Source organism: Phyllostomus hastatus, unplaced genomic scaffold (genome assembly GCF_019186645.2).
Source record: "Phyllostomus hastatus isolate PE091 unplaced genomic scaffold, TTU_PhHast_1.1 phas_scaffold_555, whole genome shotgun sequence".
In the NCBI taxonomy this organism is placed as follows: Eukaryota; Metazoa; Chordata; class Mammalia; order Chiroptera; family Phyllostomidae; genus Phyllostomus; species Phyllostomus hastatus.
The window spans coordinates 4,740,917-5,842,807 of NW_025334036.1; the positions used below are offsets into that span (position 1 = coordinate 4,740,917).

A 1,101,891-nucleotide genomic window follows, 5' to 3' on the forward strand; every position below is an offset into this window, starting at 1 on the left:
AGACCTGTGTGGTGGTGCCTTCTGTGTGGTGGAAGAAGTCATGTCAGGTGACTTCTTCCCCTTCATGTGGTCTGCTCGTTTAAAAATAAATGCAGTTGCTGATGCAACAGGTATTCACCACGGAGGTGTGATTGACAAAATAAACAGTGATTGGCTTGTGCATGGTAATGACAATGAGTTTCGGCAGCACCCATATGCTAGTGAATTCTGCCTCAGGCTTAGAAAATTGCATGTGTGTTATTTTTGAATAAAATAACATGCCTTTAATTTGTGCAGTTCAGAAAACTTTCAGAAAAGCAATCGTCTTTGTCTTTGCCTTGTAGGACGACCTCTAGGTGACATTAGGTAAACTGTAAGCCACGTGTGAGGTGTCCCTGATCCCTGATAGTCGAAGGGCCATATTTCACCCTATGGACTCTTTACACGTGGACATCTGATTTGTAGAAAACAAATATCTGAATACAGGCACTACATGTAAAGGTTCTCATCTTGACGGTCCGTGAGCCTTTGCAGTCTGAGGCCGTGTTCCTCAGTCTCTGCTCCTGACGTTTGCATGAAAACACCATCTCGCAGTGTCCCCAAGGGTGGCAGGTGCAGCCCCACCTCCGACTCTGGGCTCCGGCCATTCCCCACCAGAGGAGGCCTTCTCACGCTGCTCCGTCTCTGTCCACATAGTTGTCTTCCTTCAGGGCCCCGTCTGGTCCACACCAGTGACCTTGAATGCCCCCACCCTTGATCATCTCACCATCCTCTGTTCTTCTGAAGGCACGTCTGACACTTTTGTGTCACAAAGCTGTTCTCTCTTCGTGCGCAAGTCCTTGTTATAGATTAAGCAGGGTGTGTCTGGAGGTGTGATGACGCCTCCCAGTCCCGGGACGGGACAAGGTGAAGAGGCGCAGCTGGGGATGGGTGTGCCTTTGGGTGGGGGCAGTGTTACACGAGCAGCCTTGTCCCCAGAGGCTGTAGGACTGGCCTTTGAGTCAGGGGCTCTGCAGTGCTGTTCGCCCCCGTGGATAACGGAGAAAAGGGGCATTGTTAGAGAATCAAGCGCCTGTTAGGGGCTTCGGAGATTTCATTAACCACTTTGTCTTGTTTTTTCCATCTGTAAAGTAAAGCAAACACAGTAAAAAAATCCCCCCCCATCTCATAGGGTTATTGTAGAAATTAAATCAATGAACCTGATACAAAGCACTTACCACTGCGATTGATATATAATCAGCACCCCTAAAATGGTTGTTACTGTTATTATAGTTGGGAAATGAGAGGTTACAGTAAAGTGCTCCTGGAACTTCAGAATAAATTACTCTCTGCGAGAAAAACTAGGAAAAAATCAACACATAACAAATGAGATTAACCGTGTGTGGAATGAAGCGCTCCTAAAATAGGCTGCAAGTGTGGGCGGCTCTGGAGATCCGAGCGATGCCCCCGTCCAATCAGGCGCGCCGAGGCCTAACATTGGGAAGGCCCGGCTGGGATGTGATTGATGAGCAGGAAACCTGGACTCGGGTCAATTACATTAGCATTGCTTCCGAGGGAATGTCTCAAGGCAATGGATAGACTCTAGAAAAAGGGAGGGTCAAAGATCAAGGTTTGGCTGTTTTTTATCCAGTGCCGTGGGAGAGGAGAGAGATGAAGACTGGCAGGGACCGGGGAGGAAAGACCGAGAGATGGAGGAAAACAGAGAAGGAGAGAGAGAGAGAGAGAGAGAGAGAGAGGCGGACAGAAACAGTGGAACAGAGAGAGAGTGGGAAACAGAGTAAGAGAAGCTGAATGCAGGACTGGGAACATTCAGGGCACCAGAGGGATGGAACTGAGACAGCCCAGTCTTCTTCTTCTCCCCCTCCCCCCGCCCCCGACAATCCAATATTATCTGTCCTCCTTCCAGGAAAATGTCGGATTGCAATTTTAACTTTCACGACTAAGAGATATTTATAATGGCTGTACTGACCAGTCATGGGCCTCAGCAGCCAGACTAATTCAAGACCTCTGCTGCTGGAGGGGTGAGGTATCTCAGGGAGGCCTGCCCCGGGTCAACTGGACTCTGGAGTGGGGTGGGCTGCGCCCCCAGGAGTTCATGACCACAGCTGATTACAGCCTTCCTGCCTGATGAGCTGTGAATCTGTCTGGCTCAGTGAGCTCCCTCCCTAGCCCGTCCTGTGAGCACATTGGGCTGCTGCTCAGGGCAGTGGGGTGGTGACCCAGCCTTCCAGGAATCTCATTCCCGATGGTCGGTGAAGCCTGCACACTAGCCCTCACATCCTTGATGCCAGAGGGGGTCAAGGTGCAGAAGGCAAGGGCTCGTTCTGCTGAGGGGACTCTCCTGGGGAGGTGGACATCCTGGAGGAGCTGGCATTGGCATTGACACCTGAAGAGGGATGGGTGTCTCACAAGGTCTGGGTGGCCGTACAGATGAGAGTAAGACTGAACAGTAGGGGTGTGTTTCAGTGGAATGTCGGCACATGGCAGGAGGCCGACCAGTGTCTTAGCTCAGTCTCTTCCCCTCCCCTCCCCCTCCCCCTCCCTCCCTCCCCCTCCCTCCCCTCCCCTCCCCCTCCCTCCCCTCCCCCTCCCTCCCCTCCCCCTCCCCCCTCCCCCCTCCTCCCTCCCTTCCCTTCCCCTCCCTTCCCCTCCGTTTTTCCTTCCATCTACCATTCACTCATCCACCCATTCATTTGCCCATTTATCTATCTACTCATCCATCCTTTATCCATCCATCCATCATTCATCCACCACCCATCCATCTACCCATCTTTCCATCATCCATCCATCATTCACCATTAATCCATGTATCTACCCTCAATTATCCATCCATCCTTCCCTCATCTACCTATGTACCCATGCACACATTTCCCTGTAGAACCCCCATCGTAAGGGACAGGCCATCCAGGGGACTAGGTCACATTGTGAGGGCTCCGGCATTATTCCTTTTCCTGAAGCATTTTTGGGTAGGTAAAATCTGACCCCTGCGAACATCAAAGGCATCGACAGCCTTTGGGATGGCATGAATGCTGTTTGATAGGATAATTACAGGGTAGCTCTGTTGCACTTTCTATGCACAAACATAATGAAAGTGTATATAATTAAACCCATCATTCACTTCAGGTAAGTGCATTTCACCTGACTTCTGTAATTCATCTTCCTCTGGCCCCTGGGAAATGATCTACCTTTTCTGCACTCTTGGATGAGGACCAGGTCCTCTTTTTCTTCTTTCTTGTGGATTCCTTTTGTGTATTTTTAATGTGCATATGCTGTTGTGCAGTTTGCAGACGATTTCTTTCTCATTCTAATTTACTTCATTTCACAACAGATGCCTAGGTGCCTTTTCCCCACTACTGGACAGATGCTGAAGGAGAGGTCGGAGAGAGATTGGGTCACAGAGTGGCAGACCTGCCGCCCAGGCCCCTCCGAGCCCTGCCTCAAGGGTCGGGACACGGACTGCCGGGCTGTGGTCCCCCACCCCCCTCCCCACCCCTCACCTGCTGGGTTGTCCTGCTTTCCTGCCAGGGCTAAGCTGCCCCCAGCCCTTCCTCTAGACAGCAAAGGGGTTATCTGATCAGTACCTCAGTATTAGGAAATTATTATCAAGCCCCAGAAATGATTTTCTGTTATAGAGGTGGCATTGTTTGTTTATTTTTACCAAGGAATCTGTTTTTCACTCAAGGGAGAGCTCAGGCCCATGGAAATATTGGGAGAGGGGGGAGGTGGGGAGAGACTGAGATTCCTGTCAAATGTGGGATGAGGCTGCCACAACCTGCAGTAATAGAAAGATAAAATCAAACACAACTTACTCTGAGTGCGGAGAAGCGTTGGTGAGGCTGATACAACCTTAAACGCTGGTGTTTTGAAGAGTCCCCCCATGTTCAGCACAGGCCGGGAAAACATGGCTGTGAGCCCCACACTCGGAAGCGGAGTGGGCGACCGAGGTCAGAGGGGTGCCCAGTGGAGAGCAGGGCCTGTGTGGCCCGCAGCGCAGTTAAAGATGAAAGGGGCTGTGGCCGGGAGAGGGGGCGGAAGGCAGCCAGGCATCTGGAAGCCTCTGTCTTCCTGATTTCTGCTTCCACCGTGGGCAGCATGTGATCCGTGCCGAGGACAAGCAGTGGATTGAGATCAAGTGGGTGAGACCCCTTCCAGACAGGCGAACACTCCAGACAGGTCCCGCCGCTGAGAGGCCCAGGGGGACCTGGACCCGGAAGCGGCGGTGCGCTCAGCCCGCAGGCGGACAGGCTCCTGCAGCCGTTGAACAGAGCTCCGAGTCTGGGCCGGCGCCCCAGGGAGGGTTTGGGTTAATGTGCGCCAACTGTATTTTATGCTGGGTTTGTTTTGCTTTGCTTTGCCTTCAGATGAGTTCCATTGCTCAGTATAGAACCCCTGGCTGTATGGGATGTCCTCTCTGGGCTTTGTGAACTTCATTAATTAGTATCTTTAAAATGGCTGGGTAATATTCTTTTCTCCCTTTTCCGAGCCATTTCCCCAAGCCCTAATTGTAATAAAGATGGTGTTCGTGAACATTTGAATTTTAAAGCCCTTGGTCATGAGACAGACAGAGGATGCATTTTAAGAGAGAGTCGATCAAGGATGACTCAGATGATGAACAAGACTTCACTGCTTTTATGAACCTACTTTTAAAGATCCAATATTATCTTAAGACATTTTTTTCCCCCTGCAGACAGAGCAGAAAATCTATACAGGCTTGATTGGGGCAGGCACACTGGGGAAGCAAAGAGTAATTCTGGCTCACTTAGTGTAGGTGGCAATTTCATTTAAAACAGAGCAATAATAAACCCCTCTTTTCCCCATGGTAAATACTATATTTCAGGTGGTAAAGGTGAACCATTTAAGAGCTTTTTGAAAGAGGAACCACATGGCTAAAACTCTCCAAGATCCCAGATTGTTCACAGAATTTATGCAGAGGGGAGTGCATTTGCCAGTATACACCTTTCCAGGCAGAATGGTTGGAAATCAGCTCCCCCGGTTACCCACCTGCCTGCAGCAAGGTTGTGCGTTTCCCCAGCAACTAGGATAACATCATAACCACTTACTGTGCTGCTGAGCGGCAGCCCCTGGGGCGGCTTCAGGAGATAGTGATGCTATCAGCTGTTGCCAGGGCAACACAAAACCTTGACCTTCTGAGACCTGCCAGGCAAGGAGTGGAGAAATACAGCTTTCGAGTCCTCCTTGGAGGTCTGTTTGTGAAGAAGGGGATATAATTCTGCATTGAGCTCCCACTTACTGAATCCACCTATATCTGTAAATAGATACATAGCGCCTAAATAATAGTGCCTGTGTGCTTGCAAGTGGCCTCTCTCCCCACAGGTAGAGCGGGAGTCCATCCTTTCACACGTTGCCTGTCTATCTCTTCAGTGGCATTTCGGGCTGACGGGTGGGGTTGGGGTAGTTTCCCCGGGGCCTTCCAGCCCCCCCAACCCCTCACGTCTCAGTCCCTCCTTGACCCAGACCCTGGGGAGTGGAGGGAAGACGTAACTTGGTAATTATTCCTAGAACGTGTTACAGGTAGGGGAGTGGAGGTCCCAGAGCTGGGAGGTGAGGCGCCCAGGGCCAGGCAGGTCTTGGGGCAGAGGAGCTGGGCCGTGCTTCTCTCACGCCTGTGCCTCTGCCTCCGCCTGTGCTGGCCACAGTGCACTGCACGGGTTTTGTGCGCATCCTGGAGTCCTCGCCTGTCTTCCCCCTGCCCGATGCTTCCTTTGTGTGTAAGCCACCGTCTCCTCTGGAATCTTTCTGTGCTGCTTTGGGTCAGATCAGCATTGTCTTCTGTCTTGAATGTTTTTGAAAGGGAAGACAGGAGGCACTGAACTCTGCCCGGTGGCTTGGGATGATCCCGGCTGCCCCCACTCTTAAAAGACACTCTTTCAAGTGTTGTCACCAAAGGGGTTCAGAACATGCCACCCCCGAATATTCTGCTTGGGCATACTCATCATTTTGGGCTGAAGGCACCTGAGGAACCGCAGATGTGGGAAGAGCTTTCTGGTCTCCTCAAGTTGTCCTGAAAGGCAGGACATAAAAATGTCCTGCGAGCAAGGTTACCTCCCTGAACCAGGAAGGGGCCATGTTTATCACCAGAAATGGGCAGCCAGTGCCGCATGTGTCTGTGCAAACACATCCGCTAAAATAACTCCTCTCCCTTCCCTGTCCACAGTTCACTGCCCTTGCCCAAGCTGCTTGGTCTTGTCACAGCCCCACCGTTTATTCTCCAGCGTTTCAAATGCTTTGGGGCCCAGTGTGGTTTATGGGTCCATAAACCACATTAGGCCCATTTTTCTTCATTTTCGTATGAAGATTTTCATGCACATAAAAATACTAAATACAGCGTGTTTGCTTTTCTCCTGTGAATCTGTCTCATGTTAAGTTTAATTCTCAGGCCTAGTCACAGAACCTTAAAGGGTAGAAGGAAGTGTCCCCCACCCCCGCCTCACCCCACCCATGGTCGTGGACATTTCTCCAGCCTACTGTGGGAAAGGTAGTTCCTGCGACCTTTGGTGTCCTACTTGTTGGGGAAAGAATGGGGTGACCCAGCCCCTTAAACCATGCCAGTCCCATGCGGAGGGGTCGACTGCTCAGTTTCTGTGTTGCGGGAACAATGTAGGTGTTATACGTCCACTTTTCTGAGAGGGCACGGTTGGCCTCCCTCTCCTCGGCGGTAAACTAGGGGCGATCCTTTTACCCATCTGTAAATGCTTGAAGATACTTACCAAAATCCTTGGGCCTTTATTGATCACTCTGTGATTTCCCCCAGGTTTAGAGTATTTTGATGGCGTTCAAGTACGATTTCACGTTCATTCAGATTATTGTTAGGATTGCGGTGACTCCCTTAATTACGAGTCGTGAGGAGAAAAGGGTTCGGAAAGGCTTGCCCTTCCTAAAATGTGACTGTGGGTCTTATTTATTTATAGCAGCTCTGTGTCAGTGCTGGTACAGTAGGCGGGGGGCGGGGCGCTGCCTAGGAGAGGGGAGTAAGATACTCTCTTAGATGCAAATGCTGAAGCACCCAGTGAGCGTGTCATGGGCAAGATCGCATCACTGCTGGCCATCAAGACGGGATGAACCCTGCTTGGGGTATACTTGGCCCACGGTGAAAGACCTTTTCATGATTCCACTCCTCACAAAAAAAGTCAGCCTTTTTTCTTTCCTTGTGGTAGCTGCAATTTGGGACACACTTGCCTGCTCCCCGCAGGCGTTCCCCAGGTGGGAATAGTGGATTCCACCGAGGAGGTGAGGCAGCAGCTCAGCCCCTGGCTGCTGGGAGGCGCTGAATGCCGGTTTGCTGAGCGATCAGCATGTTCTCTGAATGAAGGTGCCGTCCGTCCACAGTTTGTTTACTCAGCTTCCCTGAGCTTCATGTCTTCAAAGGTGGAGAGCAGAGCTTTGAAGCGGAGGTTTGAAATGGGTTCTTTACAGAAACGTGCTTGTTACTTACAGAGGCAGAGACTATTAAAATGCAAAGAATGTGGGGAGAAAAGAACCCAGTTACGTTGGATCACTGACGATCATCCTTGAATAGATGTAATTTGCTTAAATTGCCGAGCGGAACTTAAGCATTCCGGGTTTCACATTCAGCTACTGTCGGGTTTTCTAAGATGGATTCGAGAAAGCCTGTAGATAAAAATCCAAATTTGCAAAACAGATCAATTAGTGGACCCGTGTTCCAGCCACAGAGAAAATTCACAGCATGGCTGTTAAATAATATAATGCTTCCTGGTGGGTTTGAAATAGAATTTGATTTTCCCCATTGTATAGGAGAAGAAATGGAGATTAGAACTGTGTCCCAAATGTGAAAAATTGATTCCCACACAACCTCTTAGGGATGTGTGTGTTATGTAAGAGGCAGGAAGCTTGCAGTGCCTACAGTGATGTCAGGGACCCTCATTCTCCGTGGGAAGACTGCCATAGGATTTGGGATGCAGCTATGAAATCCTTGAGTCCCCCAGCATTATCGTACCTCCACGAACAGACCTTGCACTGAAAACCAAAGACTTTGTCCCGCGGCTCTCCATGCACCCACCAAACTGAGAAAAGCCAGATCAGCATCTGCTGGAAAGTATTTAGGCACAAGCAGATATGTAGCCAAGCCAAAAAGGATCAAGAAGGAGGAAATCTACGAATAACTGTACTCGGTATGTAGATTGTTGCTTCCTTGCCACCCTAACTTACTTAAACGTCTTGTCATTGCCCAAAGTACCCTTGTTTGTGGTGGGACTCCATTCTCTTGGCCACAGTGACTTGACTGAAGGTGGACCCCACTCTAAATCAAGCCAGTCATTTAACGCCTATATCAAAATTGAATTAGTAAGTGCAGTTGTCATATCTATTATCTAACGTATTAATCTTTTGTCCTCAGGGGCTGCCTTCTAGTGAATGGCCAAACCCCCAGGTAAACCACCGGGCACCTTTGACCGCTCCCTCCAGTCTCATCCTCAGGTCTAACGGCCCTTCTCACACTTTCAGAAGCGACCACTTTTTTCCTTACCACCACCCAGCTTAGGCCACAAGTGACTCTTCCTTGTACTGTAGTCTCCTCTGAGGTTTCTTTGCTCTGGTTGTAAGCCCACCCAGAGTGCAGATTACTCCAAACTCGTTCTACCAAAAAGTAGGATGTTTTATCGCCCTGCTTAAAACCTCTTGGTGACTTCTGTTAGTTCTTAGGCTGCTTTCTAAACCTCTTTACATGTGGCATAAAATCTTGTTTCTTTGGCCCCCATTCACCTCTACAAGTCTTAACTCATTGACACCCGTGGATGATGTGACCTCCTTCTGATCTTCCTTTGCGCCAGGCTTCTTTGAGCGTCGTCCCCAGTGACGCGCTGTCCGTCCGGGGCAGCCTCGCTGTGGGTGCAGACTGACAGTGTATGGGCTGCGGGGGTGTCGGACCCAAAAGGAGATGTTGATCATCTTGAGAGAACCCCCTTGCATTCTGCAGTCTCACATTCTGTGATAACAGTGCTCACCTTCTGGGTTGGCGACAGCGATGCTAGTGAGTGGTGGTTTTTGTCGCCCTTGAATTTGCTGCTGAGGAGAGAGCAACTCCCCAGCCCGTCTCATGTTCCTGCCCTGCTGGGCTCTTATTTGGGTCCCATTTCCACCCACCGTTTTGCCTCTGTAGAACCACCCATGATTCTTGCCTGCGGTTCCTGGATTTGACACTTGGATTGTTTTACCCCTTTATTTAGACCTCAGCTTTGCACGGTGGACTCGGATAGATTGTGCTTGGCCACTGGAGCTGTATTCAGTAGGAACCCTTTACCCCTAGTCCAGGCCCATGAAACCCAACCCAGAGCCAAACCCTGGCAGATAGTCCTGGGCTGGCTTGGCCTCCCCTGAAGTGGAAAACTGAGACGTTTGTCATTGGCCCTCCACCTGGTTCTTCCAGGATATACTCTATAAGCCGCAGGCTCAGAGTTGAACTTAACTTTTTTAACAGCAAATTATAATAAGGATGTGCAGATTATAAGAAGGCTGTGTGTGTGTGTGTGTGTGTGTGTGTGTGTGTAAACATCTAAATGAGAAGAGCAGCACACATAAACCTAATTGTAGCTCTAGCAATAAAGGAAATCTTGCCAGACAAATCTCAACTTCATTATTGGCTTTAATTAGTGAACAAGAGGACCCATATAAAATGCAGTGAATGTCCCCGGTCTTGCCTTTACTGGTGCGCAGCACAGAGCACTTCACAAAACAGTAGCCCATCGGGGAGTCGGAATAAGTGTGGAGGGGAGCCTTTGCAGGAGCCCCATCAGTGGGTGGCTTGGGAAGGGGGAGGGTAGTGGCAACGACAGCCTTTCGGGAAGACGGCGACACAGACCCCGTCTTATTCAGCATCTTTCTTAATGATGTGGATGAAGCAGCACAGAGTAGACTAATTAAACTTGACAGGGTGGCTGATTTTGTTAGCAGAGTGAACCCAGGTTTAGAAACGTGGCAAAGAAATAGGAAGAAAAAAAATACAGTTTGGAAAAATGCAAATAGTGCGTTCTGGGAGAAATAAGCCATTAGAACAATATTCAGGGATCTCAAAATAAGAAGTAGGGCGCATTGAGGAAATGAGGGACAGGAAGGCCACACTTGCTTTCTTTCCCCGAGGAGGGCACCACACATCCGTCCTCACACATCCCCTGAGGCTCAACCCTGCTCCAGTGGGTAAGGCTGCAGCACAGGAACTGTGTTACTGAGATGGCGATACCTCGTTGGAGCCGACGGTTTCTGTATATCTCACTTAAATGGTCCTTTGTCTGAGCTACGTCTTGCTCCCATGGTGGTGCTTACCCAGTCGTTTGTCAGCTTTCTGTTCTGTTGCCCCCTCTTACCTTAAGGACAGAAGACACATGTGTAGGGTCAACACCTTTCTTTGCCTGCCCCCTGCATCCCCGTTCAGCCAAGGGCTGTCCGTTAGGTTTGGGGCTGCCTTTGGCTAGATTTGCATCTCATGAAGTCCACCAGGAGATATTTCTAAAATCTATGCTTTTATTTTACCTAATGGTGGTGTTTCCTGGCTTTTCAAAATGACCCATGAGAGATGTCCATGACCCTGGCTTTGTTCCTCTTTTCGGCACACACCTTTGCAAACATGAAATGGCTTTCTGAATTCATTCTCTCTGCAACCCCGGGAACCTGTTCCTGTCCCAGGCGCCATTGGCCCTTGCCTAGCCTGTCGGCTGTCTCATGTCTGTAACAGTGTTCAGCATGGCTTGGTTATAACATTAGTTTTGTGGTTGGCCAGCCACATGAAGGAGTCTCTAACTCACTGACCAATCACCTACTCAGCGCGAGTGTGAGAGGGTAGCCCATAGGCTAGAGGGGCCTCCCCTGCCCACCGTTCCAGGCTGGGAAGGCGCTGATCATGGCAGCTCTCCGTGTGAGGAGGCTGCTCTAGTCGGGCCTGTGAGCCATTGGTATGGGCTTCCGGGTGGGCTGTGGTTCTTCCCTTCCTGCAACTCGGATGTGCCTTCATTTCCCCCTGTCGCACCGAGGAGCTTTGGGAGCAGGTATGGGGGACCTCACGCCAGGGACCGTGCCTTTGGATACTACCAGATGCCAGTTTCTCTTGTTACAATTTCAGCCCTGCCCACCCTTCCCCCGATAGGTGAGCACCTAAGAGATACTCAGCAGCGTGTCAGGTGTGGCTTCAGATGCCCTTTGCATCCCAGGTCCCCCTGAATCCCGCATGTGTGGGGGCAGAACGAAGAGCCTCAGGTCTCTTCATGTGGAAACCCCTAAGATCAGTACTTGGGTTGTTGACCTGGCACAAATGTGTTTAAAAGCTGCTTGCCTTTCAGCAGCCTTCTTAATTTATTTAATGTCTCCATTTCTTCATCTGCCTAATGGGCACAGTAAGGGACCCCTGCCGTAGGAGGTTCTTACGGGGACTGCCGGGACAGTTTCCCGGAGCCCTTGGGCACGCAGAGGCCCCCCGACAGTTGCTGTCAGAATGCCGTCAGTGGTGGTTGACCTTCTCTGAGATCCTCTGTGAAAGGCAAATAGAACAGTCTTCTTGTCTATTTGATATCAGTCTGATGGTGTTTTAGTGGTAATTTAATGATCACAGAGGCTAAAGCCCTCTGCAAATACAGAGTCCTGTGGCAGATGCCCTAGGGGATTGGTAACTTTTGCTGGGTCAGGGTGATTTATATATCCATCTGGAGCTCACTTTCTCAGTTTGACATAAAAGAAAAACGGGTCCTGGATTAAATAAGTAAGTGACCCACCTGTGTTTTGCCACCCCTTAAACCTTTAAGATTTGTCTTGAAGTGACCACCAGAGTTTTTCCTCTCTGTCCTATGGGACTGGGGTTGGCAGTGTCTCCTGCAGGGCCACTTAGTGCATATGACAGGCTTTGCAGGCCATAAGGCGTCTGTTGCGAGTACCCAGCTCTGCCATCTCGATGCCAAAGCTGCTACAGACGATGTGCAGACTACGTGTGTGTCCCAGTCAGGCTTTATTTACAGAGCCAGGCGGTGCTGTGGTCCGAGGACACCAGTTCTAGGGTAGTGCGGATGTGACGGTATTCAGCAAGTATAAAAGTGCTTTTGAGACAATCTAGAAACTATAGATTCCACCCTCTACCCCACCCTGACCTCAGGGGTGAAAGAGCTCTAAGAAGGGAACTTGTTGACACATCGTGTAAGTTATTTCAGTGGTGCATAATAGACAAATGGGCAAACTGAAGAACTCAGACTGAAGAACGTCTGGTCAGAATTTGGGGTGTTGCTATCTATAATACTGTATCAGCTAGATGGTCGTGTCAGCCCGGCTTCCCAGAGTTCTGCAGACAAACCCCCGGGTCTTCGCTTGGGGCGGACAGTCGTCAGCTTGCTCCCTCTGGCTGGTTCCCCTTTCCCCAGAAGAGCACACTTCAAGGCGTTTGAAAACGTCCAGAACAAAGCAAAGGGAATGATTAAATCTCTGGAAAACAGGACTTGGTGAAGAGTGCTCTCAGTAATTGAGATCATTCAGCATGGAAAAGAGAAAATGAAGTCTTAAAACATGATGGGCTCTTACACGGGCCTGATGTCTTCTGAGATCCTTTCTCTGAGTCCTGCCTCACCCCCTTTTTGCTTTTTCTTTGTACCCCTCTTCTAGAAAGAGACCTGCGGAATTTAATGGGAGAGGGCGAGTCAAATGACCATAAAAAAATCGTTTGATTTCTTTGCAAAAATCAGTAGGTAGTAGTAATTACGGGGGAAGGAGCAGTATTTTATTCTACAGGTGAGGAAACTGAGTCACATGGAAGGTGTTTAGTCAGACAGAAAAAGCTGACCTCCAAGTCCCCGGTCTCTGGGGCGTCTCTCAGTAACTCCCCGCGCCTTCCTAGTCAACAGGGGTTTGCATCTTAGAGAGTGTGCTCTGTACTCGGCACCTTTCCTGAGTCTCATGTGGCTGCCTTAAGGTAGGAGGGCTCATGTGCAGGGTTTTAGTTGTTGTTATACCACTAGCTGGTTTTATGAACGGCATCATGTAACCTCTCTGACTTTCTAATTTCATTAACAAACACAATGCTTACTTGTCATAAGGAACAAGTGACGGGGCTGGCAAATGACGGTGCATCCTGGCATGACGCTGGAAAGCGCCTCCTCCCAAAGCAGGGTTAGGATCGCTGTTTCACAGAGAATTCTGAGACTCGGAGAAATGTTATGGCTCGTCCAGGGTCAGCAGGTAGTAAGTGTCGGGATGTGAACCCACCTCCAGCTGCCCCCCTTCTTTTTCCAGTGTTCGCTCCTTCCTGCAAGCAGGTCCAGGACAGGTCAGCGCACAGGCTTGAACTGGAGCTCTGTGTACCGTCTGTGCGAAACAGCCCTAATCACCCTCCGTGTTGCCCAGTTCTTAGGGATCTTTGCCACGCACTAGTTCCATTTACCTAAGTGCTTGTTTAAACAAACAATTAGTAGAAGAAAAAAAGGAGGAAAGGAAGAATGCAAATACAAAAAGCCATGTTGAAGACGTGAAAATCTTACACGTGGGACCCAGTTATGATGGGTAACCCATTGATGAACCTGCGGAGGACTCGGTTGGAAGTGCCAGAACCCAAAGCCAGGAAGTCTTTTGGCTGAAACAACCCAGAAATTTGTGGTGGGGACCCCTGAGCAGAGCCCTCAGCAACTCTTTTTTAGTTCCCCCTTTTCCTGAGAACATGCCAAAGATGCAGAGTGTGCATTAGAAGGGTTATTCCGGGCCTTGGACTGGACCCATGGCGTGTTGGAGACAGTATGGAGAGGATTTGGAGTTAGGCCAGATGAGTGATGATGACTTTGCCATCGGTTACGTGACTGAGCGTATCAGCCTCTGGCTCTGTGTGGTGGGCGGGAGCTCCTCACCAGGCCGTTGGGAGGATCAGGCGAGAGGCTTTCTGTAAATTGCCAGACACATAGTGAACATGACAGTAACCGACATTGGTGAGTACTGACTGTGCGGGACCTTGTTTCTAGTGCTTTCTGTGATCAGCAGGTTTCATACTCACCGCAGATTAATACTTCCCCCATTCCACCATGCATGCAGGACACAGGAATAAAGAAGACAGGTAAGACAGGTAAATCGCCAGCACCACAGCTCAGGAGTGTTGGTGCCAAGATTTGAACCCAGGGGCTCTGACTCCAGATCCCTGTTTTTTTTTTTTTCCTGTGGTTTTATTTTGTCTTTTTACTTTTTTTTCCCCATTGAGACCTAATTGATAGTCAATAAGCAATTTCTTTAAAGCACGCAACTTGCTGTATTTCGACAGATGCACATAGCTGCGAAAGCAGCACAATTAGGCTAAGGAGTGCATACCCGTCGGCAGCCCCGGAAGGGCCCCCACACCCTTCGCTGTCTTTCCCACCTGCCCTTCTCCCTCTGTGACCTCCCTGGCTGCATCTCCAGGCAGCCACAGGCTGCTTTCTGACCTTACATATTTGCTTGCAGTTGCTAGACTTTTATATAAATGAAATAATACAGTATGGACTGCTTTTCGTCTGGTTTCTTTCACTCAGCATAGTTACATTGAGATTCATCCATGTTGTTGTGGGTATGGATGGTTCTTTTTTTCTTCCTGAGTGGTATCTTTCTGTGGACATGGCCACAATTTCTTTATCCAGTCACCTGCTGATGGGCACTTGGGCGTTTCCAGTTTTTGGCTAGTGTACATAAAGCCGCTATGAATATTAGCATACAGATATATGGACATCTGTGTTCTCTGCCTTTAATCACAAAACCCCCACAAGACCCACCTCTGTTATTGAGATAAGCTCAATAAATCTTAGGGGAATTGAAAAATGAGGACCTAGCATGAAATTTCTTTCTGGAAATAGCATATCGACCAAGAAAGAACTCCATAGCTGCACGGTCTTGCTCCTCTCCTCGAGTAGTGGCAGAAGAAAAAGAGCCCTTTCCTGGCCCGCGTTCACATGTGGGAACCTTCCTGGGGAGAGGAAAGGGCCCAAAGGGGCCAGCAGGGCTGAGTTACTGAAATTCGCTTTCCTGGAAAGCGGAACCCAATCTACCTGTCAGCATTTCCACCTGAGGTGTTTTCAGTGTTGTTACCGGTGATGGATGACCGGGCCCAGCTACAGCACTGCCAGAAGTTAATGCGAACGCCCCGGGGACTCGGGCAGGAAGCTCGGTCCAGGGATGTTCCCGGAGCCAGCGAAGCAATTAATCAGATTTACATCCGTGGCATCTCAGAGAGCTGAAATTTCACCTGCCACTTCCAAGCATTCACTTGGGGTGGAGCCACATTACTTTAAGTGAAACCCATCAGTTAAGCTGTACATAGGACACACCATGCCTAGCAGAGATGGGAAGCTAGCGAAAGAAGCCAAAGGTCACAGGTCGTGCCAGGACAGGAGAACGCATTAGGCAGGACCACAGATGCCTGGACCAAAGAAAGGGGTCGCTGGGGTTCGAGGACACAGAGGCTTGATTAAGTTTGTAAGACCAAAGTGATAAACATAGAAAGTCCAGATGACAGGAGGAGATAAGAGGTCGTCTCCCAAAGCAGGAAATGAAGGGGGCGTTTGTTGTTTTTTGTTTTTTTAGTTGTCCTCTCCTGTCGGATTTGTAGGCACTAATGCGACACAGCTAGGACGGAAGGGATGTCTAGGGGGCGGGACAGAAAGTGAACCTTGGCTGCGGCCACGACTCGCAGAGGGGGAAGAGTGTAGCCTGCAGAGACTGTGCCTGTGAGGCCAGCCGCGCCGACTCTGGGACCCTGGGCCGCTGCCCAGGACTGGCCTGCTGACCGGTCCCGCTGCTGGCGGGCCCAGCCGTTCCAGCGGACCTTGGGACGTGGTCGCCAGTATTTCCACTCAGGTTTTGAAAACGTGTAGGCAGTTGCCTCTCATGTCACCGTTGCCTTGAAATCTGCTTCGTTAAGACAGTGCTGTTACCTGTGGTTGTGACCACAGATGCCAAGTCAGTTCAGGGAAGAAAATGTGAATGGTTCTCAACAATAGATGAACCAGTCTTAAGATTCTTGTTTTTTCTTAGTATGATGGCCATCGGTGGCTGACACACGAGGGTGAAAAAAGCCAAGATTTCAGCACTCACCTACAGATGCCGATAGCAGGCAGGAGTCGGGGTCGCCCTGTGTTGCACCTGCGCTGGGGCTGGTCTACCTCCAGGCAGGTCTGCGGGACCCTGACTCCATTCTCCCTTGACACTCACAGAGCTCTGTGGAGACCCTGTCTGTGGGCCACACTGAGGTGATGGGCACTGATACCTGGTCCTGTCCAGGGGTGGTGAGTTCCATGTGGCACATTACGTGAGTTGCAGTCCTGCTGGGAAGCAGGATCTGGTTCCAGGAGACAGACTTTAATGAAGAGATTCCTCAGAGAGGAGTCGTTGGGGTTAAGAGTGCACAGAGGTCCTGGCTGGGCGGCTCAGCTCGTTGGAGCGTCATCCCGACATACCAGGGTTGCATGTTTGATCCTTGGTCAGGGCACATACAAGAAGCAACTGATGAATGCATGAGTAAGTGGAGTAACAAATCTCTCTGTCTCTCTTTCCTCTTCTCTCCCCCTCTCCCTCTCTAAAATCAGTAGAAAAAGGAGTGCACATGGGGTGGTGAGGCACCCGCACATAGCACCGTGGGGACGTTATCACTCCTGTGGCTGAAGAGGAGCAAGGGAGGGGCTCCTGCTCTGGGAGCCCCGGGGGCAGCAGGAGGTGTGGGCGAGGCATGGCCAGGCGGGAAGTAGAGTCATGGGAGGACACTGGGGTCTGGAAGGGCAGGGCAGAGGACCCCCAGCTGTCTTGCCCCAGGGCTCTCTCTCCCCTTCCGCCATCCTTGCTGAGGCTTCCCCTTGGGCAGACTCAGCCTGAAGCCAGCAGCAAGGGGTTGGTAGGAGTCAGCTTCCAGGAGGCACAGCGCAGGGCAGAGAAAGAATAGCCTTGGGCAGTCCGGCAAGGTAGACCAGGTGAACAGTAACCAGCACAGGCTACCCTCTTTGCCACATGCATCCATTCTTTTCATTCCATAAAGAATCACTTCTCCCCAAACCAGAGACAAAATCTTGTTAGCACCCCATTGTCCAAGGATGCTACTAGCTCAGTCACATTATCACCCTGGAACTTATAATGGTGGCAGCTTCTGGGGTGCTTTGAGGAGGGAGGAAAAGGTTGAAAAATTGAACATAAAATATGCACCATTGCTACAGATACCATGATATAACTAATCACAAGACCTGATACAGCTTTCCATAATAAATTATTAATCCAATAGTAAGAATACAAGAATACACTGTGTTTTGTGTACTCACAACTATAAACCTACTTTTGCCCACCCTGTACATCCAGTAAATTAATATTCCAGATCCACAAACTAGACAATGGAGTGTTGGCTCAACGTTTCAGATAAGAAATTGAGATTTAGAAAAATTCATGTGCCCTAAAAGAGTAAGTGAGCAAAAGGCAAAGAGAAGATCAAAATCCAGACAACTGGATGGAGAAAACATCTGTCCTCTCAAACCCCTAATCTGTGGTATCTCCTTGGAGCTTCACTGGAACCCTGCAGAGCGATTCTGGTGTTTACTTGATGGGCCATGGAACAGGTTCAGAGCGTCCGGCAACTTTCCTACATCACGGCGAGTGACTGGGAGGGGCTGGGCAAGGAGTTCAGCCCGGCTTTAGTCCAAAACCCAGGCTCTGTGTGTCCTACAGAATGCTAGTTTGAGTCACAGACCCAGTTAAGGGGGGCGGGGCAGAGTGGCCGGGGCCATGTACACGGCGTGATGGGGCCGGGATGGGCCGGAGACCTGTGCGTCGGAGAACAGAGGAGCCGGCGGGGTGGGAGGGGAGGCAGAGGAAGGTTTCGCACCCAGTTGTAGATGGTATTTCATTTGCGAGGAACGTAGTCTTTCTTGAATTCTAAACTCAGTCACGGATTTTTCTGAAAATAAAATGAAAACGAAAAGCACAATAACAAATCCTTTTTTAATCTGGGCCTTTGCCCCCATGCGCTCCACACCTATGAAAAGAGAAATAGAGCAGTTCAGCTCCTGTTGGTGCGTCGCCATGGAGACGGCTGTCACATGCTCTCCAGTTATGACTCAACCACTGCAGGAGTCTCCAAACTTAATTATTTATTAATAGGCCCTTCCCAGGGCGGTCTCCAGAGGTGGGGCAGCCTGTTTCCCAGGCTGGGACACCGGAGAGCAACAGAGGCGGAAAGCACTGAGCCGTTACAGAGAATTAATTAGAACCTCGGTAACCCCTGGCAGGCGTCCTCAGGACAACCTGCGGGGGGATCTGAGCACAGTCCCGTGCCCGGGGAGGAGAAGGGCAAAGAGCGGCAGGGCTCCCACAGCCCTCCCTCTGCGGGCCCTGAACTCGTCTTCCTCCCTGTCCTTTCCAGGGACCGGCTGTTCCCGGGGAATTAATGAGCTGGAGAGTCCAGCAAAAAATCCTGGAATCCACACTGAATATAAATGTAAATACAAGTGTAGTATAAATATCTACATACTATGTATAAATAAAATATATACACGTGTTTGTTATAGTATGTGGATATATATCATATACTTCTATGTATGGTGTGTGTGTATATATTGTATATGCAGGGCCTGGCACAAATAATACCCCTTTTTATTACAAAATCATCAGCATGCAATTCTGGAACATAACAATATCACACTCAAGCAAACCACAGGACATTTTAGGTGAAATGTTTAAATTAAAACTATGAATTATTACAGCCATATTATTACCCTACTAACCACACTCAAGCAGGCATCACTTCTGCCAGACTGTGTGTGTGTGTGTGCGTGCATGCATGCTTGCTTGGAAGTGTGTGCAAAGACACTGTTTCAGTCTTTGCACACCCCTCCATAATCCAATTGACTTAACTAAACCAACTAATTAACAGCAATGATTATAGTGGTGGTGATTAGTCTTAAGGGTACTTTTTCACATGATTGCATATAAATTATTATTTTTCTATATGTTTAAACCTAGTGAATGGGAATCGAATGGGAAAAGCCCAGAGGTCGTAGATTAACTTGTTAATTAACTTACTGGTGGGTCCATTCATTTATCCACTTCAACTACAGATCTGTGCAGGCATTCACTCACACTTACGAAGAATCACATACAGGCTTGACTGTGACCTGGTGCTTGACCCGGAAGACATGGCACATGCATATCGGTTACTTGATTGGTCGCCACACGTTGTTACTTACCTGAAAAGACACCTTGGTGAAAGGCGTGGTCAGTGGCCTGATACACTGTCACAGTGAAGTCACAGGATGCGGAGTGAGGCCTGTATCTGAGACTGAATCCTTGCCTTACAGCTCTGAGCTCTCTAAACCCTTGCTTGGCAGGTAACTCATTCTCGTGTGAGGTGGTGTGAGCTGGATACACACACCTTCAGTTCCACTGTTTGTTCGTTTTCTTGTTTCTGTGGCAGATTTATATGCCACAAGTTAAACCATCAGGGATCTGACGGGAAGTTCAGTCCGCCCTTTAACAAGCTGAAGTTCAAACTCGCACTCTCTTCAAGTCAGGCTGAAAGTGTACCTGGCCGTCCAGTGTCTGAGGCAGGTGACTCTAGGTCAGGGAAAGCTACATACAGAACGTGCATGGCATTTGAGAGCCGGAAAGGTTTATAAGTAGAACAAATAAAAGTCACCGTCTCCTAGATGTTTATTTCATGTCAGATACTTCACCTATATTGTCTTTAATCCTTAAAACACTGCAAGGTGAGTAGAATTAGAGTTTTTTTGCCCATGAGGAGTCTGGACTTAGAGATAACTCATATCCCAGAGCTGGAGAGGAGAGGTTAAAAGAGCCCAGCTGTATCTAACTCCAAAGTCAGCTTTTGTTTGATCGGGTTCTGTGATTCGGCCTGGCTTCAGTTTCCACAGGTAGGGAGCTTAAGACTCAGAAATCGGAGAAAACCGATTTATTCCTGATTAAAAGGTCTTAACGAACCAGAAAGAATTTGATCAAGAACATTAAATACGATTAATGGCCAACATCGTAATGAACACTGAGCCTTAAAAATAATTCTCACTGAAGTCAGGAATGGTGAAGAATTCACGAAACCACCGCTATTATTTGACATTGTTCTGAAATTGTGGTGCTGGAAATGAGGGAGGAATTAGGGAGTTAAAAGAAACAGTAGAGATGAGAAAAAGTACATAACTGACCTCTAGATAAAACTGGATGAAGCTACCACAAATTTTTAATAAAACCACTATTAGAATTTAGAACATTGGTGGGCTTCTTCCTCTACATGTTCAAAAGCCGCAGCTCTGGAAATGTGAAGAACCAGAAGGGTGGAAACAGTCCTGAAAAAGAACAAAGAGCACTCAGACTTTTTAACCTCCGCCCTCGTCAGTTTCATTCACGGAGGCAAGGGGGTACTGGCCCGGGGGTAGGTGTAGATGAAAAGAATAAAGTTGAGAGTCTGGAAATAAGCTCTTCTGGTCCTTGTCAAGTGGCTTCGCGAGCCTGCTGGGGCGACCCAGTCCTGCCAACTACAGGAACAGCCACAACTCGCAACAGAAGCCTCGTAGAAGAAAGCATAGGGGTCAGCCTTCTTGTCCTCAGGTTGGGCAGGTCCTTCTTAGACATAACAGGTAAGCCCAAGGGACGAGAGAAGAAGCAGGTAGATGGGACTTCATAGAATTAAAAGTGGGTGTGCTGCAAATAGAACCCTCACGATAGTGGGAAGATGAGCCACAAACACTGGCAGACCATGTGCCTAGTAGGAGACTAGTGCCCAGAATATAATAGAGAACCCTTATAACTCAATAATAAAAAGAAAATATAGAAAAAATGTAGAAAATATAGAAAAGAACATAAAAATATAGAAAAAAGTTTGAGCATATTCACAGATGGCAAGTCACATGATCAAAGTCATTAGCCATTACTAATAACTAATAAAGCAAAAGTAGGAATAAAAAGATATTAAAGTGCCCTGGCTGGTGTGGCTCAGTGGATTAAGTGTGGGCTGCAGACCAAAGGGTCATTGGTTTGAGTCCCAGTCAGGGCACATGCCTGGGTTGCAGGCCAGGCCCCCAGTAGGGGCGCTCGAGAGGCAACCACATACTAGTTTCTTGCCCTCTCTCTTTCCCTTCCCATCTCTCTAAAAACAAAATCTTTTAAAAAAGTTATCAACAGTTAACAGCAAGTATTATTTTTAATCACAGATCACTAAAACCATTTCAATCAAGAACTAAATAAGTATAGCTATTGTTAGAGAATATTTTTCTTGAAAGTTCTAGAAATAAAATAAATTGAAATAAAGATATAAATATAAGGAGAAAAGTGATGAACCTAAATTATTTTACACCTAGGAAACACAAAAGCCCATAGTGAAAAATGAAAAACAAAGGTCTCCTTCAAGTGATAAAAGAATTCAGTAAAGAGATTCGATATGATAAAATTACAAAAAGAAAAGCTCTGCTTTGATGTAGCAATAAGCATTTAGAAATTGAAGTGGAACCAAAACTATATTCACAATGCTGAGAAAAAAGAACAGTAAAAATCTAACTAATAAACAATATGAAAATAGTAGAAACTGTTATAAACAAAATTTCTACAAACTTGTGTTAAGATACATAAATCAGAAAGACATGCAATGGTTGATAAATAAAATGGCAGTTCTCCTGAAATCAGTGTGTAGTTTAAGTATAATTGTGGTTATAATCCTAACATGCCTTTCTTTTGAAACTGGATAAAATTATCCTAAGAGCTTCTATGAGTGAATAAATGTCAGAATTGCCCAGAAAAGCATGCAGAAAAATAGAAAGGGAGAACTTACATGAAATATCATTTAAAATAGCCACTCAAGTGGGTTTATCATAGCCCCGGAGTATAAATAGACATATAGATTAGTAAAACCAATCGGAGAACCCAGAACTCAATCTGAAGATGAATAGAAGTTGAATACACAATGACAGTCATATTTTGACCAGTAGAGAAACACGGGTTCTTCACAAGTGGGTATTGGCATAGCTGGCTGTCCCTCTGGATGAAAGGGAAATGAGTCCCCGTCTCCCCCAAAACACAATTCCAGGAGGGCTAAAGATTCAGTGCGAAAAGAATCAGACAATAAAGTGTTAGAAAATGAATATTTATGGTACTTCATGTAGTATTTATGGATAGGATAACACTAAATCACTTGTTTATGGGCCATACAAAACTTAAAAACTTCTGTATGGGGAAAGCTTTCCTAGGTGAAGTGAACAGAAAACGGGTGGATTTGGGGAGACTGTTTTAATGCAAACAGTATGAGTAAACGTCCCTTTGACGTGAAGGGCCCTTTCCAACACCCCCCTGGAAACGCTGGTGGAGCCTGCGGAGCAGCGATGCACGGAGAGGCCATCCCAGACGCCGCCAGGTGTTCAGGTGCTCCCCTCTCCAGCCATCGGTTGTGCAGATTAACGAGACGGCCCTTAACGCCCGACAAACCCTGAGCACGGCAGAAACACCTGCTGCTGGCCGGGATACAGAGGAAGGTGGACTTTAATGTACTGCTAGTGGAAGTGTGCTTTATTATAGCCTTTTGGGAAAGCAGTCTGGCAATATCTATTTAATTAAAAGTAGCCTTTGACCCCGACATCCCCCTGTGGGACACCATCCCAGAAAAACAAACGCATCCATAGGTGAGGGCACGAAGCGTGCATAGGAGTTTTGTCGTATCCCTGTCTGTTGTGCCAAGAGAAGGGGAAACAGTGAGTTTCTATTAGAAGCAGGCTGCTTGCATATTGTGAATGTTGCAGAAGTAACACAACTTATTACTGTATCTCTTGACTTGAAGAAATTTATATGACGTGATTGTATGGGAAAAGCAGGATAGTAAATAGGTTGGTGTACAGTGATTACATTTTAAATTATAATAAACACGCATGCATATATATGTATATATCCGTGTACATAACTCTGTGTGTGTGTGTGTGTGTCTCTCTTTCTCCCCCGCTTCTGGTCTTCATTTTATGGCCAAGTAGTAGTCCATTGTATAAATGAACCATAGCTGTTTTATCCACTTATCTACTGATGGGCACTTGGGCTGCTTCCAAATATTGATGATTATATTTTTATAAATAACACTGCAGTGAACATAGGGGTGCTTATGTTCTTTGCAAGATCCAGAGAGTACTCATGGGCGTACAGTAAAAAATCAGTGCCCCTTTAATCCCTGTCACTAGGTAAACCGGGTCCCTCCCAGGGGCACCCATTGCTACCAGTTTCTAGTGTGACCTGCAGGTACAAGCATGCACATATTTTTACACATTTTATAGAAGTTGTACCATATGACTCAACCTGCCCAGCATCTTGAATTCTGACTTAGCATCATCATATCTTAGTCGTAATTCTATACCAGTGCTAATACAGCTCTGTACCCTCTATCACAATGACCTAATAGCCTGTTGTATGGATCTGCCTGTCCCGTTGTTGAGGATGTAACCAGCTTGAGTGAAAACTTCGGGTTTTATTCTAAGTGTCAGAATAGAAGCCACTGAAGACTTTCAAATAGGGGAGAAATGCATTAGGAATTTACGTTTTAAAAATATTATTTGAAGATTAGCAACAGTATAAATATCCACAACCGTAATCAGGATACAGCTTTTTGTCCATCGTGGCAATTAATGGGGTGTCGGAACAGGGTCCCCCAAACATCTATTTCTCTGTGTACATGTTCTCTTCCAAGGCACGACTTTTCCATTTCTTAGCCAAAGGCTGGAATTGGGTACAAAGAAAAGCATGAACTCAATGAAAGATTCTTTAGATGTCTGAGCTATGACTTGTAATTAAACGTTGCTAGCAGATGAGGTACATGCACGTGACTGTAGGTGCTTGGACATGTTTTATTGTCGTTTTTCTGTGTCACCTGATCCACGCCGCATTCTGCCTACTCTCTGTGAGGCATGAAAGCGGTCCCTGGGAATCAAAGAATGAGACCTGGCCCCTCTGCCGGCACAGCTCACAATAAAGGAAAGATAAATGGTAAAAAATAAAATTATATTACAGGGCAATAATTCCACCATAATGTTATAAACAGTGTTTTAAAAGCACAGAAAGGAATAATTTATTGTGCCCTAAATTATATTTAAGTATAATAATAGCTACCATTTACTGAGCCTTCTATCCTCTGCCAGGCTCTGTGGCAGATACTTCCCTTGTATCCAGTGCTTAATTGGTCTTAACATCTGTGAAAGGTGGGCACTTTGATGATTATTTCTTAATGTATGAATGAATTAAGCAATACAGAGGATAAATAAGTTATCCAAATTCTTGCTGCTGGCAATCCACAGAAATAGACTCTGAGCTCAAGGTTGTCTGATCAAAAAGACCCATGAGATATGTTGCTATGTATGTCATTTTCATGTTTTAGCGTGTGACCTTTAAGCCTGATTTTGAACTTGTAACCAGATGTGAGATTCGAAGTGACCATGATCACTGATGTTTCTGAAAGCTTTAAAAACTGCCTGAGTATCTGCAATTCATTTTGTTTTTGTTTTCACTGCCGTTTTTTTCTAATACTTTTTTAAATCACAGCACCAGGTCAGAAGCTTTTATCTCCTGAGGCCATGGCAGACATGACTAATCCATCACGGCACTAGCTTCGGAGGAGCTGAATGATTTCTGTGCCCTTCCACCTGGTATCCCAGGTAGGCATGATTAATTGATCAAAGTGAACAGGAAAATTGAACATATTTGCCGTCTCCTGTTCCAAAGGCACACTGCTCGGTGAATACAAATTTAGGAGGGAAATACACTTGAAAGGAAGGTGAGGTAGAGGAGGCCCGCAGAAAACACCCAGATGAACATTATGTACATACTAGGTGCTTTTGAGCACCGTAGACTCTCGATAAATATAGGTGGAGTACATTTGAAATTCAGGCGATGGGTACCTTGCCTTTCTTTTCTCTGCATTATTTAACCTCTTGGATTCCTGTGATAGATCGGGAGGGCATGTAACTAGACCCCAGTTCTCTGTTGGGAGTATGGGAAGTTCTGCAGGACTCGCTCCGGGATGGGCCGGGAGGGGAAACGAACGGGCGGAGTCTCAGGCTGCAGGGCGCCCGCCTCGGGGCACTGACAGACGGCTGGAGCAGGGCTGGGGCTGCTGACGCCGGTCAGCTGGAGGGCTCTTGCAAGCCCCGACATCTGTCACCCCCTGACGCCTGCCTTCCCCCGGAAAGTGACAGATGATGCATCGAGCCACAGTGGTAATGTACACCTCCGTGTCTCCAGAATCCCTGGTCTACTGTTCTTACGACAAGCACTTCTTTTGTGTGCAATTTATTACCCTCTAGAAAGCTTTGTCTAGACACGGCCTGCATTCCCAGGGAGCTCTCCTTATCGTGAACGCGTGCTTTGCAGGTCTTGGGGGTGAGGTGCAGGACAGGCCAGGCGTCTTTCCAGGGCCGTGAGTTAGGGTCCGTGCAGAACTGGAGCTGGAGTCCACTGTGAACGTCAGCCCCGGCTGCACGGTATGGGAAGCAAGGCTCTGAACCCCCAGCTCCTACCCTGGGGGCTGGTGCTGCTCCGCTGGTGGTACCAGAGGGCAGCGTTTCTCTACCCTTTCTCCAGTTTATCTTAACGGACCGTATTCCATTAGGACCTGAAACACACTCTTCCTAAATGTGTGAGGTGAGGTTTCCTCATGTTCCCTTGCTCTCGTGATCCTCCTTACCTAGCTCTCCCCACCCCCCCCCGCCCATGACGCCCCCGACCTCCCCCCCCCTTACTACGCATCGTTTGGCCTTTGGGTTACTGCCTGGCTCCCCACTCTGGAACGTAACACACCGCAAGTTTGTCCTTTTGGCTTCAGTAACCTTGGAAAATTGCACCCCCTTGGTACATATTTGTTCAAGTTTAAATCAACAACAGATGATTCTTATAAAATAAGCCTTTAAAGTAGAAAGCTTTGTGTGACGTAGCAGTTGGAATGCGAATCTGCAGTAGGAGGAGTCCTTGGTCTCTGGGACCCGCCAGTGTGGTCTGTGTGTGTGTGTGGTGCTGGGGGCGGGGCAGTGAGTCTTCTGGGGCCCCGTTTCCCATCTAAAAGCGGGAATGATGATGTTTGGTCCACCTGTGTCCTGGGGTTTCCTGAGGGTGATATGGTACGAAACCACCTGGACACTTTTCCATCGTACAAACACCAGTTACAGGGCACACTAAAATATGATCATAAACCCAGGGATAAGAAGCATGCTTGGCCCTGGTGGCACCGTCAGTGTGCGGAACTCGTAGGAGGGACACGGGGGATCTGGCCACAGACGTGGACTTCACACCTGTCCTCTGTCAGCCGTGGCTTCCTGGCCTCACTCCCCATCAGGCAGAGGCAGCAGCAGGCACAGTGAAGGGGTTGTCTAGCTCACCGAGCCTTGGAAATACGGTTTAAATATTTCCTCTGTTATTTTCCTATGTGTCAAAGGAGTAGTTCTTGAGATAAGAATGTCCAACCCACTGAAAAGGAAAGGTTGATAGAGTTATTATATAAATGTACATGTCCATGTATCAGTAATTTTCAGAGCCATTTCACAGATACAAATTTTAATTACTCTTATGATGGTGCCATGAGGTGTAGCAAGAAAAATGGGGCGGTGTGAGAGAGAGCTAGAGTAGGAGGTGGAATATTTGGGCTAAGAATTGCTAAGCATCCCCCTGGCTGGCACGGCTCAGGTGGTTGGAGTGTTGTCCCATAATGGAAAGTGTGGGGGTTCAGTTCCGGTCAGGGCACACACCCAGGTGGCGGGTTCCATCCTGCTGGTGTGCGCATGCGGGGAGGCCACCAGTCGATGCTTCTCTCTCACGTCAATGTCTCTCTCTGTCCCTTCCTCTCTCTCTAAAAAAGCAATGAAAAAATGTCCTCAGGTGAGGATAAAAAAATTTCAAAAACTTACTAGGAATCCCTACATATCACCGTGTCACATGAGAACATCCCGGGAGGATGGCTGAAACTGTGGCTGTTTGCAGAGTCTTGTTGGATGAGGATTTATTGCCAGACCAGGGGATGAGTGACTCAGCAAAAAGATAAGGAAAGGAAACGGAAAAATTTTAAATATTAAAGGCAATTTTGTGGAAGAAGAAACAAACTATGTACTAATCCAAAGAGAAGAAGGATAATGGTGAGAATTTCAGGAGAGCAGCTTTCCATCAGTGTGGGGCTGACCTGTTGTCATAGGCAGAGTTGTCTGAGGTCAGGTCCTGGTCAGCTTCCTCGGGCTGTTTCTCGTTACTGAATTCACAGTGTTGTAAACATTCCGCGTTCCTTTCCAGCTGTCTCCCATGCCACAGCCACTGATACAAGGTTCCTCTTCCATCCCATTGCCTCTGTGTGGACGTGGACTGAAATATTCTATGTAGAGCAGAATCAAATTTAAATATTAGCCTTCTGTTAACATTGGGCCTATACTTTAAGGGTGCAAATAAATGATTTTTAGTTGAAGGTTGATTTTCCCCATGTTGGAATAGTCTACAACCTTTTCCCAAAAGGCTTGCTTTCAAGGGACATAATTTTGGACTTCTCTTTAGCAGCCTAACTCGCTCAGGAAAAAACCAAGTCTGGACATGTGACCTAACTTTGCCCACGTGACCTTGAGCGCAGAGTATCTCCCCTTGCGGAGTTCCCATACCCTCATTTTCGAAAATTCATCATTCGCACTGGATGATCTCTCGAGTTTCTCTCAGCCCTAATTTCTCATGATTCCATTAATCAAATTTCCTCAGAGTGCAGAGGCAAACTCTTAATTATCCAATGAAACTTTGATAGATTCTGTGTAAATAGTTGTACTTCTTTCTGTATGTTTTATTCACCTAGGCTCCCCCTTAAAGAAATAATTGGCTGCCTCATTTAGAACTGCATCTTAGGCCCTGGCTGGTATGGCTCAGTGGACTGAGCGCAGGCCTGTGAACCAGTGGGTTGCTGGTTTGATTCCCAGTCAGGGCACATGCCTGGGTTGCAGGCCAAGTCCTAAGTTGGGGTGTGCGAGATGCAACCACATATCAATGTTTCTCTCCCTCTCTTTCTCCCTCCCTTCCTCTCTCTCTCTAAAAATAAATAAATAAAATCTTAAAGAATTGCATCTTAGCTTAGCGCTAACATGTAGTTCTGAGTGTCCAAAAAAATGAAACACTTCACAAATGCAAACTTTATTCACAGGGTTGGGCTTGAAAACTGATGGGAGAAATGTCTTCAGAGTCTTAAATCTTTGGGTGAGAAGTATGACTTTTCATGTTTATTTGAAAATACTGATGCTATTCTCTCCTAAGAAATTGATAGCTTGACATCTTTCCTAGATATTCAAGTATATAGCAAACAAGGATTGTGGGGGAGATGAGTTCATTTTTATATATATTTAGGAACAGATTTCCTGGGATATAATTCACATACAGCACATACCGTACAGTCTGCAGATTTGAACATACAAGTCAGTGGTTTTCACTGCAGTCACGGAGTGCTGCACCTACCACCACAATGAGTTTTAGAACATTTCCAGCACCCCAGAAAGGAACCCCGTACACACGAGGAGTCACTCCCCGTGGCTCCCCTCAGTTGCCCCAGTCCTAGTCAACCACTCATTTACATGGTCCTTGCAGATTTGCCTCTTCCGAACAGTTCGTATAAATGGAATCAAACGGTAAGTGGTCTTCGGTGACTGACTGCTTTCATTTAATATGTTGTTATAGATGAATCCTAGAGGATTCATCTGTGTTGTAGCACTTGTCTTAATTATCCAGTGAACTTTGGTAGATTCAAAGGTGCTTTCTTCCTTTTCATAGTCGAATAATACTCCATTGTATGGATTTACCATCTTTTGTGTGTCCATTCATCCATTGATGAATATATGCACGTGGACATATATTTTAACTCCTCTTGTGTGTGCAAGTTTCCAAACTGTCTACACCATTTCTTAATTCACACCAGCACCAGCCATGGCCTAGCGTTCTGGCATCTCCATGGCTGGGCCAACCTTTGCTGTTCGTCTTTTTGATCCCAGTCATTCTAGTGGCTGTGAGGTGGTGTCTCGTTGTGACTTTGATTTCATTTCCTTGATGAGTAATGTTGCTGAGAATCTTTTCATGTGCTTTTTGGTCATTCGTGTATCGTCTTTGAGAAATGTCTGCCGAGATACTTTGTACCTTTTTGAATTGGATTGTTTTCCTTTTTTATAGTTGAGTTGTAAGAGTTCTTTACATATTCTTCTACTGTTTCCTTATCGGACATACGGTTTCATTCAAAAATGTTTTCTCCCATTCTGTGGGTTCCTTTTCCCTTTCTTGATGGCTGCTTGTTGGAAGCAAAGAAGTTTGAACAAATCAAGTCAGTTTTTTCTTGCTGTTTGGCTTGTGCTTTTGGTGTCCTGTCTGAGAACCTATTGCTAAATCACACGTCAGAAGGGTTATCTCGATGTTTTCTTCTAAGAGTTTCACAGCGTTAGCTTTTGCCCTTTAGGTTTGAGGTCTATTTTGAGGTAATTTTTGGATACAATGTAAAGTGGGGGGAGGGACGTTTTTCTTTTCCATGGGCACGTCCAGTTGTCTCAGCACCGTCTGTTGAACAGACTGTTTTTTCCCATTGAATATTTGTGGCACCGTTGTGAAAATCAGTGACCGTGGGTAATGCGAGCTGATTTCCGAACTCTTAACCCATTCTGCTGATCTCTACGTCTGTACGCGTGCCAGAACTACGCTGTCCTAGTTACTTTGACTATTCCTTTACCATATGTTTTGGAATCAGAAAATAAGAGTCCTCCAAACTGGTTCTTTCTCAAGATTGTCTTTGCCTAACCGGGGTCCCTTGAGTTTCCATATGAATTTTAGGGTCAGCTTGTAAATTTTTCCTAAGAAGTAACTGGGTGTCTCCTGGGGCTTGGGTTAAATCTGCAGATCACGGTGTGGCTATTGCTACCGTTGAAAAGGAAGTCACAGGCCCAGAATGGAGTCCCTGGTGCTAAACCCCTGGGCTACCAAACCTAGATTCCACACCTGATTTCGTTGCCATTTCAACCTCTGTCAGAAACGTAATCTTACTCGACATTCAGGAATTCTCTGGTCAGAGACCAGTGAGGAAATCCACCACACAGGCCCTCTCTCCTGGTCTAGAGATAGTAATTTCTCTTTTTTGGCTAATAACTCTCCTCCTGTATCCTTATGTACATTAAGAAAAAGCTCCTGCTTTGCACAGCCCCTGGGTGCACCCTCTACTTGCTGGACAGAAGCCGCCCCACTCATGAATTGCTTAATAAAGCCAATGAGACCTGCTGATGGACTCAGTTGAAGTTTGCTCTTTAACACTATTTTAACAATCTGAAAACTTCTCATTAAACATGGACGACTTTCCATTCATGTAGGTTTTTTTCACTTCTTTTAACAATGGTTTGTATTGTCCAGAGTATAACTTTTACTCTCCTTTTGTTACATTTATTGGAAAGTCTTCAAATCTTTTTGATGCTATTGTAAATGGAATTTCCTTAATTTTCACTTTAGAGTTGTTTATCGGTAGTGGTACTTGTGGTGAGATATAAAATACCTATTTTTTTTCTTTGCCCCTGCTTCTCAGCAGGAGCTCCAAACCCATTGGAGTTTTGTCAGGGGTAGGAGTGTCTTTTGTTATTTGTAGCAAGTCCCTTTGACTGCATCTGAGTTGATGCTAATGAGGTGACTTAGAGTGGGGCCACCGCCTGAGCTCAGGATAAGGCCGGTCAACAAAAAGGCCGAGTGATCAAATCCTACAGAAACTCTCCCAGGAGGAAAGTGATGAGCTTCCGGGCTGGTGAGCGGGTCAGGGTGTTCAGAGGCTGCGCCCTGTGGGGGCGTGGGGGAGCTCTGCACAGAGCCCTCTACTCCCCTCACACTGCGCCCCGTGTGTCTCTTCCACCTGGTCATCGCCTCCTTTGTAAGAAATGGGGCGCTTTAGATACTGCATCAGAGTGACTGTGAATACTCGCTCCCCATCTCCGTTGGGGCTTAGTATTACTATTTATTTTTTCTAGTGACTAACTGGAGTGTTTTAGTAAAGTCTGTTTCCCCTGCAGGGAGTGAAGTTATCCATGTTGGTACAGAATTATGTCCAAGATGGATTTTTAGTGAAACTGTGAAGTAGAGTGTAGAGAGCCCACTCCCAGTTATGTGGGTGGAAACAGGCGGTGCGGCTGTGCATGCGTGTGTGTGTGGTCAGTTCCTAAAATCAGACTCCCGAAACTGATGAGGAAGATGGAGGACTGGCGAGCACTTACTATGAGGAAAACCTCACTGTTTTCTACTGTTTTTTACACATATTTTGTTTTGCCGTGTGTGCAATTCTTCAAAAATTCATGAGGGTAGAACAAGTGAGGTGCTTTTTTTAATTAGAAAAGGAAGCTTATATCTATCCTCATGAATTTGATGAATGCTTCTTTTAAATAGAAATCAAATGAATTTGGAAATTTTGCTTTGATTAGAGACTAATGTATTGATTATATATATGTGTGTATATATATGTAATATATCAAAGTGGATGATTCCAAATGTAATGGATGTTTTTCAGAAACAAACTAACCTTAGAACTACTGTTCTGTCTGGTCATTGAGACAATCAGGAGAGTTCACGTTGGGAACTGAAACGTTCGTCCGGGGGAAATGCACCTGTTGGCGCCTGGTCTCTTTCCCTGCTGGCGTGGGCCTCCGCGGTGGCCGGCAGCCCTGCCCCGGTGCTCCCTGCCCTGCCGCTGGGGTCTCCCCGGGAGTGGCTGCTTCTCACTGTTGGATGCGAGTTCCAGGATCTTTCGCACGATGCACTTGTTTCTGGATAATGGGAGGCAGCCTCTTCTCAGGCGTTACTGTGGGAGCTCCTGTCCCCACGAGGAGTTCATCAATCAGGTTCACCGCAGCCAGATTAACCTGTCATTAAAAAATAGCGTTGTACTCCATTTTCTCCGGTTTCTTAAATGGATGCAGAACTTCCCCCCAAAGCCCCTTGCCAGGCAGAGGCGGGAAAAGCCCTTGGCAAAAGAAAGCTGATCATTTGCAAAGGGAGACTCCTGAGTGGAAAAATACAATGGTACGAGAACAGCGAGTCCCCAGTCATCTCCCTCTGAAGTGACAATGTGTTGCTCTTCTTGAATATTAATGTGTCATAGTCATGAACCTGGAAAACTGGACCCCGTGAGAAAAGGGTTTGTTCCACCTGGGAACCACCCGGCTCCCTCCGCACCCGCACAGAGCGCCGCCCGTGTGGATGGGGCCCCCGCACAGACAGCAGCCGGCGGCGTGTGTGCAGCCCTCTGGTTGTGAACTTTACAGTTACGTTTCCTGTACTGGGGATAATTGTGCAAGCTTTCCCGTGGTTTATTCTGTCCTGTTCTAAATTCCTAAGAGCCAATGGCTCTGTGTTTTACCTCTTCTTTAATTCCTCGCTGCCCACCAGGATTTGCGACACGGGAAGTGTGGTCGTACTTTTGAAGGCTTGTTCTGTTTGAGCAATGAAAAGGCAGCTGGACCTCCAGCTGTGTGTCGTGTGTGTGAAGTCGTGTCCGAGGCTCTACTTACCTCAGTCATGCAGCGATTCCCTGCAATGTATGTGGAGATCCTCTGTGGGACTGGTCAGTGTTCCCAGGAAAAAGTAAAGTGAAGGTCTGTGTGATGTTAAGCTGGGTGGAGTCAAATGTGATTATTTCTTTTAAGACATAGTTTTGTGGGGCTTTTTGCAGGGGGAGGGTAAATTAGATTTATTGGCATGAAATGGGTTAATAAAATGGTTTAGGTTTCAGGTACACAATTCTGATACATCATCTGTATATGGCATTGCGTGCTCACCACCCAAAGTCAGATCATCTTCTCACCATGTATTTGACCTCCTCTGTCCCTGACTGTGCCCCTTAACCCCCTTCCCTCTGGTAACCACCATACTCTTCTCTGTGTCTGTGAGTGTTTGTTCATTTGTTCGCCTTGTGTTTACATTTGGTGCTTTCAGTTGTATATCCCACACAGGAGGCAAATCTTATGGCTCTTTGCTTCCTCTGACTGGCTTACTTCTCTTAGCACGATGGTGCCAGGATCCGTCCGTGTTGCTGCGAATGGCAGTGCCTCCTTTCTGACGGCCGTGTAGTGTCGTTCCATCGCGCATGCGCACCCCACCTTCTCTACCAGTCCTGCACCAGAGGGCGCGTCAGTTGTCTCCCCGTCTTGGCCGTTGTGCGTAACGCTGCAGTGAACACAGGTGCGCATATCTTAGCAAATACATGTTTTCAAATTTTCGGTAGATACCCAGAAGAGGGGTTGCCGTGTCATACGGTAGCTCTATCCTTAATTTTTTTAGGAATCGCCCTACTGTTTTTTGCCCGATCTATTGCAGTTTACATTCCTGCCAGCAGTGAACTAGGGTTCCTTTTCTCCACGACCTCTCCAGCGCTTGCTATTACTTGTCCTTCTGGTCACAGCCATGCTAGCAGGTGGGAGGTGGTATCTTGTGGTAGTTTTGCTTTGCGTCTCCCTGATGCTGCTGGGCATCTCAGGGCTCAGCCAGCCAGCCAGCCAGCCCTCTGCACCTGGTGTCTTCCTGGTTGCGTTCTTGCTGCAAGTGGAGCAGCCGAATGGGGTAGGGGGTGGGTAAGGGCCCAGACGCTGGAGTCTGAAGACTGAGTTTCAGGTTTCCTTCACTTCTCTGCGCCTCATCAGTGACAGAGGTTAAAGTTGGCCTTCCCTGGGTCGTTGTGAGGATTCAGTGACTTGACGTGAGTTAGGGGTCACTCGGGTCCCTGGCCCGTAGCAGCTGCGGCACGTGCCGTGTCTCTCTCTCTGTGTCAAAGATAGGATGTGCGTGCGACAGCCGGCCTCTCCCCATGTGGCCTCACTGGTTTCACGGTTGTTCAAGGGTGGGGGGTGTCTGGTGTCCTGACCACCGACGTGGAGGATGGTGTGCAAAGAGAGTGCTCCCAGCTCTACTCAAGATGGGGCTGGGGAATCTTGTCACACAAACCCCCACCCCCTGGCTGGACGGGGGTCAGGGGGCCCCCAGCCCCTGAAGCTGAGGCTCGGCAGACCCTGAGCTGTGACGCCGACATCCAGCACTTTGGGGTCTGCTCATTTATGCACAGTGCACTCGGGCGAAACAGAGCAGGATCTGGAGACACCGCCGTGCGGGGCCTTCTGGCGTCCACAGTGGGAATGGCCCAGAGCGGACACAGGTGAGGCAGTGGGCCTTTCATAATGAACACGGCGATAATCTGCCCAACTGTAGGTAGTTTTGTTTCCTTCTGTTTTACTATAATAAACAGTGTTGTTGGTGCAGAAGAGTGAAGACGACACAGAGGGTTGTCAATATTTTTAGCCTTTCCCCTGGGGGAGAAATCCAAAAGGAGAGAAGTAGGGGAAACTTACCCATACGACATGGACAGGATCATGAAATTAGTTTAGGCAAACACAGGTGGTACTCTTACATTTTTAATAGTTCCTTTAAATGTTTCTTTATAGATATGACTGATAGGCATTTGTTTTTTACCCAACACACACAGAATTAACTTAGCATATGTAATATTTCTAGTGCAGTCCTCTCTACTTTTCACGTACTCTCCACGCATCAGCCAGCACAGCCCCTGTTTCACGCGCCCCTCGGCGCGTGTGAAAGGCAGAGCAGGCCGCCTCTCGCGTTCTGGTGCACCATTGTCATGTCACCACCATGAGCATGGGGAGAGTTTTCTGTGTCTTTGCTCCCTCTTTAAAAAAAAGACCATTCTGTATTCTTTCCTTTTCCTTCACTTTCTCAAATAAAGCATGCCCAGAAAAAGAACAACCCAAGTCAAAGGACTGGAGGTAGTTTATTTTTCTAAGTGCTGCGGACGGTTGAATGGTGCGGGTGCTCAGGGACAGCCATTCCCCCGGAGAGGGCGTGCGTTTGGTTTTACCGGATTTTCTTCACCACCGAGGGTTCTTCCAGGAGCGTCCTTGCTTGTCTTTTGTTGAGTATTGTGAAAATCTCTTTCTCTTCTTTTCTGTACTTTGCCCTAGCAGCGTTACCTTTGCTGTGTGTGTGTGTGTGTGTGTGTGTGTGAGAGAGAGAGAGAGAGAGAGAGAGAGTTGTAAAGTGATAGCTTGTCCCCCAGACTGGTGTTCTCCTGGCTGCCAGCGAGGCTCCCGTCTTTTCGTAAGTGCGTGGGTCTTCGAGTTTGTTCTTCAGTGAGACTGTTTAACTGTTCACAGCTCATGTCCACAATGGGGGCTCTTTGCTTTTTCCTCCAAATCTGATATTTGCCCATTTGCTAGAGTGATTGGTATTCAGAATTTATTCAGTTTCTATATAGACAGGTATATCAGTTTTTTTTTTCTTTTATAGCTTTGGGTTTCCAGTCTGAGTTAGAGGCATTTTCCTTCCCCGGGATTGTATATATTGTCTTCAAGATAGTCTCTCAGAGTTTTATTGCTTTGTTTCTTAGATTTCAGTCCTTCACCCATCTGGAAAACATTTAAATATATTATATAGACTTAGGGTCTAGTTTTATTTTCTACCAGTTCCCTGGCACCCTGTATTAGAAAGCTGGTCTTTTTCTACTGAACCGAAGTGCCACCTGAATTTTTATACGGACCAGGGATGTGTCCCTGGACTTTCCCTCCCGTTCTCTCAGTGCCCTGCCGCTCGCCGGCGGCCACAGTGACCCAGTGTCCGTGTTTGTAAGTCAGTCTGCACCCTGGCGTGACCGAGTCCTCTCTCCCCACTCCTTTCTTCCCATTGGAAAGATTTAGCTATTCTGTAAAAGTGACTGTTTCATGTAAATTTTAAGTATATTTTATATAATCACAAAAAGGATTCTCTTGGGTCCTAACTGAATTGCTATTATATTTGTTAACTTAGAGAGATTTTCTGTTTTGTGGTCTTCAGTCTTGCATCCGGAGGGATGGCATAGCTTTCCATTTGTTTAGATATTGTTTTATAGCTTCCAAGAGATTATGGAGCTTTATCATCTATGTCTAATATCATTTCTGTTGCCTTTACTTCTAAGTCCTTTGTAATTTATTTTTGCTTCAATAACTAAACTAGTTTTTACCCATTTCTATGTGTAGGTGCCTATTGCTTACAGATCCTATTAATATTCTATTTTTTTCAGTCTTTTGGGATTTTTGAGCAAGAAATATGATCAGGATAAAAAAGTATCATTTCTTTTTCCTAATGTTTCTGTGTTTGAGTCAAGTTAATGTTAAATCATAATGGTTATAGAGGGTTTCCCATTCTGGTTTTTATTTTAATTTAAATATTAAATGTTACCCATTTAGAATAATATTTTCTGCTATGCATGGTAGTTTATTAATTTTCATCCTGTATGTTTTTACTTAAAATTTTATTAAAAAGACTGCCAAATTTTATCAGATATCACTTCAGCATTGATTTATTTGCTAATGTTTTGTTCTTTATTTTCTTAACGTAAAATATTATGCAGATAGATTTTTTGGTATTAACCATTCTGGTTTTCTGGAGTAAACCTTTCTTGATCATAATGTAGTATTTTTTAAATAACTTTGTAGGATCCCTTTTCTAATATTTCATTTGAATCAGGATTATACGGTATTTTTTTTTTATGGTATCTGTAGTATGTTTTGTTATTAAAGTATACACATAAGTGATTTGAATAAATGTCCATCTTTTTGATTACCTATCATATAAAGATTAGATAAACTCAGCTGGAAATTCACCTATCCTTGGTACCTTTCTTTTGTTATCCCTTTTATGATAATTAGCCTGTTCAAATTTTCCACTTTGTAATGGGTCAGTTTCGGTAATTGATATGTTTCTAGAAAGTAATCTATTCCATTCACGTTTTCAAATTTATTGCCAGAGAGTTACATGCTTGACAAAATTTTAATGGAAAATGTAGAAAAGTGTAATTTTCTCCATAATGTTCCTTAATGTAAATAGGTAAAATTGGATATGTCCAGGGTCATGTATTGGATGATAGGAATGAAAAAAAAAATTGATTGAATTTGGGGATTTGCTCTTAGGTAATTACTTCCCTTGTGGGCCTCTGCTATTTTAATAAGGTATTGGCAGTAGTGTTAAGAGGAGGAAGCATTGTACCACGGTGGTGAGGCATATGCCCTGATTTTGGGTTGCCGTGGATGAGATGGGGGTCTGTGGGCAATCACGCCCCGAGGTGGACCAGGTACCAGAAGGCCCCCACCCTCTGTTTTCTCATCTGCGAAGTGGGGACAACAACTGTGTCCTTCCCTCTGGTTGAGGGGAGGGTGCAGTGATGTCGTGCAGAAGTGCTCGCTCAGCACAGCCTCTGATGCAGCATTAGCCCTGACTTGTGTGTTACGTGTTCTCATTAGAGACCAGCAGGCGACTTACATCGTGGCTGAGTCCACTTCTGGCTCCCTTCAGCTCCCTAGTCTTAAGGAATTCAGTGGCCAAAATGAGTAGTCTCTTCGTTATTAAAGCTGTGTCCCCTGGTGAGTCAGGAGTTCCTGGAATTCAAGCGGATGTGCAGATGGCAGGAAGACCTCACGCGAGGGGGTCAGAGTGACAGAAGAAGGCGAAGGAGAATCGACAGGCCAGGTGAGGAGGGGTTGGGGGATGTAGAAAGAGGCAACAGAGTGTCTTTGCCCAGGATGCAAGTGGCGTCCCACCCTCGGGGGTTACATCTCGTTTCCGCCTCTCAGAGCTGTGACTTTAGACCTGGTGTTTTCATCGTCAGCCCTTGCGTCATCAGGTCGTTGTGAGAATTAAACTAGAGGATGCATGAACGGTGCTTGACACATAGTAGGCACTCAGTAAACGTCTCCTGTTGAGAGGCGCTCCAGGCAACACAAACCCGAGGACTCCCGGAGAAAACATGGAGCGGCCTCAGGAACTAGACCTGCAGTCAGGAGAGAGGATGGACTAGGGATCCCCAAGTTTCCTGATTCTTCAGGAAGAAAGAGAATGGGGAAAACAGTACACAGCATACCATCCTTTTCTCTACCCCTTCCTTAGACTTATTACCAGGTTTGGAAGAAGTCCATGTTGGTCAGGGACCTGGTGTCCAAAACAGCAGTGGATGTTCTGGATGCCAGCGGTTCCGGCAGTGCGGGTTGTGAGAAGTGGCCCTTGGTGTGCAGATGTACCTTCAGAAATGACCCTCTGGGGGGCAGTAGAGAGTCTTGCCTGGGGGATGGTAACAGGTTAGATTGGGGGGTGGGGGAAATGTCAGACGATTGGCCTATGTCAGGAAGATTTTAGTTGGAGAGTTTTAATGATTTTTTAAGATTTTATTTATCTTTCTTTAGAGAGGGGAAGGAAGGCAGAAAGGGAGAGAAACCCTTTCTCCCATGTAGGGAAAACAAGAGTTACCAATACATTATTTTAAACACTGTCATGGCTCCCTAACATGTGGTTTTAATTGCTTTCTGGATTTCCTAGGACAGTGCCAATTTCAACCATGTATGCTAATGCTTCTGTAAATCTGCGCCATACCCTGTAAATTGCATGTCTGGGGCCCCTACTACATCTACCAGAAGAAGGCAGGCGTGTTCAGGATAAATAGACTGTTTTCCCCACTTGATTGGTCTGTATTTCCTCATCAGTGAAGGAACAGGTATAACAGGAGCTGGGAGGACCTATCAGAGAAGCTCATGGAATCTGCAAGAGGAGGAAAGTGTGGTAAATACATTGTCTATATAATGACCAGTGTGTGTGCGTGTGTGTAGAAAGCCAGAGGACAAAGAGAGGCGAAGATAAGGATGTGTGAGACTCACAAAATGTCCTCAAGGAACGTTAAGAAGTACCCTTAAGTCTTTGTGGTTCTGTCAAAATCTTAATGTTGGAGTCTTGAGGAAAAAAAAGATAATACCGATTTTTCCCAAGGAAAACCTCAGTAGTGCGCCCAGGACTGACACGTGGAAGGCAGGAGCTACCTTCCCAGGTGTAGCATCAGAGGTCACTCCCCCGCCCCCTCCCCCCCCCCCCCCGATCCCGCACTGGCTGAAGATAAAGCTCCGTAGGTCCCGCAGACAGCAGGGCTCCAGACGAGCCAGCGCGTGGGCATCACCAGCCCCATCATGATGGAAGCCACGTGTATGATCAGTTCAGAGTCTGGCCGTCAGTGTGGCGAGAATGTGTGTCCTCGTCCAATGAGGCTGGTGATAAATCAGCCCCTGTGTCCCAGGAGGTAGAAGAGGACATTCCATCATTTGGAGCTAGAGTTTAAGTTCATTAAAAGGGGGGTACCTATAACTTGAATATGGTCACTGATGCCTGTTTATGTTCATGCTTTGGGCTGTAAATTCACCTTAGAGACTCTTCAAGCTGTGTGTGTATATATATATATATATATATATATATATATATATACACACACACATGTATATATATATATATATATACATACGTATATATATATATATATATACATACGTATATATATATATATTTGAGCTGGTCCTGTTCACAGAGGCTGATGTGTGGACAGTTTTGTCTGTGTTTGTCCTGGCATTCGAGACACATCTCCGTGTTGGATCGCGCAGCACACAAGGGTATTCTCGACCTTTCTGTGCATAATATGTGTGCCCTGGTCTTGACAGAATGTGATTAAGATAGAGAAATTAAAGGGCAAAAGTGAAATCCCGTTATTTTCAAAGCCACTGTAATAGAGCAGGTCAATAATGTGAGGCCTGTTTTTACGCCGATCTTTATTGTTTTTGACAGGTGCCCCGCTGCATGAAGTGCTGTGGGTTTCAGTGTTATGTAGGCACCGTCCGACAGGTCGGCTGGTTTCACTGGGATTATTTCGCACCGGTGGAAGCTAAAGGTTCATTCTGGAAGGCAGGATTTCTAGCCGTGTGAGCCCAGTGATTCAGCGGTGAGATTGTGATGATGAATTGCTTGCCCGAGGGGCAGACACAAAATGCTATGAGATAAACCAAGGCCATTATCCAGGCATCCTTTAGTGTGTTTGCCTGGTTTTCAGCTGTGGATGCTGTGTGTGTGTGTGTGTGTGTAAGATAAAATGCAGAGAAATCTCTTGCTATAAATGCTGGGGGTGGGGAGAGATTGTGTTCAGTCCAGAATTGTAAGGCAGAAACAAATTTCATGACAGACAATCTGGTCAGAACTTCATGTAAACGGTTATGAGAGTATGCTTTGAATATATACAGTATAATACAGTGTAACATCATTATTGATCATAGATGTCTTGATCTTTCAGTGAATATCATAAAAGGAGAACTCTAGAGTTGTCTACTGGTAGATCATTTCCTGTCTGAGACTTATTAAAGTCAGTGTGTTCTTCCTAATCTCTCCGTCATTCTATGTCATCTTGTTCTTTGATGATGGCAGAAAAGCAATAGTCATGCTAACTCTTAACAGTCTGACTTCGGAGTAGCCAAAGTCTTGAGTAATTCTATAGCAATCAAGGTAAGCTAATCCTCTTTATGGCCACAGACAAGTTTCTAAACATCAGTGTCTCTGAGACAGGCCTTCTGGGGGTTTAGGGACCCGAGGGTTTGCGACCCACTGTGGGTTCTTGGGAAAGAAGTGGGCAAGATTTCAAACGCAAGTCAGCACAGAGTTTGTGGTAAAAGTGAGTTATTAGTGAAGCAGTGAGACAGAGCCCCGCTGTGGAGGAATGTGTGTCCTTCACCGAGGCCCATGTCATCGAGGGGCGGGGTCTTCAGTAAGGGGGAGGGACGCCCAGGTCCTGCCTGGGCAGAGGTGGAGGTTTCTCAGCGGGGCTCCGTCAGTTGTTGGGCGTCCTCCTGTGGGCTTTCCGTTTCGACCGTGGTGCCGGGCGGGGGGTGGGGGGTGTTGTGTAGCTGCTAATGCATTGCAGTCAGTGTATACAGTGGCGAGGGGTCACCTTCAGACGAAACTAGTCTCCGTGTTGGATTGACTGGTCTCTGCCGGTTGTAAGCCATGGATCCAATGGTGGGTGCGGGGGGTGGTCCTACTATCTTCTTGACAGTTCCTGTAGCTTTTATCAGCTGCAGTTGTTGTGCCACATACCCCGTCTCATCCTAACGCAGGGAATGCTAAGGTCTTGCCAGAAGCAAAGCTTATTTTCATCAGCGACCTTCCGCCACCTTGCAGCGATGCCATTTGGTGACCTCCAGGATTGTTGTAGCAGCAAAGTGAGGGCTAAAGGCCGGAGGTAAAGGCCCATCCGGGAGGGGCTTGCCATCCCCGTGCCCCTCCTGTCCCATTGGCCGGTCATAGTGCCCCTCTGGGAAACAGTGGCAATAGGACACCTGTTGGGTGTTTAATGGGCCCTGAGAGTCTCCAGCATACTGGTTCCTTACAGTCCTCTCTTTTCTGGGCAGATACTCTGGGATTTGTTTGTTTGTTTGTTTGTAGGTCCTTATTGCCTTCGATTTATTTCCCAGCCTCTCACATTTTGTCTGTCTCAGCTTCCTCAGCTGCCCAGGACCGCGGAGGAGACTCTTCCTCAGTCGAAGGGAAGGGTTCGTGAGATCTGCCACCCCTAGCTCCCCCCCAGCCCCGCGGAGGTGCGAGGCCTCCGTCACGTGAGCCGGCTGCCGACTGTGTTCATTTCAAACTTTCGCTTCATTTGGGGCCATGTAGGCTTTTCCCAGCTAGGAGCTTTTTGTTTTGTTCTGTTTTTTAAACTCATGAAGTTACCCGAAATGCTTGTCTGTGCAATCCACACTTCTGTCTCATCCTTTTTCTTAAAAAACAAGCAACAACTTTTTTTTTTTAAGTACAGCTGGCATGCAGTAGTATGTTAGTTTCAGGTGTAGAGCACAGCGGTTCAACATTTATGTACCTTGCGATGTGACCGCCATACCAAGTTTCCTAATCACCGGTCCCCGTGCCGAGCTACGACAGCACCCCTGTCCCTGTGCCCCACGCTGCACGCCACAGCTCTGCGGCTGGTTTGCTTTAGGACTGGGAGTGTGTTCCCCAGATCCCTGCACTGTTTTACCCGTCCCCCTCCCCTCTGGCAGCCAACAGTCTGTTCTGTTTCTGTGAGCCTGTTTTTGTTTTGTTTATTCATTTATTCTGTTTTTCTGTTTTAAATTTTACACATAAGTGAAGTCATGTGGTGTTTGTCCTTTTCCGTCTGACTTCACTCAGCATCGTGCCCTCTAGTTCCGTCCGTGTTGTCACAAATAACGAGATTTCATTCTTCTTTATGGCCAAGTCATACTTCACTGGGAATGTAGTTCACACCATATATTCTTGATCCGTTTGTCTGTTGGGGGACACGTAGGTTACTTCCACATCTTGGCTGTTGCAGCAGCAGTGCTGCAATAAAGGGGGGGTGAACATGTTTTCAAATCGTTTTCATTTTCCCTGGATCCAGAGCTGGGATTGCTGGGTCCCATGGTAGTTCAGTGTTTACGTTTTTGAGGACCCTCCATACCGGTCTCTGCGGTAGCTGCACCGATTTACAATCCCACCAGCAGTGCCCGAGGGTCGCCTTTCTCCACGTCCCAAAACAACCCTCGTTGTTGGGTGTCTCTTTGATAACAGCCGTTCTGACACGTGCCGCTCGGTGTCTCCTGGTGGTTTTGATGTGCATTTCCCTGGCGACGAGGGATGCTGAGAATCTTTCCGTACACCTGTTGGCCATCTGTATGTCTTCTTTGGAGAAATGTCTGTACATGCCTCCTAAAGTTGGGGGGAAATGGTAGCAAATAAACAAATGGGACTACATCAAACTAAAAGGCTTCCGCACAGTGAAGGAAACCATCAACGAAGCGAAGAGACAGCCTGCCGAATGGGAGAAGGTAGTTGTAAGTGGTATTTCCGGTAAGGGGTTAATATCCAGAATATATCAAGAACTCATGTAAGTCAGCACCAAAAACAGGAAACAGCGGCCCGTGGGCCCTATTCTCGGTGTGAGGGACAGGCGCCCCACCGAGGCCTCCTGCGCTGCGGTCCGGGGAAGGGGCTGCTCTGAGGGAGCCAGTGCTTCCCCGGTCCGTCGTCCAGAGCAGGAGTAGCTTAACCTCCCCTCGGTCACTTCGTCTTATTATTTTCCCTTTTCAGTAACGTGTGTGCCCTCGGGGATCAGTTCACATTAGGAGGCCAAAGTAAAGTTAAACGCACCCATTAAAATGCATATGAAATGAAACAGCAGAAGATTAAAAGAGTCTGTGTCTTAAACTAACAAATACACGGCCATTTCGCAAGGAAAGGCGGACGGCTAATTGAACCCAGAAGCTGAGCAAGTGCCGGGAGGTGGCCTTTCCCCATCCCTCTGTCACCGTCGAGAGCCCCTTTGTACCAGTCCCTGCCTGCTCTTCTCCTTCAGCTGCTCACGTAGCGACTGAAACCCGTGTGCAGAACTCTGTTGAAATGACTCGGGGCCCCTAGGGATAGACGAGGGCATCCCCCGCTGTCTACCTGACAGGTGGCTGAGTATGGCCATGCGCGCTTCTCTCTCCCGAGAGAAGCCTGTCCTCACCAGCAAACCGCCTTGCTGCCCTTGGGTCCCACAGACCCAGGGCTCTGTTGACCCGGAAACTTGGGCGCTTTTCCTTTCCTGAACCCTTCGGTTCTGCCACAGGCACGCTGCTGTGCGTGGAGGCTGGCGCTCCGTGAGTGGGGTCTCCTGGAGCATGGAGGGTCCCAGGGCTGGGGAAAGGCCCCTTCCAGGTTGCGGGAGGAAGGCTCAGTCTGGGTGCCATATCCCATAGCAGCGCTCCCGGCGGGAGGAGTTGACGCTCCTTGGAAATAGGGGCATCAATTAACCCCAGTCACAGGGTGTTTGTGGGTATAGAAATAGACAGGCAGTGGCCTGGGACACGGTAATTGATAACTCTCAGCATCTTCAAATTTCTATATAGCCAATGAGAGATTCTTTCAGCAGCTTGCTTGTTTAGGGGTTTTGTGGGTCGAACTCCTTCTGCTCTGGCCAAACCTGGCACTGTGGACCTTAGGTTTCATTTGAAAACACAGATAAGAAACAGAAACTCACTCTGGCCAAATGCTTTGCTTAAGGCATAAAGTTTTTGAATCACCCAGAGCCAAGGCATAAGTCCCGGTTTATTGAGAAGGATGCAGATCTAGAGGTATGTTCCTTTTCTTTCTTCCTTCCTTTTTTTTTTTTCTTTTTTAGTTGGAAGGAGACTTAGATGTCACAGGTCCCCACAGGCACCCTCAGGGGCCTTTGGGAGACGTTGGATATAGGGGAATATTACTCCTTTTGAGCTACAGGGGATCTTTGTCGCCTCGTTTCCATTAGCATGGCGAGGGGAAGGCTGTTTCCACCACAGAGGCTGAAAGCGGCCTGTTAGGGCACATCCTAGCAGCTCTCAGGACGATCTGCTTCGTTCCCACCTCAGGAGACTCCTCTGGGAAAAACCATGATGAAACCGGGAGAATACTATGAGCTGTGTAAAAGCAAGAGGATTTAAGTGAAAAGTTGCTATTGTTAACAGTGGTGCCTTTTATATTAGAAACCGTAATCCTCGCCTGTTGGGAATAAGGATCAGGGATCAACTGTAAAATCTTGTTTTATTCAATTTTAATTCACCGAATGCACTGTCTCCTCTGCATTTAGCATGGCTCCGGTGACTGGGGGAGGAGCGGGCGTGCCGGCTAGGGCCCCACCCTCAGCCCCTCAAGTGTGTCAGGCTCAAAACTTACAAATGTGACTTCCTGACAGAACTAACGCCACGCAGGTAATCTATTAACTGTCAGAATTCTGGCTCCGAGTAACGTGCTGCAGAAATCAGGCAGAAAGAGGTGCCAACCCCATCAAAATAACTGGGGAGTTTATTCTGGGGGAACAACGAGGAGGTTTTACCTGTGTCATAGGAGGTCCACCAGACACCAGGGGGTGAGAGCCAGCCAGCAGGTGGGCGGTGACAGGCCAGGTCAGGACTAGCCCGGGTGAGCCCCTTGGTCCCTGCACGCGGGGGATGGGCGCGAGCGGTGCGTCTGCGGAGTGGTCTTCCACCGGCATGTGAGCAAATGCAGAGGCTCTCCAAACCTTGGTTAAAACCCCCCCAAATATAATATGCTGCTAGATATTTAAAAATATTAAAGTCAAATAAAAAATTAAAAACAAACCCGCAAATATGGTCTGTATGAAACTTGAATATATTAGAGCACATTTATGCTTTAACTGTGCTGCTGGTACAGGTCATTTTGTGCAGATGCTGCATTCGGCTTTTTCTGCTTCTGGATGTATGTTTGGTCTTCGGTAGCGCAGCCATGGGTTCATCCTTGTTTTCGTCACAGTTTGCGTGTTTCTGCGTCCAATCATGGGAACAGTACAGGCGAGTTCAGTTACTCGTCCCGTAGTGACAGCATTAGGTTGTGAGCAGGTCTCACGCCTCTTGGAGCGTCGGGTGATAATTGCAAGGGATTCAGCTGTGAGACAAAAATGTCCAAGCACACTTAGTACTCAGAAAAAACAGTCAGAAATTCAGAAAACAAAACTGTTACTGTTTGCAACAATTTTTCAGGATTATCTACATACCAAGCAACTAAAACCCAAGGCAGAGATAAATTGATGTAACAGCCCTCCTGCCCCAACACTCCTCTGGTAACTTGTTTTTCCCCTTGAACTGGACCTCGTTCTTGCTTGTTCATTTTTAAGCAGCAGTGGCTATTATGTGTCATTTAAAATATGTCTATGCTGAACAAACAAGCATTTTCAAATATACAGAGAGAATTTGCATTCAATCCTTTTTTTTTTTTTTGGATGGAAAAGGATTGTGATTAAAGCACATTTGAAAACTATTGATTTAGAGGCAGAAAAGGCTTAGGGCTTGACTGTGAATCTTGGGATCCCCAGGCCTTAAGGAGATTTAACAGAGAAGCAGAGGCCCAGGGACATGGAGAGCACATTTAGCAAAGAACAGAGTTTACTGCTCTGAAATTTGAGCCTGCTTGCTTCTTCACGGCTACCCACTGGATGAAGCATTTAAGGAGGCTAGAGTATTCTGACACTGAGTAGTTCATTTCTTAGTAACTGTTAGATGACTGGTGCTTTAGTGTAAAACAAAAACCTTTCTCAGAGGTGGCGTGTGTGGTGTGTGGGGGCTAGCCCCAGTGTGCAGGACGTCTGAATGCGGGCCCCGCAGGTGAGAGAGCCTTAGACATGCACCCGTGGGAGAGGAGGCAGAGGTGACTCAGAAGAGGCTTCTGGGTCACGCTGGTGCTCGGGAGACAAGAGGATGGAGAACGTGGAGCTCAGGGCAGTGAGAGTCAAGGTTGCTTGTTACCCGTTGCCCAGAGGAAGGGGATCCGCGCGAGGTCGAGCACGTTAAAATGGACAGAGTTTACTTCAACCCAGACTGGCTCCTCTGTGACGAGGTGGTTCGCTGAGAGAACACAGTCTGGCCGACAGGGGTGAGGGCGGGTGAGGAGGGAGGACACCCCGCCCCAGCTCTCTGGGGCTCAGAGCTGGAGGCGGGGCCGGGCTTTCGGGGGGCAGTGGGCCGCCATGATCCCCTCCCGTGGGTGGGCACTCACCCGGCCAGCCTTGCTACTGCTGTGGTTATGCAGACGAAACAGCCCGAGCATCCAGCAGGGCTTCCAGCGCCAAGGGGACGGGATCAGCGGGCGATGACAGCACAGTGTGGTGGGGACTCACGGGAAGTGAAGCACAGGACGGCGGAGGAGCCAAAGGGACGTCCAGCAGTGTGGGCTGCTCAGGTCCTGTTCTCCATAGAGGCGGGGACCGGAGGGGCACTCTCAGTTGCAAGGTCCAGCCATGCGAAGGCAGCGGTGAGGAGGGGCGCTGTGTGTGGAGGGACGCTGAGCTGGGAAGGGGACCCTGGGGCAGAGGGCAGGCGCCGTCCTGAATGAACCGCGGTCCCAGGAACCCCGGGAACCACGCGTACTCTGCCGCGGGAACAGAGAGAGAGCGGAAGCACGCGTGCGCCAGGCTTGGCTCAGCACCGCCACAGAGCTCCTTGGCGGCTCGCATGGTGTGGATAGAGGCTCCCTCTGATCAGGAGGGAAAAAGTGCGGTGTTGTGAGTACAAGGATAAACACAGAGAGGCCGACGCGTCTCAGAGTCCCGAGAAGAACAGGCTGGAGAAAGAAACTTTGGGGGGAGCCTCTGGTGGCTGAGCTGTAAAAGGAGAACAGGGCGCATTGTCACCCCTGCGGGGGCGTCACTGGAACATTCTGAACCAGGAAGGACTGAGGAATGGAGTTTCAGAAAGAGCTTAACCAGCCTGCAAGCGAAAGGAAGTTAATTGGGGACACTGCCTCTGTAATTTTCTGAGCCCGAACAGAGAGTTGAGGCCTGAGATTTTGTGGAAGTGTGGTTCTGTGAATTCTCTCTCCCTCTGGAAAGGTAAAGGGAAGGTTCGAGGCCCTGTGCACCCGGCGGGGGCGACCTCAGCAGTCCCAGGGGGCGTCGTCGTTCTCAAAGTCCCCTTAGGGCTCCTGTCCACAGCAGGGAGCGGGTGCAGACCTTCCTCTCGGCGGCCCCTCTTCCTGCCACAGTGGGTGCGTGCATCCTCCGCCACCGTGTTGCCTAGTCAGTTACCTACTTACCAGAAATGCGGTGCAGGTGACCCTCTCTGGCTTTAGGACACCCGGATTTCATTTTCTGGTAAGCACGGGTTTTAAAGGACGCATTTGCAGAAGGTCTGTGCGGAGGTTCCACTGTCGTTCCGTTTCTCAGAAGGCGCGGTCGCCAGCTGCCGTCCTTTGCCCAAGCAGGGCCCTGTCTTTGCCTTACGAGGTTGCGAAGTGGTCTGTTCTCACACACTCTCCTTTTTCTTCCCCCTCCCTCCATCTCTCTTTCTGTCATCGTCCCTTGTGGACCTCAGCGGTGCTGAGGAAGATGAGGGGGAGGGGCAATCAGCCCTCCCCTCAGTGGCTTTCCTAGAACAGCCGGTGCCTTAGGGCCTGCAGATCACCTTTTATTGGAGAGTGGTCATGGGGTGTTCCTTCAAGGCTAGAAAAACACAGCATGCTTTTGTTTGCAAACAGGGACCTTTAGTATAAGCCTTTTGTATTTGCTTTGGGGAAGTAAAAAAAAAAACATGCCACAGGTAAACTGTATCAGTTGTGTTCAGCTCAGTACAACCCAAAATATTTCTGTAAGCCAAGGGTTGCATAATGGGCATAACTTTGATCTTCGCCTCTCCTGGCGGGCGGGCCGAGAGTTGTGTATCCAGGACGAGAGGCAGAGAAACGGGCCCTCGGCGCAGAGGGGAGGATCTGCCAGCAGGAGGCCAGCCATCCGTTCTGCACGCTCTGCGTGGACTGGACAAGGCAGAGGATCAAAGGCAGCGAGGAACTCTTTCCTCCGGCCCTGAACGGCATCCAGGAGGCCAGGAAGCCTGAGTGGGATCGCCTTCATTTCGGTGCTTTTCATGACAGAGTCCATGGCTGGGAAACGCTACCAAGCAGCGGTGTGGGGACTCTTTCTGCTGACTTCCCAGACTTCATCATGGGTGTTCCTAGTCGCGGGTCTCCTGCTCAAAGGAAACGGTGGCTTTTCCTTTGGAGACAAGAGGAGGAGTTGCATCTTGCTGTGCGTTACGTGTCCTTGCATGGAATAGCTTCTCCATTATCTTGTGTTACCGTGAAATCCTCCTTCCGCCAGGAACACTTCCCAGCCGACTCCGGCACAGGGGAGCGCCTGGCCGGGGAGGTCAGCCCTACGTCTGCTCCGTGTCCCCCGCTCCAGACCCCCGCTATCTGACAGACCCCTGCCATCTGACAGTTTGCACACACGGCCAGAGGGCATTTTTGGTGGCATGCAAAATGTCCCATGATTTCTATCAGTTTTATTGTGTCATCACTGTATCCCTACTTAGGAGTTTTTAAAAAATACACATTTTATTGATTATGCTGTTACAGTTGTCCCATTTCCCCCCTTCACTCCCCTCCACCCTGCACACCCTCTCCCACCTACATTCCCCCCTTTAGTTCATGTCCATGTGTCATAGTTCTTTAGCTGCTACATTTCCCATACCATTCTTGCCCTCCCCCTGTCTATTGTGTACCTACCATCTATGCTACTTATTCTCTGTACCTTGCCCCCCCCCACTCCCCTGTTGCTAACCCTCCATGTGATCTCCCTTTCTGTGGTTCTGTTCCTGTTGTTAACTTACCTCTTCAATTAGGTCAAAAGCTACCATGAGGATACTTTGTAAGCTTCCTTCTTTCATTCTGTTAGAAATTTGTAAAGAAAATAATGGGTAGGAAGAGCTAAACCAATATAGGGAAATAAAACAGTGTGGAGACGGTCTTTGGGGACAGAAGTCTGTCCTTTAGCAATAAGTGTGATATTTGCTCTAGGTGTTTCTTGTGGCTGACCTTTACCAACGTGGGGAGTTCCCTTCCACTCCTGGTTTGCCGAGTGTGTTTATCACGAAGGGCGTCACACTTTGTGGAAGGCTTTTTCTGCATCTGTAGAGATGATTGTATGGTTTTTCTTCTTTAGTCTGTTAAAATGGTGAATTACACTGGTTGATTGATGTTGTAACATTGAACCAAACTTGCATCCCTAGGATAAACTCCTTGGTCATGGTTTTTGTTTGTGTTTTTGTTTTAAATCTTGCCGGACTCAAATTCCCAACATGCTGCAGAGGGTCTTTGTCCCCCGGCGTGTGCAGGGCATGTGCCCTGCGGGTCTCTGTTCTTGCCGCGGTAGCCGTTTGCGTCTCAGGGAAATTCTGGCTTCACGACACATCCTGGGGAACGTTTCTTCCTCTCTTGTTCCCTGGAAAAGCTTGTGTAGAAACGGCCTTGTTTCTTCTTTAAATGCTCTGTAGAGTTTCCCAGTGAAGCCATTTGGGTCTGATGTTCTCTCTGTGGGAAAGGTTTTTAACCACAGTGTCAATTATATTAATGTTTTTATGCAACCATTCAGGTTATTCATGTCTTCATTTCGGTAGGTTGTATCTTCCACAACATTTGTGTATTTCACCTAATCTCTCAGATTATTGCCATAAGTTTAAAAAATATATTTATTACCTCATCAGTGTCTGTAGGATCTGCAGGGAAATCCCTGGCAAGCTTTTTGTGTCATGGGCCACACAGTCGCTGTTTCTGACCACTCAGGTCCCTGGTCTCTGCGTGGACTGGTCTGCACTCTCGTTACAGTGGAATGCGGAGAGAGAAAGGGAAGCCACTCCTGCTTCCTCTGCTTTAGTGCTCTCATGGCTCGCGTCTTTCCACCGTTACTTTGTAAATATGCTTCATACCTAAACTGTGTTTCTTAAAAGCAGCCTGTAATTGGGCTTTACTTTGTATTCCAATATGACATACTTTTTAGTTGAGATGTTTAGTCTAGTTACATTAAATGATTACAGTCTCCCTTCAGATGGTATTACCGAAGCTCACGGAAGGTGGGGAACATTGAAACAACACCCTTGAAGTTCTTCTCTCTCTGCTTTTCTTCGTGTTGCCATCAGACAATATTGTAAACTCCAAAATAACAGTTACTGTTTTCTCCTTCAGTCGGTTATCTTTTAGAGCAATTATCATGAAGAAAATTGTCTTTATATTTACTGCACTTTTACACATTTCCAGACTTCATTGTATTTTGTGCACAATGTAATTGAGGTTTGGTATCATACTTCTTCTGAGTGAAAAATCTTCTTTGATATTTCCTGTAATATAAGTCTACTGACCATAAAGACATCCAAGGTTTTCACTAAAGAATTTATTTATTTATTTTTAGAGACAGGGGACGGGAAGGAGAAAGGGAGAGAAACATCAGTGTGTGGTTGCCTCTCACACACCCCCTACTGGGGACCTGGCCCACATGCCAGGCGTGTGCCCTGACTGGGAATCAAACCGGCGACCTTTTGGTTCACAGGCCCACACTCAATCCACTGGGCTAGACCAGCCAGGGTAAGACATCCAAGTTTTTGATTGCTTGTGTTTGTTTTCTGAAAATGTATCTATTTCATGTTAAGTTTTAAAATATTTCTTTGCTGGGTATAAACATGTAGGTTGAGCCCTGGCTAGTGTGGCTAGAGTGGATTGAGCACTGGCCTGCAAACCAGAAGGTCACTGGTTCTGTTCTTGGTGAGAGCACATGCCTGGGTTGCAGGCCAGGCCCCCAGTGGGGGGCACAGGAGAGGCAACCACACACTGATGTTTCTCTCCTTCCCTTCCCCTCTGTCTAAAAATAAATAAATAAAATCTTTTGAAAAATGTAGGTTGACTGTTTTCTCTTCAGAATTTTAAAGATGTCACTACATTCTTCTCCTGGGTTTCATTTTCTGCTGAGAAATGTGTTGTGATTCTTACGTTTTTTCCTTTCTATATAATGTGTCCCTTTTCCCCTGGCGTCCTTCAAGATTTTCTCTTTATCATTGGTTTTGATCAGTTTGAAAAATACGTTTTCATGTGTAGTCAGTCTGTTTTCTAAAATGGAAAAAATCCCTCTTGAAGGTTCCCTATACTTCTTGCATCTGTAGTTTGATACTTTTGGTGATTTTTTGGGAAAGGTTTTGGTATTTATTCGTTCATACGTTTCCTCACTTCAAGTTTTTCTCTCTGCTGTGTGTGGGAGTGTCATCACACACATCACAGGTGAACTGGTGCTTTCATACAGCCTTAGGGGCTCTTGTGTGTATTTTTCCTGTGTTTCCTGCTTGGGAAATCTCTGTTGCCTTATCCTCACGTTTATTGCGTGTTTCCTTGGCTCATTTGAGACAGCTGATAAGGCCATTCAGGTAATTCTTCATCTTTGACATAATACTTTCTAAATGTGTCCTGTGACATTTCCATTTGACTCACTGTTACAGCTTCCATTCCCCCGCGTGAGTCTCCCATCTGTCCCCACATGTTGTTTCTGTTTTCCCAGACTCTGTAATGGAACACACTGATCACGGAGATTTTACACGCAGTTCCAGCACCTGTGTCAGCTCCAAGTCTGACTGTGCTGCTGGCCTCGTTTCTTCAGAAACGAGAGTGGTGGTCTTCCCCTCGATGGTCTGCGTGACACGGGCACGGGTGTGCCGCGTGGCAGGCAGCTCATGGGGAGTGGAGGGACCGAGTACTACAGGGACGATCCAGTCAGCCTCCCGGGGAGCCAAGACAGGCTTGTTTTTGTTGTTGTTATGGTTACTGCCTGCGCACCACGGTCCTCACATTCCTCTGATTTGTTGTCTTGAAGTGGAGCCTGGGGTGGTCCTCAATGCCCGTGCCCACTGTGGCCTTCCGCCGCCGCTGTCTGTCTGTGCCGCAGGGTGGGTAGCCCTCTCCTTTCCCCGCTCTGAGCTGGGCGCTGTGTTCGCTTACACCTTAGCTTACCAGGGTTGCACTGCTGAGCGAAAAGGTCTGTTTTGATGTGACTGTCTCTGACTTAGGTAGGCTCTGTGTTCCTGAGTGTAAAGGTAGAGATCCTCCACATTTCTCCTGTCTTCTCCTTGGCAGGTAGCAAAGCCACCTTCTGTCCGTGGTAGGTCTTGCCTGGGGGAGAGTTTCCCGCCCGCCCCCAGTGCAGGAGACCTCCATAAGCACCAGTCGGGGCTCAGCACAGCCCAGCCCGGGACCCCTCCGCAGGGGGAGATGCTGTTTTCTTCCCTTCCCTTCCCTTCCCAGTGGCAGTGGCTCCTCTTCCGTGCTCTGGGGAGGACAGCGGGCTGCAGTCCCCTCTTGCGCACAGCTCTTTGCCCCCCGTGGCAGAAGGGTCTGAGTGGGGGCCAAGGCTCCCTGGCTCGGCTGCAGCGGCTACCTGTCCTCTCCAGCTCCGTGCCATTTTGCTGGGTTCCCTCCGGTTTCCTGCCCTGACTTCAGTCTTTCTTTCCTGCAGAGGCCCACAGGAAAGAGGCTGGGGATGCATGCCAGCTCTGTCTGTCTGTCCGCAGCTCTGGGGAGTGTGGGACCCACGTGCTGGCCCAGTTAGCGGTCCGTTAGCGGTTCCCTGGCACTTTAACTCGTATTTTCTTCCTGCCTGTACTGCACCCGAGTCTGCCCCTGCTTGTGAGGAGTGGAGTGCTCCCACAGTTTCTAGTGCTCTGGGTCTCCTGTGGCCTCCACAGTCGGAGGTGCAGACGAAGATGTAGTTTAGCTGGCTTGTCCTTGTTTTTTTTTAGGTGGAAGTGATGTTCTTTGCAGCTCTCTATATCTTAGATTCTTTCCCGTTGCAATTCATTCTTTATAATATAATCTCCAGCCTTAAAGAAGAATTACGTACGCAATAACAGGAAAAAAAAGATCCTTTCTGATCCAAGATTTATATGTATCTCTCAGTTTGCCTTACAGAATTTAGTCCGTAGAGGAGCAGACCTGAAGGCAGGGAGACCACTTTGTCACACGCCAGCAGTGTGACGTGACGCGGACGGGCGGAGGGGCCGTGGCGATGAGAAGTGCTCGCTCCGGGTTATGCGGGAAGGGGGCGCTGACAGCGTGTGTCCGGGGGAACACGGGATGAGAGAGAAGCAAAAGAGCGAGGTGTCGACCCCGCCGCTGGGTCTCCAAGGGGATCACTACCGTTACCCTGGGAGGGCGTGGACACAGATTTGTTTTACCTGAAAAATTCCTTTTCTGCGCGCGCGCACACACACACACACACACACACACACAGAGGCTGCGCAGATTGGCTGAGACAACATAAAGTCAGGAAAACAAAAAGTCAGAGGAGAGAGGCCGGCGGTGCACAGGGGAGTCGCCGTCAGCACCTCGCTAAGTCGTTGCCTTCCCGTAGCTGAGAAGGTCCTCTGTTGCGAGGGTAGAGAATGTGACATGAACTCGAGTGATTTATGGGGAATGTTTGTCTGAGCTTTTTTATTATTATTGTTATGAAACAGTAGTGATTTAGGACTTTCTGTTTTATAAATTGTTTTCATTTACTTTTGTGCATGCCTTAGCATTTGCATAAAAGACTCTTTCCTGTTGCATCTCATTTTTTATAATATACGATGTCTGGTCTTTAAAAAAAAAAGAACCACGTACATACTAACAGCAAGGAAGAAAAGGAATAAAAAATGAGGGGAAGAATAGAAGTGACTTTAACAAGTGCACTATACTAGTACTTAACACAGTTGTAGCTTACACTTGAGGTTCTCACAGACCGCAGACCCTCCCCAGCATTACTCTTCCTGTTCCCAGCGATGCCATAAGCATTGGGGGAAGCAGGGGGAGAGGCAGAGTTAGGGCTTCGTGACAAGATCACCATGTGGGGCTGGAGATGGTGGTAAGTCGTTGGGTTGGCCGAAAAGTTCGTTATGTTTTTCCTGTACGATGGCTGTAGTAGTACTTGGCTGTCTTTGCCTTCATTCAAAACCATTTTGTTAGATAGTATTGGAAAGCTGTCATGTAAATGTGCATGTTTTTAAAAACTTATCAAAACTGGTGAATTTTTGTGCAGCCCTTTTAATATTGAAGATGGAAGAAGATACTCAACATTTTGGCATATTATGCTTTATTATTTCAAGAAAGGTAAAAATGCAACTTAAATGCAAAAAAGAAAGATCTGTGCAGTGTGTGGAGAAGGTGCTGTGACTGATCAAACGTGTCAAAAGTGGTATATGAAGCTTCTTGGCACTGTTGACATTGTGGCCAAATAATTCTGTGCCGTGGGGCTGTCTCATGCACTGGAAGATGTTTAGCAGCACTGTGGCCTCGACCCACTAGAACCCAATAGCAGGAGGCAGCCAACATGCTCAAAATACCCAAATCAGTGAAGTTACTGGTAAAAATGAGTCTTTTATTTTACGGAAAAAACTGAACGGACTTTCTGGCCAGCCCAGCACTGTAGGGCAGCGACCCCTCCTGGCCTCACTCCTGCAGGCCCCAGCACCCTGACCTCCTGCCTCCTGACCAAGTGTTCGCGGCTTCATGGCTGCGGGACAGAGGGAGGGGGAGGTAGCACCGGGGTGCAGGACGGAGGGCCCAGGTTGTTACGTGGGTGGGGAGCAGAGGGCTTCATCTGAGAGGGCTGGGCGCGCAGCCCGACCCAGCGGCCAGTGTGCTCCGTGGCGGCCAGCACCGTGGCGGCCAGCACTGTCCTCTGCAGGCCGACAACGGGAGTCACTCTCACTGCGGACATGGACCCAGCGCGTCTCGAGGAGGAGCCTAGCGGTTCAGCTGCGCCAAGTCTAGCTGAACCCTCATTGAGTTACTGAGTTAGTATTTACCACGGACAGTGCACTGGAGACGCAGTCTTTCCCTCTTTTAATGAAGAAGGTGAATGTTGTATTCTTAAACTGCCTTGTGTTCCTGCAAGGCTGCTGCTTCTCTGTATAACAGGAGCACCAGCAAACGCCCTGGATCGCTGGATTCAGATACAGTGCCTGCGTCTGACTCTGTCACGGCTCACACACACTTGTCTCCACTGCCAGTTATTTCTGGTGGAAAGATCATGACGTATTTTGACCCAAATCCAGATGCAGATGTAAGCAAGTTGCAGTGTTATATAAGGCTTAACATAACGTTACCCTTGAATTGCATCATTTTTATAAACAGGCTTTTCCACAGGTAATTTCCCGAGTTCTGCATGTGGTAACCGGAGCCCAGAGATCACAGGGCATTGCAGAAGAGGCGCACCTTGTGTTTATCTGAAGTCATCAGGAAGCCAAGGAGCATCTTTTCCCAGTTGCGTTGCTGTCATTTATTTTGCATTGGTGCTCCTAAGTCTGTCCACCACAAATTAAGGCCAATGATGCCAGGTTAAGTCATTCTGTACTACTTCAGTCGGGGGTTCCGTTGACCCTCCGCCGTGGGCTTTGTGTGTTTCTCACATGTTTCCCCACTCATCAGCTCCTCTGGCTCTGAGGGCTGCCGTATGCCCGCCAGCCGTCTCCGTAACAGGGTTTGTTGACGAGCCCTGGATTTTCTGCAAGAGCTTCCTGAGTTCCCGTTACTTCTCCCGACTGGGGAGAATCGAGTTCGCAGCCAGCCTTCCCACTTTCCACAGCACCAGACTCACCTCTTTTGCCCGATTCTGTCCCTGTTTCAGGCAGACTGCTGCAAACAGCATCCCCCAAAGCTTCCCGTGCAAAATGGCTGGTCCAGCTGTCGCGACCCTGGTGTCAGGACGCAGTGCATCTGCCCGGGAGCCCACGCCCGTGCCCGGCATCCAGACGGTGCCCGTCCTCAGGCTCCCTCTCGGGCTGGGCGCACTGGGTGCCGACACAGAATCTTCAAGGACGTGAGCCGTCACCTCCAAATAAAGTGAGTAAGAAGTGGCGTAACGGCGTCTGAAAGTCAGACTGAATCTGGCGGTAAGCCTCTTCCCTCTGGCTCAGTAAGGAGTTCCAAAGGGCTTCTCCTCCTCACCCCAGGACCTGCCTTCGTTCGCTCCTTACTCGCAGAAGAACTTCCTAGAATGGGTTTGTGGTCTGCAGCTCGCCCTGGGCCCTGCTGAGGTACTTGGGACCCAGGCCAGCAGGGAGGCTCTGCACCCGGCGGGGGGTACCCAGCTAGCAACCCCAGGCAGGCAGACGCCTGGGCCCCTCTGTTCTGGCTGCATCCCTGGGGAGGAGGCCGGTCTCCTGCTGTTCACTCACCCTCAGGCCTCCGGGTCAGGCCCCAGCAAGTGCTCTTCCCTCCCTGCGGTCCGTGCCTGGTCCTCACCCTCCTCTGAATCGCTCTCCCTCAGCGGGGTGCTAGTGCACGCTGAGCCTGCCCTCTGAGTGTGTCTTTGGTAGAGGTGGCTAGGTGGTGCTCCACCTGGTCTGAAATGTTGGTCCTGGGGCCTCTCAGGAGGTGCCTGGGCCCTTCTGCAGGGCCCCCTGGTTTGAGCTGCCGAGTGACCTGCGGATGGCTGTGGTTTGTGCTGGGCCTGGAGGCTCCTGGGAGCAGCCGAGCTGAGACCCGAGGCTGGCCGCCACCAGTGGTGGAGCTGGGGCTGCTTAGCTAGAGGTGCAGGGGGCAGATGCTGCTTGTTTAGGGTTTCTGAACATTTAGGAGATGTTAGTAAAGCCTGCCAGTGAGCCAAGACAGGCTGTTTGTATGGAGGGGCGGCTGCGTTGGGCCCACAGGCCGGGTTCGGCGGGTCTCGGGGCATCACCAGGGTGGGTGGGCACTGTTTGCCATGTCGATGGAGGTTCAGATGTGGCGCCCACCCGTGCCTGCAGGGGAGGTCTCGGCAGAGGAACTGTGGCCTCCCCCAGCACTTCCGCCTGCCCCAAAGCCAGGCAGTTCAGTTCCTCCCCTTGTGTCCTGGGTGCCTTCCCGGTTGTGGCCCCAGTGCTGGAGCACAGAGCGAGTCTGAGTACGTCAGTGCACTGTCGGCCCTTTAAGAGGAACCCCCGGGACTCCAGAAGCCCCTGCCTCCCTGGGCCACCATCCCCACTGGTGTTCCCAGGCAGGACTTGTGGGGACTCCTCAGCCCCAGAACCCTGGGCAGGGCGGCCTGGTCTGGGGTGGGACCCCTCGCTCCTGGGAGGTGAGAACATGCACGGCAGAGATGTCCTGCCGGTTGTCAGCCTCCGCACGTGGGTGTGGACCCATCCATCCCCAGTCTCCGCCCCCTGCTGGTCTTGGCGGGACTACTTACTTCCTGCCTTACTGGATCGGTGCTCAATGGCCGCCGCTCTGTAGTTCGGGTGTAATGTTGATGTGGGATGAGGCGTCGGGACCACGTTTACCTGCACCTGTGTCTGGCGTGGAAGCTGACCTGTCTTTGGTTTCGGTGACACAAGGTGAGACAGACATTTTCCCCCCGCAGTCTTGTATTACAAACAGCGCTGGGGGGCGGGGGGAGTTTGGTCTGAGCCATTCTAGTGCACACAGAGGTGAGGGGCGTTCTGACAAGCAGGAGCTTCCATAAACCCTCCGAAGCACGAGGAGGGCTGCGAGGCGCCGCCTTCAGTGGGCGAGAAAACGGAGCAGGCAGTGCGTTCGGGGCTGGGGCCGAGATGAGGCTGATCACCCTTGACAGCAAACCCCAAGTCGTTTCTGGTCTGGAGGATTTCTCTTATCAAGGGAGAAAATGCCCCTTCTGACGGAGAGGACAAAGTAAGGAAGGAACATAGAGTGTAAATTTGAAGAGTTGCCCTTGAACCCTGGAATTGCGGTAATGACAGGAGACTTTCCACGTACGGTTCTGTCTGCACAGAAAAATCGATCCCTTTTCTAAACCACAGGAAGGGGTCAAGTGTCCTCCTTGTTGTCCAGAGTCTCATTTTTTTAATAACAATAAGAGGTTCTAGTGACTGAAAGTTGCCTATTGCCAGTCATTTTCGTGACCTGGTGAAGCAGGAGTCTCTGTGCTCACTTTAAGAATGCTCAGCTGGTATGCAGGACCCCTTGACTTCCCGCGTGCCCCTCTGGTGTCTCACCTGGTGCGCTGGTGGAGCAGGTTTGCTGTTGGATGGCAGCATGAGCATGCTGGAGTCAGAGCAGCGGGAACCCGCGGACTCCTCGTCCTGAGCACACAGTCGTGGCATTGCAAGACTGTGATACAATGCAAGAAGGGACCTACTTTTTATTTCCCTCGTGACGAGTGGCATTGCATGACCGTAGTGTTTCATACTGAGAATCTCGGCTTCCGAAACAAGATTAGTTTTAGGCAGCCCCGTTCTGGAGCTGTGTGGGAATGAGCACTGGTAATGATCTGTGCATGAAAGATGACTCGGAACACAGTGTATTAATAGAATTCACAGTAAGATAGGGCTGCCTCGTGCACGCGGCCGGAGCAAGGCACTGTGCGGAGAGGAGGCAGCGTTGTTTTTATAATAACCTAATGCCGCTCGTATTTCAGCGCTCACAACACTTAGTCGCACCCTGTTTTCCAGATTGTGTGGGTGGCGACGGGCTTAGGTGATGCGTGTCGCATCGTGTGTGTACACAGACGACGTTCTGTAGCTGCCGGCCCCGGAGCAGTCAGCAGTCGGGCGGGAGAGCTGAGCGCGCCGTCTCCGCGCGCCTGCGCAGGGTCTGGCCCGCGCCCCGTTCCCTCGGCATGTCCCGGGGATCCCGAGACGGAGCATGCCGTCGTGAGCCCCTCGCCCTTACATATACCGTCTGTTGAGTTGCAGGTTTTTTCTTAGGTTAGATCACAGATGATACTTAGATATAGGCACGTGGACATTTGTGGCTGCTTATGGCAAAGGAAACCATGCTTTAATTTGAACTGGATTTTCCATGGATACAGTAAGAACTTGGAATTATATTCCTGGCTAGTGGGCAAAATGCCCAGATGTACTTAATTTTTTTTTAACCAGGAAAACGAGGGCCAGCATTTATTTTATGTACTCACCTGAGAATTATGTTTAATTTCGATGGAGTTGGACGATATGCTTTAGGTTACACTGAGAGAGGCCTTGTTGTGAAGGCGGCGTCGCTCACGCGTGCGCACTCCGGTCCGTGGGCCGTGGCTGCCGGGTCGCGTCGCTGCTGGGCTAGCCCTTCCCGTCGCATTAACAAAGGCTGAACTTCTTCTGGGCAGGCCCCGCATACTGTGTTTTTCCCTATACACTCATACCTACGGTCAAGTTTAATTTATGAATTAGGCGCAGCAAGAGGTTAATAACAACAGCTGATAACCAAACAGAACAACATGCTGTAACAGGAGCTACGTGAAGGCGGCCTCATGACGTGAAGTCAGGACCCCGTGATGCTGCACCAGGAGCCCGGTGCCCCGGAGGGCCACGGAGGGACTCACAGGTGGGCCGCAGCTTGCAGCGCGGAGATGCTGGACAGAGAGGGGTGATTCGTAGCCCGGGCAGGAGGAATTGGGACAGTGTGTGAATTCCTCACGCTATCTGGAATGGCACGTAGTTAAAAACTTGCACGTTGTTTATTTCTGAAATTTCCCATGTAATATATTTGGACTATGGTCAAGGATAGCCAAGACCATGGAAAGTGCCGCTGCAGATGCGGGGAGTAGCAACCACTGTATGTCCTTCTAAGTGTCCTCTCCGCATCCTTGGGACACTCTTCCTCAGCTCTCCCCTTTTCCCCGAGTCTTTGCAACTGCGGTCTCCTCTGCCTCTTCACTTTGGTGCCAGTTCTCAGTTGCTTCAAGTCCATCGGCCTTCCGTCCTTCACTGCAGGGTTAGTGAAAATGTCACATGCACCAACACGTGGCCTGGAGAGGTGGACAGACGCCAAAGAAGCCACCCCCGGGTTGTCCTCCATAGTCGCACCATCAGCATGCCTGTCGGCCGCAGCACGCCCCTTGACCTGCGGTCCTGAGCAAACATTTCTGCTGGCGGGCACACTGACTGCTTCTCTTTTATCAGACACACAGTGAGTGAATATATTGTGTGGCTGGAATTGCGAAGATTTGCTGTTATCATTATGGGTTTTTGAACAAGCTCTTCAGCAGTTTTGCAGGAAAATGACGTCTCTTTTGTGGGCTGCACTCTTACCTCAGCCACACCGGATATTCTCATGGACATTTCAGGATCTGTCTTTCCCTCTGCCTTCCTAAACTAGTTTGCCAGACTTGGGAGGATGTTGGTGTTTGCCAGTGGGAGGGATAAGTGCACACTGATTCGTGTCTGTGTTCTTTCAGGGAGGCTGTTCATGGTAGCAGGTCATTAATACTGGGTTTCGGAGACTGGAAAACGCCCATGAGCTGTATGACCTCAGGTGCTGGGTTCAAACTGCTTGGAGGTCGGTTTCCTCATCTGTTAAATGGGGAGAAAAAGGAGGCTGTAGCTCTCCATGTTCCTGATTTGGTTACATAAACTCGGTGTTTGCGTTTTGAAAGTGCTCCATGAGTGGCACTTTTTGTTATGGTCAGGCTCTCATTGAGACATTGCTACATATTTCCTGCGCCCGAGTGTTTGGAGACTATGTTCAGCATTGAATTACTTTCTCTCTCTCACCTGGTATAGTCCCAAGTACCTAGTAATTGCACAGAACATGCTATTTTAGTATACTGGAAAATATCTCAGAGATCAAAACCACGAACATGGGATCTGATTTAGGATGTCAGTTTAGCTACAGTAACAGAGAGAGATTCCAGTTACCAGTTACATAAACAAGCAAGAATTTGTTTCTCTGCCACATAAAGGTCCAGGGAGATTCCTGGGCTGCTGAAGTGTTTCCACAGCCGTCAAGAACTCTGGCTGCCTCGATCTTGTTGCTCTAACACATTTGTCCTGTAGCTGCGCCTCATGGTCCTTGAGGGCTGCTATAGCTCCTGCCATCGCATCTGCATTTCAGCCTGCAGGATGGGGGAAAGAAGAGGAGAACAGCATTATATTTCCCTTTAAGGTACAGACTCAAAATTAGATAGTTTACTTCTTGCAATCCTCCCCCATTGCCAGGTTTAGCCTCATGTGCAAAGAAATTGGTAAATGTGCTTTTTAGCTAGGCAGCTTCCATTCTATCAGAAAGTCCGATCCGCCGTATTTCATATATAGATGGCTGGCAAAATGGCATGACATCTTCCTGAGGGGCCCGAGATGCCATGTGGAGCTGCTGTATTCAGGGAATAGCTCTGGTGCCTGAGATTTAAAAAACAAAAAACAAACAAAAAAAACAAAAAAAAAACACAAAAAAAACACTGGTGCCCCAGCTGTTGCTCTGAAGGAAGAGATCCTAATTCATCTCTTTCAGTTAACGGCATGATTTGTCTTCCAGTCGCCCAGACTGGCCTCCTTGGACTCTTCTCTCTCCCTGGACAGAAAAATCCAATAAGTTGCTTTGTCTCCTCTAATGCCTCGTACACACATTTCCTCTTTTCAGCTCTCACCACCACCCTAATTGAGGCCTAATTATGTATCACCCAGACAATCGCAATTACATCCAAATTGGTCTCCCTTCCCTCAGTTTCTGTGCTTTCCAATCCATTCCACGGCGTAAACTGCCAAGTTAATCTCCCCTGAACACAGCTGTGATCATCTCTGCCCTGCTCCGAACCCGGCTATGGCTCCCCGCTGCCCACTTCACGGAAGCTGAGCGCCTCCACCGCAGCTCCCCCGGCCTGGCGCGGGCCTCCCTTTCCAGCCGCGCTTCCCCTCCCACGGAAACCTCTCGGCCTGTGCCCGGCTCCACGCTTTCCTGGGTCCGCTCCTCCCCCGCTCTCCCTGGGCTGGTGCCACGGCCCTCTGAGAGCTCTGCCCAGATGGCACCTCCTGCAGGGAAGAGCTAGCCCACTCCCACGAGCTTGCTGCTGAATTTACTCTGATGCTGTCTTGTGAAACGCCTTCCGTGCATTTTAAAGGAGACGCGCGTGTGTGAAAATCAGGTTTTCCTAAGGTGGGCGTGCTCCCGGAACCAGCACACAGATGAAGGGAGCGCTAGCAGCCCGCCAGGAGCCTCCTGCTGCCTCCTGTTGCCCTTAACTGTGGCCTCCGTCCGGTGTGTGACAACCTCCTCACACCCACCCCAATGGCGACCACCTTCCTGACTTCTCACGCCACCGATTCGTTCGTTTTTGAGCTTAGGCAAGCAGAGTGCAGTCATTAACCTTTTCTGCCTGTTGTCTTAGGATTCCACAATTTGTTCTGGACATTCACTGATCTTGTTTCATGGACCTGTAGGTCATTCGCTGGCTTTACTATACCATAGTCCACTGGGTGAACACCCTGCAGTCTATCCCATTGTATCGCCAAAGGGTATTTGGGTGCAGTTTTCAGTTCGGAATCATCACAGATCGCGCTGCTGTGAACATAGCTGTGCAGAGGAAGTACTAGCTCACGGGGTCTTCCACCTGATACTGCCACAGAGGTTTCCAAGGTGTATTTACCAGTCAGCACTGCTGCCAGCTGAGAACTAAGGTTTCAGCTGCTCCAGTCCCTGTCAGCACTTAGGAATTTCTGCTGGATTTTAGCTGTGGGTACCTGGGTGATTGGGTGTTTTGCCAAAAATCTCTGCATGAGACGTGATACATGAGTAGGCACATTGTTGTGATGAAGATGCCAATCACCAGTTGCCCTTCACTGTGGCCTTCTAAGTCATCTGAATACGTTCAAGCTTAACACAAAATTCGATACAGATTCATTGCTCTACTTGCTTAGTCATTTTGAATGAGATGGCCACACAGTACACATGCTCACTCAGCAGCGCCTGCCGCCCCCACTGACTAGTGCAGTGAAGTCATTGTTCACACACGTGCATTCCAGTCCACTCTCCTTGGCAGCCAGGTTACATTGATGTCCCTCCCACAAACCATTCTTGTTACATTAACAGTGGCTGGGCTTTTCCCAGACAGCCCTGGTACATATGTACACACACATGCAATATTTTAAACTATTCTCTGCAGTGTCTGGCATAGTACTTGCCCCGTAGTAGGTCCTCCACAAACTTGCAAAGCGAATGAATGATTTAATGACTGCCTGTGATGCACAGATATTATTCAAACAAGATCCTCTTTCATTGTCCCTGTGCTCACCTGTACCCCACTCACGGTGGTCCTGCAGCACAGCTGTGTTAAGTGAGTGATGGAGCAGCTTCCCCAGCCAGGAGCACGGCATTGTGGGGAAGTTCTCCAGAGTGAGGATCCCGTGACAGGGACCCGGTGGGGACCCAGCAGGCTGGCTCCCTCCTGTTGCTGGTTTGAAGGCTTCCAAAACACCTTGCTTGCACTTGAAAAAAAAAAGTGCTGTGTTTTTTCAGCCCATGGATAACTCCAAAAGTAGGATTTTAAAAATGCAAAGTGCCCATATGCTCAGCTCATTCGGAGAAATAGTCTCATGAGTAATTAAAAACAGTTACAAAAGCAATGGAGTTGTAACAATTGAAGTGTCATCGCATATGTGTGCACTGAGTCAGAAAACCGTGTAATACCCGGTCACCGTGCATTTCTGCGCTTGTTCTGCGACACCGAGGGAGCTTCCTCAGTCAGTCCTTACGTTGGAGAGGCCGCCGCCCCTCAGAGCGCCCGCCAGCGTCCCTCGCGCCCGCATCTGTGTTGAAGCTGTGTGCTTTGCTCTCGTGGAAAGGCTGCAGGCTACATGCCTTTCACTGAGACTCGTACTCGGCCACCCAGTAATGATGAAGGAATCAGTGTATTCGCACGGTAGCGTGTCTCTTTTCTCAAGCAGGCGTGTGAGGGATTAGAGATTTCTCTTTTTTCTTTTTTTGATTTTGCACCCATGCGTTTGAAATGGAAATGAGTACCGCATAGGCTGGTTTTTTGAATCAGGTGGATTTAATTCTTGTATTGTGTTCTGCAAGTGGTGTTCCAGCCCGGTGAGGACTCAGGAGGTCGGGGCCCCAGGGGAGGGAGAGACGTCTGGTTACGGTGCTGTCAGGAAGAGGCGGGCGTGGCCGCGCAGAGGAAGGAGCAGGTGTTACCGTGGAAAAGCACAGGTCTGTGCTCTGGAGGGGGATGGACGGGCAGTTTCTGTGAGGGCCAAGCATGGCACTCCGTGCTGCTGCTCCTCAGCGGGGCTGTTGTCCGCTGCACAGAAGCACAACCCATCCCTCAATGCGTGGGGCTCTGCTCCAGGGAAACTCGGTTTACAAAAACAGGCAGCAAGCCAGGCTTGGCCTGCGGGCTGTAGTTTGCCGACTCCTTCTCTAGACGACTTGGATTTCGGTTCTGCGCTCGCTCGGCTGTGGCCTTTGCTTCTCCATGACCTCATTGGTAATGTCAGCTCTGCTCCCTGGGCGCAGGCGGTAAGGGTGGCCTGAGCCTCTGGGCAGGACCTTTCCGAGCTCATAAACTGCACAGCGCTGCGTACACAATAAGTATTGAGATCATACAATTTTAGAATCAGAAGGAGCCTCATTATTCATATTTCCTTCCATCTTTGTTTTTGACATAATCATGCCAAGATTCAGAGAGAGCTTAAGAGAGATGCTGAAGGTCACACGGTTGGTTGACAGCAGATTCCGTACAAAAGTGCCGTTGTCATGAGTAGGAGCGATAATGAAGAGACAGTGGCTCACGGAGCTACCTTCCTAAATCAGGCATCTTCGCGTGCCTTCCTCTGCCCGCCCCCCTGCCTTGACCAGTGTCAGCTACAACCTCTCCTGCTTCAGAGCGGCCCGTGACCCAGGAGCCTGGGGGAAGGGTGTTTCCCTGGGCGTGTCTGAGCCTGACGGTGCTGTCACCTGCAGTGTGCCCGCTTCAGTCCCAGACCGGGCAGCAGGAGGGGGAATGCCCCAGCAGGGGGCTGGCCCACTGCTCCTGGAGTGTCTTGGCTGCCTGTACGTTACAGAGCAGTGTGAGTGCAAGGGGAGCAGGAGCAGAGTGTCCACATGACATGAGAGGTGTCCGGGATCACTCCTCACTCTGAATTCACCCAGCCGTTTAAAGGAAGTTGTTGACCCCCGCAGTGCTTCCAGAGCGCACATGGTCCCACCATTAGGGGACAAGCTTCCTTCTCAGGTAGCGGCTAGTGCCACGACCGTGTGCCGCGCCCACTCTGCTGAGCCTCTCTTCCGACCACAGGGTGAGAGGTGCCCACCCTGCTCTGTGCCGGCGTGCCCACTGCGAGGCGTGGGGGCAACAGAATCCTGTCCTTGCTGGCACAGTGCTGTACAGATGGAAACACTGGGGTTCGGGCACCATGTTCGGGTGGGAAAAGGGGTGGGAGTCAAGAAACCAGCACCACGTCTTGGCTCCGCCATCGAATGGTGGGTCTGGTGCCCGTCTCTGGAGCTCAGTGTCCCCGGCTGTGCAGCCCAGTGAGCAGGCCAGTGACGCAGGAAGGCCTGCCCCAGCAGTGTTCTCCTTCTTCCGTGGGCCACGGGGCTGAGTCCTGGTAGTGCCACTGCTCTTTACGTATTCACGAAGGAATGTCGTTTTGTGGAGCATGCACTCAGTCTGTGCAAGATTATCTAGAAAGTGTAAGTTACTGACGCTTCGGAAATGCCTGCAATTCACTTGAGTTGACAGACAGGCTGACGGGCACCCAGTCAAGCCCAAGAGCACGTCTCATGGGGTGAACTGGAAGTCATGGCAGCCTGGAGAGGGCGGGGACCGCTCCTCAGAAAAGGCCACGCTCTGTCCAGTGCAGAGTCTCGTCTCAGCATTGAGGAGCGAGTGAGAAGACACTGCCCCGTTAAGGGCTGATAGACCGTGCGCGGGCGGGGGGCCAGGCTGGGCGCAGAGGGGTGCTGCCGGGTGGCCCGGAGAGAGACTCAGGGAGGAGAGTGCGAGGCCCTGTTTGGAGGAGGAGCTAGGCTGTGAGGAAGGATGTCCTTGAATCCTGAAAATATCCTCTTCCTCAACTGAGCAACTGGAACATTTTTGTCAAGATGGAGTGACAGTTTGACTATTTCTTGCTACTTTAAATAAATGACAATAACCTTGTATGGGATGATTCGGCGGCAGCATATTGAATAGATTGAAAAGAGGAACTTCTGTAAATCAGGGCGTTTGGGCAGCTGCGGCCGTCGTGCAGGTACGAGGTGATAAGGTGCTGGCTCGGTGAGAACGGAGGAGCCTCAGAAACACGACTGAAGAGGTGATAGGCCATGGCTGCCTTCCTAGGTCGTGAGTTAGGTCACAGAAGAGAAGTTCCCCAGGGTTTTGGTGGCAGTAACGCAGTAGCCTGCCTGCGGTTTCCTTATGTAGGGGTGGGCTGGCGGCTCGTCCGATCCCAGGTGTTACTGGGGTGTGACATGGCCCTTACTCCGCCCACGGGGTCATCGCCTGCCGACACCCAGACGACAGGGAAGGGTTCTGGCAGGATTGACTTCTCTATAAAGATCTAAGGACGATACTGATTTCTGATTCTAAACATGAACTGAACCGCATCTGTTTCTCGGGTTATTAATTTTGAAACCCTCCTTTCTCCATCTTGACCAGCACCTCGCTAATGTCTTACGACTCTCCTTTATGATGAGGTGTCTTGGTTCCTGTCATTTTTCTCCAATTCAGTGACTTTTAGTAAACGCACAGACTCAAGTAACCATCGTATCACAGTTAATCGTAGGACCTTTCCATCGCCTCTGTGAAAACTTCGTAACAGCCCGCGGTCACTCGCCCCAACCCTCGCAGCCCTAGGCCAGCCCCAACCCAGGAATCCGGTCTCTGCGGCTTTGCCTGCTCTGAGTGTCCCACTCACACACGGATTCGCACACTGCGTGGTCCTCGGTGACTGGCTTCTTGCACTCAGCATGGTGTTTCCAGGTTCATCCACGTGGCAGCGCGTAACGGCACTTCATTTCTGGTTCTGGCCAAATAGTATTGGTTACACGTGTTGCTCTACAGCGTTCATTCGGTCGTCAACTGATTGTCATTCGGATTGTTTCCCCTCTTTGACTAGTGTGAATGAAGCTGCTAGTAGACGGTGTGTGCAGATCTTATGTGCACATTTGTTTGTATTTTTGTCGGGTGTGCACGTAGAAATGTGGGGTCTCCCGGTCACTCTGTGTGTAGGCTCTGAGGGACAGCTGGACCGCTCTCCAGACACGATGCACTGCTTCACGATGCACTGCTGTACGTTCCCATCTGCACGCGGAGGGCTCCAGCCGCTCTGTCTTCTCCCGGCGTGTGCGGTGACCCGTCTTGTTGGTTATTTGTTGGTTGGAGCTGTCTCCATGGGTGTGAAGGGGTCCCTCTGTGGTTTTCTGTGCGTTTCTCTGATGGCTGATGGCGGTGAGCATGTTGTCACATGCTTGTTGTCTGTGTGTATCCTCTTTGGGGAATGTCTGCTCAGATCTGTATACGTTTGTAATGGTAGTGTTTGTTTTATTACTGTGGGGTTGTAAAAGTTTGTTACATGTCCTGGATACGGATATATGCTTTGTAAACATTTTTATGCATGGTCTTTCCGCTTGCTTGATGGTATCCTTTCAAGCACAAAACATTTTAATTCTAGAGAAGTCCAATTTTTCTATTATCTTATTTCATCGCTTGCCTTTCTGGTGTTATATCTAACAAGACTTTGACTTATACTGGGTCCTAAAATGGACTCATATTTATTTTTCTCCTAAGAGATCAAAAACACTCCCCTTTTCCACTGAATCAGCTTGGTGCCCTTGCCAAAAACCAACTGACTGTTATGGTGACACGGTCTGTGTTTAATGTGCAAGATACGGTGTTTTAGGGATCTAGGGAAGCCCAGGTGACAACAAGGGTCAAGCCCAGGCTACCCAGGCTGCCAGCGTCCCAGAGCCACACAGCCCACAGCTGGCCTCTCGCTAGCCAGCCCAGTTGCATCTTCCGGGCCTCTAATGAACAGAACAATTAAAGTCATGAGAGGTAGTAACACTGACGGCAATAACAAGGGTAGTAATATCTGTGAGCATGAAGCACGTGATAGGTACCCTGGACCACCGTAGGCATTGTCTCACGTCACCCTCATGGCCGCCTCACCCAGACGGGGCCTGTCGAAGACAGAAGTGAACAAACTGTGTTGCAGAGGAAGTGAGGGACCTGCCCAAGGTCAGGCCGCCAAGAAGTGGCAAAGGGAGCTTCAAAGCTGGACGGCGCAGCTGTGGGAGCTGGCCCATCTGTCACTGTTCCAGCGTCCCTCCAGTAATAAAAAATTCACCCCTTTCCCCCACATAGTTGGTTTGGGTTGGTTCTTCGTCGTGTGGACACACAATGTCTCACCACGCTGGGGTTCAGGGAAGCTGCCTCGTGTGGCCAAGGAGAGGCCGTTTGCTGATGGCAGGGTTGGGAGTTTACTGCAGGCTGCACAGAGGATCCCGGGCGCCCGTCCTCACAGTGGCGGTGCAGGCAACAAGCGGAAGTTCCCACCACAGCACTGTGTGTGTCGAGGCCGGGTCTGGATGCATTCTGCAAAGACTGTGGCTGTTTGGAGCGGGACAGGCATGAGTTCCGTGCGTGACATGGGATAGGACCTTGACCCCTGCGAACTCTCCTCTGTGGGTTGGAAATCGTGAAACGTTCAGGATTGCTGTGAGAATTTGCAGATACTGCAGTGGCCTGGCAGCGTGCCCACCTCATAGAAGAAGTTCTGCAAGCGCTGATTTCACTTCTACCGGACAGCATGGCCGGTGACTCCCACGACAGCTGGCGCCTGGGAAGCTGTTGTGTGCCTTTCGGTGAGGTCGGGGGAGGCGCCCTGCTGTCTGGAGGCCGCACCCTCCTCTCCGTCGTCTGCGGTATCTCCTGGCCTGAAGAGTTGGGCTCCCACAGCCCTTTTGCATTAACTTTTACACTGATTTTTATGGCCGAGTCATTACACAGTATATCTGAGTTCTCCACCTCCCCAGCCCCTCTCCGACCCCTCCCTGGTGTCGTATAGAATGAAGTTCACGGCAGCGTTGGAGTAGGTCGGCCAGAATTCAGACGTGGGGGTTATCAAGTCATCATCTGGAGGAGATTCCAAAAAAGTGTATTTTTTACATCTATCTGTAAAAACTGTGTTGCATTTAGGCCAGGCCACATGTCCCAGATGGAGTCCTCAGAGCTTGTGGTTGCACAGGTCCGTCCTCTGTCTCCCCTTCTCCCCCTGGAAAAGGAGACTGAACAGACCAGAGTAGGAAACCAGGGTCTTGGTCCTGAAGAAAGATGGACTGTCTGCCTTCCTCCCTCCCTCTCTCTCTCTCTCTCTTTTTCTCTCCCTCCTTCCTTTCCTTTCTTTCATTTTCATTTCTTTTCCCTTCCTTCCTTCCCTCCCCCCTCCCCTTCTCCCCTCCCCCCTTCCCCTCCCCCCTCTCTCCTCCCCCTTCTTCCCTCCCCCTTCCCCCCGCCCCCTTCCCTTCTCCCCGCCCCCTTCCCTTCTCCCCGCCCCCTTCCCTTCCTTCCAAGGGATGCTTTTCTCTGAAATGGGTGCCCATCCTCACCGGCGGCCTCCAGGACCCACATCTGTGTCCTGTCATAGTCCAAGCTTTGGCCTGTCCGTTTTGTGTATTAAACCCTCTGTGGCCTTTCAGTGTTGGCCTTCAGTAGGAGCTCAACTTAATATTAGGAAGGGATATCCGACTGACTTCTCCTGGAAATGTGCAAAATTACCCACTCGTGTGTCTCTCAGTCTCGTGTACCCATCTCCTATCCACGTGGCCACGCGTGCTGAGCAGGCGTAATGCGGAGGCCCTGGACTCGCTGGCGCGGGGGAGATCGTCATTCCGAGGGTGGCCGGAAACCGGAGGGCCGGCTCAGTCGGTGCCCATCCGCCAGAGACGCCTGTACACCCAGGGAAACCCGGGAGCGGCCTGCGGACCCAGGCGGTTAGCAGAATTCCTAGGAACTGCCTTCCTCGTAACCCTCCTGCCCGTCAGCAAACGTGGTCAGCTGCCTCCTACAAGAGGGCGTCTTTTCTGCCGCAGGCTGACACAGTTGTGACCTCGAGCACGGGCCTTTCCTCTCCTCTCCTCGGTCCCTCTGTGCACCCCAGAAGCCCTGGTGTTCGCTGTTCCGTCTGCTGGTTCCTCCCTCCCAGCAGACGCCTCGGGCTTTGTCTTTATCTCCACGCAGAACTAAGTGCTCCAGTGCGTTCAGGCCTCCAAGTACTTCAGCCCAGACCAGGCAGGCGGGTGCCCGTCCGGCTCCCAGCTGGCTGCAGGGAGGCGGCATGTGGAAGCCAGGCCAGCGACGGGCCGGTTCGGGGCCTGGGGGTGGGGGACTGGGGGGGACCGGGAGCATGGAATGACCCAGTGGGTGGTGTTCGATCGTATCACGTGCTTCAGTGTTTCATGGTGGTGCCGTAAAATGGCTCATGTGGGGGGAAATGTCAATTTAAAGTAGTTGTCCTAGTGGTTTTTTAAAAAACATAATTCTATTGCTCCTTCTCCTTCCAACCCTTACACCCCCACACTGATTCTTCTCCTTCCTGCCTCCCCTCCCTCCCTCCCTCCCTCCGGCTTCAGTTCAAGCCCACTGGTGCTGCCATTAGTAATTGTGCGGCTTTTTTGACAAGCTTGTAAAACCCTCAGATTCTTTTCTTTGGTTTTGTAAAACTGGGATAATAATACTCATCTCATAAGGCTGTTGAGAGTTTTAAATGAAGCTCAGAATGTCAAAGACGTCGTCTTGCATTGTTCCCAGTCTTCACAGGTACTCTGTTTAAGTGAACTCTTCTCTTCTCTTCCAAAAAGAGGCATGGCGGATGAGAGATGGGGTCATCTGTGGTGTGATGTTTCGGCCCTTGTGGGAACGGAAACGGGGACGTCTACCTGGTGACTGTCTGTTTGCGCAGACGCCCTGCTGTTCCCCCTGAAGACTTCCCGGGACAGCGGGGGAGATGCTGAGTGTGGGGGTAACAGCACAGAACTCGTGTCAGGACAGTGAGGTCCCCCAGAGTTACGGGCCAGGCTCACGTGTGGAAGCCCTAGCCCTGAGACCTCAGAAGGTGACCGATTTGGGGGACAGGGCCTTGAGAGAAGCAGTTAAGTGACGGTTATGTGTTAGGGTGGGCTCCATCCCACCATGACCGGGGTCCTTCCGGGAAGAGGGGATTAGGGCAGAGCAGCACAGCACAGAGGGAAAGCCCCGTGGTGACCCGGGGATGAGCCCCGCATCTGACCAGCCCTGGGGAGAGGCCCCTAGGGGAACCCGAATGGGGAGAAAGCACATTTCTGTTGAGAAGCCACCCGGGTGTGGGGCTGTGTGGAAGCTGCCCTCGCAAACGAATACAACCAGGGACCCGGGGTCCGTGTCCCTGTGACTGTAGGGTGGAGGTTGGCCACCGGGAAGGAGAGCCGGAAACACTGAGATTACGAGGGCGCTGGACTCTGGAAACACAAGGGAGCGGCCCGGGCCAAACGAGCCGTTCGGGGACCAGGAGAGGGCGCAGCTGGCGGTCCTGGCCACGGGACGCAGGCTCCGCACCTGGAGACAGGGCGCGCCCTGACTCGGGGAGCCTCTGCTTGACGCCCTTTCAGCGGCTGCTGAGCATTCTCTCTGCCTCCCCCAGTGCTCCCGTTTCAGAGTGGGTTCAGGCAGAGCGTCCCTAAAAACCCCACGTAACTGGTATCAGTTGCTCAGGTGGGCTGCTGTAGCTGCCGTCAGATTTTCCAGGACAGGAGCAGACGTCACTCCTAGTATTACTGCTGTCCACCGTGTCAGAGAGCCCGTCTGACGACTGGACCTAAGAATGGGACGATCCGGGTTTCATGACTGCAGGAGTTCATGAGCCGGAGAAGTTGGAACCGCCGCTCTGTACCGAAGGGTTACATTTCTCGGGACTGTGGGATGGATGTGTGGGCTTTGGGGATAAACTACCTGGTTCAACTCTCAGTTTTGCCCTGTTTCGCTACATGCACTTGGCCACACTCTGCTCTCATTATGCATCTTCCCTGCCATCTGTAAAAGGGGGTCAAGGTCAGGGTGCACTTCCTGAGGTTGCTGTGAAGTGTAAGTGGGTTAGTAGACGTAAAGCTGCAGAATAAGCTTGGCATATAGTAACGTGCAAACATGTAAGAGAGATCATCCTTGACATTGTCGCTAACACATGTGCTGACACAGTGGGCAACGGCGTAGTGTGGTGCCCAGGAGTCAGGCCAGCGGAGACCCGACTCCCAGCTCCCAAGGGGCCCTGAGCGAAAGCCTCGGCTTCCTTGAGCGTTACCTCTCTGCCTCACTCCTGGGCCAGGTGCGTGGTGAGTAACAGCTGCTCGTCACTCCTGAACGCACGGGACTGCCCAGGCGCTGCGCTGGGAACTTCGCAGGGCGTCCAGCCTGCAGCCCACGGGCTGCCTGCAGCCCAGGATGGCTGTGAATGTGGCCCAACGCAAAACCATACATTCACTCAAAACATTATGAGATGTTTTTGTGAGTATGTGCCACAATGTATTTAATGTGTGGTCAAAGACAACGCTTCTTTCTGTGTGGTGCAGCGACGGCAAAAGGTTGGACCCCCTGGTACTGCATGTGTTCACACTCTTTCAGGTGATGCGATGGGCTCGGTGAGCCTCGTCTCTCCCACCAAGAGCACAAGGGCCGGGGACAGGGGGAGACCGGCCTGGGGCTGCTCTCCCGGGCACTGGCAGGCCCAGGAAGACCAGTTCCCAGCCCCGAGCCTCGTGCTTTATTGCCCAGAAGCATCCAGCATGGGGCGGGTCTCTCAGGAGGCAGTTAGTAACTGGATTGTATTTCAGTTTTAATGAGGGCAAACCACCCACTTCCTCGAGCTGGCACCCTGCACAAGAGAGTCGCTTCATGTGAGGAGGAAGACTTGGTGGGAGTTCAGACTGCCACGGCCTGTCACTGTGAATGTGGGTGGGCTCTGACCACCGGTGCCACTTGTCACAGGACTACAGGGAGTGACTGAGGGGGGAGTCTGGAAAGGACCGGACCGGGAGGAGTTGTTCTGAATGGATTCTGACGTCAAGAGACTTAGATCCAGGGTCGTGTAGGGAGGAGGGAGGAAGGGGTAGAGAAGGGTCCGGAAGGGCGGGGAGCGCCAGGGAAGCCCTCACCAGCTCTGCGCCTGTCACCAGTGTGGACGAATGGATCCTTTTGTTGTTCCAGCCAAGTGGGATAAAATGAAAAAGGAGTGACGTCAGCAAGATTTGCCAAAATAGTTCTGGCTGGTGTGGCTCAGTGGGTTGAACACGGACCTGTAAACCAAAGGGTCAGGGCACAGGCCTGGGTTGTGGGCCGGGTACCCAGTAGGGGGCGTGCAAGAGGCAACCACTCATTGATGTTTCTCTCCTTTTTTCCCTCCCTCCACATCTCTAATATAAATAAATGGATTAAAAAAATGATTTGCCAAAACAGCAGTTTTTGGGGACTTGGGCAAGGGGAAATTTTAGGGAGCAGTAGGGACCGAAGCCGGAGGAGGGTGGACGGAAATGGAGACGGCACGCATGAACAGCACTGGGGGTACCTGGCTGGTCCGGAGGGGGGAGAGGAAGCGACAGCTGGGTGGGGGCGGTGATGGGGCTCGGTGAGGCACGGTGACACCACACGCGACATGGGAGCACGAGCGTGTCTGTGTGCTGAGGGCTGACCCAGGACAGCGGCCGGCAGGGGACTAGGGGAGGAGAGGGCTGAGAAGTGGGCGGACGTGGCCATCCCAGTGGCTGTCCAGGGTCTGGGCAGCACAGAGCTGTGGGTGCGTTTGTGGGGAAATCAGTTTACACAGGGAGGTGTGTCTTTGACCTGGGCTTGAGGTGCCCTTGTTCCAGGCATTTCTGTCGTATTTGCAGACCTTGCCGTTGTTCCCCAAATTTTGATTTTTTGGAAAGGGGGAGGATGCCGAAAGATTGTGTATGCCCTTTGTGATAAACTGTTTATTATAAACTCATCATTTTCTTAGGGGGAAAATACATTGCATTTGGCATTTTCTCAGACAGTGTCAACAAAGTAGGGCAGGGAGAAGGTGATCTCCAGAAGCGTATGCATCACCGTGAAATGCTCATGTCCCATTTCCAGCTGAACAAACAAACCTCTGCTGCTTGGATGCAAGTACCCCTAATAAATGTGAGTGCCAGGCGAGAAAATGGAGAACCACTTCTGATGGCACAAAGCATCTTTCACGTGGAAAAAAAAATAAGTCATTATTTAAAAACTGCTCCGTTAATGTGCCTTGAACAAAGGACACTTAGCTCGAAAAGACCAAACAGCTTTTTGTTTCTGAGCACTTCATTTTCAATGGGATTATAAACAGGCGCCGTGGGAACCTCTTCAGACCGACAGAACCCAGGGTGGCGTGTGGAGCTGCTGGGGCTCCCTGACCGCCTCCCTGATCGCCTGCCAGAGCTGGTTCTGCTGTGATTCCTTCCTGTGGTTGCGAGGGGTGACGCGCGGTTGGAGGTTTCAGTCGGGGAAAGTGGGCCGGTCGTGCGGGTGCTGTGTCTTCGGTACTTTACCAATGAAAGGAGAGCCAGCGTCATTCCCGGACCCAGACAGGAGAGGCTTGAAGGGGAAAAAACCTGGGGCAACCGCAAAGAACCCCTTTCTATTTGTTTTCTTTATGACATTTATTGGGGTGACACTGGTTAATGAGACTAGGTAGGTTTGAAGGTACGTTTCTGAGATGCACGATCTTCACACCGCATGGCGCGCTCTCCACCCGAGGTCGAGTCGTCTCTCGTCACCAGATATTGGACCCCCTTTGACCCTTTCTTATCCCCCTTGCCCCTCCTGTGGTGACCGCCATGCTGTGGTCTGTGTCTGTGAGTTTCTGTTTGTTCATTTGTTGCTTTCAGTTTTATGTCCCCCGTATGACGAAACCATATGGTTTAACTTTTTCTGCCTGACTTATTTCGCTTAGCATGGTGGTCTCGCAATCCATCCATGCCGCTGCATACGGTGTCACAGCACGTCACCTTTTCCCATGGGCTGGGGCCCCGCATCTTCCTTATCCAGTGCCCCGTGGGCGGGCACTTGGGTTATTTCCAGGCCTTGGCCACCGTGAATGACGCTGCAGTGAATATAGGGGTTTTCAGGTGAAATGACACCTTCATCCCAAATTGCCCTTGCATAGCCATGGGGGCGGGCGTGCAGACACCCAGAAGGGGGTTTGCCAGGTAGCTCTACTCTTGATTTTTTTGAGGAATGTCCACACTATCCCGCATAGAGGCTGCACCAGGCTGCATGCCCAGCAGCAGCGAGGGAGGGTTCCCTTGTTTCTGCAAGCTCTCCAAACCCTTGTCGGCGTCCTTGTGCGAGAAGGTGGCCTGCAAGGTGACTCCAGCGTCACGCTGGCGGCGAGCATGAGTGTGCCTCTCTTTCTGGGCTGTTCTGTCTCCTGAGTTTAATCAGAGTAGGCCTAGATGATGCAAGGTTCTTGCTGGAGCTATTTTCAGAGAATGTACGTAATCATACACAGAAACACGTGCTTTTCCTCATGGTCGCATAAATGTCATTGAGAGAAATCTCTTCCTGGAAAGACCCGTAACCTGGTTTTGGGACCTATGGTTTGGAGAAGATGGAGAAGAATTTTCACATGATTAACGGGGAGCCAGGCCAGCCTGGGGCTAGGCCCTCGATCGTCACTTGCAGGTGCGCAGGTGGCCGGGGGAACCTGCGGCATTGTGGGGCTCAGCCCCTGGGCCAGGGAAATGTACACCTTTCCCCCTTGGGCTGGAGAGCTAGTTCTTAGGGTGAAATGACACCTTCATCCCAAATTGCCCGTGCATAGCCATGGGCGGGGGGGGGCATGCAAAGACCCGAGTGTGAATCAGCTTCCCTCCGCGTGCATGTGCGTAGCTCACTTTCCCGTTCCTTCCATATGACTCCATCGGGCTCATGGCCCTTGCTTAGTAAACTCAGCGACAACTGTACAGAACACGGTGGCCCTCTGCTCGTGTGTGTGTAGGTGTAGGTAATGTGTTCACAGGATGTGGGGACACCGCCGGGGCTGCGAGGTCGAGGATTATGGTGGTCTTGTTGTAATAGTACAGGGGAGGAACATGGGCCCCGGGACCCTCTGCCCAGTTTCGTGGTGACGGGAGCCCTGTTCCTTAGTGCACTGGCGTGGTCAGCGTAGGTGGTTGGTCTGAGGGCTTGGCACGTGGGGGCGTGTCTGGGGAGAGCAGTGAATAGACTGGCAAGATCCTCCAGAAGGTCGTGCTGGCCTGCACGGCACCCCCATGATGGCTGGTGGTTAGCATGAGTACGCCCGTCTACTCTGCTTGGTCGCGTCAGGGAGACCGGAGCCCAGAGGCGAGGGCAGCCCGTCCGGCGGGAGGGCTGTCCCGGCACTGCTGTTTCCTCTCGTGGAAGGGGACAGTTTTCCACGGGACTCAGGGAAGCGCCTGACCTGGGCGCCTTTCACCCGTACGTGCGACGGGAAGCCCCAAGGTCAGGCCAGGGCCACTGGCCAGGTCTTCCGGGAGAGTCTTTTCCACTCGTAGAGAGTCTTAGGGACACGTGTCTGGAGGTGGGTGCGTGTGCCACGCGTGTGCCGTGCGTGTGCCCGTTCTCTCTGCTGGTGCCTCCTGCAGCCGTGAGGTGTGCACTGGTGTGTCCGCGTCTGCGTCCCCCCGGGCAGGGCTGCCCGTTTGTGTGGTCAGCATGTCCTGGTTGCAGGCTGAGCGTCTCAGGCGTGAAACGCGCCGTCTTTCCCTTTAAGGAGTTTCCTGCCTCAGTGACCTTTATATTTGACAAAAAGCCTTTTTAATGCTCCACGCCGTTGTTTCCCTGGGCGGGCTCTCCTCCGACGGGCAGTGCTGGATGGGCTCTCTCTGCTGATGGGTGCTCTTAAGACATGCTGCCTTTTGTGTTGAACCAGAACCGTGCTCTCTTATTCGCATTTATTCTCTTTTTTTAAGGCTTGCATTAGGGGCCAGGGTGTGCATTTACACAGTGTAATCACATCGAGACCCACCACGCACGGCCACAGGATGTCATCATCAGATGCAGATTCGGTTCCTTCCTCCCGTCCCGCCGGACCCCAGGCGGCAGCAGTCCCGGGTTGGAAGGGAGCGAGAGGCAGCCCTCCGGAATGAGGGCGGGATCACACGCTGTGTGACTCCGCTTCCAGATCACCTGAGTGTGCTACGGGGCGGGTGTTCCGCCTGTGGCCCGTTACCATGGGTAACCAGCACTGTCCGGGGGGCTGAGCGTGGCTGAGGGTGCTCTCATCTTTTTAAAAACCAGTTCAGGTCGAACAGTTAGGGTTTGTGGTCCGGCTTGATCGTTCGCTCCTTGTGTAACTGGGCGCAAGCCACTCTATGTCCCCGAGGCGCTGCAGCTCGTCAACCAGCAGGAAGTTCAAGGAATGCATTCCGTGTAAAAGAATGTCGTGAATATTAAAGATCTGAGTGTAGGTTTTTTTTAACGTCCTCGTTTGAGCCCTGCGTGAGAGAGGCAGAGATGGAGTCACAGTCTCCCCAATGGGCTTCCGGCACGGACAGTGGTGACGAGGTTTGTGAAGGGTAGGCCCTGGGCGGGGCAGTTGGTGCTTAGTGTTCATTTTTGTCCGACGACCAGTGAGTTGTGGGCGTGCTTAGCTCTGGGTCAGACGGGGGACGCTGTGACCTGAGGGGAGGGTGGGTAGGCCACCGTCACACAGCGTGTGTAACAGAGCGGGGAGGGAACACGGGCCTGTCCGAGTACGACATCTAAGGTTTCTTTACTTTGTTTTTGTGCCCCTTCCCGTTTCACGGGAGGACCACCCAGCCCCGACCCGCAAGCAGCGCCCCTCCATGAGGACCCGGACCCCACGAGTGGTGCTCCGGGGACCCTGCTCCTTACCGCCTCAGCTCGGGAGGGCGGACAGCGCCCCCGTGGCTGTATTAAGGATGATGCCGCCGCGATAATGATGGCAACGCCATCACAGAAATTGCCGCTTTTAACAACGAATGGTGACTAATGAGGCTTTGAGTAGGAAATCAAGCAAAAAGGCACGCAGGCGCAATTTTCCGAAGAGCTGACAGTCTGACCTTTGTAGGAGTGAGGACGAAATTAACGTGACTAATCATTTCCTGCTGTTTTGGGGTAAGGGGCTTTGTCTCCTGTGCTGCTCCCTCCTCCGTGGCTACCGGGGAGCTGCAGCGGCGTGGTCCTCGCTGGCCGGGGCGGCCCCCCAGGCCCCCCGAGGAGGCTCAGGGTCCCCTCTGTGTCTGGCCTTTCCTTTTCTCTCCTCCTTTTCTTAAGATTCCGTGGGCATTTTGCTGTCAGCCTTGTAAGAAACACGGCCTGAGGTGGAACGTGGCGATGGTGATGAGGAACCCCGATGGGAACCGAGGCTGTGTGTGCTCGCTGCAGCCTCAGCAGCGTGGCTGCAGCTGAACGCGAGGTGACCCGGTAAAACCCGAATGCTGAGGTGTGGGGGCCCGGGAGCGAGACTCCCTGGAGGGTGTGGAGAGTCCAGAGGGGCTCACTCCTGGGCGGGCGCGGAGTGTGCCTGGTCCGGCCGGCTGGCCCCCGCGCGCCATCGCGCCCTTGCCCACGGCTAGGGCAGTGCCTGGCTGAGGAGGGCAGGCTCGAGGTGAGAAGATGTTTTAAAAACACAGGCTCCGCAGAGGGGGTGGAATCTGACCGACGGAGGTTTCACAGGGTGTCCGAGAGCCGGGAGCAGCCCCGTCAGTTTGTGAAGGACTCGGTGGCACGTGTTCAGCAGCAGGTCGGCCACGGTCCAGGAGAGACACCCAGGTGCGCTCACCCCTCTGCAGCGTGCCTCTCAGACGGCCGTGACACAGCGGGGAAACGGAGGCAGCTGGACACAGTCCCAGCCAGACAGCTGGTCGGAGGGTCTGAAAATCAGCGCTGCCCCTTTTTGCGCTGAATATTCCAGCTACTGTGATGGGCCCTGAAGCAGGACAGAGAGGCTGAAATAAAGTCAAGAAGGAAAGTAAGGGCTTTCGAGGAGTCGTACGTTGTGAAGTTTACTCTGCAGGCTAATAGCCTTTCCTGTTCACTCTGATGAGATTCTGTTTTGCTGAGTTCCTCTGACTCTGGAGTGGTACTTGGGGAGGCCCCATGGCTCTGCCAGGCTTCCCTGGCTCCTTGATAGGTTCTTCCAGCTCTTACCCACGGTGTGTCCTGACCTTGGACTCTCTTGTTTCCATCGTGTGTCACCACTTGTGACTTTTTTGTCATCCCCTGGTCTGTCGAGCTCTTGACTCTTAGCTCTCTCTCAAGGGTTCATGCCCCTCCTGGGCCTCACAAGGAGGGCGGCCCCCTGCAAACCGCTGCGGCTCTGGGGCCACGCTGAAGTGGGGAAGGGGCGCGGGGACAGGGCGCGGCGTTCCACGCGCTTCCCCTGCAGTCCCAGCCCTCCAGTGGCTCGCTTCTCTGGCCAGTGACCTTCAGATGGGTTTCTTCTTCCAGGGCGTCTTCCTCCCTGCGGTGGGGACGGAAGTCCGAGGGGAACGTTGTCCTCCGTGGCTCTGGGGCAGGGGTCCCCGTGCCGGGGCCCACAGGGTCCTTCCTGCCCTTCACCCTGTGAAGGTTTTGGAGGTTCTTGGACGTGAGTCCCACAGATGTGTGGGAGCCACCCCAGGCTTCTCCGTCTCCGTTTAGGCCACGCTCACCCTCCAAGAAATCTTCCAGATGGTTAGCTGAGTGTGTCCACCGGTTTCTGCCTCCAGTGGTTCTGCTCTACATGAGCAGGTCTTGGCTGGGGCGCTTTGAATGCACCTCTCTGGCAGGGTGGCGGTTCTGCACGCAAACTCATGTCTTCCATGAGTCTGAGAAAACCATCAGTTGGCAGTCGCCTGGATTGGTCTTGTGAGAGCGAAGATTTCACAGTTCTTCATGTCGCACCTACCGCTGGAAGCCTCTGTGTGTTCTGTAGAAGAGCCGAGGGCCTGGCACCCTGCTGCCCTCTGCAGGAGGGGCTGAGAAGGACGGTTTTCACTCTGAAGAACCACCGAAGGAGGGACAGGAGCCATTCCTCCTGGGCTGGGCCAGCCTCCCATGTGTGTAGGCTCCAGAATCATGTCGAGAGCTTTTCAAACTTGGTTTTCCCTGGAGATACCTCTTTAACCTGATGTCTGAGAATGAAAGACAGTAGGAGGCCCCATGGACGGGCTCTGTTCCAGGATGCCACTGTCAGCCCTGGCCGGGGAGCTCTGTTGGTTACAGCGTCTTCCCGATACGCCAGGGCTGGGGCTTCCATCCCTGGTCAGGGCACATACAAGCAACCAGTGAGTGCAAGAGTAAGTGGAGCCACACATCAATGTCTCTCTCCCCCCTTCCTCCGTCCTTCCCTCCCTTTCTCTAAAAAAAATAAAAAAATTTAAGAAACTATTTTAAAGGCTGCCACCATTAGGTTTGCATTTGGTAAGTGTCCAGAGGATGTGCGACCCCGTCACAGAGGTCAGCACCCCTCCCACCTTCGTCTCTGTCTTCGTTGTGTCGAGAGAAGGATTTTTAACTCTGCTTCCACTGCCCGTGGGAGTCCCTGGCCAGCCGCAGCCACAGCTGGTACCCTCAGTGAGAAGTCCCTGTCACTCATTCCCCCGTGACCCCGCCTCCAGCCAGGCAGAGAGGGTGGTTCCCACAACTTCCTCCTCCCTACCCCCTCCAGTTGGGGAAAAAAAAAGTGATAGAACACTGTCCAGAATTTCAAAAATCCTGAAAGGATTCTAAATGTTCGCTCTTACAGTGCCCACATTTATACACAAAGAGGTGTGAAGGTTTTCTGATTTCAATTAAGATTATTATCTCGTCTGAGTGATGGTTCCTCCTTTCTTCCCCCCAGAAATCCCTGTGGCTGATCAGGTTTAAAGGAGCATTAGTAAGGGATAACTGCACCCACTGGAATTCAGTCTCCTTCGCCTCTGGGTCTCTTTGTCTTGCGCTCTCAAGGCCTGTTCCCTGTCCTGCTGAAGGGCGGCAGCTTGAAGTCAAGGACGAGAGTCATGGTTGCGTGTCATGTGAAAGATAAGCTCCGTGTCTTTTGTAGCAAAAAGTAGCGAAGATTCTAGAAGCCAGGTGGACGTCAGAGAGACCACTGGGGGCTGTGGAAAGTCCTTTACGATGTGAAGCAGAAGACCAAGGTCACGTTCCCGTCATGCCTGTTAGTACCTGTGTCTACCTGGTCCAATCACCAAGCCTCTGAGCCTCCGCCTCCTTACCTGTCAAATGGGGGAACAGGAGCTCCTGGGAGGGTGTAATAACCCACTCAATTGGCAGGTCTGTGTGAAGCTTCATGCGCACAAATGTTCATGTTGGATTCCCTTAGCAGCCGAACACGGTAGCTCCCTCACGGTTCTGCCGAAAACCATGGATGCTTGGGGTGCGGTGACACTTCCATGCACCTGTGACCCTCAGTGGACTGTGGGCCAGGTCATCACCAGGAAATACTGTCCTCAGTACATACGGATAGCAGTGAAACACTTTTACTTGAGGGGACTCGTGACGCATCCAAAATCGTATGCTCAGCTTCCTGACGAAGGGTAGTCCCAAAGCAAAATGCTGCTTACAGACTCCTGGTTCTCGTGCAGGGGAAGGTGTGGGAACTCGCCATTTCATGGACACAGGTCAGTCACGATGTGCATCGATCGGGGCCCAGGCAGTACTCTTAATAAGTGTAAAGATCAAAGCCCGCTGAGGAATAAGGTAGTACCCGCCCCGTGATTTTCAGGGCGATGTCCTTGGGTGGTCGGCCTTGTGCCACCCACGGCGGCAGGCGCGGCTGTGCGCCTGCAGCACCGGAAACCAGCCCCGCTCCGACCGCACCGTTCAGGCACAGATATGGAGCACATATTTAGAATGCGTGTGTGTGTGTCACACGGGACATGTGCACACTCAGCACGCAGACCAGTGTTTCAGAGTCGGTCAGCCTGGCTGTGAACGGTACGGTGCCCGGAGAGGGCTTGCTCCCCGGCTTCCCCCACCAGGGCGCCGCCCCTGACCGGCGGCGCAGCCTGTGCGTCGCAGGTCCGCACGCCCGGCCCCTGGCCCGGGCACTTCATTGCAGGTGGCTGATTTCGGAGCATGGGGAAGTGTCCTTGGGCTCGTCTGTCCTTCGCCCATCGGCCAGTCCAAGGAGGTCAGTGTCTGCCTCTCTGGCCTGTAGCTCATACACTGTTGTCTTTGTGCTCCCCTGTCCTGTGGTGACACAATCACCACAAGATGTCTGTCCGTCACTGGATATTACGACACCCGACCCCCACCCGTGCACCCACGGGTGACCGCAGTGGAAGACTGAGCCCCAGAACGGACCGGCCGTGGACTTGCCGCAAGTCACACGTAGCAGTGCCGACTTCGTACGCACACGTCCGGGCCTTCGACAGCCTCACGTGTGTTCTGCACAGTGGGCGGTTTTGACCCGCAGCTTCTAACAGTGATTTCAGGAGGGTGAACCGCACAGCTCACCCTCTCCATCCCGCGGATCGCAGGACCGAGTCAGGCGTGGAGTGTGGTCGACTGTCCGGCGGGAGGCCTGTCGGGGAGACCCGCCCCCAGCCCGAGGAATCGGAAGCGGGCCTCTCTCCACCCTTCTCACTCGTGTGCTGCAGCCACGTGGGAGGACCTGGAAGGGCTCTGTTTATGGCTTCCGGCGAGTGCCTGTCGGCTCTTGAGGTGTAGTGTTTAAACAGTATGATGTTAAGACCTTAAGGTGAATTAGTTTGGAACCCCAGAATGGTTCCTCACGACTCTTTCTAGTTCAGCTCCATCCCACACTGCAGAGAGGGCATTGCTGTCTGAGGTGGATGTGTTGCGTGTGGCCTGAGCTCCTTTGCATGAGCGTAGCATCATGGTTCTGAGATTTATCCATGTCGTTACATGTATCAGTAGTTTATTCATTTTCGTGGCCGAGGAACACTCCATCGTGTAAATATGCTGCAATGTGCTTATTCGTGTGCCTTTTTTTTTTCTGCATGCGTCAGAGGTGCCGTTGTAGTGACCTCCAGGTGCACCACGTCCACCCCTCTCCCTCCAGGGCTCGTTCCGGTGGAGGCTGTAGCAGAGGGAGGCCGTGGAGTGTCTTGCGCAAGTCTCGTGTGGATACGTGTTTTTACTTCTCCTGGGTACAGGCTGGGGTTAGAATTGTTGGGGAGTAGGCTGTGTGTAAGTGTAATTTCATAGCAATGATTACCAGAGAGGATACAGAAGCCACAGTCATTGCATTCACTTTGGCTGCTTTATGTCCTGCACTGCATTTGAAGTTTTCCGTGTTTTTATGTGTAGGCATCCTGGAAGATCCTAAATGGCTGTTCATTGTGGTTTTAATGAGCATTTCCCCAATGACTAAATGAGTACCTTACTGCAAACGTATTGTCCGTTCCTATGTTCTCCTTGGTAAGGTCTCTAAGCCCCCGACCCACTGGAAAACTAGAGGGTCTCTCTGGCGTTGGTTTGTGGTGGTCTTTCTGTGTTCTGGATTGTATGCCCTTGTCCGGTACTACCTGTCACAGACAGTGTCTTGTCTGCAGCCTAGCAGCCTATGTTCCCAGTGACCTGTTTTGATGAGCATACGCTTTTAATTTGGAGACGTCCTACCCATCGTATTTTTCTTTTGTAACTGACAAATCTTGTGTTCCATGTAAGAAATGTTTGCGTGATACAAATCTGTGAAGATTTTCCTAAGATTTCCTTGAGAAGCTTCGTGGTCCTGATGTTTCCAGTGAGGTCTCTGGTCCATCTCAGATAAATTTTCACGTCCGAACTGAATCCGAGGTCATGGGTTGTGTTGTTCCTTTGGACACGGTCTGTCCCAGCACCATCTGTGGGGAAGGACGCCCTCAGCGTCCTCACTGTGTGTGCCTGGGGGCCGGAACACGTCCTCCCGCGCCTCGGGGAGTGGCGTGCCCGGGGCTCCACGGGGGTCAGGGGCTCGAGGGGGATGTCTTGTGCAGGTCGGAGGTCGGAGGTGGCAGACCCTCACCCCTGCCTGTGCACGTGCAGTCTCCGCTGCGGTGGCATTCTCTGCTGCAGCGCGACCCGAGATGGAGCCTCACTGTCTCGGAAACCTCCCGTGGTTTCCCCACAGCGCGCGGCACTCGGTGCTGCTCTGGGGTGTCGCCCCGCACCTTTCAGGACGCCGGTCTGACTGCGCGCGGATTTCCTCTCCGTCTGACTGTCACGCAGGGAGACAGTGATGTGCTCGTCGTTTCATCTTGGTGGCCTTGGTGCTCAGCACGGTGACAGGAAGAATGCAGCCGCTACTCGATTTGTGACTGTAATGGACTCTGTCCTGTAGAGTCTGCAGAAGCTGTAGAGTATCGTAGGCTTTGCCAAGAGAGAATTACGATTTCAGTTCTCATTTCTGCCATGTGTTAGGGCATGTGATTTAATTACTAAGTGTCAGGTTATTATTCTGTAACATTACAGATACTTAATCCTACATTGAGGATTTTTTTCAGTAATGAGACATAATGTCCAGTATGTAGTAGCATGTAAAGAAATGGAAGCTAACATATTATCTTCTAGTCTTGAAAAGGCCAATGGAAGGATTGTGTCTGAGTTCTGCTAGTAACCTGCTCTGATACCCAGGGGCTCTGACGTAACAGCTAGGTAAGAAGTGTTATCTGCCGTCCCTCCACAGCCACACTGTGGATGTAGCAGCTGAGATGCTGTTTCAGAAGGGAGCCCGGCTCATACTTCTGTCCTGTAGCTCCGTTGTCACACCAAATGTAGTGACACCTGCGGGCCTCCCGTCTTGGAACGATGACACTACATCCGATGGCCCTTAGCCACGGGAAAGTGTGTTCCCCACTTCTGTGCAGACGCCCCGGGAACGTCATGCGTAGGAAGGGGAACTGCGTCATGGGAACCCCAAAATAGGGTCACGGCCCGAGGTTACAGGAGTTCCAGGGAATGCATCCCGGCCTGGAGGTGAGCACCCCAGGAATTCCACGCCCAGGTACGTCCTGCGGGACTGCGCCTCCAGTCCGACGCCCGCCCCAGGCTGCACGGTGGCTCCCGTCCCCCCCACCCAGAGGCACTTCGGAAGGTGGCAGTGCCGCTGGGTGTTCCCTCTGCGATGCTGAGAAGCGCACTGGGAACGTGTGTCCCGGCCTCACTCACCGCGTGTGTGAGTCAGTCCCCTGCTCGTGGGCGTTCCCGCTGCGGAGGACAGCCTTTCCGGACGGACCGGGGGCTGCCAGACCTGAAGTGGACGGTGGAGATCTGAAGAACGCGTAATCACCGGGGCGTCGGGCTGGGTGAACTGTAGCCGAAACGAGTGCTTTCAATTGCTGCGGTCTGTAATGAGCGTTGCACTTGATTTAATAATCTATTTATTAAATACATTTTAAAAATGGGCAAATTGAGCGCTTGCCTCAGAGCAAGCAATTAGGGCTGTTTTCATTCCAGGTGTACCTCCCCACGGTGAGGCGGTGTGTGTGTGTGTGCGGTGTCGCTCGCGTTGAACAAATCTTCCACTTGCTGTTTCCCCTCAGTGAAACTGTACGTATTAAATCGTACTGTCGATTGCACCCAGCTCCTGGTGAAATGATGGGGTGCTGACAAGCATGAAGGAAGATGTACTGATTTCGCAAAAATGAATCTTGACTCTGTAGTGAGTGCATAAAATCTGCGTAATATTTAGTAAATCTGGGCTGAGGTTGGTGAATCTCTGTGACCACTGTTCGCTCCTTGCGAGGAGTGTGTGCGTTCTGACGGCCCTGTCGTCCTGAAGCAAAGGTGAAAATGACATCTTATTTTTTTTCCTCGGCTCTCCTTACCTGGACACGTGCGGGTTTGGGATTTTCTTCGTGTTGTCTTACATGACTGCTGCTTACTACTCGCATATTTCTATGTGAAACGTCGCTTTCTTATTCCTGAGTCCTTTCTTCCGCTGGGCAAACTCCACCCCGAAGCCCGCCGCGTGGCAGGAATCTCAGCGCCTTCCTCCCCGGGGCTCCTCGGAGAGACCCGCGAGTGCCCGGTCCGAGTTTCTGCCCTTTGTCTCCAAACCCTTGACGGGAAGGAGCCGTTCCTCCCACCCGGTGTAGGAATTCCTTATTCCGGGGCATGCAGACAAAGCGCAGAGCCTGTCTTAGTGGTGAGTCCTTCCTCGTGTTGCTGATGACATCGGACATTGGTAGCCCAGAAGCTGTTGTAAGAATCTCATCCTGTCCATGGAGGCCTGGCCAGGTGCTCACCTGTCGGAACTGCGGGGGCTGGCTCACCTCCACTGGGTTCGGGGAGGGGATGCCATCCTGAGGTGGACGTTTATTTTCTGTGTTTCGCTTTGCCTGAACAGTGAAACCAGGCCAGCCAGTTCTACTCAAGGAAGGAATAGTTATTATTAAGTTCTACTAAATGTTAAAATTTGTTCTCACGTGGAAGAGTCTCTCTCCGAAGCATTATGGTCTATCAGGAAAATTCACTCAAGTCAACAGGGAGCTCCTGAGCGCCCGAGAGCACCGCATCCTACCAGGGGGATGGCGCAGAGAGGAGGAGGAGGAGGAGGAGGAGGAAGGGAGCCCGTCCCAGGGAAATGCTGCAGTCGACATGATGCGGGCCAGGGAGGTGGAAGGACTCGTGCTAGGGAACGAGGTGGGTTTATTTTCAGGAAAACGTACAAAGTATGGTATTGAGAATGCAGGAGAAATAGTCTGAGGTCAGATTTTATTTATTTTCCGGCTTTGTGGACAACTGTGGCATACACGTAAAGTGCAGGAAGTGCTGATCTGGTCCAGATGTACACTGTGAAAAGGGTCCCCCCGCCCATGGAGTTAGTACGGCAGTCCTCACCTCTCATAGTTGCCTTTCCCATCCCTGGAGTGCCGCGAGGGAGAGGAGACCCCCGTCGTGTGCACAGAGCGGGACTGGGGACCGCAGGGCAGGAGGCCAAGGGAGAGCAGAACGAGGAGGTGGCTCTGGTGTGATCGGGGCCTGGGGGGCCTGGGGCATGTGACGGCGCTGAGGAAGGAGGTAGCCTGAGACGGAAGAACAGATCGCCTTGTTGTCAGACTGAGTTGGAAATGCCAGAAGAGATGATTGACACAGGGAAGACCCAGAAGCAGCTGGGACTGAGGAGCGTAGCCTTGTGGGGAGGGCAGAGGCGGTGGTGCCAAGTCCTTCCGCTGTTGTGCGTGTGCAGAGCTGAGAACCGTGGCGGGAACTGGTAGCCGTGAGCTCCGCCCTCCTCAGGGGAGGGGCCGAACTAGACCGAGCACAGGGCAGGGCAGGGCAGGGCAGGGCAGAAGTGGGCTCACCCGTGTGCGTACGTGCAGCACAGCTCATTCTTGTGTGATCATTTACCAGTTATGGTGGTGTTTTCCATACGAACGGCTGTAAACCCACTTTTGCCCCTCCCTGTGGAGTAGACTGTCACTGTCTGTGAACTTGGCCCAGCCAAGATCAGCCAAGCCACTCCCTGACCTGCTGCTGACCACAGACGTGGGCGCGAGCCTGGGGAGCCAGCGTGGCTCTGGGGAGCTGCCCAGCCTGCCTGGGGTCTGGGGAGAAATGAGGCATTATTAAGTCACGAAGGTCGCAGGAGTGTCGTTAGGTAGGAGTAGCGAACGTACGCAGAGTTCTCAGTTTTTGGGGGGTTGTTTGTTTTGCTTGTGTGTCTGCCGCCCTCCTGCGCAGCCTTGTCCTGCGGTCTGGCCGAGCAGGGCAGCCCGGCTCCTTTTCCCCGCCGGTGCTTGCTTCTCCCCTTCCCTGGAAGATGCTGAGCGGAGGGTCGGGCTCCGGTGAACCCGTGCCACCTGCTCCTGCGTGGTGACGCTCAGCGGGAAACACCGACAGAAGTCAACGCTGCCGTGCAGAGTATTTGGGGTTCCTGTGTTGTCCTGACCGTTACGGTGTTCGTGTGCACGGGACAGTGAAAGGGCGCCGCCGATCTCGGTCCCTGTCTGCACGTAGTCAGACGTTCGTGCAGCTTTTAGTAGCTTCCACAGGGTTCGCAGTGCGTGTTCGAGAAGTGCTGTGTGTATGTGTGTGTGTGTTTTCACATCTGCGAGTTCGGTGTCAGCGTGCATTCCCAGGAATGCTCTTCCTGAGCCAAAGTCTGTGAACGACTTCAAGGGTCTGAGAGGTAATGCCAATTTACGTGCGCACCGATGCAGGCTCTTTCGTGAAGCATCACATAATTGTAGAAAACATGCTCATTAAGCTGTAGCTTGTGCGCTGTATTTGTTATTGTAGCAGAAGTGATAAGTAAACATTAAGGTTTATTTTAGTAAAGGTAGTGTCAGTCTGAAATGCAGAATGATGCCTTAAAGCCGAAGATGGCTCCGTCCTCCACAGGAAAGCTGGAGTCGCTGAGGCTCGAAGAGAAACGGGGCAGCTGCTCTTGAACTTGGAGACCCAGAACCACCCGACCGCCTCATCCCGGCCAGTGCATCCTCTCCGGGGGTGTCCAGCCTTCTGGTGGCCCTGGGCCGCACTGGAAGGAGTAGTTGTCTGGGGCCACACATTAAACACTTTGCAACATGTAATCATGACGGAAATCTCACAATGTTTTAAGTAAATGTACGGTTGTGTGGTGGGCCGCATTCACAGCCATCCTGGGCTGCATGAGGTCTGCGGGGCGCAGGTGGGACGCCCCTGCTCCTCCCAGTCACCCGGGTCTTTTTTAATGTGCAGGGAGAGGGTTGGGGCCGTCAGCCGCACGGGGTCGTGGGTCTGAAGGAGCTGTCCTCCATCTCAGTAGGTCGAACAAAGGAAAGCTTAAGCTCCCTGTGTCCTCCCGTATCTTCAGCCCAAAACGGGTGAGTTAAGGTTACTGTTAACCAGGTTTTACAGCAGTGGCTTACACCCTGAACAGAACTGGAGCAGAAAGCACGTTTATGAGGCATGAGCCTGGGGCTGTCCTGGGTGTGATTGGCTGCAGTTACAAACACGTGTGTCTCCACTGCTAGATGTACCTGTCGGCATCTATGCAGGTAGCTTCTAAAGGAGAAAATGGCAGTGACACGGTCCCAGTCCTGGACTGCTCTCGGTGCTCGAGACCATAGAAAGGACAGTGTTGTCCCTCGTACAGGCCACTCACCCGAGCCCAGTTACAGAGAAGGCGAGAGACTCGCCTCACTCAAACGAAGAGTGCGATGCAATCGTGGCGGCTGCACTGGAGGCACCTGGTCCCGCGGGAGGGGGCTGCGCTGGAGAGTGTCCCGCCCGCTCTGCGCTCTGCGGGGCGAAGCTGACGGGCACCCGCCAACCCCTGCAGACCTCAGGCCAATCGCCAGGCAGGAGCTCCATCACGAACTCCATCCGGGACGCCTCCTACCGCTTCTTCGCGTGAGATGCGGGGAAATGAAGGGGAAGCATGGAATGACTGCAGTGAATACATTTTCAAAAGGAATGTGGTGGTAGATGTCAGAGACAGGAGACTAAACCTCCTCTCAGCTGGTGTTTAAAACCCAGCGGTGCGGCCCTGAGGAACCCTTGCACACACGCGCTCCCGAGCCCCTGGCAAGTGCGCGTCCGCCCCGCCGGTGGTTTGCACGCACGGGGAGGCGGGGACAGGGATGGCGACGCCGGGTCGCGCCTCGCGGAGTCTCTTCTCGCTTTGACAGCGGGAGCTTCGCCCCCAGAGGCCTGTGAAGTCTGTAAATGTAAATATTTGGTTTCCCAGATACGTAAAAGTTCCAGCTATGAAGTCAGTTTTGCCTGTGTGTGTGGTTTGTCTGCACGGTGCGCTCCGGGAACCCATTTGCAAGTCTTCTGCGTTTTGTGTTCTCCGTTGTGAGTGCAACGGTAAACTGTAGCCCTGGCGGGCGTGGCTCAGTGGATTGAGTGCCGACTGTAAACCAAAGGGTCACTGGTTTGATTCCCAGTCAGGGCCCATGCCCGGGTTGTGGGTCAGGTCCTCAGTAGGGGGCGCATGACAAGCAACCACACAGTGATGCTTCTCTCCTCTTTCTTCCTCCCTTCCCGTCTGTCTGTTAAAATAAATAAAAAGTAAAAAAGGTAAACTTTGAGACTGTGGACAGGAATCGTGGAGATGTTGGATTTTGGGCTTAGAGTTTAGCTTCTCTCTGTGCAGCTGAGGGCTCACCTGGAACCTGTGGATTGTGAAAGAATCAGCCCAATTGGGGGCGCTCAGCCTTGTGAGGAGCGGAGGGGTCTGAGAACAGGGCTGTCGTGGAATGGCGGGTATGGGTGTGCATGTGGACAATGCAGAAATAGCACGCCCATCTGAAACCTGGGTTGTGAGAACTGCTCTGAAGGAAAGGTTTCTGGCACTGGGGGTTCGCATGGAAGGCGGGGAAAGCCTTTGTGGAGACGGGGAGACGTACACAGAGTTCAAGCACGAACCGTGCCAGCCAGGGTGGGGGGCGGGGTTTGACCCGGGATGGCAAGCCAGGGCAGCGTGAGTGCAGCCCGTGGAGGGAGGGCAGAGGGCCGGGCTGGGCGGCTGTGGACACGGTACTTGCGGACTGTGGGGGGAAGTGGAGCGGGGTCCGGAATTCTGCCAGGACAGGGCACTGGGCACAGCCGAAGGAAGCGGGAAAATGAGGTTGAAGCAGAAGAAAGGGCCGAGCTCAGAGATGGGCACCGTGGAGAGCACCCCATGTAAACCGCAGAGGCCCCAGGAGACAGCATCTGGAAAGGTCCGTGCGTGCCGGGACGTGCCCTGATGGAACTGCGCCCTCCGACGGCTGTGACGGCAGGTGTCCTCACGGGCCGGGCCGTGGGAAGACAGCAGACGCGTGTACTCTGCTCATGCATCTCTCCTCTGGGTGGGTCGGAGTGTCTCACCCGCACAGTGAGATTACAGGTTCCCAGCGCTCTCGGGGAACGTCAGCGACCACTTCCAGAGGGGGAGAACAGGGGAGGGGAAAGGAAGAGCCGTTCGGACAGAGTATGCGAAATCCAGCCTGTCATCGTCCCCACGGCTGCTAGTGCACTTTCCACGTGTGCTCGGCCGTCCGTCCGGCAGCTGCTGCAGCGGCAGGGGTGCGGCAGGGGTCCGGCAGGGAGCCGGGGCTGCAGACGAGCTGGTGGAGCCTCAGCCGGTGGAGCCTCAGCCGCTGGCAGGCCCGGCTTCTCTCAGACGCCTCCTGTGTGTGTCCATTCCGTCCTTGTCGCTCCACTGGGCCCGGTTAGTAACGCAGGAGCCCTGACTGGGACCGCCGGAACGCCTCTGTCTGAGTCCCGAGCGCCGTGTCCGCTGTGTGCGGAGAGCCCAGCGCCGCCCCGGCGCCCGGTCCTCACGCCAGAGGAGCTCCCGGGAACTCTGGGCTCCAAGTGGCTGGCAGATGGGTCCTTTGTGGTGCTACGTACTCTGTCCCTGCAGGCCCACGGAAATGTCAGCCGGCAGACAGACACATAGCTGTGCACTGGGAGCCTGGAGAGCAGCTGTCTACGGGCAGGCAGGCTGTGACATGTACGAAGCTGTGGATGCTGCAGAATTCTCCCACTGAAACCGCAGTGAGAAATAAAGCTGAGGGGGTGTCTCAGCGCAGACCAGGGAAGAGCAGGGGTCCCGAAGGACCCCCTGGGGTCAGAGTGAGCGGGGGCAGGGGCAGCATTGTTAATTGCAGGGAGAGGCCTCTGGCCAGTCTTCGTCAGCAGAGGCGGACGGTGCCCTCGTGCTGCTTTAAGGGCAGCGCCAGGTGACTCGTGGCCACCGCAGGGGACACAGAACACGGGCTCCCAGGGGTGAGAGGTGTGAGGCCGGGCCCCTCACCACAGTCCCAGCTTTTGTGACAGGTGGCACTGCCCGAGGGAGGCCGAGGACACTCGGAACAGGATTAGTCACCATCCGTCCGTAGCCGGTGCACGAAGGACGCACGGTGCCTACGTGGTAATTTCGATGCAGTGGCGCCTGGAAGAGAAGCTGCCATCTGCACAGCTGTCTTGTGGGCCATCTGCAAGGTAGGGAAGGAGGGTGCTCCTGTGCTGCTGGGTCTCTGTCAGACACGGCGGAGCCCCTTCCATGATGGCACAAACAGAATCTCAGGTCCCCAGAGTGGACCGGAAAGGCCGCCGACAGAACACCCGAACGCTGGGTTCCGTAGGAGGTGGCACTGTTTCAGCGCAACCTAAGTAAGGACGCACTGCCTTTGTGTGAGGGGCGTATTAGGAAAGTGCTGTGTACTTTCACTTACCGGGTTTTTACACAGGTGAAGTCATCAGGGAGGAGGAAGTATGGTATCTTTTAAAAGAACTAAGTGTACATGAAGGTATACATGAGAAATACGCACTAGATCGAACCAAACCAATGTCCGTGGTGGAAGGTGGCTGTTGGAAGGCGGGGGCGGGGGCCCCTGTGTCCTCCGGCGCTCCGCCCCACGCAGCCCCCTGGGGCAGGGAGCGGGTGGTCTGCCCGCCTGTGTAGGGGAGGGTTCCCCTTGTTGGTGTGTGTTTGTAAACCCTGGTGTGGCTCTTCCTCCGGGTGATCTTACTCCCGAAAAGACGCTTCCCTGTGGACGGAACACTGTGCTTGGACCCGCGGGGAAGGCTCCGGAGGCCTGCGCTCACCGTCGTCGGCAGCACCAGCCCCGCTGGCCGCCGAGGGACCGACCCCTCTCCCTGTGTTCCCTCCGTCCACGCGGCTGCACGGCCCCCTGGTTACCTGATTGGGAAGCAGATTTCAGGGTTGTCCCCCTATTTAAAAACCTTTTATGGAAACAGTGGTTTTCTTGTTTCCCCATTGGATATGGAGTGCCTGCAGTGTTGGTAGGTGCAGCAACACCTACAAGGCCCACCTGAGCATTTCAGGAAGCCACGACGAGCACACTGAAGCAGTCTTCTGCACAGTAGCGCAGTACGTAACAAACATGGAACGGGTGAAATGAATAGCATTTTATGATGTCTTCTTAATCAGGCGGAAGGTGTATTGTTAGCTAACGGCTTCATGACGGAAGACGTACTTGGGACAAAGTGTATTCTTAGCAACAGCAGATGTGCACATGTCAAAGTCATCCTGGTACTTGGGAGCAGTGTTGGCCACCGTGTGGTGGGAGGTGACTGCATGGTGGTCGCCCTCGCTGTCTCGCGTGGCCGGGGCGCAGCCGCTGCTGCGGGGCTGGGGGGCCCGTCAGCCTTGCCTGGTGCGAGTGACTCAGTTGGGTCTGCCCTGTTGGTATTATCCTCAGTCTGCAGCTCTTGGGGGCAAAAAACCTTTGTAAACAAGTTGTCTATGTTTGATAGCGTGATTAAAACCAGATAATGTAATACCCTACTCCAAGGGTATTACGTTACCCTTGGCGCCAAGAAGCCCCTGGGCCCGCAGAAGCCCCAGTGTGTCAGCGTGTGCCAGAGCACACCAACGAGAGGGCAGGGCTGCCCACCCGTCCTGGAGCCCCAAGATCTCCGTGCGGGGGACCCCCGCGTGCCGGTGGGGCGCAGGACTGTGTCATGCGTGACCCATGCGTGAGCCCTGCTCACAGTCCGCTCAGGAACGTGATTTTCTTCCGCACGTATTTCGTTCCTTTTTTTAGCTTAACATCGTCCATGGAAAGTCGAGGGGTGTCTTTCCGCGTCCGAGTGGGTGGGGTGGCAGCCCGTGGAGATCGCTGGCCTCGAGGATGAAGGAATTCAAATCCCTGGAGCTGGGCTGACTGGACATCCCTCGGGAGCACAGAAACCCCAACGGGGGCCGGGTCCCCTTGCCCCCACACCCACAGACCTGCACCCAGAACACGCTTTTTTGGTGCAGTTGTGGTGGTGCGATGATGCCCTGTGTACTGTTGTGGAAGGGTGTTCAAGCCATTGCATTGATGGTCGGGATCTGTGACTCGGCAGCAGTAATACTCTTCGTGCGAGCACTAGTCACACATTTGTCTGCACGCCATCCCGGGGCAGGGCAGAGCAGCGGTGCTCCGTGGGGGCATCACGACTGCCGGGACCTCGTACCTACGCTCCACCCACTACTTGGTGACCTGTAACTTCTCTGGTTGTAGAGGTAGGGAGGGTTATGGGTTCTTTCCGGCCATAGTACCAATTACTTGTTTTCCTCTTTGTTTTGCATGAAAACCTGTGATGTGTTGTGGAAAAAAAGGGGGAGAGGATATGAGATCATGGAAGATCCTCCCACAGTCTCGGTGTACTTCAGCGAAATCTGCTGTCAATGTGCCCGATGATGGGCAGTGAGCGAGCGCGGGCAGGTCTGAGGCACAGGCGGGCGAACTTTTACAGTCTTCCTTCAGGAGGGGACCGAGGTAGGGGCGGGAGCAGTCGTAGCTCCGTGGAGCATGCACGATGTTGGCGTTTAGTGCCGTGGTTGGACAAGGAAACACCGCACTCCAATCCGGAGAAGGGCCTGCTTTTGAATGGAAGGGCAGGGAGCCGACCCAGCGCTGCGGGGAGCCGGGCGGGTCGTTTCCTGACGACCCACCTCACGGACTCTGCTGACGCGGGGATTCCTGCGCTGGGGAGGCCTCACGGGCCAGGGCTCCTGTTGGAAGTGGCCTGGCTTCAGTGCCGTCTGCCTGTGCAGGCTGGACAGTGTGCACTTTCCCTGTGTCACCCCCAGCCGGGCGGAAAGGCAAGGCAGACAGAGCACTCTCAGGTCGGGCGGGATATGATGTCACTTGGTGCTGCTGTGGTGCACCCGGATGGAACGTGTTTACTGTAGTGCACGAGTGCTGGTGCGGAATGGGTGCGGAACAAGGCAGGGAGGAGAGCCTGAGGCCGCCTGAGTCACAGGCGGACAGCGTGCAGTCTGTGGTACCGGGCAGCGGAAGCGGGTCAGGCGGTCCCAGCACAGGCAGGAGGTCTGTTGCGAACGTAGAGAACTGGCGGAGGACCCTCTCTGTCAGCCCACTGGAAACACTTCAAAATCCCCTCCCCTGAGTGCTGGTCGGGGCGCAGCAGCCTTGTCTTCCTCCTGAGGAGAGCCCTGAGGGCGTCATTTCCCTGGCCCCCAAACCTGGCTGTTGCGTGAGCTCAGCATGTGTAGGCACACACTGGGGACCGTCGATTATGGTAGCAAGCACAGAAGCCCCTGCAGGGATTCACGGCGAAGGCAGGCACGTCCTGGAAACAGGCCTCGGTGTCCCCTGCTCTCGCTCTCCCCCCCCCCGCCCCCCCGCTGACCTCCATTCCTGACCTTGCGTGTGCATCCTGGCCGCTGCTGTCGCTCCTCTGCCTTCTGAGGGAGAAGGCGCGGTTCTGGGCCGGACACACTTCCCTACACAGAGGAGGGCCTCGGTCGGCACCTGCTGTCACGGAGGCGTGTGCGCGACCCGCACGCAGTCGGTCCCGCCTCTGCTCCATCGATCCGTGGTGAAGGTTTGTCCTTCGTGTCCGCACAGGGAGCCGTGTCCTCGTGAGACTTCTCCTGCGTGTGCGTACGTCAGGGGAACTTGCCCTGGGCTTGTTTTCTGCCCTCTTTGTTATATGTAAGATGTGTGTGCCCCTGCACGGGCAGGGGCAGTTCCTGAGGGTCCAAGCGGTGCGTCCTCAGTGGGTGGGGTTGGGGGCGGGTGGCACAGAGCCTTGCCTGCAGCAGTGTGTCGGTGAGTGTGACTTGAGGGGGGACGCTGTCCCCTGGAGTTGCTATGCGGGGGGGCGGTAAGGCTCTGAGGCTGCGGCTGTGCAGGAACTGCATGTGTCTGCCTTTCCTGGGGTCGCAGCGCTGCACCTGCTTTGTGGAGACTAGTCTCACCTGTGGGAACACTGGGCCTCACAGGGAAAGTGGCCCCGGAGTGTCTTTTCCAGCCAAAGTGAGGCAGGGGGGCTTCCGGGGGTCCTCCGATGGAGGGTTTCGGAGGCCCCGAGTTGTCCTTCCCGAGCTGCCGTCGTGGGGGCTGAAGGCACACCTGCCCGGCCTCAGTGTGTCCTTCCCACGGCACGTTTCCGGGGTGCAGCTGGCAGGACGGCAGGCAGCCGTGGGCCGAGTTTGGGAGACGTCGGCTGTCGTGGACCCGAACGGAACAGCAGTCGGTAGCTGGGCACCGAGTCTGGGCTAGTTTGGAAGCACTTCGTAAAGCAGATGCTGAATCCATCTGTCAAAGGAGCGGGAGAAGTCTGACCCTGGGGAAGGGCGGCCCCAGGAGAGTGTGGCGAGGTCAGGAGCCCTGAGGTGGGTGGTCGACCCGGGGGCGGGTCTGTGGCGTGAGGAGGAGTCGGAGCAGGGAAGGCAGAGAACAGGTAGGGTTTGGAGCTTACGCCACCTGGCAGGTCAGTGGGAAGGTCTTTGCTGTCCTTGTTGGGGAATAGAGGAGCCCTGGTGGCCAGAGTGCCCCGGTGGAACCCCGCTCCTCTTCCACGTGGAAGAGGTCGCGCTCTTGCTGTGGGGGAGTGCAGGTGAGCGAAGCGCGGGGCGGGCGCTGTGTTGGTGTGGCCCCGAGGGTGGTGGGTTGGGCAGCCAGCAGGTGCGGGACGTGGGCGATATTTCAGAGGCTGTGCTGGGAGATCGGGGGTGTGGCGTGAGCGACCCCACAGCCGTGAGCCTGAAGGGGGAAGGATGGAGCCACCCTCCTGTGAGGGGAGGCTGGTTCTAGGACAGCCAGGGGGCAGGGGGAGCAGTGTGCTCTGTGTGTGTGTGTGTGTGTGTGTGTGTGTGTGTCCCCCCCACGGGGAGCCAGCGAGCAGGCGGCGGGAGCGAGGGAGCAGGGAAGGTCTGTGCTACCATGTGGAGATGGGGTAGCAGCTGTCCCCTGGGCAAGGCCCAAGTGTGTGAAGGAGCTCAGGTCCCGAAGGCTGGGAGGAGAGGGGGAGCATGCAGGGTCTGGGTGGGGGCTGCCAGTCGGGTCCTCCGTGGGAAACGGAGCGGGGTTTGGAGTCAGGCGGGCCTGGCCAGCTGCCATTCTGTGCCCGTGACCTGACTATTGGAACCTTCTTTCCGTCATCCGTAAAATGCCGCCGGTGACGGGAGTCGGGAGGCAGAGCAGCGTGGGTGCTCGTTGGAACCAAACTGCAGGGGGAAAAATGGTGCTTCATGTGTTTGCCCTCTGTTCCCGAGTGGAGCACCAGACACCCCAGTGTGTCCTAACGAGTGCAGTGAATCACGTGGTGAGCGAGCAGCGCTACTGAATGTCAGCTCCCTGCCCGCGCCCGCACCCAGGCCAGCCTTGGGCGGGCGCAGGTCACAGCGGCCCGGGGGGTTGGGCACCGTGGATTTCCCAAAGGCTGTGTTCCAGCACAGCAGGACCTGCTAGTGTCCTATCTGTCTGGGGGGAAATGTGTTCTGGGAGAATAAAAGTTGTGGCAAAGGAGCCTCAGTGTATGTGCTCTCTCTGTCTCTCTCTGTCCCTCTCTGCCCCACCGCAGACCACCTGAGGACAAAACAAGTGTTCCGTGTGATGAAATCAGGACGCACATTTGGCAATGTGATGGGAGATGCCTTTGCAGAGTAAACAGTGGAATGATGTAACAATAAAGTTCTCGGGGAGGTCGAGAGGTCACAGATAACAGAAGGAAAGACATGCGACAGTGTCTGCACCTGGCACGCCTCCACCATCCGGCCCGGAGTGCTTCCGGGGCAACACGGAGGGAGGCGTTCCTTCCTGCAGGACTCGCCGTGAACTGAGGACAGCGGGTCAGAAGACGAGTGATTTCTGTGAGTCAGCTGCGCTGTGGCCTGCTTGTCCCTGTGTCACTGCGTGACGTCCAGGTACCCTTCCCCTCAATGTGACTGGTCCTGATGTTTGCCTGAGTCAGCCCCTAGGGGCTAGGTTACCTGCCGGTCACCCACATGCAACAGCCGATGGCGTACTGATCACTGGGCGCATTGCCTGGCGCATAGTAGGTACTGTGTGTGTGGGGGCGGCGGGAGGTGGAGTGTGGGAGAGACAGACACAGTCTCACGCCATACAGGCAACAGCACAGAAAGTACGTTCTCCAAACTCGAGCTGCCTTTGGGGTGCTGGCCCTGAGCTGGTTAAGAAGCACCGTGTGGGGAACTGCCCTGCCTGGTGTCAGAAGCTGTAAGAACCACGGCACCCCCCCCACCCCCCATGAGTAAGGCCGGGTGAGCGACCTTCAGACCATAAGCCATTGAGGAGACAAAGCTTACCTCCCTGGCAGGAGCAGCACTTCTGCTCCTTTTACTTCATCCATAAGTGGCCTGCAGAGCTTGGTCAGGTAGCCAATGACGAGTCAGAGTCTCCAAAGGGGGGGCATGATGTAAGCCAGGCACAATCACGTGGGAGGCCCCCAGGGAAGGACCCTGGGGGGCTTCAGCCAAAGGGGGTGATGGACCCTGGCCCCTCGGCGTTGCCAAAGCCTGAGTCCTCATTCTGTCTTCGAGAAGTCTCCTAATCTCTTGGCTGCCTTCCTTCCTCTGCCTGACTGAAGCCTGACACAAGGACAGAGGGTGGTGCAGCCCTGTGCTGGAAAGGGCGGGCTCCCCAGGCAAGAAGGCCTAAGAAAGAATGTATAAAATCCTGTGAAACCTGCTTAGTTTAGAATGCTCTCAATGACAGGATGAGGGTACAAGCCAGAAGGAAGGTTGTCCCTCAAAGTTTTATAGTTCTGTAGCTGTCGGACCCTGACTCAAAGTAGGCCCTCAGAGGTCTTTGTATGTTATCTGTGGTTGGATCCTTACTGGCAGATCATGAGGAATGGGATTTACCTGGATGCTTGTGCAAAGGAACCCAATGGAAGCCTACTGAGGAAAAGGGTCTTGGTCCTTCTCCTGTGAGAGATCGGCCACCTTTCCTCCGCAAGCAGAGTGTGTCTTGGTAGATGTAGTCTTGTCTGTGGCGGCCAGGGGGGCCCTGCAGGCAGAGCCCCCCCCACCCCCCATGGTAACCCCTAAAGTGAAGCCTCCACAGCGCACTGCATGTGTCCAGTGTCATTCATACGTACCTGAAAGATGCAAGAGCATATGAAATGCACGCATGAGGTACTGTAGAGCTGTGCACCTGAAGTCTATCAACCAATGTCACGCCAGTGAAGGGAACAGTCACAAAAAAGATGGAAGTACAGGGAGGTGAGGGTTGGGAGAGCACCGCAGGTAAGCACCCCCGCCCGGCCCGGGGCACGCCGGTGAGATGCAGCTGCGAGGACTGGAGCTTCCCCGGAAGGCAAGGGACGTCCGCGCACACTCGTGTCCTCCCTCATTGCCTGCCTCCCCACGTGTGTTATCACATCTCTGTCTCTCAGACCTCAGACCCCACCGAGTGTTTGCTGATCTTGCCCTCTTGTCAGTGTAATTTGTCATCTCGTTCCCAGGTCTCTCGTCCCTCAACCTTACATCCTCGGTGTCCCTCTCTCCCCTGTGTGTGCTGGCTCAGAGGTGAGACTGCGCTCGTGTGTCACTGATCTCCTGGATCAGCAGTCTTCTGCCACAGAGATCCTGTGATTTCTCCCCCTGACCACTGTCCTTCATGTGTGTGGGGAAGTGTCCTTACGACGAGTGTGATCTCTCTGTGTGATCACTGTGGCTCCTTGGTCGCTGCGCGAGCTCTCATCTCCTGGGTGGGCTCCCTTCCCTTTCAGGTCCCTCCGATGTCCACTGGTGGACAGGCGGCGTCACGCCTGTCGTCTGCCAGATTGTCTGAGTGGTGTCAGAGGTGTGAAATGACGTGTCTTCTTGGGTCACCACTCTTCTGAAGATCCCTCTTCTCTCTGTTTGTTCAGTGTCCCTGCACGCAGTGTGTGAGCACCTCTGTTCTTGTGTGGTTCCCTCCTGTCATCACCTGGGATCTGCCGCCATCACCCCCTGATGTCTGGGAGGCGTCTGTCTCCCAGCTGTGAGGACGGGGGTGCCTCACGGCAGTGTGGTGGTTCAGATCCCTCTGGTGTGCAGTTGTGATGACTGTCCCTCAGGGGCATGTACTCATGTCTGTGATCACAACAGTTGTCTGCACGTCTTTCCTCCCCATAAATCGGATCGTCTCTGTCGCCTGTGGGCTGTCACGTTGCTGGTGGCTGTGTGGTCTGGTTCAGTAGCAGTGTGAGCCATCAGAGACGTTGGAGCGACAGTAGCGATCGCTCTCCAGCATCGTGTGTTTGATCACCACGGTTGTCATTCAGATGCCGCTGATCTGTGTGTCAGAATCGGGTGCCTCATCTGTGGTCTCTGTCCGACCAGATTTCTGTGTGTCATGGGTGATGTCCAGTGTTCTCCACTCGGGATCCCTGTCCCTCAGGCCTGTGTTCTGGGAGCTTTTTCTCCTGTCTGTGGTCACCAGTCCTCTGCTCAGATCCCCAGAGATCTCTGTGTAGTGTCTGGGAGGTGGCCGCCATTTTCCTTCCCGGGCGTCCCGTGTCGACCTCTGGCCACTGGGTCGTGTGTGTCATCCCCCCGTGGGCCCTGAGAGGCCTCTGGTGGCCAGGGGCGCTCCCTGTGCATCAGTGTTCCCTGCAGGTCTGCTCTCTCAGGGTCCGGGGACTTCTCTGCCGGGTCCCTTTCCTGTGTGCACGGTGTCCAGTCGGTGTCGGTCGTGTCTGTCTTCACCAGTGTTCTTCAAATGCCTGTGGTCTGCACTTCTGAGCACGTGTGCAGGCGTGGTTCCTGTCAGCGTGTTGTGGTCACGGAGATCACAGCCCTTGTCCTCCGTGCGTGGGTAGCTCTGTGTGTCCTCTCCGGGCTGAGCCCCGCTCCGTTCCTGTCGCTCCTCTGCCTGTGGGCACGGTGGGATGTCGGTCATCCTCCCTCAGGTCCCCATCCATCAGTTCTGCTGCCCAGTAGGTTCCTTCTGCTCGTCCTCATGTCCACGTCAGGACCCTGTGCCTGAGGCCTTGCGTCATCTCATGGATCAGTGCTCTTGTAAGGTAAGATCTTGGAGGTCACCTCCCTCTCCCTTCACGTGGTCATGGTGTCTACCTGTGGGCTCTGTCTCGGCTGTGTCGTCCTGCCTATACTCCTGCAGGTTCCTCTGGTGGCCGTCTGTCATCTCCGGTCCTCGTGGGAGCTTCCCCGGGTGGTCCTTCTGGTCCTCCTCATCTCCGTCCCGGCGGCCTGGTCTGTGGGAGCTGTCTGTCGGCTCCTCCGTCCCTGGTCTTCTCCTGAGACCCCCAGGGATCTGTGTCTGAGACGTGTTAGGTGAGTTCCCTGTCCCCCCCATGCCTCCTCTGTGTACGTGTGACCAGTGTGTCATGACTGGTGGCTGGGAGAGGCGTCTCACGGCCGTCTGTGATCCCCAGTCCCTACTGGAGCTTCCCCGTGTGCCCCTGCAGGTCGTCGGGACGTCCGCCTGCCACTCCTGTTCGTGGGGCCTGGTTCCTGGGAGCCTCGTGTCGTCTCCTGGGTCGCCCTTGAGCCGCGGAGGTCCTCGGAGATCTGAGTGGGAGAGCCTCAGAGGCCCGCTGGGTGTGCCTGGGAGCACTGCTGGGTCGGCGCTCTTCTCCTGCGACCCCCAGGGGTGGGTCTGTAAGGTGGGGTCGGTGCGGTCCTTGTCCCTCACACCCCTGCTCTCTGTGCCTGTGGTGAGTGTCTGGTCTCTGTCAGGCTCCCTATTGTGCTGTGGATGGATGCCTGTGGGGGTCGTCTGTGACCCCCATCCGTCCCTCATGGCCCCCAGGGCGCTCCTTCCGGTCTTTCTGGTCTGCACTTCTGAACCCGGTCTGGGGAAGTGTCGCCATGTCCTGCATCCCTGCTTGTCTGCTGATGCCTGCAGGGTTGTGTCTCTCAGAGGTCTTGGGTCACTGCCCTCTCCCTGCGCCTGGCTGGTGTGTGTGCCGGTGATGGTTTGGGTTCCCTGTGGTCTGTGGGTGCCGGTGATGGCCGTCGGTGAGGTCCGTCCGTGAGCGGTGCTCCCCCGGGTGCCGTTTCCCATCCTTCTGAGGTGCACTTCCGCAGCCTGGCCCTCGGGCCTGCTTTCGGGGAGCTGTCTCTCGTGTGCTCCCTGAGCGCGGTTCTGCGGGGGTCCCCGGGGATCGGTGTGCCATGTGTCTTGGGCTGACTTCCTTTGTCCTTGCTGTCCTTTGTGTGACTGTGGGTCCTGTGTCGGCTTTGTTGTCATTGTGCCTGTGGTGTGTGTGGTGGGTGTTCACGGTGTGGTGTCGGTAGCGGTGCCGAGTCCCAGTCGTGGTGGGTTCCACGTGAGGGGGCGGGCTGCTGTGTGTGGTCGGTCTGCGGTCTCGTACGTGCGCAGGTCGTGTCTGCTCGGATCCGTGTCACTCGTGAGGGGCCTTGGAGTTCTCGGTCCGTGTTTGTGGCATGTGAGCTTTGTGGGATGTGTGTGCCTCTGGGCGTTGTAGTAGTAGGTGGCGCCGAGCTGTGTGGTTCCCGTGTATGCTGTGGAGGTGTAGTCTGTGTTGTGGAGTGTGTTGTGTGGTGGAGTTGGTGTATGTTTTGGGGGAGTGGTGGTGGATGTCGTACTTGAGCAGTGTTTGTGTGTTGGGTTGGGTTGGTTTCTGTGGGTTTGGGGTGCGTGTCTGGTGGTGTGCGAGGTGGGCAGTGGGGACTTCCTTCCGTGAGGGAGGTGCGGTGAGGTGTGGCGGTGGTGTGTGTGTGTGGGTGGCTGGGTCTTGGGGGAACGTGTCGTGTCGTGGGGGGAGGACGGGGAGTGTCTGGGGTCCTGTTTGTGTTGTGGGGATTGGTGGGGGTTGTATGTGCAGATCAATAAAGAGTGCCATGATGATGTGTCCGAGTCCTGTGATGTCGTGTTGGTGGTCTCAGCGGTGTGTGTAGTGGGGCCTTCCCTGCGGTGAGGTGGGCCAGTCGGGGGTTGGGCGGGAGGACGTGATACGTAGGTAGGTGGCTGGAGCCGGAGTTCCGGGCGGGCCTGCTGCCAAGGCGTGCCGGGGCTGCTGGGGGTTCAGGTGAGCAGAGAAGTGCCGTGAAGGAAGGGCGGGCAGCGCGGGCAGCGCGGTGGTGGGCGGGGTGGTGGGCCACGTGGGAGCAGCTGAGTGCCGCGGTGGGGGGGAGGGAAGGAGAGGGAGTGTGCGCGTGTGCTGCCGGCGGCCCGCGCGGCGGGGACAGGCGGGCGACGCGGGCGGGCTCCGACAGACAATGACCAGCATGCCACTCTGCATCGCCATACCAACTACCACACAGCACACTGCAGCGCCCCCTAGGACAGGCCGGGGGGCACGGCCCTCTCACCAGACAGACACTTTGACACCCACCCTACGATGCCACCAACCACACGCCAGCAGGTGTCCCTTCTACTAGACCTTGCACACACACAGTCAACATGTATACCACCACCACCACCACCACATACAATGCACACCCATCACCCACCTCCGACCACGTCCTCTGCCTCATACAGCACAGCCACACACACACAGGGATGCAGCGTCCATGCTAGCCGGGGACAACAGCTCAGCACGGCAGTGCGACACACACACGCACACAGTAGCACCACACCTACCCTGAGCACACGTATCAGAAACAGCGGCAACGAGGACGTGCCCCCGCATCCTGTGCCCCCTGCCCAGCCCACAGCCTCTGCGCTCTTCTTCGGGAACTGGACTGTCTATGCCACGGAGACCCAGAAACTGCAATGACCAAAACAAGGCCCGAGGCCCTGGCACGGACACCACGTCCCTGCCCCCCTGCCCCCCCGGCACCCATCATGCCACGTCCCCCACTGGGAGCCCAGATGAAAGCAGGGACGACACCACCCAGTAGGCCCTTGCCTGCGGCACCATGGCCCCCAGGGCCCCCACGGGCCACTGCTCCCTACCGCCACACCAGCCTGATGCCCGGACACATGGCACACGCCTCAGGGACACCCGCTGGTCCCCCACCCTGAACACACAGGTGCACACACTGTGACTGCTCCTCTGTGACTCCTGGCCACAGGCCGCAGGGCAGGGTCGTCCCCCCCACCAGGCCCTGCCCCGCCACCGGCTCCCACTACGGACGCACCGTCACACACACACACACACACACACACACACACTCCGTTCCGCTCTGACACCCGAGGCGGCGGCCACTGCTGCAGGTGCCCGCAGAGGCAACCAACCCACAGTCCGCAGTGCGGCACATGCTTCCCTAACACGACCCACCCTCCACGCACCGGCATGAGGAGAGACAAGGCCGGCCGGCTAGAGCCGGGCCGGAGTGCCCGCATCCACCAGCGAGACCAGGGCCCCGCCTTCCCCAGCACCTGCCCATGCAGCCGAGGCACCTGGCCTGGGTGGGTGGGCAGGAAACAGCCAGGGGATCCAGGTGGGTAGGTTGCCGACCACCGGCCCTGTGGTGCAAACCCTCTCAGACCCTTACCGCCCCACGGCCTGACCCTCAGCGCCACGACCGGGGGATTCTGACCCCGATTGACCCCCTGGGCCCCATGCCGGTGATGTCATTTTCCAAACTCACACATGGTGCCCTGTGCCATCACTGAAGAGCCAGGCCTCCACCCCACCTACGTATACACACACATGCACACATATTTCTCTACCTATGTATACCCATCTGTCAGCATGAGGATGAGCTCCCTCCTGTCCATCTCTCCAGGGACAACTTACCTACGATTCAGCAAGGAGGAATGCTAAGCACACATATCCACCAGCCAGGGCACACCCCGCCATCGAGAAGGCACTTTTCCCAGGGCCAGGCTCCTCCTGGGTGCTCCGGGTGCGCCGACCCCCGACACTTCCCCCACGGCGGGAAACTCCATGCCCACTTCATGCCAGCGGGCCACCGTGCCACCGTGCGCCCAAGCACACGGACCAGTACAAATACGCACACCTACCTCATGCCATGGTGCCACGTCTCCAGAGGCGTCCTACTGCAGGAGAATCTCAGCCCGGACTGACCCCTACCAAGGGCTGAGAGCTCACACCGGGAAACTCCACGCCTCGGCGCCCCTGCTGCCCGACACGGGACCCCGCACGGACACCTACACCCGTCGCTGAGAACGGACGGGAGGAAGAGGAGCGACGGCGCAGGTCCCTCATAAGCTCCCAGCACCGAGAGGCACTGCTCGGGAATGGGCTCCGAGGGGCGCAGCCAGGCACCACGCTACTCCCCTGCTTCCTTTCCTTCCGGTCACTCACTCCGAAACACTCTACTATCAAACCCTGAACCCAGAGGGACCCTGGACATTCCGCCCCCCCCCCCCCACTCACAGTCATCAGTACCACCCACCCACCCACAATTCCCAGTTCCCCACCTAGCCACCTCCCGGGCACATGAGAGGAAGGCTCTTCCCAGGCCTGCCCGGGTCCGAGGGCGTCCGGGGGTTGATCCTGGCCAGTGCGCTGGCAGTGGGAGGGGAGCGTGCCGCCCAGCCCGGACCTCTGACCCTGCAGGGCGTTCTCCGTCCTCCGCCACCGCCACCCTCCGTGTTCCAGACGCAGGCTGTGCCGTCCACCTTGGCGTGGCATCAGGCAGACACACCGTTGAACCCCTGCCACCGTGGGAAATGAATACCGCCTCAAGCCACACGTGGCAGGGGCGTATAAGCACGGGATGATCCCGCCTGAGTGTTCTCACTCCGCTCTGCGGACCGCTCGTCTCACTTCCGAGGCAGATTGGCTCGTGCCCGGAGACTCTCTTTCTGGCCCCCACAGCCCTCTCTGCCTCCCACTGGCCCTATAGGAACCACCCATGGACTCCCCTACAAACACCCACCATTTCAACTACCACCCAGAAGCACATTAAATCCACAAGGACGTACCACGCCACACCGCTCAGAAGGGCCGTCACGCACACAGCCACAGACGAGAAGGGTGCAAGATGTGGGGAACGGGGGACCCTGGGGCCCTGTTGGCGGGATGGCAGGCTGCTACCCGCAAGACGAGAAACAGCACAGAGGTTTCTCACACCTCCACCCATGGAGCTACTCGGCACCCGGCCATCCCACGGCTAGGATCCCATCCTCAGAACCCTGAAACACCCATCCACCCGAACCTAGGCTCCCCACGGGTCACAGCAGCACCCTTGACGACAGCCAAGGACCGGAAGCAACCCAGGTGCCCCTCCGTCGATGAAGGGATCCGACCGCGATGCTCCACGTCCCCCGTGGAATTCCACGCCGCAGACACCCACCAAGGACCTCCTACCCTTGGCGACAGCGTGCGTGCACCTGGAAAGCGTGCTGCTAAGCGACATACGCCAGGCAGTGAAACACAAACAAACACCCCTAGGACCTCACCTTTCCAAGGACCCTCATCGGCAACACCAACGACCCAGCTCGGTATAGCCCCACACACTGACATCGAGAACAGGCTGATGGTGACCAGAGTGGAGAGGGGAGGGCATTCCAAAAGACTCGGGGGAGGGTTTGCAGGAACAAGTATGGGGGACCCATGCACGGAAACACGGCGGGGCGGAAATGGGAGGGAGGTGGGGACGGCTGGGGAGGGTGGGCTGGGAGTCACAGGCAGAAAACTGTACTTGGACAACAATTACAATACAAAAATGTGCACTTGCTAAAACAGTACACCAACAAAACATCATTTCCATATGGAACCTCTGCCCGCCCCCCGCAATGCCACGGAGAAGAACATCTCCCCCAGGAACCCCGTCCTCTTTCTTGACAACTTCCTGGGTTCAGAGCGACCACCTCCTGCTCATTTCGGCCACCCACGGAGGACCTGCCGGCCCCTCCTCTGGCCGCTCCTCCTGAGCCCTGCCGGCTGCACCTCCTCTCCACCCTGAAACCCATCGGTGCCCTGTGTGCGTCTCACACGCTCGCGGGCCCTGGGAGTCCCCAGGGTGGCGTTCCAGTCCCAGGACGGGCCGTGGGGACGGGAGCACTCGCCTTCCTCCCCTCCGAGGAGTTCCCACGGCAGCAGGGTGGAGGACCGCCCATCCAACACCACCAGTCTCACCCAGGACGGGACGTCGTCCTACGTGCCGTGGCACTGGGACTCCGCAGAGGGGGCGTGGACCCTCGTGTCACCGAGGCTGGACAGGGGACCGTCAGCCTTCGTCACCGTCAGGACCGGTTACAGTCAGATGGGAACAGAGGTCTCACCCCGGAGTGACACAGGTGGATTCTGCCCGAGCCACCTCCGAGGCGGACTTGCGCCATCACAGCCGGACGCCCTGCCCTGCCCTGCCGGCTGCCTGTGGGCTGTGAGCGACGGGACGACGGAGATCCCTGTCCTCCTGTCCCTCCGGCACCACCTCCCCAAATGGCTGCGCTCTGCCCACCGCCAGAGCCCGCTCTCCCTGGCAGACACCTCCTTCCCAGGTTTCCTTTCACCCCACTGCGATGCCGGCACCCCCACGCTGGCTGGTCCGACAAGACCAAGGACTCGAGGAGAAGGGCCGGCTGCCCCCAGGCACAACCCTCGCTCTCCGCGGCTGGCTCTCCCCTCTGGTCCCACTCTAGAACGCCGCCTCGGGCAAACCCCTCAGGAACACCCTGCATGCACGGCACCCTGGGACGGTTCCCTGCTCCCCGGCTCCTCGTGCTCAGGGTACTGGTGGGGAGGACGCTGGTCTCCGCTAGGCCCTCTGATGTTTTCCTCGCTTCATTTCTGAGACGACTCCTGGTACTTCCTCCTGACACGTCCATGTGATCCCAGGCACAGCATGACACAGCATGGTCATGACACGGGGTGGGTGGGAGGCGGTTGCCATGGAAACCTTTTCGTGTTTGAGCATGGCAGACGAGGCCGCCTCTTCTGGAAAGAACGGGACATCGTAAGGATACTGGATCCTACCTAGGACACAGATGACAAAGGACCGGGACCTAAGTTTGCACACTGTCCACCAGGAAAGCCTTTGCCTCTCTCTCCGATGCCACCCCCCTCCCTCCCCCCGCTTTCTCAAAACCACCGTCACTCTCTGACCTCGAGGCCACGCAAGCCCAGCGCCGGGAAACACACCCGGCAGCGAGAGGAGGACGTGATGCCTTTCACACCCTGCTCCCCTGGGAGTGAGATGTCCTCCAGGTCCGCAGCTCAAGGACAAGGGGCTCCTGGGACGCGTTCCCAAGACCGCTGTCGGCTGGTCCTGCTCCTCCCTCCCCCCGCCTCTGCTGCACTGGCCACTCTTAGCGTGCGTCTACCTTCCCGGCCACCTCAGGACTGACCACGGACACAAATAATGGCTGCTTGGTTGAAAAAGGACAGAGCCCACTGGCCCTGCCAAGTTCCCCTACAGCACCGCGAGGCCTTCCTCCTCCCGTGGGCGGCTGCGCGGGACCGCCAGGGAACACGGCGGCCTCTTTCCATGCGGGAGGTCTTGAGGTTGCAGGAGATTGGAAAAGCGTCCACAGCCATCACACCCTGGCAGCGGGGAGCCAGCCCGGCCTCCCTTCCTTTCTCGGTGCTCCCACGAGGGTGCCGTTTGCTCTGGCACACGGCTCCCCGTCGGCCGGGCCCCAGGGGACCTCTCGAAGGGCTGGGATCCCAGTCAAGGGCGCTTGCGACACTCCAGAGCTTCTCACCGACAGGCCAGCTGCCTTCTGCCTGTGCCCATGCGTGCCTTTCTCATCACCCTACATTCCCGGGTCCTTCTCTCCCTCTGCGGCGGGCCCCGGGCTCAGCGCCGGCACCTGGGGCCTCCCCGGCAAACACCAGCTTCCCTCGGACGTGACAAAGGCTTTCCCACAGACCACGGAGTGAGGAACACAAACTCTTCAGGGGCTACAACACCACAGTGACACAGGGTTTCAGAGATTTACACAGACATTTCCAACACCCAGGCCACTGCCACATGAAAGGTGGGCTCCTACCATGGACGCCGAGATCTCAAACAAGGATGCATTGTCTCACGATCTCCCTCTGGCGAAAGGGAGGCGCCCGGACTCCGTCTTTGCTGTCGCCGACTCGGAGGGAGCCTGCCACTGCGAGGACCTGCTCACCCGCCCCGGGCTCCTCGGGTTCCCCTCAGAGAAATGGGAATCATGACACGTACTCTTCCAACGTGACATGAAATACTGACACAGACAGACATCACTGAACTCATTTCTACGATTATGACTATGGCACTGACCAACTCATTTGCACCATTATAACTGTATCCTCATCGTGACCACATAACTAGTGTGGGCGGCATTTCACAGGCTACTCGCACGGTGTCACTGCACAAGAAGACAAGACTCTCGAGTCTCCCGGCTCCCATGTGCAAGAATCCCAACGGAGGTTTCCCCAAACATTTCAATCATTCACCTTTTCACACTATGTTTCTTACCAATGACGGTTTGTGTGTCTGAAAACCATCAGAATTTGCAGACTTTATGGACAGCTACAGACAAGAGATACATTCGTAGCCTCAAAGGCTACCGTGCTTACACAAAGTACTTACAGTCACATGAACGCTTCATCACAAAGATTCCAGGACCCGGGAAGACACTTCCCTCCGGAGGGCACAGGCCTGCACGCTGACCACTGTAAGACACGGATGCAGAAAACGGGGGCAAACACACATCAGTGGAAAGACAGATACTCTGTGTTTATAGATGAGGAGATTGAATATTGTTCCATGTTCGCACTACCCAAAGGACCTACCGACTCTGCCGCCCCTCTCCAAATTCCAACGGCACGTTTCACCGAACTGGAACCAATGACGCTACCATTTGCATGAAACCACCACAAACCCCAACGACCAAATCGGTTTCTGAGAAGGAACCAGCTGCAGCCCCACCACACATCCTCCCTTCCACCTACACCCCAGCATCAACATCTGACCCGCGGGTCCGTGCTATGGTGCCACCGGCCCAGAAATACACCCACGCCTAGACGGTCCGCTAACCTACGGCAGAGGAGGCGGGACTCTGCGGAGTCCCTCTCCAACACATGCTGTTGGAAAACCAGCGTTTTCCCGGCATCCGGACAGACCCACGGAAAAGAATACAAATTGGCCACTATCACACACCATACACAGAGATCCACTCAGCCATGGACTAAAGATGTGACCATCAGACCCCAAACCGCAAAACTGCTAGAAGACACAGGAGACGAGCTTCTACCCATCGATCTCATCCTGACTGTTCGCATTTGACTTCAAAAGCAAACGCAACAAAAAAAAAAAGAAACAAGTCCAACGACATCCAACTACACAGCTTCTGGACAACGAAGGAAACCATCCACACAATAAAAAGATACCCCACGGAAGGGAAGAAACTCCTTGCCAATGACATATCTGATAAGGGGTTACTATCCAAAATAAACAAAGAACTCCTACAACTCGAGAGACACATCCATCCAATGAAACAGCAGCAAAAGATCTGACCACACGTTTTTCCACAGAGGACAGGCAGCTGACCACAGGCCCCTGCAAGGGTGCCCGGCATCCTTCATCATCAGGGAGACGCACGTGAAAGCCACAGCGCGCCACCACCTCACACCTGCTGGAGCGACCGCCATCAAAAAGACACAGAGCAACCGTCGGGGAGGACGAGGAGCAGACAGAACCCTTGTGCATGGTGGAGCACAGCAATAAAACCTGATTCCACCACTACAAAACCTAGTATGGACTTTCCTCCAATCACGACAAAAGAAAACCACCACGGGACACAGTGATTCCACTTGCGTGTGCTCATCCGACCACAGTGAAGTCGCGCTCTCCAGTCACGCTCGCTGCAGCACCACGTATGACGGCCAAGGGGTGCAAACAACCCCTGCGTCCGTAGATGGATACACAGACGAAGAAAATGTGGTTATGGGCACATTTTCTCACATTTTCCATGCATATGGGAATCCTGCCCTGGCGACACCACGATGGACCCCGAGGGCCGAGTGCACTACCGCCGAGGAAAACAAGCACTGCGCCATCTCACGTGCATGTACAATTTCCAGAAACAACTCCACCGACACAGACGACCTGGTGACCGCTGGCAGTGGGGTGGGGGGTACAGATGGGAAACATGGGGGAAAAGTTAAAAAAAAGGATGACTGCATTCTACATATTCAATGAGAAAAAAACGAACCCAAAATATACTCCAAAAGTTTCTTCCAAAGCTCATAACACCGTTGTGACAGTGGACCTCGGTACCCTAGGAACCAAGAGAGTAATGAATAAACGGCATTCTCAGATTTCACTTCTGAGGACCCTGGCGGCTGGCTGACTGACGCCGCCAGAGAACGATTTTCTCTGCCCGTCTCCGCACACGGACCACGGCGCACTGTCTCGGTAGGAACTGGACTCCTCCGTGTGATAGATGGGGTCGTTCCAGCCCTCACGTATGAAATTTCGGATCAGGCTGTTTTGGACGGAAGGGTCTGGCACAGCCTGCGACATAAATGAACTCTTCCTATGAGCCAAGTTCCTTGGAGCTCTCTCAGTACGTTCAAACCTCAAATATCAAGTTTTAACAGTCAACATGACCTTGCCAGAGGCGCTGGGATTCTCGCAGCAGACTTCCGTGACGGAAACGGTATACGGCCACGGGAACGGCGCCGAGGGCGGTCAGCAGGCCAGAGGCTGGACTCCAGGATTCCCACGCGTGGGTCTCAGGGAACCGGAGGAACGACAGCCCAGGGCCTGAGGTCTCACCCAGGGCTGTCCGCAGGGGGCTGCAGCTCCGGGAGGTGCCAGCGAGCACGTGGGTTGAAGGCGGGGCATTATACGGGAGACACATTCCCGCCTGCCAGGCCGCCACCGACTCCTCGCTCCGTGGGGCTCAGGGCGAGGAATTGGCGTCGCCGCATTCAGGGGAGAGAACAGAGCGCTCAAAAACGGGATACCTCACCCCGACCTCACTGGCAGCTCAACGGCCGCAGAACCAGGGCTCTGACCCACGCTGGCAGGACGCCCACAGCCTCCTCTTACCCAGCCCCCGGCCCCCCCGCCTCTCTCTCCTGGCCAAGCTCTCGGCTTCTCCTGTCCGCTGCGGTGGGGGGTGGTCTCCACTGACGGCTTCGGAGCCAGAGGAGCAGCCAGCCGCCAGCAGGTTCACAAAGTACATGCGAATCAGGTTTCGGGGATTCCAGTAGAATGAGGGCAGATTTATGGGGTTTAGAAACATTACATTCTTCCTTTCCTGGGGTTCAGGGGCCTTCTCGCTGCCAACCCCTCCCACCCCCCAAACAAAAGTGGTTTCTCGTCCTCTGCGGCTACATCTGGAAGCCCAGGCTTCCCAGATACAGAAAGCACAGACGACCCCAGTTCTCACCACGTCGCCCAGGCTCCGACTCACTCCCCACGGGCACGGTTCCCAGGCTCCGGGGCAACACCTGGAACTGGACCCTCAGGCACAGGTGAGGGGATCAGATCACGGGGCCGGAGGGTGGGGCATGCATCGAATCATGGCTCCTTCATTCAACCAATGTTCATTTCGACAGGTTAGTAAAGCACTTGCTAGGAGCAGCTGAACTCTCCATTCCACTGCGAGCCGCCAGTTCTGAAAAGCCGAAAGTGGCCTAATGGCGTGAGACCAACGAGCCGTGAGCTAGGGCGGAGGGACGCGGGGAGGCGGTGGCACTGAGAGGGCGCGCCCGTCCAGGCAGAGGGGCAGGCTGAGGAGAGTCAAGGACACAGAGGAGACGGCAGGGGCAGACGGCCGGACTAGGGGCTTGAGGGACAGAGGTCAGAAGGAAGATGGACCCTGACCGGGGAGTTGGTCAGGTTCAGAGGCTGCCTTGTTCACCTCGTTCTCGTGTAGGACCCAGACAACCCTCAGCATCTCTGCAACCTGGATCCCTGAGAGAAGAAAGATCTGGAAAGGCTGAGTCAGGAAGAGGAGAGAAAGGGGCAGCGACCCAGACAGTTTGGGGGGACGTGCAGAGGGCACCCCCACAGCATCCAAACCCACACTCTGACCTCATCTGTGCTGGCGCCACAGAGAGCTGATGCACTTACGCGGCACAGGGCAAGCCCTGCTGGAAAAGCACACCAGACCCCCACATGATGCCCGTCTAGACCAGCTTCCTCTGGAAAAGTAAACACAAACCATTTTCTGAAATAGCCACATGTAGAGATTGAAAAGCGAACCCAACTTCAGAGACTGACTTCTGACATGTACCAAGCCAGAGGCAATGCCTTTTCACCCCTTTATCTCACTCGAGGTTGAAAAGTCAGGAGCATTTTGTGTGTGTGTGCAGGTCACAGTTTTAAAACGTCACCAGCCCTAGGAATTGCCCAGAAGAAAGCTAGAACCGCCGGCTTCTTCATAGAAGCCCACGACGGCAAGCGAATGTCCCTTTGGAGGACGCGGACGTGAGCTGCTTCTGCGGCTGCCACACACCCGGGAAGACCTGAGCCACAATCTCAGGGCCTGCAAGCACCTACCGCGGTGGGCACCCACTGAGCACCTTCTGGAACTTCCTCACCTCCTTGGCTGTTCCTTCCCTCTCTGTCCAGGCAGCGTGTCCTTTTTGTCAAACCTTCTTTTCCCAGTACCGTTGACATACAGTATGACAGCAGTCTCAGGTGCACGGCAGTGATTAGACAGTTACATGCCTGAAGAAGTGATCACCCGATAAACCTACTGACACCCCCACTCTCTGCTGACGACATGGTGCTGTACAGAGAGAACACGAAAAAAGTCTACCAGAAACGCTATCACTACCAATCAATGAATTCAGTATGGCAGCAGGACACAGGATGAACATTCAGAAATCAGCTGCCTTTTTATACGCCAATGTCATCAGAAAGAGACATGACAAAAACAATCTCGTTTGCATTTGAATAAGTCGAATATACCTACTCATACATTTAACCAAGGAGGTAAACCACACCTGACCTCAGAAAACTACAATAGAAGACGCTGAGGACAACACATGCAAACGCTACAAACAAGTGCAAACAGCATCTGCCGTGCTCTCGGATGGGAGGCGTGACCAGGGGCACAATGCCCGTGCTCCCCAAAGCCGGCTGCCGGGCCGACGCCATCCCTGCGGAGGGCCGCCTGTGGGAGATGAGCCAGCGTCGCCCTCCCCGCAGGAGAGCGCCAGCCATGACGAACACGGGCACCTCTGCAAGGAGAGAATGTCCGGGAGACTCAGGGGCCCCGGTGGGGGGAAAATGAAAAGAAGTTTCTGTCATTACTTCCATTCTTTACTCTCTCCCCTTCTCTCCTAACAACCTAGTTTGTAAGAACTGACCTTGTACCGTCTCAGGAAATATTGAACAATAAATAACAAGTGTGTCATTGCTGGGAAAACAGAGTCAGTCCGTGTCCTCCAGGAACTCGGTTTCAGTTTGGGAAAAAAAGGGGAAAGTAAACCTGGAATGTGTCACTTTGATGATAAGACAAAGGTAACTAGGCGCAGCACTGTGCCTGGTGGGTCCCTGACACGCAGTGTCTGCTGGGTGAGTCGGGGAGCACACACTTGTGCATCTCACGTGTTTCTTCTTGAGGCCGTCTCGAGGTCAGGAAATTTTACTTGTTTCTGGAGGGCACGCAAAGCCCCCCGGACCTGCCCCTCCGTGGCCGTCTCCGTCCGCTGGACAGCGGCCCCTCCGTGGGCTGCCATCTTTACCTCCCCCGCCACACTGCGGGCCCCCAGGAGGGCACGTGCCTTGGCAGTCCCCGTGTGCCGGAGCCTGGCACGCAGCGCACACGTAGTAACAGTTTCCTGCACTCACGCTGCCACGAGCCCCATTTCCCGGGACGACTTCCTTCCGACGACCCTGGGGCCGTGTGCGGTAGAAGCGGGGCGGGGGCAGGCGGCGCTCTCCGACCCAATCACGGGGCTGTCGATCCGGCCCAGGTGGGACATAAAACGACTGAGGTCGTTTTAATAAAACCTCAGTTTCGCCCTCTGGCTGTTGTGTGGGCAGGTCCACAGGGTGATATTACCCGTTGTCAGTTCATAAATCAGCCTCAGGGAGTCCGTCCGTGCGCACTGAGGGTCACAAGAAGTGGGTGTATGTCACTCACCACCTCTGTGACACAGCTCTCCTCAAAAGCATCTGTGAAGAATGCCCCACTGTCCACCGATGTGGCCCCAGGGGACGAGGAACTTCAGAGACTTTAAAGGGGAGACAAGGCCAAAGCCAAGAACGTTTGGTTTCTTGCAGGCCTGCGCTCACTCCACTGAGCTCCACCAGCCGGGGCCACGGCCGAGAACGTTTACCGACACGGCAGACACCCCGTGCACCCGCGGGTCCGGCGCTGCCTGGAACTGCGCGGGAGGCTCTGCTGTTTGCCCCACGGGCCTTCCCAAGTGCCGGGGGCCCTTGGACCCATTTGTGCAAACCAGCCTTCTCAAAGCCACGCTCACTGCCTTCACATCGCGTGTTTGAAACCAGCCATCCTGGGGGGGGGGCGGTAGTCCCACCGTGGGAACCAACAGCAAAGTAGGGGTTCCCCCCAGAGCCTGCGGTCACCTGCTCCCCGGTACAGCACTGGTCAGACTCTACATCCTGCCCCTGGTGGTTCCACGGTGCTGACCACGTGAGACGGGCTGCCCACATTGAACGAGCTCCCTGTCCCAGGGCAGTGACCCCCTCGCGCTGTGTCCAGGGTTCCGGCTGGGCTGGGCCCTCTGCAGGCAGGGACAGGAAACTGGGGCGTGGCCGGGGGGAGAGGCCAGGCTATTCCTACTTCCACTCCGTTTCTGCCCCAGGTCTCCTGCAGGGGCTGTGCTTCGGCCTCGGCTTCAGCCCCTGACAAGGAGGCCTGCCGTCACACCGGCTCCTGGGCGGTGCTCCCCGCCTCTGAGCCGCAGCCTGCACTAGCGCTCCCCCCTCTGCCCCCCCGGTCTAGGACCGGTGGCTCCCTGCCACACCTACTGTCTGGGCTGCCTGTCTCCTCCTGCTCGGCTCCTCAGTCCTCTCATCACCTGTGTCAATCCTGCATTACCTTCCTTCCACTTAACCACTCAGACGGCATTTGGATCCCAGCAAGATCCTGACGGCTTGAGTGACTGGCCCATTTTTTACATACACACTGGCTACGCTTGGACTTGAACCCTGGGTATGTGTGACTGCAGACACTGGGCTGCGTCCAGTACCCTGACAGTTCCCTCAGATCTCGTCCCGGCTTTCAGGCCCTCCGCTGAAGCTGCCCTTCACGGCCCACGTAGAATGAATCCTCAGGAGTCCGGGACGTGGCAGGTGAGGCCACCGCGGGGACATCCTGGAGAAGGTCCCTCGCCGGAGTCCGAATGGCAGGCCTCCAACCAACCATCCACCTTTCTGCCTGCAGTCGGACAACAGATCAGTTGGGCTACCCAGGGCCCTTGTGCCATGGGAGTACACGGTCTTGCTGGCTCCACAAACAGTGCTGTTTTATTTTTTGGGCCCCAAGCGGAGACTAAAAATACTGTGACATTCCCATCAACATAATCATCTGCCTGACCCATCGTCGGCCCACACTCAGCTGTACTGGCTGCTGAATTAGAAATAGGTCCCGCAGTTAGGCAGGGGATGGGAAATAATGACGGAACACACACCTGGTCATCATCACCCTGTTTCTCAGATCCCTCGTAACTCATCGGTCTCAGCTTGCTTTGGACAAAGATCTTCCCTAGCTCCCCTGTCTAGGCTGTTTCCGAGCTCAGACTCTGTCCCTGCGCCCGGTGACCCCAAACCCCTGGCATCTGTTGGGCTGTGCCTTGTCTCGTGCTTGGGGGATGGGTGAAAAGGTCCCCTGCTCCGAGGCCAGAGCTTGACATTCCTGCTGCGGGACACCAGCGTTTCCTGCTATGACCACATGGCGTTCACCTGCCTCTCCCATGTCCACGGGGTTTGGGGGTTGGGATGACGGGGATGTTGCTTAGTCAGCGAGAGGACACCAGTCGGACCTTTTTTTTTTCTTTTAGGGAGAGAGACATGTTGAGATAAGTTGAACAACAAGATTTGTTGGTCTACTTATTTACGCATTCATGGGTTGGTTCCTGTGTGTGCCCTGACCAGAGACCGACCCCGAAACCATAGCGCATGGAACGATGCTCTCTCTCCAACTGAGCCACCTGGCCAGGCCAGCTGCATCTCATTGTTTTGACCGGAGAAACATTTAAGGATCGCACGCCTGCCCTGACTCCATCACAGGCCCCAGGGCCTGCCCTCCAGCGACCCCCAAACACTGGGGGATGTGTCCTGCCTCACTGGCAAAGGGACGGGGAAAACCCAGTCTGCCTGGATGGCCGGATTGCCCAGGTCCCAGACGAAGAGGGGCGGCCTTTCCCTCTTGTTTTCCACCTGGAAGTACTAAGACGGGGACAGTTGCAGGGATGCCACCGCAGCTCATTCCTTCTCCAGGAAAACCAGACTCACTCGGCTCACTCGGGGCAGGGGCCCGCCCGGGGGAGGGGCCCGCCTGGGGGGGGGGGGGGGGGCACGGTCGCTTCACTGTTCACAGGTCCTGTGAGGGCCCGGTGTGCCGACTTGCAGCACACTGTGTGCCCTGGTGCCGTTTCCCACCGAGCTGAAATTATCTACAATTCTACTGGAAAAAAAGGGCATAATTACGCCAGGTTTTACGCTACTCAGTTACAATCGAACACTCGTTGTGTTGATTAGAAGTGACTCCCCCCACCCCGTCCCCAGCATTAGTCCTAGTTTGCTGCTGATTTTCACTGCTCTAGATTTTTTTTTTTTGGACGTGGCTGTTTCCTTTCTTAACACGCTGCTTCCTGCTAGCCACCACTATGGGAGAAGTGAGGACAGAGACTGAAAAAGAAGAGCACACACACATTCGTGCACGCAGTACCTCCTACTTTCCACACTCCCTCCCTCCATCCCTTCTAAAGCGCCTTTTTGAGGCACATCGATTATGATGATCTGACCCACGCGTCATGTCATCGATCTAGGTGGGCACGGGCACGTCGGGGGACCTTCGCGGCATCCCGCACTGGACACCAAGCAAGGGTGTGGACTGGTCTGCAGGCTCTGAGGTTCCATGTTCATTCCGGGACATCAACGAGTGGCATCTGCTGCCATCGGTGTGCTGTGCCTGCCAGCCCCGCACTTCACACGCAAGGCCCCACGAGAAGTGCCCCCATTATACCGGTTCTTCAGCCTCGTGACGGACACTGTGCGTGCACGGCAGTCTGCAGCTGGGCCTCAGAGGCCTGCAAATGTTACGCTAAGGGCATTCAGTGGCATTTGGGAAGCCCTCGGAGACTGCCACCGTGGACGAGTTCAACGATCACAGATGTCCCCAAGGGAGACGGTGGTAGTGGTGCTGAAAAGAAGGAGTTGGATGATACATTGGGGGAGATTAAAAATGAAAGCCACATTAGAAGGCTGCAGTCCAGGTGAGACACTGAAAAATGAGCTGTGCTGTGGCATTGCAATCAAGAGCGACTGTCACCCTTTCTCATCCCACGGTACACGAAAACTAATTACTGAAACTCTGTGGCATGCCAAAAATCTTTTTTTTTTTTTGCCAATCTGACAAAAAAAAATTTGGTAGTTTTGATTCATTCACATCACATGGCTATGATAGTCTTGCCTGTTGCCATTTTTTTTTAAAAATTTGACCATTCACATAGCCCTGACTAAACAGCCAGCTACTGCGTGTTGTAAGAATTCCTGCAGCGCAGCGGGCGACCGTCGCGGGTACAGACTGTCATGGCGTCTCTGACTGTACAGCAGCCCCGACACCCAGGACGAGACGCAGAGGCCAGTCTCTCTGCCCTGCAGCTAACCCGATTATGATCAGGAATGAAAATAGTAATAGCGGTAGTTACCGCGTGCTTCCTGTGTCTCAGGCACTGTGCGGCACGGCTCTCTCCCTCAGCTCCACGCTGCCCTCCCGCACTCTCCCGGGCAGGCCTCCTGTCGCCCGCCTTTGTGGGTGAGGACTTGAGCGCCCTGGAACCTGAGGGACCTGCCCGCCTCTCCCAGCCGCTGAGCAGCAGAGATGGACATGGAACTCGGGCCCGCGTGGGTGGGTCCACAGCCCACCCCTTCCCACGATGCACTGTCTTGCTTCTCGGCCCCGAGAGACACTCATCCTCTGGGGCCCAAGGAAGTGATAAGAAGTGAGCTTCCGTCAACAGCGTGGTAATGTCCTATGTGAAAGAGGGAGACAGAAGAAGATTCCAGCAAAAGGCTTTGTTTTGAAATGAGAAAAAGGCAGGAAAGTCACTTGTTAAGAAAATTTAAAATAAAATTTTACAACGCTGTAAAGGGACTAGGAAAGAAAAGGAGCCATTTGGCTCAGGCCAAGGGGGATACTTCAGGCGAGGTGCACCTGTGCGCGCCACAGACAGTACGTGGAGGGGAGGGGCGGGGGCCTGTTCGCCCTCCCAGTTCCTGGGCCCGCGTGGGCCGCTCCTGAGCAGGTCGTCAGGGATGGGGTTGCAGGGGTCCGGCCGGGGTCAGGCCTTCGAAGCCTCTCTGACCCTAGCGTGAGGTGGGGTCGGACACGCAAGACCTGTCAACGCCCTGGGGACGGAGGGGAGTGGACATGGATGCTCAGGGTAGATCTGGCGTCTGAGGGTGAAAGTGAGGCCCCCCAACTGACTGTAATGCTGAGTAGCAAGAACAGGTGTGGAGCGGTACTCCGAGAAACAGCCAGTCAGCTGGGAGGTGGAGGCGTCTGAGAAACACGTTTCTATGCAACCAAACCCTGTCACCACAGGGGGCAGTTCAGGCTGGGGGCTCCTGTGGGCGGGCGTGGCAGTGAGGGCCGCGGAGGCCCCTGGAAGAGGGAAGGAAGGGTCCGCGGAGGGGACGCCTGGTGTTCGATGCCTCCGGCGAAGCCTCGCCTTCCCCAGCGTGGGGCTTCCCTTCAGGAACGAGGAATTACTTACCAGGGGTTTGCTGATAACAGGAGCCTGCTTACACGGACGAGATCTGTCCTTCTTGTGATACAAACGCTCATTGCCGTGCATTAAGTCAGAAGCTAAAACATCCTCATTAACACAGCTAATCGGGTAAATAATGTGTCTCAGGGAAATGTGTTGTTAGTTAATAGTTAGGGCTTTTTACTAGAAGGTTGGGATCTCGGTTGCATCAATGAGACTCCTCTCCCCACCCCAGTGTATGTTTTCCCCCCGTGCGCTTGTGACACTGCTCACAGGAGAGAATCCTAAAATACATCTCGTACGTGAACGGCACTCTGCTTGCTACGAAGGCTTGCTCTACGCTATCTCCACAGTTGGAGTTCCTCCCCGGTTCAACAGCAGAAAGAAGCAATGCTTCTTGGCTCTTGCTGTGGCTGGGTGTTGGAGAGACAGGAAACTTGTTTCAGTTCATGAGTGCGAGAACTAAAATTTATGCCACGCAAGCCCGAGCACAAGCCTGGCCCTTTCTGTTATTCCCTGTGAGGTCCTGAAGTTAAGAAGACACAGAACAAGGTTCCAAGGACACGTCTGTGTCCCTCAGCTCAGGGCCCCTCCCTCTTTATCGAGGTGATTTTGAGAAGCCATGCCTTTTTTCCTTTTTTTTTTTTTTTTTACAGTAACCTCACTGGATGATTTGACGATAAATTCCTAACTGGGCAGGACGTGGTAGGAGCCACGCCCCAGATCTGTAACTTCTTTTATTTTAAATACTTAATTTTATCATGTTCCCTGGCTTCTGCCATTACCGTGGTCCCCAGCTTCCCTCCTCTCCCCCATCCTTTCCTATTCCCCGATGACTCCTTTTCCAGGCGCCCACAGAACCAGGAGGGCCAGCGGCGAAGGGGTAGGTGGTGGCAGCCCCCATTTCGGATGCTCGTGGTTAGTCTGTCTCACAGGGACCTGAGAGCATGTGCCGCGCCGGGACCCTCCGACCGGCAGCCCCGCCGACAGGCAGAGCCGCCCGACCCCGTACAGACACGCCAGGTCTGCCCGGGCTCCGCTGGGTGTGAGTGGGGGGAGGCGGAGCAGCGACCCCTGATGCAAGCACCTGCCCAGGGGCCTGGCCCAGCCGTCCCTGCGCCACACACACAGCCGCCGCTCCCGCGCCTGCGTGCGGCACTGACTCCGAGGCCTGCTCCGCAGGGACCTTCCCAAGCCGTGCCGCCTCCTTTCCCTGAGCCTCGTCCGAGAACACCCCAGAGGAAGAAGAAGAGGAGAGCTGAGAGACCCTCGGGGGTCAGAGGACATTAGAAACAGCCACGTGTTTTGGACGGCTCCAAATGAACGTGACAACCCGCCTCTGAGGAGAGAAACACCAGCAGAGGCTGCAGGGTCCAGCTCAGACCCTCCCTCCAGCCGGAAGGCGCTCCGGTTCCACCAGCAGACTGACAGAGCCCTGCTGCCCCGATCGATATTTCATTATCAATTTGTTACTGTTTGCAGGAATTTCCCCTTCAGACCGCTAACGGCCGTCAGTCAATCTTGCTGATCAGCGCAGCCTCCGTCTGGGGTCGCCATCCCCAGACTGGGTGACATGCGAGCCCAGTCCCGCTCCTTCCCGAGTTCTCGCCGGGGTGCGAGCGAGCCCCTTCGGAGGCTGACAGTGCCCCAGGGCCTTCCACACGCAGCCCGACATCTGTGCCCACCCTGCAGCCCTCTTGGAAGCAGAGAGTCACACAGCTCGCGGGGCGTCAGGCTGCCAAGAAACGTAAAAGTAGGAAGAGTGGGTTTTCATGTTGAATTTCTTCACTCCGTCCATTTGTTGACTGGTTTAGGAAACAGGCAGGGATTGGGCTGTGCGGTGGGGGAACAGGGACCTCGACCGGGCAGCAACTGCCTGAGACAAATCACAATTGAGTGACGACCTGCGTAAACTGCAGGAGCCAACCACGCGAAAAGAAGACCTAGGGAAATGTTCCAAACGGAGGAAATGCAGAGGCAAACGTCCAAACTCAGGAAAGAGCCTGGTTGATTTCACGGACAGGCAGAAGGTCCGTGACTGGAGATGTTTATTTCATGAAGAGTCCTGTTTTTACCGTAATAAAAAAAAATCCTTCTTCTTGAAACAAGCTACGATTCCAGACATTTGTTAGGTCCTTGAAGGATGAGAGGGAGACAGCAAAGGAACCTGCGTGCCCACGTGTCACCATGGAAACTGGCATCCAAGGGGTGGGCCACGGGAAGGCGAGGTGGGCGCATCTTGAAAACTCTGCACTCATCCGGGGAGAGGATGGCTGCACCCTCCGACTCACTCCGAAAACCCTGATGAAACGCCCCGCACCCGCCAGAGCCCGTTAACTCTGGAAGCTCGAGTGACGAACAAGAACGGTCAGGACCGCATGGGGCTCATTTCACTCAGGTCTGCCTCAACCCTAGACGGCACCAGGGATAATGCTTGACGGGGGGAACAGTCCTTTATATTTTTGTGGGTACTGCTAGAGCCGTCAGGGCACAGCAAAGGGCCAAACACGAGATCAAGATGACTCAGAAGTTGTGACACCCTGCCACGTGAGGTGGGAGAGACTCCCTGCGAGACCAGGTCTACGTATCAGGGTGACAACACCGAGCCATTGGAGACAGCCCCGCGGCTCCGCTCCGATGACGGCCGGCTTTCCACCCCAGAAAAACGAGGCCGAGATGCACGCAGCACCAAACCACAGGGAAGGTGCACAGATGCAGGGCACCTTTCGGTTGTCACAACTCAGGGGCCCGTCTTGGGACCAGAGTCCTGAGGCTTCAGGACACTCCAAATGCGTTCAGCCGGTGTCAGGTGTTTGTGACACTTTCCCAGACAAGGGGACTCACGGGGATGTTGCTGGTCTCTTGACAGGAATAAAATGCAAGGAAGGACAAGAAGGACAAGGAAAGAAGTGTATGTGTTTTTCAAAGGACCCTTTCCACGAGTGGCTGATCGAAGGTCCTCCGTGACACCGTACACGGGAACCGGCCTCCACGCTGCCGTGTTGCTGCACCACACGCAGGTCCTGTTTCTCCGGTCGCTCGGCGGGCCTGCATTCATCGCGGGGACAGGCTGGAGTAAGGAAGTCCCCGTCCGTCCTCCTCCCCTCCTCCCACAGAGCGCGGCACGACGCGCCGAGCATTCGCTGTGCGTCCCGTGTCTGTACTCCCATCCTGGACTCATCCCGTGGTTCCCTTCACCTTCACTCTTTTATTTAAATCCCACCTTTCCCCTGCACCTGCACCTCCCCGTAAGCCATCTGGGAGCATCTGGAGGTGAGACACAGTGCAGACAGAGGAGAGAAGGGGAGAGCCAAAATGAGCGCAGGAGCAACGAGAAAAACCCTGGCACTTTGACATAACTAATGGTCTGTGTCTATTCAAATTATGTTTCCGGCAGACTTGTAGTGGCAAAAATGTGATTATAACAGATCCAGAATCGGAAAAGAGATGTTCAGGAAAGACGGGACATAAATAAGTGTCGTTTCTACGTGCCTGAACAGCGACGTGAACCCAGAGCCCGGACCTTTCCACAGTCAACTGCGGGGACAGGTCCGGCTCGGCCGCGGCAGCTCTCAGGACCGTCGCTGGCTGTGGCGTCGGAGCAGGCGAGCACCCCGTCCTCTGGCCATTCTGCCACAGCTCTGCCGCTGCGACAGAGCAGGAAACGGCAGCGCCCAAGCAAGCGCGTGGAAGATACTAGATCAAAAAGATCTGTGTAAAGACAGTACATACACCAGCTCCCAGGCATGTCAAATATTTATAATTCTCTACATATTTAATCTTTAAGAGTTCTTGAGAAGCTGCGTTCAGAATGTGATGGTAACACGCTCAGCTCAGCGCCGATGCTATCAAAGCCCACGGAGACGCAGAAGGCGAGGGATGAAGGGAGTATATGCAAAAGACGAAACAGTCCAAGCGCCCCCGGCAGTCCGCACGGCTGAGTCCGCAGAAGGACAGACCTGAAAGGGGCCTCGGAGACCCCCCGTGTTGGTCTCACAAAGAGAACGCTGAGACACAGGGTGCGTTCCCAGCATGTTCGTGGGACAGAGAACCGTGTATCCTTGTCGATGGAACTTTGGTGATTTCCAATGCGATGGACAAACAGTGGTTTGCCAAAAACCACACAATATGAACTCGAATGGCACAGACCCATCGTGACATGAGCCGGATGGACTAGCGGATACCTTTGTACTTTGGGGTGGGGGGGGCGGGACTATTGCCTACACAACACTGTCTGCTACCAATCAGGAATGTGCATCCTTATTGTGGGTTCCTCCGGCATCGCTCCATACTGGAGGGAACGGGGAGAAAGACAGGAGAAGCAGTGGATGAGGACACCGCCCTGGCTTCAGAGAGCTTCCATGTCCACTGGGAAGAGGAGAGGAAATCACGCAACACACGATTCACAACGGTCACCATCAGGCTACATGGGCTGACACCTTGGAACTCATTCCATGACCCAGTTCCCTCGTCCAGGGCTGACTCACTGAAGACATGTATCAAATCTCCTCTCTACAGCCCTGCAGGCGGTCATCCAGCACCTGCTTACCTTCTTGATCGACACTGATTTCCCCGTGCAGCCCACCCCTCTCACAACTCTGAGTGGTCACGCCCCTCGTATACTGACCCAGGGCGCCCCTCCATGTTCAGTGTACGGGGTCGCACGGGAGAGCCTTGTCTCTCCGTCGGTGTGGCAGTCCACGGGTATTGTAAGATCCTCATCGTGGCTTTCTTCCATCCCCACCCCGAATTCCTTCCGCCGCCCCCGACGTGACTCGGACCCAGGCCCCTCCGAGACGTGAGAGCTCCCCAGAACCGACCCAACACTCCAGGCGCGCTCTCGCTGACTCAGAATGCAGCGGGATGACTGCCTCTCGTTCCGAAAGCTTGCTTCTATTTCTGTCCCTGCTGCCTAAAACTGCACTAGGGTTTTGGCAAGTACATCCCACAGTTGACTCATACGGAGCTTAACGTCAATGAAAACCCCTGTGTCTTTCCCACATGTGTTATTGATAAATTCCCCCCACTTATTCATGTGTGAAATTGCCGGTTTTTATTTTTAAACTTAAAGTTGTGTCTGTTAAATTTCATGTTACGTTCAGTCCGTGGTGGCAGCTTTTGGAACTTTTTTTTTTTTTTTGGATTCCTTTTTGGCTCCATGTCACTCAGAGGTTAATTGGGCCACATGTGTCCTCATCCGAGTTAGGAACAAACATGTTGATTAGGTGTAGGCCACAGTCATGATTAAAGAATGATGAGGGTTTTTTTTTTCCCAAGGTAAAACCAATCCACTAGTTAGGAGTCTTTGGGTCTGGTTACAGCAGAGACAGGCTTGGAGACGAGGCAGCCTGAGACGGCACAGCAGTGATCAGAGAGGAGAAGTTCTTGGATCTGTAACAAGCGTTGGAGCCCGGCCGAGCTCCATCAGGGACGCGCTACATCTGATCCCCCGAGCGGGTGCTCCGGTGGTGATGTGTAGCAGGGTCAGTTTTCGCTGCTGGGGAAGGGGAGCTGGCAAGAATTACAGGGACTCAGGTCAGCCAATGAGAGCGGCTGCAGAGCTCCAGTCGTGGCCGGAGCCCAGAGCAAACAAGCAGAAAGATTAAAAAGGAAGAGGCAGGGGGAGCACACGCGGTGGGGAGGGCTGCAGGGCGCACGCGGTGCTCGGGGAGACTGCACCGCGGCGCCTGAGCCGGGAAGGCCGCCCGGTGTTCGTGGTCGCCGGACAACGTGGCTGAGTACCTACGACTGGTCCTCAAGGATGCGGGCGCCCGTGAGCTGACAGTCGGGGCCCGCAAGCCCCCCACACGGACAGCTCCGGCAGCCACTCGGCGGATGAGCTCAGCCAGGAACACACCCTCTGAGCTCCGTCAATATTTCAGCCCATATTTTCTATTAATTTTAATACAAACACCTACTGAATGCTATCTGCATGTGGGCTGCTACAAGGAAGTACCGTGGACTGAGTGGCTCCTAAACAACAGCAATGTATTTCTCGGAGTTCCGGAGGCCAGCGATCTGAGCTCGGCAAGGTCGGGCTCGTGAGCCCTCCTCCGGGCTGCGGGCTGCGGGCTTCTCGCGGCGTGGTCACGTGGCAGGAAGAGGGCGCTACTGCCACTCACGAGGGCTCCTCCCTCCCGACCCAATCGCCTCCCAAAGAAAGGCTCCGCCCCCCAATGCCTTCCTGTTGGGGATTAGGTTTCAACACACGCATTTTGGGTGACCAGAGCTGCAGACACTGAGGCTTGGTCCCGCTGCTGCTGCCTTCCTGAGCATTAGGCCCTGGTGCAGGTTGATATTTAAAAGGCGCTGGGGAGCCATCTGTGAGATGAGACGGAGTTCCCCTGGTTCCCGCCGTGCCCCCCCAGAAACGCCGAGAGAGCTCAGTGAGGGGAAGAAGAAAGGCGAGAAAGGAGGAAGGCACACGCCGTGGGTGTATCAGAATCACTGGAACGGAACTGCGCCCCGCGCAGGCGCCCTCCGACCACACCGGTTTCCTCCGCTGTCCGCCGGGCACGAGCAAGGCCACGCCCCCTCCACTCCGGCTCCTCCCCTTCTCCCCCACCACCCACTCGCCGGTGGCTCTACACGAGATGCAGAAACTCGACAGCAACGGCCCGTGTGGCATCGGAAGCCCTCGGCACGCCTCCTGGCGCGGTGCGGGTGTTCACGCTACTGCGCGGCACCATCACGGACACTGCTGAAGGTTTCCCGTTCCTTTCAAGTCCTGTTTCCGCCTGGGTGAGGAACGGTCCCCAAGGAAGCCGCCACCTGTCTGCCCCGGAGCCCTTCAGCCAGCCTGAACTCACGATCTGCCGGCCGTGCCGCCGAAAAACTCATCTGAAAGTCCGGGGCACCGGGCGCAGCACCGACGTTGGGAAGACTGGCATTTGCATGGAACCATGTCCGAAAGAACGCAGTGGGCTCGGGTCTGGGGTGGGGGAGGCGGCCCTCAGCAGGCTGAGACCTCGTCAGAGCCAGAAGGAGGTGGCTGTCTCCTTCCTGGCGTGTCCGGGGAGGCAGCACCATGGCCAGAGGGGCACCAGCTTGGGGGCGGAGGGCGGCGCCCAGAGCTGTGCCTTCCTCCAGCTGGTGCCCTGGGCCACCCCTACGAACAGCAGCACTGAGGAGCAAACCCACGAGCAGGTTCCCGTGAGGCACTGGGGCAGCGGCGGCCCTACTGTCCGCACCTCCGGTTCGCTCAGGCCAGCACTCCGGGAGGCGGCCGGAGCGGGCAGCCCGCGCTGCTGTGCCCACCCACGTGACTTAGCACTAAGGTGGAAATGAACGTGGGCAGGGATGAAAGGCAATGCGGGGGAGGCGACCAAAGCCACGATGGGTGACAGCCCAGTCCCTCACAGACATGCCACGGAGAGAGGAGGACAGAGAGGAGAAGAAGAAGGTAATATCTCGAGTGTCTTTTCAGAAACTTGCTTACAGGGGAGCGGCTTCCGTCATCAGGGCACCCACCCACGTGTCCTCATGAAACTACCCACGGCAAGACCCCAAAGGGGCCCCTTTCAATAAGGAGGTCGCACTTGCTGATGACTACTTCTTGGGCACCTGTGTTTATTTCCTTAATGGAGCCTCTTTCAGGAGAGTTAGGGCTAAGTCCGTGCCAAACTGAGACAGGTCAGCATCGAGGCCCGCCCAGCAGATGGGGCAGGGTATTCGACAGGAGAAGCATCCCTTACGTCATCCCTCAGCAAGTGTCTGCTGAGGGCCTGCTGCGTCCTAGGCACCTCCCTGGACTTGGGGGCCCAGCTGGTGACTCAGAAAGCCCCACCTGGGTGGTTTCCATTCCCACAGAGTTTACATTTGGGGGGGGGGAGCAGAAAATAAATCACGAGTAAGCATATAATTTTAGATACGACAAAATGTGATCTTGACTAAGCACTGGAGGTATTTGAGATCGTGTGGTGCGTGAACGGCTCTGTGAGTAGGTGGTATTTATATATATATACATATATTTATATCTACACATTTTGCAATATATATTTTGCTAAGAGGCAGGCAGGCAGAGATCTGAGAGGAAGTAGTATCCCTGGTACAAGGCAAAGCAACGTAAAGTCCCAAAGATGGAAATGAACTTGGCATTGGGACAGTCAGCAGCGAGACGAGAAGGGCCAGGCGCAGAGTGAGCAGCAGGCGTGGGGGGCAGCAGGCGTGGGGGCCGGCAGGGGAGTCCGCCGCGGGCCGCGGCGAGGTCCCAGACGTCATTCCAAGGAAGTGGGGAACGGCAGGACGGTTGATCACCAGACAGTTGGCTGGGTCAACCTACAGAAATTCACGCACGCACTCGTTACTTCAACCAGTGTTCCTCAAACACTCACAGTATACAAGACAGTTGACACTTGGCTGATTCCTGGGGACACGGCGACTGGCACTGAGGACCTAACAGTCATGAATCCACCGGGACGCTTCTGTGTCTTGGAGTCTAGTGTAAGGGAGACTGTCGAAGGCGGTCCAGAAGTATGGGACATCGTCATCTGTTGGGCGTTATTTTTCATCTTGCAAAGACCACTGCCCACAGGCTGAAGGCCGGACCTTGACTTCTGCTTTGCAGGTAGTTCTCAGGGTGTCGGAGGGCAAATGGTCGGACGGGCCTGCTGGAGATGCACGCTGCTACCTCCTCCACGCCTCCTCACTTCCCGCACACAAGCGCCTGTCTCCCCAGACTGACCAGAAATCTCTGGGAAAAGGACCAGAACTTCCTGAGACATTCACCCCTCATTACGGTTCTCGCAGTGAAACCTCTGCTGACATACTGTAGATGTCGACCAGAGTGCCTCCTCCTACCTGACCATCTACCAACCACTGCCTGGAACCTCCGCTTCTGTATGTTTACGGAGGTTCAAAACCCATCCACCCCATGATTCCACAAAACAAATCTGGAAGGTTTATATCGGACCCTGCTTACTGTGTTGTCTGTGACCTCTTCCGTAGGTCGCACTGTTCCAGAAAAGGCCCTCCACCCTCCAAGAAGATCTCACTCACCACAGAAATGGTCAAGACCGTAGAAGACTCTAGGAAGGACGCAAGGGAGGGTTCCGGAGCGAGTCAGGACAGGGAGAGAAAACAGGTCCCCGTGGCAAAGTCAGCGAAACACCTGCATATTACAGTTTCCTCCTCCCAAAGTCCATTCCGTCCTCTCCTGGCCCTCTGTGCCCTAGTCGGCTGTCCACTGAGCCACGCCATCCTCTTCCTCTCTAGTCTCTACGCTTCCACGCCCCGCTGGGGTAATAAATACGCCCACTGTCTGCACTGCAAAGTGGCTTCGTCTGCCCCTCTGAGGCTGGCCCACCTGACACGCAGCCCCCTGCGGGCTGCTCCCAGACCCTGTGTGAATCCGGACGGCGCTCCAGCCACAGAGAATCTGTCCTCTTGGGAGGCGGTCAGACGCCGAAGTACTCGCCGGACCCCAGCAGAGGGGGCTCTGCAGAACCACCTGGACCACCCTCCCCGTCTCCGTCTCCCGTGTTTCTGCCAGCACGTGTGCTTCCTGGCGGTTGCCGGCGGGCACTTCTGTGCGTGTGCGCGCAGTCTGGTTCCGCAGCCTGGGGACGGCAGCGTCCGTGGCGCACGCACAAATCCCACTGAACTTTACGATCGGCGTAGGAGGAGCCTCCTTTAAGAACTCCCTGTCACTGCAGAGTGTGACCCTCTCCCCTCCAAGGCGGGTACCTCTGTCACCCCTGTGTTGGCCTCACATCACTCATATGTTACCCGTCTGCCGCAGGCTCCTCACTGGCTCTAGCCTCCGATCAACTGAGGACCAGGTCCCTTTCGCCTCTGCATCTCGTCCCCACATGTCGTGTGGGCTTCATAAAATACGTTAACCAGCTGCTGAATGAACGAATGAAAGCACAAGATCAACGATCAAAGAGATGGACGAATGGATGATAGCGAGCACTCCCTCCACTGTCTCTGTGATAACAATGCCTGCCTTCGAAAGAGCTGCAAGTGAAAACATGACACACATAACGTTCTCCTGCTTTTCTTTTCAATGCTTTTAAGTGCCACAGCTTTGACAGCAATCGGATCGGTTGGTTGCAAACACTGTGATGTGTTTTGGCCCTTGAATCCTATACATTATGGCATACGAGAAGAAGTCATAATTTCAAGATGATCATTTGAATTGGAAACAGATGGCATTTCAGTGGCGGAGCATGCGTATCTGGGAATCTTGCAGGTCACGTTCCCCACCCCGAGGCCCGGGAAAATATCCCATTCGCCACATTCCTTTCTGCGGCTCCCTCTCCCCACCGCCCTGGCCGCGTGTTTCGTAATGAGGGCATTCGGAAACATCATAGTGTTGGCCTATCCTTGTGATATTTAAAATGTGAGAAGTGACAATGTCTTCATCGTACTTCCAACATATGGCTACACAGGAGGAGGAAAAAAAAAGCAACTGACAACGTTTGCACTGTGTGATTTCGAGGGGAGGTCACCGAGGAGGGAGGGGGCACCGTGTCGGGATTTCAGATAACAGAAAAACGGACTTTTCTGGCATAATCAATGAAACACGGTGCCCAACGATCGTCCGATGGACGTTTTTCAGAGAGAGGCCATCAGTGGGCAAAGAATACATTTTAGTTTATAGAAGCAACGGTCCTGGGCCACCAGACAGTCTGTCTGTTTGCTACTCTGGAGAGCAAGGCAGAGAAAGGTCACCCATCTGGTGCCCCGGGCCGGCCACGGGGAGACTTGGCTGGGCTCGAATGCCTTGGAAGCAGGGGAAATATCAACGGGGAAGATGGTAAATAATAAATGGGCCCATTTTTCCTATCTGGATGGTGGAAAATGTTAACGGAGTTAGGGAAAGTTTGGCTCCCTCGTGCCAAACAGCTACGCTTCGTTTATTTTGAGATTGACCACTTGACCTGCCCGGGCACTGGTGGGTATTTCTCTGTGCCAGAAGGTAGGCCAGAGCTGGCCGTGCTGCAGGGTCCGCGAGCCGCAGTTCCCGTCAGAGGCACGGCACTCACAGGTCCAGCTGGCCGCGGAGTTCCCCCTCGTCTTCAGAAAAGCTCAGCATACGTGAGAGCCGTTTTTCCGCACTGCCACCTCCCCCCTCCTCCTCCCTCGAAAAAACGGAACAGTACCTACTCATACGAGTACCCTCAGGGGGCACGGGGGTCTCCGGTGAGTGTACAAAGCCCACGGGGTTGCACGGCACAGCCCCAGTGGCGTACATGTCACTCCAATAACTGCACAGAACACCCCACTTTTGTAACAGATGTGAACGGCAACGGAAGGCGGAAATTCACGATAATTCCAGAAGTGAAACAGAAACATGACAGTTAAAAGCATGAACTTCATCCTCACAGCTAGATCCCGAGAATGCCTGTTCACTCTCCTCCGCCCGAGCTCCCCACGGGGGTGCTGAGGTGCATGGGGGGCAGCACCTCCAGCACCAGCAGCTGCTGTATCGGCGTCAGAAAAGCACGTCACTGCTCCCTCGTCATCCCCCTCACTTCCTCTTAAGTGCCTGTACTCCAGAAAGCACACAGTGTTCCCAGGCTTCAAGGAACTGCCACTTTCTTGGAATTGGAGCTGTGGAGCAGGGATTCTGGACCCCACGTGGAGTCACGGAAGTACCTCTTGGACTCCCTACTTGCTAACAAGTGGTTTGAGGAACCCGCGCTGGCTGCTGGCTCAGAGAAGTGAGTTCCTCTGGTGGCAGTGGATGTACTCAATGCGGCATGTCACTGCCGATCGTGATCACTGGCTGCAAATGTGGAGGCTGGAAAAAAAAACACGTAGAGCTGCCTACTCGCTAACTCAACTAAGGTCCCTCCGTTGAAAATTAATTTGGAGGAGTTAGCGAGAAAGGCAAGGAGCTTTGACTTTGAAAGATCCCAGTGCTCGTGAGGTGCTTTGAATATAATATATGCTCAATCAATGTTTGTTGAGCGAATGATTAGATTTTAATTTCCTAAGATAATATAACGTAAACTTGTAAGATGTTTATTAATATCACAAGCAGCATGCAATCCCTTACAGAATACACTGCTGGCTTTTCAATGCTGCCTGGAAGAGAGATTAATTGCTCTGGGATAAAATAATCTGCATAGTAAGGAGAAGAGGCTTCAGACCCAGGACAAGACAGCGGCATACATTTATACATAAAAAATTCTGAAATAAAAACACTGACTTCTGGAACACGCACACCAGCTTCCCGCCAGGTTCAGGCCCAGCTCACGTCCTAGCTGTCCATCAGGAGCGATGTCGTTTACACCACGGAAAGTGCCGAAGCTGGCCCTGGCCTCTCTCCCAGCTCCGAGCGAGCTCGGTTTCCATGGGGCCATCGGATTTTGTTATGCGGGAAAATTCGCTGGCAGGGTGTGGGGGCCTGCTATGGCAACTCGTATTAGGGAGAGATGCTTAAAACTCAGAATTTCTTCCAGCTTGGTACTTGTCTGTGTGTTCCAGATTGTAGAACTGTACGTGAAAACCAGAGATCTAAAATAACCGCACGCTCTCTGTAGACGGCTGCAGATGTCTCTCCAGCGTTTCCGTGCGAGTGGGCCTCTCTGAGCGCCGACACCGGCTGGAGGCACCGGAGGGGCGGTCTGTCCAGGGCGGGGTTTGTACAACCTCAGTGTGAGAACATCTGAAGGACAGTGAATAGACTGTTGGTGTCCCTGAGTGTTTTCATCCACGTAGGCTGTCACCTGTAATTTGTACCTACGCTTCTTGCTTGATTCAGGGTGGGACTCTGTGCAGAGCAGAACTGTGGACACAACAGCATTTAGCGTCTGATGGCTGAGCACGTGAGTGCGTGGTGGCGGGCTGTGGCAAGGGTGGAGTGAATCTGATGGGTCGGGGGCCATCCAGGCCAGCAAGGCCTCCTGTCCGACCGCACTTGCCTGCAAGGGGACCAGCTGGGAGGCTGGGCCAGCTGCCTGTGAGGTTGAATCCATGTTCCAAAGCACGAGAGCTACACAAGGTATCACGTGCATATCACCACGACCTTGTCCCTGTTCATAAGCACCTGGTTTCTTTTAGAAACGTGTTAGGCTGTGTGTTTCCAGGGCACACAGCGTGGGTACGTGCACTGCAGAATGCATGGGGACGTCCTCCACGTCTCTGTGCAGACAGATAACCGCTGCCTTCGCAACAGCGGCTCGTTCTTTCTTCAAACAGACTCCTGGGTGTGAGCAGGTTTGGGGGAAGACTTGGAGTTGGACAGACGCTGTACGTCCTGTACAAGAAACAACATAACCCCAGCATGGACAACAGAATCTCCGCATCTCCCAAAGACCTGCCCGCCCAACACTGAGCTGCATGACCAGCTGAGCCGGACTCGGGATCTGGCAACAGTCGCAATCGTGTGGCCTCCCCTGGTGGTGACCGTGTCTGGGAAGGTGACAAAATGATGTCACTGCTTCAGGGATCCGCAGGAAGCAGAGCGTTTAGATGGTTTCGTGCACGTTTAGATTACAAGCCACACCTTAGCTAGTTTTCTGCTGTGTGATTTGGGAAGGCTGTCCACACTCTCGGAGGTCCCCTGTGTGCGGGGAGTGGCCAGGACAGACTGACAGAAGCTCAGAGGGCTCTGTGCCTCCCTGTAAGGGACAGAATGCACTTCTAGGTCAGCCAGTGCATGGAAGCTCTTCCCTGCAAGTGGGGCAACCAGTGCCTGGTCCCTGTGAGAATAAGCGAGGTTAGTGCGGGGCCTGGCACAGGTGCCTACTCCATATCAGGAACTAAATAAACACTAAAGTGTCCACCATGCCATTTTTTCCCTTTAATCTTCCCTTTCTGTCTCTACTCTCCGCTTCCCCATTTCCTCCTTATTTCTTCTGCCTCCTGTGCTAGGAATTCGGCTCAGAGCAGGTATTTGGGATGGCAGAGACCCACCCGAACCACAGCAGGCGCGGTGGAATTCGAAGAACTGTTGCTGCAGGCGTGGGCTGAGTAGACACTGAGATGCTTAAATTCACAAATGTAACTCACACGTCACTGCATTCTTGCACCAGCCTCAACCACCGGCCACCCCCCCCCCGCCCCCGCCTGTGGCCACCGCTCTTGAAGGAACACAGTCGTGAGCCACTTAACATCAGGGATACGTCCTGAAAATGCAATGTTAGGCAATTTCCTTGTGCAAATGGCACCCGGGGCACATACAGAAACCTGCATGGGGTGCAGCCTCCTGCGCCTGGTGCGCCTCCTGCACGGGGTGCAGCCTCCTGCCCCCGGGGCTACCAGCCAGCACGGCGCATGACTGGGCAAGGCAACGTGAGATCGGATCAGGCCCCACCGAAGACGATGGAACCGAGAGACACGGTGCACTCGAGGCGGAGGAGTCTGCGGCCAGAATGTAGCGTGGCAGACTGTCGTATGGCACACTTTTCAAAAAATAAAGCAGAAAGAGTACACCCTAAAATAAAGGTATAGTGCAGTAAATGCATACGTCAGTCAGGGTCATTTACTGTAACGGTCCAGTGTGATGCACTGTGCGGGACGGGCACGCAGTAGGTTCGCTCACACCAGCGCCACCACAGACACGGGAGTGAGGGGTCCCGCTGTTACGTGAGGGCGGCCACGTCACCCGACAGCGGGAACTCGCAGTTCCACGGCACTCTCACGGGACCGATGTCATCCATGCGGCCTGTCGCCGACGGGACCGTTACGCCTCCTCGCATGCCTGCACGGAGGCTCATGAACTGGCCCAGACGGTGAGATTTTAGTAGCGTTTGTAGCCTCAGGATAACTATTCATGGGATGTCTTTTTGGGCAAGAAAAACTTTCACGAAGATTTGCACAAGGAGTTGTATCGAGTATTACAACAGTATCCATCGTCGCCGCTCTTTTCCTAATTGGACCCTTTCCTATTGTCCCAATGACCCAATCACTGCATCATGCATTCAGGGGGCCAGGAAAGGGACTTTCCCTTTCCTTTCCCGTGACTCCTCTTCGTCAGCAGTCCATTTTCTGCATCACCACCACCTTGAGCGGAGTCTCCAACTGCTGCAGAATTCTTGCTGCTAGTGCAGCATGTTCACGTGTTGTAGCATTTTGAATTACACCGGTTTTTCCGGAAGAGGCATAAAACCCTACAGACAAAGGGTGTGGGAGGACAGGAACGCACCCCCCTACCCACATGGCTACAGAGACAGGAACTCCAGGAGACAGGTAGGAGTTTCTAGAGAACCCTCGTTGGAATAAACATTGAAAAATGTCCTCCTGGTATTTCACTCTGAGTCCATCGGACCTTCCGTATCAACGAAGTATTCCCCCAAACACCAAGACGCAGGAGGCCCGCCACCCCAGCTCTCCAGACGTGCCTGCTGAGGCTTCCAGATGCTGAACAGCTTCCCCACCCAAGTTCATCCAGGACTCAGCAGACCTGGACAGACATCTGTCTTGTCACACACACACACACACCAAGTCGCCTGGGTGAAACTGTCATTTTTTTTACAAGACAGTGTCCTGCATCGCTGATTCTATGAAATCAATCTTGAAATCGATCAATTTGGTTAGAAAACAAGCTGAGAAATTGAACCTTTCACTTTTCCACTGGTCTGATGACTGCCTCCATACACACACCTCTCTGCAAACACACCCCTGTGTGGCCTCAGGTGTCACTAGCACGGAACATGAAGGAGAGGCAAAGGAGAAAATTAAACAGTACACAGAAGGCAACCCCGAGGAGTGAGTAAGACAGGGAAGTAGAGAGAAGAGCCTGTCTGCGAAGGAAGGACACGGCACAGGGGCGGTGCTCCCGGAGGCGTGCTACGGGAAGGCCCCTCGAGCAGCTGCAGGTCAAGGCCAACAGCAGTGGCGCTCCGATCACGAGACAAGGACTGCTGTGAGCTCACCACGAGTACTTAACCCTCCCCACCCCGAGGACGTGGGCACCCCTGTCGTGACTGCGTTCGCAAAGGTGAGACAGCTCAGGCCCGGACGTGTTAGGCAGCTGTCCCAAGGCCATGACGCAGTACGAGGGGAAAGGAGGCTCTGACCCCAGGCAGCACAGCGTGCGTGGGTCCCAGCACCCACTTCTACAGTGTCTGAGAAAGGACCCAGGGGTGCCTGGCATACAGGGGACAGCATGTGGGGCTGTGAGTGGGAACTACGTTTTGTGCAAAGCAAGGGGTCGATAGTCAACACAGAGATCCTGTGTACTGAGGGCATCCAAGTGGTTGGAGTGGAAATGCAGACAGCAATGGGGATTGAGCTCCTATAACACTAAGGTGGAGGTTGGGGGGTCAGCAGAGGAGAGAGAAAAAAATGAGTAATTCCGGGAGCAAAAGCACTGAGCTTCACTGCAATGCCAGCCAGTCCCCCATGGGCCAGAGTCTGTCCGCCCCACACGTGGCCTCGGGAGGGCCCACCGTCCCCACGGGCAAGCCTACCCACAAGGACGGTGGTGAGACTCCGGGGGCTGATGGCCCCTGTGAAGACCTGAGCACTGTATCCAGCAGCAGGCAGACTCTCGAGAAGCTGGAGCCCCTTGCTCAGTGCGCCCAGTGCCTACTGTGTGCTCGGTGCCTCCTGTGGGATAGGGAGTGCCGGCAGTAGCAGGGCGGGACGCCGCAGGCCTTGGAGACGGCCAGCTCAGAATCAGAAACCTCAGTCGGCCTCGGACTCGCCACCGACTCTTCCGCAAGTTCCCCTCCGTCCTCTGTCGCAGCGACCTCCCCTCCGGAACGCCCCCGAGAGGTGTCCGTGTCAGCGTGTGGGGAGAGCCTGCGGCATCGCAGGGCAGCTCAGGCGCTGCTGGCTGCAGAGACGCGGTGTCCCTGCTGGGGAGGTGTGGGGGCATGCCCCCACGGTGGACGGGGCTCACACTTTGACCGGGACGAGGAGCACGCACACGAGCAGGCACCGCTGCGCCCGGCAGGGGCCCCAGGGAAGGCAGGTGTCGGCGTCAGAGGCCGGATGCGTCCCCCCCCACCCGCAGGCGGGAGACCTGGCCTCCCCCACTTTCAGGAAGCTGCACCTGGGGATGTGGAGAAGGCTGACAAGTGATAGACAGAAACCCAGCTCTCGAAGGGAGCACCGTGTGGAGAAACAGAAACAGAAACCTGTCGGAAGCCTGGGAACTGACTGCTCCTGAAGTTCGGAGCTCAGGCCGCATCCCTGGGAACCAGCAGTCAGACCGAGGACTCCCTCACGGAGCCGTTCCTCACAGGATCTGGCATTCATTTATCACACTGTAATTATCCTATTAATCCAAATTAATCCTTATCTCAGGCTCACCACCCAGTGTGTGAACATAACAATTACTCGGGGGCTGAAAGGAGAGAGTGTTTCAGAAACAAGCCCCATTATGAGAGCAGACATCATGTTTTTTGGCAGCAAGAAAGAATTTCAATTTCGGTATGTGTGTAATAACGAAGATGCATGGGAGTTATCTAAGAAATATGATAAATTGTAGGTTTTCAAAGGCCGTCAAAGTTCTTACAGAGTCTCAAGAAGCAAGCCACCGATTACTCGGTGGATCAGAACCTTCTGGCATCACGTTCCAGAAGCTTCTACTTAGTTAACTGAAGGCTCCTACAGGGGGCCTTCCCGTAATACAGGTCCAAAGGGCAGCAGCAGTGACATCGTCCTTGCGCCCGACCTCCCAAGTGCTGGTGACAATGCCTGGGACGCTGGGCCCAACCGTGGGGACCCAGTGCGGCAGGTCCGCAGGGACCACCCGGGGCGGGCAGGGGTCTGACAAGGCTGTGCGGGTGATGCCGGGGGCCGATGGCGGAAACCACTGCCGAGGGCAACACGCTCACCTGGCTGGATCCTGAGATCACATGGGCTGCTCACTAAAAATGCACATTACCAGGCGCCTAGCTCCCTGGTTCCCAGACTCGCTGTGTCTGAAACGCCGAGTTCTGGACCTGCACACTCTGCTTGCACTGTCCGTGGATCGGGCCTTGCTGCTGGCTTAGTGTGAGAGTACGCATCACGGCTCTGACGTCGAAAAATCTATCTTCTGACATGATCGATCAGTTCGTAAGTGGAGAGAGGTCTGCGTTTTCATTCAGCTCCTTGACCTAGACCGGCGACGGGACACTTCCTTACCCACCCGAGATCTCTGACGGCCCCTCTGCGACCTGGCCACAGGTTACCGCAAAGATTAAAAAGCAGGCAGCATAAAATCACTAGGAAAACACCAGAGAGTAAGAGCTGAAAATTCATTTCTTCACACTATGACTTTATTTTACCTAATATCAATATAGACTCCCAAATGAGAAGTCTGAAAATGAACATTTTGATCAAGAAACAATGCAAACTAAAAGTAAGATCCTATTTCACTTTTGCTGTAAAATAAAAATGAGAAATGACAGTACACTCACCCACTGCTATGGGCAACGTGAACCGGCCACGTCTTTTCAGATTTGATATGCTTTTGCATTATAACGATTCTCAGATTTTCTGAGTTGACCATTTCCTATGGAAATTGCCCCAAAGATGGAAAACACTGTCTTCATAAAGATGTTCATTTCAGCATTACTCAAAATAGTGGAGAATTTTAAAATGACCTGAATGTCCAACAAGATATTTAAAGACAAGGTACATCCACTTCTGTTTAACATTATGAAGCCACTAAAAGTAATACTTAAGATTACGGAGCAGTAAGAAAAGTGTCTGCCTGTGAAACGAGAAAAGCAGAGCATAAAACTGTATTCGATGGTTACACATGTAAAATATTTATGAACAGAAGACATGGAAATGAATAATTAACTTGTTATGGGACTGAGAAGTTGTGATTTTTCCTTTTATTTATACTGCTATTATTGATACAGTGTGTTCATGTCTAGTTTAAAATACTGCCCATTCCTTCTATTATTTAGAAGGAAAAGACAGCTCCTAGACATTGCTCCATCCACAGAGCATCCTGATATAAAGTCCCTCCGCTCTCCCTCACCATTAAAGAAGCTAATTTGTTTTCTAAGGCCACGCTGGTTAGCCACCCACGCCGGCAAGAGCAAGTTGGGACTCGGTGGCAGGAAGCCAGCCAGCACGGAGAGAGGGACCAGGGGCAGGCCAGGCTGGATGCCGGACAGTGAGTTGCACCCCAGGCGGCCACACACAGGCTGGAGCGGGAGTGGGAGTCCGTCTACAAGGCCTCGGCGCCTGGAGGTGCTTCGGGTGTGAACACTGTTCCCGGCTCGTTCGAGCGGCAGGGAGAGAGTCACTGGCTCAAGAATGCAAAGAGGGACCAGCACACGTCCATTTTCATTTACGTTCTTAGAAGAGTCTGAGTCGTGAGCGGACCAGGCGCCAGCGGGGTGAGCCCAGAGGGAGGATGCCGTCGCACCCTTCCGTAGTCGCAGGGTGCCCCCGTTTGCTAGGTGGGGCTGTCGTAACACGCACCCCAGACTGGGTGGCTGAGGCAACAGACGCTTTTCTCCTGGCCGGGCCTCCTTATCCCGTCGGCGGATTTGCGTAGTGAGCGGTGGTCCGCATCTTTGTGCCCTCCGAACTCACAGGTTGACACGGCGACGACCTCCAGAAGTGATGGTGTTGGGAGGCCGGGCCCGTGGGAGGGGACTAGGTCGTGAGGATGGGGCCCTCACTAATGGGATTAGTGGCTCACAAAAGACCCCCCAAAAGGATTCTAGCCCTCCCGCTGTAGGCAGAGAGGTTTGAGAAGTCTGCGGCCTGGGGGAAGGACCTTGCCCAGCCACACTGGCACCCTGATCCTGCACTTCCAGCCTCCATGAGAAGGAATGTTTTGCTGCCTGTGTGGTTTGGTCATAGCAGCCTGGCAGACTAAGATAACAGCCACCACACCCTGTGTCGGCAACGGTCTTCCCTCGGATGTTCACATGGCACACTCCCCAGAGAGAGGAAGGGGTTTTATATCACGGTTCTCTCCCTGAGGCCTGCCCTGATCAGTCTGTTCTAACTCGCGAGCCTTTACACCCCGGCCCTACATCTGTGATCTCCTGTACTTTTTCTCTTCTTTCGACAGCAATCATTGCATTCTAATATATTCTAAAATTTATTTACTTACTAGGTTTTGGCTTATTGTCTGTCACCCTCCACTAAAATAAGCACAAGACAGGATGTTTTTTATGTATGCCGAATCTCAAGAACAAAGCAGACACTCAAGAAAGTCTATTGGATGGATGGATGGATGGATGGATGGATGGATGGAAGGAAGGAAGGTCGGTCCACCAGGCCAAAGTCTGGGGCAGTGAAGCACCATTTGCCATTTGCTCCAGCCCGCTTTAGTTCCCCAAGACGTGAGCATCAGAGTGAGAGAGAAAAAGGAGGAGAAAGAGAGAAACATCGATTTGTTATTCGACTTATTCGTGCATTCACTGGTTGATATAATGTTATGTGTTCCCTGGCCAGGGATCGAACCTATAACCTTGGTGTGTTGGGATGACACTCTGACCAACGGAGCCACCCAGCCAGGGCTTGCTCTGCTTTTCTGTCTGTCTTCTACATCGTGTGAGCTCAAGAACCACAAGCATCATTTCTCTCCCTCCTCACTACCTGATACCATGTGCGGCCTGAGTCGGATAACCACGACTCCCTGAAAGAATAAATGACAAAAGGAATGAAATACACGGCGTGACCTGCGGGTGAAGGTTTGAATTACATGAACTACAATGCAGGTATATGCAGAGGGGAAACACATGCCCCATTTCCTACCCTGACAAGACCAGGTCAAGGCCGTGCGCAGGCTCCTAGAGCCGGGGCAGAAGAGGGCCAAGGGCCACTGTGGGCTTCCGTTCTGTCACTGCCGGGGGGGGACTAAGTGCTAGGACTGTCTACGCAAGAGGACGTGCCTCGGACCTCCTGCGCTCTGGGTGGGGGTTGCCAGGAAGACGTAAAGGCAGAGATGTCCCGCTCCCCCAAGCTCCGGGTGGGGGGGGGCCCTCCCTGTGCAGTGCGGATCACAAGAGGAGGCCCACGCTGATGACCACCTTTCGATGAAGGTGGACTTATCTCTGCAAGAGTGCATTCCAGGTCTGTTCCCATTAACCTCCTGCTGGGCGAGAATGGCCGGGTGTGCTGGTAATGGTTTCTGGTTGCTTGTGGGCTGACGTGACATGCGTGGGATAATTAGCTAATTCAATTAGTTCTGTTCTCATGGTTTTTTACTTAAAATGGTCTCGTTGGGACAACTTCTGTACAATGATTTCGGGTCTAATTTCTCATGGTCACCACGGACAAAAGAAAAGCTGGTACCATTTTTCTCCCTGTTCTCCAGGGCCTCTCTCCCACGCACGACTCCTGGACCACCCCCCAACCTGCCCGTGGGCCACCTGTGACAGATGTGAGCCACCCAAGTCCTGGGGGTGCCTCCCCCTTCTGGTCCTCCTTTGAACCACAGCACAAGTGCAGCTGCCGCATTTCCTCCTGAATGTTCACAGATCCGTGGAGGTTCCCTCCCCACCCAGGACTCCAGCTGCAGAGAGAAGCCTGAGACATTCACCTCGAGCTTTCTGCTCCCAGAAGCACCATGACTCCCCGCCCCAGCACGCTCACACCCCAGATGTGCGGTGTGAGGGTGTGCACGCCAGTCTCTGGAGCTGCCCATCTGTTCGGCGTCTTGGCCACCTGGTGGCTGTGCAGAACAGGCAGACGGCAGCTGTCTGGCCCGGCCCAGCTGTTAGATTTTGGGGCCGTACAGGTCCCTGCATATCCGACCTGCTCTGGAGAGGTCCCTGTCGGGTTTGCACGGAGCTTTGTGTTGAGCGGTTTGAAATTAGTTGAATTTGCACCTTCTTCCTAGAGGCGGCTTCTCGTTTTTGCGCAAATCGATACCATGCAGCCTTATAAGAGGGCGAGCTTCTAGATAATGTTGCAAATTTGATTACATGACCTCACCTAGCAGCATCTCAGCTACTTCAGCAAAATAAGATATTCTCTAGGGTTCAATTACCTGAAATGGGATAAAAATGGATGCTGTGTAGGGTGTATTAAGATTCAATGTCGTACTAACTTGGTTACCACACTATAGACCTTTGAAGGCGGCCGTAGATCCTTTGACATTCCTTCTGGTGACGGGTGGGCTCCGATTTCATCTCCTTTAATGTGGGCGGCCTTGCTGACCTACTGGACCACAAGAAGGGACCTTCTGAGACTTCTGACAAGCCCTGCAGCCCGGGCCTCCTGGTCTGCCCACGGCCCTGGCTGGAGGACGCCAGACCCCTCCGGACTCCGGCCGCCTCCCACCACCTTGCTGTGAGAAACCCACGGTCACTGGGTAAAAGGGCGCAAGGAGAGAAGGGGAGATGCCAGCTGGCCTCCCGCTCCTCAGAGGTCCGGCTCTGTGGGGGTCGGGCAACGCTGGCCCTGGGTACACCCCAGAAAGCGCGAGCGAGGACCACCCCGCCGAGCCCGCCACCTCCCAAAGCCAGGAGACGGCACCACGAAGTGTGGCTGAAGCCACCAACTTTCCGGTCATGTGTTCCGTGGCAATAAGCAGCGAGACCACCTGAGCAGGCGGCTCAGCTCCCTCGCCTATGAAACAGACACACCGGTGTCTGGCTCACGTCACCGTCGAGAGCACTGACTATAGACGGGGAGATTCCTTAGCGCCACCGTGCAAGAGGAGCATCTTAATGACATCCCTCGGCCTTGCCTTCCGGTGCTAACACTCTACAGATCTGTGATGACTCTGTCGTGGGTTTGTATCCCAGACACAAACATTCACCTGCCTGCCACATCCTCAGAAAAGGTAAATGCTTAAAACCATCCATGTATTTTACCAATCAGAGCTAAACGTTAGCCATCTAGAAACGGACACGCAAAATGAATAATCTAGACGGCTGGATTTTGCAGAGAGCTCAGGGCACATTTTTGTAATTTTCAGAAGTCATTAAGTATAACTCCTGAAGAGAAACAGCATAATTACTTGTGAGAATTATCGGGAAACATAATATTGTTCCTTCTCCTCGCCTATAGATCCCTCTCATTTTTCATTCCGCTTAAAATTAAGTGGAAATGATTTGATATATTAGAAAATTCCATAAATATCGTTCAGACATCCATCCTGTGTTTAGAGCTCACAGCTTCTGCTAAATTTTCCTTTGCTGACTTTTTCTCAAACAAAAGCTCTTTTGCCAAGGCCTTCATTAAGCCTTAATTGTTCAAATGTTTGTTTTTCCTCTTCTTCACTGGGGGTTTTAAAATCACCTGGCCATTTTACGTGCAGCGCTGGTCCAGCTTCAGCCGTGCGCAGGCTGACCAGCCTGTCTCCACTCTGCCTTCCCGAAATCTGTGGGTAACTGGGCTTCCCGGGGACCCCGACGGCCCCCCGGCCACGTGCCCTTCTCAGAAACCCGATGCAGTAGACTCAGGACACCGGTACAAACCGAGCATCACAACGTAGGTGCCTCTCACAATCGGAGCTTAGAGCCAAGGATCTTCCCCTTCTGTTCTGTCCTGTGATTACGCAGAAAGAACCAGTACAGTGACTACTGGTTTTGAACTTCGGAAACTCTAAGTACGATGATGTAAAAACTGCCCTTGTCATGGCGACACCACCCCAAGGTCACAGGCAAAAGCAGGTCAGAGCTTTTAAAAAAGGTGTTGTTTGGTTTTTTTTCCCCAGAACGTGATTACCCAGAGGAAAGTGATACCTGGCTACAACACGTGAAACAGGGAGGTGCAGAGACAGGCCACGTGAGACCCATGCGTTGTTACCAAACGCCCGGCTCTGGGAATAAGAGGCCCAACTGAGGACACGGCACAAGGGAAGCGGCTTTCCGGCACACAGAGACGGCTGGGGACACGTCTCGGCAAATTCTTCAGGGGAGGGAGGCAGGAAAGCCATTGGTTCTGAAGGGGGTGCAGTCAGGATTTCTAATCCTCTCATTTGATGCGCCCTGATGGGCCCAAACCCAAACCACTAAATCTGAGCGACTGTGTCCTAAGCAGACGGCAGCCGTTCTTGCCCGGGTCTCCGCCTGGTTTCTCTGTGCACCGGTGCCCCCAGCTGCACATGGTTATACCCAACATGACAGCCACTTGGGGCTCCACGCCCCACTCCCCAGCTCCCTGCACCCCGACTGACCAGGACCTTGGGATCGGGGCCAGTGAGGCTCTTTCCTGACGACCTTTTCTCCAGTTGCGCCCCTGGACAGAGGCAGCCTGGCTCCTCCGTCTCTTCCTGTCTGAGCAGTGCGCCCCACACCTGTGCCTGCCCCTCAGGAACGCCGCCGCAGGGGGCCGACGGCGGACCGCTCACACGCCAGGAACAGCCAGGGCCCTTCTTTGCTTTCCCAGTGAGGCTCCCGGAGCACTCCACGCCTGGTCCGCATGGGGCTCGGCCTGGGGTGAGAGGGGTCCCAGGACTTCCGACCCACCCTCTCCCTGGGGCAGCCCCCCAGGGGACACTTAGGCCCACTTCCCCGTGCTGCAGTCTCGGCCCAGGAGCGACTGGGGAGGGCCGGACAGTCCGCCGAGGAGCACCCACAGACCAGGACCAAACCGAGTGGGGGTGCGGCCGCCTGCCTCCACGGGACTTCATCCTGGGACAGGGAGACCAGGGCCCAGGTAGGTATGTGCTGTATGAGGATACAGCAGACTGCACAGTGCCTTGCTCCCAGCGGATACCGTGAGGCCAGTGTGACCCCTGAAAAACCACAGATAAATGTCCCTTCGGAGTATGGACCCCAAAGCGCTCAGCAAAGTAACAGCAAGATGAATCCAGGGACATATTTGAAGACTAATATACCGTGAGTAAGTGGTTATTTATCCCTGGATGATGAGGTTAGTGTACCACGGGGAAAGCAGTCAGGTAAAACCCTGTGTGTTAACAGTGAAGGACCAGAACAGCACGATCACCTCAACAGAAGGCGACACTGCCTGAGCAAAGTCCGGTCTCCTTTCACGCTGGAGGAGGCCGCGAGCTCGGAACGGAAGGGAGGCGCCGTCCGTGGAAAACCCGCAGCTAACGCTACACTTCGTGCCGGGAAACGACAGGAAACCCGCCCACCACTCTGGTTCTCCGCCGTCCTGGAGTCTCTTGCCGGGGCGACTGGACCAGAAAAAGAAATAAAGCCATCACTATTTACAGATGACAAGACCTCGCATGTACAAAAATCCACAGAAACACAACTAGAAGTAAAACCTTCAGCAAGACTACAGGATACGCTACTGATAATACGAAATTTTTATGCCTTAGCCATACTCTAAAAATGAAAAATTGTATTTATCGTGGTATCAGAATGTTAAATTACTTAAAAAGAAATTCAACTAAAGAAGTCTAAGAACTGAACACTGAAAACTATAAAATACTATTAAACAATTAGAAACCTAAATGAATGGAAAGATACCGCTTGATGTAGATCAGAAGACTTAATATTGTCAAAATGGCAATCGTACCCAAATTCATCTACAGATTCAATGACATCTGTATCAGAATGCCAGCTGACTTCCCCTACCCCCCAGGAACTGGCAAGCTGATCGTAAAATTCATACAGAAATGAAAGACACTGAAAATAGCCAAACCAATCTTGAAACAGAAGAACAACATTGGAAGACTCCAATTCTCTTTTAAAACTTTTTTTTAAAGATTTTATTTATTTATTTTTAGAGAGGGAAGGGAGGGAGAGAGAGAGAGAGAGAGAGAGAAACATCAATGTGCAGTTGCTGGGGGCCGTGGCCCGCAACCCAGGCATGTACCCTGGCTGGGAATCAAACCTGCGACACTTTGGTTCGCAGCTCATGCTCAATCCACTGAGCTACGCCAGCCAGGGCTCTCTTTTAAGACTTACAGCAGAACTACACGGATCACACTGTACGGTAATCACACTGGACCAAGGATAGAGCGGCACAAGCCAATACACGGAACAACCTGCAGACGCGTGCTCCTCTCGTCTCACCCTGTGTCGTGGGGCTGGGCACACAATTCCAGTTAAAGGTCTGCTCATCGGCGGCATCTCCCTGGAGCCCGACACTTGAATCAGCAGCAGCAGCAGCAGCAGCAGCACTGTCACCCCCAGGTCACCGGCATGACCCGACCGGCAATGTAATTGGGCCTCATTTTCCGGCAGGCGAGCCTTTGTCCCCTCTTTTCTCATCCAAGTGGCTCGTGCAAACTTCTGCTTTGACACAGTTCCTCTGGCTGCAATATGTGTCTATGCACGTGTGTGTGTGTGTGTGTGTGTGTACATACGTGCGTGTGTGGGCACGTGGACACAGCCACCTTTCCTTTCTCACGTCAAACGTTTCACGGCACTTCCTCACGTCAGTGGAGCCTGAAGCCCACCACCGGAAAACCCCACGTTGTGCAGAAACACGTGACACAATGCAAACCCCTTTATTCCCAGAGCGTGGGGAGGTCATTCTGATTCTAACTCGCTGTGTTGCCCCCTGAGTCCGGGCGGATGGATGACACGCAGGGATTATGGCACACGTGTGTGCAATAAACCACCGGCCAAGTGTTCTCATCCCTCATCCCCCTGCCGGGCGAGTGGGGTCTGAACTGAGGCTCAGGAGCACCCCAGGGTGGGGGGCGAGCTCCGTGTGCAAGGCACTGCTTCCATTCCTCTGCGGCAGCGGTTCAGTCCCGCTCATTTCCTCTTCCTTCACGACGACGAGAGCTCTGAACTCAGGTTGTTGCACAGGAGTCTGAAGTCATCGGGAAGCCACAAGGGGGAGGCCCACAGGGGGCGGCTCCGGCAGGGAGGCAGGGAGGCAGGTAGGCAGGGCGTCTGTGACTCCCGGATCTCCGCTCCGGGCTGACAGCCTGGGGAAGGAGCCTTCGCCAGGCTGGTCCCTGCGCTTCACACGGCGCCACTGACTTCTGTCTCCTTCTCGTAAGAGGAGGGAGAAGGATTTCTGGTCTGAGACGCAGAAGGGGCTCGGAGCAGCCTCTCCACGCAGGGCGGATCGCCGCCCACGATCACGGTGATCCGTCACGGGATCCCCCAACCGCACAGAGCCGCGGAGCTGATCTCCAGCTCCTGGCCCGAGCGGGATGTGGTCTCCCGGGTCCGGCTCTCTCCTCTCTCCCCCTCATTCTAAAGGAAAGGGAGCAGTATTGCTTAATTAAATCGAGGGTCAGCGTTAGGAGCGGAATGTCCGTGCCGCCCTGAAACTCATATGTTGAAGCCCCGACCCCGTGTCTGGCGGCGTGTGCAGCTGGAGCCTCTGGCAGCTGGAGCTAGATGAGGTCACGGAGGTGGGGTCCCACGGTGAGGCTGCTGTCCTTACGGGGAGAGAAGACACGGAAGGGGGGGGGAGAGACAGAGTGCGCATGCGCCCTACAGACAGCGCACTGAGGCTGTGTGAGGACCCGGGGAGGCGGAGACCAGCTCTCCAAGCACAGACAAGGCCCGGGAGGCCCCCGGCCTTGCTGACTCCTTGCTCTTGGATTTCCGTGCTCCAGAACGCAAGCAGCGCATTTCTGTTCTTAAAGCCACCCGGGTTGTGGATGTCATCACGGTGCCCAGGCTGACCGCGATCACCACTTAAAGGTCACCACCCAGGGAAAAAGACATAGGAAAGGTGTCACCTTTGTGACCTGGCTGCTTGACGAATCAGTTCAAAAGTCCTTTTACCAGTGTCCCAGGTTCGATTCCCAGCCAGGGTACATGCCTGGGTTGCAGGCCATGACCCCCAGCAACTGCACATTGACGTTTCTCTCTCTCTCTATCTCCCTCCCTTCCCTCTCCAAAAATAATAAAATCTTTAAATAAAAAAAAGAAAAAGAATGTTTCTTAAAAAAAAAAGTCCTTTTACCGATCGCCTCGGGAGGGCGGCGAGGGCCCGAGGGCCCGGTTTTCTCCAGCTGGCACTTCTCTCAGTGGAACGCTGCCTTGCTTTCAGGCTGCCCTTGATTCACAGCCCCCGGGGCCTTCTAAACCACATCAGACTCCAGCAGGGGCCGGTGCAGCCTGGCATTGACTTTTGCCGTTTTTAACCTACGGTCGTGGCAACTTCCGTTTTTAGTGATACCGGTCTCCACGTCCCTCAGGTCACCCAGGAAACAGAAGCGTGGGGCACGAGGGTCAACGGGCTGAATACTTTCCTAGTCCCTTACAGTTGACTCCTGAGCCCATTCTTAAGCTCGGCTCTCCAAGAGTGGGAGGCCAACTGGAACCTCAATGCCCTTGGCTTGTGCTTTGGAGAGTGTCCTGTCCTTCCCTTTTCCTTTCCTTTCTTTTCTTTTCTTTCTTTTTTTTAAACCAGAGATGATTACAGAATTCTCATCTTTCCTGGCCCTGGGACTTCGAGGAAATCTCAAGGGCCCCAAAGTCGCCCGGCAATAAGACCTCAAGATCCCGGTCGAGATTTAAAGTGATTATGTAACTCAGCCCTCTCTCAATTTTCGCAGTGCTGAAGGTTTCATGTCTACGAAAGGAGAAGATTCAACGGTCTTGTGCACAACCGTGTGTAGATGCTCTCGCTGAAGTAAGTGGGACTCACTCTACGTGCACCCCAGCCTCCTGTGACTTGGGGAAGGGTTTTCAAAGGCACCGTTCTCAACAGAAGGGGTTCCCAAACCATATAGACCCGCAGCGTCACCATCACCTGGGAAATGGCTGGAAATGCGGAACCTTAGTTCTCACCCAAGACCTACCAGGTCAGACCCTCTGAGGGGGCGGGGGCCCTCTGGGAGATTCTGACGCATGCTCCACCGTGAGAACTGCTGCTCCAAGCTGGCCAGATTTTTGTTTTTTTTTGTTTAAATTAACTCTTATAAAAATGAGTAGCCAGGTAGTGTGATCTCATCCCTCTTGCCAGAGTGATCGGCTCAGGTTGGTTCAGTTGGTTTAAAAAGCCTGTAACTTTGGATCCATTTTTGGTGAGAAAGATTTCGTTTCTCTCCCTTGGATGTAAGTGAGGAAAGCGGAGGCTGGGCTGCTGCTGGGGGGTGCCATGCCATGTCCCCCCCCGTCCCCAACATAGTGGTGGGGACAAAAGAACTGCAGGGAAACAGACCTAGAGTCTCGGCACAACATGCCTGGCGTCGGAACTGTGGCTACACGCTCTCATACACAATCCAATGACTCCTCTGTCCCCCAGCCCATTGGAGTTGGGTGTTCGTTCCCTCACGGGCGCCCGGACGCATCCTAACGGTGATGATACGAAGTCCCATCAGGAGGCTGCTGCCAGCCCCGGAGGTGGGCAGCGGGGGCTTCAGCGGGGGCCAGGGAGAGGGCATGAGGAGTCTCTGCACGGAATTAAGACGCTGCAGGGCTGGGTCCTGAGTGGGAAAGGGGGCAGAGGCTACCACAGGAAAGTCAGGGGCAGAAACGAACGCCAGAGCCCGTGGTCTGGGAGACTTCACAGCCGCCGCCCTCTCGCAGACCCCGTCCTTTCTCTAGCCCCCGCACACACTGTCCGTCTCGAGTACGATCCTCCCTCCTGACCCGTTTTCTCCCTCTCGTCTTAACCCCACCTTTTACGCAGTTCTGGCCCACGGTGTTTTGCTGCCCTTCTTTGATCATCCATCTACCACTAAAAATAGCCGAGCACACACATACAAATAAAACTGTAACAATCTAAAGGAAACAGAGCATTGACAGAGAACATTTCTGATAATTCTTTACCACAAAAACAATCATGTTTGACACCATCCGTGACTGCAGGGCTGAGGATGCCGAAATGAGAAAGACGGGTCCTTAGGATTTTTCTGTGCAAGACCAGATGCCACTGACCTTTTCCTCTGGAGAGTCCGATAGACGTTCTATGCCGTGTGGGCCAAAGCCGCTCTGTTGCAACTGCTCAACTCTGCCACAGACACCGTGCGCACAAATGGGTGTGGCCGTGTGCCTGTAAAACTTCGTTTACAAAAACAGGCATCCGGCGAGATTTGGCCTGTGGGCCGTAGTTTGCTGACCGCCGGTCCGGACAGACGTCTATGAAGGGAGCGGAGGCACTGAGAGCACTGCCGGAGTGACCTGGGGGCGTCTCCGCTGCCTGAGGGCGCCGTGGGTCGGCTCCTTCAGCACTTCACGCTGACTCTCCGTGGACCCCGCCTACTGCTTCCCGGACCCGCCGCCCTCTCGCAGGGCCACTCGGACACCTCACTTGTTCAGGGTACTGAGGAACTAGCCTGCCTGACTCTTCAGGAAGTGTGAATGAATAAGAACGGGCAAGAAAGTACCCTTTTTGTGATTTCCTCCTTCATACAGTAGGAAATAGTGGAAGCAAATTATCTTGACTCCCTGCCAGGTGTCCCCCTTCCCGCTGTCCCGCAAGCCCAGGACCACTGACCACTGTCCTTGAGTCACCCGAACCCTAGAATGAACTTATAGGTGCGTCCCAAAAGCACGGAACTGGTCACAACACTGAACCTTCATGTCAGACAAGATACGCCTTTTCATCCCTTCCATTCCTCTTTCATGCCTCTCAGCAGAGCTTCGTCGTTTTCTTCCAGCAGACACAACACGTTTCTCCGGTTTATGGCCTGAGAGTTTATCATTTTTCTTGCTCTTGTAATGAAATCTTGCCTGCATTTGATTACTAACTTTACTGTTTGTGTCTAGGAGGCAACTGATTATTGTATATTAAATTTTTAATCATACAATTTAAAAAATTCTCTCCCTACTACAAGTTTTTCAGTTAATCCTATTTCCAAATATAGGATCCTATTATGTGACATATTAATAATTTGACATTTTAAAAACTCTCAATACTTTAACTGAACTTCTTTTCTTACTGCATTCATTGGTACTTTCAAAATGAAGTAAAAGTCGCTTTTTTCCTTATTTTACTGGTAACACTTCTTGTATTTCACTTTTCCATCACGATGTTTACCTTCAATTTTATATATATTTATTGGACTAAAAATTTATACATATGTTTCTATTTGTTGAATATTTACTGGCAAAAGTAAAAAAAATCCAGAAATAGATCCCTGTATATATGTGAATGTAATATACCAATATTTATCTATCCAATCAGGGGGTATGGTGGAATATTTAGTGAAGATATTATCCATCAGAAGAGAGTATATTTGGATCTCTTATTTTATGACATCTCCAAAGGAATTCCCAATGAAATAAACACTCCAATGTAAAAAAAGTAGAATATCTGTGGGGAAACATGCCATTAACAAAGTCAATACATAATAAAAATATAGGGTCTGGCAGAACTAAGGCCTGCTTGAGTGTGGTGGGCAGGGTAATAATTTGAGTGTAATAATTAATAGTTTTACCTTGAACATGTCACCTAAAATGTCGGAGGTGTGCTTGAGTGCGATGTTGTTATGTTACAGAATTCCGTGCTTATGATTTCGTCATAAAGTAGGGGCGTTACTTGTGCCACACCCTGTAGATTTTTACTCAGTGTTTTTCAGTGTAGATACCCAAAATAGCAGATAAAGGGTTCATGTGTATAATGCCCCAAAAATATATACACTCACTAGAATGATAGATAGAATCCAATAGAAAAAAAAACGGGCAAAAATCTATAAAGAAGAAATAGGAGGCAGGAGGTGAGGGTCCTATTTGAGTCTCAGTGGACCCTGAAGATCAAGGTCGTGACGGGAACTGACGTGCTCCCATGACAGCCAGTTTGTCACGAAGGCCAGGTGGTGGGGAATCGCCCTGCGAGACTGTGAATGCGGGGAACACTGCGATCTCAGACGGGAGCTGCCGGAAAACGAGGGGGAAGGGCAGGGGCTGGGCCACTGCGTCAGACCGGAGTGTGTCCCAGAAGGAAGAGAAAGCCCGAGTTACCGCGCGGGAGGGGGGAGAAGGCACCTCTGCTGCTCAGCACGACGGCACCTCCCTGTCCCTGTCTGCACTCCCGCTGCAGGTTTTAGTTACTTTGTTGTTTTGTGCACAGAGAGTCATGGGCATTTGCTTTCTTACGCGTTTGTGTCTATTCTTTTTATGAAGCCCCTCTGCCGTTTATTTTTGTCTGGAACTTTGGTTAACATCGCGGCCTCCGATTTATGTTTCGTTTGTGTCTTCCTGGTGTGACTTTCTCCCATCTCTCCACGCTCCGCCTCTCTGCGTCGCTTTTCAGGCGCATCTCATCTACACGGCATGTGGCTGCGTTTTATTTTTTTGATATAATCAGAGTCTTCTTCTTTTCATGGGTTAGTTTGTTCCACTGACACCTGTGGTCGTAACGGATATTTTTGTCCTAAACTCGGTCATTTATGTCCCTCCGTTTTTCCTAATGCTCTTTCTGGCATCTGCCGTGGGCTCTAGGGCCTCTGTTTTCTTTCACGTTGTATGCCTGAGTCTGGTTTTATTTTCACAGTTTTTAATGGTACGGACTATTCATTATACCGTTGCCATTATAACTTTAAATACCATAATATATATATAAATGTCCTTATTAAGCTATCAATTTTAAGTAGTATCAAATGAAAGATGAGAACGGTAATACTCTTACACTTGCTCCCAGCCTCTCTTCATACAGAGTGCTGAATTTGTAAAGTTACGTTACGTTTTTAAATTGCCAGGATTAAAAAGACATCCTTAGCACTCCGCTGACAAGTGTACCAAGTGTTCATCCATGCTCATGCGGTTCTACACGTAAACAGACCTAAGGCTTGCCACTGGCCTCACCTCGCGGCTTCTTCCGCCCCGAGCTTTCCTTTCCTTTACCCACGTGCTTGTCGTACCGGCACCGACCTTACAAAACCGCCCCAGACCCGCTATCACCTCCCTCCCCTCCTCCCCCGCCCCCCGTGTCTCCCACTGCCTCCCGCTCCCCACCACAGCTGTGAGTATTAGACGCCAGTCTGCCCGCCCGTCTGTCCCTGCCTGCTTCTCTCGCTGCATCTCCCCGTCAATTCCTGCCTCCGCTTCCACTTCGTTGGCGGGGCTCCTGTGACGTGCGCGTTGATCACGCTATTTCACGGCCCCGGACCTGTGTTCACGTCGCCCACTCCTCAACTCTCCTTGCCTTATTTTCTGCTCATTCTAACTTATTCATTAATACTCAGGTCAAGAAGTTTTATTGCAAGCTTTAACTGAGATACAACTCACGTAGAGAGAACTGCGAATCTTGACTGCACAGTGTGATGAATTTCCCACAGAGACACCCCAAAGCACACACCACACACTCCTCTATCCAGAGGAGGAGACGGAAATTTCTCTGCATGTTAGAACCCCTCTTGCTACACACTCACAGGCTCCGTCCCCCTCCGCAAAGGTGGCCACTCTCCCAACTTGTCCCCAAAAGGCATTTTTGCCAGTTGATAATGTTCGTATGCATGGAACGATATCAAACGTGTAGTTTTGTGTCTGATCCCACAGACCCCACAGTCCCGGGTCACCTGCTGGACGCCGGGCACCTCCTCAAGCCCACCTGTCCTTGCAGCCCTAGCTCCCAAGCCCGGCAGGTGCAGGGCCCTGCTGGCCTGTGTCATCTCAGCAGAAAGAAGAAAAACCAAAGGAACAGAAAACAAGAGAAAGGGTGGGTATGAAATTAACATTTGAAAGATGACAGAAGAAAAAAGAAAGACCTCATCTATAGCATTCTTCTTTTTGAGGTTTTGAGATTTTCAATTCATTTCAGGTAATCACATATTCTGTGAGGTCTGTAAGAATCTCCACCTCACGTTCTACTATTTAACATCGAGTTCATTTAGGTCCGAGTCTGACAACTTCAGTATCTGCGCCAACTAGGGATGCTGACATTGTCTCTTTCTTCTCCTTGTTCTTTTTCTTGGCATCTCCCATAATTCATAAAATAACAGCAGACACTGTTCTGCACAAGTGCCCATGCTTTGTACACAGAGTCTCTGAGTGACATGTTTTCCCTGCAGGTACTGTCTTCTTTGGGGTACGGGTTGCATTAGCCGCAGACCAGAGATTTGGGGTTTGCGCCAGCGGAGACGGAGTTTTAGACTACGTAAGGCACAAGCCGATTCCAGCTGGGGGCCCTGTTTGAAATCGCGGGGTGTTTACCACAGCCCCTCCCCCCGAAGTGCTCCGACCCAGCATGTTCTTCTCCCTCAGGCCCCAGAGCGGCTCAGCATTCTGCTCAGACCCTCAGCACCTGGGTTCCTCCACCTCTCAGCCGCGGAAGCCACACATCGGAGGCGGCGTCGGGGGAGAAGGTGTTCTTACCGCTCTCCTCGCCCTTCCCTCTGGATCTCGGGTGCACTCAGGAAATGAATCCACGCCCTCGATTCTTCTCCTTACCCCTGTGAGTCTGCGAGTGCCCGGCTACGCTCTTCTGCCTCAAAGCCTGTGCTTGCAGCTCGGCGCTCCACACGGCTCATGCAAGGGACCCGTACGTTGCTGGGGTGCAAAGGCAGGGTCTCATATCAGACTCGCGACTCACCCCCACCCCCCAGCTCCTTGGGGTCTGGGGCATCTCACGTCCCGGATGTGATGCCAGGTGTGCGAGGCTTCCACACGGTTTTTTAAAAATACTCATTTCCCGGCTTTTCTGGGGGTTCTCGCGGGGAGGGGAGGCCCGCTACTTCCTAGCCCACCGCAGCCGCAGCCGAATTCAGGACAGAGCTTCTCGACAGGACGACTCCTCACTGACTCCACACCACGCCCCCCCGCCCCAGATTCACTCTGAAAGGTGAGCGTGAGCATTCGTTGCCACGGTGTCCAACGGAACACACGTGTACACTGTTCCCGTACCTGAGACCCCGACGACCTCAGAGGTGCACTCGGGGCTGCGCGGGCAGAGAGACGAAGCCCGGTGGGTGACCCCTGATGGGCAGACTCCCAAGTCTGAGACCCGCAGGCAGAGCTCCGGGAAAACCCACTCATCTGGGGAGGGCAGAGTTGATTCGTGGGTGGTCTGCGGTGAACGCTGAGCACGCACTTGAACCCTCCGGACACTTCAGTGGGACGAAAGGGACAGTTTTGTGTGCCTGACGCCTGCTCTGGAGTGTTCCTGAGGGCATGGAGTGCATCTTCTTTTATTTTTCTTTACAGCCAAGTCTTCCAGTAATTGCTAGTCACATTAGGCGCCCTCATGACTCCCTCCATGCCTAGTTTGGTTAATGCGTTAATTAGTTTTCCATCAGCTCAGTACGTGTTGGGCGTGAGGCTCTCCGCCAGAGAAACAGCACGACCTCGGGAAGATGCCCCCCGCCCCCGCTGCCACGCGAGACCGCCCGTGTGCCTCCCTCAGCTTCATGAACACGCCTTCGCTGGCAGGGGGGTCAGGCCGGAACATCGCGCAGCGTGTGAGTGTGTCAAATCGCCTTAAACAGAGGCCGTGTAATATGTCAATGATATCTCAATAAAGCTAGGAAAAAAGTAGTAAAAATAGAGATACAAGAAAGAGAACAGATCAAACTAAAAGCCAATTCTTTCAAAGAATCAATCAATTTGATGACATCTTCAGCCAGACTGATGAAGGTAAAAAACAGTGACGACAGATTTAAAATATCAAGAATGACAAGCAATGTCTTTATGGATTCTGCAGACGTTATAAACAGGTGATAAGGGAAGAATACAACTTTGTGCATGCCTACTGCTATGGTCTGAATGGTTATGACCCCCCCCCCCAATTCATGTGTTGAAATCCTAACCCCCCAAATTGGCTGTATTATCAGTAACAGCAGCCTTTTAAAAAAAGATTTTATTTCATTTATTTGTAGAGAGGGAAGGGAGGGGAAAGAGAGAGAGAGAGAAACATCAATGTGCGGTTGCTGGGGGTCATGGCCTGCAACCCAGGCATGTACCCCGACTGGGAATCGAACCTGCGACACTTTGGTTCACAGCCCGAGCTCAATCCACTGAGCCATGCCAGCCAGGAGTAAGAGCAGCCTTGAGCAGGTGCTTAAGCCTCGAGGCTGAAACCCCCACAGGACTCCACCCCCGTCCCCCCCGCACGGCGTGAGAACACAGCAGTCAGTCTGCGACCCAGCAGGCCTCGCCCACTCCCCGCGGCCACCTTGACCTCAGACCACCAGCCTCCGTCACTGCGAGGAAGACACTTCGGTTGTTTCCAAGCAACCCAGACTGTGGTATTTCGGTACGGCAGCCACACAGGCTGAGACACCCATAAATTTGACAACTGAGATGAAATGAACCGATTCCTTAAAATATATAAACTGCCTAGAGCTCCGACATGAAATACGATAACCCGAACAGCCCCATAAAATTAGGAGATGGCAGCAGGGGGCTACCTGGCGACGGAGGGAGACAGGACCCGGGGTGGCGAACACACAGTGTGTGTGTAATACAACACAGATGGCGTGTTACAGAGTTGTACATGGAAAACCAATATGGTTTTATTAACCAACGTCACCCCAATAAATCCAGTACAAATATAAGCAAACAATAAATGTTTTAACAAGCGTTCCAGTTCCAGGCAAACTCTACCAAACACTGAAGTCAGAAATAACCCCAGTATATGCAAACTCTTGTACAGAACTGGAGAGATCCCAACACTTCCCAACACGGGTGTTACTATGGTAGTATCACCATAGTACCAAAACCAAAGTCATTCCAAGAAAAAAACTACAGAGCGGCACTTCTTACGAACAGATGCCCGAGTCCTTGACAAAATACAGTAAATGAAATCCAAAAGCATATAATGAAGTAAGGTTCACCCTGGGAATGCAAGACTAATGCAACATTCGAAAACAATCAGCTGTTGTTAATGGATCGCCTGTGCCCGTGAAACTGTTTGTTCTCTCGTTTGTGAGATCAAGGAAGGTTTGAATAGACTGAGAAACATTCCAGAGCCCTGAGAGGCAAAGACAAATATTTTCCTTCTTCAATTCCTACCCAATTAATATATTATGACTATTTTGCAAGCTCACTAAAAATGTCAACTGATATTTTTAGAGAGCATCCAAAAACAATCTTAGAAGAATCTGAATTAATTGAATTAATTTACATAAGAGAAAGAGAGTAACCATAACAAAAGTTTGTCTTACTCCATGTTTCAAAAATGTTTTTTTTAAAATTTTAAAATCAGTGCTTATTGTTTTTAAAGAGAGGGGAAGGGAGGGGGAGAAAGAAGGAGAGAAACACTGACGTGAGAGAGAAACACAGATCTGCGGACTCTCACGCATGCCCTGACCAAGGACCTAACCTGCAGCCCAGACACGTGCCCTGACTCGGAACTGCACCCACGACCTTCCACTCTATGCGATGATGCCCCACCCAACTGAGCCACACTGGCCAGAGCAAAAAATGTCTCTAAGGAATTAGTATGCAGTTTGGTCCTGATACAGGAATCGCCTCCCGTAGCAGAGGCGGTCCAGCCATTCTTCCGAGCTGCTCAACAGCGCCTCAGCTTCCTCTGCACTTGACTCATGGCGCTTCATGGGGAGCCTTCTTGTCTGCGCGCCTTGTGCCGGACGTCGTGGTTGACAGCTGCACGCGCTCCCTGCCTTGCAGCCCTGCGGTGACTCGGCGTCCTCACGCCACTTTCAACCCAGAGTCCCCTTGGTTCCCGGGGACACCACTGCTCGGGGGCGTGCCGTCTGAGATGCGTACGTGCATCATGGTCTGCTTCCGAGTTCTGTTCCTTCCAGGTTCTTCTCCTCGTTGGCTGGCGCATTGCCTCCAGAGAGTTTCTTCCAGAAAAAGAGCCCATGAACTAGTGTTTCCGGAGGTCTTGCACACTTGAGCGGGCTCTACATTGGCACCCACATTGTACTTACTTTTGACAGAGGTAGAATTCTAAGTTCAAAATTGCCCTCCCTCAGTCCTTTGAAACTATTGCTTGGTCTGCTGGCACAGGGGATTGCGGGAAAGACAGGCATGGTCTTTCTTTTGTCTGTTTTCCTTTGTGAGAAGCACTATTTTGCTTTTTATTTGTTTTATTATTCTCTGACATGGACGCCCTCTTTTCGCCATTTTGGTACAGATGTGGCCAAATTTTTCCACTCATCTGACCTGGCAGTTGGCTTCTTGCAATGTGAACACTGCTTTCTTAGCTCTGATATTTATTCTTTTAGATTATTGATTATATTTCCCATTCATGATCCTGTATTTTCTTTCTCAGAAACTATTGTTTTATGAATGCGAATTCTCTCTCTTAGCTTATTTCTCAAATATCTTTTCCCTCTTCCCAAACATTGATCTTTAAAAAATATTTATTAAAAAATGCACTCATTTTCTAAATTAACTTTTAGCTTAAGTGACATATTTTTATTGTTCTCTATTACTTTTATTATAATATTTAATCTGTTTTTATTATTTCTGCTTTAATCCCTCTGATGAAAATGTTTCTGTAAAGATCTGTTCTGTCCTGGCTGGCGTGGCTCAGTGGATTGAGCTCGGGCTGTGAACCAAAGTGTCGCAGGTTCAATTCCCAGTCAGGGTACATGCCTGGGTTGCAGGCCACGACCCCCAGCAACTGCACATTGATGTTTCTCTCTATCTCCCTCCCTTCCCTCTCTAAAAATAAATAAATAAAAATCTTTAAAAAATCAAAATGCATTTATTAAAAAAATACTGAAACAATAAAACAATATACACTTAAAAAAAAAAGATCTGTTCTGTTGCCCAAGTTATTGCTCTTACCTCCAGGTGCAGGTGGCTTGTCTGTTCTAGTGAGTGTGGGTTGGGGAGAGAGCAAGCGTGCATGAGTCTGTGTGTGTGTGTGAGAGAGAGAGAGAGAGAGAGAGAGAGAGAGAGAGAGAGAGAGAGAGAGAAATCGGTCTTCTCCCTTCCCTGTCTGGTGATCCGAATGACTGCTATTAGGAAAACTACTTACTTTTATATATTTACTTTCCATGTAACCTCATTAGTAAATCCTCACAACCTATAATAGTTTTCCTCCTTCTTTCAGGTCAAAAACTCATTATCTGGGAATATTTTTTAAACTTTCCCTTTGCTAATTAATATTCTTCTTGTTTTTTATACTATATTCATTGAAACTTCCAGGAAATCTTTAAATATGGTATGATTTATTTATCTTTTCAATTTTTTTAGTTTTCTAACATACTAATTTGATTTATCTTTGTAATTTATCATATTCTCTCAAGTTATTTAGTGGTGGGCTTGGAGGGAGATTATTATTTCAAGACCTAGTTTTCATTTTCCTAGTTCAATAATTAATGAGTGTACTTCTAAAAACAGATTTTTCTGCCTTCTTTAACTTTTCATATAGTTATTATTATAGTTGGCATTAATATCAAAGATTGTAACTGGATATATTACTTTGTCTTTGATCCTAGAATTATTTGGAGAACTGTTTTCATCTTTTTTTTTTCAATTTCAAAGTTAGTACATATTTCCTAAACATTTTATAATGATCATATTTTTATTATTGGAGGACTTGAGTCTCATTTTTTTCTTACTGTTTCACCTTCTGTTTTACTGTGTTAAATAGTCAGTTATGTCCGAGTCCTAAAAATTCTAATATAAAATAATCTAGAAAATTAGATATTCAACTTACTATATTAGTCTCTAAATTATGAAACTCAGGACAAAATTTAGGGTTTTCTGCCTGCTAAATTTCAGGGATGAAGTCTAAATGAGAGCACATAAGGTACTATTTGTTTTTCTGGTAATCAACAACAAAAATAAACGAACTTGTTCTCCTCATTGCAAAAATAAACTATACTTCATACAAGTTTTCAAAAACCAAACCTTTTGGGCCAGAGTCGCTGCGGTATCACAGGGATAAATGACCTCTGACCAGGGTCCCCCCGCTAGCCCTTCGAAATAACTGAATAATCGGAGGGGCAATGAGGCTCAGCAGGGGCTGGTGGACGGGAATTTCCCCACACACCACGGAAACGTCAGGGCAAGGCCCCACCGTCCCCAGCGACTCCCTCCACCGCCTGGCCTTCGGACCTCTCGGTGAGTGCGCGCTCACGCTCCCACGACACGCTCAGGCCCGGGGCCCGGACGCCCGTGCGCGTGCCCGCAGACACGCGGCTGCAGCCGGCAGTGCGCTTTGTGGAGAGCCGCCGCCGCGGCTGATGCTCTGATGCGAGCAGCACGGTGCGGAGTGGCCTGTGTTTCCCGCAGTCCCACCCGTGCGGGAGAATGGGTTTGTGCGATGAGTCTGAACCCGAGACTGGAGCCACTGACCAGGACTTGAGCCTTGCCCAGATCCCACCCCTGGAGAGCCCGACCCAGCTCCTTCCCTTTGGATTCCAGGAATCCTGTCTTGTCTTACACCCGCGTCCGAGTGTCCACAACAGCCTCTCTTCCCACCGTCTGGCATCCAGTCTGTTTCCTTGGTCCGCTCCGTGCCTTCCGGCACCTGGTCCCCGAGGGAACAGCCCTGCTGTGGGTCAGCAGCACACCTCCGCACACCCAGTGCATGCCGGTTGTTGCTTCTGTTTCTGTCTCGTCATCACTACCGTTGTCACGAGCAGCCACGTCTTTGCTCTGCAAAAGCAGGGGCTATGTTTGCCTGCTCAGAATCACAGGAAAACTCCATTTGAACAGCATCAAGAGACCACTGTCCACTGTCGGACAGGTGCAAAGCAGGCGTGTGGCGTCCGTAAGTTCACGGGCAGCTGGTCAATGTCAGATGCAGGGCTGGGACCTGACTTCCCTGAAGCTGGTCCTGCGAGCTGCCTGCCTTCTCTGCCAGGCATTTTGTAAAGCCCAGGACACTTTAAATACATTCCGCTGGATCAAAGAATATAAAACCCAATAAAGAGAGCTAAATTAAAATAAATGCTGAAACAGAACAGAGAGCCCGGAATTACACCCATGCCTACATGGTCAATTAATCTATGACAAAGGAGGCAAAAATACACAATGGGGTAACAAGCCTCTTCAATAAACAGAGTTGGGAAAATTAGACAGGTAATATGCAAATGCTGAGACTATACCACTTTCTCATACCATATACAAGAACAATCTCAACATGGATTAAAGACTTACATATTAGACTCGAAGCCATAAAACTCCTAGAAGAAAACATAGACAATAAACTTTGTTACTGTTCACAGCAACCTCCCTCCCTCTCCCCCTTTCCTTCCTTCCTTCCCTCCCTCTCTGTCTCTCTAGATATGTCTCCTTGGGCAAGGAAAACAGAAGAAAAAACAAACAAATTGGACCACATCTAACTAAAAAGTTTTTGCACAGTGAAGGAAACCATCAACAAGATGAAAAGACATTCTACCGAATGACAGAAGATATTCGCCAAAAATACATCTGAAAAGGGTTCATATCCAAAATAGATAAGGAAATAAGAATACAACTTAACACTAAAAAAACCCCAAAGAATACAATTTTAAGAATGAGTAGAGAACCTGAACAGACATTTCTCCTAAGGACACTTACAGATGGCCAAAGACACACGAAAAGATGTTCACTATTACTGATGGTTGCGGAGATGCAAACGAAAGCCACCGTGAGAGATCACCTCACACCCGTCAGAAGGGCTGTCGTCAGCAAATCAGTACACAACAGGCGTTGGCGAGGACGCAGAGAAAAGGGAGCTCCAGCGTGCTGCTGATGGGAAGGGGAACTGGGGTAGCCGCTAAGGAGAACAGTGGGGCCTCCTCAAAACACGGAAGGTGGAAGGATCACACGGCCCAGCAGCCCCTCTTCTGGGTGCTGCTCGGCAGAAATCTCAAACAGCGACTCAAAAAGACGCCTGCACCCCCGTGTTCACTGCAGCGTTATTTGCAGTGGCCAAGACGAGCGGATAAAGAAATGGCACGTATATACAAGGGGATGGATGTTACTTGGCCGTTAAAAAGGAATGAAACCTTGCCATCTGCAGCAACATGGATAAGCCTAGTAGGCATTGGGCTAAATGAAGTAAGTCAGAGGGGAAAATACCACGTGCTTTCACTTGCACGCAGAACCTGAAAGTCAACATAAACCAAAGAGAAACAAACTCAGGGACACAGAGAACAAACTGATGGTCGCCAGATGGGAGGGGGGTGTTGGGGAGGTGGCTGAAAGAGGTACAGGGACTGAAGTACAACTTGCCAGTTGTGAAAACAGTCATGGGGATGTAAAGTACAGCATAGGGAATACAGTCGGTAATGTTGTAATAACTGTGTGGTGCCCGATTCATTAGGGTGCTCACTTCACTAGTTGTCTAAATGTCTAATCACATGTGTACACATGAAACTGATATCCTATGACAACTGTAAGTGAAAAATTAAAAAAGAAATACAATAAAATAAATGCTGGAAAACTAGACCCTGACTGTTCCAGCTTCCCACCTCTTCTCCTGCAGAGGCCCTGAAGCAAGCTTGCAAACACTTCGTTGGAAAAGTCCTGCTCTGGGGAAAAAAATCAGACCACAGGGGCACTTGTGAGCGCTGGACAGGGGAGTGGGGAAGAGATCGCAATGCTGAGCAGGATACTCAAGGCAAACGCCGTGGAGGAGGTGACACCGGAACAATGACTAAAGCAGGCGAGGGCGCGATCCCTGTGGACACCCGGTGGGAACGTCCCCAGTACAGGGGTCAGCCACTGCAAACTCCTGAGGTGCATTCGGAAATGGGAGAGAAGATGGTTTCACCTTCTAGCCATCCGGATGCAATGACAGAACCCTGGGGACAGATACACTGCAGCTGTGTCACCTTTAGTATCACGTTCATTGCTACACCGACCACTCCCAACCCTGTCCCTGGACAAGGGCTTGTCCGACCTTCATTCTGTCACTGTGTGCGTGTCTGTGCAAATCATATATCCAGGGGCAGGAAGCCTGCCAACTGGCTTGCTCTCGATAACGTCGCTTACTGCTCTTGTGGTCAGATAGCAGTTCAACGCTCGGGCGCCTCTCAAACCGAGGACACGGAGCACCCTAGACGAAAACATTACATGCGTACGTCATGATCACATCCAGGCACGGGGCCGGCCCCCAGAGAAGCTGCTTCCATGGGAGGGTGAGCTCTTTTGGAGTCGGAGAAGCTAAGTCATTTCTCTGACCGGAGATTCAGGGAGGCCCTTCCCACCAACGGAGTGTAAGCGAGCGAACCGCTGTTCCCGTCTGTCCCAGCCCGGACTCCCAGGGCCCCTGGGTTAGCACCCTGGCCCGGCCTCCTCTGAAGCACAGTTTCATTCTCTCACGGCTGCAATAAGGTGCATGTCTCTGTCTTGAGCCAGACTGTGAGTTTGTTGAGGACGCATGCTGGCACCTGACTCATTTCTGCACCCACGGTGGGCTGAGCCCGGTATCTGATCCCCACAAAATGCGTGACTAACAAACGTGTGAGTCCCACGGGCTCAATCCTGCGAGGCAGGTGCCTGCTGTGGAAGCGAGCAGTTTGGACATCCCCTGCGGAAAATTTCTACGCTGAGGATCAAACACGGAAATCTGCTGATGTCGCTAGTCATTGGGATTCTACGGAAACAGCAAATGTCCTTGGGTCTCGGCCAACACAAACCAGATTTGCATGGGACCGTTTTTGGTGAGATGCCATAGGTCTTGGAGACGAGAATCCTCCTCCTCACTCAGGAGATGAGATCCATATTTCAGGGGAAATGATGCGCCTCGCCGGAGATGCACTGATTTATGATCCATTCCACATGCTGCCCGGGCGGCAGGCACGGCGGTAGACACCCGACTACACCAGAGGGAAAGTGAGAGGGGACCCAGGCCTCTGCTGTTACGGAGCCCGCGTTCCACCAGTAGTCGCCAGAAATAACTCACCGCGGTCGTTTTAAACGGCAGAACAAGGGAAATCGGTAAACGCAAGGGGTCAGGGAGCAGGTTTCAGCATGAACAGAGCAGCGGGCCTAACGGAGAAAGGGAGACTTTTGAAGAGCGTGTTCAAGGACTGCAGCCCGCACGGAGGAGCCCTAGCTCAGCGGGGTCTTCTGCGATCCGGGCCGCCCGCCGCAAGGCGCCCGAGGAGCGGCCTCCGCGGCACAGGAACCCCGGCAGACGCCCGGGCACCATTTGTCAAGTTCTCCGAGCATCCGTAGCCTGCAGAAATGACATCCATAAAATATTCTAATAGCGCAGCCATCTCCAAGATGAATCCGGCCCATGCATTTTCAAGATAGCAAAAAAAAAAAAACACGTTTCCATCACCGTGGCGCTTTGCAAATATTTTTAAAGATCAAGGAAATTGGCCAATTTGGAAAGGCTTAAAATGGAACCTTTTTACATTGCCTCGTATATTACGCATCCCTCAGCGGCACATCCTGGGGAGACTGCGTGAGGGGCCGGCCGGCCGGCCGGCCGGGCCCCCGCCGTCCTGCCCCCTCCCGGGAGGACAGGGCGAACACTGCCCTTGCCGAGAGGCCGGGGGATGACGCATTCCGGACGCGCTCGCCGGAGGGAGGCCGCGGCGCCTGCCCGAGAGAGGCAGGCGCTCCTTTCCTGCGCGAGTTCCCATCAGACTGGGCCACTTGGAGAAAATTGACTTGGGCAGAGCTATCATTATTATTACCATTATTTTATTCTTTCCAAAAAACGGCTGCTTCGAAGTTTTGTTTCTTTCTGGATTGAAGACACAAAATAATGAGCCTGTTTTGATTTCCTGCGAGGCCGCGCTCGTTTATATTCACTTACCTGCCTGGACTCCCCGGGCCTCGTAATCTGCACCGCGCTTCCAGGCCCGGGCGCGCAGTCCCGGCAGGGGAGTGAGTCCCGAAGCCTGGGTGCTGCAAGAGGCCCGGGGTGTGCTTCTGTTAGCTCGGGGGTGTGGGGGGGGGGTCCTAGTGCCTTCAGCGCCGCAACCACGCAGATGTGCTGGGAGGACACTGGACGCAGAGCAATCTGGGCCCTCGCTTGTGCGATGTCTCCGCTGGGGGGGGGCGGGGCGGGGCGGGGGGGGGGCGGGGGGGGGGGCTGCCTCACTGCTCAGGAGCGGTCAGCACAGGCCAAGCACCACAGCGCTCTCTGCTGGATGGACTCTAGCAGGCCCCTGACGTGTCAGATTTATTTTTTTAATTGATTTGAGAAAGAGGGAGAAAGACAGAGGGAGGGAGTTGGTGGGGTGGGGGGCAGAGAAAGAAGCATCCATTTGTTCTTGCACTTATTTATGCATTCATCGGTTACGCCCTACCCAGAGATCAAACCCACAACCTTGCCGTATGGAGACGATGCTCTAAACCACTGAGCTACACAGCCAGGGCCTTCTTTTCCTGTTGTGATGGGTTAGTGACGCTACCTTGTCAGACAGTCTCTTGTCCCAGACCAAGTCAGACCGGTGATTCCGTTACAATGTCGTATTTCTACTCGTTCTCTGAGCCCACGCACTCTGAGTACCCAGGCCCCCCCGCACAGCCACCTCTGGGAGTCCCCACGGCGCTCCCATAGTCGTTTCTTGCGCACTGGCTGCCGCGAGCTACGCTTTTCTCTCTGCCGTGTCCTGTGATGACTTACATCTGCTGTGGAAGTCACCAGAGGGGCTGAAGGAGACAAGGACGGCTTCTGTTCAGGTTCTCTGCTGCTGCCTAACAAGCTAACTACAACTTGGGGGCTTAACACGACCGGCATTTCATCTGCCCGTGACTCTGGTTTGCCCGTGACTCCAGCTGGTCTTTCGCCTGCTCCCTGCTGTGACCGGACTCAGTGGGAGGCCCGCTGGGAGCGGCGCTCAGTGGGAGGCTGGCGTGGCATCTCTACCCCCCGTGGTCTCAGAGCCTCTCCCATCCCATGGGAACCCTCCACTTTGTCTCTATTGTGCTCTCGACAGCACCGTGGCTGGGCTTCTTGCGTAGACCCTCGGGCTCCCAAGGGCCCATAAGCAGTGGCTTCCAGCAAGTCTGAGTGAGTGGATGCTTTGGCTTTGTGTCCTAGGTACCTCTCTCGACTGACCCTACTCTGGCCCTGTCGAAAAACGGACCAGGGCACGACCATCCTCAAGCAGCTAGGATTCACTGGGGCCCGCTGAGGGAGAACTCGAGAGTTGAAGATTTTAGCTTTAGTTATAGTTAATAAGCTTACGTGACTAGTGCATGTGGAACGCTGCCATTGCAGGCACTGGAATGCATGACTCTGTGACTCTGGGAGGGCGACAAGCACTTGGACTTCTGTGCCCCAGGGGGTCTGCGAGGCGTGGAGCTGGTGCTGAGCCCTGTGTCCCAGGGAGGAAATGCCCGGGACGAAGATTGTCGATCAACAGATCAAGACGTGCTAGGAAAATTGCTGCTGAACCGAAACTCTTACCTGACGAACCTTTTCTCCAAACTCCCTTACCTACCCTTTCTTCTTGTAAAACTGTTGGCTTGAGATGAGATGGAAGAAGCTTTTTAGGGCACACAACCCGCCGTCTTCCCAGATCGCCAGCATCTGGACAAAGGTCCCCTAAAGGTTCAGTCCTTGTCTCTACTTGTTGGTTCTGATGGTAACAGGCAGCACGAAGGCCGACGTTTCCGGTTTCCCCACCAAAGTAAGAGCCCTGCAGTCCTGCATCTGGATCGTAACGACTCCTCCTCTTTCCCATGCCGATGGACCCGCCCCCCACCCACAGGAGCCCGAGCAGCGTGACCCGCTGTTCTGACGGGTGACAGTGTAGCCCAAATGTCTCTCCACTGCCTACCAGGGACGGCTTCCTCTCCAACCCGCACTTTAGACTTTCCATCACCTTTCTAGCCTCTGGCAACAAATGTCACGTTAGCCATCAGGCACCTCCTCTCCACCAGGGCCCAAGGTCAATGTCACGTACATTGGACATCAGTATGGCGGCACCCTAGTTCAAGGTGCCAGGCTAAACGTTACATACTTGTCACTGCACAATATAGGGACTTAACACAACACTGTCTTATTTTCTCACCATTCTGTGGGGTGGAATTTCCACAGGTGCCACTGCTCCTCCCGCCGTTGGCTTGGGCCATTCCGCTCGCGTGTGGGCTGGCTCGCAGACACGGGAGCGCCTCACACACATACTCAGCCCTCGTGTCCCTTCCCACGACCCACCCTTTCTGTGTGGAGAGGCTGGGCTTCCTCCCAGCATGGTGGTTCCAGAACAGCCACTCCTCTTACACAGCAGCTGTTTTCAAGAGGACACGTTCCTGAAGTGAGGATGAAAGCTGCATACTCTTTAGACGCAGTCTTGGAAATTACCCAAAATTACTTTGGCTGTCAGTCAAGTCACTCACAGGCCCAGCCCAGAAGCACACGCAGAGGATGACCCCAGAGCAGCCACATGGTATGGGTTACACGCAGATGATCACGGTTTCCCTCCAATACCTTTCTTTTTTTGCTCTCTGTGGTGGGAGAAGCCGGCCTAAGCTGCTCTCTGATCAGTCCGCTGGGGCTGCCGTGGCAGTAAATATGCTCCAACATGTTCTAGCCACCACCCTGATTAGGAAACAAATCCTCTTCCCTCTGGTGCTCCTCTGTCACACGGGCTACGAGATCTCCCACAATGCCACTGAAAGGTCCCGTAGGGACAGCACTGCATCGGTTCTCTAATTTTCTTAATTGCAGCTCAGTTGTTTGCCCTCCTGTCCCTGGTTCTTGTAAGTCCACAGGAGCTGGGCTTGGTTGACTTCAGCAAAGGAACATGAAATTTTCACAATTTCAAAATTCCTGTATGTCTAATGCATCCTTACATCTTTTCATCAACTGCATTAAAATCCACTCAGCTGGAGTATGTAAATGATATGCATTTAATATAATTATTGATATAACAAGATTTAAAATCTATTACACCCTTATTTGTTTTCTTATTGCCCCATTTACAGTTCATCCCTTTTTGCCCTCTTTTACTCAATTCTTTTGGATTAACTGAGTGTATTTTTATATCCCGACTTTGGTTTTGACTTACCGGATATACCTACTTTTTAGTGCTTGCTTCATGGTTTAAAGTAATATTTAAGCCACAGCACGGCACCTTCCAATGCTATATCACTTCCTATATAATGAAAGAAACTTACAGTAGTATATTTCGATTTTCCCCACCTTTCCTTTGTACTTCTGTTACTTTTTTCTATGTATGTTATGAGCTTCACAGTGCACAGTTATTATTTTCCCTTTAAACTTTAAGACACTGTTTAAAGGCATTTCTGAAACAACACGGCAGCCTTCTATATCACTCCCGTTCTGTTCTGCATCTCCGTGTTTCCGTGTGGCGTGATGTCTCTTCTGTGGGAAGGGCATCTCCGAGCGTTCCTTTCCGCCCCGCGATGTGCGCCCTCAGCTCCTGTTCGTCAGACGAAGTTGTCACTCCGTCTGCGTGTTTGAAGGCCACTTCCACCGTCTACAGAACTCTGTCTTTACAGAAGAACTCTTTCAACAGTTTCAGGTTGCTGGTCTTTTTTATCTCCTGCCTTACTTTGTGACAAGATGTGTACATTCATCTCTATTTTCATCTCCCGGTCCCCCCCCCCAGCCCCACCGGATGCTTTTCCTCTTTTATCTTCATCGCTGAGTTTCAGAATTTCAGTTACGGCACCCTTGGGTGTAGCATTCTCCGACTTTTCCTTCCGTGCGGTTTGACAAGTTTCTCGAGTTAATGGAGATGAGTATGTATAGACAGACAGTTTTCAGGAATTTGGAAACATTTCTTTTCCATCTCCCCCAACGTGTTTCTCTCTGTTCTCCTCTCCTGAGACCCCAGTTAAAGAAAGGTCACAGCGCCTGGCAGTGTCTGCAGGTCACGGCTGCTGCCTTCGGCTTTTCTGTCCTGGCCTCTGGGTTCTGGCCCGTTTCCCTTGCTCTGTTTTCAGGCCGAGTTCCCTCTCCTCCTCCGTGTTCGATCCCTTGTTGATCTCGTGGTAACCAGTGAAAACTCGGGGGCGGGGGGACAGGGGGTGGGGGTGGGTGCCAGGATCTGATTGGAACCACTCCGGCCTCCGCGCTGAGAATCGACTCCAGGGCAACAGCGTATCACTGCGGCCCGTCCTCGTCTCCGCCCAGCCAGAGGAGCCGGTTTCCTGGTCCCGTGGACACGCGAGGATGTGACAGCCTCACGTGTTGTAGCCACGCCCCCCGAGGCCCGACCCACGAGGTCCCGGGTCTGGGTGTCAGGACAGCGAGCGTCAGCACTGTTTCCATGGTTTCGCGGCCGGCCGGCCTCCCAGCGCAGCGTGGGCCGGATTCCCCGCCCGCAGCCTCCGCTCGCTCTCGGCTGGATCCACCGCGGGCGTCGGCGTGCAGAGGTGCTCCTCGCCGTGGCTGGTGAAGACCCCTCGGGTTGCGAGGAAACTTAATAAAGATGAGGGATTTCTTTAAGTGTGCCGTCCTAGTTCCACAAACCCAAGTGCAAAGATGAAGCTAAGCCTCAGGAGGGGCTGGATTCAGGAGCTGAAGAGCCATTGAGAACACTGGTAATCTTCAAGGAAGTGAAGGGGACTGGACCGCTTTGGGCCGGATTATCCGGTTTTAATTAGCTGTGTCCATGTCCAACTGGATGGTAACCTTGTGGCGAGGTAGCCACAGGGGGCCCCCTGGCCGAAGGGGGTGGAGTATTTTCAGGAAAGGGAAGAGAGTCTATCATATGCTGCACAATGTACAACAACTTACTTCCAGTTTAACGCATTAACTTTTTATGACTTGCACTTGGTAAAAGCCCAGATCAGCTCTGCAAACCAGCTAGATCTATGCTGCCTGAGGCGGTGGCCCCTGGCAACTCACGGCGGCAGGACACTGGGGAGGGGCCGAGTCCCAGGTGGGGTGCTCGCTCCCTACGCCGCACGCACTGGGTTGTCAAGGCCCAGCAGAGACACAGACTCAACATACCGCGTCAGTGTTTTCAACCGGCCCCACGCCTGGGTGCAAAAAAAAGAACACATAGGACTGAAGTTAATTTTTATCTATTTGTGTTTTTTTTTCTTTCACGGGGCTGCCAGAAAACTTTAATCACACACTTAGCTCACGTCGCACGCCTTTCTACTGGCCCACACTGAAGGAGATTCGTCGCACCTTTTGACACTGGGCGTGCGGTGGAAAGAATTACGTGCACGTGTAGTGAGCCGGACGCACGGCTCCGCAAACGCTGTCTGCGCCGAGTTCTCCTTGGAAGCCCTTGACCGCATCAGGGGCTTTACTTACGCGTTCTGTGCGCCTTGCTTTTCTCTTCGGGTGCAGGCCGTCTGGCTGCCACTGCCCCTCCCCCCACATGCCTGGGAGCCGCATCCCTCCAGGCCGCTGGGAGCCGACGGTTGACTGGGACAGCTTTCAAGTTAGCCCAGCTCCCATTCTGCTAAATTTGGACAAACGGCAGGCGCAAACTATCCTCCAGAGCTGCCCGCAAAATCGGGCTGAGACGTGACTCTGCCTGAAACCACACCCCCGAGGCACCTCCCCTTCCCTGTCCTGCTTCCCCTGCCCCACCTGCCCCTCCTGGGAGCCCCGCCCCACCGACTCCCGGGCCGGTGGGCCCCGCCGCAGACTCTGCCCCCCGGGAGCTCACCCAAAGTCCCGCAGTGACTTCCCCTGAGCGGCACGAGATTCCAGTGCGAGGCCGTGGCTCCCGATGAGCCCCATTCGCTCCTAGGCGGCCGAGATTATGTGGCTGAAGCACGTGGCATCCGCAGACACCTACAACTGCAGGGTCTTAATCCATATCTGCTCTCGAGCGGGAGACAGTCGGTGTGTGCATGCAGCCCTGAAGGGCCCGAATGCGGAGAAGCCTGAGAAAAAGTAACTTTTTTCTTCCCCGCAGAGGATCAAACGGGTCAGAACACATGCCCTTGGACTCACAGAAGAGTGCGTTTGGGTGGTTCCTTAGATGCCATGTGTAGACACGTGCAGGACATGCGTGGGACACGTGGGGGCGGGCCGGGGACACCCTCGACGGATGAGGTGCGTGCCCGGGACTCGCCAGGACTGCCGGTCAGACTGACTAAATACAGAGAACACTTCCCACCCGCAAGCCCGGCCGGGACAAGGCCAGAGCAGCCCAACGACAGCCACCAAAGCAGCAAACGCAGCCACCACAGTGGAACGCGCCACGCCGAGGGAGGAGCAATGGAAACGGGAGGTACTGGGGAAGAACAGGACGTTGGTGAAGGATCTGGCAGTCAACGCTAGGCTGATGACAGAAACCCACCTCTTTGCCCATGTTTACAAATAACAACTTGAAGTAAGGGTGGAGTTTTTCACTTGCACTTAAGCCTGTCCTGCCGTCTTGGCACAAGAGGTGGACGGCGCGTCCCTAGTGAGTGTGCATGTTCTGTGAGAAACTCCTCTCTCTCTCCCCCCCATTGCTACCACACCTCCTTTCTCCGATTTCTCACCGACTAATCCCCCCTCTTCGCAATTACGGTCACATCAGGGCGTTAAAGATGTTGGTTAAAAAATTTACTAAGAGGCAAATGAGGCGACAGAGATATAAATGCGAACAAATTATATTATAATGGAGCTTACCAAATATTTCCATTTTTCCAGGACAGAGAAGTTCTCATAAAAAAAAAAAATCCCGTTAAGTTACTAGAGTGAACATTTTAGGTCGGATCAAGGCGCACAAATGGCATTGAAATTGCCCCGTTTCCACAGTTATCACCAAAACAGAGGGCGGCGCACGGAGTGGGGGGAGGGAACACGCCTTTCTAATGCCTTTGCTTTGGAGAGGAAGCAACAAGACCTGAGAGGTAAGAACTGTGCTGAGGTTCCCTCTGGTGGGACCACCGTCCCCCTCTCCCCGACCTGGCAGGCCCCCACGCCAGGCCTGGAGCAGAGGTCCCTTTGAGAAGCCCTTCCTGTGGCTCCCGTCTCCCCTGACGGTCAGAACCAGCCTCCGACACCTGCCTGGACCCGCGGGTCCACGGGCCCGTCTCGCTGCAGGGGATCAGTGATTCGGACGGTCCCAGTGTGATGCCCGAGAACCTGGGTTCCAGACAGGGAATCCCAGGGCACTGCCAGGCCATCCGATGCGGAGAGCACCGCATCGAGCCAGTGCCTGGCTGAAAGGCTGTGGCTGCCGGTCGGTGGAAGTGGGGTTGGGCTGGCTGCAGCAGGGCCCTCAGGTGTTGGCTCACAGAGGGTGAAGGCCCAGAGGGCTGAGCTTTGATCGCCTCCCGGGCGCTTGCTTACGCCGTCCGGCACACCTCCTCCCCGGTTCCAGTCCGCTGCCAACAGCTTCAGCACCATCTTCCCGCTGGTCTCCCTCACGGGTGTTACGTGGGCTCCTAAGACCGGCAACGCCTCCTCACCCCCAGGACGCCACTCCCAGCGTCTCGGTGCCCCGCCGTGGCTCAGCCCCACCCCCCACCCGAACCCCACAGCTGCAGCGAGGCAGAGGGGTGGGATCACTGTCACCCTAACCGGGAGGAGCACCGGCTGTGGGGGTCGGCTGGAAGAGATCTGGAAGTGGGTGTGTCTGTGTACGACGCCTGGTCTCTCCTGCACCGGGCCACTGTTACCAATGTCCAGAACCGTGCTGTGTGTGTGTGTGTGTGTGTGTGTGTGTGTGTGTGTTCCCGCATCCACGTGACCCAGCACGGGAGACACTCGGTGCTGTGGACGGATGTTGTATGAATCTCTGGGCTTGGTGGGGACTGGAGTGGTGGGCCCAGGAGCTGTCACTCCCACAGCACGGCTCCGGCCTGCACCCCATCACCGAGGGGAAGGGGATCCCTCTAAGCAGGCCGCTGACGTGGGACGCAAGGGGGGAAGGAAAGCCGGCTGGCGTGGTATTTGGGGCAAGCACCCTTGTTCGGCTATAAATAGCTTCTCTGCCAAAAGCCTTCAGGAGTGAGACCCACAGCAACAGGCGGGGCGCCTTTCCGTACCCCGCCCGGGTCAGCCTTTGTGACGGACTTTCGAACCACGCTCCGGCTAATCCAAGCACTTCAGAGGGGATCATGTGATGCGCCCGGCTCTCGTGCTGCAGAGGAACGTCTTATGGCCTTAGGATACAGATTCACCCGAGTTGTTAAAGTCCAATTACATCGCGTTTTCATCCGAGGAAGGCCAAGTGCTCGAGGGACGGCACTGCAGTCGCTCCCGCTCGCCTCCCGGAAGTAATTTGCACAGACGCCGCCCAGACACTACACATCACGCCCCCCCCCCTCCAAAGGGGTGGGAGAGAGTGCCGGCTTGCTGAGTGTCACACAACAGGACGCGCCAGGGAACACGGGGATGAGAATGACCATCCTCTCTTTTCCACGAGCTAAGACCCATCGCCTTCCTTGGGAGAAGAGGAGACCTGCACACTGTGCTTGCAGACGACCAGAAACGACCACGCCGGGTGTGAATCAAACACGGTTTCTCGACATAACCTCGGAGCTAAATGGGACTCATATCTCAAGCCACAGCCTCAAACCAAGCAGCCTGTTAAAAATACTAATGGGTCCTGGCTGGTGTGGCTCAGTGGACTGAGCACCAGCCTGTGAACCGAAGGGTCACCCCTTTGATTTCAGGGCACACGCCTGCATTGCGGGCCAGGTCCCCAGTAGGGGGCACATGAGAAGCAACCACACACTGATAGGAGTGTGGTTACCTGTATCTCTCTCCCTCCTCCCTTCCCCCCTCTCTAAAAATAAATAAAATGTTTAAAACAGTAATAGTGAGAAGTGATAATAGTATTTACTTATTATATATTGGGTGGATTAGGGGCATTTTTCTAAGATGAATAGCAGTCCCTGTAAGATAGATGGTACTTTTCTCTTTAGGGACCTGACAGATGCTATTATTACGTGGAAGGTCATGTGGGGGCGGTGGGGGGCGCTGCCAGAACTGAAATCAAGCGTGTCACTTCCCAAGCCCCAGACCTCTCCGCCGACCCACGCCGCTCTGCAATACTTGAGCTGGGACTTGGGCGGAACTCTGTTCTGTTGGGTCTGAATAAGTCACCTGATAGATCACGGAGCGGAATTTTCCAAATGAAGACAGCACAAAAGAAAATTCAGCTTAAAAATAAAAGAGAAATCAGCTTCTCCTTTGCCGTAACTTAGCTGGAGTATTTTCCATGCGGCTGAAAGGTCCTAGCCACCTCTACACCGCAGCGATTTCTGCTATTGTTGCAAACAAAGCGAATCCCGGGGAGCAGAGAGCCGTGAGCTCCATGCCCGAGACCCAGGATGTGTCCACACTGACGGGAAATCCACTGAGGAAGAACAGAGACAGAGGGCAGCGGGCGTGGTCCCACGCAACCCCTCCGTCGGGCCAAATCTTAATGCACAAGGCACTTTTTGTGATTATTTAATAAAACGGGGATGAAGGAGGCGAGTAACTGTTGAGGAGTATCATTTCATTTCCCAGAGCGCCCTGAGAGACCCAGGGTGGAGGGAAGCCACTGCAATCGCTCGGGGAGTCACGGTCAGAAGCACCGCACTGGTTCCGGCTCCAGGAAAGTGCCCCACAGGACCGTGAGGCAGGTGCACCTGGCCCTGGCCAGGACGTACACATCGCAGCCACAGCACACAGGGCGAGGGTCGAAGACTAAAACTTCCACGTCAGAGGCAAAATGTCCAGCCACTTCTCTCCCAGCTCGGAATATTCTAGCATCCAGTGCAGGGCTGGGGGGAGGCTTGAGCCACGCCCCAAGGGTACTCGGCTCCCTCTGGGCGAGAATGTATTGCAGCCGTACTGAACCAATGGGTTTTGACGTGTTTCTACTGTCAGGTTTCACTTTTTCTTTAGCTCCCAGCTCCCCATCTGGGTTGCTCTCTGGCTCCAAATGTCAACAATATTTTTTTTTTTTCATTGACCACACCGAGCGTGTGCAGGGTGGGATCCGGAAGTGGCTCCTCCCCGTCTGGGCACTCACACTGGAAGGGGGGCTTGTGAGGATGCAGCCCCCGTGCAGGCCCTAACCCTAACCCCTCCCCCCACGTCTCGACCCCCCGCCTGCCCTGTGCATCCTCGGACTCCTCGCGGCCACGGCCACCAGTGTCCTGCCAGGGGAGATGCGGCCTTCCCCATGCTGTGTCTCCACCCTCTGACCCACGGGGTACGGCGACCGAGGTTAAAAGAGTGCCTAGTATGAGACCGCGGTCACCTGCAGAGTTATTGTGGCCCCTCCCGCTCCGGGAAGAAGGCACCTCAGAAAAATAGTTGAGGTGGAAACGAGAAAAATCAAGAAATTATCTTTATGTTACCATATTCGTATTGGATTTTTTTTTTTACTTGAGCTGCCTACCGATGCATTCTGGCTATATTTATATATACATACATCTCACAAACCTATACATTTATGTACACATACCCACAGGCACAGTAAGAAAATAACACGGAAAGGTCACCTTGATTTAAAACAGCAATCCTGAGTCTGTTCTTCTCAGCATTTCCGTCTGCAAATAGAACCATGTCTTAAACATTAGAGACATTGGCCTCTGTTGGGTCTTTTATAGACCTCAGCCAAAGACAATTAAACCGGCTCTTGTTTTCCTAAAGAAGGTCTCGCGGAGAGACAGCCCCGTGCAAAGTGAACGGGATATGTACCAGCTTGTTCTCATCGGGACGGCTTGGACGGCTCTTTTATCGGCTTCTCTGCAAAGTAATTAAAGTCCAATTAATTGGAAAAATAGACACAATGGGCATTCTGAATATTATATTTCCAGTGGAAACTAATTTCATTGCCTTCAACGAGTGGCTAAGCCGATGGCGCCCGTTTAGATTCTGAGCTCCCAAGCGAGTATTTCAGAAAATGCACTCCCGCGTGGTGGTGGCTACAAGCCAACCCCACTGCAGGGCAGAGGCCCCGCCCCCTTCCCCCCTTTGGGGGTGATCACAGGGCACTCAGCTGGGGCGGCCTGCTGGTGCCCCTTTTGCATCGAGTGGCTCTCCACCAAAATTATGCTGTAAGTGCAGTGACTGCAAATGGACAGAAGCTGACCACGGACAGGAACCCTGGGGCATCATTCCTCCGGGATAAAAAGTTTACCACGTGACGTATCCGTCGTTCTCTACTTAGACTTCCACATTCTCCACATACGTGAATTCAGCGGCTGGCCCCCAAGGCCCTCCTTTTCAGCTGTCTACGTTCTACCTGCGCATAGTTCTGGCTGCAGGTGCAATTCTGTGTTCTCGATGGATTAACACAGGACGGGTCTCTTTTTCATTGTGGTGGTTCCACCAGAGACGGGGTGGCCGTGGCCCTGTGCTCCGGGAGGGACTCAGGCTCCCACCGGGCGGTGGTCCTCAGAAACGCGGTGAGGAGTCTCCCTGGCACAACCCAGCTGGCAGGTGGGAGGGAGGGAGGGAGGGAGCACGCGGGGAAAGCACATTTTTGCGTAAGTTGCCATCACTCGAAACGAACCAGTTACTCCCTCTCACTGCCTACTGGCAAGAACTTTCCTTCACCAAAGAGACCTGTCCCTGGAGGGCGATCATCCAAACAGTTTTCTTACGACTTGCATTCTTCCATGACGGCAACCCAGGTGCGGTTCCAGCACCAGCAGACAACACTCAGAGACCACTGCGAGGCAGGCACGAGGCGAAGGAGCTACCATCCACATCAGGCGACTGGACACAGGCACAGACACTGCGGTCTGAGTTTGGGGGGACGACACGCCGGAGGCCCGGCACGGACCCGGCGCGCCCACGAGGAGCGGTCTGTGGGGCCGGCTTTCCCATCTGCTCCCGTGACGGGCGGACTCACACCACTAGCTGAGCTGATGCTGTCACCAGAGAGCATCTTGTGATTTTTTTGGTACCCAGTTGTTTTCTCAGCTCCTTTCTGATTGTTAGTTATCTTGGAGTGAAAACCCTTTCCACTCTGCGTCCCCACTCACGCCTCTCGTGAGTGGCAAGGACGAAATTAGAATTAACAATATAAAACTAGTGTCATCAATTTTTAAAGCTCTTACAAGAGCCCAGAAACCCAGAAATCTCCCATTAAAACTAATTTTCTGAGGAGATGATTTCGGAATGTATTTCTCTGCCTTACTGGGTTCATCCGGCTGCTGCTGTCGAGCACACATCACGTCCAGAGTCGGAGGTTCTGCTGCTTTCATTACAAATGCACAGTATTTCAGCTGCGTTCCTGCCGCAGTTGCTTCCCTGGAAAAATATGCTACGTGTTCCAAATGACTACCAAAATATTTCCTGCACTACTTTTTTTTTTTTTAAAATGGACATCATCTCTGTGGCTCTATTCTGAATTCTTTTTGTACCTTTGTCAACTGCTTGTTACCCAATACTAAAGACTTGAAATGAACTTTGTACCTTCCCTAGAGTGTCATTACACAGATCATGACTTAAATCCTTCCTGACATTACTTCCTCTTGTGCTCTGGGGCCACTGACACCCATTCTACCTGCAGCTCAAACCCCGTCTCACTGCTGACACATGAAGCCAAGACTCACATCCGGGCCTTTCCTCTCCCCCCATTCCTATTCTTCAGAGGATTCGTCTGGGTTTTAGGAGCCTGGCCCTGTGTGACCTTGGGCAGGCTGGGCTACTCTCTCCCAGCTACCTTTCCATCCCTTTGCAATGCGGAGTCACAACTGTATCCCTCCCCGCTGCAGCCACACCTTGCAGAACGGTTAAGACCAGACGGGTTTCTAGATATCGGGGCCCTCTCTTCCTAGGTCCAGTGCAGGCCTGGCACCCCACAGACGTGATCTTCCTGTGTTAGTCAGCTACCGCCACACAGCAAATCATAACAAACTTAGTGGCTTCAAATAATACGCATTTACTACCTGCTGTCTGTGGGTCCGCATCTGGGCATGCCTTAATGGGGTCCTTTGTTTCGGGGTCTCTCTAAGAGGCTGCAGTGAAGGAAGTGGCCAGGCCTGGCACCCCCTCTGAAGGCAAACGGGAGGAGGACCCGTCTCCAAACTGGTGTGGTTGCTGGCGGGATTCAGTTAGTTCTCTGCGGGCTCTCAGACGCGTGGCCTCAGGCCCTACACGGCAGTTGGAGGCTGCCCTCACTTCCCTGACTTCTCGCGCTGACGACTCGCTTCTGAAAGGCGGCAGGGCGACAGTCCAGCGGGAGAATCTGCCAGCAAAATGGAACTTACAGTCTCTTGTCACCGACCCATCAGGTGACATCCCATTACCTTTGTTATATTCTGTTACTTAAAAGCAAGGCCTTAGGCCAGCCCATCCCAGGGAGGAGTGACTGCACAGACCAGGGCAGGGGTACCACAAGGTAGAGGTCATTAGAGGTCACCTGGGAAGCTGCCTGACACTCTTTCCAACCACATTTTCCCTCCTTACTGCAGCAGCTCCACACTGAGCTTGTACTATGGCCTGGCCAATACACTGGGTATTTAGTACACAAATATGCGATGTGTTTCCCTGTCGCTAAAGAACTCACAGTCCAGGGGCTTCTATCCCTATTTCTATTAAGCCTCTTTTTAAAAGGGAGCACAGATATTAAGACTGCGGTCTTTATAAACAGGCTTAATGGCTTTCTCTGTGCAACTTAATAATTGAGTATTGGGAACCCTTGAGAAAAGAAAAATCTAGCAAGTCAATCAATCATAAAAATCATAGGCTCGAAGCCTGGAGGAAACAGGCAATCAACCAATCAGTCAATATCTATTGTACGCTTTCTGTTTGCAAAAAAGGCCTTTGCTGGTTGCCAAAGTCCACAGTCTGAAGGGGAATAAAAGCTGCGACAATGGAAAAGGGGCTTGATAAATTGAAACGGAGAATTAATTTATCCTTCAATTATTTTTGCATATAAACAAATGTGGAAGAGGGCTCCTTAGGGGTGGTAGAAATTGGAGGGGAGGCTCCTTCAGGGAGAGGGATGGAAAAAACCCATGAACGGAAAGAATGCAAGGAGGAGAGTTCACTGCCGAGAGACCGTGGGGACCTGGCGACTCTAATTAGGGAAGGTGGCCACGCGTCCGGCTTTCTCTGAGACACAATGTACGGAAATAAGGGACAGGCACACACGGCCAGGCTAGGGGTGCTGTGGGAGCAGAGAAAATGACTAGCCCCCACACAAATCATTCACGTCCAGAAGGAGGCTAGTGGACGAGGGACTAGGTTCATTCAAGATGCATAATTGAACAAATACAAATTAAAAACAGCAAGAAAGAAAAAAAACCAGTTATGGGATTCTGGTTTTCTTTCCATTTATTTTTTCAACTGCAGCTCTATAGAGATAATAAAGAAAGATTTTAGAAAACCACGTTTAATAACAAACAGTTTCTGTACTTCCCTTTCTGAAGTCAGGTTGAAAGCTGAATGTCCATTGACGTATTAAGAGGGAATCAAAAGAAATACTCAGGGTTCACAAGTCCTTTGAGGACTTTTTCCGTCTGGGAAACAAACAAGAAGAAGCACGTTGCTGGGGATGAGATCACGCGAATGGGGGGGGACACGGGGGTCACACCGTTTTTGGTCAAAAACCACTGAACACTGAGTGGGGTGTGGGCAGGTGCACTCATACAGCCCCATCATGAAAGGGGCCAATTCACTGAAAGAGCCTTCAAGAAACACTCAGTGAGGCCGAAAGCAGCCTCTCACAACAACGCCAGCTGGTGCACTGATACAGTTGGGATCCTAGGACACTCACCCAGCAGGGGAAGCCTGTATACTACAAGGGGCCCACCCCCCAGAAGGTAATTCCAATTTTTAGGGGGTCCCTTCTCACACACACTATACACAAAACCCCGGCAAAACCAGCATGTTGTCAGGGGTCAGGACATCAGATGTTGCTGGGCGGGGGGGTTAGTGACAGAAGACCCAGAAGGTGGGTCTTGGAGCTATCTGGTAACACCTTGAGTCCATACTAAATAGGCAAAACCTTGGAGACATATCACCAAAGACGTTTCAGAGATGGCAAATAAGCCTGCGGAGAGACACAGCACCGCTCATCAGGGAGAAGGCAGACCAGAACCCTCCTGCTGTGTCGGGGCATCCACACGGGTGAGCCAGTGTAAAGGGCCGACGGCGCTGCATGCTGGTGAGACAAGGAGCAGCCGCAGCGATGCAGGTGCGATGAGAATAAGTGGCACAGGTGGCAGGGAGAAAACAGATGGGGGGAGGGTAAGAACAGTACAGGAAATGGAGCAGCTAAAGAACTTACAAGTATGACACATGGACATGAACGAAAGGGGGGAATGTGGGTGGGAGGGGGTGTGCAGAGTGGAGGGGAGTGAAGGGGGGAAATGGGACAACTGTAATAGCTTAATCAATAAACTACATTAAAATATTATAAAAGAAAGAGTCAAGTGGATTTGGAAAAAAAACATTGGTAGACAAGGTAACAAAACGATGTATGTAAATTACCACCACGCCCCAGAAGGGAGCCCCCACAACATCAGCCCCCAAAGAGCACACATTAAAGTTACAGGACCTAAGGACTTAAAGATAGACTAAGCCTGCATCCTGGGTATGGATTAAATGAAGCATTGAATGACACACCCATGCATTTCTGGCACAAAGGTAACATAGTACAAACATACTGGAAATATAAAACACAGACTTACATGTAACAACTATGCACAATTTGTAGATACGACCCAACACTTTCTCCTTTAGGTGCATATCCAAGATACATCCAGGCATCTGCCCATACAGAATACATGCCCACACACGCCCATGAGTGTTTACTGTAGCTGTACTAATAATTGCTAAAAAGAAACAACTCAACTGTCCATCAACAAAAGAGGGGGTATGCAAATTGTGGTGTACATCAAAATACTACTCAAAACTAAAAAGGACCCAGCAACTTACAGAGGCAACCACGTGGACAAATCTGAGAAACACCAAGGACATACTTGTAATGTAAGATTACATTTGTATGAAATCTGAGGACACTCAAGACTCATCTACAGTGACAGTTTATATAGGTTATTTAGGGCATGGGGTTAGGAGAAGGGCTCCTGATTACCAAGAGCACATGAGAACACTTTGGGGTAATGAATATGCTCTATATCTTGATTATGGGCACATCAACTTGTCAAAGAATATCCAACTGCACACTCAAAATGCATGCATTTTACTGCATGTAATTACATCTTAATAAAGTTGAGTCTGAAAAATTCACAAGCGTGGTCGCTGTCGGAAGGAGGAAAGGGCATGACAGGGCTTCCAAGGCATCACTGACGTTTTTATTGCCAGGTGATACGGTGTGAGTTCAGTACGAGGGTTTGTGCTGTCATATTTTAAGCCCTTTATGGATACACAATTACTCTTTGTATGTATGAAATAATAAATAAACAAACAGATGAGCCATGCTCCTGGAGATGATAGTGGCCATCCATACAACTGACAGATATGAATATGCTGACTATATTAAAAATTTCTGCAAGTCAATAAGCAAAGATAAACAATGCAATAAAATTGGGCAAGATGTATGAGTAGGCAATACATATCAGAGGAAATGTGAAAGTCAATATACACATGAAAAAAAGCTCCACGCAATAATAACCATGGAAATGCAAATTAGAACCACAATAAGACATCAATGATCACAACCGGAACACCAGTAATGAAATGGTGTGGTGCTAATAAATTCTGACGAGGAGTACGAGTGTACACTGGCAGAACCAGACTGGAAAGCAAGTTTCGGGCCACGCTGGAAAAGGGGCATATTCTGATCCTTACCCGTGGGCGCTCAAGAATACGAACGAATGTTCTTACCAGCAATGTTCATAAGAGCAAAACGTGAAGGGAGGAGACAAGCTAAATGCCCGTCAACACGATTCATGTAACAGAATACTGTAAAACAAAGGTAAGTGCAGGCGGATTTCAAACAGTGTTGGGCAAAAGTTAGAATCATCTTGGACTCAATAGGAAGCAGGTATTTTTTTATGGGGAGTCAAGGAAAAAAAATCAATTAAGAACAATCATTTCAGCCCTGGCTGGCGTAGCTCAGTGGATTGAGCGCGGGCTGTGAACCAAAGCATCACAGGTTCGATTCCCAGTCAGGGCACGTGCCTGGGTTGCAGGCCACGCTCCCAGCAACTGCACATTGATGTTTCTCTCTCTCTCTCTTTCTCCCTCCTTTCCCTCTCTAAAAATAAATAAATAAAATCTTTTAAAAAAGAATAAAAAAGAACAGTCATTTCAAATTCACAAAAATGCATTTAGACCAAAAGCTTCAAGTGTCCTACAATGATGTGCCTAATAACACAGAATCAAAATCCGTGGCAAAAATTGATACCATAACTATGTCAAGAACACTTACAAGTTATAGAGAGAAAACTGATGCGAAAAACACATGGACAAAGACAATAAAAATATTTATAACATAGATACAAAGAGCTGAGAAACATATACAAGCATTTCTTATAAGTAATTGCTGAATTGCAAATTAAATAAAAATCAAATGTTACAAAAGAATCAATATATTTTTGCACAGGGTTCAGTAAGAATGACACCCTCCAACGTGGCTAATTGATAAAATCGTTCTGGAAAGCACACTGTTAAAAATACACTAATATGGTTTTAAATATTCCTGTGTCCTGGTCAAGTAATTAATACTGCAGAATATATCCTAGAGAGACAGTAAGGGATGAGAACTAAGTCTTGTCTGCTTCTGAGTCTACATGCACGTTACATGCTTTTAGAAATCATGGATGTATTTTCAGAAAATGTCAGGAGAAAAATGTAGAAGACAGGTAGATGAAAATTAAAACATTTCAAAAAGGGCTGCTCCTTAGTAGGTTCAAAAAGAAATGGAGAACATAAATTTAGGAAGAAGTTTTTGAAGTATCGTTTATAATATTAACAAGTACATAAAGTTTAAGTGTTCATTAGAGAAGTTAATTATGTTCATATAGCCACTGTGTTTTTAAAAAGTATTGTATATCATATAATTTTGTGTTTTAAAATCAATTGATCATCTGAGGGATGAGTAAGGACACCAAGTATTTAATGGAGAAAGCTTACTGCTAGACCCTGCATTTAGGATGCCATCTATCAATGGGGCAAACACGAAGGGGTGAAATCTGTCTGTCTGTCCACGGAAAAAAAAAACGGGGGCGTGTGCTTCTTAAACAAGTCACTGCAATACCTCTGTTTCACTTCACAATGGAGGAGAGACGTTTATAACCTCCCAGGAGGCATCGAGGTTGCTCTTTAAACATTATTGTCAGAGGGTTGGACTTCAGAGGGAGGGAGCCCTCGCTGGATTTTCTGGGTCATTTCCCCTTCACATTTTTTTTTTGTAGCTCTTTTGCGATTTAACTGCCTTTGACATTCATAGACACAGCGACCAATCCAGCTTTCTGAACTGCTCCCCCAGGTGGCAAAGTCTGCCCTTCAAATAGCCCATTAAATGGAGTTTCAAATCACAGGAGCAGAAAGCAAGCCAGCAGCGTGCCGCTCTAACTCCTGGCCACCCCCTACGAAACAGGTGGTTAAATTCTGGTACCAGCCACCTTCTCAGAGGATATTGGCTAAAACACCACATCTGGTTTGAGAGGAGGATTGTATTATTGAGTGGGGCTGCTCCGGGGAGGTGGAAAATTCAAGACGCAGGATAAAGACAGTTGTTGTACAGGCTTCTTTCTTTTAAGAAATCTCGGGCAACCTCAATCCCAACCATTTTTCAAGCCATGTTTGAAAATATGGGCGTTAGAGGAGGAAAAAAAGGGAAAGTGAGAAATTACCGTATTCTGAACCGTCAAGGTGATTTAACAGATTTCAGTAGAAGTCTCTGAGAAGCCATGCCTGGTGGCCTGGGGGGTGCGAGGGGGGGAGATGGGTGTGTGTGGGGGAAGGGAGGTGGTCCTTCGCCCTGAGCTGCTAGGACGGTTTCAAGTTCTCCCACACAGTGCCACTAGGTTGTTTTCCATTACTGGCTCCCTTACCTGTGTGTTTACAAATCATCTTGACTGCACAGTTCCTCTAAAATTGCCTCGTATATTACACGTATTAAGATGACTTGGTAATTTGAGGCCATTTGGGAAAATATATGGGCTTTGTATTGTGAATACTCACATTACTGTATCTGAATACTCACATTACCTGTGTTTCTGTCTGCATTGTGAACCCTGCCCTTCATTTTCCGTGTTGCCGAAAGGAAGTTTTCTGAAAGAGACGCCTAGGGTTCATGGTTTTGTATTTTAATGGCTCAGATGGAGATAGGTCTTTGCATTCTGGTAGATCAAGGCCAAGTGACCACAATTTAACGACAGGTTCGATGGAAGTAACACACAGCCTTAGAAGCGGAATTTCACCACCCGGGATTTCACGCCAGTGGACGGGACCAAGGTTCCCCGGGGCCCGGGGGCTCCACCTGTGCTCCCTCCTGGCCGCGAGGCACCAACCTGACAGGAGGACCCGGGGGAGGAACCCGCTCCCCACAGGTCAGGTAGGCTGTTTGACCCTGAGTAAGAAAGGACATGAAGCGGCTGAAACTGCGACCCTAGTTCAAACGCCCTTTTCAGTCATCATATGTAAAACAGACTGCTCACCGTTGAGAAGCTTCCACTGTCGGGGGCACAGCCACAAACAGCAGTCGGTTAAGTCACGAAAGTCAGCCCAGGTCTCGGGAGCTACAATCTCCAGGGACCGATGCTGCTCACCACCACTCTGCTCTCCAAGTGGTAATTTAACGCCTCAGGAGGGTAACAGAAACAGCTCTGAGACGCCGCGGGCTCACGAGTGGGATGGCTAAGCAGGCATGCCTCGTGGCTGTTGCACGTGGCTTCACAACAGGCTCGTGGCGTCGTTAACGCATCCCGCTGTGACTACCTCTCAAGCACCACAAGGGAGTCAGAGGAGGGCTGGGAGTTCACCGAAGGCCGCACTATCGGAAAGTTGCAAAATGTGATTTGCCTGATTCCAATCCTTGGCTCTCGGCCCTTTGGCTACACTGCTGCCGCCTACGTGATCATGAAAGCAGAGACTGGTGCTCCAGAAAGTTGGTCCTGGGGGGACACTGGATATACCAATGTCCAGGAAAGAAAGAAAGAAGGGGAAGGAGGTGGTAGTGGTGACGGTAGTGGTGGCGGTGGAGGAGGAGGAGGAGGACAACACCAGCAACAACCACCACCATGGAAATTGTATGTAGGGTTGTGCAAAATCAAGTAAAAAAAAATGAAAATGGCAATATATTGCCATAGAATACAAGGGAGAAATCTTCTAGCTTCGGTAAAACAGGTGACTCACATTAGCCTGGTCAGGACACCCTCCCCTACAGGGAAGGGGAAGCAAACTAAATGTACCCATGTTGGGTGCCCGTGGACCCAGAGAGATGCAAACGAGTGTTGTGATCACTGAGTGGCAGGCGGCCCCGCGCCCAGGCCTCGTGCCTGCAGTGAGCCAGCCCTCACGGTCAGACCCGTGGGTCAGAGCTCAGTGGACGAGCCTCCTTATTTCACAACAGAGATGATGTATTTAAGAATATGAATAAAACAGAAATGGTTTTGCTGAAATAAGCACCTGCATTTCCAACAGACCACCCGCCATCCAAGCCGGGATGAAACCTAAGTCCTGCTCTGGAACCGCACCGAACGGGGGTCACCACCTGGAGGGGACGGCCCTCCGTCCTGTGCGGGGCAGCTCGGCCTGTTTCGGGGTGCCAGCTGCTGTAGCTGCGGGGCGTCCTTCTCCTTCTCTCCTGGGGTGAACAGCCTGTGACAGAGCTGGCAAGGAGGGCTCCTGGAGTGGCCGTCACGTACCAACCCTGGCCCGACGACACGCGTGGAGACGACTCACAGGAACGACCCGGGGGATGGAAAACTATGGCGCTCAGACGGTGCCGCTGCCGGAGTGCCGAGGGGAGGGGCCGGCATGCCCCCAGAGTACCTGCCGTCTGAACTACGAGGGAAGCCTAACAAGCTAACATAAGTCATTTAAGTGAGACCGGTAAGAGGAAAGATCATGTATTTTGTTTTCTTGGTAACAAACCTGAGGCTGGGATACCAGCATTTCCTATGTTGTCTTCCGCCTTTCTCACCGAGTCTGTGTTGCTGCTCTTGCCCGTTGGTTCAAAAAGCACAGCCCCTCCCAGACACCCCCGCACCTGGGCGAGCAGAAGTACTGGGCATGAGGGAGCACTGAGCACTGGAGTCAAGCGGCAATTCGTATGAACAAGCGTGGCTCCCCCTGTCACGGGGTGACCTTCTCCAAGGTGGCCTCGGCTGCAGGGAACCTTGGAAACAACTCGCCTCAGGCTGACGGTTCCTAGGATCCCAGCGGTGGATCCCATCAGAAGAACCAGATCCACACCAGGCTGGCCCCGAATGGCAAGGCAGTCGGGACGGATCTGCTGAGACCTGATGTCCTACAGGAAGGGAGCGGACACGGGGCTGCACTACTCCAAGAGCAGAGGAACGGGAGAATGCCGTGGAGCGCCGGGAGCCAAGGAATGGAGCGGAGAGGCAGGAAGTACGGCCGCCCTCCCAGAGCAGGAAATCGCACTGCGGTTTCACGGGCTGGCTTCACAGACAACAGGAGCTTCCCATTTCTTCCTCCTCCTCCCTTTTCCCTTTCTCGTCTTTCTCGCTCTCCTCCTTCTCCTCGTTACCTTCCTTCTTCCACTTCCTTTCCTCCTCCTTGTCTAGTCGAGCAACCAGGCCTGGGTTCTGGGCAGTGACTGACATTCCTCAGACCAAAGGCTTAATCTGTTCCTGACCTGCAGCCTGAGTGTTGAGCTCCTGGCGACTCCAGCAAATGCAGCTACAACATCTCAAAGAGAAATCGAGAAACCCTGGGCTCCTCCAGGGTCGACTCCAGCCTAGCGCCAGGAGGCCGAGCAATGCGTCCCCTGTCTTGTTTTGTTTGGGCTCACCCTCCTGGTCTCCCAGGATTCAGGGCTTCCCCGACACCGAAGTCTGTCCAGACCTTAACGTCGATGTGACAAAACAGTGCGCTCTCTGTCCCCACAGGTCGTAAGAGATTTCTTCTGTTCACCATGAGAGCCACCTCATGTTTCAGTACACACTCTCCTGTCCTTCCCTCTGTCCCACGATGCCACCTACTCCAACATACTTAAACACGGCGCTTTGTATCCGCCTGCTTCTTCGTCTCCATGGAGAGCTCTCTGGTTTATGCCCTCACCACCTCCCCCTGGGTTACTGCCATGGTCTCTCCTCTACTATAGACACCATTTTCCACATTTTAAAAAATAATACCGAGGCTTCCAAACTGCTGGGAGTGACACACACACGGTGCACACAGTGAGTTTCCTTACGCGAATATCCCATTAGCCCAATGGTTTGCAAAGCTCCGTTTCTCCTCTTAAATGATGCCAACGCGTTAGCCTTGAACCATTTTCACAATTCTTTCTGCAAGACCTCATATCCCCCGTGTCGCACGCCTGCATTCTGGGCCCAGCCCTGTATCACTAGGTGGGGCTGGGAAGAGTCAGACAATTGTCCACCAGGAAGCTCGTATCTTCAGAGAATCACTGCTCAGAGAATCAGCGAACAGGCGGTTCAGCGAGGGAGGCAGTGGGTCAGGAAGGACTCCCAGAGACCTGGGAGACATAAAATCTTCCTCCGCCGCCTAACCTACATGCTGTACTAAGTCCCCACTAACTCCAAGAGCGATACGAGGATGTGTGTGTAAACAACAATGCAAGGGTTTCTGCAGACCCTGATCCTGCTCTGGCCGCCAGGACAACTTTCATGTACGTTCCTCACCTACGGAACTCCTTCCTGTAACTTTGTCGCATGCGTGTTTTCCACTTGGCGAACTCTTCACAACCCAGCTAACACTTCCGGTTACGTGTTCCTCCGTGGGGCAGCGTACGTGCTACTGATCTGAGGCTGGTGCTCGATCTGAAGACAGCCCTCGTAGAATGTGCACTAGTGAACTGAGCAAATGAACACGTGTGAAGATAGGTACCTCCAGGGAATGAGGATGTTTCTGAACTTCGCGGCTGGCCCTGTTGAAGCGTGTGACTTACATGAGGATTCCACCTGGGACACGTCAGTGTAACTACGGCGCCCGTGTGCTACTCAGCGCCTCTCCCGTCTCACCGGCAGGCTGCCCTGCGTCCGAACCAGGCGCGAGTGTGGCTGAGCTCTGGCTTCCCCAGGTGTTCTGCTCCCCTCCACACGTAACACACGCCGACCCAGGTATTCTGATCCAGATCCGGTGCTGACACGCACTCGTTCAGACTGGCGACCCACTCCGGGCTCGCCTATTTCAATGTGATTATTCACTCTCTCATAAAATTGTTCAATGCTCATATTTTAAAAGATAAATATTAACCTTAGTTATGCCGTCATAGTTTTCTTTCAGTTTGCGTGCAGAAATGCACAAAATCCGTATACCTTAGCAGGCGTGAGTCTCCTGAAATAGTCTTCCTCAGACCTTCTGGGCACCCGAATCGCCAGGGGGTCTGGCAGAAGAGGCGGGATTCTGGCCCCATAGCTCTGGGGCAGGACCGGGGCTCCGTGTTTCCAATCGACACCCCGGTGACGACAACGTGGCTGTTCCAAGAGCCACACTTGGAAAGCAAGGTCCTAAACAGGACTGCCTCCAGGTATGTTCTGTAAATGTCTGAGGCTTTTCATGGGAAGAGATTATCCTGAGATGGGAGTCTTACCTTTAACTGTATGTCCTCCCAAACTTGAAATCTATTTCCTCTGCATCACTGTTTTCCCAAAGCAAGCTGTGTGAAACGGAAGTTCTGAGCACTGTTAGTAGGAATTCTTCATGGAAAGTACTTTTGTGGTCAAATAAACACGGGGAATGCTAAGCAAATAAAAGTAAAAATACAGTCAATTGAAGAACTGGGGGCATTTTCGATGGATCAGCACACCTTACGAACACCACTAGGAATGAGACGGAGTGGGCAACATTTCCCAAGTTCAAGTGGACCTTAAAAAGGGGGACCCTCGTGGAGGATCATGTGGAATACTGTTTCAGGGAACACACACATCTGGAAGTCTGTGTGACGCGCGGCCCCCAGAAATCCTCTCCTCCTCCGGCCCAGAGCTGGGAGCCTTCCATTTTCAGTTTGCTGAGGCTTATGTGTAGTTTGCCTCTACATGTGTTTATAAACTTGAGTGTTACTTGCCCTTCTTTTCAGAAACTGCTAAACTTATTGGTTGGCTGTGGCTAGGATAATTGAATTTGAGAATCGAATTTGCAATTTGTAATAGAAAACGGTAACGTCGTACGACTGCAAATAAGGGCCCGCCAACACATCACGGGCGTCTCATGGACGCACACACACACGATGGCGTCTCCTCTGGCCCAGGCTGCCCGAACACCCCTCCCTCCACACGGCGGGCGTCAGGTCCTTTCCGCAGCCGTGGTTGTTCTGTGACCTCTGCCGCCAACTCCCGGAGCCCCCTCGGTCGCCATGGTGACAGGCCTCCTGCCTTCTAACCCACCGATTCTCTCTGAATCGCACAGCGGAGCTGCGGTGTGGAGGCTCCACTTCACTTCTCAGGGAGAGGAAGGGAGCTCAGACTCTGGGTGGGTTTGTCAGTCCCTTCGCATGACCTTGGCCTTCTCTCTGTGTCATCCCAAGGTGGGCCTAACCGGTGCTCTGGGCAAACCAAGGTTCTAGTTCCTAAGACAGTGGTGAACTGGGTTCATTTCACTAAGAAAATCCACACTTCTCAGTAACACGGGATTCCCTGCAGTTTACAGGAGTGGGTAACACCTGGAGAGAGAACATCCAAGCAAGCGGCATCAACTTGAGTGCTGGGCCTGCGTCTGTGTAACGGCCAGGAAGGTACTGAATCAGACCAGGAGGGTACTGAATCAGCCCAGGAAGGTACTGAATCAGACCAGGAGGGTACTGAATCAGATCAGGAGGGTACTGAATCAGACCAGGAAGGTACTGAATCAGATCAGGAGGGTACTGAATCAGACCAGGAGGGTACTGAATCAGACCAGGAAGGTACTGAATCAGATCAGGAGGGTACTGAATCAGATCAGGAGGGTACTGAATCAGACCAGGAAGGTACTGAATCAGATCAGGAGGGTACTGAATCAGATCAGGAGGGTACTGAATCAGATCAGGAGGGTACTGAATCAGACTAGGAGGGTACTGAATCAGATCAGGAGGGTACTGAATCAGACTAGGAGGGTACTGAATCAGATCAGGAGGGTACTGAATCAGACCAGGAGGGTACTGAATCAGCCCAGGAGGGTACTGAATCAGACCAGGAGGGGAGGTAAAATAATACCCTGCATTTTAAAATTTTTTTTAAAGATTTTATTTATTTATTTTTGGAGAGGGAAGGGAGGGAGAGAGAGAGAGAGCGAGAGAGAGAGAGAGAGACAGAGAAACATCAATGTGCGGTTGCTGGGGGTCATGGCCTGCAACCCAGGCATGTGCCCTGACTGGGAATTGAACTTGCGACACTTTGGTTCGCAGCCCGCGCTCAATGTACTGAGCTACACCAGCCAGGGTTTTTAAATTTTGTTTTACTTGTTTTCAGTTTGACACAGAAAGATGAAGGAAGGGGGAGGCCTCCTACTGAATTAAATTTGCTTTGATATGCTGTCCACTATGTGTTTCTCTGAAACTTTGAAAGAGTTCTTGCACATCTTTAGAGATGACGCAATCAGTGCAGAATTAGTCCCATGTCCCCTGGACAAGACAGATGAAAGGGGCGTGGGAGAGCCGGCGTGGCCGCGCAAACATCTAATCGGTGAGTGACCGCTGGTGACGCTAAATCTGTCCTGGAGACAGAGAAGCGGGGAGAGACCCAGAGAAGAATAACGTAGATCACTGTTTTGCCTTCGAAGACAAGGCCGGTGAAAGGACATTAAAGTGGATGAGAACAGCCGTGACTGTGTTGAGATGAGCGGGGGAAAGAAAGGAAGGGTGAGGAGGAAGAGGAGAGACTGTGAGCTCATCCATGAACAAGGAAGGAAGACCAGCGCTGACTCTTCAGGCATCCGTACTACCCAACTTAAATGCTACTTCACCCCTGCTAGACTGTCGCAGAGTGAAACAAAAGAAGGCTTTGCATACGGTTTGTAAGGATGATCTCATAAGCAAGCCTTTGCCAAGCAAGAGAGAGACAGTCCGTATGTCTGGTCCATTCAGTACACGTTGGGAATGTGGGGACTTTGTCGGCAAACTTGGTGACCACCCTGTCCCCAGGCGTGGCCCTGTCTGTACGACGAGGTTGTCAGGGTTCAGGACCAGAAGTTCTGCAGATGTGAGCGGCTGTCCCTGAACTCTGTGATCACTCAAAGCAATTATTAAAATACAAAATCGAGTGGCTGCCCACCCCCAAGAAAATGCATAGTAAGCAGGAACCCGGAAGCTTATTCATTAAAATAAGCAAGGGGAACCATCTATCAGGTATTTACCCCATCAATCTTTCCCGTCACCCTTTCCAAATTTAGCATTTAATTTCCAAAGAAACAGCGGTGGGGATCTCTGTGTTTCCAGCTGATTAACTCTGCGCTCCCTGGCTGGACGCGAGCCTGGCGGGGAAGGAGTCCCCGAAAGAAGGTAAAGCCCAGAGGAGGAGCCGCCACACTGGTTTCCGAGTCATAAGCAGAGGGCGTGCCAAATGCTGAATAAACGCTCAACTCTCTGTCCCCCTCCCCATTAAACCCATCAATAAATGAGCAGAAGGCTTATCGTCTCATGTCTTCATTCATGGAAAGGAGAAACTAAGTTAATGCTTTAAACTATGCAACTAGCTTTGGAATACATTCCAAGATGGAAAAAAAAAAAAAGAAAACCCTAAATGTTACATACATCCTTTAAAAGTCAGTAAAGTCTTCGAATCATGGGGGTCGAGTTTGAATTTTTATTGCTGTCAGTGTTTTATTTTTCTGGTGATCAGGAAAGACCCAGTCTGCTACGCACATCACTCGAGCACATGAAGTTTCAAGACTGATCTTCCAGAGACCACCGCCTCTTCCAAACAAACAGTGGGCCCTGAGCACTGTCCATGATAAAATTTAGGGTCACAACCAGTAACCCAGGGTGAGGCTATGAGAAGCTACTTTAGAAAATAAGTTTGAGCCTGGAGTTGGGAGAGGTGAGCTATGATTCTAAGAGATGTCCCTGCTGAATATCTGTTGGACTGGAGGCGAATGAGTTAGTTTTTCGGAAGTTCTGACTCGGAGGCTGTAAGACGAGAATGATAATGCCCGTCTGCTGCTGAGCAGATCAAACCTGATAATGTGCAGCGAAGCACTTTCAAGCGAAAGTGATATACGTTTGGGGGAGAATTACTCTTCTTTGACCCCGAGATGCCCTTCAGCTGGATCCACCTGTGAGCACCTCGGTGAGGTCCAACAGTAACTGTTTAAACTACAGCCTCCCTAGACTGCCGGCCGGTAAGGATGAATCAAGCTACAAAATACAAGCACGCACACACACACACCACACACACACAGCTCTACCGTTCAGCATTCAGGTTAAACGATTTTAATATGCCATAGCTATTTTTCACTGTCTTTTCCCCCACACTAGGAATGGAAAGATATTTTTAATTTCACATCTCGACACATGGTGAATTCCCTCCATTGCATTAAATCTTTATAATATTATTTTATCAGCTGCTCGCTATGCATCATTTCGCGTGAGACGTATAATGCCTATCTGTCTGCTTATTGCTCTTGTTTGTTTATTTACTCTTCCATTGTGAAGAGTGATGTGACATGTTTCACGATATCCGTGCAGACGTTTCGTGATAGCGGGCGTCCCTGTGTGCCCGGGACAGAACCAGTTTTCCACGGCTGTCCCGCTGCAATTATTTATGACGTATTCTGTCACTCGCAGAACTGCCACCCCAGTTTGGTCAATAACTGATGAGGCCGCTCGATCTTAGTGATCCATACTCAGCGGCCCTATACTCCCCGAAGTGAACTTGCTCAGTGAAAGATGATGATTCATTGTGCCTGCTTTCTAAGTCGTCTGAAACACACATCCATCTCTTCTAAAAGGAAAGGCACCGCCGATACTCTGATCACATACACAGTAGGGATTGTGTGTTCTTGGAAGATTTCAAATACTGTATCTCTGGCTCTTCCTCTTTCACGAATTCCACAAGCCCTCAACATAGCTAAAGCCCCGAGCAGAGAGAAGTCCAATGTAACGATATCTTGGGACAGATATAACTCTCCTCCATCGAGAATGACTTCTGCCTTGGCTGGGTGGCCCTGTCGATTGCAGCGCCCACATTACTGTCTTAGCCAACTTCCTTGTGAAACCCTAAGAGACCCTCCAGTCCCTCTCAGGAGCCATGCCAGACATGAGGAGGGGACAGAAGGATGGGACAGAGGGGTCTGGAGAGCCGGTGAGAGCACCCGCTGAGTTCACTGTCATGCCCATAATAAAAAAGAAATCTTTTTTCAGCCCGCAGGATTATAAAATAGGGCCAGACCAATGTGACCCTGGCTGCAGTGACAATGTGTTCCATGCCTTTTACATTTTAACTGACACTCCATGTTTGTCCAATTAATTACACCACAGTTTGGGAGATCGGGGAGGGTGTATCCAGAGAATGCTGGAGTGCATTTTATTCCACTAGCCAGTTTTCTCAAAACCTGTGTTCTGCACAGACTGACTGATGTATGCAGAGCTTACTTTGGTTGTCCTTGAAGACAGAAGCCTTATTCTTTCCCTTACCTTGTACCTGGTGCCCAGCAGGCACCAGCGACAACTACTAACAATGGTATTAAAGCTAACATTCATTGTGTGCGACCCAGGACTCAGGCACAGCTTCAGGGGCGGCATTACCTGGCCCCAGCGGCTGCAGGTGTACCCACTACACTACACTGAGCCCCCCGACTCGAGGGTATCACAGAGCAGGTATTTGACAAGTATTTCTTTTAGCTATGCTTGACTTAGAGCACACTCCAGGAGCTTTCGGGGGAGTCTGTTTCTTCCGCCACTTTCTTTGGACCTGTGTGCAGTTTGAAACAGGGGAGCAAAGTCATGGAAGGAGATGAGCTGCTCCGTTCTCCCTCTCCCTGGTCCGGCTGAGGATTCAGACTCGGGTCTGTTGCCCCAAACGGGGGACCCCTGACGACGGGCTTGTTCTTAGGCAATGGGGAGGTGTGAGACCTCCTCCTCATTTCACAGCTTTCCAGAGAGTCAGAGAGAGATCATGAGGAATAAACGATTTGATGCCCCTATTTCATGATGGAAACACCTGGTTCACAGCCTGCCCCAGATGCAGGTGCCTTCAGAGGGTTCATCAGAACAGGAGTCTCCTTCTGGAGGTGAGCGCTGTTCTCCCTCGCACTGCCTTACAGCAGCTCTGAGCCGCATTTCACGATCCGGGCCTTTGAATGCGGACTTGAAAGGAGAATGGATGGAAACCTGTCTATGAAACACAGAGAGCAGGAAAACAATAGTCCGCTCTGATGATGTTCTTGATGGTCTTCCTTTGTTCCTGTGACTGAGATTCATCCCAGAATCCACAGGTGAAGGACACTGGAAATGATCTTGCCCAGACTGCTCGAGGTTTAGACGGGAAACCTGAGAGATCGGGAAGTGGAAAGTCAGTCTGTAGAGCTTGCTTCTGCCGGCTTCCTTCCAGTGCAGCGGTCCTCAGGTCCAGAGTGCCTAGGCGTCTACACTGCATACGATATGGGGAATTACAAGGAGACAGCATGATGGCCAGGGGCCTGTGAAGAACAGACTGTCCTTTTAAAGGAACCAGATGCACAGAGCGTGGACAGAGCGCAAGGAAACGGAGACAGGCGGCTGGGGGGGGACATCACGACCGAGGAAAAGACACCCTGAAGGTCATGTTTGGAGACCAGCTTGAAGGCCAGGGAAGCAGCAGTCTGTGTCAAGTCTCGAATACCAGAATTCAAGGCAACCCTGTAGTGTTGATTATACTGTCATTATTCATTCAGTTGCGTTCGCAAACTACGCCTCAATATTTAGAAGACGGATTCCAACGCGGCGTTAAGAAAATCACCATGGAGACCACGGCTCACTAGCAATTCTGTTTCCACCGGGAGGGCTCTCAGAGTCAAGCCTACCGCGCTCTTCTGAGCACTTAAATATACAAACGAACTGAAAAGAAACCTTCTCCTGAGAAAGATCAGCCGGGGTTCATGCAACTAGACTTCACGGAATGACATTTCCTTGCAAGATGAGTACCAGCCTCCAGCCAGACTCGCACAGTGGCCATCGGACCGTGCACAGTGGGCCGGAAGGGGGAGCACGCCGCCGCTGACGTCACTGCAGAGCGACGCTGGAGGAAAACGCGACGGGCAGGCCCCGCCCACGAAGAGCGGGGCTGCCCTGGCCCCAGAAGGGCGCACCTGCCACGCACGGTCCGAGCGACTGGGCTCCTCTAAAGACTGGAGACTGGGTTTATCCTCGCCCACTCCTTATTTCTGACAGTTTTCTGGCCTCCACTCCCATGCAAATCTGGTCGCGCGAGAGAAGGGAAACTTCCGAACACCCGTTCCACTTGAGCTCCATGCCATCAAATCAGCGCCCTGTCCCCACGCTTGGGTATTATGAACTAAGTGGCTTGAGTGATGGCTCAATATCCCTTCCCCACGTTTAAATGTGCGGACAGAGGCTAAAGTCAATGGTCAGGTCTATGCTCGTTGTAATACCGTGCTTAGAAAATTACTTGGTTGTTTAAACGCGCGTTCGGGACTTGACATGGCCCATTAGCGGTAGCTGATGTACATGGCTCCCGGGGCGAGTGTGCCGGAGGCGGCTCTGCGCCAGCTGGGGGGACCGGGCTGCGCCCTGGTTCCTCCTAGCTCAGTGACCTGGGAGCTCAGCTTCCGGCCTCACTTCCTCCATCAGTAAAGTACACGAGCTTGGTAATACACACTTTAAACTCCTTCCCACTTTATAGTTCTATAATTCCACAATTGCATTTATTTTGTCCTTTAGAATGCCAAGCACAACCATAAATAGGCATTTAATAAACATCGTTACATAGCATTACACGATTTTTTTTTAACTGCTTCTATGTCTTCCCCCAAACCATTCCAGATTTTTTAAGTACTCAGCTAAAGATTTTTGCAAATTGTACGTTTCATTTTGTTTATATATTTAGGCAACTGGGACGCCTTCCGGGTTATGGTTATAAATGATGGTATTGGCTTGTTTAAGAAGCAAATAACTCCAGGAAAATGTATCCCGATGGAATTCCGAGTGTTCCACCCAAAGTCCTCCCCCACCCCGACCACACACGCATACTTGCAAGTGTCAAAACATGTAAAATGAAAAAGTCATGTTAGTGAGTGGAGTGAGTGCAATAAAAGGACGACCTCAAACAACCACTATTCATTGTGTTGCTACATTGTTAACACTTTTTAACGTGGAGGCCTTCTCTGCTTTGTGGTAATTACATTCTTGTCACTGGCCACCGCCAGCCCTCCCTTCCCCTCCCCTTCTCACATTCTTATATAAAACTGTTACATACGGTGCCACATGCACCATTCCATGTGTTCATGTCGCCCCATGTGGAAGGCGGGACAGGGTTTTTATCTTCACTCTAGGGAGTTTTTAGAGATTTCACTACTTGCCTAAAGCCAGCAATTAAACTAGAGAAGCAACCTGAGTTTCCTAACCCCCACTCCAGGGGCGTCTGCACTCTACTCTGTGGGATGAGAAGAGTGAGCCACGGACTATATTATTTTTTGTCACTGGTGTGTGCCTGTTTTAGATCAGAATTTAGAGCAAGCCAAACACAAGGTTCATGGTGTGGTCCCTCCGTCGGGCCAGCAAGGCAGAGAAAAGACAGCAAAAGGGGAGAGCATGAATTGTCGAGACTAAGGTGGACACGCTGCAAACACCTTCGCCTTCCGCCTACCAAAGCACCAGCCGGCTGAGGGGCGTTTACAAAATCAGGGAAAGGCACGTAGATGGTATCAAGGAGAGGCGCCTTCCGGTTTACACTCAGCGTCTCCGTGAGTACAGCACACCCAGGACGTCAGCCGAACACCAGGGGTGCATGCTCACGGCCCTGAAGATGGCTGGGGTGGGGGTGGGGGTGGGGGTGGGGCTGGGCCAGTTTTATGCTAAGTTGAAACGTGCTCTCTGGAGAGCCCAGATCGCTCTGAAGGTCACCGGGCTGATGGGTACCACCCAGCAGCTCTGAGATTTTAGAAACTGCTGGGTGTTATCGGAAAGCAGCCTCCGGCCACTGCTCTCGTACGATATGGGCTTTTCAGACTGGGAGTGGAGTCGCTGGGCAGTCGCTGGGCTGCTGGGCTGCTGGGCGCTGGTGCTACTCGGATGCTCCCCCCTGAGAAGAGGCCGAGGAGGTGGAAATTCACGGACAGAGTGAGACCTCCAGGTTGGTATTTGAGGAGTGTGACCAAGTGCAAGGATTATGACACTTAATTATTCCATTTTGCATGTTGCCCAGAGGTCCAGGGAAAGGTAGTGTGAAACTCCTTCCTTAATCGGAATGTTGGGTTTTTTGTTTATTTGTTTTTTGGTCCAGAAGCTCTTGAAAGAGTATCTCCACAAAGGATTTTCCCCAACTCAAAATAACGCTGCATCGTGTTCCCCTGCTCACACATTTACATCGGATATTTTCTTACTAAAGAACACAGTTCCAGACCTGCTCTGAGCACCACGGACAGTGGTAAATGGCTCGAAGCAGGGAAGGCTGGAAGCAGAAGGTAGGATGAAAAGGAGGGTGTGGCAGTCAGGGGGAAAAAGCAGTAAGTGAGAAACGCAGGCTCAACTGGCGGGCAGACACTTCTGAAATAAACGCTAGCAGGTAAAACAGGAGTGAAAACTTTATCGAGTTCATTCATTCCGAACACACGTTTTATTGCCGGAAACACCGATGAGAAGAGGCTGGAACAGACGAGACCAGGGGCACATTTTAACCTGTCAGAGGGAGACTGCGGCTCAGACCCATGCACACACACACACACACACACACGCACACGCACATGGAACGTGGGAAAGGAACAGGGAGACCATGTGACAGAGCACGGCCCTCCTGCCCGTCTTAGTGAGCATCTGCCAAGGCTCCGGGAGACACTGCTGCGCCCTGCAGATGGCAACAGAGCCGGCAGCCCCGGTTCAGGTAACTGGGCCCTCCGTGCTAGCCGGAGACCTCGGGCCAGCGGACTGGTGCCGCTGAGCCTCAAGGCCATGCACTACAACTGGGCCAGAAAAACCTTCCCATGAACCAGGCGTCTCCTGGCCCAGCACCTCCCGCACCCCGCACCCCGCACCCCGCGGCGTGAGCTGGGGCCTCTCATCATTGCTTCTCCCCTCCCTCAGATACATCTTTCCTCGGCGTTGTAGCCTCTCCCAGCACAGGGGCTCTCCATCTCCGCACCCCCAGTCTGCCTGCCGTCCTGCAAGGCTGCAGTGTGGGTGCTGGGCTTCTCAAAACTTCTGTTCCCTGGGGCGATGACGTCAGTGTCACAGTACAAGTTCAAAAGGCCCACACAGGGATCAGATTAGCCTAGTTTGTCCTTTTTGTTTGTTTTTTTAGGTGTGTTTCTATTTTAGGACATGTAACTTACATTAAAAAAAAAGTGTGTCACGTTTAAGTGCCCACCATATGCGTGTATTTCCAGGTCTTTATCGGAGACTATAATTTGCTATGCTTGAAGCAGCTGCTCGCTTTAGGTCTAAGGAAGCCAACGGACTGGTGGGGTCAGGTGCTAACACAACGCTGCAGCCGCCAAGACCCCTCCTCACCCCCGTGGCTCCGAGCGCAGCAGCTGCCCCAGACGTCTGTGAGGGCAGGCAGGCACCGTGACCGGCACGTCCCCCGGGACGTGGGCGTGTACGTTTTCAGGGGCCGCCACTGATCATGATTATCAATCCCAGATTACACGACTGGCCTTTTGTTTACTAATTACAGCCTTTTGCCTAGCTCTTAGTCTGAAATAACGTATCTTCTTATTTGTAAATTAAGTCCACTGAGGCATAAGAAACAGAGACTCTCAATTTCTCTCAAGCAGTTTCTCATAATAGCGCACAACTGGGCTTCCTAGAGCGTGGGGCCTCACTCGGGTCACGGCAGCCGTTCTCGAAGTCCCGCTGCTGCTCTGAGGGCGCAGAGAGGGTCCGCTTTCTGCCTGGGAGGGCGGGCAGTGCCTCGCCCCTGCCTCTGCTGTGAGCACGGCTTCTGCACAAGCATGCTGCACGTGTCTCGGTCCAGCTCCTCCCCCGAGACCCACTGGAGCAGTCGGGACAGTCACCGCCCAGCAGAGGGCCCTCTTCTGGGGTAGATTTCATACCAAGTCACTGCTCCCGTCTGAGGAGTGCCTACCCACTATCAGGCCCCTTTGCGGTCAGGAGCCCAGTCGACTGGGTGCAGGGCCATGACACTACCAGACACAAAGACAGCGACCTACGCATGCTGAGTGCCCTAGGAGGAGGCTGTGCCCACGTGGCCAGTGTCCTAAGCTAGTCGAAAAAGGTCATCGCGACTGGCAAACCAGGTGCTTGACCCGAAAGGCTCAAAGTCCAGACCACTTCCTAGGGTCAAATCTAATGGCCTTCATTTTGTTCAGGGAAAAAAAGAAAGACGTGCTGGGGATGAAGTGACAGGAAACCGACTCATGAAGATGGAAGTGGGCAAGGCACCATGATGACTGCATCCACCTCAACTGCTATGGGAGGGAGGGGAGGAGAGGGACTCACACCCCTCCTCAAGAGAAAGAAGTAAAGGGAGCGAGGTCACAGCAGAGAAGCACAGGAGGCCTGGGAGGGGGGAGGGGAAGCAGAGGAAGAGGGAAGGAGAAGGAGACGGGAGGATGGAGAAAGCAGCAGACACTAGAGCTCCTCGTCCCTCCTAGGTTAGAGTTCTTCCGTTCTCCCTGGCCCAGGGACAGGCAGCTGTCCTCTCAAGAAAGAAGGCCCTGGCTGGCGTAGCTCAGTGGATTGAACTTGGGCTGCGAACCCAAGTGTTGCAGGTTCGATTCCCAGTCACGGCACATGCCTGGGTTGCAGGCCACGGCCCCCAGCAACCGCACATTGATGTTTCTCTCTCTCTCTCTCCCTCCCTTCCCTCTCTAAAATAAATAAATAAATAAAGTCTTTTTAAAAAAAAAGAAAGAAGAAGGGCTCCCGTCCATGAGAGCAAGCCTGTCAGCACCTGCCTGGTGGACAGCAACTGCGCTGCAGGAGCCCAGGGCGTGCGTGAGACGGGCTGCGGGCGCCTCTGTGTACCAGAGAGGAGCTCTCTGCAGGCGCAGAGACACAGGAGAAAGCACTGACACCGGAACAGAAGAAACTACGTAAGATGGGTCGGAGGACAGACAAGCTTCCTGACTTCTGGTGCTATGACTCATTTTCCTGAAGGGACCCCGAAAGTTCCTAAGCTCTATGATCACCTGCCATGTCTGTTAGCAGAGTGGTTCCCAAACTGTGTTTCCTGGACTGGCAGTATCAGCCTCACCGAGGATCTTCTCACAAATGCAAACCGCTCTAGGCTTTGTGTGTGGGTTTGGACCCCATCCGGGCACATACCATCATCCCAGGTCCGGGGAGGAGCTGGAGGCAACCAACGGATGCTTCTCTCTCACATCCATGTTTCTCACTTTCCCTTCCTCTCTCTCTAAAGAACAATGAAAAAAATGTCCTCAGGTGAAAAAAAAAAGTGAGCTGTTGGACCTCACCATAGTCCTGGTGAATTGAAATCTCTGGGAGTGGGGCCCAGAACTCTTGTGTGTGAGTGTATGTCTCTGTGTATGCATGTGAGACAGAGAGACAGAGAGAGAGAGAGAGAGAGAGAGAGAGAGCCACACACCAGGGTAATGCTGTGATTCTCACTGTGCACATGGTGAACGCCTTAGGCCCGGAGGTGAGGTCATGCCGTCCGGGGAACCTACAGACGATCAGGTCTGCTTCCTCCCCCAGGCCCCCTGCCTTCCTGCCAGGCTCGTCCCACGTCTAAGGGCCAGCAGGCTTCAGCAGAGATGCTGTGCTCCCCTCCGCTGAATGGGGAACCAACAAAACACCTGAAGAAAGCAACACGCCTGCTGGGCACTCACCTCGTTCGTTACGCTCTGCAGGATCACGACTAAGAGATGAACGGACACCTTGCTTTCCAACAAAGGACCCTTTCGAAGCTAATTCCACAACTAACAGGGCTCTGCTTCAAATCCATACGCCGGCCATAAACCTAACGAGTAAGTTCTGGGCACGGCTGCAATAAACTTGAGCCGTCAAGCGTCCTGCTAAGTTGACGCACCTTTCTGCCCTATACGGGATGAAACGTTCTTCACGTCTTTGCTGGTGAAGACCGTTCACTGCGCCACCGGGAACCCGTGTGCAGCGCCCATCACGGTGCGCCTGTCTGCGTGTGTGTGTGTGCAGGTGTGCGAGACTCCACAGGCGTTAAGTCTTAATTCGGCCTTAGACTTAATTTGGGGAATCTATGCCCCTGCTACAGTCATAAAGATTGCATCCAAGATCAGTGCGGTAATTGAAATACACTTACAGAGACGCTCTTTTGCATTTGTAAATGCTGTATTTCATTCGGGGGTGTCATCTGGAAGATGGGTTCAGGGGGGCGTAATGATACCATGGCCTCGTCAGGGAAAGTAGAGGACTTCCGACCAACTCACACGGTCCTACATTTTGATTCTGCCCCTTGTTAACTGCACGGTGTAGGGTAGGTTTCGGATCGTCTCTAAGCCTCACGGACCTAGTCTGTGCAGTGAGAGCAGTAACAGAGAACCCGAGGTTTTATAGGAAGCCTTTTATGAGATGATAATATTGACAGACAGACTGAGATCCGAGGGCGCCGCATAGTGAGGGACGTTATACACAGGCACGGCCTCGCTCTCGGGGGGCAGAGAGCGCACTTGCACAGAAATGGCAGGTGCGTGCGGAGCATCCAGCCACAACCAAGGAGATACATAGCAATTAGTGGGTCGTGAAAGGACGTGGTTAACTGTATAATAAAAGCTCTAAGGGGTCACAGATGGAGGACCAGGGAGAGCAGGAGGCATGGGAGCAGACGCACCCAGAGCTGGAGCGATCCGAACTGGGCCTCGAAGGAAGGGAGGCAGAGGAGGAGGTGTGCTGGACAGACCTGGGAGATGGTCAGCAGGCCCCTCCACCTGCCAGGCTGGCCTGGGGGAGCCTGTGTACCCGAAGACAAGCCTGGAAAGGCAGGCTGGGGCGGACGGAAGCGCAGAGGCCTCTGAATGCCAAGCTAATGAATGCATCACGGGGACAAGTGAACAAGGCTGTCCTTCCCACTCACTTTCATCTGTCCTACGCCCGCACAATGCACCAGATCTAGTTACCCCCCCTGCCCTTACTCATCGTGGTTGCAGGGTTACCGGGTGCGGGAGGGAGACATGGGGTGAGGGAGGAGACGGGGCCACGCCACCTCATCACTGGCGCTCAGCTCCGGAGGCTGCACCTTCGTCGCCGTCATCGCTGAGGCCTGAAGCCCGTGGCTCGGTCCTGCGGCGGCAGCACCCTGGTGGGGGACGCCTTTTCACTCTCGGTCTTTGTACTGCTCGTGTGCGCTTCGGCCGAGTCTCCCTGACATCAGGTCTCCTCTCTGGCCGCCGCGCGGATCAACGGCTCCCACAGCTCCCTCGACCGGCTGCTCTGAGTCTCCGTCTTCGCCTTTGAAATGCTTCTCCTTGATAACGGGGCTCTAGAAGTGTTTACTCTGCCTCCTTTTCACTCTAGGCTGTCTCATCACGAACCTTTTTATTAAGCGTTCCACGAGGAGAGAAAAGAGTTTTAGACTCCCTTCTGGATCCTAGTTGATACCGCATGTCCCTTGGGGACACAACTGGGTGCTGACATTTATAATGGCCATTATTAAATGTCATCAGTCTTCTGTCTTCTGCTCAGCTCTTGCTGTTTTATAAAGCTCTGGGTTTTGTTTTCCATATTCTTTAGTCTCTATGCTACATTCTCTCACTGTAGCATATTTTATTGGTGAATTTCCAATGCAAAGTCTGTTTATTAAATCGAGGCACTCCAAACACAAAATACTAGAAAATCAACTTCATGTCATGTTTATTATCCTTTTTTTCTTGCTAATTTCTGGTTCTGAACTACCTGCACTTTTATGCGTTTATTTCCATCTCCTGTCCAGGCCAGAATAATGTAATCCAGCTCATGGAACACTGAAAACTTAAAAAATTATTCGTTTCCCCTCTGTGACTGAGAACTTTCGAATAAGCTCATATGCACTCATCAGTGGTTTATCAAGCCCCTTTTCTGCATTGGCCTGAGGCCCTGCACGGCCTTGAACGCAGGCGGGAGGAGCCCCAGGGGTGTGGCGGTGGTGAGGCTGCGTACGCATGATTCCATCTGTACTTCACACCCCTGCGCAAACACTGTTGGAGCCCCATCTTCCGAAGGACACGAGGGGAGGAGGCGCTCTGGGACGACACGCACTCTCTGAGTAAACACTGTGACTGTGGGATGGAGAGCCCGGCAGGGGCGGGCACGCACGCCTGGACGAAGGCCCGGGCCACGGGCAGTCTGTGCTGCTTCCCTCCTGCCTGCACCCATTCTGTCCCCTACGCGACTCCGGCCTTGAGCTGGGGTAGAAGGACAAAACTATGTCTAAGAGAATGCACTTTTTAATTAAAGATTTTATTTATTCATTTTTAGAGAAGGGAGGGAGGGAGAAAGAGAGAGAGAAACATGAATGTGAGGTTGCTGGGGGCTGTGGCTTGCAACCCAGGCATGTGCCCTGGCTGGGAATCAAACCTGCAATGCTTTGGTTCGCAGCCCGCGCTCAATCCACTGAGCTACGCCAGCCAGGGCTCAGAGTGCACTTTTGATAGGTCCATGGAACTGTGGCTTAAGAAACCTGGCACAGACCTAGATCCCCATTTCTTGGGTTCTAATCTCTGCTCAACCACATACCAGCTGTGTGCACTTCCTCAACACTCTGTGCCTCAGTTTCCTCAGATGTGCATTACTGCTCCTCATGGAGCAGTAATGACACCTACGTCATAAGGTGGTTGTGCAGATTCAGTGACTTGGTGTGTGTAAACTGCTTGCACATGGAGGGTGTTACACAATATTTGCTAATATCACTATTTCTGGTAAGCAGAAGTACACAAATGAACCCAATAAATCTTTCCCTTGTATAATCCACTTTCTTTTTGATCGTGGGCAGAGTCTGTGAATACGATGAAATGCCCTAAGACAGAAAGGAAGATAAGGATGAGGCTAATCTAATCACGGGAGCCTTTGAAAACAGTTTCCTCCAACCGATAGCAAAGGAAAACTCAGAGATTCAAAGCGTGGGGCGTTCGGCACTCTGTCTCTGGCTAGGAGGGGCCAGAGGCCAAGGCGTGCAGCCAGCTTCTAGGGGCTAAGGACGGGCCTCAGCTAACAGACAGCAAAGAAATGGGGGCCTCAGTCCTGCAACCTCAGGGAACTAAATTCGTCCAACGGCTTGACCCAGCTTGGAGGCAAATTCTTTCCCCGAGCTTCCCGATCAGATCCCCAGCCGGCCAGCCGCCCTTGGGTTTCAGCTCCGAGGCGTCCTGAACAGACTACCCAATGCACTTGCCCTGTCTGCAGAGCTGCGTGGTGCTGCACAGATGTGGCATCATGCCACAACACGGAGTATCACTAAGACTGTGTCTTTTCACCTGAAAAATGGGGATAATGACAGTTACTAACTTCCCTGGGGTCTTGTGATTATAATAAACACTCAGCTCCCGAAACTGGTACAGGGTAGGTGTTCATGGTAACCCGATTAGTCAGATTATTAACATGATTATTATCATAATTTTCATGCCCAAGTGAAAGGGCTTAAATGTGCCAGCTTGCCCATTTCATCTTTCTGCTGAATTCTCTTTGACAGCCTCCGCCCGTAGACTTTTCATCCCCAGTGGACAATCTCATCTTCCAGGTACTTAAAATATCACTGGAACTCAGCTCCGTGGGGTCACTGAGGACTCCAGGGCATGAAGATGGGGGGAAATTAGACCCCCCAGGGCAGGCAGCAAACAACTTGAACATCACTTTCCTACGCATCAGGGTTTCTAGCAACCCCCTTTTTCCCCTTTTTGGATGAGGGCCTCCGGCCACGGTGAAAAGGCCTCTCCGTCTCTCCTCTCCTCCTTTCTGCCAGTGCACGCCCCAAACTGCCCCTGTTTAATGCGCAGAGAGCAGTTCTCGGGGCTTCACCCCAGCGACGCCCACGTCTGCGGACCCCCAACTCCACTGAACCGCTTCCGTGAAACCCTCAGCAACAGCGTTAACCGCGGCGACCGGACGGGGTGTGCAGAGGTGATATCCACGCGCCAACCTGCCCTGTGGCTGCTCAGCGGTTGCTCGGCCCCTTGCCCGCGGCAGGAACGCACCCCGCCCAGTGGCTGGGGCAGGACAGCTCCCTTTCCCCGCTGAACCCTCCTGCAGGGGCCCGCCCCCAATCAACCGACCGAAGAGTCATTCTGATCCAAATCCTGAGTGCGTGAAATCCTGAGTGTGTGGAAAGCAGAGGCAGGGCCCCGGATGCTGAGAGACAAGGTCGAGGAGGGCGGCTGGCCCGGGGCCCACGCGGAGGTCCGGTGACAGGAGAGAGGCTGTTCAAGAGCTCTCTCTTGGGACAACCAACAGAGTCGGTGACAAGGGGGTGGGTCCCCGTGCAGCAGAGGAAAGGAGGCTGAGGAAGGGTCCCCCCCACCACCCCGCTGCAGCTGACCCCCCTCTTCAAGGGCAGTTCCAGAGCCACTGCCCAGCCCCCCGCCGGCCGTGACTGCAGGTAAAAGCAACTCAGAGTCTTCCTCCCACCATCCCCGAGTTTGCTGACTCAATGCACCACCCACCCACCCCTCACGTCAGGGTCTTCCTGTTGAGGTTGCCACTTGGTTTTATTATTTATTTTCAGCCCTGACTTTGGAAGCTTTTATTCTCCGGGGCACTGGCATGGCATCCACGGAATCAGCCCGGGCTCTGAAAAGATTACTGTGCAGGCCTGGCCTCGCTTCCCTCGGGGGACAGAGCGCTAGTGTGAGCCACCTCACCCGCCTGGCCGGCCCGGGGCGGGGCAGGGCGGGTGGCCTTCCCCAGGGGCTGGGCAGCACGGAGTCGACAGATATTAGAAACGGACGTGGACTTAAGTTTTATCAGGCAGTGGAGAAACCCAGACCTAGAGCAGTGAAGGATCACCCCCAAAGTCACACACGGATGTCACAGAGCCAGGCGGACTCTTCAAGTCTTGGCCGATGCCCTTTCCTACGTACTGGAGGGGGACTCATGGGACAAAAACCGTGTCTTCCTACATTTCAAGATGGGTGCCTCCTCCTAGTATATGTTTTTTTCTAGATTCTGAATGCACTTACGTACAAGAAAAAAAAAGCCCAAAGTGCAGAACCCGAGTGGGCACTCCTCTCACTGTACGAGCACACACTTCATTTCCTCTAAGAAACACAGAAACGTTTTCCGCAGAGAGGCCGGCTCCCGGGCCTGGCTGCGCCAGCGACGGCACAGGCACACGCCTCCGTGCCCAGGACAACGGCCCCTTCGACTCGGAATGCGCTGAAGCAGAATCGCAAGTGGGCACGCATGCACAGGCCTGGAGTCCATCCACAGTTGCTTTACCCTCGGTTGTACTGAAGCCAGCGCGTTTCCGTCCCTGTGAGTGGCACCTAGGTTTGCGTAATTGTGGACACTCGGGGCGAATACTAATGGAGACGGGGGACGACGGCCCCGGGCTGGAAACCGAGGCCCTTTCCTGACCTCTACAGGCCATTTGGGGGAAGGAGGGAGCCGCCTCCGGGAGGTGACAGAGCGGCGGGCCCCGCGGACCAGGGGGCGGAGGGAGACTTCCCCCGGATGCTTCCCGGCGGCTCTGAGCGTGCCGCACACAGGTGAGCCCTACTCCCCTGCAGCTCTGCTCTCTCTGGTTCATAGGTTACTGGGGCAACGGGTGGGAGGTCATTCTCCGGAGGCCTCTGGAATGAAAATTCAGATCTCCACCATGCAGCACACACTGAACAAAGGCCCACCACGTCCCGGGCAGAGAGCTGGCCCCCAGGATATGATGGTGAACCAAAGCATCTCTGCTCCCCAAGAATGGACCGTCGGGGGGTGGGGGACGGGACAGAAAAGTCCACAGGCAAGACCATGCAACAAAACATATGATAGGGTTCCTACGAGATGCTATGCAGACTCAGCATCAAATCATGGAGGCGGACCTGGAGGAGTATCCACCTTCCCACCCACGATGAATGGAATTACAAACTCAAGTGGGAGCCAGCCAGCAAAAGAGTGGCTGCGACAGGAAGGGCCCGAGCGACAGGAAGGGCTGAGCGTCAGGTTCCATTTGCACTTTATCTTGAGGACCCCCCCGGGAGGCCACCGAGCAGCAGAAACAGAAACAGATTTTTATTCCACACATTACCTGCCAGTACGGGGAAGAAAGGGCTGGAAAAAAAAGGCAAAAACAAACGGCGAGGAGGGCAGCAGGGGGACCGCTGCTGAGATCCAGGGGAGGAGTGAACCAAGACGACGCGGCGGACGGGTCTGAAGCAAAGCTCAGAACGAGGCGTGAGGAGATGGGTGGGCTCGCCTGAGAGGTGGCTGGTTAACTGCCTGCCTCGATCAGACGCTGGACGGTGCGTCGGGCTCACAGAGAGGCCAGGCCCCGTGCACTTCCGTTCGGATGATCAGGCGTAGGAGTGTGGAGGCAGAGACTCCGGGTGGGAGGATTTAATGAGGATCCGACCTTGAACCTGTGGGGTTTGCAGGTGGGCTGTAAGGCACACGCGCTCTTGCGCAGGGATGTTCGGTTGCTTCTGTTTGGCTCAAGGACTGGAAACCACATTACGTCCCCCTAGAGGCCGGGAACTGCTCTGTGTCCTCTAAACGCCCTTGCGAACCAGTGAAGAGACACTTTCCCGTGGAGCGCAGGCTCGGGTGCCAGACAGTCTGTGTTAAACTCCTGGTCCTGGCATCTCCTCGCTGCATAACGTCAGGTGAGCCCTGCCTCCCACACGCCTCGGCATCCTCACCTACGGCGGGGGCACAGGAGGGCTTACCCTAGGGTGGCTGGGTTGTGAGGCCCCAGCGTGGCAACATGTGCAAGGGGCTGGGACTCGAGTACATGGTACTGCTTACCTTTGGCACAGTTTTCCTCCTCACCTGAGCAGGTGTAAAACACACGTGCAGATGGCCGGCTCCTGTCACGGGCTGGTGAAAGGGTCTGCCCTGAAGGCCTCCATTGTCTCTGCGTGGCAGTATGGCATGCTGTCACCACCCAGCTACCCCTGCCTGGTGCGCCTGGTGATACACCTTCCCTCCCCCGCTTTCTTTTTCCTGCTTAAAGACCTGGACCTACTGTGTGTGCGCGTATGTGTGTGTGCGTGTTGGGGAACTCAAGCTCAGTGTCCACTCCACTGTGCTGGAGTGTGTGTAGCCGATGATTGTAAGTTAGATACAATTGTATTTTTTTGTTTTTAGTATTATGCACTGCAATGTTGTAATACAATCCTTTTTGTCTAAAAAAATTGTTTTACCCACCCCTTTTTTCTACACAACGCATTTCTATCAAGAACCAGTGGGGCACCCGTGAGGCCCCACCGGCACGCAGACCGAAGAGAACGGCTGCTGGGAGGACGGCGGCAGACCCCAGGCCCCATGAACCATGCTCCCCGAGAATGCACTCAGGGCACACTCAGACGACCGTCTGCACGCCTCTCCAAGTCTGGGGGCTTCAGGGGGCTGGAGCGGGCTGTCCCGCAGGGCAAAGGGGGTCCACCGCCCTGATACACACGGGGGGTCCCGACCCACCGCACAGGCGTCCTGAGTCCCCTGTGAGGATGACAGAGGCCAGCCACCTCGGGAGGCCCCTTCTCCTGGCACAGGCTCCCCTGGGAACCTGCGATCAGCACTGCAGCTCCGTGAGCCGGGCGGGAGGAGGGAAGCCGCGCCTGAAAGCTTCCCTGAGTGGGAGAGAGGGCTGCGGCCCGGCTGCGTCGGCAACCTGCCACACCAGCTGGAAGCTCCAGCATTGGGCTATTTCCAACAGCTCCTTGTGGCTCGGACCCTTGCACTGGAAGCCCTGAAGAAGCTGAGATGGACGGACGGACGGACGGAGCCCTGGGATCTCATGGACAGGACTGCAGGAGGCTGGCAGCATGCACATGGGCACAGGCCTGTTCTCGCCGAGAGGAGCCCACGGCCCAGAGCTCTGAGGGGGCTGCTGCAGCCACGGGAGACCCTCCCACATTCTGTCCCTCCATTCTCACCGCTGTGCCTGGATGTCTGCACGGTGCAGGCAAGGGCCACGCCACCCCGCTCCTCCTGGTCAGGCTCGCCTCACCCGGGGATGCTCTTCCGTGGCAACCACCGGCTCGGGAGGCTGGGCTGTCCTTACGCTGGGCGTCCCCGACGGAGACCCACTGCCCTTCTGCCACACACTGAGGGATGTGCGGTGGAACGTGGAGGGAGTTCATGGAGATACACGGGTTTTCATTAAGACACTGGATGTCCAGGTTGGAGGCTGGGAAGAGGATGCCCTTCTGAGCACCTCCCAGGTGCCACAGGGCGGGGACAGAGAGAGAGAGAGAACAGCAGGTCGGGGAGTCCACCGCAGAGCTCGCTGTGGACTGGCCGTGGGGGAGGGGCGGTACACAGCACGCCAAGCAAGCTGTGAGCGGCGGGCACGCTGCAAAGGGGAGGTACACGCAGTGCAGTGGGGGGCACACGAGGGAGACGAGAGACCTGGGCTGGGCGACCAGAAAAGGCCGTACAGGAGGAGGGTGATACTTGAGCTGGGTCCCGCCACCCCCAAACGACGGAGTGGGAGAGGCCTGTCAGGCACAGGGGAAAAGGCGTGATGGCGTGAAAAATCAGGAGGACACTGGGGCTCAGGAACGGCATGTGTGTGCGCGTGTGCCACGCGTGTTCACGGGCATGACGAGATGAAGTGAGGCCACGACCCACGGGAGACTGAAGAGGCGGGGGGAGGGCAGAACTCGCGTCTGCCGAGGGGGCCGGGGCCGACTGTGAGGGGATCCACAGAGAGACAGAGACTGGCTCCCGCCGGGAATGGGGGGCCCGGTGTCTGGCCCCTGGGGCGTGTCAGGACCCGTCAGCCGGTCCCACCCTTATGGGGTCGAGGAAGCGTGGATCTCCGTGGATCACAAGAAGACGTGTGCTTCTTCACACGCGTCGGGGCGTTTCAGGGGTCACAAGGCCACCTCCCCACCTTGCCCCGAGTCAAAGGAGGCACCCAAGGCTGCCCCAGGGCGCCGCGGGCCCCTCTGTCCCCTGGTCCTGTCACACACAGCGCCAGACACGGGCTGGGACAGGACGGCCCTGCACGTGGCCCGGCCCCGGCGTCCCGCCCCTGGACGCTCGTCCCCTCGGCACACTGCGAACCACACCTGCCTCCCACGACGGCCGACGGCTTCCTGAAAGTCCCGCGCCATTTCATTTGGCTCTGAGATCGGTAGAACCCGTTTTTCAGAGCACTTCACCACAGTGTGGGCTGGCCACCAGGAGACGTGTCTGGCGGGGCCGGAAGAGCCGCTCCCAGGACTCCCTGGAGCTGACTTGCGTGGGGGCCCCCCCACACCCAGACCTGAGACTGACGAGGTGTGACACGGAATGGCCTTCCACCCGGAGGGAAAGGACGGGGGTCTCTCCCCTCTCCCTCCCTGCTGTTCCTTCCAAGAAAGGCCCTCTCAGCTGACCTGGGCTCAGCTGCCAGGTCCCCCGGCTCACTCAGGACACCTTTCCTTTATCCACTTCTCTCCCTGATGCGCCTGTGGCTTTGGGGAGTCCTCTCCACCTGGACACCTGGTTGGCCCCCGATATTCAACATGACCTTGGACCACGCTCATCTCTCATCTCAGCACAAGCCCGCTGCCCTTCAGACAGGGCAGCGGCACACCCACGTTAGTCCTCAGGCCGATGCACAGCCAGCGCGGCGAGGGCGCCCACCGGCCGTAAACAACTGGGCACTGGTGCTGACGTAAGTCTGCTGACCTCGGGCCTGGTCTCCCCAGCACCGTCAGAGTCAAGTCCGGCCTTGTCATCGAGGCACGTCAAACGCTGCCGGATCACATCGATGTCCGTCTTCTCCCTTTCAACGCCTGTCACTCTCCTCCTTTCCCCACTCGCAAATGCATCCTTTAAACCAATCACACGAAATGTTTATTCCCAGCTCTAACCTCATCACAGGGCACTGGCACAGATTTGCACAGATTCTCTCCAGTTCCTCTTTACACATGCTTCCAGAATCACCTGACTCATCACGTTCTCTCGGGAAGCTTCCCCCCATTAGGTCGGCTGACCCTGTGTCGTCCTCCGGCCGGCTCCGCGGTGGCCGGAGCTGCTGTACTGGAGTAAAACCTTTCGTTGTGCCTCTCCCACTGAACTGTGCGCAACCTGAGGACACAAGGTGGGTCTTTTCTCTCTGCGTCTTCAGAGCTTAGTAACATGCATGACACACGGTAAGGGCATAATATTTATTTGTCACATAGATGGACCAATAAATAGTCCACATTCCAGGCTTTTGCTGACCGTGCCACCTAGATATGTACCTGTGCCGGTCACTTCCCCTCAGAAATATACGAGAGAACTAGAAGGTAACACCACAAACTAATTGGAGCTGAGGCTCGAACCGGTGATCATGAATTAGCATTATGTCTGTCCCTCTCAGAATTCACACTTTTAACAATATTATCTCCTTGATTTTATGAGTCCGTGAAAAAAACAGAAGCATTATGCTATCTTCTGTGTAAGAGTGGAAATAATGTATATGGGATAAGTTAAGGGATGCCGTCAGCTTGGATTTGAACTGTGTTATTTCCCTTAAGCCTCTTACGTATGCTACAGAAATCTGAACGCTTTAATAACACAGAGGCCGGATGTGTGACTTCTAAACTACAGCAAAGAAATCCAGAAGAGAGCTGGAAAAAGAAGGCACTACCCACGGTGACAGCAGTAACAACGCACATCACGGCACCCACGCCTCGCTCCTGGGTGCTGGGTCTAAATCGTGACCACCTTTTGCTCTGCGAAGTCTGTGTGGAAAAGAATATGATTACAAAGTAGCCAGCTCCTATGCCTACGGAAACCAGAACAAAATCCGGACACGGGGTTGCCGAGAACAGTCTCACGTGGGCTGGCTTCCTGCACCGACCGACACTGCCGTGGGACGGGGGATGTCTGACGGGGGAGAAACCGCGTGGCTGCTAGTCCAGTGGCTGCAGACCTGGGGCGCGCCGTGAACCTCGGGGCTACGAGGCGGCTCTTCTTCCCTGTCCTGGGCCCTCCTCTTCTTCCTCACCCTCGTCTTCGTGGGAGGCCCACTCCCGGATCTGCCGGTCCAGCTCAGAGGCACTCCCCTCCTGGTCTGAGCTGCTGTCTGGACCGTAATCGATCTCCTCCGCGCATGGGGGCTCGTCGTCCAGTTCCGACGTGATGCTGCCGCTCCTGCATCTGCCGCGGGTCCCCGTGATACACGGACAAGCAAGAGAGGAGGAGGAGAAGGAAGGGAAGGAAACAGGAAGGAGACATACAGAGGGGAGGGAACACAGAAAAGGGACACGGAGAGAGGAAGAGGAAATGAGAAGTTACCCAGAGGAAGGAACAGTGAAAGGGAGCTAGAGAGGAGAGGGGGCTGTCTTCTCTGAGCGCGGAACTCGAGAGTCCCGGCTCCTGTAGCCACGCGGCACGCACGGCGCCCTGTTCTCGAGCGCTACCTTGAACAGAGGAAGGAAATCACACACAGAATCGATCGGGGCTTCCTTCTTTCTCTGCCAGCCGAGTCTGCACGTCTGAGTCCAATCGGGAGGTCTGCGGTCACGAGATGTGGGCACATCTTCAGGGTCCTGGAGGCTCAAAGCGAGCGATCGGAGGCGGCCCCCATGCAGGGTCTGACGTGACCACGTCAGCCACTCCTGGGGAACGGTGGGACTGGGGCTTGGGCAGGTGGGACTCAAAAACCCCTCGTGTCTCCCACACTCACAGCACGAGGAGTCACGTTGCATAGCTTTCCTTCATCATGATGAACAGTTTACTGGAATTAGGAAATTAATCCAGGCTGACATTGAACAGCACAGCAAGCAGGGAAAGAGCATTCTCTGCTACGTTTGTCTGTGCTCCCCCCACGACCTCTCCCGCTCCTTTCAGCTTGCGCACAAAAGGAAGAAGAGCGGGATTGCTCAGCAAGAGACCTACGGGGCCCCCTGGGATCGGGCAACAGACCTTGCCCATGTCTTGTGAACAAGGCAACTTTCCTTGCAAGGGACAGTGTATCTGCCTCATTTGCACAAGGCCCCTTCTTTCCCGAACACATGCTAATCACTTCTTACTTAGGACCTAACCGATTAGGACGCACAGCATGCTGGGTTCCTACTCTGTGAGTTATAGGTGGCAAGCACTCCATAAATCAGGCCGAGTTGTTCACCCACCTGCCTCGCCATAAACAATGAAAACGGGTAATCGGCGGCGCAGATAGGCGCTAGCTCGGGAAGTGAGTCAGGGCCAGTTTCTTAATTGTCTGGTGACGGATGGGGGCTGCCTGTACGGTCTTCAGGCCCCAGACCCCAAAGGGAAGGTCTGGTGGTCCCCGCCTGAGCGGACAGGAAGGGGGAGTGGTGTGCATCTGGTTTCCACAGCACCGGCGTGCTAAACCATCGTCCTGGCCAGGCTGCCTTGTGGGGGGTCGGGAGACTGAGCCAAGGACGGTGACAGCTGCCTCTGCTGCTGCACGAGCTCAGACCGGCAGGAGCACGGCGCGCCTGTGGCCTCACCGTCGCCACGCTGGGCACGGAGCTGACCGTGCTGAGCACTGCCAAGGACCCGAGAACAAGCCCTGACTACGGGACCTCGGAGACACCCCTGTGTCTCCTGGAGAGGCCATCGTAGTCCCTCAGGAGTCGGGAACGCTCGGTAAGAAAACACAGGGTGCCGTCAGACAGCGTGTCCCCGAAACAAAGGCCCCCGGCACACGGTACGTCCACTCTGCTGTGGGCACTGAGGATGGTCAAGATGCCGTGTTGAGGGAGAACACGCATCGCGAGGTGCTGCTTCACACCTGGGCTACTGCAGTAACCAACGACCGCGGAACGTCCAAACTGGCACCGCCAACAATTGCTCTAGACCGTAATTTTTATCATATCGCTCCTAGATTCGGAAGTGGCAGTGACTCTCGTGGCCTGGGAATGCAATGGGAGCAGCGGAGGGCGGGGGGTCCCTGGGGGGTCCGGCTGGCAGGAGCACCTGAGCCAGCAAGAGCCCAGTCCTTCCCAGCCCTGCCTTTCCCCTGCGGTGGAGTTGGTGGCACTCGCTCGTGGACTTGAACCTGCCCCACGACAGACACGTTGTCAGGCTGTTCCTGGGATCATTCCAACACAACAGGCTACGTTTTTTCTAAGCCTTCATTCACGTAACTGATTTTCTCTATCTAAAATGATCTTCCAACTCTTCAGCACGCGCCGAAACGAGGCCTATTTTCTTTGAAAGCTCGTCTTAATTTCAACCAAAGGACTGTCTGGATACCTTCATGTCTTACTGGAATTTTCTTCCTCTAAATAGTAATCTTCACATAGTCCCTTAATTTGTTTTGATCCTAAGAAATGTTTATACGCATTGTGAATAATGCCCATGCTTCTGTCTGATTTGTATTCCCAGGATCTTACAGAACACCTAGGACGTGCTGAGAACAGAACAGACCTACAATGAATGGTTGCCAAATTGAATATTTAACAGGTATGTACACAGGACAATCTATATTTTGGTGCATCTTGTGAGAAATTAATTTTTTGATATCATTTTCAAAGGTTTTATATATGAATTAAACCATAATTGTCATGTTAGTGCATTTTGGAGATTTAATCAAATATGTTTTCCTTTATCACTAAGGTAATAAATAGAGGTAATGTACAATATAATGTATAAAATATGATATGTAATAAATATATAGAATATAACTGTATAATGTTATAAAATTACATGCTATATATGTTATGTGGACACATGTGTGTATATGCTCCTATGTGTATGTGTGCATATATGTACTGCTACTATGATATATACATGTATATATGTATACTCATATCTTTATACAGAGCCATGCGCCATATAACAGAATTTTGGTCAGTGACGGCACATATGTCTGATGTCTCAAAACATTATAATGAAGCTGAACACTGGCTATCAGCGGGTGACATCACAGCCACTGTAACCTCCCAGCACAACACCTGTGTGTGGTGAAGCTGCTATAAATAAGCCTTAACGTGGTCATCGGGACAAAGGAAGTAACCAGGGGCACAGCGGTATATACAGGGTGGGCCACAGTAGGTTCACAGTTGCTCGCGTGGAACACACAGTAATTAATGGATAACAGCACAAGAATAAACTGTGTTTGGCAAACTCACAAGTGCAAACCCACTCCTGCCCCACTCCGTCTGACGATAAAGACGTCACTGCACCAGCCAGTCAGAGCAGGCCCCTGTGTGCGTGCCCCAGACACAGCTGCGAGGTGTCCAAGGCAAACACTGATAGAACCGAAAGAAGAATGAAAGAACACTATGGTTACAGCTCAGGACTTCAGCGCTCCTTTCTCAACAGACGATTGAACAGCCCGACAGAAATCAGCAGCAATGCCATCAACCCACAAGCTATAACTGACGTTTATCAACGTATCCTACCCAGTGACAGCAGGGTACATAGCTTCCCAAGGTACATGGAAACTCTACCAAGACAGACCAGATCCTGAGCCATAAATGAAGCTCAACAAACTGATCAGTGAAATTGTGCGGAGTGTGTTCGCTGACCACGAAGGAATCAAGCTAAAAATCAAAAACAGTAAGACAAAAAGAGAATTCCCTCGCACTTGGAAAGTAAATAAAAAACACTTCTCAATAATTCATGAGGTCAAAGAGGGTAGCTTCCAGGAAAGTTAAAACACACACACCCCATGTACTGAATGGAAATCAAAATATAGCATCAGAATCTGCGGGACACAGAGCCATGTGGTAAGACGGACATTTACAGCAGTAAGTGATTAGCTTAGAAAAGTCTAACAATGTACAGCCTCAGCTATTCCCTCAAGGAAATAGATAAAATAAGAGAAAATCATACCAAAACAAGTAAAGGAAAGAAACCAATAAAGATAAGAGCAAAACCCAACGTAATTAAAACAGAAAAACAATAGAGAAATTCTGTGACACGAAGAGCTGAAAAGGTCTATAAAGCTGGCCGACCTCTAACAAGACATGGAAGAAACCAGGAGGGCACTGCCTACCAACGTTGGCAGTGAAACAGGCTCCGCCGCCACAGACCCTGCTGCGATCAGCACGAGGAGGGGGCACTACCAAAGACTCTGAACACACAAGTTCCACAACTTAGAGGGTACGGACCAACTCCTCAAAAAGCAAAAACTACCACAAGCCACTCAGTGTGAAAGAGAGCATTTCAGTTACCCTGTAAGTCCTAAGGAAACTGAATCCATAATTTAAAACTCTCGGAAAAGATGTCTAGGCCCAGGTATTTTCACGGGAGAATTCTACAACAGGATTAAAGGAGAATTAACACCAACTCTACACATTCTCCTCCAGGAAATAAAAGAGGGAATGCTTTCCATTCATTTTACGAGTCAAGTGTTACCTTAATCCTAAAACCAAGTGAAGACAGTAAAAATAAACTGCAGATCAATACCCCTCATGAATATAAATGTAACAATCCTTCCCAAACTACCAGCAAACTGAATTCACCATTATGCAACAACAACGATGCACCCTGACCCAGTGGAGTTAATTCCAGGGACACAAGGCTTGTCCCCTATTCACAAATCAGTCAAAGCAATCCACCAGATTAACATAATCAAATAAATTATGCAGAGAATAAATCTGGAAAAATTTGACACATATTAATAATAAAAGCTCTCAGAAAAGATAATAATAGAGGGGGCTGTCTCTGCTTGATAAAGAACACTTGAAAAAACCTACAGCTAATATTATATTTAACGGCAAAAACTGAGTGTGTTTCCCTCACGACTGGGAACAAGTCAAAAATGTCTGCTCTCAGTCCTGGCTGGCGTAGCTCAGTGGATTGAGCACGGGCTGCGAACCAAAGCATGGCAGGTTCGATTCCCAGTCAGGGCACATGCCTGGGTTGCAGGCCACGGCTCCCAGCAACCGCACATTGATGTTTCTCTCTCTCTCTCTCCCTCTCCCTTCCCTCCCTAAAAATGAATACATAAATAAAATCTTTTAAAAAATGTCTGCTCTCACCACTGCTATTACTTGGCAGAGTGCTGGGAGCTCCAGCCAGCACAGCAAGACAAGAAGGGCATGCAAAAGGCAGATAGACAGGAAAGCAAAACACAAAACTAACTCTGCCTGAGAATGTACAAGAGCAATAATAAAAAGCTAAATAAAAAACAACTCCTAGAACTATCAGTGAGGTCAATGAGGTCACGGTTACAAGATTAACATCAAACAATCCATTGTACTTCACAATGACCATGTTAAAATCACTAAACCTTTATAATCATTAAAGAAGAATGAAATACTTAGGTGTTAATAGAACAGAACATACACCATATTTGTATCCTAAAAAGTATAAAAAGCTGATGATAAAAATCAAAGGAAATTTAAATAAAGGGGAAAGCATCCCTGGCCTCAAGAACTCAACCTTGTAATCTATCAATGCCCCCAAACTGTTACACAAATTTAACACAACTCCTGTCAAAATTCAACAAAAGATTTCTGTGGATCCAGACAAGATCACCCTAAAACTTATACGGAAAGGTGGAGGAACGAAAAACAGTTTAATCATCTGGAAAACAAGAACAGAGTGGGAGAGGTGTCACTACTCAGCTGCAGGACTGATTATATGACTATGAAAAACAAGATTGTGTGGTCCCGACCCAGGGACAGACGTGTCAGTCAGAGAACAAAACAGAGAGCCCGCAAGTATAACACACGAGAACAACCAACTGACTTTGGACCAAAGTACAGCAGCAGCAACTCTACCACCAGGAATGGTGGGGGAAGCCGAGGGGAGGAAAGGTGGACTCCTGGGCGCATGCAGTGGGTCCGTGCAGCCCGGGGGGACTGCAGGAAGAGCCAGCACGACTGGTTTTCCACGACACAAACAGCGAATTCGGACAAACTGTCCTCAGGGAGGGAGGGTTGGCAGAGAGAACAGATCAAGATTTGCAGCTGTTTATGAGTTAGCAGGGCAGAGTGGTGGACATAAGTACTCTATCACCAAGCAAAGAGGACTCAGGACAAGCACCCCCCCCAGTATTCTGCCCATCCTCCCTCATTCATTCATTCATTCGATTATTTAGTGATCAACTATTTAGTTGGCACCTACTAGGACATGAAAGATAAAAGAGTACAGTTTTATAGCTCAATAAATAAAGGTGATTAAAAGTTATAGACACCATAATCCCATTTAAGCAATAAGAATTAGGATAGAAACTACTAAAAAAAAAAGGAGGAGGAAAAGGAGATGGACACAGAAAAAAAAAAAAAAAGAACTGTTGGCAGCCAGCGTCCCCGACGAGGGGTCAGGGAGGCTCTGGACCCCGCCACCGCTCAGTGCACTGCCTCACTGTCTGCGAACACAACCGCCCAAGTCCGGCAGAGAGCAATCAGGTTGCCCCGGACAGTCCTGCCAATCCTTCCTCCCCCATCCTGAAGGCAAAGCCAGCATCCCCGCTCTTCAACATCTTCCGAGAACAGTCAAGCTTCTTTGCTTCCTTTCCTTGGTTCGAGTGACGTCTTCCAACACTCTCTGTGACATGGTACTTACTTTTGCCCGATGTAACTGCCTGTGGAAATAAGCAGTTCTGCGTGTGCCAACCTCCACCGGCCGTAAGACTGCCGGCTGCCCTGCCCCCACGCCTGGGGCAGTGAGGAGTATCTGACAGGTGCCAGGCTGGTCCCATCTCATCAGCCGTTTGCCCGTGCCAGGTGATCCCCACCCTCGTACAGAACCGGCCGTCATGCTGGCCCAGCGGACCAGAAGGGCAAACACAGTCCTGGTGTCCAGGGGGAACCTTCTTCCCAGGGCAGGACATGGCAGAGAGGGGTCTCAAGTTTCTGAAATGAAACTGCCAGCATCATTCGGGGCTGCTCCCTGCAGATGAGGGGCAGCGCCCCCGGGACGACATGCGTGTGGGAAGGCCGAGTAACAGCCATTTCGACAGTACCAGGGCAGCGGCTCTTCTCCCCCGGGTCTCTCTCTCTCTCGTTGCTCAAAAACGATGACTTCGATAACAAGAAACCACCATGTGCCACCTACATATGAACATCATGCAGAAATCAGACTCTGCTTCCAACGACAGGGTGGTCTTGAACACCCAAGTGTGGGAAATGTACGGAGAAAACACTGAAGATGGACTTCACTCCCTCCTTTCCATCTGCCTGTTTGATATCCTGTAGACACACCGAGTGTCTAAACTCGCTTCGGGTGGCGTTGGGGAGCCGCGAGGGCAGGGGAAAACTGAACATCAGAAACAAAACATACACTTGGAGTTGAATGACTGAGGTTTCGAATCCTGGCTGCAAAGTCTGAGTGAGAAACAGGAATTTACCTTCTCTGAATTTCATTTGTGAGAGGGGCATGTAACTAGCTTGAAACGACATAAAGCAAAGCAAATTTCATAGCACCAAACACGACACGTTAACTCAAGTAAAGTCTGTACTCCCCTTTCCTCCTCCCAGCGGCTGGAGACAGGCCTGAAAAGGCCTTCATCCTGGCCAGTTCACCGTCCTCACCCTCACACACAAACCCATCAGTGTGTGGGGCTTTCGGTTTCCGGGCAAAGTCATTAGGAAGCCTCTACCCCTTGCAATTCCTCCTCCAAGCCGGCCAGAACAGCAATTTGCAACTTTATGATGTGATAAATAGAATTTCTTTGTTTTGATTTTCCATTTGCATAGTTATTGAGATATGACGCCCTTAATTAGTTCTGCTTTCTTTGTTTTGCGTGTTTCCTCGGTTGGGGAGAGACGGCTTTCTGTAGCGCGAAACGATTCTGCATGCTACCGGCGAACAAAAGCAGCCTGTGGCACACCCCTGAGGCTGAGGCTGAGGCTGGCTGACACGCGGCTCTACAGTGTCTCTCTTTCACGTGCTTTCCTTGCGGGCTGAGGGGAAGGCTCAGGACTTGGGCGAATGTCAGGCCTCAGAGGTCGCCCCACTGAGAGGCAAGAGGACACTAAAAATGCCAGACACTCACACACATCCAAGGAGCTCTTCCCCGCCAGCCTGTCGCCCATCTCCCTCCTGAGCCGGCTGGGCCCCTCCTCAGGACTCTTCCCGAAGAAATGCAGCCTCAGTGCATCCTGGCCTTTGTGCGGGGGAAGGAGCAACTGTGAAGGCCCCGGGCGGCTGTCCCCCAGGGGAGTGGTTGGACCAGCTGTTCCCACAGTGCTGTGCCTCCCGGACCCCCTATTCACTCTCTGCAGGAGCAGAGCCCTGGGATCGCTGCGCCCAGCAGCCCACTAAACAGTGCACGGATTCAGGGGGCTGTCAAACCATCAGACCATGCCCACGGTGACCGCTTCACCACGATCGCCCAGAACAGTTAGCTGGTTCCCTAGTGCTTCCTAAATGCCAAGATCTTCATGCCATCACTGATTGAACACTTTTAAGAGGAATAACATAATTCATGACTCCCCCCACCTTTTTTTGTGAAGTCCAGTAATGGAGCGTCTCCTGTATAGAGAAAAAAGCACCAGGCACTCTTGGTAAAGGGAAAGAAGTAACATTGCCAATCATCTGCTGTGTGCCAGGAGCTTGGAATTTGCTCTTCTGTCATTTAAAATATGGACAAACGGACAAATCTATGCGGTGATATTATCATTCCTATTGTACAGTTGGGCAAGGAGACACATTGGGTATTTAGGTAACTTTCTCAGTGTCTGAAAGGTACCTGTGGCATAGATACACGATAATCAGATAGCACCAAGGGATCTTATTCCCCTTAATTCCATGAATACATACCAATGTATAAAAATCTACCTTGCTTAATGAGGCCCTGAGATGGATGTTAATTCAGCCAAAATCAAAGTCATGGACTCAGACCCGAGATGTAGAAGAAGTTCAATGTCACTCTCACCCCCCCCCCCAAAAAAAACAGACGTGAACAAGTGGCTGTATCACGGTGTGGGGACGTGCGACTGGAAATACAGAACAAAAGACAGTGGGAACGGGAGCCAGGGGGGCAGTGAGAATGTGGGAGAGCACAGTGAGGGAGGGAGGCAGGGAGAAAGGGCGGGAGAGACGAGGGGCACGGGTTCCGAGGACGAGAGCAGGTTTGACTCAGGTGCTGCTCCCACCTCCACCCGCCTCCTCGCCGGACTCGGGATGCCTGTGTGTAGGAGGAACCCCAAACCTCGTAGGAGACCGCAGCAGACTCCAGCGAGGGGGAGGTGCTTAAGCAGGTCTGGAGTAACAGGTGTGAACTGAGCAAAAGCCCCCGGGGAGCACGATGCTCGCAGTCAGCGAGCTGGCCTTAAGCCACAGGACCGTTACAGAAGGTGCTTGTCTTTCCAGCTGAGACGTACGGCTCTGAGGACGGGGAAACTTGAAAGCAGGGGTCCAACCTTTTGGCGGCTCTGGGCTGCACTGGAAGAAGAGTTGCTGTCTTGGGCCACACATTAAATACATGGTGACACGTAATCACACAAAAAAATCTCATAGCATTTTAAGTAAACTTATAATGTTGCGTGGGGCCGCACTCACAGCCATCCTGGCATGCATGCGGCCTGCGGCTGCAGGTAGGACGCCCCTGCAAAGAAACCCAGGTAGCTAGATGGACAGACAGAAAGGCATACAGACGTGTATGTATCTTCCCCTATACGTATCTTATCATTCCTACTTGTTTTCATACATTACTTCTGTAAAGCAGAATCTTCACACAAACAGTTTAGCTGAAAATTACTTCGCACCGTTATCTTAAACACGCGTAAGTGAAGCCCTTCACGGTGACCACTCTGTCACCTGTCAGCAAATCTCAGTCGCCTTCCCCGTCCCGTAACTCAGTAGAATTTTAGTTCCTATCCTCTGTCTTAGAGACTTAACACTACATACCTGGGGCAGGGTGCGAGGAGCAAGGAGCTCCCACAATCTGATCTCGACTGCTTCCCCCAAGCCTTCTCACTCTGTCCTCCTGCACAATAATCCCTCTGTTCAAGTTAACCTGGCCTCTCACCTCAACTCAAACACGCGTGGGGCTCTGGTACTTCTCCGAGTTGGCCAACACAGACGCTACCTGCAGCGTCGCCCTTCTGGCCACTGGTAACTTAAACCCCCAGGTGTCTTAAGATCGAGCCCAGACGTTATTTCCTTTGGAAAGGCATCCACAATTATGCAGACTAGAAATAATGACTCGTTGGGTTTGAGTGTCCTTCCTCACTGTGCTTTCCCCCTGCAGCTGGGATGAACTCGAAACTCTCAGAGCTCTTAGCTCCTGACAAGTACACGCAGAAAAGGCTCCATCCAAATACCCATGAGGGAATAACAGAAAACTCCCTTTCTTAACCCAAGAAAAACACCCTCTGCACCCAGATTACAGGTAACCCTGTGTGTCTCCTGATTGCTGCCAGCCTCACGTGGAAACGGAAGAGGTGAGGTGTTTAAGAGAGTTCATACTTTAAATTTGAAAACTGCACATGTTAAAGTGCTAGAATGGGCTGTTTCTTTACAAGGTCATTGGCTAAAACTTTAACGTACATGGTGTTTTTATGTGAGATCCAGTTCACTTGCATAGTAGGCATTTGTGTTCTCTGTGCTAGGAGTGGAAGAAGTCTCAGACACTAGAACATGACGTTTACAGTGACAATGAAACAGGCAGGAAAGGACAGAGGACTGAGATTTGCAGGATGGGGTAGGAGCTGAGGAGCCCGAGAGAAAACACAAATCAGCACTGCTATTTAAAGACTATTTTTTTTTTTTTTAAATCTTGGGCGCTGTCTCCCAAATTCTATGTTTCTATCAGGCTCTCAGGTCTCAGATAAAAGGATTCTGTGTTGCGACTGTGACAGAGTAAAAGAATTCTTTACACGGGCCTTTTTGTTGTAAGAACAGAATCAAGTCTCCTCGCCTTCAGAAACACCCGGGGATTTCGAGCAGTTTACAGAGCGGTGACTTCTCATCTCGGCGGCGGCAGGAAGAAAACTGGCCGTCTCTTGGTTTCACGACATGGAATCATACCCGCTGCCACCCACCGCTGGGTCTGGGAGAAAAACCACCACTCTGTAGATGTCCCATTCTGTTTTGGTGGAAAGTTCCATGTTTACGGATCTCTTTAGGGGAACACTGGGATCGCACACCTTTTTCCCTGATAATAAAGTTGCACGAATCCTCATCAGGAGAAATCTCTGGGCAAAGAGACAAAGCATGAGGCAGATGTGTTTCGCAGATGTGTTTCGCAGATATGATACGACAAGAGGATACGGCTGTGATCCTCTTGGCCAAGGAGAACATCAATGCCTGGTGTCTGAGGAGCTGCACAGACCCCCAGGTGAGGCAAGCCGAGGACTGAGAAATGAGGTCCCTGCGTGAGGCGTGCGAGACAAGGCGGGCTGCACCTTCAGAAGGAGGTCCTGCCAGCTCCAAAGATGCCCATTCTAACTCACCCCACATTCCATTGTAGGGGAACATAGTTAACAGGGTATTAATGGATAGAATCCATAGCACTACAAAGATGACTAATGACCTTCGAGAAAGTATTCTGATTGGAGTAGTTGCCTGGGCACAGCTTGAATGAATGAAGACAAGTTATAGTTCTAGGGGACAGCTGTGTTTTCTGTTAGATATAAAGACACTAACTTGATAGGAGACAGGCACTGAGATCAGGACTGGCCGCAGCAGGACAGAACAGACTGTGGACACCCTGCCAGGACCAGGCCAGAGAGAGTCCGTCCCGAGGAGTCGAAAGGCAAATAATCACCCCGGGGGTGGGGGGGCTGTGATAACTTTTTGTAAGCACCATAATAAAATACATTATGCAATATATTGTATGACAATAAAATTTAATGTGATGCACAATACATCACATCATTTGGCCAAAGGCAAGAGCAAACATGTACCGTTTATCAGACCTTGATGCTGCATTATAAGAACTCTAACAAAGGGAAGATTATCCGTAAGTAAACTTATAAATTATATAAATTAAATTATGTGCGTAATTATTACAATGTCTTTTAAAAGCTTCCTTAACGTACATGAAAACCGCACTGCTAAGTGGATGTGCCAGCATCACCTGGTAGCACGCACTACTCAGTTGTTCTGTGCGCTAATTAACGAGCAACCTACCGTGATCACAATACGATGTTACCTACTGAATCTGAAACCTCGCTGAGAGGCACGTGCACCCTGACTTTAAGTGAATTACCTCACTTACCTCCATGGCATTGCTCCTACTTGGCGGTTAACTTTTTAAAACCTAACTATGCCACTTCTGCTTGGATTGTCCATTCACTGGAACTGCACAAATACCACACTCACTGAAGTGCTTGGAATTACGAACTCATTGAACCCACTGATTCCTTTAGACGTATATATCAGTTGTCTAAGGATCACCTTTTGCTCACTTACCTGTTCGTTAATGTAGAAAGAAAAAGGGGAAAACGGATTTCCGTCCACCCCGTGGGGGCTGCAGGCATTTGCTGGGGAAGGGGGCGAAGACGACCCGGGAGAGAATGGGGTGGGGGAGAGCCAGTCAGGGGCCATCGCAGCCCGCTCACCGATGCCCCAGGCCAGCAGCAGGCAGCGCACCCGGGGGCTCCGCAGACAGAGTGAGGGACTCCGCGGGAGGCAGAGAGGTGAGGAAACCACACCCCAGGACCAAAAGGAGCCGTGCAGAGTGAGGGAGGCGGCAGCCTGGACCGTCTGTGTGTGAGCCCTCCAGAGTGCGGGGTGGGGCGGGGGGCAGAATCCGAGTGGGGTTGGGGACCTGACAGGACGCCGGGGGAGGGCAGACGCTGAGGGGCCAAGGACAGGACATCAGACTTCATGTTATAATAGGTCATCATTTTGTCCGTAAGGAAGATGCAGGGTACACTCTAGCCCATTATCATTAGACATAATTATTTAAATTTAACTCGTTGGAGATTAGCTGTTTAATTTAAAAAACGTAACTGGAGCAATGTATTAAGTAGTATTTGACATCATTAATGAGGGTATAATTATGCATGCTATTTAAAAAGTTACTGCAATACCAATATTTTCTCAGAAAATGAAGCAAAAGTTATTAACTACAAAGCAACTCGACTAAACTCATTCTGGAATTTACATCCCTGGTGATAATCACTCAAATTGAAAAAAAAAATCTATTTAAGATTTTTTTCATGTACATGTAAAAAAAATGTAGTAACATTTTCACAGGGAATTTTTTTTGAAAGGAGGGGCTACATGTAATTTAAAAAAAAATGGCCACTCCCTCCTCTCAGACTGGGGATGGGGAAGAAACGGTCCCAAGAGCTGCCATTTGTCTGTGGAACAGCCCGAGGGACAGAGAACCGTCTGCCCCTGAACGCTGATCTTGCACTGATACAATGAGTTCCGTGCTATTATTAAGACGCCTGATTTTTCTGTAAAGAAACGTGGAAAACCTCGGTGACTTGTGCAAGGCCGTCCGGCCAGGACTGCACGGCCCCAGGGCGGGCACTGAGGGACAACCCTGCACCGGGAGACACTGAGGCCCGGCTTCAGGAAGCACACGGTTCAGCTGGGAAGGCAGGGAGGCACGCGTGTGGTCCTCCGACTCAGACACCGCGTCTCGATGGTGTGTGTCTGCCCTTTGCTGCCGCTACCTATGGGAAGGCATCTGCCCGGGAATGAGGGTCGGGAATCCCACTCAAGCTTGTTTGATTCTGGAAAACACATCGGATACAAAGAACACAAGCTCCCCTCAAAAAAAAGACTCGCCATGGGGTCCCAGCCCAGACTTGTGAACTAGATGGTGGCACTGGGTGAGCTGTATTAAACGGCCACTTTTTCCAGGTCGGGAGACGTCCTCGGGGCGGGGGGGGGCGCAGTTTCCTATGTTTGAACTTGACACGACCTTAGATCTATGGAAAGGTCACCTGGGAAAGGTGTGCAGACTGCAGTGGGGGAACAGAACAGGAAGACCAGTCAGAATGCTCTGGCAGCGATGCACGCGAGAAAGAACACCTTTTTATAAAAGCGGTGACTGAGGAAGAGGCTCCATCATCTGCAAACTGAACTGACAGACAACCCGGGACAGGAGAGGAGGGACAGGGTGATAATCGTCGAGGAGACACTGAGGTTTTCAGGGAAAGAAGCTGAGGGCATCGTATGACGTCAGGTTTCCACCAATCAAGAATTACAGAGTTTAAGCCCTGGCTGGCATAGCTCAGTGGACTGAGCTCGGGCTGTGAACCAAAGTGTCGCAGGTTCGATTCCCAGTCAGGGCACATGCCTGGGTTGCAGGCCACGGCCCCCAGCAACCGCACATTGATGTTTCTCTCTCTCTCTCTCTCCCTCCCTCCCTTCCCTCTCTAAAAAATAAATAAAATCTTAAAAAAAAAGAATTACAGAGTTTATCCTACATTTCATGCTTGATCCCATGCCAGTTTCAGAAGCACATTTGTGTTTTAAACATGTGCAAAGAGACGACAAACCCCGACTCCCCAAACCACAAAGCTGAATGCAGTAGCACTCCTGGCGAAAGGGGAGGTAACAGGAGTCGGCTGGCTACACACACGCACACACCGTTGCCACATTCACCGGGGGAGGGGCGGGTGCACAACGCCTGCACTCGGCAGGTGTGTACTCGGCGCCTACCAGGAGGCGGGCTGGGAGCCGGGTGCTGGGTCTCCGCCTCCTCTACCCGGCCCGGTGTCCAGTGGACGGTCACACCAGGAGCGAGCGTGCTGTCTGCGGCGAGGCGGGGCAGAGGCTGAAGGGGGTAAGGGGCCTTATCTGACCTAGTGTGCCCTGGTGCCCCCAACAGACACACGTGCACACAGATGCAGGCACCGAAGTACACTGTACACACCCAAACTCATCCACATACATACAAATGCACGTGGCACACATGAGCACGTAATCCAAATCTACACCCCCATGCAGACGTGTGCACACGTGTGTATACACACACATGCCACACCTGTGCACACAGAAACACCTGGCCACCACCACAGGTAGGGAGCCCCAAATAGGAACCTTCTCACTACCGTCCAGACTCAAAGAACTTTTTCCTTCTGTCACCACCCCTGGCCTTCCTGACATAACAACTATCCCCAGATTTCTCCATCTCCTAATGTCAGGCTTTGAATGTCCCACAGCTTTTCACCCTGTTTCTCTCCTCCTTTGGTCTCCATAATCACACGGGCAGTTCTGAATGAGAGAATGGCACTTCCCGTGAAGGGCAGCTTTGAGTGACGGGTCTCCACCCGAGAGGGCGTGAGCCCTGCATACGGGCAGAAGTCCTGTTCTTATTACTGATGTGACCTAGAGCCTGCTTTCCATTTCCACTCGGTCAAGAGAAGACTTTCTTGGTACCCAAAGCTGAGACTCAGCAAACTCTGAAATGCCATCATCTGTTTTCACCAGGGAGGAAAAACTGTGAAAGCCAGACTTTTGAGTTTCTCCTCTGAAGTTCCTCCCTGTGGTGGACAGACTGAATGAAACCCCACAGGTATCCTGTAACGTCACCCAAGGTGAGGTCACCCCTGACCAGCCATGCTGTCCTTCCTCTGCCTCCTCAGGAGAGCCCACTGCAGCAGGAAGCCAAAGGAAGGGGGTGATTTACTGTGGGGAGTGCATATTAATTAGTTTCCGGGAGTTCCTCGGGTAATTACAACCTGTACCATGGGTAATTGATTTGGCCAGATTAAAAATGGATGCTCTGGTGCATCAGTGACATTAGCAGGAGGCCAAGGAGAAGGGGAGGAGGAAAGGTCTTCCCTAGGAGACGGGGAGCAACTGGCCTCCGGCCACGCTGCAGATGACACCTTCTCTGCAGCCAAACTGACATGAGAGCAGGCGTCGAACACCGTGCACTCAGCAGGCGAGTGTCACCCCCTCCCCACCCAAGACCATCAGGGGTGGGCGGCCAGATGTCTCCCGAGCTGCGTTTTCACAATCGGAGGAGTGGTCCCAAGGAGCGGGTGCAGTCCGACGTCTAGCTCGGCCCCGGCCAGATGCTGGTGTGGCCGAGATGTCACGGAGCGAAGCGGAGGGAGTGGCCTGGGGCCCCTGCCCTTGAGCAGAGAGCAGCGTGGGAGCTGACCGCTGACCCGCACACGCCCTATCCCAGATGGACCTGGGGAGGTTTTCCTACGCCCAGTGAGGGAGACAAGTGGGCAGAGCGTCCCTGAATGCCCGCGCCCAGTCCGCAGGCCTCTACTCATTCAGATCTTTCAACAACCTTGAGACACGAGGGAACGGAGGCTCAGGGAGCCCGAAGACACATTCTCGCACACAGGAGCAGACGCTGGCTGGTCAGCTACAGACTTAGTCTCTCCGTCCCTGACCCAGGACTGGTGGCAACTGTTGCCAAGGGGGCCTGTCTCCCATACGGAGGGAAGGTCCAGGAGGAGTTGGCTTTCTTACACCTGGAGCACCTGGCCTGAACATGGCGGCAGCAGCCCCCACCAGCACGACTTCTGGCTCCTGGGGACCCTGGGTCCCAACACCCACTCTGATTCCCTGTGAGGCCTGGAGTCCTGCCCGGAATCTCGGACCAACTCACTGGGGTGTGACCTTTCCACCTGCCCACGCGGCACCTTTCACGTGCTTGCACCCCCGCCTCTCTTGTGCTTCTCACCTGCTGGGTTGGGACTTGAACCCAAGACGCCAGCCCCCCACACGCTGGGGCTAAGTGTTCTGCCCCTCAGCCTCCTCCTCTGAGTCTGACTGCTGGCCCAGGTCACACAGACACTGGCTCCACTCTCAAGGGGACCCCCAGTATTCATGACAAATAAAACCCTGTGATCTCTCTGACAAAGCTGCTAGGGTGCTTCCAGAGTCCAGGGACCACTTCTTTCTCCACCAGTTGCCTGTCGGTCCGTAGGAGCTGTCTAACGGTGGAGGGCAGTGCAGAGAAGGAAGTCGGCTTCCTTCTCTGCCGAGGTTAACGAGCATTTTGGCCTTGAATCTCCAGTCCGGATTTCCCGCATCTCCACCCCGTGCCCAGCAGCAACCACCCCCCACTGGAATCCCTTTCTAATCTCTACCTTTAATCCAGCCTTTGAATGCAGGAACCAGGAGTTACGGAAAGCCAGGGGCTCGATAGCCTTTGCGATCGTTAACTTCTTTCTCGTGGAAAACAAATCTATGTGTCAGTGCTGTGCTAACACTGCATCTTGAACTCCACAGCAGCCACTTTAGGCCAATAAGCATTAACCAAACACGCTGACTCAAACACAAGCAAGGCAGACCCTGAAATCAAAGCTACGAGCGAGGCTCAACGCTCATCCCAAGCACAAGCTCATTCCTCTCTGGAAACTCCTGGTTTAAAAAAAGTTTTAAATACCAATCAAGTGGTGACCAAGAGCACGCTGTGTGTCTAAGGGAATCTGTCAGCCACGCTCCGGGTACAGCGATGGGATTTGGCTCTGGGCTGGCCCCGCACAGCAGGAGCCTTTGTGAGACCTTATCGTTCTCACGGTGGCCAAGGCAGGTCCAGATGAAGCGGATGCGGGCAAGATTGATTTCATGCTTTCACTGCTAGTAAAGGATTCTTAGCATTGAGGCTGAAGGAAATTATGGGACTTTTTTTCCTGGGAGTCATTAAGAGAAAGTCCAAGAAAGAAAAAATATATGTTTTTTTTTCTGTTTTGTATGTTTTTTCTCTTCTAAGTTCACAGTTCCGGTTATGACCTCCTAGATATCTAATGTGCAAAACAGTAACAGTTGGCCCCAGCACGGGTCGGCCACGGCCTTCTTGGGAAGGGACAAATGGAGCTCTGGTCTTGCAGGTCGTGCTTGAAGAGCCTCTGAAGTCATTTTAAACTGCAAGACAATGCCCCTTCATGGGTCCTAAAATCTCACTTTTAAAGGTCACAGGGTGAGCAGACTAGACAGCAGCGTATAGTGTGAACAATAAAAGTAGGCCTGATCTCCTCACATTTCTGTCTTTGGTTGGATGTGTGTGTGTGTGTGTGTGTGTGACTGGGTCACTTCATAAATGCACTTTACAGTGTGAGTTGCATTTCTGAAAAAACTAGAAAAAATCTGCTCTGAAGGTTAAGGCTAGGTCAGCGACGGCCCCATTCGTTCTCCTCCTTGGGGTTTATCCCATATATGTGGGTTTTCCTGACCCGGGGGGAATCCGTCCCTGAAGCAGCTGCTGGAGCGCCCAGCTCCTCCTCCAGCAGGGGCCCCGCGTCCACCCGACTAAGCCCCGGGGCTTTCCTCAGCCCGGGAGCAAACCAGGTCGAACGCCCGGTGAAGGGAGGAGGCACTACCGTAAATGTAGTGCTTTCTGTGTGCTGTTATTGGCCCCAAAGCACTAGTATATGTAGGAATGTCTCAACGGTCCTAGGACAGGGATTTTATTTGTTTTTGCACATAAGGGAATTGAAGTTGAGAGACATACCACCATCACTTTCCAAAAGATCTTCATGTCTAAAAAAACTTTAATTCGATTTTCCTCTAGGAAAGTAACTCCTGACCTATGACCATGCCCTGTGGAAACACTGGCGAACTGTGGCACTCCACGAAGCCACGTCGCGTTACTTTACAGGAAGTGTTGGACGCAGACATACCTGGCTTCTCAATTCACAAGTCATTTCCACACTCTCACCTGACTTGACCGTCGCCACACACCCGCCAGGTGAGCAGGAAATGTACCGCTCCCATTGCAGAGATGGGAAACCGGTAACAAACAGCGCACTGACCCACGTGTCTAACAGGAGACAGAGCCAAACCTAGAGCCCAGGTCTTCCTTCCAAGTCCACTCTTACTTCTCCTGTGACTACAACTTCATGGGGTCAGAAGACCCTTGTGTCTGCGCTTTCGCCGGAGGCAAAAATAAACTAGACACTCTCACAACTGTGGAGTGGAGCTTTTTCAAACATCTTTAAAAGCCCTGAACAAAAGCAGATTCTTAAAATTTGTATTCTCCCGATGAATATCTTCTGGCACTCGATGGTAACTACCCAGATTACTGACTCCTTTGTAGACATTAGGAGAATTTTGTTCATAAATCAGCTCATCTGGCTCAGCAGGAAATAAGAAAGATCAGCACGCCTCGGCTCCCACGCCGCACCCGCCAAGCTCTCAGAATGAAAAGCAAAAGATAAGGGTTTTCTCTGTCATTTTAAACAGGGCAAATTAATTGCTCCTGCAGAGATGAAAAATTTATGTTTGAATTAAAAAACCCAGTGCAAAATGCTTTTTTTCTTCTGGTCGCACCTGTGGAGACCTAGGGTTTGGCAGCAAACTGGAGCTTATAAAGTACAGTCACAGAGACAAACACCAGACCCCTCCCTAATTAGGAAGTGGACCATCTGGCAGACACTGTGGCTGAAGTCTGACAGCAGGTGGAAAGGACAGGAGATGAGATGTATGATGTTTGATTGTTGGAGAATGAGTATCTTCACATCAGTTGCGTCCAGATAGTTAGGTCTGCCTTGTCGACTGCAGATTGAGTACAGAAAATTAAATAGACAAGGCTTGCTGACCACGTGGTTACAAATTTGCAACCGGCACAGGAAGCACTTCTACGTATTTTAATACTTTCTCTGTAATAACAGTGAACAGGCTTCCAATGCCATGAGTGGCAGATTCCTATACATTAACTCATGGAAGCAGAAAACCTGGCCTGGGGATTAGTGTGGCCCTGAGATTCAGGACGTGGGGCTCCTATTTCCAGTTTCCTAACTGAGCTGTTTTAGTCGAATCAGCCCATCAGTGTATGTCCATTTGCTTCATCTGAAAAAATGGGAGGTGGGCATAGTGCCCTCTTTGATTTTTTTTAAAGATTTTATTTATTTATTTTTTTAGTGAGGGAAGGGTGGAGAGACCAATGTGCAGTTGCTAGGGGTCATAGCCTGCAATCCAGGCATGTGCCCTGACTGGGAATCGAACCTGTGATGCCTGGTTCACAGCCCGCGCTCAATCCACTGAGCTATGCCAGCCAGGGCACCCCTCTTTGATTTTAAAACAGTCTACTGAGGAGTGACATGAAAGGGGCTTGGCGGGAATTCCTTGCTGCTGGTGGTGGTTTAAACGAGCGGCCGCTGTGTCATGGCAATCTCACCCTTGCAGCTGCCCTGGCAGCCCATCGGATGTGGCTGGGACTGCAGGGCAGCCTGGCACCCGCTCTTTGGGTTCCAGACCTACATCTGCCTGATACGAATGTGAGAAACCCACTTCAGCCTCACGTACACCACTTTCCCGCCTGAACGAGGAGCCTGGGATGTGAGTATCTCAGGGTTGGTGGTAGTATCAGACGTGAAAAACACGAACCAAGGTACTCAGTCACTACAGCGGTATTTCAAAACTAAATGTATTAGGTGGCCGTTGTTCAAATAAACAGCCTGACAGACCAATCATTTTGTCTACTGAAAGAAAAAGTCTCTCTCCATGGGAAGAGGTGTTCACACTCTCTCACAGCACAAGCAGAGGGCTCTAGAGCTTTCATGGGGGAATGGAATCTGTAAGCTAGGACCACAGGCACGGAAGAAGCTCAGAGCTGGATGTTATTTTGAGGAACAAGAAAGCCAAGACCATCTAACAGTCCAGATGGACCCAAGAACCCCAGCACTGGAAAAGGGTGCTGGTGCAGTTGGGGACCTCGAGTTCAGGACACAGGTGAGGAGGGACAAGAACGGGGTCCTGAAGGACTCGGACCACAGACACGGCAGCCTCTTCCCAAGGAGCCTGTGGGAAGGATAGGAGCCAGTTTGTTCCGTCTACACGGATTTAATAATACCGCTGGTCTGGCAAGCCAAGGGGTTTACACAGGCTTACTGCATGAATGCACAGTGTTCCAGTGCTGCAAAAATAGTCATCGTGCTGAGGTTACGCCTGACCCCTCTGAGGCACTGGCTCTCTGTCTGAGAAGAGGCTGTCTCTAGGAACCATGGAAACCAGAGTCACATTATTCTGTGTCCCCAATCCCTACTCACAGGTCATTAAAAAAAAAAAGGCAAGATGACAATGACTTTCATTGCCTTGATTTCGTGAGCTGGCTCCCTGGTAAACACAGTCAAGGAACTTAGTTCAATTTAATGGGATGGCTTCAACATCAAAACATCACACGCGTTGCTAGGTGTGCACCCAGCCAATCAGCTGCTGGGCTCTGGACTTAGGCAGTCTGTCGAGGCCGTGAAGGGAATCCATATTTTAGATTTCACTTGGGATTTTTTAAAAAAAAACACACCAACTTTGTTTGCAAACTTCCGATTTCACTTCCTACAGCCAACTGGCCGAATCGAAAGATCCGATCCAGTATCATCTTTGATGAAGCAGTAATCTCAGTACATCTGATGTATTCCCTATAGCACAGGCAGCACCAGCCTGCTAGCTTATACCACGAGGAATCGGGCTATGATTATGCTGCATCTTTACTCCTCGTGGTTTCTCCCACGCGCTTCTTCTTCATCAGATGCTTTCTCTTTTTTTGCCTCCTCTCCTATTTTTACATTCCATATATAAGCATTTGAACTGAATCTGAAATAAGTCCCAAGGCTCCTGAGAAAATTCCTGCTCATGCGAACATGTGTACAACATCCACCTCGTGTTCCCACACACGCATGTTTAAATGCCACTGGGAAGCCAGGTTGTCATCGGGTTTTTGTTCTCTCTTGGGCAGATACGCTTGACTTTTTCCGAGCACAGTGAGAGGCAGGCTCTGGCTTCTCTTTTAAAGGGCGGTTCTGAGGCAGAAAGGGGTGATGGAAAAGCTGCAGTCCCGCTCTGCCCTCCCTCCCTGTTTGACCTTCAGCACGTGCCTTCAATTCTATAAGCCTCAGATGTCTCCCGTGTAAACTGAGGATGAAAAATAAGGCAGAGTGACAGAATTGCACTTAGACAATAAAAAAACGCTGGATAGAAGTGACTATAAATCGATTTCCTTTCCCTGCCTTTCTGGTTAGATGATCTTAAGACAATTTAAGGTCATGTTGTTCAATTACAAACATGAATCTCTCGAAAATCAAAGCTATTTGTGTGTTGGGCCAGGGAGCTCTCCAGCCCATGGTCCGAACAGGAGGGCGTAGACGCGGGGGAAGGAAGGGGGATGCCACTTTGCTGCCGTTGTTTCCGAGCAGGAACTGTGGGCAGTGGAGGGTCTGTTTTCCAGGGGGTGGGGCACAGGCCCAGGTAAGCAGCCAGAGGTGGTCAAGTCCAAAGAGGATGCTAGTCTCTCTCCCTCATGAGCAACCTGGGGATGTTAAGCCACCTGTGGGTGGCTTTTGGGTAGCTGTGCCCTGACCCCCACGGGGTCCATCAGTTCCCTCTCCAGTGTTTTCTCCTGGCACCCCTGACTTCTCCAATGGGGAGCTTGGGAAACAGACTCCGAGGAAACTGAAGCGCTGTGGGTTTCATTGGGTTTTGTGTGCTCAACGTGAATTCAGAAGCATGTATCACCCTGCCACCAAGGCGGCTGACAGCTGGGATACAAATGCTCTAAAAACCCTTCTTTAAATTATGCATTTGCTTGGTCCCTGTGACTGTCCGATTTAAAAGCCCTGCCTTCGGAGCACCCTGCACTCCGGGCCATGGTGGGCGTGACGCTTTCTGTCCTTCTATTCTGGTAAAAGCACAGTCCGTTTAATTAGCGTGCTTTTTTTTTCCTATTTTTCTTCTTCTTTTGAGTTTGCTTTTTTCCCAACATCTGCTTCTTGTCACCATTCCATTAATTGATGTCACCCCGCCCATGTCTACTAATGGTTCACAGGCCCTATTTTTTTTTTTTAGCAATTTTACTGGATATCCGCCCAGATACAAACCAGGCAGTGTGAAGTCAAAGAAGAAAAAAAAAAGCTCTTCTCTTTTTTGATGATCACCCAGGGTGAGCTGGAATCGATTTAATGCGGTTCCAGATCATCGTAGTCCCTCCCAGCCTCCTCTCCATGATGCCTTGACGTGCCCGCATTCCCTACCACTCGCTTTGAAAGCACTGACACTTCTGTGTGAGCTGAGTGTGCACCAGGTGTCACACCCTCTCGGGGACCTGGGCTCTTCTCCTAAGTCAGAAAGAGCTCCCTGGGCTCAGGGCTAGTAAGGAAAGCCACAAAGGGCTTGCTCACTGCTTTAGAAACAAGAGTTCTCATCCGAAAAGACCCAAGAGGCTGCCGTCCTGTGGGGCTGGTTAGATAACAGTCTTGCCGCCACGTACCACTACCCTCGGGCGACTTCTCAGTGCCTGAGGCTTCTCCTCGGACCTGCTGAACAAACCCACAAGTATTTCATTTCTGTACCTGCTCCTTTGCTTCTGTGTATTTGTGTGTGTGTACATATGTGTTTACCTTTTCAACCTCTCCTGATGTTGTGTCCTAACTTCTCTCTTTGATCACGCACTGGATTAGCCACAGCGACAATTCACCACATGGACAAATTCAAGGCATACACCATCTGACACCTCTCAGAGAGTACCCCACCAGCACAACCCGGACCTAGGCGTCTTTGGAACACCAATATACGTGCTCGCCTTTCTGGGATGGCTGTGACTCCCTCTGTTCCCTACCAGAAAAGACTCACGGACACTGTGTAGTTGGCATTCAATGCAAAGCTTGGATACGCACACTGAAGGGGATAAATCAGTTCCTCAAATCTTCAAATTCCATCTTATCCATTTCCCCTGCTTTAAATTACGTCTGCTAATTTATTTTCCTCTGTTTTCTCATTAACATATAACCTGCTCCTCTGGAATGCCTCTCCGCTTCTGTGCGATGGCATGAAGAATGGAACTGAGCCTGCAGGTCCTGGTAACAAAGCCCTGCCCCGCCGCCCACACCCTGCCCTCGGACCGCTCTCCGCGGTTTCAGAGACCGCCCCCCTCCACAGGGCTCCCCCCACCACGTGGCCCCATCTCAAGTCAGCCACTGTGTCTCCTCATCACAGTGTCAAAGCCCGTTACTGAAAATAAAATGAACAGTGCCAGATCCAATGTGGCACTTGAATTTATTTTTTAACTATTTTCTTCTCTTGCCACACACTGAAGTCTCCATTCCTAGAGTGCTGGTGAGTCAAACATGTGTCATGAAATTCATAAAGTTATTCTCACCTACCTCGTAGGAGAGTTGACTTGTAAAATAAGGAGTTAGCATGTGGCCAGCTCTGAGCAAGAGGGACATTGAGAGCTGAGTCAAAGTCCAATTAAGTCTGTCAGTGTAATGGCCATTGGTGACTAGGAAGGAGAATGTACCCACCCCAGAGTACTGATAAATCCCAAAGCCTCACAGCCTGACACGCAAGTTGTATGACACGACCCTTCTGTCCCGTCACTCCGACCATTCCCAACTGCACCTCATAGGACACTGATAAGTAAATGTCGCCAAAAGCATTTTTCCCTCCCAGCTCTTTGCAGACATTGTTTCATCAAATGGAGAGCTCTGCTTGCCTCCCTCCCTAGCCTTTATCCATCCATCCTTGCAAATGCTCTCCTGACATTCTCTTGCCAGACTTCCGCAGCTCGTGTTTGATGTGAACGCAGCTGAGCAATCAGTTGTATCGCAGAGCCTCTGCCTTGTATAATGCTGTCTATCTTTTCCCTACAATAAAGCTTTTGCTCCAATGAACTCCTTGAGATCAGAGACAGCATTCTATTTATTGTCAATTCACTGGTGTTTAGCATAACGCCTTCCGTGGCGAGCAGTATGTGGTCAGCAACCATCTGCTGAAGGACTTGTGGAAGAAGCGGAGGACGCGCTGGCCACACCTGCCCTGCCTGCTTCTGTCTGCAGAGATGAGAGCCCCGTGTACACGCCCCCTCTGAGGGTGCCTTTGGTGCCATATAACACGAAGTAAGTACTGCTGGGGCCATTGGGGGATGACGTTTGGGACTGAGGTCCAAGAAACAGTTCAGAAAAGAGAGGCAGGGATCCTGATCCCTCAAACAAAAAAATCTACTGCCCTTCATTCGACAAAGGTGACCTTTCTAATTCTTTCAATGGAATGTTTATTTTGAGCCATGTTCCAGTAGTGAGAAGGTAAATGGTCTTGCTCTTCTATTTAGAGCTACAGTGAAAGGAAACTGTGGTTTGAGAATTTAGGAGGGAGGTGCGGAGGATGGCCGAGTAGGTCAGCAGGTTTGCTACTGTGCAACCCCGGGGGGAGGGACAGATGGCTGGGGAAGGTCATCCGGATGTTGAAGCAACAAGAACACTAAAAGCAATAATGATAGCAGCCAAGAGTTACCAAACACCTGGTCACATGCCAGCCCTATACTAAGCACTTCACAGATATCGACTTGTTTAGTCTTCTCATGACCTTGTGAAGGGTTTGAGCACAGGGAGGTCAAGGAACTCACCCCAAGGCTACCCGGAAAGAAAGAGGCAGAGCTGGCGGGGGAACCTCAGCTGCCTAACCGCAGACTCATTACTTTAGGCAGGCGTCTGGGGGACAGCGAGGTGCAGGGGGACAAGACTCCGGCACCCTGATGAGTGTGACACGCTGAGATGTGAGGTTTTCATGGATGGAGCTAAGGTGTGGCTTTGGGAAGGACATGCGATGATTAGCTAGGCACTAGGGTTTTTTCTCTTAGTTGTAATGGGATAAGGGAAACTGAACTCGGTTTATCTGAGCCTGGTTGTCCACCTCCACTGTCCCACACGGTCTGTGCGTCTCTCGGGACCATCACGGGACTCAGGACACAGACACGGACTCCACTTGCCGGCACAGTGAGTCCCTAATGTCGTCAGTAGGCTCCGTGACTTTAAGCCAGACCACACAGAACAAAACCGAGACTGCCGCAGGCTGACGGATGGAAACCACAGCTGAGGGACGCGAGGGCCTGCTGCAGTCCCGCCTGCGGCCCGGTGACGCGAAGTGCCTCTGTCTGTGAAATGCTCCGTGCGCTCAGTGGCACCTCTGCAAGGTTGTCGCCGCTTCGTTTGCAGTGTGGCCTGACAAAACGTGGGAAGCTGTGTGTGACTTTGGATAATGCAAGGAACCCCTTTGACTCCCTGATTCCTCCTCTGTAAGAAGAGGGGTGCGGTGCTGGCTCTCCCGTGGGGCCGCTGATGAGTACCAAATAGGGTATCAGATCTGCGAGCCTTTTCTAAACCTCAGGGAGGTGCTGCAAAGTGTCGTGCTGGGGTTTATCGTGGTTGTGTTCATTCCCTGATCGCTCAACTGCTCTTCCTTCACGTGGCTCTGCAGCGCACCAGCTCTGCAGGGGGTGGGGGGGCGGGGGTCCTGCAGTGAATGCGTAAACAAGACCCCTGCTCCGGGGAGAAGACTGCCAAGGGACGGTGCGGAGGAGAGAGGCAATGAGCGAGCAAGCGAATGCCGTCACTTCCCATTCCAAGGGCTACGAAAATTCAGCACGTGGAGAGATTTTTGGTAGCTTCTGCTACCTCACGTTCCGGCCACTGGCGCCGACCAATGGCAGCACAGCTGGTCCGATGATGCACTGTTTTCTAGGCCCTCACACCGCAGGGGCAGGAAATCCAGGGCGGCCTGCTGCACCCTGGAGGGACACAGAACACATGCCCGGTCAACGCCCCGCTGAGTGGGTGTCGGTGCCTGGTCACTCCCCTGGTGTCCTCTCGCCTGAAAACAGTCACACAGAGCTATGGCCTTTGGAGCTACGGCTTCTGTGAGTTCAGTACTTTGATTCTGGGGGAGGTAGCTCCGTATGAGAGCAAGCTCCTCTCTTCTCATCTGTAAAACGGGGGCAGTGAAAGCACCTTGACTCACAGGATGATTGACAGCGTTGCAGGAATTAAAGCAAAAAGGACTGGGAATGGCTTCTGAGCATACAGTCAGCCTTCTACACATGTTGGCTGCCGTAAGTTTTCCTCCCTCCCTCTTCCTCCTCTCCACACCCCTCCCCCACTTTTTACCAGATGGAAAGACTAAAGGCCAGGGGTTATTGTGCCAGGGGCCAAAGCAAAATAGTGGGAAAACTGGACATCAATGCACCATTTGGTATTTTCTCCTACAACAATTCACAGCCATAAACTCAGATGTCCCTGAGGGCCTGGGCCGCTTTTCAAGTGCATCAGGCTAGAGAGCAAGACCTTCTTCCCTGCATACAAGCGGGAGTGAAGGCACCCCCGGCAGCTGACTGTTTCACAGGCACTTCGGCTTCCGTCTTCGCGCGGAGCTGTGCCACCTAAGTCCCGGTGAGAAATTCCCTGCACACCAAGACGCCCGCCCTGGGGTCCAACAGGTATTTTTGTGAGTAATCCTAACAACCACCTTCTGCTGAAACCCTACCATACACCAGGCTTTAGTAAGCAGTGTGTGCATGACATCTGATTCTCGTAACACATCCATGACATGGTTAGGACTGTCCGCACTTCAAGGTTAAGGAAAGAGTTTTGTGACTAGGTGAACACCACACAGTGAATTTCTGGCCCCCCTGGTCCCGAAGGGAAGCACTACACAGACATAACTGCATCCCTAAAATTACTCTTGCGCCACGCAGAACTCCCTAAAACTAAACATGTGACGTGCCTGCCACTCATAGGAGGTGTCACGGCTGATCACTGACACAAACGTTTCCCAACAGCTACACGGGCCAAGCCCTTCACCCTCATTGGCAGGGATCACTCATGCGGAGTCCCTGGTGCGCCTTCCCGGCTCCGGCATTTACTTACTGGTGGCGTCCTCTGTCGCCGCCACACAGCACCCACACAGCACCCACACAGCACCCACACAGCCACGCACTCCAATGCTATGCGGGGACTCAGATTCTTCCAAGTCACTGTCGCTGACTGGCAGGTGCAGTCACTCCCTCCTGTCCGGTGCCAGCACGTGCTTCCCCGAGACACCCCGGCCTGGCCCCTGCAAACCCGCTGCCGATTCGTCTGTCTGTCCATTCACGGTTCCTCCCCGCAGCAGTGGGCAGCTCCCTTGGTTTCTGACCAGTGCAGGGCCCTTTGCCTCGCACAGCACGTTCTCCACCCGCACCTTTCCCTTCCTTCTCCTGAGGACCCTTCCATGCACGTCTGCGTGAACGGGCGTCCTCAGCACACCCGATGGTCACTACTGCCTGATGCCTCTGGCAGAAAACCGTGACAAGAGCACTTCCTTCAGCTTAGGGAGACGCGAGTTCAGACCAAGGATCCCACTTTATAAATTGCTGAAGTCTCCTCATGTGCAGGCCCTGACTGGTAGCACTAATCTCACGTACTCTTTTTGAAAGTAAGTTATATGATCTGCCTGTAAATGCTGGTTCTCTGTGCAACAGCCTTTCTCAAGGACCAGCTTACACAAATGACGTTTGCTAATAAGCACTCACTCTGTGCAGGGAACTTAGTTTATGAGTTTGAACCCACTTCATCCCCAAATTCCAAGGGTATAAAGTGGAAAAACTGCATGCCACAGATGCTAATACTGTACACAAGAACACCAGTGAGGTGAGATTCCAACACTCATCTTTCTAAACCCGAAGTGCCACCTAGACTGAGCTGCTGTGTCCACACACCGAGGGCAGGACCCAGTTCTGCAGGTTTGCCGTCATGTCTAGGAGCTGCCGCTGTCTCTGGAGTTACTTTGTATTTGTTCTTGTGATACTTAACGATGTGTCACTGGTGTGACCCTGGGGGTAACCTGACACTTACGTTGTCAGTGCAATAAATGCTTTAGAGGTGGCCATTTCACACACATAGATCTCCTCAGGGATACTGGTGGCATACTGAGGACACTGATGAAACTATAGTACATAAGAACTAACATTTTTGGGGCGCTTGCAACATATCAGCACACAACACTAAATACTTATATATACAAACATTACCTTTGATGCCCTGCAACAGCCCTATGAGGTGGATAACACTGTCAATCCAGTTGTGTAAATAGGGGAAAGTAAGTAACAGGGAGGTTTAAGTAACTTGTTCCCACTCGCACTGAGAGGAACTGTTCAAGTCAGGGTTTAAGCGCGAGCAATCTGTCTCCAGCGTCTCCTTAGAGTCGAGCTAGTTACTAAACCACTTAAGCTTCATGTCTGCTCTCAATGTAATGGGAATGGTGCTATCACCTAATTCAGGGGGGAATGAGAATTAAATGAGATAGTTTGTTCATGAGACTGTCCTCAGCACCGAGAAAGGCAAACTCAGCACCACTCGATCATTATCAAGAGCGGCCGCTGGATTTCAAGCTCCCCAAAGGCAGAGAGCCCAGAGCACCTGGACGGTGCGTTGTTGCTGCCTGTGGTTGGCGCATCTAAACGCCTGCGAATGACACTGAACAGCCTGGGGACCAGCCAATGAGGTGCAGAACTCCCCAGGAGGAATCTAGGAGCAGCGGCTTTCAGGGGGGCCTGGGGGCTTGGGGAATGGTGGGGCTGCAAGTCCCCTTCCATCCGCACAATGAAATCAATGAACCCCACTGCCCAGAAGCCCTGTCTCTTCTTGGAGTTTTACTGGCTGCCCCCAGGTCAGCAGCAAGACAGGTAAACCTTCCTACCTCCCACTGCCTCCTGAGTGAGCTGGCTGGAGGGATGGGTGCAGCTCAGAGGCCACGGGGCAGGTAACCAACTCATTCCCCTTCACTACTGACTCCTACCCACCAGAGACACGGGCAGAGCACGGGTTTTCTTGGAGGCAGGTGGTGGGACCATTAACACGCTCAGAAGCACAGGAGACTGTATGTCTACACACACGTACATAAAGACACACACGCTCAGAGCACGGGAAAGATGGGTGACGGCAGAGACTGCCGAAGAGCAGCTCCCTGGCTTGGGTGTTGGGTGCCCCCCACCCCTGACTGCTGCAGGACCAGGCACCAGAGCACCCTTTGCAGTCATGGAGAGTCAACCTGCCTGGCAGGGTGAAACTCATGAATCAGACCCTAATGAACAGGCTCTGTGCTTCATGACTGCGTTTAACGCTTTCTCACTTCGCTGCTGATAGGAAACAGGGAGAAATAAAAAAAAATACATATACCGGGAGGGAACGAGGGACACCATATTCCTCACGATTCTACTTGCAGAGAGGGGTGAAGGGAGAGAGGCCGTGTCGCCAGGGTTGTGACGTTCACGACAGCAACGTCTGCCGTGCACCGAGGACTCTGGGAGTGCTGGGGCCTGAGATCAGAGCCGTAAGTGCACATCGCCCTTGTAAACTCAGGGCGCTGGCGGGGCCTTCGTCGTCCTCTGCGTAGGGGTGCAAAACTGGGGTTCAGAGAGGCTCAGTCGTTTGCCCAGCTTTCACAGTTGGTGAGTAACCGGGCCAGGCCTGCAGCCCCCCAACCAGTCATCGAGACGCAGCAGAAAGACCAGACCTGGGCCAAACTCCGAAGTGGGTGATACACGATCAGGTTCCACCGGTCCCCACTCCAGTGGTCCCTGACCACTCCAGGTTTCAGCCTCTGAGGATCCTGGGGCGGGTGGGGGGGGGTGGTGCAGGGACCGAGAGAGGGTTCATTCCACAGAGTAATTTATCCCTGGAGGCTGAACCTCCGTAATGTCCTTACTGATCTCCGGCTCCTGGGCTACGGAGCCTGCAGTGAGGGATGCGTTCCATTTCCATCCTAGCTAATCGGGCCCTCTCATCAGGAGCCACTGAGGAAGAGGCAGGATGAAGCACTCCGTGGCTTCTGAGCAGGGGTCCCCGGGGTGGGGGGATCCTTGGCGAGGCCCTCCTGCCCCACATGGGTGTCGCCGCCCCTCCCCTGGGCAGCTGGTGTGGAGGGAAACACAGGCTGAGCGAGCACAGGAAGATGATGGGGGTCTGTGTTTGATAAGGTTATGATTCAATCAAGGTTTCTGCTCTAATTATACTGCATTTAAATAGCTCCAGCCTGGTAAGTAATTGACGTGCAATTAAACATGTATTTATATCACCACGGCCTTTCTCCCTGCAGCTGCCTGCTCTGTTCCTCCCTGTGGCTCAGGACACTTGCATCAGACGAATGCTCAGATGCGGGTACCTGGTCCCAGTGGTTCAGCAGGAGCTTGGAGACAGAGGGAACAGGAGCTGAGATGCTTACCCCCCTATTCTGGAAAGGTCAACTGAGCAGACCCACAAGGGTCACTTAGACCCTTGGCACTCAAGGGTGCTCTCGGAACACGCCTTCTGACCTCCTGGGCTCCAGTGCTGAGCTCCTTCGGCATCTGTCACCGGTCTCGCTTAGGCCTCCACGCCTGGCCCTGCGTCACACACGGTAACCACCCCCACACTTCAGAGAATGACCTCAGAACGCCACGGTGACGTCGTCCATGACTTGATACAACTCACTCTCCATAAATATAAACAGAGCTGGCGCAGGGTGGAGAGAGTGACTTTGTTGCTGAATTTATGATCTAGACCTTGACCTTTTATGGGGCAAGTGGGTGAAGATGAGGTAGTGACAAGAACGCTGTGTCACTGTGTCCTGCGCCCCCCCCGCCTTTCTCCCTATATTCTGTGTGTCCCCCACCTTTGGGGGGGAGGACACTTTTTTTTTAATCTTCTCTTTGTGCCAGGGGGACCATTAAACACGGACACAGTTTAGGAAGGGGAGAGGCAGATCACAACTGAGGAAGACACTGTGGGGCTCACCAAAAGCAGCAGATGAGTCTTGGAGATGCTAGGGGGAAGGTCTGAGAATGTCTAGTTGTTTTAGCAATACTGAAGATAAGGCCTGAGTACCGCAGGACAGGGAAGGAGGGGCAGGTAAGGAACTCCACGACGATGCACACCCTTTTTAAATTCCAGGGAACGTCTATCGATGCTCGTAGCCAGAACACATCACGAGGCTAAAGAAGGCACACCCTCGGGATGTGCGCAGTCTCGGCCACATGCCAGAAAAGCAGCACAGGCAAACAATTACAACCACAATGGACACAAAGGCGGCTAAGGGCCCTAATGCCGAGCTCAGCGCCGCCTACAGGGACCTCGACGAAGATCATAACCCTTTGGCCTCGCTCCCCAGCAGAGGGCTCATTACGGGGCCAGAGGTAAACCACGGTCCACCTCAAAGGCGTCCTCTGCCCTCCTGCTAAAGGGACACCAGGCATCTCCCTGACAGCTAGTCGTTACGGGAGCGCGTGGGGCCCCCCCGGGCTCCCTCCAGGGACAGCTGACCCCCAGGCAGAGCTGTCAGCCACGCTGGCGCTCAGGAGGCGCGCACGCTGTCAGCGGCTGGGAAGGCTGGCGTGGGGTTCGCTCCCCAGGGAGCGCAGCGAGTCCGCGGCCTCCGTGGCGTGAGGGTGTTGCTGGCCGAGGAGAAAACACGCGTTCCTGCGTGTGTCTGAGCGAGGTTCGGGTCTGAGGCACCAGGACGGCGCAACACGGCTTTCAGCATCTCAAAAAAGAAAAAGAAAAACTGGAGCACTTCCCCTTTTCTCCGTTCTCCTTAGTTAGCAAGCCCTTCTTCATGCAATCGTCTATTCGATTTTCTTATCTCTAAATTTTAAAAAGCTGACACCCAGAGAGGTGAACAGATTCTTCAAGGTCAGAGGACTGTGCAGATGACCGGGCTGGGAGTGAGACCCAGGCTGCCGGGTTTCTGGTCCACTGTCCTTTAAAAAAGAGTCGCGTACACGGCACCAGGGATCGTTCTGGGATAACTGGAATGTTTTAGAACTGGATGTGGGGGCGGCTGCACAACGCTGTACGTCTTCTACAAATCACTGTGCACCTGAAACACACGAACCTTCTGATACGCAGATCACATTTCGGTCGGCTCTGAAACAACAAGGGCAGCCGAGTGCAGCCGGCCGGCGTGGGCTCCGGTGTCCTCCTGCCACGGTCCGGATTCCGACGCCAGCTCGCACGCCCTGGGCAACCATGCCATGCGCAGGTTCCTTAATTTCTCTAAATGTCAACTCACGTCTCTAAAACTGGAATGATATTCTCTGCTTCTCACGACTGCTGTGAGAATCTGGCATTACAGCAATGAGAGGTCATTGCATTTCTGTTAGTTCCGATGCCCGGGGATTGAAGTATAAAAAATTTAAGGGAATGAGCTTTCCACTGATGGTTTAACCGCTGATGCTTACTCGTGTGCAGGCTGAACCCTCTATGAACACCAGGCACATGACACCGTTTTGGTCAAGGCGCCGAGTCAGTGCTTTTAATTGGTATTTTACTGGCAAGTAACAGTGGTCCGGCATAGCAGGGGCACAGACATCCTCTCCCCTTAAACTGCTGGTCCTCACACCTCGCTCCCTGAGGTCGTCTGGGGAGTGGTAAGGGTGTGGATGACGGGTCACACCTCAGGGAGTCTGACTGGCGTGGAACGACGTGTGGCCGGACTTCAGGATTTCTGAGATCTCCCCATGTGATTCCAATGGCAGCAAAGTTAGAGAGCCACGACTTGCGGGCTTGCAACTCCAACTACAGTGTGGCCACCCCACCCCCGCCGTGCCCCGGGGGCCTGACAAAGATCCAGCCTGAGCCTCACACCCAGAGGAGGTTCTGGTTAAGCGGGTCCAGGGTGAGGTGTGAGCATCTGCCCGTGTTACCAGCCCCTCGCGTGATTTAATGACACACAGCTGGGGCTGAGGACCAGCCCCTGCTCCCAACCTTCTCAATACACGAGACGCCTCGTAGGCAGTGGGCAGGCTTTCCGGCATCCCCCTGCGTCCCTCCAGTGTGAAAGGGGCCTTGGGGGGCAGCAACTGCTCTTCCAGGCACTGGTGTGTGTGGTGCGTGGATGGTGGGGGTGGACCAGGAGCCAGTGTCCAGGGAGTGCGAGAATCCGCGTGACGCTTGGGGAGACTCTCAGGAAGAGACAGACCATGCACTCACCCACCCCACAAACACATGCGGTCGCTCCACTGTAGGAGGCGCTGTGACAATGGTGAGACTTTTCAGAACCTGACAGCAGAAATGGAAACTACTGCTGCTGCAGGCAAATCAGCCACCAAAATGGGCCTGAGCCACCACCATCCATATGAACCCAAACCTCCGTCGGACACCCCGGCCGCTCCACCAGCATGGCTCCCGCACCCCCATGTGTGTGTGCCTGTCACACACCCCACGGCTCACTGTCCCCCAGCCTTCCCGACCCGGGCTCAGGGTGACACCTGGCCTTTCCTCCCGAGACTGGCCTGCCCAGGCCCTCCCTCATCCAGGCAGTCTCCACTCTGAAGACTCCGAGGAGGGAAGAACTGGGGGTGGGGGGAGCCCACGAGTCAGGTGGAACTAAGACTCAGATCTGGTAAAAAACGAAAACAAAAACATGTTCTTATAAAGGAGTTTGGGGGAAAAAAAAACCTTAGGAAGACAAAGTTTCACTCAGTGGACAGGTTCGATATGTTGTATCTTCTCACTGCAGCCGGGGGGGGGGGGGGGGCGGCAGGGCCTTGTCCCTGACTGGGTGACGGACCTGTCTGTCTCCACCAGTCACCCCCGACGGAGTCCGGTGCGGCCCCTTCCCCCACAGGTGGGTCAGCGCTGGGGGACTCAGCTGTGAGGTAAGGCTGGCATGTGCCCCGAAGCCTGGCGGTTCGGGTCCTCAGGAACAAGACGTCCCACGGGTCTGGCTCCCAGTGTTCCCTCCAGGCTTCCCACTGGCACTCCTTCCTTCCACGTCTTGCCCTCTCCCCCAGAACAGCGGAGGAGGGCGATGCTCCCGGAGAAGCTCTTAGAACCAGGGCGGCGACCCGTGACTTCGCACACCCTGCACCACCGGATGGCCCGCAGCAAGTGCCTGAGAGACCCAGCCCCTGCAACGGACCCGAAGCCCCTCCAAACACGTTGTGGAGGAGATGTCGGAGAACTTACTGGTTTTTCACAGCCCAGTCCCTTGTCAATAAAACAAACATGGCAATAATTAATGAAATAAAGTGCTTCTCGTGGTATCGAAAGAATACAATACCTATTATTCATGTTTCTGCTGACCAAAAAAAAGTATACGTTTTAAAAGATTTTGAAACGTTTCCATTACATGAAGAGGAATTAATGAGTGTTTGCCATGCGGTACGTGTTATTTTAACCGCTTTACTTACATTATCTCATGTAAGCCTTACCATGATATCAGGTGGGTATTCTTATCATCCCCACCTTACAGCGGAGGGAAGCGACCGCAGAGGAATTAAGCGACCACACCAATAGTTACCCTCTGTGTTGATAAAACGTGCGGCGCATTCCAGAGGAAATGAGGAGGAGAGGTGTCTTGATGGGCGACGCATGGTCTGAAGCAGGCGCAAACGAAACAGAGGGAGGCAACGTGGCAGGCGGCACAGCTGCGGTTTTACGGCGACAGGTACTTGGCCCTTCGGCAAAGCTCAATTCTGTTCCCCAAAACAACATGCGATAGCTATCGTAGAGGTGGATGGAAAACGGGGAATGGGAATGACAGAGGGAAGAGGTGGAAGTGAAATAAGGCGATGAAAATGCCCTTTGCACAGTGGTAATGCCTCCGACATGACGCCTGGGCCAGGCACAGACGTTATCTGATGGAACAGTGGATGAGGCAATAAAGAAGTAATGCCCACAGCCTAAGGCGGCCACTGTGGTGACGTCCTGCTACTTGCCAAGCCCCGAAGGTGACTGTGTTTTGAGTCCAGGTACCGGTGCACTTCAGCCTGCGCTTAGACAGGCGTCTCTCACGTGGGGTGCAGTGTAACAGAGTCTCCCCATCCTTTTCGCTGAGCTCAGCTGGGCCGACGGAGACGGAGCACCTCGGCAGCACACAGGTGGGTAAGCTCATGCCGTGAAAACTGCAGAGCAGCCCCATGAAGTCTCCAGGGCCTCAATGACTGGCTGGAGACGCACTGGCAAGAGTAACCAGTCCTTCTTTATTTTAAAAACTGTAAGAAGATTGAAAAGAGAAGCTCCTTCTACACCCTCTCATTAAAGTAACAACGTATCGTGGACAGAGGCCCTGCTCGCTTCTCTCCTTGGAGGAGGGAGATCCCCCCAATATTTGGAAATCTGAGAAACTCGCATCCAAATAACTCGTATGTAAACAAAGAAATCCCTCCACAAAATTAGGAAGTATTTTGAACTGCTGCAAAAGGAAAACAATATATCCAAATTTTAAAAAAATATTTATTTGGGAGCAGTTTTATAAGACGTCATTGTTTTGATTTTTTAAATTTTTAAAATTTTTTTTAGATTTTACTTATTTATTTTTAGAGAGGGAAGGGAGGGAGATAGAGAGAGAGAAACATCAATGTGCAGTTGCTGGGGGCCATGGCCTGCAACCCAGGCATGTGCCCTGACTGGGAATCGAACCTGTGACACTAATATATCCAAATTTACAGCATGCAGTTAAAGCAATGATTAGAGGGAATGTATAGCTTTAAATGACTACCTTAGGAAATCAGAGGAGTCTCAAAATCAGTACCTTAAACTCCCACCAAAACAAACTAGAAAAATACAAATAGACTAGTGGAAATTAACAGAAAACAGAAAAACAGAGGAAATCAATTATGCCAAAAATTGTACTTTGTAAAGATTCACAAAATTGGCAAATAATTATGCTGTTGAGACCAATTACTAAAATCATGAATAAAAAAGCTTTTAAAAATAGAAAGGTGTTATGTAAAGAAAAAGAAGAGATACCAACAATTTAGATAAAACAAACAGATTTCTAGGGAAGACACAATTTACTAAAACTGACTCAAGAAGAAATATAAAATTTGGATAGACCTACAGAAAGTCAAAATAAAAAAAATAAATTAGTAATTTAAAAAATTACTCCTAAGCGAAGTCTAGGTCCAGATGGTTCTCCTGGCATTCTATCAAAACAGACTAAATAATACTGATCTTTCACAGAATCTTTCAGATAATAGAGAAGGATGACATGTTTCCCAACACATTGTAGGAACCAGTGTTACTGATACCAAAGCCAGGCAAAGACACTATAAGGAAAATAAAAATCAAACTGCAGATTAGTATTTTTCATAAACTTTAACACAAAATTCTTAACACATATCAGCAAGGTAAATCCAGACAAAGTATGAAAAAGAAGCTTACTCCATGACCAAGCAAGGACCCTGCGCTGTGCCCATCTCGTGAGCAAAACTAGCTCAGTGAGGAAGGTGGAAACACATCTGCATTGGAAAGAAGGAAGGAAGATCGCCTTTGCCCGCAGATGACAGGATCCCGTGCACGGAGAACTCTAAGGAATCTGCACGCAGACACCCGGAGCTACTCTGCTGGAATAAATGGCTTCGGTGAGCTCAGCGAGGTCACAGGATACCACAGGCAAAAATCATGTCCATGTACTACCAATGAATGATGTTCCCCTTCGCCAATTCATTGTCGGAGAGAGAGGGGAGGGAGAGGGAGAAAAGCCCGGCCGGCCGCAGGTGGCCTGCCTTTAACCTCGAACGGTCCTGCGGTCGCAGCCGCACCTCTCTGTCCACGGCAGGGCCACCCAGCTCTCCCGGCCGGCCGAGTGAGGCTCCCTGGCCCACAGGCTCCTCCGTGGGAGAGCCCCGTCAGAAGCACCCTGGGCTGTGTGGACACAGCCCTGTGCTCTCCTTTCTTGGCTGTTACGGACATTGTTACTATGGACTCGTCCACGGCTTTGAGTCAGAGGCTCGCACGCAGTCAACAGGTGCTTTTTGCTTGGAAAACTGCCCCCAGTGTCACTCCCCCTAGGTCCCTTCCGGTCGTGAGCCCTCACTGCTCCCAGGTGTGACCTCAGACCTGTTTCCTTACCCCTAAACCCTATTTTGGGGACTTGCAATCATTGGGCAGGTGGGACTCACTGTCTGGTGAGGTCATCCAGAAGCAAAGGAGAGGCGTGTGCACGCCCTCGTTCATCGGAGGTCCCCAAGGGCAGTTTGCACGCGGCACGAAGCCCGCCCCTCCGACCCAAACGCAGGCGGCACTAATCACCAGGCCTCAGTAGACAGGAATTCTGTGTGCTTCAGGCTGGGAGGAAAGAACGGATTCATTGTCTTGTCGACTGCTTGGAGAATTGGAAGAATTAAGGAAAGAATACATTGTTTCACTTGGATCCGGTGCTAATTGGAATGAGCCAAATAACCAGCTCACCAGCGTGAAGCAGAACTGTGCCTTTCCGCGGCAGTCAGGAACCGTTCGTTCCCTGTCTAATGAGTCCCTGTGGCCCCTCCATCAACGGTGAGACTGCCTGCTCCTCCGGAGTACCCTGTGGGATGCTCCTGGACCATTTCCTCCAGCCAGTTTCTGATTTGGCGAGACAAAGCCTCCTCATCACACGGAGATAGAAATGGAAGACCAGCCCTGCGGCGAAGCTGGGCTCTGCCCCGCCACTGAGCTCTCAGGCAGAGGTGTCGGCAGTATCACAGAGCAAGTTTCAAAGGTTCAATTCATCAGAGAGAGAAACACATGTTTCTGAGGTGCTCAGGGTCCAGAACACAGTTCTTAGGCGATTCCTGCGCCTCCACTTCAGTGAAAGCCTTCCACTTCCTAAGAGCAAAAACACTCCAGGGGGCTGAAGTTGCCCTTTCTTCATTACTGACAGCAGAGGTCTTAGGCCTTTCCTGAAGAGTGCTTACCATATTTTCCGGACCGTAAGACGCTCTTAGGTTTTAGAGGAAAATAGGAAAAAAAATTTTGAAGCAAAAAAATGTGGTAAAATACTTAATAACATAAATAACGTAATATTTCACCAATGTAAAGGTGAACTCAACAGCAGCATTAACAACCATTACTCCTCCCAAATGGGGTGGGGGGGGCAGCTGGGTCTTATAGTCTGAAAAATACGGTAATGCTTTCATGATGTCCAGGAGAGCTAAGAAAACAAAGGTGTTTGCTTGTGGAACAGTTCCGGTGATATCTTTTCCTTCTGATATATCCAGAGCTTCAGAATCTTTCATGTACCCACTCAAATATCCACTCATCCTTCCTGTCTCTGAGTGTCTAAGATGAGCCAGGCTCTATTCATTGATCTGTTTTGCTTTACAGATGAAAAAAATGGAGCCTCACAATAATTTAAGAACTTGTTCAAGTCTGGTAACTAATATGTTGGTGGAGCTAGTATTTAAGTCTCATTTGTCTCTCCCTGGAGCCAAAATCCTGATACGTACACTGAAAATGTCAAGTTTCGGAGACAGACTGATGAAAACAAATGTGAAAATAATGAATGAAAAAACTTTTTAAAACAAAGCATACGTAGGCTATTGAAGTCACCGACGTCACGGCAAAACATCCTCTAAATTCTCACCTTCGTTCAGCGTGCACACACATGTTCTTCCACATAGAATTTTCCACCTACTGCACTGTTTTTTTTTCTGCCCTAAATCCTGTTCATAGCTCACACTTAAATTATTTTCCTCTTTCAGTGAAAAATGTAATACTCAGTATAACGGAGCAAAATTTTCTACTTACTCTACACTTCCTGCCCAACAAGAGGAGAAAACTGTGACTTGCTTTGGAAAGACAGTTAAACACACAGCCACGTCCAGGAAAGAAGTCCGAGCTACGGTCTGCCGTCTACAAACACCGTGACTGTGGCAGAGGGAACCTCAGAGGAGAAAGGCAGGATGGTCAGTGTACGCAACTGCTGGCGTGGCTGGGCTGAATGCTTCTGCCCTAGATTCTCGGAAAGGAGCAGGAGGAACCTTCTCTTCCTTTCACCCGTCCACCGTGTATCACAGCGGTCCTCACCCAGCCAGAGGCGACCTTGGCCCCAGGAGATGGTTAGCAGTGTCTGGGAGCACTTCGCTGCCACAGCTGAGGGAGCGGGTGTGAGCAGAAGCCAGGGACGCCGCTAAACTCCCTGCCAGGCACGGGCCAGCCCCTCGCAACAAGACACTCCCCAGGCCAACGCGGCAGCAGTGCTGAGGCCGAGGGGCCCTGCTGGATGTGGACGGCACGAACACTCTGCAGTGACACGCTCTGGAACTCTGTGAGTCACACTGGTCATTGTAACATCTCAACATGCAGGGGATCAAGTAAGAGATATGCATTAAGGGGATCAGCACCCCTATAGCAAGAAGCAGAAAGAGTGGGATTTCAGGCAGCAGTTGATTGTCCGACAAGGGCTAAGGCAAGAAGATTTCAATAAAACGCAGGCAGAATATCAGCTGTGTAAAGGCCAACGCTGGGCATATTCATCCAGGATTTTCTAGAGGATAAGGTGCTTTGATGTACGATGTTGTTTTTTGTTTGTTTGTTTGTTTCCCCTTTGATGTGAGCTCCTAAACGGCAGCTGGACGCAGCTGGGTGTCCACTGCCTGCTCTGTTGTCGGCTGCCCACCGCGTCTACCCCTCTGCCTGCAGTCTGTGCTCACCAACCTTATCACTGTTTGAATCCTCATGTAGCCCACCCCACAGGAACACAATGGGCTGACTAAAGAGAGACGTTTCTTCTCACGTCCTAGGCTGTTACAGCTCTCACGCTGATTTGATGAACGGACATCTTGATTCCTTTATCGGGTAAGACCTTGGGGAACCGGTGCAAGCGAGTCCTGTGGGAGGCACCCCAACACCTGAGGATCAACTGCAGGCTGGAGTGAACCCTCAAGGACAATGCGGCCGAGCACAGTGGGCCAAACATTACCCCTGGGCAATACCTCTTCCTTAGCCCCAAAACTGCAGCACCGGAAAGATCAAGGGGCTGAAAAGAACTGGTGTACTCTTCAGCTCTTTTACACTTTTTTTAAAAAATTGATCTAAAGAGAAGCTACGGGAAAGAATGAGGGTTTACTTTGCAAACATTCTCTATATAGCCTTTTATGTAAGAAATGCAGCATATACTCCGCTATGTTATAGGTTAGTGATTTGTCTTTTTATATGAAGAGTACCTTGTTCAGAGTAGGAAAAGATGTAAAATGTTTCAAAGGGGAAATATGAAAGTAAGGTTTTGTGTTTTTTGGTTTTTTTTTAGGACAGAACAGGGAAATGAGGGCTACACAGGTCGATCGGCCAAAAAACTCCCACGTGGTACAGCGAGCTCTTGTGGGAACGCCTTGAGGTAAAGCCAATTCAATTAGATCCTACAGCCTGACCATCAGGACCCCCAAACCCGGTGAAATAATGAGCTGATTAAGACCGGTAACTGCAACCCGATGGAGGAAGCCGTCCGTCAGGAAGATGGCAGCGTTCCCTGCACTGCGGACTGCACAGAGAGGAGCCGCTGACAAGGGTGGGACTGGGCCTCCCGTGGCTGGCAGAGCTACAGCCCCTTCACGAGGGGATACAAAACTAGCCTGGGATGGGAGCCTGGGCCCCGTCCAATCAACTTCTGATTTCTGGCCTCGCAACCCAGATGTGGGCTTCTCTCCCGCGCCCTCATCCAAGACCATGTTGAGCCTGCACTTCTAGCTGGATCACTATCGAACCTCCTGGATTGCACCCAAAGCAAACATGAGTCCCTGGCTCTCGGTTCCTCCCTGATACTGTGCAGGTCTTTTTCTCATGCCGTTTCCATCTTTGAACACAAAGTCCTTTGCATCAAGGGTCCATTTTTCTTTTCTGTAAAGAAAGAAACAGTAAAAATGTCTGGCTTTGAGGGGGTCACACTCACTCTGTTGTGCATTCTCAACGCTGTTGTTGTGTCCCCAAAGCAGATGCAGAAAACCAACAAACGAGTGTGGCTGAGATCCAACACCACTTCCCTTACAAATACACGGGGTGGTGTGTCAGATTTGACCACTCTGTCATTTGCTGCCCCTTGTCCTGTATACACAATAGTAATTAAGGTAACATGTACAGCAAATTAATAAACAGCCAGCATGCTGTAACTTCCTTAATTTATTAATGGACATGGGAGTTCTTTTCTGCACTAAATGACATGTTCCTCTGATACCTAAGTAGACTTTTGGGCGGGCCTGTAATCAAAGCACTGATCAATGCGGGAATCCTGGGAGTAAACAGGCCATGAAATGAATCAAACATGCATTGTTTCACTATTTCTTCCACTGATTCACTCCCTCACTCCACAGTGTCTGCCTAGGCAAGGGGGTATGCGTGGCTCCCTGCTCTAAGCACTTTTCTGGCTTCTGGGGATGTGACCACAAACAAGATCAAAGTGGTTCCTGCTCTTCTGGAGATCATGTTCTAACATGAGCAGGCAGACAGTAAGCAGGTAAATACATAAGAATGTAATTTCAGACTGAAAATTACTATGAACAGCATGAAACCATAAGGTTATATAGACCAGATGTCGGAGGGATGCCTAAGACTCTCGTTGGGAAGTTGGGGAAAGTCCCTCTGAGGTGACCCTTTAAGCTGAGACCTGCTGATGACCTGCCTCCCACAAAAGGACCCAGGGAAAGAAATAAGAAATGCTGGCACGGCTGGAGCGAGCAGAAGGACGAGGTGATGGGGTAGGCTGGGCCGGGCCATGCCTTGGGGCCAGGTTTAAGAGTCTGAATGTCATTTCTGTCTGAAGGAGGAGAGGCCATACTCTAACTAGATTCTCCAAAGGGCAGCTCTTACTGGGGTGTGGTAACGCGCTACTATAGGGGTGCAGGAGAGGGCTGACGGGGAGATAAGCTGGCATGATGGTGTACTGGTGCACAGAGTTTCTTTTTCACCCATTTCCACTGGGTTCATTTTTTAAAAGTTGAAATCTTGGTAAAAATTGGTATTTTAAGGCCCATTCCATTTGAAGAAGTCACTTCAACCAAAAAGACCAAGGTCTGGGTCTGCCGAGAACTGGTCCTTTTGTTATCTTAACTTTTACACCATTCATGTTCTACACTAATGCCCTTGACCTCGTCCGTTTCTATTGTGAGGGTCAACCATGTGGCCTATGGAACAAATGGGCTCCTGGATTTCAGAAAATGGCCCCCAGTATCTTTACCAGTGAATATACTTTTAATCCAGTCCCAATTTCCAGATTAAAAGACAAGCAAAAACATTTTACGTTTAGCAGTGTAAAACTGAACTCCCGTCTCATGTGTTTAAGGTCAGGAGTGATTTCTACTGCACCGCAAAAAAATAAAATATATACACAGGTTAGCCAAGAAATAAGCTAGAAGAAGCATGTTTTTGCTCAACAGCAGACTTAAAAATTAGGAATGCTTCTCCCTTCACCGTGCAGGCAGAATCTGGACTACATGCCTGTGTAAGAGAATGTGGACTCCTCTTGACATAATGCAGACGGCACCTGGGTGATACATGCATCCATGCATGAAGACGGATCCAGCTCTGGCATCTGCTCTGCACAAACATCGTTGCAGGCGCACATCCCGCACCTCTGCCACCTGCCCAGGTCTCCCACCACAGTCACTTACACCCCGATCCTTACAGACTTGGAGTTAATGTGCTACTTATTCACAACACTTACCCTCGCTGTGCATTTCACCCACCGACATCTTAATTTTTTCCTTCCTCTCCTTCCTCCCTATCTTCTCTGTCCTTACTTAAAAAAAAAAAGCAAAAAAACGTACACACAAAAAAAACCCCCTGCCTACCAAAGGTACCTTTCTTTTCTCTTACAGAATGCTTCTACCTTGTTTCCATTCTGCAGAACACCACACTGACCTACCTCCCAGGAGAAGGTGCTGGCCTTTGTTTAATCCCGCTGAGTGACTCTCATCTCTAGGGCCACTTACAGCGGTGCCGTCTGGGAGCAGCAGCCCCTGTCCACCCACACCAGCACGCTGTGCCAACCCGTCTGTGCACGAAGCCCAAGCCCTCCCCTTCTGTTGGCCGGGAGGAGGGGGCTGCCCACGAGGGCATGGGTGTGCTTTGAGAGAGTGAGGTGTTACTGTGACAGAGCATGTGACGTGGGACGCCGAGCCAGACGCTTAGGTAATTTACGTGTGCGCTCTGGACCAGCCAGTCCTCAATCCCAGGTGTGCCATTTGCATCAGGCAAACGACCCCAACCAATGACACGATCCAATAGACCTGATCACGAGGGACAGCTCCAGTCACACCTCGCTGAGTGCCCTGTTATTAGATGCTTAGTCCCCACCTGGTCTCACGGAAAAAAACACTACTAGTTTCTCTGGCACTCAAGGGAGGGTCTTGCCTTAGAACTCCAGGCGGGAAGTGTGACCCTTACCAGGGGCTGCCGGGAGACAGCCCGGCCCCGCCCCTTCCCCAGACATGTCTGACATTACCAGACTGCTGGGGTTGTATGACGTTCTCCATCCCCCCCAAAGTTCACGGACGCTTCACTCCCCCAAATCTCGACTGAGATTATCTTCTACCTGCCGCACGCCCCACTCTCGGGGATGCCGGGAATGTCTGCCGTCTCCTACTTTCATTTCCCATCGACACCACGTCGTAACGCGAGGACGACTGGACACAGCGACGCTACATTCATTTGCACCCACTTCCTTCTCCTCCGGCCACTAGTCTCGGGGCGGAGCCAGGTTCCCAGCTGCCCCGAGTCTGCGCTCTGCTGCTTCATTCCACAGGGGTGGGCAAAAGCAGGTTTACGGTGCTGAGCAGGGGAAACACAGGGGCTATCCTTGTGTTATTATGGACTAATTACTGTGTCCTTCTCCATACAAACAACTGTACGTCTACTTTTGCCCGACCCACACCTCTCACTTTTAGTATCTCTAGATTGTCCCCCCCTCAACTGAATCACCTTCAAATAGGTTGGGTTTTTTCCCCCTAATTCTGAAATGATTTTTAAATGGCGCTGACTACTTTTCCTTGTCTCCTTCCCTGCACAGTCGAACGTCTAGATAAATGTCCTGTAATTGTGCTTCCAGTTCCTTTTAACTGATGGTCCTGACACTTCTTTGGCTTCCATGTCACCTGGGAACGGAATGGCCTTCGTGAAGTCACAATGGCACTCAAGAATCCTGGCACTGAACGCAATTGGCTGGGTGTTTCCCTGGCCTCAGTATCTCCACAGCTCTCCCGTGCGTCCCAGCTGGCTGCCCTTCTTGACTTTCCTGTCTCCTGACTTCCATGATGGGACAGAGGCCTCACTTGGCCCTTCTGCCTCGGGCAATAACACTTCTCCACCCTAGTGGCCCACCACACTGAGTTCTGCCTCTCAGTCCTGTGGGTGGACATTCCCCAGTTCTCACCACGTGTCTCCTCTCCAAAATGCCTGGAAGAAACCATGTTTTTGATGGCTCTGACTAACGCCTGGTCGTCACTGTCCTGCCCCGTCTTCTCGCAGTGTGCCCATCCCACATTTCGGGCTGAGAATAAAAACCGCTCACCAGCGCTTGAAATGCAGGCGCACTGCTTCCACCTCCGACTCAACAGAGCTAAAACACAAACGACACACTTGCTTTTCGCTTCCTCACCGTACGCTTCACCAAGTCCTGCTCATCACTCTGCATGGTCTCAAGCCCCGGGAAGGACGCGGGACCACCTCGGACTCTTTGCTCCTCTCTCCAAATCTCTCACAAAGCTCTGCGGCCCATTATCGCCGCCTCTGTCCTCCATCTGGCCCCACCGCGCCCGAAGCCTAGCACTTACTCCTGGGTGTTCGTGCTGCCCCTCTGCTCCAATGAGGGGCCACCTCTGCTTCAGCAGCTCCCGGCACCCTGCAGTTTTCATCGAGGCGGTGATCCTGAGTGATTTTCTAAACAAGCTCACCTTCTCGGGAGTGACTGGCCTCTTTCATCTCTCTCACAGATTTTCCCCCCAGAAATCCTTACCATCAGAAGGAACATCGCAGAACGTCTTGCGAAGGAAGACGCCGACACCACGATGGGAGTGGACCCTGTTAATTCCTGTTCACTGGACTAGCCCAGCTCGCCTCATTTGCTTGAATATTCCCAGTTCGGAAATTAAAAGAGTAAAAGTTGCAAAATAGCTCCTAAATCACCCAATCAATAAACATTTCTTGAGTCTCTGCTGAGTGCAAGGTACTTAGATCATTACTTTGGGGAGATTAAAGTAAAAGGCAGTTTCTGAGTCAATTACCTCACAAATAAACGTCAGTTATTTACCGGTACACCGGCTGTAATATTACAGCACCCCATAATTCTTCCCCAGGAGATTCGCTGGTGGCCAACTGCCACATAACACGCACCTTGCTTCCCCGATACACGGGGGCACAGGAAGGGGAAAGGGAGAAGGCAACCACCATTTGTTTGCAGACTGCTGCCACTGCGGGGTGGGCACTCTGCTGGGGACGTGAATGCATTTAATGAGGTAATCTTTGCAAGAACACGGTTGGCATTTTTAATATCCATTTTACAGCGGCAATAAAAGTTTGAAAGCATGAAAACCCCTCAGGAATGAACTTTTAAAATACATCGACAAAAACTGGTTGTTTTCCAGGTAGGTCTTGGGACATCAGGATGATAACACAGAAACACCCTTTGCCCTGGTGGGATACAGATACTCACAGGATAACAGAATCAGATGTGAATCAGATCGTCTGGATGCCAGAATCCTGACTCCTCCTCTAAGTAACACTTTCCCCTCTTCCATTTCTTATTTACCTCCTGGAATAGGAGGAATCGTTTCCTCCAAGCTCCGGAGAACGCAGGTCTATGACTTGGTCACTTCTCCTGGTGGGCTGCGGACACCTGTGTGTGTCCGCAGCACACGGGTAGATGATGTTCCGTCTGGCCTTCCCACGTGGGTTCAGGGCTCTCTGAGTGACGCCCCCCCTTCCCAGCAGTCTACTCTTGTCTTCCCAGACCGTAAGCCGGGGCGGCCAGACACGCCGTCGGGTGAGACAGAAATCTGGACTCAGGTCCCCCGTCCTAGGTCTGGTTGGCGTTCATTCATAGTCGGGGCCCGGGGCCAACCCCAGCGGGACCAGGAGGAGGCTGTTTCTCCCCCGTATTACAGTGGGTGCATGGGTCCGAGGGTCGGGATGGTGTACTCAGACCTCAGCTTGGCCAATCTGTTTTCTCCGGACCTGGAGCTCCGTTCTGAATCTCCTGGGGTTTGACTAGCCCCAGAGCCTCTGCCTCTTTATTACAAGCTCCCTTTTCACTCCCCACCCCCCTGGAGTGTTGTTTCTTGTCCAATAACTGGCTGAGAGCTTATTTCAGTCAGAACAGATTTCCTCAGAACAAAGATGCGGACCCCCACAAGCAACGGAAGCTGGGTGCGGACTACAGAGGCTTCGAGTGTCAGCGTGGAGGGCAGAGGGGGTGCTGGGATGACGGCCCTCAGTGTGTGTCTGCTTTGGAAGGCAGCAAACAGTTGGACTGAGGTTCCAAAACACAGTTACGGCTCTTCGTACAAGAAGGAGGGGGGAGACGGAACCACTTCCATCAGGACATTGACTCTGGTTCAGAAATGGTGTTAGGGCTATTTCGTTGAGTTTGTATATATTTAAAAGTATTCACATTCATTTTAATTTACATAAATTTAGTAATATGTAAAGTATCATCGGAGGCGTGAGAATGGACAGCCACGCTGTGTGTTGACAACAGCACCATTGAGCTTCACAGCCTGACATCGAAGGTCCTGTGTAGCCCTGCTGGCCTCACTGGGGGAGGCCTCTCACTTCCTCCGACTTTCCTGAGCCTCAGTCCTCTCCAGCTGCAGTTCCCGCAAGCTCAGGGCTGTTTGTAACTCCTTAAACATGCTTCCTCCTCTTCCGAGAATATCTTCTAACTGGCTCCTTGTTCTCTGTTTCTTTTTTCCTGCTTGGAAAAGCCTTCTTCTTTTTTTTTTAATAAGTATTTTTTAATTGATTTGAGAGCGAGAAACGGAAGGGCAGGGAGAGGGTGAGAGTGAGAGGGAGAGAGACAGATATCAATTCACCACTCCACTCATCTGTGTGTTCGCTGGTTGATTTTTATGTATGCTGCCTGGGGATCAAACCTGCAACCTTGGTGCACTGGGACGATGCTCCAGCCAACTGAGCTACCTGGCCAGGGCAGGAAATTTCTTTCATTCTTCAAATCCTCCAGCCCAAAGGCTGCCTCCACTATAAAGCCGTTTCTTTCCTACCCCCACCAACGAAGTCCTCCTTCCTGCTTCTCACACTTCCGGACTTTAACATCTGCCTGTCACTGCAGATTCCACATTCTTGTGAGGTTCACTTCTCTGCATGCCCCGCATGCCCCTGGACACCTCATGGGCAGTGACCATGCTCCTTCCCCTGGGTATCGAGCGCAGGGTCTCCCCCTGTGCCACGAGGGTGGGTCTGAGCAGGCGGGCTGTGCATTTCCCGCAGCACTGCATGCGAGGAGTAGCTGTGAGGCAGAGGTGAGTCGGCCGCATTTACCTGTGCAGGACAATAATGACACCACAGGAATCTACAGGCCTGAGACAGTGGGACCCAGCTGTGTGAATGGACCACAGTTCACAATCACTCCTGGCCGTGCAGCTAAATCCATGTCACTGGACTCAATCACTCAGAGAACTTGAACTTCAGGACACCCTGATGCTGGAGGCCCTTGGTAGGGCTTGGACAGCAGAACTTTTTAAAAGATCTCATGCTAAAGCAAAGTTGAGAATTCTATTAGTTATTTTCAAGAAGCAGCTTAACCAATCCTTCTTCTCTTCATAGATTTTTCTAAGGTAAGGTCAGCCCTACTACCTGCCTAAATCGTTCTAAGGACCAAATAGAGTGGTTAGAATTAGGAAGGGAGTAAAATAGTGTGTGTGCATGTGTGTGTTACATATGACAATGTTGGCTTGCTACGGGAAAGTAGGACCTGAGCTCAATGTTTTCTAATTGAATGAGGTACACAGAGAAAATACATACAAATGTGAACAAACTAGTAGGTTAAGCTATAAGTCAGGAGGATCTGAGTTTTTATCTTGGCTCTGTCATTAATCACCCACTTGCTTTTAGACATTGTAGTGAAAGCCTTTTATTCTGAGAGTACACTGAAGTTTACGAAGTTTTTGTGTATGCTGACTGATCTTCGAAGTAAGCCAGACAGCGAACATGGGTAGAGCCCATGGATGTGAGTTGTCATGCATGGGGGAGAGAGCACTGACTGACTCTAAGTCAGAAACGTGACGTATGTGTTGTCTGTAACTCCCTCCAAACTTAATGATGTGACTTACTGAGTTCATTTCAGAGGACCCACTCAAAGTAGTGAGTCCACATATCATATCAACTTACAATTCTCTGTTTGGCTTTCATTCTTCTCATATGCATTCCCAACACGGTGGAATTTGGGGTGACCCCACTAAAATCACAGGGGCCGACCCCACTAAAATCACAGGGGCCTCAGACTATCCGATGATGACGGACAGAGTGACAAGATCTAAGCATGCAACTGCATTTCAGTAAGACTGAGGGGAATTTGGAGAGTCTTCTGATGTCGGGCCTAACGAGGCACAGAGTGCTTGTCAGAGCACAGGGAAGACACGCCCACTAAAGGGAGTTGCCTCCACCTCTGCAGAAAAGCAGACGTCTCAGAGCCATGAGGGAGGAGCCTGTCTGCAGCAGGCATGCAGTCACATCCATGGCCTCAGCGGCCGCTACCCCGATTATTCCAGAGCTCAAAGCCTCCACAGCAGCCTCCGGACCGCCCTCCCCTCTGTCGCGTCCCTCTGGGTTCCACGCTCTCACTCTACCGGAGGGATGCGCAACAGCTCCGTCCTGCCACCTCGCGTCCAGTGGTGCCCCACTACCTACAGGACAAAGGGCGAGCTCCTCAGCGCATCACAGGTGACACAGCTTCACTGACCTGGTCTCGATGTTCCTCCTTTCCCCGCCGCCCACCTGACCCCTACTCTAGACGTACTCAATTACGTCAGCTCCAGCCGTGCCCCCACAGTGGTTCCTATATTTGCACACTATATTTGCACACTTCCTCTCTGCTTAGAGTACCCTTCCTCGGCCCGCCCATCAGCTTGGCAGACAAGAGCCAGTCCTTGGAGAGCTGATCACTGTGTCGCCTGCTCGGCAGCTTGAGGCGAAGTTAAGCACTTGTCTCTGTTTGCCCCCCAAATCCTCGCTCCCATGAAGTATCCCTTCCCGAGGGGAGGTCCAGGCACCACCCAGCTGGGTCCTGGCCAGCCCCAGGCACGGTGTCTAGCACAAATTAGTGCATTTCTTGACCAAACGAGCATTTTAGAGACAAGAGGTGCAGTTGAAGAGTCAGGACACTTCTCTGGCAGAGAGAGAGCAGCAGTGAGAGAAAAACCCCTCCTCTGAGCTGGCCGCTCACAAGCTTCAGGACAAAAGAGAATGTGGACTCTGAAGACTTCCGAGAAATGGGGCTAATTAATCACAGCAGCGCTGGAGACCGAGGCGACTCCAGGTCACTGAGCCCTGCCAAGACTGTGCTGTTCTGAACAGTGTATTTCCTACTGTATTAGCCTGCCATGCTTTCAATATTCCCAGCAATGAGGCCTTTCAGCGGTGGGGCCGATAGGGTTTAAGGTAAGCCTGCAAGAGCACAGCCGTATGCCAAGGGGACAGGGAGAGAGACGGGCCGTGTCGTGCCCTTGAGTCCAGAGGGGGAAACGGTTGCTCCATATGAGCCGTGTGTGGGGCAGGCAGGCAGGAAAACCTGAGGCCGTCCTGTAACCAAACGACAGGTGAGAAAGCCCCTCCTGGCTCAGGAGGGGCGCCTGTGACTCCAGCACTTGAGACGGTGGCCTCCCAGGGCCTGGGGGCTGCACCCTGGCTCACTGCAGCGGAACTGAAAACCCACTCGGTCATAAGGAAGAGACATCGGGTAGATTTTTTTTCTTTTTTTTTTTTTTAACAAAATCTTTCCACTTTCTAATTCGCTGGGGACATACGCAGCAAGACTGCCACATCTCTCGCTTCAAGGTGGAGTGAACCCAAGGCTGAATTAATGTGGTATTTCAATAGGCTATACAATTAGCCCATTGTTGAGAGGCAGTTATTTATGTGGTTCGAAGCCAACTGATGCAACACAGCCTTGACCAGTCAAACAACAGGCGAAACCTCCTATCAGGGGAACACAAAAGTCCGATTCACGGTTCTTTGTCCTACTGGGAATTCTCCGGTCTTCCCTGAGTGGCCTGAGTTTTAATAATCACGCTGAAAATTTGGGGTCTAACAAATTTCCGTAGATCGCTGGGTCTGTTGAATGCTGTCCGTTTAGTCAACTAGACCTAAACGTTTACCGGAAACCCCCAAGTGCCCATGTTCTTTCCGTCATTCCCTCCCGTCACTGGCTGGCTCTCTCAGCCACAGCTCTTGCGGGTTAAGGCGATGTCTCTGGAATGCTCCAGAAGTAGCAGTAACATGAGAGGCCGCTCACAGCTTAGGCCACAGGATTAGTGTGACAAATTAGCTAGGTGTCGAGTGAGAATGTTAAGGAATGGGACAGATATCAGACACCTCTAGACTGGGAGGAGGAATCCTGGTCACGGCGTGGCTCAGAGTATGGGCCTGGGGAGGGGGTGGCTTTGAACGGTGCTGACCGTTGACAGGTGGAGGACAGGGGCTGATCTGGGTAGAAGGAAGCACCAAAGCCAAACTCTTGCAACCTCCTAACTTGTCCAGGGAAAACATCAGCAGCAAAAACTTCCAAGTAACCAGTTCTAAACGAAGAAAAACGAGAACACGAATTATTTCACCGCACACCCACATGATAATGAACCGTTGTGCTTTTGTGAAACGGATCTTAAATGGAATCATGAATCTATCCCTTTGTCGCTAGTGACCTCAGGCAAGTTAATTATTTTTCCTAATCCTTATGTGTATGGGAACGGAATGAGATGATGGTAGGTAACCAGCCTCTCTTTCTCTGTGTTTCAGACACAATTTTTTGGAATAGAGAAGAGTGATTCATTAAGGAAGCCAAAAGATTATGCCTTTGTTCTCTGCATCATTATCTCAACCAGTGTCTGGCCCAATAAATATTGGGTGATCAATAAACATTCACTTAGTATGGTATTGAATGAATTACCCAAAGAACAGAGAAAAATCCATCCATGATTACTGATAGAGGACAGAGGCAACTACAGTTGAAGTCAAGAAGAATTGAGAGAGGCAGAGACACTGTCATTCTCACGATCAGTGAATGGTCTAAGTAAACAGTGGAAAGGAGGAGGGGGAGGGGAGGAAGGAGGGAGTTTTGTGCCTGCCCAGCCCGCTGAGGACTGATGGGGGAGAGTCCTCGTGGACAGCTCTGACCGCGCCTCCAGGTTCAGAGGAAGCCAGCTGACCTAGAATAAGACTACGTTCTCGCCATCGGACTCATGAAACACCCAACGCTACCCTAATGGACTCTCCCTGGTTCCAAGGCTCCGGAATGTGTCTCTGAGTTTCCAGAGGTCTCCCACCCTTCCTTTGGATATCTAATCCCCAACAGTCATGCCCCTCTACCTGCCCCACTCCCCGCCTCCCAATCAGTGGAGCCACACAATGAGTATGCTGGGCCTTGAGCTGCGATGAGTTCTCAGCAGGAAGAATTCTCAGGGAAGGAGGCACTGAAGTCGTTGTACACCCTAGTGGTGTTTCCCAGCGTCTGAGATGCTGCCCAGCCCCAACTCCAGCACTACAGACTGTTTTGATTTTCCCTGCTGCCGTGAGCCTGTCAAGGACTAATTAGGACGAGCGCAGCGAGAGAGGACATCGGGGAGTTACAAATGGGTTATAAGGTAAAAGGTGCAGCGTGCTACGGTTGGTTGTGGGAAACCTTCCAATGCCTTTCCCGGGCATTTAGAGCAAAGTCAGCATTTCATTTGGAAGAACGTACTTCTTCTCATCAAAAGGCTGCATCTGTGTGTGTCTGGGAGGGAGGCTAGGCATTTCAGAGAACGGCGAGCGAGTCAACAAGCCTGCCCCACCAGCCCCAGAGGTCCTTCATTTCTTTGTAACCACTGAAAATCATCCCACGCGATTCCTACTCATCCCCTAGGTGCTGCGTCTCCAGCCAGCTTCCTAATGAGTGTGTGTCCACATCACAGAGTCCTACACGTTTTAAGCAGCTGCCTCATTGGCAGGCTCAGCAGAGAGGGTCAGAGGCTGGGTGACTCCCTGCATGAGGAACTCCCTCCTCGCACCGAACTGGGGTATCGTGCAGGGGTGACTGGGAAAGGAAGGCTTGCAGGATTCTAGGAGAATTCACAGAGGAGGTTCTTGCCCTGCTCTTGCTCAGTGAAGTCACTCTCCTGGGAGATAATAGAAAATTTCAGCCTCCAGGGTCTATTTGTCTGGTGCTCTCTTACAGACATAAAATTTATTTTGAGCAAAAGAAAGAAGAAATCCTTCTTTTTTCCTGGTAAAAATAATGGATGTTATCATTTGTCACTGGCCCTTGGGTGAGACAGCTCTGCCCGGCTCACCAATTATCCCCTGGGGCCAGAGAAGACCATGTGAGCCCTTGGCAATCATTTCATCTAATGTGCCGCAGAAGCCTGGCTCCAGGAGTCCTCCAGCTGTTCCCGAGGGACCCTGCTCATTCCCCGGTGGCTCTGCCTCAGCAGCATTTCCCTTGCTGGCTGATCCACACTTTTCCTGCCTTAGCTCTGAGCTCCGAGCCTTTGGCTCGCGGTCCATGGTTTCGGGCTGCTGATGCCGCCTGGAAAACAGTTCTTCCGAAGCGGCTCTGCTCCTCAGATCCCCCAGGCCTTTCTTCCCACGTGGACACAAGAACTCAGGACCTCGCCTTCCACCGCCCCCTTCACGTCTTCCTTCCCGTCCCCTGCTCCGCCTTCGAACACGGGTATTGCCATGCCGTGTTCTCTGACGTCATGACGTGGTTCTGCTTTGTGGTTTATGGAGGAGCTGCAACAGACGTGTGGCCGTGCTCAGTCGGTTACCCACCGAGGGCACCGCAGGGAAAGGCTGTTTCCTGGGTGTCCACCAAGTGCCAGGCTCTGTGCTGGACACTGGGACACGAGGGTGGACTGGCAGCTGCAGCCTCTGCCATCATGAATTTCTGTTCATTGAACTCTGAAAGAGGTTGAAACACTCATGAGAAAAGCATCTGGTTCGTTTCAGAATGAACACAGTCCGGCCAAGACTAAAACACTGTAACTCAAGGTGGAGAGCTAGTGAGTTAAAGACCTGGTTTTAAAAAAAACAAGACAAAACAGATGCCGCCCTCTGGTTTGGTTCTATCTAGGGAACCAGTCAAGGAGACACATAAACTTAGTATTCCTCCAGAGCCACGAAAGGGAACTCGGCGAATTTAAATCCCTCATTATCATCAAAAAATGTTTTCAGGATTTATTTCCCCCATCGAGGGAGCTACTTAACCTCTAAAGGAAATAAAGTTTAATTTCTTCCAAAGCTTAATAGCATCCACGGGCTGTAGGCCGGGCTTAATCATTCCTCATCTTCAGCATTGACTGACCGGATTGCAATGGTCACACCCTCGAGCCACTAGGGCGCCTGGGGTCCTCCGTGCGGTTACAGCCGCAGCAATGACCCCTCTGCTCACTGGTTGTTGCTGTTTTGCCCAGAGCGCTTCAGTGGCTCTAATGACAACGCCGTCACACCTTCATGTGACACGTGCGGGTAGAGACTTTAAGTCTCCGCTGGGAGGGAGAGAGCTCCAAGATCAAGGCCGAGAAAGTGTGTGCGGAGAGGCAGACACAGACACAGACACATGCCAGGGGTTCTTGGGGGCATGGTGCCGTGTGCCGGCAGAGGTGCTAGAGGCGGGGACACCTCACAGAGGGAAGAGGTGTGATGCAATGTTCGCCAGGACTGGTGTCTGAGGCGGACGGAACAAGCTAGAAACGGCCCGTCAGGAGCTGACAGGGTAACGTTCGGACGAGCAGGGTGTGAGCGAACCTGCGAGGGCTATAAGGGGTTTTGGTAGCTGTGCGTGGAACGAAGTGGCAGTTACTGACAGTTCCGAGCTAAGGAAACACGCATTTATTTCTTTCCTCTGCGTCTCCCCAACATTTTTCCAGGGAAGAGTTTTGCTCACACGTGGCATTCGGAAAAGGCACTTCACAGAAATAAGCGAGCCGTGCGGACTGCTACAACAGCAAGGAGGAACCTCTGGAGCGGGAGGCGGTGAACATGAGGTTCCCGTCCAGGCTGGGCCCCCGAGAGGCATCACACTTGAAAGTTCCCCTTCCTTTCTTTGTCTGAAGACAGCCAAGTGCCAAGGAGAGACACTGATCTCACACTGAATGGCCCTCTGTTGAAGACTTCTGCTTTCCAAAGTTCCCCAACATTCATCTTTAGCTGGTGTCTCACTTATCTCCCGTCTTAAAATATCACCTTCTATAACCTAACTCAAAAACTGCTGCTTCTGAGGAAATGTGATTGTCTCCAAGCAGATAAATCTGGTTCTCTCTTTCTGCCCAGTCTTTCTCTCGTCATTCCCTTATATTCGACTTCTCCCTTCTCAGTGGCCCTTTTCACGATCGGCCAGGTAATGGCAGAGCAGATATTTGCAAACGGAGTAGACAGCGTGCCCAAAGGGTTTGGAAACAAACTTGCCAGGTGGTGGTTGCTAACATATGGCTCCTGCTTAAATCCCGCCCAGCTTGCCAACTTCAATTTTTAAAAGTGTCTCACTTAAAAAATAAAATCCCTGAAAACATTTAAGAGGCCAGTTTTCTGAGCCAAACTTTTCAACGAGGTACGTGGAATAGGAACAGGGGTAACGGGAAACGCACGGGGGAAAGGGTTAAATACTGGATTTGGTCCTGGAAAAAAAACGTTCCCCAGTCCCAGATTTCGGGTTTCTCCCTGTCACAGAAGCTCTTCAAGGAAATGCCGACCTAGTCGAGTCCTCATCTTCAGGGTGTACCATCTGCCAGGGCACGGGAGGAGTAAGAAGATGAAATAAAACAAATGTTTTCAAAACCTCGATTCAAATGGTATGTCGATAAACTCAAAAGCCTCTTTACGTGATTTCAAACATTAGGCAGATCTTCGACACACACTTTTTTTTGTGGGGGGGGGTGGGGTGGCCACCTAAGGCCCACAAAAACGCCCTGAAATACAGGGTGGGGCAAAAGGAGGTTTACGGTTGTTCTTACGGAAAACAGTACGGTAACTGACATAACAATAACACAAGAATAAACTCTATTTCACGTCCTCACAACTGCAAACCCACTTCTGCTCCACCCTGTGCGTGTGAATCACAAGTGTGAACTGATTGCTGGGATTCACGGCGAACATAATGATAACTTATCAAATGGCTTCACTCCAACCACCTCATGACGGGGCAGGTGTCTGCTAAAGAGAAAGGGTCTGTCACGTGGAGATCAGCAAACAGGCATGACACTGGCTGCTATATGACGAGGCATACAAACAATGAAACATTGTCTGATGTTCTCCAAAGGATTCTGCTGTTTGGAGAAACCCACAGTACCTGGATGTATGAAGCTGTCTTTTCTACCTGGGTAATTACATGGATAGTCTTCTGTTCTTCACTGGAACCTTAATTTTCTGATCCAAACACTGCCAGTTCCGTGGCAATTAATCTTGGAGCTTTTTGATGACTCCCAGTAATTATTTAGCAGTAATTTGCAGAATGATTTCATTTCAAGGTAATGATTAGCTTTACATGCAATCCCCTAGCACTCTTCAGCTAAGAATTTCAAAATGGCTTACGGTTTCAAGAGGATGATGTTGGGGCTTTATTTGCTTATTCATTTATTTACTGTCTAAAGTCAACGAAAAATTGAAATGGAGGTCAAAGTCCTTCTTCTATTTCCCCACCTGCCTGGGGCCTGCAGTGCAAGCTCCGGTGCCAGAAGTCTAGAACGTGGCCAATCCAATCACAACATCAGAAGCCTTAAAAACCAAACCAAACTGAAGAGCTACTCTAGAACAGCCGAGGGTATGAAAAGAATCAGTGTTTGTGGAAAGAGGGCATAGGGGAACCACCCTGACACGAAGAGGAAAAAACGTCACCATCTGTGCCACTGCTCAGTCTGGATCAGTCTCTCCGCCCACAGCCCACCCTCCAGACCGGCCACTCCTACGTGGTTGTGCACTTGGGAGGTCATCAGAGGGAGAATTTTCAAAGAGGGAGGAATCTGAATCAGAACTTCTACCCGTAGCCCTGGCTGGTGTAGCTCAGTGGCCTGAGTGCTGGCCTGAGAACCAAAAGGTCACCAGTGCAATTCCCAGCCAGGGCGCATGCCTGGGTTGTGGGCCAGGCCCCCAAGTAGGAGGCATGCAAGAGGAAACCAGTGTTTCTCTCCCTCTCTTTCTTAAATTAAAAAAAAAACAACCCATACACAACTTCTGCCCATAACAAGAGGATCCTGAGAATTGTAAGTGCATTGAGATGTCAACAAAAAAAATCAGAGATTCCACCTAGCTGGAACTCAGGACCCGGACTCTGGCTACCAGCTGCTGTCCAGACACTGAGAGCTGGTAACACACCCTGGTGCAGAACTTTCCCCCAAAAGGAAAGCTTGCCGTGGGTAAATGCATTCATTTTACTTTTCCCTGAAATCCCAAACAAAGACTGCCAAGCCAAGGAGCTTCTTCCCCAGCTCCTCATAACTCCTCAAACCTGCCCCATTCAGAAGGTTTACTTAAAACAACAATGAAAACACGAAAGAGCAACAAAAAAAAACACTACCATTACCCACTGAGTGTCTGATCTCCTAACTGCTGTTTTTCCCCAACTCTCCAAGAAACAGGAGACTCTGGGCTTCACGAGGCAGAGCTCTAGGTGCACACCTTGGCCATCTAGACATACCACCGGGCACGTATGTGAGCAAACAGGACACGTTACTTAAACTGTCTCTCTTTCCGTTTCCCAAGGCTAAATGGGAATAAGCAGTATTTATCTCATGTGGTTGTTACAGGACTAAAGAACAGCATGTAAAGTGTCCGACTTATCACGACTACACAGTAGGAGCCCACTCAACAGGAAATAACTCATCTTGTAACAAAGGAAAGCAGGGTCCTCCTGATTCAAATTTCCAAGAATGTCCAGGGATTGAGAGTTCTCCTGGGATTCAGTCAAAGACTGCTTGTACATCCCATGTAATTTTTCTACACAATCTTTAAAATATAATCCAGGTTTAATAGATATGCAAAGATCGACTCAGTGAACTTGACTCTGACACTCTCGTGGCCTGCACTCCAGGTGACTTAATACTGGACAGCGAAAGTCTGAATTTCCCAGACTCCCTTGCAGTTAGGGCCACACGGTCACTCGGGACTTTGTCAGGCAGGTGACACAGTGGGGCAGTGGCTGTCTGGACCTTCTGGCAATCGACTGGTTGAGGCCGTTGCTTCTTCTGTGGAAACAGCAGAAGTTAATTCCATGGCTGGTACTCACGTGGTGACCAAGAGACTCCAGTGACAGCCCCAGGGTTTTGACCGGAGCAGTCTGACAGAGAGGTCCGGAGTTTCTCCTGCCTGCACTGCTCATGGCTGCATAGCACCCAAGCTTAGTTAGGTGAGCCTCCAAGAAATTCTGGATAACTGTCTGCCCCTAATGAATCTCTCTCTGCTTAAACTGGAACCCTGACTGGTACAAGAGCAAAATGTCATTTGACAACAAGATTACAGAGAGAAAAAAAAGCTTTGCCTCACATCCAACTTCTGATCTCATCCTGAGCCCTGCACCCCCATTACCCGCTGGTCCAGGTTTTTGTCCCAGCCCATCTGGCTGACAGGTCTTTTCCATGGCTCTGCTTAAATATGATGCGGAACTCTCCCTTGAAGGTCCTTGCCTCTAAGAATGCATCGTGCGCATGCATGTGTGTGTGTCTGCAGACACCCTGCCATAAAAATACTTCAGGGGGGACTCTGTGTCCTGACCCATCTCAGTTCTGATTAGCTGGAAGGATCCCTCAGCAACCCGAGACGGTGGAGCCAAAGGGAGAGATCAATAGGGAGGGAGCGATCAGTAAACACCAATTGCCTGATGCATTTCTTATTCATCAGCATGTGGCAAGTTGAGATGCCTGCAGGATAACATGTCTCTGGCATGAAGAAAGACAACAGAAAAAAAAGAAAAGAGGAGGCAGCTCTGCTACTTTTTTGAAAATGACTCTGATTTTCCATTCCAGTCTCGGAGCTTCAGGGCACTCAGCCTCCAGTAGGCCAGCATTACTGGAATGTAAAAAGCAACCTGACATCTTAGCACACCCCAGGGAGAGCGAAAGCTGGTGTGTGCACCTCCGAAATGCCAGTTCAACTGAGGCCTTCTGGATGCCGAGATACAGTCTTTGGAGAGTCGTAGAGGACACACCATTTCACGAGACATGCCTGGTCCTCAGCTACGTGCTGCAAATATCCCATTCTGATTTAATCTTCAAACAGCCTTCAAGGTAAGAATTACTACATACGCTTCATGAGGATAGATGAGGAAATTCAGAGTAGTTAAGCAATTTCCCTAAGTGTGCACAGGAAGAAAGCTGTTTCCATTTAAATGACGGGCTTTCTGATGACCCTGCACAATTCACCTTTATTGCCCCTGGGAATTATATTTTGTAGTGAGAAGGCACGAGAAGGCTCTTCCCTCCTCACCCATAACACTGGCCTTGAAAATGTATTTCTGCAAAGGACCGAGTAGCCAATCTTTTAGGCTTTGTGGACAACGCAGTTTCTGGTGCAACCACTCAGCTCAGCCCAGAAACTGCAGCTCAGGTAGCACAGAAGCCTCCACAGACGGCCTGTAAATGAGCGGGGGTGGCTGTGTGCCCATGACACTGCGTCTAACAAACAATAGGCAGGGCGTTGGATTTGACCCTCGAGCCACAGTGTGCGGACTGCTGCTGTAAAACGAAGCAAAGCCGTTCCGTGTTGCATGAGCTGCTAAGTGGCATGCACCAGAGGATCTGATCGCTCTGAGCCAGAGCTAAATCTTCGGCCGTTCTCAATGCCAGTCACGTCCCGGATGGGAGGTGTGTGTGGTGGGAGGCCTGTCGGATGGCAGCGCACTAGAGGCAGGCCGCGCAGCTTTCGTCTCTGCACCCTGCACTTGTCCGATGCCGGAGGACGGGCCGAGACCGGCCAGCGCAGGTGCTCGGGGAGCTCACGCATGTGGCCCTGGAACGCGGAGGCCATCCTTTATGGCAGAAATGAAAGGACAGAGTACGTTATGTTCAAAGCCGGATGACATTTAACTTTCTGACAGGCCAAACGTCCAGGCAGCCGCTTATCTCTCTGCTCTCCCCAGGGTGAGGGAGAACAAACGGGGCCTCTCGGATCAGGGAGAACTGAGAGAACAGTGGTTTCGGCAGTTGCTTCTTCTGTGTGACCTTGGGCCAGCCCTTCCTTCAGGGAACAGGCGTCTGAGCCGGGCGATGAGAACGCCAGTGGGCGCCTCACAGGGCTGGTGGGAAGACTGAGTTGTCATCTAACGTACGAGACGACTGCTGTGCAGTCCTGGGCGCGGGGTGGACACGTGGTGTTTTCTTGACCCAGTGAGGAGGAGGGGCGGCATCTTCAGGAGAGGAATGCATTGCTTCCTTCAGCCACTGAGCTTCCTTCTGGGGCCACAAGACCAAGAAGGCAGGCCGCTCAGCAGTCAGCTGCTTGCGCGGGGCAGAGGGGGCGGGGGCAAGGGGAGGAAGGCTGTGCCTTTCGCAAGGGAGAGCCGAACCCCCGAGCACCACACTGGAGCTGAACCTCCAGCAGGCACCTGCGCCACCGTCGTGTTCCTCGGCCCGCATAACGGGAGTCCCAGGAACGTTCACGAAGCCTTTATCTCGAGGACGAGCATCTCTGAGTGCCCCACAAAACCCCAGGCCCTCTCCCAAGGCCCCAGAGGCTTTATAAAAGACTAGCTGTCCAGTGTCACCACGGGGCTCCACCAGTCGACCTTCCCCCACGCAGTGATTTGTCTCCCCGGCTTCTCCTTTGCACCAGCCAGGGAGCCAGGCGAGAAGAGGCCATCGACGGGAATGGACGGGCGGACAACTAAAGCGGAGGATTCCAACTGCAACTGAAGTGCCAGGGCTGGGCCCAGCAGCCGCCCGCGCTGCGGAGGCTCCATGTCAGACTCTGAGGGCCCTCTCCTTCGTCTGACCTTGGGCAGATGGCCCTGAGCACCCGGCCCTGAGGCTAATCAGTGGGCTGGCCCTCGGGCGTGGAGTCTGCCCTTTTCCTCCTGTGGCCGTTTTCTTGCTCTCTGGCAGCTGCTGGCCCACAGGCCGCCCTGTGATTAGGAACCTTCTGTGATGTAGTGACACAGCTGTTCCCATGCACTCAGGACTCTGCAAAACGAGCAAAACTACAAAACTAGCTGTTCAGTCGCCTGGGCCCAGCCCTGTGTTCAGGGTTGAAAGACTGGAGCTACCTGCATTCGGCTGCTAAGGGGGTAAGCTAAACACTTCCCCTACCGGGGAAACCCCCAGGTACGTATCTAAGGGCTGTCCCATTTCAGAAACCCACTGCCTGGGGCGGGGGTGGGGCGGGGAGTGCACCAAGGTGGCAGTAGTAACTGGAAACCCATATTTTTGCCTTTTTTTTTCCCATTGAGGTAAAATTCACATAACATTAAAAATGACCATCTTAATCACTTTAAAGCGTACGATTAAGTGGCTTTTAGTGATTCAAAAGGTTGTGCAACTGTCATCACTATCTAATCCCAGAACTTCAGCCCCAAAAGAAACGCCCTCCCATTAAGCAGTCCCTCCTCATTCCCCCTTCCCCACGATAACCTGCAATCACCACGAAGCAGAGATCCTGAAACACAGTTGCACAATACAGCTCTCTCCCCCTCCCCCACCCTCCCCTCCCCCTCTCCCCAACCCTCCGCTGTTGAAAGTAATATGCCACGCGAGCTCCCTTCCTGAGGCTGACAGCCACCAAATGGGGATGGCATAACATCTATCGCATCTTCCTTCTGGGAAAAGCCGGTGCTCCCCCACCCCGTGACACTTATGTGAGCTTTGTGATTAGGGAATGATTGCCAAGTGCCAACTGCAGCTCTGTGACCTCCTTGCAAAGGTTTGGTGTTCCCCTGGGTGAGAATTAAGTAAGGAGCAGGGATCAGAATGCACTGAAAACAACAACAGAAACCTGCGCGTCTTTAAATAATGCCTAACCTCAAGAAATCAGGTGAAAGAGGGAGTCAAGACAGCGAAAATCAGGAACGAGAGTGTGTTTTGTGATTGAGACGCACGGTGTCTCTGAGTCTCCCGGTGACTGTTTTCATCAGCAGAGACCAGCCCAGTGATTGGCGTCACTCGAGCAGAACTATGAGGCTCGGGGATGGGTCCGAGAAGACTCTCCGGAGGTACTGCCAGGGAAGGAGGGACTAGCACAGGCCCCTCCCATCAAGCAGCGTGTCCCTGGTCCAGTGACTATTTCCAGTCTCTCAAAAACCACAGGGGAGTCTCCAGGTCTCACGAAGACTATGGACATTCCCATGTGCATCACGCTCCCCCGGGGGCCACGCTGAGAGCCACCAGACTGGGCACCGTGGGAGTTCAGGCGGTGGGAGCCGGCCGCCGCCTCCGCTCTGCAGAGACCCGGGTCGCTGGCCAGGGTGTGACGCAGACACCCCCTGCTTGCTGCCCTCAGCTTCCTGGGGGGACGGAGGCAGGCCCATCTGCATCCAGCTGTTTACCCCCCCCAAGCAAGATCATCTATAGACATGCAGAAACTATCTAGCCAAGAACGCTTAAACCACCCGGCGACAACTCTCGGAGCTCAGGCAGGATGCAGGCTTCTCTGTTCCCTTACCTAACCTTTCACTTTTGAGGAGGCGACCCCCCAAAAAGGATACCCCACAGTCTAAGAGGTGTTTCCTATGCAATGAAGCAGCAAAGATTAGGGTCCAGAATATGCAAAGGATTCCTTGAGATCAATATTGGAAAAGGGGGAAAAAAAATCAAAACAGAAATAAGGTATCAGATATTGATAGGACATTCTTGGAAGAGAAGACCTGAATGGCCCAACCTCAGGAGTGACCAAGATAATGCAAACTGAAACCACAGCAGGTGACGCCTGTCAAATATCCAGTTGGTAGAAATGAAAAAGCCAGTCAATACCAGTACTGACATAGAGGTGGGAGCACAAACTGGCACAACCCCTGGAGCCCAAACTACCGGTATCTAGAAGATACACGGTGCCCGAGCACATTATAGGCCAACCTAACCTTCTCCACTGTTGGGAGAACAGCTGTCTAGGGGCCCGGGGAGGCGCACGCAAGAGCACTCGGTGCAGCCGAGTGTTTAATAATGAACGGGTTCCCTGTGGTACGCTTATACCTCAAGAAAATCAAAGGGCTAGACCTCCGTTTATTAATAAGCATACATCTCAAAAACATACGCCGAATGGAAATGAAAGGAGAGGGATGATGCGCAAAGCATGACAACAATTACATGAGATAAAATATGAAAGAACCCTGTAACTGCAGTTTATGGACACACAGAGGTAATAAAAGCGTGAGCCGGGCCTTGGGACGGTAAAAGCTAATTCAACACGGCAGTCACCTCGGGTCATAAGGAGGGAGATGTATTAAGAGACAGGAATACAGAGGACATCCATTCTTTTGTGATATTTTCTACTGTTTAAGATGGATAATAAGTTCATGTATGCCTGTTATATTTATATATATATATTTTATATGCCCTAAATATTACGTTAAAAAACTACTGTCCTTGGAACAAACTCATAGGCACAGAGAACAAACTGGCGGTTGCCAGCGACCAGGGGCGGGGTCTGGGGGCAAGAGGGGGACGGGGAGGAGAAGTCCAAACTCCCAGCTATAAAACAAGCCGGAGAATACGATGCACAGTGCGGGGAACACAGTCAGTAATTCTGTAATGACCGTGCACAGTGACAGACGGGTACCAGTCTCCCTGTGGTAACCGCTTCCCAAGGTAAGCAAACGTTGAGTCGCTGTGATCTAAGCCTGACAGGAGTGTAATACTGTCTGCCAACTATCGTTTTGAAATAAAAAATATAAGTGAAAAAGCACTGGGCCTGCTGCCCTGCGTGCCTGCTGTCCCCTGTACAGTGTTATCAGGCCCGGAAGTGCGGCTCAGACCAGCGCCTGGCCCCACCCTTCCCCCCACCAGTGTGGACGCATGGGCCCCCTCCGTGGAGCGCGCCCAGCAGAGGACTCGTCGGTGGGATGGCCGGCACCGGCCCTCTCTGGTCGTGTTCTCTTCCTGCAGCTCAGAGGCCCCGACAGCCACGGGTCTGCAGAACCAAGGCAAGCCAGCCTTCTCAGGCACCGCAGTTAGTCTGAACCAAAGCGCGGTACAGTCGCCTTTAATGGAGAGCCCGTGGACACACCCAGGTCGCTCTGGACACAAAGCAGCACCCCGAACTCAGAGGCAACCTAAGTAAAACGTCTAAAGGATGGAGCCTAGGCTTCTGCATTGCTAACAGACTTCCCGGGCATTTTGTTCCCGGAAAGATCTGAAAACCACTGGGGCAGTGGGTCCACTCTGCCGAGTGGAAATAAACGTGAGCTGTGTGATTCCTGGAATCTGCATAGTCCCGTCTCCTGTTTGCAGTCAGCTTGCTCACAAGGCAAATTAACTCTCTGGCCGTCTTTTTCCTGAGTCCCATCCGTAGGTTGCCTCGGTGAGGAACAGTGCTTTCTCCGCTCCGGCATTATTAATATCATAATTAATATTTCACAGGGCATTAGGAGCTTATAATGTGCCAGCTCTGTCCTAACCACTTCGTGTAAGCGATCCCATCTAAAGTTAACGACACCCCTGTATGGCAAGTGTCATGCACCAGTTACACATGGGGCACTGAGGCTGGGGACCGTGCAGAAGTGCACAGCACGCAAATATCCGGTCGGAGATTCAAAACCATGCCACTAAGACCTCAAAATCTATGTTCTTATCTCTGCCCCAACCCTGTCCTCAGTGTAATTTCCTCAGCGAACGGGTCAGAGCCCCCACTGAACTTCACGGTGGGTCCCCCTCATGTAGTTTTTAGCTTGAAAAAAAAAAGCTTTGTTATTGCGGTATAATTAACAAATAAATCGTATATATTAAAGGTATAAACATGTTTTGACATATGGATACATTGTGATCACCACAATTGAGCTAATGAGCGTATCTATCGCCTATAATAGTCACAGTTTGTTTCCTGCATGTGGTGAAAACACTCAAAATCTGCTCTCTTAAGTCGATTTCGAGCAGGCCACGCGGGATAGCTCACCACAGCCACCACGCTGTGCGTGACGTCTCCAGGACTCGCTCCGCCTGTGTCAGGGACGCCTGCGCCCCGCTCTGGCCAGCAGCACCCCTCCCCCTCTGGTGGAGACTTAGACGGAGGTTCTGGAGGAGCTGGTGGCCGTGGCCGGGAGTCCCAGGCCTGGGAGACAGAAGCAGGCTGCCATGGACGCGGACAGCAGCCCTGCACTCCATCTTCCTGCTGGCAAAGCTGCGCGGGAAAGGAAGACCACTTCTACGACAAACAGGAAAGAAGGAGGTAAAAATGAATAGGACAGCTGGTTTCGAATGATGAAGTCTCTTTCTAGAGGGCGTCAAACCGTAGACAAATTCCAGAGCAGCGGACCGACAGGAACAGAAGATGAGAAAGAGAGAGACGGAGAGAAGCCCAGAACTCGGCCTCAGGACTTGCCGGAGGAGGGCGCACCTGCACCCAAATGGGCCGATGAGAGGGAGGGAGGTGGCAGTGGGGACAGGAGGGGGTCCCAGCGGGGATGACAATGAAAACAACCATTGCGTTCAGTGGGAGAACTCCCTTAAACAGCTGGAAAGCCCGGCAGTCTGGAAAGAACAAAGCCATGTCACGCATGTGGGTTCCCCGGAGCGCCAACCGCCCTCCTCGGCCTTTTAACGGATTATGCATGCCATCGGGGACACAGAGCGCTGCCTGAAAGACACCCACAAGCACCAAGTGACCAAAGAGTGCGGTCACAGCCAAGTGGAAACTCCCTTCCCTTCCATCAAAAGCTGACATGGGACGTAGTGAACTTCAGGGCAAATTTAGCAGAGATTCCACTGTCTTTAAATCTAAAAACATTTCGCTGCTGACTTTCGAGAGAATGAAGCGTCTGCTTCGCCATTTGCAAAGCAAAGTTCCAGGGGGTCTCGACGTGTGTACAAATGTTTTCTAAAGTGAAAGGTGGGTTTTTTCTTGCCGAGGGTCCCCTCTCAGTCAGGCCTGATTGGCCCGGCCTGCCCAGCCCACACTGGAATGTCCCCTTGTGGCCGCGGTGGATGCCTGGGTGGGAGCGGGGGCCAGGAGGAGCTGCACTCACAGGCCAGCCTCTGGAAAGAAGTCTCGTCTTTCTCGTCGCATCTCATCTCATCACACCGTTCAAACCCCCGTGCCTAGTAAGGAAATAGTTGTTGGTGGAGTTTGCTTTCAATTCCTCAAACAACACCAACATCGACTGGGTCACATTTCAAACAAATGCTTAAAAATGGGAAATGGTACCATCTTCCTGTCTCCCCTACAGTGCTGACCTCTGAACTCTCCTGTCTGCCTCTGCAGAAAAAAAATCTATCTTGGAATGAGGGATCACATCTATCAGTTAGCTCTGAGTCTAATGAGTCAGACATTATGCCCCAAAGGTAAGTACTGACAAATAATCCTCCAATAACGAAATAATAAAGATTCTGAAGTGAGTTGAAGCCCTTTGATGTATTCCCAGATTTACGTCAGGAATGAATGAGGGGTTGTGAGCTGGTAAGTTCAAAGTCAGACGTTCTGCAGATGGAAGTGGCCGTGAGGTCCAAGATCTGTTCCGGGACTCCACCCACCCGCGTGACCCCTGCACCCTGGCTGGGAGCATCACGGGCAGCCAGGAGCAACGCGGCAGTGGAAAGGAAAAGGCACAGTTCGGTCAATAAACCAAAGCACCCCAATCAAACACTTTCTTCTGGGGGCAGAAACCCCTTTGCGCGTGTCCTTTCCATCAGACAGCCAGGGCACCTCTGGGCGGGACTTGGATGCCATGTGGAGGGTGGGTGGGAGAAGCCTGTGTCGGCCTGGGCCGCCTGCACTGTCTCTGGAGGCCGTTCTGTGCACAGTCACCGCTGGTGCTTTAGCGACTTAACCCTGTTCTCACGGTGAAATTGACTCACACGCCAAAGCCCTCCAGCCAGTGCGGGTTTCGTGTCCAGTCCCAGACGGATACGCAGAGTGTGACGGAGAGGGATACACAACGAGAGTGATTTCTGAATTGTGACAGTACCTCTAAAAATCAAAGTAATACTTGCAATGGTAATGATCACTTTTGCGTGCCTATTTGGGCCTTTGCACTCAGAATAGGTGGCCTCATTACCGCTGCTCAACTCCCACATCAACTCCCGTGACGGAGGTATCGCACTGAAATATTAGGGGGTATCGATGTAAGAATAAAAGCATACTGTCCACCTTCCAAAACAGGACAGAGTACACCTGAGTATGTAAAATCGATATGCACTATGGAAGGCAGAAAATAGGGAGGTACCAGTAAATACGACACCTTTGTACATAAACTCAAAATAGACGAGAGAAAGTAACTTAGCACGCGTCAGTCCTGTGAACGGAGAGCAATGGCCACTTGAAGAAGAGTGAGCTTTGTGTTATTTAAAGCAGGCATGAAACATAATACAGCGTGAACGAAGAAGTAATTTTTAAAAGATACTGCATATCATAAAATACCACATGCCTATAAGGTAAATTAATGAGAGCTGTACAAGATTTCTGAAATGAGGAATTTTTGTTTGAATTACTGAGAAAACTTTAAAAGGAGACAATTAATTGGAAGGATGTTGTCTGTTCATAGAATGGAAGATTTCATCCTGTGAGGTTGCAAGTTCTCCCCCAGAATGTACTTTTTGTGTAACTTTACAAGTAAATTCTAAATTTTTATATGAAAATGCAAATGTCTGAGAACAGGCGAGGTTCTCTTAAAGAAAAGCAACAAAATCAAAGGACATACCCAAGAAGATCTCAAGGCCTGTTATAAAGCTGTAATAAGACAGTGTGTGAGACTGACCAAAATAGAGATGAGGGGAGGAGGAGAAGAGAGTCCAGAAATGGTTTTGAACCTATATGGTCGTCTTGTTTATGAGGAAGTTGACGCCTCAGTGTCGGAAGGGCAAGGACAGTCCTGTCAATAAATGGTACTGCGCCAGTCAAACATCCAAATGGGAGGACAATGCACCTTGACCCCTGCACCACACTATGTATGGAAAGTAACCAGACGTGGGTCACAGAGCTGGACGTGAAAGGCGAGATAATAAAGTTTTATGATGAATACATGAGAGAATAGCTTCGTGACCTTGGAGCAGGTAAAGACTTCTTTAAAAGGACACCGATAGCACTAGCCATAGAGGGAAAATGATAAGCCATATTCCATTAGATTGACACAAGTTTCTACAACCATTAAGGAAAAAAAAACAGAGAGACAAATAACACATAGAAAAATAGACAACGCTTATTGATCGGTGACTCATAGCAGAAAAAATTCAAACAGCTAATAAAATATGGAAGGAAAATTCTCAACCTAATTATTAAAAAATGGATGTTAAAGGAATAAGGTGATAACACTGAACTGCAAGACGGTCAAAAAGTAACTACATGGAGATCAGCAGGTTCTGATAAGGATACACTCGCTCACACCGAGAAACTTCTGTACCAGGTAAGAGCAGCGAGCAAGCTACCGCCTCTAAATACAGGAGATGGATCTGTGAACCCTGATCACCCATGCAGGGGCATATGTACAGCTATTAGAATAAATGAACGGAATCCAATTTTATCCACGGAGAGAAATCTCAAGAGCAACATTTTGAGTGAAGAAGAGACAGGAAATGATGGAGTATGATACAGGGCAAGCTTTTCAAAGAAACTACGTGTTGTTTCTGGATACACATGTATCTAGTGAATGCAGAAGCGTATGGAATGGTACTCCCTGATTCAGACGGATTTCACCAGACCTACCATGCTGGAGACAGACCCCTGAAACAACGGGCGACACAACGTTAACTTTCCAAAATACTAGCGATGGCTACGTGTTAGGTACGTTACATTATTTTCTGCGTGTTTTTACGCATTTGAAATGTTCGTAATTGAAGTTGTAATATAGAGCTGGCTGGTACGAGTTAAAAATGTAAGAAGAACCTGCCAGCAAAGCTCTGGCCCATGGAAAGGCCCAAACGCAGAATTCTGGATGCACTTCTGCATCTTCACCGGTACTAGCCCTCCTCACGGCAGCCGCCCCGGACTCGGCCACCTCGGGCACGTGCCGGGGCCAGGACGGGATGTGGACAGCACTTTCCAAGCAGCAGGGGGGCCTGGGCTCTGCATGCCCCCTCCCCCACAGCAGGGGTTAATTCTGAGGTACACCGAACGATTTGCAACGTTTGAGTGGATCCTTTTCTTCTCCGTGGGACAGACAGAGCTCCAGCGTGTTGCTTCGTCCAGAGAAGGCTGTGGCCGCCAGACCTCTGCTGCTGCTTGCGTCCTACTTCGTGCACTTGGTCACGGCGTCCTGCAACCTCTACGCCTCTACCATCTCCGGACTTCGTTGCTCCTGACTCCGCGCAGCCTCGGGGGAAGCCGCGGCCATCCCTCGTCTGGTTCATCGCCCCAGGACTCTGCGGTGCCCCCCCCAGTGCGGAGCCTCCCTCTCTTCGTGCTCCGCACTGACACCCCACAGACCCTCCAAACCACGGGTGTAACGTCCGTCTCATAAACTCCGCAAGGGCAGGGGTCACTCCCGCTTTGCACACCACTCTACACCCCCGTGCTCAGCACAGGTTCTGGCACACATACAACAGAGGCTTAAAAAGCTCGTCCCCAGCTTAGTAAGTTCACTCATCTTAGCCCTCTGAACCCCAAGCTGTGAGCCATTCAGCAAGTGTGCTCCTGTCTCCTGGCCCTGATACATCCGCCCTTCATGCAGCACCATCCTCTCCTCCGTCCTCCACATGAGCCTTTGTCTTCTTTCCTCGTTCCCCGCCCCCCGCCCCGGCAGCCTTCGGTGACACCTCAGAGGTAGGTGGGGCACCTACCCCTTCTCCGGCTTCTCTGACTTAGAGCTGCCTGTGCCTAAGGCTCCCTGTGGTGGCGATCGTCGTCACACTGCACCGAAATGCCTTTGTTGGTCTCAAGCAGACGTTAAGGTGCTGGGCACGGAGACTCTGTTTTGTTCAATCAAGTGCCCCCATCTATAAAAAAAAATGCTGCAGAAGATTTGCTCAGTGAACAAACGGAATGAATGCAACAAAAGGCAAACCACGAGAGTGTGTGCAAAGCTCTGCTGGTACCTATGTCCCAACTGTTCTGCAAGGACCCTTCGATGCTGTTTTAATGTCCGCGCCGAAGCCATCCCTCCCTGGTGCCCACGGGCCGGAGGAGGAGGCCAGACGGGGTTCACGTTTGCGTGAGGAGACCGCTTCTGTTTTGGCGACCTGAAACCACGCCCCTGGGTGAGCGGGAACAGAGAGGCACGGACGAGAGCACTGGGCTCAGGGCCAGCACCTTCTCTCGCCGTTGCGCGCGCCACTGAGGTTGCCTGCACTCGAAGTTCTTTCTCAGGACCGAAGCGTCAGGCGCTCTTGGTTACCGTTGCCAGGCAAAGCCCTCTGGGATGGAACCCCCTGCTCTAACACACAAATGTTTCTGCGTGTGCATGTGGGCCACCGGGTCCCGCCAACACGCCCACCCGTGTGTTTCCGCCAGGGCCCATCCATTCTTTTCCTGAGGCTTGTTAAGCAGCTTTCCACCGGTCAGAGGCGTCCCTGTGGAGCTGGGGTATTTCGTTTTGAAACCCCCATGGAGGTAAGCCATGGAGGGGATTCTTCTCAATACTTACCTACCGGCTCGGCCTTCTCCCTGGTCAGCGGGTGCAGAGCCCCTAGTGGCGGTGAGGCCACGCCACAGGGACAAGTCGCCTGACCTCCAGTTTTCTGTGTATTTATTCCATTAGGGCGCAGGAAGGCTAGCTGTACTGCGATCTATTTTTTTTTTTTTTTATGAATTGGCTTCATGTAGGTTACGTTTCCAGAGAGATAAACTTACGCCCTACATATCCTTCAAGACGCAGTTCGGCTGCCCCCTCTTCCGGGAGGCCCCCACGCACCCCCTCGGGAGCAGCTCCTCTGCATTCCCCTCGCTGTGCCCCCCACCCCGCCCCCGTTGGACGGGACTCCTGCCTCTGTGAGCCTCTCCCCCCCCCCCCCCCAAGTCCGGATCATCCGTTCCTCACGGCCAAGCGTCACATCTTGCTCAACTCTACAACCCAGACCCTAAGGCAGGGAATATGCTTAACCATTTGGGTTCAACAGAACTGAACCACAGACAAAGAACCAAGCGTACGTGTGCTCTGGACCCTGAAAAACCTAGGCAAAATCTAGCCCCCCGTTTCAATCCGGCGAGCATGCAGCCAGCTGATGCTGGTTCGTCTCTGCACGGGGAGGGCTTGTGGCCGCACAGCATGGTTTATTACGGCCCGCCTCCATCCCTCCCTCCCTCCTCAGGCACTCCTCCACCCACCCCCCCCACCCCCCCCCCCCCCCCCGCTGACTTCTGCTCCGGTCACTCCATCGAAGCAGCTCCTCTGGTCACCGACGGCACGCAAACTTCAGCAACCGAGGGTTGCTGGATTTGATCAGTCTTTCTCGGTCCTCGGCTCATGACACCCGTCAGCAGCAGCGATCACCAAGGAAGACTACCACATCCTCCGGCACGCGGCTCCGCTCGCAGTCGACATGGGGGCCGCTCTGATTGGCCGCCTTCTCCCCTGCGTGGCTGGGGACACGGACCACGGATGGTCGAGTCTGGGTCTGACGCTCCGTCCGAGCAGCGGGAGGTGGTGCTCAGCCGCGACCTCCTCTCGAGGACCGAGAAGCAAGGGCAGGCGGTTTCCCAGAGAGAGGCTGGACGGACGGAAAGCCTCAGGCCACCGCCGGGCCTCTCCGGCCTCCTTTCCCACAGCGTGAGACCCTTCTGTCTTCCAAAGGCGCCGCCCCGGAGGCACGCAGGCTGCCCGCCTCAGCCTCGCCCCTCGCCCCTGTGCACACAGAGCTGCCCCCCACCCCCCGCCCCTTCCCCAGGCCGGCGCACGCGGGAGCACTCATGTCCTTAACGCCTCTGTTCGGCTCCTGGGCGCTTTCCCTTCCGGCGGCCTGGGGGACCAATACACTCTGACTGGGGAAGGAAATGCAGCTTCCAGCGGCTGACAGAGGCAGAGGGACCTTTGCTTCACGTGCCTTCTCCGTTCATTCGGGAGGAAAAGAAACACTGCAAGCCACCCCAACTGTGAAGGTTTTGTTCCCATCCACCGGCAAGTGTCCGACGGGCAAGGCACCACGCGGGCGCCAGCAGCTGCTCCTCACAGACGAGTTCCTTCCCGTGGCGGGTGAAGTACCTGCGGTGAGGAGGACGCTGCGCTGGTGCCGGTGCCGCACGCCAGGCGTGGGAGAGGGAGAGGGAGCTGCTGCTCCCCGCCAAGCCGGGGGACACAGAGAAGGAAGCGAATCTCTGCAGAGACTCCTTCCCTTGAAAAAGTCACCCACAGTCCCTCAAACCAGCTTCTGCAGAAGAAACATGCGTAGCTGGTCAGCACATTGGAAAGAGCGTGCATTTACCAGCTGACGTTACTTAGCCACCTCCAGCCTTTTTCTCCTTGTGTTTAAGATACGGACAATGCCGCCTGTACTGCAACGTCATTCAAAGGATTGGGGCTCATGGACCTAAAGTTCCTAGTACTCTCAATATTGATGATGGTGGTGGTTCTAGAGTCTCCCGGGTATCACAGGTGCTCTTTAAAAACGACGGGATAGGTGGGAGCTAGACCTTGGGTGGTGAGCGTGATGGAGTACGCACAGACGTCAGTGTGTGATGCTGCACTCCTGAAACTTGCACAATGTTACAAACCAGTGTTCTTTCAATAAAAAAAAAACCCACAAATTAAAAACACATAAATAAAAAAGCCATCAGATGAGGGAACGGCTGGAGAGATGAAACGTTTAAAACAGGGTGTTATGTCAAGACACGGTGAAGGATACCAGATCGCAACCCACTTGCCGGATAACTCGAGACCTGCGGGTCAGAGATAAAGACAGTTTATCACTCACAGCTGAAGCAGCTAGTGGAGCCATACGTCACACCAGCTCCCGGGACCAGTCCCCAGAGGCAGCGAGGGCTGCGTGGCTCCTGCACACACGGTGGGTCCCTTCCAGGGGGGGGACCATGGAGTCCAGCTGCCCGTCCTCCCCTCCAGAGGTGGGGGGAGTGGGGGGGAGGGGAGGGGAGGAGATGGGGCAGGAGGCAGGGGTAACGAGTCTCCTCTGCGTTTATTACTAGGGGACTGAACAACAAAAATATGTTAAAGTGCTCATAGTCAAGAGGAGCACAGCGAAGCAAAGAGGAGAAGAAAAGAGATCTTTCCCTAGCTTAGCGTTACTTATTTCAGAACAACTTATGCTTTATAGCGACACAAGACACAGGCCAATGAGTCCATGTCCGTGCCTTCACATGTTGTGACCGCACGGCTCCTGCACTTGAGGTGACCAAAGGTTAGTTTGGGGTGCCTCCTTCCCCAGATTTTCAGGATGCGTCTCTGTACAGGACTCTCCATATCTGTATCTATGTATCTATATATCTGAACTTCACCTACATTGTTGACTGTGTTTTTAAAGGACTGACACCTGTCAGTGACAAACAGTTTGGGGGATGCAAGCATTAGAAATAACCGGATACTACGTTGCTAATTCTTAAACAAGCCTGCTGCATAATATGACATGTCTCCTACTTAAATTTTAATAGTCCTTTTACTAACTTACTCTAAATCCTCATATCAGAGCTATAGCTCCTTTTCCTATTCTCCCTAGCCCAATTTTTTTTTACAATTTTTAAAAAGTTAGATTGTCAGAGCAGAGTCTTTAGTGTGTGTGTTAAATTTATTGTTGCCAAGATTTTTCTTTAAAGAAAAGGAGATTACTTCTTAAAAAAAGATTCTCATCATCTCCGATCATTTGATTTCACAGTCTTGGCCTAACCGAACAAAAGAGAGCTTCTGATCTCCACGCTTCCTAATCCTCACCACAGTGGCAGAAATAGGGATTTGCTTAGGCCCAACGGACTGAGAAATCTTTGAGGGTTAGGAACATGCCTTTTTGATTTCACATCTCGAGTACATTAGCAGTGTCCAGCATGGTTAACATTCCATAAATTTTTGACGAGTGAATGGGTGGATGGATGGATAAATAAGGGAATCTCTGCACTGAAATATAAATCACTGTGACTGGCCCTCCTCTATTAGACACGTTTTTATATGACCATCTATCTTTTCATATAAATTTTGTATCTCTTACAATTGATGAGTCTAAGATGAAGTGAAAGTGTTGAAGGAAATAATTTCGCTATGTGTGTTTAATGATGACCCTCAATTATTAACATGTCTGAGACACAGAGTGAGACTTGTAAAATCCTCAGGTTAGACATTAATTTTATTTAAAAAAACAGTATCTGGTCTAAAGGAAACAAATGATACACAACATGTATACAATCACACAAGCAAAAATAGCCAACATCCTTGCAATGGAGTCCTGACATGGTCTTACTCTAAGAGGAGGCGCAGCAGGGGAGCGAGAGACCTACAAGGTGTCACTGGGGTGTCCTTCCTTTCCCTCCTCCCCCTTCCCTCCTGGGCCCCCCCCACCCCCCCTGCACTGGCTGTCTTTCTCAGCTTTGCTTTCTCACTAGACTGACTGCGCGGGCCCTGATGAAAGTATCTGGGTTGAGTGTATCTCTGAGTGCCCCAGTACCTGTCCCAGTAACAGGATACTTATTAGAAACAAAATGATTATTTGGGGGGGCGGGGGAACAGCATAGGGGGACAGGACAAGGGAACTGGATACAAAGAATCCCAACTGTCAGGAACATACAAGTCACATGCTTTCCTGCCCCTGGGTCTCCGGCGTCTCCAACTGTGGAAACCGCCCGCGCAGTCCTAGCAGGACCGGCATCGTGATGCGGGGCTGAACCAGTCATAAGATAAACCCTGCGGCCTGGCCGAGTTTCTCACGCCTCCGGTTTCTCCTCAGCGCACAGGCCCACCCCTCACCTCCCCACCTCCCCACCTGCAATGGAAACACCTGTCCTGGGGAATCAAAGGCTTCCTCGAGCAACTGATTACAGAAGCACAGTGTGCTTTATCACCGTCTGGAAATAGGTTCATTAGGGTGGAGACTAATCAGATGCTTTCTGTATAATCTACATTCACCCAGCTCAGAGGGGGCCCGAATTAACGTAAAAAGCCGCATTCATGTTCACCTGCAAACCTTAAAATTCGTCATGTTCGTCAATGGTTTAGACATGTCACCTCCTACTGACCTCAGTGACTGAGGCAAAGCAACCTTAAGGAATTCAGGTTACAAAGTACAGTCTTTGTAGAGTATATCATCAAATCTACAGTATTATCATCATTCTTGTAACTTATAAATGATGCATTGTTATTTTTAAAATTTTATTTTAAAATAGTCAATGTCCATTTTTATTTTTAAAATAATATTAAAAAAGAGCACGGAAGATTTATAACAGGTACGCACATTCCCCCTTTATAGATTTCACCCAGGTTAGCATTTTACGTGTTTGTCTCGGATCCTTTTTAAACACGCACGTGCACACACACACATGCACACGACATCAGACGTACTCAGTCAAGTATGCCCACTAATGCCCCCACCCCGTGTCTTCCATCCTGCCTCCCCGGTGACCTTATCTGGCAACAGTATGTTCCTCTCCCGTCAGAGATGTAGAACGTTTACTCCATATAGTTGTGTCCATGGCAGCCCGTGGGTGACCACCTTGCACTTCCCTGTATACTAGACAGGTGCTCTAAACAGCTGAGCCTCAGTGCCTAGAGGTTTGCACCTCCCTGTACGGCAGCCTATGCTATGTGCTTCTTTCTGCCTTCATCCGCCCCCCGCTCGCGATCCTCGGCGTGTCTCTGGAAACAAAGTATATTGTGAGGCTCCGCAGTTACCAGCAGCAGCAGCAGCAGCAGCAGCCAGACTCGCTGCTTTCTCTCTCCTCGGAGCGACCGCGCACACGCCAGCTTCTTCTCTCCCCGCCGCCGCTCCCCGTCGGGTGAGCTCCATCACAGGCACTCCCGTTCACCACCCCGAGCTTTCCGCCCACTCATTTCTCACCCGTCAAAGATACCTGTCCTCACTTCGTCTCACGTTTGACCCACCTCCTGAGAAGCGACAACACCCTTGGCCAAGAGAGGCGAGCGTCCGTTAGGCGTGCACCTGCACGGACAAAAACGGAGCCACACAGGCTCAGAAGGGAAACGGCAGTCAAAAAAGCAGGGGCCACAGTCTCTAAAGCCCTACGGACACCCTAGAAATTGACCTTTAAATTCCAGCCACGTCATCTGTCTCCCAACCCCCTTCAAATGTATGATTTTTTTTTCATTAAAGTAGCCTAATCATATACTTGTTATTTTTCTAACTTGTTGAGCCCAAAGGACCACACTAGCAACGCTTTCTGCTGCTATTTATCGAGAATCAGAAACCCGCAGCCACTGTGTGAGTTAAATAGCTCTTTAGTGATGTACCCTAAGAATCTGCAAATAATCCAGAATATTTTTCCCGTGGGGGAAAAAAAAACATTTAGGAGACTGCCTGAGAGAACCACACCCTGAGTGTCCACAGACATAAAACGCCAACCTCACAGTCCATAAGTATCTGGAGAGTCACTGTAACAGCTGTTGCTGCTGCTGTTGTTATCGATGACAGGCAGGCAAGGGAGGGGGGGACACGGGACGAAAAGGCACCCGCGCTCACGAAAACTCAAACATCACACGACCGGTTGGTTACTGCTGCACCTTCTGCCACTCGCCCTCACTTTCCATTTGCACACCGTCACGTGACCCTGGACTGTATGTGGTCAGATACTGGGCCCTATTTTTAGCACTGCGGTAGTTTTTATTGTGCTCCGTTTCTGTCTCACTCATCCTAACCAAATAACCTCCACCTTCTCCCTTCTCTCTGCACTTCACTTGGATGAAGGGCAGGCATTCTCTTTGAAACATGGTCAGCTATGCCTTGACTAGTGCTGCTTAGTTATTTAACTGGGCGGTGTCCACAAAACAAAAGGTTGCCGGTTCGATTCCCAGTCAGGGCGCATGCCTGGGTTGCACATGCGAAAGGCAACGGATCAATGTTTCTCTCACACATTGATTTTTCTCCCCCTCTCTTTCACTCCTTTCTCCTCTCTCTAATAAATAAATAAAATCTCCTGGCTGGCGTGGCTCAGTGGATTGAGCGTGGACTGAGAACCAAAGTGTCCCAGGTTCGATTCCCAGTCAGCGCACATGCCTGGGTTGCAGGCCACGGCCCCCAGCAACTGCACATTGATGTTTCTCTCTCTCTCTCTTTCTCTCTCCCTTCCTTTTCTAAAAAATAAATAAATAAACTCTAAACAAAATTATAAAGAAATTAAAAATAAAATCTGAAAACAAAAAATAAAACATGCTCAACTCTGCTATAACTAATCAACAAGAGGTTATATGGAAGTTAATATGTTGAGTCAGAATCACAGAATTCCACAGCTACAGTAAAACTAACTTCACAGCTAAAGAAAGAAAATTTAACTTTTCCAAAGTCACACGGCTCAGTAATGTTAGTGCCGGGGCTAGAGCCCAGGGCCCTCCAACCCCCACTTCTGTCCCCTCTCCACGAACTCGGCTCTGTTGCCGAGTTAGATGTCCGGGTCCCGACAGCCAGGGCTGCCTCCCTCCAAGCTTTACAACGACCAGCAGTGTAACTCCCGAGCCGGAAAGACACCTCCAGGATTCCCTTTTCACCCTCCCCTAGGCTGTCCAAGGTCTCCTCCCCGGAGAAGATGGGGGTGTTAACATCCCTCCTTCCTCCCCACGCCTGAGTTCGAATCATCAGGGCGCCCGTCACCATGCGCAGACAGGCGCTGCAGGGCGGAGCTCAGCAGGAGCTGATCGGGTCAGCCTCTCCCGCGACGAGCTGAGCGGACTCAGGTTCACGCCGCAGCAGATGACGCCACCGCTGCGGTGCCCATGCTTTCCCGGCCCTGAAGCAGCCCGTCACCATGACCCGCAGGAACTTCTTTGCCCGAAGGGCTGGTTACATAGTACAATGTTCAGGGCCCAAGGAACTCGGGTCTTTCCTGTTTAAGCTACATGGACTTAGGAAAACCACTACTGCTAACACCAAGGTTTTTTTCCCATTAAATTAGGAAAGTAGCCCTTACTTTATAGTGCTGTTGTGCACATTAACTCCGTTAGCGTGCGTGCGTGCGTGTGTGTGTGTGTGTGTGTGTGTGTGTCCTTATTCCGGCACTCGAGACAGAGTGCACCCTCAGTGGACGTGTTCTCGCTATCGCTGGCCACCCGGCCTCTGACAGGGCAGATGAGGACCCCTGAGCCCCGGGATCACAACTGCTCAGTGACTCGAAGGTAAACACCGGGGCATGTGGCTGTGAAAGAAACTCAAACCTGAAACCCCTTTGCGTGCACGCACCGCGCGATCAGCGAGCACGCTGCGGAAGTGGAAGACAAGGCTAGCGTCCCTCTTCCTCCTGAAAATCACCCAACAGAGCTGTCTACACATCACAATTAAATCAACTGTTTTTTTCTTTTTTTTTTTTTTTTTCAAAGGGTGATCACCAGTTTGTTGGCTCAGTCACTGAGCCGGTTCAGTTTTCCTGGACTTCCCGCCTGACTCACTGTGGACCCTACAGAATGTCCTGGGGTGGCTTTCCCTCTTGGGATGGGGGCCAGCCAACCCGGGGAGACCCAATTAACTTCCCCAAGCCAGCAGCCTCCCACTAACCACCGGACTGCGTCCGTCCGCGGCCGTGACAACGAAGAGGAGGCAGCACTGCGCGCTCACTGCCCAAGGAAGCACACCTAGCTGGGGCCGGGCTATTTATTTCACGGAGGGAAGGAGACAGCAAGAGGCAAAGGCTGCTTGCTAGCATCTGGCCTGCCTGGTTATTGATCACTCTGTTCTTCCGTGGGCCCATTTACATTCACGGGAGCGGGAGGCGAGCGGCAGCGGCATCTCTCCGTTCCGCGTTTCTGCAGCATCCCTCCATCCTTCACCCCCTTCTGCGGTTTTTCTCCGCGTTTAGAAAGTCATTGAGGAATGCTAATGGGCTGAGGGAAACCCGGCGATTGGGGCATGACGAATGGGCCGGCAGCAGAAGGAGGGTGTGCAGCCCGCTAATGGTTTCCTACACGTGATGATTGAACGTCGCCCCTCCGCTCCTCAGCACCTCGTGCTCCCCACCGCTGATTTATGGGAGACACCGAACGCACGGCTCCTGCAGTTTTATTAGCCAGGAACGATTTAGCCTCGAGAGGTAGTCGGCCCTGCTCCTCGTTTTCCTCCGGCCCAAGAACAAAGAAATGATAAAACATAAGGAACAGCCAGGGCCTCATTCTCTTAAGACTACGAAGACGGAACGGCATAACACAAAGACCGCTCAAGAGGCAGGCAATCATCGTCGGGGTGACGCGGACGACGGCGAAGTCATTACTTGGTGGGAGTGATCTTCCCTTCCCAGACACGGAAGGTTCGCACAGTTCCTATAAATGGAAACCTGCTGCTACTATTTCGGTCCGTCTAAAAATAGCCGCACACCTCATTTGTCCATATGTCATAGCGCGTGCCTTTCCTCCTTAGGCAAGGTTGTAAGGTTGCCCTAAGTACTCGGACATAAGGCAGGGAGGGTGTCCGAGGTTTTAAAAAGTGGTGACCAGAAGTTGTTCCTACTGGAGGTGCCGGGGAATTAGAATCATGTGAAGGTCATCGAAAAGAACGTGGGGTCACCAAGCTTTTCCCCGCCCCAAAAGAAGCGACTTGGCTGTCTTCTGTCAGAGGTAGTAGCGCCCTTCAAGAGTCTATGTCCCTATCTTCGATGAAGGTCTACAGTATCATCTAGAACAGAGAGCACCCGGACAGCCGCCGGAGGGGGAGGGGTTTGGGGAGGACGGTGAGAAGGGGGAAGGGATGATGGGGAAGAGTGGACTGGTCGCCACAGAACAGTCACGGGGACGCGAGGCACAGCGCAGGGCACGGAGTCACTGATGTGCAGTAACTCCGTGCAGTGACAGCTGGGCACCGGGTTCACTGGGGTGATCTCTCTGTAAGTCACATGCATGTCTAATCATTGTGTTATACACCTGAAACCAATATAATATAGTACGTCGACTGTAATGAAAAAACCAAAACGTTATTAAAGAAAAAAAATATGTAAAACATCATCCGGAATCATGACTTGCTAATAGGACTGTTGCAAAAGGAGACTGGGTTCGTGATTTTCAGAGGAATGACAAAGCAAGTCAATTAATATTTATTACCTCCTTAATAATTTAATCACGTATATTAACCCTTTAATTATGTAAGAGCTAACAGTTATTGGACACTTATTTGATGCAAAGATGATATTGGTTTATCCTTATCACGCTTAGGTGGAAGTTTCCATTATTATTTCTATCTCCACGTGAGGGCACAGACACAGAGGAAAACTAAATAATTCACACAAGGTCACACTCCACTGAGCGGCGTCTGAGCTGAAGAAGTCTGACGCTGGAGCCCGGGTGCGGGGCCATCAGAGTGCACTAACTCCGTCTGCTCCTTCCTGTAACACTTGCCTTCCACTGGCCAACCGACTTCAGGGAGCCTGCATTCATCCCCTAGTAGCTGGGAGTTCAGAATTAAACGTGCATCCCGTGACATTCTGGATTCAGTACGGAGCTCTGAATGGGTGGGAATACAAAATACAGTTCCATACGAAGGTATAATTTAAAACTCCTTTAATTGAGAAAAACCTGAACCAAACTTGGTCATACTGTCCAGAGCCATGTATTCAGTTTAAACTCTCGCAGACATGGACCTTTGACACAGAGATCAGGACAAGTCAAAGGGCCGGGGAGCCGCCTGCGGTGAAACCCACAGCACTCACTCAAACTTCCAGCAGATGCCTGTGGGGCACCTGCCTCTGTGCTCCGAGGTGACAAGGGCGCCCCACATCAGGTTCAGTCTCTGTCACGAGGCTCGCAGTCCACTGAGTGACACAGACATAACAATCACACTGAATGCAAGTAACTATGACCACTGTTACAAAGGAATCCTACAAGACCCTATGGAAGCATATAGCAGTCCTATTATTCTAGTATAGGGGCTTGAAATGCATCCTGGATGAAGTAGCTGCCATATTATTGACATGAGAATGAGCTGGTGTTACCTAGAGGGGCTGTAAGAGGTTTCCTGGCAAAGAGAGACTGTGCAAAGATCTTACATCGGAAGGGAACTTGGAGAGTTTGAAAATCAAAAGGAAGGTCAGTAGGGATGGAATACAAGAAACAAAAGGCCTTTTGATACCCAACGAGGCAGGGGGAGGGGCAGGGGTGTGGACCTCTGACCGGGATGGGTTTTGGAGGCCAAATCAGAGTTCTTGGTTTTAACCATAAGAGCATGGGGAAGCCATGGGGATACTGATGTGTGTTAAGAGGTCCCACACTTTAAGTAAAGAGGGAGGGTGCTAGTCTCTGTGGGGGTCTCCACCTGCAGGGCCCCCCCCCCCACCACGGATGAGAATAAGTCTACCAAGACATGATCTGCTTGGGGAGGAAAGGTGGCCGATCTCTCAAAGGGGAAGGGCCAAGAGCCTTTTCCTCAATGGGCTTTTATTGGGTTCATTTTGTACAGGAATGCAGGTAAAGCTCATTAATCATTGTTAGGCAGTAAGGATCAAACCATAGATAACATACAAAGAACTACTAGGGCTTACTCTGAGTCACGGTCTGTTAGCTAAAGGGCTACAACACTTTGGGAAACAAACTCATTTCCTGCTCAGACCCTTATCATTTAATTGAGAGCATTCTCGGCAAAGCAGGCTTCACAGGATTTTATATATTCTTTCTTAGGCCTGATTGCCTGGGGAGCCCGCCCTTTCCAGCACAGGGCTGCACCCACCTCAGGCATTGTTTCAGGCTTAAATCTGGCAGTTGAAGTAAGGCAGCCAAGAGATTAGGAGACTTCTCACAGACAGAATGAGGATTCAGGCTTTGTCAAAGTCAAGGGGTTAGGGTCCATCATCCCCTTTTGCTATAGCCTCCCAAGTCCCTCCGTGAGGGCTCCCCGTGATCATGCCTGTCTTAGGTTGTTCCCCCCTTGGGGAATCTTACCCATTGGCTAACTGATCAAGCATTGGGGTCCAGTTATAGATGAAGTAAAAAGAGCAGAAGTGGTGCTCCTGCCAGGGAGATAAGCTTTGTCTCCTCAGTGGCTTCTGGTCTGAAGGTCGCTCACTCAGCCTTAGCCATGGGGGGGTTACAGCTTCTGAAACCAGGCAGGGCGGCTCCCAACAAGTCTCTGCATCAGATGGGACCAGAAAGCCTCCAAGAAGTGCAAGAGAATGCCCAGAATCACTTGTCTTACATTCCAAGATCTGAGTCGGGAAGAGAATCTGGGTTTCTGAAATTCAGAACTATGTCTCTTTCTTTCCTGAAAGAGCAAAGGGGTATCTGTGGCAGAAACACTCCTGTTTTGAAACTAGAAAGGACAGATCAGCTTTGAGACATAATGGGACAAAGAGAAACAGAGAGGGTGGGGTGGTGGGGTGGGGGGGAGAAAAGACAAGGAAGCCTGAGGGACCAGAAGGACACAGCCAAGCCAACTTTCAGGATGGACAAAAGGACAAAAAAAAAAAAACATGTAGAGAGATGAGTCCATTTAAAGCAAACGTGTCCATTGTCTTCTCTGTTTACCACAGGTATTCCAGAGCTACGGGAACACTGGACAAGTCACTTAACTCCACTTGGCGTGCTCCTGTGGATCAGAGTCGATAAACCCTGCCCAAGAGGGGAACTCAAGGAGCAGCAGAGAGAAGTGCCTGCCACTTCAGCAGTCGTCTGGTGGAGATTAGGACACCCCTCTCACTCATAGCGGGACACTCCAGCGGATAGCTCAGAAGGTGGTCCGTTTTCTCAGGTGCGAGGACTAGGATACCAACCCTCCCTGCTCACCTGACCTGTAGCCACGCAGGGAAATTCCGGTGAGAGAAGGGGGAGGGACTGACTCAGGGACTCCAGTCGCTCTGACTCAGCAAGGACAGCAGCGAAGGCTTAGGGGAGAAATATGCCAGGGGACACGAGGCTTTCTCTCGGCTGTTTCAGAAGCCAGGCAGTTTTCTTGCTTAAAACCCTTCAGTGGCTTCCAATTAACCCCTTGGTAAAGTCTACAGTCCTTACCATTTTTTTTAAGAATAAATTTGCCTAGACATCCGGAAATGATATGAATTTATAAATGCAGGGCAAATTTTATCCTGTTGATATGTATCAATACATTCCATGCCTAACGAACCATTTCTGAAAACCCAAGATATGATACTCTCTGAGAGGCTGCTGTTGCGTCATTAGTCACAGCAGAATACATGGAGGATGGAGGGGGAAAAAAAGACATAACTGGATCCCTATTTGGTCAACCTGCCTTGGACCAAACTACAGCCAAAGGGAGCTGTCTAGGCTGTTCATTTTCTTGCTTAAACACTCCAGGGGCTTCCAATTACCCCCCTGATAAAGCCTCAACTCCTTACGTTTTTTATAAGATGGCTTCTGCCTATTGCCCAGTTCCACGACTCTCACCTTCCTCTGGCTACCCTGCAAGGTCCCACCACACTGAATGGCTCTCCTTCCATGTACCTGTCCTATTCTCCAGTCATCGTGAACACTTGAAATTGACCCTACTGCTTTCGTGTATTTCTGGATGTTCTTCGAGGGGCGGGGGGCTGCTCCCCACTGAGAACACCCAGGGCATCCGTGCCCTTGGCTCAATGGTGTGGCAAAATCCCAGCCTCTGGCCAGTTCCTTTCATCGCCACTTTGATGGTGACCATTTTTTGGAGCCAGGTCTCTGGAAACAAGTCCGGAGCGTCAGGACTGGCCTCTCCCTGCCGACGGGTCCTTCTCCTCCTGCATGTTGCCCCTTCCGTCCGCAGTAAGGACAAAGTTCCGTGCTACAGAAAAGTCAGTTGAAGAAAACCTGGCATGCGTAGCAGCAAGTCAGGCAAGAGGTACAAAGACGTGAGAGCGAAATGAAAGCTAAAAGCAGCCCTGGCTGGTGTGGCTCAGTGGATTGAGTGCCGGCCTGCGAACCGAAGGGTCACTGGTTCGATTCCCAGTCTAGGGCACATGCCTGGGTTACAGGCCAGGTCCCCAGTAGGGGGCACATGAGAGGCAACCACACATTAATGTTTCGTTCCCTCTCTTTCTCCCTCTCTTCCTCTCTCTAAAAGTAAATAAATAAGTAAAATCTTTTTTTTAAAAAATGCTAAAAATCTAAGCATTCAGTGTCTGCCTTCTCCAGGCAGGGAGTGGAGGAACATGAAAAGAAATGGCGGTGCTCTTTTGTAACCACCAACTCGAACTCCATAGTTCCCTCCCCTCTCACCCGGCCTCCCAACACCCCTCCCGTCTGGCAGCCCTCAGTCTGTTTTCTGTATCTGTGGGTCTGTCATGCTGTCCACTTGTTTTGCTCTTTAGTGCCCACAAACAAGTGAAATCATACGGTGTTTATCTTTCTCTGAATGAGCGTACTACCCTCTGTGTCCATCCATGCTGTTGCAGACGGTAACATTTCATTCTGTTTTACGGCCAAGTAGTTAGAAATCCATTGTGTAAATGTACCACAGCTTCTCCACCCACTCATCTACTACTGGTGGGCACCTGGGTTGCCGTATCTGGGCTATTGTCAGCGATGCTGTGGTGAACATCAGGAGGCAGATATCTCTCTGAATTGGTGTTCTGGGTGTCTTCAGATGAGCACCCAGAGGTGCTACCACGGGGATGTAAAGTACAGCATGGGGCCTAGAGTCAGTGATATTATAATGGTTACCTATGACCCCAGGCGGGAACCTGAAACATCGGGGTTGGGGGGAGGATCATATGCAAAGACTACGATTGTCTGGTCACTATGCTGTACTTGTGACATTAATATTACAAAATAATACTGTACTGTAAACTGGGACTGAAGAATAAAATTAAAGCAAACAAAACAAAAATGAAAGAGATGCACAGGAGAAGCGGCTGACGTGCACAGAAAGGTAAGACGCAGGGGCGAGGACGCAGGGGGGTGCACAGAGGGCAGGGCAGGCGATACAGGAAGACCACCTGGAAGACGGGAACCCTGAGGTCAATCTAAAACAAATGGTAGTTTACCTCCGAAAAACAAAAGGTCTTTAAGAAATGGCATCGGTGCCCATTGCCCCTCAGAGGAGAGCCAGCAAGGTTTGTTCTGGGACTTAGACCTTTTCTGTGCCACTTCTGTGTATGTTTGGCTCACTGTAACCCCAGAAAGGAAGGGCCTGCCCTCTCACGGACTCTCCGTGCTCCCAGCTTCTCTGCCCCGCGGCTGTAACGACCTCCTGGCCTTGGCGGGAGACATGGGGCTGGATCTCCTGCACGCCCCATCCTGCGGTGCGCTGGATGCCATTACCCCCGTTCTGAGCAGGGACAGGACGGACTGACTCCTTGCGTCTCCCAGTGAGGCGGCCGAGAGCCGTCGGTCACCCACTCCCCACTTGTCTTTGCCTTTTATCTTTCTCCCTCTTTTCCTTTTCCACCTTTGTCTTCCCCATGGAGCAGACTCCAGTATAAAAGTCCACCGAGATATACTTTCTCCAGCTGGTGCCTCTTTCTTCCCAGGTCATTGTTCTGCAATGACAGGCTTCCCACAGATCTCCAGCTCTGTGACACACCACACCCCTGGTTCCCTCTGGCTGTGAGGTTCCCCGTGTGCTGCAGGGAGGACACTGAGAAGTGAGGAGGAGGAGCAGAGGGTATGAGAGAGGTACGGAGAGAAAGGGGATGGCCACAGTCACGAGGTGAAGGGGAGGGCAGACCGCTTTCTCCTGAGCCTGGCACAGGTCAGTCCTGCAGAAAGAGCACTGGACAGGGACAGAAGGGAGGGGACAAAGAAGACACTTCCTGCAGGACATTCATGCTACTGGCAGCAGTAGAAGGACACAGCTGCCGCTGACCCCCGGAGTGGGAGGTGGCACCGGGGGCGGGCTGGCTCATGCCTCCGGGATGTGAGAACATTTGTGCAATCGGGGGGGCGGGGGGGTGTGCACGCCAAAACCCCACGGGACGTCAGCCAAGGCCCCACGGGGCCAGGAGTCCTCTGGACCCAAGGACAAACAGAGTAACGTCGGAATGCGTGCCTTCTCCCTGCCAACAACCGCACCGCAGGGCACAACTGTCTCAATCCACAAAGGACTGCAGAGCAAAAAACCCGAAAAACACCCAGGTGCCAGCACACACTCGCAGGCCACACCATTAACCAATCAGCTCCACCCACACATCCCTTTGGGCACCAGGATTTCAAAATCACGTGAGCTGAGGGACCGGCCTTCAAGAATCTTGTAGTCAGTTGGGCGAGGAAGACGGGCAGGCATTAAAAAAAAAACAAAACAAAAAAAACACATGTCAGTATGAATTAAGGCCACGTTTCTCAAACTGGGAGTAAGCACAAATCCCTGTTAAAGATAAATGTTTCCTTCAAGCTGCTGACTTAATTTCAAAAATAATAGTGTTTACGTCTGCGCAAACACGAAGCGCGGTATTTAGAGGCCTCACACTACGGAAGTAATAACGTTTGGACTTACTGCCGTAATTCAGCGTGATGGGCAGTGCCACAGCGCTGAGACGAAGCCAGGGACACTGTGCTCCTGGTGCAGGTTTCCCTGGTGGGTGGGGGAGGGAGCCACCGTGGTCGCAGCACGAGAGATGAGGGACGGTCTCGGCCAGACTCCACTGGGAGGGACAGCGGGCCCTGCTCCCCAGTGGTTCCTGCCTGGCAGCCGAGGGCCAGCGGGCCCCCGAGCAGACTGCAGGATGCAGGGGCGGGCTGTGCTCCGGGGGTCCCGGGCCCTGACGCCCGGCGTTCCCCATGCACAGGCGTTCTCAAGGGGTGAGAGCAGCACCTGCCCCCTCTCCCTGCGGTGAAGGCTCACCAGGTATGAGCTACGACGAGGAAAGCTGCCTGGCTGCCCGCCTCCGATGACTCTTCTGTGTCCCCAGGCAAGTTTGTGGCAGACGAAACTCCTTGGAACCGACCTAGACATTTATATGGTGCCCCATTATTGGCCAAGCTCCTTGGCGAACACGGCTCAGATGGAGACGGGGTCGGAAGATCCCTGTTCTGGGGCTACCGGGGGGCACAGTGGGACCATATAATACACTCACACAGCATCTCTATAACACAGATCCATAGTCACCCTCTAGCTGCATTTAGTCTCCGCTCCCAGCAGATTTACACAGAAGGGCAGACAAGCGCAAGGAGCAATGTGATTTTAAAGGGAAGGTCTTGCCAGGGAGGAGCGGAGAGAACAGTCTCTCACACACAGTGGCTTGGATCTGGGAGGAGTGCAGGGAGGAAGAAGGGGAGAGAACTGTTCGACAGTCATTCTGTCCTTTGGAGACTTTTTATGTGTGAATATTACAAAATTGTGCATGTAAATGTTGTAATATTCTGGCCCATTAATTTTGCCAATTCTCGGTCCCTTATCTAATCATATGCCCTTGGTGTTTGGTTCAGAAAACACACTCTTTCGCTGAGAAAAAGTAGCACAAACACACCCGCCGCTCCTCATAAAACACACAAGGAGGATGGGTTTCACGTCTCCTTTCCCCCCACAGCTTCCCATGCCTGTATGCCTTGGAAGGTGGGCGGAGGCTGCCACCTGTAACGCCAGCCTTTTAAAAAGAATGTGCATCCGTTGGGGGTCTGCGGGGCACAGGGGGCCTCCCTGGCTGGACTGAGCCCTGGACACGGGATGGGCCTGGGAGGGTCCCAAGAGCAGGGACTCCCGCGAGGGGGTGACCGGGGAAGGAACACTCTGCCTTCCTCTCCGGCCACCGCAGCGTCACTTGAACCAAACACGTTCCCCGAGGGAATGCTGGGGAGTCCCTCTCACACCAGATGGACGACGAACCACCTCGGCTGAGACACCTGGCCGGACGGAGACACACCTCAGACACAGGTTTGTTCTGCATCAGCAGCCAGCACACCACAGCCCGCAGGCTACAAACGGCCGTGCAGGGGGAGTGGGGAGATGGGTACGCAGGAAGCCAGGGAAACCGGGACAGGCGAGGCTGCGGGGACAGGGCGCCAAGCTGACGGCGTGAACGCAGTGTAGATGCAAGGCGGCCCTTCACCTTCCAGTCCCCGTCAAGGCCACACCGCGCACACGGACATCAGCGCAGCTTCCAGAACGCCCGCCTACGGTACATTCCCTCCTCCCCACGAGGGGGGCCGCTGGGGCGGCGCTGGGATCCACAGACAGCAGCCGGTGGAAGTTAATGCATTCCGTACATACGGCATATCGAACCGAGGTAATCAAGTGCTGCCTAAGAAACATCATTACAGAACGACTTAGATACGTACAGAAGGGCGTTTCGCAAATAGGGTATCAGTCTTTCAGTGTCAAATGAACGTTTCTAAAAATCTAGGACCTGTGATTATAAATGTGGGTGAGTTTTTGTTTTTTTTTTAAAAGGTCCTTTCATTGTCTGTGTAATCCTGTCTGTATCTCCATTTGCTTAAAATTTATTTAAAAAGCTATTGTTTGTAGTAGATGCGAAGGCAGCATCCCAAGATATATGCATACCAGTGAACAACAACAACAAAAAGGATGTGTGACGATAAAATGACATTTAAATAAAACATGAGCTGTGATATTTCGCCGTTTCGCCCGTCAGATTAGCAAGCGTGCGGCACTGCCAGGGCAGCTGCTGGGGACGGATCCGCTCCAGTGCTGATGGGTGCGACCGCCAGGCCTCCTGGCGCCTACAATTCTCCTAAGCCTTCCCCCAAATCCTGCCGCTTTGCACTTATTTGGCAGCCCCACTGGAAGGAGGTTTTTAATTGACTGGATGATGAAAGGGAGAGAGAGAGAAACGACGGTTTCTTGTCCACTTACGGACGCACTCGTTGGTTACGTCTTGCACGTGTCCTGGCCTGGGACTGAGCCTGCAACCTCGGCGTCTCGGGAAGACTCTCTACCCAACGGAGCTGCCCGGCCAGGAGAACGCCAATGAGTGTTCCCGCCAGCACCGTTTCTGAACGTGAGAACGACAACAAACACGCCTGGGAAACGACCCGAAGGTGGACCCGCGGGGCGACAGTCGAAGAAATGTCACCGTAGCCGCAAGACGGGATACTACAGCGCCGACGAAAAGAACAGGGTCGGTCTGTGCTGACACAGAGAAATGACTAGGTTGCATTGTTCAACGACAAAGAAAATGCAAAATAGTGTGTATGGTATTATCAGCAACTCTCCAGAAAATGGAGCCATGTCATTACTGTTTTTTTTAAAAAACACTTTTTATAAAGTATCTAATCAATAGTATTTAAGCAGGAAAAAACAAAGAAGAACCGTATCTTGCAGGGTCCTGCATGAGTCACATTAAGGACATGGACTGATCTTTTCAGGAGGGGTGGACACGGCCAGGTGTATTTCAGAACACTCTCACTGTCCAGAGTGGAGAGTGAAACTTTAGGGAGGAGACAGAGGAGGCAGAGGGGAGGCCTTAATGGGACGAAGTCCTAGTGAGAGCAGTGGCCGGAGGAGGGCCCGGCAGGGACCGAACTGCTCACTGTGCTGCCCTTGGCATGTCGGCACAGCAACAAAGAATAGGGAGCCCCACACTCGTATCAAAAAAGAGGCGTCCAAGCCCTGGCTGGTGTGGCTCAGTGGGCGGGGCACCATCCCGCAGAGCACACACCGGGGCTGTGAGTTTGATCCCTAGTGAGGGTGCGTACGAGAGGCAACCAACTGATGTTTCTCTCCTTCTCTCTTAAGAACAAAGGCGGGGGTGTGGTGGGGGAAGGAGGAAAAGCACCTGAGTACTTTCTGGGAGAGACGGAGGAAGACATGCTCTGCTGAGGAGCATGGACCGTGGTAGGCTCCTGCCCCAGACCTACTGCTGGCCCCTAGCGCGATGAGAGCGGGTAGCCTGGAGTCCTCCAGGTCTTACAGGAAGGATGACAGAAATGGGTGCTGCTGTCTTCAACAAGACGATTTAATCGCCCCAAATAAAAGACGACTGGCCATCAATTCAAGGAAGAGGCTTATAACGACCACAGACCTGAGCTGCGGCTCTGGCTCAGCGGTGGACACGCCCCTTCCCCTTCTCGCCTCAGCTTCCTTCTAGATCACGTGGGAGGGCGGGAGAGTCTAGCGTGACTGCCCAACTCTGACCTGCACGGGGGCGATTGCGGAACACTCGGCTCTCCGTGCCGTCTCACCTGGACTGAGATTTTAGCCCAGATGACTGGTTCCCACGCAAGGTGCAGACAAAAACGGAGCCGCCTGTGAGGGCAGGTTCCAACCCTCCACGGCCCCTCTGTAGACCATTTCAGACTACCCATCCCAGGGCACAGATGTGTGTGTGTAAGAATGGGCTGTGGGCCAGACAGCCTTAAGTAAAATACACTTCCCTTAGTGTTGTCGTTTCCACACATGGGTGGCCCAGAGCAGGCTGCTTAACCTCATAGAACCTCTACATCACCATCAGTAAAATGGGTCTAATAATATTGCTCTTTAAGGGCAGATATATTTAGAAGGATGAGGTATCATGCCTGACACACAGATCTCAGTAAACGGCAGTTACTATCAAATTTCTATATGATTATTATTTTTTCTCCATTTTTATTGATACTATTGCAAATGTCCCCCTGTTCCCCCTTTGCCCCCTTCCTCCCAGCCCCCGCTCCCTCTTCCCTCTGGCCATCCCCACACCACTGTCTGTGTCCACGGGTTACATACATCTGTGCTTTGACTAATTTCATCCAGCTCCCTCCTACCCTCTCCCCTCTGACATCTGTCAGTCTGCTCCCTGTCTCCACGCCCCTGTTTCTGTTTGTTCGTCAGTTCACTTTGTTCATTAGATTCCACGTATGAGTGAGATCACATGGTACTTGTCTTTCTCTGACTGGCTTATTTCACTCAGCACAGTAATCTCCAGGTCCACCCACGCTATCCCAAAACATAAGATTCCCTTCCTTGTTATGGCCACGTGTGTTCCACCGTGTAAAGGTACCACACTTCTTTGCCCACTCGCCGACTGGAGCCAGACATCACTCCCTGAGTTACACATACCCCCCCCCGTCCTTGTTCTCCGTGGTGTACTATGAAGCTGTGTAAGTAACTAACAGGCCAGGTGAGCAGCATCAGGTCCAGGGCCGAGGTGCCCTGTGAACGTGTCTGCCCCAGATGGTGGCCTGTGACACTTGGTCTCCCCACTTCCAGCACCATTCCCAATACCACCGGCCTCCGTAGAGACCAATGGCCACAGACAAAGGTGTGCAACAGAGCAGGACTGCTCCGCAGAGCCACAGACGCCTTCGGAACCGCACCCACCTGGCGCCTGCAATGACTGTACAGCCAAAAATTAAAGTGACCCAATGGCGACCAGCAGAACCCTTCTCAAAACTCCCGTGTGCGCATCATCTTCAGAAAACAGCAGCCAGGGAAGCGCCCTGCAATGGGGTGCTGCTCTCCCGAATCTGTTCCGGGGCTCAGAGAAAGGTGGGAGCGGGGGAGGAGGGGGTCTGTGTTAACCCCGCCCCCTTCTGGGCGGGGCGAACATCTCCCATCTCCTCTTAGTCTACAGCTGATATATAGGGAAAGGTCCCTCTGCCCTTTGCTTTTGGAACTGGTGCTCCTGGGACACCACCGTTCCAGCCCCCGCTCCCTGAAAGGTCCCTTGATGTATTCCCTTCACATTAGAGAACCGTACCTGCTCATTATCTGGGAAGGTCACTGGTGGGAGAGGTTTCCCCCAGCTTCAAGAGCAGGTCTGCTGGCCTCTTCTCATCTCTCTCGGCAGGCAGGGCAGGAGCCCGTGAGAGCGGGGGAGGCCGGAACAAACAATGAGGGTGAGCGTGTCCCGGGGCAGAAAGCCTAACGCGAGTGCCTGGCAGAACAGATGAACATGCAAAGCAGGCTCCTCCTCAGCGAGTGTCCTGGGGTCCTACTCCCACTTTCATCTCCGGAGCTAATTATTCGTGTCAAGAGGAAGGCCTGCCTTCACCAGGGTGGGTGGGGACGGTTAGTCGCTGGGAGTTCGTGTGTTCTAGCCCGGGCTGGAGTTTCCCATCCCCTGTGTTTCCTTCCCAGCGGGGTCCCAGGTTCAGTTGACATTGTCAAGAGTGGATACGGATACACATATACATATACATATTCATATACATATACATACATATGTGTACACATATACACACATGCACAAGATGCGGCATGATTATAAAAATTATTTTTACAAGGAGATTCTAAGTATTTAACGTCTAAATCACTTTTCCTTATGTCTCCATGACACTTATTATACCTTTTGGGGGGTCAAGAATAAAGAGTGTGTGTGTCTTTAATTAGACGCACTAGAAGGGCCGTGTCATACAGATAAAAGCAGAACTGCTTGCTTGGACCAACAGAGCTGACACTTCTGACCCAGAAGCTTCCGATGTGGCTGCAGGCTCATTCAGGATCTCTCAGAACAGCTGCATCAGAATCGCCTCGGGCGCTGTTTGCAACGCGGCTGCCTGGGCCCGCCCTAGCCCCCCTGAGCCCAGCACCTCAGAGGTGGAACCCGGGAATCTACACTGGAAACACTCTCGGGTTTCAGGTCCACTGGGCTGTTCAGGTAAGAATTTGCAGGTAGGTGTGTAACTGCGTGGGGCCACCCCTTCATTCCACAGCCTGGCAGTAGGGGGCGCCCTCCTGCCAGCAGCCCCGCCTCCTAAGAGAAAAAAATAGCCCAAGGGGTTTGGAGACCAAGTGAATGTGCAAGCAACCAATGTTCTCGGGGTTCCCCTGGGAGTTACAGCTTGATGCTAACCTTGAATCTCTCGTTCCACTAGAGAGTCCATCTTCCTTTCACTGTGGCAAAAGCTGGGTCAAGGATAAATGCAACGTTAACGATCATGCACTTAAATGGACACATTGTATGATATGTAAATTACAGCTCCACAAAGCTGTTAAAATAAATGGAAACATGATTTTTAAAAAATGGAACGTAACCTGAGTGTGAATGTCTTCGGGGGGCTGATGTGTCCCAGCCCTTACTACTTCTGTAACAGAATCCTTTGGGGCTCCTCAAAATGCATCCACTCATCCAACTAATAATAATAATAATAATAATAATAATAATAATAATAATAATAATGGCTGCGTCCTGCTCTAGGCACAATTTGGGACTGGGTGACACATAATAAAATTTAAAAATCTTTGCCTTGTATATGTTATTACCTCCGCAGCGTCCATGGGACGTGTCTGCGTAACAAGCATCGAAGTGGGTTGATTTTCAGTTTGGTTTCCTCGCTATTTGCTACCTGCAGGCTTCTGACTCTTTCCGAGGCAGGATTTAATCTGGGGACCAGCAGGCCAAAGCAGAGGGAGCAGCGGGGGTCGTCCGATCTGCATAGGGAGACTTGTATTTACCGCGGCTCTGTCTGCCAGAGGAACTGAGGGGGCGCTGCCGGGAAGGGCTGCTTTTCTGTGACACTCACTGCTCGTGGCACCGAAGGCAGGGTCCAGCTCCATCGCTGGGACAACCTGGGCAGATCCCTGGGGAAGACACAGCACGACGAGTCCGCAGGGACGAGACTGGACAGGCTGGGGCCATCGGCAGGACACGCAGCAGACCAGGGGTGGGGGCTTCCTTTCCCTTCCCTGAACCCCACAGCTGTGTCGCACGAAATGCCACCCCCCTGGAAACAACCTAAGAAGACACCACTGGCGAGTAACGATGAGGCCACATGGCCCAAGTGGCAACTTCGGTTTTGGTCACGTGCGAGGAGGGACGGGTCCGGTCAGCCCCGCCATTCGGAGGAGTCTGGAAAAGCCGGGCACTCGTTCCAAGCAGAGGGGCTCATGAACAGTGGCCAATGGAAACTCTTGGGGACAGGCACGTGGCACACCAGTGCTCTGTGGCCTGAGTCATTTCGCTGCATCTGGACCCAATTCCCAGTCGAGAGAGAGCCCCTGTCCTCAGCGAGCACCGACCGCCCAGGGCTGCTGCCGCTTCTGAGGCTGCCGCCAGCCTCTCAGCCCTCCAGTCCACTCACAGAGCCTGAACCCTTAACCCTTCCTTTCATCCTGTTTAGCTTGACATGAGTTTTAAAACTACCCAGAGTTTCAAAAAAAGAATTCTAACTCATGAAGAAAATCAGTATGAACCTACATTTAAAGAAGATCAGGGGGAAATCAACATTTACAAAACGTCACGCACACACGCTGACCACCACAGCAGACTACAATGCTACAGTACAGTGTTAACCCTCAAAACAACTCCTAGATGCAAACACTGCCCCTCCGTTTTACAGGTTAAATAACTAAAGCCAAGAAGAGCTTAAATGAAATGCCTTCCAGCCAACATGAAAGCCAAATGTGAAACGTGAACCTGACCTCTTTTCCATCAAGCTGTGGCATTTCGACATTCAACGGAGAACCAAATTCTTTCCTTGAATGTCAATTAGCACAGTGTATAAAGTTTCTTTACAGTTCTGCTCAATTGCCTGCAGATCTAACTAAAATTTAAGAGGCTCCGTCGGCACGCGGAACGATGATGTCTCACCACACGTCCAGACTGAACGTGGTCCCTGTCATCACGGTTCACGATTCATTACCCGTGTTCTCCTTACATTTCATATTTACAGCGCTGTTCTCTTTTTAGTCATTCATCATTTCCTTGAATCCCACAGCCATGCCTAACGTGGCCGAATTCTTCCTCTTCAGCTATGCCTCAGACCACTGTCCACCCTGGGCAGGGGACGCGCTTCGCAATCCCAACGTTTCTGCCCTCGCTCCCCGAAACCTGGCGTGACCCCTTGCACTAGCGGGTTTCAAGTCATCCCTTGGTAGGGAGCCTTTTCCTGATAATACAGACAGCCTGCCTCCGGCCCCTGGAGCCAAAAGTTGTCTGTTCTCTGGGACCCCATCCCTGGGCAGAGCTGACCAGACCCCCTTGCACCCCTGGCTGGGGAGGAAGTCAACAGTAGGCAGGTGGGCGGCAAATGATGCGAGAAGGGTCCTGCCCACAGAGACCGGAGCTGCGTCAGAGCAGGCCTGAGGCCGCCACGTGGGTGGGGCCCGGGCAAAATAAAGAATTAGCAGTGTGTCCCCTCTCAGAGACAAGGAGAGGGGCAGGCATCCTTGAGGATCTATAGATAGGGTCCCAAGTATCCACGGACACTGGAATGTGTCACCTCTGGATCCTGAGGAATCTCATTTCTCAGTTTCTATTCAGGTAATAGTTGGTTGACTTTCCGTCTCTATCTAAAATTTGCAAAATTACCTTGCCCTTGTAATAAAACTTTATTTTTAACTTGGGATACCGTGAGTCAATTCCTTTTCCTTGCCAGTAAAAGAAACCTGATGAAACACCTTCTTTTTAACTGACCCACTGAGCCCTGATCCGATGGCCCACCCACCTCCCTGTGAAGCCATTTCTGAACCGAGGCCGCCGTCCTGGCTGCTAAGCTCCCCCCACACACGTGCGACCCAGGGCCGCCATCCCCACTCCAGTCCGCACCGAATGACCGTTTCCTCCTCTAGCCTTGTGTCCCCCATTAGCAACCTCCTTAGAACCCGAGACAACTGTGGATCGACCTGAATCTCCTTGAATATTAGCAGAATCCCCGATCTAGTTCCTTCCATCGGAGGCTCAGGATGAAAGGCCACGACGGTGTGGATGACACCCAGCATTGCTTCTTCACAGAATGACCGGCCGGCCGTGCTGGGTGGGCGGGCGGCCCCCGGGGGCAGCGCAGGGCAGCCCGTGGTCACGCAGCTCACGAGATTAATCCTGGGCTCTCCCCTCTGGCAGGTCTGGGGCAACCCAAATACGGCAAACCCACCCAGGGAGTTTCACTCTTTACTCTTTATAATGACAGAGGCAGAGCTGCCCCTCTCTTCACAGGGAGATGACTGCCTAGGCCACAGCGAAACACACCAACAAGGCTTCTGTTTCCTAAATGACTGAGGCTCTGGCCAGGGCAATTTCAGTCTTTTAATGATAAAAAAAAAGTAATGCCTTTTTAAAGCTAGGCTATTTTTGCAGCAATAGAACTCCTGGAACCGTAAACAGGAGTGAGTGCGTGAGGCTTTAAAGGTGAAAGGGGTTATTTAAGAGTGTTATCGGAACCAGCCAGCTGCACACACACAGAGTACCAGAAACTATAAACCTTTCCCTTCATAGCTGGGCTCAATTATTCAATCGGCCACCCTGCTGTTGGTGGGGGGAGGGGGGTGGTGTGCGGGGGAGGTTTTCATAAACTTAGTGCCACACCACCTTTGACACGTCCAGCCCTCTCTGCCCCCCTGCTGCACAGATCAAGGAGTAAAACTTAACTCCTGCCACTGGCTGAGGGCCAGGACAGGTCTGTCTTGCTTACGGGAAAGGGGAGAGCGAGTGAGCGGCACAGCTACGGACTGATTCCAGGTTTTTTGGAGACTGCGAACCATGCTTTTAACCTGGTTCTCTGATATTCCTCACCTCTCCTGCCCAAGTTCCACTAATTTTTCCTGTGGGAAGTTCTTTTATAAAAAATAAGGAAGAGGGACTTCGGGGTCCAATTATCTCCCCAAAACTTCTACTTTCTGGAGCTTTACAATCAACTCTAACGTATCAGAGGTAGTGAGAAAGTCTGCAATAGAAATGTCTGCCTTTCTTATGTAACTCAGGTCCCCCAAATCACCAGACTCTCGGAACCCCATTTCATATCACACGAGACAAGATTCTACTGCAGGGACACCTCTCGGGGGGATGCCAAACACAGCCTCAGTGGGCAGAGCTAGAAAAGCCCCGTGCAGCTAACAATAAAATGCCATTTTCCTAGTGGAGAAATATAAAGGGGGCAGAGCAGAAGCAGGGGGACCCTAACCATCGGAAGTCCACTTCACGGTCAGCTGTGCTCTTTCCCCCGGGGTTGACTCTGAGACATCCTCCACTGCAGCTCTGTGTACAAAGGGCCCGGAGCTCGGTCCTCGCGGTGCGGCGTGGCTACAGTGAGAAGCAGCTGGCTTCCGTGTCCGGCTCACGTACTCACAGAGATACCACAGGGGCTGGGTTCGAAAGCTCGGTCTTCTCACCTGTAACACAGTGACCTGAAAGAAGCTGTGCTCTGTGGAGGTGTTCTGATTAACCAGGAACAGTGTGTTTTCCCAGCCCCTGGCAGGACTCTCCGCTTCCTAGTCCCACACCACTCACCCCACAGCCTCAGCCCCCTTGTGTATGTCCGTCTTCTCCAGGAGACCACCAGCTCTTTGAGGACAAGGGATGTGCCACAAATCCAGTGTCTTCTACACACAGTGCCAAGCCCAGTACAGGGCATTGAAATGCTCAATAAATATGATGAAAAAGGAGACCTAAGGGGAAAGCGTGATAAACTATGATTCTTGCCTGCAGAGCATAAGCCTTCTCACTGAGAAGCAAACACATGTATCAGAAATGACCTCTGATCAATCAAAATAATTAATGGTATCAAATGGATAGTCCAGTCCAGTTAAAAGGGGTCAAAGGATACTCATAAACATGCCTCATAGCTGCATGTAAATATTATGGGCCTGCTCACACTCACCACTTGCACACTTATTATGCACTTATTCCGCACGGAGATAGCGCCCAATTTTACATGAACATGAAGAAGAAATAACAGATGAATTGGTGTAGCTTATGGTCATTAGAAGAGCCAAATGCTCTAAAAATAAGGAGGACATAAGCTGTGACCTTCCAGGGACATGACCTTGAATCCCAGTGATGTCACTTAATGTCTTGGTGGCACTGGGACTAGTCAGGCTCTCTAAGTTTGCCTCTCGGTAAAAAAAAAACAAAACTGCTAATGGAGTTAAAAAGATGTTCACAGAATTAAACAGGAGAAAATGAAAACATAAAAATGCACTAAGCAGCGTGTCCAGCATAGTACAAGTATTCAGCCTATTTCTTCTATTAATAATGAATAGTCAGCTTCACCATAGGCGTCTGCCTCCTCACTGCCGAGCCCTGCACCAAGCACATGCCAGCAGCTGCATACAGAGCCGCTGCACCATTAAGTGAACAAACGATGGGAACCAAGAGCAAGCTGAAACATGAAATACCTCCGATCACCTATCACCCTCCTTTATTGAAATGCTGGCAGCCACCCCTGCGCCATAGGGCACTGCTGCTGTTGTTCAAGGAGCTGGGCTGCAGGCCAGGCATTCCGTGTTTAAACATGCACCGCGTTTATGCCAAGCATTTTCACCCATTTTTAAAGACTGACTCTCGTTTGGTGAAATAAGACACCCCCCCAAAAAACAGAGGGGCAAGTATGCAAACACGAAATATGTATGAGGTGTTTTGTAAAAGGAAGTGCATACTTTTTGTGTGTCTATTACATACATACCTACAAAGTATTAGTAGCGGTGAAAGGTATGAGTATGAGAAGGGTATTATATATTATATAAAACACATTTTCTTAATGATTTTTAATATATGTTACATTTTCCTTTTAACTCTGCACACTCGCCATTAATTTTTTTTTAAAGTTGTGTGTGTGTGAAACAGCTTTAATATAATTATAAGCCAAGGAACAGTGCCCTTATTTCAGACTGAATGTGAAGACAGGGCAATTTACCCCGCTGTGCCTCAGTAGTTGCATCTGTAAAATGGGGTAATAATATGGCCTTCCTGGTAAAACAGTTACGCAAAGTTTCCTCTCAATTGTCACGAGATACCCAGGGAAAGCAGAGGGGCTGCAAAGGAACACCCCTGAGGAATGTCTCTTGAGTAAAGGTGGGAAAGGAGAGTAGGCTGGAAACAGGATGGCAACGAGGGCTGCAAGGTTTTCCCCTCAGTCGGGCCCAACGGCTGAGCCAGTGCCCTGGACCACATTTCTGAGGCTTACTGCGCCCCCTAAGAGTCTCCCATCCCCAGCTTCCAATCCTGCTGCCTCACCCACAAGCAACCTTGACTTCAAAGGCATCCAGATAAGCTCAGGCTACTTAAGATTGCCTCAGGCCAATGACTCCCCCTCCACCCAGCCCCCAACTCCAAAGTCAGTCTCACTGTGGGGGGGGGAAATCTTGTGTGAAAATGATAGCTTCCTCCTCTGTGTCCTTGCTTCTTGCTGCCTTTCACCTGCCGGAATTACAGGGGGAAAGAAAACCAACAAGGCTTCCTTTCCGTTGGCCCTGCAGGATCGGATCGGATTGGACCCCCCCAAAGAACAAAGCTGGAGACTTGGCTGCTTAGCAAAGCACCACCTGAGCCATCAGCTGCATTCTCACTGCAGCGCATTTACCCCTGGTGGTAGTTTAAGAGGCAGAATGCTCGAGGTGTGATTTGGGGATCCCTGGTGGCAACTGCTGCTTTCAAGGAGGCAGGGAAGCCCTCCAGCCTCTGGACCTGGGAGTAAGAGAACCAGACAGAGCCCCCCTCCCCCACCAGGAAGCACTCCCAGGGAGCCTCTCAGACACGTGCACCTCCATCCCGGGTCTGGGTCCCCGGGGTGGGGAAGAAGCCCCCGAGCCCTGTGTCATTCCAGAAGGGCCACCGACACGACTCTACCATTTGGGGCACAGAGTCACATCCTTCCTCTTTTTTACCCTCATTTTGCTTATATACAAGTACAAATCCAAAGATTTTTTTTTGCTTTTGAAGAGAACTGGTAATCACACGGTCTTAAACCTGTGCTGCCTTTACCACTTACAAAAAGCCCACTGTCGTGTCTTTTTATTCATTCCTTATCCAGCTGTCAAAACTGTGTCATGGCCAGATGAGAAGCAAAGAATGTTCCGTTCGGAAATATGGGGAAACTCGACAAGGGCTATCAACTGTCAACGAACTGGCACGTGCGCTACTCTGCAGCTAAGATCTAGGATTTCGGTGGATGGCTTTAAAATCGCCGCTGTCTTCTTCATCTGCTTAGGATACTTGAGCGGCCAGCCAAGGTGGACAGCTCCATTCTCAAAGATCTGCCGGCGCTTAGTTATGGGCCCACGACACTCTAATGGAAAGAACTTAAATAAAACGTTAGGACAGAAATAACAAAAACCTGCAGTGTTTTACTGCATTCATTTATAGGATCAACAGATGTTCATTGTGCTCCTACATCCTGCCAGGTCTATACTAAACTTTGAAGAACAAAACCCACAAGACCCCTGTCCGAGTGGCGTTTACATCCGTGATGGCGTGAGCTCGCTTCTTAATGCAAACTAAATCTGCAGGTGCAGGTTAGAGGCCTCTGGAAAATAGGTGCCATGTGCCGATTTTTACTTTAACTTTGACATAATGAACCCAAAGGCTACAGCATGCCAAGAGAAGCATGGAATTGTATCCAATCTAGAATCCCAGGCGCAAAATTATTTATCATTTCTCCTGGTGACACTCACTAATCAGGATAATATCTTAATGCAACATTTTTAAAAAATGAAAATTAATGCAAAAAATCACTACGCGTTATGATTTTTCATCTTAAAAATTAAAATGAATGCAAAACATCAATCTCATATGCAGCCCGCACATGCCTGTACTACCCCGCCCTATAACTACTGTGGAAATTTTAAACAAAGGCAAGGTCTTCCCTCGGCCTCAGGCTTTCCCATGGCCCCTCAGGGCTCTGCAAAGGGACGGCAGCTGAAAGGGGGCGGGAAGGCAAGCCCTACTAGCACCTGTGGGTCGCCTGCCTGGCCGAGGCCCCTGACGGCACCTGCTGACCCTGACCCCGGTGGTTGCAGATGAGCAGCCACCAAGAACCAGGTTGACGTGAGCAAATGTGATTGTTTGAGAAGTTCGGCTCCTCTCCCAGGAGAAGGGGAGCTAATTTTGTCAACTCCAGTCTGCATGATAGAATGAAAAGACTTGACCAGCAGGAAGCCACACTCCTCAGCACCAGGCATTTCCTGTGTAACTATGGTGTTAGTGACTTGGTTTGTCGGGGGACTCATTTATCACATCAGTAACGTGGGCACATCTCTGTCGGCTGGGCAATTCTGTCAGACCCTGACCAACGTGCCCAGCTGAAACAAGACGGGTATCTAAAGCTTTATAATGCCTGCAGAACCAAAAACACAGTCAGCTGTGTCCAGGCTCAGTGAATATTTGCGGCCAAGCCCCCCTTATTTCATTGGTATGCAGGAAAACTGAGGAACTTGCCTACTGCCAAAGGTCCGCCTGTGGGGACAGAGTGAGTCTCTGCGGAAGCTGAGCACGCACCCAGCTTTCTCCTCCCGCGTGCTCCTGTCCTGGTGTGTTCCAGCGGCCTCGCTGGACGACCTCGGGCCAGTGTGCGAACCTCCCCGGACCTCAGCCACCTCGCTGATGAAGTAAGAGAACGGACTTCATGCTCCGCCCGGCCTTCCTTCAGTGGGCCTCCACGTCCATCGAGTGACTGCTCCGTAGTGTCCCCTCACACTGGGAAGTCAGAACCAAGCTTCCGCCCCAGTGAGGAAAAGCAATCCCATTATTAGTCAACAAAGGGCATCGTATTTTCCCACTTTCAGCTGCCCTGGGCCCTGAGGAGCTTCCTTCACCTTTTCGTTTTCCGAGACACTGACTCAAAAAACAATGAGTGAGTGTGCCATGGGAAATGAGAGCAGGGTCCTGGGGAAGAACTGTTCCCACGTTTTCCTCTCACCCGGGAACGGCCTTTCTCCCCAGCTGAGAGTTTACTTTCAGGGTCGTAAGACATAGCAACTGCACTGAAATGAAACTTTTTTAAAGAAGACGTCTCCTTCTGAAGGCGCCTCTTTCAGGGCCGCAGCGTCTGTGACAGCTCATGTGTTGCAGGGCTGTCGCGCACGGCACCTCGCTGGCGCCTGCGGATTTCCACTTCCCGCCAGTCTCAAGGCCCCGAGAGTCTTCCGGAGTCGTGACTGCCGTGTCACCTCCGTGGTGTGGAAGGTCCCCAGGTACGGCAGGACGTCTCACACCTACCCAGGTTTTTCCCTCAGGAAACATCTGAATAGTGCAGTCACGCTCCCTCTGGGGCCACTGTTTCATCAATTCCGCATCTTTGGACTCAGCGTTATCGTCACTGGTGTCCCCATCATTCCCGGCCCTGCCTGGGCCCTTCCCTCCCTTCTGTTTGATGCAGCACAACCTAGAAGGCAGGTCTATGGTTCCACGTCCTTTCTCTCCAAGTACATTTTTAAGTGCATCCCACGTGCATCAGGCCAATGAGAAAAGCCACGTTTCCACCATTTATTGTATGCCTACAGTATGCCTACTGTATGCCTAATGTATGACACAGACCAATGGGAACCAAACAGGGAGAAGGAGGAGGAGGAGAAGGGGAGGGGGAGAGGGAGGAGGGGGAGAGTTTTTTCTTGAATGCTTACTATTGCACCAAGCATGACACACGTTATCTTGCATAACCCCCATTTAAAGCTCACACACTGACTGTAACTACTTTCTTGTTACAGATGAAGAAACCCGCACAGAACTATGTTAACATGCCCAAGGTCACATGACTCGTGGAGCCAGAGCTGAGGTCTAGACCGAGTTGTGCCTGGCTCCAAGGCCCACCCTCCTGCAACCACGCCGCACTGGGAACCCAGCTCTCCCACGCAGGCAGCGTGACTCCTGGCTCTCTTGCTGCTACACCACGATGTCTTCTCCAGACGGTGCACTGAGCACAGAATCATGATCAGAGACCCAGAGGTCTATCTAGTTCCAGCTCTTGCAAGTGTCACCTGTGGCTTGACTCTCCCACTTATTGATGAGGACACTGTTTTGTACTAAAGCAGTTGGTAAACATGCCCTGTAACTCAGGGCTTTGTTTACGGGACCTAATAAGTCAATGAGTTTTTAAAAGTCTTGAACTCTACCAAGCACAGTGTACTCCTAAGGCCAGCTCTCTATTTCATTACAGTGTCGCTGAATGATTTCTCCGCTCCCTGGGTTCACGGGTGGCAGCTGAATGAAATGCCACCCAGTGGTCCTTGAGTCCATGCTCTGTGCCAGATGCTGAGCCAGGTGCTGGAGCCCAATGGTGAGTAAGACGTGGTTCGATCCTTGAAGTCCAACCACAGCTATACTTAGAAGGGCTTTAGTGAAATCTGCAAGGTTTATGGGTGTGTGTGTGTGTGTGCATCTGCCTTTGACCTTAGAGCTGATTCATCCAACACGTCACGTTGGTGTCTGAGCTGGTGGCATGGGAAGGGGAACACTCGCTTAACAAAGAACAGGTCTGAAAGAGTGAGTGCAGCAGTGTCCAACGAAAAGGACCCAGAAGGAAAGGCTGCCCTATGTGTTCACACAGGCACACATGCAGATACACATATGAACATCATACATGCCGAAGGCCACAGCTACCCGGAGATCCACCCCTTTGCTGAGGCAGTGTGGGTGAAGGGACAGCCACAATGCTTAGGACTCGTATGACGCGATGCTCCCGTGGGCAGCTGGACCCAGGCTGCTTCCTCCTCTACCCTGACCTCCCAGCTAGCGCTTCCTTACCCTCAGACTGTTCCTTCCTCCGAGAAACCGTCCCCCTGGCCTGTCTCGGGGCTCTCCCCACCTCCGCAAGTGTCACTTCCTCTTTCCTGTGCTGCTGCAACACCCAAAACATGCCTCTGCTGCTTTAAGGAGAAATTATGCAGTTTCTCCTTTATCCTGCCAGTGTGCTGCAGTCTAGAAGACATGTAGTAATAGTTCCTGTGCACTCACTCATTGATTCGGCCCACATTTAACTGTTCCTCCTATTGACTAACCTTCAAGGACGCGGCTTCCTCGCAGCACTGGGCTAATGGCTGCCGCTCCCCTCACAGCCCCTCCGTCACTGAGCCTACCAGTGGGGGAAACGCCCTCGCGGCTCCCCAGTCCCAGCCCCAGGCCACGGCTCCTCCGGCCACCCGAAGCGGCACCCCACCCTCAGAACACGGGCGCCAGGCTTCCACTGCAGACGCCCCGCCACGGCCGCGCCACCTGCTCACCCCGGGGCCACCTCTCCTGCTCCCAGGACGTTTTGGCACTGAGTCAGCCCCAAACCCGCCACGGTTCCTGAGGACGGCGAGGACCACACGGGTGACTCCCCCCCACATCACGGTCCCTTCCTGCCTCGGTTTCCTGACCTCCGATGCCATTGGTCCTTAATCCCACCTGTTCACCCCCAAGGCGTTTTTTTAAGTTTTATCCTCTCAACTTTCCATATTCTCATTCTCAAGGTTTTTAAAGCCAGCAGTAGACGGTGGAGCCTGGACTCCAACAAGTCTGAACTCTGCCAGACCCTCCGCGCCACTGGCCGCCGCGGCCTCGGGGACCCCCCGCCTCTTTCACACCCTCGCTCCCCTGCTCACCCAGCCCCCGCTCCCGGGCCCCTCATCATCATCACCGCGCCTGACATTCACTCACTCGCAACAGCCCTGCCGCCTTTTCCTCCCTCACACCTGTCTGGGAAACCCCCGGTTACAGGTGACTAGTGCCCCCTGCTGGCGCGACCAGAGCAGTGACGCAGAGCTGGGAGCCCTGTCACATGTTACCTGCAGGACCACAGGCTGCGAACCAGCTCCTGGGGAGAAGAGTCAGCGCATCTCACAGGACCTGCTGCCGGTTACACGCCAGGGGGTGGGCCCAGTCGGCCCTTCGCAGGAGGAGGAGAGAGTACATAGTTCAGAACTGGAATACAATCTACAGTGGCAGCAGTAAAAATTAAGCAGGTTGTTTCAAGAAATATTTTGATGATAGAAATCACAGGAAAACATAAAGGAAGGGAAGAAATTAAAAAAAAAAAGATTTTCCTGTTTTGAGCTATTATTTATCTAGCCTAAAAAATAACTAAGGAGAAACAGGCATACAGTTGGGAGGTAAACAAAGAGGTCTTCACCGCTGTTGGTTAAGCTAAGTCTGAGTCACCTAAGGGACGCTGTCACAGAGGTGACTGGCCATGCAAGTGTACCAGGCTCTGGGGAGAAGGCCAGGCTTGAGGTATTCATTTGACTGCAATCTCTGTATACTTGTTATTTGAACCTAATAGGATGCCTTAAGGATAGAATACAGATAAGCAAAAGCTGAGGGCCCAGGCTCAAGCCCTAAGGCGGCCCAGTATTTAGAGGTTAGATAAGAAAGCCAGCGAAAAAGTCGGCCAAGGAGCTTGAGGATCAGGGATCAGAGAGGCTGGAAGGTGGTGTCTGCCAGACCCTGGACAAACAATCCGCCCCCCCCCCCCAACCCCGATCCCCAGGCTTCATGAGGTAGGTTTGACTTAGTATTTCCATCGCAAGGGGGAATATAACAAGCACTAGAAAGACTGGTGACCACCCTGGCTGGTGTAGCTCAGTGGATTGAGTGCGGGCTGCAAACCAGGCATCGCAGGTTTGATTCCCAGTCAGGGCACATGCCTAGGTTGCAGGCCATAACCCCCAGCAACCGCACATTGATGTTTTTCTCTTTCTCTCTCTCTCCCCACCTTCCCTCTAAAAAAATAAGTAAATAAAATCTCTAAAAAAAAAAAAAGAAAAAAAAAGACTGGTAACTGCGTCAAAGCTCACACAAGTAGTGCCTTTTAGTGCACCACGTTGGGGATAAAACGGAAGGTGGCCAACTCTGAAATCCCTGTGCCTTCTGTCCTACTGTATTCTCTTCACTGAGGATAAAGAGGGAGCAGGGGAGGGAGAGCTCGGGAGGAGAGGCGGGGAGACGGGATGGCTGGAGAAATGAACCCTAGTGGCCAGAGAAAAAAGGTTCAAGATGGACTGTTTTAACTGGGGAATTTACCAAACTCCACAGGCAAACAGAGGAACGTGAAGAAGATTCCACTCCATTCCACGAAGAATGTCGACCACCCTTACAAGGACGCTCTGCATTTTTTTCAAAGATCGGTGGATTTTCCCATCCCATCTTTGGCACGATGGCCAACTCAGGGCTGATGTTAATTATCTTAACATACGTAAAGCGTCTGGAGGGCAGTAGAGAACTACACAGGTCTAAAAATACATCGTTTCTTCTGTGACTGCTGCTGACTTCCCCACCCCATTGTTCCTTGACTGGACTGGCGGGTGGGGAAAGGCTGTATCCTGTGAATGGGGGCAATTTCTCCCTCCAGTTTGGCTTGCTGATCATCACTCCTCTGTTCTCCAATGCTTATGGGTATTTTTCTCATTATTTTTGTTCCATCACATACTAAATATTGATGTTAGCATTCCCAGAAAGTCATTTCCATTAACTTCCTTTTTTTTTGTTCTTTGGAGACAACAGGGAACTATTGTCTATTTTTATTATTGTTTATTGTTTATTTCATTAGGCAGTTGGCCCAGACGACAAGCCTTTTAAGAGTATCAGACACAGGGACTGTGGTTTATTCAGAAATGCTTAGATTTAAGAGAGTCAGGGCTAACAGTTACTTTGGTGAGGTCATCCTTATTTTCTTGCCCCACCCTTCCTTCCCTCAAAGACTTACTTCATTTGTTTTCCTGTCCGAAAGGCAGATTCACAAAGTAGAATTTACCCAGAAAAAAACCACTGCCTGCTCTCCAGCTGTCCCACGGTTCTGCCCCTTCCCCCCCGCCCCCGTCCATGCCACCACAGATGATTCAAGCGCTGTTGTCCCCTCAAAGCCCAAGAGAGCCAACCCTCTCTCATCTTCTTCCTCATTTCCACCTGGTCTGGGGGCTGTTTTTCTTCCGAATGCTAATCACCAAGCTGCCCCATCTGGCTGCCTCTGTGTGACCACAGGGTGGTTTCTAGCTAAACCTTTACCCGCCTGACTTCAGGGATGGGTCCCTGGTCCGGGCTGAGGCCACTTCTGCACCTCTGGGGGGGGGGGGTCTGGGGGAAGTCTACAAAACAGGCAGAGGGCCTCCAATTGAGGAGGCACATTAGGATCTCGACTGAGGGACTGCACCTGCATGTTACGTTCACAGTTACCGCAAAGTCACGGTGTCTGGTCTCGCTGGCGCTCTTCCTCGCGGGACCACAGGGTGCGCCTCGCTCACCCTGCAGACCCACTTTGTGGTGCGTTCTCCCGAGGTTAGTGACCGGAGCTGGAGAATTTCTCAGGTGTCACACGCCCGTATTAACCCACAGCTTGGGCCCTGATACATGAAGTTTATCTGCAAAACTGGAGGTTATAAAATAGACAACCGTATCTCTCCTTCCGCAGTGCTGTCCTCTGTGCTCCCCACACTTCCTCCCAAACTCTCTACACCCTGCTGTTCCCGTCCTCGGTGATCTCTTCATCCTGAACCATCGCGTCCGCTTGGGCCTCCTGCCTTAACCCTAATAATTAATGTTTGAACGTTTGCCATGTGCAAGGCAAGTGCCTCAAGCACTTCACATAAATTACTTCACAAAATATTCTTTGAGTTCGGTTATATTATTATTGCTATCTTACAGGTAAGAACAAAACAAAAAACAAAACAAAACAAAACCACCACGGAGCACCGAGAGAGAAAACACCCCATCCTAAATCACACCCCAAGCAAACGGGTTCTGACACAGGCCTACCGGCCTCAGAGTCAAAGCGTGTAACCTACTTGGTTCGACTACATTCCCATTCTACCCATGAGATCTTGGTGGTTTATCTCAAATGTAACAATTTGCAGACAAACATAAGTTTGGTTTATGCATGTATTCCAAACATTAGCCCCAGTGGCCCCAGGACGGTTGAGATTTAAATGTTAAACTCTGGATCAAACTTCTTGATGGCTTCAGGTCTGGGTGTTTTTTCTGCTCTTACGTCTGGAAGCTATCGTGTTTTCTGGGGGTATCCAGGGACCTTCACTTCTGCCAACCTTCCCATCTGCTTCCCCTTTCCGAGTCTTGCTTTTTAACAGCTTTATTGAGGTATAACTGACATACTTAACTGCACATACTGTGCTCAATCTGATGCGTTTGGCACACGTATACACCCCCACCCCCACCATCACGGTGCAAACGCAACCCCGTCACCTCCCAAAGTCTCCTTGGGCCCTTTTGTTTTTGTTTTATTCGTGGTACAACCACATAACTTGACATCTGCCCTCAACACATTTAAATGCACCATACAGCACTGTTAACCACAGTCCCTATGGTGTACAGATTTCGAGAAATTATTCATCTTGCACAACTGAAACACTTTCAAGTCTTGATGAGCTGTTTGTTTATTTTTAATCTCTGTCGGGGATCATCCAAGTGATCAAAGACATAAACAGTAGTATTTCTTAATGATATATTTGGCACAAGTATAAATGAACGCGGGCAGAATGGCCCACGAAATGGGGGTGACGCGAAGTCTACCCAGTTCTAGGAGAGAGGTGTCCTGGGCCGGGCGGTCCTCGCAGCAAGTTCAGTGCAAACCTCTGGAGAAAGACCTGGACTGAGGAGGGTGCTGAGCTTCCAGGCCTGGAGGGGGATCCCTTGCTCATGAGTGGGAGGAAGCCCCACTCTGTGCCCCACTGGTATCATCAGGGGTTGCAGAGTAGCTCTCGTGGGCAACGTGCTGATGGACAACGCCCTGGAGGAAATACTTCACAGGACTGTATTCCAGAAAACTAAAGGAAAAGTAAAAATTACTCTTCACTGTTAGGGAGCAGATGCTTCCGAGCATAAGATTATTACCACCAACAGGCTGGCAAACTAGGATGCAAGAGAGGTAGTAAGTGATCTCTCTCTGATTCAAAGGACCACCAGCCAATCACATAAAACCCACCAAACAGACGTTCTCCTGTGCTGTACTTCCCCCTTCCTTCTCTTCTCTCACGTTCTCGTCACTCACACCTAGGAATTCAACCTTGCAAATAAAGCAGCCTGTCCACCAAGCCATCCCCTCTCCCAGAAGACTTCAGAGAAGGGGGCCAAGACAATGGCCACTCCTTCTCATCAGAGCCCCATCAACCAGTAACTATTTGGGTTGCTGCTACAGGCTGGAAGAAGGGTTAAGTGGAAACAAATCTCTCTCTCTCTCTCTCTCACACACACACACACACACACACACACACACACGTTTTACCACGTGCTAGAAAATGGAAACTCTCGTTCTTCAGAATTAAATCCCCAGGTTTAAGCCCTCCTTCTCTGGGGAGACCCCCCGATTGCTGCCGGGAACGGGGTGCAGGCTGAAACACTGAACAGCAGGCCGGCAGGCAGAGCAGCTCTCCTCGGGGACTCCTCTGTGGTGCCCGCGACGAGGGTGGCCGCCCTAACGGGGATTCCAGACGACAGCAATAGAGAGTGCACAGGTCTCTGGCACTGATTCCCCGGGCGGGATTTAGATTATTTCCCCCCGTTCTGGGGTGTGAGAACTGGCAGGACAGCTTCATTCCGAGCATTTGGCTTTTTCAGGCTTAAATCGGGTGTGTTGCTGGGTCAGGTCAACTTCCCGTATCTCCTTTCCTAAAAGCGAATGAAGTTCACGGTTCCAGACCAGCAGCAGTGCTGGGGGGAGGCACACACAGGGCAGAGGTGGAGGCTGGGCCACAGGGACCGTCACCAAAGTACTTCACTTTTTCCAAGTGGCCCTAAACTTCAGTGATCCCAAAGTTTCCAGTGATGAGCATGGGGCTTAAAACATCTGGAGTGCCTGCTGAGGGCACGCTGGCCAGGAACTCTCAGACGAGGTGGCTCCCACACCCAAAGGTTCCTGCTCAGCGCCTGAGGGAGGGCCCTTTTGGTCTGGGTAGTCTCGGGGAGGCAGGAGCCCCAAGAACGTTGGGTGATGAGAGATGCTGTCTCTTTTCGTCATCTCTACTGACTTCCAGTGGATGCTGGACCACACGGCAATGGCCCCTGTCCACAGCAGAGGGCTTTGCAAGCTGAACCACGCCTGCTCCAGATGGCTGACACCAGCATCTGGGGGCTGCGGGCTACCTGTGAATCCCAGTCTCTTACAGACCCCACCACTCTCTGTGGCCTCTCACTCGTCAGGCGTCTGGTCTCCACGCAAACTGACGGCTGTGACAACACAGCCAGGCCTGCACTGCTTCGGTCCCTCTCGCCTGCCACACACGAGGTACTCAGTCTGAACCTGGGCCGTGCTTCCCATTCTGTTTCCTGCTAACAGGGCTTCCGCCCACTGACATCCAGCGACACAGTGCAGGGTCTGAATCGAATGAATACTGCCTGATCCTCAAAATCCTTTACCCCTGTCTTGGCTGAAATGCACCCGCACCCTGCAATGCCACGGTGTCTGGGCTGTATCTCTCGGGCACCTTACCATTGCTTCATAATTAATTCTGTGTTTGCATGCACCTCCTCCTCCAACACTCTCCGTGCCTCTGAGAAGCTCATTGTAACATTTATCACTTCTGTGCCTCCTAGCCAGTGTGCAGTATAAATCTGTTGACTAGAAAGAGTAACAATCTGGCTACTGACTTAGGCTATTGTTCTCCGCTGTCGCAGACGCCTCCAGCCTCTGTGCGTGCTCAAGGAGAGATACCCTTGGGCACGCACCGCGGGATTCTGCTCTCCAGCGGGGGGCGGACTGCACCGGGGCAAACGCTAATTCTTTGCAAACCCTCCACTAATCTGTGTCTGCTTTACAGCTCTTTCATGATTAATTTAATCCTGGTGGACTTCTTTCAGTGGCTCCAAAGTAAAAAAAGAAAAACAAAACATTCAGCTTCTGCCCCGTCCGCCTCAGTGCTCGTCTCTCGGTGGGCCGTGGACCCTGAAGGAGCAAGGTGTTTGGCACCCACCCCTCAGTCAGCGCACTGACTCGAGGTGCCCTGGAGAGTCCTGTCTCCTACCAGACACTCTCCCTCTGCGGTCAGCATCACCCTGTTCCCCCTCTTGTTCGTTTGCTTATTCAAGACTCTTGAATCTCCAGAAGTTCGTAGCACTACGCTGGGCACTGGGAATACCAGTGCAATGCCTGCAATTCTAACAACCCATGCAATCCAGACCGAGAGTGGGGTTGTGTGTGAAGAAATGCGCTTCAGTTCCCGCAAGTAAAAAGCAACTTAACCTATGGGTTTACATATTTTAGAAATTGCGAAGGCCCCATTCATAAGTCACTGCGGTGCTTCACACACACACACACCCCTCTCATGCCACGGGGTCCCTTCCCCTCGGCCCCCACCATTCCTCAGTAGGAACTCCCTACAAGCGTGCTGCCTGATCTTCCTATCTTTGTCCTTCCCCCACCTCCTTCATAATTAATGATGCAGCTATACTTAGCCTCCCTCCCTCCCTCCTTCCCTCCTTCCCTCCCTCCCGAAGAGGAAGAGCAGGGAAAGTCAAAGGGCAAAAACAAGGTTCTGCAGAGAAGGGAGGGGCCTGCGGCAGGGCCCAGTGCCGCACACACGTAAGCAAGATGAAGACCCGACCTCAAGGAGCTGATCTGCCCGTGGCGAGGCAGACACTCAGGCACAGCTGCGCCTTTCGTATGAAAGGCTGTAATGCGTGTCAGTGCCACATTGCGGGGCAGTGTCTGTTAGCACCTGGTCACGCGACTGGGACTGAACTCGTCCGATGGGTGCAGGGCTACGGCAGAAGATGAGGCTGGAGAGGGCAGGAGGCCCGTCCCAGCGGGTCCTTGGGGCTTTGGTTCCTGGGCTCAGCTCTATGAAGCTGCAGCCCTTCCTGCGACCTTGACTCCCAGCCTTCAAACTCTTGGCGATCGTTTCTAGCTCCTGGAAATAGGCTTCCCAACCCTTTTGTTACCTAATGAGTCCGGAATGGGACCAGATGCCTCAGAGTGTTCTAATCAATCCGTACAAAAGGCCCGGCACCCCAGGACTAATAGAACAGCTCTCTGCAGACAGGCTGACGGCACATTAGCTCTCTCCACCACCCCTGCGCACGGCACCCAAAATGGAAATGTTCATTCTCTGGGCACTTGCGGATCTTTTTTCTCTGCCGTATTAACTAATTAAGCACCATTTAAATTGTACTTAGCCTGGGCACTATTTCTACCCAAGTGCATCACTTTCGCCACATTAAATTTCATATTCCACTTGGAAGACTATTTGCCTAATCTCTCAGAGTTTATCCTGTGAAATGATTCTATCTCGGTTTTTTTAATATTCCCTCTACTTTAATGCTAGTGTTAAGTATAAAATATGTGCACAGCACATCAATAATCCCTCCTATTAAAAACAAGTAAAACAAGAAAGAAATACAATTAAGAGAAAGTGACAATTCATGGCCACCAAACTGAAACCTAGGCTGGGACACTTTATTTTGTTTTGTTTTGTTTTTTTTTTTTTTTTAAAAAAAAAAGCATTTCTACCCTAAGCCCACAAAAGAAGAGAAAACGGAGGCACCGAGAATGTAGATGTCTTTCTCACTGTCACTTACAGTGCCCAGGGTACAAATGTCAGTAGCTCGGTGGTACAAAGGTCCAAGGCTGTGAAGGGCTCAGGAGGGGTGCATCTGTGGCTCAGACAAGGTGGAGCTCTCTATCCTTAAAGAAGTGACGACCCCGAGTGGCAGTTTCCTCATTTGTAAGATGGAGGAAGACCCACCCTGCAAAGGCTGCTAGGAGACCACGGAAAATCACCGGAAATGTCTAGTCCATAAGAGGCCTCTTTGAGATGGGCTATGATGCTGATGGTGATACCATCACATTATGGATTCCCACCTTCTAAACTAGGAGTGGACGACCTTTTCCTCTGAAGTTCCCGAGAGTAAATATTTAGACTTTGTGGGTCAAAAGGCTGCATGTTCTGCTACTAGAGCAGAAAACCAGACACAGGCAATAATAGGTGAGTGAAATGAGGACAGCCTGGTTTTTTCCAGGATGTTCAATGCAGGTGGCAGGCTGAACTCGGCTGACAGACCAAGGTTTGCTAACTCCTATTCTATACCATCAGTTACTGCTTCATATAAAAAATTTTATGTGGGCCCTGCCCCCACAAACCTGAGCCAGGCCCCAGCCCCAGTGCCTGCCCCAGCGTCACTTTGGATTGCAGCAGCAGCTGACTGCACATTCATGACCCACCAGGAACCGTGATCCCCACCTCTGCTATGGACATGCGCAATGCAAGCCCCGAGGACCTGATGAACTTGCAGCACTGAGACCTCCTGTGCCTGCCGGAGAACTACCAGACGAAATACTACATTTACCACGGCCTCTTCCAGCCCCAGCTCTCTTACATTGCTGAGGATGAGGATGGGAAGACTGTGGGGTATGTCCTGACCCAAACAGAGATGATGTGTGTGCCCCATGGACATATCACCTCACTGGCTGGGTAGTGTTCCCACCAACGCCTCAGCCTGGCTCAGAAGCTGATGGAGCAGGCCTCCTGAGCCAAGATCAGGAACTTCAATGCTGACCAAATACGTTTCCCTGCATGTCAGGAAGAGTCACCGGGTCGCCCTGCACCTCCGTTCCAACACCCTCAACGTTCAGACCAGCGACGTGGAGCCCAAATACTGTGCAGACGGGGAAGAGGCGCATGCGATGAGGTGGGATCTCACCCAGATGGCCAGCGAGCGGAGGTGGCACCTGGAGTTGAAGGAGAGGAGCAGGCGCAGTGCTGGGCGCCATCGAACAAGGTGGCGAGCCAGGGAAACTCGCCTGCAAGCTCAGGAGAGCCCTGTCACGAGAAGGGCCTGGCTGCAGAGCACGGCCGTGGTGACAGCAAGGACCTCAGCGAGGTCAGTGAGACCACAGAGAGCACCAACGCCCAGGACAGCCCTGGGGCCTCTGACTCCGCCTCCTAGAGCCTGCGAGTGTTCACCTCCCCACTCCCGGCTGCCCATCCCATCCTCACCCGAGGTTTCACAGTCAACTTCACCCAGTAGCAAAAAAAAAAAAAAAAAGAAAGAAAAAGAAATTATGTGGGTGCCTACATGGAACCAGCAACTCTAAAGGCTTGAAGGAAGACAGAAACAAATCCTACTCCCAGAGGACCTACCTACATTCCTGGGAGAGGAAGGAGTGAATATGCACACACACACAAGGGAAATAAATGAGAAAAGTCTCCCAACGGTGCAAAGGCCACGCGGAGAATTATTAACAAGAGTGACGGGGTGGACGCACGAGGCTTCGTGCCCTGTCTCACCATGGAGCACTCTTGTGGAGTGCTACGAAAGTCATTTCCTCAAAGGCTTTCATTGATCTTGTGGGAGCTTTTATCTTGGGATTTTTGGCAAAGATTTTCAAGTTTCTTGTTTCCAAAGAACTAAGCTGGGCTTTGCTGTGGCGCTCTCTCAAACAGGTGTTTACAGAGAGGGAAACGCTTGAAATATATATAAGGTACCAAGAGCTCAAAGACACAGCAGAGCGTGGACCTTAATATTACTCAGAGTCTCCACTGGAAGCTGAAAGCAGTCCCTTCCCCAGACTTCCTGGAGTCCTGCGTGATTAGGGGAAGTCATGTTATCATAAAGCATTTAGAATTAGGTGGGAAATAGGACATGGAAACTGCTGTAGGTCAGGCCCTGGGCTGCCTCTTTAAAAACCATGTAATTTGCTCTTCTTGACAGCCCTGGAAGAAAATTATGATGATCTTTATTTTATAGATGAGAAAATGGAAGTTCAGAAAGGTTGTGTGTGACTTATCGTAAAGCCAGTAATTGGGAGTGCCAATATTTGACCTTAAGTCTGCCTGCCTCTGAAGCCCTCCACTTCTGGCACTTTCTGCTTTCCCAGCTAGTCCAAAAAGTTGCTGCTTCTTTCTAGACCCTCACCCCAGCACCCACTGTCTACTGCCACTTGCCTATTTACTCACCAACCAATCTGGAACTAATCCGTATGCTTAACGCTGATAAGGAATACTGCCAGGCAGTTGTATTGAATTTACTTGTTTCCTCTTCTATCTTGTCCAATAGCAATTTAATTTTAAAAAGTAATCAAATGTGTTTGACATGATTTATTTTCACAAATCTATGCTGTCTCGCACCAATTAAATTTTGCTCTTCCGAATGCAATGCTGGGCAGAGACTTTAAAGTATCAGCTCAAATTATCTTCTCATCAGGAATAATAGAACTACCTCGGTCCACGGTCATTCACTCTTTATTTTAAAAAATAATAGGGTGTTATTTTCTGTTTTTATAATCACTCATCATCTCTTCTGACTCACTTCTGAAAATAGGTGTAATAGGTGTTGCTAACTGAAACGATGCATTCACTAATTGAGTGCATCACGCCAAGATACAATCCATCATCACCAGGTGTGCTGTCTCACGGTGTCCTTTCCAAAGCACTGTCATGCACCTGTAGGCTGTCTCCCATTGTCTCTTTAAGTGGAGCCAATACGTTGCTTCCTGTAGGGAAAATGAGTTTGATGGAAAGTGACTGTACACAACATTTCTATTCACTAGTATCTTTGCTATGGTATCTATTCCCCGCCCCCCACTCTTTTTTTTTCTTTGCCCCAAAGCCAGGTTAGGGATCAGGTTTAGAACAGTCTGGCACACTGTCCATCTCTGAAGCAGAGAGAAGTTGGAGCAGCAACAGACACAGAAAGAGTACGGGTGACGACGACAAGGTTGTCCACACGGCCATACCCAGTGACCATGAATAGCCGTTAAGAGATTCTCCAGCATTTGCTATGAGCCAGGCTCATGAACAGGGAAACTAAGGCTGAGAAAAGTTAAGTAACTTCCTGTGGGAGCACAGTGAGGAAGGAGATGGAGGTAAGATTCAAACTCAGTTCTGCCCGAAGTCTACGTGGCTTTCATCACACCATGCTGGCCTCCCAGGTGCTCCATTCAAGACCCTCTATCAGAAATATCAGTGAGCAAAGATGAGGCTGTGTTGGATACGCTGTTGTTTTTTGAGCACAGAAAAATAATACCATTGCACATTCAATAAACTGATCTACCATTTAAGTCTATGGAGCATTGGATTCAGCTACAAAAAAAACCTGAAAGAGGAAGAATATGTTCTTATCCAATGACACTTCAAGTTTTACAGAGTCTCGGTCATAGCAAGTAATCAGTAAGTACGTCTTGGTCAGTAGATTTGTTGGTTGGTTTGTTAGATATTTGAACCATACATTTAAGAAATTTTCTTTTTAAAAAATTTTTTGAAAGAGAAAGTCCTCATAAAGGTAGGACAACTCTGGGAGAATATACAACCAAACAGTAAAAAGGTAATACACTGCAAAACACACACACACATACATGCAGGACAAGTAACGAAGATTAAGAAAACTCAAGTAAATTAAGTAGGTATTTCTAATGTTTCACAACAAATCAGCGTTAAGTGCCTGGATCTCAATCAGGGCTAGTTGAAATGCATATTCCACAGAATATGCTTATTCGTGGAATCCTCAAAGACAGATTATGATAACGTATACCCAAAAATATTTGGGACAAACTGTGAGGTGCGTTTGTCTCACAAAGAGAACAGGATGGTGCTGGGGTGTCAGGTGGGGAGGCAGGCAGCAAAAGTCTTAGGGACCCATGGGACCATGTGCTCGAGTTTTAAGGCCTTTTATTGCAGAACAAATTATGAGCTCTAAGTCACTGCGATTAATAGCATGTTTTCCAGAACACACTGGAGGCTTTCCTGGAGAAGATGTTGTCTAGGAGGTGATCATGGGGTGCAGAAGCATTGGGGACGATTAGCACAACTGAGCACTATACATAACCAAACTCAAAAGGCATACATTCTTACTCTTCCCATCCCCAAATCGGCAGCCCGGGTCTAAGACTTTGAGTGCTGTCACTCTGATCATTGCTTAAATAGAGCCTTTCCCAGCCATTTCTCTCCTCATGAGCTCACTTCATAAGCATGCACAATTTTGTAAAAATATCTCAACTTTCAAAACATTCTGCAAATGTTTAGCATGACAATAAAAAGTGAATCCGGGTAAAAACAGTACTTTCTATCTGACGGGTGGTGTGTGACCTATTACAGTGTGAAACGAGTTTGTCAGAGTGGTCCGGAACACTCCCGCGCCCCACACACACCGTTTGCACGGTGCGGCGATGACCGTGCCTGACGGCTAGGCGAGGCGGCGGCACCGACCAGCGCAGCCACAGGAGTCACAGCACTTGTGCACGTGGTCAGATCACACCGTGCCCCTTCACTATGGGCCGTTTTTATTTAAAAATGCGATCAGGCGGACTGATAGGAGGGCAGCCAGAGGAGATGCGAGAAAGCGAAGCGTGAAAGAAAGTGAAAGGGAGGAGAGTCTTTAAAAGTCCAGGAGGCGCCGAACAGCCCCACGTGATGGAGAGAGGAAAGCACCGCAGGGACTTACAAGGAAACAGTGGGTTCGGTGGCAGTGCGTCACCTGCTACAAAACAGAAGCAGACTCATAACACAGAGAACAAACTGATGGTGCTACCCCATGGGAGGGGGGAGGGGGGCGGGTGAAAAGGGGGGAGAGATTAAGACGTGCAAACTGCCAGTTGTAAAAACAGTCATGGGGATGTAAAGTGCAGCACAAGGGATGCAGTCAATAACTTTGCAATAACTGTGTGTGGTGCCAGGTGGGTACTAAAGTTATCAGGACGATCGCTGTGTACGGTATATAAATGTCTAATCACTAGGCTGTACACACGAAACTAATATAACATTGTATGGCAACTGTAATTGAAAAAAGCAAGTTTTAAAAATTGGAAAAAGAATAAAGCGGTTCCCACAGAGGGGTGGCAGAGTGAGTTAAGGAGTTTATGGTAAAGAGGAGGAAGTGGAGTTCACTACAATTTTGCAAAGGAGAAGAAAGGAAAGTAAACGATGATAAAAAGTGTAAACACTTTGTTCATCTATCCATTGAGTATTTACTGAGCACCTATGCCTAGAACTAGGCAAGGGACTGGGTACAAAACACTGAACAAAACAAAAAGATCAGCCTGTCTTCTTAGAGATCCACTCCAATGGATTCGATGACAGTGAATATTTTTATTACTCTACGAGGGGTAATCATGTATGGAAGACATATGGTGTTTCTCCTTTTATTATAGTAGTTCTGTATCTGTCCTAGCGTATTTACTGTAACTTAAGTTTCCAAAATTTTAAAAAAAAAACCTCACAACTCACTTTATTCATTTCTATTTTTCTCTCTTCAATACACGTTGATATTTGAACTTGTTTTACATGAACTATGGGTTGGAGGAGGAAAACAGCATTTGCTGGTCATTTGTTGTGGTGGATTAAAGAGAAGAAAAGGAACAAGAAGGAAAGCAGAAGAGGAGAGGAGAGACTTGGGTTTTATCATTCCATCTGGTTCTCCCAACCTGCTCTCTTCCGCATCTGTTCCTTGGACCGTTCGTGAGACAAGGTAAATTCCAACCCTCGAGTCTTGGCCTCTTGTTTCACGATCTCAACCCGGTTTACCCAGGATTTTGAGGACACGCATCGTAGCGCACACCCAGAACAATTCTACTTGCTCATATTTAACAACAAAATGGTTTTCCCCTCTGTTGAGAAGGACCCTCAGAATATTTCCAGAGTCACTGGCAACTCCTGGTTCATTGTGAGTGCACAGAACCAGAATCACTACTTCCCTGCTACCCTCCAGCTCTTTATCTCAGCACAACCTCCCCACACCCACGCATGCACACATGCATGCACACACGCATGTGCTTTCTAAAAACACCGAATGTGAAACACATAACCTCTCCTTTCCCTTTCTCAGCGATAATTACTCCACTTCCTCACTTTATAAAAAAGTAAGCAGGCTAAAATCCTCTCAACAGAATGTCATCATTTCCTTTCCAAAGCAGGCACAAAATTAAAAAGGCACTGTGGGTAATGTGATGCAAATGATGCCAGGCTGACACCTCCTTAACAAAATTAAACTGCTAATACGCACCTGGCGCTCATCTGGGGAATGAGCATGGGACTCAGGCACAGAGCGTCTCATCCCACATCTTATCCTCAGGGGTGGGGTGGGGGGGGAGGGCATGGAGTGTGGGAAAGATGTTCCAAGTCACAGCATCCTCCGTCCCAGGAAAGTCACCCCAGTGAAGTCATTAAGAAGGAACACTCTTCCTCACATCAGAATGCCAGCTAACAGACACAGGAGGTATAATGGAACTAAGAAGTACCCATTTGGCTTCCACCATAACAGTAATTTTTTCAGGCAAAAATCATCCACGGGTACTACAACTGACGGGGGAGTGTCTGATGAAAACCAAACACATATACTCTCAGGGTGACTTCCACGGGATGCCTATTAACGAAAATGGGGGAAGCGGTAAAACGTCACGGAGGAGGAGAGCACACCAGAACCTCTCCCGGGCCTCCAGACAGGGAGTGCAGACACGCACACACCACCACGTCGGCAGAACGCTTCCCAGAAGTAGTACACGTCCCAAGTTCAATCACGAGGAAGCATCAGGCAGACCCAGACCGAGAGACATTCTCCAAAATAACTGGCTTGACATCTTTAAAACAGTCTGAAGGTCACGAAAAATACAGGGGGATCAAGGACACTCGCGAGATTTGACAACTAAATGAGCCTTTTTATTCTAAATTGGATCCTTCACTCAATTTCTTTTTTTCGTTTTGCCATAAAGGGCATTACTAAAACCATTAAACATTTTAGGATCAGATCTGTAGATTATTTTTACAGTATCAGTTACCATTGATTTTCATAATTGCACTGTGGTTTTATACAAAAATAGCCTTGTTTTTAGGAAATGGACACTGAGGTATTTCGGGGTGAGGCCACATTACTACTGCAACTTCTTCTCCAATAACCCAGGAAAAAATAACAGCATGTGCGTGTGCATGTGCCTACAGAGAGGCAGGGAGAGGGAGGGAAAGCAAGTGTGGCAAAATAGTTACATTTGAGGAATCGCAAGGAAAGGATGTGGATTTTTTTGCAACTTTTTTTGAAAGTCTGAAGTTATTTACAAGTAAAAGGCTGTAAGTAAAGAAGGAACTATATATGAGAGGTCTGCCACAAGCATGGAGACACCAGGACCATTGATCTGATCACCGAGAGGGCTGCTGAGTGACCACTGGGTGGGGACGGCTATCCACAGGGTGGAGATACTGGACAGAGGAAGGATGCCATGCCTGGCCCAGCAGGACGGAGCAGGACAGCGTGAGATATTATTTTGCTACTCAGGACAGTGCATAACTTAAACCTTGTCGATTGCTCTGTCTGGAATTTCCCATTTAATATTTTTGGACGGTGGCTGACCGTGGGTAATTGAAACCGTGGAAAAGGAAACCGCAGATAAGGTGGAACTGCTCTGAAGAGCACTTTAAATATGAACCCACTCATCTCTTCAGCATAAGGGCCACGGGAATGCAAATGGGCGAGTTTACTAGTTTCACTAAGCAAGAGTCCCAAAGCACAAGGGTAGGGATGCTGGCGGTCCAGATTCGCCACAGAGAAGCTACAAAGTGCTTCCTCTAAGTGAAAAAGTGGAAGTGAGCAATGTCACAAGGAAAGAAAATCACTGCATGCTAAGGCTGCTCCGTTCTATGGTAAGAACAATATCTTCTGTCCACAAAAATTGTGAAGGAAAAATTAATTTGTGCTAGTTTGCTGAGAGACCACATTCACATAATTTTTATTACAGTATGTTGTTGTAACTATTTTATATATTATTAGTTACCGCTGTTAATTTCTTACTGTGCCAACTTATAAATTAAGCCTTATCATAGTCATGTATGTGCAGGAGAAAACCATCGTATATGCAGAATTTTCTACTACCCATGGCGTCAGGCATTCACTGGGGTGTCTTGGAATGTATCTCCCCCTGCCCCCCATGGATCAGGGGGAACTACTGGGTTAAGGATTAGCAATAATGTTCCTTGATATTTTCTACAATAGCCTAAGACAAAAATGGGGGGGGGGGAAGCAGCACATTGGGTTTAATATAGTAAAATCTATGGTTATTGCCCTTCCAGAGGGATCTCATGTCTATGATCTAATTCGCTTTCTTAGTTTTTACTTCAATAGATTGTAAAATGTCTGAAACCACCTTCATTTGCTCCTTGTTCCTGGCATTCCCCCCTCCCCACCCCCATCTCTTGCATCAAACATCTGGGAGCACTTCACAAGGCCTTCCTGTAACCTGCCAAACTCCAATCACATGTATCCTTTTCAGGAGTCCAATTTTCTCCAGCAAGTAATTGGCCAATGCAGAGAAACAAAGTATCATTTTATTTTACATAATGGCACTATGTAAAATGATTCACTAATTCAGTGCTGAAAAATAATAATCACAAGTTGGAAGATTTTAAAAACACATGCGAGAAGAGGGCGCCCAGGGAAATCTAGGCTCTTGGAGCTTACACAAGCTCACTCTTGCCCCCTGCAGTTTGCTGAGCGACAAAAGACTATTTTGTAATTAGCCCTGTGTTTTGCTTGCAAACTTCAGCTGGATTGTTCATTTGCCTTATAAGGAAGCTGTTAGGACCTCCAGGAATACACTACACAACAGTATTATTTAGAAGTGATTTTGCTTCCATATCACGTAATATACCTCTGTTCTTCCTCTGTCTCCACTTCTTGTTAATAGAGGAAATTGTCTTAAAAAATGCAGGCTACAACTTATTATGGATTACTATGCCATGTACTTCTTGCAATTTAAAATATATGTCTGCAGAAAAGAAAGATACAGTACTGTCAAATGATTTTCCCTGGGTAATAATACAATTCTGAAAAACAGAAAGCTTATCTTATTGCTGGCAGTTTCATCTTACTAATGAGGCTGCTGAGAAAACTTCCCTTCGAGTCTTACAATTCAGCACCCACGCTGCTGGACAGCACCCTCTCAGCACCCTAGTGTTGAGCCTCTACATAAAACCACTCAGTTGAATGTAAATTGAGGAATTAAGAATGATTTTTCTGTGGTGATTCAGACCTCCATACAAACTACTCTTTTCTGGCTTGCAAAAAAATTCTTTGTTCCCTACTGGCTCAAAATAGAATTTCAAATGAATCCTTGCCAAGCAGCCACTCTTCAAACCAACCTCTGCAGTGGAATCAATAAGGAATTTAGGGCCCTGGCCAGGTATCTCAATTGGTTAGAGCATCATCCCAATGCACCAAGGTTGTAGGTTCAATCCCTGTTCAGGGCACATACAAGAATCAACCAATGAATGCACGAATAAGTGGAACAACAAATCAATGTCTCTGTCTCTAAAAATCAATAGGTAAAAAATTTTTTAAAAATAAGAAACTTAGAGAAGAATTCAGGGTTACATCTATTTGAAAGGGTCCATGGACTAAGTCCTACCCTAAATAAATTAAATGAAAATGAATGACTTTCTTTATTAATATTATGATAACATTTTCATTTGTATCTCAGAACTGTTATGGATTCTAAACATGCTTCATCCAAGAAGCAATTCACATTCTCAAGTCTGCCCTGCAAAATCTTTTCCAAATGCTACATGGACCTAAAGTCAGGAAGAGCTCATCCTACCTTTGGGGATCTCTGACCATCACATAGGTCTTCTTGAGCAAACTAGGTGGCATCGGATATTAATAGATATTATTTCCATGCTTCAAGTCAAATGAGAACTAGCTTTGGTTTTTTGGTTTTTTTTTTTTCCATTAGGGAACTATTTGAAAACAGCTGAGAGAATAATAAACACTGCCCATTCCTTCTACCATCCACTATATGCTATACTCTGCATTCTTCTTCTTACCATTCTGTATGCAATCTACTGGACCCATGGCCATTTTTATAACTTAGGAATGAACTATGATACTCTAGGTGTTACGTTGACGAAAGCAAAGAAGGAAATCCTTTCCTATCTAACGCTGGGCTTTATATTTCTGCCAAAGCCACCGAGCTGTCCTTAGAATGCTGGAAGATTCCGCGCCCTGAGCTTGATCAAGCTCAGTCTCTACTGCAACCTCCATGTGAACAACCGTGCACTCTTCCAAGGGGGTGGGTGTGTTCTTGGTTGGGGGCTCTTGGCGCTGAGTTTATTCTTACCTAGTGTCATGTTTTAGTGTCATCCATGATTTCCATTTGTAAATATATTTTAGAGTATCAACTATCATTATGTATTGCAGCTTCACGTAATACGGAAAAAAATAATCATTAATTACAGCCAAGTGTTTTGTTATTTTTTTCATCATTTCTAGTCTCCATTGTTTTGGTTTAATCCCTTCACCTTTTTCACCCAGATTCCCCTACCCACTGTTTTTTTTTTAAATGTATAAACCCTGTGGAACAGGACAGGACTTAAGTTAAAGCCATGAATATAAATCCCCACTCAGGCTGAAAAAGAGCCCTTAGCATAATTTGAACGCATTCCTTAAGCTGATGACAACTGCATTGCATGATACTATTACTCAGCTCAGAGGTCTCCACGTTTTCCCCCAAACACGAGATGAAATGCTTGGCGAAGATCTGTTTGTTCATTTATTCCTTGCATCAGGCATTGTTCTCGGTGCCTGGAATACAGCCTTAAACAAGACAGATCACGTTCCTTCTCTCGCGGATTGTGCATGCTAGCTGGGAGAGCCAGGTGGTATTCAAAGGAGAAGTGTCGTGGCAGCAGTGAGTAGGAACGCTACTTTAGGCAAGGTGGTCGTGTAACAAGTCGAGCTGAACTGGTGAAATTTAAGCTGCGGTTATGACATTTAAGCTGGGACTTGAATGTCAAGGAGGGGTCAGCTCTGCAGCAATCTGTAAGAAACGCACACCAGGCAGAAGGAATAACTAGAGAAAAATGCAAGTTAAGACTGATGTGTTTTATATTCTGTTAGAGAAACAGAGTATCTGGTTGAAGAACAAGTGAACAAAGTCTTCTATGTTTCTTTGATCTGCTGGCTAGGAACCATACACACACACACACAAATAAAATCACATCAGACCATGATGCATAAATCTCAGAATCATTATACTCAGTGAAGAAAATTCAAAGGGAGAAAAAGATAGGCTGACTAATATTCAGGGACGGAAAGCACACTCGTGGCTGTCCAGGTGAGAGATGCATTACAAAGGGATCCGAGGGTATTTGCGGAGGAGGAGGATGGGCACAATTCTAATTTTGATTGTGGTGATGGTTTTCTGTGTGTATGTACATATGACAAAACTCCATATTTTAAATATGTGCGGGTTATTGTACATACATTATACCTTAATAAAACCATAATAAAATCAAATCAGGCACTTTTTTCACGGGGAATATTTGGTAGTTTCTAGTCACACCCAGTTCCTTTCCTAGGCACTCAACAAATTTTCCTCAGTAATCCACCCTGGGCCTTCCTGACGCCTGCATCACATTCATTTGCCTGTGCTGGAGAGACTGTACCTCTTTCTCAGTTTGGGCTGGTAAAACAGTATTTGCCAAAATTCAGCCCGCCAACGTCTCCATGGCGTTCATCAGTGGGGATGGTGCCCCCCACCTCTCAGAGGGGCACACCCAGCTCGCTGCACAGACACTGAGTCCTTAAACTGCAGCTCAGACTGAAATGCAAACTGTCTCCACGCCCTTGGTGCTGCACTGACAGAAGAATGTCAATCCAACTTCTCCAGGCCCCGTTCCAAAAGGCAAAAATCAACCCTTTCTCGGGCAAACCTTCGATAGCCGATGTCCGGTAGACCTACAAGGTAACTGCATACTCTTTCTTCAGAATGAGGAGGAGACAGCCCTCGGACTTCCTCTAGGTCACCGTCAAGTGGCTAACTGTACGAACAAGAACGACGACAGAGCTGGGTGAGCTCACTGAGCTTCCTGGCCGCGATCCAGGCTTAGAGGGTGAGGGCTTTGCCGCGTGGTTCCTGACCACGGAGGATGTCACGACCTTTGTAGCGGCCTTACAGAAGCCAGTTCCCTGGCTCAGACCATTTATTTACGCAGATCGCCGTTCACGGCCCTGCTTTTCCGCTTTGTACTGGAAACTGCTTTACGGATGTGTATTATTTTTAGACTGCCTCACAACGCAGTTTTGAATGCAGCGACCTGGGTGTGAATCACAGACCAGCCATTACAGTCATTACTCAGGATGACTCGGCCACTGCTTCATCCGTAATGTAACAATTAATGATAACAACGACTTCCTCGGGCTTGCTTTGTTTAAGATGAGTGTCAAATCCTTATCACACCTCCGGGCACATGGCGTTCTACTACTGTCATTACTGCACCTTCTCACTGCTTGTTTTGTCGCACAGGGCGCTAGTCGGCACCCCCGGTTCAAAGCCACAGCACTAATGATAAGTACCAAGTCATCACGGACACATCAGCCCTAATACAGTCGTCATTCCCCTCGTACTGAAACAATGCTGGCTGATGCTGAGTCATCCCCACTGTCCAACAGACTCATCTCTCACCGGTAACAGGATCACTAAGTCTGCGAGGAGCTACCCCACGACCGAAGACTTTTTTCCTTACTAGGGACACACTTGAGATCTGAGCTGGACAAAGGTGTCTGAAGGAGTTCGAGGGGCCGGGAAGTAAATCTGAACCCCGCTCCCCGGAGGCACCCACCTCGAGAGGAGAAACAGCACACACGGCAGTTCCTGCCAAGAGTGTTTAAGGCTCCTCCTCCAGGGTCGTCTTGTACCAGAGTCTAGTTCTGACACTGGGCGGCTGGTCTGACGTCCTTCCCCCACAATTTGTAACATCCACGTCTGACACATGCCCCTTTCCTCCTGTCCTCTCTCTTTCTGTTACTCGGGGTACTGTTGAGCTTCTGAACTACCATTATCTACCCAGCAGGCGTCGAGGAAAACTTTAATTTTCATTCAGTCTAATGGGAGCTTGGTGCCACTTGGTATAAGTCAACCGCCATGCCTTTTGTGTTCTGGATTCAGGGTTGCGACCTCACTGCCCACGTTGGAATGTGAGGATGCAGCCTTGAAAATAAACAAGGACCACAATTTTAAAGCGAAGAAATCGGAGCGTAAACAAGAGACGCCACCTCCCCAGAGTCTCAGCACCAGCCGTCAACAGGGACCCTGGGGACCAGAGTGGAGCTGCCGTGAGTCTGAGCCCCGTGCCCGGCAGTACGGGTAGTAAAGGCTCTGCTGGGTGGTAAAGCCAGGGCCGCCTGGAAATGGGAGAGACGGTTTCATCGTGAGCGCAGTGAGCATGTCCAGGCTGCTCCACTTCGGTCCTGTTGGAGAGAGGGGGGCCTGACACCGGGACGGACAAAGAAGTCGGGCCCAACCGGAAACGTTCAGAGCAGCTGGAAAGCAGCCCTCTCCCCTCCACGCCAGCATCATCTGTGCTCAGGATCTTACAAACCGAGAAGGTGAACTTTCCATAATTCTGTCTATCCTTATAAGAACATCCCAGTTTGAATCTCATGCCCTTGATTTCTCCTCCTGCGAAGCAAGGCCCCTTCCCCTTCGCTTTGCTTCCTTTATCTCTGTTGTGTCCACAGTGTGGGTACAGCATCTGGTGAACTGCCACATCTGGGGAGCTAACTCTCACAGGCGAAGTGGCTTCAAACCCTAATACCAGAGGCCCACAAGGGGTCATGGGGCTGCTTACTAAAGACAACGTCAATATGAAACATAAAAAGAAAAAGAACTACTCTAAAAATTGAGAAGTTACTAATTAACTTAGGTCATCCATGCCAGGCAGCCTTCTTAAGTAAAGCACCCCGTTGGGGAAAACTTGGAAGGTTTTTCCCTGCCTTCCATTTCTAGGATGAACTACGACGAAGCTGCGAGAGGCTGCAGTGGGTGGAGAGAGCAGGAAGAGCAGTTTCCTCACCGAAGTCCTTTCCAGGGACTGGCAGCCGGTTCCATTTTCAGGTGGTTACAGGGTCGCAGGCAAGAGGTCAGCCGTTCCTTTGGTCCAGCCCGAGGCAAGGGGCGAGAGACCCCCGGTGCTGGGTGGTGATGGGCAAATCACGTCCCTGCACCCAGCAGGTCACTCGGACTCCCTGGGCTCCCCCGGACTCACTTACGCAGTAGGAATCCTCGTCGGTTCATCTGCAGGGTTGTTAGTCGCTGGTAACATTTTGCAAACAGCAAGTGCAATTTGAGGAAAACGCACCTGAACGCCTCCTGTCTGCCATGTCTTTCCTCCTTCTGTTTTGAATGCTCATCTGCACTGGGTTGGGATGCCTTCAGCCTATGGCCACACCCATTCCACCTGTGGCGCTACACACTGACCTTCCCTGAACGGCATTCGATCAACGAAGGGGTGTTCCTGGGCCAGAATGCGCCCAAGTCACCCAGATTCTAAAACTCACCAGCACCCTCAGGCATTACGTTCACCCGACGCATACTTTAAAGAACTGTACAGAGAGACTAACAAAATTAGTTTTAAATTATACTCACTTAATGATCCTCATCCCTGTCCACGTGACTGCAAACTGCTGACATTGCAATCAGCATGTGTGTGCCATGAATTATTCTGCTCTTTTTATTTACCAATGGAAAGGCTGATGGTGACAACAAAGAAGAACTTGAGCCTTGGAGTCAGACAGGACGGGACTGCAAAGCCAGCAGGCTCTTACTAGGATCATGACATTCGGCAGACACACTGACCCCCGTAAAACTTCATGTCCTTGTTAGTAAGAGGCCATGCTGAAAACAGCAGCTATTCCACAGAGTTGTTTATACGATCAAGTGAGACAATACTTGTAAAACTCTTAGCACAGCCTCTGGTTCACGGTGAGGTTCTAATGAATGTTTCTATTATTATTGTTTTACATGTATATTACAATACTTTTTATTTTTATGTTTTCATGGTATTCTAGAAAATTAATCAAAATGTCCTTTTTTTCTTTTTATTACTGCTAGGAGTTGGAGTTGTTTAAGTTTATTTGGGGATATATGCATCACTGCTATAAATATCTACATATCAAATATTGTTTTCTGCTAAGTTTATTTTCTTGAGGGATATTCAAGCGGGAAGCACAGGATGAAATAGGCAGTTTTTATGAACCTTCTTGTAAATTGCCAAATTCCTCTCCAGAGGAAACTAAACCAATTTACTGATGGCTGTATGATATTATTAAACTTCTTTCCTCACAGACACACTAATTTTGGGTTTTCATTACTTTTATTTACTTATTGTAGAAAATCAGCATAAAAGGCAAACCCAAAACAGTCACATTTGCCGTTGTGTAACTAATTCAACTGGGTGTGCATGGGGAATCTCCGAGCCATCTTCACGATTGTTCTGTGGGCCTTGAACTGCTGCAAAATCATAGTCTATTAAGACAGAGGGGAAAAACAGTGTTCATAAAGAATTTAGAAAGAACTCCTATAACAGAGGTTGAAGGGATTGCATATCAGTTTATTCATGGGTGAAAAAAATCTAATTCCACCAAACCACTGACAACGGTTCTTAATCGCTGGTGGGATTCTCGGAGATTAAACACACGGATGGGGTGATCTTTCGGTTCATGTCGTATTTTCTCACTCAGAAAGACAAAGCTGTGTTTTTTAAAAACAAAAAGCATTATCTTTTTAATGATTAAAAATGTGATTGTTTTCTCATGTCTATGAAACATTTGTGTGTGTGTGTGTTGTCTTATCAAACTAAAGACAGGACTAACTTACCTTGCTGTTAAGGATAGCTCTGGTTAATTTGGGACACTCATTTGGGAGAATAAGCAAGATACTGAGCTATTGCAAAGGGACAACTGGAAACTCTGAGATTTCTCTTGTTCTTTCTTTATTTTTTAAAAGTGGATTTTAGAGAGAGAGGAAGAGGGTAGAGGGAGGGAGGGTGGGTGAGGGAGAGAGGCGGGGAGGAAGAGGAACATTGATTAGTTGCTCCATTTATCTATTGATGCACTCCTTGGATGCTGCCTGTGTGTGCCCTGACCAGGGACCGAACCCACAAGCTTGACGTATCCAGACGATGCTCTGACCCAAGGAGCTGCCTGGACAGGGACTCTTGTTCTTACTGGAGGGACAAATGGAGACAGGGAGCTCAGCTGAGAAGACCAGAAGCAACGAAGGGATACAAATCAAGATGAACGGCAGCTGACTTGGCAAAACTGCTAAATGACTTTGCAAAAGACCCGTCACCATGGATGAACGGTGCCGCCTGAAGCAGCAGCTTAGAATTCCTGCAGTGCACACGCTATTAGCTCCAGGGGTAAGACTGCGAGGAAGGAGAGAAAAGAGGAAAGGAAAGAAGATCAAAAGACGCCTTAATGGATCTGAAGACGTTTCTTGAATGAGCAACTGGGAAGGAGGGACTGTGGAAGGAAAACGGAAACACAGCGAAAGCTTCAGCCGCTGGCGAGCACCCACCACCTCTGCTCTTCCTCTGCTGGTGACAGACAGCGAGCTGCTCTGTGGATGTTGACCACGTTCTAATTATTTTTACGGCAAATGAGGCGTGAAACCGACTGTCAAAAGCAGGGTGCCCAGAGAGCACAGCCGCACTCTCTCTTCCCAGCACGCCCCTCCCAGGGGCTGACACTGTCTGTGGGGCCGAAAGACGCAATGCCGCAGCGTGGCCTCACGTCCCTTTAAGGCCGACTTTTAGGTAAGAGCCGCCACGCCCGTCAGCACCCTCTTTCTTCTGGGCAAAAAGGAAATCTTTCTGAATTATGTACCTGGTACACAAGATGGTGGCAGCACACCCAAGGAGGAGGCAGGAGGGGAGGGGTGGGCGAAAGCCTCGCTCCTCTTTCAATTAAGCCCGTGGAGAGTTACGTTGACAAACGTTAGTGATACCCTTTGTATTATCCTAAGAACTCTGTTGCTAACAAAATCCCAGCGCTGGCTCTGCTGATCACTGCGTCTCATGATTTAGTCCTGTTCAAAACCGAATCAGAGGGCGCTCAGACAGCCACTGCTGCTTCAAACCAACAGACCGCATGTTGTTAATGAATGAATATACAGGGTAGAGCCAAGGCAGGTTCCCAGCTGTTCGTATGGGAAACAACACAATAATTAATAAATAATGACACGAGGATAAACTCTGCTTCACACACTCGCAACGGCAACCTACTTTTGCCCTACCCTGTACACTTAGTGGCCAAGATATCTTCTGGGTCCAGACACCTTCGGGGTGACTTTCCTCTCAGCCATGCAGTTTTCAGGTGCTGTGGGCAGGAGCTGCAATCTGTCTTGGCCAACTGCCGCAAACAATACAAAAGTACATGATGATACAGACGTTTGGGTGAAACAGCTCCATCCTGCTGCTCCCTCCAAACTCCATGCCTCTCCAATTTAACTCGGATCTGTCCACACACACACATTAATCACACCCTATGTGTAGTAGGCAGCACCCTGCCCCTAAGAAGCTGCACCAGCCCACAAGGACCTGGAAGACCCCAGGCTCCCACCTCCTTGGGCTGGTTCCAACAGAAAGGTAGCAGTCAGTCGTGTGGGATGGCATGAAAGGCAGGGAATGCTACGTTCTTATGATGACTCACACAGCAGCCAATGTATTTGGAGGCTGACACCGAATTCTTTAGACCCGCATTAGAAAAGGCACTTCTTTGATAGATTTCTTCTTGTTCCAGTTTACAAGCAACTAATCCTCCCTGCATTGGATCAAACGGACGGGCACAATCAATTCAGGGAAAGCAAGCAATGCCAGGTCTGCTCAATCTCCCCTCAATGAACAGCGGTGGGGAGGAGGGGCGGAGGAAAGGAGAGGAAGACGATTCAGGCATGCCCGCACCCAAGACAGCTTAGCGAAGGCAAAGATGAAAAGACAAGCTCAAATGTATATCCTGGCCGGTGGAAGCTCTGGCTGTCGGAGGGAAAGGCCGAAACACTGCAAGGATACTAAACACGCCCAAGCCTTGGGGTGCCGCAGGGGCTGACGGGAGCAGGGGAATTGAGGGGGAGCGGTTAGGATGTCAAAACAAAAGAAATTGGAGGCAGCAACTCCAGGCAGGAAGTTAGGTCTGCATGTACTTAAGTTCCACAGTCTGTGATCTGCAGCACAGGATGAGGAGCAAGTTAATTACCGCACTTAGGTAATTAAGTCTCAGAGAAACCAGTGCCTTCCAAAGCAGTATTAATTTATGCTGCTAGATCGTTCTAGGCTTGACTGGTGATTTGGCGCAAAGTTTCACTGGGAGGTGGCCGAACAGTGGCGGGAGAGAAAGGAATGAAAATGACCTGGAAATGAGATGGCCCTAGAATGCACAGCTTTCTCTCTGCCTTCTTCACACGGCACGTGCACGCAGAGATTTTACCCTCATTTACCAGGAGGCACCTCCTCCCCCACCCCAACTCAGTGACAGCATCCGTTCCCTCGCTCAAAGTGTGACCAATGTCTTAGCCTTGATTTCTCTTTTTCTGGTCCTGTCTTTTCTTGCATGACCTTTATGTCGCCCCTTCCTGCCCCTAACTCTGTTGTGGTCCAGTCTAAAGCATGCGTGCACAGTAAACAAACACGTCGAAAGGGCTTATCTGGACGACGGCTCCCCCTCAGACACCCGTCTCTCCCTGCCATGGCTCAGCCAGCCTCTCCAGGCCAGTGGGTTCATCATCTTCATGTGGTTTCTCTCATGTTCACATTGCATCCCCCGCCATTTTTTTTTGCTAAGTAGCAACTCCCAAATGGTATCTGTTATATATGTATATACCTATATATAAACATATCTGGCAAACTGGCAAATATAACCTGTGTGGCACCAAGCTGTATCTTCTTTCCATAAGCAAAATGTATTAATAGGACATATTTACAAATACAAATAGCTTTACACTCGCATTTATGTGCACACGTACGCGGCATCCTCCTCGTGTCCAGCAGGAAGTGAGGGCTTCCGGGGTCTTGCTCCCACAAAGGACCGCTGTCCCTGCCTTCACCTGGTGGCTCCCCCAGATTTTCCCACTGCCAAAGAACTCTAGGTCCACCTGACTTTCCTTTCTGAGATACCCCCCCACCCCATGGAACCACGAAAGGCCACGTTCCCCACGCCCCGTGCGCACCCTACCTCTGGAGGTGGCAGTCCAGAGGGTCCTCCTCCGTGTTCAGCAGGGCGGCCGCACGGGTCAGCAGCTGACGGCTGCAGCTGACGGACTTGAGCTCCAGGATGAGGAGGCCCAGGCAGAACATGGCTCCCATCTCCTCCAGCTCGCGGGTGCCAAACTGGAGACCCTGCCAGGGAGACCAAGCATCGGCAGTGACTGTGCTGGGCGCAGACAAGGTGCAAAAGGGAGGAAGGTCTCCCAGACACACGCCCATCCCAGAGACTGAGGGTTAACGGTGTTTACGGGCCACGGTTCCAGGTGTTTGCTCGGATCTTTTGTGGACTGGTGGGTCTCAGGCCGCATTACCTTGACACCTGGGCTTTCAGAGAAGTGCCCCAAAGGCACAGGGGTGCGTGAGGACGCAAAAGTCACACCCCAACTTCAGTTAGAGCAGCCATGCTCCATCTGCATTTCCAGTGGGTTTCACTGCTGAAACCCAAGTTTGGAAACGATCTCACCACGCAGTACCCCCTCTTCTCCCATTCCCGTATCAACCAGTGGAGAAAATAAGGGAGGATCTGGCACAGGATCCGAAGTACTGAAACTAGGGGAAAAAAAAAGTCAGAGCCACCGGGTGAATGCACTACGATAATGTGTGGACACAAAGACTCTATGCTATGAAGTCGTGGACAACAACAATGAACACAACCGTGTTACTGTGCATCACTACGTGCCAGGAACTGTCCTGAGCCCTTGACAGGCACTGACTCAGCGACTCCTCACCAGAGCCCTCTGGGGTGGGTGCTGGTATTTTATGCCTTCCACAGAGAAGGACGCTTGGACCCGCAGAGTTCACACTCTATCCACAGACAGCCTCGGGGTGAGTCACAGAGGCCAGCCAGGGCATGCTGACTGGACCGACTACTCAACAGAAAGTGCGGCACATGGACCAGGAGGGACTCGATTACACGGTAAGGCAGACAGCGCGTAAGTCTTCTGAAAGGAGACAGAAACCGGGTTTGAACCCTCATTTCACTGTGTTCCAGACGTGTGATCTTGGACTTCGTGAACTCTGTGAGCTTTGATTTTTCTCATCTGTAAAACAGGATGCTACTTCTTGCCTCTACATACTGAGGCATGTAGGTATAAAGAACATTTCAAAGTCCTCACAATATTAACGTTAGCTCAATTTCTCTTCTTCTTCTTCCTAATAAACGTGTTAAAGACGGCAGAATTCAACGCGGTCCTGAGGTCTTTGTGTTTATAAAGGACACAAACACAAAGTGTTGCAAAGTATAAAGTTTTGCTTAAATGAGAAGAAATCAATAGTTGAATAATATTCTTTAAATGGATTTTCACATCCAAAATAATACAATATAAAGAAGAGAAATAGGACGGTAACAGTTTTTCAAGACTGGTCATCAAGATCCCAAGGAAAAAAACAAAGACCCAAACTGGAAAACCACCAGCCTCACGAAAGAATGTCTAGGCAAAAGGGTAAGGGAAAGGGGGAAGTCCCCAAGGTCATTTCGGCAGCCCGAAAATTTGATTTGCTGCGTGTTTACGCACCTGTTTTCCTAAAGAAAGACGACGCTACTTCGGAGTTACGGAAGTCTGTTCCTCTGTAAACAGCAGCAGTGGGAGGGGGAAAACAGATGTTTAACAAGTTGTTTTTCTTAAGTAAATAGGGAAAAATCACTTTTTAAAGAGAGAGAAAAATCTCAGCATCTCTTTACAAGCGCCGGAGCGCTACGGTCTGATTCTTTTCCTCCACCCTGCACTCCTGCCTGCTTCTGCACGTTCTGGAGTGGCCGGCTTGGCTGGGAGAATTGAGGTGAAGCTCACACCCTCCCCTCCTCAGGCACTCTGGGTGGTGGCGAGGGAGAGAAGACCAGGGAACTACGAATGAAGTTCCGCGTACACCACTAAATGCCAGAGACAATGAAGCCACAAGCAGAGACCTGAAGGGAAAATGCTGTGCCTCAAAGATGCTGTGTACGTGCCAGGGTCCCGGGAGGATAAACCCAAAGGAGAGGATGCACGGAATGCACGCACCACACAGAAAAAGTTTCACAGTTTCTTCTTAAAATGTCAGTGTAACCCTGGTATTTACAATAGCCAAGACATAGAAACATCCTAAAACATCCAAGTATCCATTAGTGGATGGATGAATAACGAAAATGTGGTATGTATAAAATATTATTTCGTGATAAAAAAGGAAACCCTGCCATTTGCAACAACACGGACGGACCTTGAGCACATCGTGCTAAGTGAGGTAAGACACAGAGCCAAATACTGAATGATCTCATTTATATGTAGAATGAAAAAAAGATACAGATTCATAGATACAGAGAATAGATGGATGGTTACTAGATGGGTTGAAAGGTACAAACCTTCAGTTACCCAATAAATACATCCCAGGGAACATGATGTACAGCATGGTGACTATAGTTTGCAATACTGGACTATAATATATGTGAAATCGGCTACCAGAGTAATTTTGAAAGTCCTCATCACAAGAAAAAAAAATGTGTAATTGTGTGGTGATGGATGCTAGCTAGATGGATGTAACTGTTGTGATAATTTCACAATCAATACCTATATTGAATCATTATGTTGTATACCTGAAGCTAATACAATGTTGTGTGTCAATTACAACTCAATAAAATGCTGCAGGAAAAATATTAGCATAACCTTAATACAAAAAACTAATCATTATGGCACCTAAGGCAGCAAGCCAACCTCATTCATATATACACACACACACACACACACATATATACATACATACACACACACACACACATATACATAGATACACACATATCCCAATTTTTTAAAGTTCTTTATGTTAAGAAATAGAAATATATCAAAAACAATTAGCATGATCTACAGAGTATTTTTCTAGGAATGGCATGGGAAGGATATCATTAGGAGATCGACTCACATAAGTGTTTAATACACAGGGAGATCAAGAGGCAGAGGAGGGAAAGCCCAGGAACTTCTGGATGATGCGTCCGTGTCTGATGTGAGTCGCAGTGCGCAGGCCCAACAGGGCTCTCTCTGCACCTGCAAGCTGCGTCGCAGGCTGGGTGTGAACACGGGCCCAGGGCCCAGACTGCTGAGGTCTGCCCCCAGAGCTGCCACCTACTGCTGCCTTGTCTTGGGGGAAGTTATTTGACCTACCGGTGCCTTAATTTTCCCATCTGTGTAACGGGGATAATAATAATAATACCACCTATCTCATGAGAGCATTCAGTGAGTAACATACACATACACACACACACACACATATTAGATTAGTACTTAGCTGATCGCAAATTATCCACGTTTTTATGGTCACATCATCCAAGTTCTGTATTTATGATCACTAATAACAGCAAATAAATGCTTACATAAAGCCAATAGGCAAAATCATACTTGATATACACAGTCTTTCTTAAAACTATGGCCTGCTCTCACTGCTATCATTTATCATTATTTGACAAGTTTCAAACAATTCAATAAGATAAGAAAAAATGAGTTATAAATATTAGGGAAAAAAATCACATTATCATTATTTGAAGACTGATTATGTACTAAGACCAAAGGAATGAAGTGAAACAGAAAATCTATTAGATATAAGGCAAGAACTGAGTGAGTAGACAGGTTACAAATTAAATATCCAAAAATCAATTCTCTTTCTATTAACCAGCAAAATAAATTATTAAGTATAATAAAAATCCCATTCACAATAGCAACACAACTATAAAATGCCTAGGAATGGAATTAATAGTAAATACCCTGAGGGGTGTATGATGAACCCTGGAGATTACCAAGAGATAACAAGGAAAATTTAAATGAGTGAAGAAAGAGGGAGATGGTGAGAGAGCAAGGGTGAATGCCATCCATTATCGGTTCTCCTCCTGTTAGTTTATAAAAGTAGAGCAAATCGAAACACCAAAGGGGATTTCCAGCCTCGGCAAACTAAATCCACTTTAGAAGACTACATGGCACAAATATCCAGAAATATTCTCAGAGTAGAGAGTAAAAACTAAGAGTGGGATTTTCCCCTGCAGGTAGGCAGAAGGTCTTACACTCTCACAGTGATTAAATGCTATGGTACTGGTGCAGAACATGGCAGGCAGATCAGGGCAAGAATCCGGGAAACACCGAGGACCACGGAATGAGTGAAGGTTTGCATCAGATACAGGAGCCTTGCCAGGCACCAGGAAATGAACTGTGATGGAGATAAGACAAACAAAAAAAGTGACTAATGTTCCAGGCAAGAATGTATCCACAAATTCAAAATTATTCCATTTTGGATAAAGGATGAGATGTTTTTTTTTTAACAATGTGTGATTAGAGAAATAATAAAATATAGATTTGTATCTTTTATCATCTCCAAACCAGAAGATCAATGAATGCACATCCTCCAATAAGAACAATAGGGGAAAATATTAGTGATTGTATAAATACAATTTAAGTATACCCAAATAGCCTGAAATACCACAAACTAAACTGAAAAGGGAAACGAACTGAATTACAGTAAAGAAGAAAACACTGTAATTTCATTTGGTGTAAAATGCAAATTAATGCAACAGTAAAAGAGCACGATTTGCTTCCCGGTTCATTTTAACCCTCTCCTCCCAAATCATAATGGTCGGTTGGTAAAGGGCTAAGAACAGGCCTATCCGAGTCTGTTACTGGTGGAAGTACATACTACTGAAGTATTTCCAAAGGACAGTTGGATAATATAGTTCAAAAGCCTTCAAAATGTGTAAGTGCTTGCAGTTCTTTCAAATCCCAGAAATCATTCTTAAGATAAATGATCATGAGATGAACAAGAGAAAATCCCAAACGCATGCCAGTGCACTGCTAACCAAACCACCTTGGCTGTACTCACACCATGGATTATACTTTTATCACGACCTGTTTTGAACAGGCCACCCCAGGGGGGAGATTCTCGTCAGTGTCGAAGTGCAGCAAGCTGAGGGCAGCACAGCACGTCCACTACAATCCCCCCGAAGTTTTTTTAATGACTTATATGTACTAAAATGTTGACTGACTATGCACAGTGAGGGTACAGCCTTTAATTTTTCTTTTTTTCCAATCACGAAAAATAAGTAATTGTTTTTTTGCCACTCACATTTGTGTAAACAATGCATATTAGCCTGCAAAGAGTAGCATATCTGAATTAACATGCTATTTTCCATAATGTGTGATTTTTAATTTAGAAGTAAAATTTAATTTAAAATTCACTTTTATAAATGGCTAGTCGAAGTAAACTGAAATGGAAGATTTTAACTTAAACGCTGGAGAACAACAACAGGCCAAGTCAGAGCTGGTTAGACCCACGGAGTGTCCTGGGCGCCTGCTTCCTCTGGTCGCATGTGCCGCCTGGTGTCCCCCAGATCCCCCTCGATTCCTTTGGGTCACTGGACTGTGTGCCTAAGACTGTTAGTCTCCTACAGCTAAAGGTCTAGCGAAGATAAAGCAACGAGAAATCTATTCCTTTGACATCATCCCCAGAAACTCTGTATCTTGACAGAGTGCCAGCGTGAGTTGAGAGACAGTGAACTCTGGAGTTTTAAACAAGGCTGGGGTGTCTGTGAACTGAATTAAGTTTCTGTTTCCTCCACCTCAACACCACCCAGCAGAGGAGTGGAACTAAGCCAGTCCAGCCATGCAGATCTGCGAGCACTTAATGCGGGGCAGAGGAGAGAGAGAGAAGATGGGGGAGGGGGAGGGGCGGGGCTCGCCAAGGCTTCCCCAGCACATCAGCTCCCTCAAATGGACTCTGACACTCTCACACAGAGGACAGAATCGGTCGCTGAGCACGTGGGTGCCTCTGCCAGCACCCATCTGGCGGGCTGCTCTCTACCAAGCGAGTCCGTGCCCAAGGCTCCCTAACCCTTCCCTGACGAGTGTTTCCTTAGTAACTGCAGAAAGGCCCCAGAGCCACTGGGACAGCAGGGCTGGCTGGGGGTGTGGGCTGGGTTTCGAATGTGCCCTCTATGCCTGCGCTGGACCTTCCCTGGGTCTTTCATTGCTGCCCTTGAGCCTGAGCCATGGACGACACGGCAGACAGCTAGGCCCTCTGTGAGCACCTGTCCCTGTCTGTCTGGGCAGTGTGCAGGAGGATGAGTACACACCAGAGCCCGAGCTTCAGGCAGCCTGGAACGTGAGCACCGAGAGGCACCTCAGCGGGCTTGACTCTTCCTCCGTACAAACTGGCAAGGCCTCAGTCAGGATCACACAGCTAAGGCCCACTAGAACCAGCGTTACCATGAAGGTTCCTCAGACACTAATCAGAAGTTCCCATCAATATGCAAGGCTTTAAACTCCATGGGTTTGATGAAAGTCTTTGGAGATTTGGAGTTCTTTTCGTACAGGTTCTATGCCCCCGTAAGTCCTACCTATCCGAATCTCCCTTTCCCTTTCTCACCAGGAGCCTGGAAGGCTCACCCGATACAGCACCAGGGACATGCACATGCCCAGCCCTCCCGTCCTGCTGCCCAGGCTGCAGAGCTGACGTTTTCTATGTGGATCCCTTCTCCTTCCTATGGGCGTAAGTCTAAACACCCTGGGTTCTGTTTACCGAATAAGGAGAGCATGCTGCTGATATTCACCCAAGAGCTGCCGAGTGGTGACTGCGAACAGTATGCTTGCGGTTTCGTGATTCCCCAAGGTTTGTGTCTGTGTAGCGAGACCTTGTGATTCAATGAGTAGTACCGAACTAATAATAGTAATAAAAACAGGAACACAGCTGAGCTCTGTCAGGCTGTAATCGCTCTTGGCAACAGAGCAAACAGACCGACCATAGACCACATGGCTTTGATACCTGAGTGCTCGGAAGGGAACAGCTGGAAACTTCAGCAAGCAGGACGCGTACCAGAAGTCTTTGTTCACGTCAAACGGGGAGAACTATTTTCCTTTTCAATGGAACTCGTTCCAGTCAGCCCTGTCTTCTTCCTCCCTGCCTCCAGCCTCATTCAGCTGCCTCCTCCTTGCAGAAGGAGGAGGGCACCAGTGAGAGCCTGTTGCTGGCAAAAGAACTAGGATGTTCTGTCAGTGAGAAAGGCTCAGAAGCTCAAGATGGAGCAGCAGGTAGCAGGAGACAGGAGCACGCAGCGGAAGTTCCTCTAAGACGGCCCTGAGGCTGCACCCGGGAGAAGCCAGGCACGGAGCGTGTACCTGGGGGGGGGGGGTGCCAGATCCACCTGCAGGTCAGGACCACAGCACTTTGCCTTCAGAATCCTGCGCGTTCGGCGGGGTCCGGTTTTAAGGAAATCAAAAATTGCCCTGCTTCAGGTCATTTCCCCTGTCCACCTGTCAACTTCTCGGCTGGCTCTCGTGAGTAAAAACTTAAAAGAACATCCATTAATAAACGAGTAACACCAAGCCTTACATCGTTTATTGATGCGTTACTGCTACCCGGGCGTTTGGTGGAGGTTTGGGGCTGGAAGGAATGGGGCAGAACAGGTACGTTCTGAAAAAGGATGGGGAGTCTGGAACCCTTTAGGCCTTCCGTGACCCTTTTGAGGGGAGGGGTGGGCAGAAAAGATTAGGAGTAGACGAGGCAGGGATTAATTTAAGAATTCTGGCCTTAGAAACACCCCCGTTTGCTTTCTGTGCGCCCCAAAAACAGCTCACCAGCACCTGTCCTGCACCTGTTCGTGTCCCGTTCACCGGCCCTGCGCGACACCTGGGATTCCATCCCCAGCGCCATTTCACCCAGAGTCGTTCCCTGAACGCGGCTCTCCCCTTATCCCGTAACGCACCTGTGCGCAGATCTCACGGCCTCCAGCTCTCGCGGGGCAGAAGTTCAAACTAGAAATACCCTGTGATGTGTAAACAGACATTTCATCTGTAGTCACAGGCGAGCCTTAGCTGAGGTTGGCAGTGAACTGGCACCTTGACTGAGGCTGGGATTCTCAGAGGAGGGATGAAGTGGTCCTTTTCTTCAAACTATTGCCATTTCAGGTGCCTCTAGTCTTACACTTAAGGAGAGGTCTCAAGGAGGAAAGATCCAGTCTCAGGGGGTAGGTACAGTTACCCTCTGATGTGGAGGCCGTTGGGGGGGGGGCATGAATGCACAATTGCTGTTCTTGGGAATTTCCTAGAGAGGGGTCTTCTCACTTCTCACTTTCCTGACATGGACAGAAAGGTCTCCACACCCCGCAGATACTCAAGGAGATGGATCCTGAGACGGACCCTTGTTTTTCCCGCGGACACCGGCCGCCCATCCCTGGGCTCCAGGGAACGTGTCTGTGCCCTATGCCCAGAGACGTGATTCCAAACTGACAATGCCTACGACCCAGCATCAACAAAATCACTCAGCATACCGCTTATCTTCTAGATCTGGGCGGGACCCCAGCCCTAAGCCACTGTGGCTCCCAAACTCCAGGGGCCCCATGGCAGGCTATGCTGGGGGTCCCACTGAGGCTGGGAAATGGCAGATCACAACATTTTATCCTTACCAACCTTTCTACACTGGCCTCGTCCTGCATTCTTGATCTGCCTGAAGGGTCGAAAGTCAAGTTACAATAAAGGGTCAAGTTCTGTTTTGAAAGAGCTGACAACTCTGTGGACAAATACACGTGTGAATATTGCATTTTAAAACCTGCCCACGATGACCATGTGGACCACTTGGATCACTACAGAAGGGAGGCTTTGTTCATCATTTCCTCAGTTTCCAAACTGGGTTCATGGGGTAGGCCCATTTTTTTTCTTCTTTCTGGACTCGGATAAACCGGGACCTTCTGGAGGAAGGGGCTTCGCCCTGTGAGTGGCCTGTGCTGGGCCCCTGCCTCAGACCCTGCACTGACTAGATAGACACTGATTAGCAGTTGCTGAACGAACAGTGAGGCGTGTGTTGAACACCTCCCATCAGGCATTTTGCCAAGAACCTAGCCGTGCCTCTAAAACTCATCACAGCCCTGTAGAGGACGGTGTTAACAGCCCTGTTTTCACTGCGGGTGAGACTGGGGCACAGAGCAAGCGCATGCCACTCGAAGACCTGTCATTGGGCAAACAAGAGGCCTGGGATTCCCACCCACACTGTCGGGCCCCGAGGCCACGCAGTCTACGACACGGCACGGACCCTTTACGGTTGATTTTGGCATCGGGTATTCCACCGACGCACACACTGGAAGACGTGTTCCTGTTACAGTCCATTTATTTGCCCGTTGTGTATTTCTCCAGGTCTTCGCCACACTGCCACTGAGCACTGTGGCAGATCCTGTAGGGTCCAATCCCACACAGCAGACCGATTTATTGTCAGCTTTGGCACAGTCTTAGGATCGATCGCTCTGACCGGAAAGCCTGAAACCTTAAAGCAGCCCAGTCCCAGCCAGACACTGCACAACTAGCAAGGAAAGGAGAAAATGCTGTAAAATGGGCGGCAAACAGCAGCACTGTTGCCGTGAAATTGAGCTAACGGCAGGACGTGCAATTCTGAGTCTAAAGGTGAAGCTCCTGCCTAGCACGCCGAATCTAGAGTAAGACTTAGGTGTCACGACACAGGCAAAGAGACCTCTGTGCTCCCAGCAGAGGGAGGTTTAGGGGAGGAGGTGAGGGTGTTTCGATGTCTCCGTTGGCCCAGTCTCCACCCATCGCCGAGCTCTCGGCCCCCAGTGCCCTCACTGCAGGTTGGGCCCACAGGCTCCACATCTCGCCAAGTACCAGCCCGCCGGACAGGAAAGGCTGACCGTGCTTGCTTGCAGCATCTTTAGTCTCCACCACCAACTACCCTAGAGTCCCACACGCTGCACTTCCACAGGACCAGGGAAGCGGGATGCATTCTTCCCGCAAGCCTGGCCTTGCGGGAGACCATCAGGACTCTCCCTCCAGCCACGGCCAGGCTGCCTTCCTGTTTTGCAGTGCAGGTGTGCTGTAAGGAGCGGTGGGCTCAAATTGGGCTCCTGGGAAAGAGTCTACTCACTGGGAGCTTGTTTAAAGAATGAAGTGTTTCCCGACAGTGCAGTCTGCTGGCCGCGATCCCAAAACTTAGGGGAAGTCCCCATCCAAACTGTTCCCCTAGCAAGGAGAGGACCTCTGAGCCCTCAGCAAACAGGAGAGCTGGAGCCCAAACCCAGACCTCTGACCCGGCACTCTGAGCACCCCCACCAGGACATCACGGCTGCTAGCCCACCGAGGTCCCTGCTCCGTGTTTCCCTTTGGGGGGGTGCCCCAGGCCAGGGGCCCCTTTTGTCAATCCCAGAAACAAGACGCTTTGCGAAGACGTCTCCTTGCCTATGATGTAAGGCCAGGCTACAACCTTCAGTTCAGGCAGAACAAATCCACACGCAGGGACGCTGGGATTACCCACACAGAACAAAGCGTTTCTGACCTGCATTTAGCAATAACACCAAGTCTTTCTCTGGCATTTTTATATCCTACCCTTAGTCACTTTTCCAGCCCATGGGGCAATGGATTTCCACTCCAAACATCACCCCTAATCAATATGTGTATATATATACACAGAGAGAGTATTTTCTGCATCTTACAGCTTTATATGCGAGCACAGGTCCTGCCCTGAGGCTGGGTATCAATAAACTGGCAGCCTGGCTGCCCACTCCTGCCACCAGAGGACGCTCTTCAGGAATGCTCATCGGAAGCCCTCGTGAAGGGAGCAGAGCCTGTGTGTCAGGACGCAGGGGAACACCAGCACTTCCTGGGGCCGGGAAACCAGGGAGCCGGAAGGGGCTCAGCTGGCCTTCAGGACTCGTGCAGCTGGCCGTGTTCTTGCTCAGCGTCTCACAGTTGAATACCTCTGGGGGGACCAGAGACAGGGCTGCTGAGGGTGGGAGGCCTAGGATGGAGAACGCAGCGAAAGAAATCAAAGCAACAAATGAGGAGGGCGAGGGCGTGAGGAGCAGCAACAGTTGGCATGAGAGACACCAGGCGTGCCCTTCAAAAGAAAGAAAAGCCAGGGAACCAACGTGGCTGAGGCAGGACAGAGAGGTGGGGGAACAGATTTAAAAAGCAAAGGGAAAGGAAAACAGGATTTCGTAAGGGAAGGGAGAGGAGAAACCAAAAGTCGACAACATAAAAAACGTTTCTCAGTTGACTTGTGTTTCAGACCTTGCACGGAAAGGTGGCATTTTCCCACCTCTCTGTGTCCCTCTCTGTCCTGCAGGTAGGGCTCACGCAAAAGAAAGGACCTTTCTAACACAGTTGACCCTTGGACGACAGGGGTTCTACGCAGGTTTTTTTTCCGTAAATACCTGTCCTGTTCTCTGTCTGTGGTTGGGAGTCCATGGACGCGGAGGGACAACTGCATGCACTAATCGACAGCATTTTATATGGAGGACTTGAGCCCCTATAGATTTTGGTATCTGCATGGGTCCCAGAACCAATCCCCAGCAGATACTGAGGGACTAAAATTTGGGGGGAGGGGTATGGGAGGTCAACACCCCTAAAACCCTCATGTAGTTCAAGGGTCAGTTGTATTCACTAAGGAGGCAAAAGAGCCCCAGAGAACATTTTATTCTAAAAGGTTCAGCATTATGGAAGCAGGAGGTTAAGTTTTACGCGCTATAAACCCACTTCCACTTCCAGGCCCTAATTTCGTTCTCAGCATCGTCCACTGGATGCTCAAGAATGCACTGGGGAGTGGCAGCTTCACAAGGGCTGTGGCAGGAGGAGGAGAAATCTGCAATAAATAAAGGGAAAAGACAGGACAGAGTCGAGGAGTGCTCTTCCCAGGGATGAATGCACCTCCAGAGACTGGGACTGGCCCCCGATCTGTCCCCGATCCCCGATGCCCCCGCACTGACAGTGCCTACGAATCCAATCAGCCCTTCCCTCGCCTTCCCTGGGGATGAATGCGTCCGCTTCCCCGGCTGTGAGTGGGAGTTCTGGTTAACACAAGCCTCCCTCCCACCACTCTTGTGTTGTGCTGCCCTGAAAAGCAGGGGCTGTTGGGAAGATGTTACATTCCAACAGAGCAAAAGCAGACCGAGAGCCATTCCAGGGTGGCCATCATGCAGCTCTGGTCTGATGGTTACTGGCGTCTTCGGTGAAGGGAATCTCTCTGTCTCCATGGCTGGCTGACACGGCAGGGCCGGGGCATCTGCAAAGCCTTATCATGAAGGGGACTGGGAGGTCAATGACCACTGCTCTCCTCCAAGGAGAACTGCAGTGACACCTAGAGGAGAGAGAGGCTCGAGATGAAAAGGGGAGCCCACAAGTCACCCTGGCACCCGCCATCTGCTACCTTCTGGGAATGCATGTGGGTCCTAAGGCGACGGTTTGAAGTAAAAAAGCACTCTGACGTGCTCTCTGCTGCTTTGGCCAGGGTCCTGGGACTCATGGACGCTAAGCTGTTCCTTCTCTAGAGGGTGCACCGACGACAAGCCCGTGGGCAGAGAGAGACTGGAGTCCAGGCTGGCAGCCCACGGCTGGATCCAGCCAACAAACGTGTTTGTTTGGTGTTTGGCCCCTGCAATGCTTTTCCAAATGAAATTACCCATGTTATAAAAATTAGAGTTGTTTACACTCTAAATAAGTCTTTATTAAATATCTTTGAGAAATGGGGAGATCTGAAAACACATTTCTACTTGCCAGTAACTCGGTAGAGCCGCTGGGAGAGGGGTGGAGGCTGCGGGAAAGGCACGGATCCAGATGATCAAAGACCCCTCCACAGCATTCTCCCCACGTGCCCTCCTTTTCATTCATTTATATCATCCGTCCGGCCCCTTGTGACATCTGAGCTTACGGCTCAGAATAAAATGCGGTGTTTTGATGATCAGCGAAACCCTGTACTCCTTCTGTGAGTCTCCCCTGTGGACGGACTAACATCCTAAGCGTGGTTCCTCTCACCTCCATGTTGCGGCACGCTTTTTATCAAACGACTCACATTCCTCAGTGCTAACCTGCTTCCCTCTATAGCACGGACTGATTGCAGCCGCTCCATAAAGCAGGAGTTGGCAAACACAACTAACCAAAGCTGGGCTTCACAATTTAGCTTTGTCACATGCTCTGTCTCTGGGAGCGTGAGGCACTGGCCCGTGAAGGCCCAGGGTGATGGCACTCACTTGTCTGCAGCTCTGAGCACGGAAGGGGAGGGTCATCATGGAAGTCATGTTTGGAATGAGTCCCCCCCTCCCCCCCGCCAGTACTCCATGTGCCGCCTTGTATCTCACCTGTCTGGGAGCCCAGGCGGAGCTCACGGTCACTATGGTGGCAGCATGGGGAGGGTGAATCAACTCCTTAGGAACAACAAAGATAAAACCCCCGGTTCTTTTATTGCCTTGGATTTGTGCTGCTTTGAGGGCTCAAGTGTTGGGTTTATAAAAAAGAAGCAAGCAGTTATAGATTGTCCGCTGCTCGTCTCTATGTTTTATACCCGATGTCTGTAAAGGTTTTATTGGATTATTGGCAGCATGTTTATTTGCCTGAACACAACAAGTCCTGTGAGGCCTTGAGAATAACAGACAGCGAGAAGGGGCTTTGTAATAGGACAGGATTTGGGAGGAAGCCCGCACCCAACCCTCCGGCGGCAGGGGACGGGGAAATGAGCGGCCACTGAAAAGCGCAGTGTATGGACCATAATTGAAGAGGAGGTCACTGAGGAGATGTGGAGGGTGCCCGTCACGCCAGAGCTCATTGTGATCCCCTGGGATATTCACACTGAGTTAACTCATTTTGGTTCCGGGGGAAGGGTGGTGGGATTATGGGAGGCCAATGCGATAAAGCTACTTGGCAATATCCCAATTGGTTGGCAGGTGAAGTAGCTTTTCATGAAAGAAAATGCATGCAAAATCTGACAGATAAGAGTCTTTGTAAGTTCCTGCACCAGAGGTTCTGTACCTAAGTACTGCTGGCATTTGGGCTGCAAAATTCTTGGTTGTGGTGACTGTCCTATGCATTGCAGGGTGCTTAGCAACATCTCTGGCCTCTACCCCCCTACATGCCAGTAATACCTTCACCTAGTTAGGACAACCCCACGTGTCTCTAGACGTGACCAAATGCCCCTGGGCAGGGGGGCGGTGCACAGCTTCCCGCTGCTTAGACAATGGTTTTCCATGCACTGAAGCGAGTGTGTTCAGGTGGGGGAGGTTTAATGAAGTTATTCATACAATTCAAAGAGAAAACCCCAAACACAATCATTATAATTAAATTAATTCCATCAAAATGAGTCTCAGGATGGGGTCCCAGAAATTAAAGTTGGGACAGTCTTAAGAAAGAAACACAAATGGGAACAAAACAAGACCCTTCCACGTCGTGCTGGCCTGCAAGAGACTCCCTTCAGATGGAAAGACACACAGAGGCTAACGGTGAGAGGATGGAAAACAGGTGTTTTATGAAAATGGAAATGAACAAACAAAGGAACAGCAAGAGCTGGGGTAGCAACATTCTACCAGACAAAACAGCCTTTAGAACAAAGGCTGCTATATGACAAGAGACAAAGAGGGACCCAGCAATTCCACTTCTGGGTCTTTATCCAAAGACATGCAAAACACCAAATCCAAAAGACATACACATGTATATGTTCACTGCAGCATTATTTACAGCAGCCAAGATGTGGAAGAAACCTAAGTGCCGGTCAACAGATGAGTGGATAAAGAAGAAGCAGTGCATCTATGCAATGGACTATGACTCAGCCATCAAAAGAGAATGGAATCTTGCCATTTGTGACAATGTGGATGGCCCGAGATGGTGCTGTGCTTAGTGAAGTCAGTCAGAGGAGGAAAAATGCCATGTGATTTCACGTACACGTGGACTCGACAAAACGAAACGAATGCACAAGCGAAACAGAAACAGACTCCCAGATACAGAGAACATGTTGAAGGTTGCCAGAAGGGAGGGGGGTTGGGGAGTGAGTGAAAAAGGGCAAGGGATTAAGGAGTTCCCGGCGGTAGTTAGGGAACAGTCCCAGCGCGGTTTAAAGCACAGCTCGGTGAACACAGTCAGTGAGAATCTCAGAGCTATCTGTTGAACGGGGCGAGATGAGCGCCAGGCTGACCGCAGTGGCCACGTTAGTAAGCCACACACGGTCAACCCCTGGGCTGTACACCTCGAAAAGAAGACTGCATGTCAACTATAATTAAAAAAAATAAAACGTTATGTCAAGTAAAAAAATTAACTTGGGAACACACAGACACACACACACACACACACACACACACACACACACACACAATAGTGGGTTCACTCCCAATGAGAATGAGATCATTTTAGTTAGGAAAAGAAAAAGAAAAGCAAATGGATGGTCAGGAGAGCACTAGTTTCAGCAAGTGTCACCCCGTGAGTGCCTCCTTCCCCAGCCTGGGGACGGAATACACACAGCTATGAAATATGAAGCATTTGAACCACATTTCAGTGTGTTTGTACTGAACCTGGGACAACGTCCTTCTAGAAGCTGCTAACCAAGGATAAAAACCTGTAGTTAGGCCGAAAAAATGTTTTGTTTTGTTTTTACATTCTGCTCTCACCATGAAAGCCTGGTTCTCATACCACCACCACCACCACCAACAACAACAAAATGGGCACTGATTGTGCTCCCTGGATCACTGAGCGGGAGTCACGCCACAGCTGCTGAAGGTGCTTGAGTTGAACAAGACACACAGGAGAACTGATTTGCCTCGATGTTTTCTGCCAATCTTTTGATTCTAAAATAACATTCAAATCCGAGGGTGCTCAGCTTTAAGCACGGGTATCCGAGTGACTGCCTATATGGGGGGGGGGGGGAATGGGGAAAACCGTGGAGAGCATCCATCTGTCGGACTATCTCAGACAAGGAGACTTCTCTCGGCACGCAGATCTCAGCTGAACCGGAGACCATCAGGACCCACGAAGGCCTCTCTGTAAGCTCTCACTGTGATGCACGCAGCACGCACCTCAGAGAAATGAATAATCCCGGGCCTCGTCACCAGACCCACCCACCTAGGAACCCCAGGGCTGCGGTCTAATGAGATGCATTTGTATTACCATCGCTTCATGCCCATTAAAACTTGAGAACTACTTAATTAAGTTGTATATTGGAGGGATATAGGAAATACAGGAAAAGAAGTCTTGAAAACACTTGAGTGAGTAATATCAGAATTTCCTTCTCAGCGGCAAGCCAATTTGAAGATTTGAACCAAGAACTGACAGGGGAATTGCGAACTACAGAGCGTTCCGCCCCCCTCCCCCCAAGAATCACTGCCCTATCAGTGAACTGTGAAATCAATGAAATCCCCTAATCAAGACTTCTCGGGATTTGTCCTTGGCAGGGAGCAGCATGGGTGAGACTAGCTGTAGGCTACAGAAAATTATACAAGACCTTCACGTGTGTTCAGAACCCGCGGATCTGAGCGGCGAGGGAGCTGGGCAGGAAGAGTCTAGTTAGCGCACTAATGCTACGTGCCCGCCAGCTCGTGATTCAGCTGCAGTTACTGGAGGGCAACACATCTAAACTGTGTGAGTGTCTCACCTTACCGTTTTTAAAGTCAGTTTTCTTCTTTGCCCTTTTTAAAGCAATACCTTTTTGTTTTGCTCACAGTTTTAAGCTTTTCTTTGATTGTATTTTTCCCATTACCATTCTCCCCCCTTACACTCACCCCTCTGCAATCGCCACACTGCTGTCCATGTCTATGAGTCTATTTCTGCTCTGTCCCTGTGGGCCCTAACTAATCCCCAAGAGCTGTCAGTCTGCTGTCTACGCGTCTGTCTCTAGTTTCCTTGTTAGTTCAGTTTGTTCATCAGATTCCATGTATGAGTGAGATCATATTGCTGGTAGTTTTAGGTAGTCTTGTGTGGACTAAAGAGAAAAAAGAAATAGATGCATACAAAAAAGGCACGTTGAACTTTTGTATTATGAGATAGCTACAATTCATCTATGAGCTCCCCGCCCCCAAAAATCCCACAAGGACACTGGCTTATAAAAGAAGTTATTTCTCATTCACAGTTATTTTGGCCAGAGGTATTATTACCCCATGGTGTCAGAGACCCAGGTTCCCTCTATCACGTAGCTTAGATAGCTTCCACTGTCAAGGTTATTGTCCCAGATGACTGACATATGACATGCACTTCCATCTGATTGGCCAACTGTGGTCTCACGGCCATACTCAGCCACAAGGAAGCTGGCAAACAGTCTGTATTTCAGGTGGTCATGCATTAAGCTAAGGCTTGGAGGAGGGATTCTATTACTACTAAACAATGTGAGAATACGTGAAGAAAACTAGCAGCCTCTTTCACAAAACTAAATGCCCCTCAAAGAGAAACAAGTATACATAACCTATGAGGAAACTACAGTATGTTAAAATGCCCATGAAAGACTACTGAATGGAAAGACCCAATCTAGGGTAATTATTATTTTAAAAAAACAACTTATCTTGTGCATTAAAAGACAGAAGGAAGTGCAACAAAGTGTTAATTTTGAAGACACCTGCGTTTTTTGGACCACAAGACACCCCTAGGTTTTAGAGGAGGAAAATAGGGGGAAAAAAATTGAAGCAAGAAATGTGCTTGCTTCAAAGCACATTTGATTACATAAAAATATGTAATAACATAAATAACAGTGTTTCGCCAATGTAAATGTCAACAGAACTCAGCAGCAGCATTAACCACCATTACTCCTTCCCCACTGGGTCGGGGGGTGCATCTCCTAGTCTGAAAACAGGGCCCCGCTTTTCCTCCCCTCCTCCACATCACATCGTCGGCCATTACAGTCATCCCCCAGGTCTGTGCTCCTGACCGCCTGTTCCCCACCTCCTTCCAAGTCGCCGCATGCACGATGGGGAAAGCACACCCCCCTTCTGGCTGACAGAACTTCGAATTCATGGCCAGACATGTCTAGGGAACCCGTAATGCTGCCAAGCGACCACAGTATGTCTCTCCAGCCTATCTACTCTCTCAGGCTCCCTGTGAAGAGCCTCATCTTTCCCTTTCTTCTCAAACCCTCAACAACTCCCTCATCCTCATCTGCATTCTCAGCCGATGCTCTACCAATTTCACAGATGAAATTAAAGCAATCAAAGGAGATCCTCCCAGCACTCTCAAGATTCCGCTACCCATCTTCCAGAGTCTATTTCTGTACCTTCTGCCACGTTACTATGAATAACCCATACAAGACCCTCTCTTAGGCTAGTCCCTCCATGTGTGAGTGAGGGTCCACCCCCTTACCCCCACTCAGGGACTTCCATTCAGCGATTCTTGCTTCTCTTCTCTATGTTACCAGAGTTTTCCTCTTTACTAGATCACTCTTATCAGCATACACACACAGTATCATGTCTCCATCTTAAAATTCTTTTAAAAATCTGGTGTTGCCTTGACCTGTGTGGCTCAGTGGGTTGGACATCATCCTGCAAACCAGAAGGTCGCTGGTCTGATTCCAGGTCAGGGACACATGCCTGGGCTGCTGGCCAGGTCCCGGGCTGGGGGCATGTGAGAGGCAAGTGATTAACGTTTCTCTCCCTCTCCTCTCTCTCCCCCACCCTCCCCCCAAAGATAAATAAGTAAACTCTTTTAAAACTAAGATGAAAATAAAAATAAAAATCCGTTGATGTTACCCATTGCTACAACCACAGCCATATTTCTGTTCCTCTTTGCAACAAAAACTTCCATTCCTCGTTTATTCTGTCCCACCCATCACTCTACCCAAACTTCTCATGCCCAAATCATCAATAACCTGCATTCTATGGAATCCCGTGGTTGATTATTACTCATCTATTCCACCTTACATCCTCACTGCTGGCCTTCCAGGCCAGCACACTCCCGGCTCCCCTCCTTTTCCTCTGCCCTCATCCTTCCACCTCCCCTGCTGGTTGCTGTCCCTCAGACTCAGTGATGGATTTCCCAGGACTAAGTCAACTTTATTTATATCTCCCCAGACCTCTCCCCTGAGCTCCTGAGTCACAATGACTACCTCATTGACATTGCCACTCACATATCTAATGGAAATGCCAGAGTAAACATTTATGAGACTGAACTGTTTCTATTTCCCTGACCTGTTCCAGGCTGTTCAGGCCCCAGTTTTCCCCATCTCCATTGATGGCAATTGATGGCAAGCCCATCCTTCCAATGGTTCAGGCCACAAATCTAGGAGCCTCCTACGATTCTCATTTTCCCTCCTCCACCACATCCAACCCATCACAAAATCCAGTTGCTTCTACCTTCAAAGTGTATCTGGAATCTGACTTTCATTCTCTCAGTTCTAGCACCCAGGAATAAATGCAATAGCCTCCTGGAATAAACGCAGATCAGCGTTTTGGCTTCTACCCTGATCCATTCCCTCCCACTCTCCTTCCAGATCCCTAACAGTAGTCTCAAAACAGCAGTGACAGTGGGCCCTATAAAATGTAAGTCACACCATGTCACAGAAAAAAAAAAATCCGAAGTCCTCATCACCTAACGCAGCTGACATGATGTGCACCTGGGGCCGATTCCTGACTGTTTTCTCCAGCTCTGCTCACTGCTTCGGATGCTCCAGTCACAGTGGCCACCTTGATATCCCTTGGAGATGCCAGACAAGCTCCCACCACTGTGCCAACACCTCTTTCTGGACTGTTCTTCCGTCCCATATCTGCAGGACACACTATCTCACATCGTCCAATCAACACTTAAATGTCACCTTCTCAATGATCCTCCACTCCACTCCAGGTGACCCAGAACCCTCTTTCCTTAGTATTTCAGTAACATTTATAACTTTCTTACAACCTGTAGGATTCATTTATTACATGTATTCACGTGTTCATAGAGACAATACACTGTGTATTGAAAATTACACTATTATAATGGCAGCTGCATAACAGTTTTTGTCTATTTTGTTCATTGATATAGTCTTGACCCTTAAAACAATGATTATTTCATATTTTAAATATCTCCCACTTTACAAATTACTTTTAAAGTATCATTTTGTTAGCTATGTAACAAAATGACAGTAATATTCATTAAGATGTTTAAACTCTTAGATTTACCTCTAGCTCAAACACCAGACTTTAAATATTAGATAAATCAATTAACTGGAGATCCTTTTTTATTCTAAAAAAAATACTAGTTTTGATCATCTGAGTTGAAGAAAATCCCATAAGAGAAGGCAAAAAACTATGTGCCGTGAAGTCACAGCAGTATAAAGGGTTGTTATGATGCTCTGCTATGAAATGAAACAGCAAAACCCCAACTACTTTTGGATAATTAAAGGTTGGTGTTTAAAATACGTCTTTTAGAGTGCGCTTTCACACTTTAAGCATGAACGGGTAAAACCTAATTTCTCACCACCTATCAAGCACACATTCAGGCCTCCTCTTTCCGTTTTCTCAGTGTCCGTTCTTTATCGATGCCATCACGGGTGCCTGTTTCCAAGCCCAGACCTGTCCCCGTAACACCTCGCAGGACCCTACGGGGGTCTCTCTCCTCAGTGACGCAGACAACGCTGTAGTGGAAGCGCTTTCATTAACTTCAGAGAGACTCACCCAGCTCAGGGCAGAGTGTGACTGTGGGAAGGGAATGCCGGGAACACCCCTTTTCTCCCAGGAAGGCCAAGGAAAAGTAAGCAGAAAGATGTGGGCAATGGAAGCAAGGAAGCATTGGAAAACAAAACCTTTCCTATGTGAGGAGGGTGAGACCGGGTAAGACTCTCAAGTTCAAGAGGACTATCAGGGGTCCGACAGAACCTATTTCCACGAAGCCTGGAAAGAGCCACCAAACTGCAATGAACAAAGCCATACATCAGGAAGCTTTCTTGTCTGGGGTTTTCGCTGCCACCAGGCAGATCGGCACAGCTCTCTGCAGAACGATGTACAAGGAATTGCCCGACAGGCGTGATTCCATGTTACCTTTGGCCCTGATGCACATTCCACTGCCCACGTTGCATCTCTCTCAGAGCGGAGCGTACAGGACTCAGCAAGCTGTTGATGCGAGACAAGGAAATAAACATTCAGGAATTCTGCTACCTGCCAAGATACCCTCTGAACCTGGTGGTGGAAAGCAAGCGAGGGCATTCCTTACACATTCCCAGGAGTTAAGTGAAATGTTCTCAACTCAAGCAACAAATACATAGTGCCTGACTCACATATGGCCAGAAGTCACATAGAAACCTGAAAAAGTCAAGTGGAAGATATTTTGAATTTTTTGGCTTCGGGTTTTCTTTTTAAAACACTGTTGTCCTAATGTTTCAGGACCCAGAATTTTTCCTGCCAGAAACAGGTTTTTGGTGGTGCAGTGAAAATAATGTTGGCCTAAAAAAACAACAACAACGACAACAGAAAACTGAGATTGTAATGCAAATTCTGACTTCCCTTACTCACGGTGTCAGCGTGGAGCAAACACTTGACCCCTCTTCACCTCATTTCTGAGATCAGAGTGTCCGATCAGCGGGTAGCTCTCTCACCTACTATAACATTCCAGTGTGTCTCACAGCCCTCACCTTGGGGAACATCGGTCAGCAGTCAGTCTCCTTACGGCTTGTCACACGAGGGGAAGAGGTGGTCAGAGGACACGGTCAGTCCTCTGGGCAATTTACCACAGTCCCTTCAGCCTCTGCTGCCTCATAAGCTGCATGAAATTACAACAGAAAACCTGCACTTCAAATTTTAAAAGTTAGAATTACATCGCAATGCATGCTTATTATTTCCCAATTTTTTTTAGTTTTAAAAAATTCAGCTCCACAGAAAAGTCGGTAGAAGTTTACAACAGAAACCAAAATATCCTTGGCTGATGTTTGCATTTCCTTGGTATCCTTCTGCACGTACATACCTGCACACACATATTTACACACTCACATGTGTATATGTATGTATGTCACTTTTACTGAACTATGTTACAGTTACAGTAACTGCCAGATCCTATAACATTTGACCCATAAATACATCTTGTCCTAAGAACAATAAAATTGTTTTAAAAAGCAAAGAGACGTTGTTCTGTGTATGAGACCATCTGACATTCAAACTGTTTAACAATATGATAAAGTGGTAGTAGTAACTAACATACACTTCATATTCAAATTTCTCCAATTTAACCATCCAGTTGGTTCCCATACCTTCTTATTCTCCTTTAGTGTAGAGTAGTCCTTCAGTTTTTCGTTTATTTGCTTTTCTGGTATCTTATGACATTGATTTTTTTCTTTTTTTTTTTTTAGCAGTCAGGCCAATGGTTTTATAAACCACACCACCAAAAAAAAAATTATGAACAATTTTCACAAATATAGTGTTGAATGAAAGATGCTAGATGTGATAGACTACAAAAACAAACAAAACTCATCTCTGCTGTTAGAGGCAAGGACAGCAGTTATGTATGATACAGGGGTTAGTGACTGCATCCACAAGGAACAGGGAAGTTGAGTTGATTGAATTACGGACAAGCCACCTAATCCAATCATGACAACTAAAAAACTGTTGACTTGATTAATTAAACAAACAAACAAACAAACCAGAGCCCCACCTTGGAAGTACGGGTAAGACCAGTTACCAGAGCTACTGGCAGTGAGGGAAGCTATAGTGCTGAACTGAGTTTATTGGGACACCAACCAGCAGTGAGTTCCCCAAAGTAGACACTGTAGTTGTTTTACATTATTTGTGCAAGATTCACTGGGAGGAAAAGTTTCAAAAGAGCTTCATAAGCTCTAACTGTAGAAATTAAATGCTGCTATTAAGAGCCTATTGAGTCAAAGAGTAAATGCATAATAAAATAGACTATTTAGAAACTTTCTTAAATGAGCATATTACAAATTTACATAACAAATATAAGCATACATAAATTCAGATTCTTAATACTTCCTTATTAAATATTTTTTAATTATCAAGAATTTAGAAAAGGAATATAAAACCAGTCTCAAGGAGAAAATGACAAAATGTAGCAAAAATTACTTATTGCAAACGATGTGAACACGCAGGCATGATGAGTAAATCTAAGAATTCGTTCTTTAAAAAAATAGGTAATAACCAAGAATTTTAACAAGTCTTACAAATCTAATTAAGAAAAAGAGAGCAATTGAAAATAATATATGTAAAACTTTCCCAGTACCCAAACCGCATTAAATCCTCAATATTGCTATTAGTCAGTAAAAACATCAAGGATAGGGTCATTGATCAAGGGGCACGGGGAGAGAAAAAGCTGTAAGAACCTCGGACGAAATGCTGGCTGGCATTTTAAAGTCAGGACAAAACGAATCGCACCCTCGGAAAAGATACAAAGGATAAAATGTCCTGAACCAGACCTCGGAAACCTGCACTGATCAAGAAGCAAAGAAAAGCAGGGAGACACATATGCCGCAGACCTAGTGGAGGCCTAAATGTTTGTAAAGGTAGATGATTTCGGTTATGAAAGGACTTCTTTATGGTGCATACTGATGTTGTCTTTCCAACTCCCGCCCCCGCCCCCCCGCCAGGTCAGTGGTCTTGTTACAGGGCGCAGCCAAGAGGGGAGCCCCAAACAGGGATTTGGAATAGGGTCCAGAAGAGCTTGGAGATAACTGGCTCCACACCACAGGGCCACGCCTGCCCAGAATGCAGGCAGCTGAGGCCAATTGTGAGAGGAGCCGGAAATGGGGCTGCAGAGGAAGATTGGCGCTGGGATTTAAACAGAGGTGCAGCAGCCATTGGGCATCTCTCTTTTTGGGACCACGAGTCTGTTTAGGACCACGCGGCTTTGGTGTCTTGGTTGGGACCGTGAGGCTTGGGTGAGTCAGGACCACAAGGCTTTGGAGGTGCTCCCTTTTGTCACGTGGAGGGTGCTGGGAGGACTGTGTGCATTTGTAGGGAACTTTGTGTTATTTCCAATGAATAATAAATTCCTTTCTTTTTCACAAATCTCTGGCATTGAGAGATGTCTTTCCTCTGGTGGCAGACATAACGAACTTCCTTGGTATCCTTCTGGATACCAAGTATCTGGGGGGTTCCTTTCTGGAAATAGTATATTGTTTCAGCTGCCCTTGCCCCACCCCCCTTTTGCACTGTAACAGTTTTTGGTGACCACGAAGGGACGATAATTGTCCATGGCAGGCCGACCCCCTCAGGTGCGAGAGAGTGAGGCTTTGGAGTTTTCCCAGTCTCGAGAACTTCTCTGCACTCCTCCTGAGGGCATCGGCCGCCTATCACACCTGGAAAGGTGAAAAGGAAACAAAACGGGGAGGGAGCAGAGATGTGAGAGTGTTTTGGTTGAAAACTTGGTTTCTGAGTGTTTTTTTTTTTTTTTTTTGGAATAATGGAGTGGGAATTGTGGGCAATAGATGGGGAAATACCTGGTCTTTACGCCGCCTGTATTCTTTTTGCTCTGAACTTTTGCTTGCTTTGTTGGAACCGTGTGAATAGTTCTGAGCCGGTTCTGAAGTGGAGCCCATTGGGTAGGATCCTAAGGGATTGGGAGAACTACCGTGCTAACATACAAGAATCCCTTGATTAAGCAGTTAATGGTTTATTATTGTAACACGGTGTGGCCTACTTATGTTTTGGGTGATGAGCTGAGATGGCCCGTGAATGGTTCCTTGAGTTGCTGCATCATTGCTAGATTGAAACAGTATTGCCGGTGGTGTGAACTATCGGAAGAGTTACACTATCTTAATGCGTTTATAATGTGGCACAACAGCCTTGTGCCAGAGACAGAGAGATGTGTGTAATGATCCAGAAGGGCAAAGTGGTCTCAGAACCCCTCCCTGACAGTAGAACACAGGAAGAGAGAGAGAATGAGGAGATAAACCTCATTAATGCTCTGAACCCTGGGAATGGGGGCTCACAGGCAGGGGGAACTCCAGTGGTGCTGCTGCCTCCCCAAGAGGTGAGGCCTGCCACGACTCCCCCCTCCTTGCAGGTGGGAGAAGTCTCCACCACGGATTCCCACCCTCTTCGAGTTGGCTCTGATCACCAGCCCCTCCAACAGGTGGGAGGGGTGTCCTTGGCTCCCAGAACCAGAGCTGAAGGGCCATTGCCATCTTTACAGTGGTAGAAGGGGCCCTACGGAGAAGAAGAAAGGCGCACTAGGCCGTAATCGATGTGCCTATTGCAACGGGGAGGGGCACTGGAGGACTGGGTGTCTGCATCACAAAAGGGAAAGGGAGAGTAAGAATCCAGGTCAAATGAGGGTGAAGCAAGAAGTGGAGGGTGACAAGGAGTGAGGAGGCCCAGGGGCTCCACGGGACACCTCCCGACCCATCACTGTTTCCCCACAGGAGCCCCGGGTACAAGTGACTGTGGGGGACGAGCCAATTGACTTTCTTGTAGATACGGGAGCCACATACTCAGTGTTGGACAGCTGAGAAGCTTGCCTTGGGACAACCTACTACAGTGTTGGTGCCACATTAGGTTCTGACTCGGCTAGAACAGAGAGGAGGATATTGGCTGACAGCAGGGCGTATGGGCAAATACCAGGCCACTTTGCTGGACAATCCAAATGTTACCTTGCAGACCACCACAACCCTGAACCCAGCCACCCTACTCCCAGATATGGAGGGGGACTCTGCCCTTGAGCAGCATGAATGCTTGGAAATAATTGACCAAGTTTATTCTAGCAGGCCAGATCTGATGGACCAGCCGCTGGCGTCACCGGACTGGGAGCTGTATACAGACGGGAGCAGCTTCATGGACAATGGCCAGTGACGAGCAGGGTATGCAGTGGCCATGGCAGACAAGGTAATAGAAGCCCAGGCCCTTACGCCAGGAACCTCAGCACAAAAGGCTGAACTCCTCACCCTCCCAAGAGCCTTACTGCTGTCCCAAGGAAAGGAAGTTAATATAGACACAGATTCCAAGTATGCCTTCATGGTAGTCCAGGCCCATGGAGCAATATGGAAAGAAAGAGGACTTTTAGCCTCAGGGAACAAGGATGTTAAACACTCAGAGGTGATTTTACAGCTACGAGAGGCAGTGAATGTGCCGGACCGGGTTGCTATAATGCACTGCCCGGGACACCAGAGGGATGGTTCCCAAACCAGTCAGGGACACCACACTGCTGACAAGGCAGCAGGACAAGCAGCCAGGGAGTTGCCACGCCAGCGGCCCTGGTTCCCCATCTGGACTCGTCAGAGTTTAAGCCTCATCACACGGAACAGGATGAGGAGCGGGCCCGTGAACGGGGATTCACTAACGCTGATCCCAGTTCTATGTGGAAGGTCAGCGCCCGTGGTATGATTTTACTCCCTGAGGCTCTAGTGTACCCCGTCCTCAAGCACCCACACGAAGGGACCCACTGTGGAAGGGATGCTCTCATGGGTTTCATTAGGTCATACCTGAAGGGCCCTTATTTGCAAAGGATTATCCACAGGATCAGCCAAGCCTGTCAGGTATGTGCCAGAAACAACCCTAAGACAGAGCGTGTTCCCGCAGAAAAGGGAGTACAAGACAAAGGGATGTGCCCCTTTGAGGACTGGCAGGTGGACTTCACACAAATGCCTAAAACGAAGGGACATTTCAGATTCTTGTTGGTTTTCGTGGATACTTTTTCTGGGTGGGTAGAAGTGTACCCCACCAGGACTGAAAAGGCAACTGAGGTGGCAAAACTGTTGCTTACAGAAACAATTCCCAGGTGTGGACTTCCCCAGAGTATTCAAAGCGACAATGGACCACCGTTCCCTTCAGAAATCTCCCAGAAGGTCGGACAGGCATTGCAGATACAATGGAAACTGCACGCACCTTGGAGACCTCAGTCCACAGGAAAGACTGAGGAAATGAACCACACCACAAAGAAGACCTTGGCAAACATAAGCCAGGAAACACATTTAAAATGGGACCAGGCACTCCCCATTGCTTCGCTCCGGATCAGAGTGGCACCTAGAAGCGGGCTTAAACTGAGCCCTTTTGAAATAGTTTATGGGGAACCCCTCCGAATTTCTGCTTTAGGTACACCCCCTCTGGACTTGGAGCACGAGGCACGAATGAAGCAATATGTACAGCATTTGGGGCAGACACTAACCGTCTTGCACAAGCTTGCTCACTGCAGGTCTGTCTACCCCTCCGACGAGCCCCTGCACCCGTTCCAGCCAGGGGACCAGGTCCTACTGGAGACCTGGAAGAGCCAAGGCCCCGAACAGCAGCCGTCTGGACAGTGGACTGGCCCCTACGATGTCCTGTGGACAACGCATTCCTCCCTGAAGCTGGTGGGAATGAAGCCCTGGATTCACCACACACAGGTAAAACGGGCACCCCCGAGGGGAGACACAGACCCTACTGCCGCAGCGGAGGCAGGAGGGGAAAGCTGGACCTGCACTCCGGAGGAAGGTCTGAAATTCCTCTTCTGGAGAGAGACAACGAATCCCGGTACAGGGTGACAGTGCTTGTCGTGTCATGAAAGTGTTTGTAAAGCTAGGGACTTCTGGCTGCCACCTATTGAGTTTAAGTATAGTCCTTCCCAGGGTGGGAAAGGAAGCAGGATTAAAAGAGAATGATGGTTAAATCTGGATGAGTAAAATTAGTATAAAGGATGTGAAAGTTTTAAACCTGCAGTAAAGGAAACCTCAACTACTTGTTTTCTGGTTTTGTGGGAAAAGAGCTAATTTCTAACATTGGTTTTGTTTCTGATCAGAAACCTGTATTTGAAGACCTAGGAAAGGTCGCTTGTAACCGGTTGGGGAGAATGCTTTTGCCACTCAGGACCCAGGAAGGGTCATTTGGGGCTGATGAGTGCTTCAGCCAGAGGCTAAGGGGGCATGTCTCTGCCAAGACACTGGGCCTGAAGGAGCATGTCTCTGTGAGGCACCAATGGACACATTGGTGCAAGAGAATGCCTCTACCTGTGTATTGTTTTGGAACTCTGTGTTTTGGATTTTGCTCTGTATCTGCTCTGAAAAGGAAATTGAGGATTCCAGAGAAGGTTGAAACTTCACACTCTGTAGGAAAGTAAATGGGAAAGTGAAAGATATGTAAATGAAGGTGTATGAAAGAAAGATCAGAGGGTTTGTGAATGTTGCAGAAGGTCTGTGGGAAACTATAAAGATAAATGGAAAAGTGAAAGTTTTGGGAAGGAATTATGCGGTGTTAGTAATGGAATGTATAAAGCAGGGAGATGAACTCTTGGTGGATATCAGAAGGGAAAGGATTTTCCTTCACACTTTGTATTTTTCTCCCTACCTGATCCCTCCAGAATTTGGCATTCTGAAGGAGTGATGACATCAGGTTTCTTTGCATAAATCCAGTAAGACCAGTCGCTAATAGTGGTTTTGTTAAGAAGACTTTGACTGGAATGTCATGCCTGAAGGAGGCATGTATGGGTTCTGGTCATTACCAGAAAGCCCTGAGGACCTGGGATTGACTTGTGAAGCTAGCACAAGCCCATGAGAAAAGCCTGGTACTTCGGCTGGTTGTGCGGTTCATGGCAGTCTTTCCAGGGAAGGAACGAAGGTTGCTTTCCTAAAAGATGGCCAAAAAGGAACCTGAAAGCACAATGGAAGCCTCAAGGATTTGAGTGAAACAACTGGTACAGGCAAAGCCAGGTGGCAGATGTGTGGCTCTGCTTCTGTGCCCTGAGGGGCGGAACAAGAAGTCAATCTAAAGGTTCCCTGTGTGAATTCCAGCAAAGTGGACTTAAAGATCATAAATGATCCAGACTGCTCTTGGTGTGTTTATGCAAATGAGCAATCAAAATTAAAATCAGGATTCAAAATAGTCCCTTTAATAACAATGAGGGTGATCTTAGGAAGAAAAATTATGGTTCAAGGAAAATCACAATACTCAGTATTGGACATCAGAATGGCGCAGCTAACTGTCTTGAAAATTTTCAATTTACAGGCACAAAGGACCTGTCAAATTGCCACTGCTAAATATCATTGTAGCAAGGGTCTTGTAACGAGATGTCTTCCCAAAAGACATTCTCACAGGCTCAGAGAATGGCTTGGGAATTTTTGTGTAAATTAACACATGTTCTTCCTTCTGTTTTTGTAGGGCATATGCCTAGGACCTCATTGCCTGAGTGACTGGTTGTAATGCAGGCCTCACTTAAGGAGCCAATCCTCATCTTCACTCCTTGAGACTCAACGGTTTGGCTGAACTAAGTGGTTGGGCTGGTGAAGGATTCGGGCGATCTGTGGGCTTCACTTTAGAACTGATTTTCCCTTTCCTGTCCTAAAGGCCTGGACAGAAAGGGCCCATAAATCTGAAAGGAGGGAAATCATAATATAGATACCTCTCAGCCCGAGTGAAGTACAGTGGGCCACAAGGGTTTTGGACAGGTGTGGCATGCCTTGTACACCTTCCTCCAGATAAGCCATTAAGTACCTGCCTTTGCCATTTAGTGGTTATGATTTAATTGTGCCTTCCAACTTCTTCCAAATCTGTCACCTCCAGAATACGACGAGGATGCCAACGGTCCAGTAATGCCAGCCTCTGGACACCGAGCCTGCGACTTCCTGCTGACAGCCAGCTGACCAGGATCGTGTAAGGTCCTTCCCCTTACAGGAAGGACTCCCTCCATGCTGCACACACCCCCCTTTCAGGGCACCCCTGACCCAAGGGTGGGTAGAACAACGTCCATGGCCAGCAGGTAGTAGTTACAAGAAGATGAGACCTGCGTCCATTGTCCTTTATAAGATTATAAAGTGGGTGTAAATCTGAAAAGAGGGATTGTTACAGGGTGCAGCCAAGAGGGGAGCTCCAAATAGGGATTTGTAACAGGGTCCAGAAGAGCCTGGAGATAATTGGCTCCACACCACAGGCCACGCCTGCCCAGAATGCTGGCAGCTGTGACCAATTGTGAGAGGAGCCGGAAATGGGGCTGCAGAGGAAGACTGGCGCTGGGATTTAAATGGAGGCACGGCAGCCATTGGGCATCTCTCTTTTTGGGACCATGTGTCTGTTTAGGACCACGAGGCTTTGGAAGTGCTCCCTTTTGCCACGTGGAGGGTGCTGGGAGGACTGTGTGCATTTGTGGGGAACTTAAGTTTGTGTTACTTCCAATGAATAATAAATTCCTTTGCTTTTCACGAATCTCAGGCATTGAGAGATTTCTTTCTTCTGGCGGTGGACGTAATGAACCTGGAGGGTTCCTTTCAGGTAACTATATTGCCTTGGCTGCCCTTGGCCCCCCCCTTTTGTACTGTAGCAGTCTCACCTGCGTGTTCTGGAACTAGGGGTGGGGGGAGGCGGCGTTGGTTCTGGTTGTTTTAAGGAATCAAGGCAACAGTTTCTTTACAGCCTTGATTGGAGTAGGTGATTCCTACATAATCCAGTCATTCCGAGGCTTCCATGTGGCTAGAGAGTACCAGCGCTCAATACCACAGAACCTAAGAGGAGGTTTTCTACGGATGCCTCTATCTTATGAGCTTAGAGAAGCCAGCCCTCTCCCCTGAAACTACTGTAGTTCATTCTCACTATTTTGTAGTGCAAGGAGCTAAGCTAGCCTGGGAAGTTTGTCACCCCCGACGGTCACAGAATCAAACCAATCTCTTTATCATCCTGGCACCTAAGCATATAAACCCATTTCTGAAAGTATTAATTACTTTTTCTCTTATAGGTAATATATTAAAAATGTGATTGCCGTCTGAGGCAGGGAGCAGTCTGTGAGACCCTTAACCTGAGGGATCAGACGCTGTGACTCCAGGTGGATGAATCCAACTGAGTTGGAGAAGCTGCAGCTGACTGGTCCAAGCAGGGGAAAGACACACACCTGGTGTCAGAAGTGAAGTATTCAGGGTGTGTGGGAAATAATTTCCTTTCAGAAAGATAATGGAGCATGTTTTAAAACAAGATGCAAAAAGAGCAGATCAAAAAGGCAAAGACTGATAAATGTGTCTATGTACAATGACGAACTTCAGTGTACGGATCAAAATACATCATAAAGAGTGAAGAGTCAAGCCATAAATAAGAACACACTTCCAATATGTACGATGACAAGAGTAAAAATACAGAGCACCTGTGATTTCATTAGAAACATTTTTTTAAATCCCCAGGTAAATGAGCAAAACAATGTGAACACTTCTCAGAAGAAAAAACATACCTTCCAACCCTGTGAAATATGCCTCACGTCAGTTAGTCACCACCAAAGTTATTATTAAAATCACACTTAAATATAGTTAATATAGCTCACCAAGGAAGTAAAACTTGAAGTCAGAAATCCCAAGAGTTGTCCACAAGAAAGGAAATGGAAACCGCCTACTGATGGAGGGGGGGGAAAGCCAGAACAGCAGCTTGGTGTTTATGCAGGAAAACCGAACACGCTCCTGTGCTAACAGCCAGCCGTCTGACTCCTCAATACACCCATTCCCTGGAGACAGGTCTGCAAACAGGTACGAGGAGACATGCCGTGCACACGAACAGTCAAAGCAGTATTATCCATAATTGTAAAACGACGAGGACAACAACAAAGCCCTTGGAAACAGCCCGAACACCCACTGAGAACACAGCAAACAGGTAGGTACACTGAGGCTTTGTGACTTCGGGCGACCACTGACCTTGTGACACACCCACGGCAGGTGGGTGCCGGCCTTGGGCCTTCAGCTCAAGGACGGCGAGCACGGCTTTCTCTGGCCTCTCTTTTCCGACTGAGTGGTTCACCAGGGCCAACCTTGGCGTCTCTTTTTCCGCACACACCTGCCCCTGAATCCGTGCGACCGTCCCGGCGTCCCCCGTTTCAGTGGCACCCTGGCCGGGGGGGCCCATGCAGACTCAAAGCTCCTCGCACACGCGCTGCCCTCACAGTTAGTGTCCTTCCCACCTTGCCTGGCCCTCGTCACGCGCTGTGGCCGGCGCTTTCGCAGCCTGAGGTGCGACGGCAAAACTAGCACGAACCCTTTTTCATTTCTGGGAGGGAAGTTTCATCCCTACCACAGGCCGTGGCCACTCCAGCACGGGGCTGGTTTCCTCTCCGTGAGTCCGGAACTTCCACGGTTTCACTTCCAAGGAGCACTTGCTGGCTCCTCTTTGGCGTGTCGGAATGGCCGGCACCGCCACTTCTGCGCCTTGGAGGAGCCGTTGTCAAGGCAAACAAGGGTTCCACACCAGAACCACCGCGACGCCGAGACGGGCCAGGCTGCACCTGGGGCCTAAGATGGCGGCGGCAGCGGCGGCAGTGGGAGACGCAGGGAAGGGCGCAGTCGCGGCCCGTGGCTCACGAGACTCCGTCACGAGACTCCGTCACGAGACAGGGAAAGGCAGGTGATTTAGCTCAGGGATTCTCCCTTGCACATCTCCGGGTCGCGGTTGGCGGAGCCAAAACCGCTGATGAGGGGCGACTGCTGTATCGGGGTGCCAAAAGCACCACGTGCAAAATCTCAGAGGCAAACAGCAGCTTGAAAGTGGTGGTAACGTGATTGTCGAAAGGTTCAAAGAAGTTATTAAAGAGACCTTTTAATCAAGAAGCACAACTTCAAGATTCCGCAGCCAAGTAGGCAATAGTCACAAACGAATCGTTCACACAATGAACACAAATGACCCAACAACATAGGGGAAAAAATTCCTCTTGGTAATTCAAAAATATAATTGAAAGAAAATAAAAGTATATTTCTATAAGACATCAGAGCTGTAAAACTGGTATTTCATGAATTTGGGGGTTGGGGGAGAGGCAAATTATAGGCTCCTCGAAGACTGTAAGCTGGCAAAGAAGAATGCTTTCACCAAATTTTAAAAAATATTTTAAAAATACTTAAATACCGTTGATCTAATAATTCAACTTCAACGACTCCAAAGGCAACTCTATAACTAGAGTTGTGGACAATGGCCAAATATTACCAAATTACCTTATTACCAAATATTAACTGGAACTTTATATCAGGAATGAGGTAAAAATTAAAATCTCTAAAAAACAGACAGGTGGTTAAACACGTCATTACTTACATCTGAATGGAAATATCATGTCCCCAGTGAACTAATATTCTTAAGTATATTCAATACTGTAGAAAATTGTTCATGACAGAGTATAAATGCAACAAGACATGAACTCTCTCCATGTAACTATACACGCATATCTGGGTGTGCATACATAGTACCTGTACCTGCATGTACATATGAATGTACATACACACACACATACAAAGGCTGGAAGGAAACACGGTAAAATGTTCATGGTTTCTTCCACTTCATGGTCTCATTTTTTTCTAAATTCCATACACAAAACCCACAAATGTCTTGGCTGTTGTCATTTTTTTTAATTTGACAGTCCAAGGGAAAAGAGGTCAGTGCCCCCGGCTAAACAGTGAGATATTGCTTGTTTTAAAAATCTTCTGGTGCACTGGTTGAAAATCGCTGCTGTAAGCCAGTATGATAAGATTTAAAATTTCTGACTCACGATGACTCAGTAATCTAATAATAATCCCACAGTGAGGACATTATGATGGATTTCTGCATTTTTTTCAAAAATGTATTTCATGAGAGAAAAAAGTTTTCATCTCTTTCCTAGTGATAATTTTTTTTTGCTTAAAGGTGGGGGATATTCTAGGGAAAATAGCTTCAAAAATTCAATAATACATGTCTCATGCCGCCCTTTCTGCTGCATTCCCTCTGTTTCCGTTGGAATGCTTCAGAATGTCCTATGAATGCGTTCCTGTAAAATTGCCCAGCTAAAATAAGGAAAATATATTTATTGCAACAGACATCTCCAAAATGCCTCTGAAAAGGGGGAGTCAGTGGAGACATATTTACCACGAAGCTACAGAAGCTTAAGCTTCAAGACCCCCCACTAACAGGGGTATTAGTAAATCATTGTGAAACTTGGCGGAAGTGGGAACTTGACCAGCAGCGGGCTAACAGTGCCCTCTGTCCCCTCTGATAATGCCACTTCCCCACTCCACTCCGCGACCTCTTCCCTCATGTGGTGTGGGGTTTGGGGGTGCCCATGGCACTTGGGGCACCACATTTGGGAGGAATCGAGCTGGGGGTGTATCTAGTTCCTGGGTGCTGGCACCCACTGATGAGGTTCACTGTGAACCCCCCATGTTGTTGAGTCACTGCTACCACCCCGGTGTAAGGGGCACGCCCGATAATTCTCCCGGTCCCACCGCGCTGCCTCGCCCCGTGACGAGGCATGAAGTTCAAGGCCAGTCCCGCAGTGTTCCAAATCCATCTCAGCACCGGGAGCTGGGAGGACGGGGAGACATGGTTTCCAATCACTGACATTTTTGGGTTTTGTCATGGTGGGATTTGGCGGCATTTTTACCTGTATGATTCATTCGATTTTTTTTTTTTTTGGTGACTCTAATATTCACTTTTGTAACTAATTTTATACTTTAGTGGAGTCTTTTTCTTGCAGAGGACCCCCCAAATTCAGGTGATGTCCCCACAGAAGCTGGATTGACCCCCAGCACCAGCACACTCCTCCCGAATGATCTTCGCCCTGGAGCAAGAACTCGGGCAACTCCCAAATGTGTCAGGATCCTCAAATGACCACTCTCGCTAGCAGGGCCAGGAGTAGGCTGGCTCTGTCATCCCCTCCAGCCAATGAGCTTAACCGATGCCTTTTACCTGCTGTTTACATTACCTCCACAGCAACCTGAATAACAATTCCAGCCACCAGTATTTTGCCCTTGATAATTACTCAGAAATAATTTTTTAAAGGTAATACCCCTTACAATAAAGAAATAGGGCAAGAAGTAGAATTATGGCCCTGGTCAGGGTGGCTCAGTTGCTTAGAATATCTTCTCATACACTAAAAAGGTTGTGGGTTCAATCCCCAGTAGGAGCATGTACAGGAGGCAACCAATCGATGTTTCTCTCTCATCTCTCTTTCTCCCTCTCTCTCAAATCAATAAACATCCCCTCAAGTGAGGATTATAAAAACGAAAATGAAATAGAAACATAGAATTATGGGTAAACTTGGAGTCTCTTAGGGTTAAACTGAAGAAAATGTGAAGAAATTCTTTTCTCCGGAGTCCCTCAAATGAGAATGTATCACGAAGCTGATAAAAATGCTTGCTTCTAATTCACAGAACAATTGCATTGGCCTGGTTTATGCGGTGTATGTGGCCTCACTCCTCAACGCACACCCAGCGTGGTCCCTTTCGGACCAGCGCGAGAACATACAAAATGCAACACGCTGAATCGATGCTTACAGGAACAATGTAAAGAGAAACAACTTCCAGAGACTGTGACGTGTTTAAAAGAGAGAAAAAACGTGGCGCCTTCATGCGAACGGAATTGAATGTTACTGTCCTCGGGCCTTCTGGGTTCCCCCGGCCTCACGGTTTGGGTGAGTCCGTCTACAGCAGTGGTTCTCAGAGACGGTTTTCCTTTTTTTTTACACGTCAGCCTTTCTAGTTTGGTGCCCGAGTTGTACAGCCCTCACCTCGACCCATTTTAGAACTTCCGTCACCCCAAAAAGAAACTCCACACCTCCTCAGCAGCCAGCTCCAGGCAAACACGCATCCGTTTTCTGTCTCCACGGGTCTACCCGTTCCGGACCCAATCCATGGAACCGTAATCTGCGTGACCTTGTGTGTCTGGCCCCCTCCCCGTGGTGTCATTTTCTCGAGGTTTGTTCGCGCAGCGGCACATGCCAGTCCTCCTCTCCTTTCCAGGATGTCCCCTGTGTGGATGTAACACGTGTGTTCTCTCGTCAGGTACAGAGATGTGGGGGTATTTCTACCGTTGGCTCTCATGGAAAGTGCTCCCATGAGTATCCATGCAGGTTTTGTGTGGACACACGTTTTCAATTTCTTTGTACCATGCCCGGGAGTGGACATGCTGGGTCCTACGGGGACTCTATTTTTAACAAGTTAAAGGGTTACTAGACTTTTCCAAAGTGGCTGCACCATTGTACATCCTCACCACCTGTGCAGGAGGGCTCCCGTTTCTGCACATCCTTGTCAACGTTTGCTATTATCTTTTTTTATTGTTAGTCATTTTAATGAGTGCGAGCGGTATCTCCCGAGGGCATTGATTGGCATTCCAAACGCTTCTGAGTTTGCATGCCTATAAGCATCTCAGCATTCTCCCCATTGTGTGCGTGCTGGACAATGTCTCAAGTCATTCGTGGACAGGAATGTACCACTGTGGCCTGTGTTGTATGAAACACCCACTAAAATACAAGTTTTAACACAAGAAAGAATTTCTAAGATCTTCAACAATATCACAGAATAGTCCTTTTTGCTCTCCTGAGGTTAATTCATGCCACCTGGAAACTGTCTGTCTGACAGACCCAGATCTTTAAATAAGAATGCTGCTAAAGATCTATCTTTTCTCTCTATCTGCATTCACAATATTTCCTTTATCTTTATTGTTCTGAATTTTTAGTACAATGTGTCTAAGTATAGATTTATTTTTATTTTTTGCATAAAAATTAATTATTATTAATTATGCCTATCTGATGTTACGTTTCACAGTGTTCATAAGATCCAAAAAGTTCTTATTTTCAAATATTGCTTTTGTTTTGAGGTTGGCTCTTTTTTTTCTGATTTTTTTGTTGTTGTTAATAATTGAACAATGCAAATGGGCCAAGAACAGTTGGTTTGAAGAAGTAGAAATGAGAATAGAAAAGAAATTGGCAATAAAGATAGGGAAATCTCTTTTTCAGTTGACTGTGAAGACCAATGATGCTGGGGAAGACAGCCCTCATATTACACGTGCATCTCGAGAGCAGTGGGAATGAAGATGCTTACTCAGGTTCCTTTACCTTCTAGGCGGCCCCTCCTACGGAACACTACGGGCTAGCTGAGCTCAAGAGGAAGGCAGCCCTTGTGCAAACAGGTGACAGAAGTTAGGGATCACCACGGCTTGTGCAGGCAGGAGTGGGGCGGCCTAGACACCCAGGAGCAAGAAAGTGAGCAATCTGAATGTTTGCTCTGTCCACATAACTTCTTCCCTTTTTCAGAGGGCAACTATGCAAATCCAATGGACCAAACAAATCAACTTTTTAAACTGCTGGCAAAGCCAGGCACCCCTTGGGAAGGAGGGAGGACTGATCGTTTCTGGAAATCATCAGCACAGGAAGGAGGGAGAGGGGTGAAGGTAGACGCAGGAGGAAAAAGATACTCGTCCTTTGGAAGGACAGCAGTTCACAGAGGAAGAGGTCCAGGAGCCGGGTCAGGTGGGAGGGGCCACTGGACCCTTTGACAGCCTTCCGTGCCTCTGCCTGGGGGCCCTTGTGAGACCAGGAAGCCTCCCACCGTCCCATGAGGGACGGGTGCTCACGCTTCCAGCAGGCTCTGCTATTCAGGCTGTGGCACATACCTCATGGGAAATGGCCAAGAGATAAATAAAAGATACCAGAACACCTCAAATCAAACTATGAGTCTCAAAGAATGAATAAATCAGGAACAGCACTTTTTTTTCCCCTTAATAACTAAAGGAACTCGGGCTGTAGGTCTTCCCAGTCAACTTGGCTCTGGGTGAGTCACTCAATTTCTCTGAATCTCTCTAAGCCCCTCGGAATTCCTTTATCTTTGATCTATGTTATTACCGACCTGTTAAGGCTGTTGCTAAGAGGAAAACCTGAAATGTTTGTTCAGCTTAGCACAAAGAGTGCTCAATAAACGTGACTCCTTCTCTCCTCCCCACACCCCGGTCTCCCCCTCCTTCCTCCTGGGAGCCAGCAACAGGAGGGAGCCATTTCTAAAAATAAGTAACTAGGGTTAGAATGAGCAATGAGGCAAATGCCGTTGCTATCGCTACATAATTCATCCTATTTCGTTCTCTCGCTGGCTTCTACATCATGAGAAAAAAAAAAATCAAGGTGTTTTCCTTTGCGATTCCAAATTTGCGGAGTTTTTTTTTGTTTGTTTTTTAAACTTTGAAAGGAAAGCTGTGTGTCCCTCTGGAGCTCTCTGGGCAGAGCCGCAGTTGTTTCTGTCCCCGAAGACGGGGGTTAAATTGGAGAAGCTGAACCTCAGCACTGGTCAGGGGAAGAGAAGGAAGCACCAGTTGCAACTCAAAGCGTGTGTGGTTCATGGCCCCAGGACATCTGCATCCGAACGGCTTCTTAACAGAATCCCAGAGGGTTCCTCCGCAGACTGAAGTCTGGGAAGCCTTGCACCCCCTCTCCCCACCTTGGCACTAGTGCTCCTCATCCTCCTTCTCTCGGTCTGGGAGGCCAGAGAGTCTGCTCTGCACTCTAAGTCTCCCTTTTGATCCCATGTCGGTGGCACAGCTGTTCGGCAGTCCCGGGCAGTGCGGTGGCACAACCCATCAGAGCTCAAGTTCACAGACCCTCACGCAACAGGGTGGTCGGTCCGCCCTGTCCGTGTTTGGCCCACAGTCTCGCCCACAGCGAAGAGAACAAGACCCAGGTGAGAGTGGTCTGGTTTCGTAAAGCCCAAGGCCCACACGCAAGCCATGGTCACATTCCCTACACACAGGGGCAGCGGGACAGACACACAGCCACTCCCTGTCGCCCTGGGACCTGCATCCCGGCCACACCGAAGGGGGATCCACAGAAGGAGAGACTCTGAGTCTCTCAGAAGCACCAAACTGAAATTGTGAAGATGCTGGACTGAATGAGTGAGTGACAGCGGTGTATCTGCCTCTGCGAAGAGCGTCTGCCTTGGTTACTCTACCCTCCAGTCTTGCACTCACCGATGCGATGCTAATTCGGCCTCCCGATGAGAGGCAGAACAGAAGAGGGATGTCCAGGGCCCCATACAAATTGTTCTTATTCATCTGTGTTCTCTCCCTCCCCCTTTCTTTCTCTTTCTCCTTTTAGCAATGAATTGATTAGGGCCTGGAATGAAGGAAATGCAATCTCTGTCAACTCACTATAAATACAGACGGGAAATTCTGAGAGGGCTTTTTTTTTTTCCCTTTCTGTTTCACTGGCATTTGTTTCAACGCTGTGTGGATTTATTCAGAAATGAGCTGGGAAGCCAGCACTATAAAAATGACTGAACACGCACGAACGTAAAAAATTAAACCTTTGTACCTTGGACAAATCTGATGGTTATCTAGCTGCAGCCTCATCTCCATTTTTATTGGAGGCAAATTACAGATCTATATATGATTCACAGGGCGCTTCATGTTACCCTCCCCCATCTGAGTGTGTGTGACTAACTTTGTTCCAGCGAGATTGATAAAGCTAGCTTTCGGATTCATGTCATGTCCTGCTCATGCGGACAGACTAAGGGACACCTATGATTCATGCCAGCTCTGAAATCATCTGCTGTTTCACAGAGATCGGTGATTCAGACCAAACCTTTTGCCTTGTAGGCAAAAGCATGCACAGATCTCTCCGTTTCTTCAGCAAGCAAAATAAAAACATTTTTCTCCTCTCTGCTACCTTCTCAAGCTCCAGCTGGTCTCTGTCTTAATCAACAACTGGAAGTTCAGCAAATATGCTTTCGGGGCAGCTGTGAGACAGGTCTCACTGAATGTGTCTGTCACCCCGCCTTGTCGGCACAATCCTCATTGCGTCCACAGGGGAACAGGCCAGACGTCCAACGGCACTCCGGAGAGGGCCGGGATTCAATCTTGGTCCTCTAATTTGAACCTGCTCACCACTGCAGTGGTTCTCAAAGTGTCGCCGCTGGGAGGGCAGCATCAGCCACAACCGCCACCCCCAGACCTCAGCAGGCCACCTGACAAGCCCGCAGGTGGCTGGCCCCGCAGGGAGTGCGCCTGCCGTGCGGTGGGAGACCGGCGGCAGCGGCCGGGCTGCCCCGGCCCGCCCTTCAGAGCCGTTTGCCAGGGGGAGGATGCCCGCAGCCTGCTCTCGCTCAGAGGGCACCCCCTCTCTCACACGTGTGTTTCCATGACCACGGCTTCCTCCTCAGCACTGTGTGCGTGTGTTTTCCTTTTCCCACTCAGCAAACACTCGTTGAGCATGTTCAGTGGGCGGGACCCTGGGCTGGAGGCTCTGCCTGTCGAGGCTCAGACGAACAGAGCGTCCGTGTGTTCAGCGGAAACGACGGCGGTGTGGAAACAGGGCAGCTGAAAGGCCGTCTCCCCATCTTCTCAGGAGCACTCAGGAGCACTCCCGGGACTTCGCCTCCGCTCTCCTTCACCCGGTTCTTGCCCTCCCACTGTACCAACAGCCCTCCCAGGGTGACATTTGTGGCCACCTTCTTTTCTCTCTCTGTACTTCCTCCTGTTATTTTTCTCAAAGCTTCCCACTCCTCCTGCGTCCCCTGCGTCTGCCACCTCTTGGGCCCACCTCCAAAACCTCGCACCTCTACTTAACTGGCGGCAAGTCCTTAAGTCCGTACCTCGGTGTCCCTAACATCTCTTCACTTGCATTCCCACTGCCACCAGGGCAGCTCAGGCCCTCCTGCTCTCTCTGACCACCTCCCTGGACTTCCCAACTCCCGGCTCCAGAATCCATCCCAACACAATCTGGTGCCCAGAACTCTTCCCCAGTTCTCCTTGCCCACCAAGCTCAAAACTGCTTTGAAGAAGACTTTCTACAACATGGTTCCAAGTGAACTTTCCCAGGCCTATCTCCCAACATGCTCCACAACTTCGAGAAAACAGACCACCAATAGAACTTTTCCAGATGCAACCCTTTTATTTCCACTTCTGTGCATGCGCGAGTTTCTTTGCATTATGATTCTTAAGGTCCAGGTGCAATCACACCTGCCCTGTGACACTGTCCTAGGTTGGCTGGCGAGACGCTTCCTTCTCCGCTGGATTCCAGCAGGACTTGCTTGTGCTTCCAGGTCCTTGGTCACTGTCCTTTGTGTGTGGGTGCTGGAACGGCCCGATTATTGCTTGCCCTTGAGAGTTGTGTGTCTTTTATTGCTCTAGCCAGCAACCATCTCAAAGGCAAAATTCATTCAATATTGGTTGAATGCAATTAAATTTGTTTTCCTTTTTTCCATTTCTTCTTCATATACCAGCCGATATATGATCCTGTTTTCCTCTTAACATTTTGGTCACAAATCAAATTCAGTTTCTATCCCAAAGATCCAGAACTTACCTTTCACAGAGTCTAATTCAAATACATTGTCTGCACCTTTTATCTCATCCTGTTTGAAATTCAGTTCCCAGGACGCACAAGAAAGATGTGGGTGTGGCTTGCAAATTAACATCTTAATTAGGGTGGATTAAAATATCCACCCTGTATGACCTTCTCATTACCATTTGCTACTCTGTCAGATCTCAGCTCCTGAAAAAGGGGCGAACTCTTCCTCCCCTGGAGGCTGTCAAGGTCAAACAAGACAATGAAACTGAAAGGTCCAGCAAAGTGACACAGGCCAGAGGATGCGGTAAGGATATGGCGTGGGAACGATTCACTTTCCTTCTACAAAGAAACCGAGGCCCAGCCCTGCGGTCACCGGCTTGAAGAAAGCAGAGCCAACACCCCAATCATTGCCTCCTGACTCCCTGCCAGACCTTGGTCCAGATAAATGACTCGGACCCCTCAGTGGCCAACTCCGTCTGAGGAGCTGGACCCCTGAGGGAGCCGCCCCGCCCCCACGGATGAAAGCCGCCAGCCTCTGGACGTCCGGGGACACAGGGAGCCTCACACGGCCTCACAGGGAGCCGCTTGGGAGGCATTCTGGCAGGCCTGGTCACAGCGACAGTGACGGTCTGGACCACTCCTGCAGCTGCTGGGCTGACTCGGGGCTGACTCACCCAGCAGTGCGGGCAGGGCAGGCGTGACGGCTCCAAGCCACTGGCGTCTGACCTCCCAGACCTTGTCTGTGAGCGCGCCCGGGTGTCTGGGGCAGTTGTGACACCCTGTGGCCAGGTTGGCTCATCACAGCAGAGCATCCCTTCGTGAAAATGGGGCGCAGGCAGGGGGTGGGGGAGCCGGAGCTGCTCGCCGGAGCACGTGGACTGTTCCGCCTTCCCGCGGCAGCTCGCCCTCACCGTCCCTCCGCTGCCCGGCCCCACTTCATTGCATTAGATCTATCAGCGACCACTCTGGTTACTCCAGAACGCCACCGCGACAGAGGAGGAGAAAAGAACGCTGGAGGTAAAGACCACAGGAGATGACTCAGGATCAAACCAAATGCCTCCAGAGGGCAGGACCCACACCTTCCTCTCCGTAGCTCCCTACCCAGCCCGTCAGGCACACGGTATACTGTAGGCGCTCAATAAAGGTTGCTGCCTGTTAAATCTGTCTGGTGCCCAGCAGCTTGGTCAAGGGCTGACACCGGCCGTATCTGCTGTCGTGTTAACTTGGACCTGTCGGTACAAGTTCCTCTCGTCCTTCCGACAGACAGTCTCAGATTGGACTTGCTCTTGCTGCGCAGCGAGCTCCGAAGGGCAGGAACCAGGAAGCTCTACCTCGCGCTGCCTCCCTGGAGAAGTTCAGAAGACGACGGGACCTTGCAGGAGCGTGCTGACCGAGGGAACTGCGGCCCACCCCCGCCAGACGGCGCCCCCCTCTCGGGTCCTCCGCTCGGCTGCCTTTCCCTCCGTCTCCCTCCTCCCAGGACTCGACCTCCCTCCTCTCGCGTTTGCAATGGCCCCGAGTTTCAGTTTTATCCTTTCATGCTCGCTCTTGTCCTTTGGGAAAATAGGTTTTCATTCAGTAATTGAGCACCACGGAACGTGAGACTGGAAGGAACAAGTTGAATCCAGCGGTGGCCTCGTCTGGGCGAGCCGCACAGCGGTGCACAGCAAGGCGCGGCCTCCGCGGCGGAGCGGACGGCAGCAGCTGTCAGCCTAAGTAGACTCACTTAGGGCTCGTGATTTTATGAAATGATTTAGGAAGGCGCGATTGTGTCACTGGCACGGGGGGGAACTGACAGACCGAAGGCATCTTTTGTCACGTGCTGATTTCTGGAAGTGTCTGGGACGATAACCATCTATTTCTGTTAGAAGACGAGGACAAAACCAGACAGAGAGAGCAAGAGAAGACATCCAGAGACGGTGACAGGCCCGTGCCTGTGCCTACCTGGTTTGCACAGAAAAGAAGACTGGAGTCGGAAAAGGAGGGCAAAGCTCTGTGTGACGTGGGCGATGGCCCCCAGGTCGGGAGAACCCTCTGTGGTGGCCTCGGTCCGCATGGCTGGCCACCTCTCCTAACTGCGTGCGGCTGGTGGTAGCCGTCCCACTGGACACTGTCCACTGTCACGCTGGATCGTGGCCGGCTCCGGACAGGTCCGTTCTCAGCACTGGCCCACCGGATGCTGCGTGACCTGATGCCCACCCCCACACTCTGCTGCTGTAGACACAGCACCGTCCTGTGGGCCCTCCACCCGCCCCGTCGGGGCCTTGGTGCTCACTGGGCCCTCTGCCGAGAACGTACCCCCCAGCCCCCCCACACGGAGCGGGCCCTCACTTCACGCAGAACTCGCCGGAAACGCTGCCTCTTCAAAGCGCACTCAGTCTCCTGCCCTGCGTCACCCTCTGTCTCTGTTTCTTGTTTCACTTTTCTCTATTTTTTTTACAGCTACCTGAAATCACGTTTCATCGTGATTGCTGTGATTCATAATTTATGTTTCCATGCAGCCTGGGCCCTTGTCTCCTCTGGTCAGTGCTCAGCGCTGGCTCAGCAAATATTTGCTGACCGCAAGGATCGGGCCCGCCTTGCTTCTGAATGAACCCCTTCCTCTCCAAAATTTCCAATGTACCTCACGGATAAGTTGTAGGACGAAACTTATTTCTCAACTTTATATGGTGACAGAGCAAAATACCTGTGAAAATTAACTCTCCAGTCTGTATAGTGAGATCACCTCTGTTCTCTAAAGCGTTACACCAAAGCAGTGACTAGACTTTTGGAAAGGGGCATTTGCTGATCGTTTACCATACGCCCGCCATCGTGCCAAGAACTTCCCAAACATGTTGTGGTTTGCTTCCCTCCACGACCACTCTGGCTGGCAATGCCACCCCTATTGTACAGATGAGGGAACTGAGGCTCGGAGAGGAAAAACATCTGCTGCAGTGCCTATGGATGTAATCTTGTCTGGAAATCGGGTCTTCTGGCGTATAATTGAGTTACAGACCTCAACGTGATATCCTTAGAAGAGAACACAGAGGTACACAGAGGAGACAGCCACAGGAGGATGAAGGCGGAGGCTGGAGGGATGTGTCTGCAAGGCAAGGAACACCCAGGATGGCTGGCGACCCCCAGGACCCAGGAGAGGCGCCTGGCACAGGTACCCCCTCCGAGATTCTAGGAGGAACGGACCCTCGGTTTTGGTTGTTTTAACTCCTGGGAGAGAAGAAACTTCGATTGACTTAGGCCACTTAGTTCGTGGCCACTTCTAACCCATTTGGCTAAGAGCACATCTTGAGGGGTAAGTGACGGAGCGAGGAGTTGAACCTGGGCCTGCTGACCCCAAAGCCTGACGCGTTCCGCTCTCTCGGCTGACGTCCCCGAACGATACAACTGGGAGGCCATCCTTGCCTGACAGGCCAGAACGGAGCAGAAAGATCTGAAAGCGAAGCCCCGTAACCAGATGAAACCTGCCAGCGTGGTCGCTACCTTTGGTCACACCGTCCTCTGTATTCATGCCCGACGTGCAGAAGAGGACCTCACACGAAGGAAGCTCTCGGGTGATTCCAAATTGAAAGAGTTGCAAATGCCAGGCAAGAAGAAAAGACACATGCCGGGAAACTTGGTAGCGACCGCGACGAGAGCAGAAAATAATGAAGAGAGATTTTCACTGGAGGGGAAGAACAGCGGCTGCCTTTGAAGAGAGATATTCAAAGGACAGAGCGGACTTGAAAAGGAGTCGTGGAGGAAAGAGCTGTGCAGGCAGGAAGTCGGATTTGGACTGGTGGCGCAGTACAGCGGCGGGGGGAAGAAAAGGCGCGCCTATCGTTTCGAAGGTCACTTTCAGAGGTGGAGAAATCACACGGCTGGCGGGCTGCGATGTCCCTTTTTACGAGGCTCTAATGAGGAGACACATTATTTTCCTGCTCACTGAAGCCCAGAGGGTGGAAGCGCTCCACAGCAAGGTAGGGAAGGGTTAAAAGAAAGCGAGGCAGGCAGGGGCTGCGTGGGTTTCTGGGGGGCGGAGTAGAAGCACGAAATAGGCACACTTGATGAGGTGATGATCGAGGTCACTGGGGAAGCCCGAGGAGCTGGACCGGCTAGAGGAGCCAGCGTGGAGGCAAGGAGGACTGGCTCAGAGAATCCCTCGGGGCAGGCTGCGGGGGCAAACCCCAGAAGAGGGGGCACCTTGGACTTGCCAGCAGCACGAGGTTTATTGCTTCCTCGCTTCACTCCCATTTCCAGTGACCTTTCGCCGCGGGCCCACAGGCGAAGTCATTTCCTTTGAGGAAAGCTGCTCTGGGAATGTGAACGTGTAAGTGTGTGCAGGACCGAGGGCGAGGAAATAAACACATCCTGCGATCCTCCCGCCCCGTCCTCGGGAGACAGACCGGCTGCGACCTCCCCGTTCTTGCCTTTCATCTTCTGTTTGTGGCGATTGGGCCTGACACCGCCGATCTGCTGCGCCCTGTCCACCTGGGAGAGGCACAGATAAGTGCTATTACGGAGCCCGCGGCGTTTTAATAAAAACACGCTGAGGCCAGGGGCGAGCCAGCTCGTCTGCAGGAACAGTTACGTGCCTCGTGCCTGATGCTGGTGAGTCTGGAGAATCCTTGCTCGGGGAAGACGGGGTTCTGGCCTGACAGACGTGACTTAACTCTGCACAGAAGTGTTCAGGAGGAGACTCTTGCAGAAACTAAGAACGAGCCCATGTTCTCTGTCGGTGCGTGTTCATCCCGGGTCCTTTGCACAAGTCTGGTGTCTGAGGGGGCCTCCTTTGCATCATTTGTCCAAAGCCATAAGGTCATACACTCTCGTGAGGCTGACTCCGGGGCTGCCCTCCCCTGAGAGGCCTTCCCCGACTCAAAGGCCAGGATGAGCCCTCTCTCTCCTCCCGTGCGACACCTCTGTGTTAGTGCCTGCCACTGTCTGGCCTCTTCTGCTGGCTGGCCTCCGCAGCCCCGGGTCTGCAAACCAAGGCCAAAGGGATGACAGCCGTACTCCACCTCTGTTTAGCCCATGCGACTGACCGAGCTCACCAGCGGCATCTAATTGCCTATGAATAACACAGACGCATAGGGTGATTTTCTCCCGGCTGCGGGTGCGAATTAACTAAAAAGGTTACCCCAAAATGTGATTTTTCTCCCTAAGGAACAGTGATATCAAAAGCTAATGAAATCTGAACTTTATCCTTCTCCACTGAACTTTTGCTTTTGTTTTAGGATATCCAGAGAGCAAGAGAGACGTATGGAGGCGGGGAAGGAGCGGGGCTCGGCGGTGAGGCCCTAAGAGGCTCCTCTGTTTGGAGGTGACCTTTGATGTCAGGCCCGACAGGAGGTGCCACTGTGTCACCTATGAACTGAAGACACTGGGGGCTTGGGGGAGACACATGGAGCACCTGTCACGTGCCTGGCCCTGTAATTGGCAACACACAGCTCCTGGGCCTAGCACAGTGCCCCGCTCCCAGGCGGCAGTCGGTATGTGCGAGCTCTGGAGTGAATCAACACACCAGGGAAGAGGTTTCAACCAGATCGGTGCTTCCTCTGGCCCCAGACCCCCGGGGGAGCGCTAATTAGGGAAGGGTTCACAAGGTTTTCCGACACTTGAAAGTCATCTTTCTTCATCTTTCAGGGCCTAATTGGTCTCCAGCGACATTTACCACTCCCCTCTGTCCGCAGTTCCGCTGGGAGGAGTGCTTCCACGATAAAGCAAGGGCCGCCCAGGGGAAAGGGTCGATGCCAGGGCTTCTCGGACACGAGGGCGTGCCGGGGGCAGCAGGGTCCCCAGAAAGCCGCAGGATCCCTGAGCACAGAATAAGGGCCCTCAGCACCAACTCCAGACTCTTCACTGAAGGTCGCAATGATCCAGACACGATCCAACTCCCCATGTCTCTGGCGGAGGAGTGCAGGTCCAGTGTCAGATAAACCTGCACGTCTTCCTCATGCCACACGCTCTGGTTTGGCGGTTCCCTAACGCGGGGTGTCTGAGGATTAGCAGTAACATTTGCGAGACAGCGTTAATATGCGTTTAAACAGCACTTGCTAAACGCCAGGCTTTGGGAAAAGGTAGTTAAAATACAGATTCTGTGGCTCCACCCCGAGGACTCTCACGGAGCCGGTCGGAAGCTGGAGCCCGGAAATGTGTGTTTGTGACGGAAGCCCCAAGTCAGAGGAGAGCATCCTGCTTCCTCAGCTGTAACAGGCCTGCCTGTGTCATTGTAAATTTCACGAGCCCTATCAGGAGTGAGGGAGGGTCTTTTATTTTAGGTATTTATTTTCCTGACCCTAGGGTATTTTCTATTATTGATTTGAGAGAGAGGGAGGGGGAGAGGGGGAGTGGGGGAGAGAGAGAGAACAAGAGAGAGAAACATTGGTCATTTTTCTCCTAGACATGCCCTGCCTGGAGATCGAACCCACAACCTTCTGGTGCATGGGATGATGCTCAACCAGCTGAGCCACCCACCAGGGCGAGGAACAGTCTTCTAACCCCCCTCCGCCTAGTCCCAACCGTTTACGAATGAGAAAACCACGGTACAAAGAAGTCTGTAGTTCCTAACCACAACTGCAGTTAAAGGCAAGACTGTGCAAACGTATTTTGTGGTTGCTGTTGTTTTTATCTCCATTTCTTTCCTGAAAGTCTCTTCTCTGGCATCAGACTCAGTCATGAAAACAGTCTGGAATTCAAGAGTAATTCTGTGATTCGTAATTGGCCCCTCGATTGACTGTGCTGGGAAAACCCAGTTTCCGGGACAGACACGACAGACGCTGTGTCTTAGGCGGAAGCGCCCTGTAGCTAGCGGTGGGCCCTGCTCAGCGGGTTCACAACTTTAGGACGTGCATTCCCTCTTTCTGAGCCGCATCTTCAACAAGGGGGTTAAAAGGCTTACCTCTCAGAAACAGCATGACTCAATCAAGTATTTAAAATGATTGACCCCACAGGAAGTCCTCCATTTACATTAGCTTCACTAATATTGCATAACCATTGGTCCACTGGCAAGAACGTGTTCCTTTTGTAATTTATTTTTATCCTCACCTGAAGGCATCTTTCCATTGCTTTTAGGGAAAGAGGAAAGGAAAGGGAGAAACATCCATCAGTTGCCTCTTGTCCATGCCCGGACCAGGGACTGACCCTGCAACCTAGGCATGTACCCTGTCCAGGAATCAAACCCGCAGCCTTCCACACTTTGCAGGACCCTGCTCCAACCAACTGAGCCCCACAGGCCGCTGCTACATGTGTTGCTTTTTAAATGACAGATCCACATTTTACTATCAGAATTCTGTTGCCCAGTACTAGTATTTGAGACAGTAACTCCCTTCCTCATTCTCTTTCTCATCATTTCAATTTGACCCGCACGCCAGTGATGTTAACAACCATTTTCAGTCTATGAAAACAGCAATTTCATACAATTCCACCTAATGTATAAAATGAGCCTATGATCATGATTTTGATGACACCGTGTTCTCACCAACGGAACGGAGATCTAACAATATGACTCGCGGCTCTGATTGTCGGAGTGTAACGTAAATTACAGGATATCAAATCAACGTTCGCACAGCTCCTGGACAGAGGGAATTCCACGCAGTGTCTCCTGCTCGGTGCTCTTCTGGGGAGCTGTGTCTTTTCCACGGGAAGCCTTTCTTCCTGCGGCCAGAGGCCTCCTTCCCCCGCGGTCAAGGCCAGTTCCTGGGCGGTTCTTTCAAATCTCTCCTGTCCGGTCCTCAAAGTGAGAGAAAACCAACCGCAGCTCTGGAAGATGGCAAGGAATGTTGTTCTTAGCCATCAACGCTGACATCCACACAGCTGTCAGATTGAGGGAAACATCGGTCCCGTCAAATGTCACCAGCCCCGAATCCCCGTCCGAGGGTCAACAGACCGAGTGGAAGCAGGACCCCTAGCGGAGTGCCATCAGCAGCGCCAGCTGCAAGGCCAGGGCGGGCCACAGGCGGGCTGGCCCGGTGGGGAACGGAGCCCTGACGCTCAGGTCTGAGCAGAGACAGATCAAAGGAGGCAACGCTTACGCTGGAAAGGTGGCTATAACGCTTGCTGATCGTAAAGAATTACAACTCGAGTTCTTTCCCACCGGTGAGCAAGTGCTCCTGGTGACAGAGAAGGTGGGAGAGATGGACCTCGTAGCACAGGTGCTTTTTTCACAGCACCAAGGGCGAAAGAAAGGTAGACGGAAAACTGGGGTGGAGGTGGACAGACAATATGAATGTCCACCACGTGACCAGTTTGTAACCGAATGGTGAAAATTCGTTAATGAACTTGGATATTTTTTTTCTCTATAAAACCAAGATTCAGAACACTCCCAAATCGACGAATGTGGACAAACAGTGGATGATCTGACATTATGTGAACACGGGATATCGCTTCGCCAGGGCCAACAGTGAAGTCACATCAGTCACAATGTGAGACGGTGTCCTCCCCTCATCTGTTCCAGCCTTGTCTCCCATTCACCACTCAGCCCCCGCACTCTGTGTGCCCCGGACGCTGCAGACGCATCTCACGACAGCCACCACCTCGACCCAATGGCCAGCCTCCGCCTTCCCGTACGGTACCGCAGTCATCCAATCGCTACGCAACTTCACCTCCCTGTTCCCGCCTCCAGAAGCGCTGTGGTTTACTTCTTACGTTCCTGGGAGTATGTTGATAGTTTCTCTCTCTCCTGTTGACAGGTTTCCCTTGACTAACACACCATTTACTTGTTTATTTTTGTATTTAATATTCACATGAGGACATTTTTTAATCGTTTTAGAGAGAGAGGAAGGGAGAGAGAGAAAAACATCGCTTGCTTGCCTTCTCACACACACCCTGACCAGGAATCCACAACCCAGGCATGTGCCCTGACCGGGAATCAAACCCACAGCCTTCGGTTTGCAGGACGGCACCCCAACCAGCTGAGCCACACCGGCCAGGGCTAACACACCTTTTGAATGCCTGTTCGTCCTGACCAATTTTGCTAATGCCTCTTCTTCAGCGTCCCTCTGCTTGATGACTCTTAAACCTGCTTGTTGTGTGTTACCCTCTCAGCATGAAACCCACGTGTCCAGCTCCATGGTTGTGACTCGTCTGAACGTGCCAGTCGGTGTCTGGACACCGGCTCCGGCTGCCGGATGTGCACCGAGCCCCACTGCCCTGTCGGACCCGCCACGGCCGCCCCCACACCCACCAGGCACAGACCGCACTGCACTCCTCGTGCTGCTGCTGTTGCAGACCGCTGACCTCGGGGTCACATCCGTTCTGAGTCCTGCTGAGACTGCTCCCTGGCCTCCCCTCGGAACACTGCCCATGCTCGGGACCCCTCACACTCCCTCGACTCGGGCAGAGACAGAGGCTCGCCCTCGGCTGTGCCTCTTCGCCAGCCACACTTCCCTTCTCACCTCTCTCCTGCTCAAGGAGAGGAGGAAAAGCATTCCCCCTGCTGTATTCTTCATTCTGTCTCTCCCCGTCAACCCTGGGAACGAACCAGGTGTCCAACACTGCTCTAGGAGCAAACAGCAAAGACCACCACAGACCACAGGCAAGTCCCTGCCCAGCTGAGGAGACCGACAGGAAACGAACAAACACACACGCGCCAGCTCCTGCTGAGCATGAGCAAGAAAAGTGAGCGAGCCGAGGGCACAGTGACGGGGGCGGGGGTGTTCTTTAAAATCCGAAGACCGGGGGTGTTGGGGCGGAGACTTGAGCAAGGACTATCTCCGCTCCTCTCACACTCAGTTCGAGGGGCTTCGTTTGCCTGTTTAAAGGCTTTTGGAGGTGACGTGGCCTCCTGGTCAAAGGCACAACCTTCAGAGTGTCCCCCTCCCTTCTTCAGCTCCAGAGGACTTTCTGAGCAAGGAAGAACACAAGGAAGGTGATGGCGAGTCTTCTCTCTTCCCCTCCTCCTCAGAAGGCAGAGCCCGTTGAATCCCTTCAAAGAGCAAGACTCGGAACAGAACGCGAGCCTCCAGGTGAGTGTTCTGGCGTCCACCTGCCGAGGCCAGCGGCACCGGCCGCTCAGGGACGCAGCGCAGGACCAAATGAGCTGCCCCCGCAGGCTGCTGTTCTGCGGACTCTGTCTGAGTGTACAGCAAACTCCTGCCTCTGCGCCCTTTCAAGGGGCTGCTGCTTGCACAGCATCTTATTCATGGGCTGTTCTCTTAAGAAGAACCATTTCTCTGGACTTGGTAGCCTGCTGAGTGCCAGGCTTTAAAAATAATATCATAATGAAAACCCCACAGAAATGTACATCGACTTTGTGATCAGACTGCTGGGGGGTGGGGGACACCTTGGCAGAAGGGGCCGCCGTCAGTCAGCAAAGGTGCCCACACCCTGTTGGGCACGCACTGCCGCCTCCCAGCGTGCACCTGCGACGGACCGCATTCTCCCCCCTAGTGGTGAGAATTCCCTTCTCCATCTCTCCGCTGGCTTCTGCTCGGGTTCAAATTCTGTGCCCTAGAACACAGGGACGGGCTTCCAAATGGACACGACCATCGAAAGTACGTCTCAATAACTGCTATACAATACACTTTCTATGCAGAAAGACCCTCAGAGGGATCGAGGATTTCTCTCCTGTTTGCTGTTACAGATGAGCAGTGCCCGGAAAGTCTGCTCATTTAGGAAGGCCCACGTGACACGAACAGGTGACTGTGCAGATGACAATCTTTGCGAGGGAAGAAGAGGATGAAGTTAATGTGTCACAGAAGTTCTTCCGAAATGTGACTTGATTGTCTTGTTTCCCCCCCTCCCTCACGTTCTGTGCACGCTTGTTATCATACAATTTACCACACTCCAATGATGGTCACGCTGTTTCCGTCACCAAACTGCAAGCCACCATGGGCAGATACCTGTCCCGATCGACTTCCTAGTCCGGACGAGCTGTGCTCAAATCCGTGTGCGTGTGAGCATCTCCCGGGGCTGGTGGAGGCGCAGATGGCGGGGCCCCACCCTGGAGAGTCTGATTCAGCGGGTCTCCCCCTCTGCATGTCCACCAAGTTCCCAGGTGAGGCTGCTGGTCCAGGGGCCCCCGGCCCCCTTGGAGAACGCCTCGCTGAGAGTGTAGCTCAGTGTCTATTCTACATCGTGACCTCTCCCGACATTCCATGAAATGCAAGCAAGCGAGAGAAGGGAGGGGAGGCAGAAACAAATGTGCCAACGCTGGAGGCCTCTTGGAGTGTCTCGAAGTGGAGCTGGAGGATGCTCACAGTCTAAATCAGAGGTCTCTCCTCCCCCTCTCACAGATTTGCTGGAAAAGGTTTAGGAGCCGGGTTCCAGTTCTTCCCGTTTTAAACCCTGACTGACAGCAGGGGTGGGAAGTCCAAGACTCCACTCGGAGAGGCAGAAGTTTCATTTAACAGAAAAACAAGCTGCATTGCTTCGTGAGTCGAGGAAACCTCATTAATGCGCCTATTTCTCTCTAGGGCGGCACAGGCCGATTTTCCGGAACTCTCCCCACCGCCAACGCCTCATTCCCATTCAGCAAAGAGCCCCCTCGCACCTGAGGACCCGAGGCAGACGCGCCGAAGCCATCTGCTGCACCTGAACGTGCTCGTCTTCCTTACAGCATGAACGGCGCTTGAACTTGACCTTGTGTGGGGCGTCTCTCGGAGCGGAGGGCCTGCAGGGGCGGCTGAATTTTCCTCTTTCCCAGCTGTTGTGCTGAACTGGCGTTGACCTCGCGCTGACCCTACAGTGGGTGTGGCGCTGCTGAAAAGCACTGGACCACAGCTCTGTCGAGGTGAAAGTGGTATACAATGATGGCCTTCGACTGGACTGGCTGGGTTCTAGGAAGCAGGGGGCACCTGGTTACTGAGCCAGCAGCCCGAGTTCCTAACAGGGAAAAAAATGTGTGTGCCCCAAAAGGGCACTAGAAGCTTGCTGGGCCACCGGAACGGGCAGGGACACACACGGTCTGTATTGATTTACAGGTCTGTCACTCATTTGCTCTGTGAGCATGCGCACTGGCCCTCGGTGGCAGACGGAAAACGGTGCGATCACGTGGAAATGAAATTTGAGATGCTGCTTGTTAGAGAGAACTCGAACACCAGCATGCTGTTGGCATTTAATAAGTGCTTGAGGGGAAACTGGATGAGTTGTTAGCGTCTCCAATAGGTGCCCAGGTTACTGTTTTATTTTGCTTTGCTTTTTTTTTTTTTATAAGCATCTGCCACTGAAATTTCCTCTTCCTCACTGAGTTTTTTTAAAAGGGTATGAATTTGTTGTCAGTACTGGAAACTCAGGAGACTTCATATTAAAATCAGATTCGTGGCTCTCCTTGGGAGAAACAGAAGATTCGGCTCAGCGCTGGGCTGGAGAGCAGGCGCCCTCCCCGGGGGCCATGCTGCCTGGTGGGCTGCCGACATGGGCCTGGGGTCCTGCCAAGCCCCGGCCGTGACTCCTGTCCCTCGGCCTCCTGTCATGCAGGGCAGACTCTCAGGAGGGCAGTTCAAGGCCCCCTTGGCTCTCCCCCCACCTCTTTCCCGGGCCCCGGGACCCAGGCATTTTACTTGGCAACGAGACCCCCGACAAGAGCACAGTGTGAGCCACGCTTCTGGGTCTGGAGTTGTGTCGGCAGGGAAAGCCAGGACAAGGCTGTGTTTGGGCAAACGCCTCCCCTGGCTCTTGCTCTCCCTGGTTTTTACAAATCTGGGGCTGGGGGGTGATTAGAAGGAAGGACTGAGAGCCGGCCCCCCACCGCCGCCACCACCACCACCGAGTGGCTATAAACCGGTGCTCCGGCTGATCCGGTGCATGCTCATCTCGCGGTTTACAGACAAAATCTCAAATGACACAGTAACTCATAAATGGCTGACAACAGCCTCTTGCGACCCGAACTGTGTTTGCCTTGGTTGGAGAAACATGAAATTTGCATAACAGCAACTATAGTCATCGGTTTCAGAACTTGTCAAACCCTGTACTCATATTTTGATGAGAAAAAAAATGTTTCAGCACTGGGCACTTGCCTGGGACTCGAGGCACTTGCTAGAGCTTGTATGAGTCACGCTGCTGCCCACAAGAGAAAATGTTCATGGAAAAAATCCGTTTGGTATTTGTTGGTTTTAGCACTCGTCACGAGTTCTGGAACAAGTTTACAATGTGTACCGAGGTACCACTATATTTCTCTGTGTAGGACACTTCCTTTGAGACATCAGCAATCGAAAGCCAAGCACATCTTGAAACTCAACAATAAGAAAACAAACAACCCAATTATAAAAAGGGCCAAATATCTGCAGAGACATTTCACCAAAGAAGATATACAATTGGCAAAGAAGCATATAGAAAGATGCTCCACATTCTATGTCACTAGGGAATTGCAATTAGAACCACAATGAGATAGTACTCCTCATCTGTAAAAATGGCCAAATCCAAAGCACTGACAACACCAAATGCTGGCAAGAAGGTGGAGCAACAGAACCCTCGGTCACTGCTGGGGGGAGTGCCACAGGAGCTGGCGGTGAGCCCACACACTCTCACGATGCAATACAGCCATCGTGCTCTTCGGTGTTTGCTCGCATTGGTCAAAAACTGACGTTCACACAAGAATCTGCACGTGAGTATGACAGCTTTATTCGTAACTCGCCAAGACCTGGAAGCAACCAAGATGCCCTTTAGTAGGGGGACGAATAAATACGCAGTGGTCCGTCCAGACAATGGAACGTGAGTCCGTGCTAAAAAGAAATGAGTCACCGAGCCGCGAGAAGACGCGGAGGCAGCCTACACGCATGTTTCTGAGAGGAAGGAGCCGACCTGAAAGGGATGCACACTGTATGCGTGCAGCCGCACTGCACTCTGGAGAAGGCAGAACTGCGGGGACAGGAGAACGGTCAGTGGTTGCCAGGGGAGGGGGGAGGGATGAACAGGCAGAGCGAAGAGTGTTTTCTGGGGACTGAAACTATTCCGTGTGATGCTGGAACGTGACACACTTCTGTCCAAACCCATGAATGCACAACATAAAGAACGAACTCTAACACAAACTGTGGACTTCAGTCCATGACGACACATCACTACTGGCTCATCCGTTTTCACAAACGTACTATATAATGGAAGACTGGATGATAAAGGAGACCAGAGGGGAGGGTGAGCGAGTAGATGAGAACTATTTATATCCTGCTCATTTTTTTTTGTAAACATAAACAGCTCAAACATGTATTAATTAAAAAATACAAACCATGCTAATTTCAAGTTGATTAGAAAGGAGGAGTCAAGGACTGGTTAAAAGTCTTACCCCAAACACCGTTTTATCTCACTTGTTTCTGCACAAGATTTAAGGACAGAATGAGGTAAACGCTACCACACAAGTGAGTCTCTCAGCAATTAGCAGTGTCTGAGCTGTGTCAGACACTGGAACACAGCCTCTTCGTACCCTTCCCCCAAGTCCTCCACTGGCTGGAGAGAACTGTGGCCATCTGTGTGTCTTTAATGGATACTTTACCCAAATTCATTCCCTAATGCACACAGAAAACCCAGTACTGCCACACACACACACACACCAGTAACCGCTGAGCCCTATTCAGTATAATATGAACTTTTTAACACATTCTGCAAAATTAAAACCTGGGCTTCAACTAGACACTGATACTGGACTAGCAAAAACCAGTACCTTAACTTCTAACGGCAATTTCTATATCCCACCTGATGTTAGGAGGGGATCAGGCACATCAAAGACTTGCAAAGAGAAAAGAACTTGAAACAGAAAGTCCACTGGCTTCCAATCCCCAGCCTTTGCCAGCGTCCTCCGAATAATTCTCCCCAATGCACGAGTTCACGCTTTGTGTCTGCGCCGCATCAAAGGATGAGTTTTAGCTGCTACATCCATTTCTGCAGTAGACCCACAAAAAAGCAAGATTTAATAAGGAAGAGACATAAGAAATCAAAAAGCAAATCATGCTGATTTCACAGGGAACTTGAAGAAAAATGTGAGATCCTTTTTTGGCTCTTCAAAAGGGTCACCGACAAGACAGAAAGCCTACAATGTCCCATTCGTCATGAAACGAACCTGACTTCGTAAGAAAAGGCTTGCTGCTAAAAGCTGAAAGAACGTTAGCTTGCGTTGGCTTGCTTTCTTTCAAGCAATGCTGTTTACTATCTTCAACCTCCAACTTTTGAAATAAACATATTATCTCTACGTTACCAGTCTTGACTGCTTGATAAAAAAGGCAGAACAGAGCTGTTACTGCAATCCATTGAGTATTTATACATCATTTTAACTGCCGGGTTCAATCACCTGCCCACTCCACCTACTAGCGAGGGGCGGAGGCAGTCTTGCTTCCTCTTCCTTTGGGTGGGTAGATGCCAGCCCGGAGTACAGGTACTGTGAGAAGGTAAAACACCAGGAACTATGCCACCGGGAGAGAAAGGGCATCTAAATAAAGCACAGGCAACCTGCAAGCTTGATCAGCCTCCGAGTGATTGAGAGTTAGCTGAGACAGGCATGATACTGCCTGATCTTGGGATCAAAAGACACGCATTGAAATTTCAGCCCCCTTCTTTTTTTTAAACTATTGATTTTTTAGGGAGGGGGACATAGAGAGAGAGAGAGTGAAACACTGACCTGTTGTTCCACCTATCTGAGCATTCATTGGCTGATTCTTACATGTGCCCTGACTGGGGACTGAACCTGCAACCTCGGCGTGTTGGGACGATGCTCTAACTAGCTGAGCTACTCGGCTAGGGCGTTTCTGCCTGCTTCTCTACTAGTTGGGTGACATTGCCGTTCTTTGAACCTACTGAATAGGAATATTATCTTTTTCCACAGGGCTGTTGTAATCATTATAAAACACATAAAAATGTGTAGACTTGACATATGGTGCCTCCTTGAAAACTCTTTTTCTTTAATGATCATGTTAATTGCCATCTAATTGCCTACACTTTCACATGCTAATTTTCTAATTTTTGTCTCTTAGCTTGTGTAAGTTTTTGCTGCACCCTTCCCACACAAAAATTAAAAATCACCTATTTTCATATCTGCTGAGGCGGACCCCGCGGGGTTAGTTAACGATGGATGTAATTGTAATACAATTTGCATCGGTGGATGGGTGACTCAGTGAGCTAATGGTGTCAGCTAACGGCGCGCCCCAAGTTTCAGGTTGCATGGACCTCAACATAGAAACATTTGAGGTTAGCTCACCAGTCCTGTCTCTGGTGGCAGAATCCGAAACACCCTTTTGAATTCTCTAAGGGACAATATGTCCTCAATTCTTGGAAAGGAAAAGTGGAAATTTGTTACTTGGAGGCTGAAGAAGAAAAGAGAGGGGGAAAAAAAACAAATGGCAAGCAGACAGCTGCAGTGTCCGCAGGGCCCTCTGGGTTCCTTCCACCAAAGGATAAGCTTTCACAGTTTTTTGGCACTTTCAGTAGAAGTAATTAAACTTTGGCAACTTCCAAATCTCTCTGTTTCTCTTTTCTTCCAGATGGAGAGGGTGGGAAGAGAAGGAAGGGGTCAGGCGCCTCTTCTGAGAGATTTGGTCCAATGCTTCCCTCTGAAAACGGTTCCCTTTGTGCTGGCTGATGCGCCAGCTTGCCCCTGCTCTGGGGCAGAATGCCCGTCTGGGAAGGAAAGTGGATGGGAATGAGAAAGCGGGGACTCGGGAAGAGAGGAGGCATGCATCCCTGCAATATTCCACCAAGCCAATGCCCAGATTCTGGAGGTGTGGGAGTGCGGGGGGCGGGGGGTGGGGGAGCTCACACTGCCAAGAGAAATCTTAACTGGATATGATATCTCTGTCCCTAGGTCAGCTGCCAACTACGTCTTAAACCACACACAAGGGGACGTTAAACACACGTCGGAGACTGGGTCTTCTCAAGGAGAAGGTGTGTGTGCTGTAACTGAGTTTGGAAGGAAGCTGTCAAGAAAGTCCGCAAAGCCAAGTGGGGAAACGGCTGCTGGGGATGGATGAGCACTGAGGAGCAGGGAGATCTCCCGGTTCCGAGAACAAGCTGAAACCCCCCTCTCCTGGTTGAGCGATGCCAGAAATCGCCATACGTTCCACAGGGATGTGGTCCTGGGCGGCTTCCACCCTCTCACTGACTTTCACTGAACTGCACTGGGACCGCTGAGCAAGGGGCTTCATATCCAATTACAAGTGGGGCCACACCCCACGGCGCGTCAGCAGCCGGTGAGAAGCCTGATTTAGGACGTGTCAGCGCTGTGACGAGGGCCCCTGCCGGGCCACTGCAGCAGGGGCTGGTCTCTCACAGCTCCACGGCGGGTGGAGCACTTGTGATGTTGACTCTCGGAGATGCAAATCGTGACTTAAAGTCTCCCTCCCGCCCCGACCTTGTTTCTCTTTCCTACTAATGTATCTAACGCCAGCGATCTCACTTTCCCGTTCTAAAGGCAGTTCTTCAGGCAAGGCCTGATCACTAAATAATTTCCCATCGTGTTGATACCATGACGGCTACCCAGTCCAGGGAGCCTCGAGGAAGAGTCCACCACCATCTTGGTAACTCAGTCATCCCTCCCACTGTGCAGTTTTCAACCCGTTACACATCTGTTCACACACAAGGGAGATGCTGGAATTGCCTGGGATTTGGCCAGGAAGGACCCTAAACCAACGGACACAATTTAATCTCAAATCACCGCTGTATATTCAGGGACTCCACTGCCATCCCTTGAAATGCGGACGGATTTTTGTCTTTTTTTTTTTAAGAAAAAGGTCAATTGCACTGTTGCTGGGTGAGCAGACCACCTCCACGCCAGGACAGCTACCGTTGGTTGAGTGCTTCCATCTCACGTCGTGGGAGGAGCTGTGCTCAGCACTTCATGTGGTGTTTAATCCTCAGGACAACACCATGAAGGAGTTATTTTTATACCAGCCCTACTTCCCCCATACTCACGGGACGAATTAAGAATGCAGAGCTCAGGGTTACTGTGTTTAAGTGTGGGCTTGGGAACTGGTTGGTTATTCAAAGCCAAACACATATATTTATTTCTTTAGAATTTGAAGGCTGAGGGATGGAAAGTTCGGATAAGCCCTAAGGGGTTCCTCGGACAATGAGATTACTAACATTAACTAAGACCGTGGCATTACCAAGAAGGAAAAACAGAAATCAGGAGAGGGAGAGGAGGAGAGAGAAAGAATGGAGATAGAGAACGGAAGGGAGGGAAGGAAGAAAGGATCCAGACACAATTATCACTTTTGCTGTATAATGTGCACTTTTTGCCCACATTTTTGAGGGAAAAATAAGGAGGCACATTATTCTTGGGTGATACTAATTCTGTAGCTCTATAAATGTTTTCAGCTTTTTAAATTTATGCTTATGTGTTGAAAGGGTAACTCTAGAAAGCAATAACGATATCCGTATACACAATACTACCCTGGAATATGATAATCGGTTTTGTTTCTAAATATAAATAAATAACTAATTGAACTTAACAATTAAAATGAATGTTTGTCTTTTTTTCCCCCCTGAAAGTTTGGGCCAAAAACGTGGGTGTGTATTATACACAGCAGAATATGGCAGCCACTGGTGGCTTAAACTGGATGGAGAGCACTCCTGCACCTGAGTGGCCAGGTGACCCGGTGGAAGGATCATGTGGTCGAGCCCAGAGGCCTGGGCCCTGGCTTCAGCCCATCTAGTAGCTGGCTGTGTGATTTCAAGTGCATTTTGTGCCCCGCCCATCTCCGTGTCTTTCTCTACGGAATGGAATAATGATGATAATTTGCTTAAACCACCTCATAATAACACAATATGGTACATGTGGAAGACTTTGGAAAATTCAAACTGCTATTAAGTGAAATACATTATTACTGGTGATTCTGTGTGAAATGCCAGTGAAAATACTTCCCTTTCTTTTCTTTTGTTCCAAATGTACACCATTCATGTCTTCTTAATTAGCCGGGTAGAAATTTGTCTATCCTTCCACAGACAGAAAGAACCTTGATTATGTTTTTTTTTTTCCCAAAGAGACATTTAATTTGGAAAAATGAAATTCATTTATTCATTCAGTGCATTCATTATCCACTTCTGCTCAACTAAAGCGAGACTGAGGCTTAAGTTCACAGACGAATTTTTGCCCAGTGTGCTTCATGTTTTCCAGCTTTTAATTCTAATTCAGAAAATGCAAATTTAAAGAAATGCAAATTATCTGTATTATTACAGCATATTAAAAGGGTAATACACTTTTTTAAAAAATCAAACAATGTATTGCCCAGCTATTCTCACAATACCTGGTGAATAAGGAGCTGATCGTCCTTGGCTGAGTGCGGGCTGTCTACAGAGAACACTCATCCTTAATCAAACCCACGCACCCCTCGTATCACCACATGGCTGCCAGTGACAGGCCTGGTAGCCTTATTGCTCCCACCATCTCCCCTGACGAATGGGCCTTCATGCCAGTCTGTTCCATGCGGTCTGGAGGAAAGTTAACGTGAGGAAGGAATGGTTTCGGTTACCACCAATCCCAGGGTATTTGACACGTAGCGGAGGACCACAAAAGGAGAAGTTGCGGGAATCACAAATGAAGGCAGGCTGGCTCTGAACCCTCGAAGGCTGTCAGCACCTACCGGGAACCCTGTCAGAGGCTCCCTCCTCTGTCTCGGTCCTGATGACGTTGGCATCCGCTGCCCCTGCCCTACTACAGGGGGGGTCCAGAAGGTTTGAGATATACACACAATTCCTTGGGACTACGCAAGTCAGCTCAGTCTGTCTCTTTTACATTCTCCCATTAGGACACTGCTTAGTGATGACAGCAGGCCCCAGAGCTGCTTTGGGGGTGAGGGCGGGAGTATTAGAGACGGTGCAGCCCGGCTCCTGGGCTGCAGACGGCGCTCCCAATCCACCCACAACGGTGCCTGCGGCAGGAACACAAAAATCAGGCTGAGTGACAGCTGGAAGGCAGTCTGGTGCTGCCAGGGGAGGGCTTGCCCAGAGCACAGTCTAGGGGGTGAGTACAGAGGGGCCCTGACAGTTAGGGACACAGGGCAGCTGCAAAACCACATCAGAGAGACCTTTTACCACGTCTTTTAGAACCTCTGGGGCCCTTCATGAAGTGTGTTTTGGCACAATGAACATACGCCACAGGTATGGGTGTATTTATGTTTCTGGAAGACTTCCTTCATGTCCAAATTTGACAGTGGACAAGGGACAGTGGACAAGTGGACAAGGTCAAGTCCGATATTTGAAAGAAGAGACCGTATCAGTTTGCGGTAATCACTTTTCAGGTTAAGCATACACAGGTCCTGAGATGATAAATGATGTGCTTTCCAAACCCCTGACCGATTTGCTGGCTTCCTCTGAACCCACTTCAGTGTTTTGGTGTCCTTCCCCAAGGACGTGACCCGGAACTGAACATAGCCTTCCAGACATGCTCAGACCAATAACTGGAGGGAAGCCATCACTTTTTACTACTACAGGAAAAATGCAGAGTTCAATCTAACAAAGATGTTAGCATCAAGTGCACCATCATTGTGGAACCCAAAGTATGGCCCTTTAAAAGTGGGTGGTAGTCTTCTGAGCTTTACTTTCAACTTGTGACTTACGTTGCAGGAAGTACCTTCTCATACTTATCTAGCCCCCACCGAACCCTAATGACAAAATGCAAAACCAGTGCTAGGACACTGTCAACCAATTTGTTATTAACCAACTGGAACCCATGGTTTATCCCCACTGTTTAGAGTAAGTATTGGATCCGAGCTGATGATTATCAAATGGGAGCCTGTCTGAAGAAAAAAAGACACTTGGGTGCTGGATGATGGGGACATGGCTTGCGGTGACAGAGACTGGCAGCTTCCTACGTCGTCAGGGAACACGGCCACGTCACTACTTACTCTCCACTCCCCCAAAGGAGCAACAATTTGCCAAGTCATGGTACATACGCCCACTTATCCATCCATTCATCCATGCCCCAGCTCATTTCACAAAGGATCTGAGGTCCTCACAAGAACACATATATAAAAGTAAACTCCAAATAATTATAAAGAGTCAAGACAATGTCGTTTGGAATAGGGGACCGAGACCAGAGGGCAAAAGAGCATCGACACAGAGGCAACCTGAACCTACATCGTTAAAATGCCGAGCTGAAAGTCTGCCCCTGGGTTTTATGCCAGACTAAAACAAAGATGGAAACATCTTCAGTTACATGATTCACGTAGTCTTTAAAGAGAAAATACACCAAATTATTAGGGAAAGAATATATGACTGTAAAATACTCTGTACGGCAGATGAAACAGCATAAGGCTAGTAAATTTCCCTTTATAACTCTGGCTCAGAGACTAAGCAAAAAGTCAGTTCAGTGTTAAACCAATCTCCATCTCCTTTAAATTATTACTCTAAAATAAGTCATTTTCCTTTTCCTACAGCCGTTAGTCATTAATCAGCATCTCTCAAGAAGCATTCGGAGTCATAGACTCTTAGCACTGAAAGAAGCATTAAAGTTAATCTATTTCAACCTCCCATTCAAAGGCAGACCATTAGACGCCGTCCCGAAGACATTCCTGCAATGCGAATGGCTGTATGAAAGCGTTCGAGAGCGAGAAGCCCACGGTGTTCCCGAGGCAGCCTGCTCCACCTGCACAGTCCCGCTTAACGCCGAATGCATCCTGGCACTGACATTCGACAGTGAGCCATGGTTCTGCTGCCTAATGAGCAACACAATCCAGGTTGACTTTTTATGTTTAAATACTACGAACATGCCTCAATAAATCATCTCAAAATCATATTCTCAGTCTAGATGCTGCCATGTTTTAAATGGACCCATTGTTTATGAGAACAGCCAGAGCAGTGTTCCAAGGCACAGGAGGCATATACACAGGAATGAAAACTGTAAAAACCTTATCACTAGCTCTGGCAGAAGTCGTTAGGGATACGCCGTCCGCCCTAGATGGAGCTCGGATGGCCTCACTTGTCACTGTGAGCAGCGGAACACAGTCATGCTGCTCTACCATCCTTGTGAGCTGGCCGTGATGGCTCCTCGGTCATTGCTAATACTTGTTTTGTGAACCGACACTTGGTTGGCACAGGCGAGGTAGCACAGGCTGTACTTGGCACCAAGGTTACTTAGATCTACAAGGGTGATTCCCCCTAGCCTCTGGGATTGGACTTCTTGGCACTTGGGGTTCTTGGGTCCAAGCGCCTCACAGGATGCTTGTCACAACGGCAATAACATCGGTCTATTGCATCCTACCCAGAGTTTTAAATGCTTCTGCACAAATGCACTCTTGTTAAGGTTGCCTTTGTGCAGAAGCATTTAAAACTCTGGGTCCAGAAGCTCTCACAATGCAGTTACCGTGATGACGGTCCCTGAGAAGTGGAGCTGTAGCCTTCCTTGAATTGGTCAACCTCTCCCAAGCAAGAGAATGACCAACACAAAGGCCCGAGAGACTGAACACACAACCAGGCGACGGCCAGATCAGCTCTGCGAGTAGAAGAACCCGGATCCACGTCAGGAGCCCAGAAAGGCACACCACCTGCTCCGCAGCCGTGCAGCTGCGTCAGCAACGGCCCACTTCCCGATCGCTGCTCTCTTCTCCCACCTAACTTGGGACAGACTGGACAAGGCCAGCCATTCTCCCCAGCCCATCACACAACCCGTCCCACTTCCACTTACCCACTTTCCTCACACCGACAGCCTCCAACCCGAAGCCTTCACACTTTTTTCACTGTGAAGCTTTTGAGCGGCCTCTGAGTCTCTGCCAAGCACAAGTGAGGTGGCTGAGCTCTGTCCTCCAGTCAAGCTCTGAATAAATAGCCCCTTGGCCCTCATGTGGATATTCCTCATTTATTTCCGCAAACCACCAATCCCACAGGAGTCCACTGTAGGCATGACGCTGAGTTCTACAAAACCCTGGACTTAAGAACCATATGCTTCGGAGCTCAAACGCCTGATGGCAGGAGGTGAGTTGTCCACTTCCCACAGTACACTGCCGCTGGGGTTGGGGGATGATGAGAGGAGCCGTGAATCAAGACACATTCAAATTTGTATGCGTAAATGCTCTGACTGTGGCCAATTTCAAGCTATCTCTGGTTTAACAACTGGCTTGTAAAACTCCTGAATATTTAATAACCAGTTTTAGCAAGACAGTGTGAGGAGCTCCAGCACATCGCAGTGTATTTCTCTGTATTTTCCCTGTGTCTGTCTGTACCTAACACAGAGTAAATGCCCCAAAACAAACAGACGAAAGATAGTATTCTAGAGATACGGGGCTACAGATACAGACAAGCAGATGATGAATGGAAGGACGCATGATAGATAGATCTGTCTTGTTCTGGAAAATGGGAACAGTCTGCCTAAATCAACCACTCAATGTGAATTAATTAAATATCTACTATGTGTCAGTTTGTTTTAGGTGCACGATATATTAGTGAACCTAACAGACAAAGATCTCTGCTCTTGAGAAGATTAAATTTTAACAGGACCGCAGACAATAAATAATACATATAATAAATAAGTAATTTTTCACAATATCAGAAGGCGCTGAGTGAAATGGAGACCAGGACAGCTGAGTACATGGGACTGCAAACTCTGAGGGAGAGGCGGTAGGCATTTAAATGTTTCAACAGGGCGGCCGAGGCAGAATGCATCGGGAAAGGAGGAGCTACGGCGGTAGTCAGCCGTGCAGATCTGTGGGGAAAGATGGAGCGGTTAGGGCAGAGCCCTGAGATGGGAGCACACCGGGGATTTCCGAGGAATGTAGGGAAACCGCAGCGTCCTTCCGCCGGAACCGTGAAAGGGGAGGAGACGCACCAGAGAGCAGACCACGCAGGGAACTGTACACCCTTGTAAGGGAGCTGGAAATCACTCGGCGTTGGGGAGACACTGTCGTGCTCTGAGTAGAAGGGTGACACGACTGGACTTCGGCTTTTAAAAGATCCTAAGACGAAAGCCAGAAGAGCTTTAAAGTGGAGAGATTTTTGTAGTAACCCAGGAAAGAGATGATGGTGACACAGACTCAGATGGGGGTAGGAGAGATGAGGAAAAGGATGGCTGGTCACAGCTGCCAGTGCAGCGACACAGTGAAAAGTGATACAATTCTGGATTTATTAGGCGAGTAAAGCCAGGCGGGTTTGGATTTCCATCACACGTGAGAAATAAAGAGTCCCTACCCTGGCTGGTGTAGCTCAGTGGATAGAGCGAGAGCTGCAAACCAAAGTGTCGCAGGTTTGATTCCCAGCCAGGGTACATGCTTGGGTTGCAGGCCATAACCCCCAGCAACCACACATTGATGTTTCTCTCTCTCTCTCTCTCTATCTATCTATCTATCTATCTATCTTCCTCCCTTCCCTCTCTAAAAATAAATAAATAAATCTTTTAAAAAAAATGAAAAAATAAATAAAGAGTCCCCATGGAATCCAGGTATTCTGGCCTGGCTAGCCAGGGAGGTGTGGTCGACAACTGAAACTAGAAAGGCCGTGCGGCAGGGGACTGGAGAATTCAGGGGAGCTCACGGTGAGCTGGAGGTGCTGTCCAGCTTCTGGGGTGAGACGGGCCGAGCTCCAGGGATAAATGTGCAACGACCATAGAGAGGGCAGGTGAGTAATGGGACTGGTCGTGATCATGCAGGGTATAGGGAGAGGATAACTAAGAACAGAGCCTTAGGTCACTCAACATCTACCTTAGGTTCCTTAGGTTCAGGTAGAGGAAGCAGAACCAGCAACAGACACCAAAGAGTGGCAACCAAAGAGGAAAGGGAAGCTCAAGAGGGTGGGGTCCTGAAAACCAATTGAAGAAGGCATTCCAAGGAGACAGTGATCAGCTGAGCCCAACGCTGCTGATGGGTCGAGTGATTCAGGGGCTCGGAGCTTACCGAGAGAGTTAGCAGTGTGGAGGGGATTACTACACTTGGCGTTGGACATGGGCCTGGGGTAGGCATAAAGGGCTCCACGGAGTAGTTTAAAGAAAATGAGTGTGAGTGTAAAAGTGGAGAAATCAGGTAAATAAGTTGCTATGCATGCACAGAATGAAAATACTAGAAGGCACTTGTGTATTTACCGATGTAGAAATATATTCCAACGTATTGTTGAGATTTAAAAATTAGACTTTTCTTTGTTATACTTCTGGTAATGTATGTATCATACTATATACCTGCCACCAGATTATAAATTTCAATATTAGAATAAATTAAAAAAATACACATTTGAAGATACTGAAGAGTACCAAAAGCTTTGCATCATTATTAAAAAAGCATTACAACCAAGAAAATCCCAGGCCCATATGTCATTGGTGAACTCTGTAAAATATTTGAGGAATGAATAATACCAATATTCTCCAAGTTATTTAATGAGATATTGGAAGAAATAACACTTTCTACCACATTTTTATGAGGCCAACATTATTACCATATGTGCAAAATTTAATGAAGACAATACGAGAAATAAATTTAAAATATGTATACCTAAAAAATACAGATGCACAAATATTTAATAAATATTTTCAAAATGACTCTAGAAGCATGAAAAAATAAAATAAGTCCTAAGCAAAAATGGTTCTCCCAGCAACGCAAGGTTGGTTTTCATCCAAAAATCAATCAATGTTACACAAGAAGAAGAGTCTCAAAAGCATCGAGGTGAGTAAATAAAGCAGAAACAGGAGCACATGCTTTATAAGTCCAGTTACACAAAGTTCCAGCAATGACAAGTATAAGTTACTGTGACAAAAACAAGACCAGTGGGTGCCTAGAGCTGCTCGCAGATAAGGAAACCGGGACTCCGGTAGGGGACCGGGACACTAAACTTCTGTAGGGAAGTAATGGTTCTCAGTGACGGGCGGCTCTGCCCTACAAGGGGACAGCTGGCGATGTCTGCACAGATTCTTGGCTGTCACGACTACAGGGAGGTACTACTGGCATCACATGAGTCGAGACCAGGGGTGCTGCCGAACATCCTACAATGCACAGGACAGTCCCCTCAACAAAGAACCATCCAGCCCTCAGAGTCGACAGTACTGAGGTTGACAGAGTCTGAGCCAGACCATCCTTGCTTCAGGAATCCATTCTGTGTCTTTAATGCCGACATATGCCCACAATCATTGCCTAAGGACCTCACAGCACAAGTTCAAACTTGTACCCCGTGCCCTTGATGAGGCAAAGGAGACTGTTGGTTCCCATTTTATCACCTTCCTTGGAAATCCCCACAAATGGTCTTATTCCTGGGCTGATGGTGAGCTTGTGAGGAAGTACCGATGTCAGGGAGCTCGTGGGGAGAGGCAGATTGTATTTCTGGGTTATATTTTGGGGGTGATCACGAACAGCTGTCCTCAACCCATCTGTGGGTGACTGGGGAGCATCCGAGGAGTATGAGAACACAAAAATTGGTTTGTAATGGTTGCTGGCCATGACTGACGGCAGTCAATGAGATTTCAAATGAATGATGACTTGGTGATCCAACTTGGAAGTCAACCTGATGGCTGCCTCTATGGCCCCGTTTAGGACATCATTTCACAAAAGCTGAAAAATCAATTGGCACGCCCATGACCTGCTTTCTGTGACAGTGTATATGAATGGGAAAACCTACAAGCTATGTTGCCGCTCCGTCTTGCCACTAGCTTCTCTGGGGGGAAAAAGTAAAAAGAATCCTATTAAAATTAAGAGACAACAAAAACTGAGAAAAATAATTAAAATAATTAAGTGCCTATTCCCTTTCTATTCTGCATTCCTTCCCATCCTTAGTTGCCCATCATTCAGTTTAAATGTGCTGCACACAGGGTGGGCTGAGAGTAGGTTCACAGTTGTGAGCACCTGAAACAGAGAGTTTATTCCTGTATTATCATTAATTTTTTAATTTAAAAAGCCTACTTTTACCCCATCCTGTATATGGTTAAACTAAAGAGTTCAAGTGGAAATACAACTTCTCACACTGACCAGGAGCAAGGGGTCAAGGCCACTCCAGGCTTTAAGTTGGTGAATGCTATTTTTCTAATATTCAGTTCCATATTTTTAAAAAAAAACACTTTGATCCAGCAACTCCCCTCTGGGATTCTAACCTATTAATTGGAAATATTGGTGATGGGTTGGAAAAAGTTTGTACATGAAGGTATTATCCCTAGGGTTGCATAAAACAGCAAAAAGGTGGGAAGCAACCTAAATTTTAACAATTTTTAGTAATCTCTACTTATAATTGTAAAAGTAAATTGACTTAAAGTTCTAACAATTTCAAGTAAATTGTACTGCAATAAATGCCATGTTGGAAAAAATGCAATTGTTAGACACGTGAAGTCTTCAGAGAGTTGTGGGAAATTCTTATAACATTATTTTAAAAATGAGTAATCCATAAACATATGCACTGATTGACGGGGTCTGTAAGAAGCGTACCACTGACCAAAGTCTAGAGAGACACATCTAAATGACAAAGCAGTAGCAGACACAGGCCCACACATTCATGGGCTATACAGCTTTCTGTGCTTTTTCCCTGAACTTTTCTGTAACGTGGTTTGGGGAAAAACATATACATATTTATACGTGCCTATATCTATACAGTATTTGCATATAAATAGAGAGATATAGCTGCGCATAAGATAGGAAGTGTGAGAAATCATCTGGTGGGCGTGTGTGAAAGAACCAAGCTTGACCCAAGTTCCCGGTATTCAATCTAAATAGTACCAAATGTGCAGATCTGCATTAGGAAGTTAGCAGCAATAAGGAAACCTATAATAAGGATTCTGGAGCGCACAGAAGAACAAGCATTATAATTTAAATTAGACGAGAAAGAGGATAAGGTCGTTTGTCTCCGAGCAGTAATGACTGTGTCGTTAGCAAGTCCCTCATCAGGTTAATGCGGCAATTTCACATTCCTTCTATTAATGGGCTGATCACAGAACCGAGCCTCGCACAGAGGGAATTGGCCACAGGATGGGTCTGCCATGCCAGACTCTGCTTCCACGGTTCCTTCCTTCACGTCCAAGGAGGTCGTTGCCCCGCCTCTGCCTCACGCCCCCATGCATAAGTTCATCTTTTCTCTCTCACACACACCTGTGAGATGGTCTCTCCTCTCACGGCGTTTCCGGTCCTGAATCCGGTCCAGGAAGCTGGGGGCCATCCCTCACTACCCTGTCCAGCCCGTCATCACCCCCTGAATCTCTCTTGAAGCGTCTTTCCCACCTGCTTCCAAAACCTCTGCCTTCCTCCAGCCCAGGACGGTTCCAACAGCCTCTGCCCGGTCCCCCTGTCGCCAGGCCCCTCGCGGCTGTCAGGAGGCAGAAATGACCCCATTCCTTCCCTCTTTAAGTCACCCTGACGGACACCTGGTACCTTTGAAAACAAACCCCATCTTGCTCACAGCACCGCAGGCTCACTCCGCCCGACCAGTGCATATTTCGACCACAATTCTCCCCCAAGTGCCCAGAGAATCAAGTCACATTACCGAATGGAACACATCTCTCTTCGCACAATTAGAATGAGCTGGAAAAAGCAGAAACACCAGTTTTCTCATTCTAAGCATTAAGATGATTTTCACGTAATCTAATATCACATTCACATTTTAACAGCCCTGGTTCACATTTTAATCATATTACATTACCAGTAAGTAAAAACCCCTAAATATTTTTTATGAACCTTGTACTTGAGTGATTTTTTTTTATTTTAATCAAATGCAGCGTTCCCCGATTATCCTTATTAAGTTCCTCTTTGGATTTTCTTGCCCCAGATTACATTTTGCTAAGATCTTTTCAGACACAAATTTGCCATGTAACACGATAACTGCTTATCCCAGCTTGGCGGCACCTGAAAACTCCATAAACACGCGGCAACGTGGCGTAATTAAGGAACAGAGGATTCTAACTAGAACACAGCTTGAATTCCAATCCCACCACAGACCAGTTGTCAAGCATTCAGAACGCCACTTAAGTCGTTTTCCATCTCGGTTTCCACATCACTAGGCCGAGTATCACCATAATGAAGAGAGATGATACTAAGGATGATTCTGGTACTGAAGACGTGTCCGACACTACACTTAATGCTTTGCACACCAACACGCTGAGGGAGGTGCAGTCACTGTCCCCCTGGTGCTGTGGACTACACTGAAGGTTAAAAGGAATACGTCACTGACCCAGAAATACAGTGGATAAAGGACGGGACTAACTTACAGAACTGCTAACGGCCACGTGAGTGTACTTGACTTCTTCCTCCTCATGGGTCACCCGGTTGCTCAAACTGACACTTGTTAATCTTACCGATCCCCTAGCGATGGGGATTAAGGTGGTTTCTGCTCTTTCATCAACAAGCAGTGACATCCTTGTGCATATATCTTTGTGTTACTTTTGGAATTAAATTTCTAGAAGTGGACCTTTAGGTTCAGAAGTTATGAATATTTTTGTTGAATATTATTAGTTTGTGCCATATCATTTATAATTGAAAATACTAAAAGATATTCTTGGAAATTGAATAGGACGTATCTTAGGCACCTCAGGTGACATGAGCCCCTGGAGACATCTGCCCCCCAAAGGCCCTGCCTCAGGCGCCCCCAGTTCTGCCTGGGCCCCATGGTTCCAAGGCAGGGGCTGACCAGGTGCATGTCCGGGAGGACTTCTTTCCCTGCTGCTTCCACAGAGCTGGGCAGCTTGCCTCGTGTCTTGAGTTTCTGGCTGCTCCCACCATTGCTGGACTTGGATGAGCGGCTGCAGGTGGCGCAACCTGTGCACGCGAGTCTCTCTCTCGGGACACACTTTGACTAACGGGAAAGAGGAGGGGCACTGTGTACAGCAGGCAGGTAATCTCTCCTTCCTTCTTCTCAACGGCTTCTCCCAGCCGTGGCTCCGCAGGCAGCCTGCCCAGGCACAGCTCCCACAGCCGAGCAAGCCTACCTGACCGCTTGGACCTGCACAGTCACGGGACACGCTGCCTCGCTTCCCATCTCGTCCCTGACTTGCTGCCCTCACCTCCCACTGTCCCTCCTCCCACTGGGCGGTGTGCTGACTCACTGAGATAACAAAGTGCGTGAAAGCGCTTTGTGAATTATAAACCACTATGCAAAAAGAGAGAAGGTATTCTTATGACTGTGACTTTTATTGTTTTAATAAATAAAATGCCATAAAATAAGCAGGATTACTCTTGTACACGTTTCATTAGCCATTACCAGCCTGAGAAGGATTACGAAACATGTCTGAGCTCTCTGACTCTGTGTTTGCCTTCCAGGAAGGGTAGTGAACTGTGAGCTCAGAGGTGGAGTTAACGGGGAGCTCCAAAGAAACACGGGGACGCACGTTTCGGTGTACTCCTAAGCAGGGCGCGTGGGGAAATGTACGCCAGGGCCTGGCGCACGCGGGGGCAGCCCAACTCGCACCCCCAGGGTGGGGATCCCCGGGAGACCGAGAAACAGGGGAGAGACAGAAGTAGCATGAAAGGAAACCAAGATGGAGGAAAAATCAGGGACTCCCTCACCCTCCCGACATTCAAATAACTCTCTTCTGCTTCTCCGGTTTCACACGCGCACACACAAACCAGTGCGTGGATAATTCACAGTCAGCGCACCCAGCACTGGGGGAAGGCCTAACCGACGGCGCCTGCACTCTTTGTCAGCACCCAGCTGCTTCCATACGACTCTGCTGTTACTGCTTAATTAACGACCCTTCTGGCTGAACTGTAAACTCGGGGAGAGTAGGGAGCTGTCAGTTCCACTCTCTGTCATATTCTTGGCACCTAGCATGTGGCCCGGATTTTTTAAAAAATGTTTATTGAATGATGAATGGAAGAAAGAATGAATGACGAATGGAGATAAATCGACCCCGTGTCTGGACCGCACTAAGTGTTTTCAGGTTCCTGCCACAAACTTCAGCTTCAGACAAAGTAGATCCCCTAATGAATGTGTTAGCCAATTAATAAAACAATTATAAGTTTATATCAGAATACCCAATGCCTGCCTTCTAACAACAGGGTTCAAGATATGTTCCAAAGTATTCTCTTCTCATTTGCATTCAGGGAGCAGGGCCCTAGAAAGAGAGTTCCTGCCTGGTTTTTAAAACCAGAAATCACTGCGGCTTCTCCACTGGAGTGCAGACATGGCAGAGAATATTAAAACTCTGGCAGGAGGAATGGAATTGTCGCCTGCTGCTCACAGTCAAGGAGGGTGCTGTGGTGTGGGGTCTGTTCCATGTCAACGGGGGAGAAGACCCCGCCGGTAACTCTTTCATAGCTGGGACCCTGCTCTCCTCTGCAAATTTGTCACAGGACACTACTCCAAGCAACGCAGTCACGCGGCAGGGATCAAAGGCCTTTCTCTCACGTTCGGCCGGGCCTTTTCCCTTGCTGCAACTACATAAAGCCCTGGATTAGATCAGTCCTCTCTTTGGTTTCATTTCTCTTCTTTCAGGGTAGCTTGCTCATTGCATTTACACTGATCGCACGGGGAGAGGAAGATTCACACACATAAGCCTCCCTTCTGCTCCTGGGTCCTCCGAAGCCAAATTATTTTTAAAGAACCAGAGGCCATGTGAGGCTCACTGGATTACTTTTGATACAAGGAACCACCTTGTACAAGGGCATTTAAAAACCCACAGTTCCAGAGCTTTGGCCATCCCAGGAAAGACCTCTATTGTCAGCCTTGCGAGCATCTCTGCCTCTTGGTTTTTACTGCATTCCTTTTCATATTCTATCCGAATGCTGGCAGACATTACGGAATAGAGGGCTACGGAAGAAAGATAATATTTCAGCACCTCATTCAGCCTGCAGTGAGCCAATATGGGGCTCATCATGTGCTTTGAAATAATATAAGAAAGAAGCTAAAAAAACGAAAACAAAAAAGCTTATTGAATCGCAGTCAGTAAGAAAGGAAAGGATGCTGCCCTGAATGGTTCAGAGAGCGGTCCATGCGAAAATGACGGATTGGGATCTGGATTTCGTGTTTGCCTCGACAAGGAAATGAAGTGGCCTTTGGGTGGAAAAACAGGCATTTGGAAAATCGTCCTCTTTTCTAAACCTTGGAAAAGAGAAGACAGTTGCAGAATATGGATGTGAGCGGGGAAGAAAACCCCAAGAAGCTCATCTAGCAATAAAATGTTGGCACAAATCAGGCCCTGGCCAGGGAGCTCGGTTGGTTAGAGCATCACCCCAATACGCTGTGGTTGCTGGGTCAATCCCTGGTCAGAGCACATACGAGAGGCAACTAGGGAATGCATAAATGAGGACAACAACAAATCGATGCCTCTCTCCTCCACTTCCTCTCTCTCTCTAAGATCAATCAACCAAAAAAAAAAAAATGTTACAACACATCGAAATCCAACACTTCCTTCTAGCTCAAAGACATTCTGGGAACAATGTCTTTGCCCTTCCAGAAAAGCCAGGGCTCCCCAATGTCCCCTTCATGACCCCTAATCCTTTCTCACCACCCTGTCCCCCAAGGTTACTCGAAATCAGTGCTTCCCGACCTCTCCTGGGATCAAGGGTCACAGGCGGACCATGTCCGAACGCGGATTCTGACACGGCGGCCTGCGAGTCCACTCCTCACAAATCCCTGGCGGCGCTGACGCGGCTCTCCGTCCACACACCCGCCTGTGAGCAGCAGCATCCTGCAAGGTCGGTGTGTCAGGCAATCACCGATGATTTGGACTGAGTCGCACCCACGCACACTTGATGACATGCACCACTGTTCCTGTGCTAACCGATACCTGGGCAGAAACAGTCAGCGGTCTGTGGACCCTGATTTTCACCGAGTCCAGCCACGCACTTCTAGAGCTGATTTCAGAGTGGAAACTGGGGAGCCGTGAATTGCCCTCCGGGAAACGTGGATTCGATACACAAAAGCAGGAGCCCTTAATCTTTGGGGGAGGTCTCCCATCCCTACAAGAGTATCTTAAAAACTACGGATCCTCCCCGCAGAAAGTGTTCATGTAGGCACACTCTTGTATATAATCATATCTATTCCTAGACTCTTTTGTTCTACAGGCAATTTAAGAAATCTTGACCTAAGGGCACCCCGGGAGTTACAAACACACACACACACACACACACACACACAAATCTTTAAACTCTCATTGAGATATCGAGCAGTTTTTAAAAAATAAAGTCGATGACCTGAAAAGCATAGATGTTCTAAGAAGATCTCCTGATGTTCATTTTCTTGACCAGGAGCTAAACAGAAAGCAAGGCCTGTTTATCGTCTGTTTCGGGCTTCGGGACACGGTGATGCGAGGACAGAAACACAAAGCTCCTTCTGGTTCCTGGGTCTACACACTCGGCGCTTTCTCGCTGGACCCAGTACACTAGGTGTACGGTGTATCCCCAAAACTCATGTCCCTCCCGGCACCTCAGAATGTGACCTTCCTTGGCAACGGGGTCTTCGCGGATGTCGTGAGTGAAGATCGCGTCCTGCTGGAGTCGGCCGGGCCTGCAGCCACCATGCTCTTGGGAGGAGCAGGGAGGACCGGGGAGGGGAGGCAGAAGCGGAGACACACAGTGGACAAGGCCGTTGACGACACAGGAAGAGACTGGAGGGATGAGTCTCCCAGCCAAGGAGCACCAAGGATTTCTGGTAATACCACAGACCGAGAGAGAGACATGAAACCCATCCCCCACAAAGCCTTTAGAGAGAACACAGCGTCGCTAACGCCCTGATTCTGGGCTGCTAGCTCCCAGAAGTGGGAGAGAATGAACTGATGCTGTTTCAGCGCCCTAGTTGGTGGTCACCTGAGAGGGCAGCTGCAGGAGACAGTCCACCCAGCCCCGCTTCTGGACCACAGCCGCAGGGTGAGGGGCCCTGCACCCAGCTCCAGTCTCTGGTCCTCTGTGGGGCCCCGCCCTGCCCCCCGAACGGCCTGCGAGGAGCAGAGTGTGAAGGGGGCAGGGCTGGGGGCCTGGAAAGCTGAGCTCAGATGAGTTCATTTCTTCTGTAAAATTCGTCCCTCCCCAACCACCTTCAATAGCTGAAGTGCTTGGTTTCACAATTCATATTCTGTAATCTGGGCCTATTTCAATACCGCCATATGCTGTTTTGCAGAAGGATTTCTGGGGTGTGCTGGCTGCAACACCTGCGAGTGGCGAGGACGGAACTGGGCAGAGGAGGAAGTTGAATCACGATGCAATTGCAGCACCGGCCCCAGCCAACTGACTCTGTAAAGAAAGAGCTCGTGAGCTGAATAGCCTTTTGGAGTTTGCCCAACAGAGGCGAAGAAGCCAAGCCTTTGCATCCCCCACCCCCAAGACCAGCCACTGGCTGCTGGCTGCGGGCTGCTCTCACGGAGGACCCACAGCTTTGGCAAGCCAGCTTCCATCAGCTACAAACAATTTCCGGTGATGGATGCAGGGGCAGCGAGCGCCTGGGCCCTGCAGAGGGATCTAGACAGCGGGCTGTAGCACCCCTGCCCGGCACGTACTGTGGAAGCTTTTCTGTCTAATCATCACCTGTTATTAGAGTGTGGCCACGGGAGATTCCACACCTGGGCTGGAACCATCTTACGCTGGGCAAGAATCCACCAGATGCTCCCAAATCACATATACAGTGACACCTCTGAAAGGTCTCAGTGCTGTGATAGCATGCGTGTCCCTCGCCCCCACCCCTGGTTTTCCAGCCCCACCCTTCAGCTCTCCACTCAGAACGGCCCTGCCCCATTTGGGCCACAGTGATTCTCCTTTTCTGTCCCCCACAGGCGGAGAGGGCACCCACCAGACTGCCAGGAAACTCCCGTTCAGTCATCTCCTCACTTATTTCTTCACCCACTCATCAGTCATCACACATCTTCAACGCCTACTTTCTATCAAACGAGGTACTGAAAATTAAAAACTGAATGAGGAGACTGTAAGAGGCCTACATGTCGTGAGAAGGGTTGGGTTTCATCTAGACATAATGAAGACATTTGGAAGGATTAGGAGCAGTTCTGAGGCTGGAACGGGGTGGTGGCGGAAAGATGGATTGCATGCAAGGGGTCAGCGTGCAGGCAGGGAATTTAAACACCAGCTGACTCACCCACCTTCTGCCCTTCCTCTAAGACTAAGCCCCACTGGGCTGCCACGCAAGTGAGCGGCGTTGCCAAGAAGCGTGTCAACAGCCTTCTTGGGTGGGAGTTACTCACGTTACTCTCTGAAGCCACAAGCAGCCCACGGGGCCCAGTCACATGCCTTTGTATGTGCAAACACACCCATGGAGGTGACAACCCCAGACCGCGAGCACTCACTGTGAAGCACGTAGCTGTCCACACAGGCGGGACGCCTCTAAGAAGTGTGCCCCCAAAGGATACGTCATTCGGTTTTCGCTTTTCCCCTCAACAGCCTCAACAGCTTTGGACCAGTCTCTGATAGCTACAGTACATCTCTCGGTGGGTGGGACTTCTGCATTCAATACAAATTATGGCCCTAAGTACATAACCTAGCAAAAGAGACTACATCCCAAAGAAACAAAAGCAGGAATTTTTTTTTAAATAGCCAACTATAGACTGGAAAATAGAAGAGAAAATATCATATTAATAATAATTATTTGAAGGTAATAGCTTATGCTCTTTAATGCAGTTCCAACATAAATGTCACTGTAAGGAATGATATTTCATTTCAATACTAACAAATCAGGTACTTCGTGTGCTGGGGGAGAAATGATTGGAACGACTTTAAAGCCACGTTAACCAGACAAACTGCAAAAATATTTATATTCTTATGAAGGAAGGAAGGAATGCCTCTCGTGGGCGTATTTAAGTGTCCTCCATCTCTGGGATAAATGGTAATGCTAAACAAAGAATGGAAAGATGACCTTACAATAACAACCTCAGGACTCAGCTGGGAGTCAGCTTCTCCGTGTACAAAAGCCATTTGCAATATGTTCAGGATGGAAATTTCTGCACTGTTTTATAGCTCACAGAGTTCACTAATTCCTCAAACAAAAATCACCGAAACGCCCAACTCTGGGCCAGCTTCCTTCCTGGGGGGGTGGGGGTTGCTCCCCCCCCAAATATAAAAGTACTCAGCATCTTCTCTCTTGGTCACTCTCTGCAGTTCTGCTCAGCTACTCAACCACATGTGGAAGGACAGCAAAACAGAGGGAGGGAGAAGACCAGTCCATTTGGAGAGGTGTTTAATATCGAGAATGGGACCGTTAAAGCAGAGCAATGTCTAGCACCGGGAGGGCCTCCTTTGGCCAGTCCCTTGTCCCTGCAGAAAACGTCTCAGGGCAAACGCTGAGCTGAAATCTGAAAGCCTGTCCCGTCAGGCAAGATTTGTTCGGTCTCTGTCCCTTCCCCCAGCCACTATGTACGGCGGGTGGGAGACGGAGCGTCGGTGAGGGCCTAGCCCTGTGAGTCCCTCGGGTTTCAAACAACAGCTGCAGAGGACCTGGAGTTTCCAGCTGACTTAACGGTGAATGGCACTGATACGTATGGGACCAGAAGCTGGCAGCCTGAGCCAGCGCTTGGAGGAACAAAGTCCATGAATGTCACCAGTCCAACACGTCTGTGATGGACACGCGGAGCTGTCTTTTAAACAAGCAGCTGGCCCCTTTCCTTCAAGAGGTATACAGCTAGACAGGCTCACGCCTATAGCCTTAAGGTCTTAGAGACTCAATATTACAGGCTTATTTTTTTTTTTTTGCAGTCCTATGGGCTTTAAATATCAAGAGAGTAAACAGATTCCTGATCATATGATCTCCAAGGACATTCACATATGCATCTCTTTTGGCCTTTACAAGAACCTTGACTAGTGTGGAGAGGCACCTGTATTAGTACCTGCATCCGATACGGGAACCATCTACAGGGTACGTAGCTCGCAGCCCTGCTGGGAGGCTGGAGAGGGAGGGCTCTGGACGCCCAGTCCCACGCCCCTCCAATGATCTCCCTCTTCTTACTCTGCATCAACATCAATGCGGGTAAGGATTAAAACAGTTGAATGATTCTGCCGAATGATTAATTAATAAAAACCGAGTCTTCCAAGCAACTGGTGAGACTAACTGGCTATGCAACAGAATTAATGGCTCAAAATGGGCAGTTGGGGAGCTCTGGGTCGGAAACACCCCGTGGCCAGGTGGAAAGTCAGACTGTGTTCACCGCCCGTCGCTCCCTGAGGCCCTCGATAGCGAACAGATTTCCACAGGCACAGGGCTGCGTCCGCGCCAAGAGTCTCCTGGCTGCTCCAGGAGAGAACCAGAGCCAACGCAATGAGCTTCGAGGCGAGCGAAGTCCAGGTATGCTGGGGGCTGAATGGAAGTCAGCAAGGAGCAGCCTGCCGGTGTGCCTGACAAATGTGTTAACAGCCTACCCTGCTGGCGCTGGCACCACGTCCCTTGTTCACCTGCCCCGTCGCGGGGGCGCGGGCCGAGCGGCTGGAACAGCCCGCCGCAGCAGTGCCCCGGCTGCCGGTGCGGTTCACAGAGCTGTGGAGGGAACGTGATTTGCACGAGCCCTCTCACTCGACACTAGTGCACGCGTCCCAGAGCCACTCGTCTTGGGGAGACGCCGGGGGGGATGCACCTCACGCACACGCTTCCCTGTGCCCTGGGGACAGAAGGTAGCAGAGAGCTGCCGACTGAGAGGAGCACGGGAGACAGAGAAACACGGTCCTTAGATACATCGACAACATCTACGTCCGGACCTACACCCTTCATGACGCACGGGGGACTAGTCAGTCTCCTTGTTGTAAAATGTTCCCGTGCACGGAGCAGCGCCGGGCGGCGGCTCCATGAAAGCTGGGGGTGCGTGTCAGCGGGAGGCACCCTGCCGCTTGCTGGCGAAGGCAGATGACTGACAAACGAAATCAGCAGGCATGCCCGATTCGCTTCCAGGATCAACATAGACGGTGCTGCCAGTGAAGGCAGCCACTGAGCTGGTCCTTCTGCGAGATCAGAGAGCAGGGCCAGAGAGGCCCCCCGCCGTTGGAGCGCCATGCTGCTGGACGGAAAGACTGGGTATCCCGCGGCCTCACCTACCTTGTACGGGCCCTGGTTGCAGCCACAGTAGCTGCTCTCCATGGTGTAGCTTCTGGACACCCCCACCTCCCTCCACACCACCACCCGGGCCGTGGAGGCTCGAGACTTCTCCACGACGAAGCTGCAGCTGCTCATCGTGAAGGCTGGTGCTAGCTTATCAAGGATTCTGGGAAGAGTCTGCAAATAAAAACAAAAAAAAAAACACACAAATTACCATGAGAGGCAGGTGACTGGGGATATGCCACCATAAAAACTGACTGCTCAATATTTATTAAGCATCTCAATACACTCGACACTTAACGTACGCTACCACAAATCTGATGTCAACCCTGAGACATGAATATCGTTTTAAACATCATTTTAAAGATGAGGTCACTGAGACTTGAAAGGACTAGAAAGAAACAGCTACCAAGCGGCCTCGCCAGCTCCAGAGCCTACGATCTCTCAGCCCCGTCTTTCTGCGTCACTGTGGACACGTGCTGCGAACGGGTGCTCGGCCTCGTACGGGGCAGGCCTGGGCCCAGTGGGGAGCCACGGACTTCACAGGGACCCGATGTTCACAGCCTCACTGTGCTCCAGCTCTGCGGGCCGAACCGACAGCCACATGTGCACTCACCTCAGTCATGCGGGCTCTGGATGACGCTTGAACAGAAACACTTGTTTCCCGAGAGCGTGTAACTGCCAGAATGAGCTCTTCAGTCTCATCCTCGGCTCCGTGAATCTCAAACTGGACCAATTATAAAACTCCTAAAAATCCATTACTCTTTGCATTCATATATACCTTTTTTTTTCTCCTCCCTAGGATAGAAAGCTTTGGGCGAGACCACTAAATCTCCATTTAGAAGGCATCTGGCCAGGCTGGGTGGCTCAGCTGCTTAGAGCATCGTCCCGATAGGCCAAGTTCTCAGTCAGGGCACATGCAAGAAGCAACCACTGAATGCATAAATGAATGAAACAACAATGTTCCTCTTCCTCCCTCTCTCTCCCTCTCTTTTTCTCTCCCCTCCTTCCTCTCTCCCTCTAAAATCAATTTTTTAAAAAGGCATCTGTACAGCCTTGCCGCTCCCAGAATGACAGAGAGGGGCTGTTGCAGCCAGTGGACCCCCTTCCCCCAGGGACGAAGACTCTGAGTTCGCCCACCAAGACTTTGGGTCAGCACAGGTCCCACACCGAGACAGCCCGAAACGCTTGTGACAGTGACAGGAAGGGTTCCCACACCTCCGTGTTGACCAGATCTCCACAAACTAGCACGTATTATCAAGTTACATACGTTAGATAACAAACAGTAAAACTTCAGGTTTTTGGACAAATTGCAGGGAGAAGGTAGAGAAAGAGAACATACTGATGACCATGTCAATTAACGAATTTTTTTTTTTTTAAGAAATGGAGTTCTGGTCATTTCTAGGACATTGAGCAGGGCTCTTAATATCTCTGGTTCTTCCTGTCCTCGTGCTTAAAAGAAGCATTGCTAATTATATTGATATAAAAAAGGAATGTAATTGTTAATTACAGTGATATAAAGGTTAATATAATTGTTAATTATATCAATGTAAAGATTAATGCAATTGTTAATTATACTACAAATTACATAGGACAGATAAGTACACATTAACATAATTACTGCCAGAGTTGACTGTGATCTCTAGGTTCCCGCACCCTCCGGCCCACAGGGTCATCCGAACAAGGGGGCTGAGACGCTCACGCCCTCCTCTGGGTCTCTGCAGCTGCCTCCTCATTGATTTCTTCTGCCCACTCTCGTCCCCTTTTGTGGGATCCCACTGCCCCGGCCCCCCTGCAAAACGCTCACTGCAGCTCCCATTCAGTTACTGTTTACGTAACTACGTGTCTCTGTTCTGCCTCGCAGCCTCGGTGCTCCGTGAGGGCGGGCCTTTGCCTTGTTCACACGAAATCTCTGCACGGGAAGCCGCGCTGGCCAGAGAAGGTACATCCAGATCCCGAGGGGGCTGGTTAATAGACGTAAATAAACTATTCATAGATACTGCTGCCTTGGGACAGCATGGGTGGACTTGGAGACTATCACGCTAAGTGAAACAAGCTAGTCAGAGAATGCCAAATCCCACGTGACAAATACCAATATATTATTATTTGTAATTATTATATACACAGCCCCAAGAAAACCTCACTTCTTCTCGTGGCTCTTGTTCAGTTTCTGAAAGCAGCCCTCAGAATGCTTGCTGAAGCCTGACTGCTCAGGAGCAGACAGCTGGAACTGTGACCCAGACCTCTGTCTGGACACTCCATACCACGCATCCGAAGACAGGGGTCACAGGGCCCGACAGGTCAGGGCCAAGAGTCCAGTTCCCCGACGTACCTACTGAGTGACTCCAAAGAAACCCCCGGCCTCCCTGAGCCACAGGGCCTCTCACCTGCAGATGGGCGAATTCACACCTCCCTGTGAGAGCTCTTACAAGGAATAAATAAGAGGACGCACGTCTAGGGCATGACACAAACGAAGCCCCGAGGATGAATCTTCTGCATCTCAAGGGACCCCGAAGCCCATTTGTCCAATGCAGGGGAATCAGGCCCAGCCAGAGCAGGTGGGGGAAGGATGCTGATGAAATAATTCTGGTTTCGAGGCACCTTGCAGGAGCCTGGATGGCCTTTTAATTCATCTGCTTTTTGCAGACTCTTGTCAGCCCTGTCTGGTTTCCCATATTCAAAAAAGATGACTGTGGTTATAGTTTTGAAATCGTGTAAGTATTAAAATCATGTAAGGTAAATCTTTATTCTTCTCTTGTAAAATCTCTTTGGCAATTCTAATTCTTTTTGCCTTTTCACATAACATCCACAAAAGTGCCTGCTGAGATTTTGATAGAAATTGTATTCAATCTATGGAAAAATTTGCTAAGAATGGCCACCTTTAAAACATCGAGTCTTCCAACCCACAAACTTCATAAATTTCTCTGCATATTTAAGTCTCTTTAAATTCCTCCCAATAATGTTTTTTAGTTTTTAGTGTATTTTTCTGTTTGTTTCTAATTGACTTAATCTTTTCAATATTATGGTAAACAGATTCTTTTGGTCTTAATTTCATTTCTGGATTGTTCATTGCTAGTACACAAATAAAATCAACTTTTAATATTGACCCTGCTAAACTGGCTTATTAGTTCTAGCAGTTTATTTTCTAGATCACTAAGAATGTTCCAAATAAAATACCATATCACCTGTGAATAAAGACAGTTCTGTTTTTTCCCTAATCTTTCTCTCTTTAATATTTTTATGTCTTATTGAACTAGCTAGAACATCCAGTAAAATGAACAGAAATGGTGAAAGCATTCTCGCCTCGTTCCTGATCTTATGGGGGAAACATTCTGTCTATGACACATTCCTAGATGCCGAATTCCAGGCTGAAGAATTCCCTTTCTGCTGCCAGTCTGTTGTGAGGTTTTATTTTGAATGAACATTTAACTTTGTCAAATGCTTCTTGTAATCTGTTGAGATAATGATGTAGTTTTTCCCACTTGTTTATTCGCAAGGAGTAGAAGAGTGTCTGATTTTTTATGTTAACATAATCTTACATTCATGACATACACCCCACTCTGTCACAGTGGGTAATGATTTTTGTCTGCTGCTGGGCTGGCTTGCTAATACTTTGTCAAGGATTTTTGGATAGCTGTTTGTGAGAGATGTTGGCTTTATTTTCTTCTGATACCTTTTCTGGCTTTAGTATCAGAGTAATTCAGGACTCAGAAAATGAGTTGGGAAGTGTTTCTATGCTTTTTTGAAAGAATTTTTTTTACAATCAGTGTTAGTTATTTCTTGACGATGTTGGTAGAATCCACCACCAGGTCATCTGGCCACAATGCATCTGTGAGAGGACTTTAATTACTGACATAATTCACTCCCCACACTAACAATGGGTTGTACTGGATATCAGGTCTTCTTGAGTCAGTTTGGTAAGGTGTGTCTCCCTCAGAATCTATCCATTTGTTGGCACAGACATTATTAACAGCATTCTTCTATATTTTGGAAGGTCTGTAGCAATGCCCCCTTTCATTCCTAATTTTGGCACCTTGTGTCTCCTTCCTTTCCTGAGACACAGATTAACTAAAGGGCTATCATTTTTGTTACCCACTTCAAGAAGCCAAGCTTGGATTCGTGGGTTCTCTGTAGTGTGTCCATTTCCCATGTCACAGATACGGTTTTGGTTTTCTCTTTCCTTCCATCGGGACGGGCCCTTCAGACTCACCCTGTAGCTGACATCTTCCGAGAGAGCGGACGCGCCCGCGGCGGACCCTGCCTGCCACAAGGTCTCCTTGACGCTGCAGCCATAGAGGAACACGTTCTTCTTCTGGGAGTGGCCGTGGAAGTCACAGAAGACCTGCGAGGGCCAAAGGAAGGACACGGTCAGTCCAGGTCGCCTCTGTGGATTCCCTGGGAGTCTAGAACGTCACCTTTCTCAGGTAGGTACTGTTCACCAGGCGGAATCAATGATGCCATGGTGAGAGTCACCTTTCTCAGGTAGGTGCTGTTCACCAGGCGGAATCAACCACAGTGGCATCATTCGAGACTTTGGTGAGAGTCGTGTTGGTCATGTTACTGGGGGAAAGGTTAGATCGGAAGGGGTTTAGGGTTGAACAGGACGTGAGGAAATACACTTGTGGCAGAAGAAGAAACAGGGTTAAAACTAGAAACAAAAGCTTTTTAAAAAACGATTTTACTTATTTACCTTGAGAGAGAGAGAGAATGGAAAACATCGATATGACAGAGAAACATGGATTGGGCGCCTTTGGACACGCCCCAACCTGGGTGCAAACCTGCCCCCCGGGCACATGCCCTGACTGGGAACTGTGCGTCGGTGACCTTTCCCTTTGCAGGACGACACCCAACCCACTGAGCCACGCCTGTCAGGGTGGGCCAAAAGCTTTTTTTTTTTTTTTCAAATGAGCGTTTTATATCATTTTAAAAGTCCACAGGAAATAAAAATCTTTAGAATGTTTACTGTTATCAACGAAGCCAGCCAAGTCTGGTGTCACGTTCTGCCCTTACTGACAGTTTAACATGCCTAGAACTCATTCCCACACGCGCCGCTCGGGTTCTGATGATACACATGAGCAAAGTCGTGCGATTTCTTTGGTGTGCAAGCTACTTCCTGCTGAGTCAGAGTGTGTACTTATCTTCCAGGATCACACTTATCTCTGATCCTGCTTATGAGATCTGGGGGCAAGTAGGGTAGTTCTGACAAATCTAAAAAAAAAAAAAGAAAGAAAGAAAGAAAAACATCCTCTTCCAAGGCATTTGCCCGAGTGAGTGTGTCACAGGGCGTTGAAGCAGAGGAGGACCGGCCCCCCAGACGGTGGGCCACTGCTGGGTGAGGCCGGAATGACTCGGGGTTCTAGACCGCCATTCCATTTAGGCACGGTCACACGGCCCTACCCCAAGTCCCAGGTCTCGATATCCTCAAGTCAGTTCCTAGCGGTCCTGTGAGACCCTGCAATTGTTAGTTTGATTGATTCTCAGCAATGCCAGGCCCTATGGTTATAGGAAATCGGGTATTATGTTATGGCCGTCACCGACGTTCTTTCATTCTCACACAACACATTGGGTTGAAAGTTTAAGAAAATCTAATCTTGTCATTTTCTTTCTGTAACCACCCAAATGAATTAAAAAGTCTAAGGGTTTACAGTCCTCATTACCGCCATAATGATCAGTCGTAGTAGCCACTGGGCGCCCGAGGCACTTGCTGAGTTGACACTTCATTAAAACCAGCCACGGACGGCTGCCTAATTAACTGTGATGTCACTGTGCGGCATGCATTACCAGCACCCCATCTACCAGTGGCCAGCGCTGATCCCAAGGACATGATCAAACTCACGACCCAATCCCATCTTTCTAAATACGTCAACACAGAAGAGAGAGGTGACCCAGTTTTTGAATAGGCAGAAGAACTGGAATCAACATTTTACAAAAGACAACGTCCACGTGGCTATCAAGCAAATGGAAATGGACGACTCGACCTCATTAACATCAAGGAAGTATAATGTAAACACCACAGTGTACTGCCACTGCCCCTCACAGGTCCGACAAAAATCACAGAGGCAGACGACGCCACACGCTGACCAGGACGGCCAGCCCGGGGAGCTCCTGGGCCCAGCCTGTGGGGCTATCAGCTGATACCCCTTGTCTGGAGAACACATGGGGAGTGTCTTCTGATGCTGAATATATACATTTTCTGGAACCCTCCCAACAGAAATGGTCCCAGAAGATGTCGAGAAGGTACCTGGGAGCACCACTGTCATTAGCCTAAGACTGTAAACGGTAGGACGGATTAGTTCACGGTGGCGTCGTGGTTCAACAGTGCGCTCTCCAACACTGTAAATGAGAGGACAAGCTAGACAGGAAAGCATACATTTACATGATTTCTTCTACATGATGTTCAAAACTAGTCAAAATGAACATGGTGACAGAAATTAGGGGCGCATTTATGTTGGGGGGGAGTAGTATTGCCTGGTGCCTCTGGGCAGCCAACAGTGTTCTTTCTCCTAATTCGGTTGGGGATTACACGGTCGGTTCAGTTCCCAAGACCTTGTCGCGCTGTGCGGCTGTGACTGCGCATGGGAAACGGACATATGCTACAACACGTGTGTGTGCTTCGCAGAGAGGGAAGTCCTAGTATTTTTTAAAGATTTTATTTATTTATTTTTTAGAGAGGGAAGGGAGGGAGAAAGAGAGAGAGATAGAGAAACATCCATGTGCGGTTGCTGGGGGCCGTGGCCTGCAACCCAGGCATGTGCCCTGAGTGGGAATCAAACCTGTGATGCTTTGGTTCACAGCCCACGCTCAATCCACTGAGCTACACCAGCCAGGGCAAGTCCTAATATTTTAATGAGGTGTTTCCTCGCACTCGTTCCTCCGTCTCTACAAGTACGGCCTTCGTGCGCTAAGTGCAGGGCCAAGGGGCCTGTCAAAGGCGCTGACTGTACAGAACTGAGGACCAGTGGTAGCGGAGTAAACCCCCTGGGGTGGCACTGAGAAGCAGCAAAGGGAACAGAACAAGCAGGAACAGAGACACTGAGGCGGGAGTCAGCCAGGGTTCTACAGCTAGGTCCAGGGAGCGGTGCCGGGAAGGACAGAGGCGTGGAACTGGGAAGCACATATGGAATGAGACGTCGGAAGGTTTCTGACGGCCGTCTGTTCAGAAGGCGTCAGTGGCCGCAGACGTCAAAAACTAATCTGGTTAATCCAATCATGAGTTGCCTCTGCAAGAAGTAAAGCGAATATGTAAGAGGACAACAGTCAGTCCAATGTACCTCCTACCGGTCAATTTATATCCAACGTGGTGTTTTCCATTTGTGAGCGTGGCCTTTAAGAACACACTAGGACACCTCAGTCCAGAGGAGCCGGGAAGCCAAGGGAAGTGAGAATACCTATACACCACGAGCGGCGCATGGCACCTGATGACCCTGGAGATGCTCATCCTGGAAAAAAGCGGCTCCGGGGATCCCGACAGCACTCCCTCCGAACTCCCCGAGTCCCATCTGGAGCATGTGCATGTATGTGCTGCCACCCCACCGTGCAGAGGGAGACCACGGGAAGGGATGACAGGGACATCGACTCCAGCTCCACGTGACATTGAATGTCAATTACTGGCAAGAAATAGCTTTCTGTGGCCATTGCTGTCTCGCAGCGCTGTGCCACACTTTAAAGCACTTTCGTTTCTGGACCTGTCTCCGCGGAAGCCAGCTGAGCTGCCCTCCGGGATGCTGCCGGAGGATTGGTCAGACTCAGAGGAGGCGGGGCCCACTTTCTGGCCTCCGAGGAAGTCCTGCGGCTCCTTCACCAGCCAGGACGCTGCTGGCAGCAGGCAAGGGGCCCGGGACAACCCAGGTGCACGTGGGGAGTCATCAGAGAAACACGTGTAAGGGGACCACGGCAGGACGAATGCGGGAAAGGTCTGCTCGGGCAGAACAGGAGAAGGCGAAGACCGGGTCTTTGAGGGCCAACGGGAGCCGCCGGCCCCACGGCTCTGCTGGGGGAGGAACGTGAGCAGGAGGGCCTCGCGGACCTCGGGGCGGTTTCTGGGATCGCGGTGGCTGCAGGCAGGAACGCTGACTTGAGCAGGAGGGAGCAGGTCGGCGTTTGCACAAATACCTGAGGGATGAGGGCTTCAAGGACTAAGGGACTCGAAACTGTTCTCTCTGTTCACCTCGCTGCCCCCTTCTCTTACTTGTCATTAGTAGTGAACCACCATTACATTCAGGGGGATTTTAAAATTACATTGTAGATTCCCCATGAGCAGGAAAGCATTTTTCAAGCATATTTTCTCTTCAGTAAAAAAAAAAAAGCACATAAGTTTATTTTATGTGGTTTCTTAATTCATAGTTTTAAGTCAAAATCGTATGAGAAAATGAGTCTCCCCAGCTTCCCATCACCGCTGAGTTGTGGGTGTGGGAGCCGAAATGCTCCTGGAGCTGGGAGGAGGGAGCCGGTCGAGTGGCCGGTCGAGCCACACGGAAGAGCGACGATGGGAGTGCGGACGCAGCGCACCAGCAGAAGGGGTCGCTCCGTAGAGGGTGGGGCGGTTCAGCAAACGCGCAGGGAAAAGGCAGAAAACGGGGAATGCGGCCACTGGAGAGAGGAACAGGAGAGACGGGAAGGGCTGTCTGGGGTTTTGGTCTTTTGCCATTTCAGTATGGCCTCCTGGACTTCCTTCCTTCCAAACTCTGCATCTCACTGCTTGGGTGGCTGGAGTGGGGTCCTTGTTCTTCCCAATACACCCCCCAGGCTCCCATGTCTCCATCCGTCTGTGCACTAGAATGTCCCAAGGAGACTTTAAAAATACCCACGCCTGGGGCCCACCTCCGGAGATTTTGATTTAACTGGTCTGCAGTCACCCCAGGGCTGTGGGGTTTTAAACTGTTTTCCAGGTGATTCTAACGTGTGGCCGGGGCTGAGAACCACGCTTCTGATCTGGAGTCTCCTGGTCCGTGGGTCCCACGTGGGACCGACCACCTGTCAGAGTGGGTTGTCAGAGTAAGCTGGAGGGCTTGTTGAGGTACGGGTGGTGAGCTGCTCCCCTGAGACCTGTGAACCGGGTAAGTCTGGGTTAGGCCCGGGGATGTGAACCTCAAACGATCCCCAGGGGTGAGTTTGCCCCCGGTCCCAGGACCGAGCTCTGAAAGCCTCTAGTCTAGGGGAACCAGGGAAATGATTGAGGATTAATCCTCTTCCATCATGAAGTCTCCACCCACCTGCCTCTCTTACCTCTTGTTTCTCTTGGTGCGTTTAGCAACTACCATTCACAGGGAAAGTGTGCAAACAAATTATGACTGTGTCTTAGCAACAGATTTCTCAACAAAGCCAGAAGCTACACCAACGTAGTGACAGGTGCTCCTTGAATGCTGAACTCAAATTGGAAAGAAGAGTTTTATTATTTTTTTTCCGGATCCTTACAGACTCTGAACGCCGAGGTGAATGACAAATCGCAGACCTAGTCACCTGCGAGGACGACCCTGGCTCTGCCCAGCGGTTCTCCTGGGCTCTGAGGATTCGGAGTGCAGGGGGCGAGACACTGTTCTGCTTGTTGCTCGAATGACATCCCCCCAAATAAATGCCTGTTAATTATATAAAACATGTGTTCCTCTGAATTGTAGGAGGCAATTACAAGACAAATTATCAAGTTATTTCAGTTGACAAAGCTTTTTCTTTCCTGCTGGAAGATGTAACACGTATTTCCTTTCTGTAAAATTTTGTGCCAGGTAAGGAGAAAGTGAGCCCAGTTATGGCACTTTAATAGTCACAGGTTATAACCAACGATCTTCTGTTGCTTATTCATGAATTGGTTGAACAAATATGTGTTGTCTCCCTCTGTTTGGCAGGAAAAATTGAAACTTTAATACAACTAAGTATCACCCTTAATAACAATGGCAACAATAGTTACTTTACTGAATATACTTCAGATACAGCGCTAAAAACTGTCCATAGATGATCTCATAATGAAGCAGGTGCTACACTTACCCCTATTTTGTAGCCGAGAAAACTGAATTTCAGACAAAATAAGTAACTTGCTCAGGCTTACCCAAGGTTGCACTGCCATTAAGTATGCAAGCACGTATCTGAACCCCAGTTTGCACTAATCCAGAATCCTTGTTCTGAAACGTCTGCTATTTCTAGTTGCCTCTTTCGGGAGCTGTTTTGCTGGGATTGACCCCCAAGAGGAAATCGTTTCTGTGCCGAAAGAAGAGTGGAGGGAGAGGTAGTTCAGGGCTCTCTGAGAGATCGGTAGGAGCAGGCTGCAGCAGTCTAAGAGCTTCATTCACTGTGGCAACCTGAAGGGCTGTGACGCAGTGGTCCAGGCGCTCCCCGGGGGTCATCCCAAGAGACTGCTGCTGAGTGAGAGCTACCCGAGGACGTGGAAAACGAGGAAGAGGCAGTTCTGGATCGGAGGGCTGCAACCACTCAGCATAAGACAATCGAGTGAAAGGAATGTGAATGTTACTTAGGTACCTACAGAAGCGGGCGGTGGGAGGATCATCAAAGCACTAGGATGTCCGGACGTTTTCCGGAAGGTGGTGAAGGAGCCGTCAAACTGTCCAGGCAAGGAGAAGCAACGTGACCTGACCCTGGGAACGGGGGTGGTGACCAGGGATTGAAGGGACTGAGACCAGGCATGAGACAGGGCGGGGACCTTGCTCAAGGCAGCGGATGTAAGCACAAGAGGAACAGACGCTCCGTGAGGGAGTAAGGAGGAAGTAAAATCTCTAAGAGTTGGACACTAAACAGATTTAGGGGCTCAAGGAGGAGGAGGTTACACAGAATGCCTGGGTTTCCAGAACAGACAAGATGACGGTGCTTTTCCCTAAGGCAAGGATCACAGGAAGAGATGCAGACTTAAAAGTTTTGTTCAAGTGTTGCTTTCTTTGAGCTGGAGTGGTTAGACTTGATCTTGCTCACGCTGTGCTACATGGATTCCTGTGTCCATTTCTTCCTCGGCAAATTGTGTGGTGTGGATGGGGCTGAAATCAGGCTCTTCGCATCTCCCTAGTGCCTTTCCCGATGAATTCTTGTCTGAGCTGAATCCGAGGTTAATTTAATTCACGCAAACATGCTTCCGTCCCTCCTCGCTCAGCGAAGAGGCTGCTCGCGGCCACATTACTATGCTCCTCACATGCCTTCCCCTTCCTTCCCCTCCATTCCTTGGTCTCATTTCAGTTCCTCTGTAAATTAATTGGGCCCCTTGTTCACGAGGTTACCTCTCTCGATCTCACACACACCTCCCCTGGCCCGTCCTGCTCCTCGTGGCTGACCCATCCCCGTGTTCGTGGCTCCGCTTCCCAGCCTGAAGCTGCTGCGTTTCCCATTCCTGACATCTGGGTCTGGTTCCTGCTTCTCAGCAGTGAGACCTCTGCATTATTTATACCTCTGCCCCAGGAAAGTGAAGGCGAGGCTGGAGCCGGGAGGAGGCACATTCTGGGGCACGTGCTGGAAACCCAGAACAGCAAGGCTTCCAATTACACCGACCAAGGCTCAAGAAAGCCCTGGAGATTCCAGCTTGTGTACAATATTTTGCAGCCGGCATTCGGCCCAAGCTCCGGAGTGGAGCAAATAAGCATCTCTATGAAGGGAATGGTATTAGCAGCGCATTCAATTATTCTCTGAGAGCCCTGTTCACGGGACTCATTTCCCAGTCACGGCTGAGGCTGGCCACGGGGGCAGCTGCAGAACGCATTCCTGCAGCTACCTGAAAGGGGAACATGTGCTCTGCTCCCTCTCCTGACGTGAGAGACTGCCACTTAAACTGGGCCACTGTGGGCCAAAGTTCCAGCATGGCCCTAAAGCAAGTAGCCGCTGCTTGCAAAGAAACTTGACCCCGTCCAATGGCTAACCAGAGTGAAAATTTTCACACTAAACTCAGTGGCGTTTAATGCGTGACTAACCCCAGTGGGAACCTCTATTATGTTAGGAAATACTGGAGGAGGTTTTCTGCCCTCCTGGTGTTATGTATGATGACATCCTTCTTCCCCAAATATTTCAATTACATGGAAAGCACCCGTGTAGCCTGGCTGGGGCGGGGGCTCAGCTGGTTGGCGTAATCGCCCCGTACACCAAAGGACTGGGGGCTTGACTCTCAGTCAGGGCACACGCCCAGGTGGCAGGCGTGACTCCCAGTCGGGGAACATACGGGAGCCATCTCGACGGTTCTCTCTCACCTCGATGTCTCTCTGTCCGTCCCCCTCTCTCTCTCACACTCTCTCCATTCCTCCCTCCCTAAAACCAATGAACACGTCCTTGGGTGAAGGTTTTCAAAGAGAGAGAGGAGACAAATAAGGTGCAGCTAAAATAAATGCTGCGTATGAAGACCTTGGAGGTTAGGCTTTAGGAGGGGACATGTCGTCCCTTCTGCCCCCTCCATCTGCACCTCTTTGAAAAGAAGATGATTAACTAAAACCTTTAGCCAGAGGGACAAAATAAGACCAGGGAAATCATTTAAGCAGCTTAAAATTCTGTTCCATTTGGCCCCAGAGAAAGACAAAACCAAAATCTGCCCGCCCTGCGCCCTGGCAGAAAGCAGCCCGTTCGGGTGACTTGGGAACAGAAATCAGTGAGCTCCGCAAAGAGCCTTCCTTCCCCAGCACGCTCTCACAGAGTGAGGGCCGAGAGGACGGGGGACCACGCCCGACCTGACTCGGAAGCCCAGATGCTTTGCAGTGGCGCAGGGGCCAAGGTCAGCTGCAACACAGCAGCTCAGAAAAAGGCTGTTGGCCCTGCTTCCCAGGACCCCCAGAGCTTCCTTCCAGTCCCCCAGGCCGTGCCTGACGGGCCCTCTGGCCGCCTGCCTCCTGCCCTTCCTTGCCCACCAAGGGCAGCCTATTCGATGCCTCCTACTAGCTAATTGTTGAGCCTGCCTGCTTCTCTGGGCTTCTCTGCTTGCATGGCTTTTCCCTGCCTGGACCCAGACAGATCTTATCTGGCAGTCTTTCTAGTCTGTTCTACGAAAGATGTCTCCTTTGGCTTAAACTGCGTGTCTCTATGAGGTCCGCCTCATTTGGGACGCCCCCTCCTATCTCCTAGTTACATTTCAAAGCTCAGTGACTTTGCTTTAATTTATTGATATTTAATCCTCCGCATTTAGGTAAGTGTGCACCTTTGGAGAAACGCACATGATCTTGCATGCACAGATCGATGAGTTCTGGTGTAACGGACTCTTTAATCAAAATACAGAACAACATTTCCACTGACCTGGAGAGCTCCCTCCTGGCCCCAATTACTCACTCTCTTCTAGAGGCAAACACTGTTCTGAATGTCTGTCTTCACAGATTCCCTGAGCTTGAGCTTCACATGTGGAGTTTGTCCTCCTTAGTGTCCAGCACACCTCACTCAGCATGTTTCTGAAACCCACCCACGCTGTCGAGTACATTGGCCCTTTACTGTTGGTGGTATCCTTTTAATTGTTATTGTTTGCTAGCGTTCCCATGTACAAATACATCAATATTGACCATGTGTCTGGGCTTTTGGAGCTGACATCTGGAGTAGGCTTCCTGAGCCTCTCACAAACAAGAGAGACAAAACTGGGGTTCAAAGAGAGCAGGAAAGGGACTGTCGGGTCAGCGTGATATCAGATGAGTCCCGCCCACCAGCTAATGAAGAGCTCCCTTTTGTTTATCTTACCCAGTGACCCCGAGCACAGAAAACTGGCCAGAGCTCCAGTGTCACAAGGCGGGGGATCAGAAGACCCCTGTCAGGCCTGCAGGCTCTCTGAGCAAAGCGTGGTTCTCAGTTTGGCTGTGACAAAAGCCAAACAGAACTCCTATTCACCCTCCAAGTCCAGCTCAGATGGCACCTCCAGGGTCTAGATTTTCCATCAACTCCAGGGAAAATGACTCAACAACTCATGTGAGTCTTTGTGACCGTTTTTAACACTTGCACTCGTTGGTTTCTGTGCAGATACGACTCCACTTTCTTACCAAAGTAAACTACGGGCTCCTCGGAGAAAAGGACAAGCTGTTTCAAATTAAAAATTGGACCTGCACCCCCAGAACCTAGCACAATGGTTACACACACATGGTGTAAATGAGTGGACAGATGGATGCCTGTCCAGAGGGTGAGTGGATGGATGGATGGATGGATGGGCGGTGGATAGATGGATGGATGAATGGATGGGTGGGTGGGTGAGTGGATGGATGGATAGATGGATGGATGGATGGGTGGGTGGGTGGGTGAGTGGATAGATGGATAGATAGATGGATGGATGGATGGGTGGGTGGGTGGGTGAGTGGATGTATGGATGGATGGATGGATGGATGGGTGGGTGGGTGGGTGAGTGGATAGATGGATGGATGCATGGGTAGGTGGGTGGGTGGTGGATAGATGGATGGATGAATGGATGGGTGGGTGGGTGGGCGGTGGATGGATGGGTGCATGAATGGTCAGTCGGATGGATGAAGGAAAGAATATGCCAATATTGCTGTACTGCTTATTGTCTGCTCTTTGTCAACCCTGTCTCACATTCCCATTGGCCCTGGAGTTTATATCCTTCTATCCAAACACAAACAAATGCCTGAGTCCCGCCTTGAACAGGTGGAGCCTCCAGGCAACCAGAAGCAGCCTCCCACGGCTTCAGGAGATCTTTTCCTGAGAGCCAGAGGCCGTGCAGAACCACAGTTCTCCCGCAGCTGTGTAGCCCAGGGGTCAGCCCTGGCACGGCGGGGACCTTCCCAGAGCAGCGTGGGCCCAAGTACGGAGCGCACGGCAGGGTGCTGCAGTCAGCAGGCAGCAGGTTAAATACAGCCCTGTCGTTAACGAGGAGGCGATGCTGAGCCCGTCGGAGGATCTGTGACGCCGAGAACAGCGTTGAGTGCTCAGCTGCTTCTTGCCCACCTCTCAGATGGTCCCAGCAGGAAACAAGTCGGTGGCTGTCGTGTTTACAGTTAATTCATGTTTATTTCTGTTTTTAACAGGAGTTTCACCTGTCACACCTTGGAATAAATGTTCTGCTCTTCAGTGAGAGGCTGTCAGAGCAGAGAAGAACCCTGTCTGTGATGAGCTGAGTGGGTGTGTTTAACTGTGTGTCCGGTGGGGACCTCTTTCCCCGAGAATCTCTCTCTTCTCCCAGAGGCTAAGGCTCCCCCTCAGAGAGCACGCACTCTCCAGGCCGTGACCTCCGGGAGACAGGGGCTCTGCTCTGCAGGCCACTTGCTCCTGGAGCGGAGACAGCATGGCCTACAGTACCTCTTGGATGGGAGGGTGAGGGGCTGCACAATCTGACCAAGTGTACAACGAGGATTCTTCGGGGAAAAGGATGTGCTTTGCTCTCTGCACAACGCACAGTTGACTGGACAAGTCTGAAGTGCTCAAACCCTGCAAATTCCAAACACAGGTCTGGCTCCCGGGAGAGGACCTTGACATCCTTCAACTATTCCACTGGATGAGAGCATCTTCACCTGGGGCCTTGGGCCGTGACACACAGTTGACATTGACCTGTGATTTATGGTGGGAGTCTTGAGCCACAAAGGGTCCGTTTGACCCCTGAAGGGGCTGGAGCCTGAGTAAACAAGATGAGCCATGTCGGGTGTCTACCAACTCACCCCCAATAAAAATCCTGGATACCAATGCTCCTCTTGGCAGGTTTTCTGGGCTGGCCCCCCCTCTACACGTCATCACACGTCATCACACGTCATCAACATCATCACACGTCACTGCAGAGAGCTAAGCACTGTCCATACAATGTGCTGGGAGCAAACACATGGAGACATGGGTGCCTCCCACCTCCACTGACTTTCATTTGCATCTTGTCACCATAATAAATGGCAATCGTAAGCATAAGCACTATTCTGAGTTCTGTGACTCCTTCTAGGGAGTCCCTGGACCTGAGGGGAGTCTTGGGGACTCCCAGCACACCTCCCGAAGAGTAGTGCTGGAGAAAGACAGGGCTATAGGAGAGAACAACCGGTCAGCACTGACTCCCCACTCCCGGGAAATCCCTTGACCTCCGAATCATTCTGAGATTTAAACAACATCCCATATTAGAGATCGATCCACTGTTTCAGTAGCTACTCACTGACCATGCCACGTTACGTGGGATCAAAAGGTGGTTAGTGGTAGAGGTGGCTGCGCTGGCTCACCTGTGAACTCCTCTACATTACTTCGAGTTCCTTCGCACTGAAAATTTGGGCCTAGGAGCCTCCACGACTTTGCAGACAGATACGCAGAGTTTGGAGTCAATAAATGATGGCTTCAGTACCGTCATTTGGCCACCATCGCCACCTTTCTTATCTTAAGCCTAAGCCTCTGGTTTCGAATTCTCTGTTCTTCATCCATTGCACAGTTGCTATAGGCCTGGGTGAAAACTAATACATGAAATATGCCTGGGCCATTGCCAGAACCATCCTCAGAATTTAGTAAGACACCCCTCCTGATTTTCTAGTCCACACACGTGGGGGAGGGGCCAGCCTGTTCCGTGTCTCCGCCCCTCCTGCCGGTCCTGACGCATGTCTTCTACAAATTCCTAGTCAGGAGACTTCTATCCAGCTAGACCCCAGGAGGTTCTCCATGCTGGCTGCTCCGTGGTGGAGCTGGGACTGTGAGGCGGGCGTGGGAGGAGGCGAGCGCAGCCTTGACCCGCTCTGCCCTCTGGACCAGGAGCCTCACTGATGAGGCGTGAACCAATGAATGGGCTGCCATTGCTGGGTGCTGCATTGTGTCCCTATACTCCGCAAAACTGCTGAAGCTCTAATTCCCAGTGCCTGTGAGAGGGACCTTATTTGGAAACAGGGTCTTTGTGCATGTCGTCAAATCAAGATGGGGACCGTCCTGAATGAGAGCGGGCACGAGTCCAGTGACTTCCGTCCTTCCAAGAAGAGGAACATGCGCACACAGACGCACGCAGGGGCAAGAGACAATACACTGTTCTTCCCTGGAAGCTTCAGAGACATCGCCGCCTGCTGGCACCTTAACTTCAGACTCCAAGCCTTCGGGAATGTGAGAGAATACGTTTCTGTTCTTTGAAGCCCCCCACCCACCCCATCTGTGGCGCTGTTTCATGGCAGCCCTAAGACTTAACTCCAGCCTGCATCAGAGCCGGTCACGCACAGGTCTTTGGCTTCCATCTGGCTTTCTGGCCTGAACGGAAGTACTCTGCCTCCTGGAAGGGGTAAGGAACCAGCCAGGAGTGTGGAGGCAGGAGGAAGGGACTCACCGCGGGGCTGCGGCCGACGCTGTTCAGGTAGTGGAGGAGGCCTTTGGCGTGGTAAATGGTGGGCTGGAGCTGCGCGCTGGGAGCGAGCCACTGCCTGTTCAAGTCCTCGCCTCGCAGTGAGCACCGGTGACTGCAGCGACAAACGACAAGCAAATAAGCACTCGCTTAGGAGAGGGTCACTTGGGAAAGTTAGTATCAATAAGACACCCACTTAAACCAAGGAAGCCAACTTCCCCCTGACATCTGCCCGGGTGGCTGCAACTGCAGGTGTCCCGAGAGCTGCAGGTCTGTCCTCGCAACTTCCTCAGAGGCGCGATTGCTCTCACAGCACCCCCAAAACGGGAAACCTTATTTCTCTTGGCATTGGGCTACCAAAGTGTTAACATGAGGTTTGGGAGATGTAGTTCCGCACTCTGTGGATGCACAGAAAATGTGTTCTGTAAAGGTACCTAGACTCTGGGACCTTCAATTACACAAACAGAGCTCCATCTATTATGCTGGCTGGGGGAGATAGTGTATTTCCAGCTGGCCCTATAACTCCGCCAGGTGGGTGGGTGTTCCTGCACCCCGTGAAGAGACTGGAGCTTAACAAACAACTGACTGGAAGGACCAAGATCCTGTCACTAAGAGCTGAGGTTTATCTCGACGTCCGTTTGCCTCTAGAAGGTAGGAGGCTCTTTCTCCTACCACACTGCTTCCCCCCGTCCTCACAGAGGACTGAGAAAGGCTGACATTTACCCAGGGAACCAGAGTCTCGGGGAATATTAGTGCTAGAAATCAGCTCAGAACCACCCATCCCCTCCTTTGGGAAACAGAGATGCCCATCATCAAAAGCAGCAGGTTATATTTCACAGAGGTGACACAGCGGGTCGGCGGCAGCGGGGGCTGCGGGTCGGAGGGAAGGAGACGGAGGTGCTGAGCCACGGGGGAGGTCTCCCCAAGAGCCCACCGTCCCCAGGTTAGCCCGTACGGCCCACGCTGGGGGAGGCTCCTGACAGTCCCGCTAAGGTGTATATCCTTGACTCACCAGGGCGGGGAGTAGGGTGCAGCAGATTGGGGAAAGCTGTGGAGCCTCTTGTCTTCTAGTCCTGCCCCATGTCCTGCCGCCCTGTCTGCCCACACCCCAGCCCCGCACACTGCTCAGAGTTCCCTCTGGGCCACCGTGTCTGCTGTCTCAGGACTCCCCTAGGCTCCACCCACTCCACCGCGTCAGCTCTACAGAGAGACTCTCCCTGACCCCTAGCCCACTGCACTCTGCTCCGGATGCTGCGAAAGCATCCAGAGGCTCCCTCAGAGTTCTTACAAAACCACTGTAAGGGGGTTTACCTCTCTATCTAGATATCTTTTTATCTCCCATAAAATCTTTGCAAAAACTCCCTTTTTAAAAAGATTTTATTTATTCATTTTGAGAGAGGGAAACATCAATGTGCAGTTGCTGGGGGTCATGGCCTCCAACCCAGGCATGTACCCTGACTGGGAATCGAACCTGCGACACTTTGGTTCGCAGCCCACACTCAATCCACTGAGCTATGCCAGCCAGGGCTAAAAACTCCTTTTTTAAAAAAAGATTTTATTTATTTAGAGAGGGGAAGGGAGGGAGAAAGAGAGAGAGAGAAACATGGATGTGTGAGAGATACACCAATCAGTTGCCTCTTGCACGCCCCCTACTGGGGACCTGGCCTGCAACCCAGGCATGTGCCCTGACTGGGAATCGAACCAGCAACCGTTTGGTTTGCAGGCCAGCACTCAATCCACTGAGCCACAGCAGCCAGGGCTATTCTTGTCTTCCCTGTTCAGCCATGAGCTTCCTGGAGACAGGAACAGTTCTTTGTTACCATCAAAACCCTTGTACACTGAATGTGTTGGGGCTGGCATGCAGTAAACAGCCTGGAATAAATAACTGCATTAGCATTTATATGTAGAATCAGATACATTTCCTGTGTTTTTAGTACCCTTTTCAATAAATCCTGGAGGTGGAAGGAAAAAAAGTTCAGCTTCCTCCTCCTTTTACCACCTTTTTCATCTTCATGTTTCTGGAATTATCTTTAAATATTAGTTTCCTGCTGCTTGTCAGCTCTATAAATGGAGAAATCTTTAGATTAATCATGGATGACGATTACACCATTAAAATATTTTGACTTGAGAAAATGGTAGGGCTGGGTGCATCTTCCTCTCTGACTTCTTTCCCTGTTCTTCCCTCGCTTTACCCCACCCCCCTCCTCATTTTATCATCAGTGACATCTAGAAACAGGGTGTATCTGGTCTGCCAGGTGACGGAGGATGCGGCAAAATTTGACGCAGACCTTGAATGCAGACAGGCGCAGGAAGACGCAGGCGCCCGGACCTGCTCCTGGGCGTGACTGCTGTGTCTCAACAGTTGCTTTTCTCAAATCCGGGTACTCTCAGGCGCGGCCTCCAAGCGCCTCCCAGCTCTCTTTAAAATGCTGTTTCCCCCTTGCCTTGACCCACCAACACAGGGGATGTGTTTTTTCTTTGTAACATCGAAAGTGATGAAGTCCTTCGAGGCCCCGTAAAAGCACATGCAGGGGTCAGCGAGAGTGCAGGCCTTGCAGGGGTCCAGGGCAGGCGGCTCCGCAGGCCGGCCTCCTGTCTCCCTATCCTGGATCACGAGGCCCAGCAATTGAAACAAAAGTTTGTGCTGCAATCATAATAAGCTCAAGTTTTGGTAAAAAGGATCTAAAGTTCTGTCACTAGGGATGGGATGTGCGGAATTTTTTTTGTTTTTTTAATCCTCACCATAGGACGTGTTTATTGATTTTGGAAAGAGAGGAAGGGGAGGAGAGAGACAGAGACCGAGCAACATCCACATGCTTCCCGCAGAAGCCCTGACCAGGGGTCAAACCCACCACCTCTTGGATGATGCCTCCACCCACAGAGCACCCGGCCAGGGCTGTGGGGGCACTCTCTGATAGTTAATATCCTCACAGGTGAAAAAACAGAGGTTTGCTTCACCTGCCTCCCAGCATCATCGTGAAGGGGAAAGGAGAGGCTCCCTTAGATCTCTCCATGCAGAAATACCCACAATGCCCCACTTCTGCCTCTGCCCACGCCCGGGTCCTGCCCACCCCTGCTTCACCTGTGCACCCCAGCAGTATCTGTAGCTGCACCCCAGCCACACCCATAATGCTCAGAGACGCAGAGCGCCGCCTGGACTGGGTGCATTGGCTCCTTACTTCGCCCTGATTATTTTCCGCATGAGGAGTAATCACGGAGCTGTGGGCAGGCTGACTGAAAGGGAGAAGAACCCAGACGAGAGGCCATGGTCGGTTTTACTGTCCTCCACTGGACTTGAGGGCCGTGAAGGGTGGAGCAATGGGACCACAGAGCGGGAAAACAGATCATCCAAAACACCGCAAAGGAATAAACCGATGTAAACTGTTGACTGGCTTTCGGGCTGTGAAACAGTGCAAAGGGAAGGATGGGATCTAAGAGAAGCCAAGTCGTTGAACCTGGAGAGAAGCTGGGCTGATGTGAGACTCAGGGGAGCTGCTAGTCTGCGGTGAGGCCTGTCTGGTCCGCAGCCCTCGGCACGGAGGGTCCCCGTGTGTGTGGATGGGGGACTCTCAGACGCTGAGCTGGCACTCAGGGCCCGACATGTGGCCAGTGTCCCAGAGTACGTGCTCATGCATTCCACCAGTGTCCCCCTGCCCCCTGTCTTTGGAATTGCAGATGACGATAATGGGCACTACACCCACCTCAAGTGCTTTTCCTTTTAAAGCGAATCCATTTGCTTCCAATCCCCAAATCCATTTGCCATTTTGTGTAAATAATATCAGAGATGCGCGCAGCCGAAGGAACTGCCGCGGCTCTTCCCAGGGATTTGTTTTAAGCATCGGAAGGGAAAATGCACCGCATCTTGTTATCTGCTGTAGCGCTTCTGAGACGACAGCTGCTCCCTCCACGAGAAGGGAATTAGCAGATGGACAGCCATGACTGGCTGGCAATAAATGCAGCGCCTCTAATTTCTGAAAAAGAGGTCATCTTTCAAATAGTTTGAAGTCCTGCTTTGCTTATAAAAAAATTAAATGGTTAAGTATTGCTATTTTTTTCCCACTGAAAACTGCAAACTTACGGGGCGGGGTGGGGGATGCACTTCCTCATGGTTTTTGCAGGTGACATCCTCTGATGTAACAAGTCCTCCCTTAAAAGCAACGCAGCTGTAGTTTAACTACAGTCCACTTCGAGACAAAGCTTACACGCACCATGTGTGCCAGCTCCGGAGGACCAATTACCCGGTCTGTCCAGCAATGCTGCAGTTTTAGCCTCGAAATGCCGACATTCCAGGAAGCCCCCAGTCCCCGGCAGACTGAGACAGTGAGTCCCCCTGACGCTAGGTCCCAGATTCTAAGAGGCGTTTCAAAGGGAGGGTCCCTGGGCAGAACTGAGCCTCCTCGTCTCACGTTGATGCTGAATGTTTCAGGGGGACGTGCACCTCCCCCTGCCTCACACACGCCCTGCTCTGACCTCTGATGGCGTCGCTGCTACGCACTATACTATCTGCAGCTCTTTTCAGGCATTGGTGGAACATGTCCGGAAAGTCTCCAAGCATTAAACCTGCAGTTGTTGGTGGAACACACTCCTTTCCTTTCAAAGAAAAAAGGGCTTCTGATCTCTTGAAAATATGATCAATCCATGACCACACAAAAGCACCTCAGCTGAAATGATCAAACAGTCACTTCCTAAAAGAGAATCCACGAAGCTGTGGTTGGACACTAAAATGATTCAAAAATCTCCCATTCATCCGTGACTGGGAAACGGAGACAGGACGGCCATCGGACTGAATCAAGGATGCGAGGCTTGGTCATACCGGTGCCTCCGGCTCAGAAGTCTAAAGACAGGCAGCGTGTCTGAGGTTTAGCCGGTGGCCTCACCACTCACTGCACGTCCTCGGCCCAGGAGGCAGGCAGCACAGGTGCGGGAGGAGACTGTGGACCCAGACAAAGTTGCGCTGAAGCCGCAGGAACAGGACAGAGCAGCAGGGGGCGCCACTGGCGGACACTGCACCCAAAGCTTTCCGCATAAGCATAGCTTGGATGGTCGAAGAGGGGACCTTTAATCTTAAGGCCCAGTTGCAAAGCTCAAAACAATCAGGATTACCAGGGTCATAGTATTAGGACATTTTTGTCCCTTAAAATGTTCAGAGAGTCAATAATCTAGAGGGCAGGGGAAGAGAAGAGACCAACCCAAGTGCCCTGCAAACACGGAATGAGTGCATGGACCTGGAGAACACTCTGCTAAGTGAAATGACCAAGTCAGACAACGACCAGTACCTGCTGATTTCTCTCCTGTGGAATCTAAGGAACAAAACATACTTATAGACACAAGGGAGACAAGACTCAGAGATACAGAGAACAGACTGATGGCCGTCAGAGGGGTGTGGGCAGGGGACAGGTGGGGGCTGGGTGGAAAAGGTGAAGGAATTGAGGAAAAAAATAAACCTCACAGACACAGACAACAGCATGGGGATGGCCAGAGGGAAGGGGTGGGGGGAGGTGGAAGAGGGTGAAGGGGGGACAAATGGTGACGGAAGGAGACTTGACTTGGGTGCTGAACACCCAGTACAGCGTACAGATGATGTGTAATAGAACTATACCCCCAAAACCTGTGTAATTTCATTAGCCAATGTCACCCCAATAAATCCAATACAAATACAGGAGTGGGGGGAGACAAAAACGTTATCATCCGGCAAACATGACAGTAACTGTTGCAAACCGCCATCGGTGGGTGCTGAAATTAGAGGGTGAAAGTATGGTGGGGAACAAAATACCGACACTACTCAGGGTGTCTCTCCACAAGACACTTACTAACGCCAAAGGGAAACACGGCAACTCTGCGGGGAAGGAACAGGGCAGGCGCCACCTTAACCAAGAAGTCCAAGTTCACATCACCCTTGGAGACGCGGCAGCAGTGTGTGCACGGACACAGGGGACCGAGAAGGGTGCGGCGCAACCTACGGTGCTCTTGACAGAAACACAGAATCTGAATTTAACCACAAAGATACATTCGACAAATCCGAAGAGCAGCCCAATGCTCATCAGACACATCGAGATCAAGAAAAACAAAACAGTCCTGGCTGGTGTGGCTCAGTGGACTGAGCACCAGACTGTGAACTAAAGGGTGGCTAGTTCGATTCCCAGCCAGGGCCCGTGCCTGGGTTGCAGGCCAGGTCCCTGGTGGGAGGCACGCGAGAGGCAACCACACATTGATGTTTCTCTCCCTTTCCTTCTTCTTCCCTTCCCCTTTCTCTAAAAATAAATAAATACAATCTTAAAAGAAAAGACTGAGGAACTATTTTAGATGGAAGGCGATTGAGGAGGCATGACTACTAAATGCACAGCTGCAATTCTGGAGAAAAATGGTATTATTGGCACAATTGGCAAAATCTGAATGTCTGCAGAGTAATTAATACCAGTGTGTTAATGTTAATTTCCTGGCTTTGATCATTTTACTGTGGACATGTAACACGTGAGCATCTGGGGAGGCTAAGTGAAAGAGACACATAACTTTTTTACAATTGTTACAACTTTTTGATGCATAAATTATTTCAAAATAAACACTTAAAAGGTTTTTACAAGTTACAGTTTTAAGGGGAAAACATTCTATAATTCATGAAAGAACAACATTATGCAAGAATTAGAAAAACTCAAGAAATTATGTAACAACTCAAAAAATGATTAGAAAGAGAAATCATCCTTTAGTTAATAAAACCCAGGCTGGAAGAACTCAAGAGAAAAATGTGAAAAGAAAAACATTTTTTAATCCTAAGGAAGTAACCGAGATAAAAAGGACTCAAGAGAAATGACAAATATTGAGGATAGGCAAACGACGTCCAACATGCTAATAAAGAAAAAATAAGGCCAAAGATCAGAATAAATGCTAAAACCTGTATTAACAAAACACTCATAAGATATTCAAACAATTCAAAGCAACATATTGAAATAGTTCTGTATCTGAGAATACTGACTCAGAACAACCAACACTGAGACAGAATCTAGTCATAATTGTGGATTTTAAAGGAAAAAAATTCACTGGGCATCTAGGCAATGAAAGCATGTGCCTTAAAAAAGGAATAATTATACTAACCCTTGTGGACAGCAATGCTTCCAACGACGGCAGAACAGTGATATTCAAAGTATTAAATAAGACATTTAAAGAAAGAAAATAACTAGACACAGAGTCTGCATCCAGCAAAACTGATCTTCAAGTACGAACAGGGACAGACGCACGGCTACCCATATGCAAGAACCCAGGAAATAACGTTCCCATGAGCCTAGCCTCAGAAATACATCACGTAAAAACTCAGACAAAGAAAATGACCGGAGAGATGTGGGTGTTTTCATTTTTTTAGAGAAGCAGCCTGCGGATGTTTCTGCCATAGCACTGGCCATAGAGTAGGACCCCTGTTCTCCCCGCCAGATGGACACCCAGCCCTGAGCAGATAAGACTGTGTCTCATCCCATCTCTCAGCCCCCAGAGCCCGGAAGAGCGCCTGACCCACTGAAGCTATCTAGTAACTGCAGAGTATCATCAATTAAGTGCCATTCGGTTATGTAATCTGAGATGGCCTCAATGAAGTGTCCTTTGTAAATGTTTATTAAATTGAAAAATCAACAGCAAAGCAACAGTTTTCAGACTTCAAATGCTTTCTGACACCACAAAAGCAAAACCATGGTATTCTCAATGTTTATGTTTCCCTCAGTTGTCATGTCTGTGATGGAAAATAAAATGCATAATTATTATATGTGTTTACTATCGACAGAGTCTATCCCCATGTGACAAAACAGATGAGGTCCACTTTTATCTTTTTGCTTCAGGCCAGAGGACTATGAAAAAGGTACACTTCCTCCTCCTCCTCACCACCATCATCATCATCGCCATCACCACCATCACCATCATCATCAACATCATCATCATCAACATTATCATCATCATCATCATCATATCATTATAGATTTCATTCATGGAGTCCCTACTGTGTACCAGTCTTTTGCTAATCGCTTATATGTATTATCCCCATTAATCGCCACCATAATCCTATAGACATTTGTTATTATAATTCCCGATTTTCAGATGAGGAACTAAAGGTTTAGAGACGCTAACTAATCTGTGTGAGGACACACAGGTAGATCAGCTTCTGAGTCTGAGTCGGAGTAAACTAGGCCATCGTTACTACGAGATGCCCCGAAGTCTTCTCCACCAATCAGCACGTCGGTCCAACGTCCGCAGGGGGTGAAGGCTGGGGAGGAAACCTTCTGAAACGGAGGGCCTCTGCCCCCCATGGCCACGTGCACCCGTGTGCCTTAGTTTCTCCCTGAACCGCCCGTCGAACTTGGAGTCAGACGTTGTTTAAAGAAGGAATTTCACTGCTTAATGTTTCAGTGACTGATGGCTCGAGAGCCTAGTGCCATGACTTGATTACCAGCTGCACAGCTCTCCCCGCACTTCAGTCTCCAGGCATCTCACCCGTGAAATTAATGCTCTCCCTCACGCTCGGCACGTGGGTGTGAGGTATGAAATTATATCCAAAAGACAGAAGTGGTGTGCGAGAAGATACGCTATTGATTAATTCACCGAGCATTTATTGCTACCACAACTGCTGTGTGTCAGATACTGTTCTCATTCTGAGGAGCACGGCGCTGAACAAGCCCCATGAGAAATTTCCATTCTGGGGAGTATCGTCAAGCAGCTCAAGGCAAACACTACGCCCACGTCATTCTGCCCAATCAGCCCAGCACCGCGACCCCCTGGTGACAGGCAACTGATGCATCGTTATCCAGGGGACACAAAATCCCAACGCCCCGATCTCCTGCTGCCCGAGTACTTCTTCCCTGGGCAGCCAATATCTAAATTAAAACGGTGACTTTCTTCTTTTACTGTTAATCCAACAGATTTAATGACAGGATGCTGATTTTCCCTGATCATCTGCAGGCCCGTGGTCTGCTTTGGATGAAAAGTCACTGTACTTTCCTTGTCAGAGAGAAACTTTTGATTAAAGAACATATTCCACGAAGAGCTCAAAAGCACTAACAATGAGGAAAAAATAAATGCCTTTTTATAACACGGCAGTGGGACCTCCATCCTCTCCTCCCTGATGGAAGCGCTGATAAAGGAGCTCACGGCTGAGATCTCCCAAAGGAACCCATGAGGGTCCTTCCGTGGGACTGTAAGACCAAGTCACGCCCCACGTTTCTCTTCCAGAGTGAGAAGAACTCGCAGCTCTTCTTGTTCCCCCTTTCTATGGCTCAGAGTGCTCTTTCATAGTAGGGTAACTTTTCCTTATGGGCCAGAAAGCAGGTCAGATGTTTGCACCACCCTGATGAGTTCATCAAGCCCAGAGGTGTCTCCGGAGAGTGACCACCCTCCCCTTCCCCGCTAACCAGCCGAGGCAGCACAGAAGGGGACTGACTGCTTCCTCCGGAGGACTGCAGGGGGGCTTCCTCTGGTGCGTAACATAAACCAACGGAGAACACAGATGTAGAGAAACATGTGTGCTGACGGGGGTTTTCGGCAGCTAGGAGACGTTCACTCCGTCCCTGGGAAGCAGCGGTGACTTCCAGCCCCGTGCTCACTAAAGGAAGGGATGGAACCGTGGCGAACTCTGGAGTGCCTTTCCCTTGAAGTCCCGGGCGGAGAAAGCGAGAAGACACGAGTGAAAACACATCCAGTGCGGAAGAGAAAATCAGGAAGCAAACTGAGTTCCAGTTGCGGTTTTCACACTTGCTACCACGTGATCTTGGGCAAACTCCTTCATTCTGTGTGGCTCAGGGCTGTCACTGGTTTATTAAAAAAAAAAAAAAAATCAGAAGACATGTTCTCTAGCCCAGGTATCTTTATCCTTTTAAAAAAATGCTTAATTCTAGAGAAAGACTTTCAAAACAAAGGAGCAAGAGAGACAAGAGGAGAGGAAGACAGGGACACGGGCTATATACACTTTTTCTCTTTGAAACACAGATCCGTAGAGAGAAAAATCACCCAGGACGGACCACCTCATTTCTGAAGCACAGTGTGGCCTCCTCACTGGTTGCCTCATCTCCTATTTTTTTTTTAATTGTTGCTCCACTACAGTTGTCCCCATTTCCCGCCGTTGCTCCTCCGTCTCCTAGTTCTCATAACGTTTCTCTTCCAACGGGACATAATTCCAAAATGGTAATAAAATTTTTCCAATGGCTTCTCATTACCTAGAGGAGATGTGTGAACTACCTCGGCGGGCACTCCAGGTCTTCTGCGCTCTGGCCTCAGCCCCGCAAACCAGCCGAACCTCCTGCTGCTGCACCGCCCAGCACGAACGCACGGCTGCAAGCAAGCCAGACGTCCTGTGTTTCCAAATGCTCTCAGAGGCTGATGGAACCACGTCTGAAATTCCACCCTCTCCTCCGCTCTTCCTGAGTCTCCTCATCTTTCAGAAACCTTCTCCAGCTCTGCCCCTTTCAGGAGACTCTGGCTGACTGCTCCGATCCACGGCAAAGCTCAGAGTCACCGAAGTCACCCTGTGTGCATCTGAGCCCGGTTCTCCCACTTGCTATGTGAATTTGGCCAGATGACTTAACTTCCCCCAGTTTACTATCAGATGAGGACTACTTCTGCGTCTCAACGTCTACCGAAAGGCAATATTGGTATCCAGCTCACGGGACTTCATGTCTTTGTTTCTTAGAATTAAGTGATGTAACAGCCTGAAGGTACTTAGCAAAATGCTTAGCACACAATTAGTGACCCATAAATGCCTAGGTTTTTAAAAAGCAATTCTTCACAGCATCCACATTTGCATCCTCATCAAATACTGTCCTGAGTTCCCATCGAACTAAACTGCATAGTTAGATCACAAATCACTGGAGGATAAACTAATTTTGTATATTCATTGAATCTGCTTCAACCCTCCGCTTCATGACCTAACATTCACGGGCCTCTCAGTAACTACCTGTTCAAAAGCTGAGAGACAAATTAGCCTATCAATACACGGCCACTTTCCTTTTCTGAGACTTTCAGTACAGCACACGAAGGAAATGAAAATAAGACAGTGAAAAGCTATACTCATCATGTAATCCTAAAATCAGGGTCCGTTTCATAGCTGAAGAAACGGCAGTTCACGGTTCATGGGACGACACAGTCACGTACTCCCGGCAAGAACCTGAACTCTGGTTTTTCACCCAACTGGACATAGGCAGCCTGGAGGAAGTCTGGAACTTTCTTTACCTAAAGCACAATCTTCTAATATCTCCTTCTTTTTTTCTTTGCATTTGTCCTCATTCTCTCTTGACATACTCCACACCATTTTCTTTCAGAAACGGTTTTGTGTTGGCTTGAATCTTATCACACTCGCGGGCAGACCATGTGTATTATTCAGCTGAATCTCTCCCTGTCTCTCTCTCTCTCAGGCGCACACACACAGAATTGCAGGAATTCAAAAAGGCAAAGGGACAACGTATTGGGCATCATATACAAAGAAGAGCACGCCACCTACTTCTCTCTATTCTCGGGAAGTGAGTGCCCCATTCCTTTGGTTGCGCAGACCAGATAGCTTATAATCACCTTTAATGCTCCCTTAATTCACACCTCTAACCTCCTTCCCCAGCAAACCTTCCAGACACTGCCTTCACACACACACACACACACACACACACACATATGAAACCAACCCCAGCCCAGCACCCTCCCCCCAGCACCCTGCCCTCGCTCCCACCGTCTCTCACCTGCCCCTGCAGAGGCCCCTCTACCCGCCTCCACCCCCGGCCACCCTCGCCACCTGTCTCGCTCACAGTCTGCTGTGCCCACCGCAGCCTGAGATTCTTCTGCTTCTCCTGCCCCAATGTCTTCAGTGTCTTCCAACCGCATTCTGAACCGCGCCCATCCTGGAAAGCGTTGCTCTCCTCTTCCGTGTCATGTCACGCAACCCAAACGCCTTTCCTTGTGCTCCAGGCACCCGCCCCCCGCGGGGCCTTTGCCCTTCTGGTCCGTCTGCCTGACAGTCTCCTTCCCAGCTACCTGTGGCTTCTCCCTCGGGTGTGTGCTTCTGTGTCACCTTATCGGAAAGGTTCTTCTCCCCTCAAACCATCCAACCCAGTTGCCCTCTGCTCGCTCGATTATTGTATTTTCTTCACTGCGCTTAAAACCGTCAGTCATCCTAGTACGTGACCCTTTTTAGCGATGTTGTGTCTTCTGGCCAGAGTACAGACTCAGCGAAACAAGGGCCGCGAAGCCTGCGTCCCAGCAGCAGGAGCAACTGCTGACAGACGGCGGGGACCGGATCGACAGAGAGTGAATGAACGAGAGGATGAATGAATTCCCCAAACTCTAGTTCCTGGGAAGCATGTTCGTGTGGTCCAAGTCTGTCTCCCTTTCAGAGCAGGCGCGGCTGAGTGCGGCTGTGGTGTCAGCGGTTCTTCCCGGGGACGGTCAGACCCCCTCAGACCCCGTCCCCTCACTGTCGGAGAAGTGCAGTCCCCTTCTGTGGTCTGGCTCCCTCCAACATGCGGCACAGAAAGTGTGAAATTACTTTAGTTCATTTCCGTTACGACCCAGAAGAGCGTCAGATGGGTTTGTCATTAGTAACTTGGTGCATTCTTTTATCCGGGAAGTTATTTTAGCAATATGAAAAACCAAAACGTCCTTCTAGCCAGGTCTCATGAATAAAAAAAAATAGTTATCTTTGAAATACTGCATATCTTATGCTAAAATATACACTTCAAGCTGAACATAATTAACGTGACTTTTACATCTCTACCAAAGAGAATAACTGCTAACATAATATTTCACAGGAAAAACTCCCCTAGAGAAGACAATGTCTGTTTTCTGTCCTCCATGAAGGTGAGAAAACCTCAAATAAAACTTTAGGAAGTGAAATGTAGAAACAGTAATTTGTTTCTTTGATGCCAAGACAAGCAGCGGTCCTGCCGACCTGCTGGCCACCCCCGGCCCCCCACCCAGGGCCCGGATCGAGGAGCCAGGACCAGGGGGAGGGCGCTGTGTTCTCCTTTCACTCTGTCGTCGAGCCTGCATTTGCTTTTTCCTGGGCTCTGACGGGGACTGCGTGGCAGATGGCCACTGAAAGCTGATTAATGATGCCTTCCAAGTCGTGTCGAGACTCTTCTGCGAGGGTGCGTCGCTGCAAAGCCACTGATGCGTGTGAGCTCTGTTCCCTGGTCGGAGCCACGGGACACAGCCCGGGCTTTTGTTTTATCCAACTCAGCCCCTGCCACGCGGGGCGAGCCTTCTTCTCCGGGAAATCTGTCAAGACCAATCACAGGCACGGCTGAACCTCACGGCTGTCCGAGGCAGGAAACAGCAGGTGGGCAGAGACAATGGATGAACCGCAGAATTTAAAACTAAAAGCTAGGGAGGGGGGTGCCCACACGAGGACTAGAAAAGCGCCAGCCTGTTCCTGGGAACGTACACTCACAGGACGACGTACATGCCCCGGCCGTGTGCATGCTCCAGGGGAGGCTCGGGAGAGCCCCGAGATGGCCCTGGTCCGCCGGGACTAACCGTGAGGATCTGCACCCCCGGGAAGGACAGCCAAGGCAGGGCTGCGAGCTGCCCGACTGCGCGCTGAGGGGAGGTCTCCCCACGGCCGCCCTCCCACCTCTCAGCAGAAGAAGCTACGGGGCTCACTCATTCCGGGCAGCTCAGAAAACCTCCGTCGAATAACTAGATGACCACCAGCTGGCCGGCAGAGACTTGAGTGGCCACACAGGATAAGTCTATAGACGTTACAGAACTAGTTCCATATAAAGTTACTAAACAAAAAAATAACAAATGGGGAGGAATCAGATTTCCATAACGGCAACATTGTGTCACTTAAACTTTCCAGTTGTCGGCAAAAAAAATTATGAGACATACAAAAAAACCCAAGAAAGCATGGTCCACATAGTGGAAGTAAAGCAATGAATAAAAACCATCCACGTGGAAGCCCAGACACTGAATTTACTGACAAAGATTTAGGTTAGCAATTGCTAATCTATTTGAGGAACTAAAGAGATCCACATCTAAGGAACTAAAGGAAGGTAGGAAAACCACATCTCAACAAATAACCATCAGTAAAGAGATAGAAATTGTATAAAAGAACCAAACGGAAATTTGAGAGCTGAAAAATACAACCACTGAAATGGAAAACCCACCGGACGTACTCCAAAGAGGTGAGTGGAGGGCCCACTCAGTGAGCCTCACATGCCAGGACACAGACCTCCAAGTCCGCCCCTGGATGCACCGGACTCAGAACGTCAGAAGGCAAAGGCAGTTTTGAAAGCAGTGAGAGAGAAACAATTAATCCCATGCAAGAAATCTGCAAGGAGATTAACAACCGATTTCTCATCGGAAGCAATTTATTAAAGGAGGTTTTATTCTATCAACATACTTCCACCTATTTACACACTGAAGCCTGGAATAACCTGTCTTCAGATTTTTTTAAATATAGCTCAACATTCCTATGCATTAATAATCTATTGGAAACAACATGTAGAGGAACTTTGTGAAGAACATTAAAAATTCTGAAGCGATGCAGCTTTGCTGCCCAAATGTCCTCAGGTCTACCGAAGTCATAACGACGATGCATCTAAACGCATCTAACATGGAATACGTGGAAAGACATTAGCTTATACTTGTTGTTTCCATGTGTTTATTTAGGGCCTTGCTTACATTAATGCGGGTGTTTTGACTTGTTCTCGACCTTCTTGCCCATTGTGTGAACCACCAACAGGCCCTTTCAGAGGCTGGTCACGCCGCGTAGGTTAGATCCCTGAAACCTCCTGATGATCAGGAACCCACGAGGCAAAGGCCGGGCCTTCCTCCGCCAACCCCCGCAGCTCACAGGGATTTCCGGGGCTTTGACCGGTAGCCGGCCCCCAAATGCTCTTCAGTGCCACCTGCGAGGTGGGCGTTTTACTGTGTCGGTTCACTTTTCTCAGCTCCCCACGCTGTACGGGAAGTCAGCATGGCCACACACCTTGGGATCATTCAGATTTTTTCATCGCGGACATAAAAATAGCTCGGAGTGGTGCGTGAGGAGTTCTTTAGATACCTGGGGGACTTGCACCTGAAAAGCTGCACGTGACACCCTGATGCTCTGATGTGATGTTCCGATGTTAATTAATTTGATCCCTCTGAAGGGGAAAGTACCTCCCCTCCTCCGTTTACGCAGCAATTGAATGTTTCTGCTGCTGGCTGGAAATCTGCACCTCCCTGCTGCTAACCAGGTCACGGCTGCCGCCGAACACTTTGTCGGCCGTTTAAGGTGGCAGGATGATTTATTTACAGCTTCAGCTTCCTGTAATGCATTTAAAATGCACACGTCCTACCAGTGGAACCCGAGTCTGAAGCCTCATTCCGGACGAGTGGAGAACCGAACCGTAGTGCCGATTAGTGGAGGTTGCGCCGCTTTGCACGTTTGACATTTTTAAATAAATGGAGTTCCATTCGACGTTCGTTCCTCTGCTACAGGACTTTAGCCTGCACCGGCACTTTTTCCGAAGCTCCCACCCGGCAATCCTGCCCCGGGACCTTTTCCCTCAACGCCTAAAACATTCCCTTGCGTCATCGCAGCTTCGCTGCTTTTATTTCACTTCGTTCTACGTCACGTGTACAGCCAGAGACCCCCTCCCCCCACAGAACAACAACAACAAAGCAGGCCTCCTCCTGCTCCTTTCAGGACAGATGGGACAGTGCTCCGGATGAAGGGCGCATGACTCCTCTGGCTGACAACTGCTGGCCGTGGACTGTTCTGGGGGTGAGAACTTGTAGGGAGACCCGCAACTGCGTCTCACCATCTGCACCAAACCACCAGGTCGTTTTCTACACGTAAAGAGAGAAACTGGAGACCTCTTCATCACCCTCGGCATAGAAAATATTCGAGGAGATGAGCTCGATTGCTGGGGTCACTTCTGGTGGGCAGACGGCGCTAGGGGGAGCGGCGGGCCCGCAGGCCTGTGAGGGCCGGGGCTCTGGTGCGCAGGCCTGAGGAGGGAGACAGGCCTGGCCGAGCCGTCGCCTGCTGCCCTGCCGGCAGCAGGCCTGCAAAACTGCCTCGCGGTGATGCTCTTCGGGGACAGAGGACAACAGGGAAGTTCAGGCTGGCGCTTTGGCGACGGACATTCACGATGACCTCTTCATAAAGCCCTTCCCGGGCTCCTGCCTTCGCTTCCCATCGTTTTACAGAAAATAATGTTACATACGGGATATTCTTTTCATTTTCCAAAATTGATGATTACCCCCACCAGTATCTTTTAGTCTTTGAAAGAATAAACGAGAACAGAATAAAATACGCCTCATAATTCTCCGACGCCGCAGAGATATAAAAGGATTAAAACGCGCATATGGGTCGGAGACACCTTACACAATGAAAGAGCTATCCAGACATAAAGTCATACGGTTCTTTTGTCGTTACTTGAAGTTTTAATCTGCTCGCGGGGCCGGCTCCTAAACCCAGTCATCAATCAAGCCGGGCAGCGGACCTGGGAGGGGAGTCGGGGAACACGACCAACATCTGGTTCGCGTTTCTCGCCAACGGGTGAGGGATGCTCCTGTCACAGCTGCAGGTTCGCGTGTGGGTCCTGATTCTAAATCATCCGGTTTCGTGGAAGCAGCAGTCGGGACGCGACCTCTCCGTGCCGGGCACCTCGGCAGGTGCTGCAGATGCTCCGGGGCAGAAGGGCCTTCAGCCTCGCCCCAGCGGCCTCGCAGCCTGGCTGCTGAGTCCTGCCGACCATGACCCACACACACGTGAAGGAGATAATAACAGGGATGCGGAAGCAATTAATTCTGAATCGGGGGTCAATTATGAAGAGGGAAGCATAACAGCCATTTATAATTATAAGTTAATGTGTTATGTCTCCCTGGGATTTTTCTAATTATGAAATGGAGGACTCTATCTTCTGTTAATAGAATTTCTAATGTCTGTCAAATCTTAATGGAAAGGGTTTTTTGCTTAAGCACAGAAGACTGGATATATGCATTCATCCATTATAGCTTCAGGAACCCCCTCCTCCAGAATTACTGCAAAGACTTCCAAAATACTTACAAATCGGCAGATACAGAGAAAGGAGAAGAGGAGAAGACAGCAGACAAGGACTATCTAAATGCTGAGAAACCCAAAGCAGAGGGTCTAGGGGCATGTGATTGAGCGGATCAGAGATCCCTGGAAGCAAAAACCCCTTTTCTGTCCAGGATAGGATGTGCCTTAGGCTCCGTGGCCCTCCCTGAGAGCGCCACGGACATGGTGCAGCCAGTGAGCGTGGCTGTGTCCTGGGAAAACGTGGCTGACACACACGGCTCCCGGGCTGCGGCCTGCTGGCCTCTGATGACCCAGACCCCAACAGGCCAGACGAGCGATCCAGCTAGCGGTCCTTCTCCGCGCCGTTTCTCCTTCTGGTTAAATTCTCCACCTCAAGCTGACTGTTTGTTTGTATGCCTTCTGGCTCATTCACGAGAGCGCAGCAAAAAGCGACAACGCACTAACAGTCCCATCGAGCAGAATGATCTGTGTGGTTAACACTCTGGAGGATGTTGCAGAGGGAGGGCATGATGATTCGCACCAACAGACTCGAGCAGATTGGACTGGATCTCATTCGTTCCCTGTGCGTGGCGCAAGCATTTATTTTTAAGTGGGTGTCAGATGTCAGGCACTCTGGGAAACCCTGAAGATACAAGTATAAAAAAATAAATAAATAAAAGGCCTCTTCCTTTAAGAAACTTTTGGTCTAGTACAAAGAAAGGAAACAAGCCCGGCCGGTGTAAGCCAGGGGTCCCCGAATCCCCGAATGTAGCAAGCTAAGGCTTAAGGCTTCACGCTACCCCAGATGTCCCTTCCTTCCTCTTCACACCTCCTGTTCCCCTGGCCCCTGGCCCCGCCTCCCTGCCACCAGCACCAGTCAGCACAGCAGGTTGCGAGCACAAAGATGGTGAGCTCCAGGGAACGAAAGCGCCAAGAAACCGTTCGTTTTTAAATCCACAGGGAAACAAACAGCTGTCTCGAAAGCCCAAATTTCAAGCAGAAGAAAAGTAACTGTAAAAGTTGGGTTGTTATTTGTTCCCCCAAATCAAGAATGAATGCCCGGAAGATGAAGAACAGAGGCAGAAGGGATGGATCTCTGACATGAGGGAGGTTTCTGCTCTAACAGAAGAAGAACACCCAAACATCCGTGTTTGGGAGAGAATTCGAGGAAGATGAATGCTCTCCCATCACTGGGAGGGGCCCAGCAGGGGAGGGCGATGAGTTGTAGCACTTGTTTGGAGAAAGGGGAGCATGTTGTAGAAAGGAGAAAAAATGGGAAAGAGGAGAGGAGGAGAGGGAGGAGCGTGTCGGAAAGCTGAAGCGAGGGCTGTGAGCTCTGAATCTTGCTTGGCGTTGCAGGCGGTGCTGGACTGGGAGGCTGCTGCAGTGACCCCCTCCCCCAGATCTCATCCTAGGCTTGCACCTGAGTCGTTTCCTGGTACCACCTTATCAGCATGACCCCCTCAAACTTCAGCTGATCTGTCTCCCTGGCTTAATCCTTCGCTGGGTTCACAAACCTAGAGCTGGGTCCGCTCCCTACTGAGGAGTGAAAAAAGACTTCGCATTTCTGGCAGCTGACTTGGGGGCGAGCAAGGAGGGGAGTGCTTCTCAGGTGGGGTGCAGAGCGTGATTGCTGGATGACAACACAGCATATCTATCTCCTGGTGACTTCCCAGCTGCAGGATCCTGGCTGCAATTAGAAAACTCTCTGCCTAGTCATTTTATCATTTTTAAACATTCTGGAGCTCGAGTGCTTGCTCCGGCAGGCTGCAGCTGGCTTGCTGTCAGCTCCCAGCTGTTGTTTCGCTGAAACGCCGCGGCTAAAATTGCGGGTCAGTACAACCAGAAACCAAACTGGGGGTTGAATAAAGCAGCTCGGGATCGGCTCGTGATGATGCACACGGCTCTCACTCTTTGCTTCGACCGGCGGAAACCCGCCCCTTTAGAGGGAAGCGGAGGAGGGGAACTTGAGACCCATGCAGATACTCGCGGGACCCCTCACTCGCAACGGACTCTCGCCGCGGTGGTCTCTCGGGGATGACGCATGTCCAACGCAAGCCACTCCGCTCTGGAGGCTTCTGGTGGGCTGCGTTCTCCAGGGGTCGCCGACCCAGAGAGACGTGACTCCAGAGAAGCCCGGCTGCTCCGAGAAAAGGCAGACTCCACATTGGACGGCCGGCCCAGTGCTGTGGGATGGGTCCTCGGACTGCCGCCCGCCGGAAAAACACCACTGACCGTGCAGCTGGGTCTCTCGCAGACGAGGCCGAGGGGCTACCTGGAAGCGCTGGCGCTGGTTTTCTGTGACACGGGTCTGGGCCAGCTGAGGCTTCATCTCCCTGAAGACGGAGGCCGCTTCCCTTTGGCAATAACCAACGGGCCTCTCCTTTCCACCTTTTTTTTTAAGATTTTAATTATTTACTTTTAGAGAGGGAAGGGAGGGAGATAGAGAGAGAGAGAGAGAGAGAGAAACATCAATGTGCGGTTGCTGGGGGCTGTGGCCTGCAACCCAGGCATGTGCCCTGTCTCGGAATTGAACCTGCGATGCTTTGGTTCGCAGCCCGCACTCAATCCACTGAGCTACGCCAGCCAGGCCTTCCCACCTTTTTAGTTCATTTCATTCCAAGGGCACCTGGGTACCTGGGAAGGGTCCTGACGAGACACGTGTTCTGCACCGGCCCAGCCCACTAGCAGAAGCTCCTGGTGAGTCCATAGCGCCACCTCGTTTATTAGCTGCTATTTTCACCCCATCTGCTCGCTGAGTTGGACACGGGTGAGAGACACCTGCACTGGCGTGGGAAGATGTGGGAACAGGACGTGCCTGGTACCGAAGACAGAACTCACGGCTGAAGACGGACCTTTTGGAGTCATCTTCACAGAGGTCAAGTTCAAGGAGACAAGCATCAGTTGGCTGTCTATGTGCCAGACTCCGTAGAGAGGAGAGATCAAGGTGGACTTAAGGTCCATTTCCTGGCCGTGAAAGGTGAGGAGTCAGGAGCCCTTAGCCTCAGGTTCGCAGCCCCTCCGTGCTGGTTAATGGCCTCGAGAAGCTGTATGCACAGAAGTGTGTGTGCGCATGCCTCTTTCCAGGGTGAAATCACCGATTTCAGGAGATACTTGGCCAGATCCATGTTCCAACAGAAACTGAGGACTACGGATTTAAAACCTGGCAGTGTAAAAAGTAATGAATGCCTCTTATCTACAGACTGTAATAGACCTTGAAAAATGATGCACGTATTTGTGAGTTGTTTGTGCAGACCTGCATGGAAATGGATGTCAATTATTAAGGCACAAAATCCCTTGATTTCCTCATGGCTATTGAAGGGGTAACACATCATTTTAATTGTTGCCCAAAGACATACTCGTACAGTTTTGATTTAACTTGGAAGTTACATTTCTGCACAAAACAGCAAATTCTAACCATCTCTGGTCAAGCAGGAGGGAAGCGGCGAAGGAAACCGAGAAACAAACAGAGCGGCACAGGAGTGAGGCGGAAACAGGCGACTCTGGGAAGAAAAGGGTGGGAACGTTACAGAGCGTATCAAAGGTCAGAAAGAAACTCCTCGCATGTGATTCACACGGACTTTCTTTTTTAATTCTCACACCGATACGTTGAAATAAGAACTCAATTTTCTCCGTACTCTTGGGAGAGGCCACCGCCGACCATGCCCAGCCAAACGGGTGTGGCCACGCACCAGCGAGACGGTTTTTGCCGGCCCTGGATTTTGAATTTCGTATAGCTTTCCTGTATCACAAAATGTTCGTCTCCTTGCAATTTTCTTTCAACCACGCAAAAACGTAGAAGCTGTTCTCGGCTGGGGGGTGACACGGACACAGATGATGGGTTAGATGTGGCCTTGTGGGCCACAGTTTGCCAATTCCTGATACATATTCATCTGTATTTAATTTTCATCCCATGCGCAGGTTCAATCATTCAAAATTCATGCTCATCCTGCCTTTATTGTAGAGAACTCAATAACTCCACAAAGTGGTTTTGTAAGAGCACAGAAGACATACAGTGAGCACTGCAGAGATTCCTTTATCCGGAATGAACAGATAAACAAATCTTTCCCCAAAATGCCTGCACAGTTCTCGGGGGAGTTCTTTGAGAATTACTCTAAGCCCCCCCCAAAATCTGCCCTACTCTATATGCCTTTCCCGGGGGCAGCCTGCAAGGTGGGCTACACAGAAATGGGGAGGTTTGGCCCCCTGGCCCCAGGCCTCCGAGGAAGATCTCAGCTGCGGAGCCTGAGGTCACTGCCGCCGCCACTCTCTGCGGGCCCCTCGCCCAGTCCCTGGGGCCCCTCCGGCTCCCTTTACTGCACGCCCCTCCCCCCCACCGGGTGCGGGTCCCAGCACGCTCACCAGGAGACTTCCTGCCCACACATCTCTGCCTGGAGTCCGCTTCTCAGGGAGCCCAACCAAAGGCCGCGGCTGCTTGGGGGCCACCCTTCTTCAGTCCTCCCCACGGGACACAGTCCCTTCCCACCCCGGGGCCTTTGAAAGTGCTCCTCTATCGCACGGGACTGCCCCTGTCCCCTTCTCATCCTTCACATGTCCGTTTACACGTTCCCTTGTGGGAGACGAGTTAGTGTCCACCGGGAAACCATTCCCATTCACTTCGAGACACCTGTTTTATTTTCTCTGCAGGCAAGACTATGTCAGTCCGCTTCACCACTGTCTCCTCGATTCACAGCAAAGGCCCCGGCATTCGGTAAACGTTTGCAGATCACTGGGTCTAACACCTCCTCTAATCACTCTAAAACCGACGTATGATGAAACGCGAAACTGCAGTCCCAACTTTCTAGAATATTATTTTCCTGTGCTCGTCCTTAGCTGCTGTCATTATGTCCAATCAAGCGGTGACAGGGTCTGCCACACCCGGTGTGTCTCAGCTGGTTGGACATCGTCCAGAAAATGAAAGGTCACAGGTTTGATTCCCAGTCAGGGCACATGCCGGGGCTGCAGGTTCAGTCCCCAGCTGGGACATGTGCAAGAAGCTACTGATCGATGTTTCTCTCCTTCTCTCTCTCCCTCCCTTCCCCGCTCTCTGGGATCAATTCCAAAAAGAAAGCAAGCTCAAAAATAAAAGGAGTTGACAGGTCTTCAGTATATGAGCCAGCGCCTTGCTTAGGAGGCTCTGACTGTGGCACCTGGCAGAGTTCAGGTTGCCTGTTGCTTTGCCCGGGGACTCTTTTCTTTGTGAGGACTTCTCGGAGACCACTGAGGTTCAAGTGCGTGGACTGACAGCTTCACAAGCCAACAGCAGGTGGAAACTAAGATGGCAGAGGTGGGGGGTATGGAGAAGGCAGGACAGAACGCAACAATCTAGGAAACTTCTCAAACTTTCTCAACCATCTGCACGGATTCTTTTTTTTTTTTACTCACTTTTTAATCTTCACCCAAGGATACATTTTTTTAAAATTTATTTCAGATGAAGACAGTGAGAGAGTAACATCAACGTGAGAGAGAAACATCAGTCGGGTGCCTCCCATATGACCCCGAGCAGGGACCAAATGTGCAACCTAGGCAGGTGTCCTGACCGGGGATCGAACCCACGACCTTTCTGGTGTACGTGACAATGCGCCAACCATCTGACTCACCTAGCCAGGGCCCCTCCACTGATCCTTGTCTGGTCTCACCCAAAGCTTTGCAAACGTTCAGAGAGCCATTTTTACGGCATCCTTCTCGGTCAAGTAGCACGGTCATGAAGTTTGGGAGAAACAGACCCCCCAAAGAGGAGAGAGAACATTTGGAATTTCTTGAGAGGATATGGAATAAATGGACAACAGGCTGTCCTTTCAGTGCCTCTTCTACCCAGGCACCAGCATCCCAGTGTGCCGAGGGGAAATCAAGTTCTACTTTAACCTGCCACATGCCTCCTTAAGAGTAGATTTGGGCTCAGGGGAGATTCAGCTGGGATCAAAGCAGCGCCTCCCAAGACTCATAACTGATCCCTCGCATATTCAATTTTGGAAAACATTAAGGTTTCTTCATGTTCCCCTCACTTTTGTCTAACAGGAAGGTGGCACAGGCACTGCGGGACGCGTGTTACAGTAAGTTCTCTGCAGATGCACAGACGACGCTGAATCTTTGACCCCCTCCTCTGTGCGTGGCTGTCCCTGCTTCCTCGTCTCTCCTCTCTCAGCTGCCCCTCCTGGCTTCCACGGAAGCCCGTGCATTTCTTGCAGTTACAGGTTGTCAATTGCACACACTTGCGACTTGCTCCAGGGGACAGAAAGTGTGCTTCCTCTTTTGGCAGCTGTTCCAGCCAGATGTTCCGACTGGTGAGCTCTGATTGGCTGGCAGATAAAAGAGGAGGCCTCTTCCCGGATGCCCAAGTGCAGAGGTGTAAACAAACCCATTTCGGCCCTGAATCAGCAGGCCCTCATTAACCTGATTTGAAATGTCCTCCACATTTCTATCGGAACACAGGGAGGACATTGTCACAAGATCATTCAGCTGAATAGCCACGGCTTCCTCTCTGGCGAAAATAGCCAAGAAGCTCCATTTGGAGACATCATCGCGGCATTCAGGACGAGCTGGGAGTCTTTGAAGCGGCATCTGCACTGGCAAGCGATAATTGTAGGGATGAGGAAGTTTGTTTATTTTTACAGCTAAGTGTTTGTATCTTGAAAACCAATGATACTTTTCTGTAATCACTTCCGAGATGAGACTTGTACCATTCCGTCGGCCCAAATCTTTCCATTGTGTCTCTTGGCCAATGACGATAGACAGGGATTGGGGCAGAGTTAAGCAGCCACCGGTGTGCCCCATGCCCCCTTGGGGCAAGCATGAAACTGAGGAAACATATCTTGGCTCAGGTGCCATGGCTTCCACTGTGGCTTCCATTGGCATGGCTAGGACCATTTAAAATACAGTGATTGATTGATTTTTTTAACTTTTTAAAAAATATTTTATTTATTTATTTATTTACTTATTTATTTATAGAGAGCGGGGGAAAGGGAGGGAGGAAGAGAGGGAGAGAAGCATCAATGTGTGGTTGATGTCTCACACGCCCCCTACTGGGGACCTGGCCCACGACCCAGGCATGTGCCCTGACTGGGAATCGATCCAGCGACCCTTGGGTTCACAGGCTGGGGCTCAATCCACTGAGCCACACCAGCCAGGGCTGACATACAATGATTGATTTTAAAAGATAGTGATTGAGGCTAACTGTGTATAGACCGAGTGTAAGATGTTCTTACAGCAGCAAGAGCTGACCCACTTGACACCAAGTGGGCAAAGGATGCCCTGGGTAAAGCAAGACGACTGCCCCGCCCGCTTGCCCTCCTCCCGTGTCACACGAGGGGTGCAGACACGGCACCCCTGCCCACGGGCCCGGCCAGGGCTTCCGTGCAGTTTGCTCTCCCGATGGCTCCCCCGAGTGACCAGACGAAACAGGAGAGGGGGTGGGGAAGCAGTTCGTTCAGAACAGATTATGGAAAATCATTTTTTTATCCAATATAGAGTTAATCCGTCTAAGGGATTAGACATTTATGGAGCACTGGACTGGCACCTGCAGCTGCGCTCTGGGGACAAAGCACGGCGGAGACCATCCATCTCCATGACTCTGGGCAGGAGTCGATAATAATAATAATTAATAACCACTTGTGTTCTCTCTCCCCCTTCAGCTGGGATCTCAGACTATTTTACTAACACAAATTCATTAAGCCTCAAACCACACCTGGGCATTCAAGAAGCGCTTCAAGGTTAGTTCTGTTATTATTTTATATTCATATTGCATCCTTCCTCCAAGGAGCTCAAAAGAATTATAAATATATTACCAAAGTAGGTTAACGCATCTCGGTTATGAGTCAGGAAGCTACCCCTTCTTCCTCAGAGCACGGGAGTTTCTACGCTGAGAACAACACGGCAGGCTCTTGGGCTTGGCTCCGGCACCATCCCCCATCCCCACATTACCTTCTACCACATGTTCGACCTCTCCAGCCGCAACCACGGCCTTCCCTCCTCCACCGCACTAAATGACACTCTCACGCTCGACGCGGTCAAGTTCTGCAGCAGAAAACGTCTGCGATGCTGGGTGGGGATTTCAGTTGAGGGCGCGGTGAAGGCGATGACCACTGAAGTTCCACCTGGTTGTGCAATGATGGTTTGGTGGAATCTGCAGAAGGTAATGTGCTAGACAGGTACCTCTGCTGGGCGTGCACTCCATGCGGACGGCAGCCCAAGCCCATGCTGCCCCTGGGGCTCAGAGAGGAGCTAACGAGAGAACCAGGGGAGTGTGCACGGTACTCGGGGCCGGGCGGGCGGGCGGTCGTAAGGGCACGGGCCCCGGAAGAAACCGACGGGAGTGTTATTCCCAGCCCCACACACTGGTCCCCCAGAGAAATGCAAATTAAAACCACACGGTGTCTATTTCTCTGGTTCTGTTCCTGTTCTGGAGGAATAGGGGGGAAAGGTACAGGGAAGAAGCATAATTAGTAGGCATAAAATAGACAGGGAAAGAGAAAAAACAGATAGGAAACAGAGGACGCAAAGAACTTACATGTACGACCCATGGACATGAACTAAGGGGGGAGGGGAATGCTGGAGGGTTGGGGAGCGGGGTGGAGGGAGGATAAAAGGAGAGAAATTGAGAAAACTGTAGTAACATAATCAATAAAAAACACTTTAAAAATATTAAACCACATGAGACGGCACCTCACACTTGTCAGAATGGCCACCATCAACTAATCAACAAACAACAAGTGTGGGCAAGGATGTGGAGGAAAGGGGACCCTCGTGCACTGTCGGTGGGAGTGCAAGTGGTACAACCACTGTGGGAAACAGTATGGAGACTTGTCAAAAAAATTGAAAAGCAGAAGTACCTTATGGCCCAGTGATTCCACTGCTGAGTATTCATCCAAAGAAATCCCCAACGCTGATCTGAAGAGATACACGCACCCCTGCATCCACTAGGACCTCCTAACCCCTCCACGTCTCCCTCCCATCTACTGAGCATGAGAGGGTTCTAATGCCACTACCACTGAGTTATTACAAAGCACCAAGGGATCTACAAACCCTGCTCCTTCTTCCCTGGTGGTGAGCTGCCATGAACAGAAGCACTGCGATTAGGAAGAAGTAAGCATAGGGGGGCCTCGTTGTGGGCATTTCAGCCCGACTCAGAACCCGTCAACATGGAAGCTGCTTTTCCAAAACGAGATCATTCAGGTCTCTGTACTGGACCGTGGAAGGATTCTCCCCTCAGGAGAGAAACGGCCAGCAAACCTGGACCGGTGCCCATGAATGACAGAGGTTGTCCAGCCCCGCCGCGGGGAGCGTGGGCTGGCCCTGGCATTCACCCGAACCGTGGCCACACAGCCGGGGCCCAGTGCGCAGACTCACACAGCGCAGCCCCAGAAACTGCATCTCTGGTCACAGGCGCTGCTCTTCTCTGGAGGAACAAGACACTTGCAGCTTCAACACTCGGACCAAGTTTCTGCAGTAAACAGAGCTTCTAGGTGTCCATTCTGAAAGCCAGACCTGGTAAGGTTTTGTGGAGATCCAGTTTAAGGCCAGGCAGAAAAAGGTGGCGAAGTCCTGGGCGCCCTGTCGGATGCTCCCTTCCTGCACAGCAAGCGAAGATGCTGCCTGGTAAGAGGCCTCCGCCCCCTGCCTGCCCTGCACGTTCACGATGTAACTGTGCGTCTGGCAGGAGGCACACAGTGACTGAAGTCCCATCCCTACCTGCCCTCGTCAAGGGGGCACAAACAAGTGGAAATGTTGCAACAGGAAAACAAGTCACGAGACCCCCCTGCAGGAGTCAGAGAAGATCTTGAGAAAGAGAAGGAGCTTCGGCTAACAGCTGAAGGACTGGCAGAGGCACTGGTGAGGGACGCCAGTGAGAACTTCACTTATCGAGCACCAGACACACTGCACTCCACACAACAGATAATCTCAGTCCTCAGGAGAGCTCCATGGAAGAGGCTCTGCATGGTCCTGTACTTTTTAGCAAATGGGGCCCTGGCCGGGTAGCCACATTGATTAGAGCCCCATCCCTATGTGCCAAGGTTCTAGGTTCGATTCCCAGTCAGGGCACATACAAGATCAGCCAATGAATGCATAAATAAGTAGAACAACAAAGTGATGTTTCTCTCTCTGTGTGTCTCTCTAGAAAACCAACAGATAAAAAAATCTTAAAAAAAGAAAATGATAGAATTTGAACCCAGATCTGTCTGGCCCCTCAGGATATGTTCTCCACTCCTCCAGGACAGTCTTTTGAAATAGATGCTGACAATTCGGCTACCATTATTTACTGTCCCTTGTTAACAGAGCGACTCAGAGGGTAGGCAACTGGCTAAAAGGAAATACCAAGCCCTGGCTGGTGAAGCTCAGTGGATTGAGCGCGGGCTGCAAACCAAAGCATCGCAGGTTCAATTCCCAGCCAGGGCACATGTCTGGGTTGCAGGCCACGGCCCCCAACAACCGCACATTGATGTTTCTCTCTCTCTCTCTTTCTCCCTCCCTTCCCTCTCTAAAAATAAATAAATAACTCTTGAAAAAATAAAAGGAAATACGAGACGGCAGAGACGCTGTGTGGGCGAAGTGAGGTGGGGAGGCCCTGCGTGGGCAGATGTCAAGCAGTGGGTGCTGCCACAGCGAGACTGGTGCGAGGCACCCGCCCCCAGGAGCACAGGAGGAGTGGGCAAACACGGCGAGGAGACAGACCGGAAGCGCGGCCGTGGGAATTTCAGCAACCAAGAGAGATGAGAATTCTCGCAAGGGGAATAGAAAGAAACAGCGGTCACTAAGCAGTAAAGGAAGGCGCTGAAAAGAAATGCTGATAAATGAAACCACACTTGTGTTTTATATATGTTTTGTGGATGATACGTGTTTTATACACACACATATATATATACATAAAAGGTTATAGGATGTAAACATTAAGTTAGAGTATCATATGGCTGGTACGTATATTTTTAAAACAGTGTTTCCAACATGTATATATTGGTGTGATACTCCTGTGAAATCTTAAATTAAAAAAATCCGTGAGGATTAATGGGATTTCTAAGCAAATCTGCACGGTAGGCGCGCTTCCGAGAGACAAGTGCTATGTAAACACCGGAGGCTACAGCAGGTTCTTCTCAGGTGGGGGCTGGGAGGAACGGCAGCCAGGTGTAAAAGGGGCTCCTTGCGAATCGTCCTCTTCTAGGAAAGAGTCTGGGTAGCAATGGGCTACCTGGGCGGACTCCTTCAGAGATGGCGCAGAGGTTCCCCAGTGCAAGCACAGCTGGCCAGACGCCTGGCTCCCTGCCCTGCGGACAGGCAGGGTGGCAGCCCTCCCAGGGCGGGGCGGGGGGGGGGGGATGTCTCTCCCAGGCAGCACATGCAAGGCACTGGAGTTTGTAGAGATGGTGATGCCCAGGCCAGGGGTGAGAAGGTAATTCGTAAAACTCCCAGGAGATCCCATTCAAGGTCAAGGTCCAGGGACTTAGAATACAGTTGCTCAGCACACGTATCCCAAAACAAACTCAGACAACAAGATCAGATCACCCATGATCCCCTGAGGCTGGAAGTGCTTTGTCCGGGCACGGAACTGCCAACTCTCCCGCACGGGTGGAAATGACAGAAACAAAAGCCGGGGCTAATGGTAGCCAGCACGTGGCCGTGACCCGGGAGGCAGGAGGGCGGGCCGGCCAGGGCTCGGGAAGGTGCCGTGGGTCCACGGGAGCAAAGGCACTGACACGGTGGGAAGAGGACGAGGACCCACAGGGGGGGGGGGGGGGCCAGGATGCGGGGTCACCTCAGGCCCGGAGGAGTCCAGGGGGACTCGGAACTGACGGCTGTAGTACGAGCTTCCGACATTATCCTTTTTTCTACAGGCAGAAAATGAACTTTTATCTGGAACTGTTCAAAAGCGGCTGATTTATATACTCTGTTGACACGCCCCTTGAGCCACCAAACCTGCAGAATCCTCCATGAACGGTCAGCGGAGTTCCCGGGAGGCAGGAGCTCTTTCCGACAGCAGGCCTGGCAGCTGGAGGATCTGGATGAGAACAGACTGTGAACACGGGTTCATTTTGTTTTGTTTCCACTTCAAATCAACACTATTGAGGTTTAACTTACATACAGTAAAATGTACTCACTCGAAGGGCATCGTTGGATGCGGTCTCTACCAATACAGACGTCCGCGTGTGATCCCCACCACCGTGAAAACCGGGAACCTTTTCAGCGCCTCAGAAGGTCCCCTGCTCTGCTCTGCAGACAGCAGCCCCTCCCTGTCCCCCGGCAAGCGCACTTGAACTTAGCTTTGCCTGTTCGATGATCTTATCACGTGGTATCATCCGGCGTGCAGTCATTTTTGTGCCCGTCTCCCTTTACGGAGAGTAACGGGGCCCACCCGTGGAAGCATGTATCAGCCTCTGCTCCTTTTTATTGCGGAGTACTTTTTCACTGCACGGCTCTGCCCCGACGTGTGTCTCTGTTCATCTCCGGATAAACGTTTGGATTGTTTCCGGTTTCGGGTGACCTAGAGTAGAGCCACTGTGGACCGTTATGCGGACCCAAGTGTGCATTTCCCTTGGGTAAACACCTAGGAGTGGGATTGCTGCATCGTATGGTAGGTATGTATTTTTTACTTTAAAGAATCTTTGAGATGTTTCCCAAAACGGGTGTGCCTCTCTGTACACGCTGACAGCAATGCAGGGCAGTTCTGACGGCTCTCTACGCCTTCCCGCACGTGGGGTCCTTTCCAGCGGCAGGATTCACCACGCCCGGGCCCACGGGACCGCCACATGCACAGGCCCAGGACTCTGGAAGGACCCCACAGTCCCTTCTCCGTGTGCACTTACAAGGGAACCTGTCTGGGGTTTTCCCTGCGGACTCAGAAATCACAAAAAGCCTTTGGCACGGAGCGGAGGAAGCAAGCAAAGACGCAGAGGTGGGTGGGAGAAATTGGGGAAAAACAAGAAAAAAAGCAAAAAGTAGCAGGCTGTTCTACAAAAAGGCCAGTGGCACTGATCAGCTACCAACGTGGATGGAAAGAGAAGCTCCAGAAAAAAAAAATTTTTTTTAATTAATTGTCTCTTCACAAAACCAGTAAGATGTTTAAAAATATGCTAGACCCAGAGCCTGCTCCAACGGGTCAGACTGGGCGGGTCCCACGGCTGCCGTTGGCAGGTTTCGCTCAGACGTCTGGGGCCTGGATGGGGCTGCCGGCCCTTTTCATTAACTCGCGACTCGGGATGTAAACACTGGAATCCGTTATTTTAGGGTCAGGCACTGGAAGAGATCGTAATAAAATAAATTGACCAGCTTCCTACAGATGAGAAAAGTCCTAACACGTGACGGCTCTTTGCAAGTAATTGCAGTAGTAAATCCAGGCAATCCCGGGAAGATGGCAGGCTGCTTTCTGGGACAAAATGCCTGCGTCAAGCTCCCCAAATATTATTAAGACGGGCAAGCGGTTGCCGCAGGGGAAGGAGCCCGGGCCTCCTCCCCTCCCCTCTCCGTCTCCTCTGCAGAGCGATGCCAGACAGCAGGCAGTTTGTATTATTAATACCTCCGTGACTGCCCTGGGTTTGAAGGTCCGGGAACATGCATCCATAGTTAACTGAGGTGTCTGTGTGTTTATGTGAAGGGGGGAGCGTGGACGGCCGGGGGAACCGCTCCCCGTGTCGGGTAAGACCGAACGCAGCCGCCTGCCCGGTCTCTGCTCCCTCCCTCCTCCCCGCCTCTGCGGCCCACACTGGCCGGTGTAACGAACGGTGGCTGAGGGCCGGGGCGCTGCCCCGGAGGCTGGGGGCAGAGCAGCGGACAGACGAAGTGGGGCCAGTGCCTGCCCTCGCGGCACCGTGACACAGAGAGGAAAGACCCACGACCGGCACGTCACTGGACGCGTCCGCTGGGAAGGCGGGAAGCGCTACGGAAACGGAGGAGAAGGGTAAGGCGGGCAGGCAGCACGGTGCCTCGTGTGTGCGTCGGCTGGGAAGGCCTCTTGTAGGGCGACAGGGGAGCACAGGCATCTGAGCACAGTGGGCTTTGCAGGCACCACGGGCAGAGCTCCTGGGTGTGGGGAACAGCCAGGGTGACGCGGGGAGCCTGCGACAAGCTTGGTGTGTCCCCAAAGGGAGCAAGGGGGCCGGCGTGACAGGTGCAGTGCGAGAGGGTCCGGGAACGAATGAGGAGGTGAGGACAGAGAGACAGAGAGACAGCGGGGGCGGCATTTTGTGGAAAGTTCTGTTTCATTCCGTAAGAACACTGGCCTTGGCTGTGAGCTTGGTGGCGCCACCGGAGGATCGGAAACCCACTGGGTTGCCCGTTAACGGCTAGAGGGTGGGAAGCTGGGCCCTCGGCTTCAACAAGCCCCACGGTCAACGAATCTATCCCCCTCCTTGGACCAGTCACCTACCCATGGCTAGGCCCTCCATGGTGTCAGCTGGCTCAACTCAAGAGTGGCAGGCGGGACCTGCTCAGACGGAGGTGGCCTGCGCCTTATCTTCTCTGTGGTCACAGGAGAGCAGCACAGCGATTGCTGGGCGGTTCTCGGGAGCCAAGAGGGACGAGGTCAAGCGCTACCTCCCATACGGGGCTTTGACCCTGCGGCGCCCTTTCAGGCACATGTGGTACTTCCCTCTTTGCACTTCCACGCTGTGTTATCTGACCAGCTCGTCTTTCCCAGGGCATCTGCCCCCGCTTCCCTTGGCCGGCTCCTGGAAGAGAGGAGCTGGGCTTTGCAACTCTTGACATGCCACACGGGTCCAGAGGTGGGCCCTGGCGGGCGGTATCAGCAGCTCAACTGTGTGGTTGGTGACAGTTTTGGATCCCCTACCTATCTGGAAGGAATTCAGAGCCGGATTTCCTCAGTTTGGCGACGTGTATCAGGTAGGACTGTTTTGGCTCTGAGTGATTTAAAGCTCAGCTCACACAGGCTTAAACGCTTCGGCTCATGTTACTGAAATATGGAGACATAAATTTCAAGTCAGACAAGCCTGATCAAGGAGCTCAATCGATTCACCGCGTTTCCGGCCGTCTGTCCGCTCTGATTTCCAGGGTGTCAGTTTCATTTTCTGGCTGCACACGGCAGCCCCCACAGCTCGAGGCTTCCCCTGGCTACAGGGCAAACGAGAAACACCCCATGCTGTTCCAGGGCGTGCATCTCCATCCCCTGCCTTCGGAGGAAAGGCGTCTCTCCCTGGGTCTTGGCATCCACCCTCTCCCATCGGCCTGAAAGGTGGGAGGGCAGGGCTCTCGCACCAAATGCCCACACGGCAGAAAAAGGTCTGGGGCGCACCCAGGTGAGCCCAGGTGCGGGGATCCAAGCATCTCACTCCTGTTTGTGCCTTTCTTTGCTATGCTAACACAGGAAAGTAATCCAGGTATATATTAAAAAGACATTAAATAATACTCGGGAAGAAATATGGGCACCAAGGAGGGTGACCCTGCAAACATGAAAGCGTAGTTGTTTTCAATAAGCATTCCTGCCTCTGATCGCATCGAAAATAAAAGCACACGCGCTCCCAGGACGTCCGGGTCTGATCTATCAGACTCGCTAATGCAGATTTATTCTCTCAGATAACGAGATGAGCAGTTGCATCTCCGAAGGCAGTAAGGAATCCATTTATTCTCCTGGCGCCTCTGGCCCCCATCACGGGGAAGTTGCATACATAACATCACCAAGGGAAATGCACGGCGCAGGGACGGTCCCTCCCAGGACACAGAATAACCAGAAACTTTGCAGCCAATAGGAAAGACGGGTGTTGGCACTGCTACCATGAGAAGAAACGTTAGAAGGACGGAGAGCTAAGGAATCTGGAAGGCACGTCCCCCGCTGGCACGACACCTGCTGGCCGGCACGGGCCTCAGAGGGCTCACCTGGACGGCTCCAGCACCGCCTGACGTGCCAGTGAGGTTGCGCAGTGCTCAGCCGGGCCTGCCTGGCCCTGCAGAGACCCCACGTACCGTACCTCCAGGGCGGTGTGTCTGGGAGTGAAAGGAACAGCATCCCCGCACTGCCAGCCCCCATCCCTAACCCAGCCTGTGTGATGGATTCATTCACTCAACTCTCAGCTGATTCAATTTTTTAAAAATAAAGGGGGAGGTGGGGGGGGACTCTGGCTAGCTCATCTTCCTGCATCACTTGGGTTCTCCTAAGGTTCACAGGTTATTGTCCTGTCTTCTTGCGGGCGGGTCTAGTCTCACTGCCTCTCAATTCGCCCACCCCTCAGGCCCCTCCCTGGGGCTGTCTCCCCCCCACTTCATTCCGAGTGTTCCAGAGACGCTGGCGTGATGGATAACAGATGTCCTTTGACATATTGTGTCGTTTATCACGCCGCAGCCCCAATCCTGCTAACAGGGCCTTTCCATACGTCACTGTCGCCTTGTCCCCAGCCCCGATGCATCAAGAAGAAGCGGTTTCATGCAGTGTGTTGTGATGCCCGAGTCACAGCTCAGTGGAAGGGTTTAGGGTGGTGAGTTCCTTTCCTTGCCACCTTATTTATTTGTTTCAGCTGGCTCCTGCTCCTGATAAATGGACGAATGAACTCATCTGAGGCCAGATGGAGGGGGAAATGGACCGCAGAAGCGCGCTCCAGGCCGGAAGGAAAAAGAGAAGGAAGGTCTGGAGTGGTGGCAGGCGACGGGGGCTCTGCTGCACCGTCGTCACGCTCCCTGGCGGGATCTCGCTTATGTTCTCCGGAGCCCAGCGTCGGCCCTGCTGGACCAGGAGGGGCCTTCAGCGGTGAGGGCCTACATGTCCACTGACACGGGGCGGGGGGAGGGGAAGGGGGGGCGCTGCTGTGTCCCCCGAGGGAACAGAGTCGGCGGCTGCATCAGCAGAGGATTCCCACACCAAGCCTCACTGTGGCTGTCCCCTGCTCTGCCAGAAGGGTTGCCGGGTATTTCCTGTGAGAGTCCGTTCCTCCCAGAAGCATCTCCATAGCAACGAGTCACATCTGGGTAAGCGCAAGTTCACCTGCTTTACGGACTTCAGCCTCTCCGGATCCCTGTGGCGGACCTGACGCTTACGGCCGGCCTGCCAGGGGTCACATCGCCCAGAGTGATGGACTTGAACTCAGGGAGCACCCACAGGGTGGGACTTGACGCCGCCCACCCCCGACCCCCCGGGCTTTAGATTCAACGCACACCCACTCCCGTGGGGAGCAGGCACGATGACGCTCCCAGCAGTGACAAGGCTCACAGGACAGAGTCACGAATTTGTTCGAGTTCCGGCTCACACACACAGAGACAACGTGTCCTCTTCCTTTCCTCCGACAGAGACACTCCTCCCCCCAGCCCCATCCCACTGGATGAGGAATATCTTAAATTTTCAATTTAGGGTATCTAATTTTTGCTGGTTTAAATTGTCTTTTGGGGGTTTAAAATAACTCCATTGGGGGAAAAACTCCGTCGATTCGGAATTTAATTCGCTGTTAGAATTCTTTTCCTTTTCTCTCCTTTTTCCCAAGAACTCATCTGGTTGCAGGGGACCAAAAAGACACAGAGAGCAGGTGGCTTCTGATCTTGTCCCCTGTGGGGACAGGCGTGAAGGCCGGGCTGTTACAGGGTGCAGCCAAGAGGGGGGCCCCAAATAGGGATTTGGAATGGGGTCCAGAACTCAAGGTGTTCAGGAAATATTAGGATGCCCTCACCACCGCCCCCCACAGGTGTGAGTTGGGGGAAGGGACACATAGAGCAGGGCCATTGAGAGCTGTTTTGCATAGCAACAGCTTTGCAGCTACCCTCTGGCGTGGTCATTTAACATATCTATAACCTTTAACTGGTTACATAGATATGTTAAATAGCTGTGGCCATGCTCTGAGCCAGGGGAATGGAAGTAACTTCCACCCAAGATGTAACTGGGGGCAAATCCCCCAAGTTACAGCGCCTGCGTGGGAGCTTGGAGATGACTGGCTCCACGCCATGGGGTCACGCCTCCCCAGACTCACGGTGGCAGCCCAGTAACGCTGGAAGGATACGAGAGTGCTGGAAAGTGTGGTCGATTGTGGGAGGAGTCTGAAGTGGGGCTGCAGAAGAGGATTGGCACGGGGATTTAAACCCAGACTCGGCAGCCATTATGCGGAGAGGACCACACAGCTGGGGCAGATCAGGGAGAGAACCACTCTGTCTTTAGCAGAGTGGGGACCTGAGAGGGAGAACCACGCGGTTTTGGCTGAATGGAGATTCCCACGGCCATTGTGCAGAGAGGACCATGCAGCTGTGGCAATAGAAAGGCGAACCTCGTGGCTTTGCCAGAGAGGGGACCCCCACAACTTTAGAAGGGGGATCCACCACCCAGCTTTAGCAGAGATCCCGGAGACACAGCTGATGGTGCCGAAAACCAAGGGAGGCCTACCAGCTGAGCACGGATTACTGGGAAAAACTGGGGGCTGCCTGGGCCTCAGACTTCTATTTCTTTTCCTGAGATACGGTATCCCAGACTGGGCAAAGGGGTAAGGACTGTGTGTGTTTGTGGGTGTTTTAAGGGACTTTGGGATCTTGATGAAGACATTAGGTCACCACTTTAAGTCTGTACAGCATTAAATAAATATTCCTTTCCTTTTCATAAATCACTGGCATTGAGAGACGTCTTTCCTCTGGTGGTGGACAATCGAGCCTGGTAGGGGTCCTTTCGATAATAGTGTGTTGCTCTTTGGCCCCCCTTGTGTTCTGTAACAGGGCTGCACAGTGTTCCTGAGGACCCACACGCCACTTTGGTTCTCAGTGCCTCGGGCTCCCAGGCCTTGGGCCCCGATGGCCTGCCCCCAGGTAGCTTTTGTCCCAGGCTCACCCTCCCCGAGGGTGGTAAACCTTTCTGGCAAACCTCCAGCTAGATTCTTAGGGACTTTCCGTTCCCTAAGAGTCACGTGGAAATTTCTAAATCCTTTCCCACCCCATGGAAGCTGAGGGAGCTCAGAGAGGGTAACCTTGGCATGCTCCTTCTCTCTCTCTCTCACTCACTACTGCTTATCTTTCTTAGAGTTTTCCAAAAGCAGAGTCCCCTGGCAAGGACTCTTATCTGACTGACTGATAGGGGTGGGGATGCTCTGCAGAAAAGCAGAGTGAGGGAAGGCAGAGAGAGTAAGGAAGGAGGCAGCAAGAATGTGGTGTCGTTATTCTTCTTCTCCAGGCCACGCCAGGGGCAGGACCATCACCATGTCAATTTAGCCTCTGATGACAGATTCTTGATCACAATCTCAATGTCCCTGTTCTTGATGACCTGGAAGATTTTTAGAAAGACATCCGCTTTTGAGGATAGCCAAATAATGTATGAGCCCATCCTGAGTGTGTTATGTGCTTTTCAGCATTTCTGCAGCTGGGTAGATTTCCTTCCTTCTTTTTTTTTTCTTCCTTAAATTACTCTATGCATCCCCTATGAAAAGAGCATTAAATTTCCTAACCCAAGATGCCTCAGATCCCAGTGAATGGTTTTCAAAATATTATTTGCTCTTTTACTGTCATTATTATGCAGCCTGCAAACAGTGTTTGCATTTCATAAAAATATAATATGGTTGCACAGGAATCACAGGCAAATTATGGTGGGAAATCAGTCAGTAAAATTTTATTATGCTGGTCCTTAATGTTTTTATTAATATTGAGGAACTTAAAATTAATTTCTTTCCAGAGCAAGATTTACGGCTGCAACTCCAGAGATGAAGCTGGCGAGGGCACCTGCTGGAGGCCCCTTCAGTCTCTCGCTGGCTGTTCTCAACTGTGCTGGGCGCGTTAACACCAAGGTCCTCCCTAAGCAACCTGGGAATGCTCCTGTCTATACGACCTCTCTGCCACAAGCCGCTTGAGCAAGTCAGGCCGGAGGAACGCAGCTGTCGTGGAAAAGACTTCACTCACTTCACAAACCCTGAAGACGTGTGTGAGGCAGGGCCACGTGCTAACAGCATCCATGTGTCGCTCTCTGGCCATGGCTTCAAGAGCTATAGATTTCTGTGCTTTGCTCAGTATTGCTTTTTTGGTTTGTTTTGTTTTTTTAACTCTGATTCATGGACCTATAGATAATTGTAGTGAAATCTGGCTAAACCAAAATGTGTTTATTCAGCTATGTATTCACCCATCTATTCCTTCTTTCAGCTGATAATGTATTGAATACTAAGCCCTGGAGAATCAAAGATGCAAACTGTCCTCACTATGTTGGAGTTCACAGTCTTCTCGGAAAAATCAAAATCTACCAGTAAGGGTGGCAGATACCAGGCTATCGGAATGGGGCTGCCCACGGAGTCCAGCGTAGAAGGTGCCTACCCTCATGTGCGCTATCGGAGAGGGTTTATATGGGAAAAAACACAATCGTTGTGGCCAGAGTCTTCACCCTGGTGACCCGGGGATAATCATGAAAATACCTAACTGGTCCCAACATTTAAATATTGGCAGGTAACACATACTTTATTTTTTACATTCCCAGCTCCTCTTGAAAATCAGTCACGTCTAGCAACTCGAGTCCCACGTTCCGTGTAGAAACAACCAGATGGGGGTGAAATGCCTTTCCAGATACAGCCTCCTCCCCGGGCCCCTTTCATGGGTCATCACGGCCCCCACCCAGCCACTGCAGAGGTCGCCACGCCCAAGCGATCAGAGTTTCAAATACCAGACAGGGTTTCCTAAGGCAGAAGAAGGTGCCAGAGGGAGATGGTGGGGAGATAAAATACCGAGTCTCCATTCACTGAGTTTCAGATAAAGAGATACAATTTTAGGAAAAGGGGATATCTCATTAAATACTGCATGAGACATATTTTTGAAAACTCTCTGTCACTTAGCTGAAATTCAAATTTAATTGGGTGCCATGCAGTTTTACTTGCTAAATCTGGTAACCGTGGACGATTTAGGGAGTGGTGGTCGTAGGGGGAGTGAGGAGGTCATTCCTGATGACATGAATGGTGTAAATGGGCGAGGAAAAGACAAAGCAAGTTCCCGAGGGAGAGAGAGTTCTAACCCGTGGAGAGCATGTGACCGGGGAATATTGGGAGATAAGAAAATGAAAAATAAGAACGTGGCTGTTTTGAGTGCTTTGCATGGAAGACAGTTTACGTGGGTTAGCTTATATTTTTCTCATGACCCAGCTATTATAATGTAGGTCAAAACACCAAGGTGCTTAGAATCCCAAACGTGACAGCAATACTTATGACCAACATTTCATATCTAACCTCTCTGCTCCTACGCTAACACGCATACACGGTGTCCCCAAATCCAGCTAATTTATAAAACAATGAGAACCGTAATCCATTCATCTTCCCTCTCTGCTGGTCGCAGGTAAGGGAGATGGTTTTTATGGAAAATCACTATGAAGTTTGAAGCCATTAGATGAAAATAAAAAAACCGTTAAGTAAGACCCTTCTGAATGAAGATGGCCATTGCAAGATTTATCAAAGCAGGTTTATTTTCTCTTGCACAGTCACAGAGTTTGGGAAAAACTGGAGGAAGTCCTAGCTTCGGTGATTATTGAGTCTTTAGTCCCCAAAACTATGGGCAGGACTTCAGGTGGTCTCTCTGAAAACTGGTCGTACACCCCTTCCTCGGTCTTTCCCGGGCTGATTCATTAAAAATAATTAACCACGGGCAGCTACTCCTTAGTATCCACTCCTGCTCTGTTTTATTTGTAAGAGAATCGTTCTGAGATCACGGTTGTCAACTAATGTTCCTTATTACTCGTATGACTCTCTCCATCGACTCAGCGTAACGGCCATCACAGCAGAGGCCTGCACAGCGCACATCACCTAGAGGAGCACAGGGCGGCAACACATCATATGTCCACTGAGCGGATGGACACTCGCTCCCCTTCCCTGACCCCCACACTCGCCGTGCGCAGGGAGCCCGCCCCGGACAAGGGCCGTCTTTCTCAACAAGAACCGTGTCCCCATAGACTCAATGCACACACTTTTCCCGTTTTATGTCTTTTTTTTTTGCCTGAAACTTAATCACATGGTTCTCCATACTGACCTATTTTAGCGACTTATTTTGGTCTCTGCTTCAGCCTACCCCTCCTCCTCAGCCCACTGGACTCCAGAGACGCTCAGCTCCGAGCAGGAGACGGAACCTCACCGGGTTTAGTCCCAGTAGGATGCCCCTAGACTCCCTCCCCCGACCCACTCTTCCGACCCCCGCAGGTGGGGTAAGTGAGCAATCGTCCATGTGCGTGCGAGGCTGAGAACTAAGGAGTCTGGTAAGACATGGACCAGCCCAAGGGCGGGAGGGAAAGGCTGGAAGAAAGAGGTGAGAAGCTTTCACTGAGGTGGTCACCCCAGGGAGACACGCGAAGGACCATCTTAGGGGAAGAGACTGAATTTCAGCGTTTCCTTAGACTCTGATGAACCACGCTGAGGATAAACTTGAGCTAAAATAAGAAGCCGGTATACATACAGGGTCTGGCACACATAACGCCCCCTTTTTAAAATGACAATGTCTTTTATTAGAAAATCCCAAGCATGTCATTCTGTAACATAACGGTCACACTCAAGCACACCACAGGACACTGTAGGTGACATGTTCGCATTAAAACATTAAAGGATGGCACCCATAGCGTCACCCTACCAGCCGCACTCAAGCAGCCGCACTTCCGCCAGACCCTGCAGTTGTTAACAGGCATTCGTGCACTGTCACCGACGTTAACTATAATGAATACGGCCCCCAGATGCACAGAGCATTCCTTACACGCCAGGTGGAGGGTTGGGCACTCCGTCTGACTATGTCACTCAGTCGACAGGCTCTGCCACCTCGTCCACCGGAAGGGCGTCTGAGCCTCGGGGAGGTGAACCAGTGTGCCCAAGGTCACCAGCAGTTCGGGGGTTTCAGAATTCCAGCTCTGGCCTCCATGTGCTCATCTCTGGTCTGCACTAGGTGAGCAAACACCCGAAAGATAACTTGTCCCATTCCAAATTCTAAAGAAGGTAGAAATTCCGAGAAGAGCCACTGAGTCGGGCCATCAGTACTTCTCCCTGTCCTGCGAGCACTTTCAACTGCAGGAGCGCACAGTAGCTCGAGGCCCTTTCAGCATGCATACCAACATGAATACCTAGCATGCATATCCAGCATGCATATCCAGCATGCACACCCTGTATGCATATCCAGCATGCACACCCTGTATGCATATCCTGCATGCATATCCAGCAGCAAGAAGATCGCTACTCCACACAGAGCCTAGTGCATAAGGTCTGTTGCAGCAGAGGGAACAAAACAAACCCAAGGCAATAGGACATACAAGCCCTGAATGTTATTTTATCTTATTTAATCTTTATTGCATTTTTGCCCATTACCATTTAGTTTTCCTTGCACACACACACACACACACACACACACCTCCACTGGCCATCACCACACTGGAAACCCTGACTGGTATGTGTTCGTGTCTTCTGCATCAACTACAGCGGAACTGCAGACCACTGCTGGGAGGGAGCCACGCCCACTTAGCCCAGCCCTGCACACCGCCTCCTGCACGCTACAATTACTGTCCAATGGGCCCAGGAGCACGTCAGACGTCAGCTGTCACAGTGGAAACAATGCGGTTCCCCAGAACAGATCTGACTCTCTCTGGCGTCAGATACTTTGGCAGCAGGTAGAAAAGCCAGGGACAGCAGACCCACTAATGGAGTCTACTTAAGAGCTTTTGATGGAAATGTGGACTGGCCCACGACTGGTTTTGTTCTTTGTGCTTAAATGTTAGTTAGTCAATTTGAATGTTAATTAGCCATAATGACAAGGAGTGTCTCCTTTTATGATTCTTTTAAAATGTATCCAGGGGCTAATGAGCACTGGGTGCCTCCCATAGATATAATAAGTAAATAAATCAGCATCCGTTACTCTAGGTGCAAGCAGACTGCACTAGAGTAAGTGGGGCCTTTCCTGGGCTCCCACTGCATTTCGGTTGTTTTCCTCCCAGCATCTCTTCTCTCCACCTCATCAGTTTCACGACCTGAACAATGCACTCTACCGCTGAGGAGCAAACGGCGGATGCTATGGAATTTAGTCTAAAGCCGGAGGACCTCTTTTTCAATTTTTAGATGCATGCTGTCCGATCACTGGGCACTTAGAATAAAGGTCAGACGGAAATGAGACTCATGACACTCTGTTTATGTGAATAACTGGTTTCAGGGCGGTGATTAACCCAGATGATTAGTACAGTCCTCAAAAAGGTTAATAATGGCCTAGTAACTACCCAGATTCCATTCTGTTGAAATGTTGAAATGAGTAGATAAGTTAATGATCAAATATTACAGGTCTTACATGCCTGAAGAATCCCTTGCATTTGCCCCGTGCTGGATGGTGCAAAACGGTCGGGAAAACCTACAACTCTGGGTCCCGTTGCTTACATTTCAGTCAATCTTTGTTTCTTAGGGGAAAGGGCTGCAGAGGCTAATTCTAGAGAGCAGAGGAAAGGGAGAGAGTCACCCAAGAAGCATGCTCTGTATGTCCCCACCCCTCCACCTTCCACTGAACACTGGTGTTTGGATGTTCTTAGTGGATACATGAGCGAAATCACCCAGCCTAACAGAGAAAGCCTGAAGCTTGGAGACTGAGTGGGTGTTGTTGCTGGAGCTTACGCCGAGGGGCGTCCCCCTTGGAGGTGCCACACACCAGAAGATTATGCCTGAGTCCTTGCAGAACACACCCCACCCGTCCACCTCGAATGGGGTGAACCCTCTCTCTCCAAGGCTGTGCATCACACCTGGAGTGGCTGATCTGGGTGTGCATTGAGGGGAAGATCTGGGAGCGACGGGTTTCCTCTGACTACCAGGGCCGTACTCCACTGCATGTTTCCCTGGGAGCCGCTCCCCCTGCAAACACTGACTTCCCTTCCACGGAACAGCCCAGGTCAGACGGAGCTGCTGCCCCCTCCTTCCACAAGGAGCTAAACGTGCTGTGAGAATGAGGCTCTCTGTCCTGACTCTGGTCAGAGCTCGTCTGCTCATCTGTTAAGTGTGTGGCCAATGGCCAGAAAGAAAGCCGAAGGAGCTCCATTTTCCTTCAAGGAATTCACTCAGCTGAGTCGGGCTCCCTCCGCCAGGCTGCTGACCACCAGCAGTAGCTGATGCCTACCAGAGCGCCCGGCTGGCGCCACAGCGGAGCCACACTTGGCCTTTTTGCTCCAGGCGGCTCATCAAGGTGAAAGCCAGCGCTCCTGTAACCGCCAGGCCCGGCCCCAGCACGGCGCCCTGCGGGAGTGTGGGGACAGGGGTCCCTCCAGTCACGGGACCTGTCCCTGCACCCACCTCCCAGGGACCTGCTCCGCACTGTTCTCAAAGAAAAGTAAGAAAAATTGTCTTTTTTTTTTTTTCTTTTTGCTGCTGAATCCAGGGAAAAAAAATAAACCCAAGACAGAATAGCCTCAGGCTCTTGATCTCCTGACCTCAGGCTTTTATCTCAATTCCTTTTTATCTCCGCTCTCCTCGGTGGGGACCTGATTTACTGAAGCGAAAAAGGTGGGTCAGAAAGAGAGCAGTGTGGGAACACGGGGAAAGGAGCACGTCTGCGTCTGCGGCGGAGCAGCCTGGCCATCGCCAGCTCAGCCAGGTCGCAGGCCGACAGCAACGGGGTAGGTCGTGTCTGCGGCGTGTTCCTTTCACAGGAGATGACAACGGCTTTTTACCTCTGTGGTCTTTGCTAAGCCCCTCAACCCCAGTCAGGTTATGAAAATACATCAGACAAACCCCAATGAAGGGCTATTCTGCAAAGCATCTGACCATGACCAGTGGCCCTCGACACTATCCCGGTCACCCAAAACAAAGAACGTCTGAGAAACTCACAGCCCAGGGGAGCCTGAGGAGCTAGGACTGGGAAATGCAATACGGTGTCATGGGTGGGGTTCTGGGACCAAAAAAGAAAAAGAAGAGAAGGACACGTGCATTAGATAAAAGCTAAGGACGTCCGGACAAAGTGCGGGCTTCAGTTACTAACAGTGTATTGACACTGGTTTCTCTTGGTTGCAACTGCTCACAACACATGCGTGGTTGTGTGTCGGGAGGTCGGATGGGAGCACGAGCTGCACTCAAGCCTCTGGGTTGGCTGCTGGGCAAACAAAATCCCGAGCCACCAGCTGAAGCCCAGTTCTGGGAGCTGGGGTGCCGAGAAGCTCCGAGGACCCCAACTTGGGGGGAAGAGGTGAGGGTAAGAGGTGAGTCCCGGGGTTCCAGGGCCAGCTGTGGGGCAAGGGGATTCCAGCGCTCAGCCCTGGAGCTCCAGGACACGCAGATCAGCTGGAGGGAGGAAGCATTTAAGGCTGCCCCCCCCCCAACCCGGAGTCAGGGCAACCAGGAACCTCCACTGAGGGGCGTCATGGAAGGCAGGCTCCAGAAAGTCAGATGGGGGTCAGAGCCGCCAGCACCATGGTTGGGCCCTAACAGAATTGCCACAGTCCAGTCCACGAGCTGATGCAGCCTGTTGACAGTGCAAACTGCTTGCAAGGTTTCCCTGGTTTGTTAGACACCGCGTACACACCAGGATTAGTGAGGAAGCAAGCCAACGTCTCAGTCAACCAGACTAGGCAGGGTGGAGTCGGTCTGGGTTACAGAAAGGTTTCACATGAGGTTCTCTTACTTTCTAGTACTGAGACACAAGCACACTTTGAGGATGGCTTTCATGGAAGGATTGGAATCATCTGAATTGCTCAATTATAAATTATTCAGAATGTATACAGTAAGCAACACCATCCTGAACCCCACGTTCTGTGCTGGGCACTGCGCTAAGCCCCGCCCCATGTGTCTGTGCTGGGCTCTGTGCTAAGCCCCGCCCCATGTGTCTGTGCTGGGCTGTGCTAAGCCCCGCCCCATGTGTCTGTGCTGGGCTGTGCTAAGCCCCGCCCCATGTGTCTGTGCTGGGCTGTGCTAAGCCCCGCCCCATGTGTCTGTGCTGGGCTCTGTGCTAAGCCCCGCCCCATGTGTCTGTGCTGGGCTCTGTGCTAAGCCCCGCCCCAGGTGTCTGTGCTGGGCTCTGTGCTAAGCCCCGCCCCAGGTGTCTGTGCTGGGCACTGTGCTAAGCCCCGCCCCCGGTGTCATTTCCTGTAATCCGATCGCTGTGTTCATTTAACAGGTGAGGAGACAGGGCTCTCAGTACCGCTGAGCCCCCTGGATTCCCAGTCAGGTTGCCTGCTCTCCTGACACTGTGTCAGGCCCAGTTCTGCAAAGGGGGACATACAGGGGTCTCACATCCGGTTGGCTAATGGATAAAATCATCGTTCATAAGCAAATGGATCCCATTAACATACTGATCATTTAAACATGCTGAGTTTCTCCACTGCTGAGTTGTCATGGAGTCAGACACACCAGGTCCAAATCCCAGCTCTGTCACTCGGTGGCTGTGGGACCTTGAGCAAGTTACTTGGCCTCTCTGAGCCTCGGGTTCCTTACCTGCACGAGGGATTTCAGTGTCACCTCTCCCACAGGGCTGTCACCGGAACTGAATGGGGTTGTGTAATATTAAGTGCAGCCACCCACTTCAAGAATCCTTTTATTAAAATGTGTAACACAAAGTTAAACTAATTCAACCTCACTCCCTCACAAAGCCTACAAAGGCTTATGCAAAGTCCAGTTTAAAACCCCCATTACCACCTGTAAATGGATCCTGCGTTGCTCCTCCAAAGCAGAATTAATTCTCTGTGGGCCTTTCCTTTGCTTCCACAACCACTTATGATGCATCTGTTAAGACACACATCACCATATGCTGTCTCATGAGCTCCTCTGGGCCTGTCTCTCAAGCTGGATTGTGTGTGTGTGTGTGTGTGTGTGTGTGTGTTGAGGACAAGATGATTTCTCTGCTTCCCTAAGACGTAGAGTAGCATTTGGAAAAAATAAATTTTTTTCCCATCACTAAATCCTGACTCGAGATGCTGAGCAAATCCTGTGTTAAGAAAACCCTACATATTGTAACTCGAAGGCGAGAGCTGAAATAACGGCTTCCATTTTCAGAGCGTTCTCCCGATCCACAAGAGCGTCAATATTATTGCTTTGGTTTGCAGTGTCCTGGAAACTCAAAGATCGGAGAAGTCAACGCAGACACTTTATTTCCAAGGACAAAATGCTGGGGTTGAACGAGGATACATTTCATCGTCTCGACCCCCCAGAAGGGCAGCCCCAACCTCAGTTATTGGAGGCTGAAGCGCAGACTGAGGGCATGGCCAGGGTGGGCAAGAGTAAAGCATGTTCATCAAAGTCGACGTGTGGCTGCTGTTTGCCGCCACGTGGAGTTTTCTGGTTTGATTTCATTTATGCGTCTGGCTATCCTGGCAATATACACAGCAAAGCTCAAAGGCAATGATAAGGGATGTCTGTACAAAGAACATGTCCTGTGAGGAGTTCCTTTGCCTAAAACAGAAGGACAAATGTAGGCCTGGTTCAAGGTTGTATCGCCCACATGGCGAGAACAGAGCCTGAAATTATAGGGCCATGACTACCCGGGACAGGAGACCTTTCGCGCTGATTCCTCGGAGACGGACGGAAGTCACGAACCCGGGCGGCGTTTGCGCACCACGCGGCTGGGGCCCTGCCTGTCAGATTTACGCTGCGAGTCTGCTGGGCACGGCTACAACTTTCAGTTCGATAGATAGTGCGGTCGACAGTCCATTATGCGCAACGTATTTTTTAACAACTTTTACTTTCAAGGAAAAATCACAGATTTCTGGTTCTTTCCTATTTCTCATACATGTGTTGCAAAGGTGGCGTTTTAGAGGGTGGTTTTCTTCCCCAAATTCAGAGTGGCAGAACACACCCACCCCACAAAGCTCTGCCACGGGGCGGGCTGTGGAGACGGGCAAGCCCCCCCCCCCGGCTGACGTGTTGTGAGGCACGACTGAGAGAACAAGTGCGTGTCTGCTTCCTCGTAGTCCTGAAGTGAGAGGACACCCCCCAACAGAGAGAGCACCCTGCATCCTATTCCACGCCTGAGGGTCTCGAGGCCTGGTGACCCCGGGAGTGGGTCCCCTGTGCAATGCCTTGCTGAGGACACACAGTGGGGAAGGACCCTGTCCATGGGCCGCCACAACCCTCTAGGAAGTCGTCACCGTATTTCCCCTCCTACATCTGTCTGTTGCTCAAACTCCACTTGTCCATAGCAGTGTTCTCCCAGAGCCTAACCGCCTCCTCTGTAAAACACTGAGCAACCAGCAACTCCGGGGGGCGACGGGGGGAGATGAACCGTTCGATTACTTTTCCTCCCAGTGACTGCTGAGAACCTGAGTCTCCAAAAGGGCCAAAATTATTTAATCTCCAGGCAAGAAAGGGCTGCGTGTAGCTCTCTGCGTTTAGAAAGACTCAGCTCGCCCCTGGCTCGTGTCCGGCGGGCAGGGATCCGAGGTGCTGCCGCTGACCTTCAGGCATCAGTCTGAGAGAGAGCTCTGCTGAGAGCCCGTCCTCACGACGGACGGACGGACGGACGGCGGGCTAACAAGCACAAGGCCTCGGCTCCCGCGGCTGCCTTCCCCATGCCAGCCTCCCCTGCTGGGTCTCCTCTGAGGAACGGCAGAATTCAAATCAACGCATACAATAACAACTAAGCACGCACTGGAAACACAAAGGGCGTCTGCTCCTGGAAGCTGTCCCTGAACGGGACAGAAAGAGGTAGACTGTTCCTCCCTGTAGCAGCCACAGAATTTAGTGCGCACAGAAAACAGGTGCAAAGGAAAACAGAGGCTGTCAAAAGGCAGCTTTGATTCCGGCCTTCCCTCGAGGATTGAAGACATTTCCCCTTATTTTAGGTACTTAATTGCACTGTAATAGACACGATGCCTCCAGCCAAGACACTGGCTTGCTCCTGAAGGCTGGGCATCCCTCTTTGTCCTACTCTTTGTTTTATTGGCTTTCTACCCAGCGCTGCCCTTGGTGAAAGTCCCAAATGTCCAGAGTTTGGAGTGGATTCATTTAAAATTCTACCTTCGTGTTGGCTCAGTTTTTCATATCCCTCCCTTTTAATGAGCTTATTCAAGACCCTTTGTGTGTGCTGCTAGAATGGGAGGGCATTCTGGGATGGGGACCAGGCCATTCACCGGCTGCAGGCAACACTCTGGGAATCCCAGTCTCAGCAGCTACAAAGCGGAGAGCAGAGCTCCCTGGGGTATTTAAGATCCCTTCTCTTTTGTACGTCTCTCTACAAGGTCAAGAATCGGAAGGCGAAAGCGAGAAGGTCTTTGTCTTTGTGCCTCGCCGACCTCTATTACTATGTTCAGCACATTCGATCCGAAGGAGAGTTTGGGAAGCCGAGTTTCGATTCCCGGGGAAGACAGAGCTGAAAATAAGCCCAGTCGATTGCAGGACCTGACGATGCTGAAATGAAAGTCGGATAAGTTGTGACTCTGTGGATCCCATTTAGGGAGCCACATGATGTACCATCCTCACTTTTAAAAATAAAAGGGTATACGGGCTGAATAATGACACTGAGAAGCCAGATATAAACTGAGATTGTCCCATAAAACTGGTAAAAATTGTCAAAATGATATGAATGGTCAGTCTTGTGAAATGCCAGTAGGTGTTTCCTTAAAACCATGCACGAAAAATTGCAGAGCATTTTTTTATGATAAATTATGGGTCTAAATGCTTAATAGAGACTGAAAAAAAATAAAACAACATAAAAGACATTAAATGGCAGCATAAAGTGGAAAATGTCATTTAAGACCCTGGAGATGCCCTAGCTTCAAACTCACAGAAATATCGCCCAATTAATGACATCCAGTATGTCCAAAATGTCCTGTGAGAGGCACTCATATTCATCCCCAGGCGATGTCTGTTTCTTGGTTATGGATATTACAAAAAGGTCTAGTGCATTTGTCATCACCCTTGTAAAATGAAACTTTTATAATTTCATTCCATGAGCTGTTCCTCTTTCCCCTCTTCCCGTGAACACGATTTCTACCCAGTGTCTTCCCCAGCAGTGATTTATCAGCTCAGTCAAACACAAAGGAATTCAGTGACAAAGAGAAACGTGGAGAGAGTGCCTTTCCTTGAATGATCACCACCCGATTCAAACGAAATATAATGAATACAGAGTACATCACAAAAGGACAAAATAAATAACTAAGCTGCCCGCAAAGGGCTGCTGAGGAACAGGACCCACCAAGGACTTGAACCGGCGTGTGCATGTCTATCGGGCTGCATTCCCAGGGCCGAACAGGCCTCCTTCAGGCTGCCCATAGCTGGAGTGTAGCCCCTGTCCCCGGCTCACCCGGGACACGATGTCCAAGGCGGCTTTGGTGTCAGCTGGCTCTAGCCGGCTGGTCCATACGACCTGAGAGGACCCTTTTAATTAGGACCAAAGGAACATAGGTGATGGTGTTTACAGGCGAGTGGAACCACATGCAATTCAGTTGGAGTTTGCTTAAGCAAGAGGCTGATATGTATATATACAATATCATATATATGTATAAATATATAATATTAATACAGGGTGGGGCAAAACTATGAGTATGCAAAACAGTTTATTTTTGCATAGTTATTTATTAATGATTGCATCATTTTTTGTTTTACAACCGTAAAACTTCTTTTGTCCCACCCTGTATATGTATTATATACATTGTCATAGGTAACAAGTTTATACATGATATATACATTATATATAAATTATTATAATATATAACACATGCAATGTTCTATAAAATATATAGTTATGCTGTATACACATTCTATATAATGGATATTTAACATACAATAACATAGTTCTCCAGCTGGGATGACCTTCCATCCCGCTTTACAGAGGAACGGTAGACTCCTTTAACAGATCTGTCTAAGGAGCCTTTCTTCACTCTAGATCGGACAGAACCCCCTCCCTTTGTGACACTGAAGGTGGCTCAAGGTCATCCACTACCCACTTCGTACCCTATGCAGATTCGCCCCACACCGGCTGAACGGGGGTTTTGACGATTACTTTGGAGCATTCTCGGTCTTTCTGTTTACAAACCTTCAGTGTTAGAGCGTTCAGCAGAGCCTTAGCGAGCGTCACCCCCCTGTTGGTTCCCCGTTTCTGCTACACGTTCTACGCTATAGCGCAGGTGTGGCAAACCTCGTCTCCAGCGGACGCTTTGAAAAGAAAATGTTTGCTCCTCAGGTGGAAAGGGCCCCCTCCTGTTTCTCCTGCTGGAGTTCTCTCCACACGCATCGCTTTCATGCTTGCGCACTCTCTCTTACTCTCGCCCGCGTGTGCACCCTCGCTCACACCTCTCCCCGCAGTCCTCTGCGGGTGTGGTTGTGAGAAGGATTACAGACGCCAGCAGCACACCGCTGGCTATTTGCAGAACTATCAAGCACATTAAAAATACAGACTCTTAGACCCCCCCTGCCCCCCTCCCCTTAATCAGAAACCAGAATCTCTAGAAGGGCAACCCTGGACTCTGTGCTTTCAGAAAGTTCTTCAGGGAATTCTGATGACCAACTGTATTTGAAAATCACTGATATAAGTGACCGGAGTTTTAATTGAAGGAGGAAACACTCACTCTATTTAGAGAAAGGTCTCTCACACTATGCTGGAGTCCTTGACTCTAAATGGTTTCCTGAGTAACATTCACAGTCCGGAACTCCGCTCCTCAACTCCTCCATGCTCACCACGTGTGGACGACATTGTCACACGAGAAGGCACACAAGACATGCAGGACATAGTTTTAGAACACGCCACACCATCAGAAAGTGCTCAGACAGTCTCTACCATCCATGACCTAACTGTACCCAAGGGAGAGCTCTCCTGGACCCCAAAAGCATTAAGGCAACAGAAGTGAAATAACTGGATTAGTGTCACAAAGAATTTCCTAGACTGAAACGCCGGCAGCCACAGCGATCTCTGACCCGAGTGTGACATGTCGGCTCAGTGATCGAGGTCCGGAGAAGTGCAGCTCTCACGGCCCTGGACTAACGCAGCCTGGCGAGCTTAGTGACCACCTGGTCTGCGGCTCTGGGTTAGGATGGGGGCCTGCACAAGTCTGAGTCACCCTAGGTCTGGAGCTGAAGTCCCTCTTCATGCTTCAAAGACTCCGGCTGGGCCCACCCTCTACTTGGGACAATGTCAGTGAACCACAGAGAATTCTGAACAAGGCCGGAGAAGAATACACGCCCCGCCCCCCACTATTTCTGAAAAGGGGAAAATGGCAGATGAAATCAGTGAGCTTGACACTGATCTTCAGCCAAATTCCACAAAACATATTAACAGGGAAGTTTGTGGCCCCTCGAAAAGGAAATGGGAATCGTAGAGAACAACTCGGGAGTCACTCAGCTGTGCCTGCCCAACGCCATTTCACACTCTGACAGGTTATTAGCTGAGCAGACGGAGTTTAACAGGCCTTCCGCGAGGAATCTGCAAGAGTCTTGCGAGATACCCTTGCAAGTTTTATAAAGAAAGATGGGCTCGATGGCAGGCCCAAAAGAGATTAGAAAGTGGTTGAATAACCATAACTAAATGGATCTGCGACTTCGGTGGAACGTGTTCCAGCATACTGCCCTTGGTTCACTCAAGTTCAACACGTGTGTCAGTGACGCGGTGGAAAGATAAAAGAGAGTCTCGTCAACACGGAAGGCTCCATGTGAATCGAGAGAGAGCCCAGTGGAATGGATGGCAGAGGCCAAGTCCAGACTGGCCCCCTAAGAATGCAGTCCAATCAGCTGGAACTGGGATGCGTGTGAGTTCAAGCCCGTGGCCCGCCCAGATTACTGCACACGACCCAGCAGGAAATACTCATGCCAGTGGCACTGAGTGTAAAATGGACTTGGGGACTTGACACTGGACGGAAAATGATGAGCGATACGGTCAGGCCCTGAGAAGAGCACGAGAGTTCACACTCCGGGCTTCGTGAAGAGCCGGTGGGTTTCCAGAATGAAAAGGGGGGTCCCCTGGGAATCCACCTTCATAGAGACCTGGGTATTCTTGGACACTCCTGGGCGTCTGCGTCTCCTCTGTAGAAATCTCTCACACCCCCGGGCCTCTCTTCCCTCAGCTCTCAATGCAGACGCCACAGGAAGTTGTCCTGGACCCCGGAATTAAGTCAGGCACCGTCCCTCCGGCATCCCTTCGAACCCTGTACGACACTGTTTTTAACAGCCTAACTCCACCTCTACACCAGGAACAGTTTGCTCTGTTCCTCATTATGGCCACGGGTTTACCAAGGTCTCTTACCACGTGTTCAATAAACTTTCGTCTAGTAAGTGAGACAATTCAGGGAGTAATCAGGACAGTGGAAGGACCCAAAAACACATGACAGGAGCAGTGGGAGCAGGGGCCAGAGATGCTCACCCTGAGATAGGAAAACTGGCTGAGATATAAAAGGGGTCCTTAATTACACAGACGGTCCAAAGAGCAGCAGTGTAACTTACTCTGCATGGCATCAAGGGTAGAAGTGTCAAGAAGAGAGGTTTTAGCAATGGTGCAAGGCACGACCTCCTAAGGGACTATCAACGATGGGAAAGTTCCCGTGAGAGAACATAAATTCACCCACTATGGCTACTCTAAAGTGCAGACCAGCTATACGGCAGGAATGCCATCAAGAAATTCCAAGCGTGGGACGGGGAGCTGGACTAAATGCTAAGGTCCCTAAGATTGCATCTCGTATGACCAGGCCACAGAAATGCATTTGTCTACAGCGCACACTATCTCCCTCTGCGGAATAATCCATTAGGGATAAAACATCTGTCCAAGAGAAATCCATTCCATGGAGTTTTATCAGTAGGATGAAGGCGTCTCTTGCCTTTTAATCTCATCTACGCTAGGGAACTGGGCAAACACTGACAAGCAGCATCGAATCTCAAAGCTTATTTCTTGATCTGCACAATGAAATACTGGCTGGAACCTAATAATTCTAAATACCCTTTCAGATATATAATCTATTTAATGCTATGCAATGTGTTTAAATGATCTACCCAAGGAAAATAAGTTGTTTTTCAGAGGATATTTATTACATTACATGCATTATATGCTAAGCCTCTCGGTGGCCAAGTCCACTGAGTTAGAACATCCAATAACTCAGTGTCAGGATGGCTGGATTAATAGCTGGATGCTGAATTACATTTTCAAAAAAAGTCTTCCCCACATTAGATCAGATGGATTTCAATGGCCTTGATTACAGTTGAAGAGAGTCTTGCTGTCTGAGTTTCCAGAATTACAGCTACAAATGACGGGCATTAACGAGCCGCGGTCTCCTCCTGGAGGCAGGCCCAGCCTCGTCAGGACTCTCAAACAACAGGATTCTTTGCCGTGACATTGGAAAGTGCAGGCCACGCTCCGGACACTCAGGCTGCACTCAGAGAGCAAGGCTCATCTCGCATTGCTTTAGGACAGGCCATCTCGTCCACGGATGCAGCTCTTTTTAAATCAGGTCAGCATCATAATCAAGTTTTTAGGCTGCCGTCCTCTCTCCGGTCACTTCTGTTCAGCTTGCCCCTCGGCCCAGATCCAGTGCTGTGTTCTTCAGTGAACACGCACACGCCGTCTGGGGAGCGCCTTTGGAAGGAGTGGGCTGCCCTCATCACCGAGACGGACGTTACCGGGGGAAGGAAGGACGCACTCAAAGGGGCGGGAGCAGCCGCCTCGTCTGAGGCCTCAGAAGCTATGGTGTGAATATACGGTAATGTGCAGGCACTGAAATCGTTTTTCATTCACTAGAAGGGAAAAAATACATTCTCTTCATTCTTTCCATTTTCACTGGTCGAACTATAACTGTGAATTCCATAGTGAACAACTGCTGTGTATCTGAAGTATTTCTGTCTTGATTGTTTTAACACAAATGGCTCTAGTCAATACCGAGCACATTGCACAGGAACTCATTTAACTCAAAATGGCGTCACCGAGAAGCTATTGCCGTGATCGCCCTTGTTCAGGGGAAGGGGAGTCCAGCGCCACGGAATCCCCCGTCGGGCTGAAGAACTCGCTCCGCAGCTGCTGTTGGCTGCCGAGGCTCACGGCCAAGTTCCCCCACCAGCGAATGACCCTCAGCCGAAGGGGGGGCCTTCCTTGCCCGAGGTTGCGCACCATCCCTGAAAGCAGCCCGCAGGAAACGATGGGGCACCGGTGGGGCGTACAAAACACACGCTCTTTCTGCTCTCTTAGCTCAGGGCACGAGAGGCCACCCCAGCGGCGGAGTTCCCCAGGAAACGACCGTCACAGCTCAACTCGGTGCTCCGCCCGACCCAGCTTCCTCCACTCCCTCCCAGGGGTTCTCCCCAAGAACGTGCCGCCACAAACCCTGGGCAGCAAGCGGACGTCTCAGAGCCCGGTGCCCAAGTGTCTGGTTCAAGGCCACACAGCGCACAGGTGGCAGACCCAAGCAGCCCAGCTCCAGAACCCACGTTCTCAGCCCCTGTGCCAAGGGGCTGCTTTACAATGAGGCTCCCTTCATGTCTGCATCTCGGCGAAAAGCCTGGAGCGGCATCTCCCAGGGCAAAGGATCACTAATATTCCTCTAGATTATCCGGGTGAACATCCAAAAATGTGACCTTGTGCCAGTGAGTTCAGTAAATGCCGTATTTCATGATCCCCTATGGGGGAGTCTCCATGCACGTTGATATTGCAGTAGAACTGGTAGGTTGTGCAATAAAGAAATTTATTTACATGAAATCTGAATATGTTTTCCAACCATAGTATCATCCTTTAAAAAAACACCCATGAGCACCCATCTGCGGGTGCAGTCCAGACCCAGTTCGGGAGGTACCGGCAGAACTTCGCTCTCCCTCCATGGGTCCTTGGCCTCCAGTTTCTGGATTCCCTTTGGTGTCTGGGAAGCCGTCTTAGACCGGATGAAGGGCTGCTAACAGTTTTATTCTTTTCTGTTCTGTGCGAAACCCTGCCTTCTCTGTCCCAAGAACATACCTCTGCCTCACACGCCTGAATGTCACGAGACTACATACAGGACGAGGGTCTGCACGGTTCGCGAGTGTGCTATCCTCTCGCACGCGAAGGCCTCGCAGAGGGGGTGTCGGGGGGCCTGGCCTCTAAATGCAGCTCTGACACCGTGAGGGCTTCAATACCTACTGACCCTCGCTCGCAACATTCTTCTCCTGTAGAAAGAGAGGGTGGGACTGCACATGTTGAAAAGCAAGCATCCCTCTAACACCCACCTTACAGGATTTAATTGACTTCTGATCTCACGTATAATGTACTGGCACATGGAGAGGTTCCGGTGACACACGCCTGAACTCAAGACCTTCCTCATTCAACTACTCCCTGTGAGCTGTGCACCCTCAGACACTTACTTTGCCCCTAAAGTATTAGCTTCCTCCTGGGGGAGGCCAGGTTAGTTCTCATCACAGATGGGTGTCGTGAGGATTAAAAGACACAGCGCATATAAACTGTTCAGCAACGCCAAGCACACGTTAAATAATCATCCGCCATTTTCTCGTCACTGAGGTTGGCCGAGACTGTGGAGGTGGAGGTGGTGGTGGTGACTGAGGGTGGTATAAGATCCTCCTAAACTGCGCCCGTGTCCCGCATCTCAAACGTGCGGGAGACTGCGACGGCGCTGGAAAACTGCGCACCGGCACGGCCCAGCGAAGCTGCTGTGCCACGCCTCATCTGCCTCCGACACCCGGGAGGAACCTGGAGAGAATTAAGGAAACCAAACAGTGGCAATAATAATTTTTAAAAGGCTGCACGATGGGATGGGACTACACACAGGCCACAGACGATTTCAGTTAAGGAAGAGAAGTGACTCAGACACCGAAAGGACGGGGGAAAGACGGCTATGTGCTAAATAAAACAATGGTCGCGGGCGATGAAGTAAAACAACTGCTCCCACTGCAGACCAGACAGGAGCGCACGGACACCAACTGCTTCCCGATGAAGTCAGATGGTCGGAAGGAGACGCACTCGAGGGATCGGTGGTTCCCAGCGCGGTCTCCAAAGGAACGCACTGCGACCCGTCCGTGGAGATTTGCGCACCACAGGGCGAACACCCACCGGCTGGACGGTCAAGGGCAAGATCACCTACGGTCCGAGGGAAGGACGCCAAGTTATTCCCGGCAGCTCGGGGCTCTGACGGCGACACAGCTTAACGCGCTAAGTGCTGCTGTTCCCGGCGCGGGGCTGCTGCTGACAAGGAACTTTCTCAGGGGATTCCCTGGCCCAAATTTCCCCTTTAAAGACCCAAAGTGTAAGTCAGCCAGGGGTGGGTGTCCTCAAAGAGCAATAACGACACTCTCTAATTAGACACCGTCTCCTAAGCGAGGCACCAGTACAGCAGCGAGGCCGGTGCTAGTAAATTAAATTTTTAAAATCCTGGTGCAATCGCTCCCCTGACACGCTCCCTTCCTCAAGCTCCACTCTCGGTTATTTTCTTTTATTTATTGTAATTACTTTAGTAATAAGATTTGTTTTCTTGTTATTATATATATTGCTGTGCAGCATAACCAAAAAAAAAATAATAATAGCCAAAAGGAGTTATGTCTCTTATTTATCTCCTTGGCCGTTACTGGGCCGCGGGGAGGGGCGGGGAGCCGGCAGGGGCTGTAAATCGGAGGGAAAGCGGCTGCTGCTGCGGAGTGGAGATGCCAGGGAGTGCGGAGGGGGCGGCGGGGCAGTGACGGAATAAGGCTAATAATTCAGCAGAGCTCGGCGACTCGGGGAGATAAATAACCGAGGAAAAGGCGACCCAGAAGTCAGGGCAGGGAGGGCGGCTCCGCCTAACCAAGGTTTCTCCACAGCCTTTGACTTTCTGTTTGTACCCTCTGTCCCGCTGGGCAGGGGCACCGGAACTAGAGCCCAGGAGACGGCCAGGCTAGTTCCCACCCGGTACCAGCCCCGGCGGGGCGGTTCCTGCAGCTTCCTGCGGGGGCGCACTTTCCAAAGAGCCCTGGCTTCTGGGGCTGCGGGGACTGGAGGGCTGTGATGCTGAGGCTGGACCCACCGGGTTCCTGGGCTGGGAAGACAGACTCCCCCAGCCTCAGACACTGCTCCTGCCAGATCCTCCGCAAAATGCTCTTAGACAAACCCCAAGAGAAACGGGAGCTGAGTCTAAGCTGGCCTCTCCAAGACAGAAAGCCAGGTTCCATTCATTCCGACGAGACAACTAAATCTGTTTCAAGAGGGAGCATGAGAGGGAGGAAAAAGGCATTAGCTGACTTCTTCCAGTTCCGAGGTGCTTCTCTACGGCCGTACATTGTATATGATGTATTCAATCCTATACCCACTCTGTCGCAGTGTTTAAATCGCAGTCATACCAAAGCTTTAGTGAGACAGATATAAATAATATGATATGTAAGGTATATTCTAATTATACATTATACACAAATACATATTTTATACACATAACAAATAGAATTACACCCACATATACTGAAGGAGCCCTCCTCACCTTCGACCTCTCCCTCCCTCTGCAGAATTTCTCCCCCACGGCCACACCTTTCTTCTCCCCCGTCTCTGAGAAACTGAGAAGTAGAAGCAGGAAAGAGACTGGTCAGCCCGCCTGGCCCGCCTGGCCTGGCCACGGAGAGAGCTGTGCGTGGCCTGCCCCTGAAATGCACGTGTCGGAGCACACGCAGGGGAACCCTCACCCCTGCCTTTTCTCACAGTGCTGAGCCATTTCCACGCACACGGGGGATTGGGCCATGATGCCGGCCAGGTGGGGTGCAGTGGTTGGGGCTTGCTGCCCCCTAATAACCTGAAAAAGCGGGAGTGCAGAGGTTGGGTGACCTGTGCAAAGCCACGCGGCTGGAAAGAAGCTAATTTTGACGGGAGCTCAGATCTTCCCATGTCCTGGTGGGACTTCCCCAGAGGCAAAGCAAGAGCGTCAGGGAGAAGGAGGAACAGTACACACTGTTTCCTTCGAGAAGGGCAGCAAGATCTTATTACAGCTCCAAGAACAGGGGGCGGGCGTCCTCTCTTCTGTCACAAAAGCCCAGCGCTCCTGAGGTAGGCGACAGGAGACAAAACGCCCTCCGCGAGGGCAGGGGTGGCGGGGCTGCGCGTCCTACTTCTCAGGTGCGGACTTGCGGGGAGTGTGGGGAGCCACGTGGCGCACGCCCCCGGCCACCTGGGAGATGCAGCGGGGACTCAGAAGTAACACACGCGTGTTGTACTCTAGGGTTTGCTGTGTAAAGACACCGAGGGGTCTATTGAAAGACAGTGTTAGGAGTGGGGACGCGAAGGGGAGAGATGATTAAGTGGAAGCCGGGGAAGAATAGACCCATCCACCTCTCTCCCTGCCTGCGTCCACTTCTTCCTCTCACGGGGGGGGGGGGGGGGAAGATGGTCTGGAAACCTCGGAGTGCAGGCAGACATCAGGAGTCGCCCAGCCAGTGAGGGAACCAAGCCTTTAACACAACAAGCGCCTTTCCCCAAGAGCCTCGGCCTCCGCTTGATCAATGATTCCGCAGCACTGAATCATTTTTAATTTAATGCTTCTGGGAAGTGAGGGGGGGACCCATCAACGGCAGGCACAGTTGGCAAGAGCTGGGGATTAGCACTTGGCAGCATTTATTATTATTGCTGTTTATGATGGCATAAATTAGGTTTATGCTGATATAATTAATAACCCTAAATTTAGGGATAATAAATAGTGGTGTTTATTCGGAACTGTGGCGTCTGAGGAAGGCGAGCGGCTCCGCCTGTGCGCAGGCCGTGGTGGGACCCGGGGTGGAAGCCGGGGAGCCCCGGGGACCTGCACCCAGGAGGCTCAGCCCCTCACTGTGCGCCATTTAACGCCATGCAGATGGCTTAGCAGCAGGGCCGTGAGAGTCCCCAGAGCAAACGATTTCCATTCTGATCTCGGCGAACAAGCTCGTCCGCACGGTTGCCTGTGCCGCACCCCCCTCCGAAGCCAGACCCCCCGAGTGTCCTCGCAGCCCCGACGGCCCCTGTGGCAGGTGGCAGTGCCCAGAGCTCCTGGGCACAGAGGCACGCAGACCCCAACTGACACTGTCATGCGACACTGACCCTTGGCCCGGGTCCAAAAGTTTAAACTATCCAAAAAACAAACAAAGCGAAAACATCCGTTCCTGACAGCCCTGATCTGTCCCGACCACTGCCACACCGCTGCACGGGCGCCCTAAGTGCTCAAGGCGCGCCATGGCGAGCCTGCCTCCGGCTGTCTGCTCTCGGGAAGGGTGGCCGGGTCCCTGCCGCAGGAGCGCGGGGTGAGCGCCGGCTGAGCTGCGACGGCCACGAGACGTGGCTTCTGGCCCACAGATGCCCCGCAGGGAGCTCCCGCAGCGGAGCTCTGTGTGCCCTGGGCCTGGCCGGAACTTTGGAATGCGAGTTCAAAAGGGCGCCACCCTCCCCTCGTGTCGCGCCGTGCCACGGTGACCCTCAGCCGCATTTCTGCGGGCAGTATGACCCCGGTCACGCAGCCCCCCCCCCAACGGCCCACAGGCTGTGGAGCGCACTCCCCTGGCGGGCTCTGCAGCATGTGACCAGCGAGGCCTGCGGAGGAGGAGACAGGGACACGGGTGCCCTGCTGAATGTGTGTGTCGGGGGACAGAGGTCTGACAGCCGGCCCCCCTCGGCCGTGCCCAGTCTCCCCCGTGTCTCCTGCCCCTCCCTCTCCCCCACGAATGGGGGAGCCGTGTTTAGGGTATCTAGACAACTTCTCCCTGCACCCAGGCCATCGTCCCTCTGTACTGACGTTGTTTTTCACATAGAAACTGGACTGAGGAAGACCTCCCTTCGGCGGGCCATAGCTAGGATTAGCCCAGAAAACACGTGTGCAAGAACGAAGCTCCTGTATGTCCCATAAAAGCTGCGGAACACATTTTTTGGCAGGGTCTGTGAGTGCTCTTCGAGAGTACCATAAAGCCTTCACCGCCCACCGTGGGGGGTAGAAGACTATTGGCACTAACTGTAAATGGTTCCAAACAGTTAAAATTGTACGATTTTGAAACCTGATTTTCAGAGACTCATTTGTTTCCGCTGGAACATTCAGCTGTGACTTCCTAATACCTTGGTGTGTTTACGTAGATAGAGTGTGTACGCCCTCTGCTCTTTACTGTTCTTTGTTTCCATTCCACAACGGCCCTGGGAAAAGATAATCCAGTTTGTAAAACTGTATATATACTAAGAATTAATATACCCTGATTCTGCTGGGAATAAGTTGGGCTGTGCATTGCCTTTATGAAAATTATTTTGTCACCATCACGCACCCTACAAGCAAGGTCCAAGCACTGGGGATTGCTTTCTCTCCCTCACTCACACGCAGTGTCTGCCTTTTCCTGAGTGGTTCTGGGAAGACCCGCCTGCTCCCCACTCCCCACTCCCCACTCCACACTCCAGTCAGCCCGCTCTGCTCTAACCTAATTCTACTCAACTTCTGAAAGGGCTGGGAGTCAAGGGACCACTGCGCTGCTTTTCCCACTCGCAGCTCGGCCCAGCTCCAGACAGGCGGCCAGGCTTGCACATGGAGGAAGGCTGTTTCTTTTGGAAACCATCTTTGTATTTTATTTTCCTGTTATAGACCTGTGTTGCTAAGAGATCCTCGGCTTGGCAAGACCCGCCATATTTTTGCCAGAAGACCCTGGCTTGGCCTCCCCGACCACTGTTAGCAAAGCCTCCCTGGCGTCCTTAGGGGCCCCATTACCGTCACCATGAAAGGGGAGGACTGCAGTTCTGCACGTTCTCGCAAATTCCACGAAGGCCCGTGATTACTCGTGAAAGAAAAGGTCAGTCTCGTTCCTTAAGGGACCACTTAAAGTCTAGGCTCTGGAATCTTTATGCAAAAATTGCCTCTTTGCTGGTCAGACCGCATACAAGGCAATTCTGTTCCCTTTAAGAAGCCTATTGCTAGGAACGAGTCCAGAGAAAAATCCATGAAGGTCAGACCGACATTCTGACCTGCTGAACCTCAGACGCAACGTCACGTAAGCAATGCTGAGGGGGACGGCATCAAACGTGGAGCGGACTTCACGTGGGGAAGTCAAGGCCGGTGAAGGGAGGGTTAGGTCTTACCCGTGGGCTACTCCGAGCTGAGACTGACTACAGTGTGCGAAGCCCCCGGGCCAAAGATCAAAACCAGAAAAAACACACAAATCCACCTAATTATGCCCCACAGACGGGGCATGCCTTGAAACGGAACACCACTTTCAGGAAGAGTTCAAGTGGAAGCTACACAAAACCACAGGTCAGGTGGGTCACAGGAAGAGCTCGTGGGCAGAGACTGCTACGCCCGTTTGCTGTGCGATGTTACGCCCCCGTGGAAGTCTCTGGATGACGACGAGCCATGGCCTCTGCATGTTCCCGTCTGCAGAATAACACGAGGATGTCCAAGCCCCTTTCAGCCAAGACTGTGCAGGCAGTCGAAGTGCCCTACCAAGCACCTCGAAGCTGCCCAAGGAAACACGCTGCATGAGTGAAGCGGGTGACTTCAGTCCTCATCCACAGACGAAGGGCTGGGTCACTGAGAAGAAGCTGGCCGCCCAGCAGGGAGTCCAAAGCAACCAGCTGTGAGCTGAGAACACTGTGTCCAAGCCAGCAGGGCGCTCAGTGACTGAGGCCGCAGAAACCTATCAACCAGAGCCCCAGGTCGGACCTCTGGTTTGGGGGTGTGAGCAATGGAAAAGGAAGAAAGAGCAATGCTCACCCCTGAGCTTGAAGACGGCCCTGGGCCTGCGAGACCTCTCCCCCAGACAGGCCAACAGGGAGCATGCTAGCACCCTCTTTCCACAGAAGGAAAAACTGTACACGGGGAGAACCAAAATTCCAGACGAGAGTTACGACTCGCACCCGAGCCCTCCCTCCACTGTCTACCAGCCCCCAGACAATTTCACAGAAGGAAGAGCTTCAGGAAAGAGCCAGCTTGCAGTAGAAAACACCGAGACGGACCGTGTCTCTCGACACGCCTTACTGCGCTGCCTTCCATCCATGCGAGCAAACTCGCTGGGCCCTGGAGCAGGGAGGAGCCCTGCAGGGGTGCTCCGGGGCGGCTCCTGGGAGCCGGAGGAGCACAGGCAGCTGAGTTCTGTTGGGCCAGGAGAGCACACGGCGCAGCAGCGCCAGGGCTAAGAAGCCCCGTTGCTGCCGGAGGCCGGAATGGCGCTCCCTCCCGGGGCCCTTGGCCCACTGCCCTCACGAGCTCCCAGACCAGTCCCCACAGCAAAGGGGAGGGGCCCTGCTCTCCTCCACAGACTCCCTGCACCTGAACGAGGGGGCCTGGGGCGAGGGGCCCAGGACGCTTGTTGGGAACACACGCCTGTCTGCTTATCTACCTGCTTGCTTTCTTTTTAGCTCTGTTAAAATTTTAATTTTACAGTGTACAGCCTGGACTGGTATTTTGGCATTGTTTCACATGTTTTATCCTTTGCAATTTATTCTGATCCTCATTTTATATATTATCGTCTTTGTATTGTTAACCTTTTTAACTCAACAATGTTCTTTGTGCTTATCCTTTGAAGCTAGTCTATCCTCAGTTGTTTAACATTTATTTGGTTTTCTTCTTCTTAAAAAAATGACTGTTTTATCTTTCTTGAAACATTCCCTTATTTTAAGTCATTTTAATTTTATCTCATTGAAATGTAGTTATTCTTGTTCGTCTTTCTTTGTAACTCTTATCTCTCTGATTAACCTTTTTAATAGTGCTGTATTTTCTCAGTTTTCTAAACTTGGGCTTCAGCTTCTTTACTAGGGATATTATAAATTGCAGGTCCTTTTTCATGTGTAGCTTTTGCAATGATTTTTTTTCTTTCAAGTTTTGTCTACCTTGGGCTGTCTCCCCCATAGGACACTGATTCCCGTTCCTGCAGTACAAATAAAAACCGTCTATTTCCTGTAGGAAGAGGCTTTCGCCTCTCTTCAGCAGGTGTGAGAGGGGTGTTAGTGAATGGGGCTCCTGCCGCCCCCACCCACTGGCTGCGTGACCTTGACTGTGGCGCCTGGACGGGCCATTGCGACCCTGGGCCTCAGCTCACGGACTCTGAAATGGGACCCGTTCACACCGACCTCATCCGTCGCTGCGCTCCATGGCCCCCCCGTGACCCGTCCCGCAGGCAGGGCGCACCGGGGCAGGGGAAGCACTGCCCACGACCATTTCTCGGGACTTCCCTCTCGACCATCCCACAGCCACTGCCACCCCTTCGGCCTCTCCAGGTAGAGAAGGGCACTCCCGTTTCACAGCCGTGCCCGAATCCCGTGAGACACACCGAGCGCAAAGACGTCTCTGCGGCAAACGCGGCGAGTGAGTGAAACCGCTGCCCTAACTGCAAGGACATGTCACAGTTACAAATAAAATAAAATAGTGCCCCTCAAATTTGAGCCCTGACTTCACACTCGCCCACCGTGGGAGCTGGGCAAGTGACTCCACTGCCCTGGACACCAATTTTCTCCTTTTTAATAGGAGAGCGTTGAACTACATTATTTCTAAGGATCCCTCTGGTATTTACCGCCTACGAATCTATACCTTTCCCTTAAAAAAAGGTATGAGACTGACATCGATGAGGAGTACGTAGTTTCTGGTACCAGTTCACAAGCCCAAGAGAGCTTCCTCCTGCCAGAGGGCCCAGGCCTCTCCAATCACAGCCCTCGCCCGGTTGGTCGGAACAGCCACGCGTTACTATGGCAACATAAGTGCAGTTCGATCGGGCAGGTCGCCAACATACTTGCCGTTGATGACACCATCTGGGTTGAGCATGGGGATGATCTTGAAAATGAAGTTTTCCCTCAAAAGCCTGGCCACAGGGTCACTGCTGACCAGGAACTCCAAGGCCCCCTTCATCACCCAGCTGGAATTGCTTTCGCCTGGGTGAACGCGGGCGGTGATCACCTGGTATGGACGCTGCCCTGTCGAAACAAGACAAAGAGAAATCAAACCTAAGGACGCTTTCCCCACTTCCACCAAGATAACCTCCAGCAGGCCTCCTGGAGAATGACACTGAACCGGCACGAAGTCTGAAATAGGTCGCCTGTTTCTAATGCACCACTGATCTGCATTTATGCATTTCCTGCCTTCTCCTGTGGTCTGCGAGACTCAAGAGCATGTGAAGCGAAAGCTCAAGGCTGTTGTGAAGAACACAGACACTCAGAGGCACGAGAAGAAGCCAAGAAGCAGACTCAGCGAGACCACAAAGGATAAAGGGCTCTCTGGTGTCCAACAGCAAGAGGCTGGTGATCTTCATCCCTACCGGTCGTGACATGTAGACAAACGACTTTCTCGGAGGCTAGTTTGTCACCTGGAAGATGGGGACAATCACACTGACCTTGTGCGGTTGTCACAAACATAGAAGGACATACACAGAAAGCCTTGGGCACACTGGGTGCCACTGGGCACACAGCTCGGGGGAAGATGGTCCCTCTCGCTCCTCGGTGGAACTGAGTCAAGTGCACGGCGTGTGTGGGGCAGTTAGGACGGCAGGACACTGAACCCAGCCCTCGAGAGGGATTCGACCCAAGAGTGAAGCACCTGGCAGCTCCGTCTTAGGTCGTCGGACTCTCTTCAGTTTGCAGAGGGACTGGCGGACCCGCTGTCTGCCCGGTCAGGGAGCAGTAACCTGAGTAGGCCTTATCGGGTGCACTGGCGAGAGGAGGAGAGACTCCCTTCCTCTGCTGACAGAAAACATCTAGAGCATCTCAGAGTTGAGACGTATTCTGAAACCACCTCTGGGGTCAGGGGGAGAAGGTGTTGTGAATGATCGGTGATGTTCGTCACCACACACCTGGAGCCGTGGGGGTGGCGGGGAGATGTGGCTGCCTACCAGCCAGCCACTGCGTCTGCCTAACCCCTTGTCCGAGTGTATGTCCGTGGTTTTAGTTCCGACTCTCTTTTCTTTCTGTATCCTCGCCCGATTCCTTAGCACTCCTACACCTGTCCCGATGACAAGAACTAAGTACTCGCCAAGTGCAAATGCCCCAGCCATTTAAACAGCCTAAAGGTCCCACCAGTCATTTATTTCCATACGCCTCAAACCACCGTGACTCCAGCGTGGCTCTTCTTCCCTTAAACAGCTGCCTTTCTGAGGAAACAAACCGTGTCTCTAGTTCTATGTAAAGAAAGACAAAACTGAGGGACTCCCAATACGAGATTTAAAGAACAAGTAATTGGAGATACAAAGAAATAAACTTTTAAAAATCCTATCACCAAATCACATGGCTATTATCAATCAAGACAAAAAACACTCCATCTAGATGTCGACAACCGCCGAGACGTTACAGGTTTAAGGGGCACAGATTGGTGCCTTTCCACTGTGTCGAGGGCAGGTGACGTCAGTCCCTTGTGGATTACTTACACACTGGGGCTGATACTCAGCTGTGCTCTTCCTTAAGCAGATGTCCTGAGCGCATTCCAGGAATGGCAGGAGGCACCAGGCGGAAAGAAACAGTCGAGTAGGAATTAAAGTTCTCATTCCGTCCGAGGCCACAGCATTTGCCGGCTGTGACTAACGCGCCGTCAAACAATGGCGAGTGAGCGGGTGGAGGGCATGCAACGCGCCCACAGCGGGAAAGAACATTCCCAGAGGTGTGGTGCTGCCGCCGGGACTGGGCCTCGCAGGGTGAGTGTCATCTCACCAGGGACGGGAGGTGAGAGAGGGTCTTCTAAGCCGTGGGGAAGACGCACGCGGGAACTCAGAGGGTGAACGTCGGTGCAGCTGAAGCGAAGGACTGAGGGCACAGGAATTTACAGAGGCAGGCGGAGGTTACACTGGTGCGATTCTTCTGTATATATATATAGAAGAATCATACATATATATATATATTTTAGGGACCTGGACTTTATAAGTCAGAAGCTCTCAACCACAGAGTCAGCATCTCATCAGAAGGCTGTGACTAGTAACGAGGTCTACTGAATAACCATCAGCTCCTAATAAAAATATTAATGTTTGCCTGTAATATATATGTAGACATATGGCATACATACATGCAGTACTCCCTCCCCCATGTGTGATTTCGATTTCCATGGCTCAGATACTGGCGGTCGACCATGGTCCAGAAATACCAGGAGGAGAATTCCAGGAATAAACAATTTATACGCTTAAACCGCATGCCGTGCTGAGGAGCACGGTGACGTCTCGTGCGGTCCCACTCCATTCCCCCGGGCGTCAATCATCCCTTTGCCCGGCGTCTCCACGCCGTACACACTCCCTGCCCGGCAGTCACTCCGTGCGCGTCTCGGCGACCAGACCAACGGTCACGGCACCGCGGTGCCTCAGTGCAAGTCACCCTCGTTCATCCCACAGTGGCCCCAGAGCAGTGATGCTGCCAGCTGGGACACACCACAGAGAGGCCGGGAGATGCTTCCTTCAAGGGGAACAATAAGCACAGGACAACCATGTGAGAGAAAGGCCACCTTCCCGTAACTTGTATTACAGGACTTTGTGATGACTGTGCTGCCTTGTTAGTTGTTAATTTCTGGGTGTGCCTACTTTATACACTCAGCTTTACCACAGGTACGTACAGACAGGAGAAGCATGGCACACACATCGCTCAGTATTATCTGCGGCTCCAGGCACCCACTGGAGGGTCTTGGAACAAGTCTCCCATGGATACGGGGACGACTGTGTGTGCTGAACAGGTTTCCCGTCATCCCTGCCACAATGGTACCGTGAACGGCAGGCATGCATGCATGCATGCGGGTGTGCTTTCTGGGCTGGGGAGAGAAGAGGAAAGGAGAGACTTGCAACGAGGATGCTGGATAGGCGCGCCCCAGAAACGAACAGCGGGGAGCCACTGCTTTCAGAAATAACCATCAATAATCGTTTTTCAACACACAAAAAACACACACCGAAGACAGCCTCTGAAAAGTGATTCTGACTTTGATGTTCGTAAGCTGTTTGTTTAAGCAGAGACAGTGCGGTGGGTCTGCTGGGGCGGAGAACCGCTTTCAGAGCCCTGTCTCCAGGGCTCAGTTGCAGCCCCACCCCTCGCCCCTGAGGTGAGGGCTACACACATTTCCAAAGAAGCTGCGTATTGAATTGGGTGCTCTTCACGTAAAACTAGCAACCTGCTAACCGAAATCACCAAATAAGTGTATTGGGAGCAGGGGCGGGGGCAGAGCGGGGGATGCACAGTCAGCTGGCCGAGCACAGCTGAAGTCAACTGCGGGTCGGCCCTCCCACTCTCTCATTCGCCCACGATCACTCCTAACGCCTTCCAAAGCGAGCTGCACTGGCACTCCAGTAAGAAGCCTGTTGAGAAGAAAGGGGCTTGATGAATTTGTGCCCAATCAGGAGCCTATTTTTGGTTCTGTAATTCCATATCACTCGCTTGGTGGTTTTTGAACTGTGTTCGTTCACAGCACTTTGAACAACAATCACAAGAGCTCCCCGCCCAGCAAGAAGAAATAAAAAATAGCTTAAGCTCTTGTAAATTAGCAGTACAACTGACCGCTCTCATTGTTTGCTCCATTTGCCTCCCCGTGCATTAGTCAATAAGCCAAATGCCCTTGCAAACAGACAGCAACAATTATCTCTCCTTTGGAGGCTCAGGTTGGTAATCTGCTACATTGTAGTACGCTGCAAGACCTCACTGGCTGTTCGGAGGTCCTGGAGAAGCAAAGGAAGAAAAACCATGGGTTCTCGCGAAGGTACGAGCAGCATTTTAGCCGTTTCTAGTTGATTTTCCTCTCTTCCTCCCTTTGATTTAACCCAATTTTGCAGTCATAGCGGTGAGTTAAACTTACGGGACCATTCAGTTGTAGCAGCAAACGGTGCCCCAGAGAACCCCTGACACACAACAGCTGTAAATACTGTGCAACACACATACCGTGGAGTGTTTTTTTTTCTTGTAATTGACAGTTTCAGTTTTAATAACTCATCTCTGCTGAGGGTAGGACAAAATGTGTCAGGCATCTGCATTTTTTTTTCCTCTGCAATGGATAAAATATATTTCAGAGGCCACCAAAATCTATGGCGGAGTCATGGTTTGGCAATATTCTCCTTCTTTTTTGAAAAGATGCCAATGCTTAAAGCTGAGCGTTGAATTTATGTTCATGGTAATGAGATCTCTGACAAGAAGTCAGACACAGGCAGGGGCTGCGGAAAGCCCAGGCGAGACCAGGCTCCAGGCCAGTGGAAAGCCGAGTGAGAACTGGGGACACAGGCAACGACACCCATGTGTAACCGACTCTGCAAACATCCATTCGTTTCTTCCAACAACATACATTAAGCTCCTACTGGCACTCGGCAAGGTTCTGGGGGTTCCAAGAGAAATAACAGTGTTTGCCCTTAGGGAACTAATCATCGCCTGGTGGGAAAGACAGGCGCACAGATAATTATGATCCCGTGCGATCAGGGACATCCGTCAAGACAGTTTCCGAGCACAGTGGAACGCTCATTAGGAAATTATTTATGATAATGCGAGGAACTGGAAATGGCTGAAATGTGCATCCACAGGAAACTGGCGAAAGCAATGATACATAAAACAGAATATTATGCAATCATTAAAAATAGCGCGCAGCTCTCCTCCTGTTGACATAAGGGTGAGAGGAGAAAACCCAGCAAGAGTTGCGTCACAGAAGGTCCCATGTGCGTGTGGTCGTAACGTTTCCTCACGACATCTAAACACAAAGACAGCTCTGCGCTGGGAGGTCATCTGGGTAATATTTGTGTCTTCTTCACCCCTATCTAGAATGCTTGCCAATTCGGAAAATAATAACCATAAGTCGGTTTCCCTAGAGGCAAACAAACAGTTGTAAGTAGCAGTAAACCACAGAAGAGAAAGAGGGAAAAAAATGAATCTTCACAGAAGAAGTGATACCAGATCTGGTTCGACCAGTTTAAGAGTTTGCTGAGGAAGAAGAGAAAGGAGGGAGGTGACCGAAAGGACTAGGTGTATTTTGGGAACTAATGAGGTCATAAAGCCAAGTGACTTCCTGTGACTGCAGGGAAAATGGAAGTGAAGCAACAAAGCTACCCCCTTTTTAAAAAGATTTTATTTATTTACTTTTTAGAGCAAGGGAAAGGGAGGGAGAAAGAGAGCAAGAGAAACATCAATGTGCGAGAGATACACTGATGTTTGTCTCATTGATGGCTGCCTGTTGTGCGCCCCCTACTGGAGACCTGGCCCACAACCCAGGCATGTGCCCTGACTGGGAACTGAACTGGTGATCTTTGGGTTCACAGGCCAGCACTCAACCCACTGAGCCACACCACCCAGGGCACAAAGCTACCTTTGCAACCCACACTAAGGAAATCACAAAACAATTGTAGAAAATTGCTACCCAAGACGGGAGTTCCTGTGGGGCTGAAGACTCAGACAATGGGGTGAAGGCACTGGACAAACACTCAGAAGAGTGCACTGTATAGTCTATCTTCTTTTTTGTCTGTATGCAAATGGACCGGGTTTTTTCACCCATGGTTCCTTATGTCTCTATTAGCTTGGTAGCCATATATCCTTTAACTTTTCTGGAAGTAGTTACCTTAGAGATTATGTTATGTACCTTTGACTTATCAGAGTATAATATAATCTATTATATTGTAATTCCCACTATACATCTTAAATGCACAAAAAATACAGTTGTAAATTCAATATTAATTTAGACTAAATCATATATTTACCCTTTTAATTACTCCTCACTCCCTACTGCATTTGAAGTTTCCACCAGATTTTATTTTCTTCTGCCTGAAAAGTCACCTGTTAGTATTCTTCTAGAACAGGTCTGCTAATAGTGAATACTCTCTCTTTGTGTTCTTCTGAAAATGAATTCATTTCATCTTCAGTTTTGAAAAATATTTTTTGCTGAGTGAGGACCACATCAACCACCCTGAACTCTCTGCTTTCTACTTTTCCCCAAACTTAACCGCTTTTAACACCCCTTACAAATACTCAGAACTGGGTCTTTTTATTTTGGAGAAATGGGAGTATGTGTTTTGGCTTTCAATGATACATGTTCTTCTTATGCGGTTTCCATAGAAGGGAGAATACTTTCAATGGAATTTCCAAGTTCTGGAACTTTCTTATGTTTTTTAGAAAAAAAATTCTGTTGGTTATGTTGAAATTTCCAGGTAGACGATCCTAACACCTGCAAATAATAAAACCTTGCTCTCCAAGGGTGATAGCACTGATTCCTGATACATTTCAGATTTCTTGGACTTTCCTCAGTATCATGAAGTAAAGAGTAATTAAATCCATTCATCGTTGTCTCCCCTGGTGGGGACCTGAGAGATGAACAGGCCGTTCTGGCGGGCTCTGCGTGTCGTGAGGGATGACAGGGGACGCACTGAGGGCTCAGCTGTAGAAGCTCACAGCTGAGAGGACTCTTCCCCACGGACACTGTTCCTTCAGAGTGCATCTCTGAGCTCGGCAAGACAGGTATTGCTGTCTTCGCACTCATACGGGCTGGAGAGGAGAGAAAGCAGGAGAAACAAATGCCCCACGTCACCGTCCAGCGCTCCTTTCCTTTGATCGTGCATTATTCCGAGGCTGCGCCTAGGAGGAAGGCTCAGACGAAGGCTAGGGAGACGAAAGGCGATGATGTGCAGCAGAGAGAGCAAGCACCGGGTCAATGACGATGCAGGTACGTTGGGTTCCAGGCCCGCTTCTGCCTCTTACTAAGTGAACGGATTTGGGGAAATTAAACCCTTTTGAAATCTCAGTTCCTGACCTATAAAGTAAGGCTCTCTTAGGTCTTTGCAACGGGAAATTCAATGATTATCAATGGCAATGTGAAACGTGGTAGATAAAAATGAAACTTTTTAGCCAAGGGTTTTAATCTCCTTTGATCCTATTATATTCTTCTGTATTTTTTTGATAGAGCTGCTAAGAAGAAGCAAAATTATGTAGAGCTTCATCTCTTTTTAACTCTTTTTTTCAATATTCAGACGCAAATGCTAATAAGTAGTACAGTGGTCAAAAGTCAGGTGGCAGCAGCAGAAAACCGCGCTTGAAATCAGCTTCAGAACAATCAGTGTGGGCACTGCTGGCTGCCCCTGACAGCGGGGGCCCCTTCCTTCCCGGGTGACCAGGGTCTGTCTGCTCACACGCCCCCCTGTTCACGCACTCTGATGTTTTGAGCTTTCTGGGCCGTGTAGAGCAGTCCCACCCCCAGCCATGGTTTCAGGCACCCGTGGTCAATAGCAGTCTGCAAACATTAAATGGAAAATTCCAGGAATACACAATTCGTACGATTTAAATTGCATGCTCTTCTGAGTAATGTGATTCATCTTCCCACGGCATCCTGCCCAGGACATGAATTATCTCCCTGTCCGGCACATCCACACTGTGTACTCTACCCGCCTGCTCGCCGAGCCTGCTATCGGATCGACTGCGGCAGTGTCACAGGGCTCGTGGGCAAGGCCCCCTCTCAGCAACCTCACAACGGCTGCGTCTTCGGTCCCGCTCCATAGCGTCGAGGAGGCCTGGCGTCATCTCCCATCATTACAGACGGGTGAGCACTAGATAAGAAGATAATTTGAGAGAAACTATCTTCCCATAACTTATTACAGTATGTTATTACAATTGTTCCATTTCACTAGTTATGAATGCTAATCTCTTCCTGAGCCTAATTTGTTAAACTTTATCGTAAGTATATATGCACAGGAAAGGACAGTGTATACCGAGTTCAGGACCATCTGCACTGGGGGCCTTGGAGCACACCCCCACCCTTATGGGGGGGACAGCTGTACCATCAGAGTGAGAAAATGACCAGACAGCAGTTTCCAAACTGTTCTCATTTGTGTTTCTTCCAAATGCTGAGGTAAAACCCTCAGTTTTCCCCAAATTGCTCATCTTCACCCCGAACCTTCTCGAGTATCAGGAAGTGGCCTCAGATCTTGTCCCCCCACAGAATTTTGCGCTCTGCCGTCCCTTCAAAGTCTGACCTGTGATCTCTAGAATGCGCCACACCCCCCCCATCCCGACTGAGTTCCACGTAGCCTGAGAGCCCTGACTTTTCTCTGTGAAGAGATTTCTTGGTGCCCGCGGAGAGCTGTGGGGCTCTCGCTCTGGCTGTGTGGGGGGGGGTGGGGGGGGGGGGGGGGGAAGGAGCCGAGTGTGGACTCTCAGGGCAGCAGGGGAGAAGCCCTGAGCCAAGGCCAACTGTGATCCCCTCACCGCTTGGTGAGCTCTGGAAATTGACTAGCAGATCACGGTCTTCCTACAGGCAGCCCACGAATCTTTTTTCTTCAGTCTTTTAAACTGCTTCACAAAGTGTAAGGAATCCACAGAGCGGGGAGGGAAATTTTAAAGTAGAATGTGTTTCCTCCTAAAGCCCAGGATCTTCAAGGCCCCAGTGTCTCTCATTCCTCCTTTCTCAATCACATACCCTCCTACTTCTTCTTTTCTTAATCTTCACTCGAGGACATGTTTACTGATTTTGGAGAAACAGGGAAGGAGGGAGAGAGAGAAAAATACAGATTGGTTGCCTCCCATTCAGATACGTGCCTTGACCAGAAGCAGGACCTGCAACCTTTTGGTGCATAGGACGACACTCCAACTAACCGAGCCACCAGGCCAGGACCCCTCACGCTCCTCAAACACAAGCCTACCACCTCTTCCTCATCACTCCGTCCAGCCACACAGCCGCCCAGGTGATCTAAAAAGCTACCAGGAAAACCCAAGTCCAACTGGAGTAGGTAGAGTCCACTCATCGAGTCCTCACTGACAGTCCCCACCATGGCCTCGGCCACCCTGTCAGTCTCACTTCCTGTCCCTCCTGAACCAAAGATTCTTCACTCTGCTTTTCATTGCTCCCAAACACAGCACGGCGTTTCCCTTCTGTGGCCCTGGGTGGCCGTCCACACCGTCCCCTCCGTGTGGAAGTCCTCCCCCACTCCTCTGCCTGCCAAAACCCGAAGCTCCCTCCCCCCGACTCCCCCAGGCCGACAGAGCGGCTCCCTTCTCCCACGGCCCACGTGCATCACTCATGCGTCCGCACCCAGCACCCCCGGGGCCCTCAGAACCCGCTTCCTTGCTGGACCTCCCCCACTGTCCTGTCTGCTTTCCACACCTACTTCTCTGTCCTCAAGCTGGGTGCACGGGGGGGTTTCAGCAAAAATTCTGCTAAGCAGGTGGGTGTCATCAACAGTAGTTAGCTCCTGTTATTCACCCCTCCATGCCCAGCTGCATCTCAATGTATTAATTCACTAATATTTTCAAATCCATCCATCCATTCATTCATTTGTTCAGTATATTCTGAGTTCTGAAGATGCACCAGGCTCTGCAATAGAGAATGGAGCTCTAACAGTGAGAGAGTCAAAGCCCCCGACCACCAGGAGTTTACGTTCCAGTGGGAAAGGCAAAGAGTAACATCAGGGAAGCACCGCGAAGAAACATCACGCAGAGAGGCAGCAGAGCACTCGGGGGACGGGCGGGACCATCATGTCACAAAAGACGGTCAACTCCAAGGAGTTCACCTAGGAGATCGAAAATGGTACCGTTTCAATACGCAGTCGATACCAAAAATGACTGAGATAGTTCCCATTTTCTTTCTGCACTAAGGCATCACAAGTGTGGTATTTCATCCTTCCAGCACATCTCAATTTGGACTCATCCCTTTTCTCTGCCCAGCAGCCTTCTGGGGCCCCTGACCATGACAGTGAACGTGCCAGCCCTGGATGTCTATCAGCTCTCACTGAAACCCTTCGCCACACTTCACGGCGAACGTTTATTATAACCCAATGGAATACAGCTGAGGCGTTGAGGAGATGAATAAAAGGATAAAGCTCCACGCCAAAGCCCCCAAATTTCTGTTTCACTGCCTTCTTTCTCGCGAAGCAGTCCAATTTTGAAAAATTACAAACACATATTTCTTTGCAAAGCACAACGCCGCCTTCTCGTTCTGCACCCTTCTGTCTCTCCCCCCGTGAGCAAGTGGGTTCGGATAATTCGCATAAATGAAAAGAAAATCAGGAAGTCTATTCCCGGGCAATTTTCGGATCGCCGAGAGGAAGTGGTGCCATCGAGGCTGAGGTAACAATTTTAGAATCGGCATCAATGCGCGCAAATTCATCTGCACCCCCTCATCTGTGTCAAGCTGCACAGATTTTCCCGAAGATTTTGTTATATGATAATATGGTGGAAGTAAAGAATAATACATCTGTGCTATAATGACACATAATGTCTACAGTATGATAATGCAGGATTTGGATTGGGTTTGAAAAATTTCCCTACACAGAAATGACAGTCACTTGGGAGAACTGGGTAATCGCATCAGGAAAATTGCAAACAGATGCCGATGCACCCCTCGCCCTACCTCCCCCGCCCTGGAGTTTGTCGGTGGACCTCAGTGAGGGATGCCTGCAGTTCTGCCCGGGGCCTGCGGGCTCTCTGGTACCCAGGACTCAAGCTCCTTTGCCCCGACCTCCCTGGAAGCATCACTGCTGCCCAGAGGAAAGCCCGAGGTAATTTCCTCAAGCTCCAGGGGTTCTCAGGATGGCTCTGGCACCCACAGGCGCCCAAGGGTGGGGACAAACCACTTTCCGACATTTCTGAATGTCTGTCTTCTAAAGACAGAGCCAAGGCTCGGGCTATCTTCGGCCAAGAGCACCTAGCCTGAGTTCTGTCCCCACGGAGCCGTGCATCCCAGTGACCTCGAGAAACACAGATGACCAAAATGACATGAGACCTCTCCATGCTCCATGAAGACCCATCCAGCATGGTGCCAGGTGGGTGCTAGACCTACCAAGGGGATCACTTAGTAAAGTATATAAATGTGCAACTAGCAGGCTGTACACCTGAAACTAGCACAATAGGGAATGTCAACTGTAATTGAAAAATTAAAATATGTTTTTAAAACCCCCTTACTCTCTATTACATTTGACCACATTTAGGCATACGGAAGACACCAAAAGAGAATCTTGAAGAAAGAGACCGAAGAGTTATCCGCTCTGCTCAGAACACTGTGAAATATTCTCAGTGAATCATTCTGCTCCCGGGGCGCACACAACAGATTTCTCACTTTCCTCTTTCCCACATCAGTGGCCGGGGCGTGTCTGAACACAGAAAGACCCCAAAACCCTGGAGGGAGCAGGCTCCAGGTCCCGGAGGCAGAGCTGCCTCGGAAGCCAAGCGCCCGCCCCCTCCCCCGCCCCCGCCGTGGCGCAGTGGGCGGCCGTGGCGCGGGCTGCTCTCGAACCGCCGCAAAGAGGGGAAGGGGACGAGTGAGAGTCAGGGAATGAGATGGGGTCGCCGGTGCGGTGAACAGTTTGCAGGGGGGGTGACTGGGACGGTTCTTCCTGGAACGAAAGCCTGCTCTCTGCACGGCGGTGTCTCTCAGAAATCTTCGCCTTCCCCCAAGCCCTTCCAGTTCCAGCCACCCCTTCCCAGGCTATGGCCCAATTTTTGAAAGTTCTCTCTCTGCCACTTTGCTCTCATGAAAGGCCTATGTTACTATATCTGTCTTAGCTAACGAAAAAAAACAAAAAAAAATCTGACTAGGATTTTTCAATTTTATGAAAACATGAAAATAGTGTCTTGAGTTCGTTTTGCAGCAGATCGACAGCGAGGCAGCGTGCACCTGCCCGAGCTCCTCCCCCAGGAACCACACTGGTACCTCGGCACCAGGCCCCAGAGCTCCGGGCTGCGTCTGCAGGCGTCTGGGCTTCGACTCCGTTCTCCAGTGCACCCCCTACCACGGCGCGCACCTACCCTAATGGCTTCTCCCCTCACACCGCTCTGGCTGAGGGACGGTCTCATAGGAACTCTCTGCCTTCAGAGCGGGCGGCAAACCTGTGTTTCACAGAGCTGAAAAGCCACCCTGAGGAACACACAGTGAGTCAATCATGGGCTGGAGTCGTCAGGACCTGGAAGGTAGGGGGAGGAAATTTAAGAGCCTTGAGCCCAAAACATACACGTCACCACCTGACACAGGAACAGTGAGCGCGGCTCACAACCAACTGAAGCCCTGCCAGGAAATTTCAGCAGCTGCGTTGCCTGCTCCCCATGGGGAAGTCTGTACTGTCGCAAGGGGTGGCTCGGAGCAGGTGGGCCGGGGAGCCTGGAGGTGTGTTAAGGAATGGGCGCAACCAGCAGTTGAGAAGTAACCTTGGTGCTTAGTTATCCCATAAGCACAACCAAGAGCTGCTCCAGACTCATGCGGGTTGGAAAGGGGTTGATATTTTTTTTTTAATTAAGGCTAAGCTGCTGGTTCATGGTAAGAGAGGAAAAAGGAGGGAGCAAGGGAAGAAACGAGAGAGAAAGAGAAGGAGAAGGAGGAAGAGGAAGAGGAAGAGGAAGAGAAAGACGGTCATTGCTGCTGCTGGTGTTCCAATCAAAATGACTACGGGGTGACCCAAACGGTTTTTCACTTACATAACCTGACAAGGGTATTTCGGATGCCCTGTTGCTTGGCAACCTGCCTTTTATGTCGAAGCCATTTAAATGTATTCACCTACTGAATTAGGGATATTCACAGATGACTGGGCAACAAGAAAGAGCCCCCCGCAGGCCAAGAGCTCCTTGGACGTGTGGAATCCACAGAGGGTGCGTGGACGGGGGGCTGGTCAGAGCGCCTGACGGAGAATAGTGGTGACACGTTCAAGCCCGAAAGTGAGAGAATGAGATCAGCATGCAAAGCTGTTCACTGCCGCCGCACCAAGCTTCTCTCTGGGTCCGAGACTGACTTCTGGCCCTCCCCAAACCCTCGCTGCCAGCAGCCACCAGGAGACCCGCCTGGAGACAGGGCCCCCTGCACGAGGGCCTCCGCCCGTCCGCAGCGTCTCTGGGGCCCGCAGCCACCCTGCTGCAGGGGCTCGAGACGGTCACAGTGCATCGTTTCAGCCAGTGGAACTGGAAACGGGGAGGCCTCGCCCGACACCCACATCCCAGAGTTACCCCACGGGCAGAGAGTCACCGAGTCCCTCCTGCCCCCAAAACGCTGTGCTGCGTGTGCTCTCCTCTCCCTGCCCCTTCTCATCCAGAACACTCAGTGTCCCCGCCCCCACTGCTCTCAGGATGACGGTCAGACTTACCGGGGCACAAGGCCTTTGGTGACCTGCCTTCCCAACGGGGAGACGTCACCCCATGCTGCACCCACACGGGGGCACCCCGCGAGCACCCACAGAGCACGCCTGGCCGCCCCCGGTCCATAGGCCCTGTTCTGCTCCACAGGCCCCTCCTTCTGTGGGGACGCCCGTCACACCCTCTCTGGACTTCAGATGGACTTCACTTTCAGCCCCAGTTTCACTCGTTGCAGGATGACCTCCCTTCTGACCTCCTCCAGGCGGACTTATCCCCCCGAGCCTGCGCTCCCATGCCAGCAGGCACATGGCTTTACCGCAGCATGCATTGGAGGGGCGCACCCTGCCCCGGACTTCCTGCTTCCCCCTCCCTGTCTCCAGCTGAGACGCACTTCCAGGGGGAAGGACGTGCCGCTGGGCCCGGGGCCAACGTGCTTCGTAAAAACTCAGTCAAGTATTCACGGCCTGAAAGCACCGATACGTTGGCTCCAAACTATGGAAAGGATCTACTAAACTGAAATAAATGTTTAATTGTCCACAAATTAGAATGTGACATCAACTTCATCAATGGTGAAATTCAGTGCTCATAAAAATTTCATTGCCTTTGAAAGTCATATCCAGTTGCAGGAATATCTGACTATAGACAATGATGGCGCACAGCCAACCATCAATGAAGGGTCCCCCGCAGCCAAGTAATTGCAAAAGCAAACATGAAATTATTTCAAATTCAGTAAAAAAAAAAAAAAGATAATGTGAGACATGAGTGTTTTTTATGATGTTTAATATCGTATGTGATGGGGCCTCCAGCTCTTAAAGTGCCTCAGGCCTAACAAGACTTTAAAATGGCCCTGAGTGTGTACATTTAATTCAATTTTGTTTCCCCAGGAACCGGGGAACCAGCACAGTGACTGGTTCGCACAAGCACGCAAGCTCACGTGCGTGAACGCACCCACAGTTGTGCAGGCTTCTTTGTGGAAATATGCATCGGGGGAACGAAGGCCAGTGGAAATCCAGCAGGCGCCAAAAGCAAGAAGTTCAGGAGCTGTGCTGGACAACCATCGAGACGAGACTCCAAAGTGGACGATTATGGGGACGAGCAGCCTTGGAGAGCCACGGCTGGAAAACCGGAGCTTAATAAAACAGATTAGTAGACCCTGCACAGGCACGGACGGCCTTCAGAATTAAGAGGAGTTTAATGAGGTGTTTATTGTCCTCCTCCGGGGTTTCGAGACGGAGCGAGACGGAGACAAGCACGCAAAGAGACAGACAGGACGACACAGGGAGAGCCAGAGGAGTGCGCCCGAAGTAGAAAGATGCTGTCGTGTGAGAATCTTGGGGCATCCGTTTTCCTGAGCAGTGTGTGGATTTAAAGGTCCCCAGAAAGCCATTTAATACAAGCCGAATGACACCCCGCCGGCGCCCGGTTTAAAACGGCCCTCTAGGCCGTGCCGAGGGAGCACATCAGCGGTGGGTCTCGCAGGCGGCACCTAAATGGATATTTTAAAAAATCAAGTCAGCCCTTAAATTTACTTTGAGAGCTCTCAATTTTGAAGCTACCCGCTATGAATCTTTTTGAAAAGTTAGAATTCTCACAGCTATTTTTTTTTTGAAACGAGACACACAAGGTACACGGGTACGGCCGGCCTGCTGCAAAGCACCTGCAGACTGCCCTGGGCCCTGGCCGAGTGGCTCTGCTCGTTAGGGCACCATCCCAATTCACCAAGGTCGCAGGTTCAATCCCTGGTCAGGGCACAGAAGAACTCTGAGTGAGCTTCAGGGCCTTATTTGAAAAGTTGGGAATAACAGTACCCTGTGATAGAAGTTAACCAACCTCATTGTGGTTATCATCTGGCAACATATACATGTATCAAACCATCATTTGTACACCTAAAACTCATATAATACTGTTTATCAATTATATTTCAATAAAGGTGGAAAAAACAGTACTTCTCTCATGGGGTCATTGCCCAAATTAAACATGAAAATGAATGTAAAGTGTTTTCCAAAGTATAGAGTACATATTATTGTTCAATAAATGCAATTAATTAAGTTGTATAATTTTTAATTAAGGAGGATTGTATTATTATTCAAGCTATAGTAAATAGAATAAAGGAATCGATAAATTATTGGCATGGCCACATCTAGCTTAAATGAGAACCATTGAAATGCAAAATAAACATTTAAACACATTTGTCTAAAACGCAACACAGAACATGGGGAGAGAGAAGGGTGTGTACTGTTGCACTGATTCATGCAATATTTTTATAGTAAATCCTGCTCCGTGCGGGAGCAGCAGTGCCCATAACAGGCAAGACAAAGGGCTCCCCGCCACCCAGACTGACCGGGATCTGACCAGGGCGGCCGGCCATCCTGACTTGCCCAAGACGACCCAAGTCTTGGTGCTAAAAGCTGCATCTGCCGTGCAGACCCTCCGTCCTGGTCCGGCCATTTCACTTGCAGCGGGACTGTGCATCAGTGATTCACGACCAGCTTCCATGTCCTCAGCTGCCCAGGGAGGACAGGGATGACCATCATCCCATCCCCATATGTGGCTGGGAGGACTCAAGGAAATGAGACCAAAAGCGTGGTCTAAGCCAGACACGCAGTACGTGCGCAGTAAATAACTATTCAAGAGCTGCTTCGGCAAAGCCAGCCTGTCTCTCGAGGGCCACCCTGGAAGCCCAGGCCACTCAGAACTCCGCAAAACCCGGCACCGAGGCCAACACGGCTGGCAGGACGAGTGCGTGGAGACAAGAAAAGTCCCCAGGAGACAGATCCCCAAGGAGCGAGGCAGGAGGAGGAGGCTGATGAGAAGGGAAACGATTTTCACTGACACAGAAATATCTTCCATGGTAATCAGCATTGACGGGAAAGGGAAATAAGGGGAATTTATGTGACAGTTTAATAGGGTTTTGTGAAATATGATATTATTTTAAAGTTTGCCTGAGTGAGGCAGACGGCGCATTAGGGTGACTCCAACTCCGAAAAGATGATGATACTGTCTTCTAAACTCTGAAATTTGCCCGGCTGTTTCTTTGCTGTGCTACGTTATGTGTTTATATTGTACATACATATGTATAATATTGTCATACATTGATTACGCCTCAATAAAGGTAGAGAAAATAATACCTGTCTCATTGGGTTATTGTCTAAATTAAACGTGAAAATGAATGTAATGCATCTTGCAAAGCGTCAGGTACACACTAATTTCTCCTTAAATGTAATAGTTAGGTTGTATGCAAAGTCTGCCATAGACAAAGTGAAGTATGTGCTGCCTGGATATTGCCTGATAATCTGAAATTCCTACCAAGAAATAGAAATGTTGCTTTCTTAGCATTATTTTTTTTTCATGGTCTGTCTTCTACCATGGGAAGGAGGGGGTTACTGAGCATGAGTCTTCTTTCCCCGGGTAGTTACACAAAGCATTCACCTGCCCATGTGTCCAAGGAGAATGAGCATGGTGGACACCAAGTTGGGCTCCAAATCATCAAATCCTGGAATCTGGAGGGGAACCAGCAAGCATGGCAGCCCCCTGCTGGACGGAAGCGGTACTACCCCATGCCCCGGGGCTCAGCAGCGAGATGAACAAGCCGGGAACCAGCTACTCTGCAATGCCACTTAAATTAAACAGGCTTGTAAACTGTAATACCAAATAATGTAACGAGAGAAGGCCTTGGGACCTGATAAGAAATAATGAAAAGGGAGAGCCAGGAATTCAAGGCGCGTCAGCAGTGACCAGGAGACATGGTATTCTCACTTGAGGAGAGCCTGGCGCAGTTATTTAGACCAAAAATGCTGCTGGAGAGAAGGCGGGTCCATCAGGGTGCGAGAACCAGCATCACCTCCAACGCCCAGCTCCCTCGGCTGATTCCTCCCGGGGCGCTTTCTGCTGCTCTGAGAGGATGCTCCTTCCTGCTCCTTTCCCGACGATGTTGAGACTGATGGAGTTTAATCCATTCCTCTCTTTTCCTCTTCCATTAGTTTCAAAATTATAGATTTTTATGCCTGTGTTTTTAGCGGTTATCCTTACACTATAAATCTTCTGAACAACTTTTAAAGTTCCTCGTAATGTATTTCCTCCTCCCAAACATGACAGGAATTTTGGCATATGTTGAGTACCCATTAAACACTGTCCTCTATTCTGTTCTTGTTGTCTAGACTTCATCTTATTAATCAATACATTAGTTTTTGCAGCCAGTCCTTATTGTCATTTTCCTATAAAATGTATGAACTTCTATGATCACTTCTCCAATAGCAGGCCTCCTGTATCCTGTTTACTATTCTTTCGGAGATATGGCTGCAAACTGGTCTTTTACTGAGGGTACTGTTGGCAAAGTCTCTTCATAGTTTATTGAGCTGAAATATTTCTATTTCCTTTATTCTCTTTGAAAACATTGTGTCTCGTTGCTGACCTGTTTCTTTCAGTCTGATCATGTTTTTGAAAGCCATCTGTCTTTTTTTTTCCCCTTGGATAGATTTTTTAAAAAATGTCTTTACACCCTGTTGTCGTCCTGCTCAATACGGTGTGACGAAGTGTGGATGTCCCTTTACTCTCCCGGGTGGTGTTCAGAACGCACTTTGGAAAACCTCAAGTATTTCTCCTCTTCTGCAAAAATTCTAAGCTATTATTTCTTCAAATATTATTTCTCCACCGCTCCCTTCATTCTCTCCTGGGAGTCTTATTAGAAATATGTTTGTAAAACACCATGTGAGCGTATATTAAGTAAGTACCGAGTCGTCCGTCTCACTCTGGCCTTAACCAAGTTTCAGTGTGCTCACTGAAGAGGCCAGTTCTCAGACACGGTCTCAGGCTTCTCAGTCGCCCTCAACTAACAAAACCAGCTGGACGAGAGAAGTAGGGGAGGCTTGCGGCCCCACCGTGGTCCAATACAGTTCTGGAAGAACCAGAGATAAAACCTGAAAGCAACGCATGAAGCCAAGAATCTGAGCAAGTTCATGGGAATTCCTGCTGCCAGACTGGGGCACACAAAGGGCTTGAAAAAATATAAAGTGACTTTCTTTACAATGTGCATGGAATTCACTCTGCTTTGATTCAAGCTTCTCCAGGGGAAGAAAAAGATTTTTTTTGTCCTGAAAATTATAAAAAGGCACTGCAATCAAAGTTTCCCATTACCATAGGGATAAAATATCAATTTTTGTCAGGATAAAACGAAGCACCGATTGGTCCTGATAGAGAAAATTAAATTTCTGGCCTCCACTTGATTTGATATTTATCACTCCTTTACCCCAGAAATGTTCTGTCATAAGACATTTAAACATTTTATTCATAGCCCACCAGACAAACTTACAGGCTCAAGGAAAGCAGTACTGACACATAATGGGTGTGACTGAGAGAAAGTCAAAGGATTGACGGAGAAGAGGCAATTAAAAAAAATCAGAAGTACAAACAACCTCGGACAGTTCTGCAAAGGGAAGAATGAGCACAGAGAGACTGCAGGCGTGAGTTTCACGTACAAGAGGCAAAGACTCCCACAGCCACTCTCAGCCACGGGGCTGCCCAGGTGGCCAGTGTCGATTCCCTCCTGCAGACAGTTGCCAGGGCGACAGCGCCGTCCACCTGGGAGCTGAGACACAGATCTGCAGTGAGTGGCTGAGCTCGCACCACGTCCCCCATGTTGGGTTTCTCCACTCAAGATCTGGGGACCAGAGAATTCAGAGAACTCAAAGTCAGCTCCTCGAGACGAACTCGGTCAAACAGTTCAGACTAAGCCCTGTGTCTTGGAAGGCTGAGTGTAATTCTGCAAAGCGAAATGCCTCTGGTTCGAGGTCAGAGCACATGCCTAGGTTGCAGGTTTGGTCCCTGGTCTGGGGCGGGGGGGGGCGCATTCGAGAGGCAACCAACTGCTGTTTCTCTATCACACCAATGTTTCTCTCCCTCTCTCTCTCCCTCCCTTCCTCTTTCTCTAAAATAAGTTAAATAAAGTCCTTTAAAAGCAAAGTTCAGGCCATTACATGTGGACTTGAATAGCTCAGATAAATCTCTTCTGTCCGATATAAAAAATCATCATTAGTCTATTAAGCCTAATTAATCCATATTTTTTATGTTTGAATCCATTTGGACATTGATGTGGCCCTTGTTTTGGGTATTATCACTTGCTCTTAGAGAAAAGGAACATCCCCTCACCCCACTTAGAAGGGCAGTTCTTGCCATATAAATAAATCAATTATATACACATATCTGCGACATATAAATAGATGAGGCTACCTCAGGTTATCTGAACACTAGTGCTGGAGGTGGCGATCACAATAGCATAAAAGGGGCATTCCAGTGAATCAGGACAAGACCTGCCACCTAGCAAACATGCTACCAATCAGTTCCATTTAAACGAGGCCCCTACTACATTGTACAGAAGGCACTCTGAGTAACTTATAGAACAACAAAAAAAAAGGTGATTGACAGACAGTTTTCATTTTTAATGAGATAATAAATATCAGAGCTAAGAAGCTAGGGATACCCATTACCATAAAAAAAATTTTCAAGAAGTTTAATATAAAAGTACACAGTAAATAACATGGGATTTCAAATAAAGGGCAGGAATCAGTAGTCCTTGGATGGAAAAACAAAAGAACATTCCCATCAGGAGGAGGGGCAGATGCACTAGAATCCCAGGTTCAAGCCACCTGCGGCACAAGCAGCAATAAGCCAACAGGGGGCGTCAGCGCCGTCCCGCACTCACCGGCCGGCTCTTCGGCCTAGGGCACCGTTCTCAGAGCTCACGGGGCTCGTAAAACCACTCAGCGCCGCGCCTAACCCAGAGGGAGCACTCCGCGTGTGAACTGTCATTGACCGCTACCATCGGCAGTGGTTGAGACGTGCAGCGTCGGGCCCTGCGTCCTGGAGGACCTTGACCTGCGGACTGCATTCAGTTCCGCCCGTGAGAGGAAGCCAATGACGGTGTCTGCAGAGCAGGATGAGAGGTCGGAGTGCGCGGGTTCTGGCTGGAGAGGGCAGACTCGGCTGGCGCGGAGGTCAGGGGTTAATGGACTGCGAAGGCTAAGAGGCCGGGTCGTTATCACTGAACACGGCAGAGGTGGTGGGCACAGGAAGGGAGGACGCTGCCTGGAAAGGCGCCCCTGGCCGGACACACAGGCCAGGCACTGACCGGACAGTGAGAGGAAGCAGGGCCGGGTCCGATCACAACACTCTGGACCTGAGGAGCGTGGGTCCTGGGGCTACCGTGAGGAGTAATCAAGGGGTGACCGTGAGAAGGGGGGGCTTCCGGGAGGTGGCGGGAGGCAACACCAGTGCTGCCAGGGGGCCACGCAGAACTAATCCACGGAGGACGGAGGAGGAGAAGGTGCTGCTGGACTTGGCAGCTCGGAGGTCTTGGGGGGACGTTTTAACGTTTTTTTTTTATTTAAAAAATAAGGTTTTTTAAAATAATGGAACACACACCTACATACCCACCACTGAATTGAACGATGAGGCAAGAGCCCGTGGAATGAGCATGAATTGGGAAGCGGAAGCAGCACCCGTGAACAAATCGTTGTCTCACAGAAAGATTCAGAATGGAAACGTGAAGGGTAGCGCAGCTAAGGGACTATCATCATTTTAGGGCACAAAAGCCGTGGAATGTCCAGGTGAGAATGTGCCATTGGAGAAAAAGATGGATGAAAGACCACCGGAGAAAAAGAGATAAACTGGGGAGTGCCATAAAAGAGATCAATTGAACAAATACAGAGATAAATCGAAAAGAAATGGGAGGAGGGAGGACAGAGCCCAGAAAGGGAACTTGGACTTTGCTAACCAAAAGGTCTTTCCTCACCTTGTGTAGGTATCAAAACTTAGATGGAGAACAGACATCGGGAATGAATTTGAAACATGGGGAAGTAAGAAATTCAATCAGGAGGATCAGGTGAAATAGTTATAAATTTGAGGGAAACAATAAATTTCGAGATTTGTGTTATCCGGCACAAACCCAGTCCCATCTCATGTCAGTTCTACAATTCTCCGTGTAGCAGCATCCCTGGCAAACAACCTTTCCGCCTGGACTTAATTACCTCAGGAGACAGAGAACTCATTATCACATAAATCAATTAGTTCCATTTTTTGGACTGTTCAAATCGGATGAAGGTCCTTCCTTCTCCTGGGTTGAAATCTGCTTTCCTGTAGCTGCTACACTTCAATCCTGCACCTGCTCTCTGGGACCGCAGGAATTTGGGTAAATCCTCCTTGCACACGGCTCTCTAACAAATACCTGAAGATAGCAGCCACGTGAGACAGCCCCAGGTGAGCGGCTTGGTGCCAGCTAAAATAACCCCTGAGTCCTCAAATGTTCTCTCGCCCATGAACAAGCTCTACACTGATATTCTCAACGTTTGTTCACAGAAAAGAAAAAAAAAAACAGGAAACACATCAATCTTCTGGGAACATGGAAAGGAAAATAGGTGTTAGGACTCCAGGAAAAGGAAGACTACTGGAATCTGTGGTTGTGGACACGGCCAACTGTGTGACCTGGGGCAGTCGGAGCCTCTGCCCAGGACCACGCTGCTCCAAACGTACAGTGAGAAGCGGCCTCACCTTCCTTCCCCACCAGCCTCCGCAGAAGAGACTGCAGAACAGACTGCCAGAGAAAAATGCCGGAAGGAACACCACGTCATCTGCTCGGAATAAAGTCAGCCCTGACACTTGCTCCAGCCCAAGACCTGGGTCGCGAGAACTGTCGCCCTGCCTCTCACATCCTCCCGGCGCGGCCTCAGGGTGAGACGCCTCGGGGGTCTTCAGCATCGCGGGGCCCAGCCCAGGCTCTGCGCTGGGCCCACACGGTTCGCCCAGAGAGACAGACGACTTGGGTTCAGCTTCCAAGTCCCACCTGGACCCTGGAAGAGCCAGCAGGCTGGCTTCGCACTGCCCCCCAGCCTCAGAGAAACAAAGGCTGCCCCCATCATTCCTGAGACAGCAGCCCAAGGTCTGGATGTTCGCTGATCTTCCACGAAGGCACTGGACTCCCTGAGCTTCCTGTTTTCTGGTTCTCTCCCCTACTGTTTTCTAAAAGATGTTATGTATTTAGTTTTAGAGAGAGGGGGAGGGAGAAAGGGAAACACTGACGTGAGAGAGAGACGCCGACTGGCTGACGCCCTCCCACGGGGACCGAAGCCACAACCCAGGCCCCTTCCAGGTCAGGGGATCCAACCAAAGACCCTTGACTTTGCAGGACGACGCCCCGTCGACTGGGCCACACCACTCAGGGCTGTTTCCTATTATTTACCTAAGAACAAAGGCTTAGTCTATCTCCCTAGATAGAGATGTCTACGTGATTTTCCAAGTTAGTCCATTCGAGTCCCATTCCAGGTTAACGCTAAAGAATTCCATTCTGACCTCTGGTTTCCTTCCCAATGAGTCTCCGTATTTCTTGCTTTGTTCCCTTTCCCCTTCCCAGCCTGACCTAGCGGCCCCTCCCTCTGCTGCTGTGCCTCCTGTCATCCCAGCCCTGGCTGATCACCAACCAGCACTCTCCTGTCCCCACACCTAGATTTAAACCACCACCCAAGGCCCCTGCGGTGACCGGTGACCGCCTGACTCTGGAGTGTGTGCAGGCTGCCCAGCCACCCGGGGCGCTGTCCACGCAGGCTGGTGCTGAAGAGGAGACAGACGCACTGAGCGGTGCCTCCAGGGAGACCAGGATGTTTAAGGAAGAGGCAGGAGCTTTCTTCTCTGCACAAACTCAGGGGTGAGCTTTCAAAACACAGGGCGTCCCAAATCAGGGACTCGTGCAAGACATGTCACTGTGAGAACAGGACAGGCTGCTCAGCACTGACGGAGAACAAATGTTCCTGCACCTGCTATGCCCCGCCCACAGGAAGCAAAGGGCTAAACTCCAGTTCAGTTCTCAATGCAACAGAAATATTATATATATATACACACACACATATATATACAAAAATATATTTCTAATTACACATACACTATGCACACATCAATACACACACAAATCTATGCATCGGTATTGGCTGGAGAAGTTACCAAATTGGGCAAAGGTGTGCGTGAGCGTGAAGCTGAGTTTGACTTTCTGCCAATTTTTGTGAGCCAGCAGCTCTCAAAAGCAGAGAGTAGGATGACCTCACACATGGAGTCTCTTCCTTTAATTAATCAGCAAAGAAGTTAAAAATGGCCACAGTGCATCCCACCCCCGGGACCGCCTGGGAGGGCCACGGCATGTATCCACAAGGCTGCACACGCCCTCGCACTGTACTTATTCCAGGGTGCTGCATCGCGAATGGCACTTTTCCTGAGATATCTGTGGTGTACATGCATTAAAAAATGATACATACATCTACGTAATTGTACATGAGAGAATGTATTACTCTTTCTATTGCTACCGTAACAAATCACCACAACCTCTGAGGCTTAAAACAAAGGCAATTTATCTCGCTGTTCCTAGTTAGAAACTCCACGTGGGTCTCGCCAGGCCAAAGTCCATGTGTCGCCTGCTCAGGGCTCTCCTCTGGGGGCTCAGAAAGAGGGTCCACCCGCCTCCAGGCATGTTCAGCAGAACTCAGCTTCTCACTGTGCGGGGGCCGAAGCCCCGCCCCCTCGCCGGCTGCCGTCCAGGGGTCACTGCGGCTCCTCCCGAGAGGCTCCCTCCCCGGTCTTCAAAGGTGGCAGCAGCACCTCCTGTTCTCGTCTGCCCGGTCTTTCCGGTTCCTTCTGCCGCCTCTCCCGCATCTGACTCCAGCCACAGACAGGTCTCCCTTTTTCAGGGCCCCTGTGAGCAGACTGGGCCCACCTCAATTACCAGGGCAATCCCTCAATTGCAGGTTCTGTAATCTTACTGACATCTGCAGGGCTCCTTGGCCGTGTAAAGGAACCTATTCACCAGACACGGGGATTGGGGCAAAGACACCTTGGAGGGGCCATTCATTATCTGGCTCACTCCAGGGACGACTGCACCGGCCACATCCTTTTCATCATAAACTCAGCAGCCACTTTTCAAAATGTTAGCGGACTATCCTGAACTATGCGGGTCACTTGAAGATGTCTCTATTCTTTGCGACTGTTCTTTCATGCTTGGAAGTCCACTTAACATTATCTAGCCCTTGGCGATCCCACCGACGACTTCTCAGTTCCTGAGGCGTCTCCACAGTGGCAAAGACCAAAGCCCCGTGGGGCAGTGCCACCAACACCAGTGGGCCGTGGCCATCGCCCACCTCTCCTTCAGGACATCGAACGCTCGTCTTCACGCGCCACCCCCTGTCGAGGGCCTAACCATGACCGATCTAAGGCCTCTGACGATCGGATGCGTCTACCAGATGACTGTACTGGCCTTCCCCTGGGTTCTCCTCCCTATGTTTTCACCCATCACCAAATGCACTTCCTTCTTCCTTGTGCCCCCTGGAACCACACCTCCGAGTGATCCTACCTTAACCCTCAGTCTACCTAGACGCCCCTCGGAGACCTGCCTCAGGGAAACGGGGCAGATTCTGCTGTTCCGGGCGCCAGGGCAGGGCAGGCCCCAGCTCGAGCCTGTGGAGGTCACAACAGCCTTGCAGGTCAGCATCTGCCTCTCTGGGGACTTGAAGTGCAGATTTAATGCCCTCCACACAGCGACACTCACTCGTAAATACCATCATTCTGGGACGGAAAGTACACTCTGTCTTGAGCCATGCATGCAAGGAAAAAAAAAAGCAGCTGCTTTGCCGAGGGCACATCAAGTTTACGGTGACAACTGCCCCCACCATCATTTCCCCTCACCCAGCACTGCTCCGTAGTCGAGTTCTCGTATTTGCTGGGACACCGGGTCCTTATTTGCTAACTTTACCTCCATGCCGCCCTAAACATCAGGACGCTGTTTGTGGATGGTCTGTCTATCAAGTCTTTCCCCCGTGACTGCTGAGACGTCTCTCCCTCCCACTCAAAATTCGATTCGAATGGCTTTCAGCCAGATGACACGTCTTGTACTTTCCAAGACAAGCCTCTCTTACACCGGCATTTCTCTGCCACTTTCATTATCTCCCTTTTATCCTTTAAATGATTTTATCATAAAATCACACACACTGCAAAATAATTGGCAAAGCTTTCTAAATGCAAAGAAAGAAGAGTGACGTTTATTTCTTCCTCCTGGCAAGCCGAGGCCTTCTGTTTTTGGAATCGCGATGGGTTTCATTAATGTCCTCCACTGTCCTTGCCCCTCCTTTCATTAGCAAATGGAGCCCGACCTCCAGCCGGCCTCCGTGGCAGCCCGTGAGGTGCGTCCTCACCGTTAGGAACGCTGCTGTGCCCGGAGGGTCTTTGTTCAGCAGCGAGCACCCAGGCTGGAGCTGCACCACTGTCCTGCTCCTGGCCAATTCAATTTCGCAAATAGAGTTTTGTGAAACGCGGCTTCGTGCTTCTCTTGGCAACAGCCTGCATATTTTCAAAAACCCCTTTGCCCAATCAATTCCCCCACTCAGCTCTTCTGCAAAGCATGGTGGGAGAGCTACGGTGGGACACATCTTACTGGACCTAGGAGCAGTAACTGAACACCGCATGTGAACCTTTTCGGTCAACCACCTCCACATCTCCCTGGTACACACTGCAACGGATGCTTCATAAAAAGAGTGGCACAAGGGAAAAAAATTAACATGTCTTTTTAAAATCGTTAAAACAAAAACACTGCATTTTTTTCTGACAGTTATAGAACAGAGTCCGATGCGTGATGTTCTTGTGACCACTAAGCCGCTTTCTTTCAGCTTAAGAGGTGTGTCTCAGCCTGGCGTCCAGGAGACAGAGGGCCTTGGGCGAGAACTAAAGTGCTTCCCGTGGGGAGAGATGCGAAGCAATGAGAAGGCTGCGTCACCACTGTGCTGGTCTGTTGAGCTACCATAGCAAAGCTCAAACAAAAGACATGTTCTCATCATTCTAAAGGCCAGAAGTCCCTGACCAAGGCACCTACAAATCTGCGCTCTGCTGAGGGCTCTCTTCCTGGCCTGCAAACCGCCCCCCTCTTGCTGTGTTCACACACGTCCTCTGCCCTTGGGTCTCTCCCTGCTCTCACAGGGGCACAGGTCCTGTCAGATGGCAGCCTCACCCTCAGGCCCTCGTGTAACCCCTATTCTCTCCTGGAAGGCCCCATCCCCAAATACAGTTAGGGCTTCAACACACGGTCAGGGGCGGGGGCGCCATCCAGTTCCCAGCAGCCATGTGGGCTCACAGCCCTCCCTGGACAGAAAGCACAGGTTTCCGCGCATGTGGGGCGTCTACAGTCAAGGAGAGGGAGGCATGGGACACACCTTCCCTTCCATTATGACAACCACCTCCCTCCTCCACCTCACAGGGCAGGAAATTCTCCTCCGCATCTCAGTTGCTCTAGTGGGTTGGGATGCCACAAGCACACCTTTCCCGTGGGGTGTCATCCAAGTCCAGAAATGTCTGGAAGAACCAGAACCCCCAGGCTTGCTGCTGGTGGTCAGCCTTTCTGCTCAGAAGCGACTGAGAGTGGGGACCTGCCCTCCCCCGACAAGTGACTGGTCAGTCTGCAGTGGCAGCAGTGCGTCCAGGAGGTGGGCAGCACCTCCCGCAGGAAGAAGCCAGGAGGTGTGAGGGGCTTGCAAGCTGTGGGCCTGCAACAACAGAGCCGACTTCCAGTATGAGTTAAAGACGCAAGGACCACCCTTCATGGGTCTTGTGTCACAACGACATGACCCAGAAAGCATAAAACTGCTTCTGATGTCACCATTCACACAGAAATAAATGGCGTCCTCTTGGAGAGAAGGCAGAGGGTGTCACAAAGGAAGAGAGCAATACCCCAAAGCCCCTGGCCCCCAGTGGAAGTGCACTTAGAAACATGCGCACATGAGCTGCCGGAGGAAAGCTGCACCTTCCAAACGCAAGACTGTAGCACTGCACTCGTGCGTCAGGAGTGGCCTTCAACCTCTGGGGGCGCCAGTGACACCAGGGTGCAGACGGACCATGCTTCCTGTACACGAGGGCTGCCGACACACATTTCCTGGACAGCAAGTCTGGCGCAGCCGTGCAGAAAATGCCTCGCTCAGGTAAGTGAAATAAAAGACCAACTTTCCTTCCTGCTGGTTCTGATTTCACATACAAGAAATTATTCACTCAGGTATCACTTAAAATGTACTGATTTGCTTTTTCTTTTTTCTTCGAAATATTCTGTGGAAAACCTTCCCATGGACCCCCGTATTTTTTTCCATCAGGACACAGCCTACCAGGACACGGCCGCTCCACAGCAGCTGTCAGGCATGAACTCCTGGTGCGATGCATCATCATACGCCACGTCACAACCAGCAGGTTTGGGGTCTTCCTCTGCGCTGCCATGCCACCCCGAGCGTCTCGTCCCAGACCACCAGCCTCATCCTGCTTTAGCTCTGAGACCCACCAACTCGACAGATGGCTCCAGTCGGCTCCTGAGCTCCCAGCTTATCATCGTCTGTCTGGTCCAGGGCAGTAGAGGACACTATTAGCCTTCACCTAACATACTGCAGGGGGAGGCTGGAGGCCACGCAGCGGCCGGCACTAACTTGCCAGTAGTACCAGAGAAAAGCAACCCAGGTACATGGCACAGCCAGAGTGAGCCCGGAACGCTGTCTCACACGGAGGCGATGCCTGTAGGCACAGGCTCACATCACGTTACCTCCTTCTGTTCCAGTGCTACACAGACTCCTCACCGTTCTTTCATGTACCAAACCACCCCTCGAGACCTTTCCTGTAAGCTTGGCAGGCAGCACGCGGTGCAGTTAAAATAACATGGGCTTTGCAATCAACTCTGAGTCTGTCGCTGCTGATGGTGGCTCTGTGCGCTTCCGTTCCCCGATTCCACACTGAGAATGGCAATTGCCACTGCACTGGGCTGCCCTAAGGACCGAATGAGAAAACGCAGAAATGCCCAGCACACAGGAGATACTCAGTACCAAGTATTACCTCTTTCCCCACATTTTCTGCTTCCCAGGCAAAGGTCACAGCCCCGTCGTGCATACGTTTCTATCCCGATTGTGCCACTTTCCTGGAGCAGGAAAGCATGCTTTTCCCGCTGGCTGCATGCGTGAAAAACAAGACAGCTCCCTGGTGCCTTTGTCAGGCCCCCTCTTGGGTGGTCTGCTTAATCCACACAGCCGCTGGACACGTCGCAGTAGGCACCACTAACCTCATTTTACAGACGGGAGGTTTCAGGCTCAGAGAGAACATGCGCAGTGTCTCAAGAGTTGGAAGTCCAACCCCTCTCCTGCCTTCCAAGAGACCGCACTTTGTCCACATCCCATCCACTGGGTTGGCAGGTTCCACCCGGACTCCTCGGACTCAAGGGACGCCAATCGCACCTGAGGAACGTACAACCCCCAGACCTCAGAATATGTTCCAGTGACGGCAGTGGGGACAGGTGCCACGGCAACTGCACCGTGTCCTGACGACCTCTGTGCATTCATTCAGGACGCATTTGCCGCGCTCCTGCTCTTGCACACCCGTGGGCTATACAGAACAAAGAGAAGACAATGCGTGCCCCGCCATCCGAGCGTTAGCCAGCAGTTGCGTGCTGACCCACACAGGCACAATGCGTGACAGGGCACATAGGAACATTCCGAACACAGAAACTGCCTCAAAGCAGGCCTAGTGAACAGAGTGCTACGTGAGAGCTGCAGACCTAAGTGCTCCTCCACAGACTTTCTCAGTCTCGCCTCTCGCAACGGTTCGGACCATCTGATTCAAACGATCCAATTCGAATCATCCGATTCATTGCTGTGGCAGGACGTCCTGTGCACTGTAGGATATTTACTGTTATTGTTCCCTAACTTTTTTGGTTTTTTATTCTATTGTAGGATATCTAACCATGCCCTTAGACTAGAGCTACCATACGTCACAAATCAAGTGGACGACAGCCACAGAAACGCATCCCCTCATCGTTGTAAAGGCTTGGAGCCTGAGATCCAGGGGTCAGCAAGCCGCGCCCCCTCTGAAGTTTCGAGGGAAGCGCCCTCCCTCGCCTGTGCCAGCTCCCGGTGACTCCGGGCAGTCTTTGGCCCTGCCCGCCTTACGGAAGCACGACTTTGACCTCTGCCCCCATCTTCACCCGGCTGTCTGCCCTCTGCATCTGTGCTCTGTGTCCCCGTTTTTCTTTCCTTAAAGCAACTCCAGTCATTGGATTAGGGCCCACTCTAATCCAGCGTGACCTCGTCTTAACTGTGTTACACCTGCAAAGGCCTGATGATGCCCAATAAGGTTAGAATCGCGGGTCCCAGGTGGACACGAATTTTGAGGAACACTATTCAACCCTGTGCACCTGTCCTAGACCCACAACACAGCCCCCCCACCCCAGTTTATGGCCACCGCAAATGTCCCCAGGCACTGCTGACATCCTCTGGGGGAGGGGGGGGGAACTACTGGCTACGATTGAGAGCCACTGCTCTGGAGAGACCAGAAAAGAGAAATCAGAAAAGAGATCAGAAAAGGGGAAAAGTAACATGGGCAGAGTGGAAGTGGAGGCTTTAACAGACAAGTCCAGGGCGCCCGGTTTCCCGGGCTTTTCAGAGCTGTTTGTTCTTCCCTCTTAACTCCCTTCCCCTCCTTGTAGCTGTCTGCTGCCCCCTCTTTGTCCTCCCTGTTATCCCCTCTGTCCCCTTTCCTCGTGTCCCCTCGTTTCCCCCACTCCTCCCGGCCAGTCCCTTCCTGTCCCCTTCCTGTCCGGGGACTCTGCGGGCTGGCGTCAGGAGGAAAGGTGCTGCGGAAGTCACCAGGTTCCAGCTGGTGGGTGACGGAGAGGTGAGGGGCGAACTGGCCAAGACGGGGACACACGGAGCTCACTCTTGCTGTCAGTGTGTGAGGAATGGCTCTTACCCAGGCTTTTCTCTTTCCAGAGTTTATGAAGTTCATTCAGTGAGAAAAGGAAGAAATGTAGAGGGAATTATGAAGTCTTGAGGAAAATTACTTCTCTGAGGGTAAGGAGCGTGACTCCGGCAGCTGACAGCGCAAATTAGCTTCTGCCGGCACCAGGGAGCTGAGGGGCGCCGTCCTGCACGGCGTCACCGAGAGGACGCCTTTCCGGGACACCAACCTCAAGTGCAGCTCGAGCACCTGCCTGCCAGTGTGGCCTCCGATTCAATTAGGTGGGATTCACGAACGCAAGGGGAAAAGGGCCAAGCGGAAAATTGAAATTTGTAAAACATACATAGTGCATATTCATAGAGAACACACATGCAACATCTCTGGGATATCACGGATTTATTCAATCCCGGGTCTAAAAGGAAGAAAAACAAATATGTGTCACTTCCACATCCTGAACAATCGTCGTGGTAGCCTGCAGTACACAGTTCGTTCTTGTGACGTCTGGGAACCACGCACAAACTACGCTCTGTCTCCGGGAGCCCGACACAAAGCTCGCAGGAGCCCGCGCAGCCCAGGAACACACGCTCAGCCCCTTGGACGTGGCCCGGCTGCCGTGGGCGGCAAGACAAAGCCAGTAACGATCGCAATTACTCCGCGCCGGTCCTGCACACCAAAGGCAACTGCCAGCCGGGGCTTTCCAGTAACCACCTAGTTATCCTTCTAAAAAAATGAGGCAAGTGGGTGCTCTGAAGTGTTCCCCATGAAATATTCATCCCCCGTTTAGTAGGTCGCTTCTCTGAAGGCAGGGCCGGTTAAAAGAGCTTCAGAATCATTTTGCCCAGATGTGAGCAAGCGAGTCTGCCTCATTAGTGATCAATTACCAGCCAGGTCTGCCCTAATAAGTCATTAATATCTACCTTGTACTGTCAAATCCCGTAATTGGGCACCACGTGCCCAAGAACCCATCAGAAGCTATTATTAATACAGCTCTCGAAGCCCCGCCAGGATCCACATTGTGTAAGCGAGACGCCAAACGGGGCAATTTTTCACGGCCTCCCCGCCTGGCCGCCGACAGATCAACGCAAACCAGCCCGAGCCCGGACCCCAAGGCAGAGGCTCCCTGTGTCGTTGGCATCGACCGTCAGGGCTTCCAACGGCAGTAGTGTCCCGTCTTCCATGTGCGCGTGAGCAATGACGAACTTGAAGAGGCCCACTTCTCAGCAGCCCCCGCTTCCCCTTCTTCAGTGGGCAAGGCTGCGCTTCAGAGGGCAGGGAAGAATGAGATCGCATCCTTTATCAATTACGTGCCCTTCAAAAGAAGCAGCTATCCAGAGCCAGTGGGGGGAGGGGGTGAAGGAGAAGAAGGAAGAAGGAGGAAGGAGGAGGAAGGAGGAAGAAGGAGGAGGAGGAGAAAGAGGAAGAAGAAGAAGAGGAGGAGGGGAGGAGGAGGAGGAAGGAAGGAAGGAAGAAAAATGAGGAAGAGAGGGATGAGGGGGAGGAGGAGGAAGAAGAAGGGAGAAGCAAGAAGCAAGAAGGGAGGAAGAAGGAAGAAGGGAGGAAGAAGGAAGAAGGGAGGAAGAAGGAAGAAGGGAGAAGGGAGGAAGAAGCAAGAAGGGAGGGAGAAGGAAGAAGGGAGGGAAGAAGGGAAGGAAGAAGGAAGAAGGGAGAAGGGAGGAAGAAGCAAGAAGGGAGGGAGAAGGAAGAAGGGAGGGAGAAGGAAGAAGGGAGGAAGAAGGAAGAAGGGAGGGAGAAGGAAGAAGGGAGGAAGAAGGAAGAAGGGAGGGAGAAGGAAGAAGGGAGAAGGAAGAAGGGAGGAAGAAGGAAGAAGGGAGGAAGAAGGAAGAAGGGAGGAAGAAGGAAGAAGGGAGGAAGAAGGAAGAAGGAAGAAGGGAGGAAGAAGGGAGGAAGAAGGAAGAAGGGAGAAGGGAGGAAGAAGGAAGAAGGGAGGAAGAAGCAAGAAGGGAGGAAGAAGGAAGAAGGGAGGGAGAAGGAAGAAGGAAGAAGGAAGGGAGAAGGGAGGAAGAAGGAAGAAGGGAGGAAGAAGCAAGAAGGGAGGAAGAAGGAAGAGAGCAGTGACAGCAGCCGGAAAAGGGCGAAGGAGTGAGGCCAGGGACGAGCTTCCTGTTCCCAGCCTCCGGAGATCCCAACTGCCCCAATCCAGAGAACCTCGTAGGGTTTTTTCCTACTGCAGATTTTATTCATTCATACACGCATTCATCCGATGACACATGCATCCGTCCATTCCACCACTGGATGAACACGTATAAAGCTGACCAATCGCCAGGTTCGTGCCAGACCCCTGAGTGGAAAGAGACTGCTTTGAAACTGGCCCCGTGTCTTCACTCTCCTAGGAACGGTGAGATTTCAGAAACTGCTCCCCTTCTACCTGCCGCCCACCTGCTACCTGAAGGGATCGCCCACACCTCAGCCTCCACATGCCCTTCTCGGGAAGGCCTTCCCGGCCTGCTCCCTCCCCACTGCAAGGGCCGTAGCATCCCACATCGCTTTGCACAGTGGCTAGTGTTTAAGTCACTGCTTTTGAACTTTCTTTAATGTCTGCATTTCTTATGGCACTGTCAATGTCCGATGTTCACCGTGCCCAGCACAGTACCTGGAACACAGCAGGTATGCAAGTAACTGCTGCTGATTGGCTCTCGGTGCCACAAACTGCGGGGGGCAACCACCAGGGAAGGCCTGGGGGCTCAGAGTTTCAAAGAAGGGAGCTGGGAGTCAAGGCCTCTGACGACTAGTGCTCGCTCTAGTCTCCATAAAAAGTCTCTCCTCCCCTTCTTCGTTGTCTCCGCCCCTCTTTCTCCTTCCTCCCCCCCTCCCCCCCCCCACATCCTCCTCCGATCTGCCTCTGACCCTGTCTCTCCATCTGTATCGACATCTATAACCGTATCTCTGTCTATTACTGCCATATCGCCACCACTGTTTTCTCTGTTCATATCTGCCCCCCAGGGCCCAAAACGATGCCTGGGAAAGAGGAGATAATTAATACACTTTGAATAAATGAACAGATCCGAATAAATAATTAATCGGCTGTGGGACGGTGATGCTCTTCCACGCTTGCCGATGAAGCTGGGGGACTGAGGGAACAAGGCGAGTCCAGCGCACGCGGAGAACCCTGGAGAGGGCAGGGCGGGGCGGGTCCCCTCCGCGTTTTCCCAGTAACCACTGCCACCGCTGGCCCCGGTGGGGCCTGGGCCCCACTGAAAGGCTGCATTTTAAGCAACAGTGCACCAGTGGCTCACTTTTAGGAAGCGCTTGTCACGCTGAGCAGCGTGCCTGATGGGCATGACCTGACTTCACAATCAAAGCCACCCACAGAGGTGTTATTCGACTGTTCTCAAAGACGCTGGCGCCCAGCAGATGTAAGAGCCGCGTCCCAGAGCTGGCCACGGGCGGGGAGGGGAGTTGTGCTCCGCTCTAGCCCGGGGGGACCCACCGCCTCCCTCCGGACGCGGGCGCTGTGAACCCAGGGCCCCCTTGTGCGAGGCACAGCCCGTAGGCTGCACACCAGTGGGCTCCAGTCTCACGGATTGGGTGCAAACAGTGTGGTGTTGTTAGTGTCCCACTACAGCGATGGTCACACTGGAGGTGATACGGCCACCTGACACTGAGCTATCAGTGTGACCCCTGGCAGAGGTTCAACACTCAGCTCCCAGAGGAAGTCGGACAAGAGAGTTGCTGCCACTGTCTCGTCACAGCGTCCCGGTGGTTACTCAGGGGGACGATACCAGGGGTCCTAAGGCCCTCGGTACACTTCTGCTTTTTTGTCCAAACTCCCCGGCATCAGAGCCGTGCCCCCTCCCTGGGCTAGGCCCATCCATACCCATTAAAACAGACGTCACTCGGCTCCAGCGGTCCTCTGGTTAATTTACACAGTGCCAAACTGACCTTTCCCAATGTGTCCCACGGCACGGCGGGAGGGAGGGAAATTTACTGCCCGGGCCGAAAATGTGCTACCCTGTGAAATATGGGCTGTTTCACGGCTCTATTTGAACTCCGTATCAGAAACTGAGGAGCAGCTCAATGATCCTTCACCATTCGAGGAAGGGAAAAGGCAGTCCGGGGGCCCCCCGGGGGCCGTATTTCACAGCCTGCCGCACGCGCACGTGGTGATGGAGGAGCTGCGAGCGGCGGCCACCGCAGCGCCCGCTGGCCGCAGTCTAGAGAAAGACGGATTTCTCCGAGCGGGAAGAAACTTAAGAGCACACGGGCGCTGAGAAAGTCGGTGCAGATTTCCCCGGTGAATTCTTTGGGGAAGGGAAAGTTCTCCAAGTTCCCCTCCCCCTTGTAATCTTCGGTCCTTCCACAGAAATCCATCAAGGCCCCGTCAGTCGATGCGTTCCTGGGCTCCGACGTGACTCCGCCCGCGTCTGGATACGTCCGCCACGAGGCATCTGCCCGGGGAGGGGATGCAGAAGCAAGAGCAATGTCTGCAAAGACCGGGTACCCGTGAGAGCGTTGCCAGGAAAGAGCTCGGACAACCAGGGGATGAGAGGGGGGCGGTACAGGACCCCGGGGCTGGCTGTGACCACCCAGAGGCCTGAGAGCTCGGGGCGGGGGTTACCTAGAAAGGGCCATGGCATCCTGTGACCTTCAGGGGAAGGAGGCAGCCAGCCCACAGCCCAGGAGGAAGCTGGGAGAATGAAAACCATTAATCTCACTCTCCTCCCGTTTTCCAGTCTTTTGCATTGTCATCTATTGGCCAGGCCAAACCAAAGCCGCTCCAGAAAGGGACCCCATTGGTACGGACCATAAAGACTAGCCTCCCAATTTGTAAACTCTCTCCCCCCAGGGCTAGAGAGTAGACACAGGGGTCTAGAGGGGCGAGTTCACACTGTCCATCACACCAAGAACATCCTTAAGCCCGCCTTCACCCTTGACACCAGCCCTCCCTCCGAGTGCAGACAGCGTGTGCCGTGTGCCGGAGCACACTGCAGTTAGGTCGCCCAGCCCACTGCCAGCCGTGTGTGTTTTCTTCGAATTCACAAAACGGTGCTCTTGCGGGAGAGTCTAGGACTGTCCTCACTACTCTGAGCACATCCCGTCCTTTCTGCTGCAGTAGGAACCCCCGTGAGGCAGGGGGGCGTGGCTTGTTAAGGACCATCACGAGCTGCGTACCTCCTCGCACCAGGCACCCTGCACCTCTGTTCTTTCACTTCGTCACCAGGACGAGCACACAGACGACGAGATCAAAGCTCGGAGAAAGTCGGTTTTGCAAAGCGAAACAGCTCGGATGGGACAGATCCAAGATCTACACTCCATTCTTTCTCAGCTCTGAAGTTCAGGTTTTCAACCATCCTGTCACTGCGTCTCCTACTCATTTCCGAAATCGCTACAATTCTTAGTAAGGTGCCTAGTACACAGCAGACTTCTGTATGCTCCTCTGTTGGGTGGATGGACAGATGAACACTGTCTGGTTGGATAAAAACGTAATTCTCAGTCTCCACTATTACGTCCCGGCCAGATGGACTTCCTTCTTCCTTCGCTCATGTACTGGGCCTGCAATTTCTCAATCACCCTCCCACCCCGAGGCTGAGAGGAAACAGGAGACACAGCCCTGGGTTTCACGCGGTGTCCAGTGCTGCCGCAACGAGCAGGACAGGGGAGTCAAGGAACACCGCTGAGCTCAGAATCAAACACCGTGCACAGAGCAGAGAGAATGAATGACCAGACTGCAGCTCTCTCTCAAACGCTCGTCCTGAGAGAGGCTGCAACAACGCTCAGAACACAGTGAGTGCTGGGCCGACAGAGAGACGGCAGTGAAGAGAGGATGTCAGGTGACAGGGAGAGAACAAAACTGGAAAGGGACCCATTTAAGGTCCTCTGTTCGCAGGAGACGGCATGCAGGAGGAAGGGACACTGGCCCGCGGCCTCTCAAAACCAGGATTTCAGTACTAGTCACTGATCTTAACGTCTGCGTTCACGAAAACACTCATCTAAGCTGGGGAATATTTTATTCACACTGGATGGATTAGCTTCTCTGCGAAAGTCTATGGTTAAGAGAATTCTAAAATGAAGGCTCTCTTTAAAAAAAATGAATTATTTTCCCTTTCTCCTTAAAGCAATGACCAAGCAGCCCACTCACAAGAAAAGGCGAAGGAAATTTCTGACCAAAAGTTCATTAAGGCCCACAGTCCTCCTAAGTCTTGACTGGGGACTTGATCGGGCTGAGCATTTGTCATTGTAGTTCTGATCTAACAGGATCTCCGTACGGCCTGCCGACGAGGCCGGGAAAAGGCACAGAGCACACATTTGACAGGCTGGCAGGAGGGAAGTAGGAAGACCCTTACCAGGGCACACGAGGACCCCACTTTCGGGAACATGTGACAGGCACACCTCTCCCTGTTCCTGCCACGGAGGACAACCAAACCCTCTGGCCTCTCCCTGCCACCCTCAGTGGTCACTGCACACAGAACAGATGGAAGACTAAAGGAGGGAGAGAACACGGTGGGTCAGGCAGGGGCCGCGGGACCCAAGGAAGGGCATGGGGGGCGTTCCCCGGGTCATCTCTTGGCCCCGGTTTCCCGAACTTGGAGCCCAATGAGTGAGGGACCCAAAAACTCAGGCACAGGCAGAAGCACCCAGACAGAAACCTGCTGTGGCTACTAAGAGGATCGAGAAAGGGGCAGCCCAGCAAGTCAAAAAAAAAGTTTCAGTACTACACACTGCACTCCGGCCAAGCACCCCCAGAGACACTGAGGCCCCACCCACCCCCAGCACATGCTGCGTGGGGAGCCTGGCCCCCCACCCTGGACCGGCCCTCATAGACACCCCAGGCCCCTACCCCTCTCCCTCTGCAGGGGTGCGTCGGAGAGAGAAAGGCAGGCAGGAAGCCTGCGATGTGTTAGCCCCCCTTTCACCAGTCTCTCCTCCCAAGGCAGTGGCCAGGCTGAGATGGCTTTCAGACACCCCCACTAGGTCTGGGCCCCAAGGGGATCAGGGTGTAAGCTTCCCTCTGTCTGCAAGGGCCCTGATACTGGGCAGAGTCTTGCCCGCTGCTCCTAGCGTGATGTACACCGTGCATCAGAGCTGGCGAGTGTCCTGAGAATCCAGCAGCCCCTCAGTGACCCCCCACCTTCTCTGTCCACGGGGAAGCCAGACCAGACCCCCGGGGGGGGTGGGGGGGTGGGGAAGCACCACCGGGCGCCAAGGCACCCACAACAGTTGTTGCTCCAGACGCGTGCCTCGTCCCGGGCGGCCCAAGGAGCGGCAAAGATGATTCATTTAGCTCTGAATGCAATTTGTTTTCTGAGCTCGTTTCAGTCGGATTCTCTCATGTTTTATGCTCCGTAATAAGTTTATGCTCTGTTCTACTTGAATCGGCGAAACCTCAGGGGCGTCTCTTGCGAGGTGCAGGGAGGGATGACAAGCAGCTCAAAAGAGAAGCCTGTTCGAGGCTTCCAAAAACGGAAACCCGCCCGCCCCCCGCGGGGAACGCGCAGCTGAGGAAGGCGGCTGGAGCAGATGGAGCGGGAGCGTCCTGTCGGTGGGAGGCAACCGGCCGGGCACCTGCGCTCCGTGCAAACCACCCCTGTGCTGAGCTCAGGGCTTCGCTCTGGACTCCGGGCTGTCCCCACCCTTTCCACTCGCAGATAAGGAAAAGAGTGTGTGTCACGAGCTCCATTTCTGGGAGGAAAACTGAGGCTCAGAAACACAGGCTTGCTCAAGCCCACGAACGAACCACGAGGGGCGGGGGGACTCTCCAGCCCGCCCCTCCGTCCTTTCGAACAGACGGCCCGCAGCTCCCCCCCATCTGACGGTCACCCAGGCACCACACATCAAATGACAGGAGTGTAAATAAATGAGGTGTTTTGTTTCTTTTCCCATCAGCAACTAATTAGGCAAGTCACACCTGCCGGAGGTTCACCGCAGACACATTCTGGCTGCTTTATGCGTTTTATACCTGTCTCTGCCGGCAATTAACAGACTCAGCTGAATCTTCCGCGGCTCACCTCGAAACGCCATATGCTCACACAGGTACGTGCGTGGAGAAAGCAGCCGACGCCTCGAGGAAAACATAAGCAAACACTAAGTATACAAACACTTCTGCGGCGTGCATATGCCTGCGATTTGTCTTCTCTTATGCGGCTCCCGCCACTCCTCCAAACAAGTAAACAGAAATAAACTGGTTTCCGGTGACATCTGCATTCAGACCAGAACGTCTGTACCCAAAGAACAAAATCCAGTGCCAGAGGAGGAGTCGGAGGAGGGCTCGCCTCCCGCTTCCTAAGCAAAGGACCACACGTCTAGCCATCCCCAGTTAAGAGTGAAGCTGGGATCCAGCGTTTGGAGTATCACCAGTGTATCAGACAAGAGCCCCCTCAGCCCTAAGTGCGTGAACCAGCGAGTGCAGGCTGTCTGCCTCCGTTTACCCCTCCGTCTTTCCACTCCCTGGTCCCGCACACCCTCCACGGTGGGTCAGCCCACCCAGCAAGGTCCTCGGCGCCACCAGACCGGCTCGCACTGCTGGGGAGAAGCACTGGACGTATCCACATAGAACCAAACCGTCCCAACCCACAGTCTCCCCCGCCACTAGTCTCTAGGCCACTCTCTGCCACCCAACTGTGAATCACTGCTCAGTGTTTCTTCTCCCAGGCCCTGGCATGACCGTTTTCACTGGGACTGTTCTCCTCAAACGATGCTCCTGCCCCCCCACCCACCGGCAAACACTCTGCTTTTCTCCGCACAGATCAAGGCTGGGGGGGGGGGTGCCTTCTTCCCACCCCCGGCTCCCCGTGTCCACAACCTTGTGCTCGTTCCCTTCTAAAACCCGTCTCCAGTCCCTCCAGCTCCAGCCAGAGGCTCCTCTGCAACTGCTCACGGCCGACCTAGTTTAATTTTCTTCCCGATGCTCTGGCATGTTTCATCATCGCCTGCTCCCAGTTGGGGTCGGGCTTTCAAATCTTTGTTTCATCTCAAACCTAGTTTCCGTCCTAGCCATTAACTTTTTAGAAGCTTAACTCAAACACGTCAGTCTTTAAATAAAATAAGCAAAAAAAAAAAATCAACAAAAGGACAGTGTACACCTCCCTCCGTCCTAAGCCCTCTGTCCTTGTTGCCCTGATGGCCTCTCTCCCTTCACAATGACGTTTCCCAAATGGTCTTCATTCCCATCAGCCAACCTCCTGGGGCAAGGAAATGAGTCTCCTCTGTTTTTGCATCGTCAACATGCTCAGCCTCGCTGCAGTGTTTGACACCTTGTTTCCCTTGCAGAATGCACTGAAAACCACCCTCTGTGTGCCTCTCCCTCCTGTTCAGAAGAGAAGTGGTGCATTAGAAAAGAGTTTAACGGAAATCCTTTCCACCCACCCCACGAGGCTAGCAGAGAGACACTCGCAGCAGGTGTGGCTGGCAATTCTGGGTTTCCGGCTTCAGAAGGAGGCAAGAAAACACCTTCTTGGCCGAAGGGGCGTCCATTGCTCAGGCGAGACAGAACTGTGCCGTCCTGACAAAAAAGAAGGAAGGAAGGAACGTGCTGACCTTGGTAACGAGGGCTGTCTTCCTCCGCAGCAGCGAGGAGGTCAGCGCTGACGGACGGCGGGACGCGGAGCACCGGCTGCCACTCGGGGCACCAGAGCTGCACGACCCTCACTGGACCTGAGGAAGGCTCGGCAGCATCCGCCTGGGTCCGTCAGCCAAGTCGGGGAGATGCCCGGTGCGGGGAGGGGTCGAGGGGACGGAACATCCTGCTCATGTGGCAAGGTCCAGAACTTTCCCAAGAAGTGAGTGGGGTCCTGCCTCTGGGGGCTTGAGGTAGGAGGCCCAGGAGAAAACCCAAAGGAGTTAAGAACTGACATTGAAAGAAAGGGACCCTTCCCGGGAGGCACCACCTTCTTAAAGACAAAAGTCTGTAACCTGCTTCCCATCTCGACACCAGGGAGCAACTCCGGCAAACAAGCTCCCTTAGGACTCTTCCTCAACTCGCAAATGAAGGGCCGAACGAGACGTGCCGTGACTCCGGTTTTTCTCGTCACACGTAAGCCCTGCTCGTGTAGAAACGATCGGGTAATCTCTGTGCACACCGCCATCCGTTACCGGGGTGCTAAGACGAACAACAGCGTGGCATGCAGGTTAACACCTGGCAAATTGCATCCCCTCCCAAAAGCAGGACGCGGCAGGCTGCCCCGGGAGAAGGAGAACCGTCGCGAAGAGAGGGCACTGGTAAGTCCATTACATTTGCAAAGCACCACGTGGAACTGAGCACCAATGGTCCGTGACCTCAAACGGCTTCAGAAGTCGCACTGAGACGGAGTCAGGGGTCGCACTGAGACGGAGTCAGGGGCGTCAGCTTTCAGAGATTAATTTCTCACCTGGGCGAGGAGCGCCGCTATTGAACTCCGAGGCTCACATGCGTCCGGCGCGGAGGTCCAAGCAGCGTTCCGCGTGGGCCGCCGTCTAACTGGCAATGCCCCTCCCCCAGCCAGGTCACCCCACGCTCCGCCTGCCCGTCAGATGACTCTCTGTCCTGGCAGTGGACGAAACCCCACCCCGTGGATCCTCACAACACAACAACTGGCGACCTCGAGGCTCACACAGCCACCTCACCGTGAGGTGCGTGCGGTGACCTGACTTTTTTTTCTAGGTATGACGTCTGCCTCGCATGTTTTGCACAGATTGCTAATGTTAGCCAGGCGTTTACGTAACTATGGGAAAGCCAGACATCTCACTGTTTCTAAAGCAGCTGGGCACGTACATATTCTTGGTCCCCACGACCACAACAGTAAGACAGCAAGACAGCAAGACATAACATGTGTCGAATGGACCTCGGATTCTGGAAACGGAGTAGACGGGCCACCCTCAGTCCAACCTGCCCACAAAAGCAAATGAACGGGCGGATGAGACGCCAAGTGCCCGCGTGGTGGCCTGAGGAAGGAAGGGGGCTGGGCTTCCAAGCAAAGTAAAAGCCTGGAACATAAGGAGCATCGAAGCCGTCCTTCACCCGGAGCGCTTCCCGCCAACCCCCAAAGAGCCTGGGTCCCTGCTTTGCTGAAGGCCCAGGGTCCAGGAGGCAGAACGACCCCGAGGCCTGGCCACGGCGAGGAACATGGTAGGAGTCGGCCTCGAAGAGCTCCCACCGGGTGGGGCCGTGTGCACAGCACAGAAGCCGACCAGACACAACACGCTTTCACGGAGGCAGAGCAGGCGAAACTCTTGAGGTGGCTCTGGCGTCCCTCTGGGACGGCGTCCACGGGCAGCTGGTGTCCGGTCCAAACCCGCACTGCCTCTGTAGTTTAAAAGTCGGCGAAGGCCAAGGATTTAACTGAAGGGGGGGTCCCAGGTTGAGACTGTGCGGCTGGGTGACCGACAGGAGAAGTCCTCTGAGAAGGAAGCTCAACTCAGATGACAAGGACTTCCCCCAGACACCGATCTAGCCTTTCGGCGTCTCACACTCAATATCCATAATGAATACAAGCAACCGGATGCTGCAGAAGAAAACCGGCAGAAGCAACTGGCATTTTTTTTAAAAAAGACTCCAAATACATACACTTTTGGAAATAGATACACCAGTCCAAACTTAAGAAAATTCAAAGAACTATTACTATGAGGTAAAATTCTCTTTAAGGCTCTTGAGGTCAAGAAATTAGTACACAATAACCAATGTTTCCATGAATTAGGAAGATACAATATAATTCTAAACTCATACGCAACGAGCAACATAGCCTCAAAACAGGTAAAGCAAAATTTGTTAACTAAATGAGAAAAAACGAGCAGCTCCATCACTGCCATGGGAAATGTTAGCATGATTCTCTAAAAAATGACAGGCGACACAGTCGAAGAAGCGATTCAGGACAGAGGAGATTCAAAGGGCACAAACAGCACGTTCGACCCACAACGCCTGTAGCGAGCGGTGCACCCGCGGCTGAAGAACACACATTCCTCTTGCGCACGCGCGAGGTGTTCATAAGACCGCAACCAGGCACCGGGTCGTAAACAGAGCCCCAGCAGTTATCGAGGGCTGAGTGGCAGGCAGATGGCATTTTCTGCTCGTAATAAAGTTAATTTCATATCAAAATTAAATAGGTGTCTAGACAAACACCATATGTTTGAAAATTTTTTTGAAGCTATTAATTCATGTGTCAACAATGAATCATAGCGGATATTAGAAAAATCTTAGCACTGACAGGAAGTTAAAATAGCGCACAAAAATGCCAGCTGTATGGGACTAAAGTGGTATTCAAAGGGAAATGGATTGCCTTAAATGCTTGTATCGAATAAGGTACAAGCAATGTTAACGATGAAAATAAAGCTGCAGCTACACAGTGAAGGAACCTATGACCAAAGTTATGCCACAGATTTTTAAAACTGAGATTAAGTAGACACATTACCAGGGGCGAAAAAGACCTCTTACCAAACTTTTCTTAAAAAGCAATTGGTGGGGGGAGGTAGGAGGGGGTAAAGGGGGGACACATGGTGAAGGAAGGAGACTTGACTTGGGGGGGTGATCACACCGTGCAACGCACAGGGGATATATATTTAGGACTGTACACTTGAAACCTACGTAATTTTATTAACCAATGTCACCCCAATAAATGCAATAAATAAGCAACAAATATTACATTAAAAGAAAGCAATCGGAAAACCAGAACACATCATCGAGCCAATAAAGGAACTGAATCCATAGGTTAAAAACTCCTCCCGAGAACGCACCAGACCCAGAGACCTCCAGACGCAAATTCTCCCAAGCACATGAGAAAGAGGTCATGGTGACATCACACTAACTCGCCCAGAGAACACACACAGACAAACGGAAAAGGAGCATGTCCCCAACTTAGTTTAAGGGACAAACACAGCTCAGGTGCGAAAACCGAAGACAGCAAAAGACGACAAGACTACAAGCCTCTCACAACCGCGGACAGATATGCACGTCTTGCATAAAATAAGATCAGGTTTAATCAAGCAGTGTATAAAAAAGATAACACATTATGACAGATGGGTTTATACCAGAACTCCAAGTTTAGTTTCATATTAGAAAATCATTAATGTGATTTATCTCAATAACATATTAAGGGAGGGAAACTACCTGGTAATCATAATAGATGTGGAAAGAAGCATCTAAAATAACTCAATGTCAGTTTATACTAAAAATCTTTAAGCGCATGGGGAACAGAGAGGTGCTTCCTTAACCTCATAAATAAAAAATTCACACACGCCACTTCAGTGAATGCCATTCCAAATGGTGAAATGTTGACAGCATTTCTCTCAAGATCAAGAACAATACAAAGATACTGTCACCATTTCTCCTAACCATGGATCTAAAAGCCCAAGCCAAAGTATTAAAAACAAGAAAAATAAATAAGTAAAAGATAAAATACTTAGCAGTGAACAGGAAATCCCGCTCATTTGCAAATGATATGATTATTCACATGGAAAACCCTACATACAAAAAAATTATTCAAGTTTAAAAAGTGTTCAATATTTTAAATACAAGCTTTATATAGAATGATAAATCTCATTTCTTTTTACCAGTAGCAATCCTTTTTAAAAGAAGTTTTTTAAAAATATGTTATTTACAATAGCCCATAAATATGTAAAGTATTCAAGAATAAAACTGACATATAACCAAGTGCTTTATACAAAAACCATGCAACTTAATGAAAACTACTGAAGAAACTTATCTAAATGGAGAAATGTAACTTGCTCTTGGAAACTTCTTGGACAGGAGCATTCGGTATCATGAAAATGTCAGTTTTCTCCTGTAGGTATATAAATGTCAATAAAATCCCGATAAAAATCCCATGAAGTGAGTTTCCACTTTTGTTTTCAAATTAAACTGATACAGGTTTCCCCTGCTTTTCAAACAGTTCGTCTGATGCCATTTCACTTTTACGACAGCGCCACATTAGCACGTGTTTCTGGCTAACCCAAAGCCGTCTGAGAGGACTTGTGCTTTTACGAAAAAAAGGCAAAAAGCAAAAACCGTGTTCGGCATTGATTTTGCAGCGAGCCGCTGCAGAGACGGTGTGCCCCCCGCCACGCTCCTTCCCTCTGGGCATCGCGCCCCAGGACCCTGGGCTGCGTCTGTGGGCATCCGGGCTTGCTCTCCGTTTCCCTGGTGCACCCCCTACCGCAACGTGCCCTGCCGTGACTGCCTCGTCCTTTACACCGCGAGAGCGTCCCCAGAAGGTTTCACAGGAACACTCTGCCTTCGGGCGGTGGAAGGGACGGCACTAAAATTTATTTAGATCCGAAAAAGGCTGAGAATAGTTAGTTACACTGCTCGTGAAGAAACAAAACAAAGTACAGGACTTCCCTGTTAGATGCCACAATTTATTTAGAAAGATAGAAATGAAAGCAACGTGGTATGGTACGGAGATGGACCAATAGAAAAATGAGCCAGAAAGAAGATACCAGAAACAGACCCACACACCAAACATGAATGTGAGATATCAGAGAGCTGGCATTGGCCTTGAGTGGAGGAAAGCATCCCACGTAGAATGTGGGGGGAAGACAAAGCAACAGCAAAATGAAGACTAATAGGTGCCTCACCAAAGAGGAATCCAAAGGGCCCACAGAAACATTTGAAAAAAAAATTCAACCTTGTTCATCAAAGAAATGCCAATTAAAACTGTGAGAGTTCATCACGCACTCCTCAGACTGGCAGAAGTCAGGAAGTCAGACAACTTAGGGTGTTAGCCAGCACGTGTACGTAGCAACAGTAACTCCACCGACCTGCAGCAGGCAGGAAGGTCCCGTGGTGTAGCCGCTGCTACACTAAATACCTGCATCGGGATGCACAGCCCAGCACCCAGTGAGCCCTCTTTCAGGGACACACCCAGACTAGAGAAACCCAGACACACGTCAAGAACCAAGAACGTGCATTACAACAGTTTGTAACAGCAAATACCCAGTAACAGTCCAGATGTATCAACAGTAGGATGGGGGAGTATTGCAACACTATACACAAAGAAACCACGGTGATACAGTTTATTTTAGCATCCCTTCTGGCAGCCAGGGTGCAAGGGGGAAACTGATCATTTGGAAACCACCACTTACAGAACGTAGCCTGACTCACAGGAAAGATAAACTGTATCCAACTGAGCCACGCTGTGCACTGCAAATGACACAAGCTCAAATTCCTTTAATACCCGTTTATGCAGGCCCGTACATTCCAAGATGCAACCGCGGACAAAACAATCTCACAGAACCTCTGCAGGAACTCACACTTCCTCAAGACAATCACTGAGTGGTCTGGTGGCCCCGTTTACAGATTCTGACCGGTCCCTGCCACACCATCGGTGGCCAACCCCGGCCTCCAAACCCCACACACACCCTCCCATAGTTCCCCTTGTGAGATGCCAGTGCCCCTCCACTTATGCATTTGCTGCAAAGTTGAAAATCGAACACTGTCTGACCGCAGGTCTGGCTCCGGGGGTATTCGGCCCCCATGGTTTCGTCAACAGCCACACACGTCCGTGTGCACAAATCGCCCCTGACAAGCGCGTGCCAGAGAAAGAGTACTACAGCATGGCCTCAGGAACTGAAAAACCGAAGAGGCAAAAAGCCACATATTTTTATGAAACGTGCACATGTGATTAAACTATGAAGAAAAGCGGAGAAATAACACAAAATTCCGAAGGAAAAGAGAACAAATGAGACTTGGAGAAAAACACTCGGGGGACAGTGTAGGTATCGGTAACTACTTTTCAAATGGGTGGTGAGCAAACAGGTGTTTATTTTATTCTTTTATGCTCTACTTACGCATACTATCAATTGCATGGTACACAGAATGTAGCTCGCACTTTAAGAAAATAACTTTTCAAATGGGAAAACTGGGCTGATGCTGGTTAAACAGTGTGCCCAAGCCGGCACAACTAATTAGAACATAAAGATGCTGCTGGCAGAGACGTGTGCGCCGCTGTGTCCCCTGCGCCCAGAACAGACTATCCCACGAAGCAGATCCGAGACAAATGTTGGCTGAGCGAACGCAGAAGCGGGGACCCGTCTCCTTAGTCAGTCTGTTTTTCCCACGTATGACACCACCGTGCACGAACCAGTGAGTCCCAGGAAGAAGTCTGACGTCATCAACACCGTGAAGGGCTTCTCCATTTAAACGGGGGGGCTTCCAGTCTACGGAATCCTCCACTTTAGAATGCACTTCTGGCGCCAAATCCGGGCCCACCTCTTATGCTTATAAACCAAGTTTCACAGGGACACAACCACCCCCGTTTGTTTTCCTAATGGCTGTAGCTGGTTTTGCGCCACAAAGCCAGAGCTGAACAACTGAAAGAGAGACCCTCCGTCTGTCCCACGTACTTAGGACCTGCCCCTGGCAAAAGCAGATGCGCGGACCCCGGCCCTCCAGCAGTAAGAACAGCAGCGACTCAACCCCCCCTCTCAAGGCGAGCTAGTGGCACGCCCCTGGCAGGTCTCTTCGCCTCTTGGAGCTTGCACTTCCCCATCCCGCAGGTAGTTCACCGCCCAGGAGAGCTGTGCACGCAGCTTCATCCTTCAAGCCAAAAGCAGGAACCAGACACTGCTCACAGGTTGCTAATTTCCACCCTCAATTTCACCCGTGCTGCTTGGAAACAATTCTTCTCATTGCTTCTTTATTTATGTCTGTGTAGAGAGGATAATGTTTTCCTTTTTGTTGGTTTTTTTTTGTTTTTTGTTTTTTTTCCCCAAAAGCCCACCTGCTCTCTTGCCACCTAATTCCCACCTCAAGTCATTGCCCTCGGTTTGTGACACCATTGTCGGTTGCTATGGAAACAGATGAGCTAGAAACTCGGTTGCCTTCGAGGGTTCTGTGGACACTTCCCTGAAGAACAGCACTGAGAGCCTGAATTCCTGCAAACCTCCTCGGAAAGAAAACGTCGAGAGGAAGGGGAAGCAGGAGACGACGAGAGGCCAAGGGCACTGAGCTGTGTGTCGACGAAGGTTGTCCGGGAGCGTGGCAATGGTGAAGGAGGGCGGAAGGACAGGAAGCCAGTGGCCAGGGCCCCGCACCCCGTGGAGGGCGGGCGGGGAGGGCACAGGGACTTGGCCAAGCTGAGATGCACCGCCTGGAGCTCGGGCCACAGCCATCAGCACAGTGAAGGGAGAGAGTGAACACATGGTGCTGTCATCTCCACACCCTCCCACGCATCAGCTCCTTTCCAGGGACGGGCTCCCAAGGTCATGGACAGGAAGAGCACAGAGGCTGCAGGAAGATGACAGAGGCTGCAGGAAGAGCACAGAGGCTGCAGGAAGAGCACAGAGGCTGCAGGAAGACGACAGAGGCTGCAGGAAGAGCACAGAGGCTGCAGGAAGACCACGGAGGCTGCAGGAAGAGCACAGAGGCTGCAGGAAGACCACGAAGGCTGCAGGAAGAGCACAGAGGCTGCAGGAAGACGACAGAGGCTGCAGGAAGAGCACAGAGGCTGCAGGAAGAGCACAGAGGCTGCAGGAAGATGACAGAGGCTGCAGGAAGACCACAGAGGCTGCAGGAAGAGCACGGAGGCTGCAGGGAGAGCACGGAGGCTGCAGGGAGACCACGGAGGCTGCAGGAAGACCACGGAGGCTGCAGGAAGAGCACGGAGGCTGCAGGAAGAGCACAGAGGCTGCAGGAAGATGACAGAGGCTGCAGGAAGAGCACAGAGGCTGCAGGAAGAGCACAGAGGCTGCAGGAAGACGACAGAGGCTGCAGGAAGACCACAGAGGCTGCAGGAAGAGCACGGAGGCTGCAGGAAGAGCACGGAGGCTGCAGGGAGACCACGGAGGCTGCAGGAAGACCACGGAGGCTGCAGGAAGAGCACGGAGGCTGCAGGAAGAGCACGGAGGCTGCAGGAAGAGCACGGAGGCTGCAGGAAGAGCACAGAGGCTGCAGGAAGAGCACAGAGGCTGCAGGAAGAGCACAGAGGCTGCAGGAAGACCACGGAGGCTGCAGGAAGAGCACGGAGGCTGCAGGAAGACCACGGAGGCTGCAGGAAGACCACGGAGGCTGCAGGAAGACCACGGAGGCTGCAGGAAGAACACGGAGGCTGCAGGAAGACCACGGAGGCTGCAGGAAGACCACGGAGGCTGCAGGAAGACCACGGAGGCTGCAGGAAGACCACGGAGGCTGCAGGAAGAGCACGGAGGCTGCAGGAAGACCACGGAGGCTGCAGGAAGACCACGGAGGCTGCAGGAAGACCACAGAGGCTGCAGGAAGAGCACAGAGGCTGCAGAGAGCACCGATCCTCGAGTCCTCTGACCCCAGGGTGCCGCCAGGGAGACCCACTCGACGCGGCTCAGAGGCAGAGGCACTTGGGCTCCTTGGATTTCGAAGTGGGGAGAGCCGGCCTGAGGGTCCCGGCCCACCCTCTGCATCCCCACGTTTTACGGCTCGGGCCTGTGCACCCACGGCGTGGGTGAGCGTGGCCACTGAGCAGAACCTGTGCGAGGCAGAAAGAGGGGGAAATCTGACAGAAATGAATGGGGTGTGACTCAGAGAAATAAAGTTCTAGGGAATTCTCTGGGGCCTCCAGAGAAACCCTTCACTCCACGATGAACTGGGATTCATTTCAACTCAGAAACAGCGGTTGAATCTATTGAGGCTGTTTCTACACAGTCTTGGTATTCTGGGGACATTTCTCCCCTGTAATTTCATCTAAACTCTCTGTATGGATATAATGAGACCCAGTCAGGCACTCTCTGTGGGTTCGCCCCAGCAGACAAGCAGGCATAATGCCAAGTGCAAGAAACAGAGGGTAATGCATTGTATGGGAGCCAACTGGATACGTTTGGGTTCGCTCCAAAAACACAAGTCAGGTAATGCCTCCATCTCTGCTGAAAGGTATCCCTAACTTGGAGGATGGAAAAACAAGCAACTTTTGCTCTGTTCTCCTGGGAGCTTTAGGCTGTCCGCTGGCTTTGAGCTTACACATGGGAAAGGCTGCATTCTCCTCTTTGGCCATTGCCGCGTGGGGGCCAGAGTGAGCGAGAGGGGGTGGAGCACTAACCTTCGCTGAGCACCGACTGGGTACCTGGTACAGAGCTTTCTATGTGCCGATTCTTTCAAACTGGACCATGTGAAGAGAGGCTGGTCCAAGCCAATGCTTTCACAATAGTCTACTGTGAGGGTAAGCCCTGCTTTTAGTGTGGATCAGAATGACTGCCTCCGGGGAGCAGCCTGCGTCCCCCAATCCAGAAAGCCGGGGGACCTGAGTGTTAAAACGGCACCAAACAGAATGGGTGATCCCGCTTCCACCCACAACACGCCGGCAGGGCGGAGCGAGAGAGTACGTGGGTGAGCATCTAACAAGCACCCTCCCCCGGACACCGTGTTAGGAAAACGCCCTTCACCACGTTCACCCTCACCAGGACCTTCCGAAGGCGACAGGATCCCCACTGGACAGAACAGAAACCTCGAGTTCAGCTCAGAGAGTTGGAGCTACTCCCCAGCACTCACAGAGAAAACCCTGGACCCCCACGCAGCTCCGCGGACAGGCCTGCTTTCCCCCTCTCCCAAGCACGCACGGGACAGCACCCAGCAACTTTTAACGGAATTCACAAGAAATAAAGGGCGGAGCCGGAGGAAGAGACCCTGCTGCTTGCTCCGCGGGCCTCTGGGCCGGGGGCTGGCGATCCATGGGGGGGGGGGAAGCCCCTCCCAGCACGGTCGCCAGCTCCTCTGAGTGGGAGCCCCGCCCCCTGCAGGAAGGGCTCCCGCGGGGCTGAGAAGCACAACCTGTGGAGGCAGCGGTCCCTCCGTGATGCGTCCGGGAACGGCAAGCCCAGGTCCTCGCAGGAAGGCCGGGGGACAGGCTCACAGGGGCAGAAGGGGCCACGGGGCTCCTCCACACTGGGTCTTGCGCCCCACACTTCACCCTCCCTTTCGGCACGAACCCTGAGTTCGCGGTGCCGTCACTCCCACGCCAGCCCGGTGGACACGGCCCCCTCCTGCCAGGCGCGGCCTCAAGTGTGGACTCACGCCCGGCTCCTCGCCGGACCGGTCGCTCTGGCACGGCTGAGAGCGGGCTGAGGCTCTGAGGCAGGATGTCACCAACCAGCAGAAACGACCAGGTGGAGCTGGAGGAGGGGGGCAGCCTGCAGACAACTGGCCTGGTTACGGGGGTGACACCTCCTCCTCGGCCCAAGGCCCCTCCCTCTAAGTCACCCCCACCCTTCCCACCTCTAGCCGGGAAAGGCCCTGCCTCTCCCCTGGACTCCCCCAGCACCGCGGGCACAGCGACACCCCTGAGACAAGTGCACCGCACCCCAGGAGGGAGGGCAGGCACCGCGTTTGCACATCCGGGCCTGGCTCAGTCAGCCGCACGCATGAGTCAGCAGCACACAACAGGCGTCTTTTCTTGGAACAGCTCGGAATGGTATCGGCTGAGAGGCAAGGTCGCCCCCAAATGTCAATCAGTGATTGACTAATCCGTTGCTTTGATGTTGGAAGTTCCAAAGAGGTGTTCCTCCCCCTAGATTTAAGGGTCAACTTTCGCACTGCCCACGGGGCTTTCCCCTATGAGGACCCATCTCCTCCCCCGCACAAATGACGAGGGGAGCGCCCGTCCCTTTCCAGTGAGGCCCCACTCCCTACTGGCTAAGGCATGGCCTTGATCTATAAGCAGAATCCACCAGCGGACGACGCTGCCAGCAGGCCTAACACCCTCCAACTCCGCCTTTTCCTTCATACCCCTGCTACTGAGCAACACAGGGCTGAGAAAGCCCAGCTCATTCTGAGTGGCTCTGAACTAAAGATAATCCTCTTTCATTAAAGAAACACAACAAAACAAAAACAAACAAAACAAAACAAAACAAAACCATCCGCTGTGGAGCTAAAGGCATTCCAAGAAGATTGCTCAAGCAGTTCATAATTAACGTGTGGGAGCAGGTGCTTGTGAGCAAAGCCGGCTCCATTATCATAACTTGAAGTCAATAATTCACAAGCAATAATGCATTATTAATCAATTATTGGGACCGAAACAACAGTTAATGAGATCAAGCCGGTTGCCACAGTGGACTGTTGGACACACACTGATTTCATCAGAGTGCTTAATTACACTACACACATGGCCCACCGATCCCTGTATCACGGCTCCCTTCAAAGGAGGACAGATTCTATTCCGCCTCCCTTCCCGGTGCACTAGGAATTGTTACAGATTGAAAAGAAATTAAGATAAGGGTTCTTGCTTTTCATCACAACTTATGAACCCACCAGACAATGAGGCTGCGTTTCTTTCTGATCGTAAGAATAAACGCCGTCTGCGTAGGAATTGTCCTTTTCCAAAGAGTTCAGCATCTCAACAAGCAGGGCTCCATTATATACTAGAGAAGGAAGAGAGCTGCTTACAACCTTCCCCTGGAAAGACCAAAAAAACTGAACCTCGAAGAAAGGGAAAAGCCTTGCAACACAGTGAGATGAATAATGATTCAAAAAGTTTTTTACTCCCATCCCAAAGATAGGTTTGGCAACTTTAGAGAGGGGAAGGAGGGGAGACAGAGAGACAGACACACAGACATCCATCAGCTGCCTCCCATACGTGCCCTGACTGGGGATCGAACCCCGGCTTTTCTGGTGGATGAAATGAGGCTTCCACCAACCGCGCCACCGGGCCAGGGCACTGTGACCCGAGCCGGCGTCCCCCACCCCTTCCCCAAACCAAAGTGTCCCCACACCCTGAAGGAAGCGTCCATCGGCTGAAAACAAGAGAAGCCGGCCCGTCCAGCGCTGCGAGCCAGCAGCCTCTAGAAGCAGAGAGCGGCTTCCCCGGCGGCGGAGTGTTGGCGGCATCGCTCACCACAGCCTCCACCACACGTGAACCCTCGTCCTCCGACACGCAGGTCCCCCCCCACCCCCCTCCCCACCCCCGTCGCGTCGCCGACGGTGGGGGTCATTTACGTTGAACGGCGAACAAAATGTTTTCTGCTCGGCGTTCCGGCCCAACGACCCTGCCTGAGGGCAGACGGGGACAGCTCTGCCCAAGCATCCTGGGGGGCCCCGGGGAGCCCCGCCGGTCTCTCTAATGAAAGCTTTGCCTGTCAGCTTCACGAAGAGCCGCTTGCAAGCTGGCCGCACGTCACGACGTGCCGGAGGGTGTCCTTGTCCTGCCAAGTTCTGGGAGGCCAAGAGCCACGGCTGCCCCCGGAACGAGACCCTCAAGGAGCCACGGGAAGTCGACTTCGGGGACAGCGCACACAGAACAGGGGCACACCCCCGCCCTCCCTGCGGAGGCAGGCAAGCTCCTGATGCACCTGTCTGAGCCCCCACCTGGCGGGGAGAACTCCATCCTTCAACGGTCATTGCCAAGGTGGCCATGGACATGTGTTTTAATGGCAGCATTTCAGGCCATCGTTAGTAGTTAGCATGTGCTGTGACTCGGCCCATGATCCCGAACCTCTCCTGGGTACCGGGATCAGTGACCTCCCGGCTGTGGCCCCAAGGGGCTCCCCTTTGCAAAAACCTGTCTGTCCAGATGACGCCCTTTGCACAACTCAGGCAGGACGGGGGTGGGCATCGCCACAAACAAATCGGGGAAAGACGTGTCGTTCGCGCCCGTTTTCCTCCGTCAACCCAGTCCCTGCCGTCAGGAAGGAGGAGGAGGGTGCTGTGACAGAGCGCTCTGTGGACCAGGCCTGCGGCGGGACTTGGTTTTCTCTGGGAGCGGGAGGCCCCTGCAGTCGCAACGCCGCGCCACCCGCCTCTCCGACAGCGGGGTGAAGGCCCAGGTCCAGGGAACAGCTGGGATCCGTCTGCGGGCCCCGCCCCTTCACTCGGCCCGGCTTCCTGAGCGCATGCGCAACGGTGACCAGCTACGCCGGGGGTCGCGCACTGCCCCAAACACCCGAGGCACAGCTGCCCTGCAAGTTACAACCTAGAACCCCCAGTCTGGAGACCAAGGGAACCTCTGCCGGCTACAAGGGAGTGAGGGGCTCCGCCCACGGCTGCCGCACCTCGGGCAAGCCTCACACGACAGAGCTGGGACGGACTCAGTAGCGGTCTTGCTGAGGCTGCTGGTGTTGCTAGCAGTCGCAGGAGGTGCCGCCGGGTGATTCAGCCATCTTCAAGGCAAAGAATAAATAAATCAAACACCCCTCTTCTGTGGACATACCTGATGTCAAGGAATACAGGCAAGAAGCAATGGAGGAAACCTGGACCTCCGCTAGGATCTTAATTCAGAAATTGCAAAATCCCTCTTCACTGAAACTCTTCCTCTGTCCCAGGGTGGGGTGGGGTGGGGTGGAGTGGGGTGGGGTGGGGGTCAGAAGGGAAGCATAGTCTTTCAGCTTGCTGAGAAGCACTAAAATGTCAACTGTAAACAGAGAAGTGCAGATACGCTACTTCAGGTTCACAGACTCTCAAATTCACATTATCCAGTGTAGTAAACAAACGACAAAAAAAGAGACTTCTATTTTCCTTTCTAATGGGAAGCAGCGGCATGGAAAGTGGAGAGAGCACGGAGCGAGAGCCTCCGTCTCCCGCAGAATAATAGACTCAGATTCTGAGCGATGCTGCCAATGAAACAACCAACGTGCTAAAATAAAGTATTTTTTTTTTCAAAAATCATTTTTTAATGCGTTGCTGATCTGGTCTGAAAAGATGCCCAGAAAACGAAGTGAGGCCAGAAGCACCCTGGAAGGTAAGCCAGCATCAAAGCCTCCGCCCCCCCGCTGTGGCTCCAACCCAGCCCTGGGGACCCTGAGCGCCGCTTTGAAGGCCGCAGGAGGCCCGGGAACGGAGCAAATTCTGGGCTCACCCACGGTGGCGTCCAGGAGGAGATCCGTGCGCGACGCTGAGACCTCAAAGGCCGGCACGCTGGGTGCGCAGAAAGGGAAAGCAAGGGTAACTTTTCATCTCACATCTTCCCCAAGCACGCATCACTACGAGCAAATCCTCACGCAGATCTGAAGTCGAGCTCAGCCTGGCCGGGCGGTCTGGGCTGGGCCGTCTGGGGACCCAGCAGGCCAGTGATGGCCCAGCCCTCAGAGCACACACTGGGAGGTGTGGAAGCCGAGTTGTTTGGGTCAAGATTCCGTGTCTCAGGAGCTCGGACTCAGAGAGAGAGAGAGACACACGTCTGGATCGCGAAGGCACGGGCTGCAGCTGGCCTCCCCCCAAGCCGTCAGGAGGGAGCAGTTTTCACAGGAGCCCGGGGAGAGTCTGGGGCGCAGGGTCTCCCGGAGTGCTAGCCCCGTCTTTGCGTGGATGCCGCAGCTCTCTGAAAACCCAGCAAAGACCGTGCAAGGTCCTCTCCACGGCTGCAGCGACAGCTGACAACCACCAGGACAAGCCCAGGTTGTCCAGGAAGGATGGAGTGGCCCGTGACGGGTGACTGCGGCCAGTGGCTCCTTTACGGGCCCATTTGGAACTACCCTTGGGCACCCCAAGGAACACATAGGGAAGAAGCAACTTTTCAGGAGAGGTTCAAGGCCCTGCATTACTGGGGGGAGCAAGACGGATGGAAATGTCACCCACCTGTTCAGGAGCTGTGTAGTGGGTTGCCCATTTCGTGCAAGGATGTCAGTTCCTGGGGGCACGAAGGTGAAGAAGCCCAGCCCGCAGTCTGGGGTCTTGTGGAGCTCCGTAACGGGGCCCCGGAGGAGACAGAGCCAAGCCATGTGACAGAGAGGCTCTCAGAGGCGGGACATTCGACACGGTGGTGGCCGGGGAAGGCTTCCTTAACCTGAGCCAGGGTAACATCCGGCCAGGAGACATCAGCCGGGCCCAGCCTCAGAGGGGCAGTGCTCCACTCTCGGGAGAACAGCGAACGCAGAGGCCCAGGGAGGCAGAGAGGCTGCTGTGTCCAAGGAGCAGACAGACAGAAGACTAGTGGGTGCAGGGCACCAAGGGGCCGAGCGGGAAAGGCATGCAGAGCCCTGTGGAGGCAGGAGAGCTTGGATGTTACTAAGACTGCAGGGGGAGCCAGGCTGACAGGACTACCTGTGTGCTCACATGTTGGAGAAGCCTAGAACATGTCACCTGTGCTCTAAGCCATTATTTTTACATTTAGGAAACTGGGTCTTGAAGGCAAAAGCTTTTCTCTGTCTGCTGCACCGCTCAAAGGGTCAGGGTACGCAGCTGAGGGTCACGGGGGATGGGACTCGAAGTTTTGGGATACATCAGAGCTCTAGCTCTTCCTAATCATGTGACTTTCTCAGGACCTCAATTTTGTCATCTAAAAAGGGAGATAATGAAGGTGATTCTTTTTTTTTCTTTACCTTACAGAGCTGTTGCATGGAGCAATTAATCATTAGTAAACACTCTGTAAATAGTTAATTACCTTAAAAGACATAAATTATTATTACATCTCTTGAACATATTTATAGGATAAAACGTTGCAAAATTGACTCTGATGAAACATGTTTCTGCTACAGTACCCACGTATAGCCAACCTTTAGTATCCCTGCTAATTGAGAAGATTATTCAGGCAACGCAAAATTTGCTTTATTTCCCTCCGAAATAGATTATATTTTATAGCATATTGGCTTTATAATTATGTTTAGCCCGAGTCCTTATATACTTTGCAGGCCTCTGAACACGCACATTTCCAAAACCGAACTCACAATTCCTCCACACGAGTCTTGCTCTGTCCTGCACCCTTTGCTGGGCTGTGTCACCCAACATGCAATCTGGTCGGCTCCTCGCCCCCTAACCCAACTCCCCGTCGATCACCAGGGCCTCTCACTTCTAACGTGCATGGATCTCCTAAATCTGGACCCTCCCCTCCCATTTCCACAGACTCACCCTCCCGGCAACCTCACCTTCCTTACAGACGACCAATGCTGCTACTACTCCTTAACACTCGCTAAGTGCCAGGCACTCCCCTGAGTCCTTCCAGTCTTCAGATCACACCCGTGAAGAAGGTACTGTTATTCTCTGCCAATTTATAAAGGGGGAAGCCGAAGCCCAGGGCACTCCAGCATCTTTTCTAAGGTGCTGAAGCTGGTAAGAGGCAGAGCTGAGATGGGAACCCCAGGGAGTCTGGAACTGGTGGTGAGTGGACTCCAGAAACCCATGATTCTCCACGCCGCGGGCTTCCCTTCACAAGGCTGCCACAGAGCCCCCCTCCGAACAGGGTCTCCGCTTGTCATCTCTGCCTCTGACGACTTCCTCCGAGCTCATCGCCGCCTCTAGGAGAAACTGCCTATGACAAAAACAAGGTCCCTGACCCCAAGGTACCTGTCCCACCTGGTCCTCAGACCCCTTACCCGTCCCCTATCCTGCAGACCAGGCCCCTGAGATTTTCACAGTGTCGTGCCCAGGCTGCTGAACCCACAAATGCTGTTTTTCTTCTTGAGAAGACACCCCCTTCTCCATGTCTCTGCCTGCGGCGGTCTGACCTCAAAACACAGGTGAAATGGCATTGGCCTGGAATCCCAGCTTTACCGCTATCAAACGGGCATCATAATTATTTTCTTCCTCAACCCACAAGAGAACCATGAGGACCAAATGATATTATGTAGAAACTCTGCAGGAGTAGATTACATGGTGGCGTACGGGAAAAGCTATGCAACTGCAGGAGTCTGTCCCACTCCCGCCCACCAGCCTGGGAAGGAGGAAGGATTCTTAGTCTTTCTTTCCCTGGCTCGGCCAGGCCAAAAAGGGGAAGCAGAAAGGAGATATCCAGCCAGTGGGAATGTCACAGATTTGAGGGTTCATATACTGAAAAAAACGTGGGATGATGGCGAACCACTACTTATATACAAGAAGGCTGACAGGAGTAAAAAGGGTGAGGAAAATCAAACCGAAGGGGGTTTGGATGTGTCTGATACACTCTCCCTTTGGTGTCTTCTCAAGAAAGAATCGGACTACTCTCCAGCTGGTTTTTGGGTTTGGGACTGAGATTTCTTAAAAGAGAAGCAGTGTCAATACAGGACCACCATGAGACTGGTACAGCTCACCCTTAAGGGACACGTCCTTTGATTCAAAGGCTCTCAGTCTGCCCTGACCAGTGTGGCTCCGAGGGTCGGGCATCAGCCCACAGAGTGAAAGGTCGCCTGTTCGATTCCTGGTCACAGCACGTGCCTGGTTGCATGTTTGGTCCCTGGTTGGGGCGCTTGCAGGAGGCAACTGGTGGGTATTTCTCTCTCACCTCAGTGTCTCTCTCCCTCTCTGTGTCCCTCCCCTCTCTCTAAAGATAAAGTATTCCTTTTAAAAACGCTCTCATCCCTGTGCTCCCAACTGGTCTTCGTCTGCCCGCCGTTTGGGCCTAACGTGCTGTATTCTAATGACCCGTTATCGTGAATTTCGCACTCGCGCTCCCTGCAGATTGTAAGTGACAAGGATTAAATGATATTTATCTTTGTATTCCTAATATCTACTGTGGTTCCTACCCTCCGTGCCTACCAGAGGGGAATCCCAAGGCGAGACGGGGCACAGTTCAGTTTCTGTAATTTCAGACCCTTTTACTGAACATTTCCACCGAGAGACGTCTCTATGCTCCTGTCGTTCTTTTTTTTTTTCTTTCAGTTACAATATTTGTCAGAAGCGGTGCTTTACAGAAAAAAAAAAAAAAGGATAATTTAACCAGGAGACAAGAGCGCCGGCGGGGGGTGGGGCAAAAAAACCCAGAGACCTCCAGTCCTGGCTCGCGCTTGTTTTCCTTGAAGCACCACCACCGCCACCCCCAGACGGCTCGGAGGAAAAGCTCTGCTCCTCATACCTGATCAGGTGGCTCAGAGAGAGACCAGGACCAGAAAGGATGGGGAATGATTTGCAAAGAAGCCAAAAGGCGAATTCTGTAACTGTGTGTTTTTCCACTCTGTTCGGATTTGAAACCACTTACCAGTTACAACTCCCAACCCCAGGCAGGTGCTGTGTGGTGGCTCATTACACCCTCGGGACCCCGCGTAAATCTTTTTTCTGAGAACAGCTATTGTCTTGCAAGGAAAAGCTTTTAGCATAATGGCAGGCTGAATAGAACACTGCTTTTGTAAGAATATCTTTAAGAAAAGGCAAAGGAGAGAGGCACTCTTTAACAACTGCAAATGCTGCCTGTGGCTCCCCCCTCCTCCGCCCCCTGGAGAGAACAGTGCATGGACCCCGGAGACCAGGCAGGGGAGGGGGACCCCCTCGCCTCCTCTAAGCCTCCTCCTGAGGGTGACAATCTCCACAGGCTGGAGGGAGGAGTTTTTCACACCAAACACCAGAGAGCCACCCCCCACCCCCACCACCCCTGTTGTTTCTCAGCTTCTCTCCAGTGAGTCGGTGACACCATACTTGGCGAATGAGGGTTTCTAGTAAGAAAACGACATTGTCCCCCAGGAGAGTCCCACAAATGAGGTCCTCCTCTCAGCGCCCGAGGACAGCTGAGACAAGACAGCTATGGGGTCTGAAGACATAAGGGTCCAAAAAAGGGAGCATTTAGCAATAAGGCTGCTGAGAAAAATGAAGCACCCAAGATGCAGAGTGCATTTTCCCCAAAATAAAAAGAGGCCCAACTTCCTCTCTGGGCTGAAATGGTCATTTAGAAGGCGAGGCTGGTTGGGGGAAATGCAGAGAAAAGGGGGACATTCACAAAATAATGGGGGCCTTTAATAGGCAGCCTGTTTTGATCATGTGCATTTCTGGGGGACACCCCAGTGGTGGCTGAGCTTGGGGGAGAGACATCCCGAAACCACTGCGGGGTCCTCCCTGAGCACCCGCTGACCACCCCTGTGGCCCCAGCTGCCTGCTGACCTTCAGGGAGCCTTCCCTTTGCATTGGCAAATTGGAGTCATGACAAGGACGGGAAGTGCCACGGCGGCCACAGCAAGCATCGGAGAGCAGGTGTGGTTCCGGGAAGGGCTGAACCTTGGAAAAGGTGGACGCACTCCCCTCTCCGGGTTTCTCCACCAGGTCCCCCAGGGGTGGAGTGAACAGTGACCCCGCCCCCAGGACCTTCCTGACACTCCGACTTGCTCTCTAGCTCCCCTTAAATGTGGCGTCTTCTCTCGGTTCACATCCAAACACCAGAGAACGCACACACCATCCCCAAGTTCACACGCTGAAGAAAACAGGACTCGTCAGGCCTCTGCTAGGAAGGTGCACACTCCACGGGTCTGCGAATCAGAGCCCCTGATGACGCAGTGTGTGCGGGGATTCAGCCAGGCTGAGTAGCTGCACAGACAGTGCAGTCTGGTCTCAGGGAGCACTAGGAACTCCGCGGACTCCACACACAGTGCAGGCTGGTCTCAGGGAGCACTAGAAACCCCACGGACTCCAAGAACAGTGCACTCTGGTCTCAGGGAGCACTAGGAACTCCACCGACAGTGCAGTCTGGTCTCAGGGAGCACTAGGAACTCCGCGGACTCCGCGGACAGTGCAGGCTGGTCTCAGGGAGCACTAGGAACTCCAAGAACAGTGCACTCTGGTCTCAGGGAGCACTAGGAACTCCACCGACAGTGCAGTCTGGTCTCAGCGAGCACTAGATACAATGTCCTGGATTGATCTGGCTGCCAGCCCCACTCTGACGCCTCCTGCTCCAGCCCGCGGGAGCGTCGGCCCACTCTCCCGCACCCACTCTCCGCTCCGCAGCCCCTAACGTCCCGGGCTGCCCTGCAGGCCTGGACTTGCCCCAGTGCACCGTCCGCTGACGCTCTCCGAAGTCAGAACAAGCTGTTTTTCCTTCTCCTTTTGCCGTCAAGTTCCCCCCGGGGGCTTGTGTCTGCCACGATGGCTTCAGTGCCAGTTCCTCGCAGCACCTCCCGGTCCACCGTCTCACCGGAAAGGGCAGAGGGTGGCTTTTTCCTTGGAGATCTGCCAGCTGTTTCGCTCTGAGGGCTCAGACCTCAAGGGGCGTGAGGTAGGGGCCTGGTGGGCAGGGGCCCACACTCAGCACTCCGAACCGCAGTCACGTGGACACCCGGCAACCCTGGCTGCCACTGAACCACAGAGAGGACGTGGTAAGAAAGTAAGGTTATCTATTTCATAAAATATTTTTGGAAAAACAAATCAAACCAAACGAACGCCTTTAGGAGACTCTCTGGAGCCCAGGCCCTGAGAAGGACTCAAGGCAATCAATAAACCATCCTCAACCATCTCCAGGCCTGGGACCACAGCCACATTCTCATTTCTCGGGTTTCTGAAATGAAACGGAAGCAGTCCCCCCACCACGTGGTGGAAAGCGAGTCTTCCAGGGCACAGTACCTCCTTATGAGGGGGGAGCGGCGGCCGCGGAACCAGAAACCGGCCCAGTCACAGGTACCCACAACCCCAGCCTGAAGCCGACCCAGGCCCCTGGGGGGCGGAGTGGGGCAGCCGAACTCCACCTTCAGGGGGGCCCATCGGGAGCTGCTGGCTCAGTTGCTATCCTAAATCAGTACATGACATTTTGTGGTTCAGAGGAAGTTAAATAGTTTTATTTCTGATTTATAGGCATAGTTCATTGCATTTAGGATGGGAGGTGTGTACTGTGTGGGGTTTTCTTTTTCCTTTTAGACATACAGCAATGGCCTATGTTTGTGTATATATTGCAACCTGCCAAGCAAGGCTTTATTTACCCTGTAGCCCGTCGGAGAGTGCATCCCCAGCTCCGCAGCCCAGGCTACGCCTTCTCAGCTCCATGCTGGAACCAGAGGGTCTAAACGTGCTCTCCCCACTCCCTCCTGCCACTGTGTCTGAAACATCTGCCATGAAAACACCTTCGGTGGGTTAGAAAAGGAAAATAAAATCCACTGTGAGCAGGAAGGAGTAACACATTTACTGGTGGCCAGTGCGGTGTGAGTTGCTTTAACAATGAAGCCAGCTTCTAACAATGTCAGGGCACAGACCAGGACGGCCCACATGGGGGACTGATCACCTATTCTAAGGACGACGACCCACCGTCCTCACAAGCCACACAAATGACATTTCCAGTGTTCCGGCAAACAGATGGGAACTCTTCTTGCGTGACCAGGAATCAGAGCAGTAGTGTGGGGAGGGTGCGACACCCTTTAGCTCTTTGAGCTTCGCTGAGGCCCAGGGCCAGCTGCACAAATGCAGGGCCCGCTGTTCCGAACTGTTTCGAGAACGTCAAGGCGGTGACGGAAGAGCATCAGACGAAGGGCCAGGCCCTCCCAGGCACGGGACCTGGAGGCTGTACCCAGGGAGACGGTCCCCGTTCGTCCTTTCTCCTAGGGTGGAGCCCGGGCTTCCTCCGACCCAGCCCCACGACTGCCACTCACATAGCTACCGCGTCGCAGAGAAAACAAAAAGCATTCACCTGACCACTGAAAGGGCCCCTCCGCTCTGCCCAGGATACCGCTTGAGATGAACCAACCGCTGACACACTAGCACATGTTTGAGAGAGAAAACCGTACTGATTCATGAGAGTGTGTGTTTGTAACCACTGATCTTACAGAGCAAGCAGCAGCCAGTCTCCTTGGATTCACAGAGGAGGGACACCAAGAGGTCTCTGAACCAGAGATGCCACCTGCCATCCGATGCCCACCAGCTACCTCGTCTCCCTGGCAGTCTGCGGCTCATTCTTTCTCCCCCCAACAACAGGGTGACATTAGGACGCATCCCTTGTGTCGTGCCAAGAAGAGTGGACCAGCCCCCAACCCTGTATGGGGCTTCTGATCTCAAAGGGAGACAGTGTGTCCAAGACTCCAGCCGAGACGTCCCGTCCCACCCACCACACCGTCACAGAGGAGGGCACTCGCTTTACTCACGGAACTGCTCTAGGTGGTCCTCGCTGGCGGACTCGGGCACGGCTGTGATGGTCACCAGCGGACACGGATTCCCCCCCAGCGTCTGGCACAGAACCTCCTGCCGGAAGTACACCTTGTTGGGGTTGACACTTTTTTCCAGGATGTCAAGGTGAGTCTGGAGCAGAAACAAAACAGAAGTGCATACGACTTGTATTCCTGACAACAGCAACAATAACAGAGAACAGCAACAAAGCGCACATTTGTGTGACCCCTCGCAGGGGTGTCCAACCAGGATGGCTATGAGCACAGCCCAGCACAAAATCATAAATTTATTAAAACATTCTGAGATTTTTTGTGTGTGGTTACGTGTTGCAATGTTTTTTAACGTGTGACCCAAGACAACGCTGCTTCTTCCAGTGGCCCAGAGACGCCAAACGCTGGGCACCCCGTCGGAGTTCACAAGTGACTGTGTTAGCCTGATCTGCCCGATGCTGGCTGGGCGTGAAGCCACCGAAAGGGAGGCGATCTCCACCACCCCGGGGAGGGTCAGGGAGGCGGGAAGACAGGAGTGCATCGTCCTCGCCCACGTCTGCAGAATAAAATGATAAAGTGCCCGCGTTCGACGGGCTCTCTAAGCGAGAGGACGGGGCACGCAGCACCGCCCCGTCGCTGTGGCAGAGGACGAGCGTGGCTGCCACGAAGAGGGAGCGCCCCCAGAGCGCCGGGGTCCACGGGCCCGAGCGCTCCTGCGGCACACAGCCCGCCCTCCAGAGCCCAGCGGTGTCCGGCGGGTGGCGAGCACACTGCAGGAGAACAGAGGACAACTCGGCTGGGGGGCGGGGTGCCAAGCAAAGAGAACCACCACCAGCTGGTAGCAACGGCCTCGGCCTCCTCCTCCTCCTCCTCCCTGCCATGGAAACGAACACTCTCGGCCAACAATCTCTGAGATCTCTGAAGACAGTTTCGCTGACCTCCACACGGGGATCCGTCCTGAGGAGGTGCGGGGACTTCCTCCCACGCGACAAGCCCTGGTGACAGGGACACCGTGACCTCAGCCATCGGGGACGCTGCCGCTCCCGGGCACGAGGGCGTCGGCACACAAAAACTCAGCCTTCAAGTTCAAGACTGAAAGTTTCCACCGCGGTCAAGCAGGTGTCCGTCCACAGGGCCAAGGAGAAGCTGCCCACCTTGCTTTTGGCAAGTAAGCCGGCTAGATAAACGGAAACACAATTCTGCAAAACCACTGATAAAATAGTCATACAATACACTATGGAAGGGGAGTAGTGCCCTCAAAAGGTAGAGGACGTGCTCACATGTGAAAAGTCTGTGCCGCAGAAAGCGCAGGTGGAATAATGGCTTGTCGGACCACACCGCAACCTGTAACCATGTCCCCTTGCCCGGCACGAGGGACTGGCAGACATGCTGCAGGTGAAGGTCTGCCTGGAACAGGGAGATGAGCCTGCACCGTCCACCTGGAGCCAACCTAACCACACACGCGTAAAAGCAGAGAACTTTCCCCGGCCGCAGAGGGCCGGAGAGGAAGCAGCGGGAGTAGGACTCGGCCTGCCATTGCTGGCTTTGCAGACAGACGCAGGGGTCAAAGGCTAATAAAGGTGTGGTCCTGGAAAAGCTGGAGAAGGCGAGGAAACGGATTCTCCTCCAAGTACCTCTCAAATAAATGCGGCCCCTGCAGCCTGAAAACCCTTCTAATCTGAACAGCTCCAAGGAAAACCACGGTTTAAGCCGCCATGTCTGTAGTAAGTTCTTACGGCAGCAATAGAGAACCGGTACATCGAGAAACTGGAAAAGGAATTTCAACTAACTGAAAGTCTAGGATTGAGGTAGATACAGACAAAAACCTGCTTGACTGAAGTAATCGCAAGGAAGAAGCATCCCCCCACTGAGGAAGAGGTCGTCAGACAGTTCTGTGACCTTTTCTTTAGCCCGAGGGACACCAGAAACTTTCACCATGAGTCACGGCCTCCTCGCAACCGAGACTCCAAGTCTGCTCCCCGACTCAGCCTGCTGCTTGCATTAACACGGCGTTACTATCCCCTGTCTGCAGCAACACCCTTCACTGCTTGAGAAAACCCTTCCCCAGAAAAATAGCAACTGCAAGTAAGTGCGTTGTTCATTCCAGGAACATCTCAAACCTTCAATGAAAAGAACAATGACTCTTTAAACCAAGACCCTTTGAACCCGTCTCCTCAAATTTCTTGCCCGATGGCGCCCACCAATCTTAAACCCTTATGTCCTGTCTTTACCCAATGCTAACCAAGCCCCCACATTAAAATACCTGCCTTCCAACAAGACTCCGAAGCCTTAACAAACGTCCCAGCTCTGCCCCTCCCCCTGTGAGACACTACCAAGACCCTGCCATGTTCTCCCTTGCCCAGTACAAGAGCTTCCTCTCACCACTGTAGGACGTTTCCACAAACGCAGTGGATGGAGGCCACCCAGATTCACTGCCCTGCAGTACAGGAGATCCGAAGTCCACGGTGGGTCTTCCTGGGCAAACATCCAGGTGTTAAGAAGTCTATGACTACACTCCTGTGGTAGCTCCAGAAATGCTCCATCTCCTGGCCTTTTCCGGCTTCCAGAGATCGCCTGCATTCCTTACTATATGTCGCTTTTGCTCACCTTAAAAGCCAGCATTAAGCCTTGGCTGGTGTGGCTCAGTGGACTGAGCGTAGGCCTGTGAACCAAAGGGTACAGGTCAATTCCCAGTCAGGGCACATGCCTGAGTGGTGGGCCAGGTTCCCCAGTTGGGGGTGCTCGAGAGGCAACCACACATTGATGTTTCTCTCCCTCTCTTTCTCCCTCTCTTTCCCTCTCTCCAAAAAATAAATTAAAAATGAAATCTTTATTTTACAAAAGCCAGCACTCACATCATTGCCACATCTGCTGTCTGACCCTAACCCTTCTGTCTCATTCGTCCACTTACAAGGACCCCCGAGATTACATTGAACCCGATACAATAATCCAGGAGAGTTGCTCCATCTCAAGGCCCTTTACTTAATCACAGCTTCAAAGTCCCTTGTGCCACGTAAAGTAACACCCCACAGGTTCCGGGGACTAGGACGTGAACATCTTCGGGGCCCACTATCTGCCTGCCCCACCAAGGTAAGCAATAAACTCAAGTCTCTTAGAAACAGAGTGTTCTGGGGACATTTCTGGAAGGCACAATGCTAAGAAATTGGACGGAGCACCTTTCCCAGATTCAAGATGAGAATTCAGCTGAGGTCCACGTATCCGACCAAACCTTTGTACTTTATTCTTGTGACTGCCTGAGTGATGGGCACCGAGGACTGTTGAGGTGCACCTGCGTGGGAGATGGGGAGGCCACACCCCTGCGCAGACACGGTGGCCGGCTCACTGTCTGACGGCCTTCCGATCGCCGGAGCTCAGCCTCCTCTCCCGTGACCGCACACACGCCCGGTGGAGAGAGCCAGGAGCCCAGAGATCTCCGCCGAGCCCTTTCCGTGCACACAGTGTTACTGCCTGGCCTGCGTCCTTTCTCAGGGATCCGTGAACGTGTTCAGGGTAGAGCCTGGTTCTGCATGTCTGATTGGCCGTCGGAACCCAACACCGCTGCTTCTCCTAGAGCAGCAGAATGGGGGCTGCACCCCACAACTGAGGTTATTTTTAAAAGTGATTACGTGTGTGTGCGCACTTGTATAAACTTACGTATGTACATGTACGCACACACAAAACATCACTCTTGGGCCTTCACACTTGCTCGGCAACACCACGTGGATGCCAGAGGAAATGAAGGACTGCTCAGGGCTCCAAAGAAGAAAGGGTTTCGGTCCAGTAAACCTCTCATCAGCCACCACATTTTTGCTCACACAGGTAGCCTCCACGCTCAGACACACAAGAACTCAGAAATGTTCGGCCTGACCACTACCGAGAACAAGAGCTTGGAGACACATCATTCAGCTGTCCAGAATCAAACACAAGAGCGCTATGAAAGGAAAGTCCAGTTCAACTGGTTTAAGCCTAAATGCCTACTGAAAATATGTTACTACACTAGACAAACATTAAAAAGTACTTTGTAGGGAGAAAGTACATACTATCAAACTTTAATGCCATGATCTGGTGCTACAGCGAAATTTAAAAGTGTGTGAAGAAGAAATAAAGTAAAACAAAATATTAACTTTTTCAACTTACAGTCATGGACAGAGTAATGTTATTTGATTCTTGCAAATGGCAAGGTAGGGCACGCATACATAGCAAGATGGCTAACCAAGCCGGCTCTGGACGCAAACTGCCTGAGTTCCAATTTTGGCTGCAGGTTCTGGAAAAATTATGTAAATGCCGTAGTTAACCTCTCTGTGACTCAATTTTCTCATCTTTAAAATGTATATAAAAACACCATTACCCACCGCACTGAGTGGCTGCTATCATTTAGCCATATCTTATATGTGAAAAATGCCCATCACATACGAAACCCTCGATTTTAACTGTCACTATTGATAGAGAAATACAGATTCAAATTTTTTTTAGGAACCAAAGGGAAGCACTAGTGGAATTATAAACACTTAAGGGAAAAATAAAAATCAAAGGATATACGGTTGGGCCACTTCGCAGAAGAGAGAGAGGGAGGGAAGGAAACAAGCAAAGCAGCATGGGAGACAGCAGACAATCATCACGACAGAAGGAACACCAAACATCGTTGTGAGTACAAGTAGGGTAAACAGCCCTATGAAATTACAAGATTTTCCAGATTAGTTTTTATAAATCTCAGCACATCTTGCATATAAGAGATGCTTTTAAAGAGAGGAGAGAAAAAAACATGCTGTATATAAAAACATGCCTGAATTATCTCTTCACTTTGCTTGCCTCTACTAAAATGTTTTAAGAGAGAAATGCTGAAACAGAAAGGATAAGCAAACATAAATTAAAGCAGGCATGGCAACAGTAATATATGACAAAGTCATATTCAAGAACAAGTGCATTAAATGGGATTTAAAAATCTTATTTTGACAAAGGGCACAATTCACAATGAACATATAAAACTCATAAATCTTAAGAATCAAATAACACAGGATTGAAATATGCAATGCAAAGACGGCAGAAGAGGGAAAGTATACTAGGAGTGGGAGACTTTAAGACAGTACCTCAGTCTTAAATAAATCAACTGCACAAAAATAATGATATCCTGTATTTGAACAATATTGTTTTTATAGATATATGTCAAACTTTTTCTTTATAGAAAACATCCTTTTTCCCCCCCAGCGTTCATGGAACTGTAACAAAAAGTAATCATATACAGGGCCATAAAAGTTCAATAAATTTTCAAAAAAAAATCAGAAATTGTACAAACCACATTTTCTGATAACAAATGAAGTTAGACAAGTAAAAATAGTCTTAAAATCAGCAAAAAGTAAAAAAAAATTAGGAAATAGAAAAACATCCTCCCAGAAGAAGGTCACTGAAGAAATTCACGTATTAAAGAGAAAATCAGTTTTAAATCAGTGTAATTAAAGTTTTGACAGAAGTGGACATCTGGTATCCCCGGAGAGACGGCACAGGACAATAAAAGTGTCCCCATCCCAGTGTCAGCCATCTTCGTAAAAAAAAAAAAAAAAAAAAAAAATAGCATCTTAGTTAAGAGAATGAACATAGTCCAGGATTCAAATGATACTCTCTGATCCAACTGCTGTCATAAAATTCTTGGTGGAAACTGCTCCCCACATTGTTTGTTATTAAAACCAGGCCTCATGATCACTGTCAATCAGATTGCGGGCTCCCGAAACTAGAAAAGCAATACTCTCGAAGGCTTCCCCAAAACGCGCTCTGCAGGACGTTACCAAGTGGCCAGAGCGGTAGAGGGGCGGGCCGCTCACAGCCAAAGCACCAGGACGAGGGTGAGGCAGAGAGAAGGAAAACGAAGGAAAACGGCTGCAGAGATTTTCAGATTCTTTAACACGCCGATTCTTTAATGTGCGTTACACACTCTCAGAAGAAGGAGCAGCATGCGGTACTACGAACAGCGAGTGCTTCAGGAACTGATGTGCCCGTCCAACCCTTTCGCTCTCGAGATCGTAGGACGCTGGAGAGCTGCAGAATAAGCTTCAGGAAACACCGTCTCTGCGGAATTGTTCTTATGTTTTTTGTGTGTGTTGGTTTTTTGAAGCCAAAGCTATCTGTTGCACATTTTATTATGGCTACGAGGGCCCTTCCAAAAGGGGCGGTGGGGGAGAGGGAGGGAGCATGCTCAAGGACAGCGATGACCATCATTCCGTGATGTGACCAAGTTACAAAGAGGCCACAGTTCCTTGGTGTCTGATACCAAATCTTAAAAAAGAAAAATTAAATCTAGATTTTATAAATCAGAGACAGGGAGCAGGTCTAAAGACAGGTTTGCCTACAGAAGTCATCAAGCACACTTCTTGGAGAAAGAGAGAAAAAAGTCAAAAAAAAAAAAAAAAAAGCCCACGCATGTTGTCCTTCCGGACAGCATCACCTCAGCGAGCTCCCTAGCGGCAAAAGCAGGAGGAAGCAAGGTTTGAAAGTTTTCTTCTCCTATGAATTCTCTGTTAATTATTATCACAATACATTTTAATGATTAATGATATTACCACGTGGCCCTGGCTGGGTAGCTCGGTTGGTCAGAGCATTGCACCAATACGCCACGGTTGTGGGTTCGATCCCAAATCAGAGCACACGCAGGAAGCAACCAGTGACTGCATAAATGAGTGGAACAACAAATCGACATTTCTTCCTCCTCCTCCTCCACCTCTCTAAAAAATCAGTAAGTTAAAAAACAATAATATTGTTTTATTACAACTTAATCAACGCCGAACACCTTTCAGCGTAAGCTCCTTTTCTGTATTATACGGTTCACGCAGCTCTCCCTGCACCCCTCAGTGAAGGCTCCGTCCCAGGCCACCTCCGCTCTTCCGGCCTTATTCTGGCTCAGCGTACAGATGACTTCCAGAAGAAAACCAATTACAAACTTCGGCTGAATTTCCTCTCACCAAATGGCTTTGCATTGTTCTCCTGAAAATTATTTTTCAGCGGCTGCTGCCGTCTCGGGCGCAGTGAGGCCGCGTCTAATTAGACATTGTCGGGGTCGCTGATGGGAGAAGTGGGGTGCCTGCCAGGGTGCCCGTGCCAACAACCAGCCGTTAGGACTGCGCGGCGGAAGCCACCGCGGTGGGTTTCTTTGTAAAAATGGGAATCGATTCACGGCGATTGCGGAAGCCCCCCGAGAGGTCACCTTTGTAAGAGAAAATTCTACCTCTCCACGGAAGACGCCTGGCTGACGAGTTCGCCCCCGGCCTCCTTGGTGGCTCTCCGCAGGAGTCTTTGCCTCTCTCCTTGATCAGCTACTCCCTTAAAACTTCCATCGGAGACTCTGCCCAGCCTCAGCGGCTCACCCCGCTGGGGGCTGCCGACAGCGGGAAGTACTACGCACTCAGAAATCGTTCCTTATTGTTACCCCCCAATCTGCTGTACTCGCTGCCCCCCTAATTCAGGAGAAAGCTCGCCCCTGAGAGGGTGGCCTGTTCCACTTGTGTGCAGCCTAGTTCTCAGTTGTCGCTTAAATCCACCCATCTGAGAATCGGAGGCTTCTTGTCACAGAAGAACAAATGACATCTTCAAAGCAAACAAAGGCAACAGAACGCGCTGTCCACGGGTTCTGACGGGCTTCCTAAAACTGCCCCTCTCCCAGCACCACTCCCCCTACATTAAACAGACTCACTTTCAAGTAAGAGAAACAGCCCTTGCTGGTGTGGCTCAGTGGACTGAGCGCCAGCCTGCGAACCCAGCAAACCAAAGGGTCGCTGGTGCAGATTCCCAGGCTGGGCACATGCCTGGGTTGTGGGCCAGGTCCCCAGTAGGGGGCGTGCAAGAGGCACCCACACATTGATGTTTCTCTCCCTTTCTCCCTCTCTTCTCCTCTCTAAAAATAAATAAATAAAATCTTAAAAAAAAAAGAAGAGAAATAATTAGTCTCTAGGTGTCTACTCTCGGATTTGCCGATTAGAAAGAAAAGATGATTTTAATATCCTTTTTCCATTAAAAATAAATGAAGTTACATTGCTGATGATTTGGAAAAGAGAGTAAAGAAAAAATGATTATCATCGGCTACCTTAAGACAACTATCACTAACCACTGTATTTATTTCTTTTTGGTTATTTGGATTTTTTTCACTACCATCAGTAGCATTTATATTTATTTCTTTTTGGTCCTTGATTTGGATCTTTTGCCTAACTTTAATGTTACTGTAAGTTATGGAATGGGTATCTTCCCATCAGCCCAGCATACAGAACAATCACGTCACCATAAAAAAGGGAATAAGCATGGTCTCACTGTCACCATCCAGTCTGACTTAGGGGAGGCAGACCCTTAGCTACACTTCCCGGGCATCACTGTCTAACTTCCCTGACAACCCGGGCGGTCACTGCTTGTGCGTTTCTGAGTGTACGGACGAGAAAACCGAGGCTCTGAGAGGGCAAACAGCTTGCCCAGGGCCGCGCGGCAAGAGCTCAGGCTCAAACCCGGCCTGTCCGGCTCCAGCACCTGTTCCTCGTGTGTGCTCAAGACCCTGGAGTGCAGCGGTCCTCGGCGTCAAGGGCGTCACCACTCACACGGGTCTCCGCTCCTTCGGAGTGGCCTTTCTGCTCACCTCCTGGACATCGGGGCCCTGGACTGGCGCCTGTCCTTTGTCCCAGCCTGCACAAGGACAGGTCTCTGTCTATCGATCACCCGGCAGCACTGATTGATGACTTGCTCGTTGCATCTCTGATCTACCTCATGTATGTCAACTTTTCCCATCTGGCACATTTTTGAGCTCTTTATTTTACGCTGAGCCCTTTGAAAGAGGCTGCGCACAAGGCATTCTAATTCTCCCTTCTCTCCCCGTGTCCCTCTCCCTCGCTCCCCTTCCCTGCCTACAACACACTGCAGTTCATCTCTAAGGACAGTTCATGGTGGCAGCATCCACCACAGCGGGGAGAGATGCCCCGTGAAAAACCCTACCCTACCCTTGAAGAGCCTGAGGCTCTCCCAACATATGGATTCTACTTGGGATCACTTTCCTCGTCTGTTGCCGCCCCACACAGTTGTAAGTTCGCTGTGAGATCCCATTTTCTTACCCCTAAAATGTCCATCAGAAATCCTTCCGGGTTCCTATTTTCAACCAATACTATAGGCTTCCTATGGGGCAATCCATAACATAATCCAAATACTTTAACAAGTATAGCTAACAGCACTTTGAGAATTATTGCAATTATTGATGGCTTGATATGGATGACTACAATAGAACTCCTTTTGCTTGCTTCATAATTACAATAACATTCTATTTCTTTCTTTTAGCTTTAATACTCTAATTTGGATAATTATCCGACAGAGTTCCTGGCAAGCATCTGGAAGATATCAATTTGAAAGAACCAAATACTAATTCTCTTGTTATAAGAGAATAATAAAAAATTTTTTAAGTTGCCAAATTATATTCATGTTGAAAAACATCCAACACACATGTCCCCTCTGCTATAAAAACGTCTGTCCTTATTAGACATAATCCATATTCCAAGAGGTTTACAAATTGCGAATTCCACATAGAAATGTAGTTTCTACCCCTCTGCATAACCCCTGAGCATCATACAGCTAATTCTGCCCTTGGGGCATCATTCACATTTAATCTATCACTGATCTGCTGGGAGAAAAACTGTTTCTCCTTAGGACATGTCCAAAAATAAAAAGGACTAGTGTGCATTACAGAATGTAGTCCTCCTGCCCGTGACGGGAGGAGGGGTTTTGAAGAGAAGTCACAGACCGAGTCCATTACTGTTCCACACCCAGGGAGGACAAGACCACGCGTTACTGGAAAGGCAAAACCTGGAACTGAGTATGTGCATTCTTCTCTTTCAAGTAACAAATTGTCTTTCTTATCCTGTACTATTCGTTTAGGAGAAATGGAAAGGTATCTCTCTCCCTGGCTCTTTCTCGTTAACTCTCCTCACACTTCCCAAGTGGGAAGAGATTCTCAGTCCACAGGCTAAGTAAGAACCCAAGAAGCATCCACGAACAAAGGGTGCTCTCTCCTCACAGAGGCCATCTGACGAGGGGAAGAGGAGTCCTCTTTTCTTCTGCTTTTATCCCCCATCAAGATGGCATTACCCCCCCAAGGATCCTAAGCTATTTGTTGACCGTGAACTTTAGACCCTGTGCTCTGTCTGCTCTGACAAGCCCACAAAGCTAAGTGGACCTCAGGGATACAAGCTATGACAGACAATAGCTACTACACCTCGAGTTCACTTGTAGAGGTACATGCAGTCATCAAATTATGTGACTCTCTAATCTCTGACGGTTGAGCTCAAGTAATCATGAATTTTACCTATAACACTAAGTGCTCTGGATACAGTTTAGCTGGACAGTGCTTTCCCCCAAACATGGTCCCAGTCTATTCCCAGGAGGGGTTCTTGCTGAGTGCCTATGAACTGATTCAAAATCTGAAATTCGGAATAAGAAGCCAGATGCAGTCAAGGCCTGGCTGAAGGTGTTTCAGACTGTGAATCAGCTTGTAGGCACCTAGGAAAGTCAGAGCATCCTGGGGGAAGAATGAGTCCATGTTTCTGAAACCACGCCATCCGGGTGAACCTCGCTATCTAGATGAACCACACCATCCGGATGAACCTCACCATCCGGATGCACCACATCCATGGTGCTCGGCGTTACAGAAGAACGCCAGGCAGCGGCGAACTGAACCAGCAGAGGTTACACGATCACGCGGCTCGGTGACCACCTGCGCCTGGAAAGTGGGCTGCACCGCAGCAGCTGTTCTCTGTCACAGCGAGCAGGGACGCCGCACGGGTCTGATCCCAGAGCACGACGACGACTTCTAAACGTCTCTACATCCCTCTAAGGAAACAGGAGGGGCACAGAGGCCAGTGCTCTGCTCCCTGCTCGGCCACTGGCTGGACGGGGGATTTCTAGGCCTGGTGTTTTGCCTCTGGAAATGACAGGCATGAATTAGACCATTTCCCAAACTGCTCTGCATTCTCAAGTTTTATTCTAACTGTCGCCGAGAATCAGAGCAGGGCGTAAGAGGGTCTAACAAGTGACAAGAACGGTCTCCGGGACCCACGCACCACACCCCCAGCGGAAAGGGCAAACACACGAGGAGAACGGCATCTCCCCCCGCAGGAGGCCCGCTCGGGCAGAGCCGCACAGGTGAGGCGACGACGGGAAAGGCTGTTGAGGGGGATTACGCACATCACCTCTCCCGGGACCCCCAAAGGCAACGAGCGTGTTTTATAACAAACACGGCTCGTCGCGGCCTCGCTTGGGATGCACGCTTCTTGGACTGACTTCTTGAGATCTCCAAGTGTGGTACACAAATAATACTAGTTGTGCATCTCTTGCAATCTGGAAAACAGCAAAACCCTCTCTCCAGGCAAGACAGCATATGGAGAGAAGGGCAGGCGCCTGTTCAGGAAGCAGTTGGCCAAGTGGATTAAGATACGCCTTCTCGGTGGAGGGGAAAAAATGTTCAGTTGTACCTGAACCTGCCTTTTGGAGGCAAAGATGTTCTTGGTTATTATCTGTTCCAACTCCTTATCGCCGACTTAAAATGAAAACGCTCGTCCTTCAGGCAAAGTGATATATGTGCTCATACATACGCATATTATTATAAATATGCTAATAACATTTTGCATTAACACAGGAGATGAAAGTGCTCTACAGAAGAGGCTTGAGCTCATTAATCCTCAGGATATCCGTGAAATAGCTAGGGGAAAGGGACAGAGTGCCAGCTTCTTCAAACGGCAGAGAACGGCACGGTCTGAGCAGTCTGCTCGAACCGGCCTCGTGGACCTCCGGCCGGGCCTGCGAGGAGGCAGGCGCTGCCTTCGGGCTGGACCGGCTCACACTCCGCCCCCCCACCCCCCCTCCGCTCCCCTCGTTGGAAGACCGGAGACCCCGGGGCAGCAAGCAGTTCAGCGCTCTACGCTGGGCTCGCCCGGTCTGCCCTGGACCCCCTCCTGGCGCTGGGCGCCCGTGGCCAGGCGGACCACCCAGAAAGCTGAGCGGCTGCTTGCTCCCGGACTCAGGCAGGTTCTCCAAGGTGTCCCTTCCTGAGTCCTGCTCCGCTCCTCACAGTGAGTCCACATCCTTCACACCGGCATCTCGGCTCGCCCCTTGTTTTCTACCCCGCTCTGACGGGGTAGCCACCTTCCCACCTCACCGCTTCGGGTTTTCGCTTGAGGGCTTCGTGAAGATGCAGCCCCTAAAACGCCCCGCCTCCCGCGCCGCACCCGCCGACGCGAGGCACCGCGTGCCACCTGGACTTTAAGAATGCCACCGGTCACGGCCTCAGCCTCGGGCTCTTCCCCAGGAGCGAGATGGGACGAATCTAAAGGCGCTGCATCAGTGACAACAACCCCCGGCCCCCCTGCGATCAGGGGCTCCTGAAGGTTTCCAGAACCACCTCAGACAGCCCCCCGCCGCCGCCCCGCCAGGGGCCGTGCCGCAAGAGGGAGTTACCATGAGGGCGGTGTAGGTGTAGGGGTAGTGGTAGGCCAGGTAGCAGACGTCCTCGTTGTGCGGGAAGGTGACGGCAAAGGTGAGGGTATAAAAACACTTCCTAGACGCTCCCCCCGTGACGGCTGCGCTCTCGCGATAATGATTCCTAAAGGAGAGAGGAGAAGAGAGGAGACTGAGGGAGGCCTGCGGGAACCAGCCCTTTAGGGTGCTAGGTGCCATAGATCTCTCATGTCGTAGGACAGCAGAACGGCCACTCAGCACACTCAGTGGGCGAAGCTCAGAAACAGAGAGATGCGCAGGGAGCTCGCTGCCAGGCCACGGGCCGAGCCAGCCATGTCTGGGCTGGTCCGCCGGCCCCCTGCCTGTGGCCATCCTGCCGCGGCCCTGCCCTTGCGGTGTCAGCAAAAAGGGGGTTACGGAGTCACCGAGACACAAAATAGAGGAAAACATGAACTCTGCTTTTCCCCACTCTGTTTTTCCTGGGATTCCACTGTGGACACACACTTTTCACCCGAATCTGGGTTTCCCCCACTCTGACCTCTCCCCAGATTGTACGGAGCACAGCTCTTCCCTTCCCTTCCACCTGCCAAGCGCCGTACTCGCTGCCCCTACGAAATACTGCGCTCCAGCTCAGGCTGAACACGTGTCGTTTTCTGCTAACACTGCCACAGCCCGCTGTCCACAGCCAGCAAGGGGTCAATTCGGGGGCTCGAGCCCGGATCTGCTGGTCTGCAAAGCCTCTGTTCTTTCCACTACACAGTCCTCTCCTCCCGAAGGAGGGCATTCCTCACCCCAAATGCGGTTCGGGCTTCTTCTAGCTTGAGAACGCGTGTTTTCCTTTGTCAAAGATGAAGAGCCAATTTTGAGCCTTCGGAGAACAATAGCAAAGCAAACGGCCCCCAGAAGTGCATTTCGGAGCCGTATTTCCCCTCACGTGCCGCCAGACGCACGCTGGCCTTGCCTGTGGATGCTGAGACAGCTGTGCGGGCCTCCCTGAGAAATGCTATCGCCCAGGCCGCGCTGCACAGTGCAAAATGCGCCCAGACGCCAGAAGATGCACAGTTTCACCTTGCAGCAGTTATGTGGTTGGTGTACTTGTCCGTTGTGCTTTGGGGTTTTCTTGGGTGAAAGGATGGGGACAGGGAAACAACAGGTAATTATTCTGGGCATGCTTGCAGAATACAAAAAACTCGGATCATTATTTTCTGCCTTTTTACTGCCTTCATGCCCCCTTCCACCAAAGGGGGGAAAAAAACTAGAAAAGAGAAAAATCAAGCAAGCGAGAAAGGGTGAAATAGGAAATCTCTGGTCTTGTTTCTTGTGGTTCTTGTGCGTGCGTGTGTGTGTGTGTGTGTGTGTGTGTGTATGTGTAACACTAGAAATGGGAGTGAGAGAAGTTGGGAGTCCCACGGGCTATGGCCTGACACACTTCCCCTGCCTCAGTTTCTCCCAACATGGCACCCGGGAGCCTTGGTCAGTCTAAGGAAAGGAGGGCCCCCTGACCACGCAAGGCCCGAGTACCCACCAGCTATGCAGCACCACGTTACCGGGGCCGTTTCCTCTGGACGACAGACAGGGCAGACGCCCCCTGAGCCTTGATCCCTAACTGAGTCTCCTTTCCCCAAAGTTCTGCAGTGTCTCCCGGCTGAAAACCCAGGTTATGAGAAACTGCTCCGTGAGGCGGGTGTTCGTTTGCTCAGAGAGCACGCAGGCCGCACGGGCCCTGCCTCCTGGCCTCTTTCCCACCTCCCTCGCAGCGGCCCCGCCGCAAACGGACGTTCCTCGCCCCGAGCTGCAGGAGTCGGCGGCGCCTTTCCACAAGGGAAGGGCCAAGTGCGGTGAGACGAGGCCGTCAAAACAGTCCGAGTCCTGACAACCCATCAAAATGCGGGGGAGAGTCCCTCACACACACACACACACCACACACAAAAAACCGTGAATGGGAAGGCACATACACACACACAAAACCGTGAATGAAAAGGCAAATACACACATCTCAGGCCTCACCATGCCCAGTTCCTGACCTCCAAACGACAAGAGGCTGTCCGCAGCTCTCCTTAAGACTAACCGAGGCCCCTGGTGGCCGGTGGGGGTGGTCTCGTTTGGCATGAGCCTTGCTTCTGTTTAGGTTTCCCACTGTGCCATCGCAACTACGCTGAAACCACAGGCACGTTCACCCGGAGCAAACTCAGCCTTCCCACAGCAGCCACGAGAAAGAGCAAGACGGGGGGAGGAAGCGAGGACGTGAGTGAAACCCCCATCACCGGGCTCCTTCTACCATTCAAACCCCACCTGGACCCCGGTGGGAGGAACAGTGCCGTGAGATGGGGAGAGAAATAAAATGGCATAATTCTTAGCTCTCAAGCTTCTGTGGGTCCAGGTCCTACTGATCTGAGGGAAGTATCAGGAATTCAAATGGTGGCTTTATTTTTTTTTCCTCTTTCAGGAAGCCTTCCCTGATAGCCACCTTTGTACATAATTCTTCTCACACTGTGTCTCACCCTCACTGCCAACCCTTTGTGGCAGGAATTATGGCTTCTCCTTTCTGCATCTTCATGCTTGGCAGAGGACCGGAACCCCGCAGCTGTTCAGTTCCAGTTGGCAGAGTTAAACAGACCTAAGACCCCAGGAGCAACAATTCAAAGCTTCTCATATTTTATTTCTAACCCCAATGACCTCCTTTGAAAGTATTATTACACACCTCTACAGACGGGGGAATTGAGGCTCATGGATGTTAAGTGTCTTCTTGAGCAACTCCTTACAACAGGCAACTTAGGAAGCAGGATTCGATGCCAGGTGGGCGTTTACTTCAAAACCAAGGCTTTTTTTTTTTAATCATATCACCTTGCTCTTAGGAATGGATAAAAGGACCAGAGGACTTCGGGCTGAACTCATCGTCAGAATTTGAAGTTTTGGTCTCCGTAAATCAGGGCTGCCTATAAAGGATAGAGTACTCCAGATAAGAGCCAGTGGAAACGACCCACGTCGCTGTAATTCTTCATGTCCTTGGTATCTGACGCCAGTGTGGTGTCGCTGCAGTTAATCACGACGGCTGACAGTGGTGAGCACCTCCTGCGCCCCAGACACTGCTCGAAGCTTTCCACGTGCTTTATCTCATTTCATTTACTTTTCAGAATCACTCCACATTATTATCCCCATTTTACAGATGTGGAGGCGGAGGCTGAGGCTGGGAGGGGCTGGAACAATTTGCTCAGGGTCACACCATTAATGAATGAATGGCAGAGGTTTGGTTCCAAGAACTCTCTCTCCTTCACCTGTTCTCCCAGGTGGACAAGCAGCGTGGTGACATCAAGGGTGCTCGTGGATTTGTCACATCCCAGGTCAGCCCTCCTGGGTCCGAGAGGAGGCTGGAGAGTCCAGCCACTCAACAGTTAAAGGCCACCCCCTTGCTTTTCTATTCCCTGAGCCATTCATCTTCAGAAGGACCTGCACGTTTGTAATCATAAAGCCTTCAATGAAGCAAGGAGCAAAGTACACACACATAGTTATAAACTCAATCTATTTCCATTTCTACTTAAAAACGTGCTGGGAAGTCATTTTTTCACATGTGTGTGCACAAAATGAGCACATGCTGGGATAGAGAGCCAACCAGAGGACCTCACAATGACGAAGGCTCCGCCTAACAAGGGTGTGTCATTTCATTCCCGTTTAACGGGATCTGACCAGGCAGAGCAGCCCGGCCGCCAGGCGGCCCGGGTCTGTGGCGATCCTGATGTCCTCCGTGACGCCCAGTCCCTCTCCCGAGGTCCTCGGGAGAAAGCCCAGCGGCAGAGCCCCAGTGTGACACTCATCTTCATGAGAGAGCTGTTCCCGCTCCTCTCGCCGGCGGAGATAAATGTCAGAAGAGATCAGCCGTTGCTTATTGTACAGCCCTCCGCGCCGGCCGCCCCCACCCTCCGCCCTTCAGCAGCAAAAGGACTTCAGCCCAGCGCTGGGAGAGCACCTGTGCGCACGCAGCAGAGGGCGAAGCTGACCGCAGGGGAGGAAGCGAGGCTGCCCCTGCCGATACGAGGGGCACGGAGAAATGATGCTGCCCACGAACCTCGCTCCCTCCTGAGGATCTCTTCTTATTTTCTGGCCTAGTGGTCTGCAGCGCGGGTGGGAAGGGGGTCCCTGAGAGGGGAAGGAGTCCTCGGGGGAGGGGCCAGAGGATCCACTGGGCACAGGGAGGGAGCAGTAGAACCTCTCTTCAGATTGATTCTGACCTAAGGGATAAGAAAGAGAGGAAGCCGTCTGGGGTTTAATCCGGGGGCGGACGAGGCCGCCCTCACTCAGTCTGAGTCAATGCCCTGTGATGAGTGATCACCAACCAGCCCGTCTGCGGTCCAGCAACCTTCCCCACTCCTCTCTGCTGCTGTCCGGGGCGGAGCAGGAAGGACACACCGCACTGGACCTCGGTGCTTTCTGCTCGTCGGAGAGTTCAGCACCGGCTGCGGCCCAGGAGGCCCGCTGAGGGAGGGGCCGGGGCGCTCACCAGCTCACTGCTTTCAGCTTCCGGGAAGGCACTTAAGTTTGCAGAAGCCTGCGTTAGTGGGTTCACAGACTATATCATGTGCGTTAAACTAAACCTCACAATACAAACAATTCATTGGTTTTTTTAAAAAAAAATTCTGCTTAGAAGCTGTAGCATGATGATAATATTAAATTTCAAGCAGAAATGACCAAGAAAATAGAAGAACAGATATGGTCTACCTCCTGCCCTTAATACTAGGCCCCTAAGAATTTTTGTGTGCATAGAAATAATCTAATTAGATCTGGGAAGTTAACCGCAATTTTTCAAAATTATCCAAAAGACTATGTACACGACACTTTTTGTGTTAAATCCTAAGTGTGCAGTATGCCCTAAGTTATCAGTAGAGTAAAATCACAGCTGACCCTTGAACGAACGGCACGGGTTTGAGTGTGCGGGGCCACTTCTCCGTGGTCTTTTCCATAAATGCTGCAAGGGCATTTTCTCTTCCTTATTACTTTCTTAATTTCCCAGCTTATCTTACTGTAAGAATACAGTATAAAACACATACAACATATAAAATAAGTCTAAATTGACTGTTTATGCTATCGATAAAGCTTCCAGTCAACAGTCGGCTATTACTAGTTAAGTGTTGGGGGTGTCAGAGACCATGCGTGGATGTTGACTGTGTGGGGGGTGGAGGGATCCGTGCCCCTAACCCCGTGCCCAAGGGGAAACTGAGAAAATCAGGCAGACAGTGAAAATTATCATTTGTTTCATCTTGTTCTCTTCACTCAAAATTCTTAACTTGCTGCATGTTTTCTAATGCACATGTTAGTGCAGTAATGTGTATGTGATTGATTAGAAATGATTTTATGAACAAATCTATACTGGAAGCACATGCATAAATACATCTTATCGAAGGAGCTGGGGGACCACGTTCTAACTGATGACGAGAGGACCCACAAGCCCACCTCCTCAGCCGATCTTCAGTGCCGTCACTCTGTGCGGTAGTAACTAAACACTGCATTACTTCCGCGTGCCTTTTTGTCTTTGACCCTTTCCTATCATATGCTCGGGCACTATGACTCGTGATTCTCTCCACAATGAGCCCCCTGTCACCCCTTTAAAACATGCCACTGAGTCTGAGAATTTAATAGCAGGACAGAAATAGAACTTCTGAGTTCCTGAGGACCTACGGAAGACAAAGAAATGAGGAGGTAAAGGTCTCCCAACTAACACACTAGGCAGAATAAAGACAGAGATGAAGCAAAAAAAAAATCTTCTACAAGCAGGCGGACCCGAAGACTACGATGTGCAGAAGGGGAGAAGTGTACTGTATGCCGCAAGGCGTTCTCTGCTAGGGAGCAGCGTTCTGTCTTGTTGAACACAGATACACCCATCCATCCTGTTTCCAGATCACATTATTGGAAATATGTTAACATAACGTGGTGAATAATTGTCAAACAAACTACACTGTGATGTAGCAATCATCCACTTATCTCTGTTGTATTCATGACTGGAAAATGAAAAATGAATTACATTATACATTCATGGTTTTCATGTTACCTCTCTAATCACATAACAATGGTCTTGTTAATGAATCTAAAAGCTATTAACATTAACGCCGGCTTTCCTCAGGCCAAGGCTGTGCTCTTGGATGTGTGGCTTCCTCCTTCTCTTGGCAGATAGATAGATGCTCAGTCCCCTGAAGCCTGCTCCTTATTCCCCACCCACAAATCGGCAGCTCCAGCAAGAGCTGTGCGCCTGGGAGAGGATGCTGGATGTTGTATTTGTTCGATCTCACACCCAAACTAAGCTCCAATCCAGGCTGGCAGCAAGCTGGGTCCTGCATGCTTATTAAGGGCTACCATTATCAGAGAACACTAAAACCTGTTCTTGACACATGCAGGTCCAAATGTAGGCTTTTATTATGTTTCCCTGCAGCTGGGAAAAATATTACCCTGAGGTGATTTTTAGTCTACATAACTCTTTGGACCACAGAAAGATCCTGAGAGTGTCTAGGTGGGTGGGCCAGAGAGGAGTTGCTGTACGGGTGAACGGAAAAGCCAACCCAATGACCACATTTTGCTCTTGTTCTAAAGAGTATAATGGACATACTACCCGGGCCCATGTCCTCACACATCAAGGACTGGAGACGCCAACTCTCGGATCAGGAGCTGTTAGTTGGCCCAGCTCCGTGGTCTGCAGACTACTGATATGTCTGTGGAGATTTCTGATCGAGCAACAAGACCCGCCCTCTCCGGTCCTCACGGTCTCACAGGCCAAAGGGCCTGAGTGTGTAACACACTCTGTCTTCTGGGCACTGACAGCAACCTAAACTCTAGAATGTCTGGTTACAGTTTTTAAGGGGCCTCCTATAATCTCAGAAAAAGGTAAGACTTATTTTATCCAAGAAAGTAAGTACTAGCCTGTCAATTTTTATTTTTAAAAAATAGCAATGAGAATTAATTATATATTTTCTACCTGTTCTAATAATGCCTATCCTTTTTTTTTCACATGAATTTGTATTTTATTTTCCCACTCCCAAATGCATAAATAAGCAAGTCATGGGGTCTCGAATTCTTTTATCAAAAGCCATAGATAATTTAAAATCCATTACAATTTTTTACAAGATAAACTGATGAAAACGGTTAGTGGTCAAGGGCTGAAGATGAATTTTGAAGACCTACTTCTTTTGTTTCTTCTAAAAAAAATCATCTTTCTATGTATTTGTCACCCATTCCCTCTCATCTACTTTGTAAAACTGAAGGGTAAGATGGGTAAGAACAGGCTGGAATTTCTCAGACTTCCTGCTCACTGAGAAAAACAATGGACAGAGGTAAAGAGCTAAAGCCTGATGCACTAATCACAGGGTGAGTCAGTGCAACTCCTAATAAATACCCAATAAGGTACTGGGTGCTCAGGAGCCCACGTGGGCACAGGTGCTCATGTGCCCACGTGAAGACAGAGCACATTCAGCAAACACAAAGCTATTTCTTGCGGCCTGCTGGGGGTGCCGCGTAACATGCTCATGCTTCTGAAGGGCAGGGCACTTGCTGGAGGGACAGTGACAAGTAGCACGGGTGGCTGAGGTTCACACGAGCAATAGGGAAAAGCAGGAGGAAACGAACAATGGTCTAACTCACTTGTAATAACAGATTTCGTAGCCCGTCCGTTTCCAGGTGGGTCTGCCAAGCAGCGCCTCCTTCACAGAATACATAGTTGGCTGCATCCCTACACAAAACAAAGACAGGATTAAAAACACTGGGGAAGAAGAAAGAGGCAAAAGAATGGCAGCAGGCTGTACCATGGCCCTCAGTGATCCCCAGGTCTTAATTCGGGAACCTGGGAATGCTACCTTGCATGGCAAAAGAGACTCTGAAGACATGATTAAAGGATCTTGAGATGGGGGGCTTATCCTGGTGGGTCCTAAATGCAATCACAAATGTCTCTTTTTTTTTAATTGATTTTAGAGAGAGAGAGGATGGGAGAGAGGGAAACAACAATTTGTTGTTCCATTTATATATACGTTCATTGGTTGATCCTTGTATGTGCCCTGACCAGGGATTGAACCCATGACCTTGGTGTGCTGGGATGACACCCTAACCAAATGCACCACCTGGCCAAGGCCATCATCAATGTCTTTATAAGAGGGGGCTTAGTGAGGTTCAAGTACAGAGGAGAAGCGATGCAACTGGACCAGAGAGACGTTTGAAGATGCTACGCTGCTGGCTTTGAAGTTCAAGGAAGGGGCCACGAGCCAAGGAACACAAGGAACGGAGCTCCAAAAGATGGAAAGGGACACAGAAAATCCACTGGCATCTCCAGAGGGAGTGTGGCCTTTCTAACACCTCAACTAAGCCCCGGGAAACTCCAGAACTATAAGAATAAATTTGTCTGGATTTAAGCCACAAAGCTTATGGCAATTTGTTACAGCAGTCACGCAAAATGAATACAAAAGTCAAGGATCATATTTCCCGTTTCTATACCAGCAGGAGTCTATTTTTAGTATAAAACGGAGACGGTATCCTGTGCTCAGACCTGGAGAAATGGGAATATTTATTCCTTACTCAAAGCCACTCAATAAATTAGCGTATGAGCCAGCAATAACAGTCAGGATTTCCCATTCCCACAAACGTTCAAACTAAATCCGGGCTGCTAATCAGTACTCCTTTGAATGTCTCCTCCAAAACCGGCACAGGTATTCAGGAGAATTTAAACCTCCTCGAGAGTTCCCTGAGTGAAATCGGTGTTGGGCCGTACTGTTTGCCCGTCTGTGACAAACAGGTCAGTGCCTTTCCTGCTGTGGGATTTAGGAGACAGAGGGCACACAGGAGGGGGCTGGCCAGGCTCAGAAAGCCCCAGGCAGGGCAAGTCTGGCGAGTCGTGTGCGGCAGTAACACCCCACAGCAGAGTGGGGACCTCCGGCTTCCCCTTCCACAGCCGTGATTCGCCGAGTGTTGGCCACCATCTTGCCACCCCTCACCCCCAAACTGTGTCGACCCGGCTTCAAACCCTTTGGGAAGCCGGCAGGGCTTCTGGTAATAAGCTGAACACTCACAGAGTGACATCACCCCCGGCATTACCCAGAAGGCCTCTGTCCCCAGGAGCTCCTACCGTAATTGAACTGGCTGTTGGGCTTCTCGCAGTTGATGATGTTGAAGCGGTAAGGGACGGCGGCCCGCATACCGCTCACCTGGAAGTTGAACCACTGCTGGTACTGCGTGCTGTTCACATCAGTGTTGACCAACAAGTCGTACTCGAACCTGCAAGGGCAGAGGCAAGATTGGAGGGTCTAGTGTGTTTAAGGGAGCTGCCGGCACTGAGAGCCTGCACAGTTCGGGCTCTTGCCAACAGACCTAAGACCCGGGGTCTCAGACGGCAGGTAAGTGATATATTTGCTCATCCAGAGCTCGCAATACGGTCACAGGCAGCGGACTGGAGGGGAGCCGGTTCTTGGTATTAGAAGAGTAAGCTGCACAACTGTAGCATATATATATATTTTTTTAAAACTGTGATAAAGTTTCTATCTAGCTGGAAAAACACAAGTGTGCAATTTCCCAGAGAAAACGTGGTCACGTTTGGCTGGATGTGCTGTTACTATTTAAAGCTGGACATCACTTTTGAGCCTCAGTCTCCTCATATGGAAAATGAAAGTAGCATCTAAACTTGCAGTGCTGTTTGTAAAGATTAATTAACACAGCGTATGCAAATCCCCAGCAAAGCTACAAACAGGAGCCAGGCTCGAGACACGCCGGGGTTGTTTATTCATTTCCCCCTTTTAAATGGATACGACGTACGTGCAAGACACACAGCGCACAAATCTTCAGTGTATAATGCAATAAATTTAAACAAATCCATCTGCATACTCCCCTCTGACAACCACCCAGATCATGCTCTAGGACCCCAGGAGGCTCTAATGTGTCCCCTCCCAGCCATCATGTCCCCGAAGGTAATTAATTTTTTGAGCTTTGAGCTTTGAGCTTTAGCAACAGAATTAGCAATGCAGATCTGACTTTAAACATTATAAGGGCATTTCATTTTCAAAAATATTATTGTCACACCCCCTTGGCGTGTTCCTTGAGTTGCTCTTTTAATTTTTTTTATCCTCATCTGAGGACACGTTTGTTTGTTTTTTATTGATTTGAGAGAGAGAGGAAGAGAGAGAGAAACATCAATCAGTTGTCTCCCATATGTGCCCCAACCAAGGATCAAACTTGCAGCCTAAGTATGTGCCTGACTGGGGACTGAGCCCACAACCTGTGGCGTACGTGACGTCGCTCCAACCAGCCGAGCCACCCGCCAGAGCCCGAACTGCTCTTCTGGAAAGGGTAATGCTTTGGCTCCGACCTGTTCATCCTCTCCCACTCTGGAGTCCTGATAACGGCCATTCTGTAGTGACATTTGGGGAAGGGCAGGGCTTTGGATGAGACCGAGCAGAGCTCAGCAGAGCTGACTGACAGACTCCCACTCTCCACTCCAACCACTGAGGTCGGCGTGGCTCACTGGGCCGCACTCACGAGAAGGACTCTGCAAAGCCTGTGTCTCTGAAACGGTCTGTTATGCCCACCATGCTGTCTCCGAAAAGTAATCATAAAAATTCCTTGCCTGTAAGGAGGTTTGTTTCCTGTCACTGGACCATTACCCTGACTACAACGGATTCGTTTAGGACCTACACTCTGGCCAAAGGCAGGCATATGGAGAGGGAGACCTGGGCAAGGCCAGCAGCTCAGCCACACCCTGGACAGATCACTGTCCCACCAGCAGACTCCTAAGGAGAAGGAGGTCTCCTCTCCTGGGTCCTCAGAACACAGTGACGGAGAGAAGGAATGCGAAAGGCAGGAGCCACAGGAAGAAGCAGAAGCTGAGCTGGCAGACAAGGAGGAGGAGGCCGCTGAGAAGGATTCTCAACAGGACGGTCTTGCCCGTGTTCAGCCCAACTGGCTCAACCTGTACTTGTTTTCTTGTTGGGCTTTCTGGAAATAACGCATGCTAAAAAGAAAGACACACACACACACACACACACACACACACACACACACACAGTATCACCATTCGTCTCCTCTCCAAAAAATGAAAACTTCAGAAGTGACTCCCTAAGGGGATAGGAAACAGGTCGGAGCCCCAGCCCAGTGCCCGTGGCCCCTGCGCAGGGGCGAATGCTGACTCAGCGCACTAACTCTCCTGACTCTACGTTGTGGCGGCTCTGCCTGTCCCCTTCCGTGGGTGAGGACATGAATCCATGCAGTCAGTCAGGGGCTCGCTCAAAGTCTGTGACCACCACACTATCACCTGCTCTGGACTGTTGCTTTGTATGGCCACAGATGATGGGTGCTGTGTCTTGCCTTTTGCAAATGACACATGGAGTCTACACAGCTATGGCAGAGGGAATTACAGCAAAAAGCAGCAACGTCTCTGCTGCGGGAAGCTTTTGCATTATTCCCCTCCCCCGAGCTTGTGCAGCCCCGGGCTCTCCTTGCCCGCGGAACCCTTCTCTGGGAGCAAGGGCTCACTGGCGGGCTCTGGCACAGACACGGCACCGAGTGCTCTCTCTGAGCACGGAGGGCTCTCCTCTCTACGGGGGCCCACAGCTTCCGCCTCCCAAGTCTACAGCCACGGGAGCTGCAGACGTGGACAGACACAGGGGTAGGGCACCCTGGCATCAGGGGAAGGATCAAGGTCCCCAGGAAAGTGTGTCCCACCTCAATATGGACCCGCTCTTTGGAACCCAGGCGGATCCCTAGAGGGTCGCTTCTGGTCTCCACCTCGCTATGACATCAGCCGGTGACAGGCTGGTGGACGTGTCCCCACCAACTCGCAGCCTTCATCTGCGGTGTCTGCCACTGTGCACGGCGTGAACACCGCGTGGTCACCGCAAGGAGAAAGGGAAGGGGGGCGGGGCGCGGCCGCACCCCTGAGCTGCCGCAGGGCAGCCTTCCTTACTTACTCGCGCACTTGGATGGCCTTGCGAAGGTTCCCTGACTCGAACCTGGCGGAGAACCGTAGGCCGCTGGAAGCAGCGTCCTGCCTGTGAGGAAAGAGGGACCGTGCAAACGGGGCGTGACTGCCGGTCTTGGGAGCGGTGGGACATCCCTGAGGGAGAAGCTTTCTCTCGTAGATTTTTAGCCCAAACGTTCACCGGGCTGACTCTGGGAGCGGGAATGGATTCCTAACAGGACACTGTCAGGCTCGGACTTCTCCCTACTGCACCACCCCCCGCCCCCGCCCGCCTTCCCCTGGCGGTCCAGGCCACCTACCCAGGCTCGTCTAAACTGAAGACGACTCTGTTCAAAACATCGCTGGGCTGGATGAACCTCCGGATGTCCTCCAGTATCTTGATCCTGAAGAGGAAAATGAGAAGCATCTTCAAGGTGGACCCTGGCTCCCCACCCCACTCGTCCTGTGGCCACCTGCAAGGGGCCTGGGGAGTCATCAGAGAAACAGGAGAGTTTAATAATGCCCCAAGCGTGAGCTGAACTAGCAAAGAAGTACTGCTCCTCCTTCCTTCTCTTCTTCCGCAGGAAGAGAACCGCACTGGGTTTAGGAATGTAAGAAGCGGCAAGGCTAGACTGCAGCAGCGCCAGTGTTCTGACTGCAAGGGGAGTTTTGTCCGGAGTGTTCGGGTAGAGGGACGTCTGAGGTTTCCGGTCGTGTGAGCGAGAGGGTCCTGAGCACTGGCCGCTCTGAGGGGATGCTGGGGTTATTGACCGCTAGCATCCCAAGGCCTGGGAGGCTCCAGTGGGCTTCTGGACCCTGTGTCACTTAGGTTCCTTGGGTTCTGTCTGCCCCGGAGATTGAGGCTGATCTTCTTTCTGAGAAACACCAATACCCTGGAGATTTAAGGAGGAGGATGGAGAAAAGAAGCTTAAGGGAGCTTTCTGATTTTCTCCTCGAACTTCCGATCCAAGTCTCTGGGGTGGGAGGAAGGGGAAGGGGAGGCGGACGGGAGGGCCGGATGCAGGGGAAGATGTTCCAGCCAGGGGGGCGGGGGGTGTAGCTGTTGCTGGGCCAGCCCTGACGGTGTGTCTCTCGGGAACCTGAACGTGACAGAGAACATGCAGGCGCCGAGGCCGGAGATGTCGGCCAGGAGCCCGAGTGGGAGCAGCTCTCGGGCTCCACCATCGAGTTGCTAATGAAATGGAAAATAAGCTAATGAAACTTTCTGGTACGCACACTTTGCCCCACTGACTGAGTGCATGCAGACGCGATTTTTTTTTTTCAAGGAAAATAAATTTTTTTCCCTTGGCTTTAGTAATTTTCATTTGACCCTCACTTTGCGGAGCCAAAGGCAAAGCTCCCGCTCCTGAATTCTGGGAATAATCCATCACCCAGGGCTTCTTCCCCCCCGAGAAAGCGTTCTCACGCCGTCCTCGGTGATGCAGGGAACTATTCGCCAAGCCACGCCAAGCGCTGTGCGGCTGGCCTGTGAGATGACGGTGCACGCCTCCCATTAACAAAAGACCGGACGCCAGTTTGCAAGGAACGGGAAAGAAGATCCCGGACCCGGACAGCCCACACTAGTTTTTTCCCAGCACCTTCCTGAGCAAGGACGCCAGCACCGGCAGAAACCGGATCCTCCTCTGTGGAGCAGCTTGCCGTGCACGTGGGGTAAGGGGCGGCACAGCATCCTCCGAGGGGCTCTCCTTGGGGAAACACACGCCCCCCCACCGCTACCCCGCCCTGGCACTGAAATGTTCTAGAAGGCCGGCATGCTTGCGCGTTTGGCCAAAGTCTCCCCAATGGAGGCTTTAATGCACTTCCAACGCATGCTCACTTCTCTACAGAGGGCAGAACTATTGTGCACACCGTTCCTCCTACGAAAATATTGAAGAGGAGAAAAAAAAAAAAAACCCACAGCTCTCCAATCAGCAGCACCGTCACCTTTGGATTCCACGTTTGCGCTCCAACATGGGCTCCGGAGACGGAGGCGGACGATGGCCCCAGAGGTCAGGAAACGCCGCCGTCTTGAAGTCAGCCACGGACCGGGTTCTTCGGGCTTTGGCCATGTAAACACAGGGGTCGTGGAAGGGGATGTGCTGGGGGTGCGTCTGCAGCAGCTCATCCATCACTTGCACAGGGTCTCTGGACCGGGCGGGATTGGAAACGGAGGCACTTGTCCTCGGGCAGGAAGTCACATCTATGTCCCAGGCACCCTCTCGGAAGAGGGCCTGAATGTCCACGGTTTCACTTCCGGAAGAATCCGTCCCCAGCCCATTGGATTGGGCCTTTTCGTACGGGGTCCCTCCAGGTCCCGTTTGGGAGGCTAGATGCACGGAGGGCCGCTGCCTCTTCACCATGCTCAGGAGGGGCGTCTGGACTGCGTCCTCTCTTCCCTGCCCCCGGGAGCTTTGGTCCTTATTCGAGCAACGCTGCTTCGGGGGGGCAGTGGTCGGAATGTGGTGGTGGTTGGCGTACTCGGTCTTTTCAGAGCCCAGCTCATCTCCAGGTTTGGGCTCCAGTTCCTTCAGGTTTAAAGTACAAAAGGAGATGTCAGTATTCGCTTCCAGGTAGAGAGCCCAAGTGACCCCCTCCTCACTCCCTGGGCTCAGGGCTCAGCACAGACCCCATGGACTGGGGCTTTTCCAAGGTCAGCCACGGCCAGACAGTCTAACAAGTGGCAGAAGCACAGAAACTCACATCTGTGAGGGGCCTTTGGTGGGTCTAGTACAATCCTATCAAGTACATGAGGGCCTTCTGTAACACCCCCAGTAAGGCAGTCCGGTTGAAGAACCTCATTTACTGGGTCTTCACAGCACCCCAAGGTGGTACCTTTTATTTGAGGATCATTCTGATTCTTTACAGAAAGGGTTCTTCACACTGAACTGAAATTTCCTCCCTGAAATTTTTACCCGCCAACCCCTTTCTGCTTTCTGGAGTGAGGCAAATGACTCTAACTCCCTTCAACAAGGGACCTAGCTTGCACCATCAGGTAGGGCCAAACTCATGACTGAGAGTCAATGGCAAACCACCGAGGTCAAAAGGCAGGTCTACAGTACTGGTGGCAGCAACAGCAGCAGCAGCGGCAACCAGCCCCCAGGTCGGCATCAGCAGGTGTGAGGTTCGCAGTTCGCCTCCACTGACAAGGCCAGGCTGGCCACTCTCTTGCAGAAAACCATCTGGTACGCCCCGCCCCCTTCGACAAGGCAGCAATTAAATCATTGAGAATTTTCACTTGCTTTTTCAGCATGCAGGGGCAGGGCACCCCGCCCCCCAGACAACCAACGGGCAGCAGTGTGTCCCTGCATCCTGTCCTTCCATCCTCGGTGTCGGGGGTCAGGCTGTAGGACTCTGGTCTGCACCCTAAGCTCAGCCACCTTTTCCTCCTTCTTGCTCAGCAATCTGCCTCACTCTCAGAAAGATCCCAGAAGCAGACTGCTAATGACGAGCCAGGCTTTCCACCTGGAGACCTCTGTCTGGCCCCGGCTGTGCAGAGGGCCCACGGTGTGACCCCGCCCCGCCCCGCCCCGGAGCGGAACCACGGCCCACGGCCCACCTCAAAGCGGCAGGAGAGCTCCAGGCACATCGCCTCGTACTGGGTCAGCTCCTCTGCGGGCCGGTCAAGTCCAGGTTTGGAACTCAACTTGTTCACATCTGTTTCCAAGTCGTCGTCCTGTGAGGAATAGTCACAAACCACGTGACAACCAAGAAAGCCACCCTGAGGAGCGTCAGGACGAACTACCTGTGTGACCCTTCGCAGACCTGGGACATGGTGTTCTTGCCTCCAAATCAGAGTGCTGGCCTATGCACAGGGCAGTTTAATACGCCAGGTTGTATTTGTAAAATAAGAGATACGGATGTTAGTATTTACCATTATCAGCCCACATCATAAATAGGTAGTATTTTATATGAAATGAACTATGGAAACAATAAAGCACTAGAGAAACTTTTATCTCATCACCACTATTAACATAATCGTAATTATTGTACCTATTCATCTGCCCACCTTTGCCATTTAGGTCCTTCGTGTGTTTTGTTAATCCCCACCTCAGGACGTGTTCATTGATTTCATAGAGAAAGGAAGCAGGGGAGAGAAAGGGAGGGGGGAGAGAGAGACATTGATCAATTGCCTCCTACCCACACCCCGACCAGGGATCAAACCCGCAATCCAGGTGTGTGCCCGGACCAGGCGTCAAACACACAACCTTCTGGTGCGCGGGACGATGCTCCAAGTGACCGAGCCACCCGGCCAGGGCCGGCCGGCCAGCTGTCCCGCTTCTCACAAACGTTTACGAGCAGCTACTATGAGCAGCTGATCTGGAGGAACTAGAGACTTGGTGACAGTGGAACAGAGAAAGGGCCATGCGCCCATGGAATCTGCCTTTTTGCAAGGGAAGGGAGAGAGTAAACGAGACCATAAATAAATGAGAAGCTAATTTCAAACAGTGATGAGCACCACGGAAGTCGGCAAAGGGGGCGATGTGACTGTGGCGGAGGCCAGGGTGCGGGAAGCTGCCTGGACTGGCTGACCTGAGCAGCTTTGCTGAGGGGGCAACGCTTTTGGACCTGAATGACGATAATCTCTGTCTGTGCAAAGACCTGGGCCACGGGGTCACCGGCCGAAGGAACCGGTTAATCTGCTTACGGAACCACGGCGGCTGAAGGACGGAGAACGAGAGGAAGATCCGGGAAGCAGGTGTTCTGCTGAGCTGCACCGCACCTGGGAGTGCGCTTGGAACCTCCGGCGACAGCTTCATCCCTTTGGACACGTACAAGTTGACCGAGTCGCCACTAGTCTTTTCTTCTTTGGGTTGAATAGTCCCAGACTTCATTTTTTTCTACTAGATCATCGTTTCATAATAGTTTAATAGGGATGGCGACTCTTCTCCAAACACTTCTGTGTTTTTCAAAGACTACAGACTCTTACACAGAAAGGACTCCAGGAATCAAACCGCTTATCTCCTCATCTTTCTGTGTCTCTCCTAGATCAAGTTTCCCTAATGAAACAGGAGAAAAATCTGCCCTGTGTTTTAGGGCTATATTGGGCTGGTTAAGGAAAAAACTGGCAGTCCTGAAAACCTAGATTATTCTCCCCTAAATCAAATAAATGTAGAAAATAAGTGCTTAGATTCCTGATCCGGGGGGAAAAAGCAAATGCAATATTCCATCCATCTTTTGCAATCTTCCTCCAAACCTGAGATTAAAAGACCAACAGATCCCATGCGGCTGACTTAATGATGTTTTCAGATACAGTGCACACCAGGCCCAGACTCGTTAGCCTGGTGGTGGAGATCCCAGCTCACTCTCTCCCTCCCTCCCTCCAGGATTCCCCCATCTCGGCGACAGCCAAAGCCATGCCCCGAGGTGGTGCCAACGGAAATGCACAGGGAAGTCAGCTGGCGTGTCTGGAGTGAGGAGTGCCGTGTAACCTGTGCGATCCGTGAACTGCTGCCTCACTGGTCCCACAGGTGGTTGGGTCCATGAAGAAAAAAACACGGCCGACACCCAGTCTGTGTTTAAGCTTCTCTCTTCTTACGCTGGCACCGACAGCTTTTGATCAGACTTTCCACTCTGAGGACCCTTTACAAATCAAAGATTCCTTTTAATCACACTTTCTAAGATACCAGTGTTAATTACTGACTAAGCTTTCCGAATGACCTGCAGCAAACACTCCTGGCTCCTTCCCACGTTTTCTGCAGGAAACGCTGCTAGGTCTGCCGAGGACCAGCACATCTGTGGGAGCGCGAGTCCCCCTGCTCTAGTCAAGCCCCAGAGCCCAGCCCTGCCTCCGATGCTCCTCTGCTTCCGCAACTCATGCTCACGCAACCAAGCGCTCATCTTCTTGGCTCAAAGGCTTGAAATGAGCAGTTTCCGGGCCTTCCCAACCGGACGTGTGTGTTTGTTTCAGCTCCACACGCCCCGGCCCACCACCGCCTGGAAAGCGGGGACGAGGGAGAATGTCTGGGCCTCCCCCGATCCTGTGGGGGACCAGGCACTGGCTTCGGCTTGTCCTTCCACATCATTTTCAAGGGGTGACTGGCATTCTGCACTAGACGTTCAGCTATCAGAGAGCAAGCCGGAGGGGAGGGGAAAGTGGCAGTGATGAATGGCTGCAGCGGCACAATATTATTCAAATAATTCAGCAAGGACTCCAAGTCCTGCACAGCCAAGTTACGGCAAAGAACCAATTTTCTCTACTGATGACTTCAGAAACGGTTCTATTTATCAACAAAACCCCGCGAACACCCGAGTATCAATAGCAGTCTTAACCTAGAGACCTGGCCAAGAGGTAGTGCCTTTATGACTGCCACACTCATCAGCAAGCTGAGTGATTACGGTGGCAGAACTCAAAAGGTCGCCGTCTCTCTAGACAGACAGGCAGGCAGGCGAACAGCTAAGAAAAAAGGAGAGGAGGAAGGGAGAGAGGGAGATGGATGGATGGACGCATGGATGCATGGATGCATGGATGGATGCACAGATGGACAGATTTTTTAAAATTCAGGTTTCATGTCCAGGACTGTCACAAAAGGTAGCATGTGCTTCATCATATTTTGTCAACGACACAATTAAGGAATGTCACTCGAAAGGGCTTGTCCAAGTTCATGTTTACCAACAGAAACGAAGACACGATATCACTCATGGATAAAGTTACCGTTATTCTAGAGTAGCGGCTCTCAGTCCGGGGTGATTCTGCCCCCGCCCCGGACATGCGGCACTTTCTGGAAACATTTCTGGTTCACGACTGGGGGGGGCGGGGGGGAGGAGTGGGTGCCGCTGGCATCTAGGGGGGTAGAGGCCCGGGATGCTGCTAAACACCCCGAGACACCCAGACGGCCCCACAGCAGAGAATTACCCAGTCAAAACGCCAGTGGCACCAAGGTTCAGAAATTCTTCTCTGGAAATACAGCCGGTGCACTCTGTGCCACCGCCTGTTCTCTGTATTGGGCGTTACTGGAACAGAGCCACGCCTCACCGTGCATGTGTTATCTGCAGGTGCTTTTGGGCTGTGACGGCAAAGGGGAGGGGCTGTGACAGAGACCGTCTGGTGCACTGAGCCCCTGGCAGTTCCTGTCTGACCTTTTGTAGAAGGTGTGCTGACCTCTGTTCTACAGCCCAGGTCACCATGGGCGAGAGGCCAGAGGGCGCCGCTGCCCTGTGGGCCGGATGGTGGACACCAAGCAACTCCAGGCAACACGACCCACCCAGCCCCCCGAGGGGCGGGAACTGGGAAGCGCACTGGTCCTGTGCCGGAAGGGCCGGAAGAGCGACTCACAGAGGACGGTGTGATCTGCTAGAAAAAGGGTCCTAGAAACTCTTTCCCGGGTCTCTGTGCCCGAACGTCTATCGCACACTGAGTGCACCAACCCTACTAAGCACTGAGTGTCCACCCTGGCTTGTCGTGATAGAACGTGAGGTGTCCTCATGATGGGCAGCCCCTGACTTCACAACGAAACGCCGCGCTGGGCTGACCGAGAGGCAACAGCCTGGAGGTCGAGAACAGCCACTGTCGTTGACTCAGCATACCATCTGCCAGGCACTGGGGAGGGGAAAGTCAGCCCTCAAAATGCACACTGGTATTCGCCAAACAGAGAAAACGAGGATGTTCCTCTGCCCCCCACGAACACGGAGAACATCAGAGGCAAGGGCTGGTGTACCTACTTCCTCTTTCGCATCTTCGGAATCGGAGTCTTTGTCCTCTCCTTCGTCACCGTCGTCTTCAAAGTCCTCTGGGTGGGGAAAAAGAGGGGGAATGAGCGAGGCCTCCCCTCTGTCTTGGATTGGGATTAGTCCTGTGCCCTCTCGCCAATAAGGAAGGCGCTCGTGATTAAGTGCGTGACACTCCACTGCACGCCGCCGGCGCCTACGTAAGGCACGGGAAACCGAGTGCACGCAGGCCCGTGAGGGCCCTGTGTCGGGAAGGCGGAACCGCTGCCCCACGCACGGGATGCACAGTGAGTGCAGCCCAAAATGACGCACAGCCACCACCCTGGTCAACCCCACCCAACCGAGAAGAGTTTCTGCAGCCAACATGGCCAAAGGCTGGAGATCACATGCATACAGAACTCGCTGCACTTTGAGGGACTCCCTAATTTTGATGCGAGGGAAATTATTTGAAACAAACACCGACAGACACATCCAGCTCCGCTGTGGCAAGACGGGGCCTCGGGAAAAATCTGTCCCGTGCAAGGAGGATGGAGGTGGAAAGCACCAGAAGCCTTTGACAACAAACCTGAAGATCAAATAATCATACTTTCAAATGTTCTAACAGGACGAGCATGAGGTTTTAAATAGCAGAAGTTTTATTTCAATTTCATCCTTAGGGCAAATTAATTCCAGAACTAGTCAGTACGGTGGAGGGACTCAATCGCGGGCCTGTGAATAGATTGTTTTTAATTAGCTGAGATCACCGTACAGGGACTCAATAGCCACCAGGCAAAGTGGCAACAGTTAATAACCACAGACAAAACAAGTGAACTTGGCATTTGTTCACTCGGCGTATGGAAAACTTGCTTTTTCATACGTATTTCTAACTAGCTTATGGATAATCATGGCTGGCCTGCAAAAGAACTGATTTTTACTTTCATCTGCCCGCCTGTGAAATGTTGCCAAGACGCAGAAACTCACTTTCAAGCTCACAGATGCCCGCTTCCTTTACCTTCAGCGAGAGCAGGCGAGGGGCCAGAGGGGGTGTTGCCGGCAGCCGGGAAGGCGTAGGCGCTGCTGGCCGCAGCCAGGGGGAGGGGGCTCCTCGGGGAGCACTGCCTCAGCACCTGCAGCACGACGCAGGTGACGGGCTCTGAGCCCGGGTCGTCCAGGCGGTTCTGCACGAAGGGGAGAGGAGTGTGTCAGACCCTGCGACTCACACAGAGCCCCTGGGTGACGCATGACACCCAGGCTACGGGGACAGTAGACACCCTTCCCGCAGGAGGTCGAATGTGAACGCTGTGGTGGGGAGCTTTGTCTCATGTAGAACCCGCTTTGGCCCAGGGTACAATCTGAATTACTTCTCTTTCCCGGCTCAGGTGTCATTGGAACGAATTTAAATTTAGTCTGAATATGGGCATAAATATGGACAGGTGTCTTTCAGGGCATGGAGCACCCAAAGGGCCTTGCTGTGAGGGATGGCCGGGGGGAGGGGAGGGGCCTGTTCTGCAGCCGCCATGGGCCCCTGAGAGTGACTGCCCACATTAGGGAATGAGCAGCTGAGTGGACGGAAGTCTCACGTTCCTCTTTCAGCTGTTATCCAGAGGAAAAAAATAATAATAAAGGAAAAGGCTGAAATATGCAATCAGAAAAAATGACAGACAAAGAGAATCCCAAGCACCTAAATTAAATACCAGGCCTCTTCTCAAAGCCTGCTGCATTGATCCTTCTTGGCACCCACCCAACACAAAGGAAACTTGGCTTTTGCAGATGCAGCATTTAGATATTGATGAAACATGACAAGACCCTTCTTTTCAGACACAGTGAAAAATTCGAGAACAAGCTGACTGAGCTGGGAGGGAGAGACGGGAGCTGTTTGGTCATCTCTTTGGGGTGGGGGGGAATGGCCATGGGCTTCAGCCTCCGAGTAAGTGTTCTGTCTACTGACGTGGCCCAGAAGTGGACTAGTGGGGGCCTCCGGTGGGGCATTACTAAGGGGTCTCCGACAAGCTCTGCGGTCAGCAAATCACGGTCGGAGATACGGAGGGCGCCGAGAACCCGCCGCCGGGTGGGCAGGCTGTCCACGGCGCGGTCACACCGTGGGGTCTGCCGGCCCGCCTGACAGGTGGCTCCACGTGAAAGAACGTGAAGAAAAACCATGTAACAAAAATCAAGCCGTGAATTCAAGCTGTCCGAATGACTCTGAGATATGGTAAGAGGAAGCCAACTGTCAGAGCGAAAGTACACTGATATGATCAAGAACGCTCTCTCCCCTGCTGCGTGCTCACGTGGTGCCCATCAGGTGCCCTGAACCAACCGCAGGAGGGTGGGCTGGTGGAGGCCACTTTACCCCGGGAACTCGGGATGATTTCAAGCGCTCGCTGAGAAAGGGCCAGTACTTGGAAGAGGAGAGAACTGAGCGGGGAGGAGCAAGGTGGGGTGCGGGGGGACAGCCGATCACAGGTCATGTGTTGACCTTCAGTCTCAGGAGGCAGAGAGCCGATCTGCAATTACCCACTTCCACCTGCAACGACCCCCGTCTCCGAATCAACGACTATCTCAAACTGCTGCACGGTAGGTAGCACCCTTGGAGGGGCTGTTTCTGGCCTTAAATTCCAGTCGTCATCCTTCTCCCTCCTTCCTCGTACCGAGCTCCAACAAGATCCCACTGCACCGCACCGCACCCTCACTGCAGCAGGGACAATCGGATCCCCTCAGCCGGGATCCCTGGCGGACTGTGCAAGAGCCTGACCCGGGACACAGAGCGGTGGGGTCACTAAGAGAGGGACCTTCGATCAGCGGCCTCCGCAGAAAGGCAAAGACCACCACAATGAACAAAGGCTGTGGGAAAGGACTCAAAAGGAGTTCCTTCTTCTGCCCAGTGGGTTTGCAGTGACATCACAAACACCAACAGCAATAGCTCAGGACAGCGGTTTCCCAAGTGTGATTCCCAGACCAACGGCGTCGGCATCACCCAGGAACTTGTTAGGAACGCAGATTCCCGGGCTGCGCCCCAGACCCGCTGAGTCAGAAGCTCTGGAGATGGGGCCCCTGCAGCCCTCCTGGTGACCCCGCGGCACACTCTGCTCCTGCCGTGGGCAGAAGTGGGGGCTTCGAGGGACACCACCGGTTTCAAATCCCTGAAAATGCTGAAATCGGAGAGTCTGTGTAAGATGTGGAGCCAGCACCAGGCCACCATAAGCACTCAATACAAATCTCTCCTCCTCCTCCTTCTCCTCCTTCATTATCACCGACGTGACCATCACCACCACCACCATCATTGTCAGCTGGAACGGCAGCAGCCGCAGCAGAATGTGCAACAGCCGCTGGAATGACAGGACTGAACCCAGGGTTCTCCAGTCGGCCATCCTGTGACTTGAGAGCCTTCTCTGGCGGGAGAGGACAGAGGGGCAGCTCCAACTCCAGCACGGCCGCAGTGACATCAGTGCTCGCAGCCGGGGGCCGGGAGGCTCTGCAGCCGGGGAGACCCGGCTGCAAAGAGCAGGGGCTGCCTCCCGCACATCCGGCATCCATTCCAAGAAGCCGCTGGGGGCTGGGCACCTGCCGGCTTGCCTGGCCAGGCAGCCGAGGTCTTCGCTGACCGGCTGGGGAGCTGCTTCGGAGACCCCAGCCCCCGCTGCGCCTGGGCTTCCCTCGGTAGCTTTTTCTCACCACACACGTGCACCTGCGGGATCAGCATCTTCTCTCACTGCCCCGTGAGGTGTTCTTTCACACCCGACAGAGAAACAGCCATTACCGCAGAGGACAGGGGAGCTGGGCAGGGGGCGGGGAGGGGGGGGCGCTACGAGGTGTCAGCAGCACAGGTGGTGCTTCACCGGGGCCGGGAGAGATGAGAGACTCAGGGGGACAGACACAAGCTCACAAAGTACGGTGACGCCTGGAAAAATTCAAAGCGTTTCCTCATCCAGAGGAACAGAGTATAAAATTTAGCTATTTCATGACTGAGAGGCTCCGAAATCTGCAATGATGGAGAGAAACCCGGAGGTGAAAGCAGGGAGAAAATTAGATATTGCTTTGCAGAGTGATATTATGTTATTATTTAGAGGGGGGGAAGCTATTCCTTCAAATGGGAAAAGTCTGCAGGCGCCCTGGTTGGAAAACAGCACTCTCGTCGGCTGCCTCACCCCCTCGGATGTTCCCGTGCAGAGACTACCTGGGGCTTGTGCAGAGAAGAGCAGAAAGACGGATGGAGGGAGAACCGACTGAGGACAGACAGCAAAGAACGTACTGTGTGTGAATCACAGCTGCCTTGCCCCTGGACCGGGGGGTGGGCAGACGGTCAACACTGGAAGGAGGGTCATGTCATCGGCGGGGAGGGTGAATACGGCCTCGCACAGTGGGGTTTAAATTAGCCCTTGTCAAGGGAAATTACGGAGTGTGTCACTGGGGCTGAAATCCAGGAAATCCCAAACACACATCCCACTGGGGTGCAGGTCAGCAACAGACCTTTGCAGGAAATCATCTTCCTCGTGAACTTCTTTGCTTCCGCAGTGTCTGACTCTCCCACTAAATGTCTGCCCCACAAAACCAGCAGTCTTGTCTGTCGTGGTGCCCCCTAGATTCCGCTGTGCTAATTGTCCCAGGGGCTGCTCATACTCACAAAGCAGCTTTGTCACGCCAACAAGGAGGAGGAGGAGAAGGGGAGGGGGAAAAAAGGAACAAAAAGGAAGAAGGAAGGGAGAGAAGGAGGGAGCGAGGGAGGGAAAGGAGAAACTTGAGGCCCAGAGAATTTGGGTGGCTTCAGAGTTTCACAGCGGCGGGTGCTGGGACTTGAACCCAGGCTCTCTCGCTTTCAAGTCTACGCTCGCAACCGCTGCACCATAGTGTGTGCCCAGTACATATGGACAAACAGATGAAACAATGCATGAGTGAATCAATGAATGGGGATTTGGATCCGGAACATCTCCCCACAGCAGGCAGCAAGAACTGAGCTGGGGTTTTCCCAGCTCTGTTCCGGACGATTCCAAAAGGACAGCCTCCTGCAGGAAGCACCCAGGTGCCGTCCGAGGCAGAGGCGGCCCCCACGTGGATTACCTGCGCGCCGCTGAAGAGGATCTCCATGCCCTGAGCTGCCAGGAAGGCCTCCCTGCCAGACCGGAGGGCGGCGATGTGCCTGAGGCAGAGCAGGAGCGCCCGGCGGATAGCCACGTAGGTATTGGCCATGTCGTGGCTGTGCCAGTCCTGATGCAGCCTGAGCAGGCTGGTGACGTAGCCTCTGTTCACCGCCCGGCGGCTGTTGGACTCTGAAACCAACGGGGAAAGGGGGCGTCGGGCTCAGGCTCTCCCGGGGGCCCCCACCTCAGGGTGTCCCGGTGCACCTCCCGGAGATGCTTGTTAACTCGAAAGGGAAGAGCAGTAACCTCCCAGAGGGGAAAACTGGCAGGTGTCTCTTGAATCGAGTGATCAGAGTGCACCACCAGGTACGATGCACTGCACAAGACACGGCATCCCTCCAATGGCGTTCCTGCGCAAACTCGGAATTTAACCGTGCAGGACGTCGGCAAAACCCACGTGAGGGACATGCTGCAAAATACCTGGCCTATGCTCTTCAAAAATGTCAAGGTCACGAAAGGCCAAAACAAACAAGCAAACAAACAAAGACAGAAGCACTGAGCTAAAAGACACTAAAAAGACCTGACACTTAACAACAAACATCACAATTACAATTTATATCCTGGCCTCGGATATCCGGGACTGTCCTCCCTTCTAGAAAGCACTGGTAAACCTTGAATAAGGCCTGTAGATTAACCCACAGTATTGCACCAATGCCCGTGAGATTTAGATAAACAGCAGCTATGTAAGAGGATGTCACTGTTTTCAGGAAATTCAGAACCGGTACACGGAAACGTTTGTAACTTATTCTGAAACAGTTTAGAAACATTATGATAGAGTGTGTGATGGAGGGGGGGGGGAAGCGAGAGGGAAAGGGTTGTGGGGGAGAGAGAGAGCTTTCATTCCTTCTATGCCTCAGTCAGCTCTGGGTGCTGCCCTTGGGTTGAGCAAAGGAGAAGGTGGAGGTTGGGCGTGAAAAGACACCGGGTGAGACGTAACATCTGAAAGGCCGTCGCGTGTGGGAGATGCACGGGATGTTGTTGCTAACGAGAAGAGAAGCCGATTCACGAACAGCCCAGGGTTGGACGCAGCCGAAGAAAGCCAGCCTTCTGCAGCCAAGGCCGCCCGCCAAGGGCGCGGCCTCTGAGCGCAGGGAGCCCAGCAGCCCGGCACCGAGCGTGCGCGTTGCGGAGGAGGTGGAAACGCACCCCTAGGGGGCGTGGTCTGAGCTTTCCCACGCCGGCAGGGGAGCGGGAACAGAGCGCCCGTGCGGTGCCCTCTCCCTACCAACACCGCGATTTGTGTCTCTCCGTTGCTGGAATGACCTTGGCTGCGCCCACTCGGGAGACCCACCTCATGGGGTCGGTGGATCATTTCTCAGTTTTCCCGAGACACGGTTTAAATTCCATTCGGAGGAACACCAGGAGAAGAGTTGAAGGTACCCGCTCTCGACAGTTAATTAACACCTGCCCCTTCTCCGGGTGAAACTCCCCGGGCCGCGGGGTCGGTGGGCACACGTGTACCCGCTCGCATTCCCGCAGCAGACGCCTGGCCGTCGGAAGACTCTCGCCAGCCAGCCGAGTCTCGGGCGCAAACGCCCAGATGCTGCGGCGCCGCCCGCTCGTTACTGTTACCGTATTTCTCCACTACCCAGTCCGTTCGCGCTGGTGTGTGGGACCACACACACTTCCAGCAGAGGGTGTCTGAGCGAGACTCCCCGGGCTGTAATCGGATACGCACAAATACCAGCTCCAAGTCAGGTTTTTCCTTCGGACCGTGTAAGTGTACGAGGGAAAAAACAGCATGGAAATTCAGTGCTTTATTCCAGGAGGTTTTTCTCATGATGTTAATGAGATCCTTTTTTTTTTTTCCTGCTTGTTTGTCAAATTCTGAATTGTCAGGCTTGACTGAGCCCCAGTGAGATTTTTGACCCATTTCTTCAGTTGGTTTTACTTTTTTTTTTTTTTTTTTTTTTTACATTTTTCATCATTTCAGTCAGCCATGACCTGGAACTGAGAGTGATGAGCTTTATTCACTCGGTGATATGTTTGTGGATGGTTTAAATCGCCTTCATTACCTCCTTTAATGAATTATTCTTCTGTATCAAAAATCTCTCTCTCCTTGGCTAGTCCCAGCCACAAAGCACTCAAGTTCTTTACGGTCTAAATGAGGTTCCAGCCTCTCCAATATCTGATGTTTAAAAGAAAATTGAGGATTAAGTAGGAGGCATTAAAGAAAAGAATCGCCTGTTGAAAAGATGCCAAAGTGGCAAAAACAGTGCACAGGGGCCCTGTGGGCAGTGCGAGGCTGGGGATTTGGGCCTTTATCTGTTTCAGTGTTCTCCTAACGACCTTCATACTTCCGGGGGGTGAGGGGGGTGGTGGAAAGAATCTTTAATTATCTGAGAGAAAAACCCCTTATCAAATCCCAATGACTTTATTCATGATTTTCTGTTAATCCTCAGTGAACCGCCAGGTGTACTAGCATCTGAAACAGCTACACCTCCATCCCGCACCCCCGACCTTGCACCGGTCAAGCTTTCTCGGAGAAGGGCTTGGGGAGTTCCGCAGAAGTGCCCACTTGTCTGAAACCCGACAAGAGGACCTTCGTCAAACTGGGCAGAGCAGATGCACCAAAAAGCAAGGGGATGAAACAAGGGTCACGGAGAGCAGCGACCGGGAGGAATTCTAGGGAATGTGAGAGGAAAACAGGGGTCCCCCACAGGAGCCCGAACAGTGAGGAGCAGGCAGGTGGGCGGGAGGTGTCTGACACTGTGTTGGGTGAGCTCAGGGACGGGGGTGGGGGAGGGCTCCCCGTGCGTCCCCCAAGGCTCTCCAGAACAGACCAGCTGCACTTCAGTTTGCTTACATCAGTGGCTTCTTCCTGAGGATTTTTTTTTTTTGGGGGGGGGGGGCGGTGGCAGATCCTGTCTCTTAAATTTTGGGGGAAAAATTTAATTTTTAAAAATGTCCTAAGTAGACTGGTTTGCCTTAAACTAGTTGGAGATGGGGGTGGGATGGCCAGAGAGGACTTCCCAGGGTCTCTGACACCCCGCCCCCAGCCCCGCGCCGTCTCTGAAGTGCTCTCAGTGACCTGTCTCCACCAGCCCCGCCCTGGGGGCAGCCTCATGAAGGGCTCACCCGTGAACTTAACCTTGTCCTGACCTCCAGCTCGCCCTCGTATAGTCGACTACTTCTACCCCCCTCTCCAGATTACGTCTGCGCGGGGTCTTCTCCGTAGCTGGTTCTCGTTCTGAAATGTGACCTAGTGGTATCCGTAGTTTTACCCTGAGTACTTTTCCACTGAGGTTTAAATGTGTCTCTTCACTGCAGACCCTACTGATGCTGCAGACCCTACTGATGCTGCAGACCTTCAGAGCCAGGTAAAAAGGAAAGAAAAAAAAACAGGGAGGGAGTATCTCGAGATATCAACAGTACTTATGGCGGAGGAGGATGCTGGTGGTTCCATCTGCTGCAGAGCGTTTGAGTGCAATGTGAATTTTCTGCAGCTCTTCTCCCTCTCGTATCCTACGAGGAACTTCGGTTCGCCGCAGAGGAAACATGGGAGCCTGCAGCAGAGGGAGGAGCCGCAGCGCTGGGAGTGAGACCCCCAGGCGAGCGCAGACCTCCGACCTCCCCCCGAGGGCCTTGCTGAGCCCGTGCCCTGGGCGGACCCGCCAGCGGCCAGCGTCCTTCCCGGAATCCCTGCACGTGGCCCTGAGCTCGACCACCCTCCAGCTGCAGAGCCGTGAACGTGGCACTTCCCCCTTCTATCACTCAGTCTTTCTTGGGAAAACAACTAAAGCAGAATCGTTTCCTCCTGGAGTTGAGAAAGTTAAATGCCGTAATACGTGTAATCAGGGAGCTGGATGCCAGGCACATAATAAGCACTCCGTACCTGTTGCCTGTTATAATTGCCGTGTATGTATTATCCCAGCTTCCCCTCTGTCATTACAGACAGCGAAGTGCCAAACGCTCAGGATGTGAATATGTTCCCTGTGACAGACCCACGCGAGAGCAGGCAGTCCCGGGTCGCCCAGCTGCTGGCGTGAACCTCGGCTGTACCACTGTCTAGCTGTGTAACCTTGCTGAGCGAGCTACCTAGCCGTTCCGAACTGTATTTCCACCATCTTCCAGCCTGCTTAGGGCTCTGGATCCTCTTGACGGACAACAGTTCCGTGTCTAACAGCCCGGCCTCGCTGTCGACAGGGCGTACAGGAGTGAGAATACCGACACGGGGCTCAGGCACCCGTCGTTCCCGGGGACAGGAATCGTCGTCAGCCACATGGCACACATTCAACGCCACCCCAAGGAGCTCCTGCTCAGGAAGATTCAGAGCATTATCGTCGGTTTCAGGAGCTCCATGCGAGTCCACTCAGATGAGCTGCTGACACCTCGGTGAGTCCTTTTCAGGGCAGCAGCCCCTTCCCTGGACAGAAGACCACTCAGCTGGGCTTACCGAACTCCCGATGGAAGACCCACTTGGAACCACGGCACCCACACTCTACAATGTTGCACCGTAGAACTGCCCCTTTGCAGACGTTACTAACTTGCAAGACAGTGGCAACTGCAGCTTCGTGAAGCAATAGACTTGCCACACTTTCCAACAGGTTATTTCAGTGGCCTTTCCAGGCAGGAGTCAACAGAGAAGGTCCCTCTGGACACAGCAGACCTCCCTCGAGACCTCGACACCGCATGGTGCGGACAAGCAGCAGGCGACACTGCCCGCACAGCACCGGCTACCATCGCAGCGCGTTTCTGTCCCGGGCGTTCCCTGTGTGCTCAGCACCAGCGGGCTGGTCATTTCACACGCGCATCTCTCCGGGCTCACGGAAGCGCTTTGAGATAAGCCGTGTTTTCCTCCCTTCACAAAGGAAGACAGAGAGGCGGAGGGAAGTTAAACAACCTGCAGTCCCGAGGGCTCAGCAGGGGCATATCCTGGATTCAGGTGGAATCCCCGTCTGCCTCCAAGCCGACTTCCCAGGCTGTTACCCCCAAGGCGCTGCGCGCTGGTTAGTGGAGTTTACACGCTTCTGGATCCAGATTAAGACTTTGAGCTGTCAGCAGGAGGACCAGCTTCCCGAGGAAGGTTTCTGAAAGGCTAATGGAGAGGAAGCCAGTGGAAACCTGAGGCGCCGGAGGCTCGAAGGGAGAGGCAGCCAACGTGAACTTGGCTCCATCCCTCCACCCGGCCTCCCTCAGCCATTTTCCCTGCCCCTCCCGGGCCTCTGAAATTGTGGGGAGGGTTGATTTTTCAGCTTTTCTTTTTTTTTCTTTCTTTTTTTCTTAAATTTTATTCATTTTTAGAGAGGGAAGGGAGGGAAAGAAAGAGAGAGAGAAACATCAATGTGCGGTTGCTGGGGGTCATGGCCTGCAACCCAGGCATGTGCCCTGACTGGGAATCGAACCCGTGATGCTTTGGTTCGCAGCCCTCGCTCAATCCACTGAGCCACGCCAGCCAGGGTCAGGGAGGGTTGATTTTTAATAGGAAACTCAAGAAGCCTTGAAGGTTCAAATACATGGCTTGTGGCTCTTCCGGTCACTGGAGGAGATGGAGAGCAGTCTCCCGGACACCCCGCCCGAAGTCCTGCCCGAACCAGGCGTGAGCGCCAGGCCACGGCGAGGGGAGAATGACTCAGCCCTCGCTGCTCCCTCCCCAGCAGCTGCAGCCGTGGCTCCTTCACAAAGCAGCAGCAGCAGCAGCAACAGCAGAAGCAGCAGTATCCCTACTGAAATACAACCAATCTTAATGTCACTGGTAATGGGAATTACACTCGATTATTATTAGCTCAAATAAGAATAATGATACGGAATTAGCTTGCAGGTATTTTTTTCCCCTCTTTGTGGAATAGATGCATTTCAGTAAACGTGGCTATAAAGTAAATTTAGGTTTCGAGCAAATCTTATTTTCCCATTGACTGCCTTCATAAAATTAAAGATGCTTTCCTAAGCCCCGGAAGTAGCGGCTAAGAAGGCTGAGATGATCCAGCCTTCGGAGCACTGTTTTAAATCTAGGCTCATCTACCATGTTTTTAAAATCACCAAGTCCTTTTCATGCCTCTCCACTGATGCATCCCCAAACCACAGGGATGTGTCCACTCTCAGCAAAGCCTGAGGAGCCACAGCCTTTTCTTCCCCTGCACGCCCCAGCTCTCCCTCCAGTCCGCAGCGCGTCCGCTGCCATACCACACACCCCAGAGTCCAGCCTCCTCTGAGCCTCGCCTCGCACCTTATCGGCTCTCAGGCACGCACCCTCCCATTTTAGCATTCCAAAACTCAGATGCTTCTTACCAATGGTGGCGTTTCAGTGACAGCTGGCAGGGTTTTCTCCCTCTTTGTGGCACACAAAATAGAGTGCCCCTTCCAGTCAGTGACATGTTACCTCTGGGGAGGTATCGATTTTTACAATATGGGTAGTTTGAAAATTCTCTAAAATGAGTTATTTTGCAGCAAGGTGATCGCTTAATAGGCTTGCTCTGCATATGCAAACAAGCAGAAACAGTCCTCAAAGCCAGGTCCTGCTGTGGCGGAGCTCACAGTTAAACTGTCACCTCAAGCCATACCCTCCACCCCAAACCCAGGGCACCACCATCAGTTCATTCAGCACACACTTACTTAACTACTTCGTACTGCCATGTGCTACCATGTGCCGGCATGTGCTACCGTGTGCCGGCATGTGCCAGGGACTGTCGTAGGCACTGGGGGATGGCAGGGAGCAGGACAGGCAAAGCCTCTGCTGTTAGGGGGGAGAAGCACTTGCCCGGCCACTGTCCCTCCCGAGTCCCTGCAGCAAACCTCCCACCCGGCTCCACTTCGGCGTTTCCACTGTGAACTCGTCAGAAGATGCACGTGAAAAAGGAGGCCAGGAGTTATACCAGGAAGGAGAAAAACAGAGTCCTTCCCCTCCTGCCTCTCCTGTCCATGGGTGGCATGTCCTGCTTCCGGCTGGCGCACAGACCAGCGATGCAGACCGCAGGGAAGCAAATCAGCACGGCTCTGCCAGCGTCACCTGCAAACTGGCTCATGCCGCGTGATGCCTCGGACCCTGAGTGTGCGCAGAGGAGGGCAGCGAGCCGCCGCCTCCTCCGAGCTCCTGGCCTGCTGCCCACGCCACTAGGGAGCGGAGCGCCACACGATCAGAGCCCTGAGCCTCGTGCTCCCTCGCTTCAACTCAGCTCCTGGCCCGTGACCCCTGCCGTCCTCGCCCGCCACCTGGACGGGGCCAGCAACACCTCCCACTGGGCCCCTCTGCCTCCGGCTCCCCTGCGTGGCCCAACACATCCGATTAAGGCACAGCTTGGATGCTGTCATCCCATCAGGCTCTCCAGGGAGACCTGGAGGGTCTGCAGGGGCCGGGGGGTGGGGGCCAGGTGTTCGCCTGGTCTCACTGTATGGGGGTGGAGGGCTACGGAAGAGGCTGAGCAGCGTCTCCAACACCCACCACCACCCAGAGCAGCTGCACTGACTTCTGTTTACATGCACTGTCTCTGCAAAGGATTTCATTTAAAAATTAGAACGGTTTTGTTTCTTTCAAAAAACAGTAAAAGATTTAAAGCCCTCTGTCAGTGAAGTGAAGGGGTGGGTTTCAGTCCCAATGTGCCAAGTACACTCTATACGAACGATCTCATGCAAGCCAGACCAGCTCCTGGAGCCTCAGTACTTCCTCTACAGAACAGTGTTATGACCTTGCACCGCTGACGGCCACTGCTCGGTATTATTTCCTGGGCAGGTGGGGGACGAGGGCTGTCCCGGGCACTGCAGCACATTTAGCAGCATCCTGGCTTCTACCCACTCGATGCTGGGAGCACCCTCACCCCCACGAACACGGCAGCCGGGCCTTGCTGGATGTTCCTCTGGCAGCAAAATTGTGCATGCCGAGAACCACTGCTATACAACAGCTAAATATTTACCTGTCTTGCAGGACTCCAGTGAAGATTCAATGAGAGAATATATAACAGGCACGCTGTAAGCTGCTATAATTAGAACGCCCGGCTTACATCTCGACGTGCACAAATAACTGTACCGTCAGCCCTGAATGTGATGAGGGAGCGACCGGGCACCGTCAGGGCCACGAGTTGTTTATCTTTTTGTCTCTCTCTTTAAATCTTTGTGATACTTTATCTTTGTCAGTCCATAGCCGGTCATTCATTATGCCAGGATGATGCACGTTCTAAATCGAAAACATTTAGAGCTCAGCAGTCCTGGAGGTTAACTCCCGAAGCCCCAGAGTGAAAACCAAGTAAGAGCATGGGAGTCACCTCGCTGGGCGGATTCTGCTACATCCATTTATTTCCTTTCTCCTGTTGAGGAAAAAGCTCTCAGAAGAAACACAGACACTGAAAACAACTACGTATCCTTCAGTGCTCAGAGAGTGTCATTCGCACTGCAGGAGGATTCATGCCCTTGTGAGGCCAATTCCTGAACCTCCCTGGACTTTCCAAGGGGTGGCAATAACATCGGAAGAATTGTTCTTTATAGAGATTTACGAAGATCCAGCATTGAACCCCCTTACCTGGGCGTCACCTGGTTTCCATCTCACTCACGATCCTCGGAAGATATCATCTCCCTGCTCTGCTGATCAGGACGCGACAGCACAGCATCAAGGGGCAGGCCCGGTGTGTGCACGGCCTCACGGGAGCCGGCACCGAGACCACCGCGCCAACACTGTTCTCCACCGTGTCGTATCCTTAGCAAACACACACCACCTTCACACATGACCCGGAGCCCCCCTGAACACATCTGCACTGTTGCCAAAGCAACGCCAGGGCCGAAATCTGCAGGCAGTTAGTCGGGGAACTGGGTCACCTGGCGAAAAGACAGCGGGCTGCTGGGGCGAAAGAACCAGGACTGGTCCCCTCTTACTACAATATCGTGTGTGGCCACGCTTTGTGTAAAGCAGGAGAGACTCAGCACCACCACCCGCAGCTCTGCGTGGGCGTCTCAGAAGGCCCTGGCCCCCCTGAGAAGGCGGGCCAGAGCCCTGCCAACCATTCTAGCCCCACTGGAAACTGGCTCTCCTCCTCTAACTAGGGCCTGTGGCATTAAGCATCTTAGCGTAAGAAGTTTCACATTTATTTCATTACAGCTTGAGGACGAATACAATGTTTTGGACCTTTTTTTCTGAGTCAAACTGCACTTAGCTTTTCAAACCGCCTAGAAGAGGTGTCTGCCCATCTTTAAAATGTAATCTCAAGACAACAACAGACTGAGCTCCGGAAGCATCCTGTGAGACTAGTTCAGGGGTTTTCTAATTGGAGAACTCGGAGCCCCGAAGAACTTCTGCAGAAGTAGCTCCGTGTCAGTCGAGAGCCCGGGAGACAGCAGGTGGCCCGGGAAAGGCAGGCTGTCACTCACCGGGGTCTCCCACATCTGTTCCCATTCTATCAGCCTCAAATGTGTCACTTCCTCATAAGACTTCATTGCTACCAGTTTTGAATGTATCATTTCCTCATAAGTCTTCATTTTCTTTTTTTTTTAAGTTTCTCCTAAGAAAGATTTCTCAAACTACTCATCTTATGTTGTGCTCTACTTTTAGAAAAATCAAACTGAAGTCAGGTGCCATGACAAAGAACTAATTTAAAGTCACGCAGCCCCACACGGAGTCCAGGGTTCCTGGCTCCCTGTGGACAGTGGGGATCATCTCTGAAATACGAAGATTTCCTGCTTTGGAGGCGGTCACAACCGAATGCCAACTTTAGCAGTCCACCCAGTATTGGTGGGAGGTTGGGAAAATCACTAACCTCCCTTAGGTGCACCTTCCTGGTATGCAAACTGGCAAGTGCCAGTGCTCCGTAATTAACAGTCATGATCGGTATTCACTGAAGGTGCCCTAATAAACAGTCATTTTCTTCCCACCCCCACCCTCCTTCCCACTTCCTGAGGGCTGGCAGGAAGCAGTCATGAGACGTATCGCAGGGAATGAGGGCTGTGTGTGGACGGCGGGGAGGCAGACAGGCGTGTAAGCGCTGCCTCTGACCTTGGCAGTGAAGGTGAGGAAGATGCAGTTAGCAGAAAGGGCAGAGGGAGCTGGGGAAAGGCAACTACAAGACTCGCCGCTGCTGACCAGAGGCAGGGCGCACAAAAGCTGGTGCTGGGGAAGCTCTCTGCCGTCCACCCCCCACCGTCCCTGGTCAATCGTGCTAACACCCCTGGGAGTGCAACAAATTCCAGAGGCTCTTCTAACACCACCCCCACCCTGCCCCACTCCAATACCCTGCCTCCTCCCAACACCCTTAAATAATGGCTGAGCAAATGCCTCTGAGACCATCTCCTGCTAATTTCCTTCAAGATATGCAAGCTGCTAACACTGGGAAGCACAGATAGTGTGGAACAGCAAAATATGGCCAACATTAGATTAAAATAACCTCCTGATAAACAAATTACTCACCTAAAATAAATATTGGACTAGAACGGCCAGGATAACTAAAGGAACAGCACCACCACATGACAGGGAGAGGAACTACATGGGCTGCTGTCTGGCCAGACCCAGTCCCACAAAGGGGGCAGGGAGAAGCAGTGAGGGGCTTAAGTAGCAGTCTTTTAGCCTGCACTTTTAAAGATACCGTATGTACTTACGCAAAAGACAAACATATTTGGTGGAGAGGTCAGAACTGTCAGCCAAGGGGAAAAAAGTCACGTTCCAAGTTCAGCAGTGGCTGGCGTAACAGGAGTCTGGGGTTCTTCCCGCCCCTGCCCCCTTCACGCACCCATCTGCAGCGGCTGCGTCTGGTGCGAGCCTCGGCAGCAGACTCTGCCACCTGGCATGCGAGCACCTCCCGCTGCTACGGGGTGGACTTCCTCATGCTCTTTTCTAAAGAACGAAAAGGCAGATGCTCCTGCCCCCCAAGCCCCCAAATCCTTCTAATACTTAGAAAGTATTTATTTAGCTTCCTTTCAGCTTTTGCTCTTATCTTCTTTAGGGGGAAAAAAAAAAACCTACTCTCATTAATCTCTTCTTGGTTCACACAGAGCTCCGGTCCCGGAGACCTAGAGACTGACTGGCAGGTGAACTGCAGTCCACGGGCCGTGTGCACTTCCCATGCTTCCCAGCCTCTCGGCTCCCACACCCGTAAAAGGGGGTCATGACGCCTCTGTGACAGACCGAATGCATACACAGAGGCCAACATACTAGGGACCCCACAAACAGAGGATCCGGTGTTGTCATTTCAGTCCTGCAGTGTGATGGATGGGGCTTCCGCTCTGCGTTTCTACAAAGTCGATCACAGCGGCCCATCTCAGTGTGGCGAATGCAAAAATCTATCAATAGCATTTGCAGCAGATTTTTGGCTCATCCCCGACATAGACTGCGTGCTTCTCCCCAGAAGATGTGGTGGAAGAAGAGTCGTCGGTCTATAATCACACCATAATTTGATTCTTTCCAGGGACAGGAACTGGGCCGGCCCCTTCGATAAGGCATATCGAAAGCCAATGTGTGGCGCTTAAGTCAGGCAGCTGGGAGCCTTCCTTAGTCGACAGGACTGCGTCAGCGGTCTCCCTGGGCACAGCCCAATGTGCGGTGTGGGGGCTATTTTAGGGACCCCAGCCCTTGGGGGCTCTGCCCGGTAGGAAAAACACATGTGTGCATACACCAGAATGTACACGTACATACACTTATGCAAGCATTCGAGAAGCACTGATTTCAGCACAATGAGTTTTCAGAAGTATAAACGGAGGGATCTGTGAAAAGGTTGGACAGGAAACCCACTCCTGAGCAGAGGTGGGGGCTCAGGTGGCATTCAGAGAAAACCCGTGTCAGAGATATTTATGCTGAGACTTAAGGGACAAGGAGCCAGTGTTAGCTGGATGGGGGGCCTTCAGTGACCTGGCTGGGTCGTCCCCCCTCTCTGACCTCCAGTGTCCCCAGGTGAAATTGAGGGGGAGGTGGTAAGGCCAACAGGCCTCTGGGGCAGAGACAACAATATTGCATTATAATCATCAAACACGCTAGGAGACAAGATCTTAATGATTCCAGCCACTAAGAAGCGATAATTATGTGACCTGATAGAGGTGCTAATTATCGCTAGATGGCAATTGTATCGCAATACATAATTGTACCAAATCAACACGGGTTACACTGATATGTTGTTATATATCAAATATGTTTGCATTTTTTAAAGATCAACAGTTGCCAAAGTTCTCAGGAGCCCTGTGTTTTTGGGAACGGTTTCAGAGGCCACAATGCAGGAACATCGACGGGAGGTGGACAGGCAGTGCCCGACCTCCCCATTAAAAGAAGTTTGAATGCCGCTGCACTGAGCAACCTCGGAGGCCTGTGCCAGCCCTGACAGTCTGACTCCACGGCCCTCCCCGGAAACCGAAGCGGGAGGAAAACGCACTGTGGGGGCACAACCCTGACGCCGGCAGGGCAGGCGCCAGGCCCCGTGGACACAAAGTCTGCACATGCGTGTCCCACGCACCCCGCGCTGACCCGCACCACTCGTGCATGCTCGTGAGATCCCAGGAACCACGATGCCAACCCTTCTGAGAACTCCTCGGAGCGCCCGGGGTTCCTACCAAAGTCTCGGGGTTGGGGGACATCTCAGAAACGGCCCCCTCCCTGACACTTCACAGGACAGCAAGTCCCCCTCGCGGCACTGCTGATTGCCGGGCCGGGCTGACAGCTGTCCCCGTGAGCCAGCAGCCGGAGCGTTAACTCAGAAGGTCCGTGAGAAGTCTCCGTTCCTGCCAAACCTCCCATTAGCTCTCCTGAACCCGCCTCTCCTTCCTTTCTTCTAGGCCCCTTCCTTCACGAACTTACTTTCCTATTCTCAACACTCTCCCCACGCCCCGGCTTCTGCAAACCTCGAGACTCCTCTAAATGCTAATTCTGGAGCTGGAGAACAGCCTGAAATAAACCCGTCATCCCCTTATTAAGATCCAGAGTCTGACCCAGGAGGTGTGTTCAGGTGTTTTCCTTGTTGCAAGGCTGTAAACCTGGGCAAGGTTAACACCAAGGCCCCCTGGGAAGATTCATCATGGGAGCCTGAACAAATCAGGAGTGATCTCACCACGGCGTGCTCGTTCGGATGCTGCAAGTGCCGCACCCAGGGACGCGGTACTTACTTCCACACTGCCTTTATGCCTAATGCTCACGGGCGGGGTGAGGGGGGTGAAAAGGGAGAGGGAGAGGTGGAGGGGGCAATGCTGAGAAGAGGATGGGGGGGTGAGACAGAGGTGGAGACACGGATAAGAAAAAAAGCAGAGTGGAAGCAGAGAGCAAGAGGCATGGAACGAGTATGTTGTTTTGATGTTGCTAGAGAAAAAAATGGCATGCACTATTTCTTCATCAAAGCTTTAATTTTGCTAATAAAAAGCTAAATGCTTTTGCCGAGGATAAAGCATCAACAGGCAAAACCGCAAACATAGGCACTGAGGTGGGACGTGTACATGAGCGAGCAGAGAGGAGGGCCTGACGCCATGGAAACGCGTGGGGCTTGGCGTCGACATTCGAGTGCATGTGCAGAGAAAAGGGATCCCTGACTGAGCAGTGACTTCTAAGATCCTGCACAGTGGAGACAGTCGGAAAAGAGGCCTCGAACTCCAAGCTCATTGTGCCTGCTGGAGCTCAGGGAGGGAGGAGAAGAGAGGTGCCCCTGGTCATCTCCCTCTTGCTGCCTCCCATCCACCCACCCTCTGGCTTCTCTTGTCGTAGCTACCTGACGGAGTCCAACCTCAGATTCCGGAGCCCTGCCATGCTCACTGTCACAAGAACACTGACCGTCCCCAAGGTCATAGACGTGTCCTTCTGTCTTTGGACCTGGGGATGCTCTCCTTTGGTGATGCAATTGCAGAGGTCCGCTCCCACAGCCAACATTGACACTGAGAAGCAGGCGTCAAGGCCCACACGGTCACCAGCTACCAGGGCTGTGCCTTCAGGAGCCAGAGGTTCACAGACAGGCTCCCACACAGCAGTGCCAGGTGGTGAGGGTTTGATTTTTAGACAGAAACTGACGTCCTGCATTTAGGCTCAGCCGACCTGAACTCAATTGGGATCCCAACTGGCACTGCACATCAGGCCTTAGCTGTGCATGAAGACAACAGAAAGCGACCAGAGAATTCCACAGCCCTCTTCTCCCGTACAGCAACCCCAGACTAGGGGGTGATGCCATCGTTCCCAGCACCCCCCCCCCACCCCGATGCGATGCTCTGGTGAGGCTGGAGGCAACCGCCTGGTGTGCTGTTGCGGCTCCTCCCCAAAGCCAAGAAGACTCCGCTGTTTCGACACAACTAGGACCCGAGTGTTGCTCTGCCACACGTGGGAGCTGGCACTGGCATGAAACCTATCTCCTCTCCTGTCCTGAGGGGTTGTGGCTCTCCAGACCCACTTCACAACACCTTTCTGCCCTCAGCGTCCTTCCCTGTTCTGAGCCCACAGGGGTGACACCAGTGCAGGGGGAGTGAAGACCAGTTGTGCAAGGAGGGCACTATCTCTATGGAAGGCCCATGCAAGTATTGGGGGGGAGGGGTCATCTGAGACACTGAATGCGCGCCAGCTCACGGATGTGGTCGAATCCACACCAGTGAGTCTCGACAGGAGGAGGTTCCGACCTCCCAGGGCACGTTTAGCAGAGGCCAGAGACCACTGTGTTCACGACAATGGACATCTGGCGAGTCACCACCAGGGATGCGGCTGAACACCCGCAGAGGCGCAGCGCGGGCCTCAGCCACGAAGGACGATGCCGTGCAAAAGGCAGGAGCACCGAGGCGGAACGTTAAGGCTGAGTGTGTGTTTAGTGGTAGGAGGAACGGGAACCTCTCTTCCAGCAACCGTCTAAGGTCACAAAGCACCGAAGACCCGGACAAGGGTCTGTACGGACAGCTCAGCGGAATCAGCAGACAACCGTCTGCATCCTCCTGGGACAGCAGGCCGGCTTCACGCACAGAGGGCAGCCGGCCCGCGGGCCCCTGGCGGTCTGTTGGCCGAGTGAGAGCGACTGGGAGGGCGAAGGTTAAGATTACTGAGTCTCGGCTTGGGACGCTGGATCCAGGTAGTAACGGGCTGACACCGCAGGTGGACATTAGAAATCATTCACTCACGTAAAGGTTTAGTCCATCACTGCTCAGTTCAGGCTTCTGATTGTGCTGGTGACAGTAACACAGAGAGCAGCAAAGACGACCCTTTCCTGCGAGGTCTGCGGTCGGCTGGGAGGGAAGGGTGGCAATTCCAACGCAGTGTAAGCGACGTGGAGATGGGAGGGCCCGGGGCGGGGCAGCCTAGAGGGACGGTGACCCTGGCCTTGGCAGCCGCAGAAATGACAAGCCTGTCAAACCTCAGGGGGAATGACGCCCAAGCTGAGCTTGGGCAGAGGGAGAGCGGGCGTTGGAAACCCGTGCAGGTTTCTCCAGCCCCACGCACCATGTTTCAGATGGAAACTGTAACTGGCATGTGACTCCTTTCACATTTTTGCACACAGTAGATACATTGTAAACCAGGATACCCAGCTCCGAGCTCGTGGCTGACAGCCATGTTTCACTTCCCATGGAATCCGCTGCCCAGCCCGGGCCGGGGTGCAGGGGAAACCCACTGTCCCACAGCTGGGCATCCCCCGGCTGGCCCACCCGGCTCTTCTCCGCACCTGTCCTTCCTGCAGTCCAAGAACCCCCTCACCTCGCTGCCCCAAACACCTGGAGTCACAGTGGGAGCAACAGAGGGAGCAGGTGCACGGTGAGAACCCAGAGGTCAAACCTGAGGCCAGTCCAGTGTGAAGGAGGGCCCGTTCTCTCCCCGTAACCCTCGGGGACAGTTAGCTTTTCCATCCCCTCTGTCTCAAGGGCCTCATTCCCCGCGCCTGACTCTCCCCCGGCCTCGTCCAAGCACCTTCCCTCTGCCTGCAGGTCGGAAAGCCGGGGGCAGACTTGGGCACTGCATCAGGTTCCAGTGAGCCGCGTGCACTCAAGCTCCATGGTTTCCCCCTCCGGTCTACAAAGGGAATCACTGTATGATATGGGTCTCCCTCCGCGCTCGCAGTTAACAGGGATGTGTGGCTGGGGACAGAGGTGTTTTCACTTTTATTTATTTATTTATAAGTTTTATTAAAGTTCACCTCTTACCCACAGGCCTTGGGCTCCCTACAGAGAAACAAACAGCACAATCGAAGCAGCTGGTTTCTAAGCTGCCAAATTAAAATAGATGAAGAGGTAAGGAGGGGGGGAATAAAAACATTAAGCTCAGACTTCTGCACTCCCAAGTGTGTGGTGCCTTCTATCGTACTGCACACACAAAATCGACTCCCAATGTAATTAGACTAGTGCCACCGGGCAAGAAAAAAAAAATCCTCAAATTATTCAGACCCCCAGAGTTATTCTTCTGCAATTACTCAAGTAACTCAGAAAAGAGCCAAGTTTTTAGTATAAATTTGTTACCAGCATCTACATGCTTCCAGCAATTGCCAACACCCCACCTGCCCCAAACTGCAGAGTCAGGAGCTGGGCTGGGAACCAAACCCAAGCACCCTGCCTCCCACCCACTGCCTCTCACCCTCTGCCTCCACCTCTTCTCTAGCACGGTCTCACTGGGGCCTGGAGCCTATGCCCGCAGTCCTAACAGGCTGCTGGTCCCGTTACAAGGAGCTAGGGAGCTCTGCAGGCCCCCGCAGACAATGCGCTCCCTTTAGAATCAACAGTCTCAGCGGCACCATGTGCGGGCACACCCGTGGGGAGGGGTATCAGCTCTCTCTCTGCAGCGCCGAGCTTGGCTTGGCCATCCCATCCTCCCTCTCGCCCCAAGGACCCCGGAATGGCTCTCCCACCCTCCAGGGCGGAAATGAGCCATAGAGACAGAAGTGCCTCTCTCACTAAACTCGGAGGGGAGAGAAATAACCACTACTCGAGAGAGGTGCTTACTGGATTTCAGCAATGCTGCCAGAACTTCAGTGGCTGCCCTGGGGAAAGAGAAAGAAAAGTGGAAAAGTCAATGCGCAGCGGTCTCTCTGTCAGACCATGGATCCCACAGCCCGGGTGCTCGTGGCGGCCACCTAACAGCCCCATTATTAACCAGGTAGCAGGCGCTCTATTGATTCCACCGCCGGCCAGTAAAGAGGCGTAAATGCAGAAATCACACTGAGTGGGGTGTCCATCTTGCAAATGGGTCTCAGGAGTCCCCTCTGGGGCTGAAATCTCTTCCCCTCCTCCTCTGGCGTCCCACCTCCCACCAACTTCCAGACCCTGAGCTCCTCCTTTTTCTGCTGCTCATGCCCAGGGCTCCTGATTTATCCCTGCAAACGCTGGGGGCTCTGGGAAGTGGGTGGGAGGGCTGAGGCCTGCAGACCGAGGGAGGGAGGCTGGTTCCTCGGGGCGGAAAATAACGGTTCTGTCCTGCGTTCCACCCAGACCGTTTTCTTCCCTGGAGGACTGGCACAGCCTCTGCCCAGGCAACAGGCACACAGAGCGAGAGCGCCTTTGGCCCAGGCCTCAGTGATGTTTCGGTCCGTTCCCTGAGGCTGTGGAGGCCCACAAAGACCCAGTCTCGGAGCAGAAGAGAAGTCCCAGGCACTGAGGGCACCACGGTGTGATGCTGGAAGAGAGAGTTTGGGTTGTTGTTGTTTTTAAATAAGAGAGATTTTGCAGGACTCTAGTAACTTCTCCTCAAGGCCTGTTAACCAGATACGCTGCCACCCTGCCCCTGAGGGCTGCAGAGCGGGTCAGAGGCTGGGTCACCCTCCCCAGGTGGCCCACAGACACAGAGCAGAGCTGGGACCCCAGCCCCAGGAACCTCGCTTCCCTGTGCTTCCTCCCTGCCTATCTGTCTGCAGCGTCTCGCACTGGGCCTGCCCTGCCCGGCTGACGGGAGACAACTCTCTTTGCAATACATTATCAGATACTGAGCAACTGAGCCAGCAGAAAAAAAAAATGATAACAACGAATGAATAAGAACAAACTAAAATAAAGCAGAAACACAGCACTCGAGACACCGTTGCTTCCCGTAACCTCCAAGGTGCCCTGTGATGGCAACGGCCTGTGCCTCGCAGGCTGCAGTGCACACCCACAGCTGGACGACCCTCAGCCGCACAGGAGCGGTGGGTGCAGCCGCAGACGGCAGCCCAGAAGGTGAGGCTAGCTGTAGGGCACGGACTGCTTCATCGTCCTTCCCAACCATGCTTTCCTCTCCTCACCCCTCTCCGCCCTTTCAGCCCCACTCTCGTAACCCCACACGGTTGGGCAACAGAGGACTTGAGAAGGAACATGCCCAAGGTGCTGCTGGGAAGCCACGCCCCTGTGGAAAAGGTGAGTGCTCAGGTGTATGGGGGCTGGCTTGGGCTGGGGCAAAATGGAACCTGGTCAGTCGTCTGGGGGAAGGCAGAGGAGCCAGATTAAGTTCACCCAAGGGGTCAGCAGAGAAGAGGGGAAGCCACAGAGGCAAGAAAAGAAAGAATGGGGACGCTCCAGGCAAAGCCTGTCCCTGCTCACAGGGCAGGCCTGTGCGGGCGACCCTGCCTTTCTGCCGTGCCCGGCACCCTCTTCTGGGGAAGTCCAGCACTAGTCAGTCACGAGGTGAGAGCGTCGTGAGGGACGGGCCAGCGGTGGGGAGAGGCAGGCAGCAGGCAAGCCAGGCAGGGGGATCCGAGGTGACAAGGGCTCCGACCGAGAGACCAGGAGGAAGAAGGGGAGGGAAAGGGGTTGAAGGGAAGTCTGAGTCAAGCTATGCAAAGCCCGGGTCTCCCCCAGAGCAGCTCTGCACTTCCTGGGAGCTCAGTAGAAATGCGGACTCCCCTTCCTGTCCTTGCTGAATCAGCCTTCACTCCAACAGCTCACTCACAGGCACCTGAGGGTTTGAAAAGAATAGGTGTGCAGGTCGGCACCAATATGGCTTGGTTACTCTGACGCTGAGGGGGAGACTGAGGGCGACCCCCGGATCTCAGCCCTTCGGAAAGTACCTGATGGCACAACAAACATAAACCCAAACAGTGACACCGTGTGGCAGGGAACTCGGGGTAAGTGTCCTATCAGTCAAACGGGGAAAACTAATATAATACCTGCATGGCCAGTCAAGATGTCTCCCTCTCCAGCTCCTAACCGGGAGCTGCCCGGGGCACGGAGAGGGCAAAGAGGGAAGGAAGGAAGTGTTGAGGCTGTAGCTGAGGAGCCTGAAGAGTTCAGATTCTACTCTATAGGTAATGGAAAACCAACCTTTCTTTCTTTCTTTCTTTGATTTTTAATCAACAGGATGCATTGGCAAGGATGATGGACTAGTTACAGACGACACAGGAAGGCATTCGTCAGCGAGGGCCGGGCATGGTTTGCCAGGGTGGACAGGGGAAGAAAGCCACTAACGGAGCAAGGAGGGGAACTGGGGTATTCGGAAAAGATGCTGATTCTGATTCGGGATGTGCTGAGGTCAAGATGATGGGAATAAAGCCACACAGAACTCCCCAGGACGCTACTGGACTCAGAGTCGGAGACTCCAGAGTGGGGACTGTGTGTTCCCAGATCACTACAGGAGCAGGAGGCGCTGCAGCCCGGGGAGCAGCTGGTACCTGTGAGGAAACCCCATCGGGGCGGAGGGAGGGCTGGCCCAGGAAAGCTCCCACACCAGAGGGCGGGGAACCGGAGGGGTGAGAGGGTGCGGCCGGGGCAGTCAGTAGGAGGAGACCTGGGGGCCCGGGGGGATTTGTTTTGAAACGAATTGCTAGATTTGCTGGGCGGAGTTGTCTCCCAAGCTTCAGGCTGTGATCCCACAGTGGATTGCCAAATACATGTAACAGGCATTGACTAGCCTTGCTCAGGAAACAGAACAAGTGGGGACGGAACAGGATATATCAGGGCCGTCTCATGCAGCCGCGGTGGGCAGCAATCTGAGAAGCTTGTTTCCGTGTCCGGACACACAGATGTATGTGCGCCTTCTGGGAAAGTGATGTGTTCTCCTGGGGAAAAAAACAACCCTGTGAAGCTCCTGTTTCTTATTCGTGAGAAATGGGAAAAGACCTTACAGAGGAAAGCAACATTCAGGTTGCCAGCCTGGGAAACGATGATCTGAGAGGCTATGGCAATATTTTCAACTCTAAGTTGTCGCTTAAAAGACAAGTTTTGCCTTTAGTGCGCTTTAGTCATAGTGAGTGATTTTTAAATACCACCACTTTAAAATTCAAAAACTATGATTGTTTTTTGGAGAAGATAATTATTTTATATAACCAACAAAGGAGTAGGGTTTGGGGGTTGGGTTTTTTTTTTTGGTATATGCTTCTGTTTACTTCCCCCCTGTAATTTCTCTTCTTTATGTCCTTGATATCATAATGCATTGTAGTCTGCTTAAACACAATTTTTTAAAAAGACAAGTTTTGTATCTGTCTTAGGTAAGAGAGTGCACTGTGACTTTCAAGAGCGAGCCTATGTTTTTTAACTGTGTCACGCTCTCGGACTCTTGAGAATATGCTGACTCTTGATTGACACACACACAGAGCTATACCATGAAATCGTTCCTGACCCTCAAATTCAAGTGTGAACTCCTCACTATTGCATCCCCTTCAGCATCTTGTACCCTTGGTGGTGATAATTAAATAGTAATTTTTGCACTTGCCTCTCAGACCCCTGATGTAATTCTAATCCTCTTTAAGGAAGGGTCATATACCTCAGTAACCCTTGCAACACCCAGCACTGAAGCTTGGTGTGTGGTAGTAGTTCTCCACGGATGTTATCTTGACCAAAACTCCCCACACTCCCAAACGTGTGGGGTAGAGAGCAGTTTTCCCACATGATGGGCCAGTCTCTTTACTTGGATTCTCAGAAACATGGTAGGAAATAGGACTTTGAGCCTTTTACTTTAAAACCATGAAATGTTATTCCAACAAAACAGAAGGCCCTTCCCTGTTCTGAAAGGAGATGAATAGTCTGGGGAATCCGCTGAATGTTCGCAAGTGGCTGGCTCTGTGCCAAGCCCTTGCTTCCTCATTTCACATTTTTCCCAACAGCTCTGAGATCGCCCCCTTTTACTATGAAGATACTGAGATGATTGGGGAGATTGACCGACGTTCTCAGAGCAGATACGGAAGCCCAGATCTTCAGGTTCCAGGCGCGGTGCCGGTTCTACACCACAAAGACTTTCTTCTAAGAAACCAATTAAGAAAGAAAAATAGAGAACAGGAAAAGGTGAGGACACAGGTCATCTGAGAGTGCCCCTTGCTCCTGGGTCTAAGATGGGGCTTTGTCTTTGGTGAACTTTTGTAACTGAGTTAAGTCGATGGACCCAAAGTGGCCTTCGCCTGCCTCGATGTGTGCCCAGACAAGACCATCTGTCTCTGTGAGAGTCCCCCTCAGAGACTCGTGGAAGAGAAGGAGCTTCTAACCCTTCGGGGCCCATGTCGCCTTCTAAAGTAGCGGGGAGGACAGATGCAAAGTTGCCAACGCTACATATAAACAACTTTGGCAACGAGAAGAACGGCCAAGGCTCCCAGGGTGGCCCAAGAGCTGGACACATTCCGCGTGTGCAGATGGAAATCTTGATATCCTCCAATGCTCTCTAACGCCATGCCTCTGCACTGCTCTTCCCCGGCCTACCTCCGGCCGGGACGAACACGAGCTGCCAACACCTGATCCCGGGACAAAGTTTTCCCGGTAAAGATGGACAGAGTGGGCCACGTGTTGAGAGAGGTTGTATCTGTCAGCGCTCTGAGTCACAATCTTACGTGACAGCATCAGTTTTGTGGAGTGAAAGATTCTAGAAGGCACGGTCCATTTCAGGCAGCTCCTCCTCTGTGGTCGAACATTTCAGACACGGAGGAAAGAGACTGTATGTGACTGTTAGCTACATTCGGATTAAAAGATTGAATTGATAATAGTCAAATGACGCCATGAAACAACACCTCACTGGGCAGCATTCCTGGATATGAGAGCCTAAGAAACCGTCCCTCTACTCAGAGACACAGAGACGAAGAAGAGAGATGATCTGGAAAATGTCATCATATCTCCAGGAATTCCCCAATATCTTACCTCGTCTTTGCTGACCCATGCACAAGTGTGAGACCAGTAGACCCAGCTATGCCTACATCTTATTAAACTTATATTAACCAAGTAGATTGTTATGGTAATAACAGATATGCATTTTTAAATCTTGTATAAGTCATCATACGTGCTACACATAATTGAAAATATACTTTAAAATACTTTTGATTATATGTAGTCATATAATTATACTTATTTTACCATTACCATATGACATGCATTTTTTTTAAACTTTTTACTTCACTTTTTTTTTAATTTTACTTATTTATTTTTAGAGAGGGAAGGGAGGGAGATAGAGAGAGAGAAACATCAATGTGCGGTTGCTGGGGGTCACGGCCTGCAACCCAGGTATGTACCCTGACTGGGAATCGAACCTGCGACACTTTGGTTCACAGCCCGCGCTCAATCCACTGAGCTACGCCAGCCAGGGCTATGACATGCATTTTTATATAATAGCATTTGGATCAGAGTTTGAATAAGAAGACTATTTTTTTCTAATTGAAAGAATTCATGATTTTTTAAGGCAACATCATATGGGAGTTAATGAGAAAACTGGTGGCTATTACTCTAGAAAAATAATATAATAGAACTAAAAAGTGCTATTAAAAAAAAAAACAAACACCTCTACACAACAAGGCCTGAAAACCATCTGAGCCTCCGGCACCTGAAATGTGGGTGACTTTCACACCACCTTGTCGAGAAAGACACCACAGATGACATAAATGAGGTGCCGAAGATTAAGTCGACTTGGGAAAGATATTTTTGTTTGTAATATTTTGAAATCAAGAGAAAAAGTTCATTTAGCAATTTAAGTCTCTGATCCATCAATGTAATGACTCCGGTTCTTTTTCTCTTCCTTTGCTTATGTGCACTGTCGCCTAAAATAAATCCAAGCCAATATAAGGCTTTACAAATAAAGACATGAAAAGTTCCATTGTTTGACAAGCCTTCCAGAACACCACGTCCGGACCTTCAAGCAGCTGAGTCAACAAACCAAGATGTGTGCGCAGCGATTAACAGCATTTGTATGGGAAATGGACTTGCAGAATAATCTTTCTGTTGGAAGCCAATCCAATCCCCACGGGAAGGTCATCTTTTGTCTACGACAAACACAACAATATCTTGGCTCTTGCAAACCAGGCAGTTGTGTAAACTCCCAGGCGTGTCCGAGTCACCACGCTTATTTTAACAACCCCGCTAATAGGATTAAGCCGGTTTAAAGATTAAGCGACTTTGCTAGGGCGGGTTTCCTACATTTATAGAGTGTTTGTTGATAAATAAAATTAGAATTAAATAACACAAATTACGAGAAATAATTTTTCATGTCAACATTAGACAAATTTTTAAAACTTTTCTAGGGAAGCCAGAATCCTTTATGTGGGCAAAATCCTGCCTGTAAATTCATTGGTCAGATTTGCTGTATTCATGGCTGGAAGGAGAGTTTGTCCAAAGTGCAGTAAGTCGGCTGCGGAGCAGCGCCACAGTTCCCGTAACACACAACGTCATGCACAGAAGAACAAAGTGCACAGTCCCCCAGGGAACGGGACGTCATCACTTGTGATGCCCAGGGCCCACACGCTCACTCAGCAGTGCCCTGCGTCACTGCTGCACCCTCGGTGCCCTCCGCCAACTACATTCTGCCATGGTCTGATGTCCCGAGAGCCTCAAGAAGTCAAGTCTTCTTCAAAAGCAACAGACAAACAGAGAGAACCTGTAATTCTAGATCAGCAGGTTGTGATGAACACAAATGCCGTGTCCAGGTCCGTGTGGGAGCCACTTCACACAACTGTGCTGAGATGGCCGGGAAGGCACGATGGTGCACATGCACGCCACACCTGTGCGGTTCTCACAAGGAATGAGGTCAGGCTATGGATTTTGTTGAGTGAAAATACACAACTTGTGTAACAGCAAGTAATACGTAATATTAAAAAATGAAGAGTAAATATCGCCCTGGCTGGTGTGGCTCAGTGGATTGAGTGCCAGACTTCGAAGCAGAGGGTCTCGGGTTCAATTCCCAGTCAGGGCACATGCCTGAGTTGCGGGCCAGGTCCCCAGTAGGGGGTGTGCAATAGGCAACCACACATTGATGTTTCTCTCTCTCCCTTCCCCTCTCTCTAAAAATAAATACAATCATTTTTTAAAAAGTAAACATCAAACAAGTATGTGTGTGCAGTGATATATATGTATATATGCATGAATGAATACACACACACACACAATGGGTAACCATTAAAAAGACTAGAAAAGTATACAGCCACCTGTGTTTACCGGGAATCTCCAGGAATGAAACTGGCAAACAAGAAGAGCATTTCTCCATTTTTTAGAAACTTCTGTATTATTTTAATGTCTTATCACATTGGTGTGTGCATTAGTTGGCTCAGGCTGCCACAACAAATCATCCTAGATTGGGCAGCTTATCGACAGAGATTTGTTTTGTTGCCATTCTGGAGACAGGAAGTTGCAGACCAAGTGCCGGCAGGGCTGGTTTCCGGTAAACGTTCTCTTTCCAGCTTACAAGCAGCTGTCCTCCCGCAGTGTCCTGACCTGGCTTTTCCTGGGGTGTATGTGCTCTCTGTCTCTCTTCTTCTTAGAAGGCCACCAGGCTTACCAGATCAGAGCCCTACCCTTACGACCTCATGTGACCTTAATCACTTCCTGAAGACCCTATCTCCCAATATTAGTCACACTGAGGGCTAGGGCTTCAACACAGGGATTTGGAGGGGGGGCGGGGTCACAATTCAGTCCTGTGCTGTGTTTCTTAGCATTCAGTGTTTCCAACCACTCAGCACTGTGTTTCTAAGTGGACGTAATTCATGGCCTGCCCAGCACTTCAGAACAGAACCTCAGTTTTGTGCAGGTATCTGTGTATCCTCTGCACAGCCATATGCTTGAGAGAGGGCTCCACCATCCTCCTTGCTCTGGGTTAGTCCCGGAACAGACCTAAGACCCAATTCCAGCCAGAGACATGGGAGAGAGCCAATGGGAGATGCTGGAACAAGTCTCCTCCCTCTAAGAAAAAAGCCCTGGACTGAAACGGTCATGTCTCAAGGAAGCTGCCATTCTAGCTTTGGGGCCTGCACCCACCACAGCTGAGCACGAATCAACGCCGAGGCTGAGGCAAAGAGGAAAAACCCCGAGCCCCTGGGGGCTGTCACTGAGCCAAGGAACCAACCCTCCGACACCTAAATTTTCTAGTCGCACGAAACGAGGGACTTGCTTGCTGCTGTAATCGCCGTAAGCCGGAACGTGCGCTACCTGGAGCTGAAGTCATCATAAATAATCCGATTTCTGAGAAATATTTAAAATAGATCTTTTTAAAGACTGTTCAAAATCACTCCCTTAGAAATTTACAACATGTATTAGTATATTAAAGACTCAGAGAATGCCTGCCCTGTTGTATTTGAATCAGAGTGCCCCCAATTTATGGGATAATGGGATCCTTTATTTTCTCTCCAGTAAATCCTATTATTCTCGGCAAAGGAAGGTGGCTGTTGAAGGACGCCCCCAGGGTGCAGCTGGGACAGGCTCCCACGCAGGAGAAAATGACAAAGCCTGAAATGAAGGGAAAAAGCAGCAAAACTCCTCTAGGGGAGAAAAAGCTTGAGGGGCTTTTTAAATCCCAGGATGTTCAATGTCAATTTCTCTTTTCCGCTGTGCTGCCCTGTGGCGCCCATCACGGCCACCTCTGCCAGAGTCCTCAGCAAAACGGCACGTGAGCGTCTGTCCCTCACTGCTGGGCAGGTGGGGGGCGGGGGCGGGGCGGGAAAGGGATGTGGTTTTCCCACCACATTTGGAGTCACATTTCACTGCACCCTGAAGAATGCCAGATCCCAACAAGATGCCCATGTCATGCAATATTATAAACAGTTATAGGCATCCTTTTGGTGGAGGAATTATGTTTGGGGACTTTTCATCTGAGGAACTAAATGCTAAGTATGTATTAAGGGCAAATAAAAACTACCAAACGCTATGAAAAACAGACATCGCCACAGGATCTCACCTAAAGAGCGGAACCAGGGGAAGGCACGTTTGTAAATGTGTGTTTCATTTGGTCCAGGACGACCACGAGCAAATCCAACCAATGAGAACTCCCGAACGCCCTGCCCACATGCCCTTCCCAGAGGCACCCTTCAACTACTCCTTGTTGTTACTGAGATTTGACCAGCATCTGTGGGGCACTGCGGTCAACACCAGCCTTTCCCTACTAACTTATAAAACCCATCAGGACAGACGCAACAGCTTCCGCTCATCGCCCTCCCACCCCCAGTGCCTACGTGGCACCCAAGCTGAGGGCTGTGTGATGAAAGAACGAATCTGTCAGCGAATGAGACATTGAAAAACCCTCATCGATCAACTGATGAAGCGAATCACTCATGCTCAGTGACTATAATGAAGAATAAATTTATTCCCGTCGTAAAATAATGTCTACAAGCAGAAGGGAATACGTCAAAGACAGTGTATTTGTATCGGGTTCTGCGGAAAGGCCTAAATGACAAATTGTAGAAATACAGACATCTTTCCATATACATGCCTGCTGCCTAGAGCTTTGCTAGCGGTTTTCTCTAGTGCCCATTTAGACGGCGTTGGAACCACGATTAAGTCGCCATCGGGCGGCTTTCCAGCCTCCGGCACTTCCACAGGAACAGAGGGCCGCCTGCTCGGTGCTCAGGTACTGGCGTATCCTCCCTTCGCACTGACTAACTATCCTACACGAAATCAGAAATTCGTTCTGTAATTCATCTTGTCCCTTGGGTTATCACTAAGGTGATCACAGGTTAATGAGTTGTGAAATCGCTTCGGGAAGTGAGGTCTCCCAGTGTCTGGGGACATAAACACAGAGAGTATCGATTTCTAGAATGCTCTTCTTCTAGCACCATCATCACAGAAACCCAAAAGCACATTAAATTGAACAATCTTCTTTCTTAGAGACTGAAAGTGAGGCTATAACCTGTCAGGGCACACGGATATGGGAAAAAGATCCCAAGATTACAGCCAAGGAGACACTGCACCCTCTCTCTTTTTCTTCCAAATGCCAAAAGAAAAAAAGAAAATAAAAAGGAAGAGTAGGTATCCCTCGTTTTTCTTTTTTCGCAAATGGCAAGCCACTGACCCAGACAGCCTGACAAATGAGTAAGATGGTGGGGAGCCCTGAGGAGGAGGATGGAGGGAGTGGAGCAGCTGATACACGAAGAGAAGGTTTCTGAAAACTCTCACTATGAAGCGACCTAGCCAAACAATGACTTTGCTGAGAAGGTGCAGACGTGCTTCTGCTCTGCACTCAGAAGCAAACCCCAAAGCCGCTTCGGAACGACATGGGTTGTTCCGACAAGGTGTGAGCAGAAGTGAGAGGAAAAAATTAAAGATGGAAAAGTCCAGACCCACTGTCAGGACCACATTCTCGCAGGAGAAGGGGGTGCGACTCTGTAAAGATTGTTCCCCAATGCCCAGCAATCTCCTTTCCAGACACGGGACTTGGGAGCAGCGGGCCCGTCCCGCCTTGGTCCAGCAGGCTGGCCAGAGGGCCCTGGTATTTCCAGTTAGTGCGTGTGACTGTTAAATGCAAACAGCTTTCCTGTTTTTGGGTAGGGGTATCATTAGAATAAACACAGACCATATTCCAAAATTACAGGTTGTGAACAACCTCCAGGACCTGGCTACAGGGTGATGTGCACCTGAGAGAGGGTGTCGAGAGTGTCCTTCCCACGCCAGTCTCCCCACCGTGCTGAGAGACAGCCCCGTAGCCCAGTGTCCGACTACCCTGCCGCGGGGCCGAGGCCCCAGCACCCTGAGTGACAGGCTCACGAGGCCGGTCGCCCCCTCTGTGTCTGCGTGCACGCCTTCAGCACCTCAGCCCTGCCATTAAGCAAAACCTGCTCAGAAGGAAGAGGTGGCCCGGTGCGCTGCAGGGTCAAAATAAAACAAAAAAAGCCGTTAGGGGCCAGGGCAACACCTCGACCCCTTCAGTGTGCCACCTTAGATTCAAGAAGGCAACTTGGGGGTTCTACAAACAACTGAAATGATGATGATGATGATGATGATGATGATGATGATAATACACTGAACTTCTTAAAAAGTTATTTTCTCTGAGTGCCTTGGAAATGACGCCTCTATAAATATCAAGTGATCTCAGGATAACACTATACTACCAATACCTGAAGAAACACCTGCCATCTTGTAGGTGAGGCCATTTGAAGCTGTGATACCCGTGACTGCCAAGAGATGGCGCTGGGCTGCGCACGGGCTCAGGACTACTGGGTGGCTGCCACCTGGACCCGCCTTGGCTGTTTCTCTGCCTCACTGACTCTTGATCTTGCTCTGGAAACATTGCTTTCCTCCTCTGCTGTATTGCCTGACCATGGCCCACGTTCCCTCTTCCCCTTTATTAGTATAACTCTGCCACTGCATTATTTAACTTCATCACAGCGTCGTGTAATTGTGGACCTTCGTATTAACTCTGAAAAGCATTTGGGGGGATTCGTTTGGCCTGGAACATGCCACATAAAATGGGATTGCATTATGTGTGATGATGATTACTATGATGAGGGTGGGCCATTTTCAAAGACAGATTATTTCGGCCTGCAGGAAACGGAGGCCTGAGGCTGGCTCTTTCCATTTCCGAGCCCTCTGGCTCTAGTAAAACTGCCCACTGCACATGTTTTATTTATTCACCCCAGTCATTTAATCATTTCTGCTGTTAAATACTGAGGGGGGAAGTTACCGTGCTGCAGCGTGGTGTGGTGAGGAGAGACTGGGAAATTCTTACCAGGAGAACTGGAGCCTGACCTTACCTCTTCTACCTGCGCCCTCTGCGAATTGCAGGAAATCACCTATTTGGGACTCAAAGTCTCCATCAAATGAGCATAACCAAAGGAGTGCCTTCTACTTTTCCTTCCACATAAAACATTTAAAGATTCTATGGAAATTAAAAAACTTACTGCTATGTCACCTGAGTGTACAGTTCTTTTACCCTTTAAAAAGTATTGTAGAAATACTGAAGTTGCAAAAATTGCAGCAATACTGAACAACAGGGATAATGATGTCCCATTTCCACACTATCTCAAAATTTACCCATATTTAGTATCCAACTGTTACGCCAATCAAACCAGTTTGCTTCTTGCTGCTCTGCACGTTCTAATTCTTTTCTTCCTGCCCAGAACACCGCCTCTGCCCCGCTTGCCCCCTCCATTCCCCATCCCCGACACTCACGGGCTAAGCTGTCCTCATCAGTCAATTCCTTTTTGAATGAATGGATAAACGAACAACCTAATGGTCGATGACAGTGTTCTTCGTTCCAATGCATGTTATCTGCAGCCAGACAATCAAAATATTGTGTAGACTGGACACTATTTTCAGTTCGCTTTCATTTTTAAATTATCAAAGTGAAGCCTAGTAATTACAGAAATCATTTTAAAGTTAATTCATAGTTGCACCACTCAGAAATAACTAGAGTTACTGATGTCCTTCTTTCAATATTTTACCATGCATATTTTTTTAGGCAAGGGGACCGTTTTTTGTTTTGGTTTTTTTTTTGAACTGATGTTTTGAGATATGATTGGTGTGCATTAAATTATACACATTTCAAGTGCACAATAGTACGATCTGACCTATGTATGCACCTTGAACCGCACCACAACCAAGATAAGGAATGCATCTACAACCCCTGACGCCTCCTCGTGCTTCTTGGTGAATTTCCCCTCCCGCCCGTTCTTCACCCCCACCCCGTCTCCAGACAGCCGCTCATCTGCTTTCTCGAGCCATGTTGTGTTAGAATTTTGTATCAATGGAATCACACAGCATGCACTTTCTTGTCTGGCTCCTTTCACTCAGTGTAATTATTCTGATATTTATTCATGTTGTAGCGTATATCAATAGATTCATCTTTTCATTGCTGGGTATATTACATCGTGTGGAAATATTAGACTTTATTTATCTCTTCACCAGTTAATGAACATTACAGCTGTTTTCCATCTGGGGCTATCACAAATAAAGCTGTTGTGAATATTTGTACACATCTTTGTAAAGATATATTCTATCATTTCTATTGGGTAAATACATAAAAAGGGAATAGTCATATTTTAGGTGTATGTTCAATTTTTAAGAAACTGCCAGGCTGTTTCCCAAAGTGACTGTACCATTTTTACATTTCTGGCAGGAGAGTGTATGAGTTTCAATTTGTCCACATCTTTGTCAATGCTTATGATGGTCAATCCTTTTAATTTTAACTATTATAAGTGTAAAGTGGTATATATCACCTTGTGGTTTTAATACGCACTTCCCTGAAGATTGATGTTGATCGTGTTTTATATGCATATTTGCCTGTATGTCTTATTTGGTGACCTACCTGTTTAAATCTTTTGCCTGCTTTTTGTTGAACTGTTCATTTTCTTACCACTGAATTTCAACTGAACTTTATATATGCAGGATAAAACCCCTTGATGATATATATGATGGAAAAATATTGTCTTCCAATCTGTGTCCTGTATCTTCATTCCCTGAATAGTGCCTTTACCAGAAATTGTTAATTGTGATGAAGTACATCTTCCTCACTCAATACTTTATGGATTGCCCTTTTAATGTTGCATCTAAAGAATTTCTGCCTAACCGAGGGTCACAAAGGCTTCCCATATGTTTTCTTCCAGAAAGTTTATGGCTGTAGATTGCATGTTTAAATCTGTCATCCCTTTTATGGTCATCTTTGTTTATGGTGTGAAGCACAACCTGAATTAATCTTTGGATATCAAGTTTTTCCATAACCATATATTGACCACACTATTGCTTCTCTATGGAATTTGCCTATGCCAAAAATCAATTGTCCCTACATGTGTGGGCTTATTTCTAAACTGTCTATTCTGTTTTATTAATCTATTTGTCAGTCTTGACATCAATACCACACTGTCTTGATTACTCTCACTTTAAAATAAGTCCTGAAATACAGTATTATTAATCTTTCAACTTACTTTCTTTTTTTTTCCAAAACTGCATTTGCTATTCTAGGTCTTCTGCATTTCCGTAGGAATTTTATAATCAATTTGTCTATTTCTACCCAAAAAAAAAAATCCTCACAACTTTGGGAATGCATTTAACCTATAAATCAATTGAAGCAAAATTGACACCTTAACTACATCGAGTCTTCTGAGCCATGAATTCTATTTCTCTACTTATTCAAGTCTTCATCAATTTATTTCAGCAATATTTTGTAGTCTGTAGTATACAAATCTTTTGCATATTTTGTCAGATTTGCCCCTATTTCATATCTTTTGTTATTTTAAATTGTATTTTGAAAAATTTATTTTTGAATGGTTTGTTGCACTGTGAAGAAATAAAATTCATTTCTGTATATTGATTTTGCATCCTGGAACTTCGGTAAATTCAATTCATAGTTCTTGTAGCTTATGTGTGTGTGTAGATTCCATCAGAACTTCTACACAGACAATCATATATATCATCTGCAAATAAAAAGTTTTATTTCTTTTTTTTTAACCCACTGAATGTCCCTCTCTTCTTGCCTCTTTGCCCTGATTAGAATCTCCAGGACAATCTTGAACAGGAATGGTGAGAATGGACACTCTAGTCTGGCATCTGATCCTGAGGAAAATATTCTAGCTTTGATCATTAAGTCTGATGATACCTGATGGTTTTCATGGATATGATTTATGGAGGAAGTCTCTCTCCCTTGTTGAATTTTTAACAGGAAATGATGTTGAATTTTGTCAAATGCTTTTTCTATGTCTACTGAGATAATGATATCTTTTTTTAGTTTTTATGTGATAAATTATGTGCAATAATTTCTGCACGTGAAACTAATCTTGCATTCCTGGGATAAATCCCAATTGGTCTTGATTAATTGATATGAATTCTCTAAAACTGGGTTAAAGATATTTGCATCTCAATTCCTAAGAAATGTTAGCTGGTAGCTCTCTTTCCTGGTAAAGTCTTTTATCTGGGTAATGCTGGCCTCACCGAAAAAGTAAGGAAGTATTTCCTCTTATTCAATTTTCAGGAAGAGTTTGTGTGGAATTGCTAATATTCATTCTTTCAGTGTTTGGTACCATCACAAGTGAAGCCATTTGAATCTGGATTTTTGCAGGGATGCACTCAATTCGTTTAATAAACACAGGGTTCCTCTGGTTATCAACTTCCTCTCGAATGAGCTTTGGTAGTTCGTGTCTGTCAAGGCATTTTTTCCACTGCATCTCGGTTGTCAAATTTATTGGCACAAAGGTGATCGTAATATTCTCATCTTATCCTTTTCACATCTGTGGAGCTTGTAGCAATTTTGTCTCTCATTTCTGAAAACGGTAATTTGTATCTTCTCTCTCTTTTTTCCTGATCAATGTGGATGGAAAGTTTGTCAATTTTATTGATCTTCTTCAACAATAAGCTTTGGATTAAACTAATTTTTTTCTATTGCTTTTCTTTTGCTGTTTCACTGATCTCTATTCTGATCTTCCTTAGTCCCTTTCTTTTACTTACTTTGGGTTTTGATCTTTTTTAAAAATGAAACTTGATATCATTAATTAGATATCTTTCTGCCTTTCTTCTACTCTAACATACAGTTTATAACACATAGTTTATAAATTACCCCCAAGTGTGTGGCATCCCGGAGATTTTAACATGTTGCATTTCATTTTCATTTGGCTCAAAATATTTTCTATTTTCTTTTCTGATTTCTTCTTCAACCCATGGGTTCTTTGGAAGTATGTTATTTAATTTCCAAAAGGTGGGGGCCCTTCAAGAGACCTTTCTCTCATTGATTTCTAGTTTAATTTCGTTTGTGGTCAGAGAACATACTTTATATCACCTTAATGCTTATAAATTTATTTTAACTGGTTTTACAGCCTATAATATTGTCTATCTTGGTGAATATTTCATGTGCACTTGAAAATAATGTATGTTCTGCTGTTTCTCTCTACTATCAATTGTTGAAAGAGGGTTAGTAAAATCTTCAACTACAATTACGGATACACCTCCTGTTTCCCTCAGTTACAGCAGTGTTTGCTTTCGTTTGAAGCTCTGTTTTCAGGTGCGTAACATACAGAATTTCACACTTTTCAGACGATGCCCCACTGCTTTTTCATCTGCACTGCTTCCAGAGAGCAATCTGTTGTGTTGTTATCTTTATTCCTTTTTTTTTTCTTTTCCTGGCTGCTTTTGCGATTTTTTCTTTATCACTGGTTTTGAGCAATTTGATTATGATTTGTCTTAGAGGAACTTTCTTCATGTCTCTTGTGGTTCACGGAAGCCGCTATTTCTTCCTAAGTGTTCCGTGCCCACCCGTCTCCTCTCAGCAGAGACTCTATTGACATCTGTGTACAGCAGGCTGTTTGAGCTTGTCCCGTCGTGATTCACTGGGGCTCCTTCCCCTTCTTTACTTTTCCTTTATTCTTTCTTCCTCTGTGCTCCGTCTTGGAGATTTTCTGTTCCTATGTCTTTGAGTTTACTTATCTTTCCTTCTGCCACGTCTGATGTGCTTTACTGCAATCCATTTTACTGACATCTGACACACTGTGGCTTTCAACTCTAGAAGTCCAATTTGGGTCCTTTTTAGTATCTTCTCTTTCTTTACTTAAACGCTGAACATACGAAATATAGTTAGGATAACTTTTTAATGTTCTTGCCTGATAATTCAGACATCTGTTCCAGTTCCGGGTTGTGCCTGATGTAATGATTTATCTCCTCACTATGGGTAGCATTTTCCTGTTTCTTTGCACGCCTCATAATTTTTTATTGGATTCTAGATATTGTGACTTTTACTTTATTGAGTGCTAAATATTTTTGTATTCCTATAAATGTTCTGAAACTCCATTCTAAGATACAGTTAAGCTTCTTGGAAACTGTTTTTATCTGGCCAAGTCTTGCGTTTAATATGCTATAGGCAGGACCAGAGCAGTCTTCAGTTTAAAGCTAACTGTTCCCCACTGCTGAAGCCAGATTCCTCTGTGTATTTTTCTGTGTTCTCTGCCACACAAACCATGAAGATTTCCGGGAATCTTGCAGAACCACACATTATTCCCAGCCCCGTGTGAGCACCAGGCACGGTCCCCTCCATTCCTTGAAGGTGGTCTGTCCCAGGCTTTGGGTCTTTTCCCTACAAGTGCGCACTGATCGATATTCAGCTAAATCAATACTTGAAGGGGAACCTCTGAAGATCTCCAGAGTTTTCTCTCACTGTGCAGCTGTCTTCCTCACCATAGCACTCTGTCCTATCAAGTCTAAGCACCTTGGTTTCTTCTCCAGACTCTCTATCCCCTCACCTCCATCCCCTCAACGCAGACCAACTACGAGGCCGTGCCCAGGGCGCCCCTGCCTGCACTTCAACCCGGGTGCTCTCCCAGGACAGCAGCCGTGAAAACCGAAGGCTCACCTCTCAGTGGTCGCCGGCCTTCATTGCCCGACGGTATCTTTAAAAATATTTCTTATGTATTTTTATCTGTAGCTCTATTTTTTGTCAGGTAGGAAGATAAATCTATCCCCAGGTCTTCCATTTTGGCCTGAAGCAGAAGTCGTGTGTATATTTTTAAATAGTTGAGACCACACTGCATTTTGAACTTTTGAACCTTACTTTTCCTATTCAGTATTTTATCATAAGCTATTACCACTGGCAAACATCATCCCTAATCTATTTTTGTGTGATGCTACATAATATTCTAATATATAAACGTATTGCTTTTACTGTGCATTCCCTGTTAGCAAACTTTTCCTGGTTATATTTCCAATTATAAATAAAACTATGATTGTAATAATTTTGTGCATAAATCTCCAACCACCTTTCTCGATGACTCTTTTAGACAGGTTTCAAGAGTGGCAAAATCGGGCTAAGGAATGAAAACTTGAAGACAGAACCCTGACGTACACCACGCGGTCCCCACGAGGGCCTGGCCGACCTGTGTCCTGAGCAGCGTACGTGAGTGCTCGCTCGCCATGCGGCGTCCTCCCCAGCGACAAACAGGATCATTCTCCAGAACCCCTGCTCCTCCTCCGACTTGTGAGGCTGGTCTCTTGATCCAAACTGTGTTTCTCCGATTATTGGCAAATTGGATATTTTTATGAACTTATCAGTCTTTCCAGTCCCTAGTTGCAAACCATACATTCCCATTCTTTCACTGCCTGAAAGGTATCAGAGCGTTCCAGACCAACCTGTGTGAGCGCCCTGGCCTTCCTCCCTTGCCACGTACTCCAGCCACACAGACGCCCACTGTTTTTATTCTGTTTTTGTTTTTTACATTTGTTTCTCCCTCTGCCTGGAAGGTGATCCGTTTACAACCTTAACGCAGAAACTCCTTCCCTATTCCGAACCAAAAGCTGCCTTCTCACTCAGTTCTTTCCGGCAGTACACAGTAGGTATTCAATAAATGTCCGCCAGTTCCTGGGTGGGCGAAGATCCTCCTCCTTTGGACATCCTGCCGTTGTGGCACTTTCCTCACCGGTTTGCACACCGGTGTGTGCACACATCTGTGGACTCCATGAGGGCAAAGGTGCTGTATTTCCATCTCAAAGCCCACGCCCCCTGCTGCTAACAAGCGCCCCAAAATACCTACTAAATGAATAAATGCTTAAAAGAGTGTAACTCAGACAAGCCAGAACGACTGTTCATTCATTAACCTGGCATTTATTGAATACCTACTATGTACTACCGGAAAGAAACTCAAGCCTAATCTATAAGAATTCTCTTCTTTTCCAAGGCAATCTATTGTCTTGAGCCATTTTTCTCATTGGCTCTGAGGCAGATAATTAATGACCACAGGAGATTAATATTAAACCAGCGCTGTAATTGGACATAGACAGAAAGCCTCCCATCTGTTTCCATCCTGCAGGGTCTCGATTCCCCGAAGCAGTGAGCTTTTAATGGCTACACATCCACACGGTGGCTTCCTTTTGACCCCTTCCTTTCCAGCTACTTGCACTGGCTCGTCTCTGCTGAGAGGACACACATCCAGACACCGCACCACTGACAGCCCCGGCGGAAGAGCAGTGCGTTTCCCTCCCCACGCGCTTTGCGCTTTGTGCTTTGTGATGTCTGAGCGTGGAATCGACCCCCGAAGAATTTGGTAATGGCCTAGCAGAAACATCGCCTTCCCGAAAGCAAAGGGTGAAGGGCACAACAGAACCTACTGATACAGGTCTTTCCGTACCTCTACCCAGTTCTTCAAATCCCCTGCCCCACCTATTTGGTGAGGAGGGTGTCATTTACAGGAAGATGTACACTTCTCTGAACAGCTCCATGCTGAGTCGGGCTGGGCCAGAAGATTCGTTTCTGTGGCAAGTGAAAATCCAAAGAGCCTGCCTCCAGATTCCAGAGTAAAACTGGGGCAAATCCATAGAGGAGTCTGGGCAATACAGGCGTCGGCAGATAAAGATGGAAACAGAGTATCTGTAAAGAAATCTCACCAGGCCCTGGCTCACGTGGCTCAGTTAGCTGGAATGTCATCCTGCAAACCAAAATGTTGCGGGTTCCATTTCTGGTCAGGGCACACACCTATGTTGTGGCTTTGGCCCCCAGTCAGGGAGCTTCTGCAAGGTGACTGACTGATGTGTCTCTCCCACATCGATGTTTCTCCCCCTCTCCCTCTCCATCCCTTCCCCTCTCTCTGGAATCAATGAGCAAGTCCTCCAAGGAGGACAAAAACAGAAACAAATACACAAAAAAGAACCCTCACTAGGCAGGTAAATGCAGGGCCACCTAAGAATACAAAGGGCCCAGGACGTTTTGTTTGGGTGTTTCCGGAGCCTCTGTCTACACAAACAATTGGCTAAAAATCCACAAAGCAGCCACACCCTGTCTGCCCTGCCTCACGCTGTGCTCAGGAGGAAAGTGCGCACCAGACAGCAGCAGCGACCCGACTGCCTGGCCATCCTCCTGGGACCAGGCCCTGGCCGTGGGGTCTCAAGACAACCTTGTCCGCATGAGATGCAGCACTCCTCTCCCTCCTCTCCCTCCACGTCTGGCCCACCTCAATCAGGTGTGGCAGGAGGTCAGAGAGCACCCCAAAGTGGGAGAAACAAGAGCCAGAAGCCCTGTCTAGATGGCACGGCCAGCCCCGGCCCATTCGGCCAACAGAAGAGAACTGTATGCATTTCACGCAAATCGCTCCTCAGTGGGGGCCTCCTGAGGCCCTTGGGCCCAGAGCAGGAGCCCCCCCGCTCGGCTTTGAGGGCCTCCCTGGACACAGGCATTCATGAGGACATTTCCATGGAACAGGACACCGGCCCATTTCCCAAGCCCAACACTGGGTCCCAATGGGCCTTCCCACCGCCCTGCACTGTTACTGCTGCCGTAAGTGTCAGCAGCATGAGGACAGGGTGCAGCACCTCCTCTGTCTTCGAGCCCCCACGCCCGGCACCCAAGCAGCACAGAGAGCGTTGTCAAGTAAATGTTAAACATCCTAGCTCAGGGCATGTTCATTCTGCATCATCTGGTAGAGCAACTTAGAGAAACAAATGTCTTGACATTAGGACGGAAGGCTTGGTCTGACCTCGCTGGGTTTCAGTGACCTCGTCGTAAGATGAAGAAGTTGGAGCAGCAGACCCCTAAGGAACTTCCACTTTTAGATCCTGTGACTCAAATATCTACGACTGGCTCTAATCAGGGAGAGATCACTGGCTTCCCAGGAAGATGAAAGGGATTTAAACCAACAAACCTTGTTGCCAAGGTTTAATACATGTAGGAAACTATTCATTCCGCCATCAGCTACAAGCTCGGAGTCAGGTGGCAAACACACTAATCACTGTCAGTAAGCTGAGCCTGTGTTGTACACTCCCAATGTCAGCACTTGGGCAGCTGGACTGGAATTTTTTTGTTCCTGTTCCAAGGTATTTGAGACCAAGTGATCTGGAGCACACAGCCTCTGAATCCCCAATGTGAGCCCGTGCCCCGGAGCTCACAGAGTCTAATTATACTGAACAGAGAGCAGCAAAGTCACAAAGCCATTAATGAGGGTGAGGAGGGGAAAATGAATGCCCAGGGAGGGATTCAGAAGCTATTCTGAGAAAGGGGAAAATTTGCTTCTTTGTCTCAGTGACAAAGCAGCTGAGTCATCCAATCGCTCACCATCTCGGGGAACCCATTAGCTTTGCTTGAGTCTCCACTCATCTGTCAGCTACTGGAGTCAGAGGAAGGAGCATGGAGCGATGGTCGGAAAAAGCCCAGAAGGCCTGGCTCTGGGAAAACACAGCGATTTGGAGGGAGGGAAAGAAGGAGCAGGACATTGTTTATAGCTTGTAAATTGAAGATGGAATCACTGCAAAGAGCTGCCAGTGAAGCCAGGCCCAGGAATCCCGCACTTAGGCAAGGCTCCGCTGGCAGAGCTGCCCTGGGATCGGGGCTTGGAGAGGAGAAGGTCATCTACCACTATTCTAAGCTCAAGGCGCTGCTGGGACAGACAACGGGAGACTAAGCTGAAGAATTTGCCTATGAGGCTTACTTAGACCCAACAGGTCCATCTCCACCCGCTGCCAGGTGTTTAAACCCGGGGAGCACACGGCCTCCAGCTCCACAGCCCCATAGTAACCCAGACCCCCAGGAGCCCCTGACCCGAAACAGTAGAAATCACAGCGTGAGGATCCTGCTGAAAACCTGAGAGGACACTGAGGGGTGAGAACCCTGGAGATCCCTCCTCGGCAAGGTCCCGAACGACATGCTTCCTGACCTCTGGTGGCCTCGGGAAAGCCACAGAGAGGACCAAGGTGAGGCACAGAGGTGCCATCTCGGCTTGCGGGCAGTCCTGCACTCTCCCTGTGAGTGGTGCAGTGTCGGGGAATACGAAGGTGTTTAAGGGCCAGCCCCAGCTGGGAATAACAGCCCCCCAGTCACCGCTGACTGAGTCTGGTGTTTCTGAAGGCCAGCAAGCAGGGTCTGAAGTCCTGGGTGATACACGAATGATCACGGCAGGAACCCAGCTTCCAAAGGCTGAGTGAAGACTTACAGTGTGAGGATCCAACAGGCTCTGCAGGGAGGTGGACACGGTCAGGGAGACAGACAGTGGACACGGCTGTTACTATTACCAAAATCCTCGGGCCCCTCCTAGAAATGAGAGAACAAGGGCACCGCTCCAACAGGAGGTGCTGAGACACAAAACAAACACAGCTTCCCTAAGGTCACAAGACGAGGGAGTCACAGACAAGCCATCCATCTTCGTCTCAATAAATTTCCCTAGCGATGGGAACAAAGACAGTTGTAGTGGTGGTAAACAAACTTGTCTACAGTGCAACCAGCTCCCGAGCGCTAGCTCACCTTGGCCCAGTATCATTTCTCCTCCCCTCGTTCTATAAAAAGCTCCCCCCTCCCTAAACTTCTAGAGCCCCAGCTGAACTGGTCACCAAACCCAATACTGGAAGCCCATCTCCAACAGCAAACAAAGTGTTGATGTGAATGCTGCCCCTGGCAGCCCCCAAACCCAGATCTTTCCCTGCCACCAATCTTGCCAGTTCCCCAAACGCCAGTAAATAAGAGACGGAAGAGCCCACATTGCTCCTTCCCTGCAGCGAGTGAGACTCCCGCTCTCGGAATGAGTTCCCAGAGGCACCTGAGACGCTCACGCACGCGAGAGCGTTCTTGGCAGGCCCGTGACCTCATTTCCCAGACGTGTTGGGGCGTCGTGGAGCCCCCCGCCTGCAGTCAGCAGAGGATCGAGAAAGAACAAGATCGTCATAATGAAGGATCCTACTGCAGCATCCGCTCGGCAAATGCTAGCTTCTTTTTCTTTCTTTTTTTTTTTTTTAAGATTTTATTTATTTTTAGAGAAAGCAGGAGGGAGAAATAGAGGGAACGTCAGTGTGAGAGAGAAATATTGATCAGTGGCTTCCTGTACGTGCCCCAGCTGGGGACCAAACGCGCAACCCAGGCACGTGCCCCGACCAGGAATCAAACCCAAACTGCTGACCTTCCGCTTTGCGGGACGATGCCCCACCAACGGAGCCACACCGGTCAGGGGGACTTTTCTTCATCATTAGAGAGCTTATTCACAAAAAAATATTTACTGAATTGAATTAAGCCAACCATACAGGCCGTTGGGTAAGCCCTATGGAGAACAGAAACAGAAATACAACTTGATTTCAATCTTCAGAACAGTGAGAATTTAGAGGGAGAGGTGACACTCAGACCAATGTAGCACGGAGTTGAATCTGATGCCGTTAATGGAAAAGGCGAACACAGCGCTGGGGGAGCACATAGGAGGGAAGACTCCTGTCTGGTGGGCGGAGCAGGCGCCACAGGGCGGGGCCTGAAGAGAAGGGAGAGCACCGACCAATCAGGCAGCAGAGCCATTCCTCAGGAGCGGGAGCCGCTGAGGCAAGAACTGGGGAAGCACAGGGCCCGCCGCACGCGGACAGAATGAGCTAGAAAGGGAGATGAGAGGAGGGACGAACGATGAGGATGGACAGAGACGGGGACACGTCCGTGAGCGCTCTGAAGGAAGCGCGGCAGTCCGACCCAAACGGCTCAGACAAAGGTGATGGTCATGAGGAAGCAGGTGCAAGCCAACCGCAACGCATGCCAGTGACACTGCCAGCACGGTGGCAATGTGGGGCGTGAGCAAGGCCTGGGCCAGCGCCTCGCTGGGAGTGAGGCCGGCACGAGGCCACGGAGGGTCAGTGACATTGCTCTGCATGCCCCTTCCCTCTGGAAGGCGTGTGGCATGCACCTCTGCCGTAAATCTTGCCCTGAGTACGATCTGGAGACAGGGCTCCATCGGGGAACAGCTGCAGGACTAATTTTAGGTCTGTGCTGGGGAAGTGGGGCAGGCCTGATCTCCAGGGCAGGGCGGAAACAGTAGCACACACTGGGCATCGCTTCCTACACACGCATCCCGGAACAGCGCCCGCAGCCTGCTGCCCACGGAGGGCGGCCCTCCAGAGGGCTATCCGTGTCTCCTGACGTGGGACCACATCCCCTTCCCAGAGACCCTTCAAACCCACTGGTTCCCGCACCCGGGTGGAGCTCAGGAGAACCCCCTGGGTGCATCTTAGTTACTCCTTGGGGACGGGGTTCAGGGGAGAAGGTGAGCACTGGCCAAAACGTCCCACCTTCACATTCTCCCCCAGCTCTGCTGTCTCATCTGAAGCAAGCGTCCAAGGCTCCAGTAGTATTTGTACTAAGAATGATTAACAGTATTATGCACATCAAAGGTCACAACATTTTACACCTTGTTTCTTAACACCTGCAACCAACCTAGGAGTTAGGACTCGCTATTCCCACTGTGAGGGTGATCTACAAAGACAGCTACAGTACAGGCCTTCTGATTTTAACACCTTTGTTCGTATCTTGCTGCTGGGGGTTGAGGGTAAGGTAGAAAACAAGGCAGCTCTGGGAGAGAATTGAAAAGCAGAGGGAACACACATTTATTTAGCCTTTGAGAGGAAACAGCCATTCGATTGAGTAGAAAGGCTCTTCTATCCTTAAGCAAATTGTTCCAGGACTAGGAGCCCATTTAGACAGCAACAGAAATTTACACAAACTTGAACAGCTTACGATTGTCTTACGTATGGTGGTTTAGAAATAAAATGCTGGAAATAGATTGTGTAAGACATTCGGGTGGTGGTTTAAGAGCTAAGGCTCCTGCATCAGACAGGGTTTAAATTCCAGCGCTTTGATTTAAGTGCTAGCATATTACTTAACTTCTTTCACCTTCAATGTTTTTTTTTTTTTTCCTGTGAAACTGGGGATAGTAACAGCACCTGCCTCCCAGAGGAGAGAATCACATGAGATAAGGCATGCTCAGAGTTCAGCACTGGGCAGGACACATATAAATGCCAGCGCAGTGACGGCTCCGTTGTCATGGGTGGTGACAAACCTCTCTTCCACAGGGGGTTTGTTTTAGTTTGTCACTGGGCTCAGGACGGGGAAGCTGCCCCCACCCGGGGTACTGGCCACCACTGGTCTGTTCTCTGCCACTGCAAACTCACTTTGCCTGATCCAGAACTTCACCCACGGGGAAACGCAGAATATGCATGCTAGTCTATCTCGTTTCCATCCACCCGGAGTAGCGTGTTAGGGATCCATCCATATTGTGGCTTGTGTCAGTGACTTATCCTCTTTATTGCTGATCAGTTTTTACTTCACAGATACACCACAGTTTGTTTATCCGTTCATTTGGTGACCATTGAGGTTGTTTCCAGTTTTTTAAAAAATTAGAAATAAAGCTTCTATGAACATTCTTTAAAAAAAACAAAAAGTGAGGGGCGGGGATCGTGTTGCCCAAATTCTACAGGAAAAAAAGGAAAGAAATGCAGAAATAGGCCTGAGGTCTCTGGAGGTGCCTTTTGTCACTGGAAACATCCCTGGTGTCACTTTCCCACCTCCCCAGGGCACCTGGGTCACATCTGTGGGGGAATGCAACCCCCCTTGCCAGAGAGGAAGAGCAATAACGTGACAAGCTGGACTCTCTGAGACGGGGACTACTGTGCTTTGTCGCTCACTCCCCTGTGTGCTGCCCGAATGGGGAGGACAACGTGGATGAAAGAGGGGCCACGCACGATGCCGACAACCTCAGGGGGGCCCGCGTGGCAGCCCTATGACCTCAGAGACCAAAAGCGACCACGCAGGATGGTCTGAACGTGAAAATCCCTAACAAACCCGAGGTGTAGCGGGCAGTCGAGTCCTCGGCCTGCAGCTTCCCGGGCAAAGGTCAATCTTTACCTCAAGTGAGCCTGTCCATGCATTTTTGCCTCTACGACCGCACACCTTGGAAATGGCAGAGGACCCTCCTTTCCCAACCCTAAGAGCCCAGTCTCCCACCAGAATACGAGACCACCGAGCCCGGCGTGGCTACCTTGCTCCCCACATGCCTCCTCTATGTGCTGTGGATGCTCAGTTAACCACCCTGCACCCACCAACGTAAAGGAAGTAGTACGTGTCTCTGTTTACTTTCTATCCAGCCCCAGAGATTTCCCCGATCTGCTTTCTCCCACCCTTAACCTAACACCAGTGGATTTCATGGAACCCTCCTTCCGTCTCCTTTCATTCTCCTGTAGAAAATAAGTTGCAAATTGCCATTCTCTGGGGCAGGTTCTCAATCCATTGAGATTTTGCTTCCCGGCAACTGCTGTCAGTTTGGCCCAGATAAACTCATGAAAGTGTTCTACAGGCTTGGACGCCTCTCCCGTGGACAACAAAAGGCGAGAGGGCCCCAGAAGGAAGGGGCCTGGTGCCCAGCTCAGCCGGGAGGGCCTCCTGGGGAGCGGCACAGCGCCCAAGCGGGCGGAGAAGAGGTGACCGAACAAGACGCGCACGGGGAGGGGCCCAGCAGACGCCCTGGAGATTTTTCGCAGAAGGTAGGGGAAGCGACCACACATTCCTGAGCTGCCAAACAGATGAACGGAAGCAGCGGCAGGTCAGGAGAGGCCGTGGGAACAGGGTTAAAGGTTCATGGCCTGGCGGCCAAGGGACAGGTGGAGACTGCAGAGGTCAGCAGTGAAGACCCACATACGACGATAAAAACCAGACGCGTATCCAGAGCCGAGTCAGACCTCTCCCCAGGGACAAAGATGGACATTTAAGATGGAAATGACGTACAACTACAGGACAGTCGAGAGTTAGTTCTTTGTTGTTGTTACTGAGTCTGTTACTAGGCCCCCAAGGTGTTGTCCTAAGTAGATGAGGATGGCTTGGTAGAATTTAGTGGAACCCCAATGTGCAAGACATTTGCCCTTGGACGGGAGGTTTCTGAAATGAGGTACGTGGAACGCTGACTCCCAAGAAAAGGCAGCCTCTACCCAAAAATAGTTCCCTGGCCAAATCAGCTTCAGAACAGGGCACACTACGGCTCTGACACACTCAGATGCTCTGAGTGTGCACCGGCTTGACAAGGGCTTTGAGACGTCTCACAGCAAAGAAATCCACCCAACTTTGTCTCACCTAGTACTTCTCAATACATGCGATGAGGATTTTTTTTTTTTTGCTGAGATATAATGTATTTCACTCTAGGAAATGCCGGTGTAGAGAGCTGCAGGTGAGAATGGATGATAATGGCATTACTGTGGTGACCCCAAGAGACAAATATGCGGGTGGAACAGGAGCCTGAGATGGATGCTGGGTTTCGGAGACTATCATAGCTGGGCACGGAAATGCTACTTTGCCAAGCGACCCCATATATCTTGAAAATTGGCTGAATCGTTTCTAATATTCTTTCAAGGTCCTTGCTGAGTCACTCCCAGAAATGATGGCTCTTAATGGTTCCAAATATCTCTAACGCCTTCATGTCTAACCATCTCCCTTTTTAAGTCGGTGATTCACTCCACTCTAGCACGCCAGAGAGAATGGTAGAGTTTCATTTTCCACTCATAAAACACGTCTGAAAACCAGCCCACAGCCGTGATGGACGGCCCTACGGCCCAGAAATTTAACTGGCTGGCCCCTGAGGAATGTCACCTCTCCCTGTCATTTCTGGGCCGTCTTTTAAGGACTACGCTCACTATGGCAGAGGTGCTGTGAGAAAAGAACCAGAGTCTTCGGGCAGAAAGCCTAGGCTTTGAAGTCGGGAAGATCTGGATGCAAGCCCCAGCTCTGCCTTCCGTAGCGTCGTGACTGTGGATGAGGCTCCTCCCACATTTGTGTTTCCTCGTGTGAAAGTGAGGATAACAGTATGCCCACTCAGGGCTGTGGCGAGGATGAGAAGAAACAACACATGGGTGGGGGGAGCGCAACTCGAGATCGATGCAACAAACTCCCTGGACGCCATCTGCAAGGTGGGGAAGTCATCGCCCAAGAGCGCGGGAAGCGCCACGAGCACATACACGAGGCCGCCCCACCACCTCCGCCTCTGCGGCCATCACCCACAAACGGCAGAAGTACTCACTGGAGCGCTCTGTACCTGATTATTCGGGTACGCTTCCTGGTGTAAGGGGCGATGACCTTGAAAAGCAGCTCCATTGCCCCGTTAATCCCCAGCATGGCTCCCGTGGTGACTGGGGAGGACAAAAGCACAGTGGTTACTGAGCTATCTGAACCAGGCACTTTTCTCAGCATGACCGAGTGAACCTAAGAGACAGGGGAGGGGAGGTGCATCACCTTCCTGAACAAAGGCGGCTTGAAAGCAGAGAAACTCTCTGGTCTTTTCATCCCTGGCTAGAAATAAAGCTCACCTACATAGCCCGCATTATCTTCTCACACTACCCTCTTCCCAGAGGGGGTCCAAGCCATCACATTACACTTCTCATTCTCTGATGGTCCCTGGCACTTCCCCACTGAATCAGCGTAGTCAAGGCAATTGCTGAACAGAAGATTCTTCTGTAAGTAGACCTTTGTGTTTCTGGCAATGACTTCAGTTCAAGTTGTTTCACCACCCACCAACTTCCCAGAAGATACATGCATGCACGCACGCACAGGTATGCATGCACACATGCACACGCCCACACAGGTGTGCAGACATATCTGCATGTGTGCACACATACATGCACACAGGCACAGTCAAAGGTCATCCCAGTGGCTTGGACACAAACTCTTTGGATGTCACTTTCACCCCCAATGATTCCCTTGAGTCCCTGCAACATCCCCAGTACCCCATGCCACATAGCTCACTTTAGGAGGGCTCTGGTCATGTCAACAAAATAAAAATTTTTTAAAAAGGAATCTACAGGATACAGAATTGCATTGGTTTGGCAGGAGGCAAAAGTTTCAGTGCGACAAAGGAAGAAGGCTCTCTTCTAAGGTATGACTGGGTTTTCTCTTTCCTCCACCGCTCTGGTCTGGTAACACAGACCCAGCCTGGTTCCACGGAACACAAGCAGGAACAAGGGGTCATGGAGAGGCAGAGAGAACAAGGGAGGCTTGTACTGGCTTGCTCCGAGCCTCGGGAAAGGAGGATACGTGGAAATTTGAAGGCTCTGACCGAAGTCACCTCAGAGAGAGCCTGAGGAGGCTGTCTCAGCTCCACAAGGAACGTGTGTTCTGGCGCGTCCTCCGTGCACACATCCCTCCCGAGGCTGGTGCAGGCGGCGACTGCCTGGATCAGAACCCAGGGACTGGACATCTCCATCCTGCCTGCCTGCCTGCCTTCTAGTCTCATGGCCACCGTTTCCAAATCGGGAACACGCGCTAGAGCAACTTCCTGGCAAAGAATTCAGCAACATGCTAGTATCAAGCAGAGTGAAGGAGGAGAAGAGTGCTAAGAGCAGAACTTCTAACACAGAAGATGTTAGACTTGGAACAGGGGGAGGATAACAATAAGAAATCTTCACTGAGCCCTCCCTGCTGGACGCCTGCCCAAGGTTAGACCTCTGACAGCTCTATAAATATCCCCGTTGGCCATCTGAGAGCTGCCAAGGGCTTCACTGGCTGTCACAGACCCGTTCTGCTTCCAGCCAATTCCTTCCGCAGATAGGAGCTGTTTAGAAAGCTTGCTGGAACATTCAACAGTGGCTAACAATTCACCAAAGAGACAGCCATCGTAGGCTTTATGAACTCTGCTTGCCTCTCATCAGTACAGTCAATGCATAGGGCCTGTAGTGTAATTTTTAAAATATCTGATGAAGCAGTTCGTGGGTACAGTACATGCAGTCTTAGAATATGAGACAAGTGGCCACCTCCTCACACCCACAGGCAAATCGCAGCATCTGTCCGAGCTCCCCGCTGAAGGCATTCTTCTGGATCTCTACAACCAGTACGCATAATGAGGAAGACACGTCATTCAGCCTAATTGTTCCTTAGGAAAACAAAATGAGGTGCTCGAAATCGTTGCTGGCAAGCTCCAAGTGGGGGAGGCACCCCTTCTGGCTACTCATGAACGAGAGCTGTCCTTCAGTCTAAGCCACAGCTCCTCCCTTCCAGTTTCCCTCATTAGAGACTGGTCTGGACAGAGCCGTCCAGCCCTTCCCAAACGTGCTGATTTTCTGCATGTGTGAGTGCAACACATAACACGTGAAACGTATGAGTCAAAGCAGTTCTGTCGGTGAACATGGGGTCAGGAATCTATCTCATCAGTCCCTACAAATATGTTCTCATCATGGGTTCTCCAAGCTTATTAAGAGAATTAACAGATGAACTAGGTACCTACTATTTTAGCAGTTCTGCACAGTCAGGGAGAAAAGGCGCCCACTGCACTCCCTGTGGGTGTGTTTCTCCTACCGTTTCAAAGGACCAGGGAAAGAATAGGGCAGGAAAGGGAAACTAATACTTCCGGGGCAACCACCATGTGACAAGCGCACCTGTGAACATTCTCTCACTCTCCCCACCTACCACGTCTGTGAGCTCGTGTGACTACCATGCTTTTTCAGGGGAAGGACACGTTCAGGTTGAGCACGTTCAGGTTGAGCACGTTAAGTGCCCCTGTCGTACCACTCTTAGGCAATGAAATCAGAGTCAGACAGAGGTCTTGCTGGATCTAAGCCCACAGTCCTTCCTCTAGAGCGCATTACATCTAAGTAATTGTCCCTTTCTGTCTGCAGGAAAGGGGCTTAGAAAGGTGAAATAAAAGTCTGCTCGTTATATGTGAGGTAGGAGGTACAGTATCTAATCTATTAATAAGAACTGTCTCCACATGGAGAGTAGAATAAACATGAGTTTGGAGTCAGAAACTCAGCCGCTATGACTCATCTGTATAAACTCAAGCAATCGCTTCACTCTCCTCGGCTTCATTGTTTTTCTTGGCCGTAGAGTGGTACGTCTAAATATAGGATTGTTATGGCGATCAGAAATAATCCACATCGGCGGACGGCACAGGAGGATGTTTCATGGGCGGTGATGTATCTAGTTACCTTAAGCACTATGTTGAGACGCACCGGGAGACGAAATGTGGCAAAGGATATTGTGATCCCTGAATAGCTTCAGGGACGTGGTGGGGAGCCGTGTGACGGGAGGGTCATTCTTGACAGGTGCGGCGCATCGCCCTGTGCCTTGCCTACGATAAGGGCTGAATAAAGCCTGCCCTCTCCTGCCATGGGTCCTTTTCACCTTGTAGTACTAACAGAGAGACCGAGGGCGCTTATGCGTGGTTCACAAGGGAAAACATCCTGACATCTAACTTTAGGAGCAGGCCCAAGAGCTCTACCTAGCTGTACAGGAGATGAATTAAAAAACTTCTCGCCGCCAGAACATGAGGTTCCACATGGTTCATCTTTTTGGGACCACGTATGTTCTCTATCCACACCCTCCTTCCAACCGCACCCCCAAGTGGCTTCCAGGTGTCCCAGCCCAGGTTCGGAAGCCCCCGCCCCACCCAGGAGGCCACAGCTGAGCCGCTTACCACTAGAGGCAAACACACGCAGAGCCCAGAGACAGTGCAGGAGGTTCTGGCTGCGGGACAGGTTTTTCCTGGCCAGAATCAATGTCACGTCCAGTGCTTCCAACTCCAGTGCCTTCTGCCCAAACTTTCTATCTGTGAACACAGATCAGTTCATCTTAGTTGTCTTGCACATTAATTCTGAAGACTGTATGATGTGTGGGGGACAGAAAAGCAAAGGCGATGGCGGGAAGAAGGTAATCATAGCTGATGAGACGTCTCAGATCTAGTAAAATGCTATTAAGTATGTTCCCACTGAAAGCAGGTAGCTCGGGAAAGCTAGTTCAGGGTACACATACGATCCGTTATTAACATTTACATGAAGTTTTGTGTGTTGTCTGACTCGCAACCCTTTTGTGAAGGATGTTTCTGGCTGTCCTCAGACACGAATGAGTTTAGTAGGGTATAAACTCCTTCCTTTAAGATATTTCTAGAGTTAAGGATATGTAAGTTACATGACATTTAAATACAGTGCGTGGACAAAGATTGGATTCTTCTTTGAACATGTCTGTAAAAGACAATGTTGGGAACATTTGGAGAAACTGAAATGAGTCTGAATTATTCATTCATTGCTAATTTTGTTAGATTTGAAATCGTGGTGTTGTGAATACATAGGAAAATGTCTTTTTTCAAAGAAATGCACTTGCAAAGTATTTAAGAGCAAAATGCTATCTATAATTTTCCCTAAAATATTTCAAATAAAAATAAAGAAAATATAACAAACGTTATATATAACAAAACATTAACAGTGATTAGATCTAAGTAATAGGTAGATGAGGTCATCTTTCTATATGATAGAGAATTTTACAATAAAAAGTGAGAACACAATTCTAAGAAAATAACATATACTCCCCAAACTTCTCTAAATTATCGATCCACATAACCTGATATTTAGTGTTGTGGGCCAGGCATCATTATTTCAGTAATTAGTGAATAAGAATAGAAATAAGGGGAAAGTCCCTTTCATTCTACGATATGTTCCTGGCCCTCACATTTGTTGATACCCTTTCCAAACTGCAAGGCGCGAAGAGTCGTATCCGTTTTTGCAAGAATACAATCACTATCAGATTCATCCCAAGTGACAATGTGTGAAACTGAGGAAATACCCTAAACCTGGTTTACCAACATCTGGCTCTGGACCACAGGACAACAGCAAAGAGACCCAGGCCAAACTCATCGGACCCATCCCCCCACCCCCCACCCCCCCCACCCCCCCCACCCCCCGCACACCAGGAAGAGAGACCTCTCTGCCCCCGGCCCCGTGAGCACACAGCCTCCTGTAGGCTCAGGCCTTGTCGGTCAGGCCCCGGCAACTTGATCATCAGTGTCGAGGGCTACACTTCCTTGGCGACGGAAGCTGTGTTGAGGGGATTATGAGAATAGTGGCATCCAGGTCTATCTCCTGAAAACGTCGGCCCTGCTGGTCTCTCCTCCCTTCCCCTGTGAGACCTACGGGACTCATTTGCCAGGCCCCTTCACCCACGTGCTCAACACGAGACAGACAGAATCTCTCGGCCCTAACAGCAACCCCAGAATTAAGCACAGATGCCTCCGCTTTGTAGACGAGGACCCCATGGCTCAGAGAGTTTAACTTGTCCAAGGTCACACAGCTACTAAGCGTCAGGGCCAGATACGAACCCCAGATCTGACATCCTAGCTGATATTATTTATGATGAGGGTACGTAACATATCTTTGCGGTGTTTTCCAAGAGTTCACTTGGCCCACTCTTTGCTTTGCTGACTTCTCATCCCGTAGGTTTGTCCTCCAATGTCACCTCTCCCCAGCCGCACCCCGCAGGGCCACAGCACCCCTTTCCCTTACAGCCATCAGCTGGTTAATTCTTGTTTACTTTCTACCCTCCCCCAGTTGAACATAAGCTCCGTGAGAGAGGGTCCCCTATCTGTCTTGGCCACTGTGGGATTCCTGCCATCACCCTTAGGTGTCTAGGACCTTCCTGCTGCTTCCTCCCTGCACTTTTCCACAAGAGCTTCCCAAACTGTCATAGGAACAAACGCAGAAGTGCCGTCCCGCCACCTTCAGGTCTGGGGGTGTGGGTACCTCGCAGGCCGACTTTGGCCAGCAGTCGGAAGAGGGGCAGGAGGATGTCATAGTCGGGAGACGCAGTCCTTGCTGTGTTCACCAGGGTCTGCAGAAGGGCTTCGCTGCCCCCCTTGCTGATCATGTAGCAGATCCTCCTGTCTGTGCCTACGGGGAAAGAGGGGAGAGCTGAGCCGTCCAAAACCACTCTCATTTCCCTGGAGCTAGAAGCAGAGCAAGGATTGATTCGTTTCACCCCAAACACCAAAGCTGTGTACTTCTTGAATTGACTTGTGTTAGAGTCGTGCTATTAGGTCAGGGGCCAGGGTGGGGGAGGATGAGATGTAGAAACAATAGAATACTTAAGTACTAGGTGTATTGACCTGTAGCACCTGTCAAAAAGGAAACCTGGAATCCACTTTCCTAAGAATCTATGGAGTCGTCAATGTACTGATGCATCTGTGTCTGTGTGTACATAAACATGCACATGGGCTTATGTATAATCACGCACTTTAATAGAAAAGGAAATACAGTATCCCCCTGCTGTAGGTTTGAATTATCTGGAACAGGGATTGGGATGACAGCTTATCTAGAACAGTATTATTGTTGGTGTAACAGTTCAGTAACTGATGGCAGGAAAAGATGGAAACAACTAGGGTAATCCTTTGAGAGACAAATGTCCAATTATCTCATCTAAGTCTGGGGCTCGGATAAAGTATATTGATCTTTGTACCTAAGAAGAGTTTTGAACAGGGACTCCCCCTCCCAACACACACACACACACACATTGTCCCAGGAGATGCTTGAAAGCAGTGATTACATTTCAAGTTGCAAGAGGTCCTAGGTGATTCTCTATGCACTGGGCCTGGTCACCCCAACCGAGGTGGCCCACAGGGTGGGACATTACCTGCAAAGAAGACCGTCTGGTTTTTCACCCTAATGAACAGCAGCCCCTCTAGTAATGGAACAATACTCAGTGCCTGGATCTGAAGGAGAACTGCAAGGTTTCATTCTAAGAGTTCCAGATCCCACCAGACCAATTAAAGGCAGCACTATTCCGAGACAGGAGGGCACCTCGCTCAGAAGGCTGCAGGGAAGTCACCCCGCCATTGGGGGGCAGCACACACTATGGGAACATCTCCCTATGAATGGATCCTTCCTCCTGGAGCTGCAGCCTGAGGCTCTGAGGCTTTGGAGTGTCGTTCATTTGGGGATGGATGTTTGGTGTTGATATTTCTTCCTAACGCAATGCGGCTGGCACACAGGGAATGGAAACTGAGTGACTGTTGGAACATCCGAAAAGCTGTGTTTACCAGGACTCTCACGTGGACATGAGCTCACGCAGGCCTGCCCCAGTTAACTCGGGTGATTCCAACGTAGCCAACTCTGTCATCTTATCTCTGAAAACCTGATGGCTTACCAACTGCTAGGTCCAGCTCCTGCCTCATGTTTCTGTCTCCAGTGACACATGGTAGGAGCTGCCAATACCCAGGTCTAAAACAGGCCACAGCGAGGGAAGCAGCGGGAAGAGAGAGGTCAAACTGCTGAGGGCTGAGAAGAGCTGCAGAAGCCTGGAGGTCCTCAGCCTCAGGGAGGAGATGCCATAGAACAACCACCCGGAGTCTAATTTCCTCCTACGTTTGGGTCACCGTAGGGTGCGCGACAAGACTGAAGAGCTCGAAGTACAACCAGCCCCATTTACACCAGCACTCATCAACCTCCGTGAAAAAGAAAGATGGGTGGGTGATTCTGTCTCACAGAAAAACTTGAGCAAAACCCCAGGCCACCCAGATTCCTGGGCTTCACCACAGCCCCACGCCCCCACGCCCCCACACCCACCACAGGAGGGACGACGGCATGGCCTACTCACCCACAGACAGCAGGTCTCCGAGCACCTGGAGGATGGTCAGGATGGATGCCCTGTCAGAGGAGCTCTGCAAGGAGAACACACGCAGCTTTCATTCAAAATGCAGAAGGAGGGAGGAGGCATAGTCGGGGGTGCACGTTGAAATGACAGGACTGTGCGCTCCCTTCCATTGAGAAAGACTTCCTGTGACAACAAATGCCCGAAGGGAGGCCCTGGCTGGGTAGCTCCAACCCAGCTGGTTGGAGCACCACCCCAAGGTGCCAAGGTGGCAGGTTCGATCTCCACTCAGGGCTGTGCATACCAGCAACAACCAATGAATGCACAACCGAGTGAAACAAGACAGATGGTTCTCTCTCTAAAATAAATAAATAAATTTTAAAAAAATATCTGGAAGGGCACTCCCTAAACAATGTCCATGGGGGAGCTTACTGAGATGAGGGTCCCAGGCACTCTGCCTCCTTATTTCACCTTCAGTACCCCGCCCCGAGGACCCCTTCTGTAGCAGTAAGATGGGCAAAAGAATAAGCGTTGATGGTTTATGTGGAAACAGCAAAGGAAAGGGGGCTTTTTGGTTGAAAGCAGCACAGTTCTATTATTTCAGTAGGTTCGGGGGTGTCCAACTTTTTGGCATGTCTGGGCCACACTGGAAGAAGAGTTATCGTGGGTCACACATTAAATACACTGCAACACGTAATCACAAAAAACTCTCATAATATTTTAAATAAATGTATGATTTTGTTTTGGGCTGCATTCATAGCCATCTTGGGCCACATGCAGCCCATAGGCTACGGGCTGGACAACTCCGGTTTAGATTCTTTTTAAGTGCAGGGCAGAGAGAAGAAACAGAAATCCAATAAAGTGTTCTGATGGAAAAAACGTCCCCAACTGATAAGGAAGAATTTTTATTTTGTCAAGAGTAACCTAGGGGAAGTACCAAATCTCATTATGTAGATATTCTATGGGATTCCTGCAAAATAGAAGTGCTATCACACAATATTCATCTTTCTCTGTCTGACTTATCTCACTTAGCATAATGCCCTCCAGTCCCATTCACACAGTCACAAATGGCACGATTTCCTTCTTTCTCGTGGCTCAATAATATTCCAGAGTGTGTGCGTGCGCACATGTGTGTTCTTTACCCACTCATGAAGGGCTCGGTCCTCCACGACTGCAACCCCTGCCCCCGAACTGCAGACTCCAGTCACAACTCCAGGTGGTTAACTGGACTTCCCACCAGCTGGCTGCCAATGGAAGGCTCTCACAGCATACCCATCGGGTTCCATGACTTCGCTTGAGCAGCTCGCAGAACCCAGAGAAACATGTTCCTTACTACATGAGCAGTTTCTAATGAAAAGATATAACTCAGGAACAGGCAGATGGAAGAGATGCACAGGGCAGGGCCGGTGTGAAGCCCTCCCCAGCACAGCACCGTCCCCACAGCTCCCGCTGTTCACCCACCCAGAAGCTCTCTGAACCCTGACCTTTGGGGTTTCTGAGGAGGTTTCCTTATAGTAGTCCCCCTTATCCACGGGGATACGTTTCAAGACCCCCAGTGGATGCCTAAAGTTGTGCATAGTGCCAAACCATATATATACTATTTTTCTTTACATACATACTTATGGTAAAGTTCAATTTATAAATTAGGCACAATAAGAAATTAACAATAATAATAAAACAGTATGACACTGTATAGTAAGTTATGCTAATGTACTCTCTTTCAAAATATCTTATTCCACCTATAGAACACTACTAGTTCTTAACACAGATCTTAGCAACCTCAGCGTGCGATTTTTTCTGTCGCCATTAAATTGAGCACTTTTACCTTTTACGTAAAGGAAGCACTTTCCAGCTTGCCTTCCACAGACTGGTACGGCCACCGTCACCACCTTTGTACTTGGAGGCCATTATCAAGTAAAAACAAGCATTACTTGCACCCAAGTCCTGAGTTACGGACACAGCAGTCGCCCGATGAGCAAGCGGGCTACCACGTGACGCACGGCCAGGAAGTGTCTACAGCGTAGACAGGCGTACAGCGTGCAGACGCTGGACAACACGGGCTGTCACACGCCAGGCGACGTAGTGGGTATCGCGAGATCTCACGCTTCTCAAAACGGCGCGCAGTTTCAAACGATTTTTTTTTTTTTTTACTTCTGGAGTTTCACATTGAATATTTTCAAACCGGGGTTGACTGTGGGTAACTGAAATCGCGGGAAGCAAACCAGAGAATAAAGGGGTACAATTGGACCTAGTGGGAGGGTTCAAGCTGGGGGGCGGGGCGGGGAAGGGTGGGTGCCTGAAAGTGCCCGCCCTCGAACCATTCAGGTCCCCGGTTATCCTGGAAACCAGCCCCCATCCGTCCCCAGAGGGTGTCCCAAAGTCCCCTCACTAATATAACAAAAGACACGTTTATAGCTCTCATCACTTAGGAAAGAGCAAAGGTGTAGGAGCTCCGGGCCATAAACTGGAATGAACAAAATACGTATTTCTTAGTATGAACCATAACATCATGGCAGGACTCTGGCTCTTTGAAAGTGGACCCAAAGACTGCTCACGGTAGGACACGAAGTCCCTGCAATGGTGTCTACTATTAACACTGACGTTTCTAGGTCCGCCTCCTGCACCCCCAATAATTGCTCTTCTTTCTGAGAAGAGGGGAGGAGGTAAAAGGTAAAAGCAAGTCTGTGCAAAGTTGTGTAACTTGTAAAAAAAACAGATTCATTAGTCAATGAATATAATGTATCAGTTAACCAGGAATTGTGAGCAAAGAAAAGGAAAAGAAGAAAGGAAATGGAAAGATGAGATAAAAAAGGAAAAAACAAAAAGAGAAAAACTATTAAGGTAGAAACTGATTAAAGAGGAGAAAAGGATCCAGCTTTAATTTCCTTTCATTTAATTATTCATGCGTTCATCCCACACACGTGCGTTGGAAACCATTTATGTTCCAGTCACCAGGTTAGGCAGCAAAGATACAAACTGATTGAAACCCAACCTGCCTTCGTAGGTGAGGATCTGGTGGATGATGAGGACCCTGGAGGGTAAAGGGCTGGGACGAAGGTAAGCATCAATGCTGGGAGAATGCTGGAGGGAGCATTTAACCCAGGCAGGTCCACGAGCGAAGAATCTGAGGAACCAGGCAGAGACAAGTGTGGGGGGAGTGTTCTGCTAGGCCGTGGCCCGTGTGCAAAGCATGATAGAGCCTGCTGACCCTGGGGGTCAGACTGCTCCCAATGTGACCAGATGCAATAAAGCAGTCAGTTGGTGAGGGGAATTGCGACTTTCTGCAGGCAAAAACCAGGTCTTATCCATCTCTGTAGTCTCATCTCCTAGGGTGTAATAGATAATCCATATATTTTATTATATTAACTTCTCAAGTCAAGGAGCTGCCTGCTTTATTACCATGTCCACTAAAACTCCCTGAGAACAAGCATTGTCTCATGTGCTTCTTTTGCACTTGCCCGAAGGGATGGAGAGCTGGGCAAAGGGAATACACTGAATCACCACCCCTTGGGAAGAAGGCTGTGCACCCATGAACATTCCCGTGTAACTGCTTTCAGGTCTGGGGCAGGAGTGGCTGATGGAGTGTTCTGTCCCCCGCCCCGGGAAGCACCCCCAGTTCATCTCCTCTAAGCCTTTCTGCTGTTCATGTGATTGGTTTTGAGGAGCTCCAGATCTGCGTAAGAAAATCTGAGTAGAAAAGTCTGGTGAGAGATTCAAGAAAAGATTTTTCGCTGGGAATTAAGGAAAAACATTGAAAACAAAGCAAAACAAACAAACAAACTCTCTTTAAATGTGCTAAGTGAAATAAGTCAGATGGAAAAAGTCAACAACCATATGACTTCACACATATGTGGCATATAAAACTGAAAGCAACAAATGAACACGCAAGACGAACAAACAAACAAAAGCTCATAGGCACAGACAAGAGTATGGTGGTTACCAGAGGGAAGGAGGGTCGGAGGGAAGTAGAAGAGGGTTAAGGGGGTCAAATATATGGTGAAAGAAGAGGTTTGACTTTGGGGGAGACAGACACAATGCAATATACAGGTGATGTGTTATAGAACTGTACACTTGAAACCTGCATAATTTATTCACCAATGTCAGACTGATAAATTTAATAAAATTTAAAAACAATTCTTCTCTGTCTTCGGACATTGCCATCTTCAGGACATAATCCTGGGCCACCGGTGACATTCTGAAGCCACTGAACCAACTCTGTGGAACCACCTACCTGTGGACTTTCAGGCAAATAAAATAATATATATGCTCACTTATAAAGCTGTTTCTATTTGGATAGTGTGTTATAGAATTTTGGTGTGATGGGCCACCTCCATGTGCCTTCTCTCCTTAAGCACTATGTTCCTATTAAACAGGGGGAAAAAATGACTTCACAAACAAGCTCTAGGACGAGCCCACCAGGAGAATCCTGCCGTCCCACAGAAACTAAGAGACAATATCGTCACGCAGATGTTGAGTTCATGATGCTCTCATGTCTGAGCCAGAATGGATCAGCACAATATTGCTTTTCTCTAAGTAAAAATTATGGCCATCAGTGGAGGGGAAAAAGCTCCACAAAACCTCGACTGGCATTAATTTCTGCACTGCTGTATTTACCAATAAATATTTTACACTATTTCAAAGAGTAACACAAAGTGTTATCTCACCCACTGTAATAATAAATGAGCAATTAAAGAAGGCAGGATACGATGGGCCTCAATTTTCTGTTAACGATTCTTTTAAACGAATCATTGAGTAATCCCCTGTTGTTTAAGACTTTCCTATAAAAAATATGGATCTGCCAAGTTTTCAGGGAGAGGCAGCCAGTCGGAAGAACAAACAGTGTCTTTCACAGTCTGTGGGGTTTTGAACTGCAATTTTCTCCAATACTGTTTCGAATTGGTTGCTCCCCTGGCTTGAGATTTTCTGTCTCTCCGTTGCCTTCCTCCTCCTGACTCATCAGGATGGTATGTCAACAAGACTCTGCACATCACTCAGCCTTTGGAGTCTCATCTCCAGCCACGCCCCCCCACCCCAGTACTGCACATGGCGACCACACAGGACCAGTGACGGTGCCCCAAGATCACTGGGGGAATCTGTGCCTGCAAAGCTGTGCTCACGATGCTGCTACCACTTCTGCAGTATGATTTTGCCTCCTGCTCCCTTCCCATGAAACCTGCTTATATTTCAGTTCCAAGCCCAAATGCCCTTTCAATGTAATTTGTCCAACTAACCTGCCTTCCCCACACCTATTACTCAAAACCACCACAGGTCTGTTCACCCCGGGTGTCCACAAAGACTGAAACCGGAGTGGAGCCCCCTGAAGTGGTGCAATGCAGTGGCCTGGCCTCTCTAAGAAGAGGATGACTTGGTTTCCATTTGATTGCCCACAACCCACTTTGCACAATGCACGCCTGTATTAGAATCCTTACTAGACCCTGGTTATTTTCTTATCTCCCTGTTCGGGTTGTCCATTTGCAGGGTGACAAACAACACCAACATAAAAAGTCTTAAAACAACAGCCTTTTCCCTAATTTATGATGTGGGTAGGGAATTTGGGCCAGGCGTGGCTGGGAGATCCTGCTGCTTTCCGTGGTGTCCAGTGAGGTCCCTGGGCAGCATCCGGCTGGCAGGTGGGCCGGCTGCTCTGGAGGGTCTTTGAGGGCTTCCCTTGCATATCTGGCACCACGGCAGCGATGGTGTCACCTTGGCAGGTGGGGGGACTGGGCCCACCATGGACAGTGACCAGATGGCCTCCAGGTGGTCTTTCCAGCATGACTGACACAAGGTGCTTGGACTTCTCACATGGCAGCCGCTTCCCCAGAACAAGCATTCCAAGAGAACCGGGTGCAACCTGCAAGGCCTCCTCTGACTTAGCTTCTTAAGTCCAACCGCTTCCAGTCAGTCAAGTCACTGGTGATGGGCTAGGGTCAGGTGGAGGGAGTAAGGCTCCCAGGTGGGGGACTAGAAAAGAATTTGCAGCGGGTATTCATCTTCCACAGCCGTTCAGACGGGAGCCCCTCTGGAGCGAGCAGTTTGCCTCGTCCCTCTTGGTATCCCCAAATCCTAGCACGGGGCCGACCCAGCACAGAGTAGGTGCTCAGTAAACTATGGAATGGGATGGGGTGCGATGGGATGAGAGGGAATGGAACGGCACGTGATACGCGATCTGCTGGAGCCTCTGATGACAGGACTCACCTCAAAGCATACTGCAGCGAGAACACTGTCACAGACGCGTACACGTTCCACAGCTCAGGGACTCCTCCAGGCCGGCCACTGAGCCGGCGCACACAGAAGGCCTGTGATGTGCCAAGCACTGTGTTAATAAACAGGGAACACCGATGTCATCGCAGGCTCAAAGTGGAGGGAGAAGGCCCAATTCCACTAGACAAGGAACGAAGAGCCCACCCACAACCCGTTTTGGCTGACAGCCCTGCCGTCTGAAACAGAGGCTTCCATGCTGCCCCTCTGTCCCCACAGATGGAACGAACAAGCCCTCGAAATTCCAGTTCCTGGTCTCTGGACAGTAAGTCGGAATCTCGCCCGAACTCGTGAGCCAAGAGCACAGGACACAGCTCATAGCCCAAGAAAACCATATTGCCGAAACTAAATTTGTTCTTCCCGTCATGCAGTTTGCACACTCACTAGAGATGGTCCATGGGTCCAATAAGAGACATTATTAAATTTGGAGTGGGTAATGAATGACGGGAGGGAGCCCTAATCAAAAACTTCAGTTATGAAAAAACAGTTAGAGCACCGAAAACGATGACCGGCAGCTTTTCTGTCTTCACACCAGAGGAGACGGGCAGATGCTGCATCGTTACAAATTCGGTTTAGGCAGAAGAGCAACTTCCTGTCAAGGCTGAAATGAATTTCAAAAGAAAGAAGTGTTTTAAAACGTATGGATGGAGACATCTGTGGATGATATAGAACGAGATGTGTTTCACTCTGACGGCGGTTGGAGTGGAAACACTGGAGCACGTAACAGAGAGGTTTGCCCTCATTATGCCAACTGGGTGCCGTGCGCCGTGACCGTGCCTAACGACACGGGAATAATCTGCGTCTTCCCGGAAAATGGTTTCCACCCAGGTCATCACGTTCCCAATGTAGCAGCATACTCTGAAGGAAGGCGGGGGGGGTGGGGGGAACTCAAAACACAAAACCCGTGGAGCGAGTGAGGCTGTGTCCTCCGGGCGGAAACAACTGGGAAGCCTGTGCTTAGTTCATGCCCCTGACACCCTTGTTGTCATTAAGTCAATGGTAAAGAATCGGAGTCACGGCAAAAACGACAGCAATCAGTGGCGTCCCATCCCTGAAAGGTTCCCTGATTTCTTTTCAATGACACTCAAAGGAAAACTGGATTCATCTCTATTTGTAAGAAGAAGGTGACGTCTCTGCACAGCACGGCTGACTAATGAGGGCACAAACACGCGGGCTGGAATTAAGGACTACTGAAAAGAAGTGCCACAGTTTTCAGCTCCTCTGCGTGGATGCTACACACAGCAGATAAAGAACCTTTCCAGGTGCCTGCACTCACGGCTTGGCGCCTGCGGGGCGGGAGCGAGCGGCTGCCTCCTGGCCCAGCCAGCCGCTGCCTGTCACTGCCTTGATCCCCTCTGAATCCATCGACCTCTGAGAAGCACAGGAGAGATGAAAAGTACCCGGGACAGGAAGGCCCAGTCCCACCTCTGCGAGGTCACTGAGCCCACCGGTTTCCAAACACACTAAGGGGGGGCCCTTTTTCAGGTCCCCTACCCAGCTACCTCCTAGCAAGCTGACCTAACATAGAATTATTAAACAGGGACAGTTTGTCACTGGTGTCCTGTGACTCTCATTTCAGGGACCCCGGTTGCCACAGCTGTCACAGCTTTGTTCTACCACGTGGGTACTCTCTAAACTAGTAAGGAATGCCCTGTCCCATTCTGAAAAGCTGCTTTTCAGAGATATTCTGTACAACCAGGTGGTTAAAAAACAGGCATCAGGCTATGAATTAACTGGCTTCCCATACAACCAACACCACCAAGATTTTTACCACCAAGGGGCCACTTTGTCTCAGATATCATTTACTGCTTTATCCTCAAAACCGTCTTGCAATTGAAATATCAATATTCCTAGTATAGTGACGAGGAGACTGAGGCCAAAAAAAGTTGTATAATTTGCTCAAGAACAAGAGTCACCACCAAGAGGTGGAACTGATGAACCTTGGCCAAGGGACTCTCTTATTACCAAACAGAATGTAGCAGAAGTAACACTTCTTAGCTTCCAAGGTTAGGCCATGGAAAGCTACACACTTGCGGCCTAACCCACCGGGACCCCGATGTGGATGCCTGAACCGCCATGTGAGAGTACTGACTACCCAAGGCAGCCACGCCCTAAGGAAGCCCAGGCCACATGGGAAGACCCACATAGCACTCTGGTAGGGAGCCCCAAGCAAGCTCTCAGCTCAGCTGGGATCTGCTGGCATCAGCTGTGAACTGCAAGAGCGATCTTGATGTCCAAAGCAGCCGACCCTGCAGAGAACGGTGGCCCCAGCCAACTGCCCATGTAAAAGCACAAGAGACATCAAGCAAGAGACCCCCTGCCAAACCCTTCCCCAATCATGAGAAAAGTACAAGGGTTGCTTTAAGCCGCTGAGGTTGAGATGATTCCTTGCACAGAAATAGTAACTGAAATGAAAACCAATCTCAAAAGCCGATCAATAAAAAGCATCGAATCTTTGATTTCTAAAAACTGAATTTGAAACGCATGACAGTAAAACAAAAACAAGGCACCGAGGATCCAGGCCAACCCTGTACACTGCAAAATATCACAAAGATTTTACTGAGTTTCTCTCTTATTGATTTTTGCAGAAGACAACATGATAGAGAGCAGACAAAACATCAGACTTGGAGGCAATAAACCTCGTCCTAACCCAATTTTTTTCATTATGACTTTAGACGACTTTAGATAAATCACTTAACTTCTCTGGCCCCTACTTGTTTTCCTCATGCTGCAACTAAGGAAATAAAAAGCAATGATTTCTCAGGCCCCGGCCAGCTTGATAACCCTGTGGCACCCGATGATGTCACCCTGCGGTCAACAGAAGACCTCACGCCAAGAGGTCAACTTTCTAATTCTGGTATCGTGGGCCAGAGGCTACTTAGTGGGTGTGATTTCTAGATACATGACCAATTAGATCTCCTTTCTCACACACACATACACACTCACATGGTTAAATAACAAACTGGTTGAATTTAGCAGATTTTTTTCCATAGTTATGTCCACCATTCACTCAATTGCTTGACAATAAATCAACAATCAAGAGTGCAACAATCAAGATTAAATTAAGAGTGCAGCTTTGGTCTAGCATGAGACATTACATCTATTTTGGAATGATTAGTAACTTAACTTCCCTCTACAGCAATTGGTTTTGTTATATTGAAGGAGAGCATCTAGCACATTCCAGAAGGTAAAGACTAACATTTATTCTTTGTTTCAATGCCAATTGTTGGCCTGTGATTGCTCAGTTATTGAAAAAACTGAGTCGATATAATGGGAAAATATGTACTGGGTGTCTGCTCCATGTCAGGCAAGTCAGTCAAGTTCTCACAGGTCTCAGTCTGGGGAGTGTTTGTTTATCTCCAGTTTTGGTAGCAGTAGGAGTAGTAGAGATCATTATAATATGCACCAGTTCCCTCTATCTGGCTACATAAGTATTCACTGCTTCTTCAGCTCTAGTAGATGATCTCTTTTCACTTATTAAAAAAAATGAGGCAGAGATAAAGAGAGAAATAAGGAAAGGGCATGTGGATGAGTTAGCATAACCTTTATAGAAACTTGTGGTCTTCATTAATACAACGAGAAAGCCCAAACACTACAGGGCTGGGTTGGGGGCAGAGCTGGGGCTAACTACACAGAGAGGGGCAGCTAAAGCCGGAGGAGGATTGTCTGCTCCCAAGGAGTCCAGCTTCCTCCCAAGCTACTCAGATAGCAAACTACAGGACCAGGACATGACTCCACTCATGACTCCAGCTGCTGTGTTCAAAGAAAAGGAGTGGGTTTGGTAGATTGCTGGCTCGGTTCTGACACAGTATAGTTCTGGTATCTTCCACCGAGGGTTTCCCAAGAGGTCTGATTTTCCACTGCACCCTTGGCCAGCCTCCTTCCGGTGGGTGGCTCCTTTCCTGTGCTACCCAGGGTCACCCTTCCTTATGTCTAGACTTGCCAAACTCTAGGCCAAAGGAAGCGAGATCAGGAGGCACTAGATTTACCATCCCAACATCTATGGCAATTTTCCAAGTTCTCATTTTCTATGTAAGAACCTACTTCGTACATGAAACATTTACTCTGGTACTGAATGCACCTTTCAGGAGGATCCCAACCTTCAACCTCAAAAATAAGCAGGATATTATATATGGAAAAACTCAAACAGTAACAAGAAGGCATCAGTATATCACACAGCCTAAGGCCAAGGTTGAAAACACAAAGCCATTATACTTCTAGATGAGTTACTTCATATACACATAGTCAATAGCCCCTCAGGACAAAGACACCAAGGACTGGACATTAAAAATTCCTTCCTTGTTTGCAGGCCAGTGGGCTGGTGAGCTTCTCAGAAAAATTCTCGTCCAAACTCAACTTTGAGTTTCTATGAGAAGAGCCCACTCATCCCGTCTGGACAACATACTTCTTCATCTCGCCAGGCTCATCTCAGAAGTATTTCGAGCCACATCGTGAGCCTGGTGGACCATGCAGCCCACACCAGCCGCCTCTGAGGAACCTCAGCGGGGACTTGTGGCCTAATTCTCATCTTCAAAGCCAAATGTTTCCAACCACTATATCCAAAATCTCAGGGAGATGTGGCCCGTTTCAACAGGAATTTATTACATGATTTATTATATGAATTATCACCACAATGCACGTGGTAAGCAGAAAGCATTTTGGAAATAAATTAGTCATCCAATTCTTGTCCTAATACTCTGGCAGGGGTGTCCAACCTGCAGCCTGCATGCATCCCTGGATGGCTACGAATGCGGCCCAACACAAAATCATAAATGTACTTAAAACATTGTGACATTATTTTTTGTGATTATGTGTCACAATGTACTTCATGTGTGGCCCAAGACAACTCTTCTTCCAGTGTGGCCCAGAGGTGCCAAAAGGTTGGACACCCCCGCTCAATAGCTTCCTTCCAGGTCACTCAAAGACCAAAGACTTAGTTAATCACATATTTTTCATCTATTTCTCTGTAACAAGTTGATCCTTTCTGTAGTGAAGAGGTTCAAAATTTAACCATCACTAGGTTACATGTGTGGGTGGGAACATTTGTAAAATATCCTCCCGGAGAAGGCTCGCCTCTCCCCAGCAAGAACGTCTGTTTAAAGCACTGTGAGATTTACGCAGAGCCGCCATCTATGTGCGCATGTGCTGGATGCCTCTTTGGAAACGTGAACGCCCCACACTGGACCCATAAAGATCCCCTGATGTCACAGTGGGACTCCATAGGGACACTGGGCCTACTGAAAGTAAATTCCTTTGGGTTATTTATCATTTCACACCAGGCTCTTCAAGCGCCTACACTGTATGTCATCAAGTAGAGGGAGCAGGTAAGAGAAAGTTAGATAAAATTAATTTTTAATACAAACTGATGATATTTTATCTTTTTTATAGTTCACACTCAAGAAAATCAGAAGATTCCAGAAAAATCAGTGTTAGCAGACTGAGACAAAATTGACGAGAGTTGAGAGGTTAAGTAAATGGGAAAGATAATAGAAAACAGAGCTTCAAAGGTTGCAGGTGGCAGTTCCCGTATGGATCAAGGCTTCAAGGGTCAGAGATTATAATGGGACGGGGGGAGGAAAAATAGCCTATTACAAGATCCAGCAACCAAGCCCTGAACGTTTGGCAGTTCGCCAGTTAAGTCACAATTTTAATGGCCCAGAAAAGTGTCTCCAGCTGTGTAGGATCACATGACCCATGAAGAGGACATCAGGCAACTCTCCTCTCACTGGCAGGGCTCAGGTCCAAGAACTCAGGAGACACTCAGTAAGCTCTTAGTCCCATGCCCCCTCTTAAGAAACACAGATTGGTTTCAGTTCTCCTTTCTGGGATTTGTGTTTACGTTGAGTTGTCAAGTAAACGTCATGGTGACGGAAGCTGCTCTCTACTGTGACCCTTTCAATGGACCTCAGCGACACGGCTGGTGTCCCAGAGCCCCGGTACCAGAGCCCCAGCCAGTGGTGTCTCCCTGCCTAGGCTCAAGAAGGATGAAATGGAAAGCACTGATGGAAGGTCACCAAGAAGTAGGCACAGAGGGTCATGACTTCCCTTATAAGCAATCACTTGACAGAGTATTCATTTATCTGTCCTTTTATCCACCCATTCTGTCAGTTACTGAAAGTGCTTGATACCTGTTAATACATAAAGAATATATATAAGGAAGACTCAAAGGATGCCACCAGTCTGGAAGTCTCAATCCACCTGCTAAATAAGCCAAAGAGAACACGAAAATATCAACAAGTCCAAACTGATTTTAATACATGAAAATGGTCCATGGGAAGTCCGGGAGAGAGAAAATGTAACCCTGAGAAGCATCATTATGAAAACAGAGTGAACAGAGGGGGACAATAAGGAAGCGGGGTTTTCTTTCCAAACAGAGGTGGCAGCTACTTGGGGCAGGCATAGCTACCCCAATTTCCGGATGGAAACCTCCTTTAAAACCTGTGAGTTATTTCTGGCTCTGTCTTCAAGTTTGGCTCCCGTCTTCTTGATGGAGGTCAACCAGCCATGTAAATAAAGCACCAGATTCACGACGACTTAAAAAGCAACGTTCTTCCCTCTTGCCAGGTAGATATGAATTAGCCAAATGAGCAAAAGGAGCAGGAGCCGTCGGTCAGCAGGGACGCTGCAAAGTCATTGTTTCACTCCGGAGGGATGGATGATCAAACAGGTTCTAAAGCCTTTTTTATTCACTCCTCCACAAAATACAGCCTACCATTTAAACATCAGCCAGTTTTATGCCCGTTCACCAGGGATAATTACAATTGTGTCGTCCGATTATACAGACTATTGTGAGTGACTTCAGACCTAATTAGGTTAGCATTACGAGCCTCCTCTTTTCCAAGCCTCCGTGGTCAACTGCCAAGCAGTTGGCGAAGAATGATTGCTCTAACCTTTCAGTCTCAAGAAACACAATTTGGAAGTCTGGCGTCTGAGCTGTGTGACTGGGAATGCAGACGCCCTTTGTAAGGAACATACTGACTCTCTTAAAAGGGCCTGAGGGGTCGGTATCAGAGGCACGGGCCAAGCCCCCTGATGAAATGGAAGAGGGATCTTCACAGAGGAAAAAGGAAGCACATCCTTGGAAAAGTGGAATGAACTTTGCATGTAGAACAATTGCAGATCGGCAGAAGAGCCGAGAAGATACCTGTCGCCCTGGTTCTCCACTGTCGCCACCGTACAGCAGCGTGGCGCGTCTGCCCAAACGAAGACACCGACGTTGCCTTGGCCACCTTGGATTTCACCAGGGTGTCCCACTCACGTCCCTGTTTTGTTCCAAATGCCCATCTAGGGTGGCACAATGCATGCGGCTGTCACGTCTCCCTCATCTCCTCTGATCTGGGACAGTTCCGCAGTCTTTCGTGTGACAATCTTCAGCATGAGCGTGCAGGTGTCCTGTAGAATGGCCCCCAGGGTGGGCTTGTCCGATTCTTTCTCTCATGGCGAGCCTGGGATTATGAATCTTTAGAGGGGAAGTGCCCTTCCTGCCACTTATCATGGGTGCATGACACCCACATGGCATCACGGATGATGTCATCACCTGGTTCAACGCTGGGCTGAGTGACATGGGCTGGCTTTGTCCAGTGCAAAGTTACTATTGTTCTCTTCCCCTGCTCAGATGTTTGGAAGGAAGCCACTGTGTCTGGCCTGTGCCGGAGCAGAAGGGGTGGAAGAAAGCTCCATCTCCTGAGGCATTAGGGGGAACTATCTACACATATTCTTTAAACCCTTGACATTGGAGGGAGAAATACATTTAAGTGATTCAACTTTCCTGAGAGCATCTACATTCTCTCCCACCCTATTTCTCATAATCGCATACCCATTTGGTCGCTTGGAACAGGACTTTCTGCAACACTCTGTCTGTCAGTACTTCCTGCCACAGTGTCAGGAAATGGACAGTATCAGGTTGTTCCGGTGGCTGCTGCCACCAGCGGTGGATTCTGGCTGCTGAGAGGTAAAGTGGAAGGAACATGGAGACAGGTCCTTGGAGGGGGAGCTCACATTCAGAGGCAAATCTGTGCGATAATTCGGTATGAAGGGCTGGAATTTCCCGACTCCTTTTTGCAAAGTAAATTGCATTTAGAGTTGAAATGTGCTCTGGCTTCCTTTCTCTCCAGTCTGGCCTTGTGTGCAAGTCCCCCCTTTCCAAAAAGCCCAATTTGTTTCATTCCATCCTATCACTAATTTAATGCTACTTGTGCAATAGCTGCATTAGGCATCACTAGACACGTGGTGGAACGAGAACTCACCTGTCAACCTGAAAAGCATAAGTGAGCGTGAGAGAGTGTTGGGAGATTACATCCGACAGGCTGCCTCTGGGCTTTGCGCTGGTGAAGACAGGGCTGAAGAACACTATGTATCTTGGCTCCCAACACAGCAGACGCTTTTAGAAACATGGGTTCCCGTTGGAATCCACAAGAATTCTCCTAATGGATCAGAATCTCAGGCTTTAGAGGTTTTCTCATCCTGGTATTGTCCAATGCATGCAAACAAGGAAGTTTCTAATATTTTTTTAAATGCATCCAAGATAGGGAACTCAGCATGTCCCAAGGAGGTACAATGTTTGAAACTCTAATTTTTAAGGTTATGCCAAGGCCCGGCTATTTCTTTGTCACTTACATATCTGCCTAATCTTAAAAAAATAGCCCACCCTGATGTATAGTTTTTGTATAGAAAAATATCTGAGGAAGCAGATGTTAATGCTTGTTATTCCTGAGGAGTGGATTTACCAATTATTTTTGCTCATCCAACTCTCTCATTTTCTTTACATGCCCATAGGTTGCGTCTATAATGAAAATCGCAGGTAAATAAGAACAGAAGAAAAGGAAGTGGAGAGTGAAAACTACATGAGCCCCAAACCACCCAATATTCTTGGGGCGGGGTCCACACCTGTATTCAGGAGATATCTCTCCTGCACTTCACCTTCTTGCCTTAGAGTCACTCAGGCCTTGTATTTCACTCATTTTTGCATTGATTCAACAGCTATTTACGGAGAACCTACAACGTGCCGAGAGTTTTACGGGGCACTGGGGCACTACGCAGTTAGTGAGGTGTAATTTGTCACAGTTCTGGAGTCAGACATGCAGCCAGATGGCCGAGGCTGCTCCCCAGAGAAGGTGGGTCATAGTCACCGGCTCCCATCAAGATGCTTACGCTCTGCTCAGTGGCTCTAGGTCCAAGGGCCTTGTTTACCACCCAGTCAGCTCAGACCTGTAGACCTACTACTACAATTTTCCAGCACATGACGATCAAGTGTCTCCAGGAGAGGACACCTTCTCCTCATCGGCACACAGTGCCTCATAGGCCAGTGGCAGGCCCACTGAGCATTACGGGAACACCACTGAGACGTGCTCTGAGGGTCCGGGAGAGTGCTGCAGAGGAGAAATGAGGGAGAGAATACGGAACTGCGCCTTGAAGCCAACTGATGTTCACCGGCGAAGCAAAGAAGGCAAAGGGGCATCGTGACATGTACGAGAGCCTCAAGCACAACGCGGTGGGAAGTAAATCAACGTCTGTAGAAGTGAGTGAGCCCCGCCTGGGTGTTTGGATTTTACCCTGCTGGCCAAGGGGAGCGTCTGCCTTTGAGGCCTCGCTTCTTCTCGTCCTCAGTGTGCTGAACGGAGAATGTGTGGCGGAGGGAGTGAACAGATGAGTGAATGAGTGAATTGAAAATGAATGTGGAGGTGAATAAGCACAAAACCCGTTGGCTAATTAATGAGCTGAGGTGCAGAGAAAGGCAAAGACAAGGGACTGCCCGGCTCCCCCTCACTCAGGAGACGCAGACCCACTTTTGGGTCCGATAAGAAACCTCTGTAATAAATTCCCTTCTACATGCAAGCGGGAGCTGAGTACAAATTACTTTTATTAAACCCATAGTATGGATTACATTGTGTTGCTGGAATCCAGAAGTGGACTTCACTTCCTTGCAACCCAGTGAGCTATCATCAAGCCCCTATCTCAGGTGCCACCTGGAGAAAAGAGGAGACTGGGGACCCGGTGGGTCTAGACCCGGGTCCCGTCATTTTGTGGCTATGTGCCCTTGTGTGCCTCCCAGAGACTCTTGGAGCACCACACAACACCCACCCCCACTCCTGCTGGGGGGACCAGAAGTCATGGGTATAAGGTGCCTGGTCGCCAGCCTAGTGAGTAGTGGACACTAAACAAGTGGGGGTTGCTATTATTATTTTATGTAGGAGACCCTTTTTTTAATCCTAACTCAAGGATATATTTATTCATTTTCAGAGAGATAGGAAGGGAGAGAGGGAGGGAAGGAGAGAGAGGGAGAAACATCAGTTGGTTGTCTCCTGGACCCACCCCAACCAGAGATTAAACCTGCAACCCCAAGCATGTGCTCTGACTGAGAATTGAGCCCACAACCTTTCAGAGGACAGAAAGACGCTCCAACCAGCTGAGCCACCCAGCCAGGGCTAGGAGACTTTTTTAACAGTTTTTTTTTAATTGAGAAGCTCCTCGTGGATTATGAGTACAAATTTGCTTTCTGCCTCCCCCAAACAGACACGAGGCAGGCTTTAGTCCTCTGCATGCTTGTTGTGCTGCACTATGAACTGAATCCAAGCCATGAGCTCCCCTGTTCAGCCCCCGTCTCCTCCCTTAATGTCCGGGCCTCCGAGAAAGTATTCACATTCACAACAGATATGACAGAAAGCGAGGAGGCACTGGGTTCTTGCCTTTGTCGAGTGTATTTTTAACCTCTGCACCTGCTCTCCAGCCCTGAACTTACACAGGCACCCCTACAGCAACCCAGTGAAGGATATTTAAAATGCAGCTTCTCGCTGCCTTTGTTTTCGAAGCGTAATTACAATGTTGTCATTGGCGCTGATTTGCAGAGGGCCCACAGCGTACGTGGTGCCGCAGTCCTTGCGAAGCCAGCCTTTGTCAGCATAAACACAGGGGAGATATGCCTGGAATATTGCTCATGTTCTCTGAAATCCAAGCTGCTGATACAGAGCCTTGACGCATGTCTGCTCGTCCTCCCCTCCAGCCTTCACCCCGGAGGCAAGCCCAGGGGGGAAGGAAGGGCCAGACGAAATGGCAGAGCCCAGCACCCGGAATGAGAGCAGCTCCTACGGAGCGTGGGCAGCGCCTGTAACGACGGACCGGAGCCCAGGGGGAGGTCCCACTGGGAGTTCCAGAGGGTGAACCTGGGAAGGAGGATTACAATGCCACACCCTAGAAAGGTGGTAACAATGTCAGGGAGGCTATTTAACATGACACACAAGCACTGAGATGGGCAAGGACTTTTTTAAAAAAACCCAAGATGCCCCCAGACATACTGAGGCCAGCAGAGCATTTCTAGAAGTTACTCCTCTGTGCCAGGAGGGCACACCGTGGAGATGTGTATAGACTTTGTAAGCTACCGGTTTCTCAAACCTGTTCAGACCTACTAAATCAGAAGTCCCTAGGGTTGGGCTTCAGACATAGGGTTGTTTTTTTTTTAAAGCCCCATGATATTCTCCCATCACCTGTGATCACATTGAGCGTGGGTTGTCTTTCACGAAAGAAAACTGCGAAAACTTCAGCAACGGGAAGAATGGAGGACAAGGCTCCCGTTCGACAGTCGGGAGGACACTGTGGATCAGGACGGGGTGAAGGAGAGCTTGCACGCTGCGTGCAGTGCCCACCACTGCATATTACACGTCGTTTGGTACGCACTCACACACTTCGAGCCTTGGTCTTCTCACCTGTGAGATAGAAATAACATCTCTTTGGGGGCTTCAGGAGGACTTGAGTGAGAAGATCGCATACAGCACCCATCCCGCAGAAGTTACACAGCTTGCCCCACGTAACAGAGCCAGTCACAGGGGACGATGGGAATGACCGCCAGTTCACTCTGATGCCACGTCAGCCTCACCCCAGGCTTCATTCTTTACGCACTCAGACCCCCCGCTGTGGGGAGAAAAACTCGGATAACGCTGGTTCCTCCCCTCCTTCCGTAGTAACAGACCAGTCTTAGGAGGGCCTCTCTGCGGCCACCTTGGAACATGGGACGACCTGGAGGAAGACACCGTGGATTTCAAGGTCGCAGCAGAAACAACACCGGCGTCACGAGTATGGGGTCCCCTGAGAGCTCGGGGCTGCTTACCTCCAGGCTTCTGTGTGTGAGGAAGACTACGATGGCTATCTTCGGTGTTCCGTGATCCACGGCCACCTCTGTTCTGAATCAGTACAGTCACCCAGGGAAAGTCTTCAACAAGGCTGATGACGGCAACTGATAAATCGTTAGGCAAAGGGCCCGCGTAGCACAGAAACCTCTATGAACGCACCCCTGAGGCCAGGCGAGGAGAGATGACTGGTTCCAAGAAAGCGACTGGGAAGAACCAAACAGATCACCCCTGGACATCAGCACACGAGACAATGAGGGTTCACACCCAGCTCTAAGACTTTGGTAAGCGGTAGTGATACATGAGAATGCGCACGTCATGCTCATGGCCCTGGGCCTCGTGTTTCTTGTTTATTGGTTTGCTGGTTTGGTTTCGCTCTGTTTCAGCTGGAGTGAACTGGAGTAATGCCCACAAAGACAGCGATGAGATGAACCTTAAATTAAATAACAGAGCAAATGCAAATAATCCAGCACAAGGACACTCAATAAATTCTGGTTTCCCAGCTTGTTATTTTAGTGGCACAGTAGATTCTATTGCTGTTGCCGGTTATTTACTTCCTTCCTTGCGGGAGGATCTTAGGCAAGGAAGCGTCACGCTCTGATTACACACGTCACCCTGACGACTAGGCGAGGAACAGGCTGTAGGATCTGTCCAGCAAGAGATGACTGTGGCTGAAACAGAGTCATAGCAGAGGAGGTGGAACTGGGTAGAGGTGGGGTGCACTTTGGATGTAAAGCCTGTAGAGTTTATTGACTCATTAGATCAGAGAAATCAAATAATCAAGGAAAAGGACTAGATAACTGGTGGATATTAATGCCATTCCCTGGGAAGACATATGGAACTTGAATTTTTTTTTTTAAATTAAGAGCTTAGTTTCAGACATTATAATTGGAATGTCTGTAGATAGTCAAGCGGAGAAGTCAGATTTCCAGACACAGGCAGGACTGTGTAACCGGGACCTTCACCCTGGAGACAGGTGTCTGAAGTCTGAAGGGAAGGTCAGGACTGGAGTCGCCGGTGGGGGCGTCATTCACAAATGGATGGCATGTGACTGAGGCAAGTAATCTGGGAAGAGTATCCTGGGACAGACAGAGAGGGGAGCCCCAGACAGAGCCTCACGGCTTCCCAGTGTTGATAGGGCAGGGAGGAAATGAGGAGCTGGTACGGAAACGGAGGAGCAAAGCAGCAGTCCTGGCCCCAGGACGCCCGATGCCCCGGGTGGCAACTAAGTGGTATCCAGGCAGCGGAGGAAATCGTTCTGAGCATAACTGCCTCAGGCCTTCACAAAGCCACAATAGAGTCACTCAAAGGTTCTTCATTTCAAAGGACAGTGGTGGCGATGGCTTTTCTGATATGATCTTGGAAGGCACCGGAGAGCAGAAGAATTGAAATTTTTTTTTAAAGGAAACAATGAAAGAAATCGCCGGCAGAGGGAAGCTCGGCTGTGTCTATACTGCAGCACAACCTAGTGGCAACGTATTTAACAGGCAGGTCTCGGCGGGGATGGTGCAGACCTCGCTGTTAACATTCCGTCCTTCCAGTCTCAGTCCGCCACTGGTGACCTCACGGTGCTCATTTGGATCATGCGATTAGCCGTGAGATGGATGTCACAGCACCACCGAGAGAGTGACTTGAGCATCTTTCAAGAACAATATTTTCAGGAAAACAAAAGCGGCTTCCTTGTGCCCTTTGGAAATAGCTATTTTTTTTAGTAGCTAAGACATTACCCCCAGGTCTTCCTTATGCCCCTCATTCCATATGCCAGGCACATAATCCGATGGTGAACAGGAGCAAAAAAAAAAAAAGAAGCAGCAAGAATGTGTCCTACCCTTCTCACACCACAGAGGATCATGGAGATGGGTAAGAGGGCCAAAGGCATGGCAAGCAAAGGCCAGCCTGACCGTGGCTCCCACCAGGACAAGGTTCCCGGGGAATGAATTCACTGAGAAAGGGAGTCACGGAAGGCCGCAGCATTGCTAAGACAGGCGACGGGATAAATCAGCACACTTAAAGGAGTTCTGAAGCGGGCAGGCGAGAGCTTGGCTGGCCCACGGTTACCTTCCTGTCCACATTCCCGTCCCGGGGACCCCCGAGCCAGCGAGCGCAGCAGCTTCGACAAGCCTCCAACGCAAGACACTGACTGTGCCTCAGCAGAAAGCAAAGATCCTTCCTGGGCCCCTCGCCCTTCCCTGTGCTTTGCAGCCAGTCTGGCAGAAAGGAGCTCTCACTGGGGACCTGCGAGTATCTCCGAGATGCTGGGGTCAGGTCAACAGGGGGTCACAGCACGCTGCACTGCCATTGCTTTTCACAGAAGCAGAGCCCCGAGAACCCCGCTGGGTCATCACCGGGGAGCGTCTCCTGCAGGCTGGGCGACAAACGAGGACTGAGGTTCAGCTGGAGACGCCACCTCTGAGCGCCTTCTCCTGGACCCCTGACGAGGCAGAGTGTGAGCACCCCTCTGCCCCCCACCCGCCACGCCCCAGCCTGAGGAGACAGAACCACCGCCAAATAACCAGGTTCCTACCTCCAGTACAATACCGCCGTGACATTTCACGTGGGAAAGTGGCACACGTGTTATATAGAAAGAGTACCTTAATTGGATTGTTCAACAAGAGTAGAAACGGTATTGGATTCCCATTTCGGCCAAGTTGGTAAGTAATGTCAATTTGTCAAGCCTTGGTTATTAGCAAATACAGTCCTTGAAATGTCAGTGGAACGCACACATTTTATTTCACGTATAGTTAATGACTGGTGTGCAGGGTGTTCTTAATTGTTTTTTTACCGCCACGATAATTTCCAGCATTTTCCAAGAACCAGTGTAACAGACGTCATGTGTAAATATCACCAGCCCTTCCTTCTGGATGTGTAAAACAAGGAGCACTATCAACCAGAAAATTCAAAACCTGCTGGAATTAAATGGCACTCCCGGGAAGTGGCATTACCTCTCTATTCATCCCACACTGGGTGGCACCTGCGATGAACAAGAAACACGCCTTATCTTCCAGGAGCTTAAAACCTGGAATAGGAGAGGGCAATGCCTCATCTATCATCAGCTAGATGATATAAACAACATGATATAAACTGCATAGAATATAGTACACTGTGTAATATAAAATATACTACATTATACCTACTATATCTATTTCACATAGACTCTCAAATATCTAGACTACAAGGAAGCCCTTAGTTAGCCCTCTAAAAGAGACGCAAGCCACTATATGGCCATGAACCTGAGAGGCAGCTCTAAGGTAAGAGCTAGTCGTTGAGACAAGAAGCCTAAATTCAGTCCCTGGACCCATTGCTGATGGACGCACCACTTGCCAAAGCGACACCAGCCCCTCATTTCGGATGGCTTCATCATTTTTCCAACAGGAGGTGTATCTTGGAAGTAGGAGAACAAAAGACAGTTTTATAAACCTGATCCTAGTAGCTTAGGGGAAGGTTTCCCAACGAGAAAGATTCTCTTGCCCCAAAGAAATAAACCGGCAATTTACAAAAGCAGAAATGCAAATGGCTAACAGGCTTATAAAACAAATGCTCAATCACATTAGTAATCAAAGGAATGCAAATTGAAACAAATTACCATCTTTCCCCTCTCAAATGGGCAAAGATTTAAAAGCATGATAAAATCTAGCCCTAGCGAGGGTGAGAGGAAACAGGCATTCTTCCGCACTGCCACAGAGAGCTTAAATTGCTACAGCTCTTCTGGATGGGCAATTTAGAAACACTTAATCAAAAGCCTTTAAAACGCATAGACCCTCTGACCCGGCGATTTTCAAAGGGTGTGCCGCAAGAATTTTTAAAACGCTCCATACTTGACTATTTCATCAGGGGCACTGACCTCTTTTCCTTTAGATTGTCAAAGAAAAAAAAATGGCAACAGTCAGCACAACAGTAGTTGTCCAGTGTAAATGAATACAAATTATACCTTTTTTTTTTGTCAGGTCCAAAGAAAAAAAAGTGTGTTGGTGCGCGGCAGAATTTTAGTGGCTGGTTTATGTGCTCCGTGAGATGAACAAGGCTGAGTCGAGTCTCGCGCCGCGATCCAACAGTGCGACTGCGGTCCTTCCCGGGGGATGCCGACAAACACCTGTCTGCAGCCATCTTCCCTCCTCCCTCACCGCCGCTAATCGTGAAACACAGGCGACACTCTGCATGTCTAACACGAAATAAAACTGCCATACCACAGTGGGATAATATGCATCGATGATAATGCTGCAAGACTTTCATTCCATGTACAACCTGCATTTTACAGCGTGTCTGTTTTTGTTTAAACAGGCAGATGTGGGGGTAAATGCATGCCCGGAACAGGATCTGAAGTGATATAAACACCCGAACGTCGTTCCCAGCCTTTCTGTCCACGGGCCGTCTGCATTGGCCTGGGTGGGACAACGCCACACGCGCTGTTTGCTCTCCCGCGGGGGGGTCTGTTCACCTGCGCGCACCGCAGCCCAATCAAACACAAACGGGAGTCTGTAGCCACGGAAGTAAAGGAAATGCTAGTTGGGAAATTCACACCTATTAAAATCTTTAAAGTCTCTCACAAATATTAGCAAAAGGTTTTAGACATCTAAACAGGTGATCTTAACTCACTCCATCTACCAGAAGGCCATTTTTAAAAAAAGATTTTATTTATTTTATTTTTAGAGAGGGAAAGGAGGGAGAAAGAGAGAGAGAGAGAAACATCAATGTGTGGTTGCTGGGGGCCGTGGCCTGCAACCCAGGCATGTGCCCTGACTGGGAATCGAACCTGTGACACTTTGGTTCACAGCCCGCGCTCAATCCACTGAGCTACGCCAGCCAGGGCAGAAGCACCATTTGGGTCCAACTGGATTCTCATAAACTAGTGACTTTTGTGTCTTCATACCTACCTATCTCATGGCTAACATTTCAAAACAAAGGCCGTGGACCCCTGTTTATGTTTGTCTGCATGTCTGTGAACGTCTATGTATGCATATTACAGATATGTGATTTTTTTCCTTCCTCCAATGACATTAACTTGCAAAAATCTCTGTTTAATCAGCCTAAAGACAAACAGGCATTACACGGATTGAGTTCAGTCTCCAATGTAAAAATGCACCCAAAAGTTTTTCAAGTTCACATCACGTAGAAGACTCTTTGGTAAATAAAAGCGAGTTTAAGTTCGTTGGTTCTAGAATGGGGACTGAAAAGTTCTTTAGAGTCATAGCATACATATAATTCTTCTATTCTACCTGGGTTTACTAGAAGTCTGATAGGCTTATATTTTCTCTATTACAGAACCTGTCAGCAAGAAAGATCATGGAAGATACGTTAACTGTTTCATGTCTCATAAAATGTTCACGAATAATCTAAATAAATGTTAAGAGAAAGAGAACTACATAGATGTAAGATAAAAGTTTATAAGGGAGTGTTTCAACAATAGTTAGATTTTATGGTATGTCTACCTAAAAAAACAAATAGTAGCCCTGGCTGGCATAGCTCAGTGGATTGAGCGTGGGCTGGGAACCAAAGTGTCCCAGGTTCGATTCCCAGCCAGGGTACATTTCTGGGTTGCAGGCCATGACCCCCAGCAACCGCACATTGATGTTTCTCTCTCTCTCTATCTCCCTCCCTTCCCTCTCTAAAAATAAATAAATAAAATCTTAAAAAAAAACAAATAGTTTCCAAAATCTTTTTGGTAACTTGAAGCCTAAAAGATAGACTGAGGTAAGTTGAATAACGAATATCCACGGACCATCGACATCCTTTCCGAATAAGATACTGTACTGAAACACCAATTACTGAGCACAGGTTTATCGACTTTTGGCTTCCTTTAACAAAGGCACTAAAGATATTTGGGTTTATTAGTCAATATGTTTTGCGCCACATTGGAAATTTTACCATGAGGAAAAAAACACTTTAGAAATTATGAAATGTATACATTTCCCAATCCACCAGATTCCAGTGTATGAGGTAGGCCCAATTGCTTACTTTTTAGTTTCTACTAGGAATAAAGGATTCTAAGCGTGGAGAATTTTAATCAATATCTGTAATTAAAACTACTCCGAAATAATAAGGGTGGAGGGAAACAACTGTATATGCAAAGTAGGTAAGGAAAATCCAAGGACTGGTTGTTCCAAAATAAGAAAAAGAAAGAAGATGCAGCACCAAATCTGAACGGATATAAAGCTAAATGGACACAACTACAGGTGATTTGTGGAAGAGGCATCTTGGGAAAGAAATTTTATGTGTGGTCAAACTGCCTGAGATTGGAATGGATTTAGCTGGGGTTTTCTTACGTGTTTTAATATCAGAAGTACATCCAATGTATACATACTGCCCCAGCAGGACGCGCCACCACCCACCCCTCTCCCCGAGTTCACCCACCAAAAGGCAGAAACCAACGGTCAAGTGGTTGAAGAGAGAAGGCCCTGGAGCCCTCTCAGACTGGCAGAGGACCGGACTCCTGGGCTCCCCGAACAACAAGGGGCGCCCAGGACCTGGCCACAGAACTGACCCAAGCGCTGCTGCCTCCTGGACTGTCCTCCTCCAACCCTGGTGACTTCCAGCAGGGGAAGCCTGGGTAAGTCACACAGGTGGCTCCCTTCACTCCTCGCGTCGCACTCCCCGACATGTAAAAGGTAGACCTGTCACAGCCAGTAATTGAAGCAATACTCAGAGGGGCAGCGTTTTCATAGCTCTGCTGTGCTGGGGAAACTCGGGGCTTGTTTGCTAAGCCAACCCCCGCTGGGGATCCTCAGTGCAGTGGCTGCTCCTTCTGGCTCTTCCCCACCCACCGGATCCCGCTAGGCCTGCTCAGACACAGCTCCCAGAGTGGCCCACTGCTGTGGGCAGCAGGAGCCTCACGCCTCAGCAGGGTCAAGCGAGCCACACTAAAAATGGGAGAGCAAGGTGCCTAACAATGAAGTGATTTACCGGAGGTCACACAGCCAGTTCCCAAGCACACTACTGGCCTGAGTCGACTAATTCTCTTCTCAGAGCTATTTCTTATGATCAGGGGCAGACTGGGCTGTGAAAGGTGAGGCATTACTGTATACGAGCCTCTGGAACTGGAGCCCGTGTGGCTGCATGAGGCTCTGAGAGACACCGTGAGGATGAATCCGCAGCCAGTCTGCTCCTAGAGACTCTTGTTTCCGGACCATGGAGGAGACCTGAGGCAAGTGTTTGCCATCCTCCTCCTGCCCACTTCCCCCCTCCCTGAGCCCTGCCAACCACAGGAAAGGAGAGGCCGCTGGTGGAGTGGGAGCAGTAAAGCAAAGGGAGGAAGCCATCTTCTGCTCCCACTGGGGGGCCCTAGAGCGTGGCTTGCCCTCTGATGTACATCCCAGATGCTTCCGAGAGAGCGCTTTGGAGGAGCCCAGCACTCTGGCAGGACAGGGGGCCTGAGGGCTGCCTCAGGGGCAGGCTGGACAGAGGTACCTGAGTACCCACCACGCCCCTGAGCTCACACAGTCACAACAGCTGCCTGCGGTCGCCTTCACAACAGGCAGGTTCCATTTCCCTCACTGCACGGATGAGGAGTCCGAGGTTGAAAGGAGCTGGGTCTGAGAGCCATCCCACACTGTGCCGTGTATCAGGCACGCCCACATTTTGGGCCCAAACTTTCAGAAAAAAAAATCTTTCATTTTAATTTTTTAATTCAATTGTTTCTTTATTCATATTTAGGAACAAAACTGATTGTCATATTGCAGAGTATTATTTTGCATATGGATATCGCTACTGCTTGCTAGAGTTACACTTTCAACGCATACACATAAATAAAAGAATTAAAAAACGTATAGATACAGAATTAGTACAATCCATGTATAATGTGCACTCTGATTTTTCCCTCAAAAATTTGGGCAAAAAGTGTGCCTCAGACACGGTGAAATACGGTAGTTTGTACGTGCTAGAACTAGGGTGGAAATTCAGCTCTCTCTGGAGCTACATCCAATGTGTGGTGACTACAGACCAAAATTAACCTCTCCGCTCTTCCGCCAGGATGCAGAGGAAATCAGAACAAGACAGACGTCATGGAGGGTCACCGCTGTTCGCAAAATTCTCCAATTTCACCCCGTCCTGTGTTTCCTTGTGGGCTTGCGAGCCGTGGGGCCCTGTGTCCACCTCCTTTTTCTGGCGGGTCTGGACCTTGGCGTGCATACATCGCTTGCTCAATGATTTGGAGCCTCGAATGCTTCCCACAGTGTGTTCTGTTTTTAATCAACTCTAATTGGTCTCCTCTCCTTTGTGAGTTATAATACTCCTGCCCTCCAGGCATGAGCCATTCACAGAGTCCAACAGTTCCTCTGGCCTCAGAAACACACGGGAGCAAAGCAAAGCATCGCTGACAATGGGTTCTCCTGGCTCCACAGCACACTGCGGGGTGGGGGGTGGGGCAGCCAGGAGAGGTGGTTCTGGGGAGAAAATGTTTGTCCTGGGACCTACCCGCCTGGTTCTTCTATGAGCGACCCCAACGCCTGGTCAGTAGGGCATCACTCACTCTCTCTCTCTCTCAGGGAAAGTATTATTTGGACAGAATCACACTGTGCTCGCTGGTATTGTGCCATATTAAATTTCAGTCTCAATTAGTAAAATCAATAAAGGGCTGATTGAATAGAGGAGGTCTCTCATCTTGGCACCATTGACATTTGGGGCTGGGTAATTCTTCATTGGGGTGCGGCAGTGGGAGGGATGCTGAGAATTGCGGGACATTTGGCAGCATTGGGATGCTAAGCATTATAGGATATTGAGCCAGCAGCATCCCCCACAGTTGTGACAAGGAAAACTGTCTGCAGGCATTGCCTAGTGTCTGCAAGGATCGAGCTGCACCAGGCTATTCAAGGAAGGAGTGTCTACCTTCTATGAAACGCTCCCCCTTCCAGGGGGACGGGAGAAATGAAGTACTGGATTCCCGTTGCTTGTTGCAAAGTTATCCCTAGTTGACAACCACCGGAATTGAGTGAAAGGGCACATATTATCCCAGAGTCAGATGGAGCTTTCCTAGCTCTGATTAGGGCTCAGGACAGGTCCAAGGGTCAGCACCATATCAGCCCCCCATTCTTATGCACCCCCAGCATATTATGCATCAAAAGCGCTTCGACCGTGGGTACCTTGGGTGCATCCAAATGGATGTACGTCCTAAGTAAATGGGACCTAGCCTTCCCGAAAGCAACCTTACAAAGGCAAGGGTGCACAGTGTAAGCGCCACGGGCACCAAATATGGAACCATCCAGTTCCCTCTGCATGCCCAAGCGCTTGACAAATAAAGACAACAGAATGCCAGGCCACAGTGCACTGGACACGTTACCTACCCATCAGACCCAGCACGCTTGTTGGCACACTGCTGCTCACGTGGATTGTGTCCCGGTGCCATTTCCAGAACTAAGGAACAGCCCAGGGAGGAAGACATTTGGAAGGAAAGAGGGAAGTCATTCTCAAGTGAGATGTGAAGGGATGGAGGACCCAGCTGGCAGGTCACTCTGTCAATACTGGCACCACGTCAGGTACCTCCTGTGACGTGTAAGTCACACCAAATAAAAGCTGTCTGTGTAAAACCCACCCATTTCCTCGAAGCTTGTTGAACTGGGCCCGAGAACTCCCTGCGTGCCAAGAACAGCTAGAAAGAGCCCTAAGAAGAACCAAGACTGGGTTGGTCCAGAAGAGAATAAGAGACCCTAGTTTGCTGAGTCACCCCTGAACTCTGAACTTGAGAGACCGATCCATCCACAGAGGCGTGTGCATCCAGAGGCCACCAGCCCTGCCGCTGCGGGAGGCAGGGCAGAGCAGAGGGCCTGGAACGTAGTCCGTGCTCAACAAAGTCTCTCCTTTCTCCTCCTCTCCTCTCTCCCCTCCTCTTCTTGCGTCTTCTCCTATTTCTTGTTACCTCCATCCTCCTCTGCTGTTTGGATGGTAAATTAGCCGTTATCGTCATTATTTGTCTCTTGGTTTTATGACGGAGGCAAGGAGGCCTCATGGTCTGAATTCCTCAGGAATATTCAGCATCTCTGGCCAAGATAAACTGAGCCACTGAGTTCTTAGTTTTGCTTTTTGTTTGTTTTTCAGTTAAAAAATTTTTCCAGTTCATCTGTTGTCAACCCTTCTAGGTCAGCTTTTACAGATTCTAGTTCACTGGTAACCTGTGGCCCACACACTGGGGAAGTGCGGCATGCCAGAGAAGCTCCATGCAGCCGCAAGACTTAAGAAAAACAGAGAACAGTAAGGAATTAATTTAAACACCATTAAATATAGGAGTTAAATCATGGGGGAAAAAATACCTTGTGGCCAAAAATAATTCATGCAAAAAAAAAGGTTTGATAGAGTCGACTATTAAAATATAACTTATGTAACATCAAAAAATAAAAATAAAAACAAAGTCAAACTCAAGTGAAACACTTTAAGAAAATGTACTTCTATTTATTTAAATTATGGTACATGTATACACTAAACTGCTATATTATTACCACAAAAGAATAAGCTGGGGTTTGAAAGATGTTTAATTATATGTTGGAAAAGCAAATTCAATAATAGTTTGTGGAAATGATGTAGATATAGATGCAGTTATATAGCAATAGAAATATATATACATACTGCTATGGGCATATAAACCTCTAACAGAACATACAGCAGGCCTTGCGTGCTTGTCTTAGGGAGCAGGATTCTATGGGGGAAATTTTACTCCCTATAATTTATATCTGTAGATTCATTAGCTTTTTATAATAACGACGTGTATTCCTTCTTTAATCAGGCAATAAAAAAGTTGAGTGGTGAAACGGGCAAGGAGAAGGAAAAGCGAATCCGAAGCTTGATGAGTGATGGCCACCGGGAGTGAGACCGTGCCCGGGTGCGCATCCTGCTTCTGTCACTGAGAGGCTGTGTGACCTGGAGGTGACCGAGGGTGTTGGGTTCTCCGTCTGTGAAATGGAGGTAACCGTCGTAACTCACGGGAGTGGCGTGAGGACCGCGTGCAACAGCACACGTAAGATGCTCAGAGCGTTCCCTGGCACCCAGCAAGTGCTCCACAAACGTGAGCGGCTCCCAGGAAGAACACTCCTTGAATTTTAATACTCATCTGCCCTCAAGTATTACCATCTCAGCCTCTTGCTCAGACCAAGATTTTAGCTGTCCTTTGGAGAATTTTTCTCCTTTAGGACATATACCATATAATGTTCTGCTACATGTCTGTATGTATGAAGATGCATAATATACATGTGATGATTAAATACTGAAAGTCAAGGGGAAAATGGGATTTGCGTGTAGCCCCTTCTTCATTTAGCTGTTGTGAAAAGTAAGAGATCCCTGCCTTGTCACAGGAGCCGCTTGGATCAATGTGAGTGTGAAGAGGGATGGGACAAAGAGGCCTCGGGGTCTGAAATATAGGGCACTGGGCTCTCCTGATTGGTGGGAGCCGGAGATAAGGGATGTGAACATCCACTGGGGTTTTCTTCTTTGGTGGGGGAAGGACGGAGAGAGGATTCATTACTGACATTTATTGGAGACGCTGCCTTCCCTGCAGGTCCCTCCGGGAAGGTTGCATCAGATACCCCAAGTGTGAAATCCGACCCTGCCTTTCATCTGAAACCCGAGGCTGAGGCTGTCCTTATCGCCATCTGGCCTCTTGATCAAAAGCAGAACGGCTCTCTGAAGCCACTAGAAGAACCTCTCTCAAAACCTCCACATCTGTCCTTATATTCTTTCTTACAGCCGAGTAAGAACCAGAATTCGTGTCGATGCAAAGCTCACAGGAAGGTTGAAGAACCCTCGAACGGTGGAACTCACCAAGCAGAATGACCCGAGACCTCCAATAGCACTAATTTTGCCTCCATTCAGATCAGAATATTTTCAAGATGCCATCGGTCCGTTTTTCAACCAAGAGAAACTCAACCGCCATGTACAGCAGTGATTTAAGATGGCATCGGTCTATGACCATTGTCTCCCGAGTGGATTCCATGATCTCTAATGTCCTGTGTGCTACCAGTAGGGTTTTGTCATAAAAATTATCCCGTCTCCTGGATGGTTTGGAAATGCTATATATTATAGACCCAACTTAATATACCATGCACATTCATCTTACCACTCAATCAACAAATATCTACTAAGTGCTGGATAGCGCTTTAGGGAAATGGGTACATAAGACAGATGCAGTTCCGACCCTGGTGGACGGAGGGAGGACACGAACAGGACCAGGGAATAAATCCCGTGTAGGGACTCAAAAGAGAGGCCAGGCCCAGAGTGTGTGGCTCACTGGGCTGTCAGAGACATCCCCTCTGAGTAAAACGCATTTAAACGGACAGCCTAAAGCCATAATTGTTTGAGAAGATTTGAAAAGACTGGTGATTTTTCAGTAAAGGAATCTAGTAAATGTAGTTACCCTGACATCCCAACCTGTCTGTCCCTAAGACCCTTGTGAGGGGGACACCCATCTGCACCCCAGAGAACCCAGGTTGAGGAGTGCGGCTTTGACCGCCAGCCATGCTGGTGCTGCTGCTGCTGCTGAAAGCGGATTTCTGCAAGGCGGTCGCCCATCACACTGATGACAGCCGCCGAGATGATCTGGGAGCCCACCCCGGAGGGCTGGTGGACACCAGAGCTGTCTCCACCTGCAACATTGGAGGAGGCCACCGCAGACGTGACTCCGGAGATGACACCCTGCACGTGCGTTTCAGGTTCTGTGAGTCTCTCTTCCCACTCCATCACCCACCAGGCTTGTGTCCTGAAGGCCTCCAGGCCAGGGATCAGCAAACTACCTCTCGCTGGCCAAGTCCTGCCCACTGCCTGGGTTTGTACATAAACTTTTACTGGACTGTATCCCCGCCCACTCATTTGCATATTGTTGACAGCTACAGGGGCGGGGTTGAGCAGTTGAGATGAGACCCTGGGGCCAGAAGGCTTAAAACACATGTTGTCTGTCAGGGCATGCTGGCCTCTGCTCCAGGTGCCAGCTCTCTGCCCTCTTGGCCAGGCCTTGCAGACAGGTGGGGACAGCCGCCATGCCGCCTGGATGTGCCCAGCGGGGGTGGTCTCCACTGTCCCCGGCAGACCCCTACCACCCAGGAAAACCTGTTCAGAACCTTCTCCCCATGCTTCTCCTTCTCCTCAGAGAGTGAGCACACCTGACGAGCGCACGTCGCCGGGTGTCAGGTTCTCTCTGCTCAGATTCCAGCCATGTTGCTCACGGTGTGACCTTGGGAATTGGTTAGCTCTCCGATCTTGCGTGTTAGAGCTTTAAAATGGGGGTGATGGCACTGCCGGCCTCACAGGGTGGTTGTGAGGATTAAAGGAGAGGACGCCTGACTTGCAGGAACTGTTTAATAATTGTTTGTAATGGTTTTCACTATTTTATGAACATATAAAATATGAATCTGACAAAGTCCTTCCATGCGAAGAATCTCAAGTCACTTTGAACTAATAAACATGAAAGTACTGAGCACCCAGTACTCACACAAGCGAATGGCATTTATATGGCTAGTAAGGGTTTATTTTGGAGTGACCGTTTTTGAAAGGTGTCATTATCTACTAAAGCTGACCATTGGGGCGCCTGTGGCCACTCGACTCCACTCCTGGGTATATGACAATAGACACGCATACGTATGTCCACAAGAACACACACTAGAATATCTACAGCGTTCCTACCCCAAATACCATCAAGTCTAGAATGAATAAGTCAATACTGGTACAGTCACACAATGGGATGCTCGTCAGCAACAAGAATGTCAACAGTCTACAGCCACGTGCAACAACATGGCGGAATTGCGCAATGCTGAGTCCAAGGAGCCAGACGCAAGGGGGGCTGGCTGTGGGCTTCCCTTTGCAGGAAGTACAAAGCATGCAAGGCTGATCTGCGGTGTAGAAATCAGGGGAGCAGTTACACTGGGGGAGCAGCGACTGCACGTGGAGGTAATAGGGGTCTTCTGGGATGCTGAGAGTCTACTCCTCTGGATGCTGATTACGAGGATAGGTTTGCTTTGCAAAATATTATTTTAAAAAAACAAAAGAGGGAAAGAAACAAGGGAGAGAAGGAAGAAGAAGGGAAGGGAGAGAAGGAGGGGGGAAGAGACGGAGGGAGGGAGGAGAGAAGGAAAAAATGAGCACTGAGCACATACTCTGTGCCATTCTATTTTCTTCCTCACCCTTTGTTCTGCTCATTCCTTTATCCCTAGCACCTCTGCTGTCGATCTCTCCCTCATCCTACACACTTTCCTCTAATGAGTACCCGGTTTGTGAACCTATGCTTTGAAGGAACCATGCGGTATTCACTCTGTTAAAAAGCAAAGGGCTCACAAACACTCAACCTCCTTCACTCCAGGACTGGCAAAGAGATATGGCGGTCACGCCCAAGAGGATGCATTTCCATGCATGCATTTCTGAAATATGAAGGGGCGCCCAGTCTGTTTGACTCACAGCTGCCTGTCCCACGCTTACACGTAATTGGAAACCTGGACCAACTTCTCTCCTTGGTTGCATACTTTCCCAGCTCCCAGGCCTCGGACGGAGGCTATGTTTGGCTTTCGTAAGAGTGGCTCCAGTTTTAGTAACTGAGTAAATTGTGGAGGCAATGTTGCCAAGTTATGGATTTCCACTGTGGACGTGGGTTGTTCTGTGGCCCATTTGCCTCAACATGTCTCCAGCAATGCCACATTTCTAATGAGACCTCAAAGCAACGGTGGCCCTTGGTCCCCCACCCCCTGCCCTGAGCAGGTGGGTGTCCAGGCAGAGAGTCAGATCCAGAATCTGAGTTCGATGATGGACATGCCAACTGCTCTCAATTCCCAAGCGAGGATGGGACTTCTCACCTCGAGTCTCATCCTTGTAATGCAGTCATGTTATTGGAGCAGCTTTGACACAGGGACACCTAAATGCTGCTTCTAAAATAATCTGCATTTCTTCCCAATTAAAAATGGAGGTTAGCCCTGGCTGGCATAGCTCAGTGGATTGAGTGCAGGCTGCGAACCAAAGTGTCGCAGGTTCGATTCCCAGCCAGGGCACATGCCAGGGTTGCAGGCCACGGCCCCCAGCAACCGCACATTCATGTTTCTCTCTCTCTCTTTCTCCCTCCCTTCCCTCTCTAAAAATAAAATAAATAAATCTTTTTAAAAAATGGAGGTTAACACAGTTAACAGTTAAAACAAAAGGCAGGTCCGGGATGGAGGGGCGGGAGTTGGGGGGAGTGGATCACATTACTCGACCAGAAAAAAGCAGTGATGTGGTCCTGTCAAATGACCCCAGTCCACATAGCCTGACAACAGTCCCCTTGGCCGAATGTCCTGTACCCCCATCAGGCACAGTTAGGGCTGGACAGCAATCCTCAAGGCCGTGGCCGGGTCTGCAGCTTGCCACTGAAGACTCCGCAGCATGCGGACAACTCCTTTCCTCCCCTCCATGGACTGTCTGTGCTGATCAGAGTCCGTTCCGTGGCAACTCCTGAATACTCTCCAGGCCTTTAAGACTCGGGGAAGCTCACGGGCACCCTCCTGTTCCGGTAACCACGCCTTCCCCCGCTGAAACCCACGGCTTTCCAAGGCCCTCCCTGAATCTCCAGCCAGGAGTTTCTTCTCCCAACTGCCACAGAAGTTTCTTCTGCTGTTTACCTATGCCACGGCTCTCACGACAGGCAACCTTTACCTGGAAATATTTTTATCTCCTCCCTTGTACCGTTAACATTGTAGTTGCATGAAGGCAGGAGCTGTGTTTAATTACCTGACTGTTTATTGGGACACAAACTACGCTTACCTTTCTACATGCATTTTTCTCTACGCATACAAGAAGCCCATGAGTGGGTATTATAATTCTCATTGTGCAGACAAAGAAATCCCAGTAAAGAGAAGTTCAAGAGTTTGTTCTGAGCCATGTAACTTTTGAGTGGCTGAGTCACAGTTCAAATGACTTTGATCTTCTTGATATACCACCCTACACAGCAGTCTTCTCGGAATCTCTTCCAGCATGCAGATAGTGATGGAGAGACGGATACTGAAACTATCCCATTGACCCAAATCCAAAGTGTTACCTTCCTTTACCAAGAGTTTATTAAACCACATACCAAAATAGAATGTGGAACATCCTTTTAATTCTAAATAAGCCTCCCCTCCATTACAGAGAATCCATACCCCTCGAAGCCAAGAATGAGTGGGTACTCCCTCTGTAAGCAACGCTGACCAGTGGAAAGACTTTGGAGGGCCAGGATCCACTTCACATCCCTCTAGGAATTTACCAGGAATTTCTCAGGTTTCTGTCGTCGTTGAGTCCTGAGCAGCTGAGCCTTGTCCTAGTCTGAAAGACATAGCAGCCAACACCTCCCTCACAGGTGGCAGAGAGAGCGCTGTTAGGAGCTGGTGTGCAAACTTGGCATAGAGCGGGCCCTCGGGAAACGCTCGTTTTCTCCCATCTCTAGTTCCAAGGAACTTAAGAAACTGTGAAAGCAGCCAAATATTCAAAACACAAAACACCAGATAACAGGCTTCTCCTGACTTTCCAGCTCAGCACACATACCTGCCCCCCTGACCCCTCTGCTGTCCAGTCTGACCGGCCCCAAGTCACTCCGTAGACTCTGACAGGTGCGATTTCTTGACAACTCTGTCCCTTTTCCATTTGGCTTGTCCTTACGGGGTTTTCCTTTGTCTTGAATTCTACGGATGCTTGAAACTAAGACCAATTTCAGTTTGCTTGCATGTTTGCATTGCGGTTGAAATGGAAGTCTAAAAAAAAAAAAAAAACGAAGAAAAAAAAAAACCCTCCAAAAGCCTCAAACTTCACCAAAGAGAGAAATCCTATGATCTTTAAAGAGCCTACACAGTGTCTGCTATCTAAGAGGAAAATTGTTCTCTCGATTTGGCCAAACCTTCCTGTTCCGGTCCAAGGAGAAAGCGCTGTTTCCGCTCCACCTGGCCCCATAGATGTGCGATAGATGGATATTCCCACATCCTCCATGGAGATTTCTAGGGAGGGAAATTTCAAGCACGTGTCTCGGAAACCAATCTCCCAAGCGCTATGAATGAAGCGTATCAGTCATCATTTTCCTGCCCACCTCTTTTCTGCAGCCCGGAGGCCGTGCTCACCTGTTGTCTTTGGACATAACCATCGGAGGAACAAGTCCAAGGGGATGCGTGGGGAGGCCGCCCCGCCCCGGTTTTCTCTTATCTAAGTTCAATGCTAACTCCAGACAGGAAGCCCAGCAGCCCGCAGCCTCCTTCGCGATCCATAATAGATGACCTTCCCGGAGCCCACGTTGAGAACAGGAGTTGCCTGTGCACGTTTTGGCAAAGGCACAGACCTGGGATTTCGTCGGAGCTGCTGTAACGTAAAACAACCCCGTGCAAACGCAAACAACGAAAATGGGCGCCTGTTGCAGCTCCAAGTGTGCCAGAGCTGACCACGTTAATTCCGGACGCTTCCTGCCGTGCTCAGGAATTGAACTGGCACTTTGTGGGGTGCCACGGGGTGAGGGTTGGCACGGAGCCCCCCTCCTGCTCCCCTGGCAGCCCCTGCTCCTCCCCCGCTCCTCCGGCAGCTCCCGCTCCTCCCCCGCTCCTCCCCCACTAGTTCAAAGCACACGGAGAGGTGAGCGCAGGACAGAACGAGACACCTTTGCTTTTTTTCCGGGCGGACTGGAGTCCACCCAGGAAAAAAGCGGGGTAGGTCGATGAAAAGCGTAGGCGAGCGTTCCCAGTCTTTCCACTGTGTGCTCGACCGTGGAAATCATGAAGCCGCCCGCAGTCATCTGAACAGCCGTTTATGGCTCACAAACACTTTACAAATGGAGTCTCTTAATCCTCGCACGGAGCGCCAAGGAACATGTTTTTACTGCCCCTTGTGCAGACATGGAAATGAAGGCTCCGAGGGCTTGGGAGACTTTCCTGAGGATACACCGCCGCTGGGTGCCAAGAATGGGCGAGACACCTGTGCCGGAGGCGGCCTCCCCTTTCCCCGGGGCCCCCCGAGACTCGGTCTGATTTTCTGCCTCAAAGCCAAGCTGTAAAAGTGAGGACTTAGAAAATGTCTGGGTAGAAATCCGACTCGCATACTTTCAGGAGAGAGATAATGCTGAGTTTAAATTGAGAGAGAGGAAAAAAAATCACTGAATACCTTTCCCATTTGCACAGGAAAAGGTAATACGCCGAAAACCGATTGTTTTTAATGCCCTGGTTTGCTGTGTCACTGTGCCCCAAGGAGGCAGACGTGGGGATGCTCTGTAATAAAGGACTTCTGTCATGTCACTGGGAAATCTGTCATCCCGTGGGTTGATTCTTCTGGTCTTCTGTCCTTTTTTTCCTCCCTTCCCTTGTCAGTGTTCTGGGTCGTTCTGGGGAACTTGCACCTGAGCTCCCATTCTGTTCAGACGTACCCACTGTCTTCCCCAGAGGTCTGAGGGGCGACGCAAAGCCTTCCGTCGCCTTTGTGCACAAGGGAAAGAGAGCCTGGCTTGAATCAGGAAGACCTTTGGGATCTCCAGTCAAAAGCGTTTCGGCTAACCCCTTCTCAGAAACCCTGGGCTGTCCTAGTCCACGGGGGCTGGGGAGAGGGCCCCAAACCCACTGTGAAATACCATTCCACTAAATATCTGCTCTGAGTTCTCTTTCTCTCTCTCTCTCTCTCTCCTTTTTTTAAAGTTACGTCAGAGTTCTGACTGGCGCTATCAAGACAGAAAGGGGAATCGTGGAGGTGCTTCTGGGGCTGATTCAAGGCTGGGTCAGGGACCCAAGTGATTCTACAGCCAGATTCTGACCAACTAGAGTGCACAGGGAAAGCATGTTCCAGTTATTTTAATGTTCTGGTTAATTGGGGACTAAGTAGGGTATATTGAACATAATTAAATCTTTCTCTGATTGAGAATCTTGCAGTGCCCTGGAGCGATCATTCTAAATATCAATTATAAATCCCCACTGGTGGGGATTCAAGAGCTTGAGCTCAACCAGTGGCGGCTTCCAAGGCAACGGTGGATTCATTCCGAAGTTCACTCCCACTCCCCACACTCCTAGCCCAGATGCTTTCTTGTCTTTCACGCACTGGGTAAGTCAACCAGGCCTGTTTTTATAAATCCTCACCCAAGGATTTGTTTCTTGATTTTTAGAGAGAGAGAAAAGGGAGAGGGGAAGACAGAGAGAGATCTCAAAGAGAGAGAAAGATGGATCGGTCGCCTCCCATGCACACAGCCCAGACCGGGGATAGAGCCTGCAATCTGGGCATGCGCCTTGACGGGAAGTCAAGCCCACAACCTTTTAGGACGACCCTTCAACCACCTGAGCCACCCGGCCAGGGCTACGTCCGCCGGATCTCGAGATTGTTTGGGGCTAGTCCCCGTTCCCCAGTGACGTAATTACGTGACCTTGGCGAGGCCTTTTCATTTCTGAGACTCCATTTCCTTATCTGCACACTGGAAGGCTAGACTTATTCATTCCATAACTTTTTAGGGATATAGATCTCCTTAAGAATCGGAGGAAAACAAAAGCAGTTTTTTTTTTACAGCAGGGGAAAATGAACGTACGTACAAAATGTTTACATTCTAAATCAGTGGTGTGAGAAGTCCATCTTCTGTGACCCCTGTTCATGGGCCTCAGATTTGGACGACCCCTTGGGCCCCTCCGAGGCCTGGCAGTCTCCACCTCTGGTTAAGCCCAAGCTTCTCGCTCCCCAGGGCTCCCAGCCCCGGTTCCTGGCCTTAGCTGCACATTGAGACAATCTGGGGAGTTTTCGAAATTTCAACGCCCAGATGGCTCCCAGACCAACTGAATCTGAGTCTTGGTGGGTGGGTCCCCGGATGGTTCCAGGGTACGGACAAGAGTTCTCAAAATTCGGAATGAACAGAACCACCCTGCGGGGCATCATACTGCCAGGTCCCTGCCCCCGGCGATTCTGATGCCTTCGGGCCAGATCCCACCTGGGAAGAGACCCTATTAGCAGGCAACCCCGGGCAGCTGGAATGCAGACCACTCTTCGGGGGCCCAGGAACAGACACCTGGCAGGAGCAGCCCAGAGAAGACCACTTCCCTGCTAGCCCTTCCCTCCGGGGCCCCGTGCTCCCGCGGGGGTTCTGCCGTGTTCAGGAGGAGCTTCGGCACGTCCCCGTTTGCCAGAGAGGCTTTTTCTCCGGCTTTTTCCCATCTCTTGCGAACCTGGATCTTTTAGCCTGAGCCTCTGATCCCACCAGGTTCAATAATTTAAGCAGAGCACTCATCAACATCGTCCCGTTAAATATTTAAACGCCAGAGCATCACTTGGATCAGCCTCAAGGTGAGGAGAGCTGCTGCTGACTCCTGAGCTATTATTACTGGTGAGCACACCGGCCCCCGGTGCCGGAGGGGCCTGCGGTAGCCAAGGCAGGCCTGGCTCGCAAAGACCCAGCCCGCCGGGTTGGGCGCCCCTCTACCTCTTCCTACCTGAAGTGTGTGCAGCAGGACCTGCAACCCGCTGCCTTCTTGTTCTGCCATCCCCTCCTGGTGTCCCGGGGAACCGGCTGCCTGCGGCCAGGTCGGGGTGGAGGAGCAGCGGCTGCCAAGCCGACCTCGCTGCCCGCCTTGCGGGACACTGCTGCACCGAGGCCTCAGCTGCACATGCTGCTGAGTGTGAAGTCACCACCGTGCAACCCTAGCCCTCAGCACAGGCGCAGTGGCCCCCCGACTCCCACTGCGGGGATTAGGTGAGCCTGGGCCCGGGGAGGGCTGAGCATTTGGGCGCGCGGGGGTGGAGAGGGCACCAGCGTGAGTCACTCTCCCACCTCCAGGCCCATGCAGGAGCCACCCTGGACGGCTGACAGGCATTCCCAGCTGACCTGGTCAGACTCCCTGCAGAGGCCTGGCCCTCCCCGCTGCCCCCCTCTTCCTTTATTTTGGTTTGTTGCCGGCTCCCGGGTAACAAGAGACCCAAGAGCGCTTGCACAACTGTGGCAGGCAGGGCACAGGTGCCCAGGCCCCCTGAGGTCCCGGGCTGAGGGACAGGAGCTCTGGCTGAGAAAGCAAAGGGCTGCCGCGGACATTCCCTACGCCGCACTGGGCCCCTTACATAACCTCCTGGCTTCCACAGCGACCCCACAGCGGTAGCACGACCGTCAGCACACCGCCCACCCCTGCTTTACAGAGCAGGAAACCGAGGCACGGAGGTGCTAAGCCCCAAGCACGGAGCCTAGGAGCACACGCCAGGCCCCACGCAGGCAGACTGGCACCAAAGCGCAGCACTGACCGCCGCCTCCTGCTGCCGCAGACAAGCCGGGAGGAGTCACGCCGGCCTGGACCCTGCCGCACCTCCTCCAGCCCAGTGCAGAGAGTCCACGGTCTCCTCCTTCGCCTCCTCCTCTCCGGGTCAACACCTGAGTGCCCTGTCTTCCTTCAGGCCCCGCTTCCCAGACTCCCTTGGGGGTGCCCCCTGGGAGCTTGTCAGGCCCAGCCCCCAAGCTCCCGAACCAGAACCTGCGTGTCCGCCGAGTCCCCAGGGACGCGGACGTGGACCCTATCGACGACATCGCCACCAGTGGCCCGTGTGACCAACGCCTGATGATTTCTGGGCGGATCACTAGTGCCCGCCCGCTGGAAGCGCAGTGTTAGTTTGTGAAGACGGAGCGCGAGCCCCCTGCCGTTTGTGACCCCCCCCAACAAGAGCTCCGCTGCACAGGAGGGCCTTGGCTCGCAGCCAGCACCCGCCCCCCCCGTGGAGGGTTTTGCGGGGGCAGCTCAGGCACTGCCTCTCAAAGCCAGGCCTGCCTGCCCCAGCCCTCAACTTCTAGGACTCAGTTGTGGGGTCCGTGCCCTCTGGTCACTTCCCCTCTTCATGGCTTTGAGTGGAACACCTGCCATGCTGGGAACCTGTGTGACACCTCACGTCTGCAGAGCTGCTCCACCTCCCCCCAGGCCCCACTGCATCTGAGGACAGGAGGGAAGAAGTAAAGGCCCCCTGAGCGTCTCCACCTTCTGTGAGGGGTGGAGCTTCCAGCATGCAAGTCCTCTGATCCTCTAAGGCCCAGGCGCGCAGGGAAGACTGAGCTGTCCCACATGATTGTCGGGGGGGGGGGCAGATCATGCCATGCTCCTTGGCTACAGAATAAAGAAAAGAGAGAGTGGGAAGGAAAAATAAATGCACCCCCCCCAACATATACCTGAAGGAAAAAGAAAAAAAGCACCTTTTAGCATGAGAATTCATGAACACAACCTCTGAGGACACATCTATAGGTGTTTTGCTCGCTGGGATGATGCAGGGCAGAGGTGAGAGAAAACTCTTACACATGGAAGGGCTGCTCTTGTCACAATGAGGCCTTTCCCCTGCAGCACCGTGAATGCTGGTTTCAGGTAGCCCCCCATGAAGTAAGGCAAGGAATGCACTCCTTCTTTCTTTGGTGGCACACCTGTCTCACAGGCCCAGCTCGGGTGGTCTCCCCACCCCCCACCCCCAAAAGCTCCATCCCTGGGAGTCACGGCCCACCAGCCGGTGCAGATACACACGAATGCCGGACCAGAAACAAAGTGCTGGTCTTGACCTCTGACTTTCTCACAAAACTAGGGTGCACCCCTCACTCCTTTCAGCTCTCCATCCCATCTGTCCCAAGTTCCTCTTCTGCTCCCCCAGGACTGACCCCTGACACTGCTCTGCACAGACCCCAACAGCCCTGCCACCCCCACTCCTGGATTCTGCCCTAATGAGATGCCAGTTCTGAGACTGGGGGAGCAGTTTCGGCCGGGGCACAGCAGCCGAGCGTGCCCGTCCCCACCAGCACTTGACCCTGAGCATCGGGGACAGAGAAGGAAGTGCAGCCCTGCACAGCTAGGAGAACTCGATAGTGAGTGGAACGTCCGCTTGCAAAGAGCAGTGATGAATGAACTGACCCCGATGTCGTGGGAGTCGTCTGACAGCATCCAGAGAATTCCGTCCCCTGGCTCTTCCCCGTTCAACATTTTTATCAATGACTTGGCTGGGCATAAAGGGCTGCCTGCTTATCAAATTGTCTGACGACGCCCCGTTGAGAAAGATAGAAACATGTCAGATGACCCAGGTGGGATCCAAAAAGATTTCAGCAGCCTTGAGTGATGGGCCACGGCCTACAAGATGAAACGCAAGAGCCAAGTGGAAGCTCCTTCCCCTGGGTCCTCAACACGAACTACGAAGACACAGTGGGGAGCCCCAGCGGGACGTGAAGCAGGCTGGCTTGGGGGCCAGCCAGAGGCGAGGACCGCGTGAGTGTCGGCACGTCTCTCAGTGTAATATCATCACCTTGAAAGGGGCAACGTTTGCACAGACACAGACGTTGCCTCTGTGACCCGGGTGGTAGCGAGGCTGCGCCGAGGTCCCACCTGCACAGGGCTCAGCGCGGTGCCCGCGCAGAGGAAGTGTGCGTCGTGAGAGCTGCGCGCCGCTATTACGGACACCACAGCAGAGGGGCACCTGTCCCACTCAACACGCCTCGGCCTCCAGAGGCACAGGACAGCTGTCCCCGAGGATGGAAAGGACGCGGAGGATGGTTTCTAAAGGTGAGGAGGAGGAGCTCCACCTGGGACGGGTGCAGGACCGTCCTAAGCTTGTTCGGGCTGCCGCTGTCTGCAGGCGGCATCGAATACCCCCTTTTCTGCGTCTCCAGGCCCCAGGCACGTAGAGCACAGTACTGACGACAGCATGCTGCAGTAATCCGCTTCTGGGAACACCTTCACCATTCCCTTCTGAGTCCCTCAAAGGCCAGAGGGGCCCGCTATGTCCATAACACCCAGCACGGCGCCAGGCACATAGTAGCTGGCAGAATACACTGGGTTCCAATGGCCTCCTGTGAAAGGGGAGAGCTCACCTTTGGGCTAGCCACATGCCAGCACTGCCAGCCTTGTCAGCAAGTGGCAGCTCAAAGGTCACTATATCCTTGGCCCTAGGAGGCAAAGGGCCAACTCTCTGCTCGACTTGGGGCTTTGTTGCCATGGACACCTGACACAGTTTCTAAGAGAGAGCCAAGACCTGCTCATCCTGGTCCCATCAGGGGCCAGACCTGGGGTGCTGACAGGTGTGGGACGTCCATCAGGCCTTTGCAGCTGGGCCAGCCCCAAGGCTTGCGGCCTCTGGGCCTCAGAGCTGAAGTATCAGGTCACAAACAAACTGGAACAAAGGGCTCCTAAGGTCAGGTTCCCGGCGTGGGGTGGGGGAGAAACGGAAAGATCAGCCATCAAGGCCGCCAACCCAGATGCGCCCTTCTGCTTCAATGAAGGCCGCGGAGACTCCCAGCCAGGACTGCAGGGACCGGGTGCCAAACCGAACAGGGGTATGACTTCCGTGGGGAGGGGCTCTGAGGACGAGGCCACGCGCCAGCCCGTGACATATTCATTCAGTCATTCCCTTCACAAACATGTGGTAATCACCATTCTGTAGTAAGGAGGAGGCATAACACCATAGCATAGGAGCTCAGAGCCAAAGCTCTGGAAGCAGACAACTTAGATTCCTGTCCAGGGTCTACCGATTCTAGTGGTGTGACATTTCACAAGTCACATACACACTCAGGACCTCAGTTCCCCATCACTAAAACGTGGATTGTCACTGACACAAAGGGTTGTTTTTACTGAAATGAGTAATGCATGTGAAAAGTGTGACTCAGTGTCTGATGGATAATAAATGCTCGATAGAAATCAACAGTTAATATCATCAAACCCTAGGATGGCCTCAAAGAGATTAGGGTGAAAAAAATACAGTTCCTGCCCTTAACTCACAGGAAGTAGTGGAAGAGACAGACCTACATGTAAGCTTCTCCGGAGAGATCTGACTGTAACAGCTGCAAGGTGAGAGACACGAGAAGGAAGAATTTTTCCTGCCTAGAGAAGCTGGACAAAGTTCACCGGAGAAGGTGGTCCTTGCACTTGACCTCAGAGGAGTCCCAGGCGGAAGAGCGCAGAGCGGCGGTCCAGCCAGACACAAGTAGGAGTGTGTGAACGGCACGCCTGTGCAAGAGAGTTTGGCATACTTGACACGATAAGGGGTTGCTGTGCCAGCGACAGAGCATTTGCAAGGAAGCCGTGGGGGTAACTCGGGCCAGATACAACAGTCTTATTTTCCATTACGTGGAATGGGATCCCAGTGGGAAGTGGCAAGCAGGGAAGGGACACAGGTTAAGTTCACGTTCGTGTTTAGATTCCTTCTCCCTCCGTGGACACACAAGCTATCTCCCCCGCCCCCCAGGCCTTGGAAGGTTCTCTTCAGCAGTTAAACAATGAACAAGGATGCGCAGAACTCTGTGAACACGTGAGAGACTCTGGACTTATCCACCGGAGATGTGATGACCGACACTTTTGCTGAGCCACCTGAACAGAGCCGAAACACCCTGACAGCCCGGCTGCCTGTGAGTAGGAAGCCAGATCCATGGAAGTGACAAAACCCCTTGTCCCCCTTCACAGTTTTCTCCCCGTCTCTCCTGGCGTGGGACCTTCCCTCTTCGCTAACCGGCCTCCTTTCCCCCGCAAAGAAACGATGATCTGCAGTTAGCCAGGATCACCATGGTGACCAGCTGGGATGAGGCCCCTCAGAGAAGCGTGTGACATTTAAGGCTTCTTCTACCTTCTGTCATCTGATAGCAACAAAGACATCAGCACATTTTAGAGAATTATTGAACACCCGAAGTAGCCGAGATTATTTGAAGGGTAAAGAAGAACTGACTCTCAGTAGATGTCCTTCCCGGGTGACTTGAAAGTTGACATCAGTGAGCCCTTTAAGAATGCTTAGGAATGGAGTTCATGAGTCACCGTATGATAGACGGACCCTACGGTGACTCCCCCAACCCAGGATTTCCACCTCCAGGTGTTCCTGCCCTTGAAGGTCACTTGCTTCTAACCAATAGAAAACGGCAAAAGTGATGAGCTGTCACTCACTCAATTCCATTACATTAGGTGGCTAGCTGGAGAGGCAGACACCTGGAGATGGCTGATGAAGAAAGCAGCCAAGCTAGAAAAGCCCTGTGGCTGGGAACTATGAGCGGCCTCCAGAGGACAGCCAGCCAGAAGCCAGTGCCCTCTGTCCCACAGCTGCAGCCTGACTCCAGCCTCCGAAAGGCCTGAAGAGGGTTACACTGAAGCCATGGAGCCCAGGGGTCTCCCGGCCATTCCTGTGTTCCTTTCCCACCCAGCCCTGCCCCTCCGGCCACCTACTTCTTCCTCACAGGAATCCAGGGGAAATCGTTCTCGCGCCTGCACACCACTCCCACCGGAAATTAAGGGAGCGAGAAGACAGACGCCGCAGAATCTGATCTGCCTGGTTGAAACCAATTCTCATTACAGCGATTTACATGAATGGAAGCTCAAATTTGCATATCATTTTCCGTGTAAGATGAGCTTGTGTGCATTTTCATTCGATTCTACCCTTAAATTCTTCGTGGAAGTTGAGCCTCCATGGTGTGTGCCCCCCAAGTAACAAAGCTTTCAAGCAAAAATTAAAAGACCTGCCATGTCCAATGAATTTCTTCAGACTCACTCACTTCAGAGAAGGGGGGCGGGCACCCTCGGCGTGCTCCCTCAACAGAACCGGCAGCTGCTGCGGAGATCGATACTCACGCAGACGCTTCTTTGAGTAAGAAATAGGATTTTAATCGTAAGCTCCGACGCAGAGCCCTGGGCAAGAGTAGGAGTCACACCTGTACTCCTGTAACCCCTGCCAGGACCTGCCAAAAGGTGGTTTGGGGGTCTCTCACTTGCCACCAGCGGAAAGAAAGCCTGCCTCTGGGATTAGCCCACACGTGTCTACCAGGCGTGGACTGAGAGGCAGCACCTGAATGGACGTGCCCCGCTGCCTGGCCCCCGTCAAATCCAGCGGGACTTTATACACGGACTGAGAGTGGTGCACAAGATTTCCTCACCCCGGAAAATGACCGGGAGAGGCAGGTGCTGTGAGCGGTGCTCGCACACGGTGTCTTTCCTGTGATTAATCCATCTCAGGAAAACGACTTGAAGAGCCAATTAAAGGCAGCGTAGAGCAGCTCTCTGGCATTGTGTCTTTATTCTGTTTCTGGCGACAACGGTACCTGTCGGGAAAGCTGTGAGACACTATCGACTTCTGTGGCTTGAATTTTCAGAGGCAAGTCAGAACGGCTGCCCGGGAGATGAGAGGGGCTGTGTCCGTCTCTGAGTGGCAATCCCGATTGCCCGCAGAGATGGAGGCCTTTGAGCTGTGTGGCTCCCAGCTCCAGGGGACGTGTACCCGAGTCCTCCTCGCCCCTCTGAGTGACCTTCTGCTTGGGGACATGGGACATAAAAGCCACCACCTCTAAGCATGGATGAAGCAAATACATTCCATCCCAGGAGAAAATCTCTTCTTAAATCACGACCAAGAAGGAGGAGGAGGGGAAATGCTTCCTATATATCGAATACAATTATTTTCCTGGTTTAAAATGGCAAGCACTTCGAGGCAAATGAGCAATATAGCGGTTCGCTTCAAAGGCTTGACCTCCCTTTCATCGACTCTGTGTCTAAGTCGGTAACAAAGCGTATTTGTAGGAGGAAGCCCAAATCCAGTAGCCTTCCCGCTTAATGCTTTTCCAGAAAACAGCAGGAAGGAGTTAAGCTGGAGAAAAAGAACAAAAAGAGCAAAAAGAGCAGCTCCCCACGCTGAACCCGGAGGCCAGGCAGACGCTCAGGAAGGCAGGCCCACGATGCCGAAGGAGCAAGGTAAGCACCGGCCGTTGGACCAGGGGGGTCCTCCTGGTTGCTCAGGTTAGCACTGCTGAGCTGAGGGCTGGGAGGTCGTCCGCAAGGGAAAGGGCTGGTTCCACCTGCCACTCAGGTTCTGTCACTCGGGCCTGGGTGGGCTTCCAGGTTCATTACAATGCCCACCATCCTTCAGTCAGGACGCAAGCTCAGGGCTCTGGGGGCAGCCAGTGCCAGAGAGAGCCGAGGCTGGGGGTTGGTGGACTCTGTTCCTCCGGCCCCTAAACGGTGCTGCTGGAATGACAGGCACTTTCCAAACCAGACTTGGTTCCACTGACACTGTGGCCTGGTTCCGGGGTGCAGGGACCCATGGAGCCCCACCTGGGCCAGCCAGACTGGGGAACCAATCCGTGCCACATGGCCCCACCATGCGCCCATGGAAACACGCACAATTGAAATGGGCCTCTGGAAGGTCATGCCTTAGCTCCAGCCTGCGCTTGCCAGGCTGCAAACCTCTGGCCCCAGGAAAGCATTGCTCATTCCCCCAAGCCCTGGCCCAAAGCCCCATCACTAATGCCCCCACTCGTAACCATGTGCCCACACAGACACACTCCCATCTCCTCTGCACCTACAAAGCTCCACCAGGAACCAGACCAAAATGCAACTCCTGTACAAAGCATTCCCAGGGCCTCCTCTGGGGCCAAATCTGTTTCCTCACGTGGCTCAGAAGCGCCATTGTATAACTGACCGCACTCTCCTACATCAGACTGAGCCCAGACCAGAGTGCATTCATCTGCACATCTCTGATGCCCAGCTCAGGACCTGGAGCAACAGAGACACCCAGGAGATGTGTACAGGAGACAGAAGAGGGGGAGGCGGAGAGGAGGAGGGGAAGACTCACTGTCTTTCGGTTGCTAGAGATAAAGAAAAAAGTCAGGAAAGGAACTAACATTTACTAAATGCACTTATGTATTTGGCATTATTCTAAGTGCTTTATTTTCTTTCCCTCGTTATATTTTATATATCGAAAAGCAGAGGCTCAGAGCGGTTAAGTGACTTTCCCAAGGGGACACGGCTAATAAGGCTCAGAAATGTAGTCATTCTGAATCCGGCCCATCTGAATGTGGAACAAAACTCGTTTTCTTACCGCATTGTCTTCCTAGGCTCATAAAACATTAGGATCAGAAAGGGCCTTAGAGGTAAGTTAGTCTGAACCATCTGAGGCCCAGAGAGGTTAAGCCACTTGCCTCAGGTCACTCAGCTGGTCTGTGGCAGAGGCAAGAACTCATTTCTTGCAAGTCCCCTTCCAGCACGGTTGGCATCCCCCAGCCCCTCGGAGGAGCCGTAACTCTGTGCGATATTATCCTATAAAATCAAGTCATTGAGAAACGGAGCAAAAGATGTGGGAAACAAGGTTAGCGAGCATGTTTTGTCTTCCCAAAGCAGCTGCAGGTGCAGAAACGCACTTGGGAGGCCAGCTCTGCAGATGCCCAGACGCTCCCCGGCCCACGGCGGAGTCTGTACCTGGTCAGGGGGGGCGGCCAGGACCCTCGGGAGAGTTCCGTTAAGCCTGTCAAAACCCGCCCTCCGGAGCGGAGGATTAACTGATGCCGATAACGAGACTCTCACGGCCATCCTTGTGAAAGAACTCATCCAAAGCGTCTGGTGAGCGTGTCTTCACACCTCAGTAGATTTATTGCCCCTAAGCGTCTCTCCATCATCCCGTGAGGTGGGCTGTTTTGCAGTCAGCATTTTCGGGATGGGCGGATGGATGTTTGGAGAAGAGAAGACACTTGGACAGGACTTTCAAGGGCCAAACAGATCTGCCATCCCAGCCTGCAAGCCACTGGGCTGGACCAAGAACGGGTGGCTTGGTTCATGTCCCTCCTGGACGAATGTTCCTTTGGCCTTTCCCTCACCTTCGCTCTCGTTGCTCCTCCCTCTACTCTGCACTCTCGCCCACAACCTCCTCCGGACTTGCCCACTCCTCACCGGAAGACCCACTTGATTTCCGGAAAGAAGGCATCTCGTTTGAGAGAGAAGCGTGTGGCCCCAGGAGGAGGTGCACAGGCGCCCAGGACTGCTTTGACAGCCTGTTCTGTTTGAGCTCCAGGACGTGGCCAGAGTTCTTGGAGTGACTCTTTCCATTTCGGAAAACGAGGGAGACATTCAAGGCATGTCCTCTCTCCACTAGGACATGGTGTGATTTACCTCACAGTGCCCTGGCTGGTCCACTTGATGACCTCCAGCGCTGCACAGCATCTCTGCACAACTTAGTAATTCATTACACAGCCACCTGACACAATAATTGCTTCCCACACATAGTCTCATCTTCCTAACAAACGTGTGACTTCTCGAAGGCAAGACATAGGTTAATGTTTCTGGTTTCTTCTCTGCGGCGCTTCGTATAACAATGAAGAAATACTTGGCACTTGCAAGACCAATTAGACTAATTAATTGGTGTCGTTCAAAAAGGTCTAGCCTCGATGGTACCCACCGCCAGCTTGTAGGAAAGCAGAAAAACAAAGTCCCTGCTGCCCCCCATCCTTGTTTTACATCAGGTTCCCACCTGGCCCCCTCACTCCCCAGACGCTAGGGTTGGACCCCAAAGTTCTGACCCTCCGGTCACGCTCAGTCCCTCTGGCAGCTGGGCCCCATCCTGGAGCTGTTAAGTCCCCACCACGAGCTACTGCCTTAGTGCAAACTCAGGCGCGGTCAGAAAACAGCTCATAAAGAACAGCAAAAGGCACTCTCATCACTCAAGACATTCTAAGGGTTGTAGTGATTCTGCCAGGAGCCAGAAACAAAACCGAATGTTTCTTTTTTATTTTATTTTATATTTTTAAAAGATTTTATTTATTTACTTTTAGAGAGGGGAAGGGAGAGAGAAAGAAAGAGAGAGAGAGAGAAACATCAATGTGTGGTTGCTGGGGGCCGTGGCCTGCAACCCAGGCATGGCCCTGACTGGGAATCAAACCTGCGATGCTTTGGTTCGCAGCCCGCGCTCAATCCACTGAGCTACACCAGCCAGGGCTTGTTTCTTTTTTATTATATCACAGAAATACGCCAATCTGTGTTGAAGTCTAACCCTCTATGTGATGGAATGTAGTGGCAGAGGCTCTGTGAGGTGATTGGGTCACGAGGGTGGGGCCCTGATGAGAGGGATTAGTGTCCTTGTAAAAGAGGCTCCGCAGAGCTCCCTTCAGCCAGGTAAGGACACACCGAGTGGACAGCTGTCTATGGACCAATAGGCACCTGCCAGCACCTCCTTCTCAGACTGCCAGCCTTCAAAACTGTGAGCAATAGATTTCTGCTGTGTCTAAGCCACCCAGTCTACGGTATTCTCTTGCTGCAGCATGAATGGACTGAGGCATACATATACACAGTACTCTCATAGAGATGGCAAACCAATTTGATTTTCCTGAGCACCCACTTAGCACTAAGGGAGGCTTCTAAACTGCAGGAGAACACTCTCTCCAGTGGTCACACTTTCCAAACACCATAATGAAGGCAGCATCCAAACTCACCTCTGCAGAGTGCTCCCTTGCAGGGCGCCTGGCCGGCCCGATCAGATGCTTCCTTCCGTACGGGGAGGTGGGGGGTGGGAGGGGGGCTGTCAGCACAGGGTAGGCAACGTGAAGGCTGATTTTTTTTCCCAGTTCCGTTTTCCTTTACAAAGCCAGTCTCCTCCATCAGCTTTAGTTGCTGTCTGCATAGAGACAAAAGCACAGAATCGTTTTTTAGACAAAAGCTCCTCGAGCAGAGGGCGTGACTTGTTCTTTGAATCCCTAGACTTAGTGCAACAACTGAAAAAGAGCTGGTGGTCCATACAAGTTTGTTCCTTGAATTAGACTGACTTGAGCTAGATCACTGAATTGCATTTCACATCTAATGGAACCCACACGACCCTTTCATCAGCTTCAGGGACAGGCAAGGCTACTTCTGTTACCCCAGTTAACGCGTTACTATCTGGCTGCGGTCTGCCTAGATTTAAAGGCTGGTCCAAAAACTTTAACAGCTGTGTGGCTTTGGGCAAGTTACCTAACCTCTCTGTACCTCCAATTACTCAGCTGTTAAATAGGAATAATGCCCTGACTGGTATAGCTCAGTTGGTTGGAGCATCATCCCATAGACCAAAAGGGTGCAGGTTCGATTCTTGGTCGGGGCCCATAACCAAGTTACAGGTTTGATCCCCGGTTGGGACATGCACAAGAAGGCAACCAATCAATGTTTTTCCTTCACATCTTCACTTTGATGTCTCTCTGTCTCTCTGTCTCTCTCTCTGTCTCTCTTTCTCTCTCTGTCTCTCTCTCTCTCTCAGCAATGAGAAAAACAATGTCCTCAGGTAAGGATTAAAAAAGAAAAGGAAACGGGAATGATGATGGTGCCTCCCTTAAAGAACTGTGTTTTAAGGATTACATGTCTAGTATCTGGAATCAAGTCTGCAAACACTTTCAACAGAAAATCAATCTTGTAACACACATCCATGCCACTGCCCATGAACCGTCTAAGAAACCAGGAGCTTATTCGGTCCAGAGGAGTTGGCCCTCATTCCAAATGCAGGTAAAAAAGCAGTCAGTGGTCACCAGAAGTTCAGTGAATGGATGAAAATTTTCCCACTAGAAGGTGTCCATTTGGGGTGGCCCCTTTCATGGTTTCTGAACAGTGTCACTGTCCAGAAAGAACCACTGTTCCTCATGTTGTCACGGTTGCAATATGGTATTCTGGGGTCTGTCCAGAGAATCTGTAATAGTCCCAGACTTGCATATCCTGGATGACAGCTTTTTCAGTTCCCAGCTTTCAGAATTACGTGTTTAGCCATTGAGCTCAAAACAGCATCACCTCCTCAGGGAGGCCATGCCCTGAAGATCTCCAGGCTTCAAACTCACCCTTCCGGAGCAATCGTCCAGGCCCTGGCATTGCGACCCGCCAGTCCAGAACCCCCTCCCCTCATGATAAGTTGGGGGCCCTGGCTCTTCCTCCCAACAATCTCTATAGAGACTTTTTCAAGCCAACAGAGATGTTCTAGGATTGCAGAACCTCCAAAGACAAGAGTTATTGTACTCCCGGCTCCCTCTTCTCCCCAGAGGACCCACAGGGTTCCCACACACCCCTGCCCATCTCCCTCCAGCACTGGCCCTGTTTGCCGAAGGCATTGGGAGGGGCGGTCTTCATCAGACCCATCCACCTGCACAACAGACACTCAAGAGTCAGGCTGGGAGCCTAGGAGAGCCACTAATCTGAGAAGGGGCTTTAACTGTTCCTACGGAGTATCTGCTTCTTTCTGTTACTTTCCATTGTGCCTTGCCGGCCTCTAGCTAGCCTTATCTTTCTCCTGAAAAGGGAGGCATTATGTAAGGAGCTAGGGTATTTCACCTGCCTACAAGATCCACTTGTCATGATCCTTTGTGTGAACTTTCGCCAGGTCATAGGGCTGCGTGTCATCTTGCTGTCTGTGTTCCCGACTCTTTGCACACTTCTGCACCCCAACGAAATGAAATCCAACTGTCCACTCTCCTCAAGTGTGCCCGACGTTGCCATCAGGTCCTCCTCGTGAAATGCCCGAGAACATCTCAGATGTCTTTGGAGGATTCTGTGCTACACGTTACAGTCAGGCATCTATGCAACTACGGTTAGAGCCCTAGGAGATGCACTGACCCACTTTCTGCTTCTCAGGGAAACTTTCGTTCCTTCACTAAACATCGGCCGGTGGCAGGAGTCAGCAAGACGAGCACAGGGAGCTCATAGTTCTGGTGGGAAAGACAGACAACAGGCAGATACATGATTACAATAATGGGTCGTAAGAGGTATAGAAGGCAGACTCTGAAGAGTTTCTAAGGGAGGTGGAAGGTGAACCTAATCCTGCCAGACGGCGGGGAAGAATAAGAGCAAGAAGGCTGGTTCAGAGAAGTTAGAGCTTAAGCTGCATCCTGAGGTCAAGGATTTAGCCGAAGAGGAGAGGAGGCTATTCCAGGCTGAGGCTACCCTGTGTACAGGCAGACGCAAGGCACCCACTGGGTGCAGCGACTCACTAAGGGTGTGATAGGGGAGCGCGGGCTGGGGCCAGGGCAGCTGAGTCTGCACAGCTGGGGAAAAGTTCCACACGCCAGGATGGGAAAGTTGGGTGTGATTCCACAGCACACAGGTTGGAAACTGATGACCTGTGGATTGACAGTTTTACTCTGAAGGATGTGTCCCATTCTGTGTTTTTTTAAAGATTTTATCTTATTTATTTTTAGAGAGGGAAGGGAAGGGAGGGAGAAAGAGAGAGAGAGAGAAACATCAATGTGCGGTTGCTGGGAGCCATGGCCTGCAACCCAGGCATGTGCTCTGACTGGGAATCAAACCTGTGATGCTTTGGTTCACAGCCCACGCTCAATCCACTGAGCTACGCCAGCCAGGGCTCCATTCTGTTTTTAATTAGAAGATGTATCTGTCAGCTCACACACAGTAACGAGTGACTCATGATCTTAGTGGTGTTCAACAACCTTTCCTTCTTGCTCATGTTCATGTCTGTTGTGGGCTGACCCCAGCTTTACGCCACAGCCTGTTCATTTGGCACAAAGGTGGAAGAAGCCGGCACCACCTGGGGTGCGAATTCTTGCAGAAGAGGGAAAAGAAAGATGGCAGAACCGTGCGGTGGCTCCCACCCTCATTTCACTGGTCAAAACAAGTCACGTAACCAACCCTGTGTCAATTAATATCATCCCTCCTGCAACTTGGGCCTGGTAGTCATGGTGACTGTTTTGAGCAAATTGTTTTATCTACCAAAGTAGCCAATATTTGAAACTTGACAAATGTCACAGAAAAATCAGAATTGCCAGCCTCTCTTGACAAAAAAAAAATCAAAATATGTGGCAATCTGGGGCTCTGTTTCCACATGTCAGCACTGGGCTGCAGCTGACCTTCAGCCACGCCTTGCAGTTGCCTGCAAGAACCAGGCAGCCACCAGAGAGATGAAGGAGAGGAGTGACTGGGTCAGATCCCCCTTGCAGAGAGTTTAACTTGAGGGTCTCGAGTTAGGGGACACCCCAGAACACGGCCAGGAACCCCAGCTAAAAGGTTATCACAATAATCCCTCATCTAGTATAAGAATGTACTTTTAAAAAACAGAGACCAGCCCTGGCGAAGTTTTCTGGGTGTCGTTCTGCAAACCACAAGGTTGTGGGTTCATTTCAGAGTCAGGGCACGTGCCTAGGTGGCAGGGCCCATATGAAAGGTAAGCAACCTATAGATGTTTCTCCCCTGCCCACATCAATGTTTCTCTCCCTCTCTCTCCCTCCCTTCCTCTCTCAAAAACCAATAAGCATGTCCTCTGGTGAGGATTAAAAAGAGAGAGAGACCAAAGGCTCCACGCACTCGTACAAACTTGTGGAGCCCTCAGCTAGGCCAAGAGAAGGAGGCTTCTGCCAGTTGCCTGAGGGAATGAAGGCGTCCGGGGGCCAGAATAAAAAGTGCCATTGGAAAGCCTGGGTTTAAAGAGTGATCCCCACCCCGCTTCCCAAAAGAAAAATCCACCTGCTCCTGAGGGAAGAAGCTGGACCCCCACGGTGCCTCTGTCAGTGCTGGTGGGACGGTCTGTTCTCACAGGTGGGAACAAACAGCCACTTGCCCTCCTGCTGTCTCCACCCCCCTCCCTCCCCAGCGCCCCCTCCCTCCCCCAACCCGCTGTTGGCCTAAATTAAGTTTTCAAAAGGCAGAGGCTCACACAGATTTTTGCTGAAGAGCATTGAATTCAATAAAACATAATTATTGATTTAATTAAAATAGTCGCTCTGTGAGAAGTGAAGCTTTTTTAACAGCCAGCAGAGACAGAAGAGCCTTCATTCATTTCTAGTGTAGCTTCTGAAACAAATTGGGCCGCTTTTTTTTTTTTAATAGGCCATTTCTAAGTGTGGCTTTGAAATGAATCCTCCAGCCATTCATGCACTAATTCAACCAGTGAATAAGGTGCCTTTCTCATTGGCTGCCTTTCAGGACAGAAAGAGGAGGCGCTGTGAGCCCCAAGCCCAGACTAGGAGATGAATAATTCATGGCCCTTCTCGGGGCTGGGGGGTGGGGCTCCGTGTGCCTTTCTGCTTCCTTGCACTTCCACTTGAAAGGGAACACGGGCCTGGAGACCATCGCTGCCCCCGGGCTCCACATCCTCTTGATCTAGTTGGAGAGGAGTTGCCCTAGAGGACCAGCAGCCTTTGCAGGCAAGTAGACCGTGGCTCCCCACCACTGCACAGGGTGAGCTCCCGCCGGGGCGGAGCTGGGAAGATGGCACGAGGAGAGCCCAAGGACAGGTGCACTCCTTGCCACGTTGAAATAGGACCTACAAGGGCAAGACAAGCCAGGCCTCCCTCTCCAACGCCCCCCTTCTGCAACGTCCACTCCGGGCAGGCGTGTGGGCCTTGGGGGCACACACAGACGTCACTTCTATTAACGAAAGAGAATAATGATGCTGTGCATCCTCGGAGAAGACAGTAATGAGGTGATGACACATTTTTAATTAAATGCCTATGTCAGTTATTAATCCATTCCTCCTGGAAAGACGGGGCCACGCTGTAAACACGAGACAAGGCAGTGCATGTCTGAGATGTGTGTGCTTGCGCACACTCTCACACACACACTCACACACACTCGCTCCCTTTCCTCAGGCCCTGGTGAGGCTCCTCTGAGCCCACCGCAGCCCGGGCCTGGGAGTGAACGCTGCCTTTCCCTACAGCCTCAGTGCCTGTCTCAGAATCCCTGTGGCCTCTGGATTCAAGCCTGCACCTGAGACAGTGGCGTGCGAGCGTTCCCTCGACACCCATGTGGCCACATTTCAACGTGGGACAGCGGAGTGGAGGTTTTCAGAAGTTTAAATGATGGTTTCAACAGGTCCCTGGGCTACAGGTGACACACAGAGGTAGCCTATTTGCAGACTGTGGGAGGCACCGCCCAGCAGACAGCGCTCACTTCAGTGGCACCTGCCTCAGCCCTTCCCTGCTCCTCGCCAGGCTCTGCTTCCCCCGGGGGCTGCAGCCACTCCTGGGCCTGAGGCAGGTTGCTGGTGCCTCCTCACTGGGCTCCCAAGGTCTTATACCAACCTCCCGGTGTCACCATTGGATGCCACCAACATGCCCTTAGATTTTGTTCAAGTGATATTAAAACAATCTTATTAAGTATTAAATAAAACTAGTATTTATTTGAGTACTTCTGTGCCAGGCACTACCTAAATACAGAGCACATGTTATCTTTGTCGGTCCTCACCCCCTTTACAGATCAAATAATCTGCTCAAGGTCCAAAAGCAGTAACTGGCAAAGATAAAATCCAAATGCTGCTTTGTTTGACCTCACTGCATTGCTTGCTTAGGACTTTCTTACACTGAACCTATATTATTATTATTCTGCAAATGAGGAAACCAAAGCACAGAGAGGTTAATTTGTCTACAGTGCCACAACAAGCAAGTAAAAGGTGGTATTTGAACCCAAACCCCATCTTTCTATGCACACACGCCCTGCACTAAGTTGAGGGCAGGGAAGCAAGTATTCACAGTCCATCCACATGGCTGGGAAATGACCAGAAGGCTGGTCATTTCCACCATGCATAAATCAGGCTATTAGTAGAGACATGGGGTGTCACATTTTCTGGGACTGTCCCACGAGACCCAATTGTTCTGTATTTTAGGAACAAGTTTCCATTTCTCTCCCTCACCTAAACTTTACTCTGGGCCCTCTGCCCTCACCTCTTATCCCAAAGCTCCTTTGGAAACAAGGATGTATTCTGCTTCCTTCTAAGGAGTCTGCAATCATCACACAGAACAAGGACACTGACGATCCAAAGGCAAATGTGCTTTTCTGCTCTACAAAAGGCAAATGCTCACCCACCTACTCACACTTTATCCAAAAAAGTGCCCAGTGAAGTGGAGGATGTTGGGAACCACCCTGACTGGTATCAGAAGCTGAAACCCCCGCCTAGGCTAAGGCTAAGGGAACGCCCTTGGAACCGTAAGCCAGCAAGGAGACAAAAGCTTATCTCCCTGGCAGGAATGCTGCTTCTGCTGCTTTATTCATAACTGAACCCCAAAAAGCTTGGTCGGTTGGCCAAAGACGGGTAAGATTCCCCACGGGGGAATGACCTAAGACAGGCACGATCACTTTGGGGGTTGCAGCAAAAGGGGGTGATGGACCCTCACTCCTCGGCTTTGACAAAGCCTGAGTTCTCAGCGTCTGGGAGAAAACCTCCTTGTCTCCCGGTTGCCTTAGTTCCCTTGCTCCACCTAAGCCTGAAACAATGACAGGGTGGTGCAGCTCTGTGCTGAAAAGGGCGGATTCCCCGGGTGATCAGGCCTAAGAAAGAACATGTAAATTACTGTGAAACCTTCTTTGTTTAGAATGCTCTCAGTTGAATGAGAAGGGTCTTAGGAGGAAGTTAGTTTGTTCCTCAGTCTTACAGCTCTTTGACCCCGACTCAATAGACCGGCAGAGTTCTTTGTTTTCTATGGTTCCTTACTTCCCCCTAATGAGTACTGTACTTTACCTGAATTATTATGCAGAATGAGCCCAATAAAAGCAGGTATGGACGGTAAATCTGCGTGCTCCTCACTAGAAGGGGTGGCCATTTCGTCCCTACTTCCCCACAGAAACTAGTTTGTCTCTGTGCATGTGTGTCTTTTCTCACGTGTTTTCATCGAGCCATCCACAGCGTTCCGTGGTCACTGCTGGCGGGGGACCCAGGCATCAGGAGGACAGCTCTTGGAACATTCTGAAATCATCATGGGGGTGCAGCCAGCATGCCACAGCCAGCAGGAGGCACTGTGGAGACTTTTATCCCAGGTTCGATTGTGCTAATGGTATCACTTTTGTACACAGGGAACCATATGCAATGATACTCAGGGGCAGGCGTTATTTCCTCTATAAAAAGAGCCATGTCAACAACTTTAAATGACTTCTGGCCTTTCCTCCTTGAACCAAGTTGTCCTGTGTGGGAAAGACACCCCCCGAAATGATTCCCCATCGAGGCCAGAGGACAGTAAAAGCTCCTCCCACACGTGCGGCCCTGGAGCATTTACAAGGGACGAGCCCCCTGAAGCTGCGGCAGGTGTCAGTAAACACTGTTTGGAACTGAACGGCACACAAAGGATCATTTCCTGTTTCCCCGTCTGCCCTGCCGCACCCTCTAAGGGCGCTGACAAAACGGGCCGTTACCTCATTTAGGTCATACATCAAAAGTTGGGATCGACGGCTTGCCCTGCCATCTTCCTTTATAAAAGCCTGAGCCGCTGCCAGGATTTCCTGAACGTGTCATGTCATCCCCAGAGTGCTGTATACAGTCGTCCTCGCACTAGGCTGTGAAACCAAGCTAATGAGATGACAATGTTTGGTCCCTCCGTCCATACAGTATCGGAATTTCCAGAAGAGCCACATCGCCACGGATGCCTTAGGAACAGAGCACACGCAGTCGTCGACGACTCCTGACTCCGCCGGAAGAGGCCCCCTGGGGCCTGCATCTGGAACTTCAGGCAGCGCACGTCGGGGCTGCCTGCCCGTGGGAAAGAACAGAGATCCGTGTTTCCACGTCCAGCCCGGCTGAAGCAGAATTCCACGGTTACTCTCCCCCGAGGTCCTACTGAGAATCTGAGGAAATGGTGTTCCCCTGGCCCCCAAATGAGGGAAAACCAATTAAAGCACAAGTCATTATTATAGTCTAAATATGGGCCACGCTGGGTCCCCTGAAACCTATTAACCTATTAACGGCATGCACTTGAGATTCACTGTGACATGCCCCCCCCCATGTCAGGCTTCCTGGAAGTGGAGTGGACAAGGGGGGTCACGAGGCTGTGGTCGGAGTCCTGCAGGTGGGTAACGGTCAGTGGGCTCTGGTGCACGCAAAAGAAGGCCACTGTGTAGCTATTCCTGTAAGATCCTCATTATTCGAAAAAAAAAGTAAGAAGAGAAAAAGAAAAATTGGGATAAAATAGAAGAAAACAGAGGAAGAACAAAGTGGAAGAGAACACACTCAGTTCCAACTCTGTGTCAGGCATCGCCCTGCTTTGCACACGGCGTGTGATCTCATCGGCATTGCCACGCCCATTTCACAGAAGACAGAGCCCGTGGAAGTTCAGGACTCTCCCGAGGTCACACAAACTGGAAAGTCACTGGGCTCCAAAGTCTCCTCAGTTTTCCATCTGACCACTGAGGGACAGAGCTTATTAACAGCCGTCTTTACGGAGCATGCGGTGTCTTCAGTTTGCACGTGGAGCAGGGTTGATCCTTAGGCATCTTAACTGCCAGATCCACACCCCGACTGCTCTTAAAAACTGGTAGAAGATGGGAGAACTGTCTCTGGGACTCATCAACGGGAAGGAGAATGGGGTTGTCAGGTTGCCCAGCTGAAGAACCTGGGCTTCTGGCCTCTGGGCTTGAGCCTCAGGCTGCAGTGAGGAACCGCCACTGGCAAATTCTGCATTGCAAGAAAGGGCAGTGCCCTCACGGAACGTACAGCCTAGCAGAGGTCAGTACAGTAGTACCACAGTGAGTACAAAGTGCTACAAAGAACACACGCAGGGCATCAGGCCACGGAGGAACTGGTGGGGAGTCGTAAGGACTAGGTGAACGAGGTAAAGGATACCTGGAAAAGAAGAAGCTGAGCAGAGGGAACAGCACATGTAAACAGGGAATTTGCCTGGCACAGAGAGAATCAAGACAGCGGGTGTGCCCGGGCATGATGAGTAAAAGACTGTTTTGAATGTGAATTCCAGGCCCTGCCTGTCTGTGCAAACTGGCTATGTGAGCACCAGACTTACTTCTGCGCACACAGCGAAACCATGCCTCCCAGCGTCTCTGACCATTGGGGGTGGCCATGTGACCGAGTCACAGAGGACGGATTGTGCGCTAAAATGTGTGCCCTTTCCTCTTCCTCCCACCACCACTCGGCAGCGCTCCTGGTCCCTTCCCATCTGCCAGCTGGATGAAGTCACACCTGGTGAGCTTGGAAGCCAGGTGTTCGAGATGGTGAAGCCACAGGGCAGAAGGAGCCTGGCTGACCCACCACTCTGCGTAATCAAGACCTTTGAAGGTTCCTAGCTGAACAGCACTTCAGACAGAATAACCCACACCCTTCCTCCTGATTCTGCGGCACCTCATGCGGCCACGTTGACGCTGCCTTACGTGAGTCACAAAATTCACCTAGAAAAAATGACTTGTTGGGCGCTTCCCCTGTGCTAGGCAAAGCGAGAGACACCGAAGATGTAAAAATCTGCACGTCAGAGCTCCTGCACTCCAAGTTCTCACAGTGAGAGTCAGAGAAATAAAGACGAGAGTTTCACTGCGGGCTGTACAGGATCACCACCCTCCCTGGAAAATGGAAAATCAGGATGGGGGCATGAAAGATGTAGTCAGGGACTCTGCCTGGGTGGGGTCCAGGAAGGGTTCAGAGAGCAGGGAACACTTGGTTTGGGGCCTGAGGGATGAGTAGGAGTTTTGTAGGCAGAAAATGAGAGGCAGGGCAATGCAGCAGAGGAAATGGTACAACAATAAATCATAAATCCGTATCCCTGAAACATCAGCAAGCCAGTGGACAACTATGCCATACATATAGTTAATGTGTAATATCCATAGTGATACTTCAAGCTGCTGGAAAGTAAAAGGTGCCTTTGACTTCTTCTGTATTTCTTCAGTTAGATGCACATGGTAAGAAGACTGGAGGGAGTAAAGGAGGGAAAGAGCGAGGGGAGACGGCGGGAGAAAGGGCAAGTGATGTAGTGCGAACGCCTACAGGCCGTACACCCGGAGCTGGCCCCCCTGCTGGAGGGAAACATTCAGGATTCATTTGAGTTTTATTTACTCTGTGCCTGCGTTCATTTCACACCATCTGACAGCTGTTTGAGGCCATTTCACTCGCCATTGGAAGCAAGATCGGGCCTGAAACACAAGCCATAAATGGTGCACTCTGCGTAGTAAAGCTGGATTTAATGCATGGTCCGTTTTACTAACGCTGCGACATCGCCTGTGTGTGTAGAGCTGTCATTGATTCTTATTAAAAAGGGCATGTTTATCACAAGTACACGATGACAGCAAAATAAAACCCTCCCCCTGCCAGAGCAAATTTGGGTTAACTTCCCGTGAGTGCTCATGGGAAGCCCACCTGACCTGGCTGGCTGGGGTTCGACCTCTCCCCGGTGACGCCTCACCCACGCACCTCTGCGGGAAGGACTGGGAGGAGAAACAAACAGCATCCAGCATCCTCACCTGGACGAGGACAGATGCTAGAGAAGCCAAGAGCATTTCTGGACGGTTATTCCATTTCTGACCAAAAAAACTAGTGAAGAAGTAATTCCAGCTGCGAGTCAGCTAATAGGTCAGAATATGAAAGAGCCTCTCAGACACTGTAGCTCTATTTCCTCCCCACCCAGTTTGCACCCACATGAGCAGCCCAAATTTCGCTGAATTTGGGATTTCGCTGTCGAGTTTCCGGCTGCCACAGTTACCCTCCAAACTACCACTTGGCACAGCAAATATCATTCCCTGCAATATCTCCACATCTTTCTCCTGGACCCACAACACTGCTCCTTACAATTTGGAGATAATAGAGTACACTATCCAATATGGTAGCTAATAGCCACATGTGCCCATTTAAACTTGATTACAAATTTTTTAAATTAAAAATTCAGGTCCTCAGTCACATTTAGCCCCATTCCCAGTACTTGAGAGTCACATATGGCTAATGGCTGCCGTATGGACAATGTAAACACAGGACGACAGCTAGAAGTGCCCATCTTGTCTGCACAGCCTGCCCGGTGTCTGCCGGGTTTTCTCCCCTTCCACAGAGATTTCTACAAAGCACACAGCCCCCTCCCCTTGTGCTTGGTTTCTGTGGCTCCTTCCCCTGAGGCTAATCCCTTCCGGCTTCTAGTGTACAACCTCGGACTCCAGCCCAATCCCCACCTGTAGTTAGCTGCAGACACTTTCCTTCATAGTCATTCATTCATTCATTGAATATTTAATAAGTAGCACTTGTTTGCTAGGTGCTAGGGATGCAAAAGCAAAGACGACTCCCCATTCCTTACCCTCGAGGGCATCTCAATCAAAAGGAGAGTCCCTGGCGGGTGGCTCAGGTGGTTAAAGCATCGTCCCATACACCAAAAGGTTGCAGGTTCAATTCCTGGTCAGGGCACATACCTAAGCTGTGGGTTTGATTCCTGGTTGGGGCAATGTTTCTTCTCTCTCTCTTTATCTCTCCCCTTTCCTCCCTAAAATCATTAAACATATCCTTCAATGAGGATGAAAGAAAAAAAAAGAAAACTGCCCTTGTCAGAAGAGGGGCGAGGAGAGCTGTTGAACTGTCTTGTGCCCACTGACCTGTGAGGTTTTCTTGTTTTGTTTTTCAACAAAGTACAGTTTGCCTATATTTTTTATACAGGGGGAATATTGTAAGTTAGTTTTTCACTAAGGACAAATAAAGATGTTACATTTCATTGGGGAGTATACTTGTTAGTAGTATTAGTGTTATTATTTGAAACTATTTTATGGCATATTATATATATATATATATATTTTACTCAGTATGTGTTTGTTAGTTTTATTAAGTTTCTTAATGTATTTTTATTGATTATGCTATTACAGTTTTCCAAATTCCCCCCTCTGTCCCCCCTCCACCCTGCCCCCAACCCTCCAGCATTCCCCGCCCCCCAGTTCATGTCCATGGGTCGTACATGTAAGTTCTCTGAGTCCTCTGTTTCCCATACCATTTTTTATCTTACCCCATCTATTTTATGCCTACTAATTATGCTTCTTCTTCCCTGTACCTTTTCCCCCCTATTCCTCCCTTTCCCCTCCCCACTGAACTCCCTCTGTGTGATGTCCATTTCTCTGATTCTGTTCCTGTTCTGGTTGTTTGCTTAGTTTTTGTTTTCATTGTTTTTCTTTTCTTTTAGTTTTATTTGTTGATAGTTATGAGTTTATTTGTTTATAGTTATGAGTTTGTTGTCATTTTACTGTTCATATTTTTTATCTTCTTTTTTCTTAGATAAGTGCCTTTAATGTTTCACATAATAAGGGCTTGGTGATGATGAACTCCTTGAACTTGACCTTATCTGAGAAGCACTTTATCTGCCCTTCCATTCTAAATGAAAGCTTTGCTGGATAGAGTCATCTCGGATGTAGGTCCTGGCCTTTCATGACTTCAAATACTTCTTTCCAGGCCCTTCTTGCCTGCAAGGTTTCTTTTGAGAAATCAGCTGATAGCCTTATGGGAACTCCTTTGTAGGTAGCTGCCTTCTTTTCTGTTGTTGCTCTTAGGATTTTCTCTTTGTCTTTAATCTTGATTAACTTAATGATGATGTGCCTCAGTGTGTTCCTCTTTGGGTCCAATTTCTTTGGGACTCTTTGGGCTTCCTGGACTTCCTGGAAGTCTGTTTCCTTTGCCAGCTTAAGGAAGTTTTCCTTCATTATTTGTTCAAATAAGTTTTCAATTTCTTGCTGCTGTTCTTCTCCTTCTGGCACCCCTAAAATTCGGATATTGCAATGTTTCAGGTTGTCCCGGAGAGTCCTCAGCCTCTCTTCATTTTTGGGGATTCTTGTTTCTTCATTCTGATCCAGTTGGGTGTTTATTTCTTCTTTTTGTTCCAAATCATTGCTTTGAGTCCTGGTTTCCTTCTTGTCACTGTTGGTTCCCTGAATATGTTGCTTTATTTCATTTTGGGTATCTTTCATTTGTTCTTTCATTTTCCGACCAAGCTCAATCAGTTCTGTGAGCATTTTGATTACCAGGGCTTTAAATTCTCCATCAGATAGGTTGGCAGTGTCCTCATCACTTACTTCTGAGGTTTTGCTGTGTTCTTTCATTTGGGCCTTATTTCTTTGTCTTGGCACACCAGTGTGGTTGTTCTGGCTGATTTTTCCTTTAATTCCTTGGTTGTCAGAGTTCCATGCAGTTTGATTTTCTGGTGCTTCTGGTTGTTGATTGATTTTAGATTGGTTGTTTATCCTCCCTTTGGGTGTGAGAGGAAGTGAAAGGTTTCTACCTACGCCTCCATCTTGGCCAGAACTCCCCGACCTGTGAGTTTTAAGTTTTGAAAGCCACAGAGGCTGCACGAAAATACAACACCCATGTTGATGGAGACTGAGAATTAATTTGGTGATGGCTGCATCGCTGCATTCCTTCAGGGCCCAGGTGGTCAGCCACGCAATCCAGGCTCCAGACCAAACACCACGTGCTCGCCGTGCCCTGTCCCCTGCCCAGGAATGGGCTCTCTCCACGGGGACGCAAGTGCCGCCCCCTTCCGGCACAAAGCCGGGAGTCTGACTCATACCCTACCCATCTTTTAGGTGCCCAGACTATTGTGCTAGAAAGAGGGAAGGGGCGGATGCAGGCTGAGAGGCCCCTCTATCTCCCACAGGGACGCCCCTTCCTCTGGGGCTTGGCTGGAGGCCACACACCCAGATGAGCGTCGGAACTCACACTCAGAGGGAAGAAGGGATTTGCTCTCTTGCTTCCAACGCTTTGCTGGTTATGTTTATGGGCCCGTTAATTATCTGTCTGTGTCTTATAACCGTCTCGGTCCTGGAAGAAAGCTGTAGACAATGGCTCCAATGTGACTTTTCAGGGTGACGGAAATTATGACAGTGTCCAGCCCTGGAGAGCGTGAGGCGGTGCAACAAGGTTCTGATGCAAAGTACAGAGCAATTAGCAGGGAGATTTACCTCCCTGTCCTAAAAGCATTTTTATTACTTAATCAATCACAAGCAGTTTCTAAACAAGGCTGGGGTTTTACAAGGAGCCATTAATCTTTCCCATTTGCTTCCAGGAGAAAGAACGGGAGAAACAGACATGACATTCCAGAAGGGATATTATATCAACATAAAAATGGAACCCAAGTCACTTGGGAGACAGGCAGGGGACAAGGGGTGGCCACAGGGTCACAGAGGGCTGGGTAGGAGGAGTGGGTCAGGGCGAGTGTTCGGTCCGAGCACAGGGCCAGGTTCAGTTCCACCTCTCAGCCCAGAAACGTGGAGGAAGGACGAGCAAGGGACACGGAATGAAAAAGTGCCCAGAAGTAACCAAGCACATTTTCTGCATTTCATTTCATAGCATAAGGCTTCTGAGCTGTAGCCTTCCTCGGGGCCTCAGTTTCCCCACCTGTAAGTTGGGAGAATTTGGACTGGATTCCATCCGAGTGATTCTCAGTCCCAACAGCTTTTTGGAATCACCAGGCGAAGGTTTTGAAAACATCGATGATGTCAGCTTCCTTCCAAGACCAATGAAATCAGATTACCTGAGGCCAACTGAATGAATGGTCTTCAGTCTTATCTCCACACAGAGAATCTTATTTTGCAAATGAAATGCTTCAGATCTGCTCAGTGGTGAGCTCAGCAACTCCTGATCGAGACACTCAGCTTGTGTCCACATATTCTTTCTCCTTCATTCAACAGACTTTCCCTACATTCTCTGTCCTACATCCTGGGCTAGGCTCATGGATGTGGGTCTCACTGCCCATCACGGTGCTCCAATGAGAAATGCCCCACCCGCATTCTTCGACCAGAGAGGCATCTCTTCAGGGCCTTGGTTAACAGGTGTGGAGGCTGGGAACCGTTGTCCACACCCAAATTGTCGACGCCAGACAAACACCACGTGATTTCACTTACATGTGGAATCCAAAGAGCAAAGTAAATGAACAAACAAAATAGAAACACAGATACAGAGGACAGACAGATGGTTGCCAGAGAGGAGTGGGGCGTGGGGGGCGGGGGCTGGGTGCAAAGGAGGAAGAGACTCAGAAGTTAAATTGGTGGTCACAGGACTGTCCCAGGGATCTAAAGCACGGCATGGGAATCGAGTCAATAATATTCTAACAACGATGCATGGGGCCAGATGGGTGCTGAAAACATCGGGGGAACACTCTGTGAACTGTGATTGTCTCGCCACTATGCCCGTATACCTGAAACTAATACAAAACAATATGCAATGCAAATTATAATTAGAAAAAAAAATTTTAAAGACGAATTGTGAAGGCCTATCAGTGCTATTGATGTATTATTCCCTGATCTTCAAGACCTCTCTGAAGAGTAGTGCAGAAGACCACGTCTTCCCTTACAGGGCTGGCCCGGGCAGACGTGGCCCCCACAGCCTAACCCGACCCTCCCTCTGGTTCCATTGTCAGCAGATGCAACAGGTGCCAGGCGCCTGGGAGAGCTGAGAGAGAGAACCCGCCTGAAGCGATGAGGAACCTGCCTTAGACGTTGTCTTTGGTCCATGATGATGCACCTGTTCCTGAGGCCACCACTGAAGACGGTGACATCTGGGTCCCTCCAGAGCTGTGGCCTGAAGCAAACCTGTACTTGGCCTGCTCCTTTCATAGCCCGAAATCGCCCTCTTGTCTTCAGGTAATTAGAGATTATCATTCACCTCCCAAACTCAACCCGACATATGCTGTTGTCTTTCCCCACACTAATTTTACAGGAGACCTCAGATTTGGAGGAAAGAAACACATTTTCTTCTCTTAGTCCTACGGAGTTTAGATCAAGGTCAAATGCTTCCATCTGTGTAAGATTTTCCCTTTATTTTCTGAATTCTGCTGGGACTTATCTACCTCTTCTATGGAATATAACTCATGTGGACTTTAACAACAATGTTTGTGCCGTGGCATTTCCTCCGCTAGACTACCGATTCTCTGGGGCAGTAGGAAGCACCAGCTCTCAGAGCCACACAGACGGAACCCCAGCTCCAGCCCTTGCAGGGAGATAGACATAAAACCACCTGCGAAGGGAAGATAGTGAGGTCTACTTCACAGCGTTGCTGCAGGGATCAGAGGAGAGAGCACACACTGAATCTCTGAGTTTACCCACGTCCCGCTCGGACGACCGTGTTCAGAACCTAGCCAGTCCCCTGCTATGGTCCAGGGACTGCAAAGCACAGGACAGCGCTCTGGGCACTGAGACGAAGGAGAGGAACCCTCTTGGCTCAGGCGGCGTAAGGAGTGCGGAGGGAAGCTGGGTTCCAGCTTTGGAAGCGGGAGGGGCACGGCACACAGGGAGGGCGTGCCACTGGCTGTCGGCCAGCCTCGCAGGCACTTTGGAAAGGCTCCTGCTGGTGACGACGCGCTTCACACATTTCCCACGGTCAGGCTTTCACACGGCCTCCTCTGGCAACACTGCTCAGCAACAGGCAGGTCTACAGTACTATCTCAAGTTCAGAAAACTTTCTGAACTGCTCAGGGAGAATGACTACTCCTCTGGTCCTCTGGATACACACACTGACATGCATTCACGTGTGAACATGCATATGTACACACACATGTGCATGTGTATATATACATAGGCACATATGCGTGGAGACATGCACGTGCGGCCACATACATATTCACACACACATTGCACATAAAACCTGGCATTTAAGCAGCTGCAGCTCTATAGAGCCCTTCTGTTTGGTGCACAGTCAGCTGACTGCCTCCTGGTCCAGCACCCACCACAGCAGCAGGAGATTAAAATCAGAGAGGCATCCTTCACTGAGCACGATGCCACCAGCACAGAGGGTGCGGGGCAGAGCACAGGTTTGTGCCTAGGGCCCCTTACTCCAAACCAGGGGTCGGAACACTTATAAAGCATCAAATAGTAAACATCTCCCGTGTTGGGGCCAGCTGGTCTCTGCCACAACTCAGCCCTGCCGTTAACATGCAAAAGCAGCGACTGAGGACACATAGATGAAAGGGCAGGGCTATGTTCCAGTGAGACCTGTTGACAAAAACCACCCCTGGGCAGCAGTCTGCCGGCTCCTGGTCTAAAGTCTGAGCTGCTAACCACTGGACTCTGAAAGCTGAACTTGGTTTTCTTAACTTAATACACAGTTCCCTCAATGTATTAACATATACCAAATGTCTTAAATGTCTCTATACCTCTTGAACCCCTAATAGTATCACCTCTAGGAATTCTTCTTACAAATGATCAACAGTGGCCCTGACCAGTGTGGCTCAGTGGGTTGAGTGTTGTCTCACAAAGTTAAAGGTCACCGGTTCAATTCCCAGTCAGGGCACACGCCTGGGTTGCAGGTTTGGTCCCTGGTCAGGGTGTATACGAAAAGCAAACAATCCATGTTTCTCGATCACATTGATGTTTCTCTCCCTCTCCTTCTCCCTCCCTTCCCCCTCTCTAAAAATAAATAAACAAAATATTTTGAAAAATGATCAACAGTTACTGATCATTTCATACTCAGTACCTATATAATCGTCCCAGGAAGAGATGAGCTGGGTCCAGTTTTGTCTCCATTTTGCAGATGAGAACACTGAGGCACAGAGATGTTAAGTGATTTCCCCCTGGGACCCATAGCTGGTAAGTGATAAAGCTGGGCTCTGAAGCAAGGCCATGACTTCTAACTCTTAAATGAAAAAAAGAAAAAACCCACACAACATTGGATTAATGCACAAAAATTCCTGTTTCTGTAACAAAGGCCATGACAGCATAAAAGGAGGTCATCTAAACATCAAATAAGGACAACGGGTAGAAATCATGGTACAGCCCACTGAAAGGCATGTTTGTGAATGCCAGGGAAGAAGGAATGCTGACATTCTGTCCACAGCTCTCCTCATCCCTGTATGCAGACCCCTTTGTCCTGGCAGGTTGCTGCTCTTCCCACCAAAGTCAGAGCCTACTTCCCTTCTGCTGAATGTGGGTTGGCCCTGTGACTTGTCTGACCAATGAAATAAGGAGAAAGTGACGTCATGCGACCTCCAATGCTCTCCCCCTGGCCCTTGTGAAATGCCGCCCTAAGCGCACCATGTAAAGAACTCCCATCCACCTTTCCAGTCGGATTGCCTTCAGTGCCCATTTTCAATTATCCACGCACGGGAGGAGAAGGGAGACTGGGCAGAGCTGACGAAGAGAGCAAATTCAAGATAAATAAAAGTCAGTCTGCAGATAATAGGCTAGGAGGATCATCTGTATTTGGATAATTGAGCTATGACCATAAGCAAGACATTTTTCAACAAACTTCGAAAGCGCAAACCAGGACTCCAATTTATTAATTTACTGCTAGAAATGAATGCACTGTCATGCGGCCCAGACACTCGCATCCATCTGACAGACCCGGCATTTGCTCCGTTGGTGGCAGCTACCAGGGACGTCGGGTTGCCAAAAGGTTGCTCGCTGAGCGTAGAATCTGTACAAGAGAAGCAAGCTTTCTCATTTAAATTCAGCAAAAATTTATTGAGCTTTATATGTCCGGGATCATGCTGGGTAAAAAGGGCATAAAGATGTGATGCCCAGCTTTGCAGACTTTGCAGCCAAACAGAGAAGGCTGGTTAGCTGGTCATTTAATGTGGTCCAGATTATAGCAGAGATTTTAGACCCTCGGGTAGGGATCTCAGAGACCCGGAAGAGACCACCTTCCTGCTGGACCTCACCTTCGATGCTCCCACAGTGGCCGGGAGCTCAGCCCCTCTGTAACTTCAGACCTTCGTGGTGCCTATTACGAAAGTTAAAAATATATATATACCTTGCCCAGAAAATAGATCCTGAACAGCCCAGTCTTTTATTTCCCTAGACAAATACTGTGACTCCACTACAGACTTTCTTTGTTTTGTGGGCTAAATAAGGCGGTAGCTTCTTTCAAATGCATGTGGTCAGTACCCCTCCAACTACCCTTTCTGCAGCTGAGCTCCTGAGCCCAAGGTCCTCCTTCTTCTCCGCTGGAGAGTGACTTTGAGTCCCATCTTCCCCGCCTCGGAGTCTTGAGGCTGCTCTTCCCTAGGGGTTACGAGGCACATTAGATGGGGTTTTGCTTTTTTTTCCCTCAGGTGTAAAAGGAAGCCTGGCCTTTTCATATGTGGCAGGCAGGGGGTGGCTGGTGGGCACGCCTCTCCTCCTTTCCAGCAGTACAACCTGTGGGCTATGCACCATGAAAACCCAGTGAGGAAAATGATGGATGAGTGAATGAACAAACTAGGACAGCTAAAAGAAGAATGCGTTTGAAATGGCAAGATTTTATAATATATTTAATATTATCATCAATGAATCTCTCAGTTTCACTTTTCTTCAAAATTGTGGCTTTTCCCCAAGTAACCACAATTTTCTCCTCTCTAAGCCTACCTCCCTTCTCCTCATTTTCCTCTGAGGTACCCTCTTTTTCTCCATCTTTCTCTGGTCTGCCTGCTCAGTATCATGGAAGACAATTGCTGCCATAGTCTTCTTGTCTGCCCAGGTGAAGAAATTCAACCCAGTGATGCTGACATGAGAAAGTGCAAATTCACGTTGAACAGCTAGCAAGTCCCAAGACATTTCATAAGCTAATTACTGCATGAAAATAAATTTGCTTGGGGGAAGAAAAATAATGAAAGCAGAATGACTGAACTTTTCAACTGGACAAACCTATTCGCCATGAGCTTCTATGGAAGGAAAGACCTCCAGAAGCTGACCTGCCCGTGTACCAAGGGATTTCACCCTGAGAGCCAGATTCGCCAGGGTTCATGTCTTTTCTGCGCTTTGCTGTCTTTACTCTGCTGTCCCACACACCACATTGAGCCGAGGGTGCAGTGAAGCTGTCCCAGCTCCTAGTACAGAGGCTGAAGTATAACTTTTATTTCTAGGGTTCCTCTTCCCTCTCTTCCTTTACTTATTTATTTTCCCTGGCTTCCTTTCCCATGGCTGTGTGCATGAATAAGCCAACAACGCCACAAACAAACAGGCTTGTGTCCAGACCATCCAACTGTGAGCTCTGGGAGAGCAGAGCTAAGCTGCTCTCTCTGAAGTCTGAGTCTCACTTTACTCCTCTGACCCTCACCAGACACACCCAGTGCACCTGAAGTCGTGAGGCCAAAATCACACCCCACGTCTCTCCACTTCTTTCCCCCCACCCCTGCTTCCCTTCTCACCCCTCTACCATCTATCCCAGCCCGGGAGACCTTTGGGACATGTAAGGCTGATATGTCATCCCTTCTTCAAACCACCTAGTGGCTCCCGTTTTAATGGTACGGCTCAGAGAACAGCTCTGGAGCCAAGTCCTGGGTTCTGATCTCAGTTCAAATCTCCACTCCCTTGTGCCTCAGTTTCCCGATCCATAAAACGAAGTTAATAACTGCACCTATCTCATAAAATGTTTGCGAGGATCAAAGGAGTTACTACTCTGTGCCGAGCAGCAGAGAGTAAGTGTTCCCTGATGTTAGGTTGTATTGAAATAAAATCCAATCTCTTTACTATAAGTAAGTATAGTAAAGAGAGAGATTTACTATATAGGCTGCTGACTATATCTCAGACTTTAGTCTGCCCCACTTTGCCTCACCGACTAGGTCCTGGGCACACTGACCCTGACCTTTAAACTCACCAAGTCCATTTCATGCTCAGGGCTTTTGTCTCTGCTGTTGTCTTCTCTGGGCACGTCCTCCACACACCTGGCTCCCTCTCATCATTCAGACAGAAGCAGCAATGTCACCACCCACTCCCCATTTGCATCGCTGCGCGCATCACTTACACACACACACACACACACACCCGAACACACTCTTGATTACCCAACTGGTGGTCTTCATAGCGTTTACCATTGTCTGCATTTACATTGTTGATGGATTGCTCTACTTATTTATTAGTCACCATTCCCCAGGTGTAAGGAAAGCTTCATGGTGTGAGAACAGGTAGAACAGTGTCTGGCATATGGAAGGAACGGAGAACATATGTCCTGGGTGAGTGAATGAATGAATGAATGAATGACTCAATGAATGAGTGAACGAATCCATGCAGTTAACACCCGCAAGTGTTTACCGAACACACTGCAGTAAGCTCGAACCACTCCTGGACACAGAAACAAACCAAAGTCGGAGGAAACAGTCCCGACCATGTGTGATCGCTCATGTGACAGATGTGAAACTCTCCCAACATGTGATCCAATTAGCATCGCTCTTGAAAGGGCATTATTCTTGGATATGATTACACCATCTGTCCCCAAAGCTTTCATGATTCATGATCAGATAAGCACCGAACCCCATTTGGCAGGTCTTACAAAGTGACTCCACTCTCTCGGCTGGGTTCTGGCCATGTGTGGGCAGTATTTTGACATTTTAAATGAAACATGAGCTTCAATGAGAAACACATAAAGCAGTCAGATGATAGGGGCCCGGGAAGAATATTGCACTCTGTAAATTCTCAGAGCCTGACCAGGACGGGGAGTGGATAAATTAGGTCTAGAAAAATGTGGAGAAATGTTGCCCAGTGGGAAGCTTTATTAAACTAGTTTCATCTCGCTGAAGGAACTGCTGGAGGCGCTAACGCAGATAACCGCTCACACCCCCTCCGTGTTGCAACCGGCCGTGGAATAACCACAAAGCCAGCTCAGAATGGTCCTGTTTTGTTGGACACGAGCTGTTGAGTTGTTTCTCAGAGACAACAGACCGGAACCTCGAGGCCTGCAGCCAAATCACGTTCGGAAGAGAGAACGTTGGCCTCCAGCTGGACCCAGAACCGAAGTCTCATCTCCTCCCACCCCCATGCCCACACACAGAACCTAAGCACCAGGACGGAGCTAGAGCTTGGACGCTAGAACCCTTTCAGGAGCCGAGGGTCCACTGTCCCGGAAGATCTGGCGTTGAGGCCCCTCTACCAGAAACGGCCGAGTTCCAAGTCCTCGGATTAAAACTCAGCACGTCTGCATTCCTGTCCCCAGGTGGGTGTGAGGCTCCACCAGGGCTCTCACCTTCTCAGCGGGCACTTTCTTGACCCACAAGCCTCCCCTTACTCCAACCAAACCCTGACGTTGGGACCTGTGGCCTTTCGAAGAGTCGGGCACACAGACTTTGCTCCGGTAACGATCTGTCGCCGCGCACTGTCAACGCGGCCCGCACCCAGCAGTCCACTCCACTTCCCGGCCCAACCTCGACAGCAGTGCCCAGGGACACGCTCTGTCTTTCGCCTGGAGTCCAGCACGTGAAAGGAACTTACATAATCTGTCTGAAATGCCACCCCAATAAATTCAGCTAAAAAATTTTTTTAACGGAAAAAAAAATAAAATGTCGGCTGCTTGCTCTTTTCTTTCTAATTTCCTCTTATCTCTCTAAAGTAAATTATAACATCTAGACACTTGAGTGTCTCCCTCCACCTCCGGCACCGAGTCTTAGGCGTAAGAAAAGCCGATGCACGGCTGACTCATGGAGGACCTTTTCCTTGTCTAGTTGGATTCCATCATCTCTGTCTCCTTCGGGATCCAATGCCTCGGAGCCTAACATTAGGAAGTCCTTTGCGGAGCCTTATTTAACTTCCCTGAGACGCTTGTCTTCACAGATGTTTGTCACATGTGTTGTACTGATTGGCTGTGAAATCAACCTTGTTTAATATCAGCTCACCCCTCATTTAAAATAAAATGGCAGCTGGGAAGAAGATCTATAAATGGGAAAGAGCAGCCTAAAAAGAGCCGGAAATAGAGGGTGTTTGGGCCTCTCGGGGAGGGGAGGCAGCGCTGGGAGGGAGAGGCACAGCCCCCGGCCGGGCCTTCTGAACTTAACGGAAGAAGGGGACAGCAAGGACGGAAGTGAGGGTGAGGCCTTCCTGGCATGACTCCTCCAGGGCCACCCGGTGTGAGGGACTCGCCCGGTCTGGACAGCCTGCCCCGCCCAGCTTGTGACCTGGAACAGCAAGTAATCGCCACTCCGCCACTCCGTCCCGGAGGCCAGGGAAGGAGGACACAGCGGTGGGGCCAGAGCCAGGAAGAAACCTCCTCCGACGGGTCTGCGGGCCATCGGGGGCTGGGGATCTGGTCAGATGAGCCCTTTCCCCCCTAACAGGCCACAGTCCACCCTCTTCTGGCTCGAACGCACCATCAGCTGTTGGTTCTCCGCTGTTGGTTCTCCACTGGTGGTGGGACGAAGACGACGCTGTGCCCCCACACGTTCGAGCGCTCAGCCTGGACGACAGGAAGCGAATTGGAGGATTTATTAACTCGCTGCTCATTCCTCCCTCCACCCCCAACCTCATTATCACGCCGTCCCTGCCCGCCCGTGAGTGACATTTCTGTCCCGTTGTCTGCCTGCCTGTCCTCCCACGCCCCGCCAACCCCTCCCCCAGCACACAGGTGGATGTTAGAAGCCAGGCTGGCAATGCTGGACCGCACATAATGAAGTTGGAAATAAACTGAAACGAGCAAGTGGCAGCCACATGACAGGGCCCGGCGCCCAGGGCCCGACAAGCCACCCACACCGGTTCTGTCTGCTCCTGACAATGTGTTATGATTGCACAGCTGAGTCACCTCCACCAGATGAGAGTAATTCAGCTCCATCGTGACAGCAATCGGAGCTCAGCGGCCATCCGGCACAGGCTCACTCACCTGTGAGGGCCACCCACTGGCGTGCTGAGGACAGAAAAGGTCGCCGGAGGTGGGAGGGTTAAGAGGAGGTCATGGACGGAGGGACGGCCCGAAATGGCAGATAGACAGAAGACAGGCTCCGGCAAAATCTCCCTTCGTTCTTCTCTCTGTCCATCACTGTAAATCTCTAAAGTGTGAACAAAACACTCTACTTCTGCCATTCCCCTCCAGTGCACTTGGGGAAGATGAAACACAAGGAAAGGCAGTGCAAGCCCATGACAGCTTTGCAGGGGGACCTTCGCGTGCAGGTGTGGCTGGTTGAAAGGCAAATGAATACAATTTGGGGAGAGCGCTTTGGCATTCATGTATTGAGACATTTTTGATTGCTCAAACTGTTTCTCACCTAAGTAACCCCTCTTCTACATTTCATAAGGAAATAATCAGAGGTGAGCACAAAAATTCATGTTACAAGAATGTTTACGTCAGCATTATTCAAGCAAAACAAAAGAGGGAGGGAGGGAGGAAAGGGATGCAAGGAAGGAAAGAGGGAGAAGTTTTCAAATATTCAACAGTAAAACAAATGATGGCCACACGTCCAATTTCCTAGAAGGCAGCCATTAAAAGCCATGCCTTCAAAGACAATTTAATGACATGGGAAAATGTTTATGATATAACTACATATGCAGAGTAAGCCGTAAAACTTTACGTACATAATGTGAAATGTTCTATGTGGAACCATATACAAACTTTCCCTTTTTATAGGTCACCGTGGCTGGCCGTCATCAATTTCACGTGACGCGAGTCGATGGTGAAAAAAAACTACAGTGAAGAAAAAATGAAAATTTCAAGTCGTAGTTTACTCTGTTGAGGTGTTTTTTTTTTTTTAACCTCTCTTTCTCGCTTTAGTCCAATGTTCTACAACTGGCCCTTGGAAAGAAGAGGGAAAAGATTAATTTAAAAAAGCCAAAAAAAAATTTCAAGAGACCACCCCCAGCAGAGTCCGTCTCCACTCGGGCCGGGGGCCTGACAGGCTGGACCCAGCCGGTGGTGGCTGAGAGTACACCGGGCATTCTTCCCAGCTCTTCACACGGGGACATCACATCAGGTTGGTATCTTGAAACTGGTCACGGGGGCCGTATTTACACTACAGGAATTGGCATATAACTACAAATTGAGGCCTTTATGGACAATCATTTCCCAGTACACCGCTGGATCGGGGGTTTTGCTTGAAGCAATCACCGGCCAGCAGTGACCACAGAACTCTGTGGATGGCTCGTCAACATGCGAGAAAAACATACACAGAGACAACCAAGTCCTGTGGGGAAGTAGGAACAGAAAGGCCACTCTCTCTGGTGGGGAGAGCGCTCTGTTCCCCCTCCGGACAGGCTTTTTATTGGGTTCATTTACACAGGAATTCAGGTAAAAGCTCATTGTTCATTGCCGGGAAGTAAGGATCAAACAATAGATAACAAGGGAGTCTGAGGGCCTATTTCGAGTCAGGGTCAAAGAGCTGTAAAACTTTAAAGAACAAACTAACTTCCTCCTTGGACCCTTCTCATTCAACTGAGAGCATTCTAAACAAAGCAGGTTTCACAGGATTTTACATATTCTTTTTTAGGCCTGACCACCCGGGGAACCTGCCCTTTTCAGCACAGGGCTGCACCACCCTGTCATTGTTTCAGACTTAGGTGGAGCAAGGGAACTAAGGCAACCAAGGGATAAGGAGATTTTCTCCCAGACGATGAGGACTCAGGCTATATCACAGCCAAGGAGTGAGGGTCCATCACCCCCTTTTGCTGTAGCCCCCAAAGTCCTTTCTTGGGGACCTCCCACGTGATCGTGCCTGTCTTAGATCGTTCCCCCCTTGGGGAATCTTACCCGTCATTGGCTAACCGACCAAGCATTGGGGGCCAGTTATGAATGAGGCAGCAGAAGCAGCGCTCCTGCCAGGGAGATAAGCTTTTGTCTCCTTGCTGGCTTACAGTCCAAGGCCACTCCCTCAGCCTTAGCCTTGGCGAGGGTTACAGCTTCTGATACCAGGTAGGGCAGTCCCCAACATTTGCTGGTGTAAGTACAGGACCTGTCCAGTCCAAGGGTGTGCCGAATCCCTACTGTGGGGCTGAATGTGACCAACGACTCAGCCACCTGACCTCTGCGCTTGAACTCCAGGTTCTTAGCTCACGCTCACCAAGCAAACTTCTGGTGCAAACGGGTTCTCGTGGATCCTGTCCCATAGGGGTGAGTCTAGGTGATGGGCAGGCCCGTCAGGTAAGAGATGGACAGGATGTGGTTACATTTCTCACTGTAACTCAACAAAGTAACTTACTAAATGGAGGGAGGGGATTGCTTCTGAGACAGATTTAGGCTCCACATGCCACAGAGTCACCTCTCAAAGCCGACGATGCGAAGGGAAGGTCATGGGCTGTGCTACATCCATGGGTGGCCCTTAGGCAGACCCTTGGCTGACCGTCTGCCTCTGCCCTTACAGCCACACTCACTGCATGCTTCTTGTCCTAGGCGTTTCCACATTTGTTACCAAGAGTCAATAATACTAATAGCTAGCATTTACTGCTTGCTTACTGCTCCAGGCACCAAGATAAGTGCTTGATATCCATTGCATCATGTAGTCCTCACAAGAACCTGATCAGCTACTTTGGAGAGATACTAGTCCTGTTTTTGGCACTCCGCACCTCCAATGCCTTTTTTCTTTGTTTAGGGTCTTCCCTGCTTTCTAAGAACTCTCCTCCCCACTGCTAGAGCTCTGGAGCTCACTGTGCAGCCCCCCATGCCAGCGGGACACTGGCGTGTGACCCAACTCTGCCAATCAGGTGCACCCAAAAGGTTTTCTTTGGGTAGCTTGTGGCCCACAATGCAGAAGCCACTGTAGCAAGGACGGCATTGGGAACACATCCCATCCAGGGGCAGGGATGCGGGTGACCACGCCCAGGACCAGCCTGGCAGGCTGCTGTGCCCCGCACCATGGTGGTGGAGGGGTGCCTGTCTCCACGGGAGCAGAGCTGGGGTGTAAGGCAGGCTCTAGGCAGCAAGCATGCCTTCCTCACCTGCCTCTCTGGCCCTCCCAAGAAAGCCAGGGGCTCCTGAATATCCTTGAACACACTTCTCGAAGGCTTGACCTCCAGAATACATTTCTGTGATGCTCAAGAGCATTAAGAAACTGGACAGATTTACAGGTGAAATTATTACAATATATAACCCACTATTAATATACCTGTTTCATAAACAAGAAAAACGAAGGCTCAGACAAATTAGGTTATTTGCCCAAGGTCACATAATTACTGGGATTTCACCCTGGTCTCCTGGACTCCCAAACACCAGCTCTTATGTTAAAATACTGCCACAATGTACCATGCCACCACCCTCGGGGTCAGCGTTATTGCGTTCATTCCACAGACACTCTGAGCTTCTGAGAAGGCGCACGCAGTCACAGGGCCGGCCGGCTGCTAGAAATCATCACATCCCTGTTCAGTACACACCTTTTCAGGTTCCCCCAAGTGACAGAACCACGCAGGCGGGCCGCTTGTACTTCTCCTTTACGACTGTATCCTATGGCACCGTGAAACATACTGATTGGTGTTCCTTTCTTGGGTCACCTTATAAGAGCTTCAGATTTTCTGCAGACAGACCTGTCTCCCTGACCTTGATCTCCCCCCAGCACTTAGCCAGTAGGTCAACAAAGCAGGAACTCTCCACAGATCTGCTGATTTGAGGTAAACAGTGTCTTTCTTTCTGGCCCAATCTTTTAGCCAATGGCCCGTGAGGAAAGGGAGGAACCAGCCCTCCAGTCTCCGTGTACGGAAGGAAGCCGCCTCTTCCCACCTCTTCCCGGCAATCATCAGAATATCGCGTGTATTTTTTTCCTGCCGCAATTCAGTTATTTACATATTAAAGTGGTTATTAGAGGAGAGAATTCGCTCATGCAAATTTGACATTCAGATGTCAGCCACTCCATAAATAAGGTCAACTGTGATGAGGACACATGTTAGTCTCCAATTAGAATCTCTTAATGTCTAAATAATGCTAATGCGAGGCATCTGCCAGCCCCAGCGACACTCATAAACAAGGGCCCTGACGGGAGTCACTGCAGCCCAGCGCTTCTCCTGTTGCCGCTTCACGGTTCTCGGCTCCCAGGAAACGAGCCCACCCTCCCCACCTGGGAATAGTTCTCGGCAGGCAGCGGACACCACGGCCGAGGCCTGGCGGGGTGACCCCCCCACCCCTGGGCTCCACGGACGGCCAGAGCCACGGGCCGCTTAGCATCATTCTTCCTGCACACGAGGTCAGTGCCCACAGGACGCGTTTTCTCCAAAAAATCCATTTTATCCAACGATTCAGTTACGGCAAAGAAAAGATAATTACACTGTTTTTTTTACCCGCTGGTAATTTTAAGCATTATTTGCTACTAAAGCAGATATGAATATAAAAGGCAAAATTCACACAAATAGTTTTCAGATAAACATAAAAATGTTCTGGGAAATGTCATGCTCGAAACGGACTGCGTTGGGTTCTTCCCAGTGGGTGGTACCTTTGATGGACATGTCTGAGAAACGCTGACTTATGGGAAATTCTTCCAAGGCCAGGGCAGCCATGGACAAATCGTGTGCACATCAGGGTGGGACGGAAGACTCTTTCTAGAGGGAAGGCCAGCCTCACTCCTGAGAAAGTCCCCTCGCTCCCAGGGGAGCGACGTGCCTTCCTTTCAGATGCTCCCGAGCCCACACAATCTCCTTATTGTCCCACAGCCACCTGGAGGGACCCTGGTCCCTTCCTCATGGCAGGTCTTGACTTCAATTCCAACGAATTAACCTCTAGACCCCTCCCCCCACCAAACATGGTTTGGACGATGAGGTCAGACTCAGGTGCCCTCTTTGGAAGCCGTGGGCGCTGTGAGTGAGCAGCGTGTTGCCCCGCCCCACGTGGTCCATCCCGAGGGCCGGGCCGGGCCTGGCCCTCCATCCTCCCCACCTCCTCCACGCGGAGAAGGCAGCTGAGCATGCCCCATGAACACGCCTGCTGGAGCAAAACCGTCTTCCTAATCTCTCACCCCCGTGCCAAACTTACGTGACCTGTACTCACAGGCTGAATTCCTTTGCCAAACCTGCAGTTCAGCAAATCAAGTCCCAACTCTGTAGCCTGACAGCTGGGGCCAAGGCTCAGAGAGAAGCCGAGACGGCCCCCTACTGCAAACGTGCCTGTCAAGCTCTGCTGCTGTCTGATGCAGGCTTCTTGTCCTCCGGTCCCATCTGCTCTTCTCCGTAGACTGTCTCTCTCCCTCTTGGTCTTTCTCTCCCTCCACCCCACTGCTTTCTGCCCTAAAGTGCCCTCACCATCCAATTCTAGGACCCGGCATACGGTCTTTCACTCAACTGACATGTATCTATTGAGAGCCGGCGTGAGCCAGGACCATCCTAGGTATGGTGTACGAGGCAGACTAGGCATTGCTCTCGTGGGCGGTCATGCCACAGGGAAGGAGTAGAAGAAAATACCCAGAGGTGACATGTGCGAGGAGGAATAAAAGAAAAAAGTAAAGAAGTAAAACACGGCCTGGACAGCAGAGTGCAACGGGGAGCTCCAGTGACTCAGAAGGGCTCTCTGAGAAGGGGCTTTAAGCTAAGACCTACAGGGAGATAACCTCATGCTGTTCTGAAAGAAAAGCAATGCAAGGAGAGGAAACAGGGGGAAGCAAAGGCTTAGAGTATGGACAAGCGGGGCCCGAGGGACTATAGGACTGTAAGGGGGGACCCACCCAGGCACAGTCCGGCCTACGCCCATTATTGCCTCCGTCCCTCAGCTTCCTGCTAGGTGACTGGCCAATTTGATAAAGTAATCAAAGACACACCATCAGGCATTATTTCCTGAACCCCTCATGGGGGCACCTAGGATGTCTGCTCTTGAATCAACTTGACATTGCAGTATTAATAGCTGTTAATTGTTTAATTTGTTCATCCTCCCCAAGGGCAACTGCATTTTCACTGGCGCTCAGACACTCAAAGGAATGCATGTCTCCGGGAAGTGATTTCAAGGTGTGACAGGATGATAGAGGAGAGCTGTTTGGGCCTGGGAGCCTTCTCTGTACCCTTCACATCTCATGACAAAGGCGATTACCCACCTTTCATCCCAGGTCAGCCCTGGGATAAGGCTGAAGACACGTTAAGGGAACAAAAGCCACTTGGAGTGGAGCCCGCCAGTGCCTGCTGCCTGCTCCAGGGCTGAACAAAGGGCCAGTGTCACCTGAATGGCCCAAAAGAGCACCATTGACTCGGGGTCTGTCAATCAGACATATTCCAGCGGCATAATTGAGCTGCCACTATATGTCAGGTCGGCGAAGAAATAACTGCTGGGCCCCAGGAGGATCGATGCCGAACACAAAGTGTGGCAAAGGCTCGCAAGTGTCCCTTTCTTCCCCTGACTGTGACGCCGTGAGACTTCTCCAACCCACCACACAAAAGGAACCATTAACTACTTCTCCAGGACAAAGACCCTTTCCTTCGGGTTGCCACAGACAACGAGGAAGTTAGCCCGTCTATCTGCTCCACCCTCAAAGAAAAAGCTGGTCCGGTGCAATTTACCATTCAGCAGGGCTCCCCAACTCCCCTGGTGCCTGGCTCCTTTTAGCATGCGAGGTGCAGAAACTCCACGCGCCTCTCAATTGCCCTGGCGCAATTATTGTATTGATTTGATGTGGCATTAGCTCCACGTTTAGGGTGGTTTATGTTTTTTAATTTGCAATTAAATCAAATGATGTCTCTTTGCTAAGGTGGTTGACACTTGTTTATATTCTGCAGCAAGCGGTGAGGACAACTTTTATTCGGCATCATAAAACACGCAGGGTGGGGAGCTTGAAATTTCAAGCAACTCCATTTCTTGCCTGGCTCTTCAGCCTAGTTAACAAACAAACAAAAAACCCTAACTACATATTCATCCATTGTAAAAATGGTACAAGTAATACTGATGCTTCATAGCAATAATCTAATCAATATGAGCAAGCAACATTAGAAGGATGTAAGGGAATGTTTGTGTCTCTCCCTGTCCAAAATTCTATGTTAAAGCCTAACCCCCATTGTGATGGTATGTGTTGGAGGTGGAGCTTTTGGGAGGTCATCAGGGTCAGATGAGGTCATGAGGGTGGACCCCTCATGATCAGATTAGTGTTCAAACGAGAAGAGGAAGAGAGAGAGATCTACACTCACACACACAAGGCCATGTGAGTGCACAGCAAGAAGGCAGCCATCTACAAACCAGGAGGGGAGCCCTCACCCAGAATCGAATCTTCCAGCACCTTGATCTTGGAATTCCCAGTCTCCAATACTGTGAGAAAATAAACATCTGTTGTTACCGCACCCTGAGCTCAGATAATAACTAGAGGAGCAAAGAGAATGATTGGTGATTTTGTCACCTCCTCGTGTCTAGATGATCTCCAAGCACTTGACCCCACTTGACTTCTTTCCAACCTCTGCTATATAGCAGCACCGTCTCCTTTTGCTGTTGCAGTCTGTCTCAGCATCAACTTCAGAATCCTCCTTCCTCTAGGAAAAGGCAGGGAAGTAGTTGACAGGAGTTCAAGTGTCATGAGCAAATCCCATCATCCCAGGATCAGAGCAGTATCAGCAGTCACTGAGCACCTCATCTGAGAGCTCAGAAGTGTCCTTGAAGGTCTTTAAACACCGTGTGCCCACAAACTCGCCACGCAGGAATTGACACAGAAATATCAGCCGCGTAACATAATGCCTATTTTTTCAACCATCCCAACACTGAGCAACTCTGCAAAGGAGCTTGAGCCTGCCACAGAGATGGAGGAGGGGGTAGAGGAAAAGAATACCACAGAAGGCAAAGAAAGAGTGTCCCAAGGACACCCATCGCTGCTGAGAGGTCAAAGAAGAGGAGGACCACAGGGAAGGTAGAAATGCACGGTTTCGACATCAGGTGGCACTCAGGTGACTTCAGTGATAACTATTCTGGTAGAGTGACAAGGCTTTTCGGAGGAATGACGAGTTGTCACTCTGCAAGGTGAATCCTTCCTTGCTCTGCACACGCCAGAGACCAAGGTTGTCACTACCAAGGGAAGATCCCTCAGTTTAAGTGCCTCCCTTTAGCAGGATGCTTCTAATGCTACAATGCTCATCTCTGCAGGACACATAGTAGACCATTGACTAAACTACTAACTTAAACACTGGTTTACACAAAAACGTACGAATGATAAGGAGGTGTTTCTACATGGGTGTGGGTTTGCTGTTCCGTGCCCCTCCCCCTCTCTCAGGTATTGATTAAATCCAAGCAGGTGGGACTCAGGGAGCAGCTCTGCTGGCCCTGGTCTGGATTTTCTCCCCACGTCGTAGCCCACTGGCTTCATCACTCCTGCTCCATTTCTGCGTCCTAGGCAAGCCTGACATCATTGTGGATCCCTGACAGTCTGGTGGACCAGCCACTTGCTCACACCATTCACCAGCAGTTCCGTCTCTATAGAACTATTTCTCCACGGCTTCGGGCATTTTGGTAATGGTAGGGCTTTGCTGTCTGGTCCCACGCAAATGCTAAAGCACCAAGAGGTGGAGGCTCTGCTGACACTTTCCAGAAAATGCCTATGGAAGGGTCCTGCAGGTACCATTTCTAGCAGTGATGGGTGAGGAGGGGAGGTGGCTGGTTTTCACGGGGAAGAGAAATCTTGAGTAACACCGCCACCTGGAAGCTCCCCCACTGGTCGCCCCATTAGCCGCTGGCAATGGTGACTTCCCCATCACCCAGCTGGCAGATGGAGGAACAAGTGTGCCGAATTCCACGTGCAACTGAGCAGAGAGCATTGTTACACGAATGAGGAGGGCTATGGGAGCAAATGACTCAAAACCTGTAAAAATAAAGCTGACTTCATTTGCAATAAGGACTCAGGAGGCCTCCTGGAGAATGGTTCGTGTTATTTTTATTTAGTGAGGGTCTTTTCAACCCTTCACTTGTTAATCCTTCTATTGGCTGGGTCGCTCCTTCCTGCAGGATCATAAAGCGAAGTGCAATCTCAGATGGGCTATTTGGGGGCCTTATTCTCTGCCTCCAAGTGCTTGTGTATCTAAACCTGAATGCCCAAGGCACCCCAGGTGTTTATCCAGGGCAGCCACTTTCTATGCCTCCCACAACGGTGAGCTCGTGGTTGGGGGCGGGCAGGAAGGCACCGGAGGGCAAGAGGAGGGGCAGCTGAAGAAGCTCCAGGTGGAGGGGTGGGGGTGGAGGACCGTGCGATTAGAAGCAAGCTTGTTAAGAACTGTGGGGAGGCCATGCAGCTGCCAACATCAGTCTGTTCCTGCCACATCTGTTTAATGGTCTATGATGAAGCCATTTACAAACATCTATTAAAGATGTTCATCATAACACAGGAAATGCTTATTTCACACTGCCCTGGACATTCAGCATGGAAATAATAGCTATCTTTGACCGATCAGAAGCTTCCCCGCTCCTTATTTTGAGTGTATTACCTCATTAAATCAACAGCCTGCAGCGTACATTTTCTTACCCAGCCTGGAGGGCGGAGGAACCGAGACTTGGAGGCGGAAAGCTGGGGTCCAGTGGCTGAGGGGTGGAGCCAGGTTGTCAGCCCTGCCCGTCTAGCCCCCAAGCCTCCCCGTCATTCTCTCCACTGTCTCTCCGGACAAGCAGCTATGGCTAACAGAAAAGATGAGAAGGAAATAGAACTTGGTGATTATATCTGCGATCTGGGGGTTTGGGCCTATTCTTAATGTTTTGTATTTGTCCAGGAGGATCATAAATTTCCCTCCGAGTGAAGAACACTGAATGTGTTGCTGTACATCCCCTTTCCAGGGGGCATCCGGCAAACACAGGAGGCCTCCCTCAGACACGCCTGGTGGCGGGCCCTGGCTGCCGCCTGTGTCTCTGGCTGAGAGCCGTGACGGCCCCTCTCTGGGGTCGGCAGAGGCTGCGGGTTCAACGCACGAGACGACACTTGGGTTGTCGTCTTTCTTCTCTGTCTGGTCTTCGGCTCCAGCAGAACCAGCACCAGGAGGAAGGACCTGAGGCCAGGAGCTCCTGCTGCGCTACCGCCCCCGCAGGCTGTATTAAATTCCTGCGGCCGCCACGCCAGATTACCGGGCGCCACACAATGACCAGAAGCTGGGAGTCTGAAATCGAGGGATCAGCAGGGCTGGGCTCCCTCCAGAGGCTCCAGGGGAGACTGTTTTGGGGGTCTTTCAGCTTCTGGCGACACCAGGTGTTGCTTGGCTTGTGGCTGTATTCCTTAATCTCATCCTCCCGCTACACATGGCTGCTCCTCTCTGGCCTGTGTCTCCTCTTTGTCTTGTAAGGACACTTGCCAGTGGACCTAGGGCCCACCTGGATAATCCAGGGAGATCTCATCTCAAGTTCCTTAACTTAACGATATTTACAAAGACCCCTTTTCCCACATAAGGTCACACTCACAGGTCCCAGGTATTAAAATGGACATGTCTCTGGGGGCAGGTACCCATAATTAAGAACATTCTTTGGAGCCCAGAGCTCACAGCAAGCGGCAATGGAGGCTAAGGCTGGGCCACATGTAGTGATGTCATTGGTCTCGAGTTTCAGCATCAACTGTTGAACTGCCTGCATCTAATAAGAAAACCTTTGCTCCCGGTTAGAGAAGGGTGGCATGGGAGGCTCCTCTGTCCATCCGCTCCCTACCCCAGCCACACCTCTTGAACAACAGGTACTGATTGATTAAAATGGAGCAGAGTCCCTTTAAGTTCCTCAGGCCCCAAATCTTGAAATCTCTCTTTAATTGTATGGTAACATTAAGGGCTTTGTCAGAGACAGATGACAGGGGTAATCACCCGAGAACAGATTTCTAGGTAATTTATACTTAGTCGATCCAAACCTAATTCCTGAGTGACCTATACTGTGCCTAAGGAGGCTGAAATAATCATGTATTTACCCTTTACCCTGAAATTAGACGGTACTTACTATGTAATTACCCAGCCACTAAGTGACAATCACCGTGTAATTAAATGGTCAGTGGGTACCGTATTATTAAATAGCACTGACATGATATTCGTTCCACAGAAGCCTGCACTGTCACCACAGAATTAAACTCCCCACCAAGAAATTACAGCCCTTCCTGGGAAGTTCTTGCTTGGACGGCTTTCAACTCGGCAGAAACTCCCAGCACCATGTGCCTCCGTGGGAGCCAGGGAATGACCCAACCTGGACGCAGACGCAGCACGACCTCCAGGTAAGGGCCTCTCGCCAGGCTGGGGAGCACCTCCGCAGCCCAGCTCCGGGCCTGTGAGGACGGACACCTGGGCGCGAGCCTCCACCCTTCTCCAAGAGCACCCTGCGGCGGCGTGGGAGACACCATGCTCCTTCTCCCCAGGTGGTGTGCCTCTCCAGAGGCACAGCATGCGGGGGGAGGGCGGGGGCTGGAAGCCCTAAGTGAGGCCCGAGTGCTACTGCAGCCTGTGACAAATGTCACTGAATCGTCGATAGAGGCATCAGTGGCCTCATAAGTTCCATGAGGACAGCATCTCTCTCTCTCTCTCTCTCTCTCTCTCTCTCTCTCTCTCTCTCTCTCTCTCTCTCTCGGCCTTGTTTATCACCTTATCATCATACCATTGCTGGTGCACAGTAGGTGCTCAACAAAGATTGGTTGGATTCTTACCCATGCATTCATTGGTGGGCATCTACTACACGCCGGCCACCATGACTGGAACCTGTCAAGGACACCGTGAGGTCCAAAGGAGCCTCAGAAAAGCAGAGTCACTCGCCCAAGCTCATTACACAACGAGTCAGGGGCAGACGCAGGACCAAAGACAGGCCCTTCGGACTCCAAAGGCTGTGCTCTCCTATGACCTCCGGGCCATGTACAGCCTCAACACCCGGGGACACTAAGGGGGACTTGGAAAAGTTAACGGCTTCCCAGGGTTGAATCGCTTTGGGGTTCCAACCTTATTTATGTAGAGCAGCCATCATGGTTTATGTAAAGTGTTATTTAGTAGATGATGACAGCGAGACTCCTCAGGGTTGAACTGGGGCTCACAAACCATTTGTCTGTCTGATGTAACTGGAGAGAGATAGACGGCTCGCCCCAGGTCCTCACATTTGTTAATGTTATGTTTTTGGGGATTGGCACTGTTTCTAGATGTTTCTACTAAAATGTAACATGTCACGAGCACTCTCTAATATCCTAGATCAAATTACCTAGCCTCCAAGGAGGAAAAATAGACCAGATGGGGATGGATAGAGCTTGAGGTGCTGAAGAAGAAAAGATTCAGGCGGTGAATAACAAATAGGTCTCATCTTCAAGTCAACTCCGGGCAACTGGTCAGCACTGCCCAGAGCACTGCACCGCAAAGCCTTCTGAGGCTGCATTAGGACACAGCAGGACAAAGCATCATGACTGAATAATGATGTCTGCCCAGGACACTGTGGAGGGCACGGCTGGAAGTGAGCCACACATTTACCATTTCTTTTTTTTAAGATTGTATTTATTTCACTTTAGAGAGAGAGCGGAAGGGGAGGAGAAAGAAGGAGAGAGAAACATCAATGTGTGGTTGCCTCTCCAGCACCCCACACTGGGGACCTGGCCTGCAACCCAGGCATGTGCCCTGACTGGGAATTGACCCGGCAACCTTTTGGTTCGCAGGCCGGTGCTCAATCCCCTGAGCCACGCCCACCAGGGCACCATTTCTGATCTGGATTGTGGAATTCTGTGAAGTAAACTCAGGCTCAAAAATTGTCAGGCTAGGGAGAAAGCAATGAATGAGGCCAGAAGACCAACTAATAAAGTAAGCAGACAAAGACATTCTTTTCCTCAAATGCAGGTGCTCAAAGAGAAAAGTAAAAAATATCAGTAAAATAGCCCTGGCAGGTGTGGCTCAGTGGTTGAGTGCCAGCCTGCAAATCAAAGGGTCGCCGGTTCGATTCCCAGTCAGGGCACATGCCAGGTCCCCATGGGGGGTGCGTGAGAGGCAACCACACACCGATGTTTCTCTCCCTCTCTTTCCCTCTCCCTTCCTCTCTCTAAAAAAATAAATAAAGTCTTTTAAAAAAACTCACATGTCGAAAAAAAATATATCAGTAAAATAAGAACTCGACATCAGGATGCCTTGCTCCTGGTCTCAGTTCTGCGGTTAATTAACTGTGAGACTCTCACCCCCATCCCTGCCCATCTCTGGATCCCCGCTTCCTCAACTGTGAAGCGAAGGTATTTGAGTGGCAAATCCCCAAACCACGTCCAATTCCAGGATTCTAAAGTCTGTAGTGCTTGATACTGAACGAGTTAAAAAAAAAAAAAAAAGGCTGATCAAATACTTAGTCTCTGTTGTTCTCTTTAGAAGGAATCAATACTTCCATTCTGACCACATTGAGCTTTAGCGTGACTCTGACATCCAAGTAGAAATGTCAAATAAAGGCAACTGAATGTGTAAGTCTAGAACTCAAGGGAAATGCTTGGGCACAAGAAATAAACTCCGGAATCATCAATAAACAGACGAGCTGATGAAGATCCCCTGGGGAGAGACTTGCCCGAGAAGCGAGCTAAAGGGTGTTCCCACGTTTGGAATCTGGGTAGGCAGGGAGGAGCCAACAGAGATGGAGAAGGAATGCCCAGGGAGATGGGAGAGAACCCCGTCGCTGCCACAGGAGCCTGGGGTGAAGGTCTTCCAGGAGGCACGTGCCAGCTGGGCCCAGTGCTGCGGACAAATGGAGTTGCACGAGGAAGGGGAGTTGGCTTGGCAGATTTCGTCATGGGTGACCTTGACAAAAACTGTTTAAAGGGGATGATGGGGACAAGACTAACTGGGAAGACTAGCGGAGAGACTGGGAGATGAGGAAGGGGGGACAGCGAGTGTGGACGGATGGCTCACCGCTCAGCATGGCTTACAAAGTTCTCGGGAGAACCTGTGAGAAGGGCTCTCCTGGCACGCGGCGTCGCAGGTGTTCAAAAATACAAATTCCCCTCCCTTTCATCATCAGCCTGCACTTCACTGGTCTGCTGTCGTCCGGGAGACGCTTTCCTGACAGCTTGTCCGGGCTCCCTGTTAGGTTCTCGCACTAAAGGCCTTTTATCCCGACCTTGCCCCGGGGGGAAACGAGAGACCCGTCAGCCTCGCCGGCCCATCCTCTCACCTCCCGCGGTCCTGTCACATGGATGTCTCATCGGGCCAGCCACTGCGCAGGCCAGGTGACGCCCCGTTCAAGGAGAGGAAATTGATCAAGTATGAACGACTTCCGAAGAGACGCGGCAGGGAGGGAAGATGAGAGGCTCATAAATGCTGCACTAAGGGCTGTCACGCCAGCCACAGGTTCTACTGACTCTCCTGCAGGCACTGGAGAGTCGACATCCTAATGCTACCAAATAACTGTGGCTACCAATCAGCTGGTCAGTCATCCCACTTTCCCGCAAGAGGCAGCAGACCCTCCACGATACCTGGCGATGTTCATGCCCACGAATCCATCCACCCACCCGTCTGTCAGTTTCTTCAGCACACTTTTCCGGAACACCCGTCTGCGGGGCAGTGTATCCCATGCTGTGATGAGACACGCAACAAAGTCTAGGCATTCGTGCAAGATTCCTTCTTAAAAATTCATTAAGCATCTACTATGTGCGAGAATTCTCAGCTCTGAGGTTCAGGAGTGAACAAGACAAAGCAAAAATCCAGCCTTTGTAGAGTTTCTATCCTACTAGCTCTGGGACCAGCCGTCTTACCAATCAGGTCAGGGAAAGGATAACAACCAGTGCGAAGAATGAAAAATCCCCGTGGACCAGGGGTTTCTGCCGGAAGGTTCCCGTGCTGAGGGAGGGCATCAGGGCCCCTTCCAGGTGCGATTGCCCAGGTCTGGAAGACTTCCTGAAGGAGGTGGAACTGGGAAAGAGCCTAAAAGGAGAGAAGCTTCTGACCAAGGAGGATGCATGGTGGGGTTTTTCCAAGAGGGCAGACTGAGGAGTCACAAGACGGAGATGAGTCAGGATGCCCAAGATACACAAGAAGAAAAAGACCAGAAGAAGGGATTAAAAAAAAACAATGATGGAGAACCTTGAAAGTCTTCAGACTAAATCCAACCTGTGTCAATTGTCCTAATAACACCCTTCCACATAAAATGATCCAGTTCAGCCTCTCACACTGCACTGAGCTGTCCTCACTTCTCTTCCGTCCCCTTCACTCTGAGGCCGTCCCTCAGTCTTTATAGAACCTCACGTGAATCTCTCCAAACCCCCGCTGTGCAGGAGGGGAAACTGAGGCTCGGAGAGGTTGGATCACGAGCCCGAGGTGTCTCGGTGGTAGAGCTCGATTGCGTGTGGGGTCCTGAAGACCAGCATCTGATCTGGAAAGTGAGCCGTTGGGAGCCACTCCAGGGAAAACAGCACGAGACTGGGGAGGAACCAGTCCAAGGTCATGGCCACGGAGAGGGAGGGAGGAAAGTGGAGGTGAGGGACCACACCAAGGAATAGTCAACTAGGGATCGCCTTTTTGATTGGCTGAAGATCTGCAGATGTCTCCAAGGCAAGGTGAAAGGAGCCTTTTTTTTCTTCTATGCGAAGGGCAGACTGGGCTAGAAAGAACCAGGTGCGGGGAAGTAGGAAGAACAGGGTGAGTGGGGGCCCGTGCCCTGACCTGACTGTATCAGAGACGAGGCAGGGGAATTTCTTGAACCTTAACTGTCTTCCAGGGTCACAGGGCTCAGGCAACATCCAACACTGTCGCAACAATTACCACATTTCACCTCCGTGAGCCTCTGTTTCCTCCCGAGCAGAGTGATGGCTACTTCCCAGCACTACTGTGCAGACTAAACGAGACATGGATGCATGGTGAGCACATGTTATTCATTTTTTTAATGTTGCGTATCCACTGCGTACCATACACTGTGCTCAGCACTGCAAAGAGTGAAAACTAGCTTGCAGATTCTGTAGGGTGGAGACAAAAAAAGGTCAGAAGGAATTGAGCATCTAGGATTAGGCACCCGTAAGCTATTACAGAGACGGGAGTCCCCAGGTCCTTCCTCCCTACCGGGGCTGGACCAACACTTCAGCCGCAGAACTCGCCATCCTTACCAAGCCCACCGGCCAGCCAGAGCAGCCGTCCCTGAGGCCCCTTCCTCCACCTTCCCTGGGCCCAGAGATCTGTGTGGCACCTGCAGACTTGCTGAGAACACAGTAGTGCCCACTGTCTCCTCGAGGCCATTCTCTAGGCAGTGAAAGGAGACAAGTTTGGTCATCTCTGCCATTCCCGGGCTGCACAACCCTGAGCCACAGGCAGTCGGAAACGAACACCACACAGTGCGCGGTGAAATCCCGGCAGCCGCACCAGTCTTCCTAGGATGGGATACGGGCACTGCACCGACTGCCAGGCTTGGGCCTGGAGGCTGGACACGCTCTCTGCGTCTACCCGTCCTGCAGAGAGCTGCCTGCTGGGCAGGGCAGTTTGCGAATGCTCCCTCCTGGGAACCCAGCTGGGGAGCAGCAGCCCCAGACACCCCCAGGAGCCCTTCACTCAGTTCGTCCCCTGGGGCTGCAGAACTTGCCTTGTGCGGTGGATACACATCCAGTCCCCTCGGGGCAGCCGGCCAAGCCCTGCGGCGGACATTCCGACATCCCATTACCAGCCCACTCTCCACATGCCCCTGGATTCACGACTCAGCACCCAAGGGCTCTGGGAAGCAGGACCAGGCTGCATTTCGGTGGGTTTCTTCCCGCCACCTTGGCATTGCAGGCGGCATCTCTAAGGAACTCCTCCTTTCCGAGAGTTTCAAACACGTTTGGGCCTGACCTGGGCCTTGCAGTGCATGCTCTGGGTGGGTGTCCGGGAAAGGGAGGGCGCTCGGCTCCCACTGGGCCTGAGGCACATGCGCCTGAAGCTGAAGTCATAGGAATATAAGGGTTTGGAATGGGGCCTTTTGCCATGGAAAATGGGACTTAGAGTAAAAACAAAACAAAAAAGGCAAATAATACAAAATGACCCATTTGCTTGTGGGTGGTGTCTGTCATTAGCAGACGTCTGACTCCAGATCTGCTCTTGGCTCCTCTCAACCCTGATTGGCACCCCCAGCCCAGCTCACGGCCAGGCAAACACTGCTGGGTCAGTCTGGGCCTCCACCTCACTTCTTCTACATCCAGGGGGCCCTCTGCAGAGCTTGCAAAGCCACAGCCTGCAAACCACATCCAGCCTGCAGATCGAAGTATCTGCCTCACCCACCGGTGGCTTGCACATTTTAATTTTGTCAAGATTTTTTAGACCTGGCGATTTCACTGGAAAAAGAAATAAGGTTTCTGGATTTCCTTAGAAACACTGGTAACACTGAGCCCACACTTCCAGCTGGCAAAACTGACTGGAGCTAAGTTGCAGCCGGTCCCTGACACAGGCCTGTGCTGTCCAGCTCACCGCCATCTGACGAACATTCCCTTACTGATCACGGTTACCGAGCGCCTACACGAGGCCCCCCGTCCCAGGTCCTGCTGATACGGAGGAGAACAAGGACCTCCTAACACTCCGGAAGGGTGACTGCTGGCATTCGTCATCACACAGTCAATCAAAACTGCCACTCCTAGAGCCAAGTGGTCACCTGCATAAGTCACCACTTCCCGCTTCCCTTCTTCATTGCATCTTACTGGTGGACATCAAGTCAGCCAGAGGGCGGGGCAAGAATTGAGTGAAAGGGAAAACAACCAACCAGCCTCAGCTGAGGACTTGCTGTGTGCTCAGAGCTTTGCTCACTTTGCCTCATGAGGCCTCCCTCCAAACCAGTGATGAAGACGCTTTTCTTTTCTTTTTTTTTAAGATTTTATTTATTTATTTTTAGAGTGGGAAGGGAGGGAGATAGAGAGATAGAGAGAGAGAAACATCAGTGTGCGGTTGCTGGGGGTTCTGGCCTGCAACCCAGGAATGTACCCTGGCTGGGAATCGAACCTGCGACACTTTGGTTCCCAGCCCACGCTCAATCCACTAAGCTATGCCAGCCAGGGCTAAGAAGATGCTTTTCTTACTCCCCATTTCACACTTGGAGCGACTGGGACTTGGAGGAATTTAGCAGTCCGTCTCTGGTCACACAGCCAGTTCAGGGAAGCACAGGGACCAGAATCCAGGCTGAATGAATTCCAGGGGTTATGTCCTTCCCCACTAGACCAGCCTCAGACAAGACAACGTCTACACTCTGAACTGTCTCAGCGAACACCTTGGTGGGTGGGGTTTACAGACGGTCATCAAAACGAGGCTTCCCGAGTCTCTGTGAAGTTACATTTTCTTCTGATGCAGGCCCCTCCTACCAACTCCCATCGTAACAGATGGAGAGGGGATAAGATCTTAGTTTGTTTGTTTGTTTTTTCAAGGAAACCCTAAAGCTGACTTCTCCTCTGCCTTCCTGATGCCTGCTGATCCCGGGCGATGATCAGAGCACTAGAGGACAGCAGGATCTGAGCACTCAGAGCCTAAAGCGAGAGTCCTAGGGGGTCAACCTTCTTAATCCCACCTTCTTATTATGGAAACGTTTGAATACGTGCAAAAGTAGGCAGAAGAGTGTAGTGAATCTCTACGTACACGTGACCCAACTGCAACAGTTATCAACTCATGGCCACTTGGATTTCCTCTAGACCCCAGCCCCTTCCTCCTCCCTGTATCATTTTGAAACATGTCCCAGACCTCAAAATGTGGACCACGGACTCCTGGGGGTCCCTAAGACCGTTTTGGGGAATCTGCGAGGACAAATCTATTTTTATTATCATACTAAGACCTTATCTGCCATTTTCACTGTATTGACCCTTGCACTAATGTGGCCAAGGCAGCAGTGGACACCTTAGCGTGAATCAAGGCAGTGTGGCGACATCGTATTCTTTACTGCTGCCCACTCATTATCATAAATACCCATTGTACTGGAGACGTCCTTAATGAAATAGTAGTTGAGCAGTAACCGAGTAGTAATTCAGTAGTTACTGAATTTTGAATGCACGTCTTTTTAATGTTGCATATGGCAAAACAGAAGTACACATAATGTGCTTCATGCTGCATGGCAGAGCATAACCGTGGGCTCAAGAGAAAGCATTTGCACCCATGTCTAAGTGACCAGCTGCTAGCTGCTGCTTTTCTCACGGAACACCATTTTTCTTTGAAAGCTGAACTAATAAACTCCAGTTATTCAGACTCAGGTATCTGATGCACAGTTTCTCAAAAATAAAGTGAGCCTTGTCCTTTCACGGAAAAACAACCGACAGTATGTGTGGCCAAAGATAAAATTCAAACTTAAAGCAAAAATTAAGAATTTGGGGGGGAAACGTGTATCTGCCAGCAACGAGTTTGACTGAGAGCTTTCAGGTCAGCAATGATTTTCACAAACGTGGTATTTTAAAATATTGTGCAATGAAATGTACTAACATTTGGAAGACTTGCATGTGTGATGCGTGGTAAACCAATATTTGCAAGTGACCAATAAAGTTAATACAAGAATCTCACATGGTAAAAGACCCATTTAAAGTGTAAGACAGAGCAATGGGTTATGATGCGATAGAGTACAGAAAGCACGTTGAGAAGACCATCTCTTCTGAGGTGGTATCAAAGAAGAATGTCCTCCAGCATCTGAGAAAGGCTAATGAACACTCCCTCCTTTACCAACTACGTATTTGTAGGAGGTCATATTTTTTCAGAAGCCCCAACCAGAAAAGCATACTACAATGGATTAAATTCAGAAGCAACTATAAGAATCCAGCCATTTTTCTATGAAGCCAGAATATCAAGGAGATTTGCAAAAAATGTAAAATAACGATACTCTTCTCACTGATTGTTTTAAAGTCATTATTCATAAAAAAATGTCATGGATGTTATAAGTAAATTAATATGAATAAATGCTATTAACTAAATATGTTTAATATTTTTGAAGTTTTCGTTTCCAATATAGTAAATATCAACAGCCATAACTCACACTCAAAAATACCCTTTGGGGTCTTCAATGATTTTTGGGTAGGTAGATACCCCGAGACCAAAGCATTTGCAAACTGCTGATTTGTACTCTCAATAGTTCAATTTGTATCTCTGAAAGATCAGGAGGCTTTTTTTTCCCCCCTAAACATAATTGCTATCATGCTCCCAAAATGAACAGCTGGCAGCAAAGCTGTTGAGGAGAATTTAGAACGGAAACAGAAGCCACAACGTGCAGAATGTGCCCCGCCTCCCAAGCAGATCGTCGTCTGTGCTGCACCCGGCCACGGCGGGCCGCCCGGACTCCTGGGACTCCTGAACGCACAAGTGCTTTCAACGCCAGCTCGTGCAGACCCGACATCCCAGGTTCAGGGCAGACAGGCTGACCCTGGAGACAGGCAACACGGTCTGTATACAAATTCGTGAGCTCCAACGATAAGACCACTCACTGCCCGAGGTAGCTTCCAAGATAAAATCTGGTCGGTTCCAGCCAAGGCCATCCACGATTAAACTCCAGCCCTGCAAACCTTCTAAGCACCCTTCTCTAAATGCTCTGGTTTCCGGGTTCCCCATGGTGCACAGGCCCCTGGCTGCACCAAGCAATAAATCTGCCTTTCCTTAACACTGCTGTGCTCCTGCGGTGACTGACAGCTGATGGGAACGCAGGACTCTATATTCAAGATGTCACCTTCTCCTGCCCAACCACTGCAACAGCCTGCCGCCTGTGCCCCCGGCCTTCTTTCTGGTGCTGCATTAACAGCTTATCCTCACACTCAGCAGCCTAAGGCAACCACCTTAATTTGCTCTCACTGTTCTGTTGATCAGGAATGCGGGCTGATGATGTCTTGAGGGCTGGGAGCTAGAATCATCTAAAAGCTTGTTGTTCACTCTCGTGTCCGGCACCCGGGGTTGGGAGAACGCAGAGGCCGGGTCTGCGCACAGGAGCAACTACAGGGAGCCTCTCCCCGTGTTTTGGCCTCCTTACATCATGCCAGCTCCCTGGGGCAGGAGTGCCAGGCCTCCCCACTGTTCTGCTGGTTCCCAGCAGCCTCCGCCTGCCTCGGTTCCCGGGGAGGGCACTCAGACCTCACCTCCTGATGGCAGCTTTGAAGGTTCCTGGAAAAACAGATGGGGTTGTTTGTGGCCGTATTTGGAAAATACATCTGACCTTTCGGTTTTATTTCTCCATAGACCTTCTTCTGTTCCGTGTATGTGCAACTGGCTGGGAAACTTTCGATGGCTTCTCATGGCACTGGGGGATACACCCAGACCTGCTACCACGGCCTCAGCCCAGAAGGCCTCGCATATTCGAGTTCCTGTCTCCGTGTCTGCGGTGGGCTTGCTCGCAACACCGCTCCAGCAGCAGTGCCCCTTCCCCGCTCTTCAGCGGGCAGGCTCCTGCTCGTGCTTCAAGCTGCAGCTTCAGCGCAACCTCCTCAGAGAGGCCCCCTGAACCGAGCCTCTAACATAGCCCCAGACTCCGAGTTAGATGAAGTGACTGATGGATGGATGGAAAGCAATATAAGCAGCAGAGGCGTAGCTGCTGCAGAAGTCAGAAGTCTCTAAGCGGCCCCCAAATTTTGGGGTCTGTGGAACATTAGCTCAGCCAGATGTTCAATAGGCATGACTTAAAAATATGAATCTGTAGTGCAGATCCTTATAAAAACTTGAGTGGCACAAAGGTGCAGCGTTTTCTGTGTAGCGTGACCATCCCAAGTCTATAATATGCTCAGTGCACGGCAGGTGGCCAGGAGAAGGATGGACTAGGCATCAGTCCTCAACTCGGCAACCACAAAATCCGGTTTTCAGGCGGCATCACCTGGCTCCACTTGGCAAAACTCTTCTCCAACAGTTATGTCCCTGGGTTTACAAAGCAAAAGAAACTAGAGTCCCAGCAGGTTGTTCTACCTGAGTCCCTGACCCATGTCCTCCAAGTGACTCACACATAACAGGAAACCCGTGGAAGGTCCAGTTCTTCTGGGAAGAGCCTGATTGGCTGGAATTGAGGTCATACTTTTGACTAATGATCTTGATTGGCCGTAAGTAACACTCCCCTCATTGTTGCAACAGTGTCCAGCAAGTATAGGAGAATCTCATCTAGACATGTGAATTATATTCCTTAGAGTCATGAGTCACCGAGGCCAGGCTCTCCTCAAGACTGTGTTTTTTATTGGGCCAAGAACCTCCAGGCTGGCTGCAGGCCTGCTCCCATATAGAAGCAGCTTCCCAGAAGCAGGCTGGCTCGCCCTGGGGACAGGGGAATGGGCTCCCCAAGGGGCTGTAACCTGCCGAGCTCACAGGAGGAGATTTGTGTCTGATGTCCCAACACCTAGTTCCCAGAATACATCTCTGAAACTATCAGGAAATAAAAAATACCGCTTTTTTTTTTCAGTAACTGCCAGTCTCGGGTAATGCTTGCTGGAAATTCTTTGGGAGGTGATTTTATCAGAAAATAAAAACAAAATATTGTTGTAACTTAATTAAAGTTCACCTTCTCCCCGAGTCACTCACTAAATCACTCACCAAGGAACTTCAGTTTGACACAAACCCTTCAGGCCTAACGATGAACTCGGCACACCCTCACTGTCCCAAAAACAGCTGACACACAGCCCTCGCTGTGGGCCAGGCACTGTGGAAGGCAATTCACGGACAGTTCCTCTTCATAGCCATCCTGTGAGACAGGTATACTACTGTTCCAATTTCACAGATAAGAAAACTGAGGTGCCGAGAAGTTACTGGCTTGCCCAGGGCCTCACAACTAATAGCACAAGGGCCAGGGTTTGAATCCAGATTTAGCTGACCTCAAATCCATGCTTTTTAACCACTCCACGGCGTTCGACCGGCATAACAAGCTCAGCAAAGCTGCTGGCCAGTTCCCACCTGCTAGGACATGGGATCTAACATGGCTTCTCAATCGTCACAATGCACACGAACCACCTGGGGACCTTATGGAAATGCAGGCAGAGTCTGATTTGGTCTAGGGTAGGGCGTGAGATTCTGCATTTCTAACAGGTTCCCGGGTGATGCTGGGTGCTGACTCACTGGCCACACTTTGAGGTTCTAAGACAAGAGTTACGAAATTTTGCTGCATATCAGTCACCAGAGGAGCTTTCAAAAGCCCTGACGCCCAAACCCCATCCCACACCAAATAAACCCAGTCTCCCGGGGTGGCCCTGGGGTCGGTAGTTTTCTACACTCCCAGATGATTCTAGGTGTGGCCAAGGCTGAGAATACTGCTCTGGGTCATGGGAGGTCCTGAGGATAGTTAGGATGGGGAAGCCAGGTCTCTATAACCCACCCAGGTAAGCCACTAGCACCTACAAAATCACAGTGGACTGACACCTCTTATGGCAGCCACTTGGCATAATCATCCCAGATGTCAAATGACTTCGGTTACCCACGGTTCCCACACCGTCCCCTCCCCCACCACACACATACACTCTGTTCATCACTTACACCCCCTGGATCTCACCAATGTGACCTTGACCTTGACCTTGAGGAAGGCCACTCCCACCCTGGCCCACCCCATCCGCAAAGGCTCAGAACGGCGAGCTGCCTTCCTGCACGCCCACGCCGCTGGTCGGACGGAAAGTGTGAACATAAACACCCTGGTGTTACTGAAGCAGCGAAGGCTGCACCAGCTGTCTGTTTCTCTTGAGTCAAACCAAAATACTCACAGCTGACAAATGAAAGGAAGAGACAGGAAGTGTGTCAAAGTTAAAGGCTTGGAGGAAAAAAGAAAGAATTAGGGCAAAGGAAGGATGCCAAGCAGCCTCATGATTCAGATGTGGGCTCCGCTTCCCCGAAGCCCGCCCCTCCCTGTGCGTCTCCTTCCCAGGCTGCCGGGTTCCCTGCGCGCGCGCATGCGCCCGGAAGACTCGATGGATCGGGTTCTCTCTCTCCCCCCTCCTCCCCGGGGGCTTGTCTCTCAAGACCCCCTTTCCCTCTGCGTTCAGTTCCTCTCCCTGGCACCCTTACTCAAACTGTGCCTACTCCTCTCCCAGCCCTTTTGCCACACAGCAGAGAAATCGTGGGTTAACCGATCTGTCTCCCCTGCGCCCCCAGAGAGTGAGTGAGGGCCCCAGGAGGCTGGGACGCGTTTGGATCATCTTCGTGTGCCCGGAAGTAGCAGGTGCCTGTGAGGTCGGGGGCTGTGCCCTCATCAGTCACCCCTCCATGCCACGGGCAGAGGGCACAGGGCATAGTACATGCCACCAAACACTTGCCTGGTGCATGCTTATTGGGTTAAGTGATGAGCATTCGGTTTGATCTGGGACTTCGTTGTACATAATCCAAACACTCTTATTATTAATTGAAACACATCTTAAAAGTGCTCTCTCTCGCGCGCGAGCTCACTCTTCAATAAACATTTTTAAAGAGACTGGATCAAAGATAAATGACTATGACAAACCAAACTCATTTTGTGGAATTGTCTGAGTTGTCCCTAGAATCTGAGTCCCCACCTCAATTCGGCTTCCCCTGGGGACAAGTGCAAACTCACGTGCACTGCGTGGCCCAGGCTTCCTAACCATCCCAGGGTGTGTTTTCATGACCACGAGCAAAAGGATTCAATAAAACAGACATCTCTTTTTTAAATAAACATGTAAGAACCTACTATGAGCAGAACAGTGTGCGAGGTAGTCTGTGAAAATACGAATAAGGTCACTAACTGTTTTCAAGGACTTTACAACTAGAAGATAAGACAAGACATGCTTAATCACTACAACATACAGAGAACAGTTTCCATGATGAGAGCGCAGGGTGCTATGGGAGGACACAGACAAATGAGGCAACTTCTGGCTGGGCAGAGGCACGCTTTGATGGCAGAAGCTCTTAATCTTGACTACCTGCTGGGTGAGCAGGATTTGGACAGACGGGGGTGGGAGGAAGGCATTCATCCAGGAAGAAAGAACAACAGAGGGTGCAGAGGTCGAGGTCGAAGGGCAGGATGCTTTTGCAGATCCTGTGTGTGCAGAGAGAGACTGTGCAGAGGAGAAGCCTGGAGAGGGGAGGCGGGCCAGACACTGCAGAACTGGAGGCCAGGCTGGGAATAGATAGGAAATTGTGCAGGCGGTAGAGGAACACGGTATCTGCAGAGTTTGTAGGGTTGTTTGTACACAGAAAATACCTTGCTTTTTCCCTGTGGCACAGCCACCCAGCTCAGCGACACCCCTGAGACAAGAGAGGACTTCTTACCACTTTCCCAAGTTCATGTGCGCCTGGCCTAGAGGACCAGTGGGATTTGAGACTTGGTGCCACTCAGCAGTGCACATCCAGAAAGGGAGGAGTAATCCTGAAGTGCCTGTGAGTCTCTTAAATTTTGTGTAAAAACTCTTCCTTCCTTTCTCCAATTTCCTTGCTCCTTTTTAGGGTCTTTCCAAGCCAGCACTTGAGCATCACTCAAGAGGAAGCAAAAAATACTTGTCATAAAAAATGGGCTGCCACCAATCTAATGCCAACAGGAGGCCCCACCTGGGGTCCAGTTAAAGGAGAAATTTCATTCAAGGAAACAGTCTGCTGTTTTGGGGAATGCAGCCTCCAGTGACAATTGGAAGTGCACTCCCCAGTGACAAAGGTGAGTCCTGCTTATACAGAGAAGGTGCCCCCCCTGGTCCATGATTGGTCCATTTTTATGGAAATGAGGAATCCAAATTTGCACAGTTTGATTGGTTCAAATAGCACTGTTCTGATTGGTCAGACTCACACATTCTGATTGGTCTTTATGGAACTGCTGATAGGTTAGCAAATGTGCAATTGAAGACATAGCTGGACAGCTCTGATTGGATGAGACAGGTGAAAACTCAATTCTGGGAACTCCTTTATTAAGGGTTGGCTCAGCAGGCAGAAACTCAGTGCAGGAGGCTTCGCCACTAAGTCTGTAGCTTTTTCGTGATATGACGGGTCTCTGTAAACACTAGCTGCTAGACTCCGATTATGAATTTGGGCCCAGTTGGCCACAGGAGTCCTTTCTCACAAGGATATTCCTCCTCAGGGGCAGCACAATGTAACGGATCCTGGCGGTGTTTGCCCTTCAGATCAGCACTGAAGTCAGACGGTGAGCACATAAGCTCTAGCTGAGGTAGCAACAGCTGGTCTGCCCACTCCGTACCTGCACTGTTGCTCTTTGCTCCATCAGGCTTTTAAGCATGCTTAGAAAGGATGAAAGAAAAAAAAAACAAAAAAGTGTTACAGTCAGAGGGGGCTGAGCTAAAGCTGAAGCTGAGGCTATGCTCACTTGGGCTTCAAACAGAACTTGGAGAGTCCGGGGAGCAGTAAAGGAAGCATCTCCAGACCTGCATCAAAGGCTAAGGAGCCTCCTAGAAGACCCCCGCCTCAGAGAGGAGAGTGAGCTGGCGCACAGGCTGTGCAAGAATCAAAGAAAGAAATGCTTGAAAGATTCTTCAGACCGGGCCACTCAAAAGGTGCCGTGGTCCTGCCTCCCGGGTCAAAGCCTGGGCCAGAGAGCACAAGGGCTGCAGTGACAGAGCGTGGGAAGCAGGGGGAACGGCTTCTTTGATCTCTCTGTGAAAGCCAGCCTCGGAGAGGCCCCTGTGGCTGTGAGAGGTGACAAGTTCATGCCTTCCACGGACATCAGCAGGAAAGGAGGAAAGTGCTGGGTGCCTTCAGGAGTCCAGCACAGGTCTTTCCAGGATACACGTGGGCACCCCAAGAATTTCTTCCAACCCCTTGGAAGGAATCTGAGAGGAGCTGGCTGTTGCATTTAGCAGAAGACAGATTCCAGAGAAGGCTGTTTTAAAACACAGTTGCGACCCTGTTTTAACCTTAGGCTGTGGTTCCCTGGGAACATTTCTGGGTCTGATATTTGATCCTTCTGTTTCCCCCCAGCAAGCATACCCCTCTCCCCCACCCTTTTCGACTTCTTCTCTCACTGACCCCATTCATTTGGAATGACACCAAAAAAAAATCCAGAAAGGAGTTTAGCCCTTATATAAGCTTTAAAGAATGCCCTTAACATCTTGCTTTAGCATGATAAGCTCTAGCAGATATAAAAAATATCTGAAGTAAAGGGTTCAATTAAAATCACTTGCTTTAGCACTCAAAGTCTTTTTGCACCCCAATGCCTAAATGGGAGGGAGATCATCCTTCCATTTTTCTCAGCAACTGTATTACTTGGTGTCTTTCTGGCTTTTCTAGGCTCCTGTCCCTAAAACTTTCCATTAGTTTCATGTGATTAATGGTGATTAAAGAGGAGAGTTTTAACCAATATGGGCAGCCTGGCCCATTTGGATTTGCAGCCCAGAATCCTGGGAAGGATTTTCTACTGATTACCATCGGAGATAATGCGGAGACAACCCCTCATCTTTGGCTTCTACGCGTCCCAGAAGATCCACCGAAATAATCTTGGTCCCTTGCTACCACAGTACAAGAGGGTTCTCTGAGCACACAGTGGGTAGACAGTCACAGAAAAATAAAGTCATTATGAAAACCTACAAGTGGGAATGGCTAGCAAGACAGCACTAACCAGTCTTTTAGAGTTTGTTTAGTCCACTGGTCTTTAAAGTCACTTAAATCTTCAGACATTTCTTTAAAGGTGATTTCCAGCAAATCAGCCACCGTTCTCGATGCCCCGTCTGCCTCACCTAGACCTGCTCTTGTGCCCAAAGCACCGTCCTGAGCTGACTCCCGTTGACCAGCAGAGGGTTAGACCGCTGGGCAGGACAAAGAGCTGCTCAGCACCGGCACCGTGGCCCAAGAGCAGGTGCTGGCAGTCCTTTTGCAATGGATCCAAAGAGCCCCAGGGGCCAGCAGGCAGCCTCTCCCGGCCCCTACTGACGGGGCCATCTGGAAGCACCTTCTCATTGGAAGAAGCAGGTCTTAAATTGAAACTAGACCAAATCATTTTTTTTTTGGCCTTGTTGTCTGGGCAACTGCAAGCTTTAGAGACGTCTCCCTGTCACCCCCCAAGACCTGAACATGAGGCGAGAGGACTCCATGCTGCAGACGAGGTGAGCTCCCGCCTGGTTTCTTGCAGCAGGAGGAAAGGAAAACCTGTTTGTACTAGGAACAGTGCTACGCCCTTTGTGTCGTGTTATTAATAGTTAACATCTACGGAACTCTTCCTACAGGTCACTCTTGCGTGCACTATCTCATTTAATCTACTCATCTGGTAAGTATATTACTGCCTCCACCATTACAGATGCCAACATGGACGTTTATTAACTTTTGACTTACCTTCTGGGATTTCAAACCCAGGATACCAGCCCCAAAGTCTCAATTCTTTACATGACACATACCCACCTGCAGTGCTTGACCTCCTCACCCCAACCCCTGGCCAGTGTTCCTATTTCCAGAATCACCCCGAGCCGTACTTAATGCAGGAGCGGGGGTGGGCATTTTACAGGACTTAGTATCCTTCACGGCTCTTGCCGGTAGAAACAACCCCATGTATCCACCAACATTCCACCAACATTCCCTAAGAGAAAGCCCACTGCACCCTCCTGCTGCAGAGTCCCACGGGCAGACGCGACAGTACCACGCACGTGGACAAGGAGCAATAAAACAGAACGTTTGGGCAGAAGTTCTGGAACCAAGTCATCACCCCACTTCTCACCACCTGACAAATGAAATGCTTTTAGCCTGCTTTTCCTCTTCATCCGCAACGGAGATGATAAGACCATCAGGAATTATTGGAGACAGTAAGAAGGAAAAGGATGGAAAACCAGAGTCCCCAGGTAAGGACACTGGCAGGACACCAGACAAGGAGAGAGCCCAGAAGACGGGTTTTCACCCGGGAAACAGCCTAAGATTTTCTACAGAGGAGTTGATTGGGGAGCGGGGTGACTTCAAGGTCTAGCGCGCTGTGTTACACTGCAGGGTGAGCCATGGTGGCTTTATGGGAGGAGGGTGGGGCTGAGCCGGGGCCCCACAGCTGCCCGGGCAGGACCACCTGGCGGAAACGAGCGCGCTGAGGGGCCTGGCGGCCTCGTTCAACTCCTGGTGTGGCCACGCACCAGCTGTGTGGTCTGGGGCACGTTTGTCAACTTCTCTGGAAGCTCAGCTTCATCATCAGAGAAACGAAGAAAAACGACTCCATGGTCAAGGTGAAACAAGACAGCTCCCGACACGTGGTGGGTTCTCAACAAATGGTTTTTGTTGGAGTGTGAAAGCACGTGGGCTGGTGGGCAGAGGTCTCGACTGGTAAAGGGACGACGCAAAGAGGGGGAGGAGCTCTTGTTCACAGATGGAACCCATCGTGGCAGCGGACACATAGTAGGTGCTTGTATGAATTTATGGGGGAGTTGTTTGGTGGTTGGGTAACACTTCAGAAATCTTCGAAAGGCCTTACACAGAGGAAGAACAAGATCGATCTGATTTAAATTTTGAGAGTGCTGCTCTAGAAGGGTGGGAGGGGGGAAGGTGTAGGAATAGGACATTCACTCCACTTCTGTCTTCCGGGACAGAGACACGTGGGCGGGACGTCCGGATCCAGTGGAAGAAGCATCGTGGCAGCAGGGTTCTGAGCAAGCGGAAAGGGTCAGAGGTCAGGATGTTTAGAACTAAGATTTCCCACAGGGTGCTTTTCCTGGGGGTGACAAGATGCAGGACGCCAGCAAGGAAGGGGGAGTGGGAGTCTATGTAGTAAAAGGCAGGCGATGATTAGAAGGTGGAGAAGCTGAGAAGCCAGGGTGAGGATGAGATACCCTTCCCGGGCAGTGTCTTATTTCCCTCTGGAAGCAAACCTGCAGCTGTCAGCAGGATCGCCCCTCCGCTAACAGATGAAGAAGGGGAGACTCGGAGGTTAAGTGACAGGCCAAGGGCAGGAAAGTCACAGAGCTGGGTTTCTACCCGGGGAGGTCTGACTTTGCAACGACCTTGGTCTTTCTCCTGGGTGTCTGCTGCCCACGGGCTTCAGCCGGGACCTGTGCACCCCGTCAAACTTCACTTTGCCCAGATAACATCCCACGGTTTGCCTTCCTCCGATGTTTTGCTACAGTGGCTGCCCTGAAAATGCCTCCTGAGCTGGAAAGAAAAAGGGAGGATGCGGCAGAATCACAAAGATGCAAGGTCAGGAGAGGGCGGCAGCACAGCAGGCAGTTTCCTCGGCCGCTCCAGAGGAGAGCTGCCCTGCCCCTCCCAACGCGCGGGCGTGCCGACCTCTCCACCTGTCACCGGCTCCCGCAAATCAAAGCCCGGGGTATGGCTCCAGCATCCATCATTCCCCAAATACGGCGCTAAACGGGTGTATCTGGCCCATAAATACTGGATAAGCACTTTGCAAACGGGTTCATTTCTGTCACCATTTCATTCTTTTTCTACATCGTTACCTATTCTGACCGTTGAGAGCAAACCATCTGAGAAACAGCACGGCCCACAGTGTGCCGTGGCCTCTCCTGCGCTGTCCATTTCTTGGAAGATTGGGCAGGCGACCGTGGGAAGATGGGGGCAGTTACCTATCGTCCGCAGATCTGCTCGCGCTCATGCCGGTGCAGCCCGCCTGACCACCCTGTGCCCCAGTGGAACTGAGCAGGCTCTATGCGGGCCTCGCTGTGGCCACTGGGCACCTGTTATGAACCAGGGATCGAAAGCTTCCTGACAGGAGGGGACCGGATTACTCCCTTAGACAGCCGGCTCCGCCTGGGGGTGCTTCGTAACCCTCCCCCCGCACTGCTGGGCCAGGGGGCCCCACACCAGAGAGACTGTGCCCACACCCTTCAGGGGCCGGGGGTGTCCAGCCCGCGGCCCGCAGGCTGCGTGCGTCCAGGATGGCTGTGAGTGCGGCTCGACACAAAATCACAAAGTTACTTAAAATACAGTGAGATTAGCCCTGGCTGACACAGCTCAGTGGATTGCGTGCGGGCTTCAAACCAAAGCATCGCAGGTTCGATTCCCAGTCAGGGCACATGCCTGGGTTGCAGGCCACGGCCCCCAGCAACCGCACATTGATGTTTCTTTCTCTTTCTCTCTCTCTCTTTCTCCCTCCCTTCCCTCTCTAAAAACAAATAAATAAAATCTTTTTAAAAATACAATGAGGTTTTTTTTTAATAACATGTGCATGTAGTTTAAAGATTTTATTTTTATTATTTATTTTTAGAGAGGGAAGGGAGGGAGATAGAGAGAGAAAAACATCAATGTGCGGTTGCTGGGGGTTATGGCCTGCAACCCAGGAATGTACCCTGGCTGGGAATCGAACCTGCGATGCTTTGGTTCACAGCCCACGCTCAATCCACTGAGCTACGCCAGCCAGGCACAATGAGGTTTTTTTTAGTGATTAGTGCCACAACGTATTTCATGTGCAGCCCAAGACAACAATTCTTTTTCCAATGGGGCCCCTAGACACCAAAAGGTCGGACACCCCTGGAACAGGATGCCGGCTGCCCCCAAATCCACCACAGAGCTGCAGATGTAACCCAGCTGAGACTGAGAGAGGCTTTGGAGGCGCAGCCTAGGAAAGGAAGGGGCCTGGGAGGTGGCCAATGTCTCCATTAACTCCATTAGCATAGAAAGTCCAGGTTCAGTGCCTTTATACCCTGATACAGGGAACGTCTTTGTGTGAGGCTGGATTAGCATGTGGAGGACTGATCTGCTGGAACAGGAGACACTTAGAACATCTGTTTGGAGGCCTCAGAGAGCAGCCCAGGCAGCAAGAACTGGAGGGGCCGAGAGCCCAGGGTGGAGGGACGCTCAGGGGTGAGCTGTCATTTGAGACCGCATCTAATTCCAACGCACGGTGGCCAGGGACCAAAAAGCTGGATAAAACTGGGCATCGTCACGGCTTCAAAGGAGAAACGCTGGCATCCAGAGCCCACCGAGCGGGCTTCTGTTGGCTCCCGAAGACAGCCTTCTGCTCACTGAGTCCCCTGCAGACGGCTCCAGCCACGGTCTCTCGCTCGGCAGATTCCCCAACAAGACAAGGACACCCAGGGCCCCGTGGCTCTCGAGAACCAGGGGACACACGCCAAGCTCTTCAGAGTGCCATTAACATGCCTCTCAAGAGATTTGGGAGCAGAAAGAAAATAACCCCTGGTCCTCCACCGACAAGGCTGAGAATCACCGCACAGTCCTTTCCAAAGCCATTCTCCAGTTGCCGATGGCGCCTCTCCACGTTTCCAGCATTTCATGTCCTGTTCTTCATAGCGCCCCTTTTAATGCCCTCCCGCGGTTACGCAGACCGGTCCTCAACCATCTCCTTTTCGAGTCCCCCCTCGTCGCACGTTTGAGATATGGAAGTGGTTGGCCTTTATTGTCCTAGAACTTCAGCTGAAACAGAGCCGAGTCCCATTTTAATATCCTTTTGAGAGAAAGAGAGCTCATGAGCAGAAAAGCACCTGCTTAGTATAAATACTTAAAGGAAAATAGCCTGGGAACCTCGCCGAAATGGCCATAATTACTCCCGGAGTTCAGGGCTGAGGCAAGGCGGATATTTCTTCCTCACCGGGAGGCCACTGCCTTGCCAGCAGGCACAGGCGGCAAGGGGCACGGGCGCTGATGCTGAATCTCAACGGGAACATTTCCACCGGCTGCCTGCTCATGTCCGTTACAGGCCAAGTTCATTATCTCTTGAAAAGCTGGCTTCCTCGTGCAGAGGAACTTGGCAGACCAGAGGGTCTGTGGGTCTCTACGTATGGCCTACTGCGTTCACTACAACTTACTTGGACAGACCGCGGCTCCAGCCCAGGGCAGCTCCCGCCCCTGTGCGTGGTGAAGGTGGAGCTGCCCTCCCCTCTTCCGGCATCCGCCTGCCTTCCGAGAGGGGCCTGAATGTCAGGCACCCTCCCTGCAGATCCTGGCTTTGCCGCACACCAGCACTGAGACCTCCAGGGAGTTGCGTGACCTCTGTAGACCGCAGCCTCCTGCCCTGCGAAAGGGAAGTCATGGCTCCTTCTTAGAGACTCTGGTGTGTATATGATATTACACTGTACACAAAGTACACAGCAGGCCGCACGAGACAATTGGAGGCTCACACACGCTGTTCCCTTTCCTCTGGAGTACGCTCCCATCCATAATTTCGGGCACACTCTTCCTCCCAGGGGTCTTAATATCACGTCGGTGCCAGTAAGGACAAAAAATTAAAGCATTGTCCTACAGCAGAACGGTACTCACTAGTAACTGCCATCATCTGCACTCACGGGGACTCAAAATTAGGAACTGGCAGGGCCGTATAGAGGACTGGACCAACAACGCCTTTTCATTTCACGGATGAGGACTCGAGGGACCGAGGGGACACTCGGGTTCGCTCCCAGAGTCACTTCATTTCAGATCTGGCCCAGAGGTCAGGCTTCCTGCCTAACCTGGGACTGGACATCTTCTGACCCTGTTTCTGGGAGTGGCCGGGCACAGCCGGACTAACCACAGTGGAAGGAAGGGGCCGTGTGGAAGGAACCAGAAGCAGGCTCATGAGCCAGAGCAGAACAGACGTGGAAGAGAGAGAGCCAGGGATGAAACCAGCAGCCGCCAGCTCATCATTCCTGGGCATTTCCTGTCTGCCCACTCTGAGCGCCACGCACTCCCAGAAGCAGAGGTTTTGAGGCAATGGGCTTAGCCAGGGATCACAGCAATGCGAGTTAACATTTGAGGAGCATCGTTGCAGTGCGCAAAGCCGGAAGAACAGAACTCCCTTAGAATCTCAGTTTCCTCGTTTGAAAAGGAAGGACAACGTTGTCACCCAGCTGCACAGTTTCTGGGCTTTGGTTTTCGTCTTGCTTTTCCTCAGAAAACATTTGTTGGACAACCCACTTAGCACCGGGGCTGTATTTCTATCGCTGTCACACAGAGTCGCTGTAATGGTCCCATGAACTCTGACAGCACCTAGCACCCAGCCAGCAGGCCCAGCGCCAGCTCCTGTATGTCCATTCCCTTCCCGTTCACTTAGCTCATTGGATCTTTCCCGAGACCTCGTCTTCGCCCGCTTTCCCAGCCTGCCTCTTTGGCAGTGATTCAGTCTCCCTCCCGCCACTCCGCCCCAAGTCTAGTCCACCGTGGGAAGCACCCGATGTCAGCACCGCTCCCCGACGGGCAGGGCTCCCAGCAGCCTCAGCCCCGCCCTGCCAGAGTGACCCAGACAGGGTGGCAGGCTGGGGGACTGGAGACAGGAGGAACTCGTCATGTCTGCTCTATTGAATTAGGTCCCGTAAAACGTTTAACGGCCTCTCATGCTGCTGAATTCTTGCGAACCGCTGGAATAACCAACACTTTGTGCTTTCTCGCTCCTGGCAGGGCTGGCCCACAAAGAGGGCTCCCTCGGACACTCCCTAGGGGGGCAGGAGGGGGCCTCTGATCGGCTAGGGGGGCCTTCCCCTCGGAATCCAGGCTTCCCACCCCTCAGCCATTAACAACGCCGATCCTTTTCTTTTTTTCTGTCACATTGTCTTAGTTTTCACTTCTGACCAAGGAATCCCATTAGTTTTCTGTGATGTGCATTCCAAATGACATCAGTTCTTTGAAATTCAAAGGGCTGGATTAACGAACCACAGACCTCAAGCAAATTGGCTACGTAATCCATCACATTTGATCGCAGCTTTGCCGCGGCCTCCAGTTCCAAAGGACGGCAGAAAGTTCCCAGGCTGCCTGTGAAAGTGCACACAGAAGCCCGAGACAGCGGCCTAGCCTGCATTCCCCCTTTCTGGAAATGTTATGCGTCTTCTGTGTGCCGGCAATTAAATAGCCTCACCATCCGCCTAGTATTTTATTGATATGAATTTAACCTGTTCAGATGCTATATTAAATTCCAATCCCTTCCAGAATAATCTACATTTAATTTCTCACTCCACCAATCTATTGAAACTATCCCTCTTGGCAGCCTTTCAGGAGAGCTATATGAATTGCAAACTCTTTGAGATCGTGTTGGAGACCTGAGAACCCCGCTTACCCACGCATGCCACTGAGGCCCTTTCATTCCCCAGACTTCTCTCACGTAACGTCAGAGCCACAAGACCCAGGAGCAGTGACTGGGCACAGCCATTCACCTTTCCTTCCTCGCCGAAGATGACATTAACATTCCCCGAGGAAAAAATATATGTCAAACTAATTACCTCCTTTTCTTCCAAAGTAAAAGACACGCTAAGCCAACTCTTTTTGACATAATGCCGTTTATCTCACGTGAGGGGGTTTTGTGTGTGCTGGAAAAAGGTGGCGCTGGATACGTGGGAATCAAAACCCGGATTAGTTGATGAATGGGTGTGTCTGGGAAAGGAACGAAGACTCAGCACGCTGTGAAACTGGAAAAGGCAGGAGAAAGGTCCTGCCAGGTAAGACTCGTCCGCATGGGCCAGAATTTCCTCTGCCAGTGAAACAAAAGATACTTTTCCCCCTCTAGAAGCACAAGAGAATAAAACTGGCTAGCTGGAATGGACAAGAAATGAATCCTTTTCCAGAGAGCTGAAGGTAAGTTCTTGAAGCAGGAGAAATTTTCATTTCTCTTAACCATTTCCCTGTGAAACAGTCATTGCTGGCTCATTCGGAGTCACCACTATGAACACCAAAAATTGTTTGCTGAGGGGCTAAGGGCTCCGTGAATTGTGCAGAGTTGTTTGTCCCTTCATTAAATCACCCCACACTGTGTGGGAAGAGCCTGAGGGTGACCCCTAACCCGAATTCTCCATTTCCTGGCTCTCAGGGGGGGCTCTGGAAGGCAGGTGACAGGACGCTGGGGCGACTTCGAAGGTGCCACCTCTGATGACGCAGCATTCTCCCTCCCCAAATCTCCAACCCCTGGTAAGAACTGGTTAAGACACTCATCAGGTAGAATGTGTCCAACCTAAAGGCTCCAACCACGTTCTTGTTTTGCAGGGAGAGACCAAGACAGAGGTCATTTCTTTGAGTCACAATCATGTCTAGGGTGGAATGGGGACATCCACTGATGCAATCTTGAGTTTAGAGAAGGACAGAAAATTAGATTCTTGAGTAGAGCTGGCTAGCCGCAGCAGTCAAATGCCTCACTGAAAATTCTAGAAAGCCGCAGAGAAGATCCAAGATGACAGAGAGAATAGGCAGCATCAATCTCACTGAATTGTCACCAGATAATTCTCCAAGATAAATCCATCCATTAATTTCCCTACTGCTGTGACATCTCTGCCTTTCTGGTTTGTAAAATTTTGAGGAGTACCAAGTTATAAACATTTATACCTGTACTTCGATGTACATAAATCTTCCAGAAACGTGAAGCTGTTTAAAGTGATTACGAAGTCTGCATTTTTTCCCACTGCATGCGGAAGCCAGTATGTTCCAAAACACACCGTGTGGTTTCTTGCCCGTGTAAGCAAGGAGGCAGGAGCTCAATTATTCTGCGTGTCACACTCTTGCCTGAGCACTTCCAGTCAGGGGACAGCGTTTCCTGGGGCTTCCTCCCCCAAGATGGGTGATTGAGGAACATTTCTGAATGTTTCTTTTCTTAATTTATGTATTTGAGAGAGAGGAAGAGAAAAACATTGATTTGTTGTTCTATTATTGATGCATTCATTGGGTGATTTTTGTATGTGCCCTGACCTTGGGTTTGAACCTGCAACCTTGGCGTATCGGGACGACACTGTACCCAACTGAGCTACCCAGCCAGGGGCCAAGGTTTAACCCAGAACATACTAGTCCACACCTCACAGGGTTGATGTGATAAAGGAATGAGACAATGTAAGTACACAGACAAGAGGGTGTATTCCCTACAAGGAAGAGGGTTTCCTCCCTATCGACTGACCCGCGATTCTGTGCCTTCTCTCGTCCTTGTTTTTGCTTCTCCTTGTCCTTCTGTTTTCCACTTGATTGAGTCACTGTCATCCATCCCTTTTCATGGTTCCAAACTGCCTGTTCTTGCTCATTTTGCTTCAGGTTTTCTGTGGGTTGCCAAAATAAAATGGAGCTTCACAGAATGGTGTGTACGATGAGGGGAAATAGGGCTGAACAGGGGCCTCGGCTCTGCCCTGGAACCCTTCCTGAGAGGCTTTGTGATACGGTGTCCGGTGAACGTCCGCAGCCCCCGTTCCTTAGCCAGCGGCAGTGTCCTGCACGGCTGTGACTTCAGTGTCCGAAAGGGCCTCGTCTCCGCGTCACAGTCTCAAAGCGTTCCTCACGTTATCGGTTTTGTCCAAGGACTAGGACTCAGAAAAAGTGTATGTTTATGAAATGGAATTTTTCTAAAATCTGGTAGGTTGAAGAAAGTACACAACTTCAGGTATGAAGTTTTTTTTAAGTAACTGAATCTCATCAGACTTTCAGCCCTCACTCTTTTGTACGGAAAGGAGGAGCACCTAGTCAAGGCTGAGACGATCGATGTAAGAGCTGGATCCACCAAACGCAGTGCGAAGACGCTGTTCAGAATCTGATCTGAAGAATCTAACCAAAAGAACACCATCTGAGGCCATAATGGGGTATGAAACATGAAAGACGTACCCTCTGAGACTGAGGCATAACTGTTATTTTTATTGTGGTGCTGATATCATGGTTATACATTTTTTAAAATCTTTGTCTCCTGGAGATACAAACACGTGCATTTGCAGGCGAATTACATGATGTTCAGAACCTCCTTTCTGCTAGCCAAAAAAGCGCATGTGTGTGTGTATGAGGGGAACAAACAAAAATAACAGGGTCCTCATGAGTGCTGAAGCCGGGAAAGGACACCTAGGGGGTTATTATATACTGTTCTCTGTGCCTTTTGTGAGTTTGAAAGTTCTCCAACAGAGTCTTTAAATGTATAGGCTGATACATTTTTAGAATGTCATTTTAGCGAACCCATTAAAGCACCATGCTCTCTGGGATGAAAGGCGAACTGAAACCACGATCGATCCAGCCAGCCCACAGCACTCATTGAGCACCTACTGTGTGCCCAGCCAAGCAGCCACAGCCTGAGGGGCTGAGCTTATTAGCAGGCCATCCTGATGCGGCCTTGGACACTTGAATGCAGTTATGTCCATCTAATCAATTTTGCAAAATCATGGTGATAATGAGAGTCTCATTTGGAGTTCACACAAACGGAGAGACAATTCAATGTGTCACCCTGACCTTTTACCAAATCTCGAGTCTTTTTAATTAATATATAGAGGCGTATTAAGGTGGCATCAATTATCATCATCCAAGTTAATGGAAATTTATACAATGAAACAGCTCGCTTGTCTCTGTCTTCTTTGGCCTCAGTTCCTTTGGTCTTTCAAATTTGTTAAGTACTGCTGAGGCTATTTTTGGAATCCCCCATTACTTTCAAATGAAGAGGCTCGGTTCTCTCTAATAATTTGAGTCTAGCAAAAAAAAAAAAAAAAATGGCTGTGCCTGAGGATGAGGAGATAGGATCTAGGGCCCCAGACTCTGTCAGGATGAAATGTGTGACTTGAGACAGTTACTTCTCTCCTGAGTCTTAGACTCTTCACATCAGGGAATAAAGCTAATTGTAACTATCGCATATTTTATAGCAATGACACAAAGTTCTACCTGCCCCCATGTTACAGGGATTATGCAAAAAAATACATAAGATGAGTGGGAAACACACTCAATGATTTGAGCAGCAGGAACTAAGTCCATGACACCTGCATCCTCCATTCAAGCCTTTTTCCTCTTTTGGAGCAAAAACACATCCTGGTAGCAATCCTTGCCCCGTTCGCCTGGATGGTGGAGTGCCTCTAAAACCACAGGGAGGTGTGGGAGTGGTGCGGGGTGTCCTAGAGGCACCTGGAGTGATGCATAGATGGCCTGGCCCCCCGAGAACCCCAGAGGCAGCTAAACAATGTTCCTCAACTGCATTCTCTGCCCGTCCAATGAGGCCCAGTGACTCCGTGAGACAAGCACCTCACGGAGCAGGACGCCTCAGAATCTTCCCAGGTGTCTTTTGTTTAATGAGCTCCCACTTCTCTAGGATTTCCTTTATTGGGTTACCCTGATATACCTGCTGCCAAGTATTAAGGAAACAAAATCCCTCAGCAAGTGTATGGCAGCACTGCATTCAAGCAACAGGTGCAAGCATTCACCCCATGACCATGGCCCAGAATTGGGGGGGTGGGGCATGAAGGTCTTCTCTCATGGAATCATTAAAACTTTGGAAGTGGCCCCTAGGACAGGAGGAGAGCTAAAATGAATAGAACGTTGCACAGAGATGAAGGGTGGCCGTCCCCGCAGGCTGGAGCTACCGCAGGGGCCGGGAGTTACCATCTCTGGTAACTGGAAAGTTCGGCCTTCCAAACCCAGCACTCACAGGACCCAGGGGGCCTCACCTGCCAGCGAGGGGTCTGGGGTCGGAGCCAGTGCCTCAGAGCCCACTCCTGTTGGTGACACCAGTCTGAGGGAGCTCCGGTGTGTGCACCCACAGGCCACCCTCCTGCCCGGCGCCCCCAGCCCTTACGCAGCCATCCAGCTTCTCCGGCCCCCTTTCCCAGCACGCCTGTTGCAGCCGGGCCTCTGAGATCTAAGAACGTCCTTCCACCGGCATGATTCTGAATTTCATTATTCCTACTGGTCAGGAGCACATCCCTGCCCGCCGGGCCTGCCCCGTTCCCTTCTCCCTGTGAATGGGACGCAGAACACCGCCAAGCTCGAGGGGCCTCTGAGGGATGCTCTGTGCGTGTCCTCTGGCTCTGTTCCTCCCAGATCCTGGGCAAACACCGCACCACCCCCACCTCAAATGTCAGTAGCTCCGTTTGTATCCTGGTGGGTCTCCAAATGCCTCTGTTTCGGCGTCGCCCCCCGGATTTCGGGTACGCGCCGAGCAGGGTTGAAAATACCTCGGCGACAGCTGCGACCAAGCATTTGGAGAACTCCAGGTTCTGCCAGGCGAGAGGGGGCTGTGGACGGGCCCTGAAAATAGAGCCCATCTGATGAGCTGGAACGGGAGATGCGGGCTCTTGGGGAGGGGGGGGGCACAGGCGGCCTCCCAGCTGCAGCAGAACAGAACTCTGCACGCGCGTGCGTGCGGGCCGGTCAGAGCCGCAGGCCGCCTTCTGCTCTGCCTCGCCTGGGGTCGGCCTCTGCCCAGACACCCCGAGGCAGGTCACACAGAGGAGACCCCCGGCCAGGTGTCGAGTCTCAGGCGGGCAGCCGGCAGGCAGGAGGCTTATCCGATGCAAAGTGAACGTGGAGCACAGGCAGGTGCCGCCGCAGAGTGAGGGTCCAGGGGCCCACCGTCCTGATCCAGCCCAGACCATCCGAGCACTCACCTGGCCGCCCCCCTCGCTCCAGGATGAGAGAGTCAGCGGCTGGTGGAGTTCAGTGCAGAGAGAGCTCAGGGGCTCAGGGGCTGCCCCTCATGCGGCCTCTTCGCATTCCAATGTTTCTGTGGAAGTGAGATGCTGCCGGAATGCTTCCTTGCTGCAGCGACTAACAGAAGGCTCTCCACACTGTGGGACGTGGCGTCCGTGACCCAGTCCCTGGGGTCCCTGGGGGTCCTGCCTGTACCCCTGACCCGCTTCTCATCAGAATGCCCGTCGATACGTTTTCATGGAAAAACCCCCTTGAATCTACTTCAATTTATTGAAAAATTCATAAGCATCGATTCTTTCGCTATTGTTATAAGGAATTACTCGAGACCCACTCCATGGTGTCAAGACACTGTGTCTTCTTTAAAAGTATTCATTTGGGGGAGGGGGGAGGGAGAGAGAAAGAGAGGGGGAGAGAAACATCGATGTAAAAGAGAAACATGGATTGGTCGCCTCTCGCGCACTCCCCAGCCAGGGACCGAACCCGCGACCCAGACGTGCCCAGACTGGGAATCGCATTGGTGACCTTTCGGTCTGTGGGAGGACATCCAACCCGCTGGGCCGCACCGGTCAAAGAAAGACGCTGTGTCTTTGGAGACACAGTCCCACCTGTCCACGCGGCGATCCAACTCCCGGGCCCCGCTCCTACCTCCGACCCTGAGAGGGAGACGCTGAGGCCCCTTCCTGTTCCGAGCACTCCCCGACCTCAGCCATTCTCCGACCCCCTCCTCCTGGACACGCAGGTCCCGGCTCTGCGTCCTCCCCGCCCGGCCTCGGCACTCTGGCTCCGTGGACCCCCTTCCCTGACCAAGATCAATGGCTTCCCTCCATTACCCCACTTGGCCGAACGGGCCCCACGGGCTCCACACACCCCCCTCGCACAGGGACTGTATGGCGGAAAATCTTCATGGTGTGTCGAAGTGATTACTCGATATCTTCCACAACGCGGCCGTTCGTCGAAAGGGTAAGGACAGCTCCAGCACAGCGGGAGCGAGGCGCCGGAACCGAGAAGCAGGAGCTCCACAGTGACGGAGGAGACCGAGGGAGAAAGAAGGTCGACACTAGTGTTCACGAAGAAGGAATAAACGCAGACTGGAGGTTCCCACCTCGTGGTACCTTCCCCGGGGTCAGCCCCACGCAGTGCGCTCAGGCCCGTCCCCGGGACAATTCATCATCTGGCCCCACGCTATTCTGTGTCATGCGGTGTGTTCTCGCTTTACTCCCCTGACAGAAATAGCTTCGTGAATGATGCACAGCCCCATTCCCCTTGCCCGCACACCTTAACCACGTCCACACGGCTCTGCCGAACCAGCGGCACGATGCTGCTCACCACCCCATAGCTCCAGCCGCACTTAGAAGCCCCGCAGGGGAAAAAAAAAATGGGATTCCCTAGTAGGAGGAGTCTGTTTTCCAGGAAAACTATGGCCTTGGGGCTTGGAATTTGACAGCCTTCAAGTTGCAATTTCTTTCCATAAGGGAACTGGAAATAGACAAGTAGGAGGAGTTTAAGAAGTCTCAGCCATCGTTAATGTCATTTCATTCTTGTGGGCAAGAGCGGCCTGGGATAAAATTATTAAAAGTTCACAAGACACGTTGATGCAATGGCCCCCTTATCCCAGTGACAGTGACCACTGCACATACTTCAGGGGGCAGGAGGACAGAGAATCTGAGCTCAGGGAGGGTCTGGTGGGGGGGTCTGTGTTCTGAGCACTTGTCCCTAACCATTGCACAGGGAGAAATGTCAAGGCGTAATCATCACTGTCATCTTCCCTGTATTAACCACCGTATTAACACTTCAGGCCTCCGCCTCTCGCAGTCTCTAAAGGAGGAAGCCATGCGTACGCACGCCCTGAATTGTATAATTTGTAGCTCAAAATCGGTGTTGCTTCCCCTTCATTTATCGATTTTTATGTCTAAGCAGATTTTCCACACGCTGTTTAACTTGCATCTGAATCGTGGAATCTGAGACCCAACCAGGGGACAACAGGGAAAGAGAGTCACACGCCCGGTTACAAGGCTGCTGGGTTGCATCCTACCCACTCGGCAATGGGCCGTGTCCACTCACTAATGAGGGGAGAGGTATCTCTTGCAGAACAATGCTGCCCAAAACATTACATCTACGGCGTTTGCTTAACCACGAGACAAACGTAAGTGAATTCAGAGGGGAAACTGGGTTCGTGACTAGACCTTAGAAATAAGATTATCGGTGTCATTTGGCAGATGAGTAAACAGGGTCAGAGAGGGAAGCAGGAGGTTCGTGTGAGTCAAGGGCCCATGAATAGGTGACACCCCCACCCCCCGCTGAGCTGGTGGCCCCTGCTCCATCTCACCACAACATCCCTTAGTCATCCTCCTTCGCACGGTATATATTAGGCACCTAATGGTGCACCAGGCCCCGGTAACCATGGCAGGGCTGCTACTGGGAAAGTTGCCGGACTAATGGGGGAGGGAAACACAAAACTGCCAGCCCTGTGAGGCCCACGGCTTTGAGCCCAGCAGACCCCAGCAAGGCACCCGGATGCCTGTTGTAGTGACCCCTGAAGCAGGGTGCTCGGCCCAGCCACCGAGCTTATCACTCCACGAGAGAAGGAGGGATGGATTCGAGGAGCATTTAGCAAGTAAAATCAGCAGTATTGCTCAGGGGTGTTGTGTGAGGTAGCACACAGGGGAGTTCTGAATGCCTCCTCATTTTTTTTTTGTCTTGAGTGACGGGTAACTGAAATAAGAAAGGTGATGTGGTGAGGAAAAAGCACAAGTTGTCCAGAATGCAAGTTAGAATGGGAAAAGGAGGAGAAAGCCCCATACAAATGCCCAGAAAGCAGCAGGAAGGACACAGTTGCTCCAGCTGGGAGAACTGGGAAGGCTTCCTGACAGGGGGACAGAAGGAAGCCCTGCAAAGCAGGTAGGATTTGAAGAGGTAAAAGGAAAAGGGCAATGCATCCTGGGTAAAGGGCCTAAAATGAACAAAGCAAGAGGAAGAACGTTTGGGGAACAGAGAGTCACCCCATGTGGCTAAAACAGAGGATGGGGAGGGAAAGACGGGGGCGGGAGGGTATAGCCAGATAGGTGGCCCACTTCCCGTACAGAGCCTTGAATGCCACGAGCAAAGGTTTGGATTGTCCCCTCGGGCAGAGAGAGAGAGAGTGAAGGCTTTTGAGGGGGCCGAGAAGATCAAAGCAAAACTTCAGAAGACACTTCCCCAATTTTTTCAGAGTTACTGAATCTTATCTTCCCGAACCAAACCCAAAAGCAGAGGAGTTCATTCACTGCTTGGGAGACTTGACAATGAATAAAAATGGAGTTAAACAAAATCCTTTTCACATTCCTCTGGCTGGCGTCCCTCCAAGAAGGGCAGATGGGAAGAGGTGGGCATGGATAATGCTTGCCCTTTTGTATTGAACGAGGACCAAGCTGCCCCACAGAGATTCCGAGGTGAGTCTCGGAGCATCTGATGGACACCGAGGAGTGCCTAATGACCAGAGAAAATGTGCACCCCCAGGGGGAAGAAAGAGCTTTCCGGAGAAGCTGGGTGAGAAGCCGGACTCTGCAGCAGTCCTCCTGCACAGGGGGACACGCAGGTGGGAAGAGGGAAGGGGACTAAGGGATCTACCGCCTGGCTCCTGGCAGACCTGGCTCCATCTCCTGAAGGAACTGGCCAGCAGACAGGTGCCCGAGGGGGCTGAGCAGCCTGTCTCCACTGCCCACCGCATCCTCATGGCACAGAATTGGACCCAGCCAGGTGGCGCTGGTTTTGTGTAAGTGAGATGCAGGGTTCCAAAGGAAGGAAATGAAACATGGGGGAGGAGAAAAGCCCCGGGAATCCTGCAGAAACCACCACCCAGACCCTGGAGCCAGCAGCCCCTGGTGCTCTGGCACAGGCCACACCCCCAAAGTCAGGCATCTGTGAGGCCACAGCCTCATGGAATCAATCCACTTGCACATCAGTCTCCCTCAGTTGGGACTCACTAAGGGCAAGGGCCACCGAGACTCACTCCTGGACTCGGTCTTGGTGTCAGAACCTAGCACAGGACCTGCCATATAACCGAGTAGAAGACAGACAGGTGGGCTGATGCCGACAGTGAACGGAGCGCGAGAGCCTCGAACAAGTGGAGAAGGGATTTTAATTCAGGTCTTTCAAAGTGCACAGCCACCAGGCTTTCCCTCCTTCCCTTGATGATCCCGTTTTCATGTTACAAGCACCTGGTTTGATTGCACAGAAGCGACTGAAAATGAACCGCAGTGGAGAGTGTGCCCTGGCCCGGGTCCGTGCCCAGGGCCAGGCCCGCCCCTCCAGCTCGGCCAGGATGGAGCTCGGGGCAAGGGCCCCCGCCGCTGCTTTGGGAAACAGAAGGCACTCGGGAATGGGTTGAGACTTCTCAAGCCTAACGCGCTTCTAACTACTCCTTCACACTGCAGTCATCTGTCAGGGGCACATACAGAAAATCATTTGGGGAAGAAGAGAGGCGGTCTTTGTAGTCAAATGTTTGCTTACATGGGGCATTCGGCATATGTATTACATTCAGCGGCAGAAGCTGGCCTAACAGAATTGTCCATCACCTGGGGAGGGTCTGGAGCCTGTCGGAGGTGGTTTAATCAAACTGTCTCTTTGTATAAATGAGAACACTGACATCCGGGGGGGGGGTGGGTCTTGACTAATGTCAGAATGAGGACTAGAACTCGGGTCTCCGGAATCTCAAACCACTTCCCTTGCCACCAATCCACCCTACAAGAACCCACCCCCACAGCAAGTCCCTCACGCTGCAGATTAGGTTGATGTCCTCCTGTTTATTCCTGCCCTACAAATGACAAGTCTCAGAGGAAGCACACATTAATTCGCATTCCTCCTTCCTTCTCTCCATCATTTCTATCTTGTCGGCCCTTCCTTGTTTTAAACCACCGCCCAGATCCCCCTGCCCTCCTGTCTGGGCAGCTGCTGGGCCCCACTGTAACAGGCCTGTTTGGAAGTATGGAGTCATTCAGGAGTGGCTGGGGCCGCGGGGAAGCCAGCAGAGAAGGGAGCAGGGCTGGTTCAAGGGCAAAGGAACAGCTGGCACTTCACGCGGCCCCTGCCAGCATGCGAGGGCAAAGCAGGCCCTGGGGAATGAGAGGGCAGGGACAGCTGGCCGTAGCTCTGCAGCAGCCAGCCAGAGCCGGAGCCTGACAAGGCTTAACTGTCCCAGGAGCGCTCTGATTGGGATGAACAGGTGTTCTCACAGCTGATTGGGCAGCTCAGCTCCTCGCAGGGCCGTGGGGTGGGGCAGACTGGGAAGGGAACAGCAGAACTGCAAGGACTAAGACACAGTCAGGCCCTTGCAAAGCAGCTGAGAGTAGCAGCCTGGGATGGAGGTACCTATTCCGAGGGGGATAGAAAGACCTGACTTTCAGGCAGTCAGAGGCTAAAGGGCCATGCTGCTCAAAGGTGGTCCTTACGTGAACAGCATCGGCGTCAGGGCATTCTCAGGCCCCACCCACACCTGAATCAGAACCTGCATTTCAACAAGATTCCCAGATGATTCCCATGCACATTAAAGTTTAAGAAACATTGGCCTAGAGCAGTAGGTCTCAAAGTGTGGTTTGCAGACCAGTGGGAGAAGCATCTGAGAGTTTGTTGGAAATGCGAATGTCTGGCCTTATTCACGGACCTCAGGGATGGGGCTCAGCAAACCCATCACCCAGCCAGCCAGGTAGTTCCAAGGCACACTGAAGTTTGTGCAGCGCTAATCTGGGGAACAGCTGATGCATGTTGGAGCAAGGCAGTTTGGAGGAATCTCAAGGAAGGTGGAAGGGGGACCCAGGACATGACTCCGGCCACCAACACACTTACCCTCAGCAATCAGACCCAGAATTCAGGCTTCCCCCATGGGCCCCAGGATTCCCATGTTTCAGAGCTGGTCACTGTCAGTGCACTAGTGCACCTTACTCAGGTAAGCCGGACCTCAGATGAAAACAGAGAAGCCGAGATATAGAAGCCAGTCACCAGCTGGGTCTCTCTGCCCTTAAGGACAAGATTTAACCCAATATGTACTGGCCAGGTAGCTCAGTTGATTAGAGCATCGTCTGGATCCACCAAGGTTGTGGGTTTGATCCCCAACTGGGGCACGTACAAGAAGCAATCAATCAATGCATCAATAAATGAAACAACAAATCAATGTTTCTCTCTCTCAAATCAATTTCTTAAAAATTTTTAAAAGATATGACCTACTACAAACTCACTCCTTGATCTGTGGAAATCCAGGATTCTCCCCCAAGAGTCCTGGGTGCTTCTGAAAGGTTTATAATCTCAGCATCCCTTCCAGGTTCAAGTTCCTGTAGCTGAATAAGGTCGATAGATGAACAATGTCACTATTACCTGTAGTCTCCCTGCCTACGGCATCAAGCTGGGCAAGGAACCCAGCATACTGTTGGCATCTGTGTTTGTTTAAAACACACATGCACACACATGCACACACACACAGGTGTGTGTGTGTGCATCTCATTGGAATTCTGGAGGTAGCAGATTTCCAAAAGATATTGGGAAATGGGACTATGTCACAGAAATGTAAATCACTTCCAATTGACAAACATCATTCCCTTTCTCAAAGGCCAATAATGCTCTAGCATCTCTCCTCCCCTCTTCCCACCTCCCCCCATCTTCTCTCTGCTCCTCTCTTATTTATAATCGCTGTCACCAAAGTGCTACATATTTATCATGTGGGTAAATCTGTTTCTTGACTCTCACTAAAGTATGCCATCAACATCTCATCTTCCATACCAAGCAGGATATTTTGCTAAATAAAATATTTCCTTCCCTAGGAGTCATCCCAGCGTCAGCTGGAACAGACAGACACAGGCAGGCAGGCACACGGGCTGGATTTGGGCTCCGGCGACGCACACGGTCCCTCCTCCTTTCCAACCACTCCTCTGAAGAGGCGGATCACCCCTCTTTGTCCCATTTTCTTAATCTGACTCTGCGATCTTGTCTTTCATTTATAATAATTCAGGTTATTTTCTCTCCTTCCTCTGAGGCCCAAACCTCCCTCCCGGGACTTCTGTTTTGCACAAAGCTAACCATTACTCATGTCACGGCCTGGAATTACACACCGCTTATCTTGTGGGTCCTTTCCAAGGCAGCTGGCAGCTTTGCACAAAAGTTGAAATCTGGATGTCCTTAATGTAAAGGCTGCAGTCCCCCACATCTAATGTCTGGGGGCTTAGGAATCCCAAAGGGAAGGGAACTCGACTCTCCTTCCTGTTCCCCACACCGGCACCTGGGGTTTGGACTCTCACTGTCCTTCCCTTGACTATGACCATGGTGCCAGAACACTGTCCTCGATTTGGTCCCTGGCTAACCAGTCGACCCCACCCACCCCACCTCACCACCACTAGGCCCCCCGCTCTCCACCGACAGCCTCAGGCTCACAAGTCCCAGGGGCCTTGTCAATAAAATAAGACATGGAAATGTCAAATGTCTGGTCCACGATCAAAATGTACTGCTTCTTTTCATCCAGCCCTTCTTCCCTCCCTCATGACCTTCTCTCAATCCAATAACCCAGCTCCTAAAAGACACTGCACTGGAAATGAAATAAGACCAGAAGGATATCACTAGTGCACTCTGACAAATAATCTGAGTACCTGTGGCCCGGTGGGGAATCTCAGCTGGTTAGAGTGTCATCCCAAATGCCCAGTTGCAGGTTTGATCCCACACACGAGAATGAACCAATGAGTGCATGAATGCGTGGAAGTAACTGATGTCCCTCTCTGTCTGCGGTCCCTCTCTCTCTCTAAAAAAGAAAATCAATAAGAAAAAAAAAAGAAAAGATGTGAGTACCTACACGTAATCCTACAGGAACTACCCAGGGTAAAGAGAAAGATCGCTGAGAAACTAATTTCATCCTCAGCTTCCAAGGGGTTACGAGAGCAGTGGGGAGTAAGTGTATAAAGATGACCGATGTTACAATAGCCCCATACACTGACCAGCATTTGTGCAGATGCTCCGAAATATTTCCAAAATCACAGATCATCCCTCTCCCCTCAAAAAAAAAAAAAGATTTTTTGATCATGTGTGAAATGATGCGGCCACCTCCTTGACAAAACACGGCGTCCACTGAGCTCCCCAGAAATGCCGCAGGGAACAGCCTTCACAGCGACTCGGAGGAGAGGGAAGGAGGCTCTGCCCGCGCCCTCTCAGGGAGCCAGAGGCGGCTGTTCCCAGTCTTGGCCATGGCTGCGGTGGTTTACGGTAGACCTCCCCAGACAAACGGGGCCCCGTGAGGCAGAGCCATCCCCCGACTTCCAGATGCTTCTACCGCACAGGTCCCCACTGAGACTTGAGCCTGGGAGAGCTGTCGCATGGAGCATTTGCCTCAGTTCGCTCTCCTGCAGACCGGGGAACAGCTTCGCCAACAGGAAAGACACAACGTCGGCACGTGGCAACGCACAGACTCCCACGGGGCACCTCACGGAGCCCCTCGGTGACTGAGAGGGGACAATGTCACTTCCGGAATCAGCGCGCTGCTCTGGCCGCCTGGCTCTGCTTCTCTCCGCAATCTCAGGCCCTGACCGGCTCTTCCATGAGACCGCCCCCAGGGGCCACCAAATGTGCCGCCTCTCGATTCCTGCCTCACCGTCTACACACAGGGGACCCAGTGCCGAGAGACACAGGGTAGTACAACCGTCTGCGCGGCCATCCTAGGTCAGGGAATGGCGAGGGAATTAAGCAGCTGCCCTAGAAGGACACACTTTCTTATGTTGGACATAATCAGTTTCGATTAAGAAATCCATCCAGCACTGACCTGAAATCGCCATACTGGGGTCCTCTAGCAAACAGGTCGTGTTGGCAGAAAGAGTGGGTGGAGGGTCCCTGCTGTCCTGGGGGCCTCCGGTCTGTGCGCCTTCTCGCCCAGTTGCTCCAGACTGAGCAGGGCGTGACCGAGGGTCTGACGTGGCCCAGCCGGGGAAATGCTGACCGCCACCAGGATGTGAGAATCACGCAGAATCGGGATAACTGCGCAAGGACAATGGCAGACCAGCTGGACATTAGTTCAGGAGGATGGTTTGACTTTCAGCTGGACTCGTTGATGTTTTTTGTTTCTGTTTTCTTATCCTCACCAGAGGATGTGTTTCCACTGATTTTTAGAAAGACGGGAGAGAAGAGAGAATCACCAATGTGAGAGAGAAACACTGACCAGTTGCCCCTGTAGGTGCCCCCACTGAGGATTAAACCTGCACCCTTTTGGTGTACGGGACAACACTCCAACCAGCAAAGCCACCAGCCAGGGCACAGACTTGTCTTTTACTTATTAGCCCAAACACAGCATGAGTTTCTGAAGTGCGGGGAAATGCCATGAAAGAGAGAGAGTGAGCTCTGGAACCTGGAAGGGCCTCCCTCCACCTCAGTCTCTCACCAGCAAAACGGGAACAGCACCGCGTCCAGCACACGGAGTTGGCGTCAGGAGGGAACACACGGCTGTGGAGTGCGTGACTGTGACCGCCTGTCTTCATTTCTTCCTCATGTTTGCCATGTGACCCTGAGGCTCCCCTGTCCCCATCCACCGCCCCTTCCCCGCTCCTTCACTTAGGGTGTGGCCCTGCCACTTCCTCTGACCGACTGAATGAGGTGGACACTGCACCAGTCCCCAGCATAGGCCGTAAGAGGACTTGCCTATTCCCACTCGGTCTCTCGAGCCTCTGACATAGCTAAGGGAAGATCACACCTGGGCTGGACTTCCGGTTCCAGGAAGACAAGAGACCCCTGGACCAGAGTCACCTCAATGACTTAGCTGGTGCTAGGTCTCAGACCACCCGTAAGAAGAACTACCCAACCAAGCTAAGCCCTGCTCAACTCAGATCAGCCAAACCCCAAGCAAAATGAACAATAATAAGGGATCCAGGCGTTTTTAAGCTCCAGAGTTTGGGGGTAGTTTGTTACACAGCATTATTGTTGCACTGGCTAACCAACACACTTGTATGTATATACACATACACTTGCATAAACCATCTCCCATGTGACCGAGTACATAGTAGGTGCTCATTAAATAGTAAAGTCATTCTCTCTGCCTGCTACAATCTAAGTACAGTGCTACATGCTGGAAATACTGAGGCAAACAAACCCCAGATGCTCAGGGAACTTTCAGATTGGTGGAATAAGAATCAGTTCCAGTCCCACATCCATCATAGAAAATTCATGAAAGGTATGGAAAAGAAGTGAACGGTTCTGCCTAAAATATGATAAAAATCGATATTGCCCCCAAAACAGACATTTCTTTTTCTATTTCTCGAGACCCCGTCCCTCAGATACTTTTGTGCATGGAGAAAGAAGAGGCTCAGCGATGGGGAGTGCTTTCCGAGTTGAGTCTGCTCTTTGTCTCACACTAAGTTTCTGCCTGAGACTCTTCGGGGACCAGCCTGGTCTGGGCGGAGCCAGAGAACCCTGCAAATCCAGCTCACTTGAGCTCGAAGCAGAAAAGGCCTTCAAGAAAGATGAAAGGGCTTCTTCCTTTCTCAGTGTTGAAGGAAGTAGTTCAGACGTGGGCCTGTTTTTCTGAAGACACAAGTGCCCTCTCTGCAGCTGCCGACCCCCCAGAAAGGAGGCCGCCCTCGATGGGGGCTTTGTCTGCCAGGGAAGCATCAGATCCAGCCGGAGGCACAGCACAAAGGTGCCGAGGGTTTTATCACCGTCAGCAGCCACGGAATGCCTGTCACTGAGTGTCCGCCCAGTAGTGGTGCAGCCCAATAAAGCCCTCCACGTTCTTAAATCTCTCCTGTCAGGGGAGCTTTTCAGGCTGCGTGCTCGTCCTTGCCCTTTGCAATGACCATTCAGGGGTGTGCTGTGAGAGGCGTCTGGGCCTGACAGGGGAGTATTGGTTTTTCACTTGTCAGCTCAGAGGAAAGGTCTTTGTGATGCCACTTGGCAGCCGCGGCGGCTGGCGGACAAAAAAAAGCACCAAGACGTGAGGCCTGGAGCCCAGAGGGACGGTGTTGTTGGGAATGCGCTCGGGCCTCAGGTCCGGCGAGGACTGCAGGACCAGCCCCTGTCTGGGGGACACCAGAGCCCCGGGCGGCACTGGGCCCCTGATACAGAGTCCCCCTCCCACTGGGTGGTCCGGCGTCTTCCTTCTTGGGGCATGCCCATCTGTAGCCTTTTGAGTCTGGCTTCTTTCCCTTAGCGCTATACACTTGAAATCCACCCACGTTGTTGTATGTTTCAGCAGCTTCTTCCTCTGTATCGATGAGCACAGTGTCATGGCAGGGATCCACCACATTATCTATCACCCATTCACCAGCAGATGGACCACTGCGCGGTTTCCAGTTTGGGGCGGTCCCTATTACCACCCCCACCACCATCTGCATACAGGTTGGTTCTATACATAAACCATGCATACCGCTGCATGGGTGTGTGTTTTCATGTGTCTTGGGTGAATACCTAGGAGCGGGACCTCCGGACTATAAAATAAACGCATTTAACTTTATAAGAAACTGCCAAACTATTTTCCAAGGTGACGGTGCCATGTTGTATCCCAAGAGCAGCATATGTGACGTCCACCAGCCCTGGCATTGTCATGCTGGGTGTGGGGTGGGGGATGGGTCGCCTTGCTAACAGGGATGGAATATTGTCTGACCGTGGTTTTAATTTATGGGCGTTCATCTGATAATTTCTAATGCTGAGCACCTTTCGCACACTCGCTTTCCATCTATATAACTTCCTTGGTAAAGTGTCTGCTGAAGTCTTTTTCTCATTGTTTTTTAAACTGGTTGATTTGCTTTCTTGTCATTGAATTGTGAGAATTCTTTATTCGCATAGTTACTATCTGGACACGAGTCCCTTATCAGATATGTGTTTTGCAAACATTTTTTCTGTAACTGTTTTGTCTTTTCCTTTCCTTAAACAGAGTCTCTTGAAGATCTTTTGAAATTTTTAAATTTTGATAACAGGTCCATTTATATATATTTTTGCTGCTTTATAGTCCTTATAAGAAACTTTTGCCTAACTCAAGCTCACGGAAATGTTCTCCTATGTTTTCTTTGAGAAGTTTTACAGTATCAGGTTTTAAATTTATGTCTACGATGGGTTCATTTCTGCATAGAGCTAAGGTCTATGGTCTGGTTCCAAGACCTAAGGTCTGGTTCCAAGTTTATTTTTGAGTTTTGTTTTTTGCATATACGTATCCAATTATTTCTGCATCTCTGTGGAAAAGACCATCCTCTCTCCATTGAACTGACCTGACATCTTTGTCAAAACCAACGGACCATCTACGTGTGGCCGATTTCTGGACCCCATTCCCCTCCACGGATCTCCGCCTCTGTTCTTCTTCCAATACCATATGGTCTTCATTACCGTGGCTTTGTGTTTGGACTTCTTTCCGTTTCCAAAACTGTGTTTGGCTATTCCGGTCCCTTTGCTTTTTTCAGTAGACATTTTAGAATCAGTTTGTTGATTTCTATAGATAAGCCTGATGAGAGAGTGACTTACCCAAGGTCACAGAGTTAATGTGCCTCCGAGTCAGCCCGTTCTCCCGTCGTTTTGGTGAGTCCAAGTTCACGATCTGACCACACAGAGTGACTTTACAATGGCAGATGGTCCTCGGCAGGTCCTGCGGAGCTCGCCAAGGGTCGGGAATGCTGGCTCTCGATACACCAGGAACAACACCCACCCCGCCTCCGGCCCCTCAGCCCCGCCGTGCTCCGCCGGGGCAGAGAGGACGACGAGACACGGTCTGGAACGGATCATACAAAGACCAGGCCAGCGTCTCGGAGCCCAGGCGGAGCCCTGGCAGCCCAGGGAGCCGCGGCTCCAGCGTTAATAGCAACCCCCGGCCCGGTGCCGCGTCTGCTCAGCAAGCCCCTGGCTTTGTTTCCCCGATGGGTCTCTGCAGTCCCCACGGGGAAGGAAGCCCAGCTCCGGAGCCTCTCAGCTGGTGCTGGGATGCCACGCCGTCCCCACGCCTGTCCTCCCCGCCGTGCCCGCCACGTGCCCGCCACAGCCCTGGTGCCTGTGCCCCACCAGCTGGGCCGTTCCTCTCGCCTCACCCCCCTTCCCGAACCAAGCCCAGAGACAGTTTCCCCTGCTGCACAGCTTCTGGAAAGCACCCCTTCCAGCTGGGAAGTCGACCGGGAGGGCCACGACAATTCCAGCGCCGGGGTTTTAGCACCAGACAGAACCGCGCCTGCATCCCAACTCTGTATTTTTGGCCAAGAGAGCTGATGTTCTGAGCCTCAGTTTCCTTGTTTACAAGATGCCCCACGGGGCTGCCGGGAAAACCCAAGTGACGTAAGGCACTGGAAGTGACCGGCACACACCTGTCGACACCAGTACCTCCGTGTCCTCTGACCAGACCCCACGCCCAGGGCCGCACCCCCCTTTCCCACCCGCCCACACCCCTGGGACGGCGGCCGATCCCCTGCAGAACCCCAGCACGTGCGGGAGAAATCCAGACAGCTGTGTGGAGACAACCTGGGAGAGGTTCGGCTGCGGGAAACTCAGTAAACCCTCCATCATGAGAGTAGCAAGCCCCCCCCACCAGGTCCCTCATGGCAACACAATCGAACAGAAAGGGGCACTTGTTTTTTGTGACCCCAGAAAAAAACGCCGTTTTGCACTCAGAGAAAGGAACCTGAGCCTCGTATCTGACTCTGTCGAGGGTCTTATTCACTTTTCATGGTGAGAGAGCCCGTCTCTGTCCGTCACTGGGGGACCTTAACAAGTAACTGAGTTTTCTGATTTCCCAGCTCACGGCAGAGCCCGATCAGAAGCTGCCCTCCGTTCCTGAAGATGGTGCCACGGGCCTGTGGACAGAGACGCCGCTCCAGGCTGTTTCCCACGCGGTGACAGACTGAGCTGTCCACCCCGCCCTCGGGTCCCTCCCCCGTGACCAGACGCAGGTGGCCGGGTGTGGACAGAGGCTCAGACCAGGGGTGGAGCCCTGCACACAACACGTCCGGCACACGCCCACTGGGCTGTAACCAGTGGACGACGGGCGTGGGGCCCACCCACGGACGGACCCAGCCCGGTCCTCCCTGGGCCGTGCAGGGGAGTGAGCATTGGAACACCTCAGGCGTGAGAAGCAGCAGGGAACCCGGAAGTCGCACCAGGGGTGACGCGCACGTCCCGGCGTGCACACACAGCATGGCCGAGAGCGGAGGTCCACGGGTGCGCCGAGCGGCGTCCCCGAGGAGACCCCGATCTGGACGCGCTCCCTCTCTGTCTGCCCTGTTTCCAGGCCACCACCCACGCCTGCCTTCTCGCCTACCGCATCCCTCCAACTGGACGCGAAATGAGCTGAGCCGGCCCTCTCGCCATCACAGCGTCCCCACGGGAGCTGGACGCCCCGGGGGTCACTAATCCACTGGACGGATGAGGAGAGAGGGGCTCAAAGGACAGAGGTCCGTCCAGAGCTGCCCGCTCACCAACAGCAGAACTGAGTCTCGAACAACACTGGGGTCCACGGGAGCTGACCGTTATTGAGCTCAAACCCTTCCTCCGACAAACGAGAGCAAGGCCACTGGGAGTGGGCGGGGTCAAGCGTCTGCTCCGAGGTCACACAGCTCAGACCAGGAATCGGGGTCTTCTGCCTCCCGCAGGTCCAAGGCACCACCACAGCATTTTAAGGAAGAATCTGTGCCACTATCATACTGGATCGCCCAGGTCATAGTCTGGCCAAAATATTTAACTGCAATCAAGTCCGGAACAATCAGACAAATCCAGAGCGTCAGATGTGCTATGAAACAACTGAACTGGACTGTTAAGAAATATCAGTCCTGCCATGACTGGCGTGGCTCAGTGGACTGAGCACCAGCCTACAATCCTAAAGGTCGCCAGTTCAATTCCCAGTCAGGGCCCATGCCTGGGTTGCAGCCCAGTCCCCAGTAGGGGGCGTGTGAGAGGCAACTGATGTTTCTCTCACACATCAATCTTTCTCCCCCGAAGCTTGCTCCTTCCCTTCCCCTCTCTCTAAAAATAAATAAATAAAATCTTTTAAAACTTTTTTAGAAAAAGAAATATCAGTCCTGAAAAAAAAAAAAAAAGCCCTCCACAAAAACCAGAGGGCAGCTCTGGAGAAAACAGGTGACCAAAGAGACATGACCATTAAATGCCGTTTACGATTCTTGATTCTCGAATGGACTCCAGAAGGGGAGTGAAAATTCCTACCAACGTTCCTAAAGCCAATGGGGCGATTTAAAATGGACTGCATATTACATAATATTAACATATCGGTGCTAAACGCTTTGAGTGTGATCACAGTGTTGTGCTTCTGTATAAAGAATGTCTTTATCTTCGTTGTTAGTGATGGGGGACTCAAGACTTGGAAAATCTTTTAGCTGAAGGTAAAAACTTATGTAAGTCTGGCAAGTCATGTGTATGTTAAAGCTTTTGTTTTCAGAAACTACCAATAAGGCCCATCCTGGCTCCTGGGAAAACAGCCGACCTCCTGGGGCACTGCTAGGGATTACCGCCTGGGGACAACTGGAGGCATCCGGGCCTTTGTGTTCCAGGGAGAGACAGAGGACCACCCGCTCCCAGGAACAGCTAACTGCCCAGGACAGGAATGTTGCAGCTTCTGAATCTCAAAGCCCTCACCGCCCCACCCCCCAACCCCCGCAACCCCACCATTATAAAAAGTCTGGCCTGGAAAGAGAAGACAAGATGGTCTGTTGGGACACGAACCCACCATCATCTCAGGCCACCTCAATAAAGCGCCCATAAAAGACTCAATCGCTGTCACTGCCTACTGGGTTTCGCAGTGACAGGCAGCCTGAATGCCGGGGTCTCTTCCGGTTTCATTAGGAGACACGAGCTGAATAATTACTGACGGGCGATGTGTTAGGGTGTCTGCAACGTACTTCCAACCATTTTATCCCAAAGCAGGAAAACTCGAGAGAGGAGGCAAATGGGGCTTCGTGTTATCAACAGACGGAGCTGAGTGACGAGCAAGCAGGTGCTCATCTTCCAGTTTGTCTAGAGGCTTGAAGTTTCCAGAATAAAAAATTGGGAGAAGGGGACATAAGCAAATAATCGACAGAGTAAACACGTGTGATTTGGGGAGCTCCTTTCCCCACGAGCTTTGCAAGCGGTCCGCTCACACTGTCTCTGACATGGACGTTTCTGGAAGGACGAGGAGCGGGACTAGAACGGATGATCTTTGCAGGTCTCCCGATTGCAGATTTTTGTAATTGGGAGGAGAGTCACCATGCAGCTGGGACAATGTGTTCGATGCCTTAGTGGCTGCTGCCATCTAGTGGATCTCCGAGTGTCTGCAAGGAAGAAGCTGACCTTCGGGGTCACCGTATGCTAATGAGCTGCCGTCCTCCGCTGGGAGGCTAACACAGCGGGGCTGGAGGTCTACGCACTTCTGCTAATTTCCTTCCAGGGTGAGCAACAGCGAGACGCAGCCTCCATCCTTCCACCGGCTGCCTGGAAGCACAGCGTCCTTTGCATTTAAAATCACCAGGCCCTTCATTGATTGGCACTACAAAACCGGAGCCTGGGAGCCATTGAGTGGAATTTTACCTCCATTTGCGCATAATATTGACTTGTTGGCATTCTCTTTTTTTCTTCTTCAAGAGGCTATTAAAAATAATTCCAGGCACTTCTGAAAAGGCCTTTTTCAAACTTCTAATTTGCTCCCAGACGAAACTTAGAAAGCAGGTCTGGGAGGGTCCCCCTGACCAGGAGAGGACAAGAAGGAGAAGGGGGTGGACGGTGGGATTGGTGGAAATAAAAATGGACGACACGGGAGCGCTGGGGTCTGATGGGGCGGACACCGCCACACACTCCAGGTGATGCCACCATCGCTGGTCCTCGAACCACACTCTGGGCACCGATGAAATGATGACGCGAGCCACCACTCCTGAGGGTGACAGGGACGTGGGGACGAGGCAAGGCACTGCTAGGGAGCCCACGGCACCCCACTCGCTCTGTCCTCCTGCCCCCAGCACCCCTTTCTGAGCGGAAAAGGTGTCAAGGGGCTCCCTCTGGTGCCCTGATCTCTCCATCAGCCGGCTCTGGGGCTCGGGCAGCAGCGCCCCGTCCTTATGACCTGGCTGCCTCCACCGGCTGTGAACCACCTAATGGAAAAGAGAACCTGAGGGCGTTTGCGAAATCTCAAAACAGTGTGCAAACGGAGGGCTGAGAACCAGGGCCTGTAACAGCGCAGAGGTTTGGGGCAACGTGCTGCCCCCTGGCACCCTCCCGGGGCCCTTCGCAGCAGCAGCCGGGCGGGTCCCTTACAGCGTCAGGCTGCCGCAGCAGTGACACAGGGACGTCCCACACACTCCACTCAGGGCCCTGCTGTGCACCCGGCCTGGGACCCCCACCCACGTGGTCACCCCTGGAGCAAGAGGCTTTCGGGAGGGATGCCAGGTGCCTCTTGGGCTTCAGATCCCTCTCATCCTTCAGGCCCTGAGGAGGCTATGGGGAAAGTGTGCCCTTTTCAAACTGGGGTCAAGGAGGCGGTTAAAGTGCCACTATGTCCATTTGATAGGTGAGGGAACAGAAGGGTTAGACGTGGAGGGCCCTTAGGAATGCCATCCTGCACGGACTTAGGAGCGCCGGGGCACACGCAGAAACACGGAGGCACGGACCCCACACCCCCGCCCGGCCCCCCTCGCCCCGTCAGCAGCACGCACACGCAGAGACTCTGGAGGGAGGGGCGGGGGGCTGTGGGTTGGCAGAGATGGTGATGAATCAAAGAAGAATAAAAACGCATTCCTTCTCCCCAGAAACTTTAAACTAAATGTAGAGATACGTGACACTCAACGCAAAAACCACAATAAAAGAGAGGCTATGCCAAACGCCAAGCCAGATTCCCAGAAGTCCCGGGCACAGATGCAGGAAGGCGCTTCTGACCTGCGGCTGCTATCGCGGGAAGAGGGGAAATTGTAACCGTGGCAGCTGTAGGAGCTGGGGCCACGGCTGTCCGGTGGCAGGGAGTTGGTTGAAGGCCCTGCACCACAGGGGACAGGCAGGAGGAGTGAGACAATACTGCCCCCTAGAGGTCCACTGGGAATTGACGCTGAATGTTGGAGACCAAGCCACCAAGCTGCCCAGCATTGAGGGGTAGGTAGGCACCCTGTGGGAAAAGATTTGAGCTCATCCCGTATTTGGGGTTCAGATATGTGCAGATCTTTTGCTAGGCTGGGGATCCCCCAAGGTGAGGCCTGAGGGGCAAGTCAGCCCGCCTGCACAAGGCTGAGAGCCAGGACGCTGGGGTGGGCAGAGCAGGCACCACCATCTCTGTCCCCACCTGCACCCTCGGTGAGGGACGGTCTCGGGAGAAGGGACTGGGTTCCCAGGGAAACACCGGCTCTTTCCCCACCGGCCAGAAGGAAGGCAGGGTGAGGCCCCGAGGTCCCGGGGCAGAGCCCACAGTCCCCGTAGCCCCGGGGACTGCGTGAGCTGAGTCCATACTCATCACACGTGTGTCTGCTCACTTGTCCTGACGCGAGGAAAGGGCTGTTCCATCCCCCACCCCACCCCTACCCGTGAGAAAACCCGATGGTCAGAAAGACTCCCCGTGTCCCAGAGCCACGGATGTCCCTGGAGGCATCGCCGCAGCCCGTGCCTGTGGCTCCAGGTCTTCCCAGGGCGGAGCAAGGTGTGTCGGGGCCAGCGCTCAGGGGCGCAGACGAACAGACAAAACGCACGACCCGATGAGAACCCTAATCAGAAAACGAAAGGGCGGCCGAAACACGCCCGAGGTCGGAACGTGCGGCGAGTCACCCTCCCGCCGGGGAGCTCGGGGCGCCCTTCAAACCGCACACTGGAGGCGCTCCGGATGCAAAACAGACCCCGGCCTGCCAGCCTGCCGCCCTGGGCCTGCGTTCCCTTCTGCTGCGTGCTGCCTCTGCTGGGTCGGAAGGGAAGTGGCCGTGGGAGCAGCTGGATTCCGGTCCCAGAGCGCGGGAGGGGAGCAGGCTCCCTGCACTGCCGGCTATAAAGTGGCAATGCGACGCCAAGAAAGAGTGGGGAGGTCAGCTCGGATATGCAAACTTTCTAGGCGCGGGAGGAACAGCCAAGTGCCCACTTATAAATATTTCATTCATTCGCCTAAGTGCTAAATGTCCTGCGTGTTCTGCAGTGGCACAACTCGAATTTTTTGCATCATGTATTTTTAATATCAGTCTGAAACTGGAGCACAGCTCCTCCACAGCCTGAAGTTCACCTGCCAATCACAGCTGCCTTTGCAGCCACTTACTCTGGGGGGTGACAGCATCTTTCTTAGGTCCCGACTTCCTCACCAAGAGAAGGGCAAAGGTATACGTGCAGAAAATATAAAACAGAGGAGAGATTCATGGAGTTAACCAATCAATTTTTTTTCTGGATTTCATTTTTAAGTTTTATAGATTCAGGAATTTTGAAGAAAATTACGCATCAACATTACATATTGTTAGAGATGTCACCGCAGAATATCTCAGCAATTATTGGAAAAACATATTTCAACAGCGTTATTTCTTAAAAACTGCTGTGTTAACATCATCTAATTATTAGAAAATAATAAAACAAATAGCCCTGGCTGGCATAGCTCAGTGGATTGAGCATGGGCTGGGAACCAAAGTGTCGCAGGTTTGATTCCCAGCCAGGGTACATGCCTGGGTTGCAGGCTATAACCCCTAGCAACCGCACATTGATGTTTCTCTCTCTCTATCTCCCTCCCTTTCCACTCTAAAAATAAATAAATAAAATTTAAAAAGCACCGAGGAATACAATGCAGCAACAAACAAGGAACACATTTCTCCAGAGAATCATGCCAAGTGGGGGAAAAAAAAGTCAACCCAAAGGTTATGTCATCTGTGACTCCATTTATGTACCACTTTTGAAATGACACAAGTACAGAAGGAGAGCACAGACTCGTGGCGGACGGGGGTTCGGGAGCAGATGGGGAGGGAAGGTGCAGGGGTGGCTTTAAAATCGGCGACGGGAGGGACACCTGTGGGGGCGCAAATGTCTGTGTCCCCACTGCATCGAGGTCAGTCTCCCGGCTATGATGCTGAACTAGAGTTTCGTGAGATGTTGCCAGTGGGGAATGTGGGTAAGGAGTACATGTTATCTGCCCCTTATAACTGTGTGTGAGTCTACCACCATCCCAAAATAAAACCTTTAAGAAACAGAGAACTTGTAGGTTGACATTCACAATGACTGAACAAGTTGAGGTGATGAATAGTCCTTAGGCATTTATATTCAAACCACTTTGTGGTTCGAATCTAAGAAAATAAAAAACACATCCTCAAGTATTTTTTATATTCTTGATGTAAAAGAATTCCTTCGGTGGGTGAGGGAAATTGCATATGCAGCTTCATTGGCCAAGTCCTGTGGCTTATTAAACATGATCTCACTCACCCTCAGACTGACTTCCCGAGACTCAGCTTGTTATCAACGCCTCACGCAGAAAAGTTCTGCTCAGAGAGGCGGAGCAATGTCCCCAGAGGCTCACCGCTAGAAACTGGCAGCTCTGGGGTTTGAATGCAGGTTTGCGTGGATTTATCAACTTTCCATTACAAATCTGCTGGCCATTGAAGAACCCATGATGATTCCCAGGAACAGAAAACATCTCAGCTGCAAGCCACTGACCCGCAAGAGTGAGGAAAGGAAAACACAAATAAAATCAAAGACAGCTCTCAAGTAAAGAGCAACTTAGGTCATTTTTAAATATGCATAACCACTAAATGTGATAGGTGATACTGAATTGGCTCCCAAACTGAAAAAAAAAAAAATTCCTGATGATATGAAAGACACTTTTGGAATAATTAATGCAATTTCATTAAAGTCTATTGGCTAAATAATAGCATTGTGTTCATGTTTCCTGCTTTTGTATTATTGTACAGTGGTTAGGAGAGAGAATGCCCTTGTTTTTAGGGAACACTGAATGAAGTATTCAGAGATAAATTGATGTCATGTCTGCAACTTTTCTGAAAAGTATCAAAAAAAAATTACGTACCTATATTAGGATGGGGGTAAAATTGAGGGACAGTGTGTGAAAGGCATACGGCAATTCTTTGCACGACTTTTACAACTTTAACTCTGAAATTATTTTGAAACGTTTTCCATTTTAAAACGTACACTAGGAAACGTCCAGAACAGCTATTTAGGTAAAAAAAAATGCCGATGATGAAGATATTCCTGCAAACTGGAGTTAAGAATGACCTTCCCCACTGAACAGGCTGGAATTCCCGAAGATAGAACACCCAGACGAGCTCCTTGGGTACAACCAGTGTGGCACCTGACTGGACAGGACCCGCGCGGAGCCGTGTCCGGAAGCCTCCCTCACAGCTCAGAGTGGGATTCAGACAGGGTGAGTGGTTTCTCCAGAGAGGGGAGATCAAGGGCCGGCAGCAGCCCGTTCTGGAAACACTCACACAGACAGCATGGGACACCCACCCTGAAGAGAGAGTGGTCCTAAGGGTGGATACACAGTAACTGCTCGTCTGAGCTTATGTAACATTTTCCGTCACCACGTCCCTGGAACACGCACAGCTCAGGCCACCCCATCTCCTCCAGGCTGGGCTGCAGCAATGGCATCTTGCGCAGAAGCAAAGTCAGCCTGCAGCCCACCCCAGGCTCCCCGCAGCCGGCGTTAGAGGGCGTAAGGATCGGCAGGACAGGCGAAGGGAGCACGTAGCTGTGTTGTAGGAACTGTTTCTCCGCTCTTGGCCTCTTAGTGCCGTGCCCAGCATGAGAACGTTTCCTTGCCCCCCCCCTCTTTTTTAAGTACTGATATTAGAGACAGGAAGGAGGGAGAGAGAGACAAACAGACACACAGACACCAACCTGCTGTCCCGCCCACCCGTGTGCGTACCCTTTGGTTGATATCTGCAGGGATCACACCGCACAAGGCTCCAACCAACTCAGGGCTTTCTCTTCCCCTTCGCTGCGTATCAGTGGTTCCTGCGGCACAGTGCTCACTTTTCTGAACATGCAAAAACTACTTCACATCCACACACGTACACACAGGACAAGGCCAAGTCTGCCCATAATTTGTAAACGTGTTACCATAGAGACAGGCTGTGGGGGCCTACAAACATGGATCAACAGTGCCACCTGCTGGGGTGCTGGTTATCCTGCATCCTCAACCGGCACAACATTGCATGAGAGGGGACACTTTTTTTTTTTCCCATTTTCTTTCTTTTTCTCTTTTTTTAGCTACCTGGTGTTACTCAGTATTTTTAGGGGTCTGGCCACCCACATCTACTTCAGCCAAGTTTTATGTGAGGCTCTTTGCCTACACGCAGAAATAAAGTTCCATCCCATGCTCTGCCCGGTGACCCCACCCCTACCTAGCTCTACACAAGTCAGGAACTGTGGTGGATATCACACACGACGATGAAAAGAAGCTAACGCTTGACCTGCAGGAGCATAAGACGCATGGGGGATTGCAAATAAATAAGGGCCTCCTTTATCATTTTGTTCGCTTGTTCGGACAGCGTGACTTCTGCTCCACAAAAACACTTGTGCAAGAAGCAGGCTTTCCTTGTTGTCTACAGATGAAGTTGCCCATTCCGTCAGGAAGCAGGGTGTTGACATTAGCAAATTCGGGGTCTCCTGCCCTCACTTTATCCAAGTGCGAGGGTACTCATTTGGCGTTGAGTCTGGGGGCAGGCTGGGTCCTCGGGGTCCTCATTCCCTTCTGCCTGCTCATCCCAGACCATGACTCCAGGGCACAGCATGCTGCAGCAGCCGGGGGTGGGGGGTGCGGGTCTCATGGCCAAAGCCACCCCCACCCCGTCATCCTTGCGTTGCCCTCAGTGAATAACTCCACATACTAATCTGCCAACCAGTATTGGTCACAGCTGTGGGCATGACCTGTGTGAGGGTCACAGTACCTACAGATGAAAACAGACCCGTTGTCTTAAGCTCACGGGCTCTGGGACAGACGGACTTGTCCCCCCAGCCCAGGAACGCTCCAGGCACTTGCTGCAGGAGGGACACAGCTCCGCTGTCCCTGAATCCAAGTGCTCGGAACCGATGGGTTTGGGAGTTCTGAGTCTGTCAGATTTTAAGAAGGCAACTGATGTACAGATGATGTGTTTCAGAATCTCTCTCCTGTCGTCAGGCATTCCCATATTTCTGCAGCCCAGCTCAGGACGGACAAAGTGAAGTAAATGAAGACGATCAGAAACTCATGCCACCTCAAAGTAAGAGTTAGCATCAAAAAGGGATTATTTTATTTTATTTTATTTTGTTTTGTTTTGCTTTACATAATTTTGGTTGGAGCCGAGACCTGGAAGTGAGAGCTGACCAAGGTGGCCACCAGGTGGCAGACGGAGGGAGACCGAGCACAGGGACCCGGCCAGGTGAGGGGCCCAAATGTTCAGGGAGCCTCAGCCCAGTACTCCGTGGGCTGGCAACACTAACCCAGCTTATTCGGTCTTCTCAACAGGCCTGCCTCCGCCTCCAAACTCCCCCTTTGCAGGAAGCGCCCCCGACGGCACTGACATTCCGGGAAGTCCTGTGGTTTTCCGAAGATCAGTGGAGATCTGAGATGCCTTAAGTGCGGACCTTATCTTCGCTCTTTGGTACGACCTGCTAACCCCTATTCAAGGTTTTCTATCCCAGCCATTCACCCCCTACAGCTACAACCACACTGCAAGTAGCAAGAAAAAAGCAACATATTCTTACAGAATTGTCGGGGGGGGGGCGTGTGTGCAGTTGAAAGGGCGGCATTAGCCTTGGACGTGGAAAGGAATGGCATCCCTCAGTGGTCGTGGGAGCTGTGTTTTCTTTCCTCATCCTCCGCTCAGGAACAAAAAGCGGTCTCTTACCTTCGCCGGGAGACAGGATCTTCTCCTGTACATGAATTCTCAGATCGGTGAAATTTCCAACGCAGCAGTGTAAATATCCAGGCCATAAACAAGGGGAGGCAGATGGAGGGGTCTTCACAGTTATTTCTGCTTGTCTGTCAAAATATTGAGCTGGCATATAAATCTTTTAAAACACATTAATCGGGCACTGCTGGCAAACCTTTCCATGAACATGCAACGGCCTTCAACTGCTAAAGGTGGCTTCCACCGCAGCATTTCTTCAGCACTTGCCCAGGAAAGCTGGACCCCATGCCCCGTGTGTGAGACCCATCAGCACCTTGCCTGGACTGAGGGACCGGCCCACCCTTCGCCCGGGCTGGCGGGTCTTCCCCTGCCCTCCCGGCCCACCCAGGTCAGCAAGCAAAGCCTCCCCTTGCTGTGAAAGATGCTGAGGCAATTCTCAGAGCCGGGAGGGCGGCGGGCAGAGTGTGGTGTTTCTGGAACGTGTCTATTCTCTGGGGCTACACACACCAGCCTGCACTGTTCTGAACGACATTTCCTGCAAACGGTGGGAATGCAGAACTGTATCCCTGGGTCAGAGTTGTGCACCATGGGATTTTTTTTCTGTTTTTGAAGACACTCGCAGCATAAAACCAAATATATTTTTAATGCACTGGAAACGTGCCGTGGATTTTAATGAAAGTGATTAGCCCTAGGAAAGGAAAGCAGGGTCACGTGGAGGAGGTGGGTCAGTCTGTGTCGCTCCCTCCCGGCCTCCCAACTGGGAAGGAGTCTGTGATGGCAAGTTCAGAGGCACAGGGCCCTGACCCCCTGCCGCCACCTGGAGCTAACGGCAACGCGTCTTGAGAAAGGAGGCTCAAGCTACGGGTATTCCCCTCCGTTTGGCAAAACCACCTGCAGACCTACCTCACACTTAGCCCTGTGTCACGCACGCAGATGAAACCATGAGTTCCATTCTGGCTGGGCCACCGATACAAGATTCGGTCCCAAGTGGGATACCTGGCGCAGGTCAGCTGTGTAGGACGTGGGGCAGTTAGGCCTGAGGCTTGAGAACATGCAGGGCTGTGGCCGCCAGAGGGCGCACCTGCGCATTCCTGAACTCAAAATGCTGAAGCGCGCTGCCTATGGGGACGGGGCCCTGGGACACCCAGCCTCTGCAATTACCTGCAGAAAGCAGCTCTTCAGACGGGCCAGCCTGGGAGTCAGCGCCTGCCGTCTGGCCCAGCAGAGACTCCGATGAAGATAAGAAGGGGGGGAGAGAGGGAGGGAAGCGATGTGCCCTGAGCGAGTATCAGGCTTTGCTAAATGCTTTCACGCCGTCACGCATTGCACGTGTTACTTAGGAAGCGGTCTGAAAATAGGACCGGAGCTGAAGTACAAAGGAAATACATTTCATCCTGGCAGAGACTGTCCAAATGGGAGGAGCCCTGCCTGGAGTTCCCGCTGCAGGGAAGGGGTGGGCCTTGGTGCCCAGCCCCACACCCAGACTCATTTCTGCACACGGAGTCTCCGCCTGGCAGAACCCCCCCCCACCCCCGACTCCTGGATCCTGCGAGAAAAGCCCCCACCCCCAGAAGGGCTGTAAAATGGAGACCTGGATCCCCAGACCGTAAGGCCTCTGCGGGTCCCGACCTTGTCTTGTACCCTCAGGCCCCGCTGCTCACAGGGCTGAAGGGGCTTCAAGCAGCCTCGACCTCCAGTTGCCAGCCTCCGCCTCTCGCGCCCGCTCAACTCCTGCTCCCCGGGGCCTCCCACTCCCCGCCTCAGTCCGCGACTCTGATGCACGCTTTTCTCTTCCTGGCCATGACCGGCTTCCTCCTGGCCACAACGTCGCGCTCCAGTACTACATCCACAGGTGACCACAGGTAACACTTCTCCCAGTTCCCAGAAGCCCCTGGTGCCTTCCTATTTCCCCGAAAACCGTTCCTTCAAGGCCACCCCAGTCCGCAGGGCCTCACTGGTGAGAGCTCTCCCAGGGCACGCCACTCGTCACTTGTTTTTCCAGTAGTGGCCACCAGAGGGCGCCCGTTCACCTCCTATCCTGTTCCCCTCCGTCTTCCCTGGGCAAGGCCTTCTTCGAACTCTTGTGCCCACGGGCTATCCATCCCCGACACCAGGGAACAACCACTGAGCCTGCCCTCCCAACTAGCATGCTCGGTGTCCCCTAGCCTTTATCTTCCACCATCACACGATTGTCCCCAATGTCCCATTTGTGACCTGGGTGCATGACTCTTGCTCTGTGAACTCCAGGTTTCTTAAATGCAAATTTGGGGTTCAGGCACCCACAATGGCTGCTAGAATGATTCCATGAGATAACAAATAAAAAAAGTCTTCTTTTCCTTTCCTGAGTGGCAGGAAGCTTCAGGATGAGATGAGGCCTGGGGCAAGCTTCTCACCCCACCCCCTACCCCAAATAACTGCCCCAGCCCAGTCCAGAGGCCGCTGCAGATCGCAGGAAACTTGAGCTGAGGCTCCCCTTGTGAAAACTGGGTCTGAGGAGAACCGCTTCCTGCTTCCCGGGTGCCGTGGCTCCCAACTGAGGCAACAAGGCCCCGGGGACCATCTCCCAGACTCATCTGGAGCCTGAAGCTGCTGGGTGGAGGCTGGCCACAAAGAATGGGCAGCTTTGCCGAGTCTCTGCATTGAGCAGTTGCTTACTCCTCCTGGCCATGCTTTTTCGCCCTTGGCGGCGTGGAGCTAAACCTGCCCCAGCTTGGAACCACCCTCTCAGGCCCTTCTCCCAGGGGAAAAGGTGGGGAATGGGGTTCTTTGCTATGGGGCACCCATGGAGGCATCTGAAGGGACCTGGCCAAGAAATCCAGCTGTGGGCAGTCGTGAGAGAAGAGAAGGAAGAGAGAGGAGGGAGAGCACAGAGGAGAGAGAGAGAGGAGGTGCAGAGAGAGAGGAGAGAGTAAAGAGAAAGGGGAGCGGGGAGAGAGAGAGGGAGAGGGAGAGAGAGGGAGAGATGAGGGATCTAAAACGTCTGGAGGAAGAGCCTTCCGGTCACTTGCGATTTTGGATGCACAGGTTTGCCAGGTGTTGACCCTGCTGGTCGCCCACTCGACGTGCGTTTCTCACCTGCCCTCCTCTCCTCTCCTGAACCCGCACCTGACCCCCTTCACTCGGCCGGCCGTGTGCTTCAAGGGGCTTCATCGCAGTCCCAGCCCAAGGGGTGGGCCCTGACAGGTCCGAGTCAGTCACGGGCATGTGGTGCATTTCTGGCCAATGAGACGTGAGGAGGAGTCTGCTGGGTGACTCCTGGGAAGGCTTTCCTTGCCGTTAAAAAGAGACCTTGGGAGGAGATGGCCCCTTCCTGACCCGGGGCCTCGCTGTAACCAAATAGGATGCCTGGACCTTCTCCAGCCGCCATGTGACCGAGCGGGAACTGCAGCCTAGAAATGGGTCGGATGCAGGGAGAAGGGCAGAGCCCAGAGACTCCCAGGGCAGCAGGGCGGGAGGCTGGTGCCCCGTGCTGGCCCGGCCCACGGCCTCCTGTCAGGCTGGCTGCCTGGGAGTTGGCCGTGCGTGCACCTGTGCGCTAACGTGCTTAGCCAAGTCTCTGTGGGCCTCGTTTTTGACAACGTAGAGAAACGGTTTGCTCTCCCCAAGCCACCCTGAAAGGAACCCTTTCGTGCTCGGTGAACACGGCACCCACCCATAGAGGGCACGCAGAAGAAGATCTTAATCCTTTCCTTAGAGTGGCGGCTAATAGAAAAGTGGCCCTTGTGTTCTGTATTATTTTATAGAAGTTAAAAATTATTTTGTAATTACGTAGCACTCACTCAGCTTGAACTAGACCTACACATAAAGAGGATTTATGGTCAAGGACAGAGGTCTGGTTTGGAACACCCACCCAGAGCTGGGAGTGTGGTGCGGTCTGGAGAGCACGCGGGAATCCGGGTTCCAGGTGACATCAGGCCACCCCCTCTGTGCTGTGCCGCGCGGTGTCCCCCAAGGTTCATGTCTGTCTGGAACCTCAGACTGTGACTTTCTTCGGAAATGGGGTTTTTGTAGATGTTCAACTGAAATAAGGTCACAGCAGCCTCCATCGAATTGGTGGCCTTACAAGAGGTGCGGAAGGACAGACACGGAGCGGACGGCATGGAGACGCACAGGAAGGAATACCACGTGACGACAGAGGTGGGAACACTGAAGCCTGTCCACAAGCCACGAAATGCCGCGGACTGCCAACAGCCACCAGAAGCTGGAAGAGGGGTGAGGCCCCCCAGAGCCTTCAGAGCCTTCAGAGCACGGAAGGCCCAGCCGACAGCTTGCTTTCGGACTTCGGAGCCCAGCACTGTGAGAGAATACACTTCTGTGGTGTGAAGCCACCGGGTTTGTGGAGCCCTGTCACGGGAAGCCCTTGGAAACAAATACACCTTCTCCTCCTCCTGATTGTATCAGCTTCCCTCTTCCCTCTGGCTGCAAACCCGGGCCCTGCACGCCTTCACCCACAGAGCTGCCAACAGCCCGCGGACCTGAGCCTTGTCAATCAAGCTTCGAAAACGAGAGGCAGTCCTTTCTGCCTCCCCGGTTGACACTCTGGGAACGACCTCTAATTGGCCCAGTTTATCTTGGGGGATTAGATGTGGACCAATCAGTTGTGGCCACAGGGCCAGCGACATGGCACCAGGATGGCAGTTCCCACGGTAGCACGTAGACGAGAAAAGGGTGACAAAAAAAGGAACAGAGTTCACGGCAGGGATCCTTAAGTCATTATTCCATAAATACTGGCTTTTCCTGGACCATGTTAAACCGTCCTGTTGTATTTTCATGCATATTTATCAATAAACACTGGGGTACAAAAAGAAAGAAAACTGAATCTTAAAAAGCCAGAAATCCGGGCTGAGCCGTGGAAGACTTTGGTAATAATGCACGAAGCCAGAGCGAGGATGGATGCCCATGTCACCAGAGCTGCTAATGTTACAACTGTAAGTAAATAATTTGATTGTCCTGCCCTGGATGGCGTAGCTCAGTGGATTGAGCGCGGGCTGCGAACCAAAGCATCACAGGTTCGATTCCCAGTCAGGGCACATGCCTGGGTTGCAGGCCACGGCTCCCAGCAACAGCATATTGATGTTTCTCTCTCTCTCTTTCTCCCTCCCTTTCCTCTCTAGGAAAAAAAATAAATAAATAATATCTTTAAAAAAATAATTTGATTGTCCTTACCTCCTGCTGTCCACCCAGAATCAGGAACTGACGGCATTCAGCCCCGTGCAAAGGGGATGTCGGGAAGTGGTCACACAAAACCGCTGGCTTTTCGGTCTTTGTCTCTGCTGACTTTCTCTTCTTCCAAGTTGCAGTGGGGAAACAGAGGCAGCTTATCAGGGGTTTCAGCGGTGAAGGACCTTTGTCCCATTTCCTGGCAAAGACAAAATCACAGGATAAAAACTTAGGAAAGACAGTTAGAAAAACACCCCGAATACACCTACACTTGTTCTATACATAATAAGCTACATATGAATAGAAATGGCTGAGCAAGTCTTGAGAGGCTAATTAATATTTTTATAAGGAGAGCCACCTGTGACACACTGAGCAGCAAGGAACTTGCAGTGACTTCAGGGCCATTCACGTGGGCCACTGATAAAATTGCTATGCACAGCCCTGGCTGGCATAGCTCAGTGGATTGAGCAAGAGCTATAAACCAAAGGGTCACTGGTTCAATTCCCAGTGAGGGCACATGCCTGGGTTGTGGGCCAGGTCCCCAGTAGGGGCCATGTGAGAGGCAACCACACATTAATGTTTCTCTCTCTCTCTTTCTCCCTCCCTTCCCTTCTCTCTAAAAATAAATAAATAAAATCTTTTAAAAAATTCCTATGCACAAATTTCATGATTTCCAATACTGAACCATTATCATAAATTTTTGTGTCTGGCAAACCACATTGTTATCAACAACGGGTGTAGCGCATCGCTGGCTGAAGGAGGGGTTCGAGATAGGATGAGAACTACCTGCAGCCATCTTGAAAAGCCAGATTATTCCCTGCGTATGTCCCTGCATCCTCAGTGTGGTTTTTACGTTTCATCTATTTTACTACAATAAAAAATAATCAACCCCCCCTAAGAGCATTGTTCAATTTCTACCCCAAGTGGGGTACTGAGGAGTGGCTACGATCCTGTATCGCGCTTTGAAATGACACACGTACCAGGGTTCACCTCTGTGTTCCCACTGACCTGAGCATGAACTTGGAGAAGGTAGATAGATGCTCCATCTCCAAAAGTGTTCCTTAAACCAAAACATACATTTTATCTTTCCACCACCGACTACCTTTTATGGAGTACCAGGTCTCCTCGGGACTTCGCTGGGCGTTTCTGAACACATTTCCAAGGGTCAGGCTGTTTTAACAGACTCCAGACTCGGAACGGGTTCTCCAGCGCTGGCTACTGGTTAATGGTTACTGGTTCTGGAGCCAGTAACCTGAAACGGCCCGTGAATATCTGGGAGTGTGCACTTTCTCTGCTCCGCACGCATGTTCCAGACAGCATTGCACAAGCAGGCAGCACCTCTGGTTTCAGAAATAAGGAGCAGATAACGCCCCCATCACCGCACTCATGAGTTTGTTCTCCACGACGGCGCTTCCTGTAGCTAACACGGGCAGCTAACAAAGACCCTGGCTGGTTACTTGGATCTGTCCAGCCAGCTCTGCAACAGAATCGGGAATGTCCTCACCAGGCTATTGGCTTCGCACCGGGAACTCGCAGGAAGTTACCCCACGGAATGTTTGGCATGGAAGGGCCTCCCCCATCAGTGAACGTTCCCCGTTGCTTTTAAAAAATGGAGAAACTGAGACCCAGAAAGGGTTAAGGGGCTTGTTGAATAGAAAGAAAACATGGAAAGGGGGAGGAAACACAGGACTTTTGGGACCAAGTCCAGACACATTCCCATATCTCGTGTGGCAGCCTCACAAAAATCCGAGTGCCTCGTGAGTTTCCACGTTGTCTCTGCTCAGGAACCCAGCCAATTTCCTCTGTACGGCTTCAGTTTTAACATGCGTGCTGCCAAAGTGAGCACGTACAAAAATGTACAGTGTTCGTGCGGCGGTGATTAAATCCTGGGCTCATCTGTGTATTCCACTGCACCAGCACACACCACACCGTTCTGCAGCACTGTCTCTCCGCAGACCGTAAACTCCTGGACAACAGGGACTGTCTCGGTCCCAGGTCCCAGCACAGCTCCTGACCTGAGCCTGAGCCTGGGGAGTTGGTACAAGTGACATTCACTGCATCTCTTAGTCTCAGAAGACGGAAGGCGTCTGAGAAAACTTATGGCACGTGCGAGGGTCCCAGGAAATTGTCAGAAGCATTGTAGAATTCTGCAGATGTCTTGTGGGGTTTTTGTTTACTTGTTTGTTTTGTTTTACTGCTTTATAATAACATTAAAGCCTCCTATATATGTCAGGAAGGAGGTAAGCGAATCAAATATTTTAGCATATCCCAAATGTTAGGCATAAGATCTGCTTTATTTTCACAATTAACTCAGTTGTGTATGGATCCTTTATGTGTAGAGAACCTGGGTGGCCCAGCCAAAGATATACCTACCTGACAAGCAAAAGCAATGTTTAGAGAGAAAGAGAGGAATGGGGAGGAGGAAGAGAAAGAGAGAGATACATTCATTTGTTCCACTTATCTGTGCATTCATTGGTTGCTTCTTGTACGTGCCCTGACCAGGAATACGAACCTGCAACCTTGGTGCACTGGGACAGTGCTCTAACCAACTGAGCTGCCCATTCAGAGCCAAAATCAGTTTCAAAATAAGCCAAATCCTTCCCTTGTGTTTCTCAAAAACCATGCAGTGGAACTGAACACGGTCCAGAGTAGCCCTTATTAAAAGGGCCTTATCTCTCCTAACCATTTCCTTCCCACTCTGCAGTTGCTTCAGTGTTTTGTACACATTCTTGGCACGTTTCTGGATCAAAACCATGGCGTGACATGAAAGATTTATCTCCTCTCCAACCTTAAGCCCAAAAAAGAACCCTACCTTGATACAGAAGGTTTAAGGCTCCATACAGAAGAGCGTAAGAGGCGGGACACAAGGAGACAAGAGGTTGCAGCCAAGTTCTGCAAGGCAGGGACCCCACAGAGACACAGAAGAACTACTGAGTGAGCAGAAGTTCCCACCAAGAGCAACGACGCCAGCATTACACTCTGCAAGGATCTCCGCCTGTCTGGCAGACACACAGAGAGCCTCGGGATTCAGAAATGCTTGGGGAAAGTGAAATATGAGGCTGTAATGGAAAACGAGAGAAGATGGACATACGGAACAAGGGGACTCACAGCAGCTACCCCCTGAGCACCCCGCCTCACGCACAGGTGTGGAAACACGGACACCTGGAAGTGATCCCTATTCCCTCCAGGCAGACACCCAGACAACTTCTCCTTAAAGCAACCGAATGTTCCAGGGAAAAGAACTCTGAGTTCTGAGACTTGGGGCCCAGGGTAATGGGCAGCAGCCCACTGGATCTCGCGGAGGCAGAGCCTCTCACCTGGGAAGCCCCCCTGTGAAATGCACAAGGGCGCAATGCCAAGAAGGGAAATTCAGCAATAGGGACCCAAATCTATTTGTTCTCTAACCAGCAAGTCCACTTCCACGAATCTGTGCAAATGACATACCGGCAATAATACGAAAAAGACATATGTCCAAGGCTATTCACTGCAGCTGCATTTTTTATAACAAAAGACAGGACCTAAATGTCATCAGTAGGAACGAGTTGAATAAACACTGATATGACCAAACAAAGGAGACCTCTGCAACTACGAAGCCACGAGGAACCCGCGTATGAACTGCTCTGAGTTTATCTCCATGACATATTGTTTACATCAATCCATGGATTGTATGGAAGTGTGCTAATTAGATGTATGAAGATTCCTGATTGTTTTCCTGTTAGTGATCGCTGGTCTGATTCCATTAGGGTCAGAAAACACACACTATTTGATGTTTCTCTTTTCTTTCTTCCTTCCTTTCTTCTTCTTCTGGTTGTTGAAGGATGCTTTTTGTTTTCTTCTTTCCCCTAAGGTATAATCCATCGTGGAGAATGTTTCAAGGGCACTTAAAAAGAATGTGCAGGTTAACAGTCGTGAGCCCACAAAACAGAGTTAGTAAAGCCACAGTAATAATCGTGGCCTGCACATCCTTTTCCATGCAAATGACTGTAAACCAACTTCTGCCCACCCCTGTACATTCTGCTGTTGGGTGAAGTGTCTTCGAGGTTTTTTCTTTTATTTTTAACATTTGAATTTACTCTTCATTCTGTTTTTTTTTTTACATTACTTTTTAGTCCCTTTATGCCCCCCTCCCCCCAGCAACCTTCACACTGTTGTCCACCTATATTTTCCCAGAAAATCTCCAGTATCATTGAGGTTCTCAAAATATTGTTACACTGCAACTTATTTTGTATATACGTATACATGGTGTTTGTATGTTTATAAAATAAAAACTATCTGAATCAGTGTATGTATTATAGTATCACTTTATAAGATTGTACAATGTATATAAACGTGATCTTACTCTGTGTATCTATTTGTGAACTGCTTTTCCAGTTCAGCACCATGTTTTCCAGATGCATCCATAGTGATACATAAAGACAGCTCATTGCGTTTCAGGGTCCCGAGTGAGCCTTTGTGTGAGTGACCTTAACACGAGTCAGCCATTCTCTCCCTGTTCCCTGCAGTCCCCTCACCTCTCCCCACCCCTGCCCCGCCCCCGCTCCCGCCCTGCCCTCGCCCCACCCCTAACTTAGACTCCACACTCCTCCCAGGGGCTCCTCTCCTTCTCTGGAATCTCCCCCTGCAATCTTCCTATTTTGTCTTTCTTGGTATCCCGGGAAGCTTTCTCTACACCCTTTGGATTTTGCTCACCCAGCAAAGCCCAGCACAAACGCTGCCTCCAAAGTCGCCCTCTCCTCCCCAGCTCTGCCACAGTGTTTTATGTGAATCTCCAGCATGCTGAGTTTTATTTGGCACTTTGTGTCTTTCCTGCACCACCAGGCATGACGCATGCTATTTTTAAGGATGAGGGCTACGATTTATTCACCTCTGTGCCCCATCTCCCCCCGGATTGACTGAACTCCCTCTGGATCTGCTTGTGCCAGGAACAAGCTCCGCATTTGATAAAAAAACCCTTCAAATCAGGACATCAATGCGCAAAGCCTGGGGCCTCTAAACAATTGCTAGATAACATTCCCACCCAGCTACGCATGGACTCCTTGGGCACGGAACAAACTTCCACGGAGCACACCATTTTCCTGGAGCAGCTTCTCCGGAGCCAGGCCCAGGAATCCTGTAGTCTGTCCTGGCTGCACCTCCCCCTGTAAACCAGGAGAGAGCAGAGCTCTGATGGGACAGATTTTCAGGGGTGGCAAAGGAGACCTCCAGAGCGCCTGCCCCTCCAGCTGGGGAGTTACCAGAGATCACCTCCAAAGTTATGAGATCACAAAACATAATCAGAATTCATTTGTCACTTAGGGTAAGTAGCCCAGGGACTCTCCTTGGCACTGTACATTTAGCCATAACTGCAGATGCTGGTATTTTTAGGGTTTATTAGGCTTAAGGCTCTGGGCTAAGTGTTCTACACAGTTTTTTGTCTTAATTTCACCTATTCAAGAGCCTTAGGAAGTAGGAACCATAATTAGCAGTAGTGTTAGTATTATTGGTATTAGCATCGTCATTTCACCAATGGAGAAACTGAGGCTTAGAGAGGCAAAGCCGCCTGCTTGTTCTCACACGGTAAATGGCAGGGCCAGGATACGAACCCAGATTTTTCTGAAAATGCCATTTCTCTTCCTGCTTTTCCTCCATCCTTCCTTATTTTTAAACATCATTTTTAATTATCCAAAGAAAACCTGAACACATTTTTTAAAAAAATCCAGACCATATAGGGGTAAGGAATCTCCCTTATCCTTCCTCTTCCCCATCCTAACCTGTACATAGAAATATACAGTTTTATTTCACCTTTTAAAGCCTCTGGCTTGATTTTAAAAGTATTTTGTGAAGAAGTGATAGATTCCCATGGCTGAGAAATCCAACTGTCTCACTGGCCAGTGCTGTCCTCACCTCTGTCCCCCTGCCGGTCCCTCCCCAGTCACAGGGGACCACTGGGTTGATTTTCTCATTCATTTTTCTTTTCCTGTCTTTTTGTGGGTGCGGGTGCGGGTGTGGGTGGGTTCACTCTCTGATTGTTCTCACAGTGCGTCTTCCCTGACACACAGGTATTTACAAGTATACCTGCTGATTTTTCCCCTTTTCACCCCAAAGACAGCACACTATGCCCACTGTTCCGCATCTTCAACAGCCGCCGATGAACCGTTCTTCCTCACGGCATCTTTCCTTCTGGATTCTGGGAAGGAAGGGAGGGGGACAGGCCCCGGCCAACATGGCTAAAAGGAGGCATTTGTTCTATGATGTTCTCTTATCTGCCTTCCTGCAGCTCATCCCCACCCCCGCCCCCCGGCCCGGCTCCCCCACAGCTGGCATCGCTCCCTGTCAGCACATGCCCACGGCTGCACAGACCCAGGCAGCCACCCACCCCCCCACCCCTCCCGTACTGCCAGCACGCACTGCCCGGTGCAGAGCACGAACACGCCTTCTCCATCAAGGCAAGGCCTACTGGCTTTTCCTCGGGGACAGGGGCTTCGTGGACACCACTAGATAGGAGACCGCTGAGTACATACAGCTTCATGGGGTAGGGGCAGCAAGGTCCTAAGGGTTTCCTCCTCACACGGTCCCCACCCTGCCCCCAGGTGAAGAAGGCAGGACATGCTCTCGGCCCTGCAGACTCTGTCCCTGCCAGGCCCAGCCAGCCTCCTGCTGCTTATGTGCGCCCCACGCAGAAGCGGCGGCTCACCAGTGACCTTGATCCCAGCTGCACCCCCACAGTGGCGACCACCCGGCCCGTTCCTTGGGAACTGAAGCTGAAAAAGCCCCACCTGACCAGGGGTTCTATCTTCTGGGAACTTAATCAAACATTGAAGACTTGGCTGAATTTCTCCAATCAGGAGATCAAAACCTACTTACTTAATGGCAGCTAACCCTGCTCCTGAAGCTACTTTCGATTCATTCTAAATGCACTGAATAGATATGTATGGGGAGGCTACCGTGAGCCAGCTGGGTCTGGAAATGCAGCAGTGAGCAAAACACAGCCCCTGCGCTCAGGGAACTTGTGTTCCGGTAGAGGAGACAGCCGATTCAATCCCCAACCGTGGGTAAAATGTGCGGGTGTATTCGTACTGTCGATATTTATGTATCTGTACTGTCAGCCAGGAACACTGTAGGTCAACAACTTGGGTTTATTTTTTGTTGCAGTGAGGCAGTGGGGGAGTCCACACACCATGGGGGCACCAAGGGGCATCTCGGTACCGGGGTATTGGAAAGACCCTATAATGGGATTTGGCTTTGGTTGAGTGGTTTGGGAGAGGGCTGAAGGGAGTGGAGATTTGCTCTCTATAAGGGGCTTTCAGAAAGCAGGGGTCTAAGTGGAAGCATCACGTGAGACGGCTGCATGCAGCCTGCTGAAACGGAGCTACTGCAGTTGGAAGGCACGTAACTGCTCTTCTACTCTTAGTCCTTCCTCCTGTCTGGAAAATGGATGTTAGCGGTGGTGCTCCAGCAGCCACCTTGGGCCATAAGGCAAATGTGCAAGTGGAAACCAAGCGTTAAGGATGGTAGAATGGAAACATAGGAGCCCATGTTCCTGATAACTCTGGAGTTGCCAAACAGTCACGGGTTACTTAATTTTAGATGTATTTTGCATGAGCAATAAACAAATTGCCGTCTTTTTAACGGTCAGTTATTTGGGGTTTTCTGTCTTATGCAGCAAAAGTAAATACTAACTGGTATACGATGTCTTCAAACTATTTCAACAGTGTCTAAAACTTGTGGGAGGAACCAAGGAGTGAGTGACGTCATGGCCCCTCCCTTCTCAGAACTCCCTAGGCCGTGAGGTGGCCTCACAAAGAAACGAGTCATTAAAACACAGGCAGGTAAAGGCGGAGATAGTGGTTACGCTCCAGGGTCTACAGCAGGGTCACCGGGGGCCACATCAGCCTCACCGTTGCCTTCAAAGGGCCAAATGTAATGCTCGGACTGTATAAATGTAACTACTCCTTAACTAGGGGCAAGGAGCTCAGCGCTGCTGCTGGGTAGAAAGAAGGTGCCGGGCTGGATAAAACAAGGTGGAGGGCCGGATTTACCCACGGGCTTTGTGTTGGCCACCTCTGGTCTACAGGAAGGACAGAGCCTGATGGCACAGCCAGCTTCATCTCCTCTTTTCCCTCCAACCCATACCTAAATTCAATGAGTCAACCTGTGTCCTTGTTTGGATTTCATTCCATTGCCTATACTTTATTTTAATATATTTCAGTACCTAATTTAAGCACCGGAGTTGAGGTGTGGGGGATGATAATGTGGCTCTGATTTTAGATGGTTGGCACTTATAATCTCATAGACAACCTGAATGGAATAATAAGCAACGGTTATGAACTTGCTACGAATCAATTTTGTACGTGAAGCTTCATCCAACCAACAATTATATAAACACTCTAGCTCCCGAAAATTGGCCAGATGCTAAAGCTACAAATGGGATCTGTGTCATTTCTTTAATGGACCAATTACTTTGCGGCTGCCTTTTCCCCCTCGAAGGCACATTAACAGCACCCTGGCCAGCTCTCGCTTCTGGCCAACACTGCTCTCAAGCAGCAAAACTCTCCTGCCTTAAAAGTCTCCAGCTCTGGGCCAAATGGAGACAAATGTATACAAAGCACTTTCTAAGGCGATGCACTCATTACATAGGTTCTCTTATTTAATCCTTACAGTAAGCCTGCAAGATAGTTACTAGAATCCTCCCTTCACCTGTAAGGGTTTGACATGCAAAAGCGTAAGCAACCTGCCCTGGCTGGGTAGCTCAGCTGGTTAGTGTTGCCTTGATACGCCAAGGCTGTGGGTTCCGTACTTGGTCAGAACACACACAAGAACCAACAAATGAATGCATCAATGAGTGGAACAAGAATTCGATGTTTCCCTCTCGCAAATCAAGAAATAAAATTCTGCCCTGGCTGGCATAGCTCAGTGGATTGAGCGTGGGCTGAGAACCAAAGTGTTGCAGGTTCGATTCCCAGCCAGGGTACATGCCTGGGTTGCAGGCCATAACCCCCAGCAACTGCACATTGATGTTTCTCTTTCTCTTTCTCCCTCCCTTCCCTCTCTAAAAATAAATAAATAAAATCTTTAAAAAAAAGAAAGTCATTTTAAAAAAAGAAATAAAATTCTACAAAAACCACTTTTTTAAATGAAAAAAATGCCTGAGTTAAAAAATTTTTTTTAAAAGACTGGAGGACTGCCTCCAGTTCTACCTAGCATTTGAGGGTTCAAGCCAAGATCTCAGGCTGCTTGCCTCCACACCGCACTGTCCCCCGCCCCCCACACACACCATGGCACACAAATGTCCTCTCTGGTCGTGTCTTCCCTGTCATCTCACAGCCTTTTAAGCCTGGAATCTCTCTTGTCCAGTCTAAGCAGCTTCCTACCCTTGGGCTCTCCTTTCCCATTTGCACCAGTCAAAATCCCGCGCCTCCTCCCAATCTTTTCTGCACCTCCTTCTCGTCCTCGTCCTCCTAGGTTAACCTGTGGCCAGTGGGGCCTGTCCTTCTGTAACAGGGTGCAGCAAGAGGGGGGCCCCAAATAGGGATTTGGAATGGGGTCCAGAACTCAAGGTGTTCAGGAAATATTAGGATGTCCTTACCCCTCACCCCCAGGTGTGGGTTGGGGGAAGGGACACATGGAGCAGGGCCATTGAGAGCTGTTTTGTACAGCAACAGCTTTGCAGCTAACCTCTGGTGCAGTCATTTAACATATCCATAACCTTTAACTGGTCATATAGATATGTTAAATAGCTGTGGCCATGCTCTGAGCCAGGGAATGGAAGTAACTTCCCCACCAAGATGTAACTGGGAGGCAGGTCCCCTGAGTTACAGCACCTCTGTGGGAGCTTGGAGATTATTGGCTCCATGACATGGGGCCACGCCTACCCAGACTCACTATGGCAGCCCAGTAAAGCTGGAAGGATATGGGAGTGCTGGCAGGTGTAACGGATTGTGGGAGGAGTCGGAAATGGGGCTGCAGAGGAAGGTTGGCGCGGGGATTTAAACCCAGACACGGCAGCCATTGAGGGGAGGACCACGCAGTTTTGGCAGAGTGGAGACTCCCTCAGCCCTGGGAGAGAGAGCCACAGGGCTTTGCCAGAGTGGGGACTCCCACGGCCATTCTGCAGAGAGGACCATGCGGCTGGAACAGTGGAGAGAGAACCTCTCGGCTTTGCCAGAGTGGGGACCCCCACAGCTTTAGAGGGGGGAATCACCACCCGGCTTTAGCAGATCCCGGGGACACAGCTGATGGTGCCGGGAACCAAGGGAGCCCTACCAGCCAAGACGGATTTTACTGAGAAGAACCGGGGGCTGCCTGAGCCACGAATTTCTATTTCTTTTCCTGAGATATGGTACCCCAGACTGGGCAAAGGGGTAAGGACTGCGTGTGTTTGTGGGTGTTTTAAGGGGCTTTGGGATCTTGATGAAGGCATTAGGTCACTACTTTAAGTCTGTACAGCAATAAATAAACATTTTCTTTCCTTTTCACAAATCTCTGACATTGAGAGACGTCTTTCCTCGGGCGGCAGACATAACAAACCTGGGGGGTTCCTTCGGGTAACAGTATATCGTCCCAAGCCCCCCTTGGCCCCTTGTTGTTCTGTAACACTTCCTGGGAATTTTCCCCACCCCATGCTTAGCTCTTACAATTTTTTATACTGGACCGTTACCCTCTGTACCCTCGACCTACCGGAATCACCATGTCCAGTGGGAGGGACTAAAGAATGGACGCTGATTGTGCACTTACATGTTGCAGGAGTTTATCTCCGTTAGTCTTGAAGATAACTCTATGAGGACTTTTTGCCCCTGCCACATGTTAACTGATGGTCGCTGGTGCCAATTCCATGCCAGCAGGAACCCCCAATTCGGGGTGCAGCGAAGGACACTTTTTTATTCGTCGCAAACAGCGCAAGCGTGAAAAAACATGGCGGGGAGCCAGCAACGCAGTGCGCTCAGAAGTGGCGCCCCCCTCAGGAGAGGAGGTCCAGCTGCGAAGTGCTCCTCTCCTAACAACATGGCGGGGAGGAGCCCTGCGGAGGCGATGCCCTCTCCTCACAGAACCTCACAGCACCCCTGGTAGGGCAGCCGGGTGGCAGGCACCCCCAGGTCCCATCGGGGACACAAACGTAGTCTCTAGTTTAAAGGGACAGTACACTCCCCAGCCACAGGCAGCTCGCTTATATACATGGAAGTTCCCGCCCCAGTCCCTAATTGGTCCGTCCTCATGCAAATAAAGACTCCTAATTCTCAGGTTTGATTGGTCCAAAAAGCACTATCCTGATTGGTCAGAATGAAGCTGCTCTGATTGGCCAGGAAGATGCTAAGAGGGAGGAGAATAAAGCTGTGTGCATCTCCAATTGGTTGGGGAAATTCTCAGTCATATAGGTTGAAATAGGATTTCAGGAATTCTTTTATGAGGGATGGCTCAGCCTTCAAGAACCTGGCGCGGGGCAGGCAGTTCAGTGTGGCCAGCGGTCAGTTTAAGTGCAGGCTTCTCCTGAAGCCTGGCTTGCCTGAGAGGCCCCCCGTTTAAAAAGGGCTGCTAGGCTGTTTTTAAATTTGAGCTTAGTGAGCCACCAGGAGCCATTCTTGGTGGGTATCTTCTAACTCAGGGTCAACACACGCTGTACAGACCTTCGTGATACCCAGCAACCTGAAATGGTGGAACGCGATGAAAATCCAGAGGTAAGGCGAGGTTGCAGATCATCCCTGCCACCAGACTAGCACGTCCCTCAGGCGTTTGTGGGATGAGTTAATGAATGGATGAATGAATGAATACTTAAAGGTCTACTTACAAAAGAAACTTAGAAGTGACACAGGTAGGAGCGCTTCAGTACCCTGAAGAACACATATTTCAGATACAGGCAGGGTTAGGGGCTGCAGAAAATCCCAAACACTGAATCAAGCCCAGAGTCAAAAGAAAACGTTTCCTGAACACTTTCGCAAATAAAAATATAGCTCTGCAGACCTGTGGCAGAAGGGGCTTCTGCAATTTATAAAGCTCCCACTTTCAGAAAGGTCTAGAACACCGCTGGGTTTTGTTTCTAAACTTCCTGGGCGCATTAGAGGGGGCGGGGAAGAGAAGCCTGTCCCTTTAAGAATCCGGTCGAAGTCCTCCTCTCCCTGCCCCGCCCCCTCACGGTACCGGTGCGTTGGGGGAGCCCATCCCTTTATCCTCTTGCGGACTGAACTACTGGCTCGCACGCCCATCCGTCACAGAGGCGCCGCCTCTGATTGGCTGGTCCCCTTCGGGCCGGGAGGCGGGGCGGGAAGGCCGGAGTAACTAGTTTGTTGGTGGCACCCGGGCTGGACCGCAGCGGCAGCGGCTCTGGAGCTGTGGAGAGCGGGGGAGGGGAGCGGCAGCGGCGGCGGAGAATCTCGGAGGCTCTGGCAGCCAGGGGTCTCTGATCGCGGCGACGGGCCCCGGGCTGAAAGGGCGGCGGGTGGTGGCGCCCCGAGCGGTGAGTACCTGGGCTGGGCTGAGGAGGGCACAACCTCGGGCCTGGGGAGCTGTGAGCCGGGCCGCCGGCGTTGGCACTTGTCACTACCCCGGGACTCGCATCAGGTCCTGCGCGATCCCGCGTGGGAGCTCCGAGCTGAGTGAGCTTCTGCGGGGGCCGGGCTCGGGGAACCGCGGGATCCGGGGCGGGGGTGGCTGGAGTCGGGGACAATGGTGGGGGGTGGGGTGGCACTGCGGTTCGCCACCCCGTCCCCGACGCCGGCTCCTCCTGCGTGCCCGAGGACCCGGCGAGGGCATTTGCGGAGAGCTCCGCGAGAGGGAATGAATTGTTTAGTAAATGGATGTTGCGCGCGCGGGAGCAGCCACTGTTTCCCTTGGGAGTGGTTGATTCATTCAGTCCGCGGACTCTCTTTTAAAAAAAAAAAAGACACTATCGATCCTGGAAAGAGGAGGCAGCGAGCGGCCCGGCGGGCGCTCTGTGCCCCGGCCGGCCGGGCGAAGTCCCCGCGCACTTGACCCCGAGGGCCAGATGGCCGCCTGCCTCGTGCAGAGGAGTCCAACCGGGACACGCTCGCCGCCCCTGCGACCCCGGCCGTTTGCGTCCCACTTGACACGGCCCCTTGTCCTTGTTGGGAGAGCAGTGGAGTCGCAGAGAAGAAGTCACACGCGCTAAGTCCCACCCACTTGCCCCCCCACCCCCACCCCGGGGGACGGCCACCCTCCAGCCGGCTCCCCTGTTCCCCGCATCTTGTTCGGGCCCCAGGACCCCACGCACTGGGGCACGGCCCCCACGGATCCTTTCAACCCTCGTGGTTGCTTGAGAAGCTTTTCCTTTGGGAGACTGTACCTCCAGGGGCACCGGGCACTTTTCTGTTACCGCTTCAGACGCCCCCCTCCCCCCCCAAATGTCATTGTCATTTTCTTTGAGCAGAGGAAAACTTTATATCCAGGGCTGATCCGAGGGGATGGGGTGGGGGCAGGCCCAGGCCTCTGAAGGTGTGGTCTGGCTGTTCTTGGGGCCTGCTGGGTCGCTCCCAGCAGGGTGAGGGACCCCCGAGTTTAGGCCGCCCCTCGGGAATCGGGACAGAGAAGCCAGCTGTCCGGGCCTCTAGGTTTCACTCGGGCGGTGGGACAGAAGCGGGGAAGTTGACGGTAGCACTGGGAGGAGAGGCAGAACCCCATTTTCTTATCTCGGACCAGACTCTGATGACCGTGATTTGGGTCAGATCCTTTGGGACCTTGGGCCTCACTTTCCCCATTCATAGGTGGGCCTGATGGGCCCGGGAGTGCTGTTAGGATTCCCAGGGGATGTTGATGGAGGCTGGCATTTGGGGGCTGGGGACAGGCAGGACACAAGGTCCACCCCACAGGGTCCAGTTTGGTGTCCTAGGACCAGGCAGGCGTCCCTGGGTCCCCAAGCTGGACCTGTGGGGGCTGACGGAGTCAGCCCTGGCCGACATCTCCGTCTCTGTCTGCGGTAATTCCGTGTGCCGGGAAGTGACTTCAGGGAGTTTGTTAACAGGCAGGTAGACGTGGAAGAAGCGTTCACCCTGAGGCTAGGGCCGGATCTGCTTGTGGTGCAGAGAGAGGAGCCGCGTGGGTGAGGCGCAGGCTCCGCAGGCCCCTTAATAGCATCATAAACCTGCGGGAACTCAGCGTGGAGAGAGGAGAGCAGGAAGAAAAGAGCAAGGCGGTCCCGGCCTGGGAGCGCCTGGTCTGCCGTGAAAGAGGCTCAGTTCCTCCCATTTACCGCTATGATGCATCGTAGAGTGTTATTTAGTGGGTGGTTTGTTCATTCATTTATTAATTGATTGGTGAGGGGTCTTGACTGGAACCCGGCCTCCAGGGAGCCCCTAAGTGAGGGCGTGCTGGCCTGTGGATCAGGGGCCCTGACACACAGAGGTGTGTGCATACCCAGTTCCTCCGTGGTGAGGGGAGCAAGGGGAGTGGAGGGCACGCAGGAGGGGCGCAGGTGGTGAAGACTTTCTGGAGGGAGGATGCCTGGATCAGACAGGCACGCCAGAACCCATCTTCCCAGCTCTGGGCGGCTGCTTTCTTCCACCAGCCATTCAGGCGTCTCCCCGAGACACAAATTCATTGCTGACCTTAAGGCAGGTGCAGGTTAAGCTTGGACAGAGTGGAGGCAGAAGGTGATGGAAAGGTCCCCTGGGGACTGTGGTGGCCCCGGGAAGATGGATGGCTTCTGGGCGCGGCCCTTCTGCTCAGGGGGTCCTGGGAGAACCCCCCCGCCCGCCCCACCCCAATCCCAAAGACTGGCCCGTTGCCCGAGCCCCTGGTTCCTCTGGACCAGCTGGCAGAGTTGGTGTGCCCTGGCCAGGGAGGGGGCCAGCGGAGCCGGCAGGAGAAAACAGTGGCCAGACACAAGCCAATTACTGGGCTGATTGAGATGCTGGTTTTCGTTTAATGTGCTAAGTTTCCCAAGTGAATTGTTTTAGGTAGCCAGGACTGCTGGGGCATCTTCCCAGCAAGAACACATGTAGTTGGAACCACCGGCGGTGGGGAGAGCGTGCCCACCCCCAGCCTTTACTCCCAGCACCCTTGCAGGACTGCCCCTGGGTAATCTGGGTCTGTCTGCAGGCCAGGGAAGTTGGCCCCGTGCCCACAGCAGGTTCCAGCCCCTGCCCTGGACCCCCGAGCCTGAGCAGCGCCGCCCCCATCCTAAGTCTGAAGGCAGCAAAAGTGATACCTGTCACTTTTAGGCACCCACCCTGCCAGACCAACCCCAAGTCCTTCAGCTATTAAGAGCCGGGAGGGAGGTGGCATGGCGGTGAGGCCAGAGAGGACTCAGGGACCAAGGGCTCTGCTCTGTCTCCAGCACAAGAGCATGGGCTAGGGAACTGCGCCTGGGTTCACCTGTACCTGTGCGCCTGTGACCGGCCCTCTCCTGGGGCCCCAGCCACGTCCCCCACTGCGGTTCTGGCATCCACAGACTGCCCTGGCGCACTGCTGAATCTTTCCTCCCAAGCCCTTTTTCATGCAAAACAACGAGCATGTGTGGCTCCTTGAACCGCTGGTCAAATTGCCAGCTCTGTGGTCGGAACCCCCACACCTGGAACCTGTAGGCAGAAAGAACACTTAAGTGGGGTTGCTGGGAGTCCTCCTCTGCCCCTGCCTGGCTGTATGATTTCAGGTAGGTCCCCTTAACTTTGGGGGCCTCCGTTTCCTCTTCTGTGAAATGGGTGGATGTTCTTCTGTGCCGTGCTTCCAGCCAATGTTTTGCTGTGAAATCCCTCAAGTTCTTGCAGCATCCGGTGTTAAATAGTTTTATAAGCCGTGAGTTGCTTATAGTTTTATAAGCCGTGAGTTGTTAACCTTTGTGGGCAGGAAAAGTTTGAGAAGCAGCAGCCCACAGAGGGAGGGGTTGCTGAATCGGAAATCCAGTTCCTGCTCTGCCTCTGATGTGTTGTGTGGCTTTGGGCAAATCACGGTCCCTCTCTAGGGACCCCTTTGCTTTTTCACCTGTAGGATGAGGGGTGCAGTTGGCCAGCTGCGTTTCTTTTCCTTTCTTGGTGAGTGGAAACTGAATCAGACTTCCCCATAACTGCAGAGCTACAGGGCGGTCCTCCCTCAGTTCCCTGCTTCTGCCCACTGCGTCTGGGGCTCCCATGAGAAGCGCCTGCAGGCACTGCAGGGTGTGCCTGTGGGTTGAGGGGCTGGTGAAGCCAGAGGACTGGGTGAAGGGAGAGACAAGCTGGGCCCAAAGGAAAGGGACTTGTTTCCCAACGTTGCTCCTAACTGGTCCTGGGTAGGGAGCTGAGCAGACAACGTGGGGGAGCGGTTAGGCTAGCCCCACTCCTGCACCCCAGGACAGATGGAGTGGGACCTAGCCTGTGCGGTTTCTCCTGGGCGTGGAGCCTCGGCCGCCTCTGGGAAGACAGATGGACAAGGAGCTCCCAGAGGCGAGAGGGATTGAAGGGAGCCCAGGAGAAGATTTCAGGGCTCCCGCCTGCTGCACACCAGGCTTTGCCAAGGAGGCGCCTGCAAGACCAGTTGGATGGCTCCTCCCACGAGGAGGCGGGGCGCTGAGCTAGTCCTGGGGGAACGCCGCCCTGAGGGAGGGACACCTGTGCCTCGGTGTCACTCCCCACCCACCTCTGTCAGCAGTGAAGACACCTACTGTCAGCAGATCCCTCAGAGTAGGACACAGGGACTGGAGGGGAACCCACAGCCTCGCTCATTTTCCACCTGCTCCTTGGGTCCCCAAGGAGAACTCACCACAGATCAATCTAGGCGGAATGGAATTAATTTCCTAATTAAGATAAGAGAAGCTTTGCTCCTTTGATGAGCTGCCTGGCAGGTTTGCCCTCAGCCAGGCCAGATGTGTCTGGGCGGGAGCGAGGCCCGAGACAGGAGCTCTTTTTCTAGAAAGCCGTGGGGCTCGCATCTGGCATCCAGAGTTCAAGGGCTGCTGTGTCCTCACTGGCTTTGGGAGGCCCGGGATCCGAATGCCACCCCATCCCCTGCCTGGTGGTGGTGGTGGGCTCACCGCACGGTGCAGTGGGGGAGCTAACTGCCCACCTCTCCGGGTCCAGTGCCCTGAGCTGTAAAATGCAAACGGTCTTCGCACCCGAGGCTGCGCTGGGGATTAGCACAGGGAGCTCTCAGAACAGCGCCTAGTACATTGTGAGTACTCAGTTGCTCTCTTTATGTTTAGTAGTATTGTCGTTACCATTCATCACCGAGCTGGTTTTCTTACTTGCGAATTACAGAAATAGTGGGACATATGCTCCCTCCCGTGGGTGGGTGAAGTCATGTGACTGGTTTCGGCCAATTAGACGGGAGCAGAAGCCATGTGTGTCCTTCCCAGTCAAGCACTGCATTGTCTGCAGCACACTTTCCAGAGAGCTCTTTCTCTCTTCTCTTTGTGGCATGGTGGCCACTCTGCCATCTGGGTCCCTGGGAGTGACAGTGGTGAGGCGCTCCCCGCCCCTCCACCGCAACCACGATGCATGTAGTATGAGCAAGAAATAAGCCTCTGTCCTCTAGAGCCGCTGAGGTCTGGGGGTGTTCCTTGCTGCAGTCTCACCCAGCCCTCCCCGAGCAAAGCAGTCGGAACCTTGTCAGGCTTGACTGCGAGGACTAAAGGGTTCGGTCTGGTGTGAGACGGCCCACGGTAGTCATGTGTCCGATCTGGCTTCCTGCCCTGCCCGAAGCCGCAGTGTTGCTTCACCGCCGAGGAGGGTTTCACAGGCCTTGACCCCTTACCCTTCTGGGAAAGCAGAGCCGGTCATTCTGGGCAAGGCTGGCCCCGTGCATGGCCCGAACCCTTCCTCCAGGAGTGGTGTGGCCGCACACCTGTTGCTTTGCAGGGCTAGCTCTGGCTCCCCAACCGCCCGGGGCTGCCGTCAGCCTGGGACTTTCTGTCAATCACGGAAGCTGAACTATCAGGCTGCCCTTCCTGACCCGAGCTTAACACTCGGGTGCATTAAGAAAAAGGCTGGAGCATGTGGACAAGGCACTGAAGCAGTTGCCCGCCCCTCGGGTCTGCTGGGACCTCCCTTCCCCGCCCAGGCTGTGGTGCAGGCCGATGGGGTGGCCACGTGTAGGGTGACCTCAGCACTCTCTGCCTGGCAGAGGCGGTGTGGTGGCACTGTTTGTCGGTCATGGCCTGAGCACAGCAGGTGGGAACCAGGTTGCAAGCACTCTGTCAGGGTGGGGAGGTGTTGGGACTCTGCCCTGGGGGCTGAGCTCAGGGGGTAGGCGGGCCCGTCCACCCGGCCTCCCCTTTGTGGGGAACTGTCTGGTGTACCGGCATGTTGGTACTACCTGAAGAGGAACGCCATTTATTACCACGCAGTGTATGAAGCAACATCCTCACCCTGCCCTGGGCCATGCTCTGCCCTGGGCCGGCCACCACGGCCGGCCCACCCCCTGCAGGAGAACTGGGGATTGGGGTGAGACGAGGTTGGGGTGAGGCGGAGGGCTGGGGTGGGGCGCAGTGGCAACCAGCAGACTAACCACATGAAAGCAGACGGTGCCTATTACATCATTCTTGTAACAGTGCTGCCGGTGTGAGATCTTTCACCATAAAAAGCTGGAAAACAAAATCAAAATAAATACACAGCAAAAATATAAACAGTTCTAATCCATTGCATTTTACATTAAAAACAGGGTACATATACCTTTTAAAAAGTATGTACCTTCTTTTTTTTTTTTTTGTAAAGAAAGGGCCATTGAAAGGCAGAAACTTCTAGAGAAAGGACCCTTTGTCCGATAATTCACTTGTATCTGGAATGATCTGTGGCCCTGATTCAGTTACAGTGGTCATACTAATTTTCCTTTCAATTAACAATTAGATTTGTCTGCTTAATAGGGCGCTTAGTTTGTTTTCCACTTGAAAATTGGAAGGGTGCACGCTGCACCCTGAGGGCTCCCTGAGGTGCTCCCAGACACCGGAGTGGGGCTGGCACTGGAGCCACAGCACGGCGGTGTGTCCACCGCCTGCAGCCCTGCACGTGCGTGACGTGTGACGGGTGACAGTCGTGACTAAGTCCTTCACCATGACAGCTGTGGGGCTAACCCAGGCCCACTGGCTTGACGAAAACCGTTAGTGTTTTTCCTGATTGTAAAAACACTACACACTCATTAACAAGTCAGACCCTTTGAAGATGAAGAGACAGTGAAAATCCTCCTTATTCAAAGCGGAGGTTACGGATGGAGTAGCGGCCGGAACGTCTGCTGTGTTCCTTATCCAGCCACAGCGGTGACAACAGCGACAAGAATGAAACAGCGGACGGAGGAGGCACGCGGGATACAGGCCCGGGACGTTCCGAACGCTCATCGCCTGCCGTCTCCTTTGATTCTCACAACAGCCCTATGAAGTAGCGATTGTTTGCACCATCGCTTTTTGGCTGAGAAAAGGAAAAAGTAGACGCAGGGAGGCAAATCAGCTTTGCCAAGGTCACACAGCAACAGCTAAGCTGCCCTCAGGGGCCCCATTCCTAACCCCTGGCTCGGAGGAACTGGGACCTTTCCTCAGGGCTGCTGTGGCCGCCTCTGGTGCCTTCTTCTCTCAGAAGAGAGGCCTTTGGCTTTCAGTTGCTAGGATCTTGGGAGAGCATGGGGAGTTTCTCTGAAGGTCTTACCAGTCAGCTACTTTGTTTCCCTGTCCATTTAGTTACCTTCCAAGGATGGGGGGAAGTGAGCGGGGCACGTGGTTATTTAGTGCATCTAACGACTTCCTGGGCTGCGTGTGTGGCTGGTGCGGATCACTGACCATCATCAGCACATGACACCCGTTCCCTCGGTGTCTGGGTGGCCACCCTGGAGGTGGAGAGGATGGAGGGACCTACCCAGCTAAGAGCCCTTCTCACGGTGAGCAGCCCTGACCTCTAAATCTGGTGAGTCCCTGTACTACTTGCGAACCTTGGTGGCAGGTGACAGAAACCCCTCTCAAGCAGGCAAGACGGACATCCAGGGCCAGACGGGCTCAGACTGAGCAGGGACCAGAGGCCCCGCCCTGCCTCGCCCTGCAGCTCCCGTCGTGGGCAGCGCAGCCGCCGTCCGCCCCTGCTGCTGGCCGCTGTCCAGCCCCGTGTGCAGCCCTGGGAGCGGAGCCCGCTCCGTGCCCTGCAGTTCACCAAACGTGGTGGGCAAGAGTCTCCTTGCCCTGTCTTGGGTGTCAGGCCCATCATGGGGGCTGGGAGGATGGCACCGGCTGACTGGTGGTAAGCCAGGGTCTCATTCAGCCAACCCTCGGGGCCCAGCGATGTGCCCGGGCCCAGTGGCCAACACGGGAACCTGCATCTCAACGGAGCAGAGTGGAGGTTCCTGAGGACGGTCAGGGCGTCGCGCAGGCAGCAGGGCGTTGTGCTGGCTCGCGTGACAGAGCCGCCACACGCGCCCACCGTCGCAGCCGTCTCGGCTGCACCAGCCACCACCCCAGCCTTCGACCTCTCTCACGTCTGGACGCAGCCGGCACTTGAGGCAGATGCCCTCTGCTCGGAGGTGCCCGGGCTGACAGTCGTCTCCAGTGGGCACCTGCGTGGGTGTGTCGCTGGCTCTTCGCCTGCGTGGGAAGTCTGCGTCGGCCTGCGGGTGTCTAGGTGCCGAGCAAGACACTGGTCAACTCCAGGGCCCCGGGCTGACCGAGCACTGTTGGCCTTGGGAAGGTCACCAATGCCCTCAACTGCCGAGCAAATACGGCTGTTCCTTACGGGTGGGCCCATGCTTTTGGGTGCTTTCTCAGTCTTCGTCTTGAGAAGACTGGCCCGTGGGATGCGCCCCACACAGAGCTGCACTGCCCCATGTGAATTCCCACCCTTGCCCCACCCTTTCCCCATCCAGAAGGAGTCCCCACCCAGATCCCTCACGGGCAGCCCTATCAACAACACCCCAAGGGAGCCGGGGTCCAGTGCACACCCCACAGCCCCAGCTGCCTCATGTGAGGACCTGGGGCACCCTCCAAGGGGGACCAGGATGGAGGGAGCGTGCTGCACAGGGCCAGAAACCCAGGGGGGCCTCTGCCTGATGGGTTCAGAGGGTATGTGTGTCCGCATGTGACCATACCAGGAAAGGCAGAGGCCGTCCACTCTGGCCAGCCAGGGGCCAGCTCCTGTGAGTGTCCATGGAGCCCGCTCCCCCAGGAGCAGGCACTGATGACACCCTGGTTACACGCCTGTGGTTAATAAGGCAGAGAGCTGGCATTGCAGCACAGGGCTGCCTGTAAAGGGAATCCAAGAGGAGTTCGGCACCACGGACGGTGTCCAAGCCCAAGCATTCAGGGCCGCATTCAGTTCAAGCTCAGAAACGGCCTCACTCCCTGGCTGGGCTCAGGGTCAGCTGTGGGGCGGGTGCAGTGAGGTGCTCAGGGGCCCAGAGCAGGCAGGGACCTCGGTAATGCAGGTGCTCGAGAGTGGAACTGAAGCAGAGCCTCAGCGTCAGAGCCCTGCCTGGGGGTCCTCCCAAGTCGTCCCCCAGCAGGTGCCCAGGCACAGTGGGGACAGGACGGATGAGTCACCCAGTGAATGGCCACATTTTGGAAAGTGTCTGATGATTATGCCAGGATGAGGATTTAGCAATTGCAGCAAGATTTGGGGAAACATGTCGCAGAATTCACATGGGGCAGTTCAGCTCTGTGTGGGGCGCATCCCACGGGCCAGGCCAGTGCAGCCTCTTGTCTCCATGACGCTGGTCCCAAGGTGAGGCTCAAAGGTTGTGCCCTGCAAATAACTGCCAGCAAGCGAGCGAGTGACACTCAGAAGCCTGAGCAGGACAGGGACTTCACTTTACAGAAGGGAAGACCGAGGTGCAGAGGAAAGGAGAGGTGCTCCAGGGCCGGTGCCAAGGAGGGGACCACGGTGTCCTGCCCTCACCCTCCTGCTGGTTGCACGCATCACCCCACACTGAGGGCCAGCCTCTTGACCCCAGAGCCCAGTGGCCCATGGTGCCTGGAGCTTGGGGGCCAGAACAGCAAGGCCAGGTCCAAGCCCTCTGCCTTCCTTGCCCAGGCCCAGGAGCAGGGCCTTGCCCAGGAGCGGGGCCTTGCCCAGGAGCGGGGCCTTGCCCAGGCAGCTCTGATCTCGTCAGCTTGTTACTTCTCTGGTTCTTGGACAGGGAAGGAGTGAGAGAGAGAGAGCACACACCTGGACACTCATTTCCAATTTCACTGAAGCATGAAATTGCTTCTTTCCTTTACCAGATCATGGCTTAAGGAGAAAATTGACTTGGAGTGGAGAGAGGGAGCCATAGACTTTAGAAAATGAAAAATGAAAATGTGGATCCAAGATGGCGGCACAGTAGGTGGATGTTACACTCACCTCCTCCTAGGACCAAACTGGAATGTTAACTAAAATACAGGACAAACAACCTGCATAACCAACTGAAGACTAGCTGAAGAGAAGTCTCATCACCACGGATTTACAGAAGGAGCCACACTGATACTGGTAGGAGCGGCGGAGAGGCGAAAAGAGCTGGCCCACTCCCACAGCAATCAGACCAGGCGTCCAAACTGGGAAAAGGAAGAAGTAAAACTATCATTATTTGCAGATGACCTGCTTCTGTTTATAAAGAACCCAAAAGATCCCCCCCCAAAAAAACTAGAACTGATAGATGAATTCAGTAAAGTAGCAGGATACAGAATAAATATCCAGAAATCAGTTGCATTTTTATACACGAATAATGAACTATCAGGGAAATTAAGAAAATAATCCCATTTACATAAAAAAATAAAACAAAATACCGAAGAATAAATTTAACCAAGGATGTAAATCACCAGTACTTGGAAAAGCATAAGACACTGAAGAAAGAAAATGAAGAAGATACAAGTAAGTGGAAGCATATACCATGTTCATGGATAGGAAAAAAAATTAACATCATTAAAATTGCATAATGCCGAAAGCAATCTGTAGATTCAACACAATTTCTATCGAGATACCAATTGCAGATTTCACAGAACGAGAACAAATATTCTAAAAATTTATATGGAACCATAAAAGACCCTGAATAGCCACAGCAATCTTGAGAAAGAAGAACAAAGTTGGAGGAATCCCACAACCTGATATCAAACTATACTACAAGGCTATAGTGATCAAAAGCATGATACTGGCATAAAAACATATAGATCAATGGAATAGAATAGAGAGCCCAGAAATGACCCACACCTATATGGTAAATTAGTATTTGACAAAGGAGGCAAGAACATACAGTGGGAAAAAGATGGCTTATTCAGTAAATGGTGCTGGGAAAACTGGGCAGATAGATACAAAAAAAATTAAACTAAACCACTTTCTTACACCATACACAATAAATTCAAGATGGATTAAAGGCTTACATGTTAGACTCAACTATAAAAGTCCTAGAAGGAAATATAGGTAGGAAAATCTCAGACATTTTTCATAGCAATCTTTTTTTCTGATATATCTCCTTGGGCAAGGGAAACAAGCGAAAAAAATTAACAAATGGGACTATATCAAACTACACAGTTTTTGCACAGCAAAGGAAACCATCAACAAAATGAAAAGAAAACCCACCGAAGGGGAGAACATATTTGCCAATGGTACATCCGATAAGGGGTTAATATCCAAAATTTATGAAAAGCTTATAATACTCAACACCAAAGAAAGAGAATCCAATTTAAGAATGGGCGAAGGTCTTGAATAGATACTTCTCCAAAGAAGACATACAGATGGCCAATAGATATGAAAAGATGCTCAGTGTCACTAATCATCAGAGAAATGCAAATTAAAACCACAACGAGATATCACCTCACACCTGTCAGAATGGCTGCCATCAATAAGTCAACAAACAAGAAGTGCTGGCGAGGATGTGGAGGAAGGGAAACCCTCGTGCGCTATTGGTGGGAATGCAGACTGGTGCAGCCACTGTGGGAAGCAGTGTGGGGATACCTCAAAATATTAAAAATTGGAACTATCTTGTGACCCAGCTCTTTCATTTCTGGGAATATATTGAAGAAACCCAAACACTAATTTGAAAGAATATATGTACCCCTATATTCATTGCAGTGTTATTTACAATAGCCAAGATTTGGAAGAGCAAGTGCCCATTAGTAGATTAGTGGAAGAAAATGCTGTGGTACATTTATACAGTGGAATACCATTCAGCTACAAAAAAAGAAGAAAATCTTAGCTTTTGTGACAGCATGGTGGACCTGGAGAGTATTATGCTAAGTGAAGTAAGTCAAAGACAAGTACCATATGACTTCACTTATATGTAAGAACCTCATGAACAAAATAAGCTAACAAAATAAAAACAGACTCATAGGTGCAGCGAACAGACCCCCAGCTGTTAGAGGGGAGTGGGTGAAAGTAAAGGGATTAGCCACCCCCCGCCTAAAACTCAGAGACAAGTGTATGGCGATTGCAAGAGTGGCAGTGGCATGGGGGGAGGTGGAATAGTGATGGAAGGAGACTTGAATTGGGGTGGTGAACACACAAACACAAACAGTGTCACCCAATGCATTCAACAAAATTTTTTTAAAAAGTGTTTTTTTTTCCCTCATTTCTAACAGAAAGACATCACAGGCTTTGGGAGTCAAGACACTGAATTTAATTTGCTTTTTGACCACTGTTTTTTGAAATGTGTGATTTTGACTGCCTGGCTGAGCCTCTTGCTTCCACAGCACTGCAGTGGGGTCTTCGGTCATCCCGTTGTCTGGACTTTTGATTAAAGTGCTTTGGAATCTCCCAAATTCAAATGGGTGAATCAGACGCAACCTTTTGCGTCTGTTCACAGGGACCAGCACTCTGAACCTTGTCCCCATTGGGCAGAGGACAACAGACAGGGGAGGCGGGGGAAGTGCTTGAAGTGGCCCAGGAGGCTGGGATCCTCTGTAAGGTTGGGTGGCTCCAATGGCGCCCCTTTGGTTGAGGCGAATCTGGATTGCTGCACTCTTCAGTATGTGCCGCTGTCATCTGGGCCTTGGCCTCAGCTTCCTGTTGGGACCTACGGACTGAGCCTGTGAGAGTCTGTGGTCAGCTAGCCTCACCCCCACACCCTCGTGCATCCCAGTTGGGTCAAGAGGTCTCTGAGACCCCGGATGCTGAAAACGTCTCTACGCTGAGCACTTGGGCTGTGACGGCCCCTCTCCAGGATCTCTCTAAGGGAAGGACCCTGGGGGGCCTGGCCAGCGCTGCTTCGAGCCCCGCTTTGAGCCCCGCTCATGGCAGGGCCCGCTGGGAGCCCCAGGGGTGTGAGGCTGTGCTTGGGGGTGTGCCTGTCCTTGAAGACACCATTCCAAGTGCCCCTGCAGGATCGGCCTCCTTGGGCCAGCGGAGGGTAGAGACCGGGCCTGGAACTGGACAGCCCGCATGGAATCCTGCTCCAGCCCCTTGGGCAGCCCCTTTGCTCTCTGAGCCTTGCCCCCTGTGGTGGAATGGGGCCACATGAGCAGCATCCCCAGAGGCCGGAATGCCATCAAGCACACATGCTACTTAGCGTTGCCCTGACGTTGGCTTAACCAGGCCAGGGACACCCTTTGCGCGTTCTCGTAACCACGGGAGGCAGCACAGCTTGAACTCACCCCGGGGTGGCTCGTATCCAGGCCAGAGGTGTTTGGTTCCAGAGCTGATGCAAACTCAGGGAGGAGAACAAAACCAGTTTGCCAAGGGCAGGGGTGAAGGCCGGCCTCTGCTGCCTGTGTGGTCCTCAGCGAGGTCTTTGGCTGACACGAGGGACGGAGGCGAGCCGAGAGGTGTGGGAGAGGGCCGGGCAGCTGGGGGGCCGGGGTGTGTGAAGTCAGTGTGTCCGGAGTGTCCCCTCTTACCTGTGGCCCTGTCCCCTGCAGGCTGGCTCAGCATGTCGGTCAGCGTCCACGAGACCCGCAAGTCGCGGAGCAGCACAGGGTCCATGAACATCACACTCTTCCACAAGGCGTCGCACCCTGACTGCGTGCTCGCCCACCTCAACACACTGCGCAAGCACCGCATGTTCACCGACGTCACGCTGTGGGCCGGGGACCGCGCCTTCCCCTGCCACCGCGCCGTGCTGGCCGCCTCCAGCCGCTACTTCGAGGCCATGTTCAGCCACGGCCTGCGCGAGAGCCGGGACGACACGGTCAACTTCCAGGACAACCTGCACCCCGAGGTGCTGGAGCTGCTGCTGGACTTCGCCTACTCGTCGCGCATCGCCATCAACGAGGAGAACGCCGAGTCCCTGCTGGAGGCCGGCGACATGCTGCAGTTCCACGACGTGCGGGACGCGGCCGCCGAGTTCCTGGAGAAGAACCTCTTCCCCTCCAACTGCCTGGGCATGATGCTGCTGTCGGACGCCCACCAGTGCCGCCGGCTCTACGAGTTCTCCTGGCGCATGTGCCTGGTGCACTTCGAGACGGTGCGGCAGAGCGAGGACTTCAACAGCCTGTCCAAGGACATGCTGCTGGACCTCATCTCCAGCGACGAGCTGGAGACGGAGGACGAGCGGGTGGTCTTCGAGGCCATCCTCCAGTGGGTGAAGCACGACCTCGAGGGGCGGAAGGCCCACCTGCCCGAGCTCCTCCGGAGCGTGCGGCTGGCCCTGCTGCCGTCCGACTGCCTGAAGGAGGCCGTGTCCAGCGAGGCCCTGCTCACGGCGGACGAGCGCACCAGGCTCATCATAGACGAGGCGCTGCACTGCAAGACCAAGATCCTGCAGAACGACGGCGTGGTCACCAGCCCCTGCGCCCGGCCGCGCAAGGCAGGCCACACGCTCCTCATCCTGGGCGGCCAGACCTTCATGTGCGACAAGATCTACCAGGTGGACCACAAGGCCAAGGAGATCATCCCGAAGGCAGACCTGCCCAGCCCCCGGAAGGAGTTCAGTGCTTCCGCAATCGGCTGCAAGGTCTACGTGACCGGGGGCAGGGGCTCCGAGAACGGGGTCTCCAAGGACGTGTGGGTGTACGACACTGTCCACGAGGAGTGGTCCAAGGCGGCCCCCATGCTGATCGCCCGCTTCGGCCACGGCTCCGCCGAGCTGGAGAACTGTCTGTACGTGGTGGGGGGACACACGTCGCTGGCAGGCGTCTTCCCCGCCTCCCCTTCTGTCTCCCTGAAGCAGGTGGAGAAGTACGACCCTGGGGCTAACAAGTGGACGATGGTGGCCCCGCTGAGGGACGGAGTCAGCAACGCGGCCGTGGTGAGTGCCAAGCTGAAGCTGTTCGTTTTCGGGGGCACCAGCATCCACCGGGACATGGTGTCCAAGGTCCAGTGCTACGACCCCTCGGAGAACCGGTGGACGATCAAGGCCGAGTGCCCCCAGCCCTGGCGGTACACGGGGGCCGCCGTGCTGGGCAGCCAGATCTTCATCATGGGAGGCGACACGGAATTCACGGCCGCCTCCGCCTACCGCTTCGACTGCGAGACCAACCAGTGGACGCGGATTGGGGACATGACCGCCAAGCGCATGTCCTGCCACGCCCTGGCCTCGGGCAACAAGCTCTATGTGGTGGGGGGCTACTTTGGGACCCAGAGGTGTAAGACCCTGGACTGCTACGACCCCACTGCGGACACGTGGAGCTGCATCACCACCGTGCCCTACTCGCTCATCCCCACGGCCTTCGTCAGCACCTGGAAGCACCTGCCTGCGTGAGGAGCCCCCGCAGAGCCAGGTGAGCGCCAGCACCCGGGCCCTGTTCCCGCTCTGGGTGAAGGTCACTGTCTTCCAGGGACGGCGGGGTTGGGCAGCAGGGACTGGGGGACTCTGGGACCCTCTTTCAGAGCCAAAGCTCTGCCCCTTCCTTCCAGTTGAACTTGAGCAAAGCAGTTAGCCCTTCTGCCCAGTGGAGAGATGGCCAGACATGGCCACACATCAGAGTCACCAGAGGTCTTCTGACACTTCCATGAGGAGTGTGGGCTAACCTGCAGAGTCTGAGGCGCGGTCTCCGTGCGACAGTGTCCTCACTCCTGACACCAGCTGCGGGGCAGGGGCCCCCCCAGGACCACCACAGACTCACATGTCACTGTAGGGCCTCCCAGAATGCACTGAGGCTGGCATGTTCACGGTTGTGGTATATTCCAGGGAAATAGTCCAGATTAAGGTCAGCCATGGCCAGAGATGCGTGGGGGCGCGGGGAGGTCAAAACGAGAAGTGTCCGCATGAGCACCGCGTCCTCTCCCTGTGGGGTCAGGACAGCGCTCCTCCCCTGGCATCGGTGAGTGACGACACGCCTAGAGCATGGCCAAGCAGGGACGGACGCTCACTGGAGCCTTCATGTCCAGAATGGTCACCAGGGCCCCGGCACTCAGGCCAGATCACCTGACGGCCCACGTGGTTCCTCTCCGTCTTCAGGTCAACTGGGACAGGGTGACCCAGAGCCCCCACCCTAGGTCACATGACGTCCCCACCCCAGCCTGAGCCAACCCACCCCTATCAGGTGCAATGTAGAGCACCTCCCGGAAGCCAGGGCAAAGGCCAGACCTGTTTGGACAAGGCCGAATTCCCTCCCACACAGACAGCCACACCCAGGCCACAGGTCTGCATGGGTCCAGGGTGCAGCTGCCGGGACACCCCGCCCCAGGCTCCTGTGCTGGTGCTGCGGGCCTGGGCGACACTGGAGGCAGCGGGTGGTACCCGGCCCTGGGAGCAGGCCCCGGGGACTGTGTTGCCTCTTACCTGCTAGGTGAATGAGATGCAGACTGTCTGGAGAAGTCAGCCTGCCCGCCCGGAGGGCTCGGTTTTCTTTCCCTTTCGGAGTCGCTGTGAGACATTCCTCGGGCATCTGTCAACGTGGGCAGGACTCCCATTCTCTCTCTTTCTCTCTGTTGCCCTGCAGGCTCTGCATGTTTCTCCCTGTCCCTGGCTGCAGCCCTCACTGTCACAGAGTGGCCCTGTCCCTACCCGCCACAGCCGGAAGCTCAGCCGGCGCCGGGCCAGCCCTCCAAGTGAAGTGGCCGGCAGCATTGGGCTTGGGAGATGTCCTGAGCTTAGACAAGAGAAGTCCTCTCCAGCGGCGTGTCTGCCTGAGGCTTTTTCCACTGTGCAGTGGTTTGGGGGGAGGGGACCTTCCCCGGGGCATGCAGTGACGCCAGGACTCCTTTAGCCTCCAGGAGGAGGACACGGGTGCAGAGCTTTGAGGTCGTAGGTTTCAGCAAGTCCTGGAGGGGGCTTGGGGGCCAGGCCGGGAAAAGCCCCGGGGTAGGGCAGGGGGGTGGGCAGCACCAAGGGCACAGCTTTGTTTGACTCAGGGCTTCCCTGTGGGCGTTGTAATGTCACCGGAAGAGGATGTCCCAGGCCTCAGGGAAACAGGGTCCAGCAGGACTGAGAGCAGACATTACCAAGGAGAAAACCAAGGCCACACTTTGTAAGGGGCAGAACCTGTAGGGTGATCTCAGTGGCATCCACGCAGCCTCACCAGCAGATGACACCCAGACCGTGGGTTATAGAGGAAATCTCCTGTGGGCTCCTCCGTGGAGGTGGGCGTGCCCTTGGTGACTCTGCCACCTCCCGCCAGGCCAGCTGTGCCCCAGGTGCAGACACATGTCCTGCCAGTCACACAGCAGGACCCAGGGCCTGGAGAGCCACATGCTGTTAGACAAGGATCGCCTCCCCTCCACAAGCAGCAGCCATGACCCCATGTCCTGATGGGACCACGCTGGTCTGCAGGTTGTGGCCCTCCCCTTCGAGACAAGCAGCTGGGGACCCAGAGGGACTCCGGGGTGCCCACTGTAGATCCCACAGTGCTGGACGATCTCAGGGTAGAGACCAGCAACGAGGTCACCACCCCTGACCCCAACCAGCACCCACTAGTCTCTGGCATCCTGGCCTTCCAGCTGGTAACTGGATTTGGCCCCTCTGCCCTGAGCTCACAAAGTGACCACGGTCCCAGGAGAACTGCCAGACATTTGTTCATTTTTTTTTTCACCTTCCAAGTCACTGGGACCCCCTCATCAGTCTCTCCCTAGCATCCAGGGTTCTAGAGAGATCTGCTCCTCCCAGCGGCCACCCTGACACCCAGGGCCACAGTTTCCAGCTCATCGCTCGCTCACCCCAGTGTGCCATCACTGGAGGTGGGGGGAACCCTTGTGCCTGGGCCAAGACCTGTGGCTCCCACCTGCCCTCCGTGCCGTGCTGCCTGGCCGGTCCGGGGCCAGGCTCCAAAGTGAGGCCATGTCACAAGCCAGCTGCCTTCGTAATTCGGCCCTGCCCCTCGCAGGACCTCCGTGAGGGCACTAGCCCTTGGGCTTCTGGCGGACTCGGACCTTGCCAGGCTCGCCCACTGATGAACACCAGCTGCCACCGTGGAACCTTCTGGAGCAGAGAGCACATCTCCTCTTCAGACCGCACACACTCTCTGGGTCAGGGCCTGCCTGTGCTGCGGTGCTCCCTCAGCCACCCCGCTGCTGCCGCCGTGGGCTCTGGTCCCAGGAGATGGCTCTGCTGGAAAACCCCGGGAAGCCCCTGGGGCCTGAGGCTGGGAGGCAGCTCTGCAGGAGCCGCTGACCCCGTCGGGCTGCAGAGCTGAGCTAAGCACACTTCTCGCAGCACAAAGGACCTCACGGGGCTTTCCTCAAATGTGGATACTTTTTCCTGTTTCTAATTTAATAAATGAATTGAGAACATTCCTGCTTTCTGGGGGCTCCGGAGCCTTTCTTGGGGGACAGAGTCACGGGCCGAGTTGTCTTCACCCCACCATCCAGGGCTCAGGGTCTGCCCCTCCTGTGAATGTGGGGAGACCCATTCCCTTGATGCAGATGATTTCAGCAGCTTAGAAGCCTTTGCATTCATTCTCCTGTAGAATCCTGTGCTTCCCATTCTCCTGAGAGTCATTCTTTCCTGGAAAACCCATGTTGTGAACTGTTGGTTGAAAATTCATTCCATTCATCTCCGTGGGCCTATTTGTGCACTGGGAGCTCCCAGTTGATACTCATTTGCACAAAAATAACAAGCGTGTTAAGGCGGGTGTAGTGACTCGAAGCGGGCACCAGTCACCGCAGCACCTGCGCCCCTGCCGTGAACTCAAGCATGCGCACACGGGGAAGACGGGCTCAGGCACCCCGTGCAGGCCAGCGCCGGCCCTGACTGCCAGAGTCTGAGCTGCGCTCCGGGGCCAGGCCGGGCCTCTGCAGACGCCTGCTGTCCCACCTGGTGCACAGTGCAGGGAGGTGGGGACGCGCTGCCGGCCGAGCCCAGATGCCAGCCAGCTCTGCTCGTACACGGTGTCTTTTCTCCTTAGGTACGTGAGGTACCTAAGTGCTTCCTTCAACAGTGTCCACCTCCTTTGTGCCATCCTTGTGTAACTTTCCAACTAAGTAGCCGTGTGACAAAAGTTAACTGGAAGGAGACAGCATTCCAGATTTTGGGGGGAGTCAAAGGAGACCCCATTAGAAATATGTTTCCTGCGTAGCCCTGGCGGCTGGGACACAAGGAGCCGAATGGGTTTCAGCACTGGGGCTGCGGTTTCCCCGTGGCACGCGTGCTCCCTCCTCCCCCCTCGGCCTGGATTTCCACGTCGCCAGCCACCCTGCGGACGTGGCTGCCGCAGCCCGAGGACCTCAGCTCCCGCTTGGGAAGTGCAGTCTGACTGAAGAAGCATGCCTCGGCTTCAGTCACGGTGGAGTTCCTGAGACGCTGACTGCACCCAGTGGTCTCCGGCCTCTGTCCGCAGCCCCTCCTGGCGTGGGCCCCCCCCCCGCCCCCCAGCACACTCGCAAGCTCCGCACCACAGCCGGACTCCCGTAGAGCCGGGGACCACATTTCAGGTGGCCAGCGTCCCCTCCTTCGGACACAGACAGGGCAAGGCTGGGTAGAAGGAGGTTGCCCGGGCAACTGCCCAGCTCCAACTCTGAAGCTGGGGGTGGGGTGGGAAGTGCAGGGACCCTCCAAGGGAAGGGGCAACTCCGCAGGGAGAACAAAGCAGGTCTGGCTTTCAGCTGGACTGTTCCCAGGAGCCACTCTGTCCCTCCTCCCCCCAGTCAGCTCTCCCACGGCGGTCCTCTTGGCCCCTCTCCCCTCTGCCCCTGCAGATACAGTTTCCCAGGAACAAGGGGAGTTCCACAAAGGCGCGGGAGGGAGGAGCAGCCCCAACTTCAGTGGGGACTATTTCTAGCAGTGCAGAGCAACAATTAGCATATGAAAGGAGGCCAGAGCGGCCTGGGGACGGGCCAGGCTGTAACGTGGATACCGAAGGCGGTTAGAGACGGGTGGAGGTGGGGGTGGGGAGGCCACTGGGGCCCTGCAGCCCGCATTCCCTGAATCTGGGGCACACACAACCCCTCCCAAGCCCAACTCCCCTTCCCGCTGCACCCCCTTCAGGACACCCACAGGGTGGCAGAGCGCCTCGCCATCCTGTAGGTGACCAGGAGGCCCCTGAAGGAATGGGGGCAATTGCCTAAGCATCCTTCTCACTGACAAGGCATCCAGGACCCGAGGCTGCTCGGGGGTGAGGTGACTGGTCCCCCAGCGACAGGAGTTCCCAGTCTGATTTCTGAGGCTCTACAGCTCGGCTGACCTCGGTTCTGCTCGTTACTGCTTCTGAGGACGAAACCCAACCCGTGCGCCCACCGCATTTTCTCCTTCCCAGGCAGGCTCTCTGCTGGCCCCGCTGGCACCTTTATCCCTGACTCAGACTTCTGTTCTGTTCTGTGGCATCGGTTACCACACTTCCTGTCCGGGCAGAGCCTCTGCTGCAACACCCAGTCTCATAGGGCAGTCTGTGGAGCACGGCCCTCCCTTGGGCATGGGGATCCGCAAGCAGAAAAATGCCGCTTTTGTGCACGGCACTCAGTGGCCAGGTCTGCACTGTGGCAGAGGCTCCGGGCACAGCACTTCCTCTCGGGAGCAGGAGGGGGCAACAGCCTTGCGGGATGGCTGTCCGGTGTTCCTGGAGGTGTGTCTGCTGTTCTGGAAGGAAGGATGGAACCTCCTCGCTCTTCTTCCTTCCCAGGCAGAGCCTGACCCCTGGCTCAGACCCAAGGACCGTGGGAGGCCTTGGGAACCGCTCTCCTGGCCCTTCTGAGGCGTCTTTGTGGGACGGCATTCAGGAGGGTAGGGGACTGCTGCAGCTGTAGTGACAGCCAAGGACACTGAGTGCGTGAGGGCGCACCAGTGTGTCACTGGCTTGTAGGAAGCAGCTACTGCCAAGGCCAAAGGAGCCTCTTAAGGAACCGGTGCACTTCCAAGTTCACTGAGAAAGGGAGGGCACTTGGCATTAGGACAGGACTTTCTTTTCCATTGTTGGGTGATGAGCTTGCAAGTGGCAATGCCAAGATCCCAGGCCCCTTTGCTTGACACCATATGGCACAATCCCCAGGGTCCAGGGGATGCAGGGGCCTGTTAAAGGGGCAGGCACAGCTCCTCAGGGGTGTTTCAGCGATGTCTCAGTGGAGCCCCCAGCGTTCTGCGGTCCCATCCCGTCGATCCCCGGGGAGACTGCTCCAGGCAAATAAGATTTTTCTTCCTGAATTAAGTTTTGGCAGTTGCCCTGTTTGGGGGATGGGATGGGGTGATGAAAGTAGGCCAAAAAGGCAATATAACGTTAATCTTTTCACATTGTAGAATCCACGGCAAAGGACAGTTTTACTTCATTAACTGGAAAGAGTTCTGACACTGGGCACCCTGAGGGTTTGAGTCCCGGCTGTAGGAGAGAGTGGGAGTCCCCACGGAGACACTCAGAGCTTCAGGATCTCCTCCCGCTTTCTGTCCCCAAATAAAGAAACAGCGTTCACTGGGGAAAAGGCTCTCGTTACAGCTGGGGAAGGGGCTACACCCCTTTTACAAGGAACCCAGAGTATCTTGAGACCCCCCCAGGAAGCCCACACGGACAGGCACACAGCAGCCACAGTGAAGACTTAGAGGACATTTATTTTTTTGGAAGGGTCGAAAAGAATTTTACAAGAATCTGAAGCCAGTTACTAGATAAGAAGATAAATAAAATACAAAGCCAGTATGTCATGGTAAAATTCCAGAAAACACTGAAAAAAAAATCTTTATAGTTTAAAACAGCTTTTTACTTTATACATAATTACAAAGTACTGTACAGCATCTTGGTTTTAACCACTTCTTACTGAACAGGATTTAGCACAGGAATGCTCACCTAGCGTGGGAAACGCCGAGCAGAAGCAGAGGTATGAGGTGTGTGCGATCACCCCCCCGCGCCCCCGGCGGGGTGACAGGGTGCGTGACACACGGGAAACCACAGGCTGAACACGACCACAGGGCAGGTCCCCGGCGGAGCGCTCTCTCCGCCCTGCGGTCAGGCGGCTGCAGAGGCAGAGGCGTTCAGGCTGGGTGAAGACCCGGGGTGCACGGAGGCCGGGGGCGCCAGACCCTCTGGCTCCCAGCAGGGAGGCCCCGGCACGGGCCGACTCAGACTGGGCGTGTGCAGCAGGTCTGCACGGTCTGTGGTGCGAGAGACTTGAGCCACTTGGGTTTGCCCATCTTCAAACCTTAGTGAGATGGAGAACTAATGCAAGGCCTGTCATCTTTCTGACAAATTAAATTGGGCCAGGAGGCCATGGAAAGAAGCCTTTGTTCTGTTTTTTTCTTTTTATGGCAGCATTAAAATACTTCTCATTTTAAAACCTGGCCAGCAGGCAGTAGATTCTAAACTCTGGTTAACTAGGAATGTTGTGCTATGTTGAAGGAAAAAGGAGGAACCGAACCGAAACCAACTCTTCGCCCCCAGCCTTGCCTCTGAGGGCCGGTCAGAAGAGCAAACAGGCTGGCACCCGGCCAGTCGGGACCTGGGTCGTGTGCGTGTCCACCGGCCCTGCTCAAGGCAGGCAGGCAGGCAGGCAGGCAGGCCGGCCGGCCTCTCTCTCAACCTCCGCCGACCACGCACTCCACGGGCGCATTCCCGGCTCCACACTGCATGGGCATCCCAGCAAAGGGGTGGCGGGGGGACAGGGGCTGATGTGGATGCCCTTTTGCTGTGTCCCCTCCAAGCGGTCCACCCTCTTTATGGCCACGGGAGCCCACCCACCAGGACCATCTCTCTAACGCCCTCCCAGGGCTTGGCTGTCCTCTGGGCACAACCGGCCACCCATCGACACCGAAGTAAACTGCCGTTCCCATGTCCGTTCCAAAATCCTCGGGAAGAAAGAAACAGCTGCAGGTAAAGAGCCTTGGAAACAGAAGGATGAAACAGGAACCACTTCCGTGAACCGAAACTTCCGGATCAGGTTCTGGCCTCTAAGATTGTGGCTCTCACTTTTACTTCAGGCAGCCTATGTTACTAAACCCCTCCACGCCATCTCCCCTCCACTCCAAGAAGGGTCCGACAAACCCCAAGGCTCTCTTACACATCTGTGCTCACTGCCACTCGCGCCGGGGTGGGGGGAGGGCGGGGGACGAAGGGAGCAGACGAGCGAAGGGACCACCTTCAGTGGCATTACCCTGAGACATAAGAGGAAAAGGGGTAAGGTTCGTACCTTTCCAAAAACCATCTTGACACAGGTGTCTTGCCCACAGACAGCCCTTGTGACGGGAGAAGATGGCGTGTTGGCAAAGGCTGAATTATAGCAATTTGTACGTTTTTAACTCTCTCCGTGTTCAAAGAAGAAACCAGTCGACACAGTTGTCACAACAATGAAGCCAACCTGCTGGCGTGCCACCAGGCAGGATGACAACCACTGAGATGATGTAACTGAGAGAAGATACGCCGTCCTTCCAGAACATTTCCTAGGTTCTGAAAATCTGGGGACTCTGGGAGGTGTCTCTCTCCACCCCCCAAAACTTAAACTCAATCTGGGGCATCTGACTTCTGGAGCTTGATGGAGGAGCACGGCGTTCTCACGTGGGATGACCGCAGGGAACTGAATCTGCGTCGCCCCGGAAGACAACCGCTCATCACGGGGAAGACTCCCCGACGGGGCTCAGCCCGGCTGGCCAGAGCCGTTCTCGGGGCCAGAAGCACGAGTGCAGCAGCCGAAGCCCCGAGCTCCACGCCCAAGGGGAGACACCACGGCGGGTGGAGAGCACGGGTCTGTGGGGCTGAAACCCGAACCGCGCTGTGCGGCCTGGTCCAGTGCTCAGAGCCCGCAGCGCCTCTGCAAAGGGCATGCGTGACCGCCAACCTCTTGGGCACGAAGCCCTTCCTGTTTGCAGCCCGGGGCACAGGTGGCCGGGCCCGCGCCGACCCAGAGGAAGGAGGTCGGCCAGTGCCCTTTCTGGCAGAGCACTTCTCTCTGTGCAACACGAAGCCGCGGGGCTGCCTCCATCCAGCAAGTGACACCCGGAGCTCCACGCGGCTCCCAGGAAAGCCAGCACGGCCACGGCTGCGCCTTGAAGCTGGGGGCCTGGCAGAAGGAAGCAAGCAACGTAGCTTTTGCTGTTTAGGGTCTTTGGGTGGAGGGGCGGGGGGTATTACATCATGATTTCAAGAGAAAACTCAGTTTCTTCCCTAAAGTCTATTACTGAAAGGTAAGAAATCTCAATGACAAAAACAGGCGAAGGTCCCTCATAGGCGGCCAGTTTCTTAGCTCTCAAGCAGGAAGACATCCCTTGATCAAAGAACGAGGTGGGGTGGGAGGAGGGAGGGAAAGGGACCCCTCCCCCAGTGGTAATTTCTTTTGGGCCTTCAAGGCACTTTGACAGACACCGAGGAGTGAGCAGACGGGCCACTGTTCCTTCTCCGTAGTGATCAGATAGTTGAAACCGTTGGAATAGTATGTTCATCCTTATCACGCACACAGACACACACAGACACACAGACACACACAATAAATAAAACAAATCTAGGCTAACAATTTTAAACCAGACCTCTTTCAAATAAACTGAAAGATAAATATCTCCATCTGCAAGGCCAGCTTGCAATTCATCAACAAGCACCAAGTTACAGGGTTTTTTTTTGTTTTTAAAAAGTATGGTCAAAGACCCAGCTCCTAAGGGGCGAAAGCAGGGATCAAAGGCCACATTTAAAGCAGAGAATGTCCCAGTCTCGCCCCCTGGGAGCTACCAGCATGGCAGGCGTGTGGGGCCTCGGAGGGAAATGTCACCCATGAACCGTCCTGCACCTGCCAGCCGGTGACAAGCTGAAAACAGACACAGATGCCAACGCAGAAGGAAAAGAAGGAGAAAGGAAAAGAACATAAAACACAGGTGGCATAAAACACAGGCATCATCAAGCATCCGAGTGTAAGAACCAACAAACCTTTAAATTAAAAAAAATTTTTTTTTAAGAAATTAGATTTTGCCAAGGCCCCGTGACACAGAATGAGAACCTTCGCAAGCCACGCCTCTTCTCTCTGCACTGGTGGAAACCACAGTGTGGGTGCTCACACCCTCACTGACCCTCCTTCTCGGCCAGCTGTCCCAGTACAGGGTGGGGACAAGCTCCCTGCAGGGGGAGCACGCGGTCCCCATTGGTGGAACGTTGAGGGGACCGCTGTCTCCCACAGGGAGGGTCAGGCAGGAGCAACTGCTCTCGGGGGTTACCGCACGAGGTCTCAGGAACACTGCCAGGAGGCCGTGGCCATTTCTGAATGGTCAGTGACAACCAGAAAGTGTCACGCTGCAAGGGTAACAGTGAGGAGGCCTCTCTACTTCATCCGTGCCGGGATTATGTGGCAAACACCTTGGAAAGCCAGTGCAGAATTTCTTCCGGAACCGACTAACGAAATCGCTAGAGGCTGTGACTGAAACACCAAAACCAAGCTGGTGCAGATCTCATGGTTTTGAAACACACCAGGTCCATTCTCACTGGTTTTCACAAATGTTTGTCATCCCTTCTGAAATGAAATGAGAAACCCATGTCCACAGGGGTGAGGTGGGCAGGGAACGACACCGCCTCAGGGGCCTAGCAGGCGAGAGGCCGAGCACCTGCAAGCCACCTGCAAGGGGTGTCTGGGACAGAAGGTGCACGGTTCTGCCGCACCCCGTCTGTGCCGACGGCTACCGTCGACGCGCACACAGGAAGTCCACACTGCCTGCTGTCCGACTTTCAATTGTGTTCCCCAAAATGAAGGGAAGCCAGCACGCACCCCTCATCTGGAAACGTTCGTTTAGCTTTTAGGAATTCCTGACATGTCCAAGACCAGCGCCTGGACTTCTGGGGACATTCTTCTCAGTGTAACATCCTCAGGAAGGCCGGCCCCACCCCGAGAGTCGAGGGCAGTGACCTGGGTGGGTAAGTCTGGGGCCACCTTACCCACCCTGTCACTCGGGACCACTCGTTCCTCATGTCCACGGCCTGGGGCGGTGCGGAGCAGTAGACACTTGCGGAGCACGGTGTCGACGGGACAGAGTGGACACGCAGGGACGCGGGAGGGCAGGGCTGGTGACACTGCCGGCAGAGGAATGGGGTCAGCAGAAGATCTCTTCACCCTCTGTGGGCACCTCTGATGCAGGGCCGTCTGGAAATGGGGAAACCAAGGAGGGAAAAGAAAGTCAGAAAAAAAGCGGACACCCTCTTTCCGTCCCCAAACAGACAGATGACAGGGGCCCGGTGGGCCGTCAGCAGCCCGCACGTGGGTTCCCTAGCCGGTTCCATGAATGAGGTCCAGCGATGCCTGCCACTCCCCACTGCTTCCTTTACCTCTGAAGCAGCACTGGGCTTCCTGTTCATGAACAGGCCAGCAACAAACTCCTCTTCGACCTCACATGGAGGGAGCGCGCAATCATTCTCGGGGGGTGAGGACGGGGATGCCCGGCTGAGCGGACAGTCACAAACTGTGCGAGGGCAGGCACACCACTTACTCCCCGAGCTGCAGGCTCCTGGCCCGTGTTGGAGTCAGCCCTGCCTGCTCCCCACAGACCCTTCGAGGAGTCCACGTGATCTCGGAATGCTCACCGAGGGCGAGTTACTATTATCAATCACTGGACTCGGTGGATACAGGAAGGTGGGAAAGACTGAAAGTGCTCCCTTTAGGAGGGTTTGCATTCCTTAATTAGATAATAAACGCCTGAAGACGAAGACCGCCCTCTACACGGCACACACTTGCCGCAGAGTAGGCTCTGAGACGCTCGCTGAATTACTGCCTCAGTCCTCCTCGGGCAGAGCAAGTGGATTTGCTGAGAAGTCAGGCGGTTGGGCTTTCACACACCTGAACAGCCCTTTCGCCAACCTGTCCCACGCCCACCCCCTCCTCAGAATCCAAGACAAGACGGCCACAGGGAGACAGGCGTGTGACTCACCACGGGGCTGCGAGCGGTCTCCTTTGCTCTTCTTCTTCTTCTCCTTCTTGTCCTTTGTCTTTGGTAACCCAAACAGGCGTGTGGTGGAGGAGGAGGAGGAGGTGGGCGCCGGGGTCTGGCTCGGACCCTCTGGGACTTTGCTGGTCTGGCTGGTGGAACTCAGTATGTGAAAAGGCCCCTTATCTTTCTGTGTCCGAGAAATGCTGTTCCTTTTGGGGGACACTGAGAGATCCGAGTCCAACGAGCCCGATTTGGCTATCGAAGGTGCAGAAGGCAAGGGGGACTCCTCGGGATTGGGGAGGAAGGACGGGATCTTCAGCAGCTTGGTGTGTCGATGTGAAACCTGCACACGTGCAGAGAAGGGGTCGCTGAGAGGCCGCGGCGCCTGGGGCCCACCGGGTGGGTGCTGGCCCAGGGCAGCTGGTGGGTCAGCGCGGTGCGACCCGCCTCCCTGGACTCCCCGGTCCTCAATACAGAAAGATGCAGAAAGATCCTTTCCTGCCCTCCCCCAAGTAGTATCTACGAAAATGTTAAAAATATCACCTTGGACACCATTACTGTTTTCACTATATGCGTGTAACATCGGCATCATACGGAATTAACAGGACCCTGGATGAGGCAGCTTAAAAAAAAACTCCCACTCCCTGGAGACACAGGGGAGCTGCTGATCTGAAAACTGACTTCCACAGGGATGCAAACCAAAGCGGGAGCGAGAGGAAGACGAGCAGCCTCCTACTGCGCACTCTCTCCGGCTGTGGAAGCCCCGCTGACAGGACTGGGGGGCGGGGCCCGCCCTGTGCCTGGAGGAGCAGTGCAGAGCCACCGGCTGCCCCCCCCATTCAGGGGACAGAGGACCTCTGCAGACAGCGAAACTGCGCCTCCTACAGGGTGGGAATATAATTTTCTTTCATGGTCCAAGGTCAATCAATCAATCAATCAAATGCAACATGACCTGAGTATCTACAGCGACCTGTGTGCTCAGGCTTTTCACCTGCCGCGAGTGTCCGTGTCCCAGAGCCGCCACCAAGTCTCACGCAAAGAAGAGCGGGAGCCAGCAGATGCGGAAGGAAAAGCCTCCTTCCCACGGGAGTGACGGCCACAGGAAAAGGAAGTCTTCACCCGCACCCCCAAGCAGGAGAACCCCTCCGTGGAAGAGCAGCTGCCTCCCTCCGGGGGTGGGCTCTTCCCTGTAACTGACGCCCCCTGAACCCACCGCCTGTCCTTACTGTGACCCACGCATCGGAGCCACTTACTGCTGCCTGGTGTTACTGCTGCCTGGTGTTCACAGGCACTGCGTGGCCCCTAATCCATGCTGTGCACCCCTCCACCCCGCCCCGTCCGCTGCGGGTCCCTTCAGGGGGTGAAAAGTCTGATTTCTTACATGGCACAGAGCAGAGGGATGGCCCCCGAAATTGTCTCAGACACGCTGCGGAAGTGCCCGTCAGCTCCAAGTCTCTGACAACTTCGTGACCAAACCCCCAGCGTTTCCACTCTCATCAGCCTCTTGGAGATGAAAAAACGAGAAAAGGACCCGCTTCCTCACCTGCCCCTTTTAGTGTAAAAGATAATGTACAGAAACAGCCTTTACATCTTGGCTGGCCGGCCTCCTCCCGGTGCTCTGCCCACAGAGGGCTCTTCGCTGTATCCGCGACAAGTACAGCAAACCCCTTCTACTGGGGGCTCTCTTACCTGACAGGCGTCGCGGTCCACCTGCCGCTGGCTGAGCCGCTCCGTGTCCCGTTTCAGCTGCTCCTGCTCCCTCTCCAGCTGTTTCTGGGCCGTGCGCAGCCTCTCCAGGTCATACTGGTAGGCGCCCTTCTTCTGCTGCAGCTCCTCCCTGTCCCTCTCCAGGTCCTGCTGCGCCCGCTGCACCTCCTCCTCGCGCTGGGCCAGCCGGGCCTCGCGCTCCTGCAGCGCCCGCTCCCGGGCCTCCCACTCGCGCTCCCGCCTGCGCTTCTCCTCCAGGTGCTGCGCCTGCTGCTTCTGCAGGTTGGCCAGGTCCTGGCGCTGCTTCTCCAGGCTGCGCTGCTTCTCCTGCTCGATGAGCGAGCTGGGGCGGGACAGGCTCCGGGTGAGCGCCCTCTCGGCCAGCAGCAGCTTCTGGTCCTCGATGTAGGTGTCCTGCTGCAACACTACCCCCTGGGGGAGACACCAGGAGGAGACAGATGCACCTCTGGCCAGGAGGACAGCGAGCTTCCTGCTTCCTGTCCCCCTGACCCAGTCCCTGGGGGCACTAGTCGCTAGACAGAGTACACTGTGCTCTCCTTTAAAGCTGGTCTGGGAAAAACACTCCAGGAGACCCGTGGGCAGCCAGTCATCAAACAGGGATGCCCACGGTGCAGGAACTCAGCGTTCTGTCAGACTTGGTCACGTGCTGTCTGCAGGCGCCAGCATTGGTGTGGAGTGTGTTTGGCAGGTGGGGGCAGGTAGGATGGGATTAGCTAGCTCTTAAAGAATGAAAGCGAGCAGAGTTGGAAGATGTTCCCGGGAAGTGTAAAGAACAGCTGTTTAGAAAGGGCCCTGCTATCCGAACAGCACGGAGAGAAATGGGACAGGGACACTCGTAACCCTACTGAAGCCTCTCTGGAGTGACAGGAGGGCCCGAGAGCGTGCTGGCGCCTCCTGGGGCGTGGCTGACACGGAACTGCCATCCACCAGCTGTCCACCCTAACCGCTGCGTCCTGTGACCCCCTCCTCATCGCGAGAGCCACTCTCCTCTAGACCGAGGGCCCTGGACACTCATAAGAAACTTACAGATGCAAAGTCCAGGCCAATGCACCCTCTTTACCATCTCTGTGGAAAGAAAGAAGTGAAGGGGGAGAGGGAAAGGCACGCACCTGCAGAGTGCTGAGGAGCTGGTGGAGATGGACGATGCTCTGGGCCACCTGCTGTGGAGGGAACACAGGGACAGGTCTGGTCAGGACTGAGCCGCACGCCCGCCTCCCATCTGACTAGGTAACCTCCCCACGTACAGCAAGGTGCTTGCACGGGAACAAAGTACTTTCAAACTGAAAGCACCAAGAGAAAAAGCAGGTCCAGTTAGCCAAGAGAAACGAAACAAGACCAAACAAACGACTGTGTGCAGGAGGGACACTGGCACATGGTACTGTAGAGAAAGCTCCGATTATTTAAAGCGATGGGCACAAAAACGACGTGTCTACCCATCGAACAGAGCAGAAAGCCTGGAAGCAAATCGTATGAGTTTAGTATATGATAGAAGGAGCATGTGTAAATCAACGGAGAATATTCAATGAATTTTCCTGAGAAAACTGGCTAAATCATTATAAAAAACTAAGTTTGAATCCTGGCTCACACAAGAAAAACATTCCGATACATTAAAATGCCAAGTATTAAAAAAGGAACTATGAGAAGACAGGAGAATGTCCTCCTGACCCTGAAACAGGGAATGCAATGGAAGAAACCAAACGCATACACAAAAATCTTCAACTTTCACTATGTAAAACGTACAATTAAAAGGCAAAAAGGACACACTGACCAGAAAGTCAAACAAAACCAGAAGGCTTGATTTAAAGAAGCCTTCATACATCAATAAGAAATGAATACTCTCATAGGAAGACAGGCCAGGAATGCAAACCAGCAATTTATAAAAGAACTACAAATGGTCAACTGTACAATGTATTACAAACGATTCAGCTTTACTGGAAATCACATCACTGCCAAAGACAGAGATACCACTAGAACGCCTCAAACCAACACAATGTCACTTGGAAAATGAAAATCCCCGATGCCGGTGAAGGAAGGCGAGGAGGAGCCTGGGCCCCGATGGCGGGGCTGTGCTCGTGGACCCTCCTTTCCGGGGGGCAGAGCACGCGCAGAGCGGGGAGGACGCCTGGACAAGGAGGTCTGGGCTGCGTCACGCGGACAGCAGAGCAGCAGAGACAGAACCAATCACCCCTGGAGAGGTTACATAAGTTCTGGGGCACGACATCCCAGTATGCCCCGGTGACTGAGCATGTCCGAGTAAATGTGCTCGGGGGAAATGCTTCTAATGTGCATGAGAAACAGGACAGGACGCTCCGGGGAGTAGTGATACAAGCCGTGTAACACTATTTTCATACCAGTCACACTCACACACACCCAGACACATCAATGTGTGTTACGTAGAAGAAAAGGCTGGAAAGAGAAGCACTGAGTGTTTAACCCCAGTTATTTCTCAGTGGTGAGATTATGTTTCTCTATTCTATTTTGTGTACATTATTGGACAGTTTTCAAATTTTCTGCCATGAATACGTTATTCCTGTTACAATACTTAAGACACACAAAAAGTACTTCTCAGGCTTAGGCATATCTGAGAATACCTTTAACCCCTCACTTAAGCTTACTGTTAACAGCAGGGGGCGGGGGGTGTCACAAAAGAGCAGCCGATGCTGGCTGGGCATCTGCAGTGTGGAGCCCAGGCTGCAATGCCCGGAAAACACTGGTCTTGTTCTGTCTCTTCCCTGCCCCTTCTCACTAAACACAGGGCAGAGGCCGCCACGTGGAAGTCAACAAAGACCTAATTTTCAAGCAGCAGACACCAAGAGCAACGGGCTGTGCGGGAGCAAGTCCGTCCCACTGAAGGGTAGATGCAGAACAGCCTTCCTTCAGGGTGCCGCAGTGTTTGGGCTCCCACGCCCACAAAGAGAAAACGACACCCCTCTGTGCTTTAGAAGAAAAAAGGAACGGTCCCGTTAATGTAGAATCTGAAAACAACACTTCTCAGGAATTTAGGGTCTAGGTAGAGAGCACGAAGAAACACAGAGGCGGCCCTGAGAGGCACGCCTCCCGAAGGCCACTGTCGTGTGCAGAGTTCCGGTCCACTGACACGCAGAACCGCGCGCGCAGAGGAAACGGAGTTTGCGGAGCATGGCGGCCTCGAGGACTCTTCCGGAGCCGGAACCGGGGAGGGGCAGCCAGGGAAAGGAGTGCCGGTGCCTTGCAGGACCGGCGGGCCTCAGCTGAAGGAAGGCGGGAAAGACTCGAACCAGAGCCCGAACTCTAACGAGCAGGACACCGAGGCCACTTTCAGAGTGACACACGTGTTGTGTGAAGAGCAGGGCTCAAGGAAGGGAGCTCCACGTGAGGCCCTGCAGGATAAGAAATGACCACACAGCGCTGCCCACAGATTAACCCGCCACACTGCAGGCGAGTGGCTCTTGTGGCCCGGGCTCGGGTGGCAGGAAAGGTGGCTACAGACTGTGCTCCGTGTGATTGCACTGGAGACGCCTCTGAGGAGGCCTCACAGCTGGCGGACAGAGAAAGCAAGAGTCCTCTCCGGAGCAGAGAAGCAGAGGCCACGTCAGCAGGAGGCAGCGCTGCGGGGCGGCGCCCAGGCAACACCCTGGGCTGGGGGAAAGCAGGACGGGACACCCGCACCGTGAAGCATGCAGAGCACGGCCAGGAGTTGGCCTGTTTGCCCCAGCAAAACAAAAACGAGCATTCCTAACCTAGCAATTATAATACAGTCATACTCTTAAATAGCTCGTAACGTCCTTACCTCATTGTTTCTCTTAAGTATAAATGCCAGGTTAGCATTTCCACCCTATAAAACAAAACAACATGCGTTTTAAAAATACGGAGGTCCTGAGGCAGGAACTGCATCTCGAGTGTGTCTCGGCCATGCTGTGGCGACCCACGTCTGTCCCCTCCTACCACAGCCTCCCACTGCAGGGTTGGGGGGGGGCGGGTAGGATCTGACGCTGATCTGGTTCTCACGCCTTGTAAAGAGTCCAGGTCGGTTTGGGCATTTAAACAAACCTCCTGACGAAACTGGTCCTGCCAGGGCCCTGGTCAGGCCCTGGATGTACACATGAAGCTCTAAGCCAGAGAGACCAAGCGGCCAGCAATATGTGGACTCTTGACTGTACTGTGTGTTTAAAAATGTGCTTTCCTCTCAAAATAAAGTAGGAAATGAAAACAGCCAAGTCAAGCATGCAAAACGAGATCAGAGTGGATGAATTTCATGGACGGTGAACTCACAGGGAAGTGCTAAGAAGGTCTCAGTGTATTTGTTGGGGCGGGGGGGGTGAATACCTTTTTCAGACCACTATCCGACTCTGTTCTCCTAAGATCTTGGCCATCATCTGCCTCTTCCTTATCACCTCCTGAACAAAGAAATAAATTTGTTTTTAAAGGCTGTGAAACAGATTAGCCAAGAAAAGAATACGAGATATATGCCCTGGCTGGTGTAGCTCAGTGGACTGAGCTCAGGCTGAGAACCAGCTGGTTTGATTCCCAGTCAGGGCACATGCCTGGGTTGCAGGCCATGGCCCCCAGCAACTGCACATTGATGTTTCTCTTTCTCTCTCTCCCTTCCTTCTCTAAAAATAAATAAATAAAAATCTTAAAAAAACAACAACAGAAATCTTAAAGAAATACAAGGTATATAGCTTAGGGATGTGATATTTCTGAATCCTACAAAAAGCCAAAGGATGGGAAGCCACCTGGTGGCAGCTAAGTGATTATTAATTTTTATTGATGCAGAACAACTAGAAGCAATCAGACAAGTATTACTCCTCTGACTACAGCTTAGCTGAGATCCAGGAACGTCTTTATTACTCAAAACCAACGTGGCACTGACAGAAGTTCTTGAGTGTTTTAGCAGCTAGCTACTTAGGAGGAGAGTCGAGGACCGATTATAAAAGTACGTGGCTTCAAAGTCACTTACCTTTTGAAGCATTCATCTGATGGCTGTCGAATCCGCCGAAGGTCTCTGCCCTCCGGGGCAAGGACACGGGGCCGACCGTGCCTTCCTGCCCAGCGGGGCTGCCGACAGCCTGCCCGAGCGGGCCTCCCGGGCCCCCACTCACCAGGTTCTGAAGGATCTCCACTGCAGAAAGAAAACATGACATTTTACACATTAAAACCCCAGATCTCTCCAAGTTAAATTGTGGGGAAAAGAACGGGATGGGGGGGAGCTATAACTTAAACTTCAGCCATCAAAAAACAGGAGCAAGACTGCACTAGAGTGTCTATGAAGAGGTACCTGGCCACAAAACCATAAAGAAACGTAAGTGCCTCCTGTAAAAATCACAATATGTGTTCTTTTTTGGAGGGAGGGAGGGGAGCTTTGATGGGGGCAGGACATGTGGAAGTGTTAGGGTGTCTGCCACATTTTATTTCTTAAACTGGGTAGTGGCAGCAAGATGCTACCTGTGGCCTGGCTGGCGTAGCTCAATGGATTGAGCGTGGGCTGTGAACCAGGCATCACAGGTTCGATTCCCAGCCAGGGCACATGCCTGGGTTGCAGGCCACGGTCCCCAGCAACCGCACATTCATGTTTCTCTCTCTCTCTCTCTGTCTCCCTCCCTTCCCTCTCTAAAAATAAATAAATAAATCTTAAAAAAAAAAAGATACTACCTGCGAACCCACAAAACTGAAGTGTTGTTTTCTGTGTGTGTGCTTTGTTTTACAGTAAAAAGTAATATTCGTGTATAAACCACATTGGGAGGTGATGCAGAAGGGGCAACAATGAACAGAAATTACCCTCATTTATTGCACTTTTCATTAAAGGTCCTCCTTTGAGAGCCTCTTCTGTGTTGGCCCGGAAGAGGACTCGAGAGCTCTGAGTTGGGGAGCATTCCTCTGGCAAAGGGGTGCTGCACTCAGCCATGTCCCGGAAGATCATCTCCTTTTCTTCCAGTAAGAGCAGGATCTGCTGGTCCTTTTGCTGAAGTTGTTCTGCAGGGTGGACAGAGAAAAGGTCTTGTGATTTGACCGCAGAGACCCACGCGCCACCTTGTGGTAATTTATGGGACAGCACAGAGGATGCCAGCAGTTTTTTTTCCCCTTTATTTTTTATCACGACGGCTGAACGAAGTTTTCATTCTGTAATTTCTACCTGGTAAAAACTATCCTGGGCCCTTCTAGGCGAACATCGGAATTTCTGACAGCACACACTGCACTTCTGTCTCCACTCCCCTGCTGCCTGCTACTTTCTCACCCCCCACTTCTCTGGCTCCTGCCCATCACTACGTCCCCTCCTCCCAAGGCCGCCCGCCCTCACGGCACCTACGGACACCCTTTCGGGGCACCCTTTCCAGCAAGGAACCTACGGACACTCTTTCGGGGCACCCTTTCCAGCAAGGAACCTACGGACACCCTTTCGGGGCACCCTTTCCAGCACGGATGATCCCCCCCTCAACCTGTCTCACTGCCTCCTTTGAGGACATCTTTGGTCCCCTTCCTAAAGCCCTCTCTCAGCACAGAACTGTCACCTGCAGTGGAGCCTCTGGGGTCCCCCTGGCTCCATCTGGGCTGCTGTTTGTCCCTGACACACTTTCCTCTTGGGGATCTCCCTGCCTCCCACGGCTTCAACTACTTCATCAATTACTTCACAGGTGCTGACGGCCCACAGAAAGTGTCCCAGACCCCACCCTCCTTCGTGAGCGTCAGATCAACGTGCCCCACTGTCCGGCGGCGACCGCCACTTAGAAGCCTCGTTCTCAGCGTGTCAGAACCCTCGTCTCACTCTCGCCCTCCCACCACCTCCCTGCAGCCTGCGCCCGCTTCCTCAGGCAACGAGTCTGCGCCCTCTAGCTTACTCGAGCTGGAGTCCTGGGAGAGGTCACCTGCTCACTCTCCTTGGTCACATGGGTCCTTACCTCTTACTCGGGTCCACCCCCTCCAGCCCATTTCTCACTGAGCCTTTCCCCAGCCTCCCTATCGGTCTTTCTACTCCCAGAGGTTCCCCAACTCCCTCAAGCAAGTCTCCCAACTGGCTTCCATACTAATGAAAAGATTTAAGTTTAAATTTTGCTAAAAACAGTGTATCATTCCCTTGTTGCCTTTCAAGACCTGCTGCCTGAATCTCCCATCCCTTAGCCTCGGACCCCCCAGACAGTCCTACCCGGTCACTCCCTGGCGGACACGGGGAGGCCTTTTCCACAGCCCTTGGGCCTCGCCGTGCACTTGGTGGCCTGTCACTGACGTGCGCCTCCCTGGTGAGAGTGTGGGCTTCCCAACACAGGGCCTCTGTTTTAGGAATCTCTGCATCCCTACCACCGAGCAGTGTGCCTGGCCAGGTGCTTCCTTCACGTTAAAAGCAGTTTACCCCTGTCGTCCTCATCACAGGCCAACACAGCTGATGTAAGTCTGGCCCAGGTTTCAGTCTGTCCATCTCTCCCTGCCCCCACCCCACCCCAGAACAGAGTGTTATCGCTTTGTTCAGCGTGAAGGACTGAGTAAACTCCTTGGGTGCTTACATTTATTTGACGCTATCCAAAGCACAGTGCTTACTTCAGGACATTAAATAAGCACCGGCAAATAGATGAGCATCAGGCTCTGCTGTCTAGAAAGAGGGAGCAAAACCCGGGCTCTGCCACCAGCGGCGGCTGGGCCTGGCCTGCTCAGCCTTCCTGGGCCTCAGCTTCCTCAGCTGCAAGACGGGCATGAGAATGCTGGTCTTGCAGGGTGCTGACAAGACTACACAAAACAGTGGGGGCTTAATAAGCAGTGGTCAGGCATAATCACTGGGCACCCTCTCCCCAGACCACCTCCTAACTGACTTGTGAGTATCCAGCACCATTAACCCAGGTAACTAATGTGAAAGCAGATTAACTGGAAGATTATTTTCCTCAAGTACCTTTCTTTCCTGTTTTTGTCTTAGATGTGACCGTGATTTTTGAAAATTCTTCTGCGACAAGGGGTCCAAGAACACTGATACTGAGACAAGAGAACCAATATTCCCTCGATCTAGGGTTCAACACATTCTTACAGCTGTCTGGTACCAGGGCCGTGTCAGCTCAGACGGGGTTCTCCTTTGTTAACAGCTCTCCATCTCCCTGTCCCTGGGGGCCTGCGGGGCCGCTCCGGGACCCAGGCCCTGGGAGGAACCACAGTCTCCCGCGACAGGAGACCGTCCACGGACGAGGGCCTCAGACCCCTTCCAATGGCTTTACCTTTCAATTCCCGGGCTTTGGTGTCCAACATTTTCTTTTCTTCCTCATTTTCACTAGGGATTCCTTCATCTTCATCTCTGTTCCTAAAACAACCAAAATAAAACAGAACAAAACATTCCTAAGACATCCTTGACTCTGGGGGCTGCCCAGCAGACTCTGAAGCCACAGAGGCACGAGGAGGCCGGGCCGTGGGGTGCTTACAGGGTGTTCATCGTGTCCTGGATGATCTGGATCCAGCTGTTCCGCTCCTCTTTGGAGCTGGCGTGGACCTCCACCATCTCCGGGTCTTTCATGCCCATGCTGATCAGGAACAAGCCTTTCTCCTCATGTGCTACTTCCCTCACGATCAGCTTCTTTAAGGAAATCACCGTGGACTTCTGGTCCTGGAAAAGGGGAGAGGGTGGAAGTGAGAAACATACACGGCCTCCTAACTTCGATCTCAGGGGACACCAGACGCCTTTTAAAAGCATGTGTTCTAACAAACAGCAGCGGAAGTAGGATAATGAGAGATATCTCACGATATCACTCACATTTTATCAAACAGAAAAAGAGTTCCGTAAAGGAAATTACAGTTTATGGCCATAAAGGTTTTAGTCATGTTTTCTACACGATGAACCCTTGCACGTTCCCACAGAGTCTGGGTGGCGACGTTATCAATTAGCATGATTTATGGGGCATAACATGTGAGAAATACCCCAGTGATCGCATGCCCAAGGCTCTCAAAAGGATTGTAAGTTAACAGAAAATAATTTGGGGGTGGGGGGCGCAGACAGAAAATGTTAAGAGTATACAAGAAATCACTCAGAGGAATTTGTCCTGAGCCAGGTAATTTTGAGTGGACGGGAGGCCAAAAATACAGTGTTTCATTTACGTTCAATAGTCACCTCTAGCTGCTCTGAATACTATCCTTAATTACAATCAAGAGGAGACTGCTAACAGTTCTGCTTACCAATGACGCAAAGATGTATTTCTGGTCTTTTTCTTGAAGGAAAACCAGGATGTCAGTCAGCAGAACTGCTTGAACCTCTGTCGTGTCAGGGCAGGGAAGAGAGAACAGTGACTAGTTAGCCGTTTGGTACCACCAGGGCACTTTTATTAGTAATTCAGAGCAGAACGGGTCAGAGACAACCCTCCTCCGAGGCAGCCGTCCTATATCCGGCCACAACCCGTGTCTGGTCGTTAGAGTTTGAGAGGCACTTTGCACTGGGATCTTTACCACCAATGCCTTGTTGTGGAAAAGGGTATTTAGTTCTGGAGAGAGATATCCCACAAGGCAAGATTTGAAGCATAAACTACTCTAAGAATACAACTGAAGAGCAGGACTTGAACAGACGTTACACAGCAACACAGCCCACCAAACGCTCAGGTCACAGTACTTCTCCTCTCCCGACTGTAGCGATGGGAAAGGCGTGGGATAGCAGCCAGGGCAGCTGCCAAAAGGTGATGCAGAAGGATGTCTAAGCTAACGAGAGGTAGGCTTCACATGCCCCGGAGAACAGGAAGGGCCGCCCACCGCCCTGACTCCACAGGCTCGTGGGCACAGCGGCGTCGCGTCCAGTCAACCTCGGCCCCTCTGTGCCACGGAAAGAGCCCTCTCTGCTTCTCACGTGGAATAAAAGAAAACCCAAATGAACACCTCTAGTTGGACTGAGGGACAGAAAGAATGCCACAAACTCTTGCTCTAATTCTCTAGGAGCACAAAGTGACACCTTTCTTCCTTCCCTTAAGGACAAAGCCCGACATCTCTGGAGCTGAGGCAGCAACTGAGCTCTGAGAGCCTGGCCGCTCTGGCAAGGGGAGCCCCCACGATTCCCTGGGGAAAGCACAGAACCGACATGGACAAGCCCCTCCCCCCGGGGGGGTCAGGTCCCTCCCGCCTTTTCTACCGCTTCTGCCACCACTGGAGGCCCCACTCCACGGAACTCACTGCAAAGCCCTTAAGAAAATAGAAGCAAACAGGTCTGATTTCTAGGCAGGTCAAGTTTTTCAGCCTAGATGAGTAATTTTCCATGCACTACCATTAGTTCCATTCTTTTTTCTTTTTTTTTTTTTAAAGCTTACGTTTAAGTAACTCATGTGCCTGCCAAAAAAAAAAAAGTTCTAATATACAAGCTCCACCTTCACTGGACCCTGAGGTTGCTAGGATGGGTGCTGGGGGATCAGAGAAACCCCATCCCGTCGCAGGGCGCCCCACACAGTACTGGCTGTCCCTGGCAGGCATTCACTACGGGTGAGGAGGACGCGACACCAGCTCCCCTCCCCACTGGCGGCCTTTCAGGTCCAAAAACCGAGCGTTCCGCCGTGGGCTTGACCGCAATGTTATTCCAACAGCTGGAATCCATTAGTTTTTATTTCGGGAATGGATAAATAAAGTGCTTTGTAAAGGAAAGAGAACAAAGAGCTAGCTCTGGGTAGCAGTGGCTCTAGAAAGCTCAGCTCCTTACAGGAAGGGGCAGGTGTGGCTGAGCCCCCCTCGGTCTGCTGCAGACAGTTGCAAAGGGGCAGTGGGAGAGCGCCCCGAGCCAGGCCCTGAGGACGAAAGAGTCCTGCTGGAGAGCAGTCTCTTCATTCTGTTCCCCGCCTCTATGTGATGGTGGAGTGGGTAGGGGCGGAGGGTCCTGCTTCATTCACCTTTGAACCCGTCTGACGCCTAGACTTCACTGTGTGGTCTCAGCACGGGGAGACTCTGGCTAAGGACCCTGGGTCCTCTCTGACCACAGCGCCTGGCGCATCACTCCCACCCTGGGGGGGACAGAGGCACACACTCCGCCCCCTCAGTCTTGTGGAGGCGGAGCTGGGGGCACAGGGCCCGCCTGCTTCTGTGCACAGCGACTGAGGAAGGGGGGTACACTCTGGGCCACTGGGGAAGTCAGAGCTGCCACACAGGCCCAGAGAGTACAGGTTTGATGAAAAGAATTACTTTTTAAAAAATCAAATGTACAGATGAATTCACAAACCTCGTAGCTTCCTTAACTCGATGTAGCTGATCATTTGCAAACTAAAAACTAAAACCAAATTAAACGCAATTGTGTTTCGTGATCTCTCTTCTTTCAAGATAAAAGGCACAAATACCACCAAGTTTAATAAATGCAGCTGATGAGTTAATAACTACATTACTCCGAGGTCTCAGGAGCTGAAAGTCCCTCTGACACCTCTTTAGAGCAAGGGATGCAGAGTTCTCCTCTCGCCGACTCTGTGAACTGGCTGAAGGCGCTGATGCTTTGCCAGAGCCCCCATCCCAAACCTGCCACCCTTCCCTTGTCGGCAAACACACCTCCTTACCACCTGTGTTTCTGTGTCAATCTTTCCCCTTGCTTTGCTTCTTAAAATTTCCTTTTCCATTTGACCCGACTGCATTTCCTGGTAAACTTGCCGTATTTTATGACTTGATAAGCTACTTTAAACCAGTCCTCTCTGATGGCAGATTAAGAACAATGAAAGGAGGGCTGCTGCTGCGTGATGTCTGGATGTGGGCTCCCTAGGAACAATCTGCTGGTGGGCTTCTAACAGGAATCTCTGGATTTTGCCAGCTGCCGTCCGGCGCCCGCTCAGACTCAGAGCAAGCGTGAGCCTTACCTTTCAACCTCCCTGCCGCGTTCTTCAGAAACACGCTCCCGTCCCGCACCAGCTTCTTCCGCTTCAGGTCCTCCTTGGCAAACATCTGACCGCTCTTCATTCTCATGATCGACTTGCTGTCTGTCTTTGTGTAGATCTCATTGAGACGCATTTTCTTTTCGTAACTGGCCACTTCGCTGTCTACAGCTCCGATCACACTCTTCACCAGGCTCAAGGAGTGAGCCAGGTCTTCCTCCTCCGCTTTGTTGTCTTAGAAGGAAAGCATAATTCTGTTTTTCAGACGTGAGCAGGAGGGGGGGGATGCTACCCTCAGCCCATGGATCCAAGGGCATGTCCCCTTGCCTCGCTCAGACTTCAGTTAAACTCCAGATAAAGTCAGTTTCAGTGATACAGATAACATGCAATTACATGCTACTTTCTCAGGCAGTAGGAACCAAACATTTTTTAAGGAGAAAGAGGAGCAACCATTTATTTGTCTTTGTTTTACTAATCTTTAAATGTAACTGCCCATGAGCAGGATTAGCCAGAAGAGAAACCAGCAAGTACCGAGAAAATAAGGAACAGCAGCCGTTCTAGCACTTACGGGGAAAACTGGTGGGAATTCTCTCTTTGTCTAGTGACAAGGGAGAAGCTACTCAGGTCCCTGAACTCGGGATGGGATCAGTACATGGTTCCTTCCCTCCTTGCTATCATCCGCCCTGAGTCCGCCTACATAGTATTTCAGGTTTTCATTCAAACCAACAGTTTTCGGGTAAAACCCAGGGTCTCTTTTAGACCCACTGGAGCAGGAAAGAGCTCCTCCATAGGGTCTCTGGTGCACAGGGGCTCGGGACACCGGCACGCGGGGCTGAACGAGGAGGAGGCGGCTCACCTTTGGTGCACTGCAGTATCCTCTGGAATAGAACGGGGTACTTGGTGATGCGCTGGGTCACCAGCAGTATGCACTCTGGGATGCCGAGCCTCCTCACGACTGAGCTGCTCATCTTCTTCTGCAAGGGAGTAAACGAGCGGTCAGGAGCCACCCGAGGGCGAAGGCTCCACTAAACCCGAGGGTATGTGACGCCCCGGACAATGACGGGGATGCTCATGTTTCCCATCGATACCTTTACAAACGCCTGGAAACGCTTATCCTTGGTATACAGGTCTTTGAAGTAGTTCACGGACTGGTTGTGCTGCCCACAGAACCTGCCATATGTCTTCTTTAAGCGTTCTGCGTTCTCCCCTGAAAACTGCAGAGAGAAGGGAGCAGAAGTTAGGCCGTAACTCAGATGCTAAACTTGTATTACTGTTTTGTACAGAGTCACCAGTCTGTTTGTAAAAGCCAAGAGGGCTTCCTCAAAAATTGCTCCAAAAGACTAAAATGGTGCAGTAGCTTTAGAGGATAGTGCAGCAGTTCCTCGAGAAGCTAACTAACCAAGCAATTTCATTCCTAGAAATAACACCGTATGTCCACATGAAAACTTATATACAAATGTTCATTATTCATTATTCATAACAGCCCCAAAGTGGAAATAACCCAAATGTGCATCAAAGGATACATGGATGAATAAAATGTGGGAAGTGTGTATATATATATACACATACACATATTTATATGATGGAATATTAGCCACAACAGGAAAAGAGACACTGATTTCACACATGCTACAATACTGATGAACCCTGAAAGCATTATTCTAAATAAAAAGCCAATCACAAACCACCACATATTGTTTTATTTTATTTCTATAAAATGTCCATAACAGGCACATTCACAGAGACAGACAGCAGACTGGTGGTTGCCTAGGGCTGCGACACTTGGTGGTGGTGGGGGCATGAAAACGTTCCCAGACTGTCTGTGGTGACAGTTGCACAATTCTGTGAATATACTAAAAACCACGGAATTGTACACCTTCCAAGGGCGGGTTATATGGCATTTGAATTGTTTCCATAAAGCTGTTGTATATATTTTTATAACAACGAACACAAACATCTACGTACCGTGTACGTAAGAAATGCAAAATGTGTTCTGTGTCGTAATTGTAGTAATAGAACAAGGAAAACTCACTAGGAGGTTTTCATGAGATAGTCAGTCTTAAAAATTTCGCCTTGGTAAGCTAAGACACTAGAACAGCCGTTATAACTCAGGGTTCTGTTTCTCTCGGGGCACTCAGGACAGCCACCCTGAAATCACTCCCAGATGTGTACAATCTCAGCAGTTCCTCTGAACGTCGGCTCCCTTTGGGCAAACCAATGAGGGGCTACATGCTAAGCATCGATTCCCACTGCACTAAAACCCTCCGTGAGCAACAAGGGTTGATCCATACGGAAAACCTTGCGGGGAGCTGCTCCTCTCCCCCTTCACCCACAGAGAGGCTGGGGCAGGGAGCTCTGAGTGCGCTGCTCCCGCCGTCAGGCACGTGCCCGACAGGTGATTCGGGCCCCGGCACCCCACGGGCAGAGGTGTGCGTCCTGCCATCAAAGAACTTACTAGAGGACATGCACAGTTCCAAGGCGCTACAGACACCATGAGCCCAGGTGAGATGAGTCACCCGTGCAGGTCTGAGGGCAGAGGGATGTCTGAGGAGAAAGGTCCTTGCTCGCAGAGCTGACGAGTCCTGCCCTGAGGGCCTACTTGTTGCAGGTACCTGGGCTAAATATTTGGATTTCTTGTGTAACGTGCCTATTTTTAGTTCTAGAGCACTTGAGGCAGAGTTCTAAGGCATATTTAGCTTTGTGGTTCCAAGTAGCATTTAGTAGATGCCCAGTAAATACTGGAGAAAAAGGACAGAACGACTGAATGAGGTGAGGGGTCGGACTCCTGAACACAAGGGAAGGACAAAACTTCCCCTTCCCAGGCAACTGTTCCAGCAACTAAGCCCCTGCGTCTACACTGAGGCACAGATGCTCTGGGGGAAAGAGCTAGTCAGGTGGGATAGTATGCCCCTCAGCCTGTAAAGGTTATACTAGGAACATTAAAAAAAACTCCAAAAGTTTTAAAAAGAAACATTAAAAACTATCTATGATAAACGCATATAAAAGTATCAAAATAATTTTTAGCCAAATTGTTTTTGGAGTAAGACTCAAACCGTACCACACCTTGATGAAAATATCAGTAAGATGTATTTTATAAAATATCTTACAGAGAGAGTTCCTCATTAAATTTTCTATGCACAGGTGGCTTTCAGGTAAGTGAGGTCCTTTTGATCTGAGGCAGAAGGGAAGTAGACACTGCCAATAAACATTTTTTTGATTTGTTAAGCTACACTGTTTCTCATTGTATAGACTCTGAGGAAGAAAAACGGACTTTTATTAAGTATCTACTGTATACGCTAGGTACTTTATATATCATTTATATATGTAATATATATATTTATATACATATACATACACACATACATATGCAAACATGTGTGTGTGTATATATGAATGTGTATATATGTATATAAAAGAGCCTTAGGACAGAAATGCCACTGCCCTCACTTACAGAAAAGGAAGTGGAGGCTGGGAGAGAGAAACACCTCGCCTGAGGGCACAGACGGAGGACATGTGACAGCCCAGATGCGAATGCCTGGTGGCTGCATCCCAAAGCGCCCCTCCTCCCCATGGCTCACCTGATTTACAAGCACATCTCCTATCCTCTTGATGAGAAAGTTCTTTTCGCTTTTATCCACCAGGGATTCCTTCTTCCGCTCCAGGATCCTCTGAAAGAACTGGCTATGGATGCTGATCAGCTCATCCAAACACGGGAACAGCTTTTCCACCATCTGCTGCTCGAACAGCAGCTCCGTCATCATCCCCCGGCTGTACACATCGCTCATGATCTTGAGCGTGCGGACGTGGTGCAGCTCCGTCTGCATCAGCTCTGCCGGAGGGACAAAGCTCAGTGGTCAGGAAGACCCGGCTACTAGGATTCTCCTCCCAAGATCGCCTGCTGCTATGAAGATCCCCATCAGTCTTATGGCTTCTGAAAGCCCGACTTAACCTTTAGAACTGGGTCAATAGCTGTCTTTTCCCTAAAGTGGTCTCGTCTTCTTTTTCCTCCATTTTTCAGTGGCCAACCACAGCGATATTGGATTACATCACTCTTTAGTGATTTCCACACTGGTCTTCACTGGAATTCAAACCTTTCACAATTTCCATGTTCCTATTTCCTAGAAATGACTGTTTAGTGTCTAGTCCTTAGTGTAGTGGAGGAATTAAACTATCACAAGAGATTTCTTTGTAGGCCTGTTGCATAAATAAGCACGTGTATTAAATAAACTGTTCAATAAAATTAAGGAAAATAATTTTAAATAGAAAAAAAGGATAGAAATAAGATCACATCTCTATACATCAAAGAAGATCTCCGAGGTGCTACACACTGGGAACTGACTGGCCGAAGCCCAGTACATCACCAGACAAAACATTCCGGACAGTGCACCAAATGTCAGCAGAGCACACAAAGACTCTCACCATAGATCACTTCTTGCCGCTTCACCACGTCTTTCTTCTGCTGTTTCAGAAACTTGCTGTCCACTACCCGGCTCCAGGACTCTGCTTCCAGCTGTTTGGACTCAATCTCGAAGTCTCCCAACAGCTGTCCTTCATTCATATCTGTACCTACTCCTCAAAATATCAGAAAAACCAGTATCAGGATCGTGGTCTGTGACCTCTAAAAAGCCTATGCTGGACTTTCCTTGGTGTGATAATTTCCTAAGACACAAACACTCTCGTTAGTCCAGGAGATATGCACAGAACCATATTCTAATGTGAGAAAAGAATCATTTCCTGTTTGGGAGCGACACGCTCTACACTCCAGGCCTTGGCTGAGAGTGAGAACCATCACACAAATGAAATGTGATCAAGATGTGATTCCTCTGTGAAGGAGCAATTGGAAGGGACCCGGGAACTTTACTTGTTTAAGGGAGCAAGCTTTCAACTGTGCCAGGAGAGCCAGAACTGAAAGTCTGGGGGGGAAAGAGTTTGTACCAGCATACAACCATGTTAAAAGCAATGACATCCTTCAGTGGACAAGTATCTAACAACTGGGCAGATCTGATCACCAGTTTATTATAAAGCACATGATGCTTTACAGACAACTTAAGAGAATCTTCACAGTAAGGAAGAGGCAGATGCTATTATTCCATCAACACTTGCATTCTACGTAATGAAATAACATAATCGCTACAGAAAAAAGGCCGTAACTTCCTCTTACCCTCATCCGTAAGTGATTCTGTGGACTCATTGACCTTGACAATTTTATTTAGCGAGTCTGTGGAATGAGACAGGAATTTCCAGGTGTTCGATATGTTCTCGTCGTTGCCGACTCTGGGGACAAAGAGAAGCACGTCAAATCCATTCTGAGGAGCTGTGGTTTGACAGCTGGCAGGAGGCACCGTCACGAATGCAGACAAATTACTTAGGTCAGGAACTCAGCACTGAGAACTGACAATGAAAGGCATTCAGTATCACGGCAAACTTAAACTTTTTGAACCTTGGAATTTTTTAAATGATAGGTAGGAAGGAGAGCCCTCTCCCCCCAGACTATATACACATTACAGAGGAAAGTTCTCTTTTTGAAACTCACTGTCTAACCACTACACATCTCTTCCTGTTCTCTATATAACCATAGACTGAGTGTTCTTTTTTTTGTAAAAAAATATTAAATTTTGGGGGGTAACATTAGTTATTCTTTTCCTCTCTTGGCCCCAACTCATCAGCTAGCGAGTAGGCACCTGGTAAGTGTTTGTGATGTGACATAAAAGCAAGCCAGAGTCATTGCAACTTTAAATTGTACGTAAAGACCAACTTTACATGCAAATATTGGTAACAACTTTGAAAAGGAGGTCTTTGGATGATGATAATACAAAGACAAAAAATAAAAATACTGGAAACTTTTTTTCTCGAGGAGGAGGAAACATCAGCCAGCACAGAGGCTTCAGAAAATACAGACAAAAATAGAGTCACACCGTTTAGGTTAAGAACTCTCCTCCAGCCAAGGGTAAGAAAGACGTCAGAGGTGTTCTGAGGCCTGCAAGTCAAGCACCTTAGCCCAAAAAGCCAATGATGCCAGGTCAGCCCTGGGCTACCATGTGACAGCTGAGGCCTCCACATTCAAGGGGTCACAGCAACTTCCGCAGGGATCACAACAGGAACCTAGTGCCACTGAGTGGGTGGGAACCTCACTGTAACAACTGGCCCACTATTCACTCCCACGAAAACAACTGAAGAGGCAAGGTTGGAAAACAAATTATAACAGAAACAAACAGACCGGGTTCATCCAACCAATAGAAAAGTATGACACCTGAAATATATAAGTGGCTGCAACTAACAATTCAGAATGCAATCATCTTTGCCCCTTCTACTTCTTGTTTTGATTTAGAAATCATCCTTTTCAAATGCAGGGTCTTCAGAAGTGGGCCATCAGGGTACAAAAGTGCAGGACAACCTATCACAACATTGAAAGGGGACTCTTGTCACAAAGTGGCGACCACGACAGGGCATCACAATGTAATCCTCACACTCATCGGAATCACTCAGTTGTGTACCAGCCCATTCATTACCTTACACATTTTAAAAAATATATATCAGCAGCCTCTTTTGCCAAATACGGTTATTATGCTCCTGTCGCCTGGATGTCAGCTGTGCTCTCTCTCAGGGCCCACTCACCCAGCAATGTTCTGTATGGAGACGCTTTTGGACAGTGACACGCTCTGCTGGGACCGCCTGTGAGCAAACATGGTGGCCACAGGGGTTTCGTCCGCCAGGAGGACCGCGGATCGAGGGCGCTCCTTGGGCTGCGCAGCTGCAAAGGGAGAGAAGGCACAGATGAAGCGCCATGGAGCCGTGCGCACCAGTCCTGACTCATCTGACAAACGCCAGAGGGAGGCAAACTGCAGAAGAACGGATCTGCCCTGGGAGCGTAAAAGGGTCCAAAAACTCTGTGGAGGACAACGTGGCAAAATCCATTGAAACTGTAAATGTGTAAACACTTTGATGCAGTAATTCCATTTCAGAATATGTTTAGTCCATAGATCCCTTGTTTGTGCTCGAAATGACACATGTCCATAGTTATTCAGTGTAACATTGTTGGTAAAAGCAATTACTGGCAATGATGCAATGAGGACCAGAAGATCAATTAATAAATTATGGTACACTATGCAATGTAGTTTTAAAAAATAAGGACATCCTCCACGAATTGACACATCTTGAAGACAATATAGTAAGGGGGAAGATAAATCAAGGTGTAGAATAAAATGCAGGACAGTCATAATTTTTTTAAAGAAAAATTAATCTCATATTAATTCAATACAAAAAAACTTTAATAAAGAAAACTGAGAAAGGAAAGTATAAAACTAAAAAGAGTGATTACCGGTAGGGTGGGATGGAAACCAGTCAATGAGAATTAAGAATTGTGTGGAAACGTTATGTATGCCAACACTTACACTAAATCAAAACAAAACGAGACTGAGAGACTGGCAGGACAAAAGGACCGGCAGAGACAGCAGAGGCAGCACCCACTGGGAGCGCCTGCCAGGGCACGGCTGAGGTGCCGGTTGGATGTGCAAAGGGCCAGCCCTCCCGCCTGCTGCGGGTGGGCCCAGGGAGGTCTACGCACTGCACGAGCTCCCCGTGGTTCCTCTGCATGCTGTCTGAGAACACGGATTTTGACCAATCCCTTCAATTTACAGATGAGGAAGACGCAAGGCTTGTTTAATGCCACACAGCTCATTTGTCCTCAAACTGTGTATTTCTGCTGAACGTGACCAAAGAGGAACCCGGAGCCCTAATTTTATGCTAACGTGGTCACACTGGCATTTGCATAGGAAATTATTCTTCCTTGGTAAGCAAGCTCCTGCCCCAGACACAAACTGCATTATCGGCCCATCCCCAGGAGCCGAAGGAAATAAGACTGGGGTGGCTGTTATGACTTCACAGTATTATCAGGATGTTTCTGCCTTAATAAAGCTCCATAAAACCATTAATTTCCAATTCCAATTCTATTTAGAAGAAGGTGACACACTGAAACACCAGAAACACGCCACACTACAACATGACCAGACCCTTCCTGCAGGAAGCACACCAGGAGGATGAGATGGGGGCCTGACCCAGCGGAGGGTGCAGGCGGCTCAGAGAAACACGAATGCACTCAAGGGTGCAGGAGCAGGGGGCACAGCCTCAGCGTCAGGGCGGGGTGAGCAGATCAGAGCTGATGGAGGAAGCGACACTGGATCTTGGTGAGGACGTGGACAGGTCAGAAGGAGCGAGGGCACTACGCTGAGGAGAACTGCATGGATGAGGGCAGACGTGATCAGGCAGTATTAGAGTACTAAGGTGGAGAGGTAAGTACAAGAGGGAGCAAGCAGGATGTGTGAAAGGGATCCGTGAGGGGCTGGAGAAGCAGAATGAGGTTCAGTAGGAAAGATCTCATTTGATACATTCAAGTGTGAGGCATTACAAACAAGTATGATTGCCAACTCACTGAAGAGGAATTTTAGGATGCGCAGGGGTCAGCTGCTTAAACACACAGGACCACGGTGCTGTCTTTTAAGCTCATACACTGACTAGAAATCTTCCAAGAGAGTTTCATGGTAGAATGTTAAGATTTTGGTCAAAAAATCTGCAGCCTCCTACAACTTACCACAAAATGGGTACTCAAATCTTGATCAATAGCAAATGAATAGGATACAGGTCTTGAACCTGAGAGTGAATGAGAACTATGAGAGGGCTGAGCCACTTACGCTTGTTCCTCATGATGACCGTGGGCAGGGAAGACGTGTCCTGTGCCTGCAGGCTCCCTTTGGGCTGCTGGGAGAAAGGAAAACAAACTCGTGAAGACTGCGTTTACGATTTCTCTTCTGTCAAGCTTCAAGGAGCCTAGAGTGGGAAGACAGCCAGGTGCTCCTAACCTTCCTGCTCAGTCCCTTGCCCGTGGTCCTCAGTACCCTCCGTCCCAGCCAGTCACCCCCCACCGCCTGTCCTCTGAACCCGCCTCGCACGCCAAGGCCACACATGCGGCGTTCTTCTGCCTGGAGTCATCTTGCCCTCACAGGACTGACAGTCTTCTCTCGAGCAACCATTTATCTGTGCACTGCCTCTCTGGCAAAGCCATCCTGCTTTCTGCTTCTCCCCAAGACAGTGCCCGGAATCCCACTAGGATGCTGTGTACCCCTCCACTTAGTGGTTTCCTCATCTGTGGTCATCGTCTGCCTGCCCACCTGCCCCACCAGCATGCCGGTCCCTGAACACCTGCTGTGCCTTCTGCATTCGATTTCTCCAGTGACTAGCATGTATCAGGTGCTAAATAATTCCTATGTAAGCGCTGTTTATAGTGAGGACTTTTGTTGTAGCCTGCAACAGACTCACTTCGTGTGAGAAACCACAGCCTGCAGCAGCTAGTCTGGGATAACTCATTAGTGGAAAACAGTCACTTCCAAATAAAAATGGGACTTCCCTTTTAAGTTCTACTCTCTTATACGGGGGACACTGTATGTCACTATTTTCCTACAGAACCTAGTACACAATACATTCACAATAGGGACGGGTCTCCTCAGAGATCACATACTCAAACCCAGTTCAAACAGGCAAGATCTCATTTGATTCATTAAAGGCCAGGCAGGTAGCAAATGACAGGCAAGGTGTGGGGATGAGAAGAGAGGCCGTCTGGAAATATACTTCCCGCCTGCAGGAGGCAGCGGCCACCCGTCTCTCTGACACTTGAAGGACCCACAAGCCAGGCACCCCGCTGAGTGCTTAGGACCCATCAGTGGACCCAGGAAACACTCCTGACCGACTGCTTGGCAAGTCTGCACTTATGTTCTCATGGGGGAAGGGTCAGCCCATAAAAAAGCAAATGTAATTAATAAATACAGACTATTAAACATAGGCTCTGAGAAAGTGATTAAGAGTATAGAAAAAAAGGGAAAAAGAGCAAAGCTGAGAATTGGGAATGCTGGGTAAGGGGGAGTAAGATTTTAAATAACTACATTAACTGAAATAAAAATACTTCACGAGCCACACAGATGTATGTCCACAGGCTAAGTAAGATCCAGAACGCAGAAGTTTGCTCTTCCCCTGGTTCACTGCGCCTGCAGTGTGGTCCTCGGACTGGCAGCATCAGCACTGCCCAGGACTCACTAGCAATGCCAACCCTGGGCTCCGACCTGGAATCTGAACCTCTGACTGTGGGGCCCAGCGAGCCCGTGAGGTGGTGCCGGTGCTGGTTCAAGCACGTAAATGTGTCTGGTTACCGATGAGCATACAGCACCTGAGTGAGCATCTGTATAGGTGCAGCTGGAGGTACAGCAACAGAGACACTCTGGGGGACCAAAACACAGGCTCCCTGAAAGGTATGCCCCCAAACCCATACTCTTTTCTTAAGGGCTGCCCAAGAAGCGGTGCACCTCAGGTGCCACCACGTGGCTGACATGCCCCATCCTTGTGTCTTCTGATCAGAGCCACTGACACGGACCCGGGGGGAAGTGCTGCCAGACAGGGATCTAAGCTAACCCTCCACAGCCCACAGCCCCCAGCCCCCAGCCCCCAGTCCCCGCTGCTGGCCTCGGGGGCTCCCATGAGGCAGCGGGTGTGTGAACTGCTGGCACAGAGATCTGCAGACGCAGTGGCCAGGCGCACAAAGAGAACCCCAGAGAAAGGTATATTTAACGTGGAGAAGTTCTGAATCTATTTCCCAAAAGCCACAAATTCCCAAGTGGATTAATTAGAAAGAGAATCAATTACTTAGGAGAAAAAAAAAGATTTTTTTTTGATTAGTCTGGTCTCAAAGTTGGTACCAAATAAGTACAAAAAAACAAAACAAAACAAAAAACAACAACCCACAACCCCAACTCTCCCAGCTCCGAAGATTTTATTGCTTGAGCCAGAAATGTCTTACCTTCATCTTGACTTTTGCACAGGAGGCCAGACTTTCTCTGCAGCCTTTGTGGACAAAAGCACTACAGTCTGCAAGGAAAGCAACAAGCCCAAGGTGACATTACCGAAACAAACAGACCCCAGAGCCCGCCACCCTGCCCCGCAGCCTGTGGACCTCCGAGGGAGCTCACTCCCACGTCAGAATGCGACGGAATGGAAGCACAGATTGCAGCCTCCTTCTCGGAAGCAGGCGTGTGATGTCACTTGGAAGAGAAGGAACAAGAGCAGATGGGATTTCCGATTAACAGAGACTAGAAGTCTGGAACTTCTCAAGCAAGAAGCTGAACAGCGACCAACACTAAAACTAAAACTGAAAGTGTCTGCCACCAAAACGTAGGTCCAAGTCACAAGTAAATTCATAAACAAAGCCCCTTGACAGGGGCTATGAACCGTGTACGACTGTGTCAAAGGGAGAGCATGAACCTGAAAATCTGTTTGTGTCCTTGTGCCTGGGGTCTTACCTACCGTGAGGTTTCTGCAACCTGCCCCGAGTCCAGAGCCACAGAAGAAAGGTCATGGGAATGACCCGAAGCACCTCTGGGAGGCCTGACTCAAGAAAAAGCGGGCGACTTCCTGGATGATGAAGCAGAGACCACAATTTGCCAAGGACAACTTTATCTGAACTCTTATTTGTCACTCTCTTGGCCAGACAGGGCCAGTGACGTGGAGACCCAGCCCTGTGTGCCTCAGAAGGGTCAGCATCACACTCACTGCTGCCATGAAGTCAGGCCCCAGCGCTGAGCCAGAAGGCCAGAGGTGAAGTAGAAACCAGTCAAGTGTCTGTCTGTGGGGACACACAATGACAACTGCCTCTCCGGGGAACAGGCTCCCTGAGAAAATCAGCCAGATACCCTTCGTTAGGCAGCGCTTCCCACAGACTCAGGAAGCACCGCAGCTCCTGCCTGTGGCAGCTGCCTGCTTCTGTTCTCTTAGCTCCTACGTACGGGTGGGGTGGGGGTGACGGGAGTGGAGTGATGATGGGGGTGGAGAGGGACAACACTAGGATGGAAGCTGCCAGAGCCCAAAGGACTTCTCCCATCTCCTCCTCAGCAGTTGCTCGTCAACGCCTACTTGGCCCACAGATCTCTCCCCCAACACGACCGCTTGCTGTGCCGTGATTATCCCGGGTGCTCCTGCAGGCAGGGGCCCTTCGCCTCCCGCTGAGTCTTCAATGTGGCTCTCTGGTGCAGGGCCTGGCTCATGGCACCCATTCACTTGTCCGTTCTCCCCAAAAGCCAACTGCCCCGACACGACCTTGATTACAGTATGTGAAATATCGACGACTTTTTCAAAGGGGTACAAAAAGACCAGCTGTGAAACGAAGTTTGATTTAGGTCCTGACTCTGCTAATTAGGTCACGTGACCCTGTGCAAGGCCCTTCTCTACTGGTCTGTTTCCTCACCTGTAAAATGAAAGGCCACATTTCCCCCAAGTTCCTTCTGTCTGTGATGCTGTAAGACTCGATGCAACATCTCTTGAAGAAAGGGGTAATCTTCCCAAGTAGATCCCACCAGACTGCCCCATGAGGTTCACGATGCAGGAGGATTTTCAACCTCTAAGTCACCAGAATTATCACCAGGAAAGGCCCACCCTTTGGGGCCTGGTAACCCGAGGAGTTCTGAGTCTCCTTGTGTCAGCAGAGCGGTGGGAGAGGCGCAGGCGGGGTGAGGGTTTGTTCCGGGCCTTTTACTCCCAGGCACAGCGACAGCTCGGGTCTAGCTAGAGCCCTCTAGTTCTGGCCCATGTGAAACTCACAGTCTGGTCCTTCTGCTGATGTTAACAAGCCAAAAGAGACATCCAAGGTCACTTAGCAATGACCTCATGAGGGCCTCTCCTCTGGGGAGGCTCACTCAGGACAGCAACAAGAGGAAGAGCCTGGGAGGTTTTATCTCAGTCAATAGTCTCTTCTCGCTTCAACGACTCTCTTCTGCAGGAACAGACTGCCAGGGAGCTATACGGGTTTCTTAATATACATTTCCTTATTCTTAAAATAAATCACATTTATGACAAATTAAAACAACTTTCAATTAGGTTTTATTGTCTTACATTCCACTTACAAAAAAGCATTTTCTCTTTCATTTTAATGAAGATCGATACCATTTTAAGCACCTGTGGGCAACACAGGAAACGGTGGATTTGCTTGAAAACTTGCCACTAATTCTGATGTACACAAGTGGCCGCCCCGCACGCTGTAAGCAGAGCCTGTAGTCAGGCTGCATCTGTTTCCTTCCTCCCAAGGAGCCCCACTGTCCTACAGTGAATTAATGAACTGATGATGATTTCTGAGGGAGTGGTGCTAGTACTTTTAAACAGTCCTCAGCAATATTCAAGTTCTCAGGCCAATGTCAGAGACTTAAAACCCCAACTGATGAATCATAAAAGCAGGATTCATATTTAAAGTGTACTTCTAGTAAACAACTTTCCACACAAATTCATTTTTTTGAGACATGTCCCCAAACCCACTGCTCAGGAGAAATTTTAGTACGTTCTATAACATGGTCACAAATCTTAGGGATAAATACTTTGCATCGACATCTGCTTAATGTACTCAAGTACCTACTTGCAGACCACTCAACTTGTTCCCCAGTTGCCCGGGACTGAACTCACAGGGATGGTTTTAGTGGTGTGTGTGGGTGATTTGGAAGCTTTGGCCCCACTGACAGCAGCCAAACTCCTGAGGCTAAAACCTTATTCTCTGTTTTGGAAAACAGATCATTACCAAGAACACAAGACTTGGAGACACATTTAATACATTTTCAGCTCTCTGCCACAGACCATACCATGTTGTTAGGGAGGGCAAAGAATTATTTAGCCTCTTCTTTATTTTTTTGGAAGGAGATTTCCTAATAGCAGTAAACAACATGCTTTCATTCAAAGAGGTCTTGGCACAGAGGTTTATGGGAACAGGGCCAACCCCTAATTAGATTTCTCCCAAGTTAAAGAGCAAACAGCCCAGACTTCAATTTATTTTGTCACTATGAGGTGGCAACAAACAAAAGAAAAGAAAGGAAACCCCACAGGACTGGGACTATCGTCTATCTGTTGTGGCTTTTTTCTCTTTAACCTCTGCCACCAACCAGCTCAAGCCTTTGGTGAACTATTATATACTGTGCATTCTTTGTCTTGCAGCAGAAAAAACACAACCACCCTTTTGGAGAGACTAGCTTAAGAAAATCAGCTTTATGAGAGTTAAGACGAGTGGCCAGGCCAAAATGAACTGAAATTACAGAAGGGCATGAATACCCAAGAACTGCCCACCGAGGGAAGGATTCCCCGAGCTCTACACAGTCCGAGCTCCAAAGGAGGGGGTTTTCTGATCCCTCAGCCCACTGGTCATTGGGCCACATGCTGAAAAGTTCTGATTCTTCTGCTCACTAGACACGGATCTGAGCAGCAACCCCGACCTGGTGAAAATTCTATGATCCTTCTTAAGGACACAGGCTAAAGAATTACTTTATTTCAGGACAGAAAGATGTGACTCCTTCCTACCATTTCACACCTCACCAAGAGAACTGAAACAGCAGAGACAACAAAAACCACTGAAGTATGAGCAATTTAGATACACACGTTCCAAAGTTCTTTTTTGCAACTTCTTGTTAAACACCTTTGGGGCATGTGTGGGGCATGGCCTGGTCTGGACTGACAGTTAGATACCAAGGCATGCAAGATTTCTGGGTAACCGGTGTAATAACCACAGTGCTGATGTGCAGAGCAAGAGGAAAGCCACAAAAAAGAGCCAAATCATCTCAGCTGAAGTGCTCACACAACAGTATTTTTCAAAAGAATACTGGTAAACAAAAATTAAGCAAAATGCCAGCATGAGACAAAACATGCAGATACACTTATTTTTCCTGTCTTGCTGTGGGGCTCAGGATCATCATCAAGTTCAGATACTAGGACTTCAACCTGTGTTTTTATATTTGGTATATTTGAAAGAAAATAAATATGATTCAGTTAATTAGCACAAAATAAAAATAAAACTGCCCTCTCTGCTGAAATAAGAATTGATTTTATTGATTCAACTCTTCTTTCATCTTCCTTTTCCCTGAACAACAAACTTCTTTTCTTCAATCAATTATATATATCTTACCATCTGACATAAGGAATGTGCTTTAAGCGGTCAGAAAACACCTACCCAGAGAGCTGCCTTTCCAGGTAAAATCCAAAGCAAAACTGAAACATCACACATACTTTAAACTCATGCTTCCTACTTAGGCTGCAGCTGGTCTACTTGTTCATTTTTTTTAATCAAGACAAACAACTGTCCACAAAAGTACTCAGAAGCTGCTAACACAACAGAAAGTGAATCAACAGTCATCTTCCTATCATCTTACATCTGTTTAAAACAAACGGAACAGAACCGCCGGCCAGACCCAAAAACCCAAACATAACAGACTCCTGTGAAGGACTCTGCCAAGCACTCCGAAGACCGCACTCTGTGTGGCAGCTGGAAGGAACAGCTGACTGCTCAAGGGCAGCGTTCCCTAACTGAAGAAAGAGGAATTGGAAAGACACTCCTGTCCTTCCCCATTAAAGTGCCCCGACCCTAAAAGGACCTGCCAGGGTTCTCCTGAACTAAATTACTCGAGGTGGTCCTGAGGAGGAGCTTCTGTCTTTGTATTCACTGTCGTCCCCACACCCCCAGGAATAGGCTACAATGGACCTGTATCGGATATTGGAGGCTCTGCTCCTTGCTGTTCCTAGGCTCTGTGATCATGACTGTTTCTATCTAGTCCTCATAAGGGACTCAGCTTTTGACTCCAGTGGAGTCAATGTTGATTGGCTTTACAACATTCTATCCTATTAAATCTCTTAGCATTTGCATGCAGGAGGGTCAAGGAGAGTGACTGAAGACATTTGGAAGGAGGAGCCGATCAACACCGGCCATCACAACACATCAGCGTGATGCACACCATGTACCTGATCTTCCTAAACCAGGAGTCAAAACAGGCTGAGCGGCTGCTTGGGGTCGGAGACTCAGGGGCCAGAAAGCAGAGTTGTTAAACCAAAGGGAAGGCTAAGAGCACAAGGAAGGCAAACAACTAACTGGAGGGATGCTGCGTTTACTGAGACTCCTGGGAAGGTCCTGAACACTACAGGGGGTGGAGGGACGGGAAAAAGATTCTGAGTCCTCCAATTACTCATATTTTCCACTTCCGGCCGAGATCACAGATGGGGCTTCATGCAAATACTCACTGCAGGCTCTGTTCTTCAGGAAGCTGGAGAGAATCAGCCAATTACTTTAGTACTTTTGCTTCTTTGGGAAGATGACTATACATTCTTCCTCTCCTCTCAAGCCTCGATATTTCCCCTCTTCTTTTTTCTGAGCGGCAGGCCGAGCACACTGTTCTACTCTGCACACCTGAATGCCACTCTCCTGCATTACAGTGCAGTTGTGCTGTGTGACAAACCAATCCCATGCCACCTGCAGGTTTAATTGAGTCATTAATTGGACTAACAGCTAATATAGCCAAAGAGGGTAGGTAAAACTCAACCATTTTAACCTAGAAAAAACAAATACAGAAAAACCAACGGGTGGTCTAAGGCAAAACACACTAACATAAATGAGACAGCTCTTTCCAACCCGAATTTAAATTGAAAAGCTGCCTGGAGCTATTTATGGGGAGAGTCGTCCACTCACTATTACCATCGACCAATGGTTCCTACACCCACACACCCACTGCTCTCGACAGCACAAAGAAAACCATTCTGTAAGTCTTCCAGACAGGTTCTCCGCCTCTTCTGTCCCTAAACCTTCTCTGACATGTCAGGACCCAGAGTCGGCAGAATCACCCCCACTGATTCTTGCTCCAGAGGAGCTGTCAGCGATGGTGACAGCCACACGCACACTCTCCTCACGGCTCCGCCAGGCTGACTCTTTTCCAGGGATAATTCTGCTCCTTGTCCACTAACTTCCAGAGTCAGAGACCAGCGGACCACCAGAAAAACTTCGGAAACTATCAGTGAGCCAAGGCTTGCATTTTTTTTTTTTTTACTCATACAAACAACATATAAGGACCGTGTCAACTCAAATAACCCAAAAGTATAAAATAAAATCTTGGTCCCCTTCAATCTCTCCTCTCCTAATCCCCTTCTCCAAAGTGTTAGCAGTTTGGTATATATCCTTTTAGATAGTCTTGTATATTTACATAAACCAATGCCATTTACTTGTTTTCTACAAAGCGGAATACATACAGCATCTACGGCCTTTTCCACTCACCCACATGTCTAGGACACCTGTTTGCACCTGCAGATCCAACCCCAGTGGCTGTCAGGGTACAGTCCGCGGGCCACGTCCAGCCCGCCTCCATTTGTGAGCACAGCCACACTAGCTTCTTGTCCCGCCCATGGCTGTGTTCCTGCCACAAGCCCAAGGCCAACACACTGCTGTCAGCTCCTTCGCAAGAACGTCTGCCGACCCCTGATCCATCCTGCGCTCCTCAGAGTCAGCCCAGTGTTCCATCTGACCTAATGCATATGACCTAATGAGTAGGTCACATTTTTTCCACAGTATGAATAATGCTGCCATGAGCAAGGAGCAAGGATTATACGTTGAGACCTCTTTTTTATAAGCCGCTGTGTAAGCAACCTGAGAAAGGAGCCTCTAATTATTCCAACCACTAAAAAGAAAGGATAATCACAGGATGTGAGAGAGGTGCTAAACACAGCTGAAGTGGCCATCAGATTACCTTGTATAAATGTATCAAATTAACACGTTGTACACCTTAAATCTACACAGCGCTCTATGTCACCTGCCCTCAAAAAGGAAGGAAAGGTGCCTGGCATACACTGCTGCTCAATAAATATTTGCTAGCAGACCACTTCTGAATGAATCACAGTATCAACCCCAGTACCTTGAAGAGTTCAGGAAACTGATCTTTACTGAGTAACTTCATTTACAACTAAAAAACCTCAAGGGCCTAATTATCGATAATCACATGTAAAAATATAAACCCCGTCTGAAGTCATCAGGGTTCCCTGGATTAGGTACCCAGCTCTCCCCTAACGAACCCAAGTGACACAGGAAAAGCCATTTCCTCCTTTTCTGCAGGAATATAAATCACAACGACCCACTGGTGAAGCAGAACACTGAAATATGTGAGAGATCTCCGTGAAGATCCTTCAAGGCCTTGCTTTTATTCTCCAAGTTTTATTTAGTTGAAATCTACACCTCCGTTGCAGGATGCCCTGTTCTTTCATTGAGGATTCTATTCATTTTAAAACCTTTTAACAATTCTGAACATCTTCTCTCGCTTGGGCCCTGCCACCTCTTCCTCACGGTGGTCTACCTCTGAGCATGTTGCCTGTGAAGTTTTCACCGTAAGCCCAGCTCCAGCTTCGTAGGGCTCCTCCCCTCCCACGGGAGCCCCCGACACCCTGCGTTGTCGAAGTGACCCAGCGGTGCAGTCCTGTGTGTGCTGCAGCTGGGGGCCCTCGGGGTTTCTCCTCTCCTGGACTGGGATTCCAGGAAACTTCTGGTGAACATTTCTGAGCGTGGGGTTCCCAGCACCAATGGAGGGTGTACGTTTTAACCCCAGATTTCATGTGTGGTGCAGAATTCTCACTCAGGGTCCTGTTGCCTTGCTGCTTCTGAACATCTGGGAGGGCGGGGTTTTTCTAGGCCCTTCAGCGTGAATGTGAGTCTTTAAAACTCTTGGTTTTTTCAGGGGCTCAGTTCCAGCACCCACTGTGTGACCTGAAGCCACACATCCTGTCCCCAAAGTGAGGGGGATGCTCTTCGTTGCTATGAGTCTGAGTTCCCTCAGGTACTTTCCTTTCTGCAGGCTCCGTTTGTTATTAGGCTTTTTAAAAAGAATATATTTCATCAAACTTTTTTCTGTTTTATAGCAGAAAGCAGGTGTTCAGTCTGCTTTACTGATGAAGTTCCTTCACTATCAAGTTCATACCGCCAATCAAGAAATACAGTTCTCCAAGACCAGAGCTCCCCGGACGGAGAGCGGGCACTTGGCAGAAGGGATTCACAAAGTGATTCTTTGGAAGACAGGAGGAAAATTTCCCAGCTCTCATTTGTCCTGACTGAAAAGAGAAATGGGGCAAGTGTACAGACAGATATGCTGGGGCCTCCCTCAGCCTGTGTGTTCGGCAGCTTCACTTCACCTGTGGCACGAGTTTCTGGAGGGAAGAGGAGACTTACACAAAGTCCTGCAAAGAAATTACGACTCCACGACAGTAAGTATAAATAACAATACTAGTAACCAACCAGAGAATAAGAAAATGGCCAATATGACTTCTCTCAGTCCCAGAATGAGCTCTCTATCAGTACCGTACAGGGCACCTACATAAATTTTATGTTAAATATTATCAATCCTGCATGAGAAGGCTACATATATGTTAATAGTAGACAGACAGACAAGTGCTTGCTGAGACTGCGCTAGGCAACCAAGTTGTCCCACTACCAAGAGGTGGGCTGTGTCGAGCTGCTAAGAAACTGGAGACATTCTACGGGTGTCCTCAGCATGGTCCTATCAGAACGGGGGCTCCACAACAAATACACTGGGGTACTGGACGGTGACAGTCTCTTGTCCCTGGAGGTCACATAAAACTTTTTACACTGGAATTCTCAGCTTGCTGGTGAGTCGCATGCAAAGGAGGACAAGAGTGCATGATACCTGCCCACAAGGATGCATAAAGATTTAGATGACAGCCCCCAAGAGGTTTTTGTTTTTCACCTAAGACAGTAAAACAAAGAGGGCTGCAGACAACATCTGGGGTATAATATGACCACAAAAGTCATTTTACAAGAGTACGGGTGGCACAGCCTGTCCCTTAGAAAGTCACAACAGCTGTAGCACAGATAAGACAGGCTGCGGGCTATGTGGTAGCTGTAACTCCACACTTGTCTTCTAGTCAAGACAGCAGAGACTGGAAATTATTATTGTAGTAACTACCAATCTGCTGAAATAAACTTGTAAGAATTTCCAATTCCAAAAAGAGAACTATTTTCAGTAACAAATCACTGGGATACTCCACACAAAGGACTGAACAGGAAATGACGTCATGACATCACGGTCTGGGAAGTGCTCCTGGGAGCCTGAATCACGCACTAGTCAGTCTGCACGGGTACAGGCACGTGATGTCAACGGCCCCAGCCCTGGGGGGCTGATCTGCAGGCTCTGCACACGTCTGACCACAGAAGCCTCCTCGATCTGCCTTGGTGTGTGTGACAAAGACAGTCACTTTCTATCTGTGCGACAAAATTTCTAGATGTTACGTCTTGGAACAGGTGCCTGCAAATCAGTGCCTGGGGGTCAAAGCTGGCCTGTGGCCTATTTTTATATGGTTGGAGAGCTACCAATATTTTTAAATGGTTGAAAAACTTTAAAGAATTAATAAGCCATGACACATGACAATGACATGGAGTGCGAATTTCACTGTCTGTAAGCGAAGTTTCACTGGAACAGTCACGCTTGTCGGATTATGTCCTGCCTCTGGCTGCTTTCACACTGACCCAGCAGCGTCCAGTCCTGGTGGCCACAAGTCTAAGATGTCTGCTATCTGGTTGCTGACAGAAACAGCTCACTGACCTCTGTCCCAGGGTAGTATCTTATCAAAGCCAGGGACCACGGTTAGCTAACAGACGGCTTTCAGATGGTTTCAGTGGGTCAGCAATAGTTCAACACGAACAGCCCTGCGTAGGACCGTCCTCTCCCTTGGCGGGCTGCACGACCTGATCCCGACAGACGGCTGAAGCACACACCAAAGTGCCAGAAAGAAAAGTGAGCGCACGTGACCTGACATGGGCCTACTGGGGGGGTTCAAGGTTTGTGTCCTAGAGATGGTTCTGACACGGACACAGACTTCTGGAGCAGGCTTAGGGACAAGCGGTGGAATGTCTGAAATTGGGCCTCTCTGAAAAAACACGGGTTCCATGTTCTGCATCGGGACTGCTCTTCCTCAATGGTGTTTAAGGAAAGATATAAAAAGGACCGCTTCTCCCCCAAAACGAGGAAGAGATAAGGGGGTGGGATGGACAGGAAACGAGGAAGGAGCTTCCCTGAGCCAAGAGAGGAAGCGGCACAGCTCTTACTTGCACAAGCGTAGGCATCCCTGTTGGTGAAAGGCTTTGTGCACTGGCTGCAGCCGATCGGGCCCACGACAGGCATGGAGCTGAAAGAGTGGCCATTGAGGTTCTTCTTGTCCTTCTCCTTCTCTTTAGAATCCTTCTCCTTCTCCTTAATTTTATCTTTCTCTTTTTCTTTTTCCTGCCAAAGAAAACAATCAACAATTCATTGAACACTAGCAGGCCTTCCTTTGCCCTGCGCAACCCAGGTGGCCTGCGGTCAGCAGCAGTTGCTGCTGACGGCTTTGAACAAAAGTTAGAAAGGTTGCAGCAGTAGAGACCAGAAAGGGGCTCTAATGCTAGCGTAGGACATGTCTGCAGTGGCCAAGAATCCTCCTTAGTAAGCCAAAGCCCAGCCCACACGGCAAATGGGCAAGGAGTTCAGGACCAGCTGCAGGCAGGGGCAGACGAAGGGCCAGCAGCAATTCTGGGAGTGGCCTGAGCAAGAGGGAAGATGATCGAACAGCAGGAAAAAAAACATCACACCGATCACAAATCTCAAGCGAGGGCACGCCTCTGAGGTTTTCTCCCTTACTCTGGCCAGAAATGTTAAACGCCCCCCACGTATACAAGCTCAGTTGTTACTAATTGGAATTGCAAGATTCACAGATGTTAACTTTGGCCCAATTTTCCAACGGGGAGGAGGAATTTAAACTCTGAAAACTTAATGAATAGTGCTGAGTGCTAGATCCTAACCAAACATCTGCGGCAGTCAGGGACATTTCAGGGGCGCACTACTCCTGGGAGGCTGGGATTGTGGGGTGTAACTATGCTTGCCATGAATGGTTCTTGCCAGGCAGAGCATTTGGCTGGTTAATCAATATCAACGGAATGATTTCCTTTCAAACCAATGGACCATGCACAACAATTCACAGAATGCATTTAACAGTTGTCATAATCACTAATGATGGGATACCCATTTTCTAGGGAATATGATACCACTGTGGCACTCTTAAATTTCCTGGAAAACGAGTGCCCCAGAGTCAGTGATGACAACTACTGCCTTGCACATACATTATTTCATCTGATCCAACAACTGTGAAGTAGGTAGGGTGGGCATTAAGCATCCCGTTTCACAACTAAAGATAAAAATAGTAACAGCTAAATTTTTTGAATAGTTACTATGTGCCAAGCACTGTCATAAGCAACTCACATGTATTTTCTTGTAACAACCCCATGAAGTAGTGAGTACTGCTTATTATCTCTATTTTACATCTGAGGAGTTTGAGACTTAGAGATGTCTAATACTGCATCTGTGGCCACACCCCAGTAACTGCCTGAGCTGGACTTAAGATCCAGAGCTGGCCAACTCTACAGCTCGGCTCCTTCGTGCTGTTCTACTGCCAAGAACTGGAGAGGTTTGTTGACTCACAAAAGGTCACACAGCAAATGATGAGCAGATCCCAGCTTCCTACTCAGAACTGAAACGACGAATGTTTGCTAAGGCTATGATTCACGTCAAGTTCTCTCTAGTAGAAGGTGCATGAAAATCTAAGTGCTGAACTGATACGCTTTAGAAGTATAAAAAAGTAACAAGAGAGGAAGGGAGAAAAACTAATGTACTTCTCTTTACAAAACAGGAAACTGTTCTCAGTGGAAATTAGTAACCGCTCAAGTACATAAAACTCTAATAAAAATCACTAACAAAAATTGAGTTTCTCAAGTAACTTCTTTCTTTAACCTAAATTTTGTTGAAGGCTTTTCCATGTGTAAGATGTTCAACTGAAAAGCATCTGACCTTTTGCTCGAGAAAGCCCATGCACGCTCCACGGGCAGACACATCCACGCAACTCCTCTCAAACCTCGCAACGAGCTTCAAGTCTGAACACATAATAAACACGATCCGCCTCCTCTGCAGCAACCCAACACCGTCCTTCCAAGAATAAAAACTAAACAAACCAGCAAGCTCCATGGCCTCTGTCTCCAGGTATTAGCATTCGGTGCTTTAAAGAGGTCGAGCTCTTACCTCATCATGTTTCGGTCCTATGAATCGCACTGTGATGAGGGGCACTTCATGAAACCGACCCCATTTTACCGACATGACGGACCCCCATGCCAGGAAGTGTGCTCTCACGGAAGGAGGGGGGGCTCATGCCGGCAGGGCAGAGCCCGGCAGCTTCGCGCTGCCATCAGAGAACCCTTAGAGAAGCCGTCAGAGGAAGCCAGAGACCGGTTGAGAAAGGAAAGGAGGGAGGAGGGCTGAGGCTGCTCGTTTCCTCAACACGAGCTCAACTGTTCGAATGCTGCCAGTGAAGCCAGCTACCCTAGTGACAGAGGACAGAGGACACAGGAAACGAAACAAAACTAATTCCCCAAAATGTGTGCATGGTGCTGAAGTTGCAAGATGGGAACTCTGGTAAGGACTGAAGCCACTTTCTAAACACTGGAAGCGAGGGAACACATCTCACCTATTTAAAAACAAACACCTCATTTTAGAAAAAGCAGTACGTTTCCCTAAGAAACTTTTTAGTAAAGTCGCCTGTGGTAAGCAGCGATGGGCTGTTTCCTAAAATTTGACTTTTCCCTGTTTAACAGCTGACAAACTTTCGACCTGTGCTGGGAAATGGAAGCTAGAAGTGTGTAAAGGGGAAGGTGCAGACAACAACTACACTAGGATACTATGAAAAAAATAATTTTCATCCTTCTAAAATCTACCAATTTAGACAAGCAATTAAAACGTGGAACATGCTGTGATTATGCAACTGTCATGCTGCAGAGTTCTAATCAAAGAAGGGATGAGTGAGGTTAAGAACTTGCTAAAAACATTTCTAACCATCTCCTGGTTGTCTGCAGAGTGGGGAGCCTCGGAAAAAGAAAAAGAAAATCCGTGTGCTACGCTGCTTTAAAGAGGGCCCCTCCACTCTCTCCACGCAGGAGAACATCATGCTTATTGCTGTCTGAGCACTGTGGCAAGCAAACACATTTACCAGGAAACAGTCCTATCTCTCAAAGGTACAAAACTCGACAAAAGCAGAAACTGTCAGTCTTCCTGTTGTACTTCCTGTTTAGGCTCTCCGCTTTAAAAATACACCCACATATTCATCTATTAACTCATGCCAGTTATTGGTTAATTCTTAAAAGGACATGTGAAGGATTAGTCTCAATTTCTCAAACCCTACACATATGCAGCCCAATGCTACGGACGAACTGGATTATCCATGGAAGGCGAACCATTTGCCACCTTGTGGCTGGCTTTGGGATCCTCTGAATATAATTTAACAACTGTTTGTTATCACATATTATAAATTAACATAATTAGCATGCCAATTATATCTCAGTTAATAACTACAAATTACTTTATTGTGTGTGACTATACATCATGCTTAATTGTAAGGGAAGTAGAAATTTCCAAGCCATTCTTAAAGACTTGAAGAATTAGAGGTGGTGATTTAATATAATCTGCAGCACACGCTCAAACTTTTCCTTTAAGAAAAAAGTAGGAATGGTTACACTGCACAATAAACGAATAAAAGCAGATTAGATGAGATCTAATAGCATCTCTTTAAAAAATAATTTCAAAGCAAAAAGTATATAATTTTTATAAAGGAAGCACTCATTCCCAATCTTTAACATTATTGAGAAGTAACATTATTCGGTAGCTGTGAAGTGGGCTGAAACGCTCACTCATTTGTGTGCCGTCGTTCAGAGAATGAAGCACTTCTGCACGGCAACACTCTGGGCGGCACAGCGGTGTATAAACACAGGGTATTCACCGTAATTTAAAAATGTGCCACTTTGGTGTCTCCTGTATTTCTTACTATCTTTTGGTACACTGGCAGAAGCCAAGCTATTCTGCTGGAGGTTCTAAAAAACTGTCATTTCAAGTTAGCTAGTAACAATTATGAAAGGTGACTCTTAAACGTCTTAATATATTTGGTCACCGGGGTACTCCAAACACCTGACACCATGCAACAGACTGCAATCTAGGCTTAGAGCCTTGTCATTTTTTTTGAGTTTCCATTGCTAGAGATAGCACCAGCCCCTAAAGGTCACACCGTGAAGCCGAGAGGGAAAGAGGAACCATCTCATTGCAAAAGAATGTTGTCGTTCTGATAACAGGTCAGCCGATACTGCTTCTGCCAGTGATGACAGACTTCCCTCTCACACAAATTACCTTCTTTTCTCCTGCCCTTTCTCTTCACCCTCCCAGGAGCAAAACAGCAGTCTTTTGCTTATTAGAGGAGTCACACAAAAAAAAGATACTTTCAGTAGCAGGTTTTGTTTAAGGGGGAGTGGGGAAGAGTACTACCTGCTGGAAGTCAGACTGTGCGAGGCTCTGCCTTAATGTCACCTAGTTCTGTGACCTGCAACAGGCTGCTTTGTGCTGCAGGTGGTACAGCAGGGAGGCCAGGATGACTTTTAAAGGTCAGGTTCCAGGACCTAAGTTCACGCTTACTCATCCTGCTCATGCCTGTCTGTGTTACCTCAGCAATGTCATGGCCGGTGAATTTACTCCTGCGCCTGGAAGTCAGGGTCACTGTGGAGCTGACGGGGAGGGCAACCTCCACTTAGTTACTGATCTTCCGATTATCCGTTTGTTTGAAGGAGATATTCCAGTTTAAAAACATTTCGAAATCATATGAACAGATCATACAATTTTTCAAGGGACTGCGTGTTGGCACCCAGCAGAACACTGAGGCTATGGAAGTCACTCTAACATTTGGCTGATTTATAGCTACCTTTCCAAGGAGACTTTCTTTTGCTGATGCCAACCAGTGTCCCAGCCAGCAGTGATAAGTAAAATACACACAGCTCTGTTTTAAGCCTTGCTGCCCGTATGTGGAATACCACCAAGCATTCTGCCCTCTTTAACCTTATTTTTGACTTATAAAACAAGGCTATGAAGTTAATACTTACATGTAGTTATTCTAGACACCACTTGCTAGATTCTCTGCATTGTCTTCTAATTTCCTGACAGCCCCATTCCTATCCACCCTGCACTTGGGCCACAGAAGTGAAAGAGAGAAACCAACTCTGGTGGCAGGTTGTACGGAAAAACTGCTCTGACTATTGAGCAAACCTAGTGTTTTCTAAAAGACATCCTATTTGCAAAACCCAGGAAAATATATCAGCTATATTTCGACCACCCCACTTAACTGAGGGCCTAAGAAGCCTGCGGTTTTGTTTGGGGGCAAGGTATGGGAAGGAGTGTGGGGAGGTGCCCACTGACAGCAACACCCTTGAGCGTTTACTCCCCGCTTCTGAGTGTGTGTGCACCTGTGTATGTGCCCCCCCAACACACACGTGTACATAGTGGTTCCTTGGCAGGAGCTCCTTAACTGATTTCCAGTATTTTTCACTTTTTTCTTATTTTGTGGGATGCTGGCTGGGAAGATAAATGCAGGGCCACTGCAGTGGGAGGCTGAAAGTTTTTCCCCAGCACTGGGAATTGATATGTTATCTCCTTTTCTTTCTTTCTCTTTAAAATACAGTTTAAAAGTCACCCTGGCTGGTGTGGCTCAGTGGATTGAGCACTGGCCTGTGAACCATAGGGTTGCTGGTTAGATTCCCAATCAGGGCACATGCCTGGGTTGCCACTCAAGTTGTACTCTCAGTAGGGGGTACATGAGAGGCAACCACACATTGATATTTCTCTTCCTCTCTTTCTCCTTCCCTTCCCCTGTCTCTAAAAAAAAAAATAAATAAAAATAAATAAATAAAACAGTTTAAAAGCAGATTAAAAGGGCAGTCATCTCAGTGCCGGGTTATTATAGGTGATTTTTATTTTCTTACTTTTATGTTTTAATTATTCTTATAATGAGCATGGAAAAATTAACCACTATACAAAGATGTGTACACATGTTATCTGAATCTCAGGCACTACAGAGGATGTACTACAGCACACTCCTGGTTAGAAAGAGATTTAAGAATTCACATTTGTCTTAAAAGTTCTTGTTACTTTCTGTGGGACCATCTTGCTGACCTCTAAACCCAAATGTAAGTATTTTCCGTCCACGGGTCTTGGCATAACTCCCTGCAGCTACACTGCAAACCCGATGACCAGTTCCGGCACCTGGACCTCTGGTTCCACATCAAAGCCATGCACGCACCCAGACACAGTGTCTCCGTCCCACAAAAGCAAGACAAGTAAGATAATGTGTGAAAATTTCTTAGCACGTGGTGAAAACTCCGTTAGTGGTATTGCCTCTTGTTATTTTTCTTGCTGTTATTTTTCTCCCATTAATACGCCATCTCAAAGCGTTTCTCTGAATCTACTCCCATGCACCCTCACCCTGCATTAGTTCTCGGGTGCGGGTAGGCTGTGACAGTGACAGGAGCCTCCGGGTGACTAACTGAGGGGTCACGCAAGGAACGCCCACGATGGTACTCACTTTGCTCTTTTTACTGCTGGACATTTTATTCTTGATGTAGCTGAAAGTGCGGCTGACTTTCGTGCCGCTCTTCCCTTCAAAATCCTTCTTGGAGGGGCTCTGGGGTAGGAAGTTGTAGTTCTCTTCTGTTATACTACATAAAAACAAAAAGACAGACTAAAAAAAAAGGACTATATAAGTTATTTTCTAAAAATTAAAATGTCTTCCACCAAATTCTTTGCAACCATTTTTGTCACACACTATTTTTCCTACAAGTCCTTATATCCTCATGGAAGACAGGAGGCAGGACAAGAGATGGACCGAGGCTGCTGAACATTTTGCTACAACATCGTCTGAGAACAGCACAGCCCAGTGCCCACGTTCTGTCGCCAAAGGTGCTGCATCATCCCGCATCAGCACAAGAAGGGGGAGTCCAGTACAGTCAGAGACTCTGAGAAAGACCTTATTCATGTAACTTTCCTTACAATATGTTGTTAGAACTACCCGATTTTATTACTTATTGTGAATCTCTTACTGTGCACAATTTATAAATTAAACACTATCCTTCATACGTGCAGAGACATGTGGTATCTACAGAGGTCAGTACCGTCCACAGTGTCAGGCACCCACTGAGGGTTTTAGAGCGTAGCCCCGGAGGACCAGGGGGAATACCACCCCCCCCCACACACCCCCGAAACCAACTGTTGTTAGACTTACAAATTAAAAACCGCCATAAGCAAGGAGTACAAACATTCATAAAGTCAAACAGAAGTGTTTCTTACACGATTAAATGCACACAATAGCCTTCATCATTCGAAAGAGTAATGACAAAAGAAAAGTACTGAAGACATTTAGAAAGGGCACAGTCTCATTACCAACCACTTCGAACCATCATTCCAGGTTTATCACTCAAGAAAGTGAGAACCCAACAAACTCCACAAATGTAGTTTTACTCAGTTAAATGTCATAATACATTCTGGATTTCCTTCATTTCCCTTCGGGAAAAAGAGTAACAAATAAATGTCCAGTACCTCTCTGTCAGGTTAGCACTGGTGCTGTGGAAAGGCCGGGAATCTAGAAAACAAAAATGGCAGAGAAATGTTAGAACCAAAGGACTGTACCTGAAGGACAGAGAAAATGTCTAAAATGTCTACAATGACCGAGATAAAAAGCAGAGACAGCATTTCAAAGTCAGTGCACAGGGCCTTCTCCTGCTAAGGGTTTGGTAGAAGAAAAATTAAACCAGAAACCCCCAAATTAGAACTGTGATGGTGAGTGAATTTCCCAATAAAGAAGTTTAATCCAGGATCCAAGTAACTGAACAAACCCCAAATCAAGATTTTTTTCCCTAATGTTCAAACTAAGACAAGACATGTTTCATTCTTGTTCTTATCAAATGTTCAGTTCCTACAGATCATCATTCTGAGATGATGTCACAGGAAGAATACGAAATGGGAAATTAAATATCACATTCTGTTAATTTCACTCTCAGGTAGTTCTCTCTACACTGAAAATCTAGCTAACACGTATCTGGTATGCTCCTGAACATTCCAGGAAAAGGGTCCAGGGACAGTAAGAAGAGCCCGAGCTGGCTTATAGGGTCTGGGGCATGCCACCGATCTGGGGTGAGGAGTTCGTTTCCTCCCTGTGAGAGGAGGGGCTGGCGCAGGCGTGCAGGCCCTCTCCAGGCTGCTGCTGGCTGGAGTGAGTAGCACAGGCCCATTCTCCCCCCTCCCACAACCACCAGGCCATAAACTGTGGCAGGTCATTAAAATAAGGCCAAGTCAGACAGCTGGGCAATGCTAAGTAGAACAACAGAAGGAATACCACTCTTTTTAATGCTTAAGCTCCCAAATCATTCTAGATTCTGAACAGAAATGCAAAACTGTAGTTATTATTATTAAGTAAACAGCTAACAGGTGGGAATAATGCATAAGAAACTTAAACTCTGAGTCTTCAAAAAGACTGCTTTCTATACGGTTTGTCTTTTACATACTTGGGGTTCTTCTATTTTACTGATCATGCATGGTAACAGCCAGGTGAGGGGGGCAGATGAGCCCATTAAGAATAAGATCCAGGACCTGCCCCTGGCCCTGTTTGGCACAGTCTAGGTGTGAAATCATCAGCATGCTAACCTCAGGAGGCCTTAGCCTAAACAAAACCAATCAACAACAACAACAACAACAACAAAAAAAAGCAAACCCAAAGTATGGTTTAGATCAGTGGCTTTAAAACTTTTTCCACCCAACAGAGCCTTGAACGTTACAAGCGGTGTTAAGCTTTCTCAGGCTGCCGGGACTCTGTGGTACCTAGTAAATGACCACAGTAGTGACATGAACAAACTGAAAATGAAATCTATAAAAATAACAACCAGCACAGAGCCTGGCCAAAGATAGGCTAACAGTAGATTTGGGTTGAATAAATTGAAAACCGTAAAAACACATAACTGAACAGTGGGAGAACCTATGGCTCCTATGACTGTTTCCAACTTTGCCATTGCTGAAAATTTTTTACTTCATTTACTATGATCTTTTGGATGAGGTTTTTGAAAAGTCACTAGTCCACTGTGGCTCTGAAATTCCCAGTGTGGTCAGGTTTTCAGAGCATCTAAGGCACGAGTGGCAAACACAAGGCCACATGCGGCCCTCCACCTTGTTTTATCTGGGTGGCAGCACCAAGCTCTCACTTAACTGTTGAGAAGTAGTTACATTTATACAGTCCTAAAATCATATTCGGCCCTTTGAAGGCAACCGTGAGGCTGATGTGGCCCCGGGGAAAGTGAGTTTGACACTCTGAAAGGGACAGAAGAGCCAAAGCAACTTCCATGATGTAAGTACTCACAGAAGCAAAAAGGCCTGGCATCGAAGCGCACCTGTTCATGGGTCTGTGAACACAGTGCAGCGGACACTGCCTTGCAAATTCGCAGTGTCCACATCACCACTTGAAAACCGCTCCAGCCCGAGTTTCCTAAATTTCTGTGACCCTAAAACCACCTCTTCCGTTTCTTTCTCTGCCCCCCGTGCCCAATTCTCACTGGTAGTTCTGAGTTTAAGGAACACATTTTGAGGAAGGTGGGAGATGATTCGAAGGTTTCTTCCAGCCCCTGTATTCTGATGAGTTCACCATAATTTTCTATTAGAGGTAGAAGAAATCTGCTGGCACCTTTGTTTTTTTTTCTGCCCCCTGACCTATTTTCCACAGTATCATCAATACGCCGAGATGAAAAAATCTCGAGTATTTCTGAACCCTCGAAGTTGTAGGTGGATTCTGGTAAAGAGTAGTATCTTATTGTGTGTGTGCCTATTTACCAAATTTCTCTTAATTATGAAAAAGTACTGAACACGTAAGGCCTGCGCTAAAAGGAAATTAACTACACTTTGTGTTTCTGTGTATAAGGTACTTTAAGAAGAATGCAAAAATGTCACCCTGAGCTTAACAGTGCTTAAATATTAAACTGCAATATTCAAATATTAAATGATTAAATAAATATTGCTGAAACTCAGGGTCAGCAAGCAGTCGAGAATTAAGGTGCTCAACCATGTAGGTATTGTAATTGTGTGGGACTCATTAGTTATATGAAATGAAGGCAATTCATTATTTAGCTTTATATTAGAAATAATTTTCCATTAAAAATAATAATCTTGGAATACTGTAGAAATCTTGCACAAATGAAAACAGTTCATTCCCATGAAAGGAGGGATTCATTTCCCTTCCAAGTTTACTAGAACTGACACCTTGTAAAGTTTTAAAACTCGGTATCGCCAAGTAAGGACATATTCATCTGAAACCCACAGTGTAGAAAAAGGACTGAAAAAAAGTTGCAAGGAAAGAAAATAGGAGGAAAAGGTGAGAAGAAAAAAAATTAACATGAGCTGGTAAATAGCACAGGTGGGCACCCAGAGATCTGTCCCATGAGACAAAGCAAGTGAAATGAGGAACGATGAGGATGACATCACCAGACGGAAAGTTTTGTGAAATCAGCACTCGGTGTTACGGAAGGCACTCGGTGGGATGGGAACACACCGCTGGTGCCTGGGGAGGCATTGGCGTCCCGGGACGGACTCTCGTGCCCTGCAATCAGGCCACCGGATTAATCAGGGTGCATCGTGGACAGAAGACCAAAACTGTCTTACCAAATTAATTTTCAAAGCAAAGCATGACGACACATGGTTTAGACACGAGGGCATGCAGGGGGATAAAGGTCCCCACACCACCTCTTGGTGCCAAGCCGAGAGCATTCTCAGTGCTTGTCAGGCGCGGGAGAGCAGCCCCGGGCTCCCATGGTTGCTTACTTACACTGTAACTCCTCCTCCTCATCACTGGAATGAGAAGAGCCCAGAGAAAAGAGAGTTTTAGACTTAAGGAGGAGCGGAGAGATGCTGATGGAGAAGGAGATCTGCCTCGCGGGCGGCGGCGGCGGCGGCAGGGCTGAGGAGTGGGTTAACAGGGGTCATTAGAACAGGCACGGATTACACCAGGGTGACGCTGAAGGCACCTCCAACCCCCCTGGGACAGAACAGTGTCACTGGCCCGTATGGTTCCCAGAGAGGCTGTCTAGGCAAACAATGCAACTTATTCACAGTTTCATCTTTATTTCCGAACACAGCTTTAAAAAATTCATTCAACAAATATGAACTTGTTAGATTATGAAACAATAACTAAATTTTTAAAAATATTTTATTTATATATTTTTAGAGAGAGGAGGAGGGAGAAACAGAGGGAGAGAAACATCAATGTGTGGCTGCCTCTCGCACGCCCCCTACTGGAGGCATGACTTAGCTCACAACCCAAGCATGTGCCCTGACTGGGGATTGACCTGGTGACCCCTTGGTTTGCAGGCCAGTGTTTAATCCACTGAGCCACACCAGCCAGGGTCTAAGTTATTTTTAATGGTTATAATTTATAGCCAGAGGTTTTTTTTTTCCCTTCAAAGTAAAACTGCATCTGGCTCTCTTCCTCCTCACCCTGAATTCCTCATTCACTCCCGCCTCTTAACTGCAGTCTGTACACAATACATACCGGTGACTCACCACTTCTGTCTTCAGGCCAGGTCTGTCCTTTGAACTCACAACCGGTTCACCTAACTGCTCACGTAGGGGTGGGTATCCCACAGGCAGCTCCAAGAGAACAAGTACCTAAGTAAACCTATCTTTCCTCTAGACCTGCTCCTCCACCTATAACCCTTCACTTCGTGGAGTGGTACCTAAATCTAACTCATTATTCAAAACAGAAATGGGAATCCTTACATCACAGCTCACTCAGTCCTTTGGATTTTGTCTTCTGGAATTTTCTCAACACCAGCTTCTCCCGGCTGCCACTACTCCAGGCTCCAGTTCAGGCCACCAAATGCTTCCATCTGCATTTTGCAATGCTCTGACCGCCTCTCCTACCCAACATGCTCTCCAGTGGGGTCTGTATGAAGCGTTTCATTCAAGTAATGAATCAATTTAATCAACTTACAGTGCTCCACTGCCCTCAGATAACAAGCCCAACGCCCCCAAGTCCTGCTCTCCACATACTAATTCACTGAGCGAATCCCTCGTTTCCTTTTGGTCTCAATGTTGACATTATTTATCCCCAAATTAAAATGTGTATGTATGTAACATATATATCACTTAATAACCATGTATATATTCAAGCCTTGCAATTCAACCAAAAGACCAACGGAAAAACTCCATCTTCCTGACTCAGTTTATGCCCTGACATATCTGTCTGTGTCACCTTTTCCAACTAGAAGCACTATAAGAAAATATGTGTGTTCCACTACATTCTCACTGCACTGGCCACAGTTTAAAATAAGAGAGGCAATTAGCAGAGAAAGTAGAGATAAAATATCCTCATCAGCACTTATGCCTAACTTCCCAGAGGTGCGCCCTGATCTTTGGCCACGTGGGTTATCTTTTCAGATCCGGTGCTTGTCGGACATGTAAATGGCACAGTGCGGCTCTCCAGACGGACTTCACCACCACGGTCTAATGAAACCTTCTGATCACAAGCCAGTGTTCCCATCGAGGCACACATAAGGAACCTGGCCGATTCCCACACAGGGAGTGAGGGCATACGACTGACCCCAAGGACAAGTGCCCCTGATGAACACCCTTCTGTGTGACAAAGAAGCAAAATGAAGGGGAAAAAGGAATTCATGAAAGAAGCCTGTGAAGGGAAAACATCTCATGGGTATGACTCTCCTTGTAACATTATCCCTGCTAATGTGCTAGGGTTCTTCCAGGGATAGAATCAATCAAGCAGTTTCTCTACAGTTTGTAGGCACCTTCTGGGTAAGAGCAATGACAAGTTTAAAAACGGAAGTATTTGTACAGCAAAAATGAACTTGACTCTTTAAATTCTAAATGGAAACCATGTAAGTGTCTCCTGGCAGGCTGGGAGCCTCCACCCAATCCTCTCTGATGCAAGAAGGAGTGATGCAAACACACTTCCGGGCGCGGATGGTGAGGGCGAGCCCTCCTGGCGTCTTTCCCACAAGACACAGGCAGCGCCGGGCTACCTTGATTCTCCAGAAGGAGCCAGCAAGATGCTCCATCATGTTCCTCCCACCAACACAGCAAATCCAAGACATGAGTCAGGAAGCTTTCCCATCCACTGAGGTCCCTCCATAAGCTGTTGCCAGTCTACCTGACACCCCAGAAAATGACAGAAAGATTTGAGTCACCATCTTTACTCAGTATTTTCCTCCACATCGATGGATTTTTGCAACAGATCCCAGCTTAGAAATGGCAGTAGGGGTTTGTCTGTTTTTCTCATCTGGCAAATGACACAAGACATTCCAGACAGCGGCCCAGTACATTCTCAGAAATGTGTAAGCGTGGAAGACTGTGAGAGGAGCAATTCATTTCTTTAAAGAAAGAGGACAGAGCACGGGAGCGAGATGGACAGCAGTGAGTGAGGGCTGAGTTCAGAAAGCACTTTGCTCCTAGCCATGGGTGTCCATGAGACACAGCCACTTACAGAACACGAGGGGCGCTGTCCTCGTTTCTGTCACGCTGCTGAAGCTGGGCAGAGAGAAATGGGCCTGGGCTCTGGGAACTAACTCCCTAACGACAACAAGTCCTTATTATAAGGCAGGAAACATGCTAAGGACTTTAAGTAAATTCACATTTAAACCATATCATATTATTATCACTGTTTAATAGTTCAAATAATTGAGGCAAAGTGTTTCAGTATCTAGCCTGAGGTCCCAAAGGCACTCAGTGGGCTTACGATAAAATGCGAGTTAAAATAGGTGAAGTGTACCGAACACTTGAGACGGTAAAATCGCTGTGTGCACAGTAATCGTGATTGTTTCAGCTAGGAAGACCGTGACCAAAGATGGCTCATACAGCACTCAATCGATCTAGAATTGGAGAGCTGAGCCTGTGGCAAATCTAGAACTATCTATCCAGTTATGCGGATGCTCCAAAGCACAGCACATGAAACAGAAGTTTTAGTCTCCTGTTCAACGGCCCAGGTTTTTACACCTGTTTGTAAAGAATGTACCATGTTTCTGGTACAAAATACAAAAATACAGTTGGGAAAATTAACTCAATTGTGTAAGGGGAGGGACTCAGGAGAAATGGCGTCATAAGAGGTGACTGTCCTCCAATTAGAGTACACGCTGACACAGGGAAGGAGGAGGGGCTAGTCAATGACTTCCCGACCCCTCCCTCCAAACCTGCCGGCAAGGAACACTGTAAATTAGGATGAAGATGCCCTATTCTAACAAAAGGACCGAACACTTGCTCAGAGCCCTGCTCTGGCAGCTGTCAGTGTCTCTCAGTGAGCTGAGCACCAACCATCCTGGCCACAGGAGGCAAAGCTCCACGAACCGGCCCCTCTGGCACTCAAAGGCAGTGTTTCTTGGGAGTCAGCCACATTATTTATAGTGTTTGGCTAGCAACTGAAAACACAGTAAAAAAACATCTTGCTTTCTGGGGGGAAAAATAATGAAGTATTTCATGCCCAAGGCCAGAGAACGTGTGACAAAATATAGGAAAAAGCTCTCTCTTTGGGACGTAATCCGCTGGTGCTGGGTGTTTGCTGCCATTGGAACAGAGTCTCCACCAGGCCACTGTACTGGCTAGTCCTGGAAGGAGGGTACGGGGGGCTGACATGTCTCACCAAAGGGCTCTTTCTTGTCTGTCTTTGGCACACCAGGCCCATCGGATCCACCATCAACTATTTTCTTAAAATAATTTCCATTCTATTCCAGCAAAACCTCTAAACCAAAGCCCAACCAAAACAAAACCCAAACCCTAACAAAAGCAGTTGAAGCTGTTTCTGTTACGGTTCTGTGAGGTTATCCCTGTATCTTTGAGAATAAGTGATGTTAGGCACCTTTTCTCCAATAGGCCAGATGTGTATCTGAAGTAGTAATCTCATGAAAAGGAGAACAAAGTGAAGAGAATTGGCCAACATGTCTGAACTCCACTGTGGGAATTAAATCCAGGAAGTCATGGCTGGAGACAGAGCATCCCATGAACTCAGGGCAGCAACTTCTGTCTGTCCTGAACTGTCGAACAGGGGCTTTGTCAGGGGACACTGAAGAAGCACCAGAAACAGCAGTTTATCTACTCCCTTTGCTTCAGCCTCCTAGATTCTTGCTCTTTTAGCAAAGAAGGTAATGTACCACTCCACCTTTGTTGAGAATTTAAATCTTTACATCAAGACCTCACACTGGCAACTCATTTAAAAAGAAAAAGCAGTATTTTAAAAATAATACAAAAAAGTGGGGTTTTCCAAAGAGCAAGCTGCCTTTCTGTGACAAACATTTGCATCCAATGCAAATGTATTTTTGAGCATCTTTCATTTGCAAAAGGCCTGCGTTTACGGCCGCCAGACCTCTCTCTATAGCCTCATAGCCAGTGGACCCTGAATTTGCATGCAGTGGCATTTATCAGTTTCCGATGTAATCCCCTTGGCACTCACTTAACCAAAACTCTATTTCAGTCTTTGTCCTTTATGAACTTGACATCTTTGAAGAGCTCAGAAAAATAACACTGGATAAAATTTGGATAATGGCTCTGTGGTAAAATAAGAGAGCATCCTTGAGAGCATCATGTGTCTTCACATTTGGGGACTCCAGGTGAAGAATATATGGTAATCCTTTGCATTGTTTTTGCAACTAATTTTGAAGTCTAACATTATTACAAAATAAAGTTTTAAAAAATATGTCAGGTTTAGGCCTCCAAAATATAATAAATTTATTAATGTGTTAAGGAGATTTTTAGGTAGCAAGAGAAGGAAGACCACAGAACTGAATTCTATCTTACCTTTTCTATGTAAATGATGAGCCATTCATTCAGAGGAAAAAGCAAGGAAATTTTGGAAGGTCACGCTATAGGGTCTTAGGGTCTTAAGAAAATTGACAGAAAAAGTATTTAAAGCATATTTAATTTTTTACAAAAGTAGTATTATACTCACTGTCCAACCCAGGATGGCTGATTGTCATTAATGAGATGGATTTTGTCAATGTAGAAGAAATGGCTGATGTACGGTAATTAAATCCCTGTGGTTTAGATCCGTGACAGGTCTGTAAAGAAAGGAAATGAAGAACAGGTTCTAAGTACATGCTCTTGTATTTCTAGATAAGCACAGAACGGTACGCTCCAGCCCAAGCTGGGAATAAGGCAGCACATAGGCCTAAGAGCTGCAGTCAGACAGCCGTGGACCGAAGTCAGCCCCTGCTCAACTGTGGAGACTTGCTCCGCATTTCTGAGCCTTCGTTTTCTCCCCTGTAAGCTGGGGGTAACTGGAGCATGCATCCTTTACCGTGGTTTCGTATCCCTGACAGTACCCAACAATGTTTCAAACTTAGTAAGTGCTTAATTAAGACCTGTTGAATGCATAACCAGATAAAAATAATTTCATTTGTGGAAGTACAGTAATAATATTCTGATCTTAAAGAGTTGGAAACAGAGATCTAAGTAAAAATGTTTCAAGACCACAAGCAAAGCAGCCCTGTATCTGGAAAGAAGCCTAAATCTCTTCCATTTCCTCTTCTAAGATTAGACTGCCTGCTTCTCTACAGGAGCCTGACTGCAATTTGATAACTTAACTCCCCAGCAAACTCACAGCGGCTGCAAGGCCTTGTAACCCAACCGGCTGCAGAAGGTCCTGCAATGGCACTCCAGAAACAGTCGCTCAGTGTTCACCAGCCCGTATCTGCTGTTTGGAGAGCCCATCCTAACCATTAACTAGTTTTAAATTCTGATAAATCCCTTCCCTTCAAGGTAGCTAAAATCTGCCCCTTTGTGACTTGCACACATTGAAAGGGAAGCAATGAAAATCCGTTACTAGCATAAATGCCACTGGACAGCACTGAAGACTTCTGATTATTTAGGGCTTGTTTCCTGTGTAACCATGGAGTCTGACGCACAGTTGCTATGTTTCCAATACAACTGTGAGGTCTGAAAAATGACCTCAGGGAAAGGCAGAGACTTTCAACAGGAAGTTGGCTACAGGCATTGTGTCCAGATCAGAGATACAAGCAGCTCTGAGGCTGCACACAAGATAAAAAGCTTGAGGTCAACAGAGGTCCTGGAAGGTGAGGCACAGCAGAATCTCTTTCCGCCTTCTATTTGATTTTTTTAAGTATGTTTTATTGATTATGCTATTACAGTTGTCCCATTTTTTTCTTCCCTTTATCCCCTCCTCCCTCCAGCCTTCCCCGCTCCTTAGTTTGTGTCCATGGGTAAGTCCTTTGGCTTCTCCATTTCCTCAACTATTCTTTTCCTTAGGCCTTCACAGGGCTGTAAGTGATGCACTCATTGCTAAGGGGATCCCCTGGTGCCAAGCTTACATTTGGTCACGTCACTGCCGTGTAGTAGGATGAAATAAAAAGGACAATTCTACACAAAACCTCAGTCACCTATTCAAAGTACAGGCTGTTCAACATTTTTGTTTCCTTGTTTAATTAGAAATGTTCTGGGGGAGGGGGAGGTGGAAGGGTGCATGGGGTGGTAAATGGGGACGGAAGGAAGCCTGACTTGGGGTGGCGAACACACAATACAATATACAGACGTGTTAGTATGGAAGTGTATGTCTGAAACCTTTATAATTAACCAGTGTCACCCCAATACATTCCATAAGAAAGAAAAAAATGTTTCACTATATTGCTACTTAAAACTCTAGTCACCTATTCAGAGACAGGTGTTGAACATTTTTGTTTGTTTAGTCAGAAATGTTTCATCTGGATAGGTATCCTGGAATCCTCTCAGAAACGAATCCCAGGTCTCCTTTGCCCAAGAAAGAGGACTGGGGGTTCTCAACTCAAAAACTCCCAGACGGACTGTCAGAAGGGGTGAGTGTTAATGCAGGGCTGAGAAGATGAGAACTCAGCAAAGGTCACTTGCTTTGGTAGACAAGGAAACCCATGACCTTCAAGAGCAGATCTGCAAGACAGTGACAGTGGCGGACATCAAGGCATCATTAGGGGTGAGAGGGAGGCAAGGAGTGCAGGTGTTCTCGCAAGAATTTTGGCAGTGACAGGAAGGAGAGAATAACTCGTCCTTTCCTTGACAACGTGATGAGATAAAGAATGAGGAGTGTTTTTCCCGGGAAAGAGAAACCTGTGACATGGTTTTGAAAACAGGGAAATTTAATAATGGTATGTAACACACCTCCAGGCTCATTTTACTATTGGGGTGGTAAAAGAAGTCCTCAGAAAAGAAGAAAACACTTGATTTAATATCCATGGTACTTTCATAACTTAAAAAGAAGTTTCTTTGATAGTACTATATTTAATACATATATTTAAATCTATGCAGATTAATCCTATTGTTTAATTAGTATTAAGTGCTAAAAACTTATTTTGCGTTAGACTGAGTGGATTATGTAATGAGTAAGTAATCAGAGCTGCTAGCCTCATGGTAACATGAGGACATATTTAGGGAGAGAAAATTAAGGTTTTCCAAATTGGCTCCAGGTCCACATTTCAACCTTACCTGCTGATCAAACATCCTATGTTCTCTCTGGCCTGATTCCAGATCCTCTTCCGAAAGGGACACCAAAGAGTCACCCCGCTCCTCACCACTGAAAGGGTGCCTGAGCTCCTTGGTGTTCGCAGAGCTGACGACTTCCAGAGATGAGGACGGTTTGTTTCCGACACCATCTCCTCCTGCCAAGCCTTCTAGGCTGAAACTGAACACAGAGCATGAGAGTTAGTGCACTCTCTTTCCAAGTCCCAGAAAGAAAGGAGGATGCAATACCCCTTTAGTGGTATCTCTCTTGCATGTCTATCATTTCTATCACACCCAGCAAGGCTCTCTGCAGAGGCACAGCACAAATAAATGAGCACCACCTGCCTTCTCCCTCATAGGTCTTGGGAAAGAATGCTGCACTTAGATTTCCTTACCTAATTCAACGTGTTCAAATGTTAAACCATCTAAGGTCATTTTTTCACAGTTTTTCCAATATATCATATGGACAGACCATATGATCTTATGCATCTTTTATTTATGTGATTTCCCCTGATCTTTTGCTGAAATCTAACTCTGCTAATGCCAAGTAACTACATGGCATGGAGAAAACATGAGGGTAAGTAACTTTCAGAAGGCAAATGGGGAGACTTGGACTTGCCCCTGAGGCCATTGAGTGGACTTTTATGGCTTTAAGTTCCACGACAGGTTAGTTGAGCTTTGTAACTTCACAGCTACACACCTGCCCAGAAAAGCCCAAGTGCTACCGTGAGCACCACCATCTGTGCACACCAGCCCAGACAACGACGGCTCACCAGGCTTCCTGAGAACTGTTAGTTGCAGATAGGCACATAGGACATCTTGAAGAACAGAAGCTGAAAAGCTATTGAGTCTAAGAGTTTTAATTTTTTGTCCTGATATTGACAAAGTGGGGAAAAAAAGGCAATCTTAGGGTTCAGTATCCAAAATGGGATCCCTGGAATAAAGAATTTTGTGGTTTGCAGAGTAAAAAGCATTTTTCTATAAGCAGGTGGCTAGAGAGAGATGTTAGCATCTATCCCTTTTGGGGTTGCTAGGCAGAATGGCTTTTATCTGCTACAACTGCAGGGGAAGCTTCCTTAAAATAAGCAAGACCTCAAAATAGAGCTGTAGCAGACCACGTCCTCAGCTATAGACAGCTGAATTGTGTTTGAAGCTGTTTACTTATTTCTGCTCAAACTGTACAGTTAATTGCTACAAACAATTCACAAATGCTAGTCTAAAAAGGCCTGTATTTGTGTTTTTTATTTCACAAATTACTATAAATTAAAACTGTATTAAACAATGGATTTTTGGTTCTTTTTCTATTTCAATATGAGAATGGAAATCATGACTAGCTACAAGTAATGTCTCTGTAAAAGTCATTTTAATACCAGGGACAAGACAACGGGCTAATGAAGAAGAAATTTCGTTTCTATTGTGAATGATCTGTAAAACCTAAGAAAACCACATCTATGCTTTCCACACAACTTAATCCTGCAAATGTTTTAGCAATCAAATCTGCCTGCTTAGGAGAAAAAGACCATGAAATGAAGAGTGTGTGCATTTGGACTTGAAAGCGACTGGTGGATGTGGTAGCATAATAAAAATAAGGGCAGCTAATGAGCTGCCCTGGTTCTGTCAATGTTTTCCTCAGGACGGGGAATCCCTAGGATCAGAATTAGGGCAGACTAAACAAAGAGAGGCGTGGGCTAGCGTACCACGCAGACAAGTGCACAGAAAACACCCAGTCTACAGCCACCGGAGACACACAGGATGATGCGTCAGGGCACAACACCAGACTTCTCGGCTGCACCCTTCAACTGGATCAGCGACGCCGACAGCAGGGGCAGTGGGACAGTGCGCTCACACGCAAAGCAGGCCGCCATATGCAATCCAGCCACAGAGAAGCCAGCTCCAAGCCAAAGCCCACATGCCTATGTCAGGATTTCCCCTTCGGCTGCTGGACACAGAACAATACCATACCTTCTGTAATTAAAGTCAGCACTCAGGGCAGTAGAGTATTGCACACCAGAGGGACACCAGCTCATACTGGGGATGACATCGACAGAAATAGAAATGGAGGGAGAAAAGAGGAAACAGGGATAGGGTTATTGGGTTTAAAAAGAGAAGGGCACAGTTAGAGACAGATGGACTTATATGAACATCAAAAAACTAGAAATGCAACCATGATTTACAAAAAGGCAAGAACAAATACCATGGAATCTTAAAACTGTTCTACTGATGTCTACCTACACAATGTCTTAGAAACGACTAAGTAAGCTCTTAACGGGGCGGCAAATCTGATCTGAAACCCAGTTCCCTTAGAGAGCCCTGCACCGAGAGCCCACCTACGCGTGGGCCTCCTCTGCAGGACCCCTCACGGAGGTGTCCCCCTCTGTTACTGGGGGTGACCTCTCCGTGAACCCCACCACCCCCACACCCCCCTCACCTTCTATAGCGTAACTAGAAGGAACTGTGACACACCACACTGGTGGCAGGCTCACTGAGTCATCAGCGTTTGTCATGTGTTTCCAGGAAGGCTCCTTCTACGCCAGACAACCCACCGACCTCCATAAAAGCGGTGTCAAGACCACATCCATCCTCAAACCCTACTCTCGAGTCTCTTGCTTATGCTGAAGATAAACTATACAACAACGGTGACATTTCCTTGCATTTTAATGATAACGAAGGGATTCAGTTTCCTCCTTTTTTTTAAAGAAATTCTATCATACTCAGAAATTTGTCTTTTTCGTTTTCAAACCAAAATTTAAAAATCCATTTGTTCATCTACTTCCCTAACTGTCTCAGCACTGACATTAGTTCTCAAGCAGCAGGGACAGAAAATCTGGGGTTGGGAAGGCCAAAGAAATTAAAAAGCCAAAAAATAACCAATTCAAAATATCACTTACTCTGGAAAGGAAACTGCATCAATAGGTCAGGATTTTTGACCAAGAAGAGCTACCCTTTAAAAATACACTGCTACTATTTGGGCCTCTAAGTTCTAAGTGACAGCCCTCTGTTTCCGGGGAGGTGGGGGGGCAGGGGAGAACAACAGAGGTGAAACCACAGCACCCTGCTGAATCTTAGAACTGGGAGGTTCAGCAGACGCTCAGGGGCCCCCTATCTTGAATGCAGCAGTGTTCCCCCTTACCCATAGTTTTGTTTTCTAAGGTTTCAGTTACCCAAAGTTTAAAAATATTAAATGGAAACTTCCAGAAATAGGTCTTAAAGTATGTGCCTGGGTGGTGGCACGACATCTCACCCGTCCCACTCTATCCCATCGCACCCAGGGGTACGTTGTCCCTTTGTCCAGCTTCTCTATGCTGGGCTTGTCCCCGCCCATTAGTCTATTGCTTAGGAGCTGACTCGGTTATTATTAGATTGATTGTCTAGGCATCGTAATGCTTGTGTTCAGGTGACCCTGATTTTACTTAATGATGGCTTCAAGGCCATTCACGTAACTTCTACTGCAGTATATTGTTATCACTGTTCTATTTTATTATTGCTATTGTTAGTCTCTCAATGAGCCTAATTTATAAGTTAAACTTTATCATAGGTTTGTATATATAGGAAAAAAGACAGTACATATAGGGTTTGGTGCTATCCATGATTTCAGGCATCCACTGGGGATCTTGGAATAGATTCCCCATGGATAACTGAGCACCTACTCTATACCTAATATGTTTTTTTTTTAGTTGACAAATAGGGGTTTTCGAGATGAAGACAAGGAAAATGGTGGGAGAATAACTGTAACAGCTACCCCTATGACTCTTCTAAAAGTGAATTTTTAATATCATTTTAAAGTATTTTAAATTTTAAAACATTTTAAATCAGATTAAATAAATAGTGTAAAGCTCCCAAGTAAAGCAGCAGAAAGCAGAAATACACAGCTGAGGCACGTCTCACGTCTGCAAAGGGAGACCAGATTGACTTGTGAGTACAAATAAGCCTTGATATAATTTAGAAGCAAGCACACATAAGACTCACAAGTCCTTTCACTAAAATTATTAACTCAGCCCTGGCCGGTGTGGCTCAGTTGGTTGGGTGTCATCCCACAAACAAAAGGCTGACAGTTCAATTCCCAGTCAGGGCACATGGCTGGGTTGCAGGTCTGGTCCCTGGTGGGGTGCATGCAAGATCCATGTTTCTCTCTCTCTCTTTCTCTCTCCCCTCACCCCCTCTCTCCCTACCTTCCCCTCTCTCTAAATAAATAAAATCTTTAAAAATAAAAATATAAAATGAAAGTGTTAACTGTACATCTCCAAACTGCTAATAAAAATACATGTTATATCTAAATATCCAACTTCTTATTAAAAAAATAGAATGTGGTTGATCGGGAACTGTATACACACTGTCAAATTATAAATTATATATATATATAATTTTATTATATTAAAAAACTCTCCTTCTGATTTAAACATCCCTTTCCTCTCAAAAAATATGTGGGAGACCGGGATGGAATTTAAAGTGGAGAGACTGAAGGGCACCAGGAAGGCATGAAGAGGGTTTTCCGAGGACCCAGGAAGCTGCAGACAGTCCCACAGTAGCAGAAACACTGCCCTTCCTTGCAGCAGAAAACTTCTTCCACAATTAAGAGTATTTCCGAGAGCACCCTAATGTCCCCAGTTCCTCAGTTAGTGGGCGGGGGGAGCAGGTCACATTTCATGGCTCTTTGGCTTTGTTTTCAAATTTAGGAAGTTCTACATTAAAAAAAAAAACAACTATCCTCCTCCACCTTTTAATACTTGTTGGAATGTTTCAATTTTACTAGTTAGGACTTAATACAAAGTGTAAAAGTGTGCCTCTTCTTCCTGCAGAACATGACTATGGGTGAAACGCTCACTGACGTGGCTAGGACGGCTGTATCTATATGCTACCTTGGACTGTACCCAGCAGCTCCTCATCTTCCAGAGTCTTTAAGTGCAGGGTTTCCATAAGTTCATACTAAAAGAGCTTTCACAGAGAGCCAGGCACTTAACTCTGGAATTAAAGGAAGCAGCCACTTAAAGGACACAGTGGAAAAGATCATCACTCGCCCGCTTCTCCACAAACACCTTCAGCTAATGTTAAAAATATCTCTTTATAAATGTCTCCTCCTAGGAGAGGCTAACCGAAATCTAACAATCATTTCTGGATTGGTAAATGTTTTTCCAGGCAGTGGCAGAAAAGGTCACTAAAGACTTCTGCACAATAAAACAGAACTCAGCCTTTGAAAAATTTAAAGCAAATCAGTACTTTTTGAGTAGAAATGACTTTTCAGCTTGTAACTAATTTTCAGCTGCAAAATGTTACCTAACAAAAAACAGTCAAGGAATTGAAAAGTGAGAGGGCCCGAGAGGCCAGCGGGTGTGTCTTGCCGTGATGAGGAGTGACCACCTTGCCCAGGGAGGGGACAGCGGGCGGCCCAGGGACACGGACTTCCAGTGAATCATTGAAGAAGGTGTTGAAAATCTTTTAGGGCCTGTGTGTGCAAGGCACACATGTATTTCTGCTTCTTCTCTACCCCACTTTTTTTTTTTTTTTTTTGGAAAGGAAGAAAAAGTCCTCCCTAGCGTATTACAGAGGCACAGCATAAACATTTCTTCAAAATCTTCTGGAGAAAGTTGGGGAGACCCTGTTATCAAAACCACAGATTCGAGAAACCATTTCCTAGGGAACAATCAGCAATTAAGTACCTATATTCTATTTGCTCAAAGCAGATGTAACTTTCTTTCAGAACAGCTGTTTAATCATGGAATAAGCAGAATAATGAGATGCTTGTTAGTATATATATGCTCAGAGGCAACATGGTTAGTCCAACAAGTTAGTGAGCTCTGTACCTTCTCCTATGAATGGGAGGCCTCCTGACAACATCCCCCAGAACACGCATTGAACTGAAAATGAATGGTGGGAGAGGTCAGTGTCGCGGTGAAACACGATGGACACGAACGCATGACACATGCAGACATCACCCTGGGAAGAGACACAACCCCCGAAAAGAAACCGTACAGTCACTCAGAGGACAGGGACCTGGGTTCAGTAAATTATCAAAGTATAGGGATAAGGAGAAAGAAAGGCCATTCAAAACTTTCCAAGAGTTTTCTTAGCACCTGAAGTTCCAGCTCACACCACACGCAGATAATACTGTAAGAGTTAGTCAAACCAGTTAAAGTGATGGCTGACTCTCCTCCCATTATCCGCAGAGGCACTGTGGCAGTGGTGTGGGGTAACCCCAAAGCTACGCTCCAACAGGGGGTTCCATGACAGTAATATGTGGAAAGTTTAAATGATGTAGATAATAGGGTTCTAGTCTTAGTGCAGTCAAAACAGCATTATGTAATTAATCTTGGGCAAACCATTTAATCTGAGCTTCAACATCCTTATCTGAGCCAAATGATCCATAAAATCCCATCTAGCTCTGAAATCAAGGTCATGGCAAAGGGATCTATGGTGGGTTAAAAAGAAAACTGGTTTACATATAATATGCACCTGTGTTTCTGGACACTCTTATCACCTAAAGCAAGAATGTCCTGCTGTAAAGACCATTCCCTATATTCTTATTTTACTTATTGGTGTGAATGCTTTAAAGACAAAACAAAAACAAAAAACCCCAAAAAACAGCATCAATAATGCTGAAAATAAAAAGCTTTTAGAAATTGCTTTTTTTTATATAATCTAGGTGGTCAAATGTAAACAAAAAACTTCCCAGCAGATAAAGCAAGCCCTGCTTTTTAAGGTAAGCATTCTGAACTCGACCCAAGAACAAGTAATCAACATGGAATCCCAGAAAGAGCACTTGACCTGGAGACCAGAAAGCGGGGTCCTACTGACCTTGGGAAGGTGTGACTAACTGGGTGCCCCAGTCCCACCTGCAAAAATGGGGTGAAATGATGTGCATGAAGTAACGTGTTATTAAAGGCGTCTGAAAGGAGCGGCAACTAGGAAAGTGAAAGGCATTCCTGTGAGCACCACGAAGGCAGGAACTCGGTCTCGTGCCCCTCTGTGTATGCAGAACACAGACATGCCTGGCATGCGGAGCACGCACAGTATATGCTGGCCGAGTAAAGGAATGAGTGAGTAATCTCATCAGATTACATGTACTTATAGAATCAGAGCCAAAATATTATAAAGAGGTCAAAAAATTTTTTTAGGAAGCAATGATTGCTGCAGTGATACTGTTCATGCGAAGTGTTTGAAAACAAGTGTCCACCTCCGCCATTAGCTCCTTTGCCCGTTAAGAAAGGCTCTGGGGTAAGCACACCTCTGCACACCCAGCAGGGGCCATGGCACGTGCTCTTCAGAGCTGAAGCTGTGTGCTTAAATTCGCCCAGGCAGCCCATGGCGAGATACCAAATCCCACCTATCTCCCACACACTGCTTCCCAACTGAAGGTCGGGAGGTCTACGGCTGGGTCACAGTCACAAAAGTTCCCAAGGACTGGATGACACATGGAAAAGCACCAATAACCTAATGATATTCAACGATGCTGATAATCTGTTGAGGACATACTCACACTCTAGGCTTTGTCAAACCTTTCTGCATTAGAAAGAGATGACAATTCCTGTGATGTACTTTTAAAACTTAGATGTGTTCAAAACATATGATTTTATGTTTACAGTATTTTTTAATTTAAAACTGACAAATTATTCTCTCCAATATTTCGTAATCTATGAATTTCATTAACGAACCTAGCGTGAATACATGTTACCACTGATTAAACACCTGCTATCTGACAGACTTATTTTACTTGTAATATTTACTACAAATATTCAGAATGGCAGGTGTTTTACAGATGAGAAAATTAAAGCTCAGAGGGGTCCAGTAATTTGCCCAAGGGTATCATCTACAAAGAAAGGTCTAGAGCTGGAGTCTGAACAGTGAGTGGCCTTCCTGATTCCAAGGGCTATTGTGTTCTTCTATACCACAGTGCCTCCTCAAATCTGGTACCAGTGATAGCCCCAAATCAGACACTTCTCCAGAACAAGCAGACAGAGGGAGTAAACACGCAGCCTGATGTCTCACCTCCGGTGGTTCATTTCACCATCGCTGGCCGCGTTCTTGCCAGGCCCCCAGCTGTGCCTCCGGAAAGGGGACAGAGAGCGCATGGAGCTCCTCAGCACAGAGCAGTTTGCAGGCACCTCGGTGATGCTGTCCATCTCCTCCTCTTCCATCTCACCTGAGCCAGCAGGTTCACTCTCACTCTCCCGACCCTCGACCCCCACCCCAAGGCTGGAGAAGCCATCGAGAGACTGCTGGTCCCTGGCCCTGTTCACACTCGATATCTGGGGGAGGGACACATCACTGCCGTGAGACGAATGTCGGTCCAGGGAAGCTGTGTCATCGGTGGAGGAACTGGATCCGGTGATGTCACAGACCAACTGCTCCTCCTCGGGCTGTCATGGGGAGAAAGCACAGCTGGTTGGAAAGCAGGACCAAGCAGAGCGCCTCCTTTATGCCTGACTGAGCCGACGGCTGGAAGCACGTTAATGTTCCTTTTCTTACGGAGGTGAAAAATCTAATTCAGGTCAGCGCCTGCAGTCAATACCACCAACTGAAATGAAGGGATTATCTTTTGGCCATCTGCTTCAACACTAGAAGTGTGTGTGTGTCTGTATGAACCTGACTCTGGGTCGTCAGCCCAAGGAAATACAGTAACTATCTCAAAGAGATACCTGCACTCCCATGCTCAGAGCATTACTCACAGTAGCCAAGATACGGAAACATCCTAAGTATCTATCTACAGATGACTAGATAAAGAAAATATCAGTCAGCCTTCAAAAAAGAAGGAAATCCTGCCACTGGCAATAACATGGATGGCCCTGGAGGGCATCATGCCAAGTGGAATAAGCCAGACATGGAAAGAAAAATGCACATGATCTTACCTATATGTGGAATCTAAAAATGTCAAACTCATAGCAACATCGAGCAGAATGGTGGCTGGAGGGCGGGGGAAGTGGGGAGATATCAGTCAAAGGGAACACACTTTCAGTTCTGAGATGAGTAAGTTCTGGAGACATAACGCACAGCATGGTGGCTCCAGTTACTGATAACGCTGCAAACCTGGAATCTCCTGGGAGTGTCTCAGGTGCCCTCACTGCACACAGCAAAAGGGTGACCACGGGCTTTATTTTACCTCTGGGAAAAGAGGAAGCACCTACCAGTATTTTCTATGGACTTCGATTAGCCTTTTGGATAACAGGGTGGCTCAGGTCATGTAATTTATGATCATACTTTCTTCCTGCCCAGAGAATCTCAGGATCTCTTTTCACTTTAAAAACAAAAACCTCAATTTTATGCGCTGAGATCTTAGAAACCAGCCAATATCCGTAAGAATAAACACGAAGCTCGTTACCACTCAACAAAAAGTCACAGAGTTTACCAGGACAGAGAAGGAATGAAGATATCAGGTTAAGACAAACAGTTTGGGACCAACACTGCAGGCTGTCTTACAGGGACCACTGTAGAGTCAGTCCCACCAATGGTGGCAGGAACTGACCCAACACACCACCCACGCTGCAGTGGCTTTCCTACAGACTGTATCTCAGAGAAGGGAGCAGGGGGCTGGAGCCTGGGCAGAAACTCAGACAAGGCTGATGTGGCACAGCACGCATGTGGGTGACCAGCGGCCAGACCTCTGAGGAAGGCACTGATGGCCCGTCTGCTCCTTCTGCATAAATCGCTGGCTACTAAAGCAGGTGTTGGGAGATTGAAGGCAAAATCACAGCAAATGAACAGATTTCCTCTATTTCCTCAGGATAAAAACCCCCACCTTACAAGGCTGTCACGATCATAAATGAGATCACACTTGCAGAAAATTCGGTTCAGTGCCCAGTGTGTACTAAGTACTTTGGAAATAAATATCAGCCGGTCTCTCTCCTCTTCCCTTCGTACGTAAACCCTTGGTTTTAATAATGCCAGAGAAAACATTTATTGCAAAACTTCTACTGATCACAAACTTTGGGAGAGAAGAACCCTCCAGGTCTCCCTCCGAGAGGCCAGCAGACATTCTGGTGAGGGCACGACAAGGTCCAAGTGTACCACCGTTTCTGGTTTTCCTGGGGCAGGCTGCTGTGAAACGTAGGTGAGACTTAATTTGGGGAGTAAAAAAATTGTATCTAGTCATCTTGAAGGAAAAAAAATTGCTAAATCTAGCAGTGGCCACTGATATGAATGATCTTGTGAATGCTTTCGGCAGTCTGAAAAGCAGGTAAACTAGAACAAATTCTGACTCTGCAGAGCCAGAAGATCATTCCGTTTAGTGGGCAGGCACAACTGTAACTCTGCAGAGAGAACACCCAGAGACAAGGCGCCACGCACGCGCCAGGGAGCAGCCGGTGTTTCTTAATGAAGACTTCTCCATTTTTAAAAAGCTTTTTACTATGAAAATTTTCAAACATACAGAAATGTTTACCAAAACATGGCGTAGGTATCCATGACACTGATGACTCAAACTTAAAGCAGGCACTCACAGATAATATCTAACCTATTTATCTCAGACAAAACTGATTTACTTTCAGAGCTGAACCTCTGCAGAATGGCATTCCCCTGGGGGAGGTGGGGGTGGGGGGAGATTTTAGAAGTCTTCACAAATGAAAACCTCAAAATCACAGTGGTAAATACCCAAGTTCTGTTACTTAAAAAAAAAAGTCCGATTGCTTTCCCTCTTCCTAATAACTTCAGAGAAGGACACACCTTTCCAGCGTGTGGATTTTTTACTTTACGGAATCCCTTGAGTCAACAGGTCCACAGTCCGTGATGAGTGACGGTGACCGGAATCCTGACGCGCCGCAATCTCTCCAGGGGCCTCCAGAAGATAATGAGCACAGGGAAGAGGAACAAGGTGGAGAAGGGCTGGGGAAGGCCGAATGGACACACGAGAACCACCGGGACGAAAAAGTGTTTGAAGGTGCATTCACAGAGACTTAAATACGTTCTGGACCGGAACCCAGAACCTTTAGCCTCCAAACTTCTATCATGACTTTGCAACACAGCATCACCACATGGTCCTCGGAAAATGGAATCATCCACTAACACAGCTGCTCCCCAGCTGCCACAACGTGTCTGCCCCTGCCCACTCCTACTAAGACGCCCACCTGTGGGGAAGAACTGAGTATTACTTCTGACCCTGTGGTGGGAAAGCGTTCTAGTTTTCTTAGGAAACAAAGCAGAACTCCCTGCAACTAGGTGCAAACATGAGCAAACCGCCCCCACATCCTGGCCTCTTACAGGCCCTCAAATTATACGAAAAACACGAGGTGATTCATGTGGATGTGCTTGGCCTTTCGCTGGCAAGAAAGCTTGGGCTCCCTAGCAGAGATCTAGAAGGTTCCAATTAAGCAGCGTGACATCACCAAGCTCAACAGTGAGCTTCACGCCTAAACACATTAATCAGAAATGACTCTGTGGTTAGTTTATACACATGACATCATATAGTCTGAGCCATGGTCCTTCCTGCCCACTGAAAAGCACTCATTGTCATCTGATTTAATTCACTTCCACTTCTTGAGTCTTCAAAATGAGTGGCAAAACTTGCATGTACCCAGCCATGATTCTGCAGAAAATAAAGGCCAATGTCTGTTTCTAAGCCCCTTGGAAACCTGGAGCGTCCTGCCCTGAAAGGGAGCTTTTACACTTCTCTCAGATCAGCTAAGAGCCAGAGAGAAGCCCTGTAAGGTTGGCCGGATGACGACTGCTGGCGAGAGTGGCAGAGGTTAACTACCTTGGAGAAGACAATGTTGTCCACTTCTTCAGTGGGCGAGTGGAAGAGGTCGGAATCACTCCCAGATTCTCTTTTAAGTATGCCTTGTTTGGGGGCGCACTCCCTGCCCAGCCCAACATCCAGGAAATTCTCACATTCTGAAACAGAAAATTTATTCATTAAAAAAAAATCAGTTTCTTTTCATTCCAGCAATCAGCCTTTTAAATCTACTAACCAACCTTCCTCCCACACCCCTTCTTTACTAAGAAGCTGTAAAGGACACAATCAATTTAGCAGCGTTCAACTCCAGAACTCTGATTCTAGGTTGATACCGCTACTACACAACCACCATGAGTTTGTCATGTAAATGACAGGTACAAAAAGATGAAATGATTGAGACCCACTGTTCCATCTATAGTTAGGTATTCAAATGGAAATCTTTTCCTCCTGGTAGTTAAGAGGTTTTTACTTCTTTGGGTATCAAAATTGGAAACTATGTGATAGGGTTTGTGGCCAATTTGTTTTGAGTTGTTTCTGGAAACTTGTTACGTTATCAAGATACTGAAATAAAAGAGGGGAAGCATATCTAATAAACATTAGTGTATTATACTATGGGTTCAAATGAGTAAGAACAGAAATGTAATTACTTAATTTCTTATACCGAAACAGATCTGACAGTGGGGAACACCACGCTGAAGAAGAAAATGTGTCATCTAGCTTCTGTTTTCAGCTCAGTAACTAGGACAGGGACTGGAGTGCCAGACAGAGGGGCTCCAACAGAAATACTGCACAGGTGCATCCAGGAATTCCAAAGACTGACTATATTAAAATCAGCAAGGTATTTAACCCATTCTCTCCTATGACCTTTGTAAACAAATGGACATGTGACCTGTCAGCACCAGAATCACAATGGCTTGTACACGATGAAACCAAAAACCCAAAGAAAGTCAGAAGCAGGCAGGTATCAACCTCCTTCAAGAAGTCTGGAAAGGGAAACATCATCTAGTTAGTGTTTTTACGTGTGCTTTGGAGACACACATGCATGTTCATCACATCTGTGGGTGACGCTGTGACGAGGTGCAGGGGAGAGCACCCGGCTACTCGGCATACAATGCGAGGTGATGGCACACAAAAAACACTCATCGTTTTAGGCTCCATTAACAGACCCAAATCCAAAATGAGGGAAGGTCTGCCACCAGGTGACGGCTGTGCCGCACCCACAGCACTGGGCTTGTTCCTAGCTAATGCTTCAATTACAACACAAACAGAAGCGCGTGCGTGGGAATGAGGTCACAGCAGTGCAAACACGAAACCTGCCCGCCCGCTGCTAGAGGAGTGGGAAGAAAACGTGTCTGAGGACGCTGCTGCTGCTGCTCCCCAGGCAGAACAGACCCCGCAGATCGGAAGGCGCAGAGCCTCATGGTGACCGGGCTACTGGGCAAGGGGTTGGGCCTCATAAAGGCATGAGTGTTGCTGCACCAGAGGGTCTGGAGCAAAGGCTCAACGACTGTGTCAAGAGGTTTCTGTGCAGAAGGGGAGGTGTGGATTGGACTAGACTGCCCCCAGTGTAGTCTCTCTTAATTCTTTGAGGGCATGCGCACACGCTAAGGAAAAGAGGAAGTTGTTCTGACCTAAATTAACAGTTGATCATTAGTAAATTATTTGCTCTGGATTAGTTAGGAATCTTAAGGAAAGGACCAAAGAGGCACCATATTGGGATAGGTCAGGAATCGCATGGCAACAAAATCACTTTTTCTAGTACTTAGGCATTTGACTATGTACTGGGGAATGTCCAAAAAAAAAGAGGGGTTTAGTGTGTGCGTGGGGGGTTACAATCGTGTAGTGGAAATGAACACAGTAAGAGGTAATTTCAACACAGAAATACACAAGGGATTCCATGGGAGGTCAAGTTGGGCCCACAGACTGATCTGAAAATGTTTCAGATAAAGAAAAAAATGACATTAGTTCATTCTAATCTTGGTGTCCAAACCGTGTCTGAGTGTGCTATTTCTGTGGGAACAGCCTGCCCTTTCCAGCTGGAAATGGTGGGCGTCTGAGGGTCCTCTCCCACACGCATTTCAGAGTACGCACTACCACCTCAGGTGGGGCTGGTGCATACGAGCTTTCTATTTCTTCCACGCTCGGAAAAACCCAAAACTCCACTCTGTGGCTGAGGGGAAAATAGGGGGCTGGCCAAGGAAAGAAAAGGCTGTCGCAGCAACTGTGCCGAGCCCTGGCCGGCCAGCTGGCAGGCCGACAGACCACGTCCAGATTCCGACGGGAAAACACACCAGCTCAAGACATTCGGATGGAAAGTTCACAGGGAAGATCCAGACTCGCCCTTGTAGGAACGTCTGACCCAGAAAAGGAGTCCAGGGACCACAGGGCCGACCGACCGAGTGCGGGATAAGGGGCTGCTGTGTGACAGAAAGGTGACTGTTAAGACAGGGAGGAAGAGGAGATCGTGGGAACCAGGAAAAAGGGAAAGAGCAGGGCTTTAGACCATTCTGAAGCCCCACAAATGTGAGTGGGGGAGGGCAACGACAAAGCTAACCTACATGCCAACGCACGTGTGTTGGTAAGTTTTCAAACCTAGTAAAATCTTTCCTTTTTTTTCTGATGAATAAAAGAGAGCAGCATATGAAGGGGGAGAGAAGACTGGGCACTGGCCTCAGACTTAAGACTGTCGTGACTTAATTCTAGGTCTGATTACTTATTAGCAGAAACATCCCAGGGAAGAAGTAATATTTACCCCTTGAAGTCTCCATACCTGTGAAATGAGGTGACGAGCACCTCCCTAAAACAGTCACAGTGACAGAAATAATCTGTGCAGACAGCACCAGAACTCTGCCCCTCAGCACAGAGCAGGCGTGTGATAAACGTGCCTAACAAAGTTCAGGCTTCATTAACCAATGATGTGTGCTTCCACCAGTACCCAGTCAGGACGTTACCTTGAGGTGTGCCAGACCTGTTTTATGGCCCATAAATAAATGTCAGGAACTTTTGTGATCTGAGCCATTAGTTTTTTAACAGCTAGCAAAATGTGTACTTTTAAAGATGCTATCTAATCATTCAGGTATAAAATTACATGTATGCAAACAGATTATAGTTGAGGAAGGGCAAGAACATACCAGCAGCACTCACTGGCTTTGCTGAACCCTGCTAATCATAATGTAATCTTGTATTTATTTATACAGAACTTAAAAATATACCAAGTAATTTTAAAAGACATTCTTTCATTGGGCCTAACACTATTGCTGTCCCAGGCTGTGCTCAAGAAGTAAAAGAAGGAAACGTGTCTAGAATTCACAAAAAGCAATACTTAAAATAAAAGAATCTCATATTTGAAGTTTAGAAGCACAACCCAGATCCTGGACTTTGTTAAATGGAGGGTCAGAAGGAATTACTCTAAAACCGCCAGTATGTTCGGGCTGGAGTATGGAGGGGGTCAACACAGTTCATGCCCTGGGGAAAGGCTCGGGGGCTCAAAAGTTCACTTATTTCATGAGTTAATTAAACGGCACCAAGTGGAGAAACATCCTGTGGGCATTCAAATGGTGAGGCAACCCCACTCAACCTCCCAGAGCAGAGAGTGCCATTGCCTGGGAGGTTGGGAGTAACTGGACTTTTAGAAAAAGCCCCAGCTTAAGGAATGAAATTAAGTAGATATTTTAAAGTAAAAGATTCCAGGGGGCTGGATGGGGGAGTGTCGGCCAAATCTGGGAGCAGGTCAATCGTAGTATGTGGAGACCCTAAAGACAACTACCGCAGGTTCACATCCTTTAAGCACTTCCTCCACATGCGGCAGAAGCAGAGAAAAACACTTTCCACATTTGTTCCCAGCACTTCCTACAGAGTAAATAAACTCAGAGAGCTGAGAATCAGTAAGAAACCACTCTGGAGGTAGAAGTTTGTCTCTCAATGTAATGCTACGGCAAGAGAGTCACAGCTAAACTACTCCCAGAAAGCCCAGTTAAAGGAGGACTCAGTAACTCTAAAGCAGTTAAAATTTGGGAAGGTGAACAGGAGGTGTTTTTGTTGGGGGAAGTGGACGTAGGAGCCCAGAATGCAGACAGACGGTGTTCCCATGGCAGCTGCAGGGGCAGGCAGTGGGACTCAGCTACTCACCGCGGTGTGCGGACGACACCCGCCAGTGAGAAAAGCTTTGGAGATCAAAGACAACAGAGCACAAAGACATGAGGGACCACATCTTTGTCACAGTGAATTAGTGACTAAACCTCGTAAGCAGCTGGGACACCCAAGTCACCACTAGCCACGTGCTGTGTTACTACCAAGCAAGGTCTTAAGAGCATTTTACCCTCATCAGTTGTTACTAAGACCTTGTGTTCACTTAGGGAAAGACTCAATTCCTGACAATCCTCCCAAAGCTGGCTGCACAAGAGAGGAACCAAAGGAGCTTTTAAAGAGCTGGATGCCCAGGCCACACCCCCAGCCCAATTACATGAGGATTTCTGGGGGGCAGGACCCACGCATCAGCGTATCTTAATGCTCCCAAGACATATTTCTTTAAAAAATGTCATTCTGGAATGTAAAGCTCTTTTTAATTATATTTGATAGAAAATACTACATTAGTTTCAATGTACAACATAGTGACTTGATATTTATAGACCTCACTATGAAGCGGTGACCACGAGAAGCCTAGCAACCAGCGTTACTGCGATAGTAGTGACTGTATTCCCTGTGCTGTACATGACATCCCCATGACCTCCTTGACTTCCTTACGTTACAGCTCTGAGTTTGCACCTCTGAATTCCCTTCACCTTTTGGTCCATCCCCACCACCGCAGAACCCTGCCGAGATACTTTTAATGTGCAGCCAAAATTGAGAGCCACAGTTTAGTCCTTAACCATATGTATTTGTGGTTTTACCAGATTAAGGCAATGTTATCGCATGTACATGCACAGATGCCTTCACGGATGAATTAATAGATCACAAAGTCCCACGTGAGGCATTCCTGCTAGTTTAGGTAATTACACGTGCTCACACTGTCCATCGTGACACAGAGTGCCTACAAACCCAAACCACACAGCCCCCGTCCCTCTGCTTTACTGCATGCCACGCCGAGAAAGGACAGACCCCAAACCCAACAGTCTGCTATGAGAGTCCGGTTTCGGCTCTAGAGCAGAGATGTCCTGGACACAGGCGTTTGGGCAAACCGGAAGTGGGCACTCCCCGCTTACCTGGGCTCTGCGTGGGGGGCAAGAGAGACGGCGCATCCGCACACGGCTCTATCGTACACCAGCTTTCTCGGTTTATCTGAGGACAAAGGAAAACACACAGTGTCAGACAGAGAAGTAATGTGGGATGACCTTCCAGCCACTGCAAGTATATCTACTATACCATCACTCCATTCTTTTTCTTTAAAATTTTATTGAAAAGTGGGTAAAATTATTTTAAGAAAAAATACCTTTTCACAATTGAATTAAGGTAACTGACAATGCTTTTAGGAGACGATAAAAGTTAGGCATACAAAAGTAATTTTTATTGCAGTTAATATAATTTTTAAAATCATCATTGGAGATTTTTGATAGTCTTCTCTCAGTAACTGATAGAACAAGTAGACACAAAATCAGTAAGGATACAGAAAACTTGAAAAACATTATCAGCCACTTTGATGCAACAAATACATACAGAACACTCTACCCAAAAATAGCAGAATAAATGTTCTTTTCAAATGCACATGAAAGACAGGCCATATTCTGTGGCATAAAATGAGTCTCAGATTTGAGGATTAGAAGCATACAAAGCATGGTCTTTAGTTTAAACAGTATTAAATTTAGAAATCAAAATGAAAAAGATATCTGGGGGAAAAAAGCCAAATATTTTAAAAGTTAAAAAAAATTCTAAAAATTCCATGATCGAAGAAGAAATCTTAAGGAAACATTGGATATTGGTTAAATATTAGAAAATATTTTGAACGGAATAAAAATAAGACGTTATCTGTAGAATTTGAGATACAGCTAAAACAGTGCTTAGAGCAAAATTTATAATATTAAATCCTTATATTAGGAAAAAAGATCCCAAATCAATAATATCAATTACCACATTAAAAAACTAGAGCCCTGACCAGAGCGGCTCAGTTGGCTGGGCATCCTCCCACAAAGCAAAAGGTCACTGGTTCAATCCCCAGTCAGGGCACATGCCTGGGTTGTGGGTTTGACCACCAGTCAGGGCATGTAAGAGAGGTAACCAAGTGATGTTTCTCTCCCTCTCTTTCTCACTCCCTTCCTCTCTCTCTAAAACTGAATAAAATCTTAAAAAAAAACTAGAAAAGGGAGAACAACCAGCAGCAAATAAGATTTAAGAAATATACAAAGAGCAGAAATCAATACAATGGAAAACAGAGAAACAATAAAATCTATAAAGTCAAAATGTGGCTTCCTTGAAAATCAATGATATCAGTAAAATTCTAGCTACAATGACCAAGAAGAAAAGTTACAAATTATCAGTATCAGAAACTAAAGGGGGGCATTATTATAGATCCCATAGACACTGAAAAGATGACACAGGAATATCACGAACAACTTTACTGCCTATCATTCTAACCCAGACTAGAGACCTTTTCCTTAGACATTTCTGGGGGGCATAAAAAGTCCAAAGGCGTATAAACTGAGGAAGGAAGAATGGCCCTGAGTACAGACGTGGTGACACATCTGCTCTCAGGTTACTCTCTCTTCTCCAGAAAATGACCCCTAAGACTGAGGCGTTTACATTAACAAAGAAGTGGGTTCTTTGTACAACCAGCATGCTTCTTAGCCAGCTCTGAGACCAGGCTTGGCTAAAGGTTCCAATCACCAAATTAGGATTAAGAGACAAAAGAGGAAGAAACAATAGCGCTGAGACTGCTAATAACTTGAGCTTTAAGAGGAAAATGGAGATGATAATTATGAGCCCCTCTATCCAGATTTCCCCCTGATGGAATCTGTATTAGTCTAATACGGGATCAGCAAATAAAAGAATGTTTAAGGGAGAGAATAGTTCAAGATGATTCATGAATTTTGTATAATGAGTAGCTCAAAATGAGGAAAACAGAAACTCCGCCATTAAATATCCACATCTTTTGGAGGGACAAGTTACCAAAACAGACTTTCTGGCTCTGACCACATTCATGAATCTTCAGCCAAAAAACAAAGTCAGTCTTTTGGTCACAGCATCCCCGTGATCTCCGTGACAAGCAGTTCACGGACACCACAGGTATTCCGCACCCCCAGTTCTGGCGAGGTACAGTGCATATGCCGCATGGGATGAGAGACGCTACTTCAGAAGAAATGCCAGACCCCCACCCCCGCCCCAGTATTACGTTTCATTCCCTGGGACCCCTTGTGATTACATAAACCACACCCACATCGTGTTCCCATCAGTCTGAAAATAGAGTTGTACATATTTTCAGTGCACAGGGGATCTGCCTTTTGTTTTTGGCAGTGTTTCTGCTCCTGTTTATATCCGAACATCCTAATAATACAGCTCATGGTTACACCCAGCCTTCCCAGCCATTGCCCGTATTTACTTCCTCTGCAACTGTCTCAGGAGATCCAGCCAGAGTTCCAAGGCTGAACAAAAGGAAGCAAAAACCCACCATCCGGACATAAAAGCCAACATCTGAGTCAAAGTCATTTCAGGGAATCAGACTGTAACTGAGCAGATGGTGTAGTTGTCTTCAATTCTCAGCCTCCTTATCTTTGGATACAATGTGGAAGTCTCTCTGAGCAAGCAAACTTTTCAAAGGACGTATATTTCTATGGAAAATAACAATGAAGTTCATTGGCAAGCTGCTACTCCTGAGCTTTAGGGAATGAGGCCACATGGCCTGCCCAAACTTCATGAATGGGGCAGGGGAGGTGGGGGTGGTCCTCCTCTACAAATACTTTCATTTTGTGCACATGAAACATGGTTGCAAGTCTTTTAACCACTTATCTGATACTCTGAACTACTAGCTACAAAGTGTGTTCTCAGTAAATCATCAGTAACGTGAGGAAGCCAGTACCCCAAATTATAAAGAAACGGCCCCCTGTACTAAAATCAGTTTAAATCAGCAGTTAATCCTAGATTCTGACCCTCTTCTTCTTGGCATGCTGGTTTTAACAAATTCCTGGTCCTTGCTATTCCTCTCGTGTGAAGAATGGTCTCAGCAATGCTTATCACAAGTTACCTGGTGATCTGCATGAGGGGAGGGTCCTGTCATTCACTAACTTGGGAGGTCAGTACTAGCTTAGTGAAGGGTGCGGAGGGAAACAGGCTAACAAAGCCCTTCCATATCCCATTTGAGCATGTGATTCATCATTACCAACCACTCATGCTAAGAGCCCAAAGCCATGCATGCACTAGGAGAGAGTAACCAAGGGAATGTCGCATAGCGAAGAAGAGAAACGACATGTGTGTACTTGGGGGTATGGAAGGGTGGGCGACAAGGAATATGATCAACGTATTATGTTACTGTTTAGAAAAAAATTCAGAAAGGAGATAAGATTTGGGAGGTGTTGAGGGTTGACGATGGGAAACAAGAGCTAATCTGAAGACAGAGAGCAATGTATGCAGCTTGAGGAAAGTCTTAAGGCCTTGCTTAACGCGAACTATCACGAAACCAGCTGTACAGATCTGGCAACAAAGGGACCAGATCAGAGTGCAGAACAAGGCGACCGAAGTGTGGGTACCTAACACAGGATGGGAATTTCGAAGCTAATCTTCAGTGGATTATTAGGATGCCAGTGGGAGGGACTGAGTTGTAAATGTGGAATTCCAAAGTGACACGTTCCAAATCTCAATTCTGTGACTGCTATTGTACTTCACCTGTGATCTTATTTATACCAGCCTTATCAGTACATCACATACAGTTTACATAACATGATGTGTATGAATGCATACTCACAAATCTTAAAAGATTAACTCATTCAATTAACAAATACTCACTGAGTATTTAATACGAATTGGGGACCTTGCTCTGAGCGCTTAGATATATTTAATGGACATGTGAAAAAATCACAAACTCCTTCATATAAAAAGCCAACTTTCCACCCATAAAAGTGGAGTGAGAACATATACATGAGAATTCAAGTGGCAAACATACCCAATACCATTATTTTTTTTAAACACTGATTAAAGATACTGAAATTCAAAGTGAAAGATAATTGGAGAATACTTCTGAACAATTTTTAAGAAAGAATTTCAGGGAAAAGCCGGTACATTATGTGACAAACTGAAATTACAAGAGATCGTGCACCTGTCCAAAGTTTTAGAGAAGAAATTCCTTCACCAAGAAAGAGGTGATTAACTTGTAAGGCTTCTTCCAACACAAAATGTTTAAGATTGAAAAAAACACATTCATATATGTAAATAAAAATTGATACACACATTCATGCAATAAAAGGAATTGTTCAGCTCAAAGGGAAGGTCTAGAATAGCAAGAAAACACGTGCACTTTGAAAACAACCAGATCTGGGGGTGCATCCTCTCAGCTATTACACAGGAGCAATGGGAAATGGCTGACTATCTGAATCTGATTTTCCATATGCAAAATGAGTCTAGGAATGTAAAAATCTGACACCGGTATCTCATGTCCATCCACTTCTTCCCACTTCAGACCACGAAACCATCTAAGCATGCCTGGACCACCACAATGGCAGCCTCACGGGTTCCCACGCTGCCAGAGGGACCCTGTGTCAACGGGAGCTGAGAAGCAATGTGCCCACACAAAGCAAACCCCTCGCCCTGGCTGCGAAGACCCTGCTTTTCTAGGTCCCACTTCTGCCTCCAGCCTTCTCTTCTCCTCCCCACCAACTCAGGATGCTCCTGCCACAATGGTTCTGCTGGTTCTTTCCTATCTCGGGGCCTTGTATTTGCTGTTCGTTCGTTCCCTTGGGAGAGCAAGCACATTCTTATCCTGTAGAGATCAGTATTTTTTAATGTCAGCACTCGAGAAAGATTTTATCTCAAATACGTCTTCCCGCTATTTCTCGCACAGCTCATTGTTTATTTCTGACGAACCACTCACAATAAATCGTACTTTATTTCTCCCTTTATTGCCTGTCCTTAAGCGATATGAAGATTTTCAGGAATCACATGTCCCTTGGACTTAGCACTACACCTGACATCCAATAGTCATTAACACTGATCCCATGCTAGAAACAGGTTGTTTTCTGGGCTCCTTGTGTATACTTATTTGTAAAAAAAAAAGTCTACTGTCCGAGAAATTAAGTTTTCTCTACCGAAAATCTTTTATTTTTATGTAGTAGGCAGTTTGGCATAAACCAAGATTCATCTAAAAAAAACCCATGATACCCTCCACGAGCTGTGGCCTTGCAAGGAGAATCGCATCTTTGTCACTCGGGTCGTCTCCACTCACCCCGGCCCACAGAGCCCCTGAGCTCTTCATACGAGAGCGGGGGAGTCAGCGGCTGCCGGACAGGCCCTAGGGAGGCCAGGCCTGTAGAAGTGCTTCGTCACAACCGAGGAAGAGCATGCGCGAGGCCACTGCGCCTGTGCGACGCAGCCCCTCCGACAGGCTTCCCCGCCCCGTCGGAGCACAGAGTTCTGCATGCTGCAGCATCTTAAGATGCATGCTATTCCTCAGGATACCTGGACTGACGTTACCTAACTCCCCTCCCTCTTTTCCTGTCCCCCTAGACGTGTAAAATCATTGTCGGGCATATGAAGGTCCTAAAAACTTGGCTCTCCTAAACATATGAGGACAAAACTTTCAGAACAGTGTGATTTCAAAAAGGGTATCATGTTTCAGAGAGACTAAAGTGAGTAATATCTTGGAACCCATTCGAAATGCCAAGTTGCCAACGGCTGTCAGTCTAGGCCTGGCAAGTCCAACCACCGTCTGACAGCGACGGCAGAGGGGTAAGGACACCACCCCCACCAATCACAGCTCCTGGGCTGAGCCCCTCGTCCAGGACGCTCTTCACTGGCTCCGTGGTCTAGCCTTCTGGGTCCATTTCTTGGCCTCAATGGACCAATGAAAAAAATTAGGGGTATCCAGTAATATACTGAATTGATAAATCAGTAAAAGAGCTCCATTATTCCCTGCACCAGCGCAATGCATTACCACATTGCCTGCACTTCCCCAGCTCCATATGCTCCCCAGTTCAGGTACTGAGGTTCTTTTCGGCATCTCTGAAGCACTTGGTAGTCTTCCAATTTCCCCTGCTTTTGCCAGAAAACTGCTAAACTTCCAAAAAGCAGCCCATAAGTCATACAATATTCCCAGACTCCCATCCTATGACTGGAGGAGTTCTTACTAATTTTAGGCTGAAGGATGCTTCCTTGAGCAATTAGCTGGCCCTCGTCTCCGCCCTCATCCTGCCTAGACACCTAACACTGGGAAAACAAACACAGCTATCAACAGAGTCCGGGCCAGACCCCACCACCACGCACACCAAGCCGAAAGGACCACTTTGCCACTTTAATACGTGGATTGATTGTAGAAACTTCCAAAGGAAATAAATGGTGTCTCTCTTTCCCCTAAAGAGCTGTGCGTGAAGAAACAACAGAAAAGGCTCAGACAAAGACAGAGAGAGAGACTAATAAACAGGGGCAGCGAGAGAGAGACTGTCGGAGAAACACACCCAGACAGAGGGGGCTGGGGTGGGAGGGGAGTGGGCGGGGATGACGGGGACAGATGGACAGACGGAGCAACTTTCAGGATGAATTTCTCCCTCTGAGATTTCCAAGTGTATGAGGTTCTCCTGAGCATAAGAAGGCATGTTAAACAACGTAAAATGACATTTAAACCGTAAGTGGCTCAGTGCCGACTCTCAAGTCCCATTGCTTTTGTTCAGATATCCTTTAAGACGTCACCGATCCAACCACCGTCCCGCAATGCTCACATATACTTCTCAGCCCTTCTCTCAGCGCAGGTGGCCAAGGACCCAGCTACTGGGTTCAAGAGGAAAAAGAGCCAGAGAGCTCGGCGATGTGTCGAGCGCGCCCCTTACCTTCAGCAGCACCACATCCACAGTCCTGTCCACCTTGGAGATGTCACAGAGGCTGTACCGTCTCTTGTGCCTTTCATACATTTTGACCAAGTGCAGGCGAGAGGAAACAAAACACAGGAGAGGTGCCCACTGGGAACTCGGGGGGCCAGCGTACTCACGCTAGTCCAGAGTTCCAAATTCCTCACGGCAAGCTGGAGGAGACCTGTGCCTTCCCAACTGCTGTCTCTATGAAGCTCTCAAAGCGTCCAAAAATGAATTAAAAAGAAACCAAGCAGGATCCAACTCCTAGAACTGAGTGAGAATTTTCTGACAACTTCAGAGCACTGGGATGATGAATTTATAATTCATAATATAAACAGTAAATGCCTCCTGATGCTATACTTGTATGCAGAGCTTGACTGCAAGAGAAGCACACGCCACTTCCATCACTGGTGATAACTCCAGTAGAAATATAAAGAATGAACTGGCTGAGCATAACGGCCAATGCACGTGGGGGGGGAACCAAAGCAGGCAATAAAAATCCAGTATGGACTTCGTCAGGAAGAGAGGGGAAAAAAGGGAAGACAACTCTATTTCAAAGGAATGACATTTTAAAAAATCCCATTAGATTCTGCTGTTGCATTAAAAAAAAAGACAAAAATCAATTTTTTTTTCTTTTCAGGGAAAAAAAAAGCAACAGCAGCAGCAGCAGCAGCAGCAGCAGCTTAGAGATTCTGTCTGAAGTAAAGAGCCTTTCCAGTTTGTCTTGCTCACCAGGCAGTCGGGCTTGGTTCTGATTTAAGTTGAAAATATGTAATGACAGCAGAGGAAAAGGAGGAAAAAAAGGCCCCTCCTCCTGCTCTCCTCCCTCCCTCTCTCCCTCCCTCCTAGGGCGCTGGCCCTGCCCAACCCCAGCCCCCTCCCCGCTTTCCCCTCACTCTCAAAAACGTCAGGACTTGCCCTTTCAGCTCTGACCAACAGCCTTGGAGCTTTGAAAACCTAATTGCAGTGGTGGGAACATGATTCACCCTCGAAGGAAGGGGAGAAAAACAAGGCTTCCTTTTCCAACCCGCTTCCTCCTCCTCCTCCTCCTCCAACTGCCCCCGATGAAAAAGGCTCTGTCAGGCGTCCCCAGATGCAAAGAGTGCTTTGATGTCAGGGCAGCATGGTAATAAAAGGGAGGGGGAAGTCACCCTAAACACCACAGACACATACAACACGCTTATCTGTCCAAGTACAGAAAATCGAAACTACTTAAGGCACACACTGTGTCTCCTTGCCAAATGCAAGCCAATGATTTAACATGAGAAAAATGTTAGCCAAGTATTTCAGGATTGTGTCTCTAGGATCCAGAATGTCTACAAAGGTGTCTGACAAGGTTTAAAAATCATCAGTTGTTCAGCTTTTTTTTTGGGGGGGGGTGATGAATGGAAGGGGGCTTTAAAGAAAATTAAAGAGGAAAGGAGTAAAATAAATGGGTACGTGTCAACACTTTTTGTGACTAAGAAAGTCACCTGGCTGGGACTTCGCCCCCTTCAAAGCCTTCATTCACATGAACTGAGCTCTGTACGTGCCTGTTACTTCATTTGCCTGTTTTCTGCTCAATTTTGAGTCCCTACCCTCTGGAACATTCTCAAGTGCCAGGGCCTATTCCAGAATTCATTCTCTCACTTCAGACATTCTCTCACTTGGGTTGAAAATTATTTGGGTGAGAAAGGAGGAACAGAGGGAAGCAAAGGGGGGAAAGAGTGGAGAAAGAAAAAAAATAAGTAAGATTTTCTCCTACGAGCATAAGGCTGCTGATTTTCCTCAAGCGTCCAGGAGTCCTGGCTGGACCTGGAGGGTGTGAATGAGGGGTTCAAAGACCACGACAGAAAGGAAGCAAAGAGAAGGAATACCTGAATTTCTGCCGACACTGCAAGCAGAGCTGGAGAGAAGGGTGTTTAGGAACTGCATATACAAGGGGAGTAGAGGGTCTGATGAGTCACCGTTTCCTCAGGCCAGGCATTCAAGTGGCTAACTAGCTCAAAGGGGAGAGTCGCAGCCAGTCCTGCTCTAACCCAAGCATCTTCCTCATCTGGAAAAGCTGCAACCCACCCAGGGCCTTTGACTCCCCACCCCTCACTGTTTCACCAGCGTGGACAGCCTCCCCTTCCCCACATGCCCCCAGGGAGCCTCCTTCGGTGACGGTGATGTTACCAACTCGTCCACTGAAACAGGGGCTGCTTTTCATTACAGTGACAATGGAAACCAGTAAAAACAAGAGGACTAGAGACACATTGAAGAGATGTAAATAAAACTTTTGCTCAGGCTTACCAAAAGAGTGGGAACCTGGTTAGCAATTTACAAATACTTTGAAACTATGTGGTCTAAGGCACAAATCAAAAGATCCTGCAGGCTGTAGTGTATAGAATAAGGACTAATTTATTATCTTTTCTGTAGGAACTTTCACCAAGCTGTAATTCAGAACGCTCCCCCCTCCCTACATGGGCACAAAGCTGCCTCCCCTCCATCCTCACATGGTTTATCCCTCGCTGCCGCTCCCTTCTGTCTTAATTAGATTCGAATGTTTCCTGCTTCCAAGGTTCCCAGGCATCTCTCTAGGGATCAGATGCTTTAATCACAATAAAACCTTTCTATGCCCAACCTCCTCTAACTATTGACTTAAATGTACATAATCTATATTGATTTTAACAGCCATTTTGTGCCCTGCAGTGAGGGCACACAAAATAACAAGGTCTCTGTCCTCAAGAAGTTTATGCAATTAGAGAGGAATCTGTCTCATCATAACGTAATGATCCGAAATGGCCTAGATTACTGTTTTGAGACATATAGATTAACCTATTTCATTTCTGACTGTCTGCTGGCTTTGTGCTACAGGCTGCAAATGTAGACTTCTTGCGTTTTCTGGACACATAAACATATTTAAATGATTTAGAATTGTCCTTACGTATTCTGTTCCTTCTTGGAGTACAAAATGCTCTGGGTGGGGAAAAAAGTCTGTTTTTCTTTCCCCTCTGGATCTGCTCACCACTCCCCGACAGAAGACAGACTCTGTAGTCCTGTGCTTTTGCTGCTGATGTGACAATTCCAAGTTTTTATCAAAAACATCTGGAACCACTGAACAGTTATTCTGTTAGAATTTTTGAAACACCGCAACCAATCATTTTAAATCCAAGCTAGAGCTGAGAGTCACAAATTTTCGTTTTGAAAATGTTTCCTCTTTCCCTTAATTTGGGGAACTTGTATTAAAAAATATATATATGTATGTATGTATATGTGTATATATATGTAACATATGTTACTTACAATAACAGTTATTTAGGAAATTAATTGCATCTTCCTTCTCTCCGTGTCCTCCATCCACTCTCCATCCACAACAAGGGGTCCCAAATTCTAAACAGAAGCAACCAGTGCTTCTAGTCTGTTCATACCACAGGCCCAACATATGTTCTTAAAATTCCAGAAAATGAAGTACACAAATATGTGTGCATTATAATTGAACTATAGCATTTCTGCTCATGAATTAAATTTTCTCTTGGTTTATCTGATTACAAGACCTACCACCTGACCCAAATTATTTAACATTCTTACAGGTCGCTTCTGTTTGGCTCCTTTTGTTCCAGTTAGGGCGGAACTCTGCCCGAAGTCCCAGGGCACAGTTTCTGAGTTAGGACGCCACCTAGTGGGTATGCTGAAGATCTCCACAGAACACTCAAGGCCGGGACACCAAACAGCAGCCGCGTGACTGGGCATTGGTGAAGTGACTCACCACTGATTAATTTAGTCTCTGCAGGGAACACCTGGTAGTAGGGTGAAAATCAGGGATTCTTTCCATTCCTGGGTGTGCCGCTATCTACCTAGTAACCTGGGATAATTACTTTGACCCTCTGGAGTTAGGTTTCCGAAACTGAAAAATTACAGGGTATGGACACTGGATCATACCTGAAATTCCTTCTTGATCTGATACCACCGGTCTGTGACTAAGAAATCTTTACTACCTGCCGTACAGCTCATAGGATGCAGGTAGATTCAGAAGAAGAAGAAAAAAGGAATTGAGAATTTGCTCAAAACCTGGTGTAGAAACATGCAGTATAATTCTTACATAGTAATATCTGCCATTTCCACTTTTCACATGAAATGAGAAGGAAAGGTCTACCCCAGTGGACAATCTTCCTTAATCCATGATTTCACTAATTGAAGAATTGTGAGTCACCCTGAGTTACACATTTTGTTGCCAAATTGACTAGAATATAGGTGAAACACTAGCTTCTACTTGAGCAACTCCAGTCTGCTTAGAGTAACAAAATGCGTGATGCAGATGGAAAAAAAAAAAAAAAAAGCTTCAGATATGATGTTGGAGTCCTTGAGAGGAGAAAGAAGAAAGTTATTTACAATGACTGAAAAGGCACTGTTTCCATCAGGGTTTCCTTTTTAATTTTGGCGCAGGTGTTCAAGCACTACTGGTCCTGACATTTCGTTGACTCACAGATTTGGAGGCCCCGAGGAGGTTAAAAGAGTTAAAGGAGAAGAGGAAGACCTAAGGGGTGAGCAACCAGCAGCTCTTGTCAAATCAGCAGTAGACAGCAGCAAGCAACTCCACTCTTTATCCCTTCATTGCCTTTGCAAGAAGAAACCTTAAGAAAATTTAACTGGGAGCTAACAATGGCAAAAAAAAATAAAAATAAGATGGAAGAATACAGGGGAAAAAACCACAAAGCTTTGAAAAGGTCTCTTCCCAAACTTGTGCTCCTTACAGGAAACAAATCTCATGGAACAAGCCCACAAATGTTAATAAACTTTAGTAAAATTACCAACAGCTTGGTGGAACAGGAGGGAGGAGAGAAGAAAGGGAGACAGCAGAAGCATTGTTTCAGTAGAAAAAGTAGTGACAGGACTGTTTAATGTCCAGTAAAGGTCTTCAGGGGCAAGATTTATCAAAAACACCATTTGCGAGTTCTTCCTGTTTGTAAGGTGCCCCCACATGTACAATTTCATTTACTCCCCACGAAAAGCTGTAAGGTGAACACTGCTCTCTGCAAGAGGGAAAGGCACAGAGTTTACGTCAGCTGTGCAAGGTCACACAACTCATGAAACCAGTGTGTACTACCTTCAGTTTTGTAAATCTATCTTTCCACCACACGTTTTATTTTGCCACTTGAGAATTTCCCAAACTTAAAAAAAATAAAATAAAATAAAGCTATCACGGAGAAAATGTAAGTTAAAATTTAAGGAAAGAAAACTTAGAATTCATTACTCACATCATCAGTATTCTTATATTTGATTTTATACAAATGTCAAAGGATAGAAAGGGATGTTATTTTTTCAATACAAATGACAAGTGGTTCTTAATTTGAGAAAGTATAGCTAGAAAGTATGTCATTAAACACACTCGGCTTTTTTGTCAGCATTTCATTAACTGAGATTTCAGTTTTTTAACTGCTTCTGTGTCCAGGGACACGTTCACACTGTGTTGTCCCTTGGTGCTGAGCACTGGTCAGACTCCAAGGAGAGGGCAACAGGCACTCCTCCCATTTCTCTCGCAGAGTGCCCCACACACCCCATGGTGTTTTAGATGACTAGCTGATTATATATACTCATTTACAATCAATCATAACCCTGACCAGATACAGTTAACTGAACAAGGAGAGAAAATTTTGTCAGTGTTAATATATACAAAAGGCAAGTAGCCTAAAAAGGGTTTCTAAATTTAAAGGCTAGAGGTCCTGGCTAGACATGAAAACTCACTTTCAAAATAACCCTGTCCTAAGGGAAATCCCGTATAAAATAAAAATATATTACTTTAGGAAATTACTTCACTTATTCTTGTTATTTTTGACTTCATGGCAAAAAGAATAGCTCTAAGCACAGTCAGACAAGCCAAAAAATGACTCAGTTTCCCATGGACAATTTCCCTCATCCTCTAGGCGAACACACACCACTGTACAGTCATGCCTTCCAAGAAAGGCAGAGGACAACTTACTCTGTTTATCAACTGTACAAAAGACAAGGCAAAGGAACAGAGAAAAATTTGTGAAAACAACAACAACAACAAAACCCAATTTTTAAAACACTACCTCCAGTTCAATGTTGACATTCATGTATCCCCAAAAAGTTAAATCTGGCTTTGTTCACTTATTTTTTAAAAGATTTTATTCATTTATTTTTAGAGAGAGGAGAAGAGAGGGAGAAAGAGAGGAAGAGAAACATCATTGCATATTTGCCTCTCACACGCCAACTGGGGACCTGGCCCACTACCCAGGCATGTGCCCTGCCTGGGAATTGAACCAGCAACCCTTTGGTTTGCAGACCGGCTCTCAATCCATTGAGCCACACAAGCCAGGGCTGGTTTTGTTCATTTAGAGACCACTATTTGGAACTTTATTTGATCACTTCACTCATGAATACTAAATTCAAATCCAATCATTTTATTCAATCTGATGGTCTAAAAATTTTTTAAGGAAGTACAACACAACTGTGTTTACCTGAGGTTAAATGTCGAAATTTGTTTTGGAAGAGTTGTTGCCAAAAAAAAATAAGTGGAAGACAAGGGAGCGGGGAAGGAGAAATGCCCCTTTACTTGAACACATACCAGGAAGATGTCCCCAAAGGGCATGTCACATGCAGGGATGACTGACTGTACAGGGACTCTGTTTACTAGCCCAGCAGTTAAGAGGAGGGACTTTGGAGCCAGTCTGCCTTAGGCAAGTTACATAACCTTTCTGTTCCTTCATTTCTTGCCTGTAAGATGGGAACAAAAATACTAGAGGCAAAGGGTAAAAGAATGTTATGAGGAATAAATGAGTTATTACATGCAAAGTATTTTGGATAGAGCCTACATTAAGTCCTGCAAGTGTGGTTACCCTATTTTTTTTTATTATCACCATTACATGTCTGCCTTACTTAAAAAGAGAAATATTTAAATCAGCTTATAAGGGTACATGAGATAAAACAATGTCACTGAAATTGTGACTTAAGTTCCAGCTGAAAGAATAAAACAGCTTTGCTTCAACACGAAATCACTATGTTTCCTCTGACAATATTTTCTATTGAGACGATGATGAGGCAGAAAGAGAGAAAAATTAAGTTCTCTTTCTCTGTAAGCGCAGAAGGTAGGGAGCATCCCCAGAAGCAAAGACTACAGGAGCTACTGAGCACCCGAGAGCCAAACCGTTTCATGGAGCAGTACTTTATAAAGGTCAACAGGACTGGGAACGCAGACCGAAGAGTCAGCCTTGGGAAAAAGAAGAAAAAAGCCTCTTCATCTGAGGCAAAGGGAAAGAAGTAATATAAGACAGATATATTTATAGATTTTTTTCCTGGCCAATCCCCAAGTGCCTAATTTGAACTGAACTTCCAGTGTCCTGAACTATCCCCACCCAGAAGGCTGGAATCCCAGTACGACCCACTGGGATAAAGAGTATTTCTCTGGCCCTCACACGTGACTCTGGGAGACTCCCAGCTCCACGACAGCCTCTTCGTGGTCTCTTCCCTCACCTCTCCTTCTGAGACTGCTCTACTGCGGTCTACACGAGTCAAACTGTTGTGTTCGGTCTACACTCCACACCTGGCTGCCTCCGTGTCCTTGATCCTGCCCTCAGCACTCCGATGACACGTAGCACATCCACTGACCGCCCTTTATCTGGGTATCTGTTGTACGAGACTCTTGGAGCAAGGCATCTCCTATTTCTTTGGATTTCCTACAGGTTCTTGGCCTTAGCCTTCAACAAGTGGCTCCTGTGTGAATGCACAGATAGCCATCTCAGTCTGAAAAGAATCCTTCAGGTAAGGCAATACATCTCAGGACTAGATCTAACTAGTGCAGGCCATCTAGATTCAGAAGCTCCTTTATTCATAACTTTAAATAACCTGTGGGTTTTCTTATACAGAGATAAGGACTAGAGAAAAAGGGGATTTACCTACTCTGCTCACTACAAACAAATGACGTGAGAAGTCAGACCTTATCAATAAACAGGAATAGCAGAAATTAACCAACAAGTGGAAGAACTTCTCTGCCTACCCGGAATGCTTTTTTTAAATATGACAGTTTGTGTTGGTTCTATAAGGTCATTCTACTCTGAAGAGTATAGTTATAACCTCATGTGAAGACTACTGAAGTATCACAGAAAACTGTCAGCTAACTAGAAATCAGTCTTGAAGTTCTTCCTATGTTCTTTTGCTCTCATGATACTCGCCACGCATCCAACATTGTAAGTGCCCATCACGTGTGAGATAGTGTGGCTGGTCCCAGTGCATGAAAACAAGGCGAAGGCAGCAGAGTCCCCTGTGCGCAGGACACATGGTTCACGCCATGGTGCCACGCTCTGTACTCCAGTGTGGACAAGGAGAAGAGCACACAGGAGGCTGAGTGAGCGAAGGGCACAGCATAGGATGGAGCAGCACACCTGCAAAGGGTCTTGAAGAATGAAAGAATGCCCAGGTAGGCTCCCAGGATGCATTTCAGGCAGAAAGGACCAATGAGCTAGTGCAGCAATGGATCTGAACGGAAACAAGGAGTCTGGTGAGGGTGGCAGCTGGACTATAGCCTGGAACAGCATAGCTGGTGAGGCCGTACATGCAACCTCGGAAGCCAGACTGTAAAGTCCATGCATCCACATCACCAAGTTTAAAAACTGAAGAGCTATTTCATTTGCTTTCATCAAGAATCTGTAACCTGAGGTAAAGCGGTCCTTCTCAAGGTATGGTCTGTAGAACCATGGGGTCCCAGAGACCTTCTCAGGGCACATGTGGGGTCACAACTATTTTGACAGTAATGCTAAGATGTTATTCGCCCTTTGTGCTGTTTCGACTTCTGCACTCTCGGGCCTCAGCATGAATCAAATATTAGCAAAGGGAACTAGTAGGCATATTCCTCACTGTCGTACACTCACAGTTGGAAACAGAAACATCTCCACATAGAATGTCCTTGATGAAGCTGTGAAGGTGAACTTTATGACATTTCAACCTTTAGGTAGACATCTTTTTAATATTCTGTGTGACAAGGGGGAAGTAGTGATAAAATACTTCTGCACACAAGGTATGATAGTTTCCTTGAGGAAAATCACTTGAGCAAGTGTTTTAAGTTGTAAGGTGAGTCAGCCACTTTTTCATGGAACATTTTAACTTGAAAGGAGGAGGGACTAGCAAACGTTGCTTATTCAAAACTGGTGTATTTTCTTAAAAATGAACAAAGTGAACCTGTCTTTTAAGATAAACAACTGGCAGTATTTCTCACTGATGGTAAAATTTAGACTTTCAAGTGAAAATGAGAATTTTGGAAAACTTGTATTTGCCACTGTGAACGTGCCCATTTACCAATACAATAAAGATATTTCTGACTAGACTGGTGGTGATATTAACAAATGAGATTTTCTGATATTTGCAGAATTTAAAAAATTCAACATTTGGAAGAGTTGGGTTACTCAACACATCAATATTTCCTAAGTGACTGACAAATGATGTTAGAAAATCATGCATAGATGAAAGATCCATTCAAAGTACAAGACAGACCCATGGACTTCAGTGTACCAGAGTATAAAAAGTTCCATGCTTTCAGATTCCACATTGCAAGTAACTTTTAAGAGCCTACCATTTGTGGATTCTGATCTAGTATTGAAACATCACAATTATCACAATCATCACAATAGAACACTATTACAATATTCTTCCTTTTTCCAAGCATATATCTGTATTAGGCTGGATTTTCTTCACATACTTCAGCCAAAACAAATGCAACAGGTTGACTCCATAAAGCTTTAAGAATCTGATTTCTATTAAGACAGAAGTTAAACTAAAACAATGCCACTCTTCTAATTTTGTTGTAAAAAAGTAATTGTTCATAAAAGATGCTCTTTATAGTAACAAGCAATGGGTTTATTATTGTTTTTATAGATGAGTTAAGGTTTTTTCAATGTCTCAGTTTTCATTTCTACTGGTGGTACATACTTGTAGATATGATCCACATAAACAAAAGTTCTCTGGAGTTCCTAAAAACTTTAAAAGTATAAAGGGATCTGGAGACCAAAAAATGTGAGAACTGCTGGGTTGTTAGGTAGAAAGAGATTACTGGTGAGGGCACCAATGAATTCAGGTTAGAGAAGATGAGGGCACGGACCCTTCACATCACAGTTTAAGGAGGCAAGCATGTTAAATATGACAGGAAAAATCTGGGAGTGGGGAGAAGGCGGCAACTGGACCTGGGATGAAGGCTCTCTCAACTGAGAGACTGGAGTGATGAAAGCCAGTGCTTTTACTTACACGTGAAGTGGGGCCCAAACGATTTCATAATGGTTTGAATGAGGCTGATGAATTAAGAGTAACTATAGCAGGAATGAAAGCGAAGATAGTTTTCTGAGGAGAGAATGAATAAAATTCTTTAAGAAAAGACTTTTTCCACAATCTCTGTGCAAATGAACTTAGCTGAAAGGCACTTCCTAAGAGACCAGAAGGCTGAGTATGTCCCATTCCATTTTTGAGAGGCTCGGGCAAATGACCAACAGGTAAGCTGACCTGAGGGATTCTTTAATCCAAGTTCCTGTGCTACTAGTAGGACTGGTGTCCACCGATGCTCATCTCCATTAAATAGCAGTCAGTGATGGCCACCACGACACTTCTCACACACCCAGTGGAGGAAACAATTTGTTCAGTGTTTAATAAGCCAGCCAAGCACATAGATATTTCAGAAATATTCCACAGCACAGATTTCCAAGTCGCAGCTCCAGCACTTAAGGTTTTACCTTCAACTACCTGAACACTCTGCCATTCCCCGAGGATTCGCACGTTCCAAGGCTCCATGGAGAGGACATGCTCTCATCTCATGATAAGGAGGCTTCCTCCTGGGGCAGCTAATATGGAGACTCACAGGCCGCAGGAATGGAAGTTGAAAAGATGGTAGAAGACTTCGTACACTTTCTATTTCCCTATCACAGTGAAGGTCTCTCTCAGCTCAGCTACTCCTTGTGGTCATCAGAGTTTATTTGCTTTGGGCAGGGAGGAATAATATGTTTCTTTTACAAGCTTGACTTGTTAAATTGTACAAATAAATGGCATGCACTTGTCAAATGTTTTAATTACTGTTTGTTTATAAAAAAGAACTTCCTAAAGGGCCGTTCATTTTATGAAAATAAATGCCAATATTGAAAGGCCTGTCTTTTACATCAACAATGGTCTAGCAGTGCCTCCGCCTAGCAGCGGCTGTGGAAACTTCCTGAGTAATATGTATATTTAAAAGCAAGAGCTTTGCTTTTTAAAATATTTGACAATTTCTACGTTTTCACTTATACAGAGATTTGTATAACTATCTCCCTGTATTGTACTAAATGAGTTATATAATAAAATCCTTTTCATAGGAAGAAGAGTCAAGTAGCCCTTTCTCCCTTTATTAAGATCTCATTTTACGAACAGTCCCATCTTCCCCACTCTGTGCTGGGCAGTAAGGTGCAAAGCCTTAAATGAACAACTGCTGGAAGAAGAATCAGACAACTTGGGTCTATCACAGCTGTGGTCTTTTATGCTTTCACAACTTGGTGACTTGCAGATGCTGTGCAGAGACTTATTTTTAGTTACCCACTGCTTCCCTAACCCCGACAACTTCCCTGTTCTTTCTGGTACCTCCCTCCTTCCTGCTCCAAGCTCCCACTACCTAGAGCTTTAAGAAGGAAGAATTGAGGCAACTTCTCACATCATCAGGGAAACTACATGTATATCCACTAATAAACGGCTGGTATTAGATAACACACAGAGTAAGTCTAAGCTTTAAAGAACATAAGGTTGATTCAGAGATCATAGTCTTAAAGGGCATGCATTACTTCGCTTTCTGTTTAACCCCACTCCTTCCCAGAGAGCCTTGCCAAGGAACGGACACAGGACAGTGCAGACACTGCCCCTAACAGGAATAAAACAGATAAGAAAATACAGCATTATTAAGCACTGATGAGCTTGCACCCCTTCCTCTCTTCCAGGGACTGTGAGCAGGTACAGATGGCTGTGTACCTGTGACACTAAGCAGTAGATGCCAATCATCTGAACTCACCACGGACCAGCACCTCCTAGGCTTTTTCACAGAAGCCTAAGGGATTATGAGGGCTGGAGAGGGGTGTGCCAGGGGCAGACTGTTTCTCAAAGTCTACAGGATACAGTCTTTTGACTTAAAAAGCAGACCTGAGAGCACTGTGCACCTTACATTATACGCCAATCTTTAAACAGTATTTCTTCTCACAGCTTCAGGCACTCCTTTAATACATTTAGCTGGGACAGCAATTGCATTAAAGTTCCATGCCAGGAAAGCCAGGATTTAAGTCCTTTTTCTGAGTCAAGGAGGAAAGAACAGTCTCAGACACGGGGAAAAACAATCCACCGAGCCTGATGTGAAGCAGACACAGCACCAGGTTTCAGCGCTGTGAGGGAGGAGGGCCAGAGCTCTGTTTTCCTCCCTCAGCCCATCCCATTAGGGAGACCTAATGACTCCTAGGAAGGAACACAGCCTATTGTGCTGTGTGTGTGATGGTGACCAGGCCGGGAGCTGCTCCATGGCAACACAGTCATGACACACGCATCAGTTTCTGGAACTGGAATAAAAAGATCAGCTTCCTCTTTTAAGGCCAGCAATGCTATCACCAGGGAAAAATCCCTTGAGTGCAACATTTAGTCATCCACCAAGGCCTGATGGTGCGATGCCACCAAAAGTCAACAGTAAAGAGAACACCGGTGTCAACTCCTGGCTCAGTACTTTGTCTCTCTCGACAGAAAAGACCTTTAAGGGTATACTTTAGTCACTTTGCCTTTCACGACATTCCCAGTTTCTACTACAATGTTCCACACACAAACCAGTATACGTCTGAAAAAGTAAAGGCTCGGTTTACTTTTGGAAATGCACAACAGTAACTTCCACAGGCAGGGAATGCATTCTAACAGTCTACTTTGTTTTGGAATCTTTGTTGTGAGTGTTTAAAGTAAGGAACTCATGCATGGATGTACGTGTGCTCTGTCCCCTGCTGATGAGTCAGTCTGAAGCTCCCACAATCCCTGGCCTCACAGGGTGGATTCAGAGAAAACACTCCTCAGACTCTTAGAACAAATGCCCTGATGCCCACAAAGTGGTTACACCTCATACGGAGGGCTGGTGCTTCCTCTTATGCACCCTCTTCCAGATGGGTCCAGGCCCTGGTCCAATCTCAAGGCCTGCAGCTGAGGCACCTTCAGAATAAACAGAAAGGGACATGGCAACTTCCATGAGTACCAGCGTGACCTGCTACAGATGGTTAATTTCTTTCCAGATTATTTTAACCATCGCCTATCGAAAACCATTCATCCATAGACCCTTAAGAGGGGGCCTGATAATTCTGAGTTAATTTAAAATGAGATCAGAATCACACCTAATACATATAAAATGCTTGTTATGTGCCAGACAGTATACCAATGCTAGTACAAGCAACCTTTGAAGCAGACATCATTATCCTGAATTTACAGATGAGAAAACTGATCCAACAAACAGTTCCAAATGGCAGGTCAATTGGCAGAATTGAGATTAAAACCTTGGTTTACTGGACTCCACGTTTTTATTATGCCTCATTTCTATCTCTGGCTGTCAGTATAATGAGATAAGAATGATAAAAAATTCAACCACTTAGGATAAGAATTCACAAAGTGGGTAAAGAGGAAATGTATCTCAACATAATAAAGGCCATATATGATGAGCCTACAGCTAACATCGCACTCAGTGATAAAAACCTCAGTTTTTCCTCTAAGTTCAGGAACAAAGCAAGGATGCCTACTCTCACCAGTTTTATTTAACATGGTATTGAAAGTCCTAGCCAGAGCAATTAGGCAAAAAAAAAAAAAAAAAAAAATCTGTATTAGAAAGGAAGAAGTAAAATGGTCATGAAAGACACCATCAAAAAACCATTTGAATAAAGTTTTAAGATAAAACCAATACTCAAATATGTATTGCATTCATATACACTAATAAACCATTAGAAAGAGAAATTAAGAAAACAACTCCATTTACAACTGCATCAAAAAGAATAAAATACTTAGGAATAAATTTAATCAAGGAAGGGAAAGCCTTCCATATTGGAAAGTATAAGATATTAATGACAGAAATTGAAAGCTGTTCTGTGGTCATGAGTTGGAAAAAAATTAATGTTGTTTAAAAAGTCCATACTGCCCAAAGCAGCATAGAGATTCAATGCAATCTCCATCAAAATACCAATGGCATATTTCTCAGAAATAGAACCAAAAAAAAAAAAAACCCTAAAATTTGTATGGAACGATAAAAGATCTCAAATACCCTAAAAAGCAAGCAATCTTGAGGAAAAAAGAACAAGGCTGGAGCTATTACACTCCAATTCCAAACTATATTACAAAGATATAGTAATTAAAACAGTGTGGTACTGGCATGAAAATAAACACAGACATGAATGGAACAGAATAGAAAGACCAAAGTCCATGCATACATGACCAATTAATTTATGACAAAGGAGCCAAGAACATGCAATGAGGAAAGGGTGGTCTCTTCAATAAATGGTGCTGGTAAAAGTAAACGGCCACATGCAAAAGAATTAAACTGTACCACTATTTTACACCATATACAAAAATTAACTCAAAATGGGTTAAAGACTTGAACATAAAACCTGAAACTATAAAACTCCTAGAAGAAAACAGAGGCAGTAAGCTCCTTGACATAGGTCTTGACAATTTTTAATCTGACACCAAATGCAAAGCAACAAAAGCAAAAATAAACAAGAGGGACTACATCGAACTAAAAAGCTGCTTCTGCAAAGCAAGGAAAACCATCAAGAATATGAACTGGAGAGAATAACTGCAAAGCATATCCCTGATCAGGGGCTAATATCCAACACATATGAAGCACTCATAAAACTCAGTAACAACAACAAACAGCCCCAAACAGTCTGATTAAAAAATAAGCAAAAGATGTAAATAAAGATTTTTCCGAAGAAGACATAAATGGTCAATAGGTACATGAAAAGATGCTCTATATCATTAATATAGAGCATCATTAATATATTGCATTCATCAGGGAAATGCAATTCAAAACCACAATGAGATATTACCTCACGCCTGTTAGAACGGCTACTGTCAAAAAGACTAGAAATAACAAGTGTTGGCGAGGACATGGAGAAAAGGAAACCCTTGTGCACTGTCGGTGGGAATGTAAATTGGTGCAGCCACTATGGGAAACAGTATGGAGTTTCCCCCCAAAATTAAAAACAGAATGACCATTATCACCCAGCAATTCCATTTCTGGGCATTTAACCGAAAAACAAAAACAAAAACAAAACAAAAAAACACTAACTCAAAAAGGTATACGCACCCCCATGTTCACTGCAGCATTATTTACAACAGTCAAGATATGGGAACAACCTAAGTGTCCATCGATGGATGAAAGGATACAAGAAACTGTGATGTACAAAGATATGTAGACATATCTATATGGGGGGAGGCAAAAGCAGGTTTACAGCTGTTCATATGGAAAATAACACAGTTTTAATAAATAATTTAGTAATACAAAAATAATTCTGTGTTTTGTATATTCACAACTGTAAACCTACTTTTAGCCACACCCTATATATTGATGGATACACACTCAGGAATATTGCTGAACCACAAAAAAGAAAGATCTTCCCATTTGCAACAACTTGGACGGACCTCAAGGGCATTATGCTACATGGAACAAGTCAGACAATTGATAAACACTGTGTATGTGTGTCTCTGTGTTGTACATATACATCAAACTCACAGATACAGAGAACCGGTGGTTGTCACAGGCAGAGGTGGGGGAAGAAAAATGGCTGAACTGATTTTTGTGTTTTTTTAAATAAATTGTATTAAAAAAAAAAAGAACAAAGGTGAAATGAGTAGTGCCAAAAAAACGGGTGGAAAGAGTGATAAGAATCAGATTTGGTTCTTTTGTCCCAAAAGGAGGGAAAAAAGATACATATGCCCCTCCAAAATGAACCTATGACCTACAACGAAGCAGTTTTTTGAAAGAAAAAAGTGGAGCATTAACACAATTTATTTTAAGACTCCAGGAAAAAAACACCTTGGAAAATATTCATTACAAAGTGATTAGTTAAGAATTTGGCTGCTAAAGAAAGTAGAATTTCAAAAAGTCCCTCTCCTAATTGTCCTTTTGGTCCAATACATAAATAAAATATACACCCCAACATTTATGAATTTATTCCAATCATTTTAGAATCATACACTGATCAACACTTAAGATCTACAAGGAACTTTAGAAATTACCTAGCCGCTATCAAAGAAGTAAGTATAGGCCAACTAGAGAAATTAAATAGCTCAAGGTCACTTAAAAATATATAGCCAGAAGATTAAATTACACCCTTACGTATATTACCTACAGATATTTTTACACTAAGGTTATAGTCTTTCTCCTTGTGGCTTTTTGGTCTGGTCTTCTTCTTTGAGACATTCCTGTTTTGCAACGATCTACTCTAGAAGAGCATGTGCAGAAATTTTCTGGAAACTCCATTTCAGAGGAGACATCAAGAAAGAATATCTCCAAAAAACTGGTATGAAAAAGCTGAGGAGGAAGTTTCCCTGTGGTTGAGCTAGCTCTAGCTTTGGACGCCAAACAGATAATTAGGGAGAGTCTTACTGGCAACTCACAGAGAGGGCCATTCGCCTTTTCCTAGGTGACACATACACCACAAAACTATGCACGTAAATATGATAGCAAGGACATTTTCAAAAGGACTTAAAAAAAAAAACAACCACCCTGAAAACTGTTAAATAAGAGGGTAGGGCGTGTAAGCTGTTTTGAACAGCAGTGCAAGCTGCCCCATTCCCCCCTGGCAGCTGAGCGGGAAGAGCCGCACAGAACAAAAGCTTTTATCCAGACTCTTGCTCTAGGGATGGAAATGCAAGCTCGCCCCCTTGAGACAAGAGAAAGGAAACATAATGTTCCCGTAAAAATAATAAAAGTGTAGAGAGATTTAAGAAGAAGATAATAACTAGAAATTGTCCAACCCTGCATTTTCCACAACCTTGAGGAGACAAATATTAATATTGTTGTGAAAATAATTAAGAATAGAAGTTCAATTACTTTATTTGGCTGAGTAGCTATTTGAAAGGGAAGCAGGATTTTTGACTGAAGAGCATGCTTTCTTAAATGAAGAGTAGATTTTCCCAGTAACCTAATACTCACTCAACATATGGGATATTAGAGTTGAGCTTGAACATATTTGCTCCTGTGTATTTGGTGGCTAGGACCCTGGGCACCCTGACAAGATCAACTGCCTTGTGTAATTAACTATTCCACATGGCTAATAAGCTTATGCAACAGGCATTTGGAAAAGAAATTACTGCAGAGCTCAATGAACTGATAACCCAGGGAGGCAAGTTCCCTCTAATGAACTTGGCCACATACTGAAGTTCTGATTCACGCAGGACACAGAGCATGCTGGTCTGCAGCGTGGGGCAGGGAGATAGGAGTCAGAATTCGTTCCTGGCCACCACGGAGCATATCACTAAGGTGAATGATCTACAAAGGCTTCTCTTCAAGACTAAAGGATTCAATGTCATCTCTATACGTAGTCATATCATTCTTTAGAAAATAAAAGGCAGATCTGGAACATCAGTCATTTCTGTACCAAAAACAAACTCTGTAGACAAATACCATCTTGGTGGTATTTCGCTGAAGGTAAATAGGTTATAATAAGAACATGAGACTTATTTTAGTGAAGTAGCTTTGGTCAAAATGGCCAATGGAATTTCTCCAAATATCAGTGCATCAGAGGGTAATGTAATGGCTTTAGAATCTTGGTGTGTATAAGCATCGACCAGGGGTATTTGTTTAAAATGCTGAAACCCATCCAAGTGACCTGGATTCCCCAGAAGTGTTGTAACCTTGGGAATCTTGACTGTTCTTGAAACCATAGTACATACAGTGGAAACATTACTGACATAGAAGTGGGGTTCTAGTCTAGTTACAGAGTTAACTAGAGAAATGAGGCAAGTCTTTTAACCATGCTGCATTCACTTTTCTATTTTAAAGTAAAGATGCTGAACTTTAGATAATCTTCAAGGTTCACTGAAATTCTAAATGTCTCAGGGGTAAAACAAGCCTCAAGTATCCCATCTTAAGTTAAGGTCTGATGCTATTCCTGAAGCTTTTATAATAATGTTCAGCAGCCCTGGCTGGTGTGGCTCAGTGGATTGAGCGCCGGCATGCAAACCAAAGGGTTGCCCCTTCAATTCCCTGTCAGGGCACATGCCTGAGTTACAGGCCAGGTCCCCAGTAGGGGGCGCACAAAGGGAAACCACACAATGATCTCTCCCCCCCTTCCCTTCTCCCCTCTAAAAATAAACACATGAAATCTTTAAAAATAAAATATTTTAAAAAATAATAATGTTCAAGAAGCAGAAACTGAGTCTTGATTGTTTTAGGAGCCACTATATGCCACTGGTTACTTAAATGACTGAAAATAATACTGGAATCTGAGTTATGACACTAATTAATAATAATAATGCTAAGCTGTACTTAATGCGTGCCAAGCTCTGTTCTAAGTGCTTGACACATATTAACTCATTGAGGGGTTAAAAAGAAGGTAACAGAGGCAATCTGAGAATCTTGAAACCAGTGATGTGTGTAAGAGGGGATAATGTTGAATATAAAATTGTAACTTAATATTAACCTTTTGGCAATACTTAATAACAAACCACAACCATAAAACACTGATAGAATGACTAATGGGAATGGACCATATTGTGTGTGAACTAAATAATCTGGACTCCTAAACTCTGAACAACTTTCAACCTAGTGAAGAAATATCTGTTAGGACCATCCACCCTCTATGGAGAAACCTGCAGCAGTGAATGCATAAGGGTGTTTTCTCTGAAAATATAAGCAAGCATTAATCCCGACATTGCCTAACTCCTTCATCCATCATGATTTTAAGCATTATTAACCTCTAAAGTTAGGGCTTATTTACAGCACAACACAGCAAGTAGTTAAGGAATGAGAAACCACTCCTCAGTTTGTGCGACAGATGTCAGACTGCTGGACTAAAGAAAACAGGAACCCAAATGTGTTTTTCTTTAAATATTTAGGTATGCCACACTCAACAGAGGTCCCTACACGCTGACAATATGTTTAGAGAAGGTTAACAAGCAGGAAGACTCCTAAAAGAATATAAGATTCTGTATTTATGCCTACTAGAAAATTGTCACAAATGCATCACTGTTTTAGGTTTTCAAGAGAGCGGCAAGGCAGTAAGATGTACAAATTCTTTCCATTTTACCTTTGAAGAGGATGACTCAGAGAAACAATGATTCGATGAAGCAACGACTGGCCTATTCCCAAGGCCAACACAGGGACTGGCCATGTGTCAGAAAGATTGGATTAAATAATATTATACAAACGCCACTCCACCCTCAGCTACAACCGCAAGCTCAAGTAACCCTCTTCCGGCTGCACACACAGATTCCAGAGGTTAAAGCCAGAAGATAAATAGAGATGAGGGCACTGAACTTTGGAGAGGCCGAGCTGAAAATCCAGTTTGGAGAGACAGAGAACTGGAACTCTCTGCCTCCTAACTGACAGTTGGTAACTAGAGCCCCCACTACAAAACCTGTAACACAATTCAGAAAATAAGTCTCCTTGCTGCTTTCTTTCTTTTCATCCACTGGTGCACGCAGTATCCTCTAGGCCAGGGGCCCACCACCTACGGCCAGGGGCCCACTGTCTGTTTTTGTACAGCCTATGACAAAACCTAAAAGTAGATTTCACATTCTTAAATGACTAAAAAAAAGTTATCCAAAAAAGAGCATTTCATAACACATGAACGTTATATGAAATCCAAATTTTAGTGTCTACAAATAAAGTTTTCTTGGGACACAATCACACTCTTATTTCCTTATAGCCTCTGGCTGCTTTCACATTGTAATAGCAAAGTTGACCAGTTGTAACAGAGACTGTATGAATATGTCCCCAAAAGCCTAAAATATTTACGCTCTGCCCCTTACAAAAAGAGTTTGCGGACTTCTCTCTCCTGACCTAGTGAAAACCTACACAGCAAATCTGGCGCATGAAGAGTTACATGGGGAGGAGAGAGAAAGTGGAATGCAGGAAGAAACTAAAGCGTGTGTCCATGCCGTGTCCTTTCAGTCGGAGCCAACAGGGCAAATCTGGGAAAGCAACAGGCAGGAGGGGTAAGTGGTCAGATTTCACATCATTACACGCCCGTGAACACAGAAATCTCCACTATTTATACCTGACGATCGTCAAGAACTAAAAATTCCTCCACATTTGCTTTCTCCAACTGTATGAAGTGGTAGCAGACACAAAGCCTGAGGCACAGCTATCCCTCATCAACAAGCTGCAACGCTCTCACCTATCGCCACCCTTCTCAGAGCCCGGGTGCCAGTCCAGAGGAAATGTGCCCTGTTGTGTAAGTCCTAGGCTGGAAACCAAGCCCCGAGCTCTCACTGTAGCTGGGCCTCATCTGGAGCTAGTCATGTGACTCTCTGAATGTCTAATTCTTTTATCTATAAAGTGTGGCATGCTGACCGACCAGACCAGAGGAGTATTATCTCTCTCAACGCCTACAGCTAGAGGAAAAAAGAGAACAGGGAAGAGATGAGGGACTTTTTATTTAAAAAAAAAAAAAAAAAGTTCTGTTTTCTTCTTTGTAACAGACCAGATGCAGTTATGATAGAGGTATCTCTCTTCAGAAAGCAAAGGGTCGGAGGCTGAGCATCAGCCTGTACACAGTGACACTAACCCCCGCCATGTGTAGGTGGAGGGCTGAGAACAGAAGCACTTGAATTCAAGGATGTGAGTTTGTTCCTTCTCTTTTTTTAGGGGCTTCTGGAAACAAAGACACATGTACCCATGCAGGGTGTGTTCACTTTTCTTGCCCTAGCAGCAAAAGCAACATTTGTCTGAATAATGCTTGCTCTCCAAGTAGCCACCCAGACATTAGTCATGAGTGACATCTGTACCAAGGAGTGGGTCGCAGCAGGTAGCACCGCCCTGCCACTGCACTCCAATAAAACGAGGCTGGTATCACAGCTCATATACGTGAACCAGTTTGGGAGGGTACAGTGCTGTTTACCTACAGGTATAACTTTAAGAAAATATACCACTTAGCCCTGTGAAGAACAAAAACAGTGCACCATCATCTAGTCTCGACAAGGCAGACTGATTTTTTGAGAGGCAATATGATTTAGTCCAGTAAATTGATTTTCAGCTTCTAAAAGTTTTTTTTAATTTTTAACCAGTGTGAAATCTAAAACTGAAAATGTTTCTCTACAAGTTTCCTTGCTTTAAAAGAGAATAAAAGTAATTTCAAGAAACTTAAGAAAACCAGTTTTTAAAACTTACTGAATATCAAATACAGAATCACCATATGATGTAGGAAATCCACTACTAGGTATATGAAAACATATGTCCGTACAAACTTGTATACAAGTATTCAAAGCAATATTATTCGCAATGGCCCAAAAACAATCCAATGTACAATATGGTATATCCATACAATGGAATATTAGTTAATAATAAGAAATGAAATACTGATCAATGTCACAACACGGGTGACCCTGGACACAGTATGCTAAGTGAAAGAAACCAGTCACAGACAGCCACATACTGTAAAACTCCATTTATGCGCAGTTCCATAATGGACGAATCCACGGAGACAGATTAGTGATCGCCAGGAGCTAGGGCAGTAGGAGCAGTGAACTGGTAATAAAGGTGGGGTTTCTTTTGTGGGGTGACGGTAATCTTCTAAAATTAGACAGTGATGACAGCTGCACGACTCCGTAAATCTATTAAAAGCTTCACGTGAAGGGTGCATTTTATGGTATGTGAATTACATCTCAATAAAGCTGTTAGGAGAAAAACTACTAAGCATTTTTGCCATCATTAAATAGGACACACTTCATCTTGTATACAGATAATGATGAACTGTAAGTTAAAATCACATTTGTACTGGTGTCAGTTTCCACAGAAAGAAAAAAAAAGGAGATCCCTTTGGTGGTAATTCTCATTTTGTGACACATTAAACTTGATGACAAACTGAAAGTCTTGTGATCACAGGGAACATCTCTCTCATTACCATCTCCTAGGGATCCCTGCAGAGAGACCCACTATGGAACCCTGCCCGGTGGTGCGCACCGTTTATGAAAGCTTAACTGTAACAACACATCCAGGTTTATATGTAATAAAACAAGAGAGAAGGGAGAAAATACTACTGTGAAAAAAAATCCCCAAAACGAAAAAAAACAAGACGTAAATCAGACGCACCAGACCAGACTAACCACAGTTTGCACTGGCTCAGACTTGAGGCCACTTACCGCCTGGGTCTTCGGGCCTTGCCTGGCCACTGCAGGCATAGCGGCCGTGTCGCCTACAGCCACCTCCTCAGAAACCGAACTCCCCCTGGTGTCCCTCAGAAAATCCACTTCATCGTCAGCTTTGGTGTCCGGCATTTCTGAAGAGAACACGGGGGTTACAAAGGACAAATGAAAAATTGATCTCTGTGCCTATTTATACAACATGCTCCAGGTTTTGTGCATTTTGTTTGTTTTTGCTTTGGGGCTAAACGGAAAAATAATGCTTTTGCTTTCAGGAACTGGTATCATTTCTGACCTTTATCACATGGTTGTGTGGTTTCCCTAGCCTTCCTACGGGTCTTGTAGCTAAGGGAAGGTCCAGTGCAACGCCTGCTGAACTTCCATTTTCGCTGCTGACTTTTCATGACAAATCTGAGTGTGGTGCTGACTTACACGGGGAAAAGCACAGTCACAAGCTCGCAGGTAACAGAGTAACAGTTGAAACTGGGTGGTCCGTTCTGACCATCATCCTTTGCACAGGACAGGAAAGAAAGGACCACTGAGAATGACCCAAAGGCTGTAGGACGAGTCTTTCTTTAAAAAATACTGCATACATTCATCTACACAGAACTGCCAATGGTAAGACTGAACTAGTCTAGTAAGTTATTTTTTTGTTTTAACTTTTGTTTCTTCCCAAACCAAGACACAACAACCACAAACTAGCAGTTCCTTTTTTTTTTTTTAAGAAAAAAATTTTACGTGTCTTCTTTAGAATTATACTCAACACAGACCAAACAGTAGTGGTTCTTGTTACCTGACCACCATATGGTCAAGCAAATACAGGAAGGAAGTGATAAAATAATGTCCGAAGCCAATTTAGGCTTTAGCATTTCTTAGAGGGGGACTGGTGACTTACCAGCCAAATTCACCTTGATAATACACTTACAAATGGAACTATTGTCTCACTTCCATGTGGAAACTTTTCTGTTATTAATGCCACTGCTCTGGCAGAGAAAACTGTCACCTCCACCAAAAAGCAAAGAGGTTGCTTTCACCAAAGAATAAATTATGTGAAGATTCTGTTCTAAGAGCGCATTGTGACATATGCTCTTAGGTCAACCTTAGATTTAGCAAAGTTACATTTCTATAATCAAACATTATCTTTCTTTGCTCTTATATAATCTCACTAGTACTTTAAAAACAGGCAAGGAAACCAAGCACCAAAATCTGTCCTAACAAATGTGACTGAATTTTGAAAATCTGACCAAGGGATACCCTGACCAAGTAATACCCTTAGAAGTATTCCTTGACTGAAAATAATTCCAAGTGAGTCCGAGTATTTTTTTTTATTGTTTTGAGTTTCATTTTGTTTATTTGGGGATGTGATTTTTGGCACAACCTTGCTATCCTAGACCCACCGACTGATAATACGTATGTTTGGCAAGCAGCAACCAGTCACAGTGGTAAACAGTGATTACCGAGACCTGCGGGTGCTGGCAGCCTCTGCGCCCGGCCTGCCTCGGGCACTGACACCCAGCTGCCCAGGGCACTGCGATCAATGCTCTCGACGGGTGAAGGGCCCCATGCCCTCTCTCTGACTGCAGGCTGTGTTCGCCCATTCCAGTTTCTCTCCGGCTTGGTCTACAGCAGCATACAGAAAGAAGCAGAAGCCAGGGCCACGGGGCTCCTTCCAAACCAGCAATTAAAGTCATGTCTCTTCATTCACAAAACAGGATGGTTATATTCATGATGGAATATACACTTCCTAGAAAAATACCCTGTTGCTCTGAGATCACACTCAGGTGCTTTTCTCCAGGGCAATGTGACCAGGGACTTTCCCCAATCCAGGCTACTTTCTGAAGAAAGCACAGATTTTCACCACTGGCTGCGGGACCATGAGCCCTGGGCACACATGACTCCTCTTGGCAGCAGGACCAGAGGCCCGCCCACACACATCAACAAACCCCAAATCCAGAAGTACGGCTGAAATGGCATTCATCTCGTTTCCTTCCTAAAACCTTGAAATTTAAAAAACCATTTCTTAGCATCTTCACTGTCTTTACGTGCTAATAACTATCAAAGTCTGACATTCTCCCTAGAGTCCACCTTTGCTCACAGGGCACTGGAGACACAAAGCTCATCCAGTTCTCACTTGCTCGGGTTAAGTCCTGATTACTAATTCCAGCCCATGTGGCCAAAGACGCAGTGCCCGAGTGAGAGGAACACAGCCAGGCATCAGCTTACAGCCCTGCCCATTCCTCTGAAATGTCAACCTGCCAGGGCCCCCAAAATAGACTTGTTGTTGTATCTTGTTTTAAAAATCAGAGACCTTCTCATTTAAATTCTGAGATAGCAGCCAACAAAGTTCTATCACTAACAACCAAAACAATAAACTGAAATCACCAAAAAATACTACCACAGGTTTCTTAAATCCCTCAGTTGGTGGAGGTGGGGTGGGGGGTGGTAATTATAAATGATTAAAAAAAGATTAATCGGGGAAAATGACAAACGTGTTTGCATTGCTCCATTTCCTCAGCAACTTCTTTTCTCGTTCTATTTGTTCAATTGTCTACACAACCCACCCCCACACCCTCAACACATACTGCACATAAAGGGATTTTCAAAAATTAGCAATAACACAATCAAACAACAAAAAGAAAACGGGCTAGTTCTTACCTACAAAAGCCTGGGGGCAAGCATGGAGGCGGGTCCCCGGCCCACACCTGGTAGCAGGTGGTAGTGTCACAGTGAACCGCCCTGACCTTGGAAGGCTTCAGGAGTAAAACCGACTCTGACTCCAGTTTCAGCTTCGGCCTCCACCCCCAGCAAGAAGTTTTACTCAGAGAGCTGACTTCCACCGAGCAGTGGTGGTTGGTTTCTCTTTGCTCTCTCTGGGCATGGCTACCCACAGATGGAACCGGCTGCTGTGTGAGCAATCAGCTCGGCGCAGCTGCTTCACCAAGATAAGCAGACACCACGTCGGCCCTGTGACAGCGGCTCGCAGACTGGGCTGGGGCGGAAATCCTGCATCCTATCCCTGCATGGTGCAGGGTCCTGCATTCCCAGACTGCTGCCCCAAAGCAGCAGGCCACGGGGTGGGAGGTCTGCTCCTCAAGCAGGAAAAGGAGGGAGTTCCCTTCCTCCAACCCTCACCAATGACCTCATACCACCATTTGGGATGTTGGGCCACTGGCTCAGAAAGACACTTATAGCTATTCATGAAACCACTCTGACTCTAAATTTGCTCAGAACACAGACTAGGATGACACGGAGAGGAAGGAGTTTTAGGCTTGCAAGTACAACCCTTTTTTAGCACTGTTTTTGATGGTTCTAGAGAATAGGACTAAGCCACGAGCATTAAGGCACCTGCTCAATCCCTTCAACATTTCAGAGCACCAGGGAGCTAGCAGAGAGGGTGTTGCAGGTTAGAGCACCAGGGAGCTAGCAGACAGGCTGCTGCAGGTCAGGAAGGCTGCAACTGCTCCTGCGTGACAGACGAGCTTTTGAAGACTTCAGCAATCAAGCCAGGAGTGTACACCAGGAAGCAAAATCTGTTCGACCCTGAGGTGATGTGCCTCTTCTGACTGTGGCGACTGTTAGCTTTGGCGACCTACCCAAGGAACATAAGACCTCTGGACAACAAAGACACCTGTATTTCTACCAGCGTATCACAGAGACTCAAGGGATTTGGCTCTCAAGTTGTGAATTTTGTATTATGCTTTGCTCACCTGTTGCCGGCTCAGGTCCTTGACCAGGCTGAATTATCTTCTCTGGCTCCTCCCTTCCAGCAATACCTTCTGAGGGGTTCCCAGGGGCTTCTTCATGAAAACTGCCCATGTGTGTGGACTCCTCAGGAGGGAGAGTGATCTCTTTCCCCACAGAAGCGCTCTCCAGCTGTTCAGTCCCTGGACCTGACTTTGAAGGACTAGCCGGTGACACGTGACTGATTTCCCCCTCTGTGAGCAGGGCGCCTGAGGCCCTGACCCGTTCTATGACAGCATCCACTATACGACTGGCAGCCTCCTCGATCGAGTCTGCTCTCTGAGGCAGAGGTCCGGCTCCAGCAGACACAGCATAAGGTACAGGGGGAGCCCCCCTGTCCCTGCACGGGGCCTTGTCGTCACTGGTGGAGAGCCCTGTCTCTGCGGGGAGCTCTCTGGCAACGGGCTGCGGTAGGACGTGGCGTGCGTCATCGCTCATTTGCGCACCCTCGGCGTCGCCCATGCTACAGCTGAGGCTGGCTCTCTCCCGCTTCCCTTTCTCCCAACCAGGAGTCGCCACCTCTGGGGGTGCAGCAACTGCAAAGTCAGTCTCACCTTTGTCTGGTAAAACAATGGGCAAACCCTGGATCACACTGTTCTCTCGGTTCAATGAGACTCCTGGGATCCGGAGGTCTTGTGCGTGGCGTGATAAATCCTTTCTTCTGGCTTCCACAGTTGCTGGCAGAGCATTAACCACGGCAACATCCAATGCCATATTTCCACTCGCCTCACAAGCAGTGGTCTTCCCCTGGGCTTGAGTGTTTTTCACGCCAACATTCAGAGCGAAAGCTCCATTGCAATGAAGAGCCTCAGACCCACCTGGTAATAGGCCTGGTGGCAGAGGTGAGCTGCTCTGCTCTGCACCCAAGGCTTCCTGGCTTGGGTCTGCGGCCAGACTTGCTCCCGGTGGCACCGGGCTCTGTGCAGCCCCACCTTCAGTCAGTAGTGAGACTGGTGGGGCCACTTCCTTGTTATGTTTAGTTTCTGCGTTCAGACAGGCTGAGGGTGTGTCCCGCGAGTGACTGTGTTCACGCACTTGTTCCTCGGCACAGGCAGCTGAGCTAGGTTCTCCATGGGCTCCTGGTAACTCCTGTTTAGGAGGGTCTGTTCTCTGCTCTTCTCGCAACACTCCTGAAGGAAAAGTGTCTTCCTTAAGGGAGGAACAAATCACTGCTTTGAACTTGTCGTCTTGTCCCTGAGCTGCAGAGTGTTCTGGAACCACCAGCTTTCTTCCTTCTTCAGTCAAACTGGAATCAGAAGCCAAAGGGGCCTTACCCATATGTAGCCCGGCAGAGTCAGTGTCCCCCTCGATGTTCAGAACTTCTGGGGCTGCTGAAAGGCAGGCACCCTCCTGCTCCCCACCAAATCCTATAGGGCTGGTGTTCCCCATGCTGGGCTGAAGATCCAGGGCAGTGGATGTGGGCAGGCCTGCTGCACTGTCTTCTAGTGGCTGCTTATCTGGATCACTCGAATCTCCGCCATCTCTACAATCTGTAGCGGTACGTGGTTCAGGAGTTGCTGTTCCCTTTTCTTTCTGGGAGGGGACAAGTGCGTCATCTTTGGTTACTGATTCACTGCCTGGACTCCCAGCCAGAGAGCAAGTCCTGCCTGATGACACGGCCTGGTCTGGCACTGATTCTTCCTTTGCTTTGGGGAAAATGGCATGTGGATGCGGAACCACCTCAAGCATATTTGGTAAAGATGTTTTTAAGTTCAAATCTCCTGCTTGGCCCTCTTTATCTGAAACTTCAAGAGGACTAAAACCCACATCTTCCTGGGTGCCTCTTACAGAGTCAGGGGTGGCTTTGTTAGCCTGTGGGACTTCCGAGAAGACCGCAGTGGGCGTATGCTGCGCATCGGGCGGTCCTGTGGTGGTGCTTCCAGGCTGGGTAACTACGCCGTCACAGTGCTTTGAAGCTAACGCACCCCTAGAAGTCACTGTGCCCTGTCGATGGGCAGAGGCAGCACAAAGTTTATCGTCACCAGTTGCAGAGCAGATGAGTGGTTTGCCGTTTTGGCTCTGAACATGAGATGAATTTGCTTCTGATTTCTGGTTTGGCATAACATCTTTCTGTGGCCCAGGGAAGGCTGAACCAGAGAGCGACACTGTCCCGCATGTGTTTGCTAAGGGAGTGTGTGGTTGGAAGCCGTCTGCAATCTTGTCATTTGCAGCAGCTGGAACGATGAGTGGGTTCTGATCTGCTGCAGCACCCACGCCCCCTTCACAAAGTCTTGAAGTTTCAGTTTCTGCAGTTTTTTCAATAGAGGTTTCTCCATTACTCAGTTCAAGAAAAGACTCAGCAGGTTTGTCACCACCCAGGGGCCTGGTGGCAGAAACACAGTTTGAAACAACGGCTTTATCCACAGGTTTCCTTGTGCCGTTTACATCAGAGGCTCCAGCGGTGCTGACATTGGAGTTCTCAAGTCTCTCCTCTGTACTTTGCCCAACTTCGAGCACCTTTTTCTGGGTGGTGGTATCTGGGTTCACGAGATCACATTCTGAGACTCCTGAAGCCTCTGGGACGCCAGCATCTGCTGCTGCACTGACAACTACCAGTTCACCTCCGGGGAAATGCTTGGCTGTGCCTGGTTCCGTGACTGTGATTCCTGGCAGGACACTCTCTCCACTGCTCTGAGACTCGTGAGCTGTGGCCACTGCAGCAGATTTGGGTCTAGTTTCTTCACTTCTGATTTCACAGGATGGAAGGCCTTCTGTCCCCTTCCTTCCACAATCAGACATGCTCTGAAGGCAGCTGTAGGGATCAGACACAGTTTCAGAGTCCACAGTAGGTGCTGGCTGCGTCTCTTCCTCTTTTTTCTCCATGCCTTTATTTTTCTTCCTACAGGAACAGTCTGTATTCTCTTCCTTAGCCACACTGGGTAAATCGGAGGAACATTCCCTCTGCCCCACAGTGGTCCCTGAGCAGCATGGGGAGCTCTCAGCATCTGCAGGGGAAGAAAGCTGCTGGCTGTCTGTGGGCATGGATGCGCAGGGAACAAGTGAGCCATCTGTGTCTTGGGCAGTGGGCAGACCTGAAGGGTCCTGTGCTGTCACCATTAAGGGCATAAGATTGTCCATCTGCTTGAGGTTTGTTTTCTGGGAGGAAAGGAAAGATAGTTTGTAAAAAACGGTTCATGGGAAAAGATGTCAGTGACACCTATAAACACAAAGCCTGTTGGACAGAACTCACTACCACCCCAGCCCTTCTTAGGTCACACAATAAGCTGATCTAAATAAATACGAATAAAGTTTCTCTGGTTCCTGATATCCCTTTCCTCCCTTGTAGCTACATATCCACTGGAATGATAAAAATGGTCAAGAATATACAAGATGACTATTTTCTGTGTTATAAACGTATTTTACAAAGCAGCTTAAAACTGAGCATCAAAAACCTTCTTTTTCAAAGCACAGTGACTATCTTCAAATGAGCAATTGAGAAAGATATTTTTTAATCAAGTCTTCAGCGGTGACTTCTGTCCTGCCTCACGTGTAAGTGGAAGCAAACCCTAACCAGCTGGGTAAACGTCCTGTAATCACAAGGCCCAGGCAGAAGCTCTGGGCCCCAAAGTCTTACTGAGGAGATGCACAGTGTCCTTTAAGCCCCAGAATATGATCCAGTCAATCTAGCCCAACAATTTTAGTTCTGTGTCTTAATTTCAAGAACAGTGGCATGGCAGATATTCTTTTATTTTCCAATAACATCAGTTCCTCTGTTGTCTATTACTAACTAAATAATATCAAACTAATAATACCTAAATCTTGATTATTCTCAGAGAGTTCTGTGGCTTCAGAATATTCTAGCTCATATTAAAAATAGTTTCTGCAACTTTAAAGAATTTTAAAAAATGTAAACAGATTTAACCACTCCATGGTAATGGTTAAAATAATCACGGTTGATCAAACTGACAGAAAATGCCATGCCATATAAAAATATTAACTACAAAGACCAAAGTGAATCAGAAAAAAATAATTATAACATGATGTGGAAAAAAATTCAATCCTTGATCTAAAGTTATAATTATGCAGAAATCACATACACATGTAGACAAGGCTTAGGAAAAACGGAGAATAAACAACTACAGATGATCTTTAAGGCAAGTGTGCCTTTATATCACAATTTCAGGAATTCTTATAATAACCCTGTTCAGTACATAAAAATTATTTTTAAAACAGCCAGTTTGCCCTTAACTCATTATGTGATGTTTTGCAATAATTTCATGCACAGTTACTGTCCACTGTCCTCTCATCCATTTCCCCACTCAGGAAACATACCGAGTACTTTCAGTGCGCCACCATCAGAACACTGTTCCTGCCTACACACTGGGCCTATGGTAAGAGTTCACACCCACAAATGTAAAATGGGTTACGTTCACTGAAGTCTTTCCAGTGAGACAGTACCGGGAAAATGGATTTCTCCTAAAAGCATCTGTGCTATGCTCCTTAGCATATTCAAAATGACCTTGCTTCCATTCCTAGTAAGAGTGTAACGGTTTCCTAAAAAATTACGAAAGCAGTTCATTAAATTTAATAAAGGGTGAACATTCTAGAACAGAGGTCTGGAGAAGAAAGTGGTGTTCCTTGAGAAATGGTAGACGTTCCTAACACATGCCTCGTCTGACATCTTTCATTTCTCATGATTTCTTGTCCCATACCTTGCAGGTACCTTTGACACATGCAAACTGGTATTTCAATTGGACTGTAATTTTTCCAGTAAGAAAAGCTCTACAGGAAAATCTGAGTCCCTGGAAGTCAGGCAGAGGAAAATAAAACCCCTGCTCTGGAGCAGACATGAGTCGGAAAGGCAGAGGCAGCTCCTCGTGCAGCCCCACCACGAAGTACGTCGGCCTGGCCCCAGGAACAATGCCTGCTCCCAAAGAGGCCTCTGGCACTGAGCTGACCCTGGATGACCTTAAATGAAATTATTGTCAAGATTTTTCCAAATCAAATCATCTCTGAAATAAACTGGGTGGAAAAATGATCTAAACTTAGCCTTTCAGATGTTATGGCCAGGAGAGATGTATCCATGTGACGTTTATATTACCCATAATAAATACTACCAGGGAGTCTGTAATGTTTTTACCTCTGGCAACAACTTCATCTTGAAGGCTTTGAGTGGATTATAAAATCTTTATTTTTTTAGTGATCTTTTTACCATACAGCTATCGATTTCAGTATAGTAGCATTATCATCCTTCACAGAAGTAGTTGTGAAAAGGCTTTTTTCTGAGTAGATCTGGTTCTTGTTCTTTAGCTACAATATCAGAAGCTACTTTGTTCACTTAGCTTTATAAAGTTAAACCAACAAATTTATAAAATTAAACAGGCAAATTTCCCTTCATGCCAGGATGATTTAGCTCTGGTTGTTACATATTTCTGTATCTACAAGGTGTCTGTGTATCTCTTTCAGTATTTCAGAAACCTGGCAATAAGCCAATGAAAAGCTGCCTCGGCCCCTATTGCTACAACCACAATGCTAGTTCTGCATCCGTAAGTGGTCACATTGAGCATTGCTAAAACGGCTTTCCTTACGGGTTTCACAATCTCTGAGGGAAGCATTTTCACTTTAATTATAGCAAGGTTCATTGGGGGAAGGAGTGAGGGCACAGAAGCCTGAAAATGGAAATTGTCCTCCTCACCATTAGCTGCTGTTGGATGTTCATAAGTTTAAAAATGTGCTCGGAGCAACTGTCTGCAGGAAATGGGGGTGCAGGATGTGACTGGGACTCGGAGGTTAACGTGTAGACATCCAGCTCTCGGTGATGCCTCACAGAACAGTCTCCACACGGGATCTCATAGGATAAACTGCTCCAGGAGTCTGGTTCTCCAGCATTCTCCCTGCAAGTAAGCAATCTCCGGTTAATACAGATGCCTCCCACCTCCCAGGCACAGGTTTAACCCTCTAAGTCTTGTGTCAAATTGCCAGCCGGGCTGCTCTTTGAGGCTCTGCAGGAGGAGCCGGGTCTGGACAGATCCCCAGTGATTCGGGCGCACAACTAATTTCTCCATCCCCCTCACAAGAGACCACAAATGGGTTAAATAAAAACTATTTAACCATCCTCCCTGAGGATTCTGACCAAGATAAAAAGAAGTCTGGGATCTTAAAATAGTTAATATTATGCTAACAACCAAATAATGAGGAAATGTAAGGAGAATGAATAGCTCTAGCCTGGTTTTCAATAGAAGCAAAGTTTATCATTAGGTATTTCTCTTAAAACGGGTTACATCACACACTAATTACAGTCCATTCCACTGGGAAGGGAAGAACCCACACTCCACCCGTGCAGGGCAAGGGCACGCCAACTTCTGTTCACCTTCAAAATTCTCAAAGTCATCTACTTAGAGAAAAATTACCACAATGCCGAGTCATGTGATACTTGTCAATACAATGATCAAACCCTATTTTGAATGAAGCACTTTGGTTCCAAAACTTCAGGTTAAATTTATTTCATTAAAAGACAGACTTCACTCAACTCATATCATTACAAACACAACTTCAGTACAAATAAAGTCAACAAAGGTACAGGTATGTTAAAAAATTCTGAGGTAGGTCTCAAAACATGAAATCGCTCTGTGGTTCTCTCTGAAAAAACCAGTAGATTGATAAAGTATCCCAGAGATTCTGAAGAAGGAGGAAGGTTATGTTTGAGATCATTAGCATATTTTAAATGGAAGAAACTAAAGAATTAAGAAATAAACATGTTACCCACTGACAAATACGAGAGAGAAACATTCCTTCAACTCTCTTTCCAATAGGTATGATTTTGCAGAGAAAACACTGTCACTAACCATTCACCAGAGAATAAGTGGGAGTTGAAGGCTAAAAATCTGCTAGAATGGAAAAGCCATAGCAAACTAAAGAATCACAACCTGGCAGAGGGTAACAATTCAGGCAGCCCCAAAAGAAACCGCCACAGTGTTCGCACCCAAGAGGGACTCCCCATCAGCGGCTTACAATGAAGTCAGCGCATGATATGCTACATGTTTTATGTATTTACCAAGCGGCTGTACTCTGAATAAAGTGACCTCCAACAAAAAGTTCCTGTAAAACAGTCACTCACAAGTTCGACTGAATGACTCACTTAAGAAGTCAATCAGTTCTACCATAGGTGGGAGTGGCAGCTTCTCTGGAAACTCAACTTTGAGGCTTGGTTTGCCATTGTCACTGACGCTGCTTAATTAACTGTCTGACCAACATTACTGGCATGTCTGCTTACTTAGATTCACATGTGTAGCCACACTCCAGTAAGAAAAGGCCTTTGACAGCAAAACGTGATTTGCATACCGTGTTTCAGTGCGAGCCAAACACAAGCTCAGATGGGGCTGCGTGTCAAGGCAGAAACAATTAAAAAGTGATACAGTCCATTCCCAGCAAAAATTAAGTTTTCTACCAATCTTGCCACTATTAAATCTCAAACCTTTCCCTTCTAAACATCTAAACCTCGGGGAAATTCCCTGCTGTAACAACCTGTTTACCATCTACCTCTCCCACGCTCTCCCCTCCAGAGGAATGTGCTTCTGTGGCCATGATTACCTCCGAGTGCTAATAACCCTTCAGCCTCCCAATCCACTGCCCCTGTGGATTTTCGTTGCTTCCTAGGCGGTCTGGAAGCAACAAACTGACTGAAGACTATTCATCGCAATTGTTCTCCCACTGACGTCCATGACTACTGACCCTCTTCAGACCCATCTCGCCCACAGGGGTGGGCAAACCCCACCATTCTGCAGGTATTTACCTGCCAGGCACTACTCTGGGTGCTGGTGATACAAACAAAATCCTTGTCCTGTTGGAGCTTATGTACCCTTAGCAAGGGAGGTAAGAGCACTCAAATTAAATAAAACACCTAGTATTTTGGAAGACAGTGAAAGCTACACAGAAAAATAAAGCAGATATGAGGGTTGCAGTTTGGCGGGGGCAACACTGGAGCCAATACGTCTTCTGCTCTGTGTGAAGTGCTACATGAAGTGCTCTGTTCTGTGTGAAGTCATGCTGGTTGTTATTTTTTTATTTGACATTCTAAAGGAAGAGAGGTCAGTGCCCCCGTCTAAACGGTCAGGTATTACATGTTTGAAAAATTCTCGCAACACACCGGGTGAAAATCGCTGTGTTGATTCATCCCCATAGGGGTTACACTTTCTGTAATTTCCTCAAAGGCCCAAGTTTTACCCTGCCTCCTTCATTCTCAGGTAACCTTTTCTCCCCTCCTAGTGAGAAGCTTGGGGCCATCCAATGGGAGCTAAAATGATCTTTGTATACTAACTGATGCCTCTGCCCGTTCCTCCTAAGTTCAAGGATGCCTCTTCTAAACAGTGGGTCTGCTCTGTCTGCTCCCGTCCTCCTCAGGTACCTGCTTCAGTAATCATCCCTGATGCCCATAGTCTTCCACCTGCTTCTGGACAGGCTCCTTCCCCATGTACCTAAAGAATGATTAAAACCTCAGCAGTAGATCGGGCAGCAGTAATGTACTGACATGACTTCCCTGAAGGAAATGTAAAATACTGGAAATTAATCATAGGGTGGAATTAAAATAATACACTGTAAAGCAGTATCTAGTTTTTCAATGCACTTTCATTATGAACATCATTTCTAATCTTCCAAGTAACAAGGTCAATGTTCTATGTGTAGATGGAGAACAAAGTCTAAGCAAACCAGCCAGGGTTTCATACAACTAAGAGCTACATGAGGGCTAAAACAGGAAGTTCTTAATTCATTCTAAGCAATCTATTCCCAGGCAATTTAGTACAGCAACTTCTGTGGATTAATGAGCTTAAAGAAATGCTTCAAGCAAAACGTTTCTTTACATTTTTTTTACAAAGGTACTAAGAGATAGTCTACTGAACACTTCTATCTGAACCATTAAAATAATTTTCATATTAGCACCCATCCCTAAATGGGTGTGCATATACAAGAGTCCAGAAGATATGTATAGCCTAAGTATACAGAGACTCTTAACTTATGCTGTGTAAACTTAAAATGCAATTCTACACCCTGTGAAATAGAAGGGAACTGTGTCTACATGAGGCAATGACCAAGACACTATTTCTCAGCACACAAAAATGTACTGGGTTCTATGTGAATGCTTGCTTTAAAATGTCCACATGGGTATTTTTCTATTATTGATAAAATGTCCCCAAAGGTCATTAAAAAATAAGACTACAGATGGTGTGCCATTGCATTAAAAATGCATTCTGCCTGGCACCTGGACTTCTCTATGTTGTTCTTAAGTTCACACTTCAAGTTATCTCAAAATATCCCAAGTCCAGAAAATGAATTATCTAGGTTATAATCTTACTCATTCAAACATTCAACAAGTACTCGTGTAGTTATCTACTATGCTCCTAGATGCTAGAAATATGCCAACAAAGAAATAAGACAGCCAAGGTACCTACTACAGTGGAGCTAATATTATAGTGGGCTGTAATTACAAGTAGAGGTAAGTGCCTTAAAGAAAATAAATTTTCTGCCATAAAGGGTGCTTATGGCAGAAAATTCCTTAAAGTGGAATGGCTTCTTCAGATAGGTGGTCAGGAAGACCTCTGAGGAGATATGACACCTGATCTGAATCCCATGAAAGAGCCAGCATGTGAGCTACTGGGACAGGATGTGTCTGGAAACGGGTGCAACAAGTGCAAAGGTCCTGAGGTAGCAACCAGCCGGCCAGTGCGGCTGGGGTACTGCAGCTGTACGAGAAAGCAATGAAAATAAGGGGAATGTAAAACAGAATAATGGCACTAAAATATTAACTATCAGTATTCCTTGCAACAACTTTGATGCAGTTGTCAGTGTCTTTCCATTTTCACATGAGAAAACTAACGCTTAAGGGACAATGTGCCCAGGTGCACAGTGAGTACCTGTAAAGGCCAGAATTGGTACCCAGGCTTTCCGCTTCCATGGCGATAGCTGCTCTGTAACAGCTTCAAACGCTGACCACAATCAAATAATACAAACTGTAATTCTGATATAGTATTCATGAGAAGCTAATCAGGTATGTTAAGTAGGTTCATTATCATAAATTTAATAGGATCAACATCAAGTTTTCAACTGTAGAAAAACACAAATTAAGAGGCTATTCCTCAGAGATGGGTTACAGCATCCAAACTGAGTGTTCACACCTAGCCCCCAAACTCAAGATTTGCGTACGTGGTACAACAAAATTCATGAAGCCCAGAGTGAATTCAACTAATTCCCAGTGTTCCACCTGCTATGCAGCAATCAATAACCAATCCACCTCCACTTCTTACATTGTCCAGCATGTTGCAACTCACGGAAAAGTTCAGGCTGGATGTTAACATACTGTAAAACACTGTCAAATCAACTGCAGAGAAAAACATTTTTCCGGTACTAACAACACTAGTCATGCGGGGGGTGAGGGAGGAGTTAAAAATACATCCTGGTGAGGTACAACAAAAAGTCACATCAAATGTCAGAGAATACACAAGTAAGATCAAGACGACGTCAGTCTGTACTCACTTACGGCTGCCCAAGCACCACGAATATCGCAAGCCCATCCTACTTGGGTCTGGGCTTCATGCTGCAGCTTTACCAGGTCGGTCCTGCCCAAAGGCGTGTTTTGCTGAGTCTGCCTGTGACAGGAAATGCAGCACCTAGTTCCTTATTTGAGGGCCGCTGCAGTATCTTCCTTGAAACCACACCACCGAAACAGTGCCAACCATCAAGGACCCTACACACTCAATCACAACTCCGCCAAAAAGGAGCTGGAGAGGCTCAAAGCAGAAGAGTGGGATCACTGATCCACCTCAAAATGAACAGGAGGCTACTCTCTCTATCTTAGGTGTTTGCAGGGAACTCACTGCTAGATGAGTTACGCATTAATGCACATGCAAATTCACTACACATTTTAGCACTGCTATTCTTATTCTCTCTTCCTTTTTGTGGGGATGGGTACAGTTACTTACATTTCTCTGAAGCTCAATTTCCTCATCTGTAAACAGGGAATGCCAGCTTTGTTGTGAGATCAAATGAATGCAAATGTGAAGCATTGGGATAGTGTTTGGCTCTCCCAAAGTGCTCAATAAATTGTGCCTACACAGGGTATACCATTGGGCTGGTACAGTTCTAATGAACAAAAAAGGAGGAAGTTTCTGAGAATGAGACAAACCAAAAGGACAGGAACCTTGCTTGTGGGGAAACTGTCAAGCAACTACCCCCATATCACCCTACCACTCTTTACTCCCCCCAAATCTGAGGAACACAGGGCTGTAATTCCCTCATGTTTCAAGGGATAGTGTTACAATTGTGGGGTGGGCTGCCCAGGAAAAAGTCCATCAGAAAGTGGACAGTGGTGCAGACATGTCACACTCAGATAAGGCTGAGTGATCATCTTATTTCTAGGGAATCTTCTTTCCTACCTCTCCAAAAAAGGGGACATGCTAAGTTTCTGAGAACTTCACAAGCATGTTCTCATTTAATCCTAACAGGCCCATGAGGTACACACTGTCACTTCTCATTTTATAGATGAGGAAACAGAGGCTCCTAGATGGTAAACAATAGGGATGCACTCGAGGTCAGCTTCACCCTTTTTAATAAAGCCAAATGTTTAAGGCCTACTGAACACGTATACATGATCAGTGATCAAGAGACTGCAGAGGCTACCATTGTATCAGTGCAGCAATATCACTGATATAAAAAGTATTGTGAAAGTAAGGAGTATTCTGTAAACATTCCCTACAAAATTTAAAGTGCAAATCTCCTTATATGCTTTCTATGCAGAAATTCTTCTGGTCAGTTAAAGCACAAATGTATATTTAGTATAAGAGCAAAATGCTACAATAATTAGTGATTGTGAAAACTTAATGCTATGCATAAAAACAAGAGTTTGCAAATGGTTAAATTAATAGAGAAATAGGTTGAGAATTAATACATATGAATATTGAGAGTGCACTGGTCCTATAATTTTCAGAAGAACATTTTATCTCTTTTGAGCCAATTAAATGTTTATTAAAATAAATGATAAAAGAATTATAGATACTATGCATTGTACAAACTAATTCTGATGAACAGTTTGTTAACTATTCATTACATAAAATAAGCATTATGTAGAATATTTTTTAATTTATATATATCATCTCACTTATGCCATGTGTCTTTTTAGAAATATTCTATCTGTAAATTATTCATAACCCATAAGAAAAAAATTAAAAGGAGAATGTATGTCATCACTGCTAACTGCAAATTTTACAAAAAGGAAAAATAGCCAAATTCATGTGTAACAACTATGATAAGTAATTCAAAATCCAGAATTAAATGTATGAAGAAATGTGTTAGGAATAAAATGAGGTACCAAATACATTTTGTTTTCATTAATCAAATGTCAGGACAACAGACTTCACTAGCTACAGGTATATATGGACAAAACCTTGTCAAAATGATTGTTTTAAAAGCTACACAATTTCAACAATTAAACCATTCTTGAGATTCACTAAACCAAGAATTCTAAGTACAAAATTCCTTCTAGAAGAAATGCTCCTGAAAAACTCTCCTAAATTAGTTCTCTGTCACCCAGCTAGGCAGAACTATCACTGATGTGCTGGTGATATTTCAGTAAAAAGTGAGTGCACTGCTGAATGAATCAAGAGCAATGCAGAAGCTGGTGATGCTCAGAAATCCTTGTTCATCCACTACAAGGTCAACAGAACTATTTCATTGTAGGGTTAGTTATACTTTTACTTTTTCACATTTAGTCTCAACACAGACAATTTCATTCTATGCTGATGATATTCAGATTTGGTCAAATACTGAAATTTTTCAAGTCATTCTTTCTATTTGTATATACCTTTAAGGAAACCTCAAAACTGACCAAATAAAAATAATATATAATGGTTACTGAAGGTCTGTGTTTTTCAGAGGGAGGAAGGCACCAACTGGTCCTTCATTTGCTTACATGCAAATACCAAGTCCTACATCCTGGGTTCATGTTCTCTTCCACTAAGATCTATAGTGAAGTTAGAAATATTTTCCTTATTTTTCTAAAAGTTAACTTATTTGTTGATTTTAGAAAGAGAGAGGAGGGGAGGAAGGGGGAGAGAAACATTGATTTGTTGTTCTGCTTATGGATGCTTTCATTGGTTGATCCTCGTACGTGTCCTGACCGGAGATCAAACCCACAACCTTGGTGTATCAGGGCAGCGCTCTAACCAACTGAGCTACCCAGCAAGCACCAGTCAGAAAAACTTCCAAAACCACATGCTGTTACCACAGAGTATTTGTTATCACAGGCTAAGATGTGTAACTTCACAACCCTAAAAAAAAACTCTAAGGCCTGTGTGTTCATAGGCTGGGACCATTTGCTTGCATAGAGCAGGGAGGGAAAAGAAGCACACGAAAGGATACACAATACCTACGGAATGGTGTCATTATAGCCAACTTCCAATGGCAATTCATGTTGTTACAACATCCCAGGAAAAACAAACAAACAACAACAAACAGTACGTGTACCTGGAAGCTATTTTGCACTAGTGGGCTATCAGGCTGGAGACAAAGATACAGAAAATGTACTGTTCTTACTGAAAAACTGCATACAATTAACATTAAACTTAAATAAAACAAACCTAAATTTAAAATACAAAAAAAAAAGGTCCCACCTGTGTAAAAATTCATGGGCATGGGAGTTACAACCTCATTACAACTACTGCTCCATTACTTACCAGCTATGGGGGTCGCCTGGTGAAGTCAAGATAAAATGCCCACCCTGAAAGTGTTGGGGAGAGGACAAAAATATACAAGAGTTCATGGAAAATGCCTAGCACAAACACAATAAATGGCACCTGGTGTCACAGTTATATAAATACGAGTATTATCCTCAGAAAGTGCATTTTGCAATTTTCCAGCAAGTTGCCAGATTGGGAAATCAGAAATTACTATTTGAATGGTGGAGGAAAAAACCAAACAAAAAACCCTACGAAACATCAAAATTCCTAAAATACTTCAGTGGAAATTTTACCCCCCCCCCAAAAAAAAATCACTGAAAACTAGATCTATTACAAATCATTGTAATCAAATTAGTTGGTTAAAAAACTGAGAATGTCACCAAACATGAGTCCTCATAAAATTCTATCAATAAAGTTTAAAAACAGGCTTCCGAATAATGGCAACTGTTGACTACAGAGCCTTGGGCAAGGTACTTGGCCTCTCTATTTTCTCATCTGTAGAAAAATACAGTACTGGCCGTACTAATCTGACCACACCTGAGATGTTTGCTGAGAAATGTTAAGAATGAGAACACGTGTAAAGCACCAATGCAGCACATTCAATATTTAATGTCACTGTCCTTCCTCCTCTCTCTGGTTTCCACTCAGTTCTATCACTTCATGGTTCCCCAAACACAAAAGGCCTGATCACATAGTGAGAAAGGAGGACAGGAACATGGATGGATGGACAGACGGACAGACAAACGGATGGGGCTTAAGCCAGATGAAGTCACAAAAAATCCGGGCTATTACTTTGAAGGTAAGTTTGCACATTTACTTCATTCTTTCCACTCCTAAGCAAAAGCAAAGGCTCCAAACTTGTTCTGCACCAGGTGTCAAGTCCTTGAAGAGGACCTGAAAAAGGCAATCATTATGTTAACTGAACATCTTGCTCAATTGTGCTCAGCTCCATTGTGAAATATGTACACTTGAGTAGTGACTCTACCCTCTGACCCTGGACCCAGGTTTCAAGTGCAAATACGTCAAAAGAAGGACTTGAGAACCTAGAGACACAAACTCTTTGGAAGGGCCGACCCCGCCCACTATAATAAACCACGCCTGACAGCCGTGTTTGCCAGCCTGGGTCTGTGCCCTGCATGTGCACATGTGTCATCTCAACTTGGGCAGATCACTGGACTCCAAGCCTGAGTCTGGGTCCATTATTCTGTAGCCTTATGACACTGGCAACTCACTTCACCTCTCTGGTCTGTTTCCTCAATTGCAAAACAGGGATAATAACATCTGCCCTACTCTCTCATTAGGCTGTCATGAGGATGAAATGTACAGAGACAACATAATGTCACCAGCAATACTTTTAAACCCATTATCATGGGTAATGTAAACATCAGGTTAGGGTACCGACAATCTTGTTTTCCTTAGGAAAGCGGAGCCTGGAACTAAATGGAAAGCTGAGAGCCCTTTCCTAAGAAAGTGCTAGTCATCTGTATCCCGGTGGCCTCTTCCTGAGTCCTCCCCTGACTGTCAGATTTTTGCAGAGGGAAGAATACGGGCCTCGGAACCCACAGGTGTGCTTGCAACGGCAGCTCTGCCACTCTGCTACAAAGACAGACCTAGTACTTTCATTCTCTAAGCCTCCACACTTCATCAGTAAAACACAGAATAATGTCTATTTCAGAAAGACTGTCTTAAGTTGAAATGGAATATTATTTACAAAATACCAATAATGTATTGCAAGCCTTCAATAAAGATTTGTTAAACTGATATCAAAAATGAGATAAAGTTATGAAGACAAATATTTTTGTACTCATTCTTTGGGCAAATGAACTATTCCACCACTTCTATGTCAATACTCCACAGTTAAAATCCTTAGAAGAAGTACTCTTTCTTTAAGTGTGGCAGCATTGTACAATTCCTTTACGATCTAAAGTTCCCTGCTCTATCAACCACACACATCAACATCACGGCAAGTGCCAGACAGCCAAACTAATTCTTTTATTTTAAAAAGATTTTATTTATTTATTTTCAGAGGGAAAGGGAGGGAGAAAGAGAGGGAGAAAAATATCAATGTGTGGTTGCCTCTCAAGCACCCCCTGCTGGGGCCTTGGCCCACAACCCAGGCATGTGCCCTGAGTGGGAATTAAACCAGCAACCCTTTGATTCACAGACTGGCGCTCAATCCACTGAGCCATACCAGCAAGGGCCAGACTAATTCTTTTAAAGTGTATCTATTATATTTGGGAATCATTTCAAATTCTTGTCAAGTAGGGACATCCAAATGCCTGAAAATATTTCAAGATTTTAGAAAAATTTATTTAATGGATGAAACACTGATACAGGCCTAGCAGGAAAGGAACATTCAGGAAAGGGCAATAAGAGGTAACATTTTGGCCTGTCACTGTGCTATGCACCATGTATTCTTTCATTTATTTAACAAAGTAACTCATCATTCATACTTGAAATTCTAGCAAAGTCTACTATCGCAGTAAGACTCAGGGACTTAGTAAAATCACCCCTTACCTTTTTTAAACTGCTAATTATGTATAACCCAGAGCTCTTTTTCTAGGTCACAGAACAGTAAACTAGAAGAATAGCCAGAAGAATCCAAGTTCAGGGCTGGATCTGTAGCCCCGTGCTCGTGCTCTCTTCTTGCAGTCCTCTACTTGGGGGTTTCTGAAGCTGGCTTTTCCTTACTTATTTCCCTTCAAAAGGAGATGAGTGGTTTTCCCACATGTAACAGAGGTGGTACTATGAAGCAAGCCAAAAACTCTTCTCCAAGAACAAATACTCTAGTTTCCTGACAGCTGTGCTGCAATGAGTCTTGTGACATCCTCACTAAACATATAAAGAAGCTGTTGTAATCGCTTTATTTCCCCATTTGCATGGCAAGCCTTAACCAACTCTGCTTCCCAGCAAAAACTCTGAGCTCTAAGATCACATTTAGAGGAACTGCATTTGAGCCTTGCGATACTTATACTGAGTTAAGTATTTCAACTTCTGGAACAAGGCCTGTGTTCCTAAGGCCATGAAGCGCACAGCAGAGGGAATCCAATCACCGGCCAGATGGGAAGTACGAAGGAATGGGGCCTATCACTCTCTGGAACACTGTCATAGGAGGGCTCAAGTATCAGAAGCTCTTTTGAGATGAAGAGCGTCCCTCCCACCGTCACTGTATCTGCAGCGCCCATTCCCGTGCTTTCTGCAAAGAACCTTCGGTCTGGCTCGGCTGGGTAAATTATAAGCTTGGCAGGTAAAGCAAAAACAAAACAAAACACCTGTTGATATAACATAAGTATCATTACATTCTGAGATCTCTTCTTGGCCTGTGCTGAGTACCCCACACTCACAGCTAAAAATGATAAAATATAAACTGCAACTAAATTAAGTCTAATATGAGCAAAACACGCAAGAATTTGGGAATAATGACTTAATTTACAAGGGCCCCTTAAATGCTAAAGAACACAGATACAATAGGGTTTATTCTTTAGATTACGTAGTAGAAAGATGACAGTGATCATAAAACAATAAAAATATATTAAGAAAAACTGTACTTGTAATTTCTGCCTATATAAATATTCCAATGAAAAATGTTGCCTGTTATTAATACATTTATTTCTGTTTACACAAGAAAAAAAAAGATTCTGCAAATGTTTTGACTAACAGCCTTCCTCTAGAAGACTCTCTAAAGTGTCAGACTGTGTAACAGTTGAACCCACAGACACACAGACAGGATTTCCTACTGCACATCTCCAGGGCAACTCGGTTGCTTGCTACTGCTACTCAGGTGAAGAAACCATTGCTCTTGATTTCATTCACAGAAACTGCATTCAGACAAACCTCAGTGTTTCCATATATTTTCTGCATGCAATTATTACTTTACAGTATTTCATTTCTAACAAACTCTTTCAAGTCTCTAAGACACACCAGAAAAAAGGCACAGCCCAGGAAAACTGTTTCCCCTTGTACTGAACTGGGATAAACTGGATACACGGTAATGGAATGCCATTCCCAAAGACAAGACTTATCCTGGGTTTCCAGTAACAGTAAGAGGCAAGGAGCAGTGAAGGCAGGGAGGCAGGGGAGAGAGAAAATGGTGATGTGACTTACGTATGGCACTCGCAGGCAGGGAAGCGGCAAGCAGGAGCAGGCTCACAAGCTTCCAGCAGAAGGCAAGGCAGAGAGCTGAGGTTCTAATTCGTGGCAAACGCATACTGAGATGCCAAGTGGGTGGAACTATCACGAACCAGGGGTGGGGCTGGTGGTGAGGGCAGGGACAAAGGGAGAAGGAGCACTTACTCGGTCAGAAGCTTGTGCAACTGGTGATAACCCCGCTCCAGGGCCAGGCTCACAGGTGTCGCTCCTTCCTGGTTGTGGATGCTGAGAGCCCCGCGGCCGCCCGGCTTCTGCAACAGGAACCAAGCCAACCTCAGCAGTCCCAGCCGCACGGCAAAATGCATCAACGTCTCGCGGGGGCTGCCATCTGTAGATGGGGGAGAGCACAAAAACAAGCAAGAAGAGAATGTGAAAAAAAAAAACAAACCAACAAAAAAAGCTAGGTAAACACCACTGCCTCCAAGTACCTAAGACCCTGAAGTTAGGGACACAACATACGACGTGAACAATTTTATTGTGGCCGAGGAGAAAGAGCTCTCAAGTAAAAACAAAGTAAAGCTAGGAAAAAGTATGAGAAGCAACATCTCTAACAGGAGACAGTCCCGCAAGAGAATCAAGCCATTTCTATATTCTGATTGAATGCATTTGTCCAACAAACTGATACAGGTAGATTCATAAGGGTGACTTCACACATATGTCCTTTCCCTTAAAAAGGAGATGTAGCCTCACAACATGGGGATCCAAAGGGAAGAGTTGTTGGGGCTTAAGGCTTACATGGGTGTATGAGAAAGACTGTAATTACTTTAAAAAAATAACACCCAGACAGGAGCTGGCCAGCTGAACACTGAAAACAGGTTCCGCTTATTAAGGGCACACAAGTCTTTTTATTCCCCCATATTAAGGGCAAATGAAATTGCTGGCTCTATTAGCTCTTGTTTGTTTGGTTAAAGAAAGAAAGGCATCTCCAGGCATAATAGGAAAGACTAACGCTAAGATAATATACTAATAGCTTCAGAAAAAAAGTATGTGGGCTTCTGTCAGTCGAAGGGAAGTTCCTTGCTGGTATGAGGAGTCATTCTGAAAGTGGTGAGGAGAGAGGTCAAATCTGGGCTCAGGTTTGGCACTCACCATCTGCGGGGCTGGGCAGAACCCATCTGACCTCTCTGAGCTTTACCTGCTTCATCCCCAGAGTGGGATGCCAGCACCTCCTCCCAGGGCTGCGGTAACAAATGGGTGGAGGTAGGTGAGATGCCAGCATGACAACTGGCTGTAGTAGATGTTCATTAAATGCCAAGTACTTCCCTTTCCCTGCTCTCTCTTCTGTCCTTCCGGACCTCAGGTTACATTCTAGCAACACTGGCCCCCTTCCTCAGGTGCCCTCCTGCGTGCCGCCTGGGATGTCAGGAGCTGACGCCACTGCAGGGCTGCAGTGTGCAGCCCCACAGGCTGCATCTCCCAGCTCTGGGTGGACCACTCAGGGACTGCAACGGAATGGTGTCCTGGAGCCATGAGAGTCGGCTTTGCTAACATCTCCCTTTCTCCACAGCCTCCCTGGGCCTCAACTTCTTCACTGAGCAGTCTGAGATCTCTTGGAACCCACCGTGTCCCCTTGCACTGAAGTCCTCGCTGCTTCTCCATATGAACAGCACAATGAGAATGAAGGCACCTCTGAATCTGTGATTTACACTGAACTACATTGTTTTCTAATGTCACGTGTGGGTTGGTTTAGTCTCCTTATTGTCAAGGTAAATTTTCTTGGAAGCAAAAGCTACCGTTCCTATTTTATTTTCCCTGCAGCACTATTCACACTGACTAATTCAGGATTTACAGGGCTCAGCAGAGAGACAGGGCTGGAAAGAAATCAACAACCAGAAGAAACCACTGCATGAGGAGGCACAGATTTTAATAGTCAACACCTCGCAGCAGGTGGCCAGGCAGGTGAAAGGACAGAAAGACCCCTCAGAAAAGATCAAATACCACCACCTGACTCATACCTAAAGATGTTCACAAGCACTCTGACATCCTTGTCAAATACAAAAAAGCTAATGTCACACCAACCAGGAACTATGTGATTTCTTACAGGTTAATTCCAGCCTTACTAGGTGACACCTCCTTAAAGCAGTTTTCTCTCCATCCCCACCCTTTCTGATCCCTCAGTTGCTCTGACTCAGCTCAGCACTTAGAGCAGAGTTCCAACCACCATACACCTACCTGCCCAAAGCTGGCACCCCAATTCCAGTACCTGTATCCTCCCCAAATCTCAGTCCACATTCCTTAACAGCAGGCACCATGTCTGCTCTTAGGTCACCCCCGTTCTGCAGTCAAAGACTACAGGCAAAGTAACACATGGGGAGGGCCTGCTAAGTACCCTTATGCTGGGCTAAGGGGTTGTACTGGCTTTTCTGTTCTCACAACAGCCTTATGACAAGATCTCACCTCATTCTGCAGATGAAGATCTGTCTTGAGCCTAAAAACCACACCCTTTCCATTGCTGCACCCTGCCTCTATTTGTAAAAACCAGGATAATGTTGTGGTGTAAAATGCATCCTGTCATGTGTTTTCCTCCAGTAATAAACATTTTATCCACTGTAGCTTCTATCATTGTTTCTGTTCCTTTGAATCAGTTTAAACTCCAGAGGGCCCACAATTTGGATCAATCTTTGTTCTCTCCTCCCTGTATCTACATTTTTTTTTCATCCGATGAGCATTTAGTATTTATCTTCTATCCTAAGAGTTATTCAGCTGTGTTTTTCAGACCCCTAACTGCATTTCCTGTGATGTCAACTGGGTCCTCTGTCCCTGTTTGAATCCGATTACGCCCTGGGTTCTGGATGTCCTCGCGTCACTTCAGCCAACTCCCTTCCCCTCTTTGCCCTCATTGTGATGGCTCTCCTGCAGATGTCATTAAAGCCCCTAATCAGCTGATTTAATAAGGAAGATTAACCCGGATAATCTGGGTGGGCCTGAATCCACTGGAGGCTTTAAAGGCAGGGCCGTCGTTTCCCCTGGAGAGAGAAGTCGGCCAGTGGAGGACAGCCTGTGTCTGTGCTGGAGCAGTATGTCCGGCTCAGGGTCTCTCCTTCCTTCTCGTAGGACGGCAGCTCTGGATCACGCTGGTGGGAGGTCAAGATTGCCCATGACCTTCTATTCTTGCCCTACAAATCTGGGGCTTGTTTAGCCAGCGCCCACAATCGTGCAAGCCACAGCCACTCCGTGTGATAAATCTTAATACACATTTATTCCTCCTCCTGGTTCTGATTCTCTGGGTAAAGCCTGACTGACATGCTCATTAAACCTATTTTCTCCATGCTGCTTCCTTCTCTAATTTCATTACAGGTCAGCCTTCTTCCATTTTTTTGAAAAGGATAAATGGGAAATCTCTTCTACATTTCCCTTTGGTTTCTTAAAGACAATTATACTCAGAGAGCCTTCCATCTGAATACTCACCATACTTTTCCATTTCCTTTATGCTGTAATGTTATTTCACAGGCCATATGCTGGCTGGTTGGTTTTGCTGTTTAACCATGCTCGACTGGGAATATCCCTAGGTGGCCCCAGCTCCTACTCACAGAGAAGGCAGTAGGATATATATGTCTTGAGGCCCACTCGCTATCTGCTTAGAGGCTGGACGCACCTCCCATGCACATTTGCCCAGATCTACAGAGAAAGCTATGTGACCAGTGGGCATTCAGCCCCGATGAGATGCTGGATGGCTGCTGCTTCTTCAAACTGTGAGACTTTCTGACTAAGCAAAACGCTCGAAGTTCTGTGAACAATACAGTAATCAAAGACCATGTGTGCTTTTCTTACCCCATCAATCCGCCTAAAGGCCCTGCTCATAGCAATTTTTGAATCTCTAAGATTCCAAAATCACCGTCCTTCCTACTCCTCTGGACCACCGCTCAGGTACACCTGAGGTCCCACATGACTCGGGAACTCTCACACCCCATGGGACAGAGAACAAGAGGCTTTGGAAAAATGACACATGTGATCTTGGGACAGAATCAAGGTTTGACAGGCAACAAAAGCTTGTGGAGCTAAAGTCCTGCTATTACTAGAAACTGCTTGTCTTAGAGTCAAGATAGTATTCCTCTGTGAAGGAAAAAAATCCCTTAGTAGTCTTTTTATATTTTATTTTCCTATTTTTTTATCAGCTACAATAGCTGAAAAAATACACAAACACTAGTGAGTGTAGCTAAGAAAAAATCCCCATGAGAAGCTATGGAACAATTCGGAAGCGGCATGGAAACTAAAAGGGCAAATTCTTACATTTGAGGCTCAGTTAACCAACATCAGACCCACAGAGCTGAGACACACAGGCTGTCTTTAGCATTCTTAAACCTGTCTCATCCTTCTCTCCACCCAAATTTCTTAGTGAGGAGAAATCCCACCTCCAAAGAGGATCAGATCTTTTTTTTTTTCCACTTAGCCACACAATGCCATGACTAAGTAAGAACGCGACTTCCCCCAGACTATTTCTCCTCCTTATTTTCTTCAGAGCGAGTCTTCAATGGGCCCAACCTGTTACCTGAGAGGTATGCTGATGGCCACTGTACCAGGTTCTTTCAGGGGGGAAAAAATATTAATTCATCATTTCCACTAACCACCAAGGCACTAAAACGCTAAAACAACTAAGTGAGACTGGGTAACTGAGAGGGAAGACGTCGTTACCCACCATCAACCCTCCACCCAGACATATCCTTCCTGGAGGTAAGGCAGAACCAAGGCAAAAAGTCCGGTGTACAGGCTGCTTCACGGAGCTGAAGATGAGAGAACCCCTGTGAGAACTCACATGGACAAACTCCCCCTCGCTCATTTTAAAGCGAGACTTGACTTGAGAGGTTAAGTGAAAGCAAAAGAAATACAGTCTCGTTATGCGTCAAGTCCAAGTGCCCTTCCTTTTTCCGCTGTCCTGTTTCATCCTTTTACAAGATTCGTTACTTTCCCTCATCAGACCTCAGAGCTCTGTCTCTACAAGGTTACTGTGTATTGGTCCTGGTATATTCAGGAGGAATAGCTCTGCTAACTGGCACACACTATCCAAATATATTTTCCTCCATTTCATACATGAAGAAATTGAGAATCAGAGAGGAGAGCATTTTGCACAAACTCTTGCACTGAAGCCAGATATAAAGAAACTGACTGCACTGCCTATGTTCTTTCCATTTCACAATATCAAATCCAAACCAGGAGTTAAGGTCATGTTCACTGCTACAGCTCAAGGAGGCCATGAATCCCTGAAATTATGTGTACACTTTTGCAGGCCTGTATGTATTTTCTCCATAGGAGAAACATGAGCTATTTTCAAAGGAGCCACTGACCTGAGAGAGAAAAAAAATTAAAATGCTCTGCATCCAAACAATTAGTGTGAGGATTAAACATACATCTTACGTGATTCCTTTGTACAAGCATTAGGCTGGAACACCTGTAAACATCCTCACTTTCAACAGCAAGTAGTCCCTGTTATGAAACAAGGTGTCCTATTTACCCGCAGTATTATCCCAGGCAACAGCTTACTTTATACCTTTCTCCTTTAAGTACCTTTTAAAGTATTTGATGTACAATGCAATGTGAGCACAACATTCCTCTACTTTCGCCCCTCAAGAACAAGCAAGCGCCTCTTACCTGAAGCTTCTCAGCCCTTAAATACTCACTGTTTATAGATTCTAATCCACAAATGCAGTAAAAAACTGCAGAATGTGAAATTAGCCCTTGAAATCAGATTCCTCATCCCAGTGGTTGACTCAAAGGCAAGTATAATCAAGAGCTTTCCATGCATTTCACCTTGCAAAGTATATATCTAACTTGTTCATTTTCCTTTTGTTCTTTTAATTATTTTAAACTTATGTACAAAATTCACTTTTGTGGGGTGTACAATCCTATGATTTGGAACACATACATAGGTTCTTATAACCACCACCACCAAAATGCAAAACCATTCCAACACCCAGAGAATTCCCCCATGATACCCCTCTCCTGTCAGCCCTTCCTCCGCTCCCAGTCTTAGAAGCTACTGATCTAGTTTCTGTGCCTGTAATTTTGCCCTTGACAGACTATCTCGTAAGTGAAATCATATACTAAATACCCTTTGGAAACTGACTTCTTTTACTTAGCACAGTGCATTTCAAATGCATCCAAGTTTTTAGAAATAGAAAACTATTGCACACGTCAATAATTTTTAATGCTGGGTATTATTCAACTGTGTGGATGAACCACAGCTTGTTTATACATCCACCCAGTGAGAGAGATCTGGCTTAGTTCCAGGTTTTGGTGACTATAAATAGTGCTGCCATAGGCACATAAGTGCAAAGATTTGTTTCAGTTAATATAAGAACCTAGGATTAATATGCAAAAGTAGGATTCCTGGGTCACATACTAAACGTACATTTAACTTGATAAGAAACTGCCAATTGCCTTCTAGAGTGGCGGTATCCTTCCGCAGCCCCCGCAGCAATATGTGAGATGGTCTGCATCCTTGCCAGCACTTGGTATTTTTAATCTTAGCTTTCCTTGTAGGTGTGTAATGGTACCTCACTGTGGTTTTAATGCATTTCCCTAAGTGTCCAAATTTGATTTGGCCTGTGCTATCACCACTTGGGCAATTTTATACAACAGAAACTTAAGAGGCACATGGAAAGTCCACAAAAATATTAAAGCTGGCCAGTTCCCTATTAAACACAAGGAAGCTAAGGCCAGAGAGGGGAAGTGATGTGCCAAAAGTTCCAGACCTGTGCTTTTTCTAACACAGCTGACCTATGAACAACAGGGGGATGGGGGCACCAACTGCCCGCATGGCCAGCCTTCTGTGTACGTGGCCTCCCAGCCGTGGACCGAAGATAATGTGTGTAAGTGGATCTGTGCAGTTCAAAGCCATGTTGTTCAAGGGTGAACTGTGTTTCTTGTTAACCACGGCAACATAAACAAACCATCCAACTCCTGTGCGTTCTTTCAACAAACAAAAACAAAAACAAAACCCATAAAAGCTCCACAAATAACTAATGCAATCCATCTTGACCGCTTCACAAATGGCAATCAGAACAACCATTCCTGCACGAATACAGAAACAGTAGGGCAGAGGTAGTGAGCCCCATCCTTAGGTTTCTGGAAAGGTGCTCATGCCCAATACAATGGCAAACATTGTGATCTCTAGGTCTTAGCAATGCAGAGGGGTTTTAGACACTGCAACAGCAAGAAAAAAAGAAAAGGACAAATGCTTTCTTCCCTGATTTTAGCATCTGCACTTTCTTTTGTAGTCACCTGGGCAGGAGACTGCTTTGGTACTGTTAAATTCAGTGGATATAAGAGAAGCAAAGGTGGGAAATACCCCTTCACCAATCTTCCACGGGAGGAAGATCATGTTCACTCGATGGGTCTGTGGGAGCAGACACTGAGCGTGCCCTCTGGGCACTTCTCCTCCGGACCTGCTACCCGCAGAGATGGTGCCTTCTGGTCTGCTCTCCCTAAATACACAGTGACCAGAGCTGGGTGGACATGGGAAGGAAGTCCTGTGATCGTCCAGCTCTTTAGAAAAGACAGCAAATCGTCGTGTAGGAGGCCTAATGTCAGTCTTCCAATGTAGCTTTCAACAGCAATGGAAAAAACATTTTCATCTCTAACTCCTAAATCTTCCAACTGCATTTGAACTCAGGAGGGAAAGAGGATGTTATTTATGGACTCCAGGTATAAACTGTTTCATTTAAATATATGTATATGTATATATATAAAAACTCATAATATCTAGTAGATGTCCTCTGCCACAAGAAAAATTATGTGGGAAAGCCCCTTTCTGACTCAGAGGGACATAAATAGATCCTATTACATCAGTGTTTTTAAAAAGTGGAGGCCTTCCTTCAGTGACCTCTCATGGAGAGAGGTAAATAAGCAAGAGTGAAAATAGCCTGGTTTGAAAAGTGTTAGTTAAAAATAATAGTTAATAATAATAATAATTTTTAAAGAAACAGAGAAACAAAAAAAAAACCCACAAACACACATACAAACAATGAAAAAAGAACAAACAGAAGTGCCGGCTGTCCCAGAGCTCAGCCTGCCCTCCTGCTCCAGGCCCCTCACTCCCCACGTTCCTCTCCTCCAGCTCCACGGACTCCGTAGAGAACTTCAGAATACCTCTCTTTGTACCAAAAAAGGTACAAAGAGTTATCCTCCTGCTCTCCTGATGAAGGATGGGCCCCTTTCCACACTCGAGAGATCAGCCTGAAACCGGACCCATAGAAAGGCGCTCTGCCGCTCCCTGCAGTGAGGGAGAGGGGCCCGGCTACAGCAGCTCTCCCTTGGGTCACTGCCCTGCAGGAGCAGGTTTAACAGCTCAGCTGAAGAACCCAGAAGCAATGCCATCAAGGCCACTTGGCTACAGTAACTGAGAGATTTATTCAGCCACTGGGGAACACTTCATGGCAATGACTATATAAAAGCAGCCCCATAAAAAACTTAAGTATTGCACACTCAACATATGTCTGTGGGCCGTTTAAGTTCTTACCATGCAAAGTTGGGTCTGTTCCCAGGACATTCCACTCTGCCGGCAGTTTCAGGTGCCGGAATGCCAGGGCCACCTTCTCGTCAAGGGAATTCACATCTGTAGATGGGGGCCCTGACCGATCAAGAAAGCGGGTGAAGTTCAGTGCCTGCTGATTCCCAGCACTGGCTGCCAGGAACTGGGCTGCATCATAAGCCTCATCCTGCACGAACTCAAAGTCTTCTTCGGCCACCACGAACACGGGAAGGCCCTCTTTGGAAGCACACAGCTGCACCCTTACGGTCTCACAGCAGTCGTGACCTAGAGGAGACACACAGGGCAAAGAAGACAGATTAGAGTCCGAGGAAAAGGGCCACTGTGGGTCCTCTCTGCTCTTCTTGTAGGCCCCACAAGTTCCCCGTCCTAAAAGAAGCCCCTCCTTTCTCTTAGCTCTGACAGCAATCTTCCAAACTGCTTAAAATTCCACTTGCAGCTCTATGGTTCGCAAATACGAAGTAGCTCCCTTACCAAAGAGCAGACAACTTTGTATCTCAGTTGTCACTGTGCGCATAGCATAGCGTTTGGCATTGAATGGTCTCTGAATATCGCAATGTATACTGAACTATGGCTGTTCAATTTGAGCAAACTGAAAGAATGGAAGCTCAAGGATCTTGCAAGGTTTGTATACAGTAGGAAGTCTAATACCCATTAACTGAATTTTAGATCAGAAAACACAACAAGGTTAAAGGCCGCTCATACAGGTTACACAAGAGGCTCCTCAGTACTTGCTTTATAATCACAACACAATCAATCAAATAAAGCACCTTGAAAAGTACAAAACTGCAAGATTTCATTCCACTATTACTAGCAAGCCATGGCCAAGAAAACAAGTTCTGCTCTCAGGTACAGTTTCTTTCCCACAAGGTAATGGGGACGTCAATGGAATCCCTGGTTCACAGAGGGATGACAGAATGCCATGGCCAGAAGCCCAGCTGAGGTGCAGCAGACACACCAGCAACGGTGGCATCCATGGCACAGACGGGCAGAGACCTCACGAACTGCGGCAGGAGGCAGAGACCTGCACGCCAGCCCGAAGAGCTCCACCTGCGTAAAACCAGAAAGCTTTCACAAAACTGTTTCTGTGCGTGAGGCCTTGCTGGGGAATCAGACTTTCGTGTGGATTTTTATCCTTACAAAATTAAGTATTTCCAATATGCAGAACATATCTGCTGAAACAGTTTTCCCTCAACTTTCAGACACTGACTTCAACTAGAACAATGCTAACATCATCATTCTTCTTCCATATCTTTCTGATGAGAAGAAAATAAAGAAAATAGAGCCCATGTTTTTGCTGCCTTGCCTGATGAACCGCAGGCACCTGTGCACCACGGCTCCGCTGAATCCACCCACACACAGGGGCTGCCAGTCCACGGCAGAGCGAGGCCCCAGGAACGCTCTCCGTGGCCTGTGACACCGACTTCCCGTACCACGGGCAAAGGCCAACAGAGATTTCAGACTTGGGCAGAACAAACTAAGCTTTCTGCTGTCTTTATAAGAGAAAACGGTAATTTTTTTTCTTCCATGTTTCCAATGAGAATAAGAAGTACATTGATTTTCCACGTGCTTTTCTCCCAGTGGCCTCCACAAGCCCTTTACCCTGTAACAAAAAGAACCTCTCACTGCTGTGTCATTTTAGAGTGGTAACAAGTATTTACTAACCAGTACCTAGGCATACCAGGCATTTTCTCTACACAGTAAATTCAGAAGATAGGTATTCTCCTCACATAATGGACGAGAGAACTGAGGCTTCACGGTTACGAAGGTTAAGAAGCAGAGTCCATTATTCAAGTCAGAGGCCAAACGACAGGGCCTGTTATATTACAGTAGAAGAGTTTTGTGCCACATTGCTTATAAACAAAAGAGGAAGGGAGAGCTTTGTTCCTGCCTGAAAGGAGCCCAATACTTGGAATGAGAAGCCAGTATGACTATCAGGCAAAAATAACAAAGAATAACAGGTTCATGAACCACCGAGATCAGTCTCCGTGCAAACACGCAACTCTACCAGACACTCCCACTGCCTTCCAAGCTGAATTACTTCCATGAAGGCTGTAAGAAACTGAAGCACCGTGTGTGTGTGTGTGTGTGTGTGTGTGTGTGTGTGTGTACACCCATGTATGCATTTCAACTCAATACATATTTTGAATTAAGCCCTAACCAGTGTGGCTCAGTTGACGGGACAGCATCCTGAAAAGGTCATCCATTCCATTCCCAGTCAGGGCACATGCCTGGGTTGTGGCTTCAGTCCCCAGTCAGAGAGTGTCTTAAGGTCCCAGGTCAGGGTGCATATGAGAGGCAATCTACTGATGTTTCTCTCTCACATCAATGTCTCTCACATCAATGTCTCTCGCATCAGTGTTTCTCTCCCTCTCTCCTTCCCTTCCCCTCAGATAAAGAAAGAAAGAAAGAATGAATGAATATATAAATATTATATGTGAAAATATTTATAGTATGAATTTATATAATATATGCAGTAAAATTAGAAAAAACTCTTAATCTTCCTTGAAAGGCAGCCAGTCAAATCACCTAAGACAACCATGTCAGCAGAAACACGGCAACTGATCCAGGTAGCCGTGGGGCTTGGGTATGTTTCCAGCAGAAAGGAAGTGTTTCTTTTCAACTGTTCTATCACAGCTAGACACCCGCCAAGGTTGGGGCGCTGACCCTTCCAAGGTTGGAAGGTGAAGATGGAGACAGGAAGAGTTTCAGCCCTCAGAGGCTGACAGTCTGTAAGGGGAATCAAACAAGCCGCAGAAACTGCAGAGCACACGCAAGTGGAACGGGGTCTGTGAGAAACACACACAGCGCGGCTGGTGGGATGGGAGCAGCGCGTCTCGCCTGTGGGCAAAAGTGGGAACATGTCGCCAAGGTCCTCCTGCTCCCAGGGGCACGTCACTGCGACCCTCCGAACAGAGATGCGCGGTCTCCATCTTACCTAATCTAACAAACACATAGTAGTTGCTCTGGGCCCAGCACTATTCTCAGAGCTTTCCAAGTAGTAGTTCATTTACTCCTCATTAACGACCCTTCCCCGTAGATGCTATTATCTTCCCCATTTGCTAGATGAGGAAACCAAGGCACAAAAATATTAAGTCATCTGCCCAATGTTATAAATCTCTTAAAAGGTGGAATTAGAATTTGTGCCCATTTCCTTGCTCCACAGCCCCCTCTGCATCCAGTATTTACAGAAGAAGAAGAGCTCAAAAGGAAACACGGGGAGCGTGGACGAGTCAAGAGGATCAGAATAAAAACACGATGCTCCAGCCCAGCTAAAAGGCTCATGAGCCATGTGACCTCAGGTCACCTCCGCCCCCCTGGGCCTCGGCTCTTCATCCCGAGCAGAGCGAGCAGCCTCTACAGGCTCCATGGCCTGTCCCGCTGTAGAAGCCGGCGCGTTTCACCAGGCAGAAGATGAGAAGGGAGAAGAAGTTAAGAAGGAATTCCAGGAACAGGAAAGTTTCAAAAAGAAAAAAATGGAAGCAGAAGGTGAGCCCAAGGGATGAAATAATTCCCACAACACAGTTCCAGGAAGATACTAACTTGGCTATGTCCAGACGTTTACTGATAGGAAAGACCCGAGTCTAAATCTGTTTTCTTCCTTGTTAGCTATGTGGCCCGAGGTACATGGCAACCTCTCCACCACTTTTCAATCTGGGTCGTCTCATAGTCTCCTAAGGGAAGAGCTGTAACTCAGAAGAGTCCTCCAAATTCTTTAACTATCTTTCCCAAAGGAACATGCATAATAGCTTCACGTGATTTTCAGTTAAATCACATCAGTAGTTATCTAGATAGATAGTAGCAGGTGAGTAGGCAGGTAGGTAGGTAGGAAGACAGACAGGGAGATAGTTGTAGCAGTATGTACTTCAGTCAGAAGAATTAATGTAAAAATGTTCTCACTTATGAATCTAACCAACAATTATAGCAGTTTCCCATTTATTCAGGATTAAACTAATTTATAAATTTCTGCCAGTCTTTTGAGGTAGATATGAGTAAATGTCAATAAAAGCAAAAACCACAGGTTTCTCAATTTAATAGTAATAATGTGAATAATCTGGGATACAAATTGAACTGTCTTCAAAATGGAAACTTGGGTGCTTTACGAGAGATACTAGACTAACCTAAAGTGATACCGTCTGCTGCCCCTACGCATCTAAATGGTCCGGATTCTTTCTTACTAGTCTCCTTCCCCAAGCTGGTGCAAAGGTGAGAACCCTGAAACCTCGGACCTGAAAGGGAGCCACAATGCCACTACGAGTGAATATCATTCACTGCACTATTCATCACCTTCTGGATATACACACGGTCCATACCACATCCCAGTTCTTCAACGTCATCACACACACACACACACACACACACACACAGCAAAAAGCCATGGTGAAGCAATACAACCTAACTCTAAACTAAAAAGTGCAGAAGCAAGGTATCTGCACAGAAATCTACCTGGAATCATTGAAACGGCTGTTTGCTTGGCTAGCATGGGGTGGGGACATGCAAGGGGGAGAGAAACTGAAGAAGATGAGGGTCATCATATGTGTGTACAAGCCCAAGTGTTCAGCAACGCAGACACACATATCTCTTTCTCCTGCTTTAGCGGAAGAACTTGTTAGAAAGTGGGTGGGTGAATGGGTGAACTATGGACAGCTCCGTTTTGTGTAAAGTGAAAACAAAACTGTGTATTAGAACAGGCCGAATGTCAGGAAAGGCCACGAAATAGATATGTAGGAGAAGCTATCTGATGGTCAGCCCAACAGTTCCCCTTCAGACATGAACTCACAATCTAAAGGAGAAACTATGAATCATCCTAAGTGAACTGGGCCGCAAATCTGGAATTTGTTTGATATGATTATAGGCTTCTTTTTCAAAAGAAAAACTGAGGATTAAAAGGGGAGTGGAGAACTGAGGGTTTCTTGGATTAGTCTCTATTAAACTTAGAATCAACTGGAAGAGTTACTACTGATCAAGACCAAAATACCTCACCCTGCAGTCTGGAAATCAACCACACAGGATGGCAGGGCTCCTCGCTCATGGTAACACTTTCTATTAGGCTCAAATGATTAAGATTATTTTTGAATCCTTACAACCTTTCAGATTAAGCATCTAGAGGAGGAAAAAAATCAACACTTTAAAAACAAGGTTACATGGTATGGACTCAGCAATAGAACTAAAACCACTGCATGTGCACACCTAAGGCCTCTTGCTGCCATAAATCAGCTCTAGAGACACGGCTACTTGCCGGGCCATCAGCCGCATGACTGCCTTTGTGCAGAGTGCAAGGTATTAGCGGTGTTGACATCTGCACTGCAAAGACACGAGATGGGGAACCATGTCCAATTCAATACAATCACCACCATTTAACTTCTTTTTATGTGAAAACAGAAGCTGCAATGGAGAGATAAGCAGCAAGGTTTTCAGCCAATTCCATGGTGTTTTCCTTCCCACTCAATTTTCTGGTAACAAAGGAAAATAAAAATCACAAGTCTTTTTTAAAAAGGGAAGTTCTGAAAAAAAAAACCAGCTGAGCTTCTTCTGAAGGAGGTACGCCCAGGGAATTTAGAGAGGGGGCAAAAAGAGAGATAAACTGTTAAAGAAACATGGCCTGAACTGTAATTCCAATTTTTAAACTGCCTTCCGAATTTATCCCACAAGCAGGTCCAGCTGATTTAAAACAAACAAAGTAAATTATGGGCGAGAGAGATCTGTTCCTAATTGAATGGAGTAGATGTGCAGGGTCCCACAGCATGCTGGCAGGTAGCTGAAGACTCAGAAAACACTAGGTCTGAATCTCACCCTCAGCTGCAGACCATCTGGGTCTTCCTGGAAAAGTCACACAACCAAGAAGCCTGTTGGCTTGTGCACGAAAGCACACCACCCCCAGCAGCGGTCCAGACTGTTAGAAAGATTAGAGATGCCAGTACACAAAGCACCTGGCATAACACAGGCATCTAGAACTTTTAGTTGTTACTAGTATTAGCTATTAAATGCTTCTGTTCAGCTCACTGGAGGAAAACAGATCCCTAATATTCTACAAAGAGCTTCCGCAGCACGGCCCAGCGATGCTTCTGAGCTGAACGCTGCCTCTGGCACTGCAGAACTGAAAAAATTAAGGGAAGGGGGATGAATGCAGAATAAGCAGAAACACAACAAGGGGCACCTTGGTGAGAAACAAAAAATTAACTGCTGATGGGCCTCTTCAAAGCATCTAACCCAAATCTTTTTTAAGCTTGCAGGTCAGGAGGTGTGTGCTCCTGAGGTTGAGAGAGCTTTTCCACAGGCTCCTTATCACTCTATGAAGCACCCATTCCCATGGAAACGAAATATTGCTACAGATAAACAAAACTGCTGCAGCATGACCCAAGAATTACTTCATTTCCTATTAGGCTAAAAGTGGCACACATCCTATCTTGGCCTTCTCTTTTGAGGACGAAACAATTGGGACTTTGTTCAACCGGCTCTCCCAGCAAGAGCCCGCTGGGCCCGCCCAGTCCTGTCCCCCTCAGACCACCTTCCAACAGAAAGGCTGCATTAGCAGTTAGTGGCAGAAAATGCAAAAACACTGCATTTCACTACTTCAGTCTGCCACCAAAGTATGGTGTAAGAATTTTCTTTGTCTTTTGCTTTTCCAGTCTTCAGACCCAGACTCTACCGGGAGAGAGGAATAGGTGCAGACGTGTGCACCGACTGCAGGTTTCTGGCGGCCAAAGGACAGATGTGCAGATAGCTGTGTGAGTGAAATGTCTCTGTTTGTACGTGAGCATTTAAGCAAGGCGGGAGAGCAGGTACAGGAATCTCACCATGTACATTTCGGCTAGTTAATGCTAATAGTCTGATTACTAAGTTCCAGTCTCTATGCTAAGGCAGTGTTTCTCAACCTTTTTACTCAGTGTCATCCCCTCAAAAAAGTTTTTTAGACAATTTCCTCTATTTGCCCCGTCCCACAAAATTTTAATACCGCAGACATACCATGTATTTGGGGATGTATATCTATGCCTTACATATAAAGAGTACGTTTTTGCCAGAAACAGAGCTTGGGTCACAAAAACGGAGAGACGCTGAGGTATCACTGGGACCCCTTGCTGAGACCTGGGCAGGGAGCCCTGATTTTTAATTAGGCCCAAAGCACTTCTGATCGTATTAAATACATTCTTTTCTTCTTTAAATGAAAAACTACTTTATATAGCATCTCCCCTTTGATAGATGAGAAAGAAAAGAAAAATACAAAAGAACTAAGTCAAACGTTGGGTCACTGAGTGTTTGTAGTTTTCCTGTCAAACAGGAGAACCCTTGCTGTGAATTCTAAAAGTATTTAATAGACATCCTGAAAAAAGATTTCATTTTATGAGATAAGTCTGCCCAAAGCCTTTCGCAGAAACAGTATGTAGCATCCACTAAACAGCCTGTCTCGTTTTCTATTCTACATTATCTTCCAAGAATACTCAGGTTTGTTTACATTACTTACCAGTCCTATGTTGGTCTTTAAAAAAAAAAAATTTCAGCTTCATCTATAGAGGAAAATCACTGTATGGGTAAAATGAGATTTGGAGTTGGATTTGTTTTATTTGTTTTATATGAAGGAAAAAAAAAGTGAGATATTTTCATTTATACCAAGGCAACCTTTTGCTTTTAAAGATGTATTTCCATTTCAGGCTGCATTTCAGGCAATTCATGGGTACTCTGAATGTTGATTTTTTTAAAAATAAAACTTGGCTGTCTTTGTCTAGTGTTAATTAGTACAAAGATAACCTTATTTTCAAAAGAAAGAACATTGTTTTCAAACAGTCTTCAAAATGTTCTTACTAAAAATTACTATGTATGTTAAAAGTAACATGCTCGCTATAAAGCATTCAAACAATTCAAAGGCAGATAAAGTAGAAAAACAAAGTCTCCACCTAATGATCCCCTAATAGGTTACCATTCTGAATACACTGTTAAAAAGGGGGGAATCATATTATGTCTTTGGCCTCTCAATGGCAGTAAGTCAAGAAAAGATTACTTTTAAAAGCCTTTACAATTTCTTCATAATTAAACACACACACAATTCATTAGAAGCTTCTCACAAGAAAACAAGCAAAACAGTGAGAAAATAGAAGAAATAATAATCTCAGTATCTGAAGTCAAAGAAGTGTTTTTTTCTTAAAAAGGAGATAATTTAGAAATGTGTTGTTCTCACCTCCAAACAAAAGGTTACAGACTAACACCAATAAACAGCTGCCTTTGGAAGGTCAAGCAATCATCTGGTCTTAGTAAAATCTAAAATATCGCAAAACACGGACAGCAAAACACATAGAAAACTCAAATGAAAGCCAGAGTCAGCAGACCAGAACAAGACACAAAGCCGTTTTCCTCCCCGCAGTCAGCCCCAATGACCAGGAACGGCAGAGCTGGTCCCACACGTGAGCGGTGAGGTTGTAGAGATGCCCTTCTCCTTGGCGGCTGCAACAGCAGCTACACACAGAATGCACATCTGTCCAGCAACTGGGATGGGCAAAGAAAGTATAGACTTCCCATGAAGGCTCTTGGCTGATCTGACGCTGCCCTCAGCAGACAGGAAACCTGAGGCCATCGATACAGCTAACTGACACACAGAAATCCCCAAAGGGCGCTCTGCAGAGAGGCCACAGACTCCTGCCCAAGCCAGGAATTCAATTAACGAAGGCAGAGCCTCCTTTTGCATTTTTCAAAAGAAAGAGGGTGCATGTGTGTGTACAGATGAGTGCATGTGGATCTGTGTGCCCACACACACATGCACGACCTTTCTAGATGAGTGGCTTCTGAGAACTCAGGATGAATTTGGACACAGTGGAAATGTTGCTCCATCGCGAGATAGGGATTCCTGGAACAAGCCTTCTTAGCACACACCAGTGAGCAAAACAGGCAAACACCCGTGCCCGCATGAAGGTGATACTTTAGTAGAGGCCGATAAGAAACAAGATAAATGAAACACGTAATGTGGTAAAAGTTGGTAAGTGCATGGAGAAAAACAAAGATGAAAAAGGGATAGGGAACACAGAGAGGGGGGAGTTATATATTTATAAGGTGGACAGGAAAGGCCTGGTTGAGAAAGTGATACCTGAGTAGACCTAAAGGAAGGTGAGGGCCAAGTATAAGACGTCCATAAAAATAGGCTTAAGGCAGTTTAACTGCAGACTAAGATATTAATTCCATGATATGAACAAGAAATTCAAAACTAACTTAACCCCCCAAATGCCCCACCCCTACCCTCTCACAAATTACTGCAGCAGGTGTAGCAGCTCAGAGAGACAAGTGAGCAGGAAAACCTCACACATGAGGAGCACAGCGAGGGAGTCCACTCAGAAATCGCCTGGGCTTACACAGTTATTAGCACAGCTGATTCTCCAACTAGGGGCCTCAGAGGCACACGTCACCATGCTGCCTTACTCTTCACCTGGCTTGCCTGTACAAGAGGGTCCTTCAGGGACTCTAGCCCTCTGTCACCTCTGCTGTGATCAGGCATCTCAGAGCAGCAGCCTGACTGAACCTAGGCAGGTAGCTGCATGTCCCACACAACTGGGGGGCACAGGGAACATGTTGTTGGGCCTGTAGCATGACAGAGAAGAGGGGAAGGGGGTAAGATCATAATTAAAGGGGAGGAGAGTTGATTATTAGAAAATGAAGGAGAAGGCAGGGATTATACTAGGACTTGGGCCCGAGGCAAATGGGTCAGGAATGATTCCTGAGGATTTGGATCAAATTAGAGGAAAGCAGCAGAGTACAATATCCACTCTGGTTGGCTGGGGTTGGCAGGACAAGGGAACACGAGTCCCTGAGTGCAAAAAGGACCCTGAGATGTGGGTACTGCTGAAAAAGACCAGGTACTGAGACCTACCAAACAGGTGTTAGAACCAAAGTCGAAGAAGACACAGGAGCTGGAGTTCAGAAAGGCAGGCAGGAGGCAGTACACAGGGATCAGGTACAAACCAAGAGTTCTAGGCTGTCATACAAGCACAGTCGGTTTGTAAATCCAAGGAGACTAAGTGCCTGCAGCCCACCCTAACATAAGCACCTTGCCAGCGGAGGTGAAGGAGCTACGGAGCGTATCCCCTCCTCCAAGAGGCTGGGCTCTGCTGGTACTCGTGACTGAGGACCACATCCAGGGCACGTTTGTCCTTTCTCTCACAGCTACTTGCATCCGCCTCATAGATGATACTTTCTTGCTCTCCCCCACCAACCCCACACACACTCTCTCTCCCTCCCCCCACCCCTAAACATTAACTCCAAAATTGTTTATAATTCAGGAAGGAATAATTTTATAAAACCTCTCTGCAGCTCCTTCCTAATCAGAGCCCAGATGCTACCTAGCTGAGGAGCTGTCCCTGACCCTCACCCCCACATAATAAATGTTTAGTGTGGCAATACTGCAGGCACCTGCTGGAGAGCAGCCCTCTCTCCAGACCAGCCTTCTGGCACGATCTACATCACAGGAAACAAGAGGACTGCGGCTTCAGTTACAAAGATGGACATTCAATCCTCCTTAGAAAAGAAATCAGTATCTATCCTGAAGTCATTGTTCAATTTCCTATCCCTTAAAATCTGAGGCAGGATAGTCACAGAATTGCCAAGAATCTCTGAATCCTGTATTTTGAAAAAGCAGAAGGATAAAGACAGATTTCAACTGTCATAATCCCAGTTCTTGAATGTGGCATAATTTCCAGAATTTGGCAGGTATCAGATATGAAGTTAATTTATATAAAACGGCACAGAGAGAAAAACTGACAATCTGATCCAATACTGGTGAGCCCAGATATTGAATAATTTTTTACATCATCTATTTTAATAAAGTGGAACCAGTATTATAAAAAAACACTAGTAAAGAAATGTTGCAATAAAAATTAAATCCATTTCATCCTCTAAAGAAAAACAGTTCAACTGTCAACACTTTTTAGGGGTTCCCCCTAAACGGGCCTCTCTTGTACTCTGACAAAAATCTGTCAACTGTGAAGCAAGCTCGACTAAGGAAAGAAGCTCCTCTCCAAACACGAATCAGTGCACTTCAGATGCAGAGGTCAAGAGACAGCCATTACCTTATCAGCCATTTCTGTGTACAGCAATAATTTAATGACACTGTAAAAAAATTTAACAAGGAACAGTTTTCCTTCTAACTGTTAAACTTACACTGCAACAGGGAGTAAGTACTGGTTCCACCATGAACTGTAACTTGTTAATTTACGGAAAGTTCAGCTTTTATGGAGACTGTTAGTCTTCCCCTCACAGATGCCGAGGGACGGGCCATCGGCCGCCCTCCCCCTGCCGCCGCCGCCCTGGTGTGCAGAACCGGACACGCAGCCCCACCACAGCAACCACAGGAGAGAGCTCGTCTTCTGCTCGCGCTGCGGTCTTCCCCAAGTGTCCACGTTAATATTTTTGTTGAGCCTGACTGGATCTTTTAATAACTTATGACACCACTGTATTTCCTCTATATCTAGTTGGGTTCAGGTTTTTGTGGAACAAGCAACAGTATGAACAAGCTACAGTACTTAATTTTAAAATGTATTTAAAAATAAAGATGTGACCACAGTTCTTTCACCTTGATTCAGTCTTCCCATCCCCCCCACACTAATGAACACAAAAGAAAATGTTCAGTAACTGATAAAGGTTTGTAAAGGTTCCGCTCGCATACTCACCAGGAGTAATGGTCTCCAGCGTATCAGAACTGACCTTCCGAGTACTGGTACAGTGATGGAGGGTAGAACCCGAGAACACCAAGTAAAACACTACATCATCCTCAACTTTGTCCTCTTCAGCGAGCAGTACAGTGACAACACAATCGCCCTGGGGAGGGAAAGATGGAGCAAGGCTGCGTTAGTCAGGTTCCTCTCGGCAAGGCTGCCTTTACTAAACATCCACTTCAAGGGAAAAGCAAATGTACCATTTAACTGTGCCACATTCTAGGAGGTTTATACAACTATAAACACTGACTGAGCACTCACATACCAGGAAGTATTCTAGGCACTGAGAATACAAAACGACCCCCCAAATAAGATTTCTGTCCTCTTTAAGCTTACATTTTATTGCAGGTGGTTAGATAAACAAGCAAACTAACAAGATAACAGATGGTATATTTACCTGATGAAGGGGGGAAAAGGGAGAACTCAAGGAAACCCCAATAAAAAGTCAGAGGATAGGGGAAGTACACTTATGACTCATGACAGCCTAGATTCAGAATTTGTTAACCTCTGTCTTCCAGCTGCAGCAATAATTCTCTAGATTCTACACCCTAGAAAGCCATGCTAATCCACCCCTTCTCCAGCAAGGGGAGGGGAGTACCTCTAACAGAGCTGGCCTGGCAATGGTGCAGGGCAAAGAGCACAGGCTGGGGCACATACATGCAGGTGATCCCCTCTCTCCTTACAGCTGACACTGGGTGGGGGAAAGGAGATCTACAGTCCTGAGTACACAAAACACAGAGTCCTCGTGTATTATAATTATTGATTATTGTATTCGTTTCCACAGGAACAACCGTAAACCTATTTTTGTCCACCATGTACGTGAAAACTCTTGGACCATGCACAGCTTTATGATAATATTCTTAATCTCTCAGGATGGGAGGGACGCTCTTCTCACAATTTGTGTTTCCTGACCATCTGGAATCCCTACTCCCCTTTATCCTCCCTGCCACTAAACCCTCAGAATCCAGCAAAAATGTTGGGCCAGTAACTTTGCCCACAGCTCTGCAAGTATTTGGAAATATTCTTTTAGCAGTTTTCTATGTTAATTTTTTAACTGAACATATTCTATGAAATACAGTCCTAACTACCATTCTCCCAATCATAAACATCATGTAATTCTTGTTATACCCATAAACAAAACATTTTAAAGTAATGAAGTTCAGTATTGTGTAAATCTTAATAAAGCACGATGGAGAAACCAATTTAGAGAAAGCCATGCCATTTTAGCAGTAAGTCGGGAGAGAATTCTCATTACTTACAGTGTGCCTTTCCCTGTCCATTTTAACAACAAGGAAGCTAGGCCAGTAAGAGAACCATGCCACCCTGTGGCCACCGCTTACTCAGCCTGGATACATAATCAGCAGCAGGCAGTGTTTATTGAATGCTGAAAAGAGAACATCTTCCAGTCAAACCCAGGATCAAGTCCAATAACAGAAATACTCCAACAGGCTGATTGTGGAAACAGAGGTCAAAATACCTGGCAAAGCCCTGTACCCGGTAGGCACTTACGCCCGCTGAATGCAGCATGGAAGAAGTCAGGCTGAACGGCACAGAGGCTATAACGTACTACACACGCTGAACTGGAAAGCTCCAAAGCACCCTCACACAAGGAAGAGCACAGAATCCGGTCATTACGGTCATACTTTAGATTTGTGTGGAAGTCCCTTTCTTGGAAACATTTTTGAAAAACTTAGGCTGGTAAAAATTTTTACTATCCTGTGGCATGATAAACCACGACCAGTTACAAGTCTGCAGCACAGCAGAAGAGCCAATTTCTCGAGGTACTGAAATACCATTACGACCTGACAAAAAGGTGTCGTCACAGTTCTAAGGCGTCATCCTCTGGAGCACAGACAGGCTGACCGACTATGGCCTATGGGCCAAATCCAGCCCTCTGCTTGTTTTCCTATGGCTCATAGCGAGGAAAGGATTTCACATTTTGGATGTTTGGGGGGGAAAAACCCAAATATTTTCAATGTGTGAATATTATACGACATTCAGATTTCAGTGTGAATAAATAAAGTTTTATTGAAAACCAGAGTCACACCCATTTGCTCTCAGTGTCTATGGTTAGAATGGGCAAGACAGAGCACAGGTGAGTGGTTGCCACAGAGATTGTGCGTCCTCAAACGTAAATTATATACACTGTGGACTTTTACAGAAAAAAGCTTTTTTTTTTTTTCACTCAGGTATCTAACCTGGAATTCTAAGAATAGAGCTTTCTTTTTTAGATCAAGGATTTCCTCTCTGGGGCCTTCTTTTAATTGTGGGTAGGGGAAATGGCTAATAGGCAAGTGAAATCCTTTTAACAAAGTTCTCAACATCAACCTCTTTTTTCATTCCCAAGACAAAAGTAAGTTTCAAATTGCTTTCATAGCTCTGTTCAATAGTTTCTTTCTTTTTAAACATTAAGTCAAACTACCCAAAATATGCAGTACCACAGAATGGAACACAGAAGGCCCAATCACTTTAAAGTCACTTGAGATTTAGATTCCAGAGGCACTTGGAATCAAAGTACCTCTTTTCCCCAGAGTATTCTCTGCATTCCAGTAAAGTCACTAAGAGCAAACAACAAAAATTATTCCCCTGCATTTCCCCCGCAGGACTCTGATTTTACTGCACAAGTGCCAGGCACCAAGTATTACTTGAGTTGGCCCTGAAAGATTAAGCAAGAAGAGTGGTGATTAAAAAATAAAGATGAAAAACAGAGCTAAGTAACAGTTTTGCTGAGGCAGGTGCACTGATGACACCCTCCTTGGGGGATATCCTTGGTAAATGATTCTGCTGCCCAAGGGAGGGACCAGCCCAACACAATACACAGGTAAATCAATCTGACTGCCCAATTAAAAAGTCTGTCGTGTTTCTAACCACAACAGCTAAACTTATTAACAAGGGCAATTTTCGAGACGTTCTTGATTTAAACTTTAGTTTGTCCCAACCCCAGCAGAGAACGCATCTACATCTCTATTTCTCCAATAGCCTAACCTCAGGAAACAGCGTGCCGTCCTTACAAAGACGTTCCATGTTTTCTCACTAATGAGGAACGTATCCTTGAACCTGGCAATTCTGTCAGGGTCTTGATTAGTTTTGCTGACGGGTGACACAAAACAAACAGAAAAGAAAATCTATATTAGGCCCCGTCTTATAAGTACAGGTGATCCCAAAAATGGAGCACTGTAGTCCTAAATGCCACCAATCAATTACTTATTTGCCAGTACAGAGTTTTAAATGTAACCAGGGTATCAGTTTTCCCATTTTAACTTATTTATATGACACAATATATACTGTATTAGTAATACTATCATCACCTTTATATATACTTGTTAAGTATAACAAGATATGTAAGTAAAAAGAAATTTTTTTCCACTTACATATCTAACCTAAAAATTCTAGGAATAGATCTTCCCTTCTTAGATTGAGCATTTCTTCTTGCCAGGAGGCCCAACTTCCAGCTGGCAGACTTTCCATGCCCCACGATGCTAGTTATGTCTGAGGCCTTCCCTTGGCTGGGGACGGTACTCAGTGAGGGATAAATAAAATGTGAAGAGACAGGCATCCGAGGGATGGGAGAAAGTGAGCCACGCACGGTGCGGCGGTGGGCGGAAGAGAGAATGCCTGGGACACAGGATGTTAGATGGAGATGAGGGAAACGAGACAGGAGGTTTCGTGAGAGGAATGAATGCTGACAGAAGGGGCAGCACTGATGTCTCAGGTGGCAAGACAGTGCCAGCCCTCAGGTGCTGAGGGTGGACCCCCCAGGAGCGGCAGCATAATCGCAGTGGGATGCTGGACCCGGCCCGCACAGGGTGCTGAGAGTTGATCTTCCTGTCTTCAGGGATTCTGAAAGCCAGTTGGTAAATGAGGCCGTCATTTAAAATTAAATTTCATAAGCTTACGATTAGACTGTTGAACACAGAAGTAATAAATACTCTGAACTCGTCACTTCTTCATTACTCTGGCACAGCCGGCGCATCTGCACGGCAGGCATTCTGTTACAACGGCGCGCTGCTGCACGTCTTGTACCAGCACGCGTCTCTGCCTTCAGTGACGTGGCATCGGCAGCCTGAAGTCAGCCGCCAGGGGGGCCTTTATATCACTGAAATCGGCAAATATTACAAATAAGAGCCTCCCTACCCTTTTATCTCCATCACTCCATCAGAGCAGGTCAGCAGACGGTGGGGTTTGCCACGGCAGGCCCAATCGGCAGGGGCCCCTGCTTATGAGGCATAAAAGCGCGAGCTTGCTGCTGGACAGAAGAGCAAACCCCAGGCAGGTACAAAGCAGCTCAAGTTACGGAAAACAATGCTGCCACAGTTCTGCTCACAGATGCTCAATGCTATCGCCACCTTAAGTCAGTCTGTTCTCTAACTCTCCAACTGGGTACAGCAGTGGTTAACAGGAGGGGCTATGCCTGCGTCACAGTGTGGTACATCACCTTGGAGCTGTTTAACCTGGGCTATGTTAGATTCTCTGTGCCCTAGAAGACGACAACAATCATACTCACCTTATTGGGTTATTTAAGAATTACGTGATTGATAAAAGTAAAGTACCGATGGCAGTGCAGGGCATATAATAAATGCTCAATAAATGTGAGTTCTCGTAGATGTAATGTGTAATAGATGCAACAGTGCAGCTCAGTGACTGCAGATTTAACTGGTTAAGAAAGAACACTGTATTGCACACCTGAAAGTTGCTGAGAGAGATCTTAAAAGATCTCATCACAATAAAAAAAAAGTTGTAATTGTACGTGTGATGGACCTGTTAACTAAACTTACTGTGGTGACCATTTCACTGTATGTATATGTGTGTGTGTGTGTGTGTGTGTGTGTGTATCAAATCATTATTATGCTGTATACCTAAAACAAATACAATGCTATATGTCAATTATATCTCAATAAACAAACAAACAAACAGTTATCAGAATGTAAGCCCCATGAGAGCATGTTGTATTCACTGAAATAGCCCCTTTGTCTAGAATGAGTAGCAACTGCTCAAAACACACATTTGGAAAAAAAGAAAAAAGTAAAGGAGACAACAACACTTTAATAGCATTATTCCTAGATGGTGGCTGAGTCCAATTTTAACATACTCCATGCCTTCCTGCGTTTCCCAAATTTTAAAAAAATAATGATTCACATTTGAACCCAAGTAGGCAAGAAAAAAAAGTACAGCTTTGTGTGGTATAATATTGGGAGAAAATTGTGGGGAGAGGGGTGGAGCATGACATGTTAAAAGCAGCAAATATTCTGGAAAGGTTGATCTCACAGCAGCACCCTAAAAAGGAGAAAGAGAAAGAGACAAGGAAACCATTTGGGGAAAATATCACAAAGACATGGTGTAAGGTAACAAAACTTAAACTGCTATGGTAGCAAGGTGGTTTAAAAAGAAATAACTGTGAGAACGGCATTCGGCTGAAAATCATTTGATGAGGTGTGGTAAGTGAGCGGGTGGGGACTGGACAAAGAACAGGAGTAAACATGAGGCAACATTAACAGAGCAGGTGGCTTCCCACTAAGGGAAGTGGATGGGGAATGAGTTGTGAGAAAGAGGACAGTAGGCTTTAAATGTCACTTTTCCTAGACCAGCAGGATGGAAAATTGTAGACAGTACGTATCTACAATACGGCAGTTAGCAGCAGGACAGGCTGTCAGAAAAGGTCTGGGCTGGTGAGGCCAATGTGACAGTCAGGCTGCACGCAGTAAGTTACGAAGCCTTGAGAGCAGGTGGGTTCTCCGTGGCAACAGCGAGCCAAGGACTAGACCGTGGGATTCCCACAGGCCAGGGCAGGAGGTAGAGACTGATCTGGAGAAGCAGACCAACAAAGAAATGCCAGCCAAGGGAGAGGAAAAATCAGAGAACGGAGGACCAGCGGCACCAGTGGGGCAAGGGTTAAAGGACTTGCAGCACTGAGAGGATTGATTTTTAGGAGGCAATGGAGGAGAGGTCTGAAGACAGAAAAGCAGCAAACTCAAGAACCATTTCATTTTTCTCTGGCCTTTATGGAGGTCTTTTCACAACATACCATTTATCTATCCCAGTGCCTCAACCCCCGGATTATGAGACTGACCATATTTCTGTTAAAGACTGGCAGCCACTGTTGAGCCTTCTGTCACCAAAAAATTAATATTTACCCTCTCATTCTGAGTCTTGCACAGAGTTCATTTGCTAAACTAAAATAAGTATCACATCCTAGATTCACGATCCAGTTACTTTCCCACCGTCTAAAACATTTCAGATTTCTCCTTATTTCAACCATCTTTTTAATACCCTCAGTAACTAAAAAAGCCTTACGGGAAAGTATAATCTAAGCAAAGTATAATTGTTAATCTGAACTAATTAGGTAGAAAGCTAGACTGGATTAATGAAAGTTAAAGATCTTTCAAATGACTTATTGGTACCAAGTGTATTTGCAAGTAAGAATAATATATTAAACATTAATGTTGATAAGTCAATGAGACTTAAAATATTTAAAGTATTTTATTACTTTAGTCCTCGCTGGTATGGCTCAGTGGAATGAGTGCTGGCCTACGAACCAAAGGGTTGCCAGTCAGGGCCCGTGCCTGGATTGCGGGCCAGGTCCCCAGTGGGGGGCACACAAGAGGGCAACCACACACTGATGTTTAAATAAATAAATAAATAAATAAATAAATAAATAAATAAATAAATAAATAAAATATTTTATTGCTTTAAACATTTTCAGTTAGTATTATTTACTCTATTACTTCATTATTTTTTACTGGAAGTATAAAATTTTTATTCCAGTCCATCAAGCAGGTTAATTACTGCATTTGTTACCTCCCTTTCTATTCTGTTACCATTACCATAACTTTAAATTGTTCATCCATTCATGCTAAGCAAGCATGCAGTGCCTTTTGTTTGATATAGTTTATCTCTGCCACCAACCAGGTACTAGAAGTACTTCCAGCTGCCAGCCCTCCGGGAGCCTGGACCAACATGCACCTTAACAGTGTGCCCAGAGATACGCGCTACAATTGGCATCAACACCAGCATCTCTAGGTGCACAGGAGATGGATGCTCAAACTCGGCCTTGAAGGGCTGGACCAAGAGAGCTTCTGTGGGAGAAACGGCCACACCCAATGTGCTCAAAGCTCAGGACAGATCCCCTTGGGGAGGAACACACATTCTGAAAGCTCGGCCTTTACAGGGAAGCTGGGGGAGAGACCGAACCTCGTTCAGTGCTCTCAGCATCTCTTCAAAGGGCCTGATACATGCAAGTGCTCAATTAATGTTTGTGAAGTTGAAACAAAAACACTTCATCCTTTTTAAAGCAGAAACCTTAAAATGCTACCTATAAGCAAAATACTAAGTTTGTCTTGCTTGTCATTCCCTTCACTCGACTAATCACTGGCTGAGTAAACTTGAGTGGGGTACTATGGTTGATACTGAGGTTGAGCGGTAAGACAGTCCTTGCCCTCTTGAGGCTCACAGTCTTTCAAGGGAGAAAGACACCCACGAAGCAATAATGGCAGCTGTATAAAAGGCCAAGATCAAGTACTGTAGGAATGAGAGGAGGCACTGGACGCTATGCTGAGCAAACGTCAGGGGAGGAGGCTTAACACAGCGTCATCTCAAAGACAGGCCATTGGAAGGCGCCAGAGGAACAAGAATTCTCTCCCACCTGATTTCAAATTTTGTTTGAAACAGATTACAGTCACAGTGAGTATAGACAGGGATGGCATTTGGGAAGAGAGGAGAGGCTGCAAACTCAACCCAAGATCATTGAGGAAACAGCTGTCCGATCTGAATGGTTTTAAACTCTGGATATAATGGAACTAATAAAATACCATATAATACTAACAAACCTCAAAGAAGTATCAATCTCCTTGCCTTTCTATCCTTGTGAGCACCCAGAAGGGCCATTTCTTGGCCTTCTTTACATTGGAATTCAACCCAAAAGGAGAAGATCACAATTTTAATTAGCAGAAGACACTCGAGTTACATCTGCGCTGCCTAATCTGCTGGAGTGTTCTAGAAAAATAAAAGGCAAATTTATAAGGCACGGTTGCAGCAAAACAGTATCCTTAAGCACTTTTAAGATAAGAGCTGACATAAATATATGATGTTGTTGCCATTAGGCTAGAAAATGGAAGGCCTAACAGAAGAGAAAAAAATAAATCCAAAGCCCCAAATCACTGGACAAGGCTGCTCAGTTCTTTTGTTTGTTTGTTTGCTTTTAATATCCCTTCTTGTATGAAGTAGCTTGTATGGTTCTCAGAGTATCTTGTTTTTTTTTTCTGGGCAATTAACACCATTACAAAGTGTGTAAGAGTGGCTGTGCATGCGTGCACACCCCACATACACAGGCATTCACTGTTATTCAGCACCCACTGTTTCTTAAATGCAGCACGCCACTCGCTGATGGAGTATTTGCCACCACACAGCATAGTGATGTAGAAAAAAACATGGGCTCAGAAGAAAGAACAGAATCAGTCACTTAATAGCTATGGACCTGACAATAACCACCAATAACTCATTTGATTGGCAAAATGGAATTTTTAATACAATATTTATTGATCATCAAACATGTGTCAAGCACTGTTAAGAATGAGGTAATAAATATGTAAGAGGCAAGGCTCCTGGCCTTCATACAGCCTATCTTTTACCAGGTAAGACAATCAAATTATAAAAAGTAGCACCACGGGAAAAGTTCTGTTACACAGAATAAGACAGGGTAAAGGGCTCAAGTGTGTCTGAAGTAGGCGTGGCAGGTTGTTTGAGATGAGGTGGTCTCTCCCTTAAGTGGAAAAATATTCAGATACTCTTCACTCCCCTCAGAATAAAACCAACTCTCCAGACCATCCAGCAAAGTCCTTTTCATAAAGCTTTCTTTAAAAGATGCCACAAAGTAGTAGCTCAGTTAACATGAACAGAAATCCACTAAGAAATTTCTCGGTCCTCGGCATAAACTAAATTCATTCCATATACACAGACCAGTTGCTTTCAATGTTAGAAAATACGTAGTATGTAAAGTTACCTTTTTTTTAAAGATTTTATTTATTTATTTTTAGAGAGGGAAGGGAGGGAGAAAGAGAGAGAGAAACATCATTGTGCGGTTGCTGGGGGTCATGGCCTGCAACCCAGGCATGTACCCTGACTGGGAATCGAACCTGCAACACTTCGGTTTGCAGCCCGAGCTCAAACCACTGAGCTACACCAGCCGTAAAGTTACCTTTTATTTCAATCAGGTTAATCTTCTGCCAAAGACAAGGGACCATGACATCCCTATAACATGCTTTCTTCATTTGTAATCTCCTGTCTATAAGCCAGCCCAAAGCATCATCTTTCCCAATGCTACTACAAAATGATTATTTTGAACACTATCACTAACAACAATCAAAATTTATACTGCCTTCAAGCTTCATACTTCTGTAATATTAAGATATATGCAAATTCTTAAAGATTTCCAAGCACCACCTATTTGGTCCATTAAAATAAAACCAGCAGATGGCGCTCAAAAATCTAATGAGTTTTGTGTAGTTTTAGAGACCATTCTCCCTAATGGGGAAGAATCTTGAAACTTCAGCTGGAAAAGGAATCAAATTACAAAAAGTTTGGAAATCATTTAATTTATGGTGTCCTTAAAGGAAAAGTTCCTTTAAAAAAAGAGAGTTTTTAAAAATCGTAAGAGTCTAAGCTTTTTGTTTCAGTGTACAACCGTGTGGCTCAGTCTATTCTTGTTATGCAAACTAAATTGGTTGGAGGGTGTTGGCTGGTGACTTAAAAAACAACAAAAAAAACCCAGCCACTCCCTCCCACAAATGTTTCACAACTGTCTGGAACTGCTAGAATAATTAGGTCAACACTTAAAGAGACAGTCTCCCCTTTGCCATCTGGACTAGATATTTGGTTAAAATGTGGAGAGTATACAATTTTTATTTTTTTTAATTTTTACTTTTTTAAACTTTTATTTTTGATTTTAAAGAGATCATAAAAGAGGGAGAAATAGACAGAAATAATGATATGAGAGAGAAATATGGATTGGCTGCCTTACAAATGTGCCCCGACTGGGGACCAAACCCATAACCCAGGCATGTGCCCTGACCAGGAATCAAACTGGTGACTTTTTGGTTTGTGGGCGGATACCCAACCAACCGAGCCACTCTGGCCAGACAATTTTTATTAATTCTTGGTAAGAATTTAATGGAAGGATTAGAAGTGATTAAATACATCAATCTCTTACCTCCCTCCCCTCCCAGAGAACAGCAGCTGGTCAAAATGGGGTTCTGTTCTCACTCACCTTGCACCTACTCACCTAGCTTCCTCGGTCAGCTCCCTTGGCTTTCCTTTCAACATCACTCCTGAAACTGGCTCCCCAGGCTTCTAGGTTAGCCCCCCACATACTAGGAAGCGACAGAAGGCTCTCTAAAATACAGTGTGAGTTATTCCCCTGAACTTCTGGGATGGACGACAGGACACCATCCTAACTCCTGAGCATGTCCCTGCAATCCGCAGCAGAAACGGCCCTCCACAGCGGAGCCCTTGCTTCCCTCTCCAGCCTCCTCTCCCTCAAGGAGCCTCCTCACTCCCTCACTGCTCACTAAGGTACACCACAGCACTGATGGTTCGGGAACACACCACGGTGTTTAAGCCTCACTCTTACTACTAGTCTCACTGCTTGGCCATGGCCACGCTGCTCCCTTTACCTGTCACATCCCCCTGTCACCCGACTAATGGTGACAGCAGGACAGGAAAGCATGAAACGAGACAATGCCTTCCCTTCCTGAGTGGACACCTGGCCCCCCGATTGAGGGTAACCCTGGGGGGGGGGTACCACTGAATCCCTGAACAACCACATATAAGTACTAGTGTTTTAATAAGATAGGTCAAGTATCTAGCAAACAACAGGCACAAAATAAATATTCCCATCCACTCCCAGGTAAATTAAAATATCCCACATTTCAGATTTTCCATGTCTTTACTTTCCTCAAAGTGTCTTAAGAGTAAAACATGTTATTTCTCACACAAAGCTGAATAAAGTAACAAATCTTACTATTTTTTGGTTTCACTTAAATATGCATGAAGAATTTTCACAAGACAGCAAGACTGGCTCTGTGAAACTCTGAAAAGTAGTCACAAGGGAGAGGAAAAAGAGTTAAAAACGGATTCGTTTTTAAGGTAAATTATACAGCTTTCTTACAGCTGGCTAATCTCTCTAACTGATAACAAACAGCCATGCTGGCATTAAACAATCCACAGTACTTAAAAACCCTAGGGGTAGCGAGAAGAACTAGTCTATCATTTCAGAGCATAGTAAAATTTTTTCTATCCAGCACTGCTGATAAAATCTTTTCACATCAATATCCAGTGTTTTTAAAGTTTTCCTTTTAAAGTGTCCTTTAAAAAAAAAAAGAAATGAACTTTATGAAAGTCTCATCCGCAGTGCATTGCTCACTTCCCCGCCTTCTCACACCAGGGCAGGGAAGGGCAGGGACACGGGGCGCCGAGCACGCGGCAGGACCCAGCTGCTGAGGAGTGGAGGAGGACACATGAGAGGCTCTGCTCAGAGTGCCTGTGCTTAGTGAGTACTCAATAAATGCTAGATGTGGTTGTTTTCATATTATAGATAATCCTCACAAAAAACCCTCTAATACAGGTATTATTCCTTTGCATTTTACCGACGGAGGGTCTCAGGCTCCCACAGCTGGCTCGGTGCTGGCGCAGGAAGGTGACCCCACGTCCACTGGACTCCTGAGCCCCGGCCTCTGCTCCACACGGGGTCTCACCGTGTTGTCCCCAGCCAGCAGCATCACATCCTGCCCCCGGGGAACTGACTAGGAAATGCACATTTTCAGCCCATTTTTGGCTCAAGGAGAAGGAGAAAATCCACTTTTAATTCTCAGACTTACTAAAATCTGAACAACGTATAATCATACCCTGTGTCAAGGATAAAACAGCCCATTTCGAAGAGATCTGCAAAAATGGGGATCTGTGGAGGAAGCTCCTGGCAGGAGAGACACCACAGCAACAGCTTCTTAACATCACACTGCCACGATCCCTTCCCCACACGCGCTAGACAACGTCAGCCAAACTGAATAGTTAAAGCAGAATCTGGAGATGCTCAAGGTGACCGAGAGGGGACTCATATTCAGAGGGTAGGGTAAGACCACCCCCAGCCTGTAACCAGTGCGAGATGACGACAGGAACGGTAGCGAACAAGCCCACCATCAGATCGGTGGGTCCATCCCATGGACCTAAAAAGGAATGTAACATTGCCTGAGTAGTATGATAAAACTCACATTTCCTTCTGTGGACATAACAAAGGGAGACAGCTGAGAATTCCACCCCGGCTGCCAGATGCTCCGTATATCACACAGGGTCAGCACTTAATCCAAACACAGAGCTTTGTGAAGGACTCCGAGGATTCACAAGGGCCACGAGCTCTTTCTTACTTTAAAAAAGAGTAAACAAACACGCATGACTCTGAAAGTACAGATGATGTTATCTGTACCGAGGACAGGGACCTTATACTCCCCACATAAAAGGAAACCATCAGAATCTCTGGAGAAGAAATGTGTAGGAATGACAAAAAGTACTAAAGATGTGCAACACTAGCCCACCATTAATCAATAAATTAGTGTACCTTTCAAAAAATGTGATTTTTACAGATATTCCTCATGTTTTATTTGGATGGAGCTAGTATGGATTTCTGAATTACAGATTCAGCAGCTGAATTTATGAATCTACTGAACAGCCTCATCTCAAATGACAGCAAATTCCAAAGAGGGCAATGAAAATCTTTAGTCTCATAATGAACAGACTAGAACTCTATAAATCTTGCTGTCTCAGTTTCCCTATCTAAAATAAGAAAACAATTCCTACTAATTCATAGAACAATAAAATGAGGTTAACAGAGAAAGAAGCAAACACGGAAAGTTCTAAGTATACAGACCATACACAAGGCAGAAGTATTATATGATTTGGGTTGAAATTCAGTTTTTTTTACCAAGTATCAGTCCCAAGTTTTCCTCAAGTCCCCATCTCAGGGGTCAAAGCAAAGCAACACTTCTGTCACTGGTTCCAGGTCACAAAGCCCCTGTGTGGCTTCCTCTCTTGACTCATGATTTACAGTGGCCTTCCCTTGGGGGTATAAATCTTACCCAAAAGCGCTCATCTTTGGCCAGACATTGATTTATAACCATCCACGCATGGGGCAAAGGCCTTCCCTCAACAGCAGCTTTAATTCTAATTAACCGAACACACTGAGCACCTGTGTTATGTGTGACATGCTATGACAGGTGAAATTTAAAAGAAAGCAATTAAAACAATTCAAATATACAGTCTCTACCCTCAAGACACACACTGTAGAGTAAATGGGAAAAGGCATGCACACAAAAGCCAGCTCATGTGGAGTGTGAGGTGCCACAGAGAAGGCTGTGGGGAGTACTTGGGGTGTGGAGGGAGGAGTGAGAGACTCCACAGGGGGTCAAGGTTCAGGACCGGCTCCACAGAGACAAGCGACAGAAAATGAATCCTGTAAGACTAACGGTTCTCTCTCTCTCGCACGCGCGTGCGTGTGTGTGTGTGTTGGAGAGAGGTTATGGTGTATCAGAGAGAAGAGATGGGGAACCTGTTTCACATGACTGAAGGCTGCTGGCACACATCGCACGCAGAGCTGGGTCAGGTTTACCCGAAGCGCCCATTCACTCACCATGGGGCCCACAGCTAGAGAGTTTTAAACTCCCAACTGCTGGCTTCAAAATGTCATTTTTATTTATGCTGTGCAAAAACACGTTACAAAAGCTGACCTACCTACAACCTCACTCCAAAACCCTAGTGCTCTTATCAGCTCCATCTACATCATGGCCTGCGCTAACTAACTACAAAGCGGTCAGGATTTAATTATTCCTGGTAACAGGAGGAAGAACTCATGAGAAATCTTAAATGACATAAAAAATATTGTGAAAAACAGCATGAAGCATTAGCTCCCTTAACTGACAATTGCAAATCATTACTACTTCCTAATAAAGAGATAACCAGTCCTGTGTTCAATTGTACACATCTTGCTATGTCTCTAATCAATAATCTAGTAATAATTCACTCAGAAGTCTAGGCTTACAAAAGAAGTCCTGGATCTGTTCTTTTGAAATAACATCCTACTAATGTGTATGATTTCCCACATATTTCACGGTCACCCACAGCTGAAGGGTTAATAGTCAGCCATGCTGAACGTCCTATGTCTACCCAAACTGCTCCAATTCAATGCATAAGAAAGGGACTTTCAAAACTACCTCTTTTGTCCATCTGGTTCATGCTTCACCTTTAGGGTGCCTCAGGAATCAGACGAAGGGATGATTAAAAAATGGGTGGTTGGGCCCCAACCCCAGGCACTCATTCAGGAGGTCAGCATGGGGCCTGAAATTTTTCAACTCTAACAAGTTCCTAGTGATGCCCATGCTGCTGGTTAGGAGCCACACTTTGGGAACCAGCATTTCTAGAACAATCTAGTTGGAAGTTGGGTCACCCCACATACCAATTACTGCTGTGAGCATACAGTTTTTATGGGATCTATATTTTTATGTTTGGAGAAGGAATGGCAAGTGGAATTCAATGCTGAAGACACCCGCTAAATGCAAATGTGATAAAAGCATCAGGCTTCAAGTTACCAGGTTAAGAGAGGGTGCTATCAACTCAAGGAACTGATAGTGAAACCAGCCTTCTCGTAGAGATTGGATACAAAAAGCAGAGGTTTGCAGTCCCAATCGCTGCTTCACCTCTGCTGCTCTGCTCCTTCCTGTACAATACAGGCCACACAAGGATGAGGAGATTAACGCATGTAAGTCCCCTCCTACGTGGAAGGTACTCAGTACGTGGCAGTTCCTCTCCTGTTTCTGAGGGAAGGGAACATGGGAAAGAGCTGTGAACACAAGTGAGACAATATGCAGAAGACAGAAGAGGAAGCCACACAATATGATGTTTACATGCATTCACACTGTGTCAAAATAAAGGAGACGGGTCTCTTTAAAGACAGTTTTTAAGTTTCTACCCACCACTTGTGCAATGTGTTTTACAGATTACCCTTCACTGTATGCCCACTACCCCCTCTGAAGTCGCTGTAAAGACGGAATTGTTCTCCCTCAGGCTCCCCAGGCAGCTCCTTCTCCTACATGCTCCCCCCTACTGGCACCACACCCTTCTCCCTCTGCCTCCCTACTAGCATCCTCAGGGGTCATCCCTGTGTTCTTCCTGTGGGGCAGCTTCATCGCTCTCACACCCCACTCGGCACGCCAGAGCAGTGCAGGAACAGGCCTGCACCCCTGGCAGTCCCTCACTGCTCTTCCTCTACTCTGCGCCTCTCCATCAATGTCCTTTGGATGCTTCCGTCAGCAAGCCACCCTTTATTATTTTGCGTGGTCAACAGTTCCCCAGTTGCTCTCCGCTTTACTGTGTAACACCCCATATTCCCTATATCAGTGATGGCCAACAGAACTTTCTGCAATGACGGAAATTGTTTATATCTGCACTAAAATCATAGCCACTAGCCATGTGTGGCAACGAAGCTCATTGCAACAGAGAAACTCGATTTTTATTTGAGTTCATTTTAAGTGATTTAAATAGTCACTGTGGCTAGTGACTACTGTCATGACCAGAGCAACTATCTCTATATAATCTCATCTCCAAGTATTCTCCAGGGTGAACTGTCCTCTCCAGTCAAGCCAGATCCCTCGCCACCCCTGATAACGCACGGCCCTGCCTTACCTCAAAGGCTGGACTCACTTCTTTCACTCTGCTCTTTGCTGTCTCCACAGCCAGCCTATCCAGGCCAGTAGAGGCTCCGTCTTTCCTGCAGGCTTCCCAGTCATTTCTACCAATATCTTATTTCTCGTTCTGTTATGGACCATCACTAACTGTGCACTTATAGCTCACCTAGCTCTTGAACATGTATTGCTTGTGCTGTCATTTAACACCTCCTGCATCCGAGCCGGAGGCTCAGATAGATTCTCTGAAAGAATCTATTCCTTGAAGAACAGATCTTCCACTCGCTTAACGGGTGCTTCACAAATACTTACTGAGTGAATTAAAGGTACAAGAGTACACTTTGGTCTTCCTAGGATAGTAAGACTTCTCTAGGGCCAAATGGAAGTGTTAACTCCAACTCCGCTTCCTACAATTTTTCAGATGCTTGAGAAACACCAGTTACTGTATAAGTATCCTGTAGACAGGCCCTGATCGGTATAACTTCATCTGCTGTGAAAATGCCAAGGAAAAAATAAGGGAATGCTACCTGCAAATGCAAAGCATATTAACTTCCAAACAAATTTCTGGAGACTAAAAAGTCCAACAAAAGGAAACTGAAGTTCTTGGTTTATAAAATCATCAAAAGCTAAATTGAGGAACACTTGATTTCCTTATTTCTTTTGGCACTAGTGATAAAGTGTCCTTATTTAAACACAGTCTGCAGATCTGGCTGGAAAGAGCCACCAGTCTACAGAATGTTGGAGCTGACCCATCAGACAAGTATTGTTAAGGCAATGGCAGGTAATTCATTTAAGAGATCGGCATGCCGATAACACTCTCTTTGTGAGAGCAATGTGTAGCCTAACAGCCAAGCAAGAGGCCTAGCCAGGTTATTTCAACTCCAGCTAAGGAAACACATTCCGTAGGAAGAATGATAAAATGCAAGGGAAAACTTTTGTCTTTCCAGAGGGAGACCTAGAGATGTGTTCAGTGGACTACAGATCTTGGAGACACAGAAAACAAATTTATACCTGAAGAATCTGAAAAATGCACCCCAAGTTTTCTCTCTCTCAGCACATTCTTATGGTCATTTTAGTTAACGAATCATCAGCAATATAAACCTCCTCAGTCAGTGTGAGCCACGGCCACCCACCCTGGAGTATCATGAGCCACAAAGTGCCAGTACCCAAGGAACACTCTGGAGCCAGGAAAGAACATTATTCTAATACAGAAAAGCATCAGAGAGCTGCAGCAACTGTGATGTGCAAGAAAAATGCTTTTCTGTTACAGGGCCATGATAGGCATTTTATGTGTCGTTTTATGGAGTGATGAATGTATGCGCAGTGAATGATCTAACATGTGGAGACAGATGTAAAAACAGCTACAGGCATGTGTGGTCCCTCTCCCTACACACACACACACACACACACACACACGTTAGTTATCAACTGCTTAACATAGCAAACTGCCCCCAAAACTTAGTGGCTTAAGACAACCAACATTTGACCCAGCGATTCCACTCCTGGGAATATATCTGAAGAAACTAGAAACACGAATTCAAAAAAACTGCACCCCTATGCTCACTGCAGCGCTATTTCTAATAGCCAAGATCTGGAAGTAGCCCAAGAGCCCATCAGTAGATGAGTGGATAAAAAAGCCATGGTACAAAATCTCACCTTTTGCAACAGCATGGATGGACCTGGAGACTATTATGCTGAGTGAAATAAGCCCGTCAGAGAAAGACAAGCACCATATGATTTCACTTATGTGTGGAAGCTAATGGAACAAATTAAACTAACAAACGAAATAGAAACAGACTCATAGACAACAGAGAAAGCAGACTGACAGCTGTCAGAAGGGAGAAGGGTTGGGGGACTGGGTGAAAAAGGTAAAGGGATTAAGCAAAGAAAAAACTGAAAAAACTCATATGCACAGACATGCAAAAAACAATATACAATTTATTTTTTACTCCTTTTTCCACTAAACAAGGATTCCAAGTAGTATCTGTAAACTATTCTCCAATGTGTCTACAGCCCACAAAGACATTACCTGTTCACTATTCTGAAAAAAGAGATCACTGTTATCTTTTTCAAATATTCCTTTCTTCTTCCGATCTTCCCTTTACTATTATCTTCCTGTTATTTAGCCCATTTATTGAGTCTTCAAGCCAACTAATGGCCTGCTGCTTGTAACACCAGCTAAGCTCTTTATTTGCAGATTCTGCTACCTGACCAGACCTATCACAATCCCCATGAAACTTTAGGCAAATCCCTCAACGGGTCTATAGCTCCGTTTCTTCACTCTTCCAGAAGACGGGGCTCAACCACCCGGAAAACACAGTAATTCCCATGACCCATCAAACTGTTCCCCTGCATAGACCTGACAGTGGAACACTCAGTTGGGTGCATCATCACAACTTTCCTTCCCGAACAATGATGACAGGGGAAAGGAAGGGCTGCCCCTGGAATGTGAAGTATGGGATTAATCCAGGCCTCTTTATTCTTGACACCTATTGTACCTTATAGAGCTTCACGCCGGGCCTGATCTCTTCTAGAATGAGCCTGGAACCTAAGATAAGAGGCATCCAAAGACCCTTTCCTCTTCCTTCCCCTCCCCTTCCTTCGGAAGTTTAAAAATCTTGCTTCCTTTTCAGCTGTTCGTCTGGGGGAGGATTTGTTTACTGTTGCTAGTGTCCAGTTGGTAGGTTGCTAGGTCAGTGGAGCTTAGTGTGTGGGTGGTGTAGGGCCTATTTTGTTTGCTTTATAAATAAATACCAACATTTGTTTCATGTGCCTGCCTTTTTCTTTTATCATCTGACAGCAGTCCTCATCCCCTGCCCCTTCTGGGAAAAGTCTGTGCTTTTATCTTGACAGTGAGAAGGGGTATGGAGCCAAAGGGCACATGTACTGTGTTCATAAAAACATATTAGCTGTCACGTAAACAAGTGGCTCAGACCATAAGTCCCATTAGGACTAGAGGTAGTGAGTAATTCAGGACTCAAGAGATAACAGGCACTATTTCTAGTATGACTTTCAATTTGCTAATGACGAGGTGAGAGACTGGTTATCTGTACAACAGAACTCTATCGGACATGCTGTACAGATTTCCTTACAACTGCAAAGGGGAAGCTACCCATGCACAATAAAGACATCATTAGCACATTTATCCTTGTCAGCAACACCTTCAATCACAAAGATGGCACCACTAACTATGCTGGGCCCACATAAAGTAATTAATAAAGAAACCTGGGAAACAAATGAGCAACTTTAAGAAAAGCAGTTGTTCTGTTAATAAGAAGGTCAGCTTACTAATATTTTATATAGCCTTGTCTAAACTGTATTTCATTCATTCACTCAACAGATGTTCACTGAGTGACTACTATGTTCCATATTAAGTATGGCTGTACCTGTTTAGTTAAGAATTACATTTGTTCAAAAACCCGGTATGTACCCACAAGGGCAGAGACAACATTCTGTTCACACCTCAGGCAATGAATCACTCACAATGTGCTCTCTGCTCACATCGGCCCTTTCACTCACATTCAAGGGCACACTTTAGAACAAGGATGTCCCATGTTAGGCAGATCCGCTATGCAAAAGGTGCTTACAAACCAGAAAGAACATTAAGGGGGGAAATGAACAATCACAGCATCTGCTTTACATCTCCACTGCCACTGGAACAGATAAATTCTGCTATGCAAAAGCAACACTACAATAACCAAGGGATCAATACAATACACCAATAAGGGCATCATATATGTAGTATTCCTGCCAAAATTAGGAGAAAGCATCATACAAACCAAAACTCCTACAAAGTAAATGGCCTATAATATTCCAAAGCAGTCAATGTGACAAAAGACAGAGAAGCAGAGGAACCACTCCTGATTAAGAGACTAAACAGACATAAATACAACGTGGAATCGTGGATTAAATCCTGGATTGGGGACAGAATGGGAGGAGGATGCTATTAAGGACATTACTGGGGTAAGTCCATTTGGATATGGACTTACATTACATAGGAGCATTACATCAATGTTAGAATTCCTGTTTTCGTTCATTGTACTGTGGTTATGAAAGAGAAATGTCCTAGTTCTTAGGAAATATATGCTGAAATATTTAGGGGAATAGGGTATGATGTCTGTAACTTTCAAGAGATTCAAAAAAATATGTAATACAGAGAATGATAACCTAATGTGACTAAATGTTAATAAGAGATGAACAGAGGTGAGTTGTATTCCTCCAACTTTTCTGTAAATCTGAACTTATTTCAAGTACATTTAACATTTTTAAAACATGTGAAATGGAAAATTAAACTTGGGTTACTTATTTTTAAAAAGGACTTTATGCAAGTCTTTATCATTAAGTGCTATGAGAATTGTGGGTTTTTTTTTTTTTAATATTTCTTAGGATCCAGTGTTTTTCCTTATTTACTAATAGTTTTTCTTGCTGATGATACTCACCCTTAGCAGGTTCAAAACACAAACTGAAAGAAAAACTTCAACACACTCTTTTTGGGTTTTTTGTGTATTACGTTTTTCTCTAAGAGCAGAGAATTAAACACCTCACCCATGGACTGTCACTTAACAGTCACTTTTCTTCATCAAAACAGCGTTAAGTCCCTGTGACTTGCCTGCCTTCAGATGGCACACCAGCTTTCACTCAGACTCCTAGAGTCAGTGACAGAGCACCACCTAGCTGCAACACAGGGTAACGCACACGGGCAGTAGGAAGACCACACTACCTTTACAGAAATGCACTGGAAGTAAAAGAAGCCACAAAATCATTTTGCAGAGCAATGCAATTACTTTACATGTGCATCTTATCGCCCTGACTAGTTCAGCTCACAATCTTGCAGGTATTATATTATTTGTACTCAGCTCAGAACCATGCACATATTAGTCACTTAATATTTACTAACTCAAGTTCAATTTCTGAAGTTTGTTATGCCAATAAATTCATGTGTACATGGTTAAAAATTCCTCTGATAATAACATGACAGCATATTGGGGGTTATTTTAACAAGTAAACAGGATAGGTAAGTACAAAATGAAAATAAATTTCGTGATTTACTTACATATAGTGGAGCTTGCTGTGGATTAAGTTTCATGACCCAGGACACTGAAAAAGAAAAGGGAGAAGAAATAAGTAAAAATAAAATTAAAAGTTATCACCAAAAATATAAAAAACACCTCAAGTCCTACATGCCAAGCATGGCTGCCTGAGCACAATCAGAAGTCTGAGATCACCGGATACCCAGCCAGCTTTCCTTAGAGGTTTCGGAAGGCACGAAGGTCAAAGATTGCAAAACTCCTGGTAGCCCAGATTCAACCTTTTCAAGTGGGGAGAAAAATTTTCTGATTGGAAAAAAAAGAAAGGTTTCACTGTCACCAAAGCCGTTCCAACCACCAACAGGATATTAAAAGCAGTTTATCACTACAGTAAAAACAGCGTATGTTCAGTTATGCTTTTGTATAATCCCTCACACTCACCCAATGCTGCTCCCAGCCCCACCAAGGAGCATGGGGAAAAGAGGGTGGCAATTGTTATTTAAAAAAAAAACAAAACAAAACAAACAAACAAAAAAAAACACCTGGCCAAATAGTTCAGTTGGTTAGAGCACTGTCCCAATATGCCAAGGGCATGGGTTCAATCCCTGGTCAAGGTAAATAAAAGAATCTATCTACCAATGAATATACAGATGAGTGGAACAACAAGTCGATCTTTCCCTCTCTCTTCCTCTCTCTCTCAAATCAATGAATAAAAAAGGAAGAAAAAGGAAGGAAAGAGGGTGGCAGTGGACCACTACATCTTTTCTTCTCTGCCTTACTCTCAGGAAAGGGAGGCTAGAGCTGGCTTCCAACTTAAAGTTGTTGCTCTCTTTAAAATTAAAATTAATAGCTAAATCCCCTATCATTACTGTCACTAAATGAATTCTCACAAAAATCTTATGAAGAACTTTAAAGTAAACTTCCAAGATTGTATAACACATTCCTGAATATTAAGAATAGCATGTCCTTCAAAGTTTAACTTCGTGGTTCATCTAAGCTAAAATATCATGGTCCAGAATTGTGGACTGCAGAAGAGCAGGTCCTTTGCCAAACACCCTAAATTTGAGAATAAGCTGTTTCCATCTTCACAAGAGTCAGAGAAGCAGACCCAAGTAATTTCATTATAAACTGATCTAAAGAAGTGTCTTACCCATCTGTAATAGGTAAATGAATCAAATTAAAGCACATACTAACCAGCAATATAAACAGTACAGAAATGTACAATAATTCATATGTGCAAAAAAAATAGATAAAATCCCACACTTTGTGTTCTACCAGATCACAAAATAGCACTAACAATTCACTGAAATCCAAACAGAATAAATAGGTTATCAAAGACCAAATGTTTAGAACAAAGGGCAATGCCTTAGGGACAGCACATAATTCAAAGAATAAAACCCTCTCAATTTTAAAGTTTTCACAGGTCTTCCAGTTTGGTCAGGATGTTTATGTCTGAGATTAGGACTTACCTAAAAAGTACTTAACATACTTAGAAAAAAAAACATAACTAGGCTGCTATACCACTGACCTCCAATGACGAGTGGGATTCAATGTGAGCCGCTGGACCAAGGCAGGAGGATGCTGATGGCCAGGTGGCTTCCCCCACCCACACTGACTGACAGACCACCTTTGCGCCCGCCCCAGGTCATTCTCTGGTGCACCCCACACACAGAAACAGACTTCCTGGCTCAGCGCTCTCTTTCCTTCCTGTCTGCCTTCATTTAGTAATTTTGCATCCTTAGGTGTTAAGATCACCTGCAGAAATCCACCATGAATGTCAAGCTTGAGAAGTGTAGCAATAGCTAAGTCTTGTAGTAGGAAAATAAGTATTTCCAGTCCATTAGATTCAAGCATGGATTAAAAAGAGAGATTGAAGCACTTGAGTACTTTTTCAGTACATTAAAATCCATTTAATTTGAAATTAAGCTCAGCGCGCTCACTGGCCTTTTAATCAGCTTTCCAGGTCCTGTTCAGACTTGCCTGGGACAAAGGACTGAAAAAAATCCATAAATTTATGAACCAATTTGCCTGAACTAACTTAAGTATTCTTGTCATCACAAGCCGAAGAAATATCAGTGGAAACTGAAACATGAATTAAAACCTTGGTAATCCCCATAAGGATTGCAGAAATCTACGGAGACATACTTGTGACTTACTGGTCCTCTGATGTTTCTTCATTTTCCAAGACATTTAAGATGACTATGTGTGTGAGGACCACAAACATCAACTTCTCTGAGTGGCTCCCACTGCATTTGTACAAAAGAGCTGGTGAAACTCAAGTGGCTCTAAGGAAAGGCTGATGCCACCCGATCAGTTTGGAATAGTAAACTCTCTAAACCCAGGCAAGTTGTTCTGATATCAGAATTAGACAGGAATGACAATGTGCCTGTCCTTCTACACTGGTCAAAGGGACTGGTCATTGTTGTGCTGGCAATGCAGGCTGTTGAGAGAATAAATCTGTCGCCCTGACTGGTGTGGATCAGTAGGTTGGGCGTCATCCTGCAAACTGAAAGGTCACCGGTTCAATTCCAAGTCAGGGCACATGCCTGGGTTGTGGGCCAGGTCCCTGGTTGAGGGTATGCAAGGAGAAGCTGATCAATGTTTCTCTCACACATCAATGTTCCTTTCCCTCTCTTTCTCCCTCCCCTTCTCTCTAAAAATAAATAAATGAAATCTTTAAAAAAATTTTTAGAAGCATAACTCTGTCATTCAGTAGCAACCAGCTAGAGTTCTGAGGAGTCATAAATCTGAGGGATGTGAAACAGTAACAATCACAGTAATTAAGTATTTTTATTCTTCCCACATTTTACATTTTTCAAATTGCTCGAAGAAAACAAATTTAATAGCTTACTGTTGTATAAAAACAAATTCACTTGATATCAAAAGAAGACTCCCCCAATTTTTAAAAAATGTTTCCATATTTCCTTCTTCTCTTTGTTTTTATTCTCACCCAAGGACTTTCTTTTATTATTAATTTTTTAGACAGAGAGGAAGGGAGAGAGAGAAACACTGACAGAGAAGCATCAATTGGTTGCCTCCATATGTGCCTGGACCCGGATCAATCCCTCAACCCAGGTATGTGTCCTGACCAGGAATCAAACCTGCAACCTTCCCATTACAGGATAATGCTCCAACCAACTGAGCAACACTGGCCAGGGCAAGACTCACCCAACTTTAATGCAACTATCACAGCTACACAAATCTACATTCCCCCATGACGCCCATGTGTAAAAAGTCCCAGGGTGCTGCTGCTTAGAGAAGCAAAGACTGGCTATAACCTCTCCCTACACTTTAATATCAGCTATCTTTGGCCTATTTTCATAGAGTGCAGTGTGCCAGAATTAGTCAGCATTGGGTGTGCAGTGCTTTACAAAGGTTAACAGTAGCAAAGTTTTGGAATTTTTTTGTAATTCACGCTATCTGCAAAGGACTATGTAGAAATGCATTCACTGCATAGGATCACACAAAAACTTAGGGATGAAGTGACACGGCAGTTTGACTGGTTTGGGAGAAGAAAGCACTTCCAACTACCAAAGTATCTGGAAAAAAAATTACACACCTAAATAAAAATTGGTGTCCACAGCAAGGGTCAAGAAACATTTTCTATAAAGAGTCAGAAGGTAATTATTTCAGGCTTTGCAGGTCAGACAGTCTTTTGCAATATGTAAATGAATGAGTGTGGCCATGTTCTAATAACACTTCCAAAAAGGACATAAGGCTAGATTCAGCCACTGGGTCATGGAATACCAACTTCTGGTCAAAAACTAACAAGCTACCTAGCCCTGACCGATGTGGCTTAGTTGGTTGGGCATCACCCCACAAAGCGAAAGGCTGCCGGTTCTATTCCCAGTCAGGGAACATGCCTGGGTTGCAGGTTCAGTCCCAGGTCAGGGGTGTACAAAAGGCAACCAAGCAATGTTTCTCTCTCACACCCATGTTTCTCTCCCTCCCTTCCCTTCTCTCTAAAAACAAATAAATGTTTTTTTTAAAAAAAACAATAAGCTACTTTTTTAAGTCAAAGAAGCAGTGTGTCTTCATTCAACAGGTATATACATCTCAAAAAATTATTTTCCATTAAAAAACACTTCTCAATATGAAAAGGCATAAGGTGCTACACCATATTCTCTAAACAAGAAGTCTAATTAAGTGGGTAGGCATCCCAAGTTCCTCACTGATTAACTTTGAGCAAGTCACTTAACTTGCCTGCTTCTTCCTCTTCATGTGTATAAAGAGATAGTAACTCCTGCCTATGCTGTGAAGCTGGCGAAAAACTAAGAGAAAATCCAAGTGAAATGCCTGAGCACACTACCAGGCACACAGTAGAAGCCACAGTTTCTTCTCCCTTGCAGAGCTTCTGGGTCTTAGTGGGGACTACCAAGTAAAATACACTGAAAACCATAAATGGTTAAATGAAAGGCTTCAGGCATGCCAGAGACGTATTTCTGTCCTAAAATACCTTGGTGGGTAAAATACAATTCAAATATATAACAAAATAATCACAGGCAAGAATCTGAAGGAACAAATACCAAAATGTTAAGTATACATATTTCTGGGAATTACAAGGAATTTTCCATCCCCAAATTATCGGTTTCTTAATCACAACTATTCAAACAATGAACAGATAGGACTTCTGTAATCAGGAAGAAAAGATTATGCACAGCACATCTGTTTTAAGTCCTCAGCCATTCAATGTATCACAACTGAACAAAAAATGAGTAAAAAGACATTTTTCCCTGCATGTGAGGACTGAATATACAATTAATGGTCCCCAAAGCTAATAAAATAAAGGCAATCAGAACAAAAATGCCTGTCTCAAACTCACTATTCTTTGGCCATACCCACATACTAGAGACGACTTTAACAGGAACTCCACAATTAATGAAAAGTCCATGGTTTGAGGGGGGGGGTGGATCACAACACTGTACCAGGTAATTATCCTGCAAACTGCAAACTCTCTTGACCTGTTAGCTTAGCAATCTCCACCCATTTCCTAAGAACCAGCTGTCCAGGTCTGACAAACCGATCACTTCAGTGGACATGGTTTTTGTCATCCACAACAGGGAAGTTTCCAAATGTACAAAAAAAAAAAAAAGTGCAAACCACCCCCCCACCACCACCCTCCAGTCTCAATATGAGGAGTGCAGCTGTTCGGGATCTAGCCAAACATAAGCAGATAATTTTTACCTACAGGATACCTGCATGGCAGACTGTGCTCCAAGCAGATCCCCACGACCAGGGACCCTGCTAAGACTGCACTGTAATACATCCTTCGGAACCCACAAACACTTGGGGTGAGGGCTGACATGAAAATGACAACGCATACTCTGAATTCTTCTTGTACAACAGTCAGTGTTCGGCAGTTCCTCCAGGGAAATCACAGGATCCAAAGACTCCTTCATTCCTGAGAAGCCTGGGCTGGTGGCTGTACACACGTTAGGTAGTGGTTGGGGTGAATGCAAGGAATTCTGAACCACGGAAGGAAAAGCAGGGTCCAAGGGCAAACAGGCTTTCCTGGTGCAGAGGTCAGGTTCTACAGAAAGTGTAAAAGACTACATGTGCCAAGTATTTCCTAAGTAAGGGGCTGAGGAAACTGTGCAGGAACCTCATGAATGTCTGACTCCTTCTGCATTCACGAGGCCTCGCAGACACAGCCACACCAGAGCTTCCCGGCCTGCCCGACCACAGTCACCCCATTGTGTTCGACATCACTGCCAAGGGTGGGCCCTTGGGGCACATCTCCTTCAGGCTATTTGCAGACCAACTTCCAAAGACAGCAGAAAACTTCTGTGTTCTGAGCACAGGGGAGAAAGGATTTGGTTGTAACAGTTCCTGCTTTCACAGAATTGCTCTGGAATTCATGTGCCAGCAGCGTAGGGACCTCACACAGCAGAGTGCCACGGGCAGCAAGTCCATCTCCGGGGAGACATTTTGGTGATGAGATTTTCACCCTGAAGTGTGCGGGTCCTGGCATCTGTCCACGGCAGACACGGGACCCAACACAACGGTTCCCAGCTGTTCACCAGCACTGCCAAGACTGAGTGGCCAGATGACAAGCATGCGGTCTCCGGCCAGGTGAAGGATGGCATGGGTGTTGTGACAGCCATGGAGCACTCTGGGGCCAGGAATGACAAGACCAGCAAGAAAACCGCCGCTGCTGACTGTGGACCACCTCAATAAATCTGACTTGCGTTTTATCTGAACCACCAGACCGTTCCTTTGTAGCTCAGGAGAGCACCCCTTGACCCCTATCTGCTTGGAATGTTCTAGAATCTTCAGGCTACCGCTGCAGTTCATTGGGTCCTATATTTTCCTTACCTTTTCCAAGCCTAGCTGGACTGCAGGATTAAGTTTATGGTTGTGAAAAGGTAGAGAACAACTGTCAAACACTGCATTAATTAATAACCGAGCTTTAGCATGAATCTCAAACCTTGGTGCACCTAAGCATCATCTGGAGACCCTGTTAAGTAACAGCGATTCTTTTCCCACCCCACCCCCTCCGCGTCAGGAGAGCAGACCTGGCGATGTTTCTGCTTTGGAATCCCAGCCCACACTTTAGGGAACAAGGGTGCTGAGACCCATTACATGTCTCGTTTCTCCGACAGTACAGTTAGTCTTGCTCTGTCTCAGGATCACATGGCACGGTACTCACTAATCACCACGAAAAAAGCAAAGCACTGGTCACCAGTGCGGTGAGACAGGCAGGGGGGCCTCCAGCAGGTGGGCAGGACAGGAAGAGAATGAAGAGTCCCACACAGGACAACATGGCAAATAAAAAAAGTAAAAATAAATTTAAAAAATAAACCACCACATTCACTCCTTACTTTATTCTTTATCAAAGCTGGATTACTCAACAGGCAGAACCATCCTAAATTTAGGGCAAACATACACACGCAAATAATCAAAATAATTATCGTGGAATAAAAAAATCAGAACTCTTCTCATGGTTATTCAGAGAGAAATTTAATGTAACTTAAAAATCAGAAACCTGACTTTCTTACACTCATCTCAGAGCTGACTTTGAAACAGGAGAGTACACCACAACCGTTTTTGGGCCCCTCCTTCTCTTTATATATGTGCATAATATCTGCCTCACACTAGGTAACCTTGTGACTCTGAGCCCCAAGAATACTATATGTACACAGCTAGTTGCTGAGCTTTAGGGATAAATACTACCTGGCACCTACCAACTTAATAAGGAACACACACATGTAAACAGATCGTTATATTGTAGTATGATAAATATAATAATAAAACTTTTACAGGAATCAGGAAGGAGCAATAAACTCTGGAAGGTGGAGGCCCAGAAAGAGCTTACTGGAAGAGGCCACCCCCGAGGCAAGTTCCGCAAAGTGGACACAAGAAGAGACGCACAATGCAGGAGGAACAGCATGCCAGGAGTCAACACAGCACCGTGAGTTATTTGTTTTACGTTTTTTAATTGTATTTTTTTTCCGTTACCACTTAACCTCTTACGCCCCCTTCCCCCTGCAAGCACCACACTGTTGTTCACCTCCATGAGTCATTTTTCCTTTTTGCTCAATCCCTCCACCCTCTAGCGCCCCCTCTGCCAACTGTTAAGATTTATACAGAAGAATGAGAAGTGCAAGCAGGAGACACCGGGAGAGGAGTCAGAGGAGGCACCCATGTGCATTCACATACCTCAAAGCTGCATGGCCTTAGAAGGCAAAGAAGGAAGACAGAAGAAAATATACAAACCACTGTGTACAGATCTACCCTAAAGAAATCACAGCCAAACAATGGCTATGGCATTGCTCAACAAATCTCTGCTTTGTTTTTCTTTTCTTTTCTTTTCTTTTTCATTTTTTTAAGCTCAGCTCAAATTTTCATCCATTCACAAGCGCGGGTTCCAAGATTCACAATAGGCTGCACTGGAAGAAGTCTGTAATCACGCAGCCTGAACTCAAACCCAAAGAGAGCAATGGATCTGCTGTGTGTTACAAACAGTAAGGCCAGCAGGGACCCCACTGCAGCTCCCCTGAGGTACTTGCAAGGGGAGGCTGGCTTCCCAATCAACTTCCACAGGCCCTGGGGTCCGCATCCTAAACGCTGACCAAATCCCATCAGCCACAGAACTTCAGAATGAGAAGGGGTCTCAGAGGTGCCCCCAGCACCCTTCTTCCCCAAGTTGGACTCACTGCCAGTCGGCCTGCCTCTGCTTGCAGACTCGAGTGCCAGGGCCTTATCAGCTTGAGAAAATCTCCCCATGCTCCACCAGTACCTCTGACTCAACCTTCCTAAGTGCTATTTACATTCTGTGGTTCCCCCTCAGCCACAGCAGTAGTAAACAATCTTTGAGAGAGGCCTTTGGGGGGTACCAACCTGTTTCCCTTAGGAAGTTCTAGGAGATGGCACTAAGATCTGCCACAAGTCAAGACAGGGAGAGAAAGGCTCAAAAATAAAATGTGGTTACAGTTTTGGGGACACATTAACCCATCTTAGTTTTTCTAGAGCTTCCAACCTCCCAAGCTGAAAGGTGGAAGAGCCCTGCACCCTGGGGCCCCTAAGCCCAGACCCTGCATCCACAGATGCACATGTGCATCTTAAGAGATTAAGCTCAACACCTCTCCCCTGCAAAAAATCCAGTATTATATTTATTTTACACCGCCTCTCTGCAGGCCACTGATGAATAATGAAGACGCCAGAGGGGCAGATGACTGCAGAGGCCTCATGCGGCTTGTAATCCACACAACCTTCTAGCATCTAGGAATTCCTAACAAGTCTTAGCAGAAAAATGTAAAGATAAAAATGAAAATGGCCATATAATTCTGAGAAGGGCACAGACTTGGATTTCAGTTGTAACTGACTGCATTCCTGGGACAAGTTACTTAACTGCCAAGCTTTATTCCCATCCGTAAAATGGGTGAAAAAAAGAATAAAAGACGTGTGTAAACCACTTCACACAGTGGTAAGCAATAAGAAAATACTCAGTAAGTTCCTGTTCTTATTGCCTGGTAGGAGCACTAACCTTCTATCACATTCAACTGCCACGTCTCCTGCACCATCCTAGCGGCTGTGCTGCCCTCTAATTCTAAAGAAAGGGTACTGATGAGGGAAATGCAGACCCCACCCCGTCCAGAGACGGTGCTCTATTAAACGTGCCCTACAACTCTGGCAAACTCTCGGAAGCCATCCATGCTCCCCGCGCCCCCTTTTGCTGTCTGTGCCCAGTGCTTAGGGCATCATCTACACAGCTGTATTGGCACTCTGCTCCCCTCCTGCACCTTCCATCCGGCTTCTGCGCACGAGCTGCGTGCACCGTGCTCAGCCCCGTCCTCACCCCTCGGTTCATGACAATGCCGTCCACCCTTGCTGACGTGGGCATTAGGATTATTGCTGATAGTCTAACCCACACAGCCTGTAATAAGTCACATAATGTATTACATTTTTTCTCTCTTTATTTCTGTGCCTGCCTTTTCTCCTTAACTTGTTTATTTCAGTCCACCACACTGCAGATGTCTCTAGCACTCCACACCCCCGCTGCTCCTGCTGCAGCATCTGGCATGAGCTGGGCGCCCAATAAATACTAAAGAAATACCTGACTGATATGAACAGCAGAAACAGAAAATAATCAGCACTCTTCTGTACCATCTGATGGCAAAGGATCCACAGCTATAAAAATCAAAATCAAAATGTCTGAGGTCAGTCTAAGTTTAATCTATCTAGTGGCTTATTAAAGGCGGTATGGATCCTGCCAAGTATTAAGAACCCAGCCTCCTCAACGTGCTGGGTAGGGCTGAATGGGCCAGAGAGGTGGAACCGGAACCAGCGTGGGGGACGCAGCGGCACCTGACTGGACAGTCTCAGAGCAGAGGGAAAGGCCGGGAGCTGCTCAGCACTGTGCTCAGGCTCACCCTTGGTGGCTGCTGTCCCCGGGAAGAGGAACACAGGCACCTGTTATTTCAATTCTCCTCTGGTGTTCAACACACACAGGCTTGTGGTTTCCTGCAAAAATGGTTTATGCTGCTTTGCAAAGACCTATGTGGAGAAGAAAACTCCAAATGGCGGCTCGTCCACAGGCAAGACTTTTGCTCCCAGCTGTATCCTGTTATCCAAAGGAAACGGAACTGCAGGCTGCCAGGAGGTGCGACACAGGAGAGCAAGGCCGTAACTGCAGTGAGTGCTGACACTCTTATCCCTACGGTTATAAGAATAAGAGACTTTAAGTTTAGAAAAAGCCACACACAGCTGGGCTTTATGTAAATTAACTTCAGAGGGGGTTAAAATAGATATCCGGTAAAGAGACTGCCAAATTCAAGCCTTTGTAGGTCCTTCATCCACCAAAAACCAAGCAGACCAATGGATTAACCCAAGTAATTATAAATCATTCGGAAAGACTAAATATAGGCAGAAATGTGGACATTCCTGAGCTGGATGACCTCACCTGGACAAAGCCCAGCGCCTGGAAGGGCTACTCCGTTAGGAATTACTGCAGTGACACAGAGCCCAGCTTCTGGACACATTACGGGACAAAAGCACTATCAGATTATCCTAAGTGGCAGGCAGAAGAGGTGTTAGAAACAAATAACAGAAATGTTTCAATGTTTCCAATTGTTGAAACAGTTATTCTGTCACAGGAATTTGGAGACATTGTCTTCAAGGAAACAGTCTGTTTCTCCACCTCTCACCAGCTGGTGCTGCAGGAACCCGAACCTGCACTCAGAAGCGCACACACAGCAGAGGAAGAAGAGGACGTTTGCACGCGTTTTGAAAATGGTGATTGACAAGAGCTGTGGCTTATTCTGCTTGGCTATTAATAAAGATAATTCACTTTCAATTCAGGCATACTGACTCGCAAAACAAACACAATGTGTGGCGACAATACTAAGATAATGGGTAAGATTAGATCTCACCTGAGTTTAAAATAGACTACTGGGTTTAAAAAAATCATGTTCAGCAGTTTCTCCTGCCTTGATCAATTCACTGAGAATGGTTTTAAAAGAATGATTAAAAAGGCAGTTTTTCATCAAATTATTAAAAAGTTACTGCCAGTCTACATTTGGGTGGTACTACACCTGCTATGGAATTAGAAATAACTGATACACGAGAAACTTCAGAGATTACTCCCTGAATTTCAAACTGTTGGAATTCCTCTGAATAGGAAACTCTTAGGGGGACACATGTTAATGACGTACCAAACAATGCAGAGATGGAAAATTAATTTCCCCAGCTGAACTAAGTTAAAAAAAAATAAAGTTGTCACAAGAAAGACAAACCCATTGCTTTAAAACACCTGAGCACCTCTCGCTGCGTGTGAGGAGATAAACGGCACAAAACAGACCTGCGCGGTGACTGCCATTTTCAGTGAAAGCAGAAACAGGCCCTATGACTGTGTGTGCGTGTGAGACGCTGAATATGTAACATGTTTAAGGGAGAAACAGACCTCTACCACACAGTACCCTTTCCTCTAAGTTATATCACTTCGAAATTCAGAAAAGGTGCTCTCATAAAATCCATGGTATGGTCGAAAGACCCAAGAGTCATAAAGCACAGTTCAACTGAATACTTTTCATGAGAATCTTTACAATATATATATTTTTTAATTTAGGGAAAAAAGAATGAAGATCTGCAAGCACACTATCCTACAAGGAAAATTGTCCCCTTGCAGGTTTTGCTCCCTGGGAGTGAGGGCAGCAGTGAGAAGTAGGCGCCTGTGTCTTGAAGAGAGCCCAGGCCATCCAGAAAGCAATTCCAAGTGGAAGGGGAGGGAAAGGAAGAGGCAGAAAGCGTGCAAACAAGGGATGTATGAAAGGCAATAAAGGGGACTCATCCAACTCAATGAATACTTGAGTGTGTGCTCCAGGCAGAGACTATGGACAGAACAACAAACTATAAATAGTCCAAATAAACTCTCCAGAGAGCTGAGATCTTGGCTGACTCGATACATAAATTAAATAGGCCCCACTCTGGACCGCCCCCAACCCCTCCCCACCCCACACAGCACACAGTTGGCTCAGTGTAGGACAGTCATTCATGGTTAGAAGACAGCCAAAATCCAGACTGACCTGGAAGACGGAAGAACCAAGGTTGCTCCAAAAATCTGTGTCATACCTTGACCATCCAGTGCCAACTGATGAGAGGATGGACTGCCGTGACCACTGTAGGTCACCAATGTGGAAGAAAGAAGGGAACTGAAGTACAACCCCTTGCTAGCTCTAGGGCCTCTCTCCCTGGTCAGAAACTGAGTTAACCAAGCACTGGCCTCTGAGAACTGCTGTAGGTCAACTCTGCGCAGCACTACTGGGGTACAGCGGAGACACCGCAGAGATGTGCTAAGGCTTTGTCTGTCACTGACAGCAATCCAGCAAACAGGCACACCTCACTCAGGACACCCGACAAGGAAAAAAAAAGCCATGCAAGATGGGAAACCAGGAAACAGAGTCCTTACTCCTTACTTGCCCAGCCACAGCCAAATCCTTAGGAAGTAAGATCCCACTTGAATAAAGCACCACTTTGGAAGTTTAAAGATAAAGCCTCAGTAATACCAATTCTCTAAGAGGAAAAAGGTGTTTCAACAATCAAACTGTTTGGGTCCAAACAGTTGTCTTTGTGGCTGGCTCTCCATCAGCAGGAAGCAGAATGGTAAAAACCACAGGCCAACCCAGTCTCAGCCTCTACCCCATGAGATAAAAATTCATGGGTCAACTTTTTTCATAGCTTTAAAGAACATATTTCTAATTCCTCTTTCTTTTCCTTTGTTCCCCTTCCCAAATGCTGGTACAACCAAACTAAAGATCACGTTCTGAAGTCAGCTCTAGAAGCTTTAAACAGAACGCAGCTGCTCCAGTACCACTACAGGGAAACACTAAGCAAAGATGAAGACTACAGCCTGCCTGCTGGCTCCATCCCACGTTCTCCTCGCCCTGGGCTCCTCCCTCCCCGGCCTGGCACGTGACATTTCTATGGAGAGACCTGGTCATTTTCTATCTCATCCGCTTGTACAGAAATAGGGACACTGAAAATGTTCAGAGAACAGAGTACAAGGATAAGCGACAAACTCCAAATATACCAACTGATCTCACCCTCTTGTCACAGGCTGCCTCCTGGCATGAAAAACCCATTTCTGAAACTCAAGGGCGTCTTAAAAAATATGTCCCACCCACCACTCTCTCTTTCTCAAGCACACACTGGACACATACCAGGTGGTAAACATATGTATCCACTGGCTTTCCGAACTCATATCCCTCAAGAACCACACAATATACATGTAACTAACGGACAGATTAAGTTGTAGCCTCTTGTCTCACTCAATAGGTGTTCTTCTCGTTGGTTCATCCAGAAAGTGAACACTCTAATTCTACAGTTCTGACATCTTACGGCTTATCAACTGCAAAGACCTAACTAACTACCAACATCATCTTCACTGGCACTTACTCTGTTCCAGGCACTTGCTAATCCTCACATTAATCCATTTACAAAAGAAGAGGTTCATGATTCAAGTTACCTTTACAAAGTCACACAACATGTAAATAGCGGGAGCCAAAATGTGAACCCAGATCTGACTCAAAAACCCATGCTCTTAACCTCCAACTACTGCATCACTGCCTCTAGCTCCCAGCGAGGCTCCTGACCTCTCTTATTGGGAACGGAAGGAGCTGGAGTGTAGGTAGCTGTGAAAGTTCCTCCTATCTCGAACACGCCATAATGGCACACACAGAATACTGGCTACCTTAGGTACACAAACGAGACAGGGCGACTTCGTGAGTTGGGGACGGAACACAGTAGGACAAGAAGGAAGAGAAGTTCTTCTCATTCATTCAAATGAAAAAGTCTTGGTGGAGGATGTAGTATTTCACTAAGGAAGAAGAGGAAAGCAGAGACGTAAGCTTGTCCAAGGCCTCTCAGCAGACTGTTCATCTGCTTCATCTCTCCCCAAACTTACCATTGTAAACTAACTTACGGATGTGCCCTATTCTGTTTTTCCAAAGTAGCAGATAGTGGCCTACGGAAAAGTCAGCTGCATAGTTAGCCAACAAGTAAAGCAACTCAACAGACCAACATGTTCCTACCCACATTCAAATGGAAATGTTTACAGGCCTGAGAATCGGCTGGGGATGGACTCCCTTCCACACAAACACAGGCTAATATCCGCCAGCTGCAATCTGCTGCTCCCAACACTGAGTTGCTGTTACATAAGAAACAAGAACTTCTGAGAATGGTTTCCCTCTAATGTGTACAAAAATCTGGAATAATCAAGCTTCAGAACCAGTACCCAAGGTTAAAGAGAGTGAACAGAGTCTTTCATGTCCAAAATTGCAGTGAAAGGCAATGATACTGTTTTTATCAATACTATATTAAATTTCACAAACTGTAATAAGGAGTAGGCCAGCCTATCACTGCATGGCATATACTGAAAAGGACACTGACTTTTCATACAGGAAATTAGCAGTCTTGAAATTCGCTACAAAGCTGAAGAGAAAAATCATAAAACAAAGCAATTACAAAGCAAGATGGACAGACTACAGACACATATACCACAACCTTCCTTACAGACCCTGATCACTATCCCAGGTCAGAGCGAGGAGCAAATAAAGCGTGCAGATAAGAGCAAAAAGAACACCCCAGAGCTGGGGAATCTAAACACTCAGCTATGAAGTCTCCAAGGAGACACTGCTTCATTAACATTCAGATATGGGTGAACAACGGCCTCACCACACACTAGATGTACAATCTTGGGACCTCTGAGCTTCACCCTTCACTCTGTAAAGATACATGAATAAGAAACTACCAGTTTCCAACCCCTCTGCAAAATCCATTCCTTGAAACAGAATGGCACACAACATGTGCAAAATTAGAAATGATCTAAAATAATTGGTTATGATGAAACCAGAAGGAAATCAAAGGAATAATTATGTAGAAGGCTTATTACTATACAGATTTTTTTTTAAAGCTTCAAAACCTCCTGGGAAGTAGCTATTATCCCCGTTCTACAAAAATATGGACATCGGATTCAAAGAACTTGTATAAGGACACCCTGCTCAAGAGTGACAGACTCTGCAGGCACCCGGACTCCAAAGCTCTCTCTTTGTTAACTCTCGACTGTGCTACTTCCCAGACTCTGTAACCAGACCCCTGACTCCTGCGTAGGACACACCCTGGGGCACACACATGGATGGGCACAGGGACAGGAGGGACAGGCAAGGGAGAAGTCTACATATTGATGGTCACTGGTCTGATGAAGCCTAATACACAGTATTTAACAATCAGCATGCCTCATCAGTGCACACTAGTTGTGTGTAAGCATACAAGCATGCATTTGTAAAAGGGTTGAGGTCAGAATCAGAGGACTCTGGCTGCCATGTTTCATCCGAGGCACATTAACGACGACTCATTGCCAAGTGACTCCCAGCAGTGCCACCAACATCATCTGGGAGAGAAAAGCAGAGACTCAACAAAAGCCTCCCCAGAGGCTGCTCTCTGCCAAAGCTGATTCGGGTGTCAATAGAACTCACTGCCTTTGATGTAGCCAGTCCAGCTCAAATGCATCAGTCTCCTTTTTGCCCTTTCTCAGAAACAAGAAGAGGGTAGCAGGGAAGGAAAGCAAAGAAGAAAGGCAAAGGGAAAAGCAGCACACACAAAAAGGGCCAGTGTTCGCTGCAGACCTCCAAAAGAAACCAGCCCTGGCACGTTTCAAAAAACCACCATATTCCACCATTTTAGTCTTGCAATTTAGTCTTGGCTGCAACTTAATCTCCCAATCTCATAACAGTGCGATCTGTAAGGCCCAGAAAGAAACACTACAGGGGTGGAAATCAGTCAGGCTTGCTAAGACCAGACATTTGGGGGAAAGTAGGCCATTCGAGCCTCAATTCTTCCCAGGCCCCACACTCATCCTTTTCGCTTTTCTCGTTATAAACAACGTCAAACAGTAATGATTTCTTTCACTAAATTTAGGAAATGTTTATCCCAATTCCTTCAAAGATTTTTTTTCTGTCCCCATTCACCGTCTCTTCTCTCTCTAGAACTTCAATTACATGCACACTGCTGACCTTTGTGAAACTGGCCCACAGGTCTCCGGGGTTTCTGCTCATTGTTGTTCAATCTCTTCTCTCTCTTCCGATCAGATCATTCTTATTGATCTAAAAGGTCAGTGATTTCTTTTTTTCCTGTCATCTCAGTTCTGTTAAGCATATCCTGTAAAAATTTTATTTCAGATAATTTTTCTTGTTTCACATTTTTATTTCTGTGCCAAAACTGCGTAGTTTTTCATTACCAACAGTTCTTCCTGAGTACAGCAAATACTAGCTGAGTATAGTAAATACTAGGATAGAGTAAATCCTTATCTGTTCAATCCAAAATTTGGTCATCCCGGGATCGATTTCCATTGTGTTATCTTCAGAATGGGTCATGTTTTCCTGTTTCTCCATAATCTGAGTAATTGTACACTGTACCCTGGATATTGTGGTGACTCTGGATTATATTCTATTCCTCCAAAGGATCTTAATTTTTGCTTGCCTTAGCAGGCAGTTAACTGAACTCACACGGCAAACTTCTGGCTCTTAGATGGCAGCCAGTCTCCATTCGGATGAAGCCATAGATTTGCTGTCCCATTCATGTACAGACAGCCTGAAAGTTCAGTGATTATTCCTGGAAGGTGAGATTCTGGGTGATTTCTATTTTTCTACTTCAAGTTCTAAAATTCCCATAATGAGTTAATTTCTACATATTTAGAATTTCCATAATAAGCACAAGTTATTAAAAGTCAGGATAAGGAGGATACTTACTTTGAAGGGATACTTAACAGTTCGTGGGTTTGTCCCCCCCCAATAACTGCTTAAAGTAGATGCCTCACCCCTTGAAGGGACCTACTTCTACCTGGCAAACACTCAAATCTCTTTTCATGACACGTTGACTTAGAAAGGTCAAGTAGGGCATTCATTAAAATGAAGCAATGGAGTCACAACTCAAAGTCATCCTTGACCCAGGGCTACAGTTCTGTATTGAAGGCAGACATAGTAAATGGAAGAGCCTAACATAAAAGCAGATCATTTTGTCTGTTACCATGCAGCAGAGGTCTGCACTGGGCAAGTCTGAGGAAAAACCTATGTCCAGGCAGAGGGACATCCCGATCTCAAAGGAGCCAGGGATGACGACAAGACACCACGGTGCTGAGTCAGATAATGCCCACCCACTTCTACTGCGGCTCCGAGTCTGAACACAGATGACCAGCTTCGCCCCACTGCTTCCCAGCAGAATGAAAGGTCCTCTCTTCTAAGACACTCTTAATGGGCTCTCCCCACTCTTTTCTTTTTCAAGCCTTTAAAGGTCTAGAATGTATTTTCTTTAATTTCCTATTCTCTAAAGCACCTGGCACAGTACCACACCACAATAGACCCACAATGGCAGTGAGAAAAATCACTCACTTTCGAGGTCAAATAGACCTAGATTGGAATTCTAGGTGTGCCTCCCACTATCTTAGATAAATTATTGGTGGAGATTGATTAAAATGCCGAGATCAATTATTTCTATGACTCTGAAGCAATCCACTTAACTTCTCTAAGCTTCAGGTTCCTGGTCAGTCCAAAAAAAAAAAAAAAAGAAAGAAAGAAAAGCAGATCACACTTTCTTACAACACCTTCAGGAGGATTAAGCAGAAAATGTAAGTAGAAGCTCAGCTACAGTCAGTGCCTGGCACCCTGTAGATAATAAATCACGGTTATTGTTATAGGTGGTGACTGGAATGAGCAATACACCTCTCCAGAGCCATAACCTCGTGGACCTTCCAGGGAAGGTTCAGGAGCTCCGGAAGAGCTCATAGCCAGTAACTTCCCATGAGATGACTGGACTCACCCTGGCAACAACAAGTTGCAAACCCGAGCAGTAAGAAAACAGAAAGTGGGGGCAGTACGTTTCCTATGCACTCTGAGGCACTGCAGTCCTCATCACTCGGGTTCTGATTAACAAGGAGTGGCCAGGATTAGTTTGCATCTCTAACACCTTATTAAGAGTCCAACCCAAGGCAGAAAGGCCTGTTTAACTAAAATGTTCAGTGTGTATATCTGGGTGACTAAACAATTAAACACTTTTGATTTTAAGAACTTAGTTTAGAATGGAAAGGCAGCAGGTTATGATTCTTTACACCAAAAATGACCTGAAAGCTTAGAAAAATGTCATGGACTACAAAAAGGGCTTTTCTATTCTTCTAAGTGTGAAGCAAGACAAAACAAGTAAGGAAGATCTAAAACCTAATGGTCAGGTGGTGGTGTACAAAAGAGAGTACATCAAAGAAATCCTTATCTATTTTATTTCTTCCTTTTCCACCAATGAGAATGAACTTCAGGCTACAGGAACTAAAAGAAATAACAGCAAAGAAAACTTTAACAGTCCAAGATATGAAGAAAGTGCCAGCATCTGACTGAAAGGAGTTTGTCACAGGCCAGAGAGAGATACTTTCTCAGTCCTAAAAGATTATTTAAGTACAAGAGTTAGAAGATTAGTTTGCAGTAAAAAGAAAAAAAATAGATTCCATAAACTGTAATGAACTGAGTTTATCTGAATATCAGACACAAACTAGTGAACGGCTGGTCTGTGAGCCCCAGAAAGGGAAGCAAGAAGTGAAAACAAGCACATAGTGACAAAGAAGGCACACGAGAGTTCCGTTTTTTTCTTAGCAACTTTTTTTATCCACTGGACTGATAGCGTGTCTAAATTTCAACAAACACCTCCCATGATATCCAAATCTCCCAGTATATTTTTGGGAGCAAAAGTGAAGACATCTGGTGGCCTCCGATATATGGCTAAAATTTAGATTTTAGTATGACCAAAATTCTCCTCCAGCACATGCTTCCTTCCCTCTGTGCTTCTAAAGCCACAGGCTGTCCCTCTGACTTAAAGCAGGCACTGTTCTAGGAGTCTGGGGAAGCAGTGCAGGAGGAGGAGACTGTGTCCCACCTCCCAGCATGGCCATCCCGGCCCCTGTAATGGTCTCAGCACCAAGGTGGAATGAGTAACTGATGAACACCTACAGGAAACAAGGTTTGCATCATAGGCAAATGCATCTCTTCCCCTCTGTCCGAGACTGAGGAGCACTTTATCGAGGTCTGGAAATCTCTAATGACAAAATGATTACATAGACTATCTAAGACCCATTAAGCATTCTAATATACTGAAAGTTAGACTGAAGTTCCAAAATCCCTGAGTGGCTGAAACGAGATATATGAGAGGCCAAAGGTACCAAGATGAAATATGGATACAAATGAATCCAACACTGCTACATCAAAACACCCAAGTGAACAAAGAGAAGGGAGAGGACACCTATCATATTAGCATACACAGAATGAGACCTGTGACTTTGGTAGCCAACAATCTCTCCTCCATAACAAGATGAATCAAGGTTCTTGGGTCAAAGAAGGGGATAATATGGCTCAATTTCTTGATAGCTGTTAAGAGACCAAATGGAAAAAAAAAGTGAATTTGTGCTTCAGAGAGCTTAGGTGAGTTATTCAAGATAAAACAGTTATTAAATGCTCATGTCAAGATAATGGCTCGGGGTGGAAGGTGTGATGATGATAAAATGGTAAAATCAATGTGGTGACTGTTTCAGAACTCTGAATACACTAAAAGGCATTGAATTGTGTGCTTAACACAGCTGTTAAGAGAGTTAAGAATCAAACCAAGGTCCATACCCTTTTCCATTTTACTGAAGAACTCTTTCTTTTTTAATTTATTATTTTAAACAGCAAAGCAGAGGCTCTGCCATTTTCTGACTACATATCCCTTGTTTTGGCTACCCCTTTCCCCATTCCTTCCTTACAGTTCAGAAAGCAGAATCAAGAACATAAAGTCCTGTCAAGTAGCACAACAAAGCCAATGAAGTCACGGAAACTATGGCTCAAGTCTTCCCACACGTTGTTTGATTTGGCCTTGACTTTGCTCCCAAACAAAAAAGAACTCTCATTTACCTGACTTGCATTTCCAAGGGTTTGACCAACTTGCACAGTCTATAATAACAGTATCCAACACATCCAACACACAAGTTCAATGCCATCAGTCCCCACTATTTAGCAACTCCATTTTTCTGTCTTCCTTAAAGAATTATGGCTACTTCTATCCAGGTCACACAACTTTGTACTTTATACATATTAGAGTGGTACTTCTGTGACCTCTAATTACCTAAAGCCCACAGTCATTTAACATATAATCAGAGTTCCTACCACGTGCTCAGAGACATACCAGGTGCAGCGGAGAAAATGCTGAGTCCTCTGAAGGTTCATCTATATTCTCAGAAGGCCTAGAGTCCACTGAGGGACAAACATCAAAAAGTCACACTAATAAATACAAAGGTGCAACAATATTACAAAGCAGAGTTACCTGGTCTTGTGAAAACAAGCAACAGGAGTCTTACCTGTTTGGTAAGTCAAGGGAAAGCTTCCTTGAGAAAGTGACTGTTTGGGCTGAGAGCTAAGAAACAAGCAGCAATCAAGGAGAAGAATCTTCCAAGTACAAAGAACCTAGCAAACCTGAGAGTAGGGGAATATGAAGGATTAAAAGAAAACAAATATGGTGAAAAAAAAAAGAGAACAGAAGGGAATACCATGAAATGAGGATGGAAAAGAGTGTAGGGACCAGACCATTTTAGGGCCTACTAGACCCCATCAACTATTTTGGTCCTTATTTTAAAAGTCGGGGTCATGATTACATTTCTCTTGTAGAAGAATCGCTTATTTACCTAATGGACAGTACAGGGAACAAGGCAGGAAGGAACTGGATACAGGGACTCCAGCTGGAAGGCGTGGCAATAATTCAAGTAAGGGCGTATGGCTAGGGCTGGGGTGAGAGTGATGATGATGGAAGAAGGGGCAGATGACAGATAGTAAGGATATTAAACGCAAAAACATTTGCTGATAAATGTATAACTATAGGAAGAAGGAAGAAAGGCGTTTGAAGGATGGCTTCTAGAGTTCTGCCTTGCGTGACACAGGCCAGCAATGGTGCCATTTATTGAGAGTGGAAAAGTGAGCATCGTGGGTTCATGCATACCTGACTCTTTTCCCAGCAGGACTTCCTGTTCTACGATGGTCGCGCAGTGGATCCCCAATACTAGTTAACAGATTTAGTACACACTGGTGAAAGCTCTATCTAAATGACCTCCCCCTTGAGTCAATTTTCTGGAGAAAGTCCGGCTGAGCAATAGAAAAACAGTGTTCGTGAAAACCACTGTAAAACCTAGCTACAGGTGAGTGACTATCACACATTCCAGTTTAGAAGGCACGCCTCAAAAACCCCATGCTAAAATACCAGGTGGAGTCTCCCCAAACACCAGAGGGCTGTAACGGGTTACATGCCGGATTTCTGCTCCCAGTACCATACCCTTTCCCAAAACCTCTTCTTTCTTGCATTAAATAATCAAGCTATTATAACATTCACTGATAAAAATGGTACAACACCAATTATCTTACTTTAATGTTGTTTTGTATACTTACTGCTAGGATACACTTAGCTTCTGAGACCTGTTTCTAGGAATGACAGTATCGAAGCTGAAGCGGAAAGGAAATGCTGATAAGAGAGTTCCTGTTTCCTTTATCTCACAGAAAAGGGCACTGGGGCCCTAAGAAGTAACTCGCTCAGTGGTGGACTGGACTGGGATTCAACCCCTGACTATCCATCCTGCCACTGCTGCCACAGAAGGTTTTACCAACGTAAAATATTTTCACTTATTTGACCCTTTCTGAAAATGTCTAATGACTACCTGATGCGATGGGTTTTAAATTAAATTCTCTTCTTCAGATCTGTCCCTGCTACCCAAGTCCTCACCCACTCCCTTAGACTGTAGCTTCCCTATGGTTCTCCCTGCCTCTGAGCGAAACCTGGCCTCCACATCATCCACCACAAGGTTCTACTCTTGAACAAGCTGGGTATGGCTTGTGTGGCCATTCTCTGATCGAAGCCTTCGAAGGACTCCTTGCGTTTTCACAATAAGGCCAAACTCTCCAGCCCCAAATTACTGTCTGCATCATTAATGGCTGCCACCACGCCTCCAGCAACAGCAGGCTGCTCACCCACCATGTCACTTGTACAACTAAGTCTAAATACTCAGAAGGAAAAATGTCAGGTGTGGGGGCATTACAGTGAGACAGATGCAACTAAGGTTTGGCTCTCCACGACTCTGGCTTAATTTCATTAACTAATTGAAATTTATTAATGATCTTTCTCCCCAGATCAGCACATAGGTGAGGACTATAAATAATAAAGGTAAGTAACGGTCTGTGGGAGCCTGAAGGAAGATGCAATTAAGTGAATTCTCATCATGACAAGCAGATAAAGCAGAATGAGATGATATTTCAGCACAGAATATCCTGAATAACAGATTTCTTCCTGCGATGACCACTAAAAATCCTAAGATGAATCAGTTTACCTTTCTGTCTTCAAAACTAGAACATGTGGGCCGGTTTTCTCTGGGCTGACTCGTAGGGATGCCATCTCAGCCTACCACTGTCCCTGGGAGCTCTTTCCGTGGCAAAGTGCCAAGTGATCCCCACTTTCCTTGGTATCCTATGGCCTCAAAAGCAAGGCCCACAACTGTGCTGAGTAGTCTTCAAAATTATCTACCATCTCCTAAAAAAACACAAATAACCCCAAGGCAGTTCATTCCACAGAACTGTTTGATCAGATAATGTCCCAGGACATAAAGAGATCAGGGGACAAGGACTCTGATTGAGTAAGCATACGGAAGATGAGGGGGAAAAAAGAAGCCCTCTAAAGTCTTAAATATTTTAGGGAAAAAGTGTTTAATAATAAAATCTTAACGTATTTTAGGAGAAGGCAAGACATTAAATGGAAAAACAATAGATACGACCTTGTGCAAATTCTCTCTACCTTCACTCCCTCAGCTGTAAAAGTTTTCAAAACAGCTATGATGACTGTACCATGTGAAGAGTTCATGTCTTCTTCGTGGTGAAAGAATATTCCAGGGCAAAGCAGCCAGGGGGCCAGGAAGTAAGACATCCCACAGGGAAAGCAGAAGGCCACCTGGAACAAAATCCACTCACCAGGAGGTATTGCGGGGACCCTGGGGTTAACTTCAATGCGTCTTAACTGAACTGTAATCTACGTGGCCTCCTCTTCTGAAAAAGATTAAAAACCGTAGTCCCCACCTAGATATTCTAAAAGGATTATGTTTTGTTGTTTACTTTTCACTCAACCACTCACAGCTTTTCTTTCCAATTTTTCTGAACAAGTGAAAAGCAAAAATACCAATTCAAGTAAAGATTTTCCTCTATAAAGAACTTCTTACTCCTGTGTGGATTTCTTCTGCAACCAAGTCGAAGAAAGGTTTGTTGGCGCTTATCAGAGTAAAAGAGATGAAAATAAGCCACTTGGTATTTCCCTTTCAGGTTTCTTTTGCATACCTCCTGAACCACTTTTTATCATTCTGCATGCTGATGAACTGGTCCAAATGTGTTAGGATACTCACTGGAAACCGTGACGTTTGGTTGTTTTCTGTTTTACTGTTTGTTTTTAATGGGCTTGGTGTAGTGGTAAGAAGTTCCACTCTAGCCTGAGTTCTAGTGCTCAGCGGAAACAAAGCATTCATCAGGAATAAATACAATTTATATAACAAGTAGTTGGCTCAAGTGGAAAGCCCTGAATCACTGAGCAACACAGCTTAGTGATTAACAGAGTAAGTTGGGTTAATATAAAGAATTCTTTTCACTGTCCAGAGTCCAAACACTCCTTCTCCTCCTCCCTCTGCAATCATTACACCCCCAGGTCTTGGCCTGAATCATCAGGTAAAAAAAAAAAAATTCTGCTGGCAAATGTCAATGAGGTAGAAAAAGAAAATTTGCTTGTCCTTACAACTATATCGGCCACCTTTCTGTTTCAAGACAGGATACTATGGCAACCGCAAAAGCAACAGATTAGAAATAAGTCATGCTGTTTGATAAAGTGGGGATGCCAATGGGGAAGTCCTGGCTGTCAAACATCTCCCGGAAGAAGGAGGAAGAAAAGTAGGCACCAGGATCACAATCTCTTTTCTTCTCTCTCTCTCTCTCTCCCCCCTCACCCAGAGAAGGCAGACTACACTACAATTGATGCTTCTTACCTACTAACACAATGCAAATGACTTCATGATTTAGGGGTACTTAGGAGAAGACAGAGGTTTTTAACACTGGTCCCTACGGCAGATATGTCTGACCATACCACAGACACTTATTTCATAGTTCCACTAACACAAGAAATTAGGAGTGCTGGTACACCATGGAAAGCTCTTTGTGGCGGGCTAGTCCATTTCACAGATGAGGAAACTGAGTGGCTTGCCTACTAATCCACAGCTAGCTATTAGTTGGTGCTCAACACATTAAAATCACTGATGGAATCAACCCAATCGAAGGCCTTTTCCTTGTAAAGAACCCCAGCTCTCTCCTTCACCTTTCTGTTTGGCTAACACACACCAGGGCCAAAACTAAGGCTCTCAAAGTTGAAAGTACGGCACTGAAAGGAGAAGAGAAACAATCCTTAATTTGAGCAAGACATAAGGGGATCTTGGAACTTCTAATTTTATAGAGGATAAAAGGGAGGCCAGGCCACAGGAGCTAGAAAAGAAACAAAAGAAGAACTACTTGATCCCTTCTTCTTTTAAAGCCTTTCAAACCATTAAAAAAACACCAGGGTAACCATCTTAACTAAAAGATCCTTAAGTTTTCCCCCAGATTTTCACATTATTGCTCACTAGGGTGAAGGACATTGGGCAAATTATTTAACCCAAGCCTCTGAAAGAGAAGGGGGAGGTAGGAAGGCTAGAGAGAGGGATAATTTTTAAATAGTATTTTAATATAATTTTAACACAATTTTAATACTTCATAGAGCTCTGTGAAGTATGAGTCCTGGCTTAAAATAGATGCTCACCAAATAGTAAAACCTAACCTTTTCTCTTCCACACAAGAAAACAGGCCCGAATCCATCAGTAAATCCAAATATTGTTCCAAGGAGCTGTGCTCTCCGACGTCCCGATACCAACCCCATAGAATGCAAAGTGCCGCGGTGCCAAGAAGGCAGGGATGGGGGAAGAACAGCTTTTTTCCTTTATGCCTCGGTAATTTCAAGAAGTTTCTCTAATAAATATCTTTTACTTTTATGGTTAGAAATAACTGTTTGGAAAAAGAAAATGTTTTAAGAAGGGCTTCATCATTCTTGTGTTAGAACTATTTTTAAGTCAGCTTACACTGTCCTAGGCTTATCTGACCTGAACTGTGTGTTCAAATAAGATTTCATAATCACCCTCAAAAAAAGGAGATAACAGAGCAATTTCTTAACTAAATCCAAGCTGGCTAAAACTTTGCTCATTGTTTTTGAAGACCTGTGGATGTCTTCTTAACAGGATCTGAACCAAACAAAGCAAACTATGGGGCAAGGCCTCCCTACAGTAAGGCGAAGACCCGAGACCACCCCCCCACTCTCCCCACTCAGAGAAGGCAGGCTGCTGCTCATCAGCATTATCTAAGACTGACAGGTAGTAGTAACAGAGCTTAAAGGAATGGAACAACAAATGGTAGCAGAACAAGTGGATAGCCACATGGCTAAAAAAAATAAAACTAAAATAATTTTTTAAAAACCTCTTAGCTCACACCACATATAAAAATTAACCCAAACGTGGATCACAGACAAACATTAAGAGCTGAAACTGAAGACAGACAGTATTAAGAAAAGCAAAAGACAAGCCAGCGGCTAGGAGAAAATATCTGCAAATCAAGTACCCGATAAAAGATTTGTATCCAGAATACAGAAATACCCCGAGAGAAGGTGGCAGTGCGACAACGAAGGCAGAGCCTGGAGAGACGCACCTACAAGCCGAGGAACACCAAGGCAGCGGAGGGCAGGAAGGCTCTTTCTTCCTCTGCAAGTTTAGGAGGGAGAAGCGGGCCCTCAGACACCTTGGTTTTGTTGCACGTCTGATCTCCAAAGCCACGAGATGATGCATTATTGTTGTTCCAACCCACCCAGTTTTGTAGAGGTTTGTCACAGCAACGCTAGGAACCTGATAAAGACTCTGATACGCCTGATTTGAATTTTGGATAATTTGGACAAAATGAGTGATACATTTCGTATTAAAATTTTTATTGAGTATACTTAAAAATATATATATATATATGGCTCTTATAACTGCTACATCAACTGCTTTAGTGAAATCCAACTAGAGAGTTTAAACCACTCTAGATTTTTGTTCATTTCCACCACACTAATCCATCCCCAGATTTACTTCTTGGCTTTTGAATGGTCGTGATCACTTTTAGAGGCCAGGAAAAGAGACAGCTAAACTTCTTCAAACTGCATTCCTGGTAAAATAGAATGGCTGTGAGAAAGGAGTTTCCTAGGAAGAAGAAAGCGTGTGGGAGCTTTGATGCGCCACCCAGGTGACATCTTTGTGACTCAGCGCTTGGACTCTCCCCTCCCTTTTGGGTACCGGGCTGACCTCAGGATAAGTGGTAGCTGGTTAAAGAAAACACTTACTGTGGCAACACCAGAGAGAACAATTTCTCTCTATGAATCATAAGCAGCTCTGTTACCTGTAATGACAACTGCTTGTTTAAGACTCTGCATCTCTTCACTATCCAAGTCAGGTCCCTCCTGTTAGGATCCATGAGTTTATATAATAAGGTCAGTCACATTAACAGCAGCATTCCAGAGCACACAAATAAATCCCAGAAAAAGAAAACTTTTAGAAAATGTTTCACCTACAAAACAGAAATATGGCCAATAAATATGGAGCTAAGGATGCCTAAAAAAGTCTGTAACCTGTAAACTAGCTGAGAATCTGCTCGCAATGGTCAAAAGACAGGGCCATGGGAAGGAGATGACCCAGCTGTCTGCTTTGATGGAAAGAAGGTGAGAATGCTCTGGACTGGTTCTTCTGGAGGCACAAACTGGTCCAGCCACAGTAATTGCTACATACATAAAGGATGGGCAGACAACACCATAAACATGGATAGCTTTGTTGGGTGTTCTTTTTCCTCCACAGGGGATTTCCAAATGCTTGCTTAACTATCAATGACAACCTGGCTTTTATAAAAGCCCTCCAGATCTGGTTTAGCACAAACATTCACGTATTTAGGAAGCTTAGCTAATATTTATAAAGGATGGTCATGAAGTCCCAGAATTGGGTTCAGACTAAACAAAGGCCAAGGAGCTCATGCACTGACTAGGCAGTCACAGCCCTTCTGAGACAGGTATAATCTCACTGTAGTTTTCCACCTATAAATCAAGGAAGGGGTAGGGAAGTGAAAGCGCCCACTGCTGACAAAGATGTGGCAAAAGACTCTATACTCAGATGACAGGCATAAAATATAAAGTGGTCATAGGCATTTTGGATAAAATTTAACAATCTGTATAAAGAAACTTGAAAATGTTCAAACTTTAACCAAATAAGTTTATTATATGCAAATAATGATGAAACTGAGGGGGAAAACTTGTTTTGAAAAATATTAAATATCTACTAATAGAGAATTAGTTAAAACTGATAGCTCCAAGCAATAGAATTATGCTATCCCTTACAATAACTTTCAAAAACTGTACAACACAAGAACATTCTTTAAAAAATTGCATATAAATCTAATCTTCTCAACTATGTATTTCATATATATATAAATTTATTTATTTACTTTTAGAGAGAAGGAAAGGGGGAGCCAGAGAGAGGGAAAGAAACATCAATGTGTGTATGGTTACTTCTCAGGTGCCCCCAAAAGGGATCTGGCCCACAGCCCAGGCATGTGCCACGACTGGGAATCAAACCGGCAACCCGTTGCTTCACAGCCCTGAGCTCAATCCACTGAGCTTCCTAAATTTATAACAAATGTCCTTCTAAACAATGCTGTTGTCCTAGGCTGAGCACAAGCCTCTACACCATCAAATCGCATTCCCCAGGTCTCTACTATGTATTTCTTAAACCATATATAAGGGAGAAATGGCTGGAGTGAAACCAAAATGTTAACTATCTCTAGGTAATGGGATTATAGGTAATTACTTTCTCTTTTATATATTTGCCAAATTTTATTTATCACCTGTATAACTGGGCAGGGCAGGGGGAGGAGATAACCCCACCCCCAGTACTTATAAAAATATGGTGGCAAATTCGTTCAGCCTTGAGAAACAAAGCTGTCGGAAATCTGCCCAGAGCCCCTCTTTGTCAGTTTCCGCTCTTTCAGAATAATGGGATTCTGCATGACAGAGGTCTGTCTGTGACAATATTGGCAGGTCGTAGATCCTTTTTTCCACCTTCTAACAGCTTACTAAAGTCCAATTCTGCAAAGCAAAGTGGTTAAAAATCGAGTCATATAATGAGGTTTATATTTACCTAGGTCTTTTTCAAATAACAAAGTAGGTTTTCCTGGTTTCTCTGCTGAAGCCCAAATTCATAACAGACTCCTAAACCTAGAACTTTCCCGGAATAATGAAGACATCAACAGTAATCTCTGTTATCACCAGTAAACTGCTACTGAATGATGTCTTCAGAGAGAATTCAGTAGAAACCTCCCACATTGTACAAACCACTCCTACATAAAAAATGTTTCAGTTATCCTCAACTCAGCCAACTTTTTTTTTTTTGGGAGGACTGGCAGAGGCATGAACAGAGCTCAAGGGGTTAGGAAAATAATGGGGGGAAAAGATAATCCAAAATAAGTATGTGATACCTTGCATTTTTTCCCCCTCACCAAAGGAAAAATACATTTTTATAAGAATAAAAAGTGGGCAGAATTTTGCAGCCAAAACAAACTATAAAGTTAGGCAAAGCTAGGAATGAGGTTAGAATGAGTTGAGACAGCTAAAAGAGAGAGCTGCTTTCTATTGTTCTTAGGCTCAAATACACACAGTCCACTGAAAAGGAAGAAATAAGAACTAATCTGGTATGTAACATTCAGCATTCACAAATGCAGGGTCCCAGAAAGAGCTGGAGAGAGCCACTCATCTCAACCACCTCTCAATAATATTCAGAAGCCGTCAGTAAAAGAGGGATTTTTATCAGTTGAAGAACTTTTGAAATGTTTTCTCAAGCACTCAGCTGTTCATTTCAGTCATTATTACAGTACTATCGGATGATAACAAGGAATCATAAAATCTCAGACCTGGAAAAACTCTTAGAAATCGTTGGCTCCAGTTGATGCGCTGATCCAGATGCAACCAAACGAGGAGGACATTCCTGCCATGGGTGTAGAAAGTGCAGGACCAACGTAAAGACAGAAGACCTTAGGATGGGGGTGGGACGGTGCTCGGTCACTTTTTGGTGCAGGGAGGGTAACGAACACACGTCCCGGCACAGAAAGTCACCCACAGGTTTCCAACCACCTGGGCCCGCACCCTGCACTCTCCACTGCCCTCGCTCTGACCCGACCACAGCAGATAACAGAAGCACGCTGCCCCTCAACAATGTCCAACAGTCTGTGTTCATGATCTCGAAAAACAAATAATGGCTAATTAAATCATTTATTTAGAAGATCCTATAGGGAAGTTTTTGCACAGTTCTAAGCCCTTGTTAAAAAACATAAATGGCTTCCCACCTCCACCTTATGCAGTAAGTTTTCCTTAATGGCTTTCTCTTGAAAACTTAGGATGAGTTTAAATATTATAGAAAAAAAATAAACAAAACAGGGTTTGGTTAAATAAATGTTATTTCTTAAAGGTCATTGTAACATTAAAGGCATTTTTTATACACCAACCTCCAGATCTGCAGGATTATAACAAACCTTCCTTCTGAACGTAAACTACTACGCTTCAGAAAGAAGCGACATCTCTTTCGCTTGCCTCCACACAACCAAATACAACACAAAAGCACACACAACTCCACCTCGTATTTTCAAGTCCCATCTACCTGAAGGCGTGTCTGTTAAGAAAATGTGGTAATCAATGTTCTTACCACCTAATGCACTTTCATATTACCTACAAGCAAGGATATTCTGAAACATAACACCACTGTGAAATGTTTAAAAGTATCTCTGAATTTAGAATTTGTATATTTCTAAAGTGTATTTATATTGCCTAAAGGCTGGACACAGACCGTAGCACCGCCAACACAGGTCTGCTCAACAGCAAGAGGCAAAGTAACGAGCACACCATCACCTGACCACCTCCACTCGGAGCATCTATATGAGCTTTAAATTAAATATGGCCATAACTATCCTACTGAGTCACAATAGTAAGGCAACATTTCAAGCTTACTAAGTAGAAACTACTCTGCTAAGTACTTTACATTGTCTTACTGCATCCTCCTCTCTCTTTGAGGAAGATCTGGGTACTACCCTTGTTTGACAGGTGAGAAAACTGAGGACTGGGAGGTTATTTCCCTGGGGCCACAGAGCTGGCAGAGCTAAGAGATGAATGTAAACAGCTCCCAGCCTACGCTCTTATAATCACTATACTGGCAAAACCAGAGGTATCTTACATTTTTCTGAAACACTGGTTCCTAAATCTGTAACAAATGTCCTTCTAAACAATGCTGTTGTCCTGGGCTGAGCATGGGCCTCTATACTGTCAGTGTGAAAATCTGGAAAGTAACACAAGTCATGGTTATTCCATTCCCCAGAGTCACATTTCCCAGTGATCCTAAAAAATGCCGACTGACTAGTCACTGACTGTGACCTCTGCCTCTCAGTGTCACCAGGAGAACCTGGTTGAAGCTCTGGCCTGGTCCTGGCACAGTAAAGTTCAAGGATGGGTTCTGAAGGCAGACATGGATTTGCATTTGGGCTCCTTAATATGCTAGCTCTAAGACCTAAGGCAAAAATTTAAGCCTAAAAAAAAAAACCTTTCATTTTCCTATATGCAAAATATGGTAACAACAGTACCACTCACATAGGTCTTATTATAAACACTATGCTAAGAAGTCTAAAGCCATCAAGCATGATGCCTGGTACACAGAAATTTACCCCAGAAAGATATACATATAAATGAAGTCTACTATGTTCTGCAATGAACGCCCAGAAAGACAATTTACTTCCACATCAGAAATTCTGCTTAATTCAATCACTGATTACATGAGCAGACCTAACTAGACCAAAGGCACTCCAAGTTCAACTACTGCCACTTCACAGTAGGCCAGGGAACATGCAAAGGCTTATTCAGAAGATAAAAACAAACCTGCTTCTCAGAACTAATATAAAAGGCTCTCCTTGATGGCATAAATCCCGGTGTCGGTCAGAACCCCAGATTCCTGCCCCACCCCAGACCTAGCGAATCAGACGCTCCCCAGGACACTCTGATCCCGAGCCAGGACTGAGAGCCACCCAGCCTCCTTGTAGTAATTTCATGCATGTTTGCTCCCCTCCTCCTCTAACCGGAGAGTAGTGTGTTTGGTTTTGGTTGGTGTTGGTTAGTTGGTTGGTTAGAAAATCTATGGCCTTGTGACACTTACCACAATGCCAATTGTGCATACTTTAACTCCCAAACCAACTCCAAAATTTCCCAAGGGCCGGAAGAGAGGTTACTATTTCCCTGGCCACCTAGCACCACATCATGTCAGCAAGAGCAATCCAGTAGATGGTCAACCAGTAAAGCAAATTAGTCCAATAAAAACAAAATACTAAGAAACAGCTTAGGGAATTACCTCCCATGCTCTCCTCTTCCCTGACCTGAAAAACAGCTCCCAGATGGACCATCAGTCATGTGAGGGAGAGAGGAAGGGGGAAGATCATCTGGGGAAGCTCTAGAAGGAGCACATGATGCTAAGTTAGAAATGCAAGGAAATGAAGAGCTCAAGAAAATCCCCTAGGGAAAAAGAGAAAACAGAGATCAAGGGCCTGAGGTATGAAAGTAAATAACTAGGTAGAAAAGAATTGGTGGTTGTTAGACCATTTTAAACAAAAGAAATGCAATCTCTTCTCTGGTCATAAAATAAATGTCATACAAGATCTTTTGAGCCAAGACATAATTGAATTCAAATTCCAGTTCCACTAGCTAGTAACAATACTTCATTCAATGTGCCATAGTTTCCTCATCTTGCCCTACAGTGAGAATAGTACTGTAAAGTGAGGAAAAATGAGATAGTTATAAAGCATCTGGCTCACTAGCTGACACATCCTGGGTGTTAAATAAAAATTAGTTCCCTTCCTCCTCAAGTGCAAACATGTAAGATAATAAAAACGATGATCACTTAGTAGAAGAGAGCAACTGGTCGTTCTTGCACCATGTTTGACGGTGTGTTTTCTCAGGTGTTTGCTGGTTTTTCCCATTCCGGTAGGTGTGCCAGCCCTCTGTGCTACCCTCAAGCTCCCATCTCTGAGATGCAAGATTGCAGGGAAGCTAAAAAGTGTTTGTAATGCCAATAAATCTTTGAAGCCCCTTTTAGAAACAAGACCCTAATGGCATGGGTACACACCCACAAATGGCCGTTAAAACCCACTTGCCACCCTGGGAAAAAAAGGAGACATCATCTTCACTGAGGCTCAGGGCCTGACTTTGCAAGAGACTGAGACACAACTTCTGATCTTCACAGCTTTAAATAAGGGTACCATGCCCTGAGAGCAGGCTTCTAGGAAAGAAAAAGGTGCTACTGTGATCTTGACTCGGTAGGAAAGACAAGAGAATCATGTTAAGGAAAAGTAGTAAAAAGCCAGACTTGCTCATGTGGCCAGGAACAAGGCCTGAAGTCAGTCACGGTGAGCTGGTTCTGCAGAAGCACCTGGGGAACCTGGCTGGGGCTTCTGGTTTCAAAGTGTGCTCAGGAGTACCAGCTGAACAGTTAGACAAATTGGTTTATCAATGCGCCTCTGAAAATTGACAATCCAAGACTAGACACATTACACTCCAAATCTGGTGTGGTCTTCCTCTCCGCCAACCGGCCATCAATGTCCTCTTCTTTTGACATTAAACTTGTATTGCTGCAATTCAAGATCAATTTAGCAATTCTGACACACATATCACTCATGACTAAAATATGCTTATTAAAGTCAACTAAGGCTCTAATTAAACCAAGACTCTGTCAGTGACAAACATATGCACCCGTCATATTCTGCTGCTAAGTATCACTGCCTGAGGGTTATTAGCAGGGCAATGAGAAGGGAAACTGCGCAACTAATTTTCTCTCTGGAGTTGCAAAGAGTGAATAGGATGGGAGAAAGAAGACACATCTTTCACATTCTTACGTCATTTCTAGATGGCTTAAGACTGTCTAACCCTTGAAACAATATTCTTACAGAGCCGTGGTTGCCTCAAGATGCAGTCTGTTGTCACTTTCATTTTTATGAAGATCTAGCTGCACAACAGCTTCTTGGAAAAGCTGGCCCATGACTTTGGAAACAAACGATTGCCGGGCCCTTTATCCCAGTCTGTTACCCTTCCCACTTAAAAGACGGGATGCAGATGGGGGGCAGTGGAAGTGGGTACAGCGCGGGGGGTGGTAAATGGTGATGGAAAGAGACTTGACCTGGGTGGTGAACACACAACACAATATACAGAGGATGTGTTACAGAACTGTACCCTTGAAACCTATATAATTTTATTAACCAATGTCACTCCAATAAATTCAATTAAAAATATAAACAGGTACAGAGTAATTATCTTTGTATCCAATATGAAGACCATTGCCCAGCTATTTGTAAAGCAGGCACTTGACCATCTCTTGAGATAGAAAAGACAAATAAATGCAAGTTCAAAGCTGAGATAATTAAAACTAATTCCCTAACTGGGATATAGAGGAGGAATACTTTATTTTACCAGAACATAATGCCAGAAAATTTTGCTGAGGGTAAAATGTAGGAACGAGAGATACATTCTGAAGGAGGTCAGGAGCTAGCTATGTTATGTAAGAAAAGTTACCTGAAAAGTATGCAATCTCAAAGTCCAAAAACTACTAAAAGCTCACCTGGTATATATTCAAAAGAAGCTTGGCTCCTACTTAGGATAACTATATTAGTATTTCCAATATCAGTCTAGATTTTAATATCAATCAGTAAAAGATAAAAAGCAAGAAAAAATTACCTTTTGTTCCTTAGCACACTTAGGAGGACAACTTAATGCAAAAACCAGTTCAAGTTAAGCAATAATCTTCTTTCGGGAAGGAACCGAGGAAGACAGTTAAACTGACAGGTGAACAAAATCCCGATTTCCTACTGAAACACAGCCCAGTTCCACAACTCTAACACATCAAACCCCATGACAGATAACAAATGTCAGTTCCGTAAGTATGGAACCCTTTGTGGACCGAACCTCTTTCAGGTTACAATACAATTTTAAGGGAGCATGTATGTAGGATGCCTAAATTTACTACCTTTTAATGGAGAGGAAAACTGTGGCCTCGGTGAGGGTGGAGTAGAGTGAACATACTGGTGTTCAGAAGGGTTCATTTCTGCCGAATGACCCTGACACCATCTGCAATGTTCAAACATACACCACAAGTCCCATAATCGCAATAGATGTAATTGGACACTTCACATGTCCAGCAAGTTAAAGCAAATTACCCAACTTCTCTCAAATTTCCTTTTCTCCACTAAAAACTAGTTAGCTGTAGAAGAAATTAAGCACCTTGGACATACTCATTAACCACTGGAGTCCCCAGAATTATTGTGGCTATCAGTCATGCCCATGGGCACTATGGGGGAGAGGCATAAGGTATGACTGTACATTAATGAGATGGATGATTTCCAAGTGGCTTAACAGCAGGGAGGGGGAAAAAATAAACACAATGAAGAAAAAGGCAGGAGCCTGCCATAGCACCTGGCTGCCCATAGCTGAGTCTCCAACCAATTATTCAAGCTGCTCACAAAGTACACCCCTAAAATTATTCAGGTGGGACCACATATATCGCTTTTTTAACTCCTTCCCCAAGCACAGAGTACAGGGCTAAACTAAAAACTGCACAATGAGTGGACTTGTTTAGACTAACTCTTAAGTGTCCACTTACGTAAATAGGCAGTCCAGCGAACTCTGAGTTTACAGAAGGGTAATCCCACCCCATTCTTCATTAATGCTCTCAGGGTTTCACAACGTCCTTCCCTCCCCAACTCCTCATGGCAGATCCTGTTGCTCTATCATCTGTTTCCACCTCACTTTGTGCACATGTTTTTGTTCAGATCTTTCTACTGACATTTACCATACTGACAACATTTTTCTGTTTACAAATCTGCCTTGATCCATGAATTCTAAGCTCATGAAAAGAGTTACTACACATGGTGAACTACAGTGCTGAAACCTCCTGTCACTTCTTAGCCACTAATAATCAATATGCTTATGTCTCACTTTAAAAAGTCACTTCTCTGTGAAATCTCAGCAGACTATACCCAAAGGAAAATTAACAAGTTTCTAGAGTAACTTGACTACCAGCCCCAAACTGAAAGTAAAATCTAACAAATGAAACACTCCAACCCAAGGGAACCAAAAAACCTCACACAGCCCCTCCTGTCACACTCTGAGATTCCGGGGTTTCCCCCAGAAATGAGGCATGAGGCTGCCATCTCCCGTGACACAAGCAGAGCATCGACTTCAGAAAAGGGAACACTGACCATCCTCCAAGACCATTTTCACTGCATCCAGTCACATACTTCCCAAACACAATGGCAAGACTGAAACAAGGAAGTCTCGAACAGATACCAACAGTCTCAGAGTGAGGACATCTTTTTAATTTGCTGTTTGCTCAAAGACAGACATTGAAAAAAAGGAAGAACAAATTAACCATTCATCTTGGAAATGCATCCACACCAAGATAAGGCATTCTAACATCACAATTAACAAAATATGTAGCCCACCAACTTGTGTATCCAGTTCTGGGAGCTCCCTTTCTTTACAAATTGCTCAATAAGAGAAAACTCTCTACCTGTAATATTTGTATTAAGTCTATTTCCCAACGCCCTTCTGCACATCACCATCTGTATCTCACTGCATTTCTATTTCTGTAGGGATATCTTTTTGATTAATTACCATCGGAATAAAAGCTATTGACTTTTCAGAGAAAGAAAAAGCAAAATGACCGTGTTCCTCTTCTACATTTTTACTGTGCAACTATTTGTAAGTTCTCGTTTTTTTTGTTTTCCCCTCATTTTAAAGCTCCTTCACACAATTAGCAATTCAATTCTACCACAAAATACAGTTTTAGAAAGGAAAGGCAACTTTACAACAGTTTAAATATGCCCCCTGTCAAAGTCTATTTACATAATACAAATCTGAAAGGCAAGTTCCAATTATACACCAGCCACTGCTGTGCTGAGTGAAAGGAAGACTGGTTTTGACGGCACAGTGAGCAAGTCCGAGAGAAATCTGGGAATAAAGCTTAAGCTGAAATCAAGACCAAAATATAAAAGAATTACACCTCCCTTCCCTGCTTTTTGGGCTAAAACAGTTGGTCATATTTCCATGTCCACTGAAGTGATGAAAATAATCAGTTTAATGATTATAACAAAGTATAATAAATATGTATATATACACACTCTTCAGTAAAGAGGTATAATGTGTAATGTAAATAAAGGTATGCATATAATTTCAAAATGAGTTTGCAAAGACAATGTTAAACCATCTTAGCAGTAGAAGGTCAAGTTGCTTATGCGCGTGGAACACTGAAAATACAAACACTTGCGAGGTTCTCCCGGGTCAGCAAAGCGCCAAGTAGAATGCAGCATGTTCCGTGGAAGATTCCCAACAAGAGGGCCTGACAACACGCACTGCTATTCTCACCACCCAGGGATGAAACTGTGGCAACTTATGCTCCTGTGCAAGGTGTCGGGGCCAAGTGCTGCCCCCTTTCTCGGCTGGTGCTTGCACACTTGCTTTCTTCTGGGTCACCTAATGCGCTCAGCAGAATAACCCAAGAGACTGGGATGAGACAGACAGTGCTGGACACTTCCACATGACTTCGACGCCACTCCCTTTTCTTTTCTCCCAAAGGGAAAACGTCTTTCTGATCCAAAATAATACTTTCAGACGATCTAAGAGTTCTGCATCCCTGGATGAAATCAAGAAGGGTAACTAACACAAGCAGTAGCCTCTGACCTAAAACCATCCTAGAAATCTCCCCAACCCTGAGCTACATTTATGCTACATTACCTACTACTAATTAATCTATGAGAAATTAAGCCTGTAGACTCCCAGTAAGGGCCTATTCTGAAGTTCTGCTCATCTTCAACTCAACAAAAGTACAAACACCACAACTAAAACAGGCAAAGAAGCTGAACAACAGGCACTCTTCCAAACAGCCAATAAGCACATGAAAAGGTGCTCAATATCACTAGTCATTAGAGAAATGTAAATCAAAATCACAATGAGATACCACCAGGCCCCCACTAGAATGACTACTTTAAAAAATTACAATTACTGGAGAGGACGGGGATAAATTGGGACTCCTGTGCACTGCTGATGGGAATGTAAAATGGTGTAGCTGCTCTAGAAAACAATATAGCCGTTCCTCAAAAAGTTAAAAACAGAGTTACTATATGGCCCCACAGTCACTGGCTCTTTCAGGACCTTGCCCATATTATGCTGTTTCAACTGTTTGCTGAACAGAATCCCAAAGAATTAAGAGAAGGGACTTGAAGAGATATTGCAAACCCATGTTCACAGCAGCATTATTCACAACAGCTGGTGGGTAAAGTCATTCAAGTCATTCAAGTCGCCATCCATGGATGAATGAATGAACAAAATGTGGTGTACAAAGTCCGCCTGGGAAAAGTCTGGCCATTGTTAATAAAATGAGAATGCTTTGCGTGACATCAATGTAACCTGGAAGGCAAGGAGAGCGGACTGGAATGCACATGTGTGAACAATGAGAACTTCACTGTATTAGTCAGTGGGGTGGCAGATGCCACTGCGTAGATATACTGTGTGGCCATCACCTTCAAAATGACTGAGTAGAGCAATGAATTTGCATCAAATTTTGTGTTAAGCTTAAACATTCCTCTGCAGAAACTATTCGGATGATTCAGAAGGCCACAGCTATGGGCAACTGGTGATTGGTAGCTTTATCATGACAGCATGCCTACTCATGCATCACGTCTCGTGCAGAGTTTTTTGGTGAAACTTCAAGTCACCCAGGGTGATTCAGCCCCACTATAGCCCAGATTTGGTTCCCTGAAACTTCTGGCTTTTCCCCCAGAACAAAAATCACCTTTGGAAGGGAACAGATTTCAGACCATCAATGAGATTCAGGAAAATATGATGGGGCAGCTGATGGCAATTGGGAGAACTGTGTGAGGTCCCAAGGTGCCTACTTTGAAGGGGACTGAGGCATCATTGTCCTATATACGATTATTTCTTGTATCTTCTATCTTCTTCAATAAATAACTCTATTTTTCATACTGCATGGCTGGATACCTTCTGGACAGACCTCACATACATACAGTGTTAATACTATCCATCTTAACAGGGAAGGATATTCTGACACACTGATGAACCTTTAAGACATTATACTAAATGAAATAAGCCACTCACAAAACACTATGATTGCACATATATAAGGTACCTAGAAGAGCCAGATTCTTAGAGAAAGAAAGTACTCGTAGAATGGTGGGGGCCAGGGGCCAGGGGTAGGTGTTGTTTAATGGGTACAGAGTTTCAGTTCTGAAGATGGATGATGGTGATGGTCACACAACAATATGAACGTGCTTAATACCACTGACCTGTCCACTTAAAAATGATTCAGATGGCTGGCAAATTTCATTCTGTGTATTTCACCAAAATTAGTTTTTTACTTAAAAAATTAAGGTTACTGGCGTACAGTAAACAGGCAATGTCTTCTTCACAACGAGACCAACTCTAGAACAGACTGTGAGCAAAACCAAGAAGCTGCTGTAAAGCCTCTATTTCCTCACCTACGGCAGTTACCTCCAGCTCCTCCACAAGACCATCCAGAGTTAAATGCGACCATGTACCTAAAACACTCCAAGGCAGATGCTCCAAAAAAGTAGCAGGTGGTATAAATGTTTTACCTTTTTATTAGGAGAAATAAAAAGCACTTTAATTTCTAATAGCTCAGTTGAGAAACGTCACATACGCAGTTGACATCAGGACACACCCAAGGAGTCAGCCACCACCACAATTACCCATTGTGCTGCACAGTTACTCTGCAACTGAGTCAGTACTTCCCTGACCCTGAGAGAATTATACCGGAAACAAAGACAACGGGTGGGTATTCATTAACTCATTAACACCAAATCTTAGCATCAAAAGGCAATATCAAGATGTTTCAGTGTAGATGTTTCCAAACTGATTTCTGGCCACGGCACTTTCTTCGAAGAAAATTACAGGAAACCCACAAAAGTAAAACAGAAAAAAAGTGGAGCTTCTCCGTGGGGGACAAGTTGGTCTCTTCCTCAGGCCCTCTCCAACCCCATTCTGCACCCTAATGTAATTCTAATGAACCCCAGGGTTTGAGACTACCCTTGGGGGCGGGGAACTAAGCAAAACAAATAAACGAAAGTGGATGCACTTTCCTTTTAATGGCAGAATTTGGGGGTGGAGGGAGTCTAAGTGACTTGCCCAAGGTTGTTACCATCAAACTAAGTCTAGAACCCAAACTGACTGAATCCTAACTCCATGTCTGACCACCAACAATCAACTCTGTCCTAGGCAACAAAATGCTTTTCATCAAAACTTACCCTTATCATTTTTAACACGGTTGGTGAGTTTCAACTCTCCAATTTAATCTGGCATCCTTACTTTCTTCTTATTCTCTTATTACTCTCACATTATTCATTCTGTTACTACTTTGCTCCCCATTAAGTCTTGTCAAATGTATCTCAGAATAACTGCAGGGAAACATTTAACTCCTAACATTGATATACCAAGCCTGTTATGCTTATGCCCAGATTCATAAAACAGGAAAGAGAACGTAATGACACTCAAAGAGAAAAATTCTCTGAAATGTTAGATGCTGAAATCCTATTTCTTGCTTGACCTGCTAAAAATGTTATTACTACATTTTCTGTATCTCCAAAAGGGCAGTTTCTCAAGAGAATGTTGGGATAAAAATGACTAGCTTCTTTGGCAAACAGATCATAGTTCAAGTTACCAGAGGGAAGAAAGAGAAAACAGGATGCCACACTTCTGAGGTTCAAGTCCAAATAATGTGGCTATAACAGGAAAAAGTAAATAAAAGAGCTTCCCTGACCATGCCCCCCAAAAAAGAGCTCACCTGATTTGCAAAACAGAGGTCCTTTGGGCCAATCAGAGAGGATGTTCTCAAACACCAACATAGAGGGTTCCTACCTCACCAAAGTAATGCCCAGATAAATCAATGAAACTGGAACAGTTCAAGGATCACATACACTGCGTAAAAAAACTGGGACATTCCAAGAGGATCGCAAAGTCCTCTCACAATTGAATGATCACCTACCTGGGCCAGGACAACATTATTATAGTCATCATAAGTCATCTCTTCTATTTCTAGTGATACATTCATGTACTACACCAGCTTTCTCTAACCAGGAACAGACTCAAGATCTGCAAGATAATACTCTTAACAATGCCCAGCAGAACACAGACACTACAGTGTACCACCGCCTGTCTGACTTATAATTTCCTATGCAACTGACTCTTCCTACCTATAGTACAGACAGCCTTGACAAACATAACCCTATTGAAAATCACTGCTATCACAGCTGATACCAACGACCTCATCCTGGGCTCACGGAAAAATGTTTGGCTGTATTAACATTTACAAGTCAAGAGTTCAGTCCAATGTTTAATTGGCTTATTCTCTCGATTATTTAAATCATAATATCAACACATGACTGTGATTTGGGGAACATATATGGATTGTGCATGTTCATAGCTAAATTAAATGACATTAATTTTAAAAGCTTCTCATATGCACTTGGATGTGCAAGAGAATGGCCACAGATCATCTCTCATGGAGCACTCTGTGTAGAAGGAAACCTTCTTGCTATAAATCTCACCTCAAACACTTCCCTATGGAGTGAGTGTGGACTGACAAGGAGTAGATCAAAAACACACGACATCAGTGATTCTCTTTATTTGCAAGTTTCCTCCATGTGCCTTTTAACACTAAGAATGGATCTTAGACTTTATTCTCAATGCTTAAGAGTAGTGACTTTGGCCCTGGCTTATGTGGCTCAGTGGATTGAGTGCCAGCCTGGGAACCGAAAGATTCCCTCCCAGTTGGGTACATGCCTGGGTTGCAGGCCAGGTTCCCAGTTGGGGACATTCAAGAAGCAACAGATTGATGTATTTCTCGCAAATTGATGTTTCTCTCCCTCTCTTTCTCCCTTCCCTCCCCTCTGTCTAAAAATCAATCAATCAATAAAAGATTTTTTAAAAAAGAGTAGTGACTTCACTTCATGAGTTTCTCCATATTCTTTTAGAAATATGGAGTTCTTTCACTTGTAATTGGTGGCCAGTACTCCATCAACTATACCAGTAATTCCAGTATGGCATTTAAAACTTCCTTTTAAAATGCTCGATTTTTAAAAACTTCCTAAAGGTATGGAGAAATAGTAAACAGCCACTCATATTCCACCAGTGGGAGAGTAAAGGATATAAGCTTTCTGTAGCAACTAGACAGTATCTATTCAAAGCTGCTGAAATGTACACCCTTTGCCCTTGCAATTCCATTTCTGTGAGAAAGAGGTAAATTGGGGAAAAAAGATTATATATACAGTTGTTCATCACAGCAATGTTCATTACAACAGAAAGAAAAAAGGGAAAGAGGGAGGGAGGGTGGGAGGGAAAGAAAGAAAATACAACCTAATATTCAAAAAGAGGAAAATTAGTGAACTGAAGGTGATTCCAAAACCATAACATAAAATACTATATAGCTATTAAAATAATTATGTAGGTTACTTGATACCATATAAAGGGATAGTCATGAAATGTTTTATAATCTCATACTCAAAATTATATAGAATATGATGGCATATATATATAAAATATACACACACACCTCTAAAATTTTCAAGAATGAAGATAAAAATCCAAAATTTTACTCAAAAAAGTCTAGGTAGTGTCATTTATTCTTATGTGCACTTTTTTTTTGGTATATGTGTAATTACTGAATTTCTAGAGGGACTCACTAATAAAAATATGACCAAAAAAATGTCTTTCATGAAAACTACGTGATGACTTCTAGAATAAGAGATTATACAGTAGAAAGTTAACCATAAAAATAAATAAATCTACTGGCAAACTGAAAGTTACATGAAGTTCTGCCAAATAACTCACAATGGATGTCCCTTCACACAGTGATTTATTTCAGCTGTTGCTAGAAATGTTCTTGATGCATATGAAAAAAAAAAGGGCTTGGGTCCTAGAGTTAGTTAGACCCACGTTCAAATCGCAGTCCTGCCACATGCTCTGGGACCCTGAGTAAGTTAGCCAGCCTCCATGAGTCCCAGTCTCCTCATCCGTGAGGTATGGATAATAACAGACCCCACTTCTTAACGAGTCTTGTGGGGATTAAAATAAAATAAATGCATAGAGAGCACATGGTACAAAGCTTGGCACACAGAAAGCAATAATTTGATGGCAATCATTCCTATTATTATGGTCACCATCCTATTAATCAAAATCAAAATCCTCAGGGCTTCAAGGGCAGTGACCATGTCTCACTTGTGTCCATCCCCAGATCCCTGACACCCCCCAGCGTGCAGGACACACAGCAGGCCTTCACCACACGTTTGCTGGATGAACTACACCTAAACTTAATTACTCCAGCTCCTTGAGCCTCCATTTCCTCTTCTGGCAAAATCATAAAAACACCTTGCAGAGGTGAGAATTGATCGATATAACACGCAGAGTTCAACGGAGGTCCCCAATAAATGAGAGCTGTTGTATCCGTGAACTTGTCCCTGTAGATTTCAACAGGCATCAGATCAGGGCCGAAGGGAGAGAACAGTTTTAACGTTCCCTCTGAATTTCCTTTCATCTTTGGGTCCTGAGGTATCACTCGGATGAACCATTACTTTTGTTTGGACTCAGGACAGAAAACTCTCCCCTTACGGGCACACATCCCGGTGAGCTCACTATTAAAGTGGTACTCTTCAGGCTGCCACAGGCACTTTTGGCGAAGCAGCCAAAATAGTGCTTTACCACAGAGAGGGCGAAAAAAAGTGTGGTATTTCAGAGAATCCATGAGCTTAGGACCTAATATACACAAGTGGGGCCATGAAAAACAATGGGTCAATTGTTCTTGGGGCTTTCCATGATGGCTTTTAAGATGATGATCTGAATTAGGAAGCAACATTTTTTATATACATTGCCGAATGAATTATTAAGGAAATACAAAATTTATAAAGGTATTCAATTACCTGAAGGTATTTTCTTCACCAAAATCAAAATAAACAGGAATGCATTTGAAGAAGAGAAACAGATCCTCGGTGGGAAAAAACAAATCACTAAATTCTATGGGAGGGAGGAAGGGGAGGTGAAAAAAATCTACTGACATGAAACCAAACATAATGTTTTATAAAACATAACATTCTTGTACTAACATTTAAGAGAAAAAGTCATCTGAAAAAAAAAACACACAAAAAGCCTAAACTTACAGAAGAACTCAAAAACTGCACAGATCAGTAATTTGTGCAGCTTTGTTTAATTTTCCATGTCTGATTTGACAGAAACCTCAAATTTCATATAAAAGTGCTTAATATGAGGTTTATGGTCCTATTCCTGTAATGATTCTGTTGAAAGGAAAAAAGACTACTCAGCACTCATTTGCTCTGAGTTACAGTTGTCTGATTCGTACCCTGCAAACACACCAGGCCATGATTTACAGACATTTCCTGGTTTACAGTATTTTACACTGGAGTAGAAATGCCATGTTAAAATCACTATTGCGAAGATAGCAGTTGGTAGTGACTTTCAAGACAACCAGAGTAAATATAGTAAAGTAAAGTAGGAATAGCCCTGGCCAGACAGCACAGTTAGTTGGAACGCTGTCCCTAGTATGCCAAGATTGTGGGTTTGATTCCCAGTCATGGCACTTATAGTGGGATTAAAAAAAAAAAAGTGAAATGTAAGCCCTGGCTGGCGTAGCTCAGTGGATTGAGCTCAGGCTGCAAATTAAGGCATTGCAGGTTCGACTCCCAGTCAGGGCACATGCATGGGTTACAGGCCACGGCCCCCAGCAACTGCACATTGATGTTTCTCTCTCTCTTTCTCCCTCCCTTCCCTCTCTAAAAATAAAATAAAAATAAAATCTTTAAAATCACTTTAAAAAAGAATATTTATAAAAAAGTAAAACGGGTAAATTTTATCATATATGAATTATATCTCAATAAAACTAGTATTTTTAAAAAATGACTTGCAGAGAATGGCAAAATCTTACTGATTTTCTACAATTTGGGTAATGGGTATATAGGGATCAGTTCTACTGTTCTATTTTGAGTAAGTTTTAAATTATAAAACATTTCTTTTAATTAGGCAAGCCACACCTACATTCTCACATTAATCACCCATACATCAGTGATGAAGCTGCCGAACAGGTTAACATGTAAAGTGACAGACACCTACGTTACCAAGCACAAAAACCAGGAAGAGAGCTACAGAGATTTTACCACCAGACTTGGTCAACACTGGCCAACCTTCCCTTTAACATGGGAATCTCTTCCCCAGAAGGGATGACTTCACTCACCAGAACCAAACTGCAACTGATTCTAGGAGAAAAAAACTAAAATCTGTTTATTCTCAATAGGATTGACTTTATTAACAGTCTAATAATATGCATATACTATTAATTAGATGTAGTTTTGTCACAAATTCATTCTGCCATACATCAATCCAAGTATTTCCCAAGTAGCAACTAACATACTATGCACAACTCCAGGCATTGGGAACACAGCCACAAAAGCAGGTAAAAATCTGCCCTCCAGGAATTTATAACGTAGGACAGCTTTTTCAACCTTTTTCATCACATGGCACACAAACTCATAACTAAAATTCTGTGGGACACCAAAAAACTACATTTTTGCCAATCTGAAAAAAAATAGGTATAATTTTGATTCCTTTACACCAGATGGATTGTGTTGGCTGTTGTCATTTTTTTATTTGACAATCTAAGGGAAAAGAGGTCAGTGCCCCTGACTAAACAGTCAGGTATTGCATGTTTTAAACATTCTTGCGGTGCACCGGTTGGCAATTGCTGCTCCAGGAGAAAATACGGACATACTTATGCTCACACCTAGTCAGTGAGCAAGGTGACAAATGAATCCCACTGAGTTAAGTGAAAGGGAGGAAATGACAGCGGGGAAAGACTATATGAAAAAGTGAACGAGGTGACTAAGAACAGTACGACCCAAAACACCTAATTCACACAGGAAAAACAATCTTTCATGCTAGTTGCTGGCATAATATCTTTAAAGAATCCATTTAAAGGGGATTAAGCAAAAACAAAACAAACGCTCATAGGTAGACAGACAAGAGTATGGTCACTATGGTGATTCCAGAGGGAAAAGCAGGTCGGGGAGAGGCAGGAGACAGTACAGGGGGCATAAATGGTGATGGAGAGAGACATAGCCTGGGGTGGTGAACACACCATACAGTGTACAGATGATGCTTTATAGAATGTACCCCTTAAATCTATATAATTGTATTAACCAATGTAACCACAATAAATTCAGTTTAAAAATTCAGTTATTTCTGTAGCTTATAACTGTCATAAATACCTAGGTGTTTTTAGAAGAAAACCTCTATCGTGTCTAATTTATATACATAATTTACCCTGGTAAGAAAAAAAGTCTTCTTTTTCTAAAGTAAATAAATGTTTCCTACAGGCAACCTTTAGTATAAAAGGGTGACTTTAAACATTTCAGTAAGTCATTATCAATTATTCATAGTTCACATATAGCATTATTCAAGGTCAACTGTAAAACAATCATTCAAGTTACTATAAATCTTGATAGAAAAGGATTAAAAGCTAAAATATGGGTGTGTTTAATGTTACAAAAAGGTTCAAAAGCCATCTCATCACACCTTTAAGTTTTCAGGTTTTCAAGAAGTGAAGGAAAGTGGGGGGAAAGAAAGACTTGATAAAAGGAAAAGTTCAGGGCCATTCCTAGCTGGACCCATTAAAAGAGCAGATCCCCATTCATGATAAAGATTTAATTAAATATACATGCCAAGCTCTGAGAATTCTCCTTTCTGCCATCACTTACTAAGATTTCTCTGGCAAGGTCAGTCAGAACAAGATTCATGAGCAGGTTCCTCTGAATGACCAGGCTACACGCAATGATAAAAAGGAACCTGCATGTCCTGTCTCAGGAAGTCACCCAGACTCAGTATTTATTAAATGGTTCTATTTATTGCTCTGTATTAGAAAAAGAAAGATGTTTAAAGTATAGAAATGTGGTTGGCAACAACAGTAAGAAAATAAATCAGTTAATTTCAAAGTAGGAAGGAAGAAGTCGATGCAACTTTGAGGAATCCTCACTCATGTGAGAACTTCCTCTGTCCCATTTCTTGTCCAAGATCACAGGCTTTATATTCTCTTGCAGCCACCCTTCTGGGATACAATGCAAAATGAGTCATTAACACATATTTCACAGAACAAAAGAATTCTAGGGCAGAGGAGAAGCAGTAACTTGCTCAAGGTCAGACAGCTGAACTGGGACCAGTGTCTCCTTCCCAATCCTTTTCCAACTACACAACATTGCCAAGTAAAAGCCATTTTACTGGGGGTCCAGGGGAGAGGAGATGGCATCAGGTGACAAGTGGTGGTGAGGAAACTAGCAAAGTATTCAGTTACGGTTATTATCTCCTAAACCAGGAGTGAAAGAGAAAAGAACGTTTTCCCAGAAATTAGCATGTGTAACAACTCTGTTCATTTGCCAAGAGTCTGCGCCAATCACTTCCTGACCCTCAAAGCCCCCACAGGAATTAATAAAGGACGATTCACACTGACGAGGCCACAGAAAAGAAAGCTGCAGTACAGTTCACTGAGTCACCCAAGTCTTTCCACAGTTACCCTAAACCTGGTTGTCTGTCTTTCAGTCCACACAATTCCATCCCCTTTGCATGAAGCAAATGTACACACCCTGTCCCCTAAAAAATGCTTGATGTAATAAGCCAGATTAGACACAAAGCTGGAAACTGAAAAAAGATACTTAATATTGCATGGTGTGTACCTGCATTTTTCTCACTTCTTATCCCCCTAACACTTCAGTACTGCTAAAATGAACCTAAAAAGCTGGTTTTTCAACTTCCAAAATAGGTTAAACATGAACTAATTAACTGTTTGCAAAAACACTTTGAAGATGTGAAAGAGTGTGTAAATGTTAATTATTAATGTTGATCTACAAAGCTCCTGTATGTGGAAATACAATTCTATACTGGCAAGTTTCTGCTACTTTCAAGGGACAAGCACAAAAGGCCTTCAGGTTTTTAAGAATTCTAGGAAAACTTTAAGGGCAAACCACAATGATTTTCTATTTAAAACAATAAAAAGCTGGAATTTTAAACTGGCTGTTTTGGACATAATTGTATCAGTGGGGAGAAATGTGACTTAAGGCATATACAATAAAACTAGAGTATGTTGATAGTCACAAAGTCTTGGATGAAAATTACAGTTTACTGACCTGAGAGAAGCAAACTAAAATCTCTGCACCCCAGTTTTCTCATCAAAAATGGGGAAATACTATTGTATAGAGCTATTGTAAGGAATTAGGATAATGTAAATGAACACACAATATGCAGGTGGGCACCCAGCAAGAGTTTCTTCTTCCGTGTAGTGACTCCCCTTTCTAGAAAATACCTTTCAGAAAAGAGCCTGTCTCAAAAGGTCTGTCAGGACTGGGAAAGTCTTTTAAATACACACCATCCTATGCTCTCAGCATACATACAGCCCCATTTTGGCAGGAGGGCCCAGGCAAAAGCTTAGGTCATTCCTGTCCACTGACCCATATACATCCTTAATCCTCAAACAGAGAGAGAACCTCAGCTGGGCCCCAAGGGCCTCATGTGACCAAATACACAGTGAGAACTCGACTTCTCCACTTGTTGCCTCATTTTTTTTCCTACATAACTCTCATACTGCAAGGTCACATCCAGAGTTTCCGGGTACTATTCTGAGCCTGGACACTCTGTGCACCAAATATCAAAAGAGGTTTAATAAACATTTTCTTCCAGCTCATAAAAGGTAACAAAGTGTTTCCCCACAATGCCACCATCTTCTCCAGACTGGGCTACTACTGCAAAAACTCTGGACTTGTCTTCCTGTTTCCACTCCTGCTCTCTACACTCCCAGTGAAACTTTTAACATCTAAATCACTCCTTGCTCAAACCCTTCAGTTCTTCCCATCATACTTAACAGCCTGTTGGACTGGCTTCTGCCTACACACACTACATTATCTCCTTCAGTTCTCCTTTCTCACTGCATCCCAGCCACACTAGCCTCCCCATTCATACTCCCTCCTCCTGAGGCCCTTTGGACTTGATGTTCCTTCTCGGAATATCCAGGGATCTTCAAGTGGCTTGTCCCTCCACTTCCTTCAGATCTCTGCTCAATTCTCTCTCCTCCGAAACACTTTGTCTGACCCTCCCCCCAATTCCTGCAATACTCTTCCTAGTCTTCCTAAAATTATCACCACCAGACATCACCGAAAGTCTGTTCACTCGTTTATTTTCTGCTTCCCTAGCTGGAATGGCAGTTCTTTGATGGCAGCAACGACCTGTTATTTGTCACTGAATCCCCACCACCTAAGACAGCACCCAATGTACAGAGGGCACCCAAATATATACTGACCAAAGTAACAAGCAACCCTACATACAACAAGTTTCATATGCCCACTTTACAAAAGAGAAAACTGAACTTCAGAGGCAAAGAATTTACCCAAAGCCACAGAGCAAAATGTCACCAAATGCATCTGAAAAAGCCAATACTCTGCCCAATGACATTTTGTGCCTTAAAATGGAATTTCACATGTATCCTAAGACATGAATATATAAAAATAAAAATCATTCCTATATGGAAATATTAGACCACAATGACCTTTCTGTTCACCATCAGACCGTTTCATATCTTTGATTAATCATATGTATGTACTATGTGAGTACCTCCTCAACTGGAAGATATCTACTTTTTTGGTAATCCCCAGAGAATAAGGGCTAAGCTACAGACAGCATTTAACAAATGTTACTTTGATGTTTATCCCCCAAAAGATTTAATGAATCCTGTAACAAGACTTTCAGCACCACCAGTAAAGTCTGCTTTATTGGGACTTCGGTTTCCAATCACGATGAAGTAACTGAACCCAGATTTATCCTGCCACACCCCTCCCTGCAACAACTAGGGAAATGGATAAAATATATGAGGCAACATCTTGAAGACACTAGGCAACCAGCAGAACAGGAGTGCAATCCCTAATAGAGGGGAACAGATGAGAGAAGCCCCACGATTGCACCAGCTTTCTCAGCCTGGAGGCACATATGGGACCTCTGTACAACGAGGACCCCATGAGCACAGGGCAGTCTAGTAGAATTAAGAATCAGATGTAAGAGTTTGGGAAGGCAGAGGAATCTAAAAACTGCAGGGTACCAGAAACTAGAGAGCTGCATGAAGGCGCTCCAGAAATCAACACAGAGGCCTCCTTGAGTCTGTGACTAGGAAATCATGCATGCATACTGTAAAAAATCTCTGAGGGCAGGCAAAGAATGACCCAAGAATTGGAAGCTAAACAATCTCAGAGCTCCCATGGGGCTGGGGGACATTCATAGTCTGACCAGTCAAAGCAGAGAACATCCAGTTCTTCAATGAAACTAAGGAGGCTTTCATGTCCTTAGTAATGGGGTGAAACAAGCTTAGACTACAAGCTACTCTAGACCAATCTGGAAAAGTTTAAAACTAAGCCTCAGACCCTGTATGAAATAAACAGCCATATGTGGTTTAAAAACAATTTTTATTTAAATAAGTCTCAGAAGTATCAAGTGAATAACCTGTCAATACAAAATCCGATACTCTTTAAAGCAATGGTTCTCATTCATATCAGGGATGATTTTGCTCCCCCTCCCCCTCCCCCAGGATATCTAGCATTATCTGTAGTCATGTTGGGTTGTCATAACTATGGGTGTTACTACTGGCATCTACTGGGTAGAGGGATGCTGCTAAACATCCTACAATGTTCGGGACAGCACCCCACAACAGAGAGTAATTTGGCCCAAAACGTCAATAAGACCAAAGTTGAGAAACCCTGCTTTAAAAGAATACAAAATCCCACAATGAGCTTAAAAGTCATCATTTCCAGAATCCAACGAGAAATCATCAGACATGCAAAAAAGAAAGAAAATGTGACCCATAATGAGAGAAAAATCATCCATGAAAATAGAAATAATGAGGTTAACAGACAAGGACTTTAGGAAATATGATAAGTATTATACATATGATAAAAAAAAATTTTACATGAATCTAAATAGGAGACAAGTGGAAGAAATAAAAAAGATTCAGGGGCAGATTAAATCCAATAATATATAAAGACTATATCATGGCCAACTGAGAAATCACAAGAAAGCAAGGCTACTTCAGCATCCAAAACTTAGTGTAATTCACCATATCAACGGAGTAAAAAAGAAAAAAACATACAATCATCTCAAAAGATGCAGAAAAACCGTGGCATCAGTGAATAACCATTCATGATGAAAACTCTCAACAAACTAGAAATAGAACAGAACTTCCTCAAATTAATAAAGAACATCTACAAATACAAGCAAACAAACTATAAATAACATCATATTATTGGTGGAACACTGAATGTTTTCCCCTTCATCAGGAAAGGCTGTCCTCCCTCAAAACTCCTATTCAACATCATAAGGAGGGGCCTAGTCGGTTCAATAAAGCAAGGGGAAAAAACATGAAAGAAATAAAAGGCATACAGACTGCAAAGGGAGAAATCAAACTGCCTGAATTTGTCAAAGACATTATTATCTATATAGAAAATCCCAAAGAATCTATGAAGAGGCTTTTAGAACTGTTGTAAAAGTGAGTTTAGAAAGGCTGTGAGATACAACGTTGGCATCCAAAATTCTATCTTCTTTCTTTTTTTTTTTTAAGATTTTATTCATCCACTTTTAGAGAGGGAAGGGAAGGGAGGGAGAAAGAGAGAGAGAGAGAGAAACATCAATGTGCTGTTGCTGGGGGCCATGGCCTGAAACCCAGGCATGTACCCTGACTGGGAATCGAACCTGCAACACTTTGGTTCGCAGCCCGTGCTCAATCCACTGAGCTACGCCAGCCAGGGCTTCTATCTTATTTCTATATACCAGCAATGAACCAGGAAACTGAAATTTTAAAAGAATCACAACTACACTATCTTTTTTCATACTCTTCTGAAATATTCTGACATGCTTTGCTCACTGTTCATTGTGGTTTCACCTGACTTCAATCACTGGCGTCCAATGTCAGTTCCTGAGATTTCACAGTAACTGGTATCTATCAGCAAGCACTGTGAACTAAAACTTCTTTACAGTTTCTATATTTCATGACAAAATATGTTGTAAAAGGAAATACGAGAAGCACCAAAAGTAAAAAGTATCAATTTATCCAAGCAAGAAGGATGTCAGTAGAAATTGTATAATATTTTAATTTTATAAAGAAACCCAATAAAGTTAGCTGGATGTTTTTCCCTTTTAGACTAGGATTTGAATTTTATCCAAACCAGTGTCCAACCAATAAAATTACAAAACAACACAGTATTTGCACAGTGATTTATCCCATGTGTTTTTCGCAAGAGCAGCACATAGCAGACAAGATTAATATTAAGTTCACTTTATTTTATAACTAAGGATAGTAAGTCTGAGGCAGATGAGGTGGCTTGTTCAAGGACACACGGCCAATAAAGTTTGGATCTGAAGTCAGGTATGTGGCTCCACAGCATGTGCTTTTAGTAGCCATCACCATCAAGAATCACCTGGGTCCTGTGGAATTCTTTACATAACCTCTAGGTGTTCTTCCCTAACGTGACATCTTCAGCTGTCTAGAAGACAAATTAACTACAGTGGGACATACTCTTTTAATTCCTAACTGTTCAGGAATAACTGGCCATTGGGGTGGTAGAGGCTATCGACAAATATAGGTGTATGATGTAATCCGAAGTCAAAATTGAAAAGGGCTGATTTCTAATAGAAGAGCGTACAGAGTGATATAAATCATGAATCACTCACACCTTTTCCCTCACCACCCACCCATACCCACATCACACAAACACACTGACATCCACCTTCCCCATCATCTTCTACTTATTATGTCCCAATCCATCTGGACTACAAGACCATAAATGAGAGTACACAGGAATGAAACAAACTTTCTTCCACTAACAGCTTCCTCATCTCTCTCCATTCACAGTGGGGGGACAGCCTGACAGCAAGTAACTAAGGGGTACTGCCTCCGAATGGACACCTGTCCCGACCAGTAATAACCAAAGTCTGCTCAAGTTCGCGTAAATGTTAACTTTCAAAAAGGGATTATCAAAAATCCAAGTCTGTTCATCTGACTTTGTCAAGAATGTTTTCCCCCTCAATCTGTGAGTGTGATCAAATGTAATTTTTAAAGGCTTATTATAATCCTTCATAGTTAAATCCTTATTTTATAAAACTAATGGATAACCTTATGTTTTAAAAAACCCTTATTTATAAGATACGAAGTAAAACATAAAATCCTTATGTTATAAGAAAACTAACGGGCCCTGGCTGGTGTGGCTCAGTGGATTGAGCGCAGGCTGAAAACCAAAGGGTCGTCAGTTCGACTCCCAATCAGGGCACATGCCTGGGTTGCAAGCCAGGTCCCCAGTTGGGGTGTGGGAGAGGCAACCACACATTGATGTTTCTCTCCCTCTCTTTCTCCTTCCCTTTATATATCTAAATATCTTTAAAAATATATTTTAAAATCTTTAAAATCTTCTTAATGGAAATATGAGATTAAATATACAAAAATGTCCACTACAGGTTAGTATTTCTAGAATGTATAGCTTCCATTTGGTTTTCTGAATATTCTAAACTGAGCTGGTGTGACTCATTCAAATCACTGCTTCCTTCCGTAAAAGGTGGCACCTTCAAAAAATGTTATATTGAAGGGGAAGTGAGTGATTTGTTCATGTCTGAAATGTACTAACAACACCATATTAACCCTCACTCCAATTCTATCTTAAGCAAGTTTGAGAAATGTCATAATCCATATCTATTACTTTTCAAGACTAAGGTAAAATAAGGAAGGAAAGCTGGCACTGTCTAAGTAACGGAGATATCCTACCACAAATGTTGAAAACATTCCATTTCCTAAATGGTATAAACGCACGGAGTTCTACCCAACCAAGCCACTCTGCAAGTCCCACTCAAAGACTAACAAGTGACTGAAAAAGCCAAAGTTGTTTCTATTAACAGAGTCCAAGTAACACCTTAAAAAAACTGCATTTAATTAAGACTCTATTCTCAGGATTCCTTATTTGTGAAATAGCTAAACTCCTACACTCAAAGCATCAGACTTTTAAAAATGCATTTTAAGTCATATAAAATTTATCAAAATTATTATCATTACAATGACCAGGTAGCAGACACCTGCTTAATGTTAGGCACACAATTCCATTTATTCCTAAAAACACAGTAAAGTAGCTACTACACCTGCCATGACAGAAAAGCCAAGCTTTGAGAAGTTAAATGACCTGCTAAAGGCTATACTAGTCAGTGGAAGTATGGGGATTTGAACTCACATTTACCTCTACCTTCAAAGAAGGTCTGTTCTTCTAAACTGTGAGGAACACACAGAGTGAGAATAAACTTGTCCAGCAATCTTAATCCTTTCACCAAAAGACAGGGACAAAATTCCTAAATCAGAACCACTTTTTGAAATCCATAGTGCACTATATAAACCTCTTACCTCTTCAAGAATTAACAGAGTAAAAAGAAAAATTAGAAACCTTGTTAAGTAAATTCCATCAGAGATCTGCCAGGGAACTGTCACTTTGGACAAGTCCCCAGAGTTAGTGGTTCTATGTACACTAGCACTAGTGAGCACAAAGCACTTCACCCAATTCAAACACATACTGAACGCCTGCACTGTGTTAAGATTCCCTCCTGGCAAAGAGGGTACAAAGTTAAATAGTAAGGCCCATCACAAGCCTCGTGGAATCAGACCAGAGGAGGAGTTCACTTCTACTACATACATAGTTACCATTAGTTAGGCAAATAAACCAAGTGTGAGAAACCCTAAAACAAAAGTATGTACAGCATGCTATCACAGTTGAGAGAAGGAAAGCAAATGGGCTATTTGTCACATTATGTCGTAATAGTGGGTGTTTACATTTTCTCCTTCCCTGACAGCTCCTTCCAACCCTGTCAACTTCATGCCCCACAGTCCCCCTGCACAAGGTGCACACGACCAAACAGGAAAGCCTTAAAAGCAAGGACTGTGACTCCTGCAAGTGACCTTGTTGCTCTAGTTCTAAAGTACAATGCTTATTATTTGTTGATATATGCATTATACTTGATATAAGCATTAAAGAAAAAGGTACAATGCTTATGACATAAGGACATCATTTTTCTTTGGCTTTGTCAGGTGAAGAAAGTTGGCTTTTTAAAAGCAAAATGAGGCCAACCAAGCAGAAAAACCCAGAACACTTCTCTACATTACTCATTTAACATGAGAAAGAAATCAAAGCAAACCGACACACACACTCTCTCTCAAATTTCTTTTAAATTTAGTAGATGGCAGAGGGATGTAACAACTGATACTAACCATCCTAGTCATTCTGTTCCACTACGAATTTGATCGACATTTAAGCCAGTTCCAGTTGGAGTATTTAAACACAATTATTCTCACATGATAAGCTACATAAACCAAATTCAGCAGACTCATGCACTCAAAACTTAACAACAAGGCTTGTACTTAATGCAGTCTGCAAATCTCAGAGAGACCAGGAAGGACTACAAGAACTGTTAACAGTGATTTATCTCAGCTGATCCTACCTCCTTTACAAACTCAAAAAGAAAATCATCTTTCAAAAACAGCAGTATGCATTTGTCCTGATCTGGGCAACCCGATGCTCTAGAAAAACAGAGTAAGTTGCTTCTTCTGAAAATAAAGTGACAGGGGGAATTTTTTTTAAAGGGCACATTGCTTTTTCTTTTATTTCTATATGCCTGGGGCAATAAGCTCTCAAAATAATTTCACTGAATGCAAAAGCTAACAATGAACCCCAGAAATACAATCCAACTTGCACTGTGAATCCTAAGTTCACAGTAAGGTAAATGTGATGGGTCCATTTTGCTCCAAGAACTATTTCCAAAAATCAAAAATTAAAAAAATATGTATTGTTTCTTCTGATGAAAAAACATTTTGATGGTTTTCCCCGTACTGTTTTTAAGCTCTTCACATACTCGCTGACTTTGAAAAATAAGTGTCCGTAAGCCATATTGACAAAAAAGAAAAGTTTTGGTTGGTCTCAAAATAAGGCTGCAGTTTAAGGCGGTATACTGTGGAGTCCGTTGCACGGGCATCCCCTCGACCGCATGTCTCCAAGCCGCAGGGATCCCCGGCCGCGCACCCCGGAGCCGGCTCCAAAAGCGCCCCCCGAAGGCGGGCGCGGCCGGGCATGTTTATAGTCCGCCCAGGAGAGCTGCTCCCTCGCGTCCCTAGCACTTGCAAGCGGACACGGTCGAACGAGAGGCACCTACGGAGCAGCCGACGCTCCCTGACCCCTGCGGAGCCGCCGAGGGAAACGTAGGGCTAAGGGTTCAGGTCTGGAAGGATGTATGGAACGCCCCCGAAGTTGGGCTGCTGCTGGCCCCGCACCGCGCGCCGTGGCCACGAAGCAGACAATGCGGGAGGTGGGACGCCGCGGGAGGAGGGGGCAGCAGAGCTGGGGGGTGGGGCGAAGGCGCTCCGCCACCGCCCATTCATCCGAGCCGGCCAGCTTCAGCGCCCCCTCCCCGCCCCCGAAATCCCTTTTCCCCTCCCCCGCCCGGAGCAGCGTTCGCAGGGGAGGGGCCGGCGCTCCCCGCCCGACCCCTCCTCAAATCACAAAACTTCCCCCAACTCCACCAACTAAGTTGCTCTCTCACCGTGCGGCGCCCGGGGATCCCCCTCGGGCGGATTCGGAGCAGCTCCGCACCTTCGCCGCAGAGAAAGACAATAGGCGGCCGCTCCCCCGGCGGCGACGGCTTGAGACTGCGGCGGCGGAGGCAGGGAGCAAGAACTGCGGTCTCCGCCGAGCCCAGGAGCTTGCCCGCAGCTGCTGCTTAGGCTCCGCGCTGCCCCTGCACTCAACCAGAGTCCCCCCCGCGCATGCGCCGCCAGCCGCTCGGGGATGGGCGGGCTACCAGGGGAGGGCAGTAGCGCCAAAGAACCCTCCCGTGAGTAAGCGCGGAGCCAAGGGTTTAGAGCTGAGATTGCACAGCAGAGCTGCCCGTCAAGCTCCCTGAGACCAATAGACAGGCACCTGGGCGGTGCGCACAGGTTGCTAAGGAAAGCTGAGGTTGCTCACCGCTGCTGTGCAGCTGCGAAGTGATAACAAAGTGATTGAAATGGGGTGGTTGGCTGGGACTGCCCTGGAAAGTGCCCACCCACCCTCGCGTCTCCGCCTTCCGGAAACCGCCGTTCGTCTGTGTGCTGGCACTTACCTGCACTCTCCGCACTTACTGAAATGATTTACTCTTCTATTTCCCTCCACTTAACATCAGAAGGTTGAGTTTAGTGTGCTCTGTGTCCAGTGCCTAGCAGAGCCATTGCTGGATATTCAACAAGTTGTTTACATATATGGATGAATGGATGGATCTATAACCGCACCAGGATTGTGACAATGTATTCCGAGAACTTTAGGCTACCCAATCACCACAAAATCATACAGTCTTCGAGTTGCAAAGGACCTCAGAAATCTGATGGCATTTGAGAAATAAAATGTGGTCTGTTGGTACAGGAAGAAACTAATTCGTCAAATAGAAAGTTATTTTAAAAAATGAGTCTACTTAAAGACAAATATGGAAAAGTGGAAACACGCAGTTCAAGGACTTGCAAATTGATAGTTATTGAAGTATGTATTTCAACAGTATTCAAGTGTTTAGGGGCGAGAGGGGTTATTGACAGGGTAGGGTGCTAGAAGGGTTCTGTATTTTGATCTGAATGATGGATAACAAAAATATAGACATGTGAAAATTCATCCAGCTGTACACCTAAGATTAGTGTACTATACATGTACTTTTATATCAGTTTTTAAAAAATTGCGGTATGGGGTATGGCCCAAAAAATGCAAAGATGCAAATGACTGCCATTTTGGAGACCCTGATCCACGCAAGCACCCCAGCAATGACTGAATACTTGAAAGGGGGCATTGTGAATACTCACTGTGTAAGCCAGGCACTTCCATTTTTAAGTAGCTCTGAACCTCAGAAATGATACTAGCCTTGAGCTGAAATTTGCTTCCCCGTAAGTGGACCTGGCTCCCACAGAGATTTTATTAGTTCACCCTCACAGAATGAAAAACCAATACCAAACATTTCCAGTGCTTCATGTTAAGTCTTCCCAACCACCTCATGGTGCTGCTCACCCTCCTCCACACTCACTCTAACCTGTCCTTGTCAATATTTAGAAGGTGGCACAGATAGAGAGGACTCCTAGAATCCTAGATCCTCAGCTCTGCCACAAAGGAGCTCCTCGAAGAACCTCAGTCTCCTGTAAAATAAGAGAGCTCACCTAGGAAATGGCTTGGACCCCAACTTGTAATAATACTGTGGTCTTAAGAGTCTGGCTGATCTGTTACAGAGGCAGCAGCAAATGTTACCTTGCCATCTTTCTAATGACTGCTGACAACATCAGTCTCTGCTTCCTGCCTCATTCCAGAATGTATACCTTTCCAGTGGGGTGCAGAAAGGGTCAAGAGTCCAGCACTTCTCAGGGTTTACTGTGCCCACAAATCACCTGGGGGATTCTGTTAAATGTAGATTCTGACTCAGTAGGTCTGGAGTAGAATCTGGGAGTCTCCATTTCTATCACACCCCCCGCCCAGCTGGTAGTGTTGCTGGTCTGGGACCCCACCTCGAGGAGCAGCTGAGACAGCTGAGCCCTCATCTTCTTTGGGAAAGTCCTGTCTGCGTGACTGGTACTTTCTCATCATTCAGGCATCAGCTCTGATGTCCCTTTTCAGAAAAGACATGCCCAGCCAGCCTCGCTAAAATAAGCCACTCTCAGTCTCTCTCCTTCACGTTTTTCAATTTTTTATAGCATTTATCCCAATCTGAAAGTATCTTATTTATTTTGTGTTAGTTGACTATCTCCCCCTCTATAATGTAAGCTCCCTGAAGTCTGTTTTGTTTACAGGTTCGTTCTCTCTCTCTCTACAATAGTGCCTGTAGGAACAGTAGGAACCCAATTAAGTTTTGCATGAATGAATTTGTATAGAAAGAGCTACTATGAGATGCCCTCAAACTGAAGGTCCCTGATATTAAAGATTTGTTCTTCCAAAGCACACCAAATATCTCTACCCAGTGTGCCCCATTTCGCCACAAAGAGATGTGGAGTTTAGTAAATTTCTCAGTTTTAGTGAGTTTACAAATTAGGAAAGATGCCAAGGCCTTAACAAACAGATTTTGTATTTCTGAACTACCTCTCTAGTTGACTTATATCTCTCTAATTGACATACATGGGTTATAATACCTAAAAATATCACAAGGATAAACCCCATTTTACAGAGAGTGCCTGGGAATGCCAAAACAAAGGAAAAACAATACCATTGAGAGAACATAAATTTCTCTGGAGACCCATGGTTCCTAAACCGTCCACTTCTGTAAAAGAAGCAGCATCAGACCAAACTTGTCCCAAGGCTCTTCCTTCACGACAGTGACCATGTCATTGCTTTTGTGATACAAACAGTTCCCCGACGTTACTTTAAGGGAGCTTCCACTTTTAGCCCCTTGCTTGGGTGAAGTCAAATCTACTGAGACCTCAATTCCAATTCCATGGCTTCAGCACATGATCACACCTGAGGCAATCAATTCATCTTATCTACAGGCAAAAATGATTAGTTGATTAGTTGGGCTTAAAGCCCCAAACAGACCAGTCGGAGTAAACAGAAGTAAATTCTACTCTCTGTTTGAACTCTCAAAGTAGGTGACTTATTTTTAACTGGAACATGCAAGGATATGCTTCTCAGCCATCTTTTTTAAAGATTGTATTTATTTGTTTTGAGAGGGGAAGGAAGGGAGAAAGAGAGGGAAATAGCAATGTGTGGTCGCCTCTTGTGTACGTCCCTACTGGGGACCTGGCCTGCAACCCAGGCATGTGCTCTGACTGGGAATTGAACTGCTGACTGTTTGGTTCTCAGGCCAGCACTCAGTCCACTGAGCCACACCAGCCAGGCCTCAGCCATCTTGTTACCATGAGGAAAGAATCTCTTCAAATAGAGCCAGCACAGTGGAAAGGTTGAGAGATAAATAAAAACAATGTTTTGGTGACACCTACTGAACCATTGAATCCAGCAATACCTGAAGCTTCAACAACACATAGACTTTTCAATCAAGGAAGCCAATAAAGCCAGAGTGGAAGTGTCTGTCACTTTCATCCACAAGAATTCTAACTGATACATGATCCATGAGCGGTTGAGCCCTGGTCAGTCCCCTGACCAGCTTCTCAATTCAATTAGCAAATAGCTTTTGAGAGTTTTCTGTGTCCCAGGCCTTAGGGATGGTCCTGGCATTAGAGGCAAAGGGCAAGGTTCCTGCCTTTAAAGAACTCACAGTCATGTAAGGGGGACAGGGAAAACAGCAAGACATCAGAAATGTAAGTATCCCTCACAGTGGGAAAGGTAGGGGGTTAGGGGCACAAAGAGGAGGATACACACTCAGAAGATGAAAGTTCAAGGGCAGCATCTCAGAGGACATGACAGATAAAGTAGGTCTTGGAAGACAACCCAGTTAAGAACAGTGGAGGAGTGCAGAATCCTTGGGTATATGTGCGCACAAGCAGCAGAGGACCTTTCCAGGAAAAGGAAGAGCAAATGCAAACATATAGGCTATGTTGGAAATGCAATACACACAAGAAACTGGAGAAAAACAGGTAGCAGGTGAAACTGAAGGAAGGCAGGCAAAGCCAGGTTACACTGCCTTGCTAAGGAGTGCAGTGTTCATTCCGAGAGGCCAGGAGAAACCCTCAAAAGATGTAAGCAGTCTGTTGAGAACAAATTTCCATCTTAGATCACACTAGCATCATGTACTTGGCCTGGATTTAAGTGGGGGGTGAGGATAGGGGTGGGGAGAGAGGAATCTCTAACAGATACCTGGCTCCAGGTAGGAGGTTTTGCAGTCCAGAGCGAAGTTTTCACTTCTTAAATGGCAGAGGGAAACTTTCTTCCTTCTTCAGTGTCAAGCCCAATGCTGTCCAGTAGAAATATATGGTGAATCACATATGTGATTTAAATTTTTCTAGTAGCCACATTTAAAAAGAAAAAAAAAGTAAAATGAATTTTAAGGATATTTTATTGCATGAAATATACATCAACTATTATCTTTTGAATATGTAACCCATACAAAATATATTGAGATATTTTACATTCTTTTTGTCATACTAGTCCTCAAAATAATCCAGTGGGTATTTGACACCGACAGCACATCTCAATTCAGAACAGCCATATTCCAAATGCTCAAAAGCCACATCTGACTGGTGGCTGCCATACAGGTCAGCTCATCTGGTCCATTGATTCTGATACAGTCTCTATCTTGGAGTTGGTTTCAAACCATGGCATGTAAGTGGGGCTGTAATTTCCACACTATGCCTCCATCACTTGCATGAACTCATTTTTTACAACCCTGGACTGGTGCTATTTATCCCACTTCTTAAAGTAATTCATTAAGTAATCTGCTCCAAATCACATAGCTACCTGATTGGCACAGCTTATCTTCCAAGGGTTGAAAACTAAGGGAAAGACACTAAATCCAATTTAGAATAGCACACTGGCTAAGTCTTCCCTCACCGGGGCTCTCCTTCTGCATTCAAAATTGTGAGTGCTCAGCCTATCCACAGTAGATGCTCTGTAAAGGGCTAAACCAATCCCTCATTTAGAATATATTCCTGTAATACATTTCAGAAATTCTGCAGCACAAATGAAACAATGTCAAAGAAAAGAACTAGAATTATAGGCTGAGTTACAGATAAATGTATAGTAAATGACATTTATTATCATGATTATCACCAGATCAGACAATATTAACATGTTTAGGGACCTTGATGTATATTCATTTCAAACAGTCATCCAAAAAGGTTATGCCGGTTTATGTCCTTGCTGTTAGGGTGTCAGAGTACCTAACCTCTCCGATTTAAGTTCTTCTGATACTAGACAGAAAGGCCAGAGCTCTAAAAGTAGCCAGGGCTGGGTTTGGACTCTGGATGCTCAAGTTCATTGTAGGTAAAGTGATCACTCCCACCTAATAGCCATGCAATGACAAATATATAAAACAACATGTGCATAATAACCCTTATCATATTGCTTGGCACAATGTAAGTGCTCCACCCACTTTAACTTTCTTCTCAACTTCCCACTTTACAGACAATAAAAAAAAATACAGTCCAGGTATAGGTCTGATTATACAGAAAAGTGCTACCAGAGAAGTATCAGAAAACATGGACTCTGCCACAACTGTAATGGAGAATTTCCAACAAAAAGTGCATGTTGTCATGTATTGTCATGTATTGACTCCCCCAGTAGATATGGCAGCCACCTAGCCTCCTGCTCTCAAGAGATTCCCTAGCCTTTAATTAATATATGCCAGATGCACCACTTAGTGATGGAACAATTTATTTAATTTCTGAAACCCTTGCTTTTCTCCATGATGGCCTTTTCCAGTAATAGGTTTGCTTTAAGTCTGCTCATGGGACCAAATTAGGCTTCTAAAGTCATCATATTTCCGATGGTAGAAGAGTTAGGGTCTGTGGGGTTGATGAAAGGAAGGGAATCACCAGAGCCTCAGGATTGAGGAAACACCCTGACCTCAAAAATAAGTTATTGCCATATTTCTCAGTTGGCAGTGGAGAGAACTCAATTTTAGGATGTGGAAGAGTCCAGAGACTTCCTCCCAATAACTGCAAAAGAAAACCAGAGTCACTTTTGGGGGTAACATTATTTTTTGATTTGGTCAGGTTGGGCTCGGTATTTACTTTAAGTGGAGGTTCCAATGGAGAAGATGGGGGCTGTTACTCTGATTCCAGAGAGATTTATGGGCTGGCTCAAGGACTGCACATTTCGTCCGAATGCTTTTCTCTTTATGCCCAGCCTTTTCCAGTTTACTCAGCTGCTCTCATAATTATCCCCAATTATTTATAATGGTAGGTTTCTGAAGCTGGAGTTAGAGAAACACCATGTTTTTTTGAACCCTAAACCCTCTTTAATGGAAATGGACTCCAACAGCTCATGTGAGACCTAAACTCAGGTTTTCTTGGGCAGATTTTGAAAAATTTTTGTTTTCATCTCTAATACAATATTTCATCCCAAAATTATATGGAGCTTGTAATATTAAAGAACAGAAGTCCTTATATGCACATAACTGTTACCAATAACTACAGTTTCAGTACAGCTTAAACTAGCTTTTCTTTCTTTTTTCTTTTTTTAAATCAATGGAATGAATATAGCAATTTTTTTGTTTGTTTTACAATATATAAACTCCAAGATATGTAAGTACCTCCGAAAAGAACTGGTCAATTAGAATATGATTGAGACAGAATCTTATTTTTTCCTTTTTATTAATCAATGTACAGTTCACATGCAAACATCACCATTTGTCCCAATAAGGATCTTTAGGGCTGTGCTTGTTTTTCTCCTAGAAGATCTTATGAAGACCCATGCATTGTATTTATTAATAATGTCTCTTTAGACTCCTTCAAATTAGAAAGCTTCCCTTATAAGTTTTCCTTTTCTTTTTCTTTGGGTCTTCCATGACATTGACTTAGTCTAGGTCAGTTGTCTTGTAATTTGTTGTATTATACAACCTAGATTTGTCTAATTGGTCCCTCACTGGTAGAATCAGGTTGATTTTTTTTTGCGATAATACTACATAGGTGACAGTATATCCTCTATATTACATCATAATACAAGGGTTTGTTTGGCCCATATTAAACTAGTTTCTTTTAAGTTGTCTTCCTTGAAACATTAGTTTCTGGAGGTGTTCTTTAGAAAAGCATTATCTGTCTAAGGGAATATAAAAAATGCCTTTATTCTATATTCCTTCCCTTGCTGTGCATAGTATCATCACATATTAATGCTCTGAGAAGTACTACATTTAAAAAACTGCTTAGTTTTGTCAATTCCATATTTGTCAAACTTGCTTGATCATGAAACCATTTTCTCTTGGAAAGTGCATTAGTATTTCATAGAGGAAAACTTAAGTACTGTGGACAGAAGCAGGTGGGAGGATACTGGGAAGGCAAAATCCACAGATGCTCGTCTCAATCACCTTCCCTCCAAATTCATTTTTTAAAAGATTTATTTATGTATTTTTAGAGACAGGGGAAGGGAGGGGTAAAGAGGATAGAAACATCAATTTGTGAGAGATACATCAATTGGTTGCCTCTTGCATGCCCCCAACTGGGTAGCTGGTCCACAACCCAGGCATGTACCCTCACTGGGAATTGAACCTGCGACCTTTCAGTTTGCAGGCCAGCACTCAATCCACTGGGCCACACCAGTCAGGGTCCACATTCATTTTTTTTTGCTAATTTCCACCCTCAGTAAATGTTACCAGGTGGGCTAAAACCTATACGACCTCTGATACCTCCCTCTGCTCTGCCCCAAGCAACCAGACTAAAGCAAATGCTTTTGATTCTCTAGCTTCACATGGCAAAACATGTCCTCTGGCTTCTCTCCTGCCCCTGTTGATATGCTTACCTGTGCTCAGAATATACCTCCCATTGCATCTCCTCCTGGCTGATTCCACAGGGCCTGAAAGCCAGCTCAAGAATATCACAGCCGTGAAGCTCCCAACTTGGGAGGAGTCAGGTTAGTCACCAACTTACAGGAAGATAGTTTTTTGTCTCACTTTTATTTGAGAGCTGCTCTCACAGTCAGATATAGCTCTAAATCAAGACCTTCAAAGCTTAGGAAATCATGAAAGATACAGGCTGAAAGCTGGCCCTGCACTTCTTCTCTCTTTCCTCCACCTACACATCCATGTCCCCTCACACAAAGCAAGTGCCTTGCAAATGCTAAAATTGCCTAAATGCAGAAACCTATTCATCCTCAACTTTGGCATCAAGGAATGTTTTTAAGATTTCACACCTGGCCCTGGCCGGGCAGCTCAGTTGGATAGAACATCATCCCAATTGGCCAGCATTGTGAGTTCGATCCCCAGTCAGGGCACATACAAGAAAGAACCAATGAATGCATAGATAAGTGGAACGAACAGCAAGTCAATGTTTCTCTGTCTCTTAAATTTTCAAAAATTTCACATCTGCATCTCAGTTTGTGAAACTTTATTGAAGTTTATAAAAGAGCTACTTGATTTTGTTTTCTTTACCCTTTCTGGCTTCAGTTTGATGGGTCTCTGTCACATTAGCTTGAGGAGCCCCTCTGTTAATGCACTTAAATTTTGACCTGCAGGCCCCAGTGGGTGTATAATTCCCAGCTGAGCTACGACTGGAGGTCCACGTGGGGAGGCCTTGGCCTCAGTATACATTAAGGACAAAGCTGTGACACAAGACACTCTGTAGCTGGGGTAATTTTAGCTAGTTTCTTGACGTGGATATCAGGTCTATTTGAAAATCTGCTTTACTTCTCTTTTTCTCTCAAAGATCTTCGTCTCTCGCTTTTCATTTAAGTATAACACTACCTCCTGGTTTTCTACTTTAAGTATTCAGTGACAGAAAGACGGCAGCTGTGTAAAACACAGGAACACACACTCACACTCACAAGGAGACAGATTTTAAATGTAAGCCCAGGCCTGTCTCACTTCGGCAGAGTTGCCAAGACACAGAGGAGCCTTCAAAATAACTTTTGTGTTGGGACCTTGGTTTGTCTGTGCTGACAGTTACACATTCCAACTTGTCATTTGTCTCTGACTTGCTTTCCCAAATGTTTCCATCGAGTTATGCCACTTATCACCTGCTTAGTATGTGACACTTTATCTGCCAAGACAAATGTCATATTAGAAAAGCCTTCTGGTGAATGAGGGCAATACAGGATTGCAACACAGAAAGTTTGGGCCTTTTCTTTTAATCCACTTTCGAAGTCAGTTTTCCAGATCTTGCCTGTTGCTGGGCTTAGTGGGGTTTTTATAATACGTGGGCGTGGTGTGTTTAGGTTAGAGACAGAGCCTCAGATAAATGGATCCTGATTGGTAGGACAAAGCGCCCTTGAAACTCCAAAACCCTGACAGTAAATTTGATCAAAAGAAGTGTCAGTGATTAAAAACAAATGTTCACAAATGTTGTGGAGCTACCAAAAAATGAGGTCATCAGATTTTTCAGAGCACTTCTATAGGCTTTTCACAATCATAATATCTTTTTAATTAAATAAATGAAATGCTTTTGAAAGTGAGAAGCTGACAGCTTTGGTTAGGGCCAGAAATAGAAGGCAAACACCAGGGTGACTTAACAGCAAGGCTTTATAGTCCTACACTGCTTCTGCTAATAAATTTCAGGGCTGGGTTACAGCCCTCACGCTCTCTCATGCCTGAGAGGCCTCTGGGAACCTGTTTGCCAGAGTGAAAATCATTGTCCCCAGATCAGGTAAAAATCTCAGAGCTCCAGCGCACACATGATGACAGCCACAGGTTTGGTTCTGCGAGTTAAAAGAGAGACAAACGATTGAATCGTAATGTTGATCCTTCTCTTCAGGTCCAAGCCCCCTCACCCCTAACAAAGGAAACCTAAACCCATCCAGCATGGGGTCTTTGACAATTTTAATTTTTGAAGATGTAACTTTCCCTTTTCCATGGAGGGGTGGGGTAGGTATTAGGTAGTGTCATGAATTCATAAAAACAAGTCCTATCTGTGGACACAAATTTTCATGGCAATTTTAAAAAGCGAATTTGGCCATGTTACCTTCCCACTTGGACTGCTTCAAAGACTGCACATTTCATGTTAAAGCCTAAATTGCATAACTTAGCTCCCCCTGACCTCCAAGCATCTACTTTGATTCCCCTTCCCCCACAAGCCCTCTGGTCCTGTAGGTCAGAACCAATGGTGACTGGACACTCTGTGCCTGGGCATGTGTTGTTCTGTCCATGGGCAGAGGCGATCTCCACCCTCCCTCCTCACTGGGTCTACTCCTGCTTGCCTGCTTGCCTTTCAGGCTCTCAACTACCCCCACGTCCCTTCACACCTTACTCCCCAGCAAAACATGCCCTTTGAGAATTTCCTGAGCATCCCATTTAGATACTCTTTCTGGGGCGTGCACAGCAGTCTACTTTTGCCCTTATAGATCTTACAACAATAGTCCTATTTGTCTGTTTCCTTCTCTCAGTTGAGACCCACAACTCATTTATATATTCCCCAGTTCTTGGTTCAGTTTCTGACACAGAAAGCGTGCTTATCATTTTCATTTCATCAGAGAAAAATGGAATTACCCATTCTGTTTCTGGAACACAGTGTATCCCAGAATGCCCTGCATTGCATTTCTGATCAATGAGTCCTATGTTAGGAAGAAGAGAAAGTGCCAGGGCTCTCAAAAGAACTTGGTCACAGAGAAAGAAGTACAGGTCAGTCCAGGAGATTGGGTGGCCCAGATATAATCAACTGTGAGTCAAACACTGTTCGGCACACTTTACACATGCATTTTCTCATTTAATGTTCTCAATACCTTTCCAGTATAAGTCTTCGGTTTTGTTACAGGTGAATAAGCTGCCTAAGACCCATGCATCCAGGAAGTAGCAGGGTTGGGATTCATTTATAGATCTTTATGATTCTAACAACAACCGTGTCCTTCTGTAGGAGAGTCTGTGTAAGGCGAACATTTCCTAATTTCTGTCTTTCAAAAGAAAGAAGTGGATATTATTGAGACCTACAGGAGCCTAGGTCTGTCTGGAGTACAAGGTGTTCCTGATACCCTCCGACACACACACCCCACCCCAAATTTATTCACAAAGTTCAGATTCAGAAAGAGAAGTGGACGTGGAGATGACAGGTGGACCTGAACAAAGGACAAACTTGTGCAAACCTTTTTCATTTCATTTAAGTCTCTACAAACCCACGGCCTTGTTTTTAGTATAGCATGCTGTCAATTGTAATGACATTTTATCTTTGGCTATTCACATGGCAGGTATTGTATAACAATCTGAATAAATCTGTGCTTCCATTTTGGATGAATTAGACACCCTTTTACTGAGGGCCTAGTACAGTGAAGAGCAGAACTAAGGTAGCACACTTTTACCTGTGGGACTGTAGGAGTGTCTTTTGCCATGGTGGTACCAATAATGTTTAGTCAACTACCACAGCTCCAGTGACCTGCCCAGTGCATCTCTCTCAGGCCCAGGGGAACTGCCCTTTCTCTCCAGGGCAGTCCATTCCAGTCCTCTGGAGTTGTGAAACCAGCTGTACCTTGGCAAGCCTTGGCCTGGGATTAACTTGGCCCAAGGTTATTCAGAGACTTCTCTGACTCATAACTTTGGGGCCAACTCTGAGTGCCAAGCCTCAGCCTTGCCCTCTCTTGCTTTTTCTCTGTGCTGATTCACACTGGGTTGGGATTTTATTGTCAGCGGTCATAATTGTGCATGGGTAGAACTTGGATTTTAAAGATGACAGGAGGCCAAGAGTAGGGTTCTGCTAGCTTTGTTACTTGCTGTGTCATTTTTCTTCATTGAAAAGAGGAAGGAAGGAAAGAAGAGAGGAGAGGAGGCAGGGAGGGAAGAAGAAAGAAAAAAAAAGGAATATTCGACCAACCCTCTTCCACCTTGTATATATTTTCTCCAAGCCCTCGGAAAGGCTTGTCCTAGATTTGACTCACAAGAGAAGAAGCCAAGTACAGTACAAAAGTATAGATTTTGAAGTCAGCATGTCCGAATAAGTATGTAGTGGTTATTTAACCTCTTTGAACCTCTGATTTCTCATCTGTGGACAAGCAATAATGATGCTCATCTTGTGGGGTTGTCATGATGATTAGGAATATTCTATATGAAGTAGTTGGCATGTTAGAAAACATATCATAAGTGACAAATATACTTGTTAGAGCTATTTGTATTAAGTGGTCCCTTGAAGCAGTGAGAATGTGGCTTTACAGAGTAGACTGCACATTTAAATTTCATTCCTGCGAGATTGTGGCAGTTTGTTGTATGCTCCCTTTGAGTGGGGCCCGGGTGTGTCTAATGTCATGGTGGTTGCGTCCCAGGGACTGACTCAAGCTGTGAGAATCCTAGAGCAGTCAGTACAGGGGAGGGTCAGGCAACAGAGAGAGGATGAAGAGTTCCGTCTGGCTCTGTGGTCAGCAGCTGTCCCACTAATTATTGGAATAATCTTGGCCAAGGTGCTTAAATGGCTATGACTTGGTTCTGTTATCTGCATTTATCTCTTTGGGTTGTCTTAAAGATTAGAGGAGATCACCCATCTAAAGTGCTTAGAACAATGAAAGTGGTTAATAAAAAATTATGTTAGATATTAGAAAGAGACAAGTTGGAATTTATAAAGTTCAAGTGAAGTATGGCATAGACTGTGGAGAAACGCTGCCTGGTTCCAGTCTGAGTTCCACTACTGTCTGCCTCATTTTCTCATCTGTAACATGGGTATAACCATAACCTCCTTATCTGTGCTTATCACATATGTTTGTTACAGAAGATAAGTGAGTTAATATTACATAAAGCATTCAGAATATTACTTAATATAGGGCCAAATACTATATAAGTACTTGTTAAATAGATAAATAGAGGAGTCAGTAATGAAACAAGAGCCAAAGAGAAAGCCAGAATGGCAAATAAATTTGGTTGGCCCTGGACCAGAAAGGAGCATAAAGAAAAAAAGAAGTGCCCTAGCCCGTAGCTCCAATGGTTAGAAGTTTGTCCCAATAATCCAAGGTTATGGATTTGATTCCCAGATTGGGCACATACAAGAATCAACCAGTGAATGCATAAATAAGTGGAACAACAAGTTGATGTTTCTCTCTCACTCACTCCCTCTACCTTTTTCTCTTTCTAATATTAATTGTTTAAAACAGAACAAATGAACTAGTGAAATAAGAACTTATAAGACAATTGTCCTAAGTAGAGCTGACATATTCATGTTCAAGACAATTTTTTCAACATGTGGCCTCTACCACATCTTTAAAATATCACAAAAAAGTCAAGGAATCATCTGGCATCTTTCTGTTTCTACAGCCGAAAAACTTAGGTTTTATTTATCAGCCTGCTGAACTGTTTGTTTTTTAGAAACATAGGTACCATCCAAAAATTTTCTGATATCCTTGTTTTTAGCTGTCATGGCTTGCTGAATCAAAGCACCTGAACTGGATACAAATTCAATGTCATTTCCTTCAAGTAGAAACTCAGCTTTCTGGGCTTGAGATACTGACCTTATCCGAACCCTGTGGATGTATTTCCCCTCCATGAAATTCCTGATTTCAACAAGAGAACCAGCCTCCTGAATTACAACACTGATGCAGAAATGAGTATACACAGCCCTCATCTTGTAACGGAAGCCTGTTATAACCCCCTTGAACATGTTCTGCGCAAGACTGCAGATAGTGCCAACAATAGCCAGTTCCTTTGCATTTCTCCACCATGTGTCAACCTGGAGCCTCTTCTTCTTTCCAAGGAGAATGACTTCTATATTGATGTGATTGAAGTCCCTCTGCAGGGTGCCGCTGGGGCCCTTCACAATAACTGTGTACCCCTTCTGAGTGATGTTGGTATATGTTGGAATGTTGACAGCCTAAATACTGGTGGTAATGGTCTTCATCCTTGAAGTAGATGCACCAAAACAAAACAAAACAAAACAAAACAAAACCCAACTTCTTTTAAAAATTAGCAGTAGTCATTGAAGTGTGAGGGTATGTTTAGCCTTGGGTGGGTGGGAGATCTGGGTGGATACAGTTCTTCCAAGTAGCCATGGACTCCAAAAAAATGGCATAGTATCACTGTAACAGCAGGTCTTGCTTCCTTAGCTCCCCAAGCCTGGTACCTGAGAAAAGTGACTCTAAATCTTTTCAGGGAGTTGGGAAAGGAGAATGAGGCAGGGGAGGGGGAGAGTAGAGGGGTTAGGGAATGGTCTTGCTTAGGGAAAGCCTGCTCCACAAGGAAGGGCCAGGACCACTTCCAAGGCCAACTTATGAGTTGATAGAAAACTGTGGCCACTTCTGCTCTTTCTGCTGTCTGACTTTGGTGCACAAGCAGGACGTAAAATATTTAAATTCCAGTGATAGAGCCAACTGTGCAAATTCCTGACAGGCAAATTGAGTCCCATTATCTGTAATTACAGTCGCCTGAATTCCATACCAGAGAGACCCTGTTTTCCAGCCATCAGTAATCACAGCTGCTGCTCTGGGGCCAAATGCAGCCAGAGCAAGTCCCAAGAATGGAGATGAGCAGCCCTAACAGAGTATTCCTGGCAGCCGCTGTCAAGAAACCCAAATCTTTTCTCCTTACAACCTTCAAATGGCTCCTGTAGCTCTCAGGATAAATACTTTGGTTAGGCCTGTCAGCACCTGGTCCATCTCTCTCTTGAACTTCTTCTCCCCTTCTTCACTTAAGCCATTCTGAATTACTTGTTTCTCGTGAACAACCTGGGAAGATTTCAGTGTATTTGGAATGCCTTCTTATCCAAATATTCACTTACTCGCTGAGCCAATATTCACTGAACTCCTACCATGGGCCAGGCCCTGTGTAGGCAATGGGGATACAGTAATGAATAAAACAGACCCCCCAAATCCTGCTCTTACGACTTACTTTTCATGGATGGAAGACAGATAATAAACAAAACAAATAAGCAGAATAACTGGTATATTATATGGTAACAAGTGGAAAATATAGCAGGGGAGAGGGACAAGGCTTCCTGGGTTGAGAAAACCACAGTTGAAAATGCATTGGTCAGAAAAGACTTTACAGAGGTGACAGTTAAAGCAAAGACATGAAAAGGTTAGTTTTATCAGACTGTCATTCACTCTGAGGCAGGTCCCAAAGGCTCAAGGGAGAGTGACTTTTCTTGAAAAGCCGTTGTGTCAGGATGATTTCTCTTGCAAGTGATACAACAATAGAGACACAAATGGGCTTAAACAAAAGTGGGAACTTATTATATCAGGGCATTGAAAAGTACAAGCGAGGCTGGATTCAGGGGTCAAAAAATGTCATTAGGATACAAGCATCTTCATTTTATGTCTGTCTTACTCCAGGTGAGCTGCTGTGTAAACGAATAGCATAGACATGGTGGCTTATAAAGCAACCATTTGTTTCTCCAAGTTCCAGAAGCTGGAAGTCCAAGATCAGGGCGCCGGCAGATTCAGTGTCTGATGAGGACTGGCTTCCTCATTCTTAGCCTGCTGTCTTCTCACTGTGTCCTTACATGGCAGGAGTAGTGAGGGAGCTCTCCAGGGTCTCCTTCATAAAGGCACTAAATTCTACTGATGAGGGAGCCACCCTTATGACCTAATCACCTCCCAGAGTCCCTACCAGTTAATAGCATCACATTGGGATTAGGATTTCAACATGTGAATTTTAGAGGACACAGATATTCAGTCCAGACCAGTCTCTCTGCTTTCCTCTGTGGTGAGTTTATTTTTTAGCTTTACACAGAAGTAAAAAGGCTGCAGGTGACTCCAGGCCAACATCATGCCAGGCTCAAACACAGAAGGGAAGACAGTGCCCCTCTACCTATAGGCAAAAATTTCATTGCATGTCTTTGGGTTGCATGCTCATCTGGACACATTACTGTGATCAGGAAAGGGACAGGTGGCTCTGAGTGGCTGCATCTGGTCACCTACCTACTCTGGGAGTCAGAAGGAGAAACAGTCTACCAACAGCAGGGGAGAGCGGGGTTCAAAGGAAATTCAGGGGATTGCCAGAAGGAAACAAATGACTGCAGAGTGGAGAAAGGAATGAGTTTCCACAACCACTCTGCTCTAAAAGCTTTTTAAAAAACTCCACTGTGTGTAATGTTGATTCAGGGTGCTCCATTCCCAGAGGCTGGTTAAGCACACGTTTCTCCCTCGGAGATTGTCTGCGGAGGAGAAGTTGTTCCGTGGGACTGGTGGTTTCTAGGGTCTCCTGTCAGCATACGGAATGTACGAGCAGCATATTCATAGGCAATCAGCCCCTGGAGGATGGCTGGATGTGTAATTTTGGCCTGTGACCTCCTGTGTTTCCTCCGTGGGCTCCAGTGAGCCACATCACAAGTGTCTGACATCACCAATGTCAAAAGTTCATGGCTTTTAGAGTCTTGTTCCATTCATACGGACAAATTACCCAGTGAGCCTGATAACATTTGAAGGCCACAGTCCTAAATTCTGAAAACAGAGCTTGCTGCATTAGTGGAACGCAGCTCTTTTTCTAGGAAGTTCCATGCCTGTGCTTTGGTATCAGATGGTCCTGGGGCTGAATCCTGACCCCACCACTTACTTGTTGTGCAACTGTAAGCAAGTCACATGTCTTTCTGAGCCTTGTTTTTCTCATTTGCATGATGATACATTAAGAAGTGTAAATAAATAACCTTGTGGAAGGAAGCTAGCTAGCATACAGCCTGGCATAAGTGGAGGGCTCAGAAAATTTTCTTCATTTTTCCTTTTCCCTGACCCCTTTGCTCATGAGTTTACTATCAGTCTCCCTTGGAGTCCACATCATACAAATTGCAGGTAAAACTGTCATGTACAAAGAAAAGGAATGGAAGGGACAGGATAGGGAAGCAAGCCCTGGGGTGGAACTGTGGGCTGTACCGCTGAGTGGGAAACCACAGGCTTTGGAATTAAGCTGGGTTTTGAATCCAGAAGGCCTTGGGAAAATGACTTAACATCCTAGAGTCGTTTTTCTCATCTCTGCAATGAGAAAAACATGTATTGCTATTTATGGTTGTGAGAATTAATTGAAATAATATATGCAAGGAAGCTGGCCTAGAAGTCTTCAGTGAGTCTTAGTTCTGCTTGTTTTCAAAAGTAATCAATGCTTGAGTGACATCTGATTGACAATCAAGACACCCAAATGAGAATTCCCAGAGAGAATTACCTCTCTTTTGGAAGACTGGCAAATTCAGACCTCTGCCTTATTCTCCTTCCTTTCTGCCTATGCATGTTCTTCCTTATGTTGGAGGCTGAGCAGAGGAAGTAGAAGTCAGTCAACAAAGGTGTGCTGACGTGTTGTGCATGAAGAGAATGCTATCTGTTATGGGTGGGAAGCCAAATGAATAAAAGACACGATCCTTGTCCTTGACTTAACGAAGGGAAATAAAACATGCAAAACAGGCCATTTAAAAAAACACTCATGAACAAAATAATAGCCTGTTTGCCAGATGCCAAGGTAGACTGTGAAGGTGTGAGCAGAGATGGGTGTGAAAAGTTAGGAAAGGTCTTGAAGGCAGAGATTAGCAGGGAGCAGAGGCCTCAGCAGAAGCCCAGAAGTGGAAAGAAAAATCTCCTGGTGTGGGATGGTAGCCTCCCCAACATCTGCACACCAGGAAGGCATTGTGTGGAGGATATGAGATAAGTCAAGAGACTCTTGGGCAATTGAATGAGGTCAATCGCAAGCTGGTGTTATTACTTGTTACTATTGGCACTGGTAGCAAAAACAAATTCAAACCATCTCTGCAGACTGACCGGTTGGTAGGAGAGTTGAAACTCTCGTCCACACAAGGTGGGGACCATCCCTGTTATCATAGTTTTATCTATGAGTGAACTTTCTGGCAATTCCTCTAGAGTGGCAAGGCTACTTTTCTCTGGGTAGGGCTGCACTGCACAAGAACTGGAACTCCCTCAGATGCCCCATGGCACCACAGAACAAGTCATGGCGCCACCTCCTACTGGAGCCTACTTAGATCGCTGGATCTGCCACCTCCACAGCTGAGGACAGAGGACGCTGAAGGTGAGGCTCCTGCCTCTGGACATTGGTCTGCAGTTTCAGTCTCCCAAGCCTGTCTTAGTTTCTAAACAGAAAACCTTATTCTGTGCTATTCTCTATAGCTGGGTGAAGTCGTAGCATGGCAGTTATGGGCATGGCTCTGTCTCTTACTTGCTGGGTGGAATTTAGCTAGCTAAATATAAAGATGATGCTAATAATGGTAATTCTCTCCTATGACTGCTGGGAAGTAATTAATTTAAAAGGCACATAAGTGTCTAGCACACAGCAATCACTTACTAAATAGTAACTTTTTAAGAAACAGATTTTATTTATCTCTAGAGAGAAGGGAAGGGAGGGAGAGAGAGAGAGAGAGAGAGAAAGAGAGAGAGAGGGAAACATTGATCAGTTGCTTCTTGTACATACCCTGACCGGGGACCCGACCCGGAACCCAGACATGCGCCCTGACCCAGGATGAAACTGGAGACGTTTCACTTTTCGGGTGATGCCAAACCAATGGAGACACACCGGTCAGGGCTAAATAGTAACATTTTGTTGTTATAAACTAGTTTGGAGTTTGGTGATGTTGGGATACTATTTTTCTGTACAGTACAAAGGGCAGGTTTATGTGGCCCAGAATGCATTGGAACTCAAGTTAAATCCAGATGTGATTCTAGCACACTGGAATGAAGAATCTTCTGCCTTTAATTTTATGGTGATTTCAATGATTGAAACATTCTTCAGTAGAAAGTTTCATGGAAAGACTCAGTGAAACAGAGGCCTAAGTGCATGCTAACTTTTTTTTTGACTATGCAAAGTGCACTTACTTTTTCAAGGTATTGCTTAGAAATGGACATTATGTGTATGCCTGTTAGGCATTAAGTAATATATACATATAGTTTATACATGTACATAAACTACACATAATCTTCAGTATGATGGACCAGGTGGCTCCTGGAGGTAGAATAACACAACAACAGCTTCACCACTTGCTGAATGTGTGATCTGGAGAAAGTTATCTCCTGCCTCAGCTTCCTCAATTGCACATTGCAGATAAAGTATCTAAATCAGAGGATTAAATGGGACACCAAATAGAGTGCACCTGGCACATAGCAGTATTTATTTATTTATTTATTTATTTATTTATTCATTTATTTATCTATTTCAGATGTTAAATAAAAGTTAAACTGGAATATAAAAAACATGGTCAACAAAGTCTTAGCATCTTACCCAGCTCCTTTACGCTCTAGGACAGTTTGGAAAAAATTATACATAAGAAAAAGCCTTCTTGAGGAAGACTTGGTGAGGAAGAGAACTGGATGGGCGAACATATTTGATCCTTGATGTAATTTTAATGAATGAGATGACAACCGGAACTTTCTTCAGACAGATAATGATGTCATGCAGCCTATCTTGGTAGGAGGTTTCAAAACGATTTGCCTTGGCAGTGGAACTAGGTTGTTTGGATAGCAGATTGCATTTATGACCTAGATCCACCCTCTCTCTGGACCGCAGCTGATAAATGGAAGCATCTGGATTCTCAAGGTTGGGAGGCTGAGAGGGTGGAGTTCTGTAGGCCAGAGCTGGGAGTGAAGACACCTGAGTTCTGGTCCCACTCACTCTCACCCATGGACATATCACTTCATTTCTGGGCCTCAGCTTCCGTGAGCTCTGACATTCTCTAAATTCCTTCCAAGTTCTAGTGTTTTATAATTTCACGAATGTGTAACTTGTTTCCTGGCTGAAGAATATGGTCTTAATGGACAAAAGCAATGCCAAAATAAAATTGCTTCATTCTGTTATGAAATGTCTCTGGCTTTCTAAAAGGGACGGGGGAGAGTTCAGCCAGATAATGAGGATGAGAAAATATGTCACTAAATCCAGGAACTGGAGTCTGGTCTTTAATGGCTCAGAGGTACCCTCTGCAGCTTCTAACGTCCTACCCCTATGGTTGGATTTCTCCTGGTTGGGAAGAATTTTTTTTACTCTCTGGCCAACACTGTTCTCTTGTCTTCTGAGCTGGTTTTCAAGTCCACGTCATGTCAGAGAGGTTTCCCTCTGCTCAGATCCCAAGCTGGGGCTGCCCACGACTTCCTGGGATGGTGGATGGATGTGTCAGAGCAAGTCAAGTCATGGGGAAAGCATGAGCTCTTCTATGTGTTTCCCAAACAGGTCCCCAAGGCTGTTTTCCCTGGATTCGAGCTCAGTGATTTGACAAAGTCTTGAAACAGAGAGTCTCTAAATTCCATGAGGATTGTCTGTTCCCAGGTGAAGTACTTTGGTTGTGTTTATAAAATTGATAGGCCTCTTCTGAGAGAAGCCACCCACAGAGTGGTGAGAACTGCCATCCTTAATATAACTGGGCATTTTCTAGCATAGGCAAACATAATCTACCATTTTTACATTCTTTTAAAGCTTGACCATTGATGAAGAAACTTTTTTACATGACTTATATTACCTTACTGCCGCAATTTTAACTGGTGTGTCACAACAATTTTTAAATATGCAATACCTGACATTTAGTCAGGGGCACTGACTTCTATTCCCTTAGATCGTCCAACAAAAAAGTGTCAACAGCCAACACAATAGCTGTCCGGAGAGAATAAATCAAAATTAAACCTAATTTTTGTCACATTGGTAAAGAATATAACATATTTTTAGTGTGCTGCAGAATTTTAATAATTAGTTTATGTGTGCCAGGGGATGAAAAGGGTTGAAAATCTCTGTCTTTCTGGCAACCCAACATCACTATCTGGTAGGTATCATTAAACCCATTTAACAGACGATGCAAGTGAAGTTTAGGGAGTCTTGATTTTGTTCAAATTCATGTAACAAATGAAGAGTGAATCTGGGCACCTAAAGCCAAGTCTTCTAATCCTGAGTTCAGTGTTTTCACCACGAATACACCCAAACCAGGAAGCTGATGCAAATCCACATCCCAACTTGAGCAGGAAGAATTCTGTGAACTTTTCTCAGTCACTGATCTCATGACTCATTGGCCCAACTTGTTTGCCAATATCATTTTTATCATAGTTTAGTCATTTTCCTGACACCTCTATCTTGTACAGAACGAAATGATGTAGATTAGATAATGGGGGCTGCTCATAGGAAGGTTACCGTATATTCCAGAGAAACAATTCAAGGGAGAGAACAATGTTTTATGGGGTTTTTTTGTTTGTTTAATAAAGAATAAACATCAGGAGACTAAAAAAAATGTTCTAGGCAAAAAATGTTCCATGAGGCAAGTTAAAGTCATCATTACATTTTTATATTCATCAAATATTAATTAAGCATCTATTACGTGTCAAACTCTCTATTAGCAACTGGGAATATAATGATGAATAAGACTAAGTTCCCACCATCAAGTACCTGACAGCTCCAGGGAGGAGATGGAAACATCATCAAGTCATTGCAGGCCTTGGCTGAGTAGCTCACCTCGTTAGAGCGCCGTCCCAATAATCCAAGGTTGCAGGTTTGATCCTGGGTCAGGGCACATACAAGAATCAAGCACTGAATGCACAAAACAAGTGGAGCAACAAATCTATGTTTCTCTCTCTCTCTCTCGAATCAATAAATAAAGTTTTAAAAAAAACAACAAACAAACAAGTCATTGCATAGGCTGTGATAAGAGCTCCAGGAGAGGCGTGTATGTAAAGTTTTGTGGTTACACTGAGTCAGAGAAAGCCTGACAGAGGAGGTGATGTTTTAGCCAAATTGTAAAGGATTAACATAATCTTTCCAAATAAATAAGGGGGAAATGATCACTTCAGAAAATTATCATCATCATCAGTACTACCCGATTACCATATAATTACTTCCTGTATGTCAGACACAGCTCTAAACATTCTGTAGTTATGAACTCATCTGATCCTCACAATAAACCACAAGGAGGTTTTGTAATTACCCCCATTTTTCAGAGGAGGAAAATGGGCAGAGAGATTAATGACTTAGCCAAAGTCACCCAGCTGGTAAGTGGCAGAGTCAGGATTTGAACCTGGGCCATGCAACTCTGGAGACCATGGTGATGCTTATAACGGAAAGAACAACTCCTGTAAAATGAGGTGTGCCTGGATGTTTGGAGCATTTCCGCAAATTGTTCCGCCTTTGTTGCCCTTCCACCGAATTGTCGAATTGTCGAATTGTCAGTGCCTCTTCTCCCATTTTCTCATCATATTCGTCATGTGGTACCATTTTATATTCAAAGCTTTAGTTTTTGAACCATATTAGTGATGCAGATTTAGGCTGCTAATATGCAAAAGTGCTGGCCCATGATTATAATCTCCTAAAAACAGGTTTTCTTTCTTTTCTTTTCTCCTGACTCAGTTTAGCACCAAGACCTGGCTCCCAGCAGTGCCATGGGGATGTTGTGGGAAGGGCAGTTTATTTCTGTTTCACACATACTTGTAAAAGTGCCTGGGGAAATCCTTGCAATCAGCTGGATTTGACTTCTGCTCCCCCTTGTCCTGAGACTCCATCAAAACCATCAAAACCGCTGGTAAACTTATAAATCAGATAATACAGAATTATAAATGCCTTCAGAGGAAAAGTGGTTTAGATACTCTGCTTACTTCTTTGGGTTCTTGCTTTCTTTTAGGTTTAGGCCCAGAATTATTATTATTATTATTATTTCATCAGTTCTTTGACGCTTTTATGAAGATGAAAAGAAAAATTATCCAGTATGCTTAATTATTTTAAGCAGAAGGGTTGGTCCAAATTACTAGCCCTTCAGCTACAGGAAACTCAAAGTTCTAAGACTCATCCAACTTTCACAGCAACCCTATGATGTAGGCCCAATTAACCTGATTTTTCCAATGAGGCAAATGTGATTCAGGGAGTTTAATGAACTTGCAAAAGGTCACACAGCTAATAGATGATGGGGCCAAGATTCCAATCCAAGTTTCCCTACACGTAGGCCCTACGTTTCTCCCTCCACATTCCCAGGTTCACCACCACCAGCTAGCTGTCTGACCTTGGGAAAATCATGTAACCTCTCTGTGTTAAATTTCTTCATTTACACGAAGATCATAAAAGAATCCACATTAAAGGATTGTACAGATGAAATGAGGTAATACATGGAAAGATTTATGGCTATGTCTTACACATAGATAGAACTTAATAAATGTTTGTAGTTATTATTACAATTCTCGAGGAAAATCAGGCTTCTTTAGAAGCTAATGACTTGTTTACAGTAGAATACTTTTCTCCTGTCTCAATTTAGCACCAAGACCTGGCTACCTGTGGTGCCGTGAGGATGTTGTGGGTAGGGCACAGCAACGTCTCTCAAATTCTTTCAAATTTTCTCAAATTGTCATTCATCCTCTCCCCCTGCCCCCACCATTCACCATTTCACCATTTACAGGCCACCTCTAGTGCAGGGCTCCTACACAGGCTACATTTAGGCCTTCCCAAGCTTTGGGCCAAGGCCATGGGTGTCTCCCAGCTCTGGGAGTCTTATTTTCCAAAGGGAGGAGTTACTTCCTTTCTGGTCTCTAGGATAAGAGAGGAGGCCTTTCTGAGCAAATGTTTGGTAGTGGCAGTATTTGTTGATCTCCTTTCCTGTTTTCTTGTTTCTTTCAGCTTCCAGATAGATAGCAGATACATTCTAAAACAGGGATATACTACAGCGAAGCTTCTGCCACCAGGCCTTCTTCCCTCTCAGACTACAGGAACCCTAAAGCATTAGTTAATTGGCTCCTCTTTTTGCAAGCTTTAGCAACCTCTCCAGAGAGGCCCTCTCTGAAAGAAGAGAGGCAAACCCCAGCAAAGTCAGAGAGTCATCTATGAAGGGAATAGTTGACAAGCCACAAACATCTACCCTGCACTTCCCATGAGCAAGATCTTCTATGTTGGCATTGTACAGAAAATGATGGTACTATGACATACTCCTGTGACAAGGTAAAGAGTACTATATGTGAACAGATGGGAACTATTCACTCTAGATGGTGCCTGGCATGTGCTATAGAAATAATAGTTTTCTTTATTTACAGGAGAAGATTGTCATAAGGCAGTATTTAGATGCAAGGTGAATTGAACGACCACCTGGTCAGAGTGTAGGGGATTCTGAAGGGAAAGAGGGAAGCCTGTGTATGTGTGTTTTGTTACTGGTGTTAGGGTCCCCATTAGAGGCAACTTTCACCTAGCACCCTTTACTTCCTGCCCTTGAGGATAAGAAAGTGAAAGACTTGCTACTTCGGAGACCTACTAGACCGTGAAAGCAAAAGGGTCAGATTCTGGTCATTCAAAAGAAATGGAACGTAACCTCCTCTGTTCTGGTCCCTGAATCCTGAGTTTAGTCCACTTGTGTCTGCTCTCATACTATTTCCTGTATCCTCACTCCCTTGGATGTGGTCTTGCCCCTGACCTTTGGACCTGGATGAAAGGAAGCATAAGAAAGCAGATAAAGGAAGTGGTTAAGAACTAGACCAAGAAAACCGTTCACTCTAGACGGTGCCTGGCATGTGCTGCAGAAATGGGCATGGCTTCTTTGAAGTGTTCACTGGTTTGGACCATCAGTGAGTGTAAAATGTCATAAAATAGTATTGATATATTTATTATTTTAAAATTTTATGAAGATGTAATTTTTGTTGAGGAATAAATGACATATAAAATTATATTTCAGGTGTAAAACATAATGACTTGATATTTACATATATTGAGAAATAATCACCACAATAAGTCAAGTTAGTATCTGTTGTCATAGTTACAAGGTTTTTTTTCTTGTGATGAGGACTTTTAAGATCTATTCTCTTAGCATTTCAAATACACAGTGTTGTCAACTATAGTCACCATGCTGTACATGACATCCCTAGGACTTATTTATTTATAACTAGAAGTTTGCACCTTTTGTCCCTCTTCACCCACTCCAGTCATGCCCATACACTCACCTCTGACAACCACCAATCTGTTCTGTTCTCTGTAGCTATAAATTTGTTTTTTTTTTGTTTAGATTTCACATATAAATCAGTATTTTCTTTCTCTGTCTCACTTATTTCACTTCATATGATGCCCTCACATGATGTCTATCTTTGGAAACAGTAAGAGTTCACTTTTTATGGCTGAATAATATTTATACTTATATATCACATTTTCTGTGTCCATTCATCTGTTGATGAACACTTCGATTGTTTCCATATCTTGACTATTGTAAACAGTGCTACAATGAACATAGGTATGCATATATCTTTTCCAATTAGTGTTTGTGTTTTCTTCAGATAAATACCAAGAAGTGGAATTGTTGGGTGATATGGTACTTCTATCTTTAATTTTTTTGAGGAGGCTACATTTTGTTTCCATAAGTGGCTGCATCAATTTACATTCCCACTAACATGGCAGAAGGGTTCCCTTTTTCCACATCCTCGCCAACACTTGTTATTTCTATTAAGATGTAATTTTATTGAAGTTTTTAATACTAATAATTTCCATAATTCTATTTTATGCTTATGTATCAGTTTGTATAAAATACGAATATTGTTGCTATCTATTGTTGTATATTTATTCATCTTAATGCCTCCAGTCAAGTGGTTTGATGTGTATTCAAGGCACTTCATTCTTGTCTTACTTTGAGAGAAGGGACAAGGGAACAGAAATAGCAGGATGAGCAATGGAAAAAGAAGGTAGTGGGGTTTCAACCTTGGTCCCCAAGAGGCAGCAAAGGAAAAACAACACAAAGCGAATGAGAAATCCAGAAAGTCATTGAAAGGAGGGGGAAACGCCTCAGGAAATGCAAGAGAAAGCAAAGGCGGAAGGGTAGGAAATAGACAGAGACTGACAGTCCCAGGCATGGGCACTAAAGGAAGTGGGTATTCCCAGTTGGAGATGGAGGCATTTTCCCGAAAGATGAAAGCCCATCACTGCTGGAAACAAAAAGGGGGTTGGAAGCAAAGAGTATGAGGTGGTGACCGCTCTGCCATGGGCCATGTTCTGGATGCCAGCTGAGGTCAAATTGTATAAGTAGGAGCTGTCCTTTCTACATTGGCAGACACAGGCTGCAGAGCTCGGAAATAATCCTAACACAGATCACTGGGGAAACAAACACAAAGTGACATATGGAAGTGGATTTCCAATAATTTACTAGGTGTTCAGGATGGAGTTGGGAGTCCCTATAGACTCACGTGGAGAAGCCCTCTGACAACAAGGGAGAAGGGTGTGGACGTTTGCTGAGCAGCACAACCCTGCTGTGAAAGGGATGCTGTTACCTCCTCTTTACAGGTGAGCAAAGGGATCAGGTATAAACTGACAATACATTATTCATCCATTCCCAAGGTCACTCGGCTGACAAGTGTGAAGCTGCAATTCAAACCCCAGCCTGTGCATGCCCAAGCTTCACTGCTTATATCATCCTGAGCATTGTTTCATTTTTGGAAATCTCACCTAGGGCCAAGTTCTTTATACACTTTCTCTGAGCTATAACAGGATCCAGCCATGTGTTTAAGTGTCGGCATGTCAGCATTTCAAAAACCTGCCACTTCCCATGACCCTCACACCTAGAGCTAAAATTGAACAGGCTCTCAGAGCCCAAGCGTTTCTTTCCTTTTCTGATGATTTCATGGGCATGGGGGTGAGGCAGGAAGCTCTGAGTGGGTACAGTCCACATTAGGGAATATATCCTTAATGAACACTTGGGCTTACTCTCATATATTCTTTTCTTATATTCACAGCCTTGTTTAAGAAATATACCTCAAAAATAGAGTCCGTAGATTTTCTTTCTGTTCTTTGGAGGAATGATGTGTTATGATTACTTTATACCTTTATTGAAAACACTCTTATTAGGTCTTCAGTCTTAAATTGCTTGAAAATAGAAGCATTTAAATTAAAAAAACTGAGGTTCAGCGACATTACAAAAATAGTAGGTGGCAGAGCCAGGATTTGAAACAAAGACACGAATTTTGGCTTTCAGAGGGAAGTCTGGGGATTAAAGGAAATAACACCTTGAAGGAGCGAGCTTTAAGGAGCTTTATTATTGGAAGACCAACTGTAAAATCACCTTTGAAGAGAGTCCCTGATAAATTTGTTTTTCAGCCACATCTGGCACATAGACTCTTGTCTGGAGATACAAGGTGGCCATTATTCTCATGATGACACTGGCAGATTATGTCTTAAGCTTTCCAGCATCTCTGTTCTTGGGGGAAAAGGGCTGGTGCTGTCATGAGTTTCCAGAAGGCTGTTGACCTGTCTTATTTTTTTTAATTGTTGTTTTTTTTTTTTTTTGAGAGAGGGAAGACAGACATCAATTTGTTGTTCCACTTATCTATGCACTCATTGGTTGATTCCTGTATGTGCCCTGACCGGGGAACAAACCCGCAACCTTGACGCACGGGGACAATGCCCTAACGAACGGAGCCAGCCAGCCGGGGCTGGTTTGTCTTTTCACAGTCAACAGCTGGAAGGAAAGATACAGGAATTGTATCAGTTCAGAGTACTGGTGGCAACTTTAAAAAGGCAAACTCAGGTCTTCCTTATGATGAACAGAAAACAGCCATGGGTCAGAGATAAGAGATAGGAGGGCAGAGGCAGTTGAGAGAGAAAGGTTTGCGTGGAACTCTGCTTTATATGTTTCCAAGGGTGGAGAAAAGGATGGGAGTGAGCTTATTACAGAAGAACAGAGGAATGGCTAATGTTTAAGGACTGTGGAATCAAATTCAAATTTACTTAGTTTTCCTCTTTAAAACTTGCTCCATGTGGGCTACTAGCTTGTTATTCAAGTTTTTGAGTGTTTAGAAAATAAGTTACCTACACTCTTTCCCAGGCTGGGCCTTTGTCTGTGCTGCTTTCTCCTTTTGCCTTGTCTGCTTGAGCACCTCCAGGGCTGACTTCAGCGTTATTTTCTCCCAAATGCCTTGCTGAACTGACTACCCCACTTCTCTCTTCCCCCACTCTCTACCCCCTCTCTGAGCTAGATGAGACCCTGGGCTCACTTCTGTACCTATATTATAGCTTGTATCACTTTGACTTTATCTCTTTTTCTGCACTGAAACTACTTGGTGTGTGTCTGAATCTCCTTTTGGACAGGAGCACCTGGGCCTTCTGTCATTCATCAACATAGTGACTGGTGTGCAGTAAGCGCTCAAGAATGAGGATTTAAACTGAACGGCATCCAAAACAGAGTGAACAAACCTCTAAGCTAACCACGCAGTTGGTAGTTGGAATCATATGTTTAAAAAATAAGTGACTTTCATCCCCCCAAGCACCAAGTATTCTTTCTAATTGCTGAATCCTGTTCTGAGAAATAAAAAGATATATTGAAGAGCGAATCCAAAAATCTAAGTGTAGAAGAGATGACAAAAATGACCACAGGTGACAAGGATGAAAGCTTGGGTGATGCATTTTATCTTTCCCAGAGGGTAGACTTCCCTGTGGCTGTCTGATGTGTTGACTCCAATCATTTAATGTTACTTTAGGTCAGCCACCAGAAATGGAGGTAGATGCTGGCTTCTGCAGATACAGGCTGCTCTAGCTCATCTTTCTCCAGTTCTAAGCTTTCTCCAGTTCTAAGTCTGGTGTAGGTTATGATATGCTGGGTTTGAGCTTCCCTAGCATACGTATGAAACTGTGATCCGACTGGTAGCAGAAATTCCATGTTTATGCAGAACAACATCTGCAGATTTTATCTCCAGCATGGCCCAGTTATAGTCACTCTTGGTATTTAAAGAATGAAGTGAAGCAACCACAGAAAGAGATAAAATGGCAAGTACTCTCTGTCCGGAGTCTCTGTAGCTGTTCCACGTACGAGTAGGCTTCATAACTAGAAAAGGAAAACAGAAAGATTGGGGGGTGAGGGGAAGACAGAGATATGGCCATTTATCTATCAGAGCTGACGTATATAACCAGTCCTATGTTAGCTTTGGAGTAAAGGGAACAAACTATTTAGAGCTAGAAAGACGTGGCTCCTGGCTCTGGCATGTACAAAATGATGTAAGTTCAAAGCTATTCACTGTAACATTGTTTATAGTAACAAAAGATTGTAAACAACCCAATATCCAACAATAGAGCACTGGTTAATTAAAGTATCGTATGCCCATGTACAATGGAATACTGGGTAGCTATAAAAATAAAAGAATGAGGAAGCTCTTAATGTGCTGATATGGAACGATCTACAAGGTATCTTAGGTGAAAAAAAACAAGGCACAGAGCTGTATGTATAGAATGCACTATTTTGTGTAAAAATGAAGGAAAAATAAGTACATTCTTATTAACTGGTAAATGCATAAAGAAATGCTAAAAGTTTGCAACATGGGACAAATGATGGTGGATGCCTGTGTATGTGGCAAAGGAGGTGAGAAATGAAGAAAACTGGGTATTTTAGGGTCAGTGGGGACAAGAGACTTTTGAATTATATACCTTTCTATGCCTTATGATTTTTGAAACATGTGACTCTATTATCTATTCACAAATAAATCAAAGAAAGATGCATCTTAGCTCTGCCACTTTGTTACCACCTGGCCCTGAAAAATTACTTCACATCTCCCAGTTGCAGTTTCCACACCAGGGAGATGGGGATAGTTTATACTTGCTCCACTGGCTTGTTAAGTCACTGAACAACAGAACGTAGAAAGGACTAAGTGCACACCTAGGAAGGTGCTTACAAATGCTGGGTGATTTTCCTGCCCTGGGACTTTCCTGCCCTGGGCAAGATTGTGATCCATTGGTTCAGAATTTCTCAAGAATATTTTAGGAGCAACTTTCTCCTGCTTGTCTTGTCAAGACTTTATCTGAATCCGCATTCCACAGTTAAAAATGTCCAGAGACCTAAAGAGTTCAGCTGCCTCTGAACACTTCTCTTTTAGGCTGGACAGCTTCTGGAAACCTCTGCTTCATTTCCCCCCTTGGTCGATTTCTTCCAAATCAGGTCCTCAGAGAGTCGCAAGCTGGACGCGCGCGGATGTTAGGAAACAATCCAGTGTTGGTGTTGGGGGCTGAACAAAGCCAGCAGCAAATCTCTTCGGGCCCTTTGGTTTCCTCCGTTAAGGGGAACAAGCGCGGCCTCTAGCGGCCTCTCCTAGATCTTCTCTTCTGAGTCTTTACACTTGGGGACTGTTCATCTTGTACTAGGCCACAGCTCCCTAGCCGTGGGAAAGATGCTCAGGACTGCATGACATTTTCTTCGGAAAACCTTGGCCAGACAGAGGTGTGGCCTGTCCTGCAAGTGTGTGTCAGACCGAACCGCCCCTTCTCCTCCCCCCCCCCTTGTGGCTTGGGTTGGGTTCCCTGGTGAGCCCAGCTTCTTAGTCTCTCTGACTCCCTCCTCCAGATCCTCAATACTCCCCTCCTCTCCCCTCCCCCAGCTCTGTCCCCTTTCCATCTCAATTATCAGGGGCTGCCTGCACACTTAATCTCAGGCAGTGGTTTGCAGCCCTGGCTTCTGCCTTCCTTGAAGTTCTTCGCACAGCTTCTGGGGCCTTGTATGGAATGAATATAATATGAAGTCAAGCCAGTTTGGGTAAATTGAGAGAGGACCTGAAATTGAACCTGACTCATTCATTTTACCCTATGTCCTAGGTTATTTAAAAACACGATATTGACTCTTTATTTCTTTGTTACAAAATTGAAGTGTTGTGAAATGCTGTACTGAAAATACCGATCAAATTAATTTCTCTGATTTCATAGGTCAGTATAAACTCCACCTTTGTTCTCTATTGAAACAAACAAACAAACAAACAAACAAACAAACAAACACTTCAGCACTCATGGGACACATGAAACTGACTTAGGAGCAAGGCACTACATTTCCACTACCCCAAGGTGGGTCCCTTTAGGACAATTACAAAAGATATAACATGGTGTTAGCTTTTTGCACATATCCCTTCAAATTTCTGTTTTCTATATTATGAGCTACCGTCCACAGAGGGTCATAAATCCCCCTGAGAAGTCATCTGTTAACCCACGTGATTAAGCTTTGCATCTGTTTTGCAGCTGTTCACTTTGCAGCTTTATTTTGCCTTTTGGAAACCCTAGAGCAGGCCTTCTCAAACATGAATGTGCATACAAATCACTTGGGGATCTTTTTAAAATGCAGATTTTGAGTCAGGAGGCCTAGGGAGGTCTGAGACCTAACAGTTCTAAGGAGATGCCAGGTGGTGCCAATTCCACTGCTCTGGACACCATAAGTAGAGTCTTCAGGTTGTTAAAACATAGGAAGAAAAAGGATTGTGAGCATTCGTGTTGGTGTGCACCCACAGAGGCAGTCTGGCTGTGAGGGGTGTTTTCGTTGGTGATTCTGGCCTTCCCTTCCCCTCCCACATTGACTTTTCCCTTTCTTTTAAATATTCTTTACTGTTGCTTTGAGCGACGAGAAACTGTGAGGAAAAAGGCAGGGTTCATGTTTAGCACCTTATGGTCCTTCAGGTCATCTGGGCAGGAAGAAAACAAAAGGATCCTGCAGCTGGAAAGTAAGCGAAACCAGGGTGACCTCTGCAATATATGTGTGAACCAGAAACAGTGGCTTCAGTTCCCTCAACTTTCTTTCACTAACATGAGAGAAGCAGCAGGTATCTGCAAAGAGATGAGCTGCTCCCTCCTTGTCCTGTGATGTGAGTGACAGCAGGGTTTCTGAACTGTGGCACCACTGCTATTTTGGGCTGGCTTAATTGCTTGCTATGGGTCAGGCCGAGTGTCCTGTGCATTGAAGGATGTTTAGCAGCATCCTTGGATTCTACCCATTAGATACCAGTAGCACCGCCCAGTTGTGACAATGAAAAATGCCTCCAGGCATTTTCAGACACCAACTTGGTAGCCAAAATTGCCAATGGTTGAGAACTACTGACTGATGATAAGGTATAATCTGCCAGTCCTACTGAATGACTGTCTTCCCCAACATTATCTATCTGCCTTTTCAAATCACATCTTACTTTCCACTTTCTAGGTAGAATGTTTCTAAGTGGGATACCACAAAATGAAATTTCCAAATAAGTGAAGCTGAAGCATATGGGATTGTACTCTGTGCCAATTGCAACTGATTGGTTTTGGCTACTAGAGACACTTGGTTGAAGAGGAATCTGAGGATTCTATATGCAGCAGGAAAGGACATTGTCTTGTGCATGGGTGTAGAGTAAAGGGCCGTTATGTTTGTCATAGATTTGTCTTGTTTAAAACTATGCTTTGCCTTCTTTCCTTATATCCCAAATATTCAGTTTGTTCTCAATGGGTCAGTAGCTGTGGTGTAATGGAAAGCATGTTGGCCTTGAGATCTGAAGATCTGAGTTGGAATCCAAGGTATGTCATTTACTAAATATGACCTTGAATGAGTGGGCCATTTAATCTCCTCAGCTTGGAATAGAGGCTATTTATTCCTAGCTCATAAGGTGGGTGTGAGGATTAAGGGAGATATATGAAAGTTTATGAGTAATTCCTGGTTTATGGGGAGTGCCGAGTAATATATGTGTGTTCATATATTATTTATTCATTCATTAAATAAATAAATGATACAAATTTAGGGCCAGGGAATATGATCCTATATTGAATGTTTGGAAAATTTCCAAAGGTGAAAATAGGGTTCTGAAAGGGCTTGTCCAGAAGGAGAAAGGAAAGGCTGGGAATATTGGGCCAATCGTCCTCTCAAAGTGAAGGCTTATTTGGAAGCCTTTAAACTGGCCCCCACTCAGAGAGTAATTTGGACAAAGAAAGAAATGTCTGTATTTGTAGAGATGACTCATCAGGGAAGCTGTAAAGAGTCTTCAAAGTGTGATTCCTGGACCAGCTTTACCGGGGAGCTTGTCAGAAATTAAGTAATAAAGGCTGGACCCTAAAGCTCCTTTGAAAGTCAGACCCTCACTCAGAGTTGTTTTCTTTCAGTCCTGCCTCTTACAAAGTATGAATTTTCTAATTCACAGTAGAGTGGAAACAGCAACTTAGAAGAGGTGAAGTTGGAACAATAAAGGCAAAAAATAAGGTGGCAACTGAAACCCCCCAAATAATTACACTGGACTTGGGTTCTTTAATGTAGGGTAAACATCCACATACTCTTCCATATGCCCTGTAGTCATTACTTCATATTCTAAAAGTAGATACCTACAATGTTGGCCTAGAATCTTCAAGAAATATTTAAACCACGTTTTATAATATAGATTTCAGTAATATTGTAAAGATAAAATATACAGGTCAATTAAATAAAGGTTCTGTACTTGAAGGAGTTAGCTCTTATTTGGGAATTTCACATGTGGCACCCTTCCTTCCCCAAGAAACTGATTATGAGGCCTCCCTCTAACTTGCTAGAGGTCGAGAGCCATGCCCCATACTATCCCTACACCTACTTGAGCACACTGCTAGAACTCAATAACTGCATATTGCTCTTAATACAAAGCTTCATACAAAAAGGCCCTTCCTTATTTTGTTTAGGCATCAGAGGTGTTTCTACTTGGAGTATGTGTCTTCCTATAAGAACAACATTTAATGCTCAGAACCAAATGTATCAGAAATATTAACATTAGCATTATACTCTAGGTGTATTATGGGTTAAAAACAAGCCTCACAGGCTTTTGTGTGCTGACCTGGGAACTGATTTGTCCATTTATTTCTTCATTTAGTCATGCCTTTAAAAAGCACAATACAATTTCCATATGGGGAAATATAGTCCAAATTCCAAAAATGTAATTTTACACATGGCTTTTGGGACATGCTCTGTTCACTAGATGTTTCCAGGCACAGATTATATCTTTGATGTAATCTAGAGAGTCAAACTCAGGGAGCCTCAGGGGTTTGGAAGCTCCATAAAATGAGTGTCCTTCTTCAATACTAATAAATTGCTTTGTAATTATGTACAATTCAAAGGACAGTACAGTTGTGACTTGTTTCTCGTGCTGACTATGCTAGGTTCAAACAAAGAAGTCAGACATTACGACAAAGCTGGTCTGACTGACACATAGAGCAAAGTGGAAACTGTGGGGCATCTGTTTGCCCATGAAGTTACAATCGTTGACTTCAGAATAAGTTCTCACTGTGCATAAGTTCTCACTTGTTAACTCAGTTACCACATCATATGGTGGCTTCAGTGTTAGAGTTCAAGGGCAAGAGCTCCAGATCCTTGAAATGAACTGCTCATATTTTTTGCATAACAGCAAAGGCACAAATAGTGAAACGAGATCTCAGCTTTTGTTCAGGGTCAATAAGTTCTTTCTTACTTGAAATTGCTCTGTGAAAATCTAAGTAGATATGTCCCAAGGTGACTGTTAATTTATTTAAGTTAGAGTGACATAGTGGATAGTGGTGCGTAGGGGGCACAATATGTGGGTTATAGCGCTGGTCTTACTTGTTGCATATGATCTGATCTTACAGGGGTGTCCGACCTTTTGGCATCTCTCAGCCACACTGGAAGAAGTGTTGTCTTGGGCCACACATTAAATACACAAACACTAATGAAAACTAATGAGCAAAAAAAAGGTTGGGAGTAAATTTACAATTTTTTGTTGGGCCACCCAACACAAAATTCACAGCCATCCTGCGCCATGGGTCAGACAGCCATTTTACAATTGTGCAACCTTTCTGAGCCTAAGTTTTCACTTCTGCAAGAGGGGTGTGATAATAATAACAACAATACTTAACCTTCCTAAAATCACAGGCTATTGTTATCAGAAAGAAATGATTTATATGAACATTTTCACCATGGCTATGTGGGCATGGAATATCTGGCCAGAGGAATCCCTAGAGAGGCAGCAAGTGGACCTTTATAACTACAGGAAAACCTTTTAATGGCAGAAAGCACAGGAAGAAACTTCAGATGGAATGGACTTGAGTAAATGGAGAGTTTTTTCAAGACAGCATTTAACATAGGGATTTCTCTTTTCTTACTTAAAGCCAAGGACTCTCTATCCCTTTCACCCCAACTGGAGAGGGTGTTCACATACATTTCTCACAAGTGTTTGTAAGGGTGTTTCTACAGAGGGCATTTGCAGAATACCTGAATTTAAACACATCAACCACATTTCAGCATTTGTGTGGAACTTTCCAGCAGTTAGTGGGGACTAATAAACTAGAGCCATAGAAATGTAGTTGAAGAATCTGAACTCCATAAACTGTAGACAGGAAAGCCATGTCCTGCCATCCATGCTTTGCCCTTTATCCACTCCGGCAGGGTTAGCCTCTGAAAGGATAGAACAGGGGGCCTCTGGATGGGGTACTTCAGACATATTTGTAGGTGTGGGCACTTTTCTATGCCAAAACTATACCCAAAACAGAGAGATTAAGTGACCATATGTACTAAATTCGGAATGAAGGGACCTTTTGCTCTCTTCCTCTGGTTGGCTCCCAGACCACCAACACCGGGGCAGGAGATCAGAAAGCTCTTCTTTGAGAAATTGAGCAGCTCAAGAGGAAAGGTCTATTGATACTGACATCAGGGTTTTGCCCCCAAAGGTATCACCCACACAATCCTACAGTGAAGTTTAAAGTCAATAAAGCTTATCATATGCTCAGTTTCCAATCAGCTTATTGGTTATTATGAGTAGATGGCTAAAACAGTACTTCACATATGAGAAAAGTTTCTGCCATAATAAATTGAGATTTTTTTAAAAAGCAAATAAATAAACAATAGCAACTTTGAACATAGAGAGACAAACTAGGGAGACAAAATTAGTAGCATAAAAAATAACAACAACAACAAAAACCCACCTGTCATTAAAATCCTCAGAAGGAAAGAGGAACATACCGTGACTATGAGAAACATGCCGTCTTTGAAAAAGAGGCTATAAAAAAAAGAGAAACATTCAGAGGACAAAAATGTGCTTCTGGAAATTACAGACTCAACAGAAGAAAAGGAAACCATCCAGAAAGTAGAATAAAAAATATGGAAATGGAAACTGGAATAAAATTATAAGAAAATTAAAGGATCAGTTCAGGAAATCTAATAGCTAAATAATGTGAGTTTCCAGGATGAGAGAACAGAGAAAACAAATGGGGCAGAAACATCAAAGAAATAATTTAACATTTCCCTGAATTGAAGAATGTAAATTGCCAGATTGAAAGTTTCTGTTGAATGTAAAGCAAAATGGATGAAAATAGACTTACAACAAGGCACATTTTGAGAAATTTCAGAACACTTGTAACAAACAGAAATTTCTACAAGCTTCCAAAGAGAAAAAAAAAAGGTGAATAAAAAGAATTGGGAACAAAAACTGGCTTCACCTTTTCAATAGCAACCTTGAAAGCAAGAAGATAACAGAGCAGTGCCTTCAAAATTCTGAAGGAAAACGATTTCTATTTTAGAATTCTATACCCAAACTATCATTTAAATTGGAGAGTTGAAAAACTACATTTTTAGGCATGTATGGTCTCCAAACCTTTATGTCTTGTGTAACCTTTCTCTGGAAGCTCATCTCAAGTAGGATGTAGCCCACCCAAAAGGAGGAATCCAACCAAGAGAGACATGAGGCACAGAAACTAGGAGATCCAGTCAGAAAAGATGAGGAGTTCTGTGGAAGACAGAAAAAAGAAGATTCCAGAGTGAGAGCCGTGCTTGCACAGTGGGCAACTGTGCAGACTGGAAAAGTGAACTTGAGAGACTGGTTGAGTGGGGCCATCAGCAAGCTCCCCCTTGCCATTTACTTTTCTTTCACCTTGAGAACAGCGTGTCCGAGTTTTATCCTAGTTTCTCAACACGGCTTATGTTGACCAAGGACTGATGCACTGCTGCTTAGATGTGCCGAGGACACTTCACCCCACAGATTTTCCTGTTTACACTTAACTCCCGGGAGCTAGCAATAAATCACGAGTTTCAAAGCAGAGAATACTCAATGGTCCATTTAGAACACTGGACATCCTGTGCCTGGCTCACACTGCATCTCTGCCTGGTGCCCCAAATATGGCAAGCTCTGTGTTTCTGAGGTCTCACTCGCATGACCTGGCACTACCATCTTCTCCAGAACGGGTGGAAGTTGAAGGTAGACTGTGAGTTGGAGACTCTTCAGCTTTTCTTGTCTGGGAGCTTTCATCTAAAAGGGATGATATTGCTCATTCCTTTCATGGTTAGGGGTGTGTTTATTACTGAGGTTTTAGAAATGAAATAATATATCGTTTAGGGACACATTTGTATTACAGCTATTTTTTGAAAAAATGCGAAAGGATGCTTAACATTAAAGTCAGGGTAGTGATTCATTCTCTGGGACGTGATGGGAAATAAGATGCAGTTGGGAGGGGCACACAGTGGACTTTCACATGACAGAACATTTTTCTTAATGCAGGTGGTGGGTGCATTGTGGCTTTATTATTATTTTAAAGTGTACATAAATATACATTTTATACACACTTCTCTATGTATTGTACGTATAAAGTAATAGCATTTTTGAAATAAAAATGGACCTAAAGTCCAGCAGATCGGGAATTCCTGCAGAGGGTGCTTGAGTTACATTGAGCCCAATGTGAAAGAGCTAAGGCAGAATTATTGACTGATAGAGAGGAGGAAATTCCCAATTACTTAAACATTAAATTCTCCTAGGAAGCTTCTTCCTGACTTGCAGAGGCCTGTTCCTCAGGAATTGAGTCACTGGAAATATCAAGAAAGATGTAGTTACTTTTTTGCCAACTGCTGGGCTATGCTTATGCTCTCTGCCTTAATTCAGATATTACTGGAGGGAAAAGCCCTTATAGTCAGTTACTGACTCATAACCATACTTAGATCATGGTTATTTCCTCTAAGAAGAAGGTATGTGGTATTTTTGCCTAACTTGTGTTACATGACCTTCAGCCATAGGGCAGGCCTTCCTAGTTCTTTAAGTCAGCTCCAGCTGTGTGCAAAGCTGTTGAATTGCTTTAACAGACACTCCCAGGATATGGGTGTGGCTTTGAAATGCCCAGCTCTCCTGAGTGTCATTGCACACTACCTGCTGTGGTCAGTAGTAACTGAACAGGATGTGGAAACTGACCTATTTCTCTGTACTAGTCAGGACTCTTTAAGATGCAAGGGGCAGAAACCCCAACCACAGACTTAAACCCAAAAAGATTAATAGGCTCACTTAACCGCATAGCATAGGAAGATATTCAGGTACAGCTGGGTCTAAACGCTCTAACAAAATTATTGGCATCTGTTTCTATCTGCATTCTTCTATATTGGCTTTCTTTCTAGGCAGGTCGTCCCTAATGTGGTGGCCTGGAGCCACTATAGCTTGTATTTTACCTGCTTAGTAAGTCCAGTGTAAAAACACCTTTTCTCACTAATTCTAGCAAAAGTTTGGGGTTCTTATTGGCCAAGCTATAGCCATGTGACCACCCCTGAAGCAATCACAGTGGCTAGGGTGACAGAGTGGCCTCACTGTGACAGTGCTTACATGTCCACCCCTTTTCCTGGGGAGGGTCTTAGAGTCCCTACATGACATGGACTAAGAAGAAAGATAGTTTTCATAACAGCAGCTGTTCGTACATAGAAACTACTCTAGAGTTTGTTTTGAATAACTAGTTTTTAAATTGAGTTATTCTTGAAATGATATATTGTACAGCTAACTTATGAACTACCATTATCCTCTGACCTAGTCATAGTTTATGAGTTTTCTCTATTAATGAAGACAAACTTTAAAAATATAGAGATTTCCAATTCAGATGAGTAAAGCAAGTCTCTCTTAACTAAAGTCATTTCATAGCAGTAGAGAACAGAATAAATCTGCTGTTTCCAAGTGATCTCAGATCATCGTTTAAAAGGGATCTTCCATTCAATCTGATTTATCAGCTCATGGTTTGGGGTTGGTTCAAAGGCATGTACATTCAGACTTCTTATTGAAGGCATTTCTAACACAGAACCTGAACAAAGAAAGTGCTTTTAGAGCTAACGTGTTTATTCCAAAGTCTCTCTCTCCTTCATTAAAAGGAGACACATTTCTGACTTCATTTTTTGTTCTCTCACTGGGGGCTTATGTTATTCTCTGTCATTGCACAGTGGATGAGATGTACTTTGGAGAGGTACTGGAGGCTTTCAAATCCCTTACTAACTCTGTGACTTTGTCAGTTAGTCACTTTGCTTCTCTGTGCTTCCATTTTTTCATCTGTACAAACCTCCTACATGGGATTGGCAACATAAACATCTTAGGACAGTGCCTGGCACATAGTGAGTCCTTTCTGAATATTTGCTACCATTCTTGTTATTTCAAGAAATCTCAAAGCACAAGACCATGGGCCTGTTTTACTTCTGGTTAAGTTGGAAGCTGGGAGGGCAGAGGGCAAATGCCTGAAGCTAAGCCACATATTAAAAGTAGAATAGAAATAAATGACAGGAAACCCAAGCCCTTTTCTCTTCAGATAGCTATCAAACCATGCTCTACTGAAGGCTCTGGGCTTGGGTATGGCCAGAGGTCATAGGCTTTCTTATGAACAGTGACATTTCAGAGCACAGGGCTTAGTTATAAAACTCTTGAATGGGAGGTTTTGGCACTTGGAATGGCTTGGGGTAGAAAGGCAGGGTTTTTATAGGCGATTCACGGAACTGCTTATGCTGGTAGAGAGTCCAGACTGTTATGACTCACTTGTCTCTTTATTGCTTTGGACCAAGAACTGTCGTTCCTTTTTAAGTCCATCTGTAGGAGCTGAGCTACAGCTGCGGGTCAAGATAACTCCTTCAGAAAGACAGCGTAGTTTCAGTGAGTGTGAGCTGGAATACCCCTTTGTTGGGCTCTGGGTCAAGCTCACTAGACAAGCAGAATAAGGATTTTATTTTTACCAGGGGTAGAATTTCTTTTGGAAACTGGCAGCATCCTTAATGCTTCTTTAACATCACGCAGGCTTTCCTTTTGTCTGCCTGCCATTTTTATTTTCTGAAAGCACAAGCTAAAGTTGATTATGTGACAATTAGAGGCCAGTAGAACAACTTTGGAAAATAGAAATCAGTGAGTCTGGGTGGAACTAGGGATAGAAGATGGGGCCATTTGGACTCCGGTTTGCCTGAGGTCCTGCTAGGCCTCCTGGGAAAAACTGGAAAGAGAATTTTTGGACTCATGGTAAGACCCAGTGGTGGGAAGACTCCTAAGATAGCTCCAATGTTCCCCACCTCCCGGTACTTACTCCTTTGTGATCTCTCCTCTTGTGTTCGGACTAAACCTAGTGACCTGCTTCTCATGAACAGAATATGACAAAAGTTATGGGACGTCGCTTCCACGTTTAGGTTGCAAAAGACTGTCCTTTCTATCTTCTAGGACTCTGTCAATTGCTGCCACTTTCTTGTTCTCTCTTTTGCATTCTCAGCTTGCATGCTTTGATGAAACCAGATGCTGTGTTAGAGAGGGACACATGGCTAGAAACTAAGGGTGGATTCTGGGCAACATCCTGCAAAAAACTGAGACCTCCAGTCCAGTGCCTGTGAGGAACTGCTAACAACCACTGAATGAGTTGGGAAGTACATCCTGCCCCAGCTGAGCCTTGAGTTCAACCCTATGGGTCACCTAATTCCTGTCTTGTGAGAGGCACTGAAGCTGAGGACCCCAACTAAGCAGTATCTAGATTCCTGATCTCCCAAAACTGTGAGGTAATAAATGTGTATTGTATTATTCTGCATTTTATCACTTGGGATAGCACAAGAAGGCACTGTGAAAAGTAAAATAATAACAATGACCATTTTTTTAAGTTTATAGGCCTTCTTTGCTGTAGATGAAAAGATTGATTAGATGACCTTCTCTATGTCCCTGGCCTACCACACCAAAAATTTGTCTTGAGCATGTATGGCTGGCAACTTCTTGATGAAAAGGGTTGTGGCTGGCATATACAGAAAGACCTATCTACTCTCCTAAAATCTCATGCCCCCAAAATCTTATGATACCCTGATGGTATCTATTGTGCTTTCAGATTTATTTATGCATACTCAATTGATTTTGATTGTGTTGCCCTGTACCAAGAAGTGTGCCTCAAAATGGGGACAGATTATTGAACAAGAAAGTCCTCATCTTCAAGGAGCTTACAGTAGCCAGGGACAAATATGCAAACCTAGTAGGATGAAATATGGCAAATGCTAGGAAGATGGAAGTAGTATAGTGGGATACCCAGGATTATCCAACCCAATCTTGTACTATCAAAGATAGTTTTTCAAATTAGCTAACATCTAATCTGACACCTAAAGGATAAACACTAGTTAGACAGGTTAAGGAAAACAGCTGGTCAGAGGGAATGAGTTTTAGTTTTAAGGTATTCTAAGTAGAGTGGAAGACAACTTGGCCAAAGACTATTAAGGGATGAAAAAGCATTTGGGAAGTTGATAAATAATCTCTTGGGTTGATATATAGATGGCAGGGAAGATGGGGAAAGATGAGGCAGGAGAGGAAAGTAAAGGTCAGCTCACAAAAGATCTTATAAAGAATATCAGGAAATGGGTGTTATGAGGTCAGTGAAGAGCCATTAAATCTTTATAAGCAGCTGGTGTATAATATAATCACATTAGCATTTTAGACAGATTACTCTGAGGATGAACTTGAGATAAGTAAGACTATAGGGAGTTCTCTTAGAGGTTGTTGAACTGGACTTGGGTGGATACAGTCATGCTGGAGAGATGGGGCCATAGCAAAAAGATGGCATAAATCAGGCAACCTGAAGCTGGCAGCCAGTCAGATTTTTGTGATGCTGTCATTATAGGACAACCCTGTGGAATGTAAATTGTCATTTCTTGTTTGATTTTAGCTAGACGGTGAACTCTCTGGAATATTTTGTATTCATCCATCTCAAGTATGTTGGAGATGCTCAGTGAATGTCTGTTCTTGAATAAGTGAATCTCAGTAGCACAGTATTTTTGATACAGTGACTATCACCTGACTTTTCAGATCGCCTTTGTTAGGGAAGTTCGATATCAATAGTCAAGTCCATATCTAGAGCTATTATCAGACTGCTCATTAAGGTGTGACCGCTTCATCTGGGTTCAATGCACATTGAAATGCCCAAGCAGTTTTTTCTTGACTCAGTTTTCTTCTGCCATCTGCTGGGATAAGCATTCATAGCATCTCAAAGCAAGATAGCCAGGGAAGACAAGCCTAAAAGCTTTATAACTTAAGTGAAGAAACAAGTATTACACCCATACTACCTCCATTTTCAGCTAATCTTCAATATTTTCCAAAGACAAACTATCCCTTTCTATTTTTTTGTGCAGACTATCTTAAGTGTCTGTATTTCCTTTTGAGATTTTGTAACCCTGTAATAACAATCATTATTATTATTACTAGTTTTCACATGAGGAAACAGAAGCACAAGACACTTAAATAAAATGCTGAATTCAAACTGTAAATAAGTGGCCAAGTCATGTCTGAAGTTTCCTTTATTTCCAGTTCCACACTTTTCTCAGTAAACATGTTAAAATAAGGAAAAATTCGTGAGGGACTGAGCTAAACTGCTCATTGGTGGCATGGACAGGGCAGGTCTAGCATGAAGGTGAAGAAGGCTGGTGGCTCCTCAAGGTTCAGCACTTAAAATTCAATGTGTTGGGGTGGAGGTGAGGGTGTGGGTAGCACCAGAAACAATTCTCCCACATTATATGTCCCCCAAAGGCACGTCCAGGTGATATTCCTGGGGGGGCGGAATTTTTGTAAGTCTATGAAATGCGACAGAACTTGAGCCAAGACAGAACCTAAAATGTTTAGTAGATGTCAAATGAATAGATACTGTTGGTTTGGGTTAACATACATGGTTAAGACAAAGAATGCAGTGCACCATCCTTTTATCATTTAAACACATGATTCATATATAAATATAGGCTTAGATAAATACATAAATATTATTTTTAAAAGCCCAAATATCTATGGAAAGCTAAAATTATCTCTTACTTTCCCTAAAGACAACCACAGTCAGTGGTACGCTTCCAGATCTTTTTATGTGTTTACACAAACACGTGTCCCTATGAAAACCTAGAGTGTTGTTTCCTGTTTTATCCTCCTGCATGAATGATCTCTTGCTGCACTAAACAGCCCTGTGTCTCCAAATGAGGGGCCTACACTCCCCTGACTCATAGGATGTGCAGTTTGGTTTGCATAAGGCTCCATTCAGTTCATCCAAACAACAAACGAAAGGGTTATAAGCCTTAACCCACCCCTCTCCACCTTGGTGCCAATCTCCAGAAGGAAACAACTCTCTTTCAACTTTGGTTCTCTAAAAAGTTAATGAGTTTTACTTTGCTTCTCCAAATAATAAACTGGTACTACTACACCACTCATCCGGTAGAGTATTATCTATTGGTTTCTGCTTTGGTAGGATTTAGTTTGCCTCTGATGCCACCCAATTTTCCTGCCCCCCAATCCTTCACCCTTCTCTATAACTATGCCTATTGCAGGCATAGAGGCTTTGCAGATCTTCTCACCTCCACACTTCACTTTTCCACTTTGGGCTCAGCCATGTGAAATCCCTTGGCTAATAGGATGTTTGAGACATGATGCAAACAGGGGTTAGAAAAGTGTTTGTGGAACAGGCTGTGCCGTCTTGTATCTCAGCCATCACCTGACCATTGGTCTCAGGAGGAGGACGAACAATGTGGGTCAAAGCCATCCCAGTTGACTTAGAGACTCTCAGGGAGAAGCAAAGCCATCTAGCAGACCCAGCCTAGATCAGCTGAACTCCAGTTTATCTGCATATGGGTGAGTGATAATAAATGACTGTATTAAACTGAGTATTGGGGTAGTTTGTTATGCAGTAAATAGCTAACTAACCAATACACACCACTGTCTACCTTCCCTGTGCCCTTCTCCTCCTATAGTTATGCTATCATTTTTTGTTCCTCTATTGTTGTCATTTAACCTTTTTTTGTTCCATTAACTGCTAATGTTATCATTTCTCGCCCCCCCCACCATTTTGTATAACATTCTCACTCTTCTTCTTTCCACCTCCTGATTTTCATTAGCTATACCTTACCTTTTACACTTACACATTGGATTCCATTAATGTTTGTAACAAAAAAATTGGACACTTGTTGCTTTTCAAGTTCATATAGCCCCATGGAAGAAAACTGAGAAAGGATTATTTTAGAGCAAATCCACAATATCTCCTGAATTAGTTTTCTGTGTTTTTCTTTCTTGCAATCAAATGATCCCAGATCAATATACCCCTAATCACATGAAAGCTCCTGGGGACAAAAATGTAAAGATGAGGAGTGTTGATGATCAGGATGAGATTTCTTTGCATTGAGTTATGTTGGGCCATTAGTGAGGATAATAGAAAATAAAATGTTTCCTCAGAGATAACTCTTTCCATTGTTACACACACTTGTGCTTGTAGCAGATGGCTGCGTCACATTAATTTAATGTAGCTATTGTACTCTTTAAAGTTCTATCCTATTTCATAAAGGTAAATTAAGTCAAGTTGTGCCCAGGCAATCAGTGTGACACATTAGAGTAAGGAAAATGCTGTCTACTGATACACTCTAGCAGACACAGTGAGAAATTGAGGGTGAAAATGTGTTGATATTTTGTGAGGTTTGGACTGGAGATAGTGATGTTAAAAACTGGAATTCTCAACTAGTAGGAAGGCTATTCTTGGGCTGTCAAACCTCTTAGACCTTCCCTGACCCCTCCATACCCACATGGGTCAGAGAATATAATAAAAGATTCATTTCTTCCCTCCTGGGGGCATTGGCTTCTTTTATTTTCTCCTTATTGTCTGGAACAGGAAGACAGCATAGACTTTGGAGTAGAGAGTTTTAGGTATAAACAGCCACTTTATCGTACCACGGCAAGTGCAAAATGGGCAAATTCCTTAACTTTTCTGACCTTTCAGTTTCCTCAGATAATGAAAAATGCCTGCATTATAGGTTTTGATGTGAAGAGTAAATGAGATGATATATGCAAAGTACCTCACATGCCTGACTCATAGAGGATACTTAACAAAAGTTTTCGGCCTTCGTTATCATTCTTATTATCCAGCAGTCTGAGATATACATTCATTTGAATATTTAGCTTAAGTCATTCCATTAACCAATACCACTAATAGTGAGAACGTATTTTTTCTTTTCCTGTTATGCACTCTTCTGTGATAACAAGAGCCCTTTTCCCACCAGTGGTACTCGGTGATTCCTGCATACTATTGTCTCCAGCAGAAAAAATGGGAAAACTGCAGTGTCCAGAATTTTTGACTGTTGTTGCTGATTCCGCCACACAGTGTCGCTGTTGAAACAGGCAGCCTTGCCTGTCCATCGTTCTGGTCCAATGCTCAGTTATCCTAGGGAACAAGACATGCACCTCGGGTGGAATGTAGTGATCCAAGAGCAGCTGCTGTATCTCATTCCAGTCTTCTGGAGAGATTACCTCTATTTAAGCACTTCTTGTGTTGGGAATGAAGGTATGAGTATACCACATGTACACTCATGACTCAAATAAGTGAGTTTGGATTCTATAAAAATTCATTGCGTAATCTTATCAAAGTCACTTTCCAACTAGCAGTGAATTGCAAAAAAGAGGTCATTTGGAGTTAACAAGGAAGAAGGTTGAGATTCAGATAAAGCATACTGGAGCTTCCTGCTTGAATTTACACAAACCATTCATTGGCAGACATTGCATCTTCTTGACAGAGTGCTGACATAGTACACAGACCTATATCTATTCATCACCAAATTTTTTTGAATGGAAAAAATCTTCATGGATCATAGAGAACATCAAATGTAATGTGTCTCCAAATGTTATTAGTATAATTAAACACTCGTGTTAAGATGTAGCTGCATTTCTAAAACACTACTGTTGGAATTTTAATTGCTTCAGCTATTTCGAGAATAAATTGACATAATAAAATTGAAAATACAGGCATCTTGACACAGCACCTCCATCAGTACCACCGATAAGGATCTGTTTCCTGATCAGCGACCCCAGACAACCTAATACTAGTGCAAACAACGGCACATAAAAGAACTCCCAGTAGTTTCATTTTTCAACAAGATGACAACTGAAGAGCAGGAAAAAAATTGACAAAGTTTTTATGAGAGAGAAATCGATGCTTTTTGAATGCTGCTGTCACTAGCTGAAAATGCACATTGGCAGCAAGTTTCTAAATGATGGAGACCATCATGCTGTTTGCCTCACAGACATTTTCAGAACAATCCTATTTGAGAGTCAGAATTTGAACAGGTAAAGATAACTGTGCAAAGAAAAATCAATGAACTATTATTATCTCAAAGTAGTTCTAACAGGTATATGGGAAAATATATGAGAAGGAATCAAATTTTACAATAACATTTTTTTGTAACCCTCATGTGAGTATATTGTTCATTTTAGAGAGAGAGAGGGAGGAAGGGATGGGAGGAGGGGAGAAAGAGGCAAAGGGGGGGAGAGAGAGAGAGAGAGAGAGAGAGAGAGAAACTTGGATCAGTTGCCTTCGGTAGGTGCCTGGACTGGGGATGGAACCTGCAACATTTTGGTGCACAGGACAAAGCTCCAACCAACTTAGCAACCTGACCAGGGCTACAGTAACATTTTAATTAGTTTTTAAAAAATTATTAACAGAAATATTGATTCAGGAAGAATGGAAACATTGTAGAATTTATCTGCTGTAGGTAAGTGGAGATTTATAGATAATAATTGGCTTTGCAGATGAACTATTCCAGTAACATGATAAGAGCATAGGTGACCACCATAGTGGCATATGTAGAAATATTTTTTTGTTTGATCATTTATTTGAGGACATCAGTTCTTCAGAATTTTCTGGAAATATAAATGTAGATAAAATGAAATAGGCCTCTGGGCAAAAAAAAAAAAAACAGTCACAGATTTTATGGGCTAAAGCTCACACATTTTACTAATTGTGGTTTTCTCACAGTATCACTCAGAGCTTATTTAATTCTGTGTTTTTGTTTAATATTCCTGGGGGCCGTTTCCTCCTTTAAACAGCACTGTAAGAAGGAACAAATTAGAAGTGAGTATGTGTACATGTGTGTGTTCACCTAGAACAGTGGTTCCTCACTGGGGTGATTTTGCCTCTCCTTCCTCCAGTAGGGGACATTTGGCAATGTCCGGAGATGTTTTTGATTGTCATGACTGAGGAGGATGGGGAAGATGTCATTGGCATCTAGAAAATGAGACCAGAAAAGCTGATACATATCCTAAATTATACAGTCCAACTCCGCCATCCAAACAAGAATTATCTGGCCCCAAATGTCAATAGTGTTGCCCTAGAAACCAGCATAAGAACATCTGCAAAATGTGTGTGGTATTTTATAATCTAAAAGTAAGGTAGGAGGCAGGAAAACAATAAAAACAGACAGAGGAATTAAAAATTAAATTCACAAAAGCATGTCAGTGTGGGATGGTTTAGCAAGAAGGAAAAGAACTCTATGCAAGTCAATAACCCCTGAGGCTATCTCTGTATCAGAACTCTTAGTGGTAATGGCTGTTCAAATAATGCTAATATATTCAGTTTAATAAAATAGGTGGGAGAGCTTTTTTACTTGCAGCTAAGGGGAAATGCAGATGGCAGAGACTGAAAAACGTGATAAACAGATACTTCTGAACTCTGCCTGGAGCTAAGAGACTGCTACCCAGTGTGTTGGGTGCAGAATTTATGTGGCAAGTACATGTATTGAGGCATTCCAATTCTGTCATTGTGTGACCTTGAAAAAATTTTAAATCTTCTGAGTCTTTATAGGGATTATATCTGCCACTCTGAGTGCTATGAAGATTATATAAATAAAAATATTTGTAAAGTGCCCGATACACTATGTATAATGAAGCATGTGATGGCATTAGAGACTATCTGAATCATCTAGGATAATCTCCTTATCTCAAATCACTTCTGCAGAACTTTATCAGGTAAGGTAACTCCCTGAATTCCAGGGGTTAGGGTGCCTTCTGTGAGTGCTCCAACCAGGGATCAATATTTTGGAGTGGCCACCCTTCAGACTACTATAGGAGAATAGTGGGAATTACTGAGGTATGCATATGAAGAGGCACAAAATGATTTTTTTATTCTATTTGTTCCTGAAATTGCATGTTGCATGAGGAAAGATTTAAAAAATGTAATCAATAATACTTTGTGGGCCATGATGGAGATTTAAGTAGGGTTATTGGGAAAAATATTGATGGAGCACCAGCTAATTTACAGCAAGAAAGAACTTTGTCACATGAATCAAAGAGGTGGCCCTTGAGTGTCAAACCACAAAATGTTTTCTCACAAAGAATAATTGGTACTTAACTATAAGCCTCCTAATCTTCATTTCTCATTGAGGGAAATACTCAAAACTGAATAAGAACAAGTTGTGGCCTTGACATGTACATCTTTTCATGCTGATGGGGGAAATACAAGATTAGGGCAACACTGCTTTTCCGCAGTGAATACAGTATTTTGGGTGGGAATGGTACATGTTTGTCTCCGGAATAAGGGGTTAAATTTAAATTAATTTTTATAATACTGTTTATACCCTAATTAATAAATCTCAGTATCTCAAATAGTGTAAACTAGGGGTCTAGGGGTCTAAGTTCTCCTACAAGAAGTAAAGTACCTTTATCATGTTCATTTGGGACAAGATATCAGGATTTCTTCAGTAGGCTGAACTGTGGTGCAGAGTTTGATTGCTGGGAGTTTATTTACCAATAGTTAATGATTTTCCTCACTTGTTAGAGAAAGAAATGAAGAAAAACAAGATACAGCATTATATATGAAAAAAACCCACATCTTCATCCAACAAAACATGAAACGATACTTTCTTAGATTCATAGTCAATGAAAGCATGAAAAGGTCTGGATTCAAGGTCATCTTCAGAGCAGAAACATTTACCCTTTGGCCTCAGATATGACTGCTGGTCAATGTCAGATCCAAAAGGGAAGTGCAAGTAGTATTCAATGAGAAATCACTTCATATGTGTTTAATTAAATAACAATTATTTTTGAAACCATTTCAGAGATACGATTGACATGTAAAAAGTTCAATGAGTTTGGGAGTAAATATACATCTGTGAAATCATCACCAGCATCAAGGTCATAAACCTACCCATCACCCTCCACAGAGAAACCACTTCATTTTCTGTTTGATTTCTCAAATTTGTATAAAAGAGACATCAAACAATTACTGCCATTCCTGGTGATCTGGACTCTGTGTTGGGATTTTTGAATTTAGTAAAAATACAGAGAAGGAAAGTAAACTATAAGAGGAAGAAAGACATGATATAGAACCTGACAGATGGCTCAAACGATAGGACACTGAACCAAATGTGGGGACATTGGTAACGATCATGAAGGATATCATTTCTATAGCTGATAAAATGTTTCTACTCATGTTACTTTTAAATGTTTATTCATTTATTTTTAATTAATTTATTTTTTTGAGAAAGGGGAAAGTAGAAAGAAAAACAGGGAAACACCAATATGAGAGAGAAACATCGATCAGTTGCCTTTTGTAGGCACCCCAACTAGGACCAAAACTACAACTCAGGCATGTGTCCTGCCCGGGAATTGAACTGATGACCTTTTGCTTTGAGGGATGATGATCAGCCAACTGAGTCACACTGATCAGGGCTAAAATATTTATTTTTATGATTTAAAAACATATTTATTCATTTATAATGTAATAATGCTAGTATTCAAAAATACTTTTAAAATTTATTTTTATCTACCAATTCTATTCTCTATCTTCTCTCCTCCATCAATTATTAGTCACTGATAAAATGTTATTCCTCTTAATTTTGGTAATATTTTATTTTTAATAAGCATATGTAATATTTAATACTAATTACATCTGATCTACTTAAACCCAGTGGTCCACATTTGTGCTGCACAAGCATTAAGCTCTCCATGCATGGAAAAATTTGAGAAAAATTTCCCCATTTAATCCTACTCCAAGCTAGGCACTGGGAAAAAAAGATGAACAGAACATGATCTTCATGATATCAACTAGGTGAAATCTAAATGGGAAATGAAATGAGCATATGCATAAATTAACATAGCCATTTTTTATTTTTATGAGTATGGTGTAATTGTATTATAAATGCCTTCAACTTGAGCAAATTCAACTGTAAGTATGTGATTATAGTGCTTATTTTTAATGCAGCATGGACTTTAAATACAAGGTGACTTCCTCATCTGGTGCTTTGTTGAAGAAATAGATATCTGTTTCAAAACCACGGAAAGTACTGCTTGTATTGATCAATGTATGTCTGACTACTGTATTTATTTAAGGATAAAAATATTTTATGTGATTATGTTGCTTTCCATCTTCTGTACAATGTTGATTTTTGAAGTATTAACTAAAATATTTTTTACAAGTGTTCAGCAGTATTACATTTTTTTCTGTTTTTCAGTAAGTATCATTATCTGCCAATAAAATGTTAATTCTCTTTGGTCATTTCATTTCAAGCCTTTGGAAATCTTTTATTCTTTAAATCAACTTTATTGAGGTATAATTTACAAAGAATGTACTGCATCCATATTAACTATACAACTTGTTGAGGGTTTATTTTTATTATGAATATATATGTCTCTTTAATGGCTGTCTAGTATTCAATATACAACAATTTCTTTTTTATTGAGTTAATTGGGGTGAATACTGTATTTAGCAGACAATTAAAGGAATTTAATTTGGACCATGTATGATTTTTCACATCACAGGCTGCCATTGGCAGCTAATACATACAATACATTTCTATTTTAACATACATATTAATTGCAGAAAATTTGAAAATATAGCAGCAGAAGCTAAAACTCATCTCTCATCCCTCTACATGGAGATAATGATTGTAATGATTGTTAAGGGTACATAGATCTCCAATATTATTCTATGTACATATTAATGTAGTAGGATCTACATTTAAGATATTATTCTAGGTACTTTCCCCCACTGTATTCCCTTGTCCTTTATAGTGGGGTCATTCCTTACCCCCCCCCCCCAATTCGCTCCATCACTTCTTAAAAGTTCAACATTATGTTGTGCAACCTATGTTAGAATTAACAGCCTTGTTAATGTTTTGTTAATGTTAACGTTAATCTGGGATGTGAATGTTTTGGAAGTTCATGCTCCAATGAGTTCAGTGAAGAGAAGAGAAGAGAAGAGAAGAGAAGAGAAGAGAAGAGAAGAGAAGAGAAGAGAAGAGAAGAGAAGAGAAGCGAAGCCAGGAGATGAGGAGCCCCCAGCCGGGAGTGGGGTCAGGGAGATACTAGGAGGACACAGAGCACTTGCCAAAGAAGGGACTATGTAGCGCTGAGGGGACCCAGCGATGAGCTGCTGCCCAGCCTCTGCCTGAGCAAGCACCATCTGTTGCTGGCAATGGAGAGCCATGAGGGAGCCGTGTCAGGCCCTACTGACCACTGTATCCCACATGAGAAAGCATTTGTATTACCAGTGCCAAAGAACTAAGTTGGTGTTCTCTCCCACTATTGCACTAGGAACACCCACGGAGATCAGCTAGTGAATTTCTGGCACGCTGATCAACAGGCACGAGTGTTGTCCATCTGTTCCCTAAGACATTGCTAGTCTCCTTCTGAATTACCTTGTGTGGCCTGTCCTGCTTCTTTGGTCAACAACAGTTGTGAGCCCAGCTGGATCCTGGGCTCTGGACATCTGGAGTGGCAGTGGTGAGGTCAGAAAGACGCAGTCATGCCTCTTTGGTGCAACTGCATGAAAACAGCTCTCTGAAGCACCCACTCAACCTTTTAGACTTAAAATCAGGATCACATTGTATGGCCTCCTTTTCCAATATAATCTGATCATGTGATCTCCCAGAGTAATTTTAATGGTTTCAGAGCATGTGCAAATACCATGATTTACTTTTAAAATCCATTCTTGCTGGATATTAAGGTAATTCCTACTGTTTTGCTTACAAGTAATTTAACAATGACTTTCCTTGTGAAATCTTTATGAATGTCTCCAAATTAAAAACAGGTTCTTAAATAATGGCGAGCAATCACAAGATAAGTACTGTGAACATTATTGTCTGGGTTTTGGCCTAACTTTCCAGGATTATTAGCAGCTCATAAAGCAGCTGAGGCCCCAGCTGCACTGCAGATGGGCAAAGCCCACAGAGGCACAGTATGAACTTAACACACTGGATGGAGGAAGAAAGGCAGGCACAGGAATATGATTGCCATGGAAACATGCTTCCTGGCTAAAAACACATCTTGGTATCTAACCCATGTCTCAGAATCTTTGATGGCCTGTATACATGAAATGAGATAGTACTTTGCACTCAGCAGTTTCAGAGGAGACTCTGTGGTCCCCAATAATCTTTGCCATCTCCCTGTGACTCAGGAAGTCCAGTCTGAGTGTCCTAACACATGAACAGCAAAGCCATGAAATGTTAATGTTTTGTTATTGACTTTGCTGTGAACACTTAGAGAGCATCAGTTCCTTTGAAATCAATAAAGCTTTGCATTATGCATAAGAGAGCCACAAAGTCACACTTATCATTGTCTTTTGGGTTATAGGGTAGGCAGACTAGGAGCACAGACTCAGCTGGATGCAAATACTGGAGACTTGCAGGATTGCAAGTCTCCAGTATTTGTTTTCAATGTTTTCAATGTTTTCAATGTTTTCAATGTTTTCAATGTTTTTAATGCAAAACAAGTTCAACCAGTGCCCAAGAACAGGAGAGCACTACCATCAAAAACTCAAGACTTGTAAGCCTAATGTTTGAAAGAAGCCCAAGGGGTCAGTTTGATTTTCCTCCTCTTCAATTGTAAAAAAAAAAAAAAGGGAATGGTAGAATTTCAACATATTTTACCTTTCTATACCTATGAGGAAACTATACTTATAACAATAAAGTTGGAGAATGCAGAGGTATTAAAAGTGAACATTTTTCTCTTTTGAAGAGACGTTTTCAGAATAGTTTTAGGTTCATAGCAAAATTGAGCTCAGAAGTTCGCAAAGTTCCCATCTATCCTCTAACCCCACATGTGCATAGCCTCCCCCATGATCAATACCCTCCACCAGACTGGTACATTTCTTAAAATCAGTGCACCTGTATTGGTACATCATTATCACCTACTCTTGATGCTGAACATTCTATGGGTTTGGACAAATGCATATTGACACGTATCCACCATACACACCTGTCACGCAACATAGTTTCACCGCCCTAAATATCCTGTGTACTTCGTGTATTTATCCATTTTAATCTATTTGTGTCTTTATGTTTAAAGTGGGTTTCTTGTGGACAACATAGAGTTGACATTTGGTTTTTGATATTCTGTCAATGTCTATCCTCTAATTGTTGTATTTATACCATTGACATTTAAAGTGATTAGTGATAGGGTTGCACTTAATACATACCATGTTTGTGTTTATTTTCTATGTATTGTCCTTATTCTTTGTTCCTTTTTTGGTTTTCACCCTTGTTCTTTCTGGCATGTGTGGTTTTGAGCATTTTATATATTTCAATTTTCTCTCCTTTTGTAGAATATCAGTCACATGTATTTTCTATTTTTAGTAGTCTAGGTAGAGTTTACAATATATATCCAGCTACTCCAAGTCTATTTTCAAATAACACTATAATGCTTTACAGGTAGTGCAAGTATCTTATAATAAAAAAATATTCCTAATTCCTTCCTCCTGTCCTTTGCTTGTACCTTGTATCATTACTGTCATTCAACTCACTTATACATACATACACTATACTTATATATGTTATTGCTTACGTATTAAATATATATATACTTGTACTTTATATATAATAATAAATAAGCATATGTAAACTTTTTAAAAAGATTTTATTTATTTATTTTTAGAGAGGGAAGGGAGGGAGAAAGAGAGAGAGAGAGAGAAACATCAATGTGCGGTTGCTGGGGGCCGTGGCCTGCAACCCAGGCATGTGCCCTG

The 1,101,891-nt window shown here is 49.2% G+C and overlaps 3 protein-coding genes and 2 pseudogenes across 14 annotated transcripts; 2 read left to right on the forward strand and 3 right to left on the reverse strand.

Moving 5' to 3' along the window:
- Positions 1–210,002: 210,002 nt before the first annotated feature.
- AGBL1 (AGBL carboxypeptidase 1) lies at positions 210,003–689,356 on the reverse strand. Of its 2 annotated transcripts, none has more exons than XM_045825119.1 (23): positions 689,035–689,356; positions 650,337–650,400; positions 648,488–648,634; positions 646,393–646,524; positions 643,024–643,117; positions 615,128–615,165; positions 598,269–598,477; positions 594,226–594,391; positions 593,229–593,296; positions 589,126–589,242; positions 587,514–588,094; positions 585,890–585,973; positions 585,580–585,660; positions 582,750–582,898; positions 581,279–581,366; positions 573,659–573,803; positions 561,185–561,338; positions 499,636–499,816; positions 437,233–437,362; positions 424,288–424,419; positions 420,078–420,254; positions 341,732–341,895; positions 210,003–210,929 (listed from the first exon to the last, which is right to left on the reverse strand). In XM_045825119.1, the coding sequence occupies exons 1-23, from the start codon at positions 689,083–689,085 to the stop codon at positions 210,734–210,736; spliced, it is 3,348 nt and encodes a 1,115-aa protein (XP_045681075.1). In that variant the 5' UTR covers positions 689,086–689,356; the 3' UTR covers positions 210,003–210,733. The 2 variants fall into 2 exon arrangements, with proteins under 2 accessions (XP_045681075.1, XP_045681073.1); XM_045825117.1 differs by having other exon boundaries at positions 210,003–210,935.
- On the forward strand, positions 322,997–323,695 carry LOC123809807 (annotated as a pseudogene).
- A 115,289-nt stretch (positions 689,357–804,645) lies between the features above and the next one.
- On the forward strand, positions 804,646–822,829 carry KLHL25 (kelch like family member 25). The gene is made up of 3 exons (XM_045825012.1): positions 804,646–804,816; positions 818,080–819,879; positions 821,044–822,829. The coding sequence occupies exon 2, from the start codon at positions 818,091–818,093 to the stop codon at positions 819,858–819,860; it is 1,770 nt and encodes a 589-aa protein (XP_045680968.1). The 5' UTR covers positions 804,646–804,816; positions 818,080–818,090; the 3' UTR covers positions 819,861–819,879; positions 821,044–822,829.
- A 3,221-nt stretch (positions 822,830–826,050) lies between these two features.
- AKAP13 (A-kinase anchoring protein 13) lies at positions 826,051–1,052,643 on the reverse strand. 11 transcript variants are annotated; one of them, XM_045824926.1, is made up of 39 exons: positions 1,052,574–1,052,643; positions 992,478–992,521; positions 971,664–971,811; positions 959,989–960,285; positions 951,678–951,861; positions 939,356–939,554; positions 933,687–936,816; positions 929,980–930,116; positions 900,913–900,988; positions 895,733–895,869; positions 892,036–892,406; positions 889,854–889,907; positions 886,018–886,083; positions 884,041–884,236; positions 881,519–881,627; positions 876,398–876,529; positions 873,133–873,175; positions 872,123–872,255; positions 865,758–865,932; positions 855,672–855,739; positions 853,519–853,585; positions 851,447–851,582; positions 849,993–850,105; positions 849,251–849,403; positions 848,410–848,660; positions 845,920–846,045; positions 845,688–845,805; positions 844,817–845,065; positions 842,190–842,266; positions 841,442–841,623; positions 841,241–841,323; positions 838,827–839,021; positions 838,009–838,170; positions 837,375–837,445; positions 836,839–836,883; positions 834,179–834,229; positions 833,031–833,480; positions 831,342–831,684; positions 826,051–830,560 (listed from the first exon to the last, which is right to left on the reverse strand). In XM_045824926.1, exons 2-39 carry the CDS (start codon positions 992,508–992,510, stop codon positions 830,511–830,513), a joined length of 8,610 nt encoding a protein of 2,869 aa, XP_045680882.1. In that variant the 5' UTR covers positions 992,511–992,521; positions 1,052,574–1,052,643; the 3' UTR covers positions 826,051–830,510. The 11 variants fall into 11 exon arrangements, with proteins under 11 accessions (XP_045680882.1, XP_045680884.1, XP_045680886.1 ...); XM_045824928.1 differs by lacking the exon at positions 1,052,574–1,052,643 and adding an exon at positions 1,048,369–1,048,581 and having other exon boundaries at positions 853,519–853,582; XM_045824930.1 differs by lacking the exon at positions 1,052,574–1,052,643 and adding an exon at positions 1,048,369–1,048,581 and having other exon boundaries at positions 849,251–849,397.
- An 8,956-nt stretch (positions 1,052,644–1,061,599) lies between these two features.
- Positions 1,061,600–1,062,172, reverse strand: LOC123809773 (annotated as a pseudogene).
- Between the last annotated feature and the right edge of the window lie 39,719 nt (positions 1,062,173–1,101,891).

Excerpts from the sequence above, each read along its gene's own strand:
- AGBL1 (XM_045825117.1), bottom strand. The coding sequence starts at position 689,085 with ATGGCAGAACAAGAAGGCAGCGGGTTGCAGGTCCTGCTGCACACACTT. Across the intron at positions 650,401-689,034 it reads TCCTGCTGCACACACTTCAG|AGCTCCTCTGACAGGGCATC; the intron begins GTAGGAAGAGGT and ends TTCTCCTTGCAG. Across the intron at positions 581,367-582,749 it reads CAACAGCCAGTTCAATTACG|GGATGCAGCCAACTATGTAT; the intron begins GTAGGAGCTCCT and ends TGTTTTGTGTAG.
- KLHL25 (XM_045825012.1), top strand. The coding sequence starts at position 818,091 with ATGTCGGTCAGCGTCCACGAGACCCGCAAGTCGCGGAGCAGCACAGGG.
- AKAP13 (XM_045824926.1), bottom strand. The coding sequence starts at position 992,510 with ATGAAACTTAATCCACAGCAAGCTCCACTATAT. Across the intron at positions 873,176-876,397 it reads TGAGGAGGAGGAGTTACAGT|ATTCCCGGCCTTTCCACAGC; the intron begins GTAAGTAAGCAA and ends TTTGTTTTCTAG. Across the intron at positions 830,561-831,341 it reads AGACCGCTCGCAGCCCCGTG|ACGGCCCTGCATCAGAGGTG; the intron begins GTGAGTCACACG and ends CCCCATTTCCAG.